This window comes from Heterocephalus glaber, unplaced genomic scaffold (genome assembly GCF_053883595.1).
Source record: "Heterocephalus glaber isolate CG9 unplaced genomic scaffold, H.glaber_assembly_v1.0 deba00001429, whole genome shotgun sequence".
NCBI lineage: Eukaryota > Metazoa > Chordata > Mammalia > Rodentia > Bathyergidae > Heterocephalus > Heterocephalus glaber.
The window spans coordinates 8692375-9817427 of record NW_028258294.1 but is presented as its reverse complement, the minus strand read 5'-3'; the positions used below and the strand labels follow the sequence as shown (position 1 = coordinate 9817427).

At 37.3% G+C, this 1125053-nt stretch overlaps 3 protein-coding genes and 1 pseudogene across 10 annotated transcripts; 1 reads left to right on the top strand and 3 right to left on the bottom strand.

Annotated features, from left to right (window-relative positions):
* Positions 1–104089: 104089 nt before the first annotated feature.
* On the bottom strand, positions 104090–105467 carry LOC101703305 (suppressor of IKBKE 1 pseudogene; annotated as a pseudogene).
* Positions 105468–128116: 22649 nt separating this feature from the next.
* Positions 128117–167564, top strand: Slc36a4 (solute carrier family 36 member 4). Of its 2 annotated transcripts, XM_004838021.4 has the most exons (11): positions 128117–128301; positions 132388–132511; positions 133356–133446; positions 134649–134737; positions 136249–136344; positions 138219–138303; positions 143700–143927; positions 149580–149678; positions 152551–152720; positions 156745–156914; positions 163851–167564. In XM_004838021.4, the coding sequence occupies exons 1-11, from the start codon at positions 128253–128255 to the stop codon at positions 164156–164158; spliced, it is 1509 nt and encodes a 502-aa protein (XP_004838078.1). In that variant the 5' UTR covers positions 128117–128252; the 3' UTR covers positions 164159–167564. The 2 variants fall into 2 exon arrangements, with proteins under 2 accessions (XP_004838078.1, XP_021108204.1); XM_021252545.2 differs by lacking the exons at positions 128117–128301; positions 132388–132511 and having other exon boundaries at positions 134649–134708.
* Positions 167565–268510: 100946 nt separating this feature from the next.
* Mtnr1b (melatonin receptor 1B) lies at positions 268511–281681 on the bottom strand. The gene is given in 2 exon segments (XM_004838123.3): positions 268511–271212; positions 281046–281681. Coding segments are annotated over 2 exon segments (1095 nt in total). The 5' UTR covers positions 281269–281681; the 3' UTR covers positions 268511–270340.
* A 50906-nt stretch (positions 281682–332587) lies between these two features.
* On the bottom strand, positions 332588–983811 carry Fat3 (FAT atypical cadherin 3). Of its 7 annotated transcripts, none has more exons than XM_013069628.3 (29): positions 983242–983811; positions 845014–848322; positions 696959–697273; positions 531385–531446; positions 466266–466580; positions 463634–463844; positions 463130–463198; positions 455019–455158; positions 442827–443102; positions 439751–439961; positions 430835–434908; positions 424857–425053; positions 423760–423913; positions 420940–421173; positions 390513–390902; positions 387839–388053; positions 386242–386379; positions 385177–385320; positions 381930–382127; positions 379371–380169; positions 369908–370042; positions 367825–367982; positions 359274–359742; positions 347723–347876; positions 345097–345752; positions 341674–341787; positions 339418–339477; positions 338779–338814; positions 332588–338174 (listed from the first exon to the last, which is right to left on the bottom strand). In XM_013069628.3, exons 2-29 carry the CDS (start codon positions 848303–848305, stop codon positions 337552–337554), a joined length of 13839 nt encoding a protein of 4612 aa, XP_012925082.2. In that variant the 5' UTR covers positions 848306–848322; positions 983242–983811; the 3' UTR covers positions 332588–337551. The 7 variants fall into 7 exon arrangements, with proteins under 7 accessions (XP_012925082.2, XP_087068398.1, XP_087068397.1 ...); XM_087212272.1 differs by lacking the exon at positions 983242–983811 and adding an exon at positions 968101–975310; XM_087212271.1 differs by lacking the exon at positions 983242–983811 and adding an exon at positions 887795–889546.
* Between the last annotated feature and the right edge of the window lie 141242 nt (positions 983812–1125053).

The window sequence follows — 1125053 nt, the reverse complement described above, 5'->3', positions numbered from 1 at the left end:
TCTTGAAGCCTGACAGCACTATGACTAATAGAATTTTATTGGTGAGAGTTTTCAAAGGAGTGCATATCTCATCACTAACAATATTGACATAAAATTTCATAAGAAAAATCATGTTTCTTCAGGTCAATATATAGATAATTCACATTTGGAGTTGAGGCTACCATGACAACATGAGAATTTAATGAGGTTTGACCAACTTCAGAAATGGGATTATCAAAAGAAAGAGAAAAGAAATGCCTTGTGATAGAATACCAGAATTATTTAGACAATGTTTAACAGTTATTTGTAGAAATGTGTTGTCATTCTTTTATCTCTCTCCTTTTTTTTCATTTCTTCTACTATAGCAGTAGGATTATTTGTCCTATGATGCCAATGAGTTTCTGTACAAGTTTTGAGACACATATCCATTAAGCACTGAATCTGTTAAGACCTCTCAACATTTTTTGATATACCTTTTATATTCCATAGAACTTGGTTGCATTGGCCTCATCTTTAGATTAATCACAAGGCTAATGTGAAAGGGCAAAAGTTTATAGAATGAATTTTCTGGCCCACAAAGCTCAGATGAGATTATATCTTAGGTCTTGAGATGAAGACTTAGATAGTGCATGGTAAAGGAGACACTGAGAATTTGGGGTAATGGTACAATGTTAGAAAAGATACCAGGAACCCTAGGGCCTTAAATTCTGCCAAGGGGGTGACATTGGTTAAATCACTTAGTCTCTGACTTATATTTTTATCTGTAAAATGAGATGGTTGGGTTCAATGATCTCTAAGATCCTTTATTGCCCCCAAATCTCTGATTTATTATATGTTGGAATTCCTATGGATGAGTTTTTAAACATAGAAAGTATATGGATTGGTAGCCTGTATTCTCTCAGGAAAGCCAAAAAAGCATGACCCATCTTAAGAGCAACGCTGAGACTGGTACAGAGCATGTAGGAATCCATCTGGGTAGTTTTAAGGTTGGCATTATTAAATCTGGTCAGAGAAAGGTATTAGGAAACAGTGTACTATTTAGAAAATGTCACTGCTGAGACTAGGAATAAAGCTTCAAGAAAAATGAAAACAAAATCTCTAAAGGTGAGAAAGGATTCATATGTTTCTTGTTTGTTTATTTATAGACAATATTTAGAAAGGAATATTATGGGGTTTTTTTGTAAGGAGGCTCAACTTTGTTAGCAATTGGAATAGCAATTCAGATCACACTCAGACTTAGCTAAAAGATTTGGGAAAATACATTATTTTTCTTTCAATTACATTATTGGTTAAATTGAAGGTTTAATAGGTTTTTTTGGGTACCATATAAGGGAATATCTTTCAGTGGAGTGATAAAGAATGAAGACTTAATGGGATGAGTCAGAACTGGATTTGAAGTCCAGCTCTATCATTTACCTCTATGTGCCATTGTGGAAATTAAGTAATTTCTCCGAACTCTGTTTCTTCATCTCCGAGGAAAGAGTACATCTGCAGCAGACATTTTCCATTTTTTTTGCCTGGTATTTTATCACCTTGCTTTGGAACCCCTCTTTCCTAGGTGGATGCTTATTCCATGTGGTTAGGTCAAGTGTGTGGGGGGGTCACCTTGTCCTATGCACATGATTGATTGAGTGTGACTGGGGTCTGGCCACCCTCATTATGCTTCTCTCTACCAAGTCTCAATTCAGACAAGCAGATGATGTATGCAGCAGATCAGTTTGAATGTGCTGATGTCTACCATGATTGCTATGCAAAGACTTTTGGAACAAGAGAGACATAACATAGGAATACGGATAAGGATAGAGATAAAGATGGAGAGAGTTAAAGGCTGAGATGAGGAGAGGTACAGAGTTAAAGATAAAAGTAGGAATAGAGTTTCAGATAGCATGTTAAAGTGATTTGAGCTCTGGATCCAGTTTAACTACTACCCTTAGATATTTTGGCTACTGGAGCCTGTTGCTTAAACTAGGTTGACTTTGTTTCCTATCACTTACAACTGGAAGAGTTCTGATGCAATATTTATTTAATAGGTTTATGGCAAAAATTAAGTAAAATAAAGCACATGAAGCACTTACCATAATGTTTGGCAGTGCCAAGTAGATACTGTAAGATGCTAAATACAGAATAGCCATTATTAAAACTAAGTAAAAACATAGTTATTTCTACTTTTGTATATTTTTTAATCCTAAAAAGATTCAGGATGAAGAAGATATAACATTGAAAAGATGCACTATACTATAAGATTCTATTTATTTTAGTAAAAAAATTATTGAAGTGCTTTGTACTCATGCAATGAAAAAGTTGAAGCTAGGTTAATTAAGGGGCAAAGATGTGCTTCTTAATGGAATGAATCCCTAGCAGATTAATTAATTAATTCATTCATTCACTTATTCATTCATTCATTTCAGTTTTTCATTCAGCATTCATATACCGAGTAACAACAATGTGATTTTTACAAGATGTACAAGGAAGAAATAATTGAGGCCTTGTTTTCTAGAAACTGAACAGTTTAACACAGAGGCAAAGGATTTCAATGCAACTAATAAATTGCTGCCATGAGAGCAGGTATACAGTGTAGGGGCGCCTACAAGAAAGGACACATGCATCTGCTCTGTCTGTGGGAATCATGTAAAATTTCTTAGAAGGGTAAACACTGTAGCTGAGACTTGAATTTCTCAGGTTGTTAAGCACAGGGAGGACGTTGTAGACAGAGAGAACAAACACAAATCTGAAATGTGAGGAAAAGTGGCCATATTGGCCGTTCCACTGCTCCCAGCCCAGAGGAAGTGGCTTCCAGGCAGCCATTCCACTGCTCCCAGCCAAGAGTTAGGGGCTTCTGAGCCACCAGTCCACTGCTTCCAGGCCAGAGGTAGGGGATTCCGGGCTGCCATTCCACCGCTTCCAGCACAGAGGAGGTGAGCCGAGTGGACACAAACAACACCCTACGCACACCCGAGGACCCCTTCCCATTGAAATGAGAAGACATGTAAACAAATCCCAAAACCAGACTTCCAGATCACCTACAGTAACCTCAAAGGGAAAAGAAATGGAACACTCTGATATTCAACCACCTGGACTCCCTGAACTGGTAACCAAAGAGAATCTGAAAACAATGAAATCAGAAATAATTTCTCAGATAACAGCAGAGATTGTGCCCACTGTGCAAGACATGATTAATAAATTTAGAGAGGATACAGGTAAAAAAATAGAGCCAAGGAAGATGATGGAATCCCAACATAGGAAACAAATGTAACCCATAAAACAGATACAGGAATAAACAGATCCATAAACAGATTTCCTGGAGATTAAAAAATCCACTGAATGTTTACACAGCAGAATGAGCCAATGTGAGGCCAGAATTTCAGATATAGAAGATAAGATTGCAATTAGTGAGAAGGAAAAGAAAAATTGCTTCAAAATTGTAAGGAACCATGAGAAATCAATCCAGCAGCTGCTAGACCATGCAAAGAAGAATAACATAAGACTGACTGGAGTCAACAAAGAAACAGGATAGAGTGCAGATGACATAAAAAAACTGTTCACAGAAGTGATAGCAGAAAACTTCCCAAGCAGGGGAAAACAACTTGACATACAGATAAGTGAGGCATATAGGACTCCAACTAGCCTTGATCAAAAAAAATCTACACATAGGCATATAATTGTTAAGATTCCAGAAACCCAACAGAAGAACAAAGTTCTACAAGCAGTTAGAGAAAAGAAACAAATCACACAAAAAGGAAAGCCCATCAGAATCAGAGCAGACTTCTCAACACAAACCATCAAGGCAAGAAGAGCTTGGAGTGATGTATTCCAATCCCTAAGGGAAAACAGGCTCTAACTCAGATTGATGTACCCTGCAAAACTATCTTTCAAAATTGATAGAGAAATAAGATACTTTCATGACAAAGACCACGTTAGCAACTTCAAGAATACCAAATCAGCACTCCAAAATATATTAGATAATATCCTAGGAACAGACAATGAGGATCACAACCCCAGGAAGCACAACAGAATGAATCCATCAGCCTCGATAAGAAATTAAATGTAAAAGGGGAGAATCCAACAAAAAGAAAAAGTCATGACGATGATAAGTCAATATGTATCAGTTATAACCATCAATGTTAATGGTCTCAATTTACCAATGAAAAGAAATAGATTGGCAAAATGGGTCAAGAAGCAAAATCCAACAATATGCTACATACAAGAAACACACTTAATTCAAAAAGAAACTTATGGCTTGAAAGTTAAAGGGTGGAAAACAATACTCCATGTGACAGAACCTGAAAAAAAGCAGGAGTAGCTACCCTCTTTGCAGATCAAGTGGATTTCAAACCAACACTGATTAAGAGAGACAAAGAAGGACATTACATCCTTGGAAAGGGAACAATCCAAGATGAAGAGATGACAATCATAAATATCTATGCACCAAACACTAGTGCATCCAACTATATAAAATAAATACTAATGGACATGAAAAGTCATATTTGCACTAATACAATATTAGTGGGGGATCTCAATAACCCACTGTCACAAATAGATAGATCAACTAGACAAAAAACAAGTAATGAAATAATAGAAATCAATTGAACTCCTGAACAAATGAACTTAACAGATGTTTACAGAGTGTACCAATCCCACAAAATCAGAATACACATTCTTTTCAGTTGCACATGGGTTGTTCTCCAAAATAGACCACATACTCACTCATAGAACATGTTTAAGTAAGCGCAAAGGAATTGAAGTTATCCCCTGAATATCATCAGATCATAGTGCAATGAAACTGGAGATCAATAGCAAAAGAAACTGCAAAAATTTCATAAATGCATGGAAATTGAACAACACACTTCTGAATAACCAATGGGTCACAGAGGAAATTAAGAAGAAATCAAACAGTTCCTACAATTAAATGACAATGACAATACAACATATCGGAATCTATGGGACACAATGAAAGCAGTCTTATGAGGGAAATTCATAGCAGTGAATACACATATTAGGAAAACAGAATGAGCCCAAGTAAACAACCTGATGCTGAACCTCAAGCTTCTAGAAAAAGAAGAACAGGACAAACCCAAAGCTCATACAAGGGAAGAAATTATAAAGATCAGGGCAAAAATCAATTCAATGGAGACTAAGAGAATGATACAAAAATTAATGAAACCAAGAGTTGGTTCTTTGAAAGAATAAACAAAATTGACAAACCTTAGCCAACTTTATCAGAAAAAGGAAAGCAAAGACCTCAATCCATGCAATTAGCAATGAAAAGGGTGAAATTACAATGAACCCAGCAGAAATCCAGAGGATCATCAATACCTACTTCTAGAACCTATACACCAGTAAGATGGAAAACACAGAAGAAATAGACAGATTCCTAGATACATATGAATTAACAAAGTTGAAAGAGGAAGACCTCAAAATTCTAAACAACCCAACATCAACCAATGAAATTGAAAATGTAATTAAAAACTTACAAACTAAGAAAAGCCCCAGTCCTGATGGCTTCACTGCCAAATTCTACAAGATATTTAGAGAGGAACTACTGCCACTACTGTTTAAACTCTTCAATGAAATTGAAAGGGAAGCAATACTCTCAAATTCATTCCTGGAAGCAAGCATCACCTTGATCCCCAAAGCAGAGAAAGACCCAACTGAAAAAGAGAACTATAGGCCAATCTCACTAGTGAACATAGATGCAAAAATCCTTAATAAGATAGTGGCAAATAGAATGCAGAAGATCATCAAGAAGAGCATACACCCTGACCAAATGGGATTCATCCCAGGGATGCAGGGATGCTTCAACATACGCAAATCAATCAACGTAATACACTATATCAATAGAGCCAAGGACAAAAACCATATGATTATCTCAATTGATACAGAAAAAGCATTTGACAAAATCCAATACACATTTATGATAAAAGCCCTAAAAAAATTGGAATAGATGGTTTCTACCTCAATCTGATAAAAGCCATCTATGAAAAACCAACAGCCAATATCATACTAAATGGTCAAAAACTGAAATCCTCCACACTGAAATCAGGAACAAGACAAGGATGTTCACTATCACCACTCATGTTCAATATAGTTTTGGAAATATTAGCCATAGCAATTAGACAAGAGAAAGAAATAAAAGGAATAAAGATAAGAAATGAAGAAGTCAAATTTTCATTATTTGCTGATGACATGATACTCTATATAGAAGACCCCAAGAACTCCAACAAAAGTCCTCTAGAGTTAATAATCAAATTCAGTCAAGTAGCTGGATACAAGGTCAACCCACAAAAATCAATAGCTTTCTTCTACACGAACAACAGACTCACTGAGACAGAAATAAGGTAAACAATTCCTTTCACAATAGCATCCAAAAAACTGAAATACCTAGGAATCAACCTAATGAAAGAAATCAAAGACCTCCTCTCTGAAAACTATAGCACTCTGAAAAAAGAGACTGAAGATGATATCAGAAAATGGAAAGACATCCCCTGCTCCTGGGTAGGAAGGATCAATATAGTGAAAATGGCCATACTTCCAAAACTGCAATCTCAATTGAAATCCCAGCAGCATACTTCATTTGCCTTGAGAAAACAATCCAAAAATTCATTTGAAACAAGAAGAGACCCAGAATAGCAAAAGCAATTCTAGGTAACAGAGCCATGGCAGTGGGTATCCCAATCCACAACTTGAAACTATACTACAAAGCTACTGTGATAAAAAGAGCATGGTACTGGCAAAGAAACAGACCTGAGGACCAGTTAAAAAGGTTAGAAGATGCAGAAACAACTCCAGACACACTCAGCCATCTCATCTTCGATAAAGGAGCCAAAAACCCTCACTGGAGGAAAGATAGCCTCTTTAATAAATGGTGCTGGAAAAACTGGGTTATAACTTGCCAAAGATTAAAACTAGGCCTGTATTTCTCACCATACACTAAACTAAAATCGAAATGGATTAAAGATCTAAATATTAAAATAGAAATGCTGAATTGGCTTGAACAGGGGTTAGGTAGAACTCTTGAAGACATTGGTGTAGGAAAAGATTTTATGAAGAAAACCTCAGTTGCCTGTGAACTAGCACAAACAATCAACAAGTGAGATCTCTTCTTAATAAAAGGCTTCTGCAGAGCAAGAGAAACCACCAACAGTGTGAAGAGACAACCCCCAATGTGGGAAAAAGTTTTTACCTGCTGTTCCTCAGACAAAGCACTACTATCTCGAACCTATAAAGAACTTAAAACAATCAGACCTCCCAAATTTAAAGACTCAATCTGAAAATGGGCATCAGAAATGAACAGACATTTCTTAGACAAAGAAGTAGAAATAGCAAAAAACTTAATGAAAAAATTTTCAACATCATTGGTCATTCGAGAGATGCAAATGAAAACAAAGCTGAGATTCCACCTCACCCCAGAAAGAATGCCTGCTATCATGAAATCAACCAATAATAAATGCTAGTGGGGCTGTGGGGAAAGAGGAACCCTGATCCACTGCTGGTGGGAGAGTAGATTAGTGCAACCACTGTGGAAATCACTATGGAGGTACCTCAAAGTAAGACTGGAAGTCCCATTTGACCCTGCTATTCCCCTGCTGGGGATCTTCCCCAAAGAATTAAAAGAATCATACCACAGTGATATATGTGTACTCATGTTCATAGCAGCACAATTTGTAATAGTTAAAACTTGGAAGCAGCCCAAATGCCCATCAACTGGGACTGGAGAAAAAGAGAAAATGTGGGTTTTTTTTTTTAATAAAAGGGAGTACTACTCAGCCATAAAAAATGAGAAATTAGAGACATTTATAGCTAAATGGATGCACATTGAGGCAACACTCTTATGTGAAATAAATAGGACACACATGTGTAAATACCAAATAGTTTCTCTAGTGTGAGAAACTGAAAGTGTAAATAAAGGCTAAAAGATATAAAAGATAATGTGAAATAGGAAGAAAAGGGACAAAGGGGAAGGGGAAGTGCAAGGGGTAGGGGAAAGGAAAGAAGGGATTAGAATTAATATGAGAAAATGACAAAATGGAAAGAAAGTCTTTGTAAATAGGGTGGGATGGAGGGGTTGAAGGGAGGACAGGAAAAGGGGGAAAAATAAGAACCAAGAGAGATTATGTAAAGGTGCAAATTTCCAATGATGTATGTCATTATATTGTATACCTAAAATGTACCAATAAAATAAAATTTTTTAAAAAGTGGCCATATTGCTGCAACAAGGCGGAATGTAGCCTTGAAGCTGAACTGGAGACCATCACCACATCTTGGCAGGCTTCATGTGACCAGTCAAGGATATTAGATGGGCAAGAAAGAGCACCTAGAGGTACAAGGATTGATGTGGCTAGAAGGGTGCAGAGCAGTGAATGAACAGTGCCAATGGCAGGTGCAGAGCAGTGAATGAACATTGCCAATGGCAGGTGCAGAAGAAATGCCCAGGTCACCTTCGTCAGTTGAGATTCAGTTTGCCTGCAGATACTACAAGAAAAACAGTGCCTTGAAAAAGCTAGAGGTTTATTTTTCTCAAATAAAATAATCTGTATACAGGCAGACCAAGACTGATGAGTCCTTCCGTTGTCAGAGAACAATGCTCTTTCTGGGTCACAGTTTGGACCTTACTTCATATTTGCACAAGATGGCTGCTAGAGCCCAAAGCCATCAAGTTTATGTTCCAGGCATCCGGTTTATGGAAGGAGTTAAAGAATTCCTCATTGTCTATAATCAGGCCAGCTGCAAGGAAGACTGGAAAATGTAGTATTTAGCTGAACATCAGTGTACTTAGCTAAAATCTAATGCTTTATTGCCACAGAGAGGATAAAAGGGACCGCAGGGTGAAATTAAGAGTTTCTGATCCAGAAGTAGAGAAATGGAGCAGCATGCCTAGGATGAGACTGAGAGCAAAGTTGTCTGTCATTGTTCAGTGGAAGGAAGCAAGAACAAGTGGACTTGTACATGTAACAATGAGCAAACTGACAAGACTATGCTAAGGCATTCACTAGCGTAATGCTTTATTTCATGAAGATCTGTGCACATAGGTAGCCACATGTGTACACACACACACACACACACACACACAAACTACATAAGGGGTCAAGATATAGGACAATCCTAAGTAGTTCAGTCAGAGATGAACAAGATGAAGCAGCCTTTTGATTCTAAAATTCAGAGGATTTACCTTTCTCTTGATAATAAAACTAGAAACATCCTTATGGATATTTTAAAACATAAACACCCATGCTGTACTCCCAATAAAACTTTTTAAGTTGAGGAGAACTCTGAATATTTTATAATGTCAAAAGATTTTTAGAGATTTGGGGATTTTTGGGGAGCTAATAGTTAAATATTTAAGGTGATAGTCAAACTAACTTTAGCCATTAAATTACTGTTTTTGGACACAGTGTATCTGTCAGTCAGAGACTGGTTTTTCAGATTCCCCAAAGAACAGGTCATTAAATCACTCAAGAGGGTTTAGCAACAGCAAAGAACAAACTTATGAAATCTGTGACACTGTTAGATTTCCATCTGTTTCAGGAGCTGTTGACAATATGTGTGGGGTTACCCAGACACTATTTCAAAATGATGTGAATGTAGGGACCATTAATCACCCACACACTTACTGTGGGAGGAGGACACAGTGCCAGGTGCAGTACAGCAGATGCTGTCCCCAATTTACCAGGATAATGTCACAATTCACTTACATTATGGCAGTCTGGTTTTCAAAATCTGCTTGAAGCTAGACAAACATATGCTGGATGGCTGCTAGGTAAGCATGTTTCTCAAGGTAATATAATATACCTAGAAGGTTCTGGGTTAATTAATATATTCCTGATCTGTAAGAATCATTTGGAATCATCTCTGGACATCCATGTCAAAACCTTAAAGTTCTAGATAATAGACTAGGATGAAACTCACAGGCTTGCCAGGGCCATGTCAGAGCATTTCACATCTGATGCTAATATATTGTAAAGTATGTGCTAATGAATAACAAATGGTGTCACATAGTCTTTGCACGTTGTCATATTAATTCAAGATTTCAGAATTTTAAAACGCATTTTCAATATGATTCAAGTGTATAAATATTAAGGAGGCATTAACCTTTATCGAAATGATTTTTTCTCATGTTAAAAAGATCAAAATTTAACATAACGGGTCACAAAATTTGACTTTTTTGTAGTGCAGTTGTGAGAGAACAGTATCTGCCCCCAAATTATTCATGTGAAAACTGTGAAACCTTTCATTTACACTTCTTTGGGAATGGCAGAAATGGGGATGGGAAATGGGGGAGAAAAAGGAATGTTGCTAATAGTGAGAAAAGAGTAAACTGAAGGATGTCAGTTCTTTAATTAACATGCTGCTTGTCATCCTTCAGCACAGAGAACAACAAAACCCTGCAGACACTAAATAAAACAAGGCTTAGAGTTTTCTCATCCCAGACAATCTACAGAGTTTGTGTCAATTTGGAGCCACCAATGCAAACATTTTGTTCAGATACTTTGTTTTCCACCCACATGGCATCAACAAAAATGTTTTCAAGGGCAAATGGGTATTTTGATAAGTTGGGATGTGAGAGTCTATGAACTGGCTGCCTGGGGGCTGATCAGGGACCTTGGTGAAGCAAATTGGGCTTTGAGCTTGTCCTCAGGCCAGTGATTTACTTACACAGCTATCAATTCCCTTAAAAAAAAAAAGCACTTTCTCTAGCCAGATTTGCAACAGATTTCCAGCCTCAGGGGGAACCCAGACCACAAAAAGTAACACAACAACACGATTCAGTTTTGTGTTACTTTGTCAGAATCTTTAAATTTGTTGTAACTGTTTTGATCAGCATATGATCCCTGTGTCACTTCCCACACCATTAAGGCAGCATGGAACCTGTTCACAGCTATGTCCTCATTGTCTGGACCAGTGTGCCTGATACAAAGCAGGAGTTCAATAAACAGTATTTACTGAACAAGAACAACAACAGCAGCAGCAACAACAAAAATAGATATCAGGAGTCAAACAATAAAAAACACCTCTCTGTGGGCCAGGGATTTAGCTCAGTGGTTCTGCTGCCTGCCTCGCAAGCGCAAGGTCCCGAGTTCGATCTCTGGTATCAAAAAAAGAAAGAAAAGAAAGAAAAAACACCTCTTTGAATTACTTCAGAGAACATCTCAAAGAATATTAAGTTGTAATAAAAATCTTTTATTATGACTCGTGTCCCAGAAGCTTCTAAGGTACTTGTCAATTTCCAGCATGCTAAGCTCTTATTTTGTAAATAATCTCTGTTTATGCTACTGCATTCATGTGCAACAAATAAGTGGAGTATTTATCATTCCTGGACCATAGAAAATAAGCCCAAAATGTAAGTGCTACTATATTAAAGCAAAGGAGATATGCACCGTGGGGCAATGAGGCAAAGTGTAGGATGCTTTTAATTATGGTTACATAAACAATTCTAATATATGCCACCCCATGTCAGAATAATACCTTTTCCCCAAATATTTTCATCTCTTCCATTTTGAAGGGAAGTCCTTTCATGAAAACAATCTACACAGCAGTGACAGCATGACACCCTGCATGTGGTTATGGCATTGGGGCCTCTGTTCCCCATTACACTGATTAACACCTTGGTTTGGACCTAAGGGTCAAACTCTGATTAGAGTGACTCACTGGATCAGTACTGTTCTCATGGATTTATTTAGAAAAGAAAGATGAGAAAGAGTGATGATATCACCTCTGAATAAAAACATATTAGAACAACTGAGATGACTTTATATATCATAATTGTTTGGGTCAACAGTCACCTTTCCATCCCCTCATTTCCAAATACTGATGTTGCCAACCATATTGATTACATCCTGTCATAGTTTATAATTCTAAAAGACAAGTCTTGTCATTTGCTGAAGTACTTGCTAAATTGTGGATGTTTAATACTTAATTCAATTTGTAAATGGTTGCTGTGGCGATGTCTTCTAGCTACCTCCCAGCATAAATGAGCCAAAGATGATCTCTGTGTATTTGACCTGAAGTTGCTTATTTTTTCATTGCAAGCTGAGACCTGTTAATTCAAAAACTGAATGTACCAAACTAAAAATTTTAGCCGCCCAATTATTTAAAAAACAGTTTAAGCAAGCAAAGTTTAGCTATTTAATGCCTATCTGCTTTGCATACATGCAGTACTTCATGAAACCTCACTCCACTTCTGCTGGCCTTTGATAAGTTAGAGTGCTCTGACCCAGAGCTTTTATTGTGCTGTTGTGACACTTCACCTAGACTCAGAGTCCCTCTCCTGAAGGACTCACCTTTGTACAGCCTGTACAGCTTTCCAACAAGGCTTGTGTGTTACTGCTGCTCATCTTTTTTTTATTAATACCTGAATCCCTTGAACGTGGACACAGGAACAGAATCCTTGCATTTCATTAGACATACAGTCCGCAGAATGAATGCTATATTTCCCAGTGGCTTTAGTGGTAGAGTGGTGATGTGGCTAAGGGTGTTGGGGAGATAATCACAAGTCTCTTAGCAACAGGTTCAAAGAATCTTTCTTTAAAAAGACTACTGGCATCTACCCTTTGTCCTTTATTTCTGTTCCTTTGTCTTTTCCTCTTTTTTTGTTGGTTGGAATGCAGGCAAGATGGTCAGAGTGGAAGCAGCCAACTTGGAGCAGATCTGCCATACCAGATCTGAATTGCTTAGAAGACATAAACTTCTATTTTGTTTAAATCATTATTATTGTATCTTTCTTATACTTCCAGCTACAATGAAAATGAACTGATGTCATTAGATTTCATGATAAATAGCGTTAGGTAAATGAAAAAGTTGAAGGTGAAAGTAAAGAGGTCCTATGCGAGTAAGGTGAAGATGAAGAATAATAAAGGAAAATTTATAACATAAATTTCCCCATCCATGGTCACTCAGTTGCTAAATGGTAGAGGTAAGATTCATGCATAATTTTGTCTGACTCTTAATGCTCTTCACTACTACATTCAGCCTCTACATCTGTAAAATGGGGTATTGTGAGACATTGCAAGAATTAAGTGAAATAATGTACAGAGCATTTCTTTGCACAGAGGCCAGAGCATAAGCTGTTTTTATTATTGTCTTTACATACCCACACTTCCCTGTCTCTGCAGTATCCTCTCTTCTCTCCTTGGAATGCAATCAATTTAAGCACTTCTCCTGTGACTACTACCATCCTTTCACCATATATCTTATAAGGCACTTAATTCTCTGTGTTTTAATAATTTCCTTACAAACTATGTCAAGGTATTATCAATTATAGAATACCAGAAACTCATCTAATCATAGGATGGACTTGTTAAAACATTGACTGCTCAAGATTCCTCTGAAAATTCAGATTTGGAGGGTCCTAGATGATGTCTAGAAATCTGTATTATTTTTAGCAAGTCCAGGTGAATCTATCCATCTATCTATCTATCTATCTATCCATATATCTATCATCATCTTTACAAGTTTGATTTCTGCAATTGGAGCTGGTATTTGTGAGGTGTAATTGAAATCTACCATAAATATTTAAACTAAAAATGTTACAGTAGAGGAGGCTTCCCAGCTGCCATTTCACTGCTCCCAGGGCAGAGGAGGTGAGCCGAGAGGGTGCCAGCACCCCCTTCCCCCCTCCCCTTGCAATGAGAAGACATGCAAACAAGCCTCAAAATTAGATTCCAGATCACCTACAGCAAGCCCAAAGGGAAATGAGGTGGAACACTTTGATACTCCACCACCTGGACTCCCTGAACTGGCAACAAAAGAGGATCTGGAAAAAATGAAATAAAAAATAATTTCTCAGATACCAGCAGAGATTGTGCCCACAGTGCAAGGCATGATTAATAAATCTAGAGAGGACCCAGATAAAAAAATAGAGGAGCTGGGGAGCTTGATGGAATCCCAACATAGAAAACAGATAGAATCCATAAAACAGATACAAACAGATTACCAGGAGATTAAAAAATCCATTGAAAGTCTACACAGCAGAATGAGCCAATGTGAGGACAGAATTTCAGATATAGAAGATAAGATTGCAATTAGTGACCAGGAAAAGAAAAATTGCTTTAAAATTGTAAGGGAATATGAGAAATCAATCCAGCAGCTGATAGATGATGCAAAGAAGAATAACAAGACTGATCATAGTGAATGAAAAAATAAGAGAGAGTACAGATGACATAAAAAAACTGTTCACAGAAGTGATAGCAGAAAACTTCCCAAGCAGGGGAAAACAACTTGACATACAGATAAGTGAGGCATATAGGACTCCAACTAGCCTTGATCAAAAAAAATCTATACATAGGCATATAATAGTTAATATTCCAAAAACGCAACAGAAGAATAAAATTCTACAAGCAGTGAGAGAAAATAAACAGATCACATACAAAGGAAAGCCCATCAGAATCACAGCAGACTTCTCAATGCAAAACTTTGAGGCAAGAAGAGCTTGGAGTGATGTATTACAAGCCCTAAAAGAAAACAGCCTCCAACCCAGAATGATGTACCCTGCAAAACTATCTTTCAAAATTGATGGAGAAATAAGATATTTTCATGATAAAGAGCACCTCGGGAACTTCCAGTTTTGGAATACCAAACCAGTACTCCAAAAAATTTTAGACAATATCCTAGGAAAAGACAATGAGGATCACAGCCCCAGGAAGCCCAGCAGAATGAATCCACTGGGCCTGACAAATTAAATGCAAAGGGGGAGAATCCAACAAAAAGAAAAAGTCATGACAAGGCTTTTAAAACTTTGAACTTCATCTCCCTAATGAGTGCATAATTCAATCTTGTTATTGTACTGATTAGCATATTTCTGATTCTAGTGTTGCACACCTTTCCTTGTGCTGTACTGGCTATCATCTTCTTGTGTCTATTTTTTAATTGGGTTGTCTATTAATGAGCTCTAAGAATTCTTTATATATTCTGCTCATAGGTTATATGCATTGTAAATATGGTCTGTTTAAGGACTACTTTTCGTTTTAATGATGTCATTTAAAGTTCTAAATTTTGATGGTATCTCATTTATCAGTTTGTTTTCTTTTATACATCACGTCTTTTGTATCCTAGGAAGTTCTTGCCTACCCTAAATTCATAAACATTTTCCCATATAATTTCTTCTGAAAGTTTTATAGTTTTAGTCTTTCACATTTAGGTTCATAGATTCTTTCAAGTTATTTTTATGTATGGAAATAAAGGGTTGAGGTTAATTTTTTATATACAGATACCAGGTGTTCTAGGGCCATTTGCTGAAAACACTAATTTTTCCTCAGCTCTGGAATTGAGTTTATATTCTATAAAATGCTAATGTTAAATAATCTTGCAAAACTCAGTGGACCATATATATGTGGTTCTATTTCTAGAAGTGTTTTATTCCAATGATCTATATGTCTTTCCTTATACCAACACTGCCTTGATTACTGTAGCTTTAGAGGAAGTCTTAAAATTAGATACTAAACGTCTTCCAACACTCTTTTATTTTCTTTTTCTTTTTACTTTTCTAGGTCCTTTGTATTCCTACATAACTTTTAAATTTCATTATCCAATTCTTCATTTATAGCAAGTATACATAGATCTGAATTTTGTTATATATATTGTGTTTTCTAATCCTGCTAAATTCAAATACAAGTTGTAGGAGCTCCTAGAGATTTCTTTTTTTTTTTTTAGCAGTTTTTTTTTTCTCCATTAACTTTATTGGTACATTTTAGGTATAAAATACAGTTACATTCATCATTGGGATCTTGTACCATTACATGAGTATCTTGGTTCTTATTTTTTTTCCCCTTCCCTTGCCCTCCCTTCACCCCTCCACCCTTCCCTATTTGCAAAGACCTTGGTTCCATTTTTTTTCCTCTTCTCATATTTTTTCCTTTCCTTTTTTCCCTTCCCCTACCCCTTCCAATTCCCCTGCTCTTTTAGACCTTTTCTTCCTGTTACACAATATCAGCTATACATTTTTTAAAATTACAATATTAAGATCTAGGAGACATTACCACAGATTTTACAGAATTTAAAAGGATATAGAAAGCATATTACAAAAATCTTTTTTGAAATAAATTTGACAACTTCTAAGAAGTAACTAAGAAGACAAATTAATGAAATTAACTCTGGAGAAAATATAAAATTTGAATAGCACCTATTAAAGAAAGTATATTCCTAGCTTGAAAGCCTACCTATATGACAACAGCAGGCTCATAAACATTTTAACCGATAAATTATATCAAACATTTAAAGCAGAAAAAAGAAGGAACACTTCTCCCCTCTTTTAAGGAAATCAACGTTGTGCTAATCCTAAAACTGGATAAAGATAATAGAAGAAAAAAGTATGAACATAGATTGACATTTGTTTAACAAAACAAACTCTTAGAAGTCAGATCTGGCAGGATGTAGAAAGTGGTTTTATTATAGGGATGGCAGTGTTGGTTCAGCATTGGAAGATCCACCCCCAAAAGTCATCATTTTAACAGAGGAAAGGAGAAAGCCATAGGATCCTGTCACTAGTTGGAGAAAGAGTATTGGACTAAACTCTACAGCTGTTCATGGTAAAAGCTCTCAGGAGACTAGAAGTAGAACAGAACCTTCTCAACAGATCAAAGACATGTACTCCATACTTCCAACAAAAACTCCTTCTATGAATGGAGACGATACAATGCTTTCTCCCTAAAGTGGGGAACAAGGGCATATATGCCTACTCTTCATCTGTCCATTAGACTTTGAAACATAGATCTAAACCAAAATAGTCTGGCAATAAAATGACACAACTAGGATAGGATTGGGATGGCAGAAGCAAAATCTTTATATGTGGATGAAATGATCATCTACAGAGAAAATACTAAGAAATCTCTAGGAGCCCTGAGAACTTGTACTTGAATTCAGCAGGATTAGAAAACACAAGGTATATATAAAAATTAAGGTCTGTGTATATTGCTATAAATGAAGAACTGGATATTGAAATTTAAAAGTTATGTAGGAGTACAAAGGACCCAGAAAAGCCAAAAACAAAAACAAAAACAGTGTTGGAAGATGTTTAGCACCTAATTTTAAGACTTCTTCTAAAGCTACAGTAATCAAGGCAGTGTTGGTGTAAGGGAAGACATATAGATCATCGGAATAAAACAGAGAATCTAGAAATAGAACCACACATATATGGTCCACTGAGTTTGGAAAGATTATTTAACATTAGCATTTTATAGAACATAAACCCGATTCAAGAGCCGAGGAAGAGATTGTGTCTTCAGCAACTGGCCCTAGAACACTTGGTATCCGTATATAAAAAATTAACCTCAACCCTTTTTTTCCATACATGAAAATAACTTGAAGGGATCTATGAACCTAAATAAGGAAGCCTAAAATTATAAAACCTTAAGAAGAAATTATAAGGGAAAATATTTATGAATTCAGGGTAGGCAAGAACTACCTAGGATACAAAAAACATGATGTATAAAAGAAAAAATATTGATAAATGAGATTCCATCAAAATTTAGAACTTTAAATGACATCATTAAAATGAAAAGTAGTCCTTAAACAGACCATATTTACAATGCATATAACCTATGAGCAGAATATATAAGAATTCTTAGAGCTCATTAATAGACAACCCAATTAAAATGTAGACATAAGAAGATGATAAATAGCCAGTATAGCACAAGGAATGGTGTGCAATTCTAGAATCAGAAAAATACTAATCAGTACAATAATAAGATTGAATTTACACTCATTAGGGAGATGAAGTCAAAAGTTTTAAAAGCCTTGTCATGACTTTTTCTTTTTGTTGGATTCTCCCCCTTTGCATTTAATTTGTCAGGCCCAATGGATTCATTCTGCTGGGTTTCCTGGGGTTGTGATCCTCATTGTCTTTTGCTAGGGTATTGTCTAAAATTTTTTGGAGTGCCAGTTTGATATTCATGAAGTTCCTGAGGTGCTCTTTATCATGAAAGTATCTTATTTCTCCATCAATTTTGAAAGATAGTTTTGCAGGGTACATCAATCTGGGTTGGAGGCTGTTTTCCTCTAGGGCTTGAAATACATCACTCCAAGCTCTTCTTGCCTTGAGGGTTTGCATTGAGAAGTCTGCTGTAATTCTGATGGGCTTTCCTTTGTATGTGATTTGTTTCTTTTCTCTCACTGCTTGTAGAATTTTATTCTTCTGTTGGATTTCTGGAATCCTAACTATTATATGCCTATGTGTAGATTTTTTTGATTAAGGCTAGCTGGAGTCCCATTTGCCTCACTTATCTGTATGTCAAGTTCTTTTCCCCTGCTTGGGAAGTTTTCTGCCATCACTTGTGTGAACAGTTTTTTTATGTCATCTGCACTCTCTCCTCTTTCTTAATTGACTCCAATCAGTCTTATGTTATTCTTCTTTGTATCATCTAGCAGCCCCTGGATTGATTTTTCATGTTCCCTTACAATTTTAAAGCAATTTTTCTCTTCCTTCTCACTAATTGCAATCTTATCTTCTATATGTGAAATTCTATCCTCATTGGTTCATTCTGCTGCACAGACTTTTAATGGAGTTTTTAATCTCTTGGAAATCTGTTTGCATCTATTTTATGGATTCCATTTGTTTCCTATGTTGGGATTCCATCATGTTCCTCAGATCCTCTATTTTTTAATCTGTGTCCTCTCTAGATTTATTAATCATATCTTGCACCATGAGCAAAATCTTTGCTGTTATCTGAGTAATTATTTCTTATTTCATTTTTCCCAGATCCTCTTTTGTTGCCAGTTCAGAGAGTCCAGGTGGTTGAGTATCAGAGTGTTCCATCTCATTTCCCTTTGGGGTTGCTGTAGGTGATCTGGAAGTCTGTTTTTGAGACTTGTTTATGTGTCTTCTCAATTCCATGGAGTGGGGTGGTGCTTCTGGTGCCCACGCTGCTCACTTTCTCTGCCCTAGGAGCTTGGGATGGCAGCAGGGGAGCTTCCTTCTGGATTCTGGGACCTGCTCACCTTCTTGGCCCTAGGAGCCTGGGATGGCAGTGGGGGAGCTTCCTCCGGGTGCTCAGACCAGCTGAGCTTCACTGCTCTAGAAAGCTGGGATGGAGGTGAGGAGCTTCCTTCTGGGTGCTGGGACCGGCTGAGCTTCTCTGCCCTAGAGATTTCTTAGTATTTTCTCTGTAGATGATCATTTCATCCACATATAAAGATTTTGCTTCTACCTTGCCAATCCTATCCTAATTGTGTCATTTTTATTGCCAGGATATTTTGGTTTAGGCCTATGTTTCAAAGTTTAATGGATACATGAAGAGTAGGCATATCTGCCCTTGTTCCCCACTTTAGGGAGAAAGCATTGTATCGTCTCCATTCATATAAGGCATTCTCGCTGGAAGTAGGGAGTACATGTCTTTGATCTGTTGAGAAGGTTCTGTTCTACTTCTAGTCTCCTGAGAGCTTTTACCATGAACAGCTGTAGAATTTAGTCCAATAATTTTTCTCCAATTAGTGACCGGATCATATGGTTTTTCCTTTCCTCTGTTAAATTGATGACTTTTGGGGGTGGATCTTCCAATGCTGAACCAACACTGCCATCCCTATAACAAAACCACTTTCTGCATACTGCCAGATCTGACTTCTAAGAGTTTGTTTTGTTAAACAAATGTCTATCTATGTTCATACTTTTTTCTTCTATTATCTTTATCCAGTTTTAGGATCAGCACAATATTGATTTCCTAAAATGAGAGGAGAAGTGTTCCTTCTTTTTTCTGCTTTAAATGTCTGATATAATTTTTTGGTTAAAATATATATGAGCCTGTTGTTGTCATATAGGTAAGTTTTCAAGCTACGAATATACTTTCTTTAATAGGTGCTATTCAAATTTTATATTTCCTCCAGAGTGAGTTTCATTAATTTGTCTTCCAAGGTACTTCTTAGAAGTTGTCAAATTTATTTCAAATAAGATTTTTGTAATAGGCTTTCTATATCCTTTTAAATTCTGTAAAATCTGTGGTAATGTCTCCTAGATCTTGATATTGTAATTTTAAAAATGTATAATTGAAATTATGTAATAGGAAGAAAAGGTCTAAAAGAGCAGGGGAAGTGGGAAAGGTAGGGGAAAGGAAATAAGGGAATAGAAAAAATATGGGAAAAGGAAAAAAATGGAAACAAAGTCTTTGCAAATAGGGAAGGGTGGAGGGGGTGAAGGGAGGGAAGTAGAAGGGGAAAAAAATAAGAACCAAGATACTCGTGTAATGGTACAAGATCCCAATGATGTATGTAACTGTATTTTATACCTAAAATGTACCAATAAACTTAATGGGAATAAAATGTTACAGTAAAAAGCACATTGCCATTAATCCCCTTAAAATACTGCCCCTCACTTTAAAAACACATTTTTCCCATTGTCTTTGCCACTTTCTGAAGCAGTGTGGAAAGTCCCCTTTTGTAGGTGTTTAAAAGTTGTGATTAAAAAAAAAGTGCTGCTGCTGAGTGCCACCCAAGTAAAGGCAGGCTTGTAAAAACATTACAGTGTGTTTTTATCCACCTTATTAACTGGATCTGGCATGGCAAGCCTTCAGCCTCTTCCCCAAAGTCAAAATGACCATGAAACATAGATATTTGGAACTGAAATTTAAGGTGTACAACATCATGTTTTGAGATACATACACATTGTGAAATGATTACTACAATCAAGTTAATTAACATATCTATCACGTCACATACTTATAACAATTCTTAATTTCTTCTACTTAGAAACATTTAATAATAGCACAGATTTTAAAAAGCTTTTAAAATGTGCTCATCATCTCATTCTCAGACACACATTAAAAAATTAACTGAATACCACTCTAGACAATTTCCTGATATCTTCATACATTAATACACTTTATTTTTGGTACTTGGAATCAAACTCAGGGCCTCATGCTTGCCAGGCAGGCACTGTGCTGCTGAGATACATTCTGGCCCTGCATTAATACACTATTTATTTATTTATTTATTTATTTATAATTTGATTGGTACATTTTAGATATACAATATTATGACATTCATCATTGGAAATTTTTACCTTTATATAATCTATTTTGGATCTCATTTTCCCCCTTCCCCTGCCCTTCCTTCAACCCCTCCATCCCTCCCTATTTACAAAGACTTTGTTTCCATTTTCTCATTTTCTCAAATTAATTCAATTCCCTTCTTTCCTTTCCCCTTCCCCTCCCACTTCCCCTTCTCCTTTATCACATTTATCTATTATACATTTTGATCCTTATTTATGCTTTCAGTTTCTCACACCAGAGAAACTGTTCAGTATTTATACATGTCTGTCCTATTTATTTCACTTGAGTATCACTTCAATGTGCATCTATTTAGCTATAAATGTCTCTGGTTTCTTGTTCTTTATGGCTGAGTAGTATTCCATTTTATTTTTTACAAAACCACATTTTCTTTATCCACTCTCCAGTTGATGGGCAATTAGATTGCTTCCAAGTTTTAGGTATTACAAACTGTGCTGCTATGAACATGGGTGCACATTAATCACTGTGGTATGATTCTTTTAATTCTTTGGGGAAGATACCTGGCAGGAAAATAGCTGGGTCAAATGGAATCTCCAATCCTAGTTCTTTGAGGTATCTCCGTACTAATTTTTCACAGTGGTTGCACCAGTCTCCACTCCCACCAACAGTGGAGAAGGGTTCCTTTTCCCCACAGCCCTGCCAGCATTTGTTATTGGTTGATTTCATGATAGCAGCCATTCTTTCTGGGGTGAGGTGGAATCTCAGTGTTGTTTTCATTTGCATCTCTTGATTGACCAGTGATATTGAACATTTTTCATTATTTTTTTTTGCTATTTCTACTTTGTCTGAGAAATGTCTGTTCATTTCAGATGCCCATTTTTGGATTGGGTCTTTAAATTTGGGAGGTCTGATTTTTTTATGTTCTTTATATATTTTAGATAGTAGAACTTTTTTTGAGGAACAGCTGGTAAATTTTTTTTCCCACATTGTAGGTTGTCTCTTCGGTTGTTGTTGGTTTCTCTTGCTGTGCAAAAGCTTTTTCATAAGAAGAGATCCCACTTGTTGATTATTTGTGGTAGTTCACATGCAACTGAGATTTCGTTCATGAAATCTTTTCCTATGCCAGTGTCTTCAAGAGTTCTACCTAACCTCTCTTCCAGTCAGTTTAGTGTTTCTGTTTCAATATTTAGATCTTTAATCCATTTCAATTTTAGTTTAGTGCACGGTGAGAGATAGAGGTCTAGTTTTAATCTTTGGCAAGTTGAAATCCAATTTTTTCAGCACCATTAATTAAAAAGAGACTATCTTTCCTCCAATGTGGTTGTTTGGCTCCTTTGTAGAAGATGAGGTGGCTGAGTGAGTCTGGAATTGTTTGTGCATCTTTTAATATGTTCCACCAGTCCTCTTTGTAGGTACCATGCTGTTTTTCTCACAGTAGCTTAGTAGTATATTTTCAAGTTGGGTATTGTGATATCCACAAGTGTGTCTTTGTTGCCTAGAATTGCTTTTGTGATTCTAGGTCTCTTCTTTTTCCAAATGAATTTTTGGATTGTTTTCTCAAGGTATGTGAAGTATGCTGTTGGAATTTCAATTGGGATTGCATTGCACCTACATAGCAGTTTTGGAAGTATGGCCATTTTCACTATATTGGTTCCTCATACCCAGGACCAAGGAATGTGTTTCCATTTTCTGACATCCTCTTCAATCTCTTTTTTCAGAGTGCTATAGTTTTCAGAGAAGAGGTCTTTGATTTCTTTTGTTAGGCTGATTCCTAGGTATGTCAATTTGTTGGATGCTATTGTGAAGGGAGTTGTTCCTCCAGTTCCTTTTTCAGTGAGTCTGTTGTTTGTGTACAGGAAAGCTATTGATTTTTGTGTTTTGGCCTTGTAACCAGCTACTCTACTGAATTTGGCTATCAAGTCTAGAAGTCTTTGGTGGAGTTCTTGGGGTTGTCTATACAGAGTATCACATTGTCTGCAAATAATGACAATTTGACTTTTTCATTTCCTATCTTTATTCCTTTCATTTCTCTTGTCTGATTGCTATGGTTAACGTTTCCAAAACTATATTGAACAGGATTGGTGATAGTGGACATCCTTGTCTTGTTCCTGATTTTAGTGTGAAGGATTTCAGTTTTTGACCATTTGGTATGATATTGACTGTTGGTTTTTCATAAATGGCTTTTATCAGATTGACATAGAGACCATCTATTCCAATTTTTTGTAGGGTTTTTTTAAATCATGAATGCGTGTTGGATTTAAACGCTTTTTCTTCATCTATTGAGATTATCATATGGATTTTGTCCTTGGCTCTATTGATATAGTGTATTACATTTATTGATTTGTGTATTTTGAACCATCCCTGCATCCCTGGGATGAATCTCACTTGGTCAGGGTGTATGATCTTCTTCATGATCTTCTATTTGGGTGTATGATCTTCTTCATGGCATTCTATTTGCCAGTATCTTATTGAGGATTTTTGCATCTATGTTCTTTAGGGGGATTGGCCTTTAGTTCTCTTTTTTTGGTTGGGTCTTTTTCTGCTTTGGAGATCAAGGTGATGGTGGCCTCCAGTAATGAATTTGGGAGTATTGCTTCCCTTTCAATTTCATTGAAGAGTTTAAACAGTAGTGGCAGTAGTTCTTCTCTATATGTCTTGTAGAATTCAACAGTGAAGCCATAAGGACCTGGGCTTTTCTTAGTTGATAAGTTTTTAATTACATTTTCAATTTCATTGATTGATATTGGGTTGTTTAGAATTTTTAGGTCATCTTTGTTCAACTTTTGTAATTCATAGTTATCTAGGAATCTGTCCATTTCTTCTGTGCTTTCCATCTTATTGGCCTATAGTTTCTCAAAGTAGGTATTGATGATCCTCTGGATTTCTGCTGGGTCCATTGTAATTTCATCCTTTTCATTCTTAATTGCATGAATTTGGGTCTTTTTTCCCCTTATTGTGATAAGATTGGCTAAGGATTTGTCCATTTTTTTTTATTCTTTCAAAGAATCAAGTCTTTGCTTCACTGATTTTTTTGTATCATTCTCTTAGTCTCCATTCATTGATTTCTGCTCTAATCTTTATAATTTCCTCCCTTGTATGAGGTTTGGGTTTGTCTTGCTCTTCTTTTTGTAGATTAATACACTTTTAAAATAAAAATTTGCAATGCCATATGTACTGTTCTGTAACCCACTATTTCACTTAAGAGAGTGTGGTGGACATCTTTTCACCTCAATAAATTCATATCAACATCATGTCTCTTAATCATATAATTAATAACTTTCTTCCATCCCCCATTACTCTTCCTTACTCTCCCTCTTATTTCTTTTCATTTGTCTAATAATAGTTTTCCTTATACTTTCACATCATCTTTTTTAGATTCCACATACTAGAGAAAACAGGCAATATCTATTTTTCTGAGTAAAGCTTATTTCATTTAACATTATGATCACTTAACATGATGATCACCAGTTTCATCTATTTCCCTATAGATGATATAATTCCAGTTTTATTTGCTACTGAATAATGTCCTATTGTGTGTATGTTTGTGTGTGGGTGTGTCACATTTTCTTTCTCAATTCATCTATTGATGGACACCTGGTCTGGTTCCATATTGGAACTGGCTATTGTGATTGTGCTGCAATAAAGGGATGTACAGTGTGTTGACTTTAATTCCTACTGGTATATATTAAGGAGTGACATAGTTGAATCAAAAGGTAGCTCTATTTTCAGTGGGGTTTTTTCATTTTTGTTATCCTAAAACAAAACACTCTACCCACTAGTTATCATCTCCCAATCTCTCCCCACTAAATCCAGGCAACCATGGAACTACTGTATATCCATTACAGATTTTCCTATTCTGGAAATGAATTTATTTATTTTTACTTCAGAATAGACTATGCTCATAGCAACAATAAAAAGCTTAACATATCCAAAGAAATGGACATACTGCAAAGGGATCTCTCAGAGCATACTGAAATGAAACTAGAAACCAACAGCAGAAACATAGTTACAATACAATAACTTCTTTTCCTCTCTCTTTTTTCCTATTAACTTTTTTTAAAAATAGCTTTAATATTGTGTTAAATGTCAGGGGTCTAATTCTTTTTTTTTGGCACTTTATTAAATTCTTTTATTGGTACATTGTAGGTATACAACACAATTACATTTCTCATTGGGAATTGTACCTTTACATAATGCATCTTGGTTCTTATTTTTTCCCCATTCCTAGCCCTCCCTTCAGCCCCTCCACCTTTCCTATTAACTTTTTTTATAAAAGGGAAACCATGCAATGTTCAAGCTTGCATGTCTCATTCACTTCACTTAAAATTATGGTTTCAAGGTGCATCCATTTTCCTACAAATGCCTTGAGTTTTATCTTTCTTTACAGAAGAGTAGTACTCTGTTGTGTATAAGTACCACATTTTCTCTATCTATTCATCTATTGATGGCATATAGGCTGCTTCCAAGATTTGGCTATTATGAATTGTGCTGCTATAAACATAGGTATGCATACATCACTGTGGGATGATATTTTGAACTCTCTTGGGAAGATACCCAAAATGGGGATAGTCCCTCTTAAAGAAAGCCTTCCTTACCATTTTAACAAGTGATATGAACACTTCTATGAATGACTGTCTTTAATAATGAATCATTAAAGTAATAGTAGTACCAATTCCATTGGTGATTCTTATGATTAGTTAAATTGGGGAAACTGCCTATTAGTTGATGTGCCCCCTAAAGGCAGACAAGTTGTTATGGATTAGACCTAAAATGTCCTCTAAATGCCATATGTGTTTGGAAGGTGATTGGGTCATGGGGTGTTATATTCATGGGTGAACTAGTCAAGAGATGAGTTCATAGCTGACTTTCAATTAGGAGGTGGGGCTTGGTTAGAGGAGAGTTCTTGGGGCCTTGACCTGAAAGAGTACACTGTATTGCCTTCTAGGTGTACTCTTCTCTCTTTGCACCCTGGCTGCCATGGGTTGATCACCTTTTTCTTCAGCATACGAATCTGCCATCCTATTTTTGTTTTGGAGATAGCCGATTACGGATTAAAACTATGAGCCAAAATCAACTTCTTTTTCTTTAAGTTGTAGGTGTCATGTGTTTTGTCCCAGCAACAAAAACATAAGTAAGGCACAGACCTTACTGATCTTTCTCTCTGTGTCTAAACTACATTAAGTACTTGATAAGTGTGTGTGGTATGAATTATTTACCTTCAGATCAACTCTGAAGGATGATTACAAGGGTAGCAGACAAAGACTGGTGGTAGAATGGGAGGACTGGAGGCCACAATTCTAAGGAAAAAGATCACAGCCAAGGCTCAGAGGAGCAGGAGCTGGAGTGATATTCAGGGAGTGGCAAGCAATCCAGTTGATTGAATCACAGGGTATGTGCAGGTTAAGAGTGGGAGAAAAGTTTGAAAAGTGTGTTTGGATCATGTGACAAAGCCCTTGAACACCAGGGCCTAAATGCCATTGATTTTGGCTGGCAGTAGAGGGTCCCTGAAGGCTCTTGAGAAAGACAGGGATGCAAGGGAAGCTGTGCATCTCTAAGATTTATCTGGAAAAGGCATGAAGCCCTGACTGAAGAAAGACAGGAGATTAAAAAGATACCACTTCAGTGGCTTTTTGGTAATCCAGCAAGATAATGAAAGTCTGAACTAAAGTGGCAGAGGGGGAAGATTCAAGAGGCATTCAGAGGTTATTGATCATTTCTCCATCTATAACACAGATAATACCATCCTGTATCTCATTCTGGTCTATTTTTATCACTGATGTTATAGGTAGCTATGATTGCTTATGGCACAATCATTTTTTTTTGCAGTGAATACATTAAATACTCAGAGACTCTGAGCTTCCCAGAAATGCAGAATATATAGGTGATTTACCAAACTGATAGAATTAAATACTCTAATAGAATAAAAACAAAATGGTTAACTAAAGAGCTCTGTTGGTTGGAAACAGCAACTTCCCATAAAGATATCTATTTAATTAAAAATGAAGTTAGGAGGTCATGCTGATTTGATATCTTCCTATAAAGCACATTTGCAGGTTTTTTCCCCAAATACCTCTTAGTCTCATAAATTGATAAAATTTAAGTTAACAGTTTCTCTGGGAAGGAAATAATAAAGGACAGTGAGGTCTTGTGGAAGATGGCTAATCACCCTGCTGCAGACAGGCAGATCTGCCCATGGCCTACCGAGGTCCTGAGTCGCACAGAACACGCCAAATCAGCCCGCTGCAGACAGGCAGGTCTGTGCACGCCCTACCGAGGTCCCGAGTCACGCGGAAGATGCCAAATCACCCCACTGCAGAGAGGCAGCCGCCTGGATCCACACTGCAAAGACACAGAGGACACCAGACCACCAGACCAAGGTACTGAGTCCTGCTGCTCCTGGCCCAGAGGTAGGGGCTTCTGAGCCGTCATCCCACTGCTCCTGGTCCAGAGGAAGGGTCTTCCCAGACACCATCCCTCCCGCTGCTCCCAGCCCACAGGATAGGGGTTTTGGGTCACCATCCCTACTGCTACTCCCAGCCCCTGTCCCACCTCATCCAGCTCAGAGGAGGTAATCCATGCAGGCCCTAACAGCCCCCTGCCCCAGTCAAAATGAGAAAACATGTAAATAAGTCTCAAAACCAGACTTCCAGATCACCTACAGCAACCCCAAAGGGAAATGAGATGGAGCACTCTGATACTCAACCACCTGGACCCACAGAACTGGCAACAAAAGGGGATCTGGAAAAAATGAAATCAGAAATAATTTCTCAGATAACAGGAGAAATTGTGCTCCTAGTGCAAGACATGGTTAATAAATCTAGAGAGGAGCTGAGGAACATGATGGAATCCCAACATAAGAAACAAATGGAATCCATAAAACAGATGCAAATAGATTTCCAGGACATGAAAAACTCCATTGAAAGTCTACACAGGAGAATGAGCCAATGTGAGGACAGAATTTCAGATATAGAAGATAAGATTGCAATTAGTGACCAGGAAAAGAAAAATTGCTTCCAAATTATAAGGGAACATGAGAAATCAATCCAGCAGCTGCTAGATGATGCAAAGAAGAATAACATAAGACTGATTGGAGTCAATGAAGAAACAGGAGAGAGTGCAGATGACATAAAAAAATCTCTTCACAGAAATAATGGCAGAAAACTTCCCAAGCAGGGGAAAAGAGCTTGACATACAGATAAGTGAGGCACATAGGACTCCAAATAGCCTTGATCAAAAAAAATCTATACATAGGCATATAATTGTTAAGATTCTGGAAACATAACAGAAGAACAAAGTTCTCCAAGCAGTCAGAGAAAAGAAACAAATCACATACAAAGGAAAGCCCATCAGAATCACAGCAGACTTCTCAACACAAACCATCAAGGCAAGAAGAGCTTGGAGTGACATATTCCAAGCCTAAAAGAAAACAGCCTCCAACCCAGATTGATGTACCCTGCAAAACTATCTTTCAAAATGGATGGAGAAATAAGATACTTTCATGACAAAGAGCACCTTAGGAACTTCATGAATACCAAACTAGCACTCCAAAGAATTTTACAAATATCCTAGGAACAGACATTGAGGATCACAACCCCAGGAAGCAAAGCAGAATGAACCCATCTGGCATGACAAGAAATTAAATGTAAAGGAGGAGAACCCAACAAAAAGAAAAAGTCATGGCAATGACAAGTCAATATGTTTCAGTTATAACCATCAATGTTAATGGTCTCAATTCACCAATCAAAAGAAATAGACTGGCAGAATGGGTCAAGAAGCAAAATCCAACAATATGCTGCATACAAGAAACACAGTTAATTCAAAAGAAAACTCATAGACTGAAAGTTAAAGGGTGGAAAACAATACTCCATGTGACAGGAACCCGAAAAAAAGCAGGAGTAGCTATCCTCTTTGCAGATCAAGTAGATTTCAAAACAACACTGATTAAGAGAGATGAAGAAGGACACTACATCCTTGTAAAGGGAAGAATCCAAGAGGAAGAGATGACAATCATAAATATCTATGCACCAAACACTAGTGCACCCAAATATATAAAACAAATACTAATGGACACGAAAAGTCATATATGCACTAATACAATAGTAGTGGGGGATATCAATACCCCACTGTCACAAATAGATCAACTAGACTAAAAATAAGTAATGAAACACTAGAACTCAATCAAACTCTTGAACAAATGAACTTAACAGATGTTTACAGAGTGTTCCACCCCACAAAATCAGAATACATATTCTTCTCACCTGCACATGGGTCATTCTCCAAAATAGACCACATACTCACACATAGAACATGTTTAAGTGCAAGGGACTTGAAGTTATCCCCTGTATATTATCAGACCATAGTGAGATGAAATTGGAGATCCATAGCAAAAGAAACTCAAAAAAATTCATAAACACAAGGAAATTGAACAAAACACTTCTGAATAACCAATGGGTCACAGAGGAAATTAAAGAAGAAATCAGACAGTTCCTTCAATTCAATGACAATGTCAATACAACATATCGGAATCTATGGGACACAATGAAAGCAGTCTTACGAGGGAAATTCATAGCAGTGAATATGCATATTAGGAAAACAGAATGAGCCCAATTAAACAACCTGATGCTGAACCTCAAGCTTCTAGAAAAAGAAGAGCAAGACAACCCTAAAGCTCATACAAGGGAGAAAATTATGAAGATCAGAGGAGAAATCAATGCAATGGAGACTAAGAGAATGATACAAAAAATCAATGAAGCCAAGAGTGGGTTCTTCAAAAGAATCAACAAAATTGACAAACCTTTAGCCAACCTTGTCAGAAAAAGGAAAGAAAAGGCCCAAATCCATGCAATTAGGAATGAAAAGGGTGAAATTACAACAGACCCAGCAGAAATCCAGAGGATCATCAATACCTACTTCCAGAACCTATATGCCAATAAGATGGAAAACACAGAAGAAATGGACAGATTCCTAGATACATATGAATTACCAAAGTTGAATGAAGAAGACCTAAAAACTCTGAACAACCTAATATCAACCAATGAAATTGAAAACGTAATTAAAAACTTATCAACAAAGAAAAGCCCGGGCCCTGATGGCTTCACTGCTGAATTCTACAAGACATTTAGAGAGGAACTGCTGCCACTACTGTTGAAACTCTTCAATGAAATTGAAAGGGAAGCAATACTCCCAAATTCATTCCTGGAAGCAAGCATCACCTTGATCCCCAAAGCAGAGAAAGACCCAACTGAAAAAGAGAACTATAGGCCAATCTCACTAATGAACATAGATGCAAAAATCCTTAATAAGATAATGGCAAACAGAATGCAGAAGATCATGAAGAAGATCATACACCCTGATCAAGAGGAATTCATCCCAGGGATGCAGGGATAGTTCAATATATGCAAATCAATCAATGTAACACACTATATCAATAGAGCCAAGGACAAAAACCATATGATTATCTCCATAGATGCAGAAAAAGCATTTGACAAAATCCAAAATGCACTTATGATAGAAACCCTACAAAAAATTGGAATAGATGGTCTCTACCTCAAACTGATAGAAGCCATCTATGAAAAACCAACAGCCAATATCATACTAAATGGTCAAAAACTGAAATCTTTCACACTAAAATCAGGAACAAGACAAGGATGTCCACTATCACCAGTCTTGTTCAATATAGTTCTGGAAACATTAGCCAGAGCAATTAGACAAGAGAAAGAAATAAAAGGAATAAAGATAGGTAATGAAGAAGTCAAATTGTCATTATTTGCAGATGACATGATACTCTATATAGAAGACCCCAAGAACTCCACCAAAAGTCTTCTAGACTTAATAACCAAATTCAGTCAAGTAGCTGGTTACAAGGTCAACACACAAAAATCAATAGCTGTCCTCTACATGAATGAGAGACTCACTGAGAAAGAAATAGGGCAAATAATTCCTTTCACAATAGCATCCAAAAAACTGAAATACCTAGGAATCATCCTAATGAAAGAAATCAAAGACCTCTTCTCTGAAAACTATGGCACTGTGAAAAGAGAGATTGAAGATGATATCAGAAAGTGGACAGACATCCCCTGTTCCTGGGTAGGAAGGATTAATATAGTGCAAATGGCCATACTTCCAAAACTGCTATATAGATTTAATGCAATTCCAATTGAGATCCCAGCAGCATGCTTCCTAGACCTTGAGAAAACAATCCAAAAATTCATTCGGAACGAGAAGAGATCCAGAATAGCAAAAGCAATTCTAGGTAACAGAGACATGGCAGGGGGTATCACAATCCCCAACCTGCAACTATACTACAAAGCTACTGTGATAAAGACAGCATGGTACTGGCAAAGAAACAGACTTGAGGACCAGTGGAACAGATTAGAAGATGCAGAAACAACACCAGACACACTCAGCCATCTCATCTTCGACAAAGGAGCCAAACACCTTCACTGGAGGAAAGATAGCCTCTTTAATAAATGGTGCTGGAAAAATTGGGCTTCAATTTGCCAAAGACTAAAACTAGACCTATATCTCTCACCATGCACTAAACTAATATCAAAATGGATTAAAGATCTAAATATTAAAATAGAAACTCTGAACCAGTTGGAACAGTGGTTAGGTAGAACTCTTGAAGACATCAATGTAGGAAAAGATTTTATGAACAAAACCTCAGTTGCCTGTGAACTAGCACAAATGATCAACAAGTGGGATCTCTTCTTATTAAAAGGCTTCTGCACAGCAAGAGAAACCACCAGCAGTGTGAAGAGACAACCCACAATGTGGGAAAAATCTTCACCTGCTCTTCCTCAGACAATGGTCTACTATCTCGAATCTATAAAGAACTTTAAAAGATCAGACCTCCCAAATTTAAAGACCCAATCCAAAAATGGGCATCTGAAATGAACAGACATTTCTCACACAAAGAAGTAGAAATAGCAAATAAATACATGAAAAAATGTTCAACATCACTGGTCATTTGAGAGATGCAAATGAAAACAATGCTGAGATTCTACTTCACTCCAGAAAGAATGGCTGCTATCATGAAATCAACCAATAACAAATGCTGGTGGAGCTGTGGGGAAAGAGGAACCCTGCTCCACTGCTGGTGGGAGTGTAGACTGGTGCAACCACTGTGGAAATCAGTATGGAGATACCTCAAAGAACTAGGACTGGAAGTCCCATTTGACCCTGCTATTCCACTGCTGGGGATCTTCCCCAAAGAATTAAAAGAATCATACCACAGTGATATATGTGCACCCATGTTCATAGCAGCACAGTTTGTTATAGCTAAAACTTGGAAACAGCCCAAATGCCCATCAACTGGAGACTGGATAAAGAAAATGTGGTTTTTTTATAAAATGGAGTACTACTCAGCCATAAAGAATGAGAAATTAGAGACATTTATAGCTAAGTGGATGCACATTGAGGCAATACTCTTAAGTGAAATAAATAGGACACACATGAATAAATTCCGAATCGTTTCTCTGGGGTGAGAAACTGAAAGTGTAACTAAGGACTAAATGTATAATAGGTAATGTGAAATAGGAAGAAAAGGGGCAAAGGGGAAGGAAGTGGGAGGCGTAGGGGAAAGGATAGAAGGGAATGGGATTAATATGAGAAAATGGAAAAATAGGAGCAAAATCTTTGTAAATAGGGAGGACTGGAGGGGTTGAAGGGAGGGCTGGGCAAGGGTGAAAAATAAGAACCAAGAGAGACTATGTAAAGGTGCAAATTTCCAATGATGAATGTCATTATATTTTATACCTAAAATGTACCAATGATTAGAATGAATAATCGAAAATGTAAAGTAGGAAGAAAAGGTCCAAAGGGGTAGGGGTATTGGGAGGGGCAGGGGAAAGGAAAGAAGGGAAAGGAAAAATGCTGAGAAATGGAAAAAATGGAAATAAAGTCTTTGTAAATAGGGAAGGGTGTAGGAGGTGAAGGGAGGGCTACGAATGGGGAAAAAATAAGAACCAAACTGCATTATGTAAAGGTACAATTCCCAATGAGAAATGTAATTGTGTTGTATACCTATAATGTACCAGTAAAAGAATTTAATAATAAAAAAAGGACAGTGAACCTCTGCAATATGTATGAAGTAATTATCTTGAACAGCATTAATTGACCAGGTGTTGTTAGTCAGTATCTATGCAATTAGAATGTTAAAACTACATACAGTCTAACTTCTTCTCACTAAAGAGAATGGTTTCAGAGATTACTTTAAGCTTTGCTGATAGTCTCAGTGAGGAGTTTATCTTCTTAGAATTCCTTTCTTTTTCCCTTCTCCAAAATACAGGGGAGACCTTTGGTTTCTGGAAAGTCACTTTTACCCCAAGCTCCAAGGAAGAAACAAGAGACATATGCTATGATAATTAATGTTTTCTATCACCACGTTTCCTACTACCAAATGTTTCTGTTTCCACAGTGAATGATTCGGGATTCATGATTCAACACAGGGAACCTATAGAAGATAACTTGGCTAATTAGATGAAATAATAAGGGTATATATTTTCTCTTACAAGAAGAAGGCTAAATGTAAAACAACCCCAGCCACACCATAAGCGTGCCTGGTCTCAGCTTTCCTGTCTCCACTGATTGGCACTGTCCTCAGGGTATTTTTCCTCATGACTATAAAAAGGTTGCTAGCAGATTCTAGCACAAGATATTTCTTTTCTTATCCCACTCAGGTGAAATGGAGGAAGCCTCTTGCTGTTTGATATAACTGGGCTAAATTAAGACAAATGCTCAATCTGAGCAAATAACAGACTAGGAGAATATCTTTGTTATTATGATTTAATTCTTGATTTAATTTTTTGAAAAAGGGACAAACATACAAAGCCTAGATTGCATTAATCTGTGTTCTGGAACCAGAGTAAATATATAAAAGTAGCGTGTTCTCTTAGTAAGGCAGAAATTAGAGGTAGGGAAGACATGAATGCTGGTCCAAAAAGATGTTAAAATTCATATGTCAACTGAGAAAACAATTTGATTAGTGAGTTTTAAGACAGTTTATGCTGCAGAAATTTAAAGTGACTGGGAGAGATAGCAGAGAGCTGATTAGATGAATCACTCATATCAGGGGACAGAAAAATGGTAGAGAGAGTAAAGATTGAGAGAGGATTTAGTATGAATGATTTTTAAAGAAGGTTGCTGGCGTGTTGTTTTGAACTCCCACACTAAAGGGAAGGGGTGTCAAATCTCAGCACAGGCTGAGTAAGAGGGACTGCAACAAAATCACTGGATAGCTTGCTGTTTCCCCTGCAGTTAGAGAATCAGTGTGGGTGTGCTTTGGCTCCTACCCTGGAAATCCAGAAGCTAGAGGTGGGCTAGCAGTCTGTTTGGTGACTGAATGAAGCAGAATTGCTGCCATAGAAAGATGTGCTTCTACTCATACAGGGGAAAAGGAATGGGTGAGTGCTCTCTGGCGGGAATGTGGGGTACATGTGTAGATTTGAGAGTAAGGTGGGAATCATCTTAGCTCCTTTTCATTGGAACATCAGAGGGACATTGATCCTCAACAGAAATGAATCTGAGGTGGTCAGTCATTCCCTAGAGCTGAAGAAAATGAAGGATTTGCATACATTTGGCTGGATAAAAACAATTGCTAGTGAGAAACTATATTATGATGTCAAGGTCTCTAAAGAACAACCCAGAGTGAGTTAACGTTAAACATTTGCTCAATCCAGTCACTGGGAAGCCATTTTATGATACTATCGGTCAAAGAGGACTCTCCTAGCCCCTTCCTTTCCAACCTTGCTGATCGATAGTCCCACAGTGGTTAAAACCTGGAAAGCAATCTGAAGAAAGCAGAATAGAAAAGGAAAGAAAGACCAGATTCTTTATCCCCTATGATGGCCAGCCTATATATGCTAATTCTGGTTTAGCTGTGGGAGGGGAGAAGGTTTTCAAGTTCAATGAAGTTTGAGTTTTATTTTCTGAGGCTGACCATTTTAAATGATTGAGTTGACTGACACTGTGTTTGCATCCTAAAGTGATTATCAAACTTTTATTGGTTAAGAGAGTCTCAAAAATCATGAGCTTTCTAAGAGTTTCATCTTTCTGGGCAGACTGTGGCCATGATCTTCATGGGTGAAAGTTATCCTCTGCATCATGTCTTTCAATAACCAGGAAGGTAATGACCAGACCCTGGGATCTCTGCTATAGCTGCCGTAGAAAAACAAGTGCCTTGACTATGTGCTTTCGAAAGGTGACAGCAGAAGTATAGCATCTTATACTGATGTTCCCTTCCATCTAAATTCAGTACAAGGGGATCTGCCTGAGCGAATCTAGATCAGGTGGAGAACTCAAGCTGATGAGAGCTTAGGAGTGTAGTCAGCCTTTCAGGTTCGAGGATGGAGCAAGCACACCCTTGGAAAACATTGGCATGGAATCAAGGCAGCCAACTTGCAGAATCTGTGCCCAACCATACCCCTGGTGAGTTGTATCTTGGATAGTTCTACCATCTGAATATTTTTTTTCAAGTGACAGGATTAATCAGAAAGTAACCATCTCATGGCCTCACGTTATAATTAGAAGCCAGCTACTCACTGACATCTAGGTGTGACCATCTATCTCACTCTTTCCTTTCTCCCAGTGACCACCTCCCTCCTAGTCCTGTCCTTGAGCAATGAAGTCCCTTCACAGATCACATCAACGCCTCCTAATTACTTACCCATACTGCAGAGTCTGGGTGAGGCACTGCCTCCTCAGAAGCCTTTCCTTAGCTTTTCCATCCCCTCCCCCACAAACACTTCCCTCTTCTCTGAAATTTCACAGCACTTCCTGTCCAGACCACCATTTTTACACAGAAATACGTAAGCCTTGGTTTTACTTGCTCATTTAGTTCATTTATTCATTCATTCAGCAAATGTTTAAGGAACCATTCCAGATGCTTTACTAGGTGCTAGTGATGAATAGGGCAAGCTGGGGCCCAGACTCCTAGAAGTGTCCATACCTCTGCGGAGGAGACACACATGGAACAAGTAAGCACTATGTAAATATAGAATTCAGATTTCAATAAGAATTGTATAGGAAAACTACCAGATGCTCTGAGAGGGTACATTAGCAGTCTATCTTAAGTTGGGTACTCGGGGTGGGGTGGGGTGGGTTGTGTGCCTGAAGAGGTAACATTTAAAACAAGAAGAATGAGTAGCAATTAGACAAATAAGCTGTATGAAAAAAAAAGCCCACCCCAAACAAAAGGAATCATGTGTTTAAAACCTTGAGTCAAAAGCATTTTAGGAGTTAACAAAAGGACAGTATGTCTAGGGCATTATGGCAGAGGGCTGGTGGCAGGAGTGAGAAAAGGTTAGAAATACAGTATATGTAGATTATGTGGGCCCTCCAGGCTATGTAAAAATTTAAGATTTAAAGCTAAGGATATCAGGCAATTTTTAAAGGGTTTATAGCGCAGCAGTAATATTGCCCAATTAATGATTTAAAAGAGTAGCTTAATTCCTCAGAGGATAATGGATTGTAGAAGAGCAGAAACAGAGGAAAAAAACTGCTGGGGAGTTGTCACAGAAGTCCAGACAAGAGGTCAGAGTGGTTGGACATGAAGGTGGTTACAGGGAAAGTGGAAAGAATGGTTTACAATTACCTCCCCAGGTAGATCATAAGCTTTGTGTCTTTTGTGCACAGCAGGCACCTTGCTTGATGAAAACCTACAGGTATACTCAGTAAGTAAATATAATGCACCAATACATTAATTAGGTAATTAATTACATGATGTTTTAATCTCTTGTAAGGAAGAGTTTATACTGCTAATGAGATCAAGCATTGCACAACTGCTGAGAAAGCAATTATACAGACATTTTCTTTGCTAAGGTGTCAGACTTATTGCAAGAGTTGGTTCAGTTACTTTGGTCATATTAGCAACTAAATTGTGCAGACTGCATAGTTATCCAGAATTATGTTTACTCACTATACTATTCCAAGAAAAAATTCAATTCTATTTAGATCAGTTTCGTTAATCATTAGATATAGCTTTGAATACACAATTTAGCATTGTAGTATATAACTGTGGTTCATAAATATTTTTTGAATTTCATAAACCAATAATTTGTTTAAATTGTAGAGTTGCTTAAAGTTGACATGTTTTAGGTTGTCAAGAAAGAATATTAAAACCACCAATTACTTTTGCAGTTAGGGTTCTTAACTGCAAGCAACAGAAACTAATTCTGCTGACTTAAGTGGGAAAGAATTTATGATGAGGGCTTTGTGTGGCTCACAGAATTACCAAAAGGGCTGGAGGCTTAGAGCCAAGGTACCAAGAACATTGCCCCAGATCTTTGATATGATGAAGAAACCAATGTTGCTGCTAGTGCCACTAAGTAGTAGACACTACAGGTTATGTTGCTGACATCACTAATGCTACCCACTGATGGCACTATTAATGGACTCATGGTCCTTCAGAACCTGGAGGCCATTTTGGCTGTCACAATTTGGCCCCAGCATGAATTCTGAGCAGTCTTGCTTCCCATAAAGGGACTGGATAATTCTTGCTTATATTTATGTAGGCAGATCTTCTTACAGAGTTATTAGTTGTAATCTCTTCCATAAATACCCTCACAGGTGCACTCAAAAAGAATGTTTTACCAGCCATCTGGGTATCCTTTGCTCATTCAAATTGATACATATAATTACAACCAGATGACCAAACTGGAGTGTATAAAAATTAAATGCTGATATAGGGATTTATATGAAGAAATTCACATCAATAAATTAAACTATTTATGATAAAATAATTCCCATAAAATGTTTCCAAACTTATAAAAGAAATACAAGTAAAAATCTTGAATTAAGATGTTTAATAAAAAGTTTTCTTCAAAGGAAATTATAGGTCCAGACTTCACTGATGTATTCTACCAAACATTTAAAGGGAAAAAAATCTAATCTTATACAAGGTTAAAAAAATATAAAAGGTACACTCTCCTAACTTTTATAACATTAACAAAATCTTAAGACTAAAACCTGACAAGGAAGAGTATGAGAAAAGAAAATTATAGGTCAACATACAGCAAGCCCACAGCTAACATCATACTAAATCAAGGGAAATCTAAAAGTTTTCTTTCCAAGATTTGGACCAAGACAAGGATATCCATTTTTGCTTTTGTTCCATAAAGCACTAGAAGTCCTAGTGAAACAATCAGGCAAGAGAAAGCAATAAAGGACACCCAAATTGGAAAAGAAGCAGCTAAACTCTCACTCTCACTCTTTCTTATATGTAGAAAATTCCCAAGACTACTAAAAAGAAAATCTATTAGAATGAAAAAAAAACCCCAACAACAAACAAAATCTAAAACCAAACAAATTCACCGGTTGCAAGATAGAAAGTCAGTGTTAAAAAATCAATAGCATTTTATGCCAATAATGAATTATAGGAAAAGAAAATTTAAAAGAAACTTCTTCCTTAAATAAAGAAGAAAAAGATCTTTACAATGAAAAAATATAAAACTGATAAAGAAACTAAAAAAAAAAGACTCACAAGAAATGGAAAGACATCCACATTTGAGGACTGGAAGAATGTCCATACTACCCAAGCATGACCTACAGATTCAGTGCAATCCCTATCAAAATATCAATGAAAGTCTTCACTGAACTAGAAAATACCATTCTAAAGTTTGTATATAAGCATACATAAACAGAAAAACCAAAACCAAAACAACAACAAAACCCCAAGTAGGTGCTAAGAACACACATTAGGGAAAGGACAGTGGTCCCAATAAAAGATGCTAGGGAAATAGAACATCCACATGCAAAAAATGAAAGGGGACCCCTATTTCTCACTAGTTAACAAAATTCAACTCAAAATGGATCAAGGACTTAAATGCAAGACCTGAAACTTCTAGAAGAAAACACAGAAAAAATGCTTCAGGACATTGGAATTAGCCAGGATTTTTGGAGAAGACCTGAAAACCATAGGAAAACAAAAACAAAATTGACAAATGAGATTATATCAAACTAAAATGCTTCTGCACAGCAAAGAAAACAATGCATAGAGGTAAGAGACAGCCTAAAGAATGAGAGAAAATACTTGCACACTATTCATCCAAATGGAATTAATATCCAGAATATGTAAGGAACTTAATTATAAAAAGTTTGATTAAAAATGGGCAATAAACTTGAACAGATATTTCTCCAAAGAAGACAGAAACAGGCATATGAAAAAAATCCTCAACATCACTAATCATCAGAGAAATGCAAATTGATACTACAGTGAGGTATCATTTCACTTCAGTTAGAATAACTATTACCAAAAAGAAAAAGATAACAAGTGCTGATGAATATGTGGAGAGAGGGGAACCCTTTATACACTGTTGATGGGAATGTAAATTAATATAGCTGTTATGGAAAGTAATAAAGAGATTCCTCAATATATTACAAATAGAACTACCGTATGTTCCACCAATCCCACAACTGGATATATATCAAATGGAAGTAAAATCAGTGTGTTGAAGAGATATCTGCACTTCAACGTTTATTTCAGTACTAGTCACAATAGGCAAGAAATGGAAACAACATTAAGTGTCCATCAACTGATGAATGGTGTTATCTTTTAGATATAAAATATCCCACAGAATTCTCATGTGTATGAAAAGTGATTGGATCATGAGGGTACTATACTCATCAGTGGATTCATCTATTGATGAGGTGAGTAGCTAAATGTGTTGTTAGATGGTAGACCCCAACAGGCAGTGGGTCACTAGGGCGTGGCCTGGAAGGGTATATTCTTGCCCCTGTCTCATCTCTTTCCTCTCTGCTTCTTGGCTACACAGATTGAGCACCTTTTTCTCTGCCATGACTCTCTGCCATGATGTTTCTGCCTTGCAGCCAGGGAAACATATATTGAAACCATGATCAGATCCTTTCCTTTTAAATTGGGAGTATCAAGTATTTTGTCCCAGCAATGAGAATATGACTAAAACAAATGGATAAAGAAAATGTGGTGTGTGTATATATATATATATATATATATATATATATATGTATATATATACACACACACACACACACACACAATGGAATACTAGTCAGCTATAAAGAGAGGATGAAATCCTATCAATTGTGACAACATGGATGGACCTGGAGGTCACCATGTTAAGTGAAATAAGCCAGACACAAAAGACAAATACCACATGATTGCATTCATATGTGGAATCTAAAAAAGGTAATCGCATTGAACCTGAGAGTGTTTACCAGAGGCTGGGGAGGGACAGGGGGAGGCTGGAGAGGGAGGTATGGGAAGGGATTGGTCATTGGTTACCAATTTAAAGTTAGACAGGATAAATAAGTTCTGATATTCTTGGGCACAGTGGGGTTATTGCAGATAATGATAATGTAATGCATATTTTTTAAAAAGTAGAAGAAAGGATTTTAAATATTTTCACCACAGAGAAATGATAAATGTTTGAGGAGATTGATATACTGACCCTGGTTTCAACATTACACAATGTATATATGTATTGAGACATCACATGGTGTCTCCATAAATATGTACAATTTTAATGTGTCAATTAAAAATAAAAATGAAAATACATTTGTAGAAAGGGTACATACAGAGTTCCTAAGGCTCATCCATGGATCATGCATTGGAAAAATATTAATTCAAATAAGATAAATAATTAATGTAATAAATGTGTATGCAGAGCTCTGCACCTAAGAAAATTAGAATCCTATACTTTCTCTTTTTATGTGCTTATAGAAATTTTTAGAGAAATTGATCATATAGTAGTCCACAGAGGTAATCTTAGTGAATTCAAAAATGAAAAAGAAGCTGAAAATTTTGTATCAGTATTACCTGATCATCATACAGTAGAGGTAGAAATTATAAATAGAAATATAAACAAAAAAATCCTGTTTCCTGTAATGCTAAAAATCTCTGCCAAGTAATTTTATCAAAGGGAAAATCAAACTGAAATACCAGGTTACTTACAAAATAACAATACTTACCATATATTAAACTTTTGAAATTGTCAAATTATACTTGGGCATAAATTTGTATTTTAAATTATTTCATTATTAAATAATAATGAAATATATGAACAATCTAAAAATTAGAGAAATAAATTAATGAAATAAATTTAAGGAAAACATAAGAATGGAATGAATAAAGATTTAAAAAGGAAGGGGCTGGGGATTTAGCTCAGTGGTTCCGGCGCCTGCCTTGCAAGTGCAAGGTCCCAAGTTCAATCCCTGTACAGAAAAAAAAAAAAAAAAAAAGATTTAAAAAGGAAGTTAGGAAGTATAAAACAAAAATTAGTAGAATTAATATGTACATTTACATAATTTATGTATATTCAATGAACATTAATGAATTGCTTTAATTGCTATGTTTCTGAATATTTGTCCTTTTCTTGTTTCTATTCATATTGAATAGAATTATGGATTAGATTTTGAAGCTAATAAAATACTAATTAATACATTTATACATTTCAATTATTTAGAAGGCAATTTAAAATATATTATCTCAAGACACATCACTCTAGGGGTAGATACTGAGATTGTAATTTTTATTTTACTGGTGAAGAAATTAAAGTTCAGAGGAGGCAACTGTCTTGCTGTGTAAAATATTTCTTTAAGTTTAATTTGTGATTAGCCTTGGAGAATGAGGAAAGATAAAGTGTCAATATGTTTGAGAATTTTTCTATTCTTAACATTATTTTCTACATTACTCCTGGAAAGAGGAATAAAACAATTATTTCATGTTTAGAATTCAGATAAATATCATTGGGCTTAAAAACCCAGAACCAGATAACTCAAGTCAGCCAGGGGAATAATATGCTTCATTAGCCTTGTCTTTCTGAAGAGATAAAAACTGAGGGCCTGGGAAAATTAGACCTTTGCTCTTCTGGTTGGAATGAGGAGAAAGTAAGCCAATAAGAACTATGCTACTATTGATGGTGCAGTGGTGGGAGTAGGGAGGCAGTGAATCCAGCAGACAACATCTGGGGAGAAGCAGAGGGAGGAAGTGTGGAGGAACAGGGATCCTGCAGAAGTTCAGGTGTCATTTTTTTTGCAGTTGTCCTGTTCAGAAGACATTTGAGACACACAGCCAGAAAGTGGGGGGGGAATTGAGATGTGACTCCAGGTGTTCTGTCTCCACAGCCTACACTGGGCCTCTGATAGACTTTGACCTAATAATCTATATCCCAAGAAATAAATTCAAACTTTAAAAAAAATTTAGATGCACAAAGCTGTTCACACCAGAACATCTGAAGCCAACAATCAATCAAACAAAATACTAGTCATAACTTAGATGTAAAAGGATGCAAAAGTGTAATAATCAACACCTATTCTTACATACGGAGCAGTATTTCTATATACCTAATTTCTCATCATCCTCATGGCACAGCTCTCTACCTCACATTACAATTGAAGAACTGCAGGAGGTTAAGTCACCTGCCAAGGTTCATAGAGCAATTAAGTGACAGAGTAGGAGCTGAAATCCAGGCTGGCTAATTCTAAATCCTCTGCTTTCAACCTCTACTGACATTGTCTGTGAGATCACTGAAGAGTGCTCACATTTTTCTAGCCAGGCTCTTACCTTAGCTAACTAAAAATACCTCAAGCAGCAAATCCAGATAGGTGGGGGCTTTGGGCAAAGTAGAATGAGACTCAGGCCACGCAGGTCTCTTCTGCTCCCTGGAGGCAGTCAAGAACATCCTCCTCAGGTCCAGCAGGGCTTCCCCACAGTGAATCTAAAGCTCTGCACCAGGGCTTTGCTGTGTTAGCAGGTGGAGGGAGAAGTGCAAAGTCTGCAGTGAAAACCCTGGCAGGTGGAACTCAGGGGTAGAGGTGATAGGCTGAATCCAATAATCTAGAAGAGAAGGAAAAGAGGACATCTATTTTTTTGATCCTAAAGGAGAGCCATACTTTCCCAATCTCTCTCTCTCTGTCCCCCCCCCCAACTCCCTCCTCCTCCCCTTCTTTCCCCTTTGTCATTGTCATCATCCTCCTTTTCCCTCTCTCTCTCTTTCCAGATCTAACAATTATGAATAGGATGCTCAGTAAAGTTGAATTTCAAATAAAGGATGAATAAGTTCTTTTTAAAAGTATGCTCCATGTAATTTTTTTTTCTGGTAACAAGATCGAACTCGGGACTTTGCACTTGCGAGGCAGGTGGGGTGCCACTGAGCTAAATCCCCAGCCCCATTTCATGGAATTTTTTAATCTGGCAATACTAACTAGCCAGTGTCTGTTTTGTAAAAAGGGGACTGCCTTTTCTAAAGATCATGTCTTCACTCTGCAATACATAGTTTCAAGCCTGACTTCCTCACCCAAGGGGCAAGCATGAGGTCACATTCTTTGACCTTACCACTATGCCTAGCAAAGGGATGACATACAATAAGAAGTCACTAAACTCATCACAACCCTAAATGTATGTTGAAGTAAATGCATGACATGGAAACTTATAAATTTCATTTACAACTATAAAGTAGAATATTTATAAATAAATAATATATTATTTCAATGTCTTTTCAAAGAAAATAGCTTCCTCTGGGAAGTTTTCCCAAATGCCTATCTGTATATTTAGAGTCTTCCAGAGAATAGAACCAATAGGAAACCTATTATAAGACATTGGCTGCTGTAATCATGGAGGCTGACAAGATCCAGATTTGCAATCAGCAATCTGGAAGCTCAGAAGACCTGATGATGTAGATCCAGTCCAAGTGCAAAGGTCTGTGGCCCAGGAGAGCCAATGTGCTATTCTAGTCCAAAGGCCCTCAGGCTTGAGATTGAGAGTCAATGTTTCAGTTTGAGTATGAAGGCAAGAAAAACCCCTGTCACTGGGATGGAAAAACCAATATCCCAGCTCCAAAGCAAGCAAGCAAGCAGGAAAAATTCCTCTTATTCTGGAGAAGGTTAATGTGTCAGTTAATCTTGATTTTTAATTTAATTGGCTTTAGAGCCACCTAGGAGATTAGTAAACACACTATGGGTGTGTCTGGGTGGATCATGGAGGCCTGAACTTGGGGACTAGATCTGGTCCTTGGTCCCTTCCTTTCTGGTGGAATTATTTCCCTGTTTTCTCCTTCCCAGCTACCATGGAGTGGGTATCTTTGCTCCACAGTGCCCTTCTGCCATGATGTTTCTTCCTTGGAGTCGCCTCAAACCATGAGCCAAAATAAACCTTTCTTCCTTAAAACTGTATCAGGTATTTTGTCCCAGCAACCAGAAAAGTGGTTTAGTAATATAGTCAGTCTTTTTGTTCTACTCAGGCCTTCAATTGATAGGATGGAGCCCACCCACATTAGAGAGTGTGATCTGCCTTAGTCAAATGTTAATCTGATCAAAAAATGCCCTCACAGAACAGTGGAATAATGTTTGACCAAGCACTTGGACACCCAATGGCCAGTCAAGTTGACACATACAATTATCACCATCCTCAAACAGAATTAGTTATTCCCTAGGGGCTTGTGTAATAGGGCCCATATTTAATAATAGGTACGAGGCATTTGTTTAAGCACTTTAAAATTGTATGTAGCACTTTAGGTATTGGGTTTTTATTACTATAAAAACATCTAGTCTTTTTGATCTTCTAAGTATACGTCTGTGATGGATACATTTCTGTGTCATACCTTATTGTGAGCTCCTTGAGAATAGAAATTTCTTTCTTTTTTTTTTTTGGTACCGGGGATCAGACTCGGGTCCTTGCGCTTGCGCAGCAGGCGGCGAAACCACTGAGCTAAATCCCCAGCCCGAGAATAGAAATTTAATGCCTAGTTTAAAATAGGATCTCATCTAAGGTTTATTATTTAAAAAAATTTTTTTATCCTAGTCCTTTTCTCAGAACTCTGCTTTTGTAGATAAGATGCATATGGTTCAGGTATTCTTAATTAGGAGGTACCAACGTGTGCTCTTAAATACGAAGGACTGACCAGCTGCACCCAGGATAGGCTGTATCTCCAAATGACTAAGGAGAATTACAGTCTGGTGACTTCAGCCTGCACAAGCTGCTGCCACATCCTGTCACTGGGATGGAAAGCCATCATCCTTATTTTATAGATGCCATCTCTGAAATGATACACCCTAATCCCACTTGAGGACATCTTCAAATGTACTCTCACTTGTAGGAGACTTCTTGTGGAGTAATTTAGGCTTTTGTTTTTTTCTCTCTAAAAATCTCCTCCACTGGCCCATTAGAGCCTTGAATTCTAATCAATAAACACACATTAGAGTAATGTCTATAGATGTGGTCCATGAACCACCCAATTCTGAAATTTTGACATGATCATTAAAAATGCAGGCTCTCAGACTCAAATTGAAAAAATTTCATATCAGAATCTCCAAGGAAGAGCTTCCAAGTGATTCTCAAATCCACTGAGGTCTGAGATTGATAGCTTTAAAATTTTAAAACTGCTTTCATATATATCAGTGCTTCTAACAGTTTTGCTATGATTAAACTCCTTTTACTACAGCTTTGCTATTATTAAACTCATTTATTATTATACTCAGTGTAAGAAATAAAGACATTGTATTAATTTGCTAGTTAACAAAAATACCGTGGTTTAATACAGTACAATTTATTGTCTTTCAATTCTGGAGGGTAGACATCTAAAATTAGTCATTCAAGGCTAAAATTAAGGAATGGGGAGGGGTGGCTTCTTCTGAAGGTGTAAGGGAGAACCCATTCCTTGCTTCTTCCAACTTCTAGAGACTGGCATGGTTTGTGGATACATCATTCCAATCTCTGTTTCTGTCTTCACCTTGCTTGTTCCTACAAGAATTCCTGTGATTACATTGAACACAAACACATAATCCAGGATGATCTTTTTGTCTCAAGATCCTACTGTAATCACATCTGTAAAATTCCTTTTGCCATATAAAGGTAACATTTGCAGCTTCCTTGGAGAGAGATATGGACATCTTTGGGGTACATTTATTTAGTCTACATTGGCACTAACTGATTTGATGAGGTCTGTAGCTGTTGCATGGCAGATCAAGAACACAAACTAAGAACTTTTGTTTTCAAATGCAAAATAGCGTGTTAAACCATATTGTCCATTGACACATGATTGAGATTGATTGGTTCCTTGAATTATCTTCTATCAGCCAATTCAAGTTCTCAGTTGAATTGACTGGATGCAAGACAAGACAGTTCAGAAGATAGAAAAAGGCTCTGCATAGGTGGAATGCCACAGCATGAGGCACTTTACAGAGTGTGTCTGAAGAAAATGAAGGGAATGGAAAGCCAATGAAAACTCTGGCTAACCTGGGGCAGGACTCAGATGCAATGCCATTAGCACGTAGAAATTTAGCATTACTAGAGACAGATCCTCCTCAGACTCCTGACTGGATTACTTAGGGATATTCAAGAATACATTAGAAAGCTTATATTCTTGCTATTTAAAGTACTGTGGGTTTAGACCACAGTACCAGCCATACCTTGTTAGAATGCAAAACCCCAGGTCAACTGAATCAACTGAATGTCAATCATAACAAGATTCCAGGTGATTTGTATTTATATTAAATTTTGAGAGGTGTTTGCCTTATCACAGATTATTGATGTCATGTACATGGGAGAGTGGAGCTGTTTATAGTTTTGAAGCCAAGGGTATCATTACGATCTGAAACTGGTTAGTCTGAACAGGCTGACTGGTGTAAAACAGAAAAAAACCTCTGAGCCAAAATTACCTCAAGATTATCTGCTATAGAATTGGGATAGACACTGGGTTCATTAAGAGAAACAACTCCAAGCAGAGAGGACAAGAGTCAAGGATATTCCTTGAACATAACTTCCAAGTAATTTAAGAAATCTGGAAAACATCCAAGTATGATCTTAAGGCTGTAGTCATGCAATGCTAAAAGCCATAGCTAGGTCAGAATAAAGTGAAAAGAAAAGTAAATGTCACCTGAATAGAATATAAGAATGTGTGTCATCCAAAGGTTAGTATATTAATAGAGGAGAAGATGTAAAGTATGAGAAATCATTATGAAGCTTTATACAATTATTTTTAGAAAAATCAGTTACTAAATCCAAGGCAGAAAAAGTTGTACATGAATTATGTTTTGATTTAGTTAAACCAGACTTGGATACATTTATTTACTCAATCAGACAAACATTTATTAAATCTTCTTATGTTCCAGGTGTAGTGGATATAAAGATGAGCAAGGCATAGTACTTCCTTTTAAGAAATTCATAAAAAAGATACATGTTTTTTTAAAAAGGTACAAGGCAGGGTAATAATCACAGCACAATAAAGCACAATCTTTGACAGAGGCAAAGAGGAAGAAGCAACTTACATTATAAGTGATCAATTGAACATTTAGAAAATACTAAAAGCAAAAAGAAAATGAAATGCACATATGTTCCCATTACAGATTTCACAGTTAAAATTTACCCATATGCCCTTTGGGACTATTTCCATATATCTATTTTGTATCTATTTCTGATTTAAAAGTTGAAGCATCTGGAATTGTTCATTTTGTAAATTTAAAAGAATTACAACTTCAGATAGTTCAATCTACCATTCCAAAAATGCCTGTGTATAATATATAACAGTAAAATATAAAACAGGTCATTGTAAACGATGAGAACAAAAGTACTTGAAAACAGTAGATATATAAATGGTAGCAGACATCTAGAATCCATAGGTTACTGTTTTGCACTTTATATTGTGGCTGTGAGTTCCCTGGCAGCTAAGACAAAACAGAAAACCTAGTCAGGTATTAAAATCTTTTTTTATGATTAAAGGAAGCATATATTGTTTATCTTGAGGAATGAACTTTTCCTCCCAGTGAAGCAAAAGGCATTTATTATTTTAAATGTTGCTCCTTAAATGACTCTCGATTAGACCAAAAACTATAATACTAAATCTTTACTCAATAATGACCTGATTTAAATCTGGGAGAGAATTTCAAGAAACCAGATGTCTGGAAAACTAACAAATCTCTCAGACTCACTCTCAGATACTGCTTCAAGTAAGCTTTTAGCAAGTGTTTATTCATAGTCAAATTATCTCCTACATTCTCCTGAAGTGTAGGTAATCTTGAACATTAATCAAAGAGCACTCCATGTGTTGCTGCTGCCAGGAATATTGTCAGAGTTGTTTTCTGCTATGGAAATTTCTGCACCTTGCCTAAGTAAAAAATCATTTCTGTGTTGGATTTGCTAAGGGAGTAAGGACCAGAGATGTGTTCAGATGACTTCTTTGAGGAAATGTCACACCATCAGGCTGGATGAGATCTGGAATGTTGAATATCAGGGACATTTGAAGTGTCCCAGCATTTCTGTGGCTTTGCCTTAGCCCAGTTGCCATAGTTGTCTCACCTTTCCTGGTTTCTGCTAACATCCACACTCCTTTTCATCCTTCTGTATTTTGCTTCTTCTGTCCTCTCACTGTATAAATGTCATATTCAGGATGCCCTCCAGAGTTAGAGGATTTGATTGAGTCAGTAGTCCAGAAAGGAGCATAATGAGCAAAAGAGCAGAATGAGGCCACCACATAGGCTTTGGTTTAAGAGTAAGGGCATTCAGGAAGATAAAAGATTCTGGATTCAAGTCCTAGCAACTCCACTTACTGGCCAGTGGCATTGAACCAGTTACTAAGCCTCGATGATGGATGGTGTGGTTTAGTGGTGAGACACATGTGTTTAAAGTTGGATGATTATTGACTACTTTTTGAATTCTGCCAGGGTATCTCTGTGACTATTTGTGTATGATTATTAAAATGCATTTACTAATACTCCACTCAGCCTCAGAGGACTAAATAAAACAATCAAGTTAAGTTCTCAGCATAGTGTTTGACTCACAGTGAGTGCTCATGAGTACTATATTCAGCTGTTGGTAATTACCTGTGGCCCCAATTTCTTACTCAATTGATTTAAGCCAGGTAACAGACTCACATGATATAAATTTGGGTAATTTGGAGTGCAAGGAATCCGCTTTTCTCCTAAAGAGATGATGAATACGGAATGTGCTAGTGTTTTACAGTTGTTTAGGAAGATTCCATTTCTGTATGTAGATGAGCCTTCTCACAGGCTTGAAGATACCCTACAATGAGAAGTATGAGTCCCCTTAGATACGAGAACAAGCCATTTGTCCCTGGGAGATGCATGTTGAAATTTAATTCCCAATGTGGTGGTATTGGGAGGTAGGACCTTCAAGAGCTGATTAGATTGTTAAGAGAGATTAATGATTTTTACAGAGGAGTTCTCAATCTTGTGTGTCTAGATTTATTACCAGGAGAGCAGATTGTTATAAAGCAAGCCTGCTCCTTGAAAATGGGCTATGATAAAGCAAGCTTGTCCCTCATGTTTTGCCTCTTTGGCTTTCATAAATTCTGGTTTTTCTATTTTCTACCAAGAGTTGAAGCATCATCAGCTTTCACCTCAACAGATGGGGCTTCTATATCTTGGGCTTTCCTGCCTCTGCAGCCAGAAGCCAAAATGAACCCCTTTTCCTCACAAGTTACCTAGTCTCAAGTATTCTATTATAGCACCAGAAAATGGACTAAGATACAAGCATTCAACAAAAGACAAACATTTAGCATCATACAGTCTGAAACACGTACTGTGGGCTTGAAATCATTAGCTATTATAAGTTATCCTCTTTGACAGTAAAAGAGAAGAACCAGCAAAAAATAGCATCTTGTTGGACCATCCAGGATTTATCTATTATTTTATAATCATTTCTTAGATACAAATCTTTTTTTTTGTACTGGAGATCAAACTTGGGGCCTTGCGCTTGCAGGGCAGACAGCAGAACCACCGAGCTAAATCCCTAGCCCAGATATGAATCTTAATACCACATCTATTTGGGGAACTTGCCAACAAAAAACTATATATTTTATTTTTTATTTCCTACAATTCTCAGGAAAATGATAGATTCTCAAAAAGAAATTGTCACCTGTCTTAATGAAGGTAATTAAATATTTGCTCAGTGGTAAATGGAAATTCCTGAGGGTTTTCATTGTTGTTATTGTTTCAATTTTCAAGATATGCTTGGGACAAAAATTCTCTTAGAATTTCTTGACAATTTTGTGCTTTCATAGCCTTGTGTGCTTCTCTGTACCACATTTATCACAGTATCTTAGCAGATCTCAATTGCCAACCATGTGAGAAGGCTAGGTCATAGCAGATCTCAATTGCCAACAATGTGAGAAGGCTAGGTTATATACATGTTTTGTGGTTTCTGCATTAAAGAATTTTTTTTCAGTCAAAAGATTGCAAAAATGCTAAACAATGCAATATAAATTCACTACTTATAAATAATTAAGATTTGTACATATATTAATGAAGGAAATATAATAAAAGTGACTATATTAGTCAATTTACAGGAAAAAGTAAAAATAAGATAAATATATTAAGTAACAGTGCATTATGGTTGGGATAGGTGGGCAATCAGATACAAATGTTAAGTTGTATGATTGTTGACAATGTCTTTGAATTGTGTCAGGATATCTGCATATATATATAATTATTATTTGTAAACAATGCCATGAGGTCCAGGTCAAATGACTCTCTTCCAAGCCCTCCATCAGCCATTATAATAATTTTTATCAGTTGCTTTGTAAGTAATATCTACTTATGAATGCTCAGAATTTGAAGTTCCCTTAAGAGGTATGTTGCACAGTCCCATTCTGATACTGAACTTTCTCTCTTTCTTCTTCTCTTCTACAGTCTGCCAACATCCGCTTTTAATATTCAGTGAAAATAAGAGTTAACATTTTTGATAATAGCAAAGTCATCTAAACTCTATAGACTTGATAGAGTAAATCTATAATATTATCGCTCCTAGAATTCTAAAATCTGTGCAGTGTAGAGGGACTATAGCTTGTTCATCATGCTTCTAATGTAAATTTTAATCCATTAATCTGCTATGCCAGAAACATGGGAGTCCTTTTTCTTCTCCTTCTTGTTCTTCTTTCATTATCAATCAAATGTTAAGTCCTGTCTATTTTTCTAAAGTATTGATTTTTACATTTTGCATAATAGACCCAAATAGAATAAAAATTTTTGGGTGGAAGATACTTTGTTGTTTTGTTACCTCTAGAAAGTTAAGTAACTTTTTACAGTCTCAAAACAAATAAATGATGGTGTGTGAGCCTACAGTTTCTAACTCCAAAGTTAGTGATTAGATTAGTGAAGGTTCTCCAGAGAAGCAGAATGAATAAGATATAGTATATACACATATAGAAAGAGACTTATTATGAGAACTGGCTCACATGACTATAGAAGCTGAGAAGTTCCATAATTTGTTTTCTGTAAACTGGTGACCCAGGAAAGCCAATAATGTACAGTAGTCCAGTTCAAATCAGAAAGTCTTGGATTGAGCCCAGGTTGAAAGCCCAGGAGCTGGTGGGCTGATGGTGTAAGTCCTGGCTGAGTCAGAAAGGCCGAGAATGGGCACTGCTCATGTTCAAGAGTGGGAGAAGATGTATGTCCTAGTTTAAGCAGAGAGTAATTCATTCTTTAAGTTTTTGTTTTATTCAGATCCTGTACCAATTAGATGATGCCCATTCAAATTCGTAAGGGTAGATCTTTGAATCAGTCTACTGATTCAAATGCTAATCTATTTTAAAAAAAGACCATCATAAGCACACCCAGAAATAATACCTTACCAGCTATTTAAGTGAAGTTGACCCATAAAATAAACCATTGCAGTAATCTTAAAACATTGTTATGTTGCTCCTACAGGGAGATTGGTGAAACCTATAAAACTTGCTGCTCATAGAAAAATACACATATAAATGGGGCATGAAGTCTAAATTTGAGGTTTCAAAAATTCCAAAGTTTATCCTCAGATCTCTTAAAGGGTTCATGGGCCACAGATTAAGAAATTTTACTTTTGAATATTTCTTGGTTTCAGCTTTTTTTCTGTATTTTCACTGCCATCACCCATAACTTTTTTCTTCAGCTCCTATCTCCCCTTTTCAATCTGTTCTGCTGCCAGTTTAATCGTCCTAAACACCATATTCATCAAATCATGCTTGTGTTGAAAACATCCACAGACATGGTGTGGGTGAGTCTTTACACATTTGAATTATTTACTTAACAATTTATAGTTTTTAGTTGCTGTTTGATCTATCACTCTGTAAAATCCATGAGAAGCAGGGATAATGCCTGTTTTCTTTACCATTATATGGCAATTCCTAAGCACATAATAAATATTTGTTGCTTGACTGGATTTTGGGGCACTGTCATACATGAATAGTAGGAATATAAATTGGAGGGAAATTTGTCAATGTATTTATATGCATAGAAAACTGCTGGAAAAATAACAATATATTAATAATGGATATTGCTGAGAAGTGGAAATATGGAGACTTCTTGTTTTCTGAATCATTTTTAAAAAGCTCCAATATTTTCCTTTAACCTACTTAGGCATATCTCCCCCTTCCCTTTGCCCCCTCCCTTTGGCTTGTCTTTTCAAAGGTATTTTAAATTTGGACCCATTTTATAGGATTTCCCACGGGTCTTTCATTAGAAAGCTCCTCTCCAGTTAATTTATCCATACATCCATATAAACTGATATTTACTGAAACTTCTGATTTGGCAGGCACCCAGTGGAGAGAAAAGATATATGAATAGTTCATTACACAACAGTGTGGTTAAGTGCTCCATTAGGAGCATATACAAAGAGCCATAGGACCACAATTGAAGGGAAAGATTGACTTTTGTTCAGGTGCTGATTTAGTTACTTTGTCATCACTGAAACACAATAGACAACATCCACAATTTAAAGGAGGAAAGGTTTATTTTGGCTCACATTTTGGAGAGGTTTCAGTCCATAGTCACCTGGGCCTAAGGCAAGGCAGCACTGGCACAGGAACATGGCAGAGCAGAATTGCTCCTGGCATGACAGGTAGGAATCAGGGAGGGTTAAGGGAAAAGCAGAAGAGAGATAAACCTTTGCAGGTCACCCCCCACAGTGACCCCCTCCCTCCAACCAGGCTTTACCTCCCAACATTACATTTACCAAATCCACTGATGAGTATCACACCCTCATGATCCAATCACCTCCCCAAAGCTCCACCTTTGATCTCCACCTTTGTTCCTGAGGGTTTGGGGGGCACATCCATATATAAACCATAACAGGTGCTAAAGGTAGGAGAAGGTGCTGGAAGAGGAAACTAGTCGAACTGGGACTTGAAGAGGGATTTGGCTAAGCAGGAAATTGGAGGAAAAATATGCCAGACAGAGCGAACAGCCTATGAATAATTTCATGAGCCCTATTCTGGAAGCAGTATGGAGTAAAATACTGTGTACTTGAATCACAGGACTGCATGGGCAGAAGTGATGGTCCAAACTCAAATATCTCAAGTTCTGTTTCCTCTAATAAATCATCCCGGATACTCTCAGAACTCTGGTGCCTGCCTTCCAGGAGCCTATTACACAAACATTTGGCATTTGATTCAAGACTTCTTTTATTATTCACTTATATTTATGTGCTTTGCATTCTTATTAAGAGCAAGGAATATGTCTCCTGTTTTTTTCTCTGTCTCTACAATCCATATTAGTGACCTATTAAGGACTCTTCAATGTAGAGAGTGCTTAAACTGAATAGCTGACTGACAGACGGGTGACCCTTAGCCTCCATATATTCTGAAACAAGACCGAATAGCCACACAAAAATATGGCTGATCCTAATATGGCTGAAGCATTTTGATATATCACTGAGATAAGGATGGTGTGCAGTCACCCCAAATTGTGTTTTGAATCCTCTCTCAAAATAAAAGGGCAGATCCACTGCTGGTGTAAAACCAAATTTTCTATAAATAAGGACTGCTATGGCCCCATCAGACCTTTCCCACTGACTGAAGAGCCTGCAGAGTTTACTAAACTCCTGAAATCACTAAAGTCTGAAGTAATCTCTCATGCCTCATTAATCTCCAATGTTTGAAGTAATCACTAATTTGTAATAAATTTCCAGTCTCTGAAGATTTGAACCACACAGATGTGTTGTTTCAGATGAAAATGCCAGACATGAGTCTGCCATTCAGTCATTTAACTCACACTTAGGGACATATTTAAAGCACTGAACTAGGCTCTATCCCCATAATCCATACTTCTATGTCCTAAATTCTCTATGTCATAATGAAAAATGGACTAAATATATAAGTTTTTGAATGCAAATTAAAGGATTATTTTAGAGTTCAAATAGATCGGGGAAACTTTTCAAATTGGTTTAATGTAAAGACTGAGAGATTCATTCATTCATTCATTCATTCATTCATTCAATAAATACTTACAGAGTGCCTGAAATGTGTCAGATACTAGAAACCAGATATTTAATGATGATTGAAAAAAGGCAGCTTCTTCCTGTATGGAGCACACAAATGACAGGGTCATCTAGAGCTTTCTATTTTACTATTCTTTATTATGCCAGGCATTAATATCATAAGATGAGTGAATTATGTAGGTTCATTACCTTAATAAGTGTTGGGATTTGGAGTTAAAAGATGTGACTTCTATTCTGCTTTTGAATTGAGAATATAATTTCCTTTTTGTGCCCAGTTTCCTTATCTATAAAATTTGGAGAGTGGTCAATACCTACTTCTTGGAGTATGGTATGGGAGCACATAAGATAATTTTGTGCCTTTGTATATGTGTTTTGTACTCCCTAAATTATCTGTATTGCCTCTCTATCTCTTCTGCCTGATACACTCCTACTTATTTGTAAAACCTCAACTTAAGTATCACTTCACCTAAGAAATCTGATCTTTCCTTTCCTTACTCCTTCTTCTGTGCCATCATTATCGCTGTACAAGTTTTGATATTGTGATGACCACATGGTATTGTCAAGTGAAACATGAGCAGAGCCCATGCCTTATTCTTTTTTTAAATTTTTATTTTATTGGTGCATTTTAGGTATACAATATCATGACATTCATCATTGGAAATTTGCACATTTACATAATCTCTCTTGGTTCTTATTTTTTTCCCCTTCCCCTGCCCTCCCTTCAACACCTCAATCCCTCCCTATTTACAAAGACTTTCTTTCCATTGTTTCATTTTCCCATATTAATTCCATTCCCTTCTTTCCTTTCCCCTACCCCTCCCACTTCCCCTTCACCTTTGCCCCTTTTCTTCCTATTTCATATCATCTATTATACCTTTTAGTCCTTATTTACACTTTCAGTTTCTCACACTAGAGAGACTATTCGGTATTTACATGTGTGTCCTATTTATTTCACTTAAGAGTATCACCTCAATGTGCATCCATTTAGCTATAAATGTCTCTAATTTCTCATTTTTTATGGCTGAGTAGTACTCCATTTTATTAAAAAACCACATTTTCCTTATCCAGTCTCCAGTTGATGGGCATTTAGACTGTTTCCAAGTTTTAGCTATTACAAACTGTGCTGCTATGAACATGGGTGCGCATATATCACTGTGGTATGATTCTTTTAATTCTTTGGGGAAGATACCCAGCAGGGGAATAGCTGGGTCAAATGGGACTTCCAGTCCTAGCTCTTGGAGGTATCTCCATACTGATTTCCACAGTGCTTGCACCAGTCCACACTCCCACCAGCAGTGGAGCAGGGTTCCTCTTTCCCCACAGCCCTGCCAGCATTTGTTATCGGTTGATTTCTTGATAGCAGCCATTCTTTCTGGGGTGAGGTAGAAAGAATCTCAGCATTGTTTTCATTTGCATTTCTCGAATGACTAGTGATGTTGAACATTTTTTCATGTTTCTTTGCTATTTCTACTTCTTTGAGAAATGTCTGTTCATTTCAGATGCCCATTTTTGGATTGGGTCTTTAAATTTGGGAGGTCTGATTTTTTAAAAGTTCTTTATAGATTCTAGATAGTAGACCTTTGTCTGAGGGACGGCAGGTTAAAATTTTTTCCCACATGGTAGGTTGTCTCTTCACACGGTTGGTGGTTCCTCTTGCTGTGCAGAAGCTTTTTAGTAAGAAGAGATCTCACTTGTTGATTGTTTATGTTAGTTCACGAGCAACTGAAGTTTTGTTCATAAAATCTTTTCCTACACTAATGTTTTCAAGAGTTCTTCCTAAATTCTCATCCAGCCGATTTAGTGTTTCTGTTTTAATATTTAGATCTTTAATCCATTTAGATTTTAGTTTAGTGCATGGTGAGAGATATAGGTCTAGTTTTAGTCTTTGGCAAGTTGAAACCCAATTTTTCCAGCACCATTTATTAAATCACCAATTATTAAAAGACTATCTTTCCTCCAGTGAGGGTGTTTGGCTTCTTTGTTGAAGGTGGCTGAGTGTGTCTGGAGTTGTTTCTGCATCTTCTAACCTGTTCCACTGGTCCTCAGGTCTGTTTCTTTGCCAGTACAATGCTGTTTCTATCTTTGTAGTATTGTTTCAAGTTGGGGGTTACAATACCCCCTGCCATGTCTCCATAACCTAGAATTGCTTTTGCTATTCTGGGTCTCTTCTTGTTCCAAGTGAATTTTTGGATTGTTTTCTCAAGGTCCATGAAGTATGCTTCTGGGATTTCAATTGGGATTACATTGAATCTATATAGCAGTTTTGGAAGTATGGACATTTTCACTATGTTGATCCTTCCTGCCCAGGAATAGGGGATGTCTTTCCATTTTCTGATATCATCTTCAATCTCTCTTTTCAGAACGCTATAGCTTTCAGAGAAGAGTCTTTGATTTCTATTGTTAGGTTGACTCCTAGGTATTTTAGTTTTTTGGATGCTATTGTGAAAGGAATTGTTTGCCCTATTTCTGTCTCAGTGAGTCTGTCGTTCATGTAGAGGAAAGCTATTGATTTTTGTGTGTTGACCTTGTATCCACATACTTTACTGAATTGGGTTATTAAGTCTAGAGGACTTTTGTTGGAGTTCTTGGGGTCTTCTATATAGAGTATCATGTCATCTGCAAATAATGACAATTTGACCTTTTCATTTTCTATTGTTATTCCTTTTATTTCTTTCTCTTGTCTAATTGCTGTGGCTAATGTTTCCAAGACTATATTGAACTAGAGTTGTGATAGTGGACATCCTTGTGTTGTTCCTGATTTTAGTGTGAAGGATTTCAGTTTTTGACCATTTAGTATGATATTGGGTGTTGGTTTTTCATAGATGGCTTTTATCAGATTGAGGTAGAGACAGTCTATTCCATTATTTTGTCATGTTTTATCATAAATTCATGTTGGATTTTGTCAAATGCTTTTTCTGCATCCAGGGAGATGATCATATGGTTTTTGTCCTTGGCTCTATTAATATAGTGTATTACATTTATTGATTTGCATATGTTGATCCATCCCTGAATCTCTGGGATAAATCTCACTTGGTCAGGGTATATGATCTTCTTCATGATCTTCTGCATTCTATTTGCCAGTATCTTATTAAGGTTTTTTGCATCTGTGTTCATTAGAGAGATTGGCCTACAGTTCTCTTTTTCGGTTGGGTTTTTCTCTGCTTTGGGAATCAAGGTGACGCTTGCTTCCAGGAAAGAATTCGGGAGTATTGCTTCCCTTTCAATTTCATTGAAGAGTTTAACCAGTAGTGGAAGTAGTTCCTCTCTAAATGTCCTGTATAATTCAGCAATGAAACCACCAGGACCTGAGCTTTTCTTAGTTGGTAAGTTTTTAATTACGTTTTCAATTTTATTGATTGATACTGGGTTGTTTAGAATTTTTAGGTCTTTGTTCAACTTTGGTCATTCATACATATCTAGGAATCTGTCCATTTCTTCTGTGTTTTCCATCTTATTGGCATATAGGTTCGCAAAGTAGGTATTGATGATTCTCTGGATTTCTGCTGGGTCTGTTGTACTTTCAGCATTTCATTCCTAACTGCATGGATTTGGGCCTTTTCATTCCTTTTTCTGATAAGGTTGGTACAGGTTTGTCAATTTTGTTTATTCTTTCAAAAAACCAACTCTTGGCTTCATTGATTTTTTGTTTCATTCTTTTAGTTTCCATTGTGTTGATTTCTGCTCTGATCTTTATAATTTCCTCCCTTGTATAAGCTTTGGGTTTGTCTTGCTCTTCTTTTTCTAGAACCTTGAGGTTCAGCACCAGGTTGTTTAATTGGGCTCGCTCTGTTTTGCTAATATGAGTATTCACTGCTATGAACTTCCCTAGTAAGACTGCTTTCATTGTGTCCCATAGATTCCTATATGTTTTATTGTCATTGTTATTTAATTGAAGGAACTGTCTGATTTCTTCTTTAATTTCCTCTGTGACCCATTGTTTATTCAGAAGTGTGTTGTTCAATTTCCACGTGTTTATGAAATTTTTGCAGTGTCTTTTGCTATTGATCTCTAATTTCATCACACTATGATCTGATAATATACAGGGGATAACTTCCATTCCTTTGAGCTTACCTAAATATGTTCTATAATTGAGTATGTGGTCTATTTTGGAGAATGACTCATGTGCAGCTGAGAAGAATGTGTATTCTGATTTTGTGGGGTGGAACACTCTGTAAACATCTCTTAAGTTCATTTGTTCAAGAGTTTGATTGAGTTCTAGGACTTCTTTGCTTGTTTTCTGTCTAGTTCATCTATCTATTTGTGACAATGGGGTATTGAGGTCCCCCACTATTATTGTATTAGTGCTTATATGATTTTTCATGTCTGTTAGTATTTGTTTTATATAGCTGGGCACACTAGTGTTTGGTGCATAGATATTTATGATTGTCATCTCTTCCGCTTGGATTGTTTCCTTTACAAGGATGTAGCATCCCTCTTTGTCTCTCTTAATCAATATCGGTTTGAAATCCACTTGATCTTCAAGAGGATATCTAACTTTTCTTCAGGTTCCTGTCACATGGAGTATTGTTTTCCACCCTTTAACTTTCAGTCTATGAGTTTCTTTTTGAATTAAGTGTGTTTCTTGTATGTGGCATATTGTTAGATCTTGCTTCTTGACACATTCTGCCAGTCTATTTCTTTTGATTGGTGAATTGAGACCATTAACATTGATCGTTATAACTCATACATATTGAGTTATCATTGCCACAACTTCTTCTTTTTGTTGGATTCTCCCCCTTTGCTTTAATTTCTTGTTGTGCCCAATGGATTCATTCTGCTGGGCTTTCTGGGGTTGTGATCCTCATTGCCTTTTCCTAGGATATTATCTGAAAATTTTTGGAGTGCTGGTTTGGTATTCTTGAAGTTCCTAAGGTGTGCTTTGCCATGAAAGTATCTTATTTCACCATCCATTTTGAAAGATAGTTTTGCAAGTACATCAGTCTGGGTTGGAGGCTGTTTTCTTTAGGGCTTGGAATATGTCACTCCAAGCTCTTCTTGTCTTGATGGTTTGCATTGTGAAGTCTACTGTGATTCTGATGGGCTCTTCTTTGTATGTGATTTGTTTCTTTTTTCTAACTGCTTGTAGAACTTTGTTCTTCTGTGGGGTTTCCAGAATTGTATCAATTATATGCCTATGTGCACATTTTTTTTAATCAAATCTAGTTGGAGTCCTATATGCCTCACTGATCTTTATGTCAAGTCCTTTTCTCCTGCTTGGGAAGTTTTTTGCCATTACTTCTGTGAACAGTTTTTATTAATGTCATCTGGACTCTCTCCTGCTTCTTCATTGACTCCAATCAGTCTTACGTTATTCTTCTTTGCATCATCTAGCAGCTGCTGGATTGATTTCTCGTGGTCCCTTACAGTTTTAAAGCAATTTTTCTTTTCCTGGTCACTAATTGCAATCTTATCTTCTATATCTGAAATTCTAGCCTCACATTGGCTTATTCTGCTGTGTAGACTTTCAATGGAGTTTCTAATCTCCTGGAAATCTGTTTGCATATGTTTTATGGATTCCATTTTTTTCCTATGTTGGGATTCCCTCATGATCCTCAGCTCCTCTCTTTTTTTCAATCTGTGTCCTCTCTAGATTTATTAATCATGTCTTGCACTATGGGCACAATCTCTGCTGTTATGTGAGAAATTATTTCTGACTTCTTTTTGTCCAGATCCTCTTTTATTGCTAGTGCAGGGAGTCCAGGTGGCTGAGTATCAGAGTATTCCATCTTGTTTCCCTTTGGGGTTGCTGTAGGTGATCTTGAAGTCTGGTTCTGAGTCTTGTTTATGTGTCTTCTCACTTGGATGGTGGTGGGGGTGGGGGTTGCTGCTGGTGCTTGCATGGCTCACCTCCTCTGTGCTGGGAGAGGTGGCAGGTCGACCTGGAAGCCTCCTACTTGCACTGCTCATGTCTTATTCTTGATGACTATGTTCTGGACCAATCACTATGCCTAGCACATAATCAGTGCTTAATAGTTTTTGCTACATAAGCCAAAAAAAATATTTTGGGAAAATGCTTTATAAACTCTAATACATTAACCAAAATAAAAATATTATCATTGTGTTTCTTGTCTTAATTATGGCTGCTACAATAAAATATCACAAATAGATGGCTTTTCAACAACAGAAAGTCATCTTCACTGTTCTGTAAACTTAAGTCCAAGATCAAGGTGCGAGCCTGGTGAAGTTCTGGTGAGGACCCTCTTCCTGGTTTTAGATGGTAGGCTTCTTATATCCTCACATAGTAGAAAAATAGCAAGCTAGTGAGCCTTTTTTTAAAAAAAACAAGAATGGTAATCTCATTCATGAGGGGTCAGTTTACGTGACTTAATTACCTCTGAATGGTTCCACATCCAAGTGCCAACTTAATGAGATTAGAATTTCAACATATGAATTGGGAGTGTGCATACAATTATTAAGTCCATTGCATTTCCCATTCAAGTGAGTCTCAATTAATTCATCTACACAAAATTTAAAATTTATTTTGGTTGATATGTAACTGTGGTGAACATTATAGGGCTCATTATGTTCGTTGCCTAGAATTGTACTTCCCTGCCTTCTTGAAGATAGGAATGAATATGTACCTTGATTTAACCAGTGAAGTAGGTGGCACAGTTACTTTCACAGGCAAGCATTTAACTGGCAGTGCTGAGTCTCTAGCTCTCTCTCCCCTCCTTGGTGATCATGAGAGTGTGTGTTGATATAGAGATACCACAAAATTGAAGGAGGCCAGAACTGTCACCTTGTGCTGCATGGAGAATAGCTGTCCCAAGAAGGACCTAGACTAATAAAGGACTTGGCATGACTGAGAAATAAATATGTTCTATCTGAGATTTTGTCATTTAAAAAATTGCTGCAGTATAATCTAACTATTCTGACTGATAAAATGACACTAACTCATTTCCAGAAAAAACTGTGGCAATATTTTGGGAACATGAAGATAACTAAAGTCAAAGACATGAGAAAAACTTGTCTGAAGTTAGTTTGTTCTTCTGTAAACTTTTATATAAATGAAATCATAGAATAATAAAGAGCATAGTAGTGGTATCCTGAGGCTGGGACTTGGGGATTTATTGTAAAAGCACGCATAAAAAGTTTTTGGAGTGATGGAAATTCTGTATTTTGATTGGGATGGTGATAGGACAGGCATTTACATTTGTAAGACACAGTAAAATAAATTTTAAAAGGTGCATTTAATTGTACATATTTATTCTACAATAAATATGATGCAAAATTTTTTTTAAATAGGTACAATAATAAAAGGGCTTCTGTCATGAGCAACACACATAGGGAAACTCACTTGTTCTTTGTGTGGAATCAACAACAATAAGTACAATAATAAAATTAGGTCTACTTTGAACTGGATATAAAGAGACTCATAATATAAATTAGTATTCCTTTGTGTTTTATTCTTGTGAAATTCATCCATAAACTTGATTGTATCTATAATTCATTCACTTTTATTGCTATATATAAACTTTTGTATGATTATAGTGTCATTTATTAATACAGTTGACTGTTCTATAGTTCCACTATTGTCATGTATTGATTTTAAAAGTTGATTTTTATATCCATCTCATTTGCTAGTTCTTCTTATTAATAATGATGATTCATCTGTAGATTCTTTTAGATTTTCAGTGCATATATTCACACTATCTATGAAAAGCAAAAATTTTCAATGCTTACAATTCCTGTATCTTTTGCTTTTTGTTTAATTGTTTTCATGAGAACCTGCAGTATAAAATTAGACAAAAGCATTAACAGCTGGATCCTTGTATTATTTCTGATCTCAGAGGAAAAGTTTTCTAATATATCATTATTAAGTATGATATTTACTGAAGGTTTTTGTAGTTGTTTTTTATTAGAATATTCTTATCATTTTCTTAATCTAAAAAGTTTTAGGGGAAACCATAAATTATATGTTTGTTATAAATTTGAAGATGATTGGAAAATAAATTTTATTGTATGCCTTTCTGCAAATAATAAGATGATCATATAAATTTCTTCTTTAAGCAGTTGATGAGGTGAACTATCTTAATTGATATTATTTTATTAATCTAATCTTTCATTCCTGATATAAATCAATTTGGTAAAAGTATCTCATTTATTATTTATTTTTTCATTTACATTCAAGATCATGAGTGAAATTGGCCTTTAATTTTCTTTTTATAAATGTATTTTTATTTTTCAGCTACACATGAAAATTGTATAAGCAGGCCATATTGGCACATGCCTGTAATCCTAGCACTTGGTAGGCTGAGGCAGGAGGATTGCCATGTTCAAGGCCAGCCTGGGATGCATAGTGAGTTTAAGGTCAGCTGAACTATCTAGCAAGACTCTACCTCAAAAAAACAGAAAGAAAAAGAAAGAAAGAAAGAAAGAAAGAAAGAAAGAAAGAAAGAAAGAAAGAAAGAAAGAAATTGCATAGATTTATAGAATATCATGTGATGTTTTAATACATTTATATACTTTATGTTTAAATCAGATTAAAAGTATCTATTTCCTCATTTATCATTTCTTTATGAGGAAAACATTTAAAATCCATTCTCATGCTTTTTTTAAAATATGCAGTACACAGTACATTATTGATCTATAGTCATTTTATGTGCAATAAAACCCTACAACTTATTTCTCTTATCTAACTATAACATAGTACCCACTGACAAACCTTTTCACACACTTCCCTCCCTCCCACTCTCTCTAGCCTCTGATGATTCTTAACTTCTACGTGATCATACTTTTTTAAATTTCAAACATGAGAGAAATCATGAACTATTTGACTTTCTATACTTGACTCATTTCACTTAATATGATGTCTTCTAGTTCCATCATATTGTCACAAGTGAGAAAATTTTATCTTTTGCCAAAAGAGAAAGCTTTCTGTATGATGTTAGCTATAGTTTTATCATACATGACCTTTATTATATTATGTTCCTTCTATACCTAATTTGTTCATGATTTCTATGAATTTCATCAAATGCTTTTTCTGTGTCTATTGAGGTGAATTAATTCTGTCCTTCATTCCATTAATGTGGGGCATCATATTTATTGACTTGTGTGTGTGTTGAACCATCCTTGCATCCCTGGATAAATCCCACTTGATCATGTTGAGTAGTCTTAAAGCCCTGCTGCATTCAGTTTGGTAGTATTATGTTGGAAGATTTTTGCATCTATGTTCATCAGGGATATCAGACTGTAGCTTTTCTTTTTGTTGTGTCCTTATGTGGTTTTAGTATAAGTGTAATCTTGGCCTTTTAGGATAAGTTTGGAAGAATTCCCTCCTCTTCCCTTTCTTGGAATAATTTGGGAGGGATTGGTATTAGTTTCTGTTTTCAGTACTTGGAAGAATTCAGCAGTGAAGACAACTGGTCCTAGGCTTTTCTTTGGTGGGAGACTTTTGTTTATTAATGACTCAACCTCATTACTCATTGTTGCCCTGTTCTTGTTTTCTATTTCTTCATGATTCAATCTTAATACAGTGTAGTTTCCTGGAATTGGGGCATATATTCTAGGTTATTAAATTTGTTGATATATAGTTGTTCATAATAGTCTCTAATGATCCTTTGTATTTCATGTCTCTGTCTATCTAGCTAAGGGTTTGTGCATTTTATCTTTTCAAAATCCCACTCTATTTTGAATTGATCTTTTGTGTGTTATAAAGTTCCATTTTATTTTTAAAAATTTTTTTCCTTAAATTATTTTATTGGTATATTTTAGGTATACAATACATTTACATTTATAATTGGGTGCTTGTACCTATACATCATGTATCTTGGTTCTTATATTTTCCCCATTATTGGTGTGCTCTTCACCACCTCCACCCTTCCCTATTTACATAGACTTCATTTCCATTTTTTTTTCTTTTCTCATAATTTTTCCTTTTCCTTCTTTCCTTTCCCCTTCCCATCCCACAACTCCTACCCTTTTGGACCTTTTCTTCCTATTTCAAATTATCAATTATTCATTTTAATCATTGTAATCCTTATTTACACTTTCAGTTTCTCATACTAGAGAAACTATTCGGTATTTATACATGTGTGTCCTATTTATTTCACTAAAGAGTATGGCCTCAATATGCATCCATTTAGCTATAAATGACTCGTTTCTCTTTCTTTATGGCTGAGTAGTACTCCATTTTATTAAAAAACCACATCTTCTTTATTCAGTTTCCAGTTGATGGGCACTTGGGCTGTTTCCAAGCTTTAGCTATTACAAACTGTGCCACTATAAACATGGGTGCACATATATCACTGTGGTATGATTCTTTCAGTTCTTTTGGGAAGATACCCAGTAGGGGAATAGCTGGGTCAAATGGGATCTCTAGCCCTAGTTCTTTGAGGTATCTCTATACTGTTTTCCACAGTGGTTGCACCAGTCTGCATTCTCACCAACAATGGAGAAAGGTTCCTTTCTCCTCACACCCACACCAGCACTTGTTACTGGTTGATTTCTTGATAGCAGCCACTCTTTCTGGGACGAGGTGGAATCTCAGTGTTGTTTTCATCTGCATCTCTTGAATGACCAGTGATGTTGAACATTTTTTCATATATTTGTTTGCTGCTTTTCCTTCTTTGTCTGAGAAATGTCTGTGGATTTCAGATGCCCATTTTTGAATTGGGTCTTTCAATTTGGGGGGTCTGATTTTTTTCAGTTTTTATATATTCTAGATAGTAGTCCTTTGTCTAAGGTACAGCTGCTGAAAATTTTTTCCCACATTGTAGGTTGTCTCTTAGCTCTGTTGGTGGTTTCTCTTGCTGTGCAGAAGCTTTTTAATAAGATGAGATCCCAGTTGTTGATTCTTTCTGCTAGTTCCTGTGCTACTGAGGTTTTGTTCATGAAGTCTTTTCCTATGCAAGTGTCTTCAAGAGTTCTACCTAACCTCTGTTCCAGCTGGTTCGGCACTTCTGTTTTAATATTTAGATCTTTAATCCACTTTGATTTTAGTTTAGTGCATGGTGAAAGATATGGGTCTAGTTTTAATCTTTGGCAGGTTGAAATCCAGTTTTTCCAACACCATTTATTAAATAGGCTGTCTTTCCTCCAATGATGGTGGTTGGGACCTTTGTCAAAGATGAGGTGACTGAGTATGTCTGGAGTTGTTTCTGTATCTTCTAATTTTTCCACTGATCCTCAGGTCTGTTCTTTTGCCAGTACCATGCTGTTGTTATCACAGTAGCTTTATAGTATAGTTTCAAGTTGGGGATTGTGATACCCCCAGACATGTCTCTGTTGCCTAGCATTGCTTTTGGTATTCTGGGTCTCTTCTGGTTCCAAATGAATTTTTGAATTGTTTTCTCTAGTTCTGTGAAGTATATTGTTGGAATTTCAATTGGAATTGCATTAAATCTACACATTAGCTTTGGAAGTATGGCCATTTTCACTATATTGGTTCTTTCTACCCAGGAAGAAGGGATGTCTTTCCATTTTCTTATATCCTCCTTGATTTCCTTTTTCAGAGTGCTGTAGTTTTCAGTGTAGAGGTCTTTTGCTTCCTTTGTTAGATTGATTCCTAGATATTTCATATTTTGGATGCTATTGTAAAAGGAATTTTTCCCTAATTTCTCTCTCAGTGAGTCTGTTATTTGTGTATAAGAAGGTTATTGTTTTTTGAGTATTGACCTTATATCCAGATACTCTACTGAATCTCTCAATTAAGTCTAGAAGTCTTTTGGCTGAGTTTTTTGGGTCTTCTATGTAAAGTATCATATCAGCAAATAATGACAGTTTAACTTCTTCCTTTTTTATCTTTATTCCTTTTATTTTTCTCTCTTTTCTAATTGCTGTGGCTAATGTTTCCAGAACCATATTGGACAGGAGTGTTGATAGTGGACATCCTTGTCTTGTTCCTGATTTTAGTGTGAAAGTTTTCAGTTTTTGACCATTTAGTATGATGTTGGCTGTTGGTTTTTCTTAAATAGCCTTAATAAGGTTGAGATATAGATCTTCTATTCCAATTTTCTGTAGTGTTTTTATCATGAATGGGTGTTGGATTTTGTCAAATGCTTTTTCTGCATCTATTGAGATGATCATATGGCTTTTGTCCTTGACTCTGTTAATATAGTGTATTACATTTATTGATTTACATATGTTGAATCATCCTTGTATCCTTGGAGTAAATCTGACTTGGTCAGGGTGTATGATCTTCTTGATGACACTCTGTATTCTGTTTGCCAGTATCTTGATGAGGATTTTTGCATCTATGTTCACTAGGGAGATTGGCCTGTAATTCTCTTTTTGGGTTGGGTCTTTCCCTGGTTTTGGAATCAAAGGAACACTTGCTTCCAGGAATGAATTTGGAAGGCTTGCTTCCCTTTCAATTTCCTAGATGAGTTTAAAGAGTAATGGTGATAGTTCTTCTTTAAATGTCTTATAGAATTCAGCAGTGAAGCCATCAGGAACTGGGCTTTTCTTTGTTGGTAAATATTTTATTACATTTTCAATTTCACTCATAGTAATTGGGGTGTTTAGAATTTCTATATGTTCTTCATTTAACTTTAGCAATTTGTATGTATCTAGGAATCTGTCCATTTCTTCTGTGTTTTCCATTTTATTAGAGTACAGGTTCTCAAAGTAGGTATTGATGATCCTCTGGATTTCTGCTGGGTCTGTTGTGACTTCACCTTTTTCATTCTTAATTGCATGGATTTGAGCCTTTTTTTTTCTTTTTTTGATAAGGTTGGCTAAAGATTTATCAATTTTATTTATTCTTTTGAAAAACCAACTCTTTGTTTCATCGATTTTTTTGTATCATTCTCTTAGTCTCCATTGCATTGATTTCTGGTCTGATCTTTATAATTTCCTCTCTTGTACAAGGTTTGGGTTTGTTATGCTCTTCTTTTTCTAGGAGCTTGAGGGTCTGCATTAGGTTATTTGAGTTCTCTCTTTTTTCCCAATATGGGCATTCACTGCTATGAATTTCCCACATAGAACTGCTTTCATTGTGTGCCATAGATTCCTGTATGTTGTACTCACATTATCATGTACTTGTAGAAACTGTCTAATTTCTTCTTTAATTTCCTCTGTGACCCATTGGTTGTTCAGGAAGGTGTTATTCAATTTCCATGTGTTTGTGGGAGTTTTGCGGTTTCTTATGTAATTGATCTCTAATTTTATTGCACCATGGTCTGATAATATATAGGGGGTAACTTTAGTTCTTTTACATTTACTTAGACATGTCCTATGAGCTATCATGTGATCTATTTTGGAGAATGACCTGTGTGCAGCTGAAAAGAATGTGTATTCTGACTTTGTGGGGTGGAACACTCTGTAAACTTCTATTAAGTCCATTTATTCAATAGCTTAGTTCAGTTCTAGAATTTCATTGTTAAGTTTTTGCCTACATGATCTGTCTATTGTAATAGTGGGGTATTGAGGTCCCCCTTTATAATTGTTTTAGTGCTTATTTGGTTTTTCATGTCCATTAATATTTGTTTTGTATAGTTGGGGGCATTCATATTTGGTGCATATATATTTATGATCATCATCTCTTCCTCTTGGATTGTTCCCTTCACAAGGTTGTAGTGACCATCTTTGTCTCTCTTAATTAGTTTTGGTTTGAAATCTATTTTGTCTGCAAATAAGATTGCTACCACTGATTTTTTCTGGGTTCCTGTCATGTGGAGAACTATTTTCTATCCTTTTACTTTCAGTCTATGAATTTCTTTTTGAGTTAGGTGTGTTTCTTGTATACAGCATATTGCTGGGTTTGTGCCTTGCTTAAATGTCTTCTCATTTCTACTTTTGTTGTTGGTATTGTCCTTGGTTTAATTCCTTGGTTGATACTTCAATATGGCTTATTGTAAGTATCTTTGTTACTTGTATTTAAAACTCTTACAGAATGATTGCTTCTCAGAAGTGTCTTCCAGATATAGCTGGTCTTTAGGTTTTGAGTCCCTAATGACTCTAAAGCTATCTCATTTTCATTATACCAAGAAGGACAACTGATTAGATCAATCATAACACCTTAACCCAAATGATTCAATCAGCAAAACAATAGCATCAAGTACCTCTTAGAAAATGACAATTTGTGGTAGTTACTAATCTATCACCTTTAACTGTGTGAATTAAGTCAAAATTAAGGATCAACCCAACATGTTTATAGTGAATAAACTCTTTAATATAGCAACTTTACCCTTTGGAATGGGGAGTTAGAAGGAGTTGGGAGGGAGCAATAGGTAGATAGGAGGATAGGGGAACATTAGCAGTGAGGACAGAGAACATAGGTGAAAGAAGGAAAGAAAAGAAAAGAAAAATAAAGAAGAAATATGAATTAGGGCCAGAACAGGAACACAAAAGGAGATGAAGAACAATGTGGGGCAGCCAGGGAGTTAGGGAGAGAGAGAGAGAAAGAAAAGAGAAAAGAAAGAGAAAAGAGAAAAATAAAAATTTTAAGAGTAGAAAAAGAACAATAAAATGAAAAATAAGAGCAAAAACAATAGTAGTAATTTTGAAAATAACAAATAAAAGATAAAAATGAATGGCCTCCTTCAGGGTATGTCTCTGCTGTCACAATAGACAATGTGGGCAACAGTGTGCAGTTATAAGTCAATGAGTCTCAGTAAACCAGTCACAGACGCCTGAAATTCAGGCAGATTTCTGGCTGCTAGTCACAAGTTGAGCTCCCTGGCCTCCTGTAGGGTTGAACTCTGCAAGGTTCTATTGCAGGTTCTAGCTGCTTTTCCCCTGAAGATAGTCCAGTTTCTGATCCCTCCACCTTACCAAATAGGGTGGTCTGGTGTGCCTTTATTGCAGAGATTCTCTTCACTTTTCCAGTGGGCTTCAGTTTTCATCAGGGAGCCTAAGAGAGGCCCTCTATCTATTGTTCACTTCTGCAGCTTAGGACAATGACCTTTATGTCCCCCTGTGCCTCTGTAGTGTGCAACAAGGTAGCTGTACACCCAAGAGGCCAGAGGCAGTGGGGGTGGGTGGGTGGGGGTGGGCTATGCTGGGAGCTGATGGGCGTGCCCGGGTGGGTCCTCACTGTCTCCTGGTCGCAAGTGGGCATGGTGAGCCGGACAGAGCAGGGCTCCAGTCAACCTGGGTCCGCTCTGCCCATGCTGGTACCTAAGTTCCATTTTATTTATTTCTGCTCTAATTTTTATTCATTTTCTTCTACTAATATGGAGCTTGATTTCTTCTTGTTTTCCTAGGGATTTGAGGTATGTTATGGCTTATGTGTAGTTGTCCCCCCAAAGCCTCATTCAGTTATAGGTGGGACTTTTACAGAAGAGGCTGGATCTAGGGTGTGTGATGCTAGGATTAAGGGTGTGTGGTTAGTAAATTAGTCCACTGATTGGTTTGGCATAGTTCTGGGTAGGATTGAGGGTGTCCCATCCTGAGTGTGAGTGATATCCACCCTTAGGGTGGATAAAAATAAAAGCGACAAAAAGAGGGTAGTGTGGTTGGTTGTCACTTGTAGCTCACTTGCTTGGTACTGTCTGTCTTCTGTCCTCTGCCTGCCATGAACTGTTTCTCCTCTGTGATGCCCCTCTGCCATGTCACCCTGCCTTGCAGCCAGCCAACTATGAACTGAAACCTCTATGAACTTTGAGCCAAATAAACCTTTCCTCCTTTAACTTTGGGTGTTGGATATTTTGTCTCAGCAATGAATAAAGTAACTAAGACAGGGTATAACATGGGTTGTTTATTTAAGATCTTTCTGATTTTTTAAATGTAAGTACTGACTGTTATAAACTTCCATCTTAGTACAGCTTGTGCCTTTTTATAGAGAAAAGTTTTACAGTTTTATTTCAGGTTCTTGAAAGGATGTGTGATTTGGCCCAAGTATTAAGAAATGCTGCCCTTCATCCTACTTCGTCTGCAAAAGACTAAAAAAGGAAGTTAAATTACTGAATATAACTTAAAATCACCATTAAAATGTTCTCAAATAAATATATAGCTTTTTCATTAATATATAGATTCTCCAAAGTACCATATTTATGTTTATTATTCATCCCACGATCAGTGCTAGGTGACCTGCGCTTATTTCATTTCAAGATACATAAAGAATGAGACACACAGAGAGACTGTTATTTCTGTAGGATGGTAGGAAAAGGAGCCAAGTCACTTTATCAAAATTGATTGAATCTGCAATAAATGGGTCTCATGCATTCCATTTTTCAATAATTTTTCACTGGGTCCTTTGGAACTTCTCTGATGAATTTTCCATCTCTTTTCTGAATGCTTTTTCTTAGTTCGTTAGCTGATGCTCTAAGGAAACAGTTGCATTTTGGAAGCTTATTACATCCTTAAGGTGAATCAGCTCAAAAACACATTATTTCCTTAAGGGAGACAGGAAAGTAAAAGGCATCAATTTCTAGCATAGGAATGACAACCACTTAAAAACTGACAGTCAATTTACAGATGTACTTAGAACAGAAAGTATCTGCGGACAAATAAGTCATCCATTTTTAAAAGTACACAAAGAACATAAAGCCCACCTTGAAAGAAAATTGAAGAGCTCTTAAAAGAAATGTGGAGGGTTGAATTATAACCTGTGCTCTACAAAAGTCCCTTATGTCTAATCCACAGATGTATTATAAATTCCCAGAGTTGTCTTTTTCATTAGGTATACAATATCGTCTTACTCTGTCCACAATACTTTCAGGACCCATGAAAATACTTTAATTTTAATTTCCTTTAAAATCAGAAGAAAAATAACTATAATAATGAATATATAATAATGAATCCAGTGTGGATCATGCTTGTAGTTCAATGCAGTTAAAAGTATAATTTGTACTTTTTTCTAATGGAAGAAGGGGCCTATGATAGCAAAAGTGCCTATGTTCCATTAAAGGCATACTGAGACTTTGGAAATAATTATCTATTCAACATGATGATGGATCTGTATTTATGCATATACTGTACCTTGGCAAGGTAGTTTGATTTGTGTTTATACATAGTTTTTCAGCATTGTTTAGAACAGATTATATTCACTCACCTGAATAGAAGATGAGATGCATATCTTCTTCGTTTATGTGCTTCTTTCTTCCTATTGCTTCATTGTGGCTCTTCTCTATAAACTTCTTTCATGGGCTCAGTAGTGTTCATTCTCAACTCAGCATTAGATCTACCATTGGTGTTTTCATTTTAGATCTGAGTTCAAACTCTCTCAAGACTATCTACTGGAGCATCCTTAAGTCAAGTGTCCACATATGTCCAACTTCCCCTCACTCAGAGCACAATCTTTCCCAACTTTTCTTTTTTTTGGTACCTGGGATCGAACTCGGGTCCTTGCACTTGTGAGACAGGCAGCATAACCACTGAGCTGAATCCCCGGCCCCATTTCCCAACTTTTCTGCATCCCCCTCAATCCTATGGTACATATGGCTGGCCCTTCTATGAGACATACATGCTAATGAAATGCCTTTTACTATATAGTTTTAATATGAACCTACTATACTTATAGCAGAAAACAATAATAGGAAGAATGAGCCTAGCAGTACATAGTAGCCTTACTACAGTATAATTATGTTATCATAATTTCTCATGTCCTTGTTGTCATTTTGTCACATATTCAACATGTGGGCAATAGAAAGTTCCTCTCCAGGAAATGCTATTTATAGAGACTATTTCCAGTAGAGGAATTTTTCAGTTAAGAGCCACATTGTATAATCATGTAGGACTCCTGCTTGGAGACTAAGCCATTTTCTGAAGATGAAAAGATACCCTACTGAGTCCTTTTAGCTAGATGAATGACCCATCTGAGCAAGTATCCATACCATATATGTTTCCTGTCACTTTGAGATATTATTACACCTTCTTCATTAATAATTATGTATTGGGAACATCTGAGTAGATGTGACATTAATAGCAAGTTGAATTTTATTTAATTATCACACTGTCACACACATTTCTACATAGAATTTTAATACTCAATAAGCACAATATTGTTTCATTATAAAGAAGTATGATAGGTGCATAGCAATTTGGTGCTACTAAGACACTTATTTGCTATCTCAAATAATACGAACTCTGAGATTCAAAACATTTTCATCTGTCCTATTTTTAATTTATATGTGCCACTCCTATTTAAAATGAAACACAGAAAGGATTCAGCTCTTTCTTGACCAGAAGAAAGACTAATCATAAAGACTAATCAATGACAGTTGTTCTTCTTTCACAATTATCTTACTAACCATGAAACAGAAAACATTCTGTTTTAGGTATTGTATCAACTAGTGTTAAGTTGTGAAGAACAGAATCTATTCAGTAAGTTTAAAAGACATTTCTCACAGAGTATTTTATGGTTTACTGTACCATGAGGAGACAAAGTATTGCCCTCCAGGCTGGCCTTCCAAGACCAACTCCCAAAACCAAACTGGGTCAAGGGGGTGGTTGCCTCTGCAAAGGTCAAGGAACTGCACACTCAAGAAACTGATATTCCAGGTGTCTGTTTCTGAACCCACTGCTTCTTTGTTAGTACCAGCATGGCAGCCTGTGTCTCTTCCTGTGTGGCTTAGTTCTAAATCAAAGTCTCATCTGATCATACTTTTCTTGTGTGCAATTCTGGCTACAAGGAAGTGTAAGAATTATATTTTATAGCTTTCTGGCCTCTCCATCCTAAAAGGGAGGATGAAGGCTGAATGAGCTAATTTGGAGTACTTACCAGGGATACATAATAGGTGATACTAAAAGGTCAAGTAACATTAGGTACTATGAGTGTTCTGCAAGATGAGCAAACATTTCTAACAAATTTTAACTTGATAAACAAGCAATGTCTTGCAATATCAGTACTATGTGACTCTAAATGTCACATGATCACAATTGAGCCAATGGTTCCTTTCTTTCTCTCTTGCTGTTGGATTGTGGGTAATTGTCTCCCAAAAGTAAGAACTTACGGAAGCGATCTCATCTGCATAGGGGGAGAAAAAGGTGGAGGAATCCCTTATTTCAAATGAGATAAGGGAGATGTGTAAAATGTGGGAAATAGTGCAAAATTTTATAGAAAAGCAACACCCATATAAGGCTGTAGCAGTGCAAGTGATGAATTTGTTTAATGACAATGCAATGTCACATTTCTATGAAATCCTCAAAAGGGGACAAAGGCAAGTGTCACTGGATAGGTTCCTTGTTAAAGTTGCACTATAAGAAAAAGATTCCATGAGTCAATAGATAGCAGTGATTCCATGAGTGATAGTGAAAGCTGTCCTATACAATAACCCTGCTCTCTCTTGTCTCCCTCACATCAGCCATGAAGATTTTTAAAGGTAAGTGCAGGCTAATTTTTTAATATATTTTATATTTTCTTTATTATTTTGTATGATATTAGAGTATTAAAATAATTTCATATGAATATTTTTGGGTTGTGGAACAAATTATCTGAGTTTCCATTATTTCTTATAGGGAAATTCACTTTGATACACAAGTTCTTTGAATTACAAGCATGTTATTCCAGAAAAATTATTCTGGCATATCCCTAATATTAATAAGTGATTTAATATGTGTAATAAACATCATGAACTGCGTACTTCTAAAATAAAAGCAAGGTCCTTGACAATGACCTAGATCTAATGAAACATCCCCAATATACCCCTACTCTATGAAACATCACCTTAAATTTTATGTTTTATTGCTGTACACATATTCTTAAAAACTACCTCTTATTTTAGTTATACCTATATCATCATAAAACCATACAGCATATAATCTTTTGGTATTTAATTTTTCAGTTTATATATTGGTGAATTCATCCATTTTTTGTAGTTCACTGTACATTCATTTCAACTGCTATGTTCTTTTGCTGAACACAACAATATTCTATTACATGAAAATTCATTAATTTTTCTCTCAGTAGGTATTTGGGGTCCTTCAAGATTTTGCTACTTTAATCAGTACTATGATAAATATTATTGCATATATGCTAGACACTTTCGGAGTGTCTTAGTCATTCTGTGCTGCTATAACAGAACATTCAAGGCTGGGTAATTTATAAAGAGCAGAGATTTCTTTCTTATAGTTCTAAAGGCTGGAAAGTCTAGGATCAAGGGCCTGCATTTGGTGAGGGCCTTTTTGCTGAGTCATAGCATGGTGGGAGGCATTATATAGCAAGAGAAAGAAAGAGAGGAGCCAAATTGGCTTTTATAATAAAAATATTCTCACAATAATGGCATTAATCTATTCTTGAAGACAGGGCCCATATAACCTAGCAACTCTTAAAGTTTCCACTTCCCAACACTGTTGCATTAGGGGTTAATTTCCAACACATACATTTTGAGTGACATGTTCAAGGCATAGGAGAGGGCATTTACCAAAGATGAAATTGCTGAGTGCTATGGTTTAGATCAAAAATATTCCCCTAAAACCTCATGTGTTTACAGGTGGAGCTTTTGGAAGGTGAATAGATCATGGGGGAAACTATACTCCTCAAATGGATTAATCCATTGATGAGTTCTTAGCTGAATGTGCTACTAGGAGGTATAGATCTGGTTGGAAGAGGTGGGGCCACTGGTGGCCTGACCTAGAAAGGTATAATTTTGTATCTGGTTCCTCATTTCTCTCTTTCTGTCACCTGGTTTCCAGGGGTACAGAAGCTTTCCACTTCCAAGGCCTTCCATCCTGCCTTTTTTAACTTGGAGCCAGCCAATCATGGATTGAAATGTCTGAAACAGTGAGCCAAAATAAACCACTCCTCCTTTAACTTGTGAGTGATGAGTATTTTGTCTTAATGATGGGAAAGTAACTAATACAGAAAATTGGTACCAGAAGTGGGCTCATTGCTGTAACTATACCTGAGGTTCAGAAGCCTGTGGAACTGGTTTGTGGGAGGAGTTTTGAAAGATATGGAGAGGCTAGATAGAGAAGCTCTAGAATGTTGTAAGCAGATATTGATAGGAGATTCTGTTCAGAATTCAGAATACCAGAATGCTGATAGGAATGTGGACAATGTAGAAAAGTAACATAAAAATGTTTTGCTGTGGAAAACAGGCCTGAACAAACTCATATATATCCTGTGGCCAGAAAATGGTCTTATCAAAAGGAGCTGTTTTGCCCCATACTGATTATTACAGAGGCTGTCTGCTCTGTATCAAAAATAACCTATTGTTCAATCATGCTGAATGTAACAAACCCCTACAGCCCCGGTATGAGTCAAGAACCACATAAAGGCTTTCTCCTCCAGTCCCTTTGTTGGTTCCCTCTCTTGACTGATCTACTGTCTCTTGGAGCATGTATTTTAATAAATTTCCTTCTTCACTTTTTTTCTACTCTTGGTTATTTCCTTTACCTTATATGTCACTCGCCCACTGCATGCTATCTTGCAAAGTAGACTGAAAATGTGAGACATGAGGTTTAAGGTGAGAATGAGGACTCTATTGGAAAGTAGACTAGAGATTATGTATTCGGGCAAATAATTCTGTCCATATCCTAAGACTTTGTGTGAAGCTGAATTTAAAGTTGGCAGACTAATTAATCTGGCAGAGGAAATTTCAAGGTAACCCAATGTTCAGATCATGGCCTGGGTAATACTAGCTGCTTTTACCAAGATAAAAAGTGAGAATCAGAAGCAAAAGGCAGAGATGAAAGATATGAAAATTTTATAGCTTGGTCATAAAGGAAACGTGTAAGACTGGGGCCAAGAAGAGAATGATTGCTGAAAAAATTAGTGCTATTAAAAAGAAGCCAAGTAGAACAGGAAAGATAGGTTCAGAGCATCTCAAGTATCAGCCAGATCTTACCTAAGCTCAAGGTTGTAAAAGGGTACTCCTTGAAGAACATTACTGTGAGATGAGAGCCCTAGGGCACTCTGTTTATTTAGGATGATCTAGGAAGTGTTTCCCTAAGTTCAGCCATCTGAGAACTCAGAAGCCACTGGAGACATGGTCCAAGGGGGCCTATCTACTGCTTGAGCTGGTGGCTAATCCTGGCATCATTAACATGGTAATGGTTTTTACAGGCCTGCAGAGTGGGAGGCTTCCACTCACATTTCAGAGGAAAGCCTGGGAGGCCAGGAAAGGAGCTCCTGAGAGGGCAGTGCGTGGAGTTGTGAGAGAGAAGCCAAAGGTGCAATGAAGATCCTAGGAAGTTGAAGATGTAGGAACATGAAGTGTCTCCCAAGGAAGGTCACAGCTAGCTGAAGAGAGAGGCCCATGGGCAGCAACCAGAAAGCATATAGGGACAGGGCTGTCCAACCCTTTGGAACTCACATTTCATCACCAAATGCCCCAGGTAGTGGACACTGTGCTACAGGATTTAATATTTACTCAAACAAATTTAGGAAATGTGACCTAATTATCCCACTCTTGTGCAGAATCACAAAGCACATCAATACATTAAAATCTCTGGAAAGACATTCAACAAATTGTTTCCTGTAGTATATATAAAACTTCTCTCATTTTATTTATTTTTTAAAGAATATTTTTGTTGTTTGCAGGATCTTGTGAATGCTGTATATATGACTTACCACTGAGCTATATCCCCAGCCTAAGAATCTTTTATTTTACATTTGTATTAGCATATTTTCTTATCTTAAAAGTCTATGAAACTAGAATTCTCAAGAACAAGTTTTGGCTGAAGCTCTTCCAGTACTTGAAGAAATCCCTCTTGACCTTCTGCTTTCAAAAAGTTTTCTATTTGATTGGCCTTCCATTAGATAATGAATATATGCCTTGTTATTCATTCACACTGCTCTAAGCCTGACCTGCATCTTTATGATCTTTCAAACTTCGACTATGGGAATAGTCTCCTACCAGTGACCCTCCCTCAAGCTTCTCACACTTTCAATTTTTTTGAGAGATCTGAGCAAAGTCAATGGTCTGGAAAGTCTAGTGCTCTCTACTAAGCAGCCATTAGCCACATGAGAGAGACAAAACATGCACAGATGAAGCAACTTGAATGAATAAGAAAATAATAAGCCAGCCAAATCATGTACTTAAATAGGCTCTAATAGTGTGATTCAAATTGAATGTATAAATTCAGAGGGAAAAGAGTTCTTTGTTCTCTAGCATCCTCTCCCCAACTTCAAAGCTAGAGGTCAGGGAACTGTTTCATGGCCATTGTGTTGCCTTGCCCAACAATATGCCCAGATGGAGGCTTAAGAAATATTTTCTCAGTTCTAAAATAGTAACATTTACAAAGCTGAATCCCACTCTCCTGATTCATCAGTGGTCAAGGAACAAGCAGGGGGTAAAAGTTAGATTTCTTTTAACAGAATTATCTGGAGTATACAATGGTTTAAATAAAGATCATCTGAAGTAAATATCAAAGTTAAAAAATTTATTCTCCCAGTTTTCTTTATTTTAGGAAAGTGCCCACTAGACCCATGTAGCTCTCTTGGCCTGTGCAAAGGATAATGTAACCCTCTAAGAATCATAAAAAGACAATGGTACTGTCTTTAGAAGGTTCAGGTCTCTGGGTAAACCCCAGTAGGTAGGCCTCTCAACAGGCAAAATTTTCACACCACTGAAATCTGGATAAAAGGAACGATGAATTTTAGCTTTCAAGGAGAGAAAACCAAAAGAGAGGATGACCAAAAGGGTAGGATGAAGCCTGAAGAATGAAAAATTAGAGGTAAGAAATAGCTAGCTATAGGTCTACTTAATTTACTAATTAAACATTGAGACCAAGAGATGCAAAATAACATTAGTATAAAGTCCAGTAGGTAAAGTAGGAGAGGGAGGAAGTTGAATGAAGTATCAGAGAAATCCATAGACACTATGCTTTCAAGGGAAGGAGGTAGCAGACAGTGGCTGGGGCTCAGGCCAGCTGTAGAGTACACACCACCTCCACATCAGGCAACTGCTCCAAGGGAGAAATTCTGATCCTGTGTTTACAGGTCTTCTAATTTTATGAGAAATATTTAAAATTCTATTTGAAAATTCCATTTAGAAATTGTTGTGGGGTCTTGGGAACTTGTTGGGGTTATGGAAGGATACAGTATATTTAACTCTATGATTCTTTTCATAGCTCACACTTTGGGCCTTTAAATGACTTAAAATCACCACAATGAAAGTGTTCTTTTGTCCTGACAGTAAGGAGGTAAGAGTCCATATGAGGGCCGGGGATTTAGCTCAGTGGTTCCAGTGCCTGCCTTGCAAGCGCGAGGTCCTGAGTTCAATCCCCGGTACCAAAAAAAAAAAAAAAAAAAAAGAGTCCATGTGATTCCTGGTACAGGTCTGAAGACAGCAGCTGTGAAATGGCTCTCACTTTCCAGCATAGGAGAATAGAGAAAAGAATGGAAACTCTCCCAGGGGCTACTTTCAGAGCTACTTGCAGGGGTGTGGTCAGGCTTAATCTCAATCATAGCAAATTCTCTGTAGAGCAGAGAAATTACTCTAGTTGCTGCATTTAGGGGTGGGAGAAACAGATAAAATATAATTAGAATCAGAATCACTAATTCAGGATTATTTATAGGCATGAAAACATCTCTGATTTCCTGCTAACCTCATCTATCAGTGCCCTTCTGGGACACTCCCTTGCTACATTGCTTGTAATTGCAGCTTGCTGTTCCTTGCTATTTAATTCCATTTAAAAGGAGGCTACATTGTTCATTTTTACTAAATTTTACCTATATAAAATATTAAGAGCATAAAAAGCATATTATAAGGCATATATATTTTATAGTTCCTCATGCATACTTTTGTTTTAAAGACTGCACTATATATGTTTAGTTGTGGATTATATTTTGATATGTGTATATGGCATTGGGTTCATCATCACTCCATATGTACCCTCACTTGCCGTTTTATCCTCCATCATTCAAATACACAAATACACATGTCAGACAGATATATCAAAACTTCAACATGGTTATTTCTGAGTAGTAGGACTTCAATTCTTGAAAAATTTCTTCCATTTACTTATTCAATTTTCTATAAAAGCATGTATTACTTATTAAATATTTCTAAAACTTGTAATTAGAGAGTTCTTTTTCCATCCTGGTGGGCTATCAGTTAACTTTTGCTCCATCACAGATTATCTTAAAACGAAGCCACTGGAAACATTAATCATTTATTTACTACTGTTTTTGTCAGCCAGCAATTTAGGTTGGGCACAGGTGGGATGGCTTGTCTCTTTTTCCATATGCTTTGGCCAGGCTCACTCATGCCACTAGGCAGCTGGGATCACTGATACATTTGATGATACTATCTGCTGAGAGGGATGATGGAAGTAATTTAACATTCATCAGGTTAGCTAAGTGGTGGTGATAGAGATCTCAAGAGCCCTAGGAAAGAGGAAGTCCTAATGTACAAGTTCTTTTCATATCTTTACTTTCCTTCCATTTGTTTGTGTTTCATTGGTCAAAGCAACTCACATGACCAAGCTTGGACTTAAGAGTGGAAAAATAGACTACTTCTTGATAGGAAAATTTGACAGATACATTGCCAAGGGGATTACACAGAAATGTGAAAAAACTGTGAGATTCTGAAATCTCTTACAGTGAATAGATTACTTGTTGTTATGGCTTATATCTAGATGTCCCCTCAAAGCCTCATGTGCTCATATGTGGGGCTTTTGGGAATGGCTGGATCATGGGTGTGTGATACTGGGTTAGTCTACTTATACACCTACTTATGGTTCCAATTAAGTGTAGCTCTGGGGCAGTGGGAAATAATAGTTAAACAGATTAGCTAGGAAATTCTGAAGCTAAAACAATACAAACTCAAGGAGCATAAATAATCTGAAGGATAAATAATAATAAATTGTTATAGGCAAATCATAGTGACACTGCAGATTTTCAGACTCAAAGAAACATCTTAAAAGCAGGCACAGATAAAATATTACTTTGTAAATGGTACTGACTCTTTTGAAGTTTGATGATGCATTTTTAACATTAAAAGAACAATAGTGGACAAAAGTTGACTTCTCAGCCACAAAAAAATATTTTCAGTGTTTTGAAAATAATTTCTAGTCTAGAATTATACCTGGCTAAAATTTTCTTTTGAAAATGAAAAGAAAATAAATATTTTTAGCTAAGAAAACCTGAAAGGATTTAACATCACCAGACTCTCCCTAAAGAAAATTCTAAAACATGTCTTAAGCAGATCAAAAGCAATATAAAATGAAAGATCTGCAAAGCAAGAAGGAATTAGAGCAAACAAAAAGGGATACATAATTGAATGTATCTGAACATGGGTTAAAAACAAAGAAATAATTAAAATAACTGTCAATATAGTATTTAAATTGTGTGGGTGGAAAACTGGGTTAAAATATTCTAAGTTACTATAACTGTCTACAAGGGAGGCAAAGTATTGATTCATTATCAATTCTGATTACTGAAGTGGAAATGTAATATGAAGTTCTAAAGTAGTAAAAGAAAAAATAGAATTACCAGATAAAATATTTTAAAGATAATAAAGAGTACTGGTAACAAATAGCATACAGAGAAATGATAAATTTAAAACCATATATATCCAGTATATATATATATATATATATATATATATAATCCAAATATATCAGTAATTACAAGTAGTGTAATTTCACTAAATACTTCTGTTAAAACTGCGTTAGTGCAAATTGAAAACTACTTAGATCTACACCTACTAGGGGAGGGATAAATTTTAGAATGGATACACAATAGAATACTACACTACAAATAAAATAGAAAACAAACTGCAAGTTTACACAATATCATGGATGAATCAAATAATACTGAAAAACAAAATAAGACACAAAGGAATATACATGATATATCACATTTAAATAGAGTTCAAAAGTTGGCAAAATTAATCCACTTAGTTTAGGGATGCATATATACCTAGTTTAAGGGAGCATACGGATGGTGAACTATTTAGGATAATAGTTACCTTTGGGGACAGGGAAAAGTTCATGTTCAGGGGGAGCCACATATGAAGGGAGAATTGGAATGTAGCCAATGTTCTATTTCTTGTCTTGCAAGTGAATACAGGATGTTCACTTTATAAATATGTGTAAAATATATGTACTTGTATTAATGTATGAGTGTAGATTACATGCAACAATAAATTGATGTTTTAAAACATGAATTTAAGATAGTGAATAAAGTAAGCATTCTTGCATAAAAATTCTCTTTCTACATTCCCAAGTATACACACCCAGCACAATTATGTACTTCCTCACCAAAAGACATTGATAATAAAATTACAAAATATGTACTTGTTCACTAAAGGACATGAATAGTATTGCATATTGTAGTACTGTTTATAATAAACTTAAACTAGGAACATTCAACTGTTCACGACAGTTGAATGGATCAATATATTGTGGTATATCCATACAATGGACTGCTATACATCCATGAAAATAGACAAACTATACATATACCAAACCACATGTATGAGTTTCACAAGCAAAAGAGGCCAGACACAAAAGAATGCATGAAATACTGTTGCATTTTTATAAAGTTCAAGACTAGGTGACGCTAATGTAGAGTTTGGAAGTGCTTAAATTTGAGGCAGGAAGGAAGAGATAGAGTTTGAAAGATGTCACAAGGGGAGCTTTTGGGTTGTTAGCAACATTTGAGCTAGTTTTACAGCTGAGTTCATTTTGTGCTAATTCATTGAGAACTATCCTTATGATTTGCCTACCCTTTCTCTAAAAAGAGTTTTTCTTCAGTAAAACTCCATTTGCTGTCATTGGCAATATTTTGTTTGGTCTTACATTGACAGGAGAAATGCTCCTCATTACAAAATTCCTGGGGGCCTCATGGGGCTAGAAGAGCTTTTCCCTTTGGGAGGCTGGAGATAATGTTTTTGTGTATATAAGGGGTAATAGGTGCTGTTTCACCTTGAGCATGTCACTGGACCTCTTGTACCTGGGGGCTCTCATTTATTCAATATATATGAGAAATCAAGGTCTGATATTTGTGGAGCACTCACAGCTGTGACTGCCCAATGTGGCAGAATGCCTAGCATGCCTAGAATGTCTAGAATGCCTACCACATTAGTTATAGTTACTACTGCATCTGTGTCATTCTTTTGAATGTCCCTGCATCCAACTTTTACAGGAAGGCAGAGAGTGATTGTGTTCTCCCTTCCAGTCCTAGTTCTAAAGGCACTGGTAAAATAGTTTCCTTGTCCCTGAAAGCTATGACTAGAGAACAGAGTCACATTCTAAAATGTGATCAGGGTCACCACTCACACCAAACTATAAGAGCTGAGAGCCATATGCTCAAGAAAAGGGGGCAGAGGTCAGTTTTCATGCAAACAGAAGCAAGGAGTGACTTCAGTAATACCATAAGAGGGTACAGTATAGAGAACACCCCAGTGGCCAACCTTTATTCAAAATGAAAATGTCCTTCCATATAGACAATGTCAAAGTATATCTTCTACCTGAATATTTGTCTCATCTTTAACTCTGTGCTCAAGTTCAAAACTGCTATTTCTTCAGCTACAGAAAAAGCAGGTCATTCTTCATGCAATCATTTTTATTTTGTATCTCACGGAGTTTTTATTCTGTTGCTTTTATCTCAATGGTCTGTTTCTCACTTTTCTCAGGGTTTCTGAATAGTCTCTTCTAACAAACAGTATACATATAATAAACAGTGGACTGGTAAAGAGCCTTGATATAAAAGTGGAAGCACATTTGCATTAAGGCATCCAAGGATGACATCCAGATGAAGCAGAGAAAGAATAAGTAGCTGATGAGTGGGATCCAGAAAGAAGAAATTTACAGGGGCAGAAACTATAGGGGATGAGAAGACTGTGAGCTAAAACTTAGTTTGCAAAACTTCCAATGTTAGCAGAATATTAAATAGGTTTGAAATACTTAGAATGGTACCTTACACAGAATGGGTGCTAAATAAATATTATCCAGATTAATGAATAAAAAGAGGAGAAATCAAAGATTTGCTGTCATCAGCATATAGGCATTTTGATAAATCACAGAATTGAAAAATTTAAAGGGACTCATGAAGTACCTTTGTCTACTTTCATCACAAATGGCTTCAGTTTGACTACCTTAGAGACTTGGATTTGAATTTGAGGCCAGAAAGAAGAATGGGAAGGAAACTTAGTTTATGGGTTTTTCTAAAGAAGTACAAAGCTTTCTGGAATACCAGAAAGTGGAAAGACAGATTTTAGCAAAAATTTATCATGGGAGAATTGGAAAGGACCCAAAAGAGGTCATTTCTCATGTTATTCCTCCTCTGGCTGTAAAATACAGAAATCACCAGTTGATAATACAATCATGTAGCCCTTCTAGTTCCCAAGGTGCTTTCAAAGACATTATCTCCATTAAGCCTCACAAGGTTGTAGACACAATCATGTGTCACTTAATGACAGGAGTAAGCTCTGAAAAATGCATCATTAAGTGATTTTGTCATTGTTAGAACATCATAGAGTGCACTTACACAAACCTAGATGGCATAACCTACAACAGACCTGGGTTACATGGTATAGCCTGTTGCTTCCAGGGTAAAAACTTGTGAAGCATGTTACTGTACTGAATACTGTAGGCAAAAGTAATACAGTTGTAGGTATTAGTATATCTAATCTTATCTAAAAATAGGAAAGGTATAATATAAATACTAAGTCACAGGAATTTTTTAGTTCCATTTTAATCTTATGGGACCACCATTATATACACAGTCTGTTGTTGACCAAAATGTTATGTGGTATATTACTGCTTTCTGGGACTTACAATAAATTACTAGTCCACATAAAACGGGTGCTTGTTGACTTACAGAAGTTCAGAAATTTAAGACAAACATATGGAATGTTATCATGATTTAGATCTAAAATGTCTTCCCAAGTCTCATGTGTTTGGGAGGAGATTGAATCATGGGGGTGCTATACTTATCAGTGGATTAGCCCATTGATGAATTCATAGCTAACTTGCTGTTGAGGGTGGGGCTAGTAAGAGGTGAGTCACTAGGTGCTGACCAGGAAGGATGAATTATTTTCCCCTCCCCCTGCTTCCTGGCTGCCATAGGTTGAGCAGCTTTCCTCTGCTATGCCCTTCCGTCACGCCACTTCTGCCTTGAAGCCAACTAACCATGGGCTGAATTCTTGGCAAAGAATGAGTTAAAATAAATCTATTCTCTTTTAAATTACAGGTGTCAATGTGTTTTGTCCCAGTGACAGGAAAGCTGACTAATACAGAAAATTGGTATTGGAGGTGAGGCTGTTGCTATGATTGTGTCTGAGCATATGGTTCAGAAGCCTTTGGAAATTGTTTGTGAGGGTAGTTTGGAAAGCTTTGGAGATGTAGGCTAAAGAAGTCATAGAATGTTGTGAACAGTGCTTGATGGATGATTCTAGTCAGAACTCAGAAGACTAGAATGCTGATAGGAAGCCAGACAGTAAAGGTCAGGTTCAGGAGGTTTTAGTTGGGAATAAGAACTCTGTTGGCAGTTAGACTCCAGATCATGTGTGTTATACTTTAGTAGAAAAAGGCTTAATTTTGCCCATGTTTTGAAACTTTGCAGGGGACTGAGATTAACATGGTGCCTCCAGCTTGAAACACCAGTGGTTAATGGATGACTACCTTATCTGGAAGCTTGTACCACCTAATGGGACTGTCTCATACTGTCCTAGAAGACAGTCATTCATATACCACTCGTGGTTCAACCCAGTGGAAACATAACACATGCAAATTAGAGCTGCTCAGCAGTGAGACATGCAATTTAGGTCCCCATCATCAACGTGTTAAAGGCAGTGAACTAACTGATCTGGCAGAGGAAATTTTTTAAAAATTAATTTTATTGGTACATTTTAGGTATACAATATTATGAGATTCATCATTGGAAATTTGTAACTTTACATAATCTATCTTGGTTCTTATTTTTTCCCCATTCCCCTGCCCTCGCTTCAATCCCTCCACCCTTCCCTATTTACAAAGACTTTGTTTCCATTTCTTCATTTTCTTATATTAATGTCATTCCCTTCTTTCCTTTCCCCAATATCTTCCACTTTTCCTTCTCCTTTGGACCTTTTCTTCCTATTTCACAATACCACTTATGCTTTTTGATCCTTATTTACACTTTCAGTTTCTCACACCATAGAAACTATTTGGTATTTACATGTCTGTCCTATTTATTTCACTTGAGTATCACCTCAATGTGCATCCATTTAGCTATAAATGTCTCTAATTTCTCATTTTTTATGGCTGAGTAGTACTCCATTTTATTTTAAAAACACATTTTCTTTATCCAGTCTCCAGTTGATGTTTCCAAGTTTTAGCTATTACAAACTGTGCTGCTATAAACATGGGTGTGCATATATCACTGTGGTATGATTCTTTTAATTCTTTGGGGAAGATTCCCAGCAGTGGAATAGCAGGGTCAAATGGGACTTCCAGTCCTAGTTCTTTGAGGTATCTCCATACTGATTTCCACAGTGGTTGCACCAGTCTACACTCCCACCAGAAGTGGGGCAGGGTTCCTCTTTCCCCACAGCCCTGCCAGCATTTGTTATTGGTTGATTTCTTGATAGCAGCCATTCTTTCTGAGGTGAGGTAGAAAGAATCTCAGCACTGTTTTCATTTGCATTTCTCGAAAGACTAGTGATGTTGAACAATACCACTTATGCCTTTTGATCCTTATTTACACTTTCAATTTCTCACACCAGAGAAACTATTTGGTATTTACATGTCTATCCTATTTATTTCACTTGAGTATCACCTCAATGTGCATCCATTTAGTTATTAATGTGTCTAATTTCTCATTCTTTATGGATGAGTAGTATTCCATTTTATTTTATTTTTAAACCACATTTTCTTTATCAAGTCTCCAGTTGATGGGCAATTGGGGCTGTTTCCAAGTTTTAGGTATTACAAACTGTGCTGCTATGAACATGGGTGCACATATATCACTATGGTATGATTCTTTTTGTTTGTTTGTTTTTGTTTTTTGGTACCGGGGTGGTATGATTCTTTTAATTCTTTTGGGAAGATACCCAGCAGGGGAATACATAGGTCAAATGAGACCTCCAATCCTAGTTCTTTGAAGTACCTCCACAGTAGTTTCCACAGTGGTTGCAGCAGTCTACACTCCCACCAAGAGTGGAGGAGGGTTCCTTTTTCCCCAAAGCCCTGCCAGCATTTGTTATTGGTTGATTTCATGATAGCAGCCATTTTTTTCTGGGGTGAGGTGGAATCTCAGCGTTGTTTTCATTTGTATCTCTCGAATGACTAGTGATGTTGAACATTTTTTCATATGTTTATTTTCTATTTCTACTTCTTTGTCTGAGAAATGTCTGTTCATTTCAGATGCCCATTTTTGGATAGGGTCTTTAAATTTGGGAGGTCTGATTTTTTTAAAGTTCTTTATAGATTCTAGATAGTAGCCCTTTGTCTGAGGAACAGCTAATTTTTTCCCACATTGTGGGTTATCTCTTCATGCTGTTGGTGGTTTCTCTTGCTGTGCAAAAGCTTTTTAATAAGAAGAGATCCCACTTGTTGATTATTTGTGCTAGTTCACATGAGACTGAGGTTTTGTTGATGAAATCTTTTCCTACATCAGTGTCTTCAAGAGTTCTACCTAACCTCTCTTGCAGCCAGTTTAATGTGTCTATTTTAATATTTAGATCTGTAATCCATTTTGATTTTAGTTTATTGCATGGTGAGAGACATAGGTCTAGTTTTATTCTTTGGCAAGTTGAAATCCAATTTTTCCAGCACCTTTTATTAAAGAGGGGGGATGTCTTTCCTCCAGTGAGGGTGTTTGGCTCCTTTGTCAAAGATGAGGTGGCTGAGTGTGTCTGGAGTTGTTTTGGCATCTTCTAATATGTTCCACTGGTCCTTGGGTCTGTTTGTCAGTACCAGGCTATTTTTATCACAGTAGCTTTGTAGTGTAGTTTCAAGTTGGGGATTGTGATACCTCCAACCTTGTCTTTGTTGCCTAGAATTGCTTTTGCTATTCTGGGTCTCTTCTTGTTCCAAATGAATTTTTGGATTGTTTTCTCAAGGTACTTGAAGTATGCTGTTGGAATTTCAATTGGGATTGCATTGAATCTATATAGCAATTTTGGAAGTATGGCCATTTTCACTATATTGGTTCTTCCTACCCAGGAGCAAGGGATGTCTTTCCATTTTCTAATATTCTCTTCCATCTCTTTTTTCAGAGTGCTATAGTTTTCAGAGTAGAGGTCTTTGATTTCTTTTGTTAGGTTGATTCCTAGGTACTTCATTTTTTTGGATGCTATTGTTTCTCCAGTTCCTCTTTCAGTGAGTCTGTTGTTCATGCACAGGAAGGCGATTGATTTTTGTGTGTTGACCTTGTATCCAGCTACTCTACTGAATTTGGTTATTAATAAAAGTCTAGAAAATAAACAAATAAAAAGTCTAGAAATAAAAGTCTAGAAGACTTTTGCTGGAGTTCTTGGGGTCTTCTATATAGAGTATCATGTCATCTGCAAATAATGACAATTTAATTTCTTTTTTTCCTGTCTTTATTCCTTTTATTTCTTTGTCTTGTCTAATTGCTGTGGCTAATGTTTCCAAAACTATATTGAACAAGAGTGGTGATATTGGACATCCTTGTCTTGTTCCTGATTTTAGTGTGAAGGACTTCAGTTTTTGACAATTTAGTATGATATTGGGTGTTTGTCTGTTTTTCATAGATGGCTTTTATCAAGCTGAGATAGAGACTGTGTATTCCAATTTTTTGAAGGGTTTTATCATGAATGTGTGTTGGATATTATTGAATGCATTTTCTGCATCTATTGCGATGATGATATGGTTTTTGTCCTTGGTTCTATTAATATAGTGTATTATATTTATTGATTTGCCTATGTTGAACCATCCCTGCATCCCTGGGATGAATCCCACTTGGTCAGGGTATATGATCTTCTGCATTATGTTTGCCAGTATCTTATTGAGGAGTTTTGCATCTATGTTCATTAGTGGGATTGGCTTATAGTTCACCTTTTTGGTTTGGTCTTTTCTGCTTTGGGGATCAAGGTGATGCTTGCTTCCAGGAATGGATTTAGGAGTATTGCTTTCCTTTCAATTTCATCAAAGAGTTTAAACAGTAGTGGCAATAGTTCTTCTCTAAATGTCTTGTAGAATTCAGCAGTGAAGCCATCAGGTCCTGGGCTTTGCTTTGTTGGTAAGTTTTTAATTACATTTTCAATTTCATTGATTTTGGGTTGTATAGAAATTTTAGGTATTCTTCATTCAGGTTGGTAATACATATGTATCTAGGAATCTGTACATTTTTTCTGTGTTTTCCATCTTATTGGCATATAGGTTCTCAAAGTAGGTATTGATAATACTCTTGATTTCTTCTGGGTCCATTACAATTTCAATCTTTTCATTCCTAATTGCATGGATTTGGGCATTATCTTTCTTTTTTGATAACGTTGGCTAAGGCTTTGTCAATTTGGTTATTCATTCAAAAAACCCACTCTTTGCTTCATTAAATTTTTGTATCATTATTTTAGTTTCCATTGCATTCATTTCTGCTAGGATCTTTATAATTTCGTCCCTTGTATGAGCTTTGAGTTTGTCCTGCTTTTCTTTTTCTAGAAGCTTGAAGTTCAGCATGAGATTAATTGGGCTTGCTCTGTTTTCCTAATACAAGTATTCACTGCTATGAATTTCCCTCATAAGGCTGCTTTCATTGTGTCTCTTAGATTCTGATCTTTTGTACTGGCATTGTCATTTAATTATAAAAACTGATTTCTTCTTTAATTTCTTTTGTGACCCATGGGTTATTCAGAAGTGTCTTGTTCAATTTCCATGTGTTTATGAAATTCTTGTGATTTCTTTTGCTCTTGATCTCCAATTTCATCTCATTACGGTCCTTTAATATATAGGGGATAGCTTCAATTCCTTTGTACTTATGTAAATATGTTCTATGAGCTAGTATGTGGTCTATTTTGGAGAACAACACATGTGCAGCTGAAAAGAATGTGTATTCTGCTTTTGTGGGGTTAAACACTCTGTAAACATGTTAAGTCCATTTGTTCAAGAGTTTGAGTTCTAGTATTTCATTGTTTACTTTTTTGTCTAGTTGATCTATCTGTGACTGTGGGGTATTGAGGTCCTCCACTACTATTGTATTAGTGCTTATTTGATTTTTCATTTCCACTAATATTTGTTTTATATAGTTGTGTGTGCTAGTGTTTGATGCATTTATATTTATGATTGTCATCTCTTCCTCTTGGATTTTTCTCTTTACAAGAATGTAGTGGCCTTCTTTGTCTCTCTTAATTAGTGTTGCTTTGAAATCCACTTGATCTGCGAAGAGGATAGCTACTCCTGCTTTTTTTGGGTTCCTGTAGCATGGAGTATTGTTTTCTACCCTTTAACTTTCAGTCTATGAGTTTCTTTTTGAATTAAGTGTGTTTCTTGTATGCAGCATATTGCTGGATCTTGCTTCTTGACCCATTCTGCCAGTCTACATCTTTTGATTGGTGAATTGAAACCATTGACATTGATGGTTATAATTGATACATATTGATTATCATTGTCATGACTTTTTCTTTTTGTTGAATTCTCCCCCTTTTTCATTTAATTTCTTGTCTTGTCTGATGGATTCATTCTGCTGACCTCTTGGGGTTATGATCCTCATTGTCTTTTCCTAGGATAATGTCTAAAATTTTTTTGGAGTGCTGGTTTGGTATTCATGAAGTTCCTCAGGTGCTCTTTATCATAAAAGTATCTTATTTCTTCATCAGTTTTGAAAGATAGTTTTGCAGGGTACATCAATCTAGGTTGGAGATTGTTTTCTTGTAGGGCTTGAAATACTTCACTCCAGGCTCTTCTTGCCTTGGGGGTTTGAGTTGAGAAGTCTGTGATTCTGATGGGCTTTCCTTTGTATGTGATTTGTTGCTTTTCTCTAACTGCTTGTAAAATTTTATTCTTCTGTTTGGTTTCTGGAATCTTAACTATTATATGTCTAGGTGTAGATTTTTTTTAATCATGGCTAGTTGGAGTTCCATATGCCTCACTTATCAGTATGTCAAGTTCTTTTCTTCTGGCAGAGAAATTTCTAGGCAGCCTAGTATTCAGGCTGTGGCATGGGTACCTTTGGCCGCTTTTATCAGATCCACAGCAAGAATAAGGAGCAAATGGCAAAGCCTTAAGACATGAAAAGTTTCCTGTTTTGCCCAAAAGGAAGCCTTTGCAAAGTTGGGGCCAAGGAGGGCTTAGTCACTGCAATGATTAGCATTAAAAAGAAGCCAAGTATTTTGCATTGGGACAACAGGGAAGATCCTCTGAAGGCATTTCAGGAATCAGCAATATCCTACACATCACAGGCTCAGAGACGCAAAACTGTAAACCCTTATTTGACAAGAGTCTCTGGACCCCAAGCTCAAGAAGAATTGCCTAGCAAGTTGTTACCTCAGGATTTATTTCACCATGTTCAGTTATACAGGCCCTTCGTGGCTACTGCAGTGAAGGTCATGTGGCTTGACTATTGTTTAAGCTCACAACAAACCATGGTATCATCCATATGGTACTGCTTTTCCAGGCATGCAGAATGCAAGAGTTATGAATCATGGAGGCCTCCAGGCAGATTTGCCAGGCAAGGAGATGCAATGGTTGAATCTGTGAAAGTGAAGCCAAAGGTACAGTGGAGATCCCAGGAATTTGGATATGACAGGAATATGGAAAGTCTGCTAAGGAAAGATGTAGGCAGCAAGCATAGGAAGCCCAAGATAGAGATGCTATATGGGCTGAAGGTCATAGGGGCAGAGGTGCTCAAATCCTTTGCACCTCACAACTCACCACAACCTGCATCAAGTATGGGACACAGAGCTATAGGATTTAATGTTTGTTCTGCTGGGTTTTGTTCTTGGTTTGGTCTGATGCCTTTCTGTTCTATTCTTTCTTTTGGAATGGAATGTTTCCTTGTGCCATTGTATGATGTATTTAACTTTCTTTGTTATTTTTACAGTGCCTCACAGCTGAGTTTGCCTTGATTCTCAGAGGTGATTTTGGACTTGGATTTTTCAGCAGTGCTGGAACTGTTAATATTTTGTTGAGTCTTAAAGACTGACTATATTCATTTTTCATAATGACATGGACAAGAGTCTTTTGGGGGCCAGGGACAAAATGTTACAGTTAGATCTAATATTGCCCCCAAGTCTCATGTATTTGGAAGGTGATTGAGTTTTGGGGCCCTATACTCATCAGTGGATATTCCACTGATGAGTTCATAGCTGGCTTGTTGCTAGGAGGTGGGGCTGGTTAGAGGCAGGCCATGAGAGTGTGACCTGGAAGGGTGAATTCTTTTTCCCAGTGTCTCCCCCTCTCCATCTCCCTCTTTCTCTTGCCTACCTGCCATGGGTTGAGAAGCTTTCTTCTACCACATTCTTCTATTATGCTGTTTCTGCCTTTGAGCCAACCAACCACAGACTGAAACCTTCTAAAACAATGAGCCAAAAATAAACCTGTCCTCCTTTAAGGTGTGTAGGTGTTGGGTATTTTGTACCAGTGAAAGGAAAGCTGACTAATAGTGTTCTTTCAAATGGTTCTCTCACAAAAATACACATTCATTCATTTAGTAATAGAGTTGTTGAGAATTACTTGGCTCTCTTTTTAAACCTGTAAATTTGTCAGTATTAATTTGGACCATGAAATTGTATTGCTTGGATGGTGAAATCCAAGAGGAAAAAGGAAGGGAAGGGAAAGAAGGATAAGCCTAGAGGTAAGCTGTCAAGTGGCCCCACCATGGAGGTGACTTTTAGGGATGAGAAGGTGGGCTATCCCTGTGTTCTGAGCCTCAATTTCATCTAGAAACCACTTGCAAGCAGTGCAAGACAGTGACAGGATTTACATGCAAAATGTTGCTAGAGAGGTCAGAGAATTTCTGAGAGATATAGCTATAATCTATCCAATGTAATAAGCCCAACTGGTAGTAAAAGACCAGAGCTCTACTTCTGCTGCACAAGAGATGGTAGTGAGGACTAAAGACCTTTCCCTTCCATTATGCTCAACCGGATATACTTATGTGTGTTAGTTATCTTTTTGTCACTGTGACAAACCTAGAAATAACTACTTAAGGGAGGAATGCATCATTTTGCAATTTAAAGGAGGATTTTGGCTAAAGATTCCAGTCTATAGTTAGCTGTCTTTAAGGCAGAAACATCATGGTGGAAGGGCATAGTGTAGGAAAGCTGCTCAATTCATGACATCTAGGAAGCAGAGAGCAGGAAGAGTCAGACAGAAAGGGGCTGGGAACAACATATAGTCCCCAACATCATGCCTGCATGACCCAATTCTTCCAATTAGGCCCCACCTCATAATAGCCTATCAGCTATGAAGTCACCAATGAGTTAATCCATTGATGAGATTAGTGTTCTCACAATCCAGTCACCTTATCAGGAGTCTCTTAATATAGTCAAGTTGACAATCAGGATTAATCAACATATATGATTAATGGCATTTGTTATTTTCAAATCTCTCACTCAGCATTGAGCTTCCAAGTATCATGGAGCATGATGTAAATTATTTTAAACAAATTTTCATATTTCCAGCACTTCTCCTAGAGGTACATATGGTAGATTTTTAATGCATGGCTTCTAAGTGACACAAAAACAGAATGAGTGAATGACAGGAGTCCTAATTGCACTATGTGGCAGAAATGCTAGAGTCTATCTGGAAAGGGCCAGGGTGGATTCTGCATCCCAGTTAAGCAGTGCCACTACCATTCCCTTCTTCACACTGCCAGTGGATAAGCATCTGTTAATTAAGGCTACACTGCCACTGTGAGGACAGTCTGGATAATGCCAGGATTAGGACACCTGTGCTGGCTCTGGAACTCAGCTTCAGGCTGATGAGAGCACTAGCAACACAGTTTCCCTGATGAAGAAAGGAAAGGCTCCGCATCCATGTGGTCCTCCTTAGTCAGGCTGCTACTAGCCTTACTGCAAGCGCATAAAGTCTTCTCTTACCTACACTTTGGATAAAAAACTGAATTGCACTTTCATACACAATTTTGGGGAAACAGAGATGCTGCATCACATTCTTTTGCTTGTGTGTAATTGGAGACTGGGCTGTCTCACCCATCTTTTTACCCTTGGAGGGCTGCCCTAGGCTGACTACCTAGGAGGAGTATGAAGCTGAAACTTTTACCTCATCACAGAAGGTAGAATGCTTGAATGGAAACATTCTCCTCATTGGCAGGACTATTTCTCTTTCTTCCAGGGGCCTTTATATGCTGGTAAATTCTCACAATGTTCACTCAGCGACCCTTTTTCACTGGTCTCCTGGCCAGTCCCCCAAACCACTGTCCTGGCCATCAGTGGGTGGTTCCATGAACTGGTGGACAGAAACTCTGGATTCTAATCCAAGCTCTGATGATTTGCATGGATCAGACCTCAGATTGACCTTCTTTGCATCTCCATTAGTTTATTTACAAGAGTAAATGGATATACATGACCTATCTTACAGGGCTGTTGAAAGAATCAACTGGTACAAAATATTGAATGGCATTTGTAAACTTTAAAGCATTGTACACATGTAACATTATCTTTAAGTCTTAGTGTGTCTTAAAATGTCATATGAAATAATTTCATAGCAATGTACTTTTATGTTGTAGAATCTTCATTGACTGCTTGTTTATCTGTAAACAGGGAAATCACTGACTAGTGTCCTTTTTCACCTGCTTATTTCAACTCTTTCACTGAATAATTCATCAAAAAACCCAATTATGAACAAAAATCAATATCAAAATACTTAACTGTTGCTTAACACATGACAGGAACTGTTTTAGGTGCCAGATACTGGAGCAATTAAGGTAAAGTCCTATTCATGTGCATGGAGCAGGGAGTAAAACAGTCCTTTCCCTTCATGGCTTATACTCAAGAAATGCAGGGAGGAATTAAACAGCCTACCACATGAATAATTATGTGTGTATAAGTGGCCAAATGAAGCTCTCATTATGTATAAAAGAAAATAAGAAAATGTTTAATATTATTGCTATCCTCTTGTCCTTATAAACACACAAGTACTAGTGGGAAAATTAAATGTCAAACATCTTGAAACTCTGTTCAATCCAATATGTTAAACAATTCTTAATCAGATAATACTTAGAATTACGAGCAAATGTTCAGCCTTTCAGGTTTCTCTCTCTCTCTCTCTCTCTCTCTCTCTCTCTCTCTCTCTCTCTCTCTCTCCCCTTTGTTTGGGTTCTAAAGTTGGCAGGCAGGTTTATGGGGTGCTGCAAGTTAATGGGGATCTGGAAGATGGAGGGGTGGGAGATATTGTTTAAGGATATGAGACAGAAGGGAAGCACTGAGACCCCCAAGCTGAGTGTCCTCTCCTTCTTCTGGCCTCCAGAGAAATGCCTTGAGTTTTACCATATGTAGTGAAGTCTGAAGTATTCCTCAGACCCTGGTGTCTCTCTTGGCTCAGTGAGATCCTAAGATTAAAGCTGGTTGGCTTGGCCTCTCCTCTGCATCTACTAGCTGTGGAATGCAGATTTCTTCCACAGTCACTCTCCAGTCTAGTGGCTTGACAATCTACCCTTACCTCCGCTGTGAGGTTGCTTTACCCTGCCATGGCAGACAGGCTAACCTTCCACTCATCTTCTGGTCAACATGGGAATTGATGATCAGAAAATTTAAAGCTCAGGTCCTTTCTTTGCCTGACTCACCATACCATTAAATATGTGAGACCTATCTAGAGTCCTAAATGAAAAAGGGGAACAAATCTCTTACTGACTTAATGAGCTGACCCCAGTCAGCTCCAAACGAGGCATACTGAGGTGCATATGCTTTGTGTTCCTTCTGCTCACTACCTTTGCCTCTTTTATCCAATGCCTAGTACTAGAAAATGTATGAGCATTTCTGCTAATTCCTCTGCATGATATCTGCCTCCTGATATCATTGGGTGAGTCTCGTGACTTCACCAAACACCCTTCAGGAGAACTCGGACAGCAAGTTCCTTATTCTAGCAAATTCTTTACCCCTGCTCACTATTTGATCTCTTCTTCAATGCTGTTCACATCCCTGGCACCTATCCCTGTCGTTTTTTTTTTTTTTTTTTTTGTACCAGGGGTCCAACTTGGGACCTTGCACTTTCGAGGCAGGTGGCAGCACCACTGAGCTAAATCCCTGGCCCTATCCCTGTACTTTTAAGACTCAAATAATCAACACTCTTGTATATAATAAACTCTTTTGAAAGTTAGAGGGTGGTAGTGAGGGGTTGCAGCATAACAAGATGAAAATCAATAGAGGTGAATGGTAGAAGTCAATGGCCTTCAAGGCTCTCCGCTGTCACCATTACTATGACTATCTCATTGATACATCTTAACTTTTTCATAAAGCCCTGGTCTGCCATCATTTCCTAGGACTTGTCTCACTCACCACCTTCTAGCCAAATATTTCTCTCAAGTCCCACAGTCCAGAGATACGTATTTAAGTCCCCCAGGCAGGTAGCCTATAATTCTGTTATGGTAGGGAATTTAGCTTTTTTTTTTTTATTGGATGCTAAGGTGAGAAGTAAGATAGAGTAAAGGTTAAACTAATGGGTTATAGAGCCAGTCTGCCTAGATTCAAATCTGGTCTTCATAGCTGTTAACTGTGTGATTTTTAAGAAATTTCTTGCCTGGTCTATACCAAAGTTTTCCCATTATATCTCCTACTAGCTGGGGCTACTGTGAGGATTACATGGAGAATATATGTGTATAAGATGTTTATATGGGTCCTATGCAAAGTAAACAATGAAAGGTAGATGCTGTTTTCTTAACTTTCTCATTGTTAGACCAGCCAATGGTTCTCAAACTTTAGCACCCATCAAAATTCGAAACCATAACGTTACAGGAAATAAATCAGACACACAAGCTTAAATATTGCACGATCTCTCTTAGATGAGAAACCCACTGCATAAATAAATTAAAGAACAAAATAAAAGATAGATATCAGAAAACAGGAAAATAGATCTTTTGCAAATGGGAAGGGGACTAAGAAGAGAAGGAGGGAGGAGAGAGAGGGAAAGAGGATGTGAAAAATTAAGATGTGGCATGTATATATACCAACAAACCTACCAATAAAAATTAAAACATTAAAAAAGAATTATCTGGAAGTCTTACTAAATAACAGATTTCTAAGACTCACCTGCCAGAGTTTCTGATTCAGTAGGTCTGGGGTGAGGCCAGGTAATTTGCATTTCTAACAAGTTTCCAGGTACTACAATAAAGCTGGCCCAAGAGCCGTACTTTGACAACATTGGCCTGGAACTTTTGGATCATACTTTGCAAACCATTTGCCTGGAAGATCTTTTTTATTTTTAAAAAAGTGCCATTACATTGTTTTTCTTTGCTTTCCATCCTTAGAAATAGGTAGAAACTTCAAATTGTATTTTTATAAAGTGTTTTTAATTATTTATTATTCTAACTTCTGAAATAAAAAAGATTAAGAATATATACATATATCTCCTTTTTCTTTGGGAAAGAGAAACTGAGGGAAAATACAACAAAAACTAATAGAATTGCTAACTTGTAATGGGGTGGAAAGGAGAGGAGGAAGAGTGACAGTTCTCTGATATATTAGTCCTTCTATATATGGGATCCTAACATTTTACGTATTTCAAAACTAAATTAAATCAACAAGTCTGAGGATAGAAGCCCAGAATTGAATAAAAACAGAAATAAACTAAGATATCAGTGGATGATATAACTACATAGAAGAGAAAACAAAGAGAGAATGAATCCAAGTTACTTTGAACATGGTTCTTTGATATATACTCCTGGTCTAAAAACAAAAGCTCTCTCTCCAAAGCAACAAATATTGTTTCAGTAGACATATGTGTGTAGCTACTCTGAAACTATTTTGTATGCATTTTAGGACTGAACAAATGAGTAAATACAATAATGTTTTTGGGAGCCAGATTCTCTGCTCTGGGAGAAAGGATATTTATGAAATTAGGGAAATAAGGAAGAATTTATGATACTAGCTTAGAATAAGAGGTGTCAGTATTAAATCATGACTTTAAAAATTAGGAATATATGTACATGTATGTATCTTTCCCACTTCTCTCTGTTGAAGGGGTCTAGAATTAATAAATGCTACCTTAGCATCAGTGAGCACATCTGAACTCACATCTAGATACCATTCCCCATTAAAAGTAGCTAATTCTAAAATACAAGAAAATACTACAATATTTTGTTGCATCAGAAAATAAGGAAGTGCTATTTTTGTTTAAAGACAAAAGATGAAGAAGTTTGAAGGGACTTCTACTGATGGAATCATTGATAATTTAAATAATAGAAAAATAAAGAACAATGACAGTACTAAAGTATAAAATATTGGAGGGAAAACAAGAACCCATGAAACATTAATGATATTTAAAAGAAAGCCAAATAAATAAGGAGAATGATGAAAGTTTTCTTGATAGTGAGATATCAACTGAGATGTAGACGGAAGAATAATTTAGAAATCACTAATTTTAAAGCATTCTGGTTATTTGGTTTAGATAAGAATCATGAAGGAATGCCAAAACCCCTGGGTGAAAGTTTTTTGGAGATGAGTACATTTACACAGTCTGGAAGTTTCTCCTTGTAGATTATTTATTAACTAAAAGAGGAAAAAGTACTTTTATGGTGGACAGCACTGTAGTAAAGTAATCACTGCCACAGGACAGTGATCATATTTCCTAATAAGATGTTAAGAAGGACATAATATCACTTATGTAATATTCTTGCTAAAATGTATAAATGGAATTTAATTATAAGATTACCAGTAAAACTCAAGTTGAAGATTAAGTCACAAAGCAATTGGCCTGTGATTTTCAAAAATACAGTGTCAGAAGAAACAAAGACAGGGGAACAATACTAGATTATAGGGTATTAAAGAACTATGGCAGCTAAATGCAAGATATAATTCTGTAATGCTTGATGACAAGACGCTCAGATTGCTATTATTGGGACAACTGGTAAAATCTGGCTATGGTCTGCATATTCCATAACTGTATCATTACTATGTATAATCATAATTGCATTGTGTCATATCATGATTAAATTATTTGAATGAGCATTGTTCTATGCATGAGATTGTCCGTGTCCTTAAAAGATAAATGTTAAAGCATTTAGGAGTGAATGTCTGCAAGCTGTTCTCAAGTGATTAAGCAACTACGACATAGATAAATTGGCAGTTGGTGAATCTCAGTGATTATTTCTAATTTTGCAATTTTTCTAAGTTTATAAGCTTGAACGTTTATAAAATAAACAGATAAAACAAATTGCTAAATCTTTAGGTAAACTCTCTCCCAACCAGGTAACATCAAAACATTATCCTCCCTTTAACCATGGAGACTTTCCTCTAATTTTTCACTTTTACATTTTTCTGTTGATAACTTTTATACTTTTAGTTCTCTGATTTGAGCAAATAGTGGAGAAGCAGGTTTGAGAGAAGGTGTTATATATTTAGTGAAATATGTCTGAGGTATCTCAAGGAGGTGCAATGGACTCAGAGAGAGAGGTCTAAGCTAAAGACATAGAGTTGGGTATCAGATAATGTTACTCTCTCGGGACTTTTGCGGAGTGTGGAGAACAAGAGTGGCTCACATGAAGGAGACCAAGATTAAGTGTAGGAGAACCAAAGCCTGCAAAATATCAGAGGCTGTGCAAGGATAATTATTTTTATTTATTATAATTTTTTAAAACTTATTTTATTATAGCAGTTTTCTCAGTCCCAGGGATCAAACCCAGAGCCTCATGCATGCTAGGCTTGCTCCTACCACTGAGCTACACTTGCAGCCTATATGTATATATTTAATAATATATTGTATAATCACACGATGAAATATACATCAAAAAAAGAAACAAATTGCAGCTATTTACGGCATGTACAAATCTTAGAAACACACTGAAAAAAATAAAACCTTTAAGACTACAAAAACTTTTAGACTATGTACAGTATGATATTACTTCTATAAAGCACAAAAAAAAGAATGAAACTAAAACTAGTTTTTAAAAAGTTACCCTAGGGATATGCACACATTTTAGGTTTTTTAAACCTATGATTAAAACCAATTATAAAATGGAACACGGGCAGTAGAGAGAGATAGGAACAGAAATAGACAAATACAAAGCATTAATAATACTTTATTTTTGTTTTGGTGGGGCTGAGGATCAAACCCAGGACCTCAGGCATGTTGTGCAAATGTTCTACCACTGAGCTATACCCCCAGCCCCAGCACTGTTAATCTTTTAATTCTTAAGTTAGGTGATGAATTATTGTGCTTAATAATTTATTTGCATGCTGCTTTTATCCTTATATAAGTGTCAAATATTACAGTAAAATATAACTGCAAAATAATTTATAAAGTATAGACAAAATATATATGTGCATTTTTTAAACTATGTTCATTAGTCAGCATACTTACTTATAGGAAATTTTGGGTTAAATTTAACAAAGAATGATGTTTTAAAAAGTCACTCACAAAATCTCTAGGACAGCCAGGAAACCAGAATTAGAAGCTGTACAGTTTCAGCCAGGTGTGATGGTGCACATTTATAATCCAGCTACTCAGGAGACTGAGGAAGGAGGATTGAAAGTTTGAGGCAAGCTTGGGCAATTCAGTGAGACTGTCTCAGATTTTTAAAAAAGGACTAGGGACATAGCTCAGTGGTAGAGTGCTTGGCTAGCATTTGTGAGACCTGGGCTCAATCCCCAGTAAAACACACACAGACACACACACACACACACGCAGATGAGAAAGAAGGGAGGCAGAGAAAGAAAAGTGAGGTTATATATTTGTAACATCAGAGTACTGCTCAGTGAAGACCCTGGTGTCACTGCTAGAGACACTGCCCCTGACACCACTGACATTGCTGACACTGCAGACTGTTGTCACTAAAAAACCCACTTTTGCTGCCTCTCACTGGAGCAGAACTCACAGTTCCCTGCTTCACTGTATCATGAACTTGGTCTTTGTTTTTTGGGAGACAGAGTTGCTATGTATCCAGGCTGGCCTTGAGCTGTGATTCTTCTGTCTCAGCATCCTGAGTGCTGGGATTACAGGCCTGTGCCACCATCCCCAGCCTTATCATTAATTTTGAAGTTTAAGGCAGATGTATCTTTCCTAGCTGTAAAGGAGGCTGGGAAAACATGTACAGTATCCAACACTTTCAAGTTTTTTAGGAGGGTATGCCACAGTCTGTTCCCTTGGCTATTGAACATTAATATATTTTCTCAACTAATGCTCACACTTATTAAAAATTATACTCAAGGTAAAGTGACTTGACAATGTAACAGCCAAACACTTGTTTTCTCAATAGTTTCTCTTTGCTAATAGAACACTGATTTTATTTGGGGCAGCTATGTACTCCACCTCTTTTGCAGTTACAAGTGGCTATTTAACAGGTCCAGCAAATATGGCTAGGGGAAGTCTGCTTGGCATTTCTAGGAAAGCTTTGATTTTCTTTATAAAAGGTGGTATGATAGGGCCATGGATTTAGCTCAGTGGTTCTGCTGCCTGCCTCACAAGTGCAAGGTCCCGAGTTTGATCCCCGGTACCAAAAAAGAAAGAAAGAAAAAAGGTGGTATGTATAGCTGGCATAGGGCATTTCCTATTCTTTTTTCCTGCTTTCAACATGGGCTCTTAAGACAGCAACCTTCTAGCAACTATAAGCAAATAACATGAAAGATGGCAAGGAAGCAGGGTTTTGTTTTATTTTGTTTTTGAGACAGAGGCTGGCCTTGAACTCACTATGTAGCCAGGTTGACGAACTTGTGGCCTCCCAAACACTGGGATTATAGGAGTGTGCCACTACACATGGCTGGAAGCCCACCTGAAAGCCAGAATTGCATCCTTTCTTGTGTGCACAAAGAACCGTTGATTAAGCATTACTTCTTTCAGTTACATGCATACATATTCTCAGCTACATCATTGTAGAAAAGAGATAGTAATTATCCCTCATTAGCTAACTCCATTTATTGAGTTATATTTCCTAACATAACTTGGTGGGGGTTTTTTTTTGCCCTGTTAGTAATAGATTTTGCCATGAACTCTGCACAGTATTTGGAATTTAAACCTACTGGTTAAGAATGTATTTAAGAGGGGCAGGGATTTAGCTCAGTGGTACTGCTGATTGCCTCACCAGCACAAGGTCCTGAATTCGATCCTGGGTACCAAAAAATGTACTTAAGAGTGCCTAAGTTTGAATGGTTCCATTTGGGATAAGTAACAACCTCCTTGTGCCTGAGTAACTGTAAAATGAGGTACAGCTGAAATGGAGATTATGTATTAGTACCTCACACATGATAATGGTTGTCATTATTGGCAATACTTCCATACTTTGCTCCTGTGGCACCAAGCTTTCCTAACTGTCCTAGCCATTCACTGTCCCTATTAGATTCTCAAGTTTAAATAATCTTCCTCTGCATCCTGTAGGTACTTACATTGGATTCATCATACTACGTTACAGCAAATGTGCACTGTCTTCCCTTATCAAACTTATCTTTGAAAAGTATCAATGGCTCTTTTCTTCACTTTCAACTCAACTCTGAATGGAAGGCTTTACACATGGACTACACAGTCCTAAACTATTATACTGAAAGTTATGAAGATTTTAAAAATACAAATTCCTGGAATCACATCTTCAAATTTCTATTTCAGTATGTTGAGTGAGCCATGTTTTGAGGAGCACTGAAAAATACCTTGAATGTCTGAATCATGCATAAGGTACTGCTGTAATTAATACCTTGTCAGTATAAGATGCTATTTGTAGTTACTGTGCTGAATATATTGTGCTAATTATAAACTATTTATGAAAGCTTTGTCCTAACTACTTAACTAGGTTGCTATAAAGGTGACAAAATCTTTTCTGTACTTTCTAGTAGTTAAACTCATTATTGAGTAAAATTAGCTAATGTCTCAGATGTGGTGGCTTATGGTTGTACTCCCAGCACTCAGAAGCCTGAGGCAGGAGGATTGCTGCAAGTTTGAGGCCAGCCTAAGCTACACAATGAGTCCCTGTCTCAAAAGCAAAAAGCAACTTATGTTCTCAAAAACAGCCTTTTATTAGAAATAATTTCATACTAAAATTTTGCAAGCCAGTCAATTCCCTTCACCCATTGCAAAAGAGAAATTAATATTCCTCCTCCATTCAATTTTATAACTACACATTACCTTCACAACATTAATACTAGCCCAGCCAGAATTTACACTATGTAGGGCACTGAAAGCTCTTTATACTTTTTTTTTTGAGACAGGGTCTCACTATGTAGTTCAGACTGGCCTTGAACTCACTCTCTAGCCCAGGCTGGCCTTGAACTCATGACAATCCTCCTTACTCAGCTCTCAAGTGCTGAGATTATAGGTGTGCACCACCATGCCTCACCCACTCTTTATACTCACATTTCAAGCTTTTGATTTTCTGGGGCTAAGGGGAGAGTTAACATATAGATTTATCCTGATACCTGAGATATAAAGAACTCCATAAACAGCTCTAAAAGAGCATGAGGCAGGTAAAGGGACACCATATTATATCTTAATAGACTAATGGATAACTTTGTCAGTTTCCATGAAACCTAGCCATACTGGCTGATAAATGATACAGGATACCTGCCTCCTGAATGGGCTTAGAGGACAACCTAGGGCACTTAGGGCATACTTCAAGGAAAACAGCTGGACTAACTTTACTTATTCTTAGGAAATGAAATAAAAATGCTCTCACTTGGGGGTGAAAGTATTTTCAGTCACATCTCTGCAGGACATCAAATAGAAACTTGAAAATTTCTGAAATGATGTATGCTTACTATCCTACTACTCTAGCAAAGTTCATTGGTATTGTAGGGATCAGATGCTTTCAGGACATCTTGTAGAGGTTTTGTTGTTTCGTCTGGAATTAGAGCAGTACAAAAGAAATTTTACAGCACACAAAGAACTAGCAAATAACGTTTTAACACTGTGTTTCTCTTATGCAGTATGGTATGTAATATTACTGGAAAATATCAACAGGTTTTGGATCCACTGTTTCAGATACTTTGGGCAAGCCTAAATGGATGACGTAACTGGATGTAATTTATAAATATGTAATATGAGTAACTGAGACATGAGAATGAGGTAAGTGAACTTAATTGACAACTCAGCATTTGAATCTCAATTTTGCTTTGTTGTTAGCCTACACAGCATTATGAATGTTAATAACTCTTGTTAGATAATAAAAATGCTTCCATGTAAAAGAACAGATCTAAAAAAGAAAGTCAACTATTAGCGCTAGCAAAGAAACATCAAGCAAGTGGTGGTTCTTAAGTACAAAGTCATATAGATCTAAGAACTATTACGGAGATAAAGCTATGATATGTTCTGCTCTTCACACTTGGGTAAAACTTCTTAAGTGGAAGATTTCTTACTAAGTGAAAATTATTCATTTATTTATTTATGAGGTCTTAGAGACTGAACCCAAGGCCTTTTACATGCTAGGCAAGTGTTTTATCACTGAGTTACACCTCCCAGCCAAAGACTACTTACATTTAATCAAATAAATGAAATCTTTTGGGATTTGAATTACATGCATGTGTGTATGTACATACACAGGACAAGTCCCTCAGCATTCTTTGAATGATATAACAATTATACTATTACTTGTTTTCAAGTACATTCCCTGGGATGATGGTAGTAGTAGTAGGTCCTCTCAAGTTCAGAGTGAAGACACCTGACCAGAGCGCCAATTCTAAGCACTAGAGAATCAAAGCTTCCCAGGTGAATGTCATTACAAATCAGAGAATCTGCTAATTTACTTCTGCGGAATCATTACTTTTGTCAAATGGAAAAAAAATCAGCTTCTGCCAAATAGATTTAAAAAATTAAATCTTTTAAAAAGAGTTTTTGTTAGGTATATATTTTACAATCTTATATAAAATAAAATTATTGGCTTACAATAAAATGTTCAAAGTTTCAAAGATGCAAAAAACAGAAATGAATTGAAAATAGTTTATGTAAATTGAAGTCCCAGAAATAAAAATGAAAAGCAGTCTCTTAGAGAAAGGAAAGGTGAAACTCAGTATGTATTCTAATACACCCAAAAACCTGTTTTGTGGACAGTAGGTACTGACTAGGAATTCTAAGCCGCCACTTGATACCATTAATCAACACTACATCAAGTCTCAGGCAAGATACTGAAAGGACAATACTCAAATGGAAAGATAGTAACTTCCTTCCTTTATAGGCAATCTCTAGCCATCAATCAGAAGCTCAGTTATTTGATGGGTTGGGAAGCAGTACCATTGAGTTTTCCTTTCTGACCTGGAGAGACTCACTGCTGATGGATAATAATTCTCAGAGTTCCTTATTTTCAAGCTCTAATTGGGCTAGTTTTTCCTGAATCTTACAAAACTGGTCATCATCCATTTGAACTGCTTTTCTCATCACTTCTCCCATTTCACAGATTCTGTCAATCTGACTTTCAATTTCTGCAGAATGAGACTGGTGGGCTTTCATGACTGGCTCAGCATCCCCTGCTTTTTTAGCAGCCATTAACTGTAACATCTGTTTCCGGTATTTGCTCATGATGAGTTCCAAAGCATCCTGGTGTTCTTCCAAAGAAACCCACAGCTCTCTGTTTTCCTGTTGCAAGTCTCTAATTTCTGTGCTCTTTTGGGACAGCTGAATGTGAGGTTTGTATTTGACTATGTCCTTCACGTCGGATGCGTCTTCTTGATGGTGGTCCGGAAGCGCCGTCTCCGCCTCCTGCATGGCTGCGACCCATCTGTGCAGCGCCGCACACTGATCCACCAGGGACTCTGCTGCTGCATCGTGTTCCCGCAGCCTCTCCAGCAGTGTCTTCGTGTCTGTCAGGATCTTCTCGATCGTGCATCTCATAGCAGTTGGAGAACCATAGCCTCAGATCTGATCGCCTACCAGATTAGCTCAAACTTCCACAGACCGTCTCCAGATAATTTTTAATATAATACCATGGTCAACAGGGTGAAGGACCCGAAGGAGTAAAGAAGACACCTAGCAACCCCCTGGATTTGACAAGTGGTTGTCCTTGATAATCTGAGCAGCTTCTGGGGTGTGTGGTGAGGTAGGCTAGCTCAAACTACTTAGTGAGACCCCGTCTCCAACCAAACAAGACAAAATAAAACCAAACAATAACAAAAAAATTGTGAGAGGTATTCTGTCTCAGTAGTTATGAAAGAGACTAAAACAGATTTTGGTGTCAGGAGTGTTGTTGTTGCTATAAATATACCTGACCATGTGGATAAAAAGACTTTGGAACTGGTTTGCAGGAGTTTGCAAAGGTTGGGAGATCCCAGATAGAGAAGCCCGGGAATGCTATAAGCTAATCTTCATGAGTGATACTTATCAGAGCTCAGAAGACCAGGATGTTGATAGAAATGCAGACAGTAAAGGCTAGGCTTAGACAGTTTCAGTTGGGAATAAGGACTCCATCAACAATTGGACTAGAGAGCATATGTTTTGTGCTCTAGCAGAAAATTTGTCTAAATTTTGCCCATGTCCCAAGACTTTGTGGAATACTGAGATTAAGGGTAGTTGCCTAGTTAATCTGGGAGAGGAAACTTCAAGGCAGCCCAAAATTTAGGCTATGATATGGGTATTGCTGGTTATATTTAGCCAAATTTACAGTGAGAATCAGGAACAGAAAGCAGAGCTGAATAATTTGAAAAGTTTTTCTGATGGCCAGAAAGCACCTGTAAACTTGGGGCCAGAGAGGGCTTGGGTGCTGAAAAGATTAGCATTTAAAAGAAGCCAAGTATTTTACATCAGGAAAATTTGGAAAGATGGCTTGAAATTAGAAAGGCCCTTCCCTTCACAAGCTCAAAGGTGCAAAACTATAAAGCTGTCATTTGATAAAAGAGCCCCAGGACATACTGCTTGAAAAAGGCTGCCTAGGCAATTGGTTCCCTGGGATTCATTTCACAGTGTTCTGCCTTCCAGGCACTCAGAGGCCTCTGCAGCAGTGATCCAAAGGGTCCTGGCTACTGTTTGAGCTGGCAGGAGACCTTGGTGTCATCCACATGGTGCTGGTTTTACAAGCATACACAGTGCAAGAGCTGTGGTGTCAAGAAGGCTTCCACCTGGATTTCAGAAGACCTTGGAGGCCAGTCAGTGTGTCCTTCAGAGAGCTATGCATGAAGCTCTAAGAGTGAAACTGAAACTGCATCAGTGATCTCAGGATATTGGAGAAGCCAAGAATGTGAAATGCCTGAAGAAAGCCAAAGTCAGTGAGTAGAGCCAACCAAAAGAGAGGCTATAAGGCCTGTGATCAGCAATGCCCTAGGAATGGGGCCACCCATGCCTTTTGAAGTTTACATGTCTTCACAACTTCCCCTGGATACTGGTCGTGTAACTAAGAGATTTAATATTTGTGCTGCTGGGTTTCAGTCTTTCTTTGGTAAAATTGCTTTCTCTTCTGCCTTTCTTCCCTTTGGAATGGGAATGTTTACCCTATGCCATTGTATGTTGAAAATGTTTAACAGTCTTTCTGATTTTTATAGAGGCTCATAGCTAAGAGTTTGCCTTTAGCCTCAGAGAAAATTTTGGACTTGGACTTTTCAGCAATGCTAGAACTGTTAAGACTCTGGCAACTATTACAGATGGACTAAATGTATTTTTCATAAAGAGATGTGCATGAGTCTTTGGGAAGCCAGTGGTGCAGTGTTTTGGTTTAGATCAAGAATGATTCCCCAAACTCTTATACACTCAGAGGTGGGTCTTTTGGAAGGTGATTGGATGATGAGGAAACTAAGGCTGAATTTGATGTTAGGACTTGGGGCCTGGTTGGAAGAGGTGGGTCATTGGAAGTATGACCTGGAAAGGTATCTCTCTCCTCAGCATGTCCTTTCTCTCTGCTTCCTGGCTGACATGATGTGAGCAGCTTTTCATCCACCATGCTCCACTGCCATGCCATTTCTGCTTTGAAGCCAGCTGACCAAGGACTGAAACCTCTAAAAAGTATGACCCACAAAACCCAAAAAGCAAAAAAGCAAAACAAAAACAAAACCCTCTCCTCCTTTAAGTTGTGGGTATTAGAAATCCCCTCACAGCAAAGAGGAAAGTGACTAAGACACATATAGACATTGATTCTGCCATTAGAGATTTGATACTGTGATTTACACAAGCCAATAGAAGCCAAGTTGACAGTGAAAGAAGCATTATTTGATTAGAGTGCTGTATAGTAAGAACAGTATGTAATAATCTAAATTTCCAGTAGGTGGCACCAAAGTATTATTTTAGTCATTCTTCAAGGACGGGTGTTTTGAGAACCTGAAAGTACTGAATCTTGTCATTCTTAAGAAGGCAATTATTGCAAGACTATGAAATACCTGAGACTACCCTACTTCTCAGAGAGTCTCCAGGGACTACAAGTCCTCCTCCTTCAATAACGGGCTAAGCCTTTCCCAGGCCATTCTTTTTTTTTTTTTTTTTTTTGTATTAAATTCTTTTACTGGTACATTATAGGTATACAACACAATTACATTTCTCATTGGGAACTGTACCTTTACATAATGCATCTTGGTTCTTATTTTTTCCCCATTCCTAGCCCTCCCTTCACGCCCTCCACCCTTCCCTATTTACAAAGACTTTATTTCCATTTTTTCCATTTCTCAGCATTTTTTCCTTTTCCTTCTTTCCTTTCCCCTGTGCCTCCCACTACCCCTACCCCTTTGGACCTTTTCTTCCTATTTTACATTATCGACTATTCATTCTAATAATTGGTACATTTTAGGTATACAATATAATGACATTCATCATTGGAAATTTGCACCTTTACATAGTCTCTCTTGGTTCTTGTTTTTCCCCCTTGCCCAGCCCTCCCTTCAACCCCTCCAGTCCTCCCTATTTACAAAGATTTTGTTCCTATTTTTCCATTTTCTCATATTAATCCCATTCCCTTCTATCCTTTCCCCTACCCCTCCCACTTCCTTCCCCTTTGCCCCTTTTCTTCCTATTTCACATTACCTATTATACATTTAGTCCTTATTTACACTTTCAGTTTCTCACACCAGAGAAACTATTTGGTATTTACACATGTGTGTCCTATTGATTTCATTTAAGAGTATTGCCTCAATGTGCATCCACTTAGCTATAAATGTCTCTAATTTCTCATTTTTTATGGCTGAGTAGTACTCCATTTTATCAAAAAACCACATTTTCTTTATCCAGTCTCCAGTTGATGGGCATTTGGGCTGTTTCCAAGTTTTAGCTATTACAAACTGTGCTGCTATGAACATGGATGCACATATATCACTGTGGTATGATTCTTTTAATTCTTTGGGGAAGATCCCCAGCAGTGGAATAGCAGGGTCAAATGGGATTTTCAGTCCTAGTTCTTTGAGGTATCTCCATACTGATTTCCACAGTGGTTGCACCACTCTACACTCCCACCAGCAGTGGAGCAGGGTTCCTCTTTCCCCACAGCCCAGCCAGCATTTGTTATTGGTTGATTTCATGATAGCAGCCATTCTTTCTGGAGTGAAGTGGAATCTCAGCGTTATTTTCATTTGCATCTCTCGAATGACCAGTGATGTTGAACATTTTTTCATGTATTTATTTGCTATTTCTACTTCCTTGTCTGAGAAATGTCTGTTCATTTCAGATGCCCATTTTTGGATTAGGTCTTTAAATTTGGGAGGTCTGATCTTTTTAAGTTCTTTATAGATTCATGGTAGTAGACCTTTGTCTGAGGAAGAGCAGGTGAAGATTTTTTCCCACATTGTGGGTTGTCTCTTCACACTGCTGGTGGTTTCTCTTGCTGTGCAGAAGCCTTTTAATAAGAAGAGATCCCATTTGTTGATTGTTTGTGCTAGTTCATGGACAACTGAGGTTTTGTTCATAAAATCTTTTCCTACACTGATGTCTTCAAGGGTTCTACCTAACCTCTGTTCCAACTGGTTCAGAGTTTCTATTTTAATATTTAGATCCTTAATCCATTTTGATTTTAGTTTAGTGCATGGTGAGAGATACAGGTCTAGTTTTAATCTTTGGCAAGTTGAAGCCCAATTTTTCAAGCACCATTTATTAAAGAGGCTATCTTTCCTCCAGTGAGGGTGTTTGGCTCCTTTGTCAAAGATGAGATGGGTGAGTGTGTCTGGCATTGTTTCTGCATCTTCTAATCTGTTCCACTGGTCCTCAAGTCTGTTTGTTTGCCAGTACCATGCTGTTTTTATCACAGTAGCTTTGTAGTATAGTTGCAGGTTGGGGATTGTGATACCCCCTGCCATGTCTCTGTTACCTAGAATTGCTTTTGCTATTCTGGGTCTCTTTTTATTCCAAATGAATTTTTGGATTGTTTTCTCAAGGTCTATGAAGTATGCTGGTGGGATCTCAATTGGAACTGCATTAAATTTATATAGCAGTTTTGGAAGTATGGCCATTTTCACTATATTAATCCTTCCTACCCAGGAGCAGGGGATGTCTGTCCATTTTCTGATATCATCTTCAATCTCTCTTTTCAGAGTGCCATAGTTTTCAGAGTAGAGGTCTTTGATTTCTTTTGTTAGGATGATTCCCAGGCCACTCATAAAGCACAATACTGACCACGTGATCTATGCTTACAGTTTAACCACCCTGCTAGGAGAGGAGGAGCTTGGTTAGGAATGTTAATGGTTTAGTTCTGAGCACTTGGAAGCATGTGATGAGAAATTTCCAGTTATAATTCGTATTTCTCAGAGCTTTTATTTTCTTTTAAAATAACATTCTTCCCTTAGATTTATGTTAGCCCTTGGTTGAGTCCCTGCTGGCAGCTTATTCATCTTGGGCATGTCTGGTGAATTTCTAGGTGACTTAGTAGAATCTTTTTCTCAGTCTTTTTGAGGGTGATAAACTAGACAGAATTAGTTTGACTCATCAACATACAAAGCCTTTTCCAACATAAGCATGTAGATTTACAGGGAGTGGCTGGTATTTGACTGTCCCCAACGTCTGAATATTTGCCTTAGTCCAAAGCAGAGCAAGGACTAAGAAATAAAAATGACAGGGGTGTCCTAGCACACACTGATTCACATAAGTCTGCCTACTTTCTTCCCTTCTCTCACTCTCTTCTCTTTTCCTCCTCTTCCCTCCTTCCCCCTTATCCTTCCCTCTCTTTACCTGCCCTTTCTTCCTCCCTCTTTATCAGAACATAATTTAAAAACTAGGGAGCCTTTTTAGCTGGATCCCAAATAGCTACCTACCCATGTTTTTTTCTTGTACTTATTTCAGTCTCTAAGCAGGTGGTATAAATACATAAGATGAAATTTCCAAAGACACAATAGGGCATATGACTTTAAAAGTAAGGTTTCCCATAGTTAGCAATTGCCAATGATGTTCCATTTTGGCACCCAGAAGGAGCTTCTGTGCTTGGCAGAGCACAGAGACACTGACTCCTAATGGTGTAGTTAGTAGTAGCTCTGAGAGCAGAGTGAGGTAGGTATATGTGACCCATCCTGATAACTCTCAGAGGTGAGGAATTCATACCACATGAAAAAAGAGGCACTAAAATTTGGGAATTAATAATAAGATGGCCTTATTTGTGCCCACAAGCTAAGTAGCCTGGGACAATTTAAGGTACTATTACAGAAATGACATATGTTCTCAAATGAAAGTTTTAAAAATACAGGTAATGTGTGTGTGTGTGTGTGTGTGTGTGTGTGTGTGCATGTATTTGCTTCTTGACTTACAGTGGCATTATATCTCAGTAACCCATTGATAAGTTGAAAATATCCTAAGTCCAAAATGCGTTTAGTTCCCTTATCCACTGAACATCATAGTTTAGCCTAGTTTCTCTTAAATATTTTCAGAACATTAACAGTTAGCTTATAGTTACATTATCTTACAGTTAAGCAAAATCATCTAACATGAAGCCTATTTTATAATAAAGGGTTGGATATGTCATGTAATTTATTGGTTACATTGAAGTATCAATTATTTACTATCATGATTGTGTGGTTGATGGGGAGCTGCAGCACAATGCCACTGCCCAGCACCTTGAGCAAATATACTCCACATCACCAGCCAAGAAAAAGATAAAAATACAAAGTATGATTTCTACTTAATGGTATCACTTTTGGATCATCATAAAATAAAAAAAAGTAAGTTAAACCATCCTACATTGGGGCCAACTGTGTGTGAGTGTATATGTTATCACAGGTCTTTTCTGCAATATGGAGCCCAATTCCAGTCTCCAAGTCTCATAGCAACTCAAGAATTAACAAACCATCTTCATGAGAGGGAAGCTGAGACTTCATGTCACCAAGAACCTTATCTTATGTTGTTATTATTATTATTTTTGGTACCGGGGATCGAACTCGGGACCTTGCACTTGCGAGGCAGGCAGCGGAACCACTGAGCTAAATCCCTGGCCCTATCTTATGTTATTAACTGGATCCAAAAGAAGAAGCAACCACCACAGAATGGCAGGCAGCATACTGCTCCCAAGCCCTGCCCCTGAACTAATGCTCATTCCCAACAGTGTGTGCATTTGCTGGCTGACCTGGGACAGTCAGTTTACTCTTGGCATAATTATTTAAACACTCCTATTCTAGTTCCCCAAAGTTTTCTAAACTTGTCAATACATTATGTACAATTCCCCCAGTGCTGCTCCATCAGGATGTGAAACAATTATGGTTGTCAGAGCTAGGGTGGGCACAAGTGTCTGCCATCTTACAGACACAAAGCTGCAATTGCTTCCTCCTCCTGGGCCTCTTCCAGATCTAGCAGTCTCCTGTTGCTGGGGCCCTTCAACACAAAGGGCTAATTCCATCTCCAGACCAGAAAGGGGTACACCTCAGGCTCCCCTTCAAGACTGGGCTACCCTAAATTCCTATACAGTCATGTCTTAGTACTCAGTTGCTTTGAAACTCATTGACTTTGGTACTTTATGAAGTTTGATGAAAAAGTTTGTTCCAGTACTTGTCATTTGTTTGCTATTCTAATACAATCTGAAATTTGTTGGCATCAATTGCCTTGAGACTTGCTACTTTTTCTATCCAAAACAATGTATTTGGTACTCATCATTTTTAATACTCATCTTGTCTCCCAGAACCAGTTAACAAGGACCACCAAGATACCACTGTACTTCTTTTCTTTAAATGATACCACTCAGCAGCTCAGTATCATTTACTGGGGAAAAGTTCAGGATATTCTGTGACCTTACTAATGCCTAGCATGTCATCTGGAACATGAAGAGAGATAGAGAAAGGGAGAGAGAAAGAGAGACAGAGAGAGGAAGAGAGAGAGAAACAGAGAGAGTTTTTCCCATGATATCCAACTAGAAATTACTAGAGGATAAAAATTTTAGAAGCAAATTCCTCTAGATATATAAATAATGTCTTTTATTAGTTCTAAGTATTTTTCATCAGAGTATTGTTTTTTCTGGCTAGATAATCATGATTTACAAAATCTATATTGAAGGGCTGCGGATTTAGCTTAGTGGTGCCACCACCTGATCTGCAAGTGCAGGGTCCTGAGTTTGATCCCCAGTACCAAAAAACCTCCAAAAACTATATTGATACTTTTCCAATATTCATTTATCCAATTTTTAAAAAATTCTTCTTTTAGAGTCTGTCTTAGTCCATTTTGTGTTGTTATAATAAAATTATCAATGCTGGGTACTACATAAAGAAAAGCAGTTTGGTTTGTAATTCTGGTGGTGAGGGCATCCTGGCTATGTCACAACAGAAGCAGAAAGGAAACTGAATACATGCAGAAGGGGACAAGTGTACGAGGTGACCTTACTTTGAATAGCCCTTAAAAGAGAACTAATTTATGCCCACAAGACCTGACCCAATTCTGAGAAATAGCATTCATTCATGAGGGTGGAGCCCCTATGACCTAATCAGCTTCTGCCTGGCCCTCCTCTTCAAGGTCCTGCCCTCTTGACACTGGCAGTGTGGATGAAGCTTCCAGTGCATGAACCATTTTGAGAGACAAACCATAGAAGTTTAAAACCTCTGGAAGTTATTTAATAACAATAGGGATAGCCAGCTTGTATTCTTCCTGGCTTTAGTAGAATGGTATTATCATTATTATTGTGTGTGTGTGTGTGTGCCTTTGTGTGTATTTCTAGTAGAAAATCTCCTTGGAAAAAGTTCTGAGTTAATAAAAGTGATATTCCTAAAACTTACCTCGTTAAGTTTACTGTGGACTTAGTAGGCTGACCAGCTACCCCAATTTGGCCAAGACTGAAGAGTTTCCTGGGATGAAGGACTTTTAGTACTAAAACTAGAAAAGTCTTGGACAAATCAGGGCACACAAATCATCCAAATGGTAGTGGTATTTGGTTCCTTTCTTGTTTTGTCCAAAAGTCAGAAATAGCATTCAAAGGAAGCCATTAAGAATGTGCTTATTAAATAGTCATTGTCATCATTATCCATATCCTTTTCTAGCAAATCAAGAGAAACTCCATGGAGATGACTTTAACAGATTTGCTCTTTGGATCTTAAGGGATCTTGTAGAATTACTTATATGTCCTATACAAAATAAAATGAATATCATTAAAAGAAGGACAGTTGCTTTCTGTCTACAGGGGTGACTGTGCAGTGGTCAAAAAGTTCTTGAAGTATTTGCATAAGGAGAAACACTGAAATCAGTGGTGAGAGAGTGCTAAAGGAATTGGCTAGTCCGATAAAGAAAGAGGTAGAAAAGAGAAGCTGGGGCACTGGACAAACCTCAGATAGTACAAAACTGATGTTCGTGACCCCCAGAAGGAAGTGTAGAACTATTCCACCTTAGGTGCGAGAATGACAGGGAGAAGTAAAAAGTGAGGCATCTGATTCCCTCTAGAGGTCCTGGAGCAAGCACAGAGGAAAGCTATGTCCATGGGCTGCAGCTAGGTCAGTTTCTTCTCACCTGTGTCCTGGCATGGACCCAGCTAGATCACTGCCCACATTGCTCTAATGGGTCAGAGCAACCATAGCCGAGGAGAATGCTGAAGCATCGGGGTCAGACCTGCGATTCCTGGGTTATGGCCTCAGTGGGAAAGAGGGTAAGGCAAGAGGTGAGAAACCAAGATCAGGGGCCAAGTGGGATATCCTACGGTCATAGCTAGAAAATGCAAAGGATTTAAGGCACAGGCTGTAGATATGGTTGAGGCACTGGAAGCTTATTTCTACTGGGTGCTGGGCAGACAGTTGTGGGGTTGAATGAAATAATATATATAAATGCATAGCTCTGTACATGGTATATAGTTAAAGCTCACTATATGTTAGCTCTTTTTAGTTTTTGGACCTTTGAAAATTCATCAACTAATTTCTTCTAGTGTAGAAACAGGTGAATAAAAGTCAACACATGGATTTCTTTACTGGGAATAAAATTATGAAGTTGTATTTTTTTCCACCAAAATTTTTCTTCAATTCAAATGGGCATATATTTTAAAAAGCAATTGCGTCTATAGTGATTACTGCAGACAAGCCGGTATGTTATGGATTCTATCTGGATATTCCCCCAAAGCCTCATGCGTTCATAGGTGGGAGTTTTGGGAGATGTCTGGATCTAGGGTGTGTGATCAGTAAATTAGTCCATTGATTGGATGAGCACTCATTGTTCTGGGTGTGGATAATGGTATGCTGCCAGGATTAAGGGTGCCCCTCCCTGGGTATAAGTGCTATTTGTCCTAAGGTCGGGTAGCCTGAATAAAATATAAGGGACAGAAAGAGGGCTGCTGCTGTTGCCTATCACTTGCTACTTCACTGCTTGTTGCTTGCTGCCTGTTGCTTTTGTTGCCTTCTGCCTGTCATGAACCGTTTCTCCTCTGTGATGCCCTCTACCATGCCACTCTGCCTTGGATCCAGCCAGTTGTAGACTGAAACCTCTACAAACTATGAGTTACAGCTCACAGCAATGAGAAAAGTAACTAAGACAGATGTCAGAACACAACTGCTGGGACAAGGTCACTAGTGATCTCTATCAGGCTTCCTGCAGCATGATCTGAGTGGAGGATTTCCCTACACAGTCAAGAACACTAATTTTATCTACCCATGAAGAGAAAACTTGTCTGTTTGGCATGAGTTCCAAACAGTAGTAAAACTCATAGAAGTGATATATAAAACAGAGCATCTTTTGTTTGTAGTTTAAAATTTTTATTGCTTTTTCATTTACTGATAGTGTAATAAAATAAATAAACTTTAAAAAGGCCCTTGATGGACCAATGATAACAGTGTGCCACTAATCAAGGACATTGAATAAGCAGTTAGCAGTGTCTACCCCAGCCAGGCATCCATGTATTAATTTTCAATGAGAAATTACATCTATAATTCTAGAGAACTTGTGATCAGTGTTGAACTCCATGAAAAATTCAATAAAAATCAGAGACCAGTTAACTCATTCAGGAGAAATGACTAAATAGGGACTGCAATACAGAGGTCTATCAGACAAACACACAGTCTTGCTTAGGATAGAAGCTTGACCCTAATCAGGAAGGAAGTTGTTCTGACTGTAGAGCACAGACTCTCAGAGGAAAGTTGACTGCTTACTGGCATCAGGTTAAGAAAGTTCCTCACCCATAGGAGCAGAAGTATTGGTGGATCACTGCATCTCTTGGACAGTTCTGAGAAGGGCATTACGGATATTCACCTCAGTGTCTTTTTGTTGCTGTTTTTCTACTCTTGACTAACTTATAAAATCACTTTCTTACCTATGCATTCTTTGTTTAGGCAAATTAATACATCCATTTCTGTTATAAACAAGTTTTGCAAGTCCACAGTCAGTTTTCCTCTTCAAAAAGTTTTTATATTAGCTCTACTTTGATTCATAGACTGATTTGTGTTTCGCCATGTGCAAATACTTCAAGAACTTTTTGACCACTGCACAGACACCCCCGTAGACAGAGAGCAACTGTCCTACTTCCCTCTTTCAATGATATTCATTTTATTTTGTATAAGACATATAAATAATTCCACAAGGTACCTTAAGATCTATTTAATCCCATAGGTTGTTGACTGAAATACTTTGGGCATCACCTCTGTGCCATTAATTATCTCTATTTATTATATTTTAATTTCCCAGTTCACTATACCTAGTCTCAGTTTACTGATAAATTTTTCCTCTCCTAAAAACCCTACCTTCAAGCCCCATCTTTCTGTTCTTTTCACACCTGCAGGACTGGAAGCAGTACTGAAATATGGCATTGACTTTCCCTGCTTCTCTACACCCTGCAATCTGATCCCACAAGTTCCACAATTCAGTAGAACTTGCTTCCTGGAGCAGCACTAACATTCAGTGACCACTTTTGCAGCTCATGATACCATTTGATACCATTGCTGCCTTGGCCAGAGGTGATTGTTTCAGGTAGAGAAATACAGACTCAAACTGAGCCAATCCAATTTCCCCTCCTAGAATTTGGAGCTTGGATGGGAGAGGCACAGAATTTGTTGGAGTGGAGGTGTACCAATGGCTGCATTACCTAGAGAGAGGGTTTGTGGATTCCAGGAGGCCCCTAAAGCTGCCCTGGATCCTACTTGAGATTTGGTTGTCATCTCACCCACTGGCTCTCTGTGAGCCGTGGCAGAATCCTTCCTTAGGCACTGGCCTGAAATTCCTCATTTTCTGCTTAAGCTAGCTGGAATTGGCTGCTATTCTTCATAACCAAGAGACTTGGCCAATTTGCATTCTTATCCTCTTTAATAATTTGAAGTCACAGATGTTGAAGAATACCCTTCCTGCCAAACATCATTTTCCCTAAGTCCTTCCTGCCTGTGAATTCTTGTGACTTCCTGTCCTGAGGTATTCTCTCTGGCTCCACTGTTGAGCCTCTCCTTCCACCTACTCCTGAGTGGGAAGCTTCCAAACATTCTATTCATGGAAATTTTTATATTATCATCGACTGAACTCAACAAAACAAAATGTGAATGAGACAGACATTCCATCACTTTGATTCAAAAGACTCTAAGAAGACTTAGTCAAGTACCAAGACATCTGAGTTCTAGACAGACATTTCTGTTCTATTTTTACCGGAGGCCACCTAGTGCCTTCTCAAAAGTTTATAATTTTAACCTACAACTATAATCCTATTTTGGTCTCTTTTTATCTTGATCAGCAATAGTACTCTCCTTCATGTGAGAATTTAAATATCAGAGTCATCTCATTCTGTCCTTCCTGCCAGGCAAAGTACAAGCCCTTCTTATTGAGTGTAACCCTGTCATACACACCTAAGTACAACATGCCACAGTTACCTCCCACCAAGTTTCCTTTAATTTCACGTGCTTTTACAGGGGCTTACCAACTTGACACTCTATAATCTAGCTGTCCCTCACCAAATCATTCTCCATGCTGCTGCTTAGCTCTTCCTAAAACTCAGCTCTAACCATAACAATTCCAAGAAAAAAGGCCCTTAATTTAATAGTTCTCAACTGGGATGACCATAAAAATTGCTAGAGCATTTTGAAAAAGTTCATATGATAGGGCTGCAAATAAGACTTCCCAAATCAGTTTCAGCACTGAGGCATGGACGCATTTACTTTGCAAAAGGGCCCTGAGAAGTTATGGTGAAAATTGGTGGCTGAATCACTGCTTCAATGGAATCTCTAGAACTAGTGAACAAATCTCGAGCTTCTTGCTGTTATATTTAAGGTACCAACTTCTGCTTGAAGCCTTATCTCCCTTTATTCTTTACCTATCCCCAGATCTGGCCCAGAGTGATTATAATAGTTACTGTTTCCCGAATGCTTCCTGACATCATGCCTTTAATTAATCTGTTTTTGTACCTCAGGCTATCGTTTCTTTTCCACTTCTATTTCTCTGAATTATGCGTTTTCTTGAAGGTTAATCTTAAATGGAACAAATTCAGATAAAAAGGCACTTAAAGTAGTACTTGAGCAATAACAAGCTTCTAACTGATTAATGTTGTTATTATGATGATAAATAATGCATTTTGCCTCTATGAAGTCCTTACTACTCCTACATAAAAGCTACTCTTTCCTCTCTCTGTATTTCCATTGCCCTCTCTTTTTACTTCTTTTAAGGTTCCATACAACTATTTTTGCACCTCTCCTACCTCTCCTGGTGAGGTGCAAATTTGTTGGTGAATTCTATCTTGGTTAGGATTTATATCATGTTCAAAAACCCAGTAGAAGCTGAAGAAATATTTAACCATTTAAATTGAATTCTAAGTGTTCTATGAGGACTGCCACTAAATCTAGAACCAGGTGTTCTTGCCTAGTATGTTTTGTCTTAGATGAGCAGGGGAGAAGCCTCACTCAGAGCCCTTTAAATTAAAATCGTATTTATGTGGCAAGAAAATTTCCAATTAAAGGTAAGCAAAGGAGACATTAACATTTGTGGAGGACATACTGTCTGCCAGGACACTAGTCTATTTGCCCTTGAAACAGCTGTGTAGCATGGGTCACTTTTGACATATCTTGTATTCTTTGCTCCCATTATTTGTTTAATGTAACATTTGTGTCTGATATTTGCTTAGCACACGTCTCTAGTTGTTCCTGAGCACTGTGAAGAGGAACAGTTCACTGGGTGGCAACACCAGGCACTCCCATATTCCTCTGAGTATTCAAAACAGAGGAGTTCTGCAGGGCAAGATTTATGACTGACACATTAGCAGAGCTTTAAAAAACATATAATGTACCTTACAGTTACCAGTCAAATTCTGATAATTTGTGGTTATTATTTGTGGTTATTATTTTTATTTATAATTTGTGGCTGTTTACATGACTTTAGGAGGATGTATTTTAAAGAATTTTGGGTCTTTCCTAAATTTATATTTTTAAGAGATGTGAGGGTTTGGGTGCATGGCCTTATGTCCCTGTGAATAGTACCAGAAATATAGATCTGCTTTGCTGGGATAAGGGACAAAAATGGCTCTATAACACATGCTCCCATGTTGAATGGTAGCTAGTGTTATGAGAAAGATAGTTGTATAACTTGTTGTTCAAACTGGGACACTTGGAACAAAAGGGAAAATTCAGACTGTCCCAGGCAAATTAGGGTTCAGCTATCACAGGGTATAGATCATTTCCACTGGGAATGGATTTAGTGACAACTCCTTCTTTCAACTCCAGAGAAAGTGCCAACAGTAAAGGTGTGAATCTTGACAGCAAGTACAAAGATATTTTGGATATGCTGGATTCATTCTGAAGTGACTAAACAAACTTAAGATATCGACTCAAAAAACCCTTCACTGTGACCTAATGTAAAGCAGGCTTCTCAGTTAAAAGTGTAAGTCATGCACTGGATTTGCTGAGGAAAATTAGGCCTCTCTTCAAAATACTGCACTGTTATGGTGACTAAACATGGATTCATCAGACAGTGAATAACCATGTTATTATGATTGTACACAAAATTGACAAGAACAGAATCATATGAACAGGGCACATTGTAATTGATTAACCCTAAGAGAAACAGGATGGTGACATTTTCTTTTGAAATGGTACTTCTTTAAAGACTCCTTATGGCATGAGCGGGAACATTAACCTCTAGTTGGAACCCTAACTCTAAGCTTTCTAACTTCCATACCACTTCTTTTTATTATCAAAAAAGCAGGTTGTGTGTAGGGGTTTATTTTGTCTAATCAAGTCCACTAGAGATCTGTATCTTTTAGGGAGATTTTCCTAATGAGATATGGCTCTATTTTTTCCCAACGTGGCTGGTATCCTCAATAGTGTTATTAAGTCATGAACTAGCTCCTCAAATCACCATGGAGAGGGTTTCAGATAGCTGGAATTCGAGGATTCCTCATGCATAACACGGGTCTCCAGTGACCTACTTATGGTAAGTCTTTCACACATAGTCCCTTTGAACCGTGATGAAAGTAGTCTATACAAAATCTGACAGGCACAACCTATCAAATTAAATCCCAAACCAGACCTTGATGTTAAAATCCTGAAACAGAGAGGACTTATGAAGTTAAATTTACACGTGAGGATCATGAGTTCTTAGCATCCAGAGAAAACTCAGACTTTTGTACTCTGCATGACAATAGTTTCACTTTAAGACAACACAAGTAAAATAATTATTTTGCAGGTTAATGTTTAACCAATACATAATGCTTAAAATGAAAAGAAGGAAACAATTTAAAGCACTCTTTCTTTCCAGTCTTTGGAAACACACTTACAATTCATTAAAATATGTGTTTTAAAGCCTTTTACCATTTTTACTAAATACCAAAAGGAATAAATAACATGTAGCAAAATAAGTGTGCACTTTCAAGCACTTGCCATAGTAACATTTTTTGGTTCTTTTCAACAAGGAATATTTTCAGAGGATAACATTTAATATGTTAGTAGTGACATTTATGTCACAGTTCAGCCCCAACAGAGAAGATCAATTACCTGATTTCACAGTGATTGTTCTAATCTTTCATTAGTCATATGAGACTATGTAGACAGAAATGTACAGTGCTGTCATATCTAAATCACAAACTGAGTCAACTCAGGAACTCAGGACCTTAATTGGCCTTCTGGTAGAGTGGTTAAGAGTACATGGCCTAGAGTTGCAACTGGATTTGGTTTCCAGCTCTGGGATCAGCTGTGGGGCAAGTTGCTTATTATAAGCTTAAACCCTTGCTTCTACCTCTTGCTTGATCACAGTATAACTGGCAAAATTAATCTATTTATAGCATACAATATATTTTGATGTACATAATTACCATGATCAAGCTACTATATCCACCACTTTGAATGGTTATCCTTGTGTGTGTGTGTGTGTGTATATGTGTGTGTCTGTGTGTTGAGAACATTTAAGAAATTATGATTCTGACCACCCCCAGCACTGAGGAGCAGAGCTGCCCCAGCACAGAGGAGGTGAAACTTCTGGGCCACCATACCACCACCCCCAGCACCAAGGAGGTGAGCCGCGCACGCACCAGCAGCACACACTCCTCCCCCGCCCACCCTACTGAAATGAGAAGACACAGAAACAAGTCTCAAAACTAGACTTCCAGATCACCTGGGAAACGAAATGGAACAATTTGATACTAAACAACCTGGATTCCCTGAATTGGCAACAAAAGAGGATCTGGAAAAAATGAAATCAGAAATAATTTCTCAGATAACAGCAGAGATTGTGGTCACAGTGCAAGACATGATTAATGAATCTAGAGAGGACACAGATTAAAAAAATAGAGGAGCTGAGGAACATGATGGAAACGCAACATAGGAAACAAATGGAATCCATAAAACAGATGCAAACAGATTTCCAGCAGACTAAAAACTCCACTGAAAGTCTATACAGCAGATGAGCCAATGTGAGGACAGAATTTCGGATACAGAAGATAAGATTGCAATTAGTGACCAGGAAAAGAAAAATTGCTTTAAAATGTAAGGGACCAGAAGCAATCAATCCAGCAGCTGCTAGATGATGCAAAGAAGAATAATATAAGACTGATCAGAGTCAATGAAGAAATAGGAGAGAGAGTGCAAGATGACATAAAAAAACTGTTCACAGAAATGATGGCAGAAAACTTCCCAAGCAGGGGAAAAAACTTGACATACAGATAAGTGAGGCATATAGGACTCAACTAGTCTTGATCAAAAAGAAATCTATGCATAGGAATATAATAGTTAAAATTCCAGAAACCAAACAGAAAAACAAAATTCTGCAAGCAGTTAGAGAAAAGAAACAAATCACATACAAAGGAAAGCCCATCAGAATCACAGCAGACCTCTCAATGCAAACCTTCATGGCAAGAAGAGCTTGGAGTGATGTATTTTAAGCCCTAAAGGAAAACAGCCTCCAACCCAGATTGATGTACCCTGCAAAACTATCTTTCAGGAGAAATAAGATACTTTCATGACAAAGAGCACCTTAGGAACTTCATGAATACCAAACCAACACTCTAAAAAATTTTAGACAATATCCTAGGAAAAGACAACAAGGATCACAATCCCAGGAAGCCCAGAAGAATGAATCTTTGGGCATGACAAGAAATTAAATGCAAAGGGGGGGAATCCAACAAAAAGAAAAAGTCATGACAAGCATACGTCAATATGTATCAGTTATAACCATCAGTGTTAATGGTCTCAATTCACCAGTCAAAAGAAATAAATTGTCAGAATGGGTCAAGAAGCAAAATCCAACAATATGCTGCATATAAGAAACATACTTAATTCAAAAAGAAACTCATAAACTGAAAGTTAAAGGGTTGAAAACACTACTCCTTGGGATAGGAACCTGAAAAAAGCACGAGTAGCTAACCTCTTTGCAGATCAAGTGGATTTCAAACCAACACTAATTAAGAGAGAAAAAGAAGGACACTACATCCTTGTAAAGGGAACAATCCAAGAGGAAGAGATGACAATCATAAACATATATACACCAAACAGTGGTGCGCCCAACTATACAAAATAAATACTAACAGACATGAAAAATCAAATAAGCACTAATACAATAGTAGTGGGGGACCTTAATACCCCACTGTCACAAATAGATAGATGAACTAGACAAAAAATAAGCAACAAATTACTAGAACTCAATCAAACTCTTGAACAAATGAACTTAACAGATGTTTACAGAGTATTCCACCCCACAAAATCAGAATACACATTCTTTTCAGCTACACACAGGGTGTTCTCCAAAATAGACCACATACTCGCTCATAGAACATGTTTAAGTAAGTCCCCTGTATATCATCAGACCATAGTGCGATGAAATTGGAGACCAATAACAAAAGAAACCACAAGAATTTCATAAACACATAAAAATTGAAAAACACACTCCTGAATAACCAATGAGTCACAGAGGAAATTAAAGAAGAAATCAGACAGTTCCTTCAATTAAATGACGATGACAATACAACATATCGGAATCTACGGGACACAATGAAAGCAGACTTACAAGGGAAATTCATAGCAATGGATACTCATATTAGGAAAACAGAGCAAGCCCAATTAAACAACATGATGCTGAACCTCAAGCTTCTAGAAAAAGAAGAGTAGGCCAAACCCAAAGCTCATACAAGGGAGGAAATTATAAAGATCAGAGCAGAAATCAGTGCAATGGAGACTAAGAATGAAACAAAAAATCAATGAAGCCAAGAGACGCTTCTTTGAAAGAATAAACAAAATTGACAAACCCTTATCCAACTGATCAGACAAAGGAATTATAATGAATTACAAAGGAATTACAATGGACACAGAAGAAATCCAGAGGATCATCAATACCTACTTCAAGAAACTATATGCAACAAGTTAGAAAACACAGAAGAAATGGACAGGTTTGTAGATAGGTATGAATTACCAAAGTTGAACGAAGAACACCTAAAAATTCTAAACAACCCATTATCAATCAATGAAATTGAGAACGTAATTAAAAACTTACCAATTAAGAAAAGCCCGGGTCCTGATGACGTTACTACTGAATTCTACAAGACATTTAGTGAGGAACTGTTCCACTACTGTTTAAACTCTTCAATGAAATTGAAATGGAAGCAATACTCCTGAATTCATTCATGGAAGCAAGCATCACCTTGATCCCGAAAGCAGACAAAGAACCAACTAAAAAAGAGAACTATAGGCCAGTCTCACTAATAAACATAGATGCAGAAATCCTTAATAAGATATTGGCAAATAGAATGCAGAAGATCATCAAGAAGATCATACACCCCGACCAAGTGCAGTTCATCCCAGGGATGCAGGGATGTTTCAACAGACACAAATCAGTAAATGTAATACGCTATATAAATACAGCCAAGGACAAAAACCATATGATCATCTCAATAGATGCAGAAAAAGCATTCGACAAAATCCAACATGCATTTATGATAAAAACTACAAAAAATTGGAATAGACGGTCTCTACTGCAATCTGATAAAAGCCATCTATGAAAAACCAACAGCCAATATCATACTAAATGGTCAAAAACTGAAATCCTTCACACTAAAATCAGGAACAAGACAAGGATGTTCACTATCACCACTCCTGTTCAATATAGTTTTGGAAACATTAGCCAAGGCAATTAGACAAAGGAAGAAATAAAAAGAATAACGATAGGAAATGAAGAAGTCAAATTGTCATTATTTGCACATGACATGAGATATAGAAGACCCCAAGAACTCCACCAAAAGTCTTCTAGACTTAATAACCAAATTCAGTAAAGTAGCTGGATACAAGGTCAACACACAAAAATCAATAGCCTTCCTGTACAGGAACAACAGACTCACTGAGAGGGGAAGTGGGAAACAATTCCTTTCACAATAGCATCCAAAAAACTGAAATACCTAGGAATCAACCTAACAAAAGAAATCAAGTACCTCTTCTATGAAAACTATAGCACTCTGAAAAGAGAGAATGGAGATGATATAAAAAAATGGAAAGACATCCCTTGCTCCTGGGTAGGAAGAATCAACATAGTGCAAAGGGCCCTACTTCCAAAACTGCTATATAGATGCAATGCAATCCCAATTGAAATCCTAGCAGCATACCTTGCGAAAACAATCCAAAAATTCATTTGGAACAAGAAGAGATCTAGAATAGCAAAAGCAATTCTAGGCAATAAAGACAAGGTAGAGGGATATCACAATCCTCAACTTGAAACTATACTCTAAAGCTACTGTGATAAAAACAGCACAGTGCTGAAAAAGAAACAGACTCAAGGACTAGTGGAACAGATTAGAAGATGCAGAAACAACTCCAGACATACTCAGCCACCCCATCTTTGACAAAGGAGCCAAACACTCTCATTGGAGGAAAGACAGCCTGTTTAATATGATGCTGGAAAAATCTGGTTTCAACTTGCCAAAGATTAAAACTAGACCTTCATCTCTCACCATGTACTAAACTAAAATCAAAATGGATCAAAGATCTCAATATTAAAACAGAAACATTAGACCAGATGGAAGAGAGGATAGGTGGGAAAAAAATTTTACCAGCTGTTCTTCAGACAAAGGTCTAGTATCAAGAATATACGAAGATCTTAAAAATATCAGACCTGTCAAATTTTAAGACCAAATCCAAAAATGAGCATCTGAAATGAACAGATATTTCTCAGACAAAGAAGGAGGAATAGCAAATAAACAAATGAAAAAAATGTTCCACACTGACTGGTCATTTGAGAGACGAAGATGAAAACAACACTGAGATTCCACCTCCAGAAAGAATGGTTTCTATCAAGAAATCAACCAGTAACAAATGCTGATGGGGTTGTGGTGAAAAAGGAACACTTCTTCACTGTTGGTGGGAGTGCAGACTCGTGTAGCCACTGTAGAAATCAGTATGGAGATACCTCAAGAAACTAGGATTAAAGGTCCCATTTGACTCAGCTATTCCCCTGTTGGGTATCTTCCTAAAAGAAATAAATGAATCACACCACAGTGATATATGTACACCCATGTTCATAGAGGCACAGTTTGAAATACCCAAAAGTTGGAAACAGCCCAATTCCCCATCAACTGGAGACAAGATAAAGATGTAGTTTTTATAAAATGGAGTACTACTCAGCCATAAAGAATGAGAAACTAAAGACATTTACAGCTACATCTATGCACACTGAGGCCATACTCTTATGTGAAATAGAGCACACATGTGTAAATACCAAATAGTCTCTCTAATGTGAGAAACTGAAAGTGTAAATAAGGATCAAAACATGTAATAGATAATGTAAAATAGGAAGAAAAGATCCAAAGTGGAAGGGGATGTGTGAGTGGTAGGGGAAAGGAAAGAAGGGAGAAGAATAAATATGAGGAAAGAAAAAATGGAAATAAAGTCTTTGTAAATAAGGCAGGATGGAGGGGTTGAGGGAGGATGGGGTGTGGGGAAAAAAACAAGAACCAAGATACATCATGTAATGGTACAAATTCCCAATAATGTATGTTATTATATTGTATTTTTTTTCATTTTGGGGGTTTTTTGGTACTGGGGATCAAACTCGGGACCTTGCGCTTGTGAGGCAGGCGGCACAACCACTGAGCTAAACCCCCGGCCCTTGTCATCATTTTGTATACCTACAATCTATCAATAAACTAAATGAATAAAAAAAGAACATCAGAGTAAGGTGTAAGAAATCAATACAACTACACAGTAGTCCTCCTTAATGCTGGTTTTGCTTTCTGTAGTTTCAGTTACTCTCAGTTAGTCATGGTTTCAAAATGTTAAATGGGAAATTTCAGAAATAAAGATTCATAAATTTTAAGTTGCAAGCTGCGTTGTGAGTACTGCAATAAAGTCTTGCATCATCCCACACCCTCCTGCCTGAGATGCAAATCATCCCTTTGTCCAGTCCATCCACACTGTATATACAACTTGCACATTTATTAGTCACTTAATAGCCATCCTGATATCAGATCTGCTGTTATGGTATCACAATGCTTTTGTTCAAGTCACTCTGAGGGAAAAGCCCAACACCAGTTACAATGTCATTCACTTCATTTCATCTTGTTTGCCTTGTATCATATCATATTATCACAAGAGGAAGGATGATATAATATTTTGAGAGATAGGGAAAACATTCATACAGTTTTTATTGTAGTTTATTGTTATATTTGGTCTATTTCATTGTTATTATTAATCTCTTACTATGCCTAATTTGTAAATTAAAATTTATTTTAGACATGTATGCATAGGAAAAAAACAGTATATATAAGGGTTAGTACTATCTAGTTTCAGGCATCCACTAGGGGTCTTGGAAAATATGCTTCTTAGATGGAGGCTACTACTGCATCCCCTTCTAATTTATAAGGGCTGGAGCGGAAGTCATAGTAAATATGCTCATTAAGTAGTTACGTATGAAAAAAATATAGTTCTCTTGAATCTCATAATCACCCCATAATACTTTGCAAAGACACTGAGCCTCAATTCAAGTTTCAACATAGGCCTATTTAAAGAAGCCCAGGGCTATATTACAGTCAGGGTTTTTCCTTCCATATTAACAGACCTGTTTTCCTTGATGGTGAGATTAGAGGAAAATAGTTTCTGATCCTGTTTTAACATTCAAATGATAATGTTCCTCTATGAAGCACTGTTCTCATTACAATGGACCAATGGGTGATTAATGGGCATTTACATACAGGCTATCACTTTTGGATGCTTATCTCCCTTTTTGTTATTAATCTTTAACCAGGTCACCCATGTGTTAAAGACTATTGCTCTAGTTATGATCCAGAATAGACCTCTTCTTTCTCTACCATTCACACATCTTTAATATTTGTTAGGAATGATTCAAAGAAAACCTCCCTTTGGGATTTACCTGTGCATGTGTGTGAGTGATTTCAGGGAAAAGGGGTTTTGGCAAGCCATCAATATCACTGGTTATTTAGTGAAAGCCTACAAACCATGTAACGGGAGTAAAGATGTAGATATGATGTAACTGTATACATTTTTAATCTGGGAAGTTAAAATATTTAGCAACACCACCATGTACTTACATCAGTGGTCCTAAGTATCAGATCCTACTCCCACTTAAAACACACACATACACACACACACACACACACGCACATACACACAAATTCTCACAAAACGAAACAAATATAAAAAATGTTGTCCTGCTTTAAAGAACTATGAGTTGAAAAACGAGAGCAATTTCAAAATTATAATAAATATTTCCTTTATGATCAAAAACATGCTTCATCTACTAACTCATCTAGTATTTATTGGCACCCACCTGCGAGGCCAGCTGTGGGTCTTGGTGGCAGACAGAATTCCATCATTGCCATTTACTTGCTTACCGTCCGCGGACCAGTTATTTACCTCTGTGCGCCTTGGCGGTTCCTGTCTCTGTAAAATGGGTATAAATATTACAGTTTTCTCACAGTGTTGCCATTGTATTAAATAAAATAATGTATGTGTGTATAGTGCTTATGGGCGTTTGACACTGCATTAATATAATTAATTTTCAGTTTCTTTCAGCACCATGGTTAACGTCAGATATCTTGGAGGGCCTGGAAATATCCTTAATAAAGTGAAGCTGTGTGTAACTAGATGAAGATCTATTTGAACGAATCTCGTATCTCTAAATAGGGGCCTAGGCACATGGATAACCAAACAGAGGTTAGAACCCCAACTCGGCCAGAGGGGCAAATTCTACTTTGCCTCCTTCAAGGTAACAACAGAATGCTGACTCCGCAAACAGATGGACGCCCCACATTTAAGTGGTCACCTTGCAAGGGCCTGAGGGAGCTGCAGGCCTGGTCTGAGCCAGCTCTCACCTCCCACCCTGAGTTATGTCTAAGACGTAAGAGTTCCTGGTGTCCAGCAGTTTTCCGGACAAGCCCCAGCCCTGCGTCACTCCCGTCCTCGGATCTGCCGCCCCTCTCGCCCCTCCGAATCCGCGGAGTGGGCCCCTGTCGCCCCCGCGCCATCCAGTCCGTCAGTCCGTCCCACTGCGCATGCTCTTTGTGCTCGGGTGGGGAGCGCTGGGACTGGAGCCGGGCGTCGGGCGCGAGTCTCCCGGGGCTGGGGAGACTTCGGTCTGACGCCGGCCACGCAGCGGCAGGGGAGCGGACACCAAGACGGCGGCGTCCTGGAGACCCCAGAGCGATGGAAGCGGCGCCGGCGGCGGCCGACGAGGCGGGGCTCGAGGAGCTCGGTGGGTGCTGTGAGCGGGAGGGCGGGGACTCGGGTCGGCCCGAGGAGTCGGATGCGGCCCAGGCATCCGGGTTCGAGTTCCTTCAGGCAGGATAGGGAGATTTGTGGGTCGTGTTCTCTCTCTCTCTCTCGGGCTTGAATTTCAACCCAGCAAAATACCTCCTTGAGACCTATGCGTGAATCGAGGCGTGGTTGCTGATTGACGCCTGGCTTAAGGCCCGCACAGGAACTGGTTGTCCGACCAGAGAGGTTGGACAGGAGAAAAGGCGGGGCCTAAAGGGTGTCAAATGGGCGTGTGTGTGTGTGGGGGTGTGTGTTTGTGTGTTTGTGTGTGTTGGGGGTGGGGAGTTGCGCTGTGTGTACACGTCAAAGGCAGGAGGGAGCCTATGCTATGTCTCTCATGTTTGGTTTTTTTTTTTTTCCAATGATGCTTAAAGGAAGTTGTCATTGTTCTGCTTTTCAAACACTGCACTGCTGTTTATCTGCAAGGCGTCTGAAGATGAATTTTTATTTTACCACTTCCTGCCCCAGGCATATGAACAGGAGGTGCAGACCAGAATGAACAGCAGAGACTTGTAGCTAGTTCTCTTGGCAGAGTTTGTTTACCAACTTTGCTCTGGACTGTTCTCTTAGTGCTGGGAATGTTTATGCTTGCCTCTGTCACAAAGAAACCAGAAGGGTCAGAGAGGTACAATGGTTGTCTTCCCAGTTACATGCACTGTAGTTAGGCATATTTTACATTCTGTGCTGAAGATTAAACATATTCTTCAAAAAAGAGTTTGAATTTTTTAAAAAACGCCTTATTATAAGTAACTGATAGGCAGATGTTCCTGTGACATTGTTCAGGGCATTTTGCAATTGATTTCTTTCAAGTCATAATAATCGTAGAAGCAGTAAATTTAATATTTTATTGAATGTTTACTGTGTCCAAGCAGGGTGCTAAGTGCATTGCTTATGCATCATCTCCTTTAATCCTAACAACAATTTTGTGAGGCAGTTCCTATTATTATCCCTTTTATGGAGATATAGTAATTTTAGGCTCAATGACCGAACCCACATACATGTCTGAATCATTAACGTACATGTCTGGTTCATTAACAGCTTGTCCCAGTGAAATTGTGAAGAAATGGGTTTTCTCATGCATTGTTGGTGAGAGCTGGGTAATACATCTGCCCTTAAAATGTACATATACTTTTACCCACAGTTTTACCTCTAGAATATTTCCCAAGGAAATAAATCATGTAATAAATATGTATTACCTGGAGCTTCTAAAAGTTACGAATGACTTATTGACTCTATTTATTAATAGATATTCTACTACTTAAAGATGCATCTTCTTGAGCACATAGATATTTTCCAGATATTTTTAGTTGGCTGTCTTTTAATTTATTTTTTAGAACTGAGAACTGTCTTGTATCATTCAAGCTAATATGTATAGTCTTAAAACCTGATCACTTTATTCTTAGTTTACTTAAAGTAATATGTATTTCTTAGCATGTAAGGCTGCTTCAGTAATGTAGGTTAGAACTTGGAGGGAAAGTCTTATAGATTTTTCTCGGTTGCTTTTAAAAGTTTAAGCACATAGGTAGAACTTAATAATACAGAACATTGCATACTTCTGCTTTAATGGTAGAATCCAAACAATATATAATTATGTACCTTTTAAATTCCTAACATTGTTAAGAAGTATTTTTCTCTTAGTTTCAACTTTTAAATCAACTCTGTAATCTCATTGTGAGATGGTTAAAGAAACTTCATGGAATAATTACATTTTATTAAGATTTTCAAATATAAAGGATAAAAATGGATTTAAAGCAAATAAATATATCTGTATAAAATATTTTTCTCAGTAATTATGTTTAATGTTTCCTGGACAGTATAACGTTGGGAAAAATAATAAATTTAATAACTAGGGAAAAGTGTAACCACAGGGGATTATACTGTTAAACAAAGCTAAATAGACAATTGTTAAACAGTGTAAGCTTATTAAGAGTAACTGACAGCCCAACTGTCTTGTTTGTGGGAATCTGAATGAACATGAAGATGGCCATCTCCAAGTTAAGGAGAGAGGCCTGGAACAGAGCATTTCTCCCAGGCCTCAGAAGGAACAAACCTCCCAACACCTTAATTTTAGACTACAATCCTTTAGGCACTTTGAGATTAATATTAAACTTATTAATTTGGATGCCATCATTTTGAACTTTTGATAATTTAATGAATTTTAATCTCTATATGAGTTACAGTATTGGAGAAAGAAATGATTTAAGAATAGGCTGTTTAAATCATTTTTTCAGTGTTATAAAGCATCACTTTACTTTTATAGAAAGTAAATTTTATAAAAAGTGAATTCCAGTTGGCATTGGGCCAGTTTTAACTACCTAAATCCCAATTTCTAAACATATCCTCCCCCAAACCTATAAATTCAATGAGGAGCACAAGTAGATCATTCATGAGCTTACTCTTTTAGCATTACCAGGAGACCAAGGATACCAGAAACTTAAAATTATCTATAAGTAGAGGAAGAAACAACAAATTGCCATAGAGTTCCTGTTGCTGTTCTAAACATGCGGAGTGTACAGGGGAGACTTTAGGTTCTCTTCGGAGGAGCGTGGAGCCTGAGATTTGGAGGAAGCTCAGTGAAATCTGCAGAAAAAGAAAAGTGTTAAAAAAAAGTCTGAAGTGTTAAATTTTAACAGAGACCAGGTCCAGAAATTTGCAGTTCATAGGTCTGAGAACAGGAAAGGACTCTAAATGTGAGAAGGACTGAGGGACAGCCTTGGAAAAACATTGCTTCTTGAGAATGAAGATGAATACAGCAATGGAGATGCCTCTTAGATTCCTGGCATTGAAGGGAGAGAAGAACATACCAGGGAAAATTAGGGATCCTGCAGAATGAAGCAGAGCATGATGTGTGTGGTTCATTAAAAATGCTATGGGTTTGAGAGAGAAAAAGTTGTGACAAAATGTTGAAAATTAGTAAGTTTCTAAAGAAATAGATTTTTTTTTATAGTACAGAATTCTTGCAAATTTAACTTAACATGTTCACGATGGGGCCATATTTCATAACTCTTGCTTCTGGACAGCTCTGGTTTGAATTCCGTCATCTGATATTAAATAGCTAACTACTGGTGGTTCAGGCTGCCTGATGGGACAGTTGTGCATGTACCACTGATGGTTCAAGCCAGCAGGATTGTGTTCCTATAAGTTTGAAACATATTTGACTTTTTCTTTATATTTCTCATGCAGTAATTCTTTGATCACTTACTATAAACCTTATGTGGACCAATCTGAAAGAGTTTTGCATTGAGTACTTAACCTTTTCACTTTTTACTGCACAACCCAGACAATATCCAGCAAATAGGTCTAGTTGTTTCTTTTTAATTGCAGAAGTTAATTTTGTATAAACTGGAGCTTTTTGTCTCGCAAAATTGAAGAATAAAATCACAGACAAAAGGGGAAAGTTAGGAGAGTGTTTATTGGAAATAAGATGAAAAAAAAACTTCTGGTAGATGCCCTCTTTGAAGGATTTTTGGAAGTAGAAAATGCCAGTATGCTTTCATCTTGACCTTATATAGATAAACAGAACATGGGGACTCGTTTTAAACAGGTGGCTTTGTGGATAAAGGGTTTAAAGGAAATTAGTTATTTAGCTAGTTTACGGGAAACTGAGTCCTCAAAGGAAACCGGTTACTGTGCATTTCTAAGGTTTTCCAGGTCCAGTTTGGAGGTTAGGGAGAAGCTGTCCACTACTTTAGCATACCTTTTTCCTGGGAGGAAGATCCTTTTCTTCACTCTTATTTTAATTTTTATTGTTTCCTCTTGTATATTCTTTTACATTTCTAAGCTTAGCTAGCTGCTTGAATTAGGTCTTAACCTCGTTGGCTGTTTTCTTTGTATTTAGCTGACTCTATCTTAGGCCTGTCCCTGTTATACCATAACAGGAGGAATTAAGATAGCTAAGTTATTCAGGGTAGAGTTAGCAAAGATAGCTAAACTGGCATATCCTATATGGTAAATTCATTTACACAGCTTTTTTTTCCCTGATTATAAAAACAATATTGAAGGACTTTGTTTTTCTTCTTTACAGATATGGATGTAATGAGGCCCTTGATAAATGAGCAGAATTTTGATGGGTCATCTGATGAAGAACATGAGGCAGAGCTTCTGCCTGTTCAGAAGCATTACCAACTTGATGACCAAGAGGGTATTTCGTAAGTGTTGAGGATTATGTTTGTTTTCTTTTCTTTCAGTATATTTCCTGTAATCTTCTACAGGCAAGGCATTTTATGTCATACTTTAGAAAATAAAAAGATGAATAAGATATAGTCCCTACCTTCCAGGAGTTTATAGTTTATTTGCAAGAAAGAAATACACTTACATAACAAAGCATTGTACAGGAACTATTACAGTGATAATACATATTAATTGCTGTGGATCCTGAAAGAAGTTAAGATCTGATTGAGAGGAATAGGAATGTTAAGAGAAATGGCTTCTGAAATGATTAGAAACTAGACATATGATATGTAGTAAACATGTTTTGCAGAGTGAGCAGAATAAAAGTTGTAAGAAAACAGTGGAATATTTAATTTTTTAATTTTGACTTTACATGTTCTTACTCTAATAGTAATTTAGTGATTAAGCAAAGTAACATATCTGATCAACAAAAATTATAAACTGAAAAAATACTTTAGCAAACATTTTTTTTCCCTAAGTTTGAATTTTGTTTTCCTTCTCCTAGTTTTAATTTACTTTGTTTTGGTCAAGACCTCTTTCATTGCTTCCTAGAAAGTATTCTTAGGTTAACTCCTTAGGGAACTTGAAAAATCCATTTCTTTTTTTAAAATCACTGCTGTGTGAAAAGGCACTTTCACTTAAATATCTCATTTAATCTCTACAATGCCTATAGCCCTTTTAAGTAGCAAAGATAGGACTTAAACCAAGTGTAATGGTAGAATGGAAATATTATTTGGTTGCTGCCTACAATAATTTTTAGTTCCCTTGTAATAGTAAAATCATGGTCTAAAATATTTAATTCTTACAACTTTTACTTTTCAGATTTGTGCAAACTCTTATGCATCTTCTTAAGGGAAATATTGGAACCGGCCTGTTAGGACTTCCATTGGCAATAAAAAATGCAGGCATAGTGGTAAGACTTGCAAAAATTACTATAAGCCAAAATATAACCTCTTCAAATATAACTTGGTTGAGTGACATTTAGATGATCACTTACCTGTTGTATTGATAAAATTATGTGAAATATTATAAATATCTCCTAGTAGACCAGTATTCTAGTATAACAAAACATGAGAATTACTATTTTCATTTCTACTTAATTACATATTTGTAATATTTAACCACCAACAATGAAAACCCAGATCTTACATAGTATTTGATTTTTTTCAATTTTGATTATGTCTTACTTGATTTTAAGCAATGTACTCATAGTAACAAATATATTTAAGAGAAGATTTTTTTGTATTTTTTAAGACTCAGATTATTAGTTTTTTTAGACTCAGAATGAGATATGCAGTTTTCAGGTTGAAAAAGATAGTTAAGATACGGAGTAAACATCTTCTAAAAACAAACATTTAAAACATTATTAGAGATAGTTATTATAATCATAGAGAGCCTTGATGGGGAGAATTCCTTCATAACACGACAAAATTATATTTAACTTTATAAAATAGATTAGCTTTGGAAAAAATAGCTTTAACTTTCACCTTTCTCTGAGTTTTATTGTTTTGCCTGATGTAATTTAGGATAATTAAAAATTTCTGATTATAAAAGTAAGCTTTGGTAAAAGTTTGGTTGTAACTCAGTAATCCAGGCATTGCTTTAATTACAGTAAATAAATATTTGAAATTTTAAATGTACCACTTTTTAAAATAATTATTTTCTAAGCATAGTTTCTGATACTATAAATAAGTTCTCAAGCATTCTGTAGAATTAGATGGACTAAATCCTAGTTCAAGATTGTGCTTTTTACTCTTTTAGGTAATGATGTATAATTATAAGTAATTATGATGGTAGGACACTAAATAGAGACCTGCAGTCATATGCTAAATATAATGTTCTACTCTATCCTACTATGCTGCTTATTTATGATCTATATCCATAGATTTAAGTAGCCAATTTGATAACATAGAATCATACCTGGTTGTCTTAAACACTATTTGATATAGCTTCTACATCATATTTATTAATTTTCCCTTATTCAGATGACCATTTAATCATTTTGTCCAACAAATTTTTTTCAGTGTAAATTAATAGTAAGTGGACTCATTGCTTATACAGTTACTTATTTTTTTTAAACTTAAATATTTAATACATAAATTTTCTTTTTCTCAGCTTGGACCAATCAGCCTTGTGTTTATAGGAATTATTTCTGTTCACTGTATGCACATATTGGTACGTTGCAGTCACTTTCTATGTCAGAGGTAAATGTGGATTTGTTAAGTCTTTATTTTAAAGCTGTGTATTTACTTAGAGTATCATAGTATTAAATTTATATTGTGCTTTGGAACATGAGTTGTAGTTCTTTAATTTGTTATATAGACAAATCCAGGATAATGAATATGAAAAAGGGTATCATTTCATATTATTTAAATGTGATTAGACTCTGTTTATCCTCATCCTTGTGTATCCTTAGGGAATTGGTTTCAGGATTCTTATAGATATCAAAATCTGCAAAAGCTCAAGTCTTTCATGTAAAATGACATGGTATTTGCATGTATCTTCTGCAATCCTCTGATATACTTTGAATCATATGTATTTATTTGAAATATCTAATTCAATGTAAATGCTGTACAAATAGTTGTTATACTTTATTGTTTAGGGAATAACGACAAGAAAAAAGTCTCTACATACTTAGCACAGATGCATTTTTTCATGTATTTTCCATATGTGGTTGGTTAAATCCATGAATGAGGAACTTGTGGCTGTAGATCGCTGACTGTGTACCAAAGGTACCATATGAGTAGAATAGAATGGGCTCTTTCTTTCTTTTTTCTTTTTTTGGTGTTTTGAGACAGGGTCTCACTGTGTAGTCCAGGTTGGCCTTGAATATGTGGCCATTCTCCTGCCTCAGCCTCCCAAGTCCTGGGATTACAGGCATGCATCACCATGACCAGCTAATGGGTTTTTTAAATTTAGTATAAATGGGAAAAATCAGGGAAGATGAAGAGGAAATGGAGATCCAACTTCTAGTAATAATCCAAGATCTTCTATTACTAATAATTTGGTTTTGGGTATAGTACTTTCACTGTTCTTTAATGATGTGTGGGTTTGTAGATATTCAATAAATAATGTATTACTTTTTCTTTAGTTTTTGACCATGAAGTGCTTTTACTATACCATAAACCAACATTTTAATGAAGAAATTTAATATTTCCTATTTTAGTAGACTAGTCTTGACTCTTGATAGTAAATGTTCTTAAAGTTGGGTAAATCACTTATGATATTTAAATAACAATATCCCCTTGAAAAAAGTGGAAAAGAGAGGAATTAAATGGAGGAATGATACCTGTCTCATAGAGCTACATTGAATATTAAATGTGATACTTTATTTGAAAGTATATTGTAGAGCCCCATATAGATGTAATATTAAATAATTCTAAAAATGGAATAATTTAGATGTGAACAATTTAATTGATGATTTTAGGTATTTGATCAGCAAAGTACAAATGTTAGATGCTTTGAATTCTATATTTTGATAAATTTGACAAAGTAAATCAAAATTAATAGGCTGGTGAAAAGGACAGATATAGTTTTAAAATTTCACGAGGCATGTTTAGTAAGTATATAGATCTTCAAATTTTGGAAACGAATCTGTTAACATATAGCCTGTATCTATTAATTAACATTTATTTAATGTTCTTTTCAGGGAATGATTTTATGGACCAACTTAACATTTTTCTTTTTCTGATGTATGTATGTCATTAAATTACAGGTTTAAAAAGTCAACATTAGGATATAGTGACACTGTAAGTTTTGCTATGGAAGTAAGTCCTTGGAGTTGTCTTCAGAAGCAAGCAGCATGGGGACGGTTAAGTACTTTCTGTTTCTAATATCTAGTTGTAGAAATTATATTACTTTTAAGTATTTTGATCTGATAAGACACATAAATAATGATATGATAAGATAGTGATAAATAATAGTTTAGTAAGATAATGGTATGAGAGAATCAAACAGATAACTGTTAGAGTTAGATTTAGGTTCAAACTTCAGCTGTCTCAGTTTTCTCTTTCACTGTGGAGCTCAAATTATTCATCAGTTTGGTTTAGATTTCTCATTATGAAATGAACTAATAATACTTCAAATGAGTATTATAGTAAATTAAATAAAATTACACTTATAAAGCACATGACCAATCAGTGACGTAGTGTCATGTTCAGTAAAAAGAATAAGAAAAATAAATAAAAGAATAAGAAAAGTGTTGCAACTTTATTACTGTATTTTAAATAAAGTTGTGGTATTTTAGCTCCATGCTCATTAGAGATCTAAGGTCTTTATGTCTTTTAGTGCAGGCTTAATTTATTGCTTTGTTATTTAGATGTAACTGTCTCATTAGTGGACCTGTTGAAGTTAAGCCTGATGAACACAGGAATAGAAAAATAAGTATAAGCAATCAAGAAAGTGCTAACTATGATACAGATGATGTGTGCAGTGGGAATTAGAAGAAAAAAAAGGACGGTGTTAGCGTAGTAGTTTATAGTTAAAGATGGCCTTACTGGGAATTTTCAGAAATTTAAATTTATTTATGAAGGGCTCAGAGTTCCTGATGAACAGAGTAGAAAGAAGGAAATAGAATCTAACAAACTCTGTAGGGGCCTAATCCCAGACCCTATTGCATAGACTCTATTTTTCTTTTGCCCAGACTGCAGGCAACTTTGTCTGCTTGCTCTGTAAAGAATGGCTTTTGAACAGAAGTGACTAGAATGATTGGTGGTGGGACATGGAAAGAGGAATGAAAAGATATTAAGGAAATACTTAAAATGCCAACATGTAACTCATTAGATAAAAGAAAGTTGAATTCATTTTAGAGTAGTAAGATAATTTACAAACAAGATCCCAACCATGGAGAATGGTAGTAATAGCAAGAATGAAAAGAGGCAGAACCCTTCCAGTTTCAAAAGGGAAGAGGGTCTATAGATTTTGAAGACCCATGTTATTGACACTTATGGTCAAACAACTCTATAATGAATTAGAAAGTGCGTGCTAAAGTACTCACTCATTGTTTCCATACCTAAACACAGAAGCATAGGATGTATATTAACAACATGTAGGCAAATATGTAACTTGTATGTACTGCCATATTCAAATAATGTCACTTTGATGTGTCCGGTGATATTTATTACCTATTTTTCACCATTTTATGTAGCTGAAATTTTCTTGAGCATCTCACTAAAAAATAATTAGAGAGAAAAGCTACTGAAGAGATCTCTTGTGGCATGATTTAGGGCCATTGCCCTAATCCTCTGTCATTCTGTATTATTAGTAGGGAATATGCTCTTCATATTTGAAAATAACATGAAACTGGAATGGGCTGGAAAATACACTGGGTTGATCTGAAAAATATATTGAGAGATAGTAAAGATGGGATCAATTTAAATGAAATATTTTTCACAAAGTCTTATAAGCAGATATCCTTAAACTGTTTAATTTCAGAAAAAGGTAATGATGTAAAAGTCTTGGTCTTTTAACTTAATGGAGCATTATTTTGCTCTATAATAATTCTAGTGACATACTGATCATAAATGCATAATCTTTATAGGAGATAAAATTTCTAAATATTTTTATTTAAAGAAGTAAAAAATAATAAATTATACTATAAGATGTTTTAAAACATTTAAAAGAAATGAAATATGTTGATATTTCACCAGCTTTTATTGATACTTATTTGTGAATATTTCCCTTCAGGACTGTGGTTGACTTTTTTCTGGTGATAACGCAGTTGGGATTCTGCAGTGTTTATATTGTTTTCTTAGCTGAAAATGTGAAACAAGTGAGTATTTTTATCCAGTTAGTAAAGTCATTTTCTTCTAATGCCCTGTGATGTACAGCATCATATTTCTTATGTGAAAGCCATTATTGAATATGAAAATATATTCCTCTTGTAATGATCTTGTACAGGTTTGCCATACTCTTCTCTTTTGCAAGTTTGATTTCTGCTATTACTGTCTTGTCATAATATCTGTAATGCCTGTTCTTGCAGCTCTGCACATGACATCTTATGTTTTTGTTACTTCAAATTTAGATCTCAAAAGCATATTCATAGATAATTTGGAAGCATGTTCTTTACATTGATGTTTTACATATGTATATATGTATGTATGCATACATGTATTTTTTTTGGTTGCTTTTGTTTGTTTTGTTTTGTTTGGTACTGGGGATCGAACTCAGGACCTTGTGCTTGTGAGGCAGGTGGTGGAACCACTGAGCTAAATCCCTGGCAACATGGTTTATTTATATGTGGTTTTAACCAGTAGCCTAAAAATGAGGTTAAAAAAGTGAGCATTCATTGCTAAAATTCAACAATTATTCCATTGTTAAAATGATATTGTTTTAAAATGTGTAGTTTTTTGTAATTTTTCCATATTATGAAGGTTTGCTTTTGAAGAAATGATTTGAAGCCTTGGTTTAGAAATCAGTCTGTTAGAACAAACATACAAATGCCTGCAATAAAAATTTCTATCAAAACAAAACCAAGGGTCATTTCTTTATGATTGATATTAGTGTTTCTTTGTTAGCCCTTGCTTTTCTTTAATCATTATTTTAGTCAATAACATTAATTATCCAAATGTATATAGTGCAGTAAGCATTATACATAGTACAACATAGAATTGTCTTGTAGGTATTTTAATGCAAAATTATGATAAATACATGTTTTCTAAAGAACTTTATATATAAATCTATATTTCACTCTCTTTTCTAAATATAAAGCATGTTTTATTTTTTATTAATACCAAGAATTGGCAAATACTTTCTATAACGGATCATAAAATAGGTATTTCCTGCTTTGCGGACCATATGGTCTCTGTTGCAACTGTTATCTCAGCCATAGACAATAACATGTAAGCAAATAAATATGATTGTATTCCAGTAAATTTTTATTTTTAAAAATACGTGTTAGGTTGTCTGCAGGCTACAGTTCTCTAACTCATGATTTAGCCACCCCTGTATATTACTACTTTTTGAGTTACAAGTTTAGATTTTCAATGTTGAAAGAGCTCGTCACACTCTATAGAAATAAGGGGATTCTCTCACAGGGTTTCAGTTAATAATTAGAGCTTGGATTTCATGATCAGTGTTTTGTCCAGTGTGCCATATCTTATCCTCTATAAAAGTTGTGTTTGTATCTGGCAAATCCAAACTTAGCTTTAGTGTTAACTGCTCTGGAAGCCTTCCTCAACTGTCCCTTAATTTCTTTATCTCTTGCTAGAATTTATTGATGTTTTTCTCCTACTTTCTATAACATTTGTAAAAATAGCCTGGATTACTATATTCAAGCTAGTTTACAAGTTAATTTTCATCAGTATATTGCAAGTCTGATGAGGTAAAGGACCATTATATCTGTTGTGTTCACCACTGTAAACTAGCTTCTAAGAGTGCCTGGTTTATAGGGACCTAATATGGTTATTGGATTGAAAGATAAGTAAACTCACTAGACTCAGAGGGATTTGTTTTTTGTTTTTCATCTCTGTTTCTTAGATCTACTGTGTAACTGGTTTATTGAAAAAGTGTTCAGTAAAGCTTTTTTGACTGAGTTTAATTCTTCTGTTTGATTTTCCCCATTTTTGGTATCTTTCCTGCTTTCCTTGCTCCCATTTTTATTCACACATCTTTCTCACCAGTTTTTTTTTGTCAACTCTTTCCTTTTAGCCTGTATATGATTAGTTTATCTTGGTTTCTCACTTTCATTGTATTTCTTTTCAAATCTTATAAAAGGAATAGTGTCAAGAGATGAGTGTTGTGATTGCTGATAGTTTTAGCTGGTAGGTACTCATTTCCATCTGAAAGTTCCAATAAATTATATAATTTCTCAGCCTCATTTTAGTTTTATTTTTCCAAATAACTGACTTCCAAACTATTTATTTCTCCTTTCTTTCTCCAGATACTTACAAATTATTAAGTTCTCATGAAATTAATTTTCTGAAAGAAAAATCTGTAATTCACTTTTGTTCCTTTACAGATGTTCCCTCAAACATGTTGTCATTGTAGAATAACAAGCAAAAGACTTTAGTGAAAGCACATAGAGATGAGAGATGTGGAGTAGATAGAAAAGCACAACAGTTAACAGTTCTGTTTACACTCTTGCTTATCAAAATAAAGTGTGAGTGCTTTCATTAGCATTACTTCTTCCAGGTGGTGTTCCTTAGATTTTACAAGTATTTAACTCTAAATTGCATATTCCTAGGAGTCCTAATCCATTTTGCGGCTATTTATGGTCAAGAACTGATAAGACCTATCATCTTACCAGTCATTGAATAGAATATGACGGAAAAATACCTTCCTAGGACTGTGTATCATGGTAGTAACTCATCTTTCCTAATATCTTCTAAGAGAATTACCAACAAGCTCTATAAGAATCTAGAAATGCTCATAATGCTTTATAATTTTATATTTATAAGCTGTGACATATTTCATTTAATCTTTACCATCATTCTGTAAAGTAAGTAATATGCTCATTTCATAAAGCAGTTTCACAAAACATGGTAATGTATCCTAACTCATGTAGAATTAGGCTGAAAGCTAGGTCTCTCTGTCACAGTTACCACCCAATTTTTTAATTATTCATTATTGAGCAGGATATGGTCTAGTTGTATGTGTGTGTGATATAAAGAGTAGAAAAAGTAGAGAAAATAAATGTCTAAAAGCTTTGAATAACTTTCTTCTATGAAACAGTATAAGCTTCTTTTAAAGTTGAATAGAAAAGTTTAATTCATTTGCAAATATCCCAAAAGCTGAAGTAGAAAAAGTGACTTTCTGGGAGGTAGAGTATGCCCACTATAGATAGAGTATGAAAGTCTTTTGGAGACATAACAAGCAACATGGAAAAAGATGCTTGGTCAGGCTTTAAGAAATAGTTGAAAGCAATGATAAAACACATCACAGAAACAGTAACAAAATTTTCCCTTTTTCCTCATAGACTTATTATGAGGCTCAGCTGATAAAATGTTTGTACAAGCTTTTATAAAATATGAAACAGTATTCAAATATAGGGAATTATGACTTCAATTCTGCATTTAGCTTTACTGAAGAACATAATCTGCCCTTGGGAATTTTAACCATTAAATTACTGAGTCATTGAAAAATCAGTAAGTAGTGGATTTTGGTAAATTTGAGCTCTAAATGGAAACAACTGAATTTAGTAATTTTATTTTATAATATTTATTCCAGTGTTTTACATTTTGGTAAACATGTGAGACCATAGGAAGTCCTATTAGATAGCCCATCTCTGTCTCTAGAGGGCACCAAAGGACTCAAATGTTTACCTGAATCTTGCTCTAGGTATGTATCTGCATTTTTCTTTTACTGTATTTTTTAGTCCTGAGAATTTTTATAGCCATCTTTCTGTCAGAGAATGCAAAAATATTAGATATTTGTGATAGAATTAATTTTGAATTCCTAATGACCCAATTCAAACAGCACTTTAAAAACTTGTTTATATAACTGCTTTTCTTTTGCCAGGAATTCTTGCCAGAGCTCAAGTTTGATTAATACCTAATCTGAGAAAATTGAGTCAACAATGAAATATCTTCTTAGAAGACATGATATAAATTATCAATTTTGCCTCAACTTCAAATTATAGAAATTACAAAGTTTTGATGGCCAGTTACAAGATAATGGTGTACTATGCATTTCTTAAATGGTGCATGGTATAACCTGAGAGTTTATTAGTCCATTATGAGTTAATAAATTGTCAATATATTTTAAAAATTTAGTAAATTCCCTACACCATTTAAGATGATTTATATATTTCTAGTGAAAATAACATTGCTTATTATGGATTATTAGTGAAAAATTAAAGCAACATTTGGATTACTAACAACATCAGGATTTGTTTTAAAGTCCATCTTGTTGTCTACTCAATATTTACTACATTCAGAGAAAGGTCAGAGTGGAGGCCAGATGGCTTTTTGGGCAGAACACCCCACTCTGGGTTGCAGTATTTTGGTGAGGTTAACATGGAGTTCTTACAAGTTTCAGGCCTGAAGTTTGAATCTTAGAACCACTACTCACTGGTTCTATATTATGTATATATTTATCCCTCCTCTAAGCCTTAGTTTCCTTAGGTTTAAGTTGAAATTAATACTATAACCCGCTTTGGAGAGCCATTTGGAGGAGTAAGTGGGATTTATTATATAAAGCAGGTAGTTCAGTATCTGGTCCATAGAAAGTGCTAAAAAATCACCACTGTTGCAAGTATAGGATCTGTTAAGAGTGCTGTGTGTTTGGAGACTTGGTAATACAGTGTATTCATGGAAGGTACAGTGTTTGGGAGCAAACATGTCTTCATTGGTATTTAAATTATAGAACGACTTGCCTGGACCGTAAATTTTTATGATTGTTTCTGAAGTTGTCAATAATTTTGTTTCTATTTTAGTAAGCTGGATTGTATTATTAATTGAATCAGACAGTTTTTAATATATGGAACCTAAATAATTATAACTTGAAATTTGAAAAATTGGGTTATGAAAGTAGATGAATAAGTTTTAAGGCAAAGTTCATTTATCTTGTAGAAGTTTCTGCTGTAGTGAAATTACCTACTGAGTAACATAAGGTTAGGCCTCAACTTAGATGGTTCTTAGTAATTATTAATAAGGAAGGTAATTTATGAACAGTTGTTTTATATAAATTTTTAATTAGGCTATGATTTTTAGTATATGTGCTGCCGAAGCAAGCACAGGTTATGGATTTTTAAATTTAACCTTTTCTACTGTACATTTCTGAGAGGTGCATAGTGGTTATTTCCTACACTGAAGAAAGTAAGCTGGAGTAGAATAACCAGTAGCCATTCTAAGTAAGTGTGCTTTCAGTTTTGATGATCTCAGAAATAGATCTTTGAGGTATTTTTAGGGATTATGAGCATGACAGTCACAAAACTTCAAAATAAATTAGTAACCTATCATAATTTTCTGTTGAATTTTATTTTCACAGTACAGTAAAAAAATTATCTTGCAAAGAACATTATCTACCTTAGTTATCCTTATACTTGACATATATGCTTCTAGGAAACCAGAGTATTTTGAAAAAATGTCAACATACTATTATCAAGCATGTCATAAGAATTTATCATAGAATGTATAGAGTATAATTTTCTTAGTATCATCTCTTTGCTGATTATAAATTGATGGATTTTTCCCCCTCCTTCTTTCTTCCCCTGTTAATTCTACATAGATTCATGAAGGATTCCTGGAGAGTAAAGTATTTGTTTCAAATAGTACCAATTCATCAAATCCATGCGAGAGAAGAAGTGTTGACCTAAGGATATATATGCTTTGCTTTCTTCCATTTATAATTCTTTTGGTCTTCATTCGTGAGCTAAAGAATCTATTTGTACTTTCATTCCTTGCCAATGTTTCCATGGCTGTCAGTCTTGTGATAATTTATCAATACGTTGTTAGGGTAAGTATGTTTTAAACTAAATGTCATGTATTTCCTCTATAAGTAAAACTTTTTTTACTTTGGAGGTGAAAGAATGATATATAAAGATCTCTTTTACATATATGACACATGGAAGATAAACAGTAAACTTTGGCTTCTTTTGGGGAGATGTTTAATTAGAAAAATGTGTGACACAGAAATGACAAGGATAGGCTTTATAGTCAGGTCTCATTTTGAATCTTGCAAAATATGTCTCTGGGCTTTGTGACATTGCTTCATAAATGGTAGTACCTATCAGAGTTCCTGTGAGGTTTAGATTTGTCCTCTTAGTATAGTGTCTCACAAGAAACTCATTATGCATATTGTTTTATTTCTTTAAAATTTGTTAGCTACATGGGATGGATGTGTATATAATTCTGTAATTTTCTTTTACTTTTAAACCTTTATTTGCTGCCACTACTTTAATCTACTGTTACCACACAAGTCTATAACTCTTTTATCTGAAGTATATGAAATAACCCAAACTGATTTCATTGTCCGTATTCTGGAGATTTTTTTTTTGTTTTTAGTTCTTTTATTGATACATTTTAGGTATACAGTTCATTTACATTTATCATTGGGTGTTTATACCTGTACATGATATATCTTGGTTCTTATTTTTTCCCCATTACCTGTGCGCCCTTCACCCCCTCCACCCTTCCCTATTTACATAGATTTCAATTCCATTTTTTTTCTTTTCTCATAGTTTTTCCTTTCCCTCTTTTCCTTTCCCCTTCCCCTCCCTTCACTCCTTCATCTTTGGACCTTTTTTCCTATTTCAAATGATCAATTATTCATTTTAATCATTTTAACCCTTGTTTACACTATCAGTTTCTCACACTAGAGAAACTATTTGGTATTTACACATGTGTGTCCTATTTATTTCACTTAAGAGTATGGCCTAGATGTGCATCCATTTAGCTATAAATGACTCTAGTTTTTCATCCTTTATGGCTGAGTAGTACTCCATTTTATGAAAAAACCACATTTTCTTTATCCAGCTTCCAGTTGATGAGCACTTGGGCTGCTTCCAAGCTTTAGCTGCTACAAACTGTGCTGCTATAAACTTGGGTGCACATATATCACTGTGGTATGATTCTTTTAATTCTTTTGAGAAGACACCCAGCAGGGGAATAGCTGGGTCAAATGGGACCTCTAGTCTTAGTGCTTTGAGGTATCTCCATACTGACTTCCACAGTGGTTGCACCAGTCTACACTCCCACCAGTAATGGAGAAGGGTTCCTTTCTCCCCACAACCCCTCCAGCATTTGTTATTTGTTGATTTCTTGATAGGAGCCATTCTTTCTGGGGTGAGGTGGAATCTCAGTGTTGTTTTCATCTGCATCTCTTGAATGATGAGTGATGTTGAATGTTTTTTCACATATTTGTTTGCTGCTTTTACTTCTTTGTCTGAGAAATGTCTGTTCATTTCCGATGCCCATTTTTTGAATTGGGCCTTTGAATTTGGGGGGTCTGATTTTTTTCAATTCTTTATATATTCTAGATAGTAATCCGTTGTCTGAGGTACAGCTGCTAAAATTTTTTTCCCATATTGTAGGTTGTCTGTAAGCTCTGTTGGTGGTTTCTTTTGCAGTGCGGAAGTTTTTTAATAAGATGAGATCCCAGTTGTTGATTCTTTCTGCTAGTTCCTGTGCTGCTGAGGTTTTGTTCATGAAGCCTTTTGCTATGCCAATGTCTTCAAGAGTTCTACCTAACTTATCTTCCAGCAAGTTTAGTGTTTCTGTCTTAATATTTATATCTTTAATCCACTTCGATCTTAGTTTAGTGCATGGTCATAGGTATGGGTCTAGTTTTAAGCTTTGGCAGGTTGAGATCCAGTTTTTCCAACACCATTTATTAAATAGGCTATCTTTCCTCCAATGATGGTGGTTGGCTCCTTTGTCAAAGATGAGGTGGCTGAGCATGTCTGGAGTTGTTTCTGAATCTTCTGATCTATTCCACTGATCCTCAGGTCTGTTCCTTTGCCAGCCCCATGCTGATTTTATCACAGTAGCTTTGTAGTATAGTTTCAAATTGGGGATTGTGATACTTCTAGCCATGTCTCTGTTGCTTAGAATTGCTTTAGCTATACTAGGTCTCTTATAGTTCCAAATGAATTTTTGGATTGTTTTCCCTAGTTCTGTGAAGTATGTTGTTGGAATTTCAATTGGCATTGCATTGAATCTATATAGTAATTTTGGAAGTATGGCCATTTTCACTATATTGGTTCTTCCTACCCAGGAGCAAGGGATGTCTTTCCATTTCCTTGAATCCTCTTCGATCTCTTTTTTCAGAGTGCTGTTGTTTTCAGGGTAGAGGTCTTTTGCTTCCTTTGTTAGATTGATTCCTAGATATTTCATTTTTTGGATGCTATTGTAAAAGGAATTGTTTCCCTAATTTCTCTCTCAGTGAGTCTGTTATTTGTGTATAAGAAGGCTATTGTTTTTTGAGTGTTGACCTTGTATCCAGCTACTATCTGTCAAACAAAATCGGAATACACATTCTTTTTGGCTACACATGGGTCATTCTCCAGAATAGACCACATGCTAGCTCATAGGACATGTTCAAGTAAATGAGAAAGAACTGAATTTACCCGCTGTATATCATCGACTGTAGTGCAATAAAATTGGAGATCAATGACATAAGAAACCGCAAAACCCCAACAAACACATGGAAACTGAATAATATCCTCTTGAACAAGCAATGGGTCACAGCAGTAATTAAAGAAGAAATTAAACAGTTTCTGCAAGTAAATGAAAATGCCAGTACAACATACAGGAATCTATGGGACACAATGAAAGCAGTTCTACGTGGGAAATTCATAGCAGTGAATGCCCATATTACAAAAACAGAGAAAACTCAGATAAATAACCTAATGCAGAACCTCAAGCTCCTAGAAAAAGAAGAGCATAACAAATCCAAAGCTCGTACAAGAGAGGAAATTATAAAGATCAGAGCAGAAATCAATGCAATGGAGACTAAGAGAACAATACAAAAAAATCAATGAATCAAAGAGTTGGTTTTTTGAAAGAATAAATAAAATCAATAAACCTTTAGCCAAACTTATCAAAAAAGGAAAGAAAAGGAACAAATCCATGCAATTAAGAATGAAAAAGGTGAAGTCACAACAGATCCAACCGAAATCCAGAGGATCATCAATACCTACTTCGAGAACCTATAGTCCAATAAAATAGAAAACACATAAGAAATGGGCAGATTCCTAGATACATATGAATTGCCAGTTAAATGAAGAAGATGTAGAAATTCTAAACACCCCAATTACAATGAGTGAAATTGAAAATGTAATAAAATATTTACCAACAAAGAAAAGCCCAGGTCTGGATGGCTTCACTGCTGAATTTTACAAGTCATTTAAAGAAGAACTATCTCCATTACTCTTTAAACTCATCAAGGAAATCGAAAGGGAAGCAATACTTCCACATTCATTCCTGGAAGCAAGTGTTCCTTTGATTCCAAAACCAGGGAAAGACCCAACCCAAAAAGAGAACTACAGGCCAATCTCCCTAATGAACATAGATGCAAAAATCCTCAACAAGATACTAGCAAACAGAATACAGAGGGTCATCAAGAAGATCATACACCCTGACCAAGTCGAATTTCTCCCAGGGATGCAAGGATGGTTCAACATTCGTAAATCAATAAATGTAATACACTATATTAACAGAGTCAAGGACAAAAACCATATGATTATCTCAATAGATGCAGAAAAAGCATTTGACAAAATCCAACACCCATTCATGATAAAAACACTACAGAAAATTGGAATAGAAGGTCTTTGTCTTAACCTGATTAAGCCTATCTATGAAAAACCAACAGCCAACATCATACTAAATGGTCAAAAACTGAAAACTTTCATGCTAAAATCAGGAACAAGACAAGGATGCCCACTATCACCACTCCTGTTCAATATAATTCTGGAAACATTAGCCACAGCAATTAGAAAAGAGAAAGAAATAAAAGGAATAAAGATAGGAAAAGAAGAAGTTAAACTGTCATTATTTGCTGTTGTTGTTGTTTTTGAGACAGGGTCTTGCTATGTAGTTCAGGCTGGCCTTGAGCTCACTGTGTAGCCAAGAAGGCCTTGAACTCGTGGCAATCCTCCTGCCTCTGTTTCCCAAGTGCTGGGATTACAGGCGTGCACTTCCACACCTGGCCATACTGTGGAGATTAACCCAGTTACTTCAAAAATATCTCTTAGGATTTAGGTTTCTGTATGACACACACACACACACACGCATGCACACGCACACACAGAGGTTTTTTGTTTGTTTGTTTTTGTTTTTTTGCTGAGTAGCTGTATTTCTTTCACCTTTCAGGAGGCCAGTAACCTAAATACGATTGAGAATCCCCATTTTCCCCTGATCTAATCTAACTTATATATTGCTTCCAAGGTAATTATTGTAAAGCCTTCATTAACATTTCATCATAGACTCTTACTGTGGGTCTGTGTTTTGGATTGCCCCCTCTCTGAATTCCCAAACCTATATTCTTTCTCATAGCACAAAAGAATGTAAGGAGATAGACAAGACGATCACATGAGGGTTTCTGGAGTTCATAACCCCTTGGTTGAACATGTAAGCCTTAGTGGAGTAGAAAAGATAATTCCCTAAGTAGAGGGGACAGCATGAGCTGATGCATGGAGAAGTCAGGTAGTTGCTTGCTTGCCTTGAATATCAGTTTAGTAGTGTCAGATGATCCAAAGTCTTGAATACTCTTTTCATTTTGACTCTCACCTCTGCTTTTAGTCATATATCACCTTTATATCAAACGTTCTACTTGTGCTTTGGATGTTCCAGACATCTCTGTTCCCCAAATTAGCCATGTGCTTTCATACTTAATTCCTTTGTTCATTTTCTTTCCTTGGCCTTGAATTTTACTTCCAGTTACCTGACGCAGGAAATACAGCATGGTGAGAAAGTAGGGACCAGACTTGGGGTATATGGAAAAAATGGTCATTGTAGGATCAGAAATCTTAATAAGATGTGCTGTTTGTGAGTTTTTCCAGATTATAACAATTGAATCTGAGGCTATGAGTGAGGGCCAGGTATAATCAAAGCCAAAGTCAGGTTATAAATAGTAACGGCAATAACAAGTCTCAGGTCAGAGAGTAAACACTCAGACCAGAAAAGGCTTGTACTAGAGAGCAGCACAGTTGTAAAATAGAAAGCCAAGGTGGGGAACCGTAAGTATCTTAGAAAATTAAAGGAGAAATGACAATGAGGGCAGAATGAATTTCTTTTAAGCGCCAACAGCGGTGTTTGATAACTCCTTATATAGCTCTCAACTCAGACTTGAGTGTGCTCATATATTTCCCATTAAGCAGGAGCCATACCCAGTGTGCACAGCCTGATACTTGCAGGTGGACACAGGTAATCAGGAGCATTTCATTTAATAAAATGTATGAGCAGGAGGGAAACAGTTGCTTTGGCAATTAAATTCTAACAGCTTAGCTCTGTTTAATATAAGATGCTTAAAGTGTTTATTGAAAAAAATATTCACTTCTATAACCCACATGTGCTGTTGTGAAGCTCAGAAGAGTGTGATTTTGCTGCTTTATTTTAAATCCTTTAAAATAAATAAAGATGTGCTGTCTTATTTTTTTCTTTTTTGCAGAACATGCCAGATCCCCACAACCTTCCAATAGTGGCTGGTTGGAAAAAATACCCACTTTTTTTTGGTACTGCAGTATTTGCCTTTGAAGGCATAGGAGTGGTAAGAATTAGATTTTACTATTATATTTAAAATCTAAAGTCAACAAAGATTGATATAGTCAAACTATATAAAATATAAATTTTTTGGCTCAATTTTCTTTATTACTAAAAACATGATTTCTAGTTTGGTATGATAGATTTGAAATGTAGTTTAGTTCTCCCACTGTGAGATTAATCTCAGACGTATCACTTAGACTCTCTTAGTTCTTTTTCTTCCCTTTTAAAATAAGGAAATTAGAATAGATTATTTTTAACATTTTATTATGGAAAGTTTCAAACCTATACAATATATAGAGAATGATATAATGAATTCCTATGTAACTATCACCAAGTTTTAAAAATTTATCTCATGGACAGTTTTACTTCTAACACACGTAGTCAAACACATGTCAAACATTGTACTTTATAGACTAGATTATTTGAATGGAATTGAAATAGTTACAAAGTTATTACAGAAAAATCAATATAAATTCTCCCTCTATATTTGTACATACCATATTAGAGAAACAGTATTATCAAAAAAGTAATGCCAAGAGATATAAGCATCTTGAAGATTTTAAGATCATAAATATTTTCATTCAGTATGCTTCCAGTTTATTTATAGACTAGAATTTGTAGACCTGGAAAAATAGACTATCGCTCTCTATCCCGTTTGCTTATGTTTCAGAGCCTGTTTGGTATGGAAACAAAACAATTGTAAACATCTACTTACATGGGCCCCAGACAAAATAGGTCTAAAAGACAGCTTTATACTATTTTACTTGGGTTTTTGCTCTCTGAATTATGTTTTAGAGAATCTTACAGCTCCTCTTATTACTATTGCAGACATAACTACAGGTTTTAATTTGTCTTTAACTAGTGAGTTCCAGTGTCTAGTTAATTATTAACACATTTCCATTTAAGTGTTGTTTCTCTAACATCTCAAACTCATTAATTCAAAAGTCTGACTTATAGTTTCTCATCTAAAACCAACTTCATTTTTATTTTCCTTTGTCTTTTAGTTTTACTTTCAGTTGCTTGAAATGTTGGAGTAATTCTTTATACTCTGTCCTTGGTTCCCCATTCCAAACAGTAATTCAGACATGTTGATTATTCTTTCATATTTCTTAAGTCTATTCCATAAAAGAGATGATAGTTAAATACCAGTGATGCTGTGTGATACAGAAGAAGCCTTGAGAGAGGTTAATTTTCTCCCTTTTCTCCTTTTCTAGCTGCATTGACACAATTCCTGACTATAGCTCTGTGTTTCAGGTCTGGATGATCTGAACAGCCACACTATCCTCTGCTTTATTCTGTTACTAATATATGGTCAAACCCTCCAAAGATTACCCTTAAAAACTTGTGTTTTTCACTTAGCCTTTTTGTTTTCTTTAGAAGTTCTTTTTTATACACAATAGAAATAATCATATAATCTTAATTAAAATTGACAGTACACATAAGTGAGTAGATAAAGTAAAGTTGTAGATGTGTGTACACATGGGTTAGTATACATGTTTGTATTTCCTAGCTCTGTCTCCTGAGAGGGCCCACAAACAGTGATACTCTAGTAGCAACAAGCACACCTAGCACTCAAGACTTATTTTGTGAATACCGTTCTCCAGCAAAAGAACCAAAGTTCTCTTGAGAAAAATGGCAGACTTTAAGGTTAAAGGAAAGAAATTCAAAATGAGTCTGGAACACATTGTAGTACCAGAAAGTAAACACTCAAAAACAAGCATGGAAGCATGTCATAGGTACACAGGAGTTGTCCTGTTAGAATTCACAATGGCAGGCTGCAGCAATATGAATAGAAAATGAATGAATGAGTAATTAGTTATAACTTAAAGTAGAAAACAAATTAAGTCCATGCTAATATAAATAAATGATTAATCAAATAAATACATGGGCAGAATCCCAAATAATTTATGTTGTGACTCCTCCCTTCAGGAAATATAATTAATTAGTCCTTAGTCCTTAGTCTGTAGAGGCATGCTTTTAGCAAAAAAGTATGGTGAAGGGGAAGAAAAGTAACTGTACAGCAGAAAAATCTGGCAAAATACCTCAACCAAACTATCAAAATGAATGTTACCAATCATAAATCACAATGATAACATATATGATGAAAAGGGTACTTCCCTTTTGTGGTATCCTCCTCTAAAACTAATAACCCCAGTCAAAAATAGCATTAGAAAAATGCAAATAGAGAGATATTATGCAAAATAGTTCAACAATACTGCTAAAAATATTAAGATAATGAACAATGAAAGACTGAGAAACAGTCACAGACTAGAGGAAACTAAGCAAGGTGACAGAATGCCATGTGGCATTCTGGATGGGACCCTGGAAAGGAAAAGAAGCATTAATGGAAAAGCAAATGAAATGCAGATGAACTTTGGAGTTTAGTTAATCCATCAGTGTTGGTTCACAATTGTAACAAATGTACTAGGGCAGTGTAAAATGTTAACTGTAAAGGAAACTAGGTCAGGAGTACATAGACACTCTGTGTTATCTTTGCAACTTTTCTGTAAATCTAAATTTATTGGAAAATAAACATCTACTTTAAAAAACAGGTTTGGTTGCCAGGATCTGATGTTTAAATCTTTTTAAAAATTTAAAAATGTAGGCCTGGGGATTTAGCTCAGTGGTGCTGCCACCTTCCTCACAAGCACAAGGTCCTGAGATCTATCCCTGGTATCAAAAAAAAAAAAAAGAATTAAAAAATGTAAAAAGCATAGCACATATAAAAACACTTAAAAATTATTGTGTTGCTTTAAGGAAAAAATAGTTTGCATATATACTATAAAAAGACCAAATTATATAGATGAGACACTATGTTATTTTGAAATACTTTTGTCATGTTCCATTTAAAAAAAGAATTTATATTCTTTTCTTAGGTCCTTCCATTGGAAAACCAAATGAAAGAATCAAAACGCTTTCCGCAAGCATTGAATATTGGCATGGGAATTGTCACAGCTTTGTATGTAACACTGGCTACTTTAGGATATATGTGCTTTCGTGATGAAATAAAAGGCAGCATAACTTTAAATCTTCCCCAGGATGTATGGTAAGTGTGCATGAGTTTATTAATCTTAGTTTAGTTTTATAGGTATTATTTATCACCAGTATTTGATGATAGAGCTATGGTTTTAGATTTATATTTAAAATTTTTTACTGTGATTTCTTTGTGTATTCTAGAACTTTTTCAAAATTCTCAGAGGAGACCATCTATGAACTTGTGGATAAAATATTGTTCCAACTTCAGTTTAAATATAGGAGCAAAATATGGATTCTTTCAATATAGACATACTTTAATAAAAGTATTAATACCCATCCTTGCTTACAAAAAACCAAATACTCTGGGTTCTTGATAAAATATCCCATGTAGTCCTCACTGTTTTACTAGTCAATTTTATATTGTATGTACCTTAAATCCTTTTAGATGTTGGTCATTGCAGGGAAAAGAATAAAAGCATCACAAATCTTGAAAATCTCTGATAAATTGAATCTATATATTGACTAAAAAATGAATTATTAAAAATATTTTTGCCCTTTACAAAGATACTGATTTTTTTGCATCTAGTATGATAAATTTTTGTTTCCAAGCACAAATTATTGTATTCTTTGAAGCTTTATTAATATTTGTTATATTAGGTAGACTTAAGTTCTAAGGTTTATTTATACTTATTTTAAGTATTATAATTAATTAATATTTAATAAGTGTCAATCACCTTTTAAGTATATTGGAGGAATATTCAGAGAAGAATAAAGCCTAGCTTTAACTCTTATGGAGACTTAGCACTGAGTTTTGAAAGAAAGATGCTGTGCCTAAATGTTATCTAAACATAGTTGAACTTTCTTATATATCTCCAAAACAAATTTCTGTGGCTTTAAGACAAGTTTTTATTTTTTAGAGAGTTCAGTGGGTAGCTTTTTGCTTTCTGCTTTATAAAACTTAATATGTAAAGGAAACTTACCATAGTTACTTGCTTAAAACAAAAATGAAAACAAAAGTTGACAATGTCTATAGAAAAGTTGAAAACAGCAGTGAAATATGATTGGAAATATAGATGCCAAACAGAAATACATGAGTTTTTGAAACAGAAAAGAGGTAAAAGTGAAACAGATGATATTAAACTTTGACACTTTTTAAAAACACTTCTTACTCTTCAGTGGTTGATAATTTATAGCTGTATCAACTTCTAAAAGATTAAAAGAATTTTATTTCTCATTTTTACTCTATGCAACTCCAAATAAATTATATTTACATATAATTAATATTATTGAATAGTATTGGTAATAGCAGGTTCTTATCCTATATAACTTCAGATTTATGTAAATGAAGGAGTAATTATACTTTCGTTTTAATGATGTATTTTAAGAAATATATTAGCCATAATTTCAAAATACATAAGTGAAAAAGGAATATTTAAACTAATAATAATGAAAATATTCATTTAATTCTCTTTAACTACATACCAGAGTATATAAAGAAGTTGTCTTTTGGTTATTTTCCATATTTTCAGTCGGTTGACTGTTTATGTTTAAATTTCAAGCCTCAAGTTGAGAAGTACATTCTTAGATAATTTTAAAATTAAGGTTTATTGTTAGGCTCAAGGACATTCTTCTTTCTTAGTTGTGGTATTTGTAGTATTTTCAAATCCATTTCTGCTCAGCCTTATTTCCTCTTTTATGATGAATATATTATAAAATATATTATAAAATATATTATAAAAGGAAACTTACTGAATTCCTTCTTGCTTGACCAAAGTTTAGAGAACTGTTTACTTACTACTTTTAAGTCATAGGACATAAGAAATAAGCTTAAAGCCCAATTAGTGATTTTACTTGGGCCAGGATACTTCATATTTTTTTAAATAACGGTATTTATTCTTAAGAGTGGAAAGATGCCCTGTGCATAGAACTCTGAGGTGGGAAAATAGAACTCTTTTAAATGGGAAGATAGTGACTACCAATGGTGTTTCTGCTGAAAGAGGATATATGTATTAATCACTGCCCCTAATGCCACAGCACATTTAATCCACCCTCCTTTCTAGTTTCTTTTTTAAAGTACAAGAGTGATTGGTATTTCTTTTGATTATTAGAATATATTATTTAAAAAACACAACACACTAATTACCTGTAACACGGGACTAGGCTCTGTAATGTTCTTTGGAGTCCCATGATTCTGCATTTTCTCCCTATGTCATTTAATATATGAAAAATCTTCCTTGGCTAGACAAAGGAAATTTACCAAAGACTTTATTAAGAAACCCATTCTGAATTTTGACAGGAGTTTGTCCACAATGTCACAACCTAAAGATAATCACACTTACCCTGTTTATGTGTACAATTATTAAGTATTAATTTTTAAAAATAAATTATCAAAAAATCCCAAGTTACTCATGAAACTGAAAACTCTTGTGCTGCTTTCAGCACTGAACTTTAAAGAGATAAATTTTCTTGGACAAAATAGTAACTTGACATCTCTATTTTCCTTATTAATGTAGTTTTCATATAGTATGTATAATTTAGAGAACTTTTGCTCTTATGTTGGACTTAAGATTCACGACATTTCTGTAACCAGTGACATGTTACCTACCGAGATTTTCAAGCAAGGAGAGCTATGTAATTCAATGTTTAATATGAATTTTTTCTTTTATATATAGGTCCTTGAGGTTATGATTTAAGATTTCAAATACATGCAAATATGCTTAATTTTTTAAAAGAAATTTGAGAAAACATTAGCCCTGGACCATATTAAATTTAAAAGCTTCTTCAGCAAAAGAAACAGCCAACAGGGTGAAAAGACAGCCTACAAAATTAGAAAATTTTGGTAGCTGTTCTTTGGTCAGAGGACTAACATCTAGAATATATAAGGAATTCCAAAAAACATGAGCCCCTCTCAAAAAATAAAAGACCCAGGCAAAAGATATGCAAGTGAAATGAGTAGACACTTCACAAAAGAAGTACAGATGGTTAAAAAATACATCAAGAAATGCTCAGCATTCCTGGCCATTAGAGAGATGCAACTTAAAACAACACTGAGATTCCATCTTACCCAGAAAGAATGGACATCATGAAGAAATCAAATAATCACAAGTCTTGGCAAAACTGCAGGTGGGGGGAAAGGAACCCTTCTACACTGTTAGTGGGAACATAAACTAGCACAACCACTATGGAAATCAGTATGGAGATTCCTAAAAACACTAAAACTAGAAATTCCATTTGACCCAGGTATTCTCTTTTTAGGTATCTTCCAAAAGAGTTAAAGACATCCTATTACAATAATACATGTATAACCATGTTTATAGCAGCAAAATTCATAATAGCTGAATCTTGGAAGCAGCCTATATGTCCATCCACAGATCAGTGGATAAAGGAAAAGTATTATTTACATAAAATGGATTACTATTCTACCATCAAGATAGTCATTTGTAGGAAATAACTTTATAAATGATGAATCATTTGTAAGAAAATAGGTACATCTTGAGATCATAATATTAAGTGAAATAAATCAGACACGAACTTAAATATTGTATGGTTTCTCTTGTATGAGAAACCCAAATTATAAATAAAGAGCAAAAGAAATGATAGATAATAGGAAGTAGGGAGATATATCTTTCTCAAATGGGAGTGGATCAAAAGATGAAGGGAGAGGGGAGGGGAGGGGATGGAGGAGAAAGAAAAGGGATGAAAAAAGGAATGAAAGTGTGTGCATGTACCAGCTCCATCCAAGGTATGTAATCATTATGTACCACAAACATCTACTAATAAAAAAAATTAGACCTTCATGGGCTGGTTATAATATCAGAACATTGGCTTAGTCCAAAATGAAATCTTCCCAACAGTATGTCCTGAACTTTTACATGCCATGTGCAAACCTTCCAGGCTTTTCAGAGTGAATTGTTTGTATATCATCTAGAAATTCAGTTAGTGGAAATCAATTGGCTTTTTCCCAGACAAGCATTTTTTAGTTAGTATATTCTGACCTAGGATACCTTCTGGATTTCCTGTTTACCTTATGAAAACCAAACAGAAGGAAGCTAGACTCATATTAAGAAAGACTAAATTCAATTTTTTTTCAACAGGTTATATCAATCAGTGAAAATTCTGTATTCCTTTGGCATTTTTGTGACCTATTCAATTCAGTTCTATGTTCCAGCAGAGATCATTATCCCTGGAGTCATATCCAAATTTCATGCAAAAGGGAAGCAAATCTGTGAATTTGGGATAAGGTCCTTCTTGGTTAGTATCACTTGTAAGTATCACTCCATATTTATGTCATAATAATTCTTTCATTGTTTAATTTCTCAAAATGCAAGATATTTTTTCACCATCTTTTGAATCACTTGCATATATTTATTTACTATGTAGATATTTGTGTGTATCTATATATCTACCAGTAATTAAAAATATTAAGTTATTAAAAAGTAAAATAAATGTATTCACCAATCTGTGGTACTTTTGGGGTTAAAGTTGTTTTCCTACTACTATAAATTTTCTGCTGTGAGAAGAGAAACACATCTAATCCTAGCACATTAAAATAACAAATTATTCTTAAAATGACTGTAGGAATAAAAATAAGATGCATAAGGAACCCTTTGCATTGTTGATGCACATTTTATTTCTAGTTTTCCTCAGTTTTTACAAATTTCTGCTAACTTGTATATAAGTTTAAGTTTTATTCTCTGTGACTGTATACTTGAGAGGCTTTTATTTTGTTTGAGTTGGGCGTTAATAACTTCAGTGGCTTATTTTCATTTGTGAAAGAGTGTGTATACTTTCATTAAGATTTCACATTATATAATTCTTTCATAGGGTAGCATTAATAATGGAGACTTATGGAGAGGGAGCTTGATTTGGGTGTAGTAGAAGGAATGTGAGTTTTGGAGTAACACAGACCTGGAGATTCAAATTCACATACAACACTCGCTAGTCTCTTGAGACAAATTATTATACCATCACTAAGTCCCTTTTTCCTCACCTGTGAAATGAGGTTAACATTTCCTTATTCCATTTTTGTAGGTTTTAAAAATAATATTAACAGAGTAACTAGAAATTATAGTATTATAACCATTATTGTAACTGTAAATTAGTATAGTAAGACTATACCCCTGAACTAATCTGGGGTCAGATTATTGGTGCTCTTTGAAAAAGGCAGCTCTGGAAATTTTTTATGGGATATTAAATAATCATCTTGAACCATACAGGGTTAGAGAATGTAGAACTGGAACTTCTGGTCAACTCAATAATTGAGATGCATAGGATAGAGCTTGTCTCTGTATTTAAAGAATTGCAAGTTTTACATTTTGTTTGAAAAAAGATAAAGCCAGAAAAAGTCTAAAAAGCTTATTTTTCAAAGTAATCATTTAAGTGAACTCTCTCAACGAATAAAGGAAGTCGTATGGAAGAATGAAGTCAGTGAGTCCATACTTTGATGACCAATGAAACCTTCAGTAGGAAAAAGTTATTTTAAAATATTTGGAAATATTTCTTCTATGTTGTCCTTATTGACATTTTGATAACTAGACTAAATTAAAAATAATTTCATAATTTCAGTAAGTCTTTTTGTCAGTAGACATAATTCATTCTGAAAGTGTATCCCCTTTTAAAATCAGTTACTGAAACTCAGTTAAAGGAGCATGAAGTACATATAAACAGGAGGCCAGGATTTTATTTGTTTATCCATTTCTGCACATAGATAGAATAAGCTTGATTAGCATTTAATACCATTCATAACAGCTGTCCATAGATGCCACGGGGCAACCTACTTATCAAAATTCTGTAGTGAATATCTGTGATGACAAAATTATCCTTATCATAAACTATCCTCTTATTGTTTTTGTTCATTTGAGTTTTTATATGTTGGATTTGCCCAAAATAGACATGCTTCTCTTTGTCTATTAATAACATTAACATGTCACATATTTCAAGCCAATTTTCCTAGCCAAAAAAAAAAAAAAAAAAAAAAAATCTATTGGTTATATAATATTTAAAGAGCTTTGTTTCATTGACCTTGTAGTACAACATGATTTAAATGTGTTTAATCAATAGAAATTTAGACTAAATTTCAAAATTATATAGTATTTATGCATATGGTTTCCAACAATATTTCACTTGATTCAATCGTGCCAGCTTAAGTTATTGAAACACATTAATGAGGAAAACTGGATTCCACATGGAACATTATTTTGAATGGCAAGGGTCTAGTCATGTTTATCTGGCCTTACTGCTCTACTGTAAATAAATGCAGCAGATCTCCTGAACACGGTTATATTCAGTGAAACTTGAAAGGTCCTAATTGTGTTTGAGAGTTATGCTTTATATAAAGTTCCCTAGAGAAAAATATTAAAAGGCTGCAACAAACACCTTTTAAACAGAGAATCTACTTTTTAAAGTATTTCTAAACTTTCAGTTTCTTTAGAGGCTCTGTTTAAAAAATAAACAGCTCACTTCAGTCCTATAGTGTTAAGTGAGACATAATTTCAAAACTATTTAGAACTTTAGTTTTCATAATAATTTGAAGAGAAAAGAGCAGATCTTTCTGAAATGGGAAGGGGATCAAGAGATAAAGGGAAGGGAGGGAAAGGGGATAAAAAAAAGGAATTAAGGTGTGTTATATACACTCCATACAAAGAATGTGAATGTGAAAGAAACCACAAGAATTTCATAAACACATGGAAATTAGACAACACACTTCTTAACAACCAGTGGGTCACAGAGGAACTTAAAGAAGAAATCAGATAGTTTTTACAACTAAATAACAATGTTAGTATAACATATCGGAATCTGTGGGACACAATGAAAGTAGTCTTATGAAGGAAATTCATAGCAGTGAATACTCATATTAGGAAAACAGAGTGAGCTCAAACAACCTGATGTTGATCCTCAAGCTTCTAGAAAAAGAAGACCAGGACAAATCCAAAACTCATACAAGGGAGGAAATTATAAATTTCAGAGCAGAAATCAATGCAGTGGAGACTGAGAGAATGATACAAAAAATTAATGAAGCAAAGAATTCTTCGAATAATAAAATTGATAAAGCCTTAGGCAACCTTATCAAAAAAAAGGAAAGAAAAGCCCCAAATCCATGCAAATAGGAATGAAAAGGGTGAATTATAATGGACCCAGCAGAAATCCAGAGGATCATCAGTACCTACTTTGAAAACCTATACACCAATCAGATGGAAAACACAGAAAAAATGGACAGATTTCTAGATACATATGAATTACCAAAGTTGAATGAAGAAGACCTAAAAATTCTAAACCCAGGATCAACATAATGGAAAATGTAATTAAAAATTTACCACTGAGAAAAGCCCAGGTTCTGATGGCTTCACTGCTGAATTCTACAAGACTGTTGCCACTACCGTTTAAACTCTTCAATGAAATTGAAAGGGAAGCAATACTCCTGAATTCATTCCTGGAAACAAGAATCACCTTGATCCCAAAACCAGAGAAAGACCCAACCAAAAAAGACAATTATAGGTCAATCTCCCTAATGAACATAGATGCAAAAATCCTCAATAAGATACTGGCAAACAGAATGCAGAAGATCATCAAGAAGATAATACACACTGACCAAGTGGGATTCATCCTAGGGATGCAGGGATGGTTCAACATAGGCAAATCAATAAATAGCTCTATATGAATAGAGCTAAGGAAAAAAACCATATGATCATCTCAATAGATGCAGAAAAAGCATTCAACAAAGTCCAGCACCCATTCATGGTAAAAACCCTACAGAAAATTGGAATAGCTGGTCTCTGTCTCAACCCAGTATAAGCCATCTATGAAAAACCAACAGCCAGTATCATACTAAATGGTCAGAAACTGAAGTCCTTCACACTAAAATCAGGAACAAGCCAAGGATGTCCCCTATCACCACTCCTGTTCAGTATAGTTCTGGAAACATTGGCCACAGCAATTAGACAAGAGAAATAAAAGGAGTAAAGGATAGGAAACAAGTTAAATTGTTATTATTTGTAGATGGCATGATACTTTATATAGAAGACCGTGAACTCCACCAAAAGTCTTCTAGACTTAATAACCAAATTTAGTAGAGTAGCTGGATACAAAGTCAACACACAAAAATCAATGGCCTCCCTGTACACAAACAACAGACTCACTGAGAGAGGAACTGGAGAAACAACTCTTTACAATAGCATCCAAAACAATGAAATACCTAGGAATTAACCTAATGAAGGAAATCAAAGACCTCTCCTCTGAAAACTACAGCATTCTGAAAAAAGAGATTGAAGAGGATATCAAAAAATGGAAAGGCATCCTTTGCTCCTGGTTAGGAAGAACCAATATAGTGAAAATGGTCATATTTCCAAAACTGCTATATAGATTTAATACAATCTCAATTGAAATCCCAATAGCATACTTCACAGAACTTGAGAAAACAATGCAAAAATTCATTTGGAACAAGAAGAGACCAAGGATAGCAAAAGCAAACCAAGGTAACAAAGACAAGGTAGGAGGTATCACAATCTCCAGCTTGAGACTATGCTACAAAGCTACTGTGATAAAAACAGCATGGTACTGACAAACAGACCCAAGGATCAGTTGAACAGATTAGAAGATGCAGAAAAAACTCCAGACATACTCAGCCACCTCATCTTTGACAAAGGAGCCAGATACCCTCATTGGAGGAAAGACAACCTCCCTCTTTAATATAGGGTGCTGGAAAAATTGGATTTCAACTTGCCAAAGATTAAAACTAGGCCATATCTCTCACCATGAAGTAAACTAAAATCGAAATGGATCAAAGATCCAAATATTAAAACAGAAACATTAAACTGGCTGGAAGAGAGGTTAGGTAAATCTCTTGAAGATACTGGTGTAGAAAAAGATTTCATGAACAAAATCTCAGTCATATGTGAACTAACACAAAAAATCAACAACTGGGATCTCATCTTAAGCTTTTGCATAGCAAGAGAAATCACCAACAGAGTGAAGAGATAACCCACAATGTGGGAAAAAATTTTTACCAGCTGTTCCTCAGACAAAGGTTTACTATCTAGAATATATAAAGAACTTAAAAAAAAAATCAGACCTCCCAAATTTAAAGACCCAGTCCAAAAATGGGCATCTGAAATGAATAGACATTTCTCAGACAAGTAGGAATAGCAAATAAACATGAAAAAATGTTCAACATCACTGGTCATTTGAGAGATGCAAATGAAAACAACGCTGAAGTTCTACCTCCAGAAGGAATGGCTGCTATCATGAAATCAACCAATAAGAAATCCTAATGGGGTTGTGGGGAAAATGAACCCTTCTCCACTGTTGGTGGGAGTGCAGACTTGTGCAACCACTGTGGAAATCAGTATGGAGATACCTCAAAAAACTAGAATTCGAGGTCCCATATGAACCAGCTATTCCCCTGCTGGGTATCTTCCCAAAAGAATTAAAACCATCATACCACAGTGCTATATGTGCACCTATGTTTATAGCGGCACAGTTTATAATAGCTAAAACTTGGAAACAATCCAATTGCCTATCAACTGGAGATTGGATAAAGATGTGGGTTTTTTTTTTTTTTTTTACTACTCAGCCATAAAGAATGAGAAACTAGAGACATTTATAGCTAAATGGGTGCACATTGAGGCCATACTTTTAAGTGAAATAAATAGGACATACATGTGTAAATACTGAATAGTTTCTCTGGTGTGAGAAACAAAGTGTAAACAGGATCAAAATGTATGATAGATAATGTAAAATAGGAAGAAAATATCCAAAGGGGTACGGGAAGTGAGAGGGGTAGGGGAAAGGAAAGAAGAGAAAGGAATATATGAGAAAAGTAAAAACTGGAAACGAAGTCTTTGTAAATAGGGAGGGATGCAGGGGTTAAGGGAGGTCAGGAGAATGGGGAAAATAAGAACCAAGATATATCATGTAAAGGTACAAGTTCCCAATGATGAATGTCATCGTATTGTATACCTAACATGTACCAATAAATTTAATGAAAAGGCATAAAAGTAAAGAATGTGAACATTATATACTGTAGACATGTACTAATAAAAATGGTGAATAATAACTTCTGGTTCTATAAAAAACATGGTGAGAAATTAGTTCCAAATTAATCTTGTATCTTCCTAGAAAATATTGAGAATCACAAAGAAAAGTGGAGTAGAAAAAAGCCCTCATACAGTAAAAACAGAGAAACTAGTAGACTGCAAACTAACAGTAAAGTACAAAGAGGACAGATTAACTATATATAGATAGGGACATATAGATGTCTCTCAGGTAATTCAGTAGAGATAAAATAGTCTAGAAATGAGAAAAGTAAAAGAAAATGACTTAGAAATAAAGAGAAGAATAACGTGTTAGAAATGATAGCTATAGAAGATAAGTAAAGGAGAGCCAGCATCTGCACAAGTAGAGACTCCTGTGAAGGAGCTGTAGTGATGCAGTTGCCTTGGTTCCAGAGGTGGTGTTGCTGCAGCTTACTGTACACAGAAGCAGATTCAGCTGTTATTCTTAGATATAACTCAAGACCATCCCATTTAAAAGGACATTTAAAGGAATGTGAGTTTTGGTTTTTGCAAACCTTCTGTTGGTACAGCTTTGCTTGCTTGGTTAAGGTAGTCTCTGACATATCTCTCTACTGTTAATTCTACTTTTTCTCTGATGATTAATAAGTATCTTATAGGGAAATACTCTGAGAGTGTACGGATATCCTGAACTCCTTCTGTGTTTGCCCACTGATTTTAGCATCCTTCAATGACTCTTCATGCCCAATTATTATAGTGGTGTTTTATTAATATTTGTTAATATTTCTGTTTTTCCATCTCTTTTGGTTAATTGGGGTTTTACTGTAAGGATAAGCTCTCTTCTCTCTGATTTATTTATATCATACCACCCTGTTCTGTGAATTGGAGAATGAACTGTATTACAGAGTAATGCAAATTCTTTGGAAATAAACTATCTGTTCCTCTTTACCTCAAAAATTAAAAGTTGTTTACATAAACTTTAGTGAAATTTCAGGAAATGTCACTCACTGTTTCAGTTTCCTTGTTTTTGTTTTTTAAAGCTTAGAACAAACTATGGCAGATTTTTCTACAGACAAATTTATAGTAGTCTACCATCTATTAATTACTTTTGCTGTATTGAAAAGATCTACATTTAGTATTCATGTAAGTGCCAAACATTAAATCTAGAAAAAATATCCATTTTTATCTTCTAGGTGCTGGAGCAATTCTCATTCCTCGCTTAGATATTGTGATTTCCTTTGTTGGCGCTGTGAGCAGCAGCACATTGGCCTTGATCCTACCACCTTTGGTGGAAATTCTTACATTTTCTAAGGAGCATTACAATATATGGATGATCCTGAAAAATATTTCTATAGCATTCACTGGAGTTGTTGGCTTCTTACTAGGTACATATGTAACTGTTGAAGAAATTGTTTATCCTACTCCCAGAGTTATAACAGGTACTTCACAAAGTCCCTCTCTAAATTGGAATTCTACGTGCTTAACATCTGGTTTGAAATAGTAGAAGCAGAGATATTAGTCTTTTGTCTCAATTCTGAAAATAATTAAAATAAGAACCAGTAAAATGCATTGCTATATACTAAAAACAGAACCAAATTCTCTTTTCCTTTGGTACAGTATTAATATTTTGGCAGTAAACTCTTTAATTCTTCACCAGCATTTGGTAAACCATGGCGGATCCTTGGTGTTTAGTAGCAATAAGTTTTTAAAAATTAGTTTTGAAAATTGAAATATTAAAAAGTAAAATCTGTTATTCTTTATTTCTCTAATAAATTCTTTAACCAAGATTTTTCTCTTTACCATCATGCTACTCTTTTTTTTTTTCTCATGCTACTCTTTTGCCACTCGGTTGACAAGATATAGGATTTCAACAATAAGATAAATTGGGACATATGTAACAAAAAATCTCCAGATTATCACAGTGAATGTAAAAGTAAGTTGTATAATGTAAAATATGTGATTGCTTTTATTAGAGAGCAAAATACTTATAGGAAAGCCCCTGGAAGTATAGGAAACTCCTATTAACCATAATGTAAGCAGAAAATCACCAAAACTGGAATTATTTTTACGCTATATTGTAATGATAGTTGGTCTTCATACTAATTAAGAGGCACTAAGCAAGATACTGTCTTGGTGTTTGAATCAAATTTAAGAGGGTCTTTAAAGATTTTCCAATACAGCTCCCTTATTTTTCAGTGGAGAAAATGGAGTCCCAGAAAGTTTAAGTAACTTGGTCAAGACCACTCATCTTTGAGATCAAGAGAACCTGATTTTCTGACTCCCCAGCTAGGATTTTTTATTTTTCACATAACATCCAAGAAGAATAAATTATGTTTAGTTTAATTTAAATGTTGAGTAATTATATTTTTATACTTCAAAAGTGAGTGTGTGATCGTTGGATAATATACATGACATGAACATAAAGTTAGAAAACAGAATCCTACACTACAGCTTCATAAATCTCAACAACAGAAAGGAGCAGTGTTCTTTCAAACAGAATCAAGACCACTTTCTGGTACAACTGCCGGCTGGTAGAATGTGCTAAGCTACACCATTGATGGCTTAAGTGCTCTTTATGTTTCTTTCCTCAGTTTTGTGGGCACCGTCTTCCTTAATGGCAGAAAATAGATGTTTGTCCAAATATAGGATTTGTAGACACTTTCAGTCCTGTGGCTTTCCTTATCATAGTCTCTGTTGATTGGACTGGGCAGAACCATAAAAATCATGCTTAGGAAAAACTGAAACAGTAATAACCTATTGAGACACTTCCAGACTTCTTCCAGGGAACTGCCTTCTGTCACTCCATGTTCTTTGAACCCACTTACTAACAAAAGTGGAGTATCTCATTTGATGTGGAAATTTCATGATTTAAAAAATTCACATTCTAAAACATAAACTTTTTAATCAGCCTGGAGGTAATCCAGTGATATCATCGAGCTAACTGTAGTGAATATATTCTCTATTTTTATATGTAAATACTAACTTATTCAGATAGGTTTTGCTTATTACATCATTAACTGGTCATCTATGGGCTGAGGATTTAGCTCAGTGGTTTCATCATCTGCTGCACAAGTGCAAGGACCCGAGTTCAATCCCCGGTACCAAAAAAAAAAAAAGAAAGAAACTGGTCATCTAGTATGATCCTAAAGATATATCAGAAGCTTTATTTTGGTACAAACTCATAACAATTAGACTTTTAAAAACATTTACTTTAGGTATTATGACTAATTACTTACGATACTTTTATATCAAATCTGTTACATTCAGTCTTTAGTCATACTAACAGAACATGGAAGAAGATATGGGAGAATTAATCTTCATTGAAACTAATGTCATATAATCTTGAATCTAATAATAAATGAGATATTTAAACATTTTATAATGGTATAAAATGAGTTGAAAAGCATTGTTTAATACAAAGTAGCATTGTTTTTTATCAGTTGTCTTCACGTATTTCTAGTCAATGTGTACAGTTTTATTTTTCTGTTTTAACTTGTTTATTTCCAGATGGAATTAATCAAATGCAATGAAATTTAGAGTCATTGATCATAGCAATAAGTAATTTTTAAGTGCAACACAATTTACACCTTGGGCTTTCTTTGCAGTAGCAGTGCTAAATCAACATCCAACACCAAATTCACTAAATTATCAATACTTTAGATATAAAGAAGAAGGGTTAAAAAGGAGAAAAGAGATTTTATTATTAACAAGAAACCCTACTTAGGTGCAAAATGTAAATATACTCTTATTTAAGGATATTTAATGATATGTTTATCAATGGACAATTTTTTCTCTGAAATTTAGTTTTAATGAGTCATAACATTTTCTAGAGATTTGTAGAGAAAATACAGTGGACCCTGAAGTTACCACTGGCCTGACATTCAAACAACTTGGGTTAATTAGGTTAATGGAACATTCGTATCTCTCATTATCTATAGCATGTACCCAGGTAAACATCCAGATCTCAGCTGTATTGACTTAGTTACAACCAGCCCTTGGGTACTGATCGAGTTCGTAAATCAAGAGTCCACTGTACTTTGATTCTACCAACTGTTGCTTTTTATTTTGGGAGCCTGGAGAAATGAGAGTAATTGTGAAATTTTTATCTGCTTTCTTTTGGTCCATTGCATTATGGCTAAAGTGGCTTCAGCATTTATCTGCTGCCACAGAGAAGAATTCTCTAAAAGTTAAGTTCCCTAGAATCATTTCTGCAGCTGAGGTAGTAAAAAGAAAAGCTTTATTTACCTATGATGAACTCTATTCCAAGCTAGTTTTCTCCATTCCCTAACACAGCAGAGAATTTCAGCAGAGTCAAAGTAACCTCAAAATTCTGGTTTTGAGACTTTTTTTTTTAATCAGAGGATCTTTTCCCACATGGCTAGATTTCTTCACAATTAAAGAAGTTAGAGCTATCTATCAAATACAAACAAGTTCTGTATTAGCAAATGCCATATTATTTTAGTTCTGACCTCAGTGGATTCTCTTTCATTAAAACCATTTCTGACTCTTGCTTAAACAGTGCACTTAATATTTTTTCAAGGAGTTTATGACAGTATTAGTTGTAAATTTTCTAACAGGGTTTGATTTTCCTCAATATTTTCATAATAGTCCTGTTTCAAGGTACTGTATTATATTAATTAATGTTCTATATTAGTGCCATTTCTACCTATGGGAACGCACCACAGCTGTCAATACGGTGTCTGAATGGTGTGCATTTGTTTACTGACATTCTGTCTCTTAAAAATTAGGTCTTGTTCTCACTTCTTTTTCTTCATTTAAGGGGAGAAAGAGCTTGAGTAGGTAGCTCAGTGGTGGAGCGTTTGCTTAGCATGCCCTAGGATCAATCATCAACCCCCCAAAAAACTATACAGCTAATGGAAACAAGTAAAATTATTTAATCAACAATACCAGTGATCCAATGAATATTGTCTATTGAGGAATAATGTAATTTAGTAAAAATATAGACCATTAATAATGTAAAATGTTTTTCTAAAATCAGGTTTACTTTAATAATTTGGCTAAACTACCTTTCTCTTCCTAAGAAAATGTGAAAAACTGATATAAAATGTGCACAGTATTTCCTAGCATTACATGGCTGACTGTAATAGTTACTACTTTGCCACTAGCACTTACTGGGCCACAAACTTTTCTGAAACTGATTGGTTTTGACCTAGGCAACAAAAAATATATTTTAGAAATGGTATTTACTCCCAGTGATAAGTGAACAATTACTCAAATTGTTTAACTTTCCTATGAAAATTAGCTCGTTCCTATTTGCATACATGTGCCCCCTCAAAAAATACACACAGTAGGAGTCTGTGTAAAGTATATACAAATATTGATTTACCATTTAAATTGGATCTAGGAAGATATTGTATCAAAAGTATCACTCTAAAATTATTGCATTGGAGTTTTCTTGATAACAAATAGGAAAATATGTGTTTATATTACAAATAAATCAAACTGTAGATTTTTGTTTTTTGAAATAATTTTTAGTTTGAATAAAAAATATGACTGCATGTGAGTCAATTTACCTATTTTATTTGTAAAGGTATGAGGAATCTGTGTTAAAGTACTATGACTCTGAATTTTCAATAAAATGTAATTTGCTTGCAGTTGCTTTTTAAAAAATTTGTCTTTTATAAAATTAAATGGATTTGACAAGTATCATAAACTGAAAATGGCTTTAGTGTATAGTCTCATAATAACATTTTAATCAGTCTTTATGGCTCATTGTCATCTTGGAAGCTGATAATAAATATCTATAAGATTTAAGAGCTGAGATTGATTGGAAATGAAAGGACACATTCAAAACATTGACCTGAGTTTCCTAGAGTTTATGCAGGATTAAGTCTGTAGATGTTGCATCCTTGATTTGACTTAAAAATTTTTTTAATTTCACAAAATCTGAAAGAAAATATTTTAAATTTCACTATAAAGAAATAATAAATGTATGAGGTGATAGGTATGCCAGTTACCCTGATTTGAGCATTTCATGTGTACATGTATTGAAAAATGACATGGTACCCTATAAATGTGTACAATTTTTATGCTATTTTTCAGAGAAAAAAATAGAAACAGATTTTTATATTAACTTTAAAAATTCTGATTTCTTGATTAAAAGAATATCACTCATTTTGCTTGAGTTATAATATTAAAACAACGCTTTTGGAAAGCATTATACCAACTTTACATCAAACACCATAAAGATATTTATACCTTTATACTAATAATTCTGTTCTTATGAACTTCACATAAAGACATCTAAAGAAGACAGACACTATGCCTAAAGATAAGTTTGCAACATTATGTTTTAATAAGGAAAAGTTGGAAATGGCCAAATTCTTCAGTAACAAAGAGATCATAAATTAATGATATCTTAACCAAGAATAACAATAAAAATTATATGAAAGGTATACTGAAAATTAATAATTTGGGAAGCAATATGTAAAATTACAGCTCTGTAAATCACTTAGACTTGTACAAAAAGATACGCAGAAAAGGTTAGGACAATGTTGTCCAGCATATTGTGTATCCTACTCATAAGTGTTAGGATAAAAAACGTGTTTTACTATTTTTAAAGAGAGTTGTGAGAAGAATAAAGGGAAATGGTTTGAGGGAGGAAATGGAGTTTTGAAACCTTATTAGAGCAGGGAGTATAATTCAGGTAGATCCCAAAATTGGCATGTGTGAGGGCCTGGTTCAATCCCCAAAGCCAAAAGCAAACAATGTGAAACAAGAATGATAAAAAACTTATAAGTAATACACGCTCCTGACAAGCAACAGAAGGGACATGGAGATCTATGTATGAGGTAAAGATAGCACTACCTACATAGAGATGTAACTGTAATGGAAAGTCATATGGGATACTTTCTAGAAGAAGAAAATATGAGGTAATAGTTTTTCTGTCCCTGGAACAAAATATCTGATAGCCATAATTTAAAAAGAGATGTTTATTTGGGCTCACGGCATTCAGAGGGTTCAGTCTATGGTTGGTTGGCTCCAAAGCAGAAGCCATGTGGCAGAAGAGCATGGGGTAGGAAAGCTGCTCACTTCGTGGTAGCCAGGAAGCAGAGAGAGAAGGGAACAGTTGGTCCCCAGTGACCATCCTCCCAACTGGGCCCCACCTCCTAATGGCACATTCAGCTGTACTCAATGGATTAATCCACTGATAAGTATAGTGCTTCTATGGTTCAATCACCTTTCAAAACCTCCACCTCTGAACCCATGAGACTTTTAGAATTAAACCATAACATTTAGCTACTTTGTAAAATATTTTTTCAAATGCGAAAGGTTTTGAGCAGTTGTTACATATAATTACATACACGCTTCCTAAATTGTGCACATAGAACTCTGGCACTTAGCTTCATGGACTCCAGAGGAAAGGTTTTTTGGGAAAGATTGTGCATCAGTTATTGAGATTTGGTTCAGTTTCCCTGTAAAGGGAAATTTGATAGCTTGAAATGATGTGAGGGAATTGGCTCTTTCGGTTCTCACAGTTTTCTGGTGCCGTAAAAAAGGGACAAGCTAGTAACTGATGACAGTCTGCTGCTAATCTTGCCAAGGAATAAGGAATTTGTTGTTCTCTAGGCCGGATTTTTTTCCCCCATTAAATTTATTGGTACATTTTAGGTATACAATTCAGTTACATTCATCATTAGGAATTTGTACCTTTACATGATGTATCTTGGTTCTTATTTTTCCCCATTCCCCTGCCCCCACTCCCACACTTCCATTTACAAAGACTTTGTTTCCATTTTTTACTTTTCTCATTTTTTCTTTTCCCTTCTTTCCTTTCCCGTACCCTCCCACTTCCCCTACTCCTTTAGATCTTTTCTTCCTGTTTTACATTATCAATTATACATTTTGATCCTTATTTACACTTTTAGTTTTTCACACCAGAGAAACTATTCAGTATTTACACATATATCCTATATATTTCACTTAAGAGTATAGCCTCAGTGTGCATCCATTTAGCTATAAATGTCTCTAGTTTCTCATTCTTTATGGCTGAGTAGTGCTGCATTTTATTAAAAAAAAACACCACGTCTTCTTTATCCAGTCTCCAGTTGATAGACAATTGGGCGGTTTCCAAGTTGTAGCTATTACAATCTGTGCCGCTATAAACATGGGTGCGCATATCTCGCTGTGGTATGATTCTTACAGTTCTTTTGGGAAGATACCCAGCAGGGAAATAGCTGGGTCAAATGGGACTTCCAATCCTAGTTTTTTTGAGATATCTCCATATTGATTTCCACAGTGGTTGCACCAGTCTGCACTTCTACTAATGGTGAAGACGGGTTCCTTTCTCCCCACCAGCATTTTTTATTGGTTGATTTCTTGATAGCAGCCATTCTTTCTGGGGTGAGGTGGAATCTCAGTGTTGTTTTCATTTGCATCTCTCAAATGACAAGTGATGTTGAACATTTTTTCATATGTTTATTTGCTGCTTTTACTTCTTTGAGAAATGTCAAATGCCCATTTTTGAATTGGGTCTTTATATTTGGGGGGTCTGATTTTTTTAGTTTTTTATATATTCTACATAGTAGACCTTTGAGGAACATCTGGTAAAAATTTTTTCCCACATTGTAGGTTGTCTCTGGTTTCTCTTCCAGTGCAGAAGCTTTTTTTTTTTTTTAAGTATAAACATTTTATTTCAATAAAAGGCACCAGAAATACAAAATAAGAGGTTTTGATAATTATAAAGTAGAGACAAAAATCTCACCCTATTAATTTTCAGACCTTTAAAATCTCAAGCATTCTGTTTGGACGGAAATTTATGTAAACAGGTAGGAATTTACATGACATGAGTTCTTGGCAACTCACTTTCTCTGAATGCTGTATAACCACATCACCACATACTAAATTTTCAATTTCTTCAAAGCGCTGTTAGCACAAGAACACTGAACTACAGAGTAATTTAAAAAGACTATACAAACTAAATTGTAATGTCTTCAACACCTCAGATTACTACTTTCATCAACCTGATAAAGAAACTGCAACCGTGAATATACCTCAGTTCTCTCTATGCTTCAGTGGGAGAAAGGTTCTAACCTCAGTGACCTTCATTCTTAAGCCTGAGCATCTCCATGCTAAGCTAATTAGTACTTCTTTTTTTTCCCCCATTAAGTTTATTGGTACATTTTAGGTATAAAATACAATTACATTCATCATTGGGATCTTGTACCTCTACATGAGTATCTTGGTTCTTATTTTTTTTCCCCTTCCCCTCCCCTCCCTTCACCCCCTCCACCCTTCCTCATTTGCAAATACTTTGTTTCTATTTTTTTCCTTTTCTCATATTTTTTCTTTTCCCTTCTTTCCTTTCCTCTACCCTTCCCACTTCCCCTGCTCCTTTAGACCTTTACTTCCTATTACACAATATCAATTATACATTCTTAAAATTACAATATCAAGATCTAGGAGACTACCACAGATTTTACACAATTTAAAAAGATATAGAAAGCATATTAAAAATATTTTTTGGAATAAAGTTGACAACCTCTAAGAAGTACCTTGGAAGACAAATTAATGAAACTAATGCTGGAGGAAATACAAAATTTGAATAGCACCTATTAAAGAAAGTATATTCCTACCTTGAAAACCTACCTATATGACAACAACAGGCTCATATAGATTTTAACTGATAAATTATATCAAACATTTAAAGCAGAAAAAAGAAAGAACACTTGTCCCTTCACTTTAGGAAATCAACATTATGTCAATCCTAAAACTGGACAAAGAAAATAGAAAAAAGTATGAACATAGATAGAAATTTGTTTAACAAAAACTATTAGAAGTCAGATCTGGCAGTATGTAGAAAATGGTTTTATTATAGGGATGGCAGTGTTGGTTCAGCATTGGAAAATCCACCCCCAAAAGTCATAATTTTAACAAGAAAAGAAAAAGCCATATGATAGTGTCACTAGTTGAAGAAAAAGTAGTGGACTAAATTCTACAGCTGTTCATAGTAAAAGCGATCAGGATACTAGAAGTAGAACAGAACCTTCTCAACAGTTCAGAGACATGTACCCCATACTTCCAGCAAAAACACCTTATATGAATGGAGAAGATACAATGCTTTCTCCCTAAGGTGGGGAACAAGGTCAGATATGCCTACTCTTCATCTGTCCATTAAACTTTGAAACATAGGCCTAAACCAAAATAGTCTGGCAATAAAATGACACAATTAGGATAGGATTGGCAAGGTAGAAGCAAAATCTTTATATGTAGATGAAATGATTATCTACAGAGAAAATACTAAGAAATCCCTAGGAGCCCCTAGAACTTATATTTGAATTTAGCAGGATTAGAAAACACAAGGTATATATAAAAATTCAGGTCTGTGTACACTTGCCATAAATGAAGAATTGGATATTGAAATTTAAAAGTTATGTAGGAGTACAAAGGATTCAGAAAAGTAAAAAGAAAAAAAAACAGTGTTGGAAGACGTTTAGTACCTAATTTTAAGACTTCCTCTAAAGCTACAGTAATCAAGGCAGTTTTGGTGTAAGGAAAGACATAGATCACTGGAATAAAACAGAATCTAGAAATAGAAGCACACATATATGGTCCACTGAGTTTTGAAAGATTATTTAACATTAACATTGTATAGAATATAAACTCAATTCAAGAGACAAGGAAAAGATAATGTCTTCAGCAAATGGCATTAGAACACCTGGTATCCGTATATAAAAAATTAACCTCAACCCTTTATTTCCATACATAAAGATAACTTGAAAGGATCTATGAACCTAAATACGAAAGACTAAAACTATAAAACTTTAAAAAGAAATTATAAGGGAAAATGTTTATGAATTTAGGGTAGGCAAGAACTTCCTAGGATACAAAAAACATGTTGTATAAAAGAAAAAAATTGATAAATGAACTTTAGAACTTTAAATGACATCGTTAAAATGAAAAGTAGTCCTTAAACAGACCATATTTACAATACATATAACCTATGACCAGAATATATAAAGAGCTCTTACAGCTCCTTAATAGAAAACCCAATTAAAAAGTAGACACAAGAAGATGATAAATAGCCAGTACAGCACAAGGAAAGGTGTGCAACCCTAGAATCAGAAAAATACTAATCAATACAATAACAAGATTGAATTATACACTCATTAGGGAGATGAAGTTAAAAATTTTTAAAGCCTTGTCATAACTTTTTCTTTTTGTTGGATTCTCCCCCTTTGCTTTTAATTTGTCACGTCAAATGGATTCATTCTGCTGGGCTTCCTGGGGTTGTGATCCTCATTGCCTTCTCCTAGGATATTGTCTAAAATTTTTTAGAGTGCTGGTTTGGTATCCATGAAGTTCCTAAGGTGCTGTTTATCATGAAAGTATCTTATTTCTCCATCCATTTTGAAAGATAGTTTTGCAGGGTACCTCAATCTGGGTTGGAGGCTGTTTTCCTTTAGGACTTGAAATACATCACTCCAAGCTCTTCTTGCCTTGAGGGTTTGCATTGAGAAGTCTGCTGTGATTCTGATGGGCTTTCCTTTGTATGTGACTTGTTTCTTTTCTCTCACTACGTGTAGAATTTTGTTCTTCTGTTGGGTTTCTGGAATCCTACCTATTATATGCCTATGTATAGATTTTTTTTTGATCAAGGGTAGCTGGAGTCCTATATGCCTCACTTATCTGTATGTCAAGTTCTTTTCCCTTGCTTAGGAAGTTTTCTGCCATCACTTCTGTGAACAGTTTTTTTTAATGTCATCTGCACTCTCTCCTGTTTCTTCATTGACTCCAATCAGTCTTATGTTATTCTTCTTTGCATGGTCTAGCAGCTGCTGGATTGATTTCTCATGTTCCTTTACAATTTTAAAGCAATTTTTCTTTTCCTGGTCACTAATTCCAATCTTATCTTCTATATCTGAAATTCTGTCCTCACATTGGTTCATTCTGCTGCATAGACTTTCAATGAAATTTTTAATCTCCTGGAAATCTGTTTGTATCTGTTTTATGGATTCCATTTGTTTCCTATGTTGGGATTCCATCATGTTCCTAAGCTCCTCTATTTTTTTTATCTGTGTCCTCTCTAGATTTATTAATCATGTCTTGCACTATGGGCACAATCTCTGCTGTTATCTGAGAAATTTTTTCTGATTTCATTTTTTCCAGATCCTCTTTTGTTGCCAGTTCAGGGAGTCCAGGTAGTTGAGTATTAGATTGTTTCATCTCATTTCCCTTTGAGGTTGCTGTGGGTGATCCAGAAGTCTATTTTTAAGGCTTGTTTATGTGTCTTCTCATTTTCACGGTGGGGTCAGGTGGGGGGATGCTGCTGGCACCTGTGCGGCTCACCTCCTCTGCCCTGGGAGTGGTGGGATGGCAGCCAGGGAGCCTCCTTCTGGGCGCTGCAGAAGCTTTTTAATAAGATAAGATCCTAGTTGTTGATTTTTTTTGCTAGTTCACATGCTACTGAGAATTTGTTCATAAAGTCTTTTCCTATGTCTAGGCTGGATATTGATCTGTGCTAAAGGACAATCATTGGCCATTGACACCTTACCTGTACTCACTGGATAGGAAAGGTGTGCTGGGCGTTAGCCAAGGTTGAGCAGGTCCAAAGTAGAAAAAAAGTTGACAAGGCAAAAACAAATAAAAGTAGTACAGCACCTTTCATATGCACTTGTAGAGCTCCACTTGTCTTTGTGGCTACAATACCTAACAGTGCTCCACATGGGCACAGAAGATATGTGAAAAATCTTGTCACTTTGCTTTATTTCCATTACACTTCCCCAATCTTAGCTGCATGAAGATCAATCTCTTTAAGGTGAACCCTGCCTTGTCTCACTTTGTGCTTACTCCACAGGTTACATCAACACGAAACTGTTTAGGGTACCCTGAACACATTCTGTGTTCATCTGCATGTCTCCATCACCTCCTCATGTTGCAGTTATTTTCTTCTACTCTGTCCCCCATTTCTTCCTCTCTGGCCAGTCCTTAGTTTATTAAGATTAAGTTTAGATGTGACTTCTACTCTGAAGATTATCTTCACAGCTTAGAAGAATGTTAGGTGCGTGATAGATGCACAAAGAGATTGTTGAATGAATGAACTGATTTTTTAAATAGCAAAGAAAAGCCCATATTAAAGCTCTGGCAATTAATAAAATTTTCAAGTGCAGGGGCAATGTCATACTTGTACTTTGTATATTTATTGAATGAATGCAGCTGACTCCCTTTTCCCCTTTTTATGCCAATTCAAAAAGCTACAATATTGTAAAGCAAGGACAACCAAGTCTGTATGTGTTACAGAAAATACCATGAAAAGAGATTGGTTACTCAGTGAAGCATCACAGTTAGAGAAAAATTTTAGTATTCTATTACACAGAGGGTAATTATGGTCAACCACATTGTATCATATAATTCAAAATAGCTAGAAGAGAGGGAATGGTCTCATAACAGATATGATAAATTGTTAAGATAATGGAAAATCTAAATACCTGAGTTGATCAATACAGTAAGACCCAGACTTACGAAAAAGTTCTGTTCCTAGAGAAGTTCATAAATTAGATTCATTTGTAATCTGACAAAGTGAGTCTTACACAGTACACCTATGAATCTTATACAGTACACCTGTGAAAATTACCAACTTGAATGTTTGTAAGTCAAGGACTTACTGTATTTAATATACTGAAACATCACATTGTACCCCATAAACGTGCACAACTGTTATCTGTCCAAAAAAATATTTAAGAGTGAGGATGTAGTTCAGTGGTAGGTGCTTGCTTAGTGTATATGAGTCCCTGGGTTTGACTCCAGCAGCTCAAGAAAAATAAGAAAGTACTATGAATCAGACATATTTTTAAAACAATCGGGAGATTCTGGTAATATGTGAGAAGTCTGTAAGAAGGAAAAGATTTTAAAACTATTTCTCCTAAGTGTGTGTGTCTTCATGCTTTACATGAGAAGGTTAAATTTTGTGGAAAAATAATCAGTTATTAGACGAAACCTAGAATGCAAGTGGTCTTCTATTTGAAAAGACAGAACTTAACATAGATCTAAAAATATTTTCCTAGACTTTTAATACCAAAAGTTTCCTTGCAAGAATGATATAAATTTAATGTTTTTTTAATTCTCTGACAAAAGAGGGCATTCCCTGACTATTCTGAAAATCTGTTACCTGATTTGCATCATAATACATGCCATAAAAGGACCCAGTGCTAATCAAGGATCTGCAAGTGTTGGGAAAAGTGACTCTTCCAAGATATTATTCAAGATATGAAGGATGTCCTTGATAGCTTTTGGTTATTATAATATAAAAAACCCATCTCATAGAATATTTTTAAATTTATATTGTTTTGGAACTATTATATAGATTGGAGAAGATGTATTAGACTCAGTTCTGACAGAGATCCAGGTTACTATAAGATTTCAAGTGTAGCCCCTAAATGCAAATCCACACACTTCTTGGTTTCCAGAGATTCACTAACAACCTACCATGATACTGGTTACAATTTTATATTTAAGGAAATACTGTGAATCATAACTATGGTCACCTTGTAGCAACTGAGTTTACTAGCACATTCTGCCAGAAAATGGGCAGTGAATAAAAAACACTGCTGGTTGGCAGAAGGAAATGTGGTAGGAGCTGGGATGGGAAAATTTTTTCATAATACTGATAATACCAATAGAGATCATTTCTATCATTTCAAATGCATGGCGTGACTCAGAAATATCTTTAGTTATGCTGGAAAGCCAGAATGTATCACTTCAGGGATTAACTTCTGCCACTTTTCAATGGTAAGGATAAAGTTTATGACTAAAACAACGTAAAACAGAAAACAGGCTGTGGTGCTAATGCCTCAGTCAATGAAGTATTTGACTCGTTCTCTGTATTTGATGATTTTCTTTCATTAGAGAAAACAAAGTAAGGAAATCTTCTTATGCATATATAAAAACAACATCAAGATGCTGGAATAGGATATAAAGAATTGCTCTGCAGAATAGAATATAATGGAAGGAATTTGTTACTGTCTCCAAGTGGGATCAATCAAACTGCCAGGTTTTAATGAGATTTTGGGCTTTACTACTTACTAATAGATCTCTCCATTAATTCTGAACTTATGTTTGAGCTGAATCTCTAGAATTACCAGATGGGGCCATCAAATACTTGCTGCTCTTTTCAATGACCTATAATTGTAATTTTGAATTCTCTAATTTAGAAGCAATAAAGGGATACACATGGAACCCGGTGTTTTTTAATTGTTGAACCAAAAGCTTAGTGAAAGGTTGGCAATAAGATCATCCCTCTTCCATCAACATAAAACAGTTGTTCTTACCATTAATATTATATTCAGTTTTTATAATTTAACTATTCATCATGTCTCTTTCTGTTCATTTTAAGTTAGTGGTCCAAGAGTGCAATGAACAAGCACTATGTAGTTCAAAGATAATGGAACTTTGAGACACTGGTGAGAGATTGCTGTGGGATGTATGGGTGCAGGAATTTTCTGGGTTACATAACATCTGAGTGTGGTATAAGATCCTTCTGAAGTAGTTTTTCCAGGTTGTTGCCATGGAAAATTGAAAATGTGTTAATTATGGGTGCAAAGGTGGGAGTATTACAAATCCTAGGATTTGCATTTGATGAACTCAGTGAACATGAGGATGGTGAATTTTCTGAGATTCTTAATACATGAAGAATATCAGTGTAAAATAAATTGCATCATCAGTCATACTTTTTCAATTAAAATTGAGACACCAATAGAATGGCAGTAGATCAGGAACCCTTTACATGTGGCAAATAAGGCAAACAATTTTTCTTCTAGACAAGATTCACTTGTCAAAATTTCAACCTAAGCTAGCCCCCAAACAGTGCATGTTAAAATAGTATTTTGAGTATCTTTTCTCAATGATTATTGTAATAGAGCTTTGGGGAAAAAGAAGGAAATGGGAAAATAATCCTTTCTATGAGTTTGAGATTTGGAAATATTGCAACAGCAAGAAAGAGGAAAGATGTTGCCTAGACCCTAAACCTGATAATGCTATGCTACATTCTTAAGCCCCATTTTCAAAATTAATTAAGTCACTGAAATTACATCTTGATAAGTTCAGCTGATAGGAAAAAAAGTTGTCCTAATGGTGTAGTAGTCATTAGTAATAGACTATGATCTATTTGTCAATTAGTAATTTGGCTGCTGTAGCAAGCCACTCCTAAAGTCTTAGTGACATTTTGATCTTCATTTATACTTTCAGTTTCTCACACCAGAGAAACTATTCGATATTTACACATGTGTGTCCTATTTATTTCACTTAAGAGTATGGCCTCAATGTGCACCCATGTCTCTAGTTTCATACAATAGATAATGTAAAATAGGAAGAAAAGGTCCGAAGGGGAAGGGGAAGGGGAAGTGCAAGGGGTAGAGGAAAGGAAAGAAGGGAAAGGAATAAATATAAGAAAAGGAAAAAACAGAAACAAAGTCTTTGTAAACAGGGAGGGGTGGAGTGGTTGAAGGGAGGGCAGGGGAATGGGGAAAAAATAAAAACCAAGATATATCATGTAAAAGTATAAATTCCCAATGATGAATGTCAGCATATTGTATACCTAAAAAGTATCAATAAACTTAATGAATTAAAAGAAATCTTTTGACAATATGATGGCTTATTTCTTGCTCCTGTCACAATGCACTATACATTGGGCCTCTCTCTTCCACATGGGGTTAGAAAGATCCAGCTCTTTGCATCTGGGTCACTATCATACTAAACACATAGTCCCTGGAATTACTATTAAAGGTTAAGATAAAGTTTGAGCAGTCAGACAGCATGGGCTATTGAGGCCCCACCTAGGGGAGGGTATATCACTGCTACCCACATCTCATTGCCTAGCACCTAGTCACATGGCCCTGTGTTACTAATGCCAGGAGGAGCTGGGAAATGAGTTTGTGTGTGCCCATGAAGAGGCAATGGGATTGGTAAGCACGTAGCAATTCTGAGCTGGAGACAGTAATAAAAACAATTTTATATAAAAACTATGTTATTAAGATCTAAACAAGTATGTGAATTTTTAAAATAAAGCAGAATTCGTCAATGAAGTTTTGAGTTTAAGCATTCTAATTTGGATCATATTATTGATTCCTGGGAAAACACATCACCACTGCTGTCCTGTGTGATATCTTTGGGAAACTGCTATTTGTACTTTCAGCTTCCAAAACTGTGAGGCAAAGAAGTTAGTGACAATTGGTCCAGGCTGAGCTGTCCACACATTTTCATTTTCATCAGCATCAGAGAGGCAAGAAGCTTCAACATGGGAACCTAAAAAGGGGCAATTTCTAGTATAAAAAGATATATGGAAAATGAAATTTATTCACCTTTTAGCATTCAAACAGAAAACCGCTGGTTGTGAAGAATATGGAATGATGTTTGTGTTAGCGCTCCATCACTGTGACAAAATACCTGAAAGAAATATGCTTGAAGGAGGAATGATTTCTTTTGGCTCGTGGTTTCAGTGCATGATCCTTTGGCTCTATGGATTCTGGGCCTGTGTTGAGGCAGAGGCTCATGGCAGAAAGGGCAGGGTGAAACAAAGCTTCATACCTCATGGCAGCCATAAAAAATCAAAGAAGGGGCTGGGGACAAAATATACCTTCAAAGCTATGCCCCCAGTTAACACCTCATCCAGTTAGGCTCACCTCTTAATAAGCCCACTGACCTAGGAACTCCTCAGTGGATTAGAGCACCCAGATCCAAGCACTTCCCCAAAGCCTATCAGCTGGCAACAAAGGCCCCAGCACATTCTCTTTGAAAGATGTTTTAGATCCAAACATACTATAAAAAATGCCTTACTTGTGTTTTGCTTCTGAAATTTGCTTATACTTTTTTCTCTTCAAACCTTGTCAGAATTAAGCATGCATCATACAAGGAATGTAGCCACTGAAATAAATTTAAAATTTCCTTCTAAGCACAGCGAAGTGTCAATAAGCATTTGATGAATGGAGAAATAGAATGTAAGGAAGAATATTGCAAAACTGACAGCTCCTGCATACAGCACTCTTAATCATTTTCTATTGAGAAGATAAAATCATTAATTAAACTTGTTCTTTGAATCTTCACACTCAATTAAGGACATTTAATTTTCTGGATTTGCAATAACATTAAATATGTGTGAGGGCAAAAACTATCTCCCTGTGTAAAAATGGGCAATTATGGGTTAACTGTGTAACTATGCTTCCAGAGAAAGATATATTGGAACTATAGTCACTACTGTAATGCAAACTCACTAGAGCAAACCTGCTCCCTCCTTCATTGCCCCTTTACTTACGTAATTATGTTTAGATTGATGGCTGTTTCTTCAGTGGTGATGGTTGCTGTTTCACCATCCCGTAAAAACATAAAGGTATAAAAATGAGAGTAAACTTCTGTTTGACACTTTCGAGGTGATTTGAGTCCCTTGAAGCCACTGGCAATAAAGCTGAATTTTGCTTCTGCTCAGTGTGGTGGTTAACTTGTCCAGAGACCCCCAGGTGGTCACACTTCATGTGATCATGATATGGTTGACATAGGTTTCATATTTTTCAGTAAAAAAATTTAGTTTAATACAATGTTTAAACAAATACATTTGGAAATGATAAGTAAATGAAAGCAATCTGCTATGATTTGGATTTGGTTCAAGTGTGTCACCCCCAAATATTCATTTGTTGAGAACTTGGTCCTCAGTTTGGTGGTATGGAAACTGGAGGAGGTCCACAGATCATGGTGGGGTGATCTCAGAAGGGACTGTGGAACACTACGCTCTCTTTGGCTTCTTGTTTTTAGTTGTGATTTATTCCTCCCATGTGTGCTCCTGTCATCTATCATTATGACTTGCTCTGGGGCCTTTACCAGGGCATGTGCCATGCTGTTTGGACTTTCAACCTCCAAAATTGTGTGCTTAGAAACCACTCTTTTTTTCATAAGTAGCATATCTCAGGTATTTCATAATAGTCATTAAAAATTAACACAAAACCAAACATTTATCCTGGGATGGTGACTCCAGGAAAATCATAGCCTATTCTTTTATGCTAATTTTCACCATCATCTGCTTTTTTAGCTTAGTTATCTGCCCACAACTTGAACAATGCCAAATCAGAAAGACCCTTGCATGATCATTTTAGTTCACATAGATTGTGCTCTCTTATTTCTGGAGAGTTCCAGGGTCAGCATATGATTTTCATGCTGGGAAGTAGTCATGTTAACATAACAGCTCCTGTGTGGGGGAGCACAGAGTAGTGCAAGGAAAAAAACACAGAGGTTCTCATGATTATTGGCATCAGCTTTTCACCTCTGAGACTTTGCTTCCTTTGATAGCCTGACTATAATCCTGACTGTTCCCTCCATCTTGCATCTTGCTTCTTGATTTTTCCCCTGGTACTGTATCTCTTTATTAGACTCCATTAATCAAGGTAAAGGCAGAGAATGAAACAATCTAAGAATTATTACTAGTATTCCAACAACCACTTCAGTAGCAACCTAAGCATTAATGTCTACAGGTCTTTTACAAAGCTCAGTATGACTTAAGAACACTTGATTCCTGTGAAAGTGAGAAAAACCAAAAGTAATTAAGGTTAAAAAAGTTATACTTTATAAAGTCATATAATATTTTTGCCTTTCTGTACTTAACACTAACATTAAAAAGAAAACCAAACAAATAAGACTCCCACTATTACTGTCATGTTTGAACTCATGAAGAAATGACAGTGGGAAATTATCATTTAGATACCTCATAAAGATAACTATCTCTAAATGACATCTCATCCCTCTCCTTTAATCTAGTGGATCTAGGATAGATAATAACAACAAATATTTATGAGACACCTCTATGTATGGTGGTCTTTATAGGCAGTATCTTAAGTCTCACAACCATGTGAGTTAGTCATTATCATTATTTCAGTTTTCAAAATAAGAAACTGAGACTTAAGGCCGAAAAACTGTGCCTAAGGAGGTAAGCTAGAAAGTGGTAAAGCCAAGAGGAAAGCCTCAGTCTGAACAACACTAAACCCCATGGCCTTAACCAATATATTACTTGTTATATTAGATTGCTTTTCTGTGCAGGGAGATGACTATGAACAGTTAAAGATCAAATTAATTATCATCCTATGGCATTATTCAACTTTAACAATAATGGCTCTTGACATTTTTCAAAAGTCAGACAATGAAGTAGTAACTTCTATGGGTGATTATGTGGATATGTCCAAGATGTTCTAGTCTTCTTTAAAATGTCAGGAGACAGAAGAAAGGAGACAGGCTCAAAGTAGAGCAGGTCAGATGTAAAAAAGAATTCCCTAAGAGTATAATAAGCATGGAAATGTTTTACTGAGAGCTGGAGTATGTTAAGATGTCCACAAAAGGTTTAAATATTTCATCCCAGAGCAAATCAATTGATGAAATTACTTCTGAAAGTCTTTAAGGGTTTTCATTAATAAGGAAATTCCAAACCAAAATTCATATATTTAAAAATCTCTTTGGTTACTAAACAATACCATATCTCTCTGAATGTGAGAATTATTTAGATAATTTAGATTTTGAGAGCTTGTTTTTGCTAATTAAGAACTGTAAGGTAAAATAAAAAATCATGCTACAATGAGAATTTCAATGTTAATTCAATGTGGCTACTATTTTGGGTGTGTATATATATATATGCATATATATGTGTGTATATTTCATATATATATATATCATTAAAATCCTTCCAGTATGTTGACATTATATATTATTAAACAAAAACTTCTAAATAACAGATGTATTTTTAAGTTGCATGTTAAGAGATATAAAACAAACAAAATGATATTCCAATTGTATAAATACAAAAGCTTAAAGCAGCACTATAAACAATGTAACATACTGTCCTGTGGTGTCAAAAATCCCAATACAATGACTTCAATCCAATTCAACTTCACAAACATTGAGAGAGCATCTGCTAAGTGTTAATCATCACGTTAAGCACTGGATTTTGATCTCATGATGGTAGATTGACACCTCTTTAATGACACCTCCTTGAAAGAGCAATAGTAATATCAAGAGAATAAATACATTACGGCAATAAAAGAATCCTGAAATACTGTAAACCAGTGAATACATATAGATGTATGAAACAGAGCAAGAGAAAAGACAGTCCAGCAAGTGCTGCTGAGGGAATGAGAACCACTCCTCTCTGCAGAATCCTGGGGAGCACTGGGCCCCATGCTTGCAGATGTGGGAGTCAAGTCAGGAGGGAGGGAGGCAGAGTGGAGATAGGGAAATGTGTCATAAACCTGTATTTGGAAAAGCTATGTCAGTTCACTCCAATCTCCAATTCTAAGAGCTGGGCTAGTTTTAAAGAATTAAAACCAATCCTTTACAAGTTCTTAAAAAAAAATACAACATGGTCTCTATGCTATGCTGCTAGATGCCAAATGCTTGATACTATAACCATTCAAAGTTGTCACAAGAAGAGAAAACTGTAGATCAGTGTCCCTTATGAGTATAGACACAAAAATACTGGAAAACTGAATTCCACGACACATACAAAAGAGTATACTACATGACCAAGTGAGATTTATCACAGGAATGCAAGGTGATTTTAACACTTCAAAATCAATTAATGTAACATATCATGTTGGAAATAGAAAAAAGCAAATATTTTATGATTATCTCAATAGATAGAGAAAAAAACTTGCTGAAATTAAACAAGTTTTTATGATAAAAATTTTCAATAAACTAGGAGTGAGTGAGAACTTCCCCAGTATTATAAAGAGCATCTGTAAGAAATCTACAGGAAAATCATGCTTGATGGGAAAAGTTTCCTTTTCTCTTAAGTTGGGAACAAGATCAGGATGTCCATTCTCACTACTTCTGTTTAACATTGCACTGGAGGTTCTAATCAAAGCAGTTGGACCAGTGCTATGTTTCTTTATGTGTCTCCTCCCAAATGCCTATATTGAAGCCTCAATCCTTACCCTATTAAAAAATATGAGGACAATTACCTTGGCTTATTCATTTGTCTATCAGGACCTGGCATACATTTAGGTAATGATACTTTTGTATTAATAAATGATTAAATGAATGGAATAAGGCAAAATCTCTATAATTCTCCCCTACAAACAACCCAAATATACAATCTAAATGTAAACACTGTGCTTTCTTTGTAAATATAGTTTTAAGGTAGATGTTTGGCTCTTGTACTAGGGCCCACTCAATATAGTTCAGCAAGTTGCACACTGTACAGTGTTAGTGGGCATTATATGCATCCATTAGCAATTCCAGAGTGGCCACTGTCATTACTCACTGGAAGATTCACTAATTCTTTTACAGGTCTTTAACTGTTCATAATAGAAAAGGCAACCCAAACTGGGATGAAACAAGAAAGGGAATTTGTTGTTCTGTTGCTTTGTAGTCAGAAGCAAAATCTTTATTTTTAGGGGTCCAATCTGAAAGTGCACTCTGGCTGCATATGAAATCTTCCCCTTGACTGAGTGGTTTTCTTCCAAGTTTTAGGCAACTTGGCTGAGAAAGTGGAGGAAATGAATTCTGTGCATGCAGTCATCATGCCAATGCTGTCTATGTTTCTGTGTTGGCTAATTCACATTTTCCAGACAGAGGGGAAAGTACAACATGAGATTTGGATTCTGTGGATCAAAGAGACACCTAAGGACAGTTCAGGAGTCAGAAAAAAATTTTGCCAGATGCTGGCAATGTCTTGGCTGTGGGAAAGAAAGCCAAACCTTGGGGAGCCATTCCTTAGAGTAGAAGAGGCCTCTGTCTCCTGCTGCTCTCCTCTTTGTTTTAGGCTACTCTGTGTTGCAGAAGGATGCCACAGAAGGATGCCACATGTCACGACACCTGGGGTGTAGGGAAGATAATAAATGTATGGAAAGGGGAAGAAAAAATGATCGGGCACATGTGATCATGTGCACATGTATGTGCTGTGTGTGTGTATGATATGATTGGACCGGTAGAGATGAATTGATAAAAGACCAAATTAGGAGCTACCTCTACTTGTATTCCAGAATATTCCCTAGCCTGTGTGGTTTTTTACTCCTTTGCTCCACCTGTCTTAAGAATCTGGTCTGCAGATTGGAGCCACCTGGAGTTTGTCTCCTAGCAGGATGAGCAGAAAGGGAGTACATGGCTACACAGTGCCCACATAGACACGTGCCTGTGGCATCCACCACAAAGCCAGCAGTGGGCACTCACCTGTCTCCCCTAGGTCGTCCAACAGTGCCTTGGGCCATGCTCTCCCACAGATACCTGCAGAAGGGTTAGTAGAGGCTCCTGTTGCAGGTATGAGATTCTCCATTTAGTGGAGGTCAGTGTCTTCTGAACTTGTACCTCTGCATAGCATGCATGTCAATTCTAGGCAGCTACCCACCCAACCATGAGTTTTATCTGCACTTCTATTATTTATTTATTTGTTTGCTTGTTTGTTTCCTTGCTTTCATGTTTGCAGTACTGAAGAATGAACTAGGGACTTTGCACTCAGCTGCATTCACAGCTCATTTGCTTCTTATTTTTCTTTTTTTATTTTGAGACAGGGTCTTACTAATCATGACATTTCCCATATTAGGCTTGAGCTTGTGATCCTCCTGTCTCAGCCCTAGCCTCAGCCTCAGCCTTACCCTCCTCAGAGTGCTGGGATTACAGGCATGCACCACCATGCCTGCTGCTTTCTCTGCACTTCTGCTCCACTCCTTTCTTTGCAAACAACTTTTTCCATAGGCCTATTGAGTTCAACATGCAAGAGGCTTAACAAGGCCTTATAATGCTAAGAACACATTTCCAATGCCTTTAAATTGGGCGGGGCGGGGGGTGGGGGGGAGTGGGGCGCGTAGAAGAGGGCAGTGGCATAAATGTTGCCACTTAAATCCATCCCTTCAGTGGGAATATGGAGGTAAGGTTGTCATGCAGTATGATTTTGGCATTCTTATACCAAAGGTGAACTTCCCACTTATCCAAAATCCTAATTTATCTGGTTGACCTATCTGCTACATCTGGCAACCCTCTCTGGGGGCATCTGAAGGAGTCAGCTGTAGGGCCTAGGAAATGATGGTGATTAACAAGAACCTTTTTTCTTTCAACTCAGGATTCAAATATAAGCTTTGCCATTTTCAGCAAGTGTAAATTATGTAATCTGAATGTTAGTTCCTAAATGGGAATAATTATCTTATTAAATAGAAATGAAATAATTAAATAAATTAATTGCATCCCAATTTTCTTCAAAATAAAATTATGAAACAGAGTGAAAAATTGAGCTAACTTGAATTGTGCTACAGAGTCAACTCTCTCTGGGGCCAGATTGAAGATGGAATTAGGTAGAGTAAGCAAGGTCCCTGACAAACACTAGAAACTTGGTAATTTTTAGTCCTATTGGAATCTTTACCTTCCCCCTGCTTTACCCTATACAGTGAATAATTCCCATGTCTGTCCACTGTGTATTTTCCCAGAGTCTTCTAATCTGTACCCAGAGAGATGCTAATTAGTTATAAAGTATATTTAATAGTGCATCTTTAGAATGATGACAACTATGTCTTCAGAAAAAGTGGATAAAAGAAAATTCATTTGTGGTCATTATGATATCTCATGTGCAATAACTATGAATTATAAAATACTTTTCTGGGGATATTGTAAGAATCTATGCTGTTTAATTTTTTAAAAGTCTTGTGTGCTCTAGTTGGGGAAAGGTTTGCAGCAGTTTCTGTCATGGTAGCTACTTTGATGGACAGAAATGATGAAAGCTAGTAAGCAATGCAATCTTTCTTGAAAAAAAAAAAAGACAGATCTGAAAGCCCTGACTTGAACTTGGAACAAGGGACATGAAGAGGTTACTCCTGAGACAGCTTATAAAATCTGAGCAAACATAGGCTGCAAGATGAGAAACCTCACATATCATTCTGACTGCTACAGGAAGTGAAGCAGTTGTTGGAGATTTGGAACAACAGAGCCAAGAGCTCAACTGACAGCAGGATTTGCTCCCTTTGTCTCAAGCTTGTGGTGAGAAAAAAATAAGTTGATGTTGATAGTACTTAAAATGGCAGCCACAGAACAACCCGTATATACATATTGGCTATTATTTTTGTCATCTTTGTTTCTGACTTCATGCCAAATTCTTTCTGGTGAAAATTGTTTTGTTTTGTATTTTTCCGCATAGAAGCAAATACAGTTACTGATAGCTTTTAGGTTTTATATGTTATCATTTCCTTCAGTGCCATAGGCTTGTTAGAAAATTGCTCTAGTGTTAGGGTGGAGCAGAAGTAAATCAACACATGCAGGGATTGAAGAGCTGATCCAAATCTTGTGGCTGACCAAGGACAGCTTAATCCATGAAACCACAGTAAGGTGATCCTGATAACTAATGTTACTCAGCATCTGACAAAGAAAAAAATCTCTCTAGTGGAAAATAAAATTTTTGTAGGGTTCACAGTATTACTCAAAAGAATGTTTTCAAATATGGTATCTAGCACATAGTTAATGATAACCAAGCATGTGGGTAACATGAGACAATAAGGACAAACAAGCAGAAATGACAGGTAATAGAGACGGATATATAGGGATTCTAGAGTCTAGAATTATTTGACACAAACTTTAAAATAAACTATGCTTGTTAAGATCACAAAGATAGAAAATAAACATTTGAAATTTTCAACTGGAAATGATAAAATGTGAAAGCTCTTCTGCTTTAGAGTGGAATGAAATAACTGGCAACAGACAAGAATTCTCAACAAGAACAACTAGAAAACATGGATAGACTTCAAACTTCTGTAAGGCTGAAGCAAAGAGATTAGTGCATTTAATACTTGAGAAAGAAGGAGCTTGAAAAGTGAGCAGATTTCCCTACCACGCTTACCCAGAGGCAGGTGTCATTCTGCACAGTCTGGGAGTGTCACTGAAGAGCACAAAGAACACAGCAGAACTTTGACCAGAGATGTCAGAGTGTCAAGTCCATAGACAGTTTCTCCTTCAAGACAGTTGCTGTATACCACGAGGTAGAAGCCTACTAAATCTACATGAGAAAACTTGAAAAGCAGAGTGTAGTTTTTCAGCAATCTTATGAAGCAAGGTTATTGGGGACTATGGGAAAAGAAGCCCTGCAAATACACAGAGCTTAGCAAAAGAACCTAGAAAGACAAAAGCAGATATTTCTAATTGGATGGAGGCTACAGTAGTCTATGTGCCCGGTGGAGAAATAAGCCCTTTCTAGAGGAAAGTTGAGTTATCTGGAGCTTTAACATAGTCTTACATACAGTGTCTAACTATACATGAAAGTTATTAGGCATGTCAAACATAGGATCCTATGGGAAAAACCCAAGAGAAAGAGAACCATAGGTGATCACAATTATTAGATTAAGCTGATGAGAATTTTAAAAGAAATCGAGAAAATACATGAAAAGTTATAATTTTTCATTAGGGAATTGGAATATGAAAACAGAATAAAATTCTAAGACTGACCTGGAGTTACAACCCAGTGTTAGAGAAACCCCAATACAGATACATTACTGGAAGAGACAATGGCTGTTATTTTCCAGCCCAGATAATGCCTTCCAGATCAAATAAGCTCTACAAATCCATGTATGAGAAATAACAAACCTCAAAATAAAACTGGTGTGACTTAAAGAAAAAAATCAAGAAGATAGAGAAAAAAATACTACCTTCAAGGTAGCAACTACTGTAGTAAAACTGAAAGTTGACTTTTCAACAAAAACAATAAAAGTCAAAATAGGAAATTTTGCAGAAACAAAAACTGTCAGCCTAGTATTCAATATCTAATAAAAATTTCCTCCAAAACTGATATGGATCAGAAATATTTTAGATATACAAAATTAAGAGAATTAATCATTAACAGACTCGAGAGGAGACATTAAAGATTGCTCCTCAGTCAAAAGAAAATTATTCCTGAAAGTTCACAAATGTTGGAATAAATGATTAACAATCAAAGGCAAATATGACAATAAATCTAAATGAATATTATTTTTATGAGATAGTAATGATGATGTATTGTGACATAGATCTATATGTTAGTGAGTATAGCAAGGGAGGCAGAAAGGGAGGGAAGAAAGAAAAAGAAGGATGCAGAGGAGAAGGAGGAAGACGGGGAGAATTTAAATATGCAATAGCATACACATCAGCCGAAGCATAAAAGTTACAAAAGGGTAAATATTTTCCTGAGGAAAAGGGTAAGCTATCAGTTAATATTTGATTTTGATAAACCAAGAAATCCTGTTGTGGTTCCTAGAGGACTGGTAAGAGTATATTATTTCTAAATTAATATAGGAAAACAAAAAGATTATAAAAACCAATCGATATCCCCCCCCAAAAAAAGGCAAAAAAGAAAAAGAAGAGAAACATAGAAAATCCAGGACAAATAAGAAGTGCATACATATGTAGCTACAAATAATTACTGAATAGATTTAAATAGGATAGATATAAATATCAGGGAGTAAACTTGTGCATTTAATGTCAACAGCCTAATTACTCAACTAAAAGGCAAAAATGTTCAGACATTAAGAGAACACATATTTAAATACATGCCACTTACAAATGCCACACCTTAAATACACAGATAAAAAGGCTAGGAAAAATGTGGCTATACCAATATAAAACAAAATAGATTTTAAGCTTGAAAGCATTATTAGAGATGAAAGAGACATTTCATAATGATAGAGGAATCAACTCACCAGGATAATATACCTTTGTTTGAATGTAAAAACATGACTTCAAAATATATAAGCTAAACATTGACAGAGCTATAAGAATAAATTGAAAAATTTGATCTCTTGAACTCATTTCCAAGATTTCTATTTAGTTCTTTTTTAAAAATTAATTTTATTGGTACATTTAAAGAATCATACCACAGTGATATATGTTCATAGCAGCACAGTTTGAGATAGCTAAAACTTGGAAGCAACCCAATTGCCCATCAACTGGAGACTGGATAAAGAAAATGTGGGTTTTTTAATAAAATGGAGTATTACTCAGCCATAAAGAATGAGAAACTACAGACATTTATAGCTAAATGGATGCACATTGAGGCGATGCTCTTAAGTGAAATGAATAGGACACATGTGTAAATACCAAATAGTTTCTCTAGTGTGAGAAACTGAAAGTGTAAATAAGGTCTATTTAGTTTTTTATCAAGGTCTCCATTTCTTTGCTGAATTTCTCTTTTATATCATGCACTGTTTTCCTAATTTCATTAAACTGTCTGTATTCTCTTGAATTTCATTGAGCTTCTTCTTAATCATTGTTTAAATTCATTATCAGGCATCCCATTAACATTGTCTGTGAGATCAAGTGCTAGAATTATTGTGCTCTATGGAAGACATTATGTTGCTGTGTTTTTCATATATTTTGTGCTCCTCCACTGAGATTTGCACAGCTGGTGAATCAGTTATCTCTAGTCTCTACCACTTTCATGGGATACCTTCATAGTAAATGCCTTACTCCTGAAAAACTGTCTTGGCAATCAGTTTGGTATGCAATGTTGGTTTTGGTTCCAGCTAGGCACCATAGTGTAGACTCCCTAGAGTTTCTTTGGCTATAATTAATGACTATGGGCGCAGTGCATGATATGGTGAAGCCAAAGAAACCTACTGTTTCCTTGGGCCATGCAGGTGCAGGACATTCCCATAGCTCAGGCAGGTGTGGTGCCCATAGCTTGTGTGAGGAGCTCACTGTAAGGCCACTGATAAAGTGGAGTGATGGCCTCTACTGGACAAAAGAGGTTCCCTCAGGAAATGCTGAGGTGAGAGTTTTTGCTGTCTGGGCCCTTTGACCTTGGCAGCCCCAGCAAGGGTGTGGTGAGAGGCTGATGCATTAGCTAAAGCAATGCTTAAAGAATGTTTGTGGTTGAAATGTATTTATTTGAAAAGGAGTAAAGCTAAAACTCAGTGAGTTCAGGATTCATCTAAAAGGTTGGGAAAAGAATTTCCAACTAAATCTAAAGAAGTAGAGAAAGGAGGGCCGGGGATTTAGCTCAGTGGTTTTGCCACCTGCTGCGCAAGCGCAAGGACCCAAGTTCGATCCCCGGTACCAAAAAAAAAAAAAAAAGAAGAAGAAGAAAGGAAATAATGACAAAACCAAAAATTAATGAAATTCAATAAAAGTAGAATGCATCAACAAAGGCAACATGGCTTATGATAGCCTAGGGAATGGGAATTAAAATGCACTACATGCTTTTTGTGTTCTTTGTAGTATTCTAGAGACTTTAAAATACTAGTTCTTTTAAATTCCTGTATCAGAATATAATTCATTTACCATAAAGTTTACTCAATGCATAGAATTCATTCATTTTGGTATATTCAGAGTTGTGCAACCATAATCACAATATAATTTTAGAACATTATCACTCTTACACAAAGAAACCCATACTTTTAAGCAGTCACTCCCCATTGCCATATATACATTCCCCATTCCTCATTCATTGTGTGGCAACCACTGATCTACTTTCTCTATATAAATTTGTCTTTTTCTTACAACTCATATAAATGCCATAATACAATATGTGGGTTTTTATGTCTGATTTTCGCTAAGCATAATGTTTTATCCATTTGTATAATCCATTACTTTTTATGGCTGAATGATATTTCATTATATAAATACATCACATTTTGTTTATCCATTTATCAGTTGTTGGACATTTGACTTGTTTCCACCTTTTGGCTCCATAATTAACGCTGCTTGTAAAGTTTTTATGGATGTATGGTTTCATTTGTCAAGTTGTAAGAATTCTTTATGTATTCCAGAGCAGTCCCTTATTAGATTTGTGATTTGCAATTCTTTTTTCCATTCTGTGGTTGTCTTTCACTTTCTTGATGGTATTGTTTGCAAAACAACATACATGTTTTAATTTTGGAATACTCTTAAGATTTTATGGTTTTAGCTGTCACACTTAGGTCTGCTATCCAATTTTAGCTCATTTTTGTTTTTAATTTAATGTTTACAGCAGCTATATAAATATTATTTTTATTTTGTATGCAAGATAGCTGGGACTCAGAGTCTAAATGAGTCCCCCAAGATCAAAGCAATATAAACTGCAGCTAGGATACAGAACTAAATTTTAAACCAAGTCCAGACACAAAGTTGACTCTTTCTCAAAGCTGCCTTACCATTCTGGTCTATAAAACCTCAGTTATTTTTGAAATACAATGCAAACCTATATTCTGTGATCAGATTAGATGGAGAAAAATGACATTTTATTCAAAGAAATACTAACTTAGCAACTGCAGTTTCATTAAGGTGTTCAGATTGGAAAAAAAAATAGTTTCTCAAGAATGTTCTAAGACTGGAACCCATTAAAAAGACACATAATTCAAGATAAAAATACCTATCAGAAGACCAACTGGACTCTGGAAACCATGGCTAATATGTCTCACAACCACATATCATTACACTTTATTTCTTAATTAAGTGTTACATAAACTATTAAAATATACCTTTTCTAGCATGAAGCCGGTAATATCACTAATATCAAAGGACAGTAATTATATTTTTATTTTATTTTATTTATTTACTTTTTTTTTGTGGTACTGGGGATCGAACTCAAGACCTTGTGCTTGTGAGGTAGGTGGCAGCACCACTGAGCTAAATCCCCAGCCCTAATAAGTATATTTTTTACCAGCTGCTTTATGGCATCAAGGAGTTGATCTTTCCTCTGAATGAAGAAAACTCAAATGGAGCCCAAATGAAAAACAATTATCAGCAGAAAGAAGAAAAATAAGTGGCAAAGAAGGTCATTTATTTTAAAGGTGAATGATCTAAGCAATGATCTAAGAAGCAACAGTTTGTTTCTGAAACTCAGTCTCAAGTGACAGTTGAATGGGAGGCCACTGGGGAATACTTTTTGCTAGAGAGTTTTAAAGCCCATTAGTTGGGCTGCTATAACAAATTGCTATAGACTGGGTGTCTTAAACCACAAATGCTCATTCCTCACAGTTCTGGAGGCTGGAAAATGCAAGATCAAGGAGCCAGTAAATGCCTAGTGTGGTGAAAGCCCACTTTCTGGTTTGCAAATGCTATCTTCTTGTTGTGTCCTTGCTTGGGATGGGGAGGTGTGCACAGGTGGCGAATGCTTTGTTGGTATAGAAAATCTGCCTGCAAGCCCCTGCTCACTGACTGGGAGATGACCTAGAAATTTCACAGAGGTTTAGACAAGACTTTGGATAAACTCACCCTCGGGTCTCCTGTAATGGTGACATGCCTGTGACAGACAAAAGAGCATGGTTTGGAGGTCATGCCCCACCAAGATGGACTGGGATAGCTCTGACAGTACAGGCAGCCAGCCTGGTCACTCCCTCTGTTTTAGATACTGCTGCTGACTCTCCAGAGTGGCCTGAAAACCAACCCTAAAGTCCTAAAGACCAGGGAACAATCTGAGCTTATGATCTTAAGCCCCAGTAAGCTACAATGAACACAGCTAGCCTCTTGAAGAGTCACTGATTTTAGCCCCACCATTTTCCTGGTGATGTGGAAGCTATCAGTCAAGAAACGGCATCTCCTGATGTTCTTCCAGGACAACTTCAGCTATCTCTGATGCTCTGTACTAACTCTGGGAGGTACCTATACTCTGACCACAGTGGGCTTAAACTTGAATCGAACAATAGAATTGAATTTGGACCAATTAGTAGGCTTGGATCAGAAGGCTTGTGTTCAGACTCATTTGGACAAATTGGCAGGCTCGAATTTGGACCAATCACAGGCCTGTGGTGGCTATATTAGCAGTGCTCCTCTCATACTTCTCAGCTTGGTTGAGAAGAGCTCTATTTTGTTCATGGTACCCCCTGTACTGAAGTTCAGGCCCTGCTTAGATAAAGTCTCAGGTCATCCTGTAAATCTACTTGTAATTTATTTCTCTGGTAGCGTGGGCTCAGAAGGTCCTGTAAATCTACTTGGAATCTTATCTATTTGGTTTAAAAAGAAGTATAAACACTTGAGGCTGGTATCCCTGAAGAGCTCCAGAGACCAGGACCAGCATCTAACGGTGTTGATCGATGGTTTCTGGCATTAACTGGTGTCAATTGCTGGCATTTTCTAGCACTGGCAGCAACTGGGAGGGTTTCCCAGTATTGATCATCAGCAGCTGGCAGTGACATTAACTGGCAGGGCTGACAGCAGACTGGTGACAGCAGCAGAGATCATTAGAAGCAATTGGCAGCCTAGAGTCCAGATCTGTAACATTCAGGAATGAGGGCCACTGACACTCAAAGGCCAAAGCTGCCAGCAGAGGTGCACTTTGCCTATTTGTGATTTCTAATTGAATTGAGCAAAAGAACCTTCAGTTGATTGGCAATATTCCTACACATCTTCCAAGAGATAGACTGAAATACCTGAAACAACCTTACTGGTAAAAGAAATAGGCAACAATGAAGGAAATGGAAGAAGCAGGATGTGCTGAAATTATAACTGTATTGACAAAGATTTTTTTTGTTTTTGGCTTACCTATAAATGAAGAGGACAGAATAAGGATGTAAAAACAAATTACTCAAGAAGAATATAGGGAGCCTCATGAAGTATCCTAGAGCAGTGACAATCAGGAGATGTTTTGTGTTTTTGCTGTTTTTGTGACAAGTATGCTGATTTTCAGGTAAGGTCTTAGAATTCCCAGTATGTGAAATAAATAAAAGCGTAGACTAGACTCATCATAGTGTGGGAAGTAGCCCAATCACCTATGTCTTCTCCACTTCTATTTAAGATACTTTTTTGTAACACACATTGTCAAAACTACTTCTGCTCTAGAGCAATAAAATTGCTCCTTTTAATAAGGGTTAAAAATGTTTTAAATGAAATGGTGGAGTTAATAGATGATAGTTTTTTTATTGTGTTATTTCCAGTACCTGGCTTGGCCAGACAGACAGACAGACAGACAAAAAAACTGGTGACTGTATCACTACTCTACCCAGATTAGAAAAACAATCAAACTGTTAGGGTTGAATTGTGTCCCCTTAAAAAAAGATGTTGATTCTAGATCCCCAGTACCTCAGAATAAGACCTCATTTGGGAATAGAATCTTAGCAGAGGTGATAGAATTAAAATCTAGTTCTTCAATGGGTCTTAATCTGGTATGACTATGTTCTTATGAAAAGGAAAAGTTTGAATTCAGATAAAGGTATATTCCCCGTAAGGAATATGCAAAGACACATGGATAATGCCATCCATAAGCCCAAATCTCCTGAGGTTATCAGAAGCTAAAAGAGAAGGATGGAACATATTCTTCTTTGAAGCTCTCAGAAGAAAACAATCCTGCTGACATTGTGTCTCAGATTTCTAGGCTTCAGAATTGTGACAATAGATATCTGTTGTTTAAGGCAACCAGTTTGTGACACTCTGCTAAGGTAGTCTTTGGAAACTAACACACAAACAAAGAAAAAATATTGTTGGTGTCTGCAGTCTCCAAGTCTGCAAGATATTGCACAAGCATAGTCAAAAGAAAAATAAGACAGTCTTTTCCTCAAGAAGGAAGACAGTCAGCTTCAGTGGAGTCCTTCCACATACCAGACTCTGGGCAAGGTTTGGTCTTACTCATTACCTCACATAATTCTTAGAGCAGCACTAAGACATTGCTTTAATTTAATTCTCATAGATGAAGAAATTGAAGCATGGTGAGAAAATTTTGACCTCACCCGAAGTTATACTGCCAATAAATAAGTGATGAGTCTGACACAAAGAACAATGATAGCAATATTATTGAGCATTTCCTTAGTCCAAAACCTATTTTAAGAGGTTTACTTGTATTAACTCATTTAATCTCCATTAACAATCCTCTGAAATAGTGTCCATGAACATGAACAATTTTTCATTTTAGTAAGTTTTCTCCATTGTATTAGTCAGCTTTTCAACACTATGATAAAATATCTGAGAAATCACCTTAAGGAGAAAGGTTTATTTTGGTTCATGATTTCAAAGATTTCAGTTTATGGTTTCTTGGCCCCATAGCTTTGGGCTTGAAGTGAAGCTGAACATCATGACAGGGGACATGGGGCAGAACAAATCTGCTTACTTCATGGCAACCAGGAAACATAAAAAAGAGGGAAGAGAAGGCAGGGGTCCCAAAGTCCCCTTCAAGAGCATGACCCAAATGGCCTACTTCCTTTATCTGGGCCCCACCTCCTAAGGATTCCACCATCTCCAAATAAACCATAACATCCATAGATACCAAAAATACCTTGGATTAATTCCTTGTGACTATAGTTTTAACATTGTATCGTTTTCCATTTGGCTATTGGAAGTAGAAATGAATGCTATTGTTTGTAAGTTGTGTAACAGTGTGGGTAGAGTATAGGCTCTAAATACACATTATCTGTAGTTTCACCTCCTGGACTATGACCTGGGGCAAGATTTTTAATTACAGTTTTGTGGCTCAGTTACTTCATCTGTATAAGGAGAAGAAGAATAGCACATATTTCATACAGTGGTTGTGAGAATTAAATTAGTTAATGTTTAAAATAATTAAAGCACACCTAACTTATTACAAATGTTAGCTCTTAGTATTATTATTTATTGCTATCATCCCATTTTACAGGTGATAAAGTGTGTAAAGTATAAATTTTTGCCCTTTTAGCCAGAAACCTAGATTTTCAAGTCAGGTAAAACTGGCTTTAAATTGTGGTTCTGACATATATGTAGCTGTGTGATTTTCACAATTTTTTTCTGTAAGTTTTAGTTTTCTGATTGGGGGAAGTTTAACTTTGTTCAAGAATATACAGACATGTGTTGGTTTAGATCTTAAAAGACTGCTCTGGCATATGTATTGTAAGCTAGTATAAATAGAGGATAATAAAATGACCAGTATCTAAAATATCAGAATTATTTTGAGTTTTTAATGGTGTTAAGGGGCTTAGTTTTAGGAAAGAACTGAAAGAGAAATAAAAAGAGACAGAGCAAAAGAGAAACAAAGAGAAAATAAAGCCCAATAAATTCATTTTTAAGTTCATTTGTCTCTAAAGTGACTGATAACATATACAATGTATTAATAACTTCTTGTAATTATTAAAACCTACCGATTAACTTTGACATATAGTCAAATATAGGTAAGGGTAGTAAGGGTAGGTTTTTTTTTTTTTTTTTGGTACCGGGGATCAAACTCGGGTCCTTACTCTTTCGAGGAAGGCGCTGGAACCACTGAGCTAAATCCCTGGCCCAAGGGTAGGTTTCTTAATAAAACAGTTTAGCATCGCAGGAGTTTTCACTGGTTTGCCTTGACCAGAAGGAGAGCATCGAAGCCAAGCATCAGTTTGATAGAGAAGATGGCAGAACCACGTTAATCCTATGAGACTTGGCAAATGGATTCTACATCTCTAGATTTTGATTCAGCTACTTTGTCAGCACTGAGTAAAGCATCTGTATAAACCAAGAACTTTTAGGAGGACTAAGCTGATTTTCTTCTAAAAGATACTTTCTTATTTTACACTACATATTTTCCTTCTTCACAGAGGCCTCATTTTACTCTTTCATAGTTCATGAACTTGTTATAGGAATCAAATTAAATAGTTTAAACGATGTTCTTAGGACAGTTTCTGACAATGAAAAAACAATAGATCCTAATAATATAATAGATCCAAAATATAATTATAATCCAAAATTTTGTTATATTATAAGTTGTTATTTTATTGTATTATATAATGTTTTGAAACCAAAACATTAACTTTCTATCAGAAGGAAAATAGAGAAGATTTAATATTAGCACTGAATACCTTTTTGTTTCTTGGGAAATGTTTCTTTATACTTCTTTATCTTGTATTTTAAAAGTCAGTTGACTGTCAAAGCTCTTAGATATTTTCAAAACTTACTTTTCATAATCTTGATTTCAAAGAACCAAACAGTGAAAAAATAATAATGAAAAGAAACAGGAGAAAAATGAAAGGACATTTGAAACAGTATTTTACAGTTTGGTCATCAAAAACAGCAATGCAATTGATTCATTCCTGAATTGGGAAAATAAATGCCATTTTTCACATTGGTGTACATCTGTTTTCTTGAAAAATCACCCAGAAACCTTGGAGCTCAGCTCTGTAGGGAGCTATTCACCCATCTCACTTTTATCACTTCTGGAGAAGTCTGCAAGGCTGTCTCCTGAATTACAGACACAAGAGAGCATATGGCATAAAAAAGAATTTCCACAGAACAATAATTTCTATTATTTTGAATCAGCCCTTCAAATAGCACTCCAGTCATCTGAACTCATTTTGCAAACTTAACCAAAACATTTATATATGAAAATGCATATTTCTATCCCATATATGTCTTCAAAAGATTTCAAAGTATCTCATAGTAAAAGACTCTGCAAAAGAAAATTAGAATAGAAAAAATAGTATTTTTATTTAATGGAAAAAGACCATTACCAATTCTTGGGAACATCCTGGTTATTATAATTAGCATGAAAATTTGTTCTAAACTTTCTGGAAATGCAGGCAAAAAGAACCTCATTATCAGAAAGAAAGGCTCACTGCCTCTGTACAGACCAGAGAGTGTAAGAAACATGAAGGCACTGGCGACTGCATCGTGCTCTCTGTTGCATGTTCTACTCACTGCGAGATCCAGCAAGTAATGCAGAGTCCTGGGTTGCTGGCTCTCAACCACCAGCTTCACCGGGCCAGAGCACCTCCAGCCAAAGGCTGGAATTAGAAGGCATTGTGCAGTTGCTCAATGCAATGCACATGTGACAGATTTGCTTGATCTATGTAGTTGATGGATTTTTTGTTTTATTTTGGCTAAAAGGACTGGCAGTTTGCTTTAATAAGATCAGGAACAGCCTGTATCATTTTAGTTGATACATGTGGTTGCACCTAACCATATAGCCTTTTCCATTTCCTTGCATTCCCTCTCTACCCTCATAAAAAGTTATTATATTATTATTAGGGGTTTTTCACATGAAAAAAATCTGGATCTGGGCAGAGGATGGGTTAGGCAGTTTAATACTGGTAATGGGAATCTGGGCTGTTTCTTGCCTTGGCTTCCACCATCCCTAGTTTATAGCTTATTTTGTCCTTTGATGGATGGATACTACATCTCTAGTCATGTGTGCTCCAGGAGAGAATAACTGGGGAGGCAAAGGGCTGAGGACAAAAGGTAAAAGATGAATACACGTTTTAACAAGCTTTCCGAGAGCCTCACATTCATGTGTGTTTCAGTGGTGAGAATGTGAACACATAGTCATTCCTAGTGGCAAAGGAATCTGAAGAGATTGCTTCTAACTGAATACTTTGAAATCCCAAATAAAATTGGGTATTGATTTAAAGAGAGGGGCAAATAATTTTGGGTATGTAATTTACAATCATGGCCACATAGCCTTTGACTTCCTTATCTCAAAAAAAAAAAAAAGATAAAGCAAGTCACAACACTTCCTATCTATTTCAGGAAAGCAGATTTTTTTGTATGGGTAATTTCTGAATCTCTTTTGTATTTTTTTTTTCTTGGTACCAGGGATCAAACTCTTGTCCTTACACTTGTGAGGCAGGCAACCACTGAGCTAAATCCCGGCCCCAACTCTCTCTTTTGTATTTTTAAGAATAGACTTTATTTTATAGAATAGTTATAAGTTTAGAGAAAGACTAAGGAAGAAGGACAGAAAGTTCTCATATACTCTTCTCACTCAATTTCCCCCGATCTCTTATAGTATGACACATTTATTAGAATTAATTGAAATAATAGTAATACCTTATTAGTTAAGGCAAATAGTTTATTAACTTTTCTTAACTTTGTGTTTTCTCATTTCAGAATCCCACTTAAGACACATTCGATTGAGTTGACATATCTCCTTAGAGCTCTCTTAGCTATAACAGTTCTCATACTTTCCTTATTTTTGATGACATTTGACACAAATTTTAAGGACGCACGGGTGGACTTCCAAAAGTCCTTTGTAGAGACTCCCAGACATATTCCAGAGAACTGTGAAATTGTAAATATTGAAAACTAGTGAACATCATACTCTGCAGGAAGAGAAGAAATGTTATGGCAATATTGAGAGAATATATAGGGAAACTTTAGTTAATTCACTAGGAAGCTGTCATTCCTCAGAGAATCAGGATCTCTGCAGGAGTTTGAGCAGATAGAAACATGATGTTTGCCAGGGAACAGGGAGCCTATGACTCAAATCAGAAGGACTGGGCTTCTCCTCAGGAAGCTAACTCTTTGCAAGCATCTAGTCTGCTGCACGTGATGCGACTCCTAGTCCTGCATGGAGCTTATAGAACCCTCTGGGACTACTCTAGAAATCACATGAAGAATTTAGGATTTGTTAGATTAGTGTTTTGAAAGAAGGTGGGCATTGTTACAAGAACTGTGTGATTGAAAGCCCTTGGATATTTTACAGGGCGAATATACTCATCAGAATGATACCTGGAAAAGATATTAAAACTAGATGCTGGGGATGTAAGTATGAAGTATGCTTTCTCTGTGATTAAACTTATTATTGTTCACATCCAATAAACTGGAAGGAAAAATCATTTGTTAATCAAAATGAACCAATGTTAATATCATTCTGGATGCTGTTACCCATTGACTTCTTTCCTTCAAGATAATTCCTAGGGTGCTAATCCAAAATTTACTCAAGGAACTCCTGTTTTCTTATTTCAATTTAATTTCCTTCTCACAGTTTATTTTTCTATTAAATGTACTTTTAAAAAACCAAATTCACCACATACAGATTCTGTGACCCTCTCCAGTGTATTGTGTTTGCCCATTGCCTGAAAAGTAAAATAAAAATCAAATGAGAAATTATTTCCAGTGTCATTTATATAATAGGGTCTATTTTATTTTTCTTCATGACTTTATCATAAACAAAAGATAGATATGTTAGCATTCTTGATAAATATTATAATTCTCAGGAAGTACACTCAAAGCACTTATTATATATGACACTAATTTCCTGACTCATCTAATATGTTTAGTTCTGCCCTTTGCCTATGAGGCATTTAGCAATGAAACTTCATAAACACTAGAGCATCTGCATTCATTAGAGTCTAATCAAGAGACAGAGGGCCGGGGATTTAGCTCAATGGTTCCATCACCTGCCTCACAAGCACAAGATCCTGAGTTCGATCCCCGGTACCAAAACAAAAGAGAGCGAGAGAGACAAAAACAATACTTATTATTTTATAAGTGAGAGGATCTAATACAAAGGATTGTTGGTTTTGAAAAACTGCTAACTAGCTAACGAAAAGTCAACACTACGGTATCACAGAAGTAACAATGGATAGAGAAGCTACCACTCTAGTCTGGTGAAACAAGAAAGTTCGAAATTACCAAAACTTAAAAGCCTGGGAAAAAGCCCCCGGCAAGCTGTAATGATGTCTGAGGAGAGGATGCTGCTTAGCTTGCTCTGGCATTCCTGTGCTTGGAGAGCGATCCTAAGGGCCTGAGGCCCAGTCCTCTGAGGAGGGGACATCGATCAATGGTGCTGGAACCTCTGTGTAGCACAATGACTGCCTCTAGGAATATTGAAATGCTGCTGCTTCCACAAAGAACTGCCACTGGCAGGAAGGAGTAGACAAGTTGTCAGCGTAGCAATAGCAGGGGTCTGAGAAGGGAGGTCAAACCACAGAGTGTGGTCATCTGAATCGTCTGGGGACTGAGAAGGATGGCTTCACACTTCAGCTCTACTGCTTTCTGGCTCTGTGACCTTGGGCAAATTACTTAATGTCTCTTAGCCTCAGTTTTTCCATACATAAAGTTAATATTCCTTATCTGAAATTCGTCATCTGAGGATGAAGCGTGACAGTCTATGTAAAGTGCTTAGCAAAGTATCTAGTACATAAGCCCCCATGTAGTGTTCCTGCTACTGTTATGAATAAATGCATGAGAGTTTAATCAATGGTTTTTCAATTCAGGGTGATTTTTTTTTCCCCTGAGGACGTTTGGCAATGCCTGGAGATATTTTTTTTTTTTTCCTGGAGATATTTTTGATTGTCATGACTTGTGGGTGATGCTGCTAGACATCCAGGCCAGGGATGCTACCAAACATCTTCTTATGTGTAGGACAGCAAATACTTATCTGGCCCAAAATGTCAACAGTGTGGAAGTTAAAGACCCTTGGATTAAGTAAAAACCAATAAACAAACAAAAAAATCCCTTTGTCCTAAGAACCATATGGAAACAATAGTTGAGATGGAAGAAGGTTCGGGGAAGACTGCAGCAGTCTGGGTACACTATGGAGCAGGGCCAGGAAGGATAAATGGATCTGGACAGAGCAGAATAGGGAGGGAATTTCAGGTAGAGGAAAGGACAGAAATAAAGACTTACATGGGAGACCCTGTCTTTTTCTTGACCTTCATGATTAAGTTGCACATCCAAAAGCTACATGAGGATAATGTGAATCACTGACTCAGAAAGGGAAATGCCAAATTAGAAATCTCCGTTCAGGTCATGTCTAATAGAAATTGCATGCAACTGTCTGTCACCATTATGAGAGGAGTATGTTTTTGTGGAATATATCCCTGCTTTATCTGCCTCGACAGTCAACATTTGCATACAACTGGCACTGCAGAATCAAAATAAGCTCAAATCAAGATGGAGTGACACAGCAAATACTGCTACATTTTTAGAATCTCATCATCTAACATCATTTTCTCCTCTAGGAACTTGATGTTCCAGAGCAATGGCTTTCATAGGAAGCCAGTCACTATGGCTGAACCATGGATAACTCAACAAATAACCCAAGGGTTGAACCCATACTCAACCCATTCAAAGAACCTGACACAATTACCATTGAAAACACCCTGATCACAATCAAGTTTGTAATATATGAATTGCCTGATACTGATTGTACTTTAAAAGAACAGAGAAGATACTAAATGAGGAGTCAGAAGAACTTGAGCATTCATCTCTGTCATCAATAAATTATTTGATTTCCCTTGAAAAAGGTCCATGTGTATCTGTAAACCCTAGGTCTTCTTCAACTAAAAAAAAGCTCCTGGAACAATAGACTAGATAATTTGAGGAGTTATTTGAACTTCAGAGATATTTAAACTTGTGTATCTGACTTATATCGCTAATTTGTTTCATTTATACTGCTAGTTTCTTTTTGTTCCTTGAAAAGAAAGTTCATTCTTTTGTTTGTTTCTTCTTTGTCTTTTTAGGAGTCTTTCTTTTGCCTATGACTGGTACTCTGAGAAACACTTTTGTCATTATGTTAAAATCACAGTACACAGTATATTAACTATTGTTAATGATACACAGTGTATTAATTATTGTTACACTCTATATTGTTATGAAATTTTGTTTTATTTTGTATAGAAGTCAGAAGAGTGCTTTTATATTTTCTTTATTAAAATTAACTTGTTACATTAAAAAACTAAAAAAAGCCATTGAAAAATGCTTGCTTATATTAATTTAAAGTTTACATTTCTAAGGGTTTAGATTACCACTTTCTTTGCAGAAACTAAAATTCTAAGATATTTTGTAATAATGTTAGGAAACTATGAAATTTGTCCTTGTTTTATGTATGTATGTATGTATGTATGTATGTATTTTTGGTACCGGAGATCAGACTCGGGTTCTTGCACTTGTGAAGCAGGCAGCAGAACCACTGAGCTAAATCCCCGGCCTCTTGTTTGTTTTACACTTGCCTCTCCATGAGGGCAATGGGTTTACTTTGTTCATTGCTATACTCTCACCATTTAGAATAGTTTCAATCTCTTAGTAAACACTCAATATTTATTGCATGCTGAATAATGTCAAATATTCTACCTATGATCTAGGGGTGATATAGGAAAAAGGGAGAAAGAGAGAATAGTGTTTGATATTTCAGACTAGAATGAGAAAAGAAGGAAAAAAAGCACACAGAAATGTTTCTTGAGCCAGGTCTTATAGTTTGAGTAGAAATTTGTATGGAGAAAGGTGAAGAAAAAGGTTTTCTGAAAAATATTACATAAGCAAAGGCTCAGAAAGCATAAAGGAGCAAAGTTCTTTTCCAAATCACAGGGGCTTTGGCTATGGTTGTCCATGGAATGTGGGGCAAGGCAGCCCTCAAGAGCTAATTCAAGAGAAGGGGTGGGACCAAACTTGAGAGCCATGTGTGTCTGCTCCCGTGTGGGCAGGGGCAGCCAAAGGGTTGAGACAACCCTTTGAGGCCGGACAAAACTTCTCCTGAAAGCAATGGGGAGAATAATTGGGGCTGAAAAAGAGACAGGGAGACTGAATAGAAGACAGAAAGTGTATCTGTGGCCAAGAGAGCAAGGTATCTCCAGTCCAATGGATCTGAATTAGGTAGAAGTTAAACTAACCACCAAGGGTGCCTTGCTTTCTGAAGATATTAAGTTCTTAGGAAGTTCAAAACTTAAAACACCTTGTAATAAATTGATTCTTCTACTATAGATCATATGTCCTGCTAAACTCAAGTGGGATATTAATAATTATATCCAGGAGAGTTTCCTATTTGTAATGTGTTGATATGTTTTGAATCAGTCTTAAAACAGGCACCTTTCTCTAATTAGGTCATATTCCATATCTTTTCTTGTAAATTACAATAATGTATGCATATAATATCATCATCATCATCATCATCATCATCATCATCAAATTGCCTTGTAGGCTTTTATATAATATACTGTATATACAAATATTTTTGAATGACTAATGGTATCATTTTCTCTATTAGAATTCTTACTTTAGGAAAAATAATATTTACAATATAGTGATTTTTTCAAGCCAGCCAATGTTGATGTTAGCAAAAGGGTTCAAAAATACATGATGAATAGGCAGTGAAGCTCAGCCGGTCTCAGCACCCGGAAGGAAGCTCCCCACCTCCATCCCAGGCTCCTAGGACAGAGAAGCTCAGCCGGTCCCAGAACCCGGAAGGAAGCTCCCCCGCTGCCATCCCAAGCTCCTAGGGCAGAGAAGGTGAGCCGCGTGGGTGCCAGAAGCAACCCCCTCCCCGTGGAAATGAGAAGACACATAAACAAGCCTCAAAAACAGACTTCCACATCACCTACAGCAACCCCAAAGGGAAACGAGATGGAACAATCTGATACTTAACCACCTGGACTCCCTGAACTGGCAACAAAAGAGGATCTGGGAAAAATGAAATCAGAAATAATTACTCAGATAACAGCAAAGATTTTGCTCATGGTGCAAGACATGATTAATAAATCTAGAGAGGACACAGATTAAAAAATAGAGGATCTGAGGAACATGATGGAATCCCAATATAGGAAACAAATAGAATCTATAAAACAGATACAGATTTCCAAAAGATTAAAAACTCCATTGAAAGTCTGCACAGCAGAATGAACCAATGTGAGGATAGATTTTCACTTATAGAAGATAAGATTGCAATTAGTGAGGAGGAAAAGAAAAATTGCTTTAAAATTGTAAAGGAACACAAGAAATCAATCCAGCAGCTGCTAGACCATGCAAAGAAGAATAACATAAGACTGATTGGAGTCGATGAAGAAACAGGAGAGAGTGCAGATGACATTAAAAAAAACTCTTCACAGAAGTGATGGCAGAAAACTTCCCAAGGAGGGGAAAAGAACTTGACATACAGATTAACTGAGGCACGTAGGGCTCCAGCTAGCCTTGATCAAAAAAAATCTACACATAGGCATATAATAATTAGGATTCCAGAAATCCAACAAAAGAACAAAATTCTACAAGCAGTGAGAGAAAAGAAACAAATCACATACAAAGGAAAGCCCATCAGAATCACAGCAGACTTCTCAATGCAAACCCTCAAGGCAAGAAGAGCTTGGAGTGATGTATTTCAAGCCCTCAAGGAAAACAGCCTCCAGCCCAGATTGATGTACCCTGCAAAACTATCTTTCAAAATGGATGGAGAAATAAGATACTTTCATGATAAAGAACACCTGAGGAACTTCATGAATACCAAACCGGCACTCCAAAAAATTTTAGACAATACCCTAGGAAAAGACAATGAGGATCACAACCCCAGGAAACCCAGCAGAGTGAATCCACTGGGCGTGACAAATTAAATGCAAAGGGGGAGAATCCAACAAAAAGAAAAAGTCATGACAAGGCTTTTAAAACTTTTGACTTCATCTCCCTAAGGAGTGTATAATTCAATCTTATTATTGTACTGATTAGTATTTTTCTGATTCTAGAATTGCACACCATTCCTTGTACTATACTGGCTATTTATCATCTTCTTATGTCTACATTTTAATGGGGTTGTCTATTAATGAGCTCTAAGAATTCTTTATATATTCTGGTCCTAGGTTATATGCATTGTAAATATGGTCTGTTTAAGGACTACTTTTCATTTTAATGATGTCATTTAAAGTTCTAAATTTTGATGGAATCTCATTTATCAATTTTTTTCTTTTATACATCATGGTTTTTGTATCCTAGGTAGTTCTTGCCTACCCTGAATTCATAAATATTTTTCCTTATAATTTCTTCTTAAAGTTTTATACTTTTAGGCTTTCTTATTTAGGTTTATAGGTCCCTTCAAGTTATTTTCATGTATGGAAAAAAAGGGTTGAGGTTAATTTTTTATATACGGATACCAGGTGTTCTAGGGCTGTTTACTGAAGACACTATCTCTTCCTTGGCTCTTGAATCAAGTTTATATTCTATAAAATGCTAATGTTAAATAATCTTTCCAAACTCACTGGACCATATATGTGTGGTTCTATTTCTAGATTCTCTGTTTTATTCCAATGATCTATATGTCTTTCCTTACACCAACACTGCCTTGATTACTGTAGCTTTAGAAGAGGTCTTAAAATTGGGTGCTAAACATCTTCCAACACTGTTTTTGTTTTTGTTTTTGGCTTTTCTGGGTCCTTTGTACTCCTACATAACTTTTAAATTTCAATATCCAGTTCTTCATTTATAGTAAGTATACACAGACCTTAATTTTTATATATACCTTGTGTTTTCTAATCCTGCTAAATTCAAATACAAGTTCTAGGGGCTTCCAGAGATTTCTTAGTATTTTCTCTGTAGATGATCATTTCATCTACATATAAAGATTTTGCTTCTGCTGTGCCAATCCTATCCTAGTTGTGTCATTTTATTGCCAGACTATTTTGGTTTAGGTCTATGTTTCAAAGTCTAATGGACAGATGAAGAATAGGCATATATGCCCTTGTTCCCCACTTTAGGGAGAAAGCATTGTATTGTCTCCATTCATAGAAGGAGTTTTTGTTGGAAGTATTTAGTACATGTCTTTGATCTGTTGAGAAGTTTCTGTTCTACTTCTAGTCTCCTGAGAGCTTTTACCATGAACAGCTGTAGAATTTAGTCCAATACTCTTTCTCCAACTAGTGACAGGATCCTATGGCTTTCTCCTTTCCTCTGTTAAAATGATGACTTTTGGGGGTGGATCTTCCAATGCTGAACCAACACTGCCATCCCTATAATAAAACCACTTTCTACATCCTGCCAGATCTGACTTCTAAGAGTTTGTTTTGTTAAACAAATTTCTATCTATGTTCATACTTTTTCCTCTATTATCTTTATCCAGTTTTAGGATTAGCACAATATTGATTTCCTAAAATGAGGGGAGAAGTGTTCCTTCTTTCTTCTGCTTTAAATGTTTGATATAATTTATCAGTTAAAATGTTTATGAGCCTGCTGTTGTCATATAGGTAGGTTTTCAAGCTAGAAATATACTTTCTTTAATAGGTGCTATTCAAATTTTATATTTCCTCCAGAGTTAGTTTCTTTAATTTGTCTTCCAAGGTACTTCTTAGAAGTTGTCAAATTTATTTCAAAAAAGATTTTTGTAATATGCTTTCTATATCCTTTTAAATTCTGTAAAATCTGTGGTAATGTCTCCTAGATCTTAATATTGTAATTTAAAAAAATGTATAACTGATATTGTGTAACAGGAAGAAAAGGTCTAAAAGAGCAGGGGAATTGGGAGGGGTAGGGGGAAGGAAAAAAGGGAGAGGAAAAAATATGAGAAGAGGAAAAAAATGGAACCAAGATCTTTGCAAATAGGGAAGGGTGGAGGGGGTGAAGGGAGGCCAAGTGAAGGGGGAAAAAAATAAGAACCAAGAGACTCATGTAATGGTACAACATCCCAATGATGAATGTAACTGTATTTTATACCTAAAATGTACCAATAAAGTTAATGGGGAAAAAAACCCCATGATGAATAAAGTTTCATGGTATATTATTTTAAGACAGGACATGTCTTTCTGGACAAAGGGATTCATGTTGCTTTGCCTTTAACAACAGGATCCTTTCCCTCTAGAAAATATACTTTCACACCATGTTAAGGTTCATTCTTCTGCCTTTACCATTTAAACTGTTATCTTTATACCTGTATTCATATAAAGAAAGACAGCTTTACCATTAGGTTCTGGGTACCACTCACAGTGTTGGAGTTATTGCTCACTTTCTGCAAATAGGGAGGCAGTGAATTTCTCTTCTTACAAGATTTTATTTTTTATTCATAATGGTGATGTTACAATAAAATTGATAAGACTCTTTTGCATTTAACAGAACACAAGCTCTTCCTCCAACTGCAGATGAAACACGAAGACCATCATTGAAAAGATGACAAAGAGTATTATATCATTAGAGCTGAGCTACCTCATTACTCTGTTTTAATTAGCCCTTTAATTACTTTCAGCTGCTACTAATGAGCTTGAATGGTGGTAAGAAACACATCCTTAAGTAAATATACTGAAAACTACTTTTCAGGTCAGCAGAGAGGGTATGCTAACAGGTTTATTGGCAGTAAAATAACGGGTACTTCTTTTTTGTAGAGACAATCATGTTGAACTTCCTTCAACCTGATCATCCTTATCTACATTTTAGCCCTAGTTTTCCCATGAGCTTCTCTATTCAGGGCCATGGGACATTCATTATTCAGCCTAAATACAGTTTCAGTCTAGTTTTATACAGGTCCCAAAGATCTGGAGAAGAAGTAAGTTGCAGCTTGGACAACAATTTTGCTCCCTGGTGAGCATCTTCAGCTCGCACATTCAGGATGATTATGTAGGTTCTTTATAGATTTTGTAAAGCAGGAAAAGAACTGTGAATAGTCTTTGATTTATCAAAAGTGCTTCCTTTCATTTCATTTCATTTCTTGGCCACAGCACACACACACACGTGTGTGTGTGTGTGTGTGTGTGTGTGTGTGTGCTTTTATCCTATCCTATGGGTGCTTAAAATTTTCAGTGGTGTTCCACTGTGTATAGAACAAAGCCAAAATCTCTTAGCACAATATTATAGGCTATGCAAGACTAAGTTAATTACTTCTATTTCCTAATTCTACCAATGCACATGCATGCACAAACACAAACACACACACTATATGAATGGTAGTGTTTCCTTTGATTATTGCTTATTGTATAGCAACTGCCTTGAGTCCTTCTCCTGTCCCTAAATATATAAATCCATACCATCCCTCAAGAACACCTATCACATGAAATCTGTAATATGCTGGCCAATATTTTACACTGAGTTCTCCAGAAAAAAGCAAATTGGTTTGTAACATTTGTTGATTTCTATAAATATTCCCACTATGGTCATGTTCAGTCAATATGATGTAACTAAATGTAATATTGGGAAGAGATTAAAGTAGCCACCATTAGAAAATATTTCTACTAACAAGTATAACAAAATTAAACACAAATTACAAAACATAGGTAATAGGAAAACAAATAAAATAATTAAGAGATGATGAGTCCTGAGTATTGCCTTTATTATTAATATAGCTTCCTTAATTATAAGTTAATTTAATTTTTAATAATGGCTGTGTTTAAAATGACTGGCTCATTCTGAAAACTGACCATTGGCTCTTGGGAGCTAATACAAACTGGTTCCAGGACACAGCATGTGACCTATTATTACATCCTCAACCCACAGAAATTTCCCTCTATGGAACTTAGCATTGATATTACTGGTTTTTTACAATTCATTCAAACAGACAGTGATTGACTGCCTACTGTGTGCCAGGTGTTCTAGTTTAGCTATTCAGGCAAAAAGCATGTAAAGAAGGAAAAATACAATTTTAGCTGAATCAGTTCCATGAACAAATTGAAAAGAGAGATGATAACAACTGGGTGGGGAATAGTATCATTTATAGGGAGGAAGGAGACGAAGGAATGAGCAAATGTGAGAGGGTGAGGCAGAGAAATGGGGGCCTTGGTTTTATGTGTGTTAAGTTTCAGGTGCCTTTTAGATGTCTGAGGAGAAGATACATTTAGCCAACTTCTATATAGATTGTAGAGCTCAGGGTGGAGTCATGATTAGATATAGCTGTGTATGTCTTCACATAAAGATGGTATTTAAAGTCACACAGGAATAAAAATGGAGATGAGGAAAGAGCTCTGACATTTAAAAACCAAGCAAAGAAATTAACCATATTCTACCTTTTATAAAGTTTCCAGATATTTCTGTCTTTCCCAACCAGACTATAACCTCCCTGAAGGAGGGAGCCACATATTCTATAGAGTCTGACATACAGAACTGGTATATCATGCTTACTCTTACAGATTTTTATGAGCCCCAGTGGCAGCAAAAGAGTATCTAGAGCCCTTGATATAAAGCAGAAAAGGAGCTGAAACCCTCAGTATTTTTGTTCTATATGATGTCTTTCCCAGGTATTAGAATCTCCCCTGGAGCCCACTTGGGATATCAGTACTTGAGCCCTATGTCTGCTCTGCATTTCACAGGTAGAGCAAGCACTCTCAGTACCAGTCTACCACAGAGAAAGCAAGACAGAGAGGAAGCAGACCAGCTCCACATCTCTGGTCCAGGTCTATGGTAGGGCCAAGGATAAAGCTCAAGTTTCTTGTTTCCCTGAATATGTCAGGGCATATTCAGTGTGCACAATGATGGATTTTTCAAAAGAACCCCAGAACCCAAGAAAGCATCTACTTGAATGTATCTTCAGAAGTGTAGAGAAAGACTTCCTTAGAGACCAAATAGCACTTAAACCTAGGGGGAAAAAAGCAATCTTGGAACTAAAATCAGAAGTAAATAAGTTGGTGTTATGCGTTATTCAGAAAAGACATTCCTTATGTTGACCCTGAGTGTTATTTCACTTTGCTAAACTGGGAATTCGTCATTTAATAATGGACTCCAGGGTTCCAGGGAACAGAATGCTTTCCAAATTTATAAACATACTAAACTTCCTTTTTTAAGTGACTGAAATGCAGGTGTTGAGTATCCGTAAGAAAATTAATGTAATTTGCTCATACATCTTTTTCTCCAAGGATAAACCCAGAATGAATCTTCAGGTATTCTCCCCACCTTACAATCTCTCCAGATACTTCAGAGACTGAAAGTAAACTGACTTGTGATGTAGTTATCTGGCAAAAACTGCTTTTTCATCTTTGGCCTTGCACAGAATATAATTCCTTCACAGCCAGTGGACTTGCAAGTGCTCATTTGCCCTTTGAATCAAGTCCTTCAAATTTCTGCATTTCAATTTGCTGGTCTATTCATCCTGTATGAGTCAGATTTCCATTGCTAAAACAAAATCCCTGAGGCAATTGACTCATAAAAAGAAAAAGGTTATTTTTAGCTCGTGGCTTTGGAGAGTCTACTCTGAGATCAAGTGGCCTCATAGGTCCTTGATTTGGTAACTCATCATAGCAGGAGCAAAACTGTTCACTTCCTGAGCCAGGAAGCAAAATAGAGGAAGAAGAAGAAGCCACAGAAACTTATTTCCCATAGATAGAGGCTTGGTAGTCCAGGATCAAGTCATCAGTAGACTCAGTGTCTAATGAAGGTCCACCTCATCATAGACGGGATTGTACAACCTTGTCCTCACATAGTAGAAGGAACTAGTTAGCTCTTTGGAGTCTCTTTTATGAAGACACTAATTCCAATCTAATCTTAGGTGGCCTGATCGCTTCCCAAAGTGGCCACTTTCTTACACTCCCACCTTGGCGGTTTGGAGTCCAACATACATTTATTAGGGAACACATTCCGACTAGAGCATCTCCCGCAGTGATGCTTCAGCCAGAAGTGTCCTTGTGGCAGCCGGATTGAACCTCCAGGAAGATAAGCAGTTTTGGTGGAATCTTGGAGAAATAATAGCTCAAAGCTCTGAAGACTCCATGATCATATGAAATAAAGTATGCCTTTATCACAAGGTGACTCCTATGACAGACTCAAGAACACTGGAAGTAATTGTCTTAGTATCTAGGAGGACTCTGATAGAACTTATCTCAGTCCTTTAGTGATACAGACAGTCCCAAACTTACCATGTTCAAAGTATGATTTTTTTTTACTTTATTATGGTACAAAAGTGTACTTATACAACCCTTCTGATTTTTACTTTTAATATTCAATACATTACATGTGATTATCAGTATTTTGTTATAAAATAAGCATTTGTATAAGATGATGTAGGCTAATGTAAGTGTTCTGAGTATATTTAAGGTAGGAGAGGCCAACCTATGATGTTTGGTATGTGAGGTATATTAAATACATTTTAAATTTATGATATTTTCAGCTTATATTGAGTTTATTAGGATGCAACCACAGCATAAATTGAGAAGCATCTTTGAGAAGTTGAGGTTGAAGAGAGGTTAAACATGAAAAGAATGTAATTTTGCTGGACTGTTCATGGTTCACCTAGAGGACACAGTCCTTTATTTGTACAATTATAGGCTGAAAAAGGCACATGTGTTCCAAAATGTAATCTCTTGTCTCAAAACAGGGATGCAATAAGAGGGATTGAGGCTAATATAAGATTCTAGGAGAGTAAGAGGGACCCCATGAAAAGTCCATTGTCTTTTCCCAAATAATCCTCTCTAAAGAGATAACTCTTCTTCTGAGGGCTATAATCATTCATTAATTTTACCTATTTTTGAACTTCATATACATGGAATCATATTGTCATACTGTATATACTTTCACATGTTAGGTGTATTTCACTAAACACAATATTTGTGAGATTTATCAAAGTTGTTGTGTGTAGTTTAGTAATTATTTCTTTTTTATCACTGTATAGTATTCCATTGGATAAATATACACAATTTCCCCTTTCCTAATGTTGAACATATGGACTGTTTTCATTTTGAGGAAATTATGAATAAGACTGCTATTAACATTCTTGACTATGTCTTTTGATGAATATCTGTACTGTTTTTCTTGGGTATCAGGTGTTTTCCTCTCTGTTTTCCAAACTGGTTTATACATTAATGCTTGCTCCAGTCATGTGATTAGAGTTCTGCTTGCTCTTAAGACTTGAAATTCTTAGTTTTTAAAATTTTAATTATTATGGTATATATGTAGTTTTACTTTCTGGCTTTAGTTTGTATTTTTTCCAGAAAAATCATGAAGCTGAACTTCTTTTAATGTTAATTGGTGTTTTAGTCACTTTCTTTGTCCCTGGGACTATCTTCCCAACACCCACAACTTAAAGAAGGAGAGAGTTATTTTGGCTCAAGTTTCAGAAGTTTTAGTCCTTGCATGGTCGGGGAGGGCCTGGCAGAGGAAAGCTGCTTGCCTCATGGCAGCCAGGAAGCAGAGAGAGGAGAAACCAGGGAAGGGAGATATAACCTTCTGCTATGACCTCCTCCCTGACCAGCTTCCATCTCCTAACTGCAAGTTATCTGTAATGCCCCATAATCCAACCACCTTCCAAACTTTCCACCTTTGGGGTAATTTTAGATTTAAATCATAACAATTGGCCATTTGCATATCCATTTTTTGTGAAGAGCTTACTTAAGTTTTGGCCTACCTCTGAAAAGTTATCTTTTTTCTATCCACTTGTAAGATTTCTTTATGATTTCTTGATGAGAGCCATTCTTTCTAGAGTCAGATGGAATCTCAGTGTTCTTTTAATTTGCATTTCTGTAATGGCAAGGGATGCTGAACATTTTAAAAATGTATTTATTGCCCATTTTTACTTCTTCTTCTGAGAAGTGTCTATTATTTAAATTGCCCATTCTTTTCATGAGCTATTTCCTTTGTGAGAGGGGTCTAATATTTTTTAGTTCATTATATATTCTAGGTATGAGTCCTCTATCTAAGGAATAGCTGTCAATATTTTTTTTCCCATTCTGTAGGTTGTCTTTTCCCAAATGTTGTTGAAGCTATGGGAAAAAGGAAACTTTTTACACTGTTGGTGGGAAGGTAAAATAGCAACAACCATTATGGAAATTAGTATGGAGAGTCCTAAAAGAACTAAACCTAGAAATTCCATTCAACCCAGTTATTTCCTTTCTTACTATCTTCCCAAAGGACTTAAAGACATTATATTCTAGCGTTACATGCATACCCATGCTTATAGCAGAACAATTAGCAATAGCTAAATCTTGGAATCAGTCATAGGTCTATCAACAGATGAATGGATACAGAAAATGTGATATTTATACACAATGGAGTACTATTCTGCCATAAAGAAGGATAAGCTTGAGTCATTTTTAGGAAAACAGTTGCATCCTAAGACCATGATATCAAGTAAAATATATCAGACAAAGAACCTTAAATATTGCATGATTTCTCTTATATGAGAAACCCAAAATAGAAATAAAGAGCAAAATAAAAGAAAGATAATAGGAAATAGGGAGACAGATCTTTTTCAAATGGGAGACCAGAGATGGAAGGATAGGAGGGGATCATTATGATCATTTTATCATCATTATGTACTACAAATATATACTAATAAAAGTAAAAATTGAAAATAGAGATTGCTTTATGGATTGTGGATATTAGTCTTTTATTGGATATAATTGTTACCTTCTCTCAGTAGCTGATAGCATTTTCATTTGCTTTATGGTATTTTTAAGAAATAGAATTCTTAATTTTAATGATATTTTACCAATAAATCTTATCTTGTATTGTTAGTACTTATTTCAAAAAATTTTTGTGTTTTTTTTTGTTACTTTTGCTTTTTTTTTGAGATAGAGTCTCACTCTGGTGCCTAGGCTGTTCTTGAATTCCTGGGGTCAAGTAGTACTTTTGCTTCAGTCTCCTGAGTGGCTGGGGTTACAGGTGTGTGTCACTAAAGCTATCTTGTCAGAAAACTCTGTACCCAGAGGTCATCAGGAAAGTTTTCCTTCAAATTTTTATTGTTTTACCTTTAGCACTCAGAACTCTGATCTATATGAAGTTAATGCTGTATACAATGTAAAGAATAGGCCAAGAGGGCTGGGGATTTATCTCAGTGGTGTTGCCGTCTGCCTCCCAAGCAGAAGGTCCCAAGTGTGATCCCCGGTACCAAAAAAAAAAAAAAAAAGAATAGGCCAAGGTTTAAAAAAACATATGCATATGCAGTTGCTCCAGTAACATTTATTTGAATAACTATCATTTTCTCCAAACTGCAATAGTCCTTTTTAAATAAATAAAATGAATGAATATATATATATGTATGTATTTATATATGTGTATATATTTCTGTTTGCTTCATTCCATTGATTGGTCTATTTGTGTATCCTGGAACCAATATAAACTTTTATTATTCTAGTTTTGGAGTGAGTTTGGAAACTTGGTAACTGAGCCTTTTGATTTTATTTTCACATTTTTATCCTCCCTTTTATTCCTACAAAATATTCTTGGGAATTTTAGATTCTTGCACTGTCATAAATATTTTAGAATTAATTTTTAAATCTCCAATGCAAATTTTCTTTGAGATTGTATTGAATGTGTAGATGAGTTTGCAAATAATTGATATCTTTTTAAAATTAACTTTATTGGTACATTTTAGTTATACAATATAATGACATTCATCATTAGAAATTTACACCTTTACATAATCTCTCTTGGTTCTTATTTTTCCCCTTTCCCCTGCCCTCCCTTCAACCCCTCCATCCCTCCCTATTTACAAAGACTTTGTTTCCATTTTTTTCATTTTCTCATATTAATTCCATTCCCTTCTCCTTCTTCAATCCCTAGACATGTTGTATCTTTATTTAGAAATGGAGATTTCTCTCATTATTATTCAATAGTTTTCAACATAGAGGCATTGTGCATATTTCAGTATATTTATTCTTAATTATTTTGGTTTTTAGTTGCTATTCTAGTGGCAGTTTTACTTTATTTTCCAGTTCTTCATCTCTATACATAAAGAACAATTTGTATATACTGTCCTTCAGTGGCCATGATAAAAATTGCTCTTTAATTATAGTTATCTGTAAAAAAATGAAAATTTTGCTTTGTAGTATCTTTATACATTGTATTTATTTACCTTGCCTTATTGCATTGGCTAGAACTTCCTGCTTAATATTGATAGATAAGTCTTCTTTTTCCCCAATTCTCGTTGTGAATGTGTACCTGTGTGTTCTGAGGGTGAGGAATATTTAAGAGGAACAAGTGGTTTTCTAAGGTAGGAATTTGAAGCTGTGGCAAGATTAAAGAGGTCTTATGTTGGTTTGTGACTAATATGATTTCATTGAACTCCAATGGTGATTGGGAAAAGGATGAAAAGTTTCAGAGCTTATTTTGAAAGTCTGTGTCTCTTTGGAAAAAAATGGTGATATTTTAGGCCTCATATGAGTTACAAAGTAAGACTGTGGATCTATTGAAAAATATTAAAACTGTTCAATAAAGAAATTGATCAAGAAAAGAAGGGGTGAAAGAAGAAGGGGTGAAAAGAAGGAATAGCTCAGTGATGTCGCACTCATGTGGCATGCATGAGACTCTGGGTTTGATTTCCAGCACCTCACCCCACCCCACCCCACCAAAAGAAGGTGGGGGAGAGATTGAACTTCTACAGAATATAAGAAGGAACACAGGAAAGAAATTTATGAAAAGTAAAAAATTCAAATAAACAATGCATCTGCCAAAGACAAAATTGATCAGTCATCATCACAAGATGCCCAAGGTCAAACACACACACACACGCACACACACACACACACACAATCACAGTGACTTTTAAACACATGACAGCTCAAAGAGCAAATGAAGTCAAAGGTGTACTTTTTGGGGTCATACACAATACATGTTCTTTGAGAAAAAGCATCTTTGACAAAGTGCCACGCCCTAGAACATCTGCTCATTCCATCTTGAATTATAATGAACTAGTAATGGTGGTTATCTGCACCATTAGGTGGAAGATCCTAATGGACAGGCTGTTGTAGGCCTACTCAATAGCCCCATCTTCTAATTAAATGTGGCCTTCATCTGTCAGCCAAAGCAACACTTGCCACCATTAAGGACGTATTGAGTTGTCAATTTTACTGGTGATGTATTTCCAGGTCTGTTGAAGCATTGATTTCTGGGGAGAGTGACACAAATGGCAATTTCTTCTGTCTAATTTGCCAAGGCTCTTGAAGAATTGAAATTTGATATGACTTTTAAAACTGTAATGCCCTTTGGTATGAGACATTGAAAGTGTAAATAAGAATTGAAAGGCATAATAGATCATTTGAAATAGGATGGAAAGGTCCAAAGGGGAAGGGGAAGTGGGAGGGGTGAGGGAAAGGAATAAATATGAGAAAGGGAAAAAGACACAAAGTCTTTGTAAATAGGAGGGCTGGAGGGGTTGAAGGAAGGGCAGGGGAATGGGGGAAAAATAAGAACCAAGATATATCATGTAAAGGTACAAATTCCCTATGATGAATGTCATCATATTGTATACCTAAAATGTACCAATAAACTTAATGAAAAAAGAAATCTTTCACGCTAAGTTCTTTAGAAAGTAATATAAAACAGGTAAGATTAATTTTAATATTATGTCATTTACCCAATCTACCCAAAATATAATTTTAACATGCAATTGATGAGATATTTTACATTCTTTTTCTCATATTAAGTCTTCAAAATCTGATAGTTTATACTTACAGTACATCTCAATTCAGACTAACCTCATTTGAATTGCTTAACAGCCACCTGTGGCTAGTAAAGACTGATAAGGATCAGGACTCAATGTATGTGCTTTGACATACAGAGTACTTAAAGCTGAAGGAAATGAGACAACTGTAGAAGCAGGGAGGACTCTTTGACCTTCTCTCACCTGCACACCTGCTGTCCTCTTGCTCCTGGGATAGGCCATAGAGTTTCCTCTGGCCCCTTCTCCATAGATGAAGGTGGGCCATACAGCTTAGCTGAGTTTTTCCTAAAAATAGGTCATAAGATCTTCATTCCAATAGGTCTTCCCTGTACTGGAAAGGAAGGACTGTCCTCATCCCTAAAGAGAGAGACACAGAAAGAAATTCAAGTATCAGGCTTTGCTAGTGCCTCTGCTCCCCCACAGTTTATTACCATTAGCTCACACTCCTTTGCCAATCTTTTTTTAAAGTTTAAAAATTTATTTTTATTTTTATTTTTTGGTACCAGGTATCGAACTCAGGTCCTTGTGCTTTGCGCAGCAGGCGGCGAATCCTTTGCCAATCTTGTTTCTCCACAACTATCTGCTTCTTCATTACATCTAATGTAAAATATATACAGGTTTTCTTGTTTCTTTGGACCTACATTTCCTGATGAAGGCTTCATGTTCACTTATTAAATAAATTCATTTTTTTTCATCTATTCATTGGCAATTGTCAGTTTTATTTTCAGATCCAGCCAGGGACCCTAGAAGCATTGATGAAAACTTTTCTCCCCTACACTACCATATTGAATAGTATAGTTTCTAGGTTTGATTGGATTCAAGATAAATGTTTTTTTTACAAGAGGCTTCACAGACAGTGGTGTACACTTGATCAGGAGGCCCAGCATGGCATGGTGTTTCACAATTAGTGATCTAAATTTTTAACATGGGAGTGATTGTCAAATTCCTTAATTACAAATTTTTTCATTTTTATATTAGTGAAATATCTGTGGACTGATACTTTGACTCCATGCAAATATCTTTTCTTCTCTGAGCAACTTTCACCTATTGACAATGTTTGCCTAAATCAGTTATTATAATAGAGGTTGGAAAATAATGACCATAATTCCATTATTCTTTTTACATTCACTAACTTACATTCCTTGGTATACAAAGCTTAATTTTTAATCCCTTCCCCCCTTTCTAAGTGTCACTATGGCTTGTCTATTTGTATTTACTTGATGTGTTAGGATTATTCTTCTTGATGTTAAAATTATTGCAAATTTTGTCCCATTCAAACTCTTTTTTGCAAAAACCTCTGGTATTTTTTTTAAACTTCTTTGGACATTTGCTCAAAAAATGAGATTTCATAAACTGTTTTAAAGTAAATACCAGAAACATTTCAGAATAGGAATATTCCATTATCCATAACCTGTGGTTATAAACATGTGGTTTTTAATGTGGCTCAATTTTATGTCAACATTGGCAAGGATATTTTTTTTAGCCAGAAGGCAAAAATGTATTCTAACTTCTCTGTAAATTTAAGGGTGGTTATTTATTTTATAAATAAAGCAATTGGTTCTGGGGCAACAATATATTGCTACTGCCTCTCTTCTGTTTTCTGCAAATGTGTGTCTCCCAACAGGAGTTCTGTCAACCACTGTAACATAGAAGATTATAATCTGTCAGTCATAAACTGACTCATTGTATTTTGTTTCTTTTGCATCTCTTTATAGGCAAATTTTCACCTTTTTCTCAAACTCGTATCTTCCCCCACAAAAATAAGAGAAGAAATTTATGTCACTTTGTTTTTAAAGAAGAAAAGTGGGGTGCATAAAAATTCTCTATTTACATTTACAAAATAAGCTGAGCTTTTCCCTTCTTGGCTGCTCAGCTCATTCAACATTGGGCTCATCCTTCATTTTCCCAAGTTGTAAGGGAATCACAGGTCTGGGAAGCTGTGATTCCTTCCATACCTTCACACGTATGTTTTTCTAAGTATGGTTAAGAGATGGGGCTTGTCCTTCCTTGGGTGGTGCAAGGCAGAGCAATCCAGGTCAGTGAAGCAGATAAGCGACAGTCACCGCTTCGGACCTCATAGCCACTTGCTTGTGGCTTCTTTGTGCTTAGCAGGAACAGTAGGCTTTTGGCAGCATCAATTCACATCTGAGATTCAACTCTAAGATTTTTGCAGATGTAGGACACTTCTGTGCCTTCAGTATGCAGGTTGGGCAGGTGATACCCTTGACATTCAGGACGGACAAGCATCTGTTTGCCAGCACTACAGCTGATGTCAAGTACAGCCGTGGACTTTGTTTTCTCCACTCAATTTAAAACAGAGTGGGATGTAATTTCACCCTTTTCATTCCTAATTGCATGGATTTGGGCCTTTTCTTTCCTTTTTCTGACAAGGTTGGCTAAGGGTTTGTCAATTTTGTTGATTCTTTCGAAGGACCGACTCTTGGCTTCATTGATTTTTTTGTATCGTTCTCTTAGTCTCCATTGCATTGATTTCTCCTCTGATCTTTATAATTTCCTCCCTTGTATGAGCTTTGGGGTTGTCCTGCTCTTCTTTTTCTAGAAGCTTGAGGTTCAGCATCAGGTTGTTTAATTGGGCTCGTTCTGTTTTCCTAATATGAGTATTCACTGCTATGAATTTCCCTCATAAGACTGCTTTCATTGTGTCCCATAGATTCCGATATGTTGTATTGTCATTGTCATTGAATTGAAGGAACTGTCTGATTTCTTCTTTAATTTCCTCTGTGACCTATTGGTTATTCAGAAGTGTGTTGTTCAATTTCCATGTGTTTATGAAATTCTTCCTGTTTCTTTTGCTATGAATCTCCAATTTCATTGCACTATGGTCTGATAATATACAGAGGAAAACTTCAATTCCTTTGCACTTACTTAAACATGTTCTATGTGTGAGTATGGGGTCTATTTTGGAGAATGACCCATGTGCAGCTCAGAAGAATGTGTATTCTGATTTTGTGGGGTGGAAGACTCTGTAAACATCTGTTAAGTTCATTTGTTCAAGAGTTCAATTGAATTCTAGTATTTCATTACTTATTTTTAGTCTAGTTGATCTATCTATTTGTGACAGTGGGGTGTTGAGGTCCCCCACTACAATTGTATTAGTGCATATATGACTTTTCATGTCCCTTAGTATTTGTTTTATATAGTTGGGCGCACTAGTGTTTGGTGCATAGATATTTATGATTGTCATCTACTTTTAAGTGAAATAAATAGGACACACATGTATAAATACTGAATAGTTTCTCTAGTGTGAGAAACTGAAAGTGTAAATAAGGACTAAAACATATAATAGGTAATGTGAGATAGGAAGAAAAGGGGCAAAGGGGAAGGGGAAGGGGAATTGGGAGGGGTAGGGGAAAGGAAAGAAGGGAATGGAATTAATATGAGAAAATGGAAAAATGAAAACAAAATCTTTGTAAATAGGGAGGACTGGAGGAGTTGAAGGGAGGGCTGGTCAAGGGTGAAAAATAAGAACCAAGAGAGATTATGTACAGGTGCAAATTTCCAATGATGAATGTCATTATATTATATACCTAAAATGTACCAACGATTAGAATGAATAATTGATAATGCAAAATAGGAAGAAAAGGTCCAAAGGGGTAGGGGTAGTGGGAGGGGCAGGGGAAAGGAAAGAAGGGAAAGGAAAAATGATGAGAAATGGAAAAAATGCAAATAAAGTCTTTGTAAAGAGGGAAGGGTGGAGGGGGTGAAGGGAGGGCTAGGAATGGGGAAAAAATAAGAACCAAGATGCATTATGTAAAGGTACAATTCCCAATGAGAAATGTAATTGTGTTTTATACCTACAATGTACCAATACAAGAATTTAAGTAATAAAAAAAAAACAGCGGGATGAAAAGTCTCACTTATTCCTGCCTGGTAAAAATATAACATGAGTTACAAATGCAAATAGCACATATAATTGAAAAATTTCTAGCAGCCATATTTAAAAATAAACAGGTGAAATTAAATATAATATGTTTTTCTTAATTCAATATACCCCAAATATGAAGTATCTTTTTAACTTACAATCAATATTAAATTCATTAATGGGATATTTTACATTCTTTTTAATACTCTATTTTATTTTTATTATTATTATTTTTTTTTGGTACCGGGGATTGAACTCGGGTCCTTGTGCTTGCACAGCAGGCGGCAAAACCACTGAGCTAAGTCCCCAGCCCTAATATTCTATTTTAAAATCTGGTGTATATTTTACACTTACTATACATCTCCTTTCAAACCAAACATTTTAAGTGCTTGGTGCCCCATAGTGGCTATTGTATTAAACAATACAGATCTAGATGATGAGTAAAAGTAATAATAAAAATTCTCTCTGTTGAGGGAGTAGATGTACATATCGCACTGAGTGCATCTGATAACAGTTCACCAGTTGCAAGTTCTTATTATATTCCCTTAACAAGTGGCTAGCAGTCTCACAGCAGAGCTACAATACAACTTGCTATGGTTTGAGGAATGTTACTGTCTCCTGACACTTTCAATCAGCACCGATCATTGATGAAAATGTAGATCATGTTTAGGTCAACAGATAGCTTTTACCTTTCAGTATGTTGAGAATAATCCCTAGATTATTTGTAGCTTTTCTTTGTTTGGGGGAATGGCCAGATAAATGATTCCAATAGATCCAAATCCCTTAGCAAATCATTAGACACTGTTGAGCCTGTATGGTGCAAAGTTTGTGTGGACGTAGGTTGTGGGAAGATTGTCTTCCTTCCAGCTTCCCAGAATGAACATATCCTGGGGACACTCAAAGCCAACTGACTGGTGCAAAGATACTTTCTTTCCACAGTTTTGGAGTTTGCAGAAGCAGCAAAATGTCAAGGAGTCTCTACAATATTTAATTTACCTGGAAGTCTCTGCCAGGTTAAATAAGTGGCACTCTGGAGGGCTTCCAAAAGGAAATATGCATAGTTGAGTATATCTTTTGGCCTACGCAGCATGTGTAACTTGTAGTTAGGTGGTTTAAAAAGTATATATTTTGTGACTGTATGGATATTGTGGCTTGCCTTGTCTTGGTCAGAATATATTTACAGTAAGGGTGGTAAAGGTAGCATGACATACTTGGTGAAGACCTGTTTTGATCTTCACTATAATCTAGACCAACATTCGCCCAGTGGCACTGCTAAGCTTCACTAAGTATTGCCGGATGCCCTCCATGGATGACAGGGACGGGAGTACTGTTCACTATATAAAGGCTGCACAACTTTCCAAGAAACCTCTGATAACATCTCAATTTCTTAGCCATTTTGAAACACACACACACACACACACACACACACACACACACACACACACACACAGAGTTTTCCCCAACAGTTCACTGCTTTGAAATGATTCAGCATACAGAAGGGCTGCTTTAAAGTCATAATGATCACGAAGCTAGGGCCCCTTTGCAGAGGTTCTTTCTCGCCCTTTTCAGTATTCCTCACTGTTTGTATCACAAATGATGGCCTGCTGCTGTGCAACAAAGTCTGAGGGTTCATTTCCTCCCTTTTTAAAATAGTATAACTGGAGGCCTGACTCATCAAAATTGACTGTAATTCTCTTCCAGTGCTCAGGTAATACCATTATCTTGAACACTGTTGTATCTTAGATGTATAAGACTTGGGGTTTGCAGAAATAAGATCTTAGTGTGATTCCTGGGACAAATCGCTAGCAAATTTACCTGGCAATTACCCAGAGCTGGGTCTGGTCTTCCTCTGTGATGCTGACAACCCGAACCAGACTTGCTCTTTACTGTATGCGATGGTAAAGCAGGCTCCAAAGGTGCTTGCTGTAGTTCATGTGAGGCCTCTGGAATTCTTCTAACCAACTATAGCCCCCTCGTTGCTCTGAATTTTCAAGAGGATATATGCTAAAAAGGTGAAAACTGATTGTTACAAGCTCCCAGACTTCACTAAAATGCTGTTGGAAAGATTTGACCATGGTTTACCTTTATTTCTTCAGCAGCAATCTTATTAACGTGCCAAGGGTTTAAAGCAACCCTCATTAAAGCAGTAACCCTCAGTATATTCTGTTTGCTTTCTGATAATCTCACCCCTCTGGGATGCTAGACCCTCCTGCTTGTGGGGGAGTTGGTGAACATATTAGCAAAACTGCAGAAAAGCCTTTAAAATGTCAAACTACACAAACCTCAGAAACTTTATCAGGAGTTGGCAGCACTACATTTACTTCTACAGCACGGTGAGCCTCTGCTATGGCTTTATAAATCTAGAACTGACAGTTGACAGATCTTAGCCTGGGTACAATAGACCATGAATATGGGACCTTACTCCATCCCTTGGGAGCAGGGCAGAAAAGCGTGTCCATTAGTGTGAATATAACTTGGCATTTTCAAGATCAGGATAATGTTTTTGAGTGTAAGAAAAATGTCTATAAAATTACTATGTGGGTATACTTCATCTTCTTAAATGTAATAACTTATATTACTATTGGCCACCACTATCTCCCCAGCCTTTGGACCATTGGCATAGTCAGACAGCATTTATTTAATTCCCCCCAAAAAGTAAATCTTGGATTTCAGAGGTGACAGAAAATCATGCCACCTCAGAAAACCAATCATGAAGATGGCTCTGGAATGAATGGAATTGACTATCATCCTAGCATGAATCACTTCACACAAGTTGTTCCAATCGTGTGGCAGCCCTATAGTTCCTTTCTCTGAAGCAAGAAAATAATCATTAAATGCACAAGCCACTCTGGCTCCACGGATCCCAGCTCCCATCAGTCAGTGCATGTGGAAATGTCCTCTGGGCACCTCTGGCTGGAAACCTCAGCCCTTGGATGATGATGGAATGGTGCTTCCAGGTGGTCATCTCTGAAGTGGTCATCACCTAGGAAGAACAGAGCCAGGAAGCATGCAGTGATGGTTGGGCTCAGCCTCAGCCACAGAATCCAGGTAGAAGATAGATAGATAGATAGATAGATAGATAGATAGATAGCAGTGTGCCTTACAAAAACGCCCCTCTCAGTACATATGAATTTGAGAAAGATATGTATGGTCACATGTCTTTATAGTGTAGAATACCAGCTGTATTCAGAATCTATACATTATTCTTATAGCACTGCCATAACTCTGTGATCAAATAACTTATTTCTTTTAGGCCACTGTAAAATGTCTCCTGGCAGCTAGCATTATCTGACTGAGCCATACTATTTCAGAGCTGTCATGAGACCTACATATTTCTGATTCTGAAAAATATTTTTAAAAACAAGGGACATAACCCATATTCTTTATAAAATAAGAGACTCATGGAAATGTATTTAGCTTTAGGAATAAAAATACAGAAACTTTGAAAAATGAGGCTCTATAGATGAGTGATAAACTATTGTGAAAATCATCAATGATAAGTGTTTTTAAATATTAAAATTGTTTCCCAAGTTCCCTTTCCCAACTTCATTTGAACATGTGTGCTGCATAATTTGATGAACCTTGTAGCTTGGTTCTTGTTTATATTCAAAGTGTACAGGAGGTCCAAACTCAATTAATACACAAATTGATACAAGGAGTATTTTTCAACTCTCAGTATCATCCTCCCATTAGTAAATATTGATAACATCCATGAGTGTTATCATCTCCTGAAAGCCTTAAATGTTTGTCAGCTGCACATTGGGTGATTCTCCCTGAAGACTGAACTACGGAAACACCAAGGACAACAGTCACCCAAAGAACTTACAGAGATTCTAATACACAACCTACAGATATCTACAGAAAAAAAAAATGGTAACTGAGAGCTATACTAAACAGTCACGCTTCAACTGAGAGAGTGAGGGTAAGGGGGCGATTGTTAAAGAAAAGGGGAGATAAAGTCCAGATAAATCACCCATAACCATGCAACCAGGACTTACGTCATCCTGATTTCCCCAAAATGATAGCTCTAGTCAAACCTGAATTCAAAATATAAGATTTATGTCCTTGTCAGCATGATTCAGTGAAATTAAACAAGCAGCTATTGAAAAATTGACTTAAACAGCTCTGTTTACTCTAAAAAAAATACAGGATAAATTTAAGTCATTTGTAGGAAAATAGATGGATCTTGAGACCACAGTGTCACGTGAAATAAGTTAGACAGAGAAGGATAACTACCACATGGTTTCTCCTATATAAGAGTGTCCAAATATAAATAAAGAGTAAAATAGGGCCAGGGATTTAGCTCAGTGGTGTCAGTGCCTGTCTCACAAGCACAAGGTCCTAAGTTCAATCCCTGGTACAAAAAAAAAAACCCAGTAAAATAAAAAAAAAAGAAGGTAGGAAACAGGGGGTTAGACTTTGTTGAGATGGAAAGGGGATCTGGGAGGGGAAGGTGGGAGAAGGGAAGAGGAAATAAAAATGTTTGAGATGTGATATGTGTATGTACTAATTCCCCAAGATGAACGTATTCTTATACATAGCAAAGATATACCAATAATACAAAATTCTTACATCATTATGCTTTATAAACTGTCCTGTAAGTGAGGCTTCTAATCACTTTTGGCTCAGATTCTCCCAATTCCCCAATTGTTCTTTTGTATACACAATAAACTTTTATGTTTAAAAAGTTTGATCTCATTTTATTTTTTAACAAACTACACACTCTTCATATTTTTTGAGGAAACACACAGAGGGCATTCACCACTTTCTTGTCTTGGAAGCTTGTCTTTGTGGTATTGTATTTCCATTGTGCCTTCCTGAAAGGTCTGAGAAACAATTTAGGCCACTTAGGCTGTGCTGATGGACAGCTGCTAGCAAGATGTATTTGGTGTATAGTCTCATAAATCACATGATATTCACCACAGCTGTGAGTCAACCCACATTCACCCTCATATTTGTCATTGTTTTATTAGGATCTGAGTATAAAAGGATAAAAATCATTTGTGGTACTGCTGATCTCCTGGAAGCAAAGCATGCCCATTTACTATAGTCACATTAATAGCCACATCCAAATATCCCTCAAATATTTCCTCCTCTGTCTTCAGTACCTTTCTTTGAAAGGGAGATTCTGGGCCTTGGTAATAACCTGCCTGTAGCACAGTATCTTGCCTTTCTCTGGGAACTGTGTAAGAGCTGCAGCAATACACAGGGGTTCTCCACATGGTTATTGTTCACAAGATGTTGGTTACTGTAATGAATCACTTGGGTATGAAGAACAGATTCTCACTTTCCATGGTCTCCTCCCCTTTTATTTTTTGCCACCCTTAAGTTATCTTTATCAATCTACCACCAATAAGACTTGTCATCCTCTAGCAGGAGACATCTGCAGAGACCTGGACCTGGGTGAGGACGGCGAGTGGTTTACACTCACTTGAGAACTGGAGCTGAATAGAAAGCTCTGGGCCTACCTCTGTCCACGTGTCTCTGGAAACTCCCGGCAACTCTCTGCACACTCCAGGGCTCTGTGTTTGGCTTGGATCCCCCAAATAAAATATGTGGTCATACTTGCCACTATGAAAAATCCACATAAAACTAAGTTTCCTTTGAAAAAAAGAAAGAAGAAAAAGAAAAACTTCTAACATTTTCCTATCATTACTTCCAGATACTGCAGACTCCTTCCTATAGCTCCTGATGTTTCAAATGCCTTGATCAGGTCACTGCACAAACCATCTCTTCATTGTATCTCTGGATAAAAAATAAAAAATAAGAATATGATAAAAAATTTGGTGTATATTAAACATTTTTTTAAAAACTTACTACTGCAAATGATACATTGCCATTAGTCCCCCTCAAGAGATTCTCCCTCACTTCAAACACTTATTTCATCGCTCTTGCCACTTTCTGAAGCATTTCTGGAAGTCCTCTTTCATGAATGTCTTTTTGAGATGTGATAAACACAGCGAATGCTGCTGCTGAGTGCCATCCAACAGACAGGCAGGTTCCAAAAAACATCAGCCTTATTCACTGGACCTGGCACTATGAAACTTCTGGTTCTTCCTGAAAGTAAAAATGACTATGAAAAGCACCATAGATGAAACAACTTAGGGCAGAGGCAGCTAACTAAAGGCACTCATAAAAGAGGACTTCCAGAACTATTTAAGAAAGTGGCAAGAATGATAAAAGTGTTTGAAGTGAGGAGAAATATTGTGAGGGAGATTAATAGCAATGTGTCTTTTACTATAATAATTTTTTTAAAACATGCATTGCATTTTTTTGGTCGTACCTTGTATGTGCTTCAGAGACACCCTCTGTGTTCTAGGGACTGAAGGTTTAAGGTAGGAAAAAAATTAGCCAGCAACTCTGCCTCAACCAGTTCGTCACAATACAATACATACAATATTGGACAGATCTTCCCTTAGCACTCCGCCTTTATACCATTTGCCATATTCTTAGTAATCTGTGTTTATAAACCAAATTCCTTTACAGTAAGTATCTAAGCATTACCTTTAAGATGGATGACAGAGATACTATGTTAATGCCAGAGACTTAAAATTTTTAGTGGTATGTTAGGAGGGATGCGCATTTTTGAACTGCCAATAATGACCTGAATCATCAAAGATTAGTGGTGAAAACTTTGAGATAACTTTGTTAGGATCTTACACTTTAAAAAATATATAGTATATTGTATTTTCTTTATAACAATTTATTTTAAAACAATTTAGTATACATACATGCTATAAATCTATATGCAGGCTAGCCTGGATTTATATTTTAAGAGAGGTCAGTTGTCATTTGTAGAAAACTAATCAGAAATCCACACTACAGACCCTTCAGATATTATCTAAGTTTACCTGGAGATAAGACATTCTAGAAACAACTTTTTATTAATGAATGAATTATGTCCTTAATATGGGGTTGGGGAGAAAGATTTATGGAGGAAAGTGCTAGAATTCAGCAAGCCTTGCAGACAAGCACCTTCAGAGGGGTGCCCTAAATCCACACAATAAAATACCGTGTCTTCATCTGACTAAAAAGCTTCAAAATATTGTTGTACCAGTCTCAGAGTGAAGTTTCCAGTTTTGTTGAAGTGTGTAAGGTCAGAGAGCAGGCCTCACCATGCTTAGAGAATTAAACTATAGGACTGTTCTGTGTCTTCATGCTAGTAAATGTTGTACCTGTAGCAAAATTTGGTCAGAGATTTGCTTTTAGTAAAATTTACCACCTGAGAACCATATAGGAGTAAAAGAATCCTATAGCTTCTACATCTTCCAATTATCAGAGACTATTAACATTTGCAAAAGAGCTTAACAATCATTGAATAACGATGTTAGTTGTGTTAGCAAAACATGTATTTTGGGGTTCATTTGCAATGCTAACCACAAAGCTTTCCATAGTGACCTCTATGGCAGCAGCAACGGAGTGATGTAGGTGAATTTAAAATAGAGGAATATGTCTGGAAGTGATTCTTAACATCCTCACCTTTCCCCTAAACTTATATGCTAAGATAAAATAGCTCTAACTGTAGTTCTCAGAAAACTTTGTTTAACTGACAGCATTATTCATTCCAACAGCAGAGTTTCCCCAGCGAAAAGAGCATTTTCAAAAATTGGATGAATCCTTAACCGGATCCCTTGCTGGTCCTGCAGCACAGCTGGCTGCCAGTTTATTGCATCTTCCATTGTTTACAGGGCAGCAGTTGTTAGCATTTAACTTGCTGAGAATCAGGGTTAGAGGCCACTGTTTACCTGGTTGCTTCAGGGTCCAGTAATGAAAGGGAGAAGTCATTCTACATTTCCAAAGGAGAAATGTACATTTTAATAGGGTGACAAAAAGGTAATCTTCAGAGAAGATAACACTTTCCCAATTAAAGATCTGGGAAAACAGAATAGGGCTCCAATGTCAGGTTTGGGCTTAGAGAGAAAATAAAAGTTCAGCTGCTTACTGGGTCAGCCTATTTAAGAATGGCTTAAAAACCTTTAGAATAATGACATTCTCCAGCCAGTAATTCTCACCTAGGATTCAGACAGGCTCATCCAGCTGTCATTGGACCGGATGTCTCACACATTCATTATTCTTTCCCCCAAAACCTGGTGCTTTGGTGCAGTTTCGCCTCAGCATCCAACCCACTGTAGTGTCATGTCACCCTTCATCCAGAACATATTTCTGAAATGTGGGTGGCTCCATTTAATAGAATTTTGCTTCTGATTCTTGGTAGGGGAGTCTCTATCTTTTAACCATTCTAAGGCTCAAGTGGAGAGATGCCATTTTCACACGTTGTTTCCAGGGTCACTCGGGGCAGGATATCCAGACAGCTGACAAGGGGAAAAAGAGAAGATTTGGCCTGTGGCCACTAGTTTGCCAACCTCTGGTTCAGAACGACAGCTCCAAGAGATCAGGGACCTTGCCTGTCTTGTTCACTTTATATCTCTTACTGGAACACTTTTGGCCAAGGTTTGAAAGTAGTTGACCTTCATGAGGAAAAAAGAATCTTTGTACTGTGTTTGAACTGGAATCTGCTAGAGTGGTGTTTATTTCAAGATGACTTCAGAGAGAAAAATCCTCCCTGGAACCTATGTTTTCTGGCTAATGAAAAAGAAAACCCTCCGTATTATAAAGTAGTGAGTTCATTAATATTTGGCTTGTGGGTAAGACAGAGTTATGGGTTAATTAACTCAACACTTGGTGAGTGCATTTAAGGCTTTTCAACAAAATCAGTTTCTTTTAACAGATATATTTAATGGGCTAAGTGAACAAATAAAGTTTCCTAAGATAAATGTTAAACAAGTTTTGTGGTTATAACAAATATTTGATTACAGTTAATGCGCCAGTGAATGTAAATGAAATCTTGGTAGTTGAATAGCTGAAGATCTTGGAGAATCTGTACCTGGCTTTCAATACTTTGGGAGTACTGGTAGGAAAAAAGAGAGATTATATAACCCAGAATTATTACCAAGACATATTGTATATCACTAAGCACTTAAAATGTTGGGTATACAGCTATGAAACAAGAATCCTTTCAGTTAACTTTTCTTCAAAAATATAAATACTAGAAATATTATAATAAAAAACTCTGGTACATTCATAAAGCAAAACAGTAAGAAGTACAAGTAACCAATAATAGAAATAGAAAAGGATTATTACTATTGATACTGCAGATATAAACTTTAAAATACGTTAAAAGATAGAAACAACTTTAGGGTAGTAAATTAGAAAATGTATATGAAGTAGATAAAGCTCTACAGAAACACAACTTATCAAAATTAACAAACAAGAAATAAAAACCTTGAATAGAGTAAAAGCCATTCAATAAACTTAATCAGGTAGTAAAAAATTCCCATACAGAAAAATCAAACCCCAAGTAATTGAAAATAAAAATTCTGGCCAATATTTAAAGAAAAGGGAAAAGAAAGGAAGAGAAGAGAAAGGAGAAAAGGAAAATGAGGAGAAAGAATATTGGGAGGAGAAAGTAGAAAATTTGAAGAGGAAGAAATAAAAATTGTCATTATTTGAAGATAATGGTATATTTTTTAAAACTAAATGAAATCGATGAAGTAATTTAGACATTGCTAAATTAAGAATGAATATGTAAAAGTGAGTTACATTTATACATAATTTGTATACAATTATATTTTTAAATATTCTATTTAAAATGAGATCATATTACTAATTACAAACAACAAACTAACTCTGGATACTGAGCAGTTCAGTATCCAGAAATATATATCCTTCCAGAAATACAGGTTAAAGCCTTAAAGCTGCCTGCTCTAAAAAAGAAATGAACTCAATCATTACACTGATGCCAGCTCTGCTCTGAGCTTCAACCTTGTGGTCTCTCTCCAGACCTGGATGATTCCACCAAATCTTCAGCAGTGAAATATTTTCATATGAGGGCCACCATCCTCAGATTGCTCATATCCAAGTTAGAATCTCATGTGACTGACTTTGATTGATGGAACTCAAGTCACATGCATCTTTTTCACCTGCCAAGGACTCTGAGGAAGACTTTCCTGGGTTTACCTACCTCAGGAATCCAAAGTATCTTGAATAAATTTAGCAAAATATGCCTAAGACTTTACTGGGAAGAATAAAATGTTACTGAAAGAAATCAAAACAGACCTATAAATTGTGAAGTATTCCATGATCACAGACTCAAAGATACAAGATTGTTAAATGGTAACTTTCCCTAAAATTTATAATTCCAATCTAAATTCCAACAAGATTTTGTGATTTAATAAGATGATTCTAAGATTCTTATGGAAATTGATAAAAACACGAAATTGTCAAGAAGAAAGTAGAGAATTTGGTCCACCAGAAATGACAGCTAATTTAGTTACTGAATTAGCTAATGAGCTAAATTAGCTAATGAAAGCTACTATAATTAACACAATGTGGCTCAATGCAGGGAAAAATAAATAGATCAATGAAAAGGTAGAGTCCTGAGATCTATCTATTAATATGTGGGCATGAAACATTGCTAGACCTGGTACTGTGGACTAATGGAATAAGGGCAATCTCTGAAATAAATAGTGCTAAGCAAACTGGATATGCAAGTGGATAAAAATGAAATTGCACATCTGTTTTCACACAAGTCAATTTCATGTCAAAGGCAAGATTATAATGACTAAAGTATGATTCTTTAGAAAGATGTTTTTAAAAACTGATCATGAAGGAAAAGTTTGATAAATTAGGCCACATCAAAATAAAGAAAACCTGTTCCTCAAAAAAGAGAATGAACGTAAAGAGAATGAAAAGGCAAAGCTTAAGGAAAGGAAATGAATTTAGATCACACAAAACCAACGAAGTGGTAGAATCTAGATGTACGACTACTAGCTCCTAAAAATCAATAAAAGAAGGTAGACAACTAAACAGAAACACAGATGAAAATCTTCAGCAGGTACGGTGAGATATCCAAATGTACAATACACATATGAAAAACTGATCAATATCATTAGGCATGAAGGAAATGCAAATTAAGTAGATAATATTATATATCCTCTTAACTAGGAAAATTAGAAAGTCTTACACTACCAGATGGTGTCCAGGATAGGGAATATGAATTAGTTCTTTCACCCTGAAAACCTCCTGGGCATTATTTAGTGAATTTGAGGATGCACATACCTAAAACTCAATATTTCCATTCACAGTAATATTTTCTATCAAAACTCATGTACATGTGCACCAGGATACATGAGTGTATACATACATAGGTATAAAAGGATATATATAGTATGATTCCTTTGTACCAATGGAAAAACTAAATGATATTACAAATGACTCTCTGAATCCATGGATTCTGTATCTGTGGACTAAACCAAACTAAGATAAAAAATATTTGGAAAAAAATTGTGTCTGCACTGTTAAATTTTTGCTATTATTCCTTAAACCACACAGTACATTATCTTCCCATCCCAATCTAATATTGTCATTCTAAAAGAAAAGGAGGAAAAGACCAGAGTTTTGCAGGAGAAAATTAGAAGATAATGGGCACAAAACCTCAGAAAGCAGCTGTTGCCGGCAACTTTCTAGCTAACAACCTCTATGCTGCCTCTGGTGTCTGTATTGCATTTCTGTGATTAGCCTTCAGCTTGTAAGCCTCTTGTGGCAAGCATTACTACTTTTTTCATTTTTTATAAAGCTCCTTTCCTGAGACTTTATGAATGGTTGTGGCAACATTCATGCTGCTGAATATCTTTAAATCCATCACAAAAGCAAGTGTGTAGCTTAAGGCCATGACTGGTAAAGAAACCAAGTGTTCTCCATGCCTTCTTTCTGCAAAGTAGCTTAGGAACATCTTAAAAATGAGATTTAAAAAAAATCCCATCTCAGTACATGGTGCAAATGTGCATTTAGAAGTATAGAGAGGTATTTTGTCTGGAACTCAGCAACAACTCTAAATCTTTTTAAGAGTAGACTTTCTGACATACCTGGTTTTATGTGTTGACTTTGTTGGAGTATGATAGGAAAATGCAGACTAATTAGTTCCAGTATTGCTTACAACTTACAAAGAGGCTAGTAATAAACTGGGAAATTATTTAAGTGGGTTTTGCCTAGCAGAGTTTTGTTGATTTTTTTTTAGTATAGTTTTTAGTGAATATATGAAATCTGAAGGAAAGTTTAGAGGTAATTTAATGGTGCAGGTGAAGGTGCCAGTTCCTGTTCAGTATCACACTCTACAAAAGCTTCATCACTTTATTTGATGCTGGTTGCTAAGCAGCCATTGAAGAGTGTAAATCTACTGGGGACCTTTACAAGCCAGAGGCTGATACTACACTGTTGTCATGAAAGGAATTAATGCCCATGCTCTAACTGCTGAATAGGAAAAGAATCTTAAAAGAAAATGATAAAAAAAAAAAAAGGTTGACTGAAATAAAACTTGATCAACATAACGGTATTTTTAAACATTCCAGGAAGGTTACTTTTTGTCAAACTTGTCTGGGGGGTGTTTGTTCAAAACTTGTATTTAATAAATGAACACCTGACTTTAAAAAAAAAGTATAGCAACAATTTACATAGCATTTACATTGTATTAGATACTATTCTCTAAATACTTATTTCAAAAAATTTTTTTCTCTGAAATATCAAGGTAAGAAATTTTCTCTGAATTTTTCAAGGCAGTTTCAAAATATGAAGTTAACCTTTAATTCCATGAATAGAATAGTGAGTGCTCAAATTTGTTGAGTAGATGTATGTCTCGCATACACAATCATTAATAATAAGTATGGCAAGTAACCTAGAGAGGATTTAATGTATGTAGGAGAATGTTGGGTAAATTTTATGCAAATGCTACATCATTTTCCATAAGGAAGTTGGACATCTGTGGAGTGATCCTGGCACAAATCCCTAATAGATACTGAGTTAGGTTATAAATATTGGCTGTAAAATGATAAAAACAAGACCTAGTGCTAAACCATTCATAGATGACCTGCTTCTGGGTTGGGGTTGCGAACTTAGCAGAGCAGCTCCCTTGCTGCAATCTATTGAAAGTCAGCCCTCGACACAAGGGTTTGTTTTCTTTTTTTAAAGATAAAAACGGGGAAGTCATGATTATGAGCTTCAGGATGGTGGTTAATCTTTTGGAGTAGAGAGGTTTGTGATGGGGAAGTGGAAAGGGGGCCTTCTGGTGTGTTGACAGTGTTCTTTTCCTTGGCTAGTAGTTTCATGGATATTTCCTTTATAATTAGTCACTAAATGATACATATATACTCTGTGCATGATTTTTATGTTATATTTCGGAGTTGGAAAAGGACCACAACATGCAGTATTTTAAATTTAAATAAGCCTTTGCCACCAATTGCCTAGTCTCCTAATAGTCCTCATTTTTCATGGTTTTCCTGTGGTCACTAGAATATAAATATTCCTTGACATTCTCTTTCTTATTTGCTCAGAAGGGCAATAAATAGGCCAACATTTGAATTCTCTAAATATTTATTTCAACAAAATTATTTTCTCTATGAAATATCACTGTAACAAAGTTCTCCTTAATTTTGTTAAAGGCAGATTCAAAGTTTGAGCTTATCATTTTATTCCACAAATAGCGGGTACTCAAATTTGTTGAGTGGATGCATATCCCACATGCACAATCACTAATGATAAGGAGAATCTATTTTTCTTGCAAGGAAATATCCCCTTTGATTTTAAGTAGCACCTTCATCTTCCCTGGGGACTCATAAAAGTTGCTGAAAGTACCAGAAGCCAGAGATGAATTATTTTCCCTTTTCACAAAGATAAAGCAAGGAGATTATGCAGGCCTCATGCATGTAAGGATGCAATAAATTCTAGGCAAAACTGCTGTGAGCTTCTAGATTTGATTTTACTATTCTTAAAATAGAATGTGAACATCCTTTTCAGGACTAAATAAGAGGCAATGATTTTTTTCTTACTGAATAACCAGCATAGACATTTTTTTTTCACTTTTCATGAGAATGATGTAGAGCCCTGTTTCAGATTTTGCTGCAAGATGCTGGGAAACAGCTTCAGGCTCAACTACATGAACTATAAAACTCTTGCATTTTGTATAATTGGATCTTATTTTCTGTCCTGGTCAATATTCCCATTCTATTTTACAACTGCTTGGTCCTGCTTAATAACAATTATTTGTAGCTTACCATTATATTGTATTTTTTATAAGACACCCCAAACCTTTAATAAAAACATAATAAGAACAGCAGGAAGGAAGGGATGAAGTGACAAAGAAAGATAACATATATAAATCTGGAAGAGAATACCATAACCATTGGTGGCAGGGTTTCTTTAACAAATCATCACAAACGCATTTAATTTTCTTCCTTAATAAGAGAGCTAGATTGCAGAATAGGTACAACTATTTGGACTAGGCTTTATGTGAAGTCCTATGATGCTCTTCTATTCAGCATGAAAAAATCCATGCAGTTTCGCCTCCTGCTGCCCAAGCGCAAGGACCCAAGTTCGATCCCCGGTACCAAAAAAATAAGAGAGAGAGAGATTTGGAGATGTAATTAATATTAGGCCAGGGATTTAGCTCAGTAGTTCTGTTGCTTGCCTCACAAGCACAAGGATCCGAGTTCAATCCCCAGTACAAAAAAAAAAAAATCCATACAGTCACCTCCCATATCCATAGGTTCTGTATCTGCTAGTTTAATAAACCATAGATAGAAAATATTGAGGAAAAAATTGCCTCTATACTGAACAGGTTCAGAATTTATTTATTCTCATAATTATCTAAACAGTACAGTACAACAGTTATTTACATATCATTTATATTGTATTTGGTATTGCAAGTAATCTAGAGATAACACAGGAGGATGTGTATAGGTCATATATAAATGCTATATCCCTTTATTTTATGTAAGGGACTTGAGTAGACCAGGCTCTGGTATCTGTAGGGGGTTACTGGAATCAATCCATTACAAATACCAAGGGACAAATCAATTGGAGCAAATCCTAGGAAAGAAAGTTCCAGCCCTCCTTAGAATTCAGAAGTAGAACTTACTTTTGAGGAGCAGGAATGTTTTGGATTAATATCTTCTCTGGACTATAGTTAATAACAATACATTGAATCTTTAAGAATTGTTAAAAGTATTTTTAAGTGTTCTCGCCACACATACAAAAAAATAGGGCATAAGGAAACATGTTAATTGATTTAGTCATCCTATAATTAATACATATTATCAAAACATCATATTGTATAACATAAACATACATCATTTTATTTGTCAATTACAATTTTTTAAAAAATCTCATCTCAAAAGATTAACAATTCTTCTGAATTTACAGACAAAATAAAACAATTAGTCCTTTGAATTTCTTTATGTGTTAAGGGGCTAGAGATAACAACAGATTTTCATAGTAGCCTCTTTCACTATGTTTGGGGAAAAATGTAAATTTGTCTTTATTTTTGGCTCCACTAAACTAATCCATTCATTGAACATAGTTATGTGAGTAGTGATATTAGGAAGATAAAAATTAGCAATGCTTTCTCTTATTGACCTCTCTCTTAGTCCGTTTCCTGTTGCTGTAATTGAATACCGCAGATTGGGTAATTTATAAAGCACGGAGGTTTATTGAACTCACAGTTCTGAAGGCTAGGAAGTCCACCAGCATTGGATGAGGGCCTTCATGCTGCATGATAACATAGCAAAACAGAGCAGGTACACTAGTTTTGGTCTCTCCTTCTTTCTTAAGAGCAAATGAAGCCATCATGAGTCCCTGAACTCGTACCCTTATCTAACTTAATTACCTTTCAAAGTCCCCAATTCATAAATACCATTAATATATAAATTTGGGGGTTAATTTTCCAAAACATACACATTTGGGTACATACTGAAATCATAGCAGCCTCTTTAACTTATGATAACTTGACCAGAGGCCATAGATATCCCTTTAAAAGTTACTGCTCATCTCTGAACTATGGATAGATTCCTCCAAGCTCCTCTCCCTCCATTCAGCCTGTATGTTCTGCAATGCATGTGTTCTCCTTTGATTTATATCTTCATCTCGCACTGTTACAGAAACCCACAGAAGGTACTGTCTGGTACTTGCTTCCCTTTCCCCAATGCCCTATCACCACAAGCAAGTTGAACAAAGGCCTAGATCACTGCAGGCACAACTAGCAGCTTCCCCCAAACCCTCATCACCCAGAAAGGAAAGAAGTAAAAAGAAGAAAATCTCAATAGATTTGTCAACTTGCAAGTCCCCTTTAACGCCTTCCACTCCACAGCCAACACAGATCAAAGGCTTCCTCACAGAGATCTCTCCCCACACCCAGAGATTTGAATTCCCCTAGAGAAATACTTTGCACAGGTTCACAGTGATTTAATGCAGGTGTTAATGGAGCACCTTGGATCTGAATGGATAGGAAGCCTGTTGGATCCCACTTGTGTTTAGTGGTTGCTTGATGGATAACAAGTTGTATCAGCTCCAAACTCGGCCTCGCTTATACTACTCAAGTCCCACACAGCTTGGCTACTGAATTAACTAGTGTGCAAAACAGCTTGCTTTCTGCTGTGTCTTCTGCTGTGAGCAAGTTTTAGCACCATAGGCTCCTGCTAGACTCCAGGAGCCCTACACATTTCAAAGGGTCACTGCAATGCTCAGCAATGAGCTTTCCTATCTAAAGCCATCTCATCAGAAGTGAAAGTGTTATTCCCCAGGCTTGAAGAGACTATAATGCTTCCATGAAGAGAGACCACACAGTAACCAGAAGAACCCTGTATTAGAGAACACTAAAATTTACTGATATCCTACTATTTTCTGGTACTTTAATCTTCATCAAAAGCCCATTAGCAATATATTTCTCTATTTTACTGAAAAGGAAGCTGAGATCCAAGAAATTCAATAACATGCCATTGTCACATGATTAATAAGTGGCAAGGTTAGGAAAGTCCATCCAGCTTCTATACCAGCAGCCTCCTGAGAGCAGAATCTTGTCTCTGTCCTTGCCTGCTGAGCCCAGTGCCTTCTCTCTGGGCAATTGTTATCCTCACAGGACCTGGGATAACCTGTTGTGAAAGTATACATGAAGGCATTTTGAAAATTTGTACAGAATGGGAACTTGGAGACACAGCAGCATTTGGGCCAGTAGTTTGGAGGAAGGCACACGAAGATCTAAAAGGGTCACCTTTGGAACAGACTATACAAATTAACTACAGAGAAGAAATTCTACTCATTAGGGTTAGCTAGGATTCATCTGTATGCTACATTGTTGGAAAACAGTATATAAGGAAATCTTTCACCAAGACTCATTTCTATAATTTTTGTCTTCTACATGAGAAAGATTCACCTGATTTTTTCCCTGGGAAGAAATCAGCCAATTTGCATAAAATTTTATGTCAACAAACTAAAAACAGTAGTCCTGTCTTTCAAAATCAAGAATAACTTTTTAGAAATTTATAACAAAAACATTTTTTGTTATAAATTTGTGCATATTTTTAATTTAAAAATTAGAAAGTGCAGACAAGCATAAAGAAGGAAAATCATTTACATTATCTTTTGACCCAAAGAGAGTCTTTTGGAGGAATTTTGTAAAAGTATCCTTCCAGATATTTTTCTACACATGAATGTTCTAAAAATAACATATCCTATCAATTTGTTGTGTGCATTTTATTCACTTGACAATAAATTTTATATCAAACTTATTTATGTCTATAACTATTCACTGTCAACATTATTTTTTGATGCTGGAATAGTGTTCCATGGTATTGATGTAACTTGATGATTCTTCTACTTGTTAAATATTTAGATAATTTACGATTGCATTTTTTTAATTCAGGGAGAATATTTAAAATAGATTGAAAATGTAAAAGATAGTGCAAAGATATCCACGTAAAATTGTATTTTTACTATTATAAAAAGATAATAAAAAAATTTTTTTTGGTACTGGGGATCGAACTCGGGTCCTTGGACTTGTGCAGTGGGTGGCGAAACCACTGAGCTAAATCCCCAGCCCAATAAAAATCTTGTAGTTAAATCTTTATACTTACTTTTAATTGTATCACTAGGATAAGTTCTTAAAGGTAATCACTAGGTCTAGTTTTTTGCATATTTCCTTCCAAAATTTTATTCTGAAGATATTCAAACGTATAGAACAGTCAAAAGGATGTAACAGTACACATACAACCTTCATAAAGATTCATTTAACCAAATCTAGTTTATCTTTTATAAGTTTATATTTGAAAATATTACATGTTAAAAGCATCATGACATTTCACTTCTAACTACTTTAGTTTTCATCTTCTAAGAGTAAGTCTTTAAGCCACTTAACCACAATACCATTATCACACCCCCAAATTTTAACATTGACCCAAAATTGTTATCCATTTAACCCCAGTCTTGCCCAAAGTTTTCTGTTTGCTTCCCCCTCTTTCCAGGATCTAATTAAGGTTTATATGTTACTTTTGGTTGTCATGTTCTTTTAGTCTCTTTCAATCTAGAATAATTCCTTTGCTTTCATTTTTTTTCATAATGTATTTATTATTGATTGTTGAATCACTAATTACCATAAACCTTACCAGCTAAAAATAACTATAAACATTTATAAACTCAAAGTTTCTATAGGTTATAAATTTGAGAATAGCTTAGCTATACATTTCTGGTTTGGAGTTCTGGTAAGATTATAATCAATAGATCATCTGAATATGTCTTTATTTGAATGCTTGCTTGGGGCTAAGAGATCACTTCCAAGGTGACTAACTCATAAGGCTGACAAGACAGTTCTGGTGTTGGTAAGAGGTCTAGTTCCTCACCGCAGACCTCTCCATGGGACAGTAAAGTGTCTCCCTCATGACGTGGTGTTTAGTTACCTTCAGAAGGACACCGAGCAGAAGCCACAATACCTTTCAAATGTAGCCTTGGAAGCAAGCTATAGTCAATTCTGCAAAACCTTATTATTTATACAGGCCAGCCCTGTTCAGTGTTTGGAGGGGCTATACTATGGCATGAGTATCAGGAGACTAGGATCACCAGGGATTGCCAGCCATTTACCACAAACATAACACATTTTTTTAAAATTCCAGGCTAGTTATCCTGTAAGATACCACATGTTTTCTATAAGATTTTCATGATTGTTTCCTCCTAACTAGATTCGATAATGTGCATTTTCCGTCTTATTACATCGGGGGGGCGTATTGCCAGCCTGTTCTGATGAGTCATGCTAAGTTTGGCCACTTAGTTGAATGATGTAGTATGCACAACTGGTTGAGTCATTCTGGCCTTCTGGACTGTCTCTCAGGTAAGCATCAAATTTACATGCCATTGCCTGTGGTGATTTCTTCATAGAAAAATTAAAAGTGTCTTATGGTATTTTACACTACTAATCTTTTAGGAACAATCCACTCTGTGCGCACATGTGTATGTGTGCTTGATGGTGATATTACTAGACACACTGAACTGAGAATACTAATCAAATGAAGAGGTGAAGAGGCATACCATGGAGTGAATGCTTTAAGGATAGAAACTGTTTTATTTTTCTTAGTATTCTGACTGCCTAGCATGTGTTATACAGATAACACGTGCTTAACAAATGTGTGCTGAGTGTAAGAAAGAAACTAGGAGAACTGGGAAGGCATTTTCCAATTTATAAAAACATACAAACCAAAATATTATCTTTCACCAAAATAAATGTCCATGATATCTTTTACACTCCCATTTGTCTATCGGTCTGTTTTTAAGAACTACCATCCCTACCACTTTCAGGTTGGGTCACCATGTGAGCTGTAAGTCCTGATAGTCCAAATGTTCAGTCTTTGTGTTTTCTTAGATGAACACTGCATTCTACAGCCATACCCCTGGGAACATGCACAATCCTGTCCAGAGTAGTTAGTACTTGATTAAGAATACAGGCCAGCCCTATTTAGAATGCATACTGCATGCTAAGCCAACATTTCCAGTTTTCTACCATGATGATAAATTGCTCACATGATATCTTGAGCCTTGCTCAACCACTTAGTCACCCCAGGAAGGAAGTAAAGTGTAGAATAATGATATTTTTTAATGGCAAAGCATGTTAAATGGAGTTTCCTGAGCTGATCTGAGTGCACTTCTGTGTTCAGAATTATCCTCTCATATTCCATTTCATTTTTAATTCATTTCTCGGTGTCACACTGATTCATGAGACCACTTTCTGAGTTGCACTGAGTTGTGTGAATGTGTGCATGGTGAACAAAATAATTAGAAAGATAGACCTCATTTTTAACTGCTTTTTCATTATAGAAAAGAAGTCAGGGGACAGCACTAGACACTCTGGAGTTAAATGTCCCCTCCTTAAGCCTGCCTCAATGAACTTCCTGTCACCCAGTGAACCATATTGACAGAGAATGCTTGTGCAAACATTTTTTTCCCCTCTAATCTACACATATAAAAGCAAGAACCCAACATTTCAGGGTGTAACAGAAAGTAAAAAGAAGGAGGAAGGGAGAAAGATCTGAGAGCCTACTGTACTTGGAACTGGGCAGGCACTGTTCCACAAGCTATCTTAGCTGGAGGTAGATGTGGATTGGAGAACATTAATAGTTGCAGGGAGTAGAGATAGGATTCTAAAGCAAGGTCTATCCACCACCAAAGCCAGTCCTCTGAACACTGCTCCACTGTGCTTCTTCTCTTAATCTGGAATAAAAAGGCCTTCATCTCTAAACTTAGGGTCTCATGTTCAACAATTCCACTTGCCCAACACACTTCTCACACATACTTAATTGCAGTGTTATATGAAATTTGGTCTAATGCTGCCTCCACACTTTGAATCCCTACAAAACAAACTGCAACCTAACTTAAGAGTATATTCTTATAACAAATAACTGAGTCTCAGCCAATCACAGCAGCTGAGTTTCAGCCAGTCACATCCTTCCAAATGATCAGACCAGGCCCATGTAAGGCAGATTCTTCATCACACAGTGTTCAAATGAGGCAGATACCAAGCTGTAGCCAATCAATTGTCTCAGTACATCAGTTTCATTTTCCCCCTATAAACACTGTCTGCTTACATTGCTGGGTGGTACTCTCTGAACCTTTCTTGGTTCAAAGGACTATTTGAGTCATTAATCATTCTTGGCTCAAATGAACTGTCAAATTTAATTTGTGTAAATTTTAACAATAGTCACAGTAGACTATTCTCCAAAGAAACTATACACTTTAAAGAGTTATCTAATTATGTTCAACAGCTAATACGGTTACATTTAGAAGACATGTAGTGAATATTCTCCCTTCCTATCCTATACCTTACCTCCTAGTTGTCCTCCTTTGAGGGAATGCATATGCCTGTTTCTTGTGTCATTTCCAAAAAAATTATGCATACTTTATTATTATTACTCAAAGTTCTCCAGAGAAATAAAACCAATAAAATATACATATATACTGAGATAGATATACCAAAGGAGATTTATTGTGGGAATTAGCTTATGCAATTAAAGAAGACAACAAGTTCTATAACATGCTTTCTGTAAGTCAGAGAGCCAGGAAAGCCAGTGCTGTAAGTCAGGCTGAGTCAGGAGGTCTAAGAAGCAGGAAAGGCAATGCTATAACTTTTCATCTAAGGCCAAAGGACTGAGAAAGATATTTATTGTAAAAACCCAGAGTTCTAATGTCCAGTGAGGAGATGACAGATGTCCTAGCTCCGAAAGAGAATATATATATACCCTACCTCTCCCCTTTTGTTCTACTCAAGCTTTCTATATATTGGATGATACTTACCCACACTGACAAAGGTGAATTTTTGTTACTGAGTCCATTGATTCACATGCTAATATCTTTCAGGAACACCTTTACCGACATAACCAGAAATTATGCTTTACCAGCTATCTGGACATACCTTAACTCAGTCAAGTTGATATCATATATATTTGTATTTATCTTATTTTTGTTCAGTTAATTTACACAAATAGAAGTCTCCCATAGCTGCTGTTCTGGACCTTATATTTTTCTTTAATAATATATCTTGGGGATCATTTACTATTGAAACATGAGAAAGTTCTCATTCTTTTATGTTTTAAGAATGCAATGAAGTTTATTTTCCTGGTCCCCTATGATATACATTTATTCCCAAGCTCCTACTATCAAAACAGTGCTGCCGTGATTAATCTAGTATAATTTGAACAAGGGTGAGTATAGCTCTAGGACAACCTCCTAAATAAGGAATTAATTATTAGATTAAATGTAGATGGATTTGTTATCATGAGAGACTTGCCAAATTTTCCTCACTAAGGACTCATACAACTTACATTCTACCATAAGCACATGAAAGGCTTGTTTCAAACACTGTTGCCCACACAATAGTATCTGCATTTTAAAATAACTGGCAATTTGATAGATTAAAAAAATAGGTCAGGCATTTTAGGACTCTATGGCTAGGCTTCTGTACTTGCCTCTTGTCTCATGCACCCTTCTACCTATGACTGGTGATATTTTTATCTACTCAGACTCTACCCCAAGGCTGGGTGAGAACATACACAATTCCCACAGCTTATGGAATGCTTCCCTGGCACTTTTTCCATTCTTTATTTTTATACCTTCCACATTATGTATTTGTTTAGGTGTCTGTCTCCCTGACTATTACATTTTCCAAAGTGAGATTCTCAACTTAATCACTTGATTTTCTTAGCACACAACAGGCCAGGTAGATATGTGCTCATTTAACAAATTTTAAACATATTTAGGTCACATTTAGGTTGGTTGATAAGCCAAATTTTGGCAGTTTGGAGCATTTTTTCCCTCTTTAATCACTTCCCAGAGCCTGTTCCTCTCTGACATGAGTGTGTGGTGTTCTGCCAAACTGGAACTCTAGGACAGGATCCTTCTTTGCTTTGCTGCTGAGTCTGCTTTATTTGCAGAGAACAGGGACCTGGTGACTAGGAAAGGACTGTGGAGTTGATCATCAGATTTGTCTCTGTACTTGCTAGAGATGGTCTGCATTTGACATCTGAACGCATGTGGGCCTAGTACAAAAGCTACTGAACCCTTTCTTCTATCGTGTGTACCAGACTCAGTGGAAGCACATCCCAATCAAGACAACTAGAAAAAGGTCATAGCTTTAAAACTTCTGTCATTGAAAGTTCCCTTAGTTTTTCTTGCAAATTCACATTACTAAAATAAAGGGTTATATTATTGCCAAACAGAACAAACCATATATTGCTTTTAAATGGGGCTAGTTTGTATGGATAGGGATTTTAAGTTCACGAGAACATCTCTTGACTACTCTTAAAAGGAAATGAATGCAAGTTTTGTACCAATCTGCCTGTTTTTCTCACATATGTAGTGTGTCTTCCTCCTGGTCCACCTCTCAGTAGGATTAAATGAAGAGAAATGACTATGTCTCATATATCTATTTACCCTGGTTTCATTATATCTTATAATAAGCAATTTATATGTGAACTGACACTAATTAATTCCAGCTTCATTTATCTTGTAGTTCAACATTTAATCTAGTTCCATGCATCAGACAAAAATGTAGTATTCCAAATTCTGGAGTCCTTACCTTGAATGATTAAGGAGATCATAAATCTAAGACAGCACTTGTGTCTCTCATTTTTCCTGATATTTCATCAACTATGAGTAGATAATGGCTTCACAAGAATTCAGGAGAAAAAACTGTAAAGATTGATGAACTAAGAACTCATATGGAGGTGTGCATAACCATGACCAGTCTGTCAATTTTTAATGACCTCCAAAGTAAGAAGTCTATTCCAAAGAACTTATACCATAAATTCCAGAAGCCTTGACTTTGAGTCAATAATATTTCTTATATTTCTTTGAAGTGTGTTGTAGATTCTTTTTTTTTAATCTGCAGGCTGAACCAAACATTCTGAGCTGTATAGCTGTGGAGTGCCCACTAAGAGGTCAAGATCTGTAGCACTTTCTCAATCACTCTGAGGGGCATGAATGCCTTCCTGCTTTCCCTACCAGGAGCCATCCTGCTGAGAGTACAGTAATACCTCAGTTTGTGAGCATTTCTGTCCCCAAACAACTCAGTTTGTACCAGAAGTATTTGGAGAAATTTTACTTCCATTCGCAAACTCTGCATCAGGTTACAAACTAAACTGCAGTCATCTTCCCCAGAATCATGGAACGAATTAAGTTTGTGAAATGAGGTATCTCTATTCTTGCCCCTCAAATAGAGACTTAACCCTACTCCACACAGTGATCAGTGATCTTTTTGTTCATGAATGGATATCTTACCACTGTTCTAAAACTGGAGCTTTCCTTGTTTTTTGGGTGTCTGTATTAGTCACTTTCCTGTTCCTGGGACAAAATAATGCACTCACAATTTAATTAAAGGAGGAGAGGTTTATTTTGGCTCATAGTTTGAGAGGCTCAATCTATGGTTGGCCAAATCCAAGGCATAAACTGCATGGTGGAAAAATAAAAAACTATTGTCGCTCCTTGGCAACCAGGAAGCAGAGAGAGAAAGAAGGAACTGAGGACAATAATACACTCTTTTAGGTCATACTTCCAATGACTCACCTTCTTCAACCAGGTCCCACGTTCTAATAGCATATTCGGCTATGAACTCATCAATAGATTAATCTACTGATGAATATAGCACTTTCACTATCTAATCACCTTCCAAAAGCCCCATCTCTGAACGCAAGAGACATTTGGGGTCATTTTAGATCTAAATCAAAATACATTTCATAACTGTAGCCTTGCCATTCTTCCTGACTCAAGGTCATGTGTTCTCAGGAGGCTCTCCTTTGTTCCTACCATCTCTGCTTCACCTCAGTGTTGAGGTTCTTCCCCTACATTTAAGGCTTTTGGCTTGGCTTGATTTCCACTGCTGACCATATTTCAGCCTATTTTCTTAATCAGCCACCAAAAGACAAGGACTTCCTTCACATTTCTGAAGCCCTGGACACTGATCTCTTGCTTTGACCTGTCATTTCTCATTATTGTCCCTGAATACCTGGTTCTGGGTCCTTCTTCTCAGTTTTATTAGTGTGACAACATCTACCTGCTCTTTTCCAGTATCCATACTCACAGAAAGCTCAGCCAAACCCTGCCCTGTCTGTTCCCTTTTGCTGCGATTCAGCCATTTTTATGCAGTGACATCTGATGGATAAAGGTCCTTGTTACGTGTACACCTTTAAATTTTCTTTTATCTTTGTTATTTACAAAAATAAAATAAGCTCCAGATAAAACAGAACATAAAAAAGCATATAAAGTAAAATTGCAGGTCTCTACAACCATAATTTATTCCTTCTCTGGAACACAAAAGTTTGTATCTCTAGATTTTTCATTGTATGTATGCAGGTTACAAATAAATGAACACAGAAATTGGAGAGATATACTTTTTAGAGAAAATGGTACCATTTTCATACTATATATGATCTTTTTAAATCTGTGTTTGATTTCATTTAATCCTATATAGGAGACATAATTCCATGTTAGTATATAAATTTACATCATGCTTTTAAAAATCTACATAGTATTATGTAACACTTATATACTGTTTTTTATTTAGCTTTGATTCTGTTGAAATATTTTAAAAATATACATACAGTTTTTGCACTGTAAGTAATCAGAAGATGTTCATGATTATATTAAATGGTACAAATACTTTTATAAGTTAAATTGCTAGATATATACAAAGTATGGTTAGAAAATACTGATACGGAAAACTTTTAGGTAACTTAATAGATTGAATATTAAGGTAGTTGTAGAAACAAAATAAATAATGTGTTCTTTTAAGATTTGCTTTTCCCATAACTCCTTGTTTAAGGTGACAATTATCTGACTCTAACCCGTAACTTCACTAACCTAACAAAGTTACCATGCCAGGGTGAATTTACAATGTGTATGTGCCTATCCTGTGTCTGTGACTTGCAAATAGGCACTGTAATTGTATTTACACATCAAAGACCACTAGGGATGAGATAATGGCTAAAAAGGATATAAAAAGGGAAACACTGAAGAAGGGGCCAGCGGATGCTGACCAGACCTGTTTCTGGCGTTCTCCCCCGCTTGAGAGAAGAAATTTTATTATTTTATCCGAATTCTGTGTCTCTGTGTATTTCTTTCCGAGATTTCCGTAACAATACAATGAATGTTTAATTTTTAAAAAGATAATTATGTTAAAAGACATATCACCCTTAATTCCCCTCAAAATATTACCCCGCGCTTTGAACATATTTATTCCATTGTTTTTGCAAGTTTCCGAAGAAGTTTTGGAGGTCCTCCTTTGTGTCTGTAGATGCACTGTCACAGCTGCCTCAATATCCTGAATCAATTCGAAACATTTGTCTTTTATGATTTTGACTTTAGGGAAGAGCAGAAGTTGCATGGTGCCAATTCAGTGAATAAGGTGGATGAAATCGCACTGTAATGCTTTTTAGAAACCTGCCTTTCCGTTGGATGGCACTCACAGAAACATTCGTCATATTTTTTGTCACATCTCATAAAGGCATTCACAAAAGATGACTTACAGAACTGCTTCAGATATGGCAAGGGTGAGGGGATACATGTGTTTGAAGTTTGGGGGAGAACTTTAAGGGAGATTAATGGCAATGTGTCTTTCACTGTAATACATTTTAAATTACATATTTATGGCATATTTTGATTACAGCTAATACAGTAAAAATTTTAATGAATACTCAAAAAATTATTTTCCAAATATTTTATAAACATGTGCAGGTCTGTAACAGTAAAAATACATCCTTGTCAATCTGAGTATGAATCTAAGTTTGTCAATCTGAACAAAAAATATCACACTAAAGGGCATTTCTTTGTTTTTTGGGTGAGTAGATTTTCAATATTTAATAGTCATTTCTATGTCTTTCACTATGCATTTTCTATTTGACATTTTTGTATGTAAAATCTTTTCATAAATGTTATGTAATTATCATTTTTGTCATATGTGTTACAAATATTTCTCGGAGTTTGTTTTATTAAACTTTACTTATAATACATTTTTGTCAAAAAAAGTATTAAATTTTTACATGGTCAAATCTGTCCATCTTTTCCTTCAAGAATCTAAATTTTATGCTATCTTTAGAAAGGCTTTCTGCACTCCAAGATTATAAAATATTCTATATTATCTTTTAATACTCTCATAGTTTCATTTTATATGTTTAGTTCTGTAATTCATATTTATATACTTTCTGAGTAAGAGATCGTACTTCACTTTCTCCAAAACATGGAGACAGCCAAGCACAATTTATTGACTGTTCTCTTTTCCTTACTGATTTAATATTATTCCTAATATTCTTAAATACTAAATTCTGAGTATATATGGATCTGTCTTTGGACTTGTTTTCTTCCATTGAACTGCTTATATATTACTACAGTATGCTTTACATGAGCTCAGGAGTCAATGGCTCATGGTATGTTAGAAGAGGATTTTTAACCTTAGTTTTTATGCACAGCATACCAATGAATGCAAGAGTAGTGCTCTGTGAAAGTTTTTGAAAAAGGATTTGAATACTGGTCCTTTTAAGTATATGGTAGCTTTAGAAGAGGTTTATAGAAAAGACATTACATGATTCATTCTCCAGATGACATTTCCTATAATTCTTAGAAGATCCAAGAATTGTTATTCATTCATTCAGTTTATATTCAATACATTATATATCCTTTATTACACATGAGAGACAAAAATAATTAATACACAGACTTGGTCTCAAAACAATTTGCACCCTTGGGCATACACACAAATGTGAACTAATAGTGGATTTAAAATGTATGATGAAAAGTACAATATAGAGTAATGACCCAAAGCCAGGCTAGATTAATGTCAGTAAGAAAACTATACTCCTCTGAAAAAAAGAGATTGAAGAGCACATTAGAAAATGGAAAGATATCCCCTGTTCTTGTGTAGACAGAAACTATATTGTCAAAATGACTATATCACCAAATATGATATAAAGATTTAATATAATAATAAAAATACCAACAGTGTTTTTCTCAGAACTAGAAAAAAAAATCTCTAAAATTTATGTGGAACCAGAAGAGACCCAGAATAGCCTAAGCAATCCTGAGCAATAAGAGCAAAAGAATGGAGGAGACATTAAAATCCTAGACTTTAAGTCATACTATAAAGTTAAAGTGATTAAAAACAGCATAATGCTGGCACAAAAACTGACACATTGACCAATAAAATAGAATAGAGGGTGTAAAAACAACACCAAACACCTTCAGCCATCTAATTTTTGACAGTAAAGACAGTTATTTATACTGAAGAAAAGATAGCCTCTTTAATAAATGGGGCTGAGAAAACTGGTTATCTACATACAGAAGAATGAACATAGATCCATAGGTTTCCCCCTGAATTAAAATCAAATGAAAATGGATCAAAGATCTAGCTATTAAATACTGAATATTAAAATATTCAAAAAATATTGAAATATTGAAATATTGAATATGCTGGAAGAAAAAATTGATAAAACTCTTGAAGGCATAAGCATTGGTAAGGATTTCATCAACAGAACCTCAGTTGTGAAAGATACAGTATCAAGAATCAACAAATGGATTTATATCACACTAAAAAGCTTCTACACAGCAAAGGAAACAATGAACAACAGGAAGAGAAAACCCACAGAATGGGAAAAAAGTTTGCCAGCCACTCTGCAGACAGAAGACTGATATCAACTACTCCACCCAAAAATAAAAGATCCAATAAAAATAGGGAATTGAAATAAATACACATTTCTCAAAAGAAGAAGTATAAGTGGCCAATAAAAATATGAGAAAATGTTCAGTATTTTTGGTCACTAAAGAAATGCAAATCAAACCAACACTGAGATTCCATCTTATTCCTGAAAGAATTGTTATCAGTAAGGACACAAAAAACAAGAAATTCTGGAGAGGTTGTGAGGAAAAAGGAACACTTTTACTTTGTTAGTGTTAGTGGGTATATAAAGTAATGCAACCACTATGGAATTCAGTATGGAGATTCTTCAGAAAATTGAAAATAGAAATTTCATTTGATTCAGCTATAACATTTCTAAGTATTTTCCTAAAAGAGTTAGTCATCATATTATAGTGATACATGCATAACCATGTTTATAGTAGCACAATTCACAACAGTTAAATAATGAAAGTGGCCTATACATCCATAAATAGATGAATGGATAAAGAAAATATGTCGTATGTATACAATAGAGTACTACTCAGCCTAAAACAAGGATAAACTTGAGTCATTTATGGGAAAATGGAAGTGAAATAAATCAGTCACAGAGGTTAAATATCTCTTCATTTCTCTAATACAAGAAACAAAATATAGCCTTAATGCTTTGCTACCATCTGCCTGCCATGAACAGTTTCTCCTCTCAATCCCACTCTGCCTTGGAGCTGGTGATTATGGACTGAAACCTCTATAAACTGTAATAAAAGGAGGGCAGAGAAGGTGAGCATGTTGCAGCACCCAGAAGGAAGCTCCCCTGCCACCATCCCATGCTCCTAGGGCAGAGAAAGTGAGCCAGTCCCAGCACCCGGAAGGAAGCTCTCCTGCTGCCATCCCAAGCTCCTAGGGCAGAGAAGGCAAGCCACAGGTGACAGAAGCACCCCCCCAACCCCCCCGTGGAAATGAGAAGACACAAAAATAAGCCTCAAAAACAGACTTCTGGATCACCTACAGCAACTCCAAAGGGAAACGAGATGGAACAATCTGATACTCAACCACCTGGACTCTCTGAACTGGCAACAAAAGAGGATCTGGGAAAAATGAAATCAGAAATAATTACTCAGATAACAGCAAAGATTTTGCTCATGGTGCAAGACATGATTAATAAATCTAGAGAGGACACAGATTAAAAAATAGAGGATCTGAGGAATATGATGGAATCCCAACATAGGAAACAAATGGAATCCATAAAACAGATGCAAACAGATTTCCAAGAGATTAAAAACTCCATCAAAAGTCTGCGCAGCAAAATGAACCAATGTGAGGATAGAATTTCAGATATAGAAGGAAAGATTGCAATTAGTGACCAGGAAAAGAAAAATTGCTTTAAAATTGTAAAGGAACACGAGAAATCAATCCAGCAGCTGCTAGACAATGCAAAGAAGAATAACATAAGACTGATTGGAGTCAATGAAGAAAGAGGAGAGAGTGCAGATGACATAAAAATCTGTTCACAGAAGTGATGGCAGAAAACTTCCCAAGGAGGGGAAAAGAACTTGACATACAGATAAGTGAGGCATATAGGGCTCCAGCTAGCCTTGATAAAAAAAAATCTACACATAGGCATAAAATAGTTAGGATTCCAGAAATCCAACAAAAGAACAAAACTCTACAAGCAGTGAGAGAAAAGAAACAAATCACATACAAAGGCAAGCCCATCAGAATCACAGCAGACTTCTCAATGCAAACCCTCGAGGCAAGAAGAGCTTGGAGTGATGTATTTCAAGCCCTCAAGAAAAACAGCCTCCAGCCCAGATTGATGTACCCTGCAAAACTATCTTTCAAAATGGATGGAGAAATAAGATACTTTCATGATAAAGAGCACCTCAGGAACTTCATGAATACCAAACCGGCACTCCAAAAAAATTTTAGACAATACCCTAGGAAAAGACAATGAGGATCTTAACCCCAGGAAACCCAGCAGAATGAATCCATTGGGCATGACAAATTAAATGCAAAGGGGGAGAATCCAACAAAAAGAAAAAGTTATGACAAGGCTTTTAAAACTTTTAACTTCATCTCCCTAAGGAGTGTATAATTCAATCTTATTACTGTACTGATTAGTATTTTTCTGATTCTAGAGTTGCACACTTTTCCTTGTGCTATACTGGCTATTTGTCATCTTTTTGTGTCTACTTTTTAATTGGGTTTTCTATTAAGGAGCTGTAAGGGCTCTTTATATATTCTGGTCATAGGTTATATGCATTGGAAATATGGTCTGTTTAAGGATTACTTTTCATTTTAATGATGTCATTTAAAGATCTAAATTTTGATGGAACCTCATTTATCAATTTTTTTCTTTTATACGTCATGGTTTTTGTATCCTAGGTAGTTCTTGCCTACCCTGAATTCATAAACATTTTCCCTTATAATTTCTTCTTAAAGTTTTATACTTTTAGGCTTTCTTATTTAGGTTCATAGATCCCTTCAAGTTATTTTCATGTATCTAAATAAAGGGTTGAGGTTAATTTTTTCTATATGGATACCAGGTGTTCTAATGCTGTTTGCTGAAAACACTATCTCTTCCTCGGCTCTTGAATTGAGTTTATATTCTATAAAATGCTAATGTTAAATAATCTTTCAAAACTTAGTGGACCATATATGTGTGGTTCTATTTCTAGATTCTCTGTTTTATTCAAATAATCTATATGTCTTTCCTTACACCAACACTGCCTTGATTACTGTAGCTTTAGAAGAAGTCTTAAAATTAGGTACTAAACGTCTTCCAACACTGTTTTTGTTTTTAACTTTTCTAGGTCCTTTGTACTCCTACATAACTTTTAAATTTCAATATCCAATTCTTCATTTATAGCAAGTGTACACAGACCTGAATTTTTATATATACCTTGTGTTTTCTAATCCTGCTAAATTCAAATACAAGTTCTAGGGGCTCCTAGAGATTTCTTAGTATTTCCTCTGTAGATGATCATTTCATCTACATATAAAGATTTTGCTTCTACCTTGCCAATCCTATCCTAATTGTGTCATTTTATTGCCAGATTATTTTGATGGGGCCTATGTTTCAAAGTTTAATGGACAGATAAAGAGTAAGCATATCTGCCCTTGTTCCCCACCTTAAGGAGAAAACATTGTATCTTCTCCATTCATATAAGGCATTCTCGCTGGAAGTATAGAGTACATGTCTTTAATCTGTTGAGAAGGTTCTGTTCTACTTCTAGGCTCCTGATAGCTTTTACCATGAACAGCTGTAGAATTTAGCCCAATACTTTTTCTCCAACTAGTGACAGGATCATATGGCTTTTTCCTTTCCTCTGTTAAAATGATGACTTTTGGGGGTGGATCTTCCAATGCTGAACCAACAGTGCCATCCCTATAACAAAACTGCTTTCTACATCCTGCCAGATCTGACTTCTAATAGTTTCTTTTGTTAACCAAATTTCTATCTATGTTTATACTTTTTTCTTCTATTATCTTTATCCAGTTTTAGGTTTAGCACAATGTTGATTTCCTAAAATGAAGGGAGAAGTGTTCCTTTTTTCTTCTGTTTTAATTGTTTGATATAATTTATCAGTTAAAATGTATATGAGCCTGCTGTTGTCATATAGGTAGGTTTTCAAGCTAGGAATATACTTTCTTTAATAGGTGTTATTCAAATTTTATATTTCCTCCAGAGTTAGTTTCATTAGTCTTCCAAGGTACTTCTTAGAAGTTGTCAAATTTATTTCAAAAAAGATTTTTGTAATAGGCTTTCTATATCCTTTTAAATTCTGTAAAATCTGTGGTAATGTCTCCTAGATCTTGATATTGCAATTTAAAAAATGTATAGTTGACATTGTGTAACAGGAAGAAAAGGTCTAAAAGATCAGGGGAAGTGGGAGGGGTAGGGGAAAGGAAAAAAGGGAAAAGAAAAAATATAAGAAAAGGATAAAAATGAAAACAAAGTCTTTGCAAATAGGGAAGGGTGGAGGGGGTAAAGGGAGGGCAGAGGAAAGGGAAAAAAATAAGAACCAAGATACTCATGTAATGGTACAAGATCCCAAAGATGTATGTAACTGTATTTTATACCTAAAATGTACCAATAAACTTAATGGGAAAAAAAAGAAACAAAATATAAATAATGTAAAGAGTAAAATAAAAGATAAATGTAGGAAATAAGGAGGTAGATTCTGTGGAGATGGGAAGGGGATCTGGAAAAGGAGGGAAGGTGAGGATGGGGGAAGAGAGAGTAAAAATGATGCAGATGTGATATGTGTATATACCAATTCCCCAAACACACTCATATACTAATAAAAAAGAAAAGGACAGGAAGACAATTTGCAATTCCAAAGAAACTACTAAGTAAAATACCAATAAACATTATAATTACCTTATTCCCCTGGATCCCAGGAATAACTCTTGCATGCATGAATATGTAGACTTCCATTAGTGGCAGATGACTTCATGGTACTTTTTGTTTTTTCTTTTGAAGACATAAATCTGTCTATATCTCCTTTACAATATAAATCCTACCTATACTCCTGCACAGTGGCCTATATGTGTTGAGTGAACATCTAACCCTTATTTTCTCAAAACCATCTCACATGCTGGAATGAGTCATTAGTGTCACCCTCAAGCCCTGCTTTCATGATAGGATAACACTCCTTCCGTAAACAAAAAATATTTGTAGTAGTGATAGGGTAAACCATGCAACAGATTATACATAAACAGAAATTTGAGCAATAAAATTGCCTCAGCGATCCTTCAATGTCCCCAGGCATTGCTGCTGGCCCTGTCCCACTGTACCTGACTCATTTTTCTCACTTTTGATGATTTTTTTTCTCTCTGAAGATTCTGTCATGCTCCAATGCACAACTGTTTCCATTGCCATCACTCTGGTAATCTGTCAATCTTTGTCTATTTATTCCTGAACTTTAAGGACAGGATAACTGTGCAAAACAAGGAATATGTCTAGATACAGTCAGAGTATCTGTCATGGGTTTTCCCTCAGCAGCATAACCAAATTTGACTTTCCAGGCAGGATTTCCACTATGTGCAATAAAAGGACTCAGCCTGGCCCGGGGATTTAGCTCAGTGGTTCTGCCATCTGACCCGCAAGCAGAAGGACCCCAGTTCGATCCCTGGTACCCCCCAAAAAAACAAACCCAAAAAACAAAAAAAACACTCAGCCTGGGACACATCGGAAACAAGCCTTTGTTCCTTTCTCCTTTTCTTTCCTCTTTTGGATTTTAATATATTCCCTTTCTGAGGGCATTTGTAAAGTACAAGCTACCTGTAACTATAGATACTTTTCGCAGCACAATATTAAGTTGGAAATTTTGTCCACGATGCCAATATAAATATTTATGTTATACAATAAAAATTATGAAATAGATTATCAAGATGCGGTTTTTTTTCACAAAAACTATTTGAAAAGCTGTTATATGGCTTTGAAACTCCTCCAGCTACAGTGACATAATGTGCTTAGAGAGTAAAAGGGGGAAATATGGTGAGGAAGAATTTTGGACAGTGCAACTTTAAGTACCGAAACCCCTCCCCCATCCCTACCCATATAAGAAAGAGAAGAAATTGGAAGATGCTTGAGTAGTGAATGTGGTTTCTAGGAGAATCTCTAGTTTAATATAAGCATCATAGACGATCATAATGGACTCCCTTCCAACTGAGATGTCCAAAAGACAAAACAAACAAAACATCAAAACCAAACCAAACAAAGAACCCTGACTGGACCAGACTGGAGAAAGCTGTGGCAAAACAAAGGAGAGTTGCTACTGCTCACGTGGCTCCCTTTCAAAAGTTTCTCTGGAAAACCTACCCATTTGCCTATGTGTCAGAATTGAATTCACGCCTCCCCTCAGTGACAAAGGAACCTGGATTAATGATTTTAATTGCATACAGCATCACTACATCCCAAATCAAGATTGCAGAGCTAAGGTAGGTAGCTTTCTGTCTAAAAGGAAAATGAACCATATCTGCCACAGGAACTAAGAAAAAATGACATTAAAACAACACACAAAATTTCAGCACTCTGATGTCCTGAGGCACAAACCCTTTAAAATGTGGTGGTGTCTTTGATTTCTTTTCCTTAGGGTTGGAGGAGGATATACCATGCTTGTACAGACAGAATGTGCAGAACTCAGAGTCTACACAGGTTAATCTTGGTTCTACTAACAATAGAAGATCAGTTTGCTCCTATGAATTCCACAACTTCTACTGAGATTGGAAATGTTTTCCTAAACCATGGCAGATTAGAAGTGGCTTTTTGAATCATCCAAAGTAACACCATTCTGGTAATGAGATTTAAAACCAAAGAGCAGAGAGAAGTGAATATCATGACAATTCTTTTCTTGTCAAGAAAAATGTTTTCCTAGATTAATTCTCATCCCTCAGTTACAGGGAATGTAAGCTTGTGTACAACCTTTGCAAGCTTCTTCTAATAGTCACTGACAATTTTTAAATTTCCAATAACACAGCTAAGCTGTCTCACATCTCTTACAGGATTCACAATAAGTGAAAGGAGTGGCTAAATATATCAGAACACCAAACCAAAGGTACAAAGGACACAGAATAGGCCTCAAAATTTGCTTCTGTTCTGCATATTCTACTGAGGACCCTGGCTGTGGGTCTCGATTTCCTGCAAGACAATATGATGCAAGCCAGAGAGAACAAAAGACACAGACTTAAAGAGAAAGCAAGGATCTTGGATGGTCTTAGATGCTCTGAGAAACAGAGACAAAAGGCACCCAAGACCTCTAGTATTTATTGATTACAAGTGTGGGAAGTAGGGCAGGGTATAGTGAGACACCTGATGATAGTGTGTGAGGCATCTGGCGATAGTGATTATCACAGGCAAGGCTGTAAAAGAGAGGCACTGCTTTCTTGCAGGAGAAAACAAATGGAGACCAGGATTGGGTCATAATTAACCAGTAACACATTAGGTCAGTGAGGGAGGCCATAACTCAGGGAAAGGAATTTAGTTGTGGTCACACTGACCTTGGCTGGATGTTGGCTCAATAGGGCTCTGCTACTTCACAGACCAGGACTTAGGTCTCCATGGCAGCCATTGGCAGAGGAGTTATGCTCTCCCAGCTCTGGCCTCTCACATGCCCATATGAGTCAAGTAGGCTTTGGTCAAATTCCTAATATAATACAGCCGAATTATAAGGAAGCAGGATGCTTGTGCCACTTATAGCCTGCTATAACTGGCCAGGGGTGTCCACTACAATATTTGTGATTTTTTTCTTTTGAAAATCTCCAAAGGCTTGTAATTTAAGGCAAAGTGTTTGGTCTTCAGGTGGCAAAGCCTTTTTGAAGGTTTTATTTGATAGCTGGTCACTATATTTTACACAAGGTATGTTTGGAGAATGTGAATAACTTGTTGTAATGAGCTTGTAATTTCAGTAGGACTCTTGGTGTTTTCTTTTAAATGCAGCTTTCTTTTTGTTGGCAGTTTTGGGATCTCCTGTTATCTCATCATTGAGTCTTTTCTTCTTTTCAAAGATGCTCTCCAGTGATACTTGCTTTTTTTACTCATTTTGTCTATGGTTAGCTTGTGGGCTTAACAAAACTGGGACTGAGACAAGTATGTAGTACAGGAAAGAGGAAAAGACAAGAGTGGTAATTAAAACAGTGGGAAGTCCACATGTGGTCTAACACATATCAGATTCTGACTTAAAGCTTCCCACCAGATGCAGCTGTATAATTGAAAACATCAACTCACTTGCCACTATAAAGCCTACCACTAGATGCTGCTTAATTTTCATTTGCCATTCACTTATAGGGTTTTGATATGAGTCTGTAAGCAATTAATTTATTATGATATCTGGGCAGTCTATTTTGAAGGAAAACATAACAAGTTTTTATCAGCCTAAGTTAGTATACCACTAAGAGACTCATCTTGTACTGTCATTAGACAAGTCTCAACTGTTTCTGAGGCAAAAGATTACAGAAAGCAAATGGCCATTTATGATTTCTGTTAAGATGTTAGACCTCTCTGTGTGTAGAACTAGTTAAAAGAAACTTTTAGAGTAGTGGTCCCCAGATTTTTTGGCACAAGGGACCAGTTTCATGGAAGATAATTTTTCCATGGACCAGGGATAGAGGATGTGTGGTTTTGAGGAGTCTTTCTCCCTTTTCAAAGAAGTTCTTCAGTGACTTTTATTTTTTACCCATTTTGACAAGTGTAGCCTATGGGCATATGAAAACTATGACTGAGGCAAGTGTGCAGTGTGAAAAAGAGGCATAGACAGAAGTGATAAAATAATGGGCAGGCCACATGTTGGATTCTGACTTAAAGTCTGCCAGCAGTACAGCTGTCCAATTGAAGTAATCAACCAGCTTACCACTATAAAGCTTCCACCAGATGAACTTAATTTTCCCCACTCACTGATAGCATTTTGGTATAAGTCTGAAAGGAATTAACTTATTATGTTTTCTGTCCAGTCAAACCTCTCTGCTAATGTTAATCTGTATTTGCAGCTGATCCCCAGTGCTAATATCACTGCTTCAGCTCCACCTCAAGTCATCAGGTATTAGATTTTCATCAAGAGCACTCAACCTAGATCCCTTGCATACACTGTTCACAGTGGGCTTTGAGCTCCTATCAGAATCTAACATTATCAGTAATCTGACTGGAGGTGGAGCTCAGGGGATAATGGGAACAATGGGGATTGACTATAAATACAGAAGAAATATCACTCCCTTGCATCCTACTTACCTAATGCTGTGCCGCCCAGTTCCTGTTACAGATATTGGAGAAATGAGGTGAGACAATTAGAGAAATCTTCAGTTTAAATCACAAATTGGTTTAATTCTTCCACTTCTATTGCATGCTTTGGACTTCCTGTAGACAGATGCTAACATAACTGTTTTTACTTCTGTCAATCTGTCATCTCAAAATATTCTTGCAATTTTCCCTTGCATCTTAGCTAGCTAGTACTGTTATAACAAAATAACATAGGTTGGATAGTTTAGAAAACAAAAATTTAGGGCCAGGGATTTAGCTCAGTGGTTCTGCTGCCTGCCTCAAAAGCGCAAGGTCCCAAGTTCGATCCTTGTTACCAACCCCCTCCCCGCAAAAAAAAAAACCCAGAAATTTAATTCTTACAGTTTGGTAAACTGAGGAGTCTAAGATCGAGGCACTGAAAAATCTGGTATCTTTTGAGAGCCTGCTTCCTGGTCTCCAGAAGGCCATGCTATTGCTGTACTCTCACATGGCTAAAAGACAGCTCACTCCTTGGTTTTTTTCTTATAAGGACACCAATCCCATTCATGAGGGCTACACCCTCATGGGCTGATTGCCTCTCCAAATCTCTCTCTCTAAATATCATCACACCTGGTTCAGGGCTTCAATGTATAAAGTTGTAGGTAGGCACATCAATTCAATCCATTGGACTTTCTATTAGTGGATTTCCCCCAAGGAGACCACATGACCCAGTTTACCTGGGTCAATCCAAGTTGCACTTGTTTTTCTTACATGATTAACAGTACATCCTTTCATTTCCAAATATATTTACTCTACCTAAATCTGCCATCTCAGCTGAGAAGAAAGAGCAAATGTTTTGCAAGGCTGTAGGGCTTACTGTAGACTTTTACTTAGAGCTACTCTCAGAAAGCCTGACCTGGAAGACATCTTTGCAGCAGTCATGAATCCCGTCTTTTCCCTTCTCCTGACTCAGGTGGAGCCTTGTTCACATGAGTTATACTGCTTGTGTATACACAATGGTTACTTCTATACTTAGTGGGTTGCACCAACCCTGAAATAGGATATAATAATCTTTCTTCACAAGATAAAGAAGAAAAAATGTGATTTGCAATTCATACCAAGGAAAATAAATAATCAAAGAACCATAAGGGTTGAGGGATTTCCATGCCTACAACAAGATTATTTTTCCTGCTGTAGTAAAACTTCCTTAGAATATATCCATCACTAACAGCAGTGTGCAGGCTCCACCCATGGGGTGATAGCTGTACAGCACTTAATTCAGTAATTGCGACTTGGTCAAACATTAAGAGTGCTCTGTTTTTATTTTTAACTTCCATGTGCAATTAGAAAAATGTTGTGCTTCTATGGCTGTTAAATAGCAATTACCTCCTGATTAGGGGTTTCCCAGGAAGAAAGAGTCCCCTTTGAGATACTCTAATTGGATAATGAAGCAAAGTTAAAGATATCTTGAGTGGCAAAAAACATGTTCACTTGGAGACAACAGAGTGGCTGTGCTTGTCAAACAAATAGGCACTTATGAAATATTTACACAATGGGGCTCTTAATGATACAGCTATCTTTTCTACAGTCATATGGTGTCTAGTCTTACACTAACTCTGCAGTTGTGGGCATATTTGATGTTTTCTTTTATAGATGGGAAAACTAAGGCTTAGAGATGGCACTACATCCTCCCACATGAACTAAAGATAGATCCATGTTTACATTTAGGCAAATTAGTTAATTTGAACTTCTGTTCCTTCATCCATAAAATCATGGGAATACTGATGGCTATAAAGCACTTGTGCAGGGCCTGACTCACAGCAAGCACTCAACCAATGATTAATGACTAGCATTATGGTCCTCTTTGTCCTCTCTCTTAACATCACTGTCATCATTGCTGCCCCTTTTGATCACAAACGTTGCTGGAGACCTAAAGAGTCAGGTGAATAGCAGGAAAGTTGTGAAACAAAATGTTCTCTATGCTTTTGAAATCCTTTCCCTCTCTTGTTGTTCTGTCTTCTGCTGCCATGAACTTTTGCCCCTCTGCCACCCTGCCTTGGAGCCAACTGATCATGGACTGAAACCTCAATGAACTGTAAGCTAAATAAACCTTCCCCCCTTAAAGAAAATAGAAAACAAATCCTTTGCCATAGTACTGGGAGCAGCTCAGTGAGCCAGGCCTGTGTGTGACTCATGTCCATACTACCCTTTTACCTCCCCAACACCTCCCCAGTACTCTGCACAGTGTCTGGCACAGGTGAGGTGGTTCACAGAAGAACTGAGGAAGGTGGCAGCTGACTTGGCATGTGACAAATCAGTGCCACAATCATGAAGCTGCTATTCAACGTCTTTCAGACCTGGACTGTCATTGGTTAACAGGGGGTGCTGGGCACCTGAAATAGGTCATTGTAAGACTGCTTCATTTCACCAGGCCCTTGACTGGTTTAGATTCTAGATGGATCAGTCATCATGCACATTTTGGTCTGGTCCAAGAGCATTTCAACAAATTCATCAATTGTCAATCTTTTAACTGCCACAGAAGAAATTGCCTTGATGCACTATGAATATGCTTCACATCTGATTAGAATTTGTCAGTATGGTGTTTTCCAAATAAAACAGAACTGTATTCCTAGTTATTCTTTTTTTTTTTTTTGATCTTGATTCAGCTGTTTATTTTTTTTTTTGTATTAAATTCTTTTATTGGTACATTGTAGGTATACAACACAACTACATTTCTCATTGGGAATTGTACCTTTACATAATGCATCTTGGTTCTTATTTTTTCCCCATTCCTAGCCCTCCCTTCAGCCCCTCCACCCTTCCCTATTTACAAAGACTTTATTTGCATTTTTTCCATTTCTCATCATTTTTTCCTTTTCCTTCTTTCCTTTCCCCTGTGCCTCCCACTACCCCTACCCCTTTGGACCTTTTATTCCTATTTTACATTATCAATTATTCATTCTAATCATTGGTACATTTTAGGTATACAATATAATGACATTCATCATTGGAAATTTGCACCTTTACATAGTCTCTCTTGGTTCTTATTTTTCACCCTTGCCCAGCCCTCCCTTCAACCCCTCCAGCCCTCCCTACTTACAAAAATTTTGTTCCTGTTTTTCCATTTTCTCATATTAATCCCATTCCCTTCTATCCTTTCCCCCAGCCCTCCCACTTCCTTCCCCTTTGCCCCTTTTCTGCACAGCAAGAGAAACTACCAGCAGTGTGAAGAGACAATCCACAATGTGGGAAAAAATCTTCACCTGCTCTTCCTCAGACAAAGGCCTACTATCTCGAATCTATAAAGAACTTAAAAAGATCAGACCTCCCAAATTTAAAGACCCAATCCAAAAATGGGCATCTGAAATGAACAGACATTTCTCACACAAAGAAGTAGAAATAGCAAATAAATACATGAAAAAATGTTCAACATCACTGGTCATTTGAGAGATGCAAATGAAAACAATGCTGAGATTCCACTTCACTCCAGAAAGAATGGCTGCTATCATGAAATCAACCAATAACAAATGCTGGCGGGGCTGTGGGGAAAGAGGAACCCTGCTCCACTGCTGGTGGGAGTGTAGACTGGTGCAACCACTGTGGAAATCAGTATGGAGATACCTCAAAGAACTAGGACTGGAAATCCCATTTGACCCCACTATTCCACTGCTGGGGATCTTCCCCAAAGAATTAAAAGAATCATACCACAGTGATATATGTGCACCCATGTTCATAGCAGCACAGTTTGTAATAGCTAAAACTTGGAAACAGCCCAAATGCCCATCAACTGGAGACTGGATAAAGAAGATGTGTTTTTTTTGATAAAATGGAATACTACTCAGCCATAAAAAATGAGAAATTAGAGACATTTATAGCTAAGTGGATGCACATTGAGGCAATACTCTTAAGTGAAATAAATAGGACACACATGTGTAAATACCGAATAGTTTCTCTGGTGTGAGAAACTGAAAGTGTAAATAAGGACTAAATGTATAATAGATCATGTGAAATAGGATTCCTAGTTATTCTTTATAACTCTATATTATATATAACACACATACTTCCTTCTTTATAAATACATCATATGTTCATAAGTGAATTTTATATATTTTATACTTTTCATTGCCAAATTATAACTCTTACAGTCTTATAAGTCCATAATATATATTTTTACATCTTTTTTATTGCTACAAACTGAAAAAGAACATTTTTATTAATTTACCTTCGAAAAATAGAAATATATTTGTGAAAATTCAGTATTCTACCCTCTGAATGTATTTGCTAAGGAAATTAGTTTAGTCACTTAGAGCTTTTACATTTATCGTCCTGCCAATGGATCTATAGATACAAACGCTTATTTGAAAACATACTAAAATTCATATATCCACCTGGGTGTTTTCTTCCAAATAGTACTTTTGGAAGGCTGAATGCCAGTTTCTACAATGCTGAGACCTCTGTCTGGGAACTACTTAGGAGTCCATCTATAAAGCACACAAGAAAATCTCTACTTTCAGCCGTGGTTTTCAACCTTGGCTGCATACTAGAATCATCTGGGGGACTTTAGTAAAATGTGAACAATTGGCTCACCAAATCAATTCAGCCAGGCCAGGGAATTAGCTCAGTGGTTCTGGAGCCTGGTGCACAAGCACAAAGTCCCGAGTTCTATCCCTGGTACCAAAAAAAAATCAATTCAGTTAGAATACCCAGTCTTTCATAATTTTTTTCAAACTTTTTCCAGTGCTGCTAAATGGCAAGAACTGAGAACCACTCCTCTTTAATGAACAGACACATTCAATTTCTCCTTGAATGATTTTTGATGCTAATATTTAAATCTATCATGAAAAGACAGAAGTAGATCTTTTTCGAATGAGAAGGAGTCACGAGATAGAAGGGAGTGAGAGGGAGGGAGGGAAAGGGGTGAAAATAGGAAATTAAGATGTGTTATGTGCACGTACCAACTCCTTACAAGGAATGTAAACATTATCTACTGCAAACATGTACTGTTAAAACATTTAAAATTCCAAAAACCTTTAAAAATGCTTATCAAGAAAAACGCGTTATATCTTCTGAAATCAACTGCCAAACTTTTCTCAGCTATGGGAACTTCCTGTTAGAATAAGCATATACCATCTCACGAAAACCATTTACAAAATCATTTACAAAAGTACAATGGACAAAGATGCTCATTTGTTCTTCTACTAATGAACATTTGGGTTAAGTTTTGGGTAATTATGAAAAGAAGCTGCTATGAACATTTGCCGGCAAACTTTTGTCTGGACATGTTTTAAGGAGGGGAATAGCTGAGTCATAAACTGTTTATAAGAATGTATGTGCATGAGAAACTGCCAAACAGTTCTCTAACATGATAATGTAATTTTATACTATAATCAATAGTGTGTGAGAGTTCTCGTTATCATTCCTCCTTATCAACATTAAATATTGTCAGACATTTTGATTTGGCCATTGTAAAAGGCATAAAATGTGATGTGATTATGGTTTAAATTTATATTTGCTTGACAATCAATGCTATTGAACATCTTTTCATGATTTTACAAGCAATTTACACACATTCTCTTGTGAAGTGCCTGTTCAAGTATTTTTGGCCATAGTTGATTTTTTTTTTAAATTTCAGATGACTGTAGATTTATATGTAGTTGTATGAAGTAACAAGAGATGTCCCATATACCCTTTACTTATTTTACCTCAGCTGCATGTATAAAATCATAGTACAATATCACAACCAGAATATTGATATTAAAACAGTCTACCTATTTTATTCAGATTTCCCCAGTTTCATATATATATATTCATGTGTGTGGATGTGTGCAATTAGTTCTATGTGCCTTTATAACATGTCTATGTTCCTGTGTCCATAGTTACAGGGATGGTTCCAAGGTACAGGACGGTTCCTTCACCAGACGGATTCCTCATATTGCTCTATTATATCCAAGTCCCCCTTCTTCTGACCTTTCTTAAGCTCTGCAACTACTAAGTTGCTCTCAGCTTATAAAATTTATCATTTAAAAAATGTAAAGTGGGCAGGTATGGTGGCGCATGTTTGTAGTTCCAGTACTAGGGAAAGAGGCAGAAAGATTGCCACAAGTTCAAGGCCACCCTGGGCTACATAGTGAGATCCTATCCAAAACAACAACAACAACAACAACAACAACAACAGCAAAACAAGATGTAAAGTGTCATCAGTGGATGAGTGAGAAACAAGATGTTGTGTAGACAGACATTGAAATATAATTCAGTCATAAAAAAAGAAAGAAATTCTGAGAAATGTCACAACATGGATGAAACTTGAGGACATCATGCTAAGTGAAATAAGCCACTCACAAGAAGACAAACACTATTAAGATCCCACCTACGTAAGGCATCTAGAGTAGTGGAATTCCTAGGCACAGAAAGAATGATGGTTACCAGAAACTAGAGGGGAGGGGAAATGGGGAATTGTTTAATGAGTATAGAGTGTCAACTTTACAGAATGAAAAAGCTCTGAAGATTGGTTGTAGAATAATATGAATATAATTAACACTACTGAAGTATAAACTTAGAAATATTTGAGATGCTAAGTTTTATGCTGTGCATTCTAACCCAAATTTTTAAACAATTGCATAAATAAAACTATATAGCATGTAACTGTTTGGGACTGGCCTTTTCCCCCTCCGTATAGAAAAGAGATACATTCAAGTTGTGGCACGTATAAGTGATTGGTTCCTTTCTATTGCTCAACAATTTTCCACGATATGGATGCACCAGTTTGTAGCCATTCACTTGTTGAAGGATGGATGTCTGAGTCATTTCACTTTTCACTATTGTAAATAAAGCACTCATGATTATTTGTGTACAGGTTTTTGTGTGAACATTGGTTTTTCATTCTCTGAGGTAAAATACCCAGAAATACAGTTGCTGGGTCATTTGGTAATTAGGGTTAGGATGCACCCAACTGTTTTCCAGAGTAGCTGTACCATTTTACATCCCCACCAGCAATGTATGGACCATCCAGTTTCTTTGCACACTCACCAACATTTGGTGGTATAACTATTTTTTAATTTTAGCCATCCTGAGTTATATGTGATACCTCATTACAGTTTTAATTTCTATTTTCCCTACATCTAATGAAACTGAACATCTTTTGTGTATTTATCTGTCATATGTAAATCCTCTTCAAAATTTCGATTTGTTTTGCTCTTATTTGGCTTGGGCATTGAATTTGCTGCTATTTTTACTAGCTGTATTACTTGGCTTTTTGCTCTAAATTTTGAAAGATTTTCATTTAAAAAATTATTTTGTTGTGGTAAAAAATACCCCACATAATATAAAATTTAACATCTCAACCATTTCTAAGTACACAGTTTGATAGAGATAATTTTACATTTCAATTTGAATGTGCTTTGTTTATTGGCCTCATTTCTGAGACTAGAACTTTCAATACTGTGTTGAGTAAAATTGGTAATAGCAGTCATCTTGTTTCTTCTGATTATGTAGAAAAACCTTTCTAAGGGTTGGAGATTTAGTTCAGTGGTTTGACTGCCTGCCTCACAAGTGCTAGGTCTCGAGTTCGATACCCGATACCAAAAAAAAAAAAAAAAAAAAGAAAGGTCCCATACTGAACCCCAGGCTTAATGAATCAAATTTTTGGGCCGGGGATTTAGCTCAGTGGTGCTACTGCCTGCCTTAAAAGCGCAAGGTTCTGAGTTCAATAACCGGTACAAAAAAAAAAAAAAAAAAAAAAGAAAGAAAGAAAGACAGAAAAAGCTTTCTGTTTTTTGTTGTACTGTATAATGGAATTAATTATGATGTTAGCTGTGGGCTTGTCATATGTGGCTGTTACCAAGTTGTACTGATTTCTTATATTCCAATTTTACAAAGACATTAAGAATATAAATAGGGAAAAGATAGTCTCTTCAACAAGTGCTGTTGGAGGGCCAGGGATTTAGCTCAGTGGCACTGTGCTTGCCTCACAAGCACAAGGTCCTGAGTTTGAGCCCTGGTACCAAAAGCAAAAAACAAAACCAAACAACAACAAAAACAAAACAAAACAAGTGCTATTGGAAACACTAGATATCTATATGTAAAGAAGTGAAATTAGGCCCCTACTTTATACCTTATGTAAATATCAATTCATAATGGATTAAAGACTTAATTAAGACAGAAATCTATAAAATCTCTAGAAGAAAATATAGGGGAAAGTTTCATGACATTGGTCTTGGCAATGATTTCTTGGATATGACACAAAACTCACAAGGGACAAAAGCAAAAATAGAGAAATGGTACTACATCCAACTAAAATAGCAAAGAAAAGAATAAATTGAGTGAAAAGATAAACTATAGAGTGGGAGAAAATATTTGCAAATCACATATCTGATAAGGAGTTAATATATATAATATAAAAGAAACTGCTGGACGGAGCTGTGAAGGAGCATGTGCTAGTGGAGATGTGCACAGGGAGGTGGGACCCACAAGGGGAGGTAGCAGGTGTAACCATGGGAATGAAGATGAACTTGAAGGATGCACTCATAGACTCACAGAATGGAGTTACCAGCCAACAAGACTCATCTGAGGAGCATTCAAGGGCCATAGACATTCTCAACTCCATCTCAGATACTGTGAGTCTATGTTGTTTCAGTATTCTCCATGTAATTCTGATGAACATCACTAGGGGAACACCACTCATACTGTGTGTGTGTGTGTGTGTGTGTGTGTGTGTGTGTGTGTGTGTCCTGATCCAGTGTGACTGATGGGTGTGCCCAAGGGTTGGATAATTTCAGTTGTCAACACAATCAGACATCTAGACCCAGATTTCAGTTCCCCCGATGGCTGAGGTTTTCATCGATATTTTGTTCAAAACTGAGGGGTTCAGAGGAAGGTCTCAGAAATATGCGGGGAAGGTAGCACCTTTAACTAGATTGTTCAAAGCCAACAAGGTGGAAGATGAACAGAGTCGTCATACAATTTTAGAAAACTCATCTTCGTTTAAAATTGGGGCTTGCAGTGTGAGGCCAGTCCACTGAATATGTACATCATCCAATGACTCCAGTTTTCCCCATTCTCCTGCATTCTCTTGGTTCCAGGTTCATCATTAAAAAACCTAAGGATGTAAGAAAATGTTCCAGTTAGTGAACTGTCAATGCTGAGGCTTACCAAACCAGTTAATATCTGTGGGCCCAGGAAACTGAAGAGAGATTTTGTTTCTTCCACCCATATTTACTGAGCATGTACCATGCACTCTGCTCAGCACTAAAAGATAGGGCTGGGGAAGGGGGTGGGGGACTCCCTACGGTCAAGAAATTGGTCCTCCCTGTCTTCCAAATCTGGCATCAAGGGCAAATTTCTATAGCTTCTTCAATGAGGACAGAGAATACTGTATTTTTTATTTTCCTAATCATTTGGTTGAAGGCCTCTAACGTCAGAATCAGATTCCTAAGGCTCTCTAGATTTCCACAATCAAAACTTTCTTGGTAGGGACTGGGGGGGTTTGCATATTTAATGAGCTCTCAGGAGACCAGGTTGAGTACAGCACCCAGCTGAGACTCCTGGCATTATACATAGGAAAGAATAGGATCTAGCTGAATTCTGGGAGAACAGCACACCAAGAAAACTCTAGGCTTTTGGTCCACGAAAGCCACTCCTGGCTGAGGTAACATTTGACTGCCTATAGGACCCCATCAACTTATGTGCCTGGGATACTGGAGTTCACTACCATTAGACAGATGGGCTATACACATAGCTTTGAAATTAACAGGTCTATGAATTCAGGCAAATATTTCCTTTCTTTGAGTTAGAGTGAGTTACTATTAAAATAGATGGTAATATTTGTTTCCTAGAGTTTGAAAGGTTTAAATGTGATAATGTATATAAAGCATTTACCATGGTACAAAGAAAATATCCAAGTAATTTTTGTTGTTACCATTATCAACAGACTCTGGTCTCCCAGAGGTCAAGAAACATGCTTTTGTCTTTTCCTACTGGACAAAGGCCACAAAGGGCACTCAATTAATAGCTGAAGAGAAAATACTAATTCTGCTGATGCTAACTGCAGGCCTAATATTTCTGCATATATAAAGTCCATAAATACACAACTATAAGAAAAGAATTGGGGTGGAGCTGCCCTTCTCCTATTTCTACATCCCTAACTCCATTCCCTCCCCACCACTTCCTTGTATACGATTTATTTTCTTCTTCGCAAGTATTTGTTAGTTTATATGTTTAGAATAACAAAAGCTAATGAATACTGAGTGCTAGCCATGTGTCAGGCACTGTTCTCTCACAATCCAAATAATTCTCTACACAACACTCAGAGGTAAACATTGCCATGATATTTATTTTATGATGAGTAAACTGAGACCCAAAAGAGCTTAGATGGCTTGCCTCAAGTCATAGAACTTCAACATGATGGAAACAGGAAAGAGCCAGGCTGACTTTGTGCTGATGATTCTGAGAGACGGGGGCTGGGGGCGTCTGTGATGTGGTACATGTGCTGTGCTGTGTGTGTAGTGTGTATATGAGAGAGAGAACTCAGTGGGAAGAAAGGGTGGAGTGCTTGCTTTGTATACCTCCTCTCCTAGGGCCCTGTAGGCAGCCACCTACCTTCAGCACTGCAGACCTTGCTCCTTCCTCCCAGCCAACAGGAAGAGGTGTTCTTACAGTCCCTCAGGAGAAAGAGAGAAAGCAGAAAGGAGCTCAAGGCAGTAGGATGAGTGCAGCCCCTGGGAAGGCATTGAGCAATTTGGCCCCAGGCCTTTTCTCATTCTTTTCCTTCCTTGGCCTCCAACATCTCACAGTCACTGCTTCCCCTAGTGTCTGCCAGATCCAGTGCCTGATGGGACCCTGGCCGGCAACACCACATTCCACAAGTTGTGGGCTGCAGATGTGAACAGGATAAGTGGCACAGCAGGCTGCCTGATCTCAGCCTTGCAGCAGATTCACTCCCACCCATTCATAGGTTTGTTGCCGCTGTAGAGCAGATTAGAGTCCATCTGCCTGGACAGGGTTCAGGGCTTTAATCACAGGTGGGGCTTGACTCTGCAGCTGTTCCCCATGGCTGCCCTTGGGAGCCTCCTGAAAACATCTCTGTGGGGTCCAGAGGGAGGAGAGGATCGTCTTGTACTCTCTGCTGAAGTTCTGGTTCAGGAGCCCATGGACAATGGCATTAAGACAGCTATTGAAATAAACCAGGAAGTAGCTAGTGACAAAGAGCCCCTCTGTGATCTGGGAAGCCATTCATTCTGGGTTTATGGCCACAGCAAGGCCGATGCAGTTAGGGGGGGCCCAGCAGATGGCGAAGATCACAAACACCACAAACATGGTTAGAAAGCTCTGCACATTGCTTGGCCACGTGCACAGCTTGTTCTCTGACCTGGCCTTCCTGCGGGCCTGAAGCACCAGCACCCAGATTTGCAGGTAACAGAAGGTCACTATGGCAATGGGGAGGATGAAGTGGATGACTACCACTGCCGCTGTGTACTGGGTGCTGGCTGTCTGGATGAAGGTGCAGGAGTAGATGCGTGGGTCATATTCCAGGGATCCCATGAAGAAGTTGGGCACTAAGGCCACCAGGGTGAGAAGCCAGATGATGCTGATGTAGACAGGGATGTGTCAGTGCCTACAGATCCGGTGATAGGACACACTGTGGCAGATGTAGCAATAGCGGTTAATGGCAATAGCAGTGATGTTGAAGACAGAGCCCATAACACTAAAGCCCATCACAAAGGCACTGGCTTCTCAGTGTGCTTCCCCCAGGGCCCGTCCATCACAGAAGATCGCCAGGAGAGTCAGTGGGTAGGGGTACAAGGCCACTGCCAGATCAGCCAATGCCAGACTCACCAAGGATAAATTACCTAAAGCAGGAAACCCAGCAAGAGTCAGTGGTGACCCTGCAATTCCTATTTTTGTAGAACACCCTGTCCTTCAGTTACTTTCAGAACTAGAAGTGGAAACCAAGTGGCATTTAGAGACAGAGTTGAAGACTCAAGCCGCATCTCTGCTACTCACAAACTGTGACTGAAGCAAGTTACTTAGGTGGTCAAAGCTCACCTTTGTTGTTTGCAAGATGGGGATAATGATACCTACCTGGCAGTAGAGCTGTGAGAATTAAATGATACACAGTGCTCCTTGGGGACACAGTGGGTGGTCACAAGTGAAAAACATTCCATGATATGCACAGATGCATTGGGACTTTGTATTGTTTAAGCTCCAGCAAAAATATTGGAGGAAGAGAACCTAAAAGCCAGTAATGTGGATTCACCACCCTTCTCTCTCCTTAAGCCCATGCCTCCCTATACATGTCTCTGATATTCTCTTTTCAAATCTTCTTCTCACTGATTAACATGTTACTTTCTCAGTGTCTTTAAGTCATTTTTCTATATGTGAACTGCATTTTGCAGCTGGAATGGGAGAAAGGTCCCTGGAGTGGGAGCCATGTGTTTGCAGTATTCCGTGTACCCTGTCCAGAGCCCACAGTCCCAGCCATACGGCCACATTGACAAACACTTGGAATGGTGCAGACTCTCTGTCCTGTGGGGTGGGGAGTCACTGTGGGAGCTCCTTGTGTCTGCTTTTAGGGTCTTTCTGCTTTGCCTGTACATTCACAGGCTTCTACCTCTGAGTAGAGATTTCTTCAGCATTATCAAACTTAGCCAGCCAGAGGCTCAGGAAACTGATAGAGTTCTCTGCTAGATAAAATGGCTCTGGCAGCCCATATCCTAAATGCCTCTTCCCGGCAGATAATAAATCACTCAGGGAAACAATAACCAAACTTTCCTGCCACGAAGCTCTCCCGCTTATAGTCCTTCCCACCAAGAAATTCAAACTTGCCAATGGATTTAAACCTCACCTCTGGCTGCAGCCAAACATCTATCTCTACTATGTGTCTCCCATCCCCACCCCCACCCCCACCCCCACCCCCATGCCCCTGGCTGCTGCTCTCGCCATTGTTTGAGACAACCTGACACCCTGTCCCCTAATAAAGGCCTAGTCTTGGGTGTTCATGTTTTCAGCTCATTCTCATCCTCTCAGAAACTACACACAGCCATCAATCAGTAAGCTTTAGGCATGTCCTGGGTCATATTCCTAGGGAAGAGACAGGGCTCCCTCCAAAAGAATAGGCTCTGTTCCTCAAGTTTTGATTTCTAAAACCAATACTTGCTCATGAATAAAGAACTCGAAACCTGGAAGTTTTTAAACATGGAGCTTGGGGCATGAACAGCTCTATCCCTAATGACATTTGTTTCATTCACTCTGTTTTGTATTTTTTAAGCATCTACCTATGCTCAGAAGATAATAGATTCCCACTCTCAGGGCTCTCATTCACACAGTTTGCACTGGACATGATCTTTCAAATCTTCTGGTGTCTTGCCACATGGTGACATGCAAGCTGCTAGCCTTGAACACAGATGGGGGGTGGGTGGAATGGTTTCACAGGAAGAACTTTCAAGTTGCTACAAACAGGGATGCTCCATTGCTATCTGTCTTTAGTCTTCAGAGGCTGATGTGGCTACCTTAGGGATCAAGAGCATTGAGCAGATGGAAAGGTCCAAAGGTCCAACCACCAGAGAGTCCAGGCTATGGTCTGGATGCCAAGTGTTATGGGAAAACAGAGGCTCAGAGTCATCAGCTGGGAGTTCATCCAAGTCAGAACTTCAAGTGAAGCAGGTTCCATGCTTGTACTTATTACCCCACAAAAGTAGGGAAAGGGCTTCTCCCAGCCTTTCCTTGTCCCGAGGTACATTCTCTCACCCTACCACAAGTAAGAGTCCATGTACTAGGCTGCCCATGGGCCTGGGAGCCTGGGAGACCCACAGGAAGCTTTCTCTTGAAGTGCCTATTATGGTCTCAGTGGCCCTGGTTCTATGATACCCAGCATCAATGGAAAAGAACTTTGCTAGTGTCTTGTACGTTCTTAGTACAAAATTAGTCTTGTATCCAAAGTTAGAATATGGTCCAAGGAAGACAGGATGGGGGCTGGGGATTTAGTTCAGTGGTTTTGAGCAAGTGGAAGAACCCGAGTTCAATCCTTGGTACCAAAAAACAAAAACAAAACAAACAAAATAAAAAATAAATATATGGGTAGGGGATTTAGCTCAGTGGTTCCACTGCCTGCCTCAGAAGCTCAAGGTCCAGAGTTCAATCTCTGGTACCAAAAAAAAAAAAAAGCCAGGATGTAACTGAATATAAAGGAAGTCACAAGGTCAGGTGGAGGGCTTTTGAGAGAAGAAGCTCCTCTGAAGAAACTCCACTGGAGGTTTCTGGTGAAGGAGAATCATCCCATGAGGCTGAAATGCTGGATTCCTTCCTACTCTCCTATTTGAGGGATCTATTTACTTCACAGATTCCCCCATCCTTGTTTTCCTTCTAATTGTTACTTCAAGGTAATAAATGAGTGTCTACAGGTCTGGTTGGGAAGTAGAAGGGTCTGGTGCCTTGCCATTTAATTCTCAGCCTGGCTAGCTGCCTCCACTGCCAAAAGTCTTGGACTCACCTGATCTGACTGCACTTGGTCTCTGCGGAGTAAAGAATTTGTTCTCTAATTTCCCAGCTTCAACGAAACCATCAGAATTTACAGCAATCTGTCATGATCTCAGTTCTGCTACTCTGGCCACAGGAATTTGGCTCAATCTGCTCTTCTTTCTCTGTGATCAATCCTTCACCTGCTCCAGTTTCCTCTTGTTCTTTTGGATCTCTCCCACCCCACCCCTATGCACACTCCACCTATTGTTACTTTATAGAAAATCTCTCCTTTAAGGAAAGTTGGTCCCTGCAGGGCTGGCTGGCTGCAGGATGAGCCAGAAACTGGCTCTTGGTGCTTGTAAGCACAAGCAAAGAAAGTCAAGAGCAGCTGAGAGCTGGTGCCAGTGCAGCCAGCTGTTTCCCTGGGAAAGCCAAGTCAAGCTCTACAGTGTTAATGTGGTTCAGCCCCTAATAATGCCCAGAGTCTGGCAAACAGCTTGAAAATAGTGAGAAGAACACATTCAACTCCACGTGGAAAGCGATTCAATTACTATCCCCATCACACCGGCTGTTTCTAAAGGGCTGAATTCAACCAGTTCCTGCTATAAGCTCATCTGGCCAGTCATGCTATCTCCAGGCTGTCTCCAGGCTGTCTTGGAAGGATTCCAAATTAGGTGAGTATAATTCTTGTATTGTCTCCCATCTGTGAGAAGAGAGGTGCTATCTGGATGAGTTAAGAGGAGATCTAGTTTTTTATTTCTCCCCTAGACATGTAAGGAATCAACATGCATACAACATTGCTCCTCATTCTATGCACAGGCTTCTAATGAATATTTATATCACAAGTCATGACTCATATCCATCTGCCTCCATCAGACAGGGTGTGTAATGGAAAGAGGCCTCCACAAGGGATTTTGTTCACTAACATGGAATACCTTCCAATATTCATATGCAAAGCACATTCCTTCATGCACATAACCACCACAATCCCTTCCCTCTTCTTTCCCCTTTCTGGGAAATCTCTTTCTTAACAAGGACAAGTATGAGGTAGGCAGTACCTATTTTTTATAAGATAGGAAAATTCTGAATGGCAAAGCTACGTGTATCCTATGCTCCTTTTCTCTGTGCCCACCCTCTGTGCTCAGAAAAGTTTGGTTGGATTTAAATTGCCCCTGGTCATTGAGCTAAAAGGCAATGTAGAGATATCGGTTGAGTCATTTACTCAACAGATATTGCTGCATATCTACTAGGCAGTGGCCCTGACAGTGCCAGGGGTGTAGGGAAGCATAGTGAGCAAGACAGACACACTCCCTCTCCTTACAAAGCTTCTGATCTTATACAGGAGACAAAAATGAACCAGAAATGCAATGAGGGGTACAACAAGGAAGCCAACAAATGATTTATCATTGCTAACAGGGTTAAATTTTTTTTGGCTTGAGGTCTTCTTCCATCCTTCTATTGATTTAAAAGTATTAAGTACCTACCACACTTGGGCAGGGCTGAGTGATGGATGAAAGACATGGTCCCTACTGTTGATAGTGACATACAGGGACAGCTACCATTTAGTGCAGTGAAGCTGGAAGGAAAGACAGAGCAAGGTGGTGGAAACAGTGGGGAATTCCTAAGTCAGATCAAGAGTGTGGACAGTAGAAGGGACAGAAGAAGGAGCTCTTCTGCCAGGACATTTCAGTAAGGGGCTGAACAAAATCACCATCAGGACTGTCTCTATCCAGGATGACTGTTCACCTCAAACAGAATCTAGTATAATAAGGTCACAAGCAATGGTAATCATCTCTAAATGAATAATGTAAGATATTCTAATTACATTTTAGAGCTAGGCAATTTTTTTGAAAAATTGAACAGGTAATGTATTAAAAACTTGTTTTTTTTTTACAGATACTAAAATAATACATTTAAGGTAAGCTTCTGATTAGATTCCCAAATTCCCACAGGGCAGAAATTCTTTTCTCCTAAAGTCACATTATTTATAAAAACCCCAGGGTGCTAAAATGAATCATACAAAGGCTGAGTTGAAATCTTTGCTTTGATTTCAAAAAAGAAATGCTAAGTAAATTAACAGTATATACAAAAATATGACAGGGGACATTTCAACTTAAAGGAAGACAACATATTTAGCACATAAGAAGCATCCACTAAAAACAAAACAAAACTGAGATGCAAAAATGTAAAACATTTTTCTATAACCATCAAAAGAAACTCTTATGGGTAGTGTTTTATTGTGATAAGTAAATCTAATAGTAGCAACATAATAAGTGATATAGCAACTTGAGTTGATAAGGTACAATTATGTAAGTTGATTCAATTGTTTCTCATAAGAATCCTTTAAAGTTGATAGCATAACTTCCATTTTACAAATAAAGAGGCAGACACTCAGATTATGTTAATTGTTCATACTTACAACAGAGAAGTTTCAAGAAAGAACAAGAAGAGAAGAAGGAAACCAAGAAAAGAAAAGTCAAGAGGGTTAAAAAGCATGGGGTAGACTTTGTTAGTCTTCTGTAAGTGAGAAAGAACAGAAAAGTGTTGACTGAACTTGGCAATTAGGAAGTCAGCAGTGATATTAGAAAGTGCAAATTCTTCTGCATGTGGGAGGGTGAAGTTTTGCCCTTGAGGTTACTCTGTCAATCAGCTTTACCTTCAAAGGAGAGAGACAGAGGCTACTTGAAAAGAAAATATTCCCTTTGATAGGGGATTGTAGAGGTTTTCTTTTTCTCTTTTGCTCTCTTACATGGGAGTGATTTATATCTGATATGTAATAGGCACTTAATAATGTTGTTTTATGTTATTATTAGTTACATTGAAAGAACAAGAAAGTGGCTCGTGTGTTAGAATAGAATTCCTATGAGACAAGATGTGAGAAGTAGCATCATGCGCCACTTAATGATGGGGATACATTCTGAAAAATGTGCCCTTAGGATTCGCCATCTTTGTGAGCATCTTACGGTGTACTTATGTAAACACAGATGGTGTACTCTGCTACATGCCTCAGCTATAGTGGGAGCAATGGGTGGAGACAGTGAAGAAGGGAGGACATTACCTGTGGATTGTAAACTCATCAAGAATCATAACTTTACTTCTAACATCCTAACTTTTACTTCTTGAGCAGTAAATGTTTAAAATTATGAGACTTAATATCTGCATTTAATGTCTTCTGAGTTTTGAATATTATGTCCAAATAAGGAACCCAACATTTTGGAAATACAGATAGTCAAACATGAAAAGTCTTTGTACCCTTGGGCCACTGAGTGCTCCAAGGGAGGAATTAAAGAGGATTAAGAGCTTTCCTAATTATGAAACTAAAGACATAATTATGGGATTTTAAGAAGTATTTATTTTTGCTTGGTGAAGAGATAATAAGGTATTCATGGCCAAAATGTGAAGTTGAAAAGCCCAGAAACATTAGAGAGGGAGTTCAAGGTAACCCTGTTTGGTATTTGGCTGATAACCATTCCAGATCTACCTCACTCAGTGGACAAAAGACACCTGACCCCCAGTGACATCTCAATGAGTGCTTAGTGGTAGAATGAACCCTGAATGCAGTGGAAGATAGGAACTGTGAGTCCACTAGACATTTTCTTGTTGGCCTTTGTATCTCATACATAGTAAGCCATTAACAATGTGAGTTATCATTTAATATTGTTGTTTTCATATTATTATTAGTTGCATTGAAAGAAAAAGAAAGAGCCTTATGTGCTCCCAAGAGTAGGATTCCTGTGAGATGAGTGAGAAGTAGAGTCATGTACTTAATGATGGGTATACATTTGTCCAGTTTCATTGTTCTTATGTTTGTGTCTCTCATTTTCCCATTGGGAAGAGAAGATGCATGGGAAAGGGAGCCATACTTCAGGCTTTTCACTAATCTAACTGGAGATGCACAACATTGGTACAGGCAGGAATCCCATGAGGAAGCTCACAGGCAGGTGTTGGTTCCTGATAAGAAATTGTGCAGACTCAGCCTTCCTGGGTGCCTAGCAGAGGGATGGCTTTCCTAGGGTGGGTAAAGCAAACCCTGGATAAGGACCTGTGTGTTCAGCAAGCACATTCTGCACATTTTCCTGTGGAATTCCACTGTCGGCTGTTTTATGTCCCCATCCTTACAAATGATTGAAACACATTCCAGAAATGCCAAATTCACTCACTAACACCTCTCTGACAGCCTTTTCAATACAGATGCAGCCCAAGAATCCTTGATGAGACCACAGTTCCCATCTGGTACCTAGAAATTTGGGGTCAGTGTGCCCTCAGAGCCAAAAGGAAGCAATTCTGTACTGCTTCCCTCTCTGCTGGTGAAGAGGATGCCTGTTGAGACAGTGAGGACATGGCTCTTTCTCTTGGCTCTCATGTTGAGGACTGTCTAGATAGTGCGGTTAGTGGCTAGAAGCCCTCATTTTACAGGCAGCTTAAAGTGGTTCAGGACAGACCAACAAGGAGACAAATTCCTTGAGAGGCATCATAAGGGCTCAGTTTCAGAGAACTGTGGTCTAGCTGGAACTTGTTAAAAACTCTAACCATTTGGGAATAGTCAGGGAGCAGGTACACCTTTGTGAAGAAGATCCCCAGGGTTAGCTCTTAAGGACAAAAGTGAGGTATACTTTGGGCTTATGTGCTGAGCACTAACACTGCGCTCTGCCCCACCTCAGAAAGCTACATTAATCATTCCTGCTCTGCCTCTTTCCAGGTACCTTGTCCATCTGTATTCTCCTTGTTTCTACAGAGGTGCCTTCAGTTCCTACCGTGCTTCTGGCTCCGTGAGCAGCAGTGGAATAAAAGTCTCTTTTATTTAGTTCAGTGAGAAAAGAGACAAAAGAGCAACAGTACAGTAGGGTGGGTGCAGTCTTGGAGACAGCACAGGGTGACACGAAAGCCTGAAGAGAGACAATCACTGCATCATGCATAGTATTCATAACAACCCTCTGGGGAGTTGTGGGAGGGGTTTGAAGAAGGAGAAGATAGAGATGAGTCTGAAGAACTTAGGGATCTTCTCGGTTCATCAGAGAGCACGGAATGTATGGGGAGTGGCAGAAGTCCCCTTTGGGAAGAGTTACAGAAAGAAGATGAGTTCATAGTTAGGCAGGTACTGCTGGCCAAGAATGGTTACAGGAGCTGTACTGTGGAAGGGACACTGTTCTGAAGATGAGGAGGCAGGGGGACTCTAGCAATGGTAACAGCCCCCAGAGGAGGGAGCAGGGAAAACCATCTAGACAGTATAGACAGAGTGTGCTCAAGAGAGGATGAGGATGGAAATCAGAGCCATGGGAGTAGAGAGAACAGAAAAGAAGAAAAGTGAGGAATACTATAACTGAAAACGGTTCCCAGAGCTCAAGGATCTGGGAGATGAAGAGAGGAAGGAGGTCCAGAAGCAAGCATTGGTTAAGTCACGGGACAGGAAAACCCCAAAGGGGAGTGCTCCTCCTTGTCACATGCAGCATGGAAGAGGGAATGGAAGAAATGAGGCAGAGTTAGAGATGTAAAGTGCCACATGGAGACATCTTCCTGAGAAGGGAAGGGGAGAGGTAGTCATGGAATTATGTGGAGATGATAAAATCAAGGAAAGTGTTTTTTAAAAAGTTTTTTCTTTTAAAATAAGAGGCTTTGTAGTGCATACTTGGGGGGGGTGTTAAAGGGAAATAGGCACAGGTAGAAAATACAAAAGAAAGAGGAGGAACTTGATGGGGGAATATTTCTGTAAAAAGAAGAAGGCAAAAGCATGAGGTGGAGACCCAGGATTAGAGTGGCATTTGTAGGCATGAGAGAAAGTCCTTGCTGTGGCTTGCAACTCGATGTCACCCCAAAGCCTCAAGGGGTCGTAGGCGGGGCTTTTCAGAGGTGGCTGCATGTAGGGTATATGATGCAGGGATTAAGTGTGGGATGCTGGGATCAAGAGTTGCTTTTCTCCTGCCCCCCAGTGCAGGAAATGAATGTGCGTGGCTGCTGCATAGGGATAAAATGATCGTAAATGTCAAATACTTTTTTCTAGGCCCAGCCTGCTTTTCCCTAATGTACATTTTTCTTCAAATGTCATAATAACATCTTTTAAAAGGTTTTCAGATATTATTAGACACCCTGGCTGAGACGCCTGAGTTAGAAAGCTTATGTCTCCTTAATGATACTGTTTTCCATGTGATGGCTCAAACCTCACATTTTTATTTTTGGCTTGTTTTTAGATTAAAATTCTCAAGTTGCAGTCTCCTTCCCTCATAAAAAAGAACATCAGATATAATCATTTACTAAAAGTGGCCCTTCTGAATGGTCTGGTACCTTAGAAGGGGATTTTCAAGATTTAAATTGATTTTCTGTTGCTGTCCTTGTATTTTAATTCACACTGATATTTGAGTTGCCCCCCAAGGCCCTAGACGGGAAATTACAAAATTAACAAACACGTCACTGAGCTCCTTCCCCAGGCTGAAATTGTCAGCGAGCTCTGTTGACCTATAAGGGCCAGTCCTGATCCTGCCTCCCTCTGGTTTTGTTCCCTTATACAGGGAAAACTGAAATGAGAATGGATTGAAAGGGGAAAGTATTTTCAGGTTTGCAACATGATTTAAGCAAATCATTGTCTCGATTTTCACAGCTAATCTCACGAATTCCCCGTCTTCAGAAAATATTACCTTATCTCAAAGCAGTTTAGTGCTAGCCAAGCAGAGCCAGCGACTCAGCTGGAATTGGGTCTGCAGATGGCTTGGAGATGAGATGAGTTTTTAACACAAAGCCCGCCATAATACTTCCATTAACTCACTCATTCTCTCAGCAAGTAATTTCTAAGTACCTACTGCGGGAAGTCACAGTTGGCAGGGGAGGAAGAGAAGTGTCAAAGATCCTGAGACTTCTGTGGCCAAGTGGGGGCACCACTGAGCAGGGCACAAACTGGAGCGCCAGGTGGCAAAGTTGGCTCCCACAGCGACGGTGCCCTGCCCCCCCCCCCCCAAAAAGTGCATAACAAGGAAAGCTTTGCTCAATTTACTCTGGCACTAGTGTGCCAAGTGAGTCCCGGGCAGCTGTTAGGGGCAGAAGTCTGAACCGCCGCACACGGGGGAATCCGAACTCACTGGAACTTCTGAGCGTGGAATCAAAGTTAGGGATGAGGTGAGAGTGGAAAGGAACCGGCGCTGGAGTCTGAGGAGAGAAAAGGCGGCGATCACCCGGTCGGGGGCCAAGACCTGACTGCAGGGAAGGACTGGACCCCAGCAGCGAGCGTGGCGCTCACCTGCGTTCCGGAGCCTGCGGTACGTGAGCACGGAGAGAATGACCAGGAGGTTGCCCACGACGTCCACAGCGGTGGTGACAATGAGCACGGTAGCTAGCGAGGGGGCCACCCAGGGGGGCCGGGGAGTTCCGGAGGGCAGCGTGCTGCTCATCCCCGGTAAGCCCGGGCTCAGGGCCAGCCCGCCGCCTTCGCAGCAGTTGGTGAAGGAGCTGTTTTCAGGCATCGCCGCCAGGCACTCCGCGTCTGCGAGGAAGGAGGCCAGTGAGCTGGGACCTCCAGGAGATAGTCCAGAGTGGACAGGGGAGGAGACAATATAGTAACGGGAGTAGGAATTGGGCTACAGATGTTGCAGAAAGGAGTGCGTCCCTCAGCGGCCCTCCCAGGAACAGCTGGATCACACAACCAGCTCTGCTGCCCAGAACTGAGCACCAATCGGTCGCACCTCAGGCCGCCCGCCGAGAATGTTTGCCTTCTGTGCCTGTGCCGGAGTGTAAGGCCTTTTCCACCCTCACATTTCCTCCGTAGCTTCAGGGAAGCTCTATGCCCAGGCAGGGACACGCAGGCTTTCCCACTGGAGAAGGAGCCCGTGGTGGGGAATTACAGATTGACTGTCAGAAAGGCAAGGTCTGAAGCCCCATGACAACTGACTCCTGAGGCGTGTGGAGACAGATCCCAAACTGCAGGTAGTTGCACTTGTTATGTATTTGGGGAGCTGGAGGTGCTGTAGAAAGCCAATAGGTCAGTAAATTAACGATGTATTTAAACATAATGCTTGCAATACTTAAAAAGATGTATGGCTAATACAAAAGATTGTTCCAATGTGGGGCTTTTGTGAAGAGGGCTAGGAGCAGAGTGAGACATGAATACAGGAGAGAAGGAATTCAGACGCCCCACATTCAAAATGTTTGCTTGCTTAGTCTGGTAGTATTCATAGCTAAACTCTCTGGGGCAAATTTTTTGCCAAGCACTTTTTTTTGCCAAGCACAACTCTTTCATTGTATTTAGGAGAATGCAAAATGGCATAGCCACTTAGAAGAGCAGGTATTCATTCCTCATAAAATTAAAATACCTATGATGAGGATATTCCTATCAAATATCTATCACAAGGATATAAAAATGAAATGAAAATTAAAAATGAAAATATGTTTCCATGAAAATACTTGTATAAGAATGTCCAGAGCAATCCTATTTATAGTAACACAAACCTGGAAATAACTAAAATCTCCAGCAACAGAAATATGAATAAACGTGGTGTATCAATGCAGTGGAGTAAACTCAGCAATAAAAACTGATATACTCAACATCATGGATTACTAAAAAGTATGCTATTTATCAAAAGAAGCCAGATAACAAAGGGTACATACTATATGATTCCATTTAAATGGGGTACAAAATCATGAAAAGTTAACCACTGATGACAGAAATCAGAACAGTCATTTCCAATAGGGATGGAAATTGATTTGAAAAGAGTGCAAAGTAAATTCTGTCATGTTGTTTTTATGAATGAAATTTTATGTAATTTATGTACTCCCCCAAAACAACATAAAGGGGGGATACAGTGGGGAAAGAGGGATTGATAATGGGGTGCATAATGAAAGGGCCAGTGCCTTGAGAGGTGAGTCCACCTTGAGTCCAAAGGGGGCTACTATCCTGAGGCGGGGGAGGCTTTCACCCCACAAAGGAAAAAAAGCAAAAATACAAAAGACTGGTGCCAGGAGAAAAGGAGTTGCTCTTTGGCTTGTGTTCTCAGGGAGTTTAAAGATGCTCCCATCAACTCCACGGGGAGAGAGTGTGCGAGGTTTGAAGACAGGAGAAGGTAGGAAATGTCCTTTCAGAAAGTGATTCGATTCACTAGGAAAGCATAGCCAGTGTGTGAGGAGACCAATTGTCTTTGTGCAGGATTTTAAACAAACCCAGCCAGCCTGGTGGGTGGTTGTTAACCAGAAACATGGAGGACAAGCATGGAGAAGGGAGCATGAATGTCAGTCAGGATTGGGCCTTGCGAGGGAGAGGAAAAATAACAGAAAGTACAAGGTTCTGATGGAAAAATGGACTCTGTCATTGAAGTTAAGAAAAGGGTGAGAAAACAGAGGGGTTGAAAGGATGTGAGAAAGGTAAAATTAAAGGACTGGAGGTCCTGCAGATTCTCAGAATTGAAATGAGTCAGTTAAGAGAAATAAATCATGATCTTGAAAGAGTGAGTTGTATGAAACTGAGTGTGTCTGTCTGTTTATTTGTTTGTTTGTGGTGGTGTGGGGATTGATCTGCCCTAGAAGGTCAGCACCCACATCCCAGCAATATCTTTAACTTGAGGTTGTGCTTGAAATCTTGTTCAAATCACTTTCAACTAGGGCATCTGTGTCACCTCTCAACAGCTCTGAGAGGTCCAAGAGCAGGAATGATTGGTCCAGCTGGAAAAGAAAGAACAGACTCTCAAAGATAAGATGCACACTAAGACTAGGGGGTGATGAATAGCTAGCTGTCTAGCAGATTCCATTTCTCTTATTAACTGTAGGTATCTTTTACTCCTTCACTATGGAATATATAAACTGTGCAAAGAATAACATAAGCAAATTTTTGAAATAATCAGCTTGCAGTAGAGCCAAAAGCACTGCCTACCCTTTTAATTATACCTTAAGCAATAACGATAGCCACCACAACTGATAGTGAGTTTACCCTGCGTTAGACATGGAGACATATGAATTCTTTCATTTAATCCTCACAGTGTTTCTATAAGATGTATACTATTACTGTGTGGTGCAAAGAAGCTGAGATGTAGACAGGCTAAGAAACCTGCACGAGATTGCCCTGCAAGTGGTCTCAGAGGTGGGATTGGAACCTAGGTGGTCTGATTTGAAAACCTGGTCCAATTCTGTTCTGTCCTTGCATTGGGAAATAGTAAAATCTCTGGACCTTGCTGTATGTCAAGAGAAGGACAGAGAAGCTCAACAATGCTAGGCAGACTGAGTTCTAGAAGAAAATAATGATGACTCCAGGTGTTCCTTCTGTCAGCTTTGAAAATGATAGTTTTTGTAGATCACTAAAAAGTTCCCCGTGGCTACCCTAATCATCTCCTAAAGTGAAGATGAGTCTGGAAAGAGAATTATTCCATAACAAAGGAGTAAAAAACACTATATTTAAAAACCTACCCTTGGGGCAGTCTTCCTCACGTTTCTTAACACACTCCCAGGGCAGAAACCAGTCAGATGGTCCTGGGGCCAAGCAGGCTGGGGCGCATCAGAGCAGGCAAATTCGCTTCGCCTCTGGTGACATGATCTTTACCTTTTCTGACTTTTTCTTTCTCTTTGGGGCAGGCAGAATGAGTTTCACTGTCCTGGTTATTTCAGTTTGAATCTAATCTAACCTAACAGCTAGTGTACAAGCCGCAGGATCTGACCTTTCACTTGGACACATTGACCCCTGAGTAAATCCAGGTTTGTGTTTCTCTGTTATCACATGCTGTCTAGAATGGATGATTTAGTAAATACATTTATGTAGGTATAAATTATATATATATACATTATTTAAATTATTTATTTTTTGTTTTATTGGAATATTTAAAAATTAACATTTATCACCTATACTGTCTGGCAGGAGACAGAGAGTGCTGACACCCATCAGCTGATCAGTTGACTCCCTCCAATCTGTTGTCAGGGACACGTGTTGCCCCCCAACAAATGTCCTAGGAGACTGGACTCTTCATCTAGTGCCTGGGAACATGGTCAGAGTCAGTGAGCACTCAGATAAAGGTCATGAGGCTCCACTGCCTGATGTTTGACTCAGCACACACCTGTTGCCCCTCTTGGTCCCCACCTCGTTCCTGTACACAGGATTCTGCTGGCAACCAGGACCTCCTGTCACCATCAGGAGAGGTGGGCAATCACCCTTTGTTTCTACATATCTTCTTTTACCTTGTGTACCCACATGCCTTGGCCAGGGCTTAATCTAGTAATAGCTGTTTGTGAAGTATATGCAGATAACATGTTAACACTTTCTTGCATTACCTAACAACAACTGCCTCCTGAAAATACAGTCATTATTCAGGTTTTACAGGTGAAAAAACTGAGGCACAGAGATGCTAAATAATTTTTCAAGGTTTTGGAGATGAGAACTGGCAGGCTCAGTTTTGTCTAATTCCTAAGCCTGCTGACTATCTTGACCATGGCTATCTTCCTAGTTAATAGTGTATCTGAGATATATACTTTGGTGGTCTGATGGGTTTTCTGACATCAGCAGTCAACTCCCCAATTCTTCAGACACTGCATGCCCAATAATTCAGTTCAGTCTGGGCACTGTTTACCAGGAGTTACCATCAGATTCCACAATGTAAAGGGCCTCAGTCCTTGAGATAGCCCCCACTTCAGATGCCAATTACAAGTCTGAACAACTGGTACTTCTGATCAACTGGCTATAAATTGGAAGTGATATGATTTCATATCACCTCCAATTCATGGACTGTAAACATAATCCCCAAGGAAGCAGGGCTGAGAGGTGGGACTTTAAGGGGGGATTAGGTCATAAGGGCAGAACTTGAATGAATGTATTAATAGGATTGGTTTCTGATAAAAGGGTGGGCTCATGAAGCATAACTATGACACTGTGGATTTTACTAAAATATTCTGGATATACAAGGCAGGAGATCATGTACACTCCATGTGAAAAAAACGTTAAGGTCCCTGTATCTTTTAAGAGCCCTTTAAAGTTCTTGCTTGTTCTTTCTTCCTAAAGTTCCTATCCCACCAGGAACTGCCCTTAATCTTTCTCTCTCTTGCTTTTTCCTTTTAGTTCCGGTCTTCTTCTTCTTCTTCCTCTCCAGATTCTTAGTCCATTCCTAGGCAGAGACATGTAACCCTCTACCAGCCTTCTTTCTTATTATCCTCCTTAGCAAAACAAGTGCTTGGTGTGTCTTTTCTTGTGTTCCTCCAACCGAAAAACAACAACAACAACAACAATCTGATCATTGTTTTTCTTATTACAGATACGTTATCTTATAATGGGGAAAAAGTGCAAGAGGCTAAACACATTTTAGGTGCCCATTACATGAGGGAGATAGTCTTATTTAATACTCAATTTAGTATATTCATCTTATTAAACCAGGCAGTATGGCAACATACTTAAAGAAATGATCCATTTCTTTAGGGAATGAAACAATTTTGTTTGACCAGAGAATTGTGGCTTATAAAGTACTGTCTACATATTTTAATTAGTAGATATTAATAAACTGGAATTATGAAGAAGTATTTAAATATAGGTAAATAGAAGACCTAGGGTACTACATGCACCTGGCTCCTTCTCACTTGTTCATTGGCCCTACATGCCTGGTCCCTGTAACGATTTGCATTTGTGAGCCCTTTTTAGTGAATGTGTCTGTTGTCGCTTCTTATGGTGCTGATGGAAGATGCATAGCAGATATCCTACAGTTCCCCATAGGTTGGAATGAATAAAATAAATCCTACAGGAAGCCTTGCTGTTCAATATCTGCCTCTACTGCCTCTCTTCTTTCTTTCCTGCTGTGGACTGCAAAAGACTCTCAATTGCTGGGCTGTTATAAACCAAATCTGTGTTTGCATGAACAGCCACAGCTCTGAAGTCCAGAGATTGATTAATAGTCTGCTAAACCATTGAGTCCAGGTCCTTTCAGAAAGTGAAAAGGTCAGATTTTTTCAATCAAGCCAAAGGTAGGGGCAGAGAAGCAAATGATATTATAGAACATTCACTCCACACTTCCCAGTCTGCCTAATGATAATTTTCTTCAATAAGGACAATTTGTAACTTGGATAATCAAATATGATCTAATTATTAGGGCTTTGTAACCCTTTCTTATAACTAATTTTAATAATTACAAAGGCAAAGGTCATTGTGACACCATCTGTCCAGATATTTTTGCTGTAGAAAATAAGATAGTTAAAACTATATAGATCCTTTCCCAATAAAAGTGATCATTTCTGGGAAAAGAGAGAATTCATGATGTTAAGCTGGAGAAAGTAAGTATATACGGGTGATTGAAAAATATGGTGAATGCTTAAATTTTTAAAAGCTCATAGCTCACAATAAAAGAAACATTGCCAACAAGGCTGGAATATGTGTGTTCAGAACAAGAAGGAATATGTTGAGTATTTTGAGGGAGATTAATGATAATGTCTTTTACTGTAATCAGTTAGTTAATTTAAATATTCACCATATGTTCTGATCACACCTCATTGATCAAACATTTTTGGCAATTTCTGTCAAATAAAAACTTTACAGTGTTTCCTTATCCATCTTATTTATAGAGTCTGGTGCCGTGTGACTTCTGGCTTTTCCCCAAGGTCAAAATGACCATGAAAAATAAGTGCTTTGAATTGGTTCAAAATATTGAGGCAGCCCTGACAAAGCAACTAAAGACAATCGTATGAAAGACTTTCAGAATTGCTTCAGAAAGTGGCAAGAACAGTGGCAAAAATGTGTTCGAAGTAAAGGATGTGTTTTTTGAGAGGGATTAATGGGAATGTGTCCTTTACCATAATACATTTTTTTTTAAAAATTTAAACATTCACAGTAGTTTTTGATCTCACCATATATATATTCAAATATCCTTGGAGAAATATTGATTTAATTGCTTTTTTATATCTACCTCTTTCATTTACTTTGTGTTTATTTTATCTCTTCTTTCTTACTCTCTTTTAAACTCTACTGACTTGTATGAATTCATATTCTCTCCCTTAAAAGATTTTGAAGATGGACTGTACCTCCTTTTTCTTGTAGCACCACTAGTGCCTGACATAATATCATACAGGTAGTGAGTACTTTAAAATGCTCCTTGAATGAATGAAAGTATTTTTCTGTTGAGTGGAGACTCTGAATAACTTTACATCACTCTCTCTCCTTGTGCTGTTATTCTTCAATGCTTACCACTTGCTATGGCATGGGTAGAGTTTAAGAGTGTTGCCCTACACTGGAATGTAATCTCCAGTGTGAATTATTAATTGTAGAAACTTAAACCCAGTATTATATTTAGAGGTAGGGTTTGGGGGAGGTGATTAGGATTAAAATCTTTAGGGTGGAGGCTTTATAAGAGAGAAAACCAGAAGAGAAACAGAAATGTCTGAGTTTCCTGTCCCTTTCCATGTGATTCTCTGAACAGCTTCACAACTCTGCCTGCAAGAAGGTCATCACCAGATGCAGCCCTTCAACATTTTACCTCCAGAATGGTAATGGAGGTAATGGTAAGCCAAAATAAACCTCTTTTCTCTATAAAGTTACTCAATCTGTGGTATTCAGTTATCAGCAGCCTCAAGAGTGCCAATAGATCATGTCAACTTTGAGAGAGACTGAGTAGAGTGGGGACATTTGGAAGGAAGAAGCCAGAACCAACTCTGCCCCCAGTTTTTTTCTACTTCAAGTCCTGCCCCTTTTATTCTAAGTCAGGATGACTTATAAAGAAGATTCATTTTCTGGAGGCAGGAATTTTGGCACGTTTCTCTTTGGTGCATGTGTGAGCATCACTGTAGCATTATTGCCTTGCATGTGCTAGGGGTGTGGGCTCTCTGGGAAAGGCAGCCTGCTGGAGACCAGGCCCCTGAATGTTGTTTCCCACTCAGTGCAGAACCAGTCAAGCAGCTTAGATGAACACTGTCAAATGTCCTCACACCATACCTCAAGCCACTCCACCAGTATCTCATCCTTAATGCTACAAAAATGAGTATACTATATGTACCCCTCAACTTGCTTGTTATCTTTAATTTCCAAGGAACTTACATAATCATCCACTTCTTTCTGTTTTGATACAAACATCCTACACAATCATAGTTGGTTAAATCCATGAATGTGGAACCCCAGATATGGAGGGCCAGTTTTATTTCTCTGAGGTGGACTAAGAGGGCTTGCAGAGACTGTAAGGGAGAGCTTTTCAGCAGTAACTGAATGCAGACCTCTCTGCCAGGGAGCATTGTCTAGCAGCCTTCAGGAAGACGGGTTGTGTGATGGGCTCTTAGTTCACTTGTGGCTCCTTGAATAGAAGCCTATTTGTCAGGTGCTGAGGCGGAATGATCTTTTGTTCCACACAGTGTTAAGACCATTTTGGAGCCAACATTTTTTTAAAATGTCCATAGTTTATGTGTCTTCTTTCTAAAACAAGAAGCCCTGATATGTACAGCTTGTCCTACAGCATGACCACAATGGCCTGGGCTGCATGACAGAAGCCCTCTTAAAAAGGCTGTGATGCAAACTCTATCTCAGCTAGTTCTTTGATCCATCATGTCTTTCAAGCTCCTGCAAGAACTTGAGTTTGAAACTTCAAAGCTTTATTATTATTTAGAACATTTGGAGAAAATACCACCCTAAAATGACATGAGACTATGACATTGTAGAGCTCTTTATGCATTACTGGATCTTGACAATGATAATGTATTACTTGTATAAAATTCATGTACACAAGGAGAAAAATAGTCACATCCAACCCTTATGTTCTTTCTAATTTTACATCATTTTAAATATTGTAATTGGTGCAACTACTGTGGAAATCAGTATGGAGATGCTTCAAAGAACTAGGACTACAGGTCTCACTTGACCAGCTATTCCCCTACTGGGAATCTTCCCCAAAGAATTAAAAGAATCATACCACAGTGATATATGTGCACCAATGTTTATAGTGGCACAGTTTGCAATAGCTAAAGCTTGGAAACAGCCCAAGTGCCCATCCACTGGAAACTGGATAAAGAAGATGTGGTTTTTTTTTAATAAAATGGAGCACTACTCAGCCATAAAGAATGAGAAACTAGAGACATTTATAGCTAAATGGATGCATATTGAGGCCATAGTCTTAAGTGAAATAAATAGGATACACACGTGTAAATACTGAATAGTTTCTCTAGGGTGAGAAATTGAAAGTGTAAATAAGGATGAAAATGATTAAAATGAATAATTGAGAATTTGAAATAAGAAAAGGTCCAAGGTTTTGGGGATGGTGGGAGGGGAAGGGGAAAGGGAAGAAGGAAAGAGAAAAATTATGAGGAAAAAAAATGGACTCAAACTCTGTGTAAATATGGAAGGGTGGAGGGGGTGAAGAGTGCACAGGTAAAGGGAGAAAAAATAAGAACTAAGATACATCACGTTCTGGTACAAACACCCAATGGTAAATGTAAATGCATTTTATACCCAAAATGTACCAATAAATACATATATAAATTAAAAAATATATCATTGTAGAGGTCACCTATCTTTGTATATAGTACATGTGTAAATTAGTAATTTTTATAGAAGTAATTTCTGGAAGTGGACTTTATGGTGAGTCAAACGGTGTGAACATTTACATTTTTGATAAATATAGCCAAGTCATACTCTTAAAAGAGTATAACGATTTGCAGTTCCACCAACAGAGTAAGAAAGTGTCTTTTTTTTTCTTGTACTAACTTTGAGTACTAGCTATCTGTCTTATTTGCTAAGTGACTTTTTAGTTCTCCTCTGCTTCAGAGGAAGCTGGGGAGGAGGACAGAGGAAGGTGGGGTGTAGGAAAGGATGGTTTACACAGGAAGGAGAAGAAGATGTTATGCCTTGCTAGGCCTCACAGAGAAGATATGGGCAAGGGGTATTTTATTTTACTTTTGTAAATGTTACAAGCTTACTGTTCAATCTGGAACATTTTATTGGCTGATGATCATTTCTCTTAAACACTTGTGGGAAGGTTGTCAGAATATAGGAAATCGTTTCTAGGAAAAAAAATTGTCTTTGGTTCTTCATAAATATTGCAGAGTATCATCATACACATGAGAAACAAAATTTTGTTTCAAGATATTTTCACATAGATAAACCGAGGTAATATTAATAAGAGCCCTGCTGGTATGTTTCTCAATTTTTAATGATCCTCCTAAAGCACAGAAAATGTGTGTGATTACCCTAAATCACTCAGAGGAGTAAACTTACTCTCTGTCTTTTGACTGTTGGCCCAGTTCTCTTTGTGTGGGTGTGGTCTGCACATTTTGATAAACTACCCTGAGTCAAACATGGTCCACACAAACATATTTGTGATGTTTGGATAAATCTTTCCTAACATGAAGACTTCAATATATTGTTTGGTCATGCAGATGCTACATTATGGCACTGAGAAGGAGAAAATAATTACTTACATCTTCTATGTGTACACTTGACTCAAATCAGATCACATTCCAAAGGATATAGCCTTGGACTGACCATTGCTGTGAAAAGAATGAATGTATGTGCTCCTCAGATGCAAGGACTTATCAGCCTGTGGCCTGCTCTTAAAAATAAAAACAAAACTCAAATAGCCTTGAATGTTCTCAAGGAAAACATTATTTTATTTGCCTTTCTTTGCTAATGCCGGTAGTGGGACCAGGAACATAGGAGCATAAATGTCTGCCAGATAATTGCACAAATAGCAGCCTCATATTTAAAAGCAAAAGGCAATAATTTCTTTTGAGTTGCTGAAGAAGAATGCAGACAATTGTAGAAATTTTCTTACCTGTGTGCACAGTATCTGCACTTTTTGAAAGGCATGGAAGTAAAATAATTGAGTTGACTTCAAAGCCCAGGTTTCTTCAAAAGCCTATTCAAGGCAATTTAGGCTTTCTCTGATCCTCTTCTCCCAATTGCTCCAGGCTGGGCCCACTGCATAGTCATCCCTGCTTCCAGGTACCAAAGTTTGTATCAGTTACCAGTTGCTACCAAACAATTTTATCAGAAACTCAGCAACTGACAACATTTTTTAACTCACAACCTCTGTCAGCCAGGACTTCAGATGTGGCTAGTTGGATGTCCCTGACTCAGGGTTTCTCACAGGCTGCAGCTATGTTGCCTGGGACCGAACCTAGGGAAAACCCACTTCCAGACTCATTCATGTGGTTATCAGCAAGCTTCAGACTTTCTTGGCTTGTCGGCCCAAGATATCAATTCCTTTCCATATGGGCCTCTCCTCAGAGCAGATCCCATAACTTGTCAGCTGGCCTCCTTCAACTCAAGAGTGACAAAGTGAGGAAGTGTGCTTGAGACAGAGGTTACAGCCTTTTTTGTAACCTAATCTTGGAAGTAACATATCATCACTTCTGATGTGAATCACCACAGCCATCCATAACTCGAGGGGAAGATGTCAGAAGGCAAAACTACAAATTAAAGATATTTTATAACAAAATAATTAGAGTTGTCTACAGGGGCTCAAGAGGTACAACAGGAACTGGAAACACAAAGCCTATGAACACAGGTTTGCAGACTGTTAGAGAAGAAAGATCCAATAAAATAATTATTTCCCAAGATTCAGTTACTCATCATTTTAAACATAGCCATGGACTTAAATTTTTGTGTGTGTTTTCCTTTAAAACAATTTACCTTTAAAATATGGCCTACATCAAACTCTCAAGTTTAGGGGACCTTTCTGTCTTCAGAAAAAGCACTGTGTTTGATGGTGGACTTGTTACATGCCCTTGATAACCTCAACAGTTTATTGTACAAAGAACACATCCTGATTAAACTGGATAATGATCCAGATGAAATCCACCAAAGCACAACTTTTAAATAAAAATCCTTTCCATCTAATGAGGTAAATCATGGAAATGCAAGTTATATCCCTAAAATATGAGAAAATGTAAGTTATAACCCTAAAATAAATGAAATAACATATGGCCTCTTCCTAAACCAATTGTTTTTGAGCTTGGCTGTTCACCAGCATCACTGAAGGAGGCTATTTAACCTGCAGTATCTGCCACCCATGCATGATTTGCCACCCACTCATGCTCACTCCAAATGGTCACCAGTGAGGAGGTGACAGCTTACCTAAGAGGAGACTCACTCTTGTGCCCTTTAGAGACGGCCACCAGCCTCTTCCTGTTATTATTTCTCTATTTCACCTCCCACACTGTCCTTGCCCTTATGCCTCCTGGGTATTTGTCAACAAAGGGGCAAAATGATCTTGCCTCAGAGAGGCATAGATTTCACAAAAGAAGAAACTTACTTGCTTTATTAAAAAGAAATAGAGCATTAATGTGGGCACTTGTGACCCCCAGTGGTAGAGAATGGAAAATGCAGCCAATGGTGGGGTTAGAGAGAAAAGAAAGGAAGCATCCCTCATCTGCCCTGAGGAGCTTCCTCTACATTATAGTGCTAAACAGTGTCTACACACATACACACACACACACACACACACACACACACACGCACACAGACCAATAAGACACCCTTACCTCTCAGTCCCTGTCCTGAGCAGTTCTAATCACATCTAAGGCAGGTAGCAATTGGCAACTTCACCAGCACAAAAACACTCAGAAATGGAAGTGCCCTGTGTACCTTCATTTGCCATTGGCCTTTTAGAGTGTAAGCCCTGTGGATGACTACCATATGCTGAGGTCACATCCATTCCTACCTAGCCACCACCCTCATGGTGTAAAAGTGCAACCTGTGAGTGCCTACCTATTGCAGGCTCTGGGCTAATGCTGGGTAGGAACAGAGACAAAAGTCAATCAGATGGTCATTCTGTCCAGGTCACCTGTCTAGATGTCCTGTCCTTTCTGATTCGCCAGGGGCAAGAGGTTGAGATGGGTTAATTCATTCATTTAACAAACATTATTTGAATACCTATTGTATGCCTTACCTTATTTTAAGTAATTCACAAAAAGATCCTGCTCTTAGGATATTTACATTCTCAGATATGGAGCATCACATTTTTGTCTTTGCTTATACCTTGAGCTTCAGACCTTGCCAGAATGGAAAAATTTTATTGACTGTCCAATTCTTTTCTTTTGTGAATGAGGTTACTGAGGCCCATATGTATATTGATATGTTTATGTATATGTGAGATTGTAGCTCATAAATATGTAAAATTACTATGTATCAATTAAATGGTAATTGTGCGTACATACAACATGAATAATGATCACATCAGGGTGATTGGCATATCTATCACCTCAAACATTGCAGTAATTTGGTTATCAACTTGACTATATTGAAGGATGTCTAGAAAGTTGGTACTGAAAATTGATACCAGGCCTGATGCCTTGGCTTGGAGAAGCCTTTGGAGTTAGTTTACTGGAGAAATTTGAAAATGTTTGAAGAAGCAAGTTAGAAAAGTCCTACGATGCCTAGGGGGCTCTGAATACTAGAATATTGTATAGGATAGGAAAGGCTTGGCTGGTGAAGTTTCAGATGGAAATGGGAATTGTACTGGGAACTGGACTAGAGGCTACTCTTCTTATACTGTGGCAAAGAATCTGGTTGTGTTTTATTTATTCCCTGAGACTTTATGGGAGGCCAAACTTAAAGGTGATATAGGAGTTTATCTGGTAGAGGTATAGATGGACAGATATGAGTGGTTGGGGCAGTCCACAGGAAGCCTAGAGAGCAGAGTGAAATTTTTCACCCTGGAGAAAAAGAAACTTTCCTTTTCATTCATATGCAAGTGGAAGGCAGGGAAAACCCTAAAGGTGGGAAGTGTGGGAAAATTAAGGAGACCCAGACAAAAAAACTGTCCTCTTCCTTCATACATATGCAAGAAGAAGAGGGCGGGAAGCATGGGCAAATAAAGAGGAGACCAAGAAGCAGAGTTATTTTGCATTCTTTTGTGAGTTACCCAGCCCTCTCTTTGGGGTCATCCTTCTAATCCAGCAATAAACTATATTTTTTGTAAACTAAGAGTTTTCTTGAGCATGGTCTTTTACTACTCTAACCAGGTGGGCTATGTGAAATCTCCTCTGCGGCTGCCACAACCAGGAAAATTCGATTACAGAAAAAGTTTTAAACCAGCAAAGCACTCAGGCTGTGGGATAGGTATAACTGGATAGCCACACTTACAGTGACAATCAGAAACAAAGAGGATCAAGACAGAAATATTTGAAAAAATTAGAAAACGAGTGTCAAGTTTCAGCCAAGTAGGGTTCAGTTGTTAGTGCTAGAAAAAAAGAAGTCAAGTGCTTTGCACAATGACAGAAAAGATACCTTGAGGGCATCTCAGGAATCTGGGAGGTACACATACCTTTCATCAAACGCTTAAAGGTGTAGAAATGCAAATTTGTTTCAAAGCTTTCCAGACAGAGTAGTTTCAGGAAAAAGCTTTGGTGTGCTCTCCTTGCCCAGAACCTTCTAGAGCAGTGGTGGTGGAACCTACAGCACATGTGTTATTCGTTTTTCCTTTTAAGACAAAAGATGTTAATGAGTTGTTGTTTTCTAAACTAAAACCTCAGTATTCAGGCTTAATTGTAGTGTTGGCACCACAAATAAGTGAGTTTTATGTTGCAGTTTAGGTACTCATCTCGAAAAGGTTCACCATCACTGTCCTAGAGAATCATTTCCCTGAGAGTCTTTTCCCTATGTTCAGCTAGCAACGGGACTAGAGACCATTGCAGCCATGATTCTAGAAGGCCCAGGTACAGCTTGTACTGGAAGCAGAGCTCATTTTCATTTACATGATGCTAGATTTCTAGGCACACAGAACTGAGGTTATACTGACTTGCACTGAGATTCCAGAGGAAGGCTTGGGAGGACCGGCAGTGTGTTGCTAGGTTACAGTCCCTGCAAGCACCCTCAATGAGGCAATGAAAGTTGCCTTGAGAGTGAAGCTAAAACTTTAATGGGTACTCCAGGAAGGTAGAGGTGCCAGCAATGGGCAATGTCTGCCAAAGGATGCTGTAGACCTCATGCAGAGCCAACCAGAGAAGGTAGCCATTTGGCAAACTGCAAGACAACAGGGGTGGGGCAGCACAAGTATACCCACTGGCACAGTGTGTCCTGAATGCTGGACATGTAGATTAGGATTTAATGTTTGTCTTGTCGGATTTTAATTTTACCTTGGACTGACTCCTCCTTGCTATTCCTTTGTTCCTCCCTTTTAGAATAGCTTATCCTCAACCTGTCTATTCCACCTTGTGTTTTGAAAGTATGTAAATTCCTTTTTGATATTTGTAGAGACTCACAGCTAAATTTCCCTTGAGTCTTCTAGGAGATTTGGACTTCAACTTTTGAGCAATGATGAAGCAGTTAAGACTTTGGAATTCTGGGGATAGAAAAAATGCATTTTGCATTGGGCGATGGAGATGGACATGGATTTTTGAGTGCTAGTGGCAGAAAGTTGCAGTTTGCATCTGGAGTGTGCCTCCAAGGCCCATATGTTAGAGGCAACAGTACCATTACAAAGCAAGGAGCTGAGAGAGTCACTCCCTTCACTTTAATTGTAAATAGCACCCTACTGCTATTCCTGTTTCCATTAGCCTAAGAGAGAAAAAAATAATATAACAAAAGCCTAGGTAATTTCCATGCCCTATACACCAGTGAGAGGTTCTTTAGGAGACACCAAAAAGTAGAGGCGTCTGGCCTTTAAATTCTGAAACCCCAAATTATCAGCTCTCTTTTCTCTTTTCCCTTTTTCCTGTTGCTGTCACTACCTTTCTTGTGACCTTCAATAAACAGTAGCTACTTATTACTTACTGCTTACTACTGGGTGTACTGTTGACAATTCTTTCCTCATGCTAAACAAGAACCTGGACCATTATTGGCCCATTCAACTATAACAAACCAGCTACTATATAACTGGAATGGCAAAATGGAACTTAACAATTAGATTCTTTTTTCCTTTAGAGACAAGTGACTTCTTCAAACTTCCTCAGACCTAGGACATAAACTGCCACCCCCACTTCTCTTCAGCCCAAATGAATGGACAGAATATGCAATATTGGCACCAGGAGGTCAAGGTCCAGTTTCATTTCCATGGGAGAGGGAGGAAGAGTTAGAGTTCAGGAAGGGATAAAACAAGTTTGAATAAACCCTTTTTCCTTTCCACCAAAGTAAATGGTCTCTGTTGATTTGAACAGTGCTGTCCAAATGACCAAATGGTATAAGTTAATCTTTTTATCCAACAGCACCTATCTGTTTTCTTATCTGTGAAAACAACACAAAGGTCTGAGCCAGCAGCATGGAGAATTGTGATACCACTTTTGGTACAGTATTTTACAAACTACCAAGCATTTTCCACGTGTTATGCTATTTTGACAGGGCTTCTTGGTGTGGTAGGAAGAGAGCAGACTTTGGAAGAAAACCCTGGTTTATACCCAGCTCTGCCACAGAATGGCTCTGTGGTCTTGGGAAGAGTAGCTTAGCCTTTTTAGAAGAAGTGTGATAATGATGTCACAAGTTACTGTAAGAATTCAACATTAATATGTATGTATTTAAGGATCATAGCCTTAGTAGGTGGTTCTAGGGCTTGGTGATAGTTGCATAGGTAATAAAAATACCAACTCTGTCAACAGACTGGTTTAGCTTTCACTAGCTGAGTGGCTTTGGGCAAATTACTTAATGTCTCTGTTCCTCAGTTTTCTTTCCTATCAAATAAGGATAAAAATAATACCCTGTCAGAGAGTTGTGAAGATAAAATGAGTTAGCATAAAACACAGTAAAAATAGTGGCTAATTCATAGAGTATTTAGATTCTAGTAAGAATCTGTATGTGGTTGGCTGGGGTTATTACTGTCTTCACCTTTAGAGAAGGAGAGGTTTAAAGAGGTTTCCCTTCATCAGCATGATTTCCTTTCCCTAATTAGAAGATCTAGGATTTGAACACAGGTTATTTTATTCCAAATCTCATAGCCTTTTCACCATGCCCCACATGACAATGAAGGTTGCACATATCTTATAGCTCATATTAATTTATCTTCCCCTGAAAGCCTTAAATGCTTAGGGTAGACCAAAGGAGGGCAATGTCTGCACAGTGTTCCCAAGTATAAACAGCAAAGATTTTAAGCTAATTACTTCCAGCTCATGAAATTATGCATTATCACTTCCTGGAGAGATTGCATAATAGACAGAAACTCTGTGTCCCATGACTCTAATGAAATCTCTCTCTAGGACTTTAAGAATTTTTCTATTACTTTAAGATTCTACAGAGAGATATCATCATTCTGATGGCTACATGGGTCTAATACAGTTGTCGAATGCAAAAACTGAAAGAGATTATAGATCATTTTCTCCAAATGCACAGGAAATTGAGGTCCACAGAGCTTAAACCCCTGACCCACGCTCCCATGGTTCTTTTAATCTATTCTATTTAATAACCAGAGGTTTTCTTCGTACCGGGCATCAAACTTAGGACCTTGTGCTTGCGAGGCAGACAGCAGCACCACTGAGCTAAATCCCCGGCCCACCAGAGATTTATTTGGGTTTTACTAAGCATGTTCCTCACTGAATAGAGAAAAATAAACTCTATTTTTCTCTGTTACTTAACTTTTGACAACAGAGATACAGGCTTTCCATATCAAACAATTCTTGGATTCTTTGTGGCTACCAAATGGGGTTTTACAACTTAATTCTGACTCTAGTGTAAAGTTAGTGAAGGCTCCATGGATTAAGAATTCAGTCCTACAAGATCTTCCCTACTTCAGATGCCACTTGCAAGCCCTGACTAAGTGACTATAAATTGCAGGTTTCTATGACCTCCTCTGTGATTTCAACCATTTGCAAAAATGTCTTATAGACCTCAGGGAAATGCACACTTATGTCGACCAGTTCAACACAAAGGATATTACAAAAATATAACAAAGGGTACAAGTGGACAGCCAGATGGAGAGGTATGTAGGGCAATGTATATAGGAAGGTGTACACATCCCTCATTTCTTCCCTGGGAGCACCACCCTCCCCCTACTTCTATGTTTCCAGCATACTGGAATCCTGATTTCTGAACCCTGTCCTTTGAGCTTTTATGAAGGCATCATTAGGTAGATGTAATTAAATCTTTGGCCATTAACAATCAACTCTAACTTTAGTCCTACTTTCTTCCCTGGAGATTCGAAGTTCTGTCCTCTAATTATGTGATTGATTCCTCTGAAAAATAAGCCCTTATTGGAAAGCACAGGAGCCCCAGCCATAAGTCATCTCTTTAGCCTACAGAAAGACACATCACTTTAGAGCTTCTAAGGGTTTTAAGGGGGGAATGAAACTAAAAATATGTACTTCTTATTATAACATAATATCATCCCTACCTGTTAACACTACCACCACTCAATCTCCACCATTCTGGGTTTTTCATTTGTTTGTTTTTTTGTTTGAGACAGGGTTTCGCCGTGTAGTTCAGGCTGGCCTTGAACTTACTATGTAGCCCAGGTTAGCCTCCAACTTGCAGTCATCCTCCTGCCTCAGCTTCCCAGATTCTGGGATTACAGGTGTGTGCCACCACACTGGGCTAACCTCCACCATTCTGTATCCAAAATTTCAAGTCTTTTTTTCCCTGTAGAGTTCCACCCCTCCTTCTCTCTTTCAGTCCATGACATCTTTCCTACTACAAAGAATAAACAGAAATCACTGGAAGAAATGCCAGGAGCATCTACAGATCACAACCATTGTACTGACCTCCTTAACCTTGTTGTTCTTGAAGAGAAGGGTCCTCTCCCCAATACACTGCCTAGGATTCCACACTGCCTTGACTTCTGTAGAAAGGATTTAAAGGGGTGATGAAGCTAACAATATGTATTTCTTACACTGTATTGATTTTTTCTTGACCTCTCATAAATATTTTACATCTCCCTCTCTACTGGCTTCTTCTAGTCAGCATTTGTACAAGGATCTGTTTCTCCCATCTTCAAAAGCCCAAAGGATAACTTTTTTGCTCTCATACCTCCCTTTAGCCCTCTTTGGACCTCCTTTAGCCCTCTCTTCCCCTTCACAGATGATTTTCTTCAGGCGCTAAGGAGTTCTGCCCAAATTCAGAGCACTACATTCCTTCACCTCTCACTGGCCACAAGCCCCACCACTGGGCTCCCACTCCCATAATACAGCCAATACAAATACTGACAAGGTCACTCATAACGGGCCTCAACATCAATTTTCTTAGGTTCAAGATCCATATTTCAGAATCTATTATGCTACATACTAGACAAGGCCAAATGCTGGGGAAGTACTGTAAACAAATAGACAAAGATTCCTATCCTTAAACTGTTTGCCAGCTGGTTGTTGTAAGAGTATGAAGGGTTTATATAAAAGTCTTCCATTTTCATTTTACTTCATCTTCAGTAGAAATCAGTCACTTGGCATCACTTCTCTTAAATGTCTGATACAGCTTAGCTTCCTTTGTCAAATTATTGTCCTAACTGATTGTTAAATATTTTCATCCTTCAAACAAATTTTTTTTTTTGGTATCGGGTATCGAATTCGGGTCCTTGCGTTTGTGCAGCAGGCGGTGAAACCACTGAGCTAAATCCCTGGCCCAATCTTACAAAATTTTTATTGAATACTAAGTGTGTGCCTGGAAATCTAGGAGCTGGGAAATAGCAATGGAAAAAAAAAATCTCTGCCCTCATGAAGGTCACAGCAGGAAGGTATGAGTGGGATTCAGAGGATGATCAGGTTTGCCTCCCTGAGAAGGTGACATTGAACTAAAGAAGCAAGCCATACAACATCAAAGAGCAAAATATTCCAAGCAGAGGGAATATATAGTGCAAATTCTCTGATGCAGGGATGACAGAATAAGTAGTCAACAATGAGCTGAAAGAAGTGGTGAGGTGTGATAGTTAGCGGATTGCATCAACTTGAGGAAGAAATGCCCAACTAAATTGGATCAGCATAATTCTGGGTATGGCTGAGGGGATTTACTGAAGACAGAAGACCCACCCTGGATATCAGTGGCACTAACCAGTAGGCTTGTTGCCTGAACGGAAGAGAAGAAAAATAAGGAAGGCTCATCTCTGTTTCTCCAGAGGAGCTCCAGTCTTCACCTTTACCTTGGACATTGTCTCCTGGCTTTCATAGCAGACCCTTCAGCCTTTTGATACAGACTATCACAGGACACTACCCTGAGCTCTAGGCCTTTGACTTGACTGATTTTTCAGGTTTCCAATGTGCAGATATCCCTTTTGCACTCTTCCACACCTGACTCTGTGGGTGGCCATTGTAAGCCTACCTTGTAAATCCTTACATATTTTTTATATCTTAGATTAAATTTGTTTCTCTAGTCAGTGCCAATTGATACACAGGGCAAGGAGGGTATGGCCCATGGTGAGGACTCTAGTTTTTGCTTTGAGTGAGCTGGAAGCTGGTGGAGAGTTTTGAGATGAGGAGAGATATGATCTGATAAATGCTCTGAAAGGTTCACGCTGACTGCTATGTGAGGAACAGGGAAGGTGGTGGCTTGGACAGGGTGATGGAAACCATGGGATCCAGCAGAGCACTGTGGAACTTCATAGGGATCACCCAGAACTGGACTCTCCTTTCTAAAGTGACAGCCCTGTCGTGAGACATCACTTAAGTGACCCTATCTTCTCTAGTGACATCAGTTGCCTTGTATTTATTGGCAAGTGCAGCCAACTTATCTCCCCTGAGTCGCTCTTGATCTTCCTTTCTTTTTTTTCACCACTATCTGAAACATACCCTCACCACCACATCCAGTTTACAGGATAATGCAAACTCCAAGAAGAGACTCAATGAGTGGTACTGCCTTAGACCAAAGCAAGAATGCTGATGCCTGGATCCTGCTGCTGCCTTCCTTCTGTTGTGCTTCTTCTCATGGGATAAGGGGAATTGTCTTGGAGAGACGAAGCTAGGGGAATTACCTCTCCTTCTATACTCCTTCTGAGTGCCCAGGGTACTGACATTCTCTTCCCAATAGAGCTTGGAGTCTCTTTCCTGGAGCTATACTCACAAAAGCAGATGAACCATCAGAATGAGCACCCCCAGGCCTCAGGAATGTCCATGGAGTGGTGAGTGAGCTGGGTATACAGCTTGGATAAGCAAGCGAGAACATCCTACTCCTGTGTGCAAGGATGCAGGGTATAGCACTAAAGCTAAGGATTTATGGATGTGAGGACCATACTTTCCCATGCCAAATTGCCTTTGTAATGAGGGAAAAATAATAACTGATTAAATATGGAGTTTAGTCAGCAAGATGACTAATATCCCACAGGAAATACTTTTGTCCAATTTTTACATTCAATTTCTTTTTATAGGTTTGTGAGAATGCAGAGACTCTCATGGTAAAGAAGTTATTGGATTTTCATTTACTGATCATGCCACTGAGTGTCCTCAATAGAAAGGTAAAATGGGCCAGGGATTTAGTTCAGTGGTTCCACTGCCTGCCTCGAAAGCATCAAGGTCCCAAGTTAGATCCCCAGTATCAAAAAAAAAAAAAAAAAAAAGATAAATCTTAGTCCTTTAACGGTACATTTCTCATACACTATAATTTTTAATTAGTGAGAATTTTTATTTTTTGCAGATGCTGTAGTTTCACCCAAGTGGACTTCCACTGTTAGAATAGCAGCATCCAAATTCCAGAGCTTAAGTAGAGCATCCCCTTGCTACTCTTAGGGTTTAAGATCACCAGCAACTGCTCCAGGAATGACCCCCAAAGTTAGTCTAAACCAGGTCAGGATTAGAGATTGTGTGAATTAGGATGGTAGAGAAAAAAAGAGGAAAGACTAGATATAGATCCAGGCTTATGGTGCCCCCAGAGTATTTGTGCAAATTTTTGATAGGTGTTCAAGTTCTCCCCTGGGGGTGGGGGTGGGGGGGCATTCCTAGAGTCATTTCAATATCAGATTAATATATGTCCATCCCCAGAACATTCAAAAATCATTCAAGGAATATAGTACAATTTCAGGCAATGTCCATGTTAATTAAATTTGGGTTTATGTATTTTTGAATAATAAAAGAGATGTTTATTTCAATGTTATCCAATGTGGCATTGTTTATAATAGTAAAAATTGGGAAATACTTTTGCATTTGTAACATGCATTTAAATAATGTCAATTCCCTTTTCCTTTTCAACTCATCCAAATCTTTCACTTTCAAATTTACAAACTGTATTTCACAGGGTTGTTAGAGAATAAAATGAAATAAAGCATTTCTGTGCTCAATATAATTGCCATTTACTCATAACCACGGTTTATTATACTAGTGTAATATAAAAGTTCCTAACACATGCTACACATTTAACAAAGAAAAGCAAATTTTAAAAATGGTAAAAAATGGCTAAATCTGAAAGGACAACCCACTTCCCTCCTAGGCTTCTGTGAATGTGTTCCAAAACAGACTTCTAACTTGGGCTATCCCCAATGATTCCAAAGAAGATAACAAAATCCAGGCTTTGACAGTGGTTCTCCTAAAACACAGTACAAACAACAAATGTTCTCAGAATAATAACTTCCAGTCCATAAAACAGTTGCCTGAATTTTCAAATAGTCATTCAGAAGTCACAGCTGTCCCACAAAAGTAAACATTTTGAGTTTCCACTCTTGGTGGCTGTCTCCACAACCAAATTCTATCTATACCTTGAGAACGTCACTTTGCTTTTGCCTTGGTGGTTTTCCACTTGCCCCCTGTTGTCTAGATGGTTCTTCCCTTTGTCACACAGCTGGTTTCTTCTCCATCTCTTTTTACAACCTTGAACTTGAAAGTTGTAATTATTTTATCAATTTTGTGGCACCAGTTGATAAAGTAATTGGAGGGAAAAGGACTATTGAAAAGGTTTCAATAGCTGACTAGTGATCTTATTTCAAGTTTGAAGGATCATTTAAAGCTCTTTTGCCTAGAGTCTTAGCCTATTTATTACACTTGAAAATATTCAATATTCTCTCACAGGCCAATGTGAAATGTCACTTCTACTATGAAGAGGTAGGAATAATAAAATACATTTGCATTCTAGCAGGAAAGCAATATTGTATGTTAGTAGCCTCAGCTGTGAAATGAGGATTGTAATTATACCTAATTCACAGCTCTATAGGAGGATGAAATAAAGCAATACTGTACAAGAAAAATTTCCCAAACTGTGTTAGGCATAGAAAAGCTCAACAAGTATTCTTAATGATTGTTTATGAATAAGTAAATATTAGGGGTAACAACTGCAGAGATGTTCTTTGTAGTTTTATGAAGTCATGTTACTGCTTTGTGCATCCATCATCAGAACTGGTCAGAAATGTCCCAGCCAGTCCAGGCCCAGGTTAGCTGTATGGTTGTGTGGGACTCAGATCTGCTCAGGTACAGCCTGTATGGATCCAATGGTCACCAATAGGATATACTTTGTGTGAAAAAATGACAATAGCTTTAATAAAAAGACTTTATTCCTATGTTTACAGAATCAATAATAGCAAAAAAGTCATATAAGTGTCCCAGTTAAATTCATAACACACTTTATAGATGAAATGCTATCAGTGCTATTCAGAAATCTTGGATTTAAAGAAAAGTTTTGGGATGTCTCTTGTGATTGCTAAGTGCCTAAGTCAAACAGGAATGTGACTTGTTTCTTCACAGGAAATAAGACCACCTAAAGGCTGCTTTTCTGTCATATTTTTCTATGTTTTAATCCAGTGTTTTTACTAAGTGTGGTGGCACATGCAGATGATCTCAGCTACTTGGAAAGATCCTCAAGGTCAAGGCCAGCCTGGGCAACAAAGTGAGACCCTCATCTTAAAAACAAAACCCAAAACAAACCCAGTATATTCAAGACTATTCTTCAGTATATTAGTTCAAAGAGTAGTTAATAGTGTGCCTCTGAAATGGGTTCCCCAATCAAACACACGTGTGAACTCTAAGATGAGCTTTCTGTAAACCCAGTTCCTTTGGAGTCTTGACCAGGTTATGGCTTTGCTCAGGCTAATGAAGACACATCTCTCTTGAGATTACATTTCTATTGGCTTCTTGAGCACTTAAATGTATACATTATAACTCAGGTGGGGTTATTTCTCCAGAACATTAACTTCACCAATTGCAAGTGAATTTTCCCATGATTTCTTCTTTTTCACAATTGCATTTTCTGAGGGTTTGAAAAATAGGTTTTTTCCATATGCTGATGATAGTTTCAAGTCACCTGCCCAATCTTTTTTCTCTTTTGCTTCTGTGCTTTGCCTTTTATTTTTGCCAAGCCACTTGAATCTCTCAGTGCTTCCCCAGATGCTGTGACCTCTTTACTTCATCACCTTCCCCTCCTCCCAGTGACAACCCTCATTCTCTACTTGAGGCTACTGATGTTTATGAGCTTGGTTAAAATGCCATCCCATCCATTCATTCAGTTGTCAAACATTGGGTATCTGTTTTGAGCTGGGCATTGTTGTAGAATCTGAGTGAAATAATTAGCAAGTGAATAGGTGGGAAGATCTGGTAAATAATACATGACTAGGCATGTTTACCTTTTAGAGAGAAAATGCTCTGTAAATCAGAAACTATTATACTATTTACATGTTGGCCTCATGAAAAATAATAAAAGCAGTTTTCACTATAATACAAATCCTGATAATTTGCATTTATATAGCACGTTATTGGCACAACAACTTTGTCCCTTTGAGTAGCCTTATTTAAAATGGTTTGCTTTAATTATCTCTCACAGAGAAGCTATAAACTGATTGTAAAACAATTTGCAAGTATATGTGTTATCCCTAAATGGTGAATAACAGTTAAATTAAGGACACAATAAAATGGAATCTGACATTTCTCAGGATATTTTAGTTATTTACCTAATGTACAGGTAGCTCTTTTATCTTCTACTTTTTTCTATTTTTCCCCTCCAATTTTTTCTTGCCTACAATCTCCCATTATACTAAATAAAATTATTTCTGCCGGGGATTTAGCTCAGTGGTTTCGCTGCCTGCTGCGCAAGCACAAGGACCCAAGTTTGATTCCCGGTACCAAAAAAAAAAATTATTTCTGTAGTAAACCATGACATTCACAAAGCATGCATGTGTTCATAGGCTAACAGTGTGAGGTCAAACCTATAAAGTGCTTTAATTATTATCAAATAAACATTTTGAACATTTCATTCTGTTCTTCAAGATTAAAACGTCTACTCTCCAAATGACTGTGAATAGCACCCAGGAAACAGCAATGAATGAATGCCATAATTCTTGAGCACTGATTATCAGGAAGCTCCTGGTAATATTTCCATAATCACTTTTTTTTCTTCCGGAGATAACATCTACTTTTTTGCCTAGCACTGCCGAGTTATGTTTAGGGTTTCCAGTTGCTACTTTGAGTGTAGCTGTTCTTTGGATTTCTCGTGGACCCCACGGTTTTGTTTCCAACTCATTGTCGGATTCTCCTAAGGGCTGGTAGAGGGGCAGGAATGGTTAACAGGCTTATTCTACAGGTGAACAGCTTTCAATTGCTTATCCAAAATCATGGAGAGATAAAAGAGAGACAGAACCTGAACTCAGATTTCTGGAACTGAGGGAGGGGAAGGTGCTCATAAACATGGAATATATCTAAAATTTGATGTCCCCTATATTATATGCTTCACAACTAAAAAACTTAAAATTAAAAACATGTACTTGTCCCATTGCACCATGAATGAATGGGCTGTTCTCTGCTGACACCCTATGCTGACTTCTGAGACCTTCCAATAAAAATCCTGGGACATCTAATTTCCACTGTGGCTGTAGCATCCTTCACCTCACCTTGTTCTCCTTCTCTGTTGAATCACAAAGAAGAGGAGTCCTTCTGTTACTCTGAGATATTTCTTTGAGCAAGCACTGGGGCTCGTGGCTGGGTGGTCTTCACTCATTCAGTCTCCATCCTGTGCTTTACTCACCTCTGCACTGACGTTCAGAGTCCACTTTTAAATACATACCTCCTGTATTTTCTCTAATCCAAAGTGAGTGAAGATGGGGCACCTTAAAATTAACTCTGCAGTCCTGGAAGAAAGAGATGGTGCCTCCAGAGCACCAGAGGAGAAAAGTGATTGTGTAAATATTACCAGTGGCTTCTTTTGTTGGATAGCGACTCAGTAGAGGGCCCCTCAGGTCACATAGGTCAGCATTATCCATGGAGGGCTCATGGTCCCATTGTTTGTGTGCATGTCTCTGTTGCAAAAGTTACCTACTGTGTGTGTGTATGAACGTGTCTCCTTAGATAGCCTGGGATTTCCTAGAGGTGGGGATCCTTCTTTCATAGTTCCTGGCACATAAATGTTTATGAGCTCAAATTACTGTGAATCTGACTTGCCTGCATCTCAGTTTCCACATCTAAGATAAAAATGCTGTGTTAGAATGGTGTCTTGCAGCCTTCTAAAGAGGTAACATGTTCTTGCTGGGGTAAGAATGTGGTCATCAGAAGGGACATATCTTGATTAAAATTCTGGCTCTGTTGCCTACATTTCACTTCCCTGTGCCATCTGTAAAGTAAAGGCCACAGTACTGGGATGATGATTCAGTGTCTCATAGAAAATCCTCAGGTAATATTCACTGAATGAATTAACTTTCTATTCTAATAAGGCTTGACAAGACTTCCCCCACTGCTATGGTACCCTGAAGTTGTAAAATTCTGGAACATAAAGGAAAGGACCCACTTCCTTGGTTTCTATTCCCAAAGCAAGGGTTTTGCACAGAAAAAATTACTAATTTAAGTTCTCTGTTTCCTCCAGTACTATGACTTTAGCCTTAAAGGTACAATGTGGGTGAACCTTGTTTTCCTCCTACATTGTTGATACAGGAACAGCAGATATCACGGTCTCTTTTATGCTCTAAAATACCCATGTGAAAGATGCTTCATAAATATTTGTTGCAAAGAAATAACTCTTTCCTCCTTAGGACTTGATTTCCTGTTTCTGGAGGTGTCCAAACTAAGACTCCCACATCTAGGTAACCAGAGTCAGTGAATTCAACTTTGATTCACACATGTGACGGGGGGGACATCAGTCAAATAATTCTGCTGCTCGAAAAACTGCACTTTCTTGTACTACTACTTTTTATTCCATTTGGTTTATTGGTACATTTTAGGTATACAATACCGTTACATTCATCATTGGGATCTTGTACTTTTACATGATGTATCTTGGTTCTTATTTTTTCCCCATTCCCCTGCCCTCCCTTCACCCCTCCACCCTTCCCTATTTACAAAGACTTTGTTTGCATGTTTTTCCTTTTCTCATATTTTTTTTCTTTTCTCTTCTTTCCATTCTTCTTCCCCTCCCACTTCCCCTATTCCTTTAAACATTTTTTTCCTATTTCACAATATCAATTATACATTTTAATTCTTATTTACACTTTTAGTTTTTCACACCAGAGAAACTATTTGGTATTTACATGTGTGTCCTATTTACTTCACTTAAGAGTATGACCTCAGTGTGCATAAACTTAGCTATAAATGTTTCTATTTTCTCATTCTTTATGGCTGAGTAATACTCCATTTTATAAAAAAAAAAAACACCACATTTTTATCCAGTCTCCATTTGATGGGCAATTGGGCTGTTTCCATGTTTTAGCTATTACAAACTGTGCCACTATAAACATGGGTGTGCATATATCACTGTGGTATGATACTTTTAATCCTTTTGGGAAGCTATCCAGCAGAGGAATAGCTGGGTCAAATGGGACTTCCAATCCTAGTTGTTTGAGGTATCTCCACATGGATTTACACAGTGGTTGCACCAGTTTGCACTCCCACTGACAAAGAAGCAGGGTTCCTTTCTCTCCACAACCCCACCAGCACTTGTTAATGGTTGATTTCATGATAGCAGTCATTCTTTCTGGGGTGAGGTGGAATCTCAGTGTTGTTTTCATCTGCATCTCTCCAATGACCAATGATGTTGAACATTTTTTCGTATATTTATTTGCTTTTACTTCTTTGTCTGAGAATGTCTGTTCATTTCAAATGCCCATTTTTGAATTGGGTCTTTAAATTTGGGGTGTCTGATTTTTTTGAGTTCTTTATATATTCTAGACAGTAGACCTTTGTCTGTGGAACAGCTGGTAAATGTTTTTTCCCACATTGTAGGTTGTCTCTTAGCTCTATTGGTGGTTTCTCTTGCTTTTTAATAAGATGAGATCCCAGTTGTTGATTCTTTGTGCTAGTTCCCTTGCTACTGAGCATTTGTTCATGAAGTCCTTTCCTATGCCAATGTCTTCTAGAGTTGTACCTAACTTGTCTTCCAGCAAGTTTATTGTTTCTGTTTTAATATTTAGATCTTTAATCCATTTTGATTTTAGTTTAGTGCATGGCGAAAGATAGGGGTCTAGTTTTAATCTTTGGCAAGTTGAAATCCAATTTTTCCAACACCATTTATTAAAGAGGCTATCTTTCCTCCAGTGAGGATGGTTGGCTCCTTTGTCAAAGATGAGGTGACTGAGTATGTCTGGAGTTGTTTCTGCATCTTCTAAACTGTTCCACTGATCCTCAGGTCTGTTTCTTTACCAGTACCATGGTGTTTTTATCACAGTGCCTTTGTAGTACAATTTCAAGTTGGGAATTGTGATACCTCCTGCCATGACTCTGTTGTGAAGAAAGGCTTTTGCTATTTTAGGTCTCTTCTGGTTCCAGATGAACTTTTGGATTGTTTTCTCTAGTTCTGTGAAATATGCTGCTGGGATTTCAATTGGTATTGTATTGAATCTGTATAGCAGTTTTGGAAGTATGGCCATTTTCACTATATTGGTTCTTCCTACCCAGGAACAAGGGATGTCTTTCCATTTTCTTATATCCTCTTCAATCTTCTTTTGCAGAGTGCTGTAGTTCTCAATGTAGAGGTCTTTTGCTTCCTTCATTAGCTTGATTCCTATATATTTTACTTTTTTGGATGCTATTGTGAAAGGGATTATTTCCCTAATTTCTCTTTCAGTAAGTCTGTTATTTGTGTACAAGAAGGATATTGATTTTTGAGTGTTGACCTTGTATCCAGCTACTCTACTCTACTGAGTCTGTCAATTGAGTCTAGATGTCCTTTGGCACAGTTTTTTGAGTCTTCTATGTAGAGTATCATATTGTCATCAAATAATGACAGTTTAACTTCTTTCTTCCCTATCTTTATTCTTTTTATTTCTTTCTCTTGTCTAATTGCTGTGGAGTGGTAATAGTGGATTTCCTTGTCTTGTTTCTGATTTTAGCGTGAAGGTTTTCAGTCTTTGACCATTTAGTATGATGTTGGCTGTTGGTTTTTCATAGATAGCTTATATCAAGTTGAGATAAAGACCATCTATTCCAATTTTCTGTAGGGTTTTTATCATGAATGGGTATTGAATTTTATCAAATGCTTTCCCTGAATCTATTGAGATAATCATATGGTTTTTGTCCTTGACTCTGTTGATATAGTGTATTATGTTTATTGATTTACATATGTTGAACCATCCTTGCATCCCTGGGATAAATCTGACTTGGTCAGGGTGTATGATCTTCTTGATGACCCTCTGTATTCTGTTTGCTAGTATCTTACTGAGGATTTTTGCATCAATGTTCATTAGGGAGATTGGCCTGTAGTTCTCCTTTTTGGTTGGGTCTTTCCCTGGTTTTGGAATCAAAGTAACACTTGCTTCCAGTAACACTTGCTTCCAGGGATGAATTTGGAAATATTGCTTCCCTTTCAATTTCATTGAAAAGTTTAAAGAGTAGTGGCAATACTTCTTCTCTAAATGTCTTGTAGAATTCAGCACTGAAACTATCAGGACCTGGGCTTTTCTTTGTTGATAGATTTTTAATTGTTTTCAATTTCACTGATTGTAATTGAGGTGTTTAGAATTTTTATATCTTCATTCAACTTTGGTAATTCATATGTATCTAGAAATCTGTCCATTTCTTCTGTGTTTTCCATTTTATTAGAGTACAGTTTCTCAAAGTAATTATTGATGATCCTCTGAATTTCTGTTGGATCTGTTGTGACTTCACCTTTTTCATTCCTGATTGGATGTATTTGAGCCTTTTCTTTCCTTTTTTTGATAAGGTTGGCTAAGGGTTTATTGATTTTATTTATTCTTTTGAAAAACCAACTGTTCAATTTGTTGATTTTTTGTATCGTTCTCTTAGTCTCCATTGCATTGATTTCTGGTCAGATCTTTATAATTTCCTTCCTTGTATAAGCTTTGGGTTTGTCTTGCTCTTCTTTTTCTGGGAGCTTGAGGTTCAGCATTAGGTTGTTTATTTGAGCTCTCTCTCTCTGTTTTCCTAGTGTGGGCATTCATTCCTATGAATTTCCCTCATAGAACTGCTTTCATTGTGTCCAATAGATTCCTCTATGTTGTATTGGCATTATCATTTATTTGTAAAAACTGTCTAATTTCTTCTTTAATTTCCTCTGTGACCCATTGGTTGTCCAGGAGAGTGTTCAATTTCCATGTGTTTGTGGGGGTTTTTTGGTTTCTTATGCTATTGATCTCCAATTTAATTGCACTATGATCTGCTACTATACATGGGATAACTTCAATTCCTTTGCATGTACTTAAACATGTTCTATGAGCTAGTATGTGGTCTATTTTGGAAAATGACCTGTGTGCAGCTGACAAGAATATATTTTCTGATTTTGTGGGGTGAGACACTCTGCAGATGTCTATTAAGCCCATTTATTCAGAAGCTTGGTTCAGTTCTAGTATTTCGTTGTTGATTTTTTGTCTAGACGATCTGTCTATTTGTGACAGTGGGGTATTGAGGTCCCCTACAACAATTGTATTAGTGCTTATTTGGTTTTTCATGTCCCCTAATACTTGTTTTGTATAGTTGGCGGCACTTGTATTTGATGCATATATATTTATGATTATCATCTCTTCCTCTTGGATTGTTCCCTTTATAAAGATGTAGTGACCTTCATTGTCTCTCTTAATTAGTTTTGGTTTGAAATTTACTTTGTCTGCAAATAAGATAGCTACCCCTGCTTTTTTCTGGGTTCCTGACACAGGGAGAACTCTTTTCTGTCCTTTTACTTTCAATCTATGAGTTTCTTTTTGAACTAGGTGCATTTCTTGTCTACAACATATTGTTGGAATTTGTTTTTTAATCCAGTCTGCCAGTCTACTTCTTTTGATTGGTGAATTGAGGCCATTAACATTGATGGTTACAACTGATGTGTGTTGTCTTATCATTGTCATGTTATTTTCCTGTTGTTGGTTCTTTTTTATTGTTCTCTTTCTCCCTCTAATTTCTTGCCTTGCCTGATAAATCTGCTCTGTTGGGCCTCATGGAGTTGTGACCTTCATTGTCTTTTTCTAGGATATTGTTTAGAATTGTTTGGAGTGCTAGTTTGGAGTTCTGAGCTGTTCTTTGTCATGGAAGTATCTTATTTCCCCATCAATTTTGAAAGACAGTTTTGCAGGTTACATCAGTCTAGGTTGGAGGTTGTTTTCTTTTAGGGCTTGAAATACTTCACTCCAGGCTCTCCTTGACTTGAGGGGTTGTGTTTAAAAGTCTGCTTTGATTCTAATGGGCTTTCCTTTGCATGTGATTTGTTTCTTTTCTCTAACTGCTTGTAGTATTTTGTTCTTATGTTGGGTTTCCAGGATCTTGATTATTATACATCTAGGTATAGATTTTTTTTGATCATGGCTAGTTGGAGTCCTATATGCCTCACTTATCTGTATGTCAAATTCTTTTGCTCTGTTTGGGAAGTTTTCTGTCATTAATTCTGTGGGCAGTTTTTTAAATGTCATTTGTACTTTCTCCTGCTTTTTCATATACTCCTGCTTTTTCATATACTCCTATCAGTTTTATATTATTCTTCTTTGTGTAATCTAGGAGCTGTTGGATTGATTTCTCATGGTCCCTTACTATCTTTAAGAGAGCTCTCTTTTCATGGTCACTGACTGCCATTCTGTCTTCCATATCTGATATTCTGTCTTCAAATTGCCTTAGTCTGCTGTGTATTCTTTCAATAGTTTTTAATCTCCTGGAAATCTGTTTGAATCTGTTTCATGGATTCCATTTCTTTCCTATGTTGGGCATTCATGGTTTCCATCATGGTCCTGAACTCATCTATTTTTTTTTAATCTATTTCTGTTTTAGATTCTCTAATCATGTCTTTCATTCTGCTCACCATTTCTGTAGTTATCTGGGAGGTTATTTCTGTTTTGAATTTTTCTAGAGTCTCATTCATCTGTTTTGTTACTTCCCATGCTATCAGTTCAGGGTGTCCAGGTGGTTTCCCCCAGAATTTGCCTTTGGTAGGCTGGAAGCCTGGGTTTGTGCCTTGCTTAAATGTCTTCTCACTTCTACTTTTGTTGCTGGTACTGTCCTTGGTTTAATTCCTGGGTTGATACTTCGATATGGCTTATTGTAAGTATCTTTGTTGCTTGTATTTAAAACTCTTACAGAATGATTGCTTCTCAGAAGTGTCTTCCAGATATAGCTGGTCTTTAGGCTTTGAGTCTCTAATGACTCTAAAGCTATCTCATTTTCATTATACCAGGAAGGACAACTGATTAGATCAATCACAACACCTTATCCCAAGTGATACAATCAGCAACACAATAGCATCAAGCACAGCTTAGAAAATAACAATTTGTGGTAGTTACTAATCTATCACCTTTAACTGTGTAAATTAAATTGAAATTGAGGACCAGCACAAAATATGTTTATAGTGAATAAACTCTTCAATATAGCAACACTTCATGATGGGGACTTAGAAGGAGTTGGGGAAGGAGGGATAGATAGTTAGAAGGATAGTGAAAGGTTAGTAGTGAGGCCAGAGGACAGAGTAAGATCATGCAAACTCTAGGAAACTGTTGAAGACCAGAGGAAAAGACAGAATGAAGGAATGAAGATGAGAACAGAACAACCTAACAGCAATAGGGAGGCTAGAAACTGTACTTACTTTCCTTTAAAACTAATGACAATTGAGAGAAGGGAAAAGAGAAGAAAAGAAAAAGTAAGAAGAAATCTGAATTAGGGCCAGAACAGAAACAAACTGGGAGATGAAGAACAATGTGGGAGAGTGAGTCAGAGAGAGAGAAAGAGAGAGAGAGAGAGAGAGAGAGAGAGAGAGAGAGAGAGAGAGAGAGAGAGAGAGAGAGAGAGAGAGAGAGAGAGAGGGAGAGAGGGAGAGAGGGAGAGAGGAGAGAGAGAGAGAGAGAGCAAACAGAAGAAAAAGAAGAAAAAGTAAAAGAAAAAGAAGAGAAAAAAAGAAAAATTTGAAAACAGTAGAAAAAAATAAAAATTAAAAATAAGAGAAAAAAATAATTTTGAGAATAACAAATAAAGAATAAAAATGAAGGGCCTCCTTCAGGGTATGTCTCTGCTGCCATAATAGACAACATGGGCAGCAGCATGCAGATATAAGTCAATTAGTCTCAGTAAGCCAATAGCAGACCTGTGAGATTCAGGCTGATTTCTGGCTGCAAGTCCCAAGTTGAGCTCCCCACCCTCCTGCAGGGTTGAACTCTGCAAGGTTCTACTGTAGGTTACAGCTGTCCTTCCCCTGAAGATAGTCCAGGTTCCGATGGCATGTGGTGATCCCTCCAACTTACCAACTACAGTGGTCTGGTATGCCTTCATTGCAGAGATTTTTCTTCACTTTTCCAGTGAGCTTCAATTTTCATCAAGGATCCTGAGAGAGGCCCTCTTTCTGTTGTTCACTTCTGCTCTATTTCTAGAGCTCAGGACAACAGCCTTTATGAGCCCCTGGGCCTCTGGGGTGTGGATCCAGGTACAGGTGCAACCAGGAGGTCAGAGGCAGGAGGGTGGTGTGTTGCTGCAGGCGCCCTTGTGGCTCTGCTAGTCCCTCTGAGGCTGGGGCAGGGGTGGGGGGGACTGCATTTTCTAAATTAAGACAGGAAAAGCTTGGTTAATAGAGGAATCAGAGAAAACATATTCCACATATTCACCTCAATCTAACCCATAATATAAACTTTCTCAAACAAAACAAACAAACAAACAAACAAACAAAGGGTTTATATCCACCAGAGATAAAAAAAAGATGTCTCTACAGTGTCAGTTTGCTTAAATAGGTCTATTTGCATGGCTTAACAAATAAACTGCTGTGGATCTTCTCCATGTTACTTGTTAAACTTTTGTCTTTTTTCAAATAAGAAAAATAGTCTTATTATTTTTTTAGTTCTACCTCTATTTCAAAATTTCTTGGCCCTAAAAAGATATGAAAACATTTATTTGAAGAGTTTATTTTTATTATGATGATAATAAATAAAGCCAACAAATTTTTCTGAGATATTAATTATTCTAAAATCAATAGAGTTAATCATTTTCAGGCTTTTTCAAGCTTGAAAATCTCCAGAGAAGAGCTTTGGGGAAAAAGATGAAGGGCTTAAACTAAACTGAAAAATAAGTTTTGAATGCGGGCAGAAATTGAGGATGTCAGGAGGAGACAATGCTGAGGTTTGCTGTTCCTTTTGTCTGTCATAAGATGCTGAAGGTTCTTATAATTATGTAGAGAACATGGATCATTTGGGGGATGGTCTTGTATGAAACTGATCACCTACATACCTAGATTTCTGGATTTTGGTGATGTAGCATCAAACATTGGACAGATACCCTTGTCCTCATGGAGGTCAGAAGTCTAAATCCAAGGGCTAGCAGGGCTCTTCTTTCTTCCAAGGGAAAGTACTTTCTAGCCTCCTCACATTCTTGAAGCCTCATCACTCTAATCTCCTCTCCTCTGACCAGATTGTCACTCCTTTTTTTGTCAAATCTTTTCTTTTCTGAGCATTTCATTTTTATTATTTTTTTATTAGTACATCTTTGTATTTCATAATATTTGTATTCCTTGTCTGGAGTTGGTATATGGCCACAATACATCTTAATTCCTTTTTTCATCCCCTTTCCCTGTCAGTCTTTATCTTTAAAATCCCCTATCACTAACTCCACGTCATTTGGCTTTATTTGTTGCCTGTACAACGTTCTTGTGCTATTGTGCAGACTCAGTCTATGGCTGTAGTGGTTGTCTGTGTCTGGAAACTCAGATAAAGGGAGGACTCTAACAGCTCCACTGCTGCTCACTAACTGATTCATACAGGGCTTTGGTTACTAGTCATCTAGAAGATCATTTAATTCAAAGGTGCGTTTAGTTCCCATGCCAATATTGGTTGTCTCATCTAGTCTTTTAGGAATTAACACTCTCAGCTTAGTTCTCACTAGAAAAACATCTCTCCCTATATTTATGCAGTTGCCCAACAAGAACATCCTGAGCATGTAATTTCATTGATCTCGGTGGCTTCTCATTGCATTGTGCTTGTCATTCTAAATTATTTTATTTTGTCCTGTCTGAAGCCTCTATTACAGTCACTGCAGATTCATTTGTAATTCTTAAGTATCCTGTTTTGAAATTCTTGTGACTTTACATTAATGAATTGTAAGAACTGTATCTAATAAAATGATACAGAATGACCAAGTCCTTTCAAACTTGTAAAGAAGAGGGATATTTCCCTAGCAACAGCCAATTATTCTAAACAGGAAGAGTCATTCTATTAGGAACACTTAACCTTCAGCTTATTTCAATGTCAGAAAACCTCTTAACTTTGATTATTCCTTGAGTCCTGATTTAGTCAAGACTGCACAGATACTATACAAATAGCTCAAGTGTAATAATTCTTAAATTAGAAGAATTCTGGCTTAGAAGGGTTTGGAAACCTAAAGATTGAAAAGTATTATCATGTTTCTTTCATCATCATTATCTGGTTCTTCATTTACTTTGTGTCCCTGGGCAAATAATTTTGTCTATGTGTAAGCAACTTCCTCATAGTGAGTGGAGTGCAGCAGCACAGGGAGAGGAAGTTAGAACAATAGTATACCTCATTTTTTGATCATTACCATGTGCCAGGCACTGTGCACACAAAATTTCATTTCATCACACCAAGCAGGAGGTAGGTTGGTCTTATCCTCATTTTAAACATAAGGAAACTTAAGTAGAGGAGGTGGGATTTAGATCACGGTCTACCTAACGCCAAGACAAAATTGTCTTATGTCTTTGTGCTATTTCAAAGGGGCCAAAACTCTGAGTAGTCTTATAATCTCCCCCTCCCCCATTTTGAGACAGGGTTTTCTATGTAGTTCAGGCTGGTCTTGAACTCACTGTGCAGCCCAGTCTGACCTCAAACTCACAGCAGTCCTCCTGTCTCAGCCGCATGAGTGCTGGGATCATAGGCATGCTCCAGCACACTGGGCTGTATAATCTCTTTTTAAAACTAGAGAATTCCAAGGTTGGATAATGGATACCAAAACATCGATAGGAATAATTTCTAGAGTTCCACAGCACAGAAGAGTGACTATAATTCACAATAAATTATTATATATCTTATAAAGAATTAGAAGTGAAGAATTTGATGCTACCCAATACCCAAAAAAAGTTAAGTGTTTAAGGAGCTGGAAATGATAATTACCCTGATTTAATTATTACATGCTGTGTACATGTATTGAATTATCACAGTATACTCCCATAAGGTATGTACAATTCTTTTTTCCTTTTCTACTTTAGCTTTTTTAGTACATGTGCATAGTACATAATGTTTACATTCTTTGTGAGAAGTTGGTATGTGTACATAGCACATCTTAATTTCTTTTTTATTCCCTTTCTCTTCCCCGCCCCCTCCATCCATCCCTCAAGTCCCTTCCTTTTTTTTCTTGTACTTGTTTGCAGTACATGTTTTGTGTTGATTTTTAAAAAGTAATAATTGGGGAATGTCTGACCCAGTGGGGAAAATGATGTGGGTATGCTGCAGAGTCAGGAAGGGACTTAGATTCTGCCCCTTTGCAGGTCATAGCAGAGTCTTCTGTGAGCCCCTGTTAGGTACTTAAGCCAGACTTTGGGGTAAAGCAGAAGATGGAGACAAGGGAGCCTTCCCCCTCCCAATGGCTGCACACTCTTCCTAGCACCTGTGTTTTCACTGCCTCTCTTCTGAGGCCCTTTACTAAATACTTTCAGCAAGCAGAAGCTGTGATGCCTGGCTCTGGCCCCATCACCTCTCCCGGGACCTCTGTGCTGGCCTCCCGAGGAGCTTCTGGCTCCTGTCTCAGTTGCCTCTGACCTTCCTACCACACAACAAAGAATAAAAAATTTCCCTGTGAGGGCAATAAAGAGTAGTCAAGAAATTTAAGCAGTGGAAATATACAATTAGATTTGCAGTTTAGAAAATTAAACGTAAAGTGTTAAAGCTTAGTGATCCCTTCCTCTTGTCTCATCTCCTTGACCAGCATTTTCTCCTACCCCTTCCCTGCCTTCCAGGCAAACAGAGCATGGGATTCCTCGGTCTGACAAGCAGGTCCCTCTCCTGTAGGCCCTGAGATGTTCACTTATCTTGAAGACCAGATATAGCTTCTTCTCTCTGAAGATGTCTTCACCTCCCCACTCCTGGGAGTCTCTTGAATGTGCCTCATTCGTCAGCCTCATTACTCATTCATTACACTGAAAGTTTCTTTGTAGTCACCTACCCTCTCCGTCAGAGTGTGAGTCCCTCAAAGATAGGGTCTCTGTCCCCATATTTGTATCCACAGCTCCCAAGGCAGAGCCAGCCAAGCAATGACTGTTCATAAATGTTAGTACAATGAATTAATGAGCTCAACAACTCTACTTTCATGTTCTTTTTTCCTCAAAAAAGTAAGTGGAGGAAGAAAATGTATGGATTGTGAGGAACACAGAATTGCAGAAACTTTGGACAATCATTTTCCTCCTTAGACCTTAGATTTGCCTGTAAAATGGGGAAAAGAAAGAATTACAAGTTTCCAAAGAAGCCTCACTTCTCTGACATTTCAAGGGTTCTCAGGTCTTTAGGAGCAAAGATGAAAAATAATGATTTAAGAATGAGAAGTGGACAGTTCTTGAGGAGGTGAGCCTCAGTAGGACTGGGAACCCCACATATCCAGCCTACAGGCCTCTCATCATCTTGAGAGAGAACTTACTGGGCTCCAGACACATGAGGACATTGCTGGCCACAGAGCAGGCTCCAAATAGCTATGGTCAGTCTCACCTCAGTCCAAACAGGGCTCCCTCTGAGCTGTCCCAGTCTAGTGAGTTGGAGGAGATCCAGCAGGAGCTGCTATCTCCTCAGAAACCTGGGAAATTTTCAGGACAGAAGCTATAACTATTTCTTAATTTAAGGTCCTCAGCCTCCTGCACAATGCTTTTTGTTTGTTTGTTTTCTTTTTCTGGTTGCAAGAATTAAACTCAGGGCCTCCGGCTTGCCAGCCAGGCTCTGTGCCACTGAGCTACATCTCTGGCCACTTCCTGTACAGTGTAAGGCACTCAACCAAGCTCAGATCTCCTGCTCGTCTTCCAGGTGATTGTGCTGAACCACAGTGGGTAGATACACACAGTCTACTTCATACTTATTACTACCAGAGAGACCACACCTCTTCTAAGTTTGCTGAACTGAAGGAAAAGATGGACCAACACTTGGGCAAGGAACTGGAAGACAGCCACTAAGGCCCTGAGGTTGTGCAGATAGATGGTCCCTGGCACAGCCACATATGTAGAGACCTTCTTTGAGAACTCATCTCTAGGTAAGCCAAGAATTACTGCCTCCATTCTAGGACTGAGGTACAAGCAGAGGGACTTCAGAGCCACTTCCCAGAGATTTCATTCCTTATTCCTTCTTCTAGGGTGTTTTTCAGTTCAGGACATGAGTGGCTGTTGGAGTTATCAAAACTGTGGACAGGAAATTCTCCACTGCTGGCAAGATCAGCAAATCAGTGGCGAAAGTCAGAAAGAAAAGAGTCTACCTTCTGAAGTTTCCTTAGCTCTCCCCAAAATAACTTGACATTCTCTATATTTACTGAATAAAATTAATAAAACTTGACTCTCTGGCCTACTTTCAGTATGAAGTAGATGAGGAAATTCTAGAATTACTTACATGCATAGTCTTTCCTGGGTTGTAAAGATAATTCATGATCCTCTACTTCGTGCTCATCTTGAGTCCTGGCCCACACTTTGTGCCTGGTCCTCCTTTCCTGGCCTGTCCTCACTACAAAGCAGTTGTATTGTTCTAAGATGTGAAAAGCATACTTAAAAGGGCATAAATGTAGAGGGATTCCAGTGGTGCCAATGGATTAGTTCAAGCTTGCTGTGTGATTCCTGGTGCTCTGTCATTCAGAACCCTAATTGAACTGTAAATGCCAAAGACCACTCAGCTAATGGAGAGATGTGGGGACTCTAGTTCATTTCAAAGTGTGAGCTCAGGAACTGGTGCCCAGAATTTTAAGTGTATTAGGTTAAGGTGCCTAGAGGACGAGGTGTATAAGGAGTTCTGTAGCATTTGTTCCCTAGTTATTTTTTCTTTTCTTAAAGGATATAATAACTCTTCATGGAGCTTAATAAACTAAATTATGTGCTTATCCAGTAGTTGTTGGGATTCAAGACCTCAGGCTCTGCTTATAGTGTGTTCTTCATCCACTTATCCATCAAATACTGGCAATTACCATGTACTAGATGCTATTTTGACCCATGGCTTATTTAGTAGGTGGAGATAGGAGGCAGATATCAGGAGTGGTTGTGTATGAGATAATAAAATGGTGGAGATGAGAAAGAAACCATGAAGAGTGTAAAGGTTGGAGACCAGTGGAGACTACTGCAATAATCCAAAGTAGAAAGCAACCTGGACCATAGTGGTAGACATAGAGTTAAATGGTGAGAGATGGTTCTGAATATAATATGAATGTATTATATAGGCAGAACTGGAAGAGATTTCTAAAGACTGAATATGTGGGATAAGAAAGTCAAGGTTTTTATCCTAGGTTTTATGCCTAGGTTTTTGGGCTGAGTAAAGAAGGATGGAACCTCTGATGAGAAGTAGGGACAGAATGCCTCCTAATAGAGATGTTGAGGCACTTGGAAATGACCTAAAGTTCAGAGCAGAGGTCAAGGCTGACCTAATCAGTGGAGTAACATTGTTTTTTCTTAAACCCTGGCCAGAAGATGCTAGTACATGCACATAGACCCAACAGAGGGAAGGAGAAATCAATCAACTGCACAATTATGATCAACTTTCTACTGGAAAGGCTATCAAACCTCATACAGAGAATTCTGGCCGCTAAAATGGGTCAATTCCCAGGAGGATTTTTGGAACACTTTCTGAGTGAAATTTGGGAATGCTGTTACTTCCTACCTGATGCTGAGATTCTGATGTCCAAGGGTTAGACTAGGAGCATGGTGGTTTAGTTTTCTCACTGATCAATAACATCACCTTACCCTCCCTGTCATATTGGCTCTCTCTCAAGTGCAAATCTCTTGGGAAAAACATCAGGCCCAGCTCAAACCTAGAAATAATAACAGGATAACATACAGAGCTGTCACCAGGCCAGCATCAAGATCCTCACCTGTCTCTGAGGCTGGGAAGTCTGTCAAATTCCAGCTGTTGTCAGCACAAATCAGTGCCTACAGGGACTGAGACTAAGCTCTGTAGTACCTCAAGCCTGTCAGTGTCATCAAAGACCACCCAGGCTAGACAGGAAGCTAGGAAGGTATAGGAGCTGTAGCAGGGATAGAATGCAGATTATTCACCTATTGTATTCCTCACTCCTTGCTTGGACCTGTACAAAATATCTAGACATTTTGTCTAGAACACTTTATTTAGACTTTTATAAATCACAACTACAGTTTTGCTTAAAATTATTGGGGAATTAAACATCTAACCTAGCAATGTCTGGGTGTCTAATATGCATTCAATAAATAGCTGTTGAATAATGAATGAATGCCACTATATATTTGCTAAAATAAATGAACACTTACTATATATGGTTTCATTATATATGGTTTTAGTATGTACTTCTTAATGATAACTTAAAAATTAAATTTGAAAGAAAACTTAAAATATCTTTAATCCTCCAAGTGCCATATTCTCTATGGGAATTCAAAAACACTTGGTAGAATGAAAGTAATAGAAAGTGTTGATGAATAAGGGACTTGTCTCATTAGAAACTCTATGGGCATTTTTGCATAGCACTTCAAATAGAGCTGCCAGAATGGGCTGAAGTTTTGTAATAAACTGTCACTATAACAAGGCATCTTAGTACTTAAAAGCTCTGGGTTTTTATACAAGGAAGACTTTATTGTCATCCTCTCATGGACCATCAGGGTTATGTTTGCTGGCCCAGGGCCTCCTTATTTAGTCTTCAGCATAATGTTGTGAATGAACATAAATCATTTTAGTCATGATTATTAGTTTCTATTTTTGGCAGGTATTAGAAGTCTTTACTTGTTTAGAACCCCCCCACACACACACAATAAAAAGAGCAAAATTTCAACAAGTGGTAAAATGAAGCAAATCTCTGAATTCCCCACACATATTCTTTGGAGGAGTGCATTGCTGACTGAACACAGGAACTTTACACTGAGTTACGTGTCTAGCTCTCTTTTTTTGATTTTGATTTTGAAACAAATTCCCTCTAAGTACTAAGTTGCCCAGGCTGGGTTTGAACGTGCAGTCTTCCTGCTTCAGTTTCTCTGAATGCTAGGATTATTGGCATTTGACACCATGCATGGCTCACCACACATACTTTTGTTAGCAGCCACAAAATAGTAGTATCTGTTGTGCAGTTTGATAAAGTCTCAGTGATCTGTCTCTTCAGTCTCCAATAAACATGTTTCATGCAGGTGTGACAGTGTCCTGGTGGTAGGCTTCAGCTAGACTAATGGTAAAGGACAGCCCTCTGGAATTGACTACATAAGAATTAATCTTTAGGCTTGGCTGCTTGTTCAAAGGGTGGAGGCTGCTAGATTCACCTCTTCATCCAGGAATATGCCAGTACAATAGTTCTAGTCAGTCCACATGTTTTGAATTCCATGCATTTCACCAATAAAAAATCATTTCTAATACACATTATGAGAAAGATCAAACTGGTGTTGACTGACGATAAATAAGGTTGTACTTGTCTAAGGTTTGTGATTATAGCCCCTGAAGTAGGGGTTTTGGATTACTCTTTTAAATGATAAATAACCACCTCTGGAGTGTGTATTTCCAATTACTATGCTTCACAATTTAAACTAACACATCTATAGGGTTTATCCTGCAGGCCACATATCGCATGTGGATACACCAGAAGTCTTTTAATGCACTCTTCTCTGAGAGGTCATGCATGTCACCCCACTTACCAGAAGTCAGGTGTGCTTTCTTGGCAGTATTTTCCCCTTCAGTCATGAAACAGGGCTAGGAATCCTCCTTGCCCTCTCTCTGGGAGCAACAGTTGCCTCGGAACAGTTGCCTCTGTTCTTAGCATCTCTTGGCTGCAGAGCTGACCAGACTATTTCAGACTCAAGTGAAAACACTGGTTCCCGGATTTCTGTATGTCCCCATCAGACTCTGTTATGATTTAGCTCTAAACTAGCAAGGAGAAGACAATGTGTGAAGCTGTGAGAGTTGAAGGTACAGTAGAGACCCCAGAAAATTTCAGATGCCAGGAATGTGGAAAAACTATTGAGGAAAATCACAGACAGTGAGAGGAGCTAGCTCAAGAGTAAGACCATGTGGCCTTCAACCAGCAAGGCCACTGGGGTGGGGCTGCCCAGGCCCTTTGGAGTTCAGATTTCACCACAATCTCCTCCTAGTGTTGGACCTAGAACTATAGGATTTATTTTTTGCTGTACTGGGTTTTGGTCTTGTTTCGGTTTGATTTCTGACTAGTTCTTCTATTCCTTCCTTTTGGAATGGGAATGTTTATTCTGTATATTGGAAGTATTTACCTTTCTTTTTGATTTTCATAGGTGCCCAGAGCTGAGTTTGCCTTGAATCTCAGAGAAGACTTTGGGCTTGAACTTTTGAGCAGTGCTGAAACTGTTAAGACTTGCTGACTCTTAGAAATGAACGTGAGGTTTTTAGGGGCAAGAGGCAGAATGTTATTGTTTAGATCTAAAATATTCCCCAAAAGTTTCATATATTCAATGGTGGGGCCTGTTCAAAAAAGGTGAGTCACTGAGAATGTGACATGGAAGAGTGTATTCTTGTGTGGATATCCTCCCTTCTCTCTCTGATTTCTGACTGCCATGAGATGAACAACCTTCTTCCTCCATCCTCTTTTAACTTGTCATTTATGTGTTGGAGCCAGCTGATCATGGACTGAACCCACTGGAAACTGTAAGTTAAGCCTCTCCTCCTTTAAATTATGGTGCCTGGTATTTTGCCCAGTTATAGGAAAGTGATTAAAACAGACATGATGCCTCTAAAATCATTCCTTCTAGTTATCTCTATGCCCATTTCCTCCTGCCAATTTAGGAGGCTCTACAGTTTGCAACCCACCCCTAGGTATTGTCAGTGCCTATATGAAGGGAACTTGGTCTGAGATGACCCTCAGCTCACTGGCCTCATCCACTCAGTGCTCCAGGCTGGAGCTTATGGCTCTTGATCTTTCAGACTCACAGTGGTCAACCTGATTACCAATGCTCACCAATGCTTACGAATGAAGCCAAGAGGCCGGAAAGGCTCCTATTCATTCATTCCCTCTTTACAAGATACTCACTGATGACACCTGTGGTTGAGCTAGGCTAAACACAGTCTTCCTCGGTGTGGCACAAGAGGCAAACAAGTAAACAGAAGATTATGATATGAGAGAAATGCTGTGAGAGGGCTACCTTCAGAAGCCTAGGAAAGAGGTGAGAGGAGCAAAAGTCAAGATTGAAAAATCAGAAAAAAACTGACTCTGTAGAAAAAAATAGAAAAATTGACCTCTGTAAAAGCATGTACAAAGCCTTGGAGAGCAGTCATCTGGCTGGCTTGTAGCTTGGGAAGGTGAGCAAATTAGAAGCTCATAGTAGGGTCTTGATGTTAAGGGAGGGACTCTAGATTTGGTGTTAAGGCAGAAAGGAGCCATAGAGCACTAGGTTAGATGCCTTTTTCTTAAACGAGAAGTGCAAGTTTTAGGTTTTCTCAGAACTTAACCTGGGCCCTCATGCAAGATGAACACCATGGCTAGACCTGACTGTCAGTTCCTAGGGAAGGGCAGGAGACTTCCACACTCTTTCATTAGGCCTGAGAGAGTCCAGTGATAATATAGCATCTGTGTCATTGAAAGAAATAAATGAGCAAGACTCTACTAGGCTGAATTGTTCCTTTCCCTAGGTAGGAGCAAAACTGAAATTCTGAAATGATTGTATTGTCATTTGTCTGAATACAATTGATTTGTTCTTGTCATATTAAACCGAGTCTCAGATGCTGGAAACAGAAATCCAGGCTACCATTGCCCATTCATATAAACTGTTAGTATTTTGGCCTTCTAGGGAGACACACCAGCTCATGTTTACAGAGCTGTTTGCGTTCGATAATGACAACATGGTACAACCGAGAAAAACCACCCTATGGGAAAATCTGTTTTCCTTCTGTTCTGAAAAGAAAAATTCCACCTCGTCAGACAGTAAAAGTATTTCCAGCATGCCAATAGCACACTAAGTTCTCAAGGAAAAATTTGTCCCCATCCGTAGGAGCCAATGTGCTAATTGGAGGTTGGAAATATTTCCAGTGAAAAATTCCTACCTTACTCACATTCTCATTTCTCATGATTAGCCAAGTCCTAATTATTTCCTGTATTGTCTCTGCCACGTTAGTTTTGTGAGACTATGGTGTATAGGACAATGCTGCATAACTCAAAGACAGAGCCAATCTAAATGAGAAACTTGTAGAGGACTCATGGGACAATTGCATTATTCATGAAAAGACAGCAGAACAATTGGAGGATACCATTAGATTTTAAAGCACAGCAGCAATTACAAGACAATTATCCAAGATGGTGTAATTGCCACAGCTATGGAGTATGTGGCAGAAGCTACACAGTGTTCATGCCACTTTCTTTCAAGGCTAGCATGTAAACTGGTGTGCCTGTTATAAGAAGAAATTGCACAGAAGAAAACATTTGTCCCCCCACCCTATATAGCAAGCAACCAGAGGCTGAATGAAAAATGTAGCCTGAGGCCAGGCTTAGATGTTTCAGGATACCTTGCCTTGCTTACTCCAAAAAGTGTATCTGTCAGTTTCTTGCCCCGTCCTTGTTTACATTTCAGTGCAAGCCTAGAACCTGAGCTCCACTTCTAGTGCAATCTTTCAACCAAGGGAAAAATGAGAAAGTGTTTGCTTTGGATGCAGCAATCTGGGCTTTATTCACTGTTCTAATACTGACAACACAATTTAGTATCTGCTGTTGTAAGGGAAGCCACTGGGTGCTCAGTGCATATCATGGAAGTGAAAGATTCTTTTCATATCTTTTTCTACTTAACCTCAATGAATCCTGGTTTCATGCATTTATTTATTCAAATTTTTGTGCCGCACCTTCTTTGGGTCAAGCTCTGTTTTAAAAGCTTAGATTTCATTAATGACAAAACAGAACCCTGCTTTTGTGGAGCTTACCTTATGGGAGTAATTTTGCACAACTCTCTGTCTACTGTACTAGCAGAACAGAGCTCAAATTGCAATCAAAATATTCTCACTTCTTTCTTAATCTCATTTCTTTCCTTCTCCTTCCATTTTTCTCCCCTTATGTGCTGTCTAGGCTTTAGAACTCTGTCTCTTCAAAACAATTAAACAAACATTTCTTAAGCACCTATATATTTGACAATATTTAGCAAAATTGAAAATTATATCCTTTGATCCAACACTTTTACTATTAGATACTTATTGTGCAATATACTTATACAAGATTGCTAAAATATGTTCAATTATATTCATTGCAATATTATTTGTGATAGTTCCAAATTGGGAACAACATATCATACACATCAATGAGGGGTCTATTCAATAAATTAGGATGCAATCACACAGTGGGATAGTATACAGCTGCCAAAAGAATGTACTGGTTATGAGAAGTTGCCCAGGGACTCCCTTGAAGTGGAAAAGTTGAGTTTCATATCATTGTGTGCAGTTGGATCCCATATTTGTAAAACAAATTTAATACACAAAATGGTTGGAAAGATATATATTAAAATATTATTTGGGGTGCCTTTGTGAAGTTAACTGGGGATAGGAAATATTTATTTTTCTTCCTTACTTGTATTCTGATTTATAATTTGTATATATCACTTTTTATAGGTAAAATAAAAATACAGGAAGACTATGAATCATGTCCCTATTACTGGGCTACTAAGAGGTTGTGGCTTCCCACACTTGAGAATATAATGATTCACTTTATGTGTCAACTTGTCCACATCTTTGGTCAAATGTTATTCTGTGAAGATGTTTTTGGATGAGGTTAATATTTGAATTAGTGCACTTTGAATAAAGCAAATTATCTTCCATAATAACTGGGAGGTTTTAATCAATCAAGGCTTTAATCAATCAAGGGTCTCCTCTAATCAATGAAACCTTTAATAGAACAAAAATTGATCTCTCAAACAAAAAGTCAGACTGCCATTTTAATTCTTCTCGCAATCTCTAGCCAGCTGGCCTACCTGACAAGCTGTCTTTGTCTTCATCTCTGCCTCTGTCCCTCTCGGTCTCTGCCTCTACCTCTGTCTGTCTCTGTCTGTCTCTCTGTATCCATCTGTCTTTCTCTGTATCTCTCTGTGTGTGTGTTTTTCTCTCTCTCTCTCTCTTCTATTCATTCTAATTCTATATTGGCCATCCCTGATTAATATAAAGAGTATGGGACTTGGTGATCTGGTGACATTCCAAGAGGAGGAATGATTTCTCTAGGTGGCTTCTGAGGCTCAATGTGATCAGAAGGGACACTAAAGGGTGTTTGGGGGTATTTTAGACCTCCACAGTCTCCTTCAGCTGCCACAAATAAACCTGAAATCCCAGAGTATGCTTGCCCAGCAAAAGAAGTTTCAAGAAGTCTTCACAGAAAATTGGGGAGGTTGCCTCTTGAGCACAGTGTGGGCAGTTCAGCAGTGTTTCTTCCTTGTGACCAGTAGGGTGCTGCATCTTGAGCTCAAGGTTAGGCTTCTTGGCAGCATCTACATCTGTCAAGGATTCGCATTGCCAAACACAAGATGCCCAGGAGATAGGACCACAATCCAGGTATGTCCTGAGGAAAGGATCAGCATTCCTCCTTGATGACACCTTCAGAAGGTTAAAGGGTCTTCTCATCTCCTGCTCCTTTCAGCTCTCAGCTTGGATGCTCCATCTTGCATGAACTCATTCATGGCCCTCAAATATATTTGTAAAGAAGGCAAATCATTTAAAATTATGATGACTTTACAGACCTAAGAAAAATGACTAAAATATACTACTGAGTGAAAATAATATATAAAATATCTGTATTAAAGTTACAACTATGGAAAATGATGCAAATAAACAAAAGTGTGTACATTAGTATTGGAAAATAAAAATAGGAGTTGTTAATATGGTAGAAGCATGGAGAATTCTTCTTTCTCTTTTCCAACAACAAGAGTTTATTTAGCATTGTTCTTGTTGCTTGTCAACCACTAAGGAAGTACAGATGAGGTCCTCTTACCTGAGGACAACAGGACTGTCTATCAGTCCTGGGGATATCTCCAGACTTTCTGAACCAAGGAGAGGCTAGAATCTTAGTATGTGCTGGGCAGAGTGGTAAGTATCTACAAGTATCATCTCATTTCCTCTCCATCCCAATTCTGTATGATAGATATGGTTTGCAAGACCCAGTATTTCAGAAGGGAAATTAGAAACTCAGAGAGGAAACTCTTGCAAGGTCTTAAACCTGGCCAGAAGGTATATTATTTTCTAGAGCTTTCATAACAAAATATCAGAAACCACATCGCTTTAGAACTGAAGGAATTTATTTTCTCAAGTTTGGAAACTAAGTGTTGGCAGAGTTGGTTCATTTTGGGGCTCTGAGAGGAATCCTGCTCTGTGCCTCTCTTCCAGTGTCTGTTGGCTGCCAACAATTCCTGCTGTTCTTTTGGCTGGTAGACACAGAACTTCAATCCCTAAGTCCATTGTCATGTGGCCCTGTGTCTGTGTCTCTTTTCCTCTTCTTATAAGAACAATAGTCATTTTGGATGAGGAGCTCTCCTAATCCAACATGACCTCATTCATTGTAGCACATTGTGAATGCTGAGTTCATCAGAAAATGAGTTTAGTTCTTAATTTTGAATTTTATGAGTACTAATTAGAAACTAAAAGAAAATGTTTATCACCTCTGCTTGTCAAGGAAAGTAGGTGTAATTCTTTGCTAATTCAACTCAACATGGACTCTTTTTATATACAGAAGTAATTTATTCATTCTCCTTTGACTGATACATAACATCAAATAATGACACAGGTTTACACACACACACATTACAAAGGGAGCAACATTAGTAGCTTGGTGTTAAGGAAGAGAGTACATGTGTCTCTCAATCATTTCTTTATATATCTTTTTTTTTTGGTACCGGGGGTCGAGCTCGGGTCCTTGCTCCTGCATAGCAGGCAGCGAAACCACTAAATCCCTGGCTTTCTCAATCATTTCTATGAATTAAATTCAGTTATTTGATCTTGTTTGTAACTGGAAAGTTAATATCAAAAGAAATAATTTAATTTGCTGGCTGCATTATATAAACATTGCTCTCCACATTATCCAAATTTAAAATCTATGCCACATGACCAGAAAATTAAATTTTCTCATTGTTAAAAATGATCAGAATAATTCAGCTGTGTGCCTCCAGGTTATGGCTTCTCTAATTACCTTGTATCCTGAATTCTTAATTATATTCTGAGGCATCATTAAGTTTCTTTGTGCTCAGAGCCCATCCTAAGCCATTTTCTGTGCTAGGTGAATTATTTACAGAGCAAATCTTATCACTACATTTCAGTTTTGTCCTTGAAATTGCTACCCTTTTGGTCATTTTAATCTCATTCCTCTCAAAGTCAATTTCTTGCCATTTAGAACAAGCATCCTGATAGCCTTCCCCATACCAGGATCCCCTCACCTGTCACTGAATTCCTTTGCGACTTAGTTAAATGCTATTTCTTTCTGGGATACAGAAATGATACAGCATTAATGTCTTTGTCTCAAGAAGCAGCTCCTGAATTGATCAGCTCCTTGGCTTCGTTAAAAAATGCCAGGGTGAGAGATGAAGAGCCTTGGTGCCAATACACAACCTCATCAAGGTCTGAGACTGCCTATCTGTGCAAAACACATTTACCTGATCAAGATTCTGGATAATGTTACTGAGAGTTTTCTCAGAAAACATGACTCCAGAGAATACCTAGGCTTTAATTCAGCGTTATACTTTATTAATTTAAAACAATCAATGTGAACTGAAAATTTTCTCTTGCAACCAGACTTGATGGAACCCCTGAAAGTGACTTAAAGTCCCTTTTACACAATGGAGACTGGAAGAAACATTATGAAAAATAACTTATGGCTACCATTATAGTGCTTATTACCCACTGTACTAAGCTACTAAGCTCTTTGTATGCATTGTGTCATTATCTTCTTATAACCAACCTATCTGGTAAATGAAGCAACTGAGGTATAGAGGGGACAAGTAATTCACTCAATTTTACAAAGCTGTTAAGTATCAGGTCCAAGGCAAAAATCTAAAGCACTGTGTCTCAGCTATCAAGGTGCATACAGATCACCTGGAGATCTTGTAAAGTACAGATACTGTGTCATTTGGTCTGAGATTCTGTTTTTCTAGCAAGCTCCTGCTGCACTCCATGCTACTAGTCCCTGAACTATTATTTGAGGAGTGAGGTGGTAAATCTTAAACTAATTTAGTAATCACATACCCTTAATCCCAGCATCGCACACTTAATCCCAGCATCACACACTCTAGATTCAGCAACTTCTAAAAAGCCTCAGCTATGACCACATGAGGCTTTGGGGGACATCTAGACACAAGACATAAAAGGAAGGTTCTCATTCTTCCCAGAACTGATAAAAGTTGCTCAGTAAGTCTAAATTGTTTGTGCAAATAATATTGTCTATGTTGAATACCTGTTATCTCCTTCTAGAGGTCTGGAATTTTTGGTACACATCAGCCAGAGGTTCCTGGGATGATTGGCCCCTAGTAAAACTCCTGAATCTTGAAGGAGCTCCCTTAGTTGGCAACCTTTCACATGTGTTGTTGCAACCTGATGCCAGAGTGGGAAATTAAACATATCCTCTGTGACTCTACTGGGAGAGGATTCTTGGAAGCTTGTGTCTGGTTCTTCTGGATTTCATCCCATGTGTCTCTTTTTGCTGATTTTTCTATTTACCTTTCATTGTAATAAATTGTATTTGTGAGTATGATTACAGGCTGAGTCCTGTCAACCTTAGTGAACCATCGAACCTAGGACCAGTCTTTTTTGGGAATTTTTACTGAGGGACAGAAAAAAAAAAAGAGACCTTTTCACAGAGAACTATTTTCAAGATAGAAGTCAGACCTTTATCCTAAAAACCAGCAGGAAATGCAGATAGATATAAACTTGCCTTTTTATTTTCCTTTCCCTCAAGAGACTATTGCTATTTCTTAATTACATCTCTGGATTGTGCTACCACTCATTTTTAAATTATGGTTGAAAAATTAACTAATTCTCTTTCTGCAAAAGGTGGCTGTATGTAAAGAATACATGTAAATATTTTCCTGTGTGGGGCAGGAGACTTGAAAGGCAGGACACTTCAGTATCTTCAACAATTAGCTCTCTTTAAGTCCTTCTTATTAAAGTTTTTAATCAAAGTCAGTTGCCTTTGTCAAATTGAGGAAGTGCTTAGAAGAACAAGGGGATTTAAATGAAGACATCATTGATTAATGTTTCAATAAAAAACATTTAATATGTACTGGGAATCTGGGGTACCATGATAATGATGACACTACCTTCAAGTAGCTTATAGTATAGTAGGGGTCCCCTGGTATGCTAAGGTTGGTTTCTATTGGCTCGTGAGAGCCTACTGTAAGAGTCTCATTGGGCTGGGGATTTAGTTCAGTGGCACCTAGCCTGCCTTGCAAGCAAAAGTTCCTGAGTTCAATCCCCAGTACCAAAAAAAAAAAAAGGTCCCATGATTTGCACAAATCTTGTGAACCAGTTTCTCTCACTTTGATGGCTTGAAATTAGTTGTGATAGGAGTATTATTCCATAAAAATTGGCATATGTAACATATTGGTTCCCTGCCCTTCAGTAAATTGTTAAACACTTCTTTGTATTCCACTGGAGGATAGATAAGATAACCAGAGGATTGCAATATAGTGAATACTGCCAAAGATGAGCTCTTGAATCAGTAAGGATTTCAAGTAAGAAGACCATTGCCAAGCTGTGGCCATTTCCTATGGATATATGGCTCTGGAATCTCAGCCAGCATGGGGCAAGAATTCTTCTGTTGGTGGGTGCAGGGCCCACTCAAACGGCAGCCTCTGGGCCTTGTTTTGCTGTTGATCAGGCCACAAGCCCTAACCCACTCTCAGGGTGCTCCTCTCTTTTCTTTTGGAAAGCTTCTTGTTATGTTGCTTTTTTTTCTAATTATTGACATGCATATGTCATATATATATATATAGCGAGAGAGAGAGAGAGAGAGAGAGAGAGGATAGAACTCAGAATCTTGTGCATGTTAGGCAACTACTCTTCCATTGAGCCATATATATTTTAATGATTTTCGCTCCATTTAGGGAAAGTTTTTTGCAGATTTGGAGAAAAACTCAAATATCAATTTTTCCACAAACTCTTGATACTTTTTTCCTTTCCTTCTTTTAAGGGAAGGAAGTCATGGAATTGCTGCCTAGAAGAGGTGGGATGAACTTGGGAGTTTTTCTGTGGAGGTGGAATTCAATTACTGTTATTTGTTCCAGCCTCCAGCACTCTTCGTTTTTCTCATCAGGAAAAAGCCCCTCAGGGTATATGGCCAGTAAGAAGTTACATAAGATTTTAACATATGTGTAGCAGAATTAATGGGAGTCTTTCTGGTGGTAAAAAAAATCTAAGGAAAAAAAAATCCACACAGATACAACAAAACAAAGGCAGGCCCTTTAGATGAGAGTTCCCTCTCTGTGAGGGGCAGAAGAGGGCTAAAGAGCTGAGCTGGGCCTTCCTGCCATGCCTTGCAGAATACACCCTTCTAAGAGCTATGCAAGAACGAAGGATAAAGGCAGCATTTAAAAAGAGTCAACACAATGGCTAGTTTCATTTTTTTGTTTACTTGAAAACTTGTTTTAACCATCAAATTTTGGCAGTTACAAACCTGTACACTGTTGGGGTTTTTTTTGTTGTTGGTTTGTTTGTTTTTCCTCTTTTTTTTGTCCTTTTGTTTGTTTTGCTCTTCTTTCATTTTTTTTAAGAACACAAGACTGAATACTGCCAACAGCAATATAAGCAGGAACAATCCATTTTCAGTAGGGACAGGGTTCACTTCAAGTGTCAGCTTTCCCTTTTGCATAAGGTTTGGTGTGTGGCGTGTGTGTGCAAGTTTGGGTGAGTTTGGCTTCGCGTGAAGAAATGATGCATCTCATTCTAACTCTGAAATGGTACAAAAATCAGGTACTTAATGCGGAAAACACATTCATCCTAAAATAATGTCAATAAAAAACATTTTCTTGAAAACAGAGAAAGTTAAATGGAAACAGTAGAACAAAAAAAGGTTACAGTACATTTTGAAATGATTAACAAACATCATTTTCAAATCTAAAATCCTCTGTTTTTGTGTGTAGTTACCACAAAAGTTTGCAGACCAACAGCATGGATGACTTAGAATTATATTCGACCCTCCAAATTAAAGCATCCTGATAGGCATCAAAATAGTATCTACAAAAGCCTGGAAAATTGAAACCATTTATATACAATTTTATAAACATTTTAAACACCAAAACATACATCTTTTACAAACCAACCTGTTTGCAACAGGTAAATGTACAAGACAATCTCTGATACAGTGCTTAAAAAGAACTGCTTCCGTTTCCAAACACATTTGTCACTTCAAAAATGCAGTAGTACGGGCTCATAAAATTGTTAAATAGTAGCGATTCAGGTATTTGTTTGCTGAAAGGGTGCTATAGTACATACTAATGGGTCCAAACACACTCCAAATGACTGCACAATTCTCCCGTGCATCCTAAACATTGGAAGAGACTAATTATGGCCTTTGTGTATTATTACATACTTGTAATTATTGCTTTTCATTATTACATAAGGAAAGAAATACCTTATTCTTTTCCCATCTTAGCCAGCTGGCTAAATATTAACTGATGTCAAATCCACACATGGTGACTTTCAACCTCAGTATTATGCAACTGGAAGCTCAAAGACACTGTGGGTTTTCATCAGAATAATGTGCAGTTGAACATTGCAGGACACAAACCAGCAAAAACATAAGCATCTTCATGGACCACACAAAATGATGACATTGAGAAATGCCTCTTCATCTCCTTTTCCCATGGCTTGAAACATAAAGCGAAAAGACCAAAGCCTAACCACGTTACGGTATCCATGTACTGATAGGACAGCAGAGTGAAGAGGCCTGACAATTACCTGGACAATCTGTGCAAAATGAACACTAGGTCTTTCTGAATCATTCCATACAAAAGTGTTTTTTTGGTCTTAAAATTATTTATCTTGATCATCCTTTTCTCAGCCTCCTTGACTTTGATATGCAGACACAGCATTAGTGAGGATGACGGGTAGGATGAGGATGGGAAGTAAGCAGAAGGCCAATGGAATATATTCTACTTGTTCTTTTTCTAGGCTGTGTTAGTAATTTCCAGAGGATGTGCCAGATAAATCCCAGAAGAAATTCCCTTACTAGGGCTTCTCTGATTGGTTAGAATGATAGGTCGAACCTCAGATGCCTAGGCTTAACCTATTTACATTACTAAGTCTTATAATATGGCATTTCATGAATGGGTACACTGAAAGCAGGCATGAAATGGAACTCAGCAGCAAAATACTTGTAGAAGAATGGGAATAAATTAAGCACCTACTTTATTCATTGTTTATTGCCTCATAGCGCCTATGTACTCTATGACTACTGTCAACAGTCATTACTACTCTCAACCTGACCAGAACATGTGCAATACAGTAAAGTGCCTACAATAGGGTAAGTGGAACATGGCTTCCAGGAGATGGCACATAAGTGTCAGAAAAAAGGGAAAGATACTAAGTGGCGTAAGAATTTTCCATGTGGTTCATCATGGAGGAAGGGGTAAGAACAAACAGAAGCAGTGTTAGTGGGAAGAAAAATAAAAATAAAAACAAAAAACGCACTATAATTGATGACTGCCCTAAGTTCAATTCTGTACTTATCATTTCATGAAAATTTTAGAAACATTAACTTGGGAAAAGTAGAGTTTTGATGAGCACCGAAAGAAATGTGTGAATTCTGTATAAGTATACCCTTTCTGGGGGGAGGGTGCTGCAAGGAAAGAAGATTATAAAGATTCCAGAGAAATATTCCATTTTCATGGAGAATACATTATTTCCTTGCATTACAAAGAAGGAATGGTGGGAAGTCAGTGGCTCCATCAGAAGCAATTGGTGGTCACGCTCAGCACAGGGTAGTGGCGAACAATGTCATGTAAAGAGAATACTGTCCAAGTGGATGTTTCTAGTCATTGTTTGGATATTTAACTTCCTGTGTGAGCCTGAGCAAGTCTCCTCTGTCTTGGTATGTTTCCTCTTTTATGAAATATGAGGGTTGGACTAGCAAATCTTTAGGACCTTACCAGTTCTTTGAATCCATGGTCGTCCTACCTAATTCCACCATAGCCTGACTGCAACCTATTTTGTAATCTACAGGAAATGTAATTTCCCAGAAGATGAAGAGGTATCATTTGTTTAAAGGTAATGGGTCAAAACATAACATGCTTGTCTGGTGTATATTTAGTTGCAGAAATATTCTGCAGAAAATTAGGGAAAATATCTTGAAGAAAGAAATATTTTACATAGGCCAGAGCAAATGGTGGGCACCACTTTCTTTGGTGACTTCATGACTGCATTAGGATCTATTTATGCATTCGTTACTATGTCAGCCAGGCAGTCTCCCTTGGAGAGATGCTGTGTAAGCAGTAGTGACTCATCAGCATTAATCTCCTTCTAATATTTCCTGGGGGAAAGAAATGAATTGTTGGTTTTACTTTGATGGTTTTTATGTCACTGCATTATTAAAAATGTAGCAGTGATTCAATTCTAGCCCATTAGTTTGTCATTTTCTCTATGATTCTTGCAAATATACTTCTTACATAAAAAAATACCGAAGACTTTATTCTAGAAAGCAGCTTTAGTGAAATTCATTTATTTCAAGACCAGTGTGGATAATGCCTTCATGAATAGGTCTGACCAACAGACAAGGAAAAGGCTGAAAAATCTGTGAAGTGTATCCACTTATGCAGGAAGTTTGGAAATGAAAAGAGATTATTTTTTAAATGGATATGTTCAGAAACACTAACCCCTACAATGAAGTAAGAAGATTAAACATAACTGAAAAAAACTAAAAGTATGTCTGAGTGGATGATATGTAGACTCAGGACAGTACAGTTTACACACCAATGCCAGATGTCATCAGAAACTGTGAACACAGAGATTTGCTCATTAAGCAGATAGTGCAAATATGCAATTTATTTACCACGGTCACTGCATAGGTGGCCATAATCTGATTGAAGCAAAAGAGGAAAGTCACTCAACTTGTCAACTTTAACTTTTGGGTACTGGGTTACTGTATTTGCAGTGGAATAATTCTCCTGTCAGTTTTGGAAAATCTTAGCTAAAGCCCACATGTCAGATGGGAGGAAAACCCCAGGGTGTAAATAAATATTACACATTTTTAAAATGAGGTTTGTTCTGGAAAATTATAAAATACTGTTTTTAAAAAGCACAGTTTTGCTTTAAGTTTATACAAATGGCAGTACCAAAATGAAGTTAACTGAACTGGAATAAACTATGGCGTTTGGTGGTTTTCTAACATCACTGAGATCAGAAAAATTGGAAGGTACGCAGTGCTCGCTGGCAGGATTTTCAACACAGTCCATTTCCTAAAACTTTCATGTTTGCTTTCCTCAAGAGCAGCCTTATTGAGTATTGAGTGCAAGCACATATTTATACATAGGCCCAGACACACACACAATTATACTTTATACACAATAACTAATCTACTTTCCTCTTTTTAAAATGCAATTATTTCATAATGATGATACTACCAATTTAGAATAACATGTACCTTTTACCTGCAGTATTAAGAATTGTGATTATTCAGGCAGAAAACTTTGAAAGTATAACATTCTTTTTATCCTGAATTTGTGAATTTTGCTTAAACTTCTAAATCTCATTATAGAGAACAATATAATGAGAGGCCAATTCCTGTAGTCAAGTTAGAATTATAGTGACAGTTGGAAATATTTACCAGAAAACATGAAACTAGATAACCACATTCTTTCTAATGTTTGAATAGCATTAACCTTCTCCCCAGCCCGCAAGGTGGATCCCAAATAGCCTCACATTGCTCTTCATTGATAACTTTCCCAAAGATCATAAAACCTAACTATATCATTTTGGATGCTTAACACAAACAAAAAAATCTCAGCATACTAAACATGTTACTCAAATCTAATTTTATAGCTGAAAATTGGGCAGCTTATTAAAAAAATAGAGTTGATTTTAAAGGCTTTAGCCCATTTCCTTATTTGATATTTGTTTCTCTTTTCCTTCATCTAAGATACTAACTTTTGCAACAACCATTACTACTATTTTCATTTCAGTGGCTCAAAATTACATGCAACAATACTTTTCTTATTGTTGCCAGTTATTAATACTGCAAGGGCTGATGCTGTCACACTTTCCAGGGCACAATACTGCACAAAGCCATACAAGATCTGTTGTTTAAAGTGGTAGTGAACTCATTCCCCGCTCTCCTCTGTATTCTTAGCCATGAATGTAGGTACCTACTTCAAGGGTTATTGGTCCCCTCTCAGAAACAATTTCTGAGCCTCTCCTTTTCACCCAATTGGGTAAAGCTTGCTTGTGAATACTGTAACTTGTGAAGAAATCCTTGAGGAAAATACCACATTTCCACAGAATACTCTCCATTGAGACACAAGCCCGGCCAATCCCCTTCTACTTTTCCATGACAAACAGGGCAAAGAGTCGGAAGCGTGTCCTCTACACTTGGGTCTGGTGTTGAGTCTCCACAAAGGGTACGTGACGATTGGTGAGGCTGAGTTCTCCCACGCTCTCATAGTCACTCATGGCCACTTCAGAATCATCAAAGCCACAGGTGGCTGACACATCTGAGGATGAGGTGCCTCTGGAATTGTGCAAGGATAGACGCACACTGTCTGCTGGGCCTGTGGCCTCTGTGCCTTGGTTCATGCTCACAGCAAAAGTACTAAATTCACAGCCAACAGGTGGGCCCACCAAATCCGTTTCGTTGGGGAATGGGTGGGGCGGGAGGTACTGGCTAGGGTGGAACTGGGGCCTTCTCCTGCAGTCTGGGCTCAGTGTGCTGGCCAGGGAGACAGGCTGGGAGGGTGGCAGGCCCTCGTATTGGTCCGGGAAATCTTCTGGGAGGGGAGGGGGCAGCTGGTCCTGACTCAAGAACTCTTCCTCCTGAGGGGGTGGGTATTCGCTGTCGATGTCATAGCCCCCCAGGTAGTAATCGCTCTCCAGCTCCCGGGTGCTGCCCTGGTGTGCAGACCCTCCATCCTGGTTCTCGTAGTTGGGCACTTCCTCTATGTCTGACAGGCGTGCCCCTGGCATCCAGTCAGAGGTGTCCCAGTGATAGGCTGTTAAGAGAAATGCCATGAAAGTTAATTTTGTCAGACTGGATTTGGGGTAGGGCTGGGAAAGGAGCAGAGAAGGACCTGGCATGCAATGCTTAACATCCAGGAGATCTAAGAAGCCAGGGGTCCTCATGGGTCATTATGTGCTACTTACAAAGGTGACTCGGGGCCATGCTCTGTTCTGAGGAGAACAAATAGTGGCAATTTTGAGAGATGGTGCCTGCTTGATGCAGAGCCCACACTCAGCCCCACAGCCAGTGAGGATGTGCTGAAGAAACACAATTGGAGAAACTCTTATCCCCACCCCAACTCGCTCTTCCCATCCACATGCTACTCAGGGAGCCAGGCTGGCAGCATGCTGGCAGAAAGAGATGTGTCCACTGCATTGTGGACCACAGAAAGCAAAGAGGTGTGCAGGCAAATGGATGCGTCACGCATGAGGAGAAGGGCAGATGGAGCTTTCACCTTCAACAGGACACAAGACAACTGGAACATGCAAAATTTACATCAAAGAGACGGGGTGGGGGTAAAGGAGGGGGACAGGTAAGAATGAACTCAGCAAAGCAAAAGGCAAAATAAAATATTATGCTGGAGTTGTGACAGTCACCTCGGTTGTAGTTCTGTCCTTGGTCCATGACAGACACTGTTTAAATACAAAGTAAAAAGTAAATCTAACAATCCACATCATGTGAGGAGAGATAAAGCAGAGCATTTTAAAGACTTTAAAAAAATGCTTCTAAAAAACTATGAGCTACGACTAGGTTTAGCCTTTAAAATTTTTCACCATTGTTATTTATGAAATAAAAAGATAATCTATCTATATCATGCTCTAATTTTATGAGATCATTAAAAAAAGTTATCTGATTAAAATTGATCCCTATGCTGCTGTAGCTTTTGTTGCTTTAAGTATCTCCAGCTTACAATAGGTGTTTCATAAATACATGTTAAATGAAAGAAGGAATTTAACATTAATCTGGATTCCAACTAAGGGGACACTCTTCTCTTAGAAGGGATTTTATATGAAGGGTACCCCATACATTTAAAAAATTATGAAGTAGATTTTTTTTCGAAGCTGTTAATTTTATTCCAATCTATAAAGAAACATCCGGTGTCTTATTTGAAAGTAACTGTTTATTCCCCTCTCCGTTGATTAAAATCATCCCTGGTACAAAGTAACAAGTAAGCAATATTGCTAAAATAATAGCTCTTCATGCAAAGAAATACTATGGAAGAAAAAAGTAAATACCTTCATTCTCTATATTGTCAACTACATTGTTGACGAGCTGAATGACAGTCACTATGGATGCTTGTGGCAGGAAAGGAAGACAGGAGAAGGGAAGGGAAGGACAGTTTCAGGTTAGCTGTGTATTTTAAACAAGTTAACGTCTTTTAACAAAAAACCTGAAGGTGCAACACACAAACACCAAAAGCCTTCCCATAATCTGTCTTTCAGGAACTGTGTCAATGGGCACTTTTATCTAAAAGGTGCTGGGGTTGTTGGAATGAAAAAGAAAAGCAGCAAGTCTGGGGTCTGTCCTTCTCAAATGCGTGATTGGCAGAGATTTCTGGGTCATAAATTCACACCTCATGGCCCAGTAAAATCAATCTAGGAAGGCAGTGGCTCATCAAACTCATGCTAATTTCTCATTAGCAACTCCCAAAGGCTCTCAGAGGAAGACCTCACTGTTCCCTGGGATAATTACTTGGTGACCAGTCATGCTGCTCCAAACCTAATGCCAGTGACCTTTGCAGATCTGATGGCTTCTCACTCAAATAAAGCCATGGATAGCCCAATCAACTCAAGGCCTAGCTTCTGCTGGAAGTGCAGGCAGGGGCCAGCAATTGGTATCTCAAACAGATAAAATCCCATAGGAGATCTCCATGGTCTAGTTGGGTTGCTTTAGTGGCTGATACCTGTAGGTTGTGGAGAGATGATCAGGTTTAAAATGAATCGATGAAAGTTCCTGCTACCACCTGCCTGAGTTAAGACCAATCACGTGAATCATGAAAGGGCAAGTGCATGCCTCTAAGAGCTTTTGAGAATGGCCAACTAGCACCATCACTGGTGCTGCCGCCTGGGCGGGGGGTGTGTGTCAGAAATATATGTTCTTGACATTTTATATACAATGCAAACTAGCTATAGCTTTTTTTCTAGCTGGGGATGAGAAAAGGAGCAGGCACTGAGGCAAACATCTGTTTCAAAGATCTTTGCCCTTGACCTTCTGTGAGTGATCAGAAATCTACTGTTACATGGATTGTTCTTCCAGCACAGAGATACAGAAGCTTCTGCACTTGTAAGTGGAAGACACCTGAGAGTGATGGTGGTGAAAGTAGATCATTCTAGATCCAAGATTACTTCTATGGTCCTGGAGTTCACTTGTCCCTGTATTTCCCTTGGAGCCAGACTGTACCGTTTTCATTTTGCACTTCTGTGTAGAAATGCCCAGGATATGCCTCAGCAAAAAGAGAAAACTCAGCAAGGGTTCATGGACTGAATGATTACATAAATTTTTAAAAGTACCCAATTTTTCCCAATTGTTGCTAATTGGGAAAAATGGCCTAAGGTATAGGTTATGGTAAGGTTGCCTGTCCCTGTGATAATGATTAGAATTTTGTTATTTTACCACCATATGATAAACATTTACTATTCTATGACAGTTTCTGCTTCCCTCCCCTGCTCTGCAGAGAACAACCCAACTTCCAAACCTGGTTCCTCAGCTCAGAAAACTCAGACTAGCATTCCACACCCTCTCCATAGGTGTAAGTTTATAAGTTGTGGAGAGAGCAGCTTTGGGGGTATGAAGCATTCTGGGAGCCATAAGGACTTACATGCAGCATTCAGGGAGGATGGACATTTTCCTGAGGCACTGCTTCATTGACTTTTTATTTTTTATTTTTTGAGACAGTGTCCAGTTATGTAGCCCAGGCTGGCCTCCAACCTGTGGCAACCCTCCTGCCTCAGCTTCCTGAGTGCTGGCATTACAAGCATGTACTACTATTCCCAGCAATTTTTAATCAAGTCTACCAAAGTCCATGACCTCAAATGATTACAAGGGAGAGTCAATGAATGAATATGCCACCGGTTCTATACGAAAGTAGCATTTCTCTGGAGTAATTCCTAATGGTGGGGAAGTTGGATGAACAGTGAAGAAGGAACAGATCATCAGTAAAATAAAAAAGAAGTACATCTGTTTATCTGCTATAAAGTGTCACTTGGAATGAGGTAGTTCTATCAGAAACCAAACCAAAGAGGATTCACTAATGGAGGCTTGGGGGAACTTTGTCAACCCCTGACTGGGGTCCACTCAGAGCTTCAGGGTATGGCCGTTTCTCCGGCAATGACACGTAACAATAGAGCCAATTAGAAACCTGGTGAAGATGCTCAAAAGCCCAGGAAGAGGTCAACAAACAAACCCAGTTGGTCCATCACCCTCCCACCAACCCGTGTTCCAGCGCAGCACACAGAACCCACCCACACAGAGCACCCTGGAAGTCTTCTTACCATTGTCGTCGCCAGAATCTGATTGGAAGGAGCTGAGGGACTGAACTTCAGAGGTGCTGCCTTTATTACTGCCTGAAAAGCAGGTTACTTCTCCCGGGTCATCAACCCCTTTGTCTTCGCGACAGCCAAAGAGAAAGCAGAAATGACACTGGTTACCTTGTGCATATTTTCAGTCCTGCTCCCCCACCCTCCAACCTAGTTCATGTCTCAGGGCTCTTTCATTTGCTTAGAGAAAATAACAGCTTCGCAATAGAAAATTGATTGTGCCATCGAGGGCAAAGGTCTGTCAATCAAATGATTTACATTATGGATTTGAAACCCTTAACCCGTGGTAAATGAGCTTCCAAATAGCTGACAGCTGAAAGTAGCTGTTCCCTTCTCAAAGTGAAGCGACTACGTGAAGAGTGAACCGAGAATGAAGTGGCTGCATTGCTCTTTGCCATTCAGACTTAATTTACATCATTTACATGAACTGATGTGGTGTCAACACCAGGTTAAATGAGATTATTTTTAAAATAGGGGTATAAATATTTTATAGGCAAGAATGCCATTACACTTATTCTGGCTTCCATCTCTGGGGAGCCAGTGGAGTTTTCAGCTATGCCTTCTAGAGGGCAGTGTGGTATCATTTTTGTGAACGATGTTTGTGCCCTGTGTCTGGTAGGTCAGCCAGTGGTGTGAATGTGCCCTTAGCCAAATACTTCCTTCCCATTTACTGTACAAAGACATCCTGAACAGTACCCCCCCACACCCATACCGCCCGGCACACACCATAGCTACTTTCTTATTTGATGAACTAAAGGAAGCAATAAAAGCAATCCATATCTTCAGGTTTTCAAGTGCAAAATGAATTAGTTGCCCACAGATTGTCTTGCCAGCTAACTCTGCCTTGCTTAACAAAGAAGGAAATGTATTCAATAAAACCCAACAATACTTTGGGGGAAAATGTGAGTTTTTGCCTGAGGTAGATTCTGGAAATAAAGCTGTCATATCATGAAGCGGTGGCAAAAAATGATCACTAGGCAAAGCTGCAAATCATCGCATAACAGGAGGGTACAAACAGACACAGAGTTGTGATTAAGGGAACAGCTCTTGCTCATGGCCACAGAAATCACTGTTTCCTCCATAAAGGGAAGTGTTAGGAGAAGGCACGATGCCTCTGCATCTGCTGTCAGATGTTGAAGCCACAGAAAAATGTTGAGTTGGATAAACAACTGATATAAGTGGAGAGAGGCACCAGGGAGAAATCCACCTTCCAACAGCCACACCGCAAAATATGAAGATGTGCCTCAGGAAGAGACGAGGTGTCCACAAGCTTAGCCCTGAATACCAGGAAGGAAATGGCAAATGATCCATTCTGGTGGACACAATGCCTTGCACGAAACTTCCCCAATCCTCCACTACTTATTCAAAACTCTTTTTTGCCACTGCTAAATAAAAAAGTACCTAATTAGCTAGTGGATTGGCAACATTCTTGTAAAGACCAACTCTACAGACAATTTAAGAGTGGACATATTTATGGTTTAAATCCAAGGGCAACTACTTAAAATATAAATGTGTCTACAGAGAGAATCAGCAGATGACATGTTGGGGCGGCACTAGAATAGAGATCTCATCCCTGGCCCTCCTCTCATCAAGACATCTTCATTTCCCTCTCCCTCTTTCCTGCCCAAGTTTCCAAGAAGACTACTGCGAAGGGCACAAGCTGTGGAGCCTGATGTACAGACTCCTCCCTTTGCTAATTATGTGCCTTAGGCAAGTTATTTTACCTGTTCAAGCCTGTTTTCTCCTCCATGAACTGATGGGCTGGTAATGGAATCCATATGGCATAACAACATCTAGCTGTGACACTGTAAGATTGTGCAGCACACAGCAGGTGGACTTACCTTTGCATTCCCACCAGATCTCTTTGTCTTTAACCCTGCCATTGTGGCTTCTACCTTGATGGCTCCACTAAGGAGCAGTTGAGAGTCTAAGAACCTTCTAGATGTTGAGCTCAGCAAATCATATAAAAGCTTTGTTGGCTTTTATACTACACTGTACTGTTAACCTTACCGATCATCTCTTTTGGCTTTGACACAGCAGCCCTCTCCTCTGTCTCTACTTCCTGGTTGTTTGTAAACACTGATGTCTCCCTTTCTGCCTGTCACCCACAAGTGGACATCTCCAAGCTTCTTTGGAAGCCCATCTAACTACCCTTTATTTGCTCATGCCCTTCAGTGAGGAGCTCTATTCCTGCATAGCCAACCATGCTGCAGGCAGATATGTGCAGATTTTCACTTCTACCCTTGACTTTTCTCTCTGAACAACAGCCACATACCGACCACCTCAGGTAACCTCACACGCATCCTCTACACTGCTGTGGCTGCTTCCTGCTTCTGGAAGGCCCTCTTTAATAGTTTCCTACTGAAATTGTATTCATGCTTAAAAATACCATAGGAACACTCCCTTTATCCATGAAGACAGTCTTTAACCCCTTGGCTGCATATGCTCTTTAGGTCCATTTGAAAGTCCCTTTCTCCTCCTCTCCCAACATACACCACAGTACTGTAACTGCAGCTTTGGGAAACGTGATGAAAAGTCAGAGGTGACAACAAGCCTTGCCTTAGTCTCATTTGATGCTAGGGCAGAGAAAGCATCTCCATCCTTAACTAGAAGCTCACAGAAGCTACATGACTGGCTCTCTGCTTTCTTCCCTTTCCAGTCCTGTTCAATCTCTTCTCCAGGAATCAATCATGCCACATACCTGCTTAGGAATCTGCACTACTGTTGCTGCTAAAATGCACAGTTTCTCCCTGGTGCTCACTGACCTCCTCTGTGCTCTTCAACTCACCAAGTCCTTTGTCGCTCCAGGGCCTTCGCACCTGTGGCCACTCCCTGAGCCTTGAATCCTGCTGCATGAGAGCAAAATGAGAGGGAAGCTACCTGGCCTGGATCATTTTTCCCGCCTTGTGGTTCTTGGACTCCGCATTACAACCAAAGAGAACAAATTTCTTTTCTTCTGGTCATGTGAGTCCCTGTAAGTGGAATGCCTTCCTTTCTGCGGACCCTTTTCCCCGCTTTGGTTTAACTCGAATGCCCTGCGCCTCCCTCATACCTTCATTTTAGTATTAGAAACGCTCCCTTCTTATCTTCCAGAGCACATGTTCTCTAGTCACTTACTGGGCTACGCTGCTGTTGCAGCCAGCGGGAGCCCGGTTGTGAGACATGAAATTACCCTCTCTGAGCCTCATTCCTCTGATCTGCGAATGTAGTTAAGAACCATACTAGGTTTTTGGGGTGGTTGTGAAGATTCCATCTAACATACGCCATGTTGAAGGCACAGTGCACGCGTGCGCACTCCTTTCCCTTGATTTCCTCCCGTAGCGTAGGCACACCACAGAGTGCCACTTCATGAACTGCAAATTGGTACTTCCTACTCACTCTCAGTTCCTGCATCCCAGCCATTCTTCCGGATGGAGTCGCAGTCAGAGCGGCAGGGTGACACGGCCGGGAGGTTGGGGGCCACGCTGCACACCACCACGCCCCGCCGGGCAGTCAGGATGCGCGGGGACTCGGGGTGAAACGTGGTCATCTCCTGGTGCTCGACCCCCAGCCCGTCCACGATCTTATCCAGGTTGCTCCTCGAGTCGCTCTGGAAGCAGGGGGTGTAGGCCATGGGGCGCACGGGGACCTGCGGGGGCCCCACCTCCTGGTAGACGTTGCGTCCGTCGCCGGCGCAGCGCAGGTTGCGGAAGGGGATCCCATTGCTCTTGTTGAGCAACGCAGCCGTGGCGGGGTCCTGCACCAGCGTGATGTTGTTGCGGGAGTAGTTCTTGCGGAAGACCTTCTTGCGGAAGACGATGAAGAGGACGATCAGGATGAAGATGACGAAGAGGACCACGGCGATCCCGATGAGCTCCTCCTTGCCCACGTAGGAGTGGCCCGCCTGGATGTTGGGCACCACCACGGGGCGCAGCCCGCAGTACTGGCCCACGTAGCCCGGTGTGCAGTTGCACAGAAAGGAGCCGAACATGTTCACGCAGGCGCCGCCGTTTTCGCACTCCTCCCGCTCGCACTCGTTGATGTCTTCCTCACACCTTCAGGGACAGAGCACAAAGAAGCCCTCCCCAACATCAAGACACGCGGGCACCCACCAGTGCACCGGAGCGCAAGAAAAAGGCTGTCTTCAAGAGAGAAGAAAGCATCTGAAGGGAACCAACGAAGCATGAGAGGTTTGTATGCGTGTGTATGTGTGTGCATGGGGGTGCTAATCTAGGCATTTCTGTGGCCTCAGTGCTCGCAGGCATCATCTTGAGCAGACATATTCCTACCATTTCGGTCTTTTCCAATTCCTCATCCCCTACCGCGTGGGGAGAAGAAAGTGTTGTGGTAGAGGAGAGAAAGAACAGATGCAACAGAAAAAGTAACAAGTTCCAAATCCTCGGGGCCAGGTGTGTATCATAATATAAAATTGTACAATTTTAGAAAGGACACATAGTACATGTCTTCCACATTGTGTAGACTACTCCTGCCCTCCAAGGGAACTGGGGCTAGCATAAGACCTCATAATCAAATATAGAAGTGTTTCTGCGGAGAGACATGTGGATATCCACACTAAACGGGAGAACTGAAGACTAGAAAGAGCCTCAGAGCAGTTTTGGACAAGTTTTGCCACTAAATTAGTTTGCCACTAATGCATGCCAAGCCATTTTACTTCTCGAGGTTTTGAGACTGCAGAACTTCAGATAAAGAGCTGTGATCCTATGTGCCCATTGTATAGTTTTCTGCGAGGAAAGAGGTTTTTAGTTCTGACATTTTCCTTTTATGGCTACAGTCATTTTTGTTCCCTCCGGCAAGCTGGGAACGGCAAGGCTAGGTAGGTGGATGGAGAGCTTCATAGCTTCCAGATTCTATGCTCATGTTAAAGGATAATGCAGGGGCCGGGGATTTAGCTCAATGGTTTTGCCACCTGCTGCGCAAGAGCAAGGACCAGAGTTCAATCCCCGGTACCAAAAAAAAAAAAGAAAAGGCTAGTGCTAACGCAGAGTTATCAGGGGGAAAATGACTAAAACATTCTAATGAAAAATAATTAAATCAATTTTATTCTCTTTAAAGCAACCCATGTCTCATTTTGTGTATACCAATTAGAAGACAAGCAAGTCTTTGTTCTTTCTGACCCTAACACTCGCTGAAAACAAAGACCTTCTTTCCTTCTTCATTTCTCTCTACTTCAGCAGTTGTTCTGATGTGTTCAAATAAAAGGCCCAATCACCTACATTTTTGGTAACCTGCCTTTTAAAATGTAGTCAGACGTTCCTAATATGAACAGATTGAGGCCAGGTCACCCGGAAATCAGTTAGAATCACAAAGTATTTAAAAATAAATGCAGCTTTATTACTTTAAATTACTTTCAGCAATTCAAAGTCAGGTAAGTATTTCCTGGTAAAGTCCTCAGGAGATTTGCTCTAATGAATACATAAGACTGATCTGTAATTAGAGTATCACTTGCTTGAGATTACATATATATATATATGTACTTCTGAAACTATCAAGGATGGTTGAAAGTGGCATTTTACTAAGAATTTAAAACATTCCCTTTCCATTGGCTAACACTTTAATTTCACTCATTTCTTGGAGGAAAAAGGGTTGCAAAGGAAAGGTATGTTTTAGTTTCTCAGAATGATCATAAAACACTAGGCAGTAGAGTACAGTTAATGGAGTCTGGGGAAATGAGTAGTTGTTTGCCTCAGAATTAGACTGGTAATATTAGGTGGCATTGATGACTTCCTTTAAAAGAATTGGTTTTTAAATTACAAAATACTCAACAGTGATACAAAATTTTGCAAATACAGAGAAATTCAGAATAAACAATATAAATTACCCATAACCATGGTACCCTTATTAATCCTTATTAACATTTTAGTCACTTTGTACTCTTTATATAAGACATTAATGCTATGTCTGTTATATCAGTGGTAAACATTTAGATCCAATGAATTGCCCACTGCTTTATTTTCTTAGCAATAAACAGCAGTGTAGAGAGAGGCTATAACACAATCTCACTTACGTGACTCCAGTGAGCCCGGCTTTACAACTGCAGATGAAAGTGTTTCCTATTGGGTCACAAGATCCTCCATTCCGGCAGGGGTTTGGGAAGCAGGCTGTGATCTCTGATTCACAGTTTCTCCCCGTGAACTGTGAGAGACAGGTACACTGATAGCCTGGGGAAACAGAGGGCCTCATAAGACATGGATGCCAATGGCAATGCTCAGAGTGCTTGTATGCAGTCATAACACATCCTGTTGGTTCTCTGTTGAACCATATCTTAAGCAGAGGCCAAATTCCAAAGATGATTAGCAAATTAGTTATTTGGAATATATCTTGCCACAGAAATCCCAAGTTGCAGTTTGAATTCCCGACTAGTAGACAAAAATCCACCTAATTAACCACATACATGAATGCTACTGAGATTGTAAGAGACATGCAAGGGACAGATTCCAAGAGCAGACACCAAGATGGGGGAAAGATCCCTTCTCTACTGTGCTGATACTGTAAATAGCAGTGGGAGTGATGTCCTATTGGTATCAGGGTCCATTCTTCCTCTGCCCCCTCCTATCCCTGTGTCCTTTCACCTTAGCTAAGAATGAAAACCCCAACCTGGAGAGGAGGTTAGGGAAGAGCAAGGTACAATGAGCCTATTTGACAATTCAGTTGAAACTCAAATTGACATATGCACTTGATAATTGGAGAATTCCAGCCTTCACCCAACTTCCCTATTCAAATCCTGATTTTTGCATCATTTTTACTTTCTTTATTTAGAAACCCATAATGCAGAAATAGGTACTAATATCCTCACTACAGAGAATATTAAATATCAGATGAGCTAAGATTCTAGGAGGAAGCAGCATTATCTTTTTATTCTGCTTACAAAATACTCCTGAGATTCATTGTTTTTGGTTGTTGTCAGAGTTATACATGCATGTAGTAAACAAATACAGTTTTATTTTGTAAAATACCGCATTTGCACCTCCTCATACCTTGGCGCCCTTTTAGTATGTCAGTATTTCCTTCTGTGCAATTTTGTGATTATTTCAGTCTTAGGCATTTTCTGTTGGCTTTCTATTATATATCTTTTATTTCAAACCTTCAGCTCCACTACATTTCTGATGGCCTTACCTCCCAATATATTATTATTATTATATAATATAATATATTATATAATTAAAATTGAAATTATAATTGAAATTTTGGTTAAATCAGTAATCAGGGCTGGTGATATTAAGATGTGTTATGTACACGTACCAACTCCCCAAGATTAATGTAATCATTAGGAACTGCAGACATGTACTAATAAAAGTAAATATTAAAAAAGAGGAATCAGTGTTTACCGTGCTGTAATTGACTATGAAATGCTACTTATAGCTAAGTTATATAGTGAACTATAATTATTTTTATGCACAAATTTTTTTGTTTTCCCTGGAGTTAAAAATGATTCTGTTTTGGGTTGCTCATTTTCTGAATACTCATTGCTAATTCAGCTCCAAACTTTTCCCCAACTAGGTATCTCTGGTTGAGTTACCCTTGGTGACCTGTACTTGCAGCCCCTCGAAGACATCTGAGGCCTATGCTTGATAATCTCCTGTTAATTCTGTTTCTCTGGTGAATCCTGATATATTATCTAACTTAAGTTAGAGGATTTCCTTACTAGTTTGGTAAATCCTCTTTTAGAAGCTCATATTGGGGCACTAAACCATTGGAAATCTAAAGCCAAATTCTGAGCTTATGAGTAAGGCTTTTTAACTGTGAAACAAGTACCTCTGGGTTGGTAAATTTCTCTAGAAATGACTTATTATCTGCATAGAGACAGGATGAAGATCTGGGTTCTGCCATTGGAAGGGCTGGGTGGTGGAGGAGGAGGGGTGGACCTCAGCATCCAAGGAGCCATACTGACTTTAATCCCCCTATGCAGCACAGGGCCAGGTGCTCTCCAGCCCTGAGATCCTGCATTTCAGTAGCACCTGGAGGTTTTGCCAGGGTGGAGGAGGAGCAGCAGCTTGGTACAAAGAAAAGGTGGGAATCCAGATCCATTCTACCTGCCTCTTATACAAGGTTTGGCCAATTCTTATTTTAAGCCTCCTGTGGTTTGGGTATGATTTAAGTGTGTACCTAAAGTTGTTGGAAACTTGGTTCCCATTACGAAAATGTTAAAAGGTTGTGGACTTTTAAGATACGAGGCATAGTGAGATGTTAGGCCATTGAAGACATATCCCCAGAAGGAATGAATGTTCTCATGGGACCCCAGCCACACTCTGGCTTCTATCTTGTCATGTGATCTCTCTAACACACTCTGCCAATATGTCCTCTGCCCTGAGGTACTTACCAGAGCTGAGCCAGTGCTGGCCCTGTGCTCTTGGGCATCCAAAACTGTTAGCTCAGTAAATTTCTTTTCCTTATAAAATATCTAGCTTTGGATATTTGGTTTTAGTAACAAAAACCAGACTAATGCAGAGCCTTTCTCCTTATTACCTCTTCTTTAGAAGAGACTGATGCTTCCAGTTCCTCAGTCTTTCCCTTCTGCCAGTTTGAATTCAGGTCTCTCAGAACTTCTCTTTTCCCTTCTTCTCTCCTCTTCCCTCTCATCACCTGTCCCTGTGCCTTCTACCTCCAAACTTGTGTTGGCACTGCCTCTTTTCCAATTCTCCTCACTTTTTAAGGCTTGTGACTTATTTAAAATCCCTTGTGACAGCAAGTGACCATCATTATCTTAAAGTGGGCAGTGAGTGTTTCCTTCTTCTGAAGATCTTTTGTAAATAGTGTAAAGAGCCATTCTCACTCTTACAGAGCTCTTCGGCTAAGTGGGTAGTGACAGATGTTGGGATTTTATAGATTTATTGCTATAAATATAAGGTAGTTAAAAATCTATAGTCTTAAATAGAATGTACAGTACTCTCATGGATGTTTTACCGAATCCACACTGTTGATGCAAACCGCCCAAAAAGCCAGCCTGAAGGCTGTGGTCAGGAGGCAGCAATAGGAGGTAAGATTGCTTCAAATTATGCTAACTTAGGTTTTTTTCCCTAATTTGGAAAGGTGCTCACTTTAATGAAACTGGGAATTGTTGAAAGCAGCCAGGATTGGGAAAAATGCTTCCTTGTGTATCACCTGGCTATTCAAAATAGCATGTTACTTAGGGATACAGTAACATGTTAGAGTGAATTAGATTCTTGTTTTTTAGACTAAGGAGAGCCATGACACAGGAATGTGGAATTCCACATCAGTGATGAGGAAGAAAGGAAGTTAGGATGGGGCTAAGGCAAGGTGAATAAACTCTCCAGCTCCAATTTGGCAAGCCTCTGACAATTTCTTAAATAAAACTGAACCAGAAGCAGCTGGAGTCTGGGAGGGACAAAGATGGGCTGTCTGGAAATAGGGTCATTTGAATTACTATCATGAAAACTGGATTCTACCCTGGGACATGCAACTAATTTCTTATCAGATGGTAGAGAAACAATTTGGGGTCTCTGTGCTTTGACAAACCAGAATTTAAAATAAGACACTACTTCTAATGTACTGTTTTACTCATGCACATTTTCCTTCTCCATTTTCTTTATCACTTGTGGGACGTCTAATACAGCTTGATGAAGCAACTGGCTTGACTGATTAACCTGTCCATACTGACTGAGTGCCTGAGGAATCAACTCACAGAGGGGCGTGAGAGATGACTGTTGAATATTCAGGAATTTGGCATTCAAGTATTAGACCACTGGTAGCTTGACACTAGACATGGTGTTGGTATTTACACCACAGAAATCAGCAAACCTCACAAATCAGGGCTTTACTTTAGACAGCAGCCTTACCAGTATGCCCTTGGAATAGGGCTGTGGCAGTGATGAGGATACAAAGACAGAAAAACACCACCTACAATCCTCTTGTGGATGAGGAAAGTGAGGATCAGAGAGGCTGGTTATGTGCTCATAATCACAAAGCTAGCTTGGACTTGAACCCTGGCAGGGTGGCTTTAGAGTTCTGAGTTCTGTCCTGAACTGTATTTCTAACTACCATGCTCACACACTCCCTGTTTGTCTAGATTTCTCTGTTGTCAGAAAGAGGCAAGCTCTAGACTGTGCTCTTACAATCTCCAAGCTATGGGGCAAAAGAGCAGAGGCCTTTTGAGACAGATCTGCTTTTAAAACGTTAAATTTGGAGGAGTTTTTAATGTTAACACAATGAGAAGGAACAGCAATAGAATTTTTTATGAAAAAAGAATGATATCAATTGTTCAGCCTCTATAAAAGGTCTGTTTGTCAAAATTAACCTGTTCTCACAAAGCATTATTTATTATTTCATTATTTTGTCATGGGCCCTACTCTTTATATTTTTGTAATATCAGTAAGTCCGCCATAATGATACAAAGTGGCGGAATTCTTCAGTGTTTTAAAATTAGTCATTATGTGAAGGATTCAATAATCCTACAAAGAAAAAAGAACAGGTCACATTAACATCTCCACATCATGGAGTGTTGGAAAAGTTAAATGGTTTGTTCAAGGACATGCAATTTGTGAGTGACTACTTTGACCTTGAATCCAGGCTTCCTGATTCCTGAATCTCTCTGTACAAAGCTGTGTTGGCACTAGAACTTGTCAGAGAGCAGAGCTCTTCACTTCTGAGGGATAAGAAGGAGGGGCTTGCAGTTATTTCCCACAACTCTCCAGGAAGCAGACAAGATGTAGTGAGATGGACAATATTAGACGCTCCTGGGAGCCAAATAATCATCAAATAATAAAGCGAATAGCACAATAAAGTTTCTACTCTCCCCAAACATTACCATATGTCGCTCTAATACACAAATAAGGAGAGGAGAATTCCAAGAACTTTCTAGCCAAGATTTGACCACAAGTAGTATTTGTAAAAGAAAAATATATTTCATTGGATAAGCTCAGAGTCTTAATAAATGTAATTTTTATTGAGTAGTTTTTTTCTTGTTGGGTGGGAGAATATAAAAAATCATAACTAGAACAGTATCTTTTGTGACAGAAAATGCTAGTAACTTTCTATACATTATATCTCATATAATTCTTGTAACAATTCTGGGCAAAAGTACAGTTATCATATTTATTTTATAAATGAGGAAACTGAAGCTTATATGAGATGGGTTTCTCAAGGTTATCTATGCCAATAAGTGGCAGATGTACGCATTATACCAGTCCTCAGATTTTAAAAAGGAAATGATCCTACTAGTACTGAGATACATGTACCAAAAAAGTCATAGCTTTTTTCCCTTCAAATCTTGGCAAAGTGGTAAGTATATTTTTAATTCTCGCCTCAAAGCTATGCTCCTGTTTACCATCCTTCTAGTTTTAGAAGATGCAGATGGTTTTGAAATCTGCACCCAGACAAACTTAAAATGCCTCTCCTTTTCTTGTTCAAGGAAGAACATTACAAAACCTATTAAATGCAAAAATAGAAATGGAATAAGCAATTATAGAGTAAACTTGGGCTGGGTAGGCAAATAATCAAGATAATTTCAGTCTTACTCCTTTGACTTAGAAGTCATTTTCTGACCTGATTCATCCAGGTAATGGCCTTAACCCTTTGCCCAGCTCACTGGTGTAGGTGAACATTGCTCTGGTCCATTTGGTTCTTTGATAAGGAAACATCTGCCTGATGCACAAAAGTAGAAAAGATGACAAATGTGCAACGAGTACTTGGAATCTGAAATCAGCACCAACTGCGATGCTTGCCGAACTGTGGATTTCATTTACACATCTAAGAACTTCAGGATTTAGGAATCATCTGTGATGTGGTGAGGCCCTGAGCTTAGTGCGCTCGGGCCTGGGTGCTTGACTTTCAAGAGCCTCATTTTTTCTAATGCTTGCTTGATAAGGAACAGTAAGGCTTTTGGATTCATAAACCAAAATAGAGCAGCACACAAACAGGTTCCTTATTGTTATAAGTTTTGTAATTACTTTGGGTTCTGAAATCAACTTCATCTCTGTGCTGCTCATAAAACAAACAGTGGAAAACCATAGGAGATTTGTATTCTGATTTTTAGGCTGAATACTGGGAAACTTTCAGACCTGTAGTCTGTGCAAATCTCAATTAGCATGAGAAATCTAGTGGGTGTGTTGTTATCAGCTGAGATGCTAATCACAGTAGGAGCTCAGCAGCTGAACATGCCCTCCATCATTACCTCAGCATTTCAACTTTTACTCACTATGACTTTTCTTTTTCACCAAGCAGGGACATTCAATGCTTTTAAACCTTGTAAAATAAAAACCTTTGAAGGTGAGAACTGTAACTTTCCCTAGGAGAGCTGGCTCACCTTTCATATACTGTATATTGGGCCAAGCCTTTAATATTTTCTTTGAATATCTAGAAGCCTTTAATGTGTTAGCAACATTGGGTACACAGTAAATTCTTACCTTCTAGTATGTTTCTTTGTGTCTGCACATAACCTACTTTAGGATTTTTCTATGAGTGTTTACAATTATTAATCTTGTTACTGTAAAGAACCAAAAATTTTCAAAAGAAGATTAACTCAGTATTTAGAAGAAAGTCACACAGAAAAGATTTTTTTCTGTAGGCTGCAAAACTTACTGAATTTATGTCCACAGTATATTCTCTGGTAGCCCAGTTTCTCCCTCCCTGTGTGCCCATTCAGTGGGCTATTGGGTAGAGCAAATAGGGGACCCTGTTCAGTTCCCTTCAACTATCTGTGAGGGCGAGGGGGCATTAAAGTGGACTCCGTTAACCACAGACAAAGCAATAGGACTTAGAGCTCAGCTCAAAGCAGACATTTAAAATTTGGTTGACCAAATTTATCTAGACCCTTGTAAATTAGGGTCATAAAATACTCAACAAAACATGGCCCAGAGTAGCATGGGGACTTCACTGCCAAAAACACTTCTACAACCAATTATTGGCAACATCTAAGAACCCATTTGATGCAACTTCATGAGCAGAATATTCACAACTGCTGAGAGAGAGAGTGGGAAGACATTATTGTTCTTTATCTTTGAAGAGGAACTCAAATTCTTAACAGGGGAATGATAGTCCATCTTTGTACTAACATGATTTTTTAAAAGTACTGTACAGAGGGGCATGGTGGTTCACTCCTGTAATCCACACTGGGGAGGCTGAAGCAGGAGGATTGCTGTGAGTTTGAGGTCAGCCTAGGCTAAATAGTGAGTTCAAGGCCAGCCTGAACTGTATAGTGAGATTCTGACCCTGCCTAAAAAAAAGTACTCTACAGATTGTGCATCTCACTTTCAATTCCTGAATGTCCTTTGTCTGTTTACCTCTCCTCAAACTCACTGAATTGCATATCTGCAGATACCATGATTAGGATTCCTGAATGTCAGTGGTTCTCAGACTTGCATGTGTATAGAGCTATTTTGGAGACTTGTTAAAAATAGAGATGCCTGAATTCTATCTGTGTAAATTCTGTAGGCTTAGACTCCTCTACTCCTCAACACTTCTTTCCAGTAAGTTCAGGAACTTGCAAATATTATTTGGTTACCAAACAGAAGGTCCCTTTGATGAGCACAGCAAATGATAGAGGCAAGTAAACAGATTTTCTTTTTTCATTAAAAATCAAGAGACTTCTTTAACAAGATCTCATTTTAGCAAGGTCCACAGGTGGCCTGATGTGTCTTAGAGTTTTAGAATCACTATCTAAAATATGAGAAAAAAGGAAGAAGAACTAGAAGTTTTTCCAGGTTCCAGGACAGTTCAAAGACAGAGAAATCAGTGTATTAACCATGGCATTTGTTAAAATAGAAACTGATTCAGTGGCTTTGGGGTAGGATCTGAGATGCTTCCTTTCTAACATTCCCAGTGGTGCTGATGCTCCCAGTCCCTGGAAAACACTGAGTAGCAAAGGGTAAGATGATAGGTTAGGGAGTTCCACAAACCTGTGTCAAATCCTAGCTTCACTACTTTTATCAGATGTGTGATGTTAAGCTAATTACTTAGCTTCTCTGGCCCATTTTTTGTGCAATGGGATGGATAGGTAGGAGGGAAGAAGGGAAATATTCCCAGAGTTCTGTTGTGAGAAATTAAATGTTCTAGTGCATAAGCACTTGCAAGTTATGCACTATCACAGTACCAAACACATAATAAAGGTCTAAGAGTAATTCCTACCAGTAAGAATATGCGACTTCTTGTTTCAGGAGTTAGGCATCTAGTCACATGCAAAACTATCTGAATGATTATTTCTGGCCTAGTGACTGTGTGACTTTACTTGCTGCATTATGTCACCAAATTATAGCTTAGTCTCAACTATGTTTTCTCTAAATGGGCTTGAGCTGAGCATGATAAGGCATGAGGATTGAGCACTCCTTATTCAGACTGTGGGTGCTCACTGGGCTGTTCCCTGCATACTGGGTCTGGAAATGCAAGGGTCAGAATGAACTCTAGCCATTTCTTCTCCATGGTGGTTGCTATTTCCAGTTTATGTTTATGAAGTACATATAATTTTAAGGCATTACCAAGAGAGGGCCTTCCTTCTGTGGTTGATTTACAGAGTCATATTTATACTCTTATTACAAGTCAGCATTTTGGGCTCTGACTCCCCTGGGCTCCTTCTGGCCTGCTTCTGGGTCAGTCAGGTTATAACACTGGTCAAAACTGCTGACTGTGTCATTCCAGGCTAGTAGATGTGGCTTCCTTGACCTTCATGCCAAGGGTTTGATTGGATTTGGGGGTGGTTGGAGCAGAATCCTGCTTCTCTGAAAGAAAAAGCTTACCACTATGGGTTGCCTGTATTAAAGGTTTTGAGTGTTTGCAACAATGTGCTAGGATAGCCACAGTTTGAGAATGGATTCTGTGACCAGGACAGCCAGCATTCTCCAGAGGTCAAGGGGATGACTGTGCTAAGACATATATCCTGGAATTAGAGAGCAACATAGTGCAGGGCCCAAACAACATAAAGATGTTCAAATAATTAACTTTTGTCATCAGCAAGGAACCACCTCGTAAGCACCTCATTCTACTTTCTCTGCCTTCTTTTTCCTCTTTGAATATTGTATATATCCTAGCCTTTCATCTGGTGCCCAGATGGTCTTTGTGATTAGACCTCTCTGCCAACCAGAGGTGATTCTCAAGGGCATGAATATTCTTTCATTAAAGAGTCACTCTTACCATTCTGTTTAAACTATCACAGCTAAGAAGATTTTTCTTTTATTTTAAGTTACTTTCTAATTAGCTGCTTTCATAAATATAAGTAAAGTCCAAATTGTTGGTTCTCTCTTTTCTCGTTTTTCTCCCCTCCTTTATTTGGCACTACGGAGTTTTCACATAAGGCACGAGGACCTATCAAAAATTCTGCTGATACAAGAAAATAATGGGGGCCAGAAAAGAGATTCTCTGTCTTCTCTTCTTAGGCCTAATCCCTACGAAAAGGAAGTAGGTAGATACCTTTTTATCTATCAGAATAGGAATCCTGTGTGTTTGCGTCCCCAAGGAAGCAATAGGAACCCTCTTGGATTTCCTGGTGAATGGCAAGGAGTTTGCTCATGCTGGGCTCAGTCCTGCTGTGCATGGGAGCCCCAGCTTCTCTGTCTGGGGCCGTTGTCCAAGTGGCTGCTGAGAGAAGAACCACCGGCCTAGGCTTGGGAGTAGCTTTGGAGGGAAAGCTGTTTTTGCTGGGCTTGTTTGCTGAACAGAGGTAATAGGCTTGAAAGAAGAGAGTTGTACAGATGGAGATGAAGAAAGGTACTTTCTTCATTTTAGGAAAATGTAAGCCCCTATGTATAATGGAGATACTTAAACTGATAAGAGCTATATCATACTATAAGAAGCAGACCTGCTATAGAATCAAGTCCCGAGCCTAGTCATGAAGTAAAGAACAGGGCCACAAACAAAATGGGTGCTCTACTGGCAAGGTTCGATCCCCTAGGGAGGGGAACAGCATTTCTTTAGAGCATGTGAAAAATATATGGCAGATGGGCCCTTCAAGCTAAATTTTGGTTAAACAGAAAGAGATTAAAAAATAGAGAAAATGCTGCTGTTTTTCATATGAGCCATAGTTATTTAATTAACATACCTGCACTGAATATTAAGCTGAAGGATTTCATAGCAATTAAAATAATAAAATGCACACTGAAGAGCAGGATTCCAAGGTCTTTTTCCTTCACTCAATGATTATTATTTTTTTAGAGATAACCTACTGTGGAAGCCCATAGCTTTGCCAGCAAAAACAACATCCTGCCATCCTTAAAAGTATGCTACAATTTGTGGCTGTGTACCCAGGATTTGACATGGAGTGGTGTTCTATTTCAACCCAATTTAATTATATGCTCCCTTTATATATCGTAGATGGCTCACACTAGCAGAATTGTTTTGCCTGGTGAAAAACTGGCCATGACTTGTCATAATGGGCTGGTTTATAGAACCACTGAAGTATAGTTACTGCCCATCATTCGGGAATTATGGCACCATAACAACCTTTTATTTACATATACTGCTGAGACTGTAAAAACAGCAAATAGATTTCTTAAATCGAGACGGCAGAAATTTCCCCCCAGGGTACTTGGCCCTCATTGTGGCAGTAACATATGCAAGTCTAAACAACTTTGGTGTTTGTATTTCGGCAGTGCATCATTTCATGGACAGTTTATAACATTCTAATAATAAAATGGACTCTATAAATTTGGAGTTGGGCTTCACGAACATTAGATGGTAATGCACACACCAGAATCTCTAAGTGATTTGTGAGGAAGGTTTAAATTTGCTAATCACACTACTGCTGAGCAACTCTGCAGAAGGGCTGAAGTGAAGTCAGCAGTCTGGCTGTTGGGAGGTGGTGGCAAGCTTTTAACCAGGAGAATGCTTGACCTAGTTTACCTTCAGGCAGACAAGACATCTGGGTAAAGGCAAGAATTCTTATATCTTTACACTCCTAGGTCTTAAATAATCTTAGCTTTTCCCTCCTCGAACAATGAAAATATTTTTCTCTCTCTCTCTCTCTCTGTTTCTCCCTCCTTCACGATGTGCCTTTGGGGACAATTACTGGGGTAAAGCATCACTACTACCCCCTCCTGAGATTTCACAGAAGTTTCCTTCTCATTATTCCTAACTTCTCACTCTTTGTAAAGCTCTCACAAGACTTACTTTTAATACACGTTTCAAAAGCATGCTCCAAATACCACCATCATATTTCTATTCTTGTGGTCTTAGCTTCTAGTAAATTTATGTCTGCACCTGGTGAGCCATTCCAACCAGGGAGAGGGTTCTGCACTGACGTCGTAACGGAGACTGCTACTCAGCATTCTGCAATGACTGGCACGTGGCTCATGAAGGCACAGTTTAAAAAGGGGAGGGTCTTATTAGTCCAGGTCTCCAAAGTCAGGAAGGGTGTGAGGTGGACAAGGAAGGGGAAGACTATATGATCTCCTGCACCATGCCTGTGGCTGCAAATGGGTGGCCAAACGGGGTGCTTCTGCCAAGCGTTGAAATTTCTCTTCAGCTAGGCCGATTAAGAGGCTCTCCTATCCTCTTGGGTGTGTCTGCTCCTCTCCAGGAGAGCCCTTGGGTTGGGTAAGGCTGTGAGGGCGAAGCCTTCTCCAGGTGCCCGCCCCTCAGGGTGCCCAGGGTGCCCAGGGCGCAGGCGCACTCACCCCCTGAAGGTAGGCCTGAGCAGCTACCTCCGTGCTTACAGGGACTATGCTCACACACGTCGGGGTAGAGCACGCAGCCCAGCTTCAGCTCCGTCAGCCCCACGACCTCGGCAAAACTGCTGCGTTTGTTCTGCAGTGGCAGCTCGTTGTTATTCAGCACCACGGAGTCCAGGCAGCCCTGGAAGCCACTGAGCACCTGCGTGACGCGCGTGTCGGTCAGGCTGCGGATGTTATCTGCCTGCACCAGGGCGCCAAAGTAGATGGAACTCTCAGTGCTCAGCATCTGGAAGTAGAGGGGCGCCCTGCGCCGCTCTACGTAGCTATCGTCGAGGGACAGGCTAGTGAAATTGCGATTGAGCTCGAGGAAGACCGAATGCCAGCTCCCGTCGTTGACCATACGGCCGGAGATGCCCAAGATTCCGGGGCCGCTACCGCAGTCCAGCTGGAACCACAGCTTGCCGTCCACAATCTGTGCGGGAAGGAATACCGGAGCCCTTTTAATTTGCATCTGTCGGGATATGCCCAAACACCGCGATCCTCACCAGCCTAAGAGGCTCACAGAATGCTCCGGGTGGACAGACACTGCTCTTGATTCAGTCTTAAATCAGTTGTGGTTTGATTTTTAACAACCAGCAGCCCCACCCCACCATTACCTGGCAAGAAAATGCAGTCCGATGTTTTACAAATCTTCCTGTAATTAGTGATACAAACACAGCTTTAGAAACCCACAGTTATATTTAAGAATGTTTCTAGGCTTTAGATCTCCACCCTTTAAAAATGTACAGCAATAACATATTTAGAAGTGTGTTTATTCTCTGCATCTTTCTCAGACATTTTCAGCACAGGAATGATTTCTGTGACCCCATTAATATTTATTGGACATCTACTATGTGGCAAACTGTGTGCCAGGTGCTGTGGAGCAAAAAGAGTTATCTGTCTTCCTGGGGCTTATGTTCTGGTGGAGGAGATGACTATATATATATATATATATATATATATATATATATATATATATTCCCTAAACAAGTTTACATGAATGTACTGTAGGGGAGAGAAAGAGGCCAGGTAGAAATATAGATTCTCTATTTCCCAGCTCTATGTATATTTTGGATTTTAAAAATTCTCTATATTAAATACTAGTGTTATTCTTAAGACTATCTGTTTGTATGCTGCTTATTATCACAAAGTACAAATGGCTTGGCCATTTGCTTAGACTACATGTATATTTAACAACATCTGGCTCTGCAGAAGGATCTTCTGGTTAGCTGCGTATTCCTTGCACCTAGGCCCTGGTCTAGGGTGCTGCACTGAAGACCTGCCTGCTTCTGTGGTTGCATGGTGCAGGGAGGACCTCTAACTACCCACAGGGGACTAATCCCAGGGGACATTACACACAGGAGAGAAAGCATGTGCTAGTTGATAGGCTCCCTGAGTGAGACCTCCACCCAACTGAGAAAGAAAAACCTCAACAGATGTGCATTGCCTGCAAGAACAGCGTTGACAGGAAGCCAGCTACTGCCTTGCTCATTCATACCTGCAGGGAGACCGATTCTCAAAAAAAACCCACAAGGCACCTGCTGTACCTTGCTATACCTGCCATCATCCTGCTACCCTCACTCATTCCTGTTCACCAGCCTCAGGCCCATCACCCAAGAAACCCCCAAATTTTCCACCCTTTGAGCTAACACCCCCCGCCACCTAAACTCCCCTGTATAAACTGGGTGTGCCATTCTTCCTATGCCAACAGTCTTGTCACCCTTGGCTGACTTGCACCCAGGTCACAAACTCCTTGCTTCATTGCTTCTACTTTCCCTGCCTTGGTGGTCTTACTCGAGCTTGGGTCAAACCTTACACTAGTGAAGGATGTTGGCTGGCAGAGAGCTGCTGGATAGGGATTAATCCTCCATAGAGACCCAGGTTCAACTATAGCCGAAGAGTGGGGCTGGCCTTTGGCTCCTCCGTGGTTAACCATGTCTACATGTCTCAGAAATGATAAGTGGCTTTAGGATCATGGATTGAGGGCTGGCCCCTGTCTAGCCAAGTTTATATTTGGCATGAAGGGACTGACAGCCAGAAGCTGTGAAACAAAAGTTTCCTTTCTGGCCTATGTCTGTGACCTAGCAAAAACCTGTGGAGGCCAATATCAGCATCATGAAAGAAGGGGTGTCCATCTCTCAGGATCTGCCGGTGCAGAGCACAGGCATTTGCAGAGAGAAGAATGGGGGAAAAAAGCAAAAGAATGCACACGAGAGGACAACACAGGCTTTCCAGATCACTAACAACTAAGGAGATATAAATATCTGGCGAAGCCCGACCAACCTCCAATGCTGCTTGACAAAGTTCCAGCTGGGGGAAAAGGAGGGTGGAACACATCGTACCCTCATGTTTTATTTTTTCTTGCCCTAATGTTTACAATTGTTACTCTGGTCACAGGAATCATTGTATTTGTGACTAACAACATATTCTCCATGATGCAAATTGGCAATGTTGTATTGAAATCTGATCTGGCTCAAAAGTCCCAAATTCCTGTTTCTCTTAGTTCTATTGTCACACCCACTTCTAAAGAAACCCCTCCTAAAACTCCCTCTGTTTTCCTGACACTGTAACTCCTTTTCTCTATTAATGACTTTCTTTTTACTAAAGGGGTCTTATAAAGAGATTGAAAGGACAGATTTTAGATGTAAGACACAGTAGAAAATGGGAAATAGAAAGAAAGTTAAGACAGATAAATACACTAAGGAGGCAAGTTACTCAGCTTTTCTCGAAGTACTGTAAACATTTCCTGCTCATGGACCATGAACCCAAATAACATTTAAGCAAGATGAATAGAGGTATAGAAAAAATAGAGAGCTAATAGCAAACTATATTAACCATTGTGCAGTTTCTCAAGGGCCAGCTGACGACCACAAGTTTGACATTTAATTAACTAAATCTTGCTTGTATCCCCGCTGATATAGAGATTTTGATTAAGTTACTTTCTGTTCTGCTTAGGTGTGGGTAAATAAGGGGACAATTGTAATTTTTAAATGTATTCATGATGTTCAATGAAATGAATCAGCTTAGGAAAAATATACTTTGTTTAGTAAAAAAATAACCTTTGTTTCTATAGAAATTGCTAAGGCAACCTAAAATGTAAACATGTTCTGCCCAATGCCTCCTAGCCATTGCTTAAAGATATAAAAATAAATCAGACCCTGAGACTTCTCAGAGGGAACCTGCACATTGCTTGCGAAGGTTCTTTTCTCACTCGCCGGCCTGAGACCTCTCCCCTTCCTACCCTGCATCGACTGCAGCTGGTCTGCGGCAAATATCAACTGAATTCAGAGAAACAGGCTGTGTTTTACTCATGATAGATTTAGCAATTATCACAGCCTTACTCATTCTCATAAATAGAATGTTTCTCTGTCATCTATGTTTCAGCATGTTCCAGAGACAACCAATTCATAGGAACTTTCATTTCTGCCTTCAAGTTTCCATGGATCTTCTCATCCTGGCACCTTCTAATTTGCATATAAAATTATTAGGGTCATACCACATAAAAATATGAATATAAAAAGGCTAAGGGCTTTGAGAACCAGAAAGCTCCTGGGAATTTAGTAATGCTGAATCTAATTCAGGCTCTGTCAGATACCACTCAGATCACTAGTGAGAATGGCTCCTGGGTTTGGGTTTGGAGAGCAGAGAGAAAAAATGTGGCTTATTTTACAAGTATACTGTGCCCACTGTATGAAGGTTGGCCCTGTCATAGATACTTCATATATGCATACTTTGCTCTGTCATATAAATGTTTAGACATAAAAGGACTACAGGACTGGAGACATACTTATTTTTCTTTCCAGAGAACTTTCACATGTAATCTTATGGAACTGTCTTTGCCTTTTTAATTTTTGTTTTAACAAAATGGACTGAATGGATATTATAAATCATATGAGAGTACTTGCTCAATGACAATTCCTGGATAATATCCATATTTGTATTTCAGTGTAAGTAATAAAATAATCAAGTGTGACTTTGGAGAATACCTTTTTCTGCCACAGCCCATCTGCTATTTTGCCCTGTGGCTACAAAATGCTGTCCCCAGTCTATCAAGCAAAATATGGTGGTATGGATGCATTCATCTACATTTTTGTAAAAGGATGTTCACTTAATATTACTTGATTCATTCCTTCTCCTCATATCAATCCCTTCCACTTTGAATAATTCCAAGTTACAAATTCACCCAGAAGGACTGGCATGACTAGTGTACTCACATAAGTTTTGTAATTAAGGGACATAAAAATCCCAAGTGAACTGAACACTCTTAAGATTCACTTTTTCTCTGTTGAAAAAATAGCAGCAACATTGCTAAATGAAAGAAGCTAGATGCCTACACAATCCTTACTATTTTACAAAAACCATTTTTATCCTCACAATTTTAGGACTTTGGAATTATCAGCCTTGTTCATATGATAAATCACAATGTTTACACCAAAAGTTACCTTGTGAAAAGTTAACACTTTTTGCTATTTCACAGGTATATTATGTGAGAGAGAGATAAGAGAACACTTTTTTTTCATATCCAGGTTTTCTAAAATTGGAAATATATACTCTTGTCATATTTAGCTTTCCTCTGTGTTTAGAATAGGGTCTACCTAGTTTTACATGATGTTTCTTCTCCAAGTATAAAGCGTTCTCAAATCAGGATGACCTGTTTTAATAGAAAGTGAGATGTGCATGAAGCTGTGAGAAAAGTCTTTGATACTGAAATAATGTGCTGGGTAGGGGACTGCTTGGTAATCTCTTCAATGACATGCATAATTCAATGAGTGTTGCCCTAATGTTATAAAATATTTAGATCCTTGGAGTGGTTGGAAATCAGTGATGTGCTTTAACCCAGATGTTCATTGGCTTGGGGCTTGGGATATAAGAAATCAGAGCTATGGAAAGTCAGCTTTGTAGGAAAGTAGGATTTTGAGTAAAAAGTGTTATTTATGGCACAGAGTCTTACTGCTTCAAATCCTTAGTGTGTGTCTTTAGCAAATGTAGCATAATTATACATCTTGTAGGAAGATTATTAAATATTCTTTGAAAAGGAGACATTTAAAAACCTATATTCCAAGGCTGCTAATAGTTGCTGACACATGCTCAAAAATATGTCTTGAAGAAATAAGCAACAGGATAAATGATTACCCCAGCTCTCAGAACCTCTTCCTTTGATAAACCCCTGCAGTCCTTCTAACCTGTTTGGCTCGCCACATGCTCAGACCCTCTGTTAAATAGATATCACTTTGAGAAAGCCACTAAATTGCTGAGCTTCAGTCTCTTCACAAGCAAATGAGAACACTCTTATCTCCAAGGAGGGGAGTAAGAGTAAAAAAAAAAAATGTATATATTAAAGTACTTTGTAAATTGTGGGTGTCCTATTATTATTTCAGACAAGATTGGGTGCGTTCAGGGTGGTATGGCCGTAGACTCTTTTTTTTAGTTTTTAATTTTTAAAAATTAATTTTATTGGCACATTTTAGGTATGCAGTATAATGACATTCATAGACTCTTAACAATATTTCAAAATGTAATTATTGTCAGTTAACACATTGTTCAGTGACACTCTTACATAGATCTTTGAAACTTAAATTTTGTAGGGAGTCCCTGTGATATTCTTTTAGATTATCATGGAATGATATGGCTATACAAAGTGAGCTGTTTTACAGACCAAATGAACTTTCCTTAACTTTCTTTTAGACTTGGGGTATCAAGCTAGCCATGTCCAAGAAACATCAGGATGAGGCAATTCTTCATATGTAACCTCCTAAAAGATAAAAGGCCTGATATTTCTAGATTAACAACCAAGGTATCCTTATTCCTTTGCCATACTGGAGCCAAAAGACTGACATATAGAAAAAGCCTATTCTCTTGATAATTTTCCTTTACATCTCATCTAATTATCTGATATGTTTCTTTCATAGGTGTGAGGAGTCACTGAATCTATTCTACTATTGCCTTGGCTGCTTGGAAACGTGGTGTTATGATTTGCATTCAATTGAAATCATTCCTCATGACCTAATTTTCAAAAAATAATGGTGTTCTTCTTCATTGGTCAGCTTTTAATCTTTTATTTTCATCTTAATGGTGCTTTGAGTTTATTGCATTTGGGTGTTTATGGTAAGCCTCAAATCTCTTTTGGAAGGCAGGGTATTAATGGCACATATAAGAATGAATGCTTTTTACTGCTGCTGGGAGACAGTAGTACTTCTGTCCAGGAGCATTTTCATTTCTCAAGGTCTCCATGTAATTCCTTAACTGTCTTCAAGGGGTGCCCTTTACCCCATGGATTATGACTTTGTTTTACAGAATATGGTCTGACTGGGAAAAAACCAAGAGGTGCAATTTAAACAAGGCATTTCAGCTTAGTCACTGAACCAAAGTACAAGCTACATACTATACCTAAACCCAATGAAATTAAATTTTGCATGAGGCTGCAAATGTTAAGTAAACAGATTCATATCCCCTAAGTGGATATTCCTGGCGACTGTAGGAGAATATCTGCAATAGTTCATTACATCTGTGTCCTTCTTTGGGATAACCCAGCATATGAAAAGCAAACTTATAGAACATACAGGGTAATGATTCACATTGCAAAGGGATCAATGAGAGGGTTCTCTTCAAAATTAATTAGTTTATGAATTCTGTGTACAGAGATCGAGTTTACACAACTTTCAGAAATATGCTTGCTTCATGAAATACAATGTACCTCAGGATCTAGAGCTCCCTAGAATACTTAATTATTCTTGCCCATCCCAAGGGATATGCATATTTTAGACATTTGCCAGTGAAGTGTCAAATGACAAGCTTCATTTTAGGATCAAGCCATTCAGGAGCAATATTTTTGTCTTCTCTCAAATTTAACACTCTACAGAGATTTGCTAATAGAAAGTATTTGCCTCTTAAGAATGTTGTCAACCAGCAGCCTTGTTTCAGCTTAAAGGAGGAGAGGGAACTATCAGTGAGACCTAAGGAAAGCCGCGAGGAGAAGAAACTCTGAATGGGGAAGTATTTTCCCAGCAATCATACAATCTCTGCCTCCCAGGGCTATTTCGAAAAATGATCTCCTGGCCCAAGGCATACTGCTTCAGGGACCAGGAGGGAATAAAAACAAAATTTATGGGTTTGAATTTTTCTTGTACCATGGATATCTGATTTGAATATGTCTTCTTTAAACCTGTGCATCAACAGTATTTTTTTTTTAAAACATTGTTTTCTATTCCAAAGCTAAAACTGTTCTGAATGAGTAAAGATAATACGAAATTCTCCTCAAATGTACTGATTGTTAAACTCCAGCATCTTGCTGACTTACTCTGGCCAACAAGTAATAATAGTTGGCAATATCAGAAATGGGCAAGTGAAAGTCTATCTAACAGTTAAGAGAAACCACTGGCATTTAATATTCTCTGTATTTTTCTTCTTCCTCATCTGCCTTTAGCATTAGAGCCTGGACCACCTAGTGAACTTGAATATGAATATCAACAATCAAAGGACAGGCTACAAAAGCCTACCATGGTCCTTAACTGAACTTAGAGGACAATTGATTTCAGCCATCCCACTTAGCTGGGCATTTTCTACTGGACAGGCTTTGCATGTTTCTAAAGAGCACTTACTGTGGGCTGGTATAGCAATCTAGTGAGAATCGCATTAGATGAAACATGTCTCCCACCCTCTCCTCCCCATCCTAGAAGGCCAAACCTGGTCTACAGTTGCCCAGAATTCAATTTTTGACAAAATTAGTTGTAGCAACAAGATGGAGAACTGATAACAACATGGAGATTATAAGTATGAAATGAGAGATAATAGAGCATGGTCCAGGCCTTGCCACTTATCAGCTGTGCAGTCTTGGGTAAATAACTAACCTCTCTGAAGTGCTATCTCTTCCTGATCAAATGAGCATGCTGATCTATAACAAATATATCATAGTGACTTTAAAATTTAAAAAGTGATGCATGTAAAACTGTCAATATTGTTGTCCTTCCTAAAGGCACTAAAATCCCCGAGCAAATACAAATGCTAGATTTTCTCTAAAGGAAATCTGGCCATCTTAGGAGGGTTTCTGAGACTGGGAAATGAATTAAAAAATTGGACTATTTGAGTCATGAATAGATATGTGGAATCTTCTATTCCTCAGATCTCCAAATTCCTCCTGAGCAAGAAGAGATAAGAGGGGAGAGGCTCGTGTAGTGGGAGAGGGTACAGCCAATCCTTTTAAAGGACCATCTCTGGTGTGGAATTCATTAGAAGAAACATTCCTACAAACTGAATGATTACAGGTCAAAGAAGGCCAGTTCTTGAACCTACTTCATACAGCAAGATGCTCCAGTCTACCACGAGTTAATTTTGAAGCCAAATATGTGATAGAAATGGGACACTGGCATATTTCCTAGTTCTGCTACTGCTCCCCCTTACCCTGAAGTCTGTTCTCCTCTTTTAAACTCAAAAGATAAAACGTCAGCAGTTCTTTATCCAAGAGCCAAAATACTTACCTGAAAACTGCCTGCTGGGAAAGATAGTCCATTGTACATACCTTCAGAATCATGCAGGGATTTGCTCTGGTGTACATTATAATCCCGTTGCTTTGCAGGGTTCTCAGGCGTAGAGCTAGTTTGAAGTCCTCTTCTTTGCTATTTTCAGAAAGACGGTATTTGATATAACTGTTTCCAGCAAAGCTAAGAGAAGTGTGTCCTGAAAAGACCATTACAAGAAGATAATCTTTTAACACTCAGAAATGAGCAAGGACACATGAAATCCCCCAACAACTACCAAGCAAGTTGACTAAAGATAGGGATAAGTTAATGAAGGCATTAAGGAGAAACTTGTTTCCATTAAACACTTGTTCTTCACTTCATGTCACACTTCTAACTTGAAAAAAAAAAAATTATCTCATGCCAGGAGCAACTTCGTAAATTCTGTAACCTGAACGTTTTTAGTATCACTAGATCCTCAAATCTCACTTTCTAAAATTAATATTATTTTAAAAACTCCCTTAATCTGCTCCCCTACCTGCCCTGCAAATCCCTTTTACTTATAAGGCTATTAAGAACTTGGCATTCTATAAACAAAAGGGAAGACATAAAACTACTTTTAAGTAGTATCCCTAATTCTCAAGTAATCTAAAGCCAAACAGCCAACTTATGTCATTTACACTAAAGGTAACTGAAAAAAAGGTAACCGATGTAAAGGAAATCTGTGTACAGTCACAATTCCATTTCCTGGTTGTTAATTTCAAGGTTCTCCTTCCCAAAATCATTAGTCTAACCTATCATTGCCCAATTCTGAGTTCATCATTTCTATTACCTCCAACTTTATGTTTTAACAAGCAAAATAATTGTTGAAAAGCTGCCTTGCTGGGGTGGAAAGGTGGAAAGTGTAGAAATATACTAAATGGATAATTACCATGGAAATTCAAAAGTTTTCTGTATAAAAAACACATAGGAAATGAGCATAAAGTGACACCAAAAGGAGTAAGACATGGCTTTATGGTATTTACACATGCACCTGCATGTGCACAGCATGTGTGTTGGGCTTGGGGAAGAATAATTTTCTTTTAAGCCTAAACTTGGGATGGCTTGGGTGAGCTTCCCTTCACATTACGGGGCAGCACTATCCTTGACATTAACTCTGAAGGAGTTTTTGCTTTCATATAGAAAATACTTCTTGCTCCAAGGGGTCAATTTCTAAAACTCAAGGTGTAACAAAGTATCTTGCACATATTAGGCATAATTATTTTTATTCCCCCTACAGTTGATATTATTATCACCACTTAATAAATACTATTTGGAATCTAAAATTGGTATCAATATGTCTGTACTTTTTATTTATTTATTTATTTATTTATAGTACCAGGGATCGAACTCGGAACCTTGTACTTGTGAGGCAGGCAGTGGAACCACTGAGCTAAATTCCCAGCCCCCCTGTCTGTATTTTAAAAACACCCTACAACAGAAACAGGATTCAATTGTTACCAAAAACGAATATGCCTTTTAGAGGAAAGAAGTGGCAGAGAATATATGAATCAAAAGAAGCACTGACATTTTGCAAATATCAGAAATATTCATTTGAATTAAAATAATCTAAATATTATCTTCTCTTACGATGCAGAGGTAAACACCTATTTTTTCTGGAACACGCAGCATTTCCAGTGTAGAGTCAGCTTACTCATTGCTTTGGGTTGGTTAACTATGGAAGGTCAATAGCATTTGCTTTGATTGGCTCTACTTCTGTTGATCTCTGTTTTGTGGCTATGGATTTGCACAGCCCTGTATATATCAAAAATCATGCCACAGATACTCTACCTCCTCTGTTCAACCAAGAATTGTCTATTTTCCACAATTTCACACCTGTAACTGCCATGTAATATGACAGAGAACACATGCGATGTTCTCCCTTGTCTATAAGGAGTCCATATTTTACACATTTCCTTAGTATATCCTGCAGTGTGATAGATTCTAAGTAAACGTGAATGTGGAGGTTAACTGGGCTCCAGTCTGAAGAAAGATGTTGTATGTATACATAAACATCTTCTGGAATAGCCTGGGCAATGTATTTCACTCAAGAGCAAGTGTTACAGGAATATGAAATCAGACTCGTTAATCCATGCCATTCTGCACCTGAACACTCTCCGAGCTTCCCTGGTGGACACTGGCAGAGAAATGGTCTCCTGCTGGCTTCATAACCAACACACTGCATGTCCCCTGGGCACGGCTTCTCCACACAAGGATCACTGGACCCTGGGCAGAGTCCTCCTGTGACAAAAGGGGGAACACACATGGTCAGTACACAAAAGGATTCACCCTAAATTGGGTAAGCATGGGAATATTTCAAGAGCTTGGCTCTACAGTCTCTGAGCTGAGTAACAAAGGAGCCACCCAGGAGCAAAAACACCCACAATGGGTGCCCATCACATGTTGCTCCATCTGCCAAACACCACTGTCAGATCAAAGCCGGTTAGGTGTAAACAGTAAATAAAATTTCATTTTTAAGGTTAAAATACACTAAAGTGGCACTTGGACCAGCTTCAACTGAAGAAAGATCACATGCAAAGCCTCTGCTAGCTTTTATCAGAGTGGGATTCTGCATTTGACAGGCATCTGCATGCATGACCTGGGTTCATATTTCATATACAACTTGTCTCTGCCCTCAAAGACTTGAGGGTAGACTGTAAAGAGGTTAGCTGTTGATTCAGAGAAGGGAAAAAGACATTTCTAAAGAAAAGTATGACCAAACTGTGAAAGCGCAACTCACACTGTTTCCTAATTCCTTCTGGTACATGCTATTTTATTGATTAGCTGTAAGTGTTCCCTACCAGCTATAAAAAATAGTAGAATTACCCTCGCCAAAGGAAGGCTTCCTTTCTCTCTGTTTGATGTTCATAGCACAGAAAGATGAAAGGTTAATCTCTCAAAAGGGAAATCCTGGAAAGCAGATTAATTGATTAAAGCAGAATCCAGGGCCCAAGTGAGTTAGGTCAGAACTGTGGTGAGGGAAGATATGGGTCCACTGAAGGAAGTGCTGTTTTCAACAGTTCTGGGTATTTTAAGTGTAATTGGGCCCCTTCCAACCTTATAAGAGTTTAAGTGGTAACAGGACTATAGGAAAGGAGACCTGAATTAAAACTAACTCATAACAGGAGTGGTAATTTCCAAAATGGGTTGGCAGTGGCCTAAGGGAGCACCTCTTTCATTTGAACCTCTAATACACTGGACATCAGTGGCTTTGTTCCTTGGCAAGAGTGGACTCATTATCATATTCTTCTCCATGATGGTTCTTTCCCCATCATTAAGCACATTGTCCCATAACACAGTCATTTTTCTTGTTGTTGTTCAGGAGAAAGCAAAAATGCAATGGTAACTACATAAAAAACATTTTAAAAACTGCACTCGTCAAAAGAAGCAATATAAGTAGCACCAGCAAACTCAGAATTCATAAATCCTATTTTCCACTGGTTTACAGCTTAGTAATAAAAGGCACTCTTGGCATTGATCCAGCTTTACAAAGTCTTAGGAGATGAAGGCATTTTTAACTGAAAAATTAGAATGATATCTATAAATAGTTCTTCAAGACCCATATGCCCTGAAATATATCTTCTAATTTTCTTCCCTCCAAAATTTTATTCTTTTTATGTATTTATCAGTATTCATGGAACTTAAAACAGCTGTTTGACCATCTCATGACTCACTTCAAGAGACTACGATAACCAATTTTTAAATGACTTTTAGCACATTCATTCAACAATAAGAACAAAATAATAATTTGTTGAATTCATTCAACAAATTTTTTTTAATTAATGGAGTAAAATAATTGTTCAAGACCAATGAGATAATAAGCCTGGATATATAAACATGAAAAGCAATGACATCAAAATGCAAACACATGACTATTATGCAACAAGGTAATATGTAACTTCTGGATTACTTGGGCATTACCTTTCAATTAGACATAGTTTATGTTGTAAAAAGTATGACACTTTCTATTCTGCGTGTATACTTTTTTTTCTTTTATTTTAATCTTTTATTTTAGCCAGTCTAAGGATATCCTCTTTATCAATTTTTATATTTCTGAGACACAGCTGTAAATATTACATTTTTAGCCTATTTTACTTTTATTTAATGGCTGCATTACTATGAAATCTTGCATTACCAAAAATCCACTTTAAAAGCCAGTTTCAAAGGAAGAAAAACAAGGTAGATAATTTCAGATCTGTGCCAGCAAAGCTGTTCATTCCTGTAAGAATCAAAGTCACATTATAAAAAACAAAACAGCTATAAATGTTTATAATAAAAGCTAAATACTATATTTTAGAACAACAATTCAGAATTGGGGTAGTTCTACTTTTTATCCGCGTCTGGCTTTTCACTTAGCATTTACTGGGCCCTGGTGATTGCCACAGGGCTTCTCAGCTTATGTCTCACATCTCTGACTTCAGGTTAAAGCATAAACTCATCGCTCCTCTCCTTATTTCCTTGTGTTATGATGCAGAGCAACCCATACAATGAAATTACAGTCATTAATCCATGGATTATGCTAGATCTAATCCCTACTATGAAAAATATAGCTCAAGGATATATTTTAAAACATTGATATAAATATTAGAGCAAGCACATTCTAAAATAATATTAAAATAAACAGATATATAATATATACTTAGATTCATTCCAGCAGCTATTAATTTTGATATATTCTTTTTGTTTTTAGTGGTTTCTTTAGGGTCAAGGGGATAATTTTTGGCAAGGAATGTGTCCCTTGATACTTTAAAAATGCTTTCAAAATCCTCTGAGGCTCCCTCCCCATGCCATTGCCTGGGACAAGCTAAGCCACAAGCATACGATCTGTGGCTGCTTCAGGTTGCTGTGTTCACAGGCTCACTCATTGGTGGCTCAAGGAAGCATGAAGGCAGGTTAGAGTCTGCAGGTCAGTGTATGTGAGACGCTCTCCTTAGCTGGGTACAGAGCTGACCTTGTGCACCAACTGCGGCCTATTCCTAGTAAAGACTTACAAAGTTACTGAAAAACAAGATCCTCAAAAATGAATATTGTCCACATCCAACACTGCAGCCCTTTCCTTTCTATAAACCACCATAAGAAATTAGGTCTTTCCTGAAATGTATATTATCAGAGGGACTTCACTTTTGGACACCAACCCTGAAAGATCTCCTATGATCTGGGCCTCAGATGGACATAGGTCTGGATGAACCTCTTTCCAGTCAAAGCCTGAAGTTCTTTAGCTCCATAAAACCCACTATGTTTTAAGTGGATGCTGAGGGGTTAACTTTTTTTTAGAAAAAACATGTTTACGTCATCCCCTTTTCAGGGAAGTGTATATACCTATCATTGTTAAGAGCTTTAAAGACCCTCTCTCTGGTGGCAGAAAGTACCTCATCAGCTCCTGAGTACCAGTTAAGAGACAAAGTGTCAACTCCTGTTGGCTTCTGGGAGGAAGTTTATCTTATTAACTATCATTAAATAATCCAGGTTTAATGAACTGGTGCTGTGTTCGGTGACAGCCTAGGGAGTGGGGGCTTGTAGACCTGCATACACGGCATCTCCAGGCATCCATCAATTTGGTGCCAGAGTGAGCATGAAGGGAGAAAGGCTCTCACTTTATCAAACTCACTGACACCATTTATTGTATGCCAGGGCAGGACCAGATGTTTTTAGCTTCCTGTCATAACATAAAGCAAGGAGAGTAAGCCCTTTTCCCCATTCCTAGGTCCCCTTGGGAAGGCAAGCTGTGTGATAGGAAAGGCTACTGACTGCATTGACAAGCTGCAGACCTGGATTTGGCTCTGGCTGGTTATTTGATTTAATCACTGTGTGGCCTTGAATTAGTTCCTCGGGTTTTCTGGGTTTCAGTTTCCTTTTCAGAAAAGTCAGGATAATGGTTCTTCACAGCATTGTGAAAATTAAATGGGCTAGTGTATGTAAAAGCAACTTGTAAATATTTTTTAAAAATTTACTCAGGTCTCAAACCTGGAGACATCAACTTGACTTGGCAGCATGGCAGAGACCTGAACTTGGGTGTAGTCTTTATGTGCTATTCTTTTTGGACTAGATTTGTGTTTTGTAAGCTGGTAGATGATAGAAAATACATGTGGACAGGAGGCATAAAATAAGACCTGGAGCCTTTCACTCATCAGCATCCTGGCATGTGTCTCTGGATGTCTGCACCACCTTCTCTGTCCCTGGTGCAGCTGGTGTTACACACAAGCTTTTCCACCAGGAGAGACGTGCACACAATGTGGCCAGTCTCTGGAGGAAGGTTTTCCACCTTCTGAAGGTTTGCTCAGGTAGAATTTTTGGTCACTTTCTACAGCACTGACGACAGACAGTTCACTGGAAGAGAAGCTTCAGCGCTTTGGAATGTGCAGGGCGAAGAGCAGCTTCTGGAGGTTTTAGAAGGGTCTCACTACCATATTTAGGTTCTCCTCTAGTCTTCACAGTATCCCCACATCCCCCTGGCTTAAGTCTACACCATTAGCCAATATATCAGTATCTATCTGTGATTATTATGCTGCCACTTTAAGCTGACTCAACCTCTTGATTTATGCCAGCCTTATTATACTGAAGAATCCAATAACTAACAGTAAACACTCTACACCCAGAACTCATATGCTTGCCAAGATGCCATGTCCTGGCCAATGCCATGTAAGTGAATGAGCTGCCTTCTTAATTCATGGCCTGTAAGAAGTGTTCTAATACAGTACATTTTCCCTAGGTCTGTGCTTTGAAATAGTCTCTTGTATGTGCCCAGAGGCAGAGACTCCCAGAATGTTGTTTGCTTGACTCCACGCTTCACAAGGATAAGGACCACATGAGTCTTTTTCACCATGTATCTACAGAACTCCGTCCAGGGCTTGGTGGAAAACAGCATACAATTAACTACTGAGTGAATGAGAAAAAAACAAAAACAACAAAAAAAACCAGTACCCCAAATCTGAGTCTTTCCCTTTACAGCTTTTGCTGCTTAGAATGCATTCCCTGCTTGGCAAAAACCCATATGATAAGCTTCATTGCTCCCAATGCCTTTATAGACTCCTCCAAGTAGAAGTGATGGGTCCCTCCTTTATGCCTCCTCTGTGCCCCAATTATACCACCTATAACTCTTTATAGCACATATTTGTTTATGGCCAAGGATAAAAGGGACTTCTCTTGTTTGGCTAGAAAATGAGGATTCAAAAAGTCATAATAACTATCTTGAGCTATCTGGAGGGCTGGCTATAGAGGTGGTGGTTAGAGAGATTAGATTCTGTGTGCGTCTAAAGCAGTGGTGGCAAACTTATGGCACACATGCCGCAGAGGGCTGTTTGTATCATTGAAAGCACTAAAAGGTTCTGCATCACTGGAATGATTGAGTTGTATGGTGTTACAAGGAGATGGACTTTTGTGCACTAGTGTATAAAGCAGAAGATCATCTCAAGGCTGTCTTGCGAGCCCCTTTCATTGGTAATCAAAAATGGACTGAATTAGCATGCCACGAATACAGTAAACAACATGTGTGCATGTGTCAGAGACTGGGAAACATCCACGTTCTTTCCAAATCTGTACAAAGGTGGTAAGGTTCAGTTATTGGGAAATGCTTTTGAGTAAGATGGCCAGGTATGAATCCTGGTTCACCCATCTACTAGCTCTGTGACCTTGATTAAATCAATTGAACTTGTCAAATCTTAGTTTCATTAATTTTGAAGAAAGTTAATGATACCTACCCTATAAGGTCATGGTGAGGGTTCAATGTACAGCTGAAAAATAGCATAGAAACTGACCATAGCTCAACATGTATTAGTTATAATGTCTGTCCCTGCTTTAATCTGCGCATGAAATTGCACACTGTTTCTCATTTCCTTGGATCTCATCCTTCTTGACCTGGAACTCTTCATTCTGGACACCTGTAAAATTCTAGGCATCTTTCTAGATCTCACTCAGGTAGTATTACCTCTAGTGTTCATTACCTCTAGCACCCCCTATGACTTTGCCCTCCCTCCACTTGCTGAGGATACAGGTGCTACGTCATTCATCTTCACCCATGGTAATGCTCCATTTATTTCAACAGGAACTCTAGATTCTGTTCTGTGTTCCATATCTGAATAAAAATGGCAAATCAGGCAACCACTCCTGCCATCATATTAGATTTAAACTCTGATGGTCTCATTGGGAGTTCATTTGTCTAGAAAAGAGTATCATTTTTAAAATATATTTTTGTAACAGATTTTTTAAAAGTCCACAAAATTTTAATATGTGAAAATCAGCACAATCATGTAGGTTGTTCTGGTATCCTTTTATGAGGGTACTCTTACTTCCCTTACAAGAGCTGCAGGGCATATATCACTCCCCATTTGTTTAACCTGGTGTCAGACTTTCTACTGAAGTGAAAATGTTTATTAAACATCTGAAGTTTATCAGGAGCTATCTTTGACACCAGAACTTTGTATCTTTTGAAATTCTGTTTAAACATGATTCTAGATGGTAGCTGGAATTTAATAGCTTATTTGGCTTTAAAATTCAAGTCTGCTTTCATTTTGTTAACACAATTCAGCATTTTGGTTCAAGATGCTAATGATGATAATTTGGCCCAAAATAGCTGTGTGAGAAAAAAATGAGTTCCAAGTTGAGAAGAGCAGAGAACACTGAGGCCAACTCTGTATAAACATTCCTGTACAGGACAGTCTGCACAGTCACCTCTATTTATCATGTTAATTATTCCACCAAGTAGGGGAAAGTCCATTTAATGAATCTGTTGGCCCCCTTTGGTAAACATATGAGCAGCCTATGCTAGTAATGTATGTGTTAATGTGTGTGTGAGTGTGTGTGCCTGTGTGTTTGTGAAGGGTATTTGTTGAATTTAATGCCTCTCCTTTCCAATAAATAAGAAGATGCCTAAAAATGTCTACTACTCACTTTAATAATTATTCACTGTATTTTTATGTAAAGGAAACTAAAAGTGAGAGAGCTATTACTATTAAAATGAAGAGCTTTCTCCTTGAACTTGGAGGAAACTTTTTCCTCTTTTGCTGTTAAGATTTGTCTAACTTTGGTTTCCTGAGCACCAGGATTAGTCATCCAGGCTGCAAGGGCAGACTTCTAGGCTGTGGCATAAACCTGCTATCCACGTCTGAGTGTGGGGCTCACCATTTCCAGTAAGCCCTCTGCATACTGGACACTAAGAACTTATCTTCTGAGAATGGTGATCAGTCTGCTAGGAAGATGGGGTTAAATGTTCTTATAGAGTGCATATCACTGAGGTTATGATTCAAATAAAAAATAGACGAGTCCATGTTATTAAGATGCAAATAATAAAATAGGGGACTATGGAGACCTTCTACTCAATCAGCATGCCATTCTCCCAGCAGTACAGCCCTCAGCCAGGAGCATAGCTATTTATAAAGTAGAGATTATCATACATCAGCTGCTACTGATGAGGATGGAACAGAGGGCCTTTTGATTTCCTTTTATCACTAAAATATAGAATTTTATTTTATAGCTCAATTATAAGAATGACTTAAAGATGAGAAGAGGCTGAGCACTTGGCCTGACTACACACAGAGCTCTCATTGAAGAAATGCTCTTTTCAAACTCAGAAGGTTTCTTCTTGGGCTATCTAGGGGCAGAATGACAAAAATTTCTGGCAGTCTTGGCTTACTGGGAGAAGAAAGGTTTATAGGGAAGAGGCAACAGGACTGAGCAAGGATATCACCTTGAAACTTTTTGGATTTAAAAAATTAATCTTATAAAAAATAAAGATCAAGCCCTTCTATCTCCAGCAAAGGTTATCCCTCTAAGTACCTCCTTTAAAGAAATTCTACAAAGCCTGCCTACTACCTGTCTCTTTTAAATGAACTCATACTCATCTCCAAAGACTCAGCACATAATGGTCCCTGTGTATGAATATCACAGAAGGCCACAGGAAGAACTCTGGGCTTTCTATTCTGTAACACGTATTTTGGAAGTACTTCAGCAAGTAGGTGCTTGCAAGCTGGATTCACCATAGGCAGGTTCCAAGGGAAAGTCAGTTCTTTTCACTTTGACTCTTCAGTGCCTAGGACATTGCTTCTCCACAGATTTTTGACCTGATTTTTTAGAGTACAAGGATTAATTAGATAGTATAGTTTCTCCTGCAGAGTCTGCCCTGTCACATCCTGAATACTTTGAAGCCTGCTGTGAATCTCTGCATGGAGGCCTTAGTGGATCTTTAATGCATAAATCAGTTCCCCTGAAAAGGAAATCTAGGTAAGGCCCAGGCAGTTGGCATTCATAAATTCTGCATGCTGATAACACCTGCCAGAAGTGGATTTCACCTAGCATGGACGATTTAAGTTTCTTTGCAGTAAATTTACATATTCTGCAGGTCTGGTCATCATTGCATCTACCTGATGAACGAGGAAATGGAATTCACTGGGTACCACTGAATGAATGTCTGGAAGTAAGTGTCTTCTGCTTGCTTGGAAATTGTAAAAATTATTTCTTGAAGGGAGTCATGAGCCCTAGGTACTCCTTTTAATAACTACAACCAAGAATTTTTTACAAGAGAAAAGGCCAGGGATGCTGTCTGTCCCTAGTTCCCTTCAAGGATGTTTTACAAATGGCCACCCTTATGGCTGTAGTCCCTGTTGACCAAGTTGACACTGGATAGAAAAAGTCTGGGTGTAATTTTCTAAGAAGGCAGTCACTTTATGGCTCCACACATCCAAGAGAGGACAAGGAGAGAGAGAAATTGTTCTTACTGACCACTATAGGCATATGCCTCTGTGCAGCTATGACCTCTTCCCAGTAGAGTTCAAGATTCAACAACTGTAGTAACATCAATAAATACGAGCCATTCTGTTTCCTTGGCTCTGAGGACTGAATCCATTCCATGACTATACTCCTGAACATCTGGCCCCTGTGTTTAATGAAGCAAATCGAACTGCCCTTACCCTCTGCAACAGCTTCCTCACTTGTTTCCCTGTCTCTGTCTGACCCCCTCTCATCCATTCCCTTCTGCAGCTTTTTGTGAAAGGCAGAGCTGATCCTGTCACTTCTTCACTTCTAATCAGCCAGTGATTCACACTGCCTGGGATAATTTCTAAATTCTTCATCCTAGTTAATAGCCTTTGTGTGATCACTGGGTCTGCTCTCCAGGCTCATTTGTCATCACTGCCATCTCTTTCTAGTGAGGAAAAAGCTCTTTCAATCTTCTCATGTAGGTTCTGCTCTCGCACTTAAGCCTTCCATACAAGCTGCTTCTTGCCTGGAACACTCTCCTTCCGCTCTTCTGATTCCTGCTTGACCTTTATCTCAACCTACGGGATACTCCTTTTAGGAAACCTTCCCTGCCACTGGGTCCTCCCTTCGGATTTTGTGCTTCTAACAATGCTTATCACATGGGCCTGCCTGTCTGTCTGTGCTGCTCAGCTAAAGCTCTAGCAGAATAAGGATTGGCTTGTCATGTTTCTCCTGAAGCCTCAGCATCTATCATAGTTATTGGACACTTGGTAGATGGTCAGTTAATATTTAGTTGAGTAGGTGACTGAATGCTTGTGTGCCAGGAAAAGTCTACTCCAGAAGTCTTAGGGGATAGAAAAGTTCTCTAAACTGCACTCACCATTACAGGTACAACGCACATTCCTGTAAAAACGCGGACACACAAAGCTGATTCGAGCTGTGCTGTAGGTCAGGAGTGCATGGGAATCCAAGGACAAGCTTTGCTCACAGTGTTGCTCCTGACAGTCCAGCCCTGAGCAGTTCTTCTCCAGGATAGCTGAGATGCGCATGACATTCTCCAGGTGCCGCCTGGCACTGGACAGCTTCTGGATCAGGTAGGCCGGTTTGTAGAACTCATTAGTGTGCATTTCCACAGCGAACAGCATGTCCAGATGGTTGGTGCCTGCCACGGGCTGGATGCTGATGATGTGCAGGCTGTCCTGCTTCTGGGTGAGGACTGCATTCCTCAAGGTGCGCCGGAACCCGTGCATGTGCAGACCCACAAAATCCTCGGGGGACACATTCTCAAAGCGGATGGTGACAGTGTTCTGCAGCATCTCATGCACCAGCTGCTCCACATGCACAACCACGTCAATGGGCACCTGGAAGCGGCCATCACTCACAGACACATTCAGGACATATTTGCCACTGTCCAGGCCTCCCAGGGCAATGATTTTCCCATCATGACTGTTCACTTTGAACAAGCTTTTCTGTTCTGATTTCAGGGCAAATGTGAGCACATCATACATATCTTGATCTGTGGCATGGATTTTTCCAATAACCCCACCAGGAAAGTCATCCTCCATGGTGACAATGAAGATTTCCAGGGGGATGGCCGTGGGCTTGTGGATACTTTCCTCAATGACCCTCACACGGATATAGGAATGAGACACTTGCTGTGGTTTGCCTGAATCCTTTGCCTAGGGCAACCAAAAAAGGAAGAAATAAAGGATTGAGAAAAAATTATAATAATTTTTAAAAACCCTTCAAATAGAAGATGTCTATAGCTTTCATCAGATTTGCTTCTTTCTCTGTCCTGTCACTATTGTGAATAATGCTGAGGATGTGCATTTAAGCAAGAGGAATGATTTATCACCTTAAATTCCCATATGTATACTTTGTTATGGACAATAAAATGTGTCAACACAATAAAACCAGTGGGAGTGAATTGGGAAGGAGGTTGGGAGTGCTATGAGACCCAACATGCCCACAACAGGCTGGCCTTGTTTTCATTTAGGATAGGAACCACAGGGAAAAACCTCATAAAATGGCATTTCCACTGAGAAAAGGAATCTTTATTTTCTGTTGGATTCTTTCCTTTTGATTGGACCAGATGGCACCTTTCCACACATTTAAAAAACAACATTATTTAAGTGGGAATTACATCAAAGTGAGGTTTAGAATAAAAACTGGCACAAAAAGGAAAAAAATAAGTAGCATAAAAAATCCCTTTCTCTTGCTTCTTTATGTAAAATTAATGGAACAAACCACTCTGACAACAGATCTTTACTGAGCACCTGCCACATGCAAGGTGGAGATAGTGGTGTAAGGCTTCAGAAGAAGGACATATTCCCATGGGCTGGCTCCAAAGGCAGGGATCTGAGGATGCATGGCCACAGTGATCTTGTAGGCCTGGCACAATCTGGGGTAATGTGTCTTTGTATATGGAAAGTAATGCAAGACCAAATGCCAAGATGGCATACAGATCAAATCTTGAATCTTAGTTCTGCAGCTCACTCCACATCTAGATTTTCAGCTGGCACTGAAAATATCTGTTGTCCCTTGAGTTCTACTCTGTGATAGAAAATCATTTGCATAATATTGTTGAAGGAGTGGTGGCATGATTGAAGAGTTCATTGACATGCTCAGAGCCAACATTAGTAACTTGGATGGGTTCATGGAGTAGAATGAATTAACCTATCCAAAGAAATAACAGACAAATGCTATGCAAATATAAAAAATTACTATTGTTATTATTGTCACTGTTCATGATGGGTCTAAGTTGGCCTCTATGATTAACTGTGGGTTAAAAAGTTATTCTACTTTACTGATAGGATCCAAATTGTGGTTTCGGCAAAGTTCCTATGCTGGAAGTTTGTGTACTTTCTCATTTTGTCATATAGCGTTTACATATCTGCTACTTTTGCCTGTCTGTTTTATTTCATGTCATACAGGTCAGTGACCTTGAGGAACTTAGATGCTGGGAAGCTAGTGCCAGCTGAGTCCTTGGTTTCCTCTTTCCTCATAGGGAAGGCCTACCAAGCAGAGGCCATGATAAGGCTAAATCCCATTAAGACAATGATTGGTACCTTCCCCAAGTGAAGTAATGTAATGAATAATATTTGGTACAAAGCAACAAAAATTGACCAAATAATGGTCTTTGTGGGTCAATTAGGACCCCGGGAATTTTCAGAATGCAGATTTAGGCCTAGTGACTGTCTGCTGGGCACAAGGTATAGGAAAGTCCTTTCTGAACAATGATGCTTCCTTTCCTTCTTGTTCAATTTCACACACAGAGGCTGCTTTTATTGGTGTGAAATTGAATTTGAGTTTAAAAGGGGAACATTCTTTCACTGTAATGAATTATTTTGACCCACTCAACAAAGAAAAATCGACCACAAGAGAGAAAGATGAACTAGAGAGAAAGGCAGTCTGAAGTGGACAGAGAGTAAGGCCATACCTGGACACACAGCACGTATTCTGGAGAATCCATGTGCTGGAAAACCACTGATGACCGAAGGATCCCATGAGGATCCAACACAAACTCCTCCTCTTCATTTCCCGACAAAATAGAGAATGAGAAGGGAGGCCCATTGTGAAAGGAGTCTCTGTCTGTCACCACCAGCTGCAAGATGCTGGTGCCCACTGGCTTATTTTCCTGTATAAAAGAGCATAGTAAAAAAGGAAGATAAAATTACACCTCTTTTCACATTAAAATAAAAACTCCCATCACTTCTGACTGAGAGTTTTGTGCTAGAAAGCCAGGCTTTCAGCTGAAGGGATTCCCTGTGATATTATCTTGCCTTTGAAAATGTACTGGCCTCTGCAAGTATCATATTTCCCATCTGTGGATGCCTCACCACTGCTCCCCCATGAGATGGTACTCCACAGGTGAGAACAGGCCCTTGTTTGAATGGGTTGTATGTTCCATAGATGGTGTGGGATACACCTTGTCCTGCATTGGCTTGCAGTGCTCCTGAAGAGCTCCTTCCAGCATTTGTGACTATGTTAGAAATTCTCCCAGGCTGAGAAAACATCACCCTGTTGGGATAAGAAGGCATTTCCTCACACTTATCACAATTCAGTTATGCGGAGGCCCAAGCAACACTGTCACACAATGTCACACATCAGACATTCTGTGGGGACATGCTGGCAATTTGCCAGTCAATACACAAAGGCATATGCCAGGTGGATCACACCCCCAAAACATAATTTTGCCTTGTGAGAGAAAGCAGGTAGAATATTTCTCAACTTGAGAATAAAGAGAAAAGTAATCTTTATTGAACTTTGTCAGAATAATTAGGAGCCCAGATGCTATTATGTAATCATTATTTTGAAAATCTCTCTACCTTTTTCCCCATATGGAAAAACAAAAACTCATTTTGGCTCCTTAGGTCAAAAGTTATCTTCATTTTGAAAGTGCTGAATTAAATTTGGTGTAGCTCAGGCATAGTTTCCTTTCCCCATTGTTTGGACTTTAGCATTATCCAACCTGCAGTGATCTGCAGTCAGCTGTTTTAGTTCAGGCTTCTCACAACATTGACTTAAGTGGGTCTGGTCACAGAAATGGTGACAGTGATCCACTGCAGTGTACAGTGCAGGCCCACTGAAGTCTTATGTGCTGAATTAGTCTTAATGAAAACCGTGTGTTGGAATTCAGAAGCAGTTCTGGGCTGCGGAAGGGAGGTACTTATTTTAAAGGAGCAAAAAAAGAGGATCTCAAAGACCCCATATTGGCTCCTTCTCTCAAGTACCTCTTGGTTGTCAAGAGCTAGACATGGTCTCCCTCTGGAGCCCATCATGAGACTGTCTCAGCTGAGAGAAGATTTACTATTTCACACTGACAACATACTTGGCACTGCAGAAAACAGGTTTATTGATTTGTTTGCTTGCTCTCTAAAGGCTGCTTCCTCCACAGAGAGAAGGAGAGAATGAGAATGTGTGCCCTCACCATCTGAGAAAGTAAGGTGTAAAATAATACAGGCAGGCCCAGCCTGTGGAGGGGGACACAGCCACCACTCACAGGCTGAGACTCTCATTCTTTCACTGCTGACTTCCTGTTGTGCATTTGAAAATAGTCTGTCAGGTTGATAGATACATGCTATAAAAGTGAATGTTAAGTAGGCAAGGCCCATTTCGTTTTGGGTGAAGCATACGGTGGTGGTGAGATGCAGAGAGTGAGCTTCCTGGTGGATGACAGTCATGGACACAGGAATCTGAGAGAAAGAAATGGAGGATGATGCAGGCCCTGGTGGAAGCAGCAGGGTGATCAATATACACAGCTGCTGCAAGAAGCATCAGAGGAGAGGAAAGCCAAAATTCTCCCAGGAAGGAATAGGATTGTGCTGACAAAGGGTTGGGGACAAAGTGGATGGCTGCTTGCTTAATGACTACCTCCAGGCCTGATTCCTGGACAGTTCAGTGGACTGGAAGCAGGAGAGGCCAGCTGTAAATGGCCAATTCAAAGTCTTCAAGGTTATCCCAAAGGAGTCTCAAGACTTGGCCCACTCTCATCTTTCCTTCTACCCACAAAGCCCTGGGTGATTCTGAGACCAAACTGGAATCAGAATACCTGTGCCAAGACATGCACATCAATTTCTGTCTACTCCAAGTCCTCCACAATATTCCTAGGATGGATTTACTGACCTTTCTAAAGTTGGGCTTCTAACTCCTAGAAATATTAGGAAGTAGAGGAAGCTCAGCTTCTGGTACTATGTTCATGAAATATCTTGTGAATAAAAAATAAATGGAAAAGAGATTTATTCTCTCTGAGAGCAGAATGCCAGCAGTATGTTACTTTATCTTGAAGTCTAATTTTAAAGAGCAGATGTATTTAAAGTGCCATACAAATTACTTATGGAAGATTAATTTTAATGAGTAGCAGCTCTTTCCTGATGACTAACCTCCCTTTGACTGATGAGATGGCTCATGTCAATCTCCTGCCTCATGTCAATTTCTGTCAGAAAAGCACAAGGTTGTTTAAAGATAGTTTGGCATTATGGAAAGAGAGTATTTTTTCAGGAAACAGACCCAAGTCAAATTCTGACTCTGCCACTCATCAACTGCATGATCTTGGATTAATGATTTAAGCCTTTAACTGTAAAGTGGGGGTCGAGCCACAATGGCACTTCACAGTCTGCTGTAGGGTTAGATTGTGTACATAAAGCATCTAACATTGAAAGAACCTGGTCCTTGAAACTTCTTACTAATATTTATTCATCAGTTATGACAGAAGAACCAGGCTCTTTTCATACCTTTTCTATGACTAGACAAGTAGATATTAACTAATAATAACAAAAATTCTAATGAGTGCTATGGTCTGAATGTCTTGTGTCCTCCTCAACTTCGTATGTTGATAGAGGATTCTCAATGAAACAGTTTTAAGTACCATAGCCATTGGGAGGGATTAGTGTTCTTATAAAAGAGGTCCAAGAGAACTTTTTAGCATTTTCAACCATTTGAGGACACAGCTAGATGTCAACATCTAGCAGAGACCAAATCCCCATCAGATATAGCACATGATGAAGTTTGATATTAGACTTCTCAGCCTCCAAAACTGTCAGCAATAAGCTTCTGTTGATCATAAATTACCCAGTCCAAGTTGTTTTGTTATGCATCCCTAACTCACTAAGACAATGAGTAAACCACATCAGAAGCCAGAGGCTGAATTCATATAGATAAGTGCTTGGCAGACAAGATCTGATTACCTGAATCACAGCAGTATAGTTGGCAGGAGTAAACACTGGACTGTTGTCATTCACATCAGAAATATCAATGTTGACAGTTGCAGTTGATGACATTGCAGGAATTCCACTATCTACTGCTTGGACAAGCAGGGAGTATCCAGACACCTGTTAAGTCACAAAGAGGTGATAAGAATGAGGGTAGTGGTTCCTTCCTTCTGTACACTCTTAGAGAAAATGCAGATTATGGCTGTGTTTTGTTAAAGATCAACTACCTTCACTTGGATTCTCTAGACCAGGGTTTCTCAAGCTCTTCACTCTTGGCATTTGGGGCTGAATAATTCTCTGTTGTTGGGATTAACTTATATGTTGCAGGATGTTTAGCAGCATCCCTTGCTTCTACCTACAAGGAGCCACTATCACCCTCTGCTCAGTTTTGACAACCAAATAATGTCTCTAAACACTCCCTATTGGACCAATGGCTCTGGGCCTTTGTTCAGCGTAACAGTTGTCACCACTGATCTCTCTTATTGCTTTGAATATTTCTGATGTCATGGGAATATATCATCCAGTGGATTCTATCTGCTTTTTTAGTATTATTATTATGATATTGGTTTTTATATTTCATTTTTTTTTTGAAGACATATTTTTCATCAAGAAAGACAATGTTCAGAAACTTAGTTTAACCTGAGACAGAAATTTTTTGGATTATCTTTCTGGCCTACATACCTTCAATGACCTTTTTGTATCTACTTGCCCATGGCTAAAGTTGCTCATGAAACCAATACTTATATGTATTTTTCTGTTCTTGCTATAGGAGGGACTGACATTCAAATGATCCAGAAAGATACATACTTACCATTTCTTTAAAATCTTCATCAATAACAAATTTTCAGAAGCTATTATTGGCAGAAAATTCTTTCAAAGTCTAACCCAAATACTACTTTGTGCTGTATTTTACCCCATTCCTCTTTACTCATCTTATTTAGAATGGAGAACCTTGCTCTTTATGCTCATGCAAGCCATGCCAATAATTCCAGTGAAAGGGTAGATATTGGACGGAAAGGGAGCTGACCTAAACTAGCTTACCCGTTCCCGGTCCAATTTCTTCTTAACCTTCACAAGTCCCACGACAGGATCCACAGCAAATTCATTGTCTCGATCTCCACTCACAATGGAAAAATGGATCTGTCCATTAGGCTGGCTGTCTATATCTTCTGCAATTAGCTTCATGGAAAACAAGCAAAACAAAAAAAGATTTGACTCCAGAGAGAAAAAGTTTATTTTTAGGGTCCTGTGTCTGACAGTCCTGGGAGCTCTGCTCACCACTACCAGTGATCAGATGCCTTAAATGGAAGAGATGATGGATTGACTAAGTAGGGCAGTACAAAGGCTGGAGCCCCATTTTATATTTTTGTTAATTTCCACTTGCTTATAGTCTGATGCTTATTAGGCTTGATTTTCCTCACATCTTAAGACAGTAAGAATGGAGCCCAAAGCTAACTGATGGGAATGTTTTCATAATTCCTCAATTCTGAAAAGAGTGGTATCTATTACTAAGTTGAACATTTTCTAAACTTACGCATCTCCACATAAGGAATACCAAGAAAGCTCCCCTTTATCACACAGCAAACATGCTATACATTGACTGCTAATCCAAACTGGTAATGTTGGGATTTACTTGCATGGACAGAGTCTTGTACTATTCAGGAGGGACAGAGAGCCTGGGAAGTCTACCTTTGATGTGTAAAGAATGAACTATCATCCAGAACAGGGCTGCAGCCACCCACAACCTGACACTGTAGGCACTAGAGAAGAGATGGATTGATGGATGAATGGATGGATGCACAGATGGATGGATGGAAGAGACCTGTCCAACTTAAAGTTCTGTAAGAGTGGTAAGAAAGGTACTCACTGTTTCCAAAATGTAATTTGTGGCCTAAGGAAACCTGAGTTCTAAGAATACATGGCTTATTCTTCTAATTCTAAGTGTTATTTCAAAAAATCCCTTCTCCAAAGGGCTCCTCTAAGAGTGAACAATCAATATCAAACTTACTCCCATTTATAGCTGCCCTACTCTGTGTCTATGTGTGTGGGTGGGTGGGTGGGAGGGATTTTACTTACTTTAGTCACCTAATCATTTTTTAAATTTTGAAATGATAAATTAGAATTGATATATTTATGGAACACAAAGTGATGTCATGATTAATGAAAACCATAGAGAAAAATTAAATGAAGCAAATTAATGTATCTATCACTTCAAATGTTTATTATTTTGTGTTGATTTTGAAATATACAATATACTATTTATTCATCACACTGTACAGTAGATCTCAAAAAGAAAGAATAGAATGACCTTCTATATATCTAATAACAACATCCAAATTCACAAATTAGTAGAAACTATCATTAAATTTTCATGACATAGTCTGTCTTGGTTTCTCGAAAAGTATACACTTCTTGTTGAAAAGAGATTATTAGTAACTTAGGCCTTGATATAAATTAATTTTTCAGATGCCTTCTAATATACAAACTGGAGAATGTATCACTGAAACACCCAGGTCTGACTGGCATTCTTGGAGACATAAAAGAGGAAGTTTGAAGAAAGTCCAATATGAACCTTGCTAACAACTTCACTAAAATGAGGATATGTAGTCTGAGACATCTAGACACCCCTGGTACCTACCAAAATGACAGAATCCCCCACCAAAGCATCTTCACTGATGACAGCACTGTAGATATCTTGGCTGAATTTAGGAGGGTTGTCATTCACATCTGTGAGGTTGATGCTGACAGTGGCCGCAGCACTGAGAGCTGGGGTTCCCCCATCTTTAGCTTCCACAACCAGGTAAAATCTTTTGCATAATTCATAGTCCAGGGCTTCAGAGACAGAAATACCTCCTTTGAACAAAAATGGGAAACTTTAGATTTGACTAAAGGTTGGTCATCTCTTCCACAATTGTGATAGTTTTAATATCAATGTGAGTCAAGAATTTTAATTATTCAGGATTTTACTTAATGCCTCCCTTGAAGAATTCCAGAAGTCTGATTAATGCTGACAGTTAAAACACTGCTGTACACCAAATACAATACTGAAGAACAAAAAATCCTTGTAAGTTTCTGTGACAGTTTTTGAATATTTTGACACAGCATGAAAATCTTTGCTCCTATATCTAGGGAGCAAGGATACAGACAAGCATCCCTAATAATTTTCTCCCGATTTCCTAACTCAAGAAGACTAAGAACGAGTTGAGATGTGTGGATGTGATTATATGACTGCTCCCTGTCAGCGTGCAGATTTAAGCTGAATTTACTTAGCCAAAAAGATGGTTTGACCAATGATAATGCATATACATAAAACTACTATGGCTCAAAGAGGGCAAAGATCTCTGGAAGCTTAAGGTATAAGTGACATAAAGCAAAAGGACCTACTTGGTAATCAGACAATTCAGTGGCCAAATATTAAGTTTGAGTTCAGTACCCACACTTAGAGACCAGAGATGATAATCTCACGTCACAGAGTTCATAAAATTAAGCAAGTAAAACAAAGAAAAGCAGCTAAATTTGGTGCCATCTCTAGGAAGAGCTCTGTGAATGCTACATCCCTCTTGTCTCAGCCCTTTTTGGTGAGATGACCCAGTCCTGTGTTCTATGATTGGTAGCTGGTCAGTGTATGGATGCAGAGCAGTTCTCAAGGGCATTCACTTTTCTCTGAACTGGAAACAGGACAGTGAGAAGGTCACAGCCATGCACAAAACAGGACTTGTCTACTTGCTAAGATTGCCAATAGGATCCTACCATTTCAGGTGAGAAACAGAAGTCATACCAATAACAAGAGCCCCTTTCTTCCCATAATTAAATTTTCTCAGCACTTGCCATCCCTAGTATTTTATTTTGCATCCTAGCCTTGTTATCTAGTGCCATATTTAAATAGTACTTAAACGTTTCCCCATGGTGTTTATATATAATGGCCATAACTAGACAGACAAAGGCTAACACATATTTAAATAAAGGAAACAGCACACATTTTAATTTGAAGTAATGACCTTAATAAACAGAGGTACTGCTGGGAGAAGCTACTAATGCAGTTCCTCCATCAATATTTCTACCTACTTATAATTAAGGGTGAGGATAGTATCTCCTGAATTTTTTGCATCTTCACAGTTAGTAGTGTTATAATATATCGAGGTTAGAATAGGCATTCCAGAGTTAAGAAGATCTGAGTTTAAATCCTGAATAATCTACATACTAACAGTGGACACCATGGGGAAAATCATGTAACATCTATGGACTTGTCTTTCCCAGTTGGAAAATGTGAGGAACATCTAAAGATTTAATAGGTATCTAGCATATTTGCCATGTTAAATAAATATGGCTAATTACGAAAGCTTCTTCTTTGTATGTACTGACCACCCAAGGGACAACGGATCTTCTTTGCCTCCTTGCTTAGCAGGTACATACTGCTTGAATGACGAGGGACATAGTTAGAAAGGGGGGATGTGAAAGACTCTTCTTATCTGCAAAATGGGAATCAATAAACAAATGAGAATATGCATGAAAGGGCTTTTAAATAGAAATCCAAACAGTAGGAAAATAAAGAATGACTATGTTTACTCTTCAAAGGATAGCCAAACTTCCTTCCTGAATTATGATTTTTATTTACCCAAAAAGAAAAAGACCAACAGCTCTCTTTTTGTTCTCTTGATGTCTAGGCAACTTATCCCTAGGTGATGCTAAACATTCCCCCCAGAGTTTGAAAAGAGTGTAGTGAGAAATGATGGTATTGCGACTAGGAGGAGTGAACAGGTTCAGGGGCAGTGCCATTTCCAATCACCTGATGGATTTACTTGGGAAGACCTAGGGGTCACTATGCAGATCACACTCAAGGTGTGCCTTGGCCAGTGACCAAAGAATGGTAGTGCAGGTGTGGACAGTAGCAAATGGAGGCTCATTTCCAGGAGTATTTCCCAACACATGCAATACAGTCCAAGTTAGGGGGAAAAATAGAAAAAAGAGAGATGCAAACAAATGCTTGTGGTTGGAATAGAAACACCGCTTTATCTCCACATTGAGGAAGCACAAGTGTGCTCCTAAGTCCTCCTGTGTACAAGTTTGGAAGTCAACTTGAGAGTCCAATATTTTCCAAGTAACCCCATAGCTAGAAGCTTGAAATTTAGCAGGAAGCAGTGGGCCGGGTTGTATTCTGGGTCTGCATGCAGATCCTTCCATCAGAACAGTTGCTTCTTCTATGAGGGAGGGAGGAGAAGGAAAAAGAGCCAACCAAGGATGGTAGTTTGAGTGTTGGGAGGAGAGGCAGGATATAGTGGAGCCTTGAATGCAGGTAGATTGCTATTACCCACCTGTCTTTGGATTGATCCTAAATTTTCCCTGTTCATTTCCAGACCGGATAAGATATGTAATTTCAGCATTTGTACCAATATCTTTGCTGGTGGCAAAAACAGCTAGGACTTGGGTGCCAGGAGAGGTGTCCTCAGGCACTGTCACCAGGTAGTCCCTCCTCTCAAACACAGGTGGGTTATCATTGATATCCAGGACAGTGATAGTGATGGTGGCAACAGAGGACAGGGACTGTCCAGGACTCTGGTCACTGGCTCTCACACTGATGTTGTAAGAAGACTGCTGTTCTCGGTCCAGTGGTTGCTCCAAGATGATGATGCCAGATATACTGTCAATGGAGAAGAAGCCATTGGCTGAAGCTGCCAGAGAGTATACCACCTTCCTGTTGATGCCTGTGGGAAACAACACAAGAATGTGAGTGGACAGCAACATGGTCAGGTGCTCTGCACTAAAACATTATAGCTTTGGTGACTTTTGAAAGGCTACTCAGAGGAAAATGGTCATTATAGAAACAGCTGTAGTCTCATAGAAATGTAAACTTCAGTTTGTAAAAAATACCCCATACAATTCAATTAAAAGCTAAAGAAATTGGAAAAATACTGTCAATAAATATCAGCATTAATTTGTTGTTCTTAATATATAACTTTACCCCAGATTCTTAAGAAAAATTCTGAGATACTAATAGATACATGGGTAAAGATGTACCACAGGGGGCCGGAGATTTAGCTCAGTGGTTTCGCTGCCTGCTGCGCAAGCACAAGGACCTGAGTTCGATCCCCAGTACCAAAAAAAAAAAAGATGTACCACAGAAAGAGAAATAGAAATTAATTAACCAATGAATTACTTCCATAAATACATAACTAGAATTTACCAGGCACTATTCTAAGTGCTAGAGCTTCTAGCAGTGGATGAGAGCCCAACATTTCTTAATAATATTTTTATATTTAGTGGGGTGATTGTTGTGAAGTGAAAACCATGGGGGTCTTTGAAAGGAGAGTACTGGGATGTGGCTTAGATAATAACAGGATGCCTCCAGTTGCTGGCTGACTGAAAGGAACCAGAGAGATGGCTCCATAACCTGCAGGAATAAGTGCATGTGACAATAGTGCCTTGAATATGGGTAATGGTGTGGAGAATGGTGAGAAGGGACTGGGTTCCACATCTCTGAGCACACAGGTGGTGAGAAGTGAGGGTATCTGGGGATGTATTCTAAAATCAAAGTGGTGACACAGGAATGATTTCTGGATGTAAAACTGGCAGGATATGGGATACTGGAGAAAGAAAGGCTTTCAGGAAGACTCTTAGGTTTGAGTTCAAACATCTTGAAAGAGGGTGTTACCACCAGCTGAGATGGAGCGTGCTGCAGAAGTACTAGATTTGGATTAAAGACCAGAAACCCCATTAAGATTAAGTTGGAGATGGCAATTTAATATTCAGTGGAGATGTCAAACATGAAGTTAGGCAGAGAAGGTTGAAGTTCAGAGAACAAACCCAAACTGGGGCTATAAATTTTAGGATCATCAGTGTACAGATACTCTCCAATGCCATAAGACTTGATGAGGTCATAATGGAGCACAGAGGAGAAAAAAGTGAACCTGGAGCACTCCATCAAGTAAGAGTTCAGTATTAGTCCAAAGGAGCTCTTCAGCCCTATGATTTCAAGAAATGTATTTGGTTACTCAAATATTATTTATCTAACATAAAACGTATCAACCAGAAAATATCCATCAACAACCAGAATATTACTGAATTACTGAACTGACATCTGGCTTGAAGGTTGTTTTTATTGGAGGATCTCAGCACTCCACAATGGTTTAGAAACCTCAAATTTGCTTTAGTCTTTATAATTTTTTTTTGTACCAGGGATCGAACTCAGGACCTTGTGCTTGCGAGGCAGGTGGTGGAACCACTGAGCTAAATCCCTGGCCCCAGTCATTACAATTTATAGAAAGGAAAATGCAACAGTTTTGTAGGAAAAATGGTAGCACCATTCTGACTATAAGTGTTCTTAATGAAGACAGTCATCAGTCAGAGGGCTGTAGTTATGATAACTATCTGGAAATAACTCTTGTGAATTATAAAACCTTTGGATATAAGATAAAGACTAATTGCATTTTGTCTATTATAACACCTCATCAAGAAGGTAGACATTTGCCAATAATAGGAGTTAAACATTTTCCTTCCCCAATATACAGTTTCCCTTAAGTCTAAATTCCCAGCAAACCAATAAAATCAGGTATCTGGAGGGGATGACATAAATTGCATTATGTGGTTTTAACCATAGGTCGACATGGAGATCTTGCTCTTGGTTCCATTCCAGAGAGTCCATTTTTTGCAAAGTTTCATCATTTACTTTTATTTCTCTTTCAGAACAATCACTTAGTGATATATAAATATCAGCCCTGATTTTATTTGTGCTAGGGTTGAAAATAAGAGGGTTTTCTTTTTCTCTTGCTGCTCTACAGCAGAGCTTTTAGGGATGCTTTCTGGCCATTTTTGGAGTAGCACAAGATTAAATTCTCTGACATAAGTTCTTAGGCTGAATACATGGAGGGTTGTAGAGGTGACTGAGCTTGCACTTGAAAAATAATAGCCTTTCCTGGGTGTCAGAAGAGTATGTGCCTTACAAGCTGCTTTGACTGATTCAGCAGTTTCAGGACACTGCTCAAAGTTATGAAGGTGCATTTATGGAAATATACATTGATTGACGTAAATATACAACATAGGTTTTCAAATCATACATATTCCCTACAGATTTGAATTGAATCCCAAAATATAGTAGACTATTCTTGCCAATAAGAAGAGCAAGCAGGAGAGTAGGAAATGCCTACAGGATCTTCTATCTGACTATGTTCTCACGACTGTAAAACCCATTTCACTGATGCATATTCCAAGGGTTGAGGAACTTTCCTGCTGCCACCAGCATTTTTAGTGAAGCCTGAGGGACACCAGACAAAGTCCTGTTTTCGTTAGGTTCCTTGCTTAGTCTGCTTGGGGGTTTTAGGATATCTGCATCTGAACAGTTAACTTCTTCAGGCCCAAATATTAGTTAATGAGGTAAGTGATTTCTGACTCAATGTTCTGAAACAATGTTGAGTTAGGAGAGGTAAGAAGTTGGATTGTATCCTGTCATGATCTGCAGCAGAAGTCCCCAAAAGAAGGAGCATTTAATAGCTGTGTGTGCTTGCTTCATTGGGACAGAGAGCTGAAGTCTAATGAAAAACATCACCTAGGTCCCCAGTCTGCAGCTTTCTCTTCTTCTTCCAGCCTTATTCAGAAGCACTTGGCAGCCCTCTGTCCCCGAAGGAAGAGATGCCCTGTTATCCAAGCTCCCTGCTCAGCAGGGCACCCCTGTTGTTGGAGTGCTGACTTTACAAGGCTGACATTAATCAGCCACACAAAGACCACAGCTCCCCTCCAGGCAGATTCTGTTAATTTAAACTCGTGACAGAGTTTTTCTGCTTTACCCCAGCAGAAAACCATCCCTCCTTCCAAGTTGCTGACCCACATTACCCCTCAGTTCCCATACATTTTGCTTCTGACAGTATCTTGGGCATTCCCATGAGGAAAAACTAGGGGATTTATTGTTCCCCTCACCTTTCTGTTACCAGTCAGACTGACATGAAAGCAAGACTAGAATAGTGGTGGTGGTGGTGGGGGTGAGCTATCCAAAGCAAAAACCTGCTAAACGACGTCACTTATGATTTGCTAGTTCTCAAGAAAATGCAAGACAAATTTAGAATATATTAAAACTCCAATTCAGGCACAATTGCAATGATTTCAATAATTTTTAGAAATAAAGTCAGATATGTAAATACAAATTCAGTAGCAATACTTCTGGTGAGTCTTCCCAGGCGATGTGGTACTGTTTTTGTTAAATGAATGCAGATCATGTCACTAAAGTGGAAACTTTCTATCCAAAGAGGTTTGATAAATGCAGTCCTTCAAATTGCCATCCTTTTGCTGCATAACCAGCAGAAAAGATGAACCCTAGTAAAAGACTTGCTTGTTAATTAGTCTAGTGCTCCCACTGCATGTCACAATGTGTTATATTAAAGTATAACATTAATCCATCATTTTGTGTCTGTGTTTTTAGAGGATGTAATTCTTTCCTCCAATTTAAGTCTAATTTAATGAGTGAGGATGGAGCTACTTAGCTTCTTAAAATGCTGAAATTCTGGGCTACCAAAAGAAGTTTGACTTTCATTATAAGTGAAGTTTTTGCACATTAACTATAGCAAATGGAGCAGGCAGCTCTTCAGAGAATTAAAATTAGGTAAAAAGTGAATGATTAAAATGCCTATTTGCTCAAAGGAAGTAATAGTGGCATTTCATAGAGTAGGTTTGGGGGAGAAAAACAGCACATAGAAATTTCTGGTAGGGAAGACTGTGAAATCCTGGCATGAATGGCCAAGGCATCTATATTTTCTGCTTTGGAAAGTTTCTAAATGGAGACTGTTTCTCTCAATTTGCCTAAATGGAAGAATGGACTTTTAGATATAGGACTATTTATACATAAAAGTCAAGGTTTAAAATGAAGGCTTTGTGGTCCAGTCTTGAAAGGCAGGATATCCTGCTTTGAATGCATGAGCTGAACAACTTACAAACATATATTTGGGCAAGATTTAACTTCACTGAGTCTTCATTGTTGGAATGGGACATGCCAGGTAAGGTGATATCTGAGATTTTCTTCCAGCATTATGATTCATTTTCAAGTTCAACAAATATAGCTCATCTCATTTCTGTTTCCAATGGACCTCCCCCATACTCCCACTGCTCATTAAATTGTTGGACCTGAGGCTAAATGGACCAGAATGAACAAAGCAAAAGTCCATATTAAGCTGTATTATGGTGAGTTATTGGAATCTGCTGGGTAAGAAGAAACTTAACACAGCAGACTCATACCATTCAGTTAATTATTCAGCAGCATTCACTCATATAGTTTATATATACAAAGTTTTATGCTACAGTAAGAAATAATCCTCAGTGCTGGGTTATGACCTAAGGATCTGACTCAATATCAGAATGACTTAGCTTTATATATGAGATTGTAAGAAGTATTTTTTCTTCTTTCTAAGATCTCCTTAAGCCTAAGGAGCTATCAAGAGCTAAATTACATGTTTTGTTTCATGTCTTATATTGGCAGCTGCTCTGACTCCCTCTCTGAAGGGCCTTGTTTGTGCCATTCACTTCTGTGTCCTCTGTCACCTGTACAGGAACTAGTCAGTAGGTGGCACCAAAAAAATGTGAGCAGTACTAAATTCTTATAATCTGGGCTGCCAAACCAGCCCCTCAGAGCACAGGAGGTGAGCTGCTCCCAGAGCCTAGGAGGAGGCTTCTGGTCCACCATACCACTGGCCTCAGTGCACAGGAGGTGAGCCATGCAGGCACCAGCAACACCCGCCCCCCCATCAAACTGAGAAGACACATAAACAAGTCTCAAAACCAGACTTCCAGATCACCTAAAGTAGCCCCAAAGGGAAAAGAGATGGAACAATCTGATATTCAACCACCTGGACTCCCTGAACTGGCAACAAAAGAGGATGTGGAAAAAAATGAAATCAGAAATAATTTCTCAGGTAACAGCAGAGATTGTGCTCATAGTGCAAGACATGATTAAAGAAATTTGGAGAAGACACAGATAAAAAATTGAGGAACTGAGGAACATGATGGAATCCCAACATAGGAAAAAAATGGAACACATAAAACACATACAAACAGATTTCCAGGAGATTAAAAACTCCATTGAAAGTTTATGCAGCAGAATGAGCCAATGTTGGGACAGAATTTCAGATATAGAAGATAAGATTGCAATTAGTGACCAGGAAAAGAAAACTTGCTTTAAAATAGTAAGGGACTACAAGGAATCAATCCAGCAGCTGCTAGATGATGAAAAGAAGAATAATATAAGACTGATCAGAGTCATTGAAGAAACAGGCGTGCAGACAACATAAAAAAACTGTTCACAGAAGTGATGGCAGAAAACTTCCCAAGAAGGGGAAAAACACTTGACATACAGATCAGTGAGGCATATGACTCTAACTAGACTTGATAAAAAAAAATGTACACAAAGACATATAGTTGATAAGATTCTGGAAATCCAACAGAAGAATAAAGTTCTACAAGCAATTAGAGAAAAGAAACAAATCACATACAAAGGAAAGCCCATCAGAATCACAGAAGACTTCTCAATGCAAACCCTCAAGACAAGAAGAGCTTGGAGTGATATATTCCAAGCCTTAAAGGAACACAGCCTCCAACCCAGATTGAGGTACCTTGCAAAACTATCTTTCAAAATTGATGGAGAAATAAGATACTTTCATGACAAAGAGCACCTTAGGAATTTCATGAATACCAAAGCAGCACTCCAAAAAGTTTTAGACAATATCCTAGGAAAAGACAATGAGGATCACAACCCAGGAAGCCCAGCAGAATGAGTTCATTGGGCACAACTAGAAATTAAATGCAAAGGGGGAGAATCCAACAAAAATAAAAGTCATGACAATGATAAGTCAATACGTATCAGTAATAGCCATCAACGCTAATGGTTTCAATTCACCAATCAAAAGAAATAGACTGGCAGAATGGGTCAAGAAGCAAAATCCAACAATATGCTGCATACAAGAAACACACTTAATTCAAAAAGAAGCTCAGAGCCTGAAAATTAAAGGGTGGAAAACAATACTCCATGTGACAGGAACCCCCCCAAAAAGGGCAGGAGTAGCTATCCTCTTTGCAGATCAAGTTTATTTCAAACCAAAATCTGAAACACTTCTGGTCCCAAGAATTTCAGATAAGGGATAGTCAACTTGTATGTACAAATCTATTGTGAACATGTGTTTTCATTCCTCTTAAGTAAACTTAAGAACAGGACTATTGGTTCTTAACAGGAATATAAGAAATTTCTATATTGTTTTCCAAAATAGTTTTATCATTTTACATTCACATTAGCAGTATTAGAAAGTTCTAATTGGCTCACACCTAAGCTGACATTTGTTCTTTTAAAACTTTTAACTTCATCTCTCTAATGAGTGTATAATACGATCTTGTTATTGTACTGATTAGTATTTTTCTGATTCTAGTGTTGCACACCTTTCCTTTTGCTGCACAGGCTATTTATCATCTTCTTGTGTCTACTTTTTAATTGGGTTGTCTATTAATGAGCTGTAAGGGTTCTTTGTATATATTCTGGTCATAGGTTATATGTATTATAAATATCTGTTTAAGGACTACTTTTTATTTTAACGATGTCATTTAAAGTTCTAAATTTTGGTGGAATCTCATTTATCAATTTCTTTCTTTTATACATCATGTTTTTTGTATCTTAGGAAATTCTTGCCTACCCTAAATTCATTAGCATTTCCCCTCATAATTTCTTCTTAAAGTTTTATAATTTTTGTCTTTCATATTTAGGTTTATAGATCCTTTCAAGTTATTTTTATGTATGGAAATAAAGGGTTGAGGTTAATTTTTTACATACAGATAACAGGTGTTCTAGTACCATTTGCTGAAAACACTATCTTTTCCTCTGCTCTTGAGATGAGCTTATGTTCTATAAAATGTTAATGTTAAATAATCTTTCAAAACTCAGTGGGCCATATATGTGTGGTTCTACTTCTAGATTCTCTGGTTTATTCCAATGATCTATATGTCTTTCCTTACACCAACACTGCCTTGATTACTGTAGCTTTAGAGGAAGTCTTAAAATTAGGTAATAAATGTCTTCCAACACTGTTTTTTTTCTTTTCTAGGTTCTTTGTACTCCTACATAACTTTCAAATTTCAATATCCAATTCTTCATTTATAGCAAGTATACATAGACCTGAATTTTTATATATACCTTGTGTTTTCTAATCCTGCTAAATTCAAATAAAAGTATTAGGGGCTCCTAGAGGTTTCTTAGTATTTTATCTGTAGATGATCATTTCATCTACATATAAAGATTTAACTTCTACCTTGACAATCCTATGCTATTTGATTCTTTTTATTGCCAGACTATTTTGGTTTGGGCCTATGTTTCAAAGTCCAATGGACAGATGAAGAGTAGGCATATCTGCACTTGTTCCCCACCTTATGGAGAAAGCATTGTATCTTTTCCATACATATATGGTGTTCTTGCTGGAAGTATGGAGTACATTTCTTATCTGTTGAGAAGGTTCTGTTCTACCTCTAGTCTTCTAATAGCTTTTACCAAGAATAGCTGTAGAATTTAGTACAATACTTTTTCTGCAACTAATGACAGGATCATATGGCTTTTTCCTTTCCTCTGTTAAAATAATGACTTACGGGGGTGGATCTTCCAATGCTGAACCAACACTGCCATCCCTATAATAAAACCACTTACTACCTATTGCCAGATCTGACTTCTAATAGTTTGTTTTATCCAGTTTTAATATTGGCACAATGTTGATTTCCTAAAATGAGGGGAGAAGTGTTCCTTCTTTTTTCTGCTTTAAATTTTTGATATAATTTATCAGTGAAAATGTATATGAGTCTGTTGTTGTCATATAGGTAGGTTTTCAAGCTAGGAATATACTTTCTTTAATAGGTGATATTTAAATTTTATGTTTCCTCCAGAGTCATTTTCATTAATTTGTCTTCCAAGGTACTTCTTAGAAGATGTCAAATTTATTTCAAAAAAGATTTTTGTAATATGCTTTCTATATCTTTTTAAATTCTGTAAAATCTGTGGTAATGTCCTCTAAATTTTGATATTATAATTAAAACAATGTATAATTGATATTGTGTATAGGAAGAAAAGGTCTAAAGGAGCAGGGGAAGTGGGAGGGGTAGGGGAAAGGAAAGAAGGGAAAAGAAAAAATATGAGAAAAGAAAAAAATGGAAACAAAGTCTCTGCTAATAGGGAAGGGTGGAGCGGGTGAAGGGAGGGCAGGGGAAGGGGAAAAAATAAGAACCAAGATACATCATGTAAGGTACAAGATTCCAATGATGAATGTAACTGTATTTTATACCTAAAGTGTACCAATAAACTTAATGGAAAACAAAATAAATTCTTATAAATCACCTTTCATAAAGGGATTTGAATTTATATGGTGCAGGTAAATGGAGAAGAAATAATTTCAACAAGTTTTATATAAATTTTATTGAGATATCATAATTTAAATATACTAGTATGAACACATCTTAAGGGTCCAGATCATAAGTTTTAGCAAATATTTACCCTTATGAAACCGCTTCACTCACTGAGATGTAGAACATTTCAGTCATCTTTTAAGGACATTTGTGTCACTGCAGTCATTTCTCTGACCCTCCATTCCCCAGGTGATTTTGAACCAGCATTTTCTCCTGTCTTTATTGATCAGTGCTTTAAATACCACATATATGTTTAGTTTTCACAGTCTTTATGACTCGCACTTCATGACTAAGTCATACTTTTATTTAAACGGAAGGATTATCCTTCAAAGAAAAATGATAAACAAAAGGATATTGAATATGTCATTGCATTCCTTTTGCTACAGCTTTATCCTTAAAAGACACTGTTTCTTTTCAGAGTGGAAGATTTCTGTCTCTCTCACAATGCTCAAGCAATGACCTTTCTATTTAATAAGGATTGGCCAAGTGCCACTTGTTCGTTTGAGCACTCTTGGTACTAAGTTAGGGGTAAGGGAGGCTAGAGACATAATCCCAACCCCAGAGTTTAGTATCTTAATGAGGAATTACTTAAACCAGATAGTTCAGAGTGCATCTCTTCCTTACAAATCTTACATGGTAAACTTTCTGAAACTCTGGATCCAGGCCTTCCCCAGCCACTCAAAATAGTTACTGCTATGGCTATTTTATGGCTATATGACTATGGCTAAATAGTCACCCAAACCCCTGCTGAAATTTAATCCCAATTGTGAGATATTAAGAAGTGAGCCTTTTAAGATAATGAGTCATGAGAACTCTGCTCTCATAAATGGATTCATCCATTTATGGGCTAATGAATTAAGGGTTAATGGGTTATCTTGAAAACAGATCTATTATAAAAACCAACTTATTTTTGCCTCTTGTATGTACTTTTCTTGCCATATGATGCTCTACCCTGTTGTGGGACTCTGTAGAGTCCCCATCAACAAGAAGACCTTCACTCAGTGTAGTCCCTTGACCTCCCAGTCTCAAGAAGCATGAGCTGAATGAAAAGTACCCAGTCAGTATATTCAATTACAGAAACAGGAAATAGGATAAGATAGTCACTGACTTCTTCCTTATGGATGGAAATAAAAACTTTTGAGAATGTTGTTTTAGTCCTTTATAGTCCCAACTCACCCTTCCAGTCATCTTCTGCTCCTCCTCCTGTGTTCTGTCTACTCCAATTATACCCAAACACACCATGCATGTTAATTTTTCCAGGTCTGACTCAGTACGGTCCCTTTCTTCCTTCTCTGGTCAAACTTCTTTTTTTAAATTAATTTTATCGGTACATTTTAGGTATACAATATAATGACATTCATCACTGGAAATTTGTACCTTTACATAATCTCTCCTGGTTCTTATGTTTTCCCCATTCCCCTGCCCTCCCTTCAACACCTTCATCCATCCCTATTTACAAAGACTTTGTTTCAATTTTTTCATTTTCTCATATTAATTCCATTCCCTTATTTCCTTTCCTCACCCCTCACACTTCCCCTTCCCCTTTGCCCCTTTTCTTCCTATTTCACATTATCTATTATACCTTTTAGTCCTTATTTACACTTTCAGTTTCTCACACTAGAGAAACTATTTGCTAATTACACGTGTATCTTATTTCTTACTCTTAAGAGGACAGCCTCAGTGTGCATCCATCTAGCTATAAATGTCTCGACTTTCTCACTCTTTATGGCTGAATAGTACTCCATTTTGTTTTTTAAAAACCCCACATCTTCTTTATCCAAACACCAGTTGATGGGCACTTACACTGTTTCCAAGTTTTAGCTATTACAAATTGTGCTGCTATGAATATAGGTGCACATACAGCACTGTGGTATGATTCTTGTAATTCTTTGGGGAAGATATCCAGCAGGGGAATAGCGGGGTCAAATGGAACTTCCAGTCCTAGTTCCTTGAGGTATCTCCATACTGATTTCCACAGTGGTTGCACCAGTCTACACTCCCACCACCACTGGAGCAGGGTTCCTCTTTCCCCACAGCCCTGCCAACATTTGTTATTGGTTGATTTCATGATAGCAGCCATTCTTTCTGGAGTGAAGTGGAATCTCAGTGTTGTTTTCATTTGCATCTCTTGAATGACCAGTGATGTTGAACATTTTTTCATGTATTTATTTGCTATTTCTACTTCTTTGTCTGAGAAATGTCTGTTCATTTCAGATGCCCATTTTCAGATTGGGTCTTTAAATTTGGGAGGTCTGATCTTTTTAAGTTCTTTATAGATTCGAGATAGTAGACCTTTGTCTGAGGAAGAGCAGGTGAAGATTTTTTCCCACATTGTGGGTTGTCTCTTCACACTGCTGGTGGTTTCTCTTGCTGTGCAGAAGCCTTATAATGAGAAGAGGTCCCACTTGTTGATTGTTTGTGCTAGTTCACAGGCAACTGAGGTTTTGTTCATGAAATCTTTTCCTACACCGATGTCTTCAAGAGTTTTACCTAACCTCTGTTTCAGGCGGTTTGGAGTTTCTGTCCTAATATTTAGAACTTTCATCCATTTTGATTTTAGTTTAGTGCATGGTGAGAGATCCAGGTCTAGTTTTAATTTTTGGCAAGTTGAAACCCAATTTTTCCAGCACCATTTATTAAAGAGGCAATCTTTTCTTCAGTGAGGATATTTGGCTCCTTTGTCAAAGATGAGGTGGCTAAGTGTGTCTGGAGTTGTTTCTGCATCTTCTAATCTGTTCCACTGGTCCTCAGGTCTGTTTCTTTACCAGTACCATGCTGTTTTTTTCTTTTTTATCACAGTAGCTTTGTAGTATAGTTTCAGGTTGGTAGTTGTGATATCCCCTACCATGTCTCTGTTGCCTAGAATTGCTTTTGCTATTCTAGGTGTCTTTTTGTTCCAAATGAATTTTTGGATTATTTTCTCAAGGTCCATGAAGTATGCTGCTGGGATCTCAATTTTAATTGCATTGAATCTATACAGCAGTTTTGGAAGTATGGCCATTTTCACTATGTTGATTCTTCCTACCCAGGAGCAGGGGATGTCTGTCCATTTTCTGATATCATCCTCAATCTCTCTTTTCAGAGTGCTATAGTTTTCAGAGAAGTCTTTGATTTCTTTCATTAGGTTGATTCCTAGGTATTTCAGTTTTTTGGATACTGTTGTGAAAGGAATTGTTTGCCCTATTTCTCTCTCAGTGAGTCTGTTTTTCATATAGAGGAATGATATTGATGTTTGTGTGTTGACCTTGTATCCAGCTACTTGACTGAATTTGGTTAAGTCTAGAAGACTTTTGATGGTGTTCCTGGGATTGTCTATATAGAGTATCATGTCATCTGCAAATAATGACAATTTGACCTTTTCATTTTCTATTGTTATTCCTTTTATTTCTTTCTCTTGTCTAATTGCTGTGGCTAATGTTTCCAAGACTATATTGAACTAGAGTTGTGATAGTGGACATTCTTGTCTTGTTCCTGATTTAGTGTGAAGGATTTCAATTTTTGACCATTTAGTATGATATTGGCTGTTGGTTTTTCATAGATGGCTTTTATCAGATTGAGGCAGAGACCATCTATTCCAATTTTTTGTAGGGTTTTTATCATAAATGCGTTTTGGATTTTGTCAGATGCTTTTTCTGCATCTATTGAGATGATCATATGGTTTTTGTCCTTGGCTCTATTGATATAGTGCTAATTACATTTATTGACTTGCATATGTTGAACCATCCCTGAATCTCACTTGGTCAGGATCTATGATCTTCTTGATGATCTTCTGCATTCTAGTTGCCAGTATCTTATTAAGGATTTTTGTATCAATGTTCATTAGTCAGATTGGTCTATAGTTCTTTTTTCGGTTACATCTTTCTCTACTTTGGGGATCAAGGTGATGCTTGCTTTCAGGAATGAATTTGGAAGTATTGCTTCCTTTTCAATCTCATTGAAGAGTTTAAACAGTAGTGGCACTAGTTCCTCTCTAAAGGTCTTGTAGAATTCGGCAGTGAAGTCATCAGGACCTGGGCTTTTCCTAGGTGGTGATTTTTAATTACATTTTCAATTTCATTGATTGATATTGGGTTGTTTAGAATTTTTAGGTCTTCTTCTTTCAACTTTGATCATTCATATGTGGCTAGGAATCAGTCCATTTCTTCTGTATTTTCCATCTTATTGGCCAATCAGTTTTCGAAGTAGGTACTGATGATCCTGTGGAATTCTGCTGTGTCCATCGTAATTTCATATTTTTCATTCCTAATTGCATGATTTGGGTCTTTTCTTTCCTTTATCTGATAAGGTTGGCTAAGGGTTTGTCAATTTTGTTTATTCTTTCGAAGCACCAACTCTTGCCTTCATTGATTTTTGGTATCATTCTCTTAGTTTACATTGAATTGATTTCTGCTATGATCTTTATAATTCCCTCCCTTGTTTGAGCTTTCGGTTTGTCCTGCTCTTCTTTTTCTAGAAGCTTGAGGTTCAGCATCAGGTTGTTTAATTGGGATTGCTCTGTTTTCCTAATATGAGTATTCACTGCTATGAATTTCCCTCATAAGACTGCTTTCATTGTGTCCCATAGATTCAATATGTTGTATTGTCATTGTCATTTAATTGTAGGAACTCTCTGATTTCTTCTTTAATTTCCTCTGTGACCCATTGGTTATTCAGAAGTGTGTTGTTCAATTTCTATGTGTTCATGAAATTCTTGCAGTTTGTTTTGCTCTTAATCTCCAATTTCATCATACTATGGTCTGATAATATACAGGGGATAACTTCAATTCCTTTTCAGTTACTTAAACATGTTCTATAAGTGAGTATGTGGTCTCTTTTGGAGAACAACCCATGTGCAGCTGAAAAGAAAGTGTATTCTGATTTTGTGGGGTGGAACACTCTGTAAACATCTGTTAAGTTCATTTGTTCAAGAGTTTGACTGAGTTCTAGTATTTTGTTCTTATTTTTTGTCTCGTTGGTCTGTTTGTGACAGTGGGGTATTGAGATCCCCCACTACTACTATATTAGTGCTTATTTGATTTTTTCATGTCAGTTAGTATTTGTTTTATAAAGTTGGGCACTCTAGTGTTTGGTTCATATATGTTTATGATTCTCATCTCTTCCTGTTGGATTGTTCCCTTTACAAGGATATAGTGTCTTTCTTTGTCTTAATGAGTGTTGGTTTGAAATCCACTTGATCTGCAAAGAGGATAGCTACTCTTGGTTTTGGGGGGTTTCCTGTCACATGTAGTATTGTTTTCCACCCTTAAACTTTCACACTGTGAGTTCCTTTTTGAATTAAGTGTGTTTCTTATATGCAGCATATTGTTGGATCTTGCTTCTTGATCCATTCTGCTAGTCTATTTCTTTTGATTGGTGAATTGAGACCATTAACATTGATGGTTATAAATGATACGTATTGATTTATCATTGTCATGACTTTTATTTTTGTTGGATTCTCCCCCTTTGTGTTTAATTTCTTGTTGTGCCCAAGGATTCATTCTGCTGGGCTTCCTGGGGTTGTGATCCTCATTGTGTTTTACTAGGATATTGTCTAAAATTTTTTGGAGTGCTTGTTTGGTATTCATGAAGTTGCTAATGTGCTTTTTGTCATGAAAGTATCTTATTTCTCCATCAGTTTTGAAAGATAGTTTTGCAGGGTACATCAATCTGAGTTGGAGGCTGTTTTACTTTGGGGCTTGGAATACATCACTCCAGGCTCTTCTTGCCTTGAGGTTTTGTGTTGAGAAGTCTGCTGTGATTCTGATGGGCTTTCCTTTGTATGTATTTTGTTTCTTTTCTCTAACTGCTTGAGAATTTTGTTTTTCTGTCATGTTTCTGGAATCTTCACTATTATATGCCCATGTGTAGATTTTTTTTTGATCAAGGCTAGTTGGAGTCCTATATGCTTCACTTATCTGTATGTCAAGTTCTTTTCCTCTGCTTGGGAAGCTTTCTGCCATCACTTCTGTGAACATTTTTTTTTTTTTATGTCATCTGCACTCTCTCCTGTTTCTTCATTGACTCCAATCAGTCTTATGTTATTCTTCTTTGCATCATCTAGCAGCTGCTGGATTGATTTTTCACAGTCCCTTACTATTTTAAAGAAATTTTTCTTTTCTTGGTTGCTAATTGTAATCCTATCTTCTATATCTGAAATTCTATCCTTGCATCACTCATTCTGCTGAGTAAACTTTCGATGGAGCTTTTAATCTTCTGGAAATCTATTTGCATCTGTTTTATGGATTCCATTTGTTTTCTATGTTGGGATTCCATCATGTTCCTCAGTTTGTCTATTTTTTTAATCTGTGGCCTCTCTAGATTTATTAATCATGTTTTGTACTATGGGCACAATCTCTGCTGTTATGTGAGAAAGTATTTCTGATTTCACTTTTTCCAGATCCTCTGTTTTGTTTTGTTTTTTTGTCCTGAACTTCAGGGAGTCCACATGGTTGAGTATCAGATTGTTCCATCCTGTTTCCCTTTGGAGTTGCTTTAGGTGATCTGGAGTCTGTTTTTGAGACTTGTTTATGTGCCTTCTCATTTCACAAGAGCAGAAGGAGAGTTGTGTGCTGCTGGTGCCTTGTGGCTCACCTCCACTGGGGGTGGTTGCATTTCTCAGTGCTGGGGTGGTGGTAAGCTGACCCAGAAGGCTCCTCCTCAGTGCTGGGGATGGCTCTGCTCCTTGGCCTCTTGTCAAATTTCTATGTGCTCTTTGCAGACTCTCCTCTGGAAAAGCTTCCTTACTTAATTTATCCAGTTACTTCCTCCTCTGTGTTCTTTAATATTATTCTGGCCTCTACTTTTGCACTGCTATTAGTTATATATGTCCTCTCTCCCACTACTAACACAACTTTTGGATGGAGGGACTATGTCATGCATTTTTGTGTCTCATTATTAAGCATAGAGCCTGGCACACAGAAAGCAATTAATGTTGAACTGCAGGTGAAACAACCAGTGGACCAAAGCAAGTATAAGGCCATGCTGATGCAATAAAGCATGTACTACACACATGTGCCTGCTGCAAATGTATACTTTAAGGGGCTCCAAAGATGTGAAGAATCAAGAGGAGTATTTAATATTAAAAATATGCATTTAAAACATTGGTACATATATTTAAAACTATTGTTAAACAGATGTTTAACATCTGGCAACTACTCAATTTTTGCACAGTGAGGACCAACTGAATAATTTTGGTCTATATATAATTCTATGCATAATGCCAAATAATGTAAAAGAATATGCAGTGACACAAAAATATGTTTGCATGTCACTGAAAAAAATAGGTTACAAAATAGTATCTAGGTGTTAAATACTATTGCACTCCTAGTCCTTTCTTGTAAAGAAAATAAAAAAGACAGATGCAGCTTCAATCAAAGCATAACCATGGTTAAAGATGTTTATCCATTTTGCTTAACCTTCTAGGATTTATACAGTGGACATGGAATGTGTTTATAATAAGTAAAAGAATTATTACAAAAATCATATACATAGAAAATAATTTTGAATATCAATTTTGGAGAGCAGTCAAGTTTTCAAGTTATTTTTTCTAGACCAGTTTAATTCTCTCTCTATATATAAAATTTGAAATAATTGTAGAATAATATACTGACATATTGTATGGATTTTTTTTCTTGGGAATTTCCATTCTTCATTTAGTCCCTCTTTATAAAGATGTTAACATTACTTTAAAATTACTTTTGTCAAGGGTCTTATTATAAAATTATTTCAAGAAACATATTTTTTGAGACTGGGTCTCACTCTGTAGTTCAGGCTGGCCTTGAACTTACTATGTGGTCCAGGCTGGCCTTACACTCATGGCGATACTCTTGCCTCAGCCTCCTGAATGCTGGGATTACAGATGTGTGCCACCATGCTTGGTTTAAGGAACATCTTACAGCTAAAATCAAGCAATCAAAGATAACGAGTACACTAAAACTTTTCTGTTATCCTCTGTGGAAACCAAACAGAATAGTCGAACAGTTCAAACTGACTGTTCTTTTATTTGTCTTTTAATTGTGCCTTTGGTTGATATGAAATAAAACAGAGATTTGCCATGAGGAGGTCCATGGAATTAGCAATACTTTTTAAGTTAGCAATCACTGTACTTTTAAATAGACTCTCTGATTACTTCTATTTTAAGTGCCACTTAGAAGTTTTTCGCTTGATCATGACTAAAGCTGGCATATTCCCTGGGTAGAATACCAATTCCTGAGGTCAGTACCTTTTTTGCCTTTTAAGAAGTCAAAACAAGACAGAAAGCAACAGCAGTTATAGAGTCAGGGAGACCTGAATGATGTACCAAAAATTTCCTGAGGAATTGCCAACTGTGTTGGCAGTAGCTTTCCTGCTAGGACCGACAACATGATTGTGGCTCCATGTAAAATAAAAATCCGAGGCTATTTGAAAAGCACACACACACACACACACACACACACACACACACACTCACCAGCAGAGCATTAAATCAAGAATGAGATGTGCCTTCTAAGCAGTGGGCCCGGTTGCTCTGCCCAGGCTGTACATCCATAAGGTTGACCCCTTTGCTTAGAGAGCCTGCCTTCTGTAATACCTACAAGGTCACTGCTCATCTGGGTACAAACTCTTCCAACTATCTGTAGTTTGGCACTATGCTAGGCCTGAGATAGTTAAGTGTAAGTAAATTATTTCAAAACTCCATGTTTATTACTGTATAGGATGTCTGTGTTGGGGTGCTACCCAACAATCTTGCTTAAAATGTTTTCTATGTGGGCCACCCAGTATGGCTATTATTAGATCAATTCATTCATTCATCCAATAAATACTTTAGAACACAAGGCAGGCTTTGGGGATGTAAAGAAGTGTGTTCCAGCAACTCTCACTCCACATATGTCCCATTTTTCAGGAAGAAAACCTGTAGAGTTATGGTCATTGGAGAGGAGTGGTCAGGAGAAATTTCCCAGAGAAGAAAGCCACTGAATTGAGTCATGAATAGAATACAGACATTGTCAGGAACATTAAAGTGGAAAAGAGACATAAAGAAAGGGCATTTCAAGTGATGGGAATACACATGAAGTTATGAATGCTTCAAAGTATACTCCCCAAAGAGTAAAGGGTTCCATATTGCTTAATCATAAGTTTAGAATTGAAATTGTCTACTTTCAAAGCCAAATGCAAGTTAACAGAGCTATTATAACCAATTATAGCTAGACTAAACTACAAGCTAGGCCTAAATTAATGAGTAAATTAGCAGAAGAGAAAGAAGCTTGGAAGGTGCAAGTTGGAGAGGTTGTGTGGGTGGGAACTATTTTGTAATATGTGAGAAGTTATTAAAAGAACTCTCCTGCAGATGATGGACAACATAATTGTGTTTGTCAGGGAGGCCCCAAGAGTTGAAGTGAGAGTGTGTACGCTGTGGCAAAGCTGATAAGTACAAGTCACTAAGCCTCTGCATGACCTGGAGAGACATTAAGTCAAAACTTGGTGTCCTTGGAGTTTCTGCACAAAATACTCAGGAGTGGGTAGAAATTCCCTCCGCCACACTAGGCTTCTCTGAAATCAATTGCTACATTGCTGTGTTGTATCAGAACTGATCCAATTTAGTAGTTTTGAGGTCTGTTACCAAACTGTGGCCTCATCCACAGATGGGATGGCACATGAATGAGGAAACTTATGAGAAAGCACCACTGTTAGAAATCAGAGTTCTCTGCAAAGCTTCCTAAGATACTTCTTTCTGGAAGGAATTACTGTTTTGTTTGACAACTGTTTAGCAAGAGTTGGATTTTTAAAAGTATAATAACACTAATTTATATGTTTCAAAAGCAAAGATTCCTAGGTTGAGCAAGGTATTAGTCTGTCTCAGATTTCCTAAATCAGATTTTAGAGATGGAGCTTTTGCGGGCTTGTTTACTTATTTAGCCTGTTTATAGTTTTTAAAGGTCTCAGGGGATTCTGATACCCACACAAGGCTGATAACCAGTATTCAGAGTGGAAGTGGATGTTCAGAGGGGTTGGGGAGCTTATTTAAATTCAGACAACTAGTAAAGGATGGAAAACTTAATCAGGTCTCATCCCAAAGCCCCTGTTTTATAGCACTTTCTAAAGTGACAAATCAGTGTAACAGAAATGGCAGGGTGTCATGGTCGTGTTGCCCAGTTACATGAATGCAGAAGAACTCCCAGCACTGGTAGGAGGTAAAGAATTCAGGGAGGGGTTAATAGGGCCTTAGATCCCTTTGCTTTCCATCATCCACTGTCCATTAAACAGATGTCTTGGGAGGAGCCACTTAACCTTTTTGAAGCTCAGTTTCTCTGTCTGAAGGTGGGAGTACCAAGATCTATACTTTCGTACATGGGTAAGTTCTCTGAGCTCCTGGAGAAAGGCTTCATATGTAGAATTGTAGTTTTTGATATCTACAACAGAAAAAGGGCTTTGACCACAATGTCCTCCAGAGAATGACTCATATCTCTCAGTCTTCAGGGAGCATTATTTAATTTTTACTGACATTTTAATAGTCCCTCAGCCACCTTCAGAGATTTAACACTTCAGAGAATTACAGAGCTTTGGGGAAGAAAAAAAAACATATTAAATTGCTGACCTACGCAGCTTAAAGGTAACCCTTTTTAAGGCATTAGGAAAAAACATAGGCTATGTGATACATTAGAGAAAGCAGAACTGACTCTGTCTTGAAATATTTTCCATTAGAAAAGTCAGGCATATAGAAATAAGCATTGTCTTGAGGTGATGACATGCTTCTTTTAAATCCAGCTCTGCCATTAAGTCATCTTGGATAAGTCTCTTTGTCTCTAAGCCTCGCTTTACTCCTCAGAAAAAGGATAATTTTAACTAGAATTTGTTCCAGAACCTTTACAGTGATGCCATCCTAAAATCAAGTAAGACTACAGGTTTTACAGGAAGTGGGCCTTATACCCCAGGGAGAGTTCACAAATCCATCAGAACAGAAGCAAGGTGTAGCCAACAACCATCATGCCATCACCTATCTGCTACATATCAAAGTAGCCCTGTTCTGATTGCCACTGATAACCATGAAATTCCACATTCTTCAGAAGGTAGAGTTTGTGGAAAGATAATGACCATGGAAAAGGATCCTTAAAGATATGTACATATGATACAAGATGCCCATGTAATTGTATTAGTGTATTATTTTGCTATTGGTGCATGTCAAATTGTCCTAGAACTTAGCAGTAAAAAGAACCAAATATTTATCATTTAATAGTTCCTTTGGGTCATAACTCAGGTATAGCTTAGTAGCTGTCTCTGTCTCAAGGTTTCTGGTGAAGTTGGAGGCATGCTATCAGTTCAACTTTGAAGCTCACTCATGCACTTGTTTGCATGTCTTTATGCTTCACCACATAGGCCTCTCACAGGGCTGCCTTACAACATTGCAGCAATCCTCTTCTGGGGTGACTGATCAAAGAGAGTGAGAAAAAGTGCTATTGATTCAACTGTGCCCCCTTAAAATTTATATATTAAAGGCCTAATCTTCAATGAGACTGTTTGGAAACAAAGATTTGGGAGGTAATTAAGTTTAAATGAGTTCATTAGGATGGGTTTCAATGTGAAAGGATAAGAGCCTTGGAAGAAGAAGGAAAGAAAGAGATTTTGCTCTCTCTTTCTCCACCCACATGCACCTAGGAAAGACTAGGTGAGCACATGGCAAGACGATAGTTGTCTGCTACCCAGGAAAAGGGCCCTCACTAAAACCTAACAAATGCTGGCACCCTGAATTTAGACTTTTGGACTCCAGAACTGTGAGAAAACTGATTTCTGTTATTTAAGCCACCTAGACTATGATATCTTATCATAGCAGCCTAAGCAGAAAAATGCAGAAGGCCTGTCCAGGAAAGATGCCATAGTCTTTTTAATGACTCAACATTTCCATATTTTGTGCATTATGAGTGAATAAGTCCAGCCCTCTCTTAAGAGTGGGATGTTAGTATGAGAAGGCTGAGGGTCATGAGATCACTGAGGGTCATGTTAGAGACAGCTACAACAGGGAACAATAACTGGCATTTTTATTTTCATTAACCTGTAACTGAATTTGGTACCACATTCATTTATCCATGTAGGGTTAAAAACATGACAGTATGAGCAGCACATGTGATTTTTGTCACCAACAGAAATCATAGATATTTTCATTTTATTGTATGGTTAATGCACATACCTCTGCTTACCACTATTTCAAAATATGGAAGTTATTTGACCCATTCTGCTAGATCTTGCTATTTAATATATTAATGAAGAAATTCACATTACTATATAACCTTAGGAAATATATGAGCAAATTTAATTTGAAACCTTTTGTATTTTTTTCATGAATTGTAAAACATTATTCTGAGGAATGATCTGTAGGTGTCACCAATTGTTAAGATGTTTGTCATACAAAAAACATTAAGAATTCCTGAGTGAGGAGTTCTCCAAACGTGTTTCTGGGAACAGCAGTATTAACATTGCCTAGGGATTAGTCTCAGATGCAAATGGTCAGGTCCTCTCCTAGGTCTGCTGAGTCAGAAACAGGGAGGGGCTCAGCAATCTGTGTTTTAACCAGTCTTTCCTGTGACTCTGGTGCTCACCAACTTCTGAGAACCCCTAATCTGAGTCTCTTATTCAGAGTTTCCATTTCCAACCAGTCTGCAGGTGACAATCATATTGTTGGTCCAGGGGCCATTTTTTGACAACCACTGCTTTGGATACAGTGTCAATATCAGCTGGCTATCTGCTTACCAACCATCCTGAGGCCCTTTCTATAACGTCTGCAGCCCTGTCACTAACTAGATTATGGCTCAGGACAAGATATTTAACTTTTCAGAGTTTATTCTTATATTAAATAGAATAAAAAGTATGCTAACTTTTAAGGTTGCTCTGTGAGTGGAAATAATGAATCTAAACCACTTGGCACAATGCCTGACATGGAAAAGAAGCTAAAAAAGTAGATGTTAATAGCAACATTATGGTTATTATCATTTAAAGTTCTTATTAAGAACTGCTCTTGCTTGGGAGGGTTTGAGATTAGTAGGGAAGAGCCATACAGTCAGTTCCATGCAGGGATAATCATGAGCTGCTACAGGATTTAGAGTGGGGGAGATCTTAATTTAGTGGGTGAAAATGCAGCCTTTTGAGTCCAGAGAACTTTCCAATTCACTCTTGGGCAAGTCTCATACTAAACCTTTGAGGTTGACAAAGCAAGTTATTATCATTGTCACATTATAGGAAAAGAAACTGAAGCAGAGAGAGGCCAACGACTTGCCCAAGATCAAAGGCCAATCATCTAGGGCTTTTCCCACACTGATGTGACCCTTTGGTCAGTGTAGTTACTAGAAGATGTGTCCTTTAGGAGCAACTGGCAACATCCCTGTGGTCTGATCCATAGAGGAACTGAGATGCTATCTTAGCTGGGGAAAAAGTGGCAAGATATTTGCATGTTTCCATTGCAGCATAGACAGAACCAATGTTTTCCTGATTCCACACACTGTCCCTCCTCCTTGTTCTCATTCAGATGCTGAAGGCAGTGGATGCTTCAGAATTTACCTTTTCTTCTGGATGTACATTTTTGTTTGTTTGTTTGTTTGTTTGTTTGTTTTGCTTTTGAAGTCCAGAGCAAAGGTGCTATAAGACCTTGACTGATTGGAGTTTCAGAGAGTAAATGCTAAATATATATTTGTTTTTCTTTGTGAAGGGTAATAATGGGAGATTTAAAATTAAACGCTATCACAGGGAGCTGAAATTTGGTTTGGCCATTAATTCTGAAGTGCAGTGTCCAGAGCTCCAGGAATAGACAAGTCAGCATCTCTGATTCTTACAAGATGGTTCAAGCAGCACTTCCTCAGACTATCTCACAAAGATGCAGGAAACCATAAACCCAGGTAACTTGACATGCTTTTCCATCCGAGGCCCAGCATCTCAACACTTTCCTGTGGACTTCTCTCACCTCTACATTTTTCTCATGGATCTCAACAAGTGGCCCTCAACAAAGGCCAGAATGAGTCAGAAGAGGCAGGAAAACCACTGGATAAGTTCACTTAAAGTGGTTTGGTCAGAGAAGTCTCCTTCTAACCATCCTCAGTGATGACTTTTGTGCATGTTCCTCTCAGGTTCATACTTTGCTCCTCCTTCATAAGGAATTATGTTCTCAGAGTAAATGGTGCTTCATGGTCCTAGGCCAGCCATGCACTTCCTCTGACAAGATCCATGCTAAGTTCATTTTGCCTCATGAGACCATGGCACAGGGACCGTCACACCACATCCCTCATGAGATGCTCAATTCACAAATTTCCAATGTGAGCAGAAAAGCTTACCTTATTATAGCAAATGTCAGCCAGAATTAGAATGCCAAGTGCAGGAGAACACACACACACACACACACACACACACACACACACACACACACACACTCAGGTCAAAAGGGAAGCGTTCTGGCAAGAGAAAGTTTTCTTGGTCTTTTGCCTGTTCTCCAACTATTAACATAAGGGAAAAGGAATCATCCTGAAAGACTCAAAATTTTTCATATTTTCCATTAATGCAATTCACTCTACAAATTGGGCACACCACAGTCGTGTAATCTGGCACATGCGCAGAGTTCACTGGGAGGCACATCTCTTCTTCTTGTCTCATTGACTTCTTCTTACCTTTCCCCTCATTCCTAGCCAAACTCCTTGTGATTCCTAAGGGTACTCAGCCACTGCCTTGCTGGTCTCAGGTCACAGAGCGGCTAATTGTGTGGTGATGCCTGAGGACAGATGTATGTTCCCACTGAGTTTTCCTTCAGCAGATCCCTTTTATTTTATTTTATTTTTTTTGAGTTTCAGGTTTTTTTTTCCTTTCTGTCCCTCCATTTCCTTTCTTGTCTAAGGGTCCTTCCACACTTCTGAGGTTAATCCTCCATATCCATATGAGTAATGTCACCCTTTCCCAGCACTCTGGGATCTTCTAGTTACTCTTTCCTGCTTTCATCATTGTGGCAGAGTCAATGTTTGGCTCCCAAATCTCCCAAGACCTTCCCTGTTTCACTTGCAGGTGAATTAGGCTATATAACTACCTCTGGTGAGGTGAGTCTCTCCAGCTTAGGCAGCTGAGAGCTGGCTTACTCCCTTCATCCCTCCCTTCTGCTGCTGTGGTGATCTTGGGGGCCAAATGTCGAGAAGGTGGTTGACAGGATGGAGGAGACGCATTTCTAAGTCAGTGGATGAACTCCTGGTGACCAGCCCTTCACATAAGCAAAAATTAAATTATTGGTGTGCAAAGCCACAGAGACTTTTCAAAAGTTATCTCAACCTAGCTAAATCTATCTTGACTAATACAATCCACATCTTTCTCTTGCTCTCTTACTACTCCATTTTTCCCTTCTCTATCTATCCAAGTTCAAGCCTAGCCCTTAGGACCCACCTAAATGCTAGTACCATTTCTTTATTTGCCCCTGTTGAAAATTCATTGCTTATATTTTAATGTCCCTATAGGAACCTGTGCTAGAATTTTACATGTGTCATTTAAATAATCTTTACAAAATCTGCAATTCTACCACAACATTTCTTGATTTTTTCTTAAAATACTCATTTGTGCACGCTTGTTTCCCATTGTGATTGTGAATTCCCTGAAGGCAAGATCTCCTCATTTTTTTTATGCTTCAGAACTTTTTAATTCCTGACTTCTTTTTGGAGGCTCATACTTTAATTTCCAATGTGCTCCCAATTTTTCATCTTTCAGTTGGCACTAGGTCCTACTGTAGGTCACTTACTATTTTTGCTCATGTGGCACCTTCAACTGGAGCCCAAGGATGAAATTTTGACTAGCCAATCTACCTTGTCATCATCCCAGTCATTTACTCAAATCTGCAGATTTCGCATCTGAAACCTCAATCTGGTTCCCATGTGATTTTTTTTTTTAAATAAAAAAGCCAATTCTTTCACTTTGGCCCTGGTCTTTCTTAATATTTTCCTAGGAGTTTTTTATTACACCTTGGTTTGTCTTGTTTCAATCCATTTTAAAGGTTCTATCATGTTAGCATTTCCCAAGCCCAGAATTGGTTATTCGGTTTCTACACAATCCCTACCCTTCCTGAACAACCACAACCAGGCCCTTGTCCACTTTTCCTGTCTTAGCTCTCTTTCTTCCTGGACTACATGACATTCCCCTATTTAGTTGGGCTACACTGCCCCAATTTTATTTTCAGGATCTGTGTCTTCCTGAATACATTCCTACCTCAGACTGTTGGGGTCTGTTCGTTTTGGGAGCTCTCCCTTTTATTAAGAATATGTGTGTTCCTGATTCATCCCCTTTACTGTTGCATGTGACTTGAAATCTCTCACTACACAATCCTCATCTTTTACAGCCTTGTTGTTCCTTCTGTAGTGCTTATTACCCAGATGTTCATTAAATTTTGTTAAATTGAGTGAGAATAAGTGTTCTGAGCTTCTATGTTTCTCTGAAATCTCAGAAAGAAATTCTAAAACTTGGAGGAAATATTTTACAAGAAAAGAGTTGCTCATTAGAACATTTCCTTGCTTTATATCTCTTTTCTATAAGAGGAAAAATATGCCCTTTCACATCCCAAGTATCTGAAAATTGGTCTCTTAACAAATCACGGGCTATAGCATATTTTTCCAGCACAAATTTACATTAATTTTTGTGTCACTTCAACTAAAATGGTCACAGATTTCTTGGTCTGATCCTTATCACTGCATATTTCTTTTGATAGTTAAAAAAACTCTCAGAATCAAGAACCTGGGAACAAATCCCACTTCGAAAGGTAGACTAAACCATAAGCTATTAAACTCAAATGGTAATGGATCAAAAAAAATCTCTCCATCTTTACTGTAAAGATTAAATTTTTATAAATTTTTGGTCATGAAGTCATGTTTATGGAATTGAGGATACATTTAATCTTAGAAGAAAAATAACAACTTAATGCTAAAATCTAGACAGTTGCCATGCTATTTCTTAGAATTCATAAAATACGTGTTAGCATTATCTTGTTTTTGTTTTTATTTTATTCTTGACCTAGGCAGTTACTCTAACATTAATGTTGTTTCATTTTAAATCATTCATAGGTAAGTTGTTTTGCTAAAAGCAATAATATGTTTAAAATTAGAAAATCGAGGTATGAAAATGTAGCAACTCATAGTAAGGTCTTTGAACTCAAGAAATTACGGAATCAGATTTCAGATTAATATATCTTTGTCCTTTCTCTGCAAGTTACAGTGACCTCATATGTCATGTAGTCAAATGCTGGTTGTCTTAGTCCATTTGGGCTGCTATAACAAAATTTCTGAAGCTGATTAATTTATAAACACTATAAATTTATTGCTTACAGTTTTGGAGGCTGGGAAGTCTAAAATCAAGGCTCCAGTAGGTTTTGTGTCTGGTGAGGGCTGGTATCGTACAGATGTCACCTTCTATGTGCCTTCACATGGTGGGAGAAGTGAACAGCCTCAAGTCTCTTTCACAGAGATATCTAGTTTTTGAAATTTCTTTCTGTAAGCATATTCATTTACCCTATTTTTTCTTTTTACAAAAAAATTCAAAAACCAAATATCTATCATTAACACAAGTGGAGCAAATATTCTTCACTATGACTAAAAACTAATTAGATAACTTTGATGAATTTCAAAAGATTTATTCTGAATAAAAAAAGGCTGATCTCTAAAACAAACTATGATTTTAGTAAAGTAACATTTTTGAAATAAGAACATTATAGATATGATTAGTGACTCAGTACGTTAGAGATTGGGAAGGGGGTGGGTCTGGCTTTTAAGGGAAAGCACAAGGGAGCTTTGGGGATGCATGAAGCTGCACAAGTGACAAAATTGTGTATAAACTTACATGTGCCCATGCACTGAAATCTGAACAATCTCTGAAGATTGGACCTATGTCAATTTCCTGATTTCCATGGTGTTCTACAGTTAGGCAAGATAGTGGGGAAAGGCTGAAAGAAAGGACCACTCAGCTTCCTGCATGTCTTTTTGGTAACTTTCTATGAATCTATAATTATTTCAAAACAAAATATTTTTATAGGTTTTTGTTTTTTGCAGTGCTAAGGATCAAATTCAGGTTTTTTGCATGCCAGGCAAGTGTTCTACCATTAAACTATATCCCTCAAATAAATATTGAAATTTCCCAGTTACTTGAGGGAAAGGGCTGCAAATGAAGTTAGGTGATAACATAAGTAAATGGGGTGGCTTGCAACAGGGAGGGATATCTGTGGCCCATAATAAAGAGGCAGTTGCTGTTCAATGCACCATTGGAACCTGTGCACCTAGGATGACAAAGTCTTCTAAGGACTACTGTTTTTTTTTTGTTTGTTTGTTTTGTTTTTTTGGTCCTGGGGATCGAACTTGGGACCTTGCGCTTGCAAGGCAGGTGCCAGAACCACTGAGCTAAATCCCCAGACCCCAACACTACTGTTTTTATAAAATGGCAGAAATCTAAATTTCTAATAAAAATCTGGCTTTTAAATACATAATCTGTGTGTATTATAATTAACCTTATTAGGATTTACAAAATAAATGAATCTGATTCTAGCAAAAAAGGGAGAGTGGAGGGGAAAGGAAAAAATAAAAAAAGAATTGAGATGTGTTATGCACATATATCAATTCCCTACAATGAAAGTAATCATCATGTACTACAAATATGTACTAATAAAAGTTTTATAAAAAAATCAATCAGTAAAATAAATAAATACAGACAAGTACAGTAATTACAGTATTTCTAGATGCTGTATAAGTGAAACTAAAGGCACTGGCATGCTGGATTCCGTTAACAGGCACTTGTGCATGAACTCAGCTTACAGAGTGAGGTTTAGTCTGACCAAAGATGGATCCCCCCACTGAACAATCTGGTCATCTTAGTACACAGCTTCCACTTGTCTGCAGCCTTTAGAAAAGACAGAAATGGTTGGAGAATAAATGTTCTGCTCAAGCCACTAATGACAATTACAGAAGCCGCCAGTCAATGATACCCAGGGATTCTAGATAATGTAGGCCTTCATTTGATGGCAGCTCAGGTTGATACTGCCCTGCTGAAAATTCCTGCAAGCTCTAATTTAGTATACAATCGCTTCTCTGCTTGGTGGCTGGGACATGTTGGTGCTCAGTTAGTAATCCTTGCATCAGTCATTTGTTCCCCCCCAGCTACCTTCGTGTTTTTTTATATTAACTTTATTGGTATACTTTCTTTTTTTTTGGTACAGGGGATCGAACTCGGTTCCTTGCACTTGTAGGGCAGGCGGCAGAACTACTGAGCTAAATCCCCAGCCCCGGTACACTTTCGATACACATAATGATCATATTCATCATAGGGAATTTGTACCTTATATAATATATCTCGATTCTTCTTTTTTTTCCCTTTCCCCTGCCCTCCCTTCAACTTTTCTTTTTCCCCCCATTTACAAAAGCTTTGTTTCCATTTTCCTTCTTTTCCCTTCCCTCCTTTCCCCTCCCCCTCCCTTGCTCCCCTTCTCGTTTTCTTCCCCTTCCCAATATCTCACAGCTAAATGAGATCGACGAAGACTAAGCAACTCAAGCAAGTCTGCTATCTCATGCCAGAACTTTCCTGTGGCTGACATGATGGCCTGGTGAACAGGCACTGGCCATACCCATCCTCTCCACGCCCTTCTGAAGCTCTGCACATAGCCTACTGCTCATGACACAAATGAGCAGATCAAGGTTTAATAGGACCCTCGTTCTAATTTGTGTCCTCCAAAGTATTTATCATGTCTGTCTTGTTAAGTGATCAGTCAAGACATTCCTCATATCCATAACTGGCAATCTGGCCTGTTGACTCAAAATAAATGAAAATAGATATAGCTAAGTGTATAGTCTTCTCCACAACTTGCAAAATAGCTCCACATACAATACTTTGAGTCAGTTGCATCCTATCCCACTTCTGCATGCTCTGAAGCAACATCACGTGCATTCATCAGACTTCTGTGTCCTATCTCTAGCAGCTTGAGCACCCTAATCCCTTTGTAAAAAGAGTGGAAAAAAATCCCATCTTTCAGGTGTTAAAATTTCATCTATGGGCTAATTATATGTTCTCAAAATCAAATTTGAAATGATTAAAAGATTTATTTGCAATAATTCTTTGCTCACTCCCCTAAAATTCTGCCAATAAGAGTCCAGAGATAGGGCTGGGGATTTAGCTCAGTGGTTCCACCGCCTGCCTCACAAGCACAAGGTCCCAAGTTCGATCCCTGGTACAAAAAAAAAAAAAAAAGTCCAGAGAATGATTCCATGATTCCTAATCTTCTATTCAAAAAGTATTTGTAGCTATTACGTAATTATATACCAATAAGAGTCTTTTCTTATTTGCCATTTTTCACAATAATATGTACAGTTTTTTGTTTCTCAGCCTCAAAAATTATGCTAATGTGGCATGAGCAATGTTTCAAAGTGTAACCACTAATTTCTCTAAGGGGAAATATGCAGAGTCCCTGCGCTCTACATTTGTTTTCAACTAATTATCATGTATTTACTTTTCCATTAGTCCAATAATTTTTCTTTCAATTCTAAATTAAGCAACAAGACACTGAATTATATAAAGGCCTGTTTAGCATAGCAGACACACCCCATCATTCCCTAGTCCTCTGATTTGCAGCTCTTAAAATGCACAACGAAGAGGCTTCTGGATGCCCTTTAGTATTTATATTCCATCATGTAGTCACCTCAATAACATGCATTCTCAGAAGGTCTACCTAGCAATTAACTCCAGTCTTTTCTAACCATCATCTCATTATATAAAGTGGATTTGAACACAAACTTTATTAGCAACTTCCAGCTCTAATTCCTTTTATCTTCCCCATCCTTTTTCTGCCTAGTAATGTCAGTGTATATGTAACAAAATACTCTGCAAAATGACAGTTTAAAAAAATCCTCATTGGACTGGCCACATATTTAGTAATTGGTCTTTGCACCATGGGGCACTGCAATAAATCGAGATTGTCATATTTCAGCCAAAGCATGTGATGCAATTCTTTATAGAAATGGAAATGAATTCTCCCTGCCACACAACACAGCATTTTAACTATGTTTAGGAGGAATGGGCAAGTAAAGAAGCTGTTATTTTTATTCAAAAGGTCAAAAAAAGAATTCAAACAAACCAAACCCAAATACTTTGTTAACAGGTAAAGGAATTCATAACATCTCTTCTTCCAACTATAGAAACAGGAAGGACTTGCAAAATTTCTAAGAAGTATACCCTGTAAAGAGCTGAAAGGAGCTTTAAGTACATGTTCATATGGTACGAACCAAAGGGCTAATGGAGTTCTTATAAAACTGAAGGAAACATAGCTTCTGGAGACAATATTTCTAGTGCATGAGCAGGAAGCAGCCTGGCCAGGGCAATTTTTCCTGGCCAGGGCAATTGACTTACCAATGTCAGGGTCCACGGCTTGTACTCTGGTTAACAAAGCCTTGGTGGCTGTGTTCTCATAGACACAGGCATTGTAGTGGTCAGAAGAAAACACAGGTGGGTTATCATTCACATCCTCCAGGATCAGGTGGATATCAGACTGGCAAAATCTGCCACCCCCGTCGGTGGCCCTAGAGATCAGGTTGTATGCTGGGACCCTCTCTCTGTCCAACAGAGCCAAAGTTTTCAACTCACCTATGAAAAGAAATGGCAGCATGGTTAGTCTGGATTTTCAAAAACTGCCTTTCTTGAAAAACAAAGAATCAATTAAATAAAATATTCTAAATACAAGAAGAACCAAGGACATTTGGCCCAAATGCCCATTGTTTGATAAAAGAGCTTATTCAATGTTTTAAGGCATTAGGGAAAAATTATGGGATTCTGAATGCAACAATAAACCAACTGCAGGACCTTCAAATTAATTCCTCTGCCAAACTTGAATATTAGTTTTTCTATTAGCTTCATGGAGAAGCTTCATAGAAAATGCATGGAGAATGGACTGATATCTTGTTTAATGGTCAATAATATCAATCATCTATAAACCTAAGACAAACTTTTTGCTTCCAGATGCTCAATTTTTTACCCTGTTTTTCACAGGAAAATAAGGTAATTAAAACAGACTGGTTTTAATAGACCAGGGTCTTGAGGGACTCAGACTATATTGGGATTAAACTTTTACTTCCTGGGTTGTAGAAGGGTCCGTGATTTGGGGGTGGGATGGGGAGGGGCTTGGGAAGTTTTGGAGGAGCAGCTATTTATCAGCCAACCTGAAGGTCTATTACATCCGTATTTTCACCATGGGAAAAGTTGCACAGGTGGTACTAGACGCCAGCCCCTGGAAATTTTTTTGGGGGGGGGTTGTTGTTTAAGCTTTAAAAGAAAATGAGAATGAACATAGTGACAAACCTAATAGATGTAAAGTATTTGGTACAAAGTATGACTTATTATTAAACATTATTATTTTAAAATAAAAATAGACATTTGGACCAAGCCATCTGTATTTATAAGGGAGTTCCTCCTATGGCTTCCCTGTAGCTGCCAGCTGGTTCTCTAACATAGGTCTAATCATTTCCCTCTTCTGCTCAAAAAGACCTAAGTAGCTTTTTAGCAAGGCATTCAAGACATCCATTATCTGGTACAAGATACCAGTTAAAGTTGTCTTCCTGCTGAGGTATGAGATTAGGGCTGGAGCAAACTGGACAGCCAACTAAATGGAATGTGCCAGACATCATAAAAACCTGGAAGACGTGCAGAACACAGAACCAAATACAACTCCAGCACTCCTGAGCACTGCACCTGGAACCAGTCAGACAAGTGCTATTGTCAACCCTTCATTTGAAGGTGAGCACAACCAATCAAAAGATAAGGTTCCTGAGCTTTTTCACTGGCCTACTCTCATCCTGTACAATGTAACTTTCTTCAAACTTCAATAAATGTACAACTTTGCTGCTTTTTCTGTGTGTCTTATCCAATCCTTCGTTCATGACACCAAGAACCTGGAATGAACCTCACAGGGTCTCCCCATCCCATAACATTGCCGCTTTGTGCACAACTCTCAAGGGATGTGGTGTGCTCTCTGCTCATGCTGTCCTATATCCTGCGGTATCCTGCTTATACTTCTAGAAACCAGGCTTAGTTCAAATATTTAGCCCTTCCTTAAAACAGTTCCTCTTTCTTCTCATCAGAATATTAGCTACTACTTCTTTCTGTGTTCACAGATATAACTCCTTTTATATTTTCCTGGGCAATCTTTTTTTTCTGCCTTTCATTATTATTATTACTGGCTTGTTTGTCTTCCCTACTGGATTATAATATCCTTTGGTGTCTAACACACAAATCCCATAAAGTGCTTTTATGTCTATTAGCTACTCAATAAATGTTACTGACTAAATAAATAATCACAGGTCCCAGATATCTAAGTAGAATATTCCCAAGTACCTATGCCAGCATTTTGGAGGAGGATATATGGGGCATGGGAATGGGGCTAAGAGGAGCCACTACCTTTTTGAAGACTCATTAGTTTCTGTTCACTAGGAGCAACACAATGCTGGAAATATGCAAGCTGTTTAATCTTTACATTTTATTTAAAAATTGACATTGGATGAACTATCCAATTCAAAACACTGAAATAATTTGCTTCAATAGAAAATGACTTTTTCATTAGCTCTGACCTTCAATGCAGGTATCAGCCTTCAGGTGTACATAACCTTTCACCTTGTAAATTTTACTTGAATATGCAAGAAATCAGAGGGCTCATGTCTTTGGAGAGGAATGAGACTAGGGCTGGGGCAAAATTGTATCTGAATATGCAAGGCAGGAATGTTTAATACAAACCAGACACCTATCTTAATAAGAATGAAGGGACACAAAAGGGATTTAAAGAATAATAAAACTCTCCTTTCTACGCATTACTCTTCAGTTCACATTGCAGTCTTCATTTGTAACATAACTGCATTTATACCCTTTATAAGGTGATGTCTTAACTCACAGCCGGGAGAAACAAATAGACAACTGTGCTTATTTGATACTAATAAATGTAGACAAAGTCTGGGAAAGTTTCATAAACTAAATAAAGCTTTTGTGGTTCAGAGAACTTGTACTTGGGCACCATGTACTCCTATTATTTTTAGAATCCAAGAAACCAGGGCATCACGTGAGGGCTGCAGTGTACTAACGAGAGTATTTCATGTGGTCAACTGGTCATGCAACCACATGAGAGTTTAACATTTTTTATGGATGGATAAACAGTGGTATATACTTAAAAAATAAATTTCACCTTACCACTTTCTGGATCTAGAAAAAATTCATTGCTTCCAGATCCATAGAGTGAGTATTGGATATCTCCACTGGATCCAATATCAGCATCCTTGGCACTGACCTTCAGGATGATTTTATTAGATGGAATGTCTTCAGGAAATGATGCTGTATATGCAACCTGGGAAAAGGTAAACAAAACTAACTAAATCATTAGTATTTGGGAACGATTACCACAGTTAGCCATTACACATGATTTCTCTAAAAATTCATTTGTGTAATTTATCTTCAGCTATTTTTTCCTTTGACCACATATATTATACTATATGGTGAAACATGGTATACCTCCTGCTCTACTCCTCCCATGACCATTTATTCAGAAAATATTAAGCAGTTGTCTGTGTGTTCAGTGCTATAGGAGGTATGGGTATAATGGTGAAGTGGACAAAAGTCCCACCCCTGTGAAATCATGACATACATCACACATTGACCATGGCTCATTTGTCTGTTGAGATCCAGTGAGATCTTGGGATTCTTTTCAACTCTTTAAAGACCAACTACTAACATGTGGAATTAGCATCAGAGGTCAAATCTATCTCTAAGCCACAGAACACCATTGTCTCTTGGTCCACATGGTAAGAAAAACTATACTTAATAGTGATTAATTTCAATAAAGAAGAAAATGAAATCTAGTACTAGCCCCTGTTGCTACATTTTGGGCAGCTGTGCAAAGGCTACTTCGTGGGGACTCTGGAGACCTGTGTTCAGTGCCAACATTGCCATTAATCAGCTGTGTAAATAAATGTGTACGAATGGGTAACACACAGAGCAATTCATTTGTGATAAGAATAATTCAGATCAAAGTGAAAAGGGTCTTTATAAATTACTTATTTAATTTTAAGATTTACTCTTTTCTTTTGGGGGGGAATTAGGTGCTTGATTGTACTACCTATATTTTTTCCACCTGTAATACTTTTTATCTTAGATTCTACTTTCTATCCTCTTAGTTCCAACGAAACATAAGAACAGACTTTAGTCTGGCCATAAGGAGAAAACTCAAATGAGTTTTGATTTAATTTTAGAGAAGCAGAATAAAAAGCAGAGCTATAATCTCCAACTCTCACCTCATCACACACTGGGCTATTGTCATTTACATCACTGACTGTCACTTCCACCATGGCCTGTGTGACAAAGAGCCCATCAGTGGCAGTGATATTGAGGAAGTAAATGTCTTGTTCTTCTCTATCTAGAGGTCTCTTCACATAGACCTTCCACTCACTCTGCACCAGGCCCAGAGCAAACCTTCCTCTCGGGTTTCCTCCTGCAATGAAAACAGAGGTTCTGAAGATATGGGTGAGACACCTTACTCTACATCAACCAAGAGAGGCCCATATGGGTTCATCCAGGTGCCCTTCCAATTGTTTATCATTGATGACATTGAAAAAAGTTGATAATCCCTTTGATTCTTCTGCAACAAAGAATGATATTTACATGCTGGGCTTGTGAGGAAAGTAAAATAGCAACTTTCCAAGAGAATAAAATCCACTTAGACAAACTGGAGATGATCTCTTGTTTAGTTCCCCTTAAGGACAATCAAATTCAAACTGTGAACAATCAATCCTCTTCTCAGGATGTTAAAATTGTCTTTCCACTTAGTCTCAAGAGAGGATGTAATACACTGTAGCTCTTGTTACCAAGACAATTTCATTAACTGTTGATTATGCAATCAAGAAAAGGCAGTCAGTTCTATTAAGAAATCTTTTAATGAAGGCTTTATCATACAGCTGTGCTCTTATACGGATTGGAGTTTGGGGAGAAAAGTTTACATGACAGAGGAAGACTCATTAGTATTTAATAGCCCTAATGAGGGGTCATTTAAGGAACAGTTCAAAGATAAGCACTACAATTAGGTCAAATTTATCAGAGTGAAGCTAGGGAAAGTGGAAGAAAGGTAGAAGAGATGAAGTAAAACAGCTTTTTATGATGCTGAAGCACTGGCGGTGGTCCCAGTCATATTACCTTTCTGCTTCATTAAACTACACAGAGACTAAAGCAGCTTAGCACAAGGCAGGAAGAGGAGGGAAGAGAGCTACCTTGACCTTCTGATCCCTAAAGGGAAAAATAATGTTAGTTCAAACACTGAGAAAGACTGGCCTGAAGACAACTGGCAAGAAGTTGGGAGTCAGGTGTAAGGATTACCATTTTGTTTACTCTGGTATTCAGTTATTTATCACTTTCTCTGGGTCACTGTTCTAGCAGCAAGGCTACAACAGTGGGCAAAACCAACAAAAATTCCTGCTCTGGTGGTAAAACCCATATTCTAAGGGGGACAACTGACAACAGTTAAAATAATTAGGAGGCTATTTGGCAGAGAAGGTGCCAGTGGCTTGAGTTCCTATGGACAAAACCAAAACTCAACTCAAGTAAATAGTAAAACTAAAACTTTATAACCTCTAGAAGATATTAGGCAGGTAGTTAGACATTAGTGGGTCTGGAGGGTAAAGGGAGTCCAAAATAGTTATAGTAACTATTGATTATAATTACAGTAAATAGTTCTATAGACAGTGATAGTAAAATGAAAAAACAAATATTATGGGCAGCTAAGTTAGGTAGAAATATTACAGGCAGTCAGACAGGGCTATGCCCTTGAGGGAGTCAGTGCAGAAGACAAGAACACATCAAAACTGTGGCTGGAGGTGCATCTGAAGAAGATTAAAGTCACAATACCCAGATTTACATACTTTCCTAAGGGATAAATGGAAGCCTGAGATTTCTTGTACCACTCTTTTGAGATTTCCCATATAAATAAAACATTATCTCATTGGGGTGGGATGACCATCCTCTCTCACTCACTCAGAGTAAGACTTTTTTAAGACATTGAAAATAGGTATCAATTAACCTGTTCTTCCTGATATACCTGGAATTTTGTTGTGATAATGATTAATTCCATTAATTTCCAATTTCAAAAGTTCAAAATTATTTTGGCAACCATAATCTGTATCACATCATTAACACTTTCCTTGGGTCTGTGACCCACAGATGACTCAGAATAGAATTCATTGCTAATTATAAATTACTAATCAGTCTTTTTGATATTTTAGCTATCATGGAAAAAATTAGCCACTTTTGTGTTTTTATGAAGGCCATGGAATAAAGGTATCCAAAGATTTAAATATTTTTTATGTATTTTGATTTTTGTGAAACGTTACTCTTAAAACATTCAGTAGTGATAAAGGTGTAGAAAACTGCACAGTAGCAGAATTGGAATATTTAAAGACGGTTGACATTTGAAAATTTAATTTTATATCTTTTGTACAGCTCTACAACGAAATGTTTTGTAATTTGGTTTCAATACTAAAATCCAGTATTTGGCAGCCATAGTCTAGATAATATTGTTTAGTACTATTTGCTTGCATGTTAACAACAGAATCTTTGGAGGACCCACAGATCATGATATTGAACACATTTCTGAGGCATTCTGAGCATCACAGCAAGTGCTATGGCAATACTTAAGTAGACTGAGATGTTCCAGGCTGATTTCAAGAAGAAAACTGTAAATAACTGTTCTATGTGCTCTGAAAGTATGAGTTTACGTGCTTTCCCAGCCCTCTGGGTCACTGGTTGGGGGCTGTTGTCCCAGTAACAACTGGCAGCATGGCATATCTGCAGTATACCTTTATATCAGCAAGGTTTTAATTCTAAAACAGAATGAAACTGTTAAATAAAAAAAAGGACTAAGACTATAGATTATGGACTGAGGTTAATGATGTCATCCATATAGCCTTAATACTATTGGATCAGTGTTAGTCAAATGGCTGTACTTGTAGTCTTATTGGTTGATTACAGTTTTGACTCATGTTGTACCCACCACATGATTTTACTCTATAAAACTTTCTCAGAGAAGTGGGCTCATTGGCAATCCATTAGGGACCCCTCCTGTCTCTCAGGAGCTATTCCTATTCCCCATTCCTATTCTTCAATTCACTTTCCTACTCTTAACCTCTCTTGTTCCTTAGAATTCACTCTTCAACTTCAGGGAACAAACTCAGTGTATATGACATCTAGCAGGTTGTGACTTATATGTTTTCCTTCTATATCACAAGGTCCTCAAGGTACAATACATTTATAATCGTTTGTTTGTTCTCAGACTCAAAATGATCCCACAGAGCATAATGACATGTTAAAGTAACATATTGTGCACATTCATCCCAATACTTGGTCTACTGACCATCCATTTCCAAAACTAGGCATACAGTGTTCCTGTGCACTATGGCCTATGACCCATGATCTCATACAGGGGAACATTCTTTAAAGATTCTCTAACCTTGGGGGGTTACCTGATTTAGAATAGAACTTTTTCATTTGTAAATTTTTTACATGACCAAGTCCCCCTCCCCCAACAAAAAATATACTGATCATCTAAAAAGAACAAGGAAAACATTTTGCAACTCCAAAGTAGCCTTTAAGAAAAATGTTGATAAGCATCACAGTTACCACCCTTTGGTGAACCCTAGGAACAACTCTTGAGTGCATAAAACGATATCTAAACTCTAACATGGTACAGTTGCCTATGTGGCACTGCCCACTTTCTTGCTTGAATCCTAAATCTCTCTAATTATACTTCTGCATCTTGCCTGAATTCTTCCATGAAACCCTGAAGGACTGAGGGCTGTTTTTTCATAGCATTAGGCCCTGGATCCCCAGTGCTACAGGCACTTAAAGGTTACTGTTAAATTAACCAATCAAATATTTTCTTTGTCTTCCTTACATAAGAATATTATAAAAGTTGTCTGTCATACACTTTTAATGGAGCTCAGAAAAGTCTGTAGTCAGGAACTGCCAAATTTATAAATTTCTATTTGCTCTAACAAACTCTTTAAGTGCCTAAGTTTATCTTTAACAACAACAAAAAGCATATACAGTATGTTGACTGCTACTTCACTGAAAGAATGAAGCCATATTGCCTGCTAATGAATCTTTAAAAAAAAAAAAAAAAGCAAAGGGCAAGAGTAGGCTTCATGGCTCTAGAGGAAAGACTGCAAGGCAAGGAGTAGAATTCTGAGTGCCAGACCGAGCTCCTGATTGTAAGGCATGGGGAGGTGGTTGGTCTCAGAGCCTCGGCACTGTGGGAGAATTATGGGATAAACATAATTAAATTTTGCAGATACTGTGGAAAATGAGGGTTGCACATTCCTCTTGGGCAGTGGCTCTCAACTGGGGATTGTGCTTTTCCCCTCTCTGGGATATTAGCCAGTGTCTAGAGATAGTTTTGATTGTCAAAGGGGAAGCATGGTAGTGGTATGTGCTACTGGAATCTAGTAGGCAGAGGCCTGGGACTTTGCTATACAACCTACAATACACACAGCACCCATACCAGGAACTATGTATCCACAATATCAGTCAATGGTATTGCTGAGAAATCTTGGTCTAGAGAGGCTGTGGGTCCTCCCTGGAATATCACTTTCCTCCACCATTGGCTAGGATTCAATTATGCTTTAGTTGAATATGATTTCAGTGCACATTAAACTATTAAATAGTTTCAGCACAAGCAGGCTTGCACCGTTCTTTTGTTATATAAAGTGATTAATGGTTCTTTGTTAATCTGAGGCAGCACAGCCAAGTTGTGCTACATCAAGAGCAAAAGTTAAATCTAATTAAAATCAGTTGGTGGTTGGCACTGCTAATAGTAACAATAGCTTTAAGCTACTCTGTACTCATTACTTTGGTAAAGTTGATGGGATGGTCCCTTTAAATCATCTATTGAGAATTTAGAGATTATGTAAAAATAATTAAGGTTGAGTAATTAACAATTCTTCCAAATAGAAAAGTAGCCCTTAAAATGCCTTAGAAGCCTTTTTTCCTCCTGAAATGACATGCAAATAAATCAAAATGTAGCTTTACTCACCTTTCTTTCCTCACCACGCTCATATTTTCATTGTAGAAATATATATTTTAGTGAAAAAAAGACTGAAGGTATTAGAGAAGCATAAAAATTGTTCTTATAAGTAAAACACCTCAAAAAACAGTTCCACAAAGTAAAAGGAGACGAATGCTGACAAGTGTGGCAACTCCAAGCATTGACACATTTGCTCTACTGTGGATCTTATTCTTCAATGATTAATTAACTTTTCCACTAACATACTTAAGCAGATTCTGTGTCCTAAGGGCATTGTAATTAATTCATTTTTTTTACTCTGAATAATGTGGTTTTTCTAAAGGAAAAGCCACCTGACTATAAGTACTGATGGATTCTTTAAAATCTTTTGGCACTTTCCTTATATTCTGGCTTTGAATGTCATAGCATCAAAATATTAGCTTAAACCCCCTAAATTATTTTTAGGAAGGCTGTCCTCACATTACCAACCTTTTACTCTTTGTTGTCAAAAGCCTGTCAGCCCCAGGAAACTATTCCTAATCAGTGACAACCCTTTTCACTCTGACATGAAATCCTTGCCCTTATAGAGCAATAGTGACATTTTTGTGCACTCTTGGTGACCTCATTTGTCTATCTTGGCTTTCCCAATGAACTGCTACTTATTATTTAGAAGGACAAAAAAGGATCCAAGAAAATGGAGTTGTCAGAAGAAACCCCACTTGATTTGGAATTATAATTTAGGACTTAGCAAAAGGTCGAACTGATTTCTAATTTGTGTCTGTCCCTATGTACTTTTATGACTAGGAAAAACTTCTATGTAAAGCTTACTGGGATCAAGCTGTTTGGTGTGCTTAGCCCTAAAAAAGAGTGGAAAAATAATATGTATATTTAGAAACATCTCTCCTCACACAAAAGAGCTGTTATTTTCATTTATTCAACTAAAGTATTTGTCTGGACTTCTTTATGACATGATAAGTGACACAAGACTGGGTGTCAACCTTGGCAATGCTGTAGACAAATAAATGAACTCCAGACTAAGGCCGAGTTAACAACAATTGACAATCAAAACACTGTCTCTTTAGAGACCTTTAACTCTGCCCAGAAAGGTTTTATTGCTCTCAAGTTCTTACCTCATCTTCCTTCTTCTCTTGTACTCTTGCCTACTCCTCTCTCCCACCTTTCTTTAGTAAGCAGAGCACGTGGTGAAACCTGGGTATTGAGACTCACCTGTAATATGGTAGCTCACTTGGCAATTAAGGTCAGAAGTGTCTCTGTCCCATGTGCTGAGCACAGCCACCACCTCTCCTGGAGGGTCACTCTCCTTCACATTTCCTCGGTACACCTCATGGGCGAAGACTGGTGCATTGTCATTTATATCTGTAACCCTGACAGAGACCAGAGCCATGGAAGAAAGAGAGAATGCCTCTCCCAGGTCAGAGGCCACCACAGAGAATGAGAATGCAGGGTCTGTCTCATGATCCAGGTCCTTCAAGGTACTGATCCAGCCTGTGTTGCTGTCAATATTGAATGCTTCCATTACCTTTTCGAGATGGGAATCTGAGTGAAGAGAGTAAGTGACCTGCCCATTGGCTCCCCAATCCAAATCGGTAGCTCTCACCTGTGTGAGCTTGGTGCCAACAGGCATCCCTTCCATTATGATGGTCTCGTAGCTTGAAGTTTCAAAGACTGGTTTGTTGTCATTCAAGTCCAATACCTTGATATCTACATCCACAGTAAACACAATGTCTACCTTGTCCAGGGGGAGAGTAGCTGCTACTTTAAAGTGGAAAGCTGGGCTGATTTCACGGTCGAGGCGCTTGTCAAGTTTGATAGTGCCTGTTTCCTGTTCTATGATAAAAACACCCCCTTTGTTATTCTCTGGCCGTTCCCCATTAACTGTGCTGAACCGGACATTCTGACTGGGTAAAATCCTCAGGGTATCCACTGTGCTTCCAATGGCTGCATCTTCTGCAATGGTAAAGGAATACTGAGACTGAGTGAATGAAGGCAAAAATGTTTCAGGGGGCAAGACATGGATGTAGACAGGAATAAGAGAGTGCTTTACTGGAATGCCCCCATCGACTGCTTTGACAAAGAATGACAGCACTGTATTTTTCAGCTGGTTAAAATTGCCCTTTGTAACCATCCATCCATTGTCAGGATCAATTTCCAGGAGGTCAGCCACTGAGACAGAGGCCTCACTATAGAGGGAATAAGTAATCCTTGAGTTAGCTCCATCATCCGGATCCATTGCTTGAACTTGAGTGACCAAGTGGCCCCTTCCTACATCTGCCCTTACACTGGCTCTATATTCTACTGTCATGAACTGGGGTGCATTGTCATTTTCATCCACAACAATCACTCTCACAGTGCAGAAAGTTGTTCTTCCTCCACCATCGAGGGCCCTCAAGAAAATACTAACATCTCCTTCTAGAGGGTTTTCCCGGTCTAGCCGTTCTGTTGTGATGACTTGTCCATTGCTATCTATGAGAAATCGATCCTTGGCAAAATCATTGATGATGGCATAGCTGATCTGTCCATATGTCCCCGGGTCCCCATCTGTGGCTCGAACATGAATTACCTTTGTCCCAGCAGCTGCATTCTCTCTCACCTCAGCCACATATGTGCTTTGTGAAAAGGCAGGACTGTACAAGTTAGCTCCAAGCACCCTGATATGCACCTGAGCAGTGCTGGTGAATAACCCATCAGAAACAGACACATTGAGACTATACAGAGGCTCCATCCTTTGTTTCCGGTGATTGGACAGAGTGATGACTCCACTCTTGCTGTCCATCAGAAAGCTTGTCCGGTCATTCCCAGACAAAATGCTATATTCTAACCGGTCAATGTCAGAGCTGTCTGCATCAGAGGCTTGCACACAGGTTACAAAATGACCACGGGGGGCTAATTCACTCACATATGACTCATAAATGAGCTGATTAAAAACTGGAGGGTTGTCATTTATGTCAGAGATGTGGATATGAACCAGAACCTCACTGCTCAGTGATGGGAAACCATTATCTGTTGCTCTGACTTTCAAAGTACAGTGTTGTACTAACTCATGGTCCAGCATCCTTGCGGTCAGCATTAAGCCACTTGAGCTGTCTATGTGAAAATAATCTGTGCTGTTGTAGGTATCTTGCACAATCTGGTAATGAACCATCTTATTATTTCCTGAGTCTATGTCAGTAGAGACAACTTGCAAAACAGGTGTACCAATAAGAGACGCTTCTGATAATGTCGTATTGTATGTGGGCTGATTGAAAACAGGAGGGTTGTCATTTACATCATTAACTAGCAAGTCAACAGTGACTTCAGCCCTAGCACCAGTGAGGGCATCACTGGCTCTTACTGTCAACTTGTGAACAGATGTAACTTCATAATCTAAAGGACTAACAACTTTCAGGACTCCAGTATCAAAATCAATGTTAAACTGTTTAAAAGGATCCCCATCAATAATAATATATATGATGCCTTGACCTTCTGGACTGGTTGCATTGATGCTTAGAATGGGAGTGTCCGTTCTAATGTCTTCATTGATGGATGCCGTATAAAATGGCTTATCAAACACTGGCATTGCTTTGTTGACAATAGTGATGGGAAGTTCCACAGATGTGGACAAAGAGGGTTTTCCACCATCTTTGGCTACAACAGTGACTTCATACTCAATGTTGGACAAGTCAGAGTTGAATGCTTCTTTTAAAATAACATTCCCTGAATTAGGGTTAATTTTAAAGTGGCCATAATCATCCTGAAGGACATAGGTTACTTCTCCATTTGCACCTTTATCTCTGTCAATGGCTGTCACCCGGTATATTAGAGTCCCAGGCTCAGCATCAACTTGCACAGCAGCATAGTAGGGGAGTCCCACAAAGATTGGAGAATTGTCATTTATGTCTTCAATGTTAACCCTGACCACCACCCTAGCCACACGCAGATGGTCCAGCTCTCGGCTGGTTTCCACTACCAACTCATATAATTCTTGTTCTTCACGATCAAAGGGGACTCCAGTGGTCTGAATGACTCCTGAGGTAGATTTTATCTTGAATTTATTTCCTGGGTTTAAAATGCTATATTTTAAGGGCTCATTAAGGCGGTTTCCAACTGCATTGACAATAGCTACTTTGGTTATGTTAGTGTTGTTCTCTAATATTGAGGTGGAGTAAAAGCTTTGTGTAAAGTGGAGGCCACTGTCCATGGCTTCTTTAACCATGATGGTGACCATGGATGTGCTATAGAACTTTCCATCAGACACTTTAACTATCAGCATATAGTGATCTTTGGAAAGGTTGTTGTTTTTTATGGTGAGCACTCCACTATTTGAGTCAATTAAAAAATGATCCAAGCTGCCTTCCATTAGGCTGTAGGTCAGTTCAGGTGGCACTTCAGAGTCAGGATCTGTGGCACTGACTTTCAGAACCTCCACTCCCACATAGGTAGGGAGAAGTAAGACAGTTTCAAACACAGCTTGAGAGAAAACAGGTGGGTTATCATTCACATCTGTCACCTCAATGTTGACTTCAACAGGACTCTCTGCAGTCAGCTGGGGGCTCCCACTGTCTCTCACTTGCACATGAAAATGGAAATGAGCAATGGTCTCATGGTCCAGGTTTGCAATTGTTCTGATTGCACCTGTACTGGAGTCCACTGTGAAAAACTTCTTGGCCATGGATTCCACAATCTGATACATGAGCAGTGCATTCTGGTTACTGTCCGCATCGGTGGCTCGAATCACCAGTGGGCTGTTATCCAAGCTCCTGACAATGCTATTGACTGGGGCTGCCTCACTTAGACTGCCTGAGTATTGAGAAAAGAGAAAAACTGGAGCATTATCATTTTCATCAACAATCTGAATATTGACTGTGGCATTGGAAGCCATCCCTGCCATGTTAGTGGCCTGAATGATGAGTTGATAAGAAGAAGTATGCTCATAATCCAGAGTCCTTCGAGTGGTGATGACTCCAGAATATGGATTGATGGTAAAGATTCCATCATTGTTTCCATCTTTGACTTCATAAATGAGGGTTGATTGACTGATGGCAGAGATTAGAATGACTGATGTTCCAATATCAACATTCTCATTTACTTCAGCTTGATAGTCTTTGTGAGTGAACTTGGGGTGAGAATTATCAGACATGGTGACAGAAACGCGCACAATTGCAGTGGCAGACATTGGTGGGGAACCTTGATCTGTGACTTTGACTGACAGGACGAACTGACCCATCGTTGTCATGTCTGGTTCTTTGGAAACAGTGATGATGCCCAGGACTGGTTCTATCTTAAATGTGTTCCCAGTATTCCCTAAAATGCAAAAATCAATGGGGCAAGGAGTTATAAGTGGGTCATTAGAATCTTTTTTGAAGATTAACTCTTCACCTAAAAGCAATTCAGATTATCAGCAGTTTCTTCATCAGAAACCTCTCAAGTTCTTAGTGAAAAGAATGGCTATGGATCAGAACAATTACTTTAGAATTTGTTACATGTACTTCTGTGTCTGTGTGTCTGTGTGTATTCATGTCTGCAGGAGTACAGGAGGGCAGGAGTGAGGAGTTGGGAGTAATCAGGAAAGATCTCATAACCTACAAAGCAAACAGTGACTTTTTACTGCTATGTGGCCAGTAGAAAGCAATTTCTTGCATTCATTCCTTATCATTTTGACAAAAACAACAGACTTCTCTTTCTAGGATATTGAAAAGCAACTGAAATGAGTTTTTGAGTAAAATTATTAATTTTAGATCAGTAGCTTTTGGGTCCAGGTTGAAAACAGCAGCAGCAGCAACAAAAACAACAAAAATAGCACAACATGATACACATGCAAGGTGAGAAATAAAGTTTGTATAAGAGATATTTCTGTTACGAATGTGCAGAACTTTCTCATTCCCCACCTATGAGGAGAGGGATAGACTAAGTTTGCACATAGCAATGCTGCTGATACTATCTATGTATCTATCTATCTATCTCTAAATCAGTGCCATGTTCTGTGCTCTACAGTAAAGGAAGGAGTATTGTAGTAATAGTTCTGGAGCCATATTGTGTTGTTATTTGGTTTCAAATTATTTCAAAGGTAAACTTTGTGACATGAAATTGTTGGTATTTCACGCTACCAAAATCGTCTTTGTCCAAAACACTACTTTGATGAGGTGGGTTTTATTAGGTATGGATAATTCTTTCCAGGTCACTGTTTTGCAAGTTGTGAGATCTTCTTCTGATTCCTTTCCTATTCTTCATTCCTGCTTTACTCTTCTACCATGGCCTTGAACACACAGATATAGAAGTACACATAAAATATTCTAAGGTAATTGCTCCAATCTGTAGCCATTCTATTCACTAAGGAGTTAAGAGGTTTCTGGTAAACTAGGAAACTCCTGAAAATTGGAATTAACCTTGAAACCAAGAACTTGAGGTATAAGTCTTATGAAACTTGAGGCGTAAACCTTCTGAAAGTGGGAGACATGGAAACCCACTTTGACAGAATGGGAAGAGCTGTGGCCCATGACACTGTTCAGGTTTGTAGCTCTGACTATGAAACATGCAGTAATTTGAAATCTGGGATTGTTGAAGATGAGTGAAATTAAAAAAAGAGAAAACACAAAACTTGAAGAATATAAAGAAGGTTAAATGGTGACACAGAGCTCAAAGCAGTGGACAATATGAAGATGTATCCTTCAAGTTGCTTTATGTTTCCCTCCTCAGGCTTCCTGACATGATTCAAAAAACACATGTGCCTTTTCTCATATTTTTTCCTTTCCCTTCTTCCCTTTAAAATGTAGCAATAAACTCAATAAACTCAATAAAATACACACACACACACACACACACACACACACACACACACCCCTTTGCCTTTGTGTTTAGATTGCTTTAACCCAAAAATTAAAGATCTTGGTTATTCAAGTGTATCTGCATTTTTCTTTCCTTTTGAGTACTATAGTAGAGCAGGCATACATACACACCATATAAGTATCAAAATCATTACAATAGGATCCAGGACTCAGATGGAGTTTATATGATATGCTTATTGAAATAAATAGCAAATAAAGCTGTGTACATACTTCTTGTTGTTATATACTTATTAAATAGGTTTTCCCATGTTTGAACAGAAAAAGGTTATATTCATATAATGTATTGGATCATTTATTTTTAAAGAGAAAGCATATCTAATAAAGAGGTCATTTGATTCTAGCTTCAAAATGTGAATGTTAAACAATGTTATCTTTGATGTCTGCACGATTTTTTACATTGCCACCTAGATGTGACCATTTTGTGATGACAATAACAACGGAAAGTTCAATGATTTTTAAAGTAAGCTTTCAATGAAGAGCATCATGGAATTGAGCCAGAAAGCATTTCCTCTAAGCAATGGTCACTTTCCAGCCATGACTGATGAATGCTAACACAGCAGGTCTCTGCTCTCATAGATTATGGGATCCTACCTCAGAGTTTCTAGGGAAGTCCTCTCTCACTGCAGGCCCAGCAACATTTCTTCATCCCTAGCAAGATGTATTACAGTGGGCATGAAATGGAGACAGCTTTTAAACTCCATAAACCTGCTGTCCCATGGCCCTGGATCTGCTTGTTATACCCTACCAGCACACTGTGCTCATATGTTAGCTCCTCCCCCTTTCCTCTTCCACACTCTTGATTCATTTCCTTGGAATCCACTTCCTGCTTATTTGCTCCTTCTAGTCTAGAATCTTTGGGAAATGAATCTCTGCTTGTTTTCTGCAATCTATGGCTTCTTGTGGACTTTTCACAATTGAGTACAAGCTGTTCTTTTCTTAACTATCATTACTTATCTGCTATATAGGACAGTCCCTACCACAAAGAAGGTGCTCAGTCCTTACCTGAGGATTAAGAGGAGAGATCAATCTAAAAAACATTTTAAATTCTCTATGTGTATACATTTTAGGATCTAGTAGATCTCTATCTAACTCAACATTTAGCCTGGTTTCTCTTATACTCTGCTGCCTCAGAACCATCAGTGGCACCAAACACAAAATTTAAACTAGACAGATGACCTGCAACTCTGCAGTTAAATTCTGCCTCAGTCCTTCAGGTCAAAATAAATAGCTTCAGCAGTTACTTCAGAGGCCAGGCAAGAGACAGGAAATTTATGGCCTACCAATAAACAGTAAAATCTTGCTTATCTGAGGTTTGTTAGAGAAGTTAAATAAAATGTAACATTTTACAGAGCCACCTGTCATTTGCTTCAAAATACTGAAGCATCAGGGATCTGCCTCTCTTCCCATCATCTGGGAAGGAGTTTGCCTGGCCAGGGTACATCTGTGAGTCTGTGAAGGAGCCTACCATTTGTGAGAGATTTATTGTGCACATTGTAATTCTTATTATTCTTTACACACATAATCAGAGGTCTTTTTTTTTCTTGAGATCACAATCTTTTTTGTGGTTTTCTGGAAATTTGGGTTTTCTTTATAAAGGAAGTTTTTTATATTTGCTTTAGTCAGTTGTTAAAGAAATGACAGAGAACCAGGCAGTAGCTGTAGAGTTTAAAACATAAGTAGAGCATGGATGATAAGTTAAATTACTTCTTGATAATCTCCATAGTGGTTTAAAAATAATCTGGCTATCTAAGAGAAGTACAATTAGTAGTCTCAATGACAATGTAAAAAGCAAATAGAGGTAGACAGACAAATGTTTAGAAAAATTATAGAAAAGTTAAAAATAAGCTTTATATCCAAATGATGTAAAACAATTTAGAGGCATGAATGAATATTCATGGATAAAAAGACAAGATTAGCAAAAAAAAAAAAAAACAATAAAAAGAATTTTTGGCTTAGATGACATTTTCTCTGAAAGGTTTCCTTATGGTATTTGTGGAACCGAAAGAACAAGGATTATATAATTAAATAATAAAAAATGTTCTATCAGAATCAAGAGATGCAAAGTAGCATTTCAAAGTACTACTAAGGCTTTAGGTTGAAAGAAAATCTCATGAAAATCTAGAAAAGAAATGGGGGTATTCTCTAGGGGCACCTGGTTGTTAGGGACCAATAAGTTTTCTTTTTCTTTTGTTTTCTGTATAGAGGTTCCAGGGCCTAGAACAGGAAATAGTTTTAGATTATTATTATTATAATTATTTTGGTACTGGGAATCAAACTCGGGACCTTCAGCTTGTGAGGCAGGCGGTGGAACCACTGAGCTAAATCCCTGGCGCTAGATTATTATTTGATGCAGGGATTTTTTTTAAAGGTTATTGACTTTTTAAAAATATGTCTAATCACAAACTGTCATTCTAGTATTTCTATTTTAATTCAACTACTCATAAAAATACTCTACATTTATACGAAAGGAAAGAAGCCTTTCTATCACTGGCATGAAAGGAGAATGTGCTTGGCATTATGCAGAGTAGACATAATGTTGCAGAACATTTTGGAAATATGTGGTTTGAATATTCCAAAAGACAGAACAGATGAAGGAAAATAGAGCAGATAAAGGATATCTGTCATTTTTAGGTCCACAGTCCTATCTCTTGCTTGGATATTTATCTCTTTGTCATAATGCTGTCTAGCTATCGATCTTCAAACCACCTATAAACTAGGAGCTTGTCTTATGGATGTTAAAATTGACTTTAAAATTTTTTAAATTTAACAAAACACAAGGCTGTGGTTGCTTATCTGTCAGGTTAAGCAGGTAAATCAAACCCCTTGTCTACTAACTACTCCTCTCCTCAGACTGCCACCAATGAAGTGAACCTGTGCTTACCACGGGGCTGAGGGGGAATTCTGAAGCCCACAACCCACCTACTAATAAATAAACAAAGATATGTGAAATTCAATTCACCGAACAGCCAAGCAGCCCTGAGACTTCGGTTATTCTAGTCTGAGGCCATGGCTTGTTGGCCCATGTGTAAAAGCCACAGAATGTATTACACATTTCTTCTCCTACATTCCAGAAAAAAATCTGAGATTAAACGCAAAGAGAAAACTCTCTCCTTGCTGTCAATAATAGAAAACATATCACTGAAATGCCAAGAATTTTATACACCATCACACATAAATAAGATGGTTGCTTGGCCAAAAATTTCATTGAGTCATAACAATCTGCATTTTACATGGTGATATATAATACTGAGGGTCCAGTGCCATCCATACACTGAAATCTGTGTAGTGCAACAGCTCTCACCTGCTTCTATGGTATATATGAGTTCTGCATTTTCCCCTTTGTCTTTGTCCAGAGCCGTCACTTGTAGTACAGCTGATCCCAGAGCAGCCGATTCAAACACAGATGCTTCATACAGTGGGTTGGTAAAATAAGGACTGTGATCATTAGCATCTTCCACATTCACAATGACTCGGGCCAAGTTTCTTCGATAAGGAAACTCCTGATCTCTGACCTTTAGGCAAAATACAAGAAGGAGTAGGACTAAAATCTTAAATTGCAAAGAATTCACATGGCTATGTCAGTAGTGAAGTCAAAATGAGATAATAATGCACACAAAGTGCTTGACCCAGTCCTGGCACCTAGTAAGTGCTCAAAAAGTGGTGTTACCATGAGAAGAGATTGACTTTGTACAAATCAAAAGCGGGGTCACCTCATCTTTATTGCTCAATTGGATGCCTGGCCTATAGTCTGGCTTAATCTATGCCTGCACAACTGATGTCTTCATAGAACAATCACAGCACTCTGTTCTGGGCCCCTCCACAGCTACTTCCTGGTTCTTATGTAGGTTTAAAGTTGCTCATGGAATGGTACACAGAGGCTCTTTTAAAGGGAAAACTAAAGAGTGGAATTTGTGAATACAATGTTGCATGGCCATTCATTCACCAAACATTTATCGTTATCTATTGTCTATCAAATCCCTGGCTTGACTCTAGTGATTTAGTAGTGAAATGCAGTCTTTATCCTCAAAAAGCTTAGAGTTGGGTGGAGAATACAAGTAAGTAAATAAGTACAACACGCAGTGCTAAGTGAAGGCATGGGATACATTGAAAGTACATTCAGAGTGAGAAGGAAGGAGAATCTAACCTAGTATTTGGTTTCCTGGAAGAGGTAATCTGCCCAAGAAAAGGGAGTAAAATAGTGGTAATGGTAGCATGTGGTACTTTTGTGCAAGAAGATCCAATATTTACAAAGGGCAATAGCTGAGAAAGAACTGTGACTCTGGTAAGATGAAGTCAAGTTTAATTTTTAAAGTTGAGACCTCAGTGTGACTTTACTAAAGAACTTTGCCCAAGAGCTTTAAAACTCCCCCTGGTTGCATATGAGGGAAGCTTATAAACAATCAATTCTTTAACCACAACCACATGGTACTGCTATAATTTGACACAGCACTAATCAAATGTGTACTTTTGGCTTGTTCAATTTTAGACTGCATAATTTCAGAAAGATATAAAGAAATTAGAAAATATACAGAAAAGAGCCATCAAAAAGAAAAAGGGTTTCATAAATAGCACCTTGAAGGAACTAGTAAAATGACTAAAGTGGCTTGGCTTGGAGAAAGGCAGCATAAAGGACTTGTTTTTTCTAAATATTCAATAACATAAATGATAAATGGTAAAGGGTGACCAAACTGAATTCTAAGTTTGTTAAGAAAAGAATGAACAGAAATGACTTGGACTGTGAGAATGAAGTTAGTCACCAGCACAAGGTTTCTTCTTTTGAAGAAAACACATGCAAAACTGACCCACTGAGTATGCTGAATTTCTACAGATTTGTCTGCCATAACTAAAGTCTGAGCTGAACTCTTTATTATGGGATTATTGATATGTAGGCCAGTTGCATTTGAACATTAGCACCAAACATGTAGGAACTTTGTCTCTTTTGTGTCCTCAGTTCCTAGAGTGGTGCTTGATGCGCATTACATGCTGAAGAAGTATCTCTTGAATGAATGAATGGATGAATGGCCAGAGGGATGAATTAGATGACTCTGAGCTGCCCTTTCTTTTCTTTAGAGTTTTAGGTGGAAACCATAGGCAAGGGCAGGAAACATACATTTCCTCTTGCCCAGCAAGGTTTCCCATCTCATGAAAGAAAAGTAACATTGAGTGGACCAATACTTTCAGCTGCTTGGGAATTCATAGGGTCTTAGTGTATTTTATAGCCAATCAGGATACAAGATTAAGTCTTTGTCATTCTGCCTGGTCTTCAGGAGCATGTGAGGGCTTTGATAGGCAATGTCTATGCATTGCCCATGGGGCTCTTAGGTTGTTAAAAGGGACATATTGCAGTGGACTCTCGAGTTATGACTGGCCTGAGATACAACCAACTTGGGTTATGGCTGGAATTTTAGTTTTAAATTACCACCAAAGTCTTGAGTTATGACCCAAATGCTGGCTGCTTGCACTAGTGGTCTCAGATACAGATTCAACCCTTATAAAGTTCTGGAAGGAACACGACAGCATCCTTTCTTGTGTGTGGTTAATTGAGGAAATCCTGGGCCAGTGTCTCTCTAAGGACACTGAGATCTGCCTGGAAGAAAATGTGACTTAAAATTATATAGGAGAGAGACTTTGAAGGCTGTGTAGAGGAACCTGAGCCTCTTGAGTTACAACCAGCCCTCGTGAATAAACTGAATTTGTAAGTCAAGGGTCCATTGGATAGGACACAAATGAAGAAGGATGTTTCTTCTTAATCTCTACTTTTCAATAATGTAAGCAGGACAAGCCTCATTTTAAACTAAAGAAATTTCTCCTATATAATTTGAAGGAACATAAATGAACACAAATTCAGATTTAACAACTCTGCAGGGTTTGGTATGTGTTGTGATCTCTTTCTTCTGTGTTCCTGTATTCAGTACTAGGTCCAATGCCAGTGCAATAAGTAGTAAACTTGGTCTGTAAATGCTTCCAAGGAGCATTGCATAGGTTGAGCAAATGATTACCCTGTGATTAACTTCTTGAAGAACTTCTTTTAAAAATTTTCACATTATCTTTTGGAGGCAAACCAACCATACAGCCTGGGAACTTGGCCTGTTCCTTCCCTATCAAGGCAGTCTGTCATCAGCATTTACTGAGCTGCCAACGTCTGCAGAATTTATCTAATATTTCAGTTTGGGGGAAAAAAATGGAGTTGCTATGTAACAATGGTAATTCTTCATTGAAATAAAAAAGTAAAAAAATGAATGCAACCTGGCAATGAAAAGACCAAATTTACCGCTACTTACAAAACTGAAGGGCCCTATACTTCTGAAGACTAAGGTGTTTGTGCCTTGCATGGTTAACAGTTCGGTCAAGAGAGCAAGTTAGCAGTTTGGTCCTACCATTATGTTGAGAATGTGCTTATCCTGGGCCTCATGATCCAGTCTCTCAGCAGTGTAGAGCACGCCAGTGGTGGGGTCAATCCGGAACTTTCTCATACTGATGGAATCAATGCTGCTGTGGACAGTGTAGCTCAGCTTGTGCTTCTCATCTCTATCTGTGGCTTCAATCTGCAGTATTTCTGTATCTGGAAGCACATCCTCAGAAATTGTCACATCATAATTTGGCTGAGAAAATTCTGGGCCATTATCATTATTGTCCAGCACTTTAATAAATACCTATAGTTAAAAGAAGACAAGATTAATGACTAATGCCAATTCACTCATTGTCAATAAAAGAGATTCCCTCCCTCTTTCTTTTCCTCCCTTGTCCTTGGGTCCTGGCTTCTAGCAGTTTTCTCAACATGTAGGAAGCTCTCTTATAAAAATACTGTAATGAGAAGTTGATCATAAACCAGCAGTTCACATTACCAGGAACATAAACTATGAGCTGATCAATATTCTCACTGTTAATTGAACAAATGAGGCAGCCACCAGAAGGTATAAGGTGACTTTCATTTTGTAAATTTTTAGTACTGAAAGTTCTTGTTACGTGTTTCTTCTCATGGTGAACTTATGTGGTAACAGTGACAGAAAGGGGAAGAGTCACAGAGATAGGCAGAGGAAAGGGAGGAACAAACAGGTAGACTCAGCACAGTCAGAACTTCCCATCTATACTGTCCACACTCTGTGGTTGTCCTTTAGATGGGAAGGGTGTTGCCAAGAACATGGCGCTAGTGATACATAAAATGGAAGCTTCCAAGTTGTTGTCTTTCATAAAGTGTTGTGTTATGAAAATTTCCAGTGAGATATAAAAGTAACTGTTCAATGTATGCTCTTGTATTCATCGCTCAGCTTTGACAATGATCAGTTCATGGCTACTGCGGGTTCATCTATCCTCCCTTCATCCTTATCTGCTACCCCTATTATTTTGAAACAAATACCAGCCATCATATAATTTAAACATGTGTTTCTAAAAGATACTCAGAATAAACAAAACACACACATTTAATAGTATTATTACACATAAATGGGGGACACAGTGATTCCTCAACATCATCGGTTGGTGTTCATATTTCTCCAATTGTTTTAAGACATTGTGCAAGTGTTTATATACATATATGTGAATATATATTAATTTATTTTAACCTGGATATGGAAATGAGGTCCAAACATTGCAATTGGTTGATATGTCCTTTAATTATATTTTATTGTAGTTGTTTTTTGTTTTTTGTACCAGGGATCAAACTCGGGACCTTGCACTTGAGGGGCAGGCAGCGGAATCACTGAGCTAAATCCCTGGCCCAATTATATTTTAATTTATAGGTTCCTCCTCTATTGCTTTCTGTTTCTTTGCCATTTTATGTTGTTACTATTGGTGTTGAAGAAACTGGGCCATTTTTTCTTTAGTTCTCAGTATGAATTTTGCTCATAACATCCCTGTGGTTTTATTTTAAACATCTCTCTGTTCCTTGTATGTTTCATAAATTGGTTGTTTGATCTAGGAGACTCAAGAAAATTCCCGTTTAATTTCCCATTCCTTCTCTTTTTGACAAACATATCTTCTGAATGACACAGTATACTTCCTTCTGGAGATGCATAATATCTGGCTCCTTCTCTTATTCTGTGATGCTGGCAGCCATGGATAATCATTGCATAGATTAACATTAATTTGTTAAAATTTTCAAATGTTAATATTCTAATTCTATGATTCCTTTACATTTATTGGCTGGAATAGTTTTGTAAAAAGAAATTTCACAACTATTTGGTTACTCTGAAGTACAGTTCAGATAAAAAAGGTAGAGTAAATACTTCTTTCTCTTAATCATTTTGAAATAAGACGGTGTGGTGTGGTATTTGAAAATGACTAATGAGGTATTTCTTTCAAGCATTATTACAAACTCATGAATTCAATCACATCTGATTGTTTCTGCCCATTAAAGCTGTATGTTTATTGATGGATTGATATACAGATAGTCCTTTTATTGATGCATAGTCAGTCCTTTTTTGGCCAGTGGGATTCTCTTCAGATTGGCTCTTGAAATTTTTGATACAACCCTATGGCTCCTTGATTACTTTTTAATTGTTCCTGGTAATTTTTTCCAGGGTTGTTTTGGACATTTTTTTCTGCACCAATCCTAAATAATTCATCTTGCCCAAAAACCTTGGCTTCTTTTTAGTTAGAAATGGTAGTTAGAGACCACAATCTAGTGATAGGAGTACTTGTTGCTTCTGTATTGGCTATTATATTTTTGCTTATTCCTTGGACAGTTAGAAAAGGATATTTTTAAAAAGTAATTATTTCATTAGTTTATACAGCTATTACCATTTCAAATTTTTATGTAATCTCATTGTTTTTACATTTGTTTTTTTCTTTCTCCCATGGAAATGACATTTGTTCTCAAGCAAGGGATAATTTTATTCCACAGGGAATTTGCAAAAATGTCACTTCTAAAATGCATTGTCACAACTGGAAGTAGAGATGTTGCTGACATCTAGTATGTTTAGGACAGGGTTGTTGCTAAACATATTACCATACACAGGAAAGCCCCCTACAACAAAGAATTATCTGACCAAAAATGTCATTAGTATCATTGAGAAACCTGCACACGTACTTAAGATAACTCCACAGCATTATAGAGATGTTCCTCCATTGGTTAGATCTATCATAGTTAATTCTACTACTCCTGTGTTGGTGTTAATTTCAGATATTTTCAATTTTTGATTTTAGAAAGTATATAGAGAGGAGCCTTGCGGTCATGCTTATTTTCATATTTTTGGTAGCATATATTTGCATCTAAGAATTGGGATTGCTTGATTAGAGGATAAGTCCTTTTATAATTTTGTTAGTTATTTCCATACTTCCCTTCTACAAGGTCTTATCATTTTGCATTCACACAACAATATATAAGAATGACTATCTCTCACAGCCTTGCCAAGAAAGAAAACGTTAAGATTTGAATTTTTTGGGCTGGGGATTTAGCTCAGTGGTTTCACAGCCTGCTGTGCAAGCACAAGGACCTGAGTTCGATCCCTGGTACCAAAAAATTAAAAAAAGAGAGAAAGATTTGAATTTTTTTGCCAGTATGATAGATGAAAAGTGATATTTTAGTATAGTTTTCATATATTTAAGAGCCATTTTCATTTTTTTGTTGTTGAAGCATTTATAACAGCTTATTCTTCTATGGTTAGATGGTCTTTTCCTTCTTTATTTTTGCTAACTTGGTGATATAAATTTCAAATACGTTTTCAATTTTGTTATGTATTTTATTTTGCCCACAGTGATTTTTTGTTATGCTAAATTGAAGACCTCAATCTTTTCTTCATTGATTCTGGATGCTAAGTCACAGTTTAGAATATTATCTGTACTTTTGGGTTATAGCAAAACACACTCATCTTTTAAAAATAGTGTTTCTACATTTTCTTTTCTTTATATCTCTGATCCATTTGGAACTTTTCTGGTATATTGTGTGAGGAATCCTGGCATATTATTTGAAGAATGAATCCAATTTTTTTTCCTCACATAGCTCTGCATTTTTCAGTGCTACTTTTAAAAAAGCTGATCACTTTCTATTGATGTAAGGAGCCACTTTATTCTATACTAAATTTACATATGCAATTAGTAATTTTGGATTTTCTATTCTAATACAAGGGTTTATCTGTTTTTTTCATTCAATACTAACAAAATGTTTACTTGTAGAAGTTTTATGATACTTCTTAATGTTTGGAAAAGCAAGGCTATCTTTCTGTTCTTTTTCAGAGTTTTCCTGGCTATGTTCTTCCTTACACACTTTACAATCAACTTATATAGCTTGATGGTATTTTTAATTGGGCTTATGCTAGGTTAACTAAGAGAAAACTGATTTCTTTATAACATGGTCTTCCTCTCCAAGAACATAATTCGTCTTTTTTAAAATGTTTAGATCTGCTGTCTTGGTTTTCTGGGATATTTTAGTTTGCCTCAAGTATGTCTTGAATATTTTTAAAGGATGAGTTTATCTTAAGTGAGATCTTCTTTTTCAATATATCTTCTCATGTTTGTTCATGTTTTGGGCCATATGTACAGGCTATTTTCTGTAAAATTTATAATGTTATTTTAGTAAATTTTCCTACCATTTTCAGTAGTTTTTCCAGTAACTCTTCTGAGTTTTCCAGGTAAATCATTCTATTACATGCAAATAGAGATGCTCCTTCCTTTCCTTTATAATTCTTATTACGCAAAGTGCTTTATCTTGTCTACTTGCATTGTCTAGTATTAAGAACACATTAAATAGCAGTGGACATAGTAATGGTCTTATCTTTTCCCTGACTAATAAAAAGCCTCTAATGATTCTCCATTGCATAATATACTAGTATTTGGCTGCACAGCAGGAAGCTATTCAGTTTTTTAAAATAAATGTTGCCAGGCTATGACTATATTTATAAGTAGCTACACTATCATTCATTTTGATACATTTATATTTTTCTGAGTAAGAGAAAAGGGACAGTGACACTTGTCCCCTGGAATGATCCTAATATGGGACAAACTTTGCCCTGTACTTTGTGCTAGAAACAGTGTTGAAAAGTGTGCCAATAGAGTTTCAGGTGTTGTTTTCATCTTCCATGTATGTGCAAAACCATACTAGATGCGGTGATGCTAGTTCTTTCCTTTAAAATGTCCAAGTTAATGTAGTCAAGATGCTAAAATATTTTTCTTCGCAGACGCAGTTATATTAATGGATGAAAAAGCCTTTCTGGCCAACAAGCCTGCCCTGACCTTCACAAAGTTTCAAAGTTGATGTGCTCTTGAAAAGCTTGCCTCTTTCTGCTTCCTTTGTCTTGAGCCTAATCTACAGTCAGAACAAGTGTTTCTCTGTAAAAGACTTCCTTCTCCTCATTTGCTTTTTATTTCCCACAGTTGGGGCCATTTGTGAGCTCCTGAACTAACAAACAAAGCAAAGTAACTCTCAGAGATGTTGTGTTCAAAATGGTAATTGAAATGCCTAAGGAAGTACAATGGAATCAAAGCAGGAGGAAACCTGAATATAGGAAGTCTCTTCAGAGCTGGTTTCAATGCTGCCCACCACAAACACTTTGGATTTTGCAAGCTCTTCTAAGCCAAGTCTGGGTAGAAGCCAAGTCTTGCTTTACAAAGGCTCATGGTATGAAGTGTCCACAGGGGCAGGTTGCAGGGTAAGAGCTCTGTCTTTTATTAGAGCCAATTAAGTTTTAAATTACTGAAATTCTGTTCTGCCTCTGCTGGCATTTCAAAATCATATTTAAAGCATCCTATGGATGTGATTTCAGGGGAGATGCCGCTTATATTCTCTCCAAAGTTAAAGCTCACAAGTTTATTTTTTAGGTTTTGTTTTTGAAGCAGAAAAGTCATGTCAGCTTGAACTTGTTTTACCGTGTCCAATATGATATTAATTTCTTAGACTTTATTATCCCTAGTTCATCAACAGGGAAAATATGAAGGGATGTGTCCAAAGTCACTGGGGTATGTCCAGCCTCTAACCTAGGTCCTATGGATACAATCCAGCCCTCATCCCATCATATCATTCCCATGGGCATTTAAGTTACATATACATTAAGAATGAATGTATGTAACAATTATATAAACAAATATGTATGCGAATATTACGTTCTTTGCTATAAAGAAATCCTACTTTACAAAATAAATGATGGACTGGGCTAGGGATTTAGCTCAGTGGCACCGCGCCTACCTCTCAAGCACAAGGTCCTGAGTTTGATCCCTGGTAGCAAAATAAAATAAAATACAGTCATAACTATTCTCGTTTCAGAAACATTAATCATGACATTATTTTAAACAGAAAGTTTCTTGCTGCCTTTAAAATTGGTATTCATTTTCAAAAATTGATTTTTCCTAAGTTGTCAAGCAAAGATCTATTACATATGAAATTTTATTATTACATTTTTTTAAAAGAAAGTCTTCTATTTTAAGAGTCAGTATGCTCTCTATTTATCTGTATGCAGTTGCAGTTGCTTCAGTGTTTTCTAAACACCCTAGGAAGAGTTGGGGCCCTGCCTTCTTCACTTGCTTAGAGGCAGATGACACTGAAGTAGATGAGAGAAAACCCTTCATGAAAAAGATGTTCCTGGGAAATCTCTTGATCTAGGAATCATGGAACAGTGCTAGCAAAATGATTTGCTTTCCCCATCTCTTTAAACAGGTGTCTGGTGGAGGGAGATAATAAGACAAAGCCAGATCTTCAAGATAAAATCTGCTTTCTAAGGAAGTGGACTTGTGAGGAACTAACTCTAAACATGGCACATAGAGCACTAAGAGCTCCTCAAAGGGTAACTGTCATGGGTTACCTCTGAAAGGCAGGTCATCCTCCCAGCCCCAGGGAATTCAGGACCTCCACCAGAAAGGCTAAGGCCTAGTTCAGTGAACTTGCCTTTGCAAGGTTTCAGAATTGTGGAGATTATAAGAGACAGATTTTTAATGGCAGGTTTGTCTGGGGAGAATAAAAGTATAAGCTGGTTTTTATATCTTTACAAATCCAAAACATAGCTTGGATAAGAAAAACTTATTAAAATCACAAAATCATGCATCTCGAATGTGCACATTGAATCAATGTAACTTTTATATTATTTGGCCCTTACTATCTCTGCTTTCACATATAACAGTAAAAGTCACACAAATAGTTTGTGGCTACCAGGTACGTTGTTGCAATTTTAAGTTGAGAACCAGATTCATTAATAAGGCCTGAATATGTTTAGCACTTCATAGCTTCCAAGAAATTTCTCATCTTTTTTAATTCTTACAAAAGGTCTTAGCCCCTTGAGGAAGAAAACATCGAGCCAGTTTCCTTCGTATCATGAACAACAGTTTATCAAGTGCTGACTTCAACTTGGGTGAGAGCTTCTTCCACTATACCATATGCTTTCCCCCAATGAATTGCATTGTGTATTTATATAAAGAAATGAGTAGGAGAAAGTTCCTGGGATGGAGTATGATTTTCAGAAGGGTTTGTATTTCTTTACCTGGGTCTACTTAGGCAAGTCATCTAAACACCCTATGTCTCAATTTCTCACCAGTAAATGAGTATGATGACAACACTTGAGTTAACTTTCCTAGTGTTACAGGGAAATGTCTTGTTGTGAAAATATTAGGTGTTATATGTTACTATGTCTTGCTATGTATTTTTAATCAATGACCCTTTGGAAGAGCCCTATTCTAGATTCATTTATATTTGTTATAAAAATGCAGTAGCTCAGAGTGTGTTGGTAGATTTAGGTGGGAAGTTGTTAAAATCTACAATGTCTCATCCTTGGTAATGTGTGTAATATGGTAAAACAGGGTCAATAACTCATCTTATTGAAGTAGAGTTTAGGAAGAGATCAGGTATTTTGCTATCTTTCCTAGCATGGCTATGAGACATTCTGATGATGAAAGTAGACATCATGTCTTCCAATCAACCATTGTAAAAATCTCCTGCCTTGGAACAAAAATCAAAGATTTAATTTTGCCTTTGAAAGGCATCATAGTGCAGTATTTGAAAGAGCAGCTTCTGGAACTTGATTGTTTATTTGTAAACCCACAATATACTCAAGTCATCTAACTTTGTTTTGCCTCTATTTTACAGGGATGACAATAGTGGATTAGTATCCTATTTCTACCATAAAAAGTCACCACAAACTTAGAAGTTTAAAACCACATCCACTATTATTTCTCATAGTTCTGTAGGCCAGAAGTCAAGACCAAAATCAAGGGGTTGGCACAAATGTGTTCCTTTCTGGTCACTCTTGGGATTAATGTGTTCCAAGTTTATTCAGGTTGTCGATGGCATATAGTCCTTGTGGTTATAGGACTAGGGTCCTGGATTCTTTGCTGGCTGTCAGTTGGGAGTCTCTCTCAGCCCCTTAAAGTCACCTGTATTCCTTGTCATGCTGCCCCTTCATATTCAAACTATTAATAATATCTAAAGACAATCTCATACTTAGAATTTCTATCTTCACATTTGTTACCTCTCTTCTGACTCCAACTGGAGAAAAATAACTGGGTCAGGGCTTCTGCAATTACATTGTGCCTACCTGGAACCTGGACAGTCCAGGATCCACTTTCTGCCTTAATATCTGTAACCTTAAGTACATCTTCAAAGTTCTTTTTGACATGTTGCATAACATGATAATCCCAAAGATTAGGATGTGGACAACTTCTCAGGGAGATGGAGGATGACCATTCTGCTTGCAATAAATAGTACCTGACTCATAAAACAATTAAGTTAAATGGGTTTCCCATCTTGTCTAGTAGGAGCCAATTCAAATTGCCCCTTATTACCTTTTAACATGATTACGCTAGTCATTTCTAGTAGCATAAGATGCCCAGGATCCTGCCCTAAGCCTGGAATTAACTGTTTCTACAAGGAATCCTGGTTCCTTGCCATGCTAAAATGATATGTAAAAATCATAGTCTGAGAACTAGGCACACAATCTCCCTAAAATCATTTTGTAGTGGTCGTCTGTGTTTGGAAGGAAGGTAGATATTTCCTCCTTGGAACTTCATTATTTCTGCTCTTCTTGAGCCTCTTGTTCTGCCTGAATACTCTCCAGAAGTTAGTCAACTTCTAGCAGCCAGTGCTTCTTGTTATTCTTCATCTCTTCTCCAACTGCAGTGCAGTTAGCATCACTTCTCTCTCATCCTTCCCTTCTAAGCCAGACAACCTTGCTCATCTCCGAACTTCTAAGACAATGACATGGGACCAATCTGGTACAATGCTATATTATAAAGCGTGTAATAATTTTTGTGTAGAGGCCTTTGTCCATCTCACTGAGAGGTTTCTGCGAATGTCGAGAGGCTTTGTTCTTCTGCTTACTCCCTATGAAATCTTTGTAACTTGGAACTCACAGGTCCTTTTCATATTATGTACTAAACTCAGCAATCTCAGTAAAGAAAAGGATGTTTATTCATCTTCAGATTTTGTAGCTCTGAGGCACAAGAACCCTGTGAGAGTTGGAAGAGTGGGACAAAATGAAGATGAAGGAAGGATTTACATGTAGACACCAAATCCCCGAGGCTCTGATTTATTTGACATTTGCGAAGTAAAATTCAACATGTTGTTTATGGCTGATTTGAAGCCTGTGTCATACCATGTTTTATGATCCTAAATGAACAAAGGAGAGAAAGTTCTCAAAGGAATACTGAACAGGTGTCTTTGGGCTACAGGACATTTATTTAGTTATATGGAGAAAGATATCTGTTTGCTGGTGAAATCATTAAATTGCTTAAGGTCACGGATTGGGGTATGCATAAGTGGTTTCTAAAAGAAATCTAAAATGCCTTTTATTGCCCAAACATCTTTTTGTTCAAATGTCCCTGACACTAAAAAAATGTTGACTAATTCAGAGAACGCTTCTTGTCACCACTGCCAGGGAGGCCTTGATAAATGTGAGAGAGGCTTAATTTGTAGAGGTTGGTGGGGGACTCAGGTCTAACACAGCTCGATTGACAGTGATGGTTTTCTGATGGTAATAATGTAATGTCACACAATTTATACTTTGGAAACTTTTAGTTTTTATTTCATAAGAAGGAAGAAGCTCTGGAAACAGAGTGACTGGTATACGTTTGCAAGCAAATCTTTTGACTCTTTATTAACTTCCTTTATTTGACCCATTCAAGTAGGATCTACAATTTCACTCAAATTCTTGAACTCCTTCTGAATTATTCTAGATATTAATCTAAATCAAATCAACAAGCATAGTACTCAAACAATGTATGGATTCAAAGTCTTGCAATATATGCTTCCATATTAATGTTTTTAAAAATGAGGCATATCAGTCATTTGGATTTAAAACTTGGTATCATTAGCTGGGCACAGTAGCAAATGCCTGTAGTCCTAGCTATGTAGAAGGATGGGGCAGGAGGATCTCTTAAGCCCAGGAGTTGGAGACCTCCCTAGCAACATACTGAGAATTTGTCTCAAAAACAAACAAACAAACACTGAAACCAAACCCCAAACCAAACAAACAAACAAAAAAACTTCACATAATTCTGTTACTGTAACCACCTAATACAGCTCTTAGCCCATAGTTTTAACTTTAAAAATATTTGTGCAATAAATGGTATTAAATGATTTTTCAAATGGTCCTAATGAAACTCTAAAATACAGGTCTCATTGACTTCTTTTTCTTTCTTTCTTTCTTTTTTTCATTTTCTTTTTCTTCTTTTTTTGGTTAACATGAATCAGTTGTGTGCTTTATAGACACAAAATACCTTCCATTTAGGACCTGCTGAATATGTAGTATCTAATATTCATTCTAAAAATATTGAACAAGTTCTCATAACATTTTGGGCACACTGAATACCATTTAATTCAACAGGTATAAAACTGTAGAAAAAAGGCTGGGAATGAATATGATTCCACACTTTATTTGTATTTTATTCAAATATGCTTTGGGCTTTTAAGTAGAATTTAAAAAGTAGAGGTTACATATGCTAAGAAATGGCTAATTTTAAAATCCAATTTTAATTCACATTTAAAGTGAATTATCACTAAAGACTTAGCAACACTACAGGTGGGTTGTGTTATATTAATCTTCAGGGGATACTTTTAGACTGTGCAGGTCCCTTGGACCTCAGGCATAGGGTCCTTTCCATGTGTATAGATATTAATCTTGAAAATAATCCAAGCAGTATGGTTTTATGTAGGAAGACCATATAATTTATTGTCCCAATTGGGGCAATTCTGAGACTAAATGAGTACTATTAATAATTACACCAGTGCAACAGGTATAAATGGGACTCTTTAAAGCAAATAGGGTCATATGGTCACTCTGGTTACCAGGAAGGGACACAGGCTGGAGGACCAGGAAATACTGCACACTGGCTGCCTTATTATGTCCAAGTCATTTCCCTTTCTGGGGTATATTTAAAGGAAAAGTAAAGGGACTGCACTAAAATTAATCCTATTGTTTCCTTTAAATTCTCCCCATTCTGTAATTACAAACAGACTCAAAAGAGTCACAAATTTTTGAAACAGCTTCAAGCTAAGAAGCTGTTGGCTAAACAAGCACATGAACTATTCTCCCTCTCTCCTTTGTAAAACTGCATAGTTTTAAATGCTTACATTGTATTTAAAATAAATCAACACTTGCTTTCTTCCAGGTTTGCAAAAACTTCCTTCTCAGTACCTAGAGCATTGTGTTGAGAAGGATTCTGAGGGCACTTCTAGGGTCAGAAAGGAAAAGAGCCCTGCTGAATTAGTGATGCCTTCTGGGATCATGGGGCCATGAGAGAGAAGCAGGAGGAAGAGAAGAATTATAGTATATGCATGTGTGCTAGTTCTTTGCCATAACTAGGTTAGGTAGGTCTCTGGTTAAGAAATAAAACAGAACATCTTAGAGTTAAGGCAAATTTGCCTCATATTGTTATCTAGAATTGTGTTGGTGTCACTTAGGAAGATGAACTGAGCAGAACTTTTCTAATGAACTCAGCCAGAAACTTTCCTGCTCCTTCTGGCTCCAAATGCCCTTTCATATGCATTTGAGAAACAAAATTAAGACGTCCCCAAGCCAAGGTGCATGCTAGCAGTGAAGCATAAATGGACTCCAGAAGTTTAAGAAAGTTTTCTAGCAATGGGGCCAAGACATCAGCATTTTGAGCCCCCCCGCCCAACAAGGCGATTGCACCATGCAGCCAGGATAAAGATCTACTGGCATAGAGACTAGAATGGGAGGACAAGATATCTAGATCTCAGTTCTTGTTCTTTATTAAGGCTTTGCCACATTAAACGGAGAACTTCCACCTTTGTCTGTAAAGTGAATTTGGACTCTTAGTACTTTCTCCAGTTTTAACTTTCAGTGACTAAAAAATGAGGAGGTGAAGAATCTCAGTGTGTTATACAGACAACATAGATTTCTTTCTCTTTGAAAATTCAAGAAAATTTGTCAGAGACACAAACATGTAGTAAAGGATCAAGAAACAAATGTGTATCATTATTCCATGCATGAATAATTACAATTTCTTGAAAGAGGCAGCTAGGTTATACAATACCATTGACAGAATCCTTTTTCTATGTTGCTCTTTAAAATGATTTTTTGAACACTATAAATCTATGAACATGATTTACTATTTACTAGACCTTGTTTTCATTGCTTGCAATCCTGACTTTAGCAGATCTTTCTACATCCTGGTATTCAGTAACTTCTTACCTGAGTGACAGCAACATTTGTCCCATCGGTGACTTCCACAGTCATGTTATAGACAGACCTCTGCTCTGCATCCAAAGGTTTTGCGATGACAATTGTTCCAACACCCTTCTCTGCATCAAAAGAGCTGTCAAAATTCCCCCCTGATGATTTCACAGAAACAACATGAAATTAGTACATCTGAGAAATTATTACATATACTGAAGTGCATATCTTTAAAGGGAACTCTTATATAGAAATGTTTTGTGACAGGCATACCTGTGGTTCAATTTTATACCTCTTAAATGGGACCTCTTTATTTCCAACTTAATTCATATTTCAAAATACAGCCTCTACAATGCATAACAAATGCCACAAAAAGAATGTATTGCAAAGAAAAACCTCAGCAATAATGTTAGAGTAGTGAAGCATAAACTGACTCCATAGAGTATTTAGAAAGCTAATGGCCCTTCAGCCCCTGTGGCTTCTGTGCTATGAATGTGCAGATCCTTTTGTTTTTTCCAAAAAGATTAAGTTATAAGTAAACAAATAGTCCAATTGCTAGTGACAAAAATTAGTAGATACTTTAAATAAATTTGTTTTAGGGTTGGTGGTAAACATTTGGCTGGAAGACTTTGGATTCCCTCAATTAAATGTCAGAAATAAAATTATGAGTGTGGAAAATAAGAACAAGTAAAAAAATGAATTTATATGAAAAATTTTCTCTATCTCCAAGTCAAGACATCTGTAGTAATATTTTTTGCCACCTTGACAGTGTGAATTAATTTTCTCCTAAAATAATAAAAGTTTATGAGAAATCTACAAAATAAAATTGGGAAAGAAGTAAGGGAAATACTAGCTTATACTACAGTAATTTATGAAATAGTTTATATAAAGGTTTAGAAAACTTTACTTTCTCCCCCTGGGTCAGCTATCACTTATGGATAGTAAATGGCTTGCTTAAGACAGCACTAGCATTGTTGAAATTACTGCTGATGTTTCCATCTCTGTAAACCAAAGTGTGCTTTATGATCTTCCCCAAATGAAAAAAAAATTAAGAGGACAGAAGATAATGGTATACATACTGGAACAGTTCTAAGTATATGTTATATATTTTAATTCTATTGGTATATGTTCACAAGCTCTATTTATTTTATTCTTAAGTTTCAGGCTGTTAACTAACTTTGTTGTTGGATAATTTTATTTAGCTATAGCACACTGGGCAATATATTGTTTAATTTCATATTTTAGAAAAGAAAACTAGACTCTTCTTACATTCTACATTCTTTGTAATTCTTTTTGCTGATGAGTGAATAATCCACTTCTATGATATTACAATTATAAATTAGCATATGAGTTAAGGGAAAGGAAAATTTTACCTGAATTACTAGACTCTGATGTACATGAAACAAAATAAATGATATGGTTTATTTTTAAAAAGTGGTCATACATATTTCAAATACCTATTGCTTGCAGCTGTCATATACACTTAAGATTATTTAATTGCTAGACAGAACATAATTGCCCTTGACATTTAATTAAAGTTATGGAGATACAGGGGTACCAGAGCACTGCTTGGAGATGACATATTTTTTCAAAGATTTCATCTAAAAACAGACTCATCTTGCAATTAATACCTTTAACTGATGTATGAGAAGCACTAGCATTAACCCCAAAAAGTCTTTTGAAGACTAGGATAAGCAAAAAGGGGCAGGGGAGTTTAAGTTTAAGAGAGAAGTGAGCCTAGGACACTTTACTATTTGAAAGGAATGTCTTATGTTAATAACCACACAAAAAGAAATGGAAGGCTGGTTCAAGTGTCTGGCATAACTATCTTAACAGACAAAAAATTTGCTATCCAGAGGTGCATTCTGAAAAGGTTTGCCATGGAAACTTACAAAAAAAGCAGATAACATTGCCTCATTAAACTTGGGAGAAAGATGAGGATGAAACTTCTAGATCTGTTTCTAGTGGGTATTAAGTCACATTTAAATCAGAATATTTTTCTATGAGATGTTTACTTTCTTAAATCTGAGGACTTACTATTTTACTTATTTATTTACTTATTTATTTTGGTGAGGAAAAGGGTCATCCTCTAATGTTGATTATTTTGGAAAGTAAAAAAACATAGGTCAAGGTAAAATAGAAATTATGCAAATTGTAAAACTTTACTTTGCACCAGTTTAAAGACCAAAGAAAATAAAATTTAGAGAGCAAGGAAGAAAATATTTTCCAGTTCCAGCTTTTGGTTAAATGAGAATGATCTTATATGCTGTTGCTCACTAAGATCTGCATTTTCCTCAGAACACTACACCAAAGAACATAACCATTCCATGTACTCAGTGATATAAAATTCACGTTTAACATGTGTCATACAGATTGTGTGCTTTTTCTTAGTCTTATTTGTATCAAATTACATTTTTGGCAACTGTCATGGCTTTTTTTTATAGTTCTCTTTTTTCCTCAGTGTGTGTGTGTGTGTGTGTGCGTGTGTGTGCATGTGTGTGTGGTGTGTATATGCGCCTGTCTCTTTATTCACCTTTACTGTGTCAGGTACTTCAGCCTGGAAACCCTTAGAGGAGGAGAAATAGCATTTAAGAGACAATCTGCGGAATATTTCGCAGTCTACCAATATGGCCAGCAGTCTCTGATACTTATTTTCAGGACATTTGGTCCTAGTTAAGCCAAGATTTCATGTAAAATAAGATCCTCCTTGAGTTTTAAAATGAATTTCTGACAAGGGACAAAGAATCTAGACCAGCAGTTCACCATCAACCCTCACACAATTTAATAACCTACACTTAAGCATCCCATTTCATAAATGACTCCACATTTCCCCCCCAGGTCTCATTTTTCAGGCTCCCATTTAGCCTGAGAGGTGATTCTATTTTTGTAGGAAACTATATCCAAATCATCCGGGGTAAGAATATCAAATGGAAGGAGTCCATTTCACTAGAGGTGCTCTGTGTAAAAGAGGTGTGCTTCCTCAGAGCCAGTAACAGAACATGCAAAGCAAGAGTGTGTTCAGTGCAACAGCATGAGGCTAAATAAAAGGTGGGGAAGGGGAGGACACTGCAGAGCTTGTTTGAGTTTCAACAAAGTGGGAAATTAGAAACATCACAGCCTGAGCGTTGCTGCAGGGGTGTGCGGCAGAAATGGTTAAAAGCAAGGTCGTGAACAGCCCACATAGCAGATAATTCACATACGGGACATTTCTCTTCAACCATTTTTGGTTAAGTCAGGTGTAATAGAGTAAACAAAGAACCAAAGATTCACACTGGATTTCTACTGGACTCTAAAGTTAAACATAGCAAGTAGGGATGCCCTAAAAAAAGACTTTAGAATAGGACATGAATGAAAATGCTTTGAGACAGGAGCTACTGCTTGAAGGTGCTGGGTAGCAGGGCACTGGGCCATGATTAAATCAGGATTTTCTTTGGAAATGTGTATAAAGCACCACCATCTCTCCATAAAGATTGAATGGTGAAAATTACACACGTGTCTTGTAGAGAAGCTTCCAGATCCCTCCCCTAACATGACTCCATTCCATTGTATGTATAGTTTTCAAAATACAATCCCAAATCTTAAAATCACCAAGGAAGAATTGTTATAGGAGAACCTTCTAAAACACTAAGCTGCTGAATCTCAGTGAATTTAAGGGAGTCATACACAAGCTGTTCTTTCAAGCTCAGCATGTACACCAAGCTTCAGAAGAAATGTTAAACATCAGCTATGGTGTGGTCATGAATAATTTTCTGCCTTGGAATGAAGCAAGCATAGTACTGGGCTGAAAAAGCTATTTCTATGGAAAGCTTCCTGACACCCAGTGGAAGTCAGGAAACACTGTAGAAACGAAAATCTCCTTTAGAATCTGGTTTAGCATTCAATTTCTTAACACAATTAATGTATGAAGTGTTTCTGCAATTTTAGCTATTTTTCTTAAGTTTTTTCACATGTGCTTCTACAGGTGAGATTGTTGCTATGGAGAGAAGAAAGGCCTATATAGGATCACATTATGGAAAAAAGGGCTGAGTAAGAGAAATGAAGTGCTAGATATTAGTTGAATAACTCTGAGCAAAAGTCACTTTGATGGAGGAACAGCTGTCTTAGAAACGAACATAGCTTCTCCGAAGAGGCAAGTGAGAGTTTCGTGATGAAGAAATATGGTCACTTGTTAGGAAAGATCCATAGATGTCCAAGCTCTAGTCAGAGAATAAGGCCACTATCAGAGTTTAACTTGCCTACTTGACCCAATTCTAAATAAGCCATGGCTCCACAGCAGATGGGACTCAAGAAGGCAGGCAAAAGCTTATGAGATAGGAATGGCTGGACGTTCAAAGTTTGCAAGAACATATAATGAACCGAGAGGGTCAAGATGGCCTTAAGTATTTTCAACACAGTAAGATATTCCTATGTCTTAGCAATAACCATCTGAAAATTATTCTCAAAGAATAGCTTTTTGCCTCTTTATACAATAGCTGAGAAATACAGATATTTTAGTTACTTGTTACCTACAAGGAAAAACATTTTTTTCTATTCTAATTTGGGTGAGAAGCTAGAAATGTATGGCAGCATCCCGTATCAAATTGTGGATATGGAAGAATTGTTTAAATTGTGCAATAATGGTGGTCTTTACAATTTAAATATTTGCCATCAGGATAAAGATTCAGGGACTGAATTGTGAACCAGATTGCATGCACATTGGAGAGTATGTAAATCAAGGAGCTGCTGAGTTGAAATCAGTCTCCTGAGAAGTGTGAAGATACGTGATAAAGCCACAAAGGATTATGGGTTATTTTTGTTCCCTTAATTTTCTTTCCCTCTTAACACAGAGAAGGAACATGCTGTGCATTGGGCTGTTTAAACAGAACAGCTGAACTTTATTATGTTTCCTTTTAATTACAGCTTTCTTAACTCAGTGATATGTAGGACTTCTGTTTCTGGAAGCTAAAGAGAGTCTAGCTACATAATAGTCTAAGCAGCGATCTCTTTGGAGGCAAGAGAAAGAGTCTGGTACAAGGGTCAAGGCTTGGGAACAAAATCTTGCCATACAGATTTTGTGAATTCATAGCATTGGTTGGAGGAAAAAATATAATTAAGTTATAATCAGGTATACTGGGAAATGGGAAAAAGAGGAGATTATACTCTCAGTGGAAAAGCACATGGAAGCACTATTTCTGTGTACTTACAAAGAATTCATTAATTAGAGCATTTGTGAACTACCAGTGCTGGATCAGAATGTTGTATACTCTGTATCTCAGGGTCTATATAGGTGTCTGAATGTGCTAGGCCTATAAAGGGAACAAATAGTGACTCCTCTTGAGTCAAGTGTTTACCCAAGCAAGAACTGAACTTTAACCTGAAACTTCATTTCAGATTTATGCTGACATTATATTTGTGCTTATTCTTTGAATTTGCCTATGGTATACTGCTGTCTTAAGCACTAAGTGGCACTATTCTCTCTCTGTCCCCTCTATGTTAGTTTGGTCAAAGAAGATACTTAAGTAAGGAGTTAGGAAAGAAAGAGATGAAAGTTTCCATGGAGACAAATAAGAAATCCTGAAAGCAAGAACGAAACACCTGTATATGATAAAGAAAACAATAGATGTTTACCCTATCAGTACTGGAAGCAACCAGCACCTAGGGAAAGGATTTCACTTCTACAATGAAATAAAGAGTTGGCCTTTCAAGATATTGTTGGCTGGATGTGAAGATGGAAATAAAATCAAGTTTGGTTTGGGCATCTGGCCCAGTAAGCTCAATTTGTAAAAGGAGTTAGATATTACCAGACTTACAGTGAAATTTCTGTGGTGGAAGCATCCAGACCAGGGGGACAACCCGATAAGTATTCGTTTCAAGAACTATTCAGGGCACAGAGACTATGGGTTGTATAAGAAGAGTGAAGCATTTAGAACACACAGAGATGAGGAAACATGAAAACTGAGAGATGAAGAAACAGGAAAACTGATGCCATGTCCTGGATAATGCTTTCTGGATTTACATGTGGATGGCCTAAAGGCTTCTTCCATCAAGGCTCTCATTTTATAAGCTAGTACTCTCTTCTTGGATCAGTGATGTCTTAATTTTGTCAAATCTCCTAAGGTTGCTATTGCTAGGAGTACAGTGGAAGGTCACACTGATCTTGCATTGGTCTTAGGAACCATCAGTAGTATAAACATATCGACTGCCTGAGGCATCTCCATCAGTCATCATAGTTTATTCATCTCATTCTTGGGAGTTAGCAACAGAAGTGTACGCAGGAGGAAGGAATGAGGGGAGGATTGGCTTTGACCTTAAGGATTAAGAATGGAGACAGGACAAACAAATGAAAACATACAACAGCACCAATAATGCTCACATGAAAAACTTGCAAGTAAGGTTGCATGCATGCCTATTTACACACAAACAGACATGTAGGGATGCTGATGAATTGCAAATGGATAATTAGTGTCAGGTGACTGGTCAGATAGCATTAGAGAGAGATGTACTTATAAGATTTCTGAAGTGGAGTACAAGGATGAGTATCCCAGGGTGTGTGGGTGGCAGGCAGAATGTGCTGTGGGTCAGGGAGGTTCATGCATAGATCATGCCTAGGAAATAACAGGCACTGTCAAGCAGGGAAAGCATGTGAAAACTGGAGTGTGAAAGAAGAAGAGGATGAATTGGTAGATAATGAGAGAGGGCAACTCATCACTCAGGACAGCACATGTTTGTTCCTAATGCACGCCTCTTTGAGCTATATCAAAAACTATTATTGCACATATTCCTGGAGACCTAGCATAAGGCAAATATTTTAAAACTGAAATGCGTTTTCTGTGACTCTCACTATGGTGGTAGTGAAAGAATCATGAAAGGTAGATGCACAGACAACAGACAGCAGACAACTAGGGCATATATGCAACCCTTTGTTGCACCAAGAAAGAAGAAACTGCTTTAGCTAATATTGTAATAAAGTGAAAATTGCTGAGAAGATAAAGTAGTGGAGACATCTTCCATGGAACAAAAGAGGTTCTATTTCAAATATGTTAAATAGAGATGAAGAAGAAATTGAAACCTTTTTATCAAAACGGTCATGTATGGGGATGGTATGATTAATGCCAATTAAGTAAAATAAAGACGTTCTACCCTCATTGCATGAAATAAGATATGTAGGGGAAAAAAAGCCCTTTCTTCTTGGGAGTTCAGAAGACTACTGAGGTTTGATTTGGAGCCATGGTGCATTCTTTTTCTGTGTCTCATTAAAACAGATGTGGAACATCCTAATCCTTTCCCCAGACCCAGCCATCCTGCAAGAGAGGCAGGTTCCTGTCCATCGTGTTCAGGCAGTGACATGTAGAAGGAAATGATTCTCCCAGATCAACTCTCTCCTGGATTCTCTGCCTCCCACTGAGAAGCGTGGGAAGTCAGCTTCAGCTCAACCAGTGTCAGATCAGGGCAGGCACACTCTCTGCTCTCTCCTCTTAGCAACAGCCTATTTTGTTTCCCATTCCTGGGTGCTCATTTTCTCTCCAGTGCCTGTTCCTGCCGGTGTGTGGAGGGCTGCAATGCTATTTAGCCCTTTCTTTTGCAGCCTGACATACTTGCTTGCTTTCTTTCAAGGAATTTAAAGGTTGGCTCCCAAGGTCTATCCTGGACACTTCCATCTGCTTTCTCTATTCAACTTATGCAGGAGGCTTACTGGCTATATATCTATGTTCTATTTCCTGTCTTTCCTTTTGTGGACTGCAGCCAGGGGACTCTTCTGATGGGGCTTTTTGGTCTATGAATGGCATCACTGCTATAAAATAGAGGGGCTGGAATACATTTTATTTTATTTTCCAATTGGAAAGGCCCAGTTAAATAAACAAACTTATGAATAGATAAAAACAAAACAACAAAAAGCCCACGTACCTCAAAAGCAAAGAAAAAAATTCAAAACAACCCCCCCCAAACCCCAACCCCACCAAACCTCAAACAAAGGAGTCATTGGATATGAGTAATGCAATAGCTGTTAGAGGCATGTATGAAATCTGTGGGCTGCACTTCAGCCTGTCACAGGCAGTTATGAAAGATGTAATTCAATTTGCTTCAAAAAAAACCCATAAAAGGCAGATTGGATAGCTGTATTTTAGCAAATGTGTTTGCACTAAGGGTACCTTCTGTTGAACAGTTCTGCCCACAAGCTGTCTGTAGAATATAGAACATCTCTCGAGCATGCTTGCCACCTTGAAGCAGGGCAGTCGGGAGCAGAAAAAAAAAAAAAGAACAGAATGCAGAAAAAAGGTGAAGAAAAAGAGAGAAATGAAGGACAGCAAGTCTAGTACCATCAATACATTTAGAAATGAGATTAGCCAAGTGTGACAATAGAATTTAAATGACACACAGAAAGACATTAAGATTGCAGTAAATAACATACTATGGAAAATCCAGCCAGAGAGCACTTTCTGTTCAGCTTAGCTACAGAGTTGGAACGAAAGCACAGGTCAATTATTCATTTTACTGGCTCTTTTGCATTCTACAGCTATATATTTTTTAATCTTAGCAGTAATTGTTAGGATTTTTGTTTGCATTTTCTTTCTTTTCCTTTTTCCCCCCTTTGGCTAGTTGCTCCAAACAGTTAATTACATTGCCCAGTACTCCTCTAGAGGACTTAAACTTACCAACTATGTCAAACCACAGAGGGGTGTTAGATGGCTGCACAGACACCACCCCTACGATCTCCGTTACTCTATCGCTTTCCATTACTGTGAAGTTATAAAATGGCTCATCGAAGGTCAACGGTATAGGTGAGGGGGGTGGTTTCTTAATCCATTCAATGTGGAGGCGAGCCGTGGAGAATTTCTGTGGGCGGCCATTGTCCACAGCCTTTATCTACTCACACACAGAAAGAACACAGAAAGATGTCTTAGAACTCTGATTTTGTAGAAGTTTAGGTTGTCACTCATGTGGTGTTGGGTCAAGAGTCTGTGCTTGGCATGGTGTTGACAAAGGGAAGAAAAGAGTAGAGTTTTAGGTAGACTGGCTTGTAGAATGATGGGAACACAACCTAGTTGGGGGTAAGGCTCACTCCATGTGTGATATGGAAATCTTGAAAAACAGATGTTGCACCTCCAATTTGTCGTGTTTTATGCACATGAATTATATAGTTTATGTGAAGAGGAATAGTTCATTTGATTTCTTACAGCATGACTCTGAACCTCACTTCCAGTGTGATACTTGAAAGGGAGTAAGGCACATTGTGAATTCCTAGTTATGCGTCAGTGATATATGTGTGAGTGAGTGTGTGTGTGTGTGTGTGTGTTTTGCAGCTCCTTCCTTCTTCTTTATGCTGGCGATGCATCCTACTTACATAGTTCCCTGGAAGGTGATGGGTACAAGCATGTGAATGACAATACTTTGGGCCAACTGCCTCCAAGGCTCTACTGTTACACTGGCTATGAAGGGAGGAAGGAGAATTCTCTTGGTAGCAGCATGGGTGCATGCAGGCAATGTGATGGTGAGAGGACAGTGTTAATGACTTCTTTGTGGTCTTGAGTTGGCTCTATAATGGCTGAGGGAAGCAGGTCTCCTCACCCAGCTATTGTGAAGAGATATGGTGTCCTGGACTCAAATGGACAGGTCAAAAAGTCCAAAGAGCAAAAAACTCTCACCTAAAACTAAAAATAAATAAATATTATTTTAAAATTATTTTAAAATATTGTATTTCCAAAATAAAATTTATAGGTACAGAGTTAATAACGAAAGCCTATGAAAAGAGCAGCAACTTGCAGCACTCTTATGTTCATAGATGACCATTTTGCCCCCAAAATCCCCATGGGATAGAGAGTCCTAAAAGATACATTTCTTGAGTCAGGATCCTTAGGGGTAGGGCAAGATTTTGAATACAAATTTGTGCCGAGGGAAGAGCTCTTAAGGGAAAGGAAATAACATCAAAATGAGCAGGGGTAGGTCCTAAACAAGGATATTGTCCTAGCTGACCCTGGGATGTCATGGAGAGCTTTGAATCATGATTATTGGATCTGTAATATGAACCCTGAGGTAATGCAGGTCAATGAGTCTTTGTTTGTGAACTGCTAGACTGAGGATGGGATTATAAAATCTCTTGGGCCAACAATCACCTCTGGATAAGAGGGCAGCTGTAAGCCCTTAGTAGTCAACATTCTCAGCAGGGAGAGGATAGATGAACCAGTCTTGTAGAGGGGATTCAGGCTGGGTACAAACAGTGTCTACTATAGTCCGTCCCATCCTCAAAGATGTCCAGACAAGTGTCACAAAGCTGCTTCCCACTGCACATTTCCATGCACATCATTCACACATGAATAGAGATTCACAATGAACCTTACTGCCTTCCAAGTGTCACCACAGAGGTTCGATTTGGGGCTGTGCTGTAAGGAATCAAATTAGGTGTATGACTGAGCTTCTTGTCTCTGTCTACAATGTCCTGGATTATGTTCCTGAGCAGGGAGAAGAACATAATTCTAGGAATGAAAAGATAAATCAAAGGACTCATACCATCCTTAACATAATAAAGGACATTATATACAGCACAGAAGGGTGAGGACAAAGAGAAGGCTGGTGGTTGATGCCAACACTTGACAGCTGTTGAGATGCTGGAAAATGCCCGTCACTTATAAAGATGACTAATTACCTATACTACAAGCGTAACATTTCATGTCTAAAGTGGTTGGGGAAGCGAATGAGCACATTAGGGGTACTAGTTTACTAGTTGAAACGGTACTCTTATTTGTGTTTAATTTTTTAAATCAATGAAAACTTTAGTCACTGTTTACTTGAGTTAAAAACTTTTTTTTTCAAAATAAGCACTATTGTGATTTGTGTCTCACAATTTGCACAGCTAAATTCATGTTTTAGCACACTGTCAACAATTACAAAATTTTCTTCCTTTTGAAGTTTAGGGGCACGCTGAGTGCCATGTGGAGTGACAGGTGGAATATGTCACTATGCTGTTCCCCTATCCTCAGTTTTAGATCTATGTCCAGTGCCTTGAGAATGATTTAGGATTTCAGGAATTGAGGTTGGATATATAGGCTCCAGCAGGCTGTTGGAATAGGACTTACTGACATGAAACAACCCAAAGAAACTTATTGTTTCAGGATATCACCAAAACAGGCAAGAATTCTCACCTGTACTTGCCTCCTCCTGAAAGTTTTCCACAGCTACTTGGTTGCATGTTTTACTCTAAATATTTCCTGCTCAAAGAAATATACATGAATAAGAAAGTATCCCCCCCCCGCCCCCGCATTAATATTGCTGGAATTCAGAGGATCTTACCGTTAGGATGTCATAACTCCCTGCTGTAAACTGCTTTCTGGAAGAAACCATGCCGGTTTTTGGGTCAATAAAGAACTTTCCATCATCGTTCCCATCCACGATATTGTACGAGATTTCTGCGTTGGGGCCCTCATCTCTGTCAAACGCAAAAGCCCTGTAAATGGGCTCTCCCCTTTTCTTTCGATCACGTTCTGGTAGCTTGATCTGGTAGACCTTCTCAGGGAACTGGGGCTTGTTGTCATTTTCATCCAGAACCTGAACCACTACCCAAATGGTGGACTGTTTTGGAGAAGAGCCACCATCTGTCACAGTTACCTGAGTTTTGAAAAAGAAAGCATGATGCAATCAGAAAAGATAAAAGCCATTCTTGCTGGTCTTCTCTGTGTACCCCACGAAGATTGAATGTACACTAGGATATCTCCATTCAAATTTTGTGTAGTTCACCAGTAAAAGGGAGGATTCCCCCAAACCAGTAATGAAACCATTTCTGAAAGGATAGTAGGGAAGCACATCTCTTTAAGTCAGTTCCTGCTATTAAATTAACAGATTGTTGGCTTTTAAAGGCAAAATGTGTTTCTCACAATTCGGGAGGCTAGGAAGTTCAACATCAAGTCGCCAGTGGTCTATGAGGAGAGCTCATTCTTCACGGACAGCATCTTCTAACTATGTCTTTACAGGGTGGAGGGGGAAAGCTAGCTCTCTGAGATCTTTTTTATAAAGACACTCATCCTCTTCAAGAGAATGTGTCCCTCATAACCTAATCATTTCCCCAGAGTCACATCTTCTAACACCATTGTCCTGGGGATTAGGTTTTAACTTATGAATCTTGCAAAGCAGGGGAACATGTACACCCTATCAAGAACTCATTTTGGTGTGAAGTGAAGAAATAGGCCTGATTTCTATGATTTCTGATTTCTATATGCTATAGTAGTTTATATAGTATTAATGGATCTGAAACATAAATCCAACTTATATAAAATACAATATAACCATTATGTGTTAGCCCATGGATGTTTGTTAATTGATGAACAATGATCTTGTCATGCAAATTCTTTTAGCACTCATTTTCTTCTTTCAGTCCATGTCTTTATGAGCTCAAAACTCTTACATTAAAGCTCTAACTCACCAATGTGATTATATGGGTGATATCTCCTCTAGGGAGGTGATTTAGACTACATGAGATTATAAATATGGAGTCCTGATCTGAAAGAACTACAAGAGACATTAAACATTTCCATCTCTCTCTGCCATGTAAGCACACAGTGAGAAAGCCAGGAAGAAAGCCCTCACCAGAAACTAACTCCTGCCAGAACTTTGGCCCTGGACTTATGGGTCTCCATCCTATGGTTTTCATATTTGGATCCTCCTCAAATTTATATGCTGAACCCTGATGCAATAGTATGAAGAGATGGGGCCATTTGGTGATGATTAGGTCCTGAGAGCTTCATGAATGGAATTACTACCCTAACAAAAAAGCCCAAGGAGGCTTGTTTGTCCCTTTCTGTCACAGAAGATACCATCTATGAGGAACAGGCCCTTGCTAGAAACTGGATTTACTTGATCTTGATGTTGTGGTCTCTACACCTACAAGAAATAAATGTTGGTTGTTTGTAAATTATTCACTCTAAAGTATTTTGTTACAGCAGTCTGAACAAAGTAAAACACTTCAGAACTTTGAGAAATTAATTTTTGTTGTTTAAGACACCTTGCCTTTGATATTGTTACAGAACCCTTTGTAGACTAACACACATCTTCATGTATAATTTTTACCTTGTCATTGAAGGAAATAAAAATTGCAATACATACTTTACAATTTAGATGAATGATTTTAAGTTCATTTGACAGTTATAAAATACATTTTTCTTTTCTAGGAAATGGGAGAGGTTGGACACCCCTTCCCAAGACTGTGGTATGATTCTTGTACGTGTGTATATATAAAAATTAAGAGAAAAGAGAGTTCAGGGAAGAACAGATAAATAAAAATCTTTGAGTTTTTATGAATAATTTTATTGTGTGAATGGCATGACACAGTTTTAAAGCATTCTTTCATGCACTATCACATTCACTTTGTAAATCATATAGTTCAGTAAGTGAAGTAGGTTTATTCCCATGTTCAGATGAGAAAATAGAAACTTAAAGATTCTACAGTTAATAAGTGCAAAAGCTAGGTATTAAAGTTTTGGTATTTCTAAATTTTCTGTTAGCCACAAAACTTGGAGAACCTACATTTAATTTTTAAATAATTACCCTGCAGAAGACAGCTTATTACTTCAAAATATGTATTTAAAGGCCAAAAGGAATGTAAAGATACACTCAGCACCAATAAGAGAGAAACCACAATGAATCAGAACACTTGATTAGCCATTTTCTCACTTAATAAAGCAATCTGACAAGAACAACAGTAAAAGAGATTTTAAAAATGCAGAGAAACAAATTAACAGTTTCTTTCAAAATGGAATCACAACCTAGTTTCTCTTACAAGCTGTTTAGGATGGCTTTAATAGACTTCAGATAAATTTTCATAGATCTTGCTTTCTTTGAAAAAATCAATCAACTTTTCTTCTAAGGTTATTTCCCCAATTGGTTTATTGTGCTCACAAAGGAACTACTCAGGGCCAATATATGCCAAGGCCGGATTTTGACTCTTTAGCTATTTCCTAGGCTTGCTGAGCTCTGAAGGGGCACGTTCTGACCCTGTTGCTGAACGCAAATGTTATACTCCCAGGTGAGCTGTTTTGATCAAAACAGATTGATTTCTTGGCTGCTCAACCACTTTCTGTTTCTCCTTTCTGCTTAAACAGCCCCTTTCCAAATCCAGGGAACTCTCACTGTCTTCACTGTGCACAAAATCACCTCACTGTCAATAACTGCCCTGCAACAGGCTCTGAGGCTGGGTGGCTGATGAAGGAAGAGAGAGTTGCTCACTGGAGGGTCTGCTGCTCATGAAAATGTTCTCTTGTGGAGCAGACCTGGATTTACATGCCCAGGGCCTTGAGGGCACTGCCTACAGGTGGGAAGCATGGTCGTTGTAAGGCTCATGAAGAGACAGTCCCTTCCATTACCACCTCGCTTCAAGTACCCTGGCTCCCTCAAACCACAAGGGCATCCTCCAGGTCCTTAAGCCCTCACCCTTGAAGTACCCTTTACATCCCTTCCTTTGTCACTGAGGTTGAGCTGACATGTCACTTCTTTAAGGCTGCCTCTGACCCCACAGACCAATTTAATGTACTCTAACATACTTTTCTTTTGTTCCACTTACTATGGTGGAAAATAACTAAGTACATGATATTTTCCACCTGTGCTTTTAAGCTCCTTACAGGAAAAGATAAACTTTGCTTGTTTGCTTCACTACCGTCTTCCTGTGTCCAGACAGAACATGTTCCACAAATGATTATGTAATGATTCTAATTTGAGTCCTACAAAGACAATCTCCTTAGACAAAGCAATCTCACCTTGTAAAGCCTCATGAAGTCATTCAGATCCTCAAACTACCTTTCCTGTCTTTTTTGTCAATTACTCATCTATCTCCTTACTCAGGGCTTCATCTGCTACCTACATGCCAATAATTCTCCAACATATATCTCTTGTCCCTACTTGCAGATCATGTTCAATTATTTCTACAAATCCACCTTCTGCACCTCTCACATATACCTCAATATCCTAAAAGCAAAAACTTGAAGTAATTATCCTCATGTCTCTTCCCTCTCTGTATTCATGGTCTCATTGAATGACATCTCTACCTCTACTTACTCACCCACTAGTGCACACCAGAATCCAGGCCTGCCTCTAGGTTCTCCTTCTGACAACCATGCACACCCACTCAAGTTTGGAGTCCAGCTAACATCTCATCGCACCACCCCCATGTCAATCTCTTCTGCTACACTGCCCTAGGGTGAGCCTCTCTTATATCTTATTTAGATAACTAAGGCAGTATCTTGATATCCCTGACTCCGGGGTTTGCTGTTGTCGTAAAGTGTTATTTCTTCTTTAAAAATCTGATTATTCCACTGACCTTCATAGTACTCCGCAGGGGCTCCTTGAAGACAAGGATCTAGGTGGCCTTGATAACCACTGTGCACTTTCTACTCCCTTTCTATTTGTATGTTCAGTTACAAGGCAAGCTTGCATGGTTGTGCATGCCATATTCATACATCCAGCCCACTACACAGCCAATGATCTCCATGGAATGCCTTTTCTTGGAAATATACCTGCTTCATCCCAGAAGCTTTGGATCAAAAAGGCAGAAGCAGCTATTCCTCCCTCCTTCAGACTCATGTAGGTGTCTTCACCATGTTCCCATCCCATTGTCTGCATAGTTCTAGGACACTACTTATTATCTTGCATTTTAAGTGCCTATTTGCTCACTGATTTCCATTCAATTCTTTCAGACTTTGAGCAACTTGAGGTCAGGGACTGGCTCTTAGTCACTGTTAAGTTCTGGCACCTGGGATAGCTCTATATGCCAAATAAATATTGTTGAATAAAATCAAGAATTAATTAGCCCAAAACTCTTCACAGTGATAATAAATGAAAAGAATATTGAGACATTGAAGGATCTCCTTAACAACTGAACATAGGATCTCCCTAGGGCATCTGGTTGTATGATTACGAATAGAGGGTCAGATAGAGACACATACAGTTTTAACTCTAGGGTTTATATCCACTATATACAACTGAGAATATTACCAAGCCAAAGGCTATGCAAAAATCTCAGCCACATCTGATACTGTGCTCACTTTTGTCGACATTTATCTACAATCTGTTGAAATAATTGTTTTTCATGTTTTGTTTCTTTAGCACACTGTGAGCTACTCAAAGGCAAGAACCTCATCTTTTTCATTTCTTTCCCAGAATCAAGTGAACACTTGATAAGTATCTGCTGAATTGGTACTAAGTTCGTTTTATTTTCCATTATTCTTTTTTTAAATCCTCCAATCTACCCTGCTATGTTTGGATCTGGAATATTAATCATTGATGATTCTCTCAGACTTTACACTTAGAACTGCCTTAGACCTAACCCACACCTTCCCATAGGGAAGAAGTAGCAGTGCTGGAAATTGAAGCAAAACAAATAAAGATATCCCCATCATCTCCTTTGCATCATTCTCCATTAACAATGCAAGGAATGAGCCATTGTTTAGGAGCAATCCATGTGTATTCTTGCTCTGCCAGAGCCTGATAGAATATGGACCATCTTAACCTAGTTATTTTTTTTAGTGGATCAGTAATTAGTGTTTCTAGAGATTAATCAAAAGCCTGAAAGATTAATTTCTTTCTGTACTAACAGCTAACAGAAAGGAATACAAAGAGTTCAGTACCACTGAAAAGTCAGCCAAGCCTGAAGCCCCTTTTAGATTTCTAACACAGGCCCAGTGAATCATAATAACATGATTACAAAGAGGCACATATTCTTAAGTCTATTCCTGGAAGATGCAAGAGATGTATAGGACCAAAATGAATGGATCTTGAGAAATTTGTACTCTTGACAGCTGTTAGAAGACCACATTTTACATTCACCAAAGTAATCTGATATATTTTTGTTGTTTCCAGTAGAAGATAAATATATTAGCTGCCTAAGAGTAGAGACCTTGAATATTGCTCACTGACTTGTCCCTCTTGATTATAAGAGTATCTAAGAATATATCCAGTATATCTGAGCTGGAAAGTTCAAATCTGACATTCTCTTCAACCATTAATATATCATAAGCCAAATGTGGTAGTGCATGCTTCTAATCCCAGCACTTGGGAGGCTGAGACAGGCAGATTGCTGTAAGTTTGAGGCCAGCCTGGGCTACATAGTGAGTGCAAGGCCAGCCTGGACTGTATAGTGAAAGCCTGTCTCAAAATAAATAAATAAGTAAATAAATAAATGGGTATTTTCAGAACATCATATTTAAAAGTGTACCCCCTATCCTATTATATTTATCCTTGACATTATAATTATTTGATAATATATATTTTATTTCTGTGCTTATTTATATGTTCTTCTTCAAGAATATAAACCCTATAAAGCATAGATTTTCATTTTTAAATACATTCCTAGCATGTACAAATAGTACCTAGAATGTAGTAAGCATTCAATAAAATGTTATTGAGAGAGTGAAAGAAATAATTATCCATTGCCCTTTAGGTAAAAATCTCATTTTGGGGCAAACTGGGGGATAAATAAACCAACATGGATTTCTACCAAATTCATCTATTGCCCATGTCCCAAATTGTCTGTACTATTCAAGTTCATTAAAAAAAAAAACCCTCAATGTCTCATGAAGCAACACCTTGACTGTTTGATATGTTCAATTGTCAGAAAATGGTTTTCTTCAAAAAACTCTTAAAATTAACAAGTAAATATTGTATGGTATACAATACAATGTTTAGATGCATATGTACCCCGTGGAATGGCTAAATACAGATAATTAACATACGTACAGTATTATCTCACATGCTTTTTCTTTTGTGGTAGTAACAATAAAATCTTCTCGGAAATTTCCAAGTATATATTATATATAACAAGTGACCTGAGGGTAAGAAACTGGCAGCTGTTGTTTCATAAGCTCACAAACTAGCAGAATATCACTTGTGCCATAGCCTATTGGCCAATAGTACCACAGTCTAGATTCAAGAAGCTTGGTTACAAACCCCACATTTAGATGGGAGGAAAGCTAATGAATGCAAGGGGGCAGAGTATGTTTTAAAAATTCCATAATCTTAAAAACCTTAAAGATATTTGAGAATTCCTTACCCAAACTGAAAAACTCTAATTATAATTTAAAAACTGTAATTCATATAATTATCATTAATTATACTAGTTACATCTTTCAGTGTGTTTCCCCATATACCAGTGTCCTTTCCAGAATACAATGCAAGACAGAACAACAGCAAACTAACTTAGATCTGGATAAACTACCTCCACTGTCCAGGACACATCACCACACTTAGGTATTCAATTACTGACTAGGTATATTTTGGATGCTAGCTCAAATATCACAATTCTGTGATATAAAAGAGTTAAAGTCTTCTCCTATAGAAAATAATAAGCTATAAGTGGGTGGTTTCCCTTTAGGGACCTAGGTGCAGGATTTGTATTTATCCCTATTGAATATTAGCTTACAGAAAGTGGTTTCTACTACAGGCACAAAACACTTGAAGTGAGAGCTCTAGGCCATAGATTGTCTCCTTTAATTAAAACTATTTGTTTATTTATTTTTTGCAGGACAGAGGATTGGACCCAAGGTATTCACACTGAGTTACATCCCCGCCCTTTTTAAAAATGTTTGAATTGTGAGGCAGGGTCTTGCTACATGGGTAAGTTGTTCAGGCTCAGCTTACACTTGTGACCCTCTTGCCTCAGGCTCTCAGAGTGCTGGGATGACAGGCATGAGCCCCCATGCCCAGCTTTACCATGACCATATCATGAGACAAGAACTATTGCTACATCCATGAGACAGGTAAGAAAAGTGAATGGAAGTACTGGTCCACAGTTCCAAAGTTATTTTAAACTGGCATTTCAATTCTAAAACAGGGTTTAACAAATTATAGCCTGAGGGTCAAATTTGGCTGCCTGTTTATTTCTTTTTTTTTTTAATTAAATTCTTTTATTGGTACATTGTAGGTATACAACACAATTACATTTCTCATTGGGAATTGTACCTTTACATAATACATCTTGATTCTTATTTTTTCCCGTTCCTAGCCCTCCCTTCACGCCCTCCACCCTTCCCTACTTACAAAGACTTTATTTCCATTTTTTCCATTTCTCATATTAATTCCATTCCCTTCTTTCCTTTCCCCTGCCCCTCCCACTACCCCTACCCCTTTGGAACTTTTCTTCCTATTTTACATTATCAATTATTCATTCTAATCATTGGTACATTTTAGGTATACAATATAATGACATTCATCATTGGAAATTTGCACCTTTACATAATCTCTCTTGGTTCCCATCTTTCACCCATGCCCAGCCCTCCCTTCAACCCCTCCATTCCCCCCTATTTACAAAGATTTTGTTCCTATTTTGCCATTTTCTCATATTAATCCCACTCCCTTCTATCCTTTCCCCTAGCCCTCCCACTTCCTTCTCCTTTGCCCCTTTTCTTCCTATTTCACATTACCTATTATACATTTTAGTCCTTATTTACACTTTCAGTTCTCACACCAGAGAAACTATTTGGTATTTATACATGCGTGTCCTATTTATTTCACTTAAGAGTATTGCCTCAATGTGCATCCACTTAGCTATAAATGTCTCTAATTTCTCATTTTTTATGGCATAGTAGTACTCCATTTTATCAAAAAACCACATTTTCTTTATCCAGTCTCCAGTTGATGGGCATTTGGGCTGTTTCCAAGTTTTAGCTATTACAAACTGTGCTGCTATGTACATGGGTGCACATATATCACTGTGGTATGATTCTTTTAATTCTTTGGGGAGATCCCCAGCAGTGGAATAGCAGGGTCAAATGGGACTTCCAGTCCTAGTTCTTTGAGGTATCTCCATACTGATTTCCACAGTGGTTGCCCCAGTCTACACTCCCACCACCACTGGAGCAGGGTTCCTCTTTCCCCACAGCCCCACCAGCATTTGTTATTGGTTGATTTCATGATAGCAGCCATTCTTCCCGGAGTGAAGTGGAATCTCAGCATTGTTCTCATTTGCATCTCTCCAATGACCAGTAATGTTGAAGATTTCTTCATGTATTTATTTGCTATTTCTACTTCTTCGTCTGAGAAATGTCTGTTCATTTCAGATGCCCATTTTCAGATTGGGTCTTTAAATTTGGGAGGTCTGATCTTTTTAATTCTTTATACATTCAATATAGTAGACCTTTGTCTGAGGAAGAGCAGGTGAAGATTTTTTCCCACATTGTGGGTTGTCTCTTCACACTGCTGGTGGTTTCTCTTGGGGTGAAGAAGCTTTTTAATAAGAAGAGATCCCACTTGTTGATTGTTTTTGCTAGTTCATGGGCAACTGAAGTTTTGTTCATAAAATCTTTTCCTACACTGATGTCTTCAAGGGTTCTACCTAACCTCTGTTCCAACTGGTTCAGAGTTTCTACTTTAATATTTAGATCTTTAATCCATTTTGATTTTAGTTTAGTGCATGGTGAGAGATATAGGTCTAGTTTCAATCTTTGGCAAGTTGAAGCCCAATTTTTCCAGCACTATTTCTTAAAGAGGCTATCTTTCCTCCAGTGAGGGTGTTTGGCTCCTTTGTCGAAAATGAGATGGCTGAGTGTGTCTGGTGTTGTTTCTGCATCTTCTAATCTGTTCCACTGGTCCTCAGGTCTGTTTTTTTGCCAGTACTATGCTGTTTTTATCAGAGTAGCTTTGTAGTAGAGTTGCAGGTTGGGGATTGTTATACCCCCTGCCATGTCTCTGTTACCCAGAATTGCTTTTGCTATTCTGGGTCTCTTCTTGTTCCAAATGAATTTTTGGGTTGTTTTCTCAGGGTCCATGAAGTATGCTGCTGGGATCTCAATTGGAATTACATTAAATCTATATAGCAGTTTTGGAAGTATGACCATTTTCACTATATTAATCCTTCCTACCCAGGAGCAGGGGATGTCTGTCCATTTTCTGATATCATCTTCAATCTCTATTTTCAGAGTGCCATAGTTTTCAGAGAAGAGGTCTTTGATTTCTTTCGTTAGGTTGATTCCTAGGTATTTCAGATTTTTGAATGCTAATATGAAAGGAATTGTTTGCCCTATTTCTCTCTCAGTGAGTCTGTCATTTGTGTATAGGAAAGCTATTGAGTTTTGTGTGTTGACCTTGTAACCAGCTACTTGACTGAATTTGGTTATCAAGTCTAGAAGATTTTTGGTGGAGTTCTTGGGGTCTTATCATGTCATCTGCAAATAATGACAATTTGACTTCTTCATTACCTATCTTTATTACTTTTATTTCTTTCTCTTGTCTAATTGCCATGGCTAATGTTTCCAGAACTATATTGAACAAGAGTGGTCATAGTGGATATCCTTCTCTTGTTCCTGATTTTAGTGTGAAGGATTTCAGTCTTTGACCATTTAGTATGATATTGGCTGTTGGTTTTTCATAGATGGCTTTTATCAGTTTGAGGTAGAGACCATCTATTCCAATTTTTTGTAGGGTTTTTATCATAAATGCATGTTGGATTTTGTCAAATACTTTTTCTGGATCTATGGAGAAAATCATATGGTTTTTGTCCTTGGCTCTGTTGATATAGTGTATGACACTGATTGATTTTTGTATATTGAACCATCCCTGCATCCCTGGGATGAATCCCACTTGATCAGGGTGTATGATCTTCTTGATGATCTTCTGCATTCTGTTTGCCATTATCTTATTAAGGATTTTTGCATCTATGTTCATTAGTGAGATTGGCCTATTATTCTCTTTTTCAGTTGGGTCTTTCTCTGCTTTGGGGATCATTTGTTTCCAGGAATGAATTCAGGAGTATTGCTTCCCTTTCAATTTCATTGAAGAGTTTAAACAGTAGTGACAGCAGTTCCTCTCCAAATGTCTTGTAGAATTCAGCAGTGAAGCCATCAGGGCCTGGGCTTTTCTTACTTGATAAGTTTTTAATTACATTTTCAATTTCATTGGTTGATATTGGGTTGCTCAGAATTTTTAGGTCTTCTTCGTTCAACTTTGGTAATTCACATGTATCTAGGAATCTGTCCATTTCTTCTGTGTTGTCCATCTTATTGGCGTATAGGTTCAGGAAGTAGGTATTGATGATCCTCTGGATTTCTGCTGGGTCTGTTGTCATTTCACTCTTTTCATTCCTAATTGCATGGATTTGGGCCTTTTGTTTCCTTTTTCTGATAAGGTTGGCTAAGGGTTTGTCAATTTTGTTGATTCTTTCGAAGAACCAACTCTTGGCTTCATTGATTTTTTGTATCGTTCTCTTAGTCTCCATTGCATTGATTTCTCCTCTGATCTTTATAATTTCCTCCCTTGTATGAGCTTTGGGGTTGTCCTGCTCTTCTTTTTCTAGAAGCTTGAGGTTCAGCATCAGGTTGTTTAATTGGGCTCATTCTGTTTTCCTAATATGCGTATTCACTGCTATGAATTTCCCTCTTAAGACTGCTTTTATTGTGTCCCACAGATTCCGATATGTTGTATTGTCATTGTCATTGAATTGAAGGAACTGTCTGATTTCTTCTTTAATTTCCTCTGTGACCCATTGGTTATTCAGAAGTGTGTGGTTGAATTTCCACATGTTTATGAAATTTTTTGAGTTTCTTTTGCTGTGGATCTCCAATTTCATCGCACTATGATCTGATAATATACAGGGGGTAACTTCAATTCCTTTGCACTTGCTTAAACATGTTCTATGTGTGAGTATGTGGTGTATTTTCGAGAATGACCCATGTGCAGCTGGGAAGAATGTGTATTCTGATTTTGTGGGGTGGAACACTCTGTAAACATCTGGTAAGTTCATTTGTTCAAGAGTTCGATTGAGTTCTAGTATTTCATTACTTATTTTTAGTCTAGTTGATCTATCTATTTGTGACAGTGGGGTGTTGAGGTCCCCCACTACAATTGTATTAGTGCATATATGACTTTTCATGTCCGTTAGTATTTATTTTATATAGTTGGGTGCAGTAGTGTTTGGTGCATAGATATTTATGATTGTCATCTCTTCCTCTTGGATTCTTTCCTTTACAAGGATGTAGTGTCCTCTTCATCTCTCTTAATCAGTGTTGGTTGGAAATCTACTTGATCTGCAAAGAGGATAGCTACTCCTTCTTTTTTTCGGGTTTCTGTCGCATGGAGTATTGTTTTCCACCCTTTAACTTTCAGTCTATGAGTTTCCTTTTGAATTAAGTATGTTTCTTGTATGCAGCATATGGTTGAATTTTGCTTCTTGACCCATTCTGCCAGTCTATTTCTTTTGATTGGTGAATTGAGACCATTAATGTTGATGGTTATAACTGAAATGTATTGACTTGTCATTGCCATGACTTTTTCTTTTTGTTGGGTTCTCCCCCTTTACATTTAATTTCTTGTCATGCCAGATGGGTTCATTCTGCATTGCTTCCTGAGGTTGTGATCCTCAATGTCTGTTCCTAGGATATTGTGTAAAATTCTTTGGAGTGCTGGTTTGGTATTCACGAAGTTCCTAAGGTGCTCTTTGTCATGAAAGTATCTTATTTCTCCATCCATTTTGAAAGATAGTTTTTCAGAATACATCAATCTGGGTTGGAGGCTGTTTTCTTTTAGGGCTTGGAATATGTCACTCCAAGCTCTTCTTGCCTTGATGGTTTGCGTTGAGAAGTCTGGTGTGATTCTGATGGGCTTTCCTTTGTATGTGATTTGTTTCTTTTTTCTAACTGCTTGTAGAATTTTGTTCTTCTGTTGAGTTTCTGGAATCTTAACAATTATATGCCTATGTGTAGATTTTTTTTAATCAAGGCTATTTGGATGGTGACCGGGAAGCCACTTCCTCTGGACCAGGAGCAGTGGGACTCAGTACCGTGTTCTGGTGGTCTCGTATCCTCTGCATTTTTGTATTGTGGAACCAGGTGGCTGCCTGTCTGCAGTGGGGTGATTCGGCGTCTGGCTGCCTGTTTCTATAAACAAAGTTTTACTGGGATGCAGCTATGCCTCTTCATTAACATATTATCTGTGGCAGCTTTTATTGGCCAAATTTATGGATGAGTAGCTGAGGCAGAGAATGTAGAGGCAATAAACCCTAACATATTTACTTTTTAATTCTTCAGAGAAAAAGTTCATTGACCCTTGTCTAAACCATTAAGTCTGGCTTCGCCTTTGGTCCCACAGGTTGATCAACCCTAATATGAAAATTTGAAATCTAAAATAATAGAGAATCAGAAACTTTTTGATCTCTGACATGACCGCACAGATGCAATATTCCACACCAGAACTACTTCACATAGCAGGTTCCAGTCAAAATGCAGGCAAAGGCTAAAAATATTGTATGAAATTAGTTTTCAGGCTCTGCATAGAGGGCATATATGAAATATAAATGAATCGTGTGTTTAGATTTAGGCACCATCTCCATTGTATCTCAATATGTATATGCAAATATTCCTAAATCCAAAACACTTTTGGTTCTAAGCATTTTGGATAAGGAATCTCAACCTGTTCTGGTATCATTTATTGCATGCTAGTTTTGCTGAAGCCTCTGCTTGAATGTCACTGTTCTTCACAGGAAATCTGCAGGGCTTGCCAATTCTATTCTACACCTGAAGACAATGAGGCTCAGAAGTTAAGTAACTTGTCTAAGGCCAGCCACCTAGTAAGTGATAGAATTCAGGTCTGTGCCCAAGTCAGTTTGCCATCATGGCTCATATGCTTTTCCCTGTCCTACCCAGCCAACGTAGGAGCATCTGCTAACCATCTGTTTAAAATTTCCTACCCAAGTGGGTATTTGGATCCACATCAAGATACCAGCATGCTTCTAGGATCATGCCTTCCCCTTCCTTTGATAACTGGGACCATCTTTGATCATCTCCCATCTTTGGAGACCTTTCATGTTCTTCTCCATTGCTTGAAACCTGTCAGTGCTCTACAGGGCATGACTGTAATTCCTTCCAGCACCCTAAGACTTCAAACCTAAACTTAATGAGTGCAGTTAAACCCTCTTCAACTATTTTCTTGCACTGATAAGACTTCAGCTCTTTCTCACAAAATTTGCTCTGCCCTTCGGGATGCAAAGTAACTCTCCCTGATTTCGATGGCAGGGAGGGGGTCTGCATGGTCTTGTTTTCTCTCTATTATCTCCTATTTAACAGGAACTCTTTGTTGACCAGGTGTAGGCACTTTTCTAAGCGATTAACTAATATAAACTGCTTATCCTTACACTAGTCCCAGAGGGGAGACGCATTATCCCCGGACTACAAGTTAGAAACTGAGGCACAGAAAAGTGAAATGAGGATTCAGACTTATCTGAGATTTGTGTTTCTAACTACCACCTTGTGTTGCTTCTCATCAAAATTAATGCCTTCACCAGTGGACATAACTACATTCTCCTTCCTCTGAACACGATTCAAACACATCCTTTCATTAGCCTCAGCAGTGCCATTTCAGCATGTCCAGGGCAAGGATGGCAAGCATGTGGCATGTGGGTCATTCCTGCTCTATCCTGAAAACTCTATCTGAAAGCCATAGTAAGCATCTATATTTTACTGTTCACAACAAAGACAGAACTTAGCCTCAGACTCTTCCATGTGGCCTCAGATGCTTTTGAGATGGAGTTCTCCAGAGATCTGTGGTTATCAACCAATTTGCTACTGTCTAGGCTGAATACTCGTTATTCTTGGTTAATACCCCACATACCAAGTATCTTTGCATTCATATTTGGTTGTCACATGCCTTCTCTCTATCCTGGTAATATACTTTCTTCTTCCCCAGTACTCTATGCTTTTATTTTGATCTGGTCAATTGCTATGACCTATGTTAGCACTTGCTACGTTAACAAAGAAGGCAAAATTTAAAAGAGATTTATTTCTCCCTACCCTCTAGTTATTGGAAGTCTCAAGGCCTAGATGACAGGGTTTGGGAAAGGAAGAAATCTAAAGATAAAACCATTTAAACTAAGGCAGAGTGTCAAAATACATGCAGCAAGCAGATTTCATATGTGCTGCAATATTGATTCTCTTGGTCTTTGGTGGATGGATGTGATCATATATGGATGGACTACTAGGCTAAACAACTCTGTCACGCTTTAACTTTTTTCTAAAGATATTCTACAAATATCATTTTCTATACAAATCATAATGAGAAAAACCTTAGGAAGCCCTATAATAAATTCCTAATAATATAAGTATAATATAAATCAATCTAGGATCGCACTTGAAAATACTCTAGGAGTTCACTGCATACAAAGGATATATTTTTCATGGGTAGGATTTTAGATACTGTGGTTGTTGAAAATTAGTTCTGGTAAGGATGTACACTAAGTACTTTCAAGAACAGGTGTAGGCCGGGGATTTAGTTCAGTGGTTTCACTGCCTGCTGGCAAGTGCAAGGACCCAAGTTCAATCCCCTGTACCAAAAAAGAAAAGAGGAGAAGAGGTGTAGATAATAGAGCTTTGACCTTTTATGTGTACTTGGGTATTTTCACTTTTGGTTAACACACAGGAAGGAAACTGGATGAAGGCATCTACTGTTAAATATCTCTCTATTAATATCATGTTCTCATATGCACAAAGGAAATTCAGGGTAAAGGGAAACTCTTCTTTATCTCTATTGTACCCAGAAGAGCCTAGATGTTAAAAGAATTCAAGAGTAAATGGGAGCTTAGATAGCATTTTGTTCAATTCACTCATTTTGATGAAGAAACTGAGGTCTGCACAGATAAGCTTCTTAGCCTCGCATCATCTTATTAAAAGTAATCCCAAGTTTTCCAGGAAGTTGGTTCCACAACTTGAAGCTAGCTTTTGTGCTTCAAACAAAGGCTACATTAATAAATGCATCTGAATTCAGAAATACACAGACACACACATATGAGATAGATAGATATATGTATAGTTATAGGTAAGTATAGATATGCATAGAGATGTAATATTTCAGAGATTTTAATTTAGGTATTTTCCAGAAAGCCGAGTTTCACCCCCCAAAAAGAAACGTTTTGAAGTAAATGTTATATTTACTCACTACTTCTTATTTTGAAAATGTTTCACAAACATTCAATACCTAATCCTCCCAAGATAACAGAGAGTTTGAAAGCATTTTATCTCCTCTTCACAGATGGAGAAACATAGAAAATACCTTCTCAAAGAAATACTCAAGAGTGGATATAAAGGCTGGGGTTGGAATTCAGACAGTTCTGCCTATGAACTCAGACTACTGTATTCCTAGGAAGACAAGTGCTTCCTGCTATTTCTGTAAAGAAAACTACAAGCAAACTGTAAATTAAAGGGTAGATCTCAAAGGTGAAGCAACTCTTGAAGATAAACTTTCCGAAAGGTGAAATTATTGAACTAAAATTAACCTGAACTATCCCTCATATTTTCCATGACAGCACTAGGAAGCCAGAATTAAACCATTTGCCTTTGGTTTCATTATATGTAATTTCGCTTAGTTGAATTATACTTTGGCATTAAGAAATCAACTGGAGATGGTGAGGATTTCCAGTCACTCCCAACCCTGCCTTCCCTGTGGTGTATTGCTACTTAGTATCTACTGTTCAGAGATATAATATCTGTGGAGTATGAAATGTACAGGTCACTGCTATTTTCAATTTCATCAAATCAGATATTTGAGAAAGTGCATACTTACTATGCTTAATAAATTTATAGAATGGTTTATTTGATAAGAAGTCTGAATCTGAAATCAGGAACAGAAAGAGCAATGAAAGATGAAAGGAAATAAAGGAAAGAAGAAAGAAAGGACAGAGGAAAAAGTAAAAAGGGATTCAATCAGAGGAGAGTGTCATAGAGAAGAAAAAAGGCCCAAGAAAGAAAGACAGGTGAATAGGCAAGCTTTTGGGGAGAGGTGTATCTAGAAGGCCTGGAGCAGCCTTTTGAAGAGATGGGTATATTCCCTTCCACACAAAGAAAGCCACTGACATGGAAACAAGAACATACACTTATTAAATGTTATGATTGCCAATCCTTTGAGGAAAGAGGAGAAAAATGTGATAAAACTTTGCTCTGAAATGCCCCAAAACACTCCAACTAAAGATGCTCTATGATCCCTGAATGAGGGAACCTAGGTATTAGGCCAAAACTATTCATTTTGGTGAGTTTTTATCTTACCCAAAGAAGCCATAATCTAGGGAATCTCCAGGACAAAACCAGCTCATAATCCTTTGGAAGAGCCCTTCCATGTACCTGGTCTGACTTCTGCAGGTTGTTGGTTCTCCCAAGTTTGCGAGCCACAACAGGGTTTAGTATAGTGCTAGCACATAGTTGGTCCTCATAAACATTTGTTGGCTGAATGCATGCATGCATGAACTTGGCATCTCAGGACAATAAAGACATTTTCCTTACCGTGTTTAGAACCAGCAACTGCTCACTGGCAGCTTGACCAATTCAGTTTGACAGTGGCTGCAATGTTACTGCTTTGTCCAAATCTCTTCTTTGGACTTTTAGAAATAAAATATTTCCCAGCCTGACATTTGTTAAAGCTTTTTTTTCCCTGCAGAGAGGTATGCATAAGCTACGAAACTCATCACATTTCCATTTCTTTCCAGGCTCATCTGCTCATCATTTTCTATTCATAAAACTTACTTGATTCTAATCTTCCCTATCAGCAGGAACTAAACACCTCCTTAAAGTTTCTTTAGAAGGATGGTGATTACCACCCATGTGCTAACTCCCCCTTTTAAACAGATGGGTCTGTTCTATGTGTGCCATAATCTATGTGTTCACATGTGTGCCATTAAGAGAGTTCTGTCATGAACCAAGTTGTGACATCATATTAGTTGCAGGACTAAATCCCTCTGCACTATTTCACAGTTCCCCTGACATCAAGGCTTTAGTGATATACTATCCCACATGCCGTTTTTGGTGAAACTCAATCCACCAACTATGAATGTCAATGGAAAATGTATTAGTAGTTTCCCTTCTATTTCACAGCACCAGGCCTCATATTTCCTGTTACCTTTATCTTGACAGATTCTAATGCCTTAGCTCCTCTGATAATGGTATTTGGATTTAAGCACTAACTCTTCCACCAGGCATCATAGTTTTTGGTCTTTCTTTCCATAATCAAAACTGAATGCAAAAATAAAGACAATGTTTTTATTATTAGCACAAGAAAAGTGGATTTTATCTTCTTGCTCAGCAATATAATATAGGTTTGCAGGGAAACTTAGCAATATAAAATGAATTTTATATTTTCATCTTCAAGAAATTAAATTTGTGTGTGTGTGTACTATGGCATATACAAACTAATTAAAGTAGAAATTATGAACCAGTGGTCCAGAGACATACTTTTATTTGGCCCATATAGTTTATTCTGAATATTTCTGCCAATATTTGCCATATCAGAAATTTCACATAAAAATTCAAATTTCCAGCTTCTCCAGAAAAATCAAAATAACTGGGCTTCTAGAGTCTACCGTGTCTCTAACACTTCAGCTGTGTCAGTTACCATGCATCAAGACTACTGTGATGCAGAAACTTATTGTAGAATAAAGAATTGCTTCTCACTACTCAAAAATGCTTATAAAATATAAATGGAGAAGATTATTTAGTTAAAGGCTAATGAAGGGAGTACATTTCTTTTTGTAAATGAAGAACTTTCCTGTAAGTTTAATATGGGAAACAGCTTGCTACATGCGTCACTTATTTATGACGTTTGAGTGGGGTCTGTAGGCTTTTGAGTCTGTAAACTTTGGTTTAAGGTCCTGATGTCATTCTCTCTGGAATGATAGTACATATATTTTCAAATGTGGTAAAGATAAAAATCTTAGTTCAGAGAAGCAGGGTCGCACATTCATGATTTCTTCCCCAGGGATCATAATTTCTGATGTTACACTTTTAGAAGAATTATAAAAAAGTTTGAAGAAAAACTAAAACATTTTTAATGATATGATCATGTAGACCAAAAATATGAGTCATGTGGGACATTTCTCTTTCTCTTTCTCAACATCTCATCAGTTATTAACTAGAGATACAGCTGTAGGCTGCCTTCTTCTCAGGATGCATGTAGCTTTGCACATAGATCCATAGCTTGATGGCAAGAAATTTCGACCAGATTCCATGCCTTATGATCCACTCAGCTACTGTGCAGGGCACAATCTGTACAACTATAGAGATGGCCCTCTTAAGCTCTTCCCCTAAAATGTCAGTTGTAGCTCTTATTCCCTTCTGTATTCTAGGTATCAAGCTATCATTATCTCCTGCCTAAAAAGGTGCACTTGTCTTCAATCTGTTCTCCCTATCTCCAATTTTGCCTCTTATTATCTTCTTTAGAAGAACAAAAATCTTCAATACCTTGCTAAAAGTAGAGCAGATTATATAAAATGTGTCGTGCGAACATCAGGCCTGCAAGGAACTTGCATTAAAAGGAGTTCATAGAATAGTATAGACTCCTCTTAGTGCTTTATAGTGCATGTGATCAGAACAAAGGCTCAGAGAAACTCGGACAAAGAAGCTGGCCTATCTTCGCTTAAACCAGTATTTCCCAAACTTATTTGATGGAAGAATCTCAAGTGAAGCCTTAACATCCTCCAAGTCTGACATTTCAAGGAACATATTTTAGGAAATGCTTAATTACAGAATGCAATCCTCACTCTTTATTGTTAACATACAAGATTCGTTAGTATTGACACGCCTTGTCCCTTGGACTTTTCTTAGCCTCTGGTTTCTATCAATTCACACCTAAAGTTCTTATCATACAGACGTTTAGGTCACTCAATTCAACACACATTTACCAGTGACTGTGGTGTGGAGTGTTTTAGACACTGGATATAGAGTGGGAGGAAGAAGGGCTCTTTTCCTTTGAGGAGCTCATTTGTTACCCAAAATGGAACACGTACTTCAAGGCCCTTGTAGGTTTGTTGGGATTCCCACTATATGAAACCTCTTTACTCCCTTATTCTTGTAGTTCTTACAAAACCTCGCAAAGCCTGATGCAGTAGTTTGTTTCTATATGATGTGTTCTTGGAAACCACATTCAAGTAGAAAAACTCTTTTTTATGTTTCACTTTACTTTTTCCTTACACCGACATGCTACCAAATCACATATCTAAGTGATATATATCTATCTTGTTCAACAGCCCTGCATTCTTCTATGTTGTGAGCTCCTTAGAGTTGAAGACAAATATCATATCAACCATGATATTACAAGTATCCAGCACCATGTCCTAACACATAGTTGACACTGAACTGATATCATTTCCTTTTAGTTTTTGTCAGAGGCACCAGGAATAAGGCTCTGCACCAGTTAAGAAATTATTTATGCTATTTGTTTTCCTACCTCTAATGACATAATATTTTAATTTTGAGTCATAGCAAGAATCTTAGATTGATAACAAATTAGGTAGATATCCTGTTGGTTAGGAACAAGCATCATTCATTATCCCATTAACAAAGCTATTAAAAACCCTGTGTACTCTTGTATTCATCACATAACAGGTAGTATTTGTTCTTTACACATAATAAAATGTAAATCCCTGGAGAAATTTGTCTCAGGAAACAGCTACTAAAAGAGAAAGATGGTTCATCTTAGATACTGAAAGTATCTTAATTACTTTTACAAGATGACAGGGAGTATATGTAAATTTTAAATAAAGATCAACTCAGAATTAAATAGACTCAGAAAGACAAATTTAAGGGTAAATATTACTAACCATTATCAATATTTGGAAAGTGTTTATTATGTGTGTGTGTGTGTGTGTGTGTGTGTGTGTATCTGGCGAATTTATTCCATGTGTATTTATATTCACCAGTTCTTGTCTTCAAGAGAATGTAAGACATAGTTAGTCCTAGGTCTACATGGTTATTCTTCTGAATTCCTTTAGAAACTAGCCGGGGATTTAGCTCAGTGGTTCTGGTGCTTGCCTCGCAAGTGCAAGGTCCTGAGTTCAATCCCCAGTACCAAAAAAAAAAAAAAAAAAAAAGAAAGAAACCATGCTCATTTCCACCAAACTGCCCGTGAACCTGTAAAAAACCATCTGTGGAACTCTTCTAAAAGTGATCTATGCATTCATGGAGGGCAAGAACTGTCTTTTATTATTTCCATTCCCAAGGGTTAGGTCAGATAGAGTGAAGAAAATGTATGGAAGAAGTAAACTCCAAAAGACAGGATAAGTCAAACATGAATAATATTAGCAATGTAAATACTGTAATATTAGCAATGTAAATATTACTTAGGCCTGCCCAGAAACAGGCCTAAGTAATGTAAAAACTGTGGCTAGTGAAATTTCTGCCCATGTTGAAAGCAAAGTAGATTAAATGCACTAAATCCTAAAAGATAAGGAGAGTCACACTGTACCAGGAGTCAATTAAAAGTGTATAACTAAGTCATTTATCTGTATACTCTAGAAATGGCCTTTTGTGCAGCCAAAAATATCAAAAAGGCATTTGAAAAGAAATATTTCCAGTAAGTATCCAGTGTTTTTGCTGGATAAAACATAATACAATTACGTTTTACAGATGATGTTTTACAACGTTGAACTTTATTCTCAGAGTGTTATAATGATGATTAAATTTAACTCCCTACCACAAGCTGTATTAACTCAGGCCAGAGTCTCCCTGTGGTGAACCCTCTGCATTCGTTCTGCCAAGCAGGTCATGACATTGCCAAGGCAGCCTTACTTTCTCAACTTCCACCCACAATGTTCTCAGAAGGTCAGGCCCTGAAGTACCTATGTGTGAAAGCTTCTGAGATCTCTGGTGGGCAGCCCTGGAGAAAAGTGAGCAATGAATAATGAAAGTCTCTTTGTAAGAACTCTATTTAGTGGGCAGCCAAAGCTATTTTTACTTCATGGCAAAAGCACTTTGGGAGAAATATTCCCAAACCACATTACATACTGTGTGAGAGGCAGTGGAGATTGCCAAGCCCTGGGGAGATTTAACACCACAGTGCACACTCATGGAAGGTTGAGTTATTTACTCCAATTGTCCTGAAAAATCTCATTCCAGACTTCGAAATATAACTTTGTGAATAAGCATTTTTCCTTCTAGCACTGTCAAAGGAGTTTTCTGAGATTCTTGACCAAAGAAGGAAGAAATGATTCATTAAAATATACAGAGACTGTTCTGGGAAGCCTTGTTGTATGACATTAGGAGGAATCAGCCCATGAAACTACCAAATTGATTAGCTTTTTAATAGAATAAATCCAGTAGGAAACTGAAGATTAAAATGACTCTTGGATAGATTTCAAGGAAATGAGGATATCTACTGATCATAAAAGGGTATTAGCTGCCATGCCCCAATATTATAGGCCCATTACCATAGCACACAGGCTCACAGCCTTCTCTAGACATCTCCAGAAATTATCCAAAAGGGTTCAATAAGGCATGAAGACATTGCCTGGGAGGCAGCTGAAGTCTCTTATCTAAATTTTGTTCCTTTTGGTTTGGAAATCTGATGGTCAGCAGCCCAGGATATATGTTTATAATCCCTTGCTAGCTGGTTGTGAGATTGTCCATCCACTCGCATAGCTTCTCCCAGAGAGATTTAGGATCCCTGAGCCAGGTCAAGTTTCAGCCCCCCTCCTTCTTGGTGTTGTTGAGTTTGATGGGTCTACTGCCAGTGTGGTTTATGATTGAAAACCCCAGAATGCCCTACAATTTTCTGAGATTTTAGCAACAACAATAATATCAAGTCTACCTCATTCATACCACTATTCCCAGAGCACTTTCCTATTTGTGATCTCATTTACTCCTCTCAATAACTTGAATAGGGAAGTTGTTTAAGCGGTATTAATTCCATTTGATAGCAGATGAAAGATCCAGTAAGGTCAAAAGCTTCATCTAAAGTCATTCAATGTATAGATGACAGCAAGTTCTCAACAGACTTAGCATTTTGAGAAATCTAGGCTGATGCTATAAAACCCTTGCAGACCTATGTGGCATTAGCTTAAATTCTTCCATGGTCCCAGGGAAAATTCAACTCAAAGTAGCTGACACACAAGTACAGAAGTTGGGTATCTACTCTATGACAAAATTATATTATTTGTGTAAGAATACTTTGAATTCACTCTTCTTGACCTGTAATACGCATAATGTGGTCAATAGTTACTCTTTGAAGATTTGCAAAGTAAAAGCACTATGAGAAAAAAGGTAAAGATGAGCTAAAACATGGTCTCTGCCTCATAGGAGTTTCCCTTCTCAAAGGCATGACAAGTAAAAAAGGGATGTAGGAAGAGAGAAAATGTTTTGTGTGTGGGCTCTATCTGAATGTAGTCAGGTTAAAAGTTTCTAATGGTCATCAGTGTTGTGGTATCATTCAATTGCCACCTTGGTCTCCTGAGGAACCTGGCATTGTAAAGGATTGCCCTTTACTTTTGGGAAATCAAATGTCCCTAAAAAAGAAATCTGTATTATTTAATTCTCTTTTACAAGGTGATTATGGAATTCTTCCTGATAAAATGAGATGTTTGAAAATCTGTCTGAGGTGATGTATTTGCCTTGTTTTGGATTGCTTCCCAGAGGATTTCTCAAAGTCCTGCTTGTCCTTAAGAACTGTACTTCTCACAACATGCTATGGAACAAAACATCACAGGTTTTACACATCCTTCTGAAATGTAAGAATTATGAATTAATTCATTTGCCTCAGTTCTCCCAACCATGCCAAAACTCTGTCTCACTGTTAGCAAGGAAATCAGGAGCTCTGGTTGTTTGTGGTGGGCTTCCTATAAACTAGAGAGTGTTGGATTCTGGATGACCCAGACATTGAGAATTGCTGAGGGTCAGGTTTTGGATAGTATGGTTAAACAACTTAACAATTATAGACAATGCATGGCTTCTGGACTCCAGTTTTGTGAGTTAGGTGACTAATGTATTTTTTGAATTAAAACAAAGATTATTCTTGTAAAATTACAGTAATTAATTCTGCTGAATTGAAAAAGCTAATTGAAATATACTGAAAATTCCAAAAGCATTTTTAGAGTAATTTCATGCAAAAATTAAATCAGGTCAATTCTTATACAGTAGCTGAGTGATTAATTTTTATAATTCACATGACTTTATCGTGTGTTTTATTGTGAATAAAAATTCACACACATACTCACATGTAGATACAGAGTGATGTATGTGTACACACTTACATACTTTTTAACTGTGGTTTAGGAAGCTGTTCTGGGTGAGGTCCTTAACCTGTCTTTGGAGTGCTATAGACAGGGATTACAATCAAATTACTTGCATCTGAGGCCACCATGTTACAAAAGAACAAAATGCTCTTTGCTTTTCCTTAGACCATAAATTCTACAGCTACCAAGAAAGATCTTGATCATAATGAAAGGACACCAGATGAATGGAAATCACAGACCAAAATCAGAGTTGGTATATTCTCTTTGTTACAGAATGTAATCAGTAGATCAGGCAGATTATTCAAAATTCCAATTTTTCCCCTCCCCTGACAACACACTTCATATTCTACTTTTCCAAACATTTTGAATTGTGACTGAGGATTCGCTGAGGTATTACTGTTTCAGTCTTCTGAAAGTTGCAATTAAATATACTCTAAGTAGATGTCACCTTGCCACCTTTTTGGAAAGGTAGAAGAGGAAAAAATTAGCCATCACAGGAAAAGAATTCATAGTTAAGGCTCTTTCTTCTTCCTTAAGCACATTGTGTTGTCTCTTTACAGCAACAAAGGTCTGTAATCAGCCTGGTTCCAGCTTTCTAAAGACATTAGTGAGAGGGGCTGGCTGGGAGGATCCTATCCTTTTACACATATGAAAGAAGGAGAAAACAAAAGACCACCATAGAAGTGACTTAAATTGCATCTGAGTGGCTTCTTTTAAATAAATGGATCAGATTCTGACTCTATAGTCCAGATACAGGGAATCTGTCATTTTCAAAAGAGTACTAACTGTTATGATTTTCTTCCTGAAGGCAAAATTTCCACAGTACACTATATTAGCCAAATGAAGCCTGAGTACTTTCTGGAGCATTTGATAGCACAATGCTAATGGTCTGGGATTCATAGAGAAGGTGAAGAAGGTCCCTTAAAACTATTCTCTTAGCAGTCTTAACATGGGTCTGATTAGACACCTCAAGGTTCAATTGGGATTATTTATTTTCTATTACTTAAAAGTTCTGCCTCCAAATGCCAATCTTCTACTCCATTTCACTCTTTTTGCAGTGCAATTGGTTCCTACTGAATCAATGAAAATCATTTTCATGGTTATCTGAACATGGTCAGGTGGTCTGTGGGTGAGGGATGCTCTACAGATGGTGCATCTTTCAGGCTGGAGCCATGAAAGTCTTCATTTCTTTAAGCTGTGGTCTGTGTCCATCTCAGCTTGGACAATCTGCTGGTGCTTCTCATGAATAGCTCCAGATGGAGACATGATATGTTTGAATCAGCACAAGTTGGCTGTCAGTAATGATGAGACTTTCCCATGATGTCAAAGGCATCTCCATTCCCAACTAGGAATTATGCAGAACCTCAAGTAGGATCAGACAGTAACTTCAAAGAGCTGTCTCTACAAGAGCAGAGAAAAAGAAAAAAACTGCTTCTGGATCAGACAGGCTTGTGTGAGAATTCTGGTTTCTTTATTGCTTCTGAGTGGTACAACCTTGGGGAAATTTAAATTATGCCTTGATGACCACATCTTTTTAAAGCAAATAACAACAATATCTACCTCACAGGGATTGTACTAGAATTAAGAGGAATAATATGCTAATTATCGAGCAGATATTTAGAGAACACTCATACTTGATGAGTATTAAGAGAAGACTGAAAGGCAAATGACTCTCCATCTTTGTCTCCTAGAGACTAACATACAAATATCCAACATGCTGCTTTGCATGCAGGCAATGTGCAATAATGGTAGGTTTATGTTTTTACTCAATTACTGTAAACTATTTTCTTTAAAATCATTAATATATTTATAGATACAGAATGCTAATTGATACATTATTTATATCCATTTGGCTTTGTTTATCTATCTAAGATAACTACCTATCTATGCCCATCCATTTATCTTTCTAATCATTAATTTATTTTCCATCTGTGAATAGTTTGGGTCTATAAATTCAACACATACATATCTAGAATGAACAGAGGATCTTGTATTCAGAGAACCTTTGAGGTGACTGAAAATTTGAGAATAAAAGCTGCATAATGATTTTCAAGATGCTGGGCTCATGGAATGTCCTTAATGCAAATGATTTTGTCCTAAAACAGTGACATCATCTTCCAGGAAAGGCTCCTATGTGAACTGCCATGATTATTCTCTTAAAACTGCAGTTCAGTTTTACAATCATGAAAATGGCTATGATTAGCTGCTTAGTGACCTGAAAGTGTTAATGCTACTTCCCAAAATGTCATGCAAACAATCAGAAGAGCACTGGTGCTGGAAAAATCAGGATCACCATTCAGCACAAGATGGGACCGGATATGGATGCCTAAAGTCAGACATGACATACGTAGATATCACTGGGAGTCCCTAAACTGTGACATTCTCTCTTCCCTATTTATTCACACATTTAATTAGCCACCACATTCTGTTTGTTTTACCACCTACATCTATGTAAAATCCATCTCCTCTTCTTCATCACCTTCTTTAGTCAAGTCCTCTTCATTCTTACCTAGACCACAGCACTAACTTTTTGACTAGTCCCTTTTCATCTGCTCTTGCTCTGTTTATATTCATCTTCCCCCTTTGCAAGTTCAGTAATGACTTTGCGACTGTGATTGTTTATCTGTCAATATTTTCGGTACTATCTCTCAAGTAATATGTGCATCCTACTTACTCTTACTGTATCTGAATTTTTTCACACACATCTCTTGCCTTCTCTCTGGAATATACACATCTTTTTACTTTGTTTTCTTACCTACTTGGTCAATAATTATGTTTTTTCTTCATTTTTGTGTACTTATAATGTTTCCAATAAATACTGTAAGTACATTGCTTTAAAAACTAATTTGATTTTGTTTCTTAGGACATTATTATTAGAATGAGTGAGTGACATTATCAAAGATGTTACTTGCCTTTAGGGTTTGAGTTCAAATGTCATTATACTGTGATTTTCTTTTTAACTGTCCTTCCCTGGGCAAGGTCACTTCCATTTCTTCTGGTGCTTTTAAGCTTTTGTTATAGACTTCTATTTCATCCTTTTCTTCACATTCATTGTGATTGTTTGCTAAACTTGCCCCAATAGGAACTTGCTGGATCCCTCATATACAATTCAGAACCTGATCTATTAGGCCCTCAAATAAGTGGGGTTCCACTGATACAGGTGACATAAATTAAATCTCGATTTGCTTCTCTCCCCACTCCAGATTACCCTTCTTCCAGAAGAAACAGGTAGACCCCCATACACTGGGGCCAGGTGTTAAAATCATTATCTTAATTTAACTAGTCATGTTCTGTTATGTATTAAAACAGTAAGGGCTAGGGGTGTGGCTCAGTGATGGAGCATGTGTTTAGCATGTGTTAGGTCTTCTGTTCAATCTCTGACAAAAAGATACGAAACAATAACAACAACAAAAGAACAATAAACAAAATAGAACATGAGACAATGCTTCAGGGGTTGGGAAACTTTGTGGAGCTACCAAAGGTGCCAATTTATCACCAGGGAGTATATGAGGACCCAGGGCTTCCTGCGTTCTTATAATAGGTAGGAATATGTACTGAACAGGTGATGTCTTGCAAAGAAAAGTATACTGAAAGCACTGCTCCATTAATCTGTTAATTGACTATCCAACCTTAGCAATCAATTAAGATTAGAACACCTCATTTCAAAGCTGATGTAAGAACATCAAGAAATATTTATGTACTCTTATCATTTCTGTTTTGAGGATATCTAGATCTGTTCCTCCAGCTTCAATTTTTTGCATGTATTTTTATTACATCTAAGATTCTACATTTGATCTTAGCCAAAAGGCTGAGAAGGGATTACATCTAAGATTCTAATGGGATGTTTTATTTTTTTGGTTTTAAAACATAATGTGCTAAATACAGCTCATATCATCTCTCAAACTACATTTGCCTATTTGACCCTGGGACCCCCATGCTTTCATATAGCTAAGTTTATAGAATTGTAAGCACTCCTCTATCTTTTTTATTCTGTTATTTTTTCTTTCCAAAAGGTATCTGTCCATCCCTGCATTTGTGTTTCAGTGACTCTCCTAAGACCTGGTCTCCAATAATGAAGTAGCAATCACATATCATGTTCTCAAGTCTCTGGTCTTTTTCACATTTAAGACATTGTACGCATGGTGCTAAAATGACATCACTTTGGAGAGAAGAGACTACTCAAACTCAAATTCTATCATAGCCTTGACTCTTTCTATTTGTTCAAACAGATTTCCTGAATTTTCAAACACAAGCTTTTCAAAACTACCACAATATTCCAAGTTCACATGTCTTCACACCAAAATTTCCAGAACACTCAGTTGTGTTATTTATTAAGTGGCTGCTGAGCACTCCGTTTCCTCCAAAAGCGCCCATTTGTATCCAAACCCTCTAATCAGACACACATAGCCTGTCGACAGCCAGCTCTGTGCCTCAGTGTCTAATGCTTTTGTGTGCCCACTGTCCTCATGTCCTTCCCACTCCACATCTTCCCGCTCTCCTAGATTCAGTGAACTCCTTGCCCCTCAACAACTGTTCACTGTGTCTGGAACACTGCTCAGTTTCTTACAGGCCTGTCAATTGTTTTAACATTTAATTCAGTGCTTATCCCTCAAGAAACCTGGCCTTCATCACCCCTCCATTCTCCAAAGTCAATCACTGCTCTGTGATCCTTTGAATGGCATTTATCAAATTGCCCCAGGTTTGTTTGCTGATCAATTTTCTCCACCATGCCATGAGCTTTTTGATATAAACATCATTTTATTTATCTTTGTATTCCAGAACACATAGCAGACATTCAAAATATGCCTACTAGATGCTTGAGTAATAGATGAAAAAATAAATCCCATCCCATTAGAGGAACATACGCTGAGTCATTTTATACAAGTTCCTTCTCTATCATTAGAATTCTATTTTGATCTTTCTTTTCAAAGAATAATTTCTAAAGCATTCAGCCATTCTCAATATTATAATTAAATTATATGTTGCTTTGACTCCAGTTTTGCTTTCTCATTCCTGGAAGACCTTATACCTTCTTGCTAATGCCACCAGAACCTGTATAAGAAATAATTAGTAAATTGATAAATCAATTAAATGAGCAAAAGGGAGATCTTCAGAAGACAAAAATAAAACCAATGGAAAAGGTAAAACAGAAGTCCAAAGGCCGAGTAATTATGAAAATACAATGGGGAATTCTAAGTAACTAGAACTTATAATCGATTATTGAACATGAAACTCTAAACAGTTCAATTAAAATCATTCATTCAACAAACTCTTATTAAGTGATTTTTATGTGTGCCATTATGTTAACTATTGGCATTATTCTATAACTGAATTTACTGAGGACACCACAACACCACCCTTAAATTATTGAAAAAAATTTTTTTACTAGAGATACAGAGGGAAGATACAGATGGAGGCAAAATCCAAGTGTACTCTTGGAAATCTTGCTACTGTCCTAATTGCTGTTTAAATATTTTTTTCCCTAAGGAATAATTCCAAGGCCTCACAGAAATCCTTAAGGTCCAGAGAGCAAGACATTTTCCTTATCCTAAATGAGATGATATGAAAAGAATTTGCTATGCAAAGTTTGCCAAGAGGGAGAGGAGTGAAGTTTGATCACTGGAATGGAGCTGCTTCCTTTGGTGTAAGATTGTGTTCGGTAAAGTCTACATCTTTGTGTCCTTCAGTGGGAAAAGGGCTCGTGACACCTAGGAGATACTCGTGAAGGACGGGCATTCTTTTTTTTTTGGTACTGGGGATTGAACTCAGGTCCTTGCGCTTGTGCAGCAGGCAGTGAAACCACTGAGCTAAATCCCCGGCCCCTAGGATGGGCGTTCTTGATGTGATCTGTGCCAGCATTTCTCAGCATGAGCACTATTGACTTTGAGTCCATAGACTTCTCTCAGCATCCTTGGCTTCTACACCTCCATGCCCAATCTCTGCTATTTTGACAATCAAAAACTGGAAAACAGAGCCCAGAAGAAGGGGCTTCTGGGCATCCATCCATCCTGCACTCCCAGTCCCTGGCCAACCTCTCCCAGCTCAGAGGAGGTGAGCCACGCAGGCAAAAACAGCACCCTCTCTGCCTCCCCAGTCAAAATGAGAAAACACATAAATAAGTCTCAAAACCAGACTTCCAGATCACCTACAGCAACTCCAAAGGGAAATGAGATGGAACACTCTGATACTCAACCACCTGGACCCACTGAACTGGCAACAAAAGGGAATCTGGAAAAAATGAAATCAGAAATAATTTCTCAGATAACAGGAGAAATTGTGCCCCTAGTGCAAAACATGATTAATAAATCTAGAGAGGAGCTGAGGAACATGATGGAATCCCAACATAGGAAATAAATGGAATCCATAAAACTGATGCAAATAGATTTCCAGGACATGAAAAACTCCATTGAAAGTCTACACAGCAGAATGAGCCAATGTGAGGACAGAATTTCAGATATAGAAGATAAGATTGCAATTAATGACCAGGAAAAGAAAATTTGCTTCAAAATTATAAGGGAACATGAGAAATCAATCCAGCAGCTGCTAGATGATGCAAAGAAGAATAAGGTAAGACTGACTGGAGTCAATGAAGAAACAGGAGAGAGTGCAGATGTCATAAAAAAAACTTTTCACAGAAATAATGGCAGAAAACTTCCCAAGCAGGGGAAAAGAGCTTGACATACAGATAAGTGAGGCATATAGGACTCCAAATAGCCTTGATTAAAAAAATCTACACATAGGCATATAATTGTTAAGATTCCAGAAACTCGACAGAAGAACAAACTTCTCCAAGCAGTTAGAGAAAAGAAAAAAATCACATACAAAGGAAAGCCCATCAGAATCACAGCAGACTTCTCAATGCAAACCATCAAGGCAAGAAGAGCTTGGAGTGACATATTCCAAGCCCTAAAAGAAAACAGCCTCCAACCCAGATTGATGTACCCTGAAAAACTATCTTTCAAAATGGATGGAGAAATAAGATACTTTCATGACAAAGAGCACCTTAGGAACTTCGTGAATACCAAATCAGCACTCCAAAGAATTTTACACAATATCCTAGGAACAGACATTGAGGATCACAACCCCAGGAAGCAAAGCAGAATGGACCCATCTGGCATGACAAGAAATTAAACGTAAAGGGGGAGAATCCAACAAAAAGAAAAAGTCATGGCAATGACAAGTCAATACGTTTCAGTTATAATCATCAATGTTAATGGTCTCAATTCACCAGTCAAAAGAAATAGACTAGCAGAATAGGTCAAGAAGCAAAATTCAACCATATGCTGCATATAAGAAACACACTTAATTCAAAAGGAAACTCATAGACTGAAAGTTAAAGGGTGGAAAACAATACTCCATGTGAAAGAAACCCCAAAAAAAGAAGGAGTAGCTATCCTCTTTGCAGATCAAGTAGATTTCAAACCAACACTGATTAAGAGAGACAAAGAAGGACACTACATCCTTGTAAAGGGAAGAATCCAAGAGGAAGAGATGACAATCATAAATATCTATGCACCAAACACTAGTGCGCCCAACTATATAAAACAAATACTAATGGACATGAAAAGTCATATATGCACTAATACAATTGTAGTGGGGGACCTCAACACCCCACTGTCACAAATAGATAGATCAACTAGACTAAAAATAACTAATGAAATACTAGAACTCAATCAAACTCTAAATGAACTTACCAGATGTTTACAGAGTGTTCCACCCCACAAAATCAGAATACACATTCTTCTGAGCTGCACATGGGTCATTCTCCAAAATAGACCCCATACTCACACATAGAACATGTTTAAGTAAGTGCAAAAGAACTGAAGTTATCCCCTGTATATTATCAGACCATAGTGCAATGAAATTGGAGATCTGTAGCAAAAGAAACTCAAAAAATTTCATAAACACATGGAAATTGAACAACACACTTCTGAATAACCAATGGGTCACAGAGGAAATTAAAGAAGAAATCAGACAGTTCCTTCAATTCAATGACAATGACAATACAACATATGGGAATCTGTGGGACACAATAAAAGCAGTCTTAAGAGGGAAATTCATAGCAGTGAATACGCATATTAGGAAAACAGAATGAGCCCAATTAAACACCCTGATGCTGAACCTCAAGCTTCTAAAAAAAGAAGAGCAGGACAACCCCAAAGCTCATACAAGGGAGGAAATTATAAAGATCAGAGGAGAAATCAATGCAATAGAGACTAAGAGAAAGATACAAAAAATTAATGAAGCCAAGAGTTGGTTCTTCGAAAGAATCAACAAAATTGAAAAACCTTTAGCCAACCTTGTCAGAAAAAGGAAAGAAAAGGCCCAAATTCATACAATTAGGAATGAAAAGGGTGAAACTACAACAGACCCAGCAGAAATCCAGAGGATCATCAATACCTACTTCCAGAACCTATACGCCAATAAAATGGACAACACAAAAGAAATGGACAGATTCCTAGATACATATGAATTACCAAAGTTGAACGAAGAAGACCTAAAAATTCTGAACAACCCAATATCAACCAATGAAATTGAAAATGTAATTAAAAACTTATCAACTAAGAAAAGCCTGGGCCCTGATGGCTTCACTGTTGAATTCTACAAGACATTTAGAGAGGAACTGCTGCCACTACTGTTGAAACTCTTCAATGAAATTGAAAGGGAAGCAATACTCCTGAATTCATTCATGGAAGCAAGCATCACCTTGATCCCCAAAGCAGAGAAAGACCCAACTGAGAAAGAGAACTATAGGCCAATCTCACTAATGAACATAGATGCAAAAATCCTTAATAAGATAATGGCAAACAGAATGCAGAAGATCATCAAGAAGATCATACACCCTGATCAAATGGGATTCATCCCAGGCACGCAGGGATGGTTCAATATATGCAAATCAATCAGTGTCATACACTATATCAATAGAGCCAAGGACAAAAATCATATGATTATCTCCATAGATGCAGAAAAAGTATTTGACAAAATCCAACATGCATTTATGATAAATCCCTACAAAAAATTGGAATAGATGGTCTGTACCTCAAACTGATAAAAGCCATCTATGAAAAACCAACAGCCAATATCATACTAAATGGTCAAAGACTGAACTCCTTCACACTAAAATCAGGAACAAGACAAGGATGTCCACTATCACCACTCTTGTTCAATATAGTTCTGGAAATATTAGCCATGGCAATTAGACAAGAGAAAGAAATAAAAGTAATAAAGATAGGTAATGAAGAAGTCAAATTGTCATTTTTTGCAGATGACATGATACTCTATATAGAAGACCCCAAGAACTCCACCAAAAGTCTTCTAGACTTAATAACCAAATTCAGTCAAGTAGCTGGTTAGAAGGTCAACACACAAAAATCAATACCTTTCCTCTACACGAGTGACAGACTCACTGAGAGAGAAGTAAGGCAAATAATTCCTTTCACAATAGCATCCAAAAAACTGAAATACCTAGGAATCAACCTAACGAAAGAAATCAAAGACCTCTTCTCTGAAAAGTATAGCACTCTGAAAAGACAGATTGAAGATGATATCAGAAAATGGACAGACATCCCCTGGTCCTGGGTTGGAAAAATTAATAAAGTGAAAATGGCCATACTTCCAAAACTGCTATATAGATTCAATGCAATTAAAACTGAGATCCCAGCAGCACAGTTCACAGACCTTGAGAAAACAATCCAAAACTTCATTTGGAACAAGCATATACCCAGAATAGCAAAAGCAATTCTAAGTATCAGAGATATGGCAGGGGGTATCCCATTCATCAACCTGAAACTATGCTACAAAGCTACTGTGATAAAAACAGCATGGTACTGGCAAAGAAACAGACCTGAGGACCAGTGGAACAGATTAGAAGATACAGAAACAATTCCAGATACTCTCAGCCATCTCATCTTCGATAAAGGAGCCAAACACCCTCACTGGAGGAAAGATAGCCTCCTTAATAAACTGTGCTGGAAAAACTAGGGTTCAACTTGCCAAAGATTAAAACTAGACCTATATCTCTCACCATGCACTAAACTAAAATCAAAATGGATTAAAGATCTAAATATTAGAACAGAAACTCTGAACCAGTTGGAACAGAGGTTAGGTAGAACCCTTGAAGACATCGGTGAAGGAAAAGATTTTATGAACAAAACCTCAGTTGCCTGTGAACTAGCACAAACAATCAACAAATGGGATCTCTTCTTATTAAAAGGTTTCTGCACAGCAAGAGAAACCGCCAGCAGTGTGAAGAGACAACCCACAATGTGGGAAAAAATCTTCACCTGCTCTTCCTCAGACAAAGGTCTACTATCTCGAATCTATAAAGAACTTAAAAAGATCAGACCTCCCAAATTTAAAGACCCAATCTGAAAATGGGCATCTGAAATGAACAGACATTTCTCAGACAAAGAAGTAGAAATAGCAAATAAATACATGAAAAAATGTTCAACATCACTGGTCATTCGAGAGATGCAAATGAAAATAACGCTGAGATTCCACTTCACTCCAGAAAGAATGGCTGCTATCATGAAATCAACCAATAACAAATGCTGGTGGGGCTGTGGGGAAAGAGGAACCCTGCTCCACTGCTGGTGGGAGTGTAGACTGGTGTAAGCACTGTGGAAATCAGTATGGAGATACCTCAAAGAACTAGGACTGGAAGTCCCATTTGACCCCACTATTCCACTGCTGGAGATCTCCCCAAAGAATTAAAAGAATCATACCACAGTGATATATGTGCTCCCATGTACATAGCAGCACAGTTTGTAATAGCTAAAACTTGGAAACAGCCCAAATGCCCATCAACTGGAGACTGGATAAAGAAAATGTGGTTTTTTGATAAAATGGAGTACTACTCAGCCATAAAAAATGAGAAATTAGAGACATTTATAGCTAAGTGGATGCACATTGAGGCAATACTCTTAAGTGAAATAAATAGGACACACATGTATAAATACCAAATAGTTTCTCTGGTGTGAGAAACTGAAAGTGTAAATAAGGACTAAAATGTATAATAGGTAATGTGAAATAGGAAGAAAAGGGGCAAAGGAGAAGGAAGTGGGAGCGGTAGGGGAAAGGAAAGCAGGGTGTGGAATTAATATGAGAAAATGGAAAAATAGGAACATAATCTTTGTAAATAGGGGGGAATGGAGGGGTTGGAGGGAGGGCTAGGCAGGGGTGAAAAATAAGAACCAAGAGAGGTTATGTAAAGATGCAGATTTCCAATGATGAATGTCATTATATTGTATACCTAAAATGTACCAACGATTAGAATGAATAATAGAAAATTCAAAATAAGAAGAAAAGGTCCAAAGGGGTAGGGCTAGTGGGAGGGGCAGGGGAAAGGAAAGAAGGGAAAGCAAGAATGATGAGAAATGGAAAAAATGGAAATAAAGCCTTTGTAAATAGGGAAGGGTGTAGGGGGTGAAGAGAGGGCTAGGAATGAGGAAAAAATAAGAATCAAGATGCATCACGTAAAGGTACAATTCCCAATGAGAAATGTAAATGTGTTGTATACCTACAATGTACCAATAAAAGAATTTAAGAAAAAAACCCCACAAAGTGGAAAACAAATCAATTAACTTCCTTGTATTCATTTCCATATTCAATAACAAAATGCTAAGTCTTAGCATGATGATGAAGAGTGTTGGACTATAGGACTTCCTAGGGCCGGGGATTTAGCTCAGTGGTGCTGCCAAAGTGCAAGGTCCTAAGTTTGATCCCTGGTACAAAAAAAAGAGAACTTCCTAATGATACCACTAACTTTCTGAAGGATTTTGCTTCACTGAATGCAAGTTGGCTGCTGAGTATGTGATGAATAGGGAGACAGTTAAAAAAAGTGACTTAGAATTTAGTTTTGTGATGAAGAGTCACCTTCCTAGAAAGAACTTATTCTGCTTATTTTAGAGAAATTGAATTTGTTCACGGCTATAAGAAAACATAAAGCCAGGGAAGTGAAAGATTATTTTTAAACCCTACATTATTAAAAACTGTCCTTTAGGAAACTTGAATGGGATATTATCATATGTAAATAAATATTTCTCAGAAGTTTCTAGAAGTAGTATACATATAAGGAACTGGTAAAGCATAAAGCACAATGCAAATATATTATTTTAATCAATTTTTATATGTGTAACGTATGCCTAATGTAGAAAAATCATGAAAACAGGAAAATAAATATTTTAAAAATCTCATAATCCCCTTAATCACTTCGAGATTATCACTAGAACTTCTGAGACTTTGAGTGATTAATTTATTTGTGATTTCTACAGTAGTCTCAAGAGTATTCAGATTAAGTGAACATTTAAAACATTTTTTTTTTTTGTACTGAGGATCTAACTTGGGATCTTGTGCTTGTGAGGCAGGCAGCAGAACCACTGAGCTAAATCCTTGGCCCTAAAACATATTTTTAAATTTAATTTTAACCTAATATTTAACAGTAATTTGACCATTAATTCTTCTATCCACCTAACAGTAGCATCTTTGCTTTATCAATTTTAGAATTTCAGTCTGTTTTCCTACACATTAACTTGTGCATGTAGCAACAACTGATATTTACTGAGGGCTCTACATTTTCTAGTTAGGTTTGGTTTTGTTTTGTTTTGAATATTGGAGATTGAACCCAGGGCCTTTGCAGTGAGCTACATCCCCAGTCCTTTTTTTATGTTAGCAGGATCTTGCTAAGTTGCCCAGGGCTGGGCTCAAACTAGGAATTACTGCCATGCACCACTGTGTCTAGCTCTAGTCAGTTGTTTTGTATGCATGCAAATGAAAAAGCAATGCAGGAACCCTACCATGATGATCAAATATATTAGGTAGGATAGTCAGGGGGAAAAGCAACTACTTAACAACTGAAACCCTTAAATACAACAGAATGGCCTAACTTCAATATATGAAGCTGTAAACCACTGTCCTCAAGAAAAACAACATAGCCACTGTGGGCTAAATGATGGCCCCAAAGACAGCAAATCTGAATTTATGTATTACCACACTGGGAAAAAATGTCTTGTCAAATATGATTAAATTAGGGATCTTGAGATGAGAAGATTGTCCTGGTAGGCCCCATATGAAGCCACAGTTGTCCTCGTAAGAGAAGTAAAGGGTGATTACATGCATAAGCAGAAGGATAGATACTGGAGTGAGGCTTCCACAGGACAAGGGTGTGGGCAGCCACCTGAAGCTGAGACAAAGAATGAATTCTTCACTGGACCTTCAAGGAGAGCCTGTCCCTGCTGACACCTTAATTTTGAACCAGTGAAATTGATGTTGAACTTCTGGCCTCCCAAACTGTGAAAGAATAAATTCTTGTTGTTTTAGGCCAGCCAGTTTGTGGTAATTTGTTTTATAGTAGCCCTCGGAAACAAATATTTTCCAATTAAAAACAAAACAAAACAAAGCTAGGTCTGTGTCCTTTATTACAGCAGCTCAGTTCTTCTAAAATCTGAACTTCCTTGTAAAAATTACCAGTAAAAACAATTTTCTTCTCTTAAAGCTTTATCCCTGATTTTAAAAATAAAGCTATGATATATATCTATATCTATATATATTTTCTCTGCTGCTTCATTTATCTTTCTTAACAAATTCTAAATGTTCAGAGCTTTTCTTAACTATATGAATACCTTATTTTCCATTATCAGTTAGGGCAAAGAATTTATGATCTCAAATCTGGACTCCAGCAAAATTTGTATTTCTAAAAATCCTGAGGATAGAAGCTCTATATCACAGCAATTTAAAACTATTTCATGGGAAGTGTCAGCCCCAAACACCACGCTGAGATTCAGCTGTGTGGATGCTTGTGACGAAGCTCAGGAATGTTGTGACTGGCCAATGTGTTCTCTCAAAGGCTGAGAACCCTGAGAATGTTGGAAGGTGACAGAGAACTGCAAGATAAAGAATAAAGAGAAAAGAAGGAATAAGAACTGGAGAGGCCAGCTCCAGTGGCAGAGGGGCCAGTGGTAGCAAGAGCAGCAAGCAGCAGTCAGAGAAGAGCCTAGAGGAAGCTCAAAGATAGAAAAACAGGGGAGGTTTAGGATGTCACCATAAAGGCAACAATTATGGGTCAGGCATGTGAGAGACATAAAGGTCCCCTGCAGGAGGTGAACACTAGAGACTTTAAAGAATGCCAGCCACTGCCCTCCATCTGTAGGGGCTCCTGCTGCCCAACCATGTCACCCACCACTACACACAGAGAGGACACTGGACTCCAGTCTGTTTCAGAGGAAGAGGTCACATGTTCTACTTTACAAACTTTTCAATTAAAAACTACATTACTAAAAAGTCTACCACCAGCTCCTCCTCTTGGATACTCATTTCATTCCATTTTTAGGCATTTATCACAACTCTAGCTACATAATTATTTAAATTTCATTTAATGCCCATGCTCCCTGGCAGACTGCACCTCACATGAGCTCAGGGCAGTGCCTGTCTCAGTCACCATGGTGCCACCCAGTTTCCTAACTCGCAACTGTTGGCACTTCGTACAAATTTATTTTTTTTTAATGAATCTTTGATTACCAACTTTGTTCTCTTCAGGGCACAAGATATCAGAAGAAAGCCCAAACTGCTAAAAATCAATGTGCTGAAATAAACTATACACAAAACAACAGTTTGCCAGAAGCCAATTTGCCAAAAATCAATGTGCTAAATTTACCAAAACATTTCCTTCCTGTAAGTGTTTATGAAGTTAATGGAAAATTGTATTAGATTGGGTAGTTTTAACAGCTTTTAAAGACTTCAGGGAAGCTCATTTTGTCTTAGGAATAGTATTTTAGTGAATGTTCATTTTATTGGGAATTAAAAAGCATATAGTGATTTAAATTTCTACTGAATAAATAACAAGATTAATTAAATAATATCCTGCGCTCTTGAGTAACCCTATCCTTACTTTCTAATGCTTTGGACAGTTTTGACTTTTCATGCTAAATCTGTCTGCACACTGCTACCATGCTGACATAACCATTTATCATACATAGATGTCATATAGTCGTAGATAGAAACAAATTAGCAGAATGGCTTTGGCTATTTCATAATGGGGCAATTATATATCTTAATTTGGTTCTTCAGACAACTTATTAAATTTCATCATGTCATACATGAAAAGTTTATTTCGGGTACCCCAGTATCTTTGTATTTTTGAATGCTGTTTAAAATATTTTGAACATTAGGCATCTTCTTCTTCTTTTAGCAGTGCCTCAAAGCGTATCTTTAATATTTACATTTCTAACAATTAGTAATCAAATTTCAGCATTACCTATTAATATGGTTGGTCCAGATCTTTCCTCAGCAAATTTTCATATCTATAATGAATATATGGAGTATGTGAAATTGTGATTCTTGATTTTAAAGTATACTTTACTAAATATTAAATATACTGATAAGACTAAACCACCTGTAAATTTTGGTGTTTTATAAATTGAATATCTGTTAAAATTTTACTATAAATACAGAAAAGTTAAACTCTAAATTAGAACCTCCTAGAAATTTTTATAGCTGTTAAAACAATTCCATACAATTTTAAGGTCTTTAAACTCTATAGTTGGTATGTTAGTAAATGTGATAAAGTAACTCAAAGCTCTAGAAATTAGGTATCTTAATAATTGACTATTTTCAAATTGAAAAATAAATTATTAGAAGTTAAAATAAATTGTTTCTCTGTAGCAGAATAGAGAGATGGGCAGTCTCCTCATGTGGTACCCTGGGAAAAGTTCTGCCATTTTGCACTCTTAGGAACACTGAAAATGAGTCTCTACATCAATGTATTAGGTTGGAGATTATAACAGAGAAGAGGAATCTCTATCTTGAAGAATACATAACAAGTCTTTATCAGCCTCAGTTAGTATGCCACTAAGGGACTTCCCTGAACTTCCATTAGAAAAATCTCAGCTGTATTTGAGGCAACATTCTATAGAATGCAAACAGCCATTTAAGATTCCTCTTAAGATGTTAGACTTTCCTCTCTCTGTAGACATGGTTAAAATAAACTTCTAGAGCAGTGATCCCCAGACTTTTTGGTACCAGGGACTGGTTTTGTAGAAGACAGTATTTTCATGGACTGGGAGGAAGGATGTATATGGTTTTTCAGGGGAGAAGTTTCCTCATTTTTAAAGAAACTCTCCAGTGACATTTGTTTTCTTATTCATTTTTGCTAGGGTTAGCTTATAGGCCTATCCGGCCTATAACTGAGGCAGCGGTGCAGTGTGGGAAAGGGCATGGATGCAAGTGATAAATAAAATAATGGGCAAGCCACATGTGGACAACAGATTCTGCTATAGATTCTGCTACTGAAGTAACGAACTAACTTACCACCATCCACTTGTCACCAGACGCAGCTTAACTGTCACCACTCACTGACAGGGTTTTGCTATAAGTCTGAGAGGAAATGATTTATTATGATCTCTGTCCAGTCAAACCTTTATGCTAATGTTAATCTGTATTTGCATCTGCTCCTCAGGGCTAGCATCACTGCCTCAGCTCCAGCTCAGGTTATCAGGTATTAGATTCTCATCTGGAGCATGCAACTCCATCTCTCACAAGGGTTCACATTTCTAAGAGAATCTAACACCACTGCTGATCTTAAGGAAGTGGAGCTCGAGTGGTAATGTGACATGGATTAGCTATAAATACAGAAGCTTTTCTCCCTTGCTGGCCACTCAACTGCTCTGCAGCTTGGTTCCTAACATGATTGGGAACCCTGTTCTACAGTCAGAAGATAATTTTTCCTTCTTTCCTGCTATCTGATATCTTGGAAGTAGGCACTTAATTGGTAACATCACACTGGGAGCTGTGTTTATAGAAAAATAGATGCCTATGTAAAGGCAGTAAAACTAAGTTCTACTTTGATTAGGTAGTTGGGAGATGAATTTTTCTCTTTGAGACCCAAGTTTGAACCTGATGAAGATTTTTCAAAGTTAAGATAAAACTTTAAGAAAATGTTTTAAACAATTGATGTTTGTACCTTTAATGTTATAATTGGTATTTGCTTCAACTGAGGACTTATTAGGAATACTGCTGTCTTTTATTTCATTCCTTCACTAAGACACAGCTTTTAAAACAATAAGCTTTAATTAAATATAACTCAGATATCATAAGTTTCACTCATTTAAAGTATGCAATTAAAAAAAATGAAAAAAATTTCACTGGCTGTGGTCAGAGGTCTTTGGTGCTACATAGCTGATGTCACGTGTCAGTGGAGTTAAGAGTGGTTTTTCTGCCTTCCCCTGGGCATTTTGTTCTCCACTCCCTTCCTTGCTACAATTGGCAGTGCAATGATTATCTCACACTTTTAACCTGGTTGTGAGGTCAAATTTGGCAATTTCTCACTACTGCTGCTGATTTTCCTTTTGATGAGTAGCTTAAAGAAGACTTTATTTATTTTGTAACAGGTATCAATAGAATTTAGGGTGTTTTTCCATTCTTGTATTCATGTCAATGGTTTGACCTACTCCTAAGCTTTTTTATTGCTGTGAGGAAAGTTTAGCTAGAAAATGACAATGATCAGAGGATAAATCATACTGTAGTTGATTCTCAATTCCCAAGGTAGAATAATCACACTGTCACATTAATCCCATCTTGTATTCCTCTGTTGCTTTGGCTTTGGCCTTCTATTTAATGGTTATACTTTTGGAGTACAAAGTAATCTTATACTAGGTAAATCTATGGTAAAATTCTCCACTAAAATTGATCCAAGGTTGCTGTTATTCCTGTCTACTTCTTGTTGGGTGATTAATTCAAAGTTTAATATATATTAATAAATATTTATTATATATTTTATTTATTATATATTTATTATACATATTTATTATATATTATATTATATATAATACACACACACATATATATTACTCACTGTGCATATTTGACAATACCTGGTACCAAATCATCATCATGAGATGTTTCTTAATTAAAATGGAAAGGATAAACTGAATAGATTAACTAGATTTCTGTAGCAGATTATAAAAATGGCCACCAAAGTTTGAAATTCTTCCTATCAATAGATGAGTTCTGATGTCTTCTCTTTAGATTTAGGCTGGCTTGGTCACTTGCTTTAACCAATAAAATACAGTCTAAATGATATTGGGCAAATTCTGATCAAGGGATTTTATAGTTTCTGCCCTTGCTTCACTTGGAAACTTGCAGCCATCATAAGGTCAACCTAGAGAATGAGAAACTACATGGAGGAGAAATGAGTACCTCAGATGACAGCATGTAAGACAGTAGACACAATTTGGTCTATCCTGGATCATCAACCCACCTTCTTGTCAATTGATCACAATCTCTTGAAAAAGCCCAGCAGAGACTGCTTGAGTGAGCTTGGACAAAGGCAGCCACCAAGGAAAAATACTGAGTGCTAAGTAAAATAAGTGGTTGTGTTTTAAGCGAACAACCTCTATCACAGTGGAAATCAACATTCACTTGCTAATTGGCATGAGGATCAATGATACAGCATTTGTTTCTTATAAGGTGCAGCCATAGCCACAGATCAGGGACAAGTTTCAGAAAATATCATAGGGCCTTGATATTTGCACTTTAAAGTTACAATCACCGTTTCAAGTGAGTTTATTAGGATAACTGTTGCCTTTATAAATGTGTATAAGTAAAGAAATTGTTTAATTCCTTCAACAGGGTACAGCTTCTTACAAAATCAGCTTTATTGAGATATAACTCATATGCCATAAACTCCACCTATTTAAAGTGTGCAATTAAATTGTGTGTAGTGTATTTACAGAGGTATGCAATCATCACCTTTATCTGACCTTAGAACACTTTCATTACCCAAAATAGACACAGATTTTTACTGCATATTTTCTAATACTGATAGTTGGTAAAGTTTTGATTTCCTTTTGCATTTTGTAATATCGTCTTTCTGGCACAGTACTTGCAAATGTACAATGGGCGACATATTGCAGCACAGTGCTCCATACCTTATTCCTGAGAGCCACACTGTAATTCTGGACAATTGTACAGAAATTTTAAAGGATAAGAAATACTGAGTTCAAATGTTATTTGCATTAAGAGGAGTTCATTTAGCAGATTTTAAATCCAATTATTGGTATGGTTGAATAATTTAAATAAATGGAAAATAATCTAGCTGGGCTGAGTGATGTACACCTATAATTCATGCACTGAGGGAGGCTGAGTCAGGAAATCGAGGCACAGTCAATTTCCAATTGGGAAATTTAGCAAGACCCTGTCTCAAAAATAAAAACTAAAAGGGTTTAGGATGTAGATTAATGGCAGAGCACCACTGGGTTTAATCCCTAGTCCCTCGTGCTGCAGGAAAAAGAAAGAAAAGAGGACAGCAAAATAACTAAGACAATTTAGATGACTATTAATACACTTAAAACTACTATTTAAAAGACAGAGAAGAATTAATTTCCAGATGCTCAAGTATGAAATCTAGAAACAGGATTGAAGGAAATGGAATAAATGAAGAGTTGAAGATATGCTACAGACTTTTTAAAATATTTTTTTAAATTTCACTACTGTTTTATCTAGTGTGAAATATTGCTAAGCTAAAAGGCTCTCATCAAATGGATCACAGTTCATTATACTAAGACATATTTTTCAACAAAAGCATATCTCCAAATGTACAATAAAGAAAGTTAGGGAAATAGATTCATTTTATAGAGACTAACTACATATTCCCCAACTCATCTATTTCCCAAAGAAAAGGTTAACTGGATTAAGGCATATTAAATTGTAAGTTAAAACGACAATATTAACAATGACTTCTTGTTTCATTTTCAGTGTATTAAGCTCTAGGTAAAGAGGACAATCAATCTCAGAGGTTCAAAGATATTAAAATGCTCCTGAAGATCAATCAGTAATTATTCTACACAGCTTTTAGGGCCTAAGGGCTAGGCATTAAGCAGTGAGAAGATACTGATAAAAATAAACTTCTTACTCTACCTAGAAGATACTCTGTAGGTTAATTATACTCTGTAGGAAAATTGATGTGTTTCAAATTCTAGATCCTTATAGATTACAAGTTCCTGTCACAAAGGACAGTAATCAAGCCCCCGCGGTATCTCAAAAATGCCAGGGGAGAGCAATGTAGCAAACATTTAGTGACCCCAAAATGTACAATGGGAGACATCATAAATAGCGCACCAGCCCTGGAGCAATCTGAAGATAATACTCTTTACTTCTCTCCACTGACCAGGTTTCTCTTAAAGTAGGTGAAGAACCATGGAAAGTGAAGTCTAATTTGATTTTTCCCAGTGTGTGTCCAGAGTAAGTACCTATTTATTGTGTGTGTGTGTGTGTGTGTGTGTGTGTGTGTGTATGAACTGGGGAGTGTAGAGGGGAAGTAATATGAGAAATTTAGGGTAAGGGAAGCTACCCATTATGTACCAAGCACTAATCCAGAAGCTGGCAAATCATTAGGGACAAGAGAGACTTGGTCTTAACTATTACTGAACTTACAACTTGGAGGGAATGGAGAGGGTAGAGAAATAATAAATAAGTAACGTGAAAACAAAACAAAACAAAATTGAAAGAGGGGGGATTGATTTCAGGTACTAAATGCTATAAAGACACTTTTAATAAAAAGTAATGAAGAACTGTCTGACTGCTTTTTTTCCAGCTTGATTACTGACAGATAGCATTCAGCACACCACACTGCCTTTTCTGTCTGCCTCACATGCTAAGCAAGTCTGTGTGCTCCTTCCTTTTGTGCAGGCCGGGAGTGAAATCCATGTCAGCCTCAGTTAGAATGCAGGAACCCACCCCCAGCCCCACCCCTACCCACTATATAACTCCAAGACAATCTCCTTTTCCTGCTTTCTGAAGCTACTTTCAGGCCAAGTAGGAGACCACGCTGCTTTCTCCAGAGAGCCTACATGCAAGTAATTAGAACTATAATATCCTCCTGGAGGTGCCTGACCCCTCCAGCTTGGGCACATAGGCCCAATCCAAAGGGCTGCTCGAAAAAGAGCTGCCAGGCACACAAGCAACAGCCAGAGGCATATGTGACATCACAAGTCTTAACCTTTGAATCAAAGTTTGGATGGAGGGTTCTTCTCACCTCTGAGGAGTGACTACATCATATAAACAGGTCAGTATCTGAGGATTACAAGGACTGTAAGAGCAGAAGCAAGATATCTTTAGGTCAAACCTCAGAATAGTGTCACTTATACTACTTGTTATTGGTCACAGCAGTCATCAAACCGGCCCAAACACAAAAGTGATGAAAACAATCTCCTCCTCTTGATAGGAGGAGCTGTGAAAATTTGTAGCTATTTTTACAACCCACAGTGATACCTGGGTAAATCCAGCTCGGCACTATCCATTTTTTAATCACTTTCATTATGAGTAAAAGATTTCTGGATGAATATCATAACTGACAATTTTGTCTTGATGAAAGGCTTCTCTACTCTTCAAGAGGTAGGGTCTGGAGTCCTAGTGCGTCACGTCTTATTTACTTATGTCCCCATAACAATAAGCACACAACCTGCATGTACTAGGCTTTGAAAGAACAGTATTTGATGCGAAATAAAAAAACAGTGTAACAACTAAAGCAGAAGAATAAGAGAATAAAAAATGATCTGTCATAAGACATTTTGAAAAAAATCCTCTATACATGTGAATACATCATTTCATACGACATCCACATTTTTCAGCCATTTTGAGCACAGGAATATCAAATTGAGGTCTCTTGTCAGGTAGGAGACAAAGCCATTCCAGATCATTCTGACATTCTAATAACATAATTAACTATCTAATCTGTAGGGGGGTGAGTCATGATGAGGCTTCTGACAGATCTGTGAGGTAAGACAAAACCACTCACCTTTGGAAGGGCAATGCACACACCCACAATTATGTGAAGAAGCTGAAGAGATGAATTTAGATTCCCACTGTGGAAGGCAATCAGGTCTATATGATGATGGATATTTTTTATTTTTCCTGTCCTCAAAATGTCCTTATGGTTTTGCACCCATTGAGCAAAATGCTTATAGAATATGTTAAGATTGTGCTAGTATTAGGGACAATGAAACATGTCATGGTTTTGTTTGTTGTCTGTGTTTTTCTTTGCCTTAAAGAAGAAGAAAGCTAATAGTAGTTAATATATTACTATGTACAAGATATTTTACTATTCTTTCCAAATGTGCTTTCTACATAGCACCTAAAACAGCTAGTAATTTGGATGTTATTATACCATTTCCAGCCAAGGACACTGAGATTGTCAGGGAATAAGACTTTTCTCCACATTATTCAGCAAATGTATGGCTGAGTTTTGAGTCAAGCCCTGGTCTGCCTGAAGCTACTTCAACCTCTTTCCACCAATACCACTCAACCTCAGCCTGCAACACTGGATTTCTTTCAGCTATGCAAATGTTCCATTACTTGCTATTCTCTGTAAGAACATTAGGCCACTACAACAATCATAAAGGGAACTCTCTCACCTTTCCCTAAATGAACTTCTCTCCAAAATTCATCTCTACATCATAGCAATTCTGTTGGTATGATGTGTGCATCAGACAATGGGTGAATTGTTGAATCCTTGGTGTCAAATACTAATCAAGCACACAGTAAAGAAGAAAATTAAAATAAGTGAGCTCTTGTGTCAGATTCAATTGCTCTAGAAACAGTGCAGATAGCCTGCATGATCACAACAGGGAGGATTAAGAATATAATGGAAATGAGTAAAACTAAAATATATGTATTTTTACAATGAAAAGGAGAGAAAATGATGTTTCTGTTTTTCCAGAAAACGCTTGTGCAAGTCTTCTTTTTTGCAGTCGAAACCCAAAAGCACAAGAGGATAAAATATGTGGATCAAATATAATGGTGCATAAGGAGCTTTTGTAGCAGATAGCATCTGACAAGATAACCACAGCACTTCATTTGAAAAGAAGAAACACAAAGTAGACCAAACTCATGATGTCTACCAGCTTCTGACCTCTGCAAGGCAGATCTACCTTTGTTTTTCCCTTCACAGTCCTATTCAATTACAGTTTTACCTGCCCACCTGACCAATGTTTACCTTACTGGTACTCCCAACTGCCACTGGGTAATAATAATCCTATGCCTCCTAGATCTACCTCCTCTCAATTGTCTGGCTTGATCTCAATCCTTTTCCAACTCCAACGTTTTCTTTTACTGGATACTTATTTTTGCATATGATTTTTATCATGTCATCATTCTTTTTTTTTAAGAAGGCGATTTATTTGAAGGTGAAAGGAGGGGGCAGTGAGGAAGGGGGAGAGAGAGGGAGAGATACTTTGGACGAGTAGAGAGTATTTGAAAGGGAAATACTCCCATCATGTCACCAGGAGTGGTCAAAAACTGTTGGCTCAAAAACACAACTCTATATTTTCTCTTCTATCCAGTTGAAAATATCTCAGTTTCTTTCCTTTACTGCTTTCCAATTCCTACTTTCTTTGCCAATCAGGCTACTCATGTCCCAACCTCCCAATGGAGCCATATCCATCCCTCCTTAAGTTTGTGTTTGGATCACTAATATTCTGTTCTTTGACATTGTTCCTTTTTCTTATCAAACCCCCATTTCTCTCTTCTTTCCCAATAAATTCATCTGTTAATGTCACAGCACATACAAGTGGTTCCTCATGATCAAGCATGTAATTATATTATATACTGTCCTACAGTAAGTAGTACTTCACTTGTGATATTCTGGTATACAGTGGACTCTTAAGTTATGACTGACCTGACATATGAACAACTTGGGTTAATTAGGTTAGTGGAAGATCCATCTGCCTCTTGTTATCTATTGCATGCACCCAGGTACATGCAATATCCAGGTAAATATCCAGGTAAATATCCAGCTGTATTGACTTATAACCAATCCTCCCTTGGGAACCGACTGAGTTCATAAGTCAAGGGTCCATTGTATTTAACTATTTTAGGGCATGCTTGATTGTGATCTTCACTTTTTTTGGGCAGTACTAGGGATTGAACCCAGGACCTTTGCACTGAACTACATCCCTAGACTTTCTATTTTTTACTTTAGTGGGAGCAGGATCTCACTAAGTTGGCCAGGCTGGGCTTGAACTTGCGATAGTCTTGCCTCAGTCTTCCAGAGTGCTGGAAACACAGGTACACTTCATCATGCCCAGTCATTACCATGTTTTAGGTGGTGGAAATATTGGTGTGTGTCTGTGGGCTTGAATATGTATGTATGTACTTACAGTTACTTATTTTAACAACCATGAACTACTGAATATCACACCCAAATGTTTATATATTTTCCTAATGAAATTGATTTAATATTCAGTAAATATCCACACCACATTTTATAACATTTCTTGATAAACTGCATTTTAAAAAACTAGGATTGTTGTCCTATAATGCTCAAAATAAAAAGTTAAGGTTTTCTTAGATAACCTAAAGAGTTTTCTTCTTTTAAAGAAGCAATAGAAGCCAGGCATGGTGGTGCTTGCCTGTGATCCCAGCTCTCTGAGGCTAAAGCAGGAGGACTGCCACAAGTATGAGGCTAGCCTGGGGTACATAGTGAGCTCAAAGATAACCTGAACTACAGAGCAGGACCCTGCCTTGATAAATAAACAAACAAACAAATAAATAAAATCAATATAATAACCAACATTAGAATATTTCTCTTCATTCATTCAACTGAATAGTTTCATACTCTATTAGATGCCAAGAATTGTGTTAGTGCTAAGGATACCAAAGTCATTACTGGTATCAAAGCCATCTGTGGATAGTTTCTGTTAAGTAAGAAGAAATACAACTTAATAGGTGAAAATATGTGGAAACTATCAGATATTCGAGTCTAGTGATAGCTGAATTAGGCTGAAGGACAAACTGGGTTGGACTGATAAAGAACATGTTACAGGTCTTTCTGATTTCTGTTCCACACTCTGCCATAAATCACAGTTATTTATCACAAATCTACTCAAAATTTCTACACTTTTATGCTTTTTTGTGCTGGGGAATTATGATGCAGATAGTTTAGAGGGTAGACATTGGAAAGTCAGTAAACTGAGCTTCTCAATTTTAGTGTGGGAAGTAAAGTTTCTCTGATTTTTAATGACTCCTTGGGCAACTCAGTGGCTTTGCTCCAGAAATGCCCTGCTAGAGTGGAGGATTGTCTTACATGGGTCATTACACTTCCAAGGTTTAAGCCTCAGAATGAGCATTAAATTAAAATTCTCTGCACCTAGTAGGCAGAACATTGTGACACTCAAAAGATGTGAAAGTGCTAAATAAATTCTGAGCAATAATATTATCACCACTGCATATTTATTGAGTTCAACAGGATGCTAAGTACTGTACAGTTAATACAGTCAACCTAAAAAAAAAAGTGATAGTTTTATAAGAACTCTACCATTCATCTGCTTTAGGAATGGCCACTGTAACTATGCTTGTTAGAAATAGCCTCTTTTCAAAGTATCCTCAAGGTTCTCTATGCCTTTGTTTGATTTGAAAGTGGCTGATTTTCTACAGTTACCACTTATAAATGTGGCCACGTCTCCGAATTTCAAAATTACCATAAGAATGCTACAAGCATTAAACTGAAGAACTTCATCTCCCTGTATCTGAAATTACAGATGGGGTTTGCAGGAAAATCTTAAATAAATCAGTTGTAAAATATGATACACATACCTTTATGTGTTTGAACATAATGAAAAATATGCTTTTTCAAAATTAATAATATTGGTCTTTTTAAATAGCCTTCACTTTTCAAAGAAACATATACATCTAAATCCCAAAAGAGCTGTATTAGTTTAGTCTAAAAATGCAATAATTTAAAGTTAAAGCATGAAGAAAATGTTCTATTTTTAAACAAATCTATACATAGAGGAAAAGTTAAAATACAGTGTGCCTAACAGTATGTCTAAGAACCAATATGCATGTGTATGAGCACAAAGAATAACTTTGCATATAGAAACTAATTGAGTTTCAGAATCTTGACTTTTTTATTTAAATGCCAGCCCATCAGGGTTAAGAAAAAAAATTAAGCACTTTAGAGAAAATGGGTTATAAACTGTCATTGTTGAGTTTAGTGTTCTGACAACTTTGAAAGTAACTACAATGTAATTTCCCAAGTTGGTAGCTAAAATAATGGAACATCTGGATGCCATTGAAATGTATGACAATCAAAAAGAGCACAGAAAAGCAGTGGGAACAATGCTTCTCCCTTTGCTTGTAATTCTTTGTGGTTGTGAACTCTTACTCCAAACTTCAATTGTGGCAGTCAAAGGTAGCTCCCTTCTCAAAGACTCACCTGTCATTGCTGAGACTGAGAGTCCATCATTGGTTCTACTTATCATTTTTAGCAACTGTACTTTCCACTTTCTTACCTCCTTAATCTACTATGTCAGACCTTCTGCCTGAACACCTGTGTGAAGTGGAAAACAGTGTGCAATGGCATATGTAAATTGGTCAGAGTGCTGATTTCAACTCCTATGCTGGGGTTGTCCTCTGGAAATGTGGGTATCTCTAGATAATACCATTTTTTAAAGCAACTGCAGAACCATGAGTTCTGTCTTTCTGGGGGCAAGTAACCCTATTGTGGATGAAATAATGCAGTTGAATTTTGAGAGGTTCAAACAGATTTGTCTCACCAGCTGGCATCCTTATAGAAGGTGCTTCCTTCTACGGCTGGCTTCTGAGCTAGCCTTGTAATTTGTTAAGTGTCTATAGTTTCAGACTTACTTTCTTGGTAATATCTATACACCGGCCTAAATAGGTAAAGCTCCTTTCAGACAAGAACTAATTGTAGAGGTGAGTTGAGATTTCTTTTCTCCTTCTATTTAAATAGCATAAAGTCGAAAAGGAAAGAATAATAATTCAATTCAGTTCAGCCCATACTTAGAGCCTAATATGTTTGAACTCAGTACCAGGAATGGAACAAAGATAGTTTTGGATCTTGTAATCTATGGTCTTACAACAGAAGCATATTCATAAATTATATATTTTTTATATATTTTTACCCTCAAAAAGGGATACTTCACAGATGCATATTATTTTTCCTCCCTTCCCTAACTGAAAACCACATCTCAAGGTTGTCTGAAAGTGGAGTTTTGCTGAATGCAGAGATGACTTATTCTTGGCACGTACACTAGAGCTGTTTCAGAGTCCCTTTGACTGAGCATCTCTGAGGGAACTGACGAGGATGTGTGAAGGAAGTCCAGGCTGCTCTTTTCCCACTGTTCTTGCATCATCTGATGAGATCTTACTTTAAACCATGGAAAGGCATATGTGCCCTCTCAAAGACATGTCAAGCTTCAGCTACAGTTTGGTTTGGATCCTTTCCCTCGTTTTACACTACAGTTTGTCACCAGTAGAGAATGCAGACATATGCCAAATAGAACAGCACTTGCATGCCCACATTTGGCAAATGTTTATCCAGATCTTTAGTTTAGCATTTAAATAGTCCATCATCTAGACTAGATGATTGCGAAGGTATCATTTAGCTCTGAAATTTTACGATTTTGTAGAATTTATTTGTACTTTTGGGAAAAGATGCTTACAATATATCATTTTCCCTTCAATAAGAAAAGGTTATAAGGCAGAAAGAACATCAATCTACACTGGGGGAGAGGGAAGAAGTTCATATTTGTCATTAAACTACTAATATGTTTAAAGTTATATGTACAGATTTATAATGTAATTTTCCTATTGGCATGTTTGAATATGCCTCTTTTCCAAACATTTCAGAGATATTTATATAAAATTTTCTTATACTGTACATTTTTCATCAATAAGTGATACTAGAAGGTAGAGTAGTATAAGTAGCCAAAGGAGCGATTCTTTTGTCATACTTGTGTGCAATTTGGCCAAGTGTTTGAAATAGTCTGCTAAATTTCACTGGATTATGCTCAGGGTTTTTCTTTGAACTGACCCATGTGAAAATACATTGAATGTAAATTTACTAATGCATATACACCACTAATAGATAAAAAAGTTTACAAAACAGCATGTATAATATTATTACAATTTCTGGACAAATTTTACACAGGATTATATACAATATATGTGCATATACACATAAATACAAACAAATTCTAAAAGATTATATACTAAAATATAAAAATGACCCTCAATGGTTGGGGAATTATAGATGTTATTAAACTTATTTGCTTATCCCTGTGTACTTTTCTCTCTCTTCTTCTATTTTACAATGAACATTTACTATATGTTTCTTGTACATCATAGTTACAAGTTTCCAACTATAATTTAAAATAACTGTACTATTAAAAATTCTATCATAATCATCGTGGAATTTCTAAAAGAAAGGTTTTGTTATAGACTTAATTTTCCTCCTCTCACTGAGGTATATATACACATGCTTTAAATCACAGAAATTGAGTTCACTCTTCCTTACATACTGATGTCCTTGTGGTATGACAGGAACTTTAAAAATGACTTGCTTCTGCAAAGATCATTTTTGAAGATGGGTAAATGGTTTTGTGTATGTATCAAAGCACACATCATGGGTCTGTCATGGCCTTGCACAGAGAGACTTGTAATTTTTCATCCAGAGGTGGAGCAAGTGTGCCCAGGCTACCACTGTTACAGACAGAATATCTCCTGTTGTAAAAAATGTAGAATAAAACCCAGTCATGTTCTCTAGGTGAAACCAAACAACAGAATATTTAATTTCTGCATACCATGAAAAACTGTTCCTGTTGTTAGAGCTCTCTGTCAGCAATGTTATAATGTAGCTTTGATTTAAAGCAGTCTTACCTAATGAGATGAGATCCTTAAGGCTATGGATAATAATCATGGAACTTGTAAAGGTGAGACTTACCCTAAAGAGAAAAGCTCTGCCATTTGGTACTCTAAAGGGTTACAAGTTGCTTTTACAACATTCAACTTGAAAACAAAACAAGAAGGAATAATGTCCCTCTCTACCTAGAGAAAGTCTGAGGACATTCTGGCATGATCAGAAGCCCTCTACTGTGTGGGTTCTGCTCACCTAGTCTAAAGTGCTTTGTTATCTTGAATCTTCCTAAAAGAGCTTCTAATGAGCACTTACACATTTAAAAAATTTACCTTTTCTATTTATATGAAAGTAGTCATCTAAAAGTAGATTCTATCTCAATAATATAATAGGAAAATAAACATCAGCACAAACCTTAGCCCCATGTCTAATTTTGATTTATGAGCATCTTTAAAGGAATATGGTGGCAGGCCAGGAATTATAACAGGGCACCTCATGAAAAATCTATGATCTTACTTCTAAATTATATATTTATGACCACCTGAGGATGATGGATTCCAGGTAAGTAAACTGATTTAGGAACTCCTTTCAGGCTCCAAACTCAAGCTGGGGTTGGCCAGTGGCCTCTGTACTGAGTTGGATGCAAGGAGCTGAAGCCCTTCCCCATACTGCCTGTCAGCTAACACTCCAGGTGCCCTGTGAGGCTCTCACCTAGCCACCTCCTCTGTATGCTCAGCCTACTTTCTGTGGATCTCTGGGAAGTTCAGATCACCATAACCCACAAAGCATGGATTATTGGTTGTAGATTATCTGGAACTCTAAACTTTATATCAACCAATGAATGCCCAGTATGTCCCTGAAATCATTCTAGGCTTCAGAACTCCAAAGAAGTGGAGTCCTTAGCTCTAACCCTTACTCTTACTAGTGACTTTTACTAAAAGAAGGACTAGGAAAGGGAAGAATACAACATCTCTATGGACTATATCCTACAACTGGTTAGTAGAGCTGAGAATGCCCGGAAGGACAGGTGGCAATTGAAACTACTAAGGACAATGATTTTTGAATCATGGTCCTCATAGCTGGATATTGGTCACACTGTAGATGACCTCCATGGAGAATCTCCTTCATGTTTATATCCATGCTATTATTTCATACAATTAAGATTTTGAGATCTAAATGAAACAAAAAAATAAATCTCATTAGGTGTTTCAATATTAAATGCACTTCCTGTCTTAAAGGAGTTATGATTCTGGAGGAAAGCTCAAGGGTTGGTAACAAGGATGGATAAGGCTGGAGATAGCTGACCTCAGGAAATCAGCCACTTGACCCAACTACTCTCCAGACTAACTAACTTATTGAACTGCTGGATTCCTGGAAGTGCTACTGCTCTGCTGGTGAACCTTGGATATGTTAGTCTCCATCTCACATTCTTGATTAGAAAGGCAAAGAATTGCAGATTCAAGAGGAGAGTTCCAGTGACTCTCTTTAGAGCCACTCCAGATTCCTAATTGTCTCATTAACCTATCTTAAGAGAATGAGTTAATTCCAACATACATGGTCATTGCCCATGTACATGAGGTGAGCAAATGAGAACTGGTAAATCTATTATATGTTGGACTTTTCTTAGAAAATGAAGGAATTCACATTTTTGAGTGCATACCATGATCCAGGAACTTCCCTGGGCACATCTATAAATGCTTGTCTCATTACAGTACCATAAATATATTGGAAAACTATGAGCCAAACTATCAGTGAAGTGCCTAATACAATGCCCCAAGTGCTCTGAATTCTATCTTAAGAAGACTGCAAGAAAGGATATTATAATAGCTAAAACACATTAAACTCTTAATATGTGCATTGCACAGACAACATGCCAACACTCGCAAAATACTATAAAGAAGTCACTGTCCTACTCTTACAGATGAGGAAAATGAAGTTAAGATGAAATAATTTGGTTTAAGTTCACACAGCTAAGGAGTGGTCACATCTGCTGTCTTTAAATCCCATGTTTTAACCGTCTTTATCTATGCTTATAGTACAATATTCATCTGACATGAAATTTAAAGAACTACTAAAATTGGGATATTGTTTTATAAATGATTTATTTTTTCCAGAGAGTGAGATTGAATACTTATGTAAAATACATACAGTGCTATATACAAAAAATAAAATAGCCATATTTCTTGCAGTCTTCTCTAATTTTAGAGGAAGTAGTATCATTTGTCTTTGTTCCAACATCTAAGCACCTTCTGAAGTATTTTTGTTATATTGCTTTGCATCCTTATGCTGGCAAACATCTCAGCATTTCACTAAACCAAGGTTGCCACAAAATAGATGAGGTTGGTAGCCTCTGATTTGTCATCAAAGCAAGTCACTTGAAAAGACCTGAAACAATAGCTCATTTGAACAAAGCTCTGTACTGTAGATAGCTAGCAAACCAAAGTAGATTTTCCTGATTATTAATAGAAGCACTTGAGTCGAATCTCATGTTCTAAACCTGCTGCCATTACATTTTTTATTTTTCCGCAGACTGACTTGAAGTGCTCTTCTGGGTCATATACATCTGATGTTAGGTATGGGCATCAGAGGTTTCTAAAGGGTCCAGATGAAATTAGTATGGACAGATCATTCTATGCCTCAGAGAGTGCTCTGTTCAAAATAAATTAAGGAAGCAGCATGAAGGAAAGAGAAGGAAAAGGAGCTACAGAAGCAAAGAACAGGGGATCAATTTACCACCATTGCACTAAGGGGGAGAAGCCAATCTGGGCTCCTCAGATGTGTGACTAGCAGCAAGGAGTTCTCATGAATGTTCAGAACCATAAGTGAAATCTGAACCTCTCCTCTGAGAAGGATAAGCCATTTGTGTTAGACATTGGAGTAAGAGGTCCCCCTTCCTGCTCCCTACCCTAAGAATCCAATCAATGCATGGGGATGTTAGAGTTGCTTTCCCTGGAAGATTTAAATGAAGTAGGCACATAGCACCACATTTGGAAACCATTCACAACTGGAAACAAAGCAGAACCTCAACCCCCCCCCCCCCCCCCGCCTGTCTGCACAGCTCAATAAGCTGTGACCTGCCTGGAGCAGTACCTGCTTGTGCGGCATAGCTGAGCGGCCAAAACTGGCTCATTGCCATTTCTGGGCTGAGTCACTGGTTGGAAGGACCTTCCCAGGTCCAAGTGAACATGTCTAATATTGTTGCTGTAGTAATTAGGGTTCATATTAAGGGGAAAGCAAATAAATGCAACATTTCACAATTAGATCAATCAGAGGTGGTTATACAGGGAGCCAAAGATTTATTCCAGACAATTCTTAGTGTATTTAAGTGTACTATGCAGTACTATCTGCACAATGCTGATGCAGAGGCTAAGCAGTGGCACAGATAAGGAAACTTAAAAAGTGAGCAACTACTGTCGGGGAGACACAGAATAGATGAGATGTCTGTACAACTGTGTATCGAGGACCCAGAGCAACAACTCTCTTCCTCAGATAGGAGGGAGCTAGGTGTGGAGACAGTGCTCAGCACAGATCCTCACCAAAGTCCTCACAGTCCATCATTGTCACTCGCATCCTCAACAGCCCCTCAGCACACAGCCATCGGCTCTTTTCTTATTTTCTCTCATTTTTTTCAAAAGGGCACACTTTGAAAAGATGGGGGGTAAAGGGAAGACAATAAATTAATACCATTCTACAAAATGTGTGAACTTCATTGTGAGACTTACAAATTATGAGGCAGATAAGAAAAATGTCTTCCTTCCTATCAAATGTAGCAAAACAGGGGCTCCTTGGCTTACAGTGTTAAAAAATAGGATTCTCAACATTTAATGTAGCAATATTTGATATGCAAATCTGATTTCATTTTTTGTTGTTGTTTCTTTTTCTTTCTTTCATATGTGTATTTATTTCTTTAGAGATATAGTCTCTGTGTAGTTCAGGCTGGTCTTGAATTCGCTATGTCATCCAGGCTGGCCTCGTATTCATAGCAGTCCTCCTGCCTCAGCCTCCCAAGGGCTGAGCTTACAGGTGTACAGCACCACACCTGGCTGTTTTTTCATTCTTTCCAAAACGACTTTCTAATGATGCTGGGTCTGCCTTTTTTTTTTTGGTACTCGGGACCTTGCGCTTAAGTGGCAGGCATGAGAACCACTGAGCTAAATGCCTGGTCCACTAAGCAGAAGGTGAGTTAGTACCATACCTTTTCCTTTACACTTCCTTGTATGCATGATGTTCTTCAGAATTACCTGTTCAGTTTTGTGGGTATCTTTAATCTTTGTATTGAGTGTACTTTTCCTGAGAATTACTACTTGCTTTGAAAAGTTTGCTTACACATGTCGGACTTAATATTTATTCTTTAGTCAGTTGGGAAAATTAAGTGTTATATCTGCAATGTACACTGCTGGGAAGACTTTAAAAATGATGACTCTTCAGGGTCTGCACCAACCTATACTGCTCTACAGGGTTAGGAAAAGCAACTATCACTCTTAACTCACAAGCACATCACAATCACCACCACCACCAATACCATCAGCACCATCAGAATCATCACCACCACCACCACCATCTTTGCCACAACTGTGACCATTGCTACCACTACTGACACCATCACAATCACCACTAATAGAACCAATACTATCACCTCCATCACTGTCACTACCACCAACAATACTTTTGTTTACTTGAACTTGGAGTGCCATAGTCAACCCTTGACTGGCCTAGTGATAAGTTTTTGAGGAATTAAGACTTACAAATGACATCAATTTAGAACAATCTACTGCTGGGGTGGGGTTTTATTCTTGGACAAGAACAATTTCTGTGGGGAAAAGACCAGGATTCCTAGGAAAGTGCGCCTGAAACACTCACTGGGAAGAGTGTGGGGAGGAGGTCTTCAGGAAGCAAAAGCCTGAGATTAGAAAAGCAGTTAGGGTCCATTATATACCAGGAGGGGGTCTTTTGTGGAGAATTTTAACTTGAGAAACACTTCTCACTTGGCATATGTACTACAGAACAAGGAAATTCTTGTACTTATATGGAAGCTTTCTTTTCCTACCTGCAATTGTAGTTGTCCCAGTCCCTCCAGTAAAGTTTGGTGATTTAAATAGCCTTATGAGATGGTAGTGTGAGGATGGGCAGGGACAGGTCAGTAAGTGAAGTCTGGTTGCCATGTTAGTTCACTAGGGCTACCATAACAAAATACCACAGACCGAGGGGCTTCAATTGCAAAAAATTATTTTCTCACAATTCAATTCTGGAAGCTAAAAGTCTCAGGCCAAGGAGTTTACAGTATTGGTTTCTTATGAAGTCTCCCCCAGCCTTGCAGAGGGCTGGTTTTCCCTTGTGTTTTTAGTCTTCCTTCTGTACCTATTTGTGTCCAGATTTCCTCTCTCTTTTTTTTTTTTGGTATTGGGGATCGAACTCAGGTCCTTGCGCTTGTGCAGCAGATGGCAAAACCACTGAGCTAAATCCCCAGCCCAGATTTCCTCTCTTGATAAGGTCACAAGTCATACTAGATTGAGGCTCAACCTAAATTCCTCATCTTAATTTAATGGCTTTAAAAAGACCCTATTTCCAAATAAAGTTACATTTTGAGATGCTGGGGGGTTAGGACTTCAGCACTTGAATTTTGGGAAGACACAATTTAGCCCACAACACTTTCCTGGCCATCACTCTGTACTGGTGCCCAAGCACAGTGCTGTACCTTGAGTGTGGGTGCAGCATCTTCTCAGGTAGACTTTGTTTTAGAACTCAAGTCAGTGCCCAGCAGCACAGCGAGCCCTATCCAAAGCTGGTGGTCAGGGAAAGGCAGAGTACAAGGGTTTAAGGAGCTGCCAAGGTGCTGGTGGGTGGACAACCAAAGAGCATAAGAGAAGGGGTCCTCTTTTTAGACATGTAGGCATTGATTCTTGAGAATGGCCTGATGTGGCATCTTAGTCAATCAGTTATTCCAACAAGGAGAGTTACTGTGCCACTTTTAGTGTGCTGTTGGACATTTGCAGTCTTATCTTTTCTAAAAAGAGGAAGAGCTAACCAGACCCTCTACTATGTTGAAATCCTTGTGCCACCTTGGCTCTCCCTTCTCCCTTTTCTAGGTCTGTTAATGTGAGAGAAGCAGTTTTCACAGAAGAAAAACAAACAAAACAACCAAGCCCTTTGATCCCAAGACACTAGCTAACCGAAGTAGTCCATAGAGTTCAGTTTTCTAATAGACCTTAGTGTAAATGTCAAGCTAAAAAATACCAGTGGGAAAAGCACACAAACTCCAGTAACAGAATTTTAATGCCTGGCCAAGTTGAGGCCCAGAATAGGCATTTGATAAAAATTTAAGAAAGGACTGAAAAACAGGCAAACTGAATTTCCATTAGCTTTGTTGAAGGTAATACAATAAGAATGTGAAAAGCTAAGGCCCAAGAATGGGGTAGATGTGGGGAAAATGGCAGGAGAAGGTGAAAGGAGGTCAGCAGCCATATCTGAAGGCATTTACTGGACATAACTGTATATCATGCTCTCCTAGGGGCTCTGCGACCCAGTAATTAGGATTCCCCATTCTTCTCAGGCTGATGTCTGATACATGCTACTGTTTTCATTCATGAACATACCATTATTTCTTTTTCTGAGGGCCTGGTGACACCTGCAGATTTTTTTTTTTTAGGATGGTCAACTGATGAGCTTAATAAGAGAAACTTCCATTTCTCTTGGAGTTGAATTGTGAAAATATGGACTGCTTAATGGGTCAAAATGGGCCTGTAATTTTTCTCCACTAGAAATTATCATCATTTCAAAAGCAGCTGCTTACCAAGTAAGAAATGCTAAGAATAAGAAAATGCTAAGAATGTCCATTCATTGAAGAAATCAATTTGCATCCTAGGGCAAGAAAAAGTGTTATAAAAACTTACTGAAGAGCAGTATTTTTCCCTCACAAGGTAAAACTATAAAAAGGGTGAGAATTTCAGACAGAAAGAAAAAATAGTTGTGTCTTACAGAGGATGATGGATGAGCTCCTAAGAAGGACTGGCACTAAATAATTCCCATTCCTATAGATCTAGTGTATTCCTCTGTAATATATTTTGATATTTATATAAAATCTCACCAAATTCTCTGTGCTACTTCAAGTTACACACATGTACAGCACAATTTCTCATCCACTGTCTGTATACTGGCTACTGAGCCTTGTCATCTTGTTTGATTTGCAAATAAAATACTCTCTCTGTTCTCTTTGGGAGACTTTTATCAGAACCATCCAGCCCTGAACAGAGAAGCACTTCAAGATCAAAAGGGAAGCAAAATAATACTCTTTCACCAAGCAAGGTAAAGATTCACACATAATTAAACCAGGACTATAGGATTATTTAAGTAGATGTATCTTTTAAGAATAATCACATTGGTATAAGGCATTCAAACTATTAGAGGCAGTACAGGAAAAAGAAAGGGGAACTGATGGTTTTTTTGTTGAACACAGGGAGAAAAGAGGCTATGGGAAAGAAGAAGGGGGAAAACAATCATTTGGTGTTTAGTGAATGTACCAGGCCCTCTATGTAGTGAATATATGGGATAGGTTTTACTATATCCATTTTTTTTTCACAAAGCAATATTTTACTTCTGTTGTGATAAAAAAGTCACATTTTACAGATAAAATGTATTCACTTTAAAACTGCAATTAAAAATGTACAAAAAAGAAAAGAAAAAAAATCAACTCACAAAGCTTCTAAAAAGGGAACCCGCAGGCACTTCCTCTTGTGGAATGTTTAAAAAGTTAGCCTACTAAAGAAAACAGTCGACTTCTTGTGAAGGTTTTGGAGAAATATGTACCAGTTCGTTTTATTTGGGTATTCAATAATATCCTTGGTGATAATGCTGACTCCATGGCTTCTGACCCCAGAATTGACCCTGCTGCCACTGGTTGTAGCCCTGAGATTGATTTTTGTAGCCACGATTGTTTCCTCATCCTCTGAAGTTCTGGTTATAGTTCCCTCTGTTAGGCATTCCACCTCTGTTGTAGTTCCCTCTGTTTGAATAGTCACCTCGGCCAGGAAAAACAGGGCCATGAGGCTATGGATAACCATACTATATCCATTTTGAACAAAAGGAAAAAGAGGATGGCAATTAATTTAATTAGGCAAACTCATGCATATGGAAGAAGACAGAGCATTTCTTCTTTCTGCCTCTAAATTCATGTTATTTCCTATGTGCTAACACTGATCTATGATCTAATTTAGGGATGAAGAAAATCTTTTCACTCATGCACTTATTATGTGTTCCTTGTTTCCCAAGTGCTGAACTAGCTGCACTGAACACAGAGGAGAGCAGATAGTCAATCGATATCACAGTCCTGATGCTTCATTCAATGAGCACTGTCTAGCAAATACAATCTTGAGCACATTTCAGCAGTCATTTCATCTACTCATTAGACCAAGGAGATCTAGAGAGGTTCAGTGGCCCATTTAAGACACATGAGCAATACTGAAATGTACTCCCAGATAAGCCTGAGCTTAACATGCAAGTTTTCTAGCACTACCTTGACTCACTATATTCTCATTCTCACCCCCCCCCCCCTTTTTGGTACCAGGGATGGAACTCAGGACCTCATGCTTGCCAGGCAGGCACTGTGCTGCTGAGCTAAATCCCTGGTCTGGATCACTATATTGATAAATCAAGTTCCATGCTCATGAGGAATTTAAAACATTTAATGTATAAGAAGGCAATCTAAAACAATCTGTTAACTGATTATAAGAAAGAGTGCATTTATTCCCTATTTCACAGCTTCCTTCCCTTACAATGAAGTAATCAGAGATAAAGTCACAATCATCAAACTAAAACTTTAATTCACTATTTAGGTTATGTGTCCATTACCAATTCTCTGTATCTGTATGTTAAAATTAGCCTTCTACTTCCTATTAAGTTGTAACTGGCCATCAAGGAATGGAGATGACTTTGAGTTAGTGAGCTAACAACTGTATATTTTTGCATTTTATGGAAGGGAAAGAAAATCAGGGTAATGCTTGCACACAAAAGACTTCCAAATCAGGCAAGAGTTAACACTTAGAATTCACCAAAGCAGTATAAAATGTACTTGTGAATTTTGCCTTCAGTTCTTTGCTACTTTTGTTGCTTTACAAATCCTTTGGATTCTGATAATGACAACTTTCCTCTGATACCCACAGATTTAAGATGAGTGCCCTATCACAAAGTCTTATAGTGACACATGTAAAACTAAATATTCTAAACTATGGAGAGAGTGCTAGCAGTGTACAAGTAAAGTGTCTTCTATTATGGGGATAGTAAACTACAAACACATCATTAAGGTCCTTCTAGTTATCTATTCAGAAGTGTACCTGCCAGGTCAGCTTCTAAATAGTTCCTTTCAAGAAGAGTCAATTTTATTTTATTGGAAAGGGGCAATACAAAATAGAGCCAGAAGGTTAATATGAGTTTAAGAGGAACATAAGGTTATCTTCACAATTAAAGACTCTCTGGGAGGTTAATTACCCTCATCCAGCCCCTGAAATTCACAAAATGTACCTGTGTTACAAAAATTTGTGTATAAGAAGAAACTTCATTCTGGACTCTTAATGATGTTTTCATTCACTGTTTTGCAGGGCTAAGTTAAAGCAATATTCTTTCTGTAACACATCCAGAAAGAATGAAAGGGATATGGTTCAAACTCTCATAGCAATGTTATAGAGAACAGAATCAAAACAGCCAAGAAATTATAGAGAGTGAGAATGAGAGAGTGTGTAGAGACAGAGAGACAGAAAGATAAGTCATGAGATAATGAGAGAGAGAGAGAGAGAGGGAGGGAGGGAGAGAGAGAGAGAGAAATAGAGAGAGAGACTGAGTCTGAGGCTTAGAGTCAGGTGGTTTTTGAAGCCTTAGCAGGAGGTTTAGTAAACATGGCAGCAGTGTGTTGAGGGCTTCTGGGAGTTGATGAAGCAGTAGGGTGTACTTCAGGGCAAGTTAGTATAATTCTGACACCTACAGTCTTTACAGTCTCCACTCTGAAAGCATTAGAAAAGTGGGTATACTGCTTGTTAGCTGGAATCATGAAGGGATTTGTATTAGATGACTTGTTTCCTTCTTGACCCACTGCCCTCATCCTCATCCAAACCTCCACTGGCCCTCACCTGGATCTCTATAAAAGGTGCCCGCACTCCCTGCTGTCCCTGGTGCCCTGCCCAAGCCCACTGCCATTATTTTGGCAATCACATCCTGTCACTCCTGTCTAATGGCTTTCTACTGAGCTCAAGAAAAGATTCTGAATCCTTACCACAGTTGTCCGTTTGCTTTCCAGACTTGATTTCCTATCAGCCTCTACCCTCTACTGCTGCTCAACCTTTCTACTTCTCATTGTGCTGGCTTTGGTCCTGGTTCTTCAACAGAAAGATGGCATCATATAATCAAATGCCACCTCCTCAAACATGGCTTCCTAATAAGTGTACTGAATATTCCATATCATCTCCCTCCCTATTTGCTGAGATACAATACTTAACACCCACAACTTAAAGGGGAAGAGGTTTCATTTGTGGTACTTGGTTTCAGGGGATTCAATCCATTGTCAGCTGGCTTCTAGGCAGAAACATGATGGTAGAAGGGTGTGGCAGAGCAAAAGTACCCAGTGCATGATGGCCAAGAAGCAGAGCAGGGAAACAATGCCAAAAGGGAAGGGATGAGTGCCCAGATATAGTACCCCTAGGTCAAATCTCCATAAACCACCGAGACATGTCCAGAAGTGTGTTTTACTAATCCTTTCAGTGTTTCCCAAGCCAATCAAGTTGACAAAATTAGCTTAACCACCACAGGTATTATAATGGTACCTTCGTTCAGTCACCTCTCTGAAGTTCTGGCATTTACTCATTTATCATGTGCCTTCTCCCCATTCTTTCTGTTCACTCTGTGTCTCCAACTTATAGTGAGTCCAGGCTCCTTCTGCATTTCAGTTGCCTGGAACTATTAAGTTTCATGGAGTGCAGAGATGAAGTTAAATCTTTAGGAGGGTTCTGGTATAATATCACCATATGATAATAACTAATATTACAACGATTATAACTATACTTTTCTGAGTACCTACTTAGGACCAGGCATTGGGCTGGATGTTTTACATATATTTTAATCATTCAACAACACTATGCTCAACCTTCCCATGCAGATTATAGCAGGTATTGTGAAACTATGTTCTAGACCTCAAACTCTGTTAGTTCAAAGTGAGGAACTATCACTCTGTATTTATGTAAGTCTGTAAAGAATGTGAAATCATGAAGGATTCTTTTGGACAAAGAACTCAGATGTCTGGAAAGCACTCTTGCTCATTTCCTAACCATAGTTTCATCTTCATGTGAACTCTGCACCACACCCCCCTGCCTACACCACCTTGTGAGGAGAAGGCAGTAAGTGATCTCTGCTAGATTCCCCAGCTAATGAGACACCCTCCCTTCTTCCTGCTGGGAGGTAATGAGTTCAACTATCTCAGAATACAGCCTCTCCAGGTGTCCTGGGCTCTCTTCTGGAAAGGAAAAAGGCACATAAATCCAACATAAGGTTTTATTGTTCTGGTAAATGTACTGTAATTCTGGATCTGGTAGACACTATAGCCCACTGATATGATTTTGTAAAAAGAATTATTATATTTTATATTTATTTTTTGCAGTCTAGAGTCTTTTATCTTTATGAGATAAAGGAATGTTTTAAAGGGATATCATAGTTCTTACTGCAGGATAATAATCCTTTATTATATGTAATACTTTACAAATTTGGTTTGATACTAATAGCTATATGGATTAGTAATTATTTGCCACACTTCACAGTAAGGGAAACTGAGGTTTGGGCAACTAAATGGCATCATCCAAAACTTGAAGCTAATCACAGCAGCATACCTCAAGACTCATGTAAGCTGATTTCCAGCACATGATTCTTTAAATAAATCATTACGGCTGAAATTATGTAAAGGAGGACACCAGAAGAGATCCTATCATAAGACTTGTGTGTGTGTGTGTGTGTGTGTGTGTGTGTGTGTGTGAAGTGTGGTGGACAAATACCTTTAAGTGGGTCTTAGACAAAGATCATTTTAGTAGCACGGACACATTATAGATCCTTAACAAAGTCCTAGATCCTGAGCACTGCCATCCATTCCACATTACTTGGTCACACTTAAATCACAACGCCACACAAATTACCCAGACTTCATGCTTCCCAATAACAATACTTGATACATATAGAAAGAATGTTCTCCAAAGCTCTTTCATATCTATTTTCTCATCCTTTTCCTTACAGTTTTTTTTTCTCTCTCTCTCTCCAGAAATAATGCTCTTAGAGTTTATTGCGGCTGTTCCTGTCTTAATGAATTATAGGAGTACATTTTATGGTTTCAGAAACAGTCATCTCAGGCTGTGAATCAACGAGCAGCCTTCCCTTTCCCAGTCCTTTCCTTAGAAAAGAAGTGAGGAGAGCAACACACTTCACAAATGATGCACTTCAGTTTAATGGTGGCACTGTTGCTCTTTCTCTTTTGATATCTGGGGCCACATGGCTCACTGGGTTGTGCTAGGGAATCTTATTTTCCAATTACAGACAAAGGGGCCTGAACGGAAGGCAGCTATGTCAATACACTCGCTTGTCTTTAGGGGATGGTAAAGGCTGCTTCACAGCCCTTGCTCGGTTCTCAGGAAGGCGTTGGGAGGAAAGCACCAGAAATCTCTGAATTCTGAACCAATCAGTCCAAGTGATTTCTTCATTTGAAACTCACTGTCCAAATATACTAAAGTTCTCATTTGTGATGAAGGTTAAAGAAGTTTAGTGAAAGTCAGCTTTAATGAAGGCTAGTTCCATGTGCTTACCTCCAAAAAATGTTCTGCCTGCTGTTCCCGATCCAATTTCCTTGAGGTTGTGGTAATCAGACCTGTGTAGAAATGAGAATATTTGACTTTTAAATATCTGGGACACGTAGCTCACTGAGTGTGAGAAACAAGTCCAGTTAGAGGAAAAGTAAAAGTGACAGGGAGCAGTAACTGTTCAATTTCCCAAAACAGTGACAATGGTCTCAGAAATTATTCTGAAAGTAAAATTTGTTAACAAAACTTGAAAAAATTGTTTTAGTTGTGCTTACCACAGTTAAGGAGGTACTGTCATCTTTGGGGATGTATGAACTCACTAAAGAACCATTGTTTTTCTGATAATGAGGCTTTTCTTCAAAGATTCATTTACATATGACTGTAAATTCTACTGTAGGAGCCTCATTAAAGATTTTAAAGTTCTTGAACAATTAATAGGTTGCTGACATTGATTAGATTCAGGCTATTAAAAAGCATTTTTACAATTTAATTTTATATGGTTATATAATTTTTGTTACTCTTACAAAGGAGGTTATTTTTGTAATAACTACTTCTACACATAATTACTTCAAATTTAGTAACTCTTAACATTAAAGATTTTACACTATAATTTTACCATTTTGTGTTTGTCTTACACTAAATCAGTTTCATATGGAAAATATCTCTTTATCTTTTCTTCCCCGATAGTATTTCTCATAAACAAATCACTCTTTTGAGTGTAAAAGACAAAGAAAAGGGAATGAGAAGGTAGAGCCTTGAAGGCCTCCCAGCTTAATGTGCCAATTTGTCTTTGGCAGAATTTGTTATTTTTATTGTCAAATGGCAATTAGGAAATCAAATTTATATTGCATTTCTCAATTTCTTGATGTCCCTGAAGAAAATATGAGTTGGGCTGCTTTCAGGGTACAGTCTGACTGGCCAGGAAAGAACACAGAAAATCACATGAAAACCTTATTCCCAGTGCTGCAGAGTGAGGCTCATGGAACTAACTGGAAAAGACCTGCGAGGTCTGCAGAAAAGCCCTTGAACTCAAACTTCCATCTTGCACAGAGTGGTGGGTGGGAGGACATGGATTTAGAGAAAGCCAAGAAGAAGCCATAGGAGAGTAAGTGACTCTCCATAGCCTTCAGAATACCTTTTGGCTCAGGGTAGCATGGCTCTTTACAAGCTGCAGTCCCTTCTGTTCTGTGTATTCAGGGATGTGGAAAGCAATCTTGCGTCACCACCGCATGTCTGTGCATTATTCTGGGTGCAGCCCAGCCACTACTTCACTCAGAGATCTTTCTTTACATTTTGTTCTTTTTCATTATCAATTTGCAATGCACACCAATGGGGTACAAGGGATGTTATGACTTATGAACACCACGTGGAATGATTAAATCAAATGAATTAACATGTATTTTACCAAAAATATTTATTTTTTGTGGTCAGAATCTTTGAGTTTTACTGTCATTGATTTTGAATTCTATAATACACTATTATCAACTATATTCATCACTCCGCAACAGCACAGAGTCTTCAGATTCAGCTGAGGTACTAGCCTTCTCTGACCCTCTTTACCAGGTTGGGTGTCCATCTGACATGTTCCCAAATAATCAGTAATTTCCTCTATCATGCTGCTTTGCCCTGTGCACAATTCTTTGCTGGCTTGTCTATAATTTTTCACTTGACTGACTGACAGTTACTTCATGGGAAGGTCCTGCCTTTTGATATCACATAGCTCCCTGCCTAGAACAAAGAATTACAACACAACAATTTTTGATTACAAACATTGTCATGGAAGAGACTGATTAGGTTCTAATTTTCAGCTTTGTAAGACTTAGAATGCATTTGTTCACAATGGCATTGTTTTATGTGAGGTGTATCTGTGGTTGGAGGAGGTGCATGTTACATCTTTATGGGTATTGGGCATTCTTGGATATGAAGATGAGGTGCTGTCTGTTGTTATGGAGAGACGACTGGCAGTAAGTTTTCAGTGAGAAGGTCAGTGACTTCCCATCCCTAGCTTTCCATCCCCTGGGCAAGTTTGGAAGCACAGATTTGTTGCTCTACTCTATCCGTTGTTTACTGAATCAGCATCTCTTGGGATTAGGTTTGAATCAGTCCTCTAATGCTGAGAATGGCGCTGTCTAATTCTACTATTCTTGGCTGAATCTCACTCTAACTTTTTATTGACATTGATTCTCCTCCTGCCCAGCCTCACCCAAGAAAGAAATGCACCAAGCTTGTCTGGCACCTGAATGAGACCACTGGGCTTGATGTGGGTGCGTGTGGAGATGAAGGGGGACTGGAGACAATGTGTGAGTGCACAGGAAGGGGGTGATAAAGGAAGAATAAAGGGAGCACAGCTTTCAGATTCATTTGACTAAGGGTCTGTGTGGTTGCAGCAGTGGGTGTCTAACATGTGATCTACATTGTCAGACCATGCTATCTGGCAAGGTTATAAGTCAGGGAGGAGTAGTGAGCAATGAGGAGTAGCTGTCTTCTCACCAGGCAGGGGGCTTTGATGGAGCTTCACAGGCTCCTGGGGGGCATCTTTTCTTAGAGTTCACCGTGGGGCTGAGAAAACTTGTTATATGGAGGCTGTAAATGGGTGAAAGGGCTGTGAGCTTCCACCCTGCTGCTCATCTGTGACTCTTCTACACAAAAGAGCAGGTGCTGTTTTGCCCTCTGTCCCCCAGGAGTCTCCTGTTATCAGTGCCCCTGTCCGAGTAGGGTCACGCAGGCAGAACGGAACAAGGGAGAGGTCAGCTTCCTCTCCAGATGATTCTTGGGGCAATTCTTTGGGAAATTCCCTTATTTTCACAGTGTCTGCATGTAACTGAGAAAGTAGCGCGGTCTCCTTCCATCTGCACCCTGCACCAGGATGTGTTTACCACACATTTGTTGACTAACAGATGAAGAGACCAGCTTCCTGAAAAGCCTCAAACAGCACACATGACAATAAACCTGGGCTGAGTGAAGTCAGGCAGTTCCTGCTGGGGTGGGGGGAGGAGAAAGCCTTTGTGGGTCTCAGCTCTTGGGACTCCTGTCTTTTTTACCTTCACAGATATAAGCAAAAGGCAAAAAGGAATGCCAGATCAAAAGTGGAGATGATTAGGAAAACATGAGGTCTGAAGAGAAGGATAGGGCTAGTCTGCTAGTAGTTGTAAGTTTCTTTTAGGGATGAAGAGAAACTTCTAAATAAAATTGCAGTGATGGTTGCATAATTTATAACTATTAAGAAAATCATCGCATTGTATACAAGGTAGAATGTTAAAAAAATGAATGTTATTTTACATATGTTATATAACAATAAATCTGTTAAAAAGCAGCAGGAAATAAAAAACTCTGCCTTTAAAGTTTAACAAGTCTTTCTGTTTGGAAAAGGCAGGTGAATGAATGAATGAATGAATAAATTTAAGATTCAGGTATGAAGAAGAGATGGAATAAATGATCATTTTTGTCCATGGGCATCTGGGACCTAGAAACAATGACATTTTGGGGGTCAAAGCGATGACTATTAGTTATTGCACTGAAAAATAAATCTTGTTATCAAGCCAGTGTCAGCATAACCAAGAAGGAATAAAAGCTTTCTTCCTTCTAGAGCTATATACTCAGGATGAGACATGGAACTGCTACAGCACTGCTGTTTTGTACAGTCAGAAAGGGATGCAGTGAGTCAAGAAGACTCAGTCTAGAAGAATTGATTAAAATTACCAATACTGCATCTTCATCCTCTACTATTTTGTTGTAATTTATTTGGGCTTTACAATGAAGGGAACAGAGAAGTAGAAAAAAGGGGGTAATCTCCCTGCTCAACCTCTCTGACTCACCACTGTGGAAGGCAACCTCATCTTGTAATCAGTGTGAGAGAGAGGCGTGTACATCACACATACAACTGCAGACCCACCGGGCACATTAAATTGGGGACTGACATGATGGAATTGAATTTCAAAGGGAAATCACAGGCAAGCTTTTGAATGTGGTTTGGAGATATAAACAAACACATCATTTGATATAATTACTTATGCAAACCTCCAATTTAGGAGAGGAATTCCGCAGGCCTAAATGAATGATATTCAATAAGGGGGGAGGGGGTTGGAAGGGAAGCATATGGCTTAAACTATGGAATTACTTTAAAAATGGTTGTTTTTTATTTTTTTGGTTGTTGTTGTGGAGACAGAAAAATCTAACAACATCTCTCTGAGAAACAGAGCAAAAAATGTGGTTGCCTGTTCAAAAAAGAACTCAAAATGTTCTAAGTAGTTATGGTCAGAGAAGTGATGTTTGTAGGGATGACATCTTTTCCCTGATTTTTCTCCCTGTGGGTGTCCTGGGTCACAGCTGCGTAATCTATTGCCATGACATTCACATTTTCTTCAAGTGCTACTTGAAGCAGTGCAGGTCTTAGTTGTTTCAGCATAATTCTCTAAGACTGCTGGAAGCTGGTTTGGTATTAAACACACACACACACACACACACACACACACACACATACACACACTCATACCTGGAATTCTCAGCCCCTGTGAGCTACAATTAATGAGTGCTATCTCCATTTCCCATGTCCTGTTTCTTCTGCTTATTATTTTTCCATGTCTGTGCCTAGCTATTTGGTAAACTCCTCACTGTTCTTCTAGACAGTTCTGGTGTGGGCTTCTGGGTGAAGCCTCTTCAGACCTTATATCCTCTAGGATGTTGAATGGAACTATCTATTATTTCCATGTTAAAGTTTCAGGGAGGCAGAGACTTTGAGAAGTTCAACAGTGCAGTCCAAGGTACAACTTAGATCAGTGCCTGTCACAATTGCACAGTATATCAATACTACTATTACAGTATCCAGCATTTTGCTGTAATTGTTTGTTAAAGAGCCAGTCTTCCCTAATAGGACAAAACTAAAACAAAGGTACAGTGCTATTCAACATTTACTGAATACTAACCATGTGCCAGGCACTATCCTAAAGAGTTCACATATGTAGCCTCATGTAATCTCACAATAATTCAGACACTATACAGCCCAAGCTCACACATTACTTAGTTGTTTTAAAATGAATCTAACACTTAACTCCAAATTTAATTTTTCCCCTAATCCTGAAATTTCAGAGAAATAAGAATTATTTTGACTGCATTTATAGGATGAAACTGAGTTAAAGAACTTGCCCAAGGAAACTAATAACTATACCCTGATTCAAATGCAGGGTCTCTGATTTTGAGAGTCTTCATTGTCTCCCTAGTGGAAGAAGCAGGGTTTTGGTGCAGTCATTTTCCAAGGAGCCAGGAGACTTTCTTGTATCTCTGTATCACTCTGACATTCGGTGTCACTCTATCACTCTGGCTATGAGATTTCAGGAAACCCTATCTTTCCTTCACCTGGGGATATCCAAAAGCATCTTTTCATGTGCAAAGTCTACAATAATATAAAACAATTCCAAGGAGATCATTCTTCTGCTCTCTTTCTACCCCCTCACCCTCAGTTTCTTCTCAGCAGTCCTGAGCCTAGTCAAGGAGGAACTTGTGAGTCACTGAATCAGGTGCTGTGTTCTGGTTTTTATTTAGTCACAAAATAAATGCAACATTAAACATCAAGGAGAAAGTAAAAAGTATCAGTTAACTGTAAGTGTGTGCTGTTAAGTAGAAAAAAGACCCTACACCTTCCAATTCCTAGGTAGGTGACTTCACCAACACACTGCTTCTTCCATTAGGGAAGGTTGTATTTTAAACCAAAGTATGAGAATGCAGTGGGGGCAAAAATGTTTCATAGCTGTTGGATTTCAGTAATGAGTATGTTTTATTTTCTTCCATTGCAAGCCAGTGGATGCCATTTCTCAATTCTACCTTAGCATCAGGGAAGTCTCAGGCAGCATTCGGGTTCAGGATTCTACAGCTGCTAAGGTAGGAAACAGAAAAGTCAGCTTGGGAAAGAAAAATGTTGATGCTGGCACAAACCTTACACTGTCCCTGCAGGTATGGTTGTCAGATAGAGTTGTTCACAACCTAGAGGAAGACTTCTCAGTTTAGGCAAGCTCTGCTTCCTTGCTCTACCAATCAGTATAGACTAGAGCGAGGAGGGGCACTGAGGTAAGGACAACCTGTCATCAGAGTGAAGGATGAGGTAGGCTTAGCAAGAGAGGAAGTAGTAAAGATGTTGTATGAAGATACTTCCAAAGGCCTTCTCTGAATAGTTTTATACCTGGTGGTCCATGTGTATATGATATATGCACATATCACATGCACAACAAACATAATTAGAGCCAGTTTTACCAGATTGCCTGGATACTTCCCAGTCCCATCTGTTATTTCCTGAACTCTTCTCCTTATCACCAGCCCTTCCAATTGCACAGAGCCCTCCAGCTCTGCTTTCCCATTCAGCCAGAATGAGGAAGCATTTATGCACCTGAGGGACTCTCTAGGCTATTTAGCTAAACCTTGAATGCCATATTGGCTTTCTTCAAAGAAATTGAGCTGCAGATGGTGATCCAATAAGAACAATGTTGTTTAAAATGATGCCATCTTTAGATGCCATTAACATACCACTAGAATATGTACTTAGATGTGCAATATGGCACACATCTCCATATTTTTATTTTGGCAAAAATTTTTTTATAATTCCAAATATTAGATGATCAAAGTAAGGAAGAAGAAGTGGCTGGCAATCCAAGTTCCACTATATAGATAGGTCCTAAAAATCACTGAGCCTAGGATGCATCATGGAACACTGTTCTAACCAGTACTCAGGCGCTGCCATCAGACTGACTGGCTTCCTATCCCAGGCCAACCTTAACAGCTGCATATCCTTGGGCAAATTACTTAGCGTCTAAATTTCTGCTTCTTCATCTATATAATGAAGGTTATTTCATTAAGTAATCAATTTAAAATGCTTAGCTTGGTTCCTGGCACATACTAAATGCACAAATAATATTATCATCAGCCTCAAGAATAGTGCCAGGAGTATCATATGTGCTCAGTGGCCTAACCTTGTTTCCTTCCCATTTTGAGATCCCCTTCAAATGTTTCCAAACATTGAACAAAAAATAATTGTAAGATGTCTACTTCTCACCCTGTCACCTGAAAGATAAGAAACCAAGGCTCAGAGTTTAAGTAACTTATTCAAAGACCTATTGAGAAGAAACCTGTCATCCATACACTGTTAAATTACATGAAAGGATAGTATATGCACTTGCTACTCAGAGTATGGCATGGACTAGCACTGTGAGTTTTACCTGGCAGCTGATTAGAAATGCAAAGCTGCAGGCTCCTCCTAGACCCAGGTGATCTGTATGCACATTAAACTTTCAGAAGCCTGGCTCTACATCCCTGTTGGTTTTCAAAGTTGGGTGTGCACTGATATCACCTGGAGCATTTAAAAAATACTGATGTCAGGGTCCCATATCCAGAGATTCTGTATTATTTGGTATGGATAATAAGCCATATGTCTAGATGTTTTCAAAAATCATCCAGTTGAGTCTAATATTCAGTTAAGGGTGAGAGTCGTTGTGCATACATTGTTATCTTCTGAGTAGTGGATTTTAGTAATTTCTATTTTAGCGTATCTAAATGGTCTAGTTTTCCCACAATGAGTTATGCTCTATAACCCAGCAGAACTGAAAGGCCAATAACACGAACTGAACATGGTGTCACCTGAGACACAGTCTCCTGCATGTTCTTACCTGAATTCTCAAAGTTCTTTCCTGAGTCTTCCAGCAAAAGACTACCTTAGGTGGTTGCCACATTTGTTTTGAGTTAGATCTAACGAATGCTTCCTCATGACTTGATTCTGTCTTTTCTTCACTACAGTTCTACCTTTTCATTCTGGCATTTTCTTTCACTGCCTGTAGCATTCACCCACCTGGTTCCACCTGGCTCCAGAATTTTCCTAGCAGAGGTAAAACCACTGCACTGGTGATGCTCCCTCTTCCCCGAGAAGAGAAGCATGTGTGGACACAGACACATTGGGAACATCACAGAAGATACAACAGTAAGGCCCATATTTGCTGGAATAAAAATAATCCAGCAAGGGAGACAGATGTGTACACAGAGAAGTACAGCACAAGGCAGGATTTAATACATGCCCCTGACAGCTCTGAGTGGGCTAAAGAAGGAAAGATCAATTTTGAATTGTGAAACTGGAAAAGATAAGGAAGTAAGTTATACTTATAGTAGAATTTTAATGGTGAATAAGATTTTGATAGAGAAGTTGGAAAAGGTTAAAATGTGAAATCTTCACCTGAGATTAAAGGGACACAGTTTAATTATAAAGATAAACCTAAGTTTAAAATCCTGGCTCTGCTGCTTTTTAAATGAACAAACAGAGATGCAATCTCACTCTTCTCTTCTGTGAACTAGAAATAGTTGTCACTTCCTTATAGGCAGGCATGGTTAGAAACAATACAGATGAAGAGCTTAGTGTGGAGCCGTGCACTTAGCAGATGCTGTTTAAAAAGCAGAAACAGCATCTATAAAAAGCAATGCATTATACTTTACGTTTTGTTAAAATCCGAGGAGCACTGGGGTGCTATTTCTAATTATATTCAAAATGAAACCTCTAGATGGGTCTCTCTAACAACGTCTGAAAAATTAATAAACAGGCAACTGAAAGTTCAAGTTTGCTTCTGTTTGTTCGGATGAACACAAGAATGTTCTCTGATTCCTGCCACACTCCAGAAGTGTGAAAACAGCACCACACTCCTCTCAGAAATCATTTCCCTGCAAATAATTTTTTCTACATCTGTTTTCATGTGACAGATAAAATCAGGGGGATGGATAAAGTGCAAATTACTCAGGGAATGTGCAAATTCCTTGAAATGCATGTGTGCCTTGTAAACATGTAATTCTTTAAGGTCGTTTTTATACTAAAATTTATACAAGACCTCTTAGGTGGGAACAATGTTTTAAAATCAAATGTTTTAAAAATCTGGGGAAAACATCAGTTGTAAAGGAAAGCCTTGAATGTTATTAGAAGACTAATAACACTTTTAAAAACCCACACATTTTCCTGTTAATTTTCACATAATTCAAATCTTTCATCTTAAATTTACATCTATACACTGTAAAAATCTCATTATTTTTTCATCTCACCTATTTGAGAATTTGTAATAGTTTCATGCCTGGTTGAAATTTACCTTTGTACCACCTAGTGAAATTAATAGGACAGAAAAGTCTCAGGGGAATAGTCAATGTACTCAAGACAAACAATTTGCAAAGCACTTTAATTTTAACAACCACCATTTTGATGTTCTAATTGCAAACAGCCTATGTAACTATTCATTAGAGTCTGTCCAAGCAGGTCTTTTGCTTGGCAACACTACATTAATAGTAGCATTAACCCTATGTGTTTATTTGAAAGCAGTAAACGTGTGTTTCCTGGAATATTCTGGAATTCACATTTCCAACTGCTATAAAATCCTCTTCAGTGAGAGTCTGAAGTAATGATATTTCACTGTCTTTCCATTCTTTGGGAAGAAGTATCATTTCTTGCAAGAATAATGAAATTTGTGCTTCATAGTTTATCAACAATAGTGACTGTACAAGTCTTTAAAAATGTTACGTGGTTCAACTTCTTCCTTTACAAGACAATGAATAACCTCTTCCTCACTAGTGGTAACACATGATATTTTTTCCTCATATAAAAGTAAGTGAAAATAAAAGAGAGGTTAGGGAACTTTACAATTCCTTGGAAGAAATGTCATATTAATTCAGGGAAGAAGAGTTGTTTCCATCTTCTGCTCTTTTGCAGAGAATTTTACCAACACTTCTATTCTAAACTTTGTATACTTGTGCTTTTTCAATAGACTGTGGTCTCTTCTGGGCACCTGTGCCTTTATTCATTTAATGTTCTTTAAATGAATACCTTTTAAGAAACTAAGGCAATCTTCCTATCTTTCATGCTCAGCACAGGGCCTGGTATATGATCAATAAATATTAGTACACTTAGTAAATAAGCTAAAAATAGTAACATAATTTCAATACTAGGTTATATATCATAAATACAGTTAGAGATTATGTAATAAAATCTGTATGTATGTATGTGTGAACAATACATTATACACATATACAACCATCCAAAGCAGGTAATGATCCATGTACATGAGAATAGTCACTAAGCATTTATATTATGGCTTGTAAAAACTTCATGCTTTTTTTGGAAAAAGCTTCCAAATAAATTTAAAATGAAATTATGTGCTGTGATAATTATTATTTTAGGTTTTTAATATAAAAGGTTACAGGTTGATAAAAAGTCATGTTTTTTTGTATCAGAGTCTGTAGTTTGTGTGGTTAATTGAGGTTAATAGGGGGAAATGGTAAGATTCCCAATGCTATTGAGTTTTCTTGACTCTAATATGTATTTTATTTCTCCTTTGCATTTACTTTTTGTGTAACAAAATTATGTTATTTATTCAAGAATCTGTCACATATAAATAGGGATTGGTAGCCTGTACAAGAGGGCTCAGCCATGTTTTAGTTCTCAGAAATGATTAAAATAGTGGGAGAAAGAATAAAACCAGAAAAGATGATATTGCCACAAACAACTGGTCTCTGAATTCTCTGGGTCCTATCATAATGAAGGGTGAGTAAAAGGCCTGGTAAGAGCACACTTCCTGGCTGGACTCTGATGAACTAATCTTTCCCAAAGGGTGCCAAGAGTCTGGAGTACACTGAGTTGCCTCAGTCATGTATTGTCTAAAGGGTAACTGAGGTGACATTTCAGTTTCTCGTTCAGAAAATAAAAAAGATAATCATCAAAATATTTTTTTTAAGGCAGGAAAAATATCAGACAGCAACAAACCTCTGTGGAACAGGAGCAGGGGAGAGGTGGAAGCCCCAAAGACTGCTACCACATCTATCTCTAGATCTTTTTTATTCCCTATTTATCCATAAAATTAACAGAATACATATCATTTTATTGAGTGTTACATGAGTAAGAAGCTAAGTCTGTTGATTCTTAAACATGTGCCTTTAGTATACAGTACTGCAATTATTTCTTTGGCTCTCTTTACTAGTGGCCTTGGCAGTGGTAGAAGAAGGTTGTTCATGTTTTGCTCCTATTTTGGGGTCAGAGAAAGTGATGGAAGAACTAGAATGGGGTAGTACATCCTCTGGCAAATTTAGAAAGCCTGTAGTTAGTGGTGGGTCAGTTGAGTCTTGCAGTTCAGAGTCCTCTGTCTCTCCTTCCCTATTCCTGTAACTGTCATCCAATATCCACCTCCATTCTCTCCCATGCATTTGGCCCAGAAAAGGGGCCAGAAGTATAACTGCAAAATGTTTCTTTCACTTTGAGTAGTTTCACATTCTTTCTTTGGGACTAAGGCTTTCTAATGGGTATGTATGCAGTTTAAAAACCACTACCCAAGTGAACATGCCACTTGGATTAAAAGAAGTCTTCATCTTCTTTGTCTGCACTCTGAGAAATCCAGAATCTTCTGAACAAATGGCTGCACACAGAGCCACGGAGTAGATTTTTAAACCATTCACAACACTGTCAGCCCTTCATTCTCACCGAAAATGAGCTCAATGCTACTGTGGCTGTAATTAGTGTATAATTAGTACTTGTACATGTCCATGCTACATGTCGTGCAGCCTGGTGCCTGGCTTAGCATCCACTCAAGAAGATTATTTAATTTCCTGTAATTTTAATCCTTTTGAGTCACATTAATGCACTGGGACAAGAAAACCTGGGACACAAGCTAGTTCAACTCAAATTTGAAACTGCACTTATTGGTTCGTTTTTACAGAGGAAAAAAAAAAGTTGTTGGAAGGTTTCACATTAACAAACCAAAGTAGTAAAGGATAGAGGCTAGTCATGCTCCATAGGCTCACCAGCCATTCTTTGCTCTGCTTTTTCTGGGGGGTTGGGGGTGGGGAGTAGGGAGGGACTCTGGGTTTTTATTTTATTTTATTTTTAAAAATTCTTTTATTGGCACATTTTAGGTATACAACACAATTACATTTCTCAATGGGAATTGTACCTTTACATAATGCATCTTGGTTCTTATTTTTTCCCCATTCCTAGCCCTCCCTTCACCCCCTCCACCCTTCCCTATTTACAAAGACTTTATTTCAATTTTTTCCATTTCTCATCATTTTTCCTTTCCCTTCTTTCCTTTCCCCTGCCCCTTCCACTACCCCTACCCCTTTGGACCTTTTCTTCCTATTTTGCATTATCGATTATTCATTCTAATCATTGGTACATTTTAGGTATACAATATAATAACATTCATCATTGGAAATTTGCACCTTTACATAATCTCTCTTGGTTCCCATCTTTCACCCTTGCCCAGCCCTCCCTTCAACCCCTCCATTCCTCCCTATTTACAAAGATTTTACTCCTATTTTTCCATTTTCTCATATTAACCCCATTCCTTTCTATACTTTCCCCTACCCCTCCCACTTGCTTCCCCTTTGCCCCTTTTCTTCCTATTTCACACTACCTATCATACATTTTAGTCCTTATTTACACTTTCAGTTTCTCACACCAGAGAAACTATTTGGTATTTACACATGTGGGTTCTGGGTTTTTAAAACAACATGAACTACAATGCTGGCCCCGATTGTGTCTTGGCACTGTGGTACTTGTCTTTCAAAAAAATGCTAAGTGTAATGGGGAATGTGCAGTGAATAAATAATTAGGGCTATATGGTTAAAGGCTCAGGTATAATTATGCAAAAGACAACTCATGGGCACAAAGGGCTCCATCTTTAATAAATCACAACATCCCTGGGGATGCAAGGGTGGGCTCTCAGGCAGGGGTCTCTGGCTGGAATGAGTATACAAGTTTGCCAGGTAGACAAGAAGGAAAAGAAACTTTCATCGCTATATTCTGATGGGAAAAAGAGGTAAAAAAATAAAAAAAATTCCCAACCCTGTCTCCAAGTTACTTCATAAGATCTTAGGGGAAACCTTGGAGTTTTGCTTTACATATTATTAAAAATACAAGAAAAATAATACCTTTTTCCCTTATAAGCATGCAATTAGCTCTACAAGGGGCTCTCTGAACTCTTACCATGGAAATGTTTTTACACATCAAGAAACGGCACTGTAGGTGATAATGGGAAAAATTTCTTCTTCATTGCCGCCAGGCTCAGAAGAAAGGGACCAAGACCACATTCCAAGCAATCACCTGACCCTTGCAACAGGTGGGGATGGAAGGAGTGCCAGTCAGATAGCATTTAAAAACAGCTTCTTCTCCACTCCCTCATCCTCCTCTGAGAAGCAGTGCATCTCCTATGAGGTAAGCAAACTTCCAATTTGCCCAAGACAGTCTTGATTTTACCATTATAAGTTTCAGCCTCACCTACCAGAAATCCCTCTGTATTGGACAAACTGAAGAGATGGTTAACCTAGTTTACATCATAACTAAATGCTGGGTCTCTGTGACCAAGTTATCAAACAGATTTTCAAAGCTGGACCCAGGTAAGAGTGGATACTCTGTTGCCCTGGCATTCACTTTGGTTTTCAGATGAGCAAAGTGGGGCCCAGAGAGGAGCAAGAATTTGTCACATTCATTTACACAACATAAAACTGCTAGATGAAAACACTCAGAACTGATTTATGACTTCTTTTTTACTTTTCTCACATAGCGCACATTTCTAAAAATTCTCCAATTTCTTCCTAATATAGTTGACAACAAATGCCTTTTTCTAATAACTCTTTATGTGGCAGGGATGGCATGCTGAACATTTTACATGCAAAACTTCATGTAAAACTCAAAATAATTCTAAATTATTAAATACTACTATTATCATCACCATTTTATAGAGGAGGGGAAGAAGTCTTAGGAAGACCAAGTGACTTGTCAGAGGTTTTACAGTTAGCAAGTGGCAGAATTTGAAACTCAGTCAGGTTATCTGATTCCAGAATACTCATTCTTCACCCCAGGACACGAGGCTCTTCTTATCTCTCATTATTTCTCTATAATTCCTCCATAAACTTGCCAAAATATTTGAAAATGCTTAGGAATGGTTTTATTCCCATTCTATCTGCCATTCATTCTTTACATTTATTGCAAAAGCATCTTCAAATAAGAATCTGCACTTACCTTTTGGTCCCCTGTAGGTGTGAGGCCACATCCCCACCCTTCTCACTCCAATACTTAAAAAAACTGCAAATTTGTTGCGTGGGCACAATGCTTTCATTTTAATGTAATAAACTGGTGTAGGATTTATCCAATTAAATTTCTTGTGGGACCCCCACTAACTGAAGAAGACTACTGGGATTCAAATGCCACACTGATCTTCAGATCTCTGTCAAGACTTTCAACATTTGAATTTCTCTACTTCTTTCTAAAGGTTCTCCCTTGCAGCTATGCCCTTCTCCTGCCCTTCCTCTTGGTAACCACTCTCTCTTGAAATCAGTCTTCATACCTAAAATAAATTCCACTCAATTCACCAAAGTATTGGTGATTTATTATCAGGATCCAACTACTCAGAAATTCTTCCTGTTTCTTGACCACATAAACCATTTTCTTTCTTTAAGCCTTTGTCCTTGACCTTCCCTTGCTCAATATCCTTTTTCTTCCCTCCTCCTTTACCCAGATGTCTGCACAGCCAGATTTCTTTATCAACTAGACCTCAGTTCAGATGTTACTTCCCGAGGGGACACTGGCTTTCTCTGATCACCCCATATGAAGTCTCCCTGCATATTATTTTATTTTATTTTGACAGAATCTGGCTGAAACTATCCTGTTCCTGTATGTGTTCATTTACTAATGTTTCTCTCCTTCTCTAGGATGTCATCCATGGAAAAAAGATATTTCATTTTATTTACTTCCATATCCTCAGCACCTAGAAGTACTGTGACACATAAAAGGCCCCTGATAAATACTTGTCAAATAGAACAATGAATACTTATATGCAAAGTACTTATAAATTTTGCTGAAGCCTTCCTGTTCTTATATTTTATGTTTTTGCTTGCATTTTGTCCTATTTTAGTTTTCAGAGTAAGTACTTTAAGTATTGGTTTTGATTCTACCACTAAAAGTTTCTGGATATTCTTTGTCAAAGAACAAGTCTGCAGGACATCATATAGGAATCAGAAAGGGGGCTCTAAGGGGTCAACTATCAGGAATGGCCAGTATTAGAAATTTGGTCCCACAGCAATGCTTCAAGTTAGCATCCCTCTGGCAGGAAATTCCAGAGATATGGGTGTAACTTCTACCAGTACACAAAAGGGGTCACTGTGAGGCTAACAGATCTAATCTCATTTGGATTGGTGGAATAGATTCAAATCTTCGAATTCATTTTAGTCCCATGCAAATGACATCATCAGAGCTCTCTGCTTCTCAGGAAAAGCATCATCTACATGTGTATCTCTTTAACACAAGTGTCTTTTTCTACCTGTGTAAGTGGGGTTGTTCCATGTCAAATCTGTGAACAGATACTTCCAGCTGTTTATCTTCCCTACCCTGTCCCTAGTTTTTGTAAAAGAATTTGTGGGTTGTAGTAAGAGAGATTTTGAAGATGATGAGAAGGCTCCTGAGTTCTGAGATCAAAATTATATCCAAATTTCTCTCCTCAGATACTCTGCAATCTCATGCAAGTTAAATAACCTCTCTGTGAGTCAGTCTCCATACCTGTCACAGGGATAATATTAACTATTGTAATTGCATATTCATGCATTTATATCAGTCATACCATCCCTAACATTCTGTCTCTATTAGTCTATTAAATAAAGTACAACCTCAACCTGATAATCAGGGCCTTCTTCTCCAGCCCTAACTCTTCTTTGCATGGCGCTAGTACTTAGTATTTTAATAAATATAATTTGAGAGAATGAGTAAAAAGTTCTACCTCAAATAGAAGGTATTACTTTCAGCAAAAACAAACCAGCAATTAAAGTTGCTTCTATTTCAGGCCTCAATATAAATATGCACATAAAAAGGATGTGCAGTGATAAATTCTTCAGCCATTCTCCTGCTTTGACTAAGATCTACTTCTTTTCAACCCTATCTATTTTAAGATCCTGTTCAAGCCAGGTGTGGTGGCACACACCTGTAATCTCAGCACTCAGGAGGCCAAGGCAGGAGGATCGTCTTGAGATTGAGGCCAGCCTGGACTACATAGTAAGCTCAAGCCTAGCCTGAACTATGTAGCAAGACCCTCTCTCTCTCTCTCTTTCTCTCTCTCTCAAAAAAAGAAACAGTTTAAATTCCATCTAATTTATTGACTTACTTAACAAAATGTATTAAAATTTGATGCTTGTACTTTAGTTCCTTCAAGAATTTTGTATGTATGACCCTTTCAGTATATACCTGCCATTTTACATCTCTGAGTGTGTAATTAATGCTTTTGTAACAATCAGATAGACCTCAGCCATATTTAAGATGAGTAGAAAAAACAAATTGGAATGTAACACCAGCTTTGCTATTTGCTTTCAATGTAGAATTGGGAAGACTCCCTTTTCTTACTTGTTAGGTAGGCAATAACACTAACCTCATGTGCACATGCTCCTTGGAAATATAAATTATAGTGACACATATAAAGTACCTAGCTTGAAAGCTGGGACATTTCAGGTAAGGAGCACTGTAAATACCTACCTTATCCTGGCCTCAGTTGGCCCAAAACCAGACCAGTTTCCAGTTAACTCATTTTGGTTAAATGCACTGTATTGCAGCAAAGGTAACAACAGTCATCATAAGCCAAAACACATATTTGCTGTTCACTGCTTTATAAGCATTTGCTGTTTCTTTTTTCTGGCCTTTGTGGCCTCTACCAATACTCATTGTCTCCTCTCAAGTTATTGCACACACAGGGATCTCATAAAAGCTTGCTCCTGTCAATGGTTTCAGGATGAAACAGATAAAAACAGAGCATCCAGGCAGTAGAATCCTGTTATGATGTTCACCTGTTAAAATAAGAGGCTAGAGTAATCACCCCAAATTACCCAATCAAGCTAGAAGGGGAGATCATGTTTTCTCTGGCAAAACCTTTAAACAAGGAATAATCTCAGAAAAATGAATCTTGTGTTTCACTCTTCTCAGAATGGTTCTTAGCAGAAAATACGATCAAGTGAAATTTAAGTTCAATTTGACCCAAGTTCTCATAAGATAAACACACCTCAAATGGAGGGTGATGGGAACCTCATTACTTAGAATTGGACAAATAACCTGAGGCAGCATGATTATAACCTGACAGCAGCAATGGTTTGCTTAGCAAACTGCTTGAACCTCTACTGGGAACATTTAACACCACTTGTATTTTGAAATCACAGGCTACATCTACAGGCAATAAAGACTTATCTCTCCGATTCATTGCAGTTGCACAAACACCCAGTTAATTCAGCTATAACACATCTGCCCACAGAAATATTTACTTTTGGAGCCTCCCGGGTATGCTTTAAGTTTCTCCTAATTGCTACCCATTGAGTTCTAAATTCAAGTGCTGTTAAGATGGACTTTAGGTCCTTCTATATTAAGAAGTTAACTATTAAACAGTTGCAAAGAACAGATTCTCCAAAGACCTAGCTGTGCATGTAGGAACTTTTTCCTTTCTCAGATTGCACAGAGGAGATTCTTTCTGAACCTATGAAGACAGGTTTTTCTCATTGTTCATTTGGTCTCTTGGTAGAACAAACAGATGATAAATGTTTTTCAAGGACCACAAAGAGAGTAACACTCACACTTCCTGTTTGAGAGTTAGTTTTTCAATTACTGAAGCTGTAGGAAATGAATCCTCAGGACATCTTTTTAAATTATGAGGGTAACAAGCATTCTTATCCAATTAAAATGATAAGAAAAGTGAGTCGGAGGAAGATCAATTTCAGAGGAACAACAAGGAATAAAATCTAGCAATTCTAATTCTCAGAAGAGGCCCTAATTATGAAGATGTCTTAATGAACATAATTCATTTATCACGCTCCTTTCAAAATTCTAATTATGGATATTTTTCCTGATAGTTTTATGTCTTTAAAAAGCCAGGTAAAGTAACACAATTAAGAATCAAGAGGCAGGGTCAGGAGGGTACAGGACAAAAAGGGAGTAGTAGCTTATTGACCCCAGGTTCTCGAAGGTTTTCCCTGTGTACCCTAGCAACAGCCAAAACATCTTTTTTCTCCTTATAAACCACAGGAACTCCTAACCATTGGAATCAACAATATCACAGTGTTCATCTTCCAAATCTCCAAATTATTTATTTATTGTATGCACATCATACCAAGCACTTATCTAGATAATAGATTTAGAGGAGACCAGGAAAAGTCAAGGAAGGGCCGGGTATTTAGCTCAGTGGCACCACACCTGCCTCACAAGCACAAGGTCCTGAGTTCAATCCCCGGTACAAAAAAAAAAAAAAAAAGAAGTCCTTCCCAGACTCTTAAGAATCTATTTTTTAGTTGCAAGACTAAAATATAGACTAGTTTGCAAAGTTATCATGTCATAGGTAAGGAAATAATATGACAGTTCAACACATGAAGAACCACTATTTAGGTATCTTAGGAGACATGTCTCAATCTTCTTTGTATCTGGGTGTCTATCTGTTAACACCCACTGAGAAGTCTTCCGAACCCTTCCTCTTAGCCAGGAAGGCTTCTATAATCTTCACTGCGCTCACAAAGTGGTATAAGAAAATTCCTATTATCTGGACTTGGCCTGATGTGCATGCCTGAACACGACTATGATTTCTCTAAGGACAACATTTATATTCTCTGTACCTAGCAAAGCATAGCTCATGGTAAATATGCAATAGAGACTTGTTGAATAACTATATATAGTTCATTAGTATTTGTTGAATTGAGCATAATTTGATACTTAATAGTTAAAATAGAAATAAAAATGACACTTGGAAAAACTTTAAGATGTTTTCAGAGCACTGAGTATGAGTTGGTCTTATAAAATTGAGGAAATAATTTAATTTCAATTTATCCCTTTAAGTCAATTTTAAAGTTTAGCTTGATGTTCTGATCCCAAGGTAGGTAGTAAAGTAGCCTAAACCAAAGTCAAATCACATGGACTGGATTTTAGTAAACAACCAAATAATTACTCATTCCTAGAATTGGAAAGAGTTATAGAATTCATCTCAGAGCCAATACATCAATCTTTTCTGCAATATCTCTACCAGGTGGACAACCACAACCAACTTTTGCCTGAATATTAATTTCAACCTCTGTCAGGACATTCTTCCACTCTGTTTATCAAAAATAAGAATCATCCATTTCTCATTATAGTGATTAAAATTAATATTATATATAATATATATAATATTATATATTATAAAGTTAATATTATATCCTTATAATATTAACCTAGCTTGGCGCTTCAGCAAAACAAAGGAAAATGCACTTCTGGTTTACATGGCATCTCTTTGAATACTTAGTGACAAACAAGATTTCTCCTTTGTCTGTCTGTCTGTCTGTCTGTCAAGGGTAATTGTTAAGTCTTAGTTCTTTTCCCTGATTCAAAGATTTCAGATCATGCCACATCATGGTCACCATCCTCTGAAAAAAACCCTAAACTGTATATCTTGTCAGATCACAAAAAGGTAAATAGATAAAGAGCACTATGCCGCTGATTTTTAAAAAATATCTAATTGATACTGAGATATGCATTCATTATGTCAAATATGCTTGTCATCAGGCACTACATGAAAATATGTCTGCCAGACATTTTCCATCGAGGTAACAACCACTTAAACCAAAGTGCAGAGGCTACAGAAGTACTTAATTCAAAGTTTCCAATGTCTGGAAACTTTGCAAGATCAATTTCTGATGTAAATATGCTTTGCTTAGATTTTCCTGACTATTGAACAGTAGACAGGACTCAGACTATGTGGACAAACTGACTTTAAAGAAGCCTCCCAAATGTAATAATGACAACACCAAGTGCTGTGAACTATGAGTAGATGGATGGGTCTGGGGAAGTGAAGGTACCCACTGTATATTTTGTTCTGTTTGCTTGGCAGTGAACCTAATTAGGGACCTAATTCATTCAGTAATTTGTCCCATAAGTCATTTAATAAGCCATCATTGTTATCTAAACACTTTATTCAGACAGAAAGAGGATGTAAGGAAGAGCAATGTGAATCTAATCCTTACCCTAATGCAATACACAGTCTACCAGGACAGATAAGCATTAAGCAAATAAATGCACACATACTGAATTGGAAATTATGTGTGTGTGTGTGTGTGTGTGTGTGTGTGTGTGTGTGTACGTTTTGAAGTGAATGCAATCAAAAGAGGAAAAGGGACCAAACTTAGATGGTAATGTGCAGGGAAGGATAGCTTGAGTGAGAGAACTTAAAGGTGAGTGCTGGGTGATGGACACAATTTGAAATAGGAGAACATGAAAATATTCTAGGCAGCAACCAGATGTAGATACAATCTGGGGTAGGAAAGAACATAGTGAATCTGTGGAGCTGCAGGAAGGTCATTATGGCTGCAGAAGTAGGAGCCATGGAGAAACAGTGTGGAGTGAGGCTGCAGAGGCTTGCAGGGCTTTACATGTCAGGCTTATGGTTTTTAAGAATTTATTTTTACAGAAATGGAAAGCTACTTAGGGTTTTTTGAGGAAAGGAGTGACATGACTTATTATCAGCATGGGAATCAGCGGCTTCCTGAGCCTTCCTCTTGTCCTATGAGTAAACTCTGGCTAGACATGGAGTGTTTTGTGTCCAGACGATTTGTCCACCCTAACCTGTCTCATTTCCAGCTACAGGTGTGACTCATTTATAAAATGCTTTTTCTCATTTGAAATTCAAGCCATTTCTTCTGCAGATGTTATCACAGTGTAAACAATCTAGCTCTCACTTTGCTACAGAAAATTTCAAGCAATGGAATTCAGGAAACTTGTGTCATGAAACATTGTCTAGCCCCAGTTCCCAGGCACTAGGCAAACTGGCTCAAAAGGACACCTGATATGTCAACACAGCTCATCTCCCCAAACAAGGTTGTTCAGCTCAGTAACAAAGTGCTTCCTCCCAGAGGTAACTTGAGTATCCTCTAAAAGGATGTCATTTGCTGTGTTTCATTAATAAGGAAACATGCAAGTGGCCACCGATCCCTATCTAGAAAAGGCTCTGTAGTGATTTTTGTCTAATTGAGCAGAGAGAAGCACTGGCTTTGGTGTTGATCAGCATGGAGTCACTGAAATTTGTGAATACAAAGTTTGTGTTTAAGGAATCTTTCAGAATAAAGAGCAATTATTTCCACAGAAAGGAATGAAATGTCCCTATCACAAACATACTTGTTTAAGATAAATGAGAGATTGTCCATTCCTCAAAAGTGTGCCTATAAAGCAGATGCTACCTTATCAGAAATGAAAGTCATCTCTTGGCACTACCAAAACAGAACAATTGGAACATTAATACAAATAAGGACACTAATTTCATGTTATCTCCTTTCAGCCAGAACACACTAAAGTGGTATTCACATGAGAATTTTTATACCTTGCAGTGTAGGAAACAGGCACAAAAGGGTTCTATAGCCATGAGGCCTATTCGTGGTACATGACTTCTGATCCATTTTCCTTCTACAGTTCATGCTGTCTATTTTGAGCAACAGTGTTAATACTCTTCAGAACTAATAGTCACATCCTCTTTTCCACTCTTCATGATCACTTGGCAAGGTCGGCATGATTATTCCCATTTTATGGATCAGAAACAGAGATTCAGACATGAAATGCTTTTTCCTAAGACCTATAGTTAGAAAGTGGTTGAATTGGGATTGAAAGCCAGATGCATTTCTCAAAATGCATTATCACCATTTATACCATTTCCTTGCCTCTCAATAGAGTGATAAACCATTTCTTCCTAATCCAGGGTAGAAAAGTGGGTTGTTCTCATATATGGGCTATAACAAAGATAGTCAAAGTACTGAGAAACTGATAACTGATGTGTTCATAGGGTGAATTCTGTGTAACATAGGCCAGGTCTGGAAGCAATGGGCATGAGAAAGGATAGGGCCAAAATTTGTATATTTGCAAGGTCATGGATACAATGAGCACAGGCTTGCCTGGAAAATCAAGAAAGGGGCTGTTGTATGGTGAGAATTCCTTGGTGTGATTGTAGAGGGCGGCAGGAGTTACTTCATTCACGTTGCATAACAGCTGCACAGGCTCCAGAGCCTGCAACTATAGGCTGAAGACTATCAAGGGACCATGTGAGAACATAAAGCTGGAAAGCTTTGGAGCTGGGCTCTTTCTGTCTGAAACCAAATCTAAGCTCTGAAGGGCAAAAGAATTAGTTCTACAAGCAAAAAGAAAGTATTACTTGAGATGTCAAGAGTGAACTTAGATGTTTTCTCACAGGGCACAGAATAGGGTGAGAGCATAAATAAGCTGGAGAAAGATCTAGCTAAATCATGGTTGATGGCCCTGTAAAAAATGTCCTGGAAAGCCAGAGATGTTTTATAGGACCCCCTGTAATCTTGTAAATTAAAATCACAGAAGACAACTATGCCTTACCACAGTCAGCCTTTGGCACTATTATCTAAGTGTCCTTGGCTCATGACTCCAACATTTTATCCTAGTCTCTAGGAAAGAGACTCCTTTTCTTGTTCAGAAACTTTTAATGCTTCTAGGATGCAACCACCCTGAAAGTTTATACCAATGCCAGTGGCCCAAGAGAATATTAAAGCTTAGAATCTGTTTAGAGGTTGATCATCTTATCCAACTCTCACATTTTACAGATAAGAAATTTAGGAAACCTATGTCTAGCATCAAGACAGACCCACTTACTAAGCAATTTAAAATCTGTCAGGTGCCTTGCTAAAAGCTTGAAATATAGTTACTCTAAATTTCACAGTGATCCTAGAGAAAGAAAACCATTATCCTAGTTTTACAGATAATGGAAACCAAGGTTCAGGAAAGCTAAATAAATAATTCAATGAAGTTCACACAGCTTGTGGGCCATGGAGTCCAGATTTAAATATACATTGTATGAGTCCACGTCCTATTTAGTTCACCAACCCCATAACATTCACTGTTTCTTCAAGGAGGGTCTTGGCTTTAGGGCAGTATGAATCAGAATCACCTGGACTATTGGAAAACCTGACTTTCCCAGGCTCAACATTGCATCTTTAATCTCACATGGACAATGGTTATCTTTCATCCTTCTTGGCATCTTCCACTTTACGTAGTGAGTACACTGAAAGTACTGAAGACGTACATTTGTAAAAAGGTTCCCTTTTTGGTATAATGTTATTGAGAACTATTGATTTAAGTTACATTTGGCCAACCTCAGCCCTATTATTGGCTGCTACTGGGAGGTATCCATCAGGCAACTTCCTGTAAGAACTCTGAGTGAATTCTTATAAATTTGTTTTCTGCCACCCAATCATAAAGTCTTCTCTGCTCCCAAACCAGAGGAGATTAAAAAGTAGAATCTGAACCCAACAAGGCAATGCAGTTTCATGCTGCTCTGATGATCTTTCCTGATGGGGATCTCAGGGAAGGCTCATCACCTCTATTTGCACAAGTAAAGCACACACATCATTATGCTGCTATTGAAAAGCCTCAGTGGTGAAAGTTGCTCATGATCCACTTTTATATGAGAATCTGACATTTGGGCAGCAGAAAAAAAGAAATCAGTTCAAGCCAATGACATTTCTATGGGAAAGGCCTCAGCTCTACAAAGGAGCTAGTGAAAGTGGCAGTTAACCCCGGGGATGCCTTATTGTTCCTCATTCACGGCTGGAAACACTAGGAACTCTGCGAGGAAGGCTCAGAGAAAGAGGGCTGCCACCTGTTGCTAGGGATGACATCACTGACCCAGCAAGAGCCAACATTCTCTGGGCAGCTTGTGTGTGTGTGTCGTTAATCAACACTGGCTCCTCTGCAGGCCCATTCACTAAAGTCTCACTTGTCAGCACTCTGGCTTCAAACTTCCAATGAGATCTGCCAAAAGGCTTGGCCTCTATCCTAAAAGGAATTGGCCCATGTTCAAAATTACCTTGGTGGGGAGGGGATGCTGTTGTAGTGTTAGGGTTTTGTTTCTGTTGTGTTTTGTTTATGAGCCTACTGGGGTTAAGTAGGAGAGGGGAAGAGGTAGAAGGGGCTAAGAAGAAAGGGAAATAAAACTGCCTCATCCCGCATGGTGGGAACAGAAAAGGGGTCACTTCTCTTTAACAAAAGTGATAAAGCCTATGTCTTATTAGATTTTACAATTCTCTTAAATATTGGAATATTCCTTTAAGAACTAACTGCACATATTGTATGTAGCAAAACCAGATCTATTATCAAGTTGGCTTCACAGATAGTGGATTTATAAGTGGAACCATAGGCATCATCTCTTTCATCTTACAGGTGAGTAAACTGAGGCCCTGAGATCATCTGTCTTGATCCAGGTCCTGCACTAACAAGCTCGCTGTTCACTGGAGCTGGTTTTCCCTACAGCCTTACCTTATAGATAGAGTAGGCTTCCCAGACTCCCTTGCAGCTAGGTGTGGCCATGTATCTGATTCATACAATGTGAGGAAATGGGATGTGCACCATATTCACTCTGACCCAGGTTACCCTGCTGTGCCTTTGCTTCATTTTATTTGCCCTTCTGCTTGCTTGCTGTAGTTAGCCATTAAGGCTAGGATATATCTCAGCTCTTCTGTTTTCTCTTTCCTCTGACAGTGCTGTGCCATGCTGCTATCTCTCACTTTAGTAGAACAATTAATATCAGCATTCTTCCCTTGAAGGATATATTTTAAATGCTCTTCAAATAGATTCTTAACTGTGGATTAAAAATAAAAATCTGGATAAAATAACCTAACAATCATTATGTGCTTCCTTGCTAAATTAACCTCCTTGTCAATTAAGTCATCAGATTGTTTTTACCCTGACTCTTTTCTCAAGTGTGATATGTGGTATGATCAAAAATATGGTGAATGTTTAAACTTTTAAAAAATTTATTACAGGAGGGAAAAACATTGTCATTAATCACCCTCAAATTATTCCCCCCATGCTTGAACATATTTATGTAATCTTTCTTGCTGCTTTCTGTAGCAGTTGTGGAAGTCCTCTTTTATGATTGCCTAATTGCACTGTCATGGTTGCCTTGATATCATAAGTTAATTCAAAACATTTACTTTTCATGTTCATTTTGACATTGGGGAAGAGCTAGAATTTGCAAAGTGCCAGTTCTGGTGAATAAAGTGAATGAGGACACAGCATGTTTTACAAGTCTGCCTTTCCATTGGATGATACTAAGCAGCAGCATTCACTGTACTTTTTAATTACTTCTTTTAAAGACACTCATGAAAGAGGACTTTCAGAACTGCTTCAGAAAGTGACAACATCAATGAGATAAATGTGCTTAAGGCAAGGGAGAGTCATTTGTGGGGGATTAACATAATGTGTCTTTTACTGTAATAAATTTGTTTAAGCATTCACTGTATTTTTCAATCACATCTCTTATTCCTAGTTCATTGCTTTTACAACTCAATCCTTTTTTACACTCTTTATAGTGGCAAGATACTATAGTTAATGTCATAAAATTTGTATCAAATGAGACAGTGAAGTTTTTTAAATGGACCCCTAAACAGAGGAAAGTGTAATCTCAGAGTGCCGGTGATTTTTAAGTGGAAGAAAGGAAGACCAAATTAGAGGGACCATTATCTCGTCCCCACAGGAAATGTCATCACCATTGTAATACCATCACTGCACAAGAATAGGAGAGAATGACTCTCAAGGAGGTGTGGTAGAGAACAAGACTAACAAGCCAGACAAGAAACATGTGCATATAGACCTGTAGCTCAGACAAAGAAATGAGGAAGAAAGAATCCATGTTTGTCTGATCTGTGGTCATTCCTTCAATTTTTAGGGTTTCAGTGACTAGTAACTGAGTTGGCACTACTTTCTTCACAATCTAATCCAGGGAAGTTCCAAAAACTCTACAAGAACTACTCTTAGGGTCTCTTTGAAAAACCTATCACTATCAGTAGTCTTTCCTATTAGAACATCTTCTTTTTTAAAAATTAATTAGAAAGAAATCTTGCTGTCAGCAGAACCAGATGAACATGACTACAGTTGGTAGTTGCTAAATGTTCAAAAATCTGTTATTTTTACTGGAGTCATTCTTCTGTACTTGACAACATCACGTTGTGAGAGGCATCTGGTCAACAGTTGTCTCTGGCAAGAATACAGCAGAGACAATGTGAGGTCAGATAATGTGGGGCCGTGATATTCAAAGAAAATGCCAGCCTGCATTTGTGGGTGGTTGTGGAGGAATCTTCATTTATTTTTGAGGCAAATAGGGTCTCTTCTAACCTCTTTTGTCTCACAGTATTAAAATGATTTTTACTATAAAACATAATTGGATAAAAATGATCTAACAAGTTCTTGGAGGAGCTGGGCACAAATCAGTACTGCAAGTGTCAGGGATGACAAATGAGACCAATGTGACTCCTTGCTAAGGATTTTTAGGGAAGGAATTTTAGGTCAAACACATGATCAAATTAAAATGATTCCTTGTATATTATAGCTAATACTGGAAACAAAATCCAAAACAGATAACCAAGATGATTTTGTTGAAAGTAAGGGGTCAGGGGAAGGATGAGAGGAGAAATAAAATAGAAAAAGAATTTATAAAAATGTCAATTTCAAAAAGGAAACAGATAAGCAAGGCATGATTGTGCATTGCTATAATTCCTAGAGACTGAGGCAGCAGAATGGCTACGAGTTCAAGGCCAGCCTGGGCTACACAGTGAGTTCAAGGACAACCTGGACTATAAAATAGAGACTAAAGTATTCTACCCTCAAACAAGCAAACAAATAAATAATCCAGCATTTGAGTATAATATATTAGCTAAGGAAGATATTTTCCCTAAAGGAGTGAAAGCTAGTTTGATATTTAAAATATGGAGATGAAAATATATATCAAACTCTTTATGCATTTCACATTCTTTTCATAGACCATACTGGTAATTATGATTCTTTAAAGGGATATAAATGATCTAAAAAATGCACGCGTGTGTGTGTGTGTGTGTGCCCACATGCACATGTGTTTGTGTGTGGTGTATGTGCGTATAGATGGGAATGACACATTTGCCAAATACAGACATTTTGCTAGATGTTTTATCTCTACTAACCCATATTATAGAAGAATAACAAGTAAACTTACTTGAGGCTTGAAAGCCTGGGTAAGAAATGGCACATTAATACTCATATCAAGATTTTCAGTATAGTCATCTCTGTCCTTCATTCAGTTTACAGACACTGAATATTGTCATTTGAGTATCCAGTGACAGAAGGAGAACTCAGATAAAACTGACACTGCCTTCAAATAGCTCACAGCCTGGCGTAAGAGGCCAACTGGTAAAATATCTTGTTATCATTCAACAGATTAAAAATCCTAAACTCTTAATTTTATGCACTATGAGCTACTAGATTACACACTAGTGAATCAGTCATTGTGAAGAGGGAAGAAAGGAAAAAAAATCCAGTTGGATTGTGAAGGATAAGTAGGAACTGGCCATGCAGGGCAAAGACACAACATGCCGAGTATCCATTTTTATGTAAAAGTGCAGAAATAAGAATAAGCATGTGTATCTGGAAAACACAAGCCAAAGTATGATTTGTGAGGATAAGATGGGAGAATAGTGTCAGGATTTAAAGGGAAAAAGTAAGAAGGCAAAACTATGAAAGTTCTCTTAATATTCTAAGGAGCAAGTTTTAATCTTTGGTTAATGGAAAGCCAATAATTCTTATAGCATCACCAAGTTGCATAAGCTTGTCTATAATTTCAAGCAGTAATTAGCAGCCACATGATAGTGGTCTGGGAAGAAAAAAAATAGAATTGAACTAGCTGATGTAGGCCTGCTTTAGACCAGTGGGATGGAAATGAGTAAGAGGAAATTAGCAGATTCGTGGAGTGGGAGTTAGAATCTGTCAGGAACGATGACTAGCTTGATGTGGGAAGTGAGAGACAGTTTGGTTAAGGATGATAAAATTTATATTTTACTTTTTATATATAGCTTTTCAGTTGAACCAACTAAGTGGGTGGATGTACCATTTCTCAACAAGGAGAAATAAGTATAGATTGGCAGAACTTTTGGACCAGCTGGATGTAGGATTTTACATAAGAAATCCAGACAGAGTTTCTGCTCGAGAGTTAGCAATTTAAGTCCAGGAGAGGAGGCAGGTAGGCAGAAGGACAGTTATATTTGGCAGTTAATCAGCAGCTATAATTTCCCAACAGCAGGTCTGAGCAATTCATTTCCTGTTTAGTAATCTCCATTAGTTTCTAGTCTTATCTATAGAATCAGGCAAAACTTCTTATCCTTGTCTTCAAGGCACACTGCTCTCTTGTCTCAACCTCTCCTATTCTGATTTCTCTCAAGCTGTATGCTTAAAACAAATAAACCATTCAATATCCCTCAAAAAGATTCCTTGGTATTTGCTCTTAGAATTCCTCTTCCATTCACAGTCACTCCACTGATTGAAACTGAGGTTTCATCTCAAATGCCAGCTTGGCTTTAAGGATTCCCCGAACTCCCTTAGTAGTAAATAGTCTACTCTCCTCTGGGTTTGTAGAATGCACAGTTCACACCTCTGGTAGGAGGTCTTACCTCCTCCAACCTGCACTTTTGCAGTCTTTATAAACCAATCTTCTGCATAGGATTAGGAGCTTACCAAGAGCAGGGTCATCACCACAGGACATGGCAAAGAAAGGAGAACTTAGAGAAATGGGTCTTTGGAACTTAAGAGCATACAACATCCTTTGCTTTGCTCATGGAAGCACAAAGTCTTCCTCTCACATAGGCAGCTAAAAGCTTCAGGGCTAATCAGTCAGTGCCCAGTGGGGAATAGAGAACTCAAGATGATGCCATGAAACATGACAAATGACTTAGTGAACTGACAAAATTGCAAAGATTAGATCTTCCTTTTTCTCTGGTGTTCATCCAACTTCTGCATTTGTTATAATCCTTCCTTCCTAGTGCAGTGTCACGACCTCCATGGGCAGAGCACAAAAAGAGGGGAAATACATTTTTTTTCTGGCAATTTGATTGTGAGGTTATGATGTTTATGTATTCATCTGATTTTTTAAATGATTATTGCTTCTTGCATGAAATCATGGGGATCTGTGGCTTTGTGGCTGAATTAAGGCTGTAACCTTATCTGTCAACAGTATAATATCTTCCAGAAAAACAAGGTAACTCAGCTCTAGTTAAAAATGAATTATTTTAGAAAGGAATCAGGTCAACTAGTAGTGGACCTCAGCGGGAGACAGCATCTTCTTTGTAAATTTTCTTACTGCCCAAGAATTGGAGATACAGAAACAAGAAAATGTTTCCTATCCCCAACTGTTACCTCCAGTTTCTGTTATGCTGGCAAGAATGACACTATGTTTTCGCTTGCTCTTGATAATCACCCCTGGCATAATATGCCCTGTTTTCATTCTTTCTTGGTTGATCAAGCACTAGCAACTTGGATTCTGAACGCCAATACAGATAATTATTATTCTAGTTATAAAATACAGCTTTCTCTATATTTATATTGGCCTGACATGTTAGTTTCATTCAGAATTACAGAAATATTAGTAATATTAATATAGAATTAGAAAAAATACAGATCATCTGGTTGGATACCAAGAGAATCACTTTCCTGTATATTAATCACCCACATTCACAGATGTGTAAGGCATGCATCTTACATCTGCTTGAAGATCCTTTGGCTTTCAGACAAAACACAAAGATTCTTTGTATCTCTCTGTCTTATAATTCCTCTCTCACAGTTTCCACCTGGACTATATAAATACTAAATGCTTATTTCAGTAAAAAATTAGATGCTGATTTATAGATAATTTATAAAACATCTCTCTCTTCTCTCCAGTTCTTTTTGAAACACTCATGTTTTCAATTTCTAAAGACAAATGAGTTTTCTCCCCCACATGAATTTCCAAGCAGATTAGTAGAGATGAGGATGCTTATTTATTTGAGTGGACATGTGTCAGCATGCTCTAAAAGAAAAAGGACACCACCAGTACATCATAGAAGAGCGTAAAAAACAAAACAAAACAAAAGCATTGCCCGCCAAAAATTTTAATGCTTATCCATTATGTCTCAGAATCCATATGTAAAACTGTCTTCATGACTCTAGGGGGTCCTCAGAGTCAGGATGTGGATCTTGGAATTGAATTCCTTTAAGGTGTCACCATATATGGCAAGAACATCTACTCTCAGAGCTGCGAGGTAGTGCTGGATATATCACAGACCATGGCCAAATTTTAGAAGACCACACGCCTTTCTGTCCCCTTCTTGTGACTACATTTTATCAAAATTATTCCATGAATATTTGTGAAATAGTGTGTTTGATGTGAATTTGGACGGAGTCTGGACTGCTACCACGAGTCTTCTCTGGGGAGCCACCCCCAACTTCAGTTCTCTCTGGGGTTGGGAAACACTTCCAATACCACTTAGGATATTACTGTGGTTCAATTCTGTGACTATTTCTGCTTCATAAGGAAGTATTTACACAATGAAATGCTTATATTAAAATATATATGTGTAGATAGACAAGTAGGATAATATTTTTAAAAGATTGACTTACTGGGTCTGTACAACTCTTACAGCCATTAGGCTCAAATGTTGAAGAATTCCCACTGTGAAGACAGCTGTTGCTGTTTAAGACATGATCTAGGACAAGACACATTTTATGTGGTTATAGTTTGGGAGATCATTTTAATTACAGCTAAATATTATAAAAGATTTCTTTAGCCCATGGGGTCAGTGAGAGTTGACTGTGATTTATCTTTGTCTTAAAGCCCTGAGTCTCCATACAAGGAAAAGTTACCTGTACACATGAAGGCTACAACTGAAATCACAGCATGAGAGACCCACAACGTGTCCCTTTTAGCATCACATTAGCTCTTATGCTAATTACAATCACCCTCTGAAGTCATCACTGTGGGATATTTCTCTAGCATGCTCAAAACAAGATTGCATTGGCAAGATCTGTGGAGCAAGCACGATAGTTCTTTATTGGAGCACTGGTTACTGCTTTCTGACCTCTCAGTGGACAGACCTCTACTCTGAACCTCAAAAGAATGACACCTGTTTATCTTATCACCAGTCCCTACTAACCCCTGGCATTCCTCCTCCAGCCCTTGCCACTTTCTAGGATGTTGTTAAATAAACTGAGATACTCCTAGTATCTTTGTTTAATTGGAACTCTGTCAACTTAGAAAATCAATTATATATTTCATGCATTTAAGACACCTTTATAAATTCCCAGCCCCTCCATCTCTCCTCAGCACAAACATGAATGTGTTTCAATCAGCAATGTACTCTTAGGTTAGACGATAGACTAGTTTGCCAAAAATAAGTAAATTTCACTGGAAATTTAGTGTGTTATTTGGGTTCCTCCTGTGTTCATACTTATGTGGAATTCCCTATAGTTCATCAGCTCAAGATAAAAATAATACTAAGAGATGCATAATATTGCTATACTAAGTCTGCCCCACTTTTCCTCTTGTTTCCTCTGGATGCTCCCTGAAAAGTGCAGCCATGTTTTTCACATATGGAGAAGTGGAAATCCCAAAAAAGAACTCCAAATCTTGGCTGATGCCTTAGCCTTTAGAAAAACAAAAGTACCTTTTCAACCTCCCTCAAAGGCTTGCTACATGAAAGCAGAGTCTTCCCAGGATGTTGTCCACGTGTATAGGAGTTCCAGGCTGCATTTTCTAAGAGGCTCTCAGCAGGAGCTTCCTCATCTCTCCCACTTGGCTGCTCCATGCAATGTGCCTTCATCACTGCCAGGCAGCGCTCGCCAGTCATGGCTTGGGAACAAGGCCATCTTCCACCGTCAGCTTCACACTTGTTTTTTGGTTTTTTTCCCTATGCACTCCAGGTTCCACAGCAGGCAGTTTGAACCTAGGCAGTAACCCTCCTGAGGTATTTTACACAAAACAGATGATCATACTCTAACATCCACTTCTCCTGTCAGAAATTCTGCTGAATTTTTCATCTATGAAACAAGAACAACTATGAGGAAGTGTGAAGAAAGTCATATGGTAATATTTGTGTGCATTGTTACAAACACAAAGTGTAAGTTGAATACTATTTGGTGTTCAGGGCTTGAATTTGCAGCAAAGGGGCAGGGAGGTAGTTCTCCCATGAGATTTCTAGGTGAATGACCACGACTTCATTTGGCTGTAGAAACTCAGTGTATGACACAGTTATCATGAAGACTTGCTCTAGGATCACACTTTTTGAGCTTTATTTTCCCATAGCCATAAAGAGCAGAAATAGCATGGCCTTAGGAGTTATTTCCCATGGATCCACACCTGAGCCCTTCCCTGTGCCCTGGGACAAGCCAGTAAGCCTCTGTGAACCTTATGACAGTGTTGTCAACTTTTGGAAAAAAAGGTAGGGAGAGTTGACCACCCCTTTCTCTGTGAGAGTTACACAAAAATGCCAGCTACATTTCAGTTTCTGTTCTTTTTCTATAAACTACATAGCTTGACATGTGGCACATGAATCTAGTTTTCCTTATTCCCCAAAAAAGGAGCCTGCAGTTGAATAGTGAAGGTTTGATGAACTGAAAAGGAGTTAGAAAAATGATGGCAACAGTGATGATGATGACAATGATGATGATGAGGAGGAGGAGGAGGATGATGATGATGACAGTGGTCAAGGCACTCAGGACAATAACTACTTTTTAAACCCTTTACCCATAGGCATTTACAGCCCATTTAACAAGGCCTATGGTAAGCTGCTGAAGCATGCTAAGCCAGCTGTCTTTCCAAAAGGGAGATTATCTATTTAGAAAATGCAATTGGTCCTTGAGGAGCTATAAGCACATCTACTTTTAGAGAAGAACTTTAAAAAATAAGTGGAACAGTAACCATACACAAGACTAAAAGCTCAGGCCTTGTTGCAGGTCCCTTGTTGGATGAGTGAACAGCCTCCAGGACAGCAGCAAGGCAAAATGGCAAGATCTGTAGACCCTGGCTGTGAAGAAATGGATGGGCTCACATCAAGGTAGGGGCCATTTGGCTCAGCCTTCTCCCATTCTGCCCCTGATGGATATCAAACCACTCTTCTTGCTCCCGGCAGTTCATTTATCTCTTTCTGTTGAAGAACTTGCCCCTTCCTGGGCACCACACTGCGAATGACTCTGAGTCCAGTCCAGAGCTATGAAATATGGAAGCCACTGTCTTTAGATGATTATCAGCATGGGAACTATGGCCAATGTAACTAAAGAGTGGACTTTTACCTTTCATTTAATATTAAATAGCTCAAATTTCAATATAATAACTGATATTTGATTTCATTTTTAAAACACCTTTTGAATTTGGAACAACCTGGATGTGTGAAACTACTTTCTCAAGCATAAATTTCACAAATTTTAAATACACATTAGATTTTATTTATTTGCTTTAAATTTATTTATTTTTTATTAAATTCTTTTATTGGAACATTGTACGTATACAACACAACTACATTTCTCACTGGGAATTGTACCTTTACATAATGCATCTTGGTTCTTATTTTTTCCCCATTCCTAGCCCTCCCTTCATCCCCTCCACCCTTCCCTATTTACAAAGACTTTATTTCCATTTTTTTCCATTTCTTATCATTTTTCCTTTCCCTTCTTTCCTTTCCCCTGCCCCTCCCACTACCCCTACCCCTTGGACCTTTTCTTCCTATTTTACATTTTCGATAATTCATTCTAATCATTGGTACATTTTAGGTATACAATATAATGACATTCATCATTGGAAATTTGCACCTTTACATAGTCTGTCTTGGTTCCCATCTTTCACCCTTGCCCAGCCCTCCCTTCAACCCCTCCATTCCTCTATTTACAAAGATTTTGTTCCTATTTTTCCATTTTCTCATATTAATCCCATTCCCTTCTATCCTTTCCCCTAGCTCTCCCACTTCCTTCCCCTTTGCCCCTTTCTTCTATTTCACATTGCCTATTATATATTTAGTCCTTATTTACACTTTCAGTTTCTCACACCAGAGAAACTATTCAGTAATTACACGTGTGTCCTATTAATTTCATTTAAGAGTATTGCCTCAATGTGCATCCACTTTGCTATAAATGTCTCTAATTTCTCATTTTTTATGGCTGAGTAGTACTCCATTTTATAAAAAATACGCATTTTCTTTATCCAGTTTCCAAATGATGGGCATTTGGGCTGTTTCCAAGTTTTACTTATTACAAACTGCGCTGCTATGTACATGGGCCCACATATATCACTGTGGTATGATTCTTTTAATTCTTTGGGGAAGATCCCCAGCAGAGGAATAGCGGGGTCAAATGGGACTTCCAGTCCTAGTTCTTTGAGGTATCTCCATATTGATTTCCACAGTGCTTGCACCAGTCGACACTCCCACCAGAAATGGAGCAGGGTTCCAATTTCCCCACAGCCCAGCCAGCATTTGTTATTGGTTGATTTCATGATAGCAGCCATTCTTTCTGGAGTGAGATGGAATCTCAGTGTTGTTTTCATTTGCATCTCTCGAATGACCAGTGATGTTGAACATTTTTTCATGTATCTATTTGCTATTTCTACTTCTTTGTCTGAGAAATGTCTGTTCATTTCAGATGCCCATTTTCAGATTGGGTCTTTAAATTTGGGAGGTCTGATCTCTTTAAGTTCTTTATAGATTCGAGATAGTAGACCTTTGTCTGAGGAAGAGCAGGTGAAGATTTTTTCCCACATTGTGGGCTGTCTCTTCACACTGGTAGTGGTTTCTCTTGCCGTGTAGAAGCCTTTTAATAAGAAGAGATCCCACTTGTTGATTGTTTGTGCTAGTTCATGGGCAACTGAGGTTTTATTCATAAAATCTTTTCCTACACCGATGTCTTCAAGGGTTCTACCTAACCTCTGTTCCAACTGGTTCAGAGTTTCTATTTTAATATTTAGATCTTTAACCCATTTTGATTTTAGTTTAGTGCATGGTGAGAGATATAGGTCTAGTTTTAATGTTTGGCAAGTTGAACCCCAATTTTTCCAGCACCATTTATCAAGGAGGCTATCTTTGCTCCAGTGAGGGTGTTTGGCTCCTTTGTCAAAGATGAGATGGGTGAGTGTGTCTGGCGTTGTTTCTGCATCTTCTAATCTGTTCCACTGGTCCTCAAGTCTGTTTCTTTGCCAGTACCATGCTGTTTTTATCACAGCAGCTTTGCAGTAGAGTTGCAGGTTGGGGATTGTGATACCCCCTGCCATGTCTCTGTTACCTAGAATTGCTTTTGCTATTCGGGGTCTATTCTTGCTCCAAATGAATTTTTGGATTGTTTTCTCAAGGTCTATGAAGTATGCTGCTGGGATCTCAATTGGAATTGCATTAAATCTATATAGCAGTTTTGGAAGGATGGCCATTTTCACTATATTAATCCTTCCTACCCAGGAACAGGGGATGTCTGTCCATTTTCTGATATCATCTTCAATCTCTCTTTTCAGAGTGCCATAGTTTTCAGAGAAGAGGTCTTTGATTTCTTTCGTTAGGTTGTTTCCTAGATATTTCAGATTTTTTGATGCTAATGTGAAAGGAATTATTTGCCCTATTTCTCTCTCAGTGAGTCTGTCATTTGTGTAGAGGAAAGCTATTGATTTTTGTGTGTTGACCTTGTAACCAGCTACTTGACTGAATTTGGTTATCAAGTCTAGAAGACTTTTGGTGGAGTTCTTGGGGTCTTCTATATAGAGTATCATGTCATCTGCAAATAATGACAATTTGACTTCTTCATTTCCTATCTTTATTCCTTTTATTTCTTTCTCTTGTCTAATTGCTGTGGCTAATGTTTCCAGAACTATATTGAACAAGACTGGTGATAGTGGACATCCTTGTCTTCTTGCTGATTTTAGTGTGAAGGATTTCAGTTTTTGACCATTTAGTATGATATTGGCTGTTGGTTTTTCATTGATGGCTTCTATCAGTTTGAGGTAGAGACCATCTATTCCAACTTTTTGTAGGGTTTTTATCATAAATGCATGTTGGATTTTGTTGAATGCTTTTTCTGCGTCTATAGAGATAATCATATGGGTTTTGTCCTTGGCTCTATTGATATAGTGTATGACACTGATTGATTTGTGTATATTGAACCATCCCTGAATCCCTGGGATGAATCCCACTTGGTCAGGGTGTATGATCTTCTTGATGATCTTCTGCATTCTGTTTGCCATAATATCTTATTAAGGATTTTTGCACCTATGTTCATTAGCGAGATTGGCCTATAGTTCTCTTTTTTCAGTTATGTCTTTCTCTGCTTTGGGGATCAAGGTGATGCTTGCTTCCAGGAATGAATTTGGGAGTATTGCTTCCCTTTCAATTTCATTGAAGAGTTTCAACAGTAGTGGCAGCAGTTCCTCTCTAAATGTCTTGTAGAATTCAGCAGTGAAGCCATCAGGGCCTGGGCTTTTCTTAGTTGGTAAGTTTTTAATTACATTCTCAATTTCATTGGTTGATATTAGGTTGTTCAGAATTTTTAGGTCTTCTTCGTTCAACTTTGGTAATTCATATGTATCTAGGAATCTGTCCATTTCTTTTGTGTTGTCCATTTTATTGGCGTATAGGTTCTGGAAGTAGGTATTGATGATCCTCTGGATTTCTGCTGGGTCTGTTGTAGTTTCACCCTTTTCATTCCTAATTGCATGGATTTGGGGCTTTTCTTTCCTTTTTCTGACAAGATTGGCTAAGGGTTTGTCAATTTTGTTGATTCTTTCGAAGAACCAACTCTTGGCTTCATTGATTTTTTTGTATCTTTCTCTTAGTCTCCATTGCATTGATTTCTCCTCTGATCTTTATAATTTCCTCCCTTGTATGAGCTTTGGGGTTGTCCTGCTCTTCTTTTTCTGGAAGCTTGAGGTTCAGCATCAGGTTTTTTAATTGGGCTCATTCTGTTTTCCTAATATGCATATTCACTACTATGAATTTCCCTTGTAATACTGCTTTCTTTGTGTCCCACAGATTCCGATATGTTGTATTGTCATTGTCATTTAATTGAAGGAACTGTCTGCTTTCTTTTTTAATTTCCTCTCTGACCCATTGGTTATTCAGAAGTGTGTTGTTCAATTTCCATGTGTTTATGAAATTTTTTGAGTTTCTTTTGCTATGGATCTCCAATTTCATCACACTATGATCTGATAATATACAGGGGGTAACTTCAATTCCTTTGCACTTACTTAAACATGTTCTATGTGTGAGTATGTGGTCTATTTTGAAGAATGACCCATGTGCAGCTGAGAAGAATGTGTATTCTGATTTTGTGGGGTGGAACACTCTGTAAACATCTGTTAAGTTCATTTGTTCAAGAGTTCGATTGAGTTCTAGTATTTCATTACTTATTTTTTGTCTAGTTGATCTATCTATTTGTGACAGTGGGGTGTTGAGGTCCCCCACTACAATTGTATTAGTGCATATATGACTTTTCGTGTCTGTTAGTATTTGTTTTATATAGTTGGGTGCAGTAGAGTTTGGTGCATAGATATTTATGATTGTCATCTCTTCCTCTTGGATTCTTTCCTTTACAAGGATGTAGTGTCCTTCTTCATCTCTCTTAATCAGTGTTGGTTTGAATTCTACTTGATCTGCAAAGAGGATAGCTGCTCCTTCTTTTTTTCAGGTTTCTGTCGCATGGAGTATTGTTTTCCACCCTTTAACTTTCAGTCTATGAGTTTCCTTTTGAATTAAGTGTGTTTCTTGTATGCAGCATATGGTTGAATTTTGCTTCTTGACCCATTCTGCCAGTCTATTTCTTTTGATTGGTGAATGGAGACCATTAACATTGATGGTTATAACTGAAACATATTGACTTGTCATTTCCGTGAGTTTTTCTTTTTGTTGGGTTCTCCCCCTTTACATTTAATTTCTTGTCATGCCAGATGGGTTCATTCTGCTTTGCTTCCTGGGGTTGTGATCCTCAATGTCTGTTCCTAGGATATTGTGTAAAATTCTTTGGAATGCTGGTTTGGTATTCACAAAGTTCCTAAGGTGCTCTTTGTCATGAAAGTATCTTATTTCTCCATCCATTTTGAAAGATAGTTTTGCAGGGTACATCAATCTGGGTTGGAGGCTGTTTTCTTTTAGGGCTTGGAATATGTCACTCCAAGCTCTTCTTGCCTTGATGGTTTGTGTTGAGAAGTCTGCTGTGATTCTGATGGGCTTTCCTTTGTATGTGATTTGTTTCTTTTCTCTCACTGCTTGTAGAACTTTGTTCTTCTGTTGAGTTTCTGGAATCTTAACAATTATATGCCTATGTGTAGAATTTTTTTGATCAAGGCTATTTGGAGTCCTATATGCCTCACTTATCTGTATGTCAAGCTCTTTTCCCCTGCTTGGGAAGTTTTCTGCCATTATTTCTGTGAAGAGATTTTTTGTGTCATCTCCACTCTCTCCTGTTTCTTCATTGAGCTCAATCAGTCTTATGTTATTCTTCTTTGCATCATCTAGCAGCTGCTGGATTGCTTTCTCCTGTTCCCTTATAATTTTGAAGCAATTTTTCTTTTATTGGTCACTAATTGCAATCTTATCTTCTATATCTGAAATTCTGTCCTCACATTGGCTCATTCTGGTGTGTAGACTTTCAGTGGAGTTTTTCATGTCCTGGAAATCTATTTGCATGTGTTTTATGGATTCCATTTGTTTCCTATGTTGGGATTCCATCATATTCCTCAGCTCCTCTCTAGATTTATTAATCATGTCTTGCACTAGGGGCCCAATTTCTCCTGTTATGTGAGAAATTATTTCTGATTTCATTTTTTCCAGATCCCCTTTTGTTGCCAGTTCAGTGGGTCCAGGTGGTTGAGTATCAGAGTGTTCCATCTCATTTCCCTTTGGGGTTGCTGTAGGTGATCTGGAAGTCTGGTTTTGAGACTTATTTACATGTTTTCTCATTTCGCCTGGGGTGGGGGACTGTTAGCACCTTCACAGATTACCTCCTCTGATCTGGGAGAGGTGGGAAAGGGGCCAGAAGTAGCAGTAGGGATGGTGACCCAAAAGCCCTTTCCTGTGGGCTGGGAGCAGTGGAAGGGATGGTGGCCGGGAAGCCCCTTCCTCTGGACCAGGAGCAGTGGGATGGTGGCTCAGAAGCCCCTACTGCTGGGCCGGGAGCAGTGGGACTCAGTACCATGGTCTGGTGGTCTGGTGTCCTCTGCGTCGTCTTTGTAGTGTGGAACCAGGTGGCTGCCTGTCTGCAGCGGGGTGATTCAGCATCTTCTGCATGACTGGGGACCTCAGTCGGGCGTGTACAGACCTGCCTGTCTGCAGTGGGATGATTTGGCATGTTCCGCGCAACCCACATTAGATTTTAAAGACAGTGTGAAAATGAATGTAAATCATGTTACTAACATTTTTATATTCACTATGAAATTTGTTTTGTGCGTATTAAGTTAAATATAGTACTAGAATTAATTTTGTCTGTTTATTTTTATCTTCTCAATGTGGTATTAGAAAATTTAAAATTACATATATGGCTCTTACTGTACTTTTGTTGAATAGTACTGATATATAAAATGCAGATTTGGTCATGAAACTTCAGATATTGTTTGACCACTAAAGATGTGCCGGGATTGTCATGCATTTTGTGATGGATTTCTCAGGTATAACAGGTCACACGCATTGGAGCCACAAGCTACACTGGAATCTGTTTTCCACTAATTTGGATATCATCAATTTAGTCTTCCCATTTGTGGTCTCCTTGAAAACTGATGCAATATTTGAAAGTATTTATTCTCCCTTTATCTTTATGTCCTCTAGAAATTTGATAAATATGCCTATTTAGTTGAATGGGAAAATGTTGTATAATTCTGGGTGGGCTTCAAAGAAGATGTGTGAATTCCACAGCACACTCCTACTTCCCACCATTATTTGTAAAACTGAAGATGTCCCCCAGGTCCTTTGAGGATGCTCATCTGTACTCTACATGTTGATTTCACAGCCCTCACATGAACATGGCTACCTCAAAATCCAGGGCTGTACCCATTACTTCCTTACTATGTACCCAGAATTCAGAGAATAATCAATTGCTGTCAAATGCATGTCTGCCAGATAATTATTACCCAGAAAATATGAAAGGAATGTGTTTACTTTTACCTTTATTCAGCAAAATATGCCTGCTCTGGTTTATTGGGCAGATGATTGGATGTACTACAGGAGATATATTTTGACTATGGTCAACCACTCAATGTAACAGTGAGTCAGCTTGATTCCATTCTGGGGGTTGAGGTGGGGTTTGGATAATGCTAATGAAAAACAGGCATGCCTTATACAAAGATATCTGAAAAATAGTTAACAATGTATGTACTCTGGAAGCACAAACTCTAACTTTAACAAACTATCTCCTTCCACAGAATAGGATCTTCTCTAGCTTAATTCTTGGGCCTGGACAGTAAGTTTTATTTTGTGCTACCACTATTCCTCCTCACTCTATCCTTCAACATATGTATACACACATATATACATACATGCACACACACGAATGCATGCATGCACACATGCATATTTGAATCTTTAAGGCAGATTTTTAGGGGGAGAAAATGTAATAAAATGAACAGGAGAGGAGGGGCAGAGAAATAAGTGGTAAAAGACAGAGTTTCACTAGGCAAGACAGAATCAATCTCTTTGAGTTCTTCCATCTATAAAATGGAATCTAGGCTGATACAATCCTCCACCCATAGATGGTGTATTAATTGGAAATTATTGACTATAACTCACTCTTAGAAACCGAAGAAATGCCATTAAAGGCTAGGTGTTTTTTGTATGAAGACAATTTAAAGTAATTAGTAAGACTACCAGTTGCTCTGAATTAGAAAGTAAATTTAAATTTGAGAATCCATTATTAGACTAGCAAAAAAAAAAGTGGAACTAATTGTGATTGAAGCCATTGTTGTGGAAATTTTACATCAGTGTCTGGTGGCTTGGCTGTGTCATTACATTAAGAAGATGGGCTATATACAATGAGCAAGTGGCCTGGGTTATAAAAACAAATATGTAAGAGAAAATGCATGCATATAGGTGCACAGAATAAAGTAGAAAAGAAAGCATCTATACTGTGGAGGCTGATGGAACTAGCCCAGGGCAGAGATTTACTTCTGAGGCCCTGGGTCACCTGATCAGCCTGGTATGGATTTTTTACTGAACAAAGAAACTCATTAAGAGTTGATTGTTTATATTCTGTAGGGATATGACAGAGAAACTCAACAACCATGCCCCATCTTCATACCACTGAACACTATGTAATTTGTTTCTACATACAAGATGACCTGGTGATCAAAGTTATTACCGTTTTTCAAAGAGAGAAAAGACAATGGCTTAAGCCAAATATGGAATCAGGCAACCCAGTTTTAGAGATTCATAAACTGAAAATGCAATGGACTGAGAGCATCTGCCGGTGGAGCAGGCAAAGATTTGAAGCAACTCACAGCTCTAGTTCTTTCTCCTGTGACTGGATGAAACAAAGTGAGAACAAGATGAGATAGATTTAGTGCATCCAGTGGCTAAATATTCAGATATGATAATTCCCTCCCCCTCATTCATTCTGTATTTATGAAATGAGGACTAAATGCACAGTGTAGTGTAGTGTTAGTGTGAGGTTACAAAGCTGAGTCAGGTAGAGATCTGCTCTCAAGGAGCTTCTGAACAAGGTCAGGAACAATGCAGTTTGAATGTGTCTTATCCAAAATGCTTAGAACTAGAATTGTTTCAATTTTTGGAGTTCTCCAGGTTATGGAATATTTGCATACATTTTATCATGCCAGCAAAAATCGGAAATCTCAGATTTTCCAAAACACAGAACTTTGTGAGCAACATATTGGTCCTCAAAAAGTTTCAGATTTTCAAATTAGAGAAGCTCAACCTGTAATTATTTACAAAAATAAATATTTTTACATCAATCACAATGCTCAGCGCATTGTGGGCTCTAAAAGAATGTTAAAAAGCAAACATCACAGAGAGGAATAAGTACCATATTCAAGACAAACACACCAGAAAGTCAGAGTCAGGAGAGGATACTTCCAGTTGGGAGGCCCAGGAAAGACTTGTAAAGCACTTCTGGAGAGCTGAGCCCATAGATCCCATAGGCTGGTGGAACAGGGAGAAAGAAAGGTACAAGTGATGACAAATATATGTTATTACCTATTTTACTGAAAATTTATATAATTATTGCACTATGACTGGATAGAAACAAGATAGAATAATTAAGCACTATGTACATACATAGCCACAAAGTGACAGAGCCAATATATCTGCATGCATTCAGTTTTCATTTACCTGACATTTACTGAATATCTACAAAGCTCTAAAAATTGTTCTAGATGCTGAGGGTCCAGAACTTAACCAAAAACTGATCCTGTTGCTGACCTCCAAGAAATAGTGTCTGCTGAGAAAACAACAGTCTTCTTTATTCATTTACTTATTGCACACAGTGATAAATGTCAGAAGAAGAATACAGCAAGACAATGGTTGCACAATCAATTCATGTGTGCATGAGTATATATGTGGGAACATATGTGAGGCTGTTGGGTTTTTCAGTAGAAGGATTTGGAACTTCTCATGGAGGAGGTGTGATTTGAAATAAGACCTGAATAATTAGAAGCTTTAATGTTTCAGAAACCTGAGAGAAATGATAATAGACTGGGTGGGGGTGCTGCACATGCCTTGAGATGGGGACCTGCAGGAGTGACTGAGTGTAGGTCAGGAACACAGCACCATGGAAAGAAAGGAAGATGCAGAGTTGACTTGGGGAGATCACATGGAATATTAAGCAACTTATTTTTTCAAGAGGAAGCTGTCACATGATAACCAAGGAACTGATAAGATCTGATTTACGCTTTAAAAAGATCACTTTGAGTGTTGTGTGGAAACTATAGTTTAGAAGACAGGAGAGGAAACAGAGGGACCTGTTGGACTATGCAGTAATCTGGGTGGGAAGAGAGGAAGGTTGGGTCAGGGTTTCAATAGTGAGGACATCATGAAATGGATGCACATTGAGGTGATACTCTTAAGTGAAATAAATAGGACACACATGTGTAAATACCAAATAGTTTCTCTAGTGTGAGAAACTGAAAGTGTAAATAAGGACTAAAAGGTATAATTGATAATGTGAAATAGGAAGAAAAGGGGCAAAGGGGAAGGGGAAGTGGGAGGGGTAGGGTAAAGGAAAGAAGGGAATGGGATTAATATGAGAAAATGAAAAAATGGAAACAAAGTCTTTGTAAATAGCAAGGGATGGAGGTGTTGAAGGGAGGGCAGGGGAATGGGGAAAAAATAAGAATGAAGAGAGATTATGTAAAGGTGCCAATTTCCAATGATGAATGTCATTATATTGTATACCTAAAACATATCAATAAAATTAATTTTTAAAAATAGAGAAGACATTAGTAGTGATTGTGTTAAATATACGCCTATAGGGGTTGCTTATCGGAAGTGAGAAGTGGAGGAAAAAAAGAAAAATATTAATAATGGATAACTCATATATTTAAAAATTTTGTTAAGTGTTATTTTTATTTTATTTATTTTATTTTGTTTTGATTTGTTTTTGACCTAGATACCTAGACAGAAAGACGCACCATTAAAGAAAGAGGGAAAACACAAGAAGGAGCAGGCTTTGATAGTGGTAAGGAGATAGGCCCAGAGAAGTCAAGAGTTCTATTCTATGCATGTTAAGCTAGAAAAGTCATTTAGTTATCTGAATGTTATTCGGCATGAAGAAAACTGGACACACAGGCTGGTGGTGCACTTTTGGGAATCATTTGGAACAGATGTTCCGAAGGAAAGGCCCGCTGATTTCAAAACAGGGAGCACTGTAGCTGGGATTTAAAGAAGTGAAAAGGAATATGAGAAACTAAATTAGAAAAGTGAGATGAGATTCTGAAAGAAATGTTTAATGAAATAGTTTTATATTGGTTTATTTCCTGAATGATGAGATGGGTATAAAGTCTCATGTCCCTTAAGAGGATTTCTATCACCATTCATAAAGAAAGATAATGGATTTGAAAGTATACTTCAGGAAAAATACTTGAAAGTAGGAAGATCTAGTAATTTATAAAAAGTTTTAAAATAAAAGATGGAAAAGCTTGGAAATATTTTGATGATGTCATGTGATTTATGGAGAACATTGAGAAGTAGTGGGCAACATGTGCAGGGATCATTTTCCTACCACCCTGAGAGGTCTTTAATAGAGATAGCACAAATAATCTCTTCCAGTAAAAAATAACATAAGAAAGTAGATATATTTAAAACTCGCTCAAGAATTAATGCTAATGAGGTTCATACTTTGCCAGTGAAGAAGAGATGATATGTAATTTATTAGGTTCACAGTAGGAAGAAATAATAAGGAACTGGGTTTTTCAACTTCAATATTCAGAAACAATTAGCAATGTAGTGATTTAAGATCTATTGTGAGCCATGCCCCATTGTTTCACAATACTGCCAGAGCAACCGATTTCTTTAGGAAAGGGAGTTCTGGATATTCTGCAACACATTTATATTTTAGTACACTATTGGGAAGCAGAGATCTGCTCTGATAATCTTTACTGACCACTAATAGATCACAGGATTATATTGGTGGGATGGTGGGCTGCAGACATGACTCGGGGTCTCTTATCTTCAAACTGATCATCTTACAGGGGTATTTGGCAGGTCGAGTACACCCACAAGGGCCACTAGAATGGTACCAAGTGCCCTGGGGACGCAGAAGCAAGTTCAGGGAATACTGCCTTAGGGATTACAATAGGTTTCAGAAAGGAGGAGTATCCTACTCACATACTGAAAGAGATACAAACAGATGCACACATGCACACACATACACACACTTACTTTTGTTTGAAGAGCAGAAAAGAAGATTTTAAGCAGAGTGTGAACCCCAATGCAGGCCATAAGCAAAGGAACTGTGGCAAAAGCCAGGGGCGGCAGAGGTGGTTGCACTTTCCCAGAGAGCATCTTTCCAATTGGTACACTTAAATGGAGGCTGCAATAATTATACGTGTACATAGAAAAGATGGCTGTCTTTCCCGGCTGAGTGCCTTCAGGCTCTTTTCCCCTTAATTTCTGAATTAAAGCCAGGGGGAAGCATTCACATGAAGAAGTACCTTGGGAGCTAGAAGAGAATAGAGAAAAGTCTAGTGTTTGGGAAGCCCTCATAGTGAGCCAGCTACTTTTTATTTTTATTTTTTATATTTTTTTGGTACTGGGAATCAAACTCAGGACCTTGCACTTGTGAGGCAGGTGGCAGCACCACTGAGCTAAATCCCTGGCCCAGTACCTATATTTTAAATAAAGTCTTATTTCTTGCTCTGAAGAACACAGGATGAGTTTTATTGGAAAATGCCAGCCGGAATTTTGTGTAAGTTTACCTGTTCAAAATGCTTTCCTAAATTCTTGAAAACATCCTCAGTTTTATGGTCTTAAAAGCATAGTGAAATTAAATATTTAAAAATTAGGTTGCTTTAACTATCTGAACTCCTTAACTAGGCAAGCAAATATACATAAACAGCGTACAGCTCTGATGACAATGAAGATTGGTCTGCATAGATTTGTGTGGTCAAGGCCAGTGCCTTGCTACAGAGAAAAAAGAGTGCATATGAAGATGGCAGTGCTGGGAGCAGGGTCTCTGGAGTCAGGCTGTCCTGATTTCACCCCCAGCAAACTGCAGAAATGGAGAGGGTGCCAAACCTCGTGTTTCAGCAACTACATAAAAGGCATAAAACAACACTTCCCTCCCAGGGTTGTTGTAGGATTGAACAGGTGTTCTTTACTGTCAAATCTCTGTGGGGCTGAGCATTCAAGAGTATGTCCCTTACTCTCAAAGTGTTTTCCATCCAGAATCCCAATGGGAAACAAACATCAAAATGAACAGTTTATGCAAATTGTCAAATTAGTTTCCATTTTTTAAGCAATAACATCCCTTAGATGTCAGACACAACATTAAAATACTCGGAAGTTCAAAATTGGATTCTAAAAATTTGACAAGGGTAGCTTTGGCATTGCCTAAGGGAGGCAAATGCTGACCTGGTAAATTCGCTTTCTCCACGTAATCTAGAAAAGGTAAATAGATTGCAGAAAACGCTAGGACACCTGGAAGTGTGCTTGGGGACTCTTACCCTTTTGGCAGAAGTGTCTGTTCTCATTAACATTTCAAAGTATTTATTGTACACCCTTCACTCAGGATAAGATGGAATGGAATAGGGACATGTACTTTTATTCTGAGGTTAAAAAGAAATGTCCCAACTCTTATTAAAGAACACAGGCTTCCTCTAGTCTAAAGCCATACTTAGTTCAGGAAAGATCAGAAAAGCAATGGGCCTTTTCCAGTGCACACTCAGTTCATACACCAAGAAAGCTTGTTCCATGTATTGCCTATCCCAGATGCTGAGTGTGTTGCCCAAGGCCAAGCAATCTCCTTCAGAGGAATTATCCTGCAGCACCAATGGTATCTTCCTGACTTATGTCAACTCAGCTGTCTTACACTTCTGTGTTACTTTTGTACGTGCCCGTTTCCCTCCACTAGAGCAGAAACTACTTGAGCATGGTTTAGACATGCTCAAGTATCTCTCCTCCCAATAACTGGAACAACACATTCTTTTGTGAACAGTCATCACTTAAAAATTGCTTGTAATTAAATAGGATTATCAGACTATGGAGAAGACTGGGCCTACCAGTCCCACTCTGATCATTAAGTACGTACCTGAAGGAAGCCAGCCCCTTTCCACATTAGAAACCAACAATGGGAACTGAATAAGTTTGCACTAGAAACTTTGCCAGAAGCAATGATTACTCCAGAGAAAGTGCTGTATTACTGATTAGCTGAAGGTGGATGCTTAATATAACTATTAAACGAGTCATCCTTTACTGAATGCTTACTATGTCCTTCCTGCTAAGTGCTAAACAGCAGCAGTTCTGATCCCTACCCTTAGTTTCACTTTCCACAGTTTCATTTACTGTGGTCAAGCCCTGGCAGAAAATGTTAAGTGGAAAATTCAAGAAACAAATAACACACCAGATTTAAATACTTTTATTATATTATAGCTATTCTATTTTATTATTAGTATTGTTATACTCCTATTGGTCTTAATTTATGAATTATTATATATTATATATTATAATTTATATTAATATATTATATATATTATAATAATTTATTATATATATGTGTGTGCGACTGTGTGTGTGTGTGTGTCTATGGCATAGTGTACTGGAGCTGGCTACTATTCTTGATTTCAGGCATCCATTGAGGATCTTGGAATAGCCCCAGGTAAAGGGGAAGTATTACATGTGAAATAGCATTTAAATAACCCCATAGGACAAATATTTTCATTTTAAACCCATTTCATGCATGAAATGAATGGGACCAAGAGAGGGTTATTGTTTCTCAGGGCTCACAAGGGGTAGATCTTGGGCTCAATTGTAAAGCTGATGGTATGTGGCACCAGCTTACAGGAAATATTTGTGCTCTCTTCTTTCCCCAACTCTATGCCCAACAATTTCACTTTGGTAGCTTGAAATTGGCCATGATAGGAGTATTTATATCATGAGAATCAGCAAGCACCACTAATCAGGGGTTCTGTTTTGGAAGTCAGTTTTCATCAGAATGTCAACTGCCTAAGGCTGTCTGGTTCTAAAGTCTCTGTGCTAGTGATCCAGTACTCCATGTGTACCCATAAGTAATAAGACATAAACTTGGTTACCGCTGGAAGGTTAAAATGAGAACAATGTATCATGATGACTGTAAAAAGGACAGGTATGTAGGTAGACTAGGAAAACAAAACTCAGGCTTAGTCTTGTCAGGAAATCCTTAGCACCCAGGAAACAAAGGTTGTATCAGAAGACCCATGTTGCTAGAAAGTTAGGTTCTTGTGAAGCAGAAAGAATATCTCATTAGTACCCACAACAAGCTGAAACACAAATATCCATCAAAATCAGCCAATGTCTCTTTGATTCCTAGAAGCTTTCTTTTTTTGTTGTTGTTAAATTCTTTTATTGGCACATTTTAGGTATACAATGCAATTACATTTCTCACTGGGAATTGTACCTTTACATAATCTCTCTTAGTTCTTATTTTTCACCCTTGCCCAGCCCTCCCTTCAACCCCTCCGTTCCTCCCTATTTACAAAGATTTTGTTCCTATTTTTCCATTTTCTCATATTAATCCCATTCCCTTCTATCCTTTCCCCTAGCCCTCCCACTTCCCCTAGAAGCTTTCTGATACCTGGGAGGAAGAGCAGATACCAGCATTCTTGTAAGTAGAAAGATGTATACCCAATTGTAATAGCAGGAAATGACATTTTAATCAGCTCCTGATAGACCTGGTCCCTTGTTCCCTGATATTTGATCATTTCTGAGTGGACTGATGAAAGTACTTTTCAAGCGCAAACATAGGAACCAGGCCATCTTTTTGTTTGTGTTTGTTTGTTGTTTATTTTGTTGCTGAAGATGATATTCAGGGCCTTGTGCATGTTAAGCACTTGCTATATACCATGGAGCTATATCCCCATCCTCCCAGAAATACTCTTGGGAAGGACATCACTTCTTAATTTATTTGCTACAGAAGTAAAGTGAAAACAGAGAAAGAACACAGGAAAGAGAAGAAAAAGAAGCAAATATATACGATGGTACAAAGTGGGTGTTCAGCAAAGGCTTGCTGAAGAAATGAGAAATGAGAAAAGAATAAAAAAGAATAAAGAAAAGACTCATATAAATTTGGTGTGGTCTCTAACCGTATAAAACTTACACCTCTAAAACTAAAATTCATCTAAGACAGACCCACCTGGTATTAGTAGGATGTAAGGTCCATTTTGCTCTTTCTGACATCTGTATTACATGGCAATGTGAGTAGCTGACAGAGATAAGGATGTAACAAAGCACTCTGCAGCTTGGAACTGTGCAGAGCATCCTTCCAAAACATGGTGAGAAAATGCTAGAGCACGAACCTACCAGCAATATGATAATGAGAAAAGTCTTCAACAACCGGTAAAAGAAGAAGGGAGAGTAAAGGAAGAAGCCAGTTTCAGGAAAGTTCTTGAAATCTGCATTCACCTTGTCAATAGCTTTTCCTTAGCTCAGGCCCACATTACAAAGGACAGCTGAGAAACATTTTCAGATGAAGTGCAAGCAATTCTTTAAGTCATAAAACCCTAAGACAAGCATCAAAGGCTGGTTTTTATGGTCCTCGGTAGACTCTTGTTTGCTATACAACACTATCCTAAGGTGGCTATAGCTGTGGACTTCCATTTTAAGTTTTATAACTCCACACAAGTTTAATGGAAATCAATAGATCTAGGAATCCTATATTCTTTGTAATTAGTGAGAAATGCCGATCTTCATCACAATCCAGGGTGAGACCTGTTTCATCATATGCCTAGGAACTTCCCACACACTCGATATGAAAGACAAATATCACCATTTATACCTCACTGGACAGGTACGTGAAACTGAATTATAAAGACAAATACAGGCAAAGGGACTCAGAACAAGACTGAAGCAAAAAGGGAATGAAACCGAAGGGAAGGACAGACATTGCTCAGCTCAAAATCTTTACAACATTCTTCAGCGATCTCTGTGTGTCTTGACACCGTCAGGCTTGAGATCCTCATAGGCTTTATTTAAATATATATTCTCTGGAAATATATAAATATATATAAAATATATTATATGTAATATAATTCTAAATATTTATAATAATATATAATTAAATAATATACATTCACAATTGTTTGTTGGATTTTTGTAGGCATTTCATGTCTTAGGTTCAGGTCCCCCAGGAGGCAGTCTGAGAGGGCAATCAGAATGCAGGTTGAAGAATCAAGAGTTGTGGGGCTGTGAAGGAAGCAGCACAAGGAGAAGACATTGGGTTGTAGCAAAGGCCTCAGCTGATTATGATTCCATAATATTGTTCTACCTTGAAGGAGGCAGACTTCTGTATACCAATGGTTGGGGGCTGTCCCTAGAGAGGGCAGGGTAACTCTCTTCAGTCAAAAGCTATTTCTAGATATGGAATCAACTGACACTCATCAGCTCCCAGTACTCCCAGAAGCAGGAAGAATGGGTGACTCACACTGAAGGGGCCTGCATAGCACACCACAGCATCCACACAGTGCATAGAAAAAAAGTCAAAGATGAAACTCATACACAAAACTGTTAAAGTACTTCATCTAATCTAATGGTATCAGTGACTATAACTACCCTTCAATTAACCATCTTCACTTTTCTTTCTTGGAGAAAGTCTCACTCCTCCAAACTAACATCTGTGAACTCAATTCTTCTGCCTTTGCATCCCAGAAAGAACTTTGCCATTTTCCCTAGTCCAACCACCATGACCCTTCCTGGAGCACAGTGTGACAGACCACACTTTTACAATGAAGAAAAAATGCCTGTTACCTCTAATATCCTTGGTCTTTTAACCATTTTCTCCTCTTTAGGGGCATGGGTACCAGGTGAAACTACTGAAATCCTCATTCAGGCTATTATACCCATAAAAGGTGAAAGTAACTTACTGAAATTGAGGTCTACTTGTTAAATAAAACCAGGCATACTTTTTAAAAACAGAGCTAACATATACCATGGGAACCAAGTTTATACCATTTCATTTTATTATTTCCTGTTCTGAACATTTAACATTTACCAAGAACCCCTATTTATGCGGGAGCACTCTATTTCTCCTATTAAATATGAGGCAAATGTTTATTTTCTGTGTTCCTTCTTTAGAAGGACAGAGGAATTAAGATCCAGAAACATGGTGGAAGAAATGCAGCTTATTTGACAGGCTTCTGATTGCTAATAAACCCAAATACTGTCTCCCAAATGGATCTCTAAGCTCACCAGAAGTATAAAATGTACCTTACTGGCCCTAACATCTTCCAGACCCCTTAGTAGAGGTTGCTGTTCATGTTGGGTCCTCAGTGCTTTTAGACTGAAAAAAAAAATGCTTTCAGAATTCTGATCTATTCCCTGTGTAAGAAAAATAAATTAGGAGAAAATATTTGTTAAATATTTAACTTCTTGAGAAAGGACATGATGTATCAGTTTGAAATATCATGTATTATTGACATAGGGTTTTTCTAACTAGTAGTAGGCTTTGGATTCTAACATTCAAGAACCCAATAGGGTATCCACAACTCATATCATTTGTCTTAATTTTAGCAATTATCTCATTGAAGTCATTCTTCAAATTTGCTGTTGTCCATAACATCCTCCTATACACGTATTTCAAGTTAAAATATTTGTTCTTTTTTAAATACAGATCTATTTTATTTTTCATAATTATGTACAGGTCTTTTTTCTAATTCCAAGGACTAGTATACACATTAAGTGCTCAGCACATCTGCTGAGCTCATTTTTTTTTAATGGTTTTGTGGTAGATTAAAGCAAAAAAAGTTCATACAAAAGGAATACAACAAAAAAGTATTAGGATCAAATAAAAAAAGATGCTGCAAAAATGCCAGACACAATTACCTGACTTTTAATTTTAAGTTTGAGTCTCCCAAAAGCCAATGGGAGAAAGAAAAAAGGAAAATTGGTCTAGTTTTTATCAGAAAGAAGAAAGCACGTCTAACAACGGCATGACTAGTATGATTCTGAAACATAACTCTCAGAAGGGATACAACGGGCATTTCATAGCAAATGCAGTGGGAAATTATATATGTTGTTTTCTACGGTGTCTTTCAAAAATTGTTGATAACCATGCCACTTTCTTGCTAATGTACTACAAACTAAGAGCTGTTAAATAAAGAAATGTTACCAGTGCTGACAATCATGGCTTCACAACCATATTTAAACGAAGGAGTCCTCCCTTGGGAATGTTCTCTTCCATTATCTTTGCGTGTTGAAACCTTATCCTTTCCTCCAGGCTCAGTACAAAATTCACTCACGGCTTACATAGATCCTTCCTGTATCATGCTCACTTTCTGACTGCATTCATCTGGTAGTTATCTACATTTAACTTACCACTTTTGTTTGCATAAATATTACTTTAGAGTTGTTCAATAAGTGTGTTCTTCTTTTCAACTAGATACTGTGGTAAATTAGAGATGGCTTCAATTTTTTTTCTAGTTGTTCATAAGGGAAGAAATTTATTTACCCTCCCATTTCATCTGGGCTGGATTTAATAATTTACTTGAACAACAGAATTTTGTGGAAGTAATCGTAACTCAATTCCAAGCTTATTCTCACAGACAACTAAGTTTTGTTTGTCCTTCTTTGAAGTGCAAGTTACCATGTAGTGGGAAAACTAACTCAGGATGAAAGGCCAAATACAGGTGCTCTGATCAATAGTTCCAGCAAGCCTGGCTAAACCATGCCTTGTCATGTACTAGGCATGTGACAAATTTTCCTGGATCCCCCAGACAAGTTCACTAGCCAGCTAAATACCACCAAATGAACTTCATCAATGCCATGCAGAACAAAATAATTAACAGTTCTTTTCTGCCTGAATTGCTACAAAATGTAGAAATCTAATGAAATGTTGGTTGTTTTAAAACACTGACTTTTGACATGGTTTGTTAGGGAGCAATTGGCAAATCAATCATAATCATCCAGAACCTAAAGTTGTATTCTGGTCCATTTATCTATTCACTTCAACCAGTAGCTATGGAATATCCACCATGTACCAGGCAGTGTTGTAGGAGTTGGAGATGAAATCAAATGAATGAGACAAAAACCTGTCCTTGTTAAACTGACATTTTAGTGGGAGGGACAATGAACATGAAAACAAATAGCATTACTTTTGCAATATTCAAATTGCCAGGCAGACACTATAATAACCATAGAAAGTGATTAATGGAAGTTATACTTTTGTGCATGTACAGCATAGCTAAAAGTATCATTCTTAATTTTATCTATGAAATGGAACAAACACAAAACAAGAGAGAGAAAGTAAAAGAAAAAAAGCTAGAAGTTGAACCCAAATATATTTGGAAAACTAAGTTACTAACAAGATAAGTCAGATAAGCCAGACAAGTTTGTAAACAACACATTTCTGGCACGGTGACTATAATGACAAGATGTTTATCTGTTTCTTTAAAAAAGTAATGACTCCTTTGTCCGTGAAATCCTAAAATTTTTATTAGAAGAAAGGGGACAAACCTTTAGCTTTTAGAAATATAGGTTATTCTCTAACCAAGGTAGAATGTATTTCTTCATAAAATGTCAACATCCAAACAATATAGAAAAAAATAATTACAGACAGTGTTAGTGTTGTAAGCTGATAAGGACCAGATGGTCCTTTGTATTTATGGTTTTCCTTGTGCATACAAATGCTTTGGGGATCTAATTAGCCTTCTACAAAACTCAAACTGGGTAATTACTATCATTATCCCCTTTTCAAATAAATCTGAAGTCTAAACTGCAATTATGTTTTTTTATCTTATATTTGGTATTCACACATTTTAAGAATTGTTCTTTGCCATCTATTCAAAAAACTTCTTAACATGGATTGAAGTAAATAAAGTGCAGCAAGGTTACAAAAAACATTTTAATGGTTCACTCTGTTAGAGGAAAGTGCTGACAACCACTGAAGTACTACCTCCAAAGTCCTGCCTCTATCACACTCACTCCAATCATAAAGAAAGTTCCTGTTCTGAGACTTCATATTTCCACTTCTGCTTTGCACAGCAAAAGAGAGGATTTTCTATATGGAGACATAAGCAGTCACGCATGTTGGAGAAGGGACTTTTCTGTGAGATAGGATGTGGCAGCCATTTCAATTAACTTCTGATTCTGCTCCCAAAATGCAGTACCTAGGCTGGTGATTAAGTGCAGAAAGGTAGTGGTGCACATAACAAGCCTAGGATGTCATCTTTATGGGATATTTGGCCTCTGGACAGTCAGTTGCATGGTAACAACATCTCTGAACTGCAAAGCAAAGAGGAGGCAATCATGTGCACCAGTGAACTCATAATGGAGAATTCATCAAAATTTATCTACAATGAGAAGTATGCATGAGGAGGGGCTTGCAGAAGCAATCCTTTTATTTTGGGCATAAAGCTAAGGAATAGTGTTACCATGGGGTACGTGTGTCTTCCTTGGCAGGAGAAAACCTGGACAGTGACAGGTATCAGAAATAGCATTTCTCCATGAGGAGGTCAAGAATATTCAGAATGTCTGCTTGATGTCTCAAAATTTAGCCTCACAATCACTGATTCAGGAGGCAAAATATGGAAATAGTTAAAAGAGGGGAAATGCAGTTTTATGAACTGGGACTGAAGGGCCTACATGGCACTGGGGAAGCACTTCTCCTAAAGAAAGATGCCACGTGTCAGCCCAGGCTTCAGAGGGGACTCCTGGCCTGCCTGACAGAAAGATGGCTCTGAAGCTGCCATGTAGCCCTGGGCCGTGGAGATGGCCCTAGGCTGCCCTGGCAGGCAGCAGCATAGGCGCCCATGCATTGACAAAGGTTGCTGCCCAATCAGTGCTCCATCCTGCCACATATGATGGCAGCAACCTGGCAGCACATGGAGAAGAATCTTGAAGGCATTCATTCATTCTTTCATTCATTCCACAAATATTTACTAGGTATCTACTTAGTGTGATGTACCATCTGAGGCAATTTGTGCAAGTTCAGATGTCACCGAAGCACTGGCCTTTCAAATATTGACAGGGTCTGATCATAAAAAGTGTTAGAGACCCCACCAAATACTGAGCCAGGGTCAAATGTTTAGAGCAGAATTGCTGGTTTACAGCAAGTGATGCATAAGCAGTAAAGCAGCCATATTTCTAGTTTATAGTGCATCTTTTTCTTCAACATCCATCCCGTTGGAAGCATAACAGGTGGTATTGTCCCAGTTTCACAGATACTGAAGATGGATAACAGGCATCAAGGAACCTGTCAAAGCAAGACTCATACACACATCTTCCCTACAAATGCACAAACTGCCAAAAACTTCCCCCACTATCTAACTGAAACTTTTACTGAAGCCTCTAAGCAGAAGCATGTGTGCCAGGGCAGCTCACCACTGGGGTGTCTGAGCAGCCTATCTGACTGACTTAGGCTACTTGGTATCTTGAAAGCTCTTCTGCTTCTGAGTACAGGTCCAAAGCTCAGGAAAGAGAAATTTTAATCAGAGTAGAACCACATTGTTTGCATTTACCTACAACCTGCTATAGCAAAAAGAGCAAAGGTACTTGGTTAGAAGGCCAAGTCTCTTGGGAAGATACCCAGCAGGAGAACAGCTGGGTCAAATGGGACCTCTAATCCTGGCTCTTTGAGGTATCTCCATTCTGATTTTCACAGTGGAGCAGGGTTCCTTTTTCCCCACAGCCCCGCCAGCATTTGTTATTGGTTGATTTCATGAGCAGCCATTCTTTCTGGGGTGAGGTGGAATCTCAGTGGTGTTTTAATTTGCATCTCTCCAATGACCAGTGATGTTGAATATTTTTTCATATGTTTATTTGTTATTTCTTCTTCTCTGTCTGACAAATGTCTGGTCATTTCAGATGATCATTTTTGGATTTTGGGATTGGATCTTTAAATTTGGGAGGTCTGATATTTTTTAAGTTCTTTATATATTCTAGATAGTAGACCTTTGTCTGAGGAACAGCTGGTAAAATTTTTTTTCTCACATTGTGGGTTGTCTCTTCACTCTGTTGGTGGTTTCTCCTGCTGTGCAGAAGCATTTTAATAAGAAGAGACCCCACTTGTTGATTCTTTGTGCTAGTTCACATGCAACTGAGGTTTTGTTCATGAAATCTTTTCCTACATCAATGTCTTCAAGAGTTCTACCTAACCTCTCTTCCAGCTGGTTTAGTGTTTGTTTTAATATTTAAATCTTTAATCCATTTCCATTTTAGTTTAGTGCACAATAAGTGGTATAGGACTAGTTTTAATCTTTCTCAAGTTAACTGAATTTTTCCAGCACCATTTATTAAAGAGGCTCTCTTTCCTCCAGTGAGGGTGTTTGGCTCCTTTGTCGAAGATGAGGTGGCTGAGTGTGTCTGGAGTTGTTTCACCACAGCAATATTTATGCACCCATGTTCATAGCGGCACAGTTTGTAATAACTAAAACATGGAAACACCCCAATTGCCCATTAATTGGAGACTGGATAAAGAAGATATGGGTTTTTTAAAAAATAAAATGGAGTACTACTCAGCCATAACGAACAAGAAATTAGAGGCATTTATAGCTAAATGGATGCACATTGAGGTGACACTTTTAAGTGAAATAAATAGGACACACATGCATAAATACCCAATAGTTTCTCTGGTGTGAGAAACTCAAAGTGTAAATAAGGATCAAAATGTATAATAGATAATATGAAATAGGAAGAAAAGGGGTAAAGGGGAAGGGGAAGTGGGAGGGGTAGGGGAAAGGAAAGGGGAATGGAATTAACATGAGAAAATGAAAAACTGGAAACAAAGACTTTGTAAATAGGGAAGGGTGGAGGGGTTGAAGGGAGGGCAGGATATGGGGAAAAATAAGAATCAAGATATATTATGTAAAGGTACAAATCTCCAATGATAAATGTCATTATATTGTATACCTAAAATGTACCAATAAAATTTTTTGTCAAAAGAAGGCCAAGTCTCAGTTTGATCTAGATGAGTAACCTAAATTCTTCGGGACTTGACCTCCTCACTGGCAATCCTATCTGCGGATATGTAGCAAGTGAAAACAAAACATAAGCACTCTGAGACTGATATCATATATTCTGCTTCATTTATTCATTATATAACTACACCGGGTTACTGAGAATTGAGTATGTTGATGTGGGCAAGACGCAGGTTCAATGCCTGGCAAAAAGTAAGGGTTACCTCTCTCCATCATACTCTTCTGTGGGTTTCCTTCTAGTCAACTAAGGAGGAGAGAAAGCTCTTAAGAGTTCCCTTCGTGGGAATGTCCAGCACGGCGGGCATCTAGGGAAACCCTTTGCTGCAGGCTACATGTCAGGAAAGAAATGGGAGGGAAGTGCCAGTTATGATATAGTCTGCTGTCTCCCAAGGAGTGAAGAGCAAGAAGATATGTCTCAGTGATTTCTAGAAATGCTCACTATCCTCAAGTAGGCAGTAGTGCTTCACTTTCTGACCTTATTTAAGGATGTAAATTAGAGGGAAAAGTAATAGCAACCATCTCTGAATTATCATAAGCATTTCTTGTTGATTGAATGTAGTCTGAATTTTCTGGTTAGGACAAAATCCAAAAATCTTTCCAATATCTGCTTAGGAGAATAGGCTTCCTGCCAGTCAAATAGTCATGTGGGGCCCAGAATATAATTGCGATGACAGTCAGTTTTACACTGGAGGTTAAAATATCAAACTGTGTCAGCTCTCTGATTGACCCTGCCAACATGTTGGGATCTGCTGATGACAAGTAAAGGGGAGGACTGGCCATGCTCTCACAAGAGGGCATCTCTGAATCATGGTTCTCAGGGACCCATTGGCAATCAAAGCATGAAGATAGGAAGAGGGTAAGGCTCAAGGCCAAGGCAGATCTGCCAGGCACTTTTCCCCACCATCTGTAGCTATCTTGGATCAGTTCCTCAGGCTTTGCAAAGGCAGATTACAAAGGAAGATTGGCAAGTCTCCTCTTTAGACATCTGATGACCTACCACAGCCATTTTCATGTGGGAGGACAGACCTGTGGTCCAGGTTAGGTAGGTGGCTTTCATAAGAATCAATCTTCCTCAAAGGGCTCCTTCAAGTGTGCTTTGTGATCTGCTTTCCACCTTATTTGTAAAGGTCTCAGTAGTACTTGGTATATGACTATAACTTTTCAGCTATTTATAACTATTATTTTTGATTGAGTTTTAGAGTTATAGCAATACACTTCATGTTCAAATTTCAGATGAGTGAAAGAGTAACAAAATGACTATAAAGCGTACTTAGGGGATTGAATGGTGTGTCCCCTAAAGATATGTCTGCCTTAACTCAGAGAGCATAGCTCTGCTGAGACACTGATTTCAGACATCTGGACTCCAGAACTGTCAAAGAATAAATTTCTGATGTTTTGAGTCATGAAGTTTGTGGTAATTTATTATAGCAGCTCTAGAAAACTAAGAAACTGATACAGTAAGCTTATAATATCTAGATGCTTAACATACATTATGAATTATATAAAATATATAAATATAATATATACTTATATATATAGATTCAGAGAGAGAGAGAGAAGGAAGAGATAATATAAAGTGTATGGTGAAAGTTTCTTTCATCATATGTGATTAAATTCCTTCATCATCCCAGGTTGTATGATAGGACACAAAACCATGCCCACTAATTGCTGAATTGCATACTGCATGGTGGGCCAACCACAGTCAACAACTCTGCCTCACAGGTGGCAAAGAAACAATGAGACTACATCCCATGAAATGTAAAATAAGTAGAAATAAAACAAGACAGGGCCATTTTTTTTACTCAGAAACGATCTTTAAATACTTTGCAAAGTTGGACTTCCTAAAATTCTTTATGTTTACTGCACTAGTAAAATAAATATTCAAAGAAGAAGGTGCCATATGCCAAATATTTAAAGGGATATATGAGCATGAAATTTACAGTAATGGTTCATATAGACATTTTATACTTTCATGTCCTTATTTTATGTGCATGCATGTATAAGCTTTTCTTATGTTTCCAACATGTTCTATTAATAAAATAGTTGTCATAATGGTTATAATCAATAATTACTGAGCACTTATTATTATTTAGGCACCAGGCTAAACCATTTATATGCCTTACCTTGTTAAATAAATCTGTATAGAATTACTCATGGGGAATGGATCATTATACAGTATCTGTTTTTGAAATAAAAAAGCAAATATCCTGTTCAGTAAGATGAGATGACTCACTGATCTAGTTGTTCTTATAATGAGCAGCTGGGATAGGCTTCTGCCTCCCACCTTTTGGACTCCAGCTCCAGATTCTAAGCTGTACTCAGCAGGTTCAGAGGCAGGGAAAATCAAAAATTTGTTGTGAGATTCTCCTATGCCCTCATGGTCATTAGAAGACCCTGATATACCTTTTCCAAACTCCCTGCTTCAATATATTTGGAGACAGCCCCACAAAACAAAAAAACAACAAAAATACTAAAATAAAGACTTCTGGGCACTTATTTTCGACAGGAAAATTAAGGGAAATGGATACTCCAAGGAGGAGAGATATGGAAGTACAGTGTGCAGGTACATTTGGGAACTTGGCTGGGTAGTATCCATGAAAACTTTTAATGCCAAGCTCATGAGTCTGAGTGCTGCCTTAGCTCTTTTCTGTAAGGTGATTAGGTAAATTAGATTTACACTCTGGGAAAGTGGCTAAGTGTGAGTAAAACTTATATAGTTCATAAGACTAAATAGTAATTCTCAACAACAGAGCCTATGTATAAATAAACTGCCTAGTAAAGGAAGAAAAGTCCAATATACTCAGAGCCTTAGAACACTTTAAACTCCTCTTCCTCAGTGGTGCACACAAATTTCAGGTATTTCTGCTATAGGGCTACTTCTGCACTCAGGTACACTGTCAAACACTATGCTCAATAAATGGTTCCCAGGGCAGTGGGAAGACCTCAGAGGGAAGGGGGTGGGTAGATGATGTTGATATTGTCACAACCACTGGACTCTGTGATGCCCTCTAAACTGTCAAGAGAGGCTCGGTCCTCATAGTATAATGAGATAAAATAGAATTAATTGTTCTTCAGTATAAGGAAAATGTGAGGCAGCATTAAAAATAGTTATTGAGAAGCTTGGATTCAAGTGGCAGATAACAAATCAGAAGCCACTGAGATGCTCAGTAGATGTCAAGGTCATTATTATGCCCACTTCCCTTTGTATCAAGCATAAACTGATTCATTTATTAGAGAACGGCTAGGTGGTTGATTCCTGAACAAAAGGGAATTTAGTCTGGAAGGCAGTATGACTTAATTCATCTGTGTCTGTGTCTGCAGCTTTAGCATTAATATACTTACAATATTATAATAACTACATAATGAATTAATCTGGAGAAATGTGGGTACACAAGGAATAAATTGTGCTGATTATGCCTGTGAGTATGGGATCTTCATCTTCTCCATTAGACATGACTATGTCAGACTAGTAGGGGCCCTGAAAGGCTAATAATAAAGGATTAAACAAGTATCATTATAGTCTGAAACACAACAAATTCACCACCATACTAATCATCACTGAGTTCCATTAAAGAAGAGGCAGGATATATCCTGTACAGGTGCAAATTCCCTATGATGAATGTTACCATTATGTATATCTAAAATGTACCAATAAATGTTTTGCTTAAAAAATTTTCAGAAAAAAATAACATCTCAATTTTAGAAGAAGAGATGAATAGGTATTAGAAATAGAGTATGCCCCACCTAAGTGGTCATGTTTCACCTACTTCTATATGAACACAACCCAACACAAACGAGAAAAGCAAAATTCGCACAGGAATGGCTTTATGGTTTCTGAATACTGTTGCTGGAGCTGATATTTGGTACAAAGCAAGCTGGTAAGTCTCTGACTAAATTAAATATCCACAGTGGGTCCAAATATGCAAAACAGTAGAAGGCACCTCATTTCAAAATTCATTTTCATTTATATTTAAATAAGCATCAAACATTTCCTTTCTCATCTATAAAATCTAGACTCCAAAGAAAGTTCAAATTTATACACAACCTAGCTTAATTCACTTAGAGATGAAGGAAAAAACAGATAATACTGCAAATTATGATGAAGCACTTGAGACCTTAGCTAAGGCAGGTGGATGAGGGAAAAAGAAAAATAAGGCCTAAGATACATGGGCCCCTGAGTACTGCATTTGGGTCAAGATTATGTGGAACCCATTGACCCAGCTATTCCCCTGCTGGGTATCTTCCCAAAAGAATTAAAAGAATCATACCACAGCTATATATGTGTATCCATGTTCAGGACAGTTTGTAATAGCTAAAACATGGAAACAGCCCAATTGCCCAACAGTTGGAGACTGGATAAAGAAAATGTGGGTTTTTTTATATATAGAATGGAGTACTATTCAGCCATAAAGAATGAGAAATTAGAGACATTTATAGCTAAATGGATGCACATTGAGGTGATACTCTTAAGTGAAATAAATAGGACACGTGTAAATATCGAAGTTTCTCTAGTGTGAGAAACTAAAAGTGTAAATAAGGACTAAAAGGTATAATAGATAATGTGAAACAGGAAGAAAAGGGGCAAAGGAGAAGGAGACGTGGGAGGGGTAGGAGAAAGGAAAGAAGGGAATGGAATTAATATGAGGAAAAGAAAAAATGGAAACAAAGTCTTTGTAAACAGGGAATGGTGGAGGGATTGAAGGGCAGGCAGGGGAATGGGGAAAAAAATAAGAACCATGATAGATTATGTAAAGGTGCCAATTTCTAATCATGAATGTCATTATATTGTATACCTAAAATGTACCAATAAAATTAATTTTTAAAAAAGACATGAGTTCAGGGTTAGGGATATACTTGCATACACATGCCTATTTGCTCTCTACATATGTAATGCAGCTTAAATTTAATAAGCAAATAATTATACTGTCTCCCAGTCCAATGAGCAGCTCCCACCCTCTTTGAAAAGCATTTTACAGAGTTCTATTTACTGCATAGTGAATTCAAAGAAAACCGTATGGCAAAATTCCTATTTCCACATGACTCTAATCCATCACATAATATGTACCAAACGTAACAGGAAGCATGTGGGCCCCATAAACCCCAATGGTACCCGTCACCTGAAGGAAAGATGTGCAGACTATTATGGTAAAAAAGTAATATTCAAACAACATGCAGCTTTTACTGAGAGTTCAATTTATTTCTAGGAACTCCACATGCCTGACACACTCGTTCATTTACTTTAAAAACAAAAACCCTGTGTATAATGAGGAGATGTCGTTATCCAGAACATGATAGAGTCAGAATCATTTCCATAGTATAGAAAATATTCAGAGGCTCAGCAAGGAAAGATAAACCTCATTATTCACAGTTATCCTGCGCTTGTTTTCTTGGGAGATTTTCATAACCACATAGAGGCAAATATTCAGGAAGTGCCCACAGCTCTTACTGCATGTTCCCGTCAATATAGGGGTAACTTGAGAACTCAGTGGAAATAAAAATTGTGTTGCTATTTGCCCAGTCCTTCTGTCAGGAAGGCATTGGTGATTTAGTGCTATTAAGGACAGAGATACACTGTAGTAGTTACTATTTTATTGTAAGGATTCCTTATAAAAGTGAAAGAATTTAACTCAATCTTTTCAGCAAGAAATGAGGCAGGTTACAGAGTCTTCTTTTTTTGTGACTGAGACACATGGTGTACTAACTGCATACAGCCCTCCTGACTCCCTGACAGGCAATTTTCTCTTTTAAGCCATCTTCTTTTCTAAGGCATGAGGATCATATGTCTGGACATTTCTATATTTGGGGCTCTGAGAAGAAACTGTATGCCCAAAGGCTGGTGCTTTTTCTAAAACCAATATTTAATGGGACAGGGCTTTTCCATCATTCATTCTCTTCCTTACACGGCTGACAGCCCTTGACTGGTTATCAGCTTCTTGAGAGGGGTCTGTTTCTTATCCTATATCTTTGCACCCACTTCTCACTTTGATCCTGACTTTTACAGCATAATGCTTGGTACTGAATGTTTCCTCAACAAATGTTTGCTGTTGACCAAGAGGGATCTTTCGAATGATGACAGTCAGCAATGGTCAAATTGGAAGAAGATGAAAGAGCAACTCTGAGAACAAGATTTGAATGGTTTAGCACAGTCTCTTTGCAGTGATGGACAAATGTCCCAGGAGAGACCAGCATCCAAATCATGGGTAATATTGATATTTTGGGGCCAGATAACTTAATTTATTTTAAGATTTGCCATTAAGTTGTTTGAAGAATAGAATGGCTGTGACCATCAATGAAAAGTATGCAGCTGGTTTGTCATCATGTCCTATAGATAGAAACCAGCTAAACAAGCAGTCTAACTTGATCCTCTCCTGAACACAAAGAAAGAGGTGAAGTCTGAATCCCAGTACAAGTAGTCTTCAGAAAATTCCAAACTGTGCTCCTCAACAGAAAGCCCAACAGCTATTATAAATCTACTAACCTTATAATTTTTATAACACATTGCTCTCTCCTTTATCATTCAATCTTTGTATCGCAAAGATTAGTAAATGCCCAAAGAAGTTTTTGAAAGCTGCCAAAACTCACTGCCAAACAGAAAGGATGATTTAATTTTTGCAAATTCTATCTTAACTTCTCAAGCCATGTTTGTCCCTCATGCAGAAAGTTCTTTAAGAAGATGTAATGATGGAAAGGAAGTGTAATTTCTGAAGCACTCTGACTAGAATATGGATTATGGATAAAGTAATGACAAGTCTCTGATTTATAGAAAAAAGGATCCCTGGTATAACTTAGTCTTGGCCTCTTTTTCTTCCCAATCATGTAACATAACCAAAGTCAAAGGATGGCTTTACATCATTTAAGAATAGGGAGTCCTGTAGAAACTGCTTACATCTTTTCTAAAGCCTTGTTACTAAATACCCAATGGCCCAAAATGCGTTTTCTAAAGAAATTATAGCCACTTCATACTGAAATATTTATTTTGAGTTGTAAGACAGAATACTTCTTCTATGCTTTAATCTTCTTTTTAACACAAAAGACTGTAAGCATTTAAGTCACTCCAGTTACATCAAAAGAGAATAATCAGTTTCTGTTCGGTGCTAGCTGAGTTAAATAGCAGCTCTGTTTCTAAAAAGATAATAATGTCAAAAATTAGAGAGAAAACAGCAGGCATTCTGTGGAATTTAACTGTTGGATAAATGTCTGAAAGGTGCTTCAAAGTTAATTTAAATAATTTTTAAAAAAATTACACCCTGAGTTGAAGCCTCCGAACTCTTTTTTCTCCATGTATAATTAAAACATAATGCTGAAGACCTCATCAGACAGTGATCTCTGATATTTTAATGATAAAGAAGAATGCCCTCATCATATGGGTTATTATTACATTTGAATATAGTGCAGATTAAATCAGTTTCAGTGGAAAAACTACAGCATACAGTAAAACCCTAGTTCAAGAGTAAAGCTCTTCTATGAAATGGATTCTTCAATATCAGTAACATGAAGAAGTCCCCCTGAAAACTGTTTTAAATATTTTGTGGCAGAGTGGGTCAGAATGATAGAGAGAAAAAATCCTAAGCATCACAGTTGCTCATGAAAGCATAAACCTCATGGTGATTGGGCACAGAGGAGCAGCACAAGGACTGACTGCCCATGAACTGCTTATATTAGTGTGCTCTGACTGCCACAACAAAAGATTACAGGCCCTAGAGGCTGAGCAATGGAAATTTATAATTTTCCAAATCTGGAATTGGAAGTCTGGTATCAAGATATCAACAAAGGTGGTTTCTGAAAAAGGCCTTCTTCTTGGTTTACTGATGATCACTTTCAACTCCTTGACCTTTCCTTGGTATGCATCCATGAGTTTCAGAAAGGGGAAGGAGAGAGAGGGAGAGAGGGAGAGGGAGAGAGGGAGAGGGAGAGAGGGAGAGGGAGAGAGGGAGAGGGAGAGAGGGAGAGGGAGAGAGGGAGAGGGAGAGAGGGAGAGGGAGAGAGGGAGAGGGAGAGAGGGAGAGGGAGCTGGAGAGAAGGAGGGAGAGGGAAATTGAGAGGGAGAGAGAGAGAGGGAATATGATTGAGACTGTAATTATAATAGTTCAAGGCCTCTCCTCACTTAGCATTACTTAAAACTACTTCCTTAGAGGCCTCATCTCCAAATATAGCCACAGCCAGTGTCATGGGCATAGTATGAATTTTGATGGGGGAGCACTAATATTCACCCCATAATACGGCTCATCACATTCTTGTACTCATCTATTCTTTTTTTTTTTTTTTTTTGGTACCCGGGATCAAACTCAGGTCTTTGCACTTGCATAGCAGGCGGCAAAACCACTGAGCTAAATCCCCGGCAACTCATCTATTCTTGTTTGGGTGGAGTAACAAATACTGTAGAGGACCTCCCACCTCTGCTTGCTGAGGCCCTGATAGAAGCCCTGCATTCTACTCCCTGGAGTACATAAGCACTGATCATAATTTGAGGGTGATAAAATAAAATTTATGAGGAAAAGTCAGTGTACAGTTGAGAGAAGAGAAAATGGAGGTGGCTTAATCTTCACTATAGAAGACGATCATATGCACAGAATTCTGACCACATGTTCCCTGTTGTTACTGTGGGGCAATCAGAAGAAACAGGAAGAAGTTATAGCATTTAGTGAGATGTAATGGACAGACTCCTTGACAACACAAGTTCATCTATTGATCATGAAGACTGAGAGATAGAGAAACATTACAAAAGGGGGATTTGGGTTTCCAAGAACTATAGCGATTATATTGCAATGTCTTGAACAAATAAATACTGGTAGGCCAGAAACGAAATATTGAGTCTCTCATACTAGGCCTAGCCCAGGGCTCTGTTGTGCTGGAAATGATGCCCATTTTAGACCTTGCATTGGAATCCCTGCATTTCTGAATCTGTGTTCTGTTGTACAGTGGTAAAAATGGTGGTCACTTATCACACAATCTTCTATCCATCAGTGGGCAGGGAGGCCTCCACTTCTTGAAATAAGGCTGAAAAGTCATGTGACTATCAAGATCATCACATGCTCATGTGTGTCTCTCTGCTTCTGTATGAGCTCCTTGAAAGAACTATTTGTCCATTAACTTTTATAGCAACAGCACTTAGCACAATACTGTGTACCCAAAGGCAATAGATGAAACTTTCTACCTTGGAGTAAAAATAGTGATACCTGCATGCATGTGTTGAACTCACTTGCACTCTGATATTTTCAAGGTTAATTTCTCTACTAACCTAGCCCACTGAAGAGCACTGTGAAGAAACATCATTGAAAAAAGTTAAAATTGATCAGACTCATATTTATCCAGTGATGTATTTCTCTTTCTATCCTTTATTTTCAAGACTAGTAAGCAGCAGGAGAAGGAAGAACCTTCTAGACCATGGTTTCCAAATCAATGACTTGTACAAAAAGGAGAGTTTATTGTCATTCATCCTTATGTACAAGCTCTTTGTCCTTTCCTCATATCAGTATTCTAAATTTGAGGACAAGGGGATAAATGACACACTGTGGAATTTTTCAACAGTCTTCTTGACATTGCTGACTCCTACTCAATCACCGACATCTCTAGAGTTCACGGGGGCATCCTTCTGATTTTTCTGGATGCTGGCAAACAAAAAATTTTTCTTAAAGATTCTTCCTGATGCATATTTAGATTATGTTGGCCTACAAATATCTATCTGAACTTACTTGGAATCAAAACTCCTTTATATCAAGATTGAAAAGGCTCTTATCTATATTAAGGATATTGACCCACAAAGGGTTAAAAATCCTGCAGTTGTAATCCTCTAGCAAGTGAAAAGCTCCTTTTAGTTGCAAAGCCATTTATGCATAAAGTTAGAGGACAATTAGTCAACCCACATGTGTCATAAAGTATTTGAAAGTGAAAGAAAATGAAGACATAAGGATACATACTTATTAAATAAATAGAGTAAATTGTAAAGGAAAGATCTCAGTTAATTATTATCAACATATGTAGTAAAACAAAGTGAAGAGGCAAGTGTTGAGAACAAGCATAGTTGGCAACAACCTGTGAAACAGGAAACACTTTGGCAGAGGTAATGGCAATAACTGCTCACTGTTCCCATGTACTCTAAGACACACGTTTCTCCAAAGACAGGGATGAAGAAACCACTTCCCTTCTGACCTGAGGTGCTACTAGGCATTAACCTTGGAGTACATTTATATTGAAATGTGGAAGAACAAACTTGCAAGTTAGGAGGTGATATGCTGTCTGTACTTTTCTACCTCCTGCAGCTAAACCTGTAGCACTCATTCACTTAGGACCCTAGCTAGAATTTGTGTTCTACTGTACAAATTCTACTGTACTCATTTTGTTTACTTTCTCAACCTCCTTCTTCTTAGATGCTGTTGGACAGGATCTAGCCCCAGGAGGCCCTTACTTCACGAGTACCTACCTTTAGGAGCAGTCATGATGAGTGTAATAAATGCTTTCTGGAGGTGACTTTCTGTCTTAACCTCCCTGCCTCTCGGCCATTTGCCTCTTGTTAGCACCTTTCACGAAAGCCACACAGGGAAGAGGATGTGAAAATCAAATGACTGCTTGTTTGACAGCAGGAAAAGACATAACATACTTAGTGACTCAAGATTTTTATATTGTCTGTATACTTAAGTTATCCATACCATGTCTGGTCCTCATTAGCATGGATAGACAAAGTCTTGCTAGAATACTTATATTTACTACATGGCAGGTTATGCTGCAAACTATGATACAAGTCCTCTCAGATGTTCTAGTTGATTATCTTTCAAAGCAAAGAAAAATACTGCAAATATAATCTTAAAGACACTAACTATAAACATAGGCTTTCAAATATAACCTATGACCCCTGGCTACACGAATAACCACTTATTTAAGCTGTCGTATTTCCTCCCACAAATGCTCTTTTTACATAATGCAGCTATCTAGAGAAGGGCAAGAAAATCCAGCAGGTTTCACAGAGAGAGACATAGAGGGATACTCAGTGGCTTCCATTAGTCAAAGAAGATGAGAGTGCTCCATTCTCTCAAGTCACTGGCTGACTAGACAATTACTTGGTGCCCTGAACTATAGATTTGGTCTGTGAATATACTGAGGAAAAGAAATAAATGACAGCTTTAATTACTCAATGATGTCTTATTGCAGTAAGCATTCCTCTTTCTGAAAGATTCACTAAGGAGACTGTGATGATGACCCTGTATGACAGAGAAGACTCAAACCACACCAAAAATGCCTATAATTCACAAGTAATATGAATAGGACAGGGGAGAATATATAAGTCTGAGTAACTCACTGTTTAATTGGAATTTGTGGCAATGAAATCAAGAAAAGCCACTTTTAAGTAAAATGACCAGCTCTATCTCAGTATGAGAGAAAAATTTCAGTTGACCTAATTTAAATGTTTAAGACATGAAGGAAGGAAATAAATTGGAAAATTTTAGACTTAACATTGATATCAATGTGGTTGCTGGCAATTCAAGTTTTAAACACTTTAGCAAAGCTTATCACTTTATGTGTTTGATCTGTAAGTAAGAATTTCCAAAGAAGCTGTGTCCTGGCTGGTTCATACTTTCATTTATCTAACTTTATTGATCATCTGCCAGGCATTCAGCTAGATGCTAAGAATACAGCATGAAGGAGCCATATTTTCTAACTTCATGGAGCTAACCACCCTATAAGGGGTAGCAAGACATGAATTACTACTACGTATCTGGGAGAGACTCTTAGAAAACAATCTCAAGAGTGATGAGCACTTCCATCTAGGACACAGAGGAGAAAACACATTCAAGAAATACTGAGAAAAATTGGAAGATTTGGTGTTTGCTTAATGTTGGAGGTAAGTTAGAGAAGGGTGGCTCCAAGTTTTTAGCTGCGTTGACAGTGGTATCTCTGCTAGGCAGTAAAAGGTTTAGTGAGGAAGGCAATGGGTTCAGTTCTGGATGAGTTGAACCTAAGGATCTTATAGGGCAGTGATGGTCAACCTTTTAGAGCTTTCAATGATAGAAACAGCCCGCTGAAGCATGGGTGCCATAGGTTCGCCACCCCTGTTATAGTGTATTCAGACACATTTGCCCAGCACACAGATAGATCTGTAAATCTGTGGCTTAGGTAAGAGACAGTCAGAGTTGTAGGGACATATGGGTGTGGTTGTTAAGCCATAATGATGGATGAAATTGCTCAGAGTCTGTAGGGAAATAAGATTAGAGGGATAAGCATTTTATCCTGAGGAAAACTAATATTTAAGAGGTTGGATTGATATAGGGGGAATAGATGTAACTCCCAAACCTGCTAGATATACAAAATATAAGTTTGTGTTCTCTAAAATTGAAGAATGAATTATAGGAACAATGGAGGTTCAGAGTAGGAAAAATTTATTGAGAGAAATAGTTTCTGTCTAAGAGAAATAAAAGGGGGACTGGAAAGTGAGTTGCCTGCCCACTCCACTTTTCAGAGGTGTTTTATACCACAAAGCCAAGTAGTGAGGAGGGTACAAAGTAGAACAAAACTATAAGACCCAGTGGAAAATTACAAGATGGGCATGAGGTGGGACAAAGCCATGACCGACCAATAAAATTACAAGTACATCACCAAGGTAATATTGATTAAATGGAGATCAAATGGGAAAATAAGTCACTAAGAGGAATTTCCATTTAGAATATCAATCACTGCTCTCTATCTCTAGGGTAAGTAGTACCTCTTTTCTTTTTTATAATGCTAACCAGTGAATGTGCCTTAATTGTTCTCAATGTTGGCTCCTCACTGTGTTGGCTCCTGGAGAGCTGGCTCCTTGAGGGTGGCCCTGTCTAACTGCCTATAAGATGTCTGACTTACCTATTTACAATAGGATGAGCAATTGGTATCCACAGAAGATTCCCAAAAGTTACTTCAGAAAGGTCAGGAGGATGACTGAGAGAACACAGTGTCATAGAGGAGGAGAGAAAATTCCACAGTGGAATTGGCCAGTTATACCCAGTGTGTTAGAGTGGACCAACATGCCATTGCATTCGGCAGTTAGGGAAGGCCACGATAATATTGGCTGAAACATTTTCACTGGCATAAGGATAGAAGACAGACTGACAAGGGCTGATGAGTGAGCAGGAGGAGAGAAAAAAGGAAGCAATGAGTATAGGTTGGTGTCCCACTATCTGACAGTACAACAAAATCATCCAGGGAGATTACTTAGAATACAAGCCAGATTCTGAATTTTCTAAATTAAAACCTTTAAATGGAAGCCCACGAATCTGTATTTTACAGGCTCCCCATTGGTGATTCTGATATACAATTTGTTGGGAAGAGTAGCAACTAGAATGAGACAGAATAGGACAGCAGTCTGATTTGTGCTACTGGAGATTAAACCCAGAGCCTTCACAATGAGCTACATCCCCATACCTTTTTAATTTTTTTTTAAATTTCAGACAAAGTCTCCCTAAATTGCCTCTTTGCCCAGGATAGCCTCAAATGTGCCATCTTCCTGGATCAGCTTCCAGAGTGCTTGGATATATATGTTTCACCATACCCTGCTAGGAGTCAGATTTATATGGGGATGGAAAGTGGAGACAGAACAAGAAAGACTTAGCCATATTTGTAAGTTAGTGTTGGAGATGAAGAAGTAAAGGACATGGTACCAGGAGAGAAGAGGTAGAAGATCATTGGGATATTAACCAGTCAGCACATAGAGATAACTCAGTAAGTCATTAGTCTTCTTTCCTTTTCCCTTTAGCAGAATGGAATTTCTAACTTAGTTATGAGTAACCGAATTCTCCTACTACTACTGTATCTTAATTCATTTCTAGTCACACTGATTAATAAAGAATGATCAGCTTGTAGGCAAAGATCTGGGTGCATGCTACAGATTAATTGGTCCTGCTAGAGAGCTGCAGACTTAGGTTATATATTAGGAAAAGTTTTACATTCTTCTTTATCTTGTCACTATTCTAATCTTGAATGACTGAGAAGCCAGCCTGTCTAAAAGCAGAATGTAAAATCCATTGAATTATGAAAATAAAGCCTATGTACTTTTCCCTTCACAAATTCTGGGACAGGATCATTTCAAGGAGGAATTCCTGCAGCATAGGAGTGAGTGCATGCATGCGTGTGTGTGCACAGGCATGTGCACGCATCCTTCTTGCTTTAGAAGATCTGGCTGCTAAGTCACTAATTTAAATAATAGCCCCACATACATGACATCATAATAGTCTCCACAGCAACTGGGAGTGATATTACAAACCTGTCTGGGATTAAATGGGAAGGATAAGTAAGAAGACAAGAGTGGACAATCTCCTAAGCAACAAATATGCCTTTTCCATGGAAACACTGCCTTGTGGAAAAGAAAAGGAAACACAGATAATAGACATAGGTATACAATAGTTCCTAAATATAGCATTTCACTAAGCACCCTGTCAATTGCAATTTAAAGACCATTCAACCTATGAGAATAATCGCTGAAAGAAAAGCTTCCTGTAGTTTAATTTTTCAAGAGACGAAGCAGAGACATTTTTCTTGAAGCCAGTCAGCACATATCATCACAGCTGCTCACAAAAGAGGGCAAATGTGAATGAGCCAGATATTAGTAAACTTTCAGGTCGGATCCACCTTGAGCAAAACCAAAGACTGGAAACCAAATTTTATTAAACCTAGATAAATTAGATGTAGGCAATTAGCTATATGAAAATTCATTACAAAGAGAATCAAGTTTTGTTTTTCTTCAGTACTAGGGATTAAACATAGGTCTTTCAGACTGAGCCATATATTTTTATTTTTAACTTAGAGACAAGGCTTTGCTAAATTGCAAACTTGTCTAGGCTGGGCTCAAACTTGCAACTTTCCTGTTTTAGCCACCCAGACTGCTGGGATTACAGGTGTGTGCCACCACGCCCACATAACAGAATCAAGACAAGAAACAGCAAGCTCCCTTAGTGAACATAAGATAAAATTTATGTTATAAGATTTATTTAAATAATGATTTTATGGAATATTTGCTAAACATAACAATGTGTCCATCCACATACGCATTCTCATCAGGAAAGGCCCCATCACGGATAGCTCACAAAAGGCAGATTCCATGCTATGCCATGGGCATCCAGTGTCTGAAGTATTCCAGACAGCAACCCAAAGAGGGAGACTCTATTGCCCTGTGTGTCAGATGACAAAATGATGACAGGTGGACATAAATATTCCTCAAGTTACACAACAGATGTCAAGTTATGATTCATACCTGTCTCCTGACTCAAAAGCCCCCTGCTCTGTTCACCAGACTCTGTCACCTCTTGGTATAACCTCCTTTACCAATAAAGCTGTTCATACTGCACTTTTTCCAGTAATCCTTCATGGTTAATGTCAATATGTGCTGTCACACTATTTATCAGTGGCATGCACATTTTGCTCTCTACACTATAATCATCGACCCTTAGAGGAAGGAGAAACTTCAAGAGAACCTGTCCAAGTATCTCATTTTATTGTGGAAGAAACCTAAGTCCACAGAGGTAAATTCCTTTCACCAGTGAGACTAGAATTACGGTTTCCCCTCAGCACTGTCCTCATCTCATACCTGCTAAGGCCTAATCTTGTCATCCATTATTAATAAATTATTTTCCTAACAAGATATCTTTGTCCTTTCTCCTTTCTCCTCTCTCTGGCCACATCCAACTAGAAATTCTAGGAAATTTAGAAGCTATATTAATTACTTGATAAAAATTTAAGCCTCAGGGTACACTTTCACAGAAGACTTGTTTCCAGCCCATGAACCATTAGACAAAGAAACCTTCAGAGAAGACAGCAGTCCTTTCCAGCTCTCTCCAGCCTATCATAAAGTCATCCTTCCTTAGGTTGTATTTATCTTCTCTGATGCAACAGAATGTTTACTATGAATCAAACCATGGACCTCATTTGCTCCTATAGGGCCACTGAAATCACTGCTCTGGATCTTCTTCACTAACCTCTGTGTAAAGAGGTCTCTCTTATCAATCTGTGACCAACACTTGTTAATGTTAACATGAGCTACACATATATCAAGGGAGACCCCAGTGATTCAACAACATTTAATTTTCTCTGAAGGCCTTTGGAAAGTAAGACATCTCAGATTACCCATAATAACTAATAAATGGGGATTTGCAGGATGATTAAAATTCACTGAGTGAGGATGTCTGTTTATCTTAGCAATGTGGTAGCTTCATTTTAAAAAAAATCACTCATTTTGTCTCAGCATACCACTGAGTGAATTAAAAGTATAGTTATATCAAACTGAAATGAAGAGCATTAGACATGGGGTTCCCTCCGTTGCAGAACAAGTACCATGCATAGTTTATGAGAAGTGAAATCAGCACACTTAATAGCTGGCAGGTCCAACAGAGCGGAGGATATCTGCTCCGACAGCCCTGTGACAGCATCCCATTTATTCCAGGCTTTCCTTAACTCTTTGTTGGTTTAGGGAGAAAATCCACGGCTTTTCACAATCATTCCTGTTCCTCCTGAAAACTGTTCATTTTTCCAACACAAAGTTCTAGAACTACTTCCCCATTATACTAAAGACCCTTCAGAGTTTTCTGAGATACAATAATTGGCTACTAAAAGGATCTAAGCAACTATTAAAGACAGAAGCCACTAAGTCATTTTACAAATAAACTCATTAGGAAATCAATCAGGGTTTGTTTTTTTTTTAAGAATAAGTAAATCAGGGTAACCTATGACAAGTAAAAGTCTCTTTTTTCTATGACAAGTAAAAGTCTCTTTTTTCTATGACAAGTAAAAGTCTCTTTTTTCTTGACTGAAACACTATTTCTGCTTAGTTAAAAGAATGACATTTCAAATTCATTTTTGGATCCTCTAACCTAAAACATCTCAGTTTGCTATTTCTCCAAATTCTCTGATTAAATCAGGGAATTAAATCAGGCTACCAAATTAAAATCTCAACTTTCAAAACTATTATCTCAATTGCTTGCTTTAAAATTAATAATAATAATAATTTAGGCAAATACAATGCAGATGTCTTTCGTAGACTAGGGGGAAAAAGCACCTTAGATAAATACACAATCAGGCTCTGGGGCTGTTCCAGAGGCCATAATAAAAGTTTTCTAGAGGCATTCTTGGTCATTTTCCAAACCTCAGGCATCTTCCAGCTAATCCTCCATTAGGATGCCATTTGTTTGGTTCACTTCAAAGCTCTGGCTACTTTCTTGCATTTTTCTGAAAACAAGGATTTATCTGTGGAAATCATTTTGTCAGGCAATTTGGCAAGTCACTTACAATACTCATCAATTTCAGTACTTTAATTAAAGCCAGGAAGTCCCTCTGCCCAATGTGATTCTGCTGTCTGGGTCACAATTCATCTTTGCATTCACCAGGATCCAATCTTTCAAAGTGTCAAAAGAGGAATTTTAGGCCTGGGATAAGCTAAGTGTGTCTCAGGGTTTGGCCAATGTTGTCTACTCTTGATTTTTAAAAAGGTGAAGGACAGACATTTGGTTTACTGATCTGGGAGCTGACAATCTACTCACCCTACCTTGCCCTGGGAGCATCCAATGGCCAGTCAATGACAACTTTAGGGAAAGAGAGAGTCATTAGCATGGTATCTGAGTATATTTAGTTGCTAAATTTGACAGCAGCATCTTTGTCTTCTGAGCTCTCAGTCTGAGTTTGGTTGGGGGCTCCTTCTGACAACATGATTGTGGAGAGCTTCTGGAGGCTGGTTTTGCTGGCTGCAGGTGTCATTCTCCTCAATGACACGCTCTATCTTGGGGAGGGGCGGCTGAAACATGGATTAATGTTATCCAAACAGAAATCTGTAGGAGCTGACAGCCTGTGTGTAAGCCGGGCAGCCCAGGCTTTCTCCACAGCCCCACTCCCTCAGGTACTATCGGGAGACTCAAAAGATAAAGCAAGATGAACACAGAAAAAACAATGGCGCACAGGCATCATATAAATAGATACATAAGTATTATTTATTAATTTAATATTTGTTAAATAATATTAATAAATAGCAATTATTTATGGTTAACAATAAATGTTAATTGTTTATTGTTTATTTATTGGTATTTATTAATGAATAAATATTATGCTGCACAGGCATAATATAAAAGTCAAAGAAGCAAGCAGTTTACGGAGCTGTTACACTAGTGTGTTTAAGGAAAATGCAGGTTGGGCAGCATAGCAAACATCCAGTTTCCCTCAGTGATTGGCCCCAACCCACTACTCAGGATTGAACTGTGTCCTATTAGGAGGGCACTTACAGGGACTATCAATCTAAAATAAAGTCATTAAGTTATGTCCTACTCCAGATTTACTAATGTTCTTGTAAAAGGAGACCTTTGGAGACAGCAACAGAAAAACACTGAAGGACAATGATGTGAAGAGACATTGGGGAATGGATGGCCATTTACAATCTAAGGAGAGAAGCCTTGAACATGTCCTTCCCTCACAGCCCCCAGAAAGAGCCAACCCTGCCAAAACAGTGCTTTTAACTTAAAAGCTCCAGAATGTGAGATAATAAACCTCTACTGAGTCACCCAGTTAGTGGCACTTCTTAGGGTGGTGCTAGCAAACTAAAACATCCATTAAAGTAGGCTTCAGCATTTCCTCTTGCCTGAGTCGAGCAGTCTATGGTCTCATGGATTCTATCCGCGTGATAGTCTCACAGTTTGCTCACTTCTTCCTACCCCTGCATTAGACTTTAGTTCAGGCTGGTATCATATTACACTTGCATGGCTCTGAGAAGTTCTTGAATTTTGCCATCTCCCAGAAGGTCACCAAGGTAGTCTTTCTATACTGTTAATCTGCTACCAAGCACTTAATGCAGTCTTGCTAACATCAGGCTAGAAAAAGTGTCCCGAGCCTAAACATCCCAGGCCCTTCTGAATCTAACTCAGATTGCTTCTTCTAGAATTTTATCTTATTAATTTCTCCTCTCTCGCATTCACGGTTCTGGCCTTATCTGTCTTTGAAATTGGCCAGGTATTTCCCATTGTTGTGTTCATGTTCCTCCCTCTGCATGAGATTGTTTTTCCGTTGTCCTTCACTGGGAAAAAGGCTACACAACCTTGCCAGTCACCATCACCTTTAGGGGCCTTTCTGGGCAGCTTTTCCCCACCCCAGCAGGCCTAAATCCCTCTCATGAACTGCTTTCATAGGATGTGTGCATGACTCTACCAAGACTCACTGCACATCCCTATGATAGCTTTTGGCTTGTGAGCTTCTTGGGAGCAGGGCTGTGCTTATTTGTCTTTGCATCCTGCTTTTGTATCTAGTTCAGTAATTGGGACACAACTTAAAGGTTTCATAAATATCTGTTGCAAGGGATGAAAAGTTGTAATATGTAAAGGCAATCAATAGTAATTTTATAATATCTAAATGTCATAATTTAAAAAACTAATCACAAGATATGATCTTTTTCCACAATTTAGTAGCCTTCCTAATGCAGCTGATAGGAAATGGAACATCTTGTTCTTACACACCATAATATGGCACATCTTCAGTCTCTTTTTGTTACATATAACAAAAAAATGAATTGACATAAATTCTTTTAATCCGTTTGACTTAAACTCAGGTCTTCAAATAAATTCAATGCAATTCTAATGAGCACATATGTAGTATGAGTACTGATGTATATTGTACAATAAATAAGGAATTGGAGGGAATGGGAAGCAAGGAAAGCAGATGGTGTGGGGAAAACTAAAAAATGGTAAAATAAAGACAAGCTACCTGCTTCAGTAAGCTCACAGAGCACTGGAGGACTCATACTCTCCTGCTGCAATATTCAATCATTATTGAACTGCTGCTCCATGAACTATGGATGGTTGACCTGACAGAGACTTTTGGCTTTCAGGGTTTTTTTCTTCTTCTAATTTTACGATTTTAAGACAATTTCAGAGCTGAACATCAAAGATTTTAAGAGTAAAGAGTGGAGTACCTTCACAGACATCATCAAGGTCAATCTTATGTGGGAAGCGCCTTGGATCCAAACTTGCTGGGAGGCCCCTCTGGGGAACCTGACGGGTCAGTGACTGATACATTGCCATGGAACCACCCAGAAAGAGGGTCGGAATTCTTCAAGAGGAAGCTTGTCTACAGAGCAGAGGCAGACATGGAACAACTTTCCAGCCAAGTATCTTACAGGAGTCTCAGAGAAGAACAGCATTTCAGGAAGAAGATTTAAACTCCTTTTTATTAACTTTTGTGGCTTCACTATGAAAGTGTAGGGTTCAAGTGAGAACTCTATGTGACTCTACAATTGAAAAGCTCTCTTTCTTCCCCTTTTAGCTGATTTTTCAGTATTTCCTCCTAAAATCTCATGAAAACAGGTCATGTGTGACTTCTCAGCTATAGGGTTGATATATACATACACACTGCATGGTCTGATTCTTATCACAAGGGAAAAACTGGATGCTCTCCAGGAGTTATTCATTGCTGAGGAAATAGCAATGACAGATTCACAAACAGTCCTTACTCAACAATGATCTTGCCCTCTATCTATCTATCTATCTGCCTGTGTAAACACTTGATATTGTATGTACACTCATCCTGAACCCAAGGAATTGCTTAGCAAGGGATTGGTGGAAACAATGTCTGGGAGAAATAAATAATATTTAGTGCAAAATAACTACATTAATAAGAAATTAATTAATTGTTTTCATAATTACATTTTACCAATTTTTTAAGGTGTTGGCATAGACAAAGAGTAAGAATTCTTATGTAAATGGGCTACCTAAATACCATAAATCAGTGGATCTAAAACTTCAATGTAGAATTACAAGGATTATTAAAACACAGTTTCCTGAGCTGCAATCCAGACCTGCTGTGCCAAAATCTGATTTTTAAACAAGCATCCCAGGAGCCTCTGAGTTTGGTAATTATGGTATGAGAAATGATGCTATGAATACACGTGAGGTTGGCCTTCACTATAGATTGACACACATAATTTTAATGTCACTCTTATATGAACCCACCACTTCAAAGAAGAGACCTTAGAAATCACAAATGTTCAGAGAAATGAACAAGTAGCAAAACAATCCTGATCATTAGCAGTAAAAGAAAAAAAAATGGCTATGAGGGGCATGTACTACTGCAGAAGGTAGTGATGCTGTAGTAGCACCTGTAGGAGTGAGCCAGATCACAGAGAGGCTTATGCCAAACATCTTTGTGGGATACATGATTCTCTCCATAGCCCCAGAAGAACTGATCTAGTTGAATGAGATTCAACATGTCAAGGAGAAGGATAAAGGAAAGAAACATAAACCTTAAAGATTAGCTAGAAAAGCTGGTCATTTTATCCATCTGGAGATAACTGTTTTGTAAAGACCTTCTTAAGGTTATGTGTTTCTCTCCCCATCTCCTTCATAATACAAAGAATCCTTCTACTAGGAAACTTGTTTCCCTGATGAAATTAGAGCATATGCAAGTGTATTCTCTTGGTTGACTGAAAGGAGACACTCCAGTAAAGAAAAAGACAAAGTTAAATTTTGGAATCAAATAAGGAGGTGGTTTTTAATACGAAGCCTTGATTTGAGATGGTGATTATATAGTCTATAGGGAATCACCTGCTAATTTTAACTCAGGGAATCACCTGCTAATTTTCTTGGGCCAATTCTCAATAGGCTGGAGGTTTTTCATGGGGTTTGGCAAGCAACCCCAAAAGGGTAAGAAGAGGGTTGGGGATTTAGCTCAGTGGTTCCGGCGCCTGCCTCCCAAGTGCAAGGTTCCGAGTTTGATCCCCGGTACCAAAAAAAAAAAAAAAAAAAAAGAAGGGTAAGAAGAGAGGAGAGTTGGTAGGTAGTTAAGAGGTGGTAGCAGGTTTGTTCCGGTGTGCTCAATGAGTTTAAAACACAAATACTGAAAAGCAGTGATTACAAAGAGTAAGAGCCGTATTTTATTCTCATTAGCTTTAAAATTAATCCAAAGTTGATTTAGAGGCTAATTGAATTCTTTCTAAAGTCAGTTCCTTTTTCTTAGATTTAATTACTTTTGAACTCAATATTTTCACCTTCGCAGGGGTATTTAAAAATGAACTCTGATTTTGTAAGTACTAAGTAGTTTGGATAGAATAATTTCTAACTCCATACATGAGGAGAATGAAGTGGTTCGAAAACACAACTGCAGATGATCTAACCTGGTGAGTCCCAAAGTGTCCCAAACTATAGAAGACCAAAAGCCATTATCTAAATTGCACTAAGGGGACAGAACGGATAGGTTGTACCCATGAACTCTACTGAATCCACAGAAAACCTCTGTCCTAGAATTGAAGGAGGGATCCTCAATTTTGACATCTAGGATTTCATCTACATAACATTAATAACTCCAAATTTAGAAAGACTTTCAACATGGTAAGCATGGTTTACTCTATGACTCCATTCACTTTTTAAGTCTTATCAGTCAGTCTGTCCCTGCCAATACATACACAGTATACATTCATGCGTGATTTGATGGAAGCATCACTATCTCTCACACACCTTCCAATCTTGTGCCCTGACAATCCCATGTTCTTGGTAGGCAGTGCATTTCCAGAGTTTTATCTTTACCTATTAAAACTGTGCCTATCCTTTAAGGTCCACTTTCAATGCCACTATCTTTCAGTAACCTTCTGATTTCTTCAACTAGTATCATCTCTCCCACCTGTGAACTTTACACAAAGCTTCCTCTGAACATCTCTTATTTAATTGTGAGTCACAGTACAGTACAAAATGTCTCTACAGAAGAATTTTAGTAGGAGATTTGCTTCCAAGCAGACTCTTGTGTGCTTGCTGAACTGGATAGAATGCCATCCCTTCTCTTTGGCATGATCTATGCTACTTTATCCAATTAATCTTTATTAAGTCAATTCCCCACATTTAGAAAAGTCTTTTGACAGAGTTGCATCTAAATACTGGCTTTATTAAGAAAAGAAGCCTCTGCTCTTATTTATTCCAGTTTTTCTTACCTTGCAGTGCCTATTTCCTCCAATGAACTAGCTTTTAAATCCCTGTTATATTCTCCAGCTTGCTCTTATTCCTCTAACCACAGGAAGAAAAAAAAACTTAGTGAAACTGTTAAGTGTCTTATTATTCTCTTTATTTGGTGTCAAACTGGGGAGATATTTACAGGTATAGATAAAGGGTAGATAAGTAAACAACTGTGGGGAGATAAATAATTGTCATTTCTATGGTTATTTTTTAAGAAGGGGAAATATTTGGGTTAGAATTGAAATGGTTTATATGGACGAACACTAACAAAATTTTTATAAAAGCAAAATATGAAAAAAATATTTTTAAAAGCAAAATATGAGAATGTTATCCCTCTGGGTTATTTCTAAATATAGGAAAACAATAAATGGGCTAGTGTTTATTGACTGTTTGCAATGTGCCTAGAACTATGCTAATTGCTATTTTTTACATATTATTTACTTCCCTTTTGAAATCTTTTAACATAATTATTTTAACATAATTACATTAGGTAGATCCTACTAGTTTTCATTTTGAGAAGAAACTAAAGTACAAAACGGTTAAGAAATTTGTTAAAAATTACAGTGTGTGGGGCTGGTGGCATGTATTTATAATCCCAGAACTCTGAGAGGCAGAGGCAGGAGGATAGCAAGTTGGAGCCAAGCCTGGAAAGTTCCAAACTTAATGAAAGCTTGTCTCAAAACAAAGTATATAATTAAAAAACACGGGGGATCAAGCTCAGTGTGGAGGGTGGGGGTGCAAGCTTTGATATCACAAAAGAAAAAGAAAAAGTACACCTTGAAAACAAAGGTGCTAGTCAAGTTTTTGCACACTGGCTCAGGGGATTTCTCTGTTCTGTCTTATGAGCTGTACAGATATTAAGGCTTTTTGGCATCTTCACAATATTTTCTTTAAAAGCTCTGCAGAGACCATTGCAATTGGATCTCTTCTTTCCCTCAATTACTCCTATACCACAGCAGTACTAAGAAACAGAAAAAGAACAGTCACTCAATAATCTTGTTTAGCTGCTGACTGATTTCCCCATGAAGTAAAAATAAAATTTCTGAGGATCAGAGGCAAAACAAACAAACAATCAAACAAACAAAAACAAAACAGAAACCCACAGTGCCATCAAAATAAGACATAGGAAAGAAAATTGGCCTAATCCATCCTTAATCCTGTATTTATAAATATTCTCTTATGAGCATGAATCTAAATGTGTTCAGGAAAAATCCTCTCATGAGAAGGAGCAGGGGATGGAAGGCTGCTGTGGTCTTCACACATCCAGCCATTCCCTCCCCAAATATCAAAGCACTTGCTATGTGAAAGGTAGTCTTGATCAGGATGAAGAGCAAGGCTTCATTCCATGAGGTTTGTAGGAATGAAGAGAGGAAAGAACAAAAGAAATATTTAATTATACAATGTCAGTTATGGAAAGTGCTATATAGAAGTGTAGAGTGGTTTGACTTCATAAAAGAAGAAATCTAAGCTGTCCTGAAATACCAAAACAAACAAACAAAAAACAGCTTCTCTGGAAAAAGGATTCTTAAACTGAGATTTCAGAAATAGAAAGAGGGAGATTTGAAGCCCATTACTTAGAAAGAAAGAATGCAAAAAGAACAAACAGTTGAACATGGTGTTCATACATATAATTGCAGGACTGAGAAGGCTGAGTTAGGAGGATCACAAGTTCAAGACCAGCCTAGACTACAGAGTAAGTCCCAGACCAGCCTAAGCCACATAGGAAGACCCCTTCTCAAAAAGGTGGTGGTAGGGGGAATACTTAAATGTCTAAAAGAGAAAAGTTGGACCTAAATACCATTCTGAAGTATACAACTGATTGAACTTTAGAATGTTTTTAAAGGACTGCAACTTAATAATTTAAAAATGTACATTATAGAATAAATAAATGTTATCAAAATGTCTTTTGAGATCTTACAAAGCTAGTTCTAGGCTTAGCTAAACTCTTAATAATTATTCTATGAAGTCCTATTAATATTTTTAAGTTTTTCACAATTATTGACAAAGAAGACAACTTTATTTTAACTTTTAAAAAATTTTTATCAGTACATATTTGCAGTACATCATGTTTACATTCCTTGTGTGAACATGTACATAACACACCTTAATTCCTTTTTTAATCTCCTTTCCCTCCTCCCTTCCCTCTCCCTCCACTTCTTGGTCCCCTTCTCATTTGAGAAAAATCTATCTCCCTACTTCCTATTCTCTGTCTTTTATTTTGTTCCTTATTTATAGTTTGGATTTCTTATATTAGAGAAACCATGTGATATTTAAGCTTGTGTGTCTGATTTATTTCATTTAACATCACAGTCTCAAGGTGCATCCATTTTCCTAAAATAACTCAAGTTTATCCTTTATGGCAGAGTAGTAGTCCACTGTACGTAAATGCCACATTTTCTTTATCCATTCATCTGTGGATGGACATGTAGGCAGCTTTAGAGATTTAGCTATTATGATGCTGCTATATATATGAGTATGTGTGGATCACTATAATAGGAAGCCTTTAATTCTTTCAGGAAGATACCTGGAAGAAGAAAAGCTGACTGAAATGGAATTTCTACTTTTAGTTTTTTCAGTAATCTCCATACTGACTTCCACAGTAGCTGTACTAGTTTATGTTCCCACAACAATGTAGAAGGATTCCTTTCCCCATGCCCTGCAGCCTTGACAGCATTTGTGTTTATTTGATTTCTTGATGATGGCCATTCTTTTTGGAGTAAGATGGAATCTCAGTGTTTTAAATTTTATTTATTTATTTATTTGTTTGTTTGTTTATTTATTTTTGGGTACCGGGGATCGAACTTGGGTCCTTGCACTTGCGAGGCAGGCGGCTGAACCACTGAGCTAAATCCCTGGCCCTCCTAGTGCTTTTTAAATTTTCATTTCTGTACAGGCTAATGATGCTGTGCATTTCTTCACGGGTCTATTGGCTATTTGCACTTCTGTGAAGTGTCTACTCATTTCACTTGACCGTATTTTGAGTAGGTCTTTTATTGTGGGAGATCTGATTTTTTTTTTTAGTTCTTTATATATTCTACATAATAGTCTTCTATCTGAGGAAAAGCTAGCAAAAGTTTTTTTCCCATTCTGTAGTTTTTCTTTGCACTCCGTTGCTTGTTTCTTTTGTTGTGCAGAAGCTTTTCAATTTAATGTGATTCCATTTGTTGATTCTTAGTGCTATTTCTTGTGAAACTGGGGCTCTGTTCAGAAAATCATTGCCTATACCTATGATTTCAATAATTTTACCTACTTTATCTTCCACTAAGTTAGGTGTTTTTGTTTTAACATTTAGTTCTTTGATCCATTTTGATTTTAATTTAGTATACGACACAGGTCTCTAGAATCAGTCTTTTGCATGTGGATAGCCAGTTTTCCCAGCACTATTTATTAAAGAGGCTTTTTCCTCCTGAATATGTTTTTAGCCCCTTTGTCAAAGATTAAATAGTTAAATATGTTTGGAGTTGTTTCTGCAGCCTCTATTCTCTTCTGTCGATCCTCAAGCCTGTTTTTGTGCCAGTAAACAGGTTACTTTAAACTCCGTTAGATTCAAATAGTTCATACCTTCCTTAGAAATTGGTTTAACCATATCTTCATTGCTGGAGCATGTTCCCTTGCAAGCTTCACATACTTTGCCTACAAATACTCCCTGGATTACCCCAAGTACTTTATTTCTTCCTGCCATGTTTACTTCTTGTCCTGCAGGCATTCTGGAAAATACAACTTGTATAACAGCCAAAGTAAGGTTTCATCCAGTAGGGAGGGGTGGTTCTTCTTAAGTGCAGTTGAGGCATCATTATCAGTTGAGAGGATGGATGCTAATGTGTAGTAGAACTTGGTTCACAAGCTTTCTCCTCAGAGAGTTGACAACACACTCTCCTGCTGGGCTCAGCCAAAAAGGGTCCGCTGGGTGAGGAAACGGAGATGGCTGAGTGAGGAGAAGCCCCCCCAGACTGCAGCAGGAAGAGCTCTGAGAGGGACCCCTCAGCTACCGACAAAGCTTCAAACTTAATAAGTTAAATTTTTTTTTTCACTTACTAACGAGGAAAGACAGCTTTAGTCTGTCGATTTCAAGTAGTTCATTGTAAATCACCCAATATCTCAGCCCCACAAAATGATAATCAATGATAAAGCTTCTGGGTCCATTTGTAGAGTTCAATGAAACAATACCAATGTACCAACAAGCGATGATTGCTTAAATCCTGGACACACACTGCATCATCCGAGTTTACTCTTCTACTCAGGAGACCAGCAATCTTTAATTTTCAGGCCTGATAGCTGCTGGTTTTCATTTTCATTTTTGATCTTTATTTGTTTCCTTTTTAAATCACAAAACAAGCTTCAATACCAAAAATATATTGTTTTATCTACAACTTAACTCAGAAAGTACCTAAGCTATAATGAGGTTTGGGTGGACCTGTTTTTCACAAATTCATAAAGCAAATCCATGTATGGATTCCATCAGCGTATGCATAGTACACATTTAAAACACAGTTAACATGCAAACTCATGTGGTTCATACTGTAAACATACACTGTTACATACACTAAACAAATAGATACAGCAGCTTGCAAATTCCAAACAATTTTAACCTTCATTTATACTAATTATTCAACCAGAAACTCCCCTGTTCCCATTTTGAGCCTTTGTAAGCATTTCGCTATTATCAAGGAAATTACTCAAAAGTTCATTTCTGCTATAGAAGTATCATAGACATACCATAGCGGAAAAGGTAAAATTATTAGAGTTCTGAGAATCAGAAGATCAAGTTAGTGACTCAACAATCCCGAAAAAAAATTGGTAGGAAAGAACCTCGGCTTAGTAAGTGCTCTAGGATACAATACTAAAAATTGATGTAAAATAAAACAACTGCATTCATAAGCAGTGGCACACATAAACCACATCCACAAAAAATGGAAAATTAGGGAGCATCTGCGAGAAAGATTTCCATTTTTCTCCCTCCTTTCCCTTCCTTGATCTGCATAATGCTGTAGGTTCCAGAAGCCTGGGCCATGGGCACACTGGATATCTCAAGTCTTGCCAGCAGATTTCTGCAAGGAAAGGTTTTTAGGGTATTCCCTGGCTCTCTGACTCTCCAAAGTTACTCCCAGTGTCTGTGCAGAAATGTTCTTTCCTAGGATTCATTCTGCAGTAATTTATTGCAGTGTTAGATAAGAGGATTTTTTTTAATTGCTGGATGCAGGATTGTTTTTTCATGAAGAACTTTATCTTATCATTAGATTCTTATCAATTCTTTGATTCTCACAGGCATAATTACCCAGAAATACTACACGCAATCAGGTAGCCCATTCTCAAAGCTACATCCTGTTTTATTATATTGTGAGGGGCCAGAGAAGTTTTGAAGTATGATGCAAGAAGAAATAGGCAGAAAATATGTAACCTGCAAATTCACATATTTCACACTCAAGCGTGATTTTTCCATTTAGTTTTCTATTAAAAGCTGAGTAATTGCAATATGAAAGCATGAACACAAGATTGAAAAGTAACAACTAACAGCATATCATTCCATAAGGAGTTGAAAATGAAAAGTAAATTAACTGAGCGTTGGCAAGTATCAATATACTGGTAATATAAAACCGATCAGAATTCATGTGTGTGATACTGCCCCAAACAACTCGCTGGAAATGGAAATAAAATGCATTAACTTAACGTTTGAAGATTCTAAGGTCAGGGAATTGGTATTTGTTCACAGAAAAAAGGCGATGATGACTCAGCTCTTTCAGATATATGTGAAATTTGTTACACTTATCACCCATGTATCATTATCTTACTGTTCCTGCAGGGATCCCAGATTTAATTTCCTGAACACACTTATAACCTCAACCACAGTGTTGGAGGTCATAGCATTTGTAGCATTTCATTTTAAGGTAAAAAAGTAAATGTTCAAAAACTGGAGGGCACTCTATTTACCTGGCCACATTTTTAAGGACATTTAGGTGGATACTAAAGATGGTATGAAATTCTTATTGGGACAAAGGAATTTAGACAGGACTATGAAAAGGGAGAACCAGTAATGTTAAAGGCATATAGAGAAAAGGTCTCAAAAAATAAATGAACAAAAAAAGTAAATTGGTGCTTTTTTCATTTTAAAATTAATGAGAAGTTAGTAATGGTTTTATGACTAAATAAAATGACTCATGTGGAAAGAAAAGATTATAACATTATTCAGTACATGAAATATAGGGGTGATTTGAATCGGATGGTATTCAAGATGATACTCAACATTTGAATTGTTTATCTTACTGCTAAATGCATGTTTAAAATATAGTTCTACTTGATTAATTTGTTTTAAGACTGAAAAGCAAAACAATAATTATCCTTTCATGTATACAAGAGATTCCTAAACATTTGTTTTAAAGATAGCTTTGAAAACAGTGGAAGATAAAGTCTCCTAAGGAGAAAAAATATTGTTACCAACCAAGCGCATATTAAAATTCCTCTAAAAGTTAACTTAAAATAATCCATGTAATTTGTCATATTTCTCTAATCAAATGTATGAATTGTCAGCCAGTTGCACAACTTTGGGCAAGTTATTTTCCCCCTGTTTTAGTTTCCTCTCTCAGCAGTCACACTATCCTACTTACCAGAGTGGTGCATAAAGAAGTAGCGTGTGAGGAAATTTGTGTCAGCAGTGAGATCCAGCATTCTCATAAACTGCCAACAAAAATTGCTCGGCATCACAGAAAATGCAAATCTACCTAAATTACTAATTGGGTTTGCAACTGAAGTCCTTCAACCTAGAATACAAACAGAAGAGGTGATCTGGGCGAAAACTAAGTGCATCAATGGTCTGTGATGGTCACTTACACCTCTTCTTTGCTACTGGTGAGACAGTAAAAATTCAGGAAATTACTAAACCTCTAGCTGGGCAGGGGTACCTGGGGTACTCACAGAGAGTCAAATGAGATTAAACTGGAAGTGAGGAATTAGTACTCAAAGCTCAAACAAACTGCTTAAGAACCAGAAGTAGGATTCGGACAGCCCAGGTCTAAGTCCTATTTCAACAGTTTATTATCTGTGTGCCTTGAGCAAATCAATTGACAATTTTGAAACTACCTTTCTTCAATTCTAAGATGTGATTTACTAATAGTAACTTCAGAAAATAGTTATAGAGATTGAACTAAACCATGCAAATAAAGCAGTTAGTAGAATGACTGACAGAGACAGCACTTGACAAATGAAAATACTTTTATCATTGTTATTATCATGTTCAGCAAGTGGAGACATTTGCTCATCAGTTAGCTGGAAAGGAGAGGTGGGAGAGCAGAAGCAGCAAATGCAGAGCATCTCTCCTGCACCCCTGAGTTCCAGGCACTGTGTCTGAGGAGTACCAGATCCCTGCCCTGGAGAAGTGAGTATTCCAGTGGAAGGTCATGGATGCATGCTGCCTGCTCCTCTAGAGGAGGATGTTTGCAAACTGCATGAGATGAGGCTGGAAGGGCTGATCCCGCTTCATCCCAAACAAGAACCCAGTATTCTGCCTCATACTTGAAAAAATAAAACTTCGTTAGGAAACTCTTCGAGACAAAATTATGAGGCACAAATATTGCAATAAGACAAACCTCATGACTCATTTGAGAAAACACTGAAGCTTTCTTGACTTTACAGAGATAAGTATAAACCAGGAGGGAGTCAGGAACGGGAGTCAGTCACCAGTTGTTCAGGGTCTAATGAGGGGAGAAAGCAGAAGCTTTATCACACCAGTAACTCCTTCAGCTTGTAAATGAGGAGAGAACATGAGGTTTTGGTTAAAGGATGACATTCTGTGTTCACTGAATTTACTGTCTGCCCCATTCCAGCTCATTTCCTTGGCTGGTCTCTCATTCTGAAAACTGATACTGGGAAGCTGACTTTAGCAAAGAGCATTACAAATTGGTCACCACCGGGACAAAAGATTGGGGATACTTTTTAGCAGCAGTCCAGGATCTGCCACTTAATAAGGGTTGACTTAGGTAAGAATTACTCTCCCCAGGTTTCAGTTTTCTCATTTTTAAAGGGGGACAATCATAATTATCATATGGCATTATTTTGAGATTAATTTTTATGAGTTTAATTTTTATGTATATAAAAATACAACAATAAATCTTAAGTGAATTGAATTGTTATTGTCATTTGTACTTTCCAGAGGAGAATTTCCAAGCTGTATTAGTTCGTCCTCCTCTGATTCCTTTCAATGGCATGCTCTTGTTTCCCTAATTACATTAACAAATGTGTGTTTATTTAAAGATATTTTCTCCATCTGGTCATACCTTGTTTGAAGGCAGAGATGCATCTGCCTTGCAAACATAGTTGGGGTGAGTGCATGTTGATCCTGGCATTGCTTAGGCCACCCGAAAATCCAAGAAGCCTGGTGCTCATATGGTGCTCATAAGGGTGCTCCACTATGGCCTCTTTTGACACACACACTGACAATTTACATCTGAGAGTCTGCTTGCTGGAGGAGGGACACAGTAATGGTGCTAAGAGCTCCAGGGAAGGCATCACAAGGACACACTCCATGTGAACTTAATGCACTGAGCACAGCATCTTCCATTAGGTCAGGTGAAACTCCATTTCATATTCATAAACATTACAAGGAGACATCACATTTACAGATGAGGCACACCAAGTTCACCATGGTTAAGTCACCTACTTAGGTGCACTCAGCTAACATCTAGCAGAGGCCACATGTAAATTCAGACTCATGTGACACTGAATCCTTTGCTCCAGCCATTACTGAACCTTAGCTTAGGCATGAGTGTGTGGTGAACAGTGAGGGACTCAGAACAGAGACCTGTTTTCCTGGAGTCTAGAGTAAGGGAATGTAGGTTGCATATACACATTAGGGTCAAATACTGACAGTAGTAAGTACCAACATCCTCACATGAAGTTCATAGGAAGGCAATGCTGTATTTGGAATAGTGATGTGGTCATAAAGTATTCCAGGGTTTGACCTGGGGAAATGACTAGAACTGAAGGCAACCCAAGGAGTAAGGAGCATAAAAGCATCATCTGTAAAACTGATGGTTCCTATGTCACTGTTTCTCCACAATTCCCACCTTACTCCTATAGATATGAAAAATATTAAAGGGTAATTAAATATAATTAAGTTTATAAGGCTGTTCTGCACTTGCCAAACACAAATTCATAATAAAAAGAAGAAAATAATCTTTACCATCAAATTTGTTCATATAATCAGCATTTTCACTCTTTGTTTAAAATTCATTAAGTTTATTGGTACATTTTAGGTACACAATATGATGACATTCATCATTGGGAATTTGTACCTTAACATGATATATCTTGGTTCTTAATTTTTCCCCATTCCCCTGCCCTCCCTTCACTCCCTCCACCCCTCCCTATCTACAAAGATTTTGTTTATTCTTACAACGTATTTTTTGATCATTTTGCAGTCTGTTCGATGTGTATTATGAGTGATAGAATCTTCAGAGCCCCTCAGGCTAGGAATACAGAACACTCACAAGTATTGCTGCTCGGCACTCACAGAACAGAACTGAACCCTTAGACACTTACCAATCATATACTATGTTTATTTAAGTCAGCCTGGTGAACTTCTCAGAGGTGTAAAATTTCACTAACATGTAATAGACACCTATTGTTTACAAAGCCTGATGTTAAGTGTTGTGACAACTCAAAAATGAAGTCAGACACTGAGGCATGGAAAATTAAGGAAGAAGCAGGCCCCAATGAGGGGTCTGACAGCGGAGAAATAATTGGCATAAAACCAAATATCTAATGATCTAAAGTGAATCTACACTTTTATAGAAAACACATAACTTCTGAAAGTCCAGTATCTTGCTGAAATTCAAGCACAATTTTATTTCATAGTGTTCTAAAGTATTTTTATTGAAATGATCAAGCAATTAACCTTGAAAATTACAAATACTGCACAGTTAATTCTTCTTCCCTTATTTAGAGACTTTGGGTGAATTCAGGGCATATATATCATATAATAAATATTACATATTTTATATATACCAGTCTCTTGGAAGGAAGTAGATGTTACTGTGCAACTGCTAGAAAAGCTAGAAATACTTTTCCTAATGCAATATGTGACAAGAATAGGTACCACAAGGCTGGACTGACAGCAACAGTAAAGGAGAGAAAGTCTATACTCACTAATTGCTTAGAAATTATGTGAAGCTTACCAAACTTTAAGAATTACTGAGAAAACACAAACCATCACAACATGACTTCTATAAATCCATTCTGATTAGTACAGTTTGGTGATTTATCACCCTATCTCACATTATGCATACTAAAACTAATGAATTCTTTGCAGCATATACCTTATGGACAGACACATCTCTAAAATCTCCACTGAAAACAACATAGAAGCTGACAGGATGATTACTTTTATTTTTTGACTGATATTTGGCAAGACCAAAAAAGTGGAATAAAAATTAACCTACTCTCAATATACTGAATCCTTTGTTCACATGGCTCAGAAAGTTTGTTTTACTTTATTTTATTTTTTGGAATAAACACAAAAATAAACATCTACCCCCTATCTAATTAGGAAAGGAACCACTTTGGGGCTGTAGTGGACAATAGAAGCTGTTCAACAACAAAGAAAATCTGCAGAATGATGTCAGACTAAATAGCAAGTCTCTTCCAGGAGCACTTAGTGGGCTGCTCATTTGCCTATTGGATTTGCGGATGCCTCAGTCACAGCTGTATCCCTGAAGATTCTTGCTGGAATGAGGAATTGGTAATGAAACCACTAGAAGGCATGGAGGTTAATAACACTGACTTGGAAGTCAAACTGCCTGGGTTCAACTCCTGACACCATCTCTCCTTTCCTGTCTTCTTGAACAAACTAATCAATCTGTCTCTCCACTGGCAAAATTGGGATAAAAAAAGATGTGGAAATTAAATAAGGTAGTACACTTAAGCATTTAGAACTATGTCTTCTAGGCAGTATGAACCCAATAAATGGCAGCTATTATTATTCTTACTGAGGGATAAATAGATGCATCTATGTTATAAATATTTGGCTGGGATTATGAATCTTCCAAAGCCCCAGATTCTCAGAAGGGCAGGAGATTTTAAATATTAGCACACTCTGAAATCAGAGACTGGCTTTGCTGTTATTTCTTGTATGTGAATATTCAGAGGCAATCAAGCGCTGGAAATAATGATATGAATACCAATCCTAAACTCTCGCAGAAAGACAGAGAAATTTCTCTCTGAGCTATAGAAATTATTTTTGTGATAAATTCTATTCTAAGGTTCCACTTTAGTGGAACTCTGTTTTCCCACAGTCCCAAGTCTAGATTCTTCTCATCATTCAAGTTTCAGCTAAAACCTCACCTCTACTGATGTGTTCCCCAGCCACCTTCTCTAAAGTAGCCACTGATGTCTTCACCTAATCAGTCTCTATTGTTCTCTTTTCTATTTTATTTTCTAGTACTTTTCATTCTCTATTTTTTTTTTTTTTTGGTACCAAGGATTGAACTCGGGACCTTGCACTTGCCAGACAGGCGGCGGAACCTCTGAGCTAAATCCCCGGCCCTGTTCTCTGAAATATTCTTGCTTCTTTTCTATTTATTTGTCCCTGATCTGTCTGTCCTCACTATAATATAGGTTCTACAAAACTAGAAACTTTGCTTGGCTTACTTATTGGACCTTATGCACCTACCATATAACCTTGCACACAGTAGAGAACAAATATTTATTCAATGAATTAATAAATGAAGGAATGAGTGAACATACAACTCTAAGTAGTTTTTTTGCAATCTGTTTTAAATTTCTTTTATTCTACAAAGCTTTCTTTCATGGCTTCAACTAATACACACCTCTTAATAAATTTACTATCAGAGTTAAGCACTTTATTATAAGCAAACTTATTCCATTTCATTTGTAAAAATGTAAGCCTTTCTTGCCAATAACTTTTTAACTTTCTTGAGGGCAGCAACCTTGACCATTGCAAATGCACCTTACATAAAGAGTAATCACAATTTCGTGTTGGCACAATTCTAACAAGCTGTGATTTTTCAGCTTCTCAATTCACAACAGTGGGTTGCAGTAGAATAATTACAGGGAGTAAAAATAACTAATAAAAGCAAGTTACAAAGCTAAGAAGTGGCAACTGAGAGTAAGAGGTAAAGGAGATATCTATAAAATTTGAAATGTAGATGCAAAAAGTCACAAGGCATAGTTATGTGTACAGTGGATGGCAAACAACCTGCGTAGCTTAACTGTACCTAAGGTGTCACGAAAGCCACTTTATTACAGCACAGTATGATCATGGTTGTTCTTAATGAAGAGCTTAAGCCATTAAACTTTACAGCTTAGGCATGTTCAGTTTTAAAAGGCACAGGAAAATATATATCTTAGAAAACTTTATAATCACAAGGTGTTCTTTGGGCTGGGAGTATAACTCAGTGGCAGGGTGTGGGTTTAGCATGGCAAGGCCAAAGTTTCAAATTCCAGCACCAAAATTATTTGATAGTTAAAGCTATAGGACTTGCTTTTCTAGACTTTTCTCCTTGCGTAGGGTACCTCCTCCCTAATGAGATTAAATAAGTAAGTTACTCTTTTGTGTTTAGCACACGGATGGACATATATTTTTTACTGATGGAAATTTTATCTTCAAAAACTAACCCCAAAAGTGAGCTTTAATCTCTACAATCACTAATTTAGTTGCTAGGAAACAATAATTTGATCTGATATTTAGCCAGGATAATGATGGGGCTTGGTGATTGGAACTCTGGACTTTCTACTAATATTTCTTCCTAGGATGTTGAGAGTATTTCTTTGAATAAGAAATATCCTTCCCTGGACAGTAACACCAAACAATGAGTTTACAAATGACAGAGCCCTGTTTTTTTCTCTAAGTTTGATGTAGTCCAAAAGAATATTCTCAGATCGTTCTATGATCAACAGGAGCAGGTGGTGTGGAGAAAAATATACTAAGTATTTTGTGCTGTGAAGTAAACTGACTACTTTCTATCATAACCTCACTTAATCTTAAGAACAGATCTATAGGTCTTTATCATCATGATCACTATCATGTGAAAGAACCAGAAAGAAGTGGAGAACTTAGTTTCTCATCAAGGTTATCCAGTCAGTAAAACCATGCAGGAGAGGACATCTATATATATCCTCTCCTTCATAGAATTCTGTGAAGCAAAAATGATGCCTTAAAAATCCTGTAAAGGGCCAGGGATTTAGCTCAGTGGTTCCAGCGCCTGCCTCGCAAGCTCAAGGTCCCAAGTTCGATCCCTGGTACCCAAAAAAAAAAAATCCTGTAAGAACTTTTATGTGTTATACAAAGGTAAGCCTTAATTATGCAGATGACTGAAGAGAACTATTTTTTAAAGAAAAGCTAGCTAGATTTTGTATCACAAATTCACGTGTCTGATCATACCCAAGTCCCCATCAGATTCTTGAATATGGATTTCAACATTATTCTCTTCAAAGAGAAAGATTTCCTGTGGAGATAGTTCTCTTAAGAAACTCAAAATGAAATACAGATTTTTTAAATGAATGAGAACTTTTGTATTCCCACGAGTTACTGATCCGTTACTCTCTACATTACTATTATTCTCTATTTCAAACACTACTGTTTCAAATACTTTCCCAAAGACTTTCCTCATTTTTATTTGAATCAGTCTAGCATGTTCAATTTATTTATAAAGTTGAGACTAGTCACATATCTCTCGGTCAGTTTTGTATCCTGTTATGAAGAAAAGCCTACATTTCTCAGAACATTCTTTGGATCAACATTCTCAGCATTCTACTAGGAAGCAAAAATACACCAAACTTATTACTCCTGTGCTCCAAGCAAGTAGCAGCCAAGAAAGAATTACTTGAGAAAAGGTCATAGATGTTTCCAAAAGCCAAAAATTCTGTATCCATAAAGGGGTCTTCATTATGTACATTTCAGAGCTTGGCTGGAGCCACAGAGACAAAATCTTAAGTGGTACTTCTGTCCCTTCACCAAACCTGTGAGTCTGGGAAGAAGAAAAACTGAGTTTTTAATTCCTTCCCTATAAGTCAGGAATAATCATACCCATAAGTTTGTTATGAAGATTAGAAAATGTCTGTCACTTGTAAAAGCACAAAACATGTCAGGAAAAAATATTTGATGGATAGCTTTATAAAGTTTACCACAAATAATCTATAGCTCAATGTAGCTATAAATGAAAACACCTGGCCAGGTGTGGTGATACCTCCCTATAGGTTTCAGCTTCTTGTGAGGCTGAGGTATGAGGGTTGCTTCAATCCATGAGTTTATGATCAGCCACGGCAATAAAGCAAAACAAAACAAACAAATAAGATTTTCTGGAGTCATTTCCAGCCTAACACAACCCATAAATGACCCAGGTATCAGATGTGATGTCAGGTATATTTTTAACATTTGAGCTAATTTATGAAATACTTTATAAACCATGTGCTAACATGCAGAAGGATATAAGGGGACAGGTATAAAGCGAATACTGAGGGGTGGGTTGTGTGGAGATGATTAAAATGGGTGATATATGGAACAGATGTAGAGAAGAAGAGTTACACTAGAAAGTGAAGAGCATCTAATTATACAAGTGTGGGTCACTTAAGTGGTAAAGAAAGGGAGCATGGAAAAAAATTTCACAAAATCCTAGTAACGAGGTAAGCGACTAGGAGAAAACTACACAACCCTTGCTGTCACTCATGGGATGTTAATTTACCTTGTTGAAGGGAACAAGGCACGAGCACTTGGTCCTGTGACAGGCTGGATGTTCAGCAGAACCAAAGCCTAATGTGAATTACAGGCAAACTTTTTGAAAAACATGCTCAATAAGAGGAAAGTTTGCTGTTTTAACAACTGAATACCAAAGAGCATGTTACCTGGTTGAGTACCAGAGAAAGACGATCACTCACACAGCATCCATGGCAAACTCCCTTGCACTGTCTCTGCGTGGTAAGCTCAACAGAAATTTGGCTCAACCGAAATATGGCTCCTCTCAGTCATAAGAGAGAATGGGTGGTGGCCTGATACACTGGAGCATTGTATCGGCAGGCTACCCAATCAGGAAGAGAGATTCACTGTAACCTCCATCAGTCCATGAATGTATATTCATTCAATCAGAACAAACTCTGCAAGTGTAGCCTCAAAGCAAGCCTATGCAACTCCCTAATAAGACTACCTTCCTGAATCTATCCTCTATAGAACTTCTTGAGGTGTCGATGTTTTCCAGAAAGTGGGATTTAGAGGACTCAAGGTCTTCATATCATTTAATAGGGAAGGCTTCATAAGCACTATATGTACCTGGGATAGCTGTGGTCTCCCCATGATTTCTTAAAAGAAAAAGATACACAAAATGCAATATATTTCTTACTTTTGTGACTTGTGTATTGATTAAGGGAGACATCATTTTCATGAATTTTCTCACACCAACCAGCTCTAAGAAATCTCAACTTTGCCACCCCACATTCTTTACACACACAGAGACACATGCAGAGAGACAGAGACAGAGATAGACAGAGAGAGAGAGAGAGAGAGAGAGAGAGAGAGAGAGAGAAGAAATTACTCAGTGCTCTCTCTTGTTCTAGGCTACTCAAGAAAAATATGGTCAGTATAAGGAAAGCTTGTTAAATCACATCTACTGCTCCTGGACTTGCCAGCCTGAGTATGACAGTGGGCTGGGGGAGCCAGTCTGGGGAGTCTGACCAATACTATCACTGTAATATGAGCAACACTTAAAAGCATTCTGTATGTGCCTAAGGTGAAGGTCTATATGAAGGCGGGAATATTTAGTTATACTATATAATGCTTCATACATTACTAATGATTACAGTGTTCCCTAATGAGAAAGTATATCTTATACCTTGGAATGTGGGAATAAACCTGCCTTTATAAAAATACTTAATTATTCATTATTTGTGTTACTATTTTCTTTCTTATTTCATAGACAAAAAAAAAAAGACCAAATTCAACAACCAGGGAAATCCTCGGCCAGGAAGTATCACCATAATGTGCAGAAAGAAAAGCAATTTGTGTTGTGGACAGAATCCGTTTCTCTTCCATTATAATCACAGCCTGTTAAAAGCCTGTCAGAAAATAAATAAAACGCTTTTCGTTCAGTTGTCTACATCCTTATACTCACTTCAGTGGATTCTAGACTTCACAGAAATGCAGTCTAAGGTGAAGGCAAGAGGACACAAGGGCTGGGGAGTGGGAGCCTCACAGAAGCCAAGGAGGGAAATAGGCCTCTCAGAACATACATAATGAGAGACTCTGCCTCCACCTGCCTCTTCTGAACTCATGTGCTACTAAAGTCAGATTTAGCCCAAAGGTTCATGGCCCCTGTCATCCCATCATTCTTGCTAAAGAGAAGCTCTCATCTTACACAGGGAAGCAGCAAAAAATAAAGAGAACACCTGGCTGATATGTGGTACATATGAAATCAAGATAGTTCTTTTTCCTGGTTGCAAAGGAATTTCATTCATAATACACACACACACACACACACACACACACACACACGCACACACACTCTTTCTATGTACTTTATTTTAAACTAATCCTACTATGTATTTTCTTTTCCTATAAGCAATCCACCTCATGCCCATTTAAAAGCACTATAAAAATAGGATTCTGAAGCATACCCCGAATGACTTTTAGCAGGGGGAGTGGAGTGTCTGAATTTTATGGTAAAGCTACCTGTGGTACTGTTGCAATATGTATAAGCAGTTGTTCGACTAAGAGCTTCTCACTTATGAATAATTCATAAAACCAACAGACTCCAAGTTCTGTAAGTTCAGAGATCCAGTTGTCTTTTTCACCACTGCCAGATACACATTAGGTATTGAAAAGACGTGTTCAGAAGTCTAGTTGACTGATTCAGTGAGTGAATGAATAAGGTATTAGGAGAATTAATATACAAGGGTAGAAAATGCTCATTGTTTTATGGTTTAGAAGATCTGGGGAACAAGGAGACTACCTCAAATCCTTCTCTTATGAGCACTCTGTTAAATGATTGGTACCCAATCACCTACCCTCAGCTTCTTGAATTCTAACCCACAATTCTTTCTAGTTCTGGTGCCAAGCCTCCAACAGATGTGAGATGTGCCATTGCTTAAACAGGAGGAAAGGAGGGTCAGAGAGAATGTGAAACTTCTGTTTTGGTTAAGGGGCTGTATGCAGTGTAAAGTAAGATTTTGTGTTTCTGGCATCATTAGCAAGAAGTGAGAATATTCGTGATTGAAATAATGCTTTATAACAAAAACCTACCATAACTACTCATCAATTTTTGCTTTAATAGATTTTTTTGGCCTGCCCAGTGAACCAGATCACATGTTCTTTTGGCATATGGTCCAATAAGAGATTTGAAAATACATTTTAAACAAAACCTGCTCATAATCATGAGACTCCTTTCATGTGAATCCTTGACACAAAGAATCAATATTGTTGAGTCTTAGCAATATGTCAGTTACCTACCTAGAATATGAAAAACTCAGAGTGCACCTGATTGTTAGCTGTTGAGTCTAGATGTTGTTGATCTGCCAACTGACCTTAAGGAAAAGATTCTCAGAGTCGAATACAACCTAGTTTAGCTTCTTCCACTCAGTGAGTGCTTCAGGAATGGAATTAGAACACTTCATATCCATTAGGATGCCCACTATTAAAAATACATACAAAATAACAAGTGGTGGTCAGTATGTGCTGAAACTAAAACCATGGGCATGGCTAATGGGGATGTAAAATGGTGCTGCTACTATGGAAAAAGAATGGAAGTTCCTACATGATCCAGAAACTCCACTTCTAGGTGTATATCCAAAAGTATTGAAAGCAGGAACTAAAAAAGGTCTCACTTATGGTCATAGCAGCTTTATTCACAAAAGGTGTAAGCAACCCAGGTGTTCTTAAATAGATAAACAAAATGTAGTATATACATACAATGGAACATTATCCAGCCTCTAAAAGGAAAGAAATTTTGAAATATGTCACATGGATGAACCTTGAAGATATGCTAAGTAAAATAAACCAGTCATGACAAAACAAATACTGTACTATTCTACTTTTGAGAGATACTTAGAATAATTAAATTTAAATTCTTAGAGACAAACTGGCTGTCAAAGACTTAGAAAGGGAAAATGGAAGTTTTTATTGGGTAAGACAAAAAGAGTTCTGGAGATTGGATGCACAACAATGTGAATGTGCTTAAAAATGGTTCAGATGATACATTTTATGTTATGTATGCTTTTCCACCAATAAAAAGTAAAAATTAAGGGTGACAAGTAGCCAAATACCTATAATACCTAAATAAATATACCATCAAATATCCATCAGTGCTGAAATGTTAAATTATCTCATAAATGAAATGCTTTTGAACATACTTTGTTTTAATTAGTGTCAAAAATGGCTCACAGCTCTTGAAAAATGAATTAGAATATTGTTGTCTAGTGACAAAAGATTTAGTGACTAGACTAGTTTTAAAATGATATATGCTCCCTGACCACAAGTCTAATGAAATCATTCTTCAGTTATTCCATATCTGTAAAGCCCAAGAATGAACACTAAATAAATGACCAGATAGTCCACACATTCAGTATAGTCCACACTATAGTATAGTCCACACATTCAGTATAACTACTATGGAAACAAGACAGGCCCAAAGAAGTAGAGAAGGAAAATGTTAATTTTCCTTTGCACAATTCATGTGTCAGAAGCTAGACGCTTGCTATTCTGCCTGCAGCCAAAATGATAAAATTATATGCCTTTTGGGGAGTAAAAATATTTTAAACTCCTGTCATGAGCTTTGCAAAACAGCATTGTGAAACTGCTTTAGACATTAAAAAAAAACTCTGAAAAGATAACATAGGCAAAAGAAGGGACTTGAGTGACATAATTAACAAACTATAAAATAAATGTCTTATCTGCTGTGCCTCTGTTGTTTTTGATGTGGTTGTTTATATTATACTAATACACTGTTTAGACTGATAGAAATACATGAATACATTCCTCATTGCTCCTGAATATTTCCAAAATCACTTTTACATGAAGGCTTCTCTCTTAACAGTCCTACACATACATAAGGCCTGTCATGAAGAAACCTAGTAGAAAGCCCCATTTCTGGAAAGCACAGGGTTCCATTAGGTACCATAAGCTATCTTGTGGTTCCTATTTAGAGAAGAGAGATATTAAATTTCAGCCCAAGAGGATATGAGGTCATCCAAGCCACATTTTCAAAGCCAAAGGGCCATCATAAGTACTTTAAGTGGGTTTCATTGCTTTGTTCCAAGGATAGGTAAATTTACATTTGGCTTGATAATAAAATTGTTTCAAAGGTTCTTACACTTGAATTAACATTTTGTAGGGCCACCATAAATTGTCTGGGCTAATAGCTCATCCTGTTTTGTATTTGATTAAGAACACATGAAACTAATTGTGCTTGTGTTTGAGTTACCCATAGAGTAGCAGAAATGGGTTTGTACTGAATCCCAATTTCTAACCCACTTTATCTTACAATCAATTTAGTATATCTTAGGCTGTGTGTCAATACCCTAGCTCAACTAACTGACCACATACACTGAAATAGAGGGCTATTAACAAAAGATGAGGAAAAGTAAATGGCATAGAAACAAAAACATCAAATGTCTGCCACATATTTCTCCATTTTTTTGTCTCTCTGTATCAGCCAACTATGCCCAGAATATAATAAATAAACAATAAGCTCTTACTTACTGAAGCTCTTGCATCTGACCAAATTAGATTATTACACAGCACAGAGGACTATTCTATCCATAAACCAACATTAACTTTTGAGTACTTTTTCATAACCCTGTGACATTCAGTAAGCTGTTTTGGGGGGTTGACAGAAGGGGTGATAACTAATTAAAATATAAATTTGATTTTATGAGACACTGTAGCTTTGAGGATGTGATCAATTTTTACTATATAACTTCTCAGATGCTTTCTCATGTGTAATTTGGCTTCCACCTCTTTAGGTTTTTTTTTCTTTCCTCATTCTTCTCCAGCCCCTTCCAAATGCCCTAGGGCACTATCTGAAGTTTTCTGTCTCTGTAGCTCAGTTCTTCTTCCTGCCAAGCATAGCTTTCCTACCGTATGTGCCCATCTGAAGTCAAAAGGCCCAGTTCAAATCTTCCTTCTCCCAATTAGCTTTTGCCAGATTTCTTCTTTTTAATTAATTTGTTTAGTATAGTTTGGATGCTGAATGTCCCCCCAAAGGTCTATGCATTAAAGGCTTTCTTCACAGGGTGGCATTACTGGGAGTTAGCAGAAACTTAGGCGGTGGGATCTTGTGGGTTGTCCAGAGTCTTTGGGGGCACACTCTTGAAGGAGATTGTGGAAGTTTGATCTTTTCCTTTTCTTCTCTTTGCTTTCTGGCTGCTGATGAAAGCAGTTTTGCTCCATTATGTGCTCCTGTCATGATCTGGTGCCCTTGCCAGAGGCCTAAAGCAGTGGGGCCACCTGATCTTGGAATGAAACCTTCAGAATTGTGAGCCAAGATAAACCTTTTCTCTTTATATGTTAATTGCCTCTGCTATTTTATCATAGTGACAGGGGACTAATACAATATCTCTCCCTCATAATCATACTGTATATTGCTTAGACATTGATTATACCACTTATGATTAAGTACCCTGGAACAAAAAAAAATTCTGTATGTATTTGACTTCACCTGATAATTATTCGAGTCATGTATAGAACTTGAATCAAGAAACATAGCAGAATATTTACTGAAGTGATATTAAATTTCACCAAAAGAAAATATGAAAAAACGTAAAAATACATCAGAATAAAATTTGTTTCAACTTTAAAAGTCTACTCGACATTTAATTTAGATCATTTGGGCCAAAAGGAGCATCTAGGCCCCATTTATATCAGTTTGATGTTACAGACTGGTGTTCCGTGTGCTTCCTGTTGGTGCAAGATCGATTTTCCATATTTAAGCATCCTTATATGACAAACGGTGCTTGATATAGAAGTAGACAGCAGCCTCACAATATGAATAGCCTCAATTAGGCCTCAGTTATACATGTCATATGTCTGTTATTGAGATCTGAGGAGAAGGAATGCTATTTAGGTGGAGAGAAAGAATCAAAACCCATTCAAGAAGAAAAGCTTACTCAAGTAAAGCAAATACAATATTTCCACTTTGCTGAGCAAGTGAACAAGTTTAGGCTTAAGTAAGCAGAATGATTACATTAGGAGGAAAAACTTGCGCCCAGATAGTATGTGTGTAAACAGTCAGGATTTGGAATCCATAAACCAGAATTTCCTATATTTTTCCATACTTGAAACTCATCTAGTAGACAAAGGAGGTGAGCCACTCCCACCACACAAGAGGAGGCTTCCAGGCCGCCATACCGCTCCGTGAGCACAGAGGAGGTGAGCCGCTCCCAGCACACAAGAGGAGGCTTCCGGGCCACTGTACACCCCACCCCCCTGCCCTACGAACTCAGAGGAGGTGAGCCACAGGGGCACTAGCAGCACCCCTACCCCGTTGAAATGAGAAGATAACTAAACAAGCCTCAAAAACAGACTCCCAGATCACCTAAAGCAACCCCAAAGGGAAATGAGATGGAACATTGTGATACTCAACCACCTGGACTCCCTGAACTGGCAACAAAAGAGGATCTGGGAAAAATGAAATCTGAAATAATTTCTCAGATAACAACAGAGATTATGCCCATAGTGTAAGACATGATTAATAAATCTAGAGAGGACACAGATTAAAAAATAGAAGAGCCGAGGAACATGATGGAATCCCAGCATAGGAAACAAATGGAATCCATAAAACAGATGCAAACAGATTTCCAGGAGATTAAAAACTCCATTGAAAGTCTACCCAGCAGAATGAGCTAGTGTGAGGACAGAATTTCAGATATAGAAGATAAGATTACAATTAGTGACCAGGAAAAGAAAAATTGCTTTAAAATTGTAAGGGACCACGAGAAATCAATCCAGCAGTTGCTAGATGATGCAAAGAAGAATAACGTAAGACTGATTGGAGTCAATGAAGAAAGAGGAGAGAGTGCAGATGACATAAAAAAACTGTTCACAGAAGTGATGGCAGAAAACTTCCTAGGCAGGAGAAAAGAACTTGACATACAGATAAGTGAGGCATATAGGACTCCAAGTAGCTGTGATAAAAAAAATCTACACATAGGCATATAATAGTTAAGATTCCAGAAACCCAACAGAAGAAGAAAATTCTACAAGCAGTTAGAGAAAAGAAACAAATCACATACAAAGGAAAGCCCACCAAAATCACAGCAGAGTTCTCGATGCAAACCCTCAAGACAAGAAGAGCTTGGAGTGATGTATGTCAAGCCCTAAAAGCCTCCATCCCAGATTGATGTACCCTGAAAAATTATGTTTCAAAATTGATAGAGAAATAAGACACTTTCAGGACAAAGAGCACCTTAAGAACTTCATGAATACCAAACCAGCACTCTGAAAAATTTTAGACAACATCCTAGGCAAAGACAAAGTGGATCACAACCACAAGAAGCCCAGCAGAATGAATCCATCAGGTACAACAAGAAATTAAATGCAAAGAGGGAGAATCCTCCCCAAAAAAGAAAAAGTCATAACAAGGATAAGTCAATACATATAAGTTATAACCATCAATGTTAATGGTTTCAATTCACCAATCAAAAGAAATAGACTTGCAGAATGGGTCAAGAAGCAAGATCCAATAATATGCTGCATACAAGAAACACACTCAGTTCAAAAAGAAACTCACAGTCTGAAAGTTAAAGGGTGGAAAACAATACTCCATGTGACAGGACACCACCCGTACCAAAAAATAAAAGCAGGAGTAGCTATGGTCTTTGCACATCAAGTGGATTTCAAATGAAAAGCTGAAACACTCTGGTCCCAAGAATTTCAGATAAGGGATAGTGATCTTGTATGTACAAAACTATTGTGAACATGTGTTTTTATTCCTTTCAAGTAAAAGCTTAAGAACAGGACTGTTGGTTCTTAACAGTAATACAAGAAATTTCTGTATTGTTTTCCAAAAGGGTTTTGTCATTTTACATTCACATTAGCAGTATTAGAAAGTTCTAACTGGTTCACACCTAAGCTGACATTTGTTCTTTAAAACTTTTAACTTCATCTCCCTAATGAGTGTATAATTCAACCTTGTTATTGTACTGATTAGTATTTTTCTGATTCTAGTGTTGCACATCTTTCCTTGTACTGTACTGGCTATTTATCATCTTCTTGTGTCTATTTTTTAATTGGGTTGTCTATTAATGAGCTGTAAGAGTTCTTTATATATTTTGGTCATAGGTTATAAGCATTATAAATATGGTCTGTTTAAAGATTACTTTTCATTTTCTTTTTTTTTAAATTAAATTCTTTTATTGGTACATTTTAGGTACACAACACAATTACATTTCTCATTGGGAATTGTATCTTTACATAATGCATCTTAGTTCTTATTTTTTCCCCATTCCTAGCCCTCCCTTCATGCCTTCCGCCCTTCCCTATTTACAAAGACTTTATTTCCATTTTTTCCATTTCTCATCATTTTTCCTTTCCCTTTTTTCCTTTCTCCTGCCCCTCCCACTACCCCTACCCCTTTGGACCTTTTCTTCCTATTTTACATTATTGATTATTCATTCTAATCATTGGTACATTTTAGGTATACAATATAATGACATTCATCATTGGAATTTGCATCTTTACATAATCTCTCTTGGTTCCCATCTTTCACCCTTGCCCAGTCTCCCTTCAACCCCTCCATTCCTCCCTATTTACAAATATTTTCTTCCTATTTTTCCATTTTCTCATATTAATCCCATTCCCTTCTATCCTTTCCCCAGCCCTCCCACTTTCTTCCCCTTTGCCCCTTTTCTTCCTATTTCACATTACCTATTATACATTTTAGTCCTTATTTACACTTTCAGTTTCTCACACCAGAGAAACTATTGGGTATTTACACATATGTGTCCTATTTATTTCACTTAAGAGTATCACCTCAATGTGCATCCACTTAGCTATAAATGTCTCTAATTTTTCATTTTGTATGGCTGAGTAGTACTCCATTTTATTAAAAAACCACATTTTCTTTATCCAGTCTCCAGTTGATGGGCATTTGGGCTGTTTCCAAGTTTTAGCTATCACAAACTGTGCTACTATGAACATGGGCACACATATATCACTGTGGTATGATTCTTTTAATTCTTTGGGGAAGATCCCCACCAGTGGAATAGCAGGGTCAAATGGGACTTCCAGTCCTAGGTCTTTGAGGTGTCTCCATACTGATTTCCACAGTGGTTGCACCAGTCTACACTCCCACCAGCAGTGGAGCCGGGTTCCTCTTTCCCCACAGCCCCGCCAGCATTTGTTATTGGTTGATTTCATGATAGCACCCATTCTTTCTGGAGTGAGGTGGAATCTCAGCATTGTTTTCATTTGCATCTCTCCAATGACCAGTGATGCTGAACATTTTTTTCAGATATTTATTTTCTATTTCTACTTCTTTGTCTGAGAAATGTCTGTTCACTTCAGGTGCCCATTTTCAGATTGGGTCTTTAAATTTGGGAGGTCTCATCTTTTTAAGTTCTTTATAGATTTGAGATAGTAGACCTTTGTCTGAGGAAGAGCAGGTGAAGATTTTTTCCCACATTGTGGGTTGTCTCTTCACACTGGTGGTGGTTTCTCTTGCTGTGCAGAAACCTTTTAATAAGAAGAGATCCCACTTGTTGACTATTTGTGCTAGTTCACAGGCAACTGAGGTTTTGTTCATAAAATCTTTTCCTACACCAATGTCTTCAAGAGTTCTACCTAACCTCTGTTCCTACTGATTCAGAGTTTCTATTTTAATATTTAGATCTTTAATCCATTTTGATTTTAGTTTAGTGCATGGTGAGAGATATAGGTCTAGTTTTAATCTTTGGCAAGTTGAAGTCCAATTTATCCAGCACCATTTATTAAAGAGGCTATCTTTTCTCTAGTGAGGGTGTTTGGCTCCTTTATTGAAGATGAGATGGCTGAGTGTGTCTGGCATTGTTTCTGCATCTTCTAATCTGTTCCACTGGTCCTCAGGTCTGTTTCTTTGCCAGTACCATGCTGTTTTTAATCACAGTAGCTTTGTAGTGTAGTTGCAGGTTGGGGATTGTGATACCCCCTGCCATGTCTCTGTTACCTAGAATTGCTTTTGCTATTCTGGGTCTCTTCTTGTTCCAAATGAATTTTTGGATTGTTTTCTCAAGGTCCATGAAGTATGCTGCTGGGATCTCAATTGGAATTGCATTAAATCTATATAGCAGTTTTGGAAGGATGGCCATTTTCACTATATTAATCCTTCCTACCCAGGAGCAGGGGATGTCTGTCCATTTTCTGATATCATCTTCAATCTCTCTTTTCAGAGTGCCATAGTTTTCAGAGAAGAAGTCTTGGATTTTTTTCGTTAGGTTAATTCCTAGGTATTTCAGTTTTTTGGATGCTATTGTGAAAGGAATTATTTGCCCTATTTCTCTCTCAGTGAGTCTCTCATTCGTGTAGAGGAAAGCTATTGATTTTTGTGTGTTGACCTTGTAACCAGCTACTTGACAGAATTTGTTTTCTTTTAAAAATAACTGGAATAGTTAAAATGGGGAAGGGACATTTTAGTCTTTGTGATTGCAAATAATTCGGCATTTATCAAAAGCCAGAAGGAATGTACATTTATTTTACCTGCAAGTCTCTTTCTAGCACTTTATTTATTAAAGAGAAAGTAAAACCAAATTCGTTTACATGGATGCTGATCATAGCACCTTCCAAATAATAGTAAAAACTTGAAAACAACCTGAACCTAGCTATGGAGACAACAGAAAAGGCAGTACATGTGATCCACTGTAAAGAAATTATACCAATATCCAGTTTAGGATGAATAAATATACTCCTTCTTGCAGATTATGGTCTCTGACCTGAGGATCTTAAGTCCAGTGTATGGAGTTTATTTGAATTTGAAAGGATTATATTATATGTATCACTAACTTAACATAAAATAAAAAGTTCTGAGAAAATATCATATTGGTATTTACCCATCCTCAGAGGAAAGTGAAGTAAAGACAAGAAAATCAGCTATTCTCATGGCTGCAAGTCCAGGCAAACATATACTAATAGGAAATCTGTCATGTAAGTTTGTACATTTCATTTCTGCCATGCCTCTCACATTTGAAATTGTTCCAAGACAAGGAAAGTACATTTCCCTTAATTACCTGAAACTGTGTTTTAGAAACCTCTCCAGTTAGTATCATTCAGAAACATGATTTCATAAAAGCAATTCAGGGAAATAGGTTGCTGAAATGCAGCCCATTTCTTAAAAGCATGGTATTTTAGTGAATCAGAGTATGTTCTGAAAAGAAAGAGTATAAAAAGATTGCCATTATTTAAGTTCCCTATTTGCAATTAACAGAGACTCTTTTTAATCTCCCATTAGTGGAGTTTAATAATCTCTGATTCTGGGAATTGGTCAAATCCCAAATTTTAAATTTACTAACAAAAAGAACTAAAGAGTAACAAGCCAGCTATCATCTTGTATGTTATGATTACTTTTTTCTTTTGATTTTCATTTATTTTCAAACTTTCAGGAAAGTTGCAAGAAGAGTAGAAAGAACTCATATAGCCTTTACTCAGAGACTCCTGTTAAAAAAAGTCCAATCTGGCTTCACATGTGGCACGAGTGAGCACAGCCTGTGAGTCTTATTTAGTCAGGAGATGATCTTCAGCTCTCCTTGGTCTTCTCGTTCTTTCTTTGCTGAGGATTGCCTACTCAGCTGTATGCAGGCTCTTTTGTATAAAGGTTCCATGCCTCTCAGGTCTTCTCATGACTACGAAATGTCTTTTATATAAATGCACCTTGTATTTATATTTATTCTTATAGCTAAATATGTACCTTGAAAACATACCCATACCTCTAATTACCACTCAACATCACAGGATTCATTCTAGCTTTTCCTTTTTTCTATTTGTAGCATGCTCCTCCTTCGATGGGAAAACACTGGCTTCCATTACCCACCAACTTGTTTACTTAACACTCAGCATGTCAACCAGTCTCACTCCTGACCAGACCAGCCACCTCCCTTTGCACTATCCTCCCTTCAGCTCTGACCTCACTGGGCTACCCTGCTGGGGCATGGGCTCTGAATTCAAACTTCCTGGATTTGCATCTTGAAACTGCTGTTTGTTAGCTGTGAAAGTCTGGCCAATTTACCTCTCCATGACTCTTTCTTGTCTTACAGGACTTCTATAAAAATTAATATGTTCGCAAATGTAAATTTAAAATAGGACTTGATTTTTTTTTAGGAACAATTGAATGTTAACTTTTATTACTTATCCATAGGCATTTGTAATTTCTCTCCTTAAGTTAGTACTACAAGTGATGGTACTAAAATAGGATAAGTACCTTCACCTGACATGAGACATGGATTCTCAGGCTTTAATGAGTGATCTTTTATCCACTAAAGGAAGAAACATCTGTTTTCTTCGGTCATTCCTTGCTAACGATGTATTGAATACACTCTCTCTTTATCTCCTACCTTTATCATTGCAAGGACCAGGTGTGCTATAACAGAGGGGGTCACCATGATGTCTCCAAGGAGAAAAACAGTCACTGATCCATAAGTTACAGTAAAGCATGAGGAAGAAGTCTCAAAATAATGCCATCCTCATGGCCCAGTGACAAGTTACCAGCCTGTGGCCCATCCCCATGGGGGCATAAAAACTATTCCCTTCTTTTTTGAGTGGGTCACTATGATCTCATTCAGACTTGTGTCCCATTAAGCTACTTCTCTCAAGCTGATGTCCTTTCCCCATTTTTTCTTCTCTATTAAAGCTTTTAAGTCCAGATTCATGCTGTTGCTTCAGTTTTATTTTCTATTATTACTAAACAAGTTCCTATGTATGTCCTGCATCAGCAAAAGGAGTGAAACTAAGCTCTTTGCCTTAAGATAACCTGGCAAGCATGCTAATGATATCAACTATAAAAAGACAGTGAAAAATTAAATTTACAGGTATCCATATTTAAAACATAGAAAAGTAAACTCATTATCACATTCAGCTTCAGGTCTTTCTTCTTCCCTAATCTTTCATTTCTGTAGAGGGTCCAGAGCATAACAACAGAATCTGGGTTACCTTCGTTATCAAGGATTTACAAATATTAATTACTTTCCCAGGAACTTCACTGTCACTGACCGCTATTATCACTCCGATCTTTTCTTTTCCCACTGGATGTTAGAGAAGGCATGTTTTAGCAGTTAGAATTTTTTAAATGAAAGCTTCTCCATCAATACAAAAGGATATCATTTTCAATTACAAATCTCTAGCTCAAATAATCTAAGTAAATTCCACAGGCTATTCAAAACACAGCTCAAGGTAAAATACTGCCCTCCAGCTCAGATAATGTCTTAATTTCTAAACAATCTTTTAAAAAAAATTTTTTGCAATCTCTAAAAATGTTCTTCTGCATGTTTAGAAAATGAAGTGGTCCCCAAAGAAATATTCTAATTTATAAATAGTTACTATACAGACCTCTGTGAGCATCAGAGACTATCAAAGACTATTACATGCATTCCTGCTACCTTTATACCATTATTACCATTTTATCAGTAGCATTTGAAGACTTCTGTTTCAGTCTCTATTTTATATTCTTGGACATAACTGTTCCATAAATACACGAAAATAATATGGTAAAAAATAAAGCAAAACAAAACCTCCTAAATGTATTTATTTACCTTGTCTGAGTAGACTTAGCTAAATGTCAAGTCACAAAGCTTTCTGTACCTTAAACACTACTTCAATAAACTCAATGAATCACCGTTAGCCATGCTTTTAAAGATAACAATACAGAGAACAAGTGTTTGGAGGATCCAAGGACCACCTTTGTTATCACAAATGTTGTCCACAAAATAAAGTCATTGTGCCCTGGGAGGGGGTTGATGAAGCTGTGGATAAAGAGCACATCATCCAAAATATGTACAACAACAATAGCTATTAATTACGGAGATTCAAAATTAACCAAGTCATACAATTTCCTTTAACCTTTGCAGAAATAGAGAAAGTTAGCTGTATTTTAACACAATGTTTTAGAAGAGGAAAAAGTGAAACAGAGTTTATAAAACTTGCCGGAAGTCACCAAGAGAGCAAGGGCAGGATCTAGAATTCAACTCTGTTCTATCTAGAAACAATCCGCACTTTGCCACAAGAAATTTCACTTTTCTTTTGGTGCCAATTAGAACTTTGAACTTTCTGATTTCGATGTCTCAATTCAAACCATATTCTGTAGTTAAGTAGAGTCAGGTAGCCTCATTTCTAAAATTCTAAGGAAAAAAACAAACCGACACCAACAGATGCAAGGCAGCCTGGGAATAATTCAAATTTTAGATAAATTACATTAAATGGAGTATTGGCACCAGCCATATCAACCACAGTGAAAATGGAAGTGTGGCCTGTAGTCCACCAGTTCAAAAGATTCTTTTGAATCTATACGGAAAGTAGTGGGTAAAGTGAGAATCTTTCCAGACCACTGGTCACTAACCAAGCTGTTGGCTGAGAGGGGCAGAGAAGGGAGAAAGGCTCATAATGAGAGGCAAGAGGACCAAAAGACATATGAACATTTTGAAAATTTGAAAAGGTTCCCACAGGGAAACTGTGTTTCATATGAAGATTGTCTCAGGTTGTTCATATGTGAGCCACTAAGTTGATACTTTAATTTGAGAAGCTATAGACCTCCATTTTCCTCATTAAGTCTGTCCTATAGACCATTCCAGTGCAAAGGTTTCCACTAAATCTATGTCTTCACCCAACATGAGAGGGGAAAGACAAAGTAAAGAGAAAGCTCTTTTTTGGCACCCCATAGACATGTTTTTCTTTGTAATTACAGAAATGAATTTGTCTATTCAAGGGGAATATTCCAAGTACTTTCCATAATGGAAAAGGTCTGTGTAAAGCTATTTAGATCTATGGAAGGCAAATATATTTTCTCTTAGACAAAGGAGCCAGAATTAAATTTAATTTAATGTAATTCCAAGAGATGGGTAGTTTTGGGGGGGAAATTGTGCAAAATGCTAATGTGATTTCATGATTATAACAGTCTAATAAGGAAAAAAGGGTATTTACAGAACAGTATATTAAATAAAATGTGCAACCAAGGAAAGAGTATTTAAAAAGTGCTTTATCATGTATAATGTATTTATCTCCACTGCCTCCTACAGTCTTTACAGTGCTAACTTTTGGACCTACATTTTCATTTTATGCTCAGTAGAGGTCCACTCCTACATTAAAACATTTATAGTTTTAATTTTTTAAATATTGAGTAGGTATTTTATGTTAGCAATAGACAACCTAAAGATGATTCAGAGGCCATGTGATTAATTTTATAATATATACAATTTGGGTTATATTAAAGGATGTCATGCCCTGGTGTCTTGGTCACATTCTTGTTGCTTTGACACAATAACCAATATCCACAACTCTTAAAGGAAGAGAGGTTTATTTTACTTCACAGATTATAGAGGATTCAGTTCATAGTTTGCTGGCTCCAAGATAGGAAGGACATGGTAGAAGGATCTGGTGGAGGAAAGATGTTCACGTCATGCTGGCTAGGAAGCAGAGAAAAAAAAGAGGAGGCAGATATACCTTCCAGTCACACTTCCAGTGACTTCCCTCTATCCAGACCTCACCTCTTAATAGCACACTCAGCTGTTGAACCCATTAGGGAATGAATGTACTAATGAGAATAGTGCCTTCATGATCCAATCACCTTCCAAAGGCTGGCCAATGTGTCCATGAGAGGTTTTAGGGACATCCTTAATGTAAATCATAACACATGCAATGTATGAGCATATTATTTCACTTTTACTAAGCTGTAGCAGTCATTTTCCCATTGCTGGGACAAAATATCCAACACCTGCAAATTAAATGAGGAGAGGTTTATTTTAGATCATAGTTTCAGAGGATTCAGTCATGCTTAATGCAAGGCAAAAATGTCCTGGTGGAAGAACTTGGTGGAGGAAAGCTACTTAATTAATGGCAGCCGGAAAGAAGAAAGACAGAGAAAGGAGGGGCCAGGGGAAAAAAATATACTCTTCAAGGTCATGTCCCCAGGAACCCAGCTCTTTGACCAGGACCCACCTCCTAATCACACATTAATCCACTGAAGAGTACAGTGCTCCTATGATGGAATCACCTTCCAAAAGCTCCACTTCTGAAAATCTGAGTCTTTGGGGCGACATTTTAGATCTAAACCATAATATAAGCTAAGCAATTATGCTTAGAAAATACACACCTTTACAGACCAATAGATTTCATCAGAAGTATAGCTCTGGTCAAGTTACTGCTTGTAAGCTTCAGTTTCCTCATTTATAAAACACTGCATGCAATATGTACCTACCTTTTAGAAATTTTGTATAAACTGTTGTTACAATTATCAAATTAAAATACAGGGTGATGAGTGTTATGGTTTGTGTCTGGATAGCCCCCTAAAGAAATAGCCTCACAGAGTTATATGTCGGGTTTTTTCAGAGGTGGCTGAGCTAGAGTGTATGATGCTGGGATTAAGGGTTTGTGATTACAAAATCAGTCCACTGATTGGTTTGGCACCTCCCTAATCCTGGTACCCTGGATACAGTGTAAAGGATGGAAAGAGACTTGCCCCTTTCTTGCTTTTCTACCTTCTGCCCACCATGAACTGTTTCTCCTCTGTGATGCCTGTCTGCTATACCACCCTGCCTTAGAGCCAGCCAATGATGGATTGAAATCTCTACAAACTGTGAGCTAAATAAATCTTTTCTCCCTTAACTTGTATGGGTTGGGCATTTTGTCTCAGCAATGAGAAAATTAGCTAAGACAAAATTTGGTACCAGAGAAGTGGGGTCATTTCTGTGACTGTACCTACCTTTGGAACTGGCTTGTGGGAAGGGGAAGAGATAGGAAAGGTTTGGAGATGCCAGATGAAAAAGTAGAGCTATAATGCCTTAGACTGTACTTGATGGGAGATTTTGGTTAGAGATCAAAGACCAGAATGGTAATAGAAATGATGCTGGTAAAGACCAGGTTTGGGAGGTTTCTTCTGGGAAGAAGGACTTCATTGGTTGGACTCCAGACGATGTGTGTTATGACTTTGCAGAAAGTTTGTCTGCATTTTGTCCATGTCCAGAGACTGCCTGAGGTTTTGCTGGGATGCTGGACATGGAACTACTGGACTTAATTTTTTCCCTGCTGGATTTTGGACTTGCTTTGGTCCTCTATTTGTACCTTTTAGAATGGTAATGTTTATCTTGTGCTATTGTATGATGGAAGCATTTAACTTTCTTTTCATTTGTACAGGGGTTCACAGCTGAGTTTGCCTTAAATCTAAGAGGAGACTTTGGACCTGGACTTTTCAGCAATGCTAAAACTGTTAGGACTTTGGCAACTCTTAGAGATGGACTAATGGCCTTTTGCATAAAGGAATGTACAAGAGTCTTTGGGGATCCAGGAGTGGAATTTTATGGTTTGTGTCTAATATCCCCCCAAAGTCCTATATGGTCATAGGTAGGGCTTTTTCAGAAGTGGCTGAACCTAGAGTGTGTGATGCTATGATTAAGGGTGTTTGATTACTAAATCAGTTCACTGATTGGTTTGGCATAATCTCTGTAGCCTGCATAAAATATAAGGGACAGAAAGAGTCTTGTCTTGTCCCTTGGTTGCTTTGCTACTTTCTGCCTACCATGAACTGTTTCTCCTCTGTGATGCCACTCTGCCTTAGAGCCAGCCAGTGATGGACTGAAACCTCTACAAACAGTGAGCTAAATAAATCTTTCCTTCCTTAACTTGTGTGTATTGGGTATTTTGCCTCAGCAATAAAGAAAATAACTAAGACAACGAGTTAAATTTGAAATCAGATGCACAATAATGATGTTTTAGAATTTGGGGATTGAATTTATGGCTTTTTCCCTGAGCTATATCCCCAGCCTCTTTTTTCTTTTTTATTTTGAGACAAGGTCTTTCTAATTCATTAAGTTGCCCAGGATCGGCTCAAACTTATGCTCCTTCTACCTCAGCCTCAGCCATTATGGGCATGCACCAGCATACCTGCTCAGAACTTTAATTTTAAGATATTATAGGTTTTATCATTTTTAATATTTTGTAAGACCATTTATTGTGTAGGTTAAATTAAGTAACTCACATAAAGCATTTAGTATCATGTTTACACATATCAATATATGTATTTGTGTGTATACACACATGTATGTGCATATGTATATATTTTATGAGAAAGATACTATGGCACATAAGAAGCTAGTGGCATCACCTTTCTTTTAGAAAGGCTTATAGCCACCTGCCCCACAAGCACAAGGACCTGAGTTCTATCCCCAGTACCAAAAAAAAAAAAGGCTAGAAAGGCTCATAAACTTATAAACTAACTGGTTAGATAAAATACCTATTTTTGGAATGATTAGAGGATAGCAATTAAGTCAAGAACAAAATCATCACATTGTGTAGCCTGAACTGTAACATAAAAATATTATTTAAAAAGTATGCAGGGCCAGGGATTTAGCTCAGTGGTTACGCTGCCTGTCTCAAAGCGCAAGGACCCGAGTTCGATCCTGGGTACCAAAAACAACAACAACAACAACAACAAAAAGTAGCAGAGAATTGGGACCTGAAGAAATTATTATAAAAGAATAAAGATAATAAAGAGGAAGAGGGATTCTAGTTGCAGGACCGACACACTGTAAGCAAAACCCAAACTGAGGATAACAGGATGAGTCTGTCTGTTTTCTTCAATGGTCAACCAAAACAGTCTCTCAGTGAGAAGGACCTATTTGTCAGCCTATCTAGACAAGGTGAAGGTAGATTAGAGAAAGTTTGAGACTCAGTCTTAAATACTGGGGCCATAATTTTCCTTTCTGGATAGTACAGTCTTGAATTGCTGGTAAGATTAGGAGTGTGCTGAATGGTGAGGGGTGAGGGCCAGACTTGTATTTGGGCTGTAACTAATGCAAGAGAAGTAGAGCCAAGAATCAGTTCCTGGGTAGAAGCGAAATGAAAAACAAAGCCAAGAACCATCCAGCTTGGGCAATGACATGATGGAATTAGTCAGGACAGCCAAGCCTAAGGGCTGGTGGTGGCTAGAAATATTCAGTTCAAAGGCATGAAACAGAACTCTAGGTAAAGAGTTTCCAAGAGGTGAAGCAAACTCAACAGATATGCAGGAAGTACACATTTGTGTAAGATACCTAGGCTTTGCAGAGAAGACAGGATAATCAACTTTCAAAATATCCCTTATCAATAGGAGAAAGATTATGGATAAGAAAAAGAATTATATTATAAGCTAAATTCTAATAGGTGCCCAAAAAAGGCATGAGTATGGTGCTAAGGGTGGGTCTAAGGTGATAAACTGTCTTACCAAATTGAGGGTGAGGATGGGTTGAATCTTAGAACTTTAGTAGGATTTGACAGACGTAGATGGTGACAGGGGAACAATATTTCAAACATAACAGAGATTAAAAAGATCTCAGTAGTGTCACTGGAAAGAAAGAACCAGACATTGGATATCATCACCCTGTGGCCAGGATATAGTGAGGCATGGGAGTAGGGATGCTCTAGAGTTAGCTGAAAGAACAAAATTAGAGTTAAGATGGAAAGTATGAACTCAGTAAGAGATATGAGTCATTATTCAACCTGACCTACTGTTTTTCTTAACACAAACAACAAGCTTTTATTTTAAATTATTTTTCCATGCTAATTTAACAAATAAAATAAAAAGATTACAACTCAAGCTCTTTACAGGACTTAATTAAGTCAAGCAGCTATTGGGCATATAATATATCCCAGATAACTATGTTAATGTAATATTTTAGTCTATGCCAAATTATTTTACCCTATAATCTGTATTTAAAGCATGTTAATTATCTTGAAATACTCAGGATAATATAATTATTGGATTTTAAAAATAACATTTCATATTATTGAAGAAAATATCCAATCATCTTTGCCATTTGGGGTACAAAGATGTTTTATAAGGTACTATGATATGGTTAATCCCATACCTTTCAATATCTTGTGAAAACAGGTGTTGATTATGGGAGATTTTTTAGATGCCAACACTAAGATAAGGAAAATTCTTTAGCTATGAGAGGTAGTAACTATTTTTTTTTATTTAATAGAACATAGACTATACTTAATATGCCCAGTAGCATTTGACTGAAGTACTGAAATAGCTCTTCTGGTGATAGACTTCACATAGTGAAGTACTATGTCCCCTAATTTAATTATCTTAGGATGCAACCACATTTTATCCACAGCCTCCAGCAATTTGCTGAGATGGAAAGGTGACCCATTATTGAATATATCCCCAGAAAAAGAGATTCCATAAATTCAATCAATAGTACATTCCAGTAGCTTACAACCTCAGAAGCATCAGGGTCTCCCTTGGGCACTACCTATCATCTTCTGGTCATAATTTAAACCAAATTCTTTCCATTCTGTCCTCCAGTTGCCACCTGCCACTCATATTTTTCTTTCAGCCTTATTGTCTATTTTATTTTATCCCTTCATCCTGTCCTTAACAGATTCTGCTTCTTAATATTTGAATCATTTTCATTGATCCATTCCTGGTCTTTTCCAAATATTTCATTTGTTGTAGGATCTTGACATAATAGTTTAAGAAGAGCAGACCACCAGTCTTTTATGTTGCAAATATTACTCCTAGATTAATCTCGATTTCAGTTTACAACACGATTAATGGACCTATAGATACTCATCTTGTTTTTAATAAAGAACTGTCACAGTGAACCACAGACTCAGAAATGTCCTTACAAGGTAATATCATTCCAGTCGCTAAGATAACTACTTTTATTTTCATCAGTTTTTCATTCCTTTCAACTCCTTGGTCAAAGACACATGCTTAATTACCTTACCAGCCTAAATTGTTATGATATATTAGATGATTAAGGTGAAAAATGTTACTTTGCCATATACTTTTCTGCTAAAGAACATAAAACTTTTCTCATAAGTGATCTAATGTGCCCTTAAAACACTCAGCACTGAAAGATGGGAGGTTTTATTACCCTTATTTTATAAACAGGGAGAGAGAGGCCTAGGAAGATTATATGATTAAATGGTAAAACAGGGGCTAGAATTGGAATGCTTCTTCCAGGCTCGCTGCTGCCTAATGCAGCTGGAGGAAAGCCTGGTGTAATAACTTTCTCAAAATTGCAGTCCAAAAAAAAAAAGTTGCAGTCCATCATCAGAATAGGAAATCTTTTGTGTGGGACCATGTTGCAGGCAGCTTGACCTACTGGATGCCACACAATGGAGTGCCATCTGAAAACACAGATCTCCACATCTTAGCTGTGTGACTTTGAATAGATCACTCCTACTTTCTGGGTTTTTGTTTGGTAGTGATCATGTGAACAATAGTTAACTCTCAGTAAATCAGGCAGTAGACAAGAAGACTTCCAAACTGGGTACAAAAGTGGTCATTATGTATGAGCAAACCACTCTCAATTCCTTCTTGTGTGCTACTAGGGATGGAACTCAGGGCCTGTGCATTGAGCATCATAGTCTTCTTTAGTTTTTATCTTGGTGGCGGGGGTGTCTCCCTAAGGCACCAAGCTGCGGAGGCTGGGCGTGAACTTGCAATTCTCCTGCTTCAGCCTGGGTTTGGGGATTACAGGGCTGCACCACCATACCTGAGTACAAGTACATGAATTTTTAATATCTTCTATAATCATTTAAAATTATTTAGGACACTCACACACAGTTAATAAAGAGAACCTAATAATCTTGGGACTACTAGTCAGTGTTAGTGAAATAATTCTGTGAATACTACTAGTTACTGCTGATTAAAATACAAATTTTTTGTGCTAATCTTTAACATTTACAATTTTTAAAATGTTATTTTCTGGTAACTATTTTGGCATTTATTTCAGTGAGTAATTTATTAGTTTGCATGTCATTTTCAGACATAATACTTAAAAAGAATTTACATTACTACTATGAAAAGTCCCATCGTACTGCACATAATATGGGGGCATCATAAATATTTGTTGACTTGGTTCTTATTTTTTTCCCCATATACACCATGTACAGGTACAAGCACCCAATGATAAATGTAAACGTATTGTATACCTAAAATGTACCAATAAAAGAATTTAAGAAAAAAAATATTTGTTGACTTATTTCTAATATACATAACTTGTTTGGGACTGACTTTTCAGTCTGTACATGCTCCATTTCAGTGCTTCCTTCGTTTCTCTCTCTCTCTCTCTCTCTCTCTCTCTCTCTCTCTCTGTTTTCCTAAGGGATTATTTAAGGAAATAATCAAAATTTGCAAAACAAAACAGAAAGTGTGTATTACAAACAGATCTGCTTTTTCCTTTAGAATTGGCCAGGTATTTCCTAACATTTTGACATACCATGAGTTTCTTTGTGAGTCTTAGACACCTTATCTGCAGGAATTTCATTGCCAAGATTTTAATTTTTTCCTAAAGTAACTTGTCTTTGTTGAGGAAATTTACAGTTCAGAGTAATGAATATATTGCTTTCTCTTCTTTGTGGTTATGGAAAACAAAATCTAAGTTAAAAAGAAAGTTTTTTCTTCCTCTAATGAAAGCTACTCCATTTTCATGGGTAGGGAAGGAGGAGTGCTTTCTATCTTTTTATCTCCTTCCTGAACTTGACAAAGCCTCAACTTACTGGAACCTTTGCCTCAAATCTACTGCAGAGTTTCAAAGGAGGTATTCCACAGAGTACACAAACTTCGGATACTTTGCCCAAATCTGCAATGTGTAGCATTTGATTACAGAGGTTAGAATTTGAATTGATTACCCAATGGTAGGAAAGTGTTTCAAAGACTATGCTTACTGAAATAAAAGCAACATATACATTCTGCTTGAGAATGAACACCTGATGTATAGAACAGAAATACGAACACTCCTCTTGAGCTAAAGATTTATAAATTTACTTGTGATGTAATCCACCTGTTTGTAAAAATGGCCCAAAGAGATCACCACAAGATGCTGTTTAATGAGACAGGCCAGGTCACATTAAGGTTGAGGGCAACAAGTAATTGAAACCAAACCAAGTAACTAAATATTCTCCATGAATTACCTTAAGGGAGGCCCATAAGCACCAGAGAATACGCATGCAGCTCCACGACAATGCTGGCACCAATGAAGAGATTAGTCTGGCTTCAATTTCACCTTTTAAGTACCTAAAGTTCTTCTATTAGAGACTCTTTTCATAATTTACATACGATGCAGGATCCAGTCCCAAGACTGCACACTTACTTCCATTGGCAGAGGTTATACTTAAGATCAGCACACATTTTAAAACTTCCAGTTTATAATTCAGTATATGACAGCTAATTATTAGACTGAATTAATTAGTATGTAAACCTCAAACTGAGCATGACATATTTGAGTACAACCTAAAAGACAAGATCTTTAGTTCTGTTCAAGATATCCTTCTTTTATTCCAAACTTCAATTTTTTCAATCCTGGACTCAAAAAACTGAAAACAGTGGAAGAAAAGTTGCTTTCTTTCTGCCTAGTAACTTATTTCAACTTTAAAAAAAACAAAAAAGAGAAGAAGCTCTCAGGGAAGGAGAGAAAGAAGTAGAAATGCAATGTATGTATCCATGTATCCATGTTATTTATTATTATAGGTATGGAGTTAGTACCTGCTCTTATACTAAGTTATAATGACAAATCTGTGAAGTAACTATTATTAGCTTGATTTTACAGTTAGGAAAACAAGCTTAAGAAAGAATAACAAGTGCTTACACTGTTAAAAGGAGAGCTCTTCTACCACCACCAACAGTCACAAAACAATTATTTCATGAGGTCTTTATAAAGGACTTACATATTTTACACTTACTTATGTTGAAAGTAAGAGATACATATATATTATTAAAATGATGCTTTACTGTGAGCTTGATTCATTTTGGGACATCTAATTAAGAATCCTAGAAAATGTATTATTATTACTATTATTTCTACCATCACGTACAATCAATTTATGGCATTTTCCGAGAGTCAAAAGAAGCAGCAGAAGAAAATACACTCTGGGTAAGGGAGTGAAAGTTACACAAGAAGTCAAAGGGACAGTGTACATTTAGTCCATGTTCCCGATCGAGCCTGGGTTGGCATTTACCTACTTTAGCTCAAGCAATTCCTATTTCACCTGTACTTAGTTTTACATGTCATCCTCTCTCCCAAATACATAAAGTAGTGGAAATATAGATGTAAATTCAAGAGGAAAAATAATTAATAAATGAGAAAATGGAGTAAAGGGGAAATGACATGATGGTGTTTAAAAAGGTAAGCACACGGGCTGGAGGTTTAGCTCAGTGGTTCTGGTGCCTGCCTCGCAAGTGCAAGGTCTCAAGTTCAATCCCCAGTACCAAAAAAAAAAAAAAAAAGCAAATCACAGAGAATAATAACAACATTTTGGGGGGTTTGGATCTTGGGGCTTTGAAACTATCAATCTTGAATGTGAGTACAGGCTTGCAGCTTTTGATTCCTATTCCTTAACTGTGGTGGAATCTTGAAGTAATGAGAGAAAAGAGGTAAGTCTCAGTTTTTTTATTTGCAAAGTAGATCAAGAAGGCATCATTACCCCCAGTATAGGATTGCTAGAAGACACAAAACCAATAATATATATTAAATAGTTAGCTCAGTGGATGAAATGCAACAACACTGCACAAATATTAGCCATCCATACTAGAAACAACATACAACACATTGCACAATGAGATGTGCCAAAGATGCAGTACATTTACTAAAAGCTCATCATGATTTGGCTCAACCTCAAACCCATTAAAGTAAGAGGAAAAAGGATCTGTTTCATGATTTACAGGTTATATTAGAAGAGAACAAATCAACTATTGAGAAATACAGCTGCTTGTTTCCTATTATGGAAACTGGCGAGCAAAGCTTCCTTTGGGGAGTATTATTATCCCCCAATTCCTCTATAAAGAAACGGAAGCCCTGAGAAGTTAACCCCAGGCTCAGAGGCACAGCTTCAGGCTAAGCAGGGCACAGGGCTCTCTCTACCTGGGGCTGCTGTCAGGTTAAGGCTTTTGAACTAAGGCACTGAGAGATTTGGACAGGTCATCATCACAGGAGGGGGCACTTCTGTCATCTCTGGCATGCACATTCCGTTGATGGAAAATGAAGAGTCTGGGGCGGGATTTTTGTTTCCTGAGGCTCTGTTTATGCAGCATTATCTCAAACATTTGTATTTAACTTCGGCCAGCACAGATCATAACACTTTCATACAGTTATATGGCACTGCACTCCAACAAGTTTCACCCACTGCTACACTATTTTCAACCAGCAAGGAAACATAAATCAAATTTCTCTCTTTTCTTAAGGCCTTTGGGATGTTTTGATGCATGTCAGCTTTGTGAAAATAAGTGTTTGCTCTTTTATTAAAGCTGCCTTAGGAGGGACATGCCAATTATATACAGTAGCTGAATGCAGAAACTTTATTATAGGCAATATCAGGGTCCTTTATTAGTTTTTTTTAATTGACTAGCACATTAGTTTCTTAGAGCTTACAAAAGAAATGACCAAAAATTGGATGTCTTAAGACACAGAAATTTATTGTCTCATAGTTTTGAAGGCCAGAAGTCCAAACTCAAGGTGTTAGAGTTGGTAGGCAAAGAGGCTTTGATGAGGACATGGCCCTGCCTCGTTCATTGAACTGGTGGTTGCTAGCAAGCCTTGGCATTCTTTGGCTTGAGCCTACATGACTCCAATCTCTGCCTCTATCTTCAAGTGGCATTCTTTTCTCTGTGGGTCTCTTTTTTTGTCTCTTAGATGGATATTTATTATTGGATTAAGAGGCTACCTTAGATTCAGATGATCCTAAGTATCATTTTAAGATTCTTCAATTAATTACATCTGCAAAAACCCTATTTCCAAATACAGTAAGTTGACCTTCTCAGAAACTGGAATTTTAAACATGGCTTTAGCTTTTTTGGAGCTACTATTCAACCTGCTATAACCTGCAATGTCTGTGTGGGTTTTGTTGCTGTCCAACAATACAGAAGGCAGAGGCATGTTTCTAGGAGCTTGGAGGGTTCCTGCTGGGTAGCAGTGTGACCTCTGTGAGATGTCTCCTTTACTCCCTACAGCTCAGCCATGCCCAAGAGAGCCAGGGAGAGGGAAAGAGTTAGCCCATCCTTTACATTCCTCATGCAGCACATTTACAAAAGCATTTGTGACCCGAGATAAGAACTTATTAGATGCTTCCCTACTAGTCTATGGGATCATAAGAAAGAGACATCTTTTTTCATTTTTGTACCTTTAGCACCTGGATAGTTCCTAGAACACAGTAATTTAATTTAATAAATTAAAACATTTGAAGCTAAAGGAAAAAGTAGAGGAAAAATGAAAGAAAATGGAGTATAAGACAGAAGATGAAATGGCTTCAATTTTTTAGAATTCATAATTGTTGCCCAAATCAAACCATGACATTTCTGAGTTTCTAATATCAGTATTTTTTTATTAATTTTAATAATCCACTTTCTCTTTTTCACTTAAGTTCCAGATACCATCTTCACATGCAACCAGTTTCTTTAATTTTGTTAGCAAGATACTGCATGCTTTTCAGTTAATTCATTGGGAAATCAAATGCTTAAATTGTAAGTACTGAAAATTCATTGAATATTATAGATGAAGGATTCTGTTGTCATAGTAACAAAAGCCTGAACAAGAACAACTTACTCATTTAGCCATTAGCTACTTCAATTACTAGCTAACTAGTTAAAAGCACCTAAATGCAAACCATTATTTTGTTTCATTCCTGTAAGATTTTTTAAATTCTTATACCTTTCTTGACATATTATTGGTTATAATGATGCATTACCACATGGTGTTTTTCATTTAACTATATCATTAAGGTTGTATTATTGACAGCTTTTTTTTTACACCATGGTCAGATATTAATAACCTGGTCTGGTAACACAGAGAGCAGCACTGTTTATAATATCCCTTGACATTTAACATGTAGAAGAGAAAATACTGAACTATCTGTACTGCTTATTCTATTTTATTTTCATCTTCAGATGCTCAGGGATATCATTTCATCTTGACTAGGTCTAGGCTGAAACTCATTTCAGAATATATCAGCTCTTGAGCATAAAATTTACCCAGAAAACTTCTTCACAGAATGATACTACACCTTATGTGAATAGTATCTTTGAAATTGTATACATACCCAAATATGATAACTCAATTTAAGCTGTGCTTACATGCCATTTAGCAACACAATATATCACCATTAAAGACACTGGGTGGTGAGACTCATGAGGGAACAAGGCTTGTGTCTTCCATAGTCATACAAATCTCTTGTCCCAAGCATACAGGGAATATAGCTAATGCCATATGTATGAACAAGAATAAAAATGAGAGAGAAAGGAAGACGAATATTGAGAATATGAAAAGTAAAATCAAATGGAGAAGGAAATAAAAATTGGAAAGGTGCAACTACTGTATTTGAATATTATTGTAGTTTTTTCCCTTGCATTGTTCTTCTTTGAATGGTTTTAATTTTTGTATGTGTGTGTGTTTGATAATAAAGTTATTTTTAAAAAAGAAAGAAAAAAATTGGAAAGGTACAACAAGGGAAAACTTAAATTTAGATAAAGAAAGAAAACTAATATCTCAAGAAAAAGAACTACACACTAAATGAGAAGCAGAGAGGGCAATGTAGATACAGAGTAAGAGAAAAATGAGAGTGACTATGCTAGTCTTATGAGACTTATGCAATAGACATATGAGTTTACAACGGGATTACATATTCAAGTTTTAGGTCAAAGGTGATGTTTCATAAAGTTTATCTTAAATTATAATAAAAACTTCACCAAGCAGTGAGGTGGTTAGAGCCTGTGTAAATGGGTGACCTTTAAGTTAGGGCTGATGTACTGAAGTCAGCTCCAGCACAGCGGAAAGGAACCTGAGACTGTGAGGTGTTGGGTGCAGGTGCGGGGTGGTGGCTGTCCTTCATCACTGATTCTCAGAGTTCTAGAAGCAGTCACTGCCCACCCTGCATTTCATCCTGGTTGCCTGTGCCCCACAGTGAGCAACACAGGCTTGGGGGAGGTGTGTCCTTCTTACAGAACAGAGGAAGGAATCCCTTAGGAGCCTCCTCCAACTGTACTGAGCTGCTCATTCAGTTGTCTCTTCTGTGCTCTGGTTCTTTACCTCTTTCCAGTTCATTCATTCTTCATAACTAGGCTCTCTTGACAGAATCTAAAATTATCCTGATATTTTTAGCTAGAATTTCTAGTAAAGACTAAAAAGTTTTTGTCTTTTGTTTTTAACCTTGCACCCACCAATCTCATGTATAGAATAATTTAAATCATAATTAATAACCTTTACTGAACATACATTAGGGGACAGATCTTTCATCCTCAGAGCAGCCCACTGGGGGAGAGATGATCCTAGCATACTTACTGAATAATTGAACGAGTTTCTATACTCTGACACTAAAATTATAACTTGCTTATATTTTAGTTTCACTAGCTATCAAACAATGAGACACTGGTTCTGAGTGTCCAAATCAAGGTACAAATAGACATTATTATTCCTCTTTTAATCAGAAGCATTAAAATGTCATGTAGCCAAACTACCAATTAAGCTGTGCATGTCATTTACCAAATTATCTCCAGAAAATTGTCAAAATCTCATCTATACATTTCCTTCAAAATAATCTGATGGGCAAAAGGAATACTACAGGCATAGATAAAATGATTGGCCAAGTATGTTGGCTGTTGGAGCTAACAGGTAGGTATATGGTGGTAGGGGATCTTTACATTACTTTCTTTTCTCCTGAATACATTTACAAATTTTCATAATCAAGACTATATGAAAATTTCCCAAGGAAAGATCACTAATTGTGATACAACACTGTGTTTAGATTCTGTCTCAGGCAGTTCCTCACTGGGCATCTACTGCTGACTTAATATGTGCCAAAGCTGACTTTTATTCAAAAAAACAAGGCTAATCAAAGTGTAAAGTGATTTTGAGGTATCTCACAGTTTGGAAGAGAGATGCAAAGTGGCTTGTATTATTACTACATGACAGAAGCTAGGAAGTATCAGAGAATAGAAGTGAATATGTGGCTAAGGAATGAATTCAACTTAAACCAACTGTGAATTTGCACACCAGCCAACTGTTGCATACTCACCTTGCCCTAACTAACAGCCACTGCCCAATTTTAGCTACATGGTGCCAAAGCAACTGTCAAGTAAACTCTAAAATAGTTCCCAATTGAAATTGTGAATTCCAAAGACTTTGCTGTCAGAGACACTAAAAGAACATGTACATTTAGAAAAAAGAAAGCAATAATGTATCACAGGCTGACAAGAAGACCTGTGGTTAGATGGAGCGCTCAAAGTCATAGCACTAGATAGCAAGAGCTGTTGGAAATCACTTTGGCAACTAATTACTGCAGTGAGCCACTGAGATGGTAAAGGCTTGCAATTCCCACTGCATACACCAGGCTCCTAATAAAAGGAGGGTGCATTCTAGCTTGATAAAATATGCAAAACAATTAAAAGAGGACTTTAACTGAGCAGGGAAGTGCTCACTAAATTTCTCATGAATACAACAGAACATATAGAAAAATTGACCATTTCTCTTCAGGAAAAAAACAAGAACAACAACAACAACAAAATACATAGGCAGCAAAGTATTTGCTAAATTTCCTACCAGTACAATAAGAAATCTGCCAAACTCAACAACTTAAATTGGGAAAAATGGCGCAACAATAATTTTGATGCACCATTATCTATTTTACTCTTCTTCCTGTGGTTGACATTCCTTCCCTCCCTCCATTTCATCTTGATTACTTAAAACAAGTATGAGTCTGATATGTCATTTGTACTTTGACTGAGGCTGTGTATGCTTATGGTGTAATTACAAAGATTTTGCATTTTAACAGTAGTTACCAGTATTCGTTGAATATTCTAAGAATTTTCATACAATATCTCATTACTGCTTCCTCATAACAATGCTATAAAATAAGCAAGCTTACTGTTTTCATTTTATGGAAAAGGAAACTGAGGCACAAAGAAATAAGTAGGAGAAGGTCACAGAGTAATATATAGTATTGTAGGTATTGTTCCCAGGCTGACTGGTATCCACTTTTAGCCACCAGGCTATACTACAATCATTAGAAACTTTTATTTTACTTGCAAACAGAGGTCATGGAAATTTGCACTATGAAATTCATTCAGTTTTATGAAAGCTAATGTGATACACATATTGGGGAGGGGAGTAGCTTTCAACCTTCAAATATCAAGTTATATCTAGAATATTCCCAAGAGTAAAACTGCTTTAGTTTTCATGAGAACAAGGTGGAAAAGCAAAAGGTAAAGATAATTAAAATACAGTGACCTGAATGCTGATAGGCATCCACTGGAAGTTGCCACTGGAGGTCAGAGCACAGTGTGAGAACCTGTCTGGAAACATCCAGGATGACTCAGAGAGAGGACGATGTTTCAGATGAGATTTGAAGGACAAATTGGGAACTGTCAGTCAGGTGAATAGGGTGAGAAAGATATTCTGGACATGTACACATAAAGCAAAGGAGTTAACAAGACTAGAAAAGCAGACGGGGCCCAGAGAGTGAAGTTCCTTCACACTAGACCAAGGAGTATGCACTTTGCCCTGTGAGAATGGAGAAACACTCAAGGTTTGAAGGACTATATTATAATTCATCTAATCAAAATGTTCTAACTTTTGCCTGAGCTTCTGTTGCAGTTTCGTGTATCTGGCTGAAAGAGGCCAGTCTGTTCTTTACATTTTTAGCATTAATTCCAATGAAGCACTGTCATACACAAATGGTTTTTTTTTTTCTTTCTGGAAGGCATATGCATTATATAACAATTTGCTTAATAGTTTACTTCCTCCATGGCTTCGGGATACTGGGAATATTGCACTTGGCAGGTCGCCATCTAACTCAGGGATGAAAAGATGGTGTCAATCTTAATCTGCATATTAAATATTAGCAAAATTTAATTTTTTCTGATCTTGTGGATGCTTAAAATAAATGTATTTAGAAATTGCAAAATGTATTTGAATACCCCCCACTCTGCTGGTCTGTGCTAACAGGTTGATTTCTATGAAGATAGAGACCATACTGATTTGGTCCTTGCTGTAGTCTCAGTGCCAAAATAGTGCTAAGTGGTCTTACAGGCATTCCAATAAATATTTTTGGATTGTCTGAATGGGTGAATTTTAAACAGTTTCACAGAAGGTTAAGTTAAGGGAAATCCAATCTCAAGCATTTCTTGAATGTCTCAGTTAAAATTAGTAATTTTTCTGATGCTTATCTTTGCTTGTGTCTCTGTTTTAAAGAATACTGAGATATTTTCATTAATATAATAACAGTTGCAGTAATAGCTCTACTATATTTGGGTAGCCCTTTAGTTTTTGAAATTGGTGACATAAATCTAGTTTTCAACCAATCACAAAATATTGAAGGTCTATTAAAATGTTCTTATAGGAGTACATGATCACAAGATTGGGAGACCACTGTGTTAGCAAATTATTATAATTACTTACCGTCCCTCTTACATATTTGCCATTGCTTTGATAGTATATATTATGTGCAGATACTTCTTTTTATATTCAGAGAATTAAGTACCTACCCAGAAACCAATTAAGAAATATTTCTGAGCAATTACTCAAAAGAGAAGGCATTGGATAGAGAAACCAGCACTTATAGGTGAAGATAGCTGAGAAAGGATGCACGAATTTCATTCTCAAGTTGGAGATTTAGCTCAGTGATTCTGCTGCCTGCCTCACAGCGCAAGGTCCCAAGTTCAATCTCCGGTACCAAAAAAAAAAAAAATGAATTTCATTCTCCATCAAGTTCTGAATTAATCCAAATGCCAAAACTGATCATAACAATTTCCTTAATTCATACCCAAAACAGCACTGTGTTGGTTAGTTTTGTGTTTCACTCTGAGTAGGCTAAGGGATATCCTGATAGCTGACAAATATTATTTCTGCTTTTCGGAAAAGATTAACATGTGAAACAGTATGATGAGTAAAGAATATCTATCTTCTCCAATATGGATGGGCATCATCCAACTCCTTGAGGGGCTGGATAGAACAAAAAGACAAAAGAAAGATAAATTCTACCTTCTGGAGTTTGGCCTCCCACCATCTTCTCCTGTCCCTGGATATTAGAGTTCACGGTTCCTGGGCTTTCAGATCCTAGGATTACCATTAGTATCCCCCCCTCCCCTCCACGTTCTCATATCCAGACTTCAGATTCAAATTTACTTACATCATCAGCTTTCTGGGTTTTCCAGCATGCAGATAGAATACCATAAAATTTCTTGCCTTTGGAACTATATGAGCCAGTTCCCATCTGCATGCACATGTGTGTCTATGTGTCTGTGTGTATTTGTGTTTGTGTATGTGTCCAGAGAATCCTTACTAATATACATTATAAATTACTCTGTATATTTTCCAAGTAAGAAGACTGAGGCTTACGAAGATCACATAATTTACATCACATTGGAAAAACACGATTAAAAAGTAAGTACATCTTAATCTTGGCCTTCTATGTGCAAGAGTTATTATGGAAGATAAGTGAAATGCAAAAGGAGACAGAGCAAGAGAGCAAGCAAGATAGTTTCCATAGTGAATTTTTTGTTTTACAAGTGGCTACCTCACATAAGAGCTAAGAATATAACAACTATCCAGGTAGTGATTTATATGTGTACAAACAACATTAGCTATTAAAGGGCTGAAAAGTAACAATCAGAGTTAAGTAGAGTCAGCAAATGGCTGATGGTAGGGAGGTGAAAATATTCAGAAAACAGGGCAAAGAAGTGGAGGCTAAATCACCCTGAGCAGGTGATTTAATTACTCAATAGTGAATTAATATAGAGGCTGTTAATATTAAAATCTCCAAATACTCTTTCCTCATGTGCAAGAAGATTTCTATTTATCTTTTAAAATTATCAAATGGTTGACATAAATTTTTTAAAAATCAGTATTATGTTTCAGAAATCAAAAGAAGAAAATCATCAGAACTGCAAGAGATACAATATATTATGGAGTGGGACAAAGTCCTACATGTAAAGAAATATAGTTCAACACTTCAAAGTACTTTAACTGCATAGATTTTAGTGGCGATGTTATGATTATTAAACAAATAAATAACTGACTTTTCTTTGTATAAATGTCACACTTTCCTTCAAAGAGCTCTTAGAACATTGTTAATATATAAAGTAGATAAAAGTGTTACAATGGAACCATTTGGGATAAACACACACTCTCACACACACACAAAGTAGATCTGGAAGACTGTCAAAACTGAAAGAGAAGAACCTTAAAAGTGTTGACCACCAGGGCACTGTAGTGACAAAAACATCTAAAAATTTTGGAGAATTTTCCTTGCAAGTGCATCAGATAGGCTATTAAGTAACTGAAAGAGAAATTTTCTTTCCTCCAGATAAGTGCTGCTTAACCAGCCTTAAATCACCTTTTAAATATTCTGTCAAAAAAGCTAATAATAGAGGAGGGTAACACATTGACAAGCTTTCTTCCTTTTCCTAAGAGCTTCTCTTGGACTTTTTAAAATGTGAAAAGTTTTGTAGTAAATACTCCACTGTTTTTAGAAGTATTTTTGCAAGGCCACTCTGTGAGAGCAATGCAATAATAAAAAAAGAAATACTGTATAGCATCAGATAAAACACAGGGGCTTTAATACATGATTCAGTCACACACTGACACATGCAACACAGCACTGCCCCAGCCAGATGTCTCTCAGCAAGACAATGAACAAAAATCATGTCTGATGGGCAGAATGAGGACTTGGCTAAGCCAAGTCTAAGCCCAAGGCTAAGATTGGATGAAAGAAGTTTCTATGATTATGCACAGCATAAGCAGAATCTTTTTCAGTAAATCTTAATATTCTAGAATGGGGTAATATGTAAAAAGGAAAAAAAAACACTTTAAAACAATAAATGTAAGTAGGAAAACAAAATAGGTAAATTTTATGACCTTGGATTTGGCAATGCATTCTTAGATGTCACAGTAAAAGCACACACAGGCAACACAGAACAAAAAAGAAAAGAAACAAAAAAAGGAAAATGATAAATTATGCTTAAAGTTAAAAGCTATTGTTTGTGAAAGAACACTATTAAGAAAGAGGAAAATAATCTACATATTTACAAATCACATATCTGATAAAGTGTTTTTATCCAAAGTATATAAAAAACTCCTGCAATTCAATAAAATGATAAATAATCCAATTTAAACCTGGAGAAGGGATGTGAATAGACAAATGACTCACAAAACCCATAAGAAGACATTCAACATTAGTGTCCATTAATCAAGGTAAATCAAAACCTCAATTAGATACCACCTCCTCAGTTTGATAGCTAGAAACAAAGTCAGATATTAAGCTTTGAGGACGTTGTGGAAAAATTGAAACTCACACTGTTAAAGGGAATATAAAGTGGTGCAGCCAATTTGGAAAACAGCAGGGTAGCTCTTCAATAAGTTAAACACAGAATAATGTTATGACCTAAGAATTCCACTCCCAAATATGTATACAAAATACATCGATGGGTACTTATTGTAGCATTTTTTATAACAGTCAAATGTGAAAACACCCTAATAGCCATCAATTGATAAATGAGTAACAAAATGTTGATTCATATAAAAATAAAGTACTTCATATTACAATATGAATAAACCCTGAAAACATACAGCCTGAAAGAAGCAAGTCACAAAGAGTACATATTATGTCATCCATCCACCTATATGAACTGTCCAGCACAACCAGATAGAAAGTAGCTTAGTTGTTGATTAGGGCTCAAGGCAATTAGGGGACTGAAAGTGATAGCTGAAGGGGAAAAGATTTCTTTTTAAAGTGATATAAGCCTTCTAAAATTTATTGTGGTGATGATTGTTGTCTGAATATATTAAAAAATCATTAAATTTTACGTTTTAAAATCCCTGCCTCTTAAAAGACCCTTAGAACAACAAACTCTAAATTATCAGGAGCTGAGGTGAACTCTAAATTACAAGGAGAAGCAGAAATGAAAGCAACATTATATTTAGCAGGATTTTTTTTTTTGGTACTGAGGATCGAACTCGGGTCCTTGTGCTTGTGAGGCAGGTGGCAGAACCACTGAGCTAAATCCCTGGCAAGTCTAGCAGGGTTTTTTAAAAACACTAATAGAAGTTGAACCCAGGGAACACTGAGCTATATCTTTAGTCCCTTTTGTTATATTTTAGTATGTTTTGAGACAGGGTGTTGCTAAATTGTGCAGGCTGGCCTTGAATTTGTTATGCTCTGTTCTCAGCCTATCATGTAGCTGGCATTACAAGCATGGGCCATTGGGGTCAAGTCCTAGTGAGATTTTGAGATTGACAAATACAGATATAAATTCAATTATACTTAACTAACCTGGAGAAAGTATATAATCCCTCTACACCTTGGTTTATAACTGTCGAAAAAAAGAGTCTAACTTATAAAAAACTTAAAGAATTACAATAAGAAGTACTATCTGTTCAGCTTCTATTGAAAACTCAGAACTACTGGTTGTCAGTGGCTCATACTATTATGATTTGGATAAAAAGTGTGCCCCCTAAAAGGCTAAGAGGTGCGGAGCTTTCAGAAGGTGATTAGATCATGCTGGTGCTAACTTCATCAATGGATTAATTCACTGATGAGCTCATAGCTGAATGCACTGTTAGGTAGTGGGGCCTGGTTTGAGGAATGAGGTCACTGGGGGCATAACTTGGAAGGGTGTGTTTTTGTCTTCAGCCCTTTTCTTCCTTCGGGTTCTCTTCCTGTTCTCTGTTTCCTGGATGCCATGAGGTGAGCAACTTTGCTCTGCCATGCCTTCCCACCATGAAACCACTAAAACAGTGAGCCAGAGTCCACTGTGTATAGGAGGTATCCCAGTAGCAAAAAGCTAACTAATATACCTGTCAAGCATGAGCAAGTGCTCATTGTGGGAGCTTCTTTTGGGGAGCAAGTACCTTCCAGTCAGCTGCAACCCCATCCCACAAGTCATGTGCTAGAGACCACTGAGGTGGCTAGTCTTGGAACAGTAATTAAGATCTTGAGGTTGGAAGACATGACTTTTAGAATGTAAATGCAGATTTGAAATATTGTGTTACTAGGAATCTCAATTTCCTCTTCTAAATTGGCTAACAGTAGTAGAGACCTTGCTGGTGGTGGTGAAGATTAAATGAGAAATTATTGAGCAAAATATTTACCATATAATAACATTCAGAAGGATTTCTTTAAATCATTGGTGGAGGCCAGAAAATTATTCTGGCTCAATGTTACTTTGTATCAAAGACTCTTCACTGATACTAATACCTTCTAAGATTCTCCTTGACCCACATTAAATAGGGATTGGAGCTGCATGGAGGTGAAGGAAGGGACCCCTGGAAGGTTTCCAAAAGTTCGCTCTTTGTCGTCTTGGAGAACATCTTTCCAATCTGGTATAAAGCAGCTACTTGGAAAGGTTCCTGAAAAATACATCTTTGGGTAATCAAAAATATAAAAACACCACGCAAACAATTTTGTCCCATATTATTAATTACCTTTCAGGACAGAAATAAAACAAAACAAATTACCCCTGCTGAGTAGTGTGATAACCAGAGACAGCACCAGATGAGCTAAGCCTGTTTCATGCCAGAGACAAATAGGGCTTTGCTCAGTGCCAGAGATAAATTGGACAGGCTCATCTCCTACTAGAAATAACCCTCTGAATACAAAACAGGTTTTAAGTGCTCAGCAGCTTAAACACACACACACGCGCACACACACACACACCACTCGCACACATGAATATATTACACATGGCACTCACACTTTGGCTTCTGAGAGACCATTTGAAAGGTAATTTAATGCTGGTTAGGCAAGAGCTTATCTTCAGAAAAGGAAAATTCCCTCTTACCTAAACAAACATTTTCTGGAGTTATTAAAATAAATTCCTATCAGTAGTTTGTAATTATGCTTGTTGGAATGAGCACCCTGACAAGCAAGTGCTTCTGCAAGAGCAGAAAATATCCTCCCCTCTCCTGGAGATCACAGTCTTACACATATCCTCCAAGTGCAGTCCCTCCCTAGAGAATGATGCACTTTATGAGATGATTCATATCGCTAAGCATTTCTCACAAACTGCAGACTGGTAGCAAATACCTGAGTATGATGGCAGGAGACATCTAGCCCAGCCAAATAAAAGAAGCTACTCCAAAATGAGGCCCATAAATTCATGGCAAGAGCCTTGAGACCTATGAAGTGTTCACATTTTCTCAAAGGTGATACAGGTAAATCTTCACCCTAAATAAGTCACCCTCAGGAAGAGCAGAGGAGCTCTTTTATTTTACTTATCAAATTTAAAACATTTCTAGGTCCCTAGTATATCAGGGGCCAAAATTTCAGGATATTTTAAGGCATCTTAAGATGTGATATTCCTCCCTTCCAAATCAGGGCATCCTTACCAACCATGACTTTTATCACCCTCTCTCCTACTCAGAAATGTAGAGGTTTCCTGACGTGTGACCAGAGATGAGAGCTGCAGCTATACCCACATCATGGCTGGGTTTAGGTGAGACATAGCATCTGACACCAGAACATAACAAGAATGGAGCAGTCCCATCTTAGCAAGATCAGTACTGAGGAGATCAGTGAGATGGGTTAAACAGGAGAGAACTCTGGAAAACTTCAAGCTTGAGTTAGTCATAGTAGTAATGGGACAAAAATACTAATCAGATCCATTGCCCCAAAAGCTTTAGTAAGTATAAGGTAAGTGCCCTGGATAGTTCCTTGGGGGAGGAATTCAGCAAAATTCCTTTGAGCCTATACTATTTTGCAGGCCATCAGCTGAGGCACACTGAGGGGACAGGAGAAGAATCATGGAGGCTGAAGGACCAGATATCCTGTTTTCCTGCTGGCCCCCATCATGGGGTGATAGGTAATGTGAAGGGAGAACCAACTTAAGGGAAGACTAAGAATTCACAGAAGATATCGATATCCTCAATAAAGTTCAGCAAGTTCTGCAGAAAGTAAATATAGAGGAGGAAAAGTAGGAAAGTGGAAATTTTTCAAATATAAATGTGAGGAATGTGGTGGACAGCAAAAAAGATTTAAACTATGAAAAGTGGATTTCCTAAGCAGCAGTTAGAGACAAATTTTAAGGTTGAAAATGAGAAATGGATGGATGTGGATTTAGCAAACATTAATTGAATCCCTACTCTAAGCCAAGCCTGCATCAGGGGCACGGACATATGACACCACACCAGTAACTCAGGCCGGGGCTGGGAGAAGTTACACTTCTGGGTGTGAGGCATGCTGCAACTGGAACAATCACAGGACTTTTTCAAGAAATAATCTGTAATGGAGTTGATTAGCAATTCTGTGCTTTTTCTTTTCTTTTCTCTGCTAGGGCTTGACAGACTAAAAATAACAGTTACAACCAAAGGCTGCAGTGATCCAGAGTTTTTGGCATGGTAATTGTGTGTGGAAACTCAGTGTGTTCATGAAATGACTGCCTCGTTCCTTGTTTTATTCCAGTGCCTCGTTCCTTGTTTTATTCCAGCACCTTGGAGAGTACCAGAATCAGAGTAGGGCTTTAGGAGCTGTATTTTAGGATTAAAAGATAAATATATCAATTAATTAATAAATAATCATGTTTTTTAATAAATAAATAATCATGTTTTTAATATGTAAAGAGGGATGTGACCAGGAAAAATAAAAGAAAGGACTGTGAGAACTCAATGTCAGGGGTAGGATGCAATGAAAACATACTCACTTTGCCATGGCAATGAGCTAAAGAGTAGAGAAGATGGTTGATGTTGAAATGATAAACTTTTGGTAATCTGTCATTGAGGCACTGTAGGTTCTGGGGATAATGGTGAGGGCTAGGATATGGAAGACAATAGTAAACTAGGAACAAAACATATGACATGCAAGAAAACATGTGGGAGACACAGAAAATAGCTAAAGGAATGGAGATGATTTAGGGCATGAGATATAAATTACCTTCTTCCTCTGTGTTATGTCAAACAAGAGACTAAACACCATTTTCTGTGGTTTCCAGAAACAAACAGTCTTCTACAGTGAGCTAAGCTGGCTATGACTAAACTCATAGCAACAACAATAACTGTAGCTAACATTTGTTAAGCACTTATTATATCTCTGTTGCTGAATTATACACTAGGCAAGCATGCCCTTGCTATCCTTATCCTACTTCCAGTACTACTAGGACTGGTATTTTTAAAATAAGCAGACAGAGGCTTTCAGGGTTCATACTTAACTTGCCTGATCACAAGTCAATAGTATGATGATCAAGATATAAACACAAAGTGCACATTCTTAGCCCATAAGCTATTATAGAAATGGGTGACAAAATTTAGGTTTTTGGGATTGTATGTGGTAATTTGTAAGTGTTTATGTATTTCATTAAAAATGCAAAACAACAGAAACTTCTCACAATGAATCCATAAATACTGCTGATTCTGCTAGAGTCTGAGTGGAGCTGTACTCTGGCCCAGGCTTGATGAGGAAGTGTAGCTACCAGGACTAGTCACCACAGGCCACTGCTTTCCTTTTCTGCTCAGACACAAGGCACAAAGGGGTAGTGATAAGGGAATAGCCTCTTTGCTCAGCTCAGTGCTGGAAGTTAGCAGAAAAGGGACTGACCAGAGGGTGGCCTAGACATGCCTGAATGAGAAAGCCAATACAAGCCTCAAAGAAAAACTACACTTGGCCTAGGAGTTAAAGGTACACAAACTATTATCCCGGAGTCCCTGGGCTTGATAAAAAAGGAAAACATCTTCAAACAGCCACAGCTTTCCATTTCTAGTTAAAACTCATTTTATGGCATGGAGTTCAAGCTATTTTCAATGTAAAATTGTGTAAGATTATTCCTAACCATAACCAAAGGAAACATATTTTCCCATTTTGTACTCAGCTACTTAAATTGCTAATGCTGCAGTACAATCTCTTATATACTGTTATAGTGACAATGGCAAGATCACAGAATCATCTCAAGTCATCTTATTCTGGGAATAGGAAATGTGTGAATTCTTAGTATCTCTGCAAATTTTCAATTTAAAGCATGAAATACTTTCAGATGTATCAAAATGAGAGGTGGCTTTTTGATTTGTGGATATACGTGATCTCAATGGTTTTGTTGTAACCATGTATCAAAAATCATTTCCCTACAATAACACATATTCTTTTTCTAATATACTAGTGAATTAGCACAGTGAGATAAATGAATAAAAGGTAGCTGTCAGCCCTTTATCCCCTGCAGCAGCATCTTCTTCCCAAATTATGAGCTTCTGTGCAGCAGATGTGGCAGAATGAGAAGCTATGGAGATATTTCATGCTTTCTCCAAGGACACTCAGTGCAGCTGCACGTGGTAGGAGAGAGACTGGTAGCAATGCACCATGGGACACATAGCACATGGTTCTTCACGAGGACGGGAGACATCTTTGCCTAATAACAACATGCCGGGACAAGAGACAACAGAAACCCTGGCACAGGAGAGGGCATAAGATAAACTTAGGATTTTTCTGTTATGTTTAGAGGAGGAGGGATCAAAGATTGGGATGAAAGGCTGTAGTTGCTACAAGAATTACTTTCATCTACCAAGCCAGTGATCACTTCCTTCTCTAGATAGGGATGTGAAACAGACATAATGTTGCTAACTTTTCCATTCATTTTCTTTCTGAATCAAACCCTATCCTACTCTAGCTCCCACAGTGAGAAAGAAATAGTGAATTTGAGAATTGACATCCTTAATTTTTCTTCTCATGATCCCCAGGGTTTATGTCTGCTCCCAGTGTGGCAAAAGGCTGTTCCTCCATTGTTTTGCACATAACCTTTGATATTCATGTGTAAAAGCAACCTTCTCACATTCTATAGCTAAACCGATGTCTGGTAACTTACACAGCCTGACGTCTGAATATTCCAGCTGTGAATTCCTTCTTTCTGAGAGAAACTGAATCCCCAGACCCTAAGCTCTTTGAAGCCAGAATTTATGCTTCATTCATCATTTTATCTCACAAAGCTCTTGGAACTAAATAGGAGCCCCACAAACATTTGTGATATAATTCACACCAGTCTTATTCCAAAAAGAAAGGGTGGAGAGAATCCCACATATGGACAAGATCTACCTTTTGATCTAGAAATAAAGAAGTGATGCTGAGAGTTGTGAAAATACAACCTGAATGCTAATTTTTAGCAGTATTATTATAAAAGGTCATAAGGTGGTGATATTTCACCTTGAAAATCTAGAAATTTTCTCTAGGAGTGGGAAAAAACCTGAAGTGTTCTCATTTTTAATTTCTCACAAGCTATTTCTCTTTCAGTTTTTATCTTCCCCTCTTTTGCTCCATATTTCCATGCTTTTCTTTTCTTTCCTCAGTAAATTTTAGCTAAGATATTATTATAGTGTCAGGACCATGCTAGGTATTGTTAAAAAAAGTAGCAACTGCTGCAAAAATACCAATGAATCCTTTAAAATTAAGAGTTTTCCTCAAAAGTATTTATTTTATAAAAGCCTGCCATGAACTTGAATCCAGATCTCACTAACCTAAAGCCAGAACACATTTTACCATGATTCTCCCTGCTTCCCATCCTTTTCACAATGGAGAATGAAGTACGTAAATACGAGCTTTATATTTTATACCATTTTTCCTGTCAAAACAAATAACAGGATACACTATATTAGAATCTTAAAAACTAGCTGTATTTACTAATGTGACTCTTGTGACTTGTTATACGAGATAGTCTAAATAATTAAAGATTTAATTATTCAAGTTGTAATAGTTGTAAACATAAACATTTTATATTATAGAAAGAAAATTTATATTAAAGAAAAGAATATTGCTAGTGATGTAGCACATTGGTAGAGCACTTGCCTAGCATAAGCAAGGTCCTGGGTTTAATCCTTAGCACTGCAAAAAAATATATAAAAAGAATTAAAGAACATCTCCGTAAATGGTTTGCCTATGATTTTCTACTGTACTTCAATAACTGTTTGATGCTGAGGAGGCTGAAATTTTCATTTGAATTCTCACATTTACATTTTTACATCACTGCCTGCAACCTCAGGGTATGGGCAATTTGTAATGTTAGCAATTTTTAGATGCTGAATATTAAAATCTGCTTTTGAAATTCAAGGGTTATTTCTAATTACATGCACAATTGCTAATCCATCTGCCTACTACATAGATGTCTGTGGTTATATATGCTTGAATAATTATTGAAAATTAAATAACATCATAAAAAAACAGTCAAATTAATTTTTGAGCATACCAAAGGCAGGAAGCCTGTTCAAAGATAAAATATTATTTGCCCTGAAAAACATAAAGACAGGCTTCTCTTACACTTCACTGAATTTATCATTTCTTACTTGATAGAGTTGAAAAGAAAACCTTGAAATTTGAACAAGCAATAGCTGAGAAATATTACTGAACAGGAACATACCTTAGCTGGATAAGTAATTTAAAATTTTACTGTAAAGATGTTTCACTGTCAAAACAAGCCCATAGTGCATCTCCTGTAATAATACAACCAACTGTAACACTTTCAGTAAGAAACGGTTTCCTTGAAAGCTCTAAGGTACACGAAACTGTAAAAGAAGACAAGTTTCTTTTTTTTTCTTTTAGTTCTTCTATTGGTACATTTTGGGTATACAATTCATTTACATTTATCATTGGGTGTATGTACTTGTACATGATTTATCTTGGTTTTTATTTTTTTTTCCATTACCTGTGCACCCTTCACCCCCTCTGCCCTTCCCTATTTACACAGATTTCATTTCCATTTTTTTTTCTTTTCTCACAGTTTTTCCTTTCCCTCTTTTCCTTTCCCCTTCCCCTCCCTTCACTCCTTCATCTTTGGGCCTTTTTCCCTATTTCAAATTAACAATTATTCATTTTAATCATTTTAACCCTTGTTTACACTTTCAGTTTCTCACACTAGTGAAACTATTCGGTATTTACACATGTGTGTCCTATTTATTTCACTTAAGAGTATGGCCTCGATATGCATCCATTTAGCTATAAATGACTCTAGTTTTTTGTTCTTTAAGGCTGAGTAGTACTCCATTTTATTAAAAAAAACATATTTTCTTTATTCAATTTCCAGTTGATGGGCATTTGGGCTGCTTCCAAGCTTTCCCTATTACAAACTGTGCAGCTATGAACATGGGTGTACATATATTGCTGTGGTATGATTCTTTTAATTCTTTTGGGAAGATACCCAGCAGGGGAAGAGCTGGGTCAAATGGGACCTCTAGTCCTAGTTCTTTGAGGTATCTCCATACTGACTTCCACAGTGGTTGCACCAGTCTGCACTCCCAGCAGCAGTGGAGCAGGGTTCCTTTCTCCCCACAACTCCTCCAGCATTTGTTATTGGTTGATTTCATGATAGCAGCCACTCTTTCTGGAGTGAGGTGGAATCTCAGTGTTGTTTTCATCTGCATCTCTTGAATGATCAGTGATGTTGAACATTTTTTCATATATTTGTTTGCTGCTTTTACTTCCTTGTCTGAGAAATGTCTGTTCATTTCAGATGCCCATTTTTGAATTGGGTCTTTGAATTTGGGGGTCTGATTTTTTTCAATTCTTTATATATTCTAGATAGTAGTCCTTTGTCTGAGGTACAGCTGCTAAAAATTTTTCCCATATTGTAGGTTGTCTGTTAGCTCTGTTGGTGGTTTCTTTTGCATTGCAGAAGCTTTTTAAGAAGATGAGATCCCAGTTGCTGATTCTTTCTGCTAGTTCCCATGCTGCTGAGGTTTTGTTCATAAAGTCTTTTCCTATGCCAATGTCTTCAAGAGTTCTACCTAACTTATCTTCCAGCAAGTTTAGTGTTTCTGTCTTAATATTTATATCTTTGATCCACTTCGATCTTAGTTCAGTGCATGGTGATAGATATGGGTCTAGTTTTAATCTTTGGCAGGTTGAAATCCAGTTTTTCCAACACCATTTATTAAATAGGCTATCTTTCCTCCAATGATGGTGGTTGGCTCCTTTGTCAAAGATGAGGTGGCTGAGCATGTCTGCAGTTGTTTCTGCATCTTCTAATCTATTCCACTGATCCTCAGGTCTGTTCCTTTGCCATTACCATGGTGTTTTTATCACAGTAGCTTTGTAGTATAGTTTCAAGTTGAGGATTGTGATATCCCCAGCCATGTCTCTGTTGCTTAGAATTGCTTTTGCTATTCTAGGTCTCTTCTGGTTCCAAATGAATATTTGGATTGTTTTCTCTAGTTCCATGAAGTATATTGTGGGAATTTCAATTGGCATTGCATTGAATCTATATAGTAGTTTTGGAAGTATGGCCATTTTCACTATATTGGTTCTTGCTACCCAGGAGCAAGGGATGTCTTTCCATTTTCTTGTATCCTCTTCGATCTCTTTTTTCAGAGTGCTGTAGTTTTCAATGTAGAGGTCTTTTGCTTCCTTTGTTAGATTGATTCCTAGATATTTCATTTATTTGGATGCTACTGTAAAAGGAATTGTTTCCCTAATTTCTCTCTCAGTGAGTCTGTTATTTGTGTACAAGAAGGCTATTGTTTTTTGAGTGTTAACCTTGTATCCGGCTACTCTACTGAATCTGTCAATTAGTGTAGAAGTCAAGAAGACAAATTTCTAACTTGTCTTCTGTTTCTGAAATAGTGGCACCATAAAAATTGGAAGGTTGTAACTGCAGGAGTCTATGAAGAGTGTGTTTACTCATATTTCACTGAAGAGTAAAGGAAAAGTATGTGTTGAGAGACTACACACACACACATACACACAACATGCACATGACAGGGGAAAATAATTTAGGCCCAAGTTATAACCAGATGCAAGGCAAGGGAAAATTAGGACCATGTTTTAAATGTAACTGAGATAAGTAAGTCAGACTAGCTTTCCTGTAGTATAAAAATTTAGTTCTAAATTTGTATCTGGCATTTCCACTACAGGTTCTTTCAGAACATAGCCTCCAGATGGGACCCAGACATCTGCTGAAACTGAATGTACCTCCTCCCCTCCAATTAGCCCATACCACTTTGAGGCTCAAGCCCTGGGAAGGTCAGATTAAGAACATAGAGGGGGATGAGTATGCAGGCATAAGCACTTTATCTGAGATTTAATTTCTTTTGGTCCTTAGAAGTTTAGAATCTGGAGGCTGGGTCATGCTCATGGTTCGATCCCCAATCTGAAATCAGAGCAAAATGATGGCCCAACTACAAGTAGAAGAACAGAATATGAATGCTGGTTCACAGAGCAGGTGACATGCAAAAAGTGAGAGTTAAGTATGAGTCTTAGAGCCAAGGAAGCAGCTTAGCTGGAATGGGGCAGGATTCTGCTGAAGCAGGCGGCAAACCAAAGGATGGCTAGACATAAGGAGACTCAGACTGTTGGCAGATCGAGGGCATTCTGTAGTATCTTCTGGTTTATCCAGGCGCCTGAACACCCCAGAGGTCTGAACACCCGAAAGGTCCACTGTGAATACTATACTCTCTGCAGATAACCTTGTTGCATCAAGTAGCTATTTTAAATTTTAAATAAATGCTTCTTACCTACATGGTTTCACACACACACACACACACACACACACACACACACACACACACACATTCAGTTTATGAGATGTCCAGGAAACACTACTCCAAATTGGGTAATCTGGAAACTGATAAAAGAGCAAAAACAGGAAAGTCACTCTCACTTTTTCCTCACCCTCTTTCCACTGAAGCAGGTCTTCAAATTTAAGGCAATCACTGTGACTTTCTCCTTCCCTTCGTCTTCCCTTCTCTTTTGAAGACCATCATGTTACAGGTGTCCTGACCTACACCTGAAGCTCACACTGGCTCACCAAAAAGCATGAACAACAGGCTTTTTAAAAAGTGTGCCCAATTTATTACCATTAGATTATAAACCCCTTTGTCCAGATATATTTCTACACAACTATCCACTTTTCATCAGATCTAAACGTAAGTATACAATTTCCTAGAGTCTTCATTTCTGAAGGCTCCTGTGATACACAGAAATTTATATCTTTTTTTGGTTAATCTGTCTTGTCATATAAGGATCATGGCCATGATCTTTGTAACTGGGAAGGAAAACACATTATTTTTTTCTCAGCTCCCAAGAGGGCACCTTATTAACCGAGTTATCCCTAGACTGCAGGACGTGCCTGGGATATAGTAAAAATTAAGTACATCTCTGAGTTCAGATGCTATCCTTTCTGTGATTTCGTCAAACTACATCTAACTCTCATTTTCTTACTACAAAGTAACATCAGCCATGGTCATATTGTACTTATTAAATGCATCTGTATTTATGCTATTATTTATCTTGCCTGTATATAGGTATTTTCCTTACAAAATATTTTAAATTATTACCCTGATGCCACTACCTTCTATACATAGTGGGAGTTTAATGAATACTTGTTGAATTAAGTTAATGACTTTTGGCAAATAAATTAATCTTTGTGTGTGTCAATTTCCTTCTCTGTAGAATGAGTGGGCTTGGTTACATAAGTTCAGAATACCTTTGATTCTATGCTTGTATTGAAAGGAAAAGTAAGGTATGATATCACTCAATATAAAAGGTGGGTGTGTTGGTGCATGCCTATAATGCCAGCATTGTGGGAGGCTAAGCTAGGAGGATCATAAGTTTGTGCCCAGCCTGAGCAATTTAGTGACTTAGCTCTAAAACAAACAAACACATTTTAAAAATATTTTTTAAAAGCTGGGGATATAGCACCGTGCTAAGGCCCTGAGTTCAATCCTTAGTACTACAAACAAACAGTCACAACAATATGCTGACACATTCATACAATATATCCTCTTATAAATTTCAGTTAAGATATCAAGAAAAAAGCCTCTTAATCATATTTCATACCAGGGAAAGAACCACATTTCAATATGGGAAGGTATTAATTTTGCTAAGCACCAGTAAAGATGAGGTGTGAATGAAAAATATGATGAATGTTCAAATTTAAAAAAAATTATTATAGTAAAAGACCACATTGCCATCAATCTCCTTCAAGATACTCCTCCTCCCTTTGAATATACTTGTGCCATTGTTCTTGCCACTTTCTGAAGCATTCTGGAAGTCCTCTTTCAAGAGTGTCATTAGTTGCTTTGTTGTGGCTACCTCAATATCATGAATTCAATCAAAATATTTACCTTTCATGGCCATTTTGACTTTGGGGAACAGCCAGGAGTTGTACAGTGCCAGATCTGGTAAATAATATGGATGAGGACAAACCATAGTGTTTTTATGAGTCCACTTTTACATTGGATGGCACTTGGCAGTGGCAGTTACCGTATTTTTTTTAATCACATGTTGTAAAGATACTCATGAAAGAGGACTTTCAGAACTGCTTCAGAAAATGCCAAGAAAAATGGGTTAAATGTGTTCAAAATGAAGGAGATTAATGGGTATGTGTCTTCTATGGTAAGAAATTTTTAAAATATGTAAACATTCACTGTATATTCTGGTTACATCTCATACACCTATGCCAGAACAATTGTGGTCTGAAAGCTTTGTAAAAAGCACACTTACATATAAAAAGCTTTTTTTTTCTAATGAGAGAAATGTGGCAACCTGGTGAAAGGAACAAGGTAATTCCAAAAGTCCTAGCTTTCTCTTGGCAGGGGACTTGGGTAATAGCTTGCCAATTGCTGGTAACTGTTGCCAAGGACCAAGACTGCTGTGTTCCAATTGCTGGCAATGGCCACCTATTGTTTACAAGTTTCTGTCTTAGCAGGAGACTCTGCAGAGAGGGTACTCAGGTCAGCAGGAAAGGATTTGGCCCACACTCTCAGTGGTCATTACTGCCTAATGCATGGAAGTCACATAGGAGTAACTAGAAAGGCAACTATGAAAAGTCCAATGGAAAAGATACTGATTTTTCAACTAGTGTATGCTTAAATCCACAGATGGATATATCTTCTGAAAAATAAATACTAAAGTAACATTAATAATTATTCACCGAGATCATCAAACGTTTATAAATCAATAGCAAGCAGCTTGTGGCTCTTCTCTCTTGGCTGGTGGTCTGTTCATTTAAGCTCCATGGTAATGTAGTGTACAACAGCTCATACAACAGGAAAAGAAGCCCCTTTGGGAAATTTTCATTTGGAGAAATCAAATAGAGGCACACTTATATCTCTTTTATGGCTTAATTCCTTAGCATCACCTGCAAAGTACCATGTGAAGTGATTTAAAACAAAAATTGACTTTTAATTCTTGGAGGTTTGGTTTGCTCTTTTTGGTTCAAATGACAACACAGCACCTAAGAGGCTGTGGAATCTATCAGCTGGGATTAATTCCAACTCTGTGTTTACATCTTGGTGATTTAGGTACATTTCCAGCTCTCCTTGCTGCAGTGTTCTTGTCTAGAAAATACAGCTTATTGTAACATCCTCCTTCAGCTTGGTGGAATAAAATGGCATGCTAGTGTACATGTAAAGCAGTGACTATTACTAAAAAAGTTTAGCGATTATTTATCCCTCTATCCCTGGTGCACTGAACAAAAAGCAAAACAAAGCAAAATAAAAAAACATAAGATTTAGGGTTGATGAATCTGACCTAGAGTCCCAATCCTGCTATTTATTTGTTACATAACCCTGACAAATTAGATTCTTAAACTTCAGTTTCCTCAATGATAAATTGGAAGTGATCATCTAATACTACACACTTCACTGTGTTATTATAAATACAAAATAATGTATGTAAAGTGTGCTTGGAGAAGACATACTGAAGTACATTTGCTTTTTAGTTATATTTCTGAGACACAACATGGACACTCAAAATGTAAAGACAAGAGGGTGCTTCAGCTCAGTTTTCAATGGATTCAGTTCATAGTTGGCTGGCTCCAAGGTCAAAAGGCATGGTGGAGGGCAAGGGAGAGGAAAGCTGTACAGCCCATGGCATGTAGGAAGCTAAGAGAAAAGGAGACGTCTGGGACAAAAATTCACACATCCAGGTTACACTGCCAGTGATTCACTCTTCTAAACAGGTTCAGTACAACTAACAGTACTTGCAGTACTGAATGCATTGGTGGATACATCATGATAGTACACCATGGTCCCATTATGTCCTAAATACATGAGAATTTGGGGGAACTTTTTAGATCTATACCATACATTTTATCATCATCATCATCATCATCATCATCATCATCATCATCATCATCATCATCATCATCCTATTCCTTCACTAAATGCTGAAGTCATAACATTCTAATATATTTTCTACTACCATTTTCTGAGTCCCACTACCTAATCCATCTTCTATTTCATTGGGGCCATGTAACTGGTGATGAGAGAAAAAGTTACTTCACTGATGGCTGATGGTGGGCAAAAAGTATAGCCTCATTCTCCAACATTATAAAACCAAAGGCTCCTAAAAGGTTAAAGTAATAGAAAATGTTTTAAATAAGCTCCTTGGTTTGAAATATTTAAATAAATGACTAGATCTCCCATTTGTACCACAACATGGGTTACTTTTTGTCCTAAATGAAAATGTCCTGATAGTGAAGATAATGGCTAAGAAGAAAACATCAGTGAGTCTGTGAGGAAATGGGTATTCGATCATATCTATTGGCTTTTCCAGATGAAGTGGAATTATGACATTTTTAAGCAATTGGAACTATTGTACACATAAAAGAAGTAGTCTGTAATAAGGTTTTCAGGCTGACACAGTCTAAGAACCAGACATTTAGTATTGTGCTCTTGGCAGATTAATTAGCCAGACTTTCTTTTTTTAAACAATTAACTTAGTGTACTAAAGAAAAGGGAATATAAGCTCAATGCCAACATTCCATAATCATCGCTTTTAGCCAATAAAAACTGCAAATACCAACTTCTCTTGCTTCATTATTAAATTCTAAATTCCATACCAAATAGTCCTGTAATTGTAATAGTAATTGAAGAAGGCATTGGTTCAAGTTGTGCTTAAAATACTTTCCGCTTATGAGAGACACTTCCTTCCCTTTCTTCTTTCCTTCCTTCCTTCCTAAAAACAAAAACAAAAATCTTTTTTTTTAAGAGGTCCCTTTCTGAGGTGACTCGTGAAAGTTACACTGAAAGTTTCCAGGGAAATTTAACTAAAAATCTAGGAGGCAAGTCCTTTGCACAAACTGATTTTTAAAAGTTATTCACGCTTTGAAAATTGTTTTAAGGGCTCTAAAAACTGAAATGCTATCATCATCAGATTCAGAAAAAGATGTGAACTCTTTTATGTTTAAGCAACATCATCTTGTTAATTTTCTATGTCTATTGCTCTTTTTCCTTATGGATAGGAGAAAGTTATATCAAGAGCTAAAAAAGGAAACCTGTAGATGTCCTTCTGTTTAACCAGAAGAGCTTAAACTAACAACTATGGCTGAGAGTTACATGGAATTGATATTCAGTAGAAAAGGATGACCCAGCATCCAAAGGTCTCAACTTCATAATGAGTTAAAAAAAACTCCTGATGTGACAGAATAAAATGTATTTTTCATCTCCATTTTCCTGAGGAGCAAAGCAAGGCTCAGGAGAGCTAATTAACACATCACCAACCTGGTAATTAGCTAGAAAAGGGAGGAAGTGCAAGTTTGTGTGACTAAAATGCCTGGGATCCTACAGGAAAGCTTCTTTTCATAAGCCAGGATTCTCCTTTGTAAACTGTGGTCTTGGCACTAATAACAGGATCCCTAAGATCCCATCTGGAACAAATATTCTATGAATCAAAGTCTCTAACCAGAACTGCCTGTAGATTCCAGTCACCCCAGTGTCTGCCCTAGCCAAGAAGACATTCCAAGGCCCTTCTTCAGCCATGTGTCTCTGCACAAGGCAATGAGAGAGGCCAGAAGCCATTGAGATGTGCCAACCTGGAGCCTATTCATGCCCCACTGTGTACCATCCAAAGTCTAGATTGCAGACCAAGCTCTGGTTCCAGGGAGGCCAGACTTCTCTGTTCAGTGAAACTGCTGGCCTGTTTCAGTGTCTCTTCCCTGATCCATTTTCCCTGAAGCAGGTCAGGTTTCTTCAATGGTCAGTACTGATGGATAGCTCTGTGCAAGGCAGACAGCAGAGCTTGCACTCTTGGCCAAAGTTACCTGCACATGAGTGTGGGGCAGGGCCAGGGGTAAGAAGAGGAATTGGGCAGAGGCAGGGGGGAGCAGGGCCTGCTCTCCCTTCTCATTATAGCTTTCAAAGGACTTCAAAACTCTGCTTTCAAATCTGATCTTTCAGGTTTAAATAAATGCCACAGTCAGAGGATGACATATTTTATTAACTGCTTTGTTGACCTGATTTCCTTACTTTTACCACATTATACTTGTGGTATATGACTTCTCTTTGTTTTCTTTTTGATGTTGGCTTTGAGAATGTTAAGGTCACAGACATGTTTTGCTTGTCTGAAATGAAGGTTGCTTCTTAGATTTTTAGATTTTTAGAGAGAGAGGGAGAGAGATTTTTTATGAAAATAGTGTTTTGTATCATTTTTTAAAGAAACATATCTATTCACCCCAAAGTAACATTTTGGATTCCATCATACTTTGGGATTAACTAGAAACTACTGCCTTTTAGACAGAACTTTCTATTTAGCCACCTTTACTGTTTTATGGTAAAATGTCCAGCTGGAAATGGAAGATAATCAATGATTGCTTTTCATGTGAAGAAGCTCTTGACCAGCCTTTATGTTCAGCTCTAATGTTACCAACATGCCATGACAGGCATCTAAGCACAACACTCCTGATCCTAAGAGACCTTGGGTAGTAGGTGAATCACCTCACCTAATAGGATAGTCTGCAGAAATTAATCTAATTGAGTTTGTCTCATGAACAAACAAGTGTTATTTGTGTAACTGAAAATATAACTCCTAGCCTCACAATTCTATCCAGAGAAGAACATGCAGTAATCACATGAATTGGGAGGAAAGACTCTTTAACTATCATTTTCTGTTCAGAGCCAGCCAGTTGAGCAGTATGTTAAGGGAAGTCTTCTGGACTGTGATCACAGAAGAAAATTACCTTTTCTCCACACTCCTCCTCCTTCCCCTAAAAAGCCTTGTTGAAAATAATGTACCCAATCGGAATATCATTTGTATCTCCCTATCAGAACCTTAATCTTCAAAAGAAGGGCAATATTATTTGTGCTTCACTGTGTACATTTTTTTAAAAGTTATTTTATTATTATGTTTTTGGTACCGGGGATTGAATTTGGGTCCTTGTGCTTGTGCAGCAGGTGGCGAAACCACTGAGCTAAATCCCTGGCCCAATTTTTTAAAAGTTTTAAAAATTATATTTTAGTCGTGCATGTTAGTATTACATGATGATGGGGTTTACTTTGGGAAGTTGGTACATGCATTTAGCATACCTAAATCAATTTCAATTTGCTTCCCCCAATTCCTTTCCTCCCTGCTCCTACTTATTCCTTCATCCTTTTTGTTTTTGCTTTTTAGTTTTTAACTCTTATTCGTACATCTTTGTGCTACATAATGATTACATTTCTCATGGGGAGTTTTAAATAATGAAAACATGGTGACTCTGATTTCAGTTAAGATGAGAAAACACCAGCCTATAAAGTGTGAAGGCAAAATTAATTATGGCCTCAGCCTCCCTTCTTCCTTCCTTCTCCTCACCAGGAATTAATCTTCTGGGTACTGTTCTACATGTTAAAATACAGAGTATGAACTGCTACTAATATTCTGTTGCCAGGTTAAAACACTAGAGAATGTGAAGATGTCAGAAAACAAATCCCAGAGAGAAATGAAACACTGTTTTCCTTAGCTTATGATTACCATACAAATAGGCTCCTTCTGAATTTAAATTACAATGACAGAGAAAAAAAGTCCTTTACATTTGCTTAAACACAGTCAGGGATGGAAGGGCAGAGGGTCCTTACACTGCAGTGTCAGGGTTTTATCACCTTTCCTACCATTTCACATGCAAATAACACAATCAAACAACACACTCTCCCTTGGAAACTTGGAAAGTATCATGTTGCAAAACATTACAGCAGATGACATATCTTGAATGAAAAGCAGAAATCTGTTATCTTCAACCACAAGGAAACGTTATGATAAACAACGTATGGGAAAAAAAAAATCTCACAGACACGTGGAGAGCAGAGAGAGAAGGAAAAAAAAATGAGAAGATCTTTAAGCAGACTTGAGAATGTTTCCAGGACGGAAAGCTTAATTTTAGAATTGCCCAGTCACATTCAACTGTCACTGTGAATCTCAAGTTGGAAAGGTTATTTGCTAGGCAGCACATCCAGAGGTGGCTGCTTTTGGTATACAGCATCAGACATTCATCATTAAATAGGGGGAAACCCTACCTTAAAATGCATGCTTGGCAAGGCAACTTCTCAAAGAACCCAGGGCAGGGGGAAAAGGGTCATGCCTGGTTGCCTCTCTGCTTCCACATTTTCCTGCATACCTTGCCTCCTCAATCCTTGACCAATTTGCTAACACCTACTCAAGTTTAAAAATCAAGTTCAAATCTTATTTCTCCCTGATCCCTTGGGTTTAGATGGTCAATGCAGTTTCAAAGTACAAATTCAGATTCCATATTCCATTATTTGTTACCTTTGAGACAAGCACTCTGGCAAATTTATCCTACTACTTCATCTGGACCTTCATTTATTCAACAAACAACAATTAAATGAATACTACTGGCCAGTTACTGTTTAACTAGAATACATAATGATAAACAGACAAAAACTGGGTGGAACTTCTAGTGAAAACAAACAAGCATAATTTAAAAAATAAACAAAATAAATAGTTAATGTCTATACTTTGTTAGATAATGATGTATATTAAAGAGCGAACTAAACACAGAAAGAGCATGGAAAGAAAAGGGAATTGTGTCACCCCAGAGGGCATGTTGGCGGTGACACCAAGGAAAACCCTGAAGGCACCCAGGGAGCCAGTCATATGGGTATCAAGGAGGGCAAGTTCCAGGTCAGTCATAGCAGGGGCAACAGCTTCGGGGAAAGAGTGTGACAGAGTGCTCAGTTGACAAAAGTGAGGAAGAGGACAGACAGATAACAGCAGAATGGCCTGCAGGGCCCAAGCAGGAGCATAGCAAATCTATCCTTGGAAACAGAGGGAAGAACTGGCTCTTTGACTGAGAGACACTGAACTTTGAGCATCTACAAAGCAGTGAACATTATAGTAGGTATCTCCAATGGCTGTGAAGATTCAAAAAGATCTTAGGACAGTATCTAGCACATTTCAAAATCCGCTAGAACATGGTGGTTTCTCTGTGATCAAATGTAACTAACAGAAACCACTGTCCATGGTTGCCTTAATCAGGAGCTTCCTGAGGGCCAAGGCAACCTATTCCTCCCTCCTGGTCCCTGGCAGAAAGCACTGCAATTTGGAAGCACCTGGTGTCCTTGTCCATCCTGAAGACTTTCCTGGTTGCTGACAGAGGCACTAAGCACCTATGTTCTTCCTGACCCAGCTAAAAGCCCAGTTTTCAAATACGATTTATTTTTTAGGATGGAGGAGGCAGGTGATGACAGACACAGTTGGGTCTATTGCTTTTGACTGGCAGTTACATCAAACTGGTAGTTCTATATTTATCTTTGGAAAGGAAGCTTCTCCTTATTAACATCTTTTTAGAAATTTGAACATTTTTATGTTGAACTGGACACTGTATCCCAAACTAAACCATCTGGGATCCTTTCTCCATAAAATTGTGTCCATAGGACTTTTACCCAGAGTACCTCCCTCAGTGCGCAGATGTGATGGCTTATAATCATTCTTGTCTTGACAAAGAACCTGGGATGCAGGGAAAATTAAAGATATCAAGGGAGGGGAATCATTGTTCAGTATGGACCACAAAATGAAATAAAGTACCACAAAAATTGTAACAGAAGTCAGTGGAAATGTGCTCTGCTATACCTACCTTCTCTCTCTTGAGAGACAATGTGTTGCTCATTATGTATTCCTAGTTCCTAGAACAGTATCTGATTTACATGCCTACTTCTGTCTGTTTCTCTTGATATTGAGATATAAAACTCCAATTCTGAAAAATTTTTCCAGAAGTTCCTTACATAGGCCTTCCTCTTGGAAAGCAGGTTATTTATTCTAAACCTAGCATAGATAAACTATGTGAGTAATCTATTATCATAAAGCACCACATAAATTATAATCATGACTACAATTAGCACTATGATTTCTACTAACAAAGACCAACTCACATATTTCTCTTATTTTTGAAAGTTAAAGGCATTTCCCAAATAATTACATGCTTTTTGCCTCCACATATTAAATCACGGTAAAATCAAACAGAATGATGGTGTCACAAAGGTAGAAGGCAACATGACATTGTTTTAATCATGTCCAAGTCTGTAACCATTTCAGCTGATGCTAAAACCTAGTAAAACTTGGTGCTGCAATTCCCACAGCATTTTGGAAACCTAGGATAAACTTAATTAAGAACACACTAATGACTCCTTAATTTCCCTTTATTAACACTCATGAAATCTCTAGTTCTGTGAGCATTCTCATGAGCTACAAACTGTGTCAATATAAAACTTCTTTCAATTCCTCAGAGGCAAGGGAATCTAGATATGGCATTTTGAAAACAGTTCAAATGTCAAATGGAAGTTTGAACAAAAGCCAATATTCAGGTGAATTTCAGCCATGATTGGATTTCACAAAGGCATAAGCACCATTTGCAAAACTGCATGAGAAGAAAATTAAAAATAGCAATAGAGGGAATGAAAAACATAGCTTGTGTAAGTAATTATATGGAAAGCTTAGCAACTATGACCTGTGTCAAGAAGGTATGCCATGCTCACTTCAGGTCAAGAGGGCATCAGGGAGAGCACACAAGGACTTTGAAGGTATATTTGCAATTTGAAGATGGAGAAATTGGAGCCAAATAGTTTCTATCATAGTCATCAATGAAACAAATGTAGTTTATAAGATTTACACAATAGTAGCCTCACTAAAAAAAACCCTCACCTTCTTAGCTTACATGATTTTTTAAAATGAGCTTTTAATTTTTTCCTTTAGAAGTGGGATAGAACTGATTCCACCTGGGGTTTATACAGAGACAGCATCTTCACCAGTGCAATTAGTCCAAGGGAGCAACAACAGCATCTGATCCCAGAATTAAAATCGACAAAACCTGGCCACTGATGTAGTTTGCACTTCACTCTGGCGGAGCAGTCTTCAAGGTCACCTTTGCAGTGCCTCATGATTCCAACCTTACTTATTATTCTAATATCTCATTTATCTAACATCTCAGCAGATGAAAAGCAGCCCATTAGAAGGCGGAGCCCTGGAAAAGAGAGGTGTACCGAGAAGAGAAGCGAGTGCTCCTAAGCAGATCGAAGGGAGGAGGCCCAAATATAACTGCATTAGGTGACCCCAGAAATAGCAGCCCATGGGAAGCCCCATATCCATAATGAGCTACATAATTTGCAACTCTCAGTGCAAAACGGATGTGTGAAGAGTCTCTAGGCAGTACCGACAGAGCATCAAACCAAGCATAGGGTAGCCCTTCTAAGCACAGGCCCTACTTGACTGGATAAGCCTGACTTGCTTGCCTGTTCATTAAGCTTTGTCTGAAAATTTTGAGAAAACATTTGATTCAGTTTGGAAAGTAGCACAGAAGTACAGTTTTGGGGTTTTTTTTAATTGTTTTGGCACTCAAAGGACTAGTGTTTAGTTACCCAAGAAAACCAGTTCTATTCAATTCCCCTTTTGGGAGATACCGATATGGCTAAAATTCCAAGATGTGACCTCAGTAATAAGCTCAGAATTTACCCACAAAGAAAGGTATTTCCTTTCTGGCAAGGAGGTTTTGCCTTGTAAACAGTGGGCTTGCTCTTTAGGCTTGAGAAGTTCTCTATTTCATTTGTTTTCCTCTCACACCTATGAGCAGACTCTGAAATCTATAAAATGCTTATTAAATCAGAGAAGAATGAAAGCACAAAATAAGTCACTTACATAAGCTATTAAAACCAAGGAAGGCATTTATGGAGATCTACTGAAAACTTCTCTAATATTTCTAAGTATATGCAGCCAAATGTAAATCCAAACTATATTTAATGAAGTATAAAGTGGGAATTAGGAGACTCTGGATATATACCACTTTACACTGAAAGTCATTTCATTGGGCCCTAAAAGTACTTAAATATTAAAATGGTAGAAATACATCTAAATCTAGTTTCCTAATAAACCATTTTAATAAATATCCCTATTTCCCGCTCATGAACTTCATTTCTTCAGAAGAAAGCATTTCTCACTATGACGGAAAACAATTTAACTAAGTAAAAAATGAACTATTTAGGATGTATACAGGCAAGATGAAGTATGTCTTTATAAAATAGGAAATTTTAAAGAGGAGAGAGATTTACTTAAGTGGTGGGAGGTAAAATTGGATTTGTCTTGCTTAACTGTAATATCTGCAATGGCAACAGTTTTAAAACTGGTGCATTGGCCAAGGATCAGCATTTTCTGCCTGTAATAGTCTGTTTATAATGTGATGGATTTATTTTTCATCTCTTCACTCATGTTCTCAGTGGCTTTCTTTATTAAAACAACCAATAAATATTATAGCCATTTATTATTGCCAGAAAAAGTTCCATAAAATCCTTAATATTATTTACTTAATCTCCTCATTTTAAAGCTATGTTACATTAGAAATGTTGAGGAGGTCTAAAAGGGTAAGCTCTTCCTTTTATTCATTCTTTTTTTTTAAATTTAATTTTATCGGTACATTTTAGGTATACAATATAATGACATTCATCATGGAAATTTGCACCTTTACATAATCTCTCTTGGTTCATTCTTGTACCCTTTGCGCCTAACACTGTATGTGGTATGTAGTTGTGATTCACAAAACATGAACACAAAGCTGGGCACAGTGGCCCATGCCTATAATCCCTGCACTTTAGGAGCTGGAGGTAGGAGGATTCAAAGTTTGAGCACAGCCTGGGCTACTTAGTGATTTAGCAAGGCCCTGTCTCAAAATATAACAACAACAGCAGCAGCAGCAATAATAATAATGATAATAATGCTGACATGAAGAAGAGGAAGAAGAAGAAGGAGGAGGAGGAGGAGGAAGAGGAGGAGGGGGAGGAGGAGGGGAGGGGGAGGGGAGGGGGAGGGGGAGGGGGAGGAAGAAGAAGAAAATGATGATGACAATTAGGATTGCAAACCAACACAAAGGCCATTTAATATGTCTCAGTTCAATTCCCAGAAGTGAAAAAAATAAACCATGAACACACTGATTTCCAAAGCATGTATTCAGACTGATTGTCATCATTCCTCAAGAAAGAATTCTTTATAAGCCAATTCTGTTGAATGGAAGAATTTTGAATGCATTTAATAATAGCTATAATAGTAAACATTTGTTAAGCACTTCATGTGCCCAAGCTAGTGCTTTATAAATTACATTAACCCATTTGATCCTCAGAACTACTTAGTGTCTCTCAATGGGAAGCCTGGGACATAGCAAGTTAAAAAACTTGCCCATCGCCATATGACTAGTATGTGGCAATCAATAGGATTGATTCCTCCTTCTCAAGGGTGCGCTGAGTGAAATTCTGAGGAGACATGTAGTTTTTATGCATGTTTGTTCAATAGGCTAATGACAAGCAGAGTGACTAAAACAGAATAGTTCATTTTTAACAGAACTGTTGACAAATTTTTTTATGGAATACTGTGGCTAAAATTTAAAACAGCAAGCATAAATAATTGATAATAATTAATTTAAAAAAAGGATTCAGGGCTTAATCCAAGCATCTGCTGAATATTATGCTACTTTAGGTCATGACTCACAGAATTCCACAAATGAAAGATAAAATGTGGGTTAACATCCAACTAATGTAGATGGAAAAACCTAGCAACAACATGACTTTCAGGCAGACACATTTCATTGATCTCTCCCCTAACTACCAGATCTAAAGGCTTCTAGTCTTTAGCATATGTGCAGCTACCTACATTATGGGACAGCTCTTCCTGAGCCTCTTTCTATCATATTAACATACTAACTGTATTTTTTTTTGTAGTTTTGCTTACACAAAGAGTATCCTACTTGAAACTGTGATGGTAAAATTATAAATATATCAGTACTAAAGGACATGTTAGAGAATAGAAGGTCAAGGAGTGTAGCTATTTGCAGTGCATGGTGATGTCTGCACTGGACATGGAAAGTCTTCAGGATCAAGCCTAGCAGACTAAGTCAGTCTGTCTGTCTAGGGATCTAACAGTCAGCTGCTTCACACACACTGACACTCTATTTTCTTGAATTTACGACTCCTCCATTCCATGACAGCCATTCAGAATCCCTGAATATCAATATTACATTCCTAGAAGAGAATCTTGGTGCCAGTGTCCACCTCAATCCATTTGGCTTTTATGAGGAGGGAAGGGCTGGGCAGTGCTGAGGAAGGGGCTTGCTACTGAGGGTTACAGAGATATCATTGGAGTCATTTGGAACAAGGTGTCTTCTCTCTGAGATTTCAAGCCTAACACTTGTTTTCAATACATAATGAAAATATCTTCACGTTTTATTTTCACCTTTTTCCTGAGAAACCATGACCCAATTAACTGTCTCTCCTTTCCTTCCCTTCAATGCTACTGTCACTTAGACTGATTAACTGTATTTCTGCACTGTTTCTCCAATCAATCTCTCTCTTTCTTTTCCTTCATGGTTTCTGCCACTATCAAGACAGTGAGAGGTAGAGATGGTCACAAGACCCTCAATGGCAAATAAATATCATCCCTCATGCCAGCTCCCTGTGAGTGTTAGGTTGCAATGGATGTCAGGTGTGGGCAGAAGATGAAAGGCTCTTCCAATGAAGTAACAATGTCTGTCAGTGGGAACAGGAAATGGAGTCAGGGTCAGGGACAGATGTTTTCTGAGTCTTATTTCAAGTTCTTTATTTACAGGCAAGCCTGTTGAAGCCCATAGAAATGAAATAAATTTATCCATTAATATTGGAGCAATTCATAGCAAGGACTGCACTGAAATCTGGATTAACCCAACTACTCCTACTTGTACTCAGTTCAAGGTATCATATTGTTTAATCACTGGGAAGTAGAACTATCTAAGATAGAAAGAGAAGTTTCTAGAAGCTAGAAAGTTAGCTCCCTCTTTAAGTCCATTACTCTTCTCAAGCATAACTTACTTAAGACAACACATATAGTGGTTAATATGGCAGATAGTCTTACTCTTAAAAGTGAACCTAAAGAATTTGTAAAGGGTTATACTTATTCACAGCTTGAAACACCGACTGCTAAAGGTCTTAATCATACAATGTGATGCAAAAATATAGATTTTGTGTATGTGCAGGTTTTTCTTTAACATTTAACGTTTTTGAGAGTATACTACATGCCAAGTACTCTTTAAAGTACTATATATTTTTTCATTAAATCTTCATGGAAAGATAATTTCTAAGTTATTATAATTAATCTCATTTCCACGGAGGAAACGAGCTTAGAGAGGTTAAGTAGCTTGTTCAACATCACATGGCTATGCAGTAGTGGAACTGACATTCAAACACTTCAAACCCAAAGATGTTTGATTCTGGTGTGTGAGTGCTAGTGTGGCTTCTTTGCTTCCCAGAGTTATTATGAAGCCAAAATGATGATGATGCATACCAAAGCAGAAAGCAAATATTTGTCATTTTGCTACAAAGTAATGAGACTGCTATAAGTACTCACCACATGCTGGTTTTGTAATTTTATTGTCAGAATTCCATCTGCTATTTTAGAATAATCTACCTCAACATGAATAAAATTTATAGATTTTAAAAACACATAATTTTTATAAGAATGTCAAGAAGCTAAGAATTAAGTCATTCAAAGATGACAGCAAGTGACAGGACCAGCAAATAAAGTGGTAACAACATTAAAAGTGAGCTCTAAGTTCTCAAGGTCAATTTCATCCTGCTGTAAGTGTTCAAGTAGCAATTTTTAATGTTTTTTTTTAAAGGTGCTTCCAGAGAATTGCTTTACAAGACTGAGAAACAACAAAATGAGTGAGGCTCTGAGGAGATCCCAACATATGAAACATACTGAACAGCAGTCAATCGTAGCTTCCGGTGACCTCCTGGCCTTATGTAATAACACATCCATGCGACAGACACAAGAGCATCAATCAAGGATGGTGTTCCCAAAGTTCTGAAAGGGTTAAAGTAATTCAGTGCCACAGAAATCTCTGATCAAACCCTTACTTCTTTTATAGTTACCTTAAGAAATTACTAAACTCGACTAGATCACAAGTACTACAAAACAAACAACAAACACAAAACTGTATAGTTAAATGAAGGCTGAGTAGAAAAAACACTGCTACAATTCTGAACATTTGGTCTAGTGAAAAAAAGTACTGTACTGGAAGTCCATGCCTTCAAATTGTCCCTAATTTCCTAGGGCTAATATAACAAAGAACTACAAATTTGGTGGCTTAGAACAGCAGAAATTTGAAGTGGGTGTAGTGACACTCATGATCCCAGCACTCAAAAGGCTGATGTTGGAGAATCCTTGTGAGTTTGAGGCCAGTCTGGGCTACGTAGTGAAATTCTGTCTCAAAAAACTAAACAAAAACTAAAACAAAACAATAACCCCAAGAAAAATGTATTATTAAATTCCAAAATAAGAATATTGGCTCTAGGGCAGTATCTCTCCTAGACTTAGTTTCTGATGATGGCTGATGATTCTTGGCACTCCTTGGCTTATGGCACCATCATTCAAATCTTCACCTCTAATTCTACTTTCTGCCTGTGTCTTCTCATGGCTGTCAGGTGGACTCAGAACATCCTACCCCCAAGTGTAGCACCTTGGCATACTGAATATTTTAGCAGAAACAATGTGAGAATGCTATAGAAGTAAAAAGGCCCCCTTGGTCATCTCTCGTCTCCTCTATCTTCTGAAGTTTCTCAGGTGCCAGGTATCCTACCCTACACCTGAAGGGTAGAAATATTACACAAAACAGCCAAATGAATGTAACCAGACAGACCTTGGTATGTTCCACTGTTTATCACCATTAGATTACAGCTCCTTAAGGCCCAATCATATTTCTGCACCACTGCCCATTCTTTATTAAAACCGATATCCTTGTTTATGAGTCTTTGTTTCTGAAAACTCCCATGTTACATATAGCTTTAGTTAAACCAGAAATAGTGGTGCCCACCTGTAATCTCAGTGCTCTGAGAGACTGAGGGAAGAGGATCAGGGGCAATTTAGTGACTCAGTGAGATCCTGTCTCAAAATAAAAAATAAAAAAGGGCCAAGGATGTGGCTTATTGTGAAGGCTCTTCCTTCAATCTCTAGTAACACACACACACACACACACACACACACACACACAACTTTAGTTCAATAAATTTGTATGATTTTCTCGTTTCCCTGCTTTTTGTTATAGGAATCTCAGTCGTGAATTTTAAAACAAATAAAGAAAATACATTACTATTTCCCCCTCTATACTCTGTGTCTAAACTCCCTCTTCTTGTGAGGACACTAGTCCCATAAGGGCCCAATTTAACTCTTTTTTTTTTTTTTTTTTGCAGTGATGGGGATTGAACTCAGGACCCTGCACTTGCAAGACAGGCAGGCAGGCGCGGTGTCACTGAGCTAAATCCCCAGCCCCCAATTTAACTTCATTACATCTGCAAAGACCCAATTTCTCAAATAAGGTCACATTCACAAGTGTGGGGTAGGGGTTAGGACTCAACCTACCTTTTGGGGGATACAATTGTACCCATAACACACCTGTAAAACAAAGAGGATGGATGCACACAACTATCTGAAAGACATCCCTGACTCTAAAGTCTTGGAATTATTAATGTGTGTATTGAGTTTGCTCATGTTTTTTACATTCACTAGCATTTGCTTTTGGTATTAAGATCACTAATTAGGCCAATATTGACCAGCTGGGTGACTTTGGGGATGCCAGCTGTGTCCAGAGCTCCAGTTTCTTCTGAAAAAGGCGTTGATACATGAGCACAACACCATGACTGGGGTACTGAGCAGACAGGTGCTCTTGGGTAAGGATCTGCTTTCCACCTCCCCTTCATACCCAGGAGGGAGGGGGCACAAAGCCAGGGTGTGTCTAGAAGTCTTCCTAACAACAGCATCCAAGAATACAGAAGCTGGCAGTGGTTTCAATTAAAATTCACTGTTTCTCTCAGAAGAATGAAATAAACCAATGCAGTAAATTACTCCTGTAAAAATAATGCCCAGATAGAAGAAATAAAAAGAAATTTATCACCTTAAACTCTTTTTTATACATTAATACAACTCCATCATCTACTTTATTTATGTGACCACATCACCCTCCCAAATAATTCTTAGCAGTTTCCAACAGCAGCTCTCCACTTTGCTGAGCTGAGGAGTGGGCTGGATCTCTGGGAATCAGCCCCCAGCCCCACCTCTTCTCCATGGATCAGCAGGACAGGAGCATTGTGGATGATGGAACAACATTAGCCTCATGAATGGATAGTACACAGCAGCTCTTGGCAATGCCTGAACCACCTATGTACCCAGGGTACCTTCCCAGCCATAAACACAGCATCATTTCTCTTACACTATTATTTAACTTCTGCTTGCTCATTTCTTGCTTTTCACCAAAGCTCCCTATTCCTTCCTAGGATTCACTTTTATAAAGAAATAGCTCCTAAAAATCTTTTCCAAGTTAGCAATTGTGTTAGCTCAAAGATCCAAATCCATTGCTCATTACACACCTACTACTGCCTAAATGGCATTTCTGTCCTTGGGACTTGCATTTGTTTTTTGAGGGGAGGGGGTCACATTGCTTCTTGCTACTGGTGGTGGTACCATCTCCTTCTCTGCTGAGATCTTCACAACCCTATGGTATATTCAAAGATGGTGATGAGGACACTGATCTAAGTCCCCAAGAACCTGCCAGTTCCCTGGGGTGTGTAAATGAGCTCTACATGCTCACTAGGGATATCAAAGACCTCTCAGAAGTTTAATTTGAATAGATGACTGAAGAATTCCTAATAGAGGTCAAAAGGACCCTCCCCCCCTTTCCACCTACCTTTATTCCAGGAACCAAACAATCCAAATACTTTTCCATCATGAGGCTGACAACCAGGAACAGGATTTGGAACTGCCTAAGTATTTCAAGAGAATAAACCCTAAAACTCTCAAAATAATCTCTTCATGCCGTTTTCTGGAAAAAGCTGCTCAAAACAGACTCCAATGAGTATTCTGTTTCCAGCACAATCCTCTTCAAATACTAAGAATTAAGAAAAAGATAACTTCACACACATTGTTTAAAGTTTTCTTATTGTTCATTTTTTTCTCCAATTGATTTGATTTCAATTCTTCACAAGATCTTTAAAATACAAGGAACTTGAAGTTAGAGAGGCATGAGTTATAGCTTTGACTTTCTTCCCTTTTATTGCACCTCATTTATTATTAATAATAATATGTATGTACAGACATATACTAGACATGTACTTTAAAAAAAAATCAATACCATTCTCCCTCTATAGTCAGTCATTTGTTTTGTAGGATATTTTATAAAGGATTATATACAATAGGGTCCAATGAAGTATTCCACATTAATATGGGGGCAACCCCCTCCAACTGAAGGAAGGGTTATTTGACAATGCCTGAAGATATTTTCATTGTGACAACTATGTAGAGGCATGCCAGTGGCATCGTAGAGGGCAGTGACATTGCTAAATATCTTGAAATGCAGAGGACAGCTCCCCACACAAAAGAAATTACCTGACCCAAGCATCTATGGTATCAGGGTCAAAGAGCTCTGAAATGGGTACTTACATTAGCAACAAGATCCAAATAAAGCTAAACCACAAAAAGGCAGAGCCAGAGCCTAGTCCAAGAGAGAACATGCCCTCCCTTGCTGGATGGCTAACCCTGGCCAAGCCCTCTGCACCCTAAAACCCCCTATCCCCATTCCTCAGCTCAGGTGTGAGTTGATCACATGAGGAAAAACAGCTTCCCCAGGACAGAAAGACAGTGCAGATAAATTCCCTTTGTCCTGGTTCATTTGAAGCACATTCACATGGATGCAAAGGTCACTGCTGAATTTAAATAACCCTCTGTGATAAATCTGCATGAGCTCAATTTGTTCTACTGGACTTGTTGGATTAAATGAACACAAGTTAATGTTCTATAGGGCAAGGCCTCCTTTCATGGCTGAAAGAAGGAGCAAGGGTGATTTACAGTTTCATACATACTCATTCGTTACATTATCTGCTCTGTGCCTGGTACTTATGAATATCAACTCATCCAGCAGCCGTTTCCACCATTCAGGAGAATTTAGCTTTTCATTAGGGAGGGCCATGGTATCAGGAAGAAATGAGGAATGGGAGACAATAACAAAAGATTTCCAAAATGTTCCCTCTGAAGAAAAAAAAAAATCATCCTTTGAATTCTTGTCCATCACCATTATTTCCTTCAAATCTCCATATTATACACAAAGCAAGGTTTTCTTTCTGATTTCCTAGAAAAGATGGTTTTGTAAGCAGATTACCATGAAACAAAGCTGGGCATTAACAAAGGGCTTAAGAAATTCTAAGAAATTCTTTTGAAATACCACTATCTAATGAACTACTTTTTAAATAATGATAAGCTAAACTTGAATAGTGTTTGTTTATCCACTGAAGTAGGTTAGAACTACACTTAGTAACAAATTATGCTGGATTCTATATATTTGAAAATAATACAAGTATATCCAAATATACATCCCTGACTTTTATTATAAGCCACTAATTTTAGGAATCCATATGATATGTTACTCATGGACAATTAGAGGCAGGTTTTTCATTTTCTTCTCCATTCGATAAAACATGAAATACAAGCAGGACGCATGACTAAGAACTACATTAAAGTGATTTGGAAAGTAGGTGGAGTGCACACGTTGAATTTAGTCACTTCTCAAAATACTAGCCCCCTTAATAAGGAAAGTGTGTTGGGATGTCTACAAAGTTGACTACATTTTCCCAGGTGTATCAGCACCAGGTTAGCTTTTTTGTTGTCCTTAGGTACCTGAAATGTAGACCCTTGCTCTCCAGGTTCCTCAGTGTGGCAACTTCAGCATCATGTTAGAAATGCAAATTACCAGCCTCCACCACAGAAATCTGTAGTCTAACAAATTCTCAAGGTGATTATCAGGCTGGAGTGTGGCTTGGATTTGTGTCATACCTCTGATTAACATTAATACTTATCTATTATGTCTTACAATGTATACCAAAGGGAAAGCTGCTATTATTTGGACAGGATATTTTAATAAGCTATGCCTTCCTATTTTAATAGGAAAAAAGTCTGCACCCAAAACAATCAATAACTGTAAGTGAGGCCAGGTGAGTTAAGAGAGGTGTACCTGTAGCAGACACACCTTTGAAGATTTCTTCCTTTCAAATGACCTGGGTGGGTGGGTGGGGTACAAGCAGCTAGTAAACGTGCACATAAAATACAGTTTACTCAGGTTTATTCCAAGATGCTTATGGGAAACAAAAGAAGGCTGAGCTTCACCATCACTGAAATTCAAGTGGAGATGCCAGAGAACAGGGAAAGAGCCAAAGAGAGAGAGACAGAGAGAGAGAGAGAGACAGAGAGAGAGAGAGAGGAATCCCCTAATAAGGACCATCAGAGGATCTGGATTAAGCAAGAATCCCTTTAAACACAGACTCTCGCAGTACAGGATCTTCTAATCCTAGATTATGTTTAATAGAGGCAAAAGAAAGAGTAAAGGGACCTCTCTATGTATGTTTTTCCTCTCTAAAATAATTCATTTGAATATCCCACTCTGAAAGAAGATAAAACAAAACAAGATTCTCTAAAACCCGAGTGTTATCAAACCTCCACACAAAAGAAAAATGATGCACATTTGGTCCTTCTAATTACCTTGCAATACCCCAAACATTCATGACTCTTAAAATTTCTTTTCTAATGATATTATGCCTCTCAAACTGTTCAAATAGCAACAGAGGAGCTTTCAAGGTATCTTGACTAGTTGATGTTCCTTGGGTAGTCATCTGGTTTCTCTCTGTAGATCAACCCATTCTTTAGGGCTCAGATCACGTCTGTGAAGCTCCTCTAGCAACATCACCCTCTCTGACATGTCACCCTTTCACAGCCCATGGTCTACAGATTGAGAGCATTTGTTTTTAAGTAACTCACCTTACACAGTTTTCCTATGAGCATATTATCTGTGTGATGGTCCATCTTTCCATGAGACTAAATTCCCTAATGTAGAAACTGTCTTCTGTTGTATTATACCCCCCACCACCCCACCTCCAACACCTTGAGTCCAGATGAACAGCAGTACACAGTGCACTTTATGAAACTAAGTGAAGGCCCTTGTGCTATGTACCAACAAGTAAGGCAAATCATGACTGACTGCCTTTCAAGAGTGCCTTTCTCAAAAGACAGTGGAATTCTGAACCAATATTGCAGTTTATGGAAAGATAATAATAATAACTAACCTTTACTGAGTACTCTACTAAACGTTGGCATGTTGGCCTTGTGTTAGGTGGTTTCCCTACTGTAAACATGACTAAAATAAACACTTTCCATTTTCCATCTCTGTTCCTCAACTCAGCCTGGATGATCAGGGTGGCCAGTTGGCATTTCTTTATAAGTGCTGGAAAAAACCAAAGTTCCTGCTCACCAAAAACAGGTTTGAACCTATTAAAAGACCTGTTGGCCTCTCCTCTTCAGAGAGTGTGGGTAGACCTCCTTAAGGCATATACCAACAAGGAGTCTATATTTGAGTGAATTCAACTGCTTAGCCTGGAATTAATCAAGAGACATTTGCAGAGGCCAGAGAAGACCTCACAAAATTGCAGCTTTTATTTTTCTTTTTAAGTCACAAGAATTACTGAAGAAGGGGCACAGACTACTTATTCTACACGATTCTGGGTCTGGACAAAAAAAGGAGCAACTCTTTGGATAGAGAACAGAGTGTTCAATAGAGAAATCTCTTCATTTTGGTTTGGGGACATCTGTTATCTGCTAAAAGCTATGGACCATAAGTATTGACATAATTTGAACTTATATTAATCATTTTAATCTTTATCATGTAGCACATGCCAAAACAAAACAAAGCTCTATAAATTGCAGCTGTACCACAGAGAAATAAAAGGTCAGTTTTCTGGAGCCAAAATCAAGTTGAAAAGAAATCGGAAGCATAAATCTTTCTTAAATACAATGGTTAGCTATACCTCCTGCTTCATCACTGAAAAATGTTATATTAATATAAATATTTCACACAAGTAACTTCACAGGGATACAAAGAAATGCTAAAAATTAAAGATCTTATTAGACAGTCCTCTGATCTGAGGGAGCAGGATACCTGGAGAAATATGCTGAACAAGAACTTCACCAGGCTGGTGGTTCTGTGTGCACAGTAAGCTAGGAATGTAGCTCAGTGGTGGAGCATACATCTTGCATGCCAAAGACCATGGATTTAAGCCCCAGCTTTCCAAGAATAAAAGGAAAAGAAAGAAAAAAATAGGCATAGAAGTACATGATTCTTTTAGAACTCTGTGGTTTACCAAGAGCCTCAATATATATCATGATATTTAGTTTCAAGAGCAACCCCTGTGGAATAACCCACGTCATTCTCACCTTCCAATAAAAGAATGAGGGCCTCAGAAATTAAATGGCATGCTTGTAATTAACATAAAGCAGACAGAATAGAGTGTTAACATTTGCAATTTCACTATGCCAGGCTCTATGGTTAGCATTTTGTATGAGGACTCTGAACCCCTTGCAGCAGTCTTTCCTAAGTAAGAACTAAATTTTAGAGGTTCAATAGCTTGTCCAAGGTTATAAAGCTGATGTAGCCAGGACCGACCAGGTTAGTCTGTTTGCCCTGTTGTACTTTGTGGTGTTTCCCAGTTAGGGAGTGCAGAGTAATCATTTGAAACCCAAGATTTCTTTTTTTCTCCTTTTTTTTCCTTTTTTGGTACCAGGAACTGAGCCCAGCACCTAGGATAGGTACTGTACAGCTGAGTTACATCTCCAGCAGAGAACCCCAGGTTTCTAACCCCAAATATTACTTCTTCCACGAAGCCCTTCCTGACCATCACCTTTTTAAATCTCATATAGGGCAAAGCTTCCCTACCAAATTATTGTACTGTTTCACCATATCACAAGTATTTGTTAATTAGTTCATTAATTTCATACTATTTTGGGTTTCTGAAAGATTTTGGATCATATCTTCAGTTTATAACTTTGTTTATTAGATCGTATTAGAAAACTGATAGACACAATAAATACTTGGCAATTGACTAGATGAATAAATAAAAACCAGTATTTTTTCAGTATTTATATGAGAACTCCAAAGCATGATGTATATATTTTTTGGAATATTAGACAAGTAAGACAAAAACATCATTCATGGCATGAATGTTTGTTAAGAATGTACTGCAATAATAGAGGTTGTACAAATATGATCAAGGCTCTTATTACACGATGTATACCAAACTGTGATAACACAGGGATTTCTAAAAATTCACATTCTTTTTTTTTTTTTTTTTGGTACCAGGGAATGAACTCAAGACCTTGCCCCTGTGAGGCAGACAGCAGCACCACTGAGCTAAATCCCCAGCTAAAAATTCACATTCAAACTTAAAGTTGTACTTAAAATAGTTTTATTTATATCAGCATACATCTTTTCTGCACATACTGTATAGTCTAATTCTTCACATCCAATCCAAATTCTTACCTGTGACAGTGGGAGTTGTTTTTTTTAAAATTTTTTCAGTCCTAATCCTAGAAAGTGAACAACTGAGACTCCCCTTCTGCAGTTTCTTTTAAAATAAAAGGAGGGTTCTGGCTGCTGTGTCCACCATTAATGACTCAAGCAGCAACAGGAACAACATGAAAGACAGAAGCTGATCCTGGCTGTTTCAGACTCCACTGGGCTGTGGAATGCAAGGACATCTGTGTCCTCAACTTTCCTTACTGGGAATTTTTAACAACTTTAATCTTGTTCCTCTATCTCTCTCTTCCCCCTACCTTCACTCTTACGTTTGCAAAATGTTAAAATTCATTTTTATGTCTCCACATTGCATGGAACACTTTGGTATAGCAGGAGGGTGAGTCAGGGAAAGCTTCCTAGAAGAACAAGTGGTTCCCTCTTTGGGTGCATGGGGACTTTCCCACACCTAATGCAGCTTCAGAAAGCTGGGCCAAGGCCCTGTCCTCTCCAGTAGTCAGACCCTGCTAGCAGATGACCACCTTGTTTTATAATGAAACATAAGCCAAATCCTGAATCAACACCATAAGAATGCAATAGTTTCCTTTACAGAATGAGTGACACACTAATAATTAGAGAAAATCAAGTTTCCAAAATTCTGGCATTCTCTTTAAATAATGTCAGTGGGAACTGACTTTTATCGAATGCTAGAGGTGAGCTGTATGTTTCTACTTTAACAAATAAAGGCAGGAGAAATAGCTATCAACTTTATCAGTAGTTCATTAGGAAAGCTGTCTGTCCACACCAACAACAATCAACCTAGCCTTTGACCAGTATCAACTTGATTTTTCAGGGAAAAAAATTACATTAGTCTAAATTTCAATGAAATAAAGCCTCATCCATCACAATTAAATTAAATTTACTGGCATTTTCAGATCTAAATGTGGCAAATCCGAAGAAAGCAGTGAAACTCTGATGTCTACCATACAAAGCATCTTTCCAGTGTAGGTCCTTGTTTCAGAATGCATTCATCCAAACTCCATACATACTTCTGATCCTTAGGACAATAAACTAAGTTTTCATTATAATATATGGAAACATTGTGAGTAAAAGATCAGAAAGTTAAGTTTTGCACATTTCAAACAAAGACTAGAACACTGGAAGTTCTTTTGAATGTTGACTTCATTGACAGCACAGGGATTACAAAATATCTGGAGTATGGCTAAACCTTTCATAAGATCATTTACAACAAACTGGACTAAGGCCAAACCAGGGAGAAAATTCCTAGAAGTAGAGACCTGAGAAAGCCAGCTCACCCAATGAATTCAGCATGGCCAGCTCACTCTCTCCCAAGAAAGAGATGAAGGGAAGTCACCTATCAGAGTGGCCCACATTTTATTACTATGAGTTAAGCAAATGTAGGCTTTCTGTAAAACCCTCTGATTTCTATTAGAGCACTTCATACCTATGTTAAGTGAAATTAAAACACCACAAATAGGAGGAACACTCAGAAACTTCTCTCAGAAAGGAAGACATTGTTTTCTACACAATTAAGATAAACATGCCAACAGAGCAAAGGTCAGGCTGATGAACTTAAAATTTAAAAGGTGGACTACCATTTTTTTAAAAATATTTAAAAGAATTCCCTTACCTGTTTTGATATTGATGGCAAAAAAATTCTGTGGATTTCCACTTGTAATCCTGTATGTCAGTTTTTCATTAGAGCTGGAGTCAGGATCTTCAGCTTGGATCTGAATGACAGATATATCCTTGGGTGAATTTTCCATGACAACAGGATAATAAATCGGTTCTGAGGTCAGGGGAGCATTGTCATTCACATCTTCAATTTCAATGTAGACCTCAATGGTGGAATAGAGTGGAACAACACCCCTGTCTGTGGCATACACTGTCAGCCAGTATGACCCCGTTGTTTCTCGATCAAGAATGTCTGCAGCAGTGATGACCCCTACAAGAAAATGGAGAGAACATGAAGGCTACAGCAGAGTGAAAGACATTAAGTCAATCATCCCAAATTCCAGAGGGCTGCACTAAACAGTCTTGACATATGCAAAAAAAAGTCCTTAATATGAAAGGAAATTAAGATGCCAATCTTTACATAAGAAAATGATCTTTTTGTAGGACCATATTAAATAGTTCTTCTCACAAATACTTCATTTGAATTTTGAAGCCAAATGAGTCACATACACACACATTCACACACATGCACAACAGACAAACACACACGCACATCCAAACAAAAAGACACAATGTGGAGATATGGGAAGAGAGTGGGGCCAAGGGTCAGAGGTCAAAATACTTCCCACATTGCATGAAAAATCAGTCAAATATCAATTCAATATCTCTATTTGATCTGACACTGATTTGGTTTCCTAAGCAACAAAAAAAGCTCTTCTACGATAAATTAATTTATCTATTTATTCACAAAATGAAAAAGACCTTTCAAATGTTCTTTTGACTGATACAATGAAAAATATTTCTTGCTTATAAGAATATAAGCCTCCCCCATACCACTTCCCTACAAAACAAATGTCACAGTTATACTTTTTATGTAAGCTCTGTGCCTCTCAAGAACCCTACAGAAGGCCATAAATAAATCTTGATAGGCTATGATAAACACTCATGGACAATCAATGTAAAAGAGGTACACAAAATGCCCAATCCGCTTCCTCACACCTTTCCCATTTTGCAGTGCCAAGTAGGAAATCAGGTATCTGCCAGAATAGTCAAGAGAAAATACAGTACTTCTGTATGTCCTTTCAGCCCTCACCCAAATCAACAGGCTGCAAAAATTTACCACAGGGACATGGTCATAAGCAATGTCTACCATGATGGAAAATTCTGTGTTCAGCTTATAAAATCTTTAAAAGCAGTCAGGATGCTTATAAAGATGTGAAATTAATGTAAATCCTTATCCTATAAAAGGCTTCAGTAAAAAGTGTCCTAGTCCTCTGTCATCTGTATTTCTACTGTACTTTTACCTAAATTAGGCACATAATTTGGTCTACAGACCAAGCAAATTGCTAAGATTAACAACTAGCAGGGATGAAAGCATCTGTCCAGAAGCAATTCTCCATGCTGGAAAACTCAAAAGTTGCCTAAAACCCAGAATAGCTATAATATTCAAAGGAAGATAACTGAATTGATGTTGGAGTTTTAGCTCCAAAGTTATTCACCAAAGAATCCTGCACCATGAAATAACCTCAGACAAAAGACAATCCTAGATATTCTCAGTGGAAAGAAATAAAACATAATGGGCTCCTGTAAATCATGGGTGACACTAAGAAGTCAGATAGAAATACTCATATGACATTAGAAAAGTAGATAGCAGATAAAGGAATTGGAAGGAAAAGAGAAGTAAAAAGAAGTTATTATACACACAACAATGTGTGTCCATTGATAGAATGAATAATAGATGTCTTATAAACTGAGTGGAGACAGAACAGAATCTCAACATGACATTAAAGTCCAGAGAAGGCTCTCTGGAGCCTGGCTAGGTGTGAGTGTATCTATGAGTACAGGACACATGCCTGTCATGGACACCATGGACAGTTTCATGGAATATACCCCAAAGTCACATTCATGGACAATAATGCAAGCCATGCAAATCAGAGCTATGCAAATTGAAGAGTTAACAAATGACAGGAAGTCGGGCAGTTTATGGACTGGAGACAAAGAGTAGGCAGGTGTGAGCTGGAATGAGGAACACCAGGGCAAAAAAAAAAAATGCTCTACAGGTGCCTTGAAGCTCCTCTTGACTGAATCTGTCTTTTTAATTCATAGCATCCACTGATCCCTTTGCGGGACACTGGAGAGAAACAGGTAAATGAGAATGTCTCTGCCATCAGGAGATTGGCAATGAAGCTGAGAAGACAGGTCTCTAAAGAGGGGCTCTCTGCTGAAGAAATGAACTCAGACTCAACAGCTGGGAGGACTTAGTTTCATCTGGTTTAGACTCACATACCAGGAAAGAGAATGAATTTAGAACCTGAAGGGGATAAGAGAAAAAGAATTAGCATTTTCTGAGAATCCAAGATGTGCTATGAGACTTGCAGCAAAACTTTCTGTAATTTAAACTTTATAGTTCCTTCTTATAGATGATGGCACCAAGATAGCAACTTGCCTAAGGTTCCTTGGCTAATTGCAAGCCCTAGGCTTCTCTGCCTAGGATGTACTAGTCTCAAACATAGGACCCAATACTTACTACCTCTTTGACCATGGTTTCAAGGTGTTCAGCATCAACAACTCTCAGAGGTATGGTGATCATTAAAGGTATGCAAAAGTATGGCAAGATACTAGCAGCTCACTAGAAGGTGAGTGCATATTAAATCTGTCAGTGTCAAATACATTACCATACACTTTGAAAACAGTAAGCATACCCCAAATCAGAGGACAATCCTGAGAGGACAGAACTTTGGGATGAGTTATCATTTTAGGTGTTTCTTCTTTGTTTATGTGGTAGAGTGGCACTGTCACTGGGAATTGCCAGTGACATAGCTTTTCAGGAAAGCACCTGACCCTTTGGGGGAACAGCAAGGAAAGGCTACTAAAAAGAGAGCATAAATAAATAAATAACAAAATCAAAGCAGTTGGATCAGCCTTGTTTGTCACTTTGTCAGAAGGGAAAGAGTGTTCATGCACACACACCTACATAGATATGCAGTCACGGTACTGATTTGAGATCCTTTGAAGTCACTCAGGTCTCTTCCAACTGTGACGCTATATCACAGGCTTTGGACACTAAATACTTTTGAGAGGTTCTTGCATGAAATAATTTAGTAAGACAAAATAAAATATATGGGTGGATTTTTCAATGAAGGATTAGACATATACTCTAGAGTTAGCTCTCATTAAAATGAAATGTGAATATGGCTATATTTAATGACTAAAAGTACAAATGCAAATCTTGGAACACAGAGTTCAGGCATCAATTTTGTGATTCAAAATTTGAAGCCAAAATGAAAAGAAAGACTCATATATGTTAATTAGTACAAGATTTGCCCAAATCTCCATTTAACAACACCGGTGTCTAGTGTCAGCATTCCTCACCTCCTTCAATTGTCCCATAGCTAATGATGATCACATACTCAGAACTATAAATGTAAATCCATATAACTGTTCTATCAAGTAAGCTCTAACTTCTGAGGTTGACCAAAGATTATTAAAATCAAATGTCATAAACTTTTAGCTTTATGACAGTCACCATGTATTCTTCATTTTTTAAAGAATTTAGGCATCCAGTATGTAGTAAACTGTAAACATCTAAAGTAAAACTTCATAGGTTTTGATAATCAGGAAACTATCATGGTAATAAAGGCAACATATCCATTATCCCACAAAGTATCCTTCTTCTCATTTTCAATAGCTGGCTCCCAACTTTCTCTATCCCCAAAAAACCTCAGAAGAGTTTTATATTACTACAGATTACTGTGTATTTTCTAAAATTATATAGAAGTTGAATCATAAAATATGTATTACATTCGCTTATTTCTTTCGAAGAGGATAATTACTGCTAGTTTCACCAATGTTGTTTTGTGTGTAACAACAGATCATTCCTTTTCACTGGTAATAGTCCATTATAGCTTTGTACCACAATGATTCGTAACCATTGACCTGATGAACATTTCATTAACTTTCAATTTTGAGCTGTATAACAACCAAAGCTGCTCAGGACATTCACATACAAGTTTTGTGTGGCAGTATACTTTCGTTGATCTTTAGTAGTAATTTAGAGGTAAAATGACTGGTAGATGTTTGTGCCATCTTACATTTCCACTTGTAGTCATACAAAAAGTTTCAGTTGTTCCACATCCTCATTTATGACAGACTTAGAAGGTTTAATTGCCTTAATTTTAGACATTCTAGTGGGCATGATTGTATTTCATTGTAGTTTTAATTTGTATCTTCCTGATGATGTTGAGCATCTTTAACAGTGTTAAAGTGGATGGTGGAGGCAGAAAGAAAAGAAGTTAATCCCAGATTGCACAACTTAGAAACTTAGCAAGAATCTGCTTCAAAATATACAACAAAAATGTTTGGAATTGTAGCTCAGTGCAAAGGCCCTGGGTTCAATCTCGAGTATCACATACATATGTCAATATAACAGTCTTGATTAATATGGCTATACAATATGCCTTTAAATCAAGAAGTGTAACAGGGATGATCAAAGATTTAGTGAAAAATTAAATAAACATTATCAGCAAAATTAAACCAAGGTAGATAAATCCAGATACAAAGTAACATAAATCTTCCAACTTTATTCTTATTCATCAAAATTGTGATGGTATTTCAAATATTTTCTGTTTCCCTATAAATTTTAGAATCAGTTTTATAATCTATAAGAAATACAGAAAACTGAGCAGGTTTTTTACTGGGTTTATACTGAATCTATAGATCAATTTTGAAAAAACTGATAACTTGACAATTTCAAGTCTACTAATCTTAAAAATCGTATTTTTCTCCATTTACTTATGTTCCTTTATTTCTTTCTGCAGTGTTTTATAATTTCAGAATACAGATTTTGTATATCTTTTATCAAATTTATCTCTAGCTAGTTCAAATTTCTGATGTTATTGGAAATGGCATTATTTTAATTTCAATTGCTGTTATTAGCATATAAAATATGCTGCATCTTTGTTAAAGTCACTTAATTCTAAAAGATGCTTTTATAATTTCCATAGAATTTTTCACATAGATAATCATATCATCCCCCAATACAGAAAATTTTACAGCCACTACCATTACTATCAATGCCTCCTCCACATCCACCACTGTTGAGTTCTTGTGTACCTGATACAATAAAGGTAATGGATACATTCTCCATTATATAGTCCATTAAATATTTCAAATCTCTCAAGTATTTAATACTGGAAGCACTCATGATGCAATTATAATTTTTATCTTCATTCTGAAGATAGAGAAGTTAAAATTTAGCTTCACTTAGCCAGTAAATATAATGCCCAGTTTTTCTACCTTGGACTGTCAGACTTGAGACAAGTTGTTAACCAAAACTATATTGTCTCCTTCTCTTTACTCTATTAGATTTCAAAACCAGTAGGATTTCATGTCCGAAGATTTTCTTCCCTGATAGAGAAGGGATATTGAGCAAATAATGCAGAATTCTTATTTGGGTTCTACTTATTGACTACAGAAATCATAAAAAGATACTTCTTGGTGTATCTTGTTATGTGTTTTTAGCATATAAAGATGAAAAATAAAGACAAGGGCTGGGGATTTAGCTCAGTGGTTCCACTGCCTGTCCTGCAAGGGCAAAGACCCAAGTTCGATCCCCAGTAACAACAACAACAAAAATAAAATAAAATAAAAATTAAAAAACTGAGGAGAATCTGTTTTTATTTATTAAAAACATGTAGAACATGTATGTCTTGACATATCTTTAGTCCATTACCAACACAGTTCTAGAGTGTTCATCTCCAGAAAGGATTCTCCTTTCATCTTTCTGGTAATAGAAAGTAGATTCCATAGGGAAGAGTGTCTGGTTAACTGCTATGGTCAACTGCCTCTGGTAGTGTTTGACACATAGCAGACACTCAATGAGTATGTGTATATGACATTCAATCAGCAACAATGCTATGTACATCGCTGAAGTGATAAATCAATCAACCTCACTCAATCAGATCTGAAATGGACTACAAAGACACTAGGTGTGACTGACCCCTTCATGAAAGCATCTTTCCTACAACATCCCTAATCCAGCACCCAGTGTCCAATCTGAGTCAGGACCCACACTGTACATTCGGCAGTATCAGCTAATGCAGCTTCTTCACATGGAGGCAAAACTTTGGTCCCTGTAATTTCAGATGTTATTTCTACCTGTACCCCTATTCAGATCCCAAAATAAAACAGGACAAGTCTTCAATTTTCACAATGTGATAACTCTTCAAATATCAGAATACGACCATGTTTTTCCAGGGCTTTTCCCCCGCTAATCTCAGAATTCCTTCCTCATGTTGGCACCTAGTCCTTTCCTCATCCTGATCTCAGTCTCTGAATCAATAGGATATGATCTCTCCCTATTCACAAATGTGTACTACCTGGAGATAAGAATGGGTTTTAATTAACATTTCACTGCAAATATAAACTCAACCGTGGGGAGCTTCTAGCATGTTCCAGGCAGTGCTGCTCAATAGAAAGAACTCAATTGAAATTCTATGACAGAACCTACACCTTTCCATCTCCAATCAATGGAGAATTCAAGTAGACTCGATTGAGAAGTTCAAATTTTATCCTGATGTTTATGAAAATGCCATTAAAAAGTTCTTCAGATATACAGTTGCGATTTTTAAATACTTCTTTTTATTTGGAACTGGGGATCCAACTTGGATCTTTCTGCTTGCAAGGTAGGTGGCAGAACCACTGAGCTAAATCTCTGGCCCCAATACTTCTTATTTTTGAGAAATGGTTCTTTTATTTTACAACTATTAAAGATTTAGTTTAATATTCTGAGTGATGTACCAAACACTTTTTATAAAACATAAAAGTGATAGAATCTTTGCAAACATGTACTAATACAAATTTTAAAAATTTAAAAAAGAACTGATAGAATCCTAACTCTTACTCTTCCTTGAATTATTTTTCTAAATTTAATAGTATTTAACTCAAAAAGGATATAAAATTTTTTCCTATATAATTTTTATTTGCTGTATAATAAAGGCAGAAACAGCCTAATTCTTAGGAAATCTTAATATTTAATTATATAATTAATGTATATATAGTTTTTATTTATGAAGAATTGTGCAGAGCTTGAATTTGAATTAGTTGATCTCAATTTGAAGTGTATATTAGCTATAAATATTAGAAAAATAAATGTGTACATTGTATTCATTCAATTGGCTCTAATATTTGAGATAAACGGGAAAAGCGGATGGAGTTGTTCCTCCTAATCATACACATTTTCTATGCTGTGTTATTCACTCTGCTTTCTAGCCATATCCCCATATGCCACATGCAAAGTCTCAAATGACATTTTGCTCCAAAAATGATACCCAAATACCCACAACAGATCTAAATAACTCGTGAACACATGGTTGAAGGAATGCTATGGGGATCATGTGCTTATCTCATGATGAAAATTATCCTACTGAGATAAGTATGGCAGTTAGAAACAAACAAATAAACTTCAAAAAAATCATCTTGATGTTAAATTCTTTGTAGATGCCCCAAATAGAGCCTATTCACATATGTGTAATATATTTTTTATTTATGATTATTCAAAATATTAATTCTCAATTCTCAGTGCATTAAATTTTTTTACCTTTTTATTCTGAAATAATGATAGATTCAAAGTAAGGTACAAAGAAATACAGAGTTCTCTGCTCCTGTCACCTAATCACCCCCAATGTTAACATCTCAGTCCATTTATAAATTGCTTATTTCTTCAAAAACCAAATTCCAACTGGATTCATTTTTGAAAGTACTTGGAAGCTCGTCTCCATATCCAGCTTTTGCCAATTATGACTGGTCTTGATCAAGATCACAAGGACATTATTTTTCTTTCTTTTATCATGCATTCCTGGACATGTATAAGGGTCATAATGCTGTAGCAAGGAGATGGTTCTTCATAGAATATGATAATAATTAAGGAAGAATAGGAATTTATCCTCATAGGCCCAAATAGGGTCATCCTAAAATCTATACTTGCCACCAGGCTGAAATATATGGCACATCTGAGGTGAGCTGAATTGGAAAGAACCAAGTTAGTAACGAAACTGGGTGGAATCTTATCTTAGATGTTTATAATGTTTCAAATGATTTTTGTTTATACATATTATATATGCATATATTTTTATATACTTTAACATATATTTTTATATAATATATTTAAATATGTGCCTTCATACATTATTTTAAATGGGAATCTTTAAGCAAGTTACCTAGCTAATCAAGTGTCAAAGTCAGGCCTGGGATGGGGAGCACTGAATAGGAGCCACATACTCCTTTCATTCCAGGAAGTATGCCACTGCTGATCTAGCCATGAGTGTGCATTACCATAAGAAAAAAGGCAATTGCAAGCCCAATGTGCTCCTCACAGTGGGTTAGCATCAGCTCACTGGTAATAGAAAATTCAATAGTTTCATTATTCTCCTCAATTTCTAAGGGTTGCTGCAATGTGTTATTTTGAATTGAATTTTATATCTCCTAGGAAGATTCTCAGATATTGGATTGGTTTGAGACCAGGCAATTGGAGGATTGACTCTACTCTAATATAACCCCTTTTCTTCTGTGCATTTATGCACAGGCTGGCACTCCACTCCTCATTTGCCTCTGTTCCCCAAATCTCTAGGAGGATTCAGAGAGCCCTCCCCACCCAGCCAGCTGGGGTTAGGAGTCTGCCCCTTCTGCCTTTTGCCTCAGCACATTGTCTTTGTCCCTTTAGCTTTCTACTATGAGTACACTGCTGGTAAGGAAAATTGTGTCTCACTTTTCTTTACCCTAGGATGGTGGCTGGAAGTTTGGAATACTATAAATGTTGAATAAGTAAATTAAAAATAACATTAGGTCAATTCAGTCAAGTCAGGATGACTAACTTTCAAAGACAAACATTCCAATAAAAATAGCTGCATTGGAAAAAATAAAAAAATTAATTTAGCTAGACACTTTTTTATCTTGTGATTACAAAATAAAATGGGAGTAGATTGAGACTGTAATCCATTTTAGGCATTCCTGATGCATAAGAGAGAATTGATAGGCACTGAAATTCAACTGCTTATCTCTGTATTATCCTATTTAATAGGAGAATTTTCTTAAATTCTTTTCCAGTTGCAGGCTGTCCCTTTTGCTACCTTGAATGCAGATAGAGTTATGGTAATATCATCAAGCTCTGAAGCAAAGACACAGCTTGATGAAGACATCAGCTGATTTTATCACACACTTAAATGCTGCCCTGCCCTCAGGTCCACACTGCAGGCAATCAGAATCAATGCCTCCAGGTTCCCAGATGAAGCACCGGAAAAGTGTTCTCCATTGGCTCTAATCCACAGATTCACATCCACGCTGGACACTTTTGTTCTACTCTGTTCCCTCCCCTCCTCATACTGAGGCCCACTGATTAGATAGCTTTCATCTTTGCAGAAAGTGAAGAGAAATCCACAATACAGCTGCTGGGAATGATTACATACTGAAATGCAAGGTGACTTCATTTCATGTTAGGTCAATATTTGTGTTAAAATAATTTTTTAATATTTCACTGTAGAAGAAATATGAAATATAGATAATTTTAAAAGAAGCACATATTGGGCTAGAGTGTGGCTTAGTGGTAGAAAGCACATGTTTAGCATGAAGGAGACCCTGGGTTCAATCCCCAGTGCTACACTGAGAAAATAAAATAAAAACAAAAGAAAGGAAGAAAACCTGCTTCTGTTGGGAAAAAAAGGCAGGTTATTTTATCCTCCAGATATAATAACTGCTAATATCCTTAGAGTATTTACTCTGTTCTGCATCATTTTTACCCCAAAGTTATATATTTTTATGTAATTTGGGGGCCTCATCATTGCATATTGAGCATCTTTCCATATTAGTAATTATATTTCTTCATGATTCATTTTCAGTGACTATATATAGTGATGTTCACTTGCCTACTACCCCAGTAACAAATAAAAATGTAAACTCATGTGTAAGAATTTTCTGTGTTCCATCTGTAGTTGTATGTCCTTTAACAGTGGCTTGCACATATTAGATGCTTAAATAATAGTGGCTTAAATACTCATAAGATGTTTTTTATTTATTTAATGACATACTTCTTGCTAGGCCATTTGTTAGGTCATTTTACTTTTTTTTTTTAATTTAATTTATTTATTTATTTATTTTTGGTACAGGGGATCGAACTTTGGTCCTTGCGCTTGCGCAGCAGGCAATGAAACTACTGAGCTAAATCCCCGGCCCCTTGTTAGGTCATTTTAAAACATTTTTCATTAATATAACTTAGTGCTTAGATAAATATTTTGCAGTGTGCTTAGATAAATACTTTGTACCTATAGGATTCTGAGTTAATGGACCAACAGATGGATACATTATAGAATCTGTTTGCTTCAACTGCTTCTACAAAGTATTTACCAATAAAAAGGGTACATCAAATCTATTATCAGTAGCACTCTCTGATCTTCATGATTCGTATTATTAATTGAGGAAAAAACATAAAAATAACAATCATGCAAAATACCACAACTTACCATATAGAGATATAACAGCTGACTTAATAAATCAGCACCTTTAAATCATTCTTTTCTATTTTTATCCTTTAACTCAATGATAGAAAAGCTATGACTTTAAGACAAAAAAAATCTCTCTTTTGACAGAGAGATGGTGCTGAAAATTTTGCTAGGAGGAAAACTTTTGCTTAAGGTATCATTTTAATTAAATTAAAAGTTGTCCACAGAATCAAATTCTTCAAACTCAAAAAATGTGAGATTTAAAAATGAAATATCAGAATACAATCTTTGGCTCTTGAAGTAGCACATTTTAAGGTGGATGTGCTGTCAGATAAAGCTGTACTTTAATCCAATTTTTAGACTTATTTACTACCAAGTCTGCAGCTTTATAACTCAGCACAAACAGTGTCTGGGGGCTCCAAGCATTAAGACTGGAAATTTGAGTTTTGCTTAGCAAAGGCTTTTCCTTTTCAAGAAGTTACACTTGAAAAAAATTCTCTGAACAGAAAAAGATGGGGTGGAGGGCATGCTTTCTGAGTGTGTTCTCACACCATAGATTCACAAAACACACACATTTATTTTCTGAGTATGGCAGAATGGCAAAATATCTGCTCTTAAAAGTGGGACTAATTGATTCAAACTTCTTTTTTTTTAATGCTGAAACTCTTTGGAAATTTTCTTTTTTGAAGAATTTTTTCTCCAAGGCAAAGGGAACAGTTTGTCATTTTTCCATTTGTCCCACATCAGATAAGAAAGCTGTAAGTAAAGCCACATCCACAGATACAAATCTCATATTTACTATCCCAGAAGGAGGGACTATTCGCCAGTAACTTTCTAATAAAATAATGATAGCATACAACTCACAATATTTTTTCTCCAGTGAATGCATTCTAACTTTCACAGCTGATTTGATATTTACCAAGAACATATTTTTATTGACACTGCACAGATAACTGCACATATGAAACAGAAGCTACTTTTACCAAAATAGCTAAATGTATTCCCTGGGCAAAACACATTCTAGATAATGGAATTGAAATACAGAACAAAGGAAGATGTACTGGGATCCAAGTTTAGTATTGTTTTCTCATATATACATACAATGTTGTCTGACCTAAAACTCATAACAGCATTTATTATGACAAGTTTATAAAAGCCTACCATGGGGAAAATAACTCTATAGAGGGGCCGGGGATTTAGCTCAGTGGTTCCAGTGCCTGCCTCGCAAGCACAAGGTCCCAAATTCAATCCCCGGTACCAAAAAAAAGAAAGAAAGAGAGAGAGAGAGAGAAAGAAAGAAAGAAAGAAAGAAAGAAAGAAAGAAAGAAAGAAAGAAAGAAAGAAAACTCTATAGAACTTCCATTTTATTTTAGCCATTTCAGTTATAATATCAAACTGGTTTTTTCTTTTAATCAGCCTTATCAAAATCACATATACAATGTTAGGAAATTAGGTTTGGTTGATTAGGTTATAGGGAATACATGTATAAAAGCAGTAGGAAATATAAGTGAAATCCTCAAAATTGACTTACCTTTCTTTACAATGGAAACAATAAACTCACTGCTTTCCTATTCATAACCAAATAAGTAACTACAATAGCACAAAGAAACCAGAATGAAAGGAAGAAAGTCTTCACTGTTCTCTAATTGAGTTTCTTCAGTTCTCATCTCTTATAGATTTCTTGGATTGTTTTCCAATTTTCATTCGTATTTCATCTCATTAAATGAGTCTAACCTTTGCCACACACACCTCGCCTTGCATTCATCTTCTATTTGTAATTTAGATGAAATGTGCCCACTTGCTCTGTGGACAGCACCAGAAGCACTGACAAGACACAGATAAATACTAACTCAGTTAGACCAGACTTTGACAAGGAAAGAAAAGAACCTTCGCCTAATTAGTCCTTAAAACAGAATTCACTGTGCATATGCACACAGCTTGCATCTTTGGTAAATAAATGCCTAGGGAATGAAAAGGGAAAAAGAACAGAACAGAAAGGAAAAGTTGTTTTAAGACCGGTCTTTTGTTACCCTGTTGCCTTTCCCTGCAGATAATTTATGCTCTTTAAAAATGTCTATATTTAAATGTGCTTAGTGATCATAAGCTTGGTACATATGACAAAGGTCAATGATAGTTTTAGAACAAATTATTTAGATCTGTGAACAAATTGCTATGAAGTTTCCTCAAGATAGAAATGAAAAATCATGTTCATTTTTCTTCCTTTGTAAGAACATTTACTTAGGCATTGCCCATAAGGCAAAGCAAATTATATGTGTATAATCAGAAACAACTATTTTAGGGATTTAAAAAGTAATGATAATATGACATCTGGATTATTGTGTGAATCTGATATAATAATGACCATGTATTAACATGCTATTTAAAAATTGTGTGAATTGCTCAAATGAAGGACTCTGCTGCTAACTATAGAAAGTGTTCTCATGTTACTGATGAAATATCCAATATCCAAAGGAAACGGAGGTCACTGAAGTAAAAATACACGAGATTAATATTGAGGTATTATCACTATTTGCAACTTTTAAGTTTTAAGGTAGGACATTTCCTCGGCCATATTGAAGGGACAAGCTAAAATGAAGAGAAGGGAAAAGTATTCAGAAAAGAAGGCTTTTTTGCTCCTGAGGCCATTGCTACAACCATTCTTCTCTTTTACACATTCACACTTCAGAGCTCAGCAGAGGTAAAATTCTAGGTATCCATACAGGGTGGGAAAAGGAAGGAAGAGAGTGAGAAATGTGATACTAAAGAAGCATATAGGACCAGTCCTAGAATTTCAGAATGACTTGGGACTACAGGTTGCATGTGAAATTTTGCTTTGGGGATCAGTTTGGAGCCACTGCCTACTCAAAATCTTAAGCATGGTCTATAGCAGTGATGGTGAACTTTTTAGAACTTTCAATAACAAACAGCCCTCTGTGGCTCAAGTGCCATAAGTTCACCACCACTGGTCTATAGTCACAGGTGCATTATCCTGTCATGCGAGGAATGGGTTTCATCACAAGTGGCTTTAATTATGGAGTTAATAGCTATCTCCCACAAGACAGATAGGATTCTGCCAGTCTTACTTCATATGGACCCCACTAGCTGTAGTGTACCTAGTAGTGAATGCACATAGTACCTTGAAAATAAACACTATTGAAGGGGTGAGTGATGTTTCTATTTCCAACGGAGCACTAGCTTGGAACTGTGCAAGACAGGCCAAACAGAGACTTACTATAATTTGTCACACCCATTAACAGTATCCAGCATGTTGCAAAACAAAGGAATACATCTACTTAAACTTCAGGAGAATGGAAAAAGAAGGAACTATTGAAGGGAAGGATTTAGAAATAGAACCCCACATATATGGTCCACTGAGTTTTGAAAGATTATTTAACATTAGCATTTTATAGAATATAAACTCAATTCAAGAGCCGAGGATAAGATAGTGTTTTCAGCAAATGGCACTAGAACACCTGGTATCTGTATATAAAAAATTAACCTCAACCCTTTATTTCCATACATGAAAATAACTTGAAGGGATCTATGAACCTAAATATGAAAGCCTAAAAGTATAAAACTTTAAGAAGAAATTATAAGGGAAAATGTTTATGAATTCAGGGTAGGCAAGAACTACTTAGTATACAAAAACCCTGATGTATAAAAGAAAAAAATTGATAAATGAGATTCCATCAAAATTTAGAACTTTAAATGACATCATTAAAATGAAAAGTAGTCCTTAAACAGACCATAAATGAGGGGAGAAGTGTTCCTTATTTTTTCTGCTTTAATTGTTTGATATAATTTATCAGTTAAAATGTATATGAGCCTGCTGTTGTCTTATAGGTAGGTGTTCAAGCTAGGAATATACTTTCTTTAATAGGTGCTATTCAAATTTTATATTTCCTCCAGAGTTAGTTTCATTAATTTGTCTTCTAAGGTACTTCTTAGAAGTTGTCAAATTTATTTCAAAACAGATTTCTTGAAATATGCTTTCTATATCCTTTTAAATTCTGTAAAATCTGTGGTAATGTCTCCTAGATCTTGATATTATAATTTTAAAAATGTATAATTGATATTGTGAAACAGGAAGAAAAGGTCTAAAGGTGCAGGGGAAGTGGGAGGGGTAGGGGAAAGGAAAAAAGGGAAAAGAAAAACTATGAGAAAAGGAAAAAAATGGAAACAAAGTCTTTGCAAATAGGAAAGGGTGAAGGGGATGAAGGGAGGGCAGGAGAAGGGGAAAAAATAAGAACCAAGATACATCATGTAAAGGTACAAGATCCCAATGATGAATGTAGCTGTATTTTATACCGAAAATGTACCAATAAACTTGATGGGAAGAAAAAGAAGGGAAGGATTAATTGAAATAATTTCACTACTATATTTATACCTCCCATTACTATGGGAATGTTATGGTTTATATTTAGATGTCCCCCCAAAGCCCACATGCTCATAGTTGGGGCTTTTGGGAGCTGACTGGATCATGGGTGAATGATACTCATCAGTGGATTGGGAACACCAATTGGAGACATTATTCCCAAAATTAGCCCACTAATGAGTTTATAGCTGAATGTGATATTGGGAGGTGAGCCTGGTCAAGGAGATGAATCACTGGGGACATAATCTGGAAGGGTTTAACTCCCTCCTGTTCCTTCCTCTGCATCCCCCAGCCATTCCCTGAGCTCTTTCTTGTCTGTCATGTTGCCTACCTTGGAGCCAGCAATTATGGACTGAAACCACTATAAACCATAAGCCAAAATAAACCTCTCCTTCTTTTGTTTGTGTTGGGGATTGTGTCTCAGTGAAGAGACAGTAACTCAGACAGGCAGTTAGTGCATATGGTAATTTTTCAGTTTTCTTTATATCACTCTTCGGTGAGTATCTTAGAGGGGACTCACTCTTCAGTGGGTGTCTTATTTATTTTCTGTTCTTTCCATTCCTGACACACAACATCATTCAGCAAATGTGTATTAAATAAAATGAAACACTCCTGACTACAGCCATGCACAAAAATATTTTGCCAAGGAACATGCCAACAGGTAAATCTTGGTAGCAAGATCATAAAATCCACCAGAATAACTGCCCTTACACAAAAAGAAATTATAGCAAGTAAAGGGAGGCAAAAATTCGATACATTTATACATTCAATACCAGTTAAAGGAGTCATTCAAAGACAAGGCTAACAGGATTTTGAAATCAGTTGTAAAAATGCTTTATTTTTAATAGGTAGATTTAATCACCCATTTTCATGTTTCCCTGCAGAGAAACAATATTAAACTCCTAAGTAACAGTTGTTTACAACCAACAGGCCTTTGGAATTCTTTATTTCTGTTTCTGCTATCAAACTTGAGCCCTGAGTGGAGACCAGAGAGGTTTCAAATGGTATTTAAACAAATGGGCAGTGTAGTAGCTGGGAACCATTAAAAAAAGGTGGAAAATTCACTAAAACAAATCAGACCTGCTCCCCAGTGCCAGGTTCGGACCTCCCAAGAAGACTGGCTCATTCTCAGAATCTCCTAGGTCTTCTGGCTCACTCTCTGTATTTTCCATGGCATAACTTGTCTGGAGTATGATCTGGATCTGACAGCTATGGCTGTTTTAAAATGAAAAACTACAACTATTTAGCTTCCATTACATAATAATTCACAGTTTCTGATGGAAATGTTCAACTCACTTAGGAGTTTGATTTGGAACAATGTATCTCTTTGAATTCAGATGACAACAGTAATTCATTTGGTTAATGCAATTCATACAATGTGGCTCTCCTTCACCATAACCTCTACCTCTATAAAATGACACCACTCCATGGTACCATCTCATAAAAGCAAGCAAGTCTTTTTACATATATGACTCACATAATTCATCCACTAGATAGAGAATTTATTTTTAGAAAATAATCAGTGCCTATTGTTTTTAAAATTGCAATTGTTAATGATCATGTAATAAGATGCAAAATTAAATTAATAGGACAGATTTATTTATTTTTTAATATAAAATACAGTAACTGGAAAAATCAGAGTGTGCTACATGTAATAAGGATAAATAACATTTCGTAAAATAAGTGTGTGTGTGTGAGAGAGAATAAGAGCAAAGGGGGTGGGGGAGGGGAGGAGGAGAGAGAGACAGAGAGAGAAGATTCTAGAGTCAAGCAGCACAGTGAAAGCTCAGCTGAAAGATCACAGTTTTATCTCTGTCATTTATTAGTGCCCTGCAGAAGTGAACTCTTTTCTTATTAGCAGTTTCCTTATCCATAAAATGGGGATGCCGCCTTATAAAGTGGCTTGAAATTTAGAGGCTACAATACACTTATTCTACTGATCACAATAATAATTGTAACATTACTAATTATTTACAATGTAAAGTGCTTAGCACAAAGTCTGGGACGTAATTAGCACTCTAAATATTAACAATTATTGAAGTTTTTTTCAAAAAATCACTACTATTCTTTTTTGCCAGGCAATATGCATACTGTAATCAGATATTTTCCAAAAACACGAAGGTCAAATGTTAATTCTGTGGCCATTTTAACTAAGAAGAGTATACAAATGCAACTCTTTTGTTTCTACACTCTCTGACCAAAACCACTAGCTACTTCTTGATGCTTGGCTACAAAATGGAACCCAGTCTAAAAAGACCAAGGGGGTGTGAGCTGAGTGCTCAATCTGGTTTTCACCAGCTGATCTTAAGATCACTTCTCAGACTAAAGGCAAGAAAGAGGACCGTGCTCACGATATTCAAGTATGCATCAGCGGATGACCTCAATTTTTTGGCAACCTCATAGTTTGTTTTTGAAGACCCAACATTCATTCATGAGCTCACTACTTCTTAGCACTTTCTGTTCTACTAACAGCTGTGATTGTTACGAAATTTTTTCTTATATCTGATATATAAATTTGCCTGACTACAATTTTAACTCATTGAAATAGTTTAAGATATGTATTCGGCCTTTTCTACTTTGCCTTAAAACAATGAATTAATCTATCACTTTTTCTTCTGTCAATTCATCACTACTCTTATGAAGTGTCTGTAATGCATCCCCTCTGTGACAGTCATCTTTTCCTGAATGATAGTCTGAAAATACCCTTTACTGCCATACTCTGATGCGTGCAGCCTACCCAGCAGAGTGTGTTGGTGAACTATTCCATCTAAAGCCTATGTTTGTCCACCACTTCCCTCAGATGCTGCATTAAGCTTCTTAGGAAAAAACGGCCTCATATTCCACTGCATCTCCAGGTTATAGTCACCTAAAACAGCAAAGTATTTTTCAAGTGAACTGCTAGGTCATATCCTCACCCTCCATTATGACAGAGTAAGATTTATTTTTGTTTTGTGATTTTTTTTTTGCCTTGCTTTTGGTTCAGCTTTCTAGACTGGCAAGGTCACTTAAATTCGTAATTCCGTCCCTCACAAAATAACTATTGTTCTCAAGAGTCTATTATGTGCAAATGTAAAAAGCATGTGATTAAACTATTGTAAGGTAATAGTTTATCAGAGACAGGTGGATACACACACACACACACACACACACAAACATGCATTTTTTGCTTCTCTCATTAAATTGCAGACTCCTCGAGTTCATGAACACTGCATTGTTCTCCTTTTAGTAAATCATGTGGGCATAGAGGTCACCATATTCATTTGGACTGAATGATTATTAATTTGCACATGTCAAAATTCACTGCTAGAATTGATGATAAGCCAAGAGGCAGGAAAGGAAATAAAATGCTACACATCTGAAGTACAGGTTCAAAGGCAATGACTGGCACATGTTGCTTCTCTGAACCCAATCCATCATAGAGTTGATAGAAAATGGAAATTCATATTAGAAAGGAGCCTAACAAAAAGACAAAGAATAGGGAAAGGCAGGAGGGAGACATGCAAGTGCACATACACACATGCATCCTATGCAAGCAAGCACAACTGACAGCTGAAATTCCTTAAAGTAGTTACTAGAAGGCTTTCACATATGACTACTGCTATTTAATGGCATTAAGTACCCAACTCTGTATTACTATTAATAGATAGCCTATTAGGGGATTGCTATTTACAGGCTTCCACAAGGCAACATGATTTCCCAGTAGTATATTACCATTAATTGGTAAAAGGCACTCTAGGAATAGCAGTCTAAGACAATAGCTCAGCCACAATTAAAACAGAATTGCATTTGCTGACCTAGACGACAGAGCAAAGTGTGCCTGGGAAATTCTTTGCAATATTTTACAACCTAAACTAATTAAAGATCACATTCCCCATACAGCCAGAAAGCAAACATGAGAAATACCTCCAGCTGAAGACTTTCTAGTTTGATGGTTACTATAATGAGTTCAGTCCCAATGGAATAAGACAATAGAAAGCAGCTTCTAGCTGACGGTTGTGGTATGAAACTGACTTCTCTTTAATTTTGGAGCAATTCCTTCTCGTGAACTATCAAACTCATCCAAAAGCCATCATCCAAATTTTCTGCCATGAACATTGGAAATGTAAGGTGTGTGTGTGTGTGTGTGTGTGTGTGTGTGTGTGCACGCATGCATGTGATCTCATTGTAACCTGCTAAGTTCCTTTAACAGATTAAATGTTGACAAAGATTAAAAATACCATATCATGATTGCCAGACTGTATGCTGTATGAATTTCCTTTATTAACTTAAGAGAGTCTTCCCTCATCTAAAGTAGGCATTAGACTAAAAACATTTTTACTATGTGATTAAAGTATTTTTACACAGGCAGCCCTAGGCACCCCAAGTTATTGCTGTATTGCCTGGAGTTAAATTAAGGTGATACTTTTTCTTTTTTGCCATCTCTAATAGGACTGTACATTCTCCTGCTGACAAAACTGATTACACTATTACCTATTGCAAAAGCCTTATTCCTGAATGCTGCTGTGTGTTCTGTCACATCTGGCTGGAAAAAAATTGCCTCTTACACTTTGTTCTGATAAGCAAGAAATTTCCAGGAAGCATGTTTTCCAGGACACAGAGAGACATATAAAAGAAAAATGCACAGTTGGTACTGAGCGTAAGTTAACAGACATCACTATATTAAAATATTTTATCTTATTTTTTGTCCTTCAAATTTCTTTTACAATCTGCCTAATCACGTTGGCCAGCATTATAGAGCATCAATGCTGTCCCAAAAGATACAAGTATTTTCAATCTCCAACATAAATGTACTACTAGGAGGAGAAAATAGCTAATAGATAATAAGATTGTCTATAGTTTAACCAAATATAAAATTAAATTGAATTGCATAATAACTCAATCTAAAAGACCTCTTATGATCTAATACAAATCTTGGGGAATTGATGGTTAAAAAGAAAAAAAATGTAATATTTGTGATAAATCTTGGCATTTGAATTTCAAAGAACCTTTTTAATATCAGAAAACAGACATTTATTAACATCTATTATATCACCAGCATTTTTCAGTCTGCCAGTGTAGTACAGAATATGAAGGCCCAAGGAGGTTCAAACATATTTGGAATTTTAAAATATTATTTATGCTTGCCCTTATTAGCCTATTACTTAGTCTTCAGTACAACCCTAATCTGAACACCAGAAATTTCTATATTAGACTCTTGAGATTTGTAAGAGGAACGGCTGCCCTGATTTAATACTCCAAGGCTTAGATGTTGTCACAGGTGCTTACTGTTCTGTTATTAATTATCTGAGAGAAGTCACAATTCTCTTTGCTAAGTTATTCAAGGCTTAGACTTTTGAAAGATAGTCATTTCCCACAAAGCTACCAAGACATGTGAAGATGATGCAGGCTGACATGGAGAACAACCAACCCACCCTCAGTTGTAAATGCTGGGCAGTCTGAGAGGCTCACAGTTTCTGCTCTGTCTTTGTTTCCACACAACACCCCAAGTGACAGTTGTACTTTATACAGTGCTATAATATCATTCCAAGCAACCACTCAGGAAATGAGCTGATACAACTGGGCCAGTCCACACCACATGGAGACTTTCTCAACTCCATTCCTGCCTCCTGCCAGCAGAATTAGTCACTCAATCCAGCATACTTCCAAAACAAGTTTTGTGTACTACCAATCAGGCACACACTAAGCTGGGGATTTAGCTTAGTGGCATTGCGCCTGCCCACAAGAGCAAGGTCCTGAGTTTGATCCCTGGTACCAAAAAGAAAAAAAAAAAAAAAAAAGCATACATTTAATTATACAACAACTTCTGTTTTAACATAACTACTGAAGGTCAGAGGTCATGCACTAACTGCTTCTGTGTCAACTGCATCCAGCCATGTGACGGCACACAGTAGGTCTTCAATGAGTGTTTGCTACATGAGTAAAACCCAAATAGCATGTAACAGAAAATGCAGTATAAATTCATGGCACAGACAACTGCTTTATAAATGTGCAAAGATTAAAGATTATTTATAAGAGCAAGATAGTAATAATAAGTAACATGTTAGATGGCAAGTTCTTTGAGGGTAAAGCACTTCTGTCTTTCGCTGTCTCATAGCTGCACCCTAAGGGCTTAGTACACTGCATCTGGGACAAACAATACTCATAACCATCTGTGGAATGAACTGAAATGTTATTAAACATGATCTTGAAATTGGATTCACCCGAGTCTCTCTCATAAATATCCTACCTGTATTAAAGATTAAAAATCGCCACATCAAAGACTGCATCTAATTCAGAGCTGTAGAGAGACAGAAAACACTCAGAAAAAATCTTTCATCCACCTTTTGCTTTTAAGGAAGACCTTACAAAAATGACCACAAAACTGGCTTTCTTAATATAGCAGTATCCTGTCCTACTGATTGATAGTTTCTAACCAATCAAGCTGTGTCACCTCAGTAATTACCAGATGATGTCATACCATAAAAATTGCAGACAGACTTGGGACAAGGTTTTGCTCTGTCATTAAGTATTTGTGTGACCTGTAGACACTAATAAAATTCTCAGAACCTCAGTTTCCTTCTTAAAAAGTTTGGGAGAACACCACCTACCTCATGGGGGAGGTAAGAGAATTAAGAAAGAAATGTATGTGCTGAGGTACATTGACTTCTATTCTAATTTATATAAATTCTCCGTGCAAAAATGATGTTTTTTTTCACCAAAAGCTTTGCACTGTGCAGCTCCTGATGGTTTTTAAGATGCATAAATATTAACTGATTTGAATCCTCTCTGTAGAAGTATCCCTCCTGATGCTGATATTTTATCTAACAGAAGTAACTCAGATCTGAAATGCCAGGTAGCAGAAAGAGCCATGGACCCTTCCCTGATGCAGTGAAAGGGAGACAGGAGAGTGGGGCAATGCCACTGTGGCAAAGAATGATGAAGTGTGACACTAGGAAGATGCTAAAGTAGCTAAAATACTTACACAAAGGCAGATCAGGGGCCTATGAATAATTCCTAAGGAGATACAACTGAGACTGTCAAATTGGAGACAAACCCTAGGCAAATGCTACAGAATCTCACCACTGAAATAAAATTCAGTGCAAAGTTGCCTCCATCTTAATAAGGAGGCCAAAGAAAGGACCGAACCGTGGCATGGTAAATTATTAAAGTGATCACTGGGGACTGTGAGTTACAAAGAACAAGGCTGGAAATGATAAACAGCACTTCTCAGCTCTAGAGTGTTGGCTTTAGTGCTAACACTGGTGCTTTCTAACAGTGCCAGAGAGCCTCTTCAAACTCAACTCTCAGATTATAACATGTAATGCCCTTCCTCCTTTCCAGAAGTGGTTAGCTAATCTAACACCTTTGGGCTGCAAGCAGTATTTTTTCCTTCGTTCACATCAACATAGAATTAGCAAGCATCTATGGTGTGCCCTCCACTCTCCTAGGGATAGAACTGCAAGTGTGAATAAAACACAGATCCTATACTTGCTCTTATAGTGAGACCCCCAGAGCTACACCAGATACATGACAATGGAGTGCAAGGTGAAAAGCCACCAATAAAGTCACTTTGAACTCTGACTTGAACAAGTGTCTAGAACCTCCCACAGAGAAAGAGAATGAAATCTGGGTTCTCAAGACGGGTAAGATACCTGGGCAGCAGAGGGGCCAATGGGAAAAGAGATTTCCTAAGAAGCAATAAAAGAATCTGGTTCCCAGGTTAAGAGTGGGGAGGAGGGAACAGCAGAAAGGATGAACAAATTGAGAAGGTCTATGATCCTACCTTGCATTCATGCAACAGATATTTACTGACTGCTATATTCTATGCACTGGGGAGGTGAGTAGAATTATAAGTAAAACCTCCATTCAACCTGAATTTTCTTTAAGAAAATATCTGAGTATTCTGCAAAATTCATTGGCTGTTTAGAAGTACCCATTCAGTAGGTGCAGCAGGTGACAGGGTGTTTGTGTGCTGACAGAATAATTCTAACCCAAGCCTGCATCCATAATCCATACAACAGATTTAATCAATCATTAGTCCTCACATTTATGTGCTTAAAATTGTCAGTGCTTACTAAAACGCGAACTTCTTGGATTTGAAAAGTTGCTAGGTGTCTCAGTAAACAACTTTCAAAGTGGATCAATGGTTTGCTTTCTCCTTCTGTCTTTCTGAACCCCAGAAAAATACAGATAATGAGGTCCTAAGAGTTTAATGAAAAAAATGAAAATCATAGTAAGAAACATCCTCAATTGTTTTGAGCCCAATCAGCCAGTCAACATTTGTGGAACACTTCACTGTGTACAGATTGTTGCAGTTGTCCAATCCTACAGAAACAGGCACTTAGGAGATGCACACTGAGCAAAGACCTGGATTCCAGTCCCAGCTCTGTCACTAATTAACTTTGTGGCTTTGGATCACTCACCTTCAGATATCTCATCTACTCATAAAGGATAATGACTTTGCCCTGGGTACCTCACTGGGTTGCTATGTGGATTGAATAAGAAGAGTTTAAAAAAATGTTGGAATGTATAATGTGCTAGGAAAAAACTATTTTTATTATCAGACAGAAGTTGCTACGTATTCATGAGGAAGTTATGCACTAGCATGAGATGAAGATATAATAGAGTGTTTATTTTCACTGTAAAGCAGATTACTTCTGTTCACCTGAGCATTTTTAAAAAAGACATCAAAAATTCATCTTCTGAATCAGTTTTCATGCTGCTCCTAAATTAGGTCTCATCAACTAAGCAAATAAGTTGTGAATTAGTGCTATCAGTATGATGGGATTACCTGATTCTGTGGTGCATTCCTGGGTGGTTAATATTTAAGGTCTTGGAAAACAGTTTCGTAAGGTATTTTAATGTTCCACATGTCTTGTTTTAGTGCTCAATATATCTTCAAATAGGTAAGTATTTGCTGATAATACTGGGAAGCAGCATAGAGGATGCTAGTGAGGAGGCTCTGTAATAGGATGGTCTGGATTTAAAAATCTGTTACTTATAGAAAATATTGGTCAATTCATGTACACTCTCTACTAACTTCCCCACATATGTAATATATGTGATAATAAATTTCTTATAAGGTTATTTAAAAAATTAAATGGGAAGATGTATAGAAAGTACCATAGACAGTACTTAGTATATTAAATATCAAAAATCATGAGGACAATAATAAAGGAGGAAACCATGACCATGTAACTGATATGTGGAAGGGATGTCTGAAGTTACACATTTAAGTATGTGAGTAATTCAGTGCAATACTGTCAGGTTCAAAAGTAACAATGACATTTTATTGAGTGTTTATAATTGGTAAAATAATATTAACCACATTTATTTTTACCCAGAGTAAAAAATAGGATTAAAGAACTTAAACAATTTGCCTGAGATCACAGAGCTACTAAGCAACAGAACAAAAGTTGTCTCCAGGGCTGTGTGGCTCCTGATCATTCCATGGGGACCCTTTCCCATCAACCTGTGAGAAGCTGTATCTCTTGTTGGCCTAATCTCCCATGTACTTAGGTCTCAGTAGCACTGAGACAATGAAGTTTGAGAAATATATTCATGGCTGTATTATTGCCATTATCCTTCAGCATAGCTTTAGTTCTTTTTTGTCTCCTTCCCTGTCTCAATTATATGCATTAACAATCATCTTCATAAATTCAATATAGACTTAGTTTTCATAGCTCCTATAACCTATGAATTTAAAATCTTGTTGGGGACACCCATGAAAACAACAGTGCAATGTATTGAGAAGTCTGCTGTGATTCTGATGGGCTTTCCTTTGTATGTGATTTGTTTCTTTTCTCTCACTGCTTGTAGAACTTTGTTCTTCTGTTGAGTTTCTGGAATCTTAACAATTATATGCCTATGTGTAGAGTTTTTTTGATCAAGGCTATTTGGAGTCCTATATGCCTCACTTATCAGTATGTCAAGTTCTTTTCCCCTGCTTGGGAAGTTTTCTGCCATTACTTCTGTGAAGAGTTTTTTTATGTCATCTGCACTCTCTACTGTTTCTTCATTGACTCCGATCAGTCTTATGTTATTCTTCTTTGCATTGTCTAGCAGATGCTGGATTGATTTCTCATGTTCCCTTATAATTTTGAAACAATTTTTCTTTTCCTGGTCATTAATTGCAATCTTATCTTCTATATCTGAAATTCTGTCCTCACATTGGCTCATTCTGCTGTGTAGACTTTCAATGGAGTTTTTCATGTCCTGGAAATCTATTTGCATCTGTTTTATGGATTCCATTTGTTTCCTATGTTGGGATTCCATCTTGTTCCTCAGCTCCTCTCTAGATTTATTAATCTTGTCTTGCACTAGGAGCACAATTTCTCCTGTTATCTGAGAAATTATTTCTGATTTCATTTTTTCTAGATCCCCTTTTGTTGCCAGTTCAGTGGGTCCAGGTGGTTGAGTATCAGAGTGTTCCACCTCACTTCCCTTTGGGGTTGCTGTAGGTGATCTGGAAGTCTGGTTTTGAGACTTATTTACATGTTTACTCATTTCGACTGGGGGGGCAGGGGGTGCTGTTGGCGGCCGTGCAGCTCACCTCCTCTGAACTGGGAGAGGTGAGACAGGGGCTGAGAGCAGTGGTAGGGATGGTGGCCCAGAATCCCCTTCCTCTGGGCCAGGAGTGGTGGGACAAACAGCAGCCCAAAAGCCCTTTCCTCTGGGCTGGGAGCAGCAGGAGGGATGGTGGCTGGGAAGCCCCTTCCTCTGGGCCAAGGCAATGTAATATCATAAAAAGGAGCACACATGCTATTAGATATAGAAAAGAATGCAAAATACTCTCAGTTGAAGCTTCAAAGGAAATTTCCAGCCCACATGTGAAGGTGAAGGAGCTGTTCAATCAGAAAGAATGAAGTATTAGCATATTCAAGGAATTACAAGCCATGTAAACTATCTTAAGCAATAACAAAGATTGAGGAGAAGCTTTCTTAGGGTACCTGCACTATAGGTAGAGTTCAGTCTGGGCCAGGGGAACTCTAAGGTCTTAAGGCAGCAACATCACCAGTTAGGAGCCACTGTCTACTGCTCAGAGAAGGGCCAAGAGCCAAAGTGCTGGAACTCTGGCATCTGTAGGAAACCTCTGCCCACCATGTGATTCCAAAAGATCACAGCAGCAATGACTGAGTTTTAGGAAAAACTGTGAAATAGGGGGCAGAGTGGAGGCAGGGGTTACACATCTCCAGCCAAGGACAAATCATCTATGACAGACTATTTGATGGTTTGAGAATGAGAAGAATCTCTATACATTGTGCAAAACTTAAAGAAAACAGAACTTAACAAAACAGGATCTGTGTGATTTCTCTTATTTTCACCTCTGACTTTTATTTAACCTCATTTGTTCTTGCCAGCAGTGAAATCCATAGCACATTTTGATGACGACTGCCTCAGGGAGAAGGGAAGCAGCATTTATGCATTACTTACTGTATGCCAAGAACTTTACATATTTTATTTCATTTAATTCTCCCAAATCATCCAGTGAGACTCAGAGAAGTTAAATAACTTAGCTAAGGTCACAAAGCTCAGACATACAGCTGGTAACAGGGTCGGTACTAGATTCAGAAGGCAGGAGTAGGTGGTGTCAAATGTCATGGTAAATTGGAGAGCAGAGCTCCAAAGGAAAGGAATGCATTTCATTAAAATAAATAAATAAAAGTGCTCTGTGCACCCTCCTCATTGTGGTCACAATAGCAATAATGATAACGCTACCATTTATTTAATACACCTACTATGACTATTTTTGCATACTATTTCTAGTCTTGAATGCAAGCTTGTTAAGTATTATGATCTCTATTTTAGACATGTGGAAATATCAATTTAGAGAAAAATCACACAACAAGTACATGGCAAAGTCAGGATTCAATCCAAAGTCTGTCAGGAAATTAATGAGTAGAATTCATTGAATAGAACTGATTTAACCAAATTGAAGCTGTGGTGTAATACAAAGGAAGGCAGTCTTTTGTGATATGAACACATACATAATTATAAATTTGTTCAGAAGCATATGGGTTTAGCAAATTACATTGGTTAGAGGTCCATAGCCCTGTACTTTTACATATGAACACTCTGAGTCTCACTTTTTCATGCTGCTCAATCAAACTCCTCTGGAGCATAGAACAGCATGAGACATAGACTGTGGACACAAAGGCTGGGAGAAAAGGATTCAGCTTAGTAGGATACATCAGCTACATCAGATGTCCACTGCGGGGAAACAAGTACAAGCCTATGAAGAGCTAGGACTGAGCTTGACTATCTATCTGCCTGTATCATTACTTTGGAGGAGTTTCTTAGTGACTCCCCAAAATTTGATGATGAGGTTTACAGGCTGTCTGGCAGAAAGAAATATCCTCAGGAACAAAATGAATTTACAATTCAGCTCTTAATGCAAGCTACTTTGGGAATAAAAAGGATCTAAATATATTTTTCTAGCATGATCTCTCTTTCCAGGAATGCTACAGCAATACCAGGCAGCTTAGAAATGGCTACAAATAAAGCACTATTTCAGCCCTCTGTACTTTTACAAATGCTATTCCCTTTTTTTGAACTGCTCTTTCCTTCCTTTGACTGCCTGTAGAATTGTGAATTACCTTTTAATCACCAGTTCTGGTGTCACTTCCTTCAAGAAGCCTTCCCTGACTCCTCCACCTAGAGTGAGTTTCTCAACGGACACTCTTCCTATTTGGACTATATAAACCTTTGTTATAAGAGGCAGAACTGTCTTGTGCACTGTAGGATGTTTAGAAGCGTCCTTGGTCTTTACTCACTAAATGCCAGAAGCACCCAGCCAGTTGTAACTAGAAAAGTCTCCAGATATGGTCCAGTGTCCCCTGAGGCCCAGGGATGGGGAAAACTGCCATTCATTGAAAATCACTGAGCTAGAATATTTCAGTTTTTGGTTTGTACCTTGATTATACTGGCCCTGCCATAGATCCTTATAGAGGAATAAATCACTGAAGGTGCCTTCTAATCCCATGTTTCTTTGCTAACGTAGGTGAAGGTTAAAGTTTAAAAGAAGAATTTGTATAGTGCCCCACTCTGGCAGATTCAAGGCCACTTGTTGTTTTATTTACAATCTTCTTCACAGAAGAGAATTATGCCAGTGAGGTCAAGGGAATGACACATTACAAAGATCAAATTTCAAATTGTATGACCTTAAATCTTGGCCTTAGGTTTTCTTATCTAAAATGTACAGCTAATTTTACCTAGTGCACAAGGTTTCTGGGTTAAGTGAATATATACATCAAGCTGCCTAGCAAGACAACTTTACTCGTTTCACTTAGACAGCTAGAAACAGGCAAATGGGTGAGAAAATGTTTCAAAAAATAAAATTAATATTTTACTAACTGTATCTGCTAAACCATTGGAAGGTGTCATTATGTGATTTTAAAAGATCAGTAATAAGAATTAAACTTTCTTTTTTTAAATGTAGCATCCAAAATATTTTTTTAAAAATCTTTGAAAGGGTGATTTTAATTAGAAATTACAGGTAAAGAACACTTCACAGTTTTCAAAGCCCTATCACAGATATGACATCTTTTAATGGTCTCCGCCACTGAGAAGAGCGTTACCTGAAAAGTGAGCAGACAACTGAAAGAAACCAAAGAATATCCTCATGTGCCAGAGCTGGAAAGTAAAGCTCAGACTCAAATCCGGCTTGCAGTAACAGACCTCTTTCTGTTTCTATTTCTTTAGAACATGGAAATAATATTTTAAATGCAGAACAAAGAGCCATTCAGTCCTAGCCTTTCTAAAATGTGAATTACATTCCTGTATGCAAAACTAGGTAGACAGTAGAGGCTATTAGAACTGATTATGTCAATGGTTATTATCATTAGTTGCTATAAGTCAGCCTTAAGGATTTTCAGACATTAAAAAAGAGCTATTTCTTTTGTCAAAAGTAATTATATTTAATTCTAAAAAATATGTATGAGTTCAACCCAAAATCAGATGGAGGAATAAGCCAAAGGGAGAGATGGCCCTTTCCATACTGCATGCTAAAACTCTTAATTAAACCCAGACATTCAAAAGTAGTCTCAGAAGAAAGGTTAATGAAATGGGGTAGAAAGGGAAAACAGCTCCAGAGAACGTTGTATATTCTAGTTTTCTGGGCTGTCTCTTTTGTTGCTCTTAGGAGAATGTAAAAAAAAAGTCTCTTTTGTAATCAAGACAAGAAATGAGCTACTCTCCAGCCCCCTGCAAAGAGAGCTGTATAATAATGTATTTTCCAGCACTCTGACCAGTCCTAACAAAGAGTAGCTGAGTTTGGGACACATAATTCTTGATCTCAGTGAGAAGCACATATAGTTTGGTTTAGAGTAATGGTGTCCTATTAGCATCTAGTAGGTATTTTACTTTGGCAGGACATTAAAGAAAGAAGAAAAATCTCAAGAAACAAATATGTCCCAGTGTTTGACCCAAGTTCAATGATGGCCATGTTGCATGGCAAAAACATACTATAGCTAATGGTAAGGAACCCCATGTAATGCAGATCAAGGACAGACCTGACAGACTTACTGTATGATCTCACTCCACTCCACTGGGTAGGAGGAAAGGACTCATACAATTAGGGACTAAGCACAGAGAAAACTGTGCTCCAGTCAGGTGGAAAGAATTCACACTGATCTGAGAACATACCTCTGGAATCAGCATTCTAGTCCTATTACTATAAATTCATTCAACAAATGTACAGGATATCTTTTTATTGTATTGTGCTATACACTGCACTAAGTGAAATTAATAAGGAAGCGAGAGTCAGTGTGGCTCTTACAATCATGGAGCTCATAGTGTGAAAGGGGAGATGGACAATCACGTTGGCAAATGCAGAATTTTAAGCAGAAAAATAAAGGAAACTGTATCTAAGACAGATCATAGAAGGAATCACAACACAAAAGGCAACGGTCACCATTAGTTAAAACACTCTCATGAGTGTGCCTGAGCACTTAACCTTTGATTCTATTTCGATGATGTATCCTACTATCATCACTTAGTTTTAATGAAGAAGATATTAATTTTCAAACTTTAATGAAATAACACTTTAGTGTTGAGGAAATAGCGACAACAAAAAATTAATAAATTTGCTCATTATCCATAGCTAGTAACCGGTAGAGCTGAGATTCAGACTGAGGAATATGAGTTTTTGAGCCCATTCTTTGCAGCAAGTCATTGTACTAAGGAAGACCCCCCCAGGCGAGCCGTGGGGTGGGGGTGGGGATGTTCTGCTGTGGAGATAACACTGAAACTGAAAGTGAATATGAGTCCACCTACAGAGATATCAGAAGTTAATCCAAAGGGGTGGGGGTTGCGGATCCCTCTAGGCAGTGGAGACAACTGGAGAATTAAAGAAGAGACTCCAGCCAGGGGACAGAATAAGGAAAAGTGGGCGAATGGGAATGTGAGTGGCTGCAGCCATGAAATGCGCACTTTATGTGGTTGGTGAGAATCTAGGAATTTATTTTAAAGCACTGGGGAGTTGCTGAACAGCTTCGAGGAAGCAGGGGCATAAAATTTGTCTTGTGAGAAATTCTGGCTATAGTGTGGCAAGTGGAGGAAAGAAAGTTTGAGGATGACTGTTTAGAAGAAATGACAGCATAATGCAAGTGTCTAATTGAGGCCAGTCATTCTCAAAGTGTGATTCTGGACCAGAAGCATCAGTGAGTCCTGCAATCTGTTCTAAGTGCAAATTCTTGCATCGGACTTGCTAAATACGAAACTCTGGGAGTGTGTCAGTTATCTCTTCCTGTGTAACAGATTACCACGTATTTAGTATCTTAAAACATAACACACTTTTTATTTCATAGTTCCTACAGATCAGGAGTGTGGGCACTACTGAGTGAGTCCTTTCCTCCAGGTCAGACAGAGCTGCAATCAAAGTGTCGCACAGGGTGTTTTCACCTGGGGATGAACTAGGGAAGACTCTGCTTTCAAAGTTACTCAGGTTTTTGTTTCAATGAATTCACTTGTGGTTGTAGACATGATGACCTTGGTTTCTCACTGTCTGGGTGGTGGAAGGGAGCTGCTCTTTACTCCTCAAGGCAGTGCACAGTTCCTTTCCACATAAGCTTGGTCAACATGGCTGCTGATTTCATAAAGCCCACAAACTGTCTCTAGAATAAATTCATATATAATATATTGCAACCAGTGAAGCAATACTCCATCATCTTTTGCACAGTCTATTGGTTAGAAGCAAGACACAGCTCCTTTGCAGTAGGGAAGGGGACTATATCAAGTACGAAGACCAGAAAGCAGGGGTTGTGGACCCCAGACCTCTGTATTTTGACAAGCCTTCCAGGTGACAAAGATACATGCACATATTTGAGAACCACTAGTCCAGGATATGGAGTTGAGAAGTATTTAGAAGGTAAGATCTAAAGGACTCAACGCCCTAATAGCTATGTTAAATTGTTCGGCTTACGTTATGATTAACAGCATGGATTTTGAGGCAATCAGGTCTAGGTTCAAGTCTCTGCCAGTTCCTAGAACATATGACCTTGGGCAAATTACTTAAGCTTATTGAATTTTAGCCTCTTTATCTATCATGTGGCATTCCTATGGAATGTGAGAGTTAAAATAGCACCACTATAAACTATATTTGAATGTCTGACACGAAGGATGTGCTCAATAAATATAGGTTACGTTTGTTAACATCCATAGGATGAAATTTCTTCTGAAAAATGGCATCAGAACAGGTTAGATGTAAGACCCCCAATTCTAGAGTTCAAATTTAGTGGAGATCTCATTCTATGGAAAGCAATGTTCTCGTCACGTAGCACATAGTACTAGAATTGTAAGACTAAAACCTGCTTGGAGGTAGAGACTGTATTTTATTGTCTTATATACAGAAAAGGAGAAGTTTTCTCTGGAAAGAAATGATGAATGCTAAACCATGCCCTCTTCTGGGCAACAGAGGCAAGTAAGGGGGCATCACAATCCCTGACTTGAAATACTACAAAGCTACTGTGATAAAAGATGCATGGTAAAAAAAGAAAACAAAAACAAACTAAACAAAAACAGCATGATACTGACAACCCCCCCCCAAAAAGAAACCAAACAAAAAACCCCCAAAACAGAACCAAGGATCAATGGAACAGATTAGAAGATGCAGAAACAATTCCAAACACTCAGCCACCTTATCTTTGACAAAGGAGCCAAACACCGTCATTGGAAGAAGGATAGCCTCTTTAATAAATGGTGCTGGAGAAACTGCTTTTCCACTGCTGAAGATTAAAACTAGATGCATATCTTTCATCATGCACTAAACACAAGTAAAAACGGAACAAATATCTAAATATTAAAAAAATACTAAATCTGCTGGGAGATAGAATAGGTAGAACTCTTGAAGACATTGGTGTAGGCAATGACTTTATGAGCAAAACCTCAATCACATAGGAATATCACAAAGAATTAGCAACTGGGATCTCATCTTATTAAAAAGCTTTTGCACAGCAAAAGAAACCACTAAAGAAGTAAAGAGACAAAGTGGGAAAAAATTTTTGCCAGCAATTCCTTAAAGTACTAATATCTAATATAAAGAACTCAAAAAAATCAGACACCCCCCTCATTTAAAGACCCAATCCAAAAATGGGCACCTGAAATGAACATACTTCACAGATGAAGAAGTAGAAATGGTAAATAAATATATGAAAAAATGTTCAGCATCACTAGTCATTTGAAAGATGGCAAATTAAAACAACATTGAGATTCCATCTTACTCCAGAAAGAATGGCTATTATCAAGAAATCAGCCAATAACAAATGCTGGCAGGACTGTGGGGAAAAAGGAACCCTTCTCCACTGTTGTTAGGAGTGTAGAGTGGTACAATCACTGTGGAAATCAGTGTGTAGATTCCTCAAAAGACTAAAACTAGAGGTTCCATTCAACCCAGATTTTCCTTTTCTTGGTATCTACCTGAAAGAATTAAAAGCATCATACCACAGCTATATATGCACACTCATGTTTATAGTGGCATAGTTTGTAACAGCTAATTCTTGGAAACAGCCCAAATGCCCATCAACTAACAAATGGATAAAGAAGACATGAGTTTTTTTTTTTAATACAATGGAGTACTACTCTGCCACAAAGATGGATGAGTTTGAGACATTTCTAGCTAAATGGATGCAGCTTGAGACCATACTCAAGTGAAATAAATTGAACACACATGTTTAAACACCTCATTGTTTCTCTGGTGTGAGAAACAAAAGTGGAAATAAAGACCAAAATGTATAACAGATATTGGAAAATGGCAAGAATATATTCAAATGAGAAGGGTAACCAGGGAGAGAGGAAGGGAAAAGAAAAGACAAAACCAAGGAAAAGAGAAAATAGAGGGGAAAAAAGGAAGGGAAAGGTCAAAGGGAGTGGGGGAATGGGAAGAAAAGAAGAAGCAAGATATATCATGTACAGGTACAAATTCCCTAATGAATGTTATCACTATGTATATCTAAAATGTACCAATAAATGTTTTGCTTCAAAAAAATAAAGCCTTCTCCTCTCCCCTGTTCTCATGTGCCCCCATGTCCTTTTTTTTTCTAATTAAGGTCAGGCCCCTGACAATTTAAGCAAGGCTTTTCATGTAAGAAAGTGAATACTAGCTGGGTTCAGAAAGGAGTAAGACAATAGCAAAAATCTTCATAGAATATGGGAGGAAACTAATTTTACACCTTTCTGTGGTTGTTGGTCCCCAAAAAGGTGGAGATCAGAGTTAACTTTGGTGATGAAAAGTTTTCTTTAGGAATATCACTTGGATGGACTTTCAGCTATGTAAAGGTTAAAAATAAAGGCTTATAAATTAAATTTGAGGGCACAATAGAGGAATACATGCTGAAATTTGTGGAGGAAACTAAAATGTAGTTACTGGTTTTGGAGTTCTGGACGGTGTTATTTGGGTAGGACAGATAGGGAGGATAGAAAATCTTGGATTTTTCAGTAATCTTGATTACAGGACCTGGCCCAGAGAAAGTGCTTAATAAATCTTTGTAGAATAAACTAAGGGATGAATGGATGTATAAAAATAAAATATATATGTTTTCCTTGTATTCAGTATTCTCCTCTCTCATTATGCATTATGAAATAGATATGATTCCAACAAATAGAAGATTCAATGTATAAAACAAAAAGTACAACAAAATGTTCCTCTAACACAGACAACACCATCTGCCCAGATTGGAAAGTATAATTTAGTAAAGAAACAGGCAGAACACGTAGTTCAAAGAGTGTTAATACACAGTCAATAAAGTAACTAACTGATCCGTAGTAACAGCCCCCCAAAGGACAATTCTGAAGTGTTTTATTCTGAGAGCAAATTAAAGCAAAACAAAGATGAGTCTACCAAAAAAACAGCAGACTCTCCTCTATTTCATACATGAGTCCTTTGAGAAATTCACGGAAATAATGCATATCTTTCCCATATCTCCTCCATACAGTGTACAGTGCCAACCTGAGAAACTCCTTTGTTTAGGTACAACTACACTGTATGAAGTCCAAGTTGTGGTTTTACCTTTTGCTACTGCCTGCATGCAGAACAGGATCAAAGTTATCTACTTGTGAGCAGTATTAATCTAGGTGCACAAACACAGTTTTGATACAGTTGCAATTAGCCACTTACTCAATCAGAATTCCTGTCATCAACTCATTATTATTTTACTACAGTACAGATCTTAGGGTTTATAAAAGCTGGTGCTTTGTTATCTGCAATTGAGAACTGTTTCCGTGCCTTTATGGTTTGCTCTGGCAAATGATTGAGAATGCCCATGGGATCTGTGCTATTTAGTACATATGAATTTGTACTGTGTTGGTGTGCGTGTGTGTGGAATGACAGCGTGGAGACAAATGTTTTCATTCACATAATATATACACAACCAAAGAATTAGCTGTTCAGACACTAATTTGTTGTTTAGACCCTTTCATTTTCATTCAATCTATTGGATTTGACGCCCTCATTAAGATGATTAAAATAAGCCAGTTTATCAATATGTGAGCCAATTATTTCAATAATCCAAATGCAGTGTCAGCCAGGTCCTTGTCTGTCTCCAGAGAATCATGCCTTTAGAGGCCACTGTGTTCTGCATTTCCTTCAGTTACAGGGGACACTTCCACTTTCCCTAATCTTTTCCACAGTGAAACCTGCCAATAAGCACATGGGAAGTAGGAGACACAACCAAACTTCTTCAGTCTTCAACATTTACTTTTTACCTATTATGTGCTAAGAATCCAGACTAAATAGTTGATCCACATGTAAATCAACACTAGTATTCAATGGAGTTTAAAAAATGGTCTGTTTTCATTAGAGTCTACCGTGGTCAAAGCTTCTTTATAATTTGTAAAACTGTTTAACTTGAAGTCAGCTGAATATTAAAAATTACCTATTTTTCCTTAGAAGTTCTCACATATAACCTTACTTTATATTCTTTAATGTAAAACTTTTATTTTCCAAAAATTGTACAGTTAGCCAACTGCTAAATTATACAAACATATTTGCACTCCTATGCACATATTTCCAAAGACATCTCTCAAAACTTACTTGACCAATTAACTTCTTTATGAACAAATAAATTCAGTTCACCTCCAAACACACTACCTTGCAGTCTAGCAACCTGGGAGTCTTACTTCAGAATATTATTAATGGTGTTTATTAGCTGAAGATGCCTTGTAGAAGAGAATATAGAGTGCAATTTACAGTTATTGCTCTGTGGAGAGCTAGTAATAGTAACTCAGTCCGACTAATATAATATATACAATAAGCTGTGGGTTTCAGATTAAATTATTTCATTTTCTTTCTGCAGTTCAATACCTTACATAAAACAAAACTGATGCACTATCATTACTAGCTTCCAAAATCCATCATTTTAAATTTCTTTCTTTTTCTGAGGAGGTCTAGTGGAGGCTATATTCCTTGCCCCAATGTAATTTGTATTTTATCATTTTCCCAGATTTATTTCATTTTGAGTTGCATATTGTAGTTATTATCTATCTACCTAGTACAAATAGGCACCCTTATCTACATTTTAAGCAAAATCTCTAGAGATTTCTCTTTTTAATAGTCATGAATTGCTTGACCTATGAGTCTACTTTATGGTAAGAGTTTTATCATAAAAAATAAAATTTAAAACAAAGGAAAAAAAAAACCATAGGGGTAAAAATAGTACAACAGCACTTCTGAAATAATAAGATTTATTTTTATAACTTACATAGAATAGACACGGAATCAGGTTGGAGGCTCTGTGGCAAGAAGACATGATTTGGGACAAAAGATGATCATTAAGAAAATTCATACAGATGTTCACATTGAATTAAGTCAAAGGGCTACAGTCCCTGATTGCCCGCTTGTTTCACATGCTAATTTTTAGGATCATTAATAATGATTATGACCTGTGACATAGAACTCTTAGTGTACAGCAATAATAACCACCTTAATTGGGTAGTTTGGTAGAAAAATGCATCAGGGCAAACCTGAGTTCTATAAATGAGTAGTTATCTCAGTTAATAACTCTGAGAATCAGTTTGCCTACCTAGTAGGATCTAACAAATAAATATGATAAGTAAACATTTATTGAGTATCTTCTCTGTAACAGATATATGCAAGGATCTAGGTTCTCTGGCAACTTTATTACACTCTAAGCCTTGTGAAAGAGTGGCTGTATCCTCACATTCTTACAGCTATAAGGATATGGTGTGCTTGATAGTGCTTGGTGTAGAAGAGGTGCTTAGCAAACTCGAATAGAAGACAGGAAGGACAGAGGGATAGAGAAAAAAATAGGTGTGGATAAAACAGGATACACACAGATCTTGTAGTCTAGAAGACAGAGTTGAATAAAGAAGTGTTCTAAAATAGCACTGTTTAGAAGTAACAGAAGAAAATAAGAGATAAAAGTTTTTGACAGTGGTTAGTAGGGAAAGATAACAAAAGAATTTAGGTTGTAATGGACATAGAGAAAATTTCAGACAAATGTGTTCCTCTTTTATGTTGCCTAGGACTCATGCAAATACTGTATTAACTGTACATCCTAGTTCACTTAGCTTGTTCACACATCAACACCATAGTGTTTTTATTTCTTGCAGTTAGTGTTTACCAAAGAACAATGCAAACGTTGACCTGTTTATTTATTTAGCTGATCCCAGTAACTGGTTATGACACTGTAATTCAAAACACCAAAGAGCACCAATGGCTATTTCCACATTGCATGTGTAATCATTTTTCTTTTTTTCCGTTCCTGATTTATGATGATAGTTGTTCTTTGTGACTGCTTCTGAGACTGCTGGTCAGCTGGAATCTGCTGGGTGACAGCAAGGGCATTATAAATCCAAGAAATTTAGAGGAAACTCTCCCTGCTCCTCTCCTCTCTTTGACTTCAGGAGGTTGCACCTTCTGCCAGGAATGCAGTGTCAGCAATGAAAGCTGACATTGAGTTGAGGAAAAGACAAGTACAAAAGGGACTGTACAGTCAGGCCTGCTTTCAGATAAGAGGGCAAAAAGAGAGATCTTAGAGGCTTCCAAGACTGCAGAACCGAGAGAAATCTGGAGCATAAATTCAAGCTGAGGAAACAGGTGCATTTGGATGGAGTCCTTTTACTACTGCTGTAGGCATGGTCATGGGGGCCAGAAGGTCAGAGACTAGCAGAAAGACCTGCAACTGAATCTGCATTCTGCTTTACACCTGTTAGGTCTGGGGAGATAGTTAATGTCTTTAAGACTTTGTTTCTTCTGCTGTAAAGTGGGAAAATATAAAAGAACCTGTTTAATTAGGATTGGTTTAAGACTTATAAGGATTAAATATTGCACATGCTTAGGAGCAGACCTGATATCTAACAGGGACCTCAATATCAGTGGTTACTATAATTATTATTGATTCTATAATACACAATCTAAGGATTTTAACTCAGAAATATTCTCATAAGTGGAAAATACTACTCATCACAAAAAATTTCAAAAATGATGAAAAACAATACTAATGTTCACTAATAGAAACACTGACTTTTTTTTAGTGTGTGTGTGTGTGGGGGGGGGTTGATTTCTGAAAGCCAAAACCATCACTGGAATCTCAATATATAATATAAAGAGATGCATCTTTCCCAAATAATTTTCTATAATATAATATGTAATATATAATATAAGATATATATGATATAAGATTATATATGTAATCATTTCCCAGATATTTTGGATTGGTGAGCAAAAGATAGAAATAACATAAATTCAGTTTAAGTGACTGGAGCATTTTCCTTGTAATACATACTCACATATGAAAGATCAACTCAACAAATAATGAAATGAAGGAAAGATTAGAGTCTCCAAGCCTTCATAATAAACAGTTTAGTTTCTCATAACTATACACAGCATATTCTTAATTATTTTGAAAGAAGAAACTCCTAAGTTTACAACAATATCTTGTCATTTACATGAATAAGTGAAAGACGCTGTGTATAGTAGTTTAGCAGCTTTCCTCAGCCAAAGCTTCAGGCATAAAACAAGTATCTTTTGGGCTGGGGATTTAGCTCAGTGGTGCTGCCGCCTGCCTCACAAGCGGAAGGTCCCGAGTTCAATCCCCGGTACCAAAAAACAAAACAAAACAAAAACAATTATCTTTCAGGGATTCCCCTAAGTATCTTCTTTTATGTGTCACAAGAAAAAAAAATAAGTTGTATTATGTACATGCACCTACTCTCCAAGATGTACATAAACTTCATGTACTGCAAATGTGTACCAATAAAATAAATAAATTTGAAGATTAAAAAAAGAGTAGAGAAGAATAGTAATTTTGCTCAGTATGATTGATTTACTTATATTTTTTATAACGTAGTGTCCCACAGAGGTATTTTACTCTGAAATCAGCAACTGGACAACTACCTTTCTGATTCTAACTACACATTTACTTTCATATACAATCACAATAAAAGGTGCATTGTTTCCATCCATTTGGCCCTGGAGCCTGCCTCATCTCCCAGGACAATCCACATGAACCATATAATGTGACTAAGAGGGGCCATATGGAGGATTAGATGCTTTTGCTGGTAATCAGAGAAAACCTGGTTCATGTAAATTTACTAGGGCAATAAGACACAAAGTCAGCTAGTCCTCTTCCCTTTAAGTGACAGTCCATAAAAACTCACCAATGTAGCTTTGTATTCAGGAGTCTTTGAAGCAAACACTTTCCTTAATTTTAGGGCAAAAGCTCTGGTTTCACTTTGCTCCACATCCAAGGTAAGCACAGGCAGCTAACTCCAAAATATATCATCTGAATTTCCTCCACTTAAAGTAGTAGCAAGAGGGTAGCCTGTTCTTGGTTCTCACAGGACATCACGACTGGCTTATTTGAATCATCCTGCAGGTTGGCAGTGAACTGAAACTTGCTACTCAGGAATGAGTTAAGAATTGCACCCAATCATAAATATTCATAAGTGAGTGAACACATGAATATGCTGAAAGTGGAAGTATTCTAAAACTTTGGAGTCTGGATATTTGTCCCATGGCCTTGGGGAAGCCACCAAACTTCTTTGTGACAATTACATCATTTATAAAATGCAGAACATGGGAACTGCAATATCTTTCCTATTTATTTCAGGAGGTCACTTGAGAAAATAAAACTGTTCACATACAGAGATGCATCTCTAGCCCTGCAAGCACCAAGCACCTAGCACCTGTCAGGCTTTGCATTCCCCTGCCTCAGACATGCTGGGCCTTCTTTTAATAGATGGTTCCCCAGCCCTTCATGGGTTAGCAATGGAAGGTAAAAGATTCTCCTGCAATGCTTTCAAAGCACTCTAACCTTTTTCTTTCAGAACTTTACAATTCAAGTTGAGCTCCTATGTTGGATGTACATCTCCCAGATGTCTGGCACATAGTAAGTGCTCAACAAATATTTGTGAATGGAATAAATGAATAAAATATGCTAATGACTATAAAAACATTCTTAGAAGTTATAACCACTATACACAATTTAAAAAGGAATTTTTATGTCTTTTGCTTCTCTCTTCAATTTTGGGAATAGTTCACATACACTATACTCTACACTATCCACTCTCTGCCTCATAGCTTCACTGATGCCTGCCTTACAAAACAGGAAGACTTGATCTGGGCTAGTAGGTCACAGGGTCCAGGCTTCTCTCCTATTCAGATCCAAGTGCTGGCTCTTGTCAAGGCAGCCAAATCTATTAACCATACAGTAACGGGGGGGTATTCAACATTAATGGACAACTATTCTTCCACAATGAAAAGGGGATTTGGCAGTGCCAGAAAACTCTTTAAGGACTCAGTTCTTCCAACTGTTACAAGTGACAGATTATCATGACAACTTCTTAATTTTTTTGAAATCTCTCTACTAACTGAAATATTTTATTGGTGGGAGAAACTGTGGAACTTGTCTAGCTTAATTATTTTATTTATAAGCTGAATAAACAAAGACTCACAAGTGACTTGCCCAGTGTTATGCCACTAGCCAGATACAAAGGTGGAGCAAAATCGGATGTTTACATTTACATGCTCTTCCTCTGATTTTTTTCTGGTTCTTCTCTTTGTTGTATGTGTATCTGTTCTATCCAAGATTGAGGACAATAGGTTCCCATAGTGACACACAAGAAAATGAAAAGGAGTAAAGCAACGTACATTTTTCAAACTTAAATAAGATGAGTTAAAAGTATTCTTACAAATGTTTGCTGGTAGTTTTTACAACCACAGGAAATAGAACATTTTCCTTAGGGAAATCTTCCTACTGAGTGTAAATGAGTATAAAAGAATTAAAATATATACTTTTAACTATAGTACAAGTTACCAAAGCACAGTGAGTGTGTGACTTGGTTGGTTAAGTTGAGCCCACTTTTGGAGGGCAAAAACAACCTACTGTCAAGTTCACCTGGTTCTTGTGCTGCACGTGACATGAATAGAAGTAGAACATTTAGTTTCTTATCTTAAGAAGCTTACATCTTCTTGGGGAAAATGTAAAAAAACCTATTTAAAAATTTCAAACTAACAACCCAGGGCAACAGAAGGTGTGAAGCATTGCTATGTATGTAATAATACGTGTTTATATTTCAGTGGGGCAAATACACAAAAATTGCTTCTTTTTTTTTCCTTTTTTTTTTTTTTTTTGGTACCAGGGATCGAACTTGGGTTCTTACGCTTGCGCAGCAGGCGGTGAAACCACTGAGCTAAATCCCTGGCCCAAATCGCTTATTTTCAATGAAGTCTTGTCAAATCACCATTTCCTGAATGTTAACAATGTATTTGAGCAAATTCCAGTAACTTTCAGTGATTTCACTTGGACTACTCTGGTTAGTATTGTTTTACCAATATTTCTCATTTAATACTCTCACTATTCTCATGAGTTAGATATTATTATTAATCTTACTTTTTGTTAGAAAAGAATGAAGCTGAAATAATTTAACTGACATCCTCATAGCATTCAGCTTGTTACATGGAAACCCAATTTGCATGCTACCTCCTAAGTAGGGAGATTTTAACACACTGTATGCAATACTAGGTATCTACCATGGCCAGCTAAGTAGAAGAAAGAGATGGACATATCAAGAACCATGCTGAAGTTAAACACACAGAGTCTTAGCGTCTCAGGAAGAAATGGCTCCTTTATACCAAGTCCAGGTACAGGGAAAATGTCATCTGCAGAAAAAAGTGTTTAAAGCCAAACTGGGTGGAGAGAGTGCCAAGATGAATTTGTTTATTGCTCAAGATGTTCTGTTGAAATAAGGATCTTGAGAACTGAAACTCATGTTTTACAGGACCAGGAAAAAGTTTTTCTTTTGACAATGTTTGCCTGGCCTCATATAGCCAGTGTGTAACCCAAAGCTCATTACCTTAAATATATTCTTTACTCTGTAATTTTTTCCCAAGGACACTTTAGGATAGTCATGCACCATGTACCTTTTAGCTAACTCACAGATATGCAAGGTTTTCTGGTTTCTATACTAAAGACTGTTAGAGGCTTCTAGTGAGTCATATGGTTTCACAGAGCCATGCCATACTACCATTTTGACAGACCTCCCAGAGCATGCTCTTGTAAGTTAAGCAAGGTCAAGACTGATTATGACTTGCAGAGCCTGAGCTGTCCATCTGATCTCGTGTTGTAATAGACACAGAAAAATTCAGTGAACCTTGAACAAATTCAACTCTCCACATTTGCTGGACATCTGCTCCAGGGTCAGGCACCAGCTGTGTTAAATATCAGAGCTACAAAGCACATGTGAAAATGTGAATAGCACATTTTCTACCTTTGAGAAGCTCACATTGAGGCTCGAATACACACACACACACACACACACACACACACACACAAAATAATTACCCTAACCAACATTAAGTGCTAGAGGAGATCTAGATATAAGTAGTGGGCAAGCAGTTGATAGAACATTTAAAGAAAAAACACGCCTGTCAGAACAAATGCTTACTAAAGAATAGGGAGAAGATTTATCCAGAAAAGAGAGGAAAAGACATATTAAATTTTTAGCTTTAGGCTGCATATATCATTTTGTACCTATTTATTCAATCCCTTAAACTAAGAGTCTGACAGTATTTTTAGAATGCTGTGTTTGCCACCTACACAAAGCATGCTGCACTGGACAAAAATATACTTCACACCAGAAAACCCAAAATATTGGTATCTTCATTGTCATCTGTTACACAGAACAAATAGTCTCACGTTACCATAGAAATCCCTATTCTTTTCTGTGGGAAAGTATTTTAAATAAAGCTGTCAGTCTCAATTAAAAATAACAAATGAAAGACCAATGATGGTCCCTTTGGATTTACTAAGAAAGTTCATTAATGAACTTTCCACCAGGTATTCAGAAACTAAAAGGTAGCATATGGAGAAATTTTCAGTACAATTAAAGCATATTATTTATACCTTACCACCTTTGGCTGCTGAAAGTCTGAAAAGAATTAAATAATTGCCTATGTAAGACATGATCTCACATGGTGGCCAAGGTGTCAGAAGAAAACAACAAGTAGAGGAGAAAGTTGAAGGAAATAATAAGGGAAGGTTCCCATAATTTTCAAGAAAAAATTTAATTATATTTTAGTTTATGGATCGCTTCTCGGCCTTTTGGCTAAGATCAAGAGTTATGGATACCACTTTCTTCAACATCTTTCTCTAATATATAGGACACTTAATACCTACCACATTTGACCTTCCCTTCTCCATCTCTGTTAGCTGCCACACTCAAGTTCCTTCAGTGTTCTAGTTAATAAAGGTTATGAATAGGGAGGGGTGGAGGAGTTGAAGGGAAGGGAGGAGAATGGGGAAAAAGTAAATACCAAGATATATCATGTAAAGGTACAAATTGCCAATGTCATCAAACTGTATACCTAAAATGTACCAATAAACTGAATGAATTAAAAAAAATAAAGCTTATGAGCTTTATGAGAGCAAGAGTTGGCTTTTCATTCTCATGGAAATTAGTCAGTACCTACCACACAGACCACTCACTGTGCTTTGGTAGACACAGTGGATGCAAGTTCTTCCATGGCACTCTAAGTGAACTGCTGAAATCATATGCTGTCTACTGGCTGCAGTATCTCATGTTATTGCTTTGTTTTGTGCATCTTTCCTTCTGTGTGTGCAGTGGGTAGTGCATATGTTGCTGAAGTGGTTAAGTCCAATCAAATTCCAAACTTTCTTTCTGACTCCCTGATATCAGATAGTAGCCTGTGGAAGGCAGAAGCAAACTTGACTTGCTGCAATTTTTCTTATGACCCAAATGTACTTAGGTGGCTTACATGAACGATTTTGTAACTGGGTAATACAAATGATAGCTATTATGAACAGCCTGACATTTCCACCTGGTCAATTGCTTTCAGGTGGCTTCAACATAAAGCTGGCAGTGTAGCCAAAGTCAAATTAAGTTAAAGGTTGGTTTCTTGATATGTTCTTAAAATCATATTCACGGTATTTTGTAGATATCTCTATACTGCTTACTCTCTCAGCTTTGGAGCCCTTTCCTATCCCCCCATGCACATACACAACACACACACACACACACACACACACACACACACACACACACACACACACCCGGGTCATTTACTCACTGCTGGCTAGCTTACTGCCTGCATCAGACATATGAACCTTGAAAGGGAGCTGATCTCTCACTTGAGTTGTCTCATAAATCACTTAACCTTCCTCCTTTGCTTCATGTTAACCTTTAGTCTTTAATGTCTTCCTTTTCACTTGATTTTATGATCTGCTCTCTCCATAAAGCTTTTTTATGAGGATTTGTATGGAAGTGACTCCCTAAAAATAAATTTCATTTATATTTGACTGTAATTATTCTAGACCATAATTTTAGATTTCAAATGCACGTTTGTAAATAAGTGAACTAATAATCATTTAAAATCTTAGAAATTAAGATATTCTCATCCATTGTTTATTTATTATTCTACTGAATTTCTTTGGCTGTGTTTTTTTTGCTTTTGTTCCTTTTGTCCTCTGGTTAACAAGCAAAGCCTGAAGAACTAATAATAACAACAAAGTAATTTGCAGAGCTAGGAAATGAACTCTTCCACCCATAAGAAGAGAATTTCAAGGCCTTGTCTTTGTGGGTGGCATCTCTCTAGGTTTTCTCATGTATATGTAAATTCTTTCAGAACTGCTTCACCTTCTTCTGCCCCAGCTCCCACAGGAAAAGGAGTCTAGGGTAGCATCCTCTGGTATGCCCACATCTACTGTTCATCTGTGACTCAAAGACAAAAAATATCCAAAGAAAATGGGCATAGATCACTACTGATATAAGGCACTTTCTGCTAGGAGATGAGCAACATCTTGGAAGATTTTACTAAAAACAGGACAAGGATAAAAACAGCTAAGGAGGAGACTCAAGACCTGCAACCACACAGAGAACTAAGGAAGGCTAATATGCTGGAAACTAGAAGGAAACACAGTCTCAACATTCACGGACCTGGCAGTGATGGCACAAATACAAACACAGCTTTTAGTTAAGACAGATGAGGAAAAAACTGAAAACAGCTACTCATGTCAAGTGGGGTATGGAAAAGTGATCAATAAGTACTGATTTGGGGAAGGTGCTATTTCCTGGAGGCACATCAGGTGCACATCATAGTGATGACATTTCTGACAGTACTTTTTTTCTACATAGAGCAAAAGATGAATAGAATCAATAAGGAACAAGAGTTTAGAAAGATAGCTGATAGTCACTTCTAGTATTTTCTTCACTGTCTGACTTCTTAATTTCCTTTAGTCACTGGCCTAGGAGTAAGCTGGTATCAATCAGCTTTACCCTCAGCACTACTTAACCCCACCCCAGACCCCCCCAAAGAAAAAACCCCAAAACCTCCTCTTGTATTTCTTGACTTGATCACTCCCACTCAAAACTTCAGTTTTAGGTTGGGTTTCTGACTTCTATCTCAGGAGGCTTTCATGCAGCCCCTGGGCCCCACTAGTAATCCCTACTCTGACCTTCTAGAGTTTTCCCACTGATCTTCTCATTGCTCTGTAGTCACTTGTCCAGGTCCTTTTGTTTTGTCACACTGCCTTCTAAGCACCTTGGGGCCTGAGATGCTCTCCAGCCCTTCCAACCCTTATGCTCCATATGCAGTACATATCTGATATAAGAATTCTGACAATTGAAGGTAGAATCTTATGTCCATCCCATTAATCCCAAACCCAGAATTATTTTTCGTGTAATAACTCAAAATTTTTATAGGAGTTTATCACTGATCCTTATGTTGTGTATGTTCTCTTTCCAGCAATATATTTGAATATCTTCTTTTTGCGAAACCTCCTGATAATATAAATTTTTGATATAGAAATGTATCACCACCACAACCATTAGTAGAGAGAATATTGTAGCTTAATTAGCCTTCCCAGGCATCCCATTACATAAAATGACACTTTTTTGAACTGGGAACAACCACAGTGAGTCCGAGTACAGGATTTATCAAAGGCCTCCAAGCTGTGTGAAAGACAAATTTTCATATCAAAGCAAATGAAAGCTACTCCTTTATCTTCTGACAAACAGTAAATTCTCCAGTTTGATTTAATGTTACCTAATGACAAGGCATTTGTGCAGTGTTTGTGGTTCCCAGCTTCACACATATGCTGGCAACAGAAGTGTCCTGACAAGTGTTTTGAGTGATGGCAAATCCAAAACAATCCTGTGGATGCCCAAGGAGGTCATGCCTTGAGTATCTTTCTGCACAGCCCACGAAGCACCAAAGTCATTGTGGACTATGACTGTAGGAATAGTATGCTCTTTTAATTATACCAAATACACATTCTGAGTTTCTTGGCAGTCCAGTGCTTTCTTACCACATAGTGTTTTTTCTGTGAGAAGCCTTATTAACCAAAGTCCCCTTATTCCTGTCTACAAGGCATAAAACTCATGACTGCTAGAATCCCCACCTTTAGTAGTTGATAATTAACTCAAATGTAAAATGAAAGAAAACAAATGTCTCATAAGAACTTGGAAGGATTTATCACATTTTTCCCAGAGGAATAAGTCTTAACATCCAATCTATTTCTGTCTACAATCAAGGAATTAGGACATGCTTACAAATTTCTAAGTCATTTAAATTAGGTGACATTCCAAATACTATAAATGACTAGACAAAACTTCAGAATAATTGAGTCAACTAAAAAAGTTTCAAAGAAGAAAATGAAGTGCTAAAGTCAGATGGGGTAAAAATATAATAAGTTAGTGACTAATTTGATATTCCTCTCCCCACTTCTTTCACTGTGTACCCCCTACAATATTCACTCAACTGAGAACACTGCTAATTCCAATTAAATTAATAAACATTTACTGAGTGCCTGCTCTATATAAGTACTATGCTAATTAAATATATAAACATCAAGAAGGTAGTTTCTGACTCTAAGAAGCTTTAAAGACTAATTAGAGAGATAGATACACAAACCATGGGCCGTGCTGTAGTGTGCAGACAGCGATACAGCACTAGGGTGCAAGACTGTGTGGAAGCTGCTGAGGCTCAGGGAAGCCTTTTCCTCAGCCGTGTACATTTAAGCTTAAAGGATGAGTGGGATCTGTGAAAAATAAAGGGCAGAAGAAGATTCCAAGCAGGAGGGAAAAACAACCTGGAAGCCATAGATGAATGTAAGAGGTAGTTTGGCCTGCAGAGTGTGTGGGCTACACAGGGGAGTCCAGGAAGAAAATCCTAAAAGACCTATAACATCATCCAGAATGTCTGAAAGGGTTTAGTCAGAGGATGGTCATAAATTGGGTAAAAGGGAACCTAACTAGTTGGTTGGCATTCTGGAGGTTACAGAAGTTTCATTGTATTGAAAAGGGTAAGTGGATTCAGGAACTGAGTAGCTAGTTTTTTTGTGGGTTTGTTGTTGTTGTTGTTGTTGTTGTTGTTATTATTGTGGCTATCTCTTTTTTCAGTATTGGGGACTGAACTCAACATCTAGCACAAGCTAAGTAAGTGATCACCCACTGTTATGGTTTAGATCTCAAATGGTCCACCAAGTCTCATCAGTTTGGAAGGTAATAGGATCGTGAAAGCACTACACTCATCACTGAGTTCATCCACTGATGAATTCAGTAGCTGAGCATGCTGTTAGGAGGTGGGGCCTGCTTAGAGGTGGGTCTCTGCAGGCAGGCCCTAGAAGGGTGTGTTCTTGTTTCTGCCTCCTCCCATCTGTCCCTGCTTTTTGGCACACTGGATGAGAGCAGTTTTCCTCAGCGGGACCCTTCCACTGTGTCCTTTCTACTTTGGCGCCAGCTGACCATTGACTAAAACTGTGAGACAAAATCAACCCTTCCTCCTTTAAGTTGTGGGTATTAGGCATTTTGTCCCAGCAACAGAAAAGTGACGAAGACAACTACAAAGCTACATTGACAGCCCTTATGGATCAGTTCTTACCTACAACATTCCATTGTACTACAGGTTTACAGCACTGAATGCTGCACGCAAAAGACATTCAAAAACACATGTTAACTGGGATTAGTAGCTCAGATGAAAACAACTTGTCCATTTACAAAGACCAGGAAGTTTGTCTTTCTTTTCTTTGTCTTTCTTTTTTCTTTCTTTCTTTTCTTTTTTTTTTACAGAGAACATCTATTCTGCTGCCTTAGAATATACTGTTGATTTTGTCAATATCATCAAAATTCTTGTTGGATATCACAAGTAAGACTAAACTAGAAAAAGTAGATCAACCAGATCCTACCTGTTACACCTGGCAGAAAAAATATTCAAGATTAAGTGGTGGAGAACAGGTTATCAAACAGCCATAAAAAAATTAGGAGGGTAAAAGTTGGTTAAGGGTAAAGTGAACAGATGATCACATACAGTACTCGTAAACATAAAAGTTGTTCATTTCATTATTATCTCAGAACATTCAAAAGTATAGAGGAATAATATACACTTGTATATTGTTCACTTAGCCACAGAGCTAAGATTCTACAAATATAACCAAAGCCCTCCTCTTTATCTCCTTTCACATGTTAGCACTGTTATGACTTCCTGATTTTCATGCATGCTTTTAAAAACATATTTACTCCATGTGAATATCACCCAAAACAATAAATAATATTGTATATATCTTAAATATTATATATATATGTAAAACATACAAAAAGTAAGCTCTTTTGAAGCCATTTTCCCTTCAGCAATATATTTTTTGACATCTACTTGTACTGATAAATGTAGCTCTGGTTTATTGTTTCACAGATACAGAGAACTCAAGTGCATGAGTATGCCATGTTGCATTTTCAAAGATAACCTTTTAAGCTGTTCCTAGTTTTTTGTCATAAGAAGCAATGTTGTAATAAACTTTCATATACTTGTAGGAAATTTTTCTTGGTTACTGATCAGCAGTGGTGCATTTTCAGTTACCCTTTGGTAGATATTGTCAAACTGTCCTCCAAATTTCTTGAAAGAAATTTGTCCCCAGAGTTTGAGTTTCTGTTGTTTCTTACCCTCGAAATCTGGTTATAACCAAATTTAAGTTTTTCTAATCTTATGAGTATGAAATGCTTCTTGCAAACTAAATTTGGTTCTACTGTTAGTAAATGGGTGCCTCATTGGATAAAGATTTTCATGATTAATGATCAGTTTAGTTTACTTTCCTGATCAAGTAAAACTTAGTCAAGACATTCATCCATTGTTTTCTATAAAATTATTTGATTTTCTGTAGAATTTATAGGATTTTTTTATATGTCAATATTGATACTTTGTTAAAAGCAGATATAGAAAACAAATTAGTGTTACGTATTAAGAGCCTTAAAGATGCTCATGTCTTTTGATCTCAAATTATCTTCAATGCATTAAAACAAAGTATACTAAATGATTTAGGCTTCAAGGATACTCATAAAAGCATTGTTTCTAATAGGAAAATATTAAAACCAATGTCCTTAAATGATAATCATAGTAGAAAATTGGAATTCTCCAGCAAAAAGGGGATTCTTACATTCAGAAAATACACTGCTACGGGTCAGGGATTTAGCTCAGTGGTTCCCCCGCCTGCCTCAAAAGTGCAAGGTCCCGAGATTGATCCCTGGTACCAAAAAAAAAGGAATATATATTCTATAACATCACTCTTACTATCCTCATAGCAGTACGGATAGTAAGAGTGATGTTATAGAATATTTGATATATAGATGAATGTTAATAGTATAGATGAACATTAACAATATATTAAATGGAAGAAAGATTTTTAAATTCTCAAAGAAAAAAATGACACTAAATGTAATTATTGCTAGTTTATGGAATTACAAATATATTTCTTTTCATTTATATTTTCTCTGAAATTTCTATAAATGATATGAAATTTCTTTAAAAAGGTTATCTTAATGGGGAAGACTCTTTCAGAATTGGAATGTCAGGAATAAAATTAATCTAAGAGACAGAAAGCTGAAAAGCACCAGATTGCAAGTAGTGTTGAAAGTTACAAATAAGACCAATGTGTACATGTGTGCAGGACTTCTGTTTCTAATGCCAGACATTTCACCCAAGCTTATAGAAAATGATCACCCTTGGATCACTGCTGTCTCACCTAATGGAAAATAATAACCTGAGAAGTTCAGTGGGTTCTATGTACAGCAGAGTTTGGTGTTTCCCCATAGGCTTACAATCTAAGTAAGACAGATGAGACAATTAAGACAAATAGACAAGAGATAGAAAAAGGCAATTTGTACCCCAGTCATGGAGTGGGCATATGGTTTCTATGCTCATATTTATATTTCAGGTCAGTTTAGGAACATTTAAGCCAGAACTAAGAGAAAAAATAGCCAGAACTGGACTTTGAGGCTTATAAAATAAGACATGTATTTTATGTAACTGATAATAAACAGGATCAACTCAGAACGAGAAAACTGACTCAAAGATACCTTGATACCAGATCTGGTTGTCTGAATCACTGCTTCAGCTTCAGATTATGAAACATTAATTATAATTAAACAAAATTTTTTAAAGAATCAAGGTCAAATGAGGAATAGAAGAGAGAAATTCCATCAGGGTCAGACAGACCTGGATTCAGTCTTGGACGCATTGCAGCCTCTGTGGCCTCCAACTCCTCATTATAAGAATGGGGATAACAACACAGTAGAAGCCTAGCACAGTTATTGGGCCTTTAGAGTTGACAAATATAAATGCAGTACTAAATGGCATGCCAGGATCACTAAATAAGTACAAAATAGTCATCATAGCAATATAGTGGTTCCTTCCACATGTAGAATTGGAACCTCATTAGATAATATGTTCTAGAAATGTAACTGCTACAATATGTAAACAAAATGAAATTCCAAAAGCTCTTATTAAAAGCTTATTAGCAACAGCATTTTGTTTCAAGGTTTACTTTTTCTAGAGTGTATTTTTCATCTTAAATAATCACATAACAGAAGATTTTATAAGATGCATTATAGAAAGGAGTTACTCATGGAAAAGGCAAGAATTAGCTTCCTCTATGTCTTGCTTATATAAAATATACATTAATATTTTAATGTAGCTCCTAAAATAGTATCATCCATTTCTCTTTTGTTTTGTCAAGAAGAGACAGATGGCAAATCAGCTTATAAATCAGCCACTAAAATTCTTGAAGGCAAATAACTGTTGTATAAATCTGGGTTTTAAAAAGGGCTCATTTTTATAACAGTTATTACTTTGAAGCTATCTTTCTCTAATTATCTTCATAAACATTAACCAGGATAAATTATGAATTCCTGGACAATTTGGGGTTTTGAAATAAAACAAGGTCCCATGTACTTGCCTTTTCTCTTTTAATCACCACTAACTTATAGTAACCATGGTTGGCCCAATGGTTCATTAAATTATGACCCTAATAGACTATGAAACCATGCTGAGAAATTATTATTTGGCTCTAAAATTCAAAATATCTTTGAAAAATGACTTTAGGGTGACAAGATACCTTGCTAATATGGTTGCTAATATGCTTCTACCTCACATCAAGGGAAAAGAAATGATCAGGGGAAAAAATGATATCTAGAGATTGGCATAGAACCCCTACAGCTTTCCATGTCTTGCAAACATTGCATACTTTTTTGCTGACCCTGAGTTTCTCAGAAGAAAAAGGAAGAAAGTTACAGTATACTGGTCTTCAGAATATACTGAAAGCCAGTAAAGTAAAGGTGCTATTAAAAGCGACGAGAAATTTCTAAGGCTTTTCTCAAGTTTATAGAGCACTAGATTAGGTCAATCATATTCTAGTTTGATTCATTTGCTTATAATACATGTACTTTTGTCTAGGGAAGAGAACATCATATTCCTACAACACGACACATGAGAGAATGAGTTTCTTTATATAGTGATGTTTCTGTTATTATAGGACTAAATTTCCTGCTCTATCCACAATTCTAAAACCCCAAAAGCTCTGAGAACTCATTTGACTGCAAAACTTGATCTAACCAGAAACCATTTAATGATTAAACTCGACCTGGCCCGATGTGAAGCTATTATACTCATCCCACTAGTGTGACTCTCCATATGTTTTTCTACTGAAACACTGAAGTATTTGATTACAAGGCACTGCTCTAAACTCCGCTGAGAATATTATGCATATGTTCTATGTGATTCTCTGTTTCCTATGTTCATTCCTTATTGCCTTCTTAAAATTCTAAATTCAGAAACATACCTGGTTCCTAGGGCTTTGATACAGAACTATGGATTCGCGTTAATATTTACATTGTCCTTCTTCTTAAATGGGGTAGAAGATAGTTAATATTGCAGCCCCAGGGTTCAAAAAACAACAGCACCTCAGGTGAATATTCAAAACAGCTATGCTATTACCTCCAGATTAGAACCAGTGACAAGCACAGCAATACACATTATAGAGTGGTTCACTCTGGGCACTGTACAGAGCAGCGAGTACAGGCATAGGCTTAAGGGACTGGTGATGTACAACAGACCAACACCAAGCAGGAAACACACAACTAATGACACCTGGAATATGCACATATGATTAACTATTTAAGTTATGTACAGACCCAAGTATAAGGACATTTGAGGTCTGGTGAGTAAGATAACCATAGGCTTTTCTCTTTACCCAGAGTGGGGATCAAGGCTCTTCTGATTAACCCAAGGAAGGGAAGGGTTTATGGAAGAAGCAAAATAATAACTAAGGACTGTCATGTGTGTATGCATGTTAACAAATGAGAAGAAGCACTGAAATGTCAAAAGGCAAGAAAAAAAACAGAAAAGATGTGGCCATGTGGCCAAGCCAAGTGGGCAGGGACACTAGGGGATCCTGAGGGCAGAAGTGATGGATTTAAATCATGGTTCCAGAGACAAGAGACAGAACTCTGATAATTCAACTTCTGGAAATCATTTTCTTGTTTATATACACCTTAAATGTTAGATTTTTGTTTAGTTGTTTAGTTTAGTTGTTTATAATTGATAATTTAGCTGTTTATAATTGATAATTGGAACAGTTATCTTGTATATCCACATAGATGCTCACAGTTTAACAGACACTTTTATAACATGGATTTTTTTTTTTTAGAGATGATAATGTTTGAAGGCATTAGCACAGTTATTATCCCTAAAAATGAAATTCACAGTCTGGCCATTTCCTACCTTGGATAAATTAAGCTATTAAAGCTTTGTTTTCCCTATCTAAAAAATAGGACAATAATAACTACTGTACAGAATTATACATTTCTCCCCCCCCCCTCTCGCCAGGGTCTCATTGTATATTTCAGGCTGGCCCTGACTCACCATGTAGTCTCAGCTGCCCTCAAACTCAAGGCAATCCTGCTGCCTCATTGCCTCGGCCTCCCCAGTGCTGGGATTATGGGTGTGCTCCACCAGGCCCAGAGATCAGAATTGTTAACAGAATCAAATAAGATGATGTGTGTGAGTGATTTTCAACGCGAATACTGAAACCCCGTAACTACTGTTTGTGACTGTGACAATCACATCTGTCTTTGTCCTTGTTTACTTTTAGGAAAGATCTCCAAATATTTTTCAACCTATGATTTATTATTGAAGGCAACGGTTTATAACATACCCAAAATTAGTAATAGAAAGCTTCAATTTAATTTTCACTTATAAAAGAATTTTGATAATTGCATTGGCTTAATATGAACTTTCTGGCACAAAGAAAAGCATAGTCTAGCAAGTCACTCAACATTTAAAATGCTATTCCATTAGCTTGCAATTAGTAGTTTTCACACGTACAGGAAAAAATAAATTGATTTAGCACCTTTCTCCTATCCACAGTAATACTGAAGACTTTTCCCCCTGACATTATTGTACCCTAGCTGCAAATATTAGTTACCCTAACTGCATATCACATAAATCAAATAAATGCCTTTTCTCCCCCCATGATCATACTGGCAGCTGCTCCAGCATGTTTCAATGGCCATCCATTGGAACTCATTAGGAAAGCATTATGAATAGTAAATTAAAATGCAAGGTCTATGATCTTCAGACAAAAAGATGACAAAGCTTATCAAATGTATGCTTTGGCCTTCTCATTAGCTCTTGGAGTTTAAATGGCATTGTCCTCTCAAACAGGTCCCAGAGCATTTTTATTTGTTACAGGCACAGTGAAGCCAGACAAGCTTCATGTGCTAAGAATATTTCAACATTAAAAAAAAAATTTTAAAGAGAAATGGGAGGTTTAATTTAATACTCAGTGTATTCTAAGAACTGCTCAGAGGAACTTACTTGTCCTACTCATCTTTTCAGTGCTCTTCGACAAATATCAAATCCATCCACTTTGGCATTACTGATCAGTGTATGATTTGTCAGATACAATGGCATTATTTCATACAGGAAATAGTTTCTGCACAGGCTTTTTAAGGGACTCTATATATACTTTGCCTGAGGTAGCCGTGTCATGACAGCTATTCCCTAAGCTTCCCCCGTGACTACAGGCAGCCTTGCTAATGGGAGTAGAAGGTGGGCACGTGGAAGTCCCAGATCATCCTAAATGAGAATCAGCTGGAGTGCCAGGGAATGTTGACTTGGTAAATTAAAGTCAGGGGTGAATATGACATATGTCTTTGGACATCTCAAGATGGAAACATCATCCAAGGTTGAAACTTACTCTCCAGGGACCCATCGGGACCTATATACAAGAACTAATAACTAGAATGCGTAAGAAAGAATGTTTTGGGTTGCTTTAACTTGTGAAAAAGTTGAGTGCCATTTAAATCACCACTATTTGTAGAGAATGTTGAAGGGCAACTCTTTAACCAATATGGGACTAGTTCATCTTTAAAGGCATTTCCAAGTACAGTGCTGGGGGTTACTATAGATTAAGGAACTAGTTGTCTTTTATACTTATGACTGCAAACTTGAGAGGGGTTATTGTCTTTGTATTCCTAACACCCTGACATAGTGGATGGCACGAATGTGTGAGGCCGGCAGCCATATTTTATTGACCACTTACTCACGTGCTGTGTGCTAGGTATCTAACATTCATTGTTCCTTCACATGCCATATAGTTTCACCAAAATCCTGTAAGAATATTACTTCTGTTTCAAAAGTTAGGAAATAGAGAGTTAGGGAGATTGAGTAACCTTCAAAGTCACTGAGAAATGCGATTCACATCGTATTTCTAATTTTATTTGATTTTTATTTTTTTATTTCTATTTTATCTAATTTAGGGGGGGTTATCTTTTGCAGTCCTGTAGTTGACAAACTCCAATTCAGAATGATTTCCACCTTACCTGTGTAAGAATAACCTGAGATTGTTGTTGGAAACACAGATTCTGAAAATTACCCAGCAAAGCTGATTGAATGGATCTCAGTGAGACTCAAGAGTTGAGATTTTTAATAAACTCCGCAGGTCAATTCTGGTGCTAATAAAAATAGTGACCATTTATCAAATGCTTATTAATTGTCAGTCACTAAAATAAAGTGTTTTCCATGACATATTTTAATTTTTCATAGTGATTGATATAATACATTTCAGTAGTATCCATCCTCATTCTACAGACAAAGAATGGGAACTTTAAAGGTTTTCAGTCTTTCCCAGGATTATGCATTCTGTCAGCTGGCAGAACTAGAATTTATACACAGATTGCTTGTTCTGGAATTGGTAATCTTAATCTCTGTGGCACACTATCTCCCAAAAATTGCTAAAGGATATCTGTTATCCTAGTTCCCCATATAAAATTTCCTTAAAGCTGAGATGACCTAGCATTTTCTTTCTAAGTCAAAGGGAAAGGGAATTTACTAAAGAAAACATATAAAATGTCAAAATACATATGCATTCAGAATATGTGATTCTGATCCTAAGACTCTCGGTGGATATAGCCAAGATCTTTTCTGATCCCAAATCTCTTTTTCAGGTATGTAATAGAAGCAGCTGAGGGCACAGCAAGTAGAGGTGGAGATGAGAGAGAGTTTCTCAAAGATAACTCTTAAAATCAATTTTTTCTGTATTTAGAGTCAGACCTTAACCTTCAAACTTCCTAAGTAAACTGGCCTCTGCCACCGAACTGACTCCAGCCACCCTGTGCCTCTCACCCCCTTACCTATGTCCTTGGCCAATTTTTTCTGTTTGACCTTACACACACACACACACACACACACACACACACACACACACACACAGTGACCTACCTTGGATGCTCTTCCCCTACCTTCTCTTGTGGATGACTTTTCTCATCAAATGTCAATTTAAAAATCAGTAAATCTGTGTGACTATTCTAACTCCACAAAGAAGGTTCTCCATCACAACACCCTCCCCCATTGCTTTTAACGTCCTTAAGTTCATTTTCTATAGCACTTTGGATTTTGTAAAAAAAGAGTTTATAAATACGTTTGCTCTAATTTTTATAAATGTGTTTACCCTAATTTTAAATGTGTTTAATCTGATTTTGTCTATCATCACTTCCAAATCATTAACCAGATGAATGGGAGGACTGTGTCTGATTCCATTGCTATCTTATCATCAAGCAGAGTAGGGAGGAGAGTAGAGAGTTTGGGCAGTGGTAATGCATAAAGAAGTCTCTACCTCTCTTCTCTTCACACAGAGAAATGTCAAGGACCCCTTAAACAAGGTTAGAATTAGGTTCAGATAAGGTAAGCATTTATATTTACTCATGGTATAATATTTGAAATATTTGAGTAGAGGACTTTCTTCTCTCTCTGTCATATTCTAGTTAAATAATATCTTAATTCCACATTTAAAACATTTAAATTAATGGAATTCATAATAAGCAAAATTTAAAATTTGACATGAAGATAGAATCATTATTACTGATTTTTCCTTTAGGCTCCAATAGCCACAGGCTCCAGTAAAGGAACAGCATGGTCCTGCAGTGTTTTCTTGGTACACAAAGCTTAGAACAAGAAGGACCTCCCATTTGGTTTCTGGATAATGTTATAATGTACCTACAGAGCACTCAGGAAATGAGTCGCCTACCGTACTCAGAGAGAAGCAACTTACACCATAAAGCCCCTCATTACAAGTCTACAACATAATTATACTTTAGTGATATAATGTCCATGACACATATAACGAGAGTAGCAGCATTGGGTGCATACGTTGCGCATGCATGTTTCCACAGGGTGTAAAGGCCACTCCCTCACAATGTGATGCTACATTTCATTCGCCTTATAGGCAATGCTAAGAGCAACCTCTGAATCACTGGACCCCAGCATGTATAAACGCACATTCTAATACTGTTTTCAGAAAGTTTTCAATTTCACATGAATGCTCTCTTGTCTACTAAAATGCCACTGTTAAAAAGTGAAATCCAAACCAACAAATGCTGCCACAGATAAGGAAGCAACACTCCCAGTCCATTCATTTGTGTGATTCTGACAGCTGCGTAATTAGTCCAGTCCTGCTGCTTGCCTGTGGATTAGAGCTGGACCTGTGCAGACCGTGGCAATACAGAGATCGTTGCTATGCTTCAGCAGAGACCTGATTTCCCAGATGGCACCTCCCATTGAAGAACATCACTCATTCGCTAGAAAATAAAAACACATCAACAAGCTGCCGAGGACCAGACAAGAGCTTAATTATCTACCCTCCCTTTAATACATGGATTCAATATTTATGCTTCCATTTCTCTAACCTCTGAAAGTGATACGAAATCCATTTCCCAGGACTCACTTTACAGAGCACTGCCTAACATAAAGCTTTGCCCAGATATCCAAAGCAGGCATCACTGGAGGAAAAGGGAAGACAGAGAACAGCTGCTTTTTAAAGCTGGCTAATAAATAGGTCTTTGGCAGCAATAAACCCTGGGCCAAAGACAAAACAAAGGAAAACATATCTTTCTTTGTCTTGTGCTAACTATATATCCTCTTGCTTAATATTACACTTTGAAAGAGCTCCAGGCATGCAGACATGGCATGCAAATTTAAAGATCAACTAGCACTTGAAGCAATGGCACAAAGGCATCTTGCCTTGCAACAGCTACATTCCCATTCTTGGGCCACAGAGAAATGAAGGTTTGATGTTTGACCATATAGAATGTATGGTGATATCAATCGTTATTAGCTATTCTGTTAATGAAACTAGTAAATCATTTGCTTTTATATCCAATAGGCAAGAAATGAATAAGTCTCCACCTGCCCCCCAATCAAAAAGAGATGATCAAAATTATCATGGGCAGAACTTTACATTCATTCTATCATCAAATGTTTCTGAGCACTCCCCCTTCCAGGCAGGGATGTTGAAAAAGAAAGGGAACTTATTAAATGGAGCCCAACAACACTCTAGAAGATAGGCATGTAAATAGTATCATTGCCATACTATGGAAAGCATGTGTTGCGATTTACTCAAGCTGCAAAGCTGGCAAAGAGCAGAGCCAGGCACCAAAAGCCTTCACTCTTGCCACCACTCCATGCTCTCGCTCCTTCTGCAACTCTGAAGGCCACCTAGGTCTACCCAGTGCTGCACCATGAGGCGTCTGCCCTTCGTGGACTGTGCTCTCACAGAGTTCTTCCACTGCCAAAGCACAAATGGACCCACACTTCGCAGGCTGTGATTCAGTGAAGGTCAAAGAACTGTAACAGATCACTGCCTGCATTTCAGTCATCCGCAAATGCTTTTTCTTAGTATGGGGAAATATAATTAACTTTCTTAACAATAAATAATTGCAAATTTCATCCAAATTTAGATTTTCAAAACAGTTACCAAGTACCTGGGCATGGCCCCTGGGACACAAGTCAATGCTGGCCGAGGAATATTGCTGAATGAAAGGAGTCGACTGAACACTGACACGAAATTGCAGGGAAGGACCCTGGTGCCCATCTAACTGGTTTAATCCTGCTGCACAGCCTGCTCAGACCCAACATCAAGCAAGACTGGGCTGTTTTTAGTCATTTGTATCTATAGTGTAATGCATGATATAAAAGCCCATCACATGTAAAACTTTTCTTTGGAAAAACTAATAAAAAAGCCATTTATCATGAAAACTATAGTCACAATGCCCCATACCACCTTGGAAACTGAGTAGCTGGGAAAAATAAATACAGAAAGGTCACTCTGCTGGTGGCTAGAAAGGGAACTATCAGAAATAAGGGGGTACAGCTAAGAACACCGGATTTCTCAGAATTGCACTGCAAATTACAGAAAAGAAGTTTGACCTCATTCTAATATGAACATTCTTTCCTACTGAGTAAGCAGCAGCAAAAAATATATATGTTACTAGTTCTGCAAATTTAAAGAAATATTTCCACAGAAAGTACAGTCATATAAATCGAAATACACAACAGTGAAGTGTACAAGTAAATGTCAGAACCTGGAAATGGAATGGGAAACGTTGCTTCCAAATATAGATTAATGGGCTTTATGGCATTTATTATTTATCAGTTAGTCCTGTATGGGTCTACCCACTCCCTCAAGTCCCCAGGGCAAAAATACAATAGAATTCCATTAGTTAAAATATTTAAAACAATCAAGTGGGAGTGACATATTCTCACCATAGCACTGTTTACCATAGCATGAAAAAAAAATAGAAGCCATTTAACAATATGTGGTATATTGGTGAAAACTCAAGTCTTCTTCTGGTCATAAGTAAGAAACTTTCAAGAGAAAGGTAAGGCTTTCTTCTCAATTACTAGCCCAATGAGAGATAGGTGGGCTTCTGGATTAATTCTGACCCAGTGGTTCGAGACAGTTTATTTTTATGTATTACTATATTAAATAGAGCCTTGCTCTGGGAGATTAAGCCCAATTGATAGGTAAAGGTTAAGGGATTTTCCTTTGTAAAGGTAAGGATAGTAACTGATGCTTACTGATTAGTTCTTCTTTCTCCCTTCCCTAGGAACCAGAGGAAGACCCAGGCCCTCTTTGCAAGGCTACTCACAACAGACAGTGACAGTGGCTCCCGGGGAGATCACAAAGCAGCAACTGTACTTCTAGCTTCTCAGAGCTCACAAGTGCAAACCACATAGGGGATTGCCATTTGAAGCACACTTACATTTCCCTCTCTTCCTACCCAAGACAAGTAACGTCTGCTTTAAGAAGGTTTTCTAGCCATGTCAGCTCATGGTCTATTGATTCTTCCATGCCCTCCTAGGACAGAAGTGCTTAGACCCAAAGGTAAGAGGAGGGTCATGTGCTCCAGAAAAGGCCTTTCCTGCCCCCGTAGGGTCTTTCTTGTCTTTGTCTTAGCATATCTTTTGGACTTTTAAAAATATATATAACACAAGTAGATATTAATAAAGAAAATATAAAAGCCACTTTATGAAAAAATAATTTTTCATAACAAAAATGATTAGAGAATAACGATGGTAAATACATTGTGTATCATGATCTAAAAATAATATATTTTCATTTGCTAATCTCTCAGCTCATTTCCTAGTAATGTTATACTTTTTTTTTTTACTTAAAACATTTTAAGTAGTCGCAAAGCCTCTCACATTCTGTATAATTTTAACAGTTTCTTTCTATTTCACAATATTTTTCTTTTTTTTGGTCTTTATTTTCACTTTCTGTTTCTCACACCAGAGAGACTATGCAACATTTACACATGTGCTCAATTTCTTTCTCTTAAGAGTATATTCTCAAGGTGCATCCATTTACCTAAAAATGTCTCAAGTTTATCCTTCTTTATGGCTGAATAGTACTGCATTATGTATCTAAAAAAAATCCCTACATCTTTTTTTTTTTTTTTTTTTCGGTACCGGGCATCGAACTTGGAACCTTGCGCTTTCGAGGCAGGTGCTGGACCCTCTGAGCTAAATCCCCGGCCCTCCCTACATCTTTTTTATCCATTCATCAGTTGATGGGCATTTGGGTTGTTTCCAAGTTTTAGCTATTACAAACTGTGCTGCTATGAACATGGGTGCACATATATCACTGTGGTATGATTCTTTTAATTCTTTTGGGAAGACACCCAGCAGGGGAATAGCTGGGTCAAATGGGACTTCTAATCATAGTTTTTTGAGGAATCTCCACGCTGATTTCCACAGTGGTTATATCAGTCTATACTCCCACCGATAGTGGAGAAGGGCTCCTTTCTTTTTGGGCCTTTGGGGCTTTTTGTGCTTTTATAAGCTATATTCTCTCATATACCACATTTTACAATGTGCCTGCCCTCATTGGTTTGCTGCTTGGGATTGCCTTCTCTTGTGACCTCTCTACCCAAGAAGTCGTATTCCTAAGTTTTCCTTGTCTTCTAGCTGAGACCCATGGCCATTTTCTTTTCCCTGGAATTTAGATACAACAGTGCATTACAACAATCTGCATGGCCATTTAGTTTCAAGATAAGCTCACCATAGTGCTATGTGCCATGGCACACACACACAAATGGATGCCTAATAAAGGTGCAACAGAGGAGGGTACCTGATTGAATTATAGTACTACAAGTTGATGAGAACCATTTATTAAAGGCAAAAATCTTCATAATTTACTAGAAAATATAACCAAGGATTCTAAACAATATAAATTATGTAAGTCCATTTTAAAAGCTGATATAAACACACAAATACATGAAAAGTTAACACACTAATGAATGAGTTAACAATAGTTATTTCAGAGCATTATCATTATGGGTCTGGCTTACTCCTTCTCCACACTTGATCTTAGCCAAAAGGCCAGGAAGTGATGGCTTACTCCTTCTCATTTTGTTTATATTTTATAATTTCTTTAAAAGGTCCACTCATTGCTTTTATGATTAGAAATTTTTTTTGTTGTTATTTTGGTTTATTAATAGAGTCCTTTGGAGGAGGGGGTGATAATGATGTTATGACAGGCGAAAAGGTTGGAAATTGCTGTACTCTTGTGTTATACTCTGCATGTGACAATGAATCATAGATTACTTATTACCTCATGGAATAGGTCTGACTGCTCCCTAGTGAAGCTCTACTCTTCAAAAATAATAACATTATCATCATAACAATAGACAACTGCTTCTGAGCATTCATCAGGGACCAGGCTCTGGTTTAGGTGTTTGATATACTCTATTTACTTAATTTTCAAAGTGACCTCCATGAAGTAGGCACTAATATTATTATCTTCACTGTTTGAAAAAAAACAAAAACAAGTAGTCAAGAAACTTCTCCAAGCTCACTCATCTAGGAAACAGTAAAACAAAAATTCTAGTCCAGGTCTTCACATATAATGTCATATGTAAGGTAAAAGGTAAAACATTCATTTACAGGTTCTCAGGGCTCTAGGGTCTAAGCCACAACAGACCACACACATTGCCTGTTCTCCCTTCGGTAACACCCTTCTGTCTTAATCTCAGTCTCTTTACTTAGACTCAAAGCTAACCTAAAATACTGTTTTCTTTCTTTCCTTTTTTTTTTTTTTTCCGGTACTGAGGTTCGAACTCAGGATTTCCTGCTTGCCAGGCAGGCGCTATGTCAATGAGCTACATCCCTGGCCCTAAAGTGACATTTTCCCCAAGAAGTTTTGAGATATTGCTAAGTAAAAAGTTAATATCCACATATATTTGCTAAATAATAATAGAAGATAATTGTTATTGAGTGTTTCTTGGGCTAAGAGTTTGCATCTTATCTTGACTTTATTGTTCCTCATCATGCAAAAAGGATTCTGAGACACTAAGTAACTTCAAGATTTTGAAGTAAGGAGTGAAGCTGAGATTCGGGCCCAGCTGGATTTCACTCAGAGTTCATGTTTTATATCTCCACTCAACTAATAGAATTTCTGCTAAGTTGCATGAGCCCCATGAACCAGACCACATTCAACAAATGGCATTTTTTTCCCACCCAAACTCTTGTCATATAACAACAGTAGTAGAAGCTGACAATTGTCAGTGTTTTTCTTGCCTCCTTGATTTGATTTCCCAGATTACTACCTACAGGAAGCCATCCTTCAGCCTGGAAAACATCAGCCCATGAATTAACATAATTACCATATGATATCAGCTGACACCACACAGTAGTGAACAGGTGCCCTAGTAGAGTAAGATTAATGAAGTGGCTGCAGCAGGAGCTTGTCAGAGCTACAATTTCTGTGAGCAGAGAGAGTCATCATGCTAAAATTGCAAGGTGTGGATAAATGGAAGCTATCCCCAGAGAAGGATCTTGACTCTCCAGGATTAGGTTAAACGCATCCCATGATTTTTTAAAATTGAAGCATTACTATTTTCACATTCATGGAATTGAAGAAAGTATTTGAACATCATCCAAATGTCGAGGATATTTAGAGATTTTCTTCACAGGATGCATTCTTATACAGTAGCCTATAGCCATAGCACCCTAACAGTGCCTGACCTCAGATGATCTCAAGAGACTGCAAATTCTTAGATGGAGGGTGTATTGGATTCCTTGGCTCTGAAACAGCAAGGTCTCTGGCACATAGCTGACAACTGTGGGATTTGTGTGAGCCTTATTTTCCTTTTGTGTATAAATAAGCATTCAAAATTATAAAGATTAAAAGAGATGCTGTATATGAAACAGGGTGTGGCATGTAGAAACCACTAAATAAATGTTAAATAATACTATCACCATCTGTCTTCTAATCAACCCATGCATACACCTCCACCTGAATTACATTGTATTTTGAATTTTCTTGCTTTCAAACTCTAGTCCAATGGCTCCATCTATTATGTCTCATAATATTTTTAAACCACACCTAAATGCTTATTAGGGTTCCCACATGCAGAAAGCCAACTCAAAGGGCTACATAAGTAAAATTAAAATTTATCCTGACAAGGTTAAAATTAAAATTTATCCTGACAAGGCTAAATGAAGTTTCTGGATCCCTTCCCATTGACTTTCATTAAGTTATAAAGGAGTCCACCGGATTGTTTTCTCTTAGCATTAGAAACAGTTGTTGCTGGGGATGTATGAAACAGAAGCATCAAAGAAACATAAATGTTTTGTGCCTTATGTCTTTTAACATTTGATTCGCAGAGGCTGGCCCGATTCCAGATGATGTTGTTTCGATTAAATCAGACTGTTTGCACTGTTCTTCTGAGACGCACAGGGAAACTGCATTTTGCTGTAGACTTGCATTATTCAGTGTGGTAGCCCCTAGTGACATATGTCTACTAAATTCTTGAAGTGGACCTGGTCTGAATTGAGGTATGCTATAGTTATAAATTATGCATTAGATTTTGAAGATGTAGTTGGAAAAAATGCAAAGTATCTTATTAATAATTTTTCTATCGAGTACATGTTAAATGATAATGTTTTAGATCTAAGGAATTAAATGTATCATTAAAATTATTTCTACATTTTTTTCTCTGGAGATATGGACTATGAGGCCCTCAAGTCACATATGGTTAGACATTTTCTTTCCTTCCTTCTCCCCACCCCTTCTCCTTTTTCTTTGGATAGGATCTTCCTGTGCTGGCCAGTTTGCTCTTGAACTCCTGGGCTCAAATGAACCTCTTGTCACAGTCTCTGGACTAGCTGGGATCACAGGCACAAGCTCCCATGTCCAGCTGGACATTTTGGTTTCTTATATGACATTTATTTGTTGGTTTCACCTACAGAGTTAATCGGTGTTACTTTACAAAACAAAAACAATAGCCAATAAAATGATGACTCTGAACAATAGAATCAATCCCTCAACAAAGGTTAGCTATTTTCTTGGGGGAAAGGTACCTGGGATTGAACTCGGGACCTTACACTTGTAAGGCAGGCAGCAGAACCACTGAGCTAAATCCCCAGCCCAAATGTTAGCTATTTTTATATAGATTTTTTTTTGTCATAATGAATACAGTTAAAAAAAGCTTAAGTTTAAACAAAACAAATTTATTTAGTGCAGAACTTCTTAGAGCTCTCCTATACTTCAGTGGAATCTGATTCTCAAAGAAGATAAAATGGTCAATGATTCTCAGACTCTTGTGTGCCTCTTCACTCTTGGTAAACAGAAAAGTTGCATTTGTGCAATAATCTGGTTTCCTGGGACTCATTCACTGAAACCACATCCTGAGAACATCTTTTGGTTAATTTCTTAATGTGTACATTTTCTCAATATTGATTTATTTGATGACAGGAGATAATTTGCAAAGATATGTGTGGTGGTGGGCAGAGATTAATAACAAAAATAGTGATATCAAGTTAGGATTGCGGTGATTATGTTTATAAGGAACTTACGCCACCCCCTCCTGCCTTTTTAGTCATTTGTGTCAGACATGAATACTCATTTGCTCTAGTAGCACAAAGATGATCATGGTATACAAGATTGGGGCAGCAATACCTTCTGGGCACATGTTCTTGTTATAGTACTAAAACAATCTGGCCGTGCTTTTCATAAAATTTCTTCTCTGTTGTATTCTGTGCCAACTGCTATTCCTATTGTTGAATGGGCTGTCTCAATGGCAAAATATTAGTAACACCAAAGGACTTCCATTAATCTGTAATGCTTGTTGCTCTCTACTATTGGATTACTGGTTCATTTCCTTGAAGGAAACTTCCTAAAATCTCTGCAAAATCCTTGTTTTTGCTAGACTGATATTCTGTCGCTGTAAATGATCAGATACTATTGTACTTTTCAGCATCAATTCCAACAACATGAAACCAAAGTCAGAACGACAATCAGGGGGAAAATATACCATTATGAGAGCTCACCAGCAGTGAGTGGGTACTTACAGTACGGAGCTCTAGAGCTCATTAGCTAAGACTATCTAAAATCTGCTTGATTATATCCTACGGCTGAAAACAAACATTTGTACTTCTCAAAGCAATAGACAGACGAATAGAACTGCGTCTTGGTGGACTATATTCTCCCTGACTCTGTCTCCTTCTAGCTATCCATTAGCCTATCCATGTATGAACACCCAAGGAAATTTCAGAGAAAATAATGGTATAAAAAGTCATAGTTGTTTGGAAAAACCTTTATCATGTATGAATATCATTTGTTGCTCGTTCTTTAGACTTCTACTATGTGACCAACTCATGTCAGGCACTGTTACAGCATGGGAATATAAAATACACACCCATAATCATTGTGGTCTAAAGACTGTTTTTGCCTATAGAAAGAAAATATAGTTTGCAACTATAATTTTTCCTCCCTCATAAAGGATATTACAGTTCTTGTCCCTGCTCCTTAATCTAGTTGCCAGTTATTCACATTATCTTTTCATATGATAGGTGCTACTAAGAAAAATAAAGAGAAAATATGTTATTAAATTTCATGGAAATAACTAAGTACTCATGATAAGCGACATCTGAATACTATCACATTCATACAACACATGCACACTTCCCCTCATTCAAAAGGTTTGCTTCTTTCCTCCTTTAATGTCTTCCATAAATTTGGTCTCCAGGGAATGCTGGCTGGTATTAATTATGCATATAAAGTCCCATTGTGACAGAGGAAACTTAATTATTCTAATTTTCAAGGTCATAGAAATGTCCAAAGGTGCCAGTTTGACAGTCCAAAGAATAATACTAGCACAGGGGAATCAAAGTTAGGGCTTCTAATGGAAGGCTGGCTACAGCCTTATCCACAAAGCAGAGCTAAGAGTTCATAAGCTCCACAACCCAAATTAAACTGCTTAGGACAGTCTCCCCCAGAGTGACCTGCAAATGAACCTAGCCATAAACTGGAACTCTTCACCACCAGAGGTGGGCAATTCTAGAGGTGGGGAAGCAATTCTCTTTCCAGACAGTCAAGTGCTTGAGCAATCACGTTGCAAAACCACTTAGCCTTCCTGCTCATCTATGGATGGATCACTCTTGGGTGAAAGAGAAAAAAAAAAAAAAAAACAAGAAAGGAATTGCTTTGTAGAATTCTAAACAAAAGCTTTTCTACAGTTTATAGGAGAACTATCTCCAGAATAGATTTCAAGTGATTAACTAAGATTCTGTATTAAAACTTCTTGATTTCTTGAGGAAGTCAAATTTGTAAGTTCAAGTTTAATAGTACGTTCAATTTCTCAACTAAAATGGGCCATACTGAAAGACTGATTTCTAGACAATGCAAACCTGTCTAGTTAATAACTTTTTAAGGTAGCACAACCCATAATTTATCTGTACTATCACATTAGCATAGCCACTAAGGTAGAGGTTATTTTAGGCTCTTAATGTCATCATATATGAAGGAAGACTTTGGGATTTCTTGGCTTCTAAAACATATCTTCAGATTCACCTGAAGGAGATAATATTCCAAATTCTGGGTCTAACTATAGGTTCAAGATTTATCTTTTTCCTACTACTTCTCCACAGGCAGCAAATCTTGTGACTGGTAATTGTTTCTAGCCATGTGTGGTTTGTACATCCTTGCAGGAACTAGAGGCTATGACACTGTGTTTCCTTCAGTCTTTCTCTAGCTCATTCATAAAGATCTCTCAGGAAACATACTAATGAGGATTGTACCCATAAAACCTTGTCCTGAAAAGTCCCCTGACCTCCAGCCACAAGGAAGACAGCCTCTGATCATGGATGTAGTTTGAAGTTAGTCCCCATCCCTGCAGAAAGGTCATGCAAGCTGTCCTTGAAGAGGTTGCATCTTAGCCCTCCACTCCCAAATTCTAAAATGCAATTAAGAATTTTAAATATTAAACATCATGTTAATTATATTTGAAAGAAAGATTTTTATTTATTTATTTTTAAGAAAGATCTCTAGGCAATGAATGGGACCTCATCTGGCCTGTCAGTGCTGAGTGCTATGAAGTGCTATGGAGACACAGTTTGTCAGAGCACATGGATACTATGGTAGCATTCCCTCTGCCTAAGGAAGCATTTGTAGTAGGGTAGGACAAAGCATAGGGATGGACAATATGAAGATTCAGTGTGGCAGGGCAGAGTAGGTTTCAGGGGAAAGATGTCCAGGACCCAAGGTGACTTTATGAGAAAGAAGTGACCCACAATGTGGAAGAAAAAGCAGCTATAATTCTCAACACAGAGTAACAGTAAGGTCCTGGGCTGTTCTCCCTACCCATCTCCAGATGATGTGAGAAAATAGCCGTATCGGTATGTAGCGACCATGATGGTGCTCAGATTTGTGTGTTTAATCAAATGGGCTTAAATTGAGGGGAAAAAAAAGCATTATACCTAAGTAAATCTGCTCTTAACAAGAGGTATAACACTGCATTTTTACATGAACTGTTTTGGGGAGGCTGCATTTTTTCTTATTCCTCTTTTAATCACCAAAATCCATACAGTGAAACATCCTTTAAAAGAGACCACTTTTTACCCAAGCACAGGATGTTAAAGCACCCACTTGTAGTAAATGCAGTGGTAAATCCCTCACCATATACTCAGAACATCTTTTTTTCATTGGCTTTGCATGGCTTTCCTTTAGATACTTTCAGTATTATTCTGCTAATCATTTTTCTACAATGGTGGCTTCATTTGTGTTGAAAATAAAATAGGCTTAATATAAGTATTATATAAGTATTAATTTCTTAACCCCCGGTGTATTTTGGGTTGAGCAAACCTAGAGGAGAAAAATACTTATTTATGGTTCTTGGATTGTTATACAAAATCTTATTTTGCATGTTGTAGTACTAATCGTCTTCATATCTAATGGCAAAATGCAGAGATCAGTGGTTCGAAACTAGGTGGAGTGAAAAGTCAAATTCTTGAGGTTCTGAATGCAAAAGAGCAAGGAGAAAGGTAACCCTTTTATGTTTTAATTTCATTTTTCAAGTTAGTGAAAAGTCCCAATTCAGCAAAAGTGGAAAAATGTAATCAATTAACAGCTCCACTCCTAAGGAACTACAAAGTCTTTCAACTTACTGAATTTTCCTGGGCTTTAGTTTCCTCATCTCAACTTCATGTTACACTGGTTTTCATGAGGATATATTTTTCTTAAACTTAATTCTAACCTCTCTCCAACATTTGACTTATTCCATTCTTACGTGAGGATGGGTGATTCATTGATTCAGTATATTTGGAAAGAATAATAGAAGTACCCCACTCAGCTCTATACTTCTTCACCTTGAGGTTCAGCAGGTGATAAGGAAGGGCTGTGATGTTGCTGTGGCCAGGTTGGTGCTGTTCTAGTGACGGGTGTATATGTCTGCATAATTCTAGAATTCAGTTTTTCAAGCTCCTTGGGCTCTGGTACATGTATTCACCAACTCAGCATCTCTAATTGATCAAGATGATATTTTGGTATTTACTTTTGCTCTTTGCTTTATTTTTCAAATTATTCAGCACTCGGGACAGCAGGAGTGATGCTCTTTAATGGCTTACTCTGGCATAACAACAATCTAAAAAATAGGAATCAGCATGTTGTGAAGAGTAAATGCGGAGGGAACTGAAATTACAAGCATAAAACCCAGTTTACTGTAAGATTTCATTAATTGATGGCTGAATCGGAATCCCATATTCTCTGCTGAGCTAGTGACCCAGGAGAAACCAGGACCACATGCCAGCCGGCTGAACATGGCTCCAGACTCCAGACAGAGCCTGGCACCTGAGCATTCCCATGTTGCCATTTGGAACTGCCTGGGTAGCAACATCTGTGAGGCTTGTAGTACACTGTGGAGTAACAGCATGAAAAAAGTTCAGAGTAGAATGCAGAGATCAGTGGCTCTAAACTGGGTTTAGGGACAAGTCAAATCCAGGAGACTCTGAAGGCAAAAGAGAAGGCATGAAAGCAGCAGATCTGTTTTCCCAGCACACTTTCAACAGGCAATGGGGGCAATAAATTAATGGAGGAGAGGCCAGATCTACAAAAACTCCAGCTGTACTCAGAAGTTTAGAGAACAAGAAATCCATCTGAATCCCAAGCAAACACTTTTGCTTAAAACTAACTCATGTTCTAACCTCAGAAATGTTAGTTTATAGCTTTTAATGTTCTGCTTGGAAATGTGTTCCCTAACTCATCCTTATTGAACTACAGCTTTTGCATTTGAAAGATTAGTAAGGATGATAAATTCTTAACATGGAAAGTAAACGTTTCCATGACTACAATTTAATGACAAAACAGGATCAGGACTTATAATTCATAATGCCATATCTTTATCTGCTCCCACAAATCCAGAAACTGGTAACTGTCGCTTCTTAAATGAAAATGTGCCTAAGTCCAGATGCAATCATGAAACAAAAAAGACCAGGAGGAAAAACCTTAGTGAGCACAAAATTAACCACTCAGCCATCAGAGTAGAGAGGTAGGTAGGTAAGTTTGGTAGCTAACATTTACTGAATGCTGACATTTTTGCCATGTAGTGTTCAAGGGACTTTCATAAATTAATTTACTTAAATTTCACAATAAACTTTGAAGTGCTAGTTTTATTCCCACTATAAACTAAGTGAATCAATCACAGAAAATGAAAAAGGCTAATCCCATGTCTTGCAAATAGTAAGTGGCTAAGCCAGGAGTTGAACACTGCTCATTAGATTCCAGAATGATCACATACTACCTTCTTTCACAACTCCCTTCCTTGTTCTAAAATAACCTTGAAAAACGTAAGGATAATTTAAACCTAATTTTAGGTCCTGCCACCTGGCACTGTTTGTATGCTTTTATTCAACATCTAGCATCCACTTTTGCAAACATTCTATGGACAAGCTTAAATTTCCCTCCTATTGCTCATGGGATTCGTCTTGGGTAAGAAGAGCTTTTCTGATTCTTTTCTTTCCACTTCTATTTCCAAAAGCTTTTCCACATGGCTGACTACTGGTCCTGACTCATGGCAATAGGCAGACAGGCATGCAAGGAGACCCTTGTACCGGCACTGTATAATTGGGCCACCTCACTATCCAGGGAACCTTACCCAAGTACAACAAAAGAAAGGTGTTTCTGTCTCTTTCCAAGTAAGACCAGGGACATTTCATCCTCTGCTCTTACTCTTACTGTCCTCATAAACACAGATGTTATTTTACTTTTTACAATTACCATGCTTAACTTCAGAGTAAATAAAGTTCTCCTTATAATAATGTTTAATATTGTGATGATATTTAGCTGTTGTGAGGTGTTTAGTGGTACAGGACCTCATAGATCAAAGAGTTCTATCATTCTACTTTAATCCCCATCAACAAGTAGATATTATTGTCCTCACTTTACAGAAAAGACAGTTGAGGCTTGAGAAGATTAAGTAACATGCCTGATGTATCATGGGACCAGTATTAGAGTTCAAGTCAGCCTAACTTCAAACAATGAATTTAAAACCACCATAGACACATGCACTCACAGGTACTATATTTGTGTGTGTATCCTTTTCACTTAGTTAGAGTTTGAATTAGTAATCATCACTAAGTGGCATTCAATCAACATTCTTGGGAGGCTGATATGCTCTACAATATGCTAAGTGCTACAGAATTAGAGATGGACTTTACCCAGGGTATTCTGGTTTCAAAAACTTACAACCAGGTTGTTTTAAGAGACCATGTTGGAAATACAACCATAAAAAATGCAAATTCAGGTCTATCAACACAAAGGACCATTCGTAGATATGCACTTTGTTAACTACGTGGAACCACAGAAAGTGTTTTTGTATAGGTGAAAAACTAATTCAGAAAATTTATTTTTTTAAATATAATGGAGTACTACTCAGCCATAAAGAATGAGAAATTAGAGGCATTTATATCTAAATGGATGCACATTCAGGCCATACTCTTAAGTGAAATAAATAGGAGAGACATGTAAATACTGAATAATTTCTCTGGTGTGAGAAATGGAAAGTGTAAATAAGAATCAAAAGGTATAACAGATAATGTGAAATGGGAAGAAAAAGTCCAAAGGGGAAGGGGAAGTGGAAGGGGTTGGGGAAAGGAAAGAAGTGAATGGAATTAATATGAGAAAAGGAAAAAATGGAAACAAAGTCTTTGTAAATAGAGAGGAGTGGAGGGGTTGAAGGGAGGGCAAGGGAATGGGGAAAAATAAGAACCAAGATATATTATGTAAAGGTACAAATTTCCGATGACGAATGTCATTATATTGTATACCTAAAATGTACCAACAAAAATTAATTAAAAAAATTGAATTCAAAACATTGTATCCCCATTTGTAAGGATACATTTAAAGATTAGAAGCAAGTAGGCAAAATGAAAATAATTTTGAACTGGAACAGAATTATGAGGATAGCCTATTGGAATATGGATTCCTTTACAGTTTAATGCATGGGAAGATGCATTACAGAAATTATATTCAAGAAAACAGCAGTATATCTTTTTTGTAAGAAAACTGTGTAACAGGCAAATTTACCCTAAATGTGACTGTTTGATAATTTCCAGGAGCCCTGACTGAGTTGCTCAACATCTCTCATTTGGCCCTAATTTCTTCATATGTAAAATGTAGATAGTAACACTTGCATCTTCTAGGGTTTTGTGATTATGCATAATCACTGAGTATCATTCTTAACATATTTATTATTATTATTACTATTATTATTATTATTTGTACCAGAAATTGAACTCAGGACCTTACACTTGTGAGGCAGGCGGTGGCACCACTGAGATAAATCCCTGGCCCTATTCGTTATTATTTTGACATCTAATTTTTATTTTTATATCTAGCTTGTCCTTCTGCAGGCCTTTTTTTCTTTATCTTGACCCCGATCTCAGCTTATTTTGGCTGGCGATTGGTGATTTTAGGTCAATGAAATATTGCGTGCATGCAGGACTACTAAATTACCCCAAATAGGCTGATTAGTATGTTCATAAAGAGTGATGATTAGCAAACAAATGAATTAGGAGTCCAATTTTTACTTCAATTGTGAACAACATAATTTGTTAGCATCAAACCTTTTGCCCTAACAGCAGGTTTTAGAAAGAAAAAATACTGATTAACCTGAGGTCATTACTTCAAAACACCAAACTGTGAAATTCCACACCTACTTGTTAAAATAGCTCCCAGTGTCCTTAGCAGTCTCATCACTAAAGAGGATAATGAAGAAAATAGGCATCAGAGGAAAAAAAAAACAAAAACCACAGACCAGAATGTGAACAAATTCCAAGGCAGATTTGCCGGTTACTATTGAAGACCATAGATATGTATAAAATAAATGTTAGGTCATTCTTAATCTAAAATTGCATCAGAATTACTTATACATTGCCTAACATGTACAAACTCTGCCCTCTGCTCTAGAGCTCCAGAGGCTGACAAAATGAGTTTCCCTGAATTTGTATTTTTAAATAGATACTCAGATGATTTTAAGAATTCATGGTCCAAGCTGCTCTGCGAATAATGAGATTCAACAACGCAACCAGTGGTTGGAAGATTTGATTCCCCTCCAGGAAAGGATGTAGATGGAAATTCATTGGGGGAGACAGTGAAAAGAAAGGATTCTCAACCCAGAGGGCGTCAGAGTTTCCTGGGGAGTTTTGAAAAACACAATATCCCCAGAGACTTTATTTCCATTCCTCTGGGGTGGTGCCCTGAGCACTGATATTGCTAGGAGAAAATTCTAAAGGGATTCTGAAATACAACCAGGCTTGAGAACTACTGACCTCAAACAGTGTATTAGTTTTCTCACCCTGCATCACAAGACTGGAGGTCTTGAACAACATACTTTATCTCCTCACAGTTTCAGAAGACCAAGATCAAAGTGTCATCAGAGTCAGCTTCTTTTGTGGCCTCTTTTTGGCTGTCTTCTCCCTGTGACTTCATGTTGTCTTACCTTTTGTGTAGTGAGTCCAAACTTCCTTTTTAGAAGCATGCTTGTCATACTGGATTAAGGCCCCTAATGGTCTCATTAATTTAATTAGCTCTCTAAAGACTCTCTCTCTCTAAATACAGTCATATTCTAAATACTGGAGGTTAGGGCCTTGAACAAATTGTGACTTTTCAACTTTATCCTGTACCATCAAAACAACAGTTTTTCCAAGACAGAAGCTATCAAAAGAGTGTGGCCACCATAGTCCAAATTTTCAGTTTCTGCTAATTTCCTTTTTATGCATCTTTGAGAAAGGAAAGAGTGTGCACATTGAGACTGCCTCAGTTGGATGCCCCGAGCATATTTATTTTATTCATCCATTCTTAAAAATCAGTATGCTCCTAGGAAAATAACATAAAGTATATTTTTTATCATTTTAAAATATACTTAAAGATGTTTCTTCTTGAGAGGTTGGTAGATATTTTCTCTATATCTGGACTGGACTGTAACAATTCTTTATGTTTAATTCTTTCTTGTCATGATATAGTTTTTATGTATTAATTGATCACATTTCTCAATAGTACTCATTCTGTGCAGGGCCCTGGCTACGACTTTTCACAAACAGATAAGCTCATACTGTAAACTCTACCTTGTAGTTGCACACATGTTGAGTAAAAATTAAATTATAATATTAAACATGAAAGGGCAGTAGAAAAGAGAACTGGTTTCAAGTTTGGGATCTTCTAATTCTGAATTGTTTGACTAAAGCTCCAGCAGATCATTCTCAATTACTGAGGTAACTGGACTGAGTAACTCCTAGTGGGCCTATCGCCTCCAGAAGGGGACATGTGAAATGACTCACCATTGACAGGAATAAAGAGTGAAGAACAACTACCACTCGATGCCCAAATTTACAGGGTAGATGCTTTTATTTGTATCATTCACAAAATCTTATTTGTGCATGTACAAATATGAATACAGGTATGGAATCAGCTGATAGACAAAAAAGTCAGACTTTGATCAGAAGTTCAGGCTCTAGCTGTGTCACTTTTAAACTGCACCATACACAGAAAATAATCTCTCAAAAACTGAGTTCCTCACTTGTTACATCAGCTATCTCCTTGCCTTCTTTTCAGTATTAAATTAGATATTAACACATAAAATCATTTTGTAAGTGATCAAAGAATGAATAATTTAAAAGACATTATTATGATCTCTTTTTCCTCCTTCTCTTCATCTTCTTCTCTTCCATCTCCTCATTCTTCCTCTAACTCCTCCTCCTTCTTATTACAGCAAAAGAAGAGCATGGCACTTTGAAACAATTGATTAAAAGTGAAGAATTCATTGAGAAATAACCATCTTTCCACACAAAATGGATCAGTTTCTTGGAAAAGCTCTTCAAGAAATATCTCAAAATGTCATGTTTAGAATGAAAATAAAATACATGCTTCCTGCTAGACTGGCCTTGGTGACTTGAAAAATTAACTGGATAATTCTCATGTGTAAGAGACTGCATGGCTATTCATCTTTGGTTTTCAACCTCTGTTCTCATGGCCAAGACAAGAGCTTAAATCACATTCTGGTAACAGTTCAAAGGAGTCTAAGACAACCTGAACATTTCTATAAAAATATATCTAAAAAGCAAGTTGTGTTGTTAGAAGAAAACCCACATGCCAGGAATTCACTCAGTAGCTCTGGGGAGACTTGACAACACAGGGCAGCATGCACTTGGGGACTTGCGGTTACTGACATCCCATCTCTGCTCCCCAACAGCTGCACCAAATTAGGAAAGCTTATTTTTAGGAACAACAAACCAGGAGGAGCCTCTTCTCTTTTCAAAACACTGGTTTGCTGACTGGATTTTTAACTCACTGATTTATAAGATTTCAAAAAACCTCTTGGTTTGAAAACATAAACTTGCACAAATATGAGATGTGAAAATATTTCTTGACTAAATGTTTAAATACTTGTATTTACACTTCAATGGCATCAAAAGAGACATATAAGAGAAAACAAACCTTTGGCAGGTGAGCTAGCAGACCATTCCTCATTTGTCTGTATTTCACCAAGTTTTCAGAGAGTTTACATATATCATACACCATTTCACTTGTTATTAAAAACAAGTTTAGAAATAAGAAGGAAAAGTTTTATCTCTCTTTTATAGGGTGCTGAGGTTGGTAAGGTCAAGTATGTCCACTCAAATACCTTAACTAATAGGCTGTGTGGAAAACCTGAACATTAGATCTTCAGAGATGTAGTATGAGGGGTTTTGCACTACACATGAGTAGACAGTTCCCTGTGGGGATTCATCAGAGGAAGACATATTCTGGTTTCGTTTCAGTGGTGCAAAAATATGGTCTCCCTGGGTACCAAAGCAGCAGGCAGATACCAGCACATTAAAACACATTGAATGCAGGCAGATTCATGAAGCAAGAAAGCCTGACCCGAGTCATGTCTTGATTTCCTTTGCCATCAGCTCCGTAGGAAACTCTTGCTGTCAGTGTCCAACTGCTGCTTTGTAGAGAACATTAAGTCTGCATTTGCCAAGTATTTTTTACGTTTCTTCAAGGCAGTAAGTAAATTTTATATATTGATTGGCTTATTGATTTATTTAAGTGTTTCTATACTTATGTAATTATTTTATTATTATTTATCAATCTGAACACCATAGGTACTTAACTATATTTCCTAAGTTTTGTACCTAAAAAAACCCAAGCATATATTTTTGGGCCTTAATACCTCACAAAATACCCACTTAGAAAAATGAAGTAATTTTTACAGTTTATCTTTTCTAGAGTAAATCCTGGCTTTGAATATGCCTGTAGCAAGTGGGGAGATGAAGGTAAGGGTCTCTGAAAGACCTTCTTAGAGTTTAGGCTGATAGCTTCTATGGGAAGGAAGTTGATGAGGTTGGAATGAAATAGGAGCTTCTCTACCTCTAGTGGCTGAATCTAAAATTATCTGTGTTGTTATGTTTATATGTTACATTTTTACCCGAATCAAGTTAGGTTTGTACCCTGATCAAGAGACAGGAAGAGAAAGAGCCTGTTTTACAACAATTTAAATACACAGTCCTCTAAGTGGCATGAGAAGCCACTTTTAGGTTTAAATCAGCCAGACAGACAGCAGATTCTCTGCGTTTTGATAGGAGCAATGAAATGAATCAAGCAGCTAAGGACTGATATTACAGCCCGGTACACACTGTGGAGTTTCAATTGGTCACGCTCACCCCTCCTGATTTGGGGGTCAGCTATAATTCACAGCCAGTGCTAAAATGCTTGAAGACGTATTTATTATCTTCTAGACACAATTTACTGCTTTTGATTATTCATTTTTCATTATTATGGAAAACAAGATTAAATTGTTTCAGAAGCAACTGCTTATATTAATCCTTCAGACACATGCTCCATGTAAAACTCTCTGTCAGGCAAATGGATATAATTTCTGCTGCCAAAGCAGCTATAGATAAAAGTAAACCAACCTAAATAAAAATAGTTCCAGAGTCTAAAATGAGGCAGAAAATCAAGGAGCAGACAGAGAACATACAAATTGGAGGGTTGGGAGAGAGGAGGAGTGCTTCAGAGTTCGTTTATTAGACCCAGCAAATTTATTCCATTAACATTTTAATATCAAAAGTAATTTAAATTAGCACTTTATTTAACTGTGAAATTAGATTACCTCTCTGTTTAACATGTAATATACTTGTGAACCTAATAGAATGACAAGTAGCGAGGTAAGAGTCATATCACATCTCTGAACTCAAACAAATCGCATATTAGTTCTACAAGAGATAGGAAACAACTGCCTTATTTTACACAGCAGGAACTGGAGAGCTTAAGGGAGGTGCCTGATAGCTAACTGATAGCTACCAGCATAGCAGAAACCAGGACCAGTTTGCAGGGGCCCAACCTATTCCTTTAACAACTCAGGTTAATGCATACAGTTTGGAGTCTTCAAACACAGTTATTATTACTGTTATTACTACTTTTCTTTCTCTACTTTTCTTTCTGTTTTCTCTCCTGATTAAAACTCTCCCTCTTGTCAGCCCTCAAGTCACTGTATACAATTCTACTTTATCCCTCTCCTCTTCTCAATTTCTTTGACCTCTCCACACATGACCACACATTGAATCGAGGTACATCTCAATATTCTACTCCCTTTCTTCTACAGGCTATAGGCTGTAACTATGAAAAGCACATATGACTTGCTGCTTGAGAGCTCTTAATTCTAGCCCCAGAAGCACATACTCCCTCTCCAAGGCAAATCAGAAGGATCTAAGTCAGTGGTGGCGAATCTATGGCACATGTGTTATTGTGCTTTTCTTTTAAGATCAAAGATGTTAATGAATGAGTTGTTTTTTCCTGAACCAATATCTCAGTATTCAGGTTTAATTGCAGTGTTGGAGCTTTGTGATAAATAACTGCGTTTTGGGTTGCAGTTTGCACACTTGTCTCTAAAAGGTTCGCCATCACTGATTTACGTGAATCTGCCTGGAAGTGGTCCAGTGATGGGGGCCTGAGATTTGTAGGCAAGAGCTCTTTTGCCCCTTATATGAGGTTAGGTCTTCACTATGTTAAAAACTGTTTATCAGAGCTCCCCAGAAGAACTGAGATCTGCTTTCCAACAGTGGTCACTAGTTTAATGACACACCCTTTACTGCTTCTTTACTCTCTATGCTTCACTTCCTTATGGCCCTACTAATGCTTTCCTGGTCCATCCTCTAATAAATAAATTGTATTCCATTCTTCCAATTCTGCTTCTGGGAAAATCTAAACTAAGACATTAACTAAACACTATCTTTTACATCCCCAATCCTGCACAGTACACTCCATTGAGAGCACACTTCTATCCATGACTCCCTTGTTAATGCGACTCACTCTTCAACTGTCAGTTCCGACCTCTCTTCTTCCAACACTCCATCGCAACCATCCAGGCAGAATTTCACCATCCAGAGAACTGTCTGCTTCTAAATAGCACATATCAGCAGATCTTGTTTTAGAGAATATTTACATATGTATTTGCTTCTCCTACAATCCAAGGACTACATTATGAGCTCCTGGAAGGGCAGACACCCTGTCATGTTCATTCTTGCATCCATCAGCACAATTGTGCACCCATGAGCTAGACATTTGCTACATGCTGAAAAAAGGTAAAGTTCAGAAATGGCCCCATACAAAACAATATGTTTCTTACTAAAAGATGCTTTCTTATGACTTATTTTTTCTCCTTATCTTACAGGGAAATCTGGCTTTCACATTGTGAAATAAATATACCTGGTAAGACAGAGCATATAAAAGAAAAATGCTAAAATGCTCTCAATTCTTTGTTTTACATCAGAGACATCAGGGTCTGCCTCTTGTAAAGAATTTTTAAAAATTTGTTTTGTTTGTTACTTTGAGGCCTTTTTTTTTTTTCCTTTTTCTGAGGATGGAACCCAGGGCCTCACATATGCACTCTGAGGCCTTTTGTTCATGATTGTTCAATAATGATTCCTGTAATAGAAGGAATTTAGACAGAAAACAGTGCAATTAGATGAAAAATGAAATTAATCTTAAGATGGTTTTTTTTTTGGTACCAGGGATCGAATTCATGACCTTGCATTTGTGAGGCAGATGTGGCGCCAGTGAGCTAAATTCCTGGCCCAATCTTAAAATTCTTGATGCTAAAAGAAAGTAAAGTTATCTCGCAGACAGCAATATGCCAATGCAAGGATACCTAGCTCAGTCTATGTAACCATACATATATAAGTTTAATTAGTCTGGGTCACTGAGCATCTTGAAGTATATGACTGTGTAAGCACAGGCTTGTGGATCTGGTGTAGCCAAAACTTTCCACATACTGCAATCTATTGGTTCACAGCAGAAGTCTGCATACACACAATAGCTTCTAAATCCACTTACCATCAACTTGCAGTTCTGAGTTACACTGGCAAAAAGTACTTTTCACTCTAGTAGGAGAACATAACTTTAAATAAAAACATCAGACAGTCATCTCTCCATTCCTGCACTTTGTCTCCATTTTAAACTGTTGTAATGCTCAGTCAGTATCACAGCAGTGATATCCCTGTGATTCTCAAATCCTTACTTTGGGGATTTTAACTAAAATTAAAGTTTGATTATAAAGTTAAAAATAGAGCAAAACATAAATGTTCAAGAAAATATACAGTACCTATATTCTAGAGATGAGTCACTGTGATGACTGCATAATAAGGTGAATATATTTAATACTACAGACCTGTAAAATGATATAGGTCTAAAATAATAAATTTTATATATATATATATATATATATATTACAATAGTATTTTAAATAGAACCACCAATGACACAACCACCTAAGATAACTATTGCTAGCATTTTGGTTTATATCCTTTCTAGATTTTTATGAAAGAAACCATAAGCTTTCTCAAATATATGTATTTTTAAATGGAATCAGGCTAGTATTTTGTATCTTTAAAATCAATTTAACAATAATTTTGCATTCCACATTGATGAATAGCACCATTTAAATGCCACACAATAAAAATCATTAATTCAACATATCTTTATTTAATTTTAAACTGTTACTTGCTATTTATTTAACATGTATTTATTTATTTGTTTATTTAACCAAACACCGATTACTATATATTCATTTTGTTGTTAGTTTTAAACTACTGCTTCTTCACAGTTTTCTAAAATCAAAATTTCTAGGACACATTTTCAAGTTTCCAACCTACACTGCAAATCTACTTTCCATACCTCCACTTTCCATAAGAAAGCCTTTCTTTTGCACATCATCACTCAGTTACTCTCCCTCAGCACCACGCTAATCATTTCTCTGTCTTATGTCTTTTCTCTGCTTCCCTGCAGTTCTCATTTTCTCACCAATTAAAGCCATCTGAAGACTCCCATCCTGCTTCGAAGGCCAATGGTTCATATTCCACATCCTAACATCAGGACTGACCACAGTCAAGTCTTAACAACTCGTCCAGAGTTGGCCTCTAATACTTACATTCACCTTATGCAGCAGAGTCATGCTGGATCATTTCCAATGTTCCCATTAAGACACTTAATTTTCTGCCCGTTTGTGTCTTCCTTTCTGGAATATCCTCACCCAGTGCTAACACCTGTTTAAAATGTTTTCCTTTTTGCAATACAGGTCCAAGTGGAATGCTCCTGATCTTCTCCATAATCCATCACTGCCATGGCCTATGAGGCAAGGGTCCGGGCCTGAGTAAGGCTACACAAGATAAAGAATCACAAGAGAATGGTAGCGGGATCCGGTAGAGCCTCACCATCTGCTGAGCGGAGAAAACTGCTGCGGCCTGTGTGTCACTTATTTAAGGAATAAGGGGGGAAATACAAACAAGAAAATGGGGCAAGGTGTCCTTGGTATTCTGCTATTCTAATACATTCTGAGAATTGCTCACCGATAAGGCTGGTGGGAGTAGGGACATACAAGCTTACTGTTCCTAGCACCGTGTCAACTAGGACTACAGTAAACAGAGGACAAGAAACATTTCCTTGGACTCCGGGCTATTTTGGCAGGGTGAATCCAGGAACAAAGGGAGGGAAGTCATGAGGTGCAGGAGGCGGGCAAGAGGCCTCTTGATTGAGGTCCCATCCTGAGCTGGCTCCCTACACATCATAATAGCTACCATTCACTAAGTGTGCATTTCAAGGGTACTAACCACGGGCAATCTTATCTCATTTAACTTAAAACAGTTCTACAAACTAGACTGAGATAATTCCTCCTTTCACATAGATGGGGACACTGAAGCTTGGAGAGGTTAAATGACTTGTCTAACATTACAAGATAATAAAAAGTGGAGCTAAATTCATATACAGTCCCTATGTCTCCAATTAACCATTGATAATGAACTGTGTGAAAAAATTTTAACTTGGCCTTTTGTTTTCTGATACTTAAAATGAGGAAAGGTGGGTTAAATGACTATGGAAGTGTGTTCAACTCTGATGTCATGAAATTCTAAGAGCAGCTTTAATATTTTATGTCTCTGTTTTCAAGTCTCTTCCATCCTTCAAAATAAAGATTAGAGTTTATTTGCTGCCACTCAGAACATTACTTGGGTAAATAAGATTTTGTCTTCTAAATTTACTGGAGACAGGAAGAAAAAAATCACAACACACTAAATAAAAGGACTGTATTGCTATTACTACTTTTTGGAAATCAATTCTTGGATCAGAATTCAAGCAAAAATATTAACCCAAAGTGCAAAGATAGGATTTGAAATAGCACTAAGAAACTAGCATCAGGATACTACTATTTATGGGAGACTGAAATTTCAGGATTTCACAGCAAGCACTAAGATAAGCCAGCATACCCCATCTCAATTTTCTTTTGTAGGCTGCTGTGCAGCCTGTCACATTATCCTGGCTTGGCTCAGGAAGCAAAACAACACAGAGCAGAAGCCAGGGGATCAATGTGGACCTGTCAGAAACTGGGAACTCACAGGCCAAAATGGAACAGATGGGCCCGAAAGCTAGTGCAGGGCCCTGAGCCAGACGTGTCTTGATGGGACCTTGCTGGAGGATGTGAGAAGATTTTTCACCTATGCCCATAAAAAGGGTGCTCCCTGGGCTGGGGATTTTGCTCAGTGGTTCTGGTGTCTGCCGCGCAAGCACAAGGTCCCGAGTTCGATCTCCGGTACCAAAAAAAATGGGTGCTCCCTGATGCCAACCATACTACTCAGCAAATGAAGTTAGGAACTGGGGTCTGAAGATCTGGGTCCGAGGGGATACTGGGCTGACAGTGTTAAAAGTCTGAATGGAGAGAACCTCTTTCTTCACAGAGGAATCTCTGTCAAAAAAGCAAAAGTATTTTAGGTATTAAATGAAAGTGAGTCATTCTGGCCTTTGAATTGTTAGGAAGCACACAAATGAACAAGAGAAAATCAGGTATACTTTAATTTATGTATTTAGATCATGTAACAGTGACTTGAGAAGATCCCCAGCACAGGCTAGGGATGTAGCTCAATGTTAGAGTATTTGCCTACCATGTGTGAAGCTCTACGCTCTATCCTCAACACACCCAACACCATCCTCAGTATTCGCCACAATATTAGACACAGAATAGACAACAACAAAAAAAATAAGTCCTTAAGAGCTGTATCATCACCTCTGGCTCTCCCTTGTGACACTAATGCCAGCCAGTAGTGGTCACAGCACAGATACCAGGGAAGGGCAACCCAATGCTGTGCGGAAATTCACACATGAGAACACAGGGCCATTTACTAATAAAAATGAAAACAACTACATGTACTGAATACTTTTTTATACTTAGTAATGTTCAGATTGCTGGAAGCACATCTGTATCCAATTCCCAAAACAACTCTGTGAAGCAAGCAATATATATCCATGCTATAGAGGAAGAAACAGGCCCAGGCAGGCCAAGCAGCCATGGTGCATAGCTGATGAGTAACAAAGGCTGCTTTTAAGTCAAGAGCTGCCTGACTCTAGAACCAGTTCTGTGAACCAGTACCACAGTCTTAGAGTGAGAAATAGCAGCAACAGGAGAGATTCCAGACTCATAAATACTGCTTCCATCATTTTCAGAGATTTCTAGATTGCTGACACTCCTGGGGGTGAGCACAAGCTTGTCGGATCACAATTTATGTGGAAAGGCAACCAGAGGATCAGACTAATACTGGTAAAGATCATATTTACAACTGATTTTTTTTTTTTTTGGTACTGGGGATCAAACTCAGGTCCTTGTACCTGCGCAGCAGGTGGCAAAACCACTGAGCCAAATCCCCGGCCCTACAGCTGATTTTTTTGACAGACTAAAAATAACTGGAGATGTGAGCCCTTATTATACTTTGGCTGGCACCAGACATGATATAAACAGGTACTCGTGTGAGATTATAAAATAACTGCAGTCTCCCTTGGTACTCTTGGCTAGTCCCGTACAAGCCCACTGCCAAGGAGGATCATGAGCATGAGCACAAGGCAATTTTTATTTCACTATTGCCTTACTTCTGGGCCAGGAGTTCCCTAAGTTCTGGACTCACCAGCCTCCATTCATGTGTGAGGAGATGAGATGCTGTTCTCCCTTGACTGCCATCCTCTGAAGTTCAACCCTTTCAATTCAAATGAATGGCTCTCCTTAAGAAGCAGCTTTTTTTTTGGAGTCTCCGGGGATGCTGAGAGAGTCTGGCCCTCTACTGCTTGCTCACTTCAGGACTCAAACTGGGCAGGACTCAGTGAGAACACTGTTATTTCTAATATTATTCTAAAGCAATTAGAAAGATGTCTTTAAAAAATCCTCCCACTTCCAAAAATCAAACAGACAAACAAAACCAACAAATCCAAAGCAACAGAAAGAGCTTCATTTACAAAGCTGTTTGGTGCAGCATTACTTAGGACAGTGGAGAAGAACTAGTAAACAACCTGAAGGTTCCAACAGGGAAGACTCTAAACTACTTAAATGTGAATCATCTCTATGATGAAATGTTATGTTGACCATAAACAAGACATTTATTAAGGATACATGTCATTAGAAAATGCTGTCTTAATAAGTCACCTGACAGAAACAGAAGATGTAATAAGCATACCATCGGTGAGATCTCTATTACTTAAAAAATTCATAGAAAAAAATCAAAGAGAAATACTCAAACGTTAATAATCAAACTACAGCCTGAACATTTTCAAATTTCCCTCCGTCATATGTCATCAATAATTTCTGAATTATAGTTTCTCTACTTGCAAATAATTCTTTCCAAACTAGAAAAATAATGCAAAACTTAAGGAGGTTGGCACCAGGTTGTATGAGGTCAACAAAGGAAGAGATGAGTGTATCACTTTCACCCTTATCAGTATGGAACTTGCAAAATTGTTTCTCTTGGTTCAAAATCCTAGAAAGACTCAAATTAAGTTTCTGCTAAGGGTTAGTCAATTATATTGCTACAGTTTACTAGGAGGGAAAGTTGATCAGTAGTGAATTCCTGGGACTTCTTAAGAATCAAAACTTTCATAAGATTTTTTCTGGTCACTTCCTAAGCCCTTCACAACTTATCCTAGAGCAAGAAAAATGGCAACAACAGGGCTGGGGATTTAGCTCAGTGGTTCTGCCGCCTGCCTCGCAAGCCAAGGACCCGAGTTTGATCCCCGCTACCCACCCCCCCCCCAAAAAGGCAACTTGTTGTGTCCTTAGAAAGTTATTTTTGTGGCAGCATACAAAAAAAGCAGTGTGGTCTGGATAGATAAGTCGTTCAGAAACATTCTTCTCTAAATATTTCATAAAATATTAAAATAATGTTGAATGAAGTCTTTTCCTTTGCCAATGTCTTTAAGAGTTCTACCTAACTTATCTTTCAGCAACAAATACATATAACTCACATCTAATTTAAAAGCTATCTCAAGTGGCAAAGTGAGATGCCAAAAACTTTTTGTTGATTATTATTTCAGAAAGCCACAAGGTAATAATAGAAATAGTCACCATGTTCATTGTTAATAAGTACAATAAAAGTAAACAGTGGCAAAACAGTCTTGACAAATGGCCTGGCTTCAGCCAAGACTAGATACTAGAGGTATCTTTGTAGCTGTGTACCTTTGACATTTTTCTTCCAGAAATGGTTAGTTTTATGTGTCAACTTGGCTCATCTGTGGTGCTTAGTTGTTTCATCAAACACCAGTGTCTAGATATTGCTGTGAAAATATGTTTTAGACCTGATTAAAATTTTTAATTAATGAATTTAGTGTAAAGGAGATTGTCTTTCATAATATATGAGGGCTTCATCTTCCCATTTGGAAGCTTTAAGAACAAAGACTGAGATTTCCAAAGAAGAGGATTTCTCCTCAACACTGTAGCTATGACAGGTCAACAGAGGAAGAGGTGAATGTTTCATTTTGATTTTTTTCAGTATGGAGCTTTGCAAAATTTTTTGCTTCTCTGAAGAGTCTAGTAAGGCCAAAATTAAATTTCTGCTAAGTTTACCAACTACTTTATTGTGGTCTACAGTGAGGCAAAGCCAACACTAGCTTACTGGTTAGCTTTGCCAACTTGTAAAACTATGTGAGGCAATTTTAAAAAATAAATTCTCTCATATATATATATACATATATATGTGTGTGCTTGTATAATATACATGTGCATACATATTTACACACATATGTAAGAAGACCTATGTGCATATACATGTATATTTATGTTTATATTTTTTTCTCTAGAAAACTTGATTAACTCAGGCCAAGTGAGCATATAGTCTCATTAGCTTGAGGCCATCTGGTTTATGCTTTTTGTCATAGTATAATAATTAAGAGCTACCCCTTTCCCTCTGAAACATGTCCTGGTTTGGATGATAAATTATATAATGACTTTACATACAGAGATAAAAATAATTTATGATATTTCAAAGTAATGTATGATATTTAAAATAATGAGCTCCTTGCACTTGCAATGTTGTTTTCAAACTTCTTGGTGACTCATGATAAGAAATATATTTTATGACACAATGCAAGGCTGACCTTTATGATGTGTAAAGCATGTTCTATTTTTAAATTTTATTATGTGTTATTTCTTTTTTGTTATTTAAATTTTTTAAATATTTATTGGTAGTACACAATGATTTGTCATACATAATGATTGCATTAATTGTGGGAAGTTGGCCATATACATAACACGTCTTAATTCTTTTTCAAGTGCTCTTTGTAACCCACTAATTTTACAGTACAATCCATGGAAGGCATTATCACTCAGTGCCACCCTCAGTACCTTAGAGGAGTTAGTGACTGTTCAGTGTACAATGCTAATTTCTCCCACGGGCACACTGAACACAGGAGGTAAGGAAGGGAGAAACAAAAGTCTCAGGAATTTTACTTTGCCTTTACTCCATAGAGGTTTTGCTATTATTTCTCCTAGATGCAAATGAAGCAAGACTATCACCAATACATCAAATAGAAGTATGGTACTAGTATGTAGTTCCTACATTGCATCTCGAGTTTCCTATGCATGCTACTCACAGAGAAGGGGAAAGATGAATAAAAAAGTCTCTCGTTTAGCTATGCTGCCTCAAATTTCAATAATCTGGCTAATTTATGTGCAAAAGGACCCATGAAGTCCAGATATGACTACTGGTCATGCAATAAACGCACTGTCAACCTGTGCCAGGGATAGTACAAGGCAGTTTTGCTTGCTACAAATTCCTAGGAACTCTTCATTACAAACACAAAATCCAAACCCCTATTTGCATTGCAGGTTCCTCGTCCCAGCCTCTCACCTCCTCAGCCTTTTGTTCCTTTCAGTACACATCCTTCTCTGCCCAACTCAGTGCTCATCCATGCATGCTCTCTGGCCTCCTGCTGATGCCTCTGGTTAAGTACTCTCCACCTCCACTCATAAGGACTCTGCCCAGTGTCTACCTATGCCCTGCCAATATTCTCTTCTTTTAAATCCCAACCTCCACTCCCTGTATAGGATATTCTGAGATGCTGTCAATGATTGAGCAGGCTCCACATCTTCAAGATGAGATATAGGTTGAACTGGAGGGTCCAAGTTCAACACAAGCACTTTCCAAACACAGGTGGCTTCAAAGGCTGAGAAACTGAAAGAAGTCCGAGGAGGTATGAGCAAAAGACAGGGGGCAGAGACAGGATTAAAGCGAAAGGAGAAAGGTACAGGAGGCAGGAGTGTGCAGTTTAGAAATAAATGAGTCAGAATTCAAACAAGGAAGAAGTCATTATTGGAAGAGATTATTAAAAAAAAGAAAGCAAGTTATTCTTTCAGACCAGTCAATGCAAGACTTAGATCTCTTGATAGCACAGTCAATAAAATGTGACAAGACTGCCCAATAAACCTTGCCATAAGAATTGGTCACCACTATGCAAAGGGGCTCAAGGCACAATACATGGTCTCCAGTGCCAGTCAGAAGACCTTCATTCAAAGCTTTGCTCTGTCTCATATAACTCAGGTACTGGCTACCTCACTGCTAAGTATCAGTATTTTCATTTGTCAAATGGAGGTAAAAAGCAGTAGCTTTGGAGCTGAGAAGAGCTATGAGGATGTGCTGAAGAGCTTAGCTGACTGACACCCCACCTGGGGCTCAGCCAATGAATTTCCCATTTTCTCATGTTTCACACACCATCCCCTCCCCCTTACAAACAGAAGAAAGTTGCCTCAAATATAAGATATGGCCAAGAGAAAAGGGAAACAAATCAATGTTTTAGGTAGATTGTCAGTCAATAAAATATGAGATGTATTTTCAACCAAAAGACACTATTTCAGAAAGCTTCCTCTTCAAGTCTGTTTAGAGACAAAAAATTAAGATCTCCAAAAGTTATTCATGCAAATTTCACAAGCCCATGCAAGCACACAATTGCTCAATTACCATACACATGGTCACTTGCCAGTAAAACAGGAGGAAGCTAAAATAATAATTCAGATGCCTTATGCAGGCAGAGATTGCCTCAGAAACAGACGGAAGGAGGCTCAACAGAGAATGAAACACTAAACTGAAACCTGTTAATACAAGACCAGACATATCTTCTAGTGAATTTTACAGACAAGAGCTGAATAAATGAGACTGAATTACATCATCTTATCTTAAAAATATAAAAAAATAGTATTTATTTTTAGTGTCTAGTCCCTCAGCAGTAAGAAGGTAGTAAATAGGAAAATTGATACAGTTACATTTGAAGCAATAATCAAGCGATAGCCAAGTTATATTATGAAAAGTAACATCTGAGTAAAACAAAAACTGAAGAATTATTATTTGAGTTGTATTCAAATAAAACCACCTTATTCAAACATCAAAGAGTTTTGTTTTTTGTTGTTTTTTGGTACCGGGGGATCAAACTTGGAACCTTGCACTTGCGAGGCAGACGCCAGAACCACTGAGCTAAATCCCCGGCCCAAAGAGAGTTTTGTTTATTTTTTGAACAACACATTTCTATTGAGTTATGCAGTATCAACAGGTAGGAGAATTATCTGAGACAGGAAAACATCAGTTAGTGGAAAATGGGAAAGCTAATAAATGAAGTCAAACTGGGTATTTTATGAGCACTGCTGAAAATACATTCATAGAAGTAAAATACCATCGTTATGACTGAGTATAATAAACCCATTACTACTCTTAAAGGCTATGTGTGATAGAAATCATTTAAATCAATTGAGTTACTGTTTCTTAGCAATTTGATAAAACGGAAAAATAGTGTGATTGGGGATCAAGTGCTCCACTGGGAACTTAAAACAAGACAGCTGGGTTTGTAAGTGCACTTTAATCTGTTTGCATATTATTTTCCTTCTTTAAAAAAATGAAAGACAGGAAAGATTTACTGAGTCATGATGCCAAATTTCTGGAACTTTTAGAATTTAAATTATTAGTAAAGTGTTAGTTATGATAAGTAATTCTTTCTCTCCCAACCCCCATCAGAGTTGAAAAAGTGATGGAAAGGTTTCAACACCAGAATTTTTATGTCAATATTAAGGTAGAAAGCAGACAAGAATATATTAGGATGTCAGCATCTCCCTGAATAAAGGCTGAGCATAGCTGTACACATGTGATCTCTGGTCAGCTTTTTTTATTTTTTAATTTATTTTTTTATCTACTGGACCCTCACTGAATGGTCAACAAAATAAGTTCACTTTTGGGAAAGAAGAAACCATGATGTATAGAGTTATCAAAAAAGACCCTTTCTTTTTATGATTTTTAACCACTGTCCTAATTCAATAACTGGCAGGGCAGGTGTTGCAAAACTTGTTTGAGAAAGGACAGATAAGGATAAGTTGGGCTTAGGAGTTTAATGATCTCATGGCAGATACTAGATTCTTACCTTGCACAGCAATATCTGTGTTCCATTAAAACTGTATTTACAAAATCACCTACCAAACTAAGAATGGGTTTAAAATCTACCTGAACCTTTAATGTTCTTCGCATTTTGGGCATCCTCAAGGAAACAATCTTTCAGACAGTTTCTTACCTTCCTTAAAGACCTTATGAGGTTATCCTCTAAAGGTGACCAATATCTCATGAGCCAACAGGCTGTGATTTTGCCATTTAACCTGAGGGATAGCACAGATAAATTGAGAGTGGCTCAGATAAATTAAAAAGAGTACAACTGAAATAGACTCACTAGGTCTAGACTCACTTATCTCCTTTAGTACTGGTCACAGGTCCCAGCTTTAGTGACAGGGACACAGATAGAGATGAACAAATATACAACAGTAACACCAGTAATAAATATAGAGGATAGGAAAGGCAGAAAGTGGAAATTCAAAATTCCTCACTATCTTACTGATTTAACCATGAAGATAAGGACTGTCTCAAGACACCTAGGGATTAAAGAAATGTGAGATCTAAAATAAATATAATAAACTCCTCCAGTCTCTTCTCTATATCATACAACTAATCTACCTGGGAACCTTCAGCTTTTCAAGCCCCTAACTCTCTGGTGTAGGCATCTCATAGCATGATTGACAAAAACTGGAGCCTGATGAATTGTCCCGCATTTATGTAGGTTAAATAGAAAGCCTGACACCTGTAACATTTCACAAGGCTTCCTGCAAGCACATCTATTTAGAAATGTGTACTTCCTTTAAACCACACGTAAGTATGCTGCATAGAGATGACAATAGCACTAGATCACAGCACCATAAGATGTAAGAAAAATGAGCAGAAACAAAATCATTAAGCCACCGAAAGCTGTTTTTATAATTAGAATGCTTACATAAGGAAAATAAAATCCAGAGGTCACAATAATGGTTCCAATCTCTATAAGACATAACAGTCCAATCTCTCTAGAGATAACACTAATAATTTAAGATAGGGTATGAATTGGAGTAGGGGAACAAAGAATCTGTACCTAAGAAATATCATTCAGGAAATTTAAGTCAGGAATCTAACAGGGAAGGGATTAGGACAGGGCTAAAACTTGTTTTGAAAAATTTTGCTTTGTCTATAATTATTAATACATAGATTAATATTTGGTTGGAGAAATCAGGTATTTAAAAATGCTCTCACTTTAAGGCTAATGATTTCCTAAAAGCTACAATAGGTTCAACTTTGTTTTGCAAAGACAAAATGTTGAAAGGCAAGGGCTGTATGTTATTTACCCATAACACTGGTTGAAAGCAATTCCCAACAAGGTATGTCCATGACAAAAATAGCTTTGGGGGCTTAGAATGCAGCTCAGTGGTGGAGCATTAAACTGGCATGTGCAAAGCCTGGATTTGATGAATACATGAATAAAATAGAATAAAGATTTTGGATACAGAATTTTGATTCAAAAAAGTAATCCAGCAAATTCCCTAAGCAAGCCACAGTATGCATTTATTATCCCTGAAGGAATGAGGGCTCTGGGCAGCTGGTATGGTCCCCAGAGCAGCAGTCAGTAAGCACTTCAGCTGGGCCCTAGGGACCTTCAAACACATGGAGGCAGACCTACTATGTCCTGCCAGAAGTATTCACTGCCTTCTGATGACCTGGAATGCAGAGTCAAACTTGGAAGTTGACAACCAGCACCACAAAGCAGAGTCTAATGCCTGACCAGGGTTGTTATAGTGGAAATATTTATTTTCTGTTATTGAGAGGAGAGGAGTGGTTGTTTAACTTTATCAATGAAGTTTGCTGTTTCTGCCATTACACTTTTCTCTAAATAATTGTTTTTAAAAGTAAAATTTTTTTATTCCTCAGATTAGTAAAAAATGGCTTCTTCAATATGCAAGTCACTTTTTTAAATTTTTTATTTTTTGGTACTGAGGATCGAACTCAGGTCCTTGAGCTTGCACAGCAGGAGGCGAAACCACTGAGCTAAATCCCCAGCCCTACAAGCCACTTTTACATAAAATACATTTACTAATTGATAGGTTTAGTAAATAATATTGAAAGTAACATGGTATGCCTTGGTTATCTTGTATAAGGCAATTTTTTAGATATATAATCATTCTCTTTTATTTATAAAATTTTAATATAAGATAGTTTGATATGTGATAAAAGTGAATTTGGAAGATAATTTAAATACTGTATATAGAAACTGCTTATTCTGATGATGAAGCAAGTGAGATTCCACTCAATCACTTGCTGAAGTGCACACCTCAAATTACTGACTCAAAGAAAGGAACTGGAATTCCCACCTCACAGTCCCCAGGCATTGACTTTCCAGGAATTATTGCTAGTGTTTCCTCTCATAAATTTAAGGATGATTTTTCATCTGAATCTAAGAACAGTTGTCACTCAGAGATCCATAATGAACAACAATGATGATAAATGTCCCTATAAGCAAAGTCAAACTGTGTTACTCTAGGTTTTTTTTGTAATTGTGTTGTATTGTTTTAAAATATTCTGCCAGTCCATTATCTCCAGTCAAATGTGACTTAAGACTGAGGTACATGAAAACCTTACCTATGCAAGTTTGCCTGTGCTGCCTCTCTGCCCAGTGAGTTTTCTACCCTATAATTTTTCCCTTTTCTGTTGAGTTCCTAGTCACCTGTCAAAATACTTCCCATGGTGCTTGTTCTCTGAAGAATTCCCTTATCCACTTACTCCTCCTAAGTTAGGAAAATAGAGCCCCACTCTTTCCTTTTGGCATCTACAGGATCCAGTATAACACCTAAGAAGCATTCCATACACATTTTTCTATGTTGAATTTGAGTGTGTACAATTTAAAGTTGAATTCCTAGAAAAGGTTTAATTATCTAATGAGAAGTTATGAGCTGACCACGAACTCTTCTCTACAGCAGTGATTTAGAAATAACTTGCATAATAGGTTAGCATTTTAAAGTAAGAACTGAGTAACAAAATCATGATGGATTTTCAAGAACTATCAAAACAGCAGGTTGCACACAAACAGTGGAAACTAGAAATTCACATTTAAACCCAAAAGACAGTCTATAAAATCAAATGATTTTCTCAACACCCTCTTCATCCTTCACTCCTATACTCCAGCCCCAATTCTGTCTCCTTCTAACTGGTATTTTCCAAAACCCTCAGCCAAGCTGCCTGGGCCAGGTGCCCTGAGACACTGCCTACCATACAGCTTCTGTCCTCATGCCCATCCTCTGCTCCAGCCAAAGGTCAAATACATTTATCTTTCCCAGCAGCATGGCCACAGATCTGCACTTATAAAGTATGTTATAATAGCCACCGAGATAGGCTCAGTTTCTCTGTGTGCTTCTCCTCTACCTGGAACCTACTAAACAAAGACATTTTGGAGGAGACTTCACATCTCACAAATGCCACCCATCAGGGAATGTTGCTGTAGGTGGATTGTTAAAATGTTAACCATCTGCCAGATAACGGACAATTTTCTGTCTGAACTGTTTTACATCCCAAAGCAAGTCATGGTTATGTGCTGATAAAGCACCAATAAAGTTCGGAAATAATCTGAAGAGGTGGTTCTTCCAGTGGTTTCTCACATGTACTTAAGAGAGCAGACTGTTTTCCCAATTAGAGAAAAATGTATAAATTGCATTGATTTGAGTGTCATATAAATTATCACTAATGTTATTGTGAAAGATTAAAAAATAATTTTAAGAGTTCTACCTGTGGGAGATGTTTGTCTCCGAAATGCAAGAACTAATGTTAAAACAAAGTAAAAATTCTGATCCTGAAAGATTTTACTTTTCCTGATACATGGGTATCCATAGCCTTTGCTATCTTTCAAGGGTGAGGTTATAAGAAAGCATATTTTAGGGTTCAGTTTGGACCTTACAAACCAGAAATATCACGGAAACACTTCAAATCAGCACTAGACCTCAGATGCTTTGAATCAACTGCCAGCATATGGATTTATGCCTGGTGATATTTTTGTTCTTTTCTGTCATTAAAAACGTTCTTTTTTCAAGTATGACAATCTAGTGTCTTCCTAAACCATGTCCACTGATATTTGAAGCATAAAGCTAAAGCATGGTCTATGGAGACCCACTCTTTCTGAAATTGGCCTGCATGAGGTGAATCCATTGCAATTCTGTGCTCCTATGATGCAGAAGCACAGATTAGCTAATGGCCCAAGGCATCTGTTCTCACTCCAAGGTTCCTGAGTCCATGCCCATCCTGACTCAGACATGCCAAGAACACACAAACATCCAGGAATGCTGTACTTGAGGCATGTAACAAACAGAGAGGCTGATCAATCTGTGCAAAGCCTTCAGCACTCACTGCAAAACAAATTAGATCAAATAAAAACACATTTTAAATTGTGAAATGGCAGGATTATTTGAGGCCAATAATTTATAAAGAGAAGAATTTAAAGAGGCACCATGGATACTCATGCTGAATTTGGCAGAATAAACCTATTTCTTCCCCCAGCACATTAAGAAAAGAAAGCTTTATTTTAATTCAAAATGTTCTCAAGCAGAGATGTCACAGCAAATTATTAAAATACAAGCCAAACTTATCTAAGTAAGTATATTATGTAGATTTTTTTAAAGCCCAGTTGCAAGAGGGCAGTATGTTTTGTTTTCCTGCAGAGAAAATTATACTTTTATTATATACAGCTTTGGTTAAGCATATTTCCAAGAGAGAAAACCAACCAAGTTCACATGTTATATTTCTACTAGGCCAAGAGGCAGCAGAAAAGTAGAAAGCTTATGCATTGCTTTGAAAAGTAAAATAAGAAATGACAGGCTAAATTTAAAATAACATTTTATGAAATAAACTACATTTTATTTTGCAATGAAAAACAACTAGTGGCTGAACTTGACAAAAGGAAAATTACTGAGGAGATTCAACTTTCTAATGAACTTCCACTATCCTGTACTTAGCGGATCACCAAATCGAAGGAACATTTTTCTTGGTTTCTCCTTAAACGTCACATTCTCACTTACGTGCTAGTTTCTGGAGCTATCCTGGTTTCTGGGGAGTTCCCTGTTCATAAGCTGGTGATTTATGTGTGGATATAGGTATGGGTTAATGATCTCTCTCAGGTTGTTGTCAGATAAGTGGATTTAGTTGTAAGCAAGAGAATTCAACATCTAAGGATGGAGTACAAGTAGATGTGGCAAGGCTAGAAGGTAATATTTTATTACACAGGACAAGAAGCACATCATAAGCAGCTGAGCTTCATTGCCCAAGCAGCGACCCTTCAAAGAAGGATGCATCCCATAGCACTCCAGACCTCCCCAAATACAAAGCCAACAGAGAAGGTGGGTACGGCTGTCACTTGCTTCTATAGAAACTCCTGGAAGGATACCCAGTGTCAACATCACCAACACACACACACACACACACACACACACACACACACACACACATACATTCCAGAATTAAGAGGAGATTGAGCCAATATACTTGCAATTCCTTAATGTGAGGGCACTTTGAGACCATCAATACCTTCATCTCAGTTCTGTGAAGAGTGTTTATTTAGTCTCCAACAGTTTTAGACTCCTGGATCAGGAATTTTCTTTTCCTGCCTGTCAACATACCTGAGAATAATGTTCTTGGTGAAAAGGCAAATGAATATTAGAAAAGCTCCTTAAACTTTCAACTTTGTGCTGTTGAGCAAACTCACCTCATACTATTTTCTTTACTACTGCTTTTAGTTTAAGCAGTTCTAAATTTCCAATAGAATATGAAGGGGGCTCTTTGTGGCAAGAAACAGTACAGTGATATATGTGCACCCATATTCATAGCAGCACAATTTGTAATAGCTAAAACTTGGAAACAGCCCAAATGCCCATCAACTGGAGACTGGATAAAGAAGATGTGGGGTTTGTTTTATAAAATGGAGTACCAGCCATAAAAAATGAGAAATTAGAGACATTTATAGCAAAATGGATGCACATTGAGGCCATACTCTTAAGTGAAATAAATAGGACACCCATGTGTAAATATTGAAGTTTCTCCAGTGTGAGAAACTGAAAGTGTAAATAAGGACTAAAAGGTATAATAGATAATGTGAAATAGGAAGAAAAGTGGCAAAGGCGAAGGGGAAGTGGGAGGGGTAGGGGAAAGGAAAGAAGGGAATGGAATTAATATGAGAAAATGGAAAAACTGGAAACAAAGTCTTTGTAAATAGGGAGGGATGGAGGGGTTGAAGGGAGGGGAGGGGAAGGGGGAAAAAATAAGAAACAAGAGAGATTATGTAAAGGTGCAAATTTCCAATGATGAATGTCATTATATTGTATACCTAAAATATAACAATAAAATTCATTAAAAAAAGAAAGAGTACAAGGAAGATCAAGTCATACTTACAGTTTTCAGAACTGAACTTTTCTTCCATCTCTATGAAACATAAATTCAAGAAAGTGACAACAACAGACACAGAGCTGGAGTTCGTGAACAAATGTTAATGAAATACTACAAGGCTAACTGAACAAATGATTGTGGTGGATTAAAAGGCACATATGAGACAAAATAATCAATCATAAGTAATACATATCATTTGCTAAGCCTACCATATTCTGTTATTACAGGAATACTATGTCATCAAAACTGATTTCATGTAAAATGGATAATATTCTTTCTGTTATAGAGAGAGGACAGGCCACCATTCTATCTGTCTGGCCCACTGTTCCAACCAATGTGTTTTCAGACACAGAAATTTCCTTTGTTAAATTTAAAAAATTTATAGAATATGATTCTACCCATGTGATATAATGAGAAAGGAAAAAACATGGAGACAAATTAAAAAATGAGTGTTTCCTTGAATCAAGGAAAGGGATGAGCAGGCACACAAAAAAGATATTTTGTTGCAGTGAAAATACTTTGTATGAAATTATGATAGATACTTAGCATTATATAGTTGTGCCAAAACATAGGACATAAAATACCAGGAGTGTACCCTAATGTAAACTATGGAAGTTAAGAGGGTACAGTGTGTCAATTTAGGTTCATCAGTTGTAACAAATGTAAAAACTGGAGGTAGATATTGATAATGGAGAAGGCTATCCATGTGTAGGGGCAGGAGGCATGTGGAAAATTTCTGCTTTCCTCTTAATCTTGCTGTGAATATAAAACTGCTGTAAAAAATCCTTAAATTAAAAAAAAATAGAGGGTTGGGGATTTAGCTCAGTGGTTCCGCAGTCTGCCTTGCAAGCACAAGGTCCCGAGTTCAATCCCCGGTATCAAAAAAAAAAAAAAAAGATTTCCATCATAATAATTAACTTATCCTCTTTGCTAAGAAAATCTATAAATGATAATATAACAGATCTTTATTAATCTTTATTGTAGCTGAATGTTAGGGATAAAAGTAATCTATGTGGGGACCATTGTAGTTATTGATTTCTGAACAATACTTGTTATCTATACAGATCTAGGAATCTCATGTGAAAAACCTCAATTCCCAGGAATCCAAAATTAAATTAAAAATTTCACCCTACACTCTGCTACTTCACTAAGTAAACTCTCATGAAGAAAAAAGTGGAGACAAGATGTTTATCCACTCTGCCTGCAAAAGTGAAGACCATCTCAATGTAGCATAATACAGACTTAGTGTGGGTCTTTGTAAATTTGGAAAAATATAGAAACTTTGTGGAAAGCCCAGACAAAAGCAATGAAAATGTTGGAAGGGAAAAGAAAAGGTTGACAAATAATTATTAATTAACCCGTAGAAGAACAGGCTCTGGCGAACTTAATATCCTCCTTGAAATATAGCAAAGGCTATTACACAAAATATGATCATCATGATTCACAATTCCATGGACAATGAAAACAAAGGAAACAGGCTTAGGAGAAAGCAAGATGAATTTAGATGAAATACAAAACAAATCTTTCACTGTAAGAGTTAGAGGCAATAAAATAAGCAGCAGCCTAAGGATTTTGGAACTTTATTTTCCTTCAGTGCCTCCTCTTATTCTGCATGAAGAACTCTTTGGTTCTGTACTTCTACACTGATCAGAGCAGGCATTTCTCAAATTTTAGTAAGTATCACCTGGAAGGCTTGTCAAAATACAGAACACTGGGTCGCACACTCAGAAGTAATTTCATGTAGACTCATAAAATTGCTTTTCTAAGAAGGGGCAGTTCTACAGACAACTTTAGATGCAATGAACCAGACACAATCTCTCCCAGCTCTTACTTCCCATAAAAATGCATCTGTATTTCTCGGAGCACTAGACACTATTCTAGTGCCATAGCATTTTGTACAGTTCCTTTCTAGACTTTGGTCTGGTTAGACTGAAATTAATGCATGCCTTGCACAGCACCATAAATACAGGCTCAAAATCACTATCTTTAACTTTTTCCCTAAGAAAAGGAGGGTTATTTTGACTTGTCTAGAAGTTTTCATTGATTTTATCATTTCTCATGTTATTTTCTTTACCTTATTTCCTTGTTAAATGATGCTATAGCTTTAAGGCTTTTTGATCTATGCTTATGAAATTATGCCACATACCAACCATACCTAACATTCAAAATAAAGGAAATGAAATAAAATTGAATCTGGTGTACAAAAATTTCCTTCCCACAGGTTTATTTTTCCTTATTAGAGGAAAAATTTTGGTGTATATCCTCAAGACAATTTCCCAAGAAAATGGCAGGAAAGAAGCCATATTTTTAATTTATTGTTTATTTTGCCTAGTTCTAGCAGGGAAACCAGGGAGGTCAATGAGCAAATAAGGACCTCACATGTCTGAAATCACGTTGGTTACAGCTAAAATGTGGGCCAGAAACTGATCTGGAAAATTATATAGTAAATTCACTCCCTTTTTCATCAGCTACAAAAAGCAAAAATGCAACACATGAATTTATAGCAGCAAAAAGAAGGACCCTTTATAGAAAAACCAGAAACATCTCTGGGGCTTCAAGTTAACTCAGATTGACTCAATCAAGGTATTTGTCAGACTGTATACCCAGCATTGGAGCATTATATTGTAATCTCTCAGATGTCTCAGAAATGTGATTAAAAGGGGTGGGGATTTAGCTCAGTGGTTCCGCTGCCTGCCTGGCAAGCACAAGGTCCCAAGTTCGATCCCTGGTACCAAAAGTAAAAAAAAAGAAATGTGATAAAAAATTGCACCCCCCTCCCCAAAGTTAGTTCCACAGCAATTATTCATACTTGTATAAGTAAGTGCACTGTATGCATACATGCGCACACATACACATTAAAATATTTTAAAATTCCAGTACAGAGAGCATCTAAATTGCCACATAATGGAATTAGCACATAGATGAGGAAAGCAAGGCAGAAAATAGTACAAAGGATTTCTGGATTTGTGAGATGCCACAGCTGCAGACATTTGATGATAAACAGATCGCAGATCACCTCACACAGAGCAGGCATAGTTATAATCCTCAAAAGATGCTCAGGTAAAATAAACTTAAAAAGTAGCCTTTTTATTTCTTACACTTTGACCTTTATTAATCCCATGAATTTTCTTCTTTTTCCCAGGATCAAACAATGCAAGATCTTTGTTTACCTCTTCTTAGAATGAGTGTATAAACCAATGCACCAGCACAGTTTAGTAGTCAAAAAGATTATGTCTATTTCTGTATACTCTATTCAGGAAAATTAAAGGTCTGTAATGCAGTACAGAGTGCTGTCTGTGACTGAAAAAGCACAAAAGAAAACAAAAAACTACAAGTCCACTTCATCTAGGAACTACAGTAAGAAGGAACTCAGAGGCATAAGCACTATTCCGCGATCACAGTGGCTCATAACTGTGAAATATGGTCATTATCTCATAGCACTGATCTAATTTTGTACTGAATGCCCTAAAATAAGAGGTTTCTTTTGAATACCAAATACAAGGATCGGGACATCCCCAAAAAAGATAATAATTTGACAGCACTTTGAAGCATATCTTTTTTCCTCCCTCTTGTCAAATTAAATAACAGCAACTGACAACTACTCTGCAGGCTGAATGAATGAAAGAAGATCCATTTGCTGAGCTGAGGAAATTCCACACATAAATGTTAGTAGAGGACCGATACTAGCTCATTAGTGAAGCTAATACATGGGCATATTTAACAAAAATCTACAAAGGTATTGGAATGCAGCTGGATTGACACAAGATAATATTTTCTCTTAGGTACAAAGAAAGAAAAAATTGCTTATCTGTATAAAAGCATTGATGTTCAGGCTGCACTGGTGTGTTCACATATATTAGTAGGTATGTATGCAAAAGCTTCATTAAGTTAGGTTAATAAAGAAAGCAAATATACTTAGTGACATTTATTAACATCTGTGCTAAAATCATGAATAAGAATTATATATAACAGCCAGAGAAACTTAATTTCAAATACCATGAGTAGGAAACCCAGAGATATAAAATATTTTCTCATGAGACTTATCTGCAGCATAGGAAATAAAAACAACACTTCTACACATAATGTTTAATTCATTAACAGCTGACAGGATTATTAAAGAAAAATATTTAAACATGGGCATAATTTTAAAATGGAATTCTACTGAAAATCACTCCATTTTATTTTCTCATCAAAACAAGTCCTCTGTCTAATCCTATAATTTGACAGAATAGAATTAAGGCCACTCTTTCATTTACTGATATCATTAAAAATGTCTTCCTTAACATCACTATGCCAAGATTTCCATGGGAATTAATGTGCTTGCTAATCCTCTCATTTTCTCCACATCACCACTTATTGAGATAGTTCACATCCTGTATTTGATCTATGCTTCTGAAGATTTTCTGCCCTCCTGGAAAATGATCTAGTAATCACTGAGAGGTACTTCAACATCAAAACCTCAGTCCTGCAAACCTCAACTGCAGCCTCACCACACAAAGGAGAAAAAGATCCAAGTGACAGAGTAAGGGAGGAGGTGAAGGATTGGCACTCGATGAGTTCCACTGTATGCCCTGCCTTGAGCACAAAACACATTCATTTAATTCACTGTAATCTGACACAGGCTGTGAGAGTTACGGCAATGGCAGAATCAGGGGAACTAAGGCTCCAAGAGCTTAAGCAACTGGCCAGAAATCAAACAGCTGGAGTTCAAGAATGAAGCTGTTTCCACTGCTGTGGACTGGACTGTCTCCTCAAAAGTCATACACAGGAGGACTGAAAACAATGCTGAATGTTTAAATTACAAAAACGTATTACAATAGAAGACACATTGCCAAGAATGATGAGATAAGTGTGTTCAAAAAAGGGGGGATACTTTGAGTGTTTTGAGATTTAGTGACAATGTGTTCTTTTACTGTAACAAAATTTTTAAACTTAAGCATGCATTGTATTTTTCAATCACATCCCACTGATCAATTCTTTATGGCAATTTCTGCCCAATAAAAACATTATGGTGTGTCCTCAACCCCCTATTCAACAGATATAGCACCATGTGACTTCTGGGAATGGAAGGTAAAAGTTTTGAATCAATTCAGGACATGGAGGCAGTGATGACAGCGCAACTAAGGACAGTCATGAAAGAAAACTTCCAGAATTACCTCAGAAAGTGGCAAAAATGACAGGATTAGTGTGTTCAAAGCAAAAAGGAGGACTTTGAGAGAATTAATGGCAATTTGTCTTTAACTGCAATATATTTTTAAATTTAAACATCCACTATTTTTAAAAATAACACTTTGTATGTACACTGAAACCTTCACCAGCATGACTGTAATGGAAATCAGGTCCTCTAGGGAGGTAATTTAGATCAAGTGATATTGTAAGCATGGGCCCTGATCTAGCAGGGTTAATGCTCTTAAAGGAAAGACATCAAAGAGCTTTCAGGCTCACTGGTTCACTCCCTTCTGGAGTGATCAGAAGAAAGGTCATGTGAGGACAAAGCAGCCATCTGAGAACCTTCACCAGAAACTGAATCCACTGGATCCTTGATCTTCAACTATCCAGTTTTATTGTGAGAAAATACATTTCTGATGTGTGAAACACCCAGTATGTGGTACTCTGTTCCAGCACCCCAAGCCAACACACCTCTCTAAAGCTTTTCCCTGCCACTCTGCTTCATGGGATAGGAAGGTTTATTCCCCACCAATTTCTGCTGCGAAAGCTTCCCTCTGATCATCCTTGTCTTTCATTGTCTCCCTATTAGCAGCATCCACATGAGTGAAATGTGTGATTCTGCAGGAGGCTCATCATAATTTAACAGGAATTAATGTCCTTTTATTATAAAGGACCCTACAAGCCTCTGCTTAACAGTCAGCAACAACTGGAATTAATTCATGTCAGATGAACATCAAGAAAAATCCATTTATGACCCTGAAGTCATGAAATTTAGCATAATTACACATGCTTCTGTTTGGATAATTTTTCTCTCCTCATTAAATTAGGTGCCTACATTAGATTTCAATCTGATCAGTCCTGACTAGTTATATTTCTGTAATCACAGGCATTTCCTCTCAAATCAACCCAAAGTCACAGGAAAATTATAGTGAATGCATGAACAGAAACTAAGGTACAAGCACTGAAAATTTTATGAAACACATCACAGATACAATATATAAGATATAATGTATCTTATATCAGATATAATTTATAAGATATAAATTAGAGTGTTACCTCAGTTCACAAACTTAATTCTTTCCACGATTCTGGTTGTGAACTGAATTGGCCACAAAGCAAATCAAATTCAATGGTTCAATGTTGACCTTATGGAGAAATCTGATTCAGTTCATGACCAATTTGGTTTGTGACCAGAATTGTAGAAAGAATGAAGTCTGTGAATCAAGGTACTACTCTATTAATATTTATTCATAATATCCCTCAACAAACATTTTTTTGATCATCCGCTACAAGGCAGGCAGTGTTCTGGGTATTTGGAATATGGATTAATCGAAAAAATATAATTCCCTCTCCGCACTATATCCCCAACTTTTAGCATATACCCTGGCACTTGATAGGTCCTCCCTCATTAACAGAGAAGTAAAATGAACAAATTTTCTCAAATCATATCTCTTAAATTAACAAGTCAGTCACCATGTTCCTGTCTTGCTCTCTTGTACACACAGTCTGCCGCTCCAACTCTTTTGCCTTATCTTCCCAAGAATGTTTCTATCCAACAAAATCACCTGGTTTAAATCTGAGCAGAGATGCTATGTTAGGTTGACATAAAGCTTCTGGAATAGTTGTTTCACCTTCAAAAATGTTTAACCTCTTATAACTTTTTCTTACTGTAATGACCTCCCTGGGTCAAGTCTTCTAGCATGTTATAAAGGCAAGGTTTAAAAATCACTGGCTTGTTACTTCTTGGAAAACAAAAAAAGAATTCCCACCACCAATAGGATAGATTCCATATGTGGTCAGGAAATGTGTGAAAACTGGGGCCAGTTTAGTTATTGCCTGTAAGGGTACGTTTATCTATTCACATTGAAAATTTCAGTCATGTGACCTTCAGAGGCACCTGGAAATGCTGTGTCCGGGAAAGGAGTTGAAATCAAAATGCTCTCCTGTGTCAGGCCAACACAGAAGACCTTACTGCAATGATCTAGATAAGTTCCCTCTCCATTTTGAGATAATTCTGGAAATTCACTCACTGCGTATATCCAGCTTCCATACCAGCAAATTGATCATGACCACAAAACAAAGATTTCAGACTATGTTCAAGGAAAAAAGAACACCATTCCTTTGGTTAATTTAATTTAGGAAGCACCACAGCATTTATTTAAGAAAGGAACAATGAATTATGACAGAATTTTAAAAACCCCTTATGTGGTAAGAAAAAAAGCATTGGAGAGGAAGTGCATAAACAGTACTAAAATATGGCTTTTATCAGAGCTTGAAGTAACACGAGGAAGCAGGGATAAAATAGAGCTAGTTCTCTAGACAACAAACTCCTAAAATTGCTTATTTTTCAGAAAACAAGATAATCTGCATACCAATATGAAGATAAAGACATAGAAAGTATGGTTCAAATGGTAAAAAGAAAAAAAGGCTTCCTTTTTAAATTCTGTTGTTATTGGATTAAAAATAAAACAGAACTTTTTAGTAAAGATTAGGAACAGCATATAAACACTATGATGTAAATCAATTAATGTATACCCATGAACCAAGAAGTGAAGTTATTTTGTAGGCTTTTACAATAACAAGATATATTTCAAACTTCAAGAATATATCTTGAAATACTTTGGGTTTCAAAATGTTCATAGGTTTAACTAGAAAACCAGAGAAAGCTCAAAGCTAAACAATCTTGCTAAAATAGAGTTAAATGTCACTGGTGAAAATTTTAAATTTTTGCAAATGGCATAATGAAAGGAATTTTCTAACCATTCTCTTTCTCTACCCCCATAACCCCTCTTCAAATATATTTTTAAAAATTCTTCAGTTGATTAGGAGATCTTAGTGCAGAAGCATGTGCCTCCCTTGAACGTCATCTTTAGATGCCAGTGGAAGGGGTATTAGATGTGAGATGTGTTACAGAAAACTTGGGCCAAATAATAAACCTCTTTGGACAAGGTATTAAAAAAGACTCCAACAATGAATTTCACATGACAGCAGATGTTGTTTTAATGATGCTCCCTGGGGCCCCTCAGTGATGCCTGTGCTCCTCTAGGGGACTTGGGAAGGCATCCCCCACTATCAAGAGTGAAATCTGTACATAGTGGGAACAGCAATGACCTTTGTACCCAGAATTAAACCATCTGTCAAACCAGAGGTCTCTGATTGGGCAGAAATGACCATGAAGAAGAATACACAGGAAGGAGTACTACATTTGTCAGGGTTCTCTAGAGTAACAGAATCAATAATATATTTGGGACTGACTCACATATTACAGAAGCTGAGAAATCTTAGCAACTGCCTTCTGTAAGGTGGGAGTCTAGCAAAGCTGGTGGTATAATTTCAGTCCAGTCTAATGGTCTGAGAATCAGGGGAGCTGTTGTAAATTCCTGTATGTGTCTAAAGCTCAAAACTCAGGACCACCCATGTTCCAGGACGGAATTTGGTGGGTGTCCTAGATCAAACAGAGATAGAAAATTTGTTTTTCTGACTTTTGTTTTATTTGGGTCCTCGGTCTACTGTATACTGTATTTGAAGATACCCATCCACATTGATGAACCCAACCTTCTTTACTCAGTCCACTGATTCAAATGCTAATCTCTTTCAGAAACACCCTCACAAACAATTAGAGATGTTTTACAAGCTATCTGAACAACCCTTAGCCAAGTTAAAATGACACATAAAGTTAAGGATCACAGGTAGTAAATAGGAGGAAACTAGAAGCAGCTGACATTAGGTCTGCGTTATCCACCTTCCATAATTGAGCTCTGATGGTTAGTGGGGTTAGGACTAAACATGGATAGATGACTTCTAAGGCCCAACAGATTTTCAGTGAGAAATAGTGCTTGGAATTTGTCAAAGATGGATCATTTACTCCAAGTTATCAGGGTAGCTTACTTGGGATCACATTCTCCCAGCTTTTTGTTATTTAAACTCCTTCCTGACAAAAGTAACTAGTCTTTCTTCTGGGCTTCATGTACCAGGTCAAACCAGCTCATAGCTTGCACTATTATAGCACCCATTAGTGTATATTTTGCTTACGAACACATCTGGTTTTTTAGCTCTTCTCTGGCATTCTGTGTCTGAAGAAAGACAGAGGAGAGCTTAGGCTCTGGGGTGCACAGGCTGAAATCACCGTAGTACCAATTCAAAGCAGTGTGACTGAATCATGTGTGTTTTAATTCTGTTAATCAGCTTTCTAAACTGACAGATTTCCTAATGTTGGACTATCTCTTAGAATAAATCCTACTTAGAGATAATGTATTGTTTTAGGCTTACAGTTTCATTCAGTTACTAATATTTTACTTAGGATTTTCATATATTTGCAAATATTTGCAAATGAGAATTCCTTACAGTTTCCTTATGCTGGGTTTGTCTAGTTTGGGTAAAGCAAATTGTGCAGTTTCCCTTGCCTCCATTTTCCTCTTCCTTTAATTTCCTAGAAGACATTATATAAAACAGAGATCATGTACTCTGGAAAGTTTCATAAACATGCCTGTAAAACTGATGAGCCTTGTTAGTGAAGGAGGCATGGTTGGGTGGAGGTAGGAAAAGAGCAGAACATTGACTTTCGGTGGCCTTTGTCCCTAGCTTCCTATAAGCTTTTCTCTTTTTCATGTGTTTTCTGCAGTTTAAATATGACATGCCTAGGTTTGGGGTTATTTTAGTGCAAACTTGTTTCTTTATTTTCTATTTTGACTGGTGTTCTCTGCTTCTTGAAACTTGTTTTTTTTGTCTGTCATTAAATTTGGCATAGTCTCAACTAATAGTAGTTTAACTACTTCTTCTGTCCTCTTCTCTCCTTTTTCTTCTTCTTTTTGATACTAGGGATCGAACTCAGGACCTTACACTTGTGAGGCAGGCGCAGTGCCAATGAGCTAAATACCCCACCATCTCTCTCATTCTTTTCCTTCTGGTTATCCAATTACATACTTCTTATTTCTTTTATAGAGTCTCAAAGTTCTTGGAATTTCTGTTTGCCTTTTTCTCCCATCCTTTTTTTCTCTTTGTATTTCATTTTTGAAATTTTTATTAATTTATCTTTGACCTCAATAATTATTTTTCTTCTGGTGTACTAAGTCTACCTGTTAAACTTTTGAAGACATACATTTCGTCTTTATTTTTTCATTAGATTTTTCCATATATATCTGCTTACATTACCCATATGGGCTCGTATGTTGTGCAATCTTTTTTATTAGTATCTTCAACATCTTAACCATAATAATTTTCAATTCTTAATCTAGTTATTGCAAAATCTGTGTCATACTTGAGTCTGTTCCTCAGGATTGCTTTGTGTCTTCAGGTTATATTTTTCTTCTTCCTTGCCTTTTGGCACACCTTGTAATATTTTTGTTGAAAGCCAGACACATTGTCTAAGATAATGGGTACTGAGGTTCTGAAATCTTTAATATGAGAATTCATATTAACTTGAGATGAGGTATGTTTAAAGTTTATTATAGCTATTGATACCACAGGCTTAAAATTCCAACAGTGGGTTTCTTTATTGTTCTCTGCCTAGCTCTGGGGTTTCCCTTTGTACTGCTTCTTAGAAAGAGTCTGTGTCTTGGTGATCTTTCAGTGGAACTTCACTATCATTATTCCTGGAGACTTGTGACTGGAATGGTAGGGAGGAGGGTGTGTCTGTCCCTCTCAGGGGATGGAGCTTTATTTCTGCTCTGCCTCCTAGTCTCTTTCCTGGCTACCTCATCTCAAGTCTAGGTCCTTGAATTTCTCCCCTCTGCTGACTATGCTTTTATTTACTTATGTTGCACTTAGCTGAGGAAGGAAAGACAGATTGAGCTGTGGACCTAATTCCTTTCTCCCAGCTGGGAAAAGTTTTCAGAATTGTCCTCCAGAGAAGTCCTTCCTCCTGGAGATCAGGACTTAGGGGACAGTGTGGGAGGGATTCTTGATGGCCAGCCCACTCCTCCTCCTTTCTGGGGCCACAGGGAGCTTCCCATTATCTTCCCCCTGAGCAGTTTGTAAGGTTCCAGAGGAAAAATCTGTGCAAGCCAGTGAAGCCCTCAGGAGAGTCTTAGTATCCCCCCAGTCTGTACTCATTTCCCAGCTTTTCATCAAATTTACTGTGAAAACGTCCCTGCCATCTTATGGTGTCTGGTAGTTTCTACTGCAGGTAACAAATATCAAGAGAAATCAAGTTCCAGTGTGTCTACTATTTTCTTGTAATGCTAGAAGCAATGACTCCTAAACACCTTTTCATGTCAGAGTTGCAACTACAAGTCTCCTTTGTTATGGTTTTAATCTTTTCAGGATTTCTATTTCTTCTCTGATCAATCATAAAAATATATGTGGTATCCAGAAATTTTCAATTTTGTTTAAGTTTTGAAAATTATCAGCACATTGTGTTTTATACATTCTCTTGTATGTATCCAAAATCATATAAATCTTTCAATTTCTACTAATCCTGAAATTATCTATTCTCCTAATATTATTAACTTTTGTTTCCTCTCATTTGTAGATATAAACTTATCTAATGTTTCATTACATATTTGCTTTCTATATTTATCTTCCTTCTACTTGGGTGGTTTACCATGTTGTTATCTAGAATATGAATGTCCAGTTTTAGTTTCTTAGAGATAAAGCTGCATAGAAAGTACTACCAAGAAAAGAAATAAAAATGGAGTAACATTTATCCAGGGCACGAAAAATGCAGTCCAGTCGAGAGGGCATTGTTAAATGTTGTTTCAGACACTTCTACAGCTGAACCTTTAAAGTCAGCTACCTAAACTCATGCACCCATACACATTTGAACATTTGGCTGCACCAAATTGCAATTCACTAGCTTTTGTTAACCACTCGTGAAAATCCCTAAATTATCTAGACAGTGAGACAACACATACTTGCCTTCTTATAAGACAGCTTGACTCTTGTTACACAATTCCACAAAAGCAAACAAAGTAACCACTAACACCCCTGCAATTTTAGCATTTAAATATAGCCAGAGGGACTATCATTTTGTTAAACCTGAAGCACATTTTCAAAACTGCTTGCATTTCTGTTTTTCCGGATTGTAACCCCAAATCTATGTAAATTTTATTTGTTCTTAGCTGGGTTAATTTTATTCTTGGTTGACAATACCTTCTTCATTGGGTTCTTCCGAAGAAAATTTACATCTTATAAAGAATAAGTAATGCAAAAATGTCAAATTATATGACTATTTATTGCAAGCCCATGATACTTTTAATTTAAAAACATTTTCTTTTGGATTTTTCTGTCTCATGTACATAACTTGCCATTTCTCACTAACCCTATCTTCTGAGCATTATGCCTGCTCCTTGAGGATTGTGATCCACAAAGAAAACACTTAAAAGAACACAATCAAAGTCAAAAGCACGCTTCTTCTGTGGATAAGTGATCCGAGGCTGTGACAGTTACAAAGAAAATAGTTCTCAGTTGTTTCAAGCCAAGCTGCTGGGCTCCTATGGATTTTCTTGGCACAACCTTGCCAGGTTAATAAATCACCATTTGACATTTCATAACAAATACCCAATGACGTCACACATCTGCCTTTTTAAAAGTTCAGGTTATATCTATTTTGCTAGATAAAAATACCATAACGACACAGTCAAAAAGTCTCCTACATGAGTAAAGAAAGCTGCTCCGCAGTGGAGTGTATCGTCTTCCTGACATATCAGAGGGACTGTGCATGAGCAAGTGGGAGTCCATAACCTCTGTCCAGAAAGAAACATAGGCGAGGGACCACACCAAGGGCAACCCTTTGAAGCACAACGGGCATAAGGAAGCATACATATACTCACTTCTTTTTTCATGACATTTCACTACTGCTGTCCTCTTAAAGGCCAGATGATCTGTCTTCCTGATCACAAACCTTGCATCAGTACTGGATGCACGGGCAGGGGAGTGCTGCACAAGGTGTGGAAAAACACCCCCTAAACCATCTAGGCAGTCTGGGAACTGGTTGAGAACAGTTTGTGTAGTGGCTGTTAAAATGTAAAAGTTCCCTTAATCCACCACCACTACTTAACCAGATCACTAATTTGACCATTGGTCTCCATTCCCATGGCTAGAATGAAGGATCATGGCCAGCTGGCATTTCTCCAGCATATTTCCTCTCCTGCTTCCACCAATCGAACCCAATATTTATTATTAACCAGCTGGGTTTATGCCCCAAACTATGTGTGCCAGTTATACTTGATAACAGAATTTTATAGTTGAGTTAAATGTTTCACCAAGCAAAAAAAAATAGCATAAACAGAAAGAAAATTAAATTGAATGAAAATCAATTTTTAAAATTAGCCATCAAGGGGCCAGGGATTTAGCAGTTCCGCTGCTTGCCTTGCAAGCACAAGGTCCCAAGTGTAAAATTTTGTAGGAAAATAGTTGTACCTTATATCAGTAGCAAATTCTATACAGGTACCCGTGTTTCTCTGTTTTCAATTTTCACCCAATCATAAAGAAATAGCAAAAGGAGACTACAGATGACATAGGCTTTAAGCCAGAAAGATGATGTGAAAATCAACCATGAGACTCTTAAAAAATCAACTCTTGATCTTATGTTAAAAGACTGAAGAATAAGCTAGGCATGTGATCCATGCCTGTAGCCGCAACACTCAGGAGGCTGAGGCAAGAGGATTGCTTCGAGTTTGAGGCCAGCCTGGACTACATAGTAATGCAAGGACAGCCTGAACTATATAGTGAGACTCTGTCTCAAAAAAAAAAAAAAGACTGAAGAATAAATGACTTATATAATCTAAGATATGTGTACATATATGTGCATAATTAACAATCCATGTTTTCATTGAATTTTTTGATTAACAAACAACTAGAGGTCCTGATCACATTAAATATAAAGGAGTCTACATAATATTATAGGGTAAATGAATACTGGTAAATTCCTGCTTATTTTTACTTTGTTTTTATCACATTTAAATTACTAAGTACTTTCTTACATTTGTATGTTAACTCTCACTGCACTCCAGCAAACTAAGATTGGATTTTTAAAGAAGGAAACTGAAATCAGAGAACCTAGGATTCAAACTTGGAACACTGTCCTAAAATAGTCTTTTTTAAACTATAAAATCAATTTATTGAGAAGCAACCAACATTTTCCAAATGAAAGAACAGAATAAGATAGATATTAAGATATTATTTGAGGGTTAGTTATTTGTTGTAGGTTGAATTCTTTCTCCTAAAAAAAGTGATATGCTGGAGTTCTAACTCCATAGGTATTCCTCAGCCTGACACACCTCAAAATGTGACCTTATATGGTAATAGGGTCTGTACCAAGGTCATGGAGATAAAGTTGAAGTCATAAGGTGAGCTCTAATCCAACATGACTGTAACCTTATCATGAGGTAAAATTTGAACACAGAGAAAGAAATACACATAAGAAAGTTGATATGAAAACCAGGGAAGAAGACAGCCATGCGCCAGTAGAGATGCACCGATAGGCCAAGGAGTACAGAGGGATGGTGTCAACTCCCAGAAGCAGGAGAAGAGAAAAGAAACTTCAGAGGGACTCTGGTCCTGACAGCCCCTTGGTTTCATAGTTCTTGCCCCCAGAAACGATAGATTTTATTATTTAAGTCACCTAGATTTTGGTACTTTCTTATGGCAGCCCTTGGAAAGTAAACAATATTGTTTTGAGAAAGCTTTTGTTGATGTAAGTGTGTGTGTGTGTGTGTGTGTGTGTGTGTGTGTGTGTGTGTGTGTTCTGGGCCACAATGTAAAATCTAATTTCTACTTTTGGTTGTAGTAAAAAAAAAAGTTTGTAAAATAGCATTCTATAACACAGGCAAATAGATTGTCACTGATAATTATCAGAGTAATCCCTTTAAGGCAGAAGGCAGGCAAAAAAACAACAGTAACAACAATAAAAAAGAAGTCTGGGAAAGAAGAAGCATGTTTGTAGGGTGGGGAATGGAGGACAATTTCTGAGAAAAAAAGTTTTTCTGGAAAGATGTTTGGAAAGAGCCATACAATTAAATAGAGTGGTTGGGGATCTGGTGATATATTGTGTCAGACTTGCCATGTGTTGCTTTCAAAAGAAAAACAAAGATAGCAAGGTTTGGCAGATAGTGGGGAAAAGGTTTTAGCCAATCCATTTTGCATGAGTAAAAATGATTTAACCCAGCCAAAGCTTCAAAAGAGACTATGTGAGGAGTGTTAATGATACTGAGAACTCCATCCAGACAGAGAGAAAATCAGACTAATGGAAAAGTAGACCTTAAGGGACGCATGTGCTGTTGACAGCAGACGGCAGAAGATTGCTTAACATTCTTACACAATTAAACTAATTCCATTTAAGCTTCCTTTACATACCATAAACAAGATCTCCCTATCTTTTAATAATTAACTTTTTAGCATCTGGACAAATTTATTTGTTAATGTCCAAATCCCCCAAAAAATCCCAGTTAGTTTTTATTTTTTCAAAGGCAAATGCAAAACCACTTTGTAAACAGTTTTGGCCTTGTGACAGCCTAGTGTAACACACACTAGTGACAAGAGTAAAATGGGACCGATTTCCTATAATATATGATCATATCATTAACTGAGAAAAATGGCATTATTCACAAACCTCGTGCTTCATTTACTTATAAAGGTATGCAACCAATAAAAGAATTAAAGAGACAACAAAACAAAACCTAGTGATTTCTGCTGCTACTAAACAAGATGGCAAGATGAAGAAAACTGTCATGATTTGCTCCTGAGCTCTGGTTTCTAGTTTCATCTCGGTGCTTCTAGAAGGACCTGGCTGTTAACTTCTGGGCTTCAAGAGGCTGCTGATTTATACCACACCTCAGTCCCCAATTCCTACTGGTGAGAAACTATTCTGTGATGTTATCTATGAGTATGAACAGGATCTCCCACTGTCTGGGTGGATGAGAGCAACTAGATAGACTTTTCCATTCTGCTCTCTGGTTGACATAAAACCCTGTGTGTAAGATGGCAAAGCAACTAAGCAAGGAGGGTAACAAAAATAAAGATAAGGAAATATGCCGATCTGTTCCTGCTCTCAGTTTAATGCTATATTCAGTCATTCATTTTGCTGGATCCTCAGAATAAAATGAATTTAGGGTTATAGCCTTTGCTCAGAGTTTCTGGCGATTGATATCATACAAAATGCCTGGCTCATGGGTGTGCACTATTCCCGTTGGATTTATTCAATGCAATTCTTATTTAAACCCATCCTCATATGTGAGGAAAGCTATTGCCTTATCATTCTGTAGTTATAGACAGTGTCTTGAGTATTCCAGGGACTGACAAGGAGTCAGGGTGAGATGGCTGTGGAGGAAAGGACACAGGGAATGCTATGATGGTGAAAAGCTGGTTTCCTTTAGGGAGAAGTTCATGCAGATAAGGGTACAAAACAACACAACTGGCAAATATAATACAGAAGGAGAAAGAGGAGCCAAAGATGCCCAGAAAAGGAGGCACTAAGTCTCAGTCACAGGATATAAAGCAAGGAGGAACAGAAATATATAAAACAAAACAAAACAAACAACAAGCAAATAAACCAAGCAATTTGGAGAAGAGAAACAGTGGTGAAATTGGAATGCAAAGCAGGGCCCAAATGTTCAGTCTTGTTTTATACGCACTAATGAGTAACAGGGTGCCACAGCAGAAAGGAGCTGATAACCAGCTGACATGCAGAGATATTGCCACAGATACTTACTGAGCACCTGCTGTGCAATGAGTGAGACTCTACATCACCAATTCATTAAAATGTCTACTTGAAGTCCAACTCTTTTAGTTTTATGAAAAGGTGAGAAACGGGTAAGGGACGAAATGGGAACTTATCTAGGAAAATTACGGGAAAAACATCTTTAGTATATTTGAGAACATTGTAACTAATAGCAGTAAGTAGGAAAATGGTTACTGTGTACCACTCTCAGTTTGCTTAGAAAAGATAAGGGATCAGGGTTCATTCATTCATTCATTCATTCAGCAAATATTCAACATCTACATGTGTCTTAATGAGAGCTGGATCCTGGGAGTACAGCTAAAGTATTTTAATTAAGAAGAAGGAGTAAGGAAATAACTAAACCATTGCACCTCCTTTAAAGATTCCAGTCTTTATAAAGATTTCATCTGTGTAGTTGCAAATATTCTGTAGCATAGACACTAAGGAACAAGTAAAGCAGGGTGCTGCATACCTAATCTCAGCACTCAGGAGGCTGAGAAACAAAGATCACTAGTTTGAGGCCAGCCTGGGCTACATAGCAAGTTCAAGGCCAGACTGAACTATATGGCAAGATCTTGTCTCAGAAAACAGAACAAATGACCAGGCCTATATAAGGGGTTAACAGTTAGTCCAATAGATATCAATCACCCTGGTGGGTGACCAAGACCTTCTTGGGATCCATCCTTCCTTGTACACACATCCATCCTTCTTTTCATGTACACTTGCTACGTGACTTTTTTTCCCCACTGGATCAATATTACCTAAGCGGCTATACTTGTAATCTTATTGGCTAATCAAAGTTTTTCCCATTGTACCACTTCATGATTTTGCTCTATAAAACTTCCCTTGTGAAGTGGAGTCCCTGGCCACCCATTTGGGCCCCCTGCTGTCTCTCAGGAGTTAAAATCTCTCCCTCTCAAAAATACTTCCTACTCTTAAGCTCCATTGTTCCTTAGAATTCATTCTTCGTCTTTGGAGAACACAAACTCCTGATATCTGACACCTAGCAGGTTGGGAGTCCTATATCAATAGAATGGCTTTTGATAAAAGTGGAAATTTTTATAATCTGTCAGTGACATAACTATACTGTAATGCCTCCTAAATAAGTCTTACTTACCAATGTTATCCTTTCAGTGAATGTTTTCCCACCTGTCTCCTGTGGAAGAGTGTTGTGCAAGAATGTTACAGGCTCCTCAGAGTGGAAAAGAATAAATATGCACTTCCTGGACATACGTATCCCTTTATTGGGGAGGTGTTAAAATATGTATATCTGTAACAACTACAAAGCAATCAAGAGCAATTCGTGAAACAGTGCAAGATAACAAGTCAGTAGCATATAAAGTTTCTGTATGAGCAACTCAGAGAGTGGAGTTTTTCCCAGTAAGAAATTAAGAAACTGTGCTGGAATTTGTCTACATCCAGCTCTCTCACTGCAGTCCCAGGGTGCTGCTCCCTGATTAAGCCCTACCTAATTTTTCTCTCCTGGCCTAAAGATCCTCAGCAGGTTTTGGTAGGATTGCACTGGGAAGGGAAGCTTTTAAATTTTCCTGTAAATAAACGACTGCTTCTGAGTGAAGCCCTTCATGCTATTCTGTTCAGTGATGCTGCTCACTAACAATGAGCCAGTGTATTAAGCCTTGAAAAATACTATACTCGTGGAAATTAGTTAATCCATTAATTACACTGTTAATTATTTTGAGGCAGAAGTAAATTCAAAATTATCTTAAATACCTATTGTTTCTGAAATCAAAATCGCTAAGCATCCAGTCCCCTCCTTTCCATTATCAAAGCCAAACACAAGCTGTGCTTATCCAGATTGAGATGTGGGGCGTTGATCTATGATGCCTCACCTCTAAAAGCTGGGGATGCGGGTATTCCTGATGATGAGAACATATGGTTTGGATGGTTTGGCAGGCAAAATTCTGGCAGAAGAGTCTCAAAGCATCAGCAGATGCTGCCTTAGCACAGACGTCCAAATGGTGGCATAATTGCTGCTGCTGCTTTGATGCCATGTTTCACGGTGATGACAGCAACGGCGTTTACAGAGAGGCTGGTGGCAAAACAGAATCCCCTCCAATCCCCAGACAGATACAAATGAGTGTGAGCAGACACACATACACACACACCTGTCTATGTAAAATCAGGCAAGTGTAACCCCATGGGTCTCTTTCATCCATCTCTAATGATGTAAGTCCAGCTAGAGAAGGAATAGCAGGTAATGAACTATTTTGTTCTTTGCTTGCATAACTGATATTTAGGTTCCACTTAAAACAAGAAATTGCTGCCACCCTTCTACAGAACTTACAAAACCCAAAGAGAAGATGGCCCATTAACAACTCAGAATTAAAGATCACCTCTCATTCCACCTCCACCCCCATTCTTCCTCCCTCCTTCCTCTCCCAGCCCACCCCTGGCCTCCCTGGTAGCCTGAGGAATTGCCAGATCCCAAAAGCTTCCTATCATAAATTGTTCAGACTTGTCTTCATCAGAGTCATGCTGTCAATCTACAAATATCTGTTGGTCAAGTGCTAGGGACTAGGAAGGGAGGGACTTTAATAGTCACAACCTCAAAATAGCTGAGGGGTTATGGGAAGCATTCTCCTCCCACATCTGCCAAGTCATTTTCAGTCATTCATTCCCCTGAGCAATGACAGCCCAGCACTATACTCAATCCAAGTCTGCAGTGTTAGGTAAGATATATGTGGCAGCCCCTATCTTTGACAAGGGACTTAGCCAATTATGTCAGGTAATACCGAATAGTGTGCAAAGTGTTCCAATAATGTAGAGGGTAGTATGGTGGTATGGACACTTCAGGGTAGTTAATATAGACTGGGAACTTGGGCGGGTGGTAATAGAAAGAGACCAATAACTTGAGACCTAAGGATCAACTATGGCTAGGCAGGTGGCTAGGGGAGCACACAGGCATGGAAGAGAAAACAGATGGATATGGGTCCTGCTTCACCAGATGCTTCAAGATTTAGTTATTTATTTCTTAAATGGAAAAATAGTAATACTAAATGAGAAAATGTGAGTGAAAAGCTTAGCATACAATACTTAATAGCTGTCACTTTCATTGTTAGTGTTTATAACAAAGCATCTGCTGCTAGGAGGTAAGAAAAGAAATGCAGCATCCTGGAAAATGAACATTGTTCAAATAAGCTAGAATCTCTCTCTCTCTCTCTCTCTCTCTCTCTCTCTCTCTCTCTCTCTCTCTCTCTCTCCCTATGTGACTATTCTGTTGGTAGAAGTCTGAATTATTTCCATTCATGGGGTGACACAAGTGAGCATTCCAAGCAACTGTCACCAGTCACTACTCCACCGACAGTACTGTAACTCCCATGCACTGTGGAAGCCTTGTTTATTAAAAGTGCATCAGGACACTTGTCCTGTCTATCTCAAAGGAATTGTTGATGGTAATGGATCCTATTCCTAACTCTGAGGTGCCAAATAGAACCCTCAGAAAAGACAGGTACAAATACCAGGAAACACAGCTGCTGTCATGCTAATTTAGATAAATCTTTAAGTTGGAATGAGTAAATGATTTAATAGCACAAAAGTGCCCAGCTGTCTGTTGTGAATGTCAAACATTTGCATAGTCCACATTTGTCATTAACCAAAAGGAAAGTAGACAAATTAATGAGCTGACAGAACACAGGTCTAACTCACATATATATAATATGAACTCACAGCAAAGCATACAAATTGTCCTTCTTTAAAATAGGGACAAAGTTACTCTGAAGAAGTGAGAACAAAAGATTGCACACTTGATCTTTTAAAAATGTAAACCCAGGAATTAAGATGTCTGGATAAAGAACATTTTGCTTATACCCTTGGGACCAATGCTGCTGAGTGAATGACACTAATTTTATTTTCCATTCCAGATAGACATTTAGAGATAAAGGGGGCATGTAATCTAAGAATAACCAAGCTAGAAAAAAGCTTTTGAGGTGAAAGGATTAGAGGCATATATTTATTTGCAAGGGTACAGGGACAGGTCTAATTCTTTTACAGTTAGTCAACTAGATAGAAACTGGACTCTGACTTCTATTGACCCAAACATTATCAAAGGCAGAAGAGGGGTGAAGGATAGCTGGTGGAGTTGTAAGAAAACAAGATTTTGTCTCATATGAATGCAAATTCAAGTCTGCTGTGTCTACCTCTTCTCAGTTATGCAGCCTCATTAGGAATATGGAACTGTTTGTCTCTCTGGACTTGCTCACGGATATTGAGTCAAATTCTTAGGAGATGATTTCATCAAAGTACTATAAAAATGAACAAACAAATAACAGGTATCTTCAATAATTTCTCAATGTTCACAAGCTGAAGTTTAAACTCTAACGTGCCATTGAAGACCCTCATGCCACAGTCTAGTCTTAGTCTGTATCTACAAGGCTGAAACAATTACACACTTCTTTGCTTGTTCCATTCCCTACCTTTCAAGGCTCTTCTTGCTCCATCCACAACATCCCCTGAGTCCCCAACCAACCTCCCATCCCTCCATGTCTTGCTTGAGCCCCAACTGCCCCAGGAAGCTGTCTTATAGTGTTCTTTACTACTCCTATTGTAATACATAGAGTCAATTCTCCCAACTAAGAACCAGGTTCCCTTTGTAGGGATTTGAGTGTCCTTGGGCATAAGAAAGGGACTGTCCAAATTGAATGATTTACATGAAACTCAGAATAATCATAGAGGACCAGGAGAAGATATCAGTTCTGATGGTTATTCCTTAAGCAGCACAGAGGATCATCAGTGGAAGGCCAAATAAGCCATTGTGAGTAACCATCATGACTCCTTAATGCAGGTGACTCAGAGTGCTTATTCCAAAGATGGAGAGGGTTGGGGTGTATAGTTCAGTTTTAGAGCACTTGCCTAGCATAAGCAAGGGGTTGTGTCCAACCCTTAGAAATACAAAAAAAGAAAAAATGGTGGAGAATAGTAGACTTTGGCTGGGCTCCCAGAGATGGTCATGGTTGGCATTTGATGCATTCTCCATACCTGGCCTTGCCTCTCCCTTCAGGGTTTGTCTACCAATAAATGTACCCCCACCACTCCAGTCCAAGAGTGCTGCTTTTTGCTTGAGCCCTATCTAACTTTCCTCTACTCAGCCAAAGATCCTTAGCAGGTTTTGGGAGGATTGCACTGGGGAGGGAAGATTTTAGATCTGTAGTCTCTTTCCAATCCATCACAACATTTACTCTATTCCTGCCTTTTTTAAAAACAAAAAAAAAACCCTTCATCTTTTTTAAAATTTCAGGATATTTTTCTTCTCCCAACAAAACTTGGTTCTTAAAATAAAAAACTTTGCTTTTAACACTGTCATTTTTGATGTGGATTTCAAAAGCTATTTTTTGGAAATTAAAAAATAAATTATTTCCTTTCTTTGCTTTTCTATAGACAAGCCTCCTGCTTACTTTGGTCCCAGCCTAAAGTGCCCCTGATATTCCACAAGGTAATGTGAAGACCACCAGCTGATTAGGACAATAACAGATAAGTCATGGAAAAGAAAAACTCAAAACTTACTATGTCAAGGCGTTATGCTGCTATATTCCTGCAGAATTTAAGAGAAAAAAGTACTGGAAACAAGCAGCCTCCACACCTAGTCTGACACTTACTCATATGAGAGCAGCAGCAATTAACTTCTTTGTATCTCCATTCTTTCATTAGTAAAAGGAAAATGTAATTGTCCTCAAAATTGAGGTTGTGTGACTGAATTATTATAAAATAATCCACTAAGAATATGTCATATCCCCACTACTAAATAAATGATAGCTGTCCTTATGCACCATGCATTTGGTAACTCTGTTTTGCCTTGTTTGTACTATCACTAGTCTTTAATACTTAAATCTATTTTTTTTAACTTACCTTGAATGTAAAATTTAACTAGAACTTGATTTTAAAATTTCTTGCTATTTTCTAACCGGTAGAACAAGACCAAAAATAACCTACCTTGTGAAATTCCAAGCATTAAAGAAAGGTGTTGATGGTTGCTGACCTCAATCCCAGGACAGAGAATGGAGGCCATTACTGATCCGTGAGTGAATGTGAGGTGCCCATGAAGCCCACAGATACAGCTGATCCATGCAAGGAAGGTAGTAGTCACAGGAGACACTCTAGGTCCTCACTCACATACATGGGACATCACCATTTCAGGGTGCTCTGGATGACTCCCCACTACACTGCCAGTCTAAATCTGAAGAGTTTATTGTAAAACCAATTAAGGTCACAATGCTACTTAACAGTTGGCTGAATGTACCAGGAAATTATTTTCCCACTACCTGCCACTCCCAACCAGTCACTGAATGGACATGGCAATACAATGCCTCAGCACCCTCACTCCTTAAATAGAGTGATTCTGAGCTGTGTTTCATACTGTTATACAAAGTCTTCCCTCTGGATTAAATTCTATTTTTTCACTGTGGCAGGGGGCTAACAACACATCTTTTATTGGCTACCACCCTTTCTAGAATTTTGTAGCAGTAAGGGTAGTATGTCAAATTAATTGCCAGAGTACACTGGTGTTTCTGGGTGAGTCACAGAGGTGTGGTTTGGGGTTCTATGGCACCCCTTCCTCTCTGGCTCTATTACCCTGCTCTGCATCCCAGACACCATGAACTAAGAGTCTTTGCTTCACTGTGCCCATCCATGAGGTTTCTGCCTTGGACCCAGCCTACCATGGACTGAATCCTCCAAAACTTTGAGCCAAATTAAATCTCTCTTCCTTTCAATTGTGGGTATTGTGTATTGTGTCTCAGTGACAAGAAAGCTGACTAACACGAATATCTTCCTAACAATCCCTCCAGTGCTCTGTGTTCCACCCAAATGACCTCCCTGAATTCAAATTTTGGGGAATTCAAAGATAATAGGGGACCATATATATACTGGTGCATTTTTCACAGAGTAGTCACAGGGATGTAACCACATACCCATCTGAAAATATGGGAATGCTAGGGAAAAAGGTGGTTTGGTGAAAAGAGATTGAGACTTAAAGTCAGAAAATCTGAATTTAGCCTTAGCTCGCACAGAACTAGTTATGTGACTTTGTCCTATGAACAAACTATCAAAAATTCATACACTGAGTCCCTATTGTGATGGCATTAAGAGGTGAGATCTTTGGTAGGTAATTAATTCCAGAGGACAAACTTTCATGAATGAGATTAATACCTGTTTCAGTCCATTTTTTTGTTTTTAATAAAATACTTGTGTAATATACCTGTTGTATAATAGAATACCTGAGACTGGGTAGTTTATGAAGAAAAGAGGTTTGTTTTGTCTCACAATTCTGGAAGTTGGATAGCTGACCCTGCCATCTATTGAGGGCCTTACTCACAACAGGAAGGTCAATGAGCCCAAGAGAGAGCCCTCTCTGACAGTAACCAATCCAGTGTGTGTGTGGGGGGAGAGACATTAATCCATGCATGAGTGCTATGCTCCATGACCCAACATGTTCTATTAGGCATGTGCAGGCCTTGTCACTGTCATGCTGAGGAATGAACCCTCACCATAAATTTTATGGGCAACAAACTGTTATTCAAACCATAGAATCACCCTTCCAAAGAGACAGGAAGGAGGCTCCTTCCATCTCCTTTTCTGTCCTTCATGTGAAGACATAGCACGAAGACAGCTGTCTATACGTTAGGAAGAATACTCTCTGAACCTGACTATGCTGGCACCATGATGTTGGACTTTCCAGCCACCTGTGAGAATACAGTTTCTGTTGTTTATGCCATACAGTCCAGCATATTTTCATAAAATAACACACACTCACTAGAACATCTTGAAAAAATTTTCAGTGCTCTGGATTTTCGTTTTCTTACATCTGAAAATGAGGGCAATAACAAAGTCAGTGTTACAGTGCTCTTTTGAGGATAAAATGCAAGAGTTCTCGTGCCACCATGCTTGGTGGGCATGACAAGAGATAGAAAGCTGAATAGACAGCAGTCTTGCCCTGTAAATGCTCCAGAAAAATATATGAAAAACGGCTTATCCCTAAGAAACTGCAATACAAAGCCAATGTGCAAATGCATTCAAAGAATCACTTACAAAATAGAAAGAAAGTCCAAATGGAGGAAAGGGACACGACCTTCAACAAGGCTGCCATCTGGTTCAAATAAGATAGAGAAGCATATCAACTTCCCAAACAACATTCTCCTAAAGAATTTCTTAGCTCTCTCCAAGTAGTCATGCTCTAAGTCACTACACTTCAGAAGTTTCGGCAGGTCAGAACTCTCCTGTTTTGTTTTACACACACACACACACACACACACACACACACACACACACAACCTTCCATTGGGAAACATATCTGGGTATCTCGTACAAAATAGTGAGTACTAAATAAATGCTGTTGAAACATGAACCCATTTCTTTATCCTGCCATGCCTGAAATGTTACTGGAACAATTAAGAAGTAAATTATAAACATGTCTTCATCTTTCTGTAGATTGCTTCCCTATCATTTCTCTTACTGGAAATATCTTGATGTGAGATGATGAACATTGTAGAATAAATTAGTAGTAATTATTATCTCCTGTCCCCTTGGTGATAATCTCCGCTGAAGAATATATTAAAATGACCTGACCAGATAAACTGCAGTGGGGGAGACAGCACCAGATAGATTCAGCCATAAAGTGAAGGCTTGGTTCCTCAATGAATTTTATTTCCTTTACTTAAAAAATTGTGACATGTTCACAAAACCATTCTGAAATCGTGAAATTTTTATTACTTTAACTGGATGGTGAAAAACATCAAAGACTATAGTGCTAACCTACTTCTCCCTGCTTCTAAGCGTTACATAGCCTGGCACAAAGCCCAAAAATGGAAATTACTTGTTTAGATTACGTCCCTTGGCCAGAAAAGATCTTTGTATTATATTTAAACAAGGACAGTGCACCATGGTTCTTTATTGATAGGATAAATACTCTGAGAAGACAGGACTTAATGTAAGCTGGTTGCTGCCGAAGCTCCTTAATGAGGAAAAATCAAGACATATACATTGATCTAACCAGAAGAAAACGTTCTTGAAGCAATCCCTGCTTTCCAACTTCACCTCCTCGGTAGTTCCTCCTCAGTGCCACTCCTACTAGGAAGCTCTGTCTATCTATCTATCTATCTATCTATCTATCTATCTATCTATCTATCTACCTGTCAGCAGCTCATCGAAATCCACTTGGACTTTCTCTTTTCATCCAACCTCGCTCTTTCCTGCACTTTTTCCGTTTAGATAAAAGATCTCAACAGTCCATTCACTCCATGATAAGCCAGAAATTTGAGAATCATCATTACTTACCAGTTAGTCACTATTCAGGCACAGATATATTCACTGGTTACCAAGTTCTATGAATTCTTTCTCTTTAATATCCTGAATTAGTCCTATGGCTTCACCTCGCTGCCCACTCTTACTGTTGTCCCTCATTTCTGAATTTCCTACAATTAATCTTCCTGGCTCTGTTCTGTTCTTCATCCTATATATGCACTGTTTTGGGCTAGTTTTCCAAAACGTAACTCCAGTGTCACTTCCAGCTTAAAAATCATTCACTGCCATCCAGACCCAATCAGCAATAAACTTGAAGGCAAGACCCTTCATAATCTTCCTTACCACAGATTGTTAGCCAGGTTAACTATGATGATCAATCAGCTTTGCAGATTTCTCACACCCCTGAATCTTTGCAAAGGCTGGTCTTGTGTCCTTGGTTTTTAATGTGTTTCACTCACCATGTGAGGCTAATATTTATTCCCTATTTGGGTATGATTTCAATGAGGCCTGCTTGTAGAAAGTTTGCTTTGACACCCTTTCCTTCCAACATACACGCGCACAAACACACACACATTCACACACATGAGAATATACCTATCAGCTTCCAAAGTCCCTGGACAGAGCTGTCTTACAGAAGGTATCAAAGTACACTGTAATTGTCCCATTGTGTTAGAGGTGTCCCTAACAAGACAGTGGCCTCTATAGCTGTCTTCAGTTCTCCAGAATCTGACATAGTTCTTGGAAGTTAGTAAGCTTTCAGGAAATATTTGTTCAAAAGAAAGAGAAAAAGATGAACAAATGAAGCCATGACATATTCTTCATCTTCTGATGGGATGATCGCCCCTGAAGAATATATTACAATGATCTGACTGAGCTATTCAGGGGCAGGGGGTAGATAGCACCAGATAGATTCAGCCACAAGCTGTAGGATCTGGTCCCAGATCTATTACCCAGTAACACTCAAGATGCAATGGGAGCAGTTTAATCAAGTAAACACTTTACAGAAACCCCAAATAAAATAGCCCCTAGGGAGTTCTACCCTCAAATTGGGTACTAGGCAATTCACAACTTATTTATTGCTTCATGAATCTTCCCTTGACTTCCCTCTCAAGTTTAAACTACCCAAAGGCAGAGACCGATATCCATTCTTTCAAGAAATACCTAATGAATACTAATAATGTGCCAGGCAATAATAATAACTAACACACAGTAAGTACTGCTCAAGTACTGGGTTCAGCAAGTTCTATTAGGTTTTTGTGTTGCTGTGGGCAGTAGACTAAGGACGACATACATAAACAACCTATACACATGAGAAACATTTCATCCATGCATTCATCTAACATCTTTTTCAACAAAGATTTATTGAATATTTTCTATGTTCAAAATGTTTTATGTGTTTTGAGGCAGTTATTTATTTATTTAGAGACAGGGTCTTGTTATGTAGCCCAAGCTAGACTTGAACTTTCCATCCTTCTCATTCAGCATCCCAAGTTCTAGGATTACAGGAATATGCCACTATATCTGGATTCAAGATATTTTTTTCTTTAGGTAAGAATCTATATTTTACCAATGAGAAAACTTAATACATTCAAGTATTTTGCTGATAAGTGATAGAGCTATGATTTCAAACCAGGTAGCAAAACTGGTCATTGCCTCAAAATAATAAAAATGGTTATGTCTGAGTGGTCGCAGAAAAAGTATGTTTCCTCTTTTCAATTTTTAATTTTACTTTCTTTTGTATTTTGCTTATTCATCTCATCTAATTTTTTACAATGTAATACATAATTTTGAATATAATTTATAATAGAAAAAAATGGCTGACCATGCAATGAAAACAATTGCTACAGGATAGAGGAAATGTACAGAGAGATAATCACATGCTAATAAGGCGAGCTGTCTAAAATCAGCATGAGTCCACTCCCAGGCTCACCACCCATGAACACTGTGGGTCACCAGCCCACTTACTGTGCTGTCAGCTATTACAACCATAGCCACAGCCTATAAAGATGAACTATAATTAAAATTCTTAAAAGATATTTTCAGGACTTGAGAAAGACATAATAAGGAATGTAAAGAAAGATCTGGTGACTGGTGCTATTTTTAGGAGGAACCATACAATGGAATTTCCAAGTGAGAGTATTTGGGTTCAAGCTCTGCTGCCTTCATCCAGAGTAGACACTAAGTGTGCACATGCTGTGCTGGCAGCCTGGAGCTGGTGGATCTTTTGCTCTTTTTTCTGGATGTCTGCAGAAATCTGGGTCACTCAATCACATGGCTGACCCACATTTACAGAAACCCAGCCTCCCATCCTATTAGCAAAACAGCATCTCTGTGGAAGCAAGCTTTATGAATAACTAAATTTACAGATAAGCCCATTTTAATTAGCTGGAGAAGAGGAGCCTGACTCTTTCTTCCACACAAAGCCAATACTGATTTTCTTACATCTCTGCATATCTGTAAACAGCCCTAGTCTCTTCCACTGCACTGATTAGTCTCCTTTAAATTCCTTTTGAATATAATTAATTTGCTTCCCCACTTTTTCAGTCTGCAGGAGAGCTTTTGAACCATCAGTCTTCTTGGGATGATAGCAGTGCGTGATCTTCCTTTCCCTGGGTACTCCTGTCTTCTGCATGTGCTGAAATTTGGTTTGCTTCAGATTTTTGCAATGAATCACCAGGTCCTGAGTGCTGGGAGAGGAACTAGCTTAAATGAGTTATGAGTAAAAGTTCTTTGCTGTGGTTTCACAGTCAGAATTCTGATACATCCACTACTCCCTTTCTGACATTTTTTGGTGGGGAGTGAGATGGGGGGGGGATACACTTGCTGAGAAATACAGCTTTGTCATTCAAACATGCTTCAAGAATTGCCCTTTCTCTCCAGTGTGGTAGCCCAACCCCTGTTTCCTTCTCCAAACACAAAAGGAGCAGACAATCTTATCAGAACCACTTGGAAATGATGGGAGGACTTGGTTTATACCCTCAGGGTGGTCTCACTGAGGATGAGAAAGTGAGGGTGATCAGTTAAATGCACCCCTCCCTAAATCACTGCTTCAGAGTTAATGGCCCCTTTCTCATCACACAAAAGAAGCTCAGTGAATGACTTATACTTACATCTGTATATGTTTCTGGGGTATGGGGCAGGGAGATGCTCTGTATAATGCATATGGATTTCTTTGTTAAGCTTTACTTACTGCTGTGAAGCACATTTTATAATCTGAGGACTCCAGAAGCCAAAGAACCAAAGAAATGTGCTGTTTAAATTTTTCTCTTTGGTCCATTAGGAAAGGGAATATTATGGCAAATTAAATATCATTTTTTTAAATCTTAGCTACGCCTTTTAATCTTTCCTTTAAAAAATATGTTTGTTGAATTGGTGGGCCAGGGAAAATCTGTACATGTATTATATCTAGATGTCAACAAATTATTTGACAAAATCTCTCATGAGATCCCAGAGGACAAGACAGGGAAAATGTGGACCAAATGACAAGTTGAAGAAAGGAATTTAAATGGATTGAATTTCAGTATTCAAAAGGCAGTGTCAACCTGGAGAAAAGTCTCTGATGGCTTGCCTCGGGGCCTGAATTCAGTCTTACATCCACCAGTATTTTTCCTAATATCGAGGATTAGCTCATGGACTTCTCACCAGTCATTCATATGATTTAAAACTGGAAGGGACAACAAATATATACAGTGACAGAATTAAGGCCCAGCGATTTCAATAGGACAGATCAGTGTTCCTCAAAGTGTGATAATGCATAGTGCCAACACCAGAATCCTCCGGAACGATTGTTTATGAGGCAAATGCCTGCCTACCCGCCACATGCTGATACTTATAAAGACCACTTTTAACATATGGGAACCAGAAATTCATCGTGTGCAATAGCAGGTAACTTGGTGTACTCATGAACATCCTGCTCTATAACCACACGGAAAAGGTATCAGAGTGTGGCTACCACAAGATCAGTACAAACTGAAGGAAGAAAAACCCACCAGGCAATGGTTTTGTTTCAGTTTTTTAAACCAAACAAAGGTCAATGAATTGTTGGAAGCTGACAGGCATTAGATGGTGGCAGAGGATGAAGCCCAAGTGACACCAAAGTAGAAAGGAGGAGTACTTCAACTCAACCTGTAGGGATCTCTTATGAGGCAAAACTTCATAATGGTTTCTTTAGGTAAATGAAAGAATTTGTTTCAGGTGCCTTCCTAGGAGACAACAGCTCAGCAGGTAGTTCCTTTAGCTTTGACACATTAAAAAAAAAACAAAACCCAAGACTTATCAAATGAAAACTGCACAAAATATTGAACAGAGAACAATGTAAATATTGCTTGTTCCTGAAAATGACACGTTAACCAACCCTCCATCAGGACTTTCTGTGAATTTTATATTTTGAAATCCTTTTCTAAACCCCAGTTTAAAACTCATGCAACTTTCAAACTTGAGGAAATTAAAAATATATGTGAACCTATCTCTTTCTATTATTAAATATTGGAAGTTGATATTAAAATCTGGAATCAAAGGAAAATTCAGCTCCTTTTCTTTAAAATAAGGGGTTTTTCATGAAGCTCCTCTCTTCTAACATAATGTGCAACTGATGTGAGCCAAAGAGTTTGATTTTCTTCTTGATATGCTGGCATTTTATGTGATTTGGCCCTCTGAAAGTAACTTTAATGCTGCAATGAAGAACCAACAAAATTCATGAAGCAAAAATGTTGCTGAAGGGACAAAAACTGTCTTTCAATATTAGAGAAAATACCCCAGCTCATGCTTTCTTCATTTTCTCTTTAATGTCTATACATATTTTCATAATGAATATTCTATCCATTTTCAAAAATATTTCGCTATAAGAAAAAAAAACAGAGTAAGGCACTAAAAAGTGGTAATATAAACTTTCCAATTTTTTTTACAGATTGTTACTAGGATTCACCAAAACTGAAGTTTAAAATGAAAACAAAAGTAGTTCACCAATTAATTATATTTTAGTTATTTGGCTACCTGCTTAAACAAATACATAACTATTTTATTTATAAAGGTCAGGTCAAAGGTGCTTCAGAAAACAAAGTTATTTTTTTATTTTTAAAGGAAGAATAAAGTAAGTATCCTCACTTCCAGATTTGTAACATAAAAGCAGTTCTAGTTCTCAAGATCCTACCTTATCTCTTAATATTAGGTAATTGAATCATATGTCAGCCCTTTCAGCAATACAGCTATGCTCTATTCTTATATAATGCAAAAACAGAAACAAGAATACAGAGTGGTGCTTGCCAGGAGCCAAGAGGGGAGGGAACAGAGGAATGATTGTTTAATAGGTATGGGGCTTTCTCTCAGGGTGAGGAAAATGTTTTGGAACAAAATAGGGTGGTGGTTGTACAATATTGTGAATATGGTAAATGTCAATGAAGAGTACACTTTAGAGAATTTTAGGCTATGTGACCCAGAAAACTCTAAGCCCCCTCCCCAGTTATTATTTCAATAGCTCACTGATTCACAGATGTCAACTAGGGACATGAGGGCATGGGAGGGGTATCCACATTCTAGCACCCACTTATGGAAATGTGACTTTACATCTTCCCTACTTACAAAAGAACTGCAACTGCTAGATCAAAGACTGAAGTGTCACCAAGGGGGTGATCTCTCAACAGAGATTTGGCCTGAGGGTGAGGTGAGGAGGGTTTTGCCTCTGCTTTATGAAGAAAGCCAAATTATGCTGGTTTTGTATTCTCATCTCTGAAATGTGGATAATTATGTCTCATGGGGTTATTGTGAAGGTGACATGGGCCTCACTTTATGTGAAGGAGCTCAGACAATGTGATTTCTTTTTGGGTGTTCAAAAAAGAACAAAAGAAACAGTTAGATAAACTACATTTGACAGATTAAGCATTTGGCCAAATCTTGCCAGAAAAAAAAGGGAAGGGAGCATGGGGGAACATGCAAAAATGATTAAAGACTGCAAAATACCGAGAGCCACAGAGCAAGTGGCATTTTGTCTGCCAGTTTCCATCAGTTCATCTAAGTATTTGAGAGAAGCACAGTGATTGTCAAAGGCCAACCATGGAGGAAGTTTTGAAGATAAGAGTTGCTCATTCCACCTGACAGGTGCATTCACATTTGTTTCCCAACTTCATAGTCCACACACAAAATTCCTCTTATAAAAGAAGAACACCAGATTTTCCTGAGAACATAACGAGATCTCTACTACTTCACTTCTACTTCCCTTGAAAAAATGTGCACATGTGAGCACATAGGAATCTGATTACCTGATGGCATTTTGACCCAATAATGTCACCAAGAGACACAAGTGTACATCTTCCTCCATCATCCTTCCAGTAAGGACCTAAAAAGCTACTTCAGGTGGATCTTTACTGTCACCTAACCTCACAGGTTAGAACATCAATCTTCCAGAACCTGGTCTGATTTCTTGCTAAGCTTCTGCCACCTCATAGAAATTGAACTAAAATGTCCAAATTCTTCTATATCAAAGACCCTATCTTAATCATCTTAGTAAGTCTGAAACAAGGACAAATAAACTTGAGAAAGATGAGTTTTTCTGAGTACTTATGATGCTTTTGATCATAACACTGAAGATTCTATTCTGACTCTAAACAAATGAGGAAGCCAATCCCGAGATGACCTACAAATCTTTCTCTCATTTTTTTCCTTAAGAATCCCACAGCCTAGTCTAAGATTTAAGGCTTTTCTTTTCTCATCTATAGTCCATCAAAGTGATTTTCATGGTAATAAGGGTAGAATAATCTGCATTGGCTCAAGTTACCAAATAGCCATAGACCTGTGCAGCAATAGAGAAGAAATGATTTCCTGCTCATCCTCAGTGGGATGTTTTTCCTAGTCCTATGGAACAGGATAACTCCATTAAAATTAGCTTATGCTACCTGCCAGAAGAGAACTTCAAACCAATGCTGTGGCTTGGTTACTGTAGGAATGTTTGACAACTTCATGCTTCTAACATTTCTAACCTGTGAATCTTTTCTTTGGAATGAGAAAGTCTAAATAAAAATGTAAAGAATTGAGTAATGTGTTTTGTGCTATATATATTAAATAACTCAGGATATAACATAAAATCAGATGTGGAAAAAGCTTGAAACAATGTTTCCCCAAGCTGAAAGAGAAGATAGAATATTTTAAAGAGGTTAAGAAAGTGTTGTCTACGAGAAGTACGGTGATACCTCCATTGTCGAACTCAATTCATTCTGAATTCATGTTCAAACACTGAAAAGTTGGAGAACTGAACATGTTTTTCCCAGAAGAAATAATGGAAAACCAAATAATTGGTTTTGAGGCCCCAAAATTACACTTACAAATTCATTTTCCAGGACTTTAACACATTTCACAATGATTTCTTTCTTTAACACTACTGTGGTTCTCATAGTTTTTCTCTGAGCTTATTGCTGGTATCACTCACTAACTTGCTTCGGAGCCATGGTTATGATATTTTACACAAATAAAGCACAAAAAAGAGTGCAATGATGAATGCTTGAATGCACTAACCTGAGCACTGTATGTTGTCTGGGCGAGGAGCAGTGTTTAGACTGAAGAGTCACCTCTTTGTGTTCCCAGGGAGAGGCAACCAATCCCCGCTTATGACTCATTCTCTACCAGTACAGGTTTCTTCAAGTCGGATATTTGGTTCAGCCACTGACAAACTTTTGACCACCAAGCAGATATTTTTTTGAACTTTGCTGTTCTAGTAGTGAAAATTTTGAGCTTGAAGCCGTTCAACTACCAAAATATCACTGTATATGGGGTTGCAATTGGAAAGTGAGAGAGGGTGAGAAAGCTGAACATTTAATTTAGAAAAACAATGTTATTTTCTGAATGTCTGTGTACATCCAAAATTTCTATGTTACAAGCTTAACCTTGAAGGTGATGGTATTAGGAAGTTTGGGGGTGATAATTAGGTCATGGGGACAGATTTCTAACAAATTGGATTAGTGCCCCTAGAAAATAGGCCTGAGAAAAACCCCCTTGTCACTTCCACCATGATAGTACATGATGAGAAAGCATCACTTTTGAACTAGAAAACTGGCTCTTATCAGACACGGGATTTAATCTCCTTGATCCTGGACCTTCCAGCTTTCAGATCTGCAGGAAATTCATTTCTGTTTATAAACTACTCAGTTTATGGTATTCTGTTACAGCAGCTTAAGTGGACCAAGACAATGTTAAACTGCTTTTGTTAAGAACCACCTAAAGTTGTAAATGCATATAAAATAAAAAGTGAAGAACTTAGGTATGATGGTATTTTTAAAACCTTCAAGGTGTGGTAAAAATCAATTCCCTTGGCACAGCTGAAGTGTTATAGATTGTGTTATGTAAAAACTGCTGGTTGAAATTAACTCATGTTCCAGCCACTCAAGAAGAGAACACCTGTTAAAGGGATGCAGGAGTGGGAGTGGGGTGATGATCTACTGTCACCAATAACAGGTTTATCTGGACTTAAAGAAGGATAGAGAGAGGGAGAGAAAAGATAATAACTGCCCTGAGGATAAAGTCTCCAAGGGAATAGAATGGAAGTTTCAGCCTGAGGACCGACCAAGAAAACATTAAGTACATCTTCAGGAAAAAGCAAGCCAGGTGAGAAGAAAACACTGGAAATCTGAGATGACTGCATTTATGAGAACACGATGGGCAGATCTGTGGATGTTTTGTTGACTCTGTTGACATAGGGAGAAAAAAGCCATAAACATAAGCTTAAATTCCTTCTGAGGTTGTTATCAGAGTTTTAGGGTGAAGCCTCCATTTTGGGGCCCCAAAAGACCAGGTTCAGCCATCTGTATGTCAAAATGCCCATCAAAGAGGCAGGCAGAGGTGAAGGGCAGAAGAGGAGCTTTAATAAACATGGCCATGCTGGGAAGGACAAATAAAGAAGGTCAAGATTTACCTTTAAGGAGCTGAGATGAATTTGGGAGTTTTCGAGAGAAGGGAAACAAACGTAAGGGTTGTATACATAGATGGGGCGGGGGTACATCCTGGCAGGGTGAATACTTCTACTCAAGCCACTGTCTTGTTGATTGTTGTTTCAGGAGTAGTTCTGCAAGGTGGCTCTGAGAAGTCCTTATGGCTTGAAGGAACAACTTGGTTCCCATAAGATGACTATTCCTGCTCATCATGGGGTGGTCTGAGAGGCTATACTTTTTCTGAAATCCAAAGTGATTGCAGGTTTGGGGGAATGATTGGAGAATTCTAGGTGTTGTTCCAGGGTGGATGGAACAACACTTTAAAACCTGGCAATTAAATGGCCTGCAAATCCCGAAAATGGCTTACTCTCTTAGCTTGGTGTCCTCAAACTTGAAGAGAGATGAGATAAACCAGGTAAGTGTAGGACTAACAAATGTTAAATTATCTGTTTGTAGACAGGCACTCTTTAAGCAATTAACATGTATATATACAGAGCTGGAAGGAATCTGACCCAAGGTTTTAAGATAATAAAAGAGACAGATATAAAGTAAAAGTAGAAATACCAAGTTTTATCCTACTTCCAGTTACCCATTGATCATCCTCAGGCTCAACTTCTAAGTCCCTATTATAGGGTCAATGAAACATAGAAAAAATTTACTGAAAAGTAAAATATTTTTAAATTCTCAACTAATAGAATTATATTTGTCACTATTAGTTGCTGGAAATAAAATGGCACAAACTGCAGTACTAGCAATGAAGATTTTCATAGATTCTCAGTATCTTCATTATTTTTATCCACAAATACATTATTGAAAGCTTTGAACAAAAGTGCAAGAACAGATTCCCACATGCACAAAAGTGAAGCTGATGCCTGGGAAACACATCTTCCCCATCTAATTCAACCTTTGGAAAAAAATTAGACTTAAGACACCAGGCTACTATTACATATGCATACACACAGCCAGCCCTTCCCTTTCTCCCTTTCCTTACAAAAATACCTACAAAGCAGTGATTGCATGCCAAGCTCTGAAAGAAATAGACACATAGGTATATCAGAAATAAAGTCTGTCTTCCAAAGTTTCAAATCAAGTACAAGAAACAAGACAAATATAGAACTGAAATGGAACCAAGAGAAAGTTTTGCCAAGATATATAAGTTTAAGCCAAGCCAGTGGACCCACATCATGTGTGTGCTCAGCAACAGTAATCTTACTGGCTAATCTTGCAGGGTTGGCTGGAACTGAATACCTCAGTAGTATCAGTATCATCTGGGAAAGTTCTACTTCTTGCTACCTGGGAGCTGGGAAGAATCTTAATATGGACACATTATGGAACACTGAATTTGAATGACTTAATGACAGGACAATAGTTTTTATTTCCTACATATATATAGAATACAATTTGATTTTTAAAAATTTATGCTACATAAAAAAAATGAATTGAACCACTGGCAATAATCCCTATTCCTAGACGAGTGTTTCTGAAAGAAAAAGTCACACTTTGAAGACTGTCTTGTTCAGATCACCCGCTGTTAAAATTGTAACCTCATAACACACACAAAAAAGCAGCATGGCATATTGAAAACATTAAGGATTGAAGGAAGTCAATAAACTTCCTTGAGCCTCAGTTTCCTCATCTGTAAAATGAAAAAGGGGAAAAACATATGACATACTTGTAACAATAAAAATAATACAGACAACAGAACTTTTAAAACTCTTAACCATTGTATAGCTATGTAGCTCCTTCTTCAAGTTGTCATATGAAACTATAACTTATGATCATGAATAGTTGTTCCCATGCATATACCTTTGTTAAGTTTCATTCATTTCTTCATATTTACAAATGTGCATAATGCTCAGGTTCAAAAATTTATATCTCAATACTTTTAAACCTTTAAAAGGCTGCTTCCAAGTGAAAGCCATCTTTTTAATATCCACTGAAGAGAATTTACACTGTATTTCTGGCCTGGCATAATCATTACCTTCCAATAAAAATGACCCATCAAATAAAAAGCAATTTTCACCCATGAGCTCTAAGAATATATTTGCTTACTTATGGAAATACAATAGCCTCTTGCTCAGTATTTTTTGTATTTCTCAGTACAATTATTTGAGGCTTAAATGTCTATTCAAGGTTTGCCAAATCAGAACAACTCAGAAACACTAAGAGAAAATAACAACAAATACCCAAGTGAACAATTGCACAATCCAAAATGAGAGGTTGTAGGATGCAGTTGAGAGGGACATTTATTCAACTTCCAGTTAGGAGCCAAAACTAGCAGGACTGCTGATTCCAATATTTTCATTAACAATCCCAAGAGCTGACTAGCAAATAATCCCCTGCAACAGAGAGCTAATGTTCTTGATAGTGACACACACCCAAAGATGGTTACCAACATCTGCATGTTAAGTGAGCATCTGAGGCCCCAAGAATGATTAACTATTTGACCAAGAGCTGATAGCACTTTTGTTCATGTTCCCCACATGGTTTACTTTCTCACTATAACTCTGTCTGCCTGAAACCACAAATGGTAGTAGACAAAGCAAACAGTTTAATTTTATTAAGGGCTGGACACTCTACCTCACATCTGGAGAAACTGCAGGAGCCTTTTTTTCCTTATCTACTCCTACCTAAGTAGCCTGGCCAGTCACCTGCAGCAGAGACTGTAACTTCCTGGGATTCAGCCCAGGGAAGATGGGGTACAGAGAAGCATCACCTCATTTAACATGTAGTGCTTGCAGTTCCAAAAGCATGGTTTGTATTTGTCTGTTTTTTGTAGCTGTCTAGTATTTTGTAACAATGACAGTTTCTCATTTTGACATTCAGTATTTTAATGTTTATCTCATTTATCTTACCAAAACAATAAAAGAGCAGAATAAACAAATACTTTGATAAAAAAACCTGTTTGCGTAGATTAATGATTCAAGAGTTTTGAGACTAAAAGTTTTAAAGGTGTGTGATTTTTTAAAATATATTGTCAGCCTGGCTTTGAATATTAGATATTTTCAGGTCAGTAAATAACAAATGTGAAATAATAAGTTATAAAATAACTAAAGAATGGTTATACAAACCCTCACAATATAAGTATAAAGTGCACACACAGTTGACTCTGGCACTTCTATTTATGGTAGAAGGCTATGTTTACTTACAACCATGTCAGTGAATCCACAGCTTCCTAACATATCCACCTAGGGATTGTAAACTAAGCATCAAAAGTATCTTCTAAATTATCAAGACAGTTGAGCAAAATAGTATCCATGTTTACAAGTCCTGGGTTCAAGGCTTAAATGTATCATCTGTGGGCTAAGGAGAAGTAATTAATCTCAGTAGTCTCATTTCCTCCAATGTCAGCTCAGAGCACAGGGTCAACAGGCTCCAAGAAATCATAAGTGATTTTTTAAAAGTCCAATTCTTTATAATTTTAGCGGGAAGTATGTTAATTTACTCTAATTCTTTGAAATTAGTAATTTAGGTCTGAGATGTATATGTGTGTTTATTAAACAGATCTACATACTTCCACCTTCCCTGCACATATCCCTGTCTTCTAGACTAGAGGGGAAGTCAACTGAACAAGGTCTATACTCAGCAATTCAGACAATATACCTCACATAGCAGTTCTTCCCTCCAATATGTTTAGAGACAGCACATTTCACAGTAATTTTTGTTTATTTGGATCACAGCTTTAATTCAGTGCATATACATACACATATATAATGGATAATGGATATACTGATATATGTGATGATGATGGTAACATATCCTATAGAACATATATGTATTATTTATATTATGAAAGATCGATTAGATGCAATAAATACTGTTTATCACACTAAGTGTGGTAAAAATATGGCATGTATTTAAATTAAAAAATTATTAGAGCAGAAAAGAAACATCACCATTAATCATCCTCAAAACTCCTTTTGGTTCCAACATACTTGTCCCCCTCTTTCTTACCACCTTCTAAAGCAGTTCTGGAATTCCTCTTTTAAAAGTCTCTTTAGCTGCACTGCCATGGCTGCTTTGACATCCTGAATTGACTCAAAATTTTTACATTTCATGGTCATTTTGACCTTGGAGAACTGCCAGAAGTTACACAATCCCACATCTGATGAATAAGGTAGATGAGAACACACTATAATGCTTTTTATGAGCCTGCCTTTCCATTGAATAGCACTTAGCAGCAGTATTCACTATTTATGATCACACATTGAAAAAAACACAAGAGCACTTCCAGAAGTGCTTCAGAAAATGAGATGAATGATGGGATAAATGAGTTTGAAGGGAGGAGTATTTTGAAGGGGCTTAATGTGACTTTCATAATAATCAATTAAAAAAAGTTAAACATTCTTATCATCCCTTTTATGTTTATTATCACATTATTTATTGAATTATACAATATATTTAATGAGTTACAAAGAATGAATGAATAATGAAGGTACTGCCTTTAAGCTCTTGTCAACTAAGGCACATTCGAAAATGAGATGCACATGCTGCGGGGGGGGCGGTAACATTTTTCCCAGGGGATACAAATGTGTGTGCCCAAGGAGCAGTATGTAGTCAGAAGAAGAGAAAGGGCTGTACAGTTAGATGAGGCTGAGTTTAAACTTTGGCTCCGTTACGTACTTGTTTTGTGAAATTTGGCAAGTTACTTAACTTCTCTTAAGTTTCAGTTCCTGTTTGCATAATAAAAGTACCAATGTCCTTAGTGTCAGGTCTAAATGAGTGCAGGTATATGAAACACCTCACATTGTGTCTAACAGACATATCTCAGTAACTTCTAGGTAATGGTAGTGATAGTGCTGAGGAGAAGAGGAGAAAAGGAGATTATAAAGAGCATTATTTTAATGTGACCAACAATGGAGACAGGAAAGTGAGTTTGCCAACAAAACACCCTCAAAGTCTTCAACTTCCAGCTTCTCTTAGACTTCCCTTATCATTTCCAGCCCATTAATTCATGCACGTATATTTGACAAAATAACACTCTTGACTTTGGATGCTTGTGAAAAACGACAAGTAATAATAGGAGTTTTCCCAAGTAAGTAAAGAGCACAAAATTCTGGGATTTTTTCTCTTGCAATTTTAAGTGGTTCAAGCTCCAAAGAAACAGGAATCACAAAACTCTGAGAAATCCAAAACCTCGGGAAATGTGTCATTTTGTGTAGCTGAGTTTTCTGAGTAGTAGTCGCCCACACGGGTAGGCATCATACATTCAGAGGTGTTGCTTTGCACTTGGGGTGATGGGGGAGTGTAAAATGTTGCCAAGTACAGCACAGTTTTTTGCCCGGACCTAGTTTGTGCAATGCCAAGATCTGCTCAGAGGAGCCTGGTCCATGGCCACATGTTTTCAGCCTGGTATGCGGCTATGCAATCCTCAAGTGCTAACCCGGTGTCTTGACAAGAGCTCCCCATTGTTGCAGCAGAACAAGGAGATTACTATAGCACTCATGGGCAAAAGCAAACCTGTGAAACGTGAAAGTGACCATACTGTACCCTCAAAAGTATTGGCTTCCTAACCAGTTGCCCAGACACACTGAGTATATCCAAGAGTTTTGTGAGTGAATACCTAATGTGGAAGACTGGACCAATACAAAGCCTGAAATGGGAAGAAATTGCTTGCCTTCCTCTAATACAGGGCCAAATGCTCTGAGACACAGTGATTCTCCATGGCCTCCCTGAAGACATGCAGGTCACAGTGAAACAGGCTGGTTGGAGCTGTGACAAACTTAAGAATTTATATTTGGTCTCCTGTCTAGTCGGTCTAATGTCCCTTTTTCCTCACTCTTACCTCCCTCAGTGTACCCTTAGTAAAACATCATCATGTACTCTGACTTTTACCCTAGGTTCTGATTTCTGGGGAACCTGGGCCAAGACTATGATTATGACTCTTCATTACAATGACCTGAATTTATGAGGTCTCTTTGGGTTTAAGCCTGCAGGAGATGCTCATGGTTGTTTATTCAGAAAATATGTGAGGTGTCCTGATTGGGCTCTCTCAGACTCTGGTGCTGACCTGTCCAACCCAAATCCCAGCTCTACCACAAGCTAGGAAACCACAGACACAAAATTTAAAATCAAGCATCAGTTTTCAGATCTGCAAGATGTGGATAATAGGAATCCTTGTAAAAAGTAAATGAGTGAATACATATTCAATAATTAGTAATAAAACATAAAATAAGAGTTATGTATTTTTTGGCTGTCCGATTAACAAAATTATTCCTCATTTTTATTAATATGCCTACCTCTAGCAATGTCTCTGTTTTATAATTTCTGAAATACTACAGGATTATACTTCTGGAAGACTGTCTTATGAGAATTATATGCAAAGTAAAGTAAATAGAGCTTGAATAAAACTCCAAGAATTCATGTAGATTAGTGCAAATTCATTTTAAAGGCTATTTAGGTGGGTTTCAACAGTAATTTTTGCTTACATCCTGGTTCTTGAGTGTATCCTACAAAACTGAATTTCTAAATTAGCTGAAGTGTTATTATACATTTAGGAATCGTGTTATATGACTACGCAATTTAGAATTTTGAGTTAACATTAACTTCCTTGAACAGCAGTATGCTTATTCAATTATAAAACAAGAACATAGTTACCAGAAATAAAATTCTCACTCTATTTCTGACTGTTTACCTTTTAGGATAGATACCATTTTAGAATAAATGATTGTTCAGACACAAGAAGAATGATGTTTGATATTTTAGCAGCTAGGACATTTTAAAAATAATTAACTAATATTTTATCACTGTACTTTTGTTTGAAGCATCATCCATTTTCACTTCTATTCCATTGGTAATCAAATATTCCATTAGAAATTGCCTCAAGGTGGAAGAAAGAAATGCATTAACTCTATCCAGGTTTGAGGAGAAATGTGTAATATGTCTGAAGGCAAGGGATCAACATACATGAAGAAGACTAAACTTATTTCCATTTCCACAGACCTCTTCACAATCTCAGGGCCTCATATTTTGAAATCTCAATTATAAAACCCACTACAAAATTGACCTCAGAGCAATGTTAACATTTAATAACCACACTGTTGTATGTAGGTTCCAGTCAATGAAATCAGAGACATCTTTCCAAAATCAACAGTTTATAGGAATGAAAATTATTAGTTGTAAGATATGCTACTGATATGTAAATTATGATAATAAATGAGATTATTATGTCTAATAAATTAAAATCTGAAAACTATGATTAAGAGAAACTTATACTGACTTAGGGAAAACCTTCAAGTTATGATTTTAGGACATAGATAAAGAACCTTGGTGAAAGAATTCTTGGGCAGTTATTAGTCCAGGTCTCAAAACCCTTACTTCTTTCCTGGATGCCAATGTATTCTTATTAGTTAATACCCAAAGAGGTGCTATAAAAAAGAGTGGGCCCAAGAAACATTACAAATCTCTCACCAGCCATCTGCTCTTTAAGTCTTCAAATTGCAGATTCTTACTTTGAAAGGGGTGCTTTGATTCCAGAATCTCCAGTGCATCTCCTTGAGATACACAGAAACATCCGCGCGCAAAACCCACCCTCCTTATGCAACCTTGATCTTATATCCTTTGTACAGTTTGTCTATTCCTTCAGTAACTGATACAGGAGTGGCAACTACTTCAGAACCAGTATAGTGTCATCGGCACCCAACTTTAAATCAGAACAGACTTTGTGGCCTGGCCCATCTCAGCCACATCCTCCAATGACCTTGAAGACTTGTTTCAGAAAGTGTTCCTTCATTAACATTGCTGGGGAGATAGTATTTAACATGAAGCTATCAAAGCCAAAACTTCCAAAGTCCAAGGAGGACCCTAATAATGGTTCATGTGTTCAAAGTTTTAAATGGATATTACAAAATAACGTTTTATCACAATTCAAAATTTTCTTATTTTTCGCTTCCTATTTGTTTTAAATTAGACTTTGCATCCTATCAGGTAACATGGCTGCAGGCATTTTGGGAATCTGCCTGGGGAAGAAATGAGGATACATTTGGTTTGGATTTAGTGAGATTATTTACATTACTATTCCACCTATAGACAAATCCTTGTTAGCCATCTAGTGCAGGAATTGCTGCCAAAATAACTCCTTCTATCTACTGCTCTGAAACTCCCAGAACTATGGCATGGAAGGACCAAAACTGTATGGTGATACTTGTTGCTGCACTAGAACTATGGTCGTGGTAGAGGAGAAACTACATTAGAAATGCACAGAGCTAGAAGCTAGTCTGAGGAAAATTTGCAGATCATTAGACATGTAAACTTGTAATTAGAAGATCTGTTTTTTATCTATGGAGTCAATATAGAAGCGTTTTCTGGATAATGCAGTATGCACATTTTGAGCGTATCATGGGTTTTTTACTTAGCTGATTAGATTCACAAAAATATAAATTTCGTGTGTGTGTATATAGGTGTTGGTACATGTGTGTACGAAGCCCAGAGCTGCAGCATTATTAACAGTAACATTATGTGTAATGGCTCATAGGAAAAAGAAACTCGATACATGATTTTCCAAATTTAATATGAATATTGAAAATTGACATTGCCTTATCAGTAATAAGTTGGTTACCAATATGTTTAGTTCACATTTAGTGAGATTATGACTAAGTTGTGGCCCAGAAGAAACATTTTTAAATTTTCAATTAAAAAATTCAACCAAATACACTGGAGGAAAAGTAAATAATCTTTCTATATTTTATATAGCAATGATTACAAAATTGTTATCCCATGGAAAATAGACAAACTAAAAATGTAACCAAAAATGCAAGAAAAAAGTATTTGACAGGTGTGCTAGATATTTAGCTAATAAAATATTTTTCTAAGTTTTGATATCTGTGGTATTTCTTGACTTTTAAATGTGTTAATCTGTTTCTTTTTTCTAAGAAAATACATTAATTTTATTTTTATAACTTCTTATTTTTTTTTCTCAAAGCAGTCACCCAACTGTTAGTCTCAAGCTCCACCAAACCTGGATTCATTTTTGGGGTTTGACATTTCTTCATAATTAAGCCTTACTTATATATCAAGACAAAATCACTTTAATGCTCCAGTTATCTTTCAGACTCCCTTGTCTTGAATTGGAATTTGTAAGAGTTGTCCCTCAGTGCCAAAAGGTGATGTTGAGGTCACAGTCAACATGATGAATAACTAGCAGGATGTGCTCATTTATGTTATGTCACTTAAATATCACATGGTTAGCAATTACATGCTTTCTATCTCTACCACTGGTCCCTGACTTAATCATCTATGCATTCTTTCAGTGCAAAGCCTCATGCCAACAAATAAGTAAGCAATGAATGTGAGAATGAAGCAGGAAGATATTGAGGGCTAGAAAAAGAAAGAAGTGATGGAAGGAGGAAGGGATGAGAGGAAGACTTTGGAGGAAACAAATGGAGAAAGAACCTAGAAAATGGTTTGAACTCTTATTTTACTTCTTAGGGTAAATCTCAAAATCCTTGCCTTTTAGTAGCAGTATCTTTTAATGCATATCTACAATTTTTACCTTAATTCTCTTAATTTTATCTACTTTTTAGGTGAAGATATTTCATATTCAATATGTTAACTGTTCTCACCAATGTATTCAAAGTATTGATTTTTTTTTTTGTACTTGGAATTGAACTTGGGACCTTGGGCTTGCGAGGCAGAAGGTGGAACCACTGAGCTAAATCCCCAGCCCCTCCAATGTATTGATTTTTAAAAGTGAGCAAAATACTAACTATGCTATGCAAATGAAAACCTGTGAATTTAATCATAAAGAGCAGCCCAAAGGAGCCACCAAATCCTACAATATCCAATGGGAAAATTTGGAAAGTCCTATTATATTCAGTAACTCATATACCATTGCCCAGAATTTAATATAAATTGAATTGAATCCTATACACAACACTTTGTAGATTCTGTCTATTGATAAGACATGCTTTCATAAAACCTGGCAAGCTAAAATACAGACTACAGCCCATTTTCATTTTCATTTCATTTTCTTTTCAATGAAACATTGTGAATGTAGTGGCATCACATAAATATTTATCAGACTATAATTCTCCCTAGTGCAATGATAAATGAAAATATCCTTCAATGTGCATATAAAACTCCTGCAAAAAACACCATATTTAGAAAACTGAAAAGAGATGCAAGCTATCTAAAGTCATGAAGGGCAATAAATTTTTCATACTACTAATATATTAAAGAATCATTTTGTAGATTTTTTTGCCTTGGTTTACCATGTTTGCAAAATTTTACCCTGTGAATTGAAGAAATAAAAGTAACAGAGCATCATTTGGCACTGGGGAAATAAGGACCCTGACCTGAAGGGCCAGTGAACCACTGCAAATGTTGACTGTTATATAAAAAGATTACTTACAGAGAAAAGACCACACAGGTTTCTATGCTGTTGGCTTAATACCTATTTGGATTATTTCTTTACAACGTCATTACTTTTATTATTTACTGTTTATACAGTGAACAATAACAACTTAAGGTTGATATACAATGAAGACATAATTACAGATTTGAACCAACAGTCCTCTATTAAAACCAAAATTGCCTTCAGCCGATAGTTAAGAAAAGGTCAAGAAGGAGGCACCTGCTGAAAAGAGTAATAAAAGCACGTTGTTTACTATTTTCTAATCCTCTCTCCCATTTGGCTTACAAGGGAACTCCTGAGATCATGAGAATGTTGTAGAGTGCTCAGGGCTCCTCTGGGAAACATTATCTTTTTCTCTCAAATAATTATAGTGAGAAAGTCTTGAGTCAAGTAAAGTTTCTGCTTTCACTTGATCATAACTTTATTCCTCTCCTTTGCTTGCTTTGTCCCCAAGGGGAGAATTTAAGGGCAAGCCTGGGCCAAGAATCAGTGAGCCTCTTTTGATTTAGAAGGCAGTGGTAAATTATATATATAATTTCATATGTATATAATTTCATAAATGAATACAGACAAAGGACACCATTTAGTCTGGATTTGTTGTGAATTTCACGAAAACAACGAAATAACATCTGTCTTACTTCTCAATTCCTCCAAGAGGAGTTACCAGGAAAGTTTGAGAAAAAGCTAGAAAGAGAAGGTAGAAAAATTAGCAACTATGGATAAGATATACATGATTTCTGATGCCTCTACATATAAGAAAAAAGAAGCTTATGCAAGAGACATGCTACTATGGAGATTAGCCACCTCTATAAATATCTGGGCTGGGAGTAATGGTTCCTGTGATGACAAAACCTCCTCCCCTTTTCTATGAATACAGCTTTCCCCTTTCTTAGTTTTCCTGCACCTGCTCTTGCCTATCTGACGATCAGAGACAGTACATAAATAACAATGGACTTAGTGCTGGCAGCTAGTAAACAGTACTTCAGTTGAGGTAACTATCTAAAAGTACTAAGTTGTATGGTTTTTACTCTTTTTTGGCCAGAAGAAGAAATGAATCCTCCATGTATAAAATCAAAGCACAGCAACACAATGTTTGAAAGTTTGTAAGATTCTGGTACCCTACCATCCAGCCATCTCTATTTTCCTACGCCGGAGTGACTTTAGCAAACCAAAGTTGTCTTTTTATGATAGACAGGACATGGAAAGCACAAGTTAGATGGGGAGATAAAGACTTCTAGTTTTACTTATGAAAACACTGGATAATTATTACCTCTCTATTGTTTATCAAGAGAGCCAATAAAATATGCCAACACTTCAGTCAAGTCATTACAGAAACTGGAATTAATAGGAATAACTGATGAATAGAAACACATCAGTCCTCAAAATACATTTAAATTTAAATTCTGTCTAAGAAATATGTACAGAAGAGAAATATTTTATCAGTCTACATCCAGGCAGAAAACTGATGGCACACTCAAACTGATGATTGAGGATAATTTAATAAATAGAACATTTACAAAGTTAAGGGAAAGGTTAAAAAAGATACAGTATTCCAGGGCTATTAATCATAGGGAGTGGTTACCACCCCTCAATCCAGGGAAGCAACCAGCTCACAGTCACTAGTGTAGAAAGAGTCAAAGGGACAAATACCTCAACTTATGTTTCTTTCTCTCTCATCTAAGTTTCTACTGATGTCAGAAAACAAAAGAGCCCACTGACCAAGAAGTTCAACCTCCTGGACACAGAGTACAAAGGAAGAAGGAGGGTAGATCTAAAGAGGATCTGCAGAGCCCTGGTGCATCATTGAACACAACTATAAAATAAAGTTATATTTTTTTTTGTTGGAACAATCTGTCTCCTCAAAAAAGCAATTAGTTTTATAGTAATTAATGTGTCTGAGCTATCTCTTTTGGGTATCTGTTTGAATGCAACTGTACATTAGATCTCCTAAGCCTCTGGTGATTTTATTAAAACAATTGGAATACAGAGCATTGTATGCTCAGATTAATTGGAGAAATGCTTTTTAGAACATTAATACAAAGGAAGGTCAATGTAAATGCATATTCCTTGTGCGTGTGAGTTGTTCCTCTCATAACACTAGATGTATAAAAATAAGAAGATAACTGTCTCTGTCTCCTGGGATGACTGAATGAAACCATCTGTATGAAGCATTTTGCAAAGAACTTGGCACAAAAAACAAACAGTACTTAGTAAATGTAATTCCTTTTTGCCACCGCCCCCAGCATCATCACCTGCAACTCCATTCTGACCTCTCACACAGACTAGAGAACTTCCTACTATGGAAAAATAATGTCTTACCTACAACTCTTTGTGTCACTAGTGCCTGGCCCAGCAAGCACTGTTCTAATAATGCTAGTTAATGAAAAAACAAGGAAAGCAGTCATATGCTATGCCAGATTGTACTATTGATCAGTAATTATTCATTCTCTTCCTCTCACTTCCCTATTAGAAGACAGTATCAGTCCATTCTGGCTGCTGTAACAAAATATCTTACAGTGCTTAATTTATAAACAACAGAAACTTATTGCTGACAGTTCTGGAGGCTGTCAAATCCAAGATCAAGGTTCCAGCAGATTCAGTGTCTAGTGAAAGTCCATTCCTCATAGACAGTAACTTCTAGCTTGTCCTCACATGGCAGAAGGGCAAGGGAGCTCACTTGAGCCACTTTCGTAAGAGTACTAGTTACATTCATGAGCATGGAACCCTCATGAATTAATCACTTCCAAATACCTCACCTCTAAATATTTTTACATTAGTTTTTAGGTTCTAGTGTGAGAATTCTGGAGTGAGGGGATCAACATTTAGACTATAGAGGGTATAGTCTCCTATGCCCTACCTAAGTGTTGGAAGTTGGCCTCATAGCATGCTCTGGCTACTGAAATACAAGCCAGTTTTGTATGGGGGGTTTAAGAGGCACAGCAAGTCTTTATGAGTCCTCTTTGCTCTCCTTTTCACACTGAAAACCTCATATTCTGGGATCAGAAGATTTGTGAACCAGACCAAAGTTGGATCCAGAGCCTGCTAACAGTGCTACATGAGCTGTTCCCAGACTCTGGAGCCTGAAGTTTTGTTTTGATAAGGCAAGAAAATTTGTGATTGTTTGTCGTGAATCAATAATATAAAAAAATCTAACTGATACAAAGGCTTAATATAATTATGACGGCATCCTAGACTGGGAACTGGGAATAACATAAGATTTGGAATCCATTTCATTGGAATTCAAATTTCAGCACTGACAACTGTTAAATGAATGATGCTGGTTAGACAAACCCCAGTATACTCTTCCTTACTGATTTACTATGACAATTAGAAATAGGACTTGAGAAGAACCTAACACAGTGTCTGGCACATAACAGGTCCTTGATAAATAAGAGAACTAATGCAATTAGTAATAATGAATGATAGAACTCTGCCCAATTATCTATGACTAAAGTGTCAAACCAGAAGTTGTTCATTTCAATTATTTCTTTAATTAACCTCAGGTAAATAAGATGGTGGGATCTTCACTCAAGTGAAGATCTAATAGAAAATCACAGTTTAAAATATACAATGTGTTCTTCATAAAACCTTCTAATATCTTTGAGCAGTCAAGAATATGAATCCCTGCTGTGGCAAAGAATAAGAATGCATTCTTTGTGAAGAAAAAAATCATTAAATTGCACCTTACAAACTAGTGATTTAAATTGTGATCAAATCCATCTTAGTTGGAAGGCCCCAGTTAATCCATTTACTGTGAACATTATTAAATAGTTATTAAATGCCTGTGTATAGTAAACAATTTCAAAGGTATAGTTTTGTTCACTGAGCTCCAAGAAAGTAAAAAACACAGAAATTACTAAATGTATCTACTAATTCCAGCATATGCACTTTCACAAAACAGAAGCATCATAATTACTGAAGCACAGAATTAGATTTTTGATTCATCAGAGAGGAATTGCGATAAAGTTGACTGCTGATGGACAATAAACAATTTATCTGAATTGTAAAATTTGGAGCAAAAATGTATTTAACACATGAGCTAAATTATCTGCCTTTCAAAACATAAGGAAAAATGCTATATAGAAAAAATATGTATAATCTGGTAGCCACTTTCTCAAGAACTCAATAAATTTAGTTTAGTATTTCCAAATCACATATAGAAAAAATGCTAAGGGTTTTGAAATGAAGATTCCTGGGCTCCCCCTAAAGCAAACTACTGATCAGAATCTTTGGGAATTTGGCCTGGGAATATGCGTTGTCAACAGATTCTTCACGTGATTCATGTGCACATTAGGGAACCAGTAATCAGTGCAAATCCTTGTGTAACCTTTGGCAGCTAACTTAAAAGTTTTAAAAGACAAAAGTCCAAACTGGTTTAGGCCATTGTATGCCCACAGATCAAGTGAAGGCAACAGTCTGGACCCGTGACTCTGGAATAGCTCCATGACTAAGTGAGTATCAGTCCACCAGCAGTACAAACTATGATTTTTATCACTTGGAAGCAAAAAGCTTGAAGATAATTCAACAGCACTGTGAAACTAACATACCATGGTGATTACTTCTTTTTTTTTTTTTTTGGTTTTTGGTACCGGGGATCAAACTCGGGTCCTTGCACTTGGCTTGCGCAGCAGGCGGCGAAACCACTGAGCTAAATCCCCGGCCCGGTCCGGGTGATTACTTCTTTTGTTGAGCATACATTGCCAAATTTCTCAGCCCTGCCACTCCTCTGGCACAAGTTTAGACAATCATTAATTACCAGCTTCTTGGGCTTAGATGCTAAAATCTACAAGTGGTGAGAGGGAAAGAAGGTTGATGATTAAGAATATTAATTTATGGAAATTTTAATTAATCTTCATTTTAAAACCCCAGAAACAAATCCAAGTCTCTTTTCCTATAACATAGTATAGAGAAAAACCTACTTTCATTTTCTAAGAAAATTGAATAAATAAAATGATAAAGGGGAAAGGAAATTGCTACTATAGTTTTATAAATTTTTGAACAGTTCTTGGAAAAAATAGATCATAAACCTATATACTGAATATAAAGCAAAGAACAATTGTAAGGACTGAGGAAATGTAAGATATATATCCAGCTTATATCCTTTAATGGGTATGTGTACCCAATACATATACCTAATATCCTTTAATGAGTATATGTACCCAATTCCTGTAGCTACTCTTTAACCTAAGGGAGTTAATGTTTATAGTAAAGAGCTTTTTATATCAGGAAGCAATGTAAAAATATAAGTGATATTATTAGCGTTGATAACAAAATTTATTCTATATGTATACTCCAGAATACAATGAACCAAATGCAGGCCATTGAGTTGCTTCTTCTGACAGAGACAAAGGAGACAAACTTGGAGTATGATTTATAAGGTCAGCTTTATCACCAGATGAAACTACGTGCATATCTTCTAAAATACTATCCAAAGTAAAAACCATGTAATAAGGTACATATGCAGAAAATCTAGGCTTTCTAGGCATTTTCCTTGAATTTCAGAAGAGACTTGCCCTTGGACTTTTGAAACATGCTGGAACTGTTGAGACTCTGAGGAAGGGATACTGCATTTTCATTTGCATGCAAGATAGTTGTATCATCTTGGGTGGAAATATGACCCCATGCTTCTTGAGGAATAAGTACGGTTAAGGATGTTTATTTGGTTATCAAGTTGACAAAGGGTAGGATATGATGATTAAGCTTGATTGTGTCAAGCTTGATTGGCTTGGTGCTGCCCAAGGGATTGGTGTAGCACATTTCTTTGTGTGTCTGTGTGGGTTGTGGAGGCATGACCTTGAGTACTGTATCTGGTCCTTCATCACTGCTCTGCTTCCAAGCTGCTACGAACATTTTTTTTAAAGCAGTTTTGCTGCTCCATGCCCTTTCACCCTGATGTCCTTACTTTGGAGTGTACTGATGTACTGAATCTCTTGAAACTATTAAATCTTTCCTCCTTTAAGTTGTGGGTCTTGAGCACTGTGTCTCACTGACTGGAAATCTGACTAATATAATATTTAACATAGTTTTAAAAATCATTTTTCTGGTATTAGCAATACATAGTATCTCTACAATGACACTTGCCCACTTTTTATTCTAGTAATCATTATCATCACTAAGACTGTGTTAACTGAATATTTGTGTCTCTCAAAAATCAAATGCTGGGCCAGGGATTTAGCTCAGTGGTTTTGCTGCCTGCTGTGCAAGCGTAAGGGCCAGAGTTCGATCCCCGGTACCAAAAAAAAAAAAAAAAAAAAATCAAATGCTGAAGCTTTAATTCCCTATCCCCTCAAAATGAAAGGCTATGGGAAGAAATTGTCAGTATGCAAAGCCAGAACACCTTCACTCTGCCCATGCCAATGGTCTCAGACTTCCAAAGCACACAAACTGTGTTTTTTTTTTTTTTTTTTAAGTAGAAGCCCAAACTGATCAAAATAGGGAAAACTTCACTCTATGAATGTTATTGAAAATTAATTCATATATACAAATTTGTCCTAAAAACCATAATGAGTTACCATTGTTACCACCACAGAAACAGAGAAGACACAGCTTCTACCTTGAGACATCCATGATCTTTTCAGACTAGAAAATATACAGTGCTAATAATGGAAAACACACACATATGACTGTTTCCAGGCACCTGTATATTTAAATAATAAAAATTACATGTACTCAAAAAACTGTCTGTATTTATGATGGATAATAAATATGCAGGTAGGGAGCAGTGAAAATATCTGAACAATTTTGCCTCCTGTCTTAAAAGTTCTACACCAAACTCTTACAAACACATTTCATAAATAAAAATCACAACACATCTATTGTTTTCTATTATGAAAATATTTATAGAAGCACATATCCAGGTATTATTAGCGCATACACAGTACAAATGTCCATTGTTCAAGGGCCAGATGTACCCATTAAACATGAAAGACCAAGCAGCTAATGCAGGACTTCAGGAAAGCCTTGCTGTAAGGGAAAGTTTTCTACAGAAGATCCATTTGAAAATCCATTTCACACTTCTAATTTAAAGCCAATTCAAATGTAATTTACTTTATCGGGGCCATTCATTTAGTAAGGGTCAGAAGTACAATCAATAGAGATGACAATTACTTAATGCTTATCAAAAGATAACCTGGTACCAATAGTGCTGAGCAAGAGGGAAAAAAAAAAGAAAAGAAAAACAGAACTGGAACTCAAATTGGAAACAATGGATATTACCATACAAACAGATCTTCTTTTAAACCAATATATTCTACAACAAAGCTTTTACTTATTATCCATCAAAGACAAGCTCATTTGTCATTCTACTTGAGTGCCCCAATATGTCATTCAAGGTTGATGATTTGACAGAGGTGAAACAATCATGTCTGGCACAAAATGTTAAACTTACCACTCTCATCATCTATATTGAACCTTCCAAGTCCGCTGCCATCCCTGATGGAGTACTGGATCTCTCCATCCCTCCCGGAGTCTTCATCCTGGGCAGTCACCTGCAGCACACTTGTTCCAATGCGTGAGTTTTCTTTTACAGATCCAACAACAGCAAAGTCTGGGAAGTAGGGGGTATGAAGGTTTTCATTGACATCCACAACTTCCACCTCAACAAAGGAAACAGATGACAAAGAAACAGGTCGTCCTTTGTCTTTGGCCCGAACTGTGAGGTTATAAAACTGTTGCTTTTCATAGTCAAGCTCTTTGCTCAGGCGGATGGCACCACTTGCTTTATCTATTTCAAATCTCCCATTATAATCATTTACCAAAGAATAACGCACTTGACCCCCTAATCCGAGGTCTGGATCTTGAGTTTCCAACCAGGCAATGACAGTGCCAACAGGGAGGTCTTCAAGAACCTTCACACTATAGCTACTCGGAATGAAAGCAGGGGAGCAATCATTTACATCATCCAGAAAAACCTTAAGGGTAACAACTGAAAATAGCTGTTGACCATTTTCTGCTTTGTCTCTGGCTTCTATTTTCAAGGAATAGTTTGCTTTGGATTCCCGGTCCAATTGGTCTGCAACATAAATGATTCCAGTTGAGCTATTGATGGCAAACTGCTGTGTATTTGTCAAAACTGAGTAAGTCACTTCACCATTGGAACCCAGGTCTTTGTCTCTGGCTTCCACCTGAATAATCTCAGTACCAATACTTGAACTTTCAAGAATGTTAACAGAGTAACTTTCTTGAAGAAAAATGGGGCTATTATCATTAGCATCCTCCACATTGATGGTTAGTAATCTCCACGAAGATTTCTGTGGATTACCCAAATCATAGATGGTGATATTAAGGAGATAGAGGTCTGTGTGCTCTCGATCCATGGGCATAAGGACTTTAAGTTGCCCAGTTTCCATATCAATGTTGAAGCAACTGTCAGTATTTCCATCAGATATTGTAAATAGCACCTTTCCATTAAAGCCAGAATCAGCATCATAAGCTTTAATATTCAGGATGTTAGCACCAACTGGAAGATTCTCTTTCACAGCCACGTCAGAAGGAAAGGATTTGTCAAAATGTGGTCCTTGCCTATTAACTGAATAAAAGTCAAGAAATCCATCTTCCAGATTCAGTTTCCCATTTGCTTTTGCCTTAATGAGTAGTTTTTCTGCCAGTTTCTGAGCCACACGAGTTTCTCTGCAACTGAAGCTCTTTGAAGACACTTTCCCATGGAGGACTGAAATGTTAATAGCCATGGGGTCTGCAAAATTCTCTCCATCGGTTGCTGTAATTCTCAGGGCAAAATTACCATTTTTAATGCCGGGATTCATCAGTGATTTTTTAAGCTGTAAAACACCAGAGTCTGGGTTTAAATAAAAGAAACCAAGTTCATTTCCAGAAATGATTTTGTACTTTACAAGTTCAAGTTCATCAATATCGATTGCTGACACAGCTGTGATGTGACCACCAACTGGAAAGTCATATGAAATAACTCCCTGACAAGCTACTTTTTCAAAGAGAGGGCTGTTGTCATTGACATTTCCTATTCGGATGGTCACATTTACTTCACTTTCATGTCGGTATGGTGAACCCCAGTCAGAGGCTCTGACAATGAATCTGTAAGTTTCTGGAGAAGATTCGAAATCCAATTCTTCAGTTGTGCTAATTACACCTGTAAACTGGTTAATGGCAAATGGTAACAAATTCAAGCTGGCAATACTGTAAGTGATGTATCCATTTTCTCCTTTATCCTTATCAGAAGCTGAAACTGTCAGAATGCTTGTTCCTACTGGAACACTTTCATTCACAAATGTATCATACAGAGCCTGCTGGAATTCTGGGGTATGGTCATTTGCATCTTCTATGCCAATGGTAACTTGTGCTTTTATATCTCCTTCTTTATTTGTCACCTCCAGCTTATAGACCTCCTTCTTAATAGTATTCAGTGGCTGTGATGTGACAATCAAACCTGACCTAGGATTGATTTTGAAGTGTACCGCATCCTCACCAGGAGACAATTTGTATTCCACATCCAGAGATTCAGGATTTAATTTTACTACAGCAACCACAACACCAGGAGGGGAAAATTCACTTATGTTGACATCATACACTTCTTTTTCAAATCTAACAGGGACAGTGTCCCTTTTGGGGTTGGCAATGTGGACTATCTTTAGTGCTGAAAACTTTTGAGGTGACCCTTTGTCTTTTGCTTGAAGAGTGAGGTTGTAGCCATAGGAAAAGCTTGCCCAGTCAACTTGTTTCCTCTCCTTGATCTTGTATTCATTCATCCACTTTCCTTCCTTAGCCAGGAAGAACTGATCTAAAGGATCTCCAGCCACAATGGAAACAGACTCAATCTCTCCATTGGCCCCCTCATCTAGGTCATCAACTGTCACCACTGCATATGTCGGCTCTTTGTCCACTGAAAAAGGAACATGAGTGACTACCTGGATCGTTGGGGCATGCTCATTTATACGTTCAATGTGAACATAAAGCTTTGCAGTACTGCTCACTCCATTGTTGCCATAGAGTTTCATTCCTCGGTCCACAGCTAAAATTTCCAGATCATACCTGTTCTTTTCATCATAATTTAATCGTCCACTTAAAGAGATGACACCACTTGTGGGGTGAACTGAAAAGAGATCAACTTTGTTTTTAAAGTAATAGTAGAATTCGCCATTAGAACCAATATCAGCATCTGTTGCTGTCACCTGAGCAACACTAGTCCTTAGAGGTGTGCTTTCTGCTATTGTAACAGAGTACGTTGTGGGTGAAAACAGAGGCCTCAGATCATTCATGTCTAAAACCTGGATATTCACTTTGGTCCATGCTTCCAGATCTTCTCCTCTGACAGAACCTTTTACTATCAATAAATAATTGTCCTGAATTTCCCTATTCAATATGGCAGAATTCCCACCTTTAGTTCTTATTCTGAGAAAACAGAAATCTGCAATGATGACTTCTTCTGCTTTGAAAAAGCCTTCCTCGTCTCCGGACACTATTCTGTATTTGATATCCCAGGACAAATCTATTAAGGTGATGCCCATTCTGCTCTGGCTGTTGATGTAGGTCCTTGCTGCAGAATTCTCATATACTGTAGCATTATAAATGGAATGTGTGAAGTGAAAGCCCAGGGGTCCTGTCCCTGGTAGCCCCTGGGAGACAGTGGCCAAAAGCTTGAGAAGCAGGAGGATGAAGCAAGAAGAAGGAGATCGTGTCCCCACACAGTGTCCCATAATTACATCCATCACATCATACTTCCATCCTGGAGGAGAAAAAAACAGAGAGAGAGAGAGAGAGAGAGAGAAAAGATAAATTAACCTGGAAGAGAGTGGAAAAAGGAATAGAAAATAACTGTTACAAAATAGTGCTTTTTAAAAATTTGATTTCAAAAATAAATTCATTAAAACATGAATATGAGAAAAAACGAAAACCTCACCACTACTAGATTATAAGGAATTGAAAATCACTAGAATTTAACCTTACCATATTTGAACTTTTTAAGCAACACTTTTACATTGCTGATAGGATTGTTCATTGGTGGAAGATATTTTTATATTCTGAAGGTCAATTTAGAAATACACAGTGAAGGATTTAGGTGCATTTATCTTTGACTTACAATTGTCTTCCATGTAATTAACCTATGAAAATACTTAGACATATGTTCATTATAACAGTTAAAATGTAAAAACTGAGAAGGTGTGAAAGAACTATCAACAAAGGATCAAATAATTCATGGTATCTTGTGAAAGAACTATCAACAAAGGATAAAATAATTCATGGTTTCCTCTTCCTCTTCCTCTTCCTCCTCCTCCTCCTCCTCTTCCTCTTCCTCCTCCTCCTCCTCCTCCTCCTCCTCCTCCTCCTCCTCCTCCTCCTCCTCCTCCTCCTCCTCCTCCTCCTCCTCCTCCTCCTCCTCCTCCTCCTCCTCTTCTTCTTCTTCTTCTTCTTCTTCTTCTTCTTCTTCTTCTTCTTCTTCCTTGTACTGGGGATCGAACTAGGGTCCTTCTGCTTGTGAAGCAGGCGGCAGAACCACTGAGCTAAATCCCCGGCCCCTCATGGTACATTCTTAAAAAATATCATGCAACCATTCAAGATACTGATAAAAATGTTTATTTTCAGATGGATTAAAATGTAATGCTAAGTGAAGAAAAGCTCATCAAGCAGTATAGCTGGCATGATCCTATTATTATTTAAACAGCTATGTGTACAACTGTAACTTTATATTTTGAAAGGGTTAACTCTTCGAAGATTTGGAGGAACATTTGTGTTTTTAAATTTTACCTCCATAAACATTGTTCAGCAATGGTGACATCATTACTTTTATAGATTTTTTTATAGAAATGCGTCAAGGTATTATCATCTTTTATTTTGCTTATTTTAAAACTATTCAACATTTTTGTATAAGTCAATGCTATGAGAATGAATAAGGCACCAGGTAACACAGCTGAGAGGACAATCCCCAATGAATTGCATAGCCTCTCAGGGGATTGTGCTGCTCAGAATAAGGGAGGTAACTGATTGTGCATAAGAAAAATTTAAGGAACTGCAAGAGGTACTTCCAATTATTTTCATCAGTGACCATTAAATTTTGACAGTTTTATGACCACGCAGATTAAAAGATGAAAACATCTCCCTATTTTAAGCAGTAAAATTGTTTATATCTTTAAAACAGGAGGGAGGAGGTGGGAGGGGTTACTTAACAAGAAATAAGTAAGTCTATTTATACCCTGATAGCTCATGTTTTTAGAGTCTCCGAATTTGAGCTCTGACACAAAGAAGCCATACTCTGCAGGCCCCTGGCCTTTCTCTCTTCCTTTTCTGTGGGACATGTAAAGATGGAGAGGATGGGAAATGAATCCTTCTGAAGGTACACAATGACTTACACACAATGCCAGTTTTTCCCATCTTGATATATTTAATTTTCACAACAATCCTGAGCAATATGTTATTATAATACCTAACTATATGTTAGAATAAATGAAGGTCAGAAAATTTAACCTTTTGGGTTGGGATATTTGCCCAAGCAACATACCCCAGGAAGTAAGTGGTAAAACACTATCTTAGACCCTGAGCTTTCTTACTCCAAAATCAATGCTTTTCATCATTATAGCATCAGTCTCTCTAAATTTCTTGTAATTAAGATTGCAAATTAAGGCTCCTTGAAGCACATATGATATTATTTAATTCTACTGAACTAGTCAACAAGTATCATTGATGGGAAAGCATAAGAGCTATTCAACTTCTATATCCGGTTACCTCCTTCCTGGTTTTAAATTAGTTCCAAGTATTGCCTGTAGGTTAAAATGGATCCCTTCCAGAAATTAGCATGTTAAAACATAACAAGATATTTTTGTAAGGTATAAGTAGTTTTAAATCCAAGGTTTGCAAGGCACATATTATTACAGCCTTTTTGTAGATAAGAACATCAAACTTCCTTTACTAGTAGTATAGTCTGATGGCTAGGGATTTAGCTCAGTGGTCCCGCTGCCTGCCTCACAAGCGCAAGGACCCGAGTTCAATCCCTGGTACCAAAAAAAATAATAATAATTCTAACTAGTAGTATATTCTGAATTAGAATTCAGGTTCCCTCCTGAGCCCACAAGGATTCCCCATTTCTTTTCAGCTCTGCCTTTCAAGATGCTCTCATAACAGGAAACCCTGGGCATATATATACTGGCTTACAACTGGGAATGAAATATGCCTTACTGATGTCATCTGCTGAGTATCTAGCCTACAATAAATAGCAGGTAGAGAATCCAGCTTTAATATGATGATCTCATAGGCAGAACGGAAAGTAAAAATGAAAAGTAAAAAAAGGAATTCTTTCCACAAAAGAAATTATTTTCACATGCATCTCCTCTCCCTGTCCTTGAGAAATGTCTCAGATGCTGAGTATGTGAACCAGGAAGACTGGCACCAGCTCAGGGAACTGGGGCAAAGGTCAAGGCAGGTGGCAGCTAGCAATCCTGCTCAGTAGCTTCCCAGAAAGACATGGTTGGGCCACTGCTCATTTTAGAGGAAATTGAATAAGAAAATGATATACATGCAGGGGATTTTTGGTATGCAGTAGGTTTGAATGCCTACCTAGAAGAATAGAGAACCCCACAGGGCTAGTGCAAATGAAGGTTCCTATTTAGTGGAGCATGTTCAGATGAAATACAAGAGTAATCCACCTCTCTTTAGTGTTCCCAGATGTAAACTAGCAGAGGGTTTAATGATATTCCATATGGCTCAATACACTCTTTTTTCTTCATCTGAAAATGGTCCAAAACAGTGGAGGTACATTTAGTTTAAAGTTGGCTATAATCATGGTAGAGGGAGTTAGGCTCTTATAAGGGAATGTAAAGGCCTAGTTACATCCTTTTAAAGTAAAACACTAGGAGGACCCTTAGTGCTCCAGAGAAATACAAATTCAATTTCTGCTTCATTTCCCATTCGTCATTTTTAGCTTCAAAGTCTGCCTGTGAGAACAATCCAGAGTTCACAGCCATCAGAGAGGAAAATCCCTCAATGATCAAACAGTTCATCTGAACTTTCCCGAGTCTATTACCTCTCCACATCCTGAGCCCCCACTAAAGGAAACCAATAGGAGGATCCACATTTGTGTATCATTCTATTCCTGGCCTCCAGTGATAAAGCACTGACTACCTAGGAGGCAGATAATACTGTTTTACTCAATAGAACCAGAAGGCAGAAATCTTTAGTAGGTCTAGTACGCAAATTTCTCAAAATAAGCTCATTTTATATCAGGATACAAATCTAGAAGTTATACAGGTTAAAAGTAGCCTTAAAGATCATGTGGTCTAATCTCCTTGGTTTATAAATGAGGAAACTAAGGCCTATGTAATGAAAACATTTCTCTACTACTTCGTCTCAGGTCTCCCACAGTTCAGAGCAAATCTTAAACTATAATATGAGTCAATTAAATTAGTGTCTACTGAGTTAAGGTAACAATTTTAGAATCGTGGTTCATCATCATTTTGGAGTAATTTTCATGCTTAGATATCTTATTACTCTCCTGGCACAACTCTCTAACTCCCTTCAAAGCAAAAAATGCTGCTACAGTATGAAAAAACATCATTCAATTTAATTATTTAAAAATTGATACTTTTGCAGACTGATTTTTCTTTCAGCAAGATACATGGCTGGAGTTTTATTTCTTATAATGCAGAACGAATGGTTTTAAATACAAATTGAATGTACTTCAAAAAAAGCTTAAATTGAATAGTCCTGTACTAAAGTTTAAATTTAACTCAAAAAAAAGGAGCAAGACTAAATGTGTCAGCTTCATTTGTTAAAACCAAAGTACCTCATATTTCTTTTATGTCATTATTTCTGCATAAGGAAAAAAACTCTATCTAGTACAAATTATACCTTGCAATGTTTCTATTGTTTTGGAAAATCCATAAGTGCTAAAAGTCAGGAATTTGGTACGATTTTGCAAAGTACATACTAGAATAAAACTTTACCTTCTTTTTCAGCATTCCAAAATAACTTTAGAGTAAAAAAAAAAAATAGTGCTTTTTTCTTATTGAAGTTAAACTGTTTGTGAAACCAATGTGATAGTTACAGAGTTTTAGATGCTTTGCACTTTGATTTATGTTACTGCTTCTGGATTATTTTGAAGAAAGCACTTACCTCTCAACCTCAGAGCCTATTTTCTACAACCTAAGAACATGATCAATAATTTTTACACAATCTCCAAAGAGATCATTAAGCCATCAATCTTTGAGACATTTATTTTTCAGAGGTGGTTCTCATGTGCCTCCTCATTCTGCCTTTTTTGCTATTACCGTGGGTCTTGGTGTGGGACTCAGAAAGGCATGCAGATTTTTCTTTCCAGGGGATGAATAAATACCAGTGACCTTAGGGACAAGGGATAGCAATCAGTGAGGTCAAGTGTCAGGGACAGCCTTGACTCCACAGCTGCCTGTGCTTGTGTGGTTGGTAACCTGGTGACATTGTTTTCTGCCACCATAGAACATGCGTTTACAGTTGAGTTAAACAGTTGAGGCTTCAGAACAGGGAAAAAAAGGCTTCTGAGAAGAATATTCAATTTTCACTCTAACTCCTCCTATGTTATATATGTCTAATGGGTTTGTTAGCCAGAGAGAAAGGATAAGCAGGAAGGATGGGATGATAGGCTTAAAACAAAGAACAAGATGAATACATGAGGAATTTCCTTTTAAAGGCATCCTTGATGAGATGACTTGTGTTCAAAATCCAAATAGAAGGTCCGCTGCTGCTCAGGTTTGGGCTGACCTAGCAGTCACCTGAACAAAGACAGTACGTTACTAAAGGACACACACTTTGGCATCTGACTGCCTGGTACGAATAGCAACTGTGTCACTTACAAGCCACAGAACCTTGGGCAATTTATTTAACCTCCCAGCACAATGTTTTGTACTTCTACAAAAGGAAAAGCAACAGTGCCTACCAAATGGGATTTGAGTTCATAAATCCAAAGCACAAAAAACAGTTCGTGACACCTCATGAATATATACTTGTTTACTGTTACTATCATTAACTAAGGCAAACTTTAGAGTACACAAAATCTGTGAATCTTAAGAAAGGAAATTCACAATCTACTCCACAGTTTCATTTCCAATAGTGCAAGCACTTCAAGGGTAAAATGAAAGATGTTTTCTCTTTACTAAAAGCAAAAACGTGATTATTCTATTATTCTACTATTCTATTTCCCCAAAGGTCAGAGAAAGCTCAGTTGAATCCAGGTTTTGCCACTTATAGCCTTGGTGCCTGAGCTAATATTTAAAAGCTTCTTAAGTCTCAGTTTCTTTACTTGTAAAATGGGGACTAGAAGAGTAATCAAGGTCAAGTGAAAGCCTTAGCTACTGTCTGGCATACAGTCCATGTTACATAAATATAAAGTGACATTATGATTACTTAAGTGTTGAGAAGACACAAAATGGAAAGGTAGCAAAAAATGGCTCAAGGATAAAGGATCCAGGTGATCTTTCCCTAACAGGAAAGCCTCCCTTCCACAGATCACAGACATGTGCCTGGGGTTGAGATCAGTGTCAAAGAGTTCTGCGTATTGTGACAGAGAGCAATTGCCACAGCTCTGAAATTATTCCCATTCCTGCAAGTACACTGTGAAACACAGAAAGGTGCAGCAGCCTTGGGGAGCTACTCCTCAGACCTGATATTTAATTCCTGGGGAGTCAGAGCAAGATTTCTCCTTGTGATGATGAGTCCCAGAACAGCCAGATACTGCTCAGTCCTATCTTCTGGAGCAGCCTATTCTGACACCATTCAAATTACCATTCTCATGGCACTATTTTATGTTATGGGTCCTTGCTTCGGAAATCAGTTATAGACTATCTGTATGACACACTTGGGAATAAGTTGTACTCTCCACCTCATCCTAATTGTTGCTTGAAAAGAAGAAAAATATTTACCCCATGTCTCTCTCTCTTTTCTATATGAGCATGTTTTAATACAAACCACTGTAGCTACAGACTGTATAGGATAAGATAGCAGGAATTTGGTTCACAATTCTAGTTATGCAATTATTACTCAGATTATATAATGATGTGTTGCACCAAAGCCATTTAAATTCTCTGAGTTTTACAGCCAGAAGGCTCATAAAGTTTTCTAGTTCAGCAGTCTAATTTTACCACCAAGGAACCTGATCAAGATGGGTTAAGCAATAATGGACAAAGTCACACAGTTTGCCAATGAAAGACCTAAAATTGGACCTCAGGTCTCCTCTGTGAATTTGATTCAGATACAGCTCTAGTCTCTTTCAAGAATTCAGACCTGTACCCATCTCCATCTCCAAGTTTTAATTATCTTCTAATGTTTAGCAACCTATTCTCTGAAGCTCTTTCAGTGGTGCCCCACCTGAAGTGAGATTACACTTTACAGGGTATCAGCAACACCCTAGGATTTGTTAAAGCTCAAGTGGCTGGGATCCACCCCAGAGATTCTGATTCTGTTGTTTTGGGATAAGGTGATTCTGAGAATTTAAAATTCTACAAGTTCCCAGGAGATGTTGGGAACATCTTAAAAATATGTCTTGAGAACCACTGTTTTAAACTTTGTGTTTTACCTATATGGGCTTCCCTAGTAGCACATTCTTTCTTGTAATACAGTTACTTATAATTGTCTCTAAGTCACATCCTGGACTGCCAGCTCCCAGGAGGACAGTTCTAGGCCTTATTTCTTCTTATATTATCCTACAAAGGGCTTTGAAAAGGCAAAAATTTAACTAATTTTTAAAATGGAATTGGGCTAGTCAGCGTACACCAGTACTTAATAGCACATTCCAGAGAGAAGACAGAAATGAGCATCAGAGTAATTATCAATATAATCATAAAACTTGGGGGGTTTGGGGAAAGGGCTAGTCCACCATTTCCTAAAATATGTTCTATAACACTAATTGTAGAGATGTGAATAGGTATGCAACAAAAAAACACTTTAAAAAACAATGGTTGAAAAGACAGTGAAAGATTTCTTAATATAGAATTTCTTGGCAGCCATTAACATGCTCCAAAATAAACCTTCCTCATCTCCCATCTTTAGTTACCTCTAATAATTTACCCTACACTGTTATCTCCATATGAAATCACAGTATATAGTCAGGATTCAATAAATATAGTAACATATTGTTTAATGATGGTGAGTATTCCGAGAAGTGCAATTGTGAGACAGGGTAAATGTGAGATATATGAAAATGCTACTGGCATAACAAAGAAGAGTGTTTTTCAGTAAATTTAATTTTTTAAGTGGAAAGACTACACTGTAAAATAATGACATAAGTATAGCTTCATAAACACATAAACCAGTAACTTGTCAATGAATACTAAACATACGAACAAGTAACATAGCCATTATCATCATCATCAAATACTACACATGTACATAACTATCAATGCTATACATTTATCCAAGCACCAAAACGTTAGGTTTGTTTACACAGCATCATGACAAACATGAGAATAATATACTACACTGCAACTTTACGATGGCAGAGATGTCACTAGGTGACAGGAAATTTTTATCTCCATGATAATCTCATGAGACTATTGTCATATATGAGGTCCATCAGTGATAAAATCATCATGATGCAGTACATGACTGCCCTTGGTATATACACAAATACACTACATAAATTGTGATTCCAGGTGATATAAAAAGGACAATTTCTAAAATACATTTGATTATAAATTCTTCACTATCTCCCTCAACACACAGCTGCAGTACAGTAGGAGAAAATATTTTGTGGTATACAGTTGAGGAAACACTGACGGATTCCAAGCTAAATACTGTGCCTCAGACAGAATTAATATGAGAAAAGGAAAAAATGGAAACAAAGTCCTTGTAAATAGGGAGGGGTGGAGGGGTTGAAGGGAGGGTAGAGGAATGGGGAAAAAATAAGAACCAAGATAGATTATATACCGGTACAAATTTCCAATGATGAATGTCATTACATTGTATAACTAAAATGTACCTATAAAATTGATTTAAAAAATACTGTGCTTCAGACAAGTCAAGCAGCTTCTTGAGAACTTTTGGAGGTGGGTGTAATTCCAGGGTTCTTCAGGTTACTTCATTATTTTTACTCTGTGATATGTCACAGGCTGTGAATCCTCATTTTAACTAAGTTGAGAGTTAGCCCTGAAGAAACTGTTCTAACGTTTGTCATATAAACCTACATTTCAACTAAGGAATGAGATAAGTGCTCCAAAGTTTATTATCCTACTTACTTTTCCCATTAAAAACAAATATATAAACAAAGAAAAAGCAGAATTTGTACAGTTCTGTGAGCTACAAAGACTGGCATGCGGGAAGAACTTTGTAGAATAATTTATATATTTTCACAATTTTTATATCTAGTTTTACTTAGTCAAAGCTCAAAAGCACTTTGCCATAGCAAAAATACCCTGAGATTCAAAACTTAATGCCAATTTCATATTTCATCCTTCTCTGGAAAAACTCTGCTCTTATACCGAGTCCCATGTCTAAGCAGGACTTTATAAGCAAGCTGAGTATTTGATTTACAGGGATATAGTATCAGCATCTGTCATTCTGCATAGTGAAACACAATCCCAAACCAGAGCCCCCATAGATCCTGCCAACCACCCAAACAGACCATTACCCAAACCCAACCTTTTAATTATAATACTACTGTAAATTCTAACTTTTTCCAGTGGTCCAAATCTTTCTGTTGTCTAAAAGTGGTCTCTCGGGAGGAAAGTCAGTCAGCATGAACCAAGCGTAATTCAAGTTGGTTCTAAGAAAAATGGAAGATCCAGCCACACAGCGGCGGTGTTATGAATACCCTCCTTTATTTTCTCCCCAGGTGCTGGAAATATTTCCATACAACACTGGTTAATGTCAAGTATCATTTCATCAGTAAATGCTTCAAATTTAGAGGTAATTCAACCAGGGGCTATCAGAAGGAAAGATTAGCATGTTGTTCAAGCCTTTTAAAAATCATTTCTCCCTCTGGAGAAAGAAATTCATCATGATGTAAGAGAAAAAAAATGTATGGGTAGGATATAATTTGTTCCTGTGCTTGGCTGTTTGAGAAAATGTTCCAGAAAAGTGCACAATTTCGATTTTTCTCTGGTGAACCTTGCTGACAGAAACCAAAAGGTAAATGCATTAGTATTCTCTTACGCTCAAGTTAAAAACAAAAAAACCCCTTTTGTAGTAACAGTATTTACTCTGTAATAAAGCGAATAATCTGGTAGTGTTTATTATTGAAAGGAGGAAAGAGTCCATTTTCTAAGGATCACATCTTTAAATAGCATTATTTAAAATAGTCAGAGGCACAGTGCAGTTGGGGGAAAGGTGTTCTGCAAACCCTCTGTCTGCTATATTCTAACACAATGGATCTCTACTGTTCGCCGAAGTCCCTAGCATCTGCCATATTTCCAAAAGTTAGTCTTTCTTTATTCAACCCAACTACCATTCCCTTTTCAAAGTGAATCTGGAGCTACCTATGCTGCACCTCTTTCCTGCTAAGGAGAGAATGGATCTGCAAGGCAAAAAGAAAGCTGCCACAGACTGGGGAGGACTGGGCAGGTACAGAACTCTAACTAGTGAGGTAAGAGGGTATCAGGAGTTCCTTTGCAAAAGAACTGGAACTTCAAAGGAGGATGTGGTAACTGATAAAATATTTTAAAGTTCTTCAGGAGTTCTTGCAAATATAATCCAATTCCCAATTTTCCCAAGGTTACACATAGCACCAGGTCATGCCCTGAGTAAAGCAAACCACAGACTTTTCTGAAAGTGCTTATCTATTTAACCAATTGTTCCCCCAGAATATAAGGCAGTGACACTGAGTTCACACATGGTAGGGAACCAATATATAATTGCTAAATACATCCAATAAGACAAGTTGGGTATATACCCAACTCTCCACAATAGGTAAATTCTGCATTTTATGTGGCCTCAGGAAGTTGTAAAGTGGTCAAATGGGGTGAGAATCTTGCAAGAAATTAAGAACTCATATTAAACAAATGACTGAAACTATCTCAGGCAGTAACACACCTGAACTTAAAAAGAGAAAAAGATGACTATACTAAGGTGAACACACTGTGGTGCAAAGTAGAAATTATAACATAAGAAAAAGTGAAGATTATTTGGAACTAGGTACCAAAAAGCATTCCTAGGATTTAAAACTGCTTGCACGTAGGTCAATAAATGCTGTCTACAAGTTTGCTGACAGTTCAGAAATCTTGTCAGTGTTGTCTCTTCACATTGCCATCACTGACAGGTGTGTCTTAGCAGACCGGCAAAATGCAAATTTGGTTTTTCAGCTTTCCCATACTCCCTATTAAGATTATTTATTATTGACTGATGTGTTTATGCCAATGTTGCCTGGATTAGTACCCAGTGTTAATGAGACTAGGGTCATTAGTTCAATCCCCACATGGGACTACCCATAGTCATCCTAAGAAGAGGTCAACATGGATGGCTCTCAGTTAACTCTCCATCACAACTAAAAAGCCCAAGGCTGCAGAATAATGAGTCAGTGAAATCCTCCTCTTTTATGCTCACTTAAGGAAGCATATTTCCTTAGAGTGGTAGGGCATTTGTAGACACTTTGTAGTCATGGGTTGAAGAAGTTGTCTAGAACCTCCATCTAATTACCTTCATAATTATTTCATAATTTCTTACACAATCTCAATATTCTGTCCCATGGCAGTGGTAAATTAAATAGATGTAAGAGCACTCCACACCTCAGAAATGGTCTGACCAGAGCATTGCCCCACAGAACCACTGCCACAGAGGATAGGGCAGAGGCCTAGGGCAAATCCACTCCTGGGAAAATAATGAAGAGAACAGGGACAAGACAGCTCAGTTGAGTTTACTGACAGATATAAGCTACTTTTCTGGACCTCTGTGAATCCCGCTGTATATCCTTATTTTGGAAAAAAAAAAAAAGGATACACAGTAGATGTGATCAATGAAAGAACTTCCTGGGACATGCTGTATCCTGAAAATAAAGTTCCATTATCAAAGAAAATTCACTTGTTTTACTTCCCCAGTCCTCTCCTTGAGATCTTGGTATTATTTTGGAATTGAAAGCCAGAATTTACAAAAACAAAAACAAAATATGGTCAAATGTGGCAGGTTCAAAAAGAAAATGAATGTAGAACTTGGCAAGTTCAAATCTAGGGGCTTAGAAAGGCAACCAATCAAACCTCATGGCCAATAAGAAGGAGAGTATCACATGTGCTTCAGGCAAGTAAGACAGCAACCCCACAATCTCAAGCCCTTCCCTAGATTGATGTTTTACCCTTACTTCTTCCAAGGCAATCAATCTTGCTACAGCCATAGCCAATCAGCTATACACTGAAATCCTGAACATTTCCCAGCCTTACTGAAACACTTCAATTCCTTCCTCAGGCTTTCAGAACAATAATGATCAAGAATATCCACATGGCTGACAAGATTCTGCCAATTTTGGCCTGAATTTCTGGCATCATTGTAAACTATTCTCTGGCTGCATTGGTTTTTTTGTGTCCCTGGCAGTGTAATCTCCTGCCTCAGGTGCTTCAGACATTCCTTGAGTTCAAAATTTTCCCCTTTTTATTCTCATGGTGAAAACATGCACACAGTCAACTCAGAGCAAGCTCCCTGATCCCCAAGACTAGCTGTGACCACCAGTTTTACGTCCTCAGACCGCCTAGGACATCTCCCATGTAACACTTACTACCCTTCTAGACATATTTTAATAAAACTATTTGATTATAATCTATCATCCTAGTTGCCTGTAAGATTTATATATATATATATATATATATATATAATACACATATATATATGGGATATAAAAGTATTTTATGGACATGATTGTCTACCTATACTAAATGTGTTTGCACATAAAAAGCTCTTTCTTTTTGGTACCAGGGATTGAACTTGGGTCCTCAAGCTTGTAAAGCAGGCGGCAGAACCACTGAGCTAAATCCCCGGCCCCTAAGGCTCTTAATAAATATTTATTGTTGGAAACTCCAAGAAAATACTGGGTTAGCCACTAGAGAAAATAACATGGAGATTCCTCCAAAAACTAAAAATAGAAATTCCCTTTGACCCAACTCTACCTCTCCTAGGTATATTCCTGAAATAATTGAATGACCTCATATTATAGTGATAAATATATACCCATGTTTATAGCAGTGCAATTCGCAATAGTTAAGGTTTGGAAACAACCTAGATGCCCATCAACAGGAGAATGAAAAAAGAAAATGTGATATTTAAACACAATGAAATTTCATTCAGCCATAAAGAACAATGAATTTAGGTCATTTGTACAAAAATGGATGGAACTTGAGACCTAAGTGAAATAAGTCAGACACAGAAAGTGAAAAATGACATGGCTTCACTTACATTAGAAACCCAATTATAAATAAAGAGTGAAATAAAGGTACTTTTTTGAGCAGGGGAAGGAGATCAGTGAAAAGAAGAGGAGGGAGTCTAAGGAGGAAGGGGGATCAAAAATGATAAAATTACATGTATGTACAATTCCCCAAACATTTGTACACTTGATCTTAACCAAAAGGCTGAGAAGCGATCCCAAACATTTGTAAATATGTCATGTGTTACAAACATGTACCAGTAAAAAATAAAAAGAAAAACATTTTTCAAGTCAAAAAAGGAAAAAAAAAAAAAAGATTAGATCAGTGTTTCTCAACCAGGACCAATTTTGCTCCCCTTATGAAATTTGGTGATATATTTGTTGTTGTTGTTGTTGTGACAATGAGTAAAATGATGCAACTGTCATCCAGGAGATACAGGCCACAGGTGAGGCTAAATGTCCTACACAAGACAGCTCCCCAAGAAGAATTAAATGGCTTAAAAGGTCAGTATTATTGCAGCTGAGGAACTAGATTACAGGAACTTGTAAAACTGTATTGAGAAGGATAGTGCCAAGGATATGAAATAAAACAATTTCCCATCAGAATGGTTGCATAGCAGAGGTGCTACATAGAGCCCTTCTAGTGCCACTGAAATGTTCCTAGGTTAACAACCCCAGCAAGGTTAGCTCTGAGAATGTGGTGTTAAGAATTGGACTCCCTCCTAGGGTTGGGATAAATTCCATCTCCACAATGTGAACCCAAATGGGTGGTGAGCTTCCAGCCCATGGCAGAGAATGAAGGAGCACTCAGCTGTCAGTGGTAGAATCATTTGACCTGATTTCTCCAAGAAGCATTCACATGTGGCAAGGCCATCCGTCACCCTGACAGCTAGAATCCCCATTCGTTCCCATGGACTAACGTTCTCCAGTTTTCAACCAACCCGACTTGGATCTCACTCTTTACAGAAGCATTATTCTGCCAACAAAAGCAAGACCCTGGCAGATTGATCTTTCCAGGTGAAAACAAGGCCATGTCTCTAGAGCTTTACATAATTTTCTATGCATGACTACTAAGACCACAGCCTCCTGAGCATTCAAGTAGCCACACTTTTCTACGCTATGGCTTTGGGGAGTGATTATACTCTACAGTATGGTTTACAAGGCATTGACTGTCAAGCCTGGCCCTGGATGGGGAAACTAAGCACAATTCCCACAATCCTACCTCACACCACAGTGGCTTACATAGATTGAAAACACCTCTTATGATCAACAACTGCTGAACAGCAAATAGGACTGTTCATCTAACAAGACTTAAACCAAATAGACTTTTTTCCACATAGTGAAGTAGATAGCTCTCTTCTATTCCATCCCTGAGTATATGTATTTAAAAACCAAGTATACACGTTGCCACTAATTATGTATTATAAATATATAGTTTACACAAGCATATGTAAACTGAAAGGGAGGAAGTGGTGATTTTGAGAATCCACAGCAGATGTTTAGGGACAGCTGTACAGGAAAGCTGAGAAGAATTTAGATGAAATTTATTTTAAATTCCCACAAGAGTGAGAGAAGGTTTGCTTAACCTTTACCAAACTATTTTACCCAAAGGGTCAGATCTGAATTTTCATTTAGAATAGATTTCAATTGTGTTTATCATGCCTTTTCCATTTCCCTTTTTTTAACTAAAGAAAAAAGCCCCAGTGATTTGACCACTATGAGCAAATATCATTCAACCATTACAAATGTTAAGCCCAGATGCTTGCTTTTCAATGACCATGTATTACTAGCAAATGTTATGAAACAAGAATAAATAATATTGATAGTGAATTTAACAATATTAAAGTCTGTACACCAAATACTTTAAGTTCCTAGTATCAAGAATTAGGCTACATTACAGTTTTTGCACAATCACAATTTTCTATATCAAAACAAAAATGTTACATTTCATTCTTATGTAGGTGACAAGATCATCCTTCCATTACGAAAAGTACAAATGATAATAGTTAGTGAGAACTTACTTATATCAAATAATCCTAACCAGAAATCTGGGCATCAACTACCCTTTTGCTTCACATATATTTAAAAAAACCAAATACCTGGCATTTGGGAAGGATTTTTAAATTAGAAAATAATAATAATAAACATGAAACAAGTGTTCACCACTTTGCCTTAGATGGTATGCCATCTAAGCTGGTATTTCTAGAGTCAGGGGTGCTAAGAGAAAGCAACTTCAGGAGTAGTGTAGAATAGTATCCTTGCCTTGGAGGTGAAATGATGGCGCACAGAGCTGAGTGTGCATCACACACAGGCTAGTTGCTGCCACAGCAGTATTGGAATGACAGCCCGAGACCCACACCAAAAATAAATAGTCATCATACTATTAAACAAGATTTTTAAAAAAATTTCTTGAACTTGAAAGAGCATGCTTTAAAGGGTATCAGATGAAAGGCATATAGTCCACAAATTTACTTTTCAAGAGTTTACTTAGACTATAATTTCACTCAGAAATCATCAGCAAACATCAGGTTGGATTATTTAGTTTTGCAAAAAAAAAAAAAATTTGGTTATTTAATTTTATAAAGATAGCAAAATATTCAGTTCTGCTTTCAGTTATAATAACACTGATCTCTCCATTAAGTAAACCTGAAGCATAAGAATTAATTATTTGAATAATACTGCCCTTCATAATCATATAAAGGATACTTAGACTATATAATAATAGGGTTAAAGACATCAATTTGCACCTTTGAAACCTCGTGCTGTGAATATTTTATGGGGAGGGGATTTGAATGAATTTCTTGTTCTACTTCAACCTTTTCTTTTTTTTTTTTGGTACCAGGGATCGAACTCGGGTCCTTGAGCTTGTGCAGCAGGAGGAGAAACCACTGAGCTAAATCCCCGGTCTTATTTCAATCTTTTCTATGGCTTCAATTTTAACTTTATTTTCATTTTTTAGAACATGTTCACAATCTGTGTGATATAGTGCATGTCCTCAATCCTCAGTTAGGTTCATCCCAAAACCATTAGCTTGCAAGTGCAATAACCAATGTGAATATACAACACTATTTAGCTATACACTTCAAAAGAGAAGATATGGTCAATTTTATATTACGTGTTTTATCAAAATTAAAAATATGTATATTTTAAATAAAGTGTATCTTTTTGAAATGTTTTACTGAGAAAATATGTTTATAATTAATAAAATATTTTCATATATTTATGATATAGAAAGTCAAAGTATTATAATTTGAACATGACTAGAACTTAAACATGCACACACTTTTTAAAAAATTAATCTTCTCCAGGGCTGGTATTTTTAAGTATATTTACATCAGATTTATATGCTGATATATAAACAAGACATCTGAACTTTTTGGCAGAGCCATAATTTTTATTAAAAGGTGGGTGGTAGGAAGTGGATATTGTAGAATATATAATTACCTTACTCAAATTCAAGAAAGTGTACAGTAACTCTAATACATCTTCTTCTGTCCATCATCCAATTTGAAAAGTTCCCTGCCTGTCAAGAAAGCTATAATCAAGCAGCTAATGTAAATAAAAAGTCAAAGAGTGAAACCTTCAATTTGAAACTGTTTGAGAGTTTTGAATACATTTGGTGGCTAAGGAGAGAAAGATGTTGGGGGATTTTCTTCAGTTTTAAACAAAAAAATTATTGAGCTTTCCCCAAATAGATCAATAGAAGGATGGGAAGATAAAAATATGCAAAGTGAGCAGGTGACAGAGATATTTTCACATCTAATGTTGGTACTGTAGCATCATCAGACATTTAATGCAGCAGGCCTTTCTCCTTTCTAATAGATGCAGAGTTTATCAAGATCTTGGTAACGTAAGTCCCTTCTGGATAAGAATTTCCATAGGTCTAATCAATGATGAATACACAAGGCAATCCCTCCAGTCTGACATTCCCTCACATAAACCTAATTTAATTGTGGCCAATTCTTATCTGAGTCAGCTCTTCAGTGACAGAAAAGTAGAGCACAGAACAGGTTTCACAAGTCTTGGCCTGGGGGCTGTTTCAAAGTCTTTCCAGAATCAAGGGGGCTATCTTTTTTCCCCACAGGGGTGTTTCCAGGTTCTACCAGGGGAAGAATTATAAACTAGATATGAATGACATTATTTTCAAATTGGACAACTCCTCCTTACTCATGGGCAGAATCACTCCTTTATCAATTGCATTTTCTGGAATCCTGTTACAAATGACTAAAAGTAAAAAGTGAAAAAAGTCATAGGCAATATATTAGCCTCTTATGTGGAAGGTGTAAAATGGATTCTAATAAAAGTGTGGAACAATTTTATTAAAATTTAAAGTAAATAAAATTACTCTTAACTTCAAAGAGCTACTTAATATAATGGTGCTACTTCCATTAAATTATTCTTTCTACACGATTTTAGTCCAAGTGAGAAGAAAAGCAATATGTAGACACTAGATTGCTAGTCAACAATCTTGCTTAGCAATTTAATTTTCACCCTCAATTCTCTCACTACTTGTAATCATTTAAGCAAGGATAAGTTGAAAAAAGATTTTCTCCCCTTTGCATCTTTTTGTAGCATTGCTTGGGGAGGGAGCAATCAAGGTAAGGTCATGATTAAAGAACTGCTTTGGAAAGAGTATTAGTTTTTTGTAGCTCATGTATGGGGTATATAACTGGGGGTACCCTCAAATCCCCTGCTATTCAAAAGTGTCTTGCTACTGCCTTAATGGAGAGAACTAATAACCTTTATAATTAAGACATACATTTGTGATGCAGAAGAAGGAAGCATGATAATTTGAATATGATTAGAGCTTAGAAGAAACTTTCACAGGTTTACTAGTCTTTAACACTGGACTAGAATCTTGACAATTCTGAGTTTCGGTGCTTGCAGATTTAACTCCCCACCAGACAAGGAGCTTCCAAGAGAGCAAACTCATACACTTCCTACAGAGAAGAGAGGGGAGGTGCAGTGTAAGGCACACAACTGATCACGTACTACACCTCCCTCTTGGTCACAGACCGGTGCAGACTGCTGCTTTCTTTGAATCCTTGACTCTCTTTTTGTTAGAATTTCAACCATAACAGGTAAATCAATTACTATAATTAATAGGGAATTAACATTATTACTAGTACTGCTTAATGAGAAGCTAACACAAGAATAACTATGTCAGTTAATATTTATAACTTTACAAAGGGTGCTGCTATGGTTTGAATATGTCCCCCGAAAGTTCATGTGCTGGAATGTCAATTCCCATCGAGGCAGTGTTGGGAGATGGGGCCTAATGGGATGTTTTTGAGCCATGAAGGCCTCATCTTTATGAATGCACTACTGTCATCTCTCTAGGATGTTTTATTTCTTGCAAAAGTGGGTTCATTTCCAGAGACTTGGCTGTTACAAAGCACTGCATCCTTTTTTGGCTTGCTCGTGCTCTGTCATCTTCCCCTATGTCCTATCATATAGTATCAGATATTGGCGACATGGGCTTGCACTACCCATACTCTAGAATCATAAACCAAATAAACCTTTTTTGTCCATAAATTGCAAGTCAGCAGGATACCATTACAACAACAGAAAATGAACTGAGACGACTCCAGATCAGACCCAGTGGCATGGAACCAAAATGCCACTGTTACAAACTCAAACCAATTTTGTGACATTTCCACAGCTATTGGACTACGAACCAATAACTAAAGACCTCCTTAGTTCTCCCAAGTCTTTGTGTGAAACTCCTAATGTAAGGATTTTGTCTTTCATTCTGCTGATTTTAAGCTCAATTTCAAATTATGATACTGTAAAAAAAAAAATAAGATGCTTGTGTTCTTAACATCACCTAGGAACCATCTATATATTATCTAAAAATCTCATTTCTTTTTTTACCAAAATTATTTCATCCCTAGTGTTATTAAGTAGACTGGCTCTGCAGTTTAAATTAACTCCACTAACACTTGTGAAATACCTGGAAGAGATCAAGCACAAAGGACTTGAATGTTAGCACAATATGGAAATACTACGGAGTAAGGATAAGAAGGGTTATTAGAGGGAAGACTAATTGTGGTGTGGGAGCAGGGTAACAAACTCCAAAAAAGGGCCTACCAAATGCAAACTACTGCAGTCATATATGCCTTATATATATTGTTTTACTCTCCTCTCAGAGTAAACTTTTGAAGTACCATTATCTCCATTTTGCAGATGATGAAACTGAGGTTTTGAGAGTTAAAGGTCCTTGCCCATAAGCTCATTCATATCTGGCTGAGCTACAATCCCAATTTGGATATATCTGACAGCAATGTCTAACCCCTACTTATCATAGTATTATAGTCCGATCTGAGGTTAGTCACAGAGAATAGAAAACACTCTAATGATTCATTGGATTTTTTTTTTAATATCTAGGGGGAGCAAATGAAGTAAAAACACAGATGTAGGAAAATGTAAAGTCTCTGTAAGGAAGAACCAGTTACTCAGTGGAGCCAAATCAGGGCGAAAATAAGGACAGGAAAGAAAGAGTTCAAGACTTTAACACCAAACTATAAAGACTGTGAACTTCAACTTCGAGGCAATTCTGGAACCTCTCCCTGCCAATGTTTTCCTTTTATCAACCAAGGAAGCATCATGATTGACGAGCTGCTTCAGAAAAATTATAACTTTGGTAGCTAACATATGTGGGATATAATGAAGGGAAGTAGATAAGATGCAGGGAGGTCTGATAAGGAACACAGCTAAAAAGGGCCATTTTAAGAAAACAACATGACTCTTGGTCAAGTTAATTCATCCCACCTTTGGTAGTTTATATATGTATTAATATTTCATATATTCTCCCACTTGTAAGCCCGTTTGCTGTATACACAAGCTCTCTTTGGTCAACAAAATTTTAAGAGGATTGAGTTTCAAGAATATAAAATAGAAAATTCATTTTTTTAAAAGCCAAGTCCAAATTCAGTTTTTCATCCACTCTAAATGCCAGTGTTAGGAAACTCACAAAGCTAAAGACAAGAAAGTTAGCATCTCGATCCCAGAGATTCTCAGTCCCTGATCAAGGAACAGAAGTCAGGATGTTCTTTTACAACCACTATGGTTGGAAGGAGGCCAGCTGCTTCTGAAGCACCAGTGACTGGAACCTTAATAAGGAAGGGTTTATTGGTGAAATAACACTCCACACCTGCCCTGGGGCTATGTCCAGGGCTATGGTACCATTATCCGCATTTCATGCACCTCTGCTGCAAGCATTTATTTTGTTAAACAAACTATAATATATGACCTGCCAGAAGAGAAAATATTTATTCAGATCAGAGAAGGACTTTTAATATCTGAGAGAGGTTTCAACAGAATTCTCATTTAGAACAAAAAATAGAACACATACCTTATGGGTACTGCATTTCATTCTCCATTTAACCATAGATAAGCTTAACTGTACAATAGAAGTCCTAAATCATGTTAATTACTCTTGATCTACAACATCTTTGAAACAGACTAAAACTTATCTCAAACAGCACTCCTTAGTATACACTTTGTCACGGTTAAGTGTCACTACATGTTTGGTTCCTTAACATTTATACAACTGTGTATAGGATTCCATAAGTTATAAATGTAATTATACACACCACATACACACAGACACACACTCACACACACACACACACACAATTTACTCCTGTCAGTTTTTCTAATAGGAACTCCCTTCCTCTACTCCATTACCATAATTTGCAAACTAAAGTCAATGAAACCTCATTTAAATACTTCACATTATCCAATGTTTCCTGTGTTTATCAGATATTTAAAGCCTTTCCTTCCAAAGTGCTAATATTCTCAATAATAAAACAATTACACATTTTAGAAGCATAATGGCAACATTCAAATGAATATTTATTCAAATAAATAACAATGAAGAAATAAAGTACTTCATTTATTTGCATATTTTTGCCCATTATCTTATGCTATGCCCTTATATAGCAAACTGGCGTTGAAGAAACTGAATCAGGAGGAAGAACACATGAATTGTCCTCCTGTTTGTCCTGTGACCCTGGGCCAAACATTGAAACTCTCTACTGTTGCTCTTCACCTATCTCATAGAGCTCTATGGAATCACATACTTGAAAGCTCCATGAAATGTAACATATAAACTGACTCTCATTCGGCTGAGGAAGCCAAGGACTAGAGAGAGGTATTGTTCTGCTCAGGAAAAAGGCAGAAGGCCATAGAGCCAAGATAGCTCTGCTGGAGTATCTACTGGGCAAACAATTACTAGGACATCAACAAAACAGAGAGGAGCAGGGACCAGCTTCCATGAATAAATGCCAAATCCTGCAATCATACGACTTAGTATACACTAATTTAATTTCAACATACAGAGAATTTGTGACATTTAACAATTAGCATTTTATTCTGTCTTACATATGGGAGGTACACCATCATCTTTCTACGTTTAGAACATCTGAAAATCTTAAATGGTTGTGAGGATCACAAATCAGGCTTTCCACTTTTTTCTTCCATTTATCTTTTTTACTACACTTCAATTACCTTTGGGCTTGTCTGTTTTCTTCTCATGATAAGGATTTACAAGTTAGAGTTTAAGAAATTAAAAGGAAAAGCCATTTTAATGTTTGGTTTTGACAACACATTCGACTTCTAGCCACTGAGAAAAGTATGTCTCATACTTTTCTCATTTGGCTGCAGCTTATTAAGCACAGATAAGAACTTCCTTTTCATCACTCAGTGTGCAAGTTGCATTCCTCTCTGACATTTATTTCTGCACGAACTATCAAGGGCTGTGACTTAGTGATACGTGGGACTCACAAAGGCTTGGCAAAAGCTAACAAGCTAGAACTGGAGAGGCTATTTTGTTGTTGCTTTTGTGTTTTGTTTTGCTTAACACTGAGCACTACCCTCCTTTGCAACCTATTTAGAACTCTCTCCCAGGCTATCACAAAAGAGCTGGGTGCTCCTGCAGCCATTACCCTCTGTTTACTGCTTCAGAGAAGGAACAAAGAAAGATAAGTGCCCAGCAACAGAAGCAGATTGGGAAGAATTTAAGTTGGCCCCCAATGTTCAGAGGCTGAGGTTAAAACAAGTTAGTCAATAAAGGCAGCTTTCCCCCAGCAACCCCTTGAATTTTCAGGACTCAGCTGGCATGAGGTTTTCACTGTCAAGCTTCTGTTAGGGGCAAACAACTCTTACAGATATATGAATACAGAAAGAAAGGAGAAAAACTAATGCTTGTTCAGGAATTGCCTGCACAAAAGATCTGTTTCCCATTAGGTTCTCCAAAGTCTAGTTTTGGGGAATGTAAGCTATGGAACCAATGAGAAGTCATTGGTCTTTGTTGCAGGCTGATGACAATGCAAATAAAGGTAGTGGATGATGCTACACTTCCTCTCCCTCTCACAAAAGGTGTAGGGAGACTTTTGGACATCCAGTCTCTAATTCCAACATCTTTATTTGAGCTGGTTCAGCAGAAGTTTAGAAGTACTGTGAGCCTCTACAGAGATATTAATATCCTAATTCTTCATTATGTGCCTAAGTCTGGAGCATAGTTCAGTTATCTCTGATCATCAGCAAGTCTCACTGTAGCGTTTTCAAGGTGCATAGAACTCTGCTAGCAGGGCACTGCAGGATAAAGAGAAGACAAGTGATCTTTACCCTCAAAAGTTTAACTCACTATACCCTACTTTACTGAGTAGAAAATGCCATCGAATTTCCCTTCAAAAATCATATTTTAAAAAATGTATTTATAAATGGCAAATGATTCAGTGCAAAATGAAGCCAGGTGAAACTTTTACTGGAATTAGACAAAACATACCAAAAGAAAGCCCAAAATAGGCTCATTACTATCTATAGCCTTATTATATTTTATAATCTCTGCCATCTGCACAATTTTCCAAATTATTCAGGTAATTGTTAAACATATTTATTAGCTCACTTTGTCTTCACTGCAAGACTTTGAATTAGGCATTACAGCAGTACCATTTATCTGCACTTTTAGTTTCTGTGGGTCACCTGCACCCTGAAGATATTAAAGGAAAAATTACAGGGCCACATTTACATAACTTTTAGTACATTATAGTGATATAATGATTTTATTTTGTTATTGATTATTATTGCTAATTTCTTACTATTCCAAATCCATAAATTAAACTTTATCATAAGAATGTTTGTTATGCACTATTCTGGAAAAAATATAGAATATATAGAGTTCATATTATCCATTGTTTCAGGCATCCACTGGGACTCTTAGAACATATCATCAGTACAAAAAGAGGGACTACTGCTTTACAGATGAAGAAGCTGAGCCTCGGAATGGTTAAGGCTTTGGAAAATCAATTAATTCATAGGGTCCAGAGCCATCTCAGGCTACTGGTCCACAGTAGCCTCCATTAAATATCTTAGCCCATTTTATGCTGCTATAACAGAATATTATGAATAATTTTAAAATAATAGAATCTTGTTCAGATTATGATTCCATATCAAGGTGTCAGCATGTAGTGTGTGACTCCTTACTGTATCATAACAATGGTGGAAAGCGTTACCTTGTGAGAGAGGAGAGAATGCAAACTTGGGTGTTCTTTTTTCTTCTTATAAAGCCAAAAATCTTATCCTGAGCTTCGTGACCTTATCTAATGTTAGTTACTTAGCAAAGGCCCTACCTCCAAAAGACATTAATTTACTTGGAGATTAAGTTTCCAACACATGGACTTTGGGGTACACAAATAAAATAGCTTCAGTTAGTAATCAAGACAGAAAAGGAAGTATTAACATATGATGAGGGGTTGTTCTTTTTTGGTAGATTCTACAATTGCCTTACTGAATCTGGAAAACTTCTTTTGCAATAGTTTGAATCTGCTCCTTGCAATGTTACCCATTTGTGTGTGGCTGCTGTACTCTGATGGAGGCAAGGTTTGACATAGTGACTGGGCCTAGCTTTAGGTCTCCTTGCTGGGCTCACTTCTGACCTTTGGGACAGCACAGCTCCCACATCGTGATTTCTTTTTATGCCCCCTTTTATGCATTTAAAAGCATTTCGAAGGATCTCAAAATAGATAAAAATATCGTAAGTCATCTTCAGTTGCCTGACTACCTAGCATCCTAATTTAAGACCTGATTTTTTTTCTTAAGAAAGACGTGCTGAAGATGAATTTCTTCTCTTGCTTTTTTCCTTAACTCCCTTCACCTCTAAAAGCTAGCCTACAAGCTAATTATCTATGTATATTCCTTAAGCTATTAGGATGACCATACTGTCTGCATATATTTTCCATGAATTCTGCTAGCTTCCAATTTTGCATTACCAACACATGAATCCCCTGATGGTGGCTTAAATGAAACATAAATCCCCAAATCTCTCCTGAATCCAATTCTTTGCTGCACTCCACTAAACTTTCCCTTTCATTTAAGAATACTTCCTCTTAAGAAAGTCCGAAACTTAATTTTCAAACCATATGTCACTGGTATTTGGAAATGAGGCCTTTGGGTGGTAATTAGGGTTAGCTGAGGTCATCAAGGTGGGGTACCAGAATGGGACTGTTGACTTCATGACAAGAAAATGGCAGACCTGCATTGCATGCTCTTGTGTTCTCTATCCTTGAGATGTCACAGGTATGTTCTTTTATATCAAGCGACTTCTCTTGTCCTGTTGAATAAGGAACTAACTCAAATGACTGGCCCGTTATCTCTCTTGAGTTTTCAAATCCTGGTTTTGACTTGGTCCTGAAACAGATGTTGATGAATATAAACGGGAGCATCCTCTAGTTATAGCTTTTAAGATCTTTGTGGGGAACTGGCTTTAGAGGATACTAGCACTTTACGGTGATGTGGATCACCAATTCCAATTTAGATGGTTTCCATATCCTGGCTCACCAATTTACTTTGTTTTCTGGTAATATTTTTATTTTTTTTTTTCCTAAACTAATTATCAAGATTTGAACTTCAACATAAACTTAGAAGTTTGTGTGGAGTCTTGCATGAATTAAGGTTGTAGAAAGGAAAACAACCAAACAAATAAACTAAAACCAAATGGAAGAAAAGCCCTCCAGAAAAAAATAAAAATATTTCTATAATTTTGGCAGAGTTAAAATGTTCTTTAAAGATAACACAGGGTTCAGAAGCAATAAAGAAACCATATAAAAATTAGACCATAGGAAAATTAGAAAGTTCTAGGTAGCAAGAATTTCTATAAACAAAATTAAAAGACAAAGACTAGCTGAGGAAGCAATATATTTAACAAAGAGTTAGTATTACAAATAAACAAAGGGCTGGGGATTTAGCTCAGTGGTTCTGCTGCCTGCCTCGCAAGCGCAAGGACTAGAGTTCGATCCCTGGTACCAAAAAAACCCCAAATAAACAAAGAAGTCTCACTGAGGAATATAGCTAAAAAGTTTAGGACAACGATTTGAACCAGCCCTTCACAGAAGAAGAGAAATGAATAGAAAGAAAGCCATTCAAAAAAGGCAACAAAAAAACTCTTTTAAAGATGTACAACCTCCGCATAATCAGAGATATACAAATTACTTTAATTTCTGCTTCTTATTTATCATATTGGCAAAACCAAACAGAACGACAACATCCAGTACTGGAGAAATTTAAGGAACTGAGCATGGTCAAACACTGCTGGAAGAGTAATGTAAGACGATAGTGCTGAAGGGCAATTAGGCAGCCCCTATTAAAATTTTAAATGGAACATATTCATTGCAATTTCCCATCTTCAAATTTATCTACAAGAATATTCTTATAATACTTTCTTTGCAAGATTATTTATAATAGTAATAAACTGATGACTGCTTAAATGTCCTTCAGTAAGGAAAGGGTAAATGCCTTCTTGTAATTCCATTTAGTAAACTGTCATCCACTCATGAAGAAAAACAGAGTAAATCTTTTTTTACCAGTAGGAAATCTGAGAGAACAACCTACAGTTATTCTTTCTTTCCTTCTTTCTTTCTTTCTTTCTTTCTTTCTTTCTTTCTTTCTTTCTTTCTTTCTTTCTTTCTTTCTTTCTTTCTTTCTTTCCTTCTCTTTCTTTCTTTCTTTCCTTTCTTTCTTTCTCTTTCTTTCTTTCCTTCCTTCCTTTCTCTCTCCTTCCTTCCTTCCTTCCTTCCTCTCTCTCTCTCTCTCTCTCTCTCTTTCTTTCTTTCACAAAATATCTGTGCATATGTCTACATTGATATAAAAAAGGGTCTGGAAGATTTCATGTGCAATAATAACCCAAAAGAACAGGGATCAGAATGAAGCAGAACAGAGATTTTATATGTCATTTTACAGTATATTCTTCTTTATTATTTAAAGGGTTTGAGCAATCTACTAATTCTGACACAGTCTTTTAAAGCAGATGATGGTCCTGTACTTTGCCCCCACTGTATTCTCCTCCCTATGACTTTACCCCACTTCAGTCAGCAAGGGGATAACTGCTGAACACAAGGTGTAAAAGATCTCCATTTTTCTACTACTGTATCCACTTTAAAAGATAAGGAAAGCCAAAAGGGTGTTAGAAAATGTTTAGAGGGGCTCTTTAGAATTCTGAGCACTGGATAAGAAGACATGGGCACAAGTTCTTGCTCTGTTACTTTTTAGACGTATGACCTTGAATAATTTCTGTTCAATCTCTTTGTCTCAGTTATGAATGAAGCAAAATAATATATCTAGAGGTTATAACTGCTTAGTTCATTTGCCTTGTATGAGGATTTGGGGAATGTCATGATTAATGTGAAAGCATTTGGCATAGCATAAAAGCATTATATAGGCTGGCATTTTTGTCTCCACCTATTCCATTAAGAGATCCTCTTCAGAGGAACACAATGGTTAAAATGTAAACAACCCTGTTGAGTCTAGCATCATTTGTTGCCGTGAAGTCCTTTATATTAATCAAATAATTTACCAACTGCCTTAAACTTGTTTTTGTTCAGTAGAGAATTGGCAGGAGGTAGGGAGTGGCATTTTAAAGCAGCAGGGCAATTCTGGGTCAGGGATGGGAGTCAGTAGCACTGAGAATGACTAGACAGAACTGAGAAGAAAGTAAGAGAGAACAACATGCCAAATTCCAAATTCCAAATGGAGCAAGGACAAGACAGGAACTGGGGCCCAAGCAACACTCAGAGCTGGTCTGGAGAATGAAAATCGCAGCTTCCATGTGTTCTACCCTGTTCTCTTGTGAGAAAGACAAAGAGAAATGTAGGCATAGGGATACATGCTTCTACCTCTTTTGTCCCCAATCTTTAATAACTCTTTAGGCTCATAGCTGTAATCCACGAATTACTAGAAACCACACACTCCCACAAGAGAACAACACACTGATTTCAGAAACTAAAGAAGTCCAATAGCCCCTTGTTTCACTGGTGAGTTTAAGTGACTTTTACTGCATCACGGCTAGTTATTGGTAGCTTCAGTGCTGAGACTCACTGCTCTCAACTACTGAATGGATTAGAGACGATACCCTTTCTAAACACATGGAGAGACAGCAGCATCTGAAAATCATTCAAGGGCTACAAGAAAAAGAGAGACATGTTTAACTCACCCTCTGAAAATGTTACAAAAATCTACTCATCTTTTCTTGACAAGTGATTAAAGAAAACTGTCAAATGAACTTATTTTTACTAGAAAAAATATGCAGGCAACTAAGTGCTTTTAAAATGTTTTATATGCTGTGCTACATTATAATTCTTGGCTTCTGAATTTTCTGAAATACTCTACTCCAAAATAAGAATCTGTCAGAGTGTGAGTCCTCCAAGAAACTCCTCATTGTCCTAGTCTTTTAGCACAGTATGACCTATTTCTGTCTGCTCCCTGATTTTCTCTGCTGAAACTATAAAGAAACTCAAATCCTCTGATTCCATGGCTCTGACTCCTGGCTTTGCCAGTAGAAAAAAGTAATAATAAAAGGAAATCTTCCACTCAGCCTAGATGCCTTTTAATAGGAAGCCTACAGAAGTGTCCTTCCTTTTTTAAAAAAATGTATTTTCATGTTAAAGAAAAGAATGAAAGAAAAAGTCAGAAATAAGTTTCAAGATACGCAAAAATAACTTCTATCCTTTAATAAATATTATTAAAAACTATCTCCATTGTATAAAGAGTATCTTCAAGTCCCGCTTATGCCTATTGCACCTTGAAAAATGACTAAGTTAAGGGAAGAAAACTTCAACTTTGCTTCTCAACTGTAACACTAGTATAAGAAAGAAGCTGCCTTGTACTGAGGCAATAAATGGTGCCTCTAGAAAGCCTAAGTTCCCAGAATTAAGGGCCTTGATTAGTTAATCTAGATAATAGTTAAGTCAATAAGGTCCTCATTTCTGAGTATTGGAAATTGATAAGGCAATAGGAAAAAAATTTCCAGTTTTTGACAGAATGGGGAGGTGGCTGGGCTCACACAGGTGGTGCAAAGAAAATAGCCCAGGAGGCTCTGCCTGGTCCCACAAGTCAGCACAAGAGCTCCATGCTTGTTTGTCTTGATGTCCTGTTATGGGGACCCAGCAGTGGTCAAACATGGTCCAACATCACATCCATTATATTTCCCAGTAATTACACCTGTCCTGATGGCTTCAATAAAAGAAAGAGATGATATCCTAAAGAAAAGGGTGGGGGCTGGCCCGGGCAGGTGGTTGGTTCTTTTGATTCCTTCTTTATCCATGACACCTAATATGTGTGTGTGCATATATATATATATATATATATATATATAATGTTCATTTACATGGATGGAGTTAGAAAACTGGAATCAACTGTTTCCCTGGCTTCCCATTTCTACAATTCAGAAGGTACTTGCACAAAACCTAGGCTAGAGACTGCAATATGGTATAAGACTGCATTTGCTTACCTGATATTAACTATCCTGGTGTTGCTTAAGTCACATCACATTTCTTTCTTTTTTTTTTAGTACATGTTTGCAGTACTTAATGATTATATATATTATGAAGAGTTTGTGCAAGTACATAACACATCTTAAGTTTTTTGTCCCCTTCCCTGCCTATCCTTTTTTGAGTGCCCTCCACTTCTTGTTCCCCTTCTCATTTGCAAAGCTCTATTTCCATTTTTTCTTCAAAGCTCTCTTTTTTAAAATTCCCTTTCCCTTCCTTGTCTCCCCACTCTCCATCTGTTCTTTCTCTTCCCATGTGAAAAAGATGTCACTACTTTCTATTACCTATCTTTCATTTTGCTCTTTATTTATATTTTGGGTTTCTTGTATAACAGAAACTATGTGATATTCAAACTTCACACCACATGTCTTTAGAGAGCAAATATTTGAACCCCAGCTAATGATTGTCGTTGGTCTCCTTTGCTTCTAATGTGTGATTCTGTTTCAGTCCTAATACTACGGGAAGCAGGGCTGAGGGGGAAGAAAGGGCAACATTCCCCCCAGATATCCAGGTGGCAAGTAGCATGGCTTTCACCTCTTCTTTCCCTTTTCATGATTGCTAGGGCAGCTTTTGGAACCAAGTGGCAAAAAACAAAAGGAGGAGGAGGGGAAGGAAGAAGAGAAGCAAGAGACCTAAGAGAATCACAGAAACATTGGTAATACTATTGGTTGGATCTTATACCAAGACTATCCATACTCATCACTGGGCTACTTGCTAATTTAGAAAGATAATCCTCCCATTAAGCTTCCATAGTTAGACTTTCTATTATTTGCTGAGAAATACACTTATAAATAACAAATAATTTATATCTTCTTACAAACTGAGCATTAAGTAAAATATATTTATGTATAACCAAGGTAAAAGTGTATACAATTAAGCAAAGCAAAAACTGAACTTAAGAAATAACAAAGACTAATGAATTTGAGTCCTGTAGCAATCTAACACTTGCTGATGCTACATTTACTGCCTCAATATAATCTCCTTTTTGTTTTCAGTCTTAGTCACCAACATAAGATAATTTCCTGAAAGCAAAGATCCATTAATTCAGAAAACCTATTTCATATTCATAACCATATAATTCATCACTAAGATTGTCATGGAATCACTCCTCTTCTTTAAGAAGATAAACATACATGTTTTGTGTTAGGACAGTTGACACCAAGCAATAATTATCACACTATTTATAAAGTATTTACTATATTTCTGACACTGCTAAGAATTTTAAATGTATTTTATAATTCTACTTTAAGATGACTTTATCAGAATTTTTTTAATTAGCCACTTTGCATAGATGAGTAAATGGGGAAACTGAGGCTTCAAGCTACATTTTTGCTCTAAATCACAGAACTAGTATAATATGGAAGCTGCACGATTCCAATGCTAAGTGCTACTCACCAGCAATGTCATATTGTCTATTGAACAAGCACTGACTGTTTTAAACTAATATTGGTAGCCTGGATGGCCTGAGAGAAAGACCCTAAAGTACCAGGGTTTAGATGTATTTAAAAAAATGCACACTTCCCCACAAATAAAGAATGACCTCTAATCTATGTCACCCAAGCAGCTGAAGAAATGACATGGCCCTACGTTGGGAAAGAAAAATAGCATTTTAACCACATGTAAAATGGGAGCTAAGGAAGTACCTGGCAGAATCAGAAAACACCTCCCTTCAATTAATGCAAAAGTGAAAAAGAAGATGATGATGTCAGAGGAAAAAGTTATTTTATCCATTCTGTACACCTAGGGTGACTGATAATAGGGCCAAGGTTTCTAACTTAGTAGCAACCATCAACCTGAGGGCCTTCTATTTTTTCTCAGCAAAAATTTCTTTCATGCAGCTGTAGCCGCAGGGAATAGGATATTTTTACTGTTTTTACTGTAAAGAACCAGAGAACAAGTGTCTTCAGGTCCCCACCAACTGTTTGGAGCTGTCAGGGTTGGCAGGTGACTCAGAAAGGATCGAGTCAAGCTTGTCACAATTGTGCCTTAATGACTTCACAAGCTGTAGGACTCTACCCACTCCAAATGTCAAACAACAATCCCTGAAGAATGTCAAGATTCCAGAGATATCTCCCTAGAGACCTGACACAATTTACCTAATATGTTTGAAATGGGCTTTAAATGTTATCAGATTAAAGGTCCTAGTTCTTTAGAAAAACTTGGCTGGCATCCTCCTCAAATTCCTGGCATCAGCCTTCAGTGAAGACCTCTAGGGATCTCACAAAGATTCCAGCTTGCAAGAACTTCAGCAACAATTGGTCTTTAGTGTATCTTTAAATCAATTATCAACACTCGAGAAATGGGTTAGAGGTCACTAAGTATGTGCTGGTACAGAACTTTGTTATCTTTGAACCTTAAAACAAAGCTTGTTTAATGAGATCCTGTATTTCAGCATTTAACATTTTTAGTAACTGTACACACATTTTCAAAACCCTTTCATGCAGTATAATCTCAGAGTTCATAGCCCTAAGCCTCAGCTACATTCATGTGAACAAAAGGGATAACGTGATGTACACAGTCCAGGACAAGGTAAGTGAACAGAAACTCCTCTGTGAGGTTGCAAAGAATAGGTTACCGCGTAGAATATTCCAGATGAAAACTGCATTTATATTTAGTCCAATGATAATGGCTATTTGTGGTGTTAACACTAGAGATCATCTCCTCTCAAGACTCAGGTGCACCCCCAGGTCCACACAAAAGTGGAAAATCTGAAATGAGCTGCCCAAACCCAGTTCCACAGCTTTGCTCTGAAAGGCAGGAGCAGATTCAGCTAAACCTCTTTGGAAGGATTTTTCCACTTTGTCTGAAAAGAAGAAATCATCTGCTTTTCAGTGTCTTTGTGTGTGTGTGTGTGTGTGTGTGTGTAATTAGATCATTTTAATTATGACATCATAAATCCCATGAGCATAAAAAATTAATAATCTAGAATACATATCTAAAACAACCCCAATTTTTTAAAAAATAAAATTCCTTTCTTTTCTCTTCTTAAAGAGTTCCCTTTTATGTAAGACCATATGAAATTCACTGTTGGACAGTCTATCATGTCTAAGGATTTGGGTTTTATAAAATCAACAACTCTGAAGCAATATTCTCTAGGAAAATGAGAGAACAATTACATTTAATTTCTGTGGAGAGATCAGCTAAAAAAGGGGGAAAAGATCTAAGGATAATTTAAGTTAAGTAAATACCACTTTTAAAAAAGTGTGGGTTCTAAAACTGGCCTTCATCTTTAGTGTTATCTGAACCATCACACAAAAAATATATATACAACTCAAAATAGAGACTGAAACAAATGACTCGTTAACTATCATTTTTTAAGCCTTTAGTCAGAGAATGCGTGAGCTAGCATTTTCTTAACTGGTACTTCCATAAATGTCAAGGTGCATTTCTTGGATAAAAAGAAGTCTGCTGTAAAATAAACCGGGGAGGGCTGCTTTCTGCATATCAAAGGTAAGTGAGACCAGTGCTGAAACAGACTAATTCTGTCTAAAAGTAACCAACAAGTAATCTGCCAAATGTGTGATTATGATGTGAAATTTGGGAACTACTGCTATAGTTCTGGTTAGAGATTCACAATGGACATCAGCAAAATAAGGGTAGGGAAAAAGCACTCATAAGAAAAATCTACTCACTTCCTTTAGTCCAATCTGTATTTGAAACTCATTTGACCATGGACAATCTTCCTCTGACATAGAAGATTAGGGTGTGGCAAAACTGCCTGGGGAAGTAGGTATGACCTGTTAATTACAAGATCTTGGAACACATGTGCAGAACAGTTCTCAAAGCCCCGCACTTGTGGACTTCTTGTGAGAACCTGAGCAGGTTTTTTTTTTTTTTTTTTGTACCGGGGATCGAACTTGGGTCTTTGCTCTTGCGCAGCAGGCGGCGAAACCACTGAGCTAAATCCCCAGCCCCTGACCAGGTTTTCAATAGGATGGCCTAGACCTGACGTCAGCCTGAGGCATATAAAAGGACACAGATGCCAAGAAGAGCTTGCTCTTGCAGCTTCCCTCATGATAGTCTACCGTTTCCTCCAGGGTGTTCTTTAATCTTGCTTTTTCCTCTTTTCCTCTGTGCAAGCACGCTCTACAGACATAGCTTCTCTCTTACTCTTCACTTTTACATTTTTCAAATAAACGTTGCCACTGCTTTTTGCTTATTTTGTCCAATTCTTTGTTCGAGACAAGAAAAACCTAGAAACTAGCTCCAGAAGGAGACACAAGCACCACAAAACCCGGTAACGTTTCAGCAGCAACTCATTTTTGTATACATTTCAGCTTTATTTTAGAGACATTAGAAAATAAAGCTGGGCATGGTGGCTCATGCCTGTAATCCCAGCACTGTGGAAGGTGAGACCAAGGATCCTTGTAAGTTCGAGGCCAGCCTGGGCTACAGGGAATACAAGGTCAGCCTTCACTACATAATGAGACCCTGACTCAAAAAACAAAAAATAAAAAAGAAAGAAATGAAAATAAACTGTCAATTTGGTTGTGTTTTGCCAAAACTAACTGAAGCAGTTAACTGTGACATATTCAAGATGTAAACCATTTCCAATATAACTTGTTAAGCATGGATAGGTAGGGGTATAATTTTTGGCATGATTAAGATTTTCTTTAAATCAAAGCAACTAATAAAAATGAATTTGGTGTATTGTTCTTCAAGAACCAACAGTTACACTGTTGCCCATAAACATGCTATCTTAGGGCACACATTGTGTGTGACTAAGAATCTGCACTTTTTTTTTCCAGGTAAATGAGTTCTTCCTGTCCTGCTGAGCTCTAAGTGAAGTATCCTCCTTATACTTCCAAAGTAATCTCATTTTCCCACTCATCTTTGTAATCCTACTTCTGCTTTGTTTGAGGTATATCTGAAAATTGTAGACTGTACAGAGGATTTGGAGATTTTTCAGCCTAGAATTTTCTATTCAATTTTATACTTAGGAACTCTTTACACAATAATACAATCACTGGAAACCCCTCAGGAAATCTTTAATGATTTCATCATTTTGCATGGTATATGGTAAGGGATTAAAAATATAAAGCATTTCACTTGAGATCAATACATTATTAAAGATTTTATCACAGAGTTCGTTTAATATAATTTTAATAATATTCATTATTTATGAAGACAGATTTTAATCTTGGCTCACATAACTAATTTATGGTGTTTAATTTTCTTCAAATTTATTTTATAAAAAATTGTAATTTCCCACAATTAGAATTTAAAATAACATTGTTAGGTTCACTTATTTATTTAAAATCAAGAATATATTAAAAATGTACATTAAGTGTTAACTACTCAATATTATATAAAAATAAATTAACTTTGTGATCTTGTCAATGAAATACTTGCATCACATCCCTGAACAACTTTTTTTTTTTTTTGGTAATTTTTGTGGTTTCAGGCTTTAATTTGCAAGCACTCTTCGACAAACAACCGTAAAGTGGGTATGAATAATTTTTAATCTCAGTAAATAAAAAAGCCAAATTAGATTGGGTAGGTACTTCTTTATATTTTTAGCACTTCATTTGCTATATAGGAACACTGATCATCTCCATTTGAAAAAGTTCTCATGATAATCCCAGAATTACTAAAAAGATTATAATTTTCATGCTTCTCATTAAATTACTAGTATTTTAATTTCAATTAGTCCCCATTTCCTCTCCTCAGTCCAAAATCTGTTACGGTAATAAACTATGTACGTCCAAGAGTAAAAGAAAATGTTAAACATGTATAATTCAAAAAGCACAGGGCCCAACAGTCAATTGAGTGAATTTAGAGCACATTCCCATGACTCTCCATCATTACTAAGGCTGAACCCAGGAAGCTGTCAAATGGTTCCACTTTAGAGCTTGAGTGAAGAGGTGGGAGAAGAGTTCTGTTTGACAACTAAGGAACAAAAGAGCCTGGCCATGTGGCATACAGATAACACAGTCAGCAGTCCGGATTTAGCTCAGTGGTTCCACTGCCTGCCTGGAAAGTGCAAGGACCCCAGTTTGATCCCCAGTACCAAAAAAAAAAAAAAAAATACATACATAGTCAGAAAACAGCTGAAGGTCTTAGCGCAACTTCAGGGCCCAGATTCCAGCTCCAAAGGCAGGTCCAGTGATATTCAATTCCCTAGAGAAGATCTGCAAAGTTCTGGAGGGTAAGTTTAGTGGAGAAATAAAGATTAACCTAACAAGAAGTGCCAAGATGATACACAAAGTAGCATCAGGCTGTAACTGCTTATGGTCAAAAGTCAGAACCCAGAAGAGAATAAGAAGCAAAAATCTAAACTCCAATTCTCAGTCCCACAATAAGCAGACACTAAAAACAAGCCTGTAGTATATACTTAGTTCCCCACTACTTCCACGGATTAAAATTCCCTTTCCTTTCTACTAAACCAGACCAGCAGTTTTCTTTGTTTCAAACAAGGAAGAGCTTACCATTTTTTGTAAATGTAAAAATTACCAAATTTGAATTCTTTTGATACCAACACAACTAGGACAACATCTCTATGTTCTCACCTGAACCTTAGAATATGTTAAAATTTATAGGATGCAATGACCTATTTATTTATTAATTAGCCAAAACTGGGAAACGTCTCACTCCTTGGACAGATCAAGTATTTAGTTATGTTTCAGTAGTAGTTTTTTTTTTTTGTATATCCTTTTATTGGTACATTTTAGGTGTACAATATAATGGCATTCATCATTGGAGATATGCACCTTTACATACTCTCTTGGTTCTTATTTTTTCCCCCTTCCCTTGCCCTCCCTTCAACCCCTCCATCCCTCCCTATTTACAAAGACTTTCAGTAGTAGTTTTAACTGTTGAGAATGTCATACAATTTTCCCTGAAGTTTGAAGGTTTGGAAAATTGTTCTTCTGAGGCAGTCATGTACACCCACTGAGAAAAAAATGTAAGAGTACCCCTTGTTGACCACAGTCATAGGAAACAATGCTAGGACATGATGAATATTCCCAGCACTTAGCCTCTAAGAATTTTATCATAACAATACCCTTTACAGTCAGTTCTGCTTTAACAAACATATACATCTCTAAAAGTCTTGGTCTTTTGTAAAATAAAACCAAACAGCTTACTGGGTCAATAGAGCTCAGGGTACAATAATCAAAGCATTGTCAGCAACACATATTTTTTTAAAAGTTGGAACCTAATAAAAACAGTGATATGGCTTTACACGTTAAATGGTTAAGAAATACACAAATAATACAATAAATATGGTACTTTACATCATTAAGAAAACCTAGAATTTGCTGTGGATTTGGGTGTAGGAAAGGACGTGTCTTGTGAGTTATTGTGCAGTACAAAGGAAGGGTGTTCTGAAACCACAGGGAAAGTGGAAACACCAGATGCAGAGGGGTGGGGCCCGTGGCACATGGGTGCACTTTTTTTTTTTTTTTTTTTTTTTTGGCAGCAGGGATCGAAACTCGGCACCTTGCACTTTCAGGCAGGCGCTGGAACCACTGAGCTAAATGCCTGGCCCCACTGAGCTAAATCCCCGACCCGGTCCGATGGGCACACTCTTGCACCTCTGCAGGGCTAAGCTGGCTGCGGCTTTCTGCACTCACCTACTGTTTCACTGGGAAATCATCACACAGAAGCAAACACAACATTGCCTTTATGCTTGTCTTTATATCAGTTGCTTTGGAACAAATCTATGTTTTTAAAACAAGTGTTATAGTGGAACTGAGAACTGATTACATGCATAAATGAAATAAAGATTAAAATTCAGAGATTAGAATGCTTGGACAGACTTAAAGGTCATTTATTCTGATTCAAATCCCATTTGACAGTGAAAGTTTCTTTGTTTGTTTGTTTGTTTGTTTTTGAGTCATGCACAAATTACTTCAGGGACTGTCAGGATTTTTCAAGACTCAGTCTAAACTAGGGAAGATACCAGGAGGAAGATGCTTTGATGGAAAAAATAGGTGCTTAGGTCACAGGCCAGTATTAGGTCCATGGATAAAGTGCCTTATCTGATATTCTATGGAGATGTCTTAAAGGTTGTTTGGGAAATACTATTTTCAAAGAAGCATACTCCTTCTTGTTCAAGTGGAAAGATGAAATCTCACCTAAAATATATGTGCATAAGAAAAAGGTTTTAATTTGCTGGGTTCTTTCCACGTATTATTTTGAGATTCATGCAAGAGTCATGGGATTGGTGTTCACAGTAATTACTAAACTGGCTATTATTAGTATTACTGATACAGAATTCACTATTTGTTTTTGTGGTAGAAACTAATGAGTGGACCCAATCAGCTGTTTAATGGTAACTCATCTGCTTTCAGGGGTTTGGAAATCTGCAAAAAGAAGTCCTATTTATCTCAATATACACACAGGAAGCATGAAAGTAGTGACTTGTTCTTTTCCAAATTCAACTAAAGAGAAGGTGAAAAAAAGTTTTGTAATGAGTCAGTTTTATCCAATATGGCTGTCAGACTCTACTTTGAAGACAGTTCAGGATTTAACATTAAGTACTACTGATCACCTATCATGAACCAAGCACTAATGCCAACTTCCAAAATCACCAGCTTCCTTGGGTGGCACCTGGAGGCTATGCTATTCAAATATTGTATTCCACAAATGAATCTTTTGAACACCACCAGGTTAAAGGTGCTGATTTAGTACATGAAAGTTTATCATAAATCTGTTGCATTTTATGTAAGGAAGAAGAAATATCCATTTGAAATTTCAGAAAGGTAAGGGAGTGTAAAAACTTAGAGGAGAAGAAAAATTAAGAGGCAGAAGTATCTGGGGTTTTTTTGTTTCTCTTATTTCTTTCTACTAAGTAGAAGATCATTGAGATAAAACACAAGAAATCAAACAACAACAAATGATGACAAGGACATGGGGGAAAAGGAACTCTTTTACACTGTTGCTGGGAATGTAAACTAGTACAACCACTATGAAAATAAGAGTGGAGACCCCAAAAAACTAAAAATAGAAATTCCATTTGACCCAGCTATTCCCTTTCTAGGTATCTTCCTGAAAGAGTTAAAGTCATCATATTACAGGGATACATGAATATCTATCTTTATAGTAGCATAATTTATAACAGCAAAATGTTGGAAATGGCCTATATACCCATCAACAGATGAATAAAGAAAATGTACTATTTATACACAATGGAGCACCACTCTGCCATAAAGGATACACTTGAGGCATTCATAGATAAATGGATGCAACTTGAGACCATAATGTTAAGTGAAATAAGGCAGAAATACAAGATTAAATATTTCATGATTTCTCTTGTATAAGAAACTCAAATAAACCTATCTATCTATAGTGGTACCTCAGTTCACGTACAAACACTTGTGTTTGCAGACAAATTAGTTCTCAAACAGAAGCCTTTGTCAAAATTTTGTATCTGTTTGCAAACTGCATCAGGTAACAAACACCACTGGCCAACTTTCCCACACAAACACAAACATGGCCACTTTTCCAAAATCACAGAACAAATTAAGTTGTGAACTGAGGTAGCACTGTACAAACTTTTAAGGTCTTAATGTGTATGTACTTGTTAGGACCATCCCTGTTGATTTTGAAAGAAAAGTAAAACCCACCCAGTGACACATTAATGAAAGAGGGAACCCTAATGATGAGACAGTGAAAGGTCTGAGCTGGAGTAATGTGGGAGAGAAACAGGACATCAAATCTGGCTCCTATTATACCTACTCAATCTCCAGCAGTCCCCACCAGAACCTCTGAGTCAAGGTCAGTGAAATACAACTTTTTCCTTTTATAGACAGCACTCTCCTTTCAATGATTGGATTGTCTTTTCTCCCTTCTCAAAGTCTAATTGCTAATTAGTGATTATTAGTGATTAGTGGTCTCTTTAGAGCTTGTGTCACTAGGTGTATGTGGGAGTAACAATGTACCTTTTTTGGAGGACACATTTCTCACATGCTCTTTGGAACAAATTCTCTAAAGTAATAAATAAAATAAGTTGACTTAAATTGGATATCCAAACATATATCTCTCCTTTATTTAGAACTCATGAAACAGATTAATAAACAGAGCTAGAATTACAACACATATCATATGCTATAAATAGTGGCCATAAAATAAATATCATTAAAAGGATCTCCATCCTCAATAAAATACATTCTATGCTACAACCACGGTCCTTGTAAATCACCAGTACTTAAGAAAATAAGTTATAATCCTATTTTTCAATAAAGCTCAGTTGGTTTTCAACTGTATAAATTTCATAGCGATGTGCAATTTTTTGTGAAATAATTTTTTTTTCAGTACTAGGGATAGAACTCAGGACTTTGTGCTTGCCAGGCAGGTCCAGCACCTCTGAGCTAAATCTGTGAAATAATTTCTTGACCAAATGTAAGTTTTTCCTCAGGAAAACACATAACAATCACTCTAGTTTCAATTACTGTAAGTAGGTAAGATTAAAAACATAACATTAAGATCTATGTACTTTTCTAAGACTTATTATTGCTAAGATTCTTTTTTGCCCGTAGTTCAAATCATTTTTGAATTCTGAACAGACACTAAAAATTTTCCTCTAAGTATACAGAAAACAAGAGACATAATTTATGATTTATATTCATCAACATGTATTTGTACACACTACAGTACATGGCCAAATAACATAAATGTTACTGCTTTACTTAAATGGTTTCTAACTTTCCTCATTTTGATTACCAATATGCTCTATAATTTTCACTTCATAAAAAGGGAACCTACTGAATTAAAATATCCTTATCTTAGAATAAGATCACAAGACCTTTTCCTCAAATTTACAGAAACTATTGAAAAAGTAGATTTCATATTCACTACATTGCTTCACTAGCTAACAAAAAGTTTTGCATGAAGAGAAAAAATATCATGGAATCAAAGGTTTTTTCTCATGAACAAGTAAACAATATTCCATCAATACTCACAAGATTGCTGATTATTTTTCATCCAGTCATTTAAAAGAAAAAAAAAGAGATCTAACCTGATAAAAGTCAAGAAAAAACTCATTACTATCTTCCCTCAAGAACCAATTAGCTGGAAGTTTTAGAAAGAGAACAACGCACCAATTCTTTGCAGGAACAAATTGCAGAAGCCCTTACCTTTTAGTCAGAGTAAGTGACATAACCAGCATAAGAAACTCCACAGGCATGCCTGCAATGCACATTTCTCTGTGAACTCCTCCTTAGGTCCCCAAAGAACTGTGCATCAAAACTCCAGGCTGCCTGCTCCATACCTTCTTTCACTGCCTGTGCTACCCGCTGCCAAGGTAACAAGAAAGGGCCAACCGAAGCAGCAATCTTAATTTCTTAAAAAAAAACACAACCTTTGTCCTGGAAGAAAAGAAGGGAATGGAGTATGGGTTGAAAAGAAGGAAAAAGAGAGAAGACTAGCATAATTACTCTCATGAGGGTGAAGTAGTGTTTACCATAAACTAAATGCACAGCAACCAGCTTTTTAAGTTTGAATGGCCATGCGTGCAAGCTCCTGAAAGAATCTGCCCTACTTCTGCTTCTTAAAGGGTGAAAAATGTGCTTATCTGCGCATGCATGCATGTATGTGTGCAAATGTAAGACAGGGAAGAAAGGGAGAGAGAGCGAGAGCGCGCACAATGTATGGACAAGGAAGGGAGGGGGGTGGATGGCTGGAGGCATGGGGGCCGGAGGGCTGGAGGGAGTGCTTGGATGTGACCCACATATGGAATGAGCATTAGAAGAATGAGTACAGGACCGCCAAGCTGGTGCACTCTGGGGCAGCAGTTTTCAAAACAAGGCTTCACAGCTTTGCAGAAAAGGGGGGTGTGGGGAAACAACACAAAACAAGCTAATTGAAATAAGCAACTGGATACAAAACGAGTTCGCCAAATCACCAGTAATCAGAAATCAAAACGTTGTGGGCTCCTGGATTTCATTTTTATGCAGCCTGTGGGTTTATTCCCCTCCTCACTAGAAAGCTCTCAATCCCAAGGGTGTAGAATTCCACAGGACCCAATTAACACTGCACTTGGCTGGCTTCCTGGTATGATCAATATGAAAGATGTTGCCTTTTAGCATCTCCATAAAATAAAACAGCCCAGAAACTGGGTCTGTCACTTTTTTCTTTCCTTTGTGGAGGGACAGCTAAATTGGGGGTGATGGGAGACACATATCAGACATTAAGTAAGGCTAAAAGAACATGGCTTGTCCAAACATATTTAAGAACATAGGTCTAATAAGTTTGGAAATCAGTGAAACCTTCGTTCCCATATCTTTAGGTCTTTGTGCCAATAGGTTGATTCATATGTGAGCTTAACCAGTTTGAAGGCATTCTTCATAACACAATTCTGATGTTTTGGCAAATGATTTATTTATGCACATTCTAGAGAACATTCTCTGGTAAATATGATTCAGTTTTCCCTCACAATTCAGTTCTCCCTCACAAGTCTTTAGAGTAAGTCTTCCTTAAAAAATGGTATTCTTACCCTTACTCTAATTTCATGTCACTATGAAGCAGCTGATGTTTTTCCATAAAACAGCATCCAAAACAACATTGCTATATTTAAGCTTCTTTTTTCAAGGGAAATATTCTTGATTGAGACTTTCCCCTCAGATATCCATTTAGCAATATTTTATTTCCAGTGCAACTAGTTTATTTATGATTTGAAGCTACTTCTACATTCTGTCCCCCTAACTACTCTGGAAACACAAACATGCAACCAACCTGAACAAAAAGAAATGGCAATGAAACTTTCCAAAAATACATGTGTGTACACACTTTCATATACACATGTGTATACACACACAAACTGTAAAAATTAGCAGATAAGAGGGAACTTCAAGGTAAGTGTATTTCTCATATGGTAGTTCTAATCCTCCAATTTCAGAAGTGTGTGACCAGAAAACAAAATGTTCATGGTCAGTTCAGGGGTCCAAAAGCTAGGTTCACATCTGGCTAAAAATCTCTCTGATAAAATTACTAATGATCAAATTTCCATAAGAATAAGCTCAATTTAAAATGTTTATAAAAAAGCTCACTTAATTCTCTTGAGTTACTAAAGGTCTTAAAGAGTTAAATCAGAAAATATGAAAACCTGTGTTTAAATAATCTTTAGGCAATGGCACAAGCTGAGGAGGGACATAAAATTAATAAGTGACAGGAATGAGGGGCTGTCAACACCAACCCAAATTGCATGCTCGGTGGCTTGATTTTGTACTTTATTTAACACAGATTTCTACTCATGAATAATTTGCCTCTTCTTGTGAGGTCTGGTACTTTAAAAAGTGAGGCTGAAGAAGCTTGAGCTGTGAGCTTATCTGAGAGATAACAGAGTAGGTGAACTGGTAGTTAGGGGCAGAGGTGGCAGCAGTATCCAACATTAGCTGGTATTCACAGCTGCAGTTTCAAGGCAAAGTCGGCAATGATACTTGTAAGCATCTGAAGTGTAGAAGTGTATTCCTCAGGAAAATGATCTTTGGAATGAGGCAAAGCTGATCTTCTCCCTATATGTGCTCAAATTCAGTCTGCTTACAGGAATGCTTTCTATTTGCATTACTTTTGTTCTAGTTGATTGCATTTCTGCCTAGCCAGGTAGTGAGCCAAATTAAACAAAAGAAAACTTTTGAAATATTCTATTTCTGTTTCAACATGATGTTGTTTCCTTCTGTGCTGTTTTGAACATCAGCCAGGATGTAAACAGGCTGAACTGTCTTGGAAGGGGAGCCTCAGGCGAAGAATTCCACTAAGTGGGAGCAGACCCAGGTATTGTGGGACCTGACACTAATTCCTTTTGGTGGTCCCTCTTTAAGAAAAGAATACAGGCCCTACCCCCCAGTGACCTAAAAGCAGACAGTGGGGATCTTGGTGGCATGGAGCAGGGCTCCCCCCCGTGGATGCCTGGTTCCAAACTTCAGAGGCACAGGGGGTAATAAAGGCCATTGTCCTGAGCTCCAGAAGATAGAGCAGAAGTGAACAGAAAGAGGGCCTCTCTCAAGCTCCTTGAAGAAAACGGAAGCCCACTGGAAAAGTGAAGAGAATCTCTGCAATAAAGGCACTGCAGACCACCGTACTTGGTAAGTTGAAGGGATCATCATCACCCATTGGAACCTGGATTATCTTCAGGGTAAGGGCAGCTGAAACCTGCAGTAGAACCTTGCAGAGTTCAACCCTGCAGGAGGACAGGGAGCTCAACTTGGGACTTGCAGCCCCAAATCTGCCTGAATCTCATGGGTCTGTTACTGGCTTGCTGAGACTCACTGATGTATATCTGCACCCTGCTGCTCAAGTTGTCTTTTGTGACAGCTGAGACATACCCTGAAGGAGGTCCTTCATTTTTATTTTTTATTTGTTATTTTCAAAATTACTTTTTTGCTCTAATTTTTAATATCTATTTTTTTCTACTCTTTCTAAATTTTTCTTTTTTCTTTTTTCTTCTTTTCTTTCCTCTCCCCCCCACTTTCTCTCTCTCTCTCTCTCTCTCTCTCTCTCTCTCTCTCTCTCTCACTGAACCACACTGTTCTTCATCTCCCTTTTTGTTCCTGTTCTGCAACTAATTCAGATTTCTTCTCTATTTTTCTTTTCTTCTCTTTTTCCTTCTCTTGATTGTCATTAGCTTTAAAGGAAATTAAATACAGTTTCTAGCCTCCCTATTGCTGTTAGGTTGCTCTGTTCTCATCTTTATTCTTTCATTCTATCTTTTCCTCTTGTCTTTAACAGTTCCTTAGAGTTTTCATGATCTTCCTGTGTCCTCTGGCCTCACTGCTAACCTTTCCCTATCCTTCTTCCTATCTATCCTTAACTCCTCAATTCCTTCTAACTCCCCATTCCGAAGGGTAAAGTTGCTATAATGAAGAGTCTATTCACTATAAACATATGTTGGGCTGGTCCTCAATTTTGATTTAATTCACACAGTTAAAGGTGATAGATTAATAACTAACACAAATTGTCATTTTCTAAGCTGTACTTGATGACATGGTGTTACTGATTGTGTCACTTGGGCTAAGCTGTTGTGATTGATCTAATCAGTTGTCCTTCCTGGTATAATGAAAATGAGATTAGCCCCAGAGTCATTAGAGACTCAAAATCTAAAGACCAGCTATATCTGGAAGATTCCTCTGAGAAGCAATCATTCCATAAGTGTTCCAAATACAAACAACAAAGATACTTACAATAAGCAATTTCAAAGTATCAGCCCAGGAATACCAAGGACAATACCAAAAACAAAAATGAAAAGACATTTAAGCAAAGGATAAACACAGACTTCAACCCCACCAGAGGCAAACTCTGGGGCAAACGAGGTGGAAAAGTCTGATGATCAACCACCTGGACACCCTGAACTGATAGCACAGGAAGTAACAAAACAGATGAATGAGGCTCTAGAAAAATTCAAAGCAGAAATAATTTCACAGATAACTACAGAGATGGTGAGCAGAGTAAAAGACATGATTAGAAGCTCTAGAACAGAAACAGGTAAAAAAAAAATAGATGAGCTCTGAACCATGCTAGAATGCCCAGCATAAGAAAGAAATGGAAACCATGAACACCCAACATAGGAAAGAAATGGAATTCATGAAACAGATTCAAACAGATATCCAGGAGATTAAAAACTCCATTGAAAGTATTCACAGCAGCTTGAGCGAATGTGAAGATAGAATATCAGATATAGAAGACAGGATTGTGGTTAGTGACCATGAAAACAGAGATTTCTTTAAAAAAGTAAGAGACCATGAAAAATCAATCCAGCAGCTGCTTGCATCAGATAATGCAAAGAAGAATAACATAAGACTGATAGGAGTCCACAAAAAAGCAGAAGAAAGTACACAAATGACATAAGAAAAATGTTCACAGAACTAATAGTAGAAAACCTCCCAAACAGAGGAAGAGAATTGGACATACAGATAAGTGATGTATATAGAACTCCCAACTAGCCATGATAAAAAAAAATCTACACCTAGGGCTGGGGATTTAGCTCAGTGGTTTTTCTGCCTGCTGCGCAGGTGCAAGGACACGAGTTCAATCCCTGGTATCAAAACAAAACAAAACAAAAAAATCTATGTCTAGACATATAATAGTCAAGATCCCAGAAACCCAACAGAAGGACAAAATCCTACAAGCACTTACAGAATAGAAACAAATCACGTACAAAGGAAAGTTCATCACAATCACAGCAGACTTCTCAACACAAACCCTCATATCAAGGAAAGCCTGTAGTGAAGTATTTCAAGCCCTAAAAGAAAATAACTTCCTACCTAGACTGCTGTACCCTGCAAAATTATCTCTCAAAATTGATGGGGAAATTAGATACTTCTATGACAAAGAACACCTGAGAAATTTCATGAACACCAAATTAGCACTCCAAACAATTCTAAACAATATCCTACAAAAAGATGAAAGTCACAACTTCCAGAGGCCCAACAGAGCAAACCCACCAGGCAAGGCAAGAAACTAAAGGGAAAGGGGGAAAAATAAGAAATAAAAGACCAACAACAGTAAAACATTATGACAAGGATGAGTCAATATCTATCAATTATAACCATCAATGTTAATGGCCTCAATTCACCAATCAAAAGAAATAGACTGGCAGAATAGATTAAGAAGGAAAACCCACCAATATGCTGTATACAAGAAACACACTTAATTCAAAAAGAAACTCATAGACTGAAAGTTAAAGGTGGAAAACAATTCTCCATGTGACAGGAACTCGGAAAAAAGACTGGGTAGCAATCTTATTTCCAGACAAAGTAGGTTTCCAACCAATACTAATTAAGAGAAACAAAGATGGTCACTACTTCCTTGTGGATGGAACATTCCAAGAGGAAGAGATGACAATCTTAAATATATATGCACCAAATATGAATGCCCCCAACTATACAAAACAAATATTAATGGAAGTGAAAAACCAAATAGGCACTAACAAACTGCAGTAGGGGAACTCAATACCCCACTATTACATATAGACAGATTATCTAGACAAAAAATCAACAACGAAATTCTAGTACTGAACCTACTGAACAAATGGACTTAATAGATGTTTACAGAGTGTTCCACTCTACAAAATCAGAATATACATTCTTTTTGACTGCACACATGTCATTCTTCAAAATAGACCACATGCTAGCTCATAGGACATGTTTAAGTAAATTTAAAAGAATTGAAGTTACCCTCTGTATATTATCAGACCATAGTGTAATAAAATCGGAGATCAATAGCATAAGAAACCACAAAACCCCCACAAACACATGGAAATTGAATAACACTCTCCTGAACAACCAATGGGTTACAGAGGAAATTAAAGAAGAAATTACTATCTAAAAGCAAATGACAATGCAAGTACAACATACAGGAATCTATGGGACATAATGAAAGCAGTTCTATGTAGGAAATTCATAGCAGTGAGTGGCCATATTAGGAAAATAGAGAGAGCACAAATAAACAACCTAATGCTGAACCTCAAGCTCCTAGAAAAAGAAGAGCATAAAAAACCAAAATCTTGTACAAGAGAGAAAATTACAAAGATCAGAGCAGAAATCAATGCCATGGAGACTAAGGGAATGATACAAAAAAAATCAATGAATCAAACAGTTGGTTTTTTGAAAGAATAAATGAAATTGATAAACCTTTAGCCAATCTTATCAAAAAAAGGAAAGAAAAGGCTCAAATCCATGCAATTAAGAATGAAAAAGATGAAGTCACAACAGATCCAGCAGAAATCCAGAGGATTATCAATACCTATTTTGAGAACCTGTACTCTAATAAAATGGAAAACACAGAAGAAATGGATAGATTCCTAGATACATACGAATTGTCAAAGTTACAAGAAGACGATATAGAAATTCTAAACGCCCCAATTACAATGAGTAAAACTGAAAATATAATAAAAAATTTACCAACAAAGAAAAGCCCAAGTCCTGATGGCTTCACTGCTGAATTCTACAAGACATTTAAAGAAGAACTATCACCATTACTCTTTAAACATATCAATGAAATTGAAAGGGAAGCAAAACTTCCAAATTCATTCCTGGAAGCAAGTGTTACTTTGATTCTCAACCAGAGAAAGACCCAATCAAAAAAGAAAACTACAGACTAATCTCCCTAATGAACATAGACGTAAAAAACCTCAACAAGATACTGGCAAATAGAATACAGAGGGTCATCAAGAAGATCATACACCCTGACGAGGTCGGATTTATCCCAGGGTTGCAAGGACAGTTCAACATACATAAATCAATAAATGTAATACACTACATAAACAGAGCCAAGGACAAAAACTATATGATCATCTCAATAGATGCAGAAAAATAATTTGACAAAATCCAACACCCATTCATGGTAAAAACCCTGCAGAAAATTGGAATAGAATGTTTTTATTTCAACCTGATTAAGGCTATCTAAAAAACCAACAGCCAACATGATATTAAATGGTCAAAAACTTAAAACTTTCATGCTGAAATCAGGAACAAGACAAGGATGTCCATTATCACCACTCCTGTTCAATATAGTTCTAGAAACATTAGCCACGCAATGGCAAAAGAAAAAGAAATAAAAGGAATAAAGATAGCAAAGGAAGAAGTTAAAATGTCATTATTTGCTGATGATGTGATACTTTACATAGAAGACTCAAAATACTCCACCAAAAGACTTTTAGACTAATTGACAGATTCAGTAGAGTAACTGGATACAAGGTCAACATTTAAAAATCAATGGCCTTCTTGTACACAAATAACAGACTCACTGGGAGAGAAATTCGGGAAACAATTCCTTTTACAATAGCATCCAAAAAATGAAATATCTAGGAATCAGTCTAACAAAAGAAGCAAAAGACCTCTACACTGAAAACTACACCACTCTGAAAAAAGAGATAGAAGAGGATATAAGAAAATGGAACGACATCCCTTGTTCTGAGGTAGGAAGAACCAATATAGTGAAAATGGCCCTGCTTCAAAACTGCTATATAGATTTAATGTAATGCTGATTGAAATTCCAACAATATACTTCACAGAACTAGAGAAAACAATCCAAAAATTCATTTGGAACCAAAAGAGACCTAGAATAGCAAAAGCAATTATAGGTAACAGACACATGGTAGTGGGTATCACAAACCTCAACTTGAAACTATACTACAAAGTTTCTGTGATAAAAACAGCATGGTACTGGCAAAGAAACAGACCTGAGGATCAGTGGAATAGATTAGAAGATGTAGAAACTACTCCAGACATACTCAGCCACCTCATCTTTGACAAAGGCGTCAACCACCCTCACTGGAGGAAAGATAGCCTATTTAATAAATGGTAGTGAAAAAACTGGATTTCAACCTGTCAAAGATTAAAACTAGACCCATATCTATCACTGTGCACTAAACTAAGATCAAAGTGGCTTAAAGATCTAAATAGTAAAAGAGAAACACTAAACTTGTTGGAAGAGAAGTTAGCTAGAACTCTTGAAGACATTGTCATAGGAAAAGACTTTATGAACAAAATTTCAGTAGCATGGGAACTAGCACAAAGAATCAATAACTGGGATCTCATGCTATTAAAGAGCTTCTGCACTGTAAGAGAAACCACCAACAGAACTAAGAGACCACCTACAATTTAGGAAAAAATTTTACCAGCTGTTCCTCTTACAGAGGTCTACTATCTAGAATCTACAAAGAACTTTAAAAAATCAGACCCCCCAAATATAAAGACCCAATTCAAAAATGGGCATCTGAAATGAACAGACATTTCTCAGGCAAAGAAGTAAAAGCAACAAATAAGCATATGAAAAAATGTTCAACCTCACTGGTCATTTGAGAGTTTTAAATGATCACAATACTGAGATTCCACCTCACCCCAGAAGGAATGGCTGCTATCATGAAATTAACCAATAACAAATGCTGGCGGGGCTGTGGGGAAAGGGGAACACTGCTCCACTGCTGGTGGGAGTGTAGACTGGTGCAACCACTGTGGAAGTCAGTATGGAGATACCTTAAAGAACTAGGACTGGAAGTCCCATTTGACCCAGCTATTCCCCTGCTAGGTATCTTCCCCAAAGGATTAAAAGAATCATACCACAGTGATATATGTGCACCCAAGTTCATAGCTGCACAGTTTGTAATAGCTAAAGCTTGGAAACAGCCCAAGTGCCCATCAACTGGAGACTGGACAAAGAAAATGTGGTTTTTTAAAATAAAAATGGAGTAACTATTCAGCCAGAAAAAATGAAAAATTAGAGACATTTCTAACTAAATGTATGCACATTGAGGTGATACTCTTAAGTGAAATAAATAGGACACCCGTGTAAATACCAAATAGTTTCTCTAGTATGAGAAACTGGAAGTGTAAATAAGAACTAAAAGGTATAATACATAATATGAAATAGGAAGAAAAAGGTGCAAAGGGGAAGGGGGAGTGGGAGGGGTAAGGCAAAGGAAAGAAGGGAAAGGAAAAATTATAAGAAAAGGAAAAAATGGAAACAAAGTCTCTGTAAATGGGGAAGGCTGGAGAGGGTGAAGGGAGGACAGGGAATGGGGAAAAAATAAGAACCAAAGTACATCATGTACAGGTACAAGTACCCAATGATAGATGTGAATGTATTGTATACCTAAAATGTACCAATTAAAGAATTCAAGGGAAAAAAAAGAATATAAAAATTATGAATTTAGATTTTAGTAGAGAGCCTTGGAAAAAGCCCTTCAAGGGTAAAATGTTCTGAAATATAATCACAGTAACTTCATTGTAATCTGCTGCTGCTGTCAGTAGACTTTCTGTTACAGTACCATTATGGAAGGCCCAGCAATGGGAGACAGCGGAACTTCCTCTCATACAGCAGAACTGAAACTTTTCTTACTGGTGTCAATGGGAGGACACAGATTTCAGTTATGAAGCTAAAAGATTTCAGTCTGAATACTGAAGTAAAATGGTAACATCAAAGAAAAGTCTATTATTTGCCTTTAGTTTCTTATAATAACTTGCTGTGTACAAAGACAAGGTTTAGAAAGGTAAATTAAGGCATTAATTCAACAAAACTTAATGTTTTCTAAAGAAAGAAGAGTTTTACTTTTTTAAAAAAATTAAATTTATTTTAAAAAGTTAAAATGCTCAAAGAGTTTCTATTTACCCTTTCCTCAGCTTTCCCAATGTTAACATCTCACATTACTATGTAACAATGACAGAAAATTAACATGATACTATCCTAGTAACTAATCAATAGATACTCAGTTTTGTCAATTGTCCCATGTCTTTCGGATGGTCTAGACTCCCATCCAGGTATCTGAACTGAATTTGCCTGTCCTGTCTCCTTAGTCTTCCCTTATCTGGGGCCTTTCCTTAATCCTTCTTTGTCTTTTATAACTTTGGCATTTGAAGACCATGGTTAGTTGTATTTTAGGATGGCACAATTTGATTTTATCTGGTGTTTTCTTGTGGTTAATGTGAAGTGTGCATCTTAGAAAAGAATACCAGAGAAGTTATGTTCTTTTCCTTGCACCATATCAAGAGATGATATTAATATAACTGATTACCAGTGATAGTAACTTTGACCATTTGATTAAAGTAGCATTTCTTAGGTTTCTCCACTGTAAAATATTTTCCTCTTTTAGTTTATAAATTTCCTGTGGGGAAGTATTTTATGACCAACCGAATACCTTCTTTCTTGTCATAAATTTATGCCCAAAAATTCTAGCACCATTTGATGATATTTTTCTTACAACAGTTATTGTTGTGATGTTTATCAAATGGTAATTTTCTATTCTTTTATTACTTCACTTATTAATTAGAATTCTATTATAAAGAACATGAATTTTTTTTTTTTGGTACTGGGGATAGAACTCAGGTCCTTGCACTTGTGGGGCAGGCAGTGGAACCACTGAGCTAAATCCCCAGCTCAAGAACATGGACTTTTAAAAGAGAAAGTTCCCAAAATCAAATTATTCCCAACCCGATATAACTAGGTGACTTATAAAATAGGACCTCTCCATGACATCTCCTTTGTCATAATGCAAACAGTCTGAAGCTTTCATTTTTAACTTTCTGCTGCCCTTTCAAGGTTCTTCAGAAGCTCGACTACAGTGGAGGAGATGGAAGAAACAGAAAGGACAGAGAAACACACCAGTGAACTATGGCTTGTAATGAGAGAATTTTGAAACAAATAGATAATGATTCTCACAAATGTCTATTAAGCAAACATTTCCAATTCGTCCCATTCATCTTCTCTTTCTGGTCCATAGCTGCATTCAGTACCCCATCCAGCATGAGGCCTTTGTCCCTGCTCATAGGGTGCCCCATGTTCCAGAGCTCACACCCTCTGACCACCAGTTCTCCATCCACTCCTTTTGGTGGCCACATCTCTGCTTTATTTTGCTCTTGCCTTTCCTCTCCTCTACCACATGATTGTGATGTCTAGCTTCTTTGAATCCTGGACATAACCTTTCTTCTCAACAACCTCAAATATTTCCCTCTCAATTAGGACAAAGCAGGCCTCATCTCTCCCACATCTTTGTGTTCTGATCAAGACAAGATCCAGATGTTAACTATCTTTGCCCCTTTACATCTATAAAGCTTAAGCCGCAACTGCATAGCTGGCTTAATGACACACTATTAGACTCAGTTTTCAGTCACGCAAGCCACCTGATTCCAAGCAAAACTCAACCAACATAACATTCTGTGAGAGAAAAGATGGATATTCATTCCAGAAAGGGAAAGCTACACTAATAATCAAGACTTGTGTGGGACTGGGGAAAAAAGAAGAATCAAGATAAATCATGTACAGGTACAAATTCCCTATGGTGAATGTGATTGTTATGTATATCTAAAATATACCAATAAAATTAATTTTTAAAAAAGACTGGGGCACCTTTCAAACTACAGCACAAGTTCTCACCAGTCTTTCTCCCCACAGCTGTAAAGCAGAGGTACTAGCCCTAAAGCTTAGGCCCATATTAATCAGCCTGTCAGAAAAAGAAAGAAGACTGAAAAGCAAACGATTGATCAGCTATTTCCCACAGAAGCTACTCCCAGAATTTCTATACCGACTCAGCAGGAAGCAAGATGACTCAGGTAGGATGGAAGCTGGAAGCCAAGAAAGGAGCCACCTAGAGCACTTTCCCAGCACCTGTGGAGAGGTGTACGGAGGCGCACTTCTCAAGCCACTTGCCTCAAAGGACCAGAGACCCACCTGGAGAGGATTAGAGATTTTAAAATTATGAGGAAAAGGCTTGAGAGTAGATTGAACATCATGTTACATAGGTCCCTGTTTTACCAGATATTCTAAACACTTTCTTTCAAACCACTAAAATACCAAACAGAGTATGTGTCAAATCTCATGGGTTTTCAACAGAAATCTCTATACAAGTATACAGTTACTAAAACAGGATTCTACATTTATTATTTATTGTTAGAATCTAAAGCCTTCTACATTATTTTTAATAGGCTGTCAACCCTTTCTCAAGCTACTAAACTGTTGTTCAAATTGAAACGTTCAAGTGATGAGGTAAATCCAACACACCTCCATTATGACACTTGTTTTTCTATCTACCCTAAACGACAAATATGCTACAAAGAAAACAAAATTAAATATACCTTATTGCCCAAGCCATGGTACTGGACCTCTCAGCTAAAAAATACATTTAATGTTCCTGAGTTCATTTCTATGGACAATAAGATCCTCTAGACCAGGGAGGAAAAAAATACTAAAGCAATGTCTGCCATTTGGTAGTGAGTGTAAGACTCAGCTCTTCAAATCCTCTCGGCAAAACTATATTAGATCTTCAAAGTGCAAACTGTCTAATTTTAAAAGCTGGAACACTCTGTGGTTTCTGATCTGAATCTTCTATGGACATTCACAAGGTAAAACATCCAGGGCTAATATGTAGTGATGGAAACATCTTCTCTGATAAATAGGCAAATAATTCCCATCACTCATCAAGAGAAGGAAAAATACAAGAGAAAATAATGAGACAGAATTAAAAAAGTAGTGCCTATGGGTTCAATCTTCCCCCCCCCATTAAGTTTATTGGTACATTTTCGGTATAAAATACAGTTACATTCATCATTGGGATCTTGTACCATTACAGCAGTATCTTGGTTCTTATTTTTTTCCCCTTCCCCTGCCCTCCCTTCACCCCCTCCACCCTTCTCTATTTCCAAAGATTTTGTTTCCATTTTTTTCCTTTTCTCATATTTTTTCTTTTCCCTTCTTTTCTTTCCCCTACCCCTCCCACTTCCCCTGCTCCTTTAGACCTTTTCATCCTATTACACAATATCACTTATACATTTTTAAAATTACAATATCAAGATGTAGGAGACATTACCACAGATTTTATAGAATTTAAAAGGATATAGAAAGCCTATTTCAAAAATCTGTTTTGAAATAAATTTGACAACTTCTAAGAAGTTGCTTGGAAGACAAATTAATGAAACTAACTCTGGAGGAAATATAAAATTATGGATTCAATCTTAAAAAGTACCTCCCCATTTAAAATTATAACCCGTGGAAAGCTAACCAGTTAAAATGTCCACTTATAGATTTTTTTTTTTTTTCATTTGTGTTTGGGAATCAACAAGGATGTGAAATTATATAGGGGCTCTCAATCTTCCTCCTTAATGTGTATCAGCCAAGCATCTACAGGCTCATCACACTTTAGTAGCCACTGGACATTTCTAATTCAAACTGAAAATGCTCCAATGAGGTTGGAACATGCTCCCATGATTTACACCCCTCAATAGCTCTTCCAATCTATTTTGCCACCAGGATCAACTTGGTACATTAGCTATATACTACAGTGTGACAAAGCCTGAATTTGTGCTTATTTCTATAGTTGCTATTAAGTAAATACTGTTTTGGTGAATAAAATTAAACTAAACTCATGTACATGAAATGACTTCCTTCCTTTTTTTGAGATATTATTAACATAATACTGCCAGACAATTCATCAACATCATAAAATTGTTAAATGATTAATAAAAACATTATAGTAATAAATTCCAAGTTGAGACTATTTCTCTTTCATTTCTCTTTCAAAGTAGGGCTACTAGTTCTATTTAGATTTTTTTGCCAGTACAAAAAAAAGCAAATGTTTACAAATCTAGAGATTGTTTGTGAAGCAGTACCTTCTATTCACACACAGTTTAGATCCTATTCGACACAGAAGCAATTTCTACCAAATGGTTTCAGCAGTTTTTTTCATTTCCCTAAATTAAATTTCATATTGAAATAAAAAGTGCCAAGTATGAATGAAAAAAAACTTAGGAAATCAAATAACTTTTTGAAAAGCAAGCTTAACACAAGAAAGGGTTAAGTAGATCATTATAATTTACATCTTCACAATAAACTCCCAGACTTGTTAGGTGACTGAATGCTAGTTTAATTCACTATTTAGCCCAGCTACAGACAAAGGCTATTTTTTCCCTTGGAATTTTGGTTTTTGTGACATAAAACCACTAGGAAGCTTGAAATTATTATCCAGTAATAATTAAAACCTTTAGAAAAATACTTTATATCTTCTCTTAGGTAGATTTCTCCACTTATTTACTTATACTAATGATTACCAATGAAAAACAAGGCAATCATATTCTCTTTATGGTGCAGAGGGTCAGGGTATGTGTGTATATATGTATCTCTTTGTGCTCATATGTGCTCATGTATATGGACCTTTCCATCCCAAAGTAGAAGGTGGGGGGGTACACTCTGATATTTTATTATGATTATGTCAGTGAAATTCTGGGAGGTTCCACACAGTTCATCTGCAGTGAATGACTCACAGCTTCTGTGAAACCTTAGAAAGAGGTGGGACATTGTGTGAATTCTTAACCTAAACAAAACAGCTTAACCTAAATGAACAACAATAACAAGGCATATATGTGGTATAGTTATGATACTTTAATAAATGAGAGCTCCCTGTCTCCCTAGAGTAACTGTGAAACAAATTAGAAGCTCATTCCAAATGGAGGGCAATAATAGTAAATTAACTGGCTGTTCTGGGTCCTAAAGCTGAAACTAACCAGTATAAATGTCCCCAGACAAGAGTGCTGCTGGGCTTGTCATCTAGGAAAGGTGGTTCTGCACCATTTGCCTTATCATTACCTTGAAATACAAGAGCATAATCAAAGTGTAGGGACGACTTATAGCAGAGAGCTCATGCTTGGAATTGGGGCATTCTGTGGCTATGCCCCTTACTTCTTACGGAGGGAAGTAAATTCTATAGGGAAATAGATATGCTCCTCCAGCCACCCTCAGCCAAGTAATAGGGCCTTCTGCACCCAGGACATTCAGAGCACTGGAGTTATTGGAGCTTCAGGATTCACCAAGTACAGCTTTGTCCGCTGTAGTAGCTGCTTTACTTTGCTGTATACCCATAGTATTCCTTCAGTCGCGTGTCCTTCCTACTTATAGAATTATAAAGGACAGAAGAAGTCATCTTTCTTTCCTCTCAAATGAAACTCCTGTATCAGCAAGGCCTGCTGATTCCGAGGAGACAAACACCTAAGAAAGACAAAGGAGATCAGAAGCCAAACCCTAACCCTGGGCTGCCAGTCACCAGAAACATATGAGTAAAGGCTTTGGGGCTCCATGATTCAAAAAGAGCTCATTTTCTGTTCAGCATCTGCTGAGAACAACTCTATAAAATGTCATCAGCACAGAGTCAAATGCAGCCAAAGCAAAATGTCATCCTCCTATTATCTTCAAGGTACCAGAACAACTAAAAAAAAAAAAAAATCCCAGAGAGGAAGACACTGTGAAAAATTGTGAAGAGCTCAGTTTTTAATAATAAGAACATTGTGTTAGATCACAAACACAGCCAGGGAAAGAGGAAACCAAATACCATTCGTGTATTTGGTAAACACATATTGAAGGCTTTCTAGGGGCTAGGCAAAGTTCTAGCTGCAAATGCAGTGAATGAGAGAGACAAGATCTCTACTTTCAAGGGGCTTACATTTAGTAGCAATAGACAAAAACAAATATGAAATTTCACACAGTGATGTATGCTATGTAGAAAACACACCTTGCCAAAGTAATAGAGACTAGGATAAAGAGAAGGGTCTATTTTAGAAAAAGTGGTTAGCTTGGAAAATCTTCTCTGTGACCAAGTCATTAGTTCACAGATATGAAGGGAAAAGTGTTCCATCCAAAGGGAAGAGCAACTGCAAAGCCTCCAACCTAACAGCCTGCTTGCATTCCTATAAACTTTCATTGAGCTCTGACTCTTTCAGAAAGTAAGTCAAATCCCTTGCCTTTGGAGTCCTCAAGTTCTACTGGGGAACTTAGATGCAGTAACTTGGTAAATGCATATCCAGAGCCTTTCACAAAATCCAGTGGAACCAGGCATAGTGGCACATGCCTACGATCTTTGCACTCTAGGAAGCTGAAACAGGAATACTGCAAGCCTAGGCAACTTACTGACTTAGTAAAATGATGTCTCAAAAGAGACCAAAATCCACCACTGGAAAGGGTCTATGATAGTGGCCTATAATCATAAAATTTATTAAAAAGTTAGACTTTCCTGCAAGACTTGTTAAAAATAAAATTCTCGGCATCAGAAATATAATGAGCAAAGGAATGTAGGCATGAAAGTGTTTGACCTATCTGTGGCCTATGTTTGTACCCGCTTGAAGTTATACTTATAAAAGCACCTGATGTTAAGGAATGTTTTATGTATACCACTTTGTAGAATGTATATTATCTGACAACAGGAAACTTACTTATTTGGAATTATGAGCATCCAGCCAGATGCCTGGCACATACAGTCAATGTCTTCTGGATGCATAGGATAAAGAGAAATAGAAATGTTAAGGGTGGTTTGTGAATGTTGGAATGTGCCAGGCTTCAGAGTGGGACTTTTTGGTGTAGGTATGGGTTTTACAACGTATGATAAAATTTAAGGGTGACAAACGAGATTGTAACCTATCAGTGAACCCAGAACCCCCCCCGCCCCAACGCCTATATCAATAGTGCTGACAGCTACTGCTGATATTGTTTAAATGAAGATGTAGCTTTTTGTTTCCTTCATTGAAAAGACATATATTAATTGCAGTGCTTTTGATGACATGAAGTGAGGTTTTAAAAGCTTGATAATTACTTTTACCTAAGGTTTCCCGCTGTGATTGTCAAATATAAATCTTCACCCATTCTCTGGGACCCCTCCCACTGCCATCACCTTGTTCCCTATTGAATCAGTCAATCCATATGTATTTATTGTCTTCCTCTTCCTTGGACTGGAAGAAGCATTGTGCAGGACAACACACACTTCACATATTACAATCTTAAAGTAGCCTTAATGGTCTTTGGAAAGAGGAAAAAAAATTTTCTAAATATCCATTTTTGTCTCTCCTGCACCTTGTTATCTAGTCTAACTATTCTCATCTTAAAGATCAAGTCCAACTCAGGTAACTAGATTGGTTCCTGGATAAACTCAGATGATAACTTTGTTGGCTCCTGGTCCTCAAGATACTTACCTTGTCTTTTTTAGGTACTTCTAGGATGCTTAACACAGTGCTCAGTAATTCCAAGGCTCCACACATGTCCTCAGGTTGATTAATCTATCTTGTGGGCCATCATTATAACTATTCTCAATATGTATCTTCATCTCAGTGTACCCCTCCCTTTCTACTCCTTTTTTTAGACTGCATCCAGATGTGAGAGAATAAGTGATCTGCCTCAAAGCTCTGAAGCTATAATCCCAAGATGGTAGCTCTGTTCACATTGGTATTGTAACAGATGCAACACTTTTCCAGTGAGAAGTAACACAGTTGTGGCAACAAATTTTCAAGCATACAGAGCACTAAGACAAGACAAGTGTTCTCAACTTCAACAAGGTGGAGGCAGAGGTGGTGGAGACCTAGGTGATAAAATAAACCAATTCTTTCATGAGATTCTTCTCACTTAGAGAAAGGAGCCATGCAGCTGTGCACATCAGATTCCATTACAGTCTCAATCTCACTTATAATCTAACAAGTTTGAAACATCCTTGTTATGATAGAAAAATTTTAGTTATTTAGATGAAACAAGGTTCTCTGGTCTGAAGAAAAAAATAAATTAGAAGTGAATAAATGACTATTTCTTTCATCTTTTTTATTAGTGAATATTAGTTATACAGATTAATGGGTTTCATGTTGTGAGATTCATACATATGCATAACATACTTTGGACATTTACCACCTTATATTAACTTCTTTTCCTAAATGACTATCTTTAATATAATGAATCACTATGAAGAAATGGTTGTCTGTTTCATGGATGTTAGATCAAAGACCCAAAGTGTCATAGAAAGCATGAGATTCAGTATGTATAAGGAATGTCCACACAATTAAGGTACTATTTTTTGCTTAAGTTACTCGCTAATGATCTAAAGCTATCTCATTCTTTTAAAACACCTGTTTGGAAATTAAAAAGCAAGACACATAAAGGATCTTATGAAGATCAAGGCAAACAATTACTCTCTAAAGGAATAGGACACATGGGAAAGAATTCCATATACTAAATAGAGAACTTCTCCCAATGTTTTTGCACACTTACATTTGCTATGTATACAGTCATTTATCACTGGAAGACAGAAAAGCATAATTTAATTAAAGTTAAAATGAAGAACTTAAAGATTTGCTACATTATTAGATCACTTTGAAAGAGTTAAATGTTCCCCTGCTCAGATCTCCTCTCTCCCTGTGCTTGAAGATAAGTACTGGGAGATTTATGTGCCATGAATTTCCAATTACCCATCTCCACCAGCTGGGCTGTCAATCACCACTTGTCTTATCCTGATGTCTTCACCACCCCCATTCCTTGTTGTGCTCACAAAAACAAGCTTATTCTTCCAAAAAGAGCTTACCACTAGGCAGGCAAATGCTGACTTATTATGCCCAGCTTCTGCTGGACAGAATTTCTTACTAAATGATTCCCATCCCACCGCCAACCTATTCAATAAAGCAAGAATTTCCACAGATTATGGACAATTTAAGATTTTGTATAAAAATTTACAGGCAAAATTATACATCCTGCATCTTTGCAGGGTCCACTGAAGCAGAATTGATGAGCTCTCAAGAGTAATCCTCCCCACCCCCTTGACATCTGGAAGCAGGTGGGAGAATTCTAAACGGTAACTACACTCACTTAGAAACCAGCAGAACACAGAAAACAATATGTTTGCAAATGAATGCTTACAAAATGATTGTAGAGTTGGAGGGAAAAATTAATGGTGAAGCTTTCCACTGAGTTTGTCCTTGGGTTTTGCTGGGAGAATGGATTAAGACCTATAAAAAATCTGAAAAGGAGTCTCAATGGTTAGAATGATTACCCTGAAATGTGTATCCATTTAACTGACAAATTTTGAGTACTTATATGTAAATAGCTTGATGTAACATATTAAGGGTGATAGAAATACCTACTATAAAGCCTTCACCATAAAAGTCTTGTAGAAATATGTGCAAAAATAATTTTATTAAAAGAAGAATTGGCATCAAAATGACAGTGCAACATGAGAATTCAGATTAGAACTTGCAGCTGGCTAGAGAAGGACAGGAATTTAAGGTCATCCTCATGAATGAGGACTTCGCCAGTGATGAACTAAGTCTCTAGTCAATTATACCCTTACAATGTAGTAGATTATCTAATTTTCTGATTGCTCCTCTTCTTCCTCTCATACTTTGCTTTGCTTGTTACAAGATAGGAGCAAGACAACTAAAACTATTGCTTCAATTTTCTTGCTTATTTGAAGCTTGGATTATCTGACATATACAGAGTCTTTAATTACTAAAATGAAATCTAGGGATCACTTATTAGTCACTGTCCTGGGTCTATGTGCTGTCTAACTAACATAGAATATACATTCAAATACAGGAATGAAGTCATTCTTCCTGTATTAGTTCAAAGCCTGGAGAGTGCTATAGCAAGGAGGTGGCCATGAATAGAGTGTTCCAGATACAATGGAACCATCCCTGGAACACCATCTTGACAAACAGAGGAATCAAGGATGAGGCAAAAAAAGGCAGAGTAACCACTAAAATCAGTTCCGTTTCATTTGGGTCTTCTCACAGGGTTTTATTGCATCTACTTCTATTAATTATTTTATCGATTTTTTCCACAGTTTTCTAAAAAACTATGAAGCAGAAGGGCCAGGACTTATTGGACCTAAAGTACATTTCACTATTAGCAGCTTTCTGAACTCAATTCCTATTCCTGGGTTATCAGATGGCTGGTGATATTCCAGCACCGGTAGTACTATGATGGCCTTCATGGCTCAAACAACCATGTGGTTAACCATCACACTATATATGAAGCTACCATGACAACTAATGTTTTTACCAAGCCCTCTTTCTACACCCAGTATGATGAAATGCCTGCTCCTATGACATACAGGCTCATTTGACTTCTAAACAATTGTTCAATGCACGTATTATTCTGGCACTTTCCAGAGGTAGAAACGGAATTGTGATATCACTAACTAATGTGCTAAAGTCCATACACTTGATCAGATTTGAATTTAGTTTTTCGAACTCCAAAGCCTGTGGCCTTAACTATATGTTCTTAGCAACAACCTTGAATTACTTTCCAAACATTGTATGGGAATTAAAGATGGAATTCTGTTTTTAACCTAGGAGAAGCATAATGTTAGTGGGTGCAGTGAGGGACAGAATATCTGAAGTATATATGTACACACTGAGTTTTCGCAGAGATCACTTATGCAGCAACAATCTCTACTGTGGCCTCCTCCCTCTACTTCCACATCCTTTGTGCCATGTTTATCTGGTAGAGGCTGGAGTTGTTCTCGTGAGACAGTTCTCCAGGCTCTGCAATGGAATCTAATGCCTAGTTTTTATTCCAGATATTCTATGATCTAGGGTGGTTCTTGATTTTAAAAAAAGCATTCAAGGTGATTATTGCACATCCAAGAATGAGAATTTCTTTATAGAACAAAAAGTTGAGGGTTTAAGGCCCATTCTTTCCACTGTCACAATGCAGTTGGCTTCTCTCATACTTTTGCATAAGCCCATTGATAAATCCCTACTGACAATGGATTATTCCCTCAAGAACAGATCAGTTTCTCTAATGTAAGCTACAATTTAAAGAGAAAAGGGAAGAAAAGCTATGGAAGATGATCTTTCCAGAGATCAAAATGCATTCATAATCAAAATTTAAATATAAAATAACAGATCACCATGGAAGACTGATTTTTTTCCCACTGCAGATGATATAATTTTTTTGATCTTGCATCCATAAATCAGTGAAAGAACTGTATTCAGACATGGTCCAGCCCGGGACAGCAAACATACAGCTTGAAGTCACTGCTTATTTTCCCCTCAAGTCCCTGTCCATGATTCATGATGGCCCTCATTAATCCACCACAGTCTCCTGAGAAATCTGTGTGAGTTTGAATACAACCTCAGAATCATTCTCCATACATGTTCCCACGGCTCTCTGTGAATCAATGCAGTGTATAAGCTGAAGACTGAATCATTTTCCTGCACTAGCCTCCATGGATCTCAGGTGAAGAATTATCTTATTCTGCATAAAACACACGGTTCTAGACAGAAGAGTTTATGACAAGAAGTTAATGTTCAATAAATGTGAGTTGAGTGAGTAAATGAGACCATGACATAAGAAATGCATTTTATAGAAAAACTCTAGGTCTCTCATGTCCTTTTTTTAGCAGTCAAATTGAAATTTCAGATATGCTCCTGCCAAGGTGATTAGAAAGACCTTGAGAGAAAAAAAAAAAAAACATGCCTGTGGCCACTGAATAAAGCAAGCAAACTACACTGGGAGAGATCAGTAAGGACTGATAGAAATTACACAAGTGATGCTAAATCTTTTAACTATCTCTTGAAATAGACAAGACTTGTAATAAGGAGAGAAATGCATGCCTAGAATTAACATCAACACAACTACCTGACTTTGAGTTCTCTATTTCATTTATTCATATTCCTAAATGAAAAGAAAGTCTGAGAAGAGGATTTGCATGGCTTAAAAAATTTAATAAAATCAAGTAAAGATGATGTTAAATAGTAAATAGACAAAATAAGAAAGAAAAGAGAAAAACAAGTAATTTTGATTTATTTGTGCTAGAAGCAGACAGCAGCATGGAGTCACCCCTTAATTCTTGATCACTATCCTCTCATCTAGCACCTACTTGTCTCCCTAGGAATGATTCATGTATCACTTCCCAGTAGATGCCTTCCCTAATTTATGGCCTGATGTAGGTCCACAAGTATCTCCACTACAGTATTATATGCAACTGATCATGGATAGGTCTCTGCCCCTGAGACTTCTTAACAGTACAAAAACAATGACCATAGTATACTATTTGTCTTACAAATGTTATAGATTGAATATATCTGTGTCATGCCCATAATTCACAGGCTGAAGTCCTAACCACCAGTATGGTTGTCTTTGGAGATGGGACCTCTACAGGTTATTGAGGTAAAATGAGGTCATAAAGACAGGGGCCCCAGGGCTGGGGACTTAGCTCAGTGGTTCCTCCGCCTGCCTCACATGTGCAAGGTCCCAAGTTTGATCCTCGGAACCAAAAAAAAAAAAAAAAAGATAGAGGCCCTGATCCAAAATGATTAGAGTACTAATAAGAAAAGACATGAGGAACACTTTTTTCCACATGTGCACTTTGAGAAAGGCCAGGTGAGGACAAAGCAAGAAGGTGTCTATAAGCCAGGAAAAGAGCCCTCACCAAAAACCCAATTAGACAAAACTTCGATCTTAGATTTTCCACCCTCAAACACTGTGAGAAAATTAACATCTGTTGTTTAAGCCACTCATCTAAGGTATTCTTCCATGACAGCCCAAACAGACCAAGACAACATGAAATAGACTGATTTAATAATGTGGTAGGAAAGCCATTTCATTAGAAATCTGAGCATCTATCCAACCATATACTTGTGGGCTAGTGTCCTTAGACTGTTACCTTATTTTCTCATATCTAATATAGACAGATAAAAAATCCTTTACCTACCCCTAGTGATACTACAACGGTTAGAGGGCCTCCGAATAATTTCAAGAGTTTTATAAACACAACAAGACTGTTCTACTTTACTACTTCTGAGCATGTTGTTTTTCTGTGTGCTTGGATAATCATTCTCCAGTGGATTATAAGGAAGGGCTAGAAGGCCCTCAATCTTTCCCTTGAGACATCCCCTTGTCTACAAGGCAATTATTTTTAATTGCTCAATGAAGGAAATTGATCACTAATATAAAAAGTACAACGGTATGTACCATATATACAAACTGGATAAAGAAAAAATTAAATGAAGTGGTATATGAAGTGGTAATACCTCAAAATGGTAACTGTTGTTATTTATCAGGGTAGGTAATCATATGTATAATTATAATTTTATGGTCATGCATAGTCTCCAACTTTTCAATGAGAATAGCCTTCATCCTATTTTTTTCATTCCCTTAATTCAGACAAAATTCAATTAGTTGTTGAAAATTTAGAGAATATATATGAATATAGAGAGGAAAATTATAATCATGGCTATGATTGTATGACCCCAATATATAACCACTGTTACCATTTTAATAGATGTTATATATACATTTTTTGCTTATTCAATTTGATAACCTGCCTGGAAACCTCACAAACTCAACCTCCCAGTAAGGGCAGAGAAGAGAGCTGGGTTTGGAGCAAGTGGAAACCTCATCTCTTCCTGTGGCTTCTTTTTCATTTCAGCTTTGTAGCTCCTGCCCTCTCTCAGGCAAACATAGATCAATTGCTGTGGCCTCCTCCACCAGTTCAGATAACTTTGAGCTTTGGTCAGAAGTATTTGAAATGAGCCAATACCTCTGATATCAGAATCCAGCAGGAAGTGCCATTTGTTTGCACAATGAATATACTAGTCCCCTGGCAGCCACATAGAACACTATAAATGTCAGTTCTGTCCTTCCTACTATATTCCACAGATTTAAATGGACCTCCTTTTAAATAAGTGTCATTAGAGATAGGAAGAATTTGTTGCGTGCAGTACAATTTTTAAAATTTTACATATAGCTACACAGATACGAAGGGACATAAATTGGATCTGCTTAATAAACACTATAGCACTCCCACTCTGTGTTTTAGAAAGGCACATGCTAATTTTCTGGAAGACAGAAGGCAAGTGTCACGCAAATTAAGTTTCCTCAGACAAAAGCAGCTGTCTCACCTCACTTACCATCCCCATGGTGGTGTTCAACAGCTCTAGCTTGGAAACTACTGCTGGAGGTATGTTTAAATTTCAACAAAAATTCAGTCCTGGACATCTGGATTCATTAAAAAGTAACCTAATGCCTTCTCTCCCTAAGGATAATAATGATCAACACATACTTAATGTAGTCACAAACTTAGGCTAAAGATATGCACTTAGCATATTTTAAAAATTATCCTTCTGTTTATCATTAATTTAAGAATTTATTTAATCAACAACAGGCTGTGCCTTGATTGCAGCTATCAATATCTGTTAATAGATACACTTGTTTGTAAAATTCTGCCTTGTATTAAGTAAGAGCAACTGAAGCATTAAGCAAATTTCATATGCTAGCATCACCTATACTATTACCCAAATAAATGTTCTGTACAGGGAAATAAACACCAAACATAAAAGTAAACCATGATACAGCTGTCTTTACTTTACTTTTCTTTGGAAAAAATTTGCAAGTTTTTACTTTTGTTCTCTCTCTTATGCTGAATGCTAAAGTGCAGGTATAGTTTGCCAGAGGAATGTGGTGGGCAATTTTAAGACCTGGAGCAGACCATACAAAGTTCAGGTTGAGAATGACACCAATGTACTGGAGAACTCAAAGGTGTTTCCAAATGGCTGGAGCACCCTTAGGAAGAGAAGGGCTGAAAATCTCTAAGAACTATTCCAGTTCTGAAATTCTCTGATTTTCATGGTCAGAGTAGATTGGGATTTCCTCTGCAGCTCAGATATAAGGAAGTAGAAATTATTTTTGCCTGCTGAAGCACAATATACATTTGGACCAAATCTCTTTGTCCAGAGAAAGGGGGCACAGATGTTGATTCTGTCAAATAAGACAACAATTCTGGGCTCCCCTTTCCAACTGAATTTCTAATTAGCTAATCTTATTGCCTGAAGCACAGAGCTGGATCCCAAAGCTGAGGAGTATGGATTAGGCACTGCCCCAAGTCTTGAATAAGTGATCTTCAGTGTTTTCACCCTGTTCTCTACTTTTTAGCCTGGCTCTCATTTCATGACTGCAAGAGTCAGGAAAAGGGTAGAGCAAGACTAATTATTGTAATGATTCCTAGAGGAAAAATGATGACCTGGAGCAAGTTGACCACAACGAAGTTATCAGATTCTGGAAATACTATGAAAATATGACTAAAAGGATTTGCTGAAAAGTTGAGTAAGGAAGAGTTCACATACACACTAACACATAAATATACACATACACACACAACACACACACACACACAACAAGCACACATCGGAGGCTTCAAATTCGAAAGATGATGAAGTTATCATTTATTTATTCTTCTGCCACAGTAAGATGGCATAAGAAGAATGTATGTGAGGTAAATACTTAAGATCCATTTTGTTCATGTTAAGTTTTAGATTCCCTTTAATGATTCTACTTAGGATGGTGAGAAAACCACTGAATATATTAGAATCTGGAACATAAGGAAACTAACACATGGTCTAGATGCAAGGAGAACTGATAATCACAACCTTGACAAGCACAGGAATCTCCCAACTCAAAGGATTAACCCTTCAAAAACTGGAAGTTTTGAAACTACCACCCAACGTGTGTGATTAAAACCACCAATTTCGGTCAGAAAAGAATGAGTATCTGTGACTGTTTTCACAGTCTTGCACCTCATTGCATTAAGAACTGGCCTACTCCTCTGATACCCCAGCAAACGGTGAACCCCCAAACAGAGCCTGAAGGATAATAGATGATTGTTGAGGCCCCAGCAGTTCTGAGGCAGTTGTCAGCACATTCATAAAGAATAAAAAAGGAGACAATGACATGGGCAATCTTTCTTTTTTATCTAGATCATGTTTAAGTGGCCATCACCAAAGTACTAAACTAGTGTGGTCCAGCAAATCTAGAAGACAAAAACTGAAATATTTTATTTATGATGGTTATTCTCTAGCACTATTTTTGGACTACTCACAAGCACATGAGAGAATTATAGATGCTTATGTTTATTTTACTTTGCATGGTTCATGGCTTTATGCAACTCTAAGTTTGAGATATGTGAGAAGGAAGGCAAAGGTGATGCCAGACATGTGTAGTTTATAAAGCAGGTAAACAAATTGATATAATAGAACATATTAAAACACAGGATGTATAAATTCATTCATTTATTTATGTGCTGCCTTCTTTCAGGAAAGGATTTAACATGAAAAGATAAATAAGCCAGCATGCAGAGTTAAAGGACAAGAAATGCAAAAATCAAATCCAGGTAATGATTGGTTTAATGTCCTAGGGATTTTCCTTAATCACAATTAGCCACAGTTTCCTTTTCTTTAAAGCAGAGGATAGAATCACATGCTCTTTCACTGTTGACTATAGATCCAATCTTATACACAAGGTCTCAAATTTATTCATCTTGTTTAATTTTATGTTTTTTGATTAATAACTCTACATTTTTCATGGCGCTTGAACCACTAACAGCTACAGTATTTTAATTCTATGAATTTTGTTATTTTAGATTTATGTAGATTTATGTCTTTCTGTGCTTGGCTTATTTCACTGGTATGATGTCCTCAAGGTCCAACCATGTTGTCACATATTATAAAAGGTTAATGCTTCTTAAAGGATGAGCATGTTCCATCGTATGTCTATTCCATGTTTTCTCCATCCAAACTTTTATATTTCATAAATAATATTCTTTTCCAAAAGGTATTTCTCACCACAGCAGTGACTTCTGTTTTACAAATGCATTTTTCTATGTGCACAGCTATATCGCAATCAACCCATTTGCTCTGCAATCACTCTGAACCTGTAAAATGGCTCCAAACTCTGGGCATCTTATCAGCTGTTACTACTCCCAATTCCATGACCTTTATGATGTGGTTAGTTGGCAACAGACACACTTTCTGGTGGGGCTGCCCCGGAGTACCAGAGACACTTCCCAGCCAGGCTCTCTCATAGAGCCAACCGTCATTTGGAGAGCAAAGCTTGTTTCCTCAACAAATACCATGGCTGTTGTTTCAAAAGTAAAGGACAGAAACTACTCTCTGCAATCACTTGGAGAAGATTGCCAGTATACTGTGAATGAGAGGAGATCTTAATCAACTAGGAAAAATGTGGAATAGAAGTTTTAAGAGTTTTGAAATTTGCTTATTATTTTTTCACATAACTCTGTTTATTGACGATGGCATTTCTGACTCAAACAGCAAGGTGGAAACCCAGCTCCATAAGAACTACTGAAAATGGCTATAGCACAAACTCTTTCACAATACATTGGGTAAAAGAGAACAATTATGAAGGACTCGTAGTGCTTCTGAACAAATTTCTCAACTGCACTGTACATTTACCACCTTAGATGTCACAGCAGGTTTTCACTCCAAACTACCTAAGTATGTAGATTTTTAAACACCACTTAAACGATCTTCTCCCAAAAGAATTAAATTACCATTTATAGCCTATTCGTCTATTAAAAATTAATGAATTTACCAGCTACTAGGATGGAGGCCTTCATTTGTTTTATAATGAAGAAAGCTTTGATCTGCAATTCTCCAGTGCCCTGATTGTTTTTATTCTTCAGTTCTTCTCATTAAAAATAAATACCTCCATTCTCTAAGATACACCTGCAAAGCACTTAAAACACCCATTTGAACAATAGGAAACCTATTTTAGTCTCCCTGCTAAGGAATCTACTGTTTAAACTGCTTCTGCAGTGAGAAAAGAGCTTTTCTTCGATACCCAGGCACCATTTTGGGTTGTGAAGAACTAAAATTGAAGGTTTGCAACTAATCACTATTTACAGAGCAAGCTCAAAGGGTAACTTCTTAAAGCTGAAGATCTGAACTGTAATCAGAATTCTTCACATATTGTTTTTTTGCTCAAAAGGGAAGAATGAGCCAACTTGAAGTCACAGTTTGATTCACTGAATACTTCAGGCTACACCCCTAAAGCAGTCCCAACCACTAGAAGCAGTTTTTATCTAGCAGATACCACAAGCTGTAATAGCAAAAGGCAAATTGAGCTCCTGATATATAACCAAAAGATGGCTGGCAGCAGCTAGAATTATTTCTGCCATGCTGTCACGATAGTAAAATGTCCATAACCATATTCTAAGTGTGGTATATATTATTAAAACAAGGAAAATAAGGGGCTTTCCTAAATGAACTAGTTATCAAAGACAATGTTTAATTCAAATGTGGCTATTTGGGAGAAACAGCTACACTAAAAACATGTTCTGTCTTTGAACAAGCCAATCCATTCCACTCAGTTACTCTTTGCTGATTATATACAGGACTGAATGAGTAAATGGAGCACATTCCCTCCATGCACATAAGAAGGTTCTCAAAGCTATTTCTAGGATCTCTGCATTAATATCATTACTCACCACTAGATTACATAGGCTGGTGTCATATGAAATTTGGAATAATCAATACCCCTGGTATGGTGAATGTCTGTCTTGAAGCCAATAAAAAAGACTTGAACCCTGAAGTTTTCCAATCCACAGACACTGCGTACTGAATTTCTGCAATACATCAGCTGCTAGAGTGACAAAACATCACCAGCAATGTACAACCCACTGCCAAAACTGGGAAGTATTCCCCATTACGAACCATGTCTGATCTAAAGCCCCAGGCCAACAGAAAAGGGAAAGCACTGTCTCCAGGGAGAAGAAGAGAGTCTGCTGTTGTTAAGCAGCAGTTTCTTTGCCAACATTCTCATCTTGGGGAAGAACATTAGCAGTGGCACTAAGGACTTGTGCCAAACTGTTTACCCTCCACCTGCCATCCGGTCCACCACATTCCAACCCTACCAGGAGGGGCGGGAAAGCAAGGTGGAATATTCTAGAAAACAAAGCACAGATATCCTCTCCATAAGACACATAACCACTTTTACTCTCTACTGCCTCAGTCCAACACACATATACTAATACATAAGGGACTGAGAAAAATTTGTCTTCATTTTGGCACTAAATTTAAAACACACAAATGTTTCCTCTTATGAGACAAAACATGGAACACATACACACACACACACACATACACAGACACACAGACACACACACACACACACACACAAACAGATTCAAGATTCTTCTGCCAAGATTATTGTTTTTCCCTGAGCATAAAAAGGATAATTTCAGATTTGGCTAAGATGGGTTATTTCATAAAAACTGAAGAGACTTAACTGCCTGTCCCCAGATGTCACACAGATGATAAAATAGCCACTGGAGTGTATTCCTCAAATGAGTTGCACTACAGTTATGAGAATGGGATGATCTTAGGAACAAAATGGGTTCAGCACTTAACAATTTGTAATGTGCACTACTTCTGCCTAGTATCCTAATTCACATTCCTACACACACAAAGCTTTGCAGAGTAAATACAATTTACGTCCAGTATAGAAAGCCTAAACATTTAGCAAAATAATAATAACACCTTGTTAATACAAAATTGATCTTAGAAAAAACTGGGTACACATACAAGTTTGTATTTAAACAGAAAAAGAAACAGGATATGTTTCAAAGGTGTAATCTTGCCAATGCACATACAAATTGTAAACAGAACCTGCACAGTAATCTAAAATACTAGCTCTGTACTTGCATTTTCCCCATTTTTAAAAGCTGAAAGGCAGGGTGGCAATGGATGTAGCTGTGGTAGGGTTTGTTTGCTTTCTACATATAAGACCTTTGATTTGATCCCTAGCATATATATGTAGTATATAGATATCAGTCTTCTGTCATCTGCATATAATTTGAACTCTTCTGAAAACCCTCCATTGTCTTGTCCCAGAGATAACTACTGATTTGATTTGATGATAATCCACTGCTTTCCCATGTTTCTGCCTGGCATAATCCCATTTGTAAAGGACCCAGAAAAATAATACCTGTAATGATCTTTTCCTAGTAGAAAATTCTATCAGGTATGAGCTATAAGCATCTAACTCTAACCTAGACAAAAACTTCTGTTTCTGATGCTCCTGAGATAATGGTATCTTTGACTATATGCTGGCAATTGGACTCCACTTAAAAGATATTTATAAAGGATCTTCCACAGCACTGCACTCACCTCTGGGGAAACAAGAGGAGCATCAGCCAGTCACAGCCATACTATGGAGAATGCTTATCTGCCAGCATTCCCAGGACCAGATCTGAGGAACTATCTTGGAAGCATATGCACAGATGCGTAGGTAGAGAAAAGTTTTCCTGGTACACAGCCTCTTCAAGGTTTCATTTTAAAAAACCACAAGGGTTTGTTTAAATAAAATGTGCCCCAAGATTGACAAATGAGTTCAACACACAAGAACTCTGAGGTTGGTCTGTGGACACAGTCCTGAGTTCGCCAGTCACACAGAAAACAACGAATCAGCCCACTGCAGAGAGGCAGGTCTGCGGACACGGTCCCAAGGTTGCCAGTCACGTGGAAAACACCGAATCAACAATCAACTGGACACCCCCCCTCCCCACTCCTTTGGCCTCTTCTCTGTATAGCCACCTGGTTCCACACTACAAAGACTCAGAGGACAACGGACCACCAGACCACTGTACTGGAGCTATTCAAGTTCTCAGCATTTAAAGAATTCCTGCCCAGAGGTAGGGGCTTCTGAGCCACTGTCCCACTGCTCCTGGTCCAGAGGAAGGGGCTGCCTGGCCACGATCCCTCCCACCACTCCCAGACCAGAGGAAAGGGCTTTTGGGCTGCTGTCTGTCCCGCCACTCCTGGCACAGAGGTAGGGGCTTCTGAGCCATCGTCCCACAGCTCCTGGTCCAGAGAAAAGGGGTTCCAGGCCACGAAACGTCCCGCTGCTCCCGGCCCAGAGAAAGGGGCTATCAGGTCACCGTTCTTACTGCCACTCCTGGCACCTGGACCACCTCTTCCAGCTCAGAGGAGGTGAGCAGCTAGGGTGCCAACAGCACACCCCCATCTCCCCAGTCGAAATGAGAAAACACGTAAATAAGTCTCAAAACCAGAATTCTAGATCACCTACAGCAACCCTAAAGGGAAATGAGATGGAACACTCTGATACTCAACCACCTGGACCCACTGAACTGGCAACAAAAGGGGATCTGGAAAAAATGAAATCAGAAATAATTTCTCAGATAACAGGGGAAATTCTGCTCCTAGTGCAAGACATGATTAATGAATCTAGAGAGGAGCTGCAGAACATGATGGAATCCCAACATAGGAAAAAAATGGAATCCATAAAACAGATGCAAATAGATTTCCAGGAAATGAAAAACTCCACTGAAAGTCTACACAGCAGAATGAGCCAATGTGAGGACAGAATTTAAGACATAGAAGATAAGATTGCAATTAATGACCAGGAAAAGAAAAATTGCTTCAAAATTATAAGAGAAGATGAGAAATCAATCCAGCAGCTGCTAGATGATGCAAAGAAAAATAACATAAGACTGACTGGAGTCATGGAGAAACAGGAGAGAGTGCAGATGACATAAAAAAACTCTTCCCAAAAGTAATGGCAGAAAACTTCCCAAGCAGGGGAAAAGAACTTGACATACAGATAAGTGAGGCATATAGGACTTCAAATAGCCTTGATCAAAAAAAAAGCTACACATAGGCATAGAATTATTAAGATTCCAGAAACTCAACAGAAGAACAAAGTTCTACAAGCAGTTAGAGAAAAGAAACAAATCACATATAAAGGAAAGCCCATCAGAATCACAGGAGACTTCTCAACACAAACCACCAAGGCAAGAACAGCTTGGAGTGACATATTCCAAGCCCTAAAAGAAAACAGCCTCCAACCCAGACTGATGTACCGTGCAAAACTATCTTTCAAAATGGATGGAGAAATAGGATACTTTCATGACAAAGAGCACCTTAGGAATTTCGTGAATACCAAACCAGCACTCCAAAGAATTTTACACAACAGCCTAGGAACAGGCATTGAGGATCACAACCCCAGGAAGCAAAACACAATGAACCCATCTGGCATGACAAGAAATTAAATGTAAAGGGGGAGAACCCAACAAAAGAAAAAGTCATGGCAATGATAAGTCAATATGTTTCAGTTATAACCATCAATGTTAATGGTCTCCATTCACCGATCAAAAGAAATAGACTGGCAGAATGGGTGAAGAAGCAAAATCCAACAATATGCTGCATACAAGAAACACACTTAATTCAAAAGGAAACTCATAGACTGAAAGAGAAAGGGTGGAAAACAATACTCCATCAGACAAGAACCCCCAAAAAATCAGGAGTAGCTATCCTCTTTGCAGATCAAGTAAATTTCAAACAAATACCAATTAAGAGAGACGAAGAAGGACACTACATCCTTGTAAAGGGAAGAATCCAAGAAGAAGAGATGACAATCATAAATATCTATGCACCAAACACTAGTGCACCCAACTATATAAAACAAATACTAATGGACATGAAAAGTCATATATGCACTAATACAATTGTAGTGGGGGACCTCAACACCCCACTGTCACAAATAGATAGGTCAACCAGACAAAAAATAAGTAATGAAATACTAGAACTCAATCGAACTCTTGAACAAATGAACTTACCAGATGTTTACAGAGTGTTCCACCCCACAAAATCAGAATACACATTCTTCTCAGCTGTACATGGGTCATTCTCCAAAATAGACCACATACACACACATAGAACATGTTTCAGTAAGTGCAAAGGAATTGAAGTTTTCCCCTGTATATTATCAGACCATATTGTGATGAAATTGGATATCCATACCAAAAGAAACTGGAAAAATTTCATAAACACATGGAAATTGAACAACACACTTCTGAATAACCAATGGGTCACAGAGGAAATTAAAGAAGAAATCAGACAGTTCCTTCAATTAAATGACAATGACAATACAACATATCAGAATGTATGAGACACAATGAAAGCAGTCTTATGAGGGAAACTCATACCAGTGAATATGCATATTAGGAAAACAGAATGAGCCCAATTAAATAACCTGATGGTGAATCTCAAGCTTCTAGAAAAAGAAGAGCAGAACAAAAACAAAGCTCATACAAGGGAGGAAATTTTAAAGATAAGAGGAGATATCAATGCAATGAGGACTAAGAGAACGATACAAAAAAATCAATGAAGCCAAGAGTTGGTTGTTGGAAAGAATAAACAAAATTGACAAACCCTTAGCCAACCTTATCAGAAAAAGGAAAGAAAAGGCCCCAAACCATGCAATTAGGAATGAAAAGCATGAAATTACAACAGACTCAGCAGAAATCCAGAGGATAATCAATACCTACTTCCAGAACCTATATGCCAATAAGATGGAAAATACAGAAGAAATGGACAGATTCCTAGATATGTATGAATTACCAAAGTTAAATGAAGAAGACCCAAAAATTCTAAACAACCCAATATCAACCAATGAAATTAAAAACATAATTAAAAACTTAACAACGAAGAAAAGCCCAGGCCCTGATGGCTTCACTGCTGAATTCTACAAGACATTTAGAGAGGAACTACTGCCCCTACTGTTTAAACTCTTCAATGAAATTGAAAGAGAAGCAATACTCCCTAATTCATTCCTGGAAGCAAGCATCACCTTGATCCCCAAAGCAGAGAAAGACCCAACCGAAAAAGAGAACTATAGGCCAATCTCACTAATGAACATAGATGCAAAAATCCTTAATAAGATACTGGCAAACAGAACGCAGAAGATTGTCAAGAAGATCATACAGCCTGATCAAGTGGGATTCATCCCAGGGATGCAAGGATGGTTCAATATATGAAAATCAATAAATGCAATACACTACATCAATAGAGCCAAGGAAAAAAGCCATACGATTACCTCCATAGACACAGAAAAAGCATTTGACAAAATCCAACATGCATTTATGATAAAAACCCTACAAAAAATTGGAGTAGATGGTTTCTAACTCAAACTGATAAAAGCCATCTATGAAAAACCAACAGTCAATATCATACTAAATGGTCAAAAACTGAAATCTTTCACACTAAAATCAGGAACAAGAGAAGGATGTCCACTATCACCACTCTTGTTCAATATAGTTCTGGAAACATTAGCCACGACAATTAGACAAGAGAAAGAAATAAAATAAAGATAGGAAATGAAGGAGTCAAATTGTCATTATTTGCAGATGACATGATACTCTATATAGAAGACCCCAGGAACTCCACCAAAAGTCTTCTAGATTTAATAACCAAATTCAGTCAAGTAGCTGGTTACAAGGTCAACACACAAAAATCAATAGCTTTCCTCTACACGAATGACAGGCTCACTGAGAGAGAAATAGGGCAAACAATTCCATTCACAATAGCATCCAAAAAACTGAAATACCTGGGAATCAACCTAATGAAAGAAATCAAATGCCTCTTCTCTGAAAACTATAGCACTCTGAAAAGAGAGATTGAAGATGATATCAGAAAATGGACAGACATCCCCTGCTCCTGGGTAGGAAGGATTAATATAGTGAAAATGGCCATACTTCCAAAACTATTAGATTCAATGCAATTCCAATTGAGATCCCAGCAGCATACTTCATGGACCTTGAGAAAACAATCCAAAAATTCATTTGGAACAAGAAGAGACCCAGAATAGCAAAAGCAATTCTAGGTAACAGAAACATGGCAGGGGTATCACAATCCCCAACCTGCAACTATACCACAAAGCTACTGTGATAAAAAACAGCATGGTACTGGCAAAGAAACAGACCTGAGGACCAGTGGAACAGATTAGAAGAGCAGAAACAACGCCAGACACACTCAGTCATCTTATCTTCGATAAAGGAGCCAAACACTGTCACTGGAGGAAAGATAGCCTCTTTAATAAATGGTGCTGGAAAAACTGGGTTTCAACTTGTCAAAGATTAAAACTAGACCTATATCTCTCACCATGCATTAAACTAAAATCAAAATGGATTAAAGATCTAAATATTAAAATAGAAACACTGAACCAGTTGGAACAGAGATTAGGTACAACTCTTGAAGACATTGGTGTAGCAAAAGATTTTATGAATAAAACCTCACTTGCCCATGAACTAGCAGAAACAATCAACAAGTGGGATCTCTTCTTATTAAAAAGCTTCTTCACCCCAAGAGAAACCACCAGCAGTGTGAAGAGACAACCCACAATGTGGGAAAAAATCTTCACCTACTTTTCCTCAGATAAAGGTCTACTATATTGAATGTATAAAGAATTAAAAAGATCAGACCTCCCAAAATTAAAGACCCAATCGAAAAATGGGCATCTGAAATGAACAGACATTTCTCAGACAAGGAAGTAGAAATAGCAAATAAATACATGAAAAAATGTTCAACATCACCGATCATTCGAGATATTCAAATGAAAACAACGCTTAGATTCCACCTCACACCAGAAAGAATGATTGCTATCATGAAATCAAGCAATATCAAATGCTAGCGGGGCTGTGGGGAAAGAGGAACCCTGCTTCACTGCTGGTGGGAGTGTAGACTGGGGCAACCACTGTGGAAATCAGTTTGGAGATGCCTCAAAGAACTGGGACTGGAGTCCCATTTGTCCCCGCTACTCCACTGCTGGGGATCTTCCCCAAAGAATTAAAAGAATCATACCATAGTGATATATGTGTGTCCATGTTCATAGCAGCACAGTGTGATAGCTAAAACTTGGAAACAGCCCAAATGCCCATCAACTGGAGACTGGATAAAGAAAATGTGGTTTTTTAATAAAATGGAGTACTACTCAGCCATAAAAAATGAGGAATTAGAGACATTTATAGCTAAATGGATGCACATTGAGGCGATACTCTTAAGTGAAATAAATGGGATACACATGTATAAATACCAAATAGTTTCTCTAGTGTGAGAAATTGAAAGTGTAAATAAGGACTAAAATGTATAATAGGTAATGTGAAATAGGAAGAAAAGGGGCAAAGGGGAAGGAAGTGCGAGGACTAGGGGAAAGGAAAGAAGGGTGTGGAATTAATATGAGAAAAGGGAAAAATAGGAAAAAATCTTTGTAAATAGGGAGGACTGGAGGAGTTGAAGGGAGGGCTGGGCAAGGGTGAAAAATAAGAACTAAGAGAGACTATGTAAAGGTGCAAATTTCCAGTGATGAATGTCATTATATTGTATACCTAAAATGTACCAATGATTAGAATGAATAATCGATAATGTAAAATAGGAAGAAAAGGTCCCAAGGGGTAGGGGTAGTGGGAGGGGCAGGGGAAAGGAAAGAAGGGAAAGGAAAAATGCTGAGAAATGGAAGAAATGGAAATAAAGTCTTTGTAAATAGGGAAGGGTGGAGGGGATGAAGGGAGGGCTAGGAATGGGGAAAAAATAAGAACCAAGATGCATTATGTAAAGATACAAGTTCCCAGTGCGAAATATAATTGCATTGTATACCTACAATGTACCAATAAAAGAATAAAAATAAATTTAAAAAAAAAGAACTCTGGGGTTGAATGATCCCATTCCAAGGACCCAGGCTATCTTCGCACCCTAGACCTTCCTGGTCCTATTCTCCAGGATGGACTTTTCTAGGCTCCAGTCTCTCATGACTATATTGCTTTTCCGACTTCTTCACCTAAAACCTAAGACATGGAGACTTTTGAATTGCATCAAACACCACTGAACAAAAACAGCCTTGATTAATCACTCCTTTGTCTACAAAACAGAACTCAAAACCCATGCTATGTTTCTAAAATTACTTCTGCATTCTTGTCCTTGTAAACCACACAGTCCATCCTAACAGAACAATTCCTTGCAGTTCACAGAAGCCTTACACTTTACTTCCTATCTTTGAAATGCCACACAGACTCTGCTGTCATGTCTACCCTCTTTTTTCTACATTTCACCTGTCAAACAAGCTCAAATAATGCCTGCTTAACATTCTGTCAATGGAAGTGTACTTCATTATGCACGTAACTTTATTTTTTATGACTATATATTCAATTAGGTCTACTCTATGCTTTTTAGTTCAGAAGAAGTAGAGATAAATGAATAAAATTTGCTTCAAGCCTTAAGAAAACTCACAGCAATAAATAAATATAGAAATGCCATACAAAGGCATATGAGAGTTCATAAAGTCCCAAGTAATCTTTATTGTCCCCAGATACAAAAGGAAGAATACCACTTTCTTGTGGTGAATCAGCCAACAGTTTAAGGAAAAGGTACCTTATCATCACTGTAGATGTTAAGATATTTGAAGATAAGGTCAAAATCCTTCAGGGTACACTAGCATAATAAACAGTCATAAAAAGGTGGTGAAGTAAAAAGTATATGCCTGAATGAATGATATATCATATTCATCCTGTGGCTGTCACATTTTATATATAGGCCATTTTAATGAGTGCTTCCAGAAAACATGAGGAGGACATGCTATTCCAGCATCACTGAGAAAGAGTAGGAGAAGTACATTGCTTGGTTGTTTCTGAATTGAAAGTGAACCAGAGCCTATTCAAGTGAATAGGCCATCATTAACTGTAAAAGATGAAAAGAAACTGGATTCAGCTCTTTGGGCATTTGTTGAACTGCTAGCTAAAAAGGCTCTGAAACCAAACCATGAAAAATAATGAGTAGAGAATTTAGGAGGAGTTACAGAGCCAGTGTCGTGATAAAACTAGGCTTACCTGACTGTCACAGCTGCTAGGCAGCCTCAGAAAATGATTTAAGGTTTAATTCCTGAGGTGGCAGTGTAGTGTAAAAATTTCTGACTGATGAACTTTATACTCCTCCAACCTACGTGGCAAGTAAAAAACCTGAATGCCTCTTAACTCAGGGGCAAAACTTGTCACTGATAACTAAGTCTCAGATATGCTTTTGCTGTAATGAAAATAAAATGGTTAGTAGTCTGATCTTTTCTGGAGAGGTAACACCAAGATGATGAAGGAAGATTTCTCCAGGTTTTATGAGACTTTTGCTGGGCTATAGAAGAACCCTGAAGTAGGATTTGTAGAAAAATAGGAGTTCAAAGACCACTTCCAGTATCACCCCTGTAAATTTTTGCTATGTGACTATGAAGAAATCACTCAATCTCTATAATTTCAGTTTTCTTATCTATAAAATGAGGATGCTTGCTTCAAAGTCTTATTTTCTGAAATTTAAATTATATTGTAAATTTCTGGTAAATGCAGTGGATAAAAGGTCGCATGGTTATTGAGTTCCACAAAATTCTGAGATTACCTGCTTTCACAGCAAAAGTTACTATTAAATGCAAATTAATTTATATTTTCTATCTAATCTATCATGAGCTGGCAAAAAGAACTTTTTTGTTTTACAAATGAAGGAACATAGTAAGAAACTGAGTTATATTACTTACATCCTCAAAACTGTCTCTTGTATCACTTTACATGTAACCACTCAAACTCTGGGGATATAATGCCCATAGTCACCCAAACCTGGGCCTTTATTCATTCAAATCAGGTTTCTTAGAACAGATTCCCAGCTGAGCTCTGTTTCCCTTAACTCCCCTTAAGTTCCTCTATGCAAATTACCTTTTCCAAGATGATCTTGGTCAGTACCCAGAGATATATAACCTATCCTTAAGAAAAATTTCTCAATCTTTCATCTCACACTCTGCACTTCAACAAGAGATAAATAAATTCTTTACTGTCCTCAAAATTCATTTTGTCATAACTGACTTTCATTTTTTATTTTGGCCATCCCCACAGGCCACAAAGTTTTATATCCTGCTCTTCAGTTTTTAACCATGTTACAAGACTCAGTTCATATTTTACTTCCTCCAAGAAGCCTCCATAGATATATCTAGAAGAATTCAAATCTTCTATTTGTTAAACTCCTCCTGATCACTTTCAGTACTTTATTTTACTTGTTAAAGATCATTCTGTATTACATCTATTTATAATGCCTCATATGAGATTCAAAAATAGTTCTGTGGATAAGAAACCATAATTCTAACATTTTACTTATCTTTTTTTCATAGTTCTTTGCAAATAGTAACATTTAGCACTGACTTGTTGAAGAGAATGGAAATGAATTTATTCATTCTTCAGAGTTTACCTCACAAATATTTATTGAGTGCCTTCTGTGTACCAGGCACATTCATGGGTTCTGAGGATACTCATGAACAAAAGTGGTAGGCATCTCTGCAATATATTTGAGGCTTACATTTGAATAAAGAAGTAAACTAGATAGTATATCTTAAATGATGATTACTATAGAGCACAAATAAACAGAACAAAAACAGGACCAGACATAGATAAACTTACTGAGCAAAATTTTTTTTTAATTTTAAATTGTCTGGTCAGGAAGACCTAAATGAGAAAAAATAATCAATCAAAGTCAGTGATACAAGTACACAATCATTTACAGAGCCCTAACTATGCAAAAAATATAATCATAAGCCAGCGTAGTGGTGTAGGTCTATAATCAGTTACTCAGAATGCTCAGAGAGGAGAATCACAAGTGAATTAAAAAAAAAAATTAAAAAGAGCTGGGACTATAGCTCAGTGGTAAAGTGCCCCTGGGTTCAGTTCTCAGAACTGCAAAAAATAAAAAATAAAAAACTTTAGGCACAGTTAAGGAACGAAATTTGAAAAAGATGGGCTTTTTATGCTTATGATCCCTAAGGTAGTTTAAAAAAATTATCTATTTATTTTAACTGAAAACTTGCACATATTTATGATGTACATCATCTTGATGCATAAATTGTGGAATGACTAAATTCCTAAATCTGATAGCAGAATAAAATACAGACAAAAAAGACTAAAAATAAGGCAGGAGATAGTAAGTTCTGATAAATTTAAAATCTGCAGATCTGACTAGGGATATCAGGTAGGGCTTCAAGGAGCTGATGGCATTTAAACAGACTTTAAAGAGACACTTTGTAGGGTCAGATGCTGGGGATAGGGGTTTGAATTGTAGGACCCTCAAATATGAGAATTCTAGTGTAAGTTACTAGGAAAAGGAATGATTCAAACATAATCCTTTCTCCCAGGCTCCAGTTCTCCCCAGATATAATGTTATACACAGATGACTAGAGAGTGATAGGGGAATTGCTTATCTCCAGAAGAGGCTTCATTTTTACTTCAATGATTTATTACCTTTGACTGAACATTTATTACAGGACAGTTACAGTGCTGATCTATGAGGGAAAGTCATTTGAGACTCATGCCTGGCCTTAAGAATACTATAGAGTAGGACTGGGAAGAAATCCATAAATCAGTGATGACCATTTATTGCCACAGGTGCACAAGTGCAGTCAAGCACAGGGCCTGAAGAAATTCAGGAGAGGTATCCAATCAGAAAGGGAGTTCATGGTAGGTTTCCCAGGAAGGTAGATCTTGAACTCACTAGCATAAGTTTAATTATTTTTTTCACTGTAAAACACACCCATACTGTGGAAACTCACAAAATATATCAAATGATAATATGAAAAATAAAATACCCTATAATTCAATCACCCAAAGGACTTCTCCTAATTTTCAGATAAATCCTCCAGTGATGTTTTGCATTCTCCTTATTCACCTCCCTACTATACACAGTTAAAGACAGCAAAACATACAAATGGGAATGCAATTACACAGGCTGGTATTTTGTACTTTTTCTTTTTTGGTACCAGTGATCGAACTTGGGTCCTTGCGCTTGTGAGGCAGGTGGCAGAACCACTGAGCTAAATCCCTGGCCCTGTTTTATACCTTTTTAAACCTAATATTATATTATAGATCATCTATTATCAAAAATCAGTGAAAATACAAATGTAAAAGCTATGTAATATTGCATGATACTTATTAAACCAGATGTCTTACTGATACTTTTGTTGCTTGAAATACAATACTTTTGCTCTTGTAAGTAGTAGCAATAAATGTATTTCAATATAAATTGTTGTTTCTTTAAAAGAGGTTCTTAGAAGTGGAGTTACTAAATCAAAGAAGACATATTGTTTATAAATTCAATTGAATTCTGAAGAACAAGTAAAAAATAAAACACTAAGAAAAGAAAGGAAGTACTGGCACAAGTAATTGTGTATGGAAGTCCATGGGTATGAAAAACCATCCCACATTCTAGGAATGACAAGTGATTTGGTGAGGCCCAATCAATGGAGTGTGCATGCTGGGTGGTGGAATGATTGAATAGAAATGAAGGTGAAGGGACAGACAGGGATCAAATCAGATACATCCCTAGGAGCTGAGTTAGGGAGAGCTAACTCCAACATAGAATTAGTTTTGAGAACCTCTGAAATAAGGGAAAAAAGAATATGATCATGTTTGTGATTTTAAAAGGTCATGGTTCATCAATGACAGATAGAAGGTATGTTGACAGAAAAGCCACTTTTGAAAACTACTGCAATAATCTAGGAGCAAAGAAAAACTGGCCCAAGGAAAGACAATAGTAACACACAGGAAGAGACACATATATGCCTTAAAGTTCTCATTTCCATTAATTAGTTGCTGCTGTATTTCATAAATGATATGTAAATGACACTTTCCAAATGTCTAAAAAGTATGTCTTTTGAATGTATTGCAAAACCATTTGAGTATTTTAATAAAAAAAAAACTTTTTCTAAATCACTACATCCAGGCTTCTCCAATTATTTTCGTCTTATAACCAATCTCATAATTGCTATAGGAATGGGCCTTTGGGATATTAAATCTGTGTGATGAGACCTAAGAACTGGCTGAGGAATCTGAGAACCTCAGTTTACATGTTGGATCTTCTCTGATCACTAATGTTAGCGATTTCTTGGAAAGTGGCCATAGCATGGGGTGAATGTTAAAGTCTTTGCTTGCCTAGGGATATTTATGATTCCATACAAAATCTATAGCAAAAAGGTTAGTTATAAATTCTTATATTTATTGAACATACATTTTCCTTGAGAAACTGAGATCAATTAATAATGATTTAATAAGGCAAGGTAACAGATGATGGACTCTGATTCAAGACTGTGTGTCTTCAGATCCTCATTCACTACTAAGTATGAGACTTCAGGAAATATTCTTCACTTTGCTTATTTTACCTCATTAACGGGGATACAAAAAGGATTCCTGCTTTAATGTGTGTTTGTAAAAGAGAGATAATTAAGATGCATGAAGCACTAAGAAGAGTAAATGACACACAGTATGTGTACAACTAACAAAATAATATAGATACTATAATAATTATTCAAAAAAGGATATACAAAAGGACATTAAGCAGTTTGAATATATAGGATTTGTTGCCTAAAACAGTAGACCCCTATGAGAGAGAATTGTGGATGACCTCTCTAAAACTCTCCCTTTGTCATCATTTACTTAGTGTTCCTTCTTATTCCTCTTGAAAGAGAATGTGTTTTCCATACCTTAAGGGTCTGTGTCTTAATGGGCCTACAAATGCCTTCTGTACCTATGGGGAAGGGAGTGGCCTCAGCAGTGAGAGGACAGGTTGAGAAAACACAGGGCTGACCAGATCGTAGATGGGAGGCAGGTGGGCACAGATGGATATTTAGATCAAACTGCATACCTTAAGGGATCGTCTACACAGTATAAAGAGCCTATAAAATCCTAGATAAATGTATACTAATGTGATTGTAAATGACGTTACTTTTCTTTGGATGCACTTTTACATTACTCACGCTAGTATTTTAGCCACTAGATACAGACATTTCCTGTATATTGACAGATATCTACTTTTTTTATTTTCTCATCGTCTTTTGGCATTCTTGTGGTCTTCAGAATCTAACAGCACCTACTTTTGAAGAGCAGGAAGTCACTCAGATATACACATGTAGGAGTTAACAAGATTCAACCAATACCCATGGCATATCCCACTCCAAGTACAATGTCTCCTATGACAGGATGATCTCCAAAGAAACATCTCCCAATCCACTTCCATCTTTTCTAATCATCACTGATGACAGGGGATCTAATATGAATCACTGAAGACTGCAAGTTAACTCTGTCCAAATGGAATTCAAACCTAAAGAATTGGTCCTCACCTGTTTTTATTCTTTTATTTAGATTTGCTTAGATAGGAAATTATTATATTTAAATTATGTAAGAAATTTATTATAATTTTCTTATATAGGAAATCTATGTATGCATATATATGCACACACATCCACGCATATATATATATATAAATATACACATATATGTATGTTTATACATCACAGCTTCCATTAACAGATTTCTAGATCTAACAACCAAAATATATGACCCTAAAATTTATCATGGGAAAACCAAAGAGAGCAGGCAAAATTATAAAGGTGTAGAGAACATTCAGATATATGGCTAACTCTAAAAACAGTTACAGTGAAGCACAACCAAGAGAAAATGTTTATAGCAAAGTCAAAATTCTTCATGACCTACAGTCTCACCAATTGTTTGAAAAGGGCCAAGTCCTTTCCCCACCCCCACCTTCCTACACAGTAAGGGTTTTGCTGTTTAGTTTCACCTTTATCTTGCAGGAACAGCACACAGTTAACTGTCTGTGATTTCCATTTAGCTATGCTTTGAAATAAAGGAACAACTTAGAGATAACTTAGAGATATTTATAAAGCCACATTTAGATATTACAATGTGACAGAAGATTTTGGGAAACCATATTCTCCTATCATTTGACTTGTATTTGCAGAGACAACTATCTTTACACAGGCACATTTCACTAATGCAAAGTATTTAATGAAAAAATGTTTTAATGATATCAGAAAATTTGAGCAAAATTGCAACTGATTTCTGTGAACACCAAACAGGTGGAAGCAAAAGTACATGGGTGCACTGAGAGTGAGCTCCAGCTGCAAAAACCAGTGAGCCGTGGGCATCAGGCAGATTGTTTCTCAGTGTGAGCATAGTATATGTGAACCCAGAAAAGAATTTAAGAGAGCCAGTAGAGAAAGTTTCTGCTAGAAATGAAAATAATTTCCTAACAAATAATCTTGTCCTACGGGGTTATACCAGTTAGCTATTGCTATAATCCAAGTTATTGGAAAGTTTTAGTTGAAAACCACATTAAGGTTTTATAATACTTTATATTATTATTTCCATAATAAAATAATAGATGTTTATTTTCCAAATAAAAAGAAATCTCCCTTAATTTTGCTCAATAATTTCTCCATAGTTGTGTTCTCGATTACATATGAGAAGAAAACTATGAAGGAATTATATTGAAGGAAACTTAAAAATTGTTCAAGAAAGATAATAAGAGCACAGATCAAAATAATTATGAATGTTTCAGAAATATTGAGAGCTTTAAGAAAATAAGAATGCTAAGGAATACCATTATAATTTTCATTTAGTTTTTGGTAATGCCAGATATTTCATCAGGAACTATAAAAACCAATGTGTTGAGCTTTGCACTAAACTTGCAACCTGCTGATAACAGACCCCTCATAAAGTCAATTTATTATGCCAGGAATGTTCTAATAAATTTAATGATAGCCTAAAAATCAACCAAGTTTACATGCTACCTTACATCAGCTCAGAAGAATAATAATGGTCAAAGCAAATAAGGAGGTGAGGGCATCATTCTGTACTTTGTAAAATAATAGTGCCCAAGTGGCCCAGAGACCCTTGTAAACACTAACTTAATCCTCAGAAATCTACTCTGACTATAGAGTTTCATAGTCTTCTAAATTAGTCTTATAAGCCTTTCTGTTCTTCCTGACCATCTTCTAGACCCTCGAGTTTCATTTCATGAATTTTACTCAGAGGCTCCATAACAACTTCATTTGCTGGCTTTTAAATTATTTTGATAAAGTGTATGATATTGTACAGTTATTACAGCTAGAACTGCAGGAAACATTACCAGATCGATATCACCATCTCCCATTAAATGGCAATTCAGTGTGTCAGTAATTTCCTTTCATTGCACTTCAAATCCTAAAATACTCAAGATCTTTTTATTATGTCCTGTACAATCCCTGCAGGCTCAGAATGTTACAGAATCTAGAAGGAGTGGGCAATAGAAGGGAGGCAGATGAAGGGGAAGGAATTACTGGAATGGTTACAAAGATGTTGAAGAATTAATTTTATTACTCCCCCTAAACCAGAATGGTTTAAAGGTAAGAGATACAAGTTCTGTATGAACAGATTTGGCATCACTTGTATAAAACAGATGAGATGAATGCAGGGGGTCCATAATTTTGGGAAACATAACTGTTATATCAGACTCGTGATAACTGGTATATCAGACTCACAGATACTAGCATTTAGGATAGGTTTATATTTTATAGTAAATTACAGTACTTAACGAAAATATATGAGGCAAGCAGTGTGAAGTGATGTAACTTGGTCTTCCTTCAGTTTCCTTGCTGACATACAAAACACTGGGCAAGTTCATGGTCCGATCTCTAGCAGTCGCCAGGATAGCAGCTTTACATATGGACACTTTATTTGATTCAGCATATCCTCTCTCTCTCTCTCTGCCTCTCTTTTGTTGTGATAGTGCTTGGAATTGAACCCAAGGCCTCACAAATGCTAGACTGGTGCTCTACCACTGAGCTCCACCTCTATCCCTTGACAGGTCTTACTTTTGCAAAAGGTCTATCAGGGTTCCCTAGTGATTCTTTCCTTAACAGAGGTTTCCAAATTAATGGACAACAACAGACAGGCAGGTGACCTGATGATCCCCTTCCTTAGTATTTCAGTCATTTGGGACACATTTTCTCAGGGTTGCCTGCCTCACACCACGTGTGCTCCTTAAATGGACCCTCTCAGGAAGCTTCCCTCTTCATTCTTTCCCACCTTGCTTCGAATCTACATGTGATTTTCCCTCTTTAAACATCCATTATATCTTGCTTCTTTGTGCTGGTCCAAATCATATTCTGTCTTTTATGTTGTTTATTTTTGTATTTATTAATTAGGAGCTCTTTGTCTCATTCCTCTTCCTGACTAATCTGTTCCACAATCTAGCCATCATCACTACTATTGTAACTTACATAACGCCATACACTCAAAAAGTAGAAATGTCAAAAATAGTTTAATTATGCCACAGGTATGTAAAATTCATGCTAGAAAAGAGAATCCTTAATCAGAAAGCTGGCATAGCCTACTTAGCCTTTCCTGCCTTGATGAAGATCATCAGCTGGGTGATGATCTTCAAAAGGCATAGTGAACACAATTTCCTCAGCTTTGCCTCCAATATCTCACCAGGCTTCATTGTTTCTTCCCTTCAATGTGTCTATATTTGTTGTGTGCACAACTTTAGAGTCATAACAGAGAGATGGAGAGGGAGAAGGAGAGGGACAGAGAGAGAAATTTAATGATTAAGTGAGGGATTTTTTTATTCTGCAATCCCAGAGAAGTGAGATGGAGGGCAAGACTACTTGGGAGAGATGGTTTAAATTCTTACAGAACCACATAATGAAAAAGATGTAAGGCAAAGCACTCCCAACCCAAGAGAGAAGGGAAAGGAATCAGTATGGTCTTCCAAAAGTTGCACACATACAGGTTTAAAAATGAGAAAACTGTTTTGAAACATAAAATAAATCCATTCCCAAAGTAGGAACCTAGGGGAAAGCAGAAAAAGCCAAGTTACGTTAAAAAGATTTATGGGATCTGGCAACATAGTTTCTTCAGAGGGATTCGGCAAACCCAATTATTCAGTCCAGCATATCAAGGGAAATTGTTACCTCTGTCTTTAAAGGATAAGTCCAAAGGGCTGCAGAAATGAAGAGGCAAATCAAAGCAGTAAATATCACTTAGTCACTCAGCATTTATTGAACAGCTACTTTGTGCTAAGCACCACTCTGCACATTGGGAGTAGAGCAATGAACCAAACAGACAGATTTCTTACCCCTGAGGACCTTTAGTTCTGGTGAGACAGGCATAAAATATAAACACAAGTCATTTCAAGAACTAAAGTATGCTATGAAGAAAGTGAGTTAGGATTATTCTGAGGGAGTGGCAGAAAAGGAGCTGATACAGGCAACGTGGTCAGAAATAGTCCCTTAGGAGAAGGGAGTCAAGACACAATTGAGGAGAGAAGCAGCAGAGGGAAGATTAGAGAAAAAGCAGCAGAAAAGCCACAGAAACAAAGGTGGTAAAGGAGGTTAAAGGTACAGAGAAAACTCAGTGGCACGGAGCACAAAAGGTAGTGTTGAAATCAGAGAGGTAGAAAGGAATCCTGAGGCCATGGTACAGAGTCTAAATGTAAACATGGCTTCACTGGAAGCCACTGAAAGGTTTTAAGCCAGGCCATGATGGGGCCTGTTCAGCCCTGGACCACAGATGGGCAGGTCTAGAGGTACGGTTTGGAGGCTGCTCCAAGACTAGGCTGGAGTAATAAAGATGGTGAAAAGTGGTCTGGGTCAGGGTGTATACTAAAGGAGACAGGATTTGCTAACAGATCGGATGGGAGGGAGATTAAGAACACCTATATTTTTGGCCTCAGAAACTGGTTAAATGGTGGTGCCATTTAGAAAGTCTGGGAAGATTAGGGTAAATGGTTAAGGGTGAGGTGGGAGAAGTTCTCCTTAGCCATGTTTGTATGTGACAGCCCTTAAATATCCAAGAGGGAGTTCAACTGGATATATAAACATACTGGTATAGAAGGTGCTTAAAAACAATGAATTACATGACATCACCAGAGGTTAGGGAGGAGAATGTAAGCAAAGCCAGAAGGAGACCTAATTTCAAGTTCTGAAACACTCTCAATATTTAAAGTTTGGTCAATAAAGAAGACCAAGAATATTTCAGTGATGTGGGAGGAAATATAATTTGAAGTGAAGGGCATGGCAATATAATTAAAGTCCAGAAAATGAAGTGTTTCAAAAAGAAGAAAATGGTAGTATTTTCCAAATGCCTTTGAGAGACCTCACTTCCTCTGGTAGCTTAGAGTCTTAAAGCTCAGATCAATAAGATGTCATCAATTACCTGGAGAGAAAGAGCCTTAATGGAGAGAAGGGCCACAGGTGAAGTAAAAAATAAACATCTTATTCCTCAGATGGCTTCACCATCAATTATTTCTGGAACATCCAAACAATTTAATGTATCCTAATAGAAATGAACCTCAACAGACAGTAAGAAAATGAATTTGGGGTGGCACTAAAGGATAGTGCAGGATACTTTCCAAGTCAAATTTTACAGGTCAGCTGCCAAATGGGAAGGGCTTAAATAATGGAAGTTACATAGGGACAAAATAATGGAGTTCCGAAGGTCATATTCTGATAATCATTTCCTCCCATTACTAAAATGGTGGTAATTAGCATCAAGCACTATACCTACAAATGAATTAGGAAGAAAGTGGGAGAATGTTTTATTGCTCAAGAGAGTTTGGCACTTTGAACGTGTACCATTATCATTATCTTTTATTTTACCATCACCTACAATGAGAAATCTTAATATTGTTTTCATCATTACTTCAAGGCCAGGTTCTTCCAAGAACTAACTCATTTAATGAACAAAAAGTTTTGTTTCTTCAAATTATGTGGCTCAGGTTCATTTTTTTCATTGGCTGTTGATAAAAACAAGAAAATAATAATCCATCAGTAAGATAATTTTCACTCTCATCTTTTTGTGAAAAGAAGCAATTGGGCATCTCACCCAGCACATAGTTGCTTGTATGTCTAAACACAGAGTTATGTGAAGTTAATTCAGGGCAATTCTGAGTGGTTGGGGCTAAATGTCTGGGCAAAACAGTGTTTTGAGCTTATTGGGACCACACATCTCTTAGCTCCTGCAGCCTTTCTGGAATCTGTCAACGTTTTGAGTCATATCATAACTATAAGGAAATGTTTTGAACTTAACTTTTGACCTTAAGTCTAATGAATCCTCTAATTCTACCAGTTCAAACTGTTGAATAATTCAACAAATAGTGCTCTGACTCAAGGCAATTTAAGATGTGATATTTTTGCTGTAAGATGGAGAGAGGAAAAAAGCTGATTCTGCATTCTATTCCCACTCATCATGTTAAAAACACCTGAATACATCCATATTTTAATTCTTCCTATGCAGAGTAAATGGCAGAAATGGAAAAAAATAATGGTTTCAAACCATAGTCTAGCTTTACTGTAATCAAAATCTCCCATGAAAATGACTTCCCTTTTTTCACCCTCCTTCCTTAAAAGGAAAGCAAAATTATAAGTTGGAATTCTGTTTACCATGGCATATATTTTGTGCCTGTTTCTGAATGCCAATCAGAAGGATTTTAAGCCAAAGGTAACTTATATTTTAGTCAATTCTTTATGAAAGCCTGGGGAAATATGTAAAACATTAATCAGGGTAACCATAATTGCATACTTATCATCTGAACAGCAAAGAAATAAATAGAGAAGAACAACTAGAGATTAAAATTAAGTTAGCGATGCATCTGAAACCTCAATTAGGTTCTATGCAAAGAGCCAAACACTTAAAAAAAAGAGGAGGAATTTGAAATTATAGCTTCAAGGAGAATTATTTTTATTTTTTAAATATTAAGAATAGCAATTCTATACTAATCTCTTTTAGAATTGCCACACAAGTTCAAAGGTTTCCAAGATAGGTGGTAGAATGTATGGAAAAATCATCATTTAGGGGAGGGAAGATCCTGGGTTCTAGTCTCTTCTCTTTAATATTCATCTAAAGACATTAACATGGCTAAGGGGCTAGTAAGGTAGATAGAACATGAGCATAAGCGCTAGATAGATCTAAATTTAAAACGCATCCCTTCCTCTTAGTGTGTCTCCCTGGGTAAACTCCTTAGTCCCTCTGAATATCAATCTCCTAATATATTAAATATAAATATAATAAACTATGTGTCACGTAAGCTACCCAAGATTAGATGACATGACAAAAGTAATCAGTACAGAGTTGGGGCAAGTGTTTGTTTTTCTTCCCCCTTGTTTTTACCTCTGAAGGACTTAGAGCTAAATTTCTTTTGTACTCTAAAAGCCTGTTGTGCTAGAAATGTAAGCTGAAGGATAAAGCGCCTCAATTTTAGGAGTACACCAGCCCCCAGATCCTGCAAATAATTGTTCATATATGTCACTCTGCAAAGGACAGTGTCTTATGTAGTTCCATAAGAGAGTCCACACACTTGGATTAGGTAGGAATTTTAGGATGTTAATCTACAGAAAGAATCTCTGCAAATAAATTATATTAACAAATAGTACCTGATGAGAACTATCAGAATTAAAGACTTCTTTTTTTATTGTCCATTAATATACTTCCAAGTAAAACTATATTTCAGTAACCCAGAGGATATAAAAAACAGGAAAGAGGTGAGAGGTTTAATTAGTTGATGTATTTCTTTGAGATCCCTTCCCATCATTACCATGGGCTTATTTTTTCTACCTCCAGAAACCTTTTTCTACCTTTGAAACCTTGAAGCTGTTCTTCTCGAAAGGAAATGTTGCCATGCTGCCCCTCTTGGCCCATAGTTACCCTCACATAAATCTGTGCCCATTTCAGATGCCCATTTCATACCAGCTTCTGTGATTTTGTTCCCCTTGTCCTCAGTGGAAACATACCCATCTTATGCTTAAATTTAACTAATTAGAACAAATTAACTAATTAGATATCTGGTAGGAGGTTTGCATATTTACTTAGGAATTCTTTAAGAATAAGAATGTGACCTCAACTAGTAATCTCTACATTGCTTCCATCTTGGAGAAGTGTAAGCAAAAACATATAAGAATTTGCCTTCTGTCCCATTTTTTTCTTCCTGTTCCAAATAACAGTATGATAAAGTTACAAACATTTCCAATAAAGTGTCATTACCAAAGTGGGCAGAGTGGAAATTCAGAGAGCTGGGGCACTGTGACAGGCAAAACAGTGTCAAGAAAGCAGTGGACCGTGCCCTTCCACAGTAGAAAGGACCAGTGGCTAAGTTCAAAGTTCTTCCATAAGATTTATATCAGCCAGGGCAGCACATGGACACATGCTAATGGCCACTTGCTCATGGAATGGAACTCCACGGGTGAAACACCAGAGTTAACAGAGAATTATGGAGCATGAATCACAGAGAATGAATGTCATCCAGTGAAACCAGGAAAAGGCACCCAACAAAGCACCCAATTTTGGCATTTCCATAAAACTTCTAGTAAAGAGTCATCACCCCTACAATTAGAAAATATCCTTTTTGCAAAATGGATCTACAAATGAGGGAAATCTCTAAAAACAACTGCTGCCATGCAGAGCCCTTTCAATTAGCATTGGACCAAAAGGCTTTTTCAGTCACAACCACTCCAGGCTGAGAAGGCTGCGACTGTCAGAGTAGCAAGGGACACACATTTCTCCAAGGCAAAATGCTGTACTAAATTCCCTAATATGAAGTATACCTACTAGAGTTAATAAAGGAATGAAAGCACCCTAGATTACACTTAATTTTCTGACACAGACAGTGATAAAAGCTGAAGAGTACCTATCAACTGAGGCCACACAGCTCAATATGCCTCCCTAATGGCATTTTATCAAGGAGGATTTGTAAGTGTCAAACATAGAATAAATAGCATTTTGGTCCTGAAGACACTTCTTTAACTCCTGCCCATACTAAAGGGAAATACTGTTTCAAGGGTATTTGGACATAATTTTTCATAGGCCAGCTCCTCAAGCTAGAGAATGAAATTCACACCATGGGTTGCTCAGAGAGCTACTTTGATGAATTTTGAAAGGAATGGTAGCTTATTTATTACCCCTTTCTCTTAATGAAAAACTAGTGGGCATTCCTTTAAAAGAGGCATTTAGAATGTGAGATAAATCTTTTCCAAGTTAAAGACTCATAGGAAAATATTACAAATTATATCTTATGCTTAATAATAAAAAGTAGTTATTGAAACCATAATTTCAATCGGGACAAGTACTAATGCTCAAGCAAAAGGAAAAATTGATGGATGAAAAGGGGAAGGAAGAAAAAAAGGGAGGAAAAATATAAAGCTTGAAGCTTCCTGTCCTTTGAACAATGTCTCAATGTTTGTGCTCCCTCCATACTCATATACTGAAATCTATAATTCCTGAGGGTAGACCCTGCTTGAGTGTGACTTCTGCCTTTACAGAAGAGGTCCCAGAGGGCTAACTTACTTCTTCTACATTATGAAGTCCCAGCAAGAGTGTGCCACTTATGAACCAGAAAATGGGCCCTCACCAGATATTCAGTATTTCTGACCTTAATTTGGAGTTCCCAGCCTCTAGAACTGTGAGAAATAAATTTCTGCTTTTTATGGGCATTTTTAAAAATGGCAGCCCTGAAGCCCTAAAACAACAAACCTTGGAGTCTTCCCAGTCCCCAGCCCTTGGTGCTCCTTCTGCCCTCTCAGAGACTATTGAGGCTGTTGAGTGAAATTTCCATGCCTGTTTGCCTCCTGAAGCTGAGAACAGAAACAAGAGCTCCCACCAACGTACTAGAGCTCAGTTCATATTGGATGGTATTGGAAGAAAAGTAGTGGAAGGAGAGGATATATATAAAAAACAAGGTAGCAGAGTTTTGTTGTTTTTAATCTCAACAATTTTTATTGTTCGCCTAGTCAAGCAGAAGGCAATGTGTTTTCTATAATTTAAAGAAACATAGTTTCTACGCCCAGATAATTCAAAATAGGTGAACTTCCAGAGCTTACACTTTAGTAGGCCTCTTAACTCATACACTAAGTCCCAAAGAAAGTACCTTAAAACAAAAGACTCCAGGGAGCCTGTGGTAATTTTTAAACTATTGACTTAGCAGCCATTTTCTCCCTTCTCCCCCTTTTCCTCCTCCTCCTTCTTCTCTTATTTGTCTTCTCCTTCCCTCCCCTCTTCCTCTTCCTCCTCTACTCTACTCTACTCCTTCTCCTTCTCCTTTACTACATGCCTAGAAAGCTCCCCACAGAATACTCATAGAAGTCTGCACAATCTGAAGGTGGGCATGGAATACCTCTGACTCAGAAGCTCCTTTACTCAAGGAGGTTTACATTTCAAATCTAGGTTAAAACCAACATGTTAATGTGAATGGTAACAATAAGTTAAGATGTTTGATCTCTCACCCTCAATGCTTTTAAGAAAAGATGTCAGCTTAACCTAATGACAACTAAGTGAGTTCTAGGACCTTCACAAGATGCCAGGAGAAAGAGAGAATGAATGCCATAACACAGAAGAAGCATGGTTAATATTTTCCTCAGTTCATTGTCTTTGTAGCATGAAGTCAGAAAAGATAAGTATGAAGTACAAATTTATGTAATATTCAAGTGTCGTGTGTTCATATGGTAAAGAGAAAATGAAAATATTTCTTCTGTCATAACAACCTGTATTTACCCACAGTAAGTGAATGGTATTAGATGACAGTCATTCTGAAGTATTGGTCCTCCTCCCACTCTTCAGGGCAAGGGACAGAGATGATTTAATGTCCTTAAAACAACCCAAGATTTGTTTCTACAATTTAATCATTTCAATGTACATTTTATTTATACTATAGATAATTGTTAGTGTTCTGTTCCTCATATAAAGGAGCCAAGGAAATAATTTCTGCTCTCCTGAAATGTGTATAAGAAACCAAGTCTTGGAATGTGAGTGCCAAGGTGATCTGAATACAAATTTGAGGTAAATAATTGCATTTGTATGAATATATTGATGTCCTGAGGCAAGAAAATGGCATGGTACCCTGATTTCTATTATTTTTAATTTCTAACATTAAATTGGCCAACATAAGGAAAATGACATCTAAATTGCAGAAGGTAGACAAGGCATAAAAGAGTCAAAATGGGATTGTGGTGGTGATGGTGACTACTAGCCAATGGATCAAACACAAATATGAGCTTTTATGTAAGTCACTCAACTGTAGCTCTGGATGTCACTTTCTCAATCTATAAAATGAGAGTAGTGACATCTACCATCTAGCACTTCTTTGAGTACTGTCCCTCTTGTACAATGCCTCAAACACAGGAGTGATTCAGTATACATCAGCTTTCATTTGTCATAAAAGTGGTCATGGGAGATCCATGCTCATGGGAGCCCCAGACATGTAGCTGGAGAGAGAGAGGGACAGAGGAAGAGAGGGAGAAAGGGAGAGAGGAAAAGAAGGAGGAGGAGGAGGAGGGAGGGAGGGAGAGAGAGAGAGAGAGAGAGGAAGATTAAAAGCTACACCCAGTAAGATATGATCAACAATGATAGATGATGTAGTTCAGAAATATTCCATAATTAGCTCATTGCTAAGCACTTAAATTTAAAAGTTAAAGATATATATATGCATATATATTCAAACAACAAATTTATAACACAACAGTTTAGAATAAATAAAATTTTACTCAGAAAGTCCAATCTTCACATCTTGTGTAAGTTTCATATCAGAAAAGAAATTTTAGAAGTAAAACACACAATTTTTTATAAACCTTCAGTATTACAAAGCATATCCTTACATATCCATACATATCCTTACAAAGCAGATATGATTTTTGCTCTCAGAACAGAAATGATATGAAAGCTTTTTCCTGTTTACAACTGTGAATTGTTACATAAGGGTAAACACTGTATATACCATTCCAGACTGGGATGTGAGATACAAACCCTGAGGAAAATCAAGTTACAAGAGTTGAAAAAACAAAAACAAAGGTGAGGGGTGCAAGCATGAGATTTGTGGAGCACAATGAGTGCTGGCTGGGTTAACATGGAGAAGCCCAACCCCACAATGGGCCGCTCTTCAGTAGTGAGCTGTGAGCAGTAGCACGTGGACAAAGCACCCAGGCTTCTCAAGGAGATGTGATCAACCTTCAATTTTTCAAATGAACAATGTGGGATAAAGCAACCTGCTACAAACTGAGAATAGAAAAGGCTAAGAAGAGAAAAATAAAAGATCTTACTGTAGGGGAGCAGGGTCCAAAAAGAATCCTTTGAGAGGATTTCAAAGCCCTGATCAAAGTGATTGTCTCCATTTCCCTATGGTTTTACTGTTCTTTCATTTATGTGATGACATTGAGAACCGCCTTTCAGCAGCATTTGTACCCATTTGCATTTGGACCAGGTACAGTAGTTGTTATATATTCAAGTACGTGGATATTGTCACCCCATCACTTTTTTGGGAGATATTTACTAGCTCTGGTCTCATCCTAATTCTCTCTGATATCTTCTAGTTTTCTTTATAGGACATATATTAAATTCCCAAGTAACTACAAAATAATACTTGTTTCGACTTTCTTTACATTATCAAAGTCATTCTGCCCTATTTCATAAAGATGTAGCAGAACTGAATTGGATGGGGAAAGGAATTTTCTAATTATCTGAGAACATATATTATTAAAGGATCTGATGCCCTTGTCTGAATTCCGACAAGGTGAACTAGCCAAGGTTTCCTTATGGGTATCTCATATTGGTTCAGAGACTGGTTAGCCGAATCTAAGCCAAGGTTTCATTAGCCCATGGGAAAACCTTGATATTCCAAGTGACTCCCTTGAACTTGGTATAAAGGTGGGTATATACTTGCTCTTTCTATCCAGTCCTCAAAAGATCCATTCAAATTACTTTGGTAAGGAACTACTTATAGGAAAATACATAAGAAGGAAAATGAAGAATTGTGAAAGCTATTAAATTCATACATAAATAAATGGTCATTACCAATCAAGGGCAGCTGAAAAGATTTCCTCCTTCATGTCCTAGTCTATAGAATTTCTAATTGTTGTTTCTTAGGATCCTCTTACCAATATTGTTTTAAGATACCTCAGTGAAAAGAAAGGCTAATATGGTTGCCTTTGTGCAAGTTTTTTAGGTCATATAGAAACAAACTAATGCCCGAGTTCATGTATCATTCCAGACACATAAATGTTTTTCAAAAAGAACATGAATATATGTTAAAAAGAAACAAATTAGGAATGAAAAAATATAGAATTCAAGAGAAGATAATAGAATAAATAAAATTTAATAATTAGAAGTCTGAATTAAAAACTAAATCCCTTAGTTGAAATCTAAATGCCTTATCATCCAACCATGATAAGTAGGTCAAACATTTGGTTTGGAGTTTCAAAGTACACCACAGCTCTTAGTTGTGGGACTATTCTGAGAAGTCTCTTGGGTAATCAAATGTTAATATATGTTACATAGGCACCCAGGGCTTGAATAATGCAAAAGTTTGAAAGCACATGTTCCTTCAATTGAATGTTGTGCTGAACTGGGTACGAATGGTGGCTGTGATTTTATTGTGCTAATCTGAGCAGGGCTAAAATGTTATACAGTAAGATTTTTGGATATGAATAACAGCTAAATTAAAAGACAAAAAGAGCAAAAATTATTCTCTCTCTCCCTCCCCCCCCTCTCTGTCTCTCCTCTCTCTCTCTCCTCTCTCTCTCTCTCTCTCTCATGTCTCTCCTTTACTCCCTCCCTCATTTCTTTTTGTGGCACTGGGAATTGAACCCAGGGCCGTACACATGTTGGGAAGTGCTTTACCACTAAGCTACATATTCAACCCAATAAAGCCCTCTTGATATGCCCACAATGAAAAAGAATCTGGTTTTAATTAATTCCATCTACAGAAAGCACATATCAGCCACACACTCTAATTACCCAGAAGTTGGAGCCCCATGTTACAGATTTGAGCATCTTTATACTAGGTATACTGTCATACCTCGGTTGTTGAAATCAATTCATCCCAAATTCGTGTTTGAACACCAAAAATTTCGAGAACTAAACATATTTTTCCCATAAGAAAGGATGGAAAAACCAAATGATTGGTTCTGAGGCCCCAAAATTACATTTATAAATTCATTTTTCCAGGACTTTAACAAATTTCACAATGATTTCTTTCTTTAAATCTATCGGGGTTCTCACAGTTTTCACCTTAACTTTACTGCTGGTACCACTAACTTTCTTTGGAGCCATGATTATATTTTACATAAATAAAGTGCAAAAATAAAAATCACCATCACAAATGTGTTAACGCGCTAACGGGAGCACTACATGTTGTCTGTGTGAGAGCAACACTTGTAGTGAAGTTTCAGCCCTTTGTTTCTGCAGCAAGATGCAACACATGACTCACTCCTGGCCTGTACAGGTTTTTTCAAGTTGGAATTTCTGTTCAACTATCAAGCAAAATTAAGAACACCAAACAGATTTTTTTTTTTGAACTTTGCTGTTTCAATAGTGGAAAGTTCAAGCTTGGAACTTTCGACAACCAAGGTATATTGCTGTATTCTTCTTACCTTTCCTATTTAATGGTGCAGAAGCAGTAAATGGCTTTCTTGCCCGGATGAATACTTCCTTACATTATAAAATTCCTCCCATGAAGAAACTGAAATAATTTTGCCTCTTTAAATACTATCTTTTCAAAATCTCCTTAGTATAGAGATTTGCGAAAATTTATGGGAACAACACTCATCCAAAGTAGTACATTGTCATAGCATTTTGAAATAATGACACAGTTCTTTCTCTTTCAATAAATCTGCCCTATAATAAACTATCACCACACTACCCACAGATAATGATATAATAATTTTCCCCCAGCTATTGAACCTGTTTAATATCTGCAGACAAAAAATGAGTAGCATACCCACCACTTAAGTTATTTTGCTGTCTATCTGATGTCCTGCATGTCAGCATACAGAGTCAGATTGCAGTTCTCAAAACTGTCAACATTTATATTAAAGGATATTAAAAATTCCACTTTAACTTATCAAAGAAAGTCCATGTAAGATGCACACTCTTTCAGGTTCAACCTAAAGTGGTAACTACATTGTCTCAGCTTCAAAGCAGACGAGGAACCAAGTGATACATTAATTTTACTATCTATTTATTACATATACATAAAATAGGCTTCCTTGTCTAGATCATGGGTCCTGAATTAGTTCATGGACCATTTCCTGTAACATAGCTGGCTGAGGACTTGTTACATGGGGTGTATTTAGCCACAGGGACTTATAGGAACTTAAAGAACTTTTCAAGGATTCTAAAGAATTAGGAGCAAATTTCAACTAAGGGGGGATAAGCCTAGTTACTTTGATGTCATCCCTTCCAATTTCATGCCTTCCCACTTTTATTACCAAGTAAGTAAGGTGACAAGGATTTTTGTTCTTTTTCCCTATAGGGCAAACTTCCCAGAGTCTTGTATCAGTTTTTTTTTAGAATGAGTCCTGGAAAACAAATAGGAGTCTCAGTTCAAGTACATACTATTAACATCTCTCTCTCTCTCTCTCTCTCTCTCTCTCTCTCTCTCTCTCTCTCTCTCTCATTCTCTCTCTCTCCAATTCCAAGCTGCTAAATCTGGAACATTTCCAACAAAATATAAAGACAAAACTGATGAAAGAAAAACACTGGAGGGAAAAGAGGCTCAAGCCAAAGGCTGCATCTGCCCAAGAAACAGGGTCACACTGACAGGTTTTATCAAATGGGTTCTTAGGGTTCTGCATGACAGCTGTATGCAAAGCTCTTCAGCTTCACTCTCCTGCCTCAAAAAGAGCAGCCTCTCAGGGTGCAACAGATCCTCTCTCTGGTAAGTAAAACTGTCTTATCTTTGAAAGACTTGAGGGCAAGCTCCAGTTCTGTCTTTAAAATGTTCCAATCACATCTTCTGCTCTCCATGTCTCACATGGAAAACACCAAAAGGAAGACATGAAAGCAGGTTAAAACCCACTTCTTTTAAAGCTAGGGATGTCATTTAGGTCCCCTCCAGCATTTAGGAAAGTTCAATAAATTGGAGTTCAATGGAAGCTCTGGTTCCTTTTCAATTCATTTCAACTCAACATTTTAAGTAATTTAAAAGGCCTACAATTATTTACAAGTTAATTAGATGCAGAGAATTTCAGTCATTTCCGAAGTGCCAACTTCTCAGCACTGAGTACATCTATGCCATCCCTCCAAGGTAGAACTCTTGTGGTCGCTACCACACATAGCAAGATAAGATAGAAACTGAAGGTACTGTTTTCCTTTTTTTTTAGCTTGTAATACTCACTAAAAGTTCATTAGTGCAATCTCTGAAAATTTCAACCTATTTCCTATTTTTTACACATTGCACAGTTAGCCTTAATTATAAATGTGTCCAGTACAGGTGCGGCCCCAAGGTACTGGCACTTTAAGTGTCAAGGAGGAATCTTCTGTCTCTTCATCAACTAATTAACATCTCTTCCCATCATTCATTTAAATTGTTTTTTCCGTTTTAAATGTCAAGAGTATAAATCTCATGCAGCAGGAAAAATTCAAATGATTTCTATATTGTATTTCCTATTTTTCTCCTTTATTTTCCTTTATTTTTTCCTTCATTTTATTCGCTATTTCTCTTAAATGGTATTTGGAATAATGAATCTAAGAAGTAAAGATACATCTATAAAAAATATGTTCAGGGAGTTGAAACTGTTTACCCTAGATTACACTGTTAAAGAAGAGTCAGATTGAAAAAGTAATGAAGACTACACTGGTCACAATTCATTCCTACCCAGTAACTTCCAACCAAACACACACACATACATACACACACACACTCAAACACACTCACACACATCCACACAAATGAGACACGGCCCTCACCTAATTCTGCTAATGTCAACTTTCTGATTACTTATCCTTTCCCCCCCGACACACACCAAATCAGGAGCTAAAATACTGGTTCTCTCTCCAATTTCTTATCCCTATGTCTGTTCCACCAGTCCATGACCAATTATCCTAACACACTTGCTTCATTGCATATTTCCCTCTCTGGCCCCATGTCCCTCCAATGCACACTGACTGCCTCCAGATAACTCTACAGTAATCATGGCTCCCATAGTGATGTCAAAATGCTCAAGGAAGCCCACTTGCTAAGTAAAGGTCAAGCTCCCTTCCCAACACCCATGATTCTTCAAAGTCTAGCTCCAATATACTCTTTCACTACTATTCTCCATAAAAACAAAGCTCTAATTAAATGAAACCATGTAAGACAATCCCTTCCCAACCCACATCTGCTCTTCCTGAGGCACCCAGTTGGAACATCTCTTCTTGACACAATCAAGACTGCAGCTAATTCCCATGGCCTCTCCCATGAGCTCAAAAGGCAGGGTGAAGTCTTTCCTCTCTGAATTTCATAGCATTTTGATCCTTTGGGGCTCTTGCCACTGTATACCTGGGATTTTAGTTTCTCCTGCAAATGAATTATCTTGCTGAAGAAAGCAGTAAGTTACTATCTGCTGCATTCATAGGTCCACCTCAGCTGTATTGCATTAAGCACATAGCAAGCACTCACACTTAATTTTCCAATAAATATATTTGGGCTCACAGAGACTGAATCCCTCCATTAGAGCATATTTATTCCCAGAGCCAATAATAAGACAACAAGTAGATGCTGTGTCATCCCTGGGGCAATATGAATAATAACAAATCATATTAAAACATAAAATGTATTGAGTTATATCTGGGTGTTTAGGGAGAAGTTGGTTTAATGTTCTTGGCCCCCCAAATTTTTCATGCAATATATGTATGTGTGCTGGATGAAAAAATTATGGCATAATGCATCCCTTTAACCAGAAAACTGGTATGCAAACAGCCAAGCCGTTCAACAAATGCCTTCAGAGTTCATGGAAAAATAAAATGCTCAATCATAATTAGGTTATATTGTTCATTAAAATATCATTCCAGCTGCACCCAAAACATTCTTGAAAGGAGCTGAATCTCAGCATTCACCAATGATTCGTAAAGGAGAAATAGAGACGTGTAATTCATAAGTTTTCAATCACATGTCACTGTAACGTCTCTTCCATGTCTTCCCCTTCCTTTTCTTTATCCCAAAACATACCCCCTTTTCAAAGGCTTCTCAGGAGGGCAGGAGCTTATAGCCTCAAAGAGAAATGGAAGAGGTTGTAGATTTCACTTTTTGTTGTTATTTAAGGCAAATTTTCCTTCCTGAAATATCCAGTAGTGGAAAATCCATTAGGTAATTATGTCCAATCCAAGAGACTAATTCAAGATTGTTCCCTATGGTTCACTATCCAGCCCACTTCCCTGGGGAAATGTTAATGTCATCTCTCCTACAGCTACTTTCAAATTTACCCTGTACTAGGTTCAGGGTAAATGTAAACTTTATAACAAGACATGAGCTGAAATTTCAAACAGTCATTAAAATTAGGATCTATGTTTTTTTGCAAGGGGGCAAGACAATCCTAGGCACAAATGAAAAGACTATATCAGGTTTATATGTATTTTTGAGTTAAGTTTCACCACAACTGCTATCCCATAATCTTAACATATAAACATTTTTACTTTGACTTTGTCATTTTCCAAACAAATGACAATTTCTCAGCTAGGACACAAAGATTTTAGTAGGAAACAACTACAGTGCTTTTCTAGGAAACGACTACAGTGCTTTTAAAACCCTCAAACAACTAATAGTAACAAGAAGAGCAATATTCTCATAAACCTAGGACCCGCTGCTAGTGTTACAAGGAATAGAAGTTTCTCAAGGCCTGAGACTGTGTGATGTATACCTTATTGTAGTACAAAGTACACAGTACTAGGATCATGGAAGATCTGGATTGATATCTTGGCTATACAATTTATTAGCATATAATCTCAGATAAATGAAGTGAGGTCTTTACACTTCCGTTTCTCATATACAAAATGGGCACAATAGCAACTACCTCATAGACCCCATGATGAGCTTGACACAACACATATAAAATGGTTAGCACAAAACATCCTACAGTCCAGAATGACTCCCAGTAAACATTAATGGCAATTCATGCCTTTAAATCACTATTAAACCTCAGAGAATGGTAGTACTTGCATTTAGAAAGAGCTTGATTGATTCATGCCAACTGATAAATACGTTTTCTTTTAGTTTTGCACTTTGGTCTTCTCGTTTCCCTTTCCCTTTTTATTTATCTGTTTGCTCATAATGTTAGTGATCTTTTGTTTAGAGGATTTTTTTTATTTTATGACCCATTCACTTTATAAATTCTATGTGTGAATGATGTGCATATATTTACGTGTATGTGCACACATTTACACAAAGAGGAACATATACACACATGAGTAAACAATCTTGATTACTTACAAACTACTTGACTATATATTCCAAACATTTAAAATATTCTTTCTATCGCTGAGGAAAACCATGAACATTTAATAGTATGTGCAGATTAAATTTGACATTTTTTTATTACACAATTTTTCTTTAAAAGTTTTCTAAGATTCATTACACTACTTTTTATCTTAACAGTCTGGTAAATAAAGCTTATCTCTGATTAATTCAGGATCTTGGATTCTCCTGCAAGATTAGTCATGATATCAACATTTTAAAAAATCTTGTTTGAGTGTCCATATTTGGAAATGAAGAATATAGGCCTTAGTATAGAAGAGGCTGCACAGTTTTAATAGATGACAGAGAGAAGGCAGAAACTTCTGGGTTTCTCTTTTACCTTCATCGTTCATCTCTCAGCAAGAAGACAGTATATCAGATAGAAAAGACAGGAAATAATATATGCATTCTTAGCCCAAAGCCCACTAGAGTGTGAGCTCCCTTCCCCTGCAACCAGAGAATTTCCTCTCTAATCTGCTTCAGATATGGGGCTTCTGTGGAGGGCTTCATTGCAATTAAAGATGCCACTACTTTAAAAGTTTACAGAATTACTAATAGTTGAGCTGACTTAGTTCAAGCACCCAGACCCAAATGAATTAAATTTCAGACAAGTTCAGGAATTTGCAATATGATATTGTCCATTCAGAATTCATCAACAGTGGAAAACTAGAAATCTTTTCCAGAAAGCTGGGAATATAATTCCCTTCCACCTTGAAGATTCTATCATGCAATGAAATCTGTTCTCATTTACCTTAAAAATTACTGCCAAAAAAATTATTCACAAAGCTAACTTGCCTCTTTAAAAAACAGTAAGGAGAAAATTTTTGACTAAGAGTGATATTACTTCACATTCAAAGAAATCTGAGTACTGTGAAGAAATGGTCTCTATAAATCCCAAGTGCTAAATAATTACACTTAAGCTTTACAGTTGATTTTCTTTTTAAAGAGCCAATAAATATGTCCTGGGTGCCCTTAGCAAATGAAAGCAACAAGTTTCATTCCATGGAGAAAAAACTGAGCAGAAAATAAGGGAATGAGCAAGTTGCATTAAGAATAAAAGACAATGCTAGTAAGTATGAAGTTAGTGTCTTACATGATATGTTTAAATACATCAATGGGAGGACAGATCAACTGAAAAAAAAAAAGAAAGAGGAGAAAGGAAAGAGGAAAGAGGAAAAGACCAAATTTAAGATACATTGGTAAGAGAAAGGGAAGCAGAAGCCATCTCAGAGGTAGGAAAAGGAGCAAGGGGTACATCATGGATGATAGACCAGTTTCCTTTCTCTAAGTGGGTGTACTCCCCAGCTCCACTCAGCAACAGGAAGGAGGAAGCCCATCTTTCACAATGCAGCAAGAAACATGGCCATGCTTGTGAGGGTCCTGCCCAAGGTCTCTGTCCGAAGGTGAAAAGGTACGTTGCACGGCTGCTCCCTGGGCAATGAAAAAGAGATTGAGTGTGCTGCAAAATAGCACTTGATTCAGGCAAAAGGTGGTAGTAAAAGGAAGGTGTAATAATAATTACAGAAGGAACAGAAAGTACTCAGGCTCAATTGTGGTCTCATAGTGAAAGACACGCACCCTGGGAAAAACAACATGGGATGTTAGTAACTTATTCCTCCATCTCCAAATGTCTGTATTGCCAAATGAGAAGAGATGGGCTAGTGAAGAAAGAGATCCATTCTCAGCAGTCTTTGTGGGGGTTCAAGGAGAAATAGTCTTAAGGCTGTTGGAGGAAAGTTTACCTTCAATTGATTGCTTGTTCTTTACCAAACCAGTTAGAGTTCCTCTGATTTTGATGCACCACCAGGTTTGGGAACCGCAGGTTAAGAAACAGTTTTCACATCAGGACATTATTACTAAAGTCATCACTAAGGTCAACAGGACTGAGAAATAGCAGAGGAAAGAGAAGAGAAGGGAAAAGGGAAGTGAGGCAATGGAGGGACAGGGGAAAGGGGAGGGGAGGGGAGGGGAGATGGTCACAGTGTTGTACCTGCAGCCAAGTAAATTCTTCGAGTTTCTCAGAAGACATGATTTAGAGGAAGATAGTTTTCTCATTAATGTCACCTGAAAGAAAAACCCGTAAGTACAGGATTCTTTAAAAATGATCATAAAGTTCTAGTCCCAACTTTGCAGCTGTTTAACCATATTACTTTGATGCAATGGAAATGGCTAGAGTGGTCCAGATGGTCACAAACAAAAGGCTCCTGAAGGCAAAAGACTTCGCTCCGTTTAGTTCTGTTTTACTGACCCTGCTTCTATGCAGATCCACAACTGAGTAGAAAGAGCTCCCAATTCCAAAGGTTGTACAAATACTGATCTTAGGCAAAATGGCTAAATTAATTGCCTACATTTTCTCCTCTGACACTTCATTCCTTCCAGAGATGTATGGGTTAGGACTGTGTTTCCCTGGGACCTCTGTAGAAGCTCCATTCAGCAGAGTGGCTCCTTGTTGCTTATAACTAGTTCAAAGCTCTCCAAACCTTAGTAATTCATAGACAAGTAACTGTGGAAAACAGAGTAACAGAACCCCAGATAACCAAAACATCTCTAAAAGAAACTCACAGATTACTTATATGAAATTTTAAAGTTTGTTAAAGCAAAATAGGAAGATTTGTGCCAATTAAAATAATAGCACTTTCAACATATACTCAGTTTGTTCCTAGGGCCTTTCTGTACCTTGAATAATTTAAAGTAGTAGGTAAGAGTAAATTAGAAGCGCAAGGACCCAAGTTCGATCCCCAGTACCAAAAAAAAAAAAGAGTAAATTAGAATGCATCTGCTTGTTTTTATGTCTTTCCTCAAAAACCTCTAAGTTTCATAAGAATAAGGCCATGTCCGCCTTGTTCACCACATATCCCTGCGGGCTCGAGAAAGTTTGGTACAATGTGGCACTCAAATTTCTTATTTAATCATAAATTAATGTAAAAGTAAAATAATCGTGAAATACAATTCATGAGTGATGAGTGTTTCCCCATTAGATTTTGTCTTTTTTCAGACTGTTTCTACTTCAATTAGTAAATAAATTTTAATTTTAATTGCATAAATTTTAATTCTGTAAGCATAATAGAGAAGTAAAAATTGGTAAAACTACAATAAGGAAAAACATCAGATTGTGGAAAATCTGGAATCACGTCATCAATAGGAAATTTCATCAATTATTTTCAATTGTTTTAAGAGTTAAATTCTTGCTTTTTTGTCTTTAAACATTCCTTAAAAAATTAAGACATATAATTAGATAGAAACAGTTAATATGACAAGATATATACTACAGAGTAAATAAGAAAAACTATGATCACAAACATATTTAGGTTCCGTCCCTTTTGTGTTAAACTGTCAGCAAGTGAGCATCCTTCAGGGTGAGGTTTCTCATCTGCAAAGATGGGTAACAGCACCTGCCTCTGAGGGAACAGAGCTTAGCGCTGAATCTGGGCTATTGTCAGCTTTCAGTTAATAGTGATGCTTATTTTTGATGAAGTACTTGAAATATTTCTCCTAATTTAAGGAGAATTTCCCTGGATCTGTGTGTTTATTAAAACTGTCTCAAGAAAACACATGTACAGTAGAATATGATTGATCCAAGTAAATTCAGCTGTCTTTATCACATCACTTCATTGATTTGACTTTCTGTAGCAACATTGTGAGAGTGGATGTCATTCTAGTAAACTAGTGCAAAAGACACACTATTTGTGCCTATAAATTCTGTTTGCAAATTTCTTTAAGAAATGACAGCTAGACCCAGAACATTTCCTGTCCTTTTGCCTCATCCTCACAAAGAAAATACGAGCATTGTCTCTGACTCACTAAAGTAGAAATTGATTCACAGACCCTCTCCTCAAGCCTCAATTGTTTTTCTCTATCCTTACAGAGTAAGACACTTCTCACATGCAAGGACATCTCACTGCTTCAGATGTCAGCTCTACTCATTACAGACATCCTGAAATACAGTTTGGGTTTCTTTTTCCCATTTGGTGTACTAAACTGGCTGTCAGAAATTAATTCATAAAGGAATAAGCCAATAGCTCCAAATTAAATCAGCTGTTAATGTCTACCTTAAATATGACTTTGTTTCTAACACTGAACAACCAATGTACAAAGTTTGACTTATTATTTAAAAAGAGACTGGATGTTAATAGTACACAACTTCATAGGCCTTTCTATAAAGGTACCTTATAACAGGTTTATGTTACAGTCAAAAATACTTGGATGCAAAAATAGAAAAACATCCCTTTGGTATTCATATACTAGTTTGTGTTCATCAACAGCAAGAAATGAGTGTTTCATGATCTCCTTATAAACAAGAATTTAAAGTATCATATAAGTGGTTTACACTATAATAAAAAAATGTGCTAAAATAGACAAATATCCTTGCAGAGACTATATTTCATTTTGTATTGTGAACATTATCAAAAGAATAGTTTAGGATTCACCCATAAAATAAGAATTAAAATTGTCCATGCCAGAGAGAACAATGGATCTTGTTATATAAATATAATAACAAAACTTTAATTCCTAAGGTTTACACAATCAAAATTTTAGGACAAAAGATATCAGAGACATCCCATCATGCATTATGAATTACAGGTAATATAAAACAATCCTCCAAGACAGATGAAAATCTACTCTATCTTATGCCAGAATTATAGATTTGTGATCAGTTAATGGTATCCATAGTTATTTGCAAGAGTGGCATCTCATTGTTTAATTAATACTAAAACCTCTTCTTGGTTGTAAATTCTTTCCAGGGAATTCCATGCATGGGAGGCAAGAGCCTCCGTCACTGGAGGAAGGCTGGCTGTCAGCATTGCAAGATTTTATGAGGCGTTTGCACTACGTTTAAATCTGCTTCATCATAATGACACCATCTTTTCATGCTTCGCTCTTGCATATGAAGCTGAAGGAGAGAAGATGAAATTCTTTGTTACAGTGATTTCAGTATCAATCTTTTGCAGTACTCTCAGTCTACACACACAAAACCAAGAAGCCTCTTAAAAGAAGGTGATTTATGAACTTGTAAAACTCAAGAAGTCAATCAATATGTAATGAAGTAAAGAAGAAAAAAAAAAAAGAAAGAAAAGCAGGCAGGTGTGACAGACCACTTGGTCAATGGCAATTACTGACATGCCTGGATTGAAAGCATTCACTTCACTTACTAAGACCTCCAATTCTGATAAATGCTGATTGATGAGTGAGAGACACATTTCGGATTGCACGCGCCTCTTCATTTTCTCTTCTACTGAGTCACAGGTGGTGAGTCTGTGCTTATAGGGATTTTGTCCTAATCTCTCCTTCCCTCTTCTGATAATTTGCATACAAATGAGTCCCTATGAGTTCATGTGAGATGATACTGTTTCCAAAGTGAAGTTTCCACCACAATGTTCACACATTTCACGAACAAACTTCAAGTATTTTAACTTACTTTTAAACCACACACACACACACAAAAGTTTCCAAAATGCATACCACTACATTAAAATTCAGCCAGAAATGCTTAAAATGCTGAAATACTTAAATCTGGTTGTGTGACAGAGCATAGATCTCAAATTTTAGAATACTGGACTGTAAATCTCAAAAAGTTATATGATCCTGGGCAATCCACTGACCCTTTCTGAGCCTAAATTTATTTGTAATAAAAGAAAAACCAGGATCACTTTCAAGTTTTTTGCAGCCCCAAAATTCCATTATTCTTGTATCTTATTAACATCATTAATATATCTGTGTATTTGAAATTTATTTTTTCTCTTAGGATCTATCTCCTAATACAGGTCATTTTAAGACCAAACTCTGTCTGATTCAAATGTATGTGAATATCTCTTCCTAATGTAGTAAGCTTTGAAATCATATATTTGAATTGAAACTGTTATTCCCATTAGTTTTTCTCTTTTTCCAATCATTATTATTTCTCATAATGACAATGTAAACAAAATTGGGTAAAATTTGAGTAGATATCAAGTAAGGGTTAAATTTCTGGGCAGAAATTTAGTCAAGGGGTAAACTTTTATGCATTTTAGCAGAATAGATATTGTATTCAAAACATCCTACAGCTATTCTAATAATCTTTCCCCAACATTCATTATCTTTCATATTTACATCTTTCCTTCGGCAATTCAAACTGGAGGAAAAATATGCAGAAGGTAATGCCATCTCCATGAGACATGAAATCAAGTGTGGGATATGTTCATTCAAATACTAAATAATGATACACTCTTGCAATTCATTTTCTCTAATTTGTCAACTGCTACATGAGAATGTAAGTTTTAAATTGAGCCCTTTCTGCAAAAAAAAAAAAGCTTAAATGACCAAGATAAATTTAAAACATAGTTATTTTTGCTGTGGTAAAAAGGTTATACAACAAAAGATGAGGAAAAAGGGAAAGATTTGGGGACTACATTAAAGCTGAAATAATTTTAACCATTTTAAATTATTTTTATCTTTGATTGTTTCATAATTAATTGTACATATTTATGGGCTAGAATGTAATGTTTCTATTCATAAATATGTTGTGTCCTGATCAAGCCAAGGTAATTACCATATTCATTACCTTATATTTTTATCTTTCTTGGTTAGTGTATTTAAAATCCCCTTCTCTATTTTGAGTTACATACTATATTATTGCTAACTGTATTTACCCTCTTATGCAATAGAACACCAGAACTTAGTCATTCCACAGAACTCTAACATGGTAACTGTAATGAACATTTCTACATTCCTCTCTTCCCTATATTCTCTCTAGCCTCATAACCACTATTCTATCCTTAGATTTTATGAAATCAACTTTTTAGATTCCACGTATGAGATTATATATTTGTCTTTCTGTGTCTGCTTATTTCACTTAACATAAGGATCTTCAATTTTACCCACATTGTCATAAATGATGGAATTCCATATTTTTTGTGGTTTATTTTATTCCCATTGTGTAGATGGATCACATTTTCTTCATCCATTCATGAGTTGATGGGCATTTGGTTGATTCTATATCTTGGCTACTGTGAATAGTCCTACAGTAAATACAGGAGTGCTGATTTCAATTCCTTTGGATATATACCCAGTAATAAGATTGCTGGATCTCATGGTACTCCTGTTTTACATTTTTAAGGAAACCCCAACCTATTTTCCACAGTTGCTTTACTAATTTACATTCTACCAACAATGTAAAAAAGTTTTCTTTTCTTCACATTCTTGGAAGCATTTGTTTTGTCTTTTTCATAATAGGTATTTTATCAGGGTGAGGTGAAATCTTATTATGGTTTTGATTTACATTTCTCTGATTATAGTGATTTTCAGCCACTTGTCTCCTTACATGTCTGTTGACCATTTGTGTGCCTTCTTTTGACAAATGTGTATTAAGATTTTAGCTCTTTTTAAAAAAGAATTGTATTTGGTTTTGTTGGTTAGGTTTGCTATTGTGTTCCTTAGACAGTCTGGGTATTAACCCCATGTCAGATGTATAGCTCTTAAACACTCTGTGTTGTGTCTTAGCTCTGATGATTCCCATCTTTTTTTTTTTTTCTGTGCCAAAGCTATTGAGTTTGATATAATCCCACTTGTCAATTTTTGCTGTTGTTGATTGTGCTTTGGGATTATAGTCAAAGGATCTTTGCCCAGACCAAAATCTTGATGTATTTTTTTCCTATATTTTTTAGTAATTTCATGATTCAGGGGCTTATATAAAAGAAATTAATCCATTTTTGAGATAATATTTATTTATGGTGAGAAACAGAAACATTTTCATCACTTGCCGTTAATCCGTAAACTGTCATTTAAATGCTCTTCCTATTTAAATTATTACAGTTGTTATGTATATGAAATTGCTAGTGGATCTTGTTCATATTCAGACAATAATCTAAAATCAGAAGGTAGAATATAAAAGACAGGCAAGCCTAACATTTTACAATAGGCAGGCTTCCTAGAAGAAGTCATCTGTAATACTGAGTAAGTCTATCAGTAAATGTTCAGCAGTGCCTAACAACTGGTAATTCTTATGGAGGGAGACTTGCTCTCTCTTTCATAGAGGAAATTGGAAAATGGCTTCCTTCTGATTTGGAAAGGATAGTCACAGAAGTTCAAATTACCAACACAGATACCCCCTGTCTGTAATTTTTCTTCATGCTTCTTCCAGGTGGAAACAATGAGGAAAGAGAGTGCAAATGTACAGTGAATTACTTCACTGCCACAGAAGGTATATCCCAGACCAGAAAAGGTCAGAAGACACAAACAATATAGAACTTGAAGCCCTCCCAAATTCCAGAAGAAGACAGGGTTTCAAGAGTCAGCCAGGTACCAAAGGCTACGGTATCTAGGGGAGTAAGTCTCCCTGACATGGTCAGAGCTGTCTTCTACAATCAGTTTATGTGATCTTAGCGTCTACCCTGCTAACATACCTAACTCACTTCCCTGACTTCCTGATAACACTCACCAAAATTTTACTTCTAAAGCCTAATTCCATAGCCTTACGCCCAGCCCCTTATTTTTCCTTGGAATTGCCAAATCTCTAAAATCACTAAGAAATCCCAACATCTCTAATAATTTCCAATCCTTCTACTTCTCTAATCACTTACCACTCCCTTTGAACTTGTCCTTCACCTCTGCTAATAGTTCTAATCCTTCAATAAGTGACAAATGTACCAGTCTCGATTCCTTTGCTTCTCCATTTACTTTCCCTTAATAAACCCATTCATGGGCATCTTAAAACATATCACTTCATGTCTATCTAACTCCTCTATTTGTTTTGTTTTGTTTTCTATGGTTTCCATATTGCTTTGGACTAGAGGAAAGTTTTATATAACTCCATGATGTTAGTGTTCTACTATATGAGCCCTAACCCCAATATACCCCTCATTCCTGCCTGGTGAAGGCTGTTTTTGTGTTTGTCACCTTTCATCACTGTGACAAAATACCTGAGATAATATAATTTTAAGGAGGCTCACAGTTCTGGAGATTTCAGTCCACAGCTGATTGGTCTGTTTTTTGGAGGCTAGTGGAAATGCAGTATATCATGATAGTATGTGGCAGGGGACAACGCTCACTTCATATGGTTGGAAAGTGAAAAAATAAAGAGGAAGGGCCTAATATCTCCTTCAAGACCACACCTCCAATACCCCACACCTAAAGGTTGCACCACCTCCAAATGACACCACTGGCTAGGGACCAACCTTCAACACGTGAGCCTTTGGTGAACACTTACCCAAACCAGAAGAGTACTTAGATTTGTGTACTCAGTGCCACACTGCCAACTCAAATCCTTTATTTCCTTAGGAAAATTTTTTTCATATTCACTTCACTCTAACCAAGTTTTCTAAGTAATCATTTGGGAATTCCTTTTCTTTTGGCTTCCTATTTCCTCCTCTTTCCCCTTTCTTGAAGAGTGAGCTTCACCTATTCTTACTTTATCGTCTTATAGAAAACAGTTCTCCAGGTCCATGTGGACCTTCTCTAGGCTCTCTTAATCTCTTCTCACCCTCTTTTTTGTTGGAGAATTTTTGCTAATAAATACCTCTCTTCCCTCATATTTTCATCTGCTCTCTTTTCAGTATAAGCTGTTCAATTGCTGGGTCACCATTTTCTGGGAGACAATGTGTTTACAGCCCAGCTCCTGTTTCTACCAGCCCTTTTTTCTCTGCCCACAAACATACTTGTTTCCCTCTTTTCATAAAATTTTCCTGGACCCAAGTTTCTCATTGAGCTTCAGTCCCAACCTCCTCCTTTCCTTCAGGGCCAAATTTCTTGGAAGAGCTTTCAAAATTTGCTGCCTCTTATCTCCTCCTCTACTCAGTCCACTGTCTTCTGGCAGGCATCCATCTCCATCACTCCATTGAAACTGCTCAGTAAATGGTCAGTCATTTTGACCTAACTGCCAAAGCCAAAAATCCAATGGCCTTTTTCAGCTTTCATTCACTCTGCATCCTTAATCACCCTGTGACAGTAGATGAGAATGATGCATGCTTTCACTGAAAATCTCCGATTCCTCAGCTTTGGAGAATCTTTTTGGTCTATCATTACTCAAACTCCTTTTCCTGTGGTTCCTTTTCTCTGCCCAATTTCAAACCTGGATAATCCCAGAGTTCAATCCTCGTGTTTTCCCACTCTAAGGCAGGTATCCTGTATTATTGCTAAGATCCAAATCAGCCAATGGCCAAGTTTTACAAATAAAGAGTTATGAAATATAGTCATACTTATGGCTGCTACCAAGCTACATAGGTAAGATAAGCAGTAATAATAAAGATAGAAAGGCCAACAAAGTCTACAATAACTTTCTGATCCTTTACCATATCTTCTCTAGAGTATCTTCATAGAGATCCCCAGAGGGTGGGCTGGATCCACAGCACTGACATTACCCGGGGTCTTGTAAGAAATGCAATTGTTGAGCTCCACCCTAACGCTACCAAGTCAGCAATTATGAGGCAGGACACAGGGATCTGTGTATTATCAGAGCCTCTGGATGATTATGATACTTATTAATATTAGAGAACTGCTGGTCTATGTAGTCACGTTGGACAAGTTTCAGGGCTTTAAGGGTCATACGGATATGTCATAGTGACTTTTTTTCCCCCCATTAACTTTATTGGTACATTTTAGGTATAAAATACAGTTACATTCATCATTGGGATCTTGTACCATTACATGAGTATCTTGGTTCTTATTTTTTTCCCCTTCCCTTGCCCTCCCTTCACCCTCTCCACTCTTCCCTATTTGCAAAGACCTTGTTTCCATTTTTTTCTCTTCTCATATTTTTTCCTTTCCCTTTTATCCCTGCCCCTATCCCTCCCAATTACCCTGCTCTTTTAGACCTTTTCTTCCTATTACACAATATCAGTTATACATTTTTAAAATTACAATATTAAGATCTAGGAGACATTACCACAGATTTTACAGAATTTAAAAGGATATAGAAAGCATATTTAAAAAATACTTTTTGAAATAAATTTGACAACTTCTAAGAAGTAACTTGGAAGACAAATTAATGAAACTAACTCTGGAGGAAATATAAAATTTGAATAGCACCTATTAACGGAAGTATATTCCTAGCTTGAAAACCTACCTATATGACAACAGCAGGCTCATAAACATTTTAATTGATAAATTATATCAAACAATTAAAGCAGAAAAAAGAAGGAACACTTCTCCCCTCATTTTAGGAACTCAACATTGTGCTAATCCTAAAACTGGACAAAGATAATAGAAAAAAGTATGAACATAGATACAAATTTGGTTAACAAAAGAAACTATTAGAAGTCAGATCTGGCCGGATGCAGAAAGTGGTTTTGTTATAGGGATGGCAGTGTTGGTTTAGCATTGGAAGATCCACCCCCAAAAGTCATAATTTTAACAGAGGAAAGGAAAAAGCCATATGATCCTGTCAATAGTTGGAGAAAAAATATTGGACTAAATTCTACAAATGTTCATGGTAAAAGCTATCAGGAGACTAGAAGTAAACAGAAACTTCTCAACAGATTAAAGACATGTGCTCCATACTTCCAGCGAGAACGCCTTATATGAATGGAGAAGATACAATGCTTTCTCCTTAAGGTGGGGAACAAGGGCAGATATGCTTACTCTTCATCTGTCCATTAAACTTTGAAACCTAGTCCCCACCAAAATAGTCTGGCAATAAAATGATACAACTAGGATAGGATTGGCATGCAGAAGCAAAATCTTTATATGTAGATGAAATGATCATCTACAGAGAAAATACTAAGAAATCTCTAGGAGCCCCTAGAACATGTACTTGAATTTAGCAGAATTAGAAAGCACAAGGTATATATAAAAATTCAGGTCTGTGTATACTTGCTATAAATGAAGAATTGGATATTGAAATTTAAAAGTTACGTGGGAGTACAAAGGACCTAGAAAAGTTAAAAACAAAAACAGAAACAGTTTTGGAAGATGTTTAGTACCTAATTTTAAGACTCCTTCTAAAGCTACAGTAATCAAGGCAGTGTTGGTATAAGGAAAGACATATAGATCCCTGGAATAAAACAGAGAATCTAGAAATAGAACCACACATATATGGTCCACTGAGTTTTGAAAGATTATTTAACATTAGCATTTTATAGAATATAAACTCAATTCAAGAGCCGAGGAAGAGATAGTGTTTTCAGCAAACGGCATTAGAGCACCTGGTATCCATATATAAAAAATTATCCTCAACCCTTTTTTCCATACATGAAAATAACTTGAAGGGATCTATGAACCTAAATAAGAAAGCCTAAAAGTATAAAACTTTAAGAAGAAATTATAAGGGAAAATGTTTATGAATTCAGGGTAGGCAAGAACTACCTAGGATACAAAACACATGATGCATAAAAGAAAAAAATTGACAAGTGAGATTCCATCAAAATTAAGAACTCTAAATGACATCATTAAAATGAATAGTAGTCCTTAAACACACCATATTTACAATGCATATAACCTATGACCAGAATATATAAAGAACTCTTAGAGCTCATTAATAGACAACCCAATTAAAATGTAGACATAAGAAGATGATAAATAGCCAGTATAGCACAAGGAATGGTGTGCAACTCTAGAATCAGAAAAATACTAATCAGTATAATAATAAGATTGAATTATACACTCATTAGGGAGATGAAGTTAAAAGTTTTAAAAGCTTTGTCATGACTTTTTCTTTTTGTTGGATTGTCCCCCTTTACGTTTAATTTGTCATGCCCAATGGATTCATTCTGCTGGGTTTTCTGGGGTTATGATCCTCATTGTCTTTTCCTAGGGTATTGTCTAAAATTTTTTGAGTGCCGGTTTGGTATTCATGAAGTTCCTGAGGTGCTCTTTATCATCAAAGTATCTTATTTCTCCATCAATTTTGAAAGGTAGTTTTGCAGGATACATCAATCTGGGTTGGAGGCTGTTTCCCTTTAGGGCTTGAAATACATCATTCCAAGCTCTTCTTGCCTTGAGGGTTTGCATTGAGAAGTCTGCTGTGATTCTGATGGGCTTTCCTTTGTATGTGATTTGTTTCTTTTCTCTCACTGCTTGTAGAATTTTGTTCTTCTGCTGGATTTCTGGAGTCCTAACTATTATATGCCTATGTGTAGATATTTTTTGATTAAGGCTAGCTGGCGTCCTATATGCCTCACTTATCTGTATGTCAAGTTCTTTTCCCCTGCTTGGGAAGTTTTCTGCCATCAGTTCTGTGAACAGTTTTTTGATGACATCTGCACTCTCTCTTCTTTCTTCATTGACTCCAATCAGTCCTATGTTATTCTTCTTTGCATTGTCTAGCAGCTGCTGGATTGATTTCCCGTGATCCCTTACAATTTTAAAGCAATTTTTCTTTTCCTCCTCACTAACTGGAATCTTATATTCTATATCTGAAATTCTATCCTCACATTGGTTCGTTCTGGTGTGCAGACTTTTGATGGAGTTTTTAATCTCTTGGTAACCTGTTTGTATCTGTTTTATGGATTCCATTTGTTTCCTATGTTAGGATTCCATCATGTTCCTCAGATCCTCTATTTTTTTTATCTGTGTCTTCTCTAGATTTATTAATCATGTCTTGCACCATGAGCAAAATCTTTGCTGTTATCTGAGTAATTATTTCTGATTTCATTTTTCCCAGATCCTCTTTTGTTGCCAGTTCAAAGATCAGAGAGTCCGGGTGGTTGAGTATCATATTGTTCCATCTCGTTTCCCTTTGGGGTTGCTGTAGGTGATCTGGAAGTCTGTTTATGAGGCTTGTTTATGTGTCTTCTCATTTCCACGGGGAGGGGGTTGCTTCTGGCACCCACGCGGCTCACCTTCTCTGCCCTAGGAGCTTGGGATGGCAGTGGGGGAGCTTCCTTCCGGGTGCTGGGACCGGCTGAGCTTCTCTGCCCTAGGAGCCTGGGATGGAGGCGGGGAGCTTCCTTCCGGGTGCTGGGACCAGCTCACCTTCTCTGCCCCTGTCATAGTGACTCTTGAATCAAGCTCTCCTACTACACTCGAAATTATACTTTATACTCCAACTACCTGCCAAATATTTCCACTGGAATCTTTTTCAGTCATTCTGAAAACTCATTCTCAATACCCTTTTTAGAAAAAGCTGTGATCTGTGTAGGGACTGGGTTGTCAGATAGAAGTATGCCTCATGAAATAACTGGGGTACACAGATGCAAAAAATTATTCATTATTAATTCAAAAATTAAAATTTAACTAGGAGTTTAATATTATTTTTATTTACTCAATGTACTAATCCAATGCAGAGATCATAAAGTAAGCACTGAATAGGTTTCTATTGAAAGGAATCATGAGGCCATGACATAAATGCAGCTCAAGAAAATACAATAATCTCAAATCTTATAATTCAAAAATCTCCTTCCTCCTTCCTATATTATTTAATAGCTGCAAGGTCTTTGGTGATTAAGCTCCCTCTAATTTTACTTCTATATATCCAGAAAAGGGAATTCTGACTCCAGAGTACACAGAAGAGTGGTGAGGCAGAGAGGAGCATTGTAATTAAGTGTGTTTAAAAGAAAAGGGTAGAATATGAGTTTTAAAGGAAAGATAAGAAAGACTTTAAGTATACTTGTATCCTCCTATCTTTGAAACTTGATTTCTATCAATTGTTATATGCAGTGAACAGTAACAGCTGAACCTTAACTATTTTAATAAAGATTGGTTCCATTGCTTAAAAATGATTCCTAATAAAAATTTCACAGTTTAGAATCTGGATCTAAAATTAAAGGCAAGTTGTAGTTCCAACTCCAGGCCACAAACCAAAGAATTGCATCTCATCTGGTATCATTTTACCCTATTAGCAGGACAAGGATCCAGGAAAGACTCTTTCACATTTTATTTTACTAACATGGATGACATAAAATGTCCATTACCCAGCAGCATCCCTTGAAACAAGAAAGCAGGTTCTAAAAAAATGGCTTAGGTGAGATGCAAAATGTTTAATCTATTACTTTTTACATATTCTGACAGTTTTCTTTTTAGGAAAAAGATACTTTTCTAAAAAATAAAGCAAGATAATTTTTTAAAAATCAAGCCTTCCATCTAACTCTGAGCAAACATGGTTTTAGAACTTCACACAAAAGCCACAAAAGGAAATTTACTGATGTTATAACTCACCCACACCTAAAAACATTCAACTGAATCATCTGTGGTAATGTAAATAAGAACAGCAGAGACAAAGGATCTCATTTAAACTAACATACACACTACTCTTTAAACTTTGTCTCCTTTTCTCCTGTTAATCAATATTGGTTGATTTTGTTTCAACAGCTTTTACACTCAACATCTGGTTTAGGTGAAAAAGCAAAATTATGGGAAACAGGCAGCTGCCATCAGGATGATGTGTAAATTAAATACAATTTTTTTCTGGTCTTACATTGAGAACAGTGTTTTATAAATTCAAGTTTACAATTCATAAATTGTTTGTTTCTAAAAGAGATTAACTTGTAAGTGATCCTTAAAGGAAAACATTTAACTACTATGAATTTTTTAAAAGCCACTTCTTCAAAACTCACATTTTTCATAAAAGATACCCACTAAGTAAAATTTCCTTCTAGTTATTCTTTGGATAAATAAGAATGGTCAGGATAGATCAGGAAGAGCAGGTTAAGACTTCTGACTCCTCAATTAGTAACAGTGAGAAACAAGTTATACTCAGCTTCTGTATCAGAACTTGCCAGCATTGAACAGCAGTCCTATCTTCAGAAGTGGCCATAGATGCAGATTTAAACCACTTCTATGGTAGTCTAGACACGTCCTTGTCCTAAAGAGCAGAGTACATACACAGTAGCAATCATCATTTTCCCATTCTTGAGTCACCTAGAGGCTGTGTCTCATTCCCCAAACCTTAAGCTCCTTGAGGGCAAGTGATCACCTTGACCCTCCTAGCAGCCAGCATGTTGCCACTGTATAACAGGGCCCTGTGGATGTGTGTAAGATAGTAATAACACAGATAGGAGGTATGGAACTATATGCTCAAAGGGTATTTTATGCTTTCACTTTGAAAGTTGCACTTATTTGACCTTTCAACTATTGTTCCACCATTTTAACCACTAGAAGGTTTCTAATGCCTTTAATCAAAATCATGAAGGAGTAATCCTTCTCTCAGCAGAACTCAAGATAACCTATCTTTATCAGGTGTCTGAGCAGTCTATCACCACCAGAAGACAGTCAGATAAGACACTTTCTGAAGGGCACAGATTTACAAAAGGCTAAGATAGCATCTTTAAAAATTTTTGAGACAATATCTTAATCCAGAGATGCTTCTTTAATCATTGAAAATAACCAAATTACCCATCCTAGAATTTTCAATGCTAAGAGAAACAGTTGCTCAAATTACCTCCACCATCAATTTCATCATCCAAATTCTTTTTTGTTTTTTCAAATGGGTTCGGGTTTATTTATGGTATTAACATTTTTTTCATTAAGTTTATTGGTACATTTTAGGTATATAATACAGTTACATTCATCGTTGGGATCTTATACCTTTACATGATATATCTTGGCTTTTATTTTTTCCCCATTTCTCTGCCCTCCCTTCATCCCCTCCAAATTCTTAATACGTAGAAGAGAGCCAAACTTCCTCCCAGTTCCTAAGAATCCTTACATGAAGGGTAAGTTGTGCTTTCATTGATTTAGCAGTTATTTTAACCAAAATATCAGTGTAAACTCAGTATCTAGACAACTCTGTATTAGCAGCTTTGTAAAGAAAATTCAGTGTAATAAAATAATATGAACAGAATAATTATTTAATGAGTTAACCATTTAAAATATGGTCAATTTCTTCAAATGTAAAAATCCCACCCAGACTGGATTTATGAGAGAAAGAAATTATACTTTTCTAACCAGAATTATTTTTTTAAAAAACACACCACAAGGTTTAGTGAATGAAAAAATAATAAATAAATAAATAAATAAATAATCTGCCTAAACAAGCAAATGAAACATCAGCAGTATTCTGTCTTCCTTAACAGTTGTCAGTTTGTAACTGAATTACAATTAGATCCCTACTTCAGTAACTACTTATTATTAAAACTATTGCTAAATCAGATGAAATCAAATTTGAATTTCAGACAATTTAATTTTAAAATAAGTATTATGTGAACATTTGCCAAAACATATCCAAATTTTTCTATGAAATTTCCAAGAACTCTTCACAGATGTCAGTGAATAAAATCTCAAAATACATTATTAAGCAATGATAAAAATTTTTGAGACAGCAAAAGAGAAACATCACAAATGAGCTTTCCCTATATTGCCTTAGCATGCAAACAAATGAGTCTCACAAATATAAGTTTTCCATTCCTTGAAGCACTACAATGCTGAGAAAACAGAAGAGAGCTGCAAAGAGGTTCCTGTAATGAAAATGTCCACTAGAGAAAGAGCTGTTAAATCAGCAGCCTCAAATAGCAGTTCCAAAGCCAACAAAGAGTTAAACACCTAGCATAGCTCAGTAATGAATGCTTAGTAAGTCTGGCCAAGGAATATCAAGTAGATACCAGGCTGGAGCAACTGCTAAAGAGATGACCTCCTTGAATTTCATCTGCATAGCAATGAGATGTCACAAAGGCATTAAGTCTGAAACTGCAATGCTGTTTCTAATCCATGCTTTATTTTGTTGTGACATTAAGCAAACTGTTTTTTAAAGTAAAAACAGAAATGATTCCAGGAATATGACAGAGGGGTGAAGTACAAATGTATATTATAAAACAGAATGGAAAACAGAGCTATCAAGTCACTTTGTGAGCAAACCCAGTTGAAAAGAACAGTAAAATAACTTTGAAGGATATTTCCCAAAGTGAGACTAGGTAAGTAAGTTGCTGGCTGTTTGTCAACTGATATATATATATGGTATTTGAGCCAAGAATAATGTATGTCTGCTCATAACAGACAAACCAGTATGTCAATAAAATGAGTCAAACTTTCTTAAAGTGTATCTGTTACAGCCTTAGGCTGTTGTCTATAATAATGCAAAAGCCTTCAATTTCAGTTTAGGGCTTGTTTTTGTTTTGTCATGTTTTATTTTAAGAAATGGTGCTTGCAAGTGTCATTATCATTAATTACTAAAAAGAGAGGGTGAGCTTTTATCTCTATCAATAAGAAATGCAACTTCTTTTTAGTACACAAATAACGATGCAAAAAGAACTAGGAAAAACAGCGTTGTAAATGAAGCTTTTGTGCTACAAGCATTCACAATCTAAAAGATGTTCAATAAAATCTTTTTTTTTTTTTTGTACCGGGATCGAACTCAGGACGCTGCTTGAATACTCAAACTCCACCTATATTCTTAAAAGAAGAGCAATATTCAAGCTTTAAATGTCACAAGTTCATCTCTTTCAGTCTTGTGCAACAAGTTCAAATTTCAAACCTAGGCATGGGGCAATTAAATGAAAATAAAAAAAGCAAAATCTCCTCCATAATGCCGTGAACGACCAACTTATACAGTGAAGGTGGTTTTGCTGCAGAAATTAACAAAGAACATAAAGTTATTTATTCACTTCTGCCATTTAGGCAAGCAAAAGGAAAATGAATTTTAGCTGCCTATTACTCAAATTCCTGAACTACTTTTCCAAAGGCATAAAAAATAACTCTCTTACCTTAATGATTTTGATGGAAACTCAAGTTATTCACCAGACTTTATGAATCTACTTCAGGCACTGAAATTATTTCAGTAAGTCCTCTTCCATGAAACCAGAAGCCTTTTAGTAATGACCCTGGACCAGATAATAGGAAAGGCAGGAAAAGCAGGGTCCAAAGCCAGAGGGTAATTGTGATTCAAAGACTCTTTTATGCAAATAAGACCCTTAAACAAGCTAATGTGATTTTCTACATTTTATCCTCCATCTTTTTTATTTACATTCAGCTGAGAAGCCAAAATCAGAAAACAGTAGATTTCTAACTTCTTCATTCAGCCTCTCCTGTGTAAAAACAGCCACGCAGAAATGCATGACAGTCACTCAGAATCTAATAGTGCACTCTCAGGAGTCACATGTCATGGTTCCAGAACAATTCTGAAGTCAGTTCCAGCAAATGATAAATTACTTAGGTAGGGTACAAAGACCTACATTTAGTGGTTAACCCTTCCACTTCCTTTTGTATTATCAGATAGCCTGAAAGGGAAGCTGTCTCCAGGAGAAGGAAATGCACCACTGACCTTCTCAAGGCACTCACTGGCTCCTTGTGACATGGATGCACACTCAAATTTGAGAAAATTGTTGGGGCTTACAACACAATATCCAAAAGTATAATACCTTGGCATGCTGAATACTTTGAACTAAAGGGAATCTAGAGAGCCTCAGAAGTAAGATCTTTCTGACCTTCTTTTCCCCTCCTTTCTACTGCCCCCTAATCCCTAAAGTTAGCCCAAAGAAACTCGGATTTCTCCTCTGCAAGGTAAGTCATAAAAACTAAAACTCTTCTTCCTCAAATCAAGCCATAAAACTTGGAAATATTACTCTAACTTTTCCCTGCTTTTCTGTGTGGGAAGAGGCCTTAAAGCAATTTTCTGATCTACTTTGTCAGATCTTAGGTCATGTGACTCTTGTTTCAAAGGCGTCCTGGCCCACACCTACAAAGAAGAAATGACAGAGAGGTCAACAGAAATTTGGACAGGCTTTGTTAGGTATCCCCTCTTCCGTCTATTCACTTATATACTTTTTTTACAATCACATTTCTACGTAGCTGTCTATACTTCATCAAACCTAAGCCAAAAAACAGACAGTTTTTCCTGGGTCTTTGGGTATTCATTTTAAAAGGCTCCTGTGTCACATAAAACTTGGATTAAATTAATTTTTTGTTTTCTGCTGTTAGGCTGTCTTTGTCTGTTTTATTTCAGACCTTACCAGAAATCTGGGAGAGCCGAGGAACCTTTTCTATCCCTAGGAAATCAAACTGTATTTGCCATGAACTTTCAGGTGTTTAACAGAGTGCTATATGAGAAAATAAATGATTCTCCAGGATTACTGTTGAATCACTGTAACTCTGAGTCAGACTAAGGACAAGCCAGAAACCCAAAACAGGTTGCAGGGTAAGATAAAACTGGGTTGGAATTCTGAATGCACCATTATCTTCTGAGCGATATCATTACGAGCCAGTCACTTATTAGCTTTCTGCCTCAATTTCCTCAGCGTAAAATAGAAATAATAATAGTACCTGCTCTTAAAGTTGGGGGGGGGCAGTGAATGATACAATATACTCATTAATGTTTGCTGTTATTAACAAAATAATGAAATGAAATGAATGAAAAATTATAAATGGTAAAATCCTTAATAAATACAATTTTTTAATACTACCAAGAATTATTCTTCGGTAGTCTCCTATGAATTCAGTGCCAGCTGATCAAAAGGAAGTTCCAAAGTGTTGTGTTTTTCAAGGTTCTTATCTGCATTCTCTTCTCCTTAAGTTTCCCTTATAAACTTATCATCCTTATGGTAAAACTGGGATAATAAAATTTTCCTTTTTATTCATAGCATTTGCTTTTGTCATTATTAGTATTATTCAAATAATTCACAGCAGCATGGTTCTCTGCAGGCTTCTTAAATTTGGATCAACAGCAATCGCAACTACAGTCTTTAAAGTTCATAGAAATAAAGTTAAGGGGAATTTGAGCCACTGTTCCCATCTCTACCTCAAATAAGCATGCGATTAAATTTTTTTAAAAAAAACAAACTATGCTTATTAGGAAAACAAAATTTCAAGGTAACTGCAGTCCCTCAAACCATAATGCTACTTTTATTTCCAACTTGAAAATCCAAAAAATGTCTATGAGGATACACTTGGAACTACCGTTAGGTAGGTCAATATGAGAAGTGATTCTACTCTCTATCTTACAGAACACAGATGATGCAAGAACAGACCCACATATACAGTGAGCGTGATACAGTATTATGCCCACTTCTTCCCTTGCTCTCTTTTTCTTCTCCTAATTGTCTTTCAGGATCTCAGAGAAGGATACTTGGAAATTCCACTAGGGACCAACTGTAATTTCTCTTGAAGATGCTAAACTATTCCAAAACACAAAACTTATGTACTATCTCATTCATGCATCCATTTAACAAACATGCACTGAACATCTATTTTGAGGCAGAAACTGTCTAGAAAAGGAAGAACTTGGGACAAGAAATACCATTTGATAACTATTCAAGGTTATCATTTTTCAGATGATACATTTTTTTCTCACATCCATGATTAGAAAACCTCAATTGGAGGCAGAAGGGAAACAATGTTAAAGCATTGTGAAATACTAGTATAGCTGAATATTCTCATCAGTGTTCACTGATGTACTCAGGTCCCAATTCAGTTCCCATCAGAGATAATAGCAACCAAAGGTTAGTATGAGGCCAAGAAAAGTAATTCAAAAGCCCTAGTCCCCAAAAAGGCAAAGATCTCCATCAGTAGAGCCACCACGAAGAAACTGCTAAACTTGGTCACCAGTGTGTCATCTACGCAGCCTGCAATCTATTCTCTTTCCAGTTGAGTGTTAACATTGATCATATCATTTAGACACAGCTCTCACAAACTGCTCCTGCCTGTCCAGAAATCTGCATGGAAGCAAAGAATCAAAATGCCCTTTCATCTAAAGAAATGTGAATTAACTCCCTCCCTTTTTAATTACTTACAATTACTTATAATTATTTATAAGGATTTTTTTGCATAACAAAATCCAACTCTAATCAATATGTGCAGTATATCCCAGCTGATTAGTGTAATTTTTGCTCCACCATGATGCTGGAGCTGTGCCAGCCTTACCTAGCACACAATTAAATGTGTGGTAATGCCTGCTGCTACTCACCAGGCCTCATGAGTTAATAGGGAAAAAACTGGATTTGCATTTGCCTCTACCAGGCCCTATGTGCCCTCACTCTCTCTCATCTGCTTACAGACACGTACAAAGCATGCCTGGAGAAATAAAGGTCTGAAACAATTATACAAACCTAAAAGGCACAGCAGCATGAAAAATGGATCTTCAAAACCTAACTCATCATCTTCTCATTTCAGAATATCCTTACAGAAATAAGATATTCCTCTTCCACCTATAATTCTAACCATGAACTGTGAGAAAATTCTAAGTACAGGAAAGACTCAGAGATCTAGACCCACTCAAATCCAATATTATGAATTATGTTCAGTGTACCTTCAAGCTAATTTTCAATAAACACAAATCACTTAATAAGAAACTAAGAGCATTACATATTTCTCATGCTCCTGTGGATTTGGCATTAATGAGCTTTTGTTTGTTAAGCTCACAGAATGACAAAGTGTCTAAAACACAGACATAGCCTTTTTCAATTTCCACTCATTCAAAAAGTAGTTATTCAACATTTTGTGTAATATGACATTTCTAAAACACACACCTGTTTACTTTTTAATTTTCCAGCCTGGCCCTAAAATAATGGATAGAGTGCAGTGTAACTGGAAAAAGAAAAAAAATGGGAATTTTACAAGACCTGCCTTTTAATTTATTCTATTGTTAACTGCTAGGTTATTTCGCATTCATTTATATACATACACACGTTACCATATTATGGACTCGGTAAATTCAACCCTTAATGCAAAATTTTCTTTCAGACAATGGTCAGAACCAAGCAAGCAGCACTCCTGGATACCTCTCAATATACACAGGAAAATCTCAGTACATTATGAGTGTTTATAGATTGGGTGATTTTAAAATATAAATTAGATACGTTGCAAGGACCTTTGCAACAATAACATTCTTACTTTTGTGTCCTATGCTTTCCACATATAATGAACTCAGCATTGAGATACATTCCCATGTCCTTGCCTATTTCCTTCGACTATGAACTTCACAGTCCATATAACCTATGATTAGGTACACAATTCCTCTATCAAAACTTCCATGGAAACAAAGTATTTCTTTTGGAAAGGTGCTAGACATATGGACATACTGAACATGCCCTGTTGGTGTCTTCACCACATTAGCTGAGAACTTGCCCAAAGGACTACAGGACTACAGCTTTGACAGATCAGCCAATTAAGAACCTGAGTGTATACAGCTGCAGGATCTTTTCTTCCATTAGAAAATGTTGACTTTGATTATAATATATTCCATCTAGAATCAGAGTTCAGTCGTAAATCACAAAGGGATCATTTCCAATATTTGGTCATAGACGTTCAATTGTGAAAGTCAATAATCACTTTCCAAGTTGAATAAAACAAATACAGTCATTCAATTTTAAAGATTAAATACTGGCAAGATCAAGTGCTAATAAGAGACCAAAATAATATATTATGCCCCTGGGAATAATGTCTCATAGGGGGAAGGAGACACCTTCACAGATAATTTCATTACAAGAGACAGAATAATGATGCTGTAACAGCAATTGTTATGGCTTGTGTCTAGATGTCCCCCTAAAGCCTGATGAATCATAGGTGGGGCTTTTTCAGAGGTGGCTGAATCTAGAGTGTGTTACTTATTCGTGGTGCAATACTAGGATTAAGTGTGGGAGATTACTAAATCAGTCCACTGATTGGTTTGGCACCACTCTAATCCTGGTAGCCTGGAAACAATATAAGGGACAGAAAGAGACTTGTCACGTCCCTTCCTCCCTTGTTGCTTTTGCTGTTTTCTGCTTTCAATGAACTTCTCTGTGATGCCTCTCTGCCAATCGACCCTCCCTTGGAGCCACCCAATTACGGACTGAAACCTATACATATTGTGAGCTAAATAAACACTTCCTCCTTTAACTTCAGGTGTTGGGTATTTTGTCTCAGCAATGAAAGAAAAGTAACTAAGGAAGTAATACAGGTCAAACATCCTTAATACAAAATTCAAAATCCAAAATTCTCCAAAATCAAACATTTTTTAGTGCTGACATTGACATCACAAGTAGAAAATTCCACATTAGGACTTTCCTTCACATACAAAATTAAAAATTAAAAAAAATCTGAAACCTGAAAAGCTTCTGGGCCCAGGAATTTCAGAAAAGGCATATTCAACTTGTACAAAATATTGTGGGAACATGATAGCATAGTGAGGAGAAAACCACATAGGAGGGAAGGTTGAAGCATGAGTTCGGGATAGCATTAGGGATCCAACCAGTGACTACAGGAGCTGGGAAAAGGGGAGAGATATAAGATCAAAGACCAACATGGGAAGAAAGGACTGCAGAAGATGAGCATCCCTGAGCAATGAGAGGAATTCCTGGATGCCCCAGAGACTGGGAACAAGGGTGATCCTCATTTAGTATGTTCACAAAACAGCTGATACTATCAGAGATGGAGTTCTGGCTTGGCCTGGCCTGGTCCTATTCAGAAATTCTTAAATTTTAACATTCCCTCAACATCTCCATACATGAAGTGGACATTTCTATCTTCTCTTACTCCAGTCCCACCTCCTCCCTTTAGCTCCCATCTGATGCTCTTCCTCAAATTAGAAATGAGGGAGAAGGTCAAATTATTTTCTCTTCCATATTTTTTTGTTAGTGCATATTGGTTCTACTACTGAATGGGTTTCATTTTGGGATACAGACACATAACATACTTTAGTCATTTCTCCCCCATCACCCTTTCTTACCCACCTTCACATCTTTCACATATTTTTGGAGGGTTCAATGCATATAAAATATTTTGATCATATTTAGGTCCCTATTAACTACCCTTACATCCACTTCTGCCCCCTTCTTCCCTTATTCTTGTATAATAATAGTCTCCTTTCCACTCCCTTGTCATCTTTTTAGATTCCACATATTAGAGAGAACACATGATATTTGTCTTTCTTCGTCTGGCTTATTTTGTTCAACATAATGAGAAGGTCAAATTCTTTCAACTTATATATTTGAGGGAAAATATATTTCCAGTATATACACTTTTCCCTCTAAGAAATTTGATATACAAAAATCTAAGTTTAAAAGGACAGGTAAAATACTCTTTACTGCATAAAAGAATTTGCCACAGGTTCTTCTTAAATAAGTAATGAGCTTTAATTGAATGCATTTAAAATGTGACTTGCCTTGAAAAATGTGATTTACACTCAACATTTAAAAACATAACCATTGTATGAGAGCAATCTGAGCTTATTCACTTTGATTATTATAATAGCCACTGATGAGTTGTACAGAAGTGGCAAATCTCATAAAATACCTGCATCTCCCGCTCTTCTTTGGAAAGCAAGTATAATATGCTATTAATCCTCACTATTTAGCAAAAATATACAGTGTAAATTTAATAGAATGTATGCACTGCTGAATATAACTTTGAAATAAAGTGATTAATGTAAGTAATTACACATACAAACCCTACACTTCCAAAGTAAAAGAAGATTATCTAATTATCATATAATTCAAAGAGATATAAAAATTGATCTGGTAATATGTTATCATTTTACATTTCCAATTCAATTTCCCAGATTGTCCAATTTCCTCATCATACTAGTTGTCTCCTGACTATAAATGTAAAGTACTACTGTCCCATTGTTAATCCCAGGGCTTCCAAGTAGATGATGTCACTTCAATTCATCACCTCACTGAGTAGGTTTACACGTGTATTATTTGCCTATTTAGGTAAACAAATCCAGCAAAGAAAGCTAACTATTAAAGAGTCAGGCATTACATTTGTTTAATATGCACCATACAAAAATTAGTCGAAGGTAATGAAAGCACTCTTAATACACATTTGCTAACAATAACATAGAGAAACCAGCACATACCATGGGAAAGACTAACAATATAATGTGTACTTAGTTCAACTAGACTGTGAATGATCTGCTGTCTATTGGACAGATGGAATGCTAGATTACTTTAAACAGCTTCTAGAGAACATATTATGAAGATGAACATATTATAAAACATATATTTATATTATGAACATATTATAAAACTAGCTGTCAAATTTATACCAGTATAGAAGACAGCCACAACTTAAACTGTAAACAGGAAAAGACAAATCCTCAAAGGTTTGGTGAACCATATTTCTCTCTTCTTCATTTGTTGCTACATTCCCCAGCTATCCCTATACTAACTGCAGTACTATCAAGCATCAAACTTCAAGTAAACTTTAACAAGTAATATAATACTTAAATAAGCCTGTTAAGAAATATATATTAAACAAGAAAGGAATTTTCTAATCTCTTATGGGACTGGAAAGCTTTTCATGCCAACAATGAGAAATAAAAAGGATCTGTACCACTAAACCATCAAACATAAAACTGAAATGAATGCAGAGAAATGTGCAGTTAAATGTAAATTCTGCCAGTAGATAAATATAATACAGATCTAGTAGTTTACAAAGGTGAAATTACTCTCACAGATGACTTTTAAGCTGCTAGAGCAAAACTTCCACAATAGCAGGACTACTTTTTTAATACCCGTTTTTCAGAGTTATTAAGCTTGCCTAATGGTTTGCTGAAGTTCCACAATGTGAGGAGTTACCATACGCTCATTTCAAGGGAATAACCATCAATGATATGAGAGAATATTAACGCCATATTAATCCATTTCAAAGTTAAAAAATAAAAGGCACACACTGCTGAAGTCAAGGAGCACAAAATGGCAAATGATCAAGTTCCAACAGCTAAAAAGATCCAAGACATTATGAGCTCTTAATGAGTGAAACATGTCACGAGAAAGAGACCTTCTGTCAATAAATTCCAATCTTTGTTCACTAATTAAACCATCTTATACAGTGTTTGAATATGTAGACACCAGACTTCAACATTTCTTAATTATATTCAATTCCAGGCATATTTTTCCATTTTATTGACATTCTGAAATGCCTTTGCAGTCCTATCAGATAGGTACCAAATTCTCAAAGGAGATTACCACACACTTCTGAATTTTGATTCATCTGATTGAAACTGTTATTATGAAAACATTGTTTTCAAGTGTGGGAAAGATTCATACACTACTTTATCTGTAACAACAGCACTGTTAAAGTCATCTGCAGTTGACCCACTTTCATGTGTACATTTCTTTGCAAGGAGGTCCTCTGCAGCCAGGCTAATCTGCTAAAAATATGACTACAAAATTCTGCCTGGCAAAGGACCATGCCACATGAATCACCCAACTCCCTCTTCAACTCATCATAGCAACTGCCATCATTTAGCCACCACTTACAGCCAAGTAGACAATTTCAAACCACAGTTAAAAACAGACTTCAGATGTCCAAAATATTAATCACATACTTAGACTCTAAAAAAATCAACAAAAACGTCATGTGTAATAGATGTTCTAGGTTTCCAAAACACCAAACCACTTTTTCTACCAACTATAGCTTCATTCTGTCTTAAAAGAACACACAAACACACACACACACACACACACACACACACACACACACAGAGAGAGAGAGAGAGAGAGAGAGAGAGAGAGAGAGAAAGAGATTACGTGATAGAAAAAATCCTGACATTTACACTGTCATTAAGCACATTTGTTATTGAATTAACCCATATCATCTGGCATGCTTTCTGACGTTTAAAAGCGTTAAGTAATGTTCAATGATATTTAGCAATGATATTTAGCAGTATTAATAATTTCAGGCTTATTTCAAAATATAAAACATTGGTAGCTGCTCCAGAGTGCTCACTTTTTAACTTTGCATAGTACTAAAAAGCTTACAATTTTTATCAGATAGTTTTAAATTTAATTTAGTTGAAGTCCTGAACTTTCATAAACCTCTCTGTAAACCTTTCATATTTGTGCCTCATTTAACAGTTGAGTTAATCTCTGACATCTCTAAAAAACAGAAAGAAAAGGGAAGGGAAGGAAAGGGAAGAGGAAGAAAGAAGGGAGGGAGGGAAAAAGGGAGGGAGGGATAGAGGGAAGGAGGGAAGGCAAGCAGAAATACTACTGCATCTGCTCTACAAAGTACAAGTATCAACAAGACATGGTGAACATTCAAGGTAAAAATTCCAATCTTTCACTCATATTATGAAGGCTGGCATGACTTGGCTCACTGTTTATTTTTTGTAACTTTAAAAAGCAAGCAACAAACCTGAATGCTGAATTCCTACAGGACAGAACACCACATATTTCTCTATGCCAGAGTTAGCTCTGAGAGGCATAACTAAATATAGGAAGCCTCAGGACTGAACATACACTATGTGCATCCACACAAGGCTCCCAAATACATTAGAAAAGATTATAAGCAGGGCACAGTGGTACACACCTGTAATCCCAGCACTCTGGGAAGCTGAGACAGGAGGATCAAAAGTTCAAGCCTAGTCTTGGCAACAACTTAGAGACTCAACAAGACTGTGTCTCAAAGAGTAATAAGGGTTGGGGATGTAGCTGTGGGTGAAAGCCTTGGGTTCAATCCCCAGTACCACAGTAAGTATATAAACCTAGTCTATGAGACCTTTTTAAAGTTAGGAGTGGGGAATCACAAAAGGATAATGGAAAAGGGTCCTGGATGAATACTGGAGTCATCACAAAATATTGGATAACATTCTAATCAACTTATGTAGCCTGTTCCATGAGTATGTTCTCCCAAAAAGAAGCCCTGTCTTTCCCCTAAAGAAAGTAAGCAATTAATTCTGCAGTGCTTTGCATAATTTTGGGCTTCATTGAGAATTACTAAATCGAACTGTGTTTACTTTATAACCCTTCTGAAATTTTGCTCCAGCTTGTATTCATTATTCCCTCCTACTTCTGGTTTCGGCTTAGTAACATTTTTCTGTCAATTAATAAATACTTCCATGTGCTGATTTCTACTATGCACATGTATACATCTCCTAGCTTTCCAACAGCACAGTAAGTACATAGAAGTAATGGATCTATTTTACTTTACTTCAAATCCTGCCCATTGCCTTGTGAGAGGTAGTTTCAGTAAATATTGCTGAAAAGAAGTTTAAAAGAAATGAATTTTTAAAAGATAGAAGCAAAGAAAAACAAAACAGAAACAGCATGAAATAGCTTTTAAGAACGAAGTAAAGGAAATGATCTTAAATTCCATGTACCTTTGCAAAATAAAAATTAAAAAGATAAAACTAAGAGAAACAAAATCCTGAATGCTCATAACGGTGAAATACTGAAGTCTGCTCAAAGACCCCTCTCAGGTTCTCTGTAGCCTTTTCTGGACAGGCATGGGAGTAGCCTCAGGAAGCATGGTCTGAAAGGACAATCCCTCAACCTGCCTTAGATCTCCTCCCAGGTCTCCATATTCATTTATATTAACTCAGAGAAGAAAGTAACACTGTGATTACACAAAGTTTGATCATTACATTTAGAAGTCTGTTTTCTCTTTTCTCTGACCATCATCATGCCAGTAAATCCATTCCCAAATTTTCATCTCTTCCACTTAATACATTAAGAAGAAAATCTTTAAAATACACTAAAATTAAGACTAGTCTTGGAATGCCATTTCAATTTAGAATGATTAAAATGTCTCATTTGTCACTGTTACATGTAACTGATAGCCTATTTTGATAGACCAAAAACTGGCTTGAGGCCACTAGTGAAGTGTCAAATATGTTCTAAATAAATTCAAATCTGTGGCATTAAACTGGCCTTTTTAGAAAGGAAGGGAAAACTTTCCTGAGATTATTCTTGGAAAGGAAGCAATGATAGGGCGGGTAGGAAGCTTAATAAATGAGAAGGTAATCAGAAAAATCAATAAATTTGAAAAGCCTATAAAATCAAATTGAGTAAAACACAGGTTATTAACACTAAGAGCGTTCATGGGGAAACTCACACTGTGGTGATTCTCAAGAGGTCGAGCTAAAAAATATATACACAGTCCTTGTAACTGGGTAGAAAGATGCCAATATGACATATTAAAGAATTAGAGATCAAGTAACCATGGCAAAAAATTTTATCAATAAGCAAAACAACACATACAAGGCTGTGTTTCTTCTTTAAATATTGTGAAGACTCTTCATGTCTCTGGAAATCAGAGACTATCTTTTCTGTAAGGACACAGGGCACAATCCTTTTTTGTAGGTCTGTCAGATCCTTTTTCTTTAAAAATTTATTCCACTTCTGGTCTTTGCCACAATTAGTAAAAGCACTGATTCAATAGTCTTCTGAAGGAATCAAAGGAAATCAATTTAAATGGAATGGTCCACCTGATCCCATCTGATGTCCCTCAATGTTCTTGCAGAATGAAAAACCTGGCAATGATTCACAATTGAAGAAATCCAGATCCCCAGTGTTATCCTTTTCCTTCTTACCCAGGAAGAAAAAGCCAATATACCAGTCAGCTGGGTTCAGAGGAATACCATACTTATCTTCCCAAATAGTAAGATAAAGCCACAATGGTCTTTGTGCATATTGAACCATCAATAAAGTATACAACACAACCAGCATGGAGAGCACTCCTCAGACTAGCTGTTAATAACTGAATATCCTCTCCTCACTGGTAATTGCCTTCTTCTATGTGACATCATTCATCAGTCAGATTAAAGAAGGTCATTTTGCAGCATGGGAAGAAGGCAGGCTGAAGATAACACAACCTGACGCATTGAAATATTCTTACGTGAGCAGCTGAAGAGCCCCTGCTTTGCAAAAAGCTGCAGGCTAGCAATATAACCATATAACACACAGGTCAGTGGGCATCCACTCTGTTTATTGCTATTCATTTCATTTTTAGTAGCTCAGCACAACTGTAATTGCCAGTTAACAGAGTCCTGACTATTAAGAAAAAAATCCTAAAATCATTCTGCCGGGAATCAAATAAAAAACAATAAGAAAGGGCGGGGGGGGGGGAGAAAAGGAGGAAAAGAAAAAGAAAGTGAGGAAGGATAAGGCTTGATAGCTGGTCACTGATCAACAAACACTGGTTGGGAAAATCCTGCAGCGACAAGACATGGAGCCAGCCCAGCAGCTGACCACCTTCTGATCTCTGAGACAGCTGCCTTTCATGAGGCACTCTCTGCGTGGTTCAGATATGAAGACGTTAGGACTGGACAGTTCTGGGAACTGTCTCATCCCAGTGCACTGTGCATACAAACTGGCCCTGCATCACTCATTGTTCACAGGCCAAAAAAACAACAACAGGGATTCATGATTGAATATCAGGATCCTGTTTATTTCAAAGGCAACTTTTCTCCCTAAAAAATGTTACTAAAAAAAAAAAACCTTCCCCAAACCCAACCCAACCCCAACAGATAAAAAAACACATCAGAGAGCTGAAGTTATGCATTTTCATCTTTGTCTCTTGTGCCCTGGTTTTCTTGGTTGTTCTTTATTCTCTCACTGTTAAACTGCTCCAATTTAGAAAAAGGTGGCGGGGGCGGGGGGGAGAAAAGAGGAAAAAAAGCAGAAGCAATTGGCTCTGGGCAGTTTCTAGGATCCTGCAGAATCTCTAGCTCTCAGTCTCTTCTCTCTCCCTTTCTGTCCTTATTAGATTCAAATCTTCACGTCACACTAGAACATCATTCAAGCATTCGATAACACGAAGACAAGTTCAATGCCTGCCCGTGAAGATGAAATCCGGAGTTCCTTTAATCCATGCTGAGATGTGAGCATCTTGGTTCCAAATTCCTAGATGGCGGGCTTGCCCTTTCCACCACCTGATTTTGCTGCCTGAATCCAGGCAAAGTCATCTGTAGTCTTTCTGGCTCATTCTCAGTCTCTGCGTTTAACTTGGCCCGGGCAATCCGAGGGAATCTAATCCTGGCAACAAAGCCAGGAGCACAAATCCACCGTGCAGAACCGCTCGGCCGGCTCCCAACCGCCCTCCTCTCACCACCACCACTTGCCTTGGAAAAGACAAGCTTGGGGGCCCGAATACTTCCCCGGCAAGGAGGAGAAAAGCGGCGGAATCCAAAGGTCCAAGATCAGTGTACGATTTGTTATTTGTTTATGCATACATCTTTTAAGCATCAAGGTCCAAGAACTAGCAACTCAAGCCGGTCAAGGAGTGAGAACGTCCATCTCTTTCGGCTCTGCCGGGACAGCTCGCCTGTCCCCAGGCGCTCCCTCCCCCGTCCCGCCGGTACCCAGCGAGAGGGGGAGTTTAGCTCGGGTTTGTCTGACATTTGTAAATGCAAGCGGGATCCAACTTGGAAAGAAAGCGCGGGAGTATGGGGGCGGGGAGGAGGAGAGGAGGAGAAAAGATTCTTCAGTCATTAGCGCTGTCCCGCGCCCCTCCCCGCACCCACGGCTGCCGTAGGTTCACGGAAACCAGAACCGAGTCCGGGTCGGCGCGTGGGAGGCGGCGAGATGGAGCCTTGGCCCAGGAGTGAGCTGTCACCGGGCGGGCTCGGCGGACCAGGAACCGGCTTCCCACTCTGCAAGAAGCAGGCGCCTTTCCCTCCTAAACCTCTCCTAGTCCCCGGGGCCATCTCGCCGAGTAGCGCAGCCTCTCGCGCTCTTCACATCCGAGGCAGGGACACTCTCCCCCACTGTCTGGTTTGCCCCCATTATTATACTTATCTTCAGCCTCAGGACGCCACCTCCAGCGCGCGCGCGGCCCTATACACACACACACACACACACACACACACACACACACACACAGGCACACACACACGGACCCCCACCCCCACCCCCATCGCAGCTGACCCGAGAGGTCTGGTAGGTAGCGGCGGCCAAACTCAGGCCACCCCCGAATCCTTTGGCCCAAGCGTCACCCCGCCCACCACAGTGGGGTATGGAAAAGTGGATTCAAGTTGCTTTCCACGAAGTCTAACCGTGGTCAGTGTTTAACCATATCGGAAAGCACACAAGACAAAAGTCAGCAAGAGAGGAGGGGTGAATACAGAACACAGTACTGCTAAAAATAGCCGGGCTCGCCACCTCGAGTAAGCCTGGGCCCTGATGCACTTTAGCTCAGCGACCCCCACTGGCCAAATCCTCTCACTCACGGAGGGCCACGAGGAAGGGCTCCGGCTACCTCTGCTGCCTCCCGCCCGCGTCCCGCACATCCCTGCACACACTGACCCCGACGACAGGGTGCACTCACTCTACCTCTGGGAAAGGGACCCTGAGCGCCTACCTGGTGCGCCTTCCCGTTCCCACCTCGACCGGGAGAGGGTTGGCTGGGCATGCCCGGACAGCCAGACCCTTTTCAAAGATCAGCAGTTACCCTGCACGCACCAGAAATCAAGCACTCTCCTAACGCATTCCGTTTCCCTCTTATGTCAAGGTATCAGCAATCGTCCCTCTTCAAGACCACTCAAAAGGCTGTCACCCCCAGGCCAAGGGCCGTTGCCATTCAGTACTCCTCATGCTGCCCACGACCCCAGCAAGCCGGAGGCGGGCATGCAGAGTGGGCCCGCTGACTGTCAGCTACCCTTCTCCTCTTTTCCGGTGATAGTGGATGGTGGGCTATCTGTTCTGCGCGGTGCCTGGTATACCAAGGACCCAACTTGCGCCTCCAGGTCCCCCAAGTGCATCCACAGGCATCTGAACACCCCCACTGCGCCCGGCGAGCACCCGACACCCATTGGGGTCCTGGTTGGATTTCTCATCCACCTGCAGCCGGCAACCGGCGCTGGTGGAGGGAGGACGGGGATGGGTGCACCCATCTGCAACCCCTCTCTCGCTTTCTTCCTAAATCTCCAGCGTCAAACTTGGCCAACTCTCCCTGGCAGCCTCCCTCCCGGCTCCCGCCGCAGGGCCGAGCCTCCTCCTGCCTTGCAGCTGCGGTGACCGTGGCTCCCGGCTGCGCCCAGGCAGGAACTTTACGAGGTGAAAAGTTTCCCCACGCGCTCAGCCGGCTCTCGCTTTCCGGAGCCCACCTCGCAGCCCCTCTGCACTCGGCCGCTGGGGCCACGCTCGGAAAGGCGCGCTCCGGAGGGTGCACCGGGCAGCCAAACCCTCACGTTCAAAATCCCCACGCACCCTTGCCTCAGCCGGAGATCCACGGCTCCACCAGGCGCTTTCCCGTGGTCTTCCCCCGGCGCTCTCGCCTACGGCAAGCCGGCCTCCCAGCCGCTGCCGCCGCAGTGCCCGCGCGCGCTCCCGGGCCTGGGGAAGCGAGCCGAGGCGCTCGGCGCTCGGCGCTCCAGACGCCACCGCAGCAGGTTCGCAGGCGGAGGAAGGGAACAGCGGTGGAGGAGAGGGTCGGGGGAGCTAGATCCCAATCCGCAGCCCGGATCACAGCGCAGCCTGCCGGGAGGAGCGCGGGCTCTCGGGTCCGCTCAGAGCTGCAGCCGCGCCGCTACTGCTCGCCTCCTACCGCTCCGAGTTCCCCATCACAGAAGACGCCGACGCACGGCCCCTCGCCTCTCCCCCCTCTCACTGCTTCTCTCGTGGTCTCCTCCTCCCAAACCGCTAACGCAAGGGGCGAGGGGGAGAGAGGCGTCCGCGTGCGTCGGGGCTGACTGGCGATCTCCGAGCGGGCGCGGTGCAGGGATGAGGGGGCGAGCGGGCGGGGGATGCGGGGAATTCGTGGCAAGCTGGAGGGCGCTCCCGGTCCCCGGGCCTGGAAGCTGGACTAATTTTAGAGCTGGAGTCTTCCTCCACACCTCCTGGATAACACCAATGTGCTTTCCTGCAGCGGGAAGAGCATCTGTCACCTTTAGAGAGCTCACACGCACCACATTCAGGCTGACTCGCACACAACCCTGTGCATAGATTGCATTTTGTTTCCAAAGGGCAGATGAGGAAACTGAGGCACCGCGAGCTTGGTGTAGTTTGTGGAAGGTTCCCAAGGCTAGCCTGAAGATTAGACTATCAAAAATATTGTGTCTCTTTACTAAAATTGTGCTTCTGAGCCAGGTTTCCTTTTACTTCCACACCTTTTTAGATCCATGAAGTTTCCCACAAAGCATCGTGTGTGCGTGCGTGTGTGTGTGTGTGTGTGTGTGTGTGTAAATGAAGGAGAACCGATCTAAAAGGCATGAGTGACTGATCCAGGGCTTCATGATTTTCAACTTCAACTAGTCGTTCTGTTCCTGTAACTTCCGCACCGCCCACCCAGTCAGTGGGATCCTTGATGGAACTCCCCCATCCCCACCCTAACCATACCTCATCCCAAAGGCTGCAGCCCCAGAACCCACCCTGCCCCGCCCAGTGCAGCTTGACATTTCCATCTTTCTTCTCCTGCTGGCACAGAGGCATCCCTGACCACCCCACCCCCAGACACGCCCTGCACATCCACTCACCCACTCATGCACAGGATTCACATCTGCGTCTAACGCTAGCTCTGGTGCTCACTCCTGAGTAGTTTCTGTGTGTGTGTGTGGGGGGGGTCATTCCTTATTTTGAACCGGGGAGTCCTCATTAGGGAGGAGATAGGGGTTGCTACTAGAGGGCTTTGTGTTCATTCACTAGATCAAGCCCTTTGATGTGCCCAGTGAGTTTACCTTTCTGGCCTTCCAGGTCCAGCCTGAAGCCTCTGTCCTCTTGGAAGTTACACAAAGGCCCTCCACTCCCCAGGGGAAGACTGTGAGAAGACCCCTTGAAAATCTCAGGCCTCCTCGCTGCCTTGACTGCCCCCTAAAGCACCAAGCATAAGCTGGTCACTCTGCCCTGAGAGTTTAATGAGAACACTAAGGAGCAGTGACAGCTCCCCATACATCAGCTAATTCAGGGGTAATAAGCATGATGTTACTGTGGTTTTCATTGTCAGAAAGGCCAGAAGATGGATCTGGAGTGATGAAAACCATCAATAAGGCTAGGAAAACTTACCTGCTCTCTAAAACCTTGTCTTCTGAATAATTTTATTCTGATTTTATCTATTTAGCTGCTTTCTAAGGCATTAAAAGTTTACTGCCATATAAATATGTCCCTGACATGGCATTTTCCCTGTAACCAACAGAATGCGGCTAACTTTGCTTGAAAGATTTTAATGAATCAATGTATTTCCTGCCCAAGTGCTTATGTGGAAGTGCAGGAAGGAGTTGACTCCTGTGAGCAGCACAGTGGGTAGAGTCAGCTGGTGGTTGTTTGGCCACTGGGATGCTCAGAGAAGAAGTGCTGGCAGTGACACAGGGCATCTTCCACCTTCTTGCTGGGAAGACTGCCAGGTGAGCGGAGGAGTAGCTGGGATGCTGGTGATGCTCCTGGATCTTGGCTCCTCAAAATGTTCTCTTATGCCTCGGAGGCACCTTACTCATAAGTACAGAAATCTGTCTTAATTTCAGACTCCCCATCACTGGCCAGTACATAGATAATAAACAGTCTCTACTCCCAGAACAGAAATAAACGTTACGGCCCATGGATAAGTGACTTCCTACAAGGCTGGTAGCATGGTAGATCTAGTAAGAAAATCCTCTGGTCACTTCGGATTTGCACAGCATTTTAATACTCATTGTGCTAATAATCTTCATGATATTAGAAAGCCAGTTCATTTCTTTAAGAAATACCCAGTACTGTTGAAGGCACAGTGACTTTATGACAGCAGAGAATCTGTATCATATTTGCATTTTTACTTCTGTCCCAGTAAAAACCTGGAACATTCAGTAAATATTAGTAAATAAAAAGAATGAAAAAATGATAAAATCTATAGACTCTTCTTTTAGAGGAGCATATGAAGAATGTGATTGATAAGACAAAGTCTTCCGAGGAAAGGGTTATGGCTTGTATCTCAATGTCCCCCAAAGCCTCATAGACTCGTAGGTGGGGCTTTTCAGAGGTGGCTGGATCTAGGGTGTGTCAATGTGGATTAAGGGTATGAGAATATGAATTAAGGATATGCTAACTAAATTAGTCCACTGCTTGATTTAGCATAGTTCTGGGTGTAGATAATGAGAAAGCCCACCCTTGGTGTGAGTGGTACCACCCTAAAGGCTTGTAGCCTGGATGGGATAAAAGGGAAAAGGAGATTTACTGCATGCTGCCTCTGACTTTCTCTGCCATTGACTGTTTCTCCTCTGTGATGCCATTCTGCTATGCCAACCTACCTTGGATCCAGCCGACTGTGGACTGAATCCTCTACAATTTGTAAGACAAAATAAACCTTTTCCTCTTTAACTGTTGGCTGTTAAGTATTTCGCCCCGGCAAGAAAAAGGTAGCTAAGACAGGAAGCCAAAAATGAAAAACTGCATATTTAGAGTAATTAAAACATGTTACTTGTTAGATCACACTTCACATTCACCACTTCAAATTCTCTGGCCTACTCGTTCCTTTTAGCCATCAGTGTGGCATCTGATTCTAAGTGGACTCCAGCTAGCTCCGCCTGGGTGCCATCTGATTGTGCTTCAGCCTAATTTTCTCCTGCAGCTCACCTATCAACCCAGGACATCTTGGTTGAGGTTTGAGTGTGAACTGAAACCTAGAAATGTGAGAGATTAAACACACTGTGGAAAATTTTGACCAATTGATAAATGCTCTGGGAATGTTTCAAGGTTCTGTTATATGTTGTATTCAGCTTCTCAAGTGGTCTTTCTTAATGAAATAGCCATTCTGCTAAAACAGTGGCCAACTCAATAGCATGCCCTAGGCTGGCTCTCCATCCTTGCCTGGATCTTTCCCTCTGGCTCTCATATGCTCCCTGGAATCACAATTCCCAACAATGTATGTTACATAAGTTCTTGTATCGCATTCTACTTTCTAGTAATCATAGGCTAAAACTTCTACTATCTATACATCTACATTTCATAAGAGTCAAATGATTTTTCAAAACCTATGAAAATAATGAATGCACATTTATATAATATATACACATATATAATTGATCACAAGGAAAATACATATATGTTCTCCTTTTTGTGTATAATCTCTTTTGGAACAAATAAAATTAAGCCACATTATGATAGGAATCTGTTTAGGCTGGAGGTTTAGCAGACATGGTTTGTGGGGAGAAAGACTGACTGAATTAGAATCTCCATGTTCCACCTTAAAACTCTATTATTTTGAGTAAGTTCTCTAACTTACCTAGGTCTTAGTTCCTTCACACGTAATATAGGACCTGTATTGATATTGACCTAATAGATTATTGTAAGAATAAGTGAGACAATTCACAAAAGCATGCGCTTAGATATAATAAATAACTAAATATTTTAACTAGTATTATTCTTCTGGAGATAAATCATTAGGCAAACACTTTATATTGTATACATTTAAAGCCATTGCTACAAACCAGAATAAACTTCAGACTCTACTATGATCCCTCCTGTACCAAAACTCTATGACTCTAACTTCAGATCTGAAACAACATCGTATCCATGTGGATATTTCAAGCCAAACTTTTATTCAAAAACAGTAAAGTTTTGACGTTCCAGATATTCACTATCATTAAATCCGTAATGTTTACACAAAGGGTCCACTTGTGCATGGGAGCATCCATTTATATAAGACATGTTGTTTATTAATACATGAATATTCTTAGATTTTAAATTTGCTTTTGGAAATTTACATTTTATAATTAAAATGGCATACATCACACACTTAATATATCACTATAATACTGAGAAATGTTTTTATAGTATACTTTTTTCCCACATGGCTCTGCATATTATAAAACCATGGAATCGTGGGATATGAAAGAAATATTGGATATGCTAAGCATTCTTTATGTAGTTTGGGTTACAAAAACCTTTGATTATACCTATGGAACTTTTTAAAGGAATATATACATGCTTACACAGAAATATTTGCTTTCTATTTAAGTGATACTAGAGTATCTCCAAAGATCCTCCACAGAGCCCAGATGAACTAAAATTTTGCACGTAAGATAGCCTACTCTGAAACCCAAAATCTATTTCTACAACTTTTCAGATACACTGCTAACATAGCTTCCTCAGATCTACAGTTTTAGTGGAGAAATATCTAATACTCCAAGATCTGGAGGTACAAACTGTACTTGAAACAAACTTAGATAATTCCAAACTGTTGGAGCTAACACTTAAATATGTGCAGCCAAGACCACCTGAATTGAGGACCCATCCTACAACTGGAAGTTCTCTGAATTAACTTCCACTTACATTGCAAGATTTATTAAAGGATAAGTAATTAAAATGTTCTACATAATTAAACTCAACAGTAACTGTGGGAATATTTTAGAATGTAGACCAAAAAGGATCTTGTTATGGAGAAATATTTTGTCACTGATGATTTTTAGATTGTAGGTGAATTATAATACTAAAATATAAGCTGATTTTTATTTTACTGTTTTACAACTTTTAGTTTTTATTAGCATATGTTTGCAGTTCATAATTATTTCACTCCTTGTGCGGAACTGGTACCTGTAGATAACACATCTCAATTCATTTTTCATCCCCTTCCCCTCCTCTCTCTCTCTGCCCTCCTTCCCTCTCTTCCTCTGCCTTCCTTCACTTTGTATGATTTTTATTTTCAAATTTTTTATGTTGGCAACCACCCTGTATGTACATGCTGTGCAGACACCTTCTATCAGCTTACCCTTGCTCTGCCAGTTATTGTACTTGCACAAGTCCTTTTTGGCTGTTCACCTGTCCTAAGGCAGCTCAATCACTGTCCCTCTTATTTTAAAAAACACAACCAATCCAACCTTGGCACAGCTAACTTCTAGGTTTTCACCAAGTAAATTTCTTACCAACTGTTGTCATAGAAAATATTTAGAAAATACTTTTATATTTAGAAAATATAAATTATAGAAATAGAAAATATTTTTATATGAACCTGTCTTTGGCTATTGTTTTCCTTTTTCTTCAGCTACACAGACTAATAAGTTATTTTCATATATTTGATTTTTAACACATCTACAATTCTCTGTTTTTTAAGGCACTCTTCTTTTTCTATTCATTTATCCATTCATTCATTCATTCATTCACATATTCATTCAAAAAGTATTTAAAATTATGTACTTGGCCTGACCCTGTTCTAAGTAGTGGGACTATACTAGTTAACAAAATTGATGAGATGTCTACTTCAGTGGATCATGGACCAGTGGAAAAGTCACCACTTGCCAAATGATATTTTGTAAATGCAACAATGAGGAGAACTTTTCATTCTTCTCTCTAATTTACTTATAAGCTAATGTTAAACACTGAACATTACTAATAAGAATAAAAGATATTTAGTGCTACATCTGTTAAGGCTTTACATAGTGTTATAAATTAAGGACAAATGTTTTCAGATACCAACATATGAACAATTCCAAGATCTTACTTTATTATCTTCAGTAAAAATTTTCATGAATTTTCTTGACTAAATCTGTTTCTCCTCAAGTATGTGGATGAAGTTTTAGAGTTTTTATATAAAAATCACTTTTTTAATACTTATTTGGATAAATTATGGATTCTTGCTGTTTGTCCTTACATTTCAGCACAGTAAAATATTACGAATGAAATATGTTGATGGAAATTAATCTACTTACATCACCATTTATGGCATGTTTCTATGGGGAAAGCATTCCAAGTTCAAAACAACCAGTTTGCAGACTTTGGAACATGACCCCTTTGCAAATTAAGATGTCTCTTTACTAATCAAAGGGATAGTTGCTATGTAATTTATTTATTTATATATTTATCTATTTATTTATTTATTTTTTCTTGTAAAAATATTTTTAAAATTTATATATATATATATATGTAAAATTTAGGCATAAAATACATTTACATTTATCATTAGGTGTTTGTACCAGAATGTGATGTATCTTAGTTCTTATTTTTTCTCCCATTACCTATGCACCCTTCACCCCCTCCACCCTTCCCTATTTACACAGAGTTTGATTCCATTTTTTTCTTTATCATAATTTTTCTTTTCCCTTCTTCCCTTTCCCCTTCCCCTCCCACCATCCCCAAACAGTTGGACCTTTTCTTATTTCAAATTTTCAATTATTCATTTTAAACATTTTCATCCTTATTTACACTTTCAATGTCTCGCACTAGAGAAACTATTCTGTATTTACACATGTGTGTCCTATTTATTTCACTTAAGAGAATGGCCACAATATGCATCCATTTAGCTATAAATGTCTCTAGTTTCTCATTCTTTATGGCTGAGTAGTACTCCATTTTATTAAAAAACCACATCTTCTTTATCCAGTTTCCAGTCGATGAGCACTTGGGCTGTTTCCAAGCTTTATCTATTACAAACTGGGCCACTATAGACATAGGTGCACATATATCGCTGTGGTATGATTCTTTTCATTTTGGGGGGAAGATTCCCAGTAGGGGAATAGCTGGGTCAAATGGGACCTGTAGTCCTAGTTCTTTGAGGTATCTCCATACGGATTTCCACAGTGGTTGCACCAGTCTGCACCAACAGTCTCACCAACAATGGAGAAGTGTTCCTTTCTCTCTGCACCCCTGCCAGCATTTGTTATTGGTTGATTTCTTGATAGCAGCCATTCTTTGTGGGATGAGGTGGAATCTCAGTGTTGTTTTCATCTGCATCTCTCCAATGACCAATGATGTTGAACATTTTTTCGTATATTTATTTGTTGCTTTTACTTCTTTGTCTGAGAAATGTCTGTTCATTTCAGATGCCCATTTTTGAATTGGGTCTTTGAATTTGGGGGGTCTGGTTTTTTTTTCAGTTCTTTATATATTCTTGATAGTAGACCTTTGTCTGAGGTTCAGCTGCTAAATATTTCTTCCCACATTGTAGGTTGTCCCTTAGCTCTGTTAGTAGTTTCTCTTGCAGTGCAGAAACTTTTTAATATGATGAGATCCCAGTTGTTGATTCTTTGTGCTAGTTCCCATGCAACTGAAGATTTGTTCATAAAGTCTTTTCCTATGCCAATGTCATCAAGAGTTCTACCTAACTTATCTTCCAGCAAGTTTAGTGTTTCTGACTTAATATTTTGATCTTTAATCCACTTTGATCTTAGTTTAGTGCATGGTGATAGGTATGGGTCTAGTTTTAATCTTTGGCAGATTGAAATCCAGTTTTTCCAACACCATTTATTAAATAGGCTATCTTTCCTCCAATGAGGGTGGTTGGCTCCTTTATCAAAGATGAGGTGGTTGAGTATGTCTGCAGTTGTTTCTGCATTTTCTAATCTATTCCATTTATCTTCGGGTCTGTTTCTTTGCCAGTACCATGCTGTTTTTATCACAGTAGCTTTGTAGTATAGTTTCAAGTTGGGGATTGTGATACCCCCACCCATGTCTCTGTTGCCTAGAATTGTTTTTACTATTCTAGGTTTCTTCTGCTTCTAAATGAACTTTTGGATTGTTTTCTCTAGTTCTGTGAAGTTTACTGTTGGAATTTCAATTGGCATTGCATTGAATCTATATAGTAGTTTTGGAAGTATGGCCATTTTCACTATATTGATTCTTCCTACCCCAGAACAAGGGAAATCTTTCCATTTTCTTATGTCCTCTTTGATCTCCTTTTTCAGAGCTGAAGTTTTCAGTGTAGAGGTCTTTTGCTTCCTTTGTTAGGTTGATTCCTAGATGTTTCTTTTTTTTTTTATGATATTGTAAAAGGAATTATTTCCCGAATTTCTCTCTCAATGGGTCAGCTGTTTGCTCACAAGAAGGCTATTGTTTTTTGAGTGTTGACGTTTCATCCAGCTACTCTACTGAATCTGTCAATTAGGTGTAGAAGACTTTTGACTGAGTTTTTTGAATCTTCTTTGTAAAGTATCATATCATCAGCAAATAATGACAGTTTCACTTCTTCCTTTCATACCTTTATTCCTTTTATTTCTTTCTCTTTTCTAATTGCTATGGCTAATGTTTCCAGAGCAATATTGAACAGGAGTGGATAATGGGCATCCTTGTCTTGTTCCTGATTTTACCATAAATGTTTTCAGTTTTTGACCATTTAGTATGATGTTGGCTGTTGGTTTTTCATAGATAGCCTTAATCAGGTTGAGATAAAGGCCTTCTATTCCAATTTTCTGTAGTGTTTTTATCATGAATGGGTGTAGGATTTTGTCAAATGCTTTTTCTGCATCTATTGAGATGATCATGTCCTTGATTCTGTTAATATAGTGTATTGCATTTATTGATTTACGGATGTTGAACCATCCTTGCATCCCTGGGATAAATCCGACTTGGTCAGGGTGTATGATCTTCTTGATGACACTCTGTATTCTGTTTGCCAGTATCTTGTTGAGGATTTTTGCATCTATGTTTATTAGGGAGATTGGTCTGTGGTTCTCTTTTTGGTTTGGGTCTTTCCCTGGTTTTGGAATCAAAGTAACACTTGCTTCCAGGAATGAATGTGGAAGCCTTGCTTCCCTTTCAATTTCCTTGATGGGTTCAAAGAATAATGGCATTAGTTCTTCTTTAAATGTATTGTAGAATTCAGCAGTGAAGCCATCAGGACCTGGGCTTTTCTTTGTTGGTAATTTTTTTATTACATTTTCAATTTCATTCATTGTTATTGAGGTATTTAGAATTTCTATATCTTCTTCATTTAATTTTGTTGACATGTAATTTAAAAGCAAGATAATAATTTATTATTGATTCTATAGAATCTTAGAAAAGAAATTAGTCTTTTAAAAAAAATTTTCCTATGCGTAACTTCTCTAGCTTCAGTTGCTACTTATTACGCACATGTACCTACAAATATAGTCTAAGGACAGAATAATGATTTGTACTTGCTAAGATGAAGAAATAAATTATTTTCTTCCTCATTCATTTAGTGAAGCAAAATAGAAAATTAAAAACAAAATACATCTTAAATAAGAAATCTGAAACTGAAGAGGAGAAAGGCTTTCTAAAATATTACTAAAAAAATCAGAGTCAGTATTTTTTATCTGCTTTTAACTGAGACATCAAAGTATTATTAAAAATAAATGCTGGAGGAGCAGAGCCACCCTCAGTGCCAAGGAGGAACCTTCTGGTCTGTCGTACCACCACCTCCAGCACTGAGGAGCAGAGCCACCCCCAGCACCTAGGATATGAGCCAAACAGTTATCAGCAGCACTCTGCCCCCCCACCCCCTTTGAAATGAGAAGACAAGTGAAGAAGTCTCAAAACCACACTTCCAGATCACCTAAAGCAACACCAAAGGAAAACAAGATAGAACAATGTGATACCCAACCACCTGGACTCCCTGAACTGGCAACAAAAGAGGATCTAGAAAAAAAGAAATAAGAAATAATTTCTCAGATAACAGCAGAGATTGTGCCCATAGTGCAAGACATAATTAATAAAACTAGAGAGGACACATTTAAAAAATGTTAGAGAAGCCAAGGAACATGATGGAATCCTAACATGGGAAAGAAATGGAATCCATGAAACAGATGCAAACAGATTTCCAGGAGATTAAAAACTCCATTGAAAGTATACACCGCAGATTGAGCCAATGTGAGGACAGACTTTCAGATATAGAAGATAAGATTGCAATTAGTGACCAGGAAAAGAAAACTTTCTTTAAAATTTTAAGGGATCACAAGAAATCAATCCAGCAGCTGTTAGATGATGCAAAGCAGAATAACTTAAGACTGATTGGAGTCAAAGAAGAAACAAGAGAGAGTGCAGATGACATAAAAAATGTTCACAGAAGTGATGGCAGAAAATTTCACAAGCAGGGGAAAAGAACTGGACATACAGATAAGTGAGGCATATAGGACTCCAAATAGCCTAGATCCAAAAAAATCTACACATGAGCATATAATAGTGAAGATTCCAGAAAGCCAACAGTAGAACAACATTCTGCAAGCAATTAGAGAAAAGAAACAAGTCACATAAAGAAGGAAAGCCCATCAGAATCACAGCAGACTTCTCAATGCAAACTCTCAGGGCATGAAGAACCCTAAAGGAAAACAGCCTCCAACCCAGATTGATGTACCCTGTAAAGACTGGTGCAACCACTGTGGAAATCAGTATGGAGATACCTCAAAGAACTAGGACTGGAAGTCTGATTTGACCCACCTCTTCCCCTGTTGGAGAATTAAAAGAATCATACCACAGTAATATATGTGCACCCAAGTTCATAACAGAACAATGTGTAATAGCTAAAACTTGGAAACAGCCCAATTGCCCATCAACTGGAGACTAGATAAAGAAAATGTGATTTAAAAAAAAAATAAAATGGAGTATTACTCAGGCATAAAAAATGGGAAATTAGAGACATTTATAGCTAAATGGATGAACATTGAGGCAATACTCTTAAGTGAAATAAATAGGACACACATGTGAAAAAACTGAATAGTTTCTCTAGTGTGAGGAACTGAAAGTGTAAATAAGGACTAAAAGCTATAATAGATAAGGGGAAATAGGAAGAAAAGGGGCAAAGGGGAAGGGGAAGTGGGAGGGGTAGGGGAAAGGAAAGAAGGAAATGGAATTAATATGAGAAAATGAAAAAATGGAAACAAAGTCTTTGTAAATAGGGAGGGATGGAGGGGTTGAAGTGAGGGCAGGGGAAGAGGGAAAAAATAAGAACCAAGAGAGATTATGTAAAGTTGCATATCTCCAATGATGAATATCATTATATTGTATACCTAAAATGCACCAATAAAATTAATTTTTTTAAAATGTTGCCTAAAAGCACATCAACATCCTTTTCACTTTAAATTCACAAAATACATGGCTATTTACCTTTACTTTTGGAGTTTTTTGGCTAAACAAATTAAGATCCATTTCATTTTACCAGACCAAATGCTACCTATGAATGTCAGTGCAATTTTTCAAAAGTGAACTTCATTAAAATATTTACATAAGGAAAATGTCACGGTGAACCAGCACCTTGTTGCTTGTAGCTGTGTTGTCAAAAAGAAACTAGAAAAACATCATCTATTTTCATATCTGATAACCTGCAAGTATCTATTTGTCAAATACAGTTGATTTTCTGTAAAGAGAAAAAAACCTATTGATTATGAGGAAGTACCAGGCTCAAGGATTTGATAATAGGATTAAAGTTTTTTTTTTCTTTTTAAAATCTGGCAATCTAAATTCAAACTAGATTTATGATTATTACAATGTTCTCTGGCTCAGATTTAGGAGTCATTTTAAAATGAGCACTCAGTATATTTTCCATTTGGGGAATCATACAGTGTTTATTAAGCACTTATATCAGCTAATTCAAACACTGAAACCCAGTATGTGCAGAGTAAGCAATATTGGACAGCTTTGTGGTATAAATGGTTCAGAAATTTTTGTACACAGAAACACTGAGTCTCAGTGAGGTCATTAAGCTTTGTAAATGTAACACTTTTGTTTTCAGTTCTTTGTTACTCCACCAAGCCTGGGCCTCTTACTTAAGTTGGCAGGTTTTGGTGGAGTTTTTGTGTTATTCTTTAGTTTTGTGACATCACTTCTCACACTGTCTCCTTGTCATGTTGTTCTACTTTTTTCTCTCTCCCGCCACCACACTGGGAGGCCCTTGAGGACAAAGGCTGGTCTTTTATATCTGTATCACCAAGGTAAGCATCACATGACAGGTGCTCCACACAATATTTGACCTTATAATAGATAAATACAACCCAATCTTATTTCTTTTGGCATTCAAGAAGAAAGAGTGAAGTTCTCGTGAAAATCTTTTATTGTTTTAAATTTCCTGAAGGAGAGACCTAAATCAGTGGTTCTCAAAATATGGGCCATCGACCAGCACTAGCTATATCAAATTGGAACCTATTGGAAATGCAAAGTCCCAGGCCCCAGGCCAAATCTAGTGAATCGGTGGGGTGAAAGGCTGTAACCTGCATTTCACAAGCTGGGTCAGTGATTCTGCTACTTGGTAAAATTTAAGAAACACTGATGGTAATCTTGTACTCCCCAAACACATTTCTATATAGTTCAGTCTGAAACTAGTGGAACCCTAATCTCATGTCCTCAAGGATGGAAGTGCTACACTTCTTTAATCCAGACTTTAAATCCTTGCAGAGAAAGTAGTGGGCTTGACTAATTGGCAAAAAAAAGTCCAAATTATCCTTGTTGCTTCCTGATGAGGAGATACTTGGGTTTAAATTGCCAGGTAATTGCTTCAATTAGCCAATTCATTTTGCTTAGGTAGGCACAGCTGGAAGTAAAACCATCCACAGTACCCTAAAGTATTCCAGCTTCTTCCCTTTCAGGCGGAAGCCAACTACAGAGCTGGGAAGAGCCAGTATCCACATCTACTCTCCCCTCTTCATAGATTGCTTTCTTCTCACCTTGGCTTTTATGATTTTATGCCAACCTATGACCCATGAATGATAGAAGGAAGTGCTTTTTATAGTGTCAAGTACTGTATACTTTGGGAGCAGATCCTCATACAAGAATCATAAAAGAAGCAGATTGCTGGGGCAAATTTTGCTGCTTATTGTCTAAACTGTTTTCATTTTCATGGTAAGTGCAATTTTGCAGGGATGTGCACTAGAATTTGTTTCTGTACCTTGTGAACACTGTTGCCTTTGTAGTCACAGGCACAGGCTTTGTTTCTGAAACACTGAGATGGAAAGTTGGAAGCAAAAATTACAAGCAATCTTCTTTGGTATTTAGAAGTAATCAGATTACTTATTAGGATTCCGCACCTTGAAAAATGAAAGCATATTTAAGGAGTTGCATGGAAAGTATTTTCATTTTGTTCAAATTGTGCCTAAAATCAGTAACATGATTTTTAAAATCTATTCTTCAAGTATTACTTTTCTATGAGCTATTTGATATCTTGTGCCAATAACTTTTTTATTTGACTTTAAGACAAAATTGGCTAGCTTGATAGAGCCTTCTATCTTTCAGAGTTGGAAGGCTTAGGTGAAGGAATGTCTGAAGAAAATTTCATTTCTCAGTACATATTTTTGAGCTTGTTTGGGAGTGACAGTAATGGCATTACAAGGTATTGAAGTTTGAAGCCATACTCCTGGAAGCTAGCAGAGAGGCCAGAACAGTGTGAAAATCTCCTGCAAATCTGTCCAGCATCCTCCAGGTCCTGAAGGTAGCAAAATGCTTTCATCAGTCATCAGAGTCTGTGAAGCTGGCTCTGTTCTGATATTGACAAATAATATTTAGAGATCACACCATAGTTTTAAGTTCAGTGTTTTTTAGTTCGAGACATGTGTTCAATCAAATGTTCTGAGTGAACATGCATACATTGCCCTATAGTGGTTAGAATATTTGGGAGCTATAAAATGTTTAGGAAACATTAGGTCTTAATGTAAATTTGGCTGTTAGTTATGCTAGAGAGTTTTTTGGTAAATCCTTATAACCTATAAAAAATCAGTATAATACACTCAATATAAGCCATAGTAGAAAAAGTCCATTACTTTTATACATTTATTAGGGTATTTATTGACTTACTCAAGGATGGATGCATAACATAAATACTCCTTAGTCTTTCTATGTTCCAGAAACAGAGGGCCTGAAGGTTAACTTAACAGAGCTTCGGCGCAAGGCATCTACACATCTTTATTATACTTTGGAAGACAAGTCAACAGTAATTTCAATTCATAGTAATACATATATCTGTTTCCTTTCCAGAGTGACTATCCCTTTCAGCATATCTTTAACTTCCAGTCTGCTTTCATTGCAAAGAACAGGAAGCCCACTTTTTAAAAACATTTGAAAAGCTCATTATTTAAAAAACATTTCCAAAGCAGCTACTAGGATCTCAAATCTGTTTCTGTTCCTCATGGTATACAGGCCTCAGTCTAGTTCATGAACAAATCCCAGAGGACTGTTTTGAAGAATATTTTCTCTGAAGCAACTGGATTTTTCTGAGAAATAGGAACAGCTACTGATGGGAGATTGCTCAGCACTAATCACTCTCTTACCCTAAAAGGATTAGAAACAGTCCCTCTGAGAATGGACTTAGGCAGTTTTTTCTTATTTATTGTGTTGGCACGAGCCAACACTTCTCTACCTCTATCTATCATGACATATATTTTGTCAAATAAAAGAGCATTTCCCTTAAAAATGATTAATTTTAATAGAACAATAATATTTTATCAAAATAGTAGTTCATCCTAAGTATAAGAAGTACATATATTATAATGCCTTTTGGATTGATAAACATTGGTAAATAATCATCTTCCATAATTCTTCCTTTTCACAGCATCCCTCCCTCATTTGGGTTGGCATTGTTGGTGGTACTCAATCGTGTTCTAGGTGAAATCACTAAAAAACTCCATCAACAGAAATCTTGCCGTAAAATCTGCCACTTGAAAATCCATAGATGTTAAGTGAGGGCAGTTTGAAATCTTGGTCAGGATGTTTGAACTCTAGTTCATGCAGGCTGATGTGACCCTTGATTGATCTCTCAGCAGGCTCTATCCTAGCACTGTCAGTCGCAGGGCTGCAAAGAGACACAGGAGGACTCCCACAACAGAAAAGGGCAAGGAACAGGGAGAGCATTTTATAGTCTCAAAATAAGTGGATTAGTTCTTTGTTCTAAACCTATAGCTTCACACATATGTCATCTAGTTAGCCCACCCTAAAATATTTAATTGCATTTATCCTCAAACTAATCATTCTTATATGCTACATATTATGCTTGTCATGATGGAGAGCACAAAATTGCTTCTGGACAGGTTCTTTGCTTTCAATGTATTTAAGTTCTAGTAATGGAAGTAAGTGCTACACTCTTAACAAAGACAAGTAGTCATGCAGAATATTATCCAATGACCTAGAGAATGGGGCACACAATGAAAGATTGAAATGTCTAGGAAATGAGAAATTACTGCATGAGACAGAAAACTTCACTAGAGAAGAGCAACTTGGTCTGAATCCTAAAGAATGGTGGGAGATTTCAATGGATTAGAAGAGTGATTAATTGGTAATTTCAAACCATATATATATGGCAGTATAAAGGGCAGAAATGCCAAGGCCTGTTTGACAGACAGTGGTGTTGGGATGAAACTTCTGTGGGACCGTTAGTATAAATAATAGTACAAAGACTAGACTTTACAGGGGTTGGAATGCTAGGCAAGAGAGGATGGATGTCATCTTAAATAAGTTAAGAGAAATTGAAGATTTTCAGGAGTGAAATGACAGATGGTGACAGTATATTGGAGAAATAAGGAAGGTGATATGGGACCTACTTTGAAAAGAAAACTAGAAACAATGCTAATAGAAACTGTTGCAGTGGCCAAGGGCAGGATTTGGGATTCCATGGATCTAGGTTCCAGATTCAGTACCTCTATTTCCTAACCTGAGAAAGTCACTTAACCCTTCTGAGTTTCAGATTTGGATGTTAGCATTTACTCTCCTCATATATTCTGCAAAGACTACTGGGAACCTATTCTGCTAGACCTTATTTCATGTTCGGGAAGTCATGTAGAAAGCAAAATGAACAGAGCTCCGACCCTGAGCTCCAATTTCTCCTGGATATCAGGAGCATTGTGTACATAAAGTGCCTGGCATGTACACTGTACACTGTATCCACTTCCCAAATGCTGGTTGTGTGAGTCTCTCCATGGTCTTCTCAGTCAGAAGAAACAAATCTTTTCCCTTCAGTCACTCCCAGTGCTTGCTTTTCACCCAACAGAACAGTGAGCACTCGAGTTGTCTTCCGAGCATCTTAGTGTCCAGGGAAACTCTGCTAAAGCAAAATGTGTCTGTGAAGGGTTTCTTCATGATCCGAGCACCTAAAATTTTTATGGATAGATGGTTGATCAAAAAAACAAATGAGGCTAGATGTTTTTAATATTCTCCAAAGCAATGCCAAGCAAAGCATTGAAGCACATTTTATTTTTATTGTAAGTTAACAACTCTATAATTTGACTTAGAGTCTGCTGCTTTTTGGTTATTCAATATTAGTTATTGACCTGGCCAGGGATTTAGCTCAGTGGTTTCACCGCCTGCTGCACAACAGCAAGGACCCAAGTTCGATCCCCGGTACCAAAAAAAAAAAAATTAGTTATTGACTATTACATGCAGAATTTGTTCTAGATGTTAATTTTGAAAGTCTGAACTGGTATTCGTGTTCTTTAGTGTTGTACCTCAAAGGAAATATCATTCGACAAGGAGACAGTAAACCAGGGTTTTAGCCCCAGCTGGGACATGTGAACTTCAGCAAGGCATTTAAGCTCACTGTAAAATAAAAGCAACATACAAACAGCTAAACTTCATTGTTACTATATGCTTGGCAATGTTTTAAGTGGTTTACATGAATTATTTTATAGCATAGCAACTTGATGAAATTCATATTTTAATTTTTTATACAGAAATGAGCCTAAAATTTCATGTCTGGAAATTTCTAGTTGTAAAAATAAAATATGAAACCACATCTCTCTCAGTCCAGAGACTGGAGCTGTCACTTCAGTTCCCCAGGATTATAATAAATATTTAGCTAAAATAGATATTCTGAGTTTGTAACAAATATAGAAAGTACTCTTTTTTCAATTATAAAATTTTTAAAATAAAGACTGTACCAATTCTTTATATCTTATCTATGCTTAGAATGAATAACTTGGTAATCATGAATATTTGTTTTAAAAAATTATTTGTAAAAAAAAAAAAACAAAAAGATTATTTGTAGTCTTCTTTTACCTTATTCTCAGTACCACTGCCATTTTTAATTAATCTCCTTGTTGACTGAACTGCTAAAAAGGCTGCTATTTACGAATGTGGATTTGATATTACTTACATATTGAAAGGCGGCACTCTAATCTTTAAAATTCTGTCTTAAATTGTTTCACAATTTTGTACATGTTTGGCTAAATAATCATACTTAGACTGTTCTATGCTGTTCAGCTGAGAATCTACCCTGTGATTCTGTCATGATGACTGCAGCAGGAAGAGAGTACAAAAATGCTGTGGAGGCTCCAGGCAGACACTACTGTTCACAGGGAAACAAAGAAAAGCATCCCAAAATGGTTATTTTTAGAAGAATTTTGAAGGAAAGGACTGACAACTGCCTGTGACTGTTCAACTGGGACATGATACACCAATTCTGTTCCTCTGATTTTCTCCTCTCTTTGGTTTCCCAACATTGTAAGACTAACAATAAAATATTTCTCTTAAACAGATTTATGGCTTTTTGTCTCATTTTGATTTTAAATAGCCTTGTAATTATAGACCCAGAGTGAACAGGGCATTGAATCAGGCACCTCTTTTGCACTATGTCAAGGTCTGTCCACGCTTTTCCAGCCGGCAGTGGGAACTGGGTCTCATGAACTCACAGAGCTCACCCAGAAGGTGCCTGGCCTCAGTCAGGCCCTTGACAGAAGCTTTCACCAGGTGTCCATGCACAGTAACCCAGAGGTGTGGGATAATTAGTGCTCCGTCCTACAGGAGGTGAGTGCCTGTGGAGAAAGTCTGGTCTTTTCTTCTCAAGAAGATCTTTTGATTCTGATGATCTAGGCTTCTACACAGTGCTCTGGTGGCCAGCTTGATAATGCATTTTGGTTCTGGCTCTTCGTTCTCTCCTGGCCCCCCTACTCCTGTACTCTTTGAAATAGGTTTCCAATAAATTAATGTCACATTTATACTTTGTCACAGGTTCTGCTTTCTGAGCACACAGGTTAGATAAGCAGTGAGGATGGAAAGTCGACATCTTAACAACAAATAATCTTAAAGTGAGACCCTTTTTTGACTCATGGATGCCGAATATGACAGCAAAAAAATGTGAAAGTATAAAGCCATATTTTTCTATTTTCTAGACTATCTTAAAGGCATAAAAATTATCTTCTTGAAAAATATTTAGTAAAAATGATCTGGGTTAGTTTCCACAATATTAAATATGAAATCAAGATTAAAGATGAATAAATCTGTAATCTTAATAGTCTGTGAGGCTGAGGCAGGAGAATCACAACTTTGAGCCCATCTTTGGCAACTTAGCTGCTCAGTGAGATCCTGTCTCAAAATTAAGGCAATTAATAAGACGGTCTGGGAATATAGCTCAGTGAGAAGGCCTTGGATTCAATCCCCAGTGCCATGGAGAGACAGAGAGAGAGAGAGAGAGAGACAGAGAGAGAGAGAGAGAAGTAGGCCATCTATACTCTGTGATCTAATTTAATTTTAAATATATTTTTATGTATATTCAAACGTGACAGAAAAGAAAAACACTGAAATGGTCACTGATTTTCTTTTTTGCTTTATTTTTTTATTGGTACATTTTAGGTATATAATACGTTTACATTTAGCATTGGGTGCTTGTACCTGTACATGATGAATCTTGGTTCTTATTTTTTCCCATTTCCTATCCTCCCTTCACTCCCTCCACCCTTCCCTATTTACAAAGACTTTGTTTCCATTGTTTTCCTTTTCTCATAATTTTTCCTTTCCCTTCTTCCCTTTCCCCTTCCCTTCTCTCCACCCCTACACCTTTGGACCTTTTCCTACTTCAAATTATCAATTATTCATTTTAATCATTTTAATCCTTATTTACACTTTAAATTTCTCACACAAGAGAAACTATTTGTTATTTACACATGTGTGTCCTATTTGTTCTACTTAAGAGTGTGGCCTCAGTATGCATCCATTTAGCTGTAAATGTCTCTAACTTCTTCTTTATGGCTGAGTAGTACTCCATTTTATATAAAAAAAAAACACATCTTCTTTATCCAGTTTCCAGCTGATGGGCACTTGGGCTGTTTCCAAGCTTTTGCTGTTACAAACTGTGCCACTATAAACATGGGTACACATATATGGATGGGTCACTGATTTTCTTTTTTCCTTTTTTTTTTTGCACCTCATTAAATTCTTTTATTGGTACATTGTAGGTATACAACACAATTACATTTCTCATTGGGAATTGTACCTTTACATAATGCTTCTTGGTTCTTATTTTTTCCCCATTCCTAGCCCTCCCTTCACCCCCTCCACCTTTCCCTATTTACAAAGACTTTATTTCCATTTTTTCCATTTCTCATCATTTTTCCTTTTCCTTCTTGCCTTTCCCCTGCCCCTCCCACTACCCCTAACCCTTTGGACCTTTTCTTCCTATTTTACATTATTGATTATTCATTCTAATCGTTGGTACATTTTAGGTATACAATATAATGACATTCATCATTGGAAATTTGCACCTTCACATAGTCTCTCTTGGTTCTTATTTTTCACCCTTGCCCAGCCCTCCCTTCAACCCCTCCATTCCTCCCTATTTACAAAGATTTTGTTCCTCTTTTACCATTTTCTCATATTAATCCCATTCCCTTCTATCCTTTCCCCTAGCCCTCCAACTTCCTTCCCCTTTGCCCCTTTTCTTCCTATTTCACATTACCTATTATACATTTTAGTCCTTATTTACACTTTCAGTTTCTCACACCAGAGAAACTATTCGGTATTTATACATGTGTGCCCTATTTATTTCACTTAAAGTGTATCCCCTCAATGGCCATCCACTTAGCTATAAATGTCTCTAATTTCTCATTTTTTTATGGCTGAGTAGTGCACCATTTTATTAAAAAACCACATTTTCTTGATCCAGTCTCCAGTTGATGGGCATTGGGGCTGTTTCCAAGTTTTAGCTATCACAAACTGCACTGCTATGAACATGGGTGCACATATATCACTGTGGTATGATTCTTTTAATTCTTTGGGGAAGATCCCCAGCAGTGGAATAGCGGGATCAAATGGGACTTTCAGCCCTAGTTCTTTGAGATATATCCATACTGATTTCCACAGTGGTTGCAGCAGTCTACACTCCCACCAGCAGTGGAGCAGGGTTCCTCTTTCCCCACAGCCCCACCAGCATTGGTTATTAGTTGATTTCATGATAGCAGCCATTCTTTCTGGACTGAGGTGGAACCTCAGCATTGTTTTCATTTGCATCCCTCCAATGACCAGTGGTGTTGAACATTTTTTCATGTATTTCTTTGCTATTTCTACTTTGTCTGAGAAATGTCTGTTCATTTCAGATGCCCATTTTTAGATTGGATCTTTAAATTTGGGAGGTCTCATCTTTTTAAGTTCTTTATACATTCAGATAGTAGACCTTTGTCTGAGGAAGAATAGGTGAAGATTTTTTCCCACATTGTGGGTTGTCTCTTCACACTGCTGGTGGTTTCTCTTGCTGTGAAGAAGCCTTTTAATAAGAAGAGATCCCACTTGTTGATTGTTTGTGCTAGTTCACGGGCAACTGAAGTTTTGTTCATAAAATCTTTTCCTACACCAATGTCTTCAAGGGTTCTACCTAACCTCTGTTGCAACTGGTTCAGATTTTCTATTTTAATATTTAGATCTTTAATCCATTTTGATTTGAGTTTAGTGCATGGTGAGAGATATAGGTCTAGTTTGAATCTTTGGCAAGTTGAAGCCCAATTTTTCCAGCACCATTTCTTAAAGAGGCTATCTTTCCTCCAGTGAGGGTGTTTGGCTCCTTTGTCGAAGATGAGATGGCTGAGTGTGTCTGATGTTGTTTCTGCATCTTCTAATCTGTTCCACTGGTCCTCAAGTCTGTTTCTTTGCCAGTACCATGGTGTTTTTTATCACAGTAGCTTTGTAGTATATTTGCAGGTTGGGGATTGTGATACCCTCTGCCATGTCTCTGTTACCTAGAATTGCTTTTGGTATTCTGGGTCTCTTCTTGTTCCAAATGAATTTTTGGATTGTTTTCTCAAGGTCCATGAAGTATGCTGCTGAGATCTCAATTGGAATAGCATTAAATCTATATAGCAGTTTTGGAAGTATGGCCATTTTCACTATGTTAATCCTTCCTACCCAGGAGCAGGAGATGACTGTCCATTTTCTGATATCATCTTCAATCTCTCTTTTCAGAGTGCCATAGTTTTCAGAGAAGAGGTTTTAGATTTCTTTCGTTAGGTTGATTCCTACGTATTTCAGTTTTTTTCGATGTTATTGTGAAAGGAACTATTTGCCCTATTTCTTTCTCAGTGCATCTGTCATTTGTGTAGAGGAAAGCTATTGATTTTTGTGTGTTGACCTTGTAACCAGCTACTTGACTGAATTTGGTTATTAAGTCTAGAAGACTTTTGGTGGAGTTCTTGTCATCTGCAAATAATGACAATTTGACTTCTTCGTTACCTACCTTTATTCCTTTTATTTCTTTCTCTTGTCTAATTGCCATGGCTAATGTTTCCAGAACTATATTGAACAAGAGTGGTGATAGGGGACATCCTTGTCTTGTTCCTGTTTATAGTGTGAAGGATTTCAGCTTTCGACCATTTAGTATGATATTGGCTGTTGGTTTTTCATAGATGGCTTGTATCAGTTTGAGGTAGAGACCATCTATTCTAATTTTTTGTAGAGTTTGTATCATAAATGCATGTTGAATTTTGTCAAATGCTTTTTCTGCATCTATGGAGATAATCATATGGTTTTTGTCCTTGGCTCTATTGATATAGTGTATTACATTGATTGATTTGTGTATATTGAACCATCCCTGCATCCCTGGGATGAATCCCACTTGATCATGGTGTATGATCTTCTTGATAATCTTCTGCATTCTGTTTGCCATTATCTTATTAAGGATTTTTGCATCTATGTTCATTAGTGAGATTGGCCTATAGTTCTCCTTTTTGGTTGGGTCTTTCTCTGCTTTGGTGATCAAGGTGATGCTTGCTTCCAGGAATGAATTTGGGAGTATTGTTCCCTTTCAATTTCACTGAAGAGTTTAAACAGTGGTGGCAGCAGTTCCTCTCTAAATGTCTTGTAGAATTCAGCAGTGAAGCCATCAGGGCCTGGGCTTTTCTTAGTTGATAAGTTTTTAATTACATTTTCAATTTCATTGGTTGATATTGGGTTGTTCAGAATTTTTAGGTCTTCTTCATTCAACTTTGGTAATTCATATGTATCTAGGAATCTGTCCATTTCTTCTGTGTTGTCCATCTTATTGACGTAAAGGTTCTGGAAGTAGGTATTGATGATCCTCTGAATTTCTGCTGCGACTGTTGCAATTTCACCCTTTTCATTCCTAACTGCATAGATTGGAGCCTTTTCTTTCCTTTTTTTTTTGACAAGGTTGGCTAAGGGTTTGTCAATTTTGTTGATTCTTTTGAAGAACTAACTCTTGGATTCATTGATTTTTTTTTTGTATTGTTGTCTTAGTCTCCATTGCATTGATTTCTCCTCTGATCTTTATAATTTCCTCCCTCGTATGAGCTCTGGGGTTGTCCTGTTCTTCTTTTGCTAGAAGCTTGAAGTGCAGCATCAAGTTTTTTAATTGGGTTTGTTCTCTTTTCCTAACATGTGTATTCACTGCTATGAATTTCCCTTGTAAGACTGCTTTCATTGTGTCCCACAGCTTCCAATATGTTGTATTGTCATTGTCATTTAATTGAAGGAACTGTCTGATTTCTTCTTTAATTTCCTCTGTGATACATTGGTTATTCAGAAGTGTGTTGTTCAATTTCCATGTGTTTATGAAATTTTTGAGTTTCTTTTGCTATGGATCTCCAATTTCATTGCATTATGGCCTGATAATATACAGGGGATAACTTCAATTCCTTTGCACTTACTTAAACATGCTCTGTGTGTGCGTACGTGGTCTATTTTGGAGAATGACCCATGTGTAGCTGAGAAGAAAGTGTATTCTGATTTTGTGGGGTGGAACACTCTAAGTTAAGTGCATTTGTTCAAGAGCTTGATTGTGGTCTAGTATTTCATTACTTATTTTTTGACTAGTTGATCTATTTGTGACAGTGGGGTGTTGAGGTCCCCCACTACAACTGTATTAGTGCATAATGACTTTTCATGTCCATTAGTACTTGTTTTATATAGTTGTGTGCACTAGTGTTTGGTGCATAGATATTTATGATTGTCATCTCTTCCTCTTGGATTGTTCCCTTTACAAGTATGTAGTGTCCTTCTTCATCTCTCTTAATCAGTGTTGGTTTGAATTCTACTTGATCTGCCAAGAGGATAGCTACTCCTGCTTTTTTTCGGGTTCCTGTTGCATGGAGTATTGTTTTCCACCCTTTAACTTTCAGTCTATGAGTTTCCTTTTGAATTAAGTGTGTTTCTTGTATGCAGCATATTGTTGGATTTTGCTTCTTGACCCATTCTGCCAGTCTATTTCTTTTGATTGGTGAATGGAGACCATTAACATTGATGGTTATAACTGAAACGTATTGACTTGTCATTGCCATGACTTTTTCTTTTTGTTGGGTTCTCCCCTTTTCCATTTAATTTCTTGTCATGCCAGATGGGTTCATTCTGCTTTGCTTCCTGGGGTTGTGATCCTCAATGTCTGTTCCTAGGATATTGTGTAAAATTCTTTGGAGTGCTGCTTTTGTATTTACGAAGTTCCTAAGGTGCTCTTTGTCATGAAAGTATCTTACTTCTCCATCCATTTTGAAAGATAGTTTTTCAGGCTACATCAATCTGGGTTGGAGGCTGTTTTCTTTTAGGGCTTGGAATATGTCACTCCAAGCTCTTCTTGCCTTGATGGTTTGTGTTGAGATGTCTGCTGTGATTCTGATGGGCTTCCCTTTGTATGTGATTTGTTTCTTTTCTCTCACTGCTTGTAGAATTTTGTTCTTCTCTTGAGTTTCTGGAATCTTAACAATTATATGCCTATGTGTACATTTTTTTGATCAAGGCTGTTTGGAGTCCTATATGCCTCACTTATCTGTATGTCAAGCTCTTTCCCTCTGCTTGGGAAGTTTTCTGCCATTATTTCTGTGAAGAGATTTTTTATGTCCTCTCCACTCTCTCCTGTTTCTTCATTGAGCCCAATCAGTCTTATGTTATTCTTCTTTGCATCATCTAGCAGCTGCTGGATTGATTTCTCATGTTCCATTATAATTTTGAAGCAATTTTTCTTTTCCTGGTCACTAATTGTAATCTTATCTTCTATATCTGAGATTCTGTCCTCACATTGGCTCATTCTGCTGTGGAGACTTTCAATGGAGTTTTTCATGTCCTGGAAATCTATTTGCATCTGTTTTATGGATTCCATTTGTTTCTTATGTTGGGATTCTATCATGTTCCTAAGCTCCTCTCTAGATTTATTAATCATGTCTTGCACTAGGGGCACAATTTCTCCTGTTACCTGAGACATTATTTCTGATTTCATTTTTTCCAGAGCCCCTTTTGTTGCCAGTTCAGTGGGTCCAGGAGGTTGAATATCAGAGTGTTCCATCTCATTTCCCTTTGGGGTTGCTGTAGGTGATCTGGAAGTCTGGTTTTGAGACTTATTTACATGTTTTCTCATTTCGACCTGACGAGGGTGCTGTTGGCGCCTGCATGGATTACCTCCTCTGAGTTGGAAGAGGTGGGACAGGGCCGGGAGCAGCGGTAGGGATGGTGGCCCAAAAGCCCTTTCATGTGGGCTGGGAGCACCAGGAGGGATGGTGGCTGGGAAGCCCCTTCCTCTGGACCAGGATGGTGGCTCAGAAGCCCCGACCTCTGGGCCGGGAGCAGCAGGACTCAGTACCGTGGTCTGCTGGTCCGGTGTCCTCTGCGTCTTTGTAGTGTGGAACCAGGTGGCTGTACATAGGAGCAGGTGGTGTCCAGTGGATTCTTGCCGGGGCACAGGCTGTTTCGGCGTGTTCCGCGCAACTCGGGACCTTGGTAGGGCGTGTGCAGACCTGCCTGTCTGCAGCGGGCTGATTCGGCATGTTCCGCGTGACTCAGGACCTGGGTAGGGAGTGGTCACTGATTTTCTTTAGGTCATGGTCTTATTAGTGATCTTTATTTTCTTTATAACTTTCTGTAATTTGTCCCAAGAGGCTTGACCATGCTCTATTTTTTAAATTACAAGGAAAACAATCTAGCTATTAGAAATAAACAGAAAGAGCCATCCATTGCCTCTGTTTAAGATCTTTCCTCCATGAAAGCAAATGTGTTTCTGCTTAATGAAGCATAACGGCATCCAGATCCTTGTCTTCTTCACAGATGAAGAGTTGCTAAGCTTTAGGTTGGAACTCAGGTACCAGTAGAAGCCCAGAGATGGCTTCACACCTCAGGTCTGTGGGAGCTGCCAGGGCAGTGAGGCTGTGCTCACTTCCACTGCTGAGAGGATGGTATGGGCACAGTGAGATGGGGAAGAGCACTGGCTGAGCACTGACAGCATAACAGCTCTGTCAGAGCACAGAGTTAGACACGGGCTCAGAGTCTAGATTGGTCCACATTGCTGTAAGGGAATGTAAGCCTTCAACATTACCATGATGACAGACACAGAAAAATGAGTACAGAGACTTTTCTGGTACTTTTTAGCATAATAATTGCTTCACACATGGGTAAATTAGGTGTTTGGTTTTATAGGATGCTGGGAAGATTATGCCCTCAAAGTATGTAACATTTGACTGAAATTCTGCCATTTTTACCTCTTTGTGACAGACTGAGTAATATTTGCCAACAGGTTAGGCAGAATCCCTCAATGCATTTGCTGGGAAGATATTATGTTGTACCTTTTTTCTGTCCCTTTCATTTTATATTGAATAACAGCATTTTCCTTTTTGACAATCAAGTAAGAGCTGGTTAAAAAGCAAGGAATGAAAACAGGAGAGAGCTTGACTTCAGACACTGTATAGGAATAAGGTATTGCCTAATACAGTGACAGTAAAAGGGCTACATACAAGCTAAATAATAATAATGTTCTTTATCAGATCTAATTGACTGCAAATTCCATAGAGAGATTGCCTCCAAGTCCTCAACTCTTTTTCTATTTGCTGTCCTTGCCATGTGATGTGTCAGTTGCTCTTCCTAAGCCTTCATAGTCTCAATTTAACCAAGAACATATGAGCAGAACAGCAGCCCTCACTTGTTTGCCTTCCTGCCCTCTGCCACTGTCACAGGAAGAACCTGGGCAACTGGACCAGTAATCCACTGGGGATGGGAAACACTGGAAGCAGAGTCTTCCCCAGACAAGCACAGACTAAATTGGCTGGCTTCTCACTGTTCCACAGATGAATGCTTTGTATACATTGTTGTTTTAGGCCACTGAGTTTGGAAGATTCATTACTGATACAATAATCTTCCTGTTTGTATATCCCAAATTCATTGTATTGTGCTTCAAATCACTTTGAGCTCCTGGAGGATAAAAACTCATTTTCTTCTTCAGCATAATGTTTGGTATGAAATATGTGATTCATAATGGTTCTTGAATGAATGGTTCTTCAGAATGAGGCCATACCTACACTTTAAGACTTATCTCTGTCTTAGGAATTGAATTGTGTCTGCCTTTCCTTCCACCCATATATATGTTGAAATCCTAGCTCTGAATACACAAAATGTAAATGTATTTGGATATAAGACCTTTATAAAAATAATCAAGTTAACATGAGGTTGTTAGGGTGGGCCCTAACCCAATATGACTTGGTTTTATTTTGAAAAGGGGAAGTTTAGAGGGAGAGAGTTAGACATAGAAGGAAGATGTGAAGTCATACAAGGAGAAGATGGTCATGTGACTGGAATGATACATCTACAACCTATGAGACTCCCAAGAAATGCTGGGAACCACCAGAAGGTAGGAAGAGGCAAGGAAGAAATCTTTCCTCAAGCTACCAGAAAGCATATGGCCCTGCTGATACCTCGATTTCAGCCTTCTAGACTTCAGAACTGAAACAATACATTTCTAGCTTCAAACTATTCAATTTTTGATACTTTATTACAGCAGCTATTGGAAACCAGTGCATTTTACATTTTACCTCTCTCTCTCTCTCTCTCTCTCTCTCTCATCTAGGGTCCTTAAACAAGTTATAACCTCAGCCTATTTTAATTTTTTTGAGGCAAGGTCTCACTAAGTTGCTGAGTTGTCCAGTAACTGGAACTTGCTCTCCTCCTTTTGGGGTGCTGGGATTTCAAGTGCTCACCCTCACCCCTGGCTTTTACTACTCCTCATATTCTCCACTTCTACAATATCAGATTCTTTTTCATGGACACTTGTTTAAACATCTTGGTCATTTATACATACAACTCTTCTTCTCTGGAATTCTTTGCTTTTGCTTCTTTAGCTCTTTAGCATCTTGTTCAATTTTCAAGCACAGTAAAACTCATCTTCTGTGAAAATTTTGATTCAAATAGCACACATAGAGCTAATTTCTCACTCTTCTGGCTTCTTATTTGCTTTGTTTTGCTAGTCTCCTGTAGTATTTCTCTTGTCATAGTACAAATAACCTTTTGAATGCCCTTTTCACCCTCCAAAACTATAAACTCCCAGAGGGCAGAAACTGTGTATTATTAATTTTCAGATATATCTTCTATTTCTCCTGCAGTTTCTGGCCAATATAAGCTCTTGATAAATACTTGCTGACGTCATAGAAGGTTAAAGAATGAGGCTTTGCTTTCCTAATAAAGATCTGAGAAGTGGCCAGCGGACATCTAGGTGGTAGGAAGAGGGCATTAAGGACTGTGGAGAAAAGTACTGGATGGTGCTGGGAGATGCGAATGGAGAGGAGAGTGTGGAAGTAGCTACTTAAACTCTTTTTCAAAGGAGAGTCCAGTTCTCCTGACAGCCACAAGGCTAGCTGAAATGCATGTTTCTTTCTAGTCCACACATTTAATATCACTTAACATTCTTGGACACATAAAGGAAAAGAATGAATAGAGTTTGAATCCTCCTCTAACCACCCATCTGGAGTCCTTATATTAGAGAGTAAAGATCTTGTGGAATGTATAATATGCCAGGAAAATTTGGATTGGAACTTCCCCTTTCCACTTGTTCACTGTGTGACCTTGGGCAATTTCTTTTTCCTCTCTGAGATTTTGTTCCTTCATTTATAAAAATAGCAACTATGTTTTCTGCTTTCTAATACTTTATAAGGATCAAATGATACATACTATTTGAAAAAGATTGGAACATAGAAGCTTTTCTGAAATGTTTCTGTGCTTTAGGGCTAATCAATTAATACTGAAACCAGAATAGGAATGTTGCTTCTTTGCATCACAGCCAACTGATTAGAATATTTTGATCTACAGATCAAACTGGTTTATACTTCTATAATCACAGTAAAATATGTGAAAGTGATTAAAGGGGAGAAACGCAGGTGAAAACCCTTCATCTATGAAGAATTTATGTCCAGTTCAGACCTTTATATGGTTTTGTACATGAAAAACTTCAGAAATCAAGGTTAAAATGAAAGTGGACAGTCTGTGAACTCAAGCAATAAAAGGGGTCTCTTTTTGTAACAATGCAAGTCCCATAATTCTTGGTTAAATTTTATCAGGTTTCACAAGTTTTTAACTGGTGGATAAAAATCACAGTATGATACCTGGATTCAAGAAAGAATATAAATAATATTATAAATGCCAATAATTTTGTGGTCTCATTTCATACCTGTCACCTCATATTAGGATATACATCTTTCTGTGGGTATTCAAACACACCAACCTTCCTCTCCTTTCATCTTTAGAAATTTCAATTTCCATTATTAGAGCCTGTTCAGAAGCAAATTCTTAAACTTGAAAATTTCAGTTTATGAAAACCCATCTTCAAACTATAGAAATGATTTTCATAGCATCTGTTTTCTTCATGTATTCATTCTTTTTTATTTATTAGAAGAGACATTTTTGGCAGCCAAATGCAGATTCCACAATATGTTGACAGGTGTGCCAGGTGTCTGACATGCCTGTCTGTGAATCCTCGGGTCCGCCTCCGTTCAGAAGAGCCATCCCAGAGTGATCTCCCATAGGACACTCTTCTCTGGTCCAAAGAAGGTGGTGAGACAGCGCTTTACCTTACAGTGAATACAAATATATTTAAACCATATTTCCCTTTGGAGATTTAAATTTTGCTGTAACAACCAGAATGGGAGTTTTAGTGTCTTTCCCAACCAAGTCCTCCTATTAAATTGTTTCAATTACATATGAGAAAAATAAAGTTAAGGAAAAACAATATAAGTAACTAAATTGTAGAGCATGTCTAATAAACACCTCATAATAGTAGAGCTCATAAAAATAATATTTTGAATGTATTACTAATAATAGTAATATAAAATACTTAAACATTAAAATATACAGTGCTATCATCTTTCCCTCCAGTAAGCTGAAAGTGCTTCCCTGTCACTCTTAGCCAATTTTTAACATGTGCTATGGGTTATGGAAAGCACAGAATTTGTTTCTTCTGATTTGTGCAGGGGCCCGATGACAAGGAGGTTAGGCTTCCTGACTGAGAAACCTCAAGTTACAAGTTTAGGACTATACTTTAAAAAATTCTCTCAAACAGTGCATCTCATTTAATTCTTACCCAAAGAAGTACCCTTTGCACAGGTGCTTCCTCTTGTCTATTTAATTTATATACCCATATAAACTATCACTTAAAAATAAGAGCAAAAGAAATATGTTCAGATATTTTAAAAACACTGTGAGTTTAATATGGACTCTCAGAATGTCATAAAAGGACCTAATGGAAATAGAAATGCCGGCTGAGGAAGAAATAGAAAGTAAGGCATTCTAGTGAGCACAGAAACTGATAAAAATGTTGGAAAATGTATTTTTTTAGAGTAAGTGAACTTTGTTTTGTTACTTTTTACACTAACTTGAAAACTCAAGGTAATTATGAGGAAGGAGAACAGTGGGAAGATAATCAATGAGTAGTTAAAAGACAGAATATACTAAGGTTTAAGTTGGAGATTGATATATTAAATAAAGTATTTTTCAATATATGTTAAAATTTCATGGCAACCTTGGTGCAGTAGTGCATGCATACCTATCATCCCAGCATTTAATGAAGCTGAGGCAGGAAGATTGCAGATTTAAGATTGCAACTTAGTGAGATGTGGAAAGGAAGGAAGGAAGCCAGAAAGCAAGAAAGAATGAAGAAACAAAGAAAGAAAGAAAGAAAGAAAGAAAGAGAAAGAGAAAGAGAGAAAGAAAGAGAGAAAGAGAGAAAGAAAGGAAAGATAAATAGTAGCTTTGGGATGTACCTCAGTGATAAAGTGCCTCTAGGTTCAATCCCAGTACTGGAAAGAGAATTCCAGGTAAATGGTAAAGAATAAAAGTCTAATCTGTAGCTTCCAAACCATCAGGGGAAATAAAGAAGAGATATGGAAAAATGTATTGCTTCCAATAGAACATGGGATAGGAAAATAGCAACAAATCTTAAGAAATGAAAATTGCAAAAACCGAAAAATGATAGAAATAAGTTTAAATGTGTTAAAAGTCATGACAAATATGAATGGATAAAATCCTAACTGATTTTGCAAATGAGACATTTAACATATTCAAAACTGTTCTATAGCAGCTTCAGGAGAACAAGGGCTATGACCATTTTAATTAAAATTATACCTCATAGTGCTCTCAATCCCTATCTTTTTGTCTTTCCCTTCCTGTAGCATTTAATACTTGATAACATTTCATAAAATTTAATTTTTTTATGTATTAAATGTGCTGTCTGTGCCTCCTCTTGGGAGCTCAGAAAGAGATCTGTTTTATTCATCACTGTATCCTGGTGCCTAGAATAGTATGCTGACCTTGCCTGATATTAAAAAAAGTATTAAATAAGTAAATGAATGGTTGGGTAGATGGATGGATGGATGGACAGATTGTGAAATTTCACCTATTGCTATATAGATGTGTGTTATTCCACATATTTAGCACTAAAGTAGGATATTTTATTCAGTATATAGGTACACATACATTACTAAGATGGAGCACAATAAAATTATTGAGAAGAACATGGTATTAGATAACCCACAAGGGTTGAAAGCTCAGCTTTATGACTTGCCATGCTACCTTAGCCAAGTTAACATTTCTATGCCTCAAGCTTTTCAGCTACTCATATAAATTGGTGATAATAAAAATATCTCATGGAATTCTTGTGATGGCTAAATGATAAGGGCAAAACAAAAATATCTGCTTTGTATTATTAAGACAGAATTTTTCTGGTGTAACTAAAGGAAAAATGGAGAAGACATAGTTCTTGTTCTACAGAAGCTGCTATAGAACAGTGATCTGAAGTTGGGAGCAGGTGTCCTCCGATTGGGCAGATCATGCAACAAGGTCAGAAAACCCATTTACATTTGTTATTTGCTTTTTATTTAAACTAAAAAAGAAAATGTAGCAGGAAGGAATTGATGGTTGTACCTTGCTGGGCCCTCAGAGGAGGTAGAGTGTGATTTGGGGAAAATGGCAGCTCTATAACCTACACGGGATCAGAAGTCTCCTCAGGTTTGTAGTTACTTCCCATCACATGCTTGCTGTGTCATATGTGTATCTGGTAAGTGAGTTTATGGCTACTAACTCACAAAATGGAGAAATGGCTTTAAAAGATTCCTTCAAAGAAAGAGCACATAGAAGATAATACTAACAACAAACACAAACAATAAAAAACTACAAAGAAGGCTTTTTCTTGTCAACCCCATTATGAAATAAAAGCAGTATCAATCAGTGTAATCAGATCTTGTGAGCAATCACATAAAAATAATGTCAAGATGACTGTTTGAAATGTTGAATTGTTGCCACTCAATGATAGATCTTTCCTTAAATATAAACTGTACCTTAAACTGTTGGCAATAATGGTAGTCTGAAGCCACTATCATTATCACAACACTGAAAATATCATTTAATAAAACATTATATTACATTTTTATATCTTTATTATGATTTACAATTTACATTCTACATATAACTACTAACAGAAAAGTAGTGTTATATAAAATTTATTTAAATTTATGCATGCACTGGGATAAACAGTCAAACAAGGTTTATTGCTAGGATGTTGATATCAAATAAATGTGGAGCCCCTGTAATAGAACAAATGCTTACAGTGCATTCTCATGACACACTGGACAGAGGTAAATGTGGTGACATATGGAAGCTTATCTGAGGGGGCAAAACCCAGCCTATACGAAATCAAGGCAGAAGGCTGAAGCATGATTTGGAGGCGAGGGCATTCCAGGCAGAAAGAACAAAGTTACTAAGGGTATGGCAGACTCAGAGACTTTGAGGTCATTCACACAGACAGATCTGGAAAGGTGAATGAGATTAAAGTCCACAGTGCAAAAAGTAGATGAACAGATATTTTATATCAGGGCTTTAGATGCCACATTTCTAGTATTTTTCTTGAGAAGCAATAAAGTACAGCTAAACAAAGAAATAAACAGAATGATAGAGCCTTTAGAGCCAGATAGACTAAGGATTTAGTCTAAGCAATACTGCTTTTGGTCTGGACTAAGTAGCTTCTCTTTTGTAATTGTAGACCTTTCATCTGCAAATAATAGTAATACCTATCTGATGGAATCACCTTGAGGGTCATCCAAGGTGATATGGTCTACTTAGCACAGTGCCTAAGCTTTGGCAAATGTTCAGTTAGAAATAGTTAGGATTTTCAAGGAAAGATTAGTAGAAGGAGCAGTATTGGTCCAGAGTCCAATAGACAGCATATATATTGTACCAAGAGCTTGCAGATTCTACACTGAGCCTCTCGAAGCAACAGAAGAAAGGCCTCAAGAAAATAAAAGGTGAGGAAGAGACCTTTATGATGAGTTATGTAGGAATATGACAAAGAACTGAAGGAGCTAAGAAGGAGCTTTGAGCAATTTACTGTGAAACGTGTTATTAAAGGGAGTTATCTGAGCAGAGGAAAAGAAGTGATTCTTCTATTTTGCAGGAAAAATCTGGCATAAACCTGTATCACACCATGGTCAGGGCTTGCCTGGGGCCAGAGTGGGGCAAAGGTCTCCATTGACACACTCCAGTCTTGTGTCTTCAGCAATGTTTCTCAGTAGGTGGTTAAGCACACAAAGCTGGCTTCAGGCAAAGCAATGAAGGGAAAAATTCAATTTCTAAGAGAAGGAAGAGAAACAAAAACCAGGAAAAATAGAGTTTTGTTGTGGGTGTGTACCTATGTCTTTAGAGGGGAAGATGTTTTGTTTTGTATTTTGAATAAATGACTGAAAGAGAATTCAGTCATTTCATGGCAAGAAAAACTAACTCAAGAGAATTACATCCGACTAGGAGGCAGAATTTATCTCCACCCCTGGGAAACCACACAGCATTGTGTAACTCAATCAGGACTTCCGACACACTTTGGTTGACACTAGTTTTTTTTTTTAGCTTCATGATTATCTTGACCTTGACCAGTGGTCTGAAAATTTCTAGAGGGCACAAGCTGAGGATTACTTATCTGAAATTTGTTGCCAAATATACACAGAGCTCATCACACACAATGTGTTATATCTGTCAATCTGAATTTAACTATTATTCAAAAGATACAGGCAAGTCCCACCAGCCCGGGTTTGCTTTAAACCCTCATATGCAGCATTCTGCTTTCTTTCCTCTATGTGTAACAGTGAAGCAATCAGAGGTCATTTGTAGTTGCTCTTGTCAAAACTGTGGAATGGACACATTTCAAGGCAGTAGTGTGTTTCTTCAAGCCAATGAGTCTGGCCTTTTCTCAGCTGCTGTGGTCTGAATTTTTATGTTTTCCCCCAAATCATGCATCAAAAGCCTCATCTTGAAATTACCATATTGGGAGTTGGGGTCATTACATAGAGATTAGGTCATAAAGAGGAGCCCTTATGAATGGAAGGGCCGTAACACTTTGGTTTATGATCACTTCTGTTTGCAAACAATTCAGTTCACAAACAAAAATGTCTGACGAAATTTTGCTTCCATTTGCAAACTCTCCATTGAGTGACAGACATGACTATGGCCATCTTCTCCACACAAACATAAGCATAGCCATCTTCTCCAAATTGTAAAACAAATTGTTTGTAAACCAAGACACCACTGTAGTGCCTTTGTAAAAGAAGCTTCACATCTTCTTTTACCATGTAATGACACAGCAAGAAGGTGTCATCTATGAAGTAGGACATGAACCCTTACCAGGTAGCAAATCTGCTGGCACACTGACCCTGGATTTCCCAGCCTCCAGAATTGTGAGATACAAATTTCTGTGGCTTACAAGCCATGTAGTCTATGGTATTTTGCTTTAGAGGCCCAGACAAAGAAGGCACCTATTCATATTCCATCATAGGAATACCTCTTTGTCGGGAGAAAGAAAGTTGGTGTAGACCAGTGGTGGCAAGCCTATAGCATGCATGCTGGACCAGGTTGTTTGTTAACCCTGAAAGCTCTAAAAGGTTTGCCATCACTCCTCTAGACACTGGACAATATTCATGTCCCTTGTAATGAAGGGAGTCCTCTTCATCCCTGCTTGGACACTTCGCCTGGCATATACAGCAGAAGCAACACATGATAATTACTTAATTTGATAAGAATTTACTGAATTGTCTGTCAATGCTTTCTCTCCACATCTCTAGACATGCATCTAGAAAGATCTCTCTGGACATGAATTGTCCTTGTTAGTGATTCCTTCCACAGAAGAGGGCAATACCTTTCTTGACATTGCCTCCTAAACCATGATAGTGTTCATAATAGTTGAGACTAACCAGTCCATGTAACTTGAACATTACTGCAGTGGGGAAGGAAGACAAACAAAAATAGGAACAATGCAAGAAAGTAAGAAAGTGCTTTCCTGTCAGTGATAGAAGGTGGTGTAGAGATGAGAAAGATTCACATTGGAATCGTAGGCATGTTCCATGAACCTATAATGACAGCTTTGACTTCTTACTTTAAGGTTCTTCCCACTCCTTTAATTTGACAATTTAAAACAATTGGTCATTTATCTTAAAAACACACCAAGTAGAAACAATGCTTGCATTTAATGTTAAGAAAAATGATCAAAGAAACAAAATAATAAGCAAATTACCAGGAATAGCAGACAAGACCCTGAGAAGGATTACAATCCATCAGGCTTTATAAAAACATAGCTGCCTGAAGTCCTAAGAGATTTGCTACCTGGATATGTTGTGAGCTAAATATCTAACTCTCATTTCTATGACATGACTAGAAAATCTTGTAGAAGTCTAGACAAGACAATAAGAAAGTAGTCAGAGCAATGTACTGGACTCAGAGAAATGGCTTGAGAGTTACCTTGTAATACATCTTTCCACAAATACCAAGTCGAAATCAAACTTTCAAAGACAACATCAATAATAACAGCAATAACACAATAGCAGTTTTTCTGTAGTGTGCATCATATGGTTCTTTTAGTAATTTATGTGTTATGCTTCACAAGAGTCCTATAAGATAAGGAGGTGGTATTGACCTCATGTTGACACCAATTAAATGGAGCATGAATAATGAGAGGGTAACAGGTCACCTATTTAAAAAACAACATTTTCTTCAGCAAATTGCAACCTTCTTTTACCTACAGGAATGTCTATTTAACACTGTATTCCTTGAACAGCAATTATCTGTACATATTATGGATTTATTTTATGTGAAGTTTTATCTGAGAAATAGTGTCATTATAATACAAGATATCTTCCACATTATGAGGATTTGCCTTAGTACCCTATATCATTTGATGGCACTTGTCAAAATTTTACTTGTCATTTTGGCCTTGTAAAATGAACAACTTTGCCTGTCTGTTGCAATAGAGTGCCAGGTATTTGATTTATAAGGTTGCCAAGTTAGGAAATAAAGCACTTCTTATAATTAATACTCTCATTAGAATATATTTATTCCTTTCTAAATTAATAACAAAGATGACACTTAAGGGAATTAATAAAGAGTTGTCCAGAGACTATTGTTATTTTACAACATCAGATTTGATAAAGGATGTCAGCTAACCACCAAGGAAACAATATATTCAAACACAGTTTAAATTTACCTAGCATTTATGTAATGTAAGGGTTCTCTGCTCCATTTATCACTCTTTTAAGAAACTATGTGACAAGCTACTCCATTATTTCTTCTGGCTGCCTCATGATCTGGGTTGCTATTTCATCCCTTGGAGATGAAAAACAAAATCAACAGGCCAAACTCTTTAACCCATGTTAGTTACAAATTGAAAGGTACATTTCAAATCCTGAATTTGCTTATTTCTTAACTCATAGAACTAAACTACTTCTCTTTATAACAATGTATTTATTATGTTGTATATTTTTCCAAGATGTTGAAAAGTCTTTTTAACAAAGTTAAAAATAATTATGTATTAGCTTACCATTCTACATTTCATGAAGATTATCATTTCTTATTCCTTGTCTATATGCACATATGTTTTACATGTAGGTAACACAAGTATATCTGATACTTTCAGGCATTAAGGATTACATTAATTTTTAATTCCCAAATACCAATAGCCAGAGTAGGCATCCTACTACATTTTATGAAGGGCAGATCAGGCTCTCTTTCCTAAGAGTTTCTATGTATCCTAAAGAAAGTTTAGCATGCCACAAATTCCAATTTCCTAGAAATAGCCTGGAACCAATCATGTGCTGATTCAACCACTTGTTCTCCAGAAATAAATATAGGATTATGTTATTAATTTTATTGATGTAAAGGATGTATAACATACAATTTATAATAATGATACATGTTTTATGGTAAATTCCATATAGCCATTGATTTCCACAAAAAGTTTTCATTGATTTTTGCCAAATTTTAGTGGTCATAGACAACATATAGCTATAATTAACAAACAAGTATGTTTCTGATATAAATGTTGATTGATATTTGAGTTACATTAAAGAATACAGTAAAATGACAAGATGTGTAAGAACTTCACTCACATGAACATGGTAAGAGCAAGTTCTTGGCAAAATCGAATAATAGTTTTTATTAACCACAAAGATATTTCTGCAATGGTTAGTGCTCTTTAAGAAATGAGTTGATATATATGCCACATTTAAATTTTTTTTTAAATTTTATTTTATTGGTACATTTTAGGTATACAATATAATGACATTCATTATTGGAAAGTTGCACCTTTACGTAATCTCTCTTAGTTCTTATTTTTCCCCCTTCCCCTGCCCTCCTTTCAACCTCTCCATCCCTCCCTATTTACAAAGACTTGCTTTCCATTTTTTCATTTTCTCATATTAATTCCATTCCCTTCTTTCCTTTCCCCTACCCCTCCCACTTCCCCTTCCCCTTTGCTCCTCTTCTCCCTATTTCACATTATCTCTTATACCTTTTAGTCCTGATTTACACTTTCAGTTCCTCACAGCAGAGAAACTATTCGATATTTACATGTGTCCTACTTATTTCACTTAAGAGTATCACCTCAATGTGCATCCATCTAGCTATAAATATCTCTAATTTCTCATTTTTATGGCTGAGTAGTCCTCCATTTTATTAAAAAAAACCACATTTTCTTTATCCAGTCTCCAGTTGACGGGTAATTAGGCTGCTTCCAAGTTTTTGCTATTATAAATTTTTCTGTTATGAACTTGGGTGCATATATATCACAGTGGTATGATTCTTTTAATTCTTTGGGGAAGATACCCAGCAGGGGAATAGCTGGGTCAAATGGAACTTTCAGTCCTAGTTCTTTGAGGTAACTCCATACTGATTTCCACAATGGTTGCACCAGTCTACACCCCACAAGCAGTGGAGCAGTGTTCCTCTTTCCCCACAGCCCCACCAGCATTTGTTATTTATTGATTTCATGATAGCAGCCATTCTTCCTGGGGTGAGGTGGATTCTCAGCATTGTGTTCATTTTCATCTCTCAAATGACCAGTGATGTTGAACATTTTTGCATAATTTATTTGCTATTTCTACTTCTTTGTCTGAGAAATGTCTGTTCATTTCAGATGCCCATTTAAGGATTGGGTCTTTAAATTTTGGAGGTCTGATTTTTTTAAATTCTTTGTAGATTCTAGATAGTAGACCTTTGTCTGAGGAAGAGCAGGTGAAAATTTTTTCCCACATTGTGGGTTGTCTCTTCACACTGCTGGTGGTTTCTCTTGCTGTGCAGAAGCTTTTTAATAAGAAGAGATCCCACTTGTTGATTGTTTGTGCTAGTGCACGGGCAACTGAGGTTTTATTCAAAAAATCTTTTCCTACACCAATGTCTTCAAGAGTTCTACCTAACCTCTGTTCCAACTGGTTCAGACTTTCTATTTTAATATTTAGATCTTTAATCCATTTTGATTTCAGTGGTGAGAGATATAGGTCTAGTTTTAATCTTTGGCAAGTTGAAGCCCAATTTTTCCAACACCATTTATTAAAGAGGCTATCTTTCCTCCAGTGAGGGTGTTTGGCTCCTTTATCAAAGATGAGATGGCTGGGTGCATCTGGAGTTGTTTCTGCATCTTCTAATCTGTTCCACTGGTCCTCAGGTCTGTTTCTTTGCCAGTACCATGCTGTTTTTATCACAGTAAATTTGTAGTATAGTTTCAAGTTGAGGGTTGTGATACCCCCTGCCATATCTCTGTTACCTAGAATTGCTTTTGCTATTCTGGATCTCTTCTTGTTCCAAATGAATTTTTGGATTGTTTTCTCAAGGTCCATGAAGTATGCTGCTAGGATGTAAATTAGGATTGCACTGAATCTATATAGCAGTTTTGGAAGTATGGCCATTTTTTACTATGTTGATACTTCCTACCCAGGAGCAGGGGATGTCTGTCCATTTTCTGATATCATCTTCAATCTCTCTTTGCAGAGTGCTGTAGTTTTCAGAGAAGAGGTCTTTGATTTCTTTTATTAGGTTGCTTGCTAGGTATTTCAGTTTTTTGGATGCTGTTGTGAAAGGAATCATTTGGCCTGTATCTCTCTCAGTGAATCTGTTGTTCATGTATAGGAAAGCAACTGATTTTTGTATATTGACCTTGTAACCAGCTACTCTACTGAATTTGATTATTAAGTCTAGAAGACTTTTGTTGGAGTTCTTGGGGTTTTCTATATAGAGTATCATGTCATCTGCAAATAATGACATTTTGACTTCATTTCCTATCTTTCTTCCTTTTATTTCTTTCTCTTGTCTAATTGCCGTGGCTAATGTTTCCAAAACTGTTCTGAACAGGAGTGGTGATAGTGCACATCATTGTCCTGTTCCTGATTGTAGTGTGAAGGATTCCAGTTTTTGGCCATTTAATATGATATTGGCTATTGGTTTTTCATAGATGGAATTTATCAGATTGATGTAGAGACCATCTATTCAAATTTTTTGTAGGGTTTTTTTTTATCATAAAAGCATGTTTGATTTTGTCAAATGCTTTTTCTGCGTCTATGGAGATGATCATATGGTTTTTATCCTTGGCTCTATTGATATAGTGTATTACATTGATTGATTTGTGTATGTTGAACCATCTCTGCATCCCTGGGATGAATCCTACTTGGTCAAGGTGTGTGATCCTCTTGATGATCTTCTGTATTCTACTTGCCAGTATTTTATTAAGGATTTTTGCATCTATGTTCATTAGTGAAATTGGCCTATAGTTCTCTTTTTCGGTTGCATCTTTCTCTGCTTTGGGGATCAAGGCGATGCTTGCTTCTAGGAATGAATTTGGGAGTATTGCTTCCCTTTCATTTTCATTGAAAAGTTTAAGCAGTAGTGGCAGTAGTTGCTCTCTAAATTTCTTTTAGAATTCAGCAGTGAAACAATCAGGACCTGGGCTTTTCGTAGTTGGTAAGTTTTTTATTACATTTTAAATTTTATTGGTTGATATTGGGTCATTTAGAATTTTTAGATATTTTTTGTTCAATTTTGGTAATTCATATGTATCTTGGAATCTGTCCATGTCTTGTGTGTTTTCCATCTTATTGGCATATAGGTTCTGGAAGTAGGTATTGATGATCCTCTGGATTTCTGATGGGTCTGTTGTAATTTGACCCTTTTCATTACTAATTGTATGGATTTGGGCCTTTTCTTTCCTTTTTCTGATAAGATTGGCTAAGTGTTTGTCAATTCTGTTCATTCTTTTGAAGAACCAACTCTTGGCTTCATTAATTTTTTTTGTAACATTCTTTTAGACTTCCTTGAATTGATTTCTGCTCTGTTCTTTATAATTTCATCCCTTGTATGAACTTTGGGTTGTCGTGCTCTTCTTTTCTAGAAGCTTGAGGTTCAGAATCAGGTTGTTTAATTGGGCTCGCTCTGTTTTCCTAATATGAGTATTTACTGCTATGAATTTCCCAAGTAAGACTGCTTCCATCATGTCCCATAGATGCCAATATGTTGTATTGCCATTGTCATTTAGTTGAAGGAACTGTGTGATTTCTTCTTTAATTTCCTCTGTGACCCACTGGGTATTCAGAAGAGTGTTGTTCAATTTCCATATGTTTATGAAGTTCTTGTGGTTTCTTTGGCTATCGATCTCCAATTTCATCACACTATGGTCTGATAATAGACAGAGGATAACTTCAATTCCTTTGCACTTACTTAAACATGTTCTATGAGTGAGCATGTAGTCTCTTTTGGAGAATGACCCGTGTGCACCTGAAAAGAATGTGTAGTCTAATTTTGTGGGGTGAAAGACTCTGTAAACCCTTGCTACATTCATTTGTTCAAGAGTTTGATCGAGTTCTAGCATTTCATTACTTATTTTTTGTCTATTTGATCTATTTGTGACAGTGGGGTATTGAGCTCCCCCACTACTATTGTATTAGTGCATATATGACTTTTCCTGTCTGTTAGTATTTGTTTTATATAGTTGGGTGCACTAGCGTTTTGTGCATATATATTTATGATTGTCATCTCTTCCTGTTGGATTGTTCCCTTTACAAGGATGTAGTATCCTTCTTCGTCTCTCTTAATCAGTGTTGGTTTGAAATCCACTTGGTCTGCAAACAGGATAGCTACTCCTGCTTTTTTTCAGGTTCCCATCGCATGGAGTATTGTTTTCCACCCTTTCACTTTCAGTCCATGAGTTTCTTTTTGAACTAAGTGTGTTTCTCATATGCAGCATATTGTTGAATCTTGCCTCTTGACCCATTCTGCCAGTCTATTTCTTTTGATTGGTGAATTGAGACTATTAACATTGATGGTGATAACTAATACATATTGACTTATCATTGTCATGCCTTTTTATTTTTGTTGGATTCTCCCCCTTTGAATTTAATTTCTTGTTGCACCTGATGGATTTTGTGCTGGGCTTCCTGGGGTTGTGATCCTCATTGTCTTTTCCTAGGATATTGTCTAAAATTTTTTGGAGTGCTGGTTTCATATTCATGAAATTCCTAAGGTGCTCTTTAATGAAAGTATCTTATTTCTCCTTCAATTTTGAAAGATAATTTTGTAGGGTACATCAATCTGCGTTTGAGGTTGTTTTCCTTTAGGGCTTGAAATACTTTACTCCAAATTCTTCTTGCCTTGTGTGTTTGGATTGAGAAATCTGCTGTGATTCTGATGGGCTTTCCTTCTTTATACGATTTGTTTCTTTTCTCTAACTGCTTGTAGAATTTTGTTCTTCTGTTGGGTTTCTGGAATCTTAACTATTATATGCCTATGTGTAGATTTTTTTTTTTTGATCAAGGCTATTTGGAGTCCTATATGCCTCATTTATCTGTATGTCAAGTTCTTTTCCCCTGCTTGGGAATTTTTTTGTCATCACTTCTGCGAACAGATTTTTTATGTCATCTGCAGTCTCTCCTTTATTTTCATTGACTCCAATCAGTCTTATGTTATTCTTCTTTGCATTGTCTAGCAGCTGCTGGAATGATTTCTCATGGTCCCTTACAATGTTAAAGAAATTTTTCTTTTCCTGGTCACTAATTGCAATCTTATCTTCTATATCTGAAATTCTGTCCTCACATTGGCTCATTCTGCTGTGTAGACTTGGAATGGAGTTTTTAATCTCCTGGAAATCTGTTTGTATCTCTTATGGATTCTATTTGTTTCCTATGTTGGGATTCTATCATGTTCTTGAGCCCCTGTCTTGATTTATTAATCATGTCTTGCACTATGAGCACAATGTCTGCTATATTTTGAAAAATTATTTCAGATTTCTTTTTTCCCAGATCCTCTTTTGTTGCCAGTCAGGGAGTCCAGGTGGTTGAGTATCAGATTGTTCCATCTCGTTTCCCTTTGGGGTTGTTGTAGGTGATCTGGAAGTCCGGTTTTGAGACTTGTTTACATGTCTTCTCATTTCAATGGGGAGGGTTCATGCTGCTGCCACCTGCATGGCTCACCTCCTCAGCACTGAGAGTGGTGGTATGGTGGCCTTGAAGCCTCCTCCTCTGTCCTGGGCATGGTGCTATGGTGTCCTGGAAGCCTCCTCCTCACAACATATAAACAGGTGAGTTTCTTGAACTTTTGTTGGTGGAGTTATCCTTTAGCTGCCTTTCTAGCTCTGGTAAGCACAGAATTACACAAATGCCACCATCTTAGTTCTTACACTTGCCCTAGAGAAGAGGCAGAGCCACATTTAAAATTTTAATCTGCATTATTAACATTTCTATATTAAGTCTAGGAAAATCAACAAAACAATAAATAAATTCCTGTTTGGTAGCAGTGGCTGATTTCATGTGACAATTACCATTGCTGATTTCAAGCTATCAAATAATATCTTTGGACAAAGAATTAGGAAAAGCTGTTCAGTCACATCATACAATACTTCTTCCATGAAGACATGTGAGATGTAAATTACTTCAAGAATTTAGATGATCATAAAATATAATAAAATATCTAGGAATTGATGAGCTTTGAGTATTTCATTTATTTTAAAACTATATTTAATTGTAAGAATATACAGCTTACCTTTCAATAGTGTCAACATTTAAGCACTATCTAACAAAATGCCTTAAAATGCTTCCACTTGGATCTTGGAAACTGCCATGAGTTGGCTTAAGTACTATACTTCTTAACTTATGCTTCTACATGACAGAGTTCAAGTTGAAAGCCTCTTTGAAAGACCTACACCACTGCTACACATAGACTGGAAAGAAGGTTAGACAGGAGAGTTTTGAAAAAGGAAACAAAATATGGAGATGCAAAATTAAACTTCATTGGAGATAAACTATTTTGCAGAACAGTTAATCGCCACATATCTTTCCATTTCATAGAAGGATTTTTGTTCAACTCAATATAAATTAGAGGCCCATCAAGAAATCTCTTTATAAATGCCTTCCAACACTGTTTTTTTTTCTTTTTTCTTTTTACTTTTTAGGTCCTTTGTACTCCTACATAACTTTAAAATTTCAATATTCAATTTTTCATTTATAGCAAGTATATATAGACTTGAATTTTTATATATACCTAGTGTTTTCTAATTCTGCTAAATTCAAATACAAGTTCTAGGGGCTCCTAGAGATTTCTTAGTATTTTCTCTGTAGATGATCATTTCATCTACATACAAAGATTTTACTTCTACCTTGCCAATGATATGCTAATTGTGTCTTTTTATTGCCAGGCTATTTTGATTTGGGCCTATGTTTCAAAGTTTAATGGACAGATGAAGAGTAGGCATATCTGCCCTTGTTCCCCACCTTAGGGAGAAAGCATTGTATCTTTTCTATTCATATAATGCGTTTTTGCTGAACTATGTAGTACATAGCTTATCTGTTGAGAAGTTTCTGTTCTACTTCTAGTCTCCTGATAGCTTTTACCATGAACAGTGGCAGAACTTAGTCCAATACTTTTTCTGCAACTACTGACAGGATCATATGGCTTTTTCCTTTCCTCTGTGAAAATGATGACTTATGGAGGTGGATCTTCCAATGCTGAACCAACATTGCCATCCCTATAATAAAACCACTTTCTACATACTGCCAGATCTGATTTCTAATTCTTTGTTTTGTTAAACAAATTTTTATCTATGTTCATACATTTTTCTTCTATTATCTTCATCCAGTTTTAGTGTAAGCACAATGTTGATTTCCTAAAGTGAGGGGAGAAGTGTTCCTTCTCTCTTCTGCTTCAAATGTTTGATACAATTCATCAGTTAAAATGTACATGAGCCAGTCCATCCTGCCACTCCTGGCCCAGAGGTAGGGGCTTCTGAGATGCCATCCCACTGCTCCTGGTCCAGAGAAAGGGGCTTCTGGGCCACCATCCCTCCCACCACTCCTGGCATAGAGGAAAGGGCTTTTGGGCTGCCATCTGTCCTGCCACTCCCTGCCCAGAGGAAAGGGCTTTTGGGCCTCTGTCTGTACTGCTGCTCCCAGCCCAGAGGAAGGGTCTTCTGGGCCACCATCCCTCCTGCTGCTCCCAGCACCTGTCTCACCTCTCCCAGCTCAGAGAAGGTGAGCTGCTCAGGTGCCAACAACACCCCCCCCACACACCCAGTCAAAATGAGAAGACACATAAATAAGACTGAAAATTAAACTTCCAGATTACTTATAGCAACCCATAAGGCAAATGAGATGGAACACTGATACTCAACCACCTGGACCAACTGAACTGGCAACAAAAGGAGATCTGGAAAAAATGAAATCAGAAAAAAATTCTCAGATAACAGGAAAGATTGTGCTTCTAGTGCAAGACATGATTAATAAATCTAGAGAGGAGCTCAGGAACATGATGGAATCCCAACATGGGAAAAAAATAAATCCATAAAACAGATGCAAATAGATTTTCAGGAGATGAAAAACTCCATTGAAAGTCTACACAGCAGAATGAGCCAATGTGAGGACAGAATTTTAGATTTAGAAGATAAGATTGCAATTAGTGACCAGGAAAAGAAAAATTGCTTCAAAATTCTAAGCGAACATGAGAAATCAATTAGCAGCTGCTAGATGATGCAAAAAAGAATAACGTAAGACTGATTGGGCTCAATGAAGAAACAGGAGAGAGTGGAGATGACATAAAAAATCTCTTCACAGAAATAATGGCAGAAAACTTCCCAAGCAGGGGAAAAGAGCTTGACATACAGATAAGTGAGGCATATAGGACTCCAAATAGCCTTGATTAAAAAAAAGCTACACATAGGCATATAATTGTTAAGATTCCAGAAACTCAACAGAAGAACAAAATCCTACAGTTAGAGAAAACAAACAAATCACATACAAAGGAAAGCCCATCAGAATCACAGCAGACCTCTTAAACAAACAAGGCAAGAAGAGCTTAGAGTGACACATTCGAAGCCCTAAAAGAAAACAGCCTCCAACCCAGATTGATGTAGCCTGAAAAACTGTCTTTCAAAATGGATGGAGAAATAAGATACTTTCATGACAAAGAGCACCTTAGGAACTTCGTAAATACAAAAGCAGCACTCCAAAAATTTTATACAATATCCTAGGAACAGACATTGAGGATCACAACCCCAGGAAGCAAAGCAGAATGAACCCATCTGGCAAGACAAGAAATTAAATTAAAGGGGGAGAACTCAACAAAAAGAAAAAGTCGTGGCAAAGACAAGGCAATACATTTCAGTTATAACTATCAAGGTTAATGGTCTCCATTCACCAATCAAAAGAAATAGACTAGCAGAATGGGTCAAGAAGCAAAATCCAACAATATGCTGCATACAAGAAACACACTTAATTCAAAAGGAAACTCATAGACTGAAAGTTAAAGGGTGGAAAACAATACTCCATGTGACAGGAACCCGAAAGAAAGCAGGAGTAGCTATTCTCTTTGCAGATAAAGTAGATTTCAAACTATCACTGATTAAGAGAGATGAAGAAGGACACTACATCCTTGTAAAGGGAACAATGCAAGAGCAAGAGATGACAATCATAAATATCTATGCATCAAACACTAGTGCACCCAACTATATAAAACAAATACTAATAGACATGAAAAGTCATATATGTACTAATACAATTGTAGTGGGGGACCTCAACACCCCACTGTCACATATGGATAGATCAACTAGACAAAAAATAAGTAATGAAATACTAGAACTCAATTGAAATCTTGAACAAATGAACTTATCAGATGTTTACAGAGTATCCCACCCCACAAAATCAGAATACACATCCTTTTCAGGTGCACATGGGTCATTCTCCAAAAGAGACTACATGCTCACTCATAGAACATGTTTAAGTAAGTGCAAAGGAATTGAAGCTATCCTCTGTCTATTATCAGACCATAGTGTGATGAAATTGGAGATCAATAGCTAAAGAAACCACAAGAATTTCATAAACACATGGAAATTGAACAACACTCTTCTGAATACCCAGTGGGTCACAGAGGAAATTAAAGAAGAAATTAGACAGTTCCTTCAATTAAATGAAAATGGAAATACAACATATTAGAATCTATGGGACATGATGGAAGCAGTCTTACTTCGGAAATTCATAGCAGCAAATACTCATATTAGGAAAACAGAGAGAACCCAATTAAACAACCTTAGGCTAAACCTCAAACTTCTAGAAAAAGAAGAGAAGGACAAACCAAAAGCTCATACAAGGGATGAAATTATAAAGATCAGAGGAGAAATCAATGCAATGGAGACTAAGGGAATGATACAAAAAAATCAATGAAGCCAAGGGTTTGTTCTTCGAAAGAATCAACAAAATTGACAAACCCTTAGACAACCTTATCAGAAAAAGGAAAGAAAAGGCCCAAATCCATGCAATTAGGTGTGAAAAGAAAAAATTACAACAGATCCAGCAGAAATCCAGGGGATCATCAATATCAACTTCCAGAACCTATATGCCAATAAGATGGAAAACACAGAAGACATGGACAGATTCCTAGATACATATGAATTACCAAAGTTGAACGAAGAAGACCTAAAATTTCTAAACAACGCAATATCAACCAATGAAATTGAAAATGTAATAAAAATCTTATCAACTAAGAAAAGCCCAGGCCCTAATGGCTTCACTGCTGAATTCTACATGTCATTGAGAGAGGAACTACTGCCACTACTGCTTAAACTCTTCAATGAAATTGAAAGGGAAGCAATACTCCCTAATTCATTCCTGGAAGCAAGCATCACCTTCATCCCCAAAGCAGAGAAAGACCCAAATGAAAACGAGAACTATAGGCCAATCTCACTAATGAACATAGGTGCAGAAATCTTTAATAAAATACTGGCAAATAGAATGCAGAAGATCATCAAGAAGATCATACACCCTGATCAAGTGGGATTCATCCTAGGGATGCAGGGATGGTTCCACATATGCAAATCAATCAATGTAATACTCTATATCAATAGAGCCAAGGACAAAAACCATATGATTATCTCCATAGACACAGAAAAAGCATTTGACAAAATCCAACATGCATTTATGATAAAAACCCTACAAAAAATTGGAATAGATGGTCTCTACCTCAAATTGATAAAAGCCATCTATGAAAAACCAACAGCCAATATCATACTAAATGGTCAAAAGCTGAAATCCTTCACACTAAAATCAGGAACAAGACAAGGATGTCCACTATCACCACTCTTGTTCAATATAGCTCTGGAAACATTAGCCACGGCAATTAGACAAGAGAAAGAAATAAAAGGAATAAAGATAGGAAATGAAGAAGTCAAATTGTCATTATTTGCAGATGACAAGAACTCCACCAAAAGTCTTCTAGACTTAATAACCAAATTCAGTCAAGTAGCTGGTTACAAGGTCAACACACAAAAATCAATAGCTTTCCTCTACACAAATGACAGATGCACTGAGAAAGAAATAGGGCAAATAGTTCCTTTCACAATAACATCGAAAAAAACTGAAATACGTAGGAATCAACCTAACGAAAGAAATCTAAAACCTCTTCTCTGAAAACTATGGCACTCTGAAAAGAGAGATTGAAGATGATATCAGAAAATGGACAGTCATCTCCTGCTCCTGGGTAGGAAGGATTAACATAGTGAAAATGGCCATACTTCCAAAACTGCTATATAGATTTAATGCAATTCCAATTGAGATCCCTGAAGCATACTTCATGGACCTTGAGAAAACAATCCAAAAATTCATTTGGAATAAGAAGAGATCCAGAATAGCAAAAGCAATTCTAGGTAACAGCGATATGGCAGGGGGTATCACAATCCCCAACTTGAAACTATACTACAAAGCTACTGTGATAAAAACACCATGGTACTGGCAAAGAAACAGACCTGAGGACCAGTGGAACAGATTAGAAGATGTAGAAACAACACTAGACACACTCAGCCATTTCATCTTCAATAAAGGAGCCCATCATCCTCACTGGAGGAAAGATAGCCTCTTTAATAAATGGTGCTGGAAAAATTGGGCTTCAACTTGCCAAAGATTAAAACTAGACCGATATCTCTCACCACTGAAATCAAAATGGATTAAAGATCTAAATATTAAAATAGAAAGTCTGAACCAGTTGGAACAGAGGTTAGGTAGAACTCTTGAAGACATCAGTGTAGGAAAAGATTTTATGAACAAAACCTCAGTTGCCTGTGAACCAGCACAAACAATCAACAAGTGGGATCTCTTCTTATTAAAAATCTTCTGCACAGCAAGAGAAACCACCAGCAGTGTGAAGAGACAACCCACAATATGGGAAAAAATCTTCACCTGCTCTTCCTCAGACAAAGGTCTACTATCTCTACTCTATAAAGAACTTAAAAAGATGAGACCTCCCAAATTTAGAGACCCAATCCAAAAATGGGCACTTGAAGTGAACAGACATTTCTCAGACAAAGAAGTAGAAATAGCAAATAAATACATGAGAAAATATTCAACATCACTGGTCATTCGAGAGATGAAAATGAACACAATGCTGAGATTCTACCTCACCCCAGGAAGAATGGCTGCTATCATGAAATCAACCAATAACAAATGCTGGTGGGGCTGTGGGTAAAGAGGAACCCTGCTCCACTACTGGTGGGAGTGTAGACTGCTGCAACCACTGTGGAAATCAGTATAGATATACCTCAAAGAACTAGGGCTAGAAGTCCCATTTGACCCCGCTATTCCACTGCTGGGGATCTTCCCCAAAGAGTTAAAAGAATCATGCCACAGTGATATATGTGCACCCATGTTCATAGCAGCACAGTTTGTGATTGCTAAAACTTGGAAACAGCCCAAATGCCTATCACCTGGAGACCAGATAAAGAAAATGTGTTTTTTTTTAATAAAATGGAGTACTACTTAGCCATAAGAAATGAGAAATTAGAGACATTTATAGCTAAATGGATGAACATTGAGGCGATACTCTTAAGTGAAATACATAGGACAGACATGCATAAATATGGAATAGTTTCTCTAGTGTGAGAAACTGAACATGTAAATAAGGACTAAAATGTATAATAGGTAATGTGAATTAGGAAGAATATGGGCAAAGGGGAAGGAAGTGGGAGGGCTAGGGGAAAGGATAGAAGGGATTGGGATTAATATGAGAAAATGGAAAAATAGGAACAAAATCTTTGTAAATAGGGAGGAATGGAGGGGTTGAAGGGAGGGCTGGGCAAGGGTGAAAAAAAAGAACCAAGAGAGACTATGTAAAGGTGCAAATTTCCAATGATGAATGTCATTATATTGTATACCTAAAATGTACCAACGATTAGAATGAATAATCAATAATGTAAAATAGGAAGAAAAGGTCCAAAGGGTTAGGGGTAGTGGGAGGGGCAGGGGAAAGGCAAGAAGGAAAAGGAAAAATGATGAGAAATGGAAAAAATGGAAATAAAGTCTTTGTAAATAGGGAAGGGTGGAGGGCGTGAAGGGAAGGCTAGGAATGGGGAAAAAGTAAGAAGCCGGATGCACCATGTAAAGGTACAAGTTCCCAGTGAGAAATGTAAATGTGTTGTTTACCTAAAATGTATTAGTAAAAGTATTTAAGAAAAAAAATGTATATGAGCCTGTTGTCCTATAGGTAGGTTTTCAAGCTATAAACTATTTTGCAGAACAGTTAATCGCCACATACCTTCCCATTTCATGGAAGGATTTTTGTTCAACTCAGTATAAACTAGAGACCCATCAAGAAATCTCTCTTTACAAAAGAATCATCTGCTCCTGAGACAGTCTTGTTTGTATTTCAGAAAGCAGAACCTACCTATATATATCAAGGAAGATCTCTCTTCTTTACAATTAAAGTTGGTTTAAATATATATCTGTGGCTTAATGGCCACAGTTATTCTGTGCTATGTCAATCATATAATTGCTCTGCACACTCATATTTTATATTTTGCTTTTCTTATAAACATTTTCTGATTATGTTTGTAATTTTCTTTTTTGGTGCATATAACATAAAATCTTTCACACTTACTAAACTAATTTTCAGTGAACTTTATTTAACAAAAATATGTGGAGAACATATATGTCAAGAATTTTGCTATATTCCAATGGCAAACGATATGGAGAGAAGAAACATTAAAAATACCACAGACACAAATACTTATACACTGGAATCAAAGCATGGGAGAAATTTCAGTATATGGTGAGATTAGATATATTAACCCCACATTTACAGAGATTAGCAAAGGCAAGATCACACAGCGTGTTGGACGCCATATTAACATTAGATTTTAATCTGTAACAGGAAGATTTTCAGCATTTTTAATAGAGGTAAAATAGAAGAAGTGCTCAGTGGCTGTTACATGGGGAATGGTCTGGGATGAGAGAAAGAAAAGAAGAGTGATGTTTTGGAGGATAGGAAGATGCTGGTGGTTTGGCCCAGGATTGTTTCTGTGATAACGTAGATAAGGGGAGGGATCAGAGATATCTTGGTGTTAGAATTGGTAAAATGTGGAAATGAACTCACTGAGGTGCTCTGAGGAACTAGGTGGATATAATTAAGTGCTTTTCAGATAAGAGAGATGGCTCAAGACAGAGACTGGTGGCTGCTTGACGTTAACAGATCAAAAATTTTAAACTTTTAATTTAAACATATTCAGTATTTAAAAGTATAGTGTAGTGGTTAATTAATTAAATAATTGTGAACTTGAGTGGGAACGCCCAGCTAAATTGAGTCAGTGTGGTTCTGGGATTAGAAGACCCACCTGAGAATTGTTGTCGGAATGGTATAGACGGAGAACAGGCATGGAGGATTTCATGTTGATGTTCCTTGGAGAAGCTTCAGGTAAGTTCCTGTCCTCACCTTTGGAAAGGATGGCTGCTGTCTTCAGAGGAGCTTTGGTCTTGGCTTTTGTTTTAAGCTTTGCCTCCTCACTCCAGTGCAGATCCCTCAGCCTTCTGGCACAGATCTTCAGCCTTTTGGTGCAGATTCTCTAGCCTGCAGCCCTGGCCCTTGGGCTTTCCTGTGTAGCCCTTTCAGTCCTCCATTGCACATTCCTTGGCTTCCTGATACAGTCCCCTGCCATTGTGTGGGCTCCAGGCCCTCAGCTGGATTCTTCCAGTGTGCAGACAGATCTCTTGCACTCTTCTACATTTGACACTGTGGGTGAATATTGTCAGTTAATCTTCGTAGATTTCTGTGTCCTGCATTAACTCTGATTCAGACCATGTGTAATGCCTTGAGGAGCCTTGCCCCAACCCTGCAAGCTTGTGTAAACACTATGGTAAGGTGAGGTTAATGTCTCCATAATTTCTTTTCTAATGACTAACATAAAATTAAATTTATAGTGTCAGAAAACATACTAAATATACATGATCAACAGCAAGATATTTAACACACAAAAAAACCTTGGAAACTACTTTAGGGAAGAAAGAAGCCAAAAATCTAAGAAGTTTCTGTTAAATAAAGGATCACTGCAAACATACCATTTTATGAAATTATGCAAGAGCAATATAGTTACTGTCATAAAAATGACTTGGAATTTATAAAGTTCATGTATGTAATTTTCTCCCTACTTATTAAAATTGTCTTTTCCTTAAACCAGAAGAGAAGCTAGGGGTTAAAAGGGGTTAAATGGTAAAAATTCTGATTATAAGTGATTTAGCTTATATTGAAGTTATATATTGGATGATTTGAGTTATGAGGTCTCTAAATAGGTTGCAAAGAAACTTTTTTATTCTTTTGTACAAAATGGAATCATTTTCAACATGGCACCACAAAATTTAGATATTCTGATTACTGCTGCTTCATACCTGACCTGGTATCTTGGTTCCGATTGCCATTTGGGTCCTACAAATGCAATCTTTCCTTTAATACTATCTCAAAATATTCTTTATAGGAGACTTCAGGAGGACATCCAGTATTTACATTTAACTATATGTGAATTAGCAAACTGCACATAGTATGATAGAAGTATGGCACTAGAAAGGTTGTATAGCCTTCCTTAGTTTTTGTTCTCATGAGTGAAGAACAGGGAAATCAATATTTAATTCACAGAGTTGCTTGAACATTAGGAGAGATTCTGTTTATGAAGTATTTTGCACTGTGCTTGGAATAGAATTAACATTTAATAATTAGTAACTATTATTTTCTTTACGGAGATAATTTTTATAATTCTGTTGTTTTTCTCAAGTCTTTCCAAGGGACTTATTGAGATTTTTCTCCTTAGGCCTTTGCTAGATTTTTAATCTTTTTGATACTTAATATCATGGTGTCTGTTTATCTTTTATTGTATTGGAATTTTTTCCACATAAATTGCTATCAGGCTGCCACCTATTGAGCCTCTATTAAGAGTTACAAAATCTTTTAAAAATAACTATTCCTGCCTTGGTTTTGGCTGAGGCCCCAAATCAGCAGGTGAAATCATTCTTATATGATCAGTGAGGTAGCAGACCACCTACACAGAATGTGCAAAAGCTTTCAGCCTTGGTTCTTTTGACCCTTGAATCAACACTATCCTTTAAAAGAATCAAGAGTTTGTAAAAGGACACTCTGTGGGGAGTAGACTCAGATGGGAGAATTTTAAGGGATCAGGCTGATGAAGCATTGCTCTGGTTATGGAAGCAGAGGTGACAGATTCCAGTAATGATGCTGCCCATGAAGAGCCCAAGAAAGAGCCTAAACTTCTGTGAAGTCCAAAGAAACTTAATTTTATTCTTGTATCAACTCTAGAAGAAACTAATTGTAGATTTGTATTGTCAGTTAAGCAATAATCTTTCCTGCTCTTCTCTATTTTCTTTCTACTCTGGAGAATTGCTGTAGAAAAAATGTGGAGTGAAAAGTAGTTCGCTGCATTATTCTGAATGATGAGGGGAGAATTTTTAACTTCAAAAAAATTTTATTATATTGCAATGAGAATATTAATTACTAAAACGACACTCTTTTGCATTGACAATAAGCTCTGTGTGTATACATAATGCATGTATGCTATGTGTATATACGCATATCATTAATAGTGATTTGACATGGTATAGAGAGAATGTCTGAGATTTTTATCTAGCAACAGAGGAAGAAGAAAACACAGAATGGATGAAGTGGCCTGCCAGAGGCAGAGGCTCTTTCCCTGCCTGTTTGAGTTCTGATTATTTAGTCTATTGATTATACTTGTGGGCTTGGGGTGTTTATTTTCCTGCACTATACTGGGTGTCTGAATAATATCCATTACCTCTCCTGAGCACCAACCTCAGGCAAAGCACATTTTGTTTCATCTTTCTCCAACACAATTCTCCTGACCTTTTCCACTTATCATATTCATTATTACACATTTGCCTTCTTAAGACCTTTTCTCTTATTTTCTGCCCCTATACTTTCCACTAAGGATGCTTTAGTTGACTTAAATAATTTCTTGTTTGATTGTTCATCTTCTCCATTAGACACTAAGATATGCGAGGGCAGGTTGCCTTGGTGTGATGACGAATGCAATTGCATTCAATAAGGTTTTTCCATAATTATCTCAATTATTTGTAGTATCCTACAGAGTTATTTTTGCAGGTGAGCAATGTGAGATTGTAGATAATAATGTGCCTACATTAGATTAGATGGTAAGTGATGTTGTAAGAATGAGCTTCTTGCATTGAAGCAGGTCCTCCTAAGTTTAGGGAGTGTGGGAATTTTTGTAGTCCACTTTCCCTTTGGAGAAACAATTTGATTGATGTCTAAATATTGTTGATGTTAATAGAAACCCACAAGATTTTAAGCAACAACAACAGAAAAATAAAATATTCTCATGGATTGTAATACAGAATCACAGTAGAATCTTTTCAAAAATTCTATGCATATGTCAAATAAAGAGTTAATTAAATAATTAGTCAAAACTAGGCGATGTGTTTCCTATTCATTAAAGATCTAAATGCTTTGTACATTTAAAAATTAATAAATAGAAGATACATTTATATGTTTTAATTAAAAGTTTAACAAAATCCCTTGGAGTTTTTTTAATGTCAATATAGATAGCAAAGCAAAAGTGAGGTCAGAAGTTAAAAAAAATGTTTGCAAATTCTACTACCAACCTTTCTTGTTTAAATTCTTATGATCTAAAACATTACAGCAACCAGTATTTAAAGTGAAAATTGGTTAGACTTGATTTGATTTAAATTCCATTTTCTTAGATACATTCATATTCAAGCCACTGTACTAGGTGCCATGGAAGATAAGAAATCTGTGGCTTCTGCCTTCGAGAAGCTTATAGTTTTGTGATGATAACAAAGAGTAATGCATTATATAAAGTGAATATAAATAATTCAAAAATCCAGGGTGACAACTAAGAAAATGAAGAATTGATAATAAAATCAACAAGGTAAAACTTTCTGGAATTGAGCAGGAACAAGTCTTTTGATTGAAAAAGCTTTTCACTAAAATGAAAAAGACAATACTTGGTGCACTGGCTAACTTCTCTTACCCTCTGTTTTAGATTGCCATTGTTTACTGCTTTCTAATATGTATGGATGATATCATCTGGTCTCCACCCTCTAGGGGCCAATGTGGGTCCTGGTTGTGGGCAATAAGGAAGCCGAAATGTGGGCTTGGGCTGTTTATTCTCCTGGTTCACTCTCTGTGGACTTGCTTCAGACTGATTATTCCCCTCAAATACCAATCACTGTGACCCTCAAGGTGATCTTCTGTATGTGTCTCCTTTTCAGGTTCTGATGAGTCTTTCTTTCCTGTCTCTGAGCTTAGAAGAGGCAATATTGCTGCAATGACTAATCCTGAGTGACAGCATCATCATTATTCCTGGTGGTTCTCCTACACTTTTGACTGCTCCATGCCTATGTAAATGTATACCATATTTAATCATTCTCAATAACCTTGTTAATTTAACAACTGTTCTTATTGGTTCTTGACTGGTACACCAAAGTAAACAATTATACAATTTTAAAATATCAAGGGAAAGGTTTTCAAAATTTCCAGAGAGTGCAAAAACAAAACAAATTACTTACAGTGGCAGAACAATTAACTTAGCAAAAATTCTCAACAATACTGGCTGACTGATGACAACAGAAGGTTACCTTAAATATTGTTACAAATAAAATTACTTTGAAATCAATGAATTGAAAAACTGGTTCTTTGAAAGACTAAATAAAATAGATAAGCCCTTTGCCAGATTCATCAAGAGAAAGAGAATAAAGACTCACATCTATGCAATTAGAAATGAAAATGTGAAATCACCACAGACTCTGTTGAAATCCAGAAGAAAATAACTACTTTGAAAAATTATATTTCATCAAATTAACAAATTTTGAAAAAATGGTCAGATTCCTAGATACATACAAACTACCAAAACTAATCCAAAAAGACATGAATATGCTTAACAACCCAATAACAAGCAATGAAATTGACTCAGTATTAAATAATTTACCAACTAAAAAAACCCCAAGACCTGACGAATTCACTGTTGAATCCTACAAAACCTTTCAGGATATTATATAACCAATATTTTGCAAGCTCTTTGAATAAATTAAAAAGACAGAGTTCTCCCAAATTCATTTATAGAACCCATTATTCCCCTGATCTCCAAACTGGTTAAGACCTAAATAAAAAAGAAAATGATAGGCCAATCTCTTTAATGACCAGAGATGGAAAAATCCTCAATAAGATATTAGTACATAGAATGCAGCACATTATCAAAAAGATGATATATCATGATCAAGTAGGTTTCATTCCAGAGATGAAAGGATGGTTCAGTATGAGTAAGTCAATAAATGTAATACATCACTTAAACAGGAGGAAAATCAAAAAGTACATGATTATATCAATAGATGCAGAAAAGGCTTTCACAAAATCCAACACCACTTCAAGATAAAAAAAAAAAAAACCCTAAAGGAAACAGATATAGAAGGGCAACACCTGAACATGATAAAGGCTTTATGAAAAAGCAATAGCCAGCATCATAGGAAAAGGGGAAAAACTAACAGCATTTCCCTTAAATTCAGAAACAAGATGAAGATATCCACTATCATCTCTTTTATTCAACAGTACTTGAAACATTATCCATAGAAATGGAGGAACTCAAATTATCATTATTTGCAGATGAGAAGATACTCTACATAGAGGACCCAAAGAACTCTGCCAAAAACTCTTAGAATTAATAACCAACATCAGCAAATTAGCAGGATACAAGATCAACACACATTTATGATATTTATGTATACCAACAATGAGTGGGATGAAAAGGAAATTATGAAAACAATATCATTCAGAGTAGCCCCAAGAAAAATGAAATATCTAGGAATTAACCTAAGCAAGGAAGTGAAAGACCTCTACAGAGAAAACTACAGTATCCTGAAGGAGATTGAAGAGGACATGAGAAAATAGATGTCCCCTGCTCTTGGATAGGGAGAACAAATATTGTTAAAATGTCCATACTTCCAAAACGATTGTACAGATTATTTGAAGTCCCAGTCAAAATACCAAAAGCATACTTTACAGATCTAGAGAAAATAATTCTAAAATATATGTGGCCAGAAGAGACCTAGAATAGCAAAAGAAATTTTGGGCAACAGAAGCAAAGCAGAAGGCATGGCAATACCTGACTTCAAACTATACTACAAAACAATAGTGATAAAAACAGCATGGTACTGAAACAAAAACAGACATATGGATCAATGGAACAGAACTGAGGGTATAGAAACCTCCCCAGACATATTCAACTATTTTATCTTTGACAAAGGGGCCCAAAGCATATATTGGAGCAAAAATAGCCTATTCAGCAAATGGTGTTGGGAAAAATGATTATCTCTTTGCAGAATAATGAAACTGGACTCTTATCTCTCACTATACATTAGATTAAAATCAAAATGGATCAAAGAGCTAAACATGGAAACAGAAGTATTAAGCCTTCTGGAAGATAAAATAGGTAAAACACTTGAAGACATAACTGTGGGAAAGAATTTCCTACCCAGAGCCTCAATTGCACAAGAAATAGAAGGAAGAATTAACAAGTGGGATTATATCAGACTAAAAATCTTTGGTACAGCAAAACAATCAATCAGTAAGTGAAGAGGCAACCTGTAAAATGGGAAAAATTTTTGGTAGCTACTCCTCAGACAGATGACTAATATGTAGAATATACAAAGGACTCAAAAAAATTAAGCCACCTAAAATAAAGACCCAGTCAAGAAATGGGCAAGAGAGAGGAACAGATACTTCAAAAAAGAAGAAATACATACGGTCAACAGACATATGAAAAAATGTTCAATATCTCTGACCATTAGAGAAATGCAAATTAAAATGAAACTAAGATTCTATCTTATGCCAGAAAAAATGGAAATCATTAGAAAATCAAACAATAACAAATGTTGACATGACTGTGGTGAAAAAGCAACCCTCCTGCATTGTTGGTGGTAATGTAAACTAGCACAACCATTATGGAAATGAGTATGGAGATTTCTCAAAGAACTGAAATTAGAAATTCCAGACAACCCAGCTATCTCCCCTAAAGAGAATAAAGCATCATACTATGGCAATACATGTATATCAATGTTTATAGCAGCACAATTCATAATAGCTAAATCCTGGAAGCAGCCTGTATACCCATCAACAGATGATTGGATAAAGAAAATGTAGTATCTATATGTAATGGAATACTACTCAGGTATAAAGAATGACACATTTGAGACATTTGTAAGAAAATGGATGTATGTTGAAAATATAGTACTGAGTGAAATAAACCTGACACACAAATTTAAATACTTTATGGTATCTCTTTTGAGAGAGGCAAAGCACAAACAAAGAAAATGGTAAAAGATGGGTAGAAAGGGACAAAAGGATGGATCCCTTGCAACAGGAAGTTGTCCAAGGGCAGGTGGTGAAGAGAAGGGGAAGAGGAAATAAGAAAAATAAACATATTCCTTGAATGGAACCTAATAACCCCAATTAATGTAAACTCTATATGCCACAGCATGAGCTAAGACAGATAATATAAACAAGTATGAAAAAGGGGATAGGGGAATTGAGGAGGCAGAGGGAGGGGAAGAAAAGGGTATTGAAATAAGAAATAAGCTGTAACATGTACATTTAACCACCCCCTAAGATGATTGTGAACTGCTTGAATTACAAACACGTACTAATAAAAAATAAAAATGATAACAGTGTGTTACTGGGATTAGAAATTTCTACTCTGTATTTTCAAATGGGAGGATAAAAACTTTTTGGTTCCATATGTATATTAAAATCCTAAGGATAATATTTAAAGAAAATACAATGTATGACTTTCAAACTTATAGGGAAAAAATGAATTTAAACTCAGTCCAAATGAAGTTAAAAGGGGAGAAAAACATAAGCCGACTATTAGTCTAAAAATAAATGATAGGAAGAATTCATATATATCAGTAATAATGGTCAATGTGATTGTTGATAAATTTTAAGTTTTAAAAATCAGCTACATGCTACCTACTCTATACTTAAAATGTAAGTATAGAGACAGGCTGAAAATGAGCCAAATAAGTTATACCAAAGAACCGTGAATCAAAAGAAAGCACGACAGATACATCACCATCAGAAAAAATTAAATACTACAGCAAAGATGTTTATAAAGAATCAAGAAAACTTATAACCTTATTTGAAAGTGGAATAATTTATAAGGAAGATACATTTATCACAAATTTGTAGGTGCCAAGTAATGTAACCTCAAATATATAAAATAAAAAATGGTTTGTGAAGTTCTGATTGTTTCAGAACAGGAATTAATGTACATATATCATTTATCTGAGTCATAGTTATATTTAATTCTCAACAGGAACTTCTGTTACAATTCTTTAACATCCTGTCTAAATAGATATAATAATATAGAAAAAGGCTAAAAGTTATTCACAGTCAGTTAAAACAATTGGCCTCAAGAAGCAAGGGGGAAAAACAACACCAAAAGAAACTCATCTTTCTGCATCCATATTTCCAGCCTCTGCCTCCTCCTTGCCCACAGTAAAGGCCATGTAGGTCCAGACCTACCCACACTGTGAAGAACAAGGCAGACAGACAGAAAGTAGTGAGCATCTCTGCTCAGCACACACCTACTCAGCACTGTTAGCCTCGCTATCAGTAAAATTTGACATCTTCATTTTTCTGCCTTGTTCTTAACAGTCTCCTTCCAAACACATTAATCTTGGCTCCTGATAGATGCTTTGTGATAACTAGCTGACTTCTGAGCAAGCCCTGAACTCTGGTCAGTGTGCCCCACCTGCCAGGGGAGATAGCCCATTTTTTCAGTTTTATATGGCCAGATCAGTGAAAGGCTACAGAAATACACCTTAGAAACAATGGCTGTCTCTGTCAGCACTGCAGTGGGTTAGATCCCCTGGCTTCTTACCTGTTCCTGTGGGTGTAGAACTAGAGCCAGTGCCTGCCAGGTACCAGAGGGCACCTGCCAAAGTGTGCCTGATGTAGCACTAGACCTCCACACTAGTTCCAGACCATTGGTGGCTCTGATGTACATGTCACCCTGGCTTCCACCACATCTATTGTCTAATCTATCACTCATCGGAAAGCTTTTCAAGTCCATTAAATTCCTAACACTTAGAAAAAAAACATCTACCCCACGCCAGGCCAGACCTAGATTCCACAGGAGATAACAAGATGAATAAAACTTTTATTTGCACCAAGGCCCTAGAATAGGAAACTACTGTAGTACCAGAAAGACATATAGACATCGAACCCAAATATGAATGCACACTATGAGAATGTCTTTTTCTCACCCTCAGACTTTAAGTCATGATTTACAAGATGTAGGTGTTTTTGCTTAAACATCATTCTACACATTTCCATCAGTGTTCAGGCAAACACTTTCAATTGCCACATTATTTAAAGGATAATTAGTGGGCTACAGCTTTAGCTCACTGGCAATTTTCAAAGCAATGTTTCTGAATGCTGCAGATGTGCCTGCCTGCCTTCCACTTAAGAAGGACCCCACCCAGTGACAGTGTTGGCAGCCTACAGACTCCCACTACACAGGCTTCTCCCCAGGCCCGTTACCTTTGATTCAGAAGAGACAGACGTGCTCCCTCTGCCCATAGATGCAGATATTTGCATCCAGGATTCTCTGGATCTCCCTCAGCATGTCCCCGGGATCCTTGGAACTGGTGATTTTCATTCTCCGAGTGAAGCAGAGAGTTCGAGGCTTTGCTTCTTTCTTTTCATACTTTTTTGGGGCAAATACATTGTGATGCCATTTGAGTCTTGAAGTTAATGTAATAAAAAGATTAGTGAAGCCTCGACATTGATTCAGGCACAGTAGTATATCTTCTTGGGAGAGGCTGGGTGATGGAGGTGGGGCATTGTATTTTGCAGGTACAGCCTCCTGTAGCTGGCAGTACAAAGTGTTACCACTGGTATTGCCTCTTGGTAAGTGGATGCTGGCTTCAGTGGTTGTACTGGTAATAATGGGTGTTGAAGCAACTGGTGTTCTCTGATCACAACTGATGCTGCTGTCTTGCACAGTGACATTTGTCTATGAATCTGTCAACATCAAACTGTCTGATTTTTGCAGTTCTTTAGAAAGTCTGGAAATCAGGTGATGTGAGACTTATAATTTTATTCCCCTTTTCCAAAAGGAGAATTGTTTTGACTACTCTAGTTTCTTTTTCTTTTTTGATATAAATTTCAGAATTAGTGATTTATTTCTAAATTAGAGTCCTTCTGGAATTTTGACTGGGGTTATATTGAATATATAGATGAGTTTGAGGAGAATTGATCTTAATAATACTGAGTCTTTCAGCCCAAGAGTTGGTGTATCTCTCTATTTATTTAGGTTTTTTTGATATCTTTAGTCAATATTTTGTAGTTATAGCTTACACTTATTTACTTGTATTTGTATTTATTATATTTGTGTAAGATTTATACATAGATATTCCATACTTTTGATGTTATTGAAAACAATATATCAAAAATTTAAATTCTTGATTATTCAATGCTAGTATATAAAAATATAATCAAAGTTCTTATTGTGAGTTTGTATCCTTTGACCTTGATACACTCACTAATTAGCTATAGATGTTTTGGTATAGTCTTTGAAGTTTTCTGCATAGACAATTTTGTCATTTACAAATACAGTTTTATGTCTTCCTTTTCAATTTGTATGTCTTTTATTTCTTTGTATTGCACATTTACTGTATTTTAAAAAACTCATTGTTCTAGCCTGTCAAGAACTCTGGATCATGAAACTGTCACCAAACTTTTTCACTATTGATCAGAAATTCAAGTATTTCCTCTCCCATTTTTTTTTTTTTTTTGCACCAGGGATCTACCTCAAGACCATGTGCTTGTGAGGAAGCGCGCCGCCACTGAGCTAAATCCCCAGGCCTCTCCTATTTTTTTTCTTAATTTGAAATACTGAACCAGATAGTTTTTGTGAGGAAAACAATAAAAAACCACTTATTATGAGAAATCTGAAACTTATAAAGATGTGAGAAAATAGTTTAATGAGCACTTTGTAACTATGAGACTGACACAAAGAATTATCAGCACATGATTCATCTTGTTTCATCTTTATCTCTAGTAGCCCCCAATTTGTGTCCCCATAACAGTGGTACATTTTAAAGCAAATTCAAACAACATTGCATTTTCAAATACAGAGTTGACAACATATTCCTCCACTATCCTATAAACTATTTAAAGTTAGGAATAGCTTCATAGAACAAGAAAAAAGAATCCTAAAATTCGTATGGAGGCACAAAAGATCTCAAAATATTAAAGAAATGTTGAGCAAAAAGAACAAAGCTGAAAGCATCACAATACCTGAATTCAACACATACTACAGAACTATAGAAACAAAAACAGTAAAGTATTGGCATAAAAACAAATCCATAGACCAGTGGAACAGAACAAAGACCCAGAAATAAACCCATGAATCCACAGCCTTCTGATTCTTGGAAAAAGATCCCAAAAGCATTGGAAAAAAGACAGCTTCATTAACAAATGATGGTAAGCAAACTGGATATTCACATGCAGAAGACTGAAACTTGACCCCTATACATTACCCTTTTCAAAAATCAACTCAAAACGCAACAAGACCTTAATGTAAAACCTGAATCTTTGAAACTACTAGAGGAAAACATAAGAATTGAAATACTTCAAGATATTCATACATGCAATGATTTACTTAATAGGACTCCAAAAATATTGGAAAGAAAAGTAAAACTTGATAAATGAAATTACATCAAACTGAAAAGCTTTTGCACAGCAAAACAAGCAATCAATAGAGTGAAGAGACAACCTACAGCCCAGGGGAAAATATTCATCTGACAGAGGGTTAGCATTCATAGTATAAAACAAGTTAAAAATTTAACAACATAAAACTCAGAAAATAAGTAATCCAATTATGAAAAATGATCAAATAGACATTTCTCAAAATAAGAAATATAAGTGACTAATAAATATATAAAAAATGGCTCAATATGATTAGTCATTAAGGGAAACACAAAACTACAATGAGATAGAATCTTGCTTCAGTCAGAATAGCTATTAAACAAGCAAACAAAAACAAAATAAAAAAAAAAAGCAAAGCAAAATGAAGAACAAAAATCAAATATAACAAAAACTGCTAGGATGAGGAGAAAAAGGAACACTCACGCATTGTTAGCATCGATATAAATTAGTATAGCCATAGTTGAAAACAGTTCCTCAAAAACTAAATACAGAACTACTATATGATCCAGGTATACTACTGCTGCATATGGACACAAGGATCATCAAAACATACACTATGTATTTAAGTAGAGATATGATTAGTGTAAAAAACTCATTTGCATTAACCCTCCTCAGAATACTCCACTTCACTTTGAACACACTTGTCATTTTTATCACTCTCTGAAGCAGTTCTAGATATCCTCTTTCTTGCCTTTCATTGCTTATCATGACTGTCCCAATGTCCTGAGTAAATTCATAGTGTTTACCTTTCTGAAGGTCACTTTGACTTTGGGGATGAGACAAATTGCGTGGTGCCCAATCTGGTGAATGAGGTAGATGAAGACACACCAAAATGTTTTTATGAGTTTGCTATTTTTATAAGCCTGCTTTTTCTGTGGGGTGGTATTTGGCAGCAGCATTCACCATATTTTATCATATCTAGTAAAGAAGAAAAAGAACTACAGTACTGCTTCAGAAAGTGGCAAAAATGATGGAATATGTGTGTTCAAAGCAGGGGGATTATTTTAAGGAAGATTACTACAAAGTGTCTTTTAGAGTAATAAAGTATTTTTAATTTAAACATTCACAGTATTCTTCAATTAGGCCTCATATATGTCTTTATCTTTGTCTATCTACCTACCTATCTTTCTAATTTCTCCAAAAGAAATGAAGTCATCATACAAAAGATATGTCCATGTTTATTGCAGACACCATTCACAATTATTAAGATATGCATTTGGCCTGTATGTGTCAATAAATAAATGGTAAAGAAAATGCACAATGGAGTATTATTCGGTCATGGAAAAGGATGAAATTCTGTCATCTGTAGCAAAACAGAACTGGAGGATAACACATCAAACAAAATAATCCAGACACAGAAAGATAAGTATCAAATGTTCTTTTCCATATGTGGAAACAAAACAAAACAACACAATACAGAAAAGTCCAAGTATAGTGGAAGAGGGATTACTGGGCCTGGGAGTGGTACCAAGTGGGAGAGGGAGCATGAGTGTAGAAGAAGAGTGGATGGACTTGATCAATGCATGATATATGCATGGATGGAAAAGTTGTGGTGAATGGCAATTTGCACAATTAATATGCGTTAGTATATTTTAAAAAGCAAAAATCTAAGTTAGGAATGCTGTCTTATTTCTAATTTTTATATCTGGTGTACAGCTTAGCATCTTGCCCATGAAGTGTACTCAGGATATTTTTGTAGAACTAAATTTTCATGAAATCTCTTATATTATTAGTTTCAAAAGCACTTTCTCCCATTCTTTTTGAAAATTATCCTAACATTTTTGAAATCTTTATATTGTTTATAGACTTGCTTTTGAAAATCTTGTATTTAATACATGTGCATATCAGTAATGCATAGTGAATGCCAAATCATAGCAAGAAGTGTACACTCAAAATCCAACTCGAAAGCCAGAATTACACAGATTTCACTGAATTGCCATGCTCCTTTTAAATCCTATGCCTCCTTTCCTTCAGAATAAACTCTAATGTGAATTTCATCATTCATATTTCAAATTGTTTCATACACATGTGCCTATGTCTTTTAGCAAATATTGTCTAGTTTTACTTATTTTGATGCTTATGAAAGACCTTTCATATTTTTGGAAAATATCATTTTAATCTTGAAAGAGTTAAAGACAACATATTACAGTAACTCATGCATACCTGTATTTGTAGCAGCACCATTCATAATAGCTAAATATTGGAAGTGACCTATATGATCATCAACAGCAGAATGGATAAAGAAAATGTGGTGCTTACACACAATGCAAGATAACAAAGCAAGATAATTCTGAGTTGTTTGTCGGAAAAGGGATGTGCCTTGATACCATACTATTATGTGAAGTAAGTAAGAAATACAAGCTTAAATATCACATGGCTTCTCTTATGTGAGAAACCCAAAATATAAATAAAGAGCAAAATAAAAGGTAATTGGGAGTAGGGAGGGAGATCACTGTGCAATGGGAAGGAGACCAAGGGATGGTGGAGGAGGAGGTGGGGAGGGAGAAGGAATGAAGAGGGGAACTAAGATGTGTTTTGTATAGTTAACCACTGCACACAAGGAATGTGAACCTTATATACTGCAATCATGTACTTACAAAAATTAGTATTTAAACAATTTAAAAAAATAAAAATAAATTGGTTTTTTGAAAATTTAATGCACTTATTGGTTTTTTTTTTTACAAAGATGGCTTGAATTAGTACAAGTGTCTTCTATATTTTATATAATTTTGGCCTATTTCTCATTTTTTAAATCTAAATATATGATACAGTTTGTAGGTCTTAAAAGATAAATAAATGAATCTGGTGCTGGCAAAATAGAAGTGGGTATAGAGAAGCGGAAAAAGAAACTGGAATGTCCTATGTACATGTATCAACTCTCTACAATGAATATAATCATTATGTACTGCAAACATGTACTAATAAAAGTCAAAAAAATTTTCAGAAAACAAATCCAGTCAGAAAAAAAGTATACATTTTCTATCCTGTCTGATCTCTTCTTTGTTCTTTTTCCCTACTTTTCTTGATTTCTTTTGGATTAATTGAATGTCATTTTGATTCTTTTCCACTTTCATTGATGTTTTTTGAAATATTTAACAAAATTGTGATTGCTCTAAGATTTACAGTGTATTTAACTCTCATTGTACTCCACATTCACAGATCACATTTACATACCACTTCAGGTTATGTTATAACCTTCCAATAGGATGCTTCCATCTTGTTTTTTATGCAGTTATAAAAATGTATTTTTATACATTTATACATTTTATACTTTCAAATTTGCTTACATTTTGTTTATCCCATGATGTTAATTTACTAGTTGTGCTTTGAATATCTGATTTTCTCCATAATTTATTAAAAATTTAACTGTCTTCATATTCATTCTCATGTTTACCATTTCTATTGCTCCACATTTCACTGATGTAATTCTCCTTCTGCATAGAATACTTTGTTTAGAATTTATTGTAGTCAAAACTTTTGACTATAAATTATTTCATTTTGCTATCATATTTTTATGAATCCCTTCATTTCATTATTCCTTTAGTCCCCATTTTCTTGCACATACTGCTGGGTAGTTATTCCTGGGCCTACTGTGTGTCTTAGTCTCTGAACACTGTGGTTGAAACAACGAGCCATCATTACTATTTAGGTAGAATTAATTTCATCCTAGAACCTGCTCTCCCTAGTTAAGTAGTCAGAACTACAAAAATTTTTTTCTGGACCATCCCTCCTGCTGCTCCCAGCCCAGAGGAAAGGGCTTTGGGGTCACCTTCTGTCCTGCCACTCCTGGCCCAGAGGTAGGGTCTTCTAGGCCACCGTCCCACTGCTTCTGGTCCAGAGGAAGGGGCTTTCCAGCCACCATCCCTCCTGCTGCTCTCAGCCCAGAGGAAAGGGTTTTTGGGATGCCTTCTATGCCCCCTCACTCCCAGCCCAGAGGGAAGGGCTTCCAGGCCAACATCCCTACCACCTCTCCCAGCCCCTGTCCCACCTCTCCCAGCTCAGAGGAAGTGATCCATGTGGAATCCCCCACCCTCCAGTTGAAATGAGAAAACACATAAATAAATCTCAAAACCAGACTTCCAGATCACCTACAGCAATCTCAAAGGGAAATGAGATGGAACAAACTGATACTCAACCTCCTGGACCCACTGAACGGGCAACAAAAGGGGACCTGGAAAAAATGAAATCAGAAAAAATTTCTCAGATAACAGGAGAAATTGTCCTCCTAATGCAAGGCATGATTAACAAATCTGGAGAGGAGCTGAGGAACAGGATGGAATCCCAACATAAGAAACAAATGGAATCCATAAAACAGATACAAATAGATTTCCAGGAGATGAAAAATTCCATTGAAAGTCTACACAGCAGAATGAGCCAATGTGAGGACAGAATTTCAGATATAGAAGATAAGATTGCAATTAATGACCAGGAGAAGAAAAATTCAAATTATAAGGGAACGTGAGGAATTCAAAATTATAAGGGAACATGAGGAATCAATCCAGCAGCTGCTAGATGATGCAAAGAAGAATAACATAAGACTGATTGGAGTCAGTGAAGAAACAGGAGAGAGGGCAGATGACATAAAAAAACTCTTCCCAAAAGTAATGGCAGAAAACTTCCCAAGCAGGGGAAAAGAGCTTGACATACAGATAAGTGAGGCATATAGGACTCCAAATAGCCTTGATCAAAAAAAAGCTACACATAGGCATAGAATTGTTAAGATTCCAGAAACTCAACAGAAGAACAAAGTTCTACAAGCAGTGAGAGAAAAGAAACAAATCACATACAAACAAAAGCCCATCAGAATCACAGCAGACTTCTCAACACAAATCATCAAGGCAAGAAGAGCTTGGAGTGACATATTCCAAGCCCTAAAAGAAAACAGCCTCCAACCCAGACTGATGTACCGTGCAAAACTATCTTTCAAAATGGATGGAGAAATAAGATATTTTCATGACAAAGAGCACCTTAGGAACTTTGTGAATACCAAACCAGTACTCCAAAGAATTTTACATAATATCCTAGGAACAGACATTGAGGATCACAACCCCAGGAAGCAAAGCAGAATGAACCCATCTGGCATGACAAGAAATTAAATTAAAGGGGGAGAACCCAACAAAAAGAAAAAGTCATGGCAATGACAAGTCAATACATTTCAGTTATAACCATCAATGTTAATGGTCTCCATTCACCAATCAAAAGAAATAGACTGGCAGAATGGGTCAAGAAGCAAAATCCAACAATATGCTGCATACAAGAAACACACTTAATTCAAAAGGAAACTCATAGACTGAAATAGAAAGGGTGGAAAACAATACTCCATGTGACAGGAACCCGAAAAAAAGTGGGAGTAGCTATCCTCTTTGCAGATCAAGTAGCTCTCAAACCAACACTGATTAAGAGAGATGAAGAAGGACACTACATCCTTGTAAAGGGAACAATCCAAAAGGAAGAGATGACAATAATGAATACCTATGCACCAAACACTAGTGCACCCAACTACATAAAACAAATACTAACGGACATGAAAAGTCATATATGCACTAATACAATTGTAGTGGGGGACCTCAACACCCCACTGTCACAAATACATAGATCAACTAGACAAAAAATAAGTAATGAAATACTAGAACTCAATCGAACTCTTGAACAAATGAACTTAACAGATGTTTACAGAGTCTTCCACCCCACAAAATCAGAATACACATTCTTCTCAGCTGCACATGGGCCATTCTCCAAAATAGACCACATACTCACACATAGAACATGTTTAAACAAGTGCAAAGGAATTGAAGTTTTCCCCTGTATATTATCAGACCATAGTGAGATGAAATTGGAGATCCACAGCAAAAGAAACTCAAAAAATTTCATAAATACATGGAAATTGAACAACACACTTATGAATAACCAATAGGTCACAGAGGAAATTAAAGAAGAAATCAGACAGTTCCTTCAATTAAATGACAATGACATTGCAGCATATCGGAATCCATGGGACACAATGAAAGCAGTCTTATGAGGGAAATTCATAGCAGTGAATACGCATATTAGGAAAACAGAACGAGCCCAATTAAACAACCTGATGCTGAACCTCAAGCTTCTAGAAAAAGAAGAGCAGGACAGACCCAAAGCTCATCCAAGGGAGGAAATTATAAAGATCAGAGGAGAAATCAATGCAATGGAGACTAAGAGAAAGATACAAAAAAATCAATGAAGCCAAGAGTTGGTTCTTTGAAAGAATCAACAAAATTGACAAACCCTTAGCCAACCTTGTCAGAAAAAGGAAAGAAAAGGCCCAAATCCATGCAATTAGGAATGAAAAGGGTGAAATTACAAGAGACCCAGCAGAAATCCAGAGGATCATCAATACCTACTTCCAGAACCTATATGCCAATAAGATGGACTGCACAGAAGAAATGGACAGATTCCGAGATACATATGAATTACCAAAGTTGAATGAAGAAGACCTAAAAATTCTGAACAACTCAATATCAACCAATGAAATTGAAAATGTGATAAAAAACTTATCAACTAAGAAAAGCCCAGGCCCTGATGGCTTCACTGCTGAATTCTACAAGACATTTAGAGAGGAACTGCTGCCACTACTGTTTAAACTCTTCAATGAAATTGAAAGGGAAGCAATATTCCCAAATTCATTCTTGGAAGCAAGCATCACCTTGATCCCCAAAGCAGAGAAAGACCCAAATGAAAAAGAGAACTATAGGCCAATCTCATTAATAAACATAGATGCAAAAATCCTTAATAAGATAATGGCAAACAGAATGCAGAAGATCATCAAGAAGATCACACACCCTGATCAAGTGGGATTCTTCCTAGGGATGCAAGGATGTTTCAATATTCACAAATCAATCAATGTAATACACTATATCAATAGAGCCAAGGACAAAAACCATATGATTATTTCCATAGATCCAGAAAAAGCATTTGACAAAATCCAACATGCATTTATGATAAAAACCCTACAAAAAATTGGAATAGATGGTCTCTACCTCAAACTGATAGAAGCTATCTATGAAAAACAAACAGCCAATATCATACTAAATGGTCAAAAACTGAAATCCTTCCCACTAAAATCAGGATCAAGACAAGGATGCCCACTGTCACCATTCTTGTTCAATATAGTTCTGGAAACATTAGCCATGACAATTAGACAAGAGAAAGAAATAAAAGGAATAAACATAGGTAATGAAGAAGTCAAAATGTCATTATTTGCAGATGACATGATACTCTATATAGAAGACCCCAAGAACTCCACCAAATGTCTTCTAGACTTAATATCCAAATTCAGTCCAGTAGCTGGTTACAAGGTCAACACACAAATATCAATAGCTTTTCTCTACACCAATGACAGACTCACTGAGAGAGAAATAGGGCAAATAATTCCTTTCACAATAGCATCCAAAAAACTGAAATACCTAGCCAGCAACCTAATAAAAGAAATGAAAGACCTCTTCTCTGAAAACTATGGCACTCTGAAAAGAGAGATTGAAGATGATATCAGAAAATGGACAGACATCCCCTGTTCCTGGGTAGGCAGGATTAATATAGTGAAAATGGCCATACTTCCAAAACTGCTATATAGATTTAATGCAATTCCAATTGAGATCCCTGAAGCATACTTCATGGACCTTGAGAAAACAATCCAAAAATTCATTTGGAACAAGAAGAGACCCAGAATAGCAAAAGCAATTCTAGGTAACAGAGACATGGCAGGGGGTATCACAATCCCCAACCTGCAAATATACTACAAAGCTACTGTGTTAAAAACACCATGGAACTGGCAAAGAAACAGACTTGAGGACCAGTGGAACAGATTAGAAGATGCAGAAACAACATCAGACACACTCAGCCATCTCATCTTCGACAAAGGAGCCAAACACCCTCACTGGAGGAAAGATAGCCTCTTTAAGAAATGGTGCTGGAAAAATTGGGCTTCAACTTGCCAAAGATTAAAACTAGACCTATATCTCTCACCATGCACTAAACTCAAATCAAAATGGATTAAAGATCTAAATATTAAAATAGAAACTCTGAACCAGTTGGAACAGAGGTTAGGTAGAACCCTTGAAGACATTGGTGCAGGAAAAGATTTTATGAACGAAACCTCAGTTGCCCATCAACTAGCACAAACAATCAACAAGTGGGATTTCTTCTTATTAAAAAGCTTCTGCACAGCAAGAGAAACCACCAGCAGTGTGAAGAGACAACCCACAATGTGGGAAAACATCTTCACCTGCTCTTCCTCAGACACATGTCTACTATCTGGAATGTATAAAGAACCTAAAAAGATCAGACCTCCCAAATTTAAAGACCCAATCCAAAAATGGGCATCTCAAATGAACAGACATTTCTCAGACAAAGAAGTAGAAATAGCAAAGAAATACACGAAAAAATGTTTAACATCACTGGTCATTTGAGAGATGCAAATGAAAATAACACTGAGATTCCACTTCACTCCAGAAAGAATGGCTGATATTATGAAATCAACCAATAACAAATGCTGGTGGGGCTGCGGGGAAAGAGGAACCCGGATCCACTGCTGGTGGGAGTGTAGACTGGTGGAACCACTGTGGAAATCAGTATGGAGATACCTCAAAGAGCTAGGACTGGAAGTCCCATTTGACCCCGCTATTCCACTGCTGGGGATCTTCCCCAAAGAATTAAAAGAATCATACCACAGTGATATATGTGCACCCATGTTCATAGCAGCACTGTTTGTGATAACTAAAACTTGGAAACAGCCCAAATGCCCATCAACTGGAGACTGGATAAAGAAAATGTGTTTTTTTTAATAAAATGGAGTACTACTCAGTCATAACAAAGTAGAAATTAGAGACATTTATTGCTAAATGGATGCACATTGAGGCGATACTCTTAAGTGAAATAAATAGGACACACATGTATAAATACCGAATAGTTTCTATGGTGTGAGAAACTGAAAGTGTAAATGAGGACTAAATGTATAATAGGTAATGTGAAATAGGAAGAAAAGGGTCAAAGGGGAAGGAAGTGGGAGGGGTAGGGGAAAGGATAAAAGGGAGTGGGATTAATATGAGAAAATGGAAAAATAGGAACAAAATCTTTGTAAATAGAGAGGGCTGGAGGGGTTGAAGTGAGGGCTAGGCAAGTGTGAAAAATAAGAACCAAGAGAGACTATGTAAAGGTGCAAATTTCCAATGATGAATGTCATTATATTGTATACCTAAAAAGGTACCAGTGATTAGAATGAATAATTGATAATGTAAAATAGGAAGAAAAGGTCCAAAGGGGTAGGGGTAGTGGGAGGGGCAGGGGAAAAGAAAGAAGGGAAAGGAAAAATGATGAGAAATGGAAAAAATGGAAAAAAAGTCTTTGTAAATACGGAAGGGTGGAGGGGGTGAAGGGAGGGCTAGGAAAGGGGAAAAATTAAGGACCAAGATGTATTATGTAAAGGTACAATTTCCCCCCCAAAAATAGAAACTCTGAACCAGTTGGAACGGAGGTTAGGTAGAACTCTTGAAGACATCGGTGTAGGAAAAGATTTTATGAAGAAGACCTCAGTTGCCCATGAACTAGCACAAACAATCAACAAGTGGGATCTCTTCTTATTAAAAAGCTTCTGCACAGCAAGAGAAACCACCAGCAGTGTGAAGAGACAACCCACAATGTGGGAAAAAATCTTCACCTGCTCTTCCTCAGACAAAGGTCTACTATCTGGAATGTATAAAGAACTTGAAAAGATCAGACCTTCGAAACTTAAAGACCCAATCCGAAAATGGGCATCTGAAATGAACAGACATTTCTCAGACAAAGAAGTAGAAAAAGCAAATAAATACCTGAAAAAATGTGCAACATCACGGGTCATTTGAGAGTTGCAAATGAAAACAATGTTGAGATTCCATCTCACTCCAGAAAGAATGATTGCTATCATGAAATCAACCAATAACAAATGCTGGTGGGGCTGTGGGGAAAGAGGAACCCGGATCCACTGCTGGTGGGAGTGTAGACTGGTGCAACCACTGTGGAAATCAGTATGGAGATACCTCAAAGAACTAGGACTGGAAGTCCCATTTGACCCCGCTATTCCACTACTGGTGATCTTCCCCAAAGAATTAAAAGTATCATACCATAGTGATATATGTGCACCCATGTTCATAGCAGCACAGTTTATGATAACTAAAACTTGGAAACAGCCCAAATGCCCCTCACCTGGAGACCAGATAAAGAAAACGTGGTTCTTTTTATAAAATGGAGTACTGCTCAGCCATAAAATATGAGAAATTAGAGACATTTATAGCTAAGCGGATGCACATTGAGGCGATACTCTTAAGTGAAATAAATAGGATACACATGTGTAAATACCAAATAGTTTCTCTAGTGTGAGAAACTGAAAGTGTAAATAAGGACTAAAATGTATAATAGGTAATGTGAAATAGGAAGAAAAGGGTCAAAGGGGAAGGAATTGGGAGGGGTAGGGGAAAGGATAGAAGGGAATGGGATTAATATGAGAAAATGGAAAAATAGGAATAAAATCTTCATAAATAGGGAGGAATGCAGGGGTTGAAGGGACGCCTGGGTAAGGGTGAAAAATAAGAACCAAGAGAGATTATGTAAAGGTGCAAATTTCCAATGACGAATGTCATTTTATTGTATACCTAAAATGTACCAATGATTAGAATGAATAATCGATAATGCAAAATAGCAATAAAATGTCCAAAGGGGCAGGGGAAAGAGAAGAAGGGAAAGGAAAAATGATGAGAAATGGAAAAAATGGAAATAAAGTCTTTGTAAATAGGGAAGGGTGGAGGGGGTGAAGGGAGGGCTAGGAATGGGGAAAAAATAAGAACCAAGATGCATTATGTAAAGGTACAATTCCCAATGAGAAATATAATGGTGTTGTATACCTAAAATGTACCAATAAAAGAATTTAACCAAAAAAACCCCAAGATTTTTTCTGCTTTGTCTTCAGGAACATTAAAAAAGATAAAGAGTTAGATCCATAGTCCAAGACACTTTGATCTATTTATTGTTCTCAAACCATAAGAGTCTCAGAGAACTGACTTCCTAAGGCACAAATTAAGATTATTCTTTCCCCTTTGGTTGCCTTATAATGAATCTTTGAGTCCAAATTAGTGTTCACAGGAAGGTATTAATACTGGGGCTGTATTATGTATGAGGATTAATTTAATGAGAGATTTAATGTTTATGTTGTTAACGTCAATTGTCTGCGAACATATATTTTGATGACAGAGATACAGGAAAGAACGAGGTAGAAGTTATGAGAGGCTCTAAATAAAAGAACTATTTTTTTCCTTAAATTCTTTTATTGGTACATTTTAGGTATACAATACATTTACATTTATCATTGGGTACTTGTACCTGTACATGATGTATCTTGGTTCTTATTTTTTCCCTATTACCTGTGCGCCCTTCAGCCCTTCCACCCTTCCCTATTTACATAGTTTTTGCTTCCATTTTTTTCTTTTCTCATAATTTTTCCTTTCCCTTCTGTCCTTTCCCCTTCCCCTCCCACTTCCCCTAACCTTTTGGTCCTTTTCTTCCTATTTCCCACTATTAATTATTCATTCTAATCATTCTTTACACTTTCACTTTCTCACACTAGAGAAACTACTCAGTATTTACACATGTGTCCTATTTATTTCACTTAAGAGTATCGCCTCAATGTGCATCCACTTAGCTATAAATGTCTCTAGTTTTTCATTCTTTATGGCTGAGTAGTACTCCATTTTAGAAAAAAATCCACATCTTCTTTACCCAGTCTCCAGTTGATGGGCATTTGGGGTGTTTCCAAGTTTTATTTTTTAATTTTTTTATTTTTTTCACTTTTCTTTTTTGGTGCCGGGAATCGAACCCAGGGCTTCGCGCTTGCCAGGCAGGCGCTATACCACTGAGCTAAACCCCCAGCCCTCCAAGTTTTAGCTATTACAAATTGTGCTGCTATGAACATAGGTGCACATATATCACTGTGATATGATTCTTTTAGGAAGATACTCAGTAGGGGAATACCTGGGTTGAATGGAACCTCTAGTCCTAGCTATTTGAGGCATCTCCATACTGATTTCCACAGTGGTTGCACCGGTCTGCACTCCCACCAACAATGGAGAAGGGTTCCTTTCTTCCCACAACCCCACCAACAATTTCTACATCCTACCAGTTTCATTTTCCTTAGGGAAATATTGATTCAAAGCAGCTATGAAATGCATACAATTCTTTTATTTGATAATGTTAGTTATAAAATAAAGGGAAACCCATGGTCTGTGCTCTCAAGGAGATTAGAACCTAACAAAGATTAATATGGCAATGAATACCAATGAATGCATTCATAAACACATGGTGAAAAGCACACATAAACATCTTCAGAAGGGGGGCAGGGATTTAGCTCAGTGGTTCCACCGCCTGCCTGGCAACAGAAGGACCCAAGTTTGATCCCTGGTACCAAAAAAAAAAAATATAGTCAGAAGGTTATATCTAAGTATTAAGTTCCTGGATCAGAGTAGGTTAGGCAAGAATCACAGTCTAATAATGAACACCCTTATCAAAAAGAGAATGTGGTATGAATAAATATATGTTTTACCTACAAGTTCTTTTTATTTTTTTAAAAAATCTGTCTTTCCATGCAACCAATTGTCCATAGTATTTTACTGGATACTGTTGATGCCTTGCTGAAGTATCTTTTATCAGACCAATGCATCCAGCCTCTAGCTATTATAAGTGCTGCTTACCAAATGTTCATAGCTGCCTTCTCTGGAGAATTTTCAGCGCACAGTGGTCTCCAAAGTTGAGTCCCAAACAAAGAGCAAAAATATCATCTGAAAACTTGCTAGAGATACAAATTCTCAGGCTCCAGAGCTACTGAATCAGACACTGTAGGATATGTGGAACTCAGAAATCTGTTGTAGCAAGACTTCCATGTTATCCTGAATCTCAGGGAAGGCTGAGAACCTCTGTCCAAATTGACAGGAGTCACTTCGCCTGCAGGTTCAGGTACCTTTCCATCCCAGCTCCAAGGCTTTGCAGTGATTGATACAAGGTACAAAAAACCAATTTCCCAGTCTCTAAAGAGAGCAGAAGGTGACAACTCTGTGGAATAATGTGTACCCAAGAAAAAAAATGAGTAAACTATGACTTATGAACCATATCTAGCCCACTGCTGTTTGCATAAATACTGTTTTATTGGAACAAATTCAGGAGCATGTATTTTATCATCTGTGCCTGTTTTTATGCTACAATGGTAGGGTTGAGTGGGTGCCAGACCCACTATCCTGCCCATTACATAAAAAGCCTGTTGACTTCCTTTTAGAACTTCATCTACTCAAAATGCACCAGGGAAAGCGACTTTTCTGGACACTGCATTGCTATTTTGATTCTGTGTCTTTCTTCCCTTATTTATAGCTTGCCCCCTTAATTTCTGCCTCAAGTTCTACTTTCAGGGAACCTGATGACCATACTCATAACCTTCCTTCCCTTCCTTCCCTTCCTTCCCTTCCTTCCTTCCCTTCCTTCCTTCCCTTCCTTCCTTCCTTCCTTCCTTCTTCCTTTCCCTTTCTTTATGTTTTGTTCTTTTCTTCTTTTTCTTTTCTTTCTCCTTCTTTTTCTGCGTTTGCTATGGCTTCTAAGGAGTGGCGAAACTTCTTAGAATGATGTTCAACAGCCAATTTCTTCCTAGTTGGGCTTTTGAATTAAAGCTACCCTTTTCAAAAAGCAATGACACTTTTCATGTCTCAATTTCAACATTTCTTTCTTTTACTTCCATAATATTGTTTTAATTACTGCCTGGAACAGCTTGGTTCCAGGGATCAAGTGTTTTTATTTTGTTTTTATTGATACTGTATGAGAGCAACTGAAATCTATGTGTCATTCCTCAGCATAAGAATTAATGTATAAGGACATCTAGTAATACAAGTAACATGCTAACCCCAACCAACCACCATTAGTGAGGGTTAGATGAGTATATTACTGCAATTCATTAAATTAAAAATAAGATAGAAAAAACATTTTGTCTCCAGTTTGCTACATGTTCTATTGAAGTAATTAAGCTGTATTTAAACAGCATTCAGTCCTGCAGCCTATTTGCTGAACTGTTATTTTTTTTCCCAAAGAAACAGCTCTGAAGTATTTCATTACAATGAAGTTTCCATTGTGTGAGACTGCTGTTGAGGCTTAGAAGAATATTTCTGCTTTCTGGTATATCCCGCTTTAAAATATTTTCTTAGTGGTAAGCTCAAGAAACAGAACTATCACAAATGAAAAATATAAACAGTATCAAGAGTTGCAATAGCAAAAGTCATTTTCTGGAAGGAAAAAGAGCTGAGATGAGAAGAGAGAATGAAACCTACTAATGAAATAGGTTCAAATGTGGTGAGGTTTCACTTTAATATTGGCTGAGGATTTGGGTAGGGATAAAGAATAGAGACTGTGCTTGCCTGTGTTTAAAGACAGTTGATCATTTCATAAAGTCTGAGGCTGTTTCTCAGAATGGAGGAAGGGAACAGTTTCTTTTTGACATATTCATAAATAGAAAATACTTGTTTATAGGTCAGAAGACCCTTGTGGGATCTTTAAACAGATGCACTCAGATGGCTTGAAGGAAGGGTTATAAGTATGATATAAGAATAATTTCTTTACTGGGATAGGAATTTTATGAGCTTTAGAATGACATTTGTTTGTGAGCTCCATAAAGTATGCTACATTTGAGGCACTATTTCAATACCTTTTTGGCTTTTCATGGTTCAAAATCATTGTTGTGTACTAATACAGTGAATTGTAGGACGCTCTGGATTTGGTATTACATACTCACATACAAACAGTAGATTTTAAATGCAGTATTCAATTCTTACAATTATCAATGGAAAAGAGTAAGAAGTTAAAAAGTTCATATTTGTGTATCATTCTAAAATTTTTTCAAACTGCTTTCATTTCCTTAATTTTATTTTACCCTTAAAATAATAATGCAAATAAGAGGAATACAATTAATAATAAACTTTATTATAAGATGATATTATGGTAACTACTAATTAATGTTTAATAGATGTATCATAGAGCATACATAGCAATGTGTACTTTGTATAAAACTAGAAACAAGCAGGTTTGATTATCAGCCTTGACTCTATCTTTGTAACATTATGCTATTTGATGTATTTGAACTTTAAAGGAGGATATAGTGCTCATAAGAAACACACAAGGCTGTATGTGTAAACTATCTGGCTAAGAGTAAACGTCAGTGAATATTGTTCCTTTTTCATTTACCTTTGGCTTTATGTCTCCAAACTTTGAAAAGATATAAAGAGGCCTCCAAGGTAAACATGTAAAGATGGGTATCTGATCATTGGAACAGGCAAAACTGTCTAACAAAAGCATCAAGGATATAACGCTATAGGCTAAGGTGAGTTAATTTATAAGGTATGTATGAATTTAGCTCCCAGTTTCCTGATACCCAGGGCAAAAAAGAAAGCTCATTAGTTACCTACTGTTCACTGCAGGTTAAAGAAGGTATACATATTTATAGACAGAAATAAACCTTTTTTTTGAAATTAAGTTAAGTGAGGTGAATTTCTATGTAACCTTTAAAACTCATGTTTACGCGTGCTGCGGACACTGCCTGGCAACAGCTCTACAAAAACAATAGAGATAATGGTGAGACTCTTTTCAGATCAACCCCTTGTAAAGGCTCAGGGCAAAATCTATCATCAACCAGTGAAGGCATTTATATGCAGAACTGAGGTAATTTTATCCAATACATTGCTTTCTGATATCTAACTTAAAACGTTAGAAAATAGAAAGAATATTTAGCCTGCAGATAGATTGTCTTTTTCAAATATTAGATGTCTTAATCTAGCCCTTGGCATGTGCTGGCTCATGGACAATTCATGATTAAATTTTTTAAACTACACAAGGTACAGTTATTTTGTGTTGTTGGCTAATGTGTAAACCAAATGCTTTAGTCATCAGACATGAGGGAGACAGGATTATCTTATGAAAAGATAAAAGCTTAACTCATATTTTTCCATGTTGAGGAGTCAACCTATTTTAGTAGAGGCTTGACAAACAATAGTATTTGTAGGTAACTTTACTATTTCCTTGCAAAAAACCTCTGACTTTCATGCACTTACAAGACATATTTGGTTGTACTTCTCAAAGTCTGTGCCTTATAATGTAAAAAAGGGTAAGTATCAGCCAAGTAAAAGGTCTTTCCTAAGGTTATTGTTAGTAGCATAAGAATTACTGGAATCATTATTCTCTAATTGACTGGATCAGAATGGTTTACATAATATGTTGCTGAAGCTAGAAAAATAAACCAATCATGATTTTACTATAGCATATTGATTCTGCCATTCCTTCTGTTCAATCTATTTCAGGTTAAATTTGATATATATCCATTTTGAAAAACTCTAATTAATATTTCCACTGTTCAAGCATACATTACAAAAAGAACATGTTCATAAATAGATTGAACAGATTATTTAGAAAAGATTTTTGTACTGGAAACAATTACAACTTTTAGTGAGGTATTTAAAAATGTTTGAACTTAAGATGTAGTTAAAACAAAAAATCAAATAAGAATAATGATAAAATTTGCTTGCAGCATAATATAAAGTAACAACTCACTATGTTTGAACCAATCATGGTTATTGATAAGTACTTGTACTCTTCATGGTTCCTGGTTTATTCAATGAGGTACAAGTAGTTGCAAATTTCCAGGGGTGAAACTAAGATTGTTTTGTACCTTATTAGTTTAGAGAAACAGGTTTGTGTTCTCTAGGAAGAGAATCTTTATTAATAAATTTTTATGAATTGATTACTTGCATATTTTTTATCTACTGTCTACACTCTTCAACTGGGACTGCTGTTCATCTAGCAAGACTGTCCCAATAATACCCAGCCCAAGTGCCTTTGTTGTCTCAGAAGGGATTTCTAGGTCCTCTGCAGTGCTAGATAAACGGAATGGGGTATACTAGGAAAGTGTGAGTTAACCAAGAGCATATGAAATTTAGCTCCCTCAATCTTTCCCTTAGTATTTTTAGACTGAATATAGAGGTTGTCTTGACTGAAAAGCTCTCCATAATTCTGCAGGCCTGGATAAATACATCTGATGTGCTCCCCCAGAGGCCTGTGCACTTGAACATTATATTTGTAGGTTCAACTTCTACATGGTAAACTCTTTGAAGGCAGGGATTGTGCCTTATTTATGACTGTCAATTTCCTATCATATTTACTAATACACAGTGACTTCTCTATGAGTGTCTATCAAATGAATTTATACACATCATTCAAAAATTTGATAAATGTTTACTAAGTTCTCCATCCTCATCAATGCCTTTTAAGACCATTCAAGGTACTTCAGGATTTTGTTAGCCATCAACACTAGTTGGCTAACACACTTACTTAAGAAGCCTATCTTGCATTTCTTGCTTTTTTTCTAAGATCTAGCTTGGTTGTCAGCACATTCCTGACTCTTAGAGAGGACAACAAAGATTTTGAAGTATACCCCAAATTAAGCTGGGAATTGATAGTTCAGACATTGTTCTACACAAGCACAGTTAGCAATTTGGAGTACTTCCCTTTGAATGACCTGAAATTTTATTCAAAGAGTTAAAAGACTTCTTAGCAGTCAATCTTGTTAAAGCAGCACTGATACCTTGGTTATTTTGCTTTCTGGTTAAAGAGTTGAAATGCATCTGCTGAACACTGCCAGGACACTGATGGCCATTTCTATACTGAGCACATGGCTGAGCATTAGAGCAATAGAAGTGGCCACTTTGGGGAAGTCAATGGGTGTCCTGCACCTTAGCTCTCTGTTCTTGGGATCCAGGTTCAAAAAGTTACTCTCTACTGAGAGTTATAACATTTTCCACAACTTAATTGTAGTTGATTGGCATCTTGTCTCACCTTTTTTTTTTTACAAGTCTATGAATTTTTGATGTCAATATTACATCCTATTCATTGTTGTATTTCAGCTCCTCATACCTTAATATAATCCAAGAGGTAATGTTCAAGTAATTATTTCTTCTCGTGAAGTTTTTAGTTAATATTTAAGTCAAAAATTATATTAGGAAGATGAGAAAGCCAAGAATGTATTTATTATCCCTGTCCTTTCCGCAACTCAGAAGAAAGAGAAAAGACAGCAGTTTTACCATGTGTATATCAGAAATGTTAGCATTAAGTTCTTGCAATTGTAGAGATGTTATCCAGTAGACAATTAATTATGACAATTTTTAGAGCCATGAAGACCATCTTGAAAATGCTAATTTTATTATTATTAGCATTTAAAACTCTTAGCATTAAAACTCTTAAAAAGAAAGGAGACAGGTACAATCATAACAAGTGGCGATATAAGTGAACAGTAAAGAAAAGAATGAATTAAGAGCATGTCTGAGAACTTTAACTCTGACATTTTTGCCTAAAAAATGCATGCCTCGTACTTTTAAAAAAGAGCACTCAGTTGTGATCAAGAGTGTCTCCATTCCTTTATTATGTTTTGAGGAATAAATAAAACACAATCAACACATGGATGGAGCTGGTGTACATACAAAACCAGAAAATAATAACAGAGTTAGAATAAGGGTAGATATAGGTGTAAGATATTAGAAAATACATGAGCGAGAACTTATCACGTCTTGATGGGTGAGAAAAAGTTATAAGGAGAAGATATCATTAAAATCTTGAAGGCTAAAGTTAGGAGAAAGTTCTGTGTTACAGGTTATAGATGTTTAAAAATGTGAAACATAAATAATCATCATGTTCCATGTAAATGGTTAAAACAACTTAAGTGTCATGGCTTTATCTAAATATCCTGCCAAAGCCTCATGCACTCATAGGTAGGGCTTTTGTAGGTAGCTGAAACATGGGTGTGTGATACTGGATTAAGGGTGCACAACAACTAGATTTGTCCACTGATTCGTTTAGGCTTAAGGTTCTGTGAGTGGCTGGATGGATTTACTGAAGACAGTGTCAGTGCTATTAATAATAGGCTTGTAGCCTGACCAAAATAAAAAGGAAAGGCTACTGCTTGCTGCTTACTACCTGTCTTGCCATGGACTGTTTTACCTATGCAAAGGCTCTCTGCTATGCTGTTCTGCCTTGAATCTAGCCAATTGTGGTCTGAAACTTGAACAAATTATGACCTAAAATAAATCTTTCTTTCTTTAACTTGTGGATGTTGGCTCTTTTGTTCCAGGAATGAGAAAATTAAGACATTAAGTATTTTGGGGTATAGAAAGCAAGACATATGGTTATTAGAGATGAGATGAAAAGATATGCAAAGGTAGCTTTATTTCTATGTTAAGGAGCGTGGGCCTGTGGTATAAGTGATGTGAAATCATTGAAGGACATTAAAGCAAGAAAACAGATTTGAAGTTTAGATAAATTATGGTGGTGTCTAACTGGAGCATAGATTTGAGAGAGAAAATCTTGAAATTAAGGAGTTGTAGGAGTGGTCCAGAAGAGAGAAGATACAGGTTTAAAAATCTCCAGGGAAGTGGTTATAGATATAGAGCAATAGTGTCTTCCAGAATATTTAGGAGGTCAAGTTGGAATTATTTTTACTTATGTGTACATATTTATAATATATTTATATATGATATGCAATTTAATACATAAATATATTTGTAGAGTCTAAATAAATTTATAATTTAGAATACTTACTTGTACTTAGTATATTTTATATATAATTATACCTCTATATAGTTATACATAAACATTCAAAATATACTTATGTGTTTAATATTGCATATTAATAATTTTAATATATATTCCATAGTATATTATAATTTATATACTTAATATTTATGTTTAATATGATGTAATTATAATTTACTAGGTCATACATATTAAGATATATTAGTATGCATTTATATGTAAGTATGCGTTACATTTATTTAAGCTAACATTGCTGATGGAATATGTTTCAGAAGGTAATTACTCTGAATCCCAATCTACAATCCAGTTTTGGTGGTTAGTCCTCACATCCAATATTTCTATGGTCGAGAGTGAATGGTTGCGCTGTGACTTCAGGCCTACAGATTATTAACTTTTTCTCTGTACACAAAGCCTCAAATTTTCAAGACCAAGAACTCAATTGTGAAATTTGAAGACATCCAATCATTTAGCTTCTGAGTACAATTAAGAAATGCATTGCTTTAAATTAGAATTATAATCAGGGTAATTATCCCAGAATAACCAAATGAATCCACTTTTAATTTGCTAGCCCATTCTCCACTAAGAACTACCGCAAAGAATCAATAATCTTAAAGAGCCTTAGCTGTATAAAATAAACAGATATAACATGCATTTAGTCCTATTTTCATGTTATTAACCAAGGAGTATGCAAATCAGCAGCTTTTTGGTCTATGCTGACAGTATGTTAACACTTCATTAAAAAGACTCAGCTCTTGGTACTTGAGATTGTGCCAGGAATGGAATATCTCTTTTCCTTGAAATCTGCTTATTTTCCCCAAAGTCCCAAAACTTCTTGGAATACCTATAATATCTATACACTTTATCTGTAATTTATAAAATGTATATGGCCTTTGGTAACATTCCTGAATCTCCAGAGGCCAGAAGTTTTTGACATGTCACTCTAAGGACTAACTTCAGCTCCAAGGTGAACATGATTCTACCTGAGGATGGTTGTTTTGACTAATGACCTTTGCGGAATGGGATGGTGAAATGATCATGGGTGGGGTGAGTTCCTATCATTAATTCATATTTTTATTCAGTCAGTATTTAATAAATACTTAATGTATTCGCAGCACTCTGTGAGGGTTTGAGAACAAAAGGTAAACACATTTCAGTCCCTGTCTTTGAGGATTTCATTGATTAGTTGGGAATCCTATATATAAATAAGTATCTTACAAGATAGTGTGCTAAATTTCAGAGTAGAATTGTGCACACAATCCTATGGGAGTCCTCACCCTAGGACACTGACATAGAAGAAAGAACATTTGATCTGAACATTTAAGGAACATTAAAACATTTTCAGGAGAAACTTGTGTGTGTTGTGTATATGTGTGTGAATGTGTGTTGATGGTAATTGTTGTAGAATGAGATTTGCTAAAGTCCAACCATGTTGAAAGGTCTTGAAGCACAAAAGGTATTGGTGTATTGAGAAGATATGTACTATTGGACCATGCGGTATTTGATCACAGAAATAAGCCTACCTTGGGTAATGTTAACTAGACAGTTGGATTTCAACCATTTCTCAACTCCTGGAATCCTAATGGAAGGTTTGGGGAAATTTCCAACAAATAAGACTCTAACGTTTTGAGCAAAATCTGATGTTGAAACATTTGTCATTTGAGACTACTGAGACTTCAGTATGAATCCCAGTGGAGGCCCCCTCTTGTTACTTGAATAACTTCTAGTCCTAGGGTTAACATGGTAGATGATCAATTACTCATGACTAGTAGGGTAATATTTGTTGAAGCACAATCCAGATTTTTTTGTTTCTCATTTTCTATGGAACTATAATTCCAACTTCAAAATACAGGCAAACAAGCCCCAGAACCTGTATGCTCAACGTGCTGAGAAGGGTATATTTCCATTTTCAGTAAATCATTTATGTTCACATTGAAGTCACTATGCCAAGATGCAGAGTTACCTTCTAAGAAATGGAGAAACGTGGGCCACATTTAAATGCTGACATTTTTGGAATGAGTCATTTTTCACAAGGTACTGCTTGGTCTTCATCATCAGTTTACCACTCTGTACTACTGTAGGAATAATAATGGAAAATAAAATGCCCCCCCCCATAGAAGGCATTTGGTTTGGCAACATCTTTTAGTCTTTTCAAGGTCTTGGGAATAGCCTGTTAGCTCCTCAAGGGCAGTGTTTTTTTGTGTGTTGTTCACTGTCACTTACAAAAGCATTAATAATTTATTGAATATATGTATAAGTATTTTCTCTACAGAGTTTTATAAAACTTTTCTGAGATTTTTAAGGTTCTCTTAGTGTTCAAACTTGGAGGATGAGAAAAAACAATGTATTTATCATTTTGTATGTTAGGAATTTTCCTACAACATATTGTTATGATCTTCCTTGGGAGTAAGGAATAACAGAAATCAAAGACCATATTTAAGTTTCACATAATGTCTCATGACTTCAGACACATGCAAGAAAACCAGATGTCCTCATTACTCAGCTAGAAGAATGACTTATTTTCCTATAAATTTTACTTATTTTTACTTATTTTACTTATTTTTACTTATTTTACTTACTTCACTTATTTTACTTATTTATTTTTACTTTATTTCTCCAAATAAGTAAGAAAAACTGTTGAGCTAGTAATAGTAGGATGCTAACCTTTTGCCCTAGGTTCCAAGGAGAGACAACAGAAAGGTGAAAGCCCCTTATGCTACACTAAGGTAATAGCCTCAGGGTAGAGGGGAGTCAGCAGATGGTGACTAAGGTCTCTAGGAAGTCTGAGGCCTTTCAGCCAGACTCAAACAGTTCTCATTGCATATGAGGAATTATAAAATACTGTGAATGTTAAATTAAAAAAAACTATTACAGTGAAAGACACATTTCCATTACTCCCCTCAAAATACTCTTCCTTGCTTTTAACACACTTATCCTATCATTCTTACCATGTTCTGAATGAATCCTGGAAGTCTTTTTTTGTGACTTTAGTTACACTGTCATGGCTGCCTAGACAACCTGAATCAATTCAAAATATTTAACTTTCATGGTCATTCTGACCTTGGAGAATAGCCAGAAGTGACATGGTGCCAGTTCCAGTAAGAAAAGTGGATGAGAACACACTGTAATATTTTTATGCGTGTCTTAATTACTTTTCTCTCATTGCTGAGACATAATGCCCAATATCCAAAGTTAAAGGGGAAAGGTTTATTTAGCTCACAGCTTGTAGAAGTTTCAATCCATAATTGGCTGGCTCCAAGGTAGAGGTGGCACATGACATATGGGCAACAGTTCATGGTGGACAGATGGTAGCAAAGCAGCAAGGGAACTTAATAGTGTCTTTCTGCCCCTTTTATCTTATTCAGACTACTTAGGGTAGGTAGCACTCCCCCTTAATCCAGTGCCCTTGAGTCTAACATTGGGTCATAAATCAAGTCCAGCATCACACACTCTAGATCAAGGCACCTCTGAAAAAGCCTATGACCACACGAGGCTTTGGGAGGACATCTAGACACAAACCATTACAATGATCCTGCATTTTCTATTGGATGGCAATTGGCAGCAGGATTGACTATTTTTTTTAATCAAACTTGGTAAAGACACTCATGAAAAAGAACTTCCAAGACTGCTTCAAAAAGTGAAAAGAATGACAAGATAAGTTAGTTGGAAGTAAGGAGAAGTATTCTGAGGGGTATTAATGGCAATACTTTTTTACTCTAATAACTTTTGAAAAATTTAAAAATTTGCCATGTATTTTGGTCACACTGCATACATTAGAATGATCACTGAAAACCCAATACTTCCTTCCTTTTCTCTCCAGGATAGAAAAAGTTAGGCAGCATAGCTGAACCATGAGTTATCCAGACTACATCTACTTTGAGCTGTATCTTCCCTGAAAGTCTGTGGGTCCAAGAGGAAGACTGCTACTGTCATATAGAGGGTTCCTGAAACCAGTGCCAGAAACAATGTGGCCAGGGCATGGCCCTGGCCATCACTGCTGAGAATAGGACTAGACACATAGGGCCATGGAATTGGTATAACTAATCTTTTTCACTATTCCTAATATTCATAATACTTTTCTACTTTTTTGTATGCTTGATACTTTGCTTACATTTTTATAAATACGTAAGTAAATTAGAGACAAAAGATTGTAAATAACTCAATCTTATACAGTGGGATCCTGTTAGAAATAACCACTTATTGAGCAAGATAAAGAAATGCATATCTCACATCAGCCAGATGGAAGTCAAAATAGGGATGCAATGGTATTTTATCTTTATTTTCATGATCTGTCAGTTGCTGGCACTCTCGGTAAACCTTGCACTGGGTGAGATAATTATATGCAATACCTCTTGCTAAAGGAAGACTTTTCACAATGACTGGATATGCAAGAGATACACAAAACAGCTTGCTTTTCTTCTCCACCTTTCAGAGTTTTGTGTTTGAAGAAGCTGTGAACTGACATTTTGAAAGGGTGCCATGGTTTAAATATGAAGTGTCATATGAAGGCTCTTGCACTGAGAGCTTGATCCCCAGTGCAACAATTTTTAGGAGAGCCTAGAGAGGTGATTGGATCTAAGGGCACTAACTTTATCAATTGTGTTCATAACCAAACAGACTATTAGAAGGTGGAGACTGGTTGGAGTAATTGAGTAAGTGGTAATGTGGCTTTGAAGGGTATAACTTGTCTTCTGCCTCTTCCTGTCTGGCTTTTCTCTTCTTTCTCTGCCTCCTGGCTGCATGAGGCAAGAAGCTCTGCCCTGTGATGCCATTCAACCATGATTTTCTGGCTCATCACAAGCTTAAAGCAACAGAGATAGCCAACTGTGAACTGAAACCTCACAAACTATGAGTCAAAACAAGACTTTCTTACTTTAAATTGTGTATGTGAAGTATTTTTTATCCCAGCAACAGAAAGGTGACTAATACAAAGGGGAAAAATAACCCAGTAGTTCTCCTTTTAGCTTTGAAGTCTTCTTTAGATATAAACAATTGATAAATATTCTAGTTTGATGCAGCATCTCAAGGATTACTAACTTGCAAGAGAAAGCTGCGTGGTGACTCCACTGTATAGATATATTGGCAGGAAAATTGGTTTCATAGCTAGAATACTACCTTGTATTAGTAAAACAAGGTCACATGGGCTTTAGATATCTTAATGGTTAGAACAAGACCCCACACTTCCATGGGAGTTCCTGGCAATTGCTTAGAGTTTAAGTTGTGGTTGGGTACAAGGTTAATATTTACTTCCTTTGATAAAACTGCAAGGAAGATAAAGTCTTAGACTCATGACTATATCTCTGAGTCTATTTTCAGAAAATAATTATTTCAATAATTGGTAGATTTTGTGTGTGTCTGTGTTTAAATATCATGGTGTTCAGAATATGAGTGTGTGTTAAAAATCATGAAATCTGATTTCTAAGTGGAAGAATTTTAGAAGAAGCAGGTTACTTCTTTACTCAATATCTTTGTTTTACTATTTTTGTTTTAATAAAATCGATACAATTGATTCATCCTGTGAATGGATTGAGGAGCAGTTTGTGGATACAGTGGCTGTTAGGAGTCTTGTGAATACTTTAGGAGTGCAGAAATGCTCATTATCAATAATAATGATAGTAATACACAGTGAGGGAGTCAGCTGAAGAACTTAAAAGGCTGACATTGTCATATTGTTTTCTTATGATTTGAAAACCTTTGCCTTTCCCATGCGTGTGACACTTTCAATTGTGTTGGAGAGAATAAGAGCTCTAAATATGGTACTTTGGTTGTCTAAGAAATTCTTGATGGAGTCAGGCTTCATATGAAATCTAAATTATGTCACTCACTGTCTGAGTTTTCACATTAATATCTTGAGAAGATAATTTGTTTATTCTTAATGTAACCCCAGACTAAATTTTCTCAGATTATCATAGAAGAAGTGTTGCCTGTAAGTAGAAAATATCTCTGAGATTGCTTCAGACTTTAGCATAAATTTTTCTAGTCAATCTATCAGTATTTGCCTATATTACTCTATTCTTTCAGGTTCCGAGGGACTAAAGGGTAAAAGTGACTAGAAGTAGGAGGAAATTCGTTTATTCTTACACTAAGAAATTACTAAAAATGGTTGACAGTGCTTTCTAAGACTGAGTACTTTGTTGGTTCTCTATGGAACTGCTTGGTGTATTCCTAATTCTCTCTGCAAAGAAAGGTTTTAAGTTTTCAGCTACATGAACAGGATCTAAAAAGAATTGTTTATATTAACATCTTTTTATCATTCCTTTCTTAAATCTCTATTTTAAGAAACACACACACATATCTTATAAAGTAACATAAAATTATTGCATATGGCCAATTAAGAAATATAAATTAAGAATAACTTAATTACACAATATGGTTTTTTTCTGTGTATTTTCCTTGTAGAAATTAGAAAGAAAAGATTCATAATAATTTATCTGATTTATCAAAGCTTTTTCACTCATGAAAAGGAGACTTGCTATAGAAGACTACATATGTTAAACAGTTAGGAAGGGGGAGCTAAGAGAAGAAAGCCTGGTAAGATGCAGCAAGGGCCTGTGAATCTGAAGTTCAACGTTCACCCACTACACATAGGGAAAGGGATAAATTTGCATTCTGAAATTACAGTGTGGGACTTATGGATGCACCGATGAGTGCTGGCATCTAGGACTTTTCTGAAGAAGATTAGAAATCAAGTTACCCTGGAGGAATTTTGTATTTGTTGTTAAACAGATGTTCACAGGGCTATAACCTGTAAAAAACAACAGCATGAGGGAAATGTTACAGACAGGAAGTCTTCCTGTCCGTCACAGTTTAGATTAGTCTGACATAGGGTTACTAAAGATTTGGAACATTCCAGGACTAATTTGATGTCAGAATGTTAGAAAAATATGCCGAGGCCAGAAAAATGGCTTTGAACCTACAGGAATAGTCAATTACCAACTGAATTACATATGTTTTATTCAAAACAATATTTTAAGCACTTGGAGAGGCACATAAAAAATTATAAGATAGTTTCTGCTCCAAAAGACCCTGCAATTGAGTTGAGAGGAAAATTCAGAGATGTATTTAAATCGAACTGAACAATGCAATTTTATTAGTTGCTTTCTTGTCGCTGAGACAAAATATCTGACACCCACAGCTTAAAAGAGAAGAGATTTAGTTTTGTTTAGAGTTTCACAGGTTTCAGTCTGGTTGGCTGGCTCCAAGGTGGAGACCTCATGGCAAAGAGGCACGGAAGAGGAACACTGCTCACTTCATGGCAGCCAAAGGTAGCTTGAAAGCAAACAGCACCAGAGAGGAAGGGGCCAGGGGCCCGATAGAGGGGGTTTCCAAAGGCAAGCCCCTGTGGCCTACCCATGTACCCTCATAAATGTACTTTCCTATTCTCTTAGGCATTGCTCAAGACAATCAAGTTGACAACCAAGGTTGACACACACAGCAATATACGTGAAGTGTCCAACAAAAGGAGGAACAAAAGTTAAGTGGAAAATTGTAGTTGAACTTGAGTGTTTTAACTCATATCAACAAAATTCTCATGATATCTTGAGCAAAAAAAAATTATTTGAAGAATTTTTCTAACTCAGAAACTTTCCAGGAAGTCTTCATGGTCTGCTTCAGAGACCTGGACATGTCAAGCTTTGGAGGATCTAGGAAAAACATATGGGTACCTTCCAGAACTGGAAGACCCATCAGTCCTAAGATTTGAAGAAATCGAAAGTATTAGATCAATCTAGGCTGTGGAAACTATGTATTTTTTATTCCATCTGTTAATCAGCTGCCCATTTCTGTAATAAATACCTAAGATAAGCAGCTTATAGGAAGGAAAGGTTTATTCTGGCTTACATTTGGAGAGATTTCAGTCCATGGCTGATTGCCTCCATTGCTTTGGTTGTGTGGTAGAATACCATAGTAGGGGCGTAGGGCAGAAGAGTTCTGTTCCCCTCATGGCTGGGTATGACAGAAAGAGACCATCGTCCTGCCATCCCAACCAAGAGAACCAATAATCTAAGACCTTTCACTAAGCCTCAATTCTTATTTTCTGCAACCCTGAGTATCACCACTGGTTGAGGACAAAACCTTTAACACATGGGTATTTGGGGAACATGGTAGATCAAAACTATATCAACCATAGATATAGATATGTTTACAGATACTAGGGATGTATAGGTGATTCTGCATAGATTTAAGATATATGGATTAGGAAAGAGACCAAACAGGAAAAAATATTTGGAGACCAGTTTATGGAGGGCCTTGTGGACTTTGTAGCTTTATATTACTGGCAGAGCAATCTTGTTGGAATTCTTAGCAAAAGTATTACACAAGCAAAGAAAGATAGTATGGGCATTGGAAGTCATTCTCTAAAGAGGTCAACTAAATACCATTTGGTTGGTTCTAACCATACACTTAAACACTATACATTTTGGTACTTGTTCATTATGAAGCAACCCTGGACAAGTTATTTTCTCACTCACCATTCAGTTCCCATTTTTGTAAAATTCTATGGTTATTATAAGAATATAATAGATAATATTCGCAAAACACTGAGAATGCTTTCCGGCACGTCAAAACTCCTCCTCATTAAATGTTTTTAATGATATTTTTATTATTCCCAAAACACTTTGAGATTCATGACATCTCAATGTTACAGAAAAAATAATGACAACCACTCTTCTTAACTGGATGAAATCTTTCATTCAATTTTTACAAAAAGTTTGTGTGAAGGTATGATTATCATTCCCACTTCTACAAAGAAAAAATGGGCAATGTTTAGGGTCACACAGTTAGGTAAATAGTGGAGCTGGAATTCAAATTTAGCTCTGATGAACACCTAAGGCTTCATTCTTTTGACAGTTACAAGCTTCCTATAAGGAATGATTGCCACTTCAAAATTGCACTCAGCCTTCTTAAAATACTTCTGCTCTTCAAACGAAATACCTCATGTCAGTTCTAAATCTGTAAGACTTAGGGAATTAGAGCCTTGCTCTGTATAATGATGCAGTGTGCGCTCTGCAATACCTAAACCCCAGACTGAGGGTTTTCATCCCTGAGGCATCTTTATTTCCCTGGTGGGTGGCTGACTCTGCCACCATCTATAAGGTGCTTTGGGATTCCCTCCACAAAAGATGCTAATAAATGTAAGTCAGTGTTTCTGCGCAAGACATATTTGCGCCACTACTGAATATATTAGCTCATTATATTTCAACTCAATAATTAGAAAACATATGCAGCAAGCATTACAGAATACGTACATTTCAAACTCTGTCATTTTACAAGCTTTCAATTATTAACATGTGAATTTTAATTGTTCTCTGCCAGAAGCAAATGATGGTAGAATAAAAATTGTTGATTGTAACTTTAAACTGGAATTCTAATGTGAATGGATAAAGCCAAAGAAAAAACATCTTCTGATTGGAAATTGGACTCTTGCCAGCTCTTTAATTCTGAAAGAGATCTGAGACCTCGAGAAAAAATATGATTCCCTTTTACTTCACTTTGTTTCTAGAAGTATAGCATTCCCATGTAGTCCTTAGCTATTTGAATCATTTCAAAGCTAACAGATGTATCTTCTGCAGTACTCAAAATACATAACCATTGATCATGATATGTCAGCTTGAATGGGTTAAGAAACAGCTAGATTAGTGAAATAGTGTTCTAGGTGTGTTTGTGTATAATTAATATGAAGGCCAGCAAACCGAAATAGAAGACTCACTGTGGTTGTTGGTGGCATCAACAAATAGGCTTATACCACAAGTGGGATAAAAATGGAAATAATAAGAAAATGTGGTGTTTTGAAGAGCTCTAGTCTTCCTGAGCAGGTCTAACTTTTGCTGATACTGCCTTTGGACATGGGTTTCCAGATGTCTAATTTCTTCAGCCTTACAATGGAGACTTGCAGTGGGCACCCTCCAGTGAGCTTTCAGGCCTTTAACTTTGAACTAACTGGGTTTGCAACCTTGATCTCTCTTGTTCTGTGGCTTCCATCTCCTTGGGCTGAACATGATGGTCTCTCCAACATGCAGATAGTCATTTCAGATGATCTCACCTTGGATCCTGAAAACTAACCCATTAAACCCTTTGCATAAGTATACATATATTTTGATTGCATCTGTTCCTTTAGAAAATTCTAATACAAAATATTTAGCTGAATAACCTAGTGAGGCTGTTTACACTTTATAATTTTTTTTTTTTTGGTACTGGGGATCGAACTCGGGTCCTTGAGCTTGCAAGGCAAGCGACGGAACCACTGAGCTAAATCCCCAGCCCTACACTTTAGTGTGCATAAAACTCAGATGATTTCTAAATGTTTTCTTTGTTCTTTTTTCAATATCTCTATCTGTCCTCGAAAAAGTTTCTACAAATCTGTGGGAAAATGAATAAAATCAAGAGCGATATAGTCTGTTTCCATAAAACTAAGTCCATTCAGTTGTAAATGTTAATCTTCTATTCTGAGGTTCAATATTTGCAAAATTTTCTAAGTCAAGATGCAAGATGCACCTTTTGTGACAAAATAGTGGTGAAAATAGATTAAATTCTGTACTTTCAATATTTTTGGCAATATCAAAGTTTGCTAGCTCTATGTTTTTTGTTTTTTTTTTTTGGTACCAGAGATCGAACTCAGGTCCTTGCGCTGGCGCAGCAGGTGGCAAAACCACGGAGCTAAATCCCCGGCCCAGCTAGCTCTATTTTTGTTTGCCAGTATTTAAAAAAAATTTATTAGCCTATGTAAGATAGGTCTTGGAGCCAGTAGTGTGGTAGAAAAAGCACAAGGTTTAGGATCAGAAGCCCCTGGTTTCCCTTTCTTGTTAGATCTTGAGCTGCCCTTATTGATCATCCTGGAGTCTCCCTTTATCCATTCGTAAATTAAAGGCTCTAGAACTATTAAGAACTATTAGAACTCTAGAACTATTAATTCTATGAGATCACATAAAATGCCTGGGTCACAGGTGCTCTTTATAAACAAAACTTATCTTCTTCATTTACTTCATTCTAGCAGAGGACTTCATGAGGAGAAGATATGAGAGAAGAACAAATGAAGAAGACAAGCTACATGGTGGAAAGTGGAGCCTAAAGGCTAGATGTATTGAGGGAAGGGTTTCTTTCTATACTTGCTATTGTGTTCTGATATTGGGGAAGGCCTTGGAGGGCAGGATATGTTTATTGTCATTGTGTTATTCACACAATGCAAGCTCAGAGAAGCACTGCTATGAGAGGTTTGATTCATGAAACAGACTCTGATTTGTATATTTGCATACAGTTCATGTATTGGTATTTTCTGGCCAGTAAAGCCCATATGGGAAGGGAAGGAAGAAGGGCCAGGCAAAGATCTCTGCCAGCTACAGGAATTTTAGGGCTGGGGCAACTCTGTAGAATTACCCCAAATCAGAGAAAGGGATCCAGCTTTTGTATTCCTCCCATTTCTCAATCAAAAATGCAGGTTGCCACAGGGGAGGCCCATGAATTGGAAGAGGGAGCTTTCTTCAGCAGGAGCCATCTCCAGACAGGTTTTAGCTATGAGCTCAGAGTTGCTCTTATGGGCTGAATTTTCTCCCAAAAGATATTGGAGTTCTAATTCATAATATTCATCAATTTGACCTTATTTGGAAATAAGGTATTTTTACAGATGACCAAATGAGATTATCATGTTCTTATAAAAAGAGGACATTTTCATACAGAGAGATAGTCATGTGTGGAGGAAAGACCTACATGTGAGACAAAAATCTTCTGTTGTTTGAGCTATCCAATAGATAGTATGGCATTATAGCAGCTCTAGAAATGCAACAAACTGAGCAGTGGTGGAATGTGTACATCTGCTCTGAAAGGGGACCTTCTGGTTCATGAAAATATCACTAATCGAACTCCATGACACTTGTGGAATGGAGAAAACTTCATTTCCCAGCTTTGACCAATGCTGGGTTATATCTTCCAACCAACTAATAAATGGACTCATCCTTCCTTTTACTCATGCCCACACAGTGGCCCGCAACGAAATGCCCATTCATATAAAGTTATCTTGAAGCTGTGTTTAGAAACTTAGAGAAGATCTGGACATGCTCAGGAAACATACTTAATGTAGGTGCCCCAAGGAAAAGAGATACTTATGGAATAAGGTCTCAACATAGGTTAAGACTGTTAGGGTCATTATTATCACTCTCCAGTTGTTATTTAAAAGTTTAAGGAAAGGAGATTTTAAAAATAATTTAACAATCCTTGCCATGGAATAAGAAGGAGGTACCAAAAGGTGAGAATGAGGAATCTATGTTACAATATTTCTCAAAGTAAATGCTAATGAGCAATTGTTTCAGGATACAGTAGAAGGGAAATAGGGATGGAATCACATAGTTATAGTGTAATGTTTGGTAGACTTACATGCTTCTGTATAATCCTTCAATTTTTTTTTTTAGTTTTCAAAGGCAAAGGACATGTCTTATTTCTATAGTCTCATCACTAAATTGAATGGAAAATGTTCAAAATTGAATATATGCTTTTTGTTATAAAACAACAAATTGCACATACCATAGAGCTAGAGCATGTGAAATTGGCCTGCATAGTCCTCTTGTCTCTGCCTGCAAGCTGTAGGTGATAGTTATATTCTTCCATTAATACTAGAACAGTTGGAGAGGAGGAATCTATTTTCTCACTCATGGCAACAACTAAACTGCCATCAGAGCTTGAATAGCAAATCATTATTTTTGGTCTAAAGCACGGAAAAAAATGACTTGATTTTTATGGACGTTGAAGTAAGTACTCATAGTTTGAATTTCAAAATGGTAATCACTGAATGGATATTGAATACATTATTAAAGCCCTTTGGTAACTCCAAGTTTTCATCTTTGGATTGTGTATGAATAGATGCTTATTAAGAAAAACACATAGTTTAGTGTAGAAAGACTCAATATTCTCTCCCTTCCTGCATATCACACTGTACAGCAGCACAGATTCTTGACATATACATAATAGGTGCTCTGTAAATATCTTTGAAATGAAAATTCAAGCTGCATAATAGAAACAAGCGTCTGAAAGGGAATTGGGCATCCACTGAAATTTCTTTCTGGAAACCACATCAATTTCTTAGAAGCCACTTTTCTCAGATTCTCTCTTATCTCTTTTTTTTTTCCTTCTGTCTTTCACTTACATCCTCTCTGAATTCCAAAAGTGCTTGGAATTTTCCTCCAAGTACAGGAGAGGGCAGGATGCTGTGAGCTCTTCTTCTTCTGCCTTAGGTCAGGGGAAACTTGAGATTAACTAACACTGCACAGTTCCCTTGAGGCATCAGGCCAAAGCCATTTCCAAGGACCTCATTTTTGCTGGGTTCCTTTCACCCCATTCTGTTCTCCTCCACTACCTTGCTAGTATCTTTAAGTCTTTATAAATTACTTACATGTACATTTTGATGTCAAGGAATCCTAAAATAAGGTATGCTGACTGTTCTCTTTTTCTGTTGTTCTCCTACTCTTCTCCTTGTTTCCCAAAGTCATTCTTCTAACACATAATCAGATCACAATATTCCCCTGCTTAAAACTCTCTATAGCTTAACACTTTATATAAGATCTTGACTGCTTGCTAAAATTTAGACCTCTTGTCTACCCTTCTGATTCTTCCCTATTCCCTTATATTCAGCAATTGTAGGTTGCTTTCTTTTCTGGTATATGCCAGTACATAAAACTTTTTGCATTTGTTTCTTCCACCTTCCACCTCCCACTGCTCTGTTCCTAGGTCTTTTCAAGACTGGCCCTACTACATGTAGGAAGTAGTCAACACAAGAAAAACCCCTCCAGTATGAGGTAAAACTGAATAACCCAAGACCTCTACATTGAAATGGCTTCTACTATTAGTCTAATTTAGAATATATTCTAGCTCTTAATTTGATCTTGAAGCACAGAGAGTAGTTTTTATTGAATGTAATGTTCTAGAATGTAAGGTGTTTCAAGTCAATAGGATGCTAAATTTCCACTTACTGTCAAGTAAATCTTTTCTAATTCATTGTAAATTTCTAAATGGTAGAAACTGGATATCACTTATTTGGACAACTGTCATAATATATGGAAACTTTTCATGATGTTTGCTTCATGATGTAATGACCAGTGAGGATTTGATTTTGTTGTTAGTTTTGGAATCTAGGAAGCTTTCAAAATCACTCAAAGTTTAAGTTTCTTTATACCCACTTTAGTTAAAATTCCACACAAATATCTGGTGTATATTATAGGCATCACAAATATTTTCATTTCTATTTTCCTCCTTTCCTATCTTTTCTTTTCAAACTCTCCTTTGTACTATCGATTTATTTATTTATTATTGCAATCTTGAGGCTAAGCACAAGGCCTTCTTTCTTTGTTCCTCTCCTCAACCTTCTCTGCTTTAACCTCTTCCTTTCTTTAATCATCCCCTTTCTCCTTTTTGTATACCTTCCCTTTCCTCAGTATTCTCCCACCATATACTTTTGTCTTCTGCTTTCTTAAAGTTTCACAAGAATTCATACTCTCTATAATGCTCCAATAAAAAGGTATATGAGACTGTGTTCTTCAATCTGATCGAAGAACCCATTCCTTAAGTCTGTGGGAGAAATAAGTCTATGCTGGATCTTATCTTTGCACCCTACTGAGACAAAAGTGCTTCCTAAGCTTATAAAACTCAAGTGATGAAATATTAATAGGAAGAAACAGCAAAGGCAAGGGCCACGGCAGTTTGGATGTGAGACCAGCAGGTCTTGTGGAGCCAGCGGGAGGGCTGACATTTAGCCTGCCTCCACACGGGAATGCAGATGGTTGCTAAGCCTGTTTCAGTGAACAAATGAGGAAGAGGGTAGAGGAGACTGGCAGAATAGAGCCACATTTTCTACCCATGGCATCAAGATGTCAAGATCCAAAGACGATTAAAAATGGATAACTTGAGGGAAGCCACACGGGGCGACAGTTTGAGCCTTATTAAAATTTATTGAGAAATTTTTATCGTTTTAAAAAAAGAAGTAAAATTTATTCTGAATTTAATTTAAAATGAAAAAAGAATATTCCTCCAGACTGATCTGTTCTAAACAGGGTCACTGAGGGCACAGCTATGTAAATATAAATCGTCAGATTTCCCAGAGTATTTTCCTTGAAAAATATGCCAATAAATTTGCAATACTGCTGAACTCCAAAAGAACAGATTGAAATGCCCAACATTATAAATTCAAATTTTTCCAATGAAATAACATTTTACTTTTAATTTTCTTCCGTAGTATATTCTGGGTGATCATTGTCCTTAGATACTTTCTGGTTTTTCTTTGTGTGTGTGTGTGGAGTGAGTTCTAGTTGAAGAGGTGCACATACTTCAATAGATTTCATTAGAAATCCTGAGGGTTCCTCAGTAGAACCTCAAAATGGGGATGGTATCCACATCTGAAGATCACAAAACTATGAGTTAAAAGTATTTTATTATTTTTGGACAACTTACTCAGGGTCAGACATTGCTCATCTACTCAGTTCCATCCCTATGTTATAAATGTGCCTGTATTCATAAAATATGCTGTCCTGTTATTGTTACTTACCCATTATAAAGTTTACTAGCTCATCTTTGTAGTAATGTATCTAAGAGCTTATGCTGGAAACCTGTGTTTCATTTTAAGTGCCTTCCTGTCTTTCATTTACTATTTGAGGGACTTTGGGGCAATGACCTGAGCATATTCATCCATAGGACTTTTCTTTGACTCCTTCAGACCTTTCTTTGTGCGAATGACAGGTGATTCAGCCTAAAAAGTATTGAGGATGTCACAAGATGACAGAATAGTAATTCTTAGCCCTCATGCCCCTACAGGAACACCATTAATGACAACCACTTGTGACAAGAGCCTGGAGGTCCAGAAGAGAGTTCCCTGTACACTGTCAGAACAAAAACAACAACAATAACAACAAAATGGAGAATAGACACATTGAATCAGGGAAGAACTACTTCCTTTTATTCTTATCATATCTCTCAAAGCTGCTCAGTAATGAGAGAAACTCCCCCCTTAACCTTAAAGTTCACCTTTTGGAGAAAAGTGAGAGTGTACTGAATGTCTGGTTTCCTCAGCATTTTTATTACTGCCTTGAGATCTACTTTTTATTGCCCTATGAAGAATATTGAGATCAGTGTGGCTTGAATAGTCTAGAAGCAGCTAGGGGAAGGTAAAAAATGATTGAGATTCATAGCTACCTGGGAAGGGAATACAGCAAGGGATGCAGTTTCTACTAAATGGATCATGGCTCCACCATGAGGCTTATCAGTGAACCTAGTGGAATGCATCACTGGTGTATCCTCCTTCCAATTGGCCAGTGCATGTCCCCAGTGTTCCATGTGTTCCTACTCCCTGCAACATAGATGTGGTGTGCAGCTCTCTATAGATCATGTTTGCACACAGCCAGACAGACAGATTGACTGCAGTCTGTAGGGAGAAAGTACTTAATATTGGCCACTGTAGGGCTTTATAGCATTGAGAGAACACATAAAATCCTGAGTACTCTCAGTCAAAGGAACAAAAGTCATTAAGAAGATACAAACTTAGAAAAGCTCTAAAGCATGTAGCTAGGCAGATTGATAAACTTAGACACTTCCTCCCAGTAGAGGAGGGACTGCTTCTTCAAATGAGAAGACAGCAACACAAGACTTCAAGGAACTTTTAAAAACCAAGGAAACATTATACTATCAAAGGAGCACAGTAATTTCCTAGTAAATGGCGGCAAAGAAATGGGGATCCATGAAATGTCTTTCAATGAATTCAAATAATTGTTTCAAGGGAGCTTAGTTATAAGAGAACACAGATAACACAATGAAATCAGAAAAAAATATACAAAGAAAACAGAGGATGAACAAAGATAATTTTAAAAAAAGAAACTCTGGGGCTAAAGAATACAATGAAGGAAATAAAGATCTGGAAAAAATCTTCGAGAGCAGATTCAGTCAAAGAGAAGAAGTAAACTGAGAAATAAATAGCTCATTTGAAATCATTCAACCAAAGTGAAAAAGAAAATAAAAAGAATAAACTTGAATACAGAAAGCCTCCTGTATTATGGAATTTCAAGGACAAGAGAGAAGGGGAAGAAAGCTTATTTAAAGAAAAAATTGCTGAATGTTTTCCACATGCTGGGAGGAGTTTCATTATCTCAGAAGTCCCAAACAGGATCACTCCTACAAAAACTACACTAAGACATGCAATAATCAAGTTATCAAAGTTAAAGATAGAGCTAATTTTGAAACCAACAACAGAAAAACTACTTACTATAATAAGGGAGACATCTTTATGGCTATCAGTGGAGTTTTCATCTGACATCTGGCAGGTCAGGACAATAGGATGAAATATTCAAATGCTAAAATAAAAAAAAATACCACCAACCACCAATATTATACCTGACAAAGCTGTCCTTTGGAAATTAAAAAAGCAATAAAGTCTTTTCCTAGACCAACAAAAGTTGCTGATGATTATCATTGCCAGAATTGCATCACAAGATCCTAAAAGGCTTTCTTCAGATTCAAACTGAAGAATGTTAATGGCTAATATGAAAATATAGGAAGATATAAAGTAACTGTCCACCTATATCATAAGTATACAGTCAAATTCAGAATATTTTACTATTCTAATGGTACTACTTACATCACTTTTAATTCTGTTGTAAAAGTTGAATTCACAAAAGCAGAGAGTAGAAAGGTGATTGTCAGGTGGTAGGAGATGTGGGAAATGAGGAGATTTTGGTCAAAGTTTTCAAAGTTTCAGTTACACAGCATGAATAAGCTCTGGAGACTGAACAGAGTTAGTATGGTGACTATGGTTAGTAACACTGGGTTGTATGTATTAACTGGTTTATTTCTGCTGTTTGAAGAGTTTGAATTACACTGACATAATAACTGCTGATCTTTTCATAGCACTTGGCAAAGTTCAAAATATTTGTCGTTATATTTGGTGATGGATTCTGTGAGGTTTGTAGAACAAGAATAATCTAGTCTGACCTAACATATGATACTTAGACGCTTAAACTCCTGCAATTAGAAAGCCGAAGGTCAGAACTTGAACCTTGGTGCCTTTGTAGTCCATTACTGTGTTTATGATGTGTTAATGTTAATGCATTTAAAATTCAGTTAGTCATTTTAATGTGCCAGGGACTGTTCTAAGTGATTTAAATGAATGATCTCATTTTAATTCTCACAATAGAGTCAGGCACTATTATGTCCCCATTTTACAGATGAGCTAACTGATGTTTAAATATGGTAAGTACTTTACTTAAAGGCTTTCATAGGAGAGCTAGGATTTAACTCAGTTTAGTGTAACACCACCTTCTGGTCTCAAGAGAGTTACTGTCTTTTAAGAAAAAAATCTAAGGACTGCCTTAAGTATGCCTGAATTTTCAGCAGTGTAATTGGATACAATCAAGGACATTCCCTACATTCTATTTCCTTATCTGTAAATTGGAAGTAATAATTCAAGCCTATACCTCAGAGTTGTGAGATAAAATATTTGAATACCTTTTGGAAGCATAACATGAGTGTACTAATTATTCTTAGCATGATAAGAAATCAGTTATGTGGATGTATGTATTTAAAATAATAACCAACGGTCTGGATACATTTCTTTTAACTCTTTAAAATATTGTGTCATCCATATATAGACACAGATATAAAAGAATCTCATGAGGAACACATCAAGCTAATCATCATGTAACAAGTGTAATTTCCTTAAGAATTGGCTAAATTGGCAATAACCCTACAGTTCAGATAAGCTAACATCCTAAACTCAAATTGTCAGCAGTCAGGGCTGTGCTGTTGCTGTTTTTCCTAGCTGATAGCTTTGAGACCAATGGTCAATGAATTTCAATGGATTAGAAGTAATTCTGAATTCATGGAAGTCTTCTTAATATTTGTGCAGATAACAACCATATGGACTTTGCAATGGCAATTGATTTGGGCTGTTCATTCTTCAACTCTGAGTTCATTCATGCAATTGTTTGAAGAAACGTTTCTAAGTAAACACCTGTGTGAATAGACCAAGGGCCCCTTCAACAGTGTTGCTTACCTTAGAACTGAAGACAAAACAAAACAAATCATGGCAAATTGGATGTTATGGTACTGCATTGTCTTTTCAAACTGATGTCCAGGTTCCTGGGCCTGGGTCATGATTGATAATGTCGGTAAACATAGTGGACAGTCTGGATATAGGGCACGCAATAAATGGTACCTCTCATCCTTCTTTCATCTTCACTAATCTGCACATTCCAGGTAAGAAAGTGAACACAATACAGAATTTACAGTCTGGTGAACATTGACCAAATAGTAACATTATAGCTAATAATAACTCAGTCACCTTAGACTTGTGTGAGCAATTCCAGACACTAACTTACTGTATTTGCAATAATCTTTTTTCTTTTACTTTTTAAAATCTTAAAACATATTTTCATAACCAAATAATAAGAGAATAACAATAGAATAATGCTGTATATCATTATTTTCAAAGTAGTTATTCAGTACAAGACATAAACCAGAAAAGTTCTTACCAAAAAGAAACAGATAGTAGCTCATAATTTCTTTTCAACAAACTAAGATAATCTTATTCCTATTTTACATGGGATAAACTGTGCAGTTACCATACTCACTGCAGGTCACAGAACTACTAAATGACAATCAAGATTTGGTCTTCTGCAATCTCACTGCAGAATCTTTTCCCTTAGTCTGTACCATATTATCTAGGGGTAGGTTTATGTGTGCCACACTTAAGCATGACATTTCTCTGCCCTCGGTGGCAACTTTTCAATTGGTAAAATGAGGAAATATTTTGGGCAAACTATAAAATCCCTTCCAAGAGACTGAATCAATGTTGTCACAACAAAAATCACAGAAGGGCATGTCTTACAGGTCAGGTCTGTGGTCGCCTCTGAATCCTGCCATGGGGTTGCTCAGTGAGTAACAGCAACGGTGTGCCTTTTTCCTCTTTCTGTGAGTGTTGAACACAGAGTGAGGTTTATTGGATTCCAGAAAAACATGTTATCTGCACAGTAGGACTTTTCTGTTCTCTGAAGCAATTCCTTTTTATCCCTTTGTAATTTTCTTCTCAGATTTGAGCTTTGCCTCGGTACAGTCAGAGTCAAAAAATATGTGCCAAACGGAAGCGGAATTGCAGAGGCCAGTGACAGTCACCAAGGAATGACTGTATTTCCCATTTACCCCAAATGAAGTCTCTTTATATACTTTAGTCTCTTTATCTTCATTAGAGGACTAGCTCTGTAAAATTTCAACCTAATACTTGTAAGTTATTTGACAAAATTTCATGTAGAGTACTCTCTGTGGTCTCTAGTTCAATCTCCTCTTAGAGAAATTTAGTCAACACTGTTCCAACCGAGTCCAAAGCAATCCCAGTTGTGTTGTGTGGCTGGAGAGGAGTTCACAGTTAAGAATTTCTGCTTCTCTGAGAAGAAACCCTTCCTAACTTCCTCACTGTGTTCATGATTTCTGTTTATAGCACAGATTCTACAGACGTGAATGAAATGACGACTGTTTCCTGCTAAAACTCACACTCTCATTCATACCCGGGTTAGCATACAATTTCAAAAATTCATAAGCACCATCAGTCCTGTACATGGCCAATAACTGCAGCTCAACATCTTTTGATTTCCTTCCCCCACCCCTTGTAAGCTCTCCCTTCTACTCTTTTTCTTAATTTTTTCCCTTTCCACTGAAGTACAGTAATAGCATTTCAGACTTTAAAGTACAGCTGGACCTACTCCTTACCGGTCCAAATGACCAGCCAACAGTGACTGTATCTCCCTAGTGATAAGGAAATCTCACCACACCCATGACTCCTCATCTAATTTAAAATTATGTTTATTTATTAATAATTAAAGAATTCTACTAGAAGCCTTCAAATTTTGTTGGCAGAATCCTACTGTTCTATATTATGGACAGTGTTGGGGACTAGCCCAGATTGTCTTTACATATTGCACACCCATCCCCCAGCTGCTGAGAGATTTGGCTGCTTACAATTTACAGCTGTTCTGTCTCTAGAGAATGACCCACTAGCTGAGTGAGAGCTCCCACAGCTATGCAACCTGACCCACCACCACCTACAGCAGACTTTAGCCAGTGACAGACTGGCACAGATGTATAAATAGCCAGTCCAGTTGCCTCAAGGCAGACTGGTTATGGTGCAGTTTGTGTTCCATGTGATTAGATGAAACTGATGGTCTTCAGGTGAGGTCACATACTTACTTAACATTTGTCCTCTCCTTGACACTATTTTCTTTGCTCTACTTCTCTTGGGAACACATCAGTTTTCCCTCCTGGGATCTGGTTCTAGACCTAAGGTTTTGGGTACCACAAATAGTTCTGGGAAGGAATTTTGGAGTTGGATTACTCACTGGTTGGATGGTCAGGAGCCAAGGGGTATCCCCATTGAGCATCTCTGGCATACAGTAACAGTGCAATCGCAAAGACATTTACCCAATATAAACTGGGATAGTACATACATAGGAGGTATGCACTAGCTAGGGCAACATCTTGGCTGTTTGAGATGCATAATGAAATTGTAGCTCTAAGGACTATGGCAGTAGGGAGCTGTCCTAAGCACCACAGACTTAGATGAGATAGGAATTGACAGTTTCAGATTTACCAATTAACAATTGAAAAGAAAGAGAAAGATAGAACTTTCTTGGAAGGATTTATGTAGAATGCCCAGTTCCTGCAGAGGGAAATAACATTGGAAGTTCAGGAAGAGGACTTAACTAGAAGACAGTTGAACTTCAGAGAGACTTGAAATGTCATCTTATGCAAGGCTTTGGTATTCTGTGCCATGAGAAGGAAAAAGTGAGACTGAGGGTGGGATGAAGATAGCTGGTAGATGCCCTTGAGGGCCTTAAATCTCCACCCCTCTTTCCCCCCTCCACAGCTCTCTGACACTGAAGCAGTGGCTTTTTTCACTTTGTTGGAGATAAAGTACTGCCATCCTACCTGCTTGTCTAAGAGAGACCTCTATGAGGCAGGCACTTTTTATAGGACATGTCAGAAATTGCCCTATCCCCTTTGGCCCTCATATGCATAATTAAGGTCAAATACAACATAACTCAATCCTCCTACTAAAGTATAAGAGGACTGTGCTAATATATACTGGCAAGAATCGGAGACTATATGAGTGGATCCTACGAATGCTAATGAAAGTAGAATATAAAGTTGAATAGAATAATTTATCTATTTGGGGGACAAAATCTGTGACATGGAATTTTGTACCTTAGCCATAGCACTGAGTGTGGGATGGCTCATGATGATTTGAAAATAAGCATCAGTCCATATTAGATAAATTGGTGTGGTAAACTATGGAGAGGGGACTAAAAATGGTCCTTGAAATAGATATGCTAGACTAGGATGAATACAGAAGGCTAGAAAAGGTACCAGCGGATGACTTTCCTCAGGAAAGCCTAGAGCACATCTTTTACCAGGTGATAAGGAATGTGCTGGTAAGGGAGAAACAAATGGCACTGATAATCTCCTAGTAACTGTTTTCTATGGCCTGAGAATGACAGTAGGAAATCCTGTTACATACTATCAAAAGAGATAAAAATATCATGATACAAGAGAGGACAGGTGACAGCACCTAAACATCAACCAAGGTGTGTTTAATTACTGTAATGGGGAGCAAAAGTTGTAAAGGCAACCAGAGGGCCTGATGGAGAGGTGCATAAGGAGATAGTTCCTACCACTTGGTGTTCCTAATGACATGAAGGAAGGGCAAACAAAAAATACGTTACTTAATATAAATAACTAGGAGAGGTAAATGGATGGAAAAAGGCTGAGGTCAGCTGATCCAAAGGCAGACATAATCTCTTACCCCCTTTGTGTATCTGAGATAGTTCTCAGATGCAGAGGCTATCAATTGAAGAAGAGGTGGTTCTATATGATGGAGTCTAAAATATCCGAGTACATGTCTGGTGTAATACTTCCTGTAGACCTTCTCTGATGGCGGCTTCCTTGAGTTGTGGACATTGAGAGTAAGATTATACCCATATCTTTTGAAAGCTTTTGGCCAGAGACTCTGAGTTGACACTGATATCTGCTGCAATGGCCTCTCTGATAGAAGGGGATATAATAAGAGTTAGACAACAAATAGACTCAAAAGTCACAATAAATTGTAAAATAGAAAGAAAAGGTGTGAAGGGGAAGGGGAAGTGGGAGGGATTGGGGAAAGGAAAGAAGGGAAAGGAATTAATATAAGAAAATGAAAAAATGGAAACAAAGTCATTGTAAATGGGGAGGGGTGGAGGGCTTGAAAGGAGAGAAGGGGATGGGAAAAAAAAAAACAAGAAGCAAGAGAGATTATGTAAAGGTACAAATTTCCAATAATGAATGTCATTATATTGTATACCTAAAATGCACCAATAAAATTAATTTAAAAAATCAAATAGACTCAGAAAGGTCTACAAAGAGAATGGACAGAACTTTGGTTACTGAGTCTGGTCATCCACTTTGTATGTTAAGAAATTATTTGGAGCAAGAGTGTACATAGATGTTTGGACAGAGATGAATGGCTTAGTTATTTGGTCAGACAGCAAGAAGCAAAACTGGGAACAAAGAGGCCTGAGAAAGGGGAATGTGGATAGAACTGTGGAAGTGAACAAAATGCATGAGGAGCTTGTATAACATGTTATTATTCACCAGAGAATACTAATAGCAAAGGAGATATTCAAATGTAAGTAATCAGGTCAATAAAATCAGTAGATATAAGCAGACCTTTGTCCTCTGATCTTACATAGGGCAGTAATTCATCCTGGCTAATACTGACATGCAATTTAGATATAGGTTCGCTTTTGCTACCTACAGTAACTTGGTCAGTATCAGTCTCCAAGATCCCTAGTTTTACAATATAGAATCCCACATTACATCATCTGCTTTATAGAAAAAGACCTACACCCATGGACACATCACTATAGTAGCTACTGGTCCTACTTCATATCATATTGTCCAGAAGATAATAGCTTATTATAAGGGACTATAAGTATATACCTTAAATCATTAAGCATTATGTGATGTTATGTTTTCAATGAAAAAAAATACATGGATCTGGGAACTAAAGGGTGGAAGTAAAAATGGCATTACTAATATTACTCCTAGTATTCAACATTTTATAGAAATTTTACTTCCCATTTTTGCACATTATTGCTCTGTAAGTTTAGAGGTCTCAGATCAGAGGGGTGGATTCCTCCACCAGGAGACACAGTAGGAGTGTTCCCAATACTTAGCTACAGCTGCCACTTGGTTATGTGAGACATTCTCAGATACTTGATCATCAACAAAAGAAAAAGAGTTACCATAGTGGTAGAAGTATTAATGTGAATTATCATGAGGTGGTAGGATTGCTCCTCCTGCATGATGAAGTCAGGTAGAAATATATTTGTAGCATAGAGATGATTCCCTTGGGCATCTCTCAATACTTTTACGGACATTTGTGACTGTAAATACCAAGTAGGGCAATAATGGCCTAATGACCATAGTAACGAGGGTTCAGAGTCCCTGTGGATGTTCATTTGGAGCAACTATGATATAAGTCATTTAGATTAGTAGAAGTGATCAGTAGGTAAATCAAAAAACTTTAGATATCAAAAGTTAGAGATAATGACTATTAGTTATGGCTTGACAGCTGCATTAGGGGATATAGTTCATTCAGTTTATCCAGAAATTCTCTAACAAATTGGGACTAATCAGAATTCTAATGAAGCTACACCAGGATGGGGTGAGGTTACCCCAGGAAAATATGGATCTTAGTGGTAAAAAGGGAGGACTGGAGTGGATGTTGCTGGTGCCTTGTATAGGTTCCTTGTTTAATCAACTAGTATAACTATTATGCAACTGCTGGGAATGTTGGCCAAAAATAATCCACAGATATCCCTTTTCATTTGAGAATTGCCTCGGCCTTAAAACAAACCAGCTCACCATGGAGGTTACCCTTCCTTTCTCCTTTGTAGACAATCTTCACTAAAGTCTATGGTATAGTGATATTAAATGTCAGCCCACTTGCCTGTGGTGGGATTATCTGGGTGCAAATTATTCTTCAAAGCTTTCATGTGACACCAGAAAGGAGCTTGTCTCTAGAAAAAACTATTTGACTTCCCTTCCTCCCTTGCATTATCCCACTCCTCTCTTTTCCTTCTCCTGAGAACTCTTCCTGAATACACCACTTGAAGGAATTCTTAGGGAATCCTACTGAACATACTTTGTAGCTTCTATTCCTTTGATTTTTTGTAGCTGCAATTCTTAGTATAACAAGAGAATGTTTAAAAGGGAAATGAATGTTATGACATGATGTGGTTATGATAAGTTATCCATCATTTCATTTTTACAAACTCCAAAATTGAGACATCTTGGAATTTACTTCTAAGTGTCTTTCTTCTCTATTCTCTGACATCAGTTCTAGTTTAATTCTAAAATAGTTCAAAGAGAGGTAGCTAAGGACATGCTATGGCATAACCTTACATTTAATATTCTGAGGACTTCCTACTTTGCACTGGGCATTGTTGTGCTCCAACCCTATTTTCCTCTTCATTTCACTATAGTATAATTTCCTTACTTCAGGCCTGCTTTCTTAGCCTGGCTGATACTTAAAGTTTGCCCAAGACTGAAGTTTCTTGGAATTTAGATGAACTCTGCTGGCATCTGTAGTTTTACCCCTAGATCCCATTTCAGCAGTTGATGTCTCATTTTCACTGTGGTTAAGGTGGCCAGTTTTCACTTATGTTAACTACTTGCTTGCATATTTTGTTACTTGTTTCACCTTCTCTTAAACTGATCCTTGTACCCTTTCTGGACCACTCTTAATAACTATCCTGGCCCTACATTTTTCTGGAGCTCCTGTCTTATCTGCCTACCTGGACTTTCTCCAGGCTCCTTCTCTAAAGGATGATTCATCCCTACTAGCTCTGCTTAGGTATCAGATACCCTTTGCTTCTTTTAAGCTTTTCTACTCAGTTTCTTATGTAACTATATATGAGAAGTTACTCAACATTTCTGTTCTTAATTTCCTCATCCACAAATGAAACTAATAATTTATTATAAGGAGAAAACAAAAATACAGTAGTAAAGCATTTGAATGAGTAACTAACTTAGTATCCTTTGATAATGTGAGCTATTTATGTGAGTTTGTTGATAACAATCTGCCATGCAAATCTGTCAAGAAAAGACAAACCACTTAAGGATTTCAAGAAGAAAGGATTTAACTCAGAGAGGATTATATAACTTGGAAGGACATTAAAAAGATTGGGAAGGTCACTCCCTTCTGGCTTTCAGAATACACTGAGGTTCAGGAATCACAGTGACACTGCAGCCTGTGGTCTTAGCTGCCAGGATCATGGAAGTAGGTGGTTATTCCAGAGAACATTTGTAAAGACACTTACGATATTTGTTTACTCACAAATAACTTGGAATTGTAGCTTCCTGTTTCCTTTATGGTTTGCAAATCTTATGTAAGTGCCTCATTCGTGAGACATAAATGTTGGATGAAATAGAATATGGGAAGTGTGGCTTCTCGGCTTTCAGTCCTTGTAGCAGAATGGAGAGCTTAGAAAAATAAAGATGGTACTAAATATCAGTGCACAATATGTGCCACAGTTATGTTGACACAAGTACTTTATCTCCAGCTCTATCCTGTCAGGAACCATACAAAAAGAAATCTATTGAGAGAAGTTAGAGGATATGATAGAGGTTGGTGTCATGGCCTTCCTGGAACATTTTGAGTTATATACTGCATTGAACTATCTGCATGGGGGAATGAACAAACTCCAAATTAGAGTCCAAGCAATTTATTTTAATAAAGTCATGCAGAGAGCTTGGTAACAGACATTTGGGGGTAATGTCTTGATAAGTGTCCCAAAGAATCTAAGGAAGAAAAGAAGCAAGAAAAAGAATAGTATCTAATGGAGGGGACTTTATGCCATATGCTCTCCCTGCTATCACTGCACCCATTGCACCTCATCCCAACTGGCTCCATCAGGGATGCATCTCTCTGTTAAATTTAGGAATTCTCTGTCAGCCCCAGCATTGCCTCTACAGAGATCCTGATGCCAGGTAATCAATCACAACACCAACGTTGAAAAGCATGGGTAGGAAAGGCTAATTGTAAATAGCTCCTGAATTCCCAGTGGCTTACACCATGCCTGCCACACGAAAGGTGCAATGAAATGAGATTTAATCCAGCTGCTACACTTCAGTAAAAAGAGCTTACGCGTGTAAAGGTAGCTTATTTCACTGAGGATTCTGATTACCCAGAGTAAAACTCCAAATGGCAATCAAAAGATATGTGGATCATGAACATGAAGCTAGGGAGCACTGGGACAGGAACTCCATGGAGCCTGCTTGGCTATTCTTAAGCATGCTCTACCTTACCTGAAAAAAAACAACAACAACAACGAGTTCAAGATCACTGCACACAAGATGAGCAAATAAATGACTGGAGGAACTTTGTAGGCCCCAAGAGAGGAAGAAAATACCTTTTGGGAAAGGTGAAAGGCTATGCCAAGTGTTTATAATAATACAGAAAGTGGGAGCTAAAGTTAAAGGATCCTTGAACTACATCTACAAATGATTTTATCAGTATGTATAGGGAATGAGCAAACAAACCCTTTTCCTAAGGTCACAATATCTCACAGTCAAAAGGAATCTGGAATGCTATCTTGTCATACCCTTATCTGGTGCTTGAATTCTATTCTGATTTTCAGAAAGGTATCCTTCAGCTGCTTTTTAAATTCTTTTTTTGTTTTTTCTTTCCTTGGTACCAGGGATTGAACTCGGGACCTTGTGCTTGCAAGGCAGGCAACAGAACCACTGAGCTGCATCCATGGCCCTGCTATTCATTTCTTTGTCTGTATTTATTTATTTGGATCTGACCTTTCCCTTATACTTAGTGATGTTTCAATTTACTATCCTGAAGCCTATATTAATCATGGTGGGACAAAAATACTTGACATACACAACTTAAAAGAGAAAAGGCTTATTTTGGCTCACATTTACAGAGGTTTCAGTTCATAGTCATCTGGCTTCAAGCCAGGAGCTTCATGGCAGAAGGCAGGGAAGAAGAAAGATGCTTATCTCATGGAAGCCAGAAGCAGAGTGAGAAGGGAAGGGTCAAAGGGAAAAAATATATCCCCTTTAAAATCACTCCTCAGTGACCCACTTTCTTCACCTAGGCCAGTTGTGGTGAACCTAAGGCACACAGGCCACAGCTAGCTGTTTGTATCTTTGAAGCTCTAAAAGGTTCACCATCACTGACCCAAGCCCTCACTCCTAATAGCTCATTCTGCTCTAAATTCATCAGTGGATCAAAGTACTTGATGAAGTTAAAGCTATCATGATACAAATACTTTTCCAAAAAGTTCCATCCTTGACTTTGATGAGAAATTTTAGATAATAACCCCTAGTGTTCTCACCTCTATCTCTCTGGTCTTAGCAAAGAAGAATTCTTACTCCTGCGAGTAGCAGTGCCTCCTGCAGAGCTTATTAGAGTTGTGGTTTGTAACAGAAATGTCCCCTGAAAGCCTTTTGTGTTTAGAGGTGGGGCTTTTGGAGGGTAATTGAATCATGGGGGTGCTGTGCTTATCAGTGCATTGATCCACTGATGAATAGGTGGCTGAATGTGCTGTTAGAAGGTAGGGCCTGGTCAGAAGAGTTAGGTCACTGGAAGGATGACCTGGAAGGATCTGTCTCCATCCCTGACTCCTTCCTGTTCTCTCTGCTTCCTGGACAGCAGGACATGAACAACTTTCCTCCATGGCAGGTCTTTTCATCATTCATCTCTGCTTTTGGTCCTACCACCCATGGACTGAGTCTTCGGAAACTGTGAGCTAAAATAAATCTCTCCATTTTTCAGTTGCCGATGTCCAGTATTTTGTCCCAGCAATGAGAATGTGTCTAAGATTCTGGTACAAAGAGTGAAGTTCTTGCTATGATTACTGGACCATGTGTTTCAGAAGACTTTGGAAGTGGTTTCTGGGAGGAATTGTAAAAAATTTACAGATACAAAAAGAGAAACCTTAGAATGCTGTTAGTAGCTAAGCTTGATGAGAGATCCTGGTCAGAATTCAGAAGACTAGATTACTGATAGAAATGCAGAGAATATAGGCCAGGCTCATGAAATTTCAGCTTGGAACAGGGACTCTGTTGACATGTATATTGTTTTCTGGCAGAAAATTGGTCTATGTTTAGCCCATGTCCTATGACTTTGTGGAACACTGAGATTAAGGACAGTGAACTAACTAATCAGGTGGAGGAAAACCCAAGACAACCCAATGTTCAGGATCTAGCATGGCACAGCTACTGCTTGATGATTTTAGCAAGATTTATAGTGAGAGATATGGGTCAATGTCTAATCTATGACCCATGGAAAGCAAGTATTCCCAGCACCATTTATTAAAGACGCTCTCTTTCTCCAGTGAATGAGTTTGGCACCTTTATCAACTTTAAATGAAGTAAACTGGAGACAGGTGTAAATACCACATTTTTCTCTTGTGTGAGAAACTCAAAGGACCAAAATGGAGGATAGATATTGGGAAGTAGGAAGAAAATGTTCAAATGGGAAGGGGAGTAAGAGAGAGGGTAGGGGAAGGGAATGAAAGGAATAGGGATAAAAAAATAAAAAAGAATGGAAGAATAACAATAGAAACAAAGTTTTGTAAATGGGGAGGGAGAAAAGATTGAAGGGAAGGAATGAGAAGAGAAAAAAATAATTAAGAGATAGGTACATGCAAAGATTTCTTAAAATGAATGTAATTGTTATGTATATCAAAAAAGTACCAGTAAAATTAATTTTACAAACCTGAAAAAATATGTTTTGAAAGAACCTAAAGGAAAAAAGCTTGAAAGAAAAGATTTTTAATGAAAATCAGGAGCAAAAAAGCCTTTGGAAAAGTTTTCAGTTTTATCAAAAAAGCCTGTAAATTTGGAGCAAAGTAGAACTTGATTGCTACAAAATTAGCATTAGAAAGCATCTGAGTGGTTTGCATAAGGACAAAAGGAAAGACGTCTGGAATGTATTTCAGGAATTAGCATGACCCTACCCTTCAAAAAAGGGTAAGGGTAATCTCTTTTGAAAGACTTTACTTTGAAACCAGGGATTCCTACTGAAGGGCCACATAGGGAATAGGTTTCCCCTGATTCAGTCACAGTGCTTAGCCATCCAAGCATTCAAGATTCTGCAGCTATGTTCTAAGGGGAGGCCCAGCTACTGCTAGAGCTGGTGGCAGATCATAGTTTCAACCACAAGGTGTTTATTTTACAAGTACACAGAATTCAAGAATTCTGGGATCAGAGAGGCTTCCACCTAGATTTCAGAAGAAGGCCTGCTAGGAGTAAGAGTGTGCCCCTGAGAGTTTAATGTTGGAAGCTGCGTGGGTGAACCTTAAAGTGCAGTGAAGGTCCCAGAAAGTGCAAGAAACATGGAATGTATGCTGAGGACATCTGCATGCACCTGAAGAGACAGGCCATGAGAGCTGCAACTGTCAATGCTGTAGGAGCAGGGCCACCCAAGGCCTTTTGCAGTTCACATCTCATCAATAATAAAGTGGATGAGCAAACCACACATATTGAAAAACTGATTGAAATTCTATAGTTTGGCTGTTAATTTTCCTTGGAAACCTAGACTATTTAAAATTATTACTATTATCAATAGCTTACACCATTAAGATTATTCATATGGACACAAATTATTGAAGAAAAATAGAGCAGAAGTGGAAGAAATATATAGACCCCTGGTTCCAACAGAGGGCAATATGGACTCAGGGCTAGAGCTGTGCTTTTATTACAAAAAATCAGAACTCTGCAAAATCTTAGGATATCAGTTGATAGCAGTAGCAAAAGCCATGAAAATCTGGATTCAAGCCACAGATCTAGGAATTTCTAGGACAGTTTCTTAGTCCTACTAAGACTTGGACTTACTTTCTGTAGCAGTAGCAGAGTTTTACAAAGATAACTAGAAGTCCTTTGTCTAATATTGTGGACAAATTAAGTACACCATAAGTTAAATACTTGTTATTATTTTATAGCTTGTTTTACTACCTTGATCTTGTTCCATAAATTAGATATTTAGTAGATTCCTATTGAATTGATGTATAGAATTTTCAGTGTATTTGGCTACAATAAAGGAAGAACCATGGTGTATTTCATTCATATTTCTGACAATCAGAGGAGGTGTAATTCTAGAATCAGGAGTGTTAAAGACAGATCTAGATCAGAGATTCACAAACTATGGGACACTGATCAAATTTGGCCAAGTGCTTATTTTTTATAAAGCTTTATTTTGAATAAAGCCATGCACATTTGTTTATATATTGTTTATAGCTGCTTTTGTACTACAATGGCAGAGTTGAGTGGTTACCATAGAGACGATAGAGACCTCAAAAGTATTTACTACCAAGTCCTTTTCAGAAAGTTTTCTGATTCCTGCGGTGAACAGATATGAGCTTGAAGGATGCACAAATTTTCAGAATACTTATGTTTGTGAGCAAAGATATCCAAAGGATAAAAATGAAATAGAGTAGTGGGAGTTCATAGTTTGTTGGAGGGATTGTGATCTGAAAATTGACAGACTTGGGTTAACTCTACTAGTAGCTGAATGACATTAGGTATTCCCATAATTTCTCCAGGCTTTGTTCTTTATCTGCAAAATGAAGGTGCTGAAGGAAATCAGCCCAATGGTCATTTTAATTTTCTATGATTCTTTCAAAATCATCTAGGACAGAAAAGAGGCAAGACTTGCACTATTTTCTTTATGCATTTAAATTCCATGGTCTCTTTAGGCTCTAAAAAGAGCTGAGAAGTGAACCTGGAAGACACAGAGATGGATCTGGATGTAGAGAGAATTACAAAATATATTTACTTCCCCAAAACTGAAAGTGAAGCATAAACTTTATTAAGACTTTCCAAATTCTAAGGGGGATAAAGAGAGTGCATTTTATAAAGCTATTTTTGGGTTTGTCAACTACAATAACCACACAGTTCAGATATAAGAGCCAAGCACTAAAAGCATTAAATGGAATTCTTTTCCACAGAGCATTGCTAACATAAGATTGTGGTGACAGAACATTCAGGTTGAAAAGTTTAAAGAGGCTTTTAGAAAGTTGCTTGAGAGAAATACATTTTGGTGTTTAAAAAATTATATATATATATGTATATATATTTCTTTAGATGTAGATATCAATATATGAATATATCACTGTCTAATGGCTTGACACTTTGTAGTAGTTACTTTTGAATGCATAAATAAAATCAGTTGGAGCACCTACATTTTATTACTCTTTACATTTAATAAGCATTTATTCTGTGGTAATTATTTGTATTATTAGGCTCCTCATGGGTTAAAACCTTAATGAGTGAATGAATTTCCTTTTAATATTCCAGATGATAATACTAATGTTCCTTAGATGAGATCCAGGGAAGAAATTCCAGGGACCAAGACTCAGAGTTAACAAGGGCAGGAAGATTTCCTTTGTTCTTAGATACTTTCTTATCCAAGGTCCTAGAGATAGTTAAAGGAAAAGTTAGGATTTAACCAATTCTTCAGATTTCTTGTTCAGTGTTCTTTCCTACATATTGCCCCAATTTCATCAACTATATTTTAGAATGTTATAATGAGATTCTGTACTAGTCAGCTTTCCTTTTGCCTGGACAATATACCTGATACCCATTACTTAAAGGAAGAGAAGTTGATTTGGCTCATGGTTTGAGAGGGTTCAGTCCATTGACAGCTGACTCCAAGGTAGAAACATCATGATGGGGGGGTTTGGCATAGGAATGATGCTTACTTCATGGTAGCCAGAAGCACAGCAGGGGAACAGCAGCAGAGAAGAAGGGGCCAGAGAACAGATAAAGTATCTAAAGTCACCCCTCCATCACCCATTTAAACACACCCCTAAGTATGCTTTACCAATCCTCTGGGTGACTCCCAAGCTAACCAAGATGACAATCCTACTTAATTGTCACAGATTCTAACACTTATCCTTGAACTTGGCAATGTTTTAGCATTCTGGTTAATGGCATTATGTGTCATTTATTCATTCATCTTTTCAATTATTTATCAAGCACCAAATATATAATTTGCAGTATTCTAGACTCTCATAGGAACAAATTTCACCTTCCTTTTATAAATTTAGAACTCTTCTGCAGAGAGATTTCCCTTACCACCTCTGCTGCCCCTCAGGCTCAGCGTACTCTTAACATTGTAATGCCCTGTTACCAGCGTAATGATTTCATTAATCTGTAAGATTTTGGGGGAACAGAGAGCATGTCTTGTTCATCCTTGGGCATATCCTGCCTCTCTTCCCAAAAAGCGTTATTTAAATTGCATAAACTTGATTTCACAATATATCCTGGAGAGAAGTGATAATATGTAGCTTACTATTTTAACATATATTTAACGGACTGAATGTTTATGATGTCCTTTCCACACCAACTCAAGCCATTGAAGCCCTATGCTACAATGTGATAATGCTTGGAGGTGGACCTGTGGGGAACAATTAGGGTTACACGTGGTCATGAGGTTGTGGCAGTGGCACTATGAAGAGACACCAAAAGACTTTCTCTACCTCTTTGTCTGTGCCCATGCTCTGAGGAAAGACTATGTGGGTACAAGTGAGAGAGTGACTATCTGTGAACCATGAAAATATACTTTACCAAAACTCACCCTGACCTTATACCAGTCTCCAGAAATGTGATAAAATAGATTTCTGTTGTTTAAGCCACTGAGTGTATGTTTTACTATGGTAGTCTGAGCTGAATAATATATTTTTTACATTATACTTTTAATGTCAATCATAGTCTTCCACAAAATTACACTATTCAATACTTTATATTCTTTCTGTATACTTCCCAAGTGAAACAAAATATCTCTTGTTGGTCTAGAAGACTAGTTAATAAAATGCTAGCTAAGTGGATAGACCTTTCTTAGGTGCGTACCATGACTACCTTAGTCTTTTGTGGCTGCTATAACAAAGTTCCACAAATTACTTGGCTTTAAACACTGTAAGTTTATTCTCTCACAGTTATTAAGGCCAGAAGTCTGAAATCAAGATCAGCTGGCCCATGCTTCCCTCCAAATCTTCTATGGAACAATTCTTCCTGGATTCTTCCAGCTTCTGGTATTTCCAAGTTTCCCTTGGCTTAAAGCACACAACTTCAATCCTCTCTGCCTCCAGCTTTATGGCCATTTTCCTTCCAAGTATCTCCATTACATCTTTGTTTTTGCAGGTCTCTTGCCGTATTTCTTTTCTTGTAAGCACACCAGCCATATTGAATTAAGAACCTCCTTAATCACCTTACATTAACTTGATGTGTAATGACTCTATTTCTAAATAAAGTCACATTATCAAATACTGGGAGTAAGGCCTTCAACATGTATTTTGGGGACATACAATTCAACCACTAACAATGACTAAGAAAAATTCTTTTTCTCCCTTTTTTCTAATAATAACAACATCATCTTCTATCATTTGGGTAAAAGACACATATATTATGTGTCAATCATGGCGTTCACATTAAATTATTTCAAGTTAATTTTTTTGAGGGTGGGACATGTTAGAATTGTCAATGCCTATAAAATTGGAGGTATTTAGGAGTTTAAATGCTTCATACCAAGTCCCATACTAAATGGTGGGAAAAGGATTTAACTCATGTCTCATTTATTTTGAAGATCAATGTTCTTAACCACAATATGAGCATTTTTCTTTTTCTGAAAAAGTGTGTGTATATATATATATATACTCTCATATATAACATTATATAATATATGGAGTATTATGTTTATTATGTGATATATATATATATGATATATGTCCATGATCCTGTAGACTATTTTGACCTTGTAAGCTCTTTATATATTATAACTTTAGAAACTCTGCTCCTATTGTCTACATTGAACATTAAAAAAAATAATTACATATTCAGCTACAACCTACTTAGGCTAAGAGTGGACACAGGCATGGTTAGTTTCCCTAAGAAACGACCTTATCCCCTCTTTACATCACTTCATCTGTCTCGGTCCCTTTGCTTTTTTCCCTTTTCTCTAGTAATCTACATCATCCCTAAAGCCATTTCTAGATGCAAGGTCAGGGCCTGAAGAGAAACTCAATGATTCTTGTGCAGGATCTGTTATTCCAATTTTAGCCTGAAGTTAGTTTCACTATTGAGGGAGTGTAGCCCTCATATTGCTGCATTTAGGCATTGAATCTTCAAAATTGACCCCAGACACTGAGTTCTTTCAAATTGTCCTGGATTTGGAACTTTACCCTGAACACTGCTGACTGCTTCATTTTCTTTTTCTGACCAGAGCCCCTGTTAGAGGCAAACCTGTATACCATCTCCACTTAACTCTGCATAGATTTTCCCAAGGCACTTGGAAAAGTCATCAAATTATTTGCAATTGTATTTCTGCATTTTGAAAATTTCCAGATTGATTTTCAGCCAGGCAATTCAGCCTCAGTCCTAATAAGGTTCAAGCACTGAAAAAGTACAGTGATGAACCATTGATTAGGTTGACACTGCAGTCTATTTTCCCTGGCCCTCATAGGCTGAACTGCTGCTTGTACTTGCATTTGTTAGATGTTCCAGGCTTTTGTCTTTGTGAATTATCTTATCTGAAGCCAAAGAGGATCCCTTGCTTGGGTGTTCTTCCTAGGTATCTGTCAGTACTTCTTTCCAGAGGTGTGAAAATGAAAGGTGAGGAAATTGAGGGAAGTGCACAGGGAATTCAACAATCTAAAAACTTAGAGCTCTGGTCTGCTACTATGCACAGTCTCAGTTGTAGAGCTGAGAAGGAAGGCTGTGGCTGCAAAATGAACATATCCACAGGGAAATAATGGCAGGAACACAGACTATAGAGTAAGTGTCAAGTTTAGGGTGCAAGTAGCTTTTCCACATTAGGCCAGTCTCCCTAGACAGTGGCAGCTCTATTGCAAACATAAATCATTAAGATATACAATACCAGGCCTTCTTCTCTTCACCCTAATTCATCCACTTTTCCAGTCTTTGATATTATGTGTTTCATGTTGAATTAGTCTTGAAACTTGTAGACTCTGAGAATAAGCATGAGGGAGCAGCCTGACAGGAAGACTCTGTAACAGAGTATGAAGCCAGGTTCACTGTTTCATCAATGGGTCTCTACACAAGCATTTGCAGAATGGAAAAAAATCCAATTGCAGAAAAGGTTTATTGGTCACTAGCCACCCTGGCCTGGATGCTCAGTCTTAGCACGGACATCTCCCTGTTCTCCTTCAAAGGACTTTCTAGTGGCACAATAGTTGTTTTAGCAGGGTAAATATTGTCTTTCAAATCTAATGTAGGTGAATTTTAACCATGCACATAAAATAAATATATACATACATGTGTGCATATATATTATTTGTCATGAATATTTATGGAGAATATATAAATGGTACACACTCAGTCCTTCACATGCTTAGCAGAAGAATGGAAATAGGCATTGTTCTTTGACCAGACCTCTCAACCCTATCAGAATACAAATCATCTAACATTAAACATGTAAAATAGGTCCTAGAGAGGGCTGATTCACATGTAGAGCAGTTATATCCTAGACAGTTTTATTAGTCTGCTCCTTCTCCAGTAGCTCCCCAAATATTTCCTACACACTCTGTGCCTGACTACACACTATTCTGAAAAAATTGCAGAAGTCATGTGTGTGCACTGTAAGGCATAGATGTATGTTGAGGGAAGCTTGCATCAGACTCTCAGGATAAGTTGTGAATCAAGAGTTGGGGGCTGAATGAGGTTGCCTGAGCAGCACTATTCAAAAGAGCTTTCTGTAAGAATGGAAATGTTCTTTATCTGTGCTGCCTGGCACAGTAGCCACTAGTCACATGAGGTTAGTCACTTGAAATATGGCAAATGTAAATGAGCCATTGAATATTAAATTTAATCTAAGGTTGACAAATTAAATTTAAATAGACAAGTATAACCAAAAGCTACCATTCTGGAAGGTACAACTTTCAAATTAGGCAACCCAATCTCCTGTTCTTAGGTAGATATCAGAAAGTACATGGAAAAGATAGGATGGTTTGAGGTGGGCAAGAATTGACAACAGTTTAAATCCTACTTTCTCTTCTGACTAAAATACTAAACTTCTGAATAGTCTCTGTAAATTGAAGATTTAAAGATAAAATTAATTTTTTAGTCATTTACTGAGAATTCCTATGTATCATTTTATTTCCTCACTTTGCAAGGAACTGGGAATGAAAAAATTGAAAAAACAAAGCAAAATAAAATAAAAACATGGCATTTTCCCATAAAGTATGTATATTCAGAATATCAGATAGGGATATATCAAAATTACCTTATATAGTATATGGTAGAAGAAAGGTATTGAAAGATAACCAAAATATAATATTTTGAGAAGTATAGTTATCATTTATGTTCAAATTCAAATCATGGTTTCAAAGAAATATAAAATACGAACCCATGGAGTTAACATACTTTTAATTAATGATAACAGTTCACTTACCATTATTACTATTTTCCAATTCTTATGCTCATTCCTCTAACCAAATCTGTGTTGCTCTGACTCTTGAGCTGGGATCAGATCGAACGTAAAATCCTTGCTTTGTAATGCAGACCTAGTCTCAGAAAACCAGGATGCTTCGGGGTGAGATAAGCAACTCAGGAGTCTTTTTTCTATGTATCTTCTGGATTGTCACTATACCACATTGTTATTATTTATAGACCAAACAAATATCCAGGAATGAATACAGCTGTGTATACAGCCTGCCCTCTTCAAGATAAATCAGAACTGTAAATATCTGCCAACATGATGCCCTTCAATGACTGCTTCCTGGAACAATCATCCTATCACTATCACATGCCACATGAATACAGTGGACCCTCAAGTTGCAACTGGCCTCACATCTGAGCAACTTGGATTACGACCGAAATGTTAGTTTTAACTTACAATCAAAGTCTTGTGTTATAATCCAAATGCAGGTCTTTCCTGTGTGGGGTTAATTGAGAAATCCTAGGCCAATGTCTCTCTAAGGATACTGAGATCTGCCTAGAAGAAAGTGCAGCCTAAAATTATACAGGAGAGAGACTTTGTGGGCTGTGTAGAGGTGCCTGAGCCTTCAATTGATACTGTGGTTGATGGCATTGTCACTATAGCAGAGTCCGCAGGCTTGGAGGTAGTCAGCGGTGATGTTAAGGAACTGGTGGAGGAACACTCAGAGGAACTATCTACAGCAACAAAGAACAGCAGATGAGGAGTTTTCTGAAGAGTCAGAGGTGTGTCAAGAATCAGTACAGCAGAGTTCTTCTGAAATAAAGGAAATCCTGAAAAAATGGACAGAGCTACAAACATTTGTAGAGAAGACCCACCCAAACAAAGAAAAAGAAAATTGCTGCATTCACTTGCTTGATGACAATGCCACGTCATACTACTGAGCAGTGTTAAAGAAAAGACAGAAACAGACAACCTTAGATAAGTTTTTAGTTCTGAAAATGTTATGGCCTAGAGAGTCAGAAGCAGGTCCGAGTGGGCTACAGACTCTCCCATGGATAGAAAGGACACCAGAGAGCCATATTTTTGGTGTTCTTATGGAACATTTCCTTCAAACAATAAACACCTTCCATTTCATCCGCCCTTCCTGCAAGCCAAAGATGTCAACTTGAGTGGCGAATACAGTATGAAATTTTTGTGTCTGGTAAACTAAGCACATTTTGTAAATTTTTGGTGAATATACTGGAAAATTAGTGGTATTCAGGTAAATTATGCACATTATACAATTCTTTTTTTTTGGTACCTGGGAACAAACTCAGGACCTTGCGCTTGTGAGGTAGGTGGTACCACTGAGCTAAATCCCTGGCCCTATACAACCCTTTGTGTTATGAAAAGTTTAGTTAAGAGGTGCTTTGGAAGGTTTGGAATGCATTAGTGGTATTTCCATTATTTCTTATGGGAAAAATAGTCTTGACTTACAACCAACTTGAGTTACAACAGGCCCTCATAAATGAATTGAGTTTGTAAGTCAAGGGTCTACTATATACCATTTTCTTTTTCTGGCTGATTTTTTTCTAAGTCAAAGAGGCTTTCTTCCTTTCTTTCTTCCCATCTTTAACTTATCTCCTGTGAGTTCTTAAATTGTAGGCATTTGTCACGTATGCTATAAAGTGCTAGGTATGCAAAAATAAATTACACTAAGCCATAATTTCTTCATTTGCAGAGTAGGGAGTACAGCCTTCTGGTTAAGATGATTGACTTTAGGGGTGAGTGGAGCCACCATTATCTACCGTTATGACTCCAGGAAAACTGGTTTGCTCTTTTATGCTTTAATTTCCTTTACCATAAAATTGGGATAAGAAAATGCCTACTTTAAAAGGTTACTGTGATAATCAAGAAGAAAATACTGTACATGTAAAATATTCAGCACTTTACCCAGTGAATATTAGTTATGCTATTGTGGTTCTCACTGTGATTAACTTCGTAGGGCTTTTTAAAGGTATTATGTTGAATTAGGTAATGCATATTAAGGCTTGCATGCATGCTACTCTTCTGGTTCAATTTAGCATATTTTTCAGATTTTTGTCCCAGCATTAATGGAAGCTATTTGCCTTTACTATTTGTATTTCCAGTTCCCCAAATACATAATGTGCTATGTGAGAACAGGCCTATTGACATACTGATTTTTGTATGACAACACATATCTGGACCATGGTCAGTGATCAAGAATTATTTATTCACTGAATTATTCTCTGTTCCAGTACAGTATCATTGGCACCTATGTGGGTAATTCAGGATATATCAGAAATTCAGTATGGATTCCTAGTTCCAGCTTGCTAACTAATCACCTCACTTACTTGGAGAGTGTGGCCAGGATTGATATGCAAATGGAACCAATTTCATATGGAAAGAAGCATCAGGATTAGGAATGGCTGCTTACTCCTAAGAGTAGTGATTAAAGCCTCTATTTTACAAAAATAAATCGTAAAGAGTTTAAGACCTTGGCCAAGCAAGGGTCTGCAACCATATTGCAGATGTAGAATGTGAATTTAGGACTAAATCCAGATCAGAACTACTGCAGGGAAGAACTGTACTATATTTAATGCATTAGTTAATCTTTAATATGAATGAAATATTTATTGAAATACTTGATGTGTGCCAGGAACTCTTCTAATGTATAGAAACTTTCAGAACAAGGAATAGTCTCTGCCCAAGTCCTCCCTCTTACAGATACACACCTCTGGCCTCAACACAATCACGTACCCTAGGAAGACCCTGAAAAACACAAAGAACTGGGTGAGCTTCCAGGACATATTGGCATTTGCAGAACAGCATGATGTTAAATTTATTGCTCACAATATATCCCTAACATGCTGCTGCAGAAGCCTTTCTCTGCAAACCAATAAAGACAGAAAAAATGTCCAAGACAAGACTTCTTCTCAGACAAAGGACTAGGAAAAAAGTGGCTTAACAACAGATAACCTTTTTTGCAATATACATCCTATTCGAGACAAACAACAACAGAACAAGCATGCCACCCCTACCTGCTTTCATCCCATACTCCATCCCCTGTCCTCTAGACGCAGATATTGTGCTGTAGTTCCCCACTGAGTTGTGTCAGCTGTACAAAAAGGGAGCTGTTCCTCCACTGTCTGCCTGAAAGAATCAGGAGGGTGGCACTGAACCTGCCCCATTAGGTGCAATCAAGGCCATGTGAGCAACTATCTTTCATCCTCTCTGGAGTAGAACCAAGGAGTAATCTGACTCTCCTATCACTTAGTGTCCCTGAGAGGTCCAGGGACAAGCTAAGTCTCAGTTCTTACCTTGCATCAGGAGACTGAGAAGGAAGGGCTACTTAGCACTTTATTCCCTCTGGCACTATGTTATTGGGAGCCCCTGGAGAGCTGAGTCTGTAGCCTCAACTTGGCAGAAACTAAGTTTTGTAAATCAGCCCATTGTTTGTGCACCTCTTGATGCAAGGCCCAGAATGGGGATCAGTATGGTGGTTTGTGTCCCTTTGTTATAGAGAAGGAGTCAGCAGAGCTCAAGAGGGAGCTAAACATTCACCTCGCACATTTTTTTTTTTAACTTAAATTCTTTTACTGTTACATTTTAAGTATACAATATATTTACATTTATTATTGGGTGTTTGTACCTGTACATGCATGATGTATCTTGATTCTTATTTTTTCCCCATTACCTGTGCGCCCTTCACTTCCTCCAACCTTCCCCATTTACATAGACTTCATTTCCGTTTTTTTCTTTTCTCATAATTTTTCCTTTCCCTTCTTTCCTTTCCCCTTCCCCTCCCACTTTCTCTACCCCTTTGGACCTTTTCTTCCAATTTCAAATTATCAATTATTCGTTTTAATCCTTATTTACACTTTCAGTTTCTCACACTAGAGAAACTATTCGGTATTAACATATGTGTTTGCTATTTATTTCACTTAAGAGTATGGCCTCAATATGCATCCATTTAGAGATAAGTGCCTCTAGTTTCTTGTTCTTTATGGCTGATTAGTACTCCACTTTATAAAAAACCACATCTTCTTTATCCATTCTCCAGCTGATGGGCACTTGGGCTGTTTCCAAGCTTTAGCTATCACAAACTGTGCCACTATAAACACGAGTGCATGTATATCGCTGTGGTATGATTCTTTAAATTCTTTTGGGAGGATACCCAGTAGGGGAATAGCTGGGTCAAATGGGACCTCTAGTCCTAGTTCTTTGAGGTATCTTCATTCTGATTTCCACAGTGGTTGCAGCAGTCTTCACTCCCACCAACAATGGAGAAGGGATCCTTTCTCCCCACACCCCTACCAGCATTTGTTATTGGATGATTTCTTGATAGCAGCCATTCTTTCTGGAGTGAGGTGGAATCTCAGTGTTGCTTTCATCTGCATCTCTCAAATGACTGGTGATGTTGAACACTTTTTCATATGCTTATTGGCTGCTTTTCTTTGTCTGAGAAATGTCTGTTCATTTCAGATGCCCATTTTTGAATTGGGTCTTTGAATTTGGGGGGTCTGATTTTTTTCAATTCTTTATATACTGTAGATAGTAGTCCTTTGAATGAGGTACAGCTGCTAATAATTTTTTTCCACATTGTAGGTTGCCTCTTAGTTCTGTTGGTGGTTTCTATTGCAGTGCAGAAGCTTTTTAATAAGATGAGATCCCAGTTGTTGATCCTTTATGCCAGTTCCCATGCTACTGAGGTTTTGTTCATAAAGTCTTTTCCTATGCCAATGTCTTCAAGAGTTCTGCCTAACTTATCTTCCAGCAAGTTTAGTGTTTCTGTCTTAATATTTAGATCTTTAATTCACTTTGATCTTAGTTTAGTGCATGGTGATAGGTATGGGTCTAGTTTTAATCTTTGGCAGGTTGAAATCCAGTTTTTCCAACACTATTTATTAAATATGCTATCTTTCCTCCAATGAGGGTGATTGCCTCCTTTGTCCAAGATGAGGTGGCTGAGCATGTCTGGAGTTGTTTCTGCATCTTCTAATCTATTTCACTGATCCTCAGGTCTGTTTCTTTGACAGTACCATGCTGTTTTTATTACAGTAGCTTTGTATTATAGTTTCAAGTTGGGGATTGTGATACCCTCAGCCATGTATCTGTTGCCCAGAATTGCTTTTGCTATTCTAGGTCTCTTCTGTTCCAAATGAATTTTTGGATTGTTTTCTCTATTTCTATGAAGTATATTGTTGGAATTTCAATTGGCATTGCATTAAATCTATATAGTAGCTTTGAAAGTATGGCCATTTTCACTATATTGGTTCTTCCTACCCAGGAGCAAGGGATGTCTTTCCATTTTCTTGTATCCTCTTCAATCTCCTTCTTCAGAATGCTGCAGTTTTCAGTGTAGAGGTCCTTTACTTCTTTTGTTAGATTGATTCCTAGATATTTCATTTTTCTGGATGCTATTGTAAAAGGAATTGTTTCCCTAATTTCTCTCTCAGTGAGTCTGTTATTTGTGTACAAGAAGGCTATTGTTTTTTGAGTGTTGACCTTGTATCCAGGTACTCTCCTGAATCTGTCAATTAAGTCTAGAGTCTTTTGACAGAATTTTTTGGATCATCTATGTAAAATATCATATCATCAGCAAATAATGACAGTTTCACTTCTTCCTTTCCTCTTTATTCCTTTTATTTCTTTCTCTTGTCTAATTGCTGTGGCTAATGTTTCCAGAACTATATTAAACAGGAGTTCTCCTCACACATTTTTAATAGGGCAGGGTGTGAATAACTGCATTTTGCTGGAAGGTGTTGGTGGGCCACAGCAAGAAGTTGAACATACATATTTATCTGGTCTTCAGACCCCCCCTCAAAGAGGAACTGATTTATAAAAAGAATAATATTAAATAGGAAGAATCATAATATAATATATAGTATATTATTCAGTATGTTCAGGATATAATAGAAAATCATTTGTAGCAAATATCAAGAAATTGTAACATGGTCATGAAAAATAGCAGGCACCAACATAGAGATGAATCAGTTGTGTGAATCATCTGTAAAGAATTTTAAAGCAGTCATATGTTAGCTGTTCCCTCACTGGGAACAAATACCCAACACCTGAAATTTAAAAGAAATGGAATGTGGGCCGGGGATTTAGCTCAGTGGTTCCGGCATCTGCCTCACAAGTGCAAGGACCCGAGTTTGATCCCCGGTACCAAAAAAAAAAAAGAAAAAAAAATAAATAAAAGAAATGGAGTGTATTTGGCTCATAATTTTAGTGGGTTCATTATATCATTGACTAGGTAGAAGGCAGAAAATGCATGGCTGAAGGGTCTGGGAGAGGAAGGTTGTTCACCACATGACCACAGGGTGATCAGGAAGCAGAGAGGGAAGAGACATCAAGGCTGAGAATACAGCAGCCCCTTTCTGACCTGGCTCTACCTGCAAATTATAGACTTTTGGAAGCCATTTAATTCTAAATGGCAGGAAGTCATCATAAAAGTGTTCCTACAAAGATCTTAGACTATATTTGAAAGAGAGAAAACATCATCAAATAATTAATTGTTATAAAAAGAATCAAATTAAAGTTAGAGAATTGAAAAGTACAACTTAAATTTTAAAAATTAGCCAGTTTCAAAAGTAGAATGAAGATGGCAGAGTAGAATCAGTGAATTTAAAGACAGATCAGAACAATTTACCCTATCTGGACACAAGAGAAAAAACTGATTGGGAAAAGTTTTGTACATAGTCCCAGAGACCTGTGGGACAATAACAAAACTGCTACCATTGAAGTTAACAGAGATAAAGAACTGTTACTAAAGAGATGTATAATAAATAATGGCCAAAATCTTAAGTTAAACCATTGTAAATTTTGGAGCCTATATTTGAAAAGTGAGAAGAATAAGAAAGGCCCATTTGGAAATAAGTTTCTATAACTCCAGTGGAGTGATAAAACTAAGACACCAGTAGATCATGATAAGCTGTTTATATGTTTTGTATTGCCTAAATAATTGAGTAAGACAATTCTATAAGCATATATATATATATATATATTTTTTTTAAACCCTATAAATAAATCAAGAATGGAAACCAAAATTTTGTACTTTCCAATTCTCTAACTTTAATTGGATTCCTTTTATAATAATTAATTATTTGATGATGTTTTCTGTCTTTAAAATATAGCCTAAGATCTTTGTTGGAACACTTTTATGATGACTTCTTGCCATTTAGAATTAAATGGCTTCCAAAAGTCTATAATTTTAGTCTGAGAAGAAACAAAGAGAAAACAGTGCAATGACAGATGTGGCCCTTGCCATTATCAATAATGACTTTAGATGTTCCAAATAAAGCAAAAATTGCCACAGTGGGTTAAAAACAAAACAGGATTCAAACATGTAATAATAAATAATTTAAAAATATGATCCAGTGTTAAGCTAATTGTAATAAACTCACTTCAAATACAGTAACAGACAGGCCAAGATGAAACAATGGAAGTTATACCATGCAAAATTTAATTTGAAAAAGGCTAGAGTGGTTTTAATAATCAGGTAAAATAGATGGCAGAGCAAAGAAACAATTTCTGTCCTTAGAAAACAACAACTCACATATTATTTGAATGTCATGTTTTTAATTTTGGAAGTAAACTGTACCAACAGCCAATAAAGTTGGATCATGGTGTAAGGAGTATAATTAAGCAGTAATTTTAAAGTTATTTCTTTCAGATATCACCAGGCTGCAATCTTTCTTTCTAATGTGCATTGAGTATTGTATTATGTGCATTTGAATGTTGCAGCTGACAGGGAAATTCCCTTAAAATATGGTGTAATGAGATTTTTCGGTAGCTTTTGAAACATAGGGAAGAAATATTTTGAGTGTCAAACACTTACCGTTGATTTATTATAGAATAGATGAATAGATAGATATGGTCCCTGCCTTCATGGAAACTTAGGTGAAGTTGATTAGGCAGTGACAAATGTGCTTGGTGAGGAAATAGGATAATGATGAGGCTAGATTGAGGTATTTAAGAAAGAAAGTGGTAGAGGATTATCCACTGACTTATTTTTGTCTGCTATCAAGCTCATAGTAAAAACAGACTATATTTATGGAATTGTCTTCTAGATGACTTCTCAGTATGGAAAACAGTGACTTTTAGAAATATAAATTTGAATCTAAAGATGTTTTTCTTATACTAAGGTAACAACTACATTAAAACACACACACACACACACACACACATATAAAGACAAAGACTTATGTCTCTAAGACCTATGGAAATCCCTGATTTGCTAGGTTATTGAATTAAGGGTGATGTGTGAATCCTTCTAAGTGAACTTTACTGATATTATGGAAATTTAAAAACAAGTAGATATCCTCAAGAAATGGATATGTGATATTCAGAGGATCAAGAGAAGGCTCTTGGATACCATTGTCCATGTGTGTGGGTGAGATCTGGGGGCAGGAGGAAAGGCAGTGGGCTTTTTCTTTGTATGATCATGGACACTTGGCCAATGGCTACTTGGAGTATGGCTCAAAAAAATGGAGTCTGCTGTGGATTGAGACTCATTGATTAGGGTTTACTTTTTGATCACTACCTATGAGTTTGTCTGTCCCCCACTTCATTTCATTATAAGGACAGATCTAATTTAAAGTTGCCTCATAGTTACACTTTTATGAACATTCTTATGACATTTATAATTTTTTATGAGAATACTATAAAGGAGGCATGAGAGGAGTTATATCTACATTTAAAAGGCAAGAAGACTGAGACAAAATTTTACCACTTAATACCTGAACCTTAGGTATTAAAATTCCTGAGTGTCCATTTTCTCATTTATAACATAGTACTGATAATATCATTCAGATTATGAGATGTAAAAATTTTTAAAAATTAGATTTTCAGATATAAATATAGTGAACACAATCTAGAGCATAGTTAATATTAGTTATCAAATTATTATTGTTTATTTTATGATTATACTTATTTTATTATACTTACTTCACTCAATCCATTAGTGTATTTGGAAGTTAGGCTCAATTGTGTCAACTTGACTGGGTTGGGAACTAGTTAGGGGATTAGTAATGTGCACTTCTGCATTTGACTGGATATGTAATGAGGATAAAACTTTGGGTATTATATCTGGTTCCCAAACCTCTCCTCTGTGGGATTCTTCCTCTGGTGTGCTTCTTGGGTGACATGAACTTTACATCTTTGTTTTTCTATGCCTTTTTGCTATAATGTTTCTGCTTTGCAGCCACCAATCATTGGTTAAATCCTCTGAAAGTATGAACCAAATTAAACCTTCCTCCTTTAAATTGTGGGTGTCAGGTATTGTGTTCTAGTGATCGCAAAGCTGATTAATATAGAAACTTAGTACCAGACATATGGGTTATTGCTGTGGGTATCCCTGATCCTGTGGTTTAAAAGCGTTTGGAACTGGTTTTCAGGAGAAATTTGGAAAGATTTGGAGATTCAAGCTGCAGAAACCTTAGAATGCTATAAGCAGAGCTTGATAGATAATTCTGGTCAGAAATCAGAATGCAATGAAGATACGAATGTAGATAGTAACAGGATCAGGAGGTTTCATTTAGGAACAAGGACTTCATTAGCAACTAGACTAGAGGCCATGTATGTTACACTCTGGCAAAATGTTTCTTTAAACTTTTCCCATGTCTGATAGACTGATATTAATAGTGGTAGAATAAGGAATCTGGTGGAGAAATTTTCAAGGCATTATATAATTTAGGTTGTGGCATAGGTACTACTAGCTGCTTTAAGCCAGATTTGCAGTGAGAATCAGGAGCAAAAAGCAGAATAGAATAGTTTGGAAAAGTTAAATTTTGGACCTACTGGAACCACATGTAAAGTTGAGGAGGAAAGAAGTATGGTTGATGAAGAGATTAACACAATTACAAAGAAATCAAGTTCTTGTTATAGAAACAAGAAAAAAGATGCCTTGAAGGCATCTCAGAAATCATCAAGACACCACTCACCACAGGCTCCAGGGTGCAAAAGTATAAACATTTCATTTGAGAAGAGATTTCCTTGGACCTATGCTCAAGAAAAACTTCCTGTCGAATCAGTTCCACAGGATTCATTTAACAGTGTTCAGCCATGAAAGCATTCAGAGGCCACTATGGTCTTGGGCCAAAAGTGCCTGGTTACTACTTCCACTGACAGCAAACCTTGATGCCATCCATGTGATGTTGGTTTTACTGGCATGCAGAACATAAGATCTGGGGTTCAGGGAGGCTTCCACCCAGATTTCAAAGAAAGGTCCAGGAGGCCAGGAAAGGAGTCCCTAAGAGGGCAGTGTATAAAACTGTGGAAATGAAGGTAAAGGTGCAGCAGAGACCCCAAGAAGGTATAGATGGCAGGCATGTGGAAAGTCCACAGAGGTAAGCTACAGGTAAGTGAGTGAAGCCATCCTAAGACAGAAGCTATGTGAGCTCCAAGCAGAAGGCTTAGGGGTTGGGCTTCTGAAGCCTACATTGCTGTGTCTCCATGTCAAACACAGAGGTAGAAGCTACTTAACTTAATGTTTGCAATGCTGGGTTTTAGTCTTAATTTGTTTAGATACTTTTCTTGCCCTCATTTGTTCCTTTCGTAGTGGACATATTTACTCTGTGCCACTATATTATGAGATTATCATATGTAACTTATTTTTATCTTTACAGGGGTTCTCAGTGAAGAGTTTGCCTTGAGTATCCAACAGGACTTTGACTTGGCCTCTTTAGCAATGCTGAGACTGTTGAGACTTTGAGGAAGGAATTATTGTGTTTCAACTGTATCTGGGATAGTTGTATTATGTTAGGGAGAATTATGACCCTATTTTTTTTTTAGATTAAGTATGATTTAAAGAAATGTGTGTGGGTATTAACTGGGGTAAAATATGGTAGTTAGGTTTGATTGTTTTGGGAACTGCCTAGGTTATTAGTAAAGCACACTTCTAGGTGTGTCTGGGAGTGTCATGAAGACATGACTTTGGGTACTGTATATGATCCCTGGAGCCCTCTGCTCTGGTATTGTTCAGCTACTCTGCTTCCCAGCCACCAATAATGAATCACCTTTGCACTGCTATGTTCTTTTGCCATGATGATTCTCACTTGGAGCCAGTTAACTGTGGACTGAAACCCTGAAGCCATGAGCCATATTAGGTCTCTTCTCTTTTAAATTGCAGGTGTCAGATGTTGTATCTAACAATAAGAAAGTTAGGATTTCAGAATTTCTAGTTTCTGCACTTCTTGAGAAAGCAGCTGATGTAGAAGAAAAAAATGTGGGCTTTGTAGCTGAAAAGAAACTTCTCTTTCTAATTCTAGGTTTTTCCATTTAACTTCAATACTTTGGAAAAGTCACTTATATAAACATATTAAATATTGTCATGTTATAAATGAAGACAATGAAACTAAGATCTATAGCTTCCATTTTACCCTCAGTTCTCTGAAAAATGGAGCCTGAGTAAAAGGTTAATTGCTCATGCTTTATTTGGGAGAGACCATACTAGAGCATTGAGAATGCAAAAACAAGTGTACCAGGTGTGAAAGAGAAATTCTGCAATAGGATATAGTACTGATCTGGCCACAGTGGCATAGTAAGCTCCAAACAGACATGTTCACTCTGTAGGCAAACCAGCTCAGCTTCACAGGATGCTTTCACACAAGGAATACAGTCTTACAAATTGATCATCAGTGTGAGCAAGGCAGAGGGAATTCATTTGCCGGCTCTATCCTCTATCTTCTTTGCAGTTAGTTACAATTTATCCCACAGGGGAATAGTCTTTGGCAGACTCTCCAAAAGTCATGTCCATAGCCTGCTACATGGCATCTCATTGCAGTCTGGAGATAGAAGTGGTGGGAGTATAGATAATAGATTTGAGACTAATCAAGTTGAAGAGGTTGAAATTTCCAGGTCTGCAGAGTGTTTTTGCCATTGTGATCAAGTCAAGGCAAAATGGCCAAGGACCCAGGAATCTGAGGTGGACTATGAAAGGTGTTCCTTAATTTAAATATGAGGCTATAAAATATTATTAATTTTTATTAATACTTGTCTACTGTTTTCAGTGGTGGTGGCCACAGGGAGATGGGCCTGCTGCAGCAGAATTCTAGATGGAAATTCTGAACCTACAACAGATCACATGTTTCAGATATCAATAGCATCTATCAGTGTAGACCTGAAATGCAAAGCCACTACCAGGGTTCTTGTGTATACTGAACTTCCTTAGCCAGGCACCTAATGATCTGTCATGAATAGAATAGTAGCTGTTAGCAGGAGAATGAAAGACTTTCATTATTTTTAGAAACCTTTGTCTCCTACTGTTCATATTGTACTTTTCCAAGAAGGCCACATCAATATATATATATATATATATATATAAAATCTTAAATAATGCTACAGTGTGATATTAGTACCCAACTATAGGAGATGAGGTCTATAGTCCCACCCTCTAAAACTAGGAAGGTGATTCTAACTGCTTCAACCATTAGAATACAGAAGTGACACTACTGTTTCCTAAGACTGAGTATTAAGAGGCAAAATAACTCTTCCCTGTGCTTTTGCTTGGGTTATGCAACTTGAAAAATTGAGCCAGCATGTCTAAAGTCCAGCTCCTTAGAACCTGCTTACGAGAGAGATTATGTAAAGTTTACAAAGCCACAGAGGTAACTGAAGAGCTGCAGCTGTTTCAGCCACAGCTGTTGCAAGTCTTTCAGTCCATGTACTAGACAGCAGAGTAAAGAAGGCTTTGAGATGACCACAACTCAGCCACTATCTGACTCCAGCTCATGAGAAGCCTAAAATCAGAATCACTCAGTAGAATTTGAAGCCCATAGAATATGTGAAAAAATACATGATTATTATTATTTTGAGGTTAATTTATTTTCAGCCATAAAACTGAGACAGGTGTGAAGCTTCAGGTGCTTTGATTATAAGGCTTCCAGTATCATTATTTTGTTTAAATTTTTAATTTTTTATCAGTACATGTTTGTAGTATATAATGTTGACATTCCTTGTAGGGAACACATAGCATATTTTAATTCTTTTTTTGAGGCGGGTACTGGGGATTGAACTCGGGACCTTGCACTTGCGAGGCAGGAGGCAGAACCACTGAGCTAAATCCCTGGCCCCTATCTCAATTCTTTTTTAATCCTATTCCCCTCCCCTTCCCCCCTTCCCCTTGATCTCTTGATGCCTTCCCATTTGAGAACGATCTGTTGCCTTGCTTCTTATTATCTAACTTATTTTGCATTTATTTATGTTTTGGGTTTCTCATATAAAAGAAAGCATACAATATATAAGCTTATGTATCTGATTAATTTCACTTAATGTTATGGTCTCAATGTACATCCATTTTCCTACAAATGACTCAAGTCTGTCCTCTGTGTCAGAGAAGTACCCCATTTTGTATAGATACAAAGATTTCTTTATTAATTCATTTGTTGATGGGCATATAGGCTGCTTCTGAGATTTAGGCATTATGTATTGTGCTGCTATAAATATGGGTATGCACGTATAATTGCAATATGATGTCTTTAAATTCTTCTAGTTTTAGTATTTTGAGGAATCTCCACACTGATTTGCGCAGTGTTTGTATTAATTTCCATTACCACCAACCATGAAGAGAATTCCTTTCCCCCTACAGCCTCACCAGCATTGGTTATTATTTGATATCTTGATGATGGCCATTCTTTCTGGGATAAAATGGCTTCTCAGTGTTGTTTCAATTCATATTTCTCTAATGGTCAGCCATGTTGAAGATTTCTTCATGTATTTATTGGCCTTTTGTTCTTCTGAAAAATGTTTATACATTTCACTTGTACATTTTTGGATTGCATCTTTATTTTGGGGGGTCTTTTTGAGCTTTTTATATATTCCAGATATTAATCTTCTATCTGAAAAATAGCTGGCAAAAGTTTTTCCCATTCTGTAGGTTGTCTTTTCAGTCTGTTAGTTGTTACTTTTGCTGTGCAGCTTTTTAGTTTGATATGACCCTGTTTGTTGATTCTTTTTTTTCCCATTAAGTTTATTGGTACATTTTAGGTATAAAATACAGTTACATTCATCATTGGGATCTTGTACCATTACATGAGTATCTTGGTTCTTAATTTTTTCCCCATTCCCTTGCCCTCCCTTCACCCCCTCCACCCTTCCCTATTTGCAAAGACTTTGTTTCAATTTTTTTCCTTTTCTCATACTTTTTCTTTTCCCTTTTTTCCTTTTCCCTACCCCTCCCACTTCCCCTGCACCTTTAGACCTTTCTTCCTATTACACAATATCAATTATACATTTTTTAAATTACAATATCAATATCTAGGAAACATTACCACAGATTTGACAGAATTTAAAAGGATATAGAAAGCATATTACAAAAATCTGTTTTGAAATAAATTTGACAACTTCTAAGAAGTACCTTGGAAGATAAATTAATGAAACTAACTTTGGAGGAAATATAAAATTTGAATAGCACCTATTAAAGAAAGTATATTACTAGCTTGAAAACCTACCTATATGACAACAGCAGGCTCATATACATTTTAATTGATAAATTATATCAAACAAAGCAGAAAAAAGAAGGAACACTTCTCCCCTCATTTTAGGAACTCAACATTGTGGTAATCCTAAAACTGGATAAAGATAATAGAAGAAAAAAGTATGAACATAGATAGAAATTTGTTTAAGAAAACAAAGTCTTAGAAGTCAGCTCTGGCAGGATGTAGAAAGCGGTTTTGTTATAGGGATGGCAGTGTTGGTTCAGCATTGGTTGTTGATTCTTGATGCTATTTTATGTGGAGCTGGGGTTATTATCAAAAAAGTCATTGCCTATGCCTATGAATTTAAAAAAATTAAGTATTTTATCTTCAAGTGGCATAAGTCTTTCCATTTAATATTGAGCTCTTTAATCCATCTTTATTTTAGTTTAGGACATGGTGAAAAATATAGATCTAAATGCAATCTTTTGCATGTGGATAGTCAGTTTTCCAGCACCATTTATTAAAGAGGATATCTTTCCTCCGTGGTATGTTTTCTTACTGCTTTTTCAAAGATCAGACAACTGAATGTGCGTGGGTTGTTTTCACATCCTCTAATATGCTTTATTCATCTACAGGTCTGTTTTTGTGCCAGTACCATGCTGTTATTCTGAGTCTTTTCTGGTTCCATATGATTTTTAGGATTGTTTTTTCCAGTTCTGAGATAAGTGCTGCTGGTATTTTGCTTGGAATTTCATTAAATCTCTATATTAGTTTTAGAAGTACAGCCCTTTTGACTATATTTATCCTACCTATCCAGGAACTGAGTATATCTTTCTGTTTTCTGATGACCTCTTCAATCTCCTTTTTCAGAGTATTGCAGTTTTCATTATAGAGATCTTCATTCCTTATTTAGGTTAATTAGTAAGTACTTAATTTTTCTCAATGCTACTGTGAATGGTATTCTTTCCCCAACTTCTTTCTCAGTCAGTTTGTTATTGATGTATGGGAATGTTATTGGTTTTTGTGTTTTGATTTAATATCCTGCTACATCCCTAAATTTGATTATTCTAGGAGTCTTTTTGCAGATTTTTGTGTCTTTTATGTAGATAATCATGTCATCTGCAAATAATTATAATTTGAGTTCTTCCCTTCCTACATAGTACATATCCTATTTATTTCTTTTTCCTGCCTCACTGCACTGGCCAATGTATTGAGTACTACACTGAACAGAAGCGGTGAAGGTGAACATCCTTGTGTTGTTCCTGATGGTAAAGGGAAAGATTTCAGTTTTTCCCAATTAATATGTTATTGGCAGTAGGTTTGTTATAGATAGATTTTTATCATATCAAGATAAGATCTTTCTATGCTCTAATTTCTTCAGCTTTTTTTTGGATTGTTGGATTTTGGATGTTGGATTTTGTCAAAGACTTTTTTTAATCTATTGAGATGATCATGAGTTTTTGTCCATGTTCTCATTTATGTGCTGTATTAAATTTATTGATTTTTATATATTGAACCATCCTTGAAACCCTGAGATGAAGCTTACTTGGTCATGATATATGATTTTTTTGATGGTTTGTTGAATTCTGTGTGTCAATATCTTATTGAGGATTTTTGCATATGTATTTATTGAAGAGATTGGCCCATAGTTCTCATTTTTTATTGGATGCCAATGTGATTTTGGAACTAGGATAATGTGAGCTTCCTGGAATGACTTTGGGAGCACTCCTTCCCTTTCAATTTTATTAAAAAGCTTGAGGGGCCGGGGATTTAGCTCAGTGGTTCTGCCACCTGCCTTGCAAGCGCAAGGACTGGAGTTCGATCCCTGGTACAGAAAAAAAAAAAAAAAAAAAAAGCTTAAGGATTATTAGTGTTAGACCTTCCCTAAAGATTTTGTAGAATTCTTTACAAAATTCAGCTGTGAATCAACCTAGACCTGGGCTTTACTTAGCAGGTAGGTTTATCATCATCATCATCATCATCATCATCATCATCATCATTGCTTCTATTTCATTGCCTGTTAATGGGTTATTTGGGGTTTTAATTTTAATTTTTATTTTTGGTATGGGGGATTGAACTTGGGACCTTGCGCTTGCAAGGCAGTCTGCAGCACCACTGAGCTAAATCCCCAGCCCTTTTGGGGGGTTTTTATATCTGCTTGGTTCACTTGTGATAATTAATGTGTATCTAGGAATCTATCCATTTCTTCTGAATTCTTCAACTTATTGGTGTACAGGATTGATATGTAGTTACTAATACCCTTCTGAATTTCCACAATGTCCCTTGTGATTTCACCTTTTTTCATTTCTAATTGAATTTATTTTGGTCTTTTCTTTCCTTATTTTGGTAGATTGGCTAAGGGTTTGTCCATTTTGTTTATTCTTTCAAAGAAACACCTCTTCAATTCATTGATTCTTTGTATTTCTGTTTAGTCTCAATTTTATTACTTTCAGTTCTGATGGTTGTAATTTCTTTTCTTGTACTAGGTTTGAATTTGGACTTTTTTTTTTCTAGGGCCTTGGGTGCATTGTTAGGTTATTTGTTTTGGTTCACAGTTTTTGTTATGTGGATATTCACATTTCTAAACTTCATCTTATGATGGCCTCCCACTGCAGTATATAAGTTCTTTGATTCTCCTGGCCCATGCCTGAGCTTCCAAGGGAGGCCCAGGAGATCGCTGTTTAGCTCTTAGCCTTTCCGAGCCTGTTTCCCAAGCCTGTCTCTCACCTGATCTCCATGGCAGGGTAACACTTCAGTACTGAAGTGAAACTCCCCTCCTGGTTGCTGGTTTGCTTTCAATCAGGTCAGTGTTTTGGTTGCCACCTCTGCCACCCTGGAGCAGAACCCAGGAGCAGAGTAAGCTAGGATTTGGTAGTTTGACTGCTCTCCTCCTGCCTTCCACAGGCTTTGCAGTTTCTGGGGGCTGGCAGTAACAGCATAGGTTACAGGATTCAAGTTTCCTCTTTGGTTCTGCAGGATTGCATGGCGCCTGGGGGTCAGCACTATAGGGTTGGTGGCTGTGGGTGTCCTCTCAGCTCCTGCTTCCTGCACCGGGCCTGAGAGCTAGCAGCAGTGTTCCAGATTCCTTCATTTTAAAATATGTCTTTTATCCATGTCCTGGCTATTGTGATCACCTAGTTATACACAACACACACAAACACACTTTGTATAAGTTCATGTTAATTTATTTTAACTAAAAGAATTTGTAACCTTTGTGATCTATGTCTCTTTTCACCCTGGCATTTCCTCCATTCCTCTTCTCTTGTTGGGTGGTGTTAAAGCAACCACGTGTATTTTTGGTGTAAGACTGAAAGGGGCTCAAGATGATAATTTGATTTGCATTCAGTGAGTTACACACATGTGGTTTACAATTAATATACTGTAAAGTTGTTATTGCTCCTTATACTGATGTATGAACATTTTCCAAGAACACTCTTTCTGTCCACTGTGCTGACTCAATGATGTCATGAAATAGAATTTTAGCAGAGGTTGTTTTGTGATAAGTGTACATACCATATACCCCACCCCCATCATCAGAAATACACGACTAGTGAAAAAGGGAGAATTTAACATGTATGGAGCCAGAAACCATTCTATGGAAAATTTTTTTTAAACATCATACATAAAATTGTAGGTAGATTATTCATTTCTTTCTGATACCTATTCATAAAGGAAATTCTGTCCTGTCATTAAGATCCCAATAAGGTAGTACATAAAGTTATTTTTTTTTCAATTCACTAACTCATTTTATTGGTACATTTTAGGTATACAACATAATGACATTCATCATTGGAAATTGGCACCTTTACATAGTCTCTCTTGGTTCTTGTTTTTCCTCCTTCCCCTGCCCCTCTTCAACCCCTCCATCCCTCTCCATTTGCAGAGTCTTTGTTTCCATTTTTTCATATTCTCATACTAATTCCATTTCCTTCTTTCGTTTCCTTTACCCCTCCCACTTCCCCTTCCCCTTTGCCCCTTTTTTTCTTATTTCACATTATCTATTATACCTTTTAGTCCTTATTTACACTCTCAGTTTCTCACACTAGAGAAACTATTTGGTATTTACACATCTGTGTCCTATTTATTTCACTTAAGAGTATTGCCTTAATGTGCATCCATTTAGCTATAAATGTCTCTAATTTCTCATTTTTTAAGGCTGAGTAGTACTATAAAGTTTTAAACATAAATGATTGAAAGGTGACAGCTACTCAGGCACTACAAAATAAAACATAAAGCTTTTATTATGTAAGCACCAAGTAATCAAGAATTAGAATATTTTATCAATGTCAGATTCTCTGTTCTATTAATTATATTATCAAACAATGTAGGATTCTACTTTACTGCTATTCAAAATTCATCTTTTCTCAATAAATTACTGTCTTGGTATAATATAAAAATTACTTTTTATTCTTTTCATCTCCATCTCAAAGTAATTTTTGTTCATTCCAGTACTTAGTTTGCTTTATTTTCAGATTTTACTAACTTTTAACTTTGTTTTCCCCATAGTGTAATAAGTAAATATAAGAAAACAAAAGAAGATATACTCCCATGTTGTCCAAATTTTAAGATTATAACTTCTCTCTTGCTTTAAAGTTTTAATTATTGTGATTCTTAAAATAATTGCAAATTGACATCCACTTCTGTGATAGGTAATTCTGTAATTGGTAATGCATGATTTTTACTTTCTGTAATTTTTGGCATCAAGTTGACTGGATGGGAGGATGTCTGGAGAATTGGTAAATCATTACTTCTGGGTATGTCTGTGAAGGTGTTTCCCAGAAGTTTGGCTTATTGGTTATTGAATTCTGTGGGGAGACTTCTGGGTCCAGACAGAGCAAGAAGGCAGAGAAAGAGGGAACCCTTTTTGTCTTTCTTCAGATCTGAGTGTATTTTTTGGTGATGTTGCCTTTGGGCAATAGACTCTAGGTCCCTTGTCCTTTGGGCTCAAACAGGGAGCTAGATTTTCAGTGTCCCTGGTTTGAAGCCCTTTCACTCTTGAACTCAGTCACACTATGAGCCTGCAGAGAGCCTTGTGAGTGACTCAGTCTCCATGATTGTATAAGCCAACTTAGTAAATTCATATATTTTATTGGTTTTATCCCTCTGAAGAATAATGAATGAAATAGCTTCCATACTTGCTTTTTAATTTTTTATTAAAGAAAGACTTCTAAATTTTAGATACTTCAGGCCTCGTACTCCTGGCTACATGCCTGAGTGTGGATACTGGGGAGAGTGACTTTCTGAATTTGAGGATTCTGCCTTGATAGCCCCCCCCCAAGTTAAGAACTCCATGAATTCCCAGATTATCCTGTACTAATCTTCAGTACTTACTGCTTTCAACCAGGAAAATAATTTTTCTCTTATACCTAACAAAAACTCCATGAGGTAATGTGATGGTCAATTTTATGTGTTCACTTAACTAGGATATGATACTCACTTATTTGATCCAACACTAGTCCAGATGTTGCCATGAATATATCTTGCCAATCTTGTTAACATCTATAATTGGTTTCATTTAAGTAAAGGAGATTACCCTCAGTATACAAAAGGACGTCATTCAACCAATTGAATCCTTTAAAAAAACAACACCCCCAAAGTACCTGGAGAGGAAAGAATTCTGCCTCAGGACTGATGTTTGGAAATCCTGCCTGAGTTTCCACATTGTTGGCCTGCCTTATGGACTTCAGACTTACCAGCCCAAACAATCATGTGAGCCAAATCTCTCCCTCTCTCTCCCTCCCTCTCATTTTCCCTCTTCTTCTCTCCCTTCCTCTCCTTTCCCTAAATAACTAACTAAAAAAGCAGATAGTATAATTACTAAATTATTGGATTCTTCTGGGAAAATAAAACTGGATTTGAAGATTAGTGAGCAACTTGCCTCTGGACATGTTTGCTTGTGGAAATAGATGGAGCTCATTCTTTCTACGCTGCAGCAATAACTCTTTCTGATACCTGCAGTGACTCCTTCTCCTTCTTAGGGGTGATGATGTTAAAATGTTCGTGCTGTCGTAGATGTTTTGTTTAACCATCAGAAAACATGCAGTTGAATTCATGTTATTGCCTTTTCACAGATTGGAAATTCACACACAGAGGCTCCTAAAGTAAGACGATTAGACAATAATAGAACTGAAACATACTCCCACAACTTCAAAGTGGAATATAAAATTGTACAAAATTTTAATCAATTTGAACCTTGGAAACATTGCCATAAAAGACCCCTTTCCTTTGCAGGAAAAAATGTTTTTAATTCAAGGCCTTTTCCTGCCCTAATGGGAGCAAATTATAATTTCAGTGCTTTTAGAGTCAGTATTTCCTATGGAAGACTGTCTGATTCACCGGCTAGTGCAAAACTGAAGCTGCCAAACTTTTGGTACCGGACTCTGAAGATTAGACTGCAAGGGCTGGGGATGTAGCTCAGTGGTACAGCACCTGCCTGGCAAGTATGAGGTCCTGAGTTCGATCTCAGATACACACACACACACACACACACACACACAAAGATTAGACTGCAGAAAAGTATCTAAATAAAATTTCAGTAATTCATAATTTACCTTCCTTTGAATAGCAAGGCCTATCCAGTGGAAGTATAAGAAGTCGCAGTGAACAGGATATGCAGTAACTGTTGGGAGAAGATGGTTGAAGGGAAGAACATCCAGAGTCAGATTTTCTATGTGGATCTTGGCTGATAGGAGAGTTGATATCTTTTCTTCATAAATCTCCAAACTACCTAGTCTCATAAAGTAATTAAAAATTAAAATGCACAGATATTGCATATATATATTGAGACTAGAATTTGGTTGCCATATCTTCAGAGAGATAATGACAAACCAGGGGCAAATTAGAGGATTGTGATGACACTGTTGTTAAGAGAAACAGTGGAGCAGCTAGGGATGCTCAGCTTGTTTAAGGCTTAGGGGAAATAAGAAAACTATTTTTCAATAATTGAAGAGTAGATGTTTAGCTCTAGAGGGCCCAGGGGTGGAATAGGAAACAAAACAGATTAAAATCCCTTCTAACAAGCAGTACTTTCTAAACATGTTATAGGTTAGTTTGTGAGGTGCAGAATCTTGGTGTTGAAAAATAGTGACTAGAATGTTAACTAGGGATGATTATGTCTGAATTCCTACTCTAGAATGTGAAACATTGGATTTCACAAAATATAAAGATTTTTCTATTCCTAGTATTTGAAGGTAAAATGTTGATTGGAACTCTTGCACTAAAAGCATGCAGTGGCTTAGGTCTGCTTATGTAGAGAGCTGTAATTGTTCTCACTGGTTTATCTTAACAGGATGGTACACACAAAAGATTACTCACTCATTTCTGCATTTCAGATTCTTTATATGTAGAATTGAATCAGTATAATGCTTACCACATATGGCTATTATAAAGATTAGCTGGAGATAATGCACATAAATTTTTGAGTGCCTGGCTTGTGTTAAACTTTCTTACAAATGTTAGCCATTGTGATTGATACTATTTTTGTTGCTATCATTATATGTATTCTGCTTTATAACTGTTAGGTTAATAATGCTAACATCATTTTTAAAAAATAAGACATCCGCTTTTATTTTTTATAT

What these genes read in the sequence shown, in the direction of transcription:
- Slc36a4 (XM_004838021.4), top strand. Translation starts at nt 128,253, where the DNA reads ATGGAAGCGGCGCCGGCGGCGGCCGACGAGGCGGGGCTCGAGGAGCTC. An exon ending in GGCGGGGCTCGAGGAGCTCG is followed by an intron (nt 128,302 to 132,387) that starts GTGGGTGCTGTG and finishes TCTTCTTTACAG; the next exon opens with ATATGGATGTAATGAGGCCC. An exon ending in AATCTTCCCCAGGATGTATG is followed by an intron (nt 152,721 to 156,744) that starts GTAAGTGTGCAT and finishes TTTTTTCAACAG; the next exon opens with GTTATATCAATCAGTGAAAA.
- Fat3 (XM_013069628.3), bottom strand. Translation starts at nt 848,305, where the DNA reads ATGGATGTAATTATGGGACACTGTGTGGGGACACGATCTCCTTCTTCT. An exon ending in GGAGTTATGACATCCTAACG is followed by an intron (nt 463,845 to 466,265) that starts GTAAGATCCTCT and finishes GTGTGTGAGTAG; the next exon opens with ATAAAGGCTGTGGACAATGG. An exon ending in TGGGGGATTCTGTCATTTTG is followed by an intron (nt 386,380 to 387,838) that starts GTAGGTACCAGG and finishes TTTTCCATGAAG; the next exon opens with CTAATTGCAGAAGATATAGA.